The sequence below is a fragment of the Ischnura elegans genome, chromosome 7 (genome assembly GCF_921293095.1).
Source record: "Ischnura elegans chromosome 7, ioIscEleg1.1, whole genome shotgun sequence".
Classification (NCBI taxonomy): Eukaryota; Metazoa; Arthropoda; class Insecta; order Odonata; family Coenagrionidae; genus Ischnura; species Ischnura elegans.
In genome coordinates, this window is record NC_060252.1 from 95,845,250 (window position 1) to 96,875,381 (window position 1,030,132).

A 1,030,132-nucleotide genomic window follows, 5' to 3' on the forward strand; every position below is an offset into this window, starting at 1 on the left:
ATTTTAATTGTTGTGCACGCTGTGGGAAACGGGTGTAAAAATACTTAGGGTTTCTATCACTGCCACATACATCGTTAAAATGGTACGTCATCGGAAATCCAGGAGGGCGGACAATTTTCCAAGATGACACTATGTTCCCCGAGTGGGATTTTTTGGGACTTTTGGGATTATGCTCGAGGACACCCAACTATTTAGTGCGGCTAATTACTAGTAAACTATTAATTAACTACTTTTTTAGGTAAATGATGTTCTTGCTACACTATACGGCGTGGTATTTTTTTAAGTGCTTGAAAACGATAACGAATCAAAACGTGTTGCTGTAAAAGTAAAAATAAAAAAAATCACAGGAAAGTATGTACTTAAACGTTGCGAAGGTTGCCTGATGTAATTCCACACATTAAAGGCAAATTCGAAGAACAATACAAGAGTTCTCTCCCTGAATCTTGACCACATAATGGTTAAGTAGCGCATTTTCTGAATCGAAAACGATAATCGAGATAACCTTGTTTTGTTGCACTAACGTTTGTGTTACAAACACATATATTTTTCATTGCTCACGGTTGGGGTTCAAAATGACGACTGGACTATAACCTTTACGATCGACTATGCCTGTACCCACTAAAGGCTTATTTATGAAGTTTAATAACTTAACTTACCAAGTTAATGGCTCCCGTCATTACTCACGCGGGAGGCTTGGCATGTTCATACAGATGCAGCCGCTTGAATACGAAAAAGTAGTCCTTCAGCAACGACTGTATCTGAAAAGAATGATCAGGTAAAATACATGTGGTAGGCATAACCAATATTTAACAGATATTCACTCGGTTATAAGGAATTCATTGCTGACTCCATATGGTTGAATCAATAAACCAAATTATTGCCACACGAAAGCATGATAATAATTCATAATTGAAAGAATAGCACGCGAATATCGTAATTTGACGGTTACATAGTAAAAAAGTATGCAGAGCTTTGAGCAGAACTATTATGACTAAGAATGAGAACATGGAGATGAATAATACAGGAATAACTAAAGCCAATGTAAAAAATCATGCACGTAATAGATATTTTCCAACTAAATATATATGGGCGCTCATATAATTATAAAAGTCGACATATACTTACATATTTAACTCGCCATTGCTCGTTAGTGGGCGGAGCCCTCCCCCCCCCAGTTTCCCCGCAATATGCATGTGGTCTGTTATGTTCAATTTGCTAGGTCTTAAAACTTTAGTCTGCCATTTGTTTCTTAAGGATCGTTTTTTTCAATTGGCTAGATTAGATATATATGCAGCGAGCGTATGGGATCCGGTGTAGAAAGACTTAATCTGCTAACTGAATAAAATACAAAGGAAGGCTGCGCGTTTCGTATAAAACTGCTACGGACGTACAGACAGTGTTACCCAGATGTTAAGCGAATTAGGCTGGGAGCCGTTGGAGACTCGGAGGCTGCGCGCTAGGCTTAGATTGCTTGAACAATTGAGAATGGATATCTTTAAGAACGACACAGAGAATATAATATTAGAGCCACACTATATTTCCAGGGCCAATAGAAGCGATAAATTAAGAGAGATGTTTTGCCGAACGGATAGATATGGGAATTCGTTTTCCCCTGAACCATAAAGGACTTTAATAAACGCTAGTCCTAACCTCGTTAGAGCACTTCATTTTTTTTAAAGCTGTAAACGGCTGGTGTCCTAACACCCCCTGCCACACGCCTTTTAGGCGGCTTGCGGGGTATTATGTAGATGTAGACATAATAAATATTTCCACTAGTTTGATGATTACCCGACCTACATCACTTCCGCAATCATTTGCAAAGTCCACATCTTCTACGCAGTCAATTGGTCAGCTACTGAGAGTGCAATTGACGACTATAAATTACCCGTTCGCTTAAATTGACCAGTTTCCTGATTTTAAACGCCACGTCCATTTCTACCCGTATTGAAAATAAAACGATAACACTGCGGGATATGGCTTACGTCCTTACGACTGCTCATTCAAATCGATGCCGGCCCAAGCTCGACCCAAGGTAGGCAATTAATGCGTGCAGAGGTCCGGAGATTGGCGCGCGCAGATGCAGACATGAAATGCGAATATTATGAGTCACGGACAGGCGGTTTAATATTCATGAATCGCAGAGGGTTGAGGGCTGATTTTGAATTCAAAATCCTCCCCGTCCGCAACCGTACGTATTTGGCATCGGTGTTGTGAGAGCCCGACCAATAATTCTCCACGCAAGGAGCTATGTACAATCACTGACATTACCCCGTGCAATTTACCGAACCCTCCGACCCGTACTCGGTTAGCTGCAGAAACTGTCACACCAATTTGCGATCTAAAATAAAATTTTAAGAAGATCCCATAAAACTTCATCCTTATCCGGTGCCAGGGAAGTATGCATTGGTGGGAAGGATGGGAAAGAAAGTACTTTTCCCTCCACCCCCCTTACCCGCCGGAATGAGGAAATTGACGAAAATCATTAATTTCCGTTTGAATTAATGCAATGCATTGTACGCGAATGAATGCTCAAAGGCTAAGCATGGAGTTTTACTCTACCATATACATTTCAATTCGCTTGTATTTATTCAAATATAATATTAGAGGATAACACACACAGTAGCAAGGACATGAGGAAGCGAATGCACTAGCTAAGGAGGCGTTCATGAACAGGAAGGAGCTTCTGAGAGGATCACTATGTAAGAGTTTAAAGAAAAGGTTGGTGAAGAGTTTGATCTGGAGTGTAGCACTCTACGGTGCGGGAACGTGGACACTGAGGAAAGAAGACGAGAGAAGATTGGAGGCATTCGGGATGTGGGTATGGAGAAGAATGGAGAGGGTGAAATGGACATCATCATTGGTCAACAATCCTAAGATTGGTTTGACGCAGCTCTCCATTTCTCTTTCCTATCCGCTAATCTTTTCGTAGCTACATATTTCTTCTCTTTTACATCCTTTATAACCTGTCCTATATAACTCATTCGGGGCCGTCCCTTGCCCTTTTTCCCTTCCACTTGTCCTTCAACGATTGTCTTCATCAGACCATCGCACCTCAAAATGTGTCCAACTAAGTTGTCCCTTCTTCTGCATAAGGTTTTTAGGAGGTTTCTCTTTTCTCCCACTCTTCTTAGCACTTCCTCGTTACTCACACGGCCAATCCATTTTATCTTCATCATTCTTCGGTAGCACCACATTTCGAATGCTTCCACTCTTGACTTCTCTAACATAATATATAATATAATATAATATAACATAACGTAATATAATATAAAGTTTCTTTCGGAATTTACTCCGCATGTCTTCTTTCTCTGAAATGACAGTTACGCTGTCGTTTTAGTTGGCTAAACTGGGGAGGGGGTCGTCCCTGACCCGTCGTCAGCCCCGCGATTCCTGGAAAAAATCTGATCAAGAATAAGAAAGATAGTTAGAAATAGAAAACAATAGGAAAGACGGTACTCATAACGGTGACTCTACAATGCAAGATTTCATTTCACTATCTGAAAAATAAACGTTTAAAGATAATAAGAGAATATCTAAAAGCCATTTGCCTATAAACAGCTACAATATCGCTGAGAGACTTTGCATACCACCAAGGCGTCAAACCAGCTGTCTTCAGGTCAGTGATGTCTGAACTTAATAAACTGACTGAAACTGTCGTCAGAGACAATGAAGGCACCGGAAACCACTCCGTAACACCACAGGAAAACCCGAATGTAACAGCGCTTCATTTACATCAACCGAAGGAAGCCTATGGAAGGACAAAACATCACTCTGTGTCCTCATTTAAAATGAATAAACGACGACTTAAAAAGGTAATCTAAGAATAATACTAAAGATCCCATTGAACATAATTCCTCCTTTTCAATTATTGTTCTTCCACATTGACCCCCAATTTGGTCCATGTTAGCGCCGACTACACTAAAATCCCCTGATTTCATCCCCCACTTCTTTGTAAGAAATGTCAGAAATAGAGTCCAACATTTACTCAACATGTCATCAGATGCTGTGCTGTATTCTTTCTCCTTGTAGAACCTACTGAATCATAGGATTAACATGGATTTAAAATTACTTCAAAATACCATAAACTCGACTTCTGACTACCATGAGCTCCTCTATCTATTGAATTTTAGAGTACCAATAGAGTAGTTCGATCCACCCACTCGCTCTCCCTATAATCCATCTGTCTATCATTCCCAGGATCTTCCTAAGCAAGCACTCACCATTATATCGCCTCTCCTCCCTTCTAAACTCACTCTCACCCTCAATTGATCCTTTTTACTGATCATACAAGAATTTCGCCGTACAAGTTAAGTCCCACCTATCAACTAATTGAACGTGTTCCTATCTTCTCTGGTTAATTCTTCATTTTTTCATACTCCCTTTGCATTAGTTTGTTGAATCGTTGCATTTCAAGACTTTGTTGAAATTGTAACTTTAAATTAGCGTCTCGGCTGTAGGTGAAAATGTTTTAAAATTAATAAATAGTTCCCTCTCTAACAATTATCCATTATCTTTAATGACTGCTTTGCAAAAGCCCGGTGATGCACGAGAGAGAAAGATTCAAACTTGATTTGGCTGAAATCGCCAAACTGCATCTGACGAATATCCCTGAAGTGTACCTACAGCCTCTCTTCATGGAGGCTACGCTTTGCATTGGAGCCAAATCGATGTTAACAGCTACTAATCGAAGTCCCTCTCGTGATATCACAAGATACTAAAAGAGAGAGGGCCCGCCCCCCTTAATCCTCCATAGCGGTGATCCACACACGATACTACCCATTATCAATAGTACTATTTATCAAATGTCCAAGTAGATTCTACTTGCAATTTGAAGGGGTGTATAGTAAGCTTTTTGAAATAATTCGAAAAATTAAAATACCATTGGAGGTTTGAAAAATTTCGAATCAGATTTGCAATCCTGAAGATCCATCGCCATCACAGGCTCAAGTAGGTATGAGTTTGTTTTCATTGCGACACTATGCCTAATTTTCTATGATATTCACGCATAAGGATATATTGATAACTACTTTTCCAACTATTTAATACCATTAGTTATTTCAGGCGTGACCTAAGGAATCTGCTAAACATTAAGAAAAGTAAAGAAAACATTGTAATTCCATATTAATATTTATACAGAATTACAAAGTTTTCTTTACTTTTCATTAGAGTAAAAACAATTTTCATTAAAAGTAAAGAAAAATTGTAATTCCACATTAATATTTATGTGGAATTACAAAGTTTTCTCTACTTTTCACTATATTTAATACCACTTCACCAAGTACTACGCAAATAATTAGCAGATATAAGTCATCCTTGACAAGCCTTTTCTCATGTAGCTCCATTTAAACGGTATTAAGATTTCGTCATACCAAGTCATAAAAACACCCCCATCATACATCCCGCGAGGGCCTCATCTAAAAAGAGACTGAAATGCAGTATTAATTTCCTAAATAAATTCCGAATTTATCAATGGCGCTTTCCATTACAGCCAGTAAAAAAATTGGGAAAATCACTTGAAATACATCGAAAGTGTAGTACGTTTGAAGTCCATTCTGCATGAAATTCCTATGTATTGGCGATTTGATAGATTCACATGCGCAATGAAAAATATTCTACCTGGGATGATAGGTTTAGATGGCACGCTGTGGTTTTCATTACGGCAAGTTCCCGGTACAATGACCTTTCTTTCATTCCCAAAAGTATTTGGAGGAGGTAGCCGACAGTTCATCTACATCTGCATACTTCGACATAATTTAAGATGAAAGGATGGGTTTGTAAAATATAAAGAGGTTTATGTGTTTCTCATTCTTACTCGGAACCCTATTGACCATTTTTGAGGCAATATAATGTTAAAAACCATCATAACACATCCATAAATCCCTCGGGGATCTATTAATTTAAAAAAGGTACTTGAATACAATAGTACTTACCTACCAGAAAATGTCTTCTTCATTTCATAAAAGCGTATACCACTATCTTGCAATTTTTAAACCTGCAAAGATAAAAAAGTACCTACTATATAAAAAGAACCCTTCGATTTTATATTTTTCGCGATAATTCGCATACAATGCCATTTTAATACCATTCTAAACCCTGATAACGATGTATCGTATGACTGGAAAACATATCCTTAGTAAAACTTGTGATTATAGGGTAGGATTTTCATGGGCTTGAATAACATGAAACAGACTCTAAAAGAACCGTTTCAAATTCAAATCAATTTTTTCTGCGATGAATCGCTTGCTGAACTTTTCGGCGAAGTACCAACAGTAATCCCCATTATCTTCGTTCATTAAACCTACTTTTTCAATTTTATTATATCTATAAAAAAGCTGTTAAATTATAAAAATATTGCTTGATTTCATAAATTTAACTGTAAAATGTGAATTAATGGTGGGTGATACAACTTTAAAACCATCAATTTGGATTCAGCAACTTTAAAAACATAAGAATAAGGTATTTTCAGTAAAACAAAGTATTTTCATTGTTGGCCTGTGTTATTGACTCTTGCATCAGGAATGGATGAACCTGTAAGGAGCGTTTCTACGCGGCTTTGACTGACCGTTACACCCAGTTTTTGCTCATATATTTCCCCTTTGACTTAATACAAATCAATGTAGGAACAGGGTTCCTCCAAAAATAAGTTAGTGAAAGCATACACTGGCTTTGGTACCACCCTGTGACCCCTGTAGAACCGGAGATTTTAAACTTCAAAGTCGTCGTTACTGACTGACAAAAATGAAACTCCGTTTATGGCATTGTCAAATTTCTTAAGATTACTCTGAATTTATGCAAGATAAAGAAAATCCACGAAATACATAGAATAGTTCTAGGTGTTGCTCAAACGTATGCGAAATCGTGACTTTGTATAAGTAATGGTTTCCTCTCTTTGGTCATAAAAATGGAGTGTCACTGACTGACGGGAATAGTCACTGACTGACAAATGTGATTTGATGCTTGTTAACTTCTCTTTTTCATAGAAAAATCGTATCTTAGTTGCGAAATCTTCAATAATAGAATGGCTCTGTAAACGAAAGCATTGGCTCATATGAAACGAAAGCTCAATATCGCGGCGATTTCTTAAAAAATGGTTGGAGTATGGGGAGAAACAAGTAGGGATTATCAAAATTTGGAATATTTACACCATTTCAGGACTTTGAACGGTCCATTTACTTCTAATTGATTTTTTGAATCCTAGTATGACAGTTACGTAGAAACGCTCTCAGGCGACATGAGGGATCGACAGGTGAGCGAGGGCTTAAGTCCTTTGGTGCACGTGAAAGGACCACTGGCCCAAACATTTGAGTTTCACCGTTCTTCGAAACTCGAGCCAAAAGGGCCAGCTGAGTCCTTCCCTCACCTGCCAATGCTGACCTTCTACGGATGGACATTGGTCAATTTTTTCTGAGCAACATAATAAAAGAGAAAGTTGTGAAATCTTTGCGAGTCAATTAATTTAAAAGAAAAAAGGCAGTACCAAATTCAGCTGGACAAAATTACTCATTCTTGCTGTATGCTGTAAGTGCTCCAACAGCGCAGGTAAAGGCCGTTTTACACAGTACACGGAATTGCGCAATGTGACGTACGTTAGAAGGCGCAATCAAAATTGCGTCGTGTAAAGCGGTGAATTGCTAGAACACATGCGAGAATGCGTGGATGCGAAAAGGCAAAATAGCCCCTGTTCTAATTTCGTTCATGCATTCGCGCAATTCCACGCCATTATAGAAACTAATGCAGCTCTAACCTGCGCAATTCCGTGCCCTGAGTAAAACGGCCTTAAAAAGCAGCAAATGTATAATAGGTATAAGCAGGGTAAATGTTATTCACATTTCAACTTTTAGGAATTCAAATGCTACCTTGTCCATACTTGCTCATATTGAGTTAACTCCTTTTTCAGAGGAAAACATTCACCAATATTTCCGGCGTTCAAAAGATTCTACCTAGCTGTCATTGACCTCTTTGCTTGATTCAGAATAGTTATGGAATTTTGGTCGTATGATATCAAAAACATTAAACTCATTGCTAACGCTTCGTTCTTTAAGAGATTCATTTTCAATTTCACCCGGATATAAAATTTTGAAACTGAATCCCTTTTGGTGTAGAACAAATATTTGACGATATGCTCAATGTTTTTTTATATCATCCACGATTTAAACTCCACAAACTTCCTGAAGCGCTCAACAGATATGGATAATTTAATACCTAATAGTAATTATTATTTACTAAGCGTGCATCTTTATTGGCACTTCATCATGGATCATATCCCTTCAGCATTAATCATTCATATGTTTCCGGAATGTAGGTATGAAATAATAATAATGCAACTGATATCTTTTGCGAGAAAATTCATGTGTCAAAATATGTCGGCGGTATAAAAAAAGAACGGCTGATCTGATTCAACGCAATTTCAATACACACTCCTAAAGCGGTTAAATTTCGTTTTTCAGATAAAAAGATCTCTCAGAGAATATAATATTTATTCAAGATGCAATTTGCTAAAATTAAACATTGAATGAGTAACATAAATTGCTATAATTGGTTGTAGATTCTCCTTATAGATATTAAATGATTTCTCTTTCCCGATAAATATTTAAGCAGCACACATCTACTGATAAATATTTTATAAACTATCCATTTCAAACTCGAAAAGGTTAAGTACTCCTAAAATAAATATTGCTCTTTAATTATTACCACTAGCTTGTATATGAAATATTTACATAATTTTTCCTAAAGTCTGTCTATTGCCACAAACGCAATTCTTTAAGCATCAACTTCGTTTTCCTCATCAGAATTATCAATTCAGAATTCAAAACCCTTGTAAGGAACGCAATGTATGAAAATGGTTTAATAAAGGGAAACCATAGCTAGAAGTTATGGGCTAAACCAAAACACGGATTAAACAATGCTTTTCGACACACAGAATCACATTCATCTACGCTATGACCCGCAAGCCGCCTTAATAGGCGTGTGAAGGGAGTCTAGTACTACACTAGCAGTTAACAAATGATGTGGAAATTCTCTAACGAAGATCCTCATAGGTAGCGCTTGGCTTAAATGAGAATTATTATTACCCTATCAAACGAAGGAAACTTTCCGAGAATAGGTAATTTTAATGGGTGATTATTAAGACATGTTTCCCTGAGCTCTGTGCCTCATGCATGCATTGGTAACCTCAGACGATGTATAACTCCTATCCTCTCGTGTAGAAACTAGGTCCCTGTGACGTCATGCGGAGTGGAATCGCATGGGCGCCAATCTGGCCTTTTTCAAATGAGGATAAAATTAACCATTGCCATTCGCCTAAACTGGAATTTCTAAAACCAAATAATTTGTATATTATGAATGCACTAATGGTGGGTAACGAATCGCAATCAATGTCTTTCGTTTTCTTTGATGAAGAAAACTACCCTATTGTACGACGAGGTGGCCAAGAGAAAGGAATTTGCACTTCTACCCTGAAAGTGTGAAACCCACACGTCTGTGATCCAGACTAGACACGTCTGTGACACATACTACACTAACTTTAACATCTCCTGCCCAAACCAATCCTCGAGTTGAATGAAAGCTTGAGAGAGAGAAGATATTTATGAATGACTGCTGTTTCCTTTTTTCTAAGTATACTTGCAAATATCAATACCCCAATTTAACTGAAAACAAGGGTTCTGAGGACGAAATGGTGATGTACAGCTGCTACTACGCGCCCATCAGTCCTCGCCTTGAATACGTAGCAAGCGTATGGGATGATGGCGGCAGGTTTAATCCGCGATCTCAATGTAGTAGAAAGGAAAATTGGCTCGTTACGTCAAACACGGCTGCGAGCGGACAGAGAGCCCTAAACAGCTTACTTACTTACATGAATTAATAGGGAAGCGCTCGAGACTAAGGGGAAGCTACGCGGTTTACTTAGAATGCTTGAGCAAATGAATATCTTTCAAACTGACGCGGGGAACATTATATCTATCAGAAACGAACTATGTTTTCAGGTCTAACGGAAAATGTAAAATGCGGAAAATATTTTTCCAAACATTTATGCATGAGAATTCATCCTGTCCCCGAAAAATAAAGGAATTAAATAAATTTTCAAAATATCCACTACACATTCACGATCTTTCAAGCGCCATTAGTTATAGTTAACATTTAGCAATATGTTCAAACAATTTCTGCTATGTGCCTGACTCGGTAGCGGTTGGGTTATGCCCTCGCCTGTTAATCCAAAGTTCGCAGGTCCGAGTCCCGCCTTGATAAGTTACCACTATCCAGGGCAGGGGTGCAGCTAAATATTAAGGCTAGGAAGGGAGGGGGATTTAGGCGCAACTAATACTTAGAGGTGTGGGGGTATTGCATACCCACCAGGGTGAAGCGGAATTTGCGGGAGCCATCCTCCAGAATAATTTTAAGATTACTGGTTCAAAATGGCGAGTTTTACGGCTTTCTGAGGGATATTTGATTAATCCCAGTGGCGTAACTATGGGGGGAGGATGAGGGAGATAGATCCCCCCCCCCCCAAAGCCTCAGAAAATAAAAATAATATTCAAAACTATTGTCTAGTTTTGACTTGTAGTAAAATTTATCGTAACCGTTTGATAAAACCCAAATTTTAAGAGCTAAAATTATGTAAAATGTTTTTGGAAGCATGTCATTTTTCCAAAAGTTTCCTAAAAGGGGGGTGGTGGGTGGGAGGTTTCCCTTCCCCAGCCCCTCTCATCCCCCCCCCCCCAAAAGCATACGCATTCCTAGTTACGCCACTGATAAATCCTAACACTATTCTATAAGTAATCCTAATCAAATTACGTAAAATGGATTAAACTTGAATATTACTCTGAGGTCTGGGGGGGGAGCTTTATCCCCCAAACCCCTCCCTCTCGCTGCCCCACTGATCCAGGGCATGGATGATCGTGCTTGTGCCATTGATAATTGAAAGGAATCTCGATTTAAAGTCCGTTGCGAGTTCTTTTCGATGTATGTGGAAATTAAAAAAAATGATAGGTCGAACTCCGGTAGAAAATTCCCTCAAAACGCTTTTATTTATTTATTTATTTATTTATTTATCATGTTTTATGTTCACCCAACATAATCATAATTACAGGGTGAACAATTCAAGAATAAAACTACAAAAATATTGAAAATAAATTGGTCACAGCCACAAAAATAGTAACAGTCATGATAAATATGCTGAAAAATACATATTAACTATATACTATCACAGTCGCGAAACCTATTCTTAACATCTTTTACAAAGCAGTATTTTTTATACAAGTTTAGATCGTTGAAAATTTTGTTATATACTACACAAATCCTTTATTTGGCGTATTGGAACAATTATTGGTTTTAACCTTTGATGTGTAAAATTTTCTTTCAAACCGGCTATTAACATTTGGAACTATTATTCTTATTTCCTTCAGTAACTCGTAATAAAGGCCCTATGTCATCGTGCAGATGCAGCAGATCGTTTATGATTCTCCTATTATGCAGGGTATGGAGGCCAAACACTTTTAACAAATCACTATAACAAACATAATTTTCGAAAAGCGGATACACATGATATAATACAAAATATATAAAATTCTCCTTTTAGCATTATCCTACAGGTTTACGATTGGTGTACCAATCCACCAGTGGCGCCGACTCCATGGGGCTTGAAAAATTCGTTAGGGGTGTGAAAAAAAATGTATCAGGCTTGTCGATTTTCCCCGGAGTGTGCAGATATCGAGATTCGAGTTATCAGGGTTCTAATGTTGATCATGTGAATCTTCTAAAATGCTTAAAAAAAACTTAAAACTTATAAAATTTCAATACTTATAAAATTTTCCGGGCCAAGATCCCTGGTTCGTCCCCCCCCCCCCCCGATATTTTTTCTAAGTCGGCACACCTGCAATCCACTCACCATATCCTTAACGAGATATCTTGCTGGCATGTAAATGTGGAAGCCACAAACTACGACCCTCAGTGCAGCTGATTGAAAATGCTGGCGTCACTCGCGTCTGCACTCCGGGAGCAGTTTCGAAAGGGACAAGATTGCACTGGCTACTGCGTTCATTCACCCGTGAAACACAAAAAATCTCATTGGCCGAGACTGCATGGGCAAAAATTCGTAAAGGCATTTTTTTCCTGAAACATCCCCCCGGGCAGCTGTTCTGTGCTCCATATTCGGGGCGCTTGAAGGATACATTCAGACACTATGAGGGGTTTGGAGGACTCTCCCCGAAACCGAAAGGCATGATAATCAAAATGAATGGTATCAATCCCGTTTCTTTTTAGATAATATGGATTATTGACTTTATGATAAAAATATTACTACAGGTGTTTCCATGTGAGATTTAGAGAAACATTTAGCATTATACCAAGCAGGGTTTGGGGAAGAATGGAGAATTGGACGGAGAGGAGGTTGAACGACGAAGTGCAGGAATTGGTAGATGAGAAGCTCCTGAATGATATACAGAGGAGACAGAAAGTATGGGTGGAGCGAGCGCGGAGCGAGAAAGGGGTGTTGAAAAGTGTACGACGGTAGGTGAATGAGGGAGAGGGTGGAAGAGAATAGGATTTTAAGATAGAATAATAGGGAGAAGGCCTTATGGTGAATTGAAGGGATAGTAAGGAAAGAAAGAAGACTGACAGAATACTTCTTTAACACTTCAATGAAACCAAGCTTTATCATTTGAAATGTTTAATAATAATTAATGAAATACAGAGAGAAACTTTGACAAATATGGAGAGGACAATGGCCAGATATCAGCTAAAAATAAACAAAAAGAAGACTAAGATATTAATATGCAGGAAAAGAGAGGAGGCTAAGGCAAAATTAACCTAGGAAAGCATAATCTTGAAGAGGTGAAAGAGTTTTCTTACTTGGGAAGCCGAATTGCCAACGATGGACGAAGCAAGAAAGAAATATTCAATAGAATAGCACCGGCGAATAGGGCTTTCTACAAAAAAATCTTCTTACAGCAGAGAATACAAGCATGAAAGTAAGAAAACATTCCTCAGATGCTACTTATGGAATATATTTCTCTATGGAAGCGAGCCTTGGACGTCATATGGAATATAATTCTCTATGGAAGCGAGGCTTGGACGTTGACAGCAGCAGAGAAGTCAAGAGTGGAAGCATTCGAAATGTGGGACTACCGATGAATGATGAAGATAAAATGGATTTATCGTGTAAGTAACAAGGAAGTGCTAAGAAGAGTGGGAGAAAAGAATAGCCTCCTAAAAACCTAAAGCAGAAGACGGGATAACTTAGTTGGCCACATTTTGAGGCATGGTGGCCTGATGAAGATAATCGTTGTAGGACAGGTGGAAAGGAAAAAGGGCAAGGGAATGCCCCGAATGAATTACATACGAAAAGTTATAAAGGATGCGAAAGAGAAGAAATACGTCGCTATGAAAAGGCTAGTGGATAGGAGAGAGGAATGGAGAGCTGCGTCAGATCAATCTTAGGATTGTGGTGATGATGTCTGAGGGGAAGTACGATGAAAGTACGTACGTTGATGTCATGCTTTTTCTCTTACTTAAACGTAAATGAAAATATTCCGATGAAATTCACAGGGATGAATTATGGCAATACGTGCAGACATGATATTTATATACTAATACGTAAATTTAACGTATGCAGCTCCTGTTTCCACCCTGCAACCAACGCTACGCAAACGACCAAGAATAAAATAAAATTACTTTGTTTTATTCCATACTTTATTTTAAATAGCAATAAGGTAATAGTTAAAATAAAGTGTGGAATAAAACAAAGTAATTTTATTTTATTATATTCAAGGGGGACTTCGAACGTGAGAAATGGACCTTGGGTGTTTGATATAAGACACGGTCTCAGGCGTTACTTTGTGGAATTGCTTCATCATAGAATAAAATAAAATTACTTAGTTTTATTCCATACTTTATTTTAAATAGCAATAAGCTTTATTTTAAATAGCAACAAAGTGCTATTTTAAATAAAGTGTGGAATAAAACAAAGTAATTTTATTTTATTTTATTCTATGATGAAGCAATTCCAAAATAACGCCTGAGATCGTGTCTTATATCAAACACTCAAGGTCCATTTCTCACGTTCGATGTCCCCCCTCCGAAAAGTGCGACCACTTGCCCGTGAACAAGACGAAGAAAAAACATCTCTTCGCCACCCATACATAGTATGGCTAAAGAAAGGATGCCGCGACACCTTTCTTCAGGGACCCGGTCCGTCCTCAAGCGAGCTGAGTGTGCACCGCCAGGCGGAAGTGACTCTTTGCCACCGTGTGCTCTGAATAGCCGGCAGGCGACATGCTCCCACCACACGGATGCACGATATTTCGTGGCTGCACATTCGCTTTTGACGTGTACGTGAGGTCAACACGAGGGTGAGAGGTGTTAAACTGCAATTTCGCCCAACCGGAGGATGTGTCGAAACATGCGATGCTTAAACTTTTCGGGTTAGAACACGATCGACCTCGAAAAATGAGATCGCTTTGAGGCCCCGCCGACTTGATTCGCAGGAGTGCAAGGTGAAATATTTAATTTTTTTCAACCGTTCGACAAGAAAAGTAAGGAAAGGGTGGGGCGATGTCCTTGGAGGATGGTTTAACCCATTAGTGCATAAAGTTATTTTTGTCAAATGTTCATTTAGAAAGTAATTATTCTGGCTAATAATTTCATTTTAACTTGTTTCTGCAATTTTTAAATGTTTACAATCAATAGTTTAAATAATACAGCCCGTCTGATATATCGGACAATCAGTTTTCAGTGTTGATTACATATTGAAAATAGTATAGAAAAACTTGATAATATATGAAACAAAAAAAATTACATTTAGAAGAAAAATGAGGTAAAAGTTATCAACATACTGAGCAAAATACTGCAATAAAAAATTATCTACTCACCCCGTAAGGGTGACTGAAAAAATTCTTTCAATGCCTTGTCTCACAAAAATGCTTCTCAAGTCGATAAATTCAAGAAGTCAACTAAAATATTAGCTGGGCGGTGAAGAAAGACATCCATTTGAACTTAATATAGTATCAGATTGTTGCACGAGTCAACTGGAGCCCAGAAAAAAATTAAGTTCAATTGTCCGATACATCGGACGCTATGAACTAATGGGTTAACAGTTAGCTAAGGTAAATAAATTAAATCGAATCTGGCGTGATGCAGTGGGATTTATACATATTAAAATAAAACTTAATTGCACTTTTCGACTGTTGTTTTAATGTGTACGACGCGTTTTGGCTCATAGAGCCATGGTCTGGTTGGTACTAGACATTACAGTACATGAGAACATCACATTTTAACATAGCTAGGTAGTGGTGGTACTTCGCAGAAAGGTTCAAGTCGATAAACTTATGGTTAAATTCAATGTTTCACTTCGCTTCACGCAGTAGGCATTATGAACAAATGTGATGTGAAATGAAATTTGTAGTGTGATGTTTTTTACCAGATGATGGTTCTGTGAGCCGAAACCCCTCGTTAATTTAAAAAATAGTGGAAAAATTAAGTTACGTTTATAGTAATAGCTAAAATAAATTTAATTTTTTCCCAAGTAACAACGAAATTTTCTCGTCCAAAATATTCAATGCACAACTGACAACGCGTTCCAACGTTTCCTTATCAGCGAGTCCGCCACCATCATCAGGAAACTAACAGAAAGTTTTATTAAGCAGGACATACCTACGGAGCGAATACAAAACCGGATATTCAAATTATTGTTTAATAATGCTCGGATGATGGTGGTAGACCCAACAACGAAACCAATGACCGTTCACCACTCTTTTTATCTGTTGTAAAGAACGAGGTAGCTTCATAATTAAAATGAAGTACGAAATTTTACTGTTCTGTTTTATCCATTATAAAAAACGGATATTTTCTATTGTCTTCTCTGTTCAGTTCTTATTACAATACCTAAAAGAGGTGATGAAAAATTATAATCCTAAATACTTAGACTGAAAAGCGGCAACGGCTTACATCAATGCCAACCGTTGAAAAGCACGCTAACTCTTGTAACGACGCATTCCTCGTAAATACAACGCCAGTTTGACAAATAACTTATGAAATGTTTACACTAGCTATGAGGTATAGTTACAAAAAGAAGGTAAGAAGTAAGTGAAGTAAGGTTTACTCCCAATGCTGAGTATACGAATGATTTTATTAATATCATGTTTAATCGTAATAACCATTAATTCAGAGTTAAAAAGTGAAATGTGACTCTAAAATTGACGGTACTCATAATAAAATACTGAAAATTACAATTTAGCTATATTTTTCTTTTAATTCCAGTGCTAATATATCTATATCACCTTACGCACCATAAATACCCATTTAATTTCAAATAAAGTCTAGAAATTGCTGTTTTTATTCGAAAAACGTTTCAGCAAAAACGTTTTCACAATCTCTGATGTTATTATTATTCACCTAATTCTCCGGGTTGAACGTTAAAAATGTGCGTAATATCCCTAAGCACAATCCCTATGAAAGCTAAGCACAATCACACAGATGAAAGAAGAAACAAGGTAAAAGAGCATCAAGGAGCTTAATGAACATGATAAGGGAAGGGAAAATTGGAGGGTTGAAGAAAACCAGCCTCTCGATTTCTTAGGAATGGTTGAATGGAGGAAATCCAAGGAGTAAAAGAATAAGAGTTAGAAAAAGACGTTTCAGTAACAGCTGTAGAGGATAATATAAAAGTTGAAAAAGAAAACGAACAAGAAAGCACTTAGTATGTCCGGAGAAGACAGAAAACGAATTTAGGAGCAGATTTAAGGAAAAATAATGGCTAATTAAATGAAAAAAGAACACATGTAGTTATAAATCGTTTCAGGCTTATTTTTGTGGAATAATGCTATATCCATGATTAAATCACAAATGGTAATATCCACACTATTTTATTTATCACTTAACCAACCATGGTTTCGACATTTGGTGTCATTTTCAGGGATGAAAATGACAAAAGTGTCATGAAATTAAAATGACACTTTGAAAATGACACCAATTGTCGAAACCATGGACGGTTAAGTGATAAACAAAATAGTGTGGTTATTGCCATTTGTGCTTTAATAATGGATAAACATATGTAGGTCTAATAAGGGTGCTACAGTCAATGAATGATGAAAGAAGTGATGACGTTCTCTGTGGAAGTCATATCAGCAATAAAAATATATAAACGTATATTATTTTTGAGCATTCCTTATTTCCGCTTCGCCTATTCATGAAAATTGTGAGGCTAGCTCAATAAACTGAAAAAAAAATTTTTAAGTAATTATTTGCTCAATTTGGCCGGTAAGTTTTCGATTGTAAATCAATTTAGTTTGGAACTATTCTAACCCCATTTCTCCACCCCTAGACTAAGCGGAACACAATAGCATTTTCAATAACGGAATTTGCTCACCTTGAACTAAAAGCATCTGTCGCCTTTCATCTCATTTATGGCCGGCGCGGGGAAAAAATGCACCGGTCATCTCGCCGCAACAGCCGTTAATGTTACGTTCCGGCCCTGGGGAAAGCGCATAAATCTACTTAGCTATCCAAGAAAAGCGAATTTCTATATTATTATTCAATATGATGGAATTTGAATTTATGATTAGAACTGATTGAAACACGTGTGAATTCTATCATATGGAACCAACATATTGACTGAAAAACGGAAGTATGAATATAAAAAAAAACAGTGGTAGAAATTGAAATAACATATGGAGAAGAAGAATGGCGAATGAAGGAAAAAACATACATAGGTTATTGATGACTTCGAGAGTCTACATGAGATGGAGTGGCAGGAAGAGTAGATAAAGCTAGAAATTATACCGTAATGAAGATAATAGGATTTCAATAAGATATAGTCGACGAGGTAAAGAGGAAGCAACTACTCCGGTTTGGTATTGCTATCAGAACGGGGGTGATACCAGATGACCGAAGCAAATATTGGATTGGAGACCTCCGGAAAAACTGAAAAGAGGGAGACCAAGTGTGAATTGGAGGTATACGGAGAGCAAGAAAAACAGAGCAAGAAAAGCAAAACAATAGGAAAAAGAGAAATGAGAGTGGGTCTCTTAACATACACTTCTGTTGACCTTGTAAAAGATACCACATTCATCCTACCTCAAATTCTCGTCCTTTCTAGCCAAAGATGGTGTTAACATTACATACTACTCCCATACTTTAGTGAAGAAATACTTGAGAACCCATAATTATATCAAAACTCAGGTCGAGATAACCATTGATTTGTGGGTTATACTCAGTACAAATTTCCTATGCTGAGTTCATCCCTTCAATTTCCTTTATCAAATAAATTATACAATATATTATCTATTTACCAAAATGAAATCTGCTTCTAAGGTGATGGCCAAAACATTCCTCCATCCCATAAAGGAACTTCGCCTTTATTTTACTTTAAATCTCTTTGAAAGATATTTTTATCCACCTTACATGTGACACCAAAGCCCACGAATAATTTGTTCTGGAGAAGGTTCCGCATTTTATTTGTACCAAAAGATATATTAACCTCTATTCCTAAGATAAACGTAATCCGCAATATTGCTGTTGAAAAAATTTAAATGTACTGCTAAGATTATTCGGTTCAATAATTATGCATCTAAGAGAAAATTTACTGTCATTTATCATTTGAACATCAGAATATTGGTAATCTGCGAATCGAAACCAAATAGCGTAAAAAAGCAAACCCCTCAGCCTAAATGTTATAGATTTCAACGATACTCTTAAGACAATAGTGGTCCTATGATGGATACAGATAGCTCGTATCTAGCAAAGGCACATCTAATATGTGATTAAAATATTTTTAGGTGAGAGTAATTCCTTGCGAGGAAATTAAAAGGATCAAACTCATCTAAAAACCAGGGAAGTTAGTCATTACTGATCCGTCCCATTGATAGAAATGATTACTAACTCACTCGGTAAAAATGAAAAAAAAAAAATTATCTAGACTTTCGAATTCCTTCCACTGAATTTAATTTTTTTGAATTCCAATCATAGTATTGACTCTTAAGTGAAATAAACCAAAAGGCTAATTATTGGTCTTGGGTTAACAATTTTACCATTCAGTTTTTCTACTGTGTACTTGCCGGCCATTACGCATAAAAAGTGATTCATTCATTTTATTGTCCTAAGATTGTTGCATTGCAGCCCATGGTTCAGGTGCGTAGTCAGAAATTTGCTTACGGTCAAGTTGCATACAGTTGGCGGTCAAGGTATACCATGTTATTTTTGCCCAGCATTTTTGGTTTTTTAAAATAATTTGTTAATATTTGACCAATTTTGTATCTGTTGAACCTCTCATCTTTTCAAATTATAAACCTTGAAAGTATAAAATAAATATCTGAATCGTCAGGTTATGAGTGCTTCATAAATGAAAATTTATTTGAAAATAATTGTTAATAAAAAAAATGGGATAGCCGTATCCATACCGTTGGTTGAACTAACAATTTTTGTTTTTGGTTAAACATGTCAACGATTCCCTGTAAGGATGAACTGGGCAGTATTAGAGGGAGGAGTGATAATATTCAGTGATCCTGAATCCTGTTCGATTTCGGCTAGCGTTCTCGGCGAGGGGTCGCCACCGTCCCGCGCAGACACAGAATGAGCACGCATGAGCGACTTCTCCGTCCGTTCACTCCGCCTTCACCGCCGCTGACCGCTCTCTGCATATGGCCGCCGCTGAGACACGGGAGCATTCGTCAGTGGGTGGCCAAGGGGCCGTGCTTCCGGCCGAGAGGCGCTTGTCATTTATTATGTATAACCCCCCCCCCCTTTTGCCCACACACCCATTCCAACCCCCACCCTCACCTCCGCGCCATCTTCCGATTTCCTCCCCCGTGTAATCCCCGACTGAGGAAATGGTCGGCTCACTTCGGGAAACGGCGCGGCGCGGGCTGAACCCTGGGCATTAACACTTTGCGTGCCATGGACGTAATATTACGTCCTGTTAATCTTTCTGAAGAATACCATGGACGTAATATTACGTCTTTCTATTTTATTTATTTAGTTTGCGTGAAGCCGTCACATTTCTCCCGTGGAACTTTTCCAGTTTACTACTTAGTGGTTCTGTTATTTTAAAGATCAACTCCTCGATGGAAAAAAGAGTTCACTTTGTCTTGAGGACGAAAATTCCTCTGTACCTACCGGCACCCTTATCTTAGCCCACTTTGTGTGAATATTCTTTGAAGGAAAGAACCGTTCGTTGTGGGTGCAGTGACCCTTTAAGTCATCCGGAATTCTGAATGCTTTGCTTGGAACAATGATTTATGATTTCCTTGGTTTAAAGAGTTCAAATTGAGCGCAGTAAAAAATTTTATATGCATTTTATGGCTGTACATCATTTGTTGCAACTTTTTTATTTTTCAAAAACAATAGGTTTTCATTGCTAAATTATATGTTTAAAAGTTAGCAATAAATTTTATTAAACTCATTCATCACCAAGAGAAAAGTTCATTTTTATTGGAATATACATCGTTATAAATATGGTTTTGATTCTAATGTGTTAAAAAATGTACGAATTTAGTAAAAATGGCCGGATTATTCAGTAGGGCTTTTAAATTAGAGACCGGCACTTCAATTGTTAACCCGGAGTGGCCCGAGGAGTTTCTTCACCTTTCCCATAGTCTAACTATCTTATTGCAGGGCCGTGACGCACAACACTGATGTGCTTTTAGGTAGGTGTTCTTAACAATAACACTCATATAAAAAAATACGATTTTTAAGGTCATATTAGTTTTAATGAATACTAAGTTTTCCTGGATATCAGACAATTACTTATACCACTTATTTTTATAAGAGCACGACCCGGGTTTAAATGAATTATCATCATCTACAGGTGCTAATTATGATTTGTTTATCTTATTATTACCTAGTTACTTGATGAATTTTAAAACGGACGCCAGAATAGGGGAAAAGAATGGGTAGAGATATTCATTTATAAGAGTACTGTCCTGACTTTCAATAATTTTTAAAATTTCTAACTGCTCCCGAGAGTCCAGTTCACGGCGGTTATTGCAAAATTTACCACAAAGTAAATCAAGAATTAGTGAATTTTGTTAATGAATACTTACATATACATCAGGTTTTTTACGACTGTCACCCATTCCTTGCATTCAGCTTTCATTTATCTCTGCCATGAAACTCCTCTTCTTTTACGCTCTTTTTTCCATTGCTGACGGTAAAATTTCTTTTGAAATTTCTCTGTCCGATTATTGAACCGAATAATCTTATCAGTAGTAAATTAATTTTTTCGACAGTATTCTTGCGGATTGTATTAATCCGTAAAAAAATTGGGATTATTATACCCTTTTAAAACGAGAATGTGCGTAATCTTCTTCAGAAAAAAATATTCATAAGCTTTGGTGCCACATATAAGCCGGTTAAAGTGGAAAAACTTTCAAAGAGACTGCGAAGCAAATAAAGGCGAAGTTACTACATGGGATGGAAGAATGCTTTGGGAATCGCTGTAGAAGCAGATTTTACTATGCCATGCAGGTAATATTTTGTATTATTTAGTTAAAATATGGAATTGAAGGCAGGAATACAGCATAAAAAATCACCCACAAATCTTAAGCTATCCCGAGATGAATTTTTACGTATTTATGACGTCTCAAGTCTTTTAAGCTTAAGTATTTAATGGTAAAAATATAGATAAATTAGAATGCAATATTATATCCGGCCGTAAAGGAATAAAATGTGAAATAGAATGAAATTGATAATTTTTACGAGGCGTACAATGAGGTTTTAAGCTGAATTCTGCAATCCAATATTTGCCTATGCCATCTGGTGTCATAGTTCCTATTAACATGGCCAAACCGGAGTAGTTGCTACCTTTCTACTTTGTCAAATATATTTTTTCAATTGCAATACCTTCATTATTGTATCATTTCTACATAAATCAAGTCTTCTCTTTCTGCTACTACTTCTCTCTTAGTCGTCAATAGCCTATTTCTGTTCTTTGTTCCTATTGCCTAATAGCTCTGAACTCTAAGTATATTCTCAAACTTTCTAAAATTCCTTCATGTATTCTTAATTCGTTTTTTAACAATATTTCCAACCCAAAAATAAAAGTTAGGGTTTTTCTGATAGCTATTATCTTAACATTTCCTTTCCTTATTTTTAAATTTCATAGTAAATACGCACCAATATTAAAGTCTTCTCAAATTAAGAGGGAAATATTCTTAACGCTGACATCAAGGAGAATATTCTAGCTTTTAGAGGTGGATATTCTTAATTTACTATGTTTGAAACAATACCTCCCTGAATTCTTGGCGCGTAACTTAATGAGTTTAAGGAAATGTAAGGGAATATTGTACTTTTGTGCAAAAAGGTTAATCATTTCGGCTTGGGTTTACAATTGACCGTCATAATGTATAATCAATTTATTTCTATCGAAGGTACAACTTAAATTAAGCATAGTGTATTTATGTAAACATTATACAGGCATCTCACTGACAATGACCACAAAATATTACAAGTGAGGCTAAGAATAAGTTCAAGTTCGGAAAAATAGGTTCCCATCATGATCAATTGTTTTTCAATTCGCTAATAATCAATTGTTTTTAAAACACAAAAGTGTTTTCTCAGAGAAAAAAACGAGTTTTTGCCGAACATATTTGAGACACAGGAAAATATCTACAGGGTTTAGTTCTTACAGTAAAAAATGCGGATATGACAGCATTTGTGAGCTCAAGTGACTCAGAGATTCGTCTGAAAAGTTTTTAACCATCAATGAAGAACATTTTTATATTTCTAAAGGCCGTTTTACACGGTACACAGAATTGCGCAATCTGACGTACAAGCGAAGGCTCAATCAAAATTGCGTCGTTTAAAGCGGTGAATTGCTAGAACACATGCGAGAATGCGTGGATGCGAGACGGCAAAATAGCCCCTGTTCTAATTTCGTTCATGCATTCGCGCAATTCCACGCCATTTTAGAAATTAATGCAGCTCTAACCTGCGCAATTCCGTGCCCGTGTAAATTGGCCTTAAGCCCGACAGAAAAGATAATTTAAGAGAAATATTTTTCCGAAAGGATAGGGGCGGGAATTCGTTTTTCCCTGAACAATAAAGGAATTTATGTCCCTAGGACGAAATTGCAAATCGCCAAATGCAACTGAAGCCGAGCACATATCGACTGGAAGGGAATCGGGAGGTCGGTTTGAGTGTCTAAAGGGGAATGGATTGTGAGCTTTCTCTCTCTAGCCACCACGGCTCAAAACTTGACTGTTTACACAAAAACAGTGATTCTGTATTCCAAGAACTAAGAATTGAAAATTGAGAATTAAGAATTAAAAATAAATATTTAAGAATTAAAATTGACTGCTTCTGTTTATTAGGACTATTATATATAATCTGATTTACGTATGGTGGTATTTTTAACTTATGTTGCTGTCAATTAGGAACTGTATTATATAATGCCATGCACGCATAGCGTTTTGTTAATTTTTTTATCTGAGTAACGTATGCTTTTTGTTTTTGAAGGTAGTCTTACATCAGGAATAACCATACATACTACCTAAATCTTTCACATTGGATGATATTGTAGTTGTGTACATTATTTGATGGAAGAATTAACAATATTTAATAAATGCTGTAATGAAGAGTAAAGAAACCATTGTAATGAATGAAATAGAGAATTATTCCCGGTCTTCTGTGTATTTGTGCCAGACGATGACGTGCCACGTCGAAACCTCGGTCTTAAATTAAATATTTATGTGGAATTACAAAGGTCTCATTACTTTTCATAGTGTCAAGTAGATTCCATAAAGTCACGCCTGAAACAACTATGCTATGCAGAATTTCGCTTTTCGCATTCATACCGTCAGATCAATGTTGGATTATTTAGCACAATAAAACAAAATATTGGAACAATAAAGCGAAATTAAACTTCATTAGCTAAATAAAAAGCAGTTGCTAAATAAGCTTGCAAAATAAAAAGCATTGATCTTATAGAATTCACATGATAAAATAAATTATATATAGTAATATTTACTAGGCTAATGAGAACGTTAAATCGCACCTTAATGGATCGGTCTGGGGTCGTATAACAACGTTTAAAGGGGTACATATATAGCAATCATTGAAGTGACCGACTAGACGAATAATGGTGTTTTTAACTTTAAATGTGCACCACTGAGCCGTGCCAAGAGTTAATAATGTTTTTCAGCCTCTGCGCCTGTCAGGCATATTACGCCTGAACTCAGAAATTCCAATGTTGCGCATGATGGAAGGTTAACAGATGGTGTCATAACACCAACGTGCCACACGTCTATTCGAGACTCAAATCACCGATGGCAGCGCTGAAAGCAGTGACGTAATTTGCCAGTATGGCTGACGCATCGAGGATATTGTTGCGCTGATAACATAGGTGCAATAGGATGAGTCGACAAGCCACTGCGATAATTAAAGTAGAAAATATCTAAGAAGGTTTTCTTGGCTTTGAGGAGGTATTTCAATTCCCACGGGTAAGGACAAATAGCAGTTAAGATTAAGGAATTAGTAAATTTCAGCTGAAATATCCTCTTCTATCTCACGGACATTACTCAAAGGGTTCCTAATGATCATAAATGAGTGACTGTGATAAAAATAACATTACTCTCAGCCGGCAAGAAAAGAAAAATTGAAATACGTCGGTTACCCCAAGTGCATTAAACAAACAAACCACCGTCCCAGTAAATGATGAATTGTAGCAAAAATGACTACTGAAAAGGCATTTTACATGAATATGAATGCTTTAAATATATTATTTGCGACGTTATGATGGCCTAATACCAAACATATAATCGGAAAAATCAGTAAATTCTCAGAAATACCAATGATTTGTCAACGTGGTTTCCTTAGGCATCCTCGGAGCTCTACTTCCGAATTCGGCCAATAGTTGGCGTTTTGCTTGCTTGGATTCTCGAAATCCTCACCAGTTGACTTGCGGGGTAATATGTAGATGTTGATAAAAATTCTACTATACATCAAAATGTACACCTTCGACGTCAGCAAACTCTTTTCAGGGGTGACTGAACGCAGGTCGGTGGAATAAAGTCTTAGGGCATTGACCTCATCCGCTCATCATCCGCACTCAATCCCCTAGAGTGTCCACGTTCCCCTTCCTCTTTTCCATATTCGAGTGCAAGCAGTGCCCTCGGCCGCGAGAGGTCAAGAACACGGCTCAAGAAGGCGGGATCAAAGAAGAAGTTGGAGGAAGAGGTCATTTCCACCGCGAAGCAACCCGTGTGAACCGAACGAGCGAAAGATAAGACAATGGACTGTTTCTTTAAAGGATTGAAAAAAATAAACATCGAAATGTCCCTGGGACGTATGCAAATTGAGGAGGAGCACACATCGACTGGAAGGGAAGCGCGAGATGGGTTTGAGTGTCGAGAGGGGGTTGGATTGTGAGCTTAATAGCTCTCTCCCAACCTTGGCTTCTTCTCCTTACAGCGTTTTATGAGAATGAAACAAGTGCATCGCGGAAAGCGTGTGTAACTGCAGTGAAGTGGATAGCGGATAGAGAAACGCTATGAAATGCTTAAACCCAGATTTCATTACGGATGTCCTTACGATGGTCGGTTCTAACGAAGCCACAAAACAATGTGGTAACACGAAGTGCCTAGCTTACAAGTAGGTAGTTATGCTTCCAATCAGTGGCGCAGCTAGGGGGCGGTTTTGGGGGATAAACCCCCCCCCCAGAGCTCAGAGAATTTTTAAAGTTTAATCCATTTTTCTTAGTTGGACTAATATTACTTATAGAACAATGTAAGGATGGCAAAAATATCCCTCAGAACGTCGTAAAACTTACAATTTTGAACTATTTATCTTAAAATTTTCTGGGGGAGGGCCCCCGCACCTCTCGCTTCCCCTGGTGGGTATTCCATACCCCCCTCACTCCCCAGGGTTAGTTGTGCCTGAAACCCCCCCAGCCTAAATTCCTAGCTGCGCCCCTGCTTTCAATACAGTCCCTAGGGATTACTGAACGCTGCCACTGACACTAACGGATTTCAGCGATAAGAAAAGGTTTGATTACACATAAAATCGATGAAACTTCTAAAAATGCTGTTAAAATACTAATAATTACAATTTATTGGAATCGGTTGGATAAAAAGACGCAGAGGTGCAAATGCCGAGGTTCATAAGGGATGAAATATCCCTTCGCAAGCTAAAATAAATCATAAAAAATATCTATCCACGGAATATCATCCCTAAAAATTCTAAGTAAATTCCTTAAAATCGTGACACGCCTTGTTTGAATCAACACCTTGTTCAGTATAACCCATAATAAAATTTGCTCTGAGAAAATGGCTTGGTGATGCCATTGGCTAGCACGCCTTGCCAGCAATCGGGAAATCTGGGGTTCGAATCCCATCTAAGGCAAATATTTTTTCATGACGAACTTCATCCGTGGTGAATGACTTAAAATACCATTCACTCACTCTGCAATTCAACCCGAAGATTGGCTTGAATAGTCGAGAATAGAGCTTATCCTGAACTAACCTACAGGTGTGTGAACGTCATACATACAGGGTAGGGGGAAATTTCGTTCCCTGGGCCACTTCGAGAATTTTTATTTGGGGTGTCCAAAGGCTTTACCCAGAATGCCAATAAATGATAATCATTACATCTAAAAAATATGCATTGTGCCACTTATTTGTTTTCAGACGAGATTAACTGTGCAGCAACTCTTAAGTAAGTGCAATGGCACAGATAGGTATTCGAAATTGAAAATTAAAAATATTATTACCTTCCCGGTTTTTTCATCTTTAAAAATTTCTTTTCTAATAATTTATTATTACAATTTTCATTATTCGCATTTAAACATGGCTGCTAAAATTTTCAAAATTTGCATTTTCCTGAGAAGTTTATCAATTAAAAATTATTTATTTAAAATAATGTTTGATAAGTGATCTTTTCCACTTACATTTTTTCCCCGATTTGAATTTTTTTTAATTCAAATTAATCTCATTCATTGTTTTTCATTGTCATTTTGCAGTTTTTGTAATGAAATTGTTATCAACGTTTACCTATTTTAAATTTTGCTTTTTCCATCATTATAGATGAAATTGCTTATAAAAATTTTTTATCGTACATGTTGCAGTTCTCCTATTTTGTTACCGCACATGTTTTCCGGTGTCGGTCGCTACCATTGTTGCTACAAGGGTAATCTAAGTGGGGCATTACGCGTACTTTGATAGCGAGGAGGGAAAACTCATTCTCTCCTTTCTGTTATCCCCGTGCGTCCCTCGAAACATTTCTCCATTAAAAAAGTACGACGCGTGCTACAACGAAGTCGAGCCATCAAGAGGGTCTGAACATCTTCCGATCGCGTCTCGGACATGAAGGCTCGCGAAGCGCATCTCCTGCCAACACGGGAATGTTTGGCTCGTGTCGCCCCCATGCGGCGTGCTCTCCATGCATAAAATACGCACTTCCTTCGTCGAGTTCAAACTCGAACATCCTCCCCCAAGGTTTTGCCCATCAGGGGAGAAAAAAGAAAGTAGACACGGCAAACATTGGGAAAATCTCCCAAGCAGAACACAATGACGCCTAAAACTTATCGAATGAGAAACCCAAGGAATTAAAAGGTCAGCAATACCGAGAAAAAAAGTTCAGCAAATGATAACTGTCCAAAATAATAATTTGCTGCCTCTGTCCTGTCTTTAGTTAACCTTTGCTTTATTGAAATCGAAACATGCTGTTTTTGCCCAAAACTACTGACACATTAAATGCATTATGTGGATTTATTATGAATTTTTACTGTACTAATGGTATTGTCACTATTGTTGCCACATTGTAACTATTGTTGAAGTATTGCAACTTGCAATATATTTTTTATTTACATTTCATTTGAATTGAGGACGGTTTCAAAGCAATGGCCTACAGAAACCATCTTACTCCCTTGACAACTACAAAAATAAGATGTCTTTTCAAGCATAGGGCAGGCAACTAAATAACGCTATGTTGAGAGCCAAAAAATGCCTTGAAGATGAATTAACTTGGTCTTGAATTTGGCCTAAAAACTTCCTCAATACCATGGTCAAATAAAAATTCAATATTGTGGCCTTGAAATAAGTAACTTTTACTCATACGCGGTGATTTAATTCATTTCTATGTACACCAAATGAGAACAATTGGCGAAAAGCAAGACAAGAAAAGCACGGAAAGTCAAAGTCAAAAAGAAAACCCTTCATATTGTTTGAGGTTGTCCTCCTAAGACCTGGCCATAAACTTTCCCGATTAGTAGTAAGTGCGTGCTGTATCCTTAAATAAGATTCTGAGGTACGGTTTTCATTGTTAAATTACCGCACTTGTGAATCAGCACTGGTTTTTGTCGAATAAGAGGTTGGGTGAGTACAGTTTACGAGGTCCTATGCACTTCATACGCTTATCATTTTTTATTCTGTTCCAAACCGGTTTTTTACCATTATTTCGGCAAATCCGGAAGGGTCCGACACCAATTAGTTCAGATTAATGGAACTCTACAGTATTTAACCGAGAAGGACTTCACAGGGATATTTTTGAAGACTCGTTTTGAGCCACATCAAATATCATTGATATTTATCATCATTTGCTTTCCTATCTCACTGTTTTGATTTTCATCACCGCTTGTTTTTCTTTGAAAAGGTAGATGAAAACTATGGAAAAAAGGAGTTTCTTTTCCCTGAAGGACACATTAAAACGTGAACTCCATTATTACATGCCGTAAATCCTTTAATACATCTAATTCCTTCTGGGGGATAGCACGGTAAAAAAAGGTTGTGTGTCACGATTTTGCCATAAAAATAAAGGATGAGTACGGAAACATATATTGCATGTAGTACATTTATATGATGCACCTTAAAGGACAAAAAATAAAGCACAGTTCACTCGGAGTGAGTTAAAATTGAGTCGGAAGGAAACAAATTTCTTCTTCCCCTAGACAAAAGACAAAAAAAATGAATTGATATCTTTGCTCCAAAAAAAATTGACTAAAATATTGCAATAGAGGCGTATATATATTTAAATCTTTCTGTGACTGGATTTGTACGCATTAAATTTACCATAACCCTAAACGAATGGATGCAAGAATGTTAAATAACAGCAGGGGCAAATTTTGAACCCCTACCGTCCTTCTTAATGCCACAAATTTTTTATAGTTAATTTCAATTCGCTTTGTGACAAAATTTTCTCCTAACGATACATAATTAAATCTTCGATTGAATCCAATATTGGAGTATTTTACTGACAAAGGAAAGTAGGTACTCAAGAATAACTAAAAGATGGATGGATGGATGGAATGTGTATCATTGTATTGTGGTATTGCTGCATCGCGGCTTGAATAAATGAAGACATTTCCTTTATACTTCATACAGATCACTTCACACAGTGATTCAACCCTAAGGTCGGTTTGGATGAGTAACGGTAGAGTTCACTCTGACCTAAGCCATAGGCATATTAATTCCACAAATACTAATCATACTTTTCTTAGAAAAAATTTATTGCTTGAGCTTTGGAAGTATAGTAGTAATCAGTCTTTGATAAAGTTATATTTATCTAAGCGTTTTATACGATATAATATTTTTAGATGACCATTTTTCACAACTTTGCCTGAGAGTTTGTGGTAGCTTCGTTTAATCATAAGTTTAAGATTTCTTCTATATTTCTTCTAACACCTTAAGGAATTGAAAAATCACTTTCTCTCTTTTTTTTTGTAAATCATTACCAAGAAGACGTTACTTTTTATGTGTTTGGTTGACATAGATTGTGAATTGTGAGCTCTGGAGAACATGTGAATAAAACAACTTTTATCGCGAATTATTATTGAAAAGGGTTGATAAAGCCTTTCTCATGAGGATCCTATGTACTAGCAGCATGACTACTCTAAATGAGGTCTCACAAGGGAAAAGTAGCCCGTATCTCTTACCCATTCTTCGAATTTCCAGAGAATTCTTTTCACAAGGCTAACAAAGAGCTACTAGTCATTTGCGGAATAAAGACTCATGGATTAGTGGCCTTTTTTATTTATTTAATTATATCACACCAAAAAAATCACTAAGGCCTTTACATTGGGTTTATAGACAAACTAAATTACGTAAATATTATTAATAAACATGTGAAAAAATATACCATAAATAACAACCATTTTCAGCGTATACAATACATACAAAAGGTCGGTGTCAAAAAGATAGACTTTTCACTTGGTTATTAAAATTGGAGCGGGAGGCAAAGATGTCAAGAGAGGAAGAAGTATTGGAGATTGATTTGAAAATAGAAGGTATGTGGAAAAAGAGGGATCTATGAGATATTGCCAAACGGAAATTGGGCTGGTGTAGAGGTTCAGTATTGCGGGTTTTGCGAGCAGGAATGCGTAGTGAAAAGAATGATGGGAGATCACTGGATCTGAAGGACCCATTCATGATGCGGTAAAGAAATTTGATGTCTAACGTCAATCTGCGGTGGTTGGGGTGTAATAATCCAAGTGAATGAAGTATTTCGGGACGTGAAGAGAATCTGAGGTGAGGTATGCGATGTCGAACTATTGCTAAGAAGAAATTGAGTGGACGGTTGATTAATTTTAGTGTGGTGGGAGAATCAGTTGACCAAATGGGAGAGCAATACTCAAGGATGGGTTGCACACATCCAATGAAGACTGATTTTAAGGCACTCAGTTCGGATATCTCGCTCAGACGATATAGGGTCCCAAACACTGCTGTAGCCTTGTTAACAACAGTTTTTATATGTTCGTAAAAGGTTAATTTTTGGTCAAAAGTGACGCCTAAATCGGACTGGGATAAGACAGAGGGAATGGGTTGATTATTTAAAGTATAAGTGGAGGTGATAGTGCTCTTCTTCAGCGAGAAAGACATCGCAGTAGATTTTCCAGGATTCACACACAACTGCCATTTATTGCACCATTTCTCTACCGCTTGAAGAGCAGTTTGTAAAACCAGGGAATCAGTCGCGGTGTTGACCCTTATAAATATTTTACAATCGTCGGCATAGAGGAGAACACCACAGCTAGAGGGAAGATGTCATCAACAATGTCGTCAACGTAGAGAGTAAACAGAAGTGGGCCTAATACACTACCTTGAGGCACGCCAGAAGAAACAGGAAAGCAATTCGACGAAATACCTTCTATTAGAGCTCTTTGGCTGCGGGAGGTCATGAAATTACAGATTAAACATAAGAGAGTGCCATGGATATTATAACGCGACTGGAGTTTGTGGATGAGGAGGGTATGATTAACAGAATCAAAAGCTTTAGAAAAGTCAATGTAACAGACATCCAGCTGGGACCTGTTTTCGAAAGCAGAAATTATATGATGGTGCAGTATAGAGAGATTGGTCAGTCAAGACACCCCAAGGAAAAAGCCATGCTGCGAAGGCGATTTTGAAGGAAATTTAATGGCGGAATACGGATCCATCCCTCTTGAGTATGGGCGACGTTGAACTAGCCAAAACTGTACCGGAAAACCCCTCGCCTCGTCATTAACGCCTTCTTATGCAGATGGCTTTATGGTTCTCCGAATGGCTGAGCAGCAGAGGAAGTCCGTCCGCTTCCCTAATTCGACCAGCGCGACCGGCAACGAGTGGGCGGGGAGAGTTCAAGAGGAGAGCAAAGCGAGGAAGAAGAGCAGCGAGTTCCCACACGCGAAAGCGAGCAATCTGAACCGTCTGCATTGTACGCGTACCTCCCATTGGCGCAAACAACCCCCGTGCCCCGAGAAACCTCTCACCCGGTTGGCTGCTCACAATTTCTTCCCTTTCTTTTTTCCCCCCCGACTCCGAGAAAGGGTGAGGAATGCACAGCTACGGAACCATTTCCTCTATTGTTATTCACACTCTAATGCGAGGGCCGAGTGCTAATTGAATTCCCGGCCGAGCTTAGCGAGATAAAATATACTTTTTCTCCCCCCACCATAACCTGCACCTTTGCTTCCTTTTCTCAGCCAATCCGGAACGTTTGAGGTTGTCTTTTTTATGATAGGGAAGCGAACAGGGGGCATGCGATTTGAGAAAGAAAATATAAGGGGAAACTTCTGGGCCCTAAAATTTCTTAGTATATATTTCTCTGTTAAATGTGCGGTAAATATTTTAATTTCCCCCCTCTCCTTAATAATTATAATAATGACGACGATTTGGATGAAGAAAGAGATGGCTATGGATGGCACCAGAATTTTTTAAGGCAGTGAATTAACATAAGATATGAGTGTAATTTGGCTCATTTTACTATCGTCTTCGCCACTTCCTGTGTGATTATTTTGTAGATATCTATTAGGGAGATCGAGTGAATATGTATTATTCATTTCACACTTAAGATGTATTTGCTTATAATCTTTGATATGTTGGGATACCACTTATTTATCCAGAAATATAATGCAGAGAAAAAGAGGTCAGGAGCAGTCCAAAATTACGATTTTATTTGAAAAGATTTGCAAGTAATTTTAGGAGAAACTGATGAAAATTCAAATTTGGGGTTCTAAAGAAGATTCAGAATGCAGAATGGGCTCCTCTTTAAGGCGACATTACTGAACATGTGTAAGTGATTGATTTAGATACCAAAATTAGTAGTTTGCCTTCCGAAATTGAAGGCTTTCATGTGATAAAATTCTTATAAGAAGCAAAGATACTGCATTAAAATGAGACGTCCCATTATTATCCAAAGGAAATTGACAGACAAACTAATTTTCTTGAATATCACACAAATGCTTGACTGGTCCTAGTATGAACGGTGGTAATGTAGTGGGTAACTGCAAAAGTGAGTTGTGGATTTCCTTCCAAAAAATGATAAAAACTGTATTGAATCATAGACTCAGCCCTGGGCTGTATAACAGAGTACAATATTTTCCTGCCTGGGCTCAGTATCCTCGCATCCATACACAGAAATTAAATAAGTGTCAACGTTTTCATTTCCGCCAAAAATATGAATAACGTTCTTGGAAAGCTTATCTTGTTAACTCCATTTTTTAAATGAAATTCCCATAATTTATCTCAGATATTTACACCTACATTAGCCTTTATTTTTAATTCTTCGGTTTACTTGCTCCCATAGAGAGAAAAGGCTGAATAAATTCATCAGATATTGCGAATTGGTTTTAACGTAATTAATTCTCAGTTATATATCATAATATGCATTCATCAAAGCAGAATAAATTCATTCGACGTCAGGCTCTGAAAATATTTGAACTTTTAACAGGAATACCGTATATAAGGAAACGAAAGCAACTGCATCCAATATTCAACGAATGCCTCAATTAGAAATCATCCAATTGGTTCGCATATTATGGACATGCATTAGTCAATGAGGAGAATTTGGCGATAGTTTTACGCATTCAGATTTTTGATAAATATATGTTATGCCATATAATTACAAACATATATCCTATATTATTTAGTAAACTTGGAGCGCAATCACGTTGTGACTAAGTAAGCGTATAAATTTGCAAACTTGATCGAGGTTATTCAACTAGATTCACCCTCGACTATAAACGTGAAATTATACAGCTGCAAGGAAAACATTTTTGCTTAATTTAACGGAATAAATTAATAAAAAAATCAAATAATTTTCTTCGAGTTGTTCGTGGTGACTATTAAGTGAAATGTTTGCAGACACGATTCACCAAACTAATCAGTGGATTTTTAACATATTCTTAATTTGAATAATTCATCTTTAAAGTGCTCTACCGATAACCGCCCAACTAGAGAGATTATATCGAAGTTTTCATTCCTTTTGTCCCATGCACATTGTGGCGCTGCTGTGTTTTAGGAGGACCGGATTATGCATTACGTATTTTTACTTTACATACGGTACCCATAATAATTAGCCTAAAAAAGTCCTCCCTTTATGCGTGGCAAGCCCGTTCAGGTCTCTAACTACGCCCACAGAATGCTTTTTTGTTTAAATCAATTACAGCAAGGCGAATAATTAAGAAGAATTATTTTTACCTACGGTGACTTTATTGGTTAATTTTCTGAAAAAATAAGGGTATAATATGGCTATTATAAATTAGTTAAGTTAATTTTCGTGCGATCAGCGGAAATAGAAAGAATGTAAATCTCTGTAGTTGTAGTTTTGTGCCGTGTAGAGATGTTATCGATGTCCAAACACTTTGCTTGCAGCTGCGTTTTTCTGCCTACTAGAAATACGTATTTGGCTAGGAAACGATGTCTGCTTGCTGTTCAGGGAAAACCTAATAATGCTAACCACAAATGCGATTAGGACTGGGAATACCTACTGCGCTACTTGCACACCACTTCTATTTTTTCCTGGCAGAAAAGAAAATAAACGCCCACTGCACAAGCTAGGAGGCTTTCTACGAATGCTCTCACAAAAGGATGCCCATGCTAGGAATTATTGAACTGGGGAAAATAGCGTTTTCTTTTCATATTTTTTTCATTATTTATATGAATTGCACCTTAAGATACACTATATTTTACACTAAAAATACCGCTGTATGCTAAAAAAAACTTAAGATTTACATAGAATTCGGACGAATGCATTTGGTTTCCGGTTTATCAGGTGACTATTTTCAAGTCTTGCCTCAACATTCAACGTAATTCAGACGCCTTAATTTCGGAACCTTAGCGATTTCTGATTTATCTTTCATTTAATTTATTATCTCTCTTCACTTAAAAAACCTCCTTCTCAGCTTTATCGTACGGAAATATCAGTTTCCTTTAGCATATTGTGTTTCAATCGATTTTAAATGTGTCGACTATATATCCAATATATTTTTTAACAACACTCATCGTCATTTTTACGGAAACAATTCCAAAATTCGAAAAAAAATACCGAATAGCTTTTTATAAATATATAAAGCTAAAAATATATATTTACATCTAGTAATAAAACCTAATAACTACTCGCTTTCCACAGATTTAAGTGTTATCCAACCGTTTTAATTTCACTGCATAGGAATTACTGAAGCCATAATCATATAAAACATCTCAAAATCAACTATTAAGATATTAATCTCAACCCAATGGCCCCAAGTGTCACTTTGATCATTATTTTCTGTAAATAGCTAGGTTTGCATATTATGCAATTTTATTCTTTGCATAATTCGATAACTCAATAGATGATGTGGTTAATATCTGATAAAAATGGCTCTACTTCTTGGGGTGAGCTATGTGAATGAACATTTCAGATTACGAGTACTTCTTCTCGTGCAATTTTAAGGGCATTTTTGGGCTTTTGGATAGCTAAATGCTATCAGGTGGCCAGTTTTCCAGCCAGGAGGTCAATCACTAGCATTGAATTTACAAGTAAATCATTGTTAGTAATGACAATTCTTTCCATTACAACGCATGGATAGTCAGTCCTCAAAAGCTGCAAACATGCCCTTGGCTCCATTTGAGCGTTTTTCTGATGAACATTTTATATAATGATAACTTTAGGCTTAACTGTGTGAAACCTTAGCTCCTGAAGATATAACTATGTTATGAAACCCGGGTTGTGCTTTTTTAAATATATTACTGACTCTTTAATGGTTAATTCTTTAATTTTCGATTGTTTTATTGTTGGGAATTTACTGGGAGGATTAAAATGAAATATTTACGCAAATTTTTAATTTACTTATCTGAAAATTTGACCTCGAACATTGAGGATACTCTTACCCAATATATAAATTATCGAATTATATGGGAAACAATATTTTAAATAAAAAAAGGCCACGTATAATCAATATCTAGCAATCTAAAGCTGATTCTTCATGTGACGCACAGAAAACAGTCACTTTTTTGGCAGCAACTACTCTTGCTCCTGCCCCCACTTGCCTACGGCAGAACAAGTCTTAAATAGGAGTAAGAAAACATTTTTTCAGACAAGACTCGTTCGAGTGAGAAAAAACTGAGCAATTACCAGGCACAATGGTATCCGTCAAACGGAACCCTTTCAAAAGGAGCATTCGTAGGAACACTTCACAACAATGGATTGCCTTCAGAGAGGGTCAGAGCAGGTCGAAAATCTCTCAGCGGGGAGAGAACAGGCTCGAATCGCGGCTGACCCTACGGGGGAAGATATCGGCCTCATAAAATTGGCCTCTTTCGCAAACACCGTTATGGGTCTTCCGTTTCCAATTCCCTACCCTCCAAACCCCCAACTGATTAAGTAATTAAGACCGAAAATCTTTATTCATTCTGGCACCATTGCAAAGCTGTCAGGCACTTCAATTGGCCTGAGTTCAGAACGCAAATATGAGAAACAGTAAGCGAAGATGGCAGATAATCTTTGGTCCCACACGTCAGATATTTTCTTCCAGTTTCCTGCCAAGCTTTCACACAAAGGCTGAGTCCGTGAATTTCTTTCTCGAGGGGTATCCGATAGTCTTTTTGAGTAAAAAACCTGGCCGATGTACATCTGTGAATAATACCATCCGGGTCTTCCATTCGTAATATGATAGTTTTACTTTGATAGAAGGCTTCAAAATATAATATCGATAATAATTAATAATATAGTTAGTAATACTTAATGGCTTTGAGAGTAGCACAATGTTAAATTCACAAGTAGATCTTATTTTTCATTAAATAATATCGACAAATATTGGTTACTCAGCATTCACTCCTGCAAAAAGGCTAGGTACTGCAAATAACGATTAAAATTTGTGTTCTGACGTGAAAAGAGAATAATAGTCTTCCAATAAATTACATGATATAATTAGATAATAGATGGGTAAAATTTTAGGTGTCATTTGCCAATACTTTTCATATCATTTCGGTATGTAACTGAATTTTACCAAATGACACGAATTCTAACTCTGGCTAACATTCGTCAAAGCCTAGTCCAGAGCCTAGAAAAAGTATCGTATTCAAAGGAAAGAGTAACAATATTGGAGGGGGTCGATAGTATTCAGAGCCTCAATGTTCTTTTTAGGGGCTCTTAGAAATATATTTGATCACACTTAATCTACCATTTAATCTAACAACAACTGAAAAATAAACAATAAATTTCAAAAACATCAGTAAAAATCGATGAGTAGTCTCACCCATCATAAGTAGTGGACGGAATAAATGCTATTTGGAGGAGTGGGGATGTAGGTATTGTTTTCGGCTGTATATTATTAGTAGTAACCCCAAATCCCTCTACCCTTTTCTTGGTACTTAAAACTGACCATATTTTAAGACGTTTTCTAAATATAATATACAATCAATAAGGCCTTCTTCCTTTCATCCTATATAAAAAAATTCCAATATATTTTTTTCCTCTCCCTCGTTTACCCAACATTTTACTCTCTAATAGCGTTTTAAATATCCCCTCTCCGCTCATGGCTCGCTTCATCCATATCTTCTGCCTCTTCCGTATCGTTCGTATTAGGTTGAAGAGGGGACTTATTAGTTTCAATCTCGCCCAAATAAACACCTCTATTATTATTAAAATTGTTATTATTATCATCATCTCATGAGGAGGCTGCCTCTCTTCACCCACCATGTCCAGCACTTCGTCTTCCTCCTCCTCTCCGTCCGTTTCACCTTCTCCATTCTTCTCCACACCCACATCTCGAATGCCTCCAGTCTTTTCTCTTCCTAAGGGTCCAAGTTTCCACCCCGCAAAGCTCTATATTCCCGATCAAAGTCTTCAGTAACGTTTCATTTATACTCCTACATCACGATCCTTTCATAGGCTCCTTCCTGCTCATAAATGCCTCCTTTGCTAAACGAAATAGGGTAGTTTCCTTCATCAAAGAAAACGAAAGGTATTGATTGCGATTCGTTACCCACCGTTAGTGTATTCAGAATATACAAATTATTTGGTTTAAGAATTCCCAATTTAGACGAATGGCAATGGTCAATTTTAACTGCATTTGAAAAAGGCCAGATCGGCGCCTATGCGATGCCACTCCACGTGACGTCACAGGGACCTAGTTTCTATGCGAGTAGATAGGAGTTTTAAATCGTCTGAGATTACCAATGCATGCATGAGGCACAGAGCTCAGGGAAACATGTCTTAAAAATCACCTATTGAAACAGCCTAAGGTTGGAAATTTTCCTTCGTTTGATAGGTGAATAATAATCCATATTTAAGCCAAGGGCTACCTGCTAGCAGGGTACTCAGCTACATGCTAGCAGCCTGCGTCGTATCAGCGCTCAAGCCTCGCCCCAAGGTCACCCCACACGCCGACAGCTGGAACCAGGAATACGTCACACGGACTTTTCCCATCATTCCTACTTAGCCGTCGCGTTTTCGCGCGCCTCAAAATTTTCACTTTTCGTTTAATCGCGAAAAATAGATATCGTCATTTGGAAATCTAAGAGCGTGAAATGCGTACTCCAGGAGTAACAATCTTTCGAATTAGGCAATGAAAAAATAATAGGAAACCACCCTATTTTTCTCCTGGTGTCTTCCCTACCACTGCATCCGAAGATAGCAGACGCAAAGAGAGTGTGGTGAGTAGTTGAGCGCTGAGGGAGGCAAAGCAAGTAATTGATTCCTCAATGATACCTCCTATTCTCTGCGCGGAAACTGGAGGAACACGGCCTCGGTCGTCTGTGAGCGAACCGGAACACTCCAACAACGACCGGCCGATGCGAAAATTTCCACGGGGTGAAAGAAATCCATTGGGTTGGGAAAGAATAATATTGTACGCACCCGGCGGAGGCGAAGATTCAGGAATTCATTATGCGAATCCTTTGTTCTTCCCTTCGGGCGATCTGCATAATTGTTCCGGGGCAATTCTCCTCCCCTCACCACACCATCCTAAACTTCAAACGGTGCATGCAGCTCCCTAATATAAATTCATATTCACTCACACGGGTTTAGTAAACCCGGAAGCTAAAAAGAAAGCATACATGCATACTTATGAGGCAAGCACCCATTTCAACCATTGGACGAGACGTTCTTGGCATGGTAACAATCCTCTTGGCCTCAGCATCCGGATAACCTCATTCAGATCTATTTTCCAGTGGTTAAAAATTAATTTTGGCTTAAATCGCAGATATTTACGCAAAAATAAAAAAAGATATTGAATATTCTATTCTTAATCAACATCTTTCTTAGCAGTGTAGGTTTTTCTACCATGTGGCAGTTCTGGCCGCAAAATGGTTTTGTGTATTTTCCCTTGATTTAGTTCGCAATCATGCCAGTAGCCGTCAAAGACTCCACTGGTAATTTTTTATAGTTTCTCCACCCTGTTAGGATTTTGATCTCTCTTTCCAGACACTATTTCTGGGGATTAATTTAGAAATTTTCAATAATCCCAATAGAAGTTTCGGAAAATATAAAAATAAGTACCTCACTGTAACGCTCACTGAATTGTTACAAATATAAATGCATTCTTTGAAAAACCTTGCAGATTCTGATGAAAATTTTACTGTGACTTTTTCCTTCTGGGGAGGCAATATTTGAACCGATAAGTTAAGCTTCTACGAGCTGTATCTCAACATCCCGGTATGGGCCTTGGCTTCCTCTGTTATATGCCTCCATTCAGTTCTTCTTCTTGCTTTCTCACTCCCTCTTGTAACTCCTATTGCCTTCAAATCATCCTCCACATCCCTCAGCCATGTCTTCCGTGGTCTGCATCTTCATCTAACCCCTTCTATCTTGCTTTTAAGAATAGACTTGGGCATTCTGTCATATTCTATCCTTTCTACATGCCTCAACAATGCCAGCCAAAGTAACCTGGTAAATCTAACAATATCCCTCCCTTTTATTATTTAATTCATCTCCATGTTCATTCTTATTCTCCATTTCCCTCCTTCTCTAATTGTAATGCAAATTCTCCTTATGATTTTTCTTTCAAATTTTCTAAGAATTTCTTCATCATGACTTGATGATGTCCATGTCTTATTGTTAGCTCCATAGATTACATTTGGTCTAATAAGAGTTTTATAGGTCCTTGGCTTCGTATTCCATGATAGTAGGGTTCATTTGAGGACTGCAAAATGCACCTTGATTGGAATGCGCCTATATTCCAATTGCTCACTGTTCGATCTCAGGGTATATCTTATTTTCGTTATTTAGTGTGACTCCTATGTAGGATGTGATGTCCTTGACACCCTCAAACACATAATTCTCTATTATTATGTTTTGCAGGACTTGCTTGTACTGAGATCAGATATTTACAATTTTCTTCATTAATCTTCAACTCCATTTCTTGACCTGTGATTTCTATAAAAAAAATTAATTTCTTTAAGGTCATTCACATCTTCCTATGTTCCCGCTTGGAAAACAATAACTCCTTATCTTGCGCATATTAACGACTTCAAAGTTATCAGCATTAATATTATTAATATAAATAATATATCCTTAATAAAAACTCTTAGATGCTATTTAACTTCATCAATCCCTTAAAAATAAGATAATTAAGGTGAAATTATTTGTGCTCCGAACCTATTTAACATGCTGTTTCAGCGCACAAGTTATGTTAAATTGCATTTAAGTACGAGTAGTATTTCAATCTGAATCACAAAAGATAGAGGGAAATAGTACGTATTAGTCTAAAAGATACTTAATAAAAATTTTCATTGACTTATTTGTAAAACGAATATCTAAATAAAAGTGAAAAGGTCAGGCACAGAGCCTTTCAGAATCAAACTTGAACGATTTTCCGATTTGAGGTTTGCAGACGAAGTAACGAGCAGAACATATCAAAATAGAGAGCTTGAACATACTCACATATTGCTAATTCCTTCTTAAAATACGACTGAACCACTGCATCCTTTCTCGACACCTCAACCACTCCTGCCATTACCCTTATTGTCTTATTCCTAATCCTATCAATTCTTGTCATCCCATTATCCATCTCATCATTCTAATCCCTGCCACATACATTTCCTCTTCGTGAGCTTTCTCAGCAGTGTAGGGTTCTCTGCCATGTGGCAGTGCTGGCCGAAAAATGGTTTTGCGTATTTTCCCTTGATTTAGTTCGCAATCCTGCCAATAGCTGTCAAAAACACCACTGGTACATTTTTATAGTTTCTCTACCCTGTTAGGATTCTGACCTCTCTTTCCAGACACTATTTCTGGCGATTAATTTAGAAAATTACATTAATCCCAATAGAAGTTTCGGAAAATAAAAACATAGGTACCTCAATGCACCGCTCACTGAATTACTGCAAAATTTATATTTAACTTATGCCAAAATATGTGAATGGAATAAAAGTGAATTCATTCGTCAGTTTAAACAGACTATTTTAGCTTTTAGCATAAAAGCTTTAAGATGAAGATTTTTCAAAAAAATTATCATGAAAATTGGATATCAGGTTTTTTTTATTCTTTGAGACTTGCTAGATCTTGCTAAAAGAAAAGCACTAAGTTCGTAAATGAGAGAAAACTTTTTGACTGCCACGTGCTCCGCTGTTAGAGGTAACTTTTTATGACTTTACATAAAATCTCTTCAATGAATATATATAAAATATGACTGCATTAATCACTGTGTAAATAACCTTACGTATGAGCATGGAAACGTCTTCATTACTCTCAGAACTTCCCAAAAGAAGTGCTGTCGAAATTTTCCTATCATAAGTTTCCACGCATTTGAAATAAGTGGATGCGAGAGTATATTTTCGGACGGTGAAGAGTGAATAAATGGGAATATTCCAAAGGCCAAGGCGTATTATGGGAAGGGTAGCACTGGAGAACAGAGCAATATGCATATGGATGCATCGCAGAACGGTACCCGATGGTCGCTTCCGTTTCCGCTGTCCATTTCCCCACCTCCTACACCCGTGAATCCGTGATTGCCCTCAAAAATCGGTCAACAACAATGGCCTGAAACCGGAATGGAACACAATGAGCGAGTAAGCCAATTCTTTCTCCTGAAACGAAAGCGTATGATGAAAAAATAGCACCGGCAGTTTGAGAATCCTCCTGTTGCGATGGTAACACCAGATACCGTCCTGTTCGAAACTAGCTTGCGCCGGAGAAATTCTTCGAGTTAAGAGGAAGATTTCATGCTGGCGTTGTAACTCAAACTCAAGCAGCACACAGGTGAAACTGTAGGAAATGCATCACAGGAAGTAATTGTTTTTGCTGACTCCAAAAAATAGTTTGTAATTGCTAACTAGCCGTAAATTATTCCTGTACACATAACGGTAATATGACCGTGAAAATGATAAAAAAAATATTTGTACCTAACCCATTATTAATAATAATTAGTCATATGATAAAGTTTTCACAGATTATCACATCTAATTGGAAAATTGTGTCCAAATAGATTGACGCTCAGCATTAAGTTCCAAATCTTAGCATAGGAATAATTTGAAATGAGTAGCAAGGGAAAATAAACAGCCACAATGTAGAACGTACATACATGATTATACAGCGTTAAAATGGTCAATTATCCTAACTATTCTAAAATGAAAATATTTTTTTCTGAAATTTTGCCAGGATCAATCTCATTTTTGCAAGTAATCGCTGATAGAGCAAAGATGTTCCTTCCACGGTTTTAGGTAATTCTTATATTTTTTTAATCACTAACGCCTGAGGTGTCACATTTTTCCTTATATGTGACATTTTAGCACCAATGTTGAGGAAAAAACTAACTCTCATTACCCAACAAAACATACACAGGGAGAGAGAAAACACTTTGGTTTTCAAATAGGACAGAAATATCCCGTCCTCGACTCTAGTGTTAAGGATGTAGGAAGGCAAAGAAAGGCACAGAATTAGTTACATGGAGTTTATGTTCGCAAAAAGGCTACATTCGAAAAAATACGACTAACGAAAGTGCGTGAAATTAAATTAACTCATCTCAAAGAGTCGTTGAGGCCGTTTTACACGGGGCTCGGAATTGCGCAGGTTAGAGCTGCATTAATTTCTAAAATGGCGTGGAATTGCGTGAATGAACGAAATCAGAACGGGGGCTATTTTGCCGTCTTGCATCCAAGCATTCTCGCATTAGTTCAAGCAATTCACCGTTTTAAACGACGCAATTTTGATTGCGCCTTCGCACGTACGTAAAATTGCGCAATTCCGAGTATAGTGTAAAACGAATTCCCATACCTATCCGTTTGGCAAACTATCTCTCTCAATTTATCTCTTCCGTCGGAAATATAGCGGGGCTCCAATATGATGCTCTCCGTGTCGCTCTGAAGATATCTATTCTCATTTGCTATAGCAACCTAAGCTAAGTACGTAGGTAGCCGCAGTGTCTCTAGAGACTCTCAGTCTAATTCGTTTAACATCAGTGTAACGCTTTCTGTACGCCCGTAGAAGTTTCTGACGAATCACGGAGCTTTCCAACACATTGTATTTAATTCACGGGTAAAGTCTTTCAGCGCCAATTCCTGTGTAGTACGGACAGGTGAAAAGTGTTACTTCTTTCATTTTTTACTGATATTTCCCTGACTTTTTTACGGCTCTTCAGAATTTAAGGCAATTGTAAAAATTTTAAAAGAGGTACGAATCCTGTAAGCGATGTAGGGAGATTAGAGCGTATAATGGAAGAATAATTAAAATTAAACCGTTAAAAAATAGAAAGCAAATGCTCGAATGAAGCTTCCCAAAATATTTTAAGTCCTTTATGGCTCGGGGGAATAACGAATAGGGTAGTTTCCTTCATCAAAGAAAACGAAAAGCATTGATTGCGATTGGTTACCCACCATTAGTGCATTCATAATATACAAATTATTTGGTTTTACAAATCCTAGTTTAGACGAATGGCAATGGTCAATTTTAACTGCATTTGAAAAAGGCCAGATTGGCGCCCATTCAATGGCACTCCACGTGACGTCACAAGGACATAGTTTCTATACGAGTAGATAGGAGTTTTACATCGTTAGAGATTACCAATGAATGCATGAGTCACAGATCTCATGGAAACATCTCTTAATAATCACCTATTAAAACTACCTAAGGTGGGTAAGTTTCATTCGTTTGATGAGGTATTAAAAATCCTTATTTAAGCCAAGCGCTACCTGCTAGCACGGTAGTCTGCTACCTGCTAGCAGCCTGCATCCTATCAGTGCTCAAAACCTTGCCCCAAGGTCACCTCACACGCCGACAGCTGGAACCAGAAATACGTCACACGGAATTTTCCCAGCATTCCTACTTAGCCGTCGCGTTTTCGCGCGCTTGAAAATTTTCACTTTACGTTAAATCGTGAAAAATAGATATCGTCATTCAAAAATTTAAGAGCGTGAGATGAGTGCTCTAGGAGTAATAATCTTTCGATTTAGGCAATAAACAAATAATAGGAAACCGCCCTATTCTTGTGTAGTACGGACAGGTGAAAAAATTTACTTTCATTTTTTGCTGATATTTCCCAGACTTTTTACGGTTTTTCAGAATTTAAGGCAAATTAAAAATTTTTAAGATAGGAAAGAATCCTGTAAGCAATGTAGGGAGATTGGAGTGTGTAATGGAAGAATAATTAAAATTAAACCGTTAAAAATAAAAAGAAAAATGCTCTAATGAAGCTCCCCAAAACATTTATTTACGGTTCGGGGGAAAAACAAATTCCCATACCTATCCGTTCGGCAAAACATCTCTCTTAATTTATAGTTCCTGTCGGACCTGCACCCTGATTATCTAGCTGTTAGAAGGGTGAGCGATGTCGTTGCCAGGGGCAACGCGATCCCCACGATGGAGGGTGATAGCAGCGATTATGAAACCGTGATCGCACTCTTTATCACGCTGCGAACGTCATCGGCCTATCACATTCGAAACCGATGGTGACAAGCATATGCTAAAATAAAAATGAGCACTAAATGCAAATATTTGGAAAAAAAATATTGTTTATTTAATTTAAAAATGCCCTATAATCGAGTAAAAAACAATAAAATTCTTAATTATTTCTATTGGATTCGGGGGTTTTGACCTTTCCAGGCCATTATCAAGTCGTAATAGAATATCAAAATATATCACAACGTCCTTTTAATGATCTGAAAAGGTCGCAACCAGTAGAGGTTTTTAAATAAGTACTCTGTGAAATATAAAAAAAATATTTTCGATTCCATAGAGTGATTCAATTAACTAGAAGTCAGAAAATACGAAGCCGAGACAACTTTAATATTTAATCAGTCAAGAATTAAAGTCGTCGTAGCGTGTACGTGCGGGTGAGTGTTCTAAAACAACCCTTGGCTGTGAATAGGAGGGACACTGGTGTGAGAGGGGATGTTGAATGCGGGATATAGGGGAGGGGCGAACCGACGTGCTCGTGCGCAAATCTTCTCTCTTTTGTTTTCTCCACATCCTGATTTACAGGGCAAAGTCGCCAGTCGATTAAAACGTGTCCGGGACCCCGAAATACGTACCTACAGTCTACGAGAGTTAGGAGCGCCAGGAAGATGAGGAATGTATTGCCAATCATTATATTGCTGCAAAATAACTGAAATGTGATCCCGAACACTATTTTATCCTGAAATGGCTGAAAATATCCTTTTCAAGATATAGAACGTTCGGTAAAACTTCGCAAATTTCTTTCCATAGTAATATCAGAGGACAAAATGAAATAATGGACCAAGTAATCGACTGTACTACTCAAATAATCGATGTTATTTTTAACACGTAGTTCATCGTAGTGATGAGCGACATTTCGCTAATTGTAATTGAATCACCGTTACTGAAAAGTAGCAGTCACTGTCGGTGACTTAATACTCGAAATCACTGTGAATGGATCACTGGATTCGGTGACGAAAGCACAGGCTGCTGCAAAGTGATTTGCGATGTATCGCTACCAGTGATTGAAGAGAAGTAGCCGATCATTGCCGGTGAATCACTAAATACACGAAATCACTGCGACTGTGAATACGGTGAAGATAGCTTTGGCTGCTACCACTGCTACCAACTGCAGAAATATTGCATGTGATAAATGATTCATCCTTTATGATGAATAAGACATCCTTTACGAAATACATAGCTAACGGTTTTAAAATAAAGTGTCTTAAAAACTGCCGACGGGATTTCAATGACTGCCACATATCAATTCCTTTACCTTAAAAAATGTACTTAATTATAGTAATAGAAACTCAGAATCAGAACAATTCCCTCAAAAAATATTTTGCCTAATTTTCCAATTACCAATAGCTCATTCATGGGATTGGACAAAGTAGCAGGGATAGTAGTGCCACAAATCACGGCTGACTTTTATGAGTGATTCTCCTCGGTGACCGCAATCACGTTTAGAAATCTCCGTTACTGATGAGTAATATTGACCGGTAACGAAGTCATTGGAAAAGTACAGTTCCGTTTTATCAGTAGCTCATTGGATTGTAGATATGAGTTCTCATGTGTAGGTACCAATAGGTACAGATTCTCTACACACTTGCGAAGAATGCATAATATACAATTGCAAGGTTACCTGCTTCTGATACTTTTTCCCAACACTTATTTGAGCCAACGGTACAAATTCCTGAACAGGTAGTTAAACCTTTGAGAACGACACTCTAAACGTTGTAACCGTGTTGAAACGTAAAGTGAAAAATAAGTTAGTCGTTTACTGAATCATCACTACAATTTTTCATGTTTGAATATAGCTAGCTATCAACTAGTGACGACTAAGCAGTAGGTAGACGACGCTTGCTTCTCTGACTACCCAATTGCGGTGACCTCGCACGGCGTGATCGAGTACTTTGGCGAGGTGGAAAGCGTCTGGAAACATAGTTGGGTGGAGCAACCGGCAACAAAAACCTTTCACGATAACCGAAGGAGCACGTTCGAAGGGGAAATATTTGTAGCCTCGTTCAGCGAGCAGTTAACAGGCAGGGATTCCGTCGGCTATTAATTTCGTGCGTACAGATTGGATAAGAGGGGGGGGGGGGAAGGCGGAGGGGAGGAGATATCGGTGGTGTCCAAGTTGGTCGCGAGGAAACGGTCTCCGGAGTCAAAGAGGGCACGCCCAAAAATGCCTCACTTTGCGAGAGGGAAATAAAAAAAGAGAATAGGAAGGGAATAGGCAATCGAAGTGGGTTTCGATCGCTACCCAAATCTTGACTCCTTCCTAAGGATTCGGATGGTGCATTGCAGTTTGATGCAAGGCAAGAGGATCTTACACAGTGTATGAAACCAAACCAACGTAGAGTTTCAGATGGAACATGCCACTGTCAACTACATGCAGCAGCGTATCCAGAATCTATGTCATTTCTACTGTATAGATACCTTTTTCTCAGCTTACACGCATCCAAACTGAGATGCAAACATCTACAAATGAGGCACCAAAATGCACAGAATTTATCAGAGAACATGCGACGGCATATCTTACTTCCTAAATATTGCTATTTTTTCCTAAAATTTGTTTTTAAATAATTAAAAAAAACAAAACAAAAGCAAAAAAAAAACAAAAACGGGTAAATATTCCTGACGTTAACGGCGCAAAAACTGATACCTACATTTGTTCATTTGCAACAATATCTCGCATTCTTTAAATGACTTTTATCAAAATTCGGCTGATTCCACATTCAAGTGTCCTGTTGATAAGTAAGTATGAGTCATCATGTGCGTTTAACAGAGGATAGTGTAATTACTTCCAATGTTGTGTTTAAAGAGGTCCTCTGACCTCAATTTGAACATGAACATTCCAATTAAATTTGTACATAAGACCCTGCCTTTTTTTTTATACATTTTAAAATTAGAAATGCGCTTATCCCTCTGAGGACCTGCATTGAAAAGAGCGGGGGAAGCCCGCTGGGAGCGGGCGCAGCAGGCTCGTATAATAATAATAATAGTAATTAACTCATTTATTGCTCTAGGAGTTTGAACTCCTTTGGAACATAGAATTTGTTAAAGTGGTGAGCAGTACAGTTAACATAGTAAACTGGAATTAACATAGTAAAACTGGAAAAGAATAATTTCTTTTTCTAACAGAAAAACGAACATTAAACATACCAAGAAATAAATAACAATACTTTAAAAAAGAAAATTTAGCTTAACAAATGAAACAAGAACTAGATTACTACTTCTAACACAACAATAGGTATTAATCACATCAATGAGCAGATAAATGATTATTAAATTTCAAAGGGATAGGGACACGGGGAGTCGGGGAGGGGGGCTAATGGATTGAGGGCTCTAGGGGAGCCCTTCAGGGATGCAACACACCGGGGCCGGGAACCAAGCCAGTGGCTTATACGCTCGATCCCCCGGGGAGGGGCTGGAGACGAAGGAAAAAAGGAAAGAGGCGCCGCCGCGATAGGAGCTCGTCGACGCCTCTCGGGTAGGATAGGTTCGGAAGGGATGGTACGGGGAAAAACACCTCAACGCTATAGAAGCGAAGAGTGCCCAACTAAATAGCAAAACCAGGCAAAGCCATTACTGCTCTAGCGATTTTGGAGGATAATTTTATGAGGAAGAATAATCAACGATAAAATCGTTAGATAATCAAATCTTTAGATCGTTAGACAGTGTATGAAACCGAATCAACGTAGAGTTTCAGTTGGAATATGCCACCGTCAACTACACGCAGCAGCGGATCCAGAATGGGGACACGGAGAATCAGGGGGGGCCTCTCCCCTTCCGATATATTACACAACTGAACAAAATTACCATTTTAAGTAGGGTAAGTTGGACTCTCCAGCCTCTCTCTGGATCCGCCACTGACTTCACGGGAATTTAGAGGCTGGAGGGATAGACAACTCAAAATGCTACACAAAGTACGGCAAGTAACGATGCGCGAGCGACCGCTCACTTAAAGGGCTCACTTGCACAGTAACGGCTCATTTCCATTGTGTCATCGTTGTGACCTCGAGTGTTGAATGAGTGTTTCATTTGAAGATCCAACAGTTCTCCGAATGCGGTCATTTTCACAATTTCATTTGTATAAACAGAATGACTCCCGTGATGCATCGCGTGAAGTAGTCACTCGGGTGAGGGCTATCCTCTCGCACCAGGGCCAAGATATAATACGCAAGTACAGAAGACCCCCGATATGTTGAATGAGAAATTATTTCGCGCAATATATTTCTAACTACTGATTTAGCTTACGATCTGAGCTGAATTTGTGCGCGCTTTGCAAAATTTTAAATTTCTCTGATTTTAAAATTCGCTGGGTCCAAGTTGAAGCCCCCAAATATCCCCCAAACCTGGCTACATTCTTGCTCGAAGGCAAGCATCCACGACCTAAGATCATCATCTTGCAGCATCCAATAGGGTGGTTTCCTATTATTTTTTTATTGCCTAAATCGAAAGGTTATTAGATTTTCGAATGACGATATCTGTTTTTCGTAATCAAACGAAAAGTGAAAAATTTCAAGCGCGCGAAAACGCGGATGCTTAGTAGGGATGATAGGAAAAGTCCGTGTGACGTATTTCTTGTTCCAGCTGTCGGCGTGTGAGATGACATTGGGGCGAGGCTTGAGCTCTAATACAATGAAGGCTGCTAGCAGGTAGCTGTGTGCCCTGCCAGCAGGTATCGCTTGGCTTAAATAAGGATTATTATTCCCCTATCAAAAGAAGGAAACTTTCCGAACTTGGGTAATTTTAATGTGTGATTATTAAGAGATGTTTCCCTGAGCTCTGTGCCTCATGCATGCATTGGCAATCTCAGACAATGTAAAACTCCTATCTACTCGTATAGAAACTGCGTTCCCGTGACGTCACGTGGAGTGGCATCGCATGGGTGCCAATCAGGCCTTTTTCAAATGTGGTTAAAATTGACCGTTGCCATTCGTCTGAACTGGGATTTCTAAAACCAAATAATATGTATATTATGAATACACTAATGGTGGGTAAGGAATCGCAATCAACGCATTTCGTTCTCTTTGATGAAGGAAACTACCCTATTCTCGAGGAGGAGGAGGAGGAAAGGAGCCCAGAGTGGTGAATGAGGGAAGGTGGCGTTAGTATGGTTGTCCCTCCAAATCGCACGCCCACTCACCTATTCGATTCCTCTGCGGCACACATCTCCAAGCTCCCATTCTCCTAATGAATTGGACCCGTCGTGTAATGGCCCTAATTAAGTGTGTGGGCGACGTTATTTCTCACAGGTTTATCTCCACAAACAGGATGGATGGGCCTCTTGGAATACGTCGGAGTAGGTGGAGCCAGCGGATCAAATCGGCACAGGCCAAGGGTGGAATTGAACTGGTCTCCCAAAGAAACAAAAAAGCGGATTAGAAGGAATAGACACACTAAACGGGCTTCTTTAAATAACTCACTCTGTAATGTTCCAGAAAACTTGTGTGTGAAAGAAATGTGGTTCCACCATGTGAAGCCTGAACACTTGATATATCATCGAAATGGATTTCAAACACGACCACAAGCATCAATAGGGTGACGAATATTTCTAGGGTTTGCAGCCAGGTTAATGCTTTTGTCCTTGAGGATGGGAGACAAGTCATCTCCCGAAACGTCGGCTTGTATAATAGCATTAACCTGGCTGCAAACCCTAGAAATATTCGTCAGAAGTAATCACCAGGAAAAATTAAAATCGTTTATTAATCGGGTAGTTTGATATTATTTTTTACTACCTAAATCGAAAGATTATTACTCCTGGAACACGTATTTCACGCTTTTAGATTTTCAAATGACGATATCTATTTTCGCGATTAAATGAAAAGTGATAATTTTCAAGCGCGCGAAAACGCGACGGGTAAGTATTAATGCTGAGAAAATCCCGTGTGACGTCATTCTGGTTCCCGCTGTCGCCGTGTGAGGTGACCTTGGGGCGAGGATATTCTGCGCCGCTGCGATACTGGCTGCTAGGAGGTAGCGCTTGGCTGAAATAAGGCTTGTTAATCCCGTATCAAACGAAGGAAACATTCCGACCTTAGGCAGTTTTAATAGGTGAATATTAAGACATGTCTCCCTGAGCTCTGTGCCTCATGCATGCATTGGTTATCTTAGACGATGTAAAACTCCTATCTACTCGTATAGAAACTAGGTCCCTGTGACGTCACGTTGAGTGGCATCGCATGGACGCCAATCTGGACTTTTTCAAATGCGGTTAAAATTGACCATTGCCATTCGTCTAAACTGGGATTTCTAAAGCCAAATAATTTGTATATTATGAATACACTACTGGTTGGTAACGAATAGCAATCAATTCCTTTCGTTTTCTTTGATGAAGGAAACTACCCTGTTGTCTCATCATCCCTTCCTCACGATACGATATGCTCATTGCAGTTTGACGCAAGGCAGGAGGATCGAATCTACACGATGCATAAAACGGAACCAACGTTAAGGCTCGAGTGGAGTATACCACCGTCAACTACATGGAAATTAGGAGATAAGGAAATATAGACAACCGTAAAAGCTATAAAAAATTTGACGCAAGGCAAGAGTATCAATTATACACAATGTATGCGCCCGAATCTACGTAGATTTTCGATTGGAATCTGGCACTTTCAACTGATTGGGAGTTTAGAGATTGGAGGAATAGGCAACAGCAAAAGCTGCCTACGCACATCTATCCAGCGGTAGCAGTGTTAACTACTCCATCACTCAGAAAAAGCTCAAGTTCATAATACATAGGTTAAACGGGATAAATTTGAATTATTCGTCAAAAATTATTCTTTGTTACCAAAAAAGTTAGCTCAACATACTCCCTTTAAGAAATTAGTAATAGAGTGTATTGCTGCCACCAAAAGGGTTTTGAGTCGCAAACATTGCAAATTAAGCGAAAAATCTGCAGAGAAAAAATCATTCACCTTGACCAGGATTTTTTCTCTGCTGATTTTTCGCACAATTTGTGCTTTTTGACTCCGTAAAGATATCACCGTGGCCGGTAGTAGATATTAAATGGCAAATGAAAATCTCTATCTCTATCTTCAACTAAAATACTAATTGGGTTCACTAGTCTTATTAATAAGTTGCGTAAATTAACCTCAAACTAAACCGGAAGGAAAATTTACATGATAGCCATGTCATGATGAAATTGGGTCGTAAATATTTTGGTCGTTAAATGTCTGGAGAATGCTGTGGTATCCCATTGTCAAGTGCCAATTATGTTATCTCACACCCGGGGGAAGATATACGTAAGATATATATATGATACGCAGGTAGACCCCTACTATGATGAACGAAAAAATCATTTTCCGCCAGCTTAACAATGGATTCAACTAGCAACTGATTCGAAAAACGATCTGAGCTGGTGCTGAGCGCGCTTTTGAAATTTTGAAATTTCATCGATTCAACAGAAATTAACCGACTGTAATTTTCGCGAGGAAATAACTCAATGAAAGATAATGAACATTGGATATCAGCGATTAATATCTTTATTATTTTTAATATTCTCACGAATTATTTAAATCCTCTTGCAAATTTACATTATAATTATAATTTGTTGAAATAAATCAGAAAATTAAACCATTTGAAATTGCTTCGATTCAGTTGTTACACTGCAATTTCTGCTTCAATTCTCAAAAGGATTTCATTTATTGCATTATACATTGTGGATCTGAATATAAGAAATTGAGCGATATCAAGATTTTATCTAAATCTAAAAAGAAGGGAAAATAATATTACAATATAAAAATAAATTTTCTCGACACCGTTTGGCAATACATTTCATGTAGCATCCTCAGTGGTGGTTGGGTACATCTTCGACTGAAGGTATCGGCCTCGAGTCTCGCCTGGGTAGTTTACCACTATCAAGGGCATGAATGTCAGTGATCATTTAATGTTATATGCTGTAGCCCTCCAGTGTAAAGGCCAGATAGTGCTGATTTCGGGCTGATGAATATAAATAAATAAACACTTTTTTGACCTCCTATAATGTATGATCTTAGGTTTTCCCGGCGTATCAGTTGCAGAAAAGTTTCTCGGGTTGTCCACCGGTTGATGTCGTCCATGTCTCCCGACGTTTCGATCCGCGACTTGCTGATCATCCTCAGGGGATCTTCTTCGGAACGTCGGGAGACATGGACGACATCAACCGGTGGAAAACCTGAGAAACTTTTCTGCAGCTCCTATGATGTTTTCGGCTCCGAATGCTGGAAAATAAATTAGGGATGGTCGGATAGGATACATCGGATCCAAAGTCGCAGAAGACATCGGATCTGGATCCGAAATTTTAAATAATAGCCTCGGTGAATGCAACGCCCCATAAGGGTGGAAAGAGCTCCTCTCTTCGAATGTGCCGTCGCATGCGATTCTTGTCCTACACATGAACCGTTTTGTTTGAAAGCTCTCGCAGAGGTTACGTAGCAGACTTTCAGGCGTGGAAAATAAAAAAAAGCAAATTACGACAGGCAGATAGTGTGACTCTTCCCAAGAGATTGAACAGTCATTGGGGGAATCTCAGCGTCGTAGGATAATAACCGCGTCAAAAGTAACTACGTCGCAGATTTCAGAAAACCACCCTAGGCCGTCCATCAGCCCGTGCCTCTGTTTTTTTTTCGTTCCTGAAATCACACAGTCTATAAAAATGATTTTTAATTTATAAAAATATTTTATTTTATATGTAAATCTAAAAAGCATTCCTTTGATTTTATGTACCTACACAGAATATATTTTTTTCGGGTTCTCCAGCCACGTCTGTCGTTTATGGTTGACAACAGTTTTGGGAGCCATCCTGCTTCCGTCTTCAGGTCGAAGGTGAGAAGTTTTCATTTTTTGCCGTCTTATATAGCACTGGCCGATCTCATCCTGAGCGTTGATTGGTCAGAACTCTGTTCCAAACGTTGCTGATTGGGTAGCCGTTGTCCCTGTTGATATGTTGTGTTTTTTTAATTTCAATTGCTTCCCTGATTTGCCTTGGGTAGTACCGACTCTCTATTGCCACTATCTTCGCTTTTTCGAATTCAATGTTATGGCCCGCCTCACTCCAAACATGCTCTGCAGTCATCGTGAACAACGCCGCGGAAACCTACGCACGAATTACACAGAATAAACTTGAATAACCAGTTCGGCTAATGGCAGGAGTTTGAAAATACATTTGGATCCGAAATATTCGATCCGAAAGATCCGACTCCGAAAATCAAGGATCCGATCCGAAAAAAAAATCCTGGATCCGTCCATCCCTAAAAAAAATATTAACGATTTCACCCGCGCACCGAAGATGACATAGCCCACGCATTCAATCGATACAAAACACATGCCCTTCTTCATATTTCCGATAAACAATCGACCGTATTATTAGTTAAAGCCAAAGGGCTTGTACCTCCTCTTTAGGAATCGACCGATTGATCAAGAAATATCGCTCGCATCACCTCGAGGCGGATAGGAGAATGAAAAAATTGACCTGGCGTGAGGAGACGACGAAAATAGAGCGCTAGAAAAAAGCGCGGTCTCCCGAAAAAAAAACTCAGCGCAGGTATCCACCTACTCTTCCAATAAAATATGAATCTGTTGGGGAATCTTCCGGAAAGAGCGAACAAATGACTTCACCGAGGGCGACAAGCCGGGACCGTAAGCGAGAATGTTTATGCATGGCTGAGGCGAAACGACCTCCGCGGGCACAAATGAGCCTCATAAATAACGAGGGAGAACAAAGCGAGGGGTTGGCAGGGCGGGGGAGGATAGGGGATGATCGGGGAGCGTGAGGGTTAAAAGGGATTCATCCCTTCCCCCAAACCAAAGACTGCTGCCGGGGAAAGACAATTCCGAGGCTCCCTCCCCCTTCGGTAGCCAGAGTCCTCCCTCTTAACCAGACTCTTTAGGAAGCTCTTGAGATTCACTCTATTTTTATTAAGGTGTTCTACGAATTAACCCTTAACCAGTCTGATAGACCACTGCGTTTTTGAAATTATTAATATTTTCAAAATGATATTTTTTGTATCCATAATCATCGTTAGCTTCATATTTTTGTATAATAAAGATATAACACTCTTAAAATAAAACTTTTATTATTATTTAATTCTTTGAATTTGCAAATTAATTCGATTAGCGGTCTGAGATACCTCACGTCATGCACGCAGAATGCTTCAAGAAAAGGAATAAACGAGAAAAATTCAATTGTTTCTATTTAGATAGGCATTCCACTTTAAAATTTAAGGTCTTATTTTGAAATATGGCAAGATATTGACACTTAAAAACGACAGTAATAACTCAAGTGTTTTTGACGCCAGTTTTTGAATCCTGTTATAAATGACTTCTTTTACCGAAAAATTGATGCGTATTGGTAACGTATAAAATATAGAGTTTGAAATAATTTAGCGGACAAATAAAAATTAGCCTAAGCAATAAAAATGACGTCGTCAAAATTGTATGAATATTTGATTTATTGCGGTATCCTAGACCGCACGCCACTGGTAGTGAAACAAATGTTTCACGTCACTGGTTAAGGGTTAAGATGGGAGCTTGCTAGCCTATTGCGTAGAGAATTTGGATGTTGATCAATCGATCCCGGGTGAAGACTTCGGGCATCATGGATCGGACCGGGTGGCGTAATTATTTTAAATTTCAACACACTGCGGATAAGGAAGCAAGCATCACTAGAAAGCTATACCTTTTACCGATAGTAAAAGATAATTATTCGGATGAGTGACCGCTCCCTGAAAAGATGGTTGACCATCCCAAACTCCGGAGGAAGAGACCTTTCCCTCTCCGGCTCGCCCTAATGAGTCCACAATACCGTATTAATTATTATTATGTAATATTTATTATATTATTACAGTATACTACCGATTAAGGTAGGTTTCCATGGAGTACTATAGAAGTGATCTGGGAGCCTCCCTTTCCTTGCAGCGCTGTCTTCTTCATTTTACTGTAAGGCCTACTCCATTTCAATCTATCTAAAAATCCTATTCTTTCCCCACAGTCGTTTCCCTAACATTCTACCCTCTAACACCATTTTCAACATCCCCTCCCCGCGAAGTACTCCCTCAATCCATACATTCTGTCTCCTCCGTACCTCATCTAAAAGCTGCCTCTCCTCGCCAACCATTTCCAGCACTTCGTCGTTCCTTTTCCTCTCCGTCCATTTCACCCTCTCCATTCTTCTCCATACCCACTTCTGAATGCCTCCAATCTTCTCTCGTCTTCTTTCCTCAGTGTCCACGTTTCCGCACCGTAGAGCGCTACACTCCAGATCAAACTCTTCACTAACCTTTTCTTTAAACTCTTACGTAACGATCCTCTCAGAAGCTCCTTCCTTTTCATGAACGCCTCCTTTCATAAAATAAAAGCAAGTACATCAGTATCTTATGAATGCGTCGTGTTGTGACTCGGAAATATAATAATTAATAGGAAGCTTTCGTCAGAAATAATGGGAAAAAAACCGATGCTGCATGTGCACAGAATGTTTTCGCACAGAAATAAAATTATCAACGAAAATCGTGAAAATAATTGTGAATAATAGGCTTCTGTAAAATAAAAAGTAGAAATAAATTGTGAAAAAAGTACCACATGCGAGGCTCGATCCTGGAATATTGACAGTGGAGTAGAGCACCATAGCCACGGGACCATGACAAGATATGTTAAAATAAAGTTCTGAAAGGGAATTCAAAGCCAAGTGAATTGACACCGACATATCCTCGCGCCACTACTGTCGGCGTCAAAATGATGTGCCGCTGTACTTTGAAAATTTATATCTGGACTTGCATAATCCATGTGCATGCCATAATAATGAATAATTCGTCATTTTCAAAGAAATTTTATTTTTTATTCTAATTTATTTTTTGTTTTATGAGAAATTCAAAAATATAGACACGCGAGTGCAATAAATGACTCCGCGCACCATAAAATTAACCGTTTAGTCAACTTCATGAACTTTGTAACTCAATCTAGGAAAAACTTCTACGTCTACAGCATTCATCTTCCACAGTGAGTTGCAAACATTAATGTAGATTAATAATATAGCTTTTGCGTATTTTTAGAACGCATATTGTGTTGTCAAATAACGAAAATTTATAAATGCGGAGTGTTCGTACTTGTAGAGTTGATAACTCCTGCGATCCTTGATGCGAGCTGTTTTCGGGGTATGTGGAAATTTTAACCACTGAATCATATATCGGGCCAATCGCGTTGTGGATCCTCTCATATCTGATATCTCCGGGCCATTGGGACAAGATTCCAGGGCGGCCTTCACCCAGAGAGGCTGTATATTAGGAGTGAATGGGGGAGCAACCTCCCTTCAGACCCACGTACTCCGCCAAACACCCCCTCTTCCACCCGCCTCCGTCCCATTACATCCAACCCTGGCGTCCGCTGCTTCCCTCGTTATCTCTGCCGAACGTCTCAATCTATCGAGAGCCGGAGGAGGAGGACGCCCCTCCGGCACGGATTGTCAATGAGAGGATGGTGTAAGTCCCTTGCGATCGCTCATCTCTCCAGGGCACGTTCCGACCCTTATGGAGAGGCTCCAGCGCATAATGAAAAACCACTCCATTGATAACAAGCCCAGGCTTAACCCATTATTCCCCAGCGTTGCGTTAACGCAACATTATTGAATCCTAATTCTCAGAACAATTTTCTACTTCAGAATAATTTTTTCTTCGATTTACTGACTTTTTAAAGTATCTCTAGCCTTAATTTCGTCATTTTCACCAACATTTTCATTAATATAATTGTATTTTTATGACTGCTGGGGTTTGGCATAAAAATCAATGCGCACATACGAGACACCCTAGGGAAAGTAACATACCCCAGCATGTCCGTTAAGGCAGCATTTCCTCAGAAGGAATACTGATAACTCCCGGCGAAGATGTCGAGTGTACAAATCAAGAAAAAAAATAAAAGATGTAACCAAAGTTTTAAAAAATAACTTTTTTGTATTTATTTACCGGAGTTTTACCAGTGTTGCGTATACGCAGAATTATAAAAATCATAGCATATGATGAAAGTATTTTTATTCCAAAATTCCATCTTAATTAGACCAAAATAAATCGGAAAATGCGATAAAACCGAAGTTATAAACCTTGATTACAGTCCGGGTAATAATGGGTTAAGTATCTTATGATCTCCACCTGTATTAACCTTAAGCCGGAATGACACGACCATTATTTCCATCCCTGGGAGTCAAAGCTCCAGTGATTGGTTTTCGGTGACCAAACGAGTGATCGCTCGACCCATCATTTTCTGAATCACTCAGTCAACCGCCATCCATTTTTTCCTTCGATTAACTCGTCACTTTCCATCTTTAAAACTGTCATTCAATCAACACTAGAACTGCCGATGGAGTCATTTTTGACTCCTTGAAGTTTTTATTTCTCTGCTCTGACTAATATTTTACGAATTTCGGCCTGATATTTAGTGTATTTTATTAATTTTTGACGTATGGTAAGGCTTTGCGATAAAAATAGTTTTAGAAAAAAGTACGCGTTTTTCAAAATTTACCGTTGACTATCAAAGAGAGGAGGTACCAACTGTAATAAAAATATTTTTTATTTTTTTATTATCTTCCCTTGTTTCTATGTAGCCTACGTAATATTTTTATCATGTAAACATGATAATAAAATATGGTGATAAGTTTATGTTTACTATTTTATCCAATTCCTCAGTGATAATCCCATTAAAACAATATAACATGCAAGAAAACAGAATTTCAAAGCAATACTGTCGAACATCGCGTTTTAAAATATATCAATTTTTTATTAAAACCACGACTGAAATATTGAAATTATAAACAAAAATGATAAACTAAAGCAACATATCAATAAAAGCAGATATAAACTGCAAAAATAAACAAATATAAGGTAGAAGTCAAAATGACATCATTCGGTAGTTCTAGGAGGGGTGTCAAGACTTGGGGGGGTTCTAGGAGGGGTGTATTCCTAGCGCTAAAAGACACATGTGACGTTACCATCGCTATTAGAGGCCGTGTATTATGATTGGCTGAAAGGCAGTAGAGGCGATTGTTTCAATGACGGTTAAAGGACCGTGGCTTGTGATGGGAGCAGGGATGGGATTTTCATTCCCGAAGTCATCGTGGAAAATGATTGCGTAAAATTTCGCGAGGATGGCATAATTTTTAAGGGGCCAAAAAAGGCAGATTGGGAGATGGACGTGCTTCCTCTTAAATATAAGCCGTGTGACAGTTATCTCACTGTTTTACTGAATGTATACAGAGAATGCAAAATCTAGAAACGTAGAATGAAATAAACTTACGATTTTAGATGAGGGGTCTCCAATTTACTAGGCCACGTGGGCCACATTCCAAGTTGCGAATCGCCCCGCGGGCCGGATAGCCAATTTGCCGATGACTGAGGTATTCGATACCTACGTCCACTGAAGAATCCGGTGGCGTATTTCTTATTTACGAACAATTGAAAGCGACTTTGACGTGCATGAGAGCGCTGCAATGCTCCTAGCGGCGTCTCACAGAGTTAAACGAGCGAGAATCGCGCGCTACTTGAAACGGGTGCGAGGGCCGGATGAAAGCCCTCCGCGGGCCGGATTTTGGAGACCCCTGGCTTGGATCATACTGTAAAGAATAGTTGCTGAAACACTTAGAAGCTTACTTTTTTTCTTTCCTAAGTACATACATCATACCTTATTTATTTTCAAAATCAACTGGTGGCATATCGTGATTTATTTACCGATAGCATCATCTGATTTTAATTCATTATATGGGGTAAAGTGCGGAGCCCAACGGGTGAAGTATTTGGTTACTTAACAAATAGTCCTGGTAATCCCCGTTGGTCGCCCCGAAACATAGCCTCCAAGGGGTCAGCATTTACCATGAACTTGTGAAATTCGATTAATAACTTTGTTCGCGCGATACTGTAACGTCATTATCACTGTCTTAGTGATACATTACCCATAATTATGGATGGTATTCGATTTCAGCACTAACCATTAAATGGAAAATGTATCTTGTGCGATACACCATCGACCAGACAAACACGAAAAATCTCCACATATTTCTATGCACTTCGGGCAATGTATATCGGCAGAAACAAGTGTTATAAAGACATAGTTATCCACCGCCATCTGTTGAAGTGTCACCGAACTGCTCATCTTAAGGCTGGAAGGCGATACTCGGTGGAACTTGGTGACAGGAAACATAATGAAGATACACTTTTGTATGCTCCACAGGAGTTTTAATAACTCCTGTGGAACATACAAAAGTGTATCAATATGTTTCCCCGAACTACATTGCTGTTTATTAGTTTCTAAATGGCAGTGATTAAATCTCGTGAACCATTGGCAACATTGTTTTTTAAGAGCATACGGAATTCCATACCATTCTGACTTACGTTTATCATGAAGTCTCTTTTGAATTTCTTTTCACCAATTCAAATAAATTATTTAGCAAAACTTGGCTATGTATATCAGGAGAGTCGTTGCATTATTTAATACTTGATCAACTATTGCAAATATACTATTATGTACTGTCGCTTATGTAATCCTTATTATTTCTAGATTTAAAAGTATATTTTCTCCTTATAAATTGAATTATTGAACATTTGAGGGTTAATAAAATGGTTTCTTAATTAGATTACCAAAATAATAGACAAGTGTGACGTTTAAGTGGCATATCTATGCGATAGGTAATGAGTGACCCGAGGAAAAAATCTACCTCTCTTCACAGCAACTTGCTCCATTTCTAAGAACGTTAGGAATCGCACTGGAATGATTGCTTCAAAACCATTAATCAGCAAAGCGGACTGCAAAGGTTAGACTGGATATATGGGATATTGTGAGCGGAAGATTTAGAGCGGCCCTCGTTAAATACAGGAGAGCGAGTCTCCACCCACGCACACCTTCTGTCTGGCGCCATCGATGCGAAAAACGGTGTTGCAGAAAGAAACGCGAATTCTTCAGCAACGATACATTTAAAAATCCATTCCACGGTTTGAATTGCCCACGTTCAGTCCGACAGCTCCAGGTGCGTACCGCTAACTTTTTGTAAAAAAATAACAATGTTATTATGCATTATTTATTGCTGAAGTTATTGACAGCCATAAGCTTGAGTTTTAAAAATTTCGTATGGTGCCATAAAAAGCAGACATTAACTGCGACTATTTCAGAAATACAAGGTTTAAAAATGGTTTCCGTGCAATACAAAATTTCAGAATTGACACAGAATTTTCTGAAAATTTCAGGCGTGGACGATAACTAATTGAAATAAATATGAAAAAAATTATTTTATTTCCTATCGGCGATATGACAACCTTCTACCTTGAGAGAAGTGGTTGAATTGGTGAAATTGCAAACTTGTGCTCGCAATTCAATGTCTTCACATGGGAACTAATATTTTTTTTAACTGTAATTAATGCTTTTTTTGAGATAGAATGCAGCCATGCATAAATCTTCTCATTAATGCCGACGACTATTGGAATCAAAGGTGGCCATTAATTAAATTATATTCTCGGTTATTGCGGAGTAGAAAACCTCAATCCTTGCGCGTCTGATGAATAAATCGGGTGATTCCACATCAAATCGCATAAGGAAAGACCATTTTTGCCCCCGCGCTAACTTTGAATTTGATTTGAAACTAATTCTGAGGATGTACCTGACTAGCTTCTTCTACATTTCCTTTTGACGACATTCTCTTTAATTTGAATCATACGACCATTTTTTCCTCTGAGTGATATCACCAACATTAACTTTTTAGGGTCCAATAGAGTGATTGCTCCACTTATCTTTTAATGAATAACTCGGTCGTTACCACCGTCCCATTTCCCAACCATTTTTCCTCTCGATATGTGCTGGCGTGCTCCATGTTAAGAAATGTAATTCCATTCGAAGCCAAAGGTGGTGTTACAAACACTGCTAAAGGCCGAGCGTTCTGATTTGGTGAAAGTAAGTGCTGCCGATGGTTTCAGCGACGGGAAAACTGATCACCCGAGAGACAGAAGAATGGTTGGGACATCCCATCCCTGGGACCACGAAGATTACCGAAGAGGATCCTCAAGTAGGCCTCTAAATGTGTTGTCACCGACCGCGCATTTGAATGGGTTTACAAAAGTCGCCACTCGCGTCGCTGGCGGACAAATTGATCCCAGTTTCACGGGAAAATAAGGTATAATAATGGGTGTTAAACTGAAATTTATGTATATAATGATGTGATTTGTCAAATTCATAACTTTATAATGCTATTCCTCGCAATTACAAGCATTATGATGAAAAATTTTGAAAAAAGTGAATTGCGTTATACTCATCACAGCGCCGCGGATATTTTTGAAACCAGATTAAAATGCGACCGAAGTGGCAACAGAGATCAGCCTTCTATGGGATGGTATTGGGCCTCCTCCATGCAGTCCCTTGCCTGGGGCAATCGCGAAAATGATCGTCTGTAACGTCATTTTTCCGCCATTTTCAGAGCGATCACTGGAGTTATCGCTCGAGAAATATGGAAAGAATGATCATGCGATTAAAGGTCTATTTTATAGTGAAATTAGGAATCACTTCTCCTTGTTGCTTCCTCTCTCCCTCTTGAAACTCCCACTGCCTTCAAATTATCCTCCAAATCCTTTGGCTACCTATTCCGTGGTCTACCTCTTCCTTTCACCCCTACCATCTTGCTATTATGAATGGGGTGGTTTCCTATATTTTTTATAGCCTAAATAGAAAGATTATTACTCCTGGAGTAGGTATTTCACGCTTTTAGATTTTCTAATGGAGATATGTATTTTTCGCGATTAAATGAAAAGTGAAAATTTCCAAGCGCGCGAAAACGCGGCGGCTAGGTATGAATGCTGGGGAAACTCCGTGTTACGTCGTTATGGTTCCCGCTGCCGCAAGTGAGGTGACCTTGGGGCGAGACTTCGAGCGCTGATACGACGCAGGATGCTAGCAGAAAGCAGAGTACCCTGCTAGCTGGTAGCGCTTGGCTTAATTATGGATTATTAATACCGTATCAAACAAAGAAAACTTTCCGACCTTAGCCAGTTTAAATACGTGATTATTAAGACATGTTTCCCTGAGCTCTGTGCCTCATGCATGCATTGGTAATCTCAGACGATGTAAAACTTCGGTCTACTCGTATAGAAACTAGGTCCCTGTGACGTCACGTGGGGTGGATTCTCATGGGCGCCTATCTGGCCTTTTTCAAATGAGGTTAAAATTGACCGCTGCCATTCGTCTCAACTGGGATTTCTAAAACCAAATAATTTGTATATTATGAATACACTAATGCTGGGTAAGGAATCGCAATCAATGCATTTCGTTTTCTTTGATGAAGGAAACTACCCTATTGGCATGGACTTTCCGTCATTTCCCGCCCTATGCCCATAGCGCAACCATGCCATGTAGACCACTTGCTGCAAGCAAACCGCCCCCGTGACCCCGCCGCGTCCGATCGCCGCGACATCAGCGCCCGACTTCGCGCCTCGTAATTCCTCCCACGCGCCGCAGGGCGGCGGCACCCTTCGCGGAAATGGCCCGCGCGCGCGAACGGAATGCCAGATGAGGCCAATGGCGGCGGCTACCTGTCCCCCTTCAACTTCTCCTTCGGCAAAAACCCCAGCCAGCACTTAAGCCGACTGCGACGAAGGAGGGAGAAGTCCACATTGAAGTGGAGCGGAGGAGGAGGGTTACTTTACAGTATCTACTTCATTTGAATGATGTGCGTTAGCCATTAACTGCTGGCTTGGTTTTTTTAGACATTAGTACTGTCGTGGGGACATACCAGATTCCCAAGTTATGTATTTAATGTCTTCATAACTACTGATGTTTTGTCAAAACCGCCATGCATTTTTGAAAGTTTATTTTGTTTTCAACAAGTGTAGATTATTAGATTTTGGCATTTTCAATATTTAATATTTTTTCAAATTTTTAGAAAAAAACTTGCATTCAGTAGCGTAGCCAGGAATTTCGTTCAGGGGGGAAAATGTTTGAAAAACAGGGTACTAATTAATGGGTTTTTAGCTAATTTTAACACTTTTCATAATCGAAAACACTCTATTTGTCAAAGAAATAGTTAGTAAATTCATGATTTTTCAATATTTTGTTTCCTTTTATGAAGGAAAATAATTGTGTATTTATATTTCAGGGGTGAGGGGGTCAGGACCCCCTCGACCTCCCCCCTGGCTACGCCACTGCTTGCATTTTATGTGAAAACTTAAAATCATATTTAATTGTCTCTTCATTCGGGTCCTGGGGACTAATAATTCAGCTTTTATAAGAAAATACAAAATTAAGTAAGTAATTTACACCACTTCACTTCACAATGGTAATTACTTCAATGCCAAAAACGAGGTATCTATAACGCAACTGATGGCGTGGGGACATACGGAGTCCCTACATCACTTTGCACAATGTTTACACTTCACAATGGTGAAATAGACTGACAATAACCAGTTTGGTGGGAGAGGGGGGTAGACTTGAAGCTACTGAGTAGCTAAAGCCTGAATCACACGATCATTATTTCCGTCGCGAAAGTGATCACTATCGCTATCACTAGAGTGATCACTCGCAAAATGATCGTCGCCGGCAATTGTTTTTCGCGATTGCGATGAGGATTCCCATCGCTATTTTTTATCACTCGTCCGGTCGCTTTTTCCGTCACTAAAACCGTCCCTAAAACCCCATATCAGCCAATCAGAACGCATGACCGTATGGTGTGATTGCAGCGCGGCGTTTGACAATTGTGGGAACGACATAGATAAGCAAACACTCTGTATATTTTCGTTATGCGGGTCCCATGACAACGAGCTGTGTGATATCGATATCGAAAGTGATGCGAAAGTTGACGGCGGGAGTGACCGTGTGATTCAGAAAAATGATCACAAGAGCGATCGCTTTTTGCGACGGGAAAAGTGATCGCGACAGTGATCACTTTCACGACAAAAACTAATGATCGTGTGATTTAGGCTTAAGCGATGTTGCCAAATCAACCTGGAAGTAAACAACAAATTTACCAGCCTGGGGACTCACCATCACCGCGCGCCAGTAGTTGAGGGTTAAGGGACTTCGGAGAGGAGTCACCAATCTGTCCCTTCGAAGCTTAATTTTCGGGGATACCTTTCGCGCCATTTTACAAAAAGGTGCGCAGCGCGACAATATGGTAATAACGATACATTTATACTCAATAATTTTTGGATGGATATCAAAACGAGTTGAAAATTTTAATTCCAGTTTCATATATTCCTTACTAAAGAGCAATGAACCACAATAAATCATCGAATTATAATTACTCAGAAAAAAATATAATTTCCTAGCTAGCCAAATCTAATTGACCATTTAAACGTTGCAAAATAATACGTGTTCTATATTGCTGTTGTATATTTTCCTTTTCTTCTAATTTCAAATTATTTCACTAAGACATCAAACTGAATAGCGAAATTTATACTACTTAAAAACAAATTTCCATTCGGGTAAAGTAATCTGATAGAAATAACTAATATTATTAATTAATAGTACGTATAATATTTAAAATAGTGATTAAATGTATGGAAAAGTTTTGAATTTAATCAAGCACATCACTACAGACATTAATTTTTGTTACCAGCCATAAATATTAACCTGATTTGCCATAAGAAAAAATTCCCTTGGACTGGGAATCGAACCACAGAGACACACCGCAGACCACTACGCTATCCAGATTCCTGAATTTCCATAGCAATGCTAGGCCTTCAACGTCCATTAAGGATGGCAACGCGAGGGAGAAGGACTTCAAGGAAGCCACAACCGTATGAGAGCATGCGCTGAAGCCGCGCAGAGCGGTTACGAGTAATATTTCGAGCCTCAAAGTGACCCGGAAATCCAAAGGTCCGTGGTTCGATTCCTGATCCAGAGGATTATTTTTCTCATGGCGAGTCATGTCAATTTCACCTCCGCTTATGCGAAACGCTCGAAATATTACGCAGCCATAATTATTTCTCCGTGAAATGTGGATCGTTCTAATACATTTCAATATTTCCACTGAATTTAAATATGTTGTTGTAATAACGAAACGCGTCGTGTGAAAATGAATTCAGAATAAATATTGCAATGCCATACTCAGCTAATTTAATGGAGAAAAAAGGAGAAGGTGTAGCGGATGGAGAGGAGGAGGAATAACGAAGTGCAGGACATGGTGGGTAAGGAGAGGCAACTTGTAGATGAGATACGGAGGAGACAGAAAGTATGGATGGAGAGAGTGGTTATCGGGGAAGGGATGTTGGGTACAGTGTTGGAGGGTAGAATTTTGGGCAAACGAAGGAGAGGAAGGAAGAGAATAGAGTTTTTTGATAGAGTGAAAGGGAGTAGACCTCATTGTGAATGGATGAGGGAAGTCCATTAAGGGAGAGATGACTGACAGAATACTTCTTTAATACTCCATAGAAAACTACCTTAACTGGTAGAATACTTTAATAAAATAACAGTTAATTTTAACTGCTCCAAATTTTTGCAAAACTTCAGAAAGTTTGGAAACAAGCACCGATGGAGAGAAAATCTTAAATTGCCCATGAAAACCTACCTTGATCGGTAGAATAGTTTAATAAAAATAACTTCCACCCCATCTTGCCAAATACAAGACATACTCCAAATGACACATTCCTTTACTGTATCTAGCTATAACACGCATCATATCACCGTGCTTGCAACAAGATACATACTTCGATCAAGTTCACTCTGGCTTTGACGTCAGTCCCCTGGGCAGGTAAGGCTAGCATAAGCGTTACATTTTTTCTCGGCCTCAAAGGCGGCACTTGTAATCCTCATGGAGGGGCAGGTGTTTCTCCCATGATTCTATCCGACACCGCAGCGTTCTTACCCCGCCCTTCGCGTCTCTTAAACTCCCTCAGGTATTCTTTGGACGTAACGAGGGGGTTAAGGGAGAAACTCCGGATCCTCCCTCCCCCGGTTACATCAGTGGTGGCAGTATTAATGGGAGATATATGCGTAACACACGGTAACACTCTAATGCACACCTCAAATGCTCTGAAAAGATGAAGAATAATAACAGAGAGATCATGATGAAGGACAGAAAAAAATAATGCATTCCACACGTGGACCTCCTCATTTAATTCCGTAATATTCAATGAGGTAAGCGTCTCGACTCCTCATTTATTTTGGTGATTCAATCCTCCACCAATTCCAACCCTCTGATGGCACACACAAAAAAAATACCACAAAAGGTTCCGCTCCATAATAAGACGGTATCCAATTCTTCTCCCGTATCTACACTCTATGCCAACCCCATTTTGAAGGACCCCGCAAGGGGGTGGTCAGTTTTTGTGAATTAAAATAATGTTATGGTGTACGGGAGAGAGAAAGGCATAAGGACCAGAGGAATTCTCGAGGAGTGGCCCCGTCTCTCCAGGGATAGCAATTATGTCTACGGGCCCACGCGCTGACCACTTCCGCCCTGACCCTCAAGACGCTTGGCTCCTGAGTGCTCGGGCGGGAAAAGGGTTTGGCTGAGGAAAAAAACACTGAAATACGAGGCAGCGCCTGCCTGCCCACCAATCCAGCAGGTGGATCAGTGTAAATAATAAGGGCAACAATAATTACATGCCTGGAAAAAAATTACTTTTAATTCGTCCTCATGCCTATTCGTTTCTTTTCGGCTGATATTGTTTCCTTTCCCTAGGAACACGTTCGCCCCTCTCTTGAAATGGTAGCCAGCCTCAGTGCTTGAACCTCTTTCATAATCTGAAGGTGGTAATAATTATAGAAATTTGCATAGAAAGCAAGAGTGACTACTACTTATAGGTATCTACCCTATGGGCCTAAAATGCAGGTAGTGGGTATGGGCCTAAAATCATCTTCCCTTAGGATAAACGAAATTACTTAGTTCACTCTTCAAATATGACCAATAACTGCCTCTCTCTCTCTTAACAAAGTCATCTACATACATCTACATTATAGTCACATAGAATTTGCCTTCACAACAATTACCAAGTAATATAATGGTGTGAACTTAATAAAGCAATATCTTGCGACAATAAGCTACCCTAAATAAGGGCCTAAAATGCGGGTAGGTTGCATCTTCCCTCAGGGTAAACGAAATTACTTTGTTTGCCCTTCAAATAAAAACCAAAAACTGCCTATTCTCATTAACGAAATCATCAACATACATCTATATTATGGCCACATTAAATGTGGCACTTCAACAAATGCTAATGGTGAGAATTTAATGATCCAATTTCTAGCGACAATTAGAACTTACAATTATAGAGGAGGAACTACCTCTCAGACGAGACTAAAACGATTCGTAATTAGAAAAGAAGACTGGTTTATCACCTAAGCCGCCTAGTCTAAAATCATTGATATGAGATACTATTTGAGAATAAAATTAGGTCGAGTGTTTTAATAAATTAAATTTGGAAGAAAACCGGGTTATTTTTCTCAATTCCTTAATTTTGAACGTCGAAGGACAAAGCATGGTGAAAAGTTATGGCACTTGCTCTACTCTGTATTACATAGTCATCCATTGACATTTAGTAGTGAAACCTTCCAAATAAGTCTCGCTACACATACATAGGCAAAGCACATATAGTTGCAAATCGAAGAATGTAGGTCCATTTTGGATTCGTTTTAATATCCGTCCCTTATTTTTCCTTCTCCTTATGCTTTTCAATACATATTTTGGGGGTAAGTTTTAATATGCATGCTAACTAATATTAATTAAATCTTTCAGTGGTTAAGGTAGATGTACACTAGGGCGGATCGCAAAAATCGATTTTTTTCAAATCCATCTGGCCCAATGAAAAAAAGTTGTGGGATCGATCAAAAATAAGGCCTGAAAAATTTGAGACCTGTACGTGAACCCCTGACCCTCGCTCAAATGCAATTTAGGGGGGGAGGGTCAAAATTCGAAAAATATAATATTTTATGGTCATTCCCTATAGATTTTGCCGAGTTACTGCCCTTTTAGGGCAAACATTTCGTGCATTTTGACGTATCTGCCACCGTTTAGCCACAAAATGCCTACTTTGAGTCCGCGTCCGCGAAGAAAATATTCCAACGCCCACGCAGCGTCGCGGATACAAGAGCCGCAGGCCGATCCCCTCCCCTCCCCGATCGCTTCTACCCCTCCCACGCCTCCAATACAGCAAAATTCATCCCGCGCATGTTGTTAGGAGGTCGTTTATCTTTGATAAAATAAATCAGAAGATGGTAGAAGGTAAAAAACGATGCGTAGTGAGATGACTTGTTCCGTATTTGGCGCCTCGTCGGCGTTAAACAAATCGATGTTACCAACTTTCAGAGAAGTGATGAAATATTTTTAGATCTGCGCACGCAGGAAAGGAGACTACGGTCTATGAAGACGCCTCTCGAGTGGCTATGAAGGTGTACGAACTATGGTGACGCGCTTCTCTTCCATTATGAATGTAACTAAATGGATTTAGCGGTACCACAGGAAGTACTAAAACTTACGGAAAATCGTAATAGGCCAAAAGTAGGGTTTTACGTATTGAAGTATAAGACTCAAACAATTTTAAAGGAACATTTTAAATTATGCGATATTTTTGCGTGCATTTTTTTAAGTGCATGGAGGAGCATAAGGTTCCCCCAATGAAGAAATATTTTGAGAAATAATCTGGCGAAAAGAAAGATGATGGCTGCTGGATTGAACCCTAAAGAAACTCGACAACTGAGGAAAAAAGGGAATCGTAGGAGAGCTTTGAGTCATCATCGTCAAAACTCTTACGGGAAAATAGTATCAAATATTTTCTTCATCAATTCATCCGAAGAAAATTAAACTAGCGAGAAATTAGCCGATTTGTATCTCTACTTTCCGCATGAAATAAACATTAAGGAATATAAACTCAAATTGGAACTTCTTCGGGGAAAATGCGTCTGCCAACTGTGATAGAGGTATACGCAAGAACCAAGAAACAGCAATGACCTTTCCCGCAACTTTAGCTGACGCAAAAGTCATAACTTCGTAAGATATATCAAAGCTAGTGTACCAGAATTACTTACGTAGACAGAAAAAGATTCTAATTACTGTGAATAAGAAAAGAGAGGTGTCATCAAAGGGCCTTATTTTATTGGAATGAAAGACTATACTCTTGTCTGATGGAAAAAGGGAAGAGGACTTATCAATACAAGTTTAGAGGGGAATGTGTGGTGTTAGTTGAAGAAACAGGGTCCCACTTTTGGAGGTTTGCCTCCCACGTCGGAGGATTAGCAAAAGTTATAAAATCTGCGATTATCGATTCCTTTCCGAGTGAAAATTAGATACACAGAATTAAAAAGGATTTGATTATGATGGTACCAAGCGAATACCGCCCAAAAAGGAGGCATCATACCTTTGCTATAAGCATAATTCCAACACCCCTTGCAGTGTGGGTAGACTCTTCTCGGGATTCCCACCGGGTTAATTTTTCCATAATGGCCAACGTTTCAAGCTCCGACTGGGGGCTCATCCTATGGGATAAATTTTGTTGAACCCGAAAAGAGTCTACCCACATCATTCACCGGGAAAGCATCAAGTCGTATTTCATCCCTTATAGTGGTCTATTTGCTAATTGCACTGTGTTGACTTGGATTTGCGACATAAACGTTGGGAGGGTAATCTAGGGACCCAATTTGCGTTTCTTCAAGGATGCGTTTGGCGACCAATCCGAGATTTTTTTAATTGCTGGATTTTAATATCGTCGTAAAGGACTACCCGCTGATGATATATTAGAGAGACTCCGGTTCCTTCGGCTATATCTGAGCTTAGCGCTGTGGAATTAAAAACTCTATTGATGAAAGTTCAAATTTGAATTTCAATATTCCTTTTATTATACATACGGACGAGAGATTCGCGAAATAATTTACCAAAACTTTGTTGACAGCAGCAATAGACGAGGAATGACACTTACATAAGAAATACAGACTGGAAAGCAGGTAATTGAGTAATTTTTTCGTGATTGTTCCTCACTGGACGATGCTGATACATCAAATATTAGTAAGAATAACGAAGAAAGACGCACTTGGTGTGAATTTTGGTGCATCTGGGGCGTTCGAGAGGGGGGCGGGGAGGGTACGCCGGCGGCCTTCACCCTTATTCATCCATTTAGTCACAGCTGTAGGTCAATACCGGAATAGAAGTGCATAACCTAAGTTCGTGCACCTTCATAGCCACTCGAGAGGCGTCTTCATAGACCGTAGTCTCCTTTCCTGCGTGCGCAGATCTAAAAATATTTCATCACTTCTCTGAAAGTTGGTAACATCGATTTGTTTAACGCCGACGAGGCGCCAAATACGGAACAAGTCATCTCACTACGCATCGTTTTTTACCTTCTACCATCTTCTGATTTATTTTATCAAAGATAAACGACCTCCTAACAACATGCGCGGGATGAATTTTGCTGTATTGGAGGCGTGGGAGGGGTAGAAGCGATCGGGGAGGGGAGGGGATCGGCCTGCGGCTCTTGTATCCGCGACGCTGCGTGGGCGTTGGAATATTTTCTTCGCGGACGCGGACTCAAAGTAGGCATTTTGTGGCTAAACGGTGGCAGATACGTCAAAATGCACGAAATGTTTGCCCTAAAAGGGCAGTAACTCGGCAAAATCTATAGGGAATGACCATAAAATATTATATTTTTCGAATTTTGACCCTCCCCCCCTAAATTGCATTTGAGCGAGGGTCAGGGGTTCACGTACAGGTCTCAAATTTTTCAGGCCTTATTTTTGATCGGTCCCACAACTTTTTTTCATTGGGCCAGATGGATTTGAAAAAAATCGATTTTTGCGATCCGCCCTAATGTACACGGTGCAGTTGCAAATCGCTACGGCCTGTCTTCACGACCACATTGAAATTTCTTTTTCAATTGATTAGTAATTAGTGGGATTTTTTTGTGACGAAATTTTACCGCAATTCCTACTGGCGTTCTCAGCTCGAGAGTTGGGATTTTTATAATCTTTTTAGGAGGCGTCCGACAGGGTTGGTTAGAGTCATGGCCTCCCACCTAGGTGGTACTAGTTCAAATCACGGTGGTTGCACAGATTATTCAGAGACTGCCCGAAACCTGTTAGGGTATCTTCAAGTACAGCACTCCATCCGTGGAATGAAACTTTAACCTGTTATCTCCTTTGCGCCTTTCATTAAAAGCAGGCTATTTCCGACGCCGGGTTTCTCTCCACCCTTTTCACCCTATCATCCGTTACGGCGCAGGTGCAGGGATGATGCTTTTTGTCAATTTTCATAGGGCATATTGGTGCCAGTTCCTTCGCACTGGGAGATGATTGGCCGATGTGTTTCTTTCTCGTATGACCCTCTTCCACGAGCTGTGGAGACAGTAGCCGCCCTCTCTGTTCATGTTGTTCGGCGTCTTGATTATTTCTATGGCTTCCTAGACTAGCCTGGGATAATATCTCTTTTCCTTGGGCACAAATAAACAAACTGTCGTCACCAACAATCCCACGCCACGGCTTGGAAAGCGTGAAGCCAGGCGCAAGTTCATCATCAATGCTATATTTGTACCTTGAATATCTTTTTTAGAATTTTAACCCTTTATAACCCAATGTTGCTTCTAAGCATAATCAAAAATGTTTTAACTTCCAGCTCTATTTGGGAGGTATCTAAACAAAATTTTATTTTGTAGTGTAAATTTTAATGACGAAATATTTATCTGCCAGGATAATTATCATTGAGTGTAAAATTTTCAAGTTTTCAAAACGAAAAATCTTGAAATTTGATTTCTCCAAAAAACAGCTCTGGATTAGAAAGGGTTAAAACATTTTGAAAGATGTTGTTTCCATAAATGCTAGAGAATTCATATTTAGACGTATAGAATCAGACTTTGAAAAGATGTAGAAGCATAGAGTAAGTATATACTTACTCTATGGTAGAAGCATGGGAATTAATAACTTTCACATGAATAACTAGAATTTTATTTAAATTTAGTCGGCCTCGTTGTTGGCCTGCTAATCCGATGGTCACGGGTGCGAATTATTGAAAGACAAGTTCAGTTTTCACTCCAGAGCATGTGTGTTCCTGCTTCAAAAGTTCTTAATTATTGGGATGCTGGATGTAAAGGCCATTGCAAGCTGTTTAAAGAGTTACATCGAAACTTGAAGCACGTACGTGGCGGAATGACTCCATATTAATAATGAAAAACACATAGTTTCTTCCACAAGTTTATACAAATTTCTATTTTATTACCGCTTTGGGTTGTTACACCATTATCAAAATCATCACTCCGCTGATAATAATAACAGACACTTCAAATGGAAGCATGACTCCAAATGTGTGTTGTGTTTTATTCAGAGCTGATTTGGTAGTGGTAAAACAAGAGCATTGTATATTATTCAGATGAGGTTAGCTTATACGTACGATCATTTTCGATGTCGAAAGCCATTTTACTTATTGACTCTGTTTGTGTTTAAGCTTTTGGACTCTTAGTAGTGGAATGATTAAGTCCCTCTACCTCAACATTTCATCCTGCCTCCGAATCTGAAACTCCATTCAGTGAATTTCTCTCGCTTCTGCTCGGGTCCACCCAATCACGGGCAATTGTTTTTTTTTGTTCGCCAAACTGATTTATCCATTCATCTCATTCTTGGAGCCTTCACGCCATCTTAACTCTGACCACGAATTTGGTTCGAAAGAAAAGGACCACGTCTCGTATTTTTGAGGAGGACGGGAAATAACTCGAACGCTCTGCCGTGGGAATTCCCATCTACTCTGAGGATTTTGAGAGGATGGCGTGACGAATCATTTGTTGGAGCAAGAAAGTGGTCATGTAGCACGTTGTGCTCTTCCATTGTACCACACCTATCAATTTTGGGAGGAGTCGAAGCAAAAAAAAAATTGATTCCCCATGCTACCGACACAGAAATGAGATTTTCTTAATAGGCAGGCAATATGAAACAACTAAGCGGTTTGTGGTTGGGAGTTGATCATTGATGGCACTGGATATGCAGATGAATTTACTCCCATTTATGCCCTTTGGCGAAGGGCAAAGTAGCAGGCTTACCTGACAATGTTTTGAAGTAAATTTGTATCTATTTTAAAATAAAATTACTGCCGACCAAGCTAAAATAATTGCTACTAGGTACTACTCGCGTATAATATTAAGTCTTGTGTTTAAACAAGATAAATTTGGAGTAAAATCGGGTTATTTTTCAGCAAACCCACATTTCGAACGACCAAGGCCTATTTATGGTAACATCCAATGGGATTTGCTTTACTCTGTGTACTGCTGTCTTCCGTTGGCATTTGATAGTGAAACCTTCCAAATAAGTTTTGCTACAAATAGATAGGAATAGCAAATTTAGCTGTAGGGGGAACAAGGCGGTATGGGACAGTTCGAATTTCCCACTCCTAATTTAAGGTTTTAGCTCTTGCTTTTTTCACACGCACGAGTAGCAGTAGCTGCATTTCCTCATAAAATGGCTCTTCCCTTACTTCTGTGAATGTGAGTTGAAAAGAAGATACTATAGGTTTTCATACCAATTTTTGTACCTATACCTTACTGCGAATTGGAAGGGGAAGTCTTTAAGAAGTGTTTTAATGGCGTGAGATGCCGTGCATTGGCTATCTCAGACGATGTAAAACTCCTATCTAATCGTGTAGAAACTAGGTCCACGTGACGTCACGTGGAGTGGCATCGCATGGGCGCCAATCTGGCCTTTTTCAAACGAGGTTAAAATTGACCATTAACATTCGTCTAAACTGGGATTTCTGAAACCAAATAATTTGTTTATAATAAATACACTAATGGTGGGTAGCGAATCGCATTAATGCCTTTAGTTTTTTTTTAATGAAGGAAACTACACTATTCCAACGCGACTTCTGCGGTTTCATGACTGCATCGCCTCCAAATGCTCCAAATACTCCCATCCAACTTAATGAAAAAAAAAGTTTAACCCGTCAAATCTAGTCTCTTATCCATCACTCTAAAATGAGTCCCTTATAAAAGAAACTTTTTTTCTCTCTTAAGAAGACAGTTAATTTAAACCCAATGATCAGGAACAAATATTTTTTTTAGTCGCACGCCACATTGTCTCGGACAAAAGCGAGTGGGACAAGACGAGAAAAAAATCTATCAAAAACCATTTTCGCCCGTCCATGGGAAACAACCTCAAATCGAATCGAATTCCGCCTGCCAGAAGGATAAAAAAAACGCCGATTTGCCCGCGACTAACCACGTCTTCCATCAAAGTGGTATTTTTTCATTCGTGTTCTTTTTTTTGCTGCGGACGATGAAGATAAACATGAATGGCACTCACTCCAAGATATTTCATGTTTGTAAAGGCCTAGTTACATGATACAATTTTTTATTTTTTATTTTAATAAAGAGGTACACATACAGCAAGACTGCCAATTTAAAGTGCACTCATAAAAACAAATGTTAAATAGTTAAATGATAATTGTGTATTACAAATTTAAATAGAATAGAAAAGAAAACAACAAACATTTATCCAGCTATCTAGTCATGTATGCGATAAATATGTTAATGCCCGATGAGTAAAAATTTTAAGTGTCAGACCAAACGGATCAATATCACCGGGGAGAGAATTTATTAAAAAGGAAAGTCTGTGGAAAAGTGAGCGCTTAGTTACAGATAGCCTGAGTGTAGGAATGTAGAGTATAGAGGTAGATCGGGTGTGGCGGGAAAGTACTCTAATGCTGAGGAAGGAAACAATGTCAGGACTGTCGAAGGGTATTATAAATGAATTTGATGTCTGATTGAAGTCGGAGAAGGGAGACTGTTTTCAAAACTCTTGGATAGGGATTGATTTGATAAGCAGTTTAACAATATTTTTTGTGATAATCATTTCTACCTTTTTGTTACTGAGCGTTGATTTAGTTATTTTTGTATTCATTAACACCGTGGACGATCTTCGGGTCAAAATCACACGAATGTTTTTCTTCAAGATGTTTCGCCATGAGAGAGGTGGTATCTCCTTTCTCCCAGTATTTTCTATGCTCCTGTATACATTGTGCCGAAGTTCCTACCGTCTAACCGATTTACACTTTTTTGCAATCCTTGCACTTTATTCTATAAATCCCTGATTGTTTAAGGTGAGAGGATCCTATCTTTCTCACGGCAAAGCAGCTTTCCCAAGATGTCTCGTATAATGTTAGGCACGATGTGGTGGAGGTTCGTAATATTATTAAAATGAAACATTGCAATATTTCCACTTATATTTTTATTTTACACAACGCGTTTCGTCGTTACAAACGACATTACACACTTGATGATGTCGTTTGTAACGACGAAACGCGTTGTGTAAGAATAAAACTATAAATGGAAATATTGCAATGTCTCATTTTAATAACTTCCCAAGATGATCGGATTTTAAAAACATCATCAAAAACATCACCAAAAATCCTCATTGTACTTGATAATGACCACACTGCCAAAACGCGTCTTACTTTCATTAATAAACCTGTGGAAAAGTGCCATCTGTATATTCTATCAATAACTTTCTGGGCATAAACTTACGTTGATGCTCATATATTTTTGTTTGCCTGTGCTGCCGTATGTATCGGAAGGCAACCCAACTAAAACGGTGCTCCTCTAGGGTGCTAAATTTCATTCTGTCATAGCTAATGCCTATAGTAAGCTATGAATTATGTAAATGAATGAAATAAATTCATACGTTACTTATTTAAGCCCTCTACTGTTCGCGGTAAATATGAATTCCCATATCTATCCGTTCGGAAAAAAACTCTCTCAAGTTATTGTTTTTGTTGGACCTGAAAATGTAGTGGGACTCTAAGATGATGTGTATCACTCTGAAAGATTTCTATTTTCCATTGCTCAAGTAATCTAAGCCTATTACTAGTCTCCCAGTCTCTAACGGCTCCTAGCATAATTATTTTAACATGTAAAGGACGCTTTCATGAACATTTGACCGTAGCAGTTTTTACGAATCACGTAGCTTTTATTTGTATTTTATTAGGCTCACGGGTTCAATATTTCTGCGCCGGATCCCACATGCTTCATGAAAAGAAATTATAAAACGACGAACGTCTGAACGCCTTTCCCTTAGAATGCAAACAGTACAAATATGCCCCAAAGGAAAGGCGTTCCTACGAACCCCAGAGCTGTTAACCGAAGATTTTATTCATGCTGATTCAACCAATCAAATTCATAACTTTTCAGTGATATTCCTGGAGATAGTAAGTATATAATATGTTTATTGAAAATGAGGATTTATGGATCGCTCATTCTCTTTACTACTTTATGGAATCGCTCACCAAAGTCTTATGATGACCCCCTCTAAAGTTGTCTGAAACCCCTGGAAAAATTATGAAAAAACTAAATTTCCCATTATCTATCCGTCTATTCATTTAAAATTGAGAATGGGGATTAGTTCAAAAAATGGCCACCAAAATCCAATGGCGGCTCGGCGATCAGATGCAAACAAAACATATTTGTTTCGATAATGCTTTCTTTGCCACGCTGCAAGCATTTTTGCCAACAGATTAAAATGCACCAAAAGTAGCGAAAAAACCCAAGTCATGACGGAAAAAGGCCTAATCTAACCATCTTTCCATTTACCCATGGGTTCGCAAAAATAAATTCACACGAAAAATGCCCAGCAAATTTAAGTGGCGAAGGAGCAGGACATGTGGAAGGTTGGGGGGGGGGGGGGGAAGAGAGAAGAAGCAGAAACAAGTGACAGTCGAAGGGCGGAAAGGGCGTGGCCATTGGTGTGGTTCCGCCCTGTTGCAGCAGCAGCAGCGATTCGAATCCAAGTGGGCGAGAGAAGGGATCGTCTTACTTCTGAGGGAGCCACGGCCGGACGGGCGCTGGGAAATTAAGTGGACGGCAAAAGGCGTGGGCGAATAAAATCAGTTTCAATTAGACCAGAGAGAAGTTTATCTTTATTGCCCCGAAATTCTTTCACGTCTCCTTCCAACGCGAATCACTCGCAGGAGGGCAAGAACATACCGTTATATACCATTTCCATTTAAGTATTCTACGAGCGTGATGCGCCCGCTCCCAGCGGGCTTCCTCCGCTCTTTTCAATGCAGGTCCACAGAGAGAGAGGCGCGTTTCTAATTTTTAAAATGTAGAAAAAAAGGCAGGGTCTTATGTACAAATTTAATTGGAATGTTCATGTACAAATTGAGGTCAGAGGACTTCTTTAAACACAACATTGGCAGTAATTACACTATCCTCTGTTAATACTTGTTTAGCGTTTTCCTTAATGTTTACAAAAATATTTTGAAAAGATCTTACCCAAGAGAATGCTACATAAAGTTGGCCATGAGAGATTACAGGGTCAGGCAGGAATAAGCCGGCTCTTTGCAAAGTCTGACCCTGAGCCTTGTTAATAGTCATCGCATAGGAAACCTTAACGGGAAATTGTCTGCGAGTCAAATTAAAAGGCATGGTGGGATCCGACGGCGTTAACTGTATTCTTGGGATGAAGACAATCTTGCCGTAATCGATTATTTTTTTTAATTTTTAAAAACCAATTTTAGGAGACAATAGCAATATTTAGAAAGTAAGATATGCCATCGCATGTTCTCTGATCAATTCTGTGCATTTTGGTACCTCATTTGTAGAGCTTGTTTGCGTATAAGTTGAGAAAAAGGTATCTATACGGTAGAAATGATATAGAGGATCGATTGCGGTAGGTTTCCATGGAGTATTTGAGAAATATTCTGGCAGACTCCCCTCCCTTCATCGACTTTCCTGTTCAATTTACGGTAAGGTAATTCCCTTTTATTCTTAAAATCCTATTCTCTTTCTTCCTCTCTCTCGTTTACCCAACATTATGTTACACTATTTTTAACATCCCCACCCAGCTCTATAATCGCTCCATCCATAAGTTCTCTCTCCTCCGTACCTCATCAAAAATTCATCTGCCTCTCCTCACCCACCATGTTCAGCACTTTGTCGTACGTCCTCCTTTCCGTCCACCTTTTTCATTCTTCGCCACACCACATCTAGAACGTCTCCAGTCTTCTCTTGTCCTACATCCTAAGTGTCCGTGTTTGCACACCGTAAAGTGCTTCACTCGATATCGAAATCATTACTAGACTTTTCTTTAAAATCTAGCATAATAATCCTCTCATAATCTCCTTCCTATTCGTGAACGCCGCCTCTTCCTTATGTCGTAACTGTTTTATCCGTTTTTCTTCTAATGTGTTACCCAAATAGTCGAATTACTTTAGCTGATTAAGTTTTTACCTATCCCAGCTACCTATATCTTGAGTCTCATAGTCCTGGTTCACGATGCTTTACTTGATGGAGTTAAATTATTCTTTGAAGATTTTCAAGACTACTAAGATATCCGTATTGTGATATATATGATTCAGTGATTGAGGTATGCTCTGGTCCTCTGAGGGTTTTTTCAATGTTATACGCTGACAGCAGCAGAGATCTCAAGAGTGGAAGCATTCGAAATGTGGTGCTACCGAAGAATGATGAAGATAAAATGAATTGACCGTGAAGTAACGAGGAAATGCTAAGAAGAATGGTAGAAAAGAGAAGTCTCCTAAAAAAGTTAAGCAGAAGAGGGGACAACCTAGTTGGCCACATTTTGAGGCACGATGTAGAGAAAGAGAAGTGCACTGATGAAGAGAATCGTTGAAGGACAGGTGGAAAGGAAGAAGGGCAAGGGACAGCCCCGAATGAGTTACATGGGACAGGTTACAAGGAATGTAAAAGAGAAGAAATGCGTCGCTATGAAAAGGTTAGCGGATAGGAGAGAGAAATGGAGAGCTGCGTCAAACCAGTCAAATGATGATAACGGTGAAAATCATCTTTGTACCGCACTGTATTTCTAGGCTTGACAAACGCGATATAATTATAAGAAATTTTCCACGGTATCGTAACGATGATTTCTGCTCTGTTTCTCCGGATATTCACCGCGTTAATGTCACTGGAGTAAACAGGTTCAATTGCGTTCTAGTTGCTGTCTACACGTTTCAGTGGTTCTCTCAGGGCAACACAATTCCAGTGAAAATCACTTTGAACTAATGAAGGTAACTGGTACGTCGTCGATAGTGTTGTCGCCAGGCACATCAGCGTGGTAAATATCGGAAGAATGGAGCAAAATTTGTATGGATTTTATCGTAGGGATAGTTCTACAAATTTATTATTGCATGCAATTCTTCAGGACATAATAAAGGTTAAAATTATTAGGAATAATTCTATGGCCATTTTAAAACCACCCTAACAACGCATACTTTTGTTATTTTACTAGCCATAATGTAAAAGGCTGTTATCGTGCACCTCCTCGTACAAGTTTTTCTGTTTTGTCAACTTTTCTTATAATGTTAAAGACTAACTCGAACTGAGGTAAGGGGAACATTTTTTAGTGACTATATTCGAACTAATGGTTTTTAATAGCCACAATCATGGGCTATTTTTAATTACCAAAAACAAGCCCAATATTGTTCTTATTTGAGGTTAGGGTTGAAAATGCTGCGTCATGTCGTTTTGGGGCAATTCCGTACACCTTACATGAGGCAATACCGTACAAGGCGCAAGGTATATGGTATTGCCCCGTGTTGAACAATAATGCCGCATATAGTATTATAACTTTTCTGAGCAACATGAACATTAAAATGCTTGTATGAATTATGAAGGATCTTTGAATATGTGAGTTGCCAATCCTCCCATGTACAGGCGAACCTGGATAATCCGAACACACGATAGTCAGAACATCTCAATAATCCAAAAGATCTTCATCCGTCGTGTCGTCAGTCTATACTAATTATGGATTTTCATATTTTAATGCTACAATAAAACATCTAATCGTAACTAGAAAAGGATTTTATTTAATTTTAGTTTTATGTTAGCTCACTTTTATTACAGCTAAGATAGGGTGTTGGTATTATTTTAGTTTTAATGTAAGCTATTATGCTATGTTTTACTAATGCAATGATGGAACAAAACTTAAAATTACATTCTCCGTCTTTGTTTTCCTCCCACAGTCACAGAGCGGTATTGCCCCAACTGATGTACGGTATTGTCCCGGCACACGGAACGATACCGAGCAGTGTAAGAGTTTTGTAAAACAGGTGTAACACTCAAAGTAAGTTAAATTTTCCAAATATGAAGCAAAGAATTCGTGGGAAATCAAGTTTCAAAAGAATCAAAATCCTTCAAGGTAATATGATTGCCTCTTTCGTTGAAGTTTTCAATTGAAAGATATAAAATAAAAATGCATAAGTGTACGCTATTACCCCGCTCTTCCATTCGTTCGCTGACAACCACTCCCCACAAAAGAGTTGGATGACTGACACCACATGATAAAATTCATATTTATGCATACGCCAAAAATGGCATAGTAGAAATCTTAATTAGACCGAATTTATGTCGATTATTTTCATGAAGTAATGTGAAACGAATATCAAGGCAGAGAAAAATTCATATCTTGCCAAGCTGATTTTCCAAAGTGTCTTCTTTCGTACGTTGTACTTCTTCATTTAACGAGAATGAGACTTTTAAAGAAATTCTACACTTTTTTCTCGAATGGAGGCACAACGGCATAATTCAACGTTACCTATCTGCAAACGATGGAACTAAAATATTTAAAGAAATAAGGTAGTTTAACACTTACCAGAGGGGTCACAACGACATAAATCCATCACCAAGGAAATACGGGCTCCATCGTTGGAAGAAATCATGTTCTGAAAACATATTACGAAAATGAAGTACTTTTGAAAATTACATGCATCTAAAATTACTTTCTGTTATACTGATTGAAATAGGTGAATAAACACAACTTACCACTCTCCTATTTTTTTAACGAAAGCTTCAAAAGGTTTCCCTATGTAAATGAAAGCCCTTTATTACGGAGGCTTCCGCGGTTATTAAATTGATGATTGGTTTCCGGGTTAATAGGGTCGTTTCCTATTACTTTTTTATTGCCTAAATCAAAAGATTATTACTCCTGGAGTACGCATTTCACGCTTTTAGATTTTTAAATGACGATATCTATTTTTCAACATTAAATGAAAAGTGAAATTTCCAAGCGCGCGAAAACTCGACAGCTAAGTATGAATGCTGGGAAAATCCCGTGTGACGTCATTCTGGATCCCGCTTTTGCCGTGTGAGGTGACCTTGGGGTGCGGCTTTGAGCGCTGATACGATGCAGGATGCTAGCAGGTAGCAGAGTTCCCTGCTAGCAGGTGGCGCTTGGCTTAAATAAGGATTATTAATACCCTATCAAATGAAGGAAACTTTACGACCTCAGGCAGTTTTAATAGGTGATTATTAAGACATGTTTCCCTAAGCTCTGTGCCTCATGCATGCATTGGTAATCTCAGACGATGTGAAACTCGTATAGAAACTAGGTCCCTGTGACGTCACATGGAGTGGCATCGCATGGGCGCCAATCTGGCCTTTTTCAAATGAGGTTAACATTGACCATAGCCATTCGTCTAAACCGGTATTTCTAAAACCAAATAATATGTATAGTATGAATTCACTACTGGTGGGTATCAAATAGCAATCAATGCATTTCGTTTTATTTAATGAAGGAAACTACCCTATTCTACGTCGACTCATTTTTTGGCGGACAAAAATGAGTCGACGCGAAACTAACCCGGAAACTAATCATCGAAAGCACTTTATTGCTCTCTATCAAAAATTATAACGCACAGTCAACAATATTATAGAACCAGGGCAACAATATAATAAAAATATTGTGCTTGGAAGTATAAATAGTAGCCAAGGCACAATATTACTTTTAAACGAAATCCATGATATTAGTACCACGCTGTTACACGTCTGATTAAATAGGCGAATTTTTAACCATTATCATTATTGCCTGTGATAAGCACGAATCTATAACGCGATAATAAATTTAATGATTATGCAGGTTATTCGGTTTCATAGCTCTAAATTGAATTATCCATATCTTAGCAATTACTGATAGTGAGTTATCATCGAAGTCAACATGGCCAGTTAGAATTGTGTTGATCCAACTTGAAATAGAGTTACTTTTTTTCTTCCACTAACTGTTTCCACTTGATCTCGACCAGTTCCAACGCATCAATCGTCGCTCTGAAGCTGAGAGGTGCTTCAAACGGTTATCGTTTTAATAGGAGGTGAAAAACTCTTCTAGCTCAAAACCTAGGCGTACCCTGACCGCTTTTTACAGTCAACCTATTTGAAATGGCTCTAGATGCTTTCAAACCGCCTTGAAGTTTTGTAAATTCTAAGACTGTAAAAGTAAAAAATCGGTGCATTACTTAAAACGCGTTGAATTAATCATGTGATTATAACGTTGTCCCAAAACTCAATTTCTCAAATCTGTTAAGACTATTATCGCTGTAAAATAACCCAGAATGAAGATAGTTTTATGAAAAGAGGGAAATAAAGTATCTATTCCTATTTATTATAAGAAACCGTTGCAAGCTTTCGATATACGATAAAATTCAGCAGTGTTTCATCTTCCGCTTAATAAAACCTCTTGTCTGTTTCCACACACTTTTATTTTAACCAACCGTGGTTTCGGCAACTCGTGCCATTATCAAGGTACCATGGCACGAGTTGCCGAAACCGTGGTCGGTTTAAATAAAAGTGTGTGGAAACAGGCAAGTGGTTTTACTGAATATCAAAGATTTCCACCGTATCACGACGGAAACTGTATCATTTACTGTAATTTATCTTCTAAAGCACGAAAAAAGTCATTACATGTTTAATCGCTTGGAGCCCCGTAGAACGATTATAAATATATCCGTTCGGTCGGTCACGTGCGAGGCAATTGATTTATCTGAATTGCAACCTTGATTGATTTCTTCAACAACCCACGTCAAGGAAGACGGGGTTTCCTTAAGTACGCTCCCTGTCATCCGAACGAATGCCTCCCGAATTCCTTCCCTCCCGAATTGCTTCCAAAGATTCCTCCTACGATTGACTGCGGGAGCGTGACGCTCATCTCAAGCATTCAGTCTTCTCCCACCTCCTCTCTCCGCTCATTGCACCTCCATTTTGCTCGCTTGATCCTCCAGCTTCCAACGATGAATACGAGAAGGAAAGAGCCTACTTAGTGGAACTTACTGGAACTATTGACGGTTCAGCGTTTTCGCAAAGTGTAACAATTTAAAAATTTACCTTGCGTGAAGTCAAGGGTCTGAGGAAATTGATGCGAAGTTTAATCACCAAAATAGGTTAGTTTCCTTCATCAGAGAAAACGAAAGGCATTGATTGCGATTCGTTACCCACCAGTAGTGTATTTATAATATAAAAATTATTTGGTTTTAGAATGCCCAGTTTAGACGAATGGCAATGGTCAATTTTAACCTCATTTGAGAAAGGCCAGATTGGCGCCCATGTGATGCCATTCTACGTGACCTCACAGGGACCTAGTTTCTATACCAGTAGATAGGAGTTTTACATCATCTGAGATTACCAATGCATGCATGAGGCACAGACTTCAGGGAAATATTTCTTAATAATCACCTATTAAAACTGCCTATGGTCGGAAATTTTCCTTCGTTTGATAAGGTATAAATACTCCTTATTTATGCCAAGCGCTACCTGCTAGCAGGGTATTGTGCTACCTGCTAGCAGCCAGCATCGCAGTGGCGCACAATATCGTCGCCCCAAATTCACCTCACACGGCGAAAGCGGGAACCAGAATGACGTTACGCGGGCTATTCACAGCATTCATACTTAGCCGTCGCGTTTTCGCGCGCTTGAAAATTTTCTCTTTTAAATTAATCGCGAAAAATAGATATCGTCATTGAAAAATCTAGAAGCGTGAAATGAGTGCTCCAGGAGTAATAATCTTTTGATTTAGGCAATAAAAAATAATAGGAAACCACCTTATTACAAAAGTTTTGCGGCTTTGCGAACCATTGCGATCAAGAAGAGTGAGACTCAAGGTAGGAGAAGGAGCTCATAATTTTTAGCAGGAGGAGCAGTCCAACAATTTCGGAAGCATGTTAGATCAACTTATAGAAACATTTTTATAATTTCCGGAAAAGATGAAGTCATGGTAGCTGCTGGAAACGCATTAGTTAAATAAGACAATGGAGGAAGACATTGATTTAATGGAAATATTACAATGTTTGATTTAACTAATATTAATAACTTCCACCACATCCTGGCATCTACTCAGAAGAAGTATCTTGTCTCAAATCTCAGAACCATTTTACGGAAAACATGGGTGTCTCAAAGCTCAGCTCCATGGTTTAGTGCTGGTAAAGAATTTAGCTTCACTCATCACCTACGAATGAGAGGAGTAAATTTGAAGCCCCCGCATTCAGAGAAAGTAAATGAGTAAAAAAATTTCATCAACTAAAAAAAAATATTTGTGCATTCCATTTCTCTCCAAGAAATTATTTGTCTCATATCCACGATGACCCACAATGATCAAATGCCCGCAATGACAATTGTAGTAAAGCAGTTGGATTTCGGGATAAAAAAGTAAAGGAGAGTTGCTATTGTGCACTTGTCCTGCCACACCTTGAATATGCCGAGAGCATATGGGATGCGGTCTAGAAAAACTTAGCATGTGAACTTAATAAATGAAAAAGAAAAGCTGCTTGAATTGTAAAAAAATATGTAGATGTTAGACAAGTTGGACCGGGAGCCGCTGGACTCTAGATGGCTGCGCGCCAGGCTTAGATTGCTTAAGACAATTGAGAATAGACATCTTTAAGAGAAATAAGAAGAACATCACATTAGAGCCCCCCTATAAATTCACTTCCGACGGAAACGATATGTTATGAGTGTTGTTTTTCCGGAAGGATAGGTATGGGAATTTGTTTTTCTCCCGAACCATAAAGGGCTTAAATAAATGCTATGCGGAGCTTTGTTAGAAGATTTCCTTTTTTTAGAAAGAGAATACACGGAAAAAATGATTTCATCAAAACTATCAAACTGGTGTGATAGGGAGTATTTTTGTTAAATATATGCTTAAACTATGATGTAAATTACTAAGCACTTGATTTATTTTATCAAACGCTCTTGATATATTTCATAATTTGGTCAATTGTACGAAAAAGTTCGACAAAAATAGCTGAATTAATTCAATAAGATACTGAGTTTGGTAACTTTCATCGAAGTCATCATTATTATGACGAAGGTGCTTGCTTGTTTGGTACCAATTATCAAACTCTTATATTGTTAACCAAATTCGGTTTGATGGAATTTTCTAATCGTATTTCGTAATCTATCGAACGGACTGTCGTCCTGTTTTGTTTATACCAATACACAATTGCAATTGAAAGATTCTTCGACAGGCCTTACTTAAAAGATAGGTTGGTAGAAATGATTTTTTTTTCATTATTTGTGATGGCGATAACGTTTTAATTTTGTTTACGTTTATTTTTCTGTTTACTTCTGCTTTAAAGTGCATTGTTATCCGTAAGCTGGCGTATCAAAGACAATGAATGCTTGAATACGTAGGATAAGTGCAATTATTGGTATTTCATTTTCAATTGTTTGCGTTACGAGATCACGTTTCATTGAGTAACTAAGTTATTTAGCTTATAACACCTTAAAGTTCACAACTTTAGTAATATCTAGTTTATCAATTGTTGTCATCTCCTACTCACAAGATGATGTAATAGCGTATTATCATTTATATTAAAGCTGTAAGGATATGCTTGTGTATTCCGACACATTAAACCTTTAATTAGAGGTATTCCTGAGGTATAATCATTAGCGATCATGTTGAATAATCATGTGATAAAAGTCGTCCTAATAGACCCAATCCATGCTGCGGATATCACCTAGCAAGCTTAAGTCAACATACATCGATGTAAAAAGCCTGCAAATAAAGTTTTCGCATCTGCACTACATATTGATATTGAGTATCTACGTAATGCAATCGTATACATCAAGCTTGCCTCTTAAGCTTACAAAGGGAAACTGAAGTCACACCTTATTCACATTACAAAACAAAGGTTCATTATTTACAATAATAATATATTGCGTAGTTTGTGTGAGAATTTATTATTGTAACCGACTTAGAATAGTTGTTAGAGTCCGTTGCTACCACTCAGGTTTAGCAACGGACAGATAGAATTTATCAAACTGATTTGGTAATAGCTACCGAATTCTTCAATGTTCCACATGAACCGAAAAGTGATAAATTTCATCAGAGAAACATTCGATAGTTCTAACTGAAATTTTTCCGTGTATCTTAACACTCCCGGCCACATGCCTAATGTGGTGACTTTCGAAGTTGTATGTAGATGTAGATTGAAGCTTACTTGTTTCAAAGTTTCACCAGCTTCAAAAAATATTCAAGCATTCTATTTCTCTCTTAGTAATAATTTGTTTCGTACCCACAATGACCGGTAGAACGGCAGTGGGTAGGTTGAGGTGTTCCATTCCATATTAGCTCGTGTCTGTCACGTTGAATATTCGTGCGGGGAAAAAAGACGGCACGACGGGAGTTACTCAAGAATAGCGTTGATTAGGACTTGTGGAGAGGTGGTCGTCTGGGCTGTGCTCTGTCACAACAAAAGCGAAGGAAGGGATGAATGGACGGGCGATGAAGGCGTGGATGTGTCCCAAGTGAGAAGTGGTTGGGGTTGAGGGTTGGTGCCGCGGTACTCAACAACTGTCGGGGGCCTTCCCAGTGCAGGTGCGGGCCGTGGATTACGAGTTACCACGAATTTTAAGGGAAGACTAATTCAAAGACGATCCCAGGGCCCTGCGGTGTTTCGCCGTGTCTGTGTAAATTGGGTGGTTTCCTATTATTTTTTTATTGCCTAAAGCGAAAGATTATTACTCCTGGAGTACGTATTTCACGCTTTTAGATTTTTAAATGACGATATCTATTTTTCGCGATTAAATGAAAAGTGAAAATTATCAAGCGCGCGAAAACGCGACGGCTAAGTATGAATGCTGGGCAAATCCCGTGTGACGTCGTTCTGGTTCCCGCTGCCGCAAGTGAGGTGACCTTGGGGCGAGGCTTTGAGCGCTGATACGACGCAGGATGCTAACAGGTAGCAGAGTACCCTGCTAGCAGGGAGCGCTTGGCTTAAATAAGGATTATTAATAACCTATCAAACGAAGAAAACTTTCCGACCTTAGGCAGTTTAAATAGGTTTTTATTAAGGGATGTTTCCCTGAGCTCTGTGCCTCATGCATGAATTGGTAATCTCAGACGATGTAAAACTCCTATCTACTCGTATAAAAACTAGGTCCCTGTGACGTCACGTGGAGTGGCATCGCATGGGCGCCAATGTGGCCTTTTTCAAATGCGGTTAAAATTGACCATTGCCATTCGTCTGAACTGAGATTTCTAATTTGTATTATATGAATACACTAATGGTGGGTAACGAATTTCAATCAATGCCTTTCCTTTTCTTTGATGAAGGAAACTACCCTATTCAGCTGTAGTTATGGGGCGAGATGCGTGGGAACATTCTTCGAATTATAACACAATAAAGAAAACATTCCCGATTCGCTTTTCTGGATACTAAATTAAATATTTTACTCGACTACCCCAGCAACTCAATCACAACGACTTAACTTAGCGTAACTTGACTTAAATATCAGCCTAGAAGTGAAACATTCCACCGATCACTGCTCAGACCTTGTATCAATGATGATATTGATTTAAGACAACTCTCAATAGTGCATATGACCTTCGATAGACATTCCGAATGTCCCGGCTTTGCAGCGCCGAAGGCGCGAAGCATTTGCCGTACCGGTAAACCAAAAACTCTCCCCAACTTGCCAGTTCACAATATCATATAAAAAAGATGCCGCATGTGTACCGTTGAGAGTGTAATGTAGTTTTGGCGTGAAATAAGAAACTTAAAAACTTGGCAACATTGAAGAGAAATTTGTGCTTTATCCGCTAATGACAATTCTTATGCGGAATTAAGAGGTAAATGCATATTATAACAACTCATTCATGCCGGGGGAATGGTTAAGTGCTGAGAGTTTCTACTTGGAAAGCGTTCCCGTGAGAAAAAATGGGGTGAATTTCTTTTTAAAAGAAGCACAAGCAGTCATTCGCATTGGAAGTGATATAGCAAGCAGATTTTCTTTCCCAAGTTGATTCCTTCCGTTTGGTAAACATTGAGAAAGGCGACCAGGTCATGTGGAACTTCACACAAGCCTTGAAAGACGTTAATAATTCAGTTCGCAGGTTACCGCGTCGTTCAATGGATGAATTCAGCATTTTTGGGCTCTGTCCGCGACAGAGATTGACAAAGGTGTTGACAAAGATTCGCATCAGTTTATCCTTCTCCTTCCTGTGTCTTCTCCGTCCACCTTCACCTAAGGACGCCAGCAGGATAGCTAGCGAAACTGCTGCAATCTTTGTCCACATACGCGGAGAGAGCCCGAAAATGCTGAATTCATTACCTTTTCAGATTTCTTCAGTTCAACCGATAAGTACCTATGTCGTTGTTTATCAACTGCAATGGTCACCAACTCCAAACAAAATCTAGCTTTCTTCGAGAGCTTATTCCAAGGAAATAAACAGCGTCTCAGTCTTTTCTGGATAAAAAAATATGCTAAGTACATAAAATGTTAAGTAAGAATGTATTTAATGCATCGTTAAGGTTTTCAAAATTAGACAGACTTTCAGAATTAAAAATAAATAAAAATTCGACTTGAACCTACTATCTATCTGACAAAACGAATAAATTTTCCGCCGGTTAGGATCGAAAACTGGTTGAAGCATTTTGCATACCTGACAGTCCCTCCTCCCCAGTCCACCATGTCCAGCACTTCGTCGTTCATCTTCCTCTATGCCCACTCCGAATCCTCCATTCTTCTGCATATCCAAATCTATAAATAAAATCCTGTCCTTCCTCCGAGTCCACATTTCCACTACTTGAAGCGCCTAACTCCAGATCAGCCACTACACAGGGTTTTTCATTTTAAAACCTGAAATAATTATCCTTTCGTCAGTCCTTTCTTATTCATCAACGCCTTCTTTGATAAATTAATTCTCTCCCTGATGTCCTTATTACTGGATAAGTTCATTTCAAACAATAACTCCTGTAAAAATTAATGATAACCATTGAAAATTTTAAATTAAATGTGAAATTATAATTCAGTAACATACTTCATTTCAAGTTGATGTGATTATTATTCGTTCCTGCTAAATAAGGGCGTAAACAACATGATTACAGATAAGATATCAAAAAGGAGGTACCTTTACCCTTTCCGGTTATTAAATACGACAATTGATATTCATTGAAAAAAAAGCCCTGATAAAGAAATAAAAATAAACCAAAACTTTGGCCAAAATGTTTGCATTTTATTTTTAAACATTTACACTCCAAGACACTAATCAACGTTAAAAATTGAGGTCAAGAGAATGGAAAAAAACTCAGTCATTAATTATGCCTTTTAAAAAATTTCTCTATATGTATTGTCAATATTCAGCAAAAAATACAATAAACCTCTTTTTGATGCAAACAACACAATAATTGGACGGCTGATGTCATTGTTTAACCCTCCGTTAGTCGCGTCACATTTTGGAACGCAATTGGTCGCAGACGTCTCACAAACACCGTTTTGGAAAGGTTAAAAGAGAGTACATGCAAGTATATAAGTATATCTGTTTGAACTGCAAAATATCATTCATGGACATTTCCACTTAATATCATGCATGGATATCAATTTTATGCATAATAAATATAAAGATATTCATTTAAATAAAATACTTCATACACATTTCTTTACAGAAATAATAATTTCATTCATGTGACAGATGTATTGATTGCAATCATAGATGTATAGCAAAAATTCGCGTACTCCAAATTTCATGCTTTAAATAGTTGCTAGTACTGTTTTTTTTCATTAGTAAACTCATTTAAAAACTTTGACATGAATATCGCGAAGAAATTAGCATAATACGTATTTTACCTCAAGGTGTCGCGTGGGGTCTACCAGAAGCCGAAAGCAACAAAATATTCGGAGTCACTCTCAGACCTCCGCCGAGTGAGCATCGTGAATCTGCTCATGGAGCAGTGTTGCCAAACCTCACGTGTTCTCCTTGTATATGACTAAGGGTGCCTTCGACCAACGGTGCCTCATTCAGCGCGGTAGCTGTCAATTTCATGGGCTTCTGTGATAGGATTATCCCCAATGCCTTCCAAATGAGTAGGTATATTGTCTCGGCGCCGGGGCCAAAATACCTGTGGCCACCTATGACTCACACGTTTTCAGTGACAAAGTAGGGCGGCTATGTATATTTGGCAACGTTATGTTCGCTCCTCCTCTCTCTCGGTACTACCCCTCCCCTATCAGCGAAGCCATCCGAGAGTGTCCGGGCTCTAAGAAAGCTCACCCGCAGACGTAAAGTGAATAGACTATAATTCAGAAGCATTATTATTATAGCATTCTACCGATTAAGGCAGGTTTCCATGGAGTATTCAAGAAGTGATCTGGGAGCCTCCCTTTCCTTCCCGCACTGCCTTCTTTAATTCACTGTAAGGCCTACCCTCTTTCAATCTATCTAAAAATCCTATTCTTTTCCTTCCCCTCCCTCGTTTCCCTTACATTCTACCCTCTAACACGATTCTCAACATCCCCTGACCGCTAAGCGCTAACTCCATCCATACTTTCTATCTCCTCCGTATCTCATCTAAAAGCTGCCTCTCCTCGCCAACCATATCCAGCACTTCGTCGTTCCTTTTCCTCTCCGTCCATTTCACCCTCTCGATTCTTCTCCATGCCTACATCTCGAATGCCTCCAATCTTCTCTCGTCTTCTTTCCTCAGGGTCCACGTTTCCGCACCCTAGAGAGCTACACTCCAATTCGAACTCTTCACTAACATTTTCTTTAAACTCTTACATAACGATCCTCTCAGAAGCTCCTTCCTGTTCATGAACGCCTCCTTCGCTAATACAATTCTCTTCCTGATGTCCTTACTACTGTATCCGTTTTCCTCCAACGTACTACCTAAATAGTTGAATTGCTCAACCTGCTCAAGTTTTTCACCTCCCACCTTTATCTTGAGTCTCACCTTCCTTACAAAACCGCATAGCGTTAATTCAGAAGCATAAAATAACAAAATACAAGGAAGGACAGTTAACTAACTTAGAAAATTCGATGTGGGTAGAGAAATGAAATTGGCTTGGCGTCTAGTAGACGCCACGCGACCAACGGAGGGTTAAACTCTGGTATTTATGCATTTGAAACGGGCGCTGTCTCCACGTCCCCCCCTCTTTCACTTATTGCTAGTTAGAATTGGCCTGCGAGACTCACCCCAACCCAGACAAACCCTCCACCTTGCACCGGCCGCCCACCGAGGGAGAACATCCCTCGCCCGTCACTCAAAACGTCAAAAGAGGCCGTTTGTGTGTTTGTCCGTCTGTCTGTCTGCTCGCGTTGGGATCCCGAGCGCTAGTGGTGGTCCCCGCCCTCAGCTCATTTGCCGCAGTTCATCATCTTCCGGGCGTTCCTCTTCCACTCCTCACAATGAGGATGGAATTAAAGAGTCTTAACCTCACCTTGTCCCTTTATCTACATCGAAATCTACGAAATGTTTACCTGTTTCCACAATGTCGCGGATTAATTGACGTCTAAACCCCCTCGCCACGGCTGTGTTTAACGGAAAATAATGAAAGGTGACTGTTTGGGTATTAACAGGGCCGGCATAGGAATAGCTAAGTGGTTGCCTTTTTCCAAAAAAAAGAAGTCTTTTAGAAATCATCTAACGCCACACCTGCAGACAAACTGTTTCAGATTAATAAAATAAACAAGGGTTTTACGTTGGATTCTACCAACTAAAGAGTCCCGTCATCAGGAACGCAAGTGACAACAAGGGTTTTCATATTTACGGCAGGATGGGTTTAGTTCCACAGGTGGTGTTTGACGAGGGGTGAAATTTTAGTTACGTGGCGGGGACTCAATTTTTCAAACATCAAAAGGCTCATCTTGGTGTCTCATATGTATTTTCTTTCCCTTTATCCCAATTCTGTGAGAAAGCACTTAAGCTTCTTTTAAGCTTATCTACCAAATTGGATTTTGAAAGTAATAATCCAAATGTTCCATTCAGTTTATTTATCGTAGGCCAAGCTCAAACGAAGGTCCAACGAAACCACTACATTCAATTTTGAGTACTCGCTTTCCGAGAACCCTGACTTCACAAAAAATGTACCTCAAGGAAATGTTTATTTGTAAATCACATAAAATTGGATTGAGAAAAGACGGAAATATGGTGAAGTACTTTCCAAATGAGTTTAAAAAAACTAAATTTTCATTTATGATGTAAAAACTGTAGATATTTTTGTAAATGCCAATTTATATTCTTCAAACTTGTGCAATGTGAGAAATATCGAAAGGATAGCAAGAAAAAGTACATTCATTAGAGCATAAAATAATAATTAATTGCTTACTTTATTATGCTTGAATTTTCAAGGTAAACAGAGTGGACGTCTTCGACATTTGCTTTCAACTCAAACAAAATATTTCAAGGAGAAATCGACAAAGTGATATTCAGGAATCATATAGCGTAGTCATTATGCGGAAGCACAGAGGAAGAAAGTAAAAGTGACATAGCTTTCCTCCCCAGAGGCCCGTGTTCGAGAGGAAACGCCAGCAATTCGTTGCCACTTTAGAAAATCACTATATAAATCTATATCTATATATATATTAGTTAGGTATATAAAAGAAAGTCGAAAATCGTGTTAGTTAGAACACTTATAACTCGAGAACGGCGGCACCGATTTTAGTGACATTAGGGTCTTTGGATTCGTCTCAGCTCCGGATAACATATAGGACATTAAAAAATAGGTAAAGTTCACAAAAAAATTCAACTTTATCTTAGAGATATGTTTTTAGGAGTTGATTGTTAAGACGGTCAAAAAAATAAGATTTTTTTTTTGTTTCTACTAATGTATTGACTGATCTTTTTAACGATATTAAAAAAATTTAAATGTTCAAACATGTTAAAAATATTAAGGTAATATTAAAATAGTATTAAAATAATTAAATTAGAGGTAAGCTCAGCTCAAATTGAGTTGTCAACAAACACATAACTACCGTGTGTGTAAACAAATCTCCAAGCAATTGTTGATTATCAGTAATGTCCGTGTACTCTGCATGAATTCAAATCTTTTAACTTTGTAATAAACGAAGACGAAGTCACCAACTATCTATTTGAATATTTAAAGTCCTTGGACGCACCTGGCTTACCACGGCACGGTTTACAGCGAAAGGTAGGCTCTGTGTTCATGATCTTTCGAAGCCTAAACCAACCAAAACTATCCAACGGAATGTGTTTGGTTATTTAAAAAACTGATAATGAAAGTGATTCACGCCACTATACTCAAAGGAAAATTCAAAGATGAGGAAATTCTCAATCCGAAGATTCCATGATCCCAACTCATATGCCCTTTTGAGCTTAAACGTATTCAATTTCCAATTTGTGTTGCATTCGTGATAACGATTAACAAATCGCATGGTCAGTCTTTCAGTTTTTGTGATGTTTGTTCTCATGTGTCAGTGAAAACCCATGATTTTCTCATGGTAAACAATATGTGGTATGTTTACGAGTCGGTAAACCATCCGCTGTATTTCTTCCTTCGCTTCAAGGGCGCAGCTAGGAATAGGCGCAGCTAGGAATAGGAAGGATAGGCGCAGCTAATACTGGCGGGTCTGTAGGGTATAAGACTCGCCAAGGTAAGCGAGAAGTGTGGGGGCCCTTCCCAGACATTTTTAGGATAAAAGGTTCAAAATGGTAGGTTTTGCGGCTGTGTGAGCAGTTAAATATTTTGTGACTCATCCGTCCCCCTAATGTTAATAACCAAATGTTTTATAAAAAGATTCTCTGAGCTTTTGGGGGGGTTTTAACCCCCAAAAAACCCCCTCGCTGCGTCCCTGCCTCGCTTCGCTATTTTTATTTAGCTTCATTCGCTTTATCTTGCGCCTGATAACAAAACAAAAACTGTTGTTTATCAGAAGGCGCTTGACGCAAGACATTAAACCCGAATGTGTAGGGCACACCGTGGTGCGTTTACGCATGCAGCACGTTTACGCAGTGCATTTTTCCAAACAGAAATACTATAACTGGTGCGCCTAAAGTCATTTGATACGAATGCTGCTTCGTAGGGGCTTTTCTTACACTATTTTGAGCATCAGTCAAGCGTCGGTCTAGCGTTGCGTTAACCTGCCCCGTGAACGAGCCAAGTTTACGCTACTGACTTAGACCTAAAAACATTTTTTTACGGTTAATAACACAAATGGCCAACAACTGAATGCGTATAATTTTTATTTCATCAATATTTTCTCATTTAATTTATAATAAATCAAATATGATTAAAACGGTACAGCCGCTACGAAGTCAATATTATTGGTTCTTCCATAGACCTCTGAGGACGTACGACGTGAATTCGAGAATTTTATTCCCATATCAGGCTTACATGTTTCCTGGCCCTTTAGGTTTAGATTTCGTACATCAGTGAATGCTTCCAAAATATGAAGGGCCTCGATTGTTGGCTGTACTGCCCCATGGAAACGTATGGAATCAACGGATTACTAACTGAGCTGCGTCGCGTGCCTAAGTGATCTTTTCGGAACCGCACTGGAATATTCACTAATTTGATTAAATTTTTTGTTCAATTGTTGAGTATGTTATCGGTATAAAATACGAATTGACTGTTTCCGAGGGTACGCGAAAATATTTATTTTATGTAGTGATTCTATATATATACTAGCTGACCCGGCGAACTTCGTACGGCCTAACATTCAATGAACTTATAGTTTAGTTGCACCATTTAAAAATAAAGAGCGGCTAACAATCTGGCCTTTTTCAAATGTCGTTAAAATTGATCATTGCCATGCGTCTAAACTGAGATTTCTAAAACCAATTAATTTGTGCATAATGAAAACTCTAATAGTGGGTAACGAATCGCAATGAATGCCTTTCGTTTTCTTTGATGAAGGAAACTACCCTAATCCAAGCTAATAAAATCGCAAATATGAACCCGGGAAACAGTGGCGTAGAAAGGACTTCCGTTTGGGGGGGTTCAAAACCAGGGGGAAAATTAAAAAAAAACAGGATACTAAGTAATGGGTTTTAAACTAATTTTAACATTTTTCATCATCGAAAACTTAATTTGTTAATTTTGTTGTAAATTAATGATATTTCAATATTTTTTTCTTTTATGAAGGAAAATAATTGTGTTTTTATATTTCGGGGGTGGAGAGAGGGTCCGTACCCTCCCACCTGGCTACGCCACTGCCGGGATATCTGGTCAGCAGCCAAATTCTCTTCCCACAACGCAGCCACGATTTCCAACGTGAGATATAAAAAAAATCATTACTACGGGAAGAATTTTGGAATCAACTTTAACATTATAAATGCTCATCATTAAAAGTTTGTTTTTAGTTAAATCTACTTAAGAGGGTTTTTACGCCGGTGGAAATTATGAATGTATCTGCGCGAAGTGTCTCTGTTACGTGAAATTGATAAAATTTTGATTTCTACCTTTGAATTACTAACAACTTCTTACAAGGCCAACAATGAAATTTGGTGTGTAGTTGTGATTTAGAGAGTTCTTATTCAGGTGAAAATTTCGTTTTCTTCCCAGCGAAGTTTCTCCGTAAGGCGACCTTTGAATTCAGAAAGATATAAATTAGAGGTATAAATTATTCAGTGCAGAAATAAGTAGTTGACTTAGCATATAATTACTATGGCAATAAATAAAAGCTTGGGGTGGGAAAAGTATGCGTGAATCACTGTGAATTTCCGTCAGAAGACCGTGCGCATATCAGCGGATGATAGACCCTTCCACCTCCGACCCGGCCATCGAGATTGACTTTCGGGAAAGCAGGAACCGATTTGGCGGCGCATGGACAGGCCATCTTCACCCACACTTCCAAGCCCGAATATCACGTAAAATATAACTAATTAATCAGTTCCAGCGTAATTTTCTGCACCCATGGTGACGTCACCCACACCTTCTTTAAGTAAAGAAAAGGATTTCAAAGATGAATTGTTCAATTTGCTGCTTGATGATTTTTGGAAGCGGTTACTATATAATATTCCAACAAATAAATCAAAGTTTCAGCTCCTCTCCCACTGAATTGCCAAAGCCACGATACTCAGCGAAATGATTAATTTTCTCTCTTCATAAAATCACCTCCTACGCATCCCAGCCCACCAACGGAAAGCGGGCAAATTTTAATGTGGTTAATAGAGAATGTTTTCCATAGTATGACTAAGGACGCTGATATCTTAAGCAAATCTCCGCACTCATAAATGGATAATTGTGCATCCGAGATTTAATGACCTAGACACCATTTTCTCAGCCACTACGAACTTAAGCACATTTATTGTTTCTTTCAAAAAGGTTTAATTGCAATAAACTCAGTTTTAACCCACCCTTAGAGCCCCAATGATCCACTTAGTGGGTAATATGACAAAAAAATTAGTTCGATGCATTATTTTGATAGCTTGGTTTTCAAAAGTAATTACTTTGAGCCAACATAGATGACTGGAATTTTTCACCGGATGGCCAAATTAATTAAATATCTAACTCTTTCAGCCCATTTAATGCTTCGTATTTACCTGAAAATCAAGCTTTTAACTGAAAAATCTAGTCCTCTTCTCTGAAATCAACCATTCCACATTATCTAGACAGCCAGTGATTAAATCTTATAATATATAGTAACGGTGAGTATGATCAATAAATGGCGAGTCAGTTTGAAATATAATACAATACCACGCGCATTGCGTTGCGTGTTTGACGTTCACATGACACTGCGGAATTTCAAAACTATACCCTAGAAAACTTGTTTGAAATGCTTCGAGGACATAACTTTAGAAATAAGACTCAAATCACATAGTTTAAAATATCCGCCTCAATGCGACTATCACCACTTAACTATGGTCCTTACTTGTCGTGTTATTTATATTACCAAATATTTACAGCAGAGCGATAGTAATAACAAAAATTTACTCATAATCTGAAGCAACCCAATGGTGAAAGCTGGCAAAAAAAATTTCACAGCCACTGAGAGGATATTTATCCCATCCACTAAAACTCAATGGTAATCCAAAACTAACCGTACTTGCATTCAACTCATAGGAAAAGATGTAGGTAAAGCTGTGCCTCTAGCACCAGCGTTACGCTCAGACGGTGAATCTGGTGAATTTATGATGCTATGCGGATTCCGTATTGCATCAAAAATGTACGTCTCAATAAAAGTAGCTAAAGCAGGCGAAATATAATGGAATGATATCCTTTAAGTATTTAAAGAATAGACATATGTAACTTTACCACAAGTTTATTATACAGGAACGAACAAATTTTTTGGACATTCCCCACTCCTTGCCATACCTTTCCCAAAGTGCACCTCCCAATGACGCATACCCTTCCTGAACCACAACCCTGAGGACGATGACCGAGTCGGACATCGAAACGTTGGCAGATATGGAGTTCCTGACCCGGTGGCGATCCCGAGAACTCTTCACCAACTGTGGAAGTGTGCCATCTCTCTATTCTTATAACACTTACAATATAGACCTCTGTATACCATATTACTCTGTGGAAACGTGGAATATTTTCCTTCATTTCACGCAAAATGAATGAACAAATGAAGTGAATTTAACTGAGTACACCTCCTCGAAATCCGTAGATATTACTAATTGTAAGTATGAGTCCAATAATTTGATAAATAACCAGAAAATAACTCCTGCAAATGATAAACCGTCTAAACTATACATTGAATTTCTCATGGGTAAATAGTTATTTATGCCGTTGAAAGTATTTTACGATCAGTGTTACGATACCATGAACAGTTAATTATGGACATATACAGATGTTTCAGACCCCTTTCAGTCTCTGAACGTTCTTTTCTATTCAGAATACCATCTTCCATTAATTACTTATCGAAATGTATCCCAAATTTTGTTCTTTTTTTGATTCCTCATCTATCTTGCAACATCTCTATCATAATTTTCCCCCATCACCTCGCACCACCCCAAGGATTCCTGTTGATTCAATACCATTCTTTGTGTTTTATTTGATAGTAATGCTGAATATTATTTTTCTAGTTTCTGTTTAATGTTTATTTTTTTCTCACTATCTGTTAATTGTTGTCTTTGTTGTTGTAAATTATTTGTAAGTGGCCTTGTGCTGTTTTTATACTGCATTCAGTAATTTAATTAATTAAATTCTAAGATGAGGGAAGGAAAATCTATTAGCGGAAAATTGCCAGTGACGATTTACGGATTCCGTATTGCATCAAAAATATAGGTCTCAATAAAAGTAAAAGAAGCAGGCGAAATATAATTGAATGTTATCCTGTAAGTATTTAAAGAGTAGAGATATGGAACTTTTCCACAGGTTTACTATACAGGAACGAACAGGTCTATTTCCACGGGAACGAATAAACTTTTTGGGCATTCCCCAATCCTTACCATGTGAATGGAAAGGAGTGGGGAAGTCTAAACCGTCTAAACATTACATTGAATTTATCATGGATAAATAGTTATTTATTCCGTCGAAACTATTTTATGATCAGTGTTGCGATACCATCAACAGTTAATTATGGACATATAAAGTTGTTTCAGACCCCTTTCAGTCTCTGAGCGTTTTTCCTAATTACAAATGCATTTTCATGGAATGTAAATTTAAACCACGATCTCCGGTATCATTCAAATTCCCCCCAAAAAATGTACCAAATATGGAAGGTCTATAGAGAATGTCAGGTGAATTCTAAGTTATCCACGCATGATCGTTTGATAAAGATGCAACCATATGCGACCCTTAACCCCGGGATCAGTCACCAAGGCAACAAGGGTCGCGACCCTCATAACTAGACTCCTATAAAACGATCTCCTTCGATAGACCCGAAAGTACCTGCCCATTACGATAGCGGGGCGCATGAGATGCTAGGGAAATGGACGAGGACATTGTAGATCTTATGTCGTCCTCTTTGAGTGAGTCGAGTTTGAGAGGATCACGTGCATTGCTCAAATGAGGTCCCATATACGCTCCTTCAGGAATGGAAGGGATAGCCACGATGGATGACGAGAAATAAAAAAAAACTCGTCATCTTTCTTTTCACATATTTGACGCGTCAAACATACCCGTAGGATCTTTTCAGGAGTGCGTGCCACGTGGGGGGAAGAACATGGCCGAAGCGCGTATGCTCACTTCATTACGCGCGTCAAAATGGAAGGTCTGAACAAATGAGCATCGCGACCCGAAACGAATCGTAAGGCTAAGAGAGGGATGGGGTGAATCGCCGGCGTACTAAAGGCACATCATTCTCCCTCTCTCCCTTCATAGGTGCGGGTGTGTGGAGGGAAGATTTTTCGGGTTCCTCTTGAAGTGGGATACCCGAAGGCGTTTTCCAACCCGGGAGATGTATTAGGTTCCGCGCCGTGGTGTTTGTTATGAGGACCCACCCGATTGAGAAGGGAGGTGAGGGATGACGTATTAGCGCTCTGATCGTGATGAAGAAGTTGGGATGAAGAAATTGAGGATGGGATAAGCACCTTCTCCCTCGAGGTGATTCTCCCTTCGTTTACTTTGATCCAACAAGCCATTCTTCTCTCTTCTTCGCAGACAACGCTCTTTGATGGAGAGGAGGGAAGATGTCTTTCGTTAAAAAAATAAATAAATAAAAAAATGAGGAGAGAAAAAAGATCAACGCCAGCTCAGACTCTTTGGCTACATGGCTAAAACGTTTCCTTTCGCAAAAAAAAGAGCCTTTCCGATAAAATTCCAAACCCATTTCGTGGATAGAATGGGAGACGATTTTTCACGGTATTCCGAAACGATTTGTCCGCTGAAGGAAACACGCTTCTTTGTTCGGCAGATTGGGTTCGGTCCCACCTGAATTGGACCCCCACGCAGGAAAAGAAAATCGCTGTGTTCGCCTAAAATTGATAAGTTGCACGAGTTCTCTGTGCATGAAAAACGAACTGGTCGGGATTTGGAGATTTAAGTCTAAGAAAATATCGGCTTTACGATGGAATAATGCAAAAATATGCATTTCAATCATTTATTTTATGCTGATGGTATTCATTTCTTGGATTCCTGATATTAATAGTTTTTAACATTGCTACAATCGAATTTTCATAGAAATCAGAGTAATGGATTGAAATGAAAATAAGGTATTGATACGTGGTGTATATAAAGAAGAAAATTGGGAAGAATAACACAGTAGATTCCGGTTAATTGGGACATATCGGACTTGTTCACTTTGCCCCAATTAAGCGGCTGCCCCAATTAGGCGAACTATCCTGTATATGGGTATAAACAAACGTTGAAATGATGGGGAAAGAAGACTAAAGAATGTTTAAAATGCAACATAAGTTCATTAAACTATTAATTTTGTTAATAAATGAGCGAGTTTAGTTAATTTACTATGCCTTTTAAGAATTATAGCAATTTAGCTAAAAATATTTTTCACAGCCTCGGGTGACGCTGAATGAATGTCTTTTACTAAGTTCTATTAAAGAAAAGTCCTATTCTCTTGCGGGTAGTGTAACAACAAGAGATTTCAAAATAGGGCAAGAATAGGAACGTTTTGGGAAAAATAAGAGTAAATCAAAGGAGGAAAATATAAAAAATTGCATTCTGAAAACAAAAAATTTTAATTTCGTCGCGAGTATAGAGTCTATGTCGCCGACTCATGGCCCAATAAAGCGGCATGCTGTCCCAATTAAGCGGAGAATACCCTGGGATATTCCTCTATTGGGTTCTGTTCTTTAAGATCTGCCTCAATTAAGCGGCTGCTCCAAGTAACCGGTGGACCCATTAAACGGAATCTACTGTATCAGGTAACAGAAGTAACAAGCTTGGGAAAGATAACTTGGCGGACTATAATGTACTAATCTTACGAAGGCAGTACTATTAATGAATGAACCAGACCATAATTATAGTAAGGAGGACATCAGAAACGTCGATAATCGTTCAGACCGTCACCCAGTATGATGTTGTACTTGGAGGAGGCGATCGACAGCTGAGTTCACTTGCTCCACAAGAGTAGGGCATAAAGAAAAGGGAAGAGAGAAACACAGTGCATACAAACATAATCCTGATGCTAACGATAGGCGCCAAGAGGACTACGACTTAATGTCCTATCCGTTGGACAGAATGATGTACATGAGGTACCCTCCTCAAAGAACTCAAGCAAAGTTGGAACATTCTCTGTAAAAAAAAGTCACCTTTCTCGCATAAGCTTCGTCGGCGATGCTCTTTATAAATGGAAGATTCCGGGTCCAGAAAACATACCTCACAAACATGACTAAGGAATATGACTACATACAAACTGCCTCAACAAATTACTCCTCTATGAGTCTTTTCTATGTCTTCACTTCTTTTAGAATTAGTTAGTAAATATTAAATACATTACTTGTTTAAATTTTGCAATACTATTTGCTTTGTTAAAAGAGAAAAAATCCAATAAAAAAGTATAAAAAGGGAAACTACTGCTTGCAATAAAAAAATGATTAAGAAATTGAAATCAACAAAAAAATTCTGAAAAAAATTATACTAATAATCAAAAAGAAGTTAACTATCTGTTTTCAAAGTTATCATCGTTATCATAATGTCTCTTTCTCAAAAAGTCCAATGCTTAAGTTTCTGTTTCTGCTAGTCTTAAGTTTCTGCTAACACAGACACAACACCACACCCACATCATAAACAAATGCGCATAATAGGAAATGTACCTAAGCTGGCTGGTTAGGGTGAACTTGGTTTACTGGGATAGTAATAACGCCCCTGCGGCACGTTAAATAATAAATAATTCTCTCCAGCCTCGTTTGTTGCTTGTGAATGACAATAGCTTCGAAAGCCATCCTGTTTACGTCATCAAGGAGGCCACTAAATCAATTTTAACGGAGCAAAGGTAGTGGCAAGTCTCCAAGACAGATCTGAGAAATCTTTGAAGTCCACAAGATCCTTAACGTAAACTGAGGCTAGTCAGAAACGTGTGGAGGATAATGCCGACAGGTTAGCTCTCAGCGGAAGGATAGCCAATGCCATACAAGGCAGGAAACAATCCAGGCTTCTCACATCTACATCTACAAAATACCCTGCGAGCCACCTCTACGGTGTTTGGCAGGGGGTGACAAATCACCAACATTGCAGGCTATTTCTTTTATTTTATTCTCATGATCACGTCTACTATAGTACGATGATAAACGAAGGATGTAATTCACGTCGTCTGAGAAAATATCTACTTCGAATTTCCTAAGTAACTTAAGCCTATACTTCGATCTACGCTCCTGTAAAGATTCCCATCCTAACTCGTGTAACATACTGGAAACGGTGCACTTTTTGTCGTAACAACCCATCACAAATCTGGCCGCCCTGCGCTGTACTCGACTGATTTCAGCTATTAGTCTTACTTCGTAAGGGTCCCATACGCTAGCAGCATATTCCAAGTGAGACCTCACTAGAGTCAGGTAGCTTATTTCTTTCACATTTTTTGGGCATTTACCGAGAATTCTTTTTACGAATCCCAGTTTACGGTTAGCTTTCTCTCTCACCTTTGACCCGAAGACGATAGCAGGATTGCTTTTGACACTGTTGTCAAGTACAAATAACAAATACGCCTGTAGAACACAACACCGTGCATTCTTCAAGATTGACGGTTTAAGTAAGTAAAACATGGAAGATAATCCATTGCAAAAACTTCCAAAACTATGAAAATTGGACGGACAAAGGCTCGACCCGATCGAGATGTGGGTATGGCGATCACAAATAACAAACGCGAATCACAAAAAATCCAAATATTAGGAATTCTTTTCGAGTTCTGACTGAACCGAACACTGAACCAATTCGACCGTTTAGCGCTTTCCTATTGGGACCGCATAATTAAGGAAGCCATTGAGATATGTCTTAATCCCAAAAATTTCTATCGTGATACTGGCTTTCATCTTAGCCATACATCGCCTGTAATCAGTTTCACAAAAAACCTCTCCCTACTCCATCTGCCTATTCCCAGAATTTCCCTGACCAAGCGCTCACCTTTATATCGCCTCTTCTCCCTCCTAAATTCGCTCCCTCCTTCCATAGATCCTTTTTACCTGTCACGCAAAAAATTCACCCTACAAGCTCTGTTCTATATGTCTACCAATTGAATGTTATACTTCCCTACTGGTTAATTCTTTCTTTGTTTTTATATTGTTATTGCATTGTGTCAAATTCATGTATGTCATTGTTAAAAGTTTCTCTGTAAATTGGCGTCACGGCTGTATGTGAAATTTACTTAAATAAATAAAAACGAAAGCACATAAAGAACTTCAAAAGACCATCAGCCGATCGGACGATACCTGAGCCTTATTGTGGTACTCGGGAAACGGTTGACTAGGCTCCGTGTGAAATAGGACATTCATACAGTAACACTCCTTGAAAATGGAAGACAGGTCGTTTTCCGAAACATCGATCAATACGACTTAATTAACTTTGTGTATAACCCGAGAAAAATTCCCGAGTATTTCACCAGGAATAACTAAAATCTTTTAATCAAAATTCATCTTCGCCTGGATCTGAACCCGGACCCACAGGGCGGGAAGCCAACGTGCTAGTCACAAGATCAACCCCACATCCGTTGGCCAATAGGGTAGATTCCTTCGCCAATAGAAAGTATCTATAGATTCTCCATTACTCCTCCTCAGTGCAGGTAGCTCTAAGACTTGTTGTCCTAATGCTTTCCGACCGGTTTTTCTCTTACAGTCCCGCGTTTTCTTTTAACACAGTTATTAACAAAGTACATATGATATTCATAACAGAAAATATGAGGTCATAGAAAAGGCAATGGTATGAAGTGGGGCAGGAGTCAGCGCCAGTGGGGTCCTCATGGGGTCCTCATTGCCCCAGGACTCTTGCTCCAACTGCACTTACTACACCTAATACGCCATAACACAACTACAGACGAGCTGCGAATCTGCTAATTGTATGAATTTTCGAGGAAAAGAATGCATAAAAAAGAACGTTGAAAAACATGGTAATTGAATAAACGCAAAAAGCACAGATAAAAACTACGCGGTGATACAATAGGGTAGTTTCCTTCATCAAAGAAAACGAAAGGCATTGATTGCGATTCGTTACCCATCATTAGCGTATTCATAATATACAAATTATTTGGTTTTAGAAATCCCAGTTAAGACGAATGGCAATGGTCAATTTTAACTGCATTTGAAAAAGGCCAGATTGGCGCCCATGCGCCCACTCCACGTGACGTCACACGGACCTAGTTTCTATACGAGTAGATTGGAGTTTTACATCGTATGAGAATATCAATGCATGCATGAGGCACCACCATATTGGTTACTGGTCAGACACCTCGAGCGCTCCTCTGAGGGCGGTCCTGTGTAACCTGAAGGTTGACGTCAATAAGGGTATGAAACACGATTTTTCACCCGACAACAAGGGGAGAGGAGATTGAAAGAAAAAAAGGAAGATACGTCCTTTAGTTTCCCATCCTGGATATCCATCATCTCCACCCACCAAACCTCAATGGTGGAGGTGGGATGAGAGCAAGAAAAGAGTTGTGTGGAGGCGTTGCGAAGCGTAGAAAAGGACAAAAAAGAAAAGGCGATGGAATAGGACGTGGTCCCAGTGGAAAAAAATGCATCCTCGAACCTCTCGTCGACGATGAAAGGACCTCCCAAACCGAGCAACTCGGCGTTCATCATCGATTACATGCTCCCGAAAAGCAGGAGGAGAATACCATTTAGCCCTGAGAGAGAACGAGTACATTTTTCCAAACTATAGGATTTTTATAAACGAATATCGGGGTTTAAACGCTTCATAATATTTATTAAATTATACTTACAGTAACACATTTCATGTCAAATGAAAGAGCAAATCAAACAGTTTTGTTTTTTTAGCAACAATGCACATGTGCGTGAAATGTTTCCGCCGCGATCCGCTAGAAAGCGGTAGTAGCAAATATGGCGACAAGTGAACAGAAAGCGTATTGTGTTTTACAGTTTTCAAATACTGAATCTGTAGTTATAGTGCAACGTGTGTTGCACAGTAACCCCAGATCCGCACATTATGAGTGTTTACATGTCCACTGAGGTGAAAGGTCGGCTCATCACTGAAGACAACATGATCCAGAAAATCATCATCTCCATGAAACAACATTTCCATGGTGAAGTTGGCAGGTAATCCGTGGTCGCTACTACCGCTTTCTAGCGGATCGCAGCGGAAACATTTCACGCACATGCGCATTGCTACTAAACAACAAAACTTTTTGAGTCGCTCTTTCATTCGATATATAATTTATAAGTGTAAGGATGATGTAATAAATATTATTAAGCGTTAAAATCCCGATATTCATTTATAAACACCCGGTATTTCCTCCAAGCCCTCACGTTCGTAGTTGGTTTGGTAGAAAAATCTAAAATCGGGATTGCTACTAACGAATGTCACACTGAATGTTTCTCACTTCCCCAAAGTTTTGCGATTACTTTCGCAAGTTTTTGTAGAGAGTTGATTAATGTCCAAAAATCTAACCAAACATTCCTCATTGGTGGGGATGTTATGGACTTTGATGTAGTTGGTAGCGTGATAGGACATTAACAGAAGATTACTCCAAGATTATTACCATAAGGGTACTTCAGGAGGCTCTCAAGGCTAAATTCATGACTAAGATGATCTAGTCGATTGAATTCAAAACTAATCAATATTATTCCTAGCGATTGTAAACACTATATGGGAAAATTGACTAAAAAATCGGCCCGCGATATAGCAATTAAAGCATTTATTCATCAACTTCAGTTCCATAAAATATTTTAACGCTAATTTCCATTGTTCGGAGTTCTATCCAGAGCATGACCGTATGTATAAGACAGTTTGGTAAAGGAATATCTCGCATCATGGAAATGAATAAATAAAGAATTTTCTCATAGCATATGGTTTTAACTTCCAATGAGCGTTTCATTAGGTGCCTTCCCCATTATGCGTAAACTTAATGCCAAAGATTATGCTCAAGTTTTGACGCGAGAGAGGTTCCTTTGAAATTTCTTCGTCTCTCGTTATTAGTCATTTCCAAATTGCCTTCCTCCCAAAGCGTCAAAGCTAACCATACCCACACGCTGAGAAACCCATCGAATACATGTATTCCTAAAGAAATAAAAAATAGACACTCATTCAAGGAAATTGATAAATTGATTCTCATAACCATAACATTGGCAAGTAATGGAGAAAAATGTCATGCCTTTTAGCGGATGGAAAATACTTTGAATTGATTAAGTTATGTTCACTCCAACTCGAACAGTTTTTGAATTTTGTTTGCATTTGAAATGGCATTTGAAAGAGATGAAGTTCCAGCAATGAACCACCCAGGATGGGCTTGGCTCAATCATTTATGGCGACGAAGGCGGATTGCCCAGCAATGGATTGCTTGGAAATATTGCTCAGGTGGGTTGGTTGGCTTTATGGCTGCAAGAAGACATCATGACGTGGGTCACAGCAGTTAGGGTCAATTCACAGGATGGGACTTACGGAACATTTACCAACGTCATATTGCCGAATTTTTTTGATTGAAAATAAAATTTTAAATATTTTTTTATTCCCTGTCTGCTTGTTGACTTAAAGGAGCGCGAAAATAGTTTTAACCCTTTCAGGGAAAAGAAAATGGAAAGTTTGTTACGTAACTTCCACCCCAATCCAATTAACATTGACAAAATTATACTCCATATCAAGGTTTTTCGCAAACATAATAACGATATGTAACAATGAAGAGAATATCTGACCCTGCTTTAGCAACTTTTAAAGTTGGTAACGAATTCCACAATTTCTCTGGATATAGGAATAATGGCTGAGTAGTGATTTTTATGCCAAAAATCCATCGGTTGATAAATACGCGGGATCAAGGAAATATTTAGAATACCTAATCAAAAGAAGGAGAGTAAACACAATGGGGCGTATGGGACACAACTTCAAGATGAAAGTATAAATTTACAGAACGTATTACTTTTATAAAAAAGAGCCCTAGATAGGATGAGATGCCTCTCAACGTTTGACTGAAAAATAGAATAAAATTCCATAAAAGTTTCCAAATATTCTCTTTCAATTAAACTTCAGCCACTGACGTCCAAAATGTGAAAAATTCAGCATATACTGGAAATTGCGTTCAAAAATTCTTTTTCGACAAAGAAAACAATTTATTTGGTTAAGGGATGGGCGGATGGCCAGATTTGAAAGGAAAGGCATCGAATAAAATACATGGACGTTGGAAAGAAGGATGTGCAAGTGAAGAAATAGGTAGTCGTGATAAGATTAGATTACAGGAGAATTGAGTGGAGTGAGCCACGTCAAATCACAGGGAAAGATGATATAAATGATTCATACTTTTGTATTCTATTTATTTCAGATTGAAGACGCTGTCAAAGTTAGGACTTTTTGAAAGTCTTAAGGGCTGATTACACGGTAAACTATCCCGTACGGGTCAATGTCTAACTGTATGAACGCGTGAACAAACACAAAAATGCACCGTACAACCACCCAGCCTGTGCAAATGCATGAACGAAAAATAGAACCTGTTCTAATTTCGTTCTTCATTTCACACATTTTATGTTCCATTCCACAAAAATTATACATGAAAACATACATTAACTCGCACGGATTAATGCACCGTGTAACCATACCTTAAGGAAGAAAGAAATTATCCAAATTCTTATTATAAAAAAAACTTATTCGGCTATACCATGAGACATGATGGCCTGATAAGGACAATCATTGAAGGCAAGTGGACAGTAATAAAGGCCAAGGGTGGGCCCGAAAGAGAAAGATAAGAATTAGGAATATGTTATTAAGAATACGAAAGCGAAGAAATACGTAGACATGAAAAGGTTAGCAGATAGGAGAGCTGCGTAGCAAAAATCTTCGGATGGATGACTTACGATGATGAATTTAACTAATTTATTTTGAATTTAATAATTATAATTAATAAAGCACTGAATGAAAATATAAAAAAATGGGAATTAAAAAATTAGGAATCAGGAACAAAATTAGGAATATGTTATTAAGAATTGAAAGGGAAGAAATACGTAGACATGAAAAGGTTTCCAGAAAGGAGACCTGCGTTACAAAAATATTCGCATGGATGAATTACGATGATGAATTTAACTTATTTATTTTGAAATGAATAATTATTATTAATAAAGAACTGAATGTAATAAGCGAGGGATTATTTCTTCGACAGTGGCTTAGTAAGCACCACATTCATCTCCTGTGCCATAATGTGGACTAGAGACATGAACACCTTGTTTGGTAAAACCCGCTTGAGATTTGAACTGGAAGAAGAAGGTATAACTGGTAGCAAACTTCTTGAAATAAAAAAAATTATTAATTTTGATCGTAAAATTTATAGCGACCTAGGCTTCAATGTTACTACATCATCTTTAAAGTTCAGAGGTTTCTAAAAGTTTTATAATCGAGGAGCGTTGCAAGTGTTTCTTTCGATATGGAAAAATTCCACTCCATCACGCTTGAATCATCGTATTTTATTTGTAGCATGCTTTCCTGGGGTAAAGAAAGTCTGGAATACAGATTTATTTCATTAATATCTCCACACATTTTTCGTGATTAATGGAAAAAATAGGGGTTTTCCAATACAACCTTTTCAATTTTTCTGTCGCTAACATGACGATATTCTGTGTCTCTACGAAGGATCACTTCTTTTTAAGCTTTAATTACCGGAATAACAAAATCCAAACCGGTAATCAGGAGATCCGGATACGAATCCCGGCTGAGGGCCAGTTTCACCAACGAGGATAATTGAATTAACTCGGTTTATATTCTCCAAAAACCGATATATTACAACAATCGCGTTTCACCAGATGTATTAACTCGGTTTTTGGCTATTATCTCGGTTTATACTTTTACTGATGATATTCCTCCGTTCAAAGCTTATTATTCGAGATAATCTGAGGGCAGATGTAACATGGCATGGCGCGCATGTAGCTTCTTCAGCTCTCGGAAAATACGAATGACAGCGATGAAGAATATCGACATTGTATACGGAGACCACGTTCATTATAAATAAATGAGCGTGCAGATTATTCTAATATACATGGTAACATACTTTTCTTTACTCATCCCAAAATGGCAAATGAAACTGCAAAGGCAGTTCTCGCTCTCATCAAAGAAGACGAATTTAACTCACAAGGGGAGGTGGAGGTTTTCAATGCCGTATTTTTTATGGCATTCGGAATGGCGAGTACATCTATAAACTGGTAGTGGTTGCATTGAATGGGTTTTAGTTTGGCTGTAATTAATTAATCTTCATGCGGTACTTTTAACAAGCCTTTTATAATTTCGAAACATATTATATTCATCGGTCAGTTGGTGTAGAGGTTCCGATATTGACTCTCACTTAGGGGGGCACGGTTTGGGGCTTTTTCAAAGTAGTATTTTTTGTCGTCTTCATTTTGATCATGCGGCGAAAAGTTTATGAATGATTTTAATTGAAGCAAGCATAGACATGAGGATTTTTTTAATCATCATAATGGGGTACGTCACCTCCCCTAGTCAAAGCAATTTCACGTTTCTTTCTTTTTAACTAGAGCTTTTCCATACCTATGCCCTTCTTGAGCCAATGATTCCGACAACTCTTACCAAAATATGATCGTATTCATAAATTTTACCACCCTTTCTTTGAGTTTTCTTGCATGTACATACAAAATATTTAATCTCTGTCCTCTTCCTGAATTAATACCTATGTAGGTAACAGCATCGTTATCTTCGAAGTCGAAACCAATGTGAGACGTAATTAATTATTGTAGCACAAAATAAGCAAGAGCTGTGTTTATTTAAATCTGGGAGTCTCGTCAAAATAAAAATTTTCATTTTTAAATAACGATGTATAAAACAAAGATACTCACAAGGTATTTATCGCAATATTCTCGCATTCCTTGTTTTTTCCAAACGCAGTTCTATTATTTATCTTTTTTTTTATTGCCCGTGCGTGGCATTCGGCAAGGTAAATTAATAAATCCTTCCACGAAAACGTCACATTTGAGCTTTTCTAACTCTCAGTGTCAATATTAACACTGTTACTGTTCCTTTTTTCACACTGTAACATGTTGTACACTTACCGGCTGATTGCATGTCATACGGTTGCTTACCGTCTTTTATTTTTCCCTCGTCAGAGTTATGAAAAACGTACGAGCCAGATCATTTATTCTGATTATCTCGGTGTTTACAAACTAAGATAAAACATCGTTGGTGAAACACGATCATAACATTACTGAGATAATAATTTTAACCTAGTTTTTGAAAACTGAGGTAATAGAGAATATTATCCTCGTTGGTGAAACTGGGCCTAAGTCAATTATTTTTTCACGACGAATTTCATCCTTGTTTGCGTATATAATGCGTATTAACGTTGAGCAGTAGGATTGCTAACCAGTGACGATAAGTTTTAGCATAGCAATAAGTCGCGGAAAAAGATAAAACCCGATCAGTCGATTGGGAGTGACGGGTCCTCTTAGAAGATGGAATTGATCCATCCACGGGTGTGAGGTCACCACGGCATGAGCAGTGGTTTGATGTTTGGGGTTTCCCCTCCAGGGGACCAATCCGAAATGCACGTGCGTCGAATCCCTAGCGGGTGATGATGGATCGAAGGGCCGGGGGGTCGGGGGAGTACACGTCCCCCGACACCTTTGAGCGGATCTTTTGAGCGGCACGAGAAATATGAATTCATCACGCCCAAATTGAGACCTGGGCGTGCATTCGGGAATACATTTAGGCTTCAGTTCCTCCCTTCCTTCCTTCCTCGGAAAGTTGAAAATGTCTCCGTGCGGGATATTCTAGTCTCTGACTACAAAGTGCTCAATGATAATTTTCCATGATTAGATATAATCAAAAAGTGGCTATTTCCGTGCCTTCATATATAACTCCACTAATTGGAGTATTGAATTTATATATTTAAGTATATATTTCCTGGAGTAGTGGAGTTATACATTAAAATGTGAAATTTGCCTCATTTTGTTTATATTTTATGGTTGGTATATTGTATTTCCACCGCGCCAAGGCTGAAACAATACCACATGTATTGATAATTTTAAATACGAAATATAGATAATTTCACAGCTTTAAGCTCTCATAAACATCAGAATTCCTGGAATACTCATTTATTTTATCATTAATTACCAGTATTTTAGTGACAAATGGAAAAAGTAGACAACATTTTCAAATTTTCTGATGCTAACATGACGATAAACATTCATTCATAAAAAATAAAAAAAGCATTCTAAATAAGGTTAGGGAATTTGAAACGTTGGTCGATGCATGTAATCCCGACATTGTGGTCGGTACGGAATCTTGGCTTGGTGATCATATCATGTCAAACGAGATATTTCCAAGAGATTTTACGGCATATAGAAGGGACAGGAATAGTCGTGGAGGAGGGATATTTATTTGTGTAAACAAAAAGTTAATTAGCACTCAGGAATGGGTAAGGGATGATTGTGAAATGATGTGCGTAAAACTAAAGAGTGGAAACGAAAAGAAAAATTTTAAAATTATTGCCTTGTACAGAAGTCCCAACGAAGGAATGCATGCAATGGACGTTTTAGCGGAGGTATGCTCGGAAAGTCCATCGGATTATACTCTGATAGCAGGGAATTTAAACCTTCCGGGAATTGAATGGTCAAACGACGTGGCCACGGTCGGGGGAGGGAGGGCGCAGGAAACTGCTAATCGTCTCATAAAAGAAGAGGGCTTTGCGCAGGTTGTAGACAAACCCACCCGAGGGGCGAACACCCTAGACGTCATGCTGATGAGACCAGACAACTTGAATAGGGAAGTAGACATTATTCCGGGAATAAGTGACCACTCAGCTGTATGTCTTCAGCTAAACTGGGAAAAGTATAGTGGCAAAGGGATAAGAAAAACAGTATGGCAATACAACCGAGCCGATAACAATGCATTTCAGAGTTTTCTGAGAAGTAGATATTTGGGGTGGGTAAGCAAAGGTAAAAACGTTGAGGAAATTTGGGATTCTTTCAAGGATATACTAGAAGAGGGGTTGCGTACTTTTGTTCCGATAAGAATTCTCAAAGAAAATACCGATCCGGAGTACTACAACAACAAAATTAGGTCATTGAAAAAAAGGGTAAGGTCGAGTCACAAAAAACGCAATTTGAGTAGTGATTCAATGGTAAATTATAGAAAACTATGCAGAGAATTGAACAGGGAAAAGAAAATTGCTAAGGAAGTTTTTTTACAAAATATTATCTCACAAGATATTGGAAACAGGTTTTATAAGTATCTTAGAAGAAGAAAGGACAACAGAGAAAATATACCGGTTTTGAAAAATGGGGACGGAAATTTAATCACTAACGACAAGGAGAAGGCAAATGCTCTGAACAAATGGTACGCAAGTGTTTTCACACATGCAGCAAAGCAAGTAGACACTTTGGGCTTGGAACTCAGCTTCCATGACTTTCAGAGAGAAACAAACGTGGTATGTAACGCAAATGTAAAATGCATTAAAACTTCGAATTCTGAGATCTGTAAAAAAATTAGTAAAATGAGGAAGAATAAATCAGTTGGGCCAGATGGCATATCAATAGATTTACTCAAAATGGGAGGCAGTGAAATTACAAAATATGTGAAACATTTATTCAATGCTACGATAAATAACAAAGTTCTACCCAAGGATTGGAAAAAAGCATACGTAACACCCAAAGGAGGAGATAAGGGATTGGTTGAAAACTACAGACCGGTTAGTTTGACGTCAACAGTGTGCAAATTAATAGAAAAGATAATTGCTGATTATCTTTGGGAACTATGGGAGAGCACCGACTGGTTGTTCAATTTTCAACATGGGTATAGAAAGGGGCACTCCTGCGAAACGCAACTACTGGGTTTTTGCCAAGAAATTGCAGACTCTATGGATGAAGGGATAGAAGTGGATGCAATAATTGTCGACCTGTCAAAAGCATTCGACAAAGTAGAGCACAATCGGCTTTTAGAAAAAATGAGAAAATTACCACCTCAAACAGACAGTAGACTGTATTTTTGGGTCGAAAATTTCCTGAAGGGTCGAACGCAAAAGGTTAAAGTGGGTGAAATGTGCTCCGAAGAAGCACAACTAACGTCGGGTGTCCCACAAGGTAGCGTCCTTGGACCGCTTTTATTCTTAATTTATATAAATGACCTCCCAAATAGCATTAACTCCCATATTAGGCTTTTCGCAGATGACTGCATCATTTACAGGAGAATAGAAAGGGAAAGCGATCGAGAAGTGCTTCAAAATGACATAAATAAAATGACAGTTTGGGTGTCAAAAAATGGAATGGACATAAACGTAAAAAAGTGTAAATTTATAACTTTTAGTAGGAAACTAAATGGACCTAGGAGAGAATATTTATATTCAGGGACGGTTATTCCAAAAAGTGACCGATGTAAATACTTAGGGGTGTATTTAATGAAAGATTTAGGGTGGGAGGCAAATGTCGAACAATTAACAAAAAAGGCGTTCAAAACGTTACATTGGGTGATGAGGAATCTTAAGGAAAGTGATCGAACTACAAAGGAGAAGGCGTATAAGACATTAATCCGGCCGATTTTAGAGTACGCGTCACTAGTGTGGGACCCGTATGAAAAGGGACAAACACAATCCATCGAGAAGGTGCAAAGAAAGGCAGCAAGGTACGTCATGGGGAAACACAAAAAGACCGAAAGTGTCGGTAAAATGCTGAAAGAACTGGGATGGGATACACTAGAACGGAGAAGAAAAATAAATAGGCTTTGCGCACTCTTCCGCACACTGAAAGGGGAAAAGGCATGGGGGGAACTTCGGAGGAAGATTGAATACCCCAGCTATATTGGTAGGCATGATCACCAATTCAAGATGAAATGCTGGCCGCAAAGGACTAACGTAAAGAAATTCTCGTACCTTAACAGGACGATTACGGAATGGAATAGACTCCCTGCAGAACTGTTTAAGCCCTACCCTAACAACGTAAGGATTTTCAAAAAGAGGTGTAGAGGATTAATATTGGAAAATTAATATCACTGAATTTTAATACTTTCCAGCTTCATTTTGGTAATGTATTTCTCATTTACTATATTTTTGTTTTTCTTTTTATTTTGTATAACCTGTTACCACCTGGCAAATAGCCAACTTGTAACTTGTACTATATAATAATAATAATAATAATAATAACGAAATATAATCAATAAATATAACGAAAATTTATTGATTATACTTTGTTGTAATTCTAAAAGGGCTTTTCTAAACGAGGCACTGGAATTTATAAATATGTACGTCTCCTCTCTTGCCAGTGCTCTATCTCTTAATGGACGGAAAATTATTTTCTTGTCTAGTATCATGCCTTTCAATATTGCGATGGTGGTCATCAATGTAACATGGTGTAACTCCTTCATGATGCACAAAGGGTGTGAAGAAGACTTTGCTGTTCCACAAAATAAATTATATTTGCGACCGGATGATACGCCGCACAGTGGGCTGAAATCGAAAAGAGCTGGCCAAAAATGATTTTTTTCACTTCTTAATTTGGAAAAACCTTAAATATTATCAAATTATAGAATGATCAGTGACCACATTACTGAAATAATTTCATTTATAACTCATTTTTTTAAAGCAGGAGAAGCCTGTCAATTTAATGAAAAATGATCTCAAACATTTTTTTCCCATTTTTTGAAAAAAATTACTGCAGTTGGTGTGCTACTGGTGTTTTATGTTTTAAAATGCCTAAATTTAAATCACTACACAATAAAAATGAACATTTTTAGAATCCGTAAACTGCTTGCTAGGTAATTTCTTATGTGTGTTCTCTCAGACACAATGTAGACGCAAAGTTAATTGACCAAATCATTGATATTGTTTAAAAACATAATTTTATGTATTTGACATGAAATTTTTCATTTAAATTATTATATTTAATTAAAAAATACTTACTTTCTAATTCCTAACTATTAATTTCAATTAAAAGTTCCCTCTCTACTGAAGAGGTCCAAATAGTCGATTTTTGTTTTTTTCCGTCTCCGTGAATTTGTTTAAAAAAACTACCCCGGATAACTTTCGGAAAAATGTTATTATATTCATATTATATACCCTAAACGAGATTAGTAGGAGAAATTTTATCGAGCTAATTATAAAAATATGGAAGATATTTGATTTTTGGCCAGCTTTTTTCGATTTCAGCCCACTGTGCGTCGTAGATAGATGATGATACGCCGTATCGAAACCGGTCGCAAGTATATTTTACTTTGTGGGACAGCAAAGTCTTTTTCTTACCCTTTGTGCACCTTTCAATACTGAACAGACAAAACATAGGATGCGTTGGAACAATAACGTGCACTGGAACTCAGCAAATTATTCTATCTATACAGAGCTTGAACACACAACTTCCAATCAGTGGCCCATCACCCATCTGCAATCAAGCACACCTGGCCTACCTCCCACACCTAGCTACATCAGTCATTTTATTCCATCAAAAACCTCACATGTAGGTACCTGGCCCAGTGGTCACGAATTAAATTACAACTCCAGTGTCATCATGGCCGTATGATAGAACTGAGGATATTCATTCGGTACGACAAATCTAGCGAGAGAGAATAATAATGATCGACATCAATCTTCAGAATTCACTGTCTGAGCCACCAAAGAAGATGGGATAATGTTTTATTGATGCTATAAATCACCCTTGCTGAAAATAAATACGCTCTATCCGTTGTGGAAAACCAGAAAATCCAGCCTCAAGAGAATTCGGGATTTGGTTCTCTTAACACTACGTGAATGTAAATAATACTTACATAGAATTTCAGAATGCCTGTTGATTAAATTTAGCTCTTCAAATCATTTTTCATATACAGCCGTTACTCTTCTTTAAAATGGAAATTTTAACAGAACATGCAACGAGACAAAATACAATAAAAATATAAAAACTAACAAAGAATAAACCAGAGGATAGAGGAAATATTCAGTAGCGGACATGTGGCTTGAACGGTGATATAGTTGCACGATGAGTGCAAAAGTTGCATGGAGGGAGGGAGTGAGTTTACGAGGGACGAGAGGTGATATAAAGGTGAGCGCTTGGTTACGGAGAGCCTGGGCAGACGGAGTAGGGAGAAAGAGCGGGTGGACCCTGTTGGTAATGAAACACTGACTTGCAATTTTCCACAAAAATAAAATTTAATTCGACTCGAGTTTCGATGTTACTACATCATTTTCAAGGTATTACAAAATTCAACTAAGAAAGCAGTTCAGGGCAGTGAGTAGTTACTTTAGGGTATTATGACCAAACTTAATATTTTTTAAGTCTACGGCTTAGTAGGATATATAGTGGGAAAAAATACAGCGCAGAATTAGAGGTCATATTTAATGTAACTCAATTATTCTTGTTAATTATACACGATGCTGTTGTCTCTTTTAGCTTATTTATTCATCTGCTCTGGTAACTTGACAACAACTTTTCACCCTTGACAACCCTTTTCTTATTTATAAACTTCAACACTTTCCCTTGTTGATTTACACTAACATTTCGTTAAAACAATTACTATTAACTTGAACGATATTGTGTAAATGTGGGACTCTATGTCTGAAAATTTTGGCCAAGAATTGAGGGATGTAATCAAGGGATCTTAGTAAGAAGTCGAGTTTTAGCGGTAGAGGTCAAATTTAATCAATTCACTTATTCATAAAGCATGTATCGCCGAGTCTCCACAAGAACATTAACAAATAAAGAAGGATCACAACAGCTCATAGCAATACAATACTACCTTCATGTCAGAAATTAGCTAATAACTGGGTCGCAAGTTCTATTCTGAGTATTTAATGAACGAGGCAATAAAATATTTTTAGCAGAGTTTTTAGATAAGATTGCAACATCATTTTAATTTGAATGCGAATATGAATAAACGACGTAAGGGAAGCCTAATTTTTCAAAATGGAATCAAGAATACATTGTGGATAAAATTCTGGCTTGTCGTTGAGCGATCCGAACATTATGTGATTTGAAAACCATAGAAATGTCTATTTCTTGTGGTATTAATCACAAATAGAATAAATTGTTTTCCTGTACTCGACAATTAAGTTTAACCTAACTATAAGAAAAAATTCGTTACATAAGTGGCAAAAACTAGTAAAAATTCGACATTGACTTCAATTCCAATACATTTTTAATTGATTTCAAAAATTTTTTCCAGAGCGCTAAGGAGCTAATGGTCCAAACGTAATCCTTTTTTTTTTTGAGAGGACTTTGTTCACCCAGGAGCAAAGAGGCGGATTTTGAATGCAAACCGAACTTGACAATATATCTAATAGACGGAGTAGGTTATATAAGGTCACAACTATAAACTTGAAACATCTAAATACCAAAAACGTGAATATTTATACATTTGATTACTAACGTTAAGATACATATTATTGACGGAATAAGTAATTTTGGGCCACAATTGTGTTTTTACAACAATCCAAAGACAAAATTAGCGTGAATAATTATGAATTTGACTCACTATCTTTAAATTGTCTCAACGAGAAATAAGAAAATATCCTAAAATGCCAGTCGTTCTAATTGCACAGAAAGAATTCACCTTTCACAGAATTTGAGATAATATATAACAATGATATAAGGTAAAAAAGGCTTAAATGCCCAACGATTCTGAAAATAAATTAAATAGACTCCTTTAAATTTAGAGTAAAAAATATCAAATTTGTCTCCAAGAGAATATCCTAGATAGCTAAAATTGTTATCGCTCTAATTGGACCCTATGGAATTATCTTATCACAGAATTTGAGAGAAATCACAAAAACGACTTTAGCAAAAAAAACCCTAATTGTCTAATGATTCAGGGAACAATTTTTAAGTGTGACTCCTTTAGATATAGAGTCAAAAAGAATGAAATTTGTCCCAAAGAAAAATAAAAAAATATCCTAAAAAGCTAAAATTGTGATCGCTCTAATTGCATTGTACGAAATTATCTTATCAGAGAATTTTGTACAATGCAATTCTAATTCTAATGCAGTTCTAATGATTCTGGGAATAATTTTCAATGTGACTCCTTTAGATATAGTCAAAAAGAATCAAATTTGTCCCAATGAAAAATTAAAAAAATCTTTAAAAGCTAAAATTGTGATCGCTCTAATTGCAATGTACGAAATTATCTTATCAGAGAATTTCGTACAATGCAATTCTAATTCTACTGCTGTTCTAATGATTCGATTGATGAGAATTAGAATTGCATTGTACGAAATTCTCTGATAAGATAATTTCGTACAATGCAATTCTAATTCTACTGCTGTTCTAATGATTCTAGGAATTATTTTAAAAGTGAATCTTTCAGATATTGAGTCGAAAAGACACAAATTTGTCCCAATGAAAAATAAAAAAATCATAAAAAGCTAAAATTGTGATCTCTCTAATTGCATTGTACGAAATTATCTTATCACAGAATTTGAGAGAATGTATCATTTGAGCAAAAATAATCCCTAATGTTCAAATGGTCCTGGAAATAAATTCTAATGGGACTCACTTAAATTAAAAATCAAAAAACTAAGGAAGGGAACTGATAAAATTGAAGAAGCCGCGGAGGGAGATAAAAACGGGCGAGCAAGTACCGGACGAGCGTATTTCATCAATTGACGCAGGACACGATAAACCTCTCTCGAAGACCCAATCCAATCTCACGAGATTGAGACGTTCAAGAAAGAAGGAGAATAAAAACAGGATGAACAAAATCGTGCTTCGAGAGCGTTCCCTCTTCCCTACGTAAATACTGACACTCGCCATAAAGAGGGGACGAAAAAAATAAAAGACAATGCACGATGAACGCGCCGAGCGAATATAACAAGTTTCCGGGGCCCTCATTGTGTAACAATCAATTTCCCCAAAGGACGTTTAGGCTTTTTCACGAAAGGTGTCCAAGCTATCGTCCCCGAGTCCAAAGCTTATTAGTTGGTGTCATTAAAATGCCTTGGTAGCGTTTTAGGTCGGAGGACTTAAACTTTACGATCCAGGTAGGAAAGAGCGGGGAAAGTTGTAGTTCTTGGCATTTAGATTAGTGGGCACGAAGTGTGTTCAGAAAATAGCTGGAAGTTTTAAATTTCTCGGGTTTTGAGATTCCGATTGGAAATTTTTAAAAATTATTTTGGTTACATGCTCCTGATTTATGATACAAATTTTAGCGGCTTTAATTGTTTACTTTGTGAGTGGCAGCCGCTAAGGTAAACGTATTTTAATTTTCGGAAATTTTCGTTTCTTCAAGAAATGGATGAAAGAATCTTTATCAAATTTTAAATAAAAAAATTAATTAAGTGTAAAAGAGTATAATAAATATCAGCAAACGCCTATGATGAATTTGCTATGAGTAAAAAAATATATTAGTGGTCTAAGCGTTTTCAAGATGGAGAAGAAAACTTCGAAGATGACGAAAGACTTCGACAACAAATGGAAATAGTGCAACAATTTATTATGAAGTGGTTTTGAAATTAAAAGATACAGTGTCCGGCGTGATACGGTGGAAATCTTTGATATTCAGCTTAGTAAAATAGACAAGTGGTTTTACTAAGCCGAAGGTTTTGAAATTGATATGAAATGGGAGCTATTTTGAAGGCGAAAAACTTATTGTAGACGAATAAATATTTTTTTTAACTTAAATTCACGTTATTTTCTGAACACACCTCGTATGCAAGGGGACTGCATAGATGATGCCAATTCTATTCCATAAAAGGCTGATTTTTGTTGTCGTTTCGGCGGCATTTTAATGGATTTTCTAAAATGTCCGCGGTGCGGTGATGAGTGTAATGCGATCTTATTTTTTTCCAATATTTTTCATTATAATGTCTGTCTGTAACTGAAAGGAATAGCATTGAACAGTAATGAATTTGATAGGCCACATCATCATGTGTATAAATTTTTGTTAATTATAATTATACCTTATTTCTCCGTAAAACTCGTATCAATTCGCCCGTTAGCGACTTTTGTAAACCCATTAGACCCTTTCTAACCCAGAGCTCCTTTCTGGAGAAATCAAATTTCAAAATGTTTCACTCTGAAAACTTGAAAATTTTGCACTCAATCGTAATTATCGTGGCAGATAAATATTCCGTCATTACCATGTGCACCACAAAATATTGCGTGGTTCAGAAATATCCTAAATAGAGCAGAAAATATATAAGTTTTTGATGTTGTATAGAAGCAACATTGGGTTATAATGGGTTAAATGCGCGGTGGGCGACAACACTTTTAGAGGGCGCCTTGGGATCCTCTTTTGTAATATTCGTGCTCGCATGCGGGAGTTCGAGCGCAATTGTTTCAGAAATTGGGTTCAACAGTGTTTTCTTTTTCTCATTTACAAGTCAAGATTTCTTCGCGAGGTGTCGGCTCATTACGGGGTCCCGCGAAATTGACCGATCCCTTTGGAGTGCGTGGGCTGTGGTTCCAATCGACAAAACAGACGGAAAAAATTTCACCCGCTCCACTAGCTCACTAAAAAAACATGAAGTTCCCACTCCAGCGCTCACCAACCCTGCAAGACACTTCCAATAAAACACTCCGACCTAGCCCATAACCCTCCTTTCCGTCGCCTTCACTTATAAATGTGACGACAGCAAGCGGATGAATTGCCTTTGATGGTGGAAATTAATATGGTAGTGATTATGAAGTACCAAATAAATTATTGCGCGGATTTTCTACTGGAGGGGTCTTGTATGTGACTCACTCAGTGATGTAACCCGATTGCTGGTGCCGTTAGGTAAGGCTAAAGCTCCATCATTACTAAACCACTGGCGCGTGAGATGATGAACTTCCAATTATGTCCTTGATATAAAAGTACAGAAGTCTTGAATACGATTCACTCGGAAGCTAATCATGCTGGAGCTGTTAATGTTTGGGTTGCTGATACCATTGGAACTCTCTTTGGTTTTAAGTTTACTTTTGCTGTTGGTAATGATCATAATGTACAAGGTTCATATTGGCTCACTATTTGCTTCGCAAGGATACCTAATAATGTTACTATGAATATTGGTGGCTTGGAGAGTTTTCCTGCCTCTGATGTTTTGTGTTATAAAACTATTCAAATGAATAATTTTCAATCTTATCAAAAGGAGCATTGTACTACTGTTTCCTCGAGTGTATTCACTTCTAAGAGGTGTATGAAATTTAAACCTGAAGATCGTTTAATTGTATTTTGTAAAAGTAATTTAACTCCAGATTCTGCTTCCATTGGTAAAGCAACCGGAACATTATTATTATTTCGTTAGGTGAGGTTCGAGTTCTTAGTGTCTATATTAATGGTGTACGACGTTAAAAATTACTGATTAAGTAATTTTGTGGGTACAAAAATTTAGGGGCAATGAATATCCGTCGATACTTTAGCCCATTTGGCACAGCACAGTTTTGGGTTTTAGCTTTTTGCACATCACTTCAAAAACTCGAAAAAAACTCGATATTCTTGATTTTCTCAAAATGGAAATATGCAAAAGAAAAAAATATGCGTAACGAATAGGTTGGTTTCCTATTATTTTTTCCTAGGGAAACGCAAATACTACTACATCTCTATAGTCTATTCACTTTACGCCTGCGGGTGAGCTTTCGTGGGAGTCCGGACAATCTCGGATGGTTTCGCTGATAGGGGAGGAGTAGTGCCGAGAGATAGAGGAGCGAACATAACGTTGCCAAATGTACATCGCCGCCCTGTTTTGTCACTGAAACCGTGTGAGTCATGGGTGGCCACTGGTATTTTGGCCCCGGCGCCGAGACAATATACCTACTCATTTGGAAGGCATTGGGGATAATCCTTTCACAGAAGCCCATAGCTAACGCGCTGAATGAGGCACTGTTGGTGGAAGGCATAATTGTCACTTACAAGGAGAATGCGTGGCAACATTGCTCCACGAGTAGATTCACGATGTTCACTCGGCGGAGTCTGAGAGTGATTGACTAAGGCCAACGCCTACTGTTTGATGATTGGCAATGGATTGACATGACTACTGTTTGCTGATTGGCAAAGGCAAAGACACATGTCAAGAAACTTTACCTCCTCTCATCAGCACTTGCTTTGGCCAAACCAGCTCACCCGCAAAGATAAAATGAACAGAGTATAACTTCATCCATATTCAATCGTAGTTTAAACTTCCGTTAGACGCAGCCTTGGAATTTCTGAGTTCAAGCGCAATGTGCATGACAGGCACAGATGTGAAAAAGGCAATATTAACTCTTAGTATGGCTCAGTGGTACACCTTTAAAGTTTAAAGCATCATTAGTGGTATAGCCGAGCACTTACACGATGCCTTACTTGCTGCATACACCCTTTTACATGCCGTCATTTTTCCCCGGATCAATCCAACAAGATGCGATTTATCCTGCTCATAAGGCTATTAAAATGATATTATATGTTATATATTTTATCATGTGAATTCTATAAGAACAGTTTTTTTTATTTGCATAACTTATTTAGCTAATAATGCTTTTATTTTCCTGTTTTGTGTCATTATTTTGTTTACATATGCGAAATAATCCGCCACTGATCTGTCGGCATAAATGCGAACAGCAAAAGGCGGCATAGTGGATGACAAAACAAGCAGGTATTAAAAGCGGCAAGGGTCTATGCCGCCCGGTGGCTCGGAGAAATGAAAAAAAAACACTCGCGCTGTGCTGTCAGATCCATTGCGCCCGACGGGAGGTTAATGCAATTCTAAGGTTAGTATACCCTCCATTTATCCTTCTCACAACATTGCCTTCATAAAAGATCCTTCAATTCTCAGGTATTCTGATACATAGTGGCCTTTCAAATCTACCCAATGACTTACCTCTTGCTCTTCTTCGCGTGGGTTTTCCTTCTAATTTTTCTTCCATTCCATTACTCACGTAGTGATTAGTTGTGAATAATCATTTAATAGCAAATTCATAACTTAATCCAAACACAAATTCTCCGATATTTATCGCGGGAGATTTTTAGTGTGCAATTACAGATGACAAGTAAAAACTAATAATTAGCGAGGTTTTCATGAAATACAAGATAGGTGTAACTAAAACTGATAAAAATGACTTAGCCAACCCAAGAACTAGAAACTTGAAACAAATACTGGTGGTTATGCCGACTAATTCCGCAACTCTCACTCGAATTTGTGAAGATATTCCACCAAAAATGGTGGTCCAAATAATTTCTCTTTCTACATAATCGACCGAGTATGAAATTAGGGAATGCTAAGAAGAGTGGGAAATGAGAAAAGTCTTCAAGAAACCTCAAAAAAAAGACCAACCAACGTCTAATGAAGCGTCCGGTGGCGTATTTCTTATTTACGAACAGTTGAAGGCGAAGAGTTGAAGAGTTAGAACTTATTTAGCCACATTATGAGTCATGATGGCCTGTCAAAAAAAAAAAAACGTCAAAATACCAACGTCTAATGAAGTATCCGGTGGCGTATTTCTTATTTAAGAACAGTTGAAGACGAAGAGTTGAAGGGTTATAACTTATTTAGCCACATTATGAGTCATGATGGCCTGATGGAAACAATCATAGAAGGACAGGTGGAAGGGAAAAAGAGCAAAGGACGGCATGGAATACATATTACAAGATATAGAGGATGTAAAAGAGAAGAAATACGTCGCAATGAAAAGGCTAGCCAATAGAAGAGAGGAATGGATAGCTGCGTCAAACCAATCTTAGGAATGAATGAAAGGAAACTTATGATGATGAAAATCATGCCAGCAGCATGAAAATTACACTGCGGTCGGCTAAAATAGCCTGAGAAAGTATTATGCCTTAACATTATATCCATTGAACCATCCACTTCCTGTGTAGTGTCGTTTTGATTTTACCCACTCGCTCATATTAATGCATGGGAAGGCCTCGTGGGACCCATAGTGCATTCATGTGACGCCAATAATTTTTTAATTCGAGTTTCCCAATAGTATAATGATTTTTATCACTTCCACTTCAGGTTCCGTATTTCTTACAATAGCCGGAGGCGGGTGCCATATTTAAGGTTTTCCATCATCCATTAATTTATAAACTTGCTAATGATTTCACTGCCGTACTCCAAGCAAAACACCTATTAAAGCCTTGTGTAGCGCGTTAAAAATGAAATCAGAATTCCAGCAAGGGGAATGGCACATATGACGAAGATTTTCTTCTAATGCTTTATCGTTTTTATTAATCTGATTGACCACAATATAATCAGCTAATATTATCCTTCTCGTCATCTTAAGATTGTTGATCTATGATGATGATAATGATGATATAGATCAGGGGTCTCCAATTTACTAGGCCACGAGGGCCACATTCCAAGTTCCGAATCGCCCCGCTGGCCGGATAGCAAATTTGCCGGTGACTGAAGTATTCGATACCAACGTCTAATGAAGTATCCGGTGGCGTATTTCTTATTTACGAACAGTTGAAGGCGACTTTGACGTGCAGTAAAGCGCTGCAATGCCCCTAGCGGCGTCTCACAGAGTTAAACGATCGAGAATCGCGCGCTACTTGAAACGAGTGCGCGGGCCGGATGAAAGCCCTCCGTGGGCCGTATTTTGGAGACCCGTGATCTATATCAACATTAGGGTGCTTAGCAGGGGGCATAAATAGTAGAAAATTATACTTTTTTCACTTAGCCTTGTTCTCTTTCGTCTAAAAGGTCTTTCAACAGAAATACTAGATGAAATACCTGATTTATATTTCACAAACAGAGTTCAGAGAAGGAAATTTCAATAGCAATGAGAAATTGTAAGACAAATAGATAACTGACTCCTCCATCCCTGATATATATGAATGGATTCTTTTAGACTGGATCAATGGCTAAACGTGAAATATTTTCACGAGACTTACAGGACATCGTTTTAGCCTTATAAAAACAAACAATACGAGTAGCCACCACTTGAGATGAAGGAATTCACAGGTGCGAGCATAAATTGAGCAAGACGGCGGCACGTCAGCTCTGCTAACACAAGGGGAGGAGCGAGAAAATTCAAAAGCAGAATTTTCACATCGCGGCGCCGCATTTTCGACGCCTACTTGGACGCTTTTATCGCTTCTCGGACAATTTAGGAGAGAGGCTCACCGCCCATTACCAATCCTGACTAGACAGCTCCCCGCTCCCAAGTCGGACTCAATCTTCCCCGCGCTTCCCCAACAGACAAATTCCCACTTCATCCTACTGGGGAAAATACCTGAGAGAACTCGTTTATTGACCAAACACGGAAACATAGGGGGCGTGTCAACACATGGAAACGAAAAAGTTGAGGCTGAATGGAAAGGAGACGATCTAGTGTGCCAGCGTCGAAAGTAGAAAAAGTTTTTGAACTTATCTACAGCTTCCATAGTCCATACGGCGCGTTTTCATGCCAATATGTCATCATTTGATACGGATCAATCGAAGGTTGCATACGGACGAGTGCGGATTATTCACTGAACATCTAATATTCTAATTTAACCATTTGGACAACACAGTAGGAGAAAACAGATACAGCGGTAACGACATCAGGAAGAGAATTGCGTTAGCAAAGGAGGCGTTTAAGGATACGAATGAGCTTATGAAAGGATCGTAATGGATGAGTTTAAAGAAAATAGTTAAGAGTCTGATCTGAAGCGTAACTCATTACAGTGTGGAAACATGGATACTTAGAAGGGAGGAGGAGAAAAGACTGGAGGCGTTCGAGACATGGTTATGACACCTACCGAACTCATAAACCCCACTGCTCTTCTCTGCGTTCAGCTTTCCTTCCATCATAATTTTTCTTTTTCTAGGTGTCCAATTTTCATTTCCATAATTTATTGAGTTCATTTTAATTACTTCATTCACTTTATTTGCGTGGTTTCTAAACCCAATTCTTAGTGTATTCATAATATACAAATTATTTGGTTTTAGAAATCCCAGTTTGGGAGAATGGCAATAGTCAATTTTAACCTCATTTGAAAAAGGCCAGATTGGCGCCCATGCGATTCCACTCCATGTGACGTCACAGGGACCTAGGTTCTATACGAGTAAATAGGAGTTTTACATCGTCTGAGATAACCAATGCATGCATGAGGCACAGACTTCAGGGAAACATGTCACCTATTAAAACTGCCTAAGGTCGGAAAGTTTTCTTCGTTTCATTAGGTATTAATAATCCTTATTTAAGCCAAGCGCTGGCTAAGCCTCCATCGTATCAGCGCTCAAAGCCTCGCCCCAAGGTCACCTCACACGGCGACAGCAGGAACCAGAATGACGTCACACGGGCTTTTCCCAGCATTCATACTTAGCCGTCGCGCTTTCGCGCGCTTGGAAATTTTCACTTTTCATTAAATCGCGAAAAATAGATATCGTCTTTCGAAAATCTAAAAGCGTGAAATGCGTACTCCAGGAGTAATAATCTTTCGATTTAGGCAATAAAAAAATAATAGGAAACCACCCTATTTGAAAATGAAAAAGTGATTCGGGCGAATCAACGACGAAGGATTTGAGGAAGTGAGACGTGAGATATCCCCGGGTTTATAATGATTTTCCCCAGCGTATACGTGCATACCACAAAGTTGTGCCCATGATTTATTAAGAGGCGAAGAAAACGTATGAATCGGCAGAGAAACAGAGGCAATTTGTTTTCCCTCGTGCACGAGAAGCTAAGATAGATATGTGTCAAAGGAGAGGAAAAGTGATTCACCTGAAGTGAGCTATGAACTATTGGCCCCTGATTTTTTTCCCGAAGCCTACTACAAGTGCACTAACGACATCAATTAAACGTAAAATGTAATCCTTTACTTCATGAAAATACTTATTAAAGCCCAATTGGCGATTTGGCTATGCTAATACCAGGATTTAGGCATGACGCCATCTTGGAAGGATGTCCCAACTCGTTAGCCAGCATAAGGGAGGGAATTAAGGCAGCTAACGCGGCCGCCAGATTTAGGCATCGAGGAGTGCATCCTTCTCCCCACTTTTCCCATGATTCAAAGCGTGCAAAGCGTCTTCAGGAATAAAACACAGGAAGGGCATCATGGCTGTCAACAAGGGATAGTAGGTACTTGTTTGCAAGTAGTGTTGTATTTTGAGACTTGCTACAATAATTTGTAATTTTTATTTTGTTTGCAATAATGAAATTGCGTTAGTAGAAGTGTAGGAATTACGGAGGAATTAGTTAAGGAGAAGGAGGCGTTATTGGGCAGTCCCGAAATTGGAATAGGAATTAGTAACAAAAATTAAAATCTATAGTGATTATAAGAATGATACCGAAACCTGATTTATGTACGTAAAATATAAGTTGTCTAAACAAAATGGCTAAAAATCTTTTGGCTTTTCTTAAAAAATTTTGAAAGTTATTCCGATGTCAGACGGTAACCGTTTAAATCGACTAAATAGACCTGTATTTCATAATACAAAACTAGAAATGAAATTTCTAAAATATAAGAAAATCGAAAAAGTACTTGGCTGAGAGAACGATTGAAATATTACAAACTAATGAAAATGAATATACGCTAACATAGCGCCACAAACTTAGCTACTACCTCTTTATGAAACAATACTGAACAAAAAATACGAATTTGAAAGTGTACCTCTACATAACAATTACAAATACAAAAAGGTTGTCTAAGATGCTAAAATCATGATAAAATACTCTTCTCCGACATCTAAAACTCAAAATCACTTGACAATTCACATTTTAACAACGTGGGTTTTGTTCATAATTTGTTCAAATCATTCCGAATATCTCTTGTTTTGAATTGGCCTAGTGCCCAGTAGATGGCAACACCTGCGAAAGGATGTCCCAATCCATGATCCCTTGTGGTTGGCTGCCCAGAATCTAGCTGGCTAAATACATGATGCCCAATGGCTAACGAGTTGGGACACGACTTAAAGACCCTCTACTCATAGTGAAAAGGTTCTACCTTTCATTCACTCATCTATTCAACCTGCAAATTGGTTTGCTTAGTTGAGGGTGGATCTCACACTACATTAGGCCATAGGTTTCTGAAGTATACACATTCAGGGTTGTTATAGGACTTGTATTTCGGGTGTTCAAAGGCCTAACCTAAGATTGAACCCGAGACTCTTAGATTAATGGTCCACCGTTATACCCATAATGTCATTATGTTCTCATTTTGTACCGTAAACGAATCTTAAACAAATGAAATGTATTCTAACAGCGAAAAGGCGTTAATGGCAAGTTTTCGATATCAAGAAAATTCCAGTTTATTCGTTATTTTTAATATTTAGCAAATGAGGGGAGTGATTTCAAGTTCAATTGTTATCACTTGGCGAACATGGGTTTGCAGTTGATTTCCAAGACTGATATAATGTTTTGTTTACTATGCATTTCATTGGCATACGTAATACTTTCGCCTTAATTATAATTTGCTATTATGTCATATGTTAACGAATGCAGTAAGTTTAAGTGATCAGGGAGAAAAGCTCGGATACCATTACAGTTCAAAATTATTCATTTTAACAATAAAAACCCATTCCATGCCTCAAGAAATCGATCAAAAAATTTCGATTTGGAACTTTTCCGTAGACAGAGAGAATTTTGATTTTTCGAGAGGATACATTTCATCTGGACGGATTCGAGAGGATACATTTTATAAGTTATACAAACATTTTCAGATGTTGGACCCTATGAAACCTCCCCACGCTTACAAAGATCTTTTTTAGGAACGAATTACATCAAAGATATCAACATTTCTGAATAATGATTGTGATAATGATAGCGATTAGTCCTGATCACATTTGCCATCGGTTGAAATCGATGCCGGAAATAAAATAACGCACACCGCTTGACCGCTCAGTATGGCAATCTACTGTATTAGCTTTCATTCTACGGAGCGCGCATTGGATTTCATCCTTCAGGTCCTTTTTATGAAGCAGGAGGAGATCGGGCCGAAATCGCTACCTACGCTCAGAGGGGATCGCCATCTAGGAGGACGAAATATAAAAATGAGGCGAGAGGCTAAGTTAGGTGGAGCAGAAGGAGCAAGTGGATGGAATGGAGGGCCCAATAAAATTGCTCAGCTTCTCTCCTCCCGTCTTTTCATTCTTTTTTTTCTTCATTGACACCGAATTCCCTAACCAACCCTTGTGCGCGTCTCCCCCCCTCCCAACCCGGTCTTTCACACTTGATCCAAACACACGGGATGCTGAGAATCTTTTCTCGCGCCCACACCCTCCAAGTGGCGAAGCGGTCGGGAACAACAATTACGCACCCACGGAAAACTAATCAGGTACACATTTTTACAACCTTGAGCCTTCGATAAATTAATTTCGGAGACCAAAAAAATACAAAAAAAAACACTCATATATACGTAGCTCAAACAGGAAGTTATAAGATGGTGGGAACCCCGCGGTTTTTTCTTCTTATCAATTTCATATCTCGGGAGGAAGATTTAAGGGCAGAACTGGAAAACTCGGATGCTTTCGCACAGAAGTTATCCCACAATGACGGGCTCCAAAATAAAATTCAGCGGACTGAAAAGCACTGCTGGAAATAATGAGAAGACTAAGGAAAAATGTTGCTTGTTAAGCCAAAGCATAACAGTGACGAGAAGGACTGGCTCTGAATGGTCACGAGTGAGTTTACAAAATTTTACAAAATACACCCATGATATGGAGTGTACTGTTGACAGCATCTATCTGCATCTAAGATTTGAAAATTTTCTCTCAGTAGTTTTTTAAATGTATTTTGTTTTACATTTGCAATTCAGTGAAATACTTTTGACCATTGGGAAAACATTATTATAATTAAATTTATGCATCGCCCTACTTATTTAATGCATTGAAAAGGCTGCACGCTTGCATATTTAAATATCATATCTTAAATTTTAAACGAGTTACTCATCGCGGCGAAAGACAAAACGATTGGTAAAAGTGAGTGACCTTCTACGTTACGACGGACTCTAAACATCTTGTAAGACTACTGACAAAAGGTAAAACAAGAGAATAAAACCACAAATGTATTCGATTATCGAAAAATGTCTACTAATACTATAAGAAAAAACCAAAAGAACCTTGCAATAAATTGTAAGATTCGATTCCCGTGTCAACAGGGTATATAAATCGGTCTATTTTATTGGAGACTCAACAGTGTAGTTTCCTTCATAAAAGAAAACGAAGGGAATTTTCTTCGATTAGTTACCCACCATTAGTATATTCATAATATACAAGTTATTTGGTTTCAGAAATCCCAGTTCAGACGAATGACAATGGCCAATTTTAACCGCATTTGAAAAAGGCCAGATTGGCGCCCATGCGATGCCACTCCACGTGAAGTCACAGGGACCTAGTTTCTATACGAGTAGATAGGAGTTTTACATCGTCTGAGATTACCGATTCATGCATGAGACACAGAGCTCAGGTAAACATCTCTTAATAATCGCCTATTAAAACTGGCTATGGTCGGAAAGTTTCCTTCGTTTGATAGGGTATTAATAATCCTTATTTAAGCTAAGCGCTACCTGCTAGCAGGATACTTTACACTACCTTCATGCTCGGCAGCAAGCAAACTGCATCGTAGCGGGGTTCATAGCCTCGTACCCAGGTGGCCTCACGCAGCAGCAGTCAGCCGTCACACGGGCTTTTCCCAACATTCATACTTAATCGTCGCGTTTCCTTGCGCTTGAAAATTTTCACTTTTCATTATGTCGCGAAAAATAGATATTGTCATTTAAAAATCTAAAATCATAAAATACGTACTCCAGGAGTAATAATCTTTCGATTTAGGCAATAAAAAAAATAGGAAACTATCCTTTTCATTACCTCTGAAATAAAAAAGATATATAAACGAGGGTCGTTTGATAAGTCCGTGACTTTTTGAATTTCCCGGTTAGTAACTATAAGTGCAACATTACTCCCGTAAATTGCCACCTATCAGTAAACATATGTGAAATTTTGAGCTAGTTCAGTAGCTTAGTTTGCGCTTGGCAGCTATTTAAAACAGACAACTTTGTGAATTTTATTGATAATTGGTTGAAGTGAATTTCGTGCTCTAAATAAGCATACATTTTTGCGTAAAAAAGCTGTCGCCGAAACCAAGAAAAGACTTTATAAATACTATGGAAACTCAGAGCCATCAATTTCAATGATGAAGGAGTGGTCTACTGAATTGCGTTGTGGTCGTCCCAGCACAAGTGATGTCGAACTTTTAGCACAACCGAAAGAGGTCATGACGCTAGAAATCGTCGATAAAATCAATAGAATGACACTGGACGCTGAAAGAATTAAAGTGCACGAGATGAATTATGACGTGTGATTACTTAATGAGCGCTTACGAATCATTTTACATAAAGATTTGGACATGAAAAAGCTTTCCGAGCGATAGGTGCCGCGATTGCCCACATCAAACCTAAGCACAACCGCATTAGCACTTCCAAGGAGTGTTTGGCGATGTTCAGATGCAATGCAAACGATTTTTTTTGCCATTTCGTAACCATGTACGAAGCATAAGTCGTCGCGATACAGCAGAGACCAGAGAACAATCACGATGATTGGTTTCTGCGGGTGAACGTACACCAAAGAAGGCTAACTTGTGCCTATCGGCCAACGAGGTCAAGGCCACAGTTTTTGGGATACACGCGGTGTCATTCAATTACATTATTTTAAAAAGGGTAAAATATCACCTTTAAATGTTATTCAGAGCTTTTAGACGTATCCGATAATGGTTTGAAGGAAAAACGATCACATTTGAAGAAGAAAAAATAACTGTGCCGTTAAGACGATTCACGATTGCACACGTGATTACTCACCATGGAAAAAATCCATTAATTAGGCAACGAACAACTAATCCACCCAGCATATTCTACAGATTTAAGCCCCTGAAACTTCTTTCTGCTTCCTTATATGAATAGCTAGGTGGCAAAGGATTTGGGTGGAATTAAGAGGCTATTACTGAAACGAACGCCTATTTTGAATGCACCGGTAAATGCTATAATTTAGAATAAATTTTAAAAAAATGGAAAAACCTTGAACTATATGTATTGGGCTAAAAGTAGTCTATTTACAGCTGAAAAACAATTTTTTTCGAAAAAAATATATTTTATTCAAAATGTCACGTGCTTATCAAACCACCGTCGTTATAACTCCAGCAAGTACTCTGATAGTCATGATGGCATAATGCAAATATGCTTTTATTTGGTCTTAGTTTCATCATAGTTCATTTCAGTCCTTTAGTAATGAACTTTCTCATTCTTATCCTGAAGTTGAAGTGGATGGAGTGGAGGAGGAACGACGATGTACTTGGTGGGCGAGGAATGGCAGCATCTTGGTGAAATACGGAGGAGAAAGAAGTCGAGTGTTGAGCGGAAAGGGGATGTTGAAAACAGTGTTAGAGGGTAGAATGTTGTGCAAACGAGGGAGGGGAAGTAAGAGAATAGAATTTTAACATAGTATGAAAGGGAGTAGACCCTATTGTGAACTGAAGAGGGAAGCTCATGAAGGGAAGAGATGCTGCCAGAATACTTCTTTAATACTCCATGGAAACCCACCTTAATCAGTACAATGCTATAATAATTAAATAATAATAACAATACGAGGAAAAGAAACAAAAATTTCAAGACCTCGCAAGACAAATAAAAACTATCTGGAAACAGGACGTGATCACCATCATCCCCATAGTAATATCATCAACAAGAATAATACATTCATCACTTAATTTTGGAATTGAACAATTAAAAATTAAAAGAAACACAATATATATATAACATTCAAAAATCTGTAATACTGGATACATGTAGAACAGTTAGACTGTTTTTAAATGAATTGTAACTTGAGGCAGCGTCTTGGCAAGGCCCGACACTGGCAGACCTCCAAGTAAATCTTGTGGAAAAATAAAAAATAATAATAATAACCTACGAACTTGAAACGTGTGGCACCCTTTGAATCTTTCGATAATCTTGCATCTCCAACGCACTACTTTCTGCGAATTTGAAATGCAAGCCATAGTTTGCACAAAAAAAATTAAGAAAATATCAAAAATGACCAAACGACTTCCTTTCTTCCTCGAATTGATTTTCTTAGTATGACATGTTTCAACTAAGTACTTGAAAATGACCTCTTGAGGTTAAAAAATCGCATACCAAGAAAATAAATCCGTGGAAGAAATCGAAGTCGTTTTGTCATTTTTGAACTTCAACTACCACAAAGTTTAGCCGAAAACCATTGAATGTTAAAGAAAATATGCGTATAACTAAGTTATTTTCTATAATTTGCGACAGGATTTTATGGGAATAGGCAAAGTTCGAACTAATAACTCTAAACAAGCATAATTTAGTGTAACTAAAAAAGTGGCGAAAGGAAAACAAAATGCTCCTGGTCAAATGGAGAGGGAAACTCTATATCCAGTAAAAGTTGACTAGCGTCAATAGCACCTTTTCAAGGCACCTCACTACAAACCATGAACCCGCAGACGGCAGCAAAATTTGAAAAAGGCCAATGAATGGAATCTTATTGCGAGCATTTCACGTTCCATTGCAGTTCCTCCAACTCCATAGACGCTTATCATTACCATCAAAGAGACCATCTTTAAACCAGATATCTCTTCTATTTAAGAGTACTAAGCCGTGAGCTAAAGTTAAATAAAAAAGTGAAGAGACTACTCAATATACCTCGATGTGAATGTGGGAAGGGTATTACTGCGGAGAATGTCTACCACGGCCATGTGATATGTTCGAGACAGAGTCGTAAAATGAATGCCATCAAGACTAGGCTTTAAGGACTGAATTGAATTTTTTTCTCGCGTCGATCGCTGACAGTCGCAGAGACGTTACATTTTAAGGAAGAATTTTGACTGCCAGCCGATGCAAATGAAAGCTTTTTCATGATCACGCGAAAAGTAAATTAGGTTTACAACTTCGCTTTAGGCTCCCAAAAAGATATTAAATAATGCCAACCCAAGGAGACTCACCATCATGCTCCGGAATAATAAAAAATCTTACACGATTATATAAATTCCGAAATGCCTAAGTCGCGAAGGTTGCCACATGGAAAATGTTTAGTTAATGCTTACCAGTGGAATTTTCAATGTTTCGTCAATGTAAATAAATTATTCCATATATTTATTAATAGTAATAACATCAATAAATTAATAATAAATAAATTATTCCCTGTGGGGTATGTCAATTGAGTGGTTTGTAAGCCAAGTGGTACAAGTGATTTCTTTTCTCTACTCAGAGTTAGGTACAGAGATTAGGAATAGAAAACAAACGAGATCAACTAGATTGTGTGAAAAACTCGACTTTCGAAAAATGTAGGAACATATCACATAACACATCTACATAATGACGTGCAAGCCGTCAACAGGTGCCTGACGGGGATACACCAGCCCTTTAAAATTAAATAGAAGAAAAGGAATTGCAATGGAGTAATCTGACCACTGAGTCCCACAAATTATTTATCAAAATCTTTCATAATTTGAGGAAGATAATAACTCCTTTCCGTATCCGTTCGGCTAGATATCTCTCTTATTTTATCGTTTCTGCCAAACTTAGAAAGAGAATGAGGTTCTAAGATAATTTTCTCTAAGTAGATCTGAATGATATCTTTACACAAAAAATTAAATTCTCTGATCAGTAAGGACTTACTTGACCACAAGAATACAATTATTAAGCGGTTTACTTGGGAATTGAAATCAAAGAAGGTGAGATTCAAGATAAACGTAGGTAGGCAGGTAAAACAATTGAAATATTCAAGCAGCACATTATAGGGTAAAGGATACAGCAATTAGGATATCAGGAAGAGGATTAGGGTATCAGAACGCTATAGGTGCTCATGAAGAGGATGGAGCTTATGAGATCGTAATGTGAGAGATAAAAAAAATTGTTCCTAGTGAAGGTAGTGAGGAGTCTGACCTGGAGTGTACCGCTTTGCGGTTCGTAAACATGAACACTTAGAATGGAGAACGAGAGAAGACTGAAGACGTTCGAGAAGTGGGTTTGGAGAAGAATGGAGAAGGTGAACTGGACTGAGAGGATGAGGAAGTGCTGGGCATGGTGAGTGATGGGAGGCAGCTGCTAGGTGACATACAGAGGAAACAGAACGTATGAATGGAGCGAGTAATTAGCGAGGAGGGAATGTTGAAAACAGTCTAAGAGGGTAGAATGTTGGGTAAGCGACGGAGTGAAATTAGGAGAATAAGACTTTTAGATACTTCGAATGAAAGGGAGTGGGGCTAATTTTGAATTAAGGCGGGATGCCCATTAAATGAGGGGAGACTGCTAGAATATTTCTTAAATGCTCCTTGGAAACTTGCCTTAATCGGTGGAATACTTTAATAACTCAGCACTTCCACTCGGAAAGTCATTCCTTGCTGGCGTCCAAAATTCTGTGGCCCTTCGCAATATCACCACGGCTCTACAGGAACGGTAATGCCACAGCTTGAGAGGAAAAGAAGTGAGTACACGCGTATTACTCCAAGTGAATAAGCAGCTCCCGATGAGTTCCTCCTTCACCTCAATCCCGCAAAAGCAAGTCCCAATAATAAATAAAATCCATCGGCCTCCTGCGGTGGAAGTGACGCGAGAAAACGCGGGAGCGATCGCACCCCACTCTATCGGAGAGTCGGAGGAAGCTCAGCGAGGGCGCCAATCACGCTGAGGGGTATGCCATTTTTACGACCGCGCCGAGGCAGACAGCGAAGGCGATTGTTGAGAGGCGGCCCGCTCGGATTCCAACCCATTAAGCCGACGGACAGCGAGACGTGGAAGCCCTGCGTAAAGGACTGAGAAACGGCAACGGAGGTAGCGAGGATGGGAAAGGATGAAAACGAGTTGGGGAAGAGATTCAAGGGAGAGAAAGATCAAGCGTGTGAGTGTGCGCGCGTGAGAAGGAGAATTTATGTGCCCCGTGCATAAATATAAACTCATTTTCGCCCGAGCATAAACAAGTGTTTTTACGACACGGCACAGTGCGGGAAGAGTAGGGAGCGCCCTCTCACGGTGGATTTTTAAGGTGGTGGGAGGAAGGGATGGTGGATATTGTGTTATAAAAGAGTGAAAACGGTGTCCGGGGTGGAGCTGCAAACTCGCTGAGGTCGAGGGGGAATGAAGTTGTCACTTTAGGCAGCTCCCCGTGTCCCCAACTCGCACCCACCAATTCCCATTCAAATTTCTCAGACTTCCCCAACCTACTCCCGACACCCCCTCCCAAAAATAAAAAAAACACTATCTCTCCTCACCGAATCATCTCATCTCCTCACTGCGAGTTTCTCGCCTTTCCCATTTTATCGCGTCGCATGGTATTTGGAGGCGACCGGCAGCCATAATGCCATTCGCGCCATTGAGATGGGTAGCAAAGTAAGGGTGGAGAGAAACAGTGGCGCAGCGAGGGGGGGGGGGTTTGGGGGATAAAAACCCCCCAGAGCTCCGAGAATTTTTTAATTTTAATCCATTTTACTTAATTGGAATAATAGTTCTTATAGAATAATGTAAGGATTGTAAAAATATCCCTCAAAAGGCCGTAAAACTTACCATTTTGAACCATTTATCTTAAATTTTTCCGAGGGAGGACCCCCGCACCTCCTGCTTCCCCTGGTGGGTATTCCATATCCCCTGACTTCCCAGTATTAGTTGTCCATAAAAACCCCCCCTAGCCTCAATTCCTAGCTGCTCCCCTGGGGAGAAAAACCTGCGTCGGCATTAGCCTGCTCTTGACGAAAGGCACCAAGGGAGGAACAGTTTTTCAGGTGAGGGCTGTACCCAGCCGATGCTGGAATAAATTTTAGGTAATTATCTTATCACTTTTTTCCTGAAATTATCTTTAGATTAATTGAAAAATAAATATAAAGTCTAATTCCGTAAGATAAAATTGAAAATATCGAAGATCTTATAGTCAGGGGCACAGCTAGGAATTAAGGCTGGGGGGGTTTAGGTGCAACTAATACTAGGGTAATAATAGTAATAGGGTGTGTGGTATACCCACCAGGACAAGCGGTCAGTGCGAGATTAATAAATAGCGGAAGTTTTAGATAAGTGGCTCAAAATGGTGAGTTTTACGGATTTCTGAGGGATATTTTATTCACCCTTACACTTGTCTATTAGTAATATCAATCCAATTCTGTAAAATGGATTAAACTTAAAAAATTCTATGATCTCTGGGGGGGGTTTATCCCCCAAAACCCCCGTCGCTGCGCCACTGCTTATAGTGGTTTCAAGCCTACTTGTAAACCAGAGATTTCGAAATTTCGCCAGGAAATGACATAACAAAATAAAAAATACTCAATTACAAGTGAACTATTATTGAGTTACGCATGGTCAAAATGAATTAGTAATATTCGTCGGGGGCGACCGACAGCTAAGGTCATTTGCCCCATTGTGGAGGATTGGGAAGGAAGGGTGGAGAGAAACCCGGCGTCGGCATAAGCCTGCTCCTGACGAAAGGCTCCGAGGAGACCCAACGGTTTTACTTCCCATCCGACAGATGGCGTTCTGCATTTGAAGTGTTCACGACAAAGGACTTAAGTAGGGAGCCGAAATTCTCTGAAAAATCTCTGCCATCGACGAGATTTGAACCCGAGCCCACGGAGAGGGAAGCCAACGCGTCGCCAGGTCAACCCGATGCCCCACATTTGATTTTTTTCGCTCCTTCAAAATAAATACGGTTAATGTACGTATGTTAAAAGAAAATACGACTTGTTTCCACCATTTTCATTTGAATATTTTTTATTTGAAGAATTTATTCACCACAGATATATTTTAATCTCAACCAAATACTCCTTAAATGATACCTCTATTTGAATTACAATACAAAAATGATCTTCAAAGCAATTGTACAGAGAAATAAATGGTATGAGGTTGGTTCTCATTTTTAAAATTTTCGAATTTATTTTGGGAAGCCCCCCAAATTTGTTCCATTTGGTGAGAAAATAAATCGTAAAATTTTATTTTCGCGATCGGATACCGGGAAAACGTGCCGCTTCGCACTTAAAGTTTTGAAATTTTGGTATTTTTGGATGATTTTCGGACATAACTGAAGATGATATTACTCTCGGATTATTCTATCACTTTCCTGTAAAACAACTGACGGCACCTCTCATTTACTTGGTCATCCGAAAATCTTCCTACAACACGCTTGAGGGATGCTATACCTTTTCTCAATTAGTTAAGAAACCTAAGCCTAGCACGCATCCTTCGAGTCTCTAGCAGCTCCCGGCCTAATTCGTTTTACACCAGTGTAATGCTTCCTGTACGCCCGTAGCAGTTTTTTTCGAAATCAACAGAGGAAAAGAACTATAGAGAGCTACCCCAAACTTGAGCGTAGTGAGTGTTGCTCTTGTTTTCGACCGCGGTGTCTGCTCCCCAAAGCGATCTTCTCTTATTTCATCCACTCCCGTTCGTTCTCACCTCAACACAACAACAGCGCCGAAGTGCACCCTTATGTTCGACACGCCCAAGCCCGTCGTCTGCTGGAAAATAAATACAGATGGCGAAGCATTCGAGTAAAGGGACCAGATCGTCCCGTACAGATTTGTTCGAGGAGTTGCGTGTATGGCGACACAGGGAGGAGGAATATGTTGAGAGAACATTTAGAGTCTGCACCGTCCGTGGCGGAAGGTCTTCGACGGAGTACGAAGGTGATAAGTGAGCATTTGCACTGTGTCCACGGTCGGTAGACCCCATTCCTCTCGACGGAACTAAATAACCTCTTCGTGCCTATGTACTTTCAGCGATATAGCGTGCGCATGAGTCTTCTTGAAGGAGATTCCAAATTTGGAACTTCAAAAGGTAGTAAAGTTGTCAATAAAAGGCATACCGTAAAAATGGCATAAAAAAGTAAATAAAGTCGGAAGTAATAGATAGTTCGGTGATGATAAATATAATTCTACTCTTTCGTTTTTATAATGAATAGATGATTGACAAGCGGTATTTAATGAGTAGGTACTACAAAAAGGCTCACACTCGCAAAACATAAAAGCGTTCTTGGAGTTGGGGTTTCATCAATGCCAACAGGTTTAATCAGATTTACATTCATTTGGGGAGCATGGCATTGTAGCCGGTAGAGTGCTTGAGTTCAGGTCAAAGGTTGCCGGGTTTGAATCCCGATTGAAATCTTATAAAAAAAGTCTCAAAATTTGAAATTGCAGGAAGAATTTCCTGCAATTTCAAATTTACTACCACTACTCCGAATATGTGAAATTGAGAATGCATGTGGTTTAGTCTGGGGTACCCTTCACCTTCACTAATCCACACCAACCTTTAGGTGGGATCACTTGGAGGGTGAAATTATCGTTGAAATAAAATTTAATTGCGATTCTCTACAGTTAGTTTAATGCGTAAGACGGGTTTCGGCTCACAGAGCCATCATCTAGTTCATCACTTTACTGGACTGAGATCTGAGTCTTGCACCAGATACCGAATCACGCCCTTAGCAATAAAAATAAATGAGGAAATTCCAATTATATTTTATTTTAAATTTCAAAATTCCACTTTATCACGACTGAATCGGTTGAATTTAGTGAACTTAGGCTTAGAAAGTAAGAAAGCCAAATCAATAATTTTTCCGCATTGCAGAAAATGAGCGTCAATTATAAAAAAACAAATCTGGTGTAGAGGGATGGTTGGCCATATAAAAAAGGGCAAATGGTGCAGTGTCGTCACGCCCTTCTGTTTACGATGACCGGACGAGTGCCTCCTGTGGAAAGTGATTCGGGGTCTGCAGGGCGGGGTGTGAATAAAATAATAATCAGCGGGCGTTGATGTCTCTCTTGCCAGGGAGGAGCCTTCTGTTTTTACTGCCGACGGACGTCTTCCGGACAACAGTGGACGGTCGGGAATTAAAAAAAAGTTGGGAGCGAGGTGACTATTTGGGCTCGGATAGGTAGCGGTCCAAAACTTAAAACGAGGATTTTAGGAAATACCGCCGCGGCGAGAGTTCACGAATCACGACGCGTTGTGATTATTTAGGTATTATACCGATTAAGGCGGGAGTACTTAGGAAGTATTCTGGCAGTCTCCCTTCCCTCCATGGACTTTCCTCTGAAATTCACAACAAGGTCAACTCCCAGACAGGAAGAAGTTTTGAAATCAGGAAGAAAGAACATTTAAGTGCCTACAAATATAGCAAAGATGAAAAAAGTAATTTTGCTAAACACTTAACTGCCATAGGAGCGATTTTAAAATGAATATTTTAAAATTTTGCAATGACCGCCGTGAACTGGACTCTAGGGAGCAGTTAGAAATTTAAAAAAATTATTGAAAGTCAGGTCAGAACCTTTATAAATGAATATCTCTACCCATCCTTTTCCCCTATCCTGGCGTCCGTTTTAAAATTCATCGAGTAACTAGGTAACAATAATAAGCTAAACAAATCATAATTTGCGCCTGAAGATGATGATAATTCATTGAAACCCGGGTCGCGCTCTGATGTAAAAAATAAGTGGTATAAGTAATTGTGTATAACCATGAAAACTTATAATGTAATACCACAAAGTAAATCAAAAGTTAGTGGATTTTGTAAGTTCAACTTCCTTTTATTCTATCTAAAAATGCTATTATCTTCCTCTTCCTCGTTTACCCAACATTCTATCTTTCAACACTGTTCCCAAAATCTCCTTCCCCACAGTAATCGCTCCATCTATACCTTCTATCTACTCCATACCTCATCTAAAAGCTGCCTCTTTTCACCCACCACGTCCACCAATTCGTATTTCTTGCTCTCTGTCCACTTCACCCTCTCGATTCTTCTGTGTGTCTCGTCTTTTATCGTCCTCCTTCCTAAGCGTCCACGTTTCCGCGCCATAAAGCGCTTAATTCCTGATCAAATTCTTCACTAGCCTTTACATTGAAATCTTATATAACGAACCTCCCTCAGCCTTTCAATGGGCGCATTAAATATTGTTACGCGGTTGGGCGCGTGAGCGATACTGGTGGCCCGAATTCATTTTTTTATGCCATAAGTTTTCAACGTTTTGTAAAAAAAGTTTACAAACAATAACTTTGGACATTGCTTACTGCTTAGTGAGCTTTTTGACTCTAGAACCATATTTAGAATTAACAGTGGAACAAAATGCTAAATTACCGAAAAGTCGTGAAATATAAAATAAGGAATCGTCGAAAACACTGGCGCACTGACGCCCAAGTCCTTTTGCACGCTATTTAATGCTAACCATGTGCCGATTACTAACAAACAACAATGTGAGGCTTTCAACGGACTAAGGGCCTCCGCACCCTAGAAACTTTTTCAAAGCAACTACTTAGTTGCTAAAAACCCATTGCCTGGTCTATTCCTGCCGGAAACAGTTTACTCACCCTCGGAATAGGTCCGGACGCAATTATTTAGTTGCGGTAAGTAAATATTCACCCGTGCGCAGGGCCACAGTCAATGTCTCAAAGTAACTAAACATTTGCTTCATAAAATTTGCCAGTGTGCGGGGGGTCTTAATAATGTGCAGCTACGGAAAATCACGTGTAACTAATCCCATCACATGAAAAACGTCACACGAATGAAACACACCCACGTGGCCCACGCGCCCACTGAAGGTTTAGGTTCCTTAATTTAAGATTTTTAAACGCATTTCCCAGGATAAGAAGAAAGGAAGACCCATTCTTTTCATTTTATATGTCTATGCAATACCATTTGATGATAGTATTTTTGCAATATTCATGGAATATGGCATATCCCTCATTTCTTGATAGAGCATTCTTAAAAGATGTATAAACAGCTATGCGGGACATGGGAGCGAAGAAAGACTGCAAGTCGAAAATAATGGGGAGTTAAGAAATTAAACCTGGTTAAGTCTTGAAGTGAATCTTAAATTGGTTATGGAAAGATGCATGTGATGAACATGACCTTTTGTGATATGCAAGCCTTCTATTTATTACCATCTATCAGTTTAACGGTAAACTACTACCAAGGCATAATTAACCGTCACCAGAGTAAAAACTCAGCGTCAACAACAGTTAAAATATATCGCATGCACCAAGGGGATCAGTTCAATAAAATAAATTACGGTTTAAATCCCATGTTATTTTCTCAACTAAAGGTTGATACTGGAATATAAATTTTTCGCAAGGGGCAATCCGTCAAGTTCTCGAAAAGAAAAAGTTTTTTAAAATTATTTCCCCGAGATACAAGGAGATTAGTCCACATCGCGAACAAAGAGATTTTTAGATACTCGGGGTAAGGGGACGATGTGCAATGAGCGAGGGGATGCTGAAGACTCTTAAAAAGGGGATGATAAAAGACGCAACTGAAGAATAAAACTGGATTGAAAAAAGACAGAATGAATTGATTGTTGCAAACGTTCCATGTCTTATGGTGCCAAACCTCATCATCCCCATCCACTTGTCCTCCACCTTCCTAACTCATTCCAGTGGCTTCTTGAGCAGTGCAATTGGCCATTGAACATAGGGTACCGGATTCAAATCAAAAGATTAACTTGGAGACCACTTTCAGATGAGCAGAAAATGGCTCAGAAGGTCTCAAAATGTAAATGAAATAAAAAGCAACTTCTATAATTTTTTGTTATATTCGATAAATACTGGAGAAAATGTTATTGCATAATGCTTTTTAAACAAAAAACAGTGCTTCAAACGTAAAAAAAATCGTGCTTACTACGCCACGGCTGAAAAATCGACTGACGATTTCTAAGTACTGAATTTTACAAGTGCGCATATTGCGTCCATCACCCTAAAGCTTTAAAAAGCTTCCAAACTCATTCCAGTGGCTTCATGAGCAGTGCAATTGGCCATTGAACATAGGGTACCGGATTCAAATCAAGAGATTAACTTGGAGACCACCTTCAGATGAGGAGAAAATGGCTCAGATGGTCTCAAAATGTAAATGAAATAAAAACTACTTCTAAATTTTTTTGTTATATTCGATAAAAACATGTGTGTATTATTGATTAATACTGGAGAAAATGTTATTGCATAAAGCTTTTTAAACAAAAAACAGTGTTTCAAACGTAAAAAAATCGTGCTTACTAGGCCACGGTCGAAAAATCGACTGACGATTTCTAAGTAATACTGAATTTAACAAGTGCGCATATTGCGTCCATCACCCTATTGCTTTAAAAAGCTTCCAAACTCATTCCAGTGGCTTCTTGAGCAGTGCAATTGGCCATTAAACATAGGGTACCAGATTCTAATCAAAAGATAAACTTGGAGACCACCTTCAGATGTGCATAAAATGGCTCAGATGGTCTCTGAACGTGAATGAAATATAAAGCTACTTCTATAATTTTTTGTTATATTCGATAAAAAAATGTGTCTATTATTGATTAATAGTGGAGAAAATGTTATTAAATAATGCTTTTTAAACAAAACACAGTGCTTTAAACATTAAAAAATCGTGGTTACTAAGCCACGGTTGAAAAATCGACGGACGATTTCTAAGTACTGAATGTAACAAGTGCGCATGTTGAGTTCAGCACCCTGAAGCTTTAAAATTCTTAAGGCAAAAATCAGATCTTCGTTTAAAAATTAAGCTGCAGGAGACCAGGCTTGAAGAGATTTCGTTTACACTTTATTTTTCGGGTCTCCTGAACAGTTCCTATCCGCGGTCACCACATCATCCCACCCCATACTCAAGTTGGACAACCTCGTCCCTTTAAGGAGACAGCGAGAGTGGGAAAATAATATATTTATATTGCAGGGCTCATTCACTAGGTGAGCAAGGCTTCTCAAAAGTTTTAACGGGCGACCGATGGGGAGTGGAGATAGCGCAAGAGGGCTGTAAATAAAAGGGTGACTTACAGCGGGAGGACTGGGGGAGGAGTTGGAGGGAACGGTGTAAAGACAACACTGTTCGGACTCTGTCTCCGACACAATCAGTGAGATACGCACTCCCCCATTTTTTCGACTTTATTATTCCGCTGCGATTTCCCGGAGCCTTGCGATTGTTACGGATAAGGGAGACTTACGCAGCTATTATAAGAATTAGGTTAGGAGCCGCGTATTTCTTCACATTGCCTAATGGCGATTTTTGATGGAACGTAGAGAAAAGTATGTTTCTCCTAAAAAAGAAAATTAGCAAAGCGCGGAAAAATGTTAGTATCTAGGAAATCGAAGTATAAGTCAAAATAATAATATTAAATGAAAATTAAGCTGTGATTTACTCGGAGGCTACGAGACAGGATTTACTTCTTTCCCTTAGATGCCACCGAAAAGTAGTTTTGTCAACTATTTTCCAATAGATATATTTCTTGAAGAAGGGCATGGTGCTCTCCCGAAGAATAGGCTGAATAAGGTTTTATTAGGTTTTCTTCGGAGTGAGAGTGTCCGTTTTCTACAACGTTTCGCGGTCCGACACGTTGCTTGTCATGAGGGAATGATGCCGGTTCGTGGTCCTTATTTATTCTTGTATCGCAGTTGTGGTCTCTTCACATTGGCTGGCTTTGATTTTCGTCCTTCAACGAGTTAATTGTTTTCAGCACTAGCCCCCAAGCGCACTCGGAGTCCCTATTGAAATGAAATTTTTCCAATCAGATTTTTTTTGCCTCTTTAGATAGGTATTCAGTCCAATTATTGCGACAGACTATCTAAAGAGGCATTTATTAGTACATAAAATTCTAGGCTCTTCATGCAAAACAATTCTCGAATCCTTGCATAACATTTTATGGAGGGATCGTATGGACAAAATATATTAAAAATTTAACTAAAGGCTATAATCATTGCTAAATTGATTATTTTAATTGTGATATACCAACCACTATTTTAAATAATGTGTGAGATTTCTTGGAAAATGCAAAGAAATTTCTTATTTCTTCACTTTGTCCAGTGGCGACTCTTGATGGAACGTAGGAAAAAGTATATTTCTCAAAATAGGGACCTAAGTAAAGTGCGGAAAAATATTAGCATTTAGGAAATCGAATTCTAAGTCAAAATACTCAAGTTAAATGAAAATTAAGCTGTAATTTACTCAAACGCGGCTATTAAAAGGGATCCGTCGGTGAAAGATTTTATCCGTGAACAAAATAAAATACAAGATTTGTGAGGAAACATCAAGAGTGCACAGAGAGCGTTTAATATATTTTACATTAATTAGGCGGGGAGTTGCATATAGTTAGATTCCGCAAGCTCGGCTGGGATGGAGTTGTTAACAACAGGTATACCTTAACAAGTTTTATCTTCATCATTATTTGGTATCATCACGTTAGGAATGCAACCATCTCTTCCACTTTTCCTTTGTTGCTTCGTAACTCCTTCAATTTAAAACTGCCACGTAAAACATCAACATATAGGAACGAAGGGAACAGAAATATTTTTATTGATAAAAATATTCACTTGCATTTAAAATACCGGATTAGGATAATACTGGTTTCTGATGCATTCATCCAGTTATTCCTTAACTACTAACAAGAATACTGATAGTGATCCAAAATATAAACATCATCAAACATATGGCATCACAGAAACTGGAACAGCAAAATAAATGGAAAATAGCAGGTACTACAATGCAGCTGGAAGCAGCTCCAGGTAATACTTACTCCAGGAGCTGATACAACCGATGCCTAGCTTCATTTTTCCGAATAAAGAAGCGGACAAAGCTAATTTATAGAGCAGCAGATAGAGAGGTAGCGATAAGTAGCGACAGGAGGAGCGCGTAAAGTCGCCCAAATATTCGAAAAGCAGCGATTACATTTGTCTGTGAAAGTATCCGAACGGTAAAGTTGGGACATTATGATGCTCGCACGGAATATGGACAGTTGTCAGCGACTACCCACGCCCTCGGAGGCATCAGGTGGTGAGAGGTATAGAGAGATCGTAGCTGAAAGATGAAAGGACGGTTTGTGAAATCCTCGAGAAGAGGTTTTCCAATCGAAATCGCCTTCAGATATCACTGCATTCGGAGGAGGGATAGCGGAGAAAACTCTTAGCATAAAAAAATTCACTCCTCACTTATTTTTCATTTTACTTACTCTGACGACCAGTGTTCCCTCAAAATGATGGAGTTTTTCAAGTCTTGGAAATAGCAGTAAAGGAACTCAATGGTGAGATGCAATTAGGGTTAAAATTTCCCTGGTTTCGGGTTACCAAGTGTAATGATATTAACTGTCGCAGGTGGGAATTATTTTCACGGAATAACATATAACAAGCCTGAGATATGTTTGCCAGTTTATTTTCTTTTCAAATTAGTTTAAAGCGAAGCCTCAGAAAGCCACCAGAAAAATCCTTTTACAGCTGAATTTGCTGCAGGTATGATTTAGGATTTGGAATTTAAGTTCGACGGATCCAGAGTGATGGCTGAATATTTTGGATGCGAAGTCATAGATGGCAACGCGAATTTTACCATTTGGAAAACTATAAATGTGAACTTAACTGGGTCAAAATTGAAAATATCACAAAAGATACTACTCAAAACATATATTAAACAGTATAAATATTTTTCAAGATAAAATTATATCATTGGTTTGGTTAAGAAGAAGCAGCAGGAGTCAGAAGTGGCATATTTAAATAAATAAAATCGTAGCACTTTTCCACAAGCGTTTTTAATGCGTGCAACGCGTTTCGATTCACTGAGCCGTCATCTGGTACAAGACCAGATGATAGCTCAGTGAGCTGAAACGCGTTGTAAGCATTAAAAAAGCTTGTGGAAAAGTGCTACGATCTTTTATTTATTTAAATAAGTCGAACTTTCACTAATTGAAGCCTGAATCTGTTGAATTTATTCAGAAGTGGCAGTTTTCAAATATTAATGTAGATTCCACGGATTATGCGGTTAACGCGCGGTTGATACGTAGAATCAACCGCGCGTTAACCGATTTGAGGAAAGTTACTGGCAAGAAGTCTCCTCTCTTCACCCACCATGTTCAGCACTTCATGGTTCCCCTTCATCTCCGTCCACTTCACCATCTCCACTCTCTTCCACACCCACATATCGAATGTCTACAGTCGTTTCTCGTTCTCCATCCGAAAAGTCCACTTGCCTTAATGCTTTGATTTTTTTTGTGCTGCCGTATGACAACTCCACCAAAAGAACTATCATCTGGAGTTCCTAATTTTATTCCAATTCATCTGATGCTCATTTCACGCTGTGGATTTTGTAAATGAATGACACATATTATTTCATTTCATTCCTCTACATCATTCACTCCATACAATAAGCATCTGATGAAACAGAGTGAAATTAGGTACCCCAACACATACGTATGACTTCATACCCATAATCCAGGCCGGCCTGTCCGTGATGCTTCACAAAACTGCATAACTCGGTACTCATTGGTTTCATCGACGAGCCCAGGGGCGCCGACTCCATGGGGCCAGAGGGGGCCCGAACCCCCTCAAAAATTCGTTATGATCTTAAGGAAAAAATGTGTCAGGGTTGTCGATTTTCCCCGAAGTGTCCAGATATCAAGATTCGAGTCATCAGTGTTCTAATTTTGATCATATGACTCTCCTAAAATGCTTAAAAAACTTAAAACTTACTTATTATAAAATTTCTACTTTCTAAATACTTACTTATAAAATTTCCCGGGGCAAGATCCCCGGTTTGCCCCCCCCCCCCAATATTTTTTTTGAGTCGGCATCCCTGGACGAGCCCATGGAGAAAAAGAATTAAGAGAACGGATGGAGGGGAGAAAAAGTTAAGAAGAGTGGGTGTAAGGAGAAGGAGAGCGTGAAAAAGATAAAATGGGCAAAAGTGGCAAGAAGGGGTAGGAGGTGGAGTTGGAGGAGGAACAGGGGCGATTAAATTAAGCGCGTCGAAGGAGCCGTAAAGAGGCGGAGCTTATGGCTTCGCTCCGTGTAATGCTCGACCCACTCTCCCATCCGAAGGCTCTCGCTCCCTCCTTGATGATCGAAAGACTTGAGCCCGGGATATCTCTGTCTTCATCTCCACTTCGGGGAGCGCCCGGGACGAAAAGACTTAGGCGCGCAAAACCCGTTGACGCTCATCATCAATGGCCCTAGAAAACTGCCCCCGAGCTTGGAACTTTTAACACGATCAAGTGATCAAGACATTTTTGCACAGAAGTTCACGGAATGCTCCTTTTTCTTGACAGACTTTTCGAGTAAAATATTGTTAAAGAGCAAAATACAGAATGTTTTTAAGACTTCAAAGAAAACTAGTGGCATTGGATGTCAATAATTAATATGTATAAATAAGTGCAAAGCTAAGCCCTGATGATAGTTTAAAATAAACTAAAACGTTGACTAAAACTTTTTTGTATCACATACATTTGATCTATACTCCGCGAACTATTTTGCCATGCACTAAACGAGGTCAAGATAAGAAGAAAAAAAATTAATAATATTGGCGTAAAACTTGTGAATTTCCACGCCGAATTTTACTCCAACGACCAAGGCTTTTTAGCACATAATTGTCATTATTAAGGTAGCATCATGCCCATGGTGGAGGAAATAATTTTCCAAAATATGGCTCGGTAGAATGTATTCTAGCATGAAAAACTACAACTTGTTTAAATGATTATGATGTCTCTATGATGTTGGATCTAAAAATGAATCGATAAATGAGCCATTCAATCCTAGCCTGGGATCCACTAGAGACTCGGAGGCTGAACTTTAGGCTTAGATTGATTGCGCAATTGAGAAAATATCTCTGCCGTCCTTTGATTGAATTGAATCAATTTTTGAGAGTAGAAATGTTTTCCAAAAATCATCTCGTCAATCTCGTCAATAAAATTTTCCACCACCAATACCGAGTTCCACATGGAGTGCTGCAATGAAACAGTTATGACTACTCACCTCCTGTACGAGAAAAATGAATTGAAACGGGATTTGTAAAATTGATAGATCGTTTCAATAAATCGCCCTCGTTCAAAAGAAACCATTATACTCACTTTCATCAAGGAAAACGGAATTGAGAAAAAGAGAGACTCATGATACAATTTAAGAAGTGAAATTCCAGAACCAGTCGTCCACAAAATAACTTTCAGTCATTCATCCCCCTCATTCGCTCTTCAAACACAGTTTCCAAGTCTCAACACACAAGCAAACTGCGGAAGACAGAGCCTGTTCCTGCCTCTCCTTCAATGGAGAAGATATTAGCTGGTGAGATCATTTCACTATCATTTCAGTCGTTTCCTTCAGCTTACAACTGTGCCTCTCGAAAGGTTTTACGATCGCGCCTCTTTCCCTTGATAACCGACCAGATAAAACTAATACGATAATGAGGCCCGAAACTTCTACGCTGTTTATACAGTATTCTTTGGGGTCGATAATTAAATGCTTAATTCTGTGCTTAAGTCAACATAATCATTTCCATTCGAAAGGCGTTCAATCTGTTGACTCATTATGAGCTGGAGATGTCTAAATTCCTCGCATCCGGCAATACATTGAACTCCGCAATCCATTTTAATGGCTTTTCTCCTGAAATCAGTCTCATTCAGCTCAGTGGATTTACATTGCCTTTAAATTTCCATTTATAATTCGATAAAACGTATTAATGTGATCAATTCGACGAATAAAAGTTGATACAGGTAAAAAAAACATGAAACTAAAAGGCCGCTCATTTACTTTCAAAGTATTAGCGAATTTTTCAAGACTTCAGCCCATAGCCCATTTTTTTATTTTCATCACTCCGTGAACTAATATTTAGCCATTACATAAAGAGCTGCGACAAATAATAATGGATGATCACAAAAATGGATACCCTAGGATGAGGGTAACATACACAGGTGAGACTCGAACCCACGGCCTACAATTTGGCAGGCGAGGACGATATGCCGCCGTGACCGAGGGCGACTGAAAGGGTTGAGGGCTGGGACTCCACTTTAGTTTCATGTTTTTTTACCTGTATTAACGTTTTATTCGTCGAATGGATCACATGAATACGTTTTATCGAATTATAAATGGAGATTTAATGGGCTGAGACTCAAAGATAACGAAGGATGCAGAATTAATTTTTGATAAATATATTGAAATTGAAAAATAAATATAAAATCTCCTTCAATAACAGAAAATCGGAATAGGGTGGTTTCCTTTATTTTTTTACTGCCTAAATTGAATGATTATTACTCCTGGAGTACGTATTTCACACTTTTAGATTTTTAATGACGATATCTATTTTTCGCGATTAAATGAAAAGTGAAAATTTTCAAGCGCGTGAAAACACGATAGCTAAGTATGAATGCTGGGAAAAGCCCCTGTGACGTCATTCTGGATCCCGTTTTCGCCGTGTGAGGCGACCTTGGGGCGAGGATGTCTGCGCCGCTGCGATGCAGGCTGCTAGCAGGTAGCGCTTGCCTTAAATAAGGACTATTAATACCTTATTAAAAGAAGGAAACTTTCCGACCTTAGGCAGTTTTAATAGGTGATTATTAAGACATGTTTCCCTGAAGTCTGTGCCTCATGCAGGCATTGGTAATGTCAGACGATGTAAAACTCCTATCTAGTCGTATAGAAACTAGGTCCCTGTGACGTTACTTGGAGTGGCATCGTATGGGCGCCAATCTGGCCTTTTTCAAATGAGGTTAACATTGACCATTGCCATTCGTCTAAACTAGGATTTGTAAAACCAAATAATTTGTATATAATGACTAAGCTAATGGTGGGTAAGGAATCGCAATCAATGCCTTTCGTTTTCTTTGATGTAGGAAACTACCTTATTATCAAAGATCTCATGGTGATTGAAAGCTTATTTGCAGAAATGGGATTTAAAAATTTCGCTAGGAAATGACAAACACGAGAATGAGAAATACTCGACAGAAAGCAAACTGTTACTTAATAATGCAACTTATGTATGATTTTTGGAAGAGGTGACCAACAGCTGAGGTAATTTGCGCCATGAGGGAAGGGTAGCAAATAAAGGGTGGAGAGAAACCTGGCGTCGGTGTTATCGATCTTGTGAAAGGTACCAAGGGTCCGCGGCCTACCGTCTCATCCGACGGACTGAGTGTTGCCCTTGAAGTTCCCTCCAAAAATAACTCAAGCAAGGATGAGGACGTTAAAAAGTCAACCCATTAGGCGCTTCCGGGCTGTGACTCCAAGATACCGAAGGACGCGCATTCGCGTCACAGAAGGACCAAATTAATGCGGCAAGAAAATAATGCCTTTCTCAAGAATCCACCCAAAAAATGTAACGCTAATTGGAGTGAATATTCACTCTGTTATTCCCAAAGCTATTTTTTCTCTTACATCTTGAAATTGGGTGTTTCATAGAGTAATGTATGCATTCTGATGCATTTTGTGCAACTATAATAAAAATATTGCAAAACCGTAGGCAAAAAAATGCGCAACACACAAAAAAATAAGCTTAGAAATGTCTATGATGAAAATATAATTCGCCAAAATAACATAAGCAATCAAGCCATACTTAAAACTCACAAATACCATCTGCCTACTTATCTATGTGAAATATAATTTATTTGATATGGGCGATTCATGACGACCATGAAATAGAAAAACCTCCAAAATTTATAGTGCGTATATTACTACCTTCAGAGTTTTCTCCGCTGGAGTGGTTGTCTCAGAAAAGAAGCGAAATTAAGTTGTCGAACTCCAATATATGTCAATGATACTCAAGGCAGCTTCACTTCACCATCACGCCCCTACTCACCCAATACCATCCTATTGCATCCCTGGAGGGTCAATAAAAAGGGTTTAGGACCTCTAAGGTCTATATCGAAAGCAGTTCTCAACTTAGCCTCACGTTTGCCGCCTGTGATCTTCTCTTCTCCTTTATTCATGAGGAAGCCTGCAAGGGTCTGATGTTTTTATTAGCGAGGAAGGGATAGGCCCGGTAGAGAAAGATATCTTCATTTACAGATTTCTTATGAGATAAAGCCAAAACTGACCAATAAATTTATAAGTAAACATTCCACAGACGGAATATTATTTTAAGATGGCTCCATTCTTGGTATCTAGGAATTTATACCGATTTCTTACGGAAACATCACTTCAACAACGTCAATCAAAATAGATATTTTCAAAGTCTATCCTGTGGTATTGCGTTTGAATGACATTCATAGGGCTACATATGATGTAAAGACGAAATTGAAATAAATAAAATTGCCAACGTAAAGACCTTCATACTGATTTCTGGCGGGCAATAAATAAAATATGGTCTATTACCACTGGTAATGAGGTTTTTCGATTGTGTTATCAACAAATCCATCAAATTAAATCTATTTTACCATGTTCACATACCTTCCGACGTCACTACAGAGAAAACCAAACCACGAAAACACATATATTTTTAAGTTCCTTATTAAGTAACTATTACTTCTTATAGTGTAACGTGAAAGCTAAGGTATTGCCTCTTTATGACCTTGCTTGGGGAAACAAATGATCACCCTCTAACTAAGTAAATATGATCTTCAATATTTTTAGATAATAGAAGTTATTTTTCTTTAATGTAATCAGAATAACTAAGCGTGATGGAATGAATTTTTTTCAATATTGAACTTAATGCACAGCACACTATTTTTTACTATTTTTGCCTTGAAGATTATGTGGTAAATTCAAATCTAGGTCGAGAATAAAAGTTTAAAATCGCTGAAAATCGCAATTGTTTACTTCAATTATTTTTCTTTATAATTCTACCTAGAAAACCTGTTTTCTTGCATACACTAGAAATATGGGCGATGTCGAAGCAGACTGTTAAAAGGTGATAATCTCCGAAAATGAAATTTTAAGATGCAATTATGGTTCTATGAACGATGATGACATGTGGAGGATCCGAGCCAACAAAGAACTCTGAGAGCTATAAAAAGACATAGTAGCACAAATAAAGATTAGAGCGGAGGCTACGTATATCGACGAGAGAACTTAATACCATGATAAAAGCTGAATCAGATGGATTACCAAGAGGAAAGCTACATTGGGGACGGCCATGACTTCACTGGAAGGACCAAATCGTGAAGTAGATGAGAAGAGTTGGAGCAGAAGTCGACGTTGCAGGATCGAAAGAGGTGGTGAGGTGATGCTGGCGAGGCCAAAAAGCCTTCTGAGTTTTAAGTGGCCAAATAGATAAAGCATTTTACCAAGGCATACTGAAATAAAGTAACCATTCGTCGAAAAATATTTTATTGACACGGCAAAATTTTTCATAGACCTATAATTAGGTAAAATCTCTACCATTCTTACTGAATTCCTCGCCTCGTGATTTATAAATTACATAATTTCTACGATCGAAAGGGAAGAAAGGGCAGCAAAAGGCCTCAAGGAGGGCGGAAAACAAACAACTCAACTCTTTCAGTGAAACGAAGGTGGCAGGTGATTCACTTTAACACGCCCGCCATTGGCCGAATCCTCCCGTCTGAGTTCGGCTAGGGCGGACTTTTCCTAAAATGATGACGCTGTTTGTGGCCCGAGGGAGAAGAATTAGAATTCGGATGTCCGACTTCAAAAACGAGGTGAGGAACAACTGCGATAGAATTAGGTGAGGCATCTCACACCCCCTATTTCCGCGCAGGCGAGCCGTTTGTGAGACACGAAGATGCTTCCTTTAGTTCCCATATAGCCCGAAGGGAGGAAACTAAAAAGTACCCAAGAATGGACTTCAATATATCAAAATAAGTTTCACCTGGCACGGAGTCTTTGAGCCTTCCGGAAGCCAGTCCCAGGATTCCAAAAGATCCCGCAACTGAATTTCATTTCGATATTGAAAAATGTTTTTCGAATGAGATAAGGGAAGAAATTTTTTTTACCAATGAATAATGTCCCAATATAAATGACTGCTTATCTGAATTAAAATTCTCACTCACATAATAGTTAGTTCAACCAGAAGGTTGGCTCCCATAGGTGAGGGCAGAGCTCACCAAGGACTTCATGTAACACTTTCAGGGTAAAGGTGAACCTATCCCTGGGAACCCTAGCACTTCGAGGACTTCACTAGGGAGTAAAAGTCTATCTACAACAATGAAATAGGAGTCAATGCACTTACCTGAGGTTAGGTTAAACTCCGATTTATCACGCCCATATAAGGCATGATATATTGTATCGGTACCTAATTGATAACCTCTAAAAAATAATGTATTACCAAAAATCGGATTCCAGCGGAAGTCTCTCATGTTAGAATTAATGTGTTTCCGTAACAATTACCTCTTATTTACACGATTATAAAAGTTGATACTACGTTTGGCATCACCGCACCTCACAAGGTCGATGGGAGGGGTGTTACAAAGAACCTAAAAAGTTTGAATGCTTCTAAGATATGGTCTCATGTGTACCCCCAACCCAGTCAAATCAGGACCCCATGCCATCCTCAGGGGTATAAATAAATATGATGTTCTTATGTACTACAATCTCTTGTACCTGAAGAAGGCTTCATGAGTCGAAACGCGTCGTGCACATTAAATTATTGTAGAAAAGTGCAACAGCCTTTCATTTCAATCATGTGTCATCATCATCATCACTGGTCGACAATCCTAGGAATGGTTTGACGCAGCTCTCCACTCAGTTCTCCTATCAGCTAATCTATTCACACCTACGAATTTCTTCTCTTTCACATCCTTCTTTACTTGTTCCATATATTATGTTCGAGGTCTTCCTTTTCCGTTCTTGCCTTCCACTTATCCCTCGACGACTGTCTTCATCAGGCCATGATGTCTCAAGATGTGGCCTATAGGGTGGTTCCGTCTTCTTGTTAAGGTTTTCATGAGGTTTCCCTTCTCTCCTACTCTTCTTAGGACTTACTCGTTACTAACTAGGTCGATCCATTTGATCTTCATCATTCTTCTGTAGCACCACATTTCGAAGGCCTCTATCCTTGCTTTCTCCGCTGCGGTCATTGTCTATGCCTCACTTCCGTAGTGTACCCCTCCAAAATGAGATCCCAAATTGTACCTTCCTGCACAGGACCCCTTAATTTTTCTTCCTTCTGTTGCCTTGGCATTTTACATGACAACTCACGAACATATTAGGAAAATTAACTCATGAGATGAAGTGACAGGTTTTCCTTTTTTGAATGCGCATTTCCCGGTAAATAGCTAGGCCCTCATTACACGATAATTAGCAGGTATGAGTAAATGTCTAAATGTACGAACACGTGAATGAGCACGAAAATATACCGAGCAACCACCCAACTTGTGCGAACGCATTAAGAGAAAATACAACCTGCTCATGCATTCGAATATGTTCCGCTACGGCCCACCAAAACCGCTCATGCATTCACATATTAACTCGTACGTGTTAACGTACCGTGTAACCAGGCCATAATATATTTCAAAGGGACTCATTTCAACAATGTCATGATCAATGTTGATTGAGTTATTGAATTATTTTCCACACAAAAATGGTGATTTTTACCAAGCTTGGAATTATTTTTCCAAGAGTCATAGCATGGAACATTCGAAAGATTCTTCAGATTAACCGAACAGATTAACTCTAAATTATGTGGGCACGGTTGATGTTGAAATTGCACGGCTCAAATTTACGGCGGGGAGTCTATACGAATTCGTAAATGTTGTCGATAATGGAACCGCCTACCCCCGAGTAATGTAGTGCCCATGGTAAATGCTTCGTCGCTAATTGATTGCCGCTTTGGGCACCGCCTTTCAAGTATATGGCCGCCTCGTTGACCACCTATTTATCCCCGGCACCTTTGCTCATCTCTCCTGTCTGACCCCAACCACCGCCAAGACATACCGAAAAAAACCTTTCCCTCTCCTTCCCGCCAGCCTTCGACAGGATGTACCTTCTAAGCAGTCAAAAAGGTGGAGAATGAGCTGAAAGAGAGGATAAGTCGAAAGATTGGAGAGCCAGGAATAAAGAAAACATGGCTGTGGTGGAAGAGTCTTTAAAGTTTGGTGAAGGAAAAACAGTAGTTTGAAGTGTTTGGTAGGAAAAATACGAAATGCCTCTGAAAAGATGGAGAAAAGAAGAGAGAATTGAGTTTTTCTCCTTTCGAACGCTAACGGAATAATTTCATATACTAACAGAATAAACAGAATAAAAAACTTTTAGGTAATGTTAAGAAGAAGGTATTATTACGACTATTCAAAATTGCAAATGTCGAAAGCTAAATTGAAACGGTACCTGAGATAAAAAACTCTAAAAAAAAAAATTCGAACGTAACCAATGCGAGTGTATTTTTTTTTTTTTACTGACAATCAACATAGCTTTGTCTGCGTTTAAACTATCGCTACATACATTTGTGGAGAGAGAGAGAGAGAGAGAGAGAGAGAGAGAGAGAGAGAGAGAGAGAGAGAGAGAGAAAAAAAAATATTCGGGAAAGATTTGCTTAATTTTAACCACTGACTTTGGAACCTGCCAATAATACCTTGAACGGTTTGATTTTGGAGGCAGTGAAATATTCTAAATTCTACCAATCTGCACCGTTAACAGCGTTTTCCATTTCAGTGTGCTGATATACCTCTATGAATTTTTACTGGATTCAATGCATTGGGTTCATAAAAGTTCCCAACCGTTGGGGTCACATATATATGTACTTCTGCTTATTTGGTTCGGGAAACAGTAAGAAAACCGATGGAGAGAATTAGGGAGAACAGGAGTTGAAACCCAATATTACGAAGGAACAAGGTAGAGGTGCAGTTGGGTACTAACTTCTTCGTTCGACCTCATAAAATATGAAAACAAATAACTAAGGAAAATATTTGGACCCATTTATGAAGCAGAATTTCGGAAAATAAAAAAAATAAAGAACAGAAAGTGATAGCGAGCCGGATAAAATTTCAACAGCAAAAGCAAACTTTTGAAATGGCTGGTCCACAGATTGAAATGGGACAACACCAGCATGATAGAACAGGTTTTTAATGGTAGACCCTATGGTAGACCTCTAGGAAGACCATGAGTGCGTTGGAGAGACCAAGATATGAGGGATATAAGAAGGCATGGAGCATAAATAAAAATGACGGAATACGGAGAAGAGTGGAGGCGACTCGTTGGTGAGGCAAAAAGGCATCTTTGTTAAACACGATACGAACGTCTTTGTTCGAACTTAGCGGCTCATGTAATTCTAGACACAAGCTATCCGTCACATTGTTCACCTCATGGCATCCAATCCCTAATTAGCATATCCTTCATTATTTACTACGCGAAATAGGGAGAAAAGAGACAATAAGAATCTGTCCAGTGGACGGAGAGAATAGGGTGGTTTCCTATTATTTTTTTATTGCTTAAATAGAAAGATTATTACTCCCGGAGTACGTATTTCACACTTTTTGATTTTTAAATGATGATAACTATTTTTCGCGATTAAATGAAAAGTGAAAACTTTCAAGCGTGCGAAAACGCGACGGGTAAGTATGAATGCTGGGGAAACGCCGTGTGACGTCATTCTCGTTCCCGCTGTCGCCCTGTGAGGTGACCTTGGGGCGAGGCTTTGAGCACTGATTCGATGCAGGCTGCAAGCAGGTAGCAGAGTACCCTGCTAGCAGGTAGCGCTTGGCTTAAATAAGGATTATTAATACCTTATCAAACGAAGGAAACTTTCCGACCACAGGCAGGGGTGATTATTAAGATATCTTTCCCTGAACTCTGTGCCTCATGCATGCATTGGTAATCTCAGACGATGTAAAACTCCTATCTAGTCGTATAGAAACTTGGTCTCTGTGACGTCACGTGGAGTGGAATCGCATGGGCGCCAATCTGGCCTTTTTCAAATGAGGTTAAAATTGACTGTTAACATTCGTCTAAACTGGGATTTCTAAAACCAAATAATTTGTATATAAAGAATACACTAATGGTGGGTAAGGAATCGCAATCAATGCCTTTCGTTTTCTTTAATGAAGGAAACTACCCTATTTTAGATACAAGCTATCCATCACATTGTTTACCTCATGGAATCCAATCCCTAATGAGCATCTCCTTCATTATTTACTTCGCGAAATAGGGAGAAAAGAGGCATAAAAAATCTGTCCAGTGGACGGAGATAATTTGGGATGAGAAGTTGAAACAACGCATTGATAAGTGACTATGTAGATAAAGACATTTCCAAAAAAAATAAAAGGCGTCTTTGACTTCTTACATAATTTTGAACTGTTTAAAGCATTGATATATGCCCAAATCCAACATCCAAGACTTTCAATCAATATCGCGACAATTGTTATCCAGTTCATTATTACTACTTCTTTCCTTGTACTCATTCAGTGGATTACTCCTATGCCTTCATCATGGAAGATACACACAATATTTTTCACGTCATGGAACAAACATATTTTCACACTTCTTCCCATATTTGTTTCCGTAAAACAGAGATAAAACAGGCACTAGAACATTCACCAGTCGGAGAGGAGCATAATGTAATTTTTTAGGATCTTATCTTCGAAATCTGGGGGGAGGGGCAAGGTAGAGTAGTAGAATAAGTAGAATATTACCCCGAAGAAGGGGATGGGTGTATAATGGCAGCATAGATACTTCTTCTTCCATATTTTCAATAAAATCTACGTATTTTTCCGCCTCAATAGGAATGTGTATATACATATACCTACTGGCGAATGGAGGAATATACCATCCATTTACTAGTAGGTATATGTACTAAAAAATCATTAAATGCGATGGAAAAAATGTTTTTGTAAATTAATTTTTTAGAGAAAAATAGCCCCATTCCTCTCCTTTCGGCACAATAATTATCGTACCTATTCGTTGGGAACCGGGTATATAGTACGTTACACTTAACCCACTATAGCCCATTGTTGCTTCTAATCAACATCAAAAGTGTGTAAATTTTCTGTTCTATTCTGGAAATATTTATTCTACGCATTATTTTGTTGTTCAAATTGTAATGACGGCATATTTATCTGCCACGAAAATTATGATTGAGTGCAAAATTTTCCAGTTTTCAAAATGAAAGATACTGAAATTTTATTTCTCCCAGAAGTATCTCTGGGTTAGAAAGGGTTAACCTTTAATGAATTTTGGAAGATCATAGATTTTGGTAGCGTTGAGCTGTATTCCCTCAATGTGATCCTTCACACTCATCGCTTGAATAAATCCTACACGTGCGTATAAGCTACCCATCTCATTGTTCGCCTCGTGCCATAGACATCTTCACGTACTTCTCCTCTCTATATTTGGCCCCGTAAAACGGTGAGAAAACAGGCATTAAAAAATCTGTCCAGTCGAAGAGGAGAGTTATGGAATAGGATTGGGATTGGGCAGGGACGGGGTCCGGAGAATTTCCAGGTAGGGCGCGAGGAGAGGAGGGGATTTTAATTTCCCCAATAAATCTTGCCACCCCGTTAAAAAGCCCTTCGGAAGAAGAAAAAAAAGGATCAAGGGGGAAGGTCTTGACTTGTCCAGGAAGGAGAGGCGAAGATAGTGAAGAAGGTGCGACGTGTTGCTTTGGATCCTCTCTCTCTCTCGCCTTTTATGCGCGCGGAGCTATTCAACTGTTTGACCGGAATGAGTGAGGCCAGCAGCGTCCGTTGAGGGAGTGGAGGGAAGGGGTTTGAGGTCTCTTTTTCCAGAATGAAGCGAGAGGAGGCGAAATGGTGCGTAGGATGTTCTCGTCGTCGCGGGAGGGGGTGGACCCAAAGCAGCAAGGGGAGGAATGCTCTCTTGTGGGGACATGCGACGAGGTCCTGCGGTCCGGGCCATTCGTCACTGAGGAGGGGATGGGGAGGTGGGATCCACCCCCAACCAACAACCCTGAATGGGGAACACATCAGGAAACTTGGAGTAAGGAGACAGAGAAGTCGTAGGATGCACTATAAGAGGAGTATTCAGAAAATAACGGGAGCTAAATTTTAAATTTCAAATCGAGTTTGGTGAGTCCAATTGTCAATTTTATAAAAAAATTATTTATTTATTTCACCACCAAAAACGGCACAAAGGCTTTTACATTGGCTGTTCCTTAAATAAATAATACCTAAAAGATAACAAACAATAGCACAATAAATAAAAACTAACAGAAAACAAATTTATTAAATAAAAGAAGGGGCACTATTGATTAGACACAGGGACGCCGACTTACAAAAAATATTGGGGGGGCCCAAACCGGGAATCTTGCCCCGGGAAATTTTATAAGTAGTGAGTTTAAAGTTTTTTTAAGCATTTTAAAAGAGTCATATGATCAACATTAGAACCCTGATAACTCGAATCTCGATATTTGGACACTCCGGGGAAAATTGGCAAGCTTAACACATTTTTTCCTCACGCCCATAACGAATATTTGAGGGGACTCGGGCCCCCCTCAGGCCCCATGGAGTCGGCGCCACTGATTAGACAATGGTGAATTATTTAGATGGCATTTTAGGGTGGCTTTGTAACTAGTGTCAGAGAAAAGAGGTCCAGAAATTTTTGAAACTATGGAGTTAAACAATGAGGGTATTCGGTAGAACAGAGAGCGTTGAGAGATGGAGAGACGGAATCGCGGAGTGTGAAGCAGAGAGTTATTTCGCAAGGGACGAGGAGGAATATGAAAACGGAAAAGATGGAGAATTTCGCTTGTCCGTAGAGACCCGCTAAAGATTCTATGCAGAAACATGAGGTCAGATAAAACACGGCGGTCTATCCGGCGGCGGGAAAGACATATTCCTGTTCCTTTCCTCTCTTGAGAAAGATGAGATGTGCCCAATCGAAAATTGGAACAAACTATCTCTCATAACCTCCATCTCATCATTTTTGTTTATTTTTTCTATGTGAACAAATGTTTTTTGTGCCCATCCTGGGGCAAGAAGTAGTTTTATTTGATTTTAATGATATTGGTATGCATGCCCCTGAGGCATGTTAAAATGGAAAATGCATAGCCAAATCATTCACTAAGCATGTTTTACTCATAAAAATAATGAGTCACTCCCTAAGGTTTTATTTATTTATATTTAATTGCATAGTTATGAATATAAGTATCCGATGTAGATGCACGAGTTGGGCTCGGAAAATAACGGGTACTAAATTTTAAAATTTCTTGCAAGCTTACGGAGTCCGATTGTTCAATTTTTTATTATGTTGGCATACATACCCGTAAACCGGTAAACGTTTCTGCTGTATTCATTGTTTACATTTTCTGTGGCAGCCGCAATGATTGAACGTGTTTTAATGAGCAATACGATTTTCGGCTCACGATTCGTTAGGTACTTGTTCGTGAATGTTTGACCAAAAAGATACCGTAATGATGCCTCAGCCTCTATATTTGGCATACAGGGCTCCATGTGATTTTTCCATCTTCAGAAAAATATGGGAAAATCTCGATGGGCCGTCATTTTAAAAGCATAGGCGACATTAAAAGAAATCGCTGACAGAGCGAAAGGCTATCCCAAAGGTAACTTTTGAGAAGTGTTCATAGGATAGTAAGAATAGGGTAGTTTCCTTCATCAAAGAAAACGAAAGGCAATAATTGCGATTCGTTACCCACCATTAGTGTAGTCGTAATATACAAATTATTTGATTTAAAAAATCCCAGTTTAGACGAATGGCAGTGGTCAATTTTAACCGCATATGAAAAAGGCCAGATTGGCGCCCATGCGATGCCACTCCACGTGACGTCACAGGGACCTATTTTCTATAGAAGTAGGTATGAGTTTTACATCGTTTGAGATAACCAATGTATGCATGAGGCACAGAGCTCAGGGAAACATGTCTTAATAATCACCTATTAAAACTGGCTAAGGTTGGAGAGTTTTCTTCGTTTGATAGGGCATTAATAATTCTTATTTAAGCCAAGCGCTACCTGATAGCAGAGTACTCCGCTACCTGCTAGCAGCCTGCATCATATCAGCGCTCAGAGCCTCGCCCCAAGGTCACCTCACATGGCGACAGCGGGATTCAGAATGACGTCACACGGGATTTTTCCAGCATTCATACTAAGCCGTCGCGTTTTCGCGCGCTTGAAAAATTTTACTTTTCATTTAATCGCGAAAAATAGATAGCGTCATTAAAAAACTAAAATCGTGAAATACCTACTCCAGGAGTAATAATCTTTCGATTTAGGCAATAAAAAATAATAGGAAACCACCCTATTGGAGAAGATCAAGATGGTTGACAAGAGCTTTATCGAGGGACGCAAGAGGCAAATAAAATCGAATAAAATAATTGCTCAGGGGATGATTGTTCCTTAACTTTGTAATAGCTTCTCTAAGTAGTTTTCGGAATATTTCTAAATGGTGAATACTTGGCCCTTTTAAGTGAGTAGTATCCTTGTGTTTCTATTTTATTTCGGCTTATATTTCAGGTGATGAAAAAATATAACAGAAAATAATATAATAGTTCTCATATCTTTTAAATTTTCTTTAGCATTTTTCTAGGGATGTTGCAGATGCTGATGGCTCGATTCTACTTAATGTTTCAATTATAAACATCTCTGCGATATTTTGGAAGATAAAATTCTGTTGTAGGCAAATGCAGGCAAGTCTTATAACTATTTTGATGATCATCATGATATCTCAATGAATTTTCAAATCTCATGAGCGAGGTCCATAATTTAGAATTTATCCTTTTAAGTAATTCAGGGTATGGATCTAATTGATAAATACGCGTGTAGGGATAGAGTAGTGAAATCTTGTATCCATGGGGAAATAAAATGTTTTTCATAATGTACTATTATTAATATTCAAAACGTAGAAAGGCCATATAAACATGTGCGAATTTTATCTTGTATTTTTTTAAGCAAGTAACAGTATTACTACGTCAAAAAGCAGTACATAAATTCAAAGAGTACAAGAATAAGAGTCGGAATGGTCCGGTGAGATATATTAAAGGTTGAGCGATCACTCATTTGATCCCTGAAAACCTATCGCTGGAGCTATCATCCTGAGGGTCGTGAAAGTCGCTCGCGTGATTATGTCTTAAGACATGATACCGCAAAGCAAGGGCGTACCCAGGATCATAACTAGGTGGGGGAGGAAAGCCATGGTCTAGGGGAGGGGGCAAGCCATGGTCTAGGAGGGGTAAACCAAGTTGTGACATTAATTTATGAGATTATTTCCTTGAAAAAATAGTTTTATTTTAGTAACATATCTTAAACTAATACATATCATTTTTCGTGGTTCTAAAGAATTTTTTTTAAATGCTTTCGTTTTAATTCAGTACTGATTTTTCTTAAAGACTTTTGCGATTTTTGCCTCTGGGGGGGCAGCTACCCCTCCTGCCCCTGGTTAGAAACGCCCATGCCGCGAAGGACAGCAAAGAAAGGCATCCAGCCAGTTATTTAGGAAAAGTAATCAAGGATATAAAAGGAGAGATATTAGTGATGATTAAAAAGGTTGGATGAGAGGAGAGCTGGGTGGAGAACAGGTTCAAGTAATTGTGAGGACCAATATCCAATTAATTATGATGAACGTGCACAATACTGTTATGAACGCGAGGGTAAGGAACATTGTTTTTCATTAGAGATCTCTGGATGGTTGAAAATTACGTTATGCAAGAGATATTTGAGCGCCTCTCTTCCGCCAACACCTTCATCCACTTTTCCGATTACAAGGACTACATGTAATTGAACGCAAATAAAATATTTGAAAGAGGGCTTACACACGATTTCACACCCGTAAATTATCTCTCCTCCTCAAACACCTCCACCATTTTGCCAAAATCATGCACACAAAGGATAATATTCGCTATGAAAGAGGCGTTTAACTCACCCGGGATTCGAACCCGGATCTCTAGATTTCCCGTCAGATAAGCTGTCAATAGGGTGGTTTCCTATTATTTTCTTATGGCCCAAATCGAATGATTATTACTCCTGGAGTACGTATTTCACGTTTTAGATTTTTAAATGACGATATCTATTTTTCGCGAATTAAGGACAAGTGAACATTTTCAAGCGCGCGAAAACGCGACGGCTGAGTATGAATCCTGGGAAAACCCCGGGTGACGTCATTCTGGTTCCCGCTGTCGCCGTGTGAGGTAACCTTGGGGCGAAGCTTTGAGCGCTGATACGATGCAGGCTGCTAGCAGAGAACCTTGGTAGCAGGTAGTGCTTGGTTTAAATAAGGATTATTATTACCCTATCAAACGAAGAAAACTTTCCGACCTTCGGCAATTTTAATAGGTGATTATTAAGGCATGTTTCCCTGAGCTCTGTGCCTCATGCATACATTGGTAATCTCAGACGATGTAAAAATCCTATCTACTCGTATGGAAACTAGGTCCCCGTGACGTCCCGTGGAGTGGTATCGCATGGACCCAATCTGGCCTTTTTCAAATGAGGTTAGAATTGTCCATTAACATTCGTCTAAACTGGGATTTCTAAAACCAAATAATCTGTATATTATGAATACGCTAATGGTGGGTAACGAATCGCAATCGATGCTTTTCGTTTTCATTGATGAAAGAAACTACCCTATTACACTAACAAGCCATATTCTTCCCAGGCAAATCTCGAACTGGGTTTACTGAACGAGGTGTCGTTGTCTCATGTCCACACTATGGTACAGGAGACGGCGGTCGTGCTCACTAAGCCACTGTCTGAGAGGTAAATCCTATTTTGTTCCTATTCTGCGACAGACGTATTTCAAAGCACTGCATGAAACAAAAACTTGGTACGCAGCCACGCGCTTGGGTGCTAAGTTCCATATACAAACATTGAAATTCACCAGGAAAAAATCATGAAGCCAAATTTAACCTAACAGAGTTAGTCCTGATGTTCTTGATGCTCTGTTAGTCATGATAATGACGGTATAAACGTCGAAACTAGTTGACAGTTAAAATAAAAGTTTGTGGAATAGTACTGGGTTTTGTTTCACCATGAACATTTCATCGTTCCACCAAGTAACGCCCAAATCAGTTGTTTTTATTTCCAAATGATTTTTTTCACCCCGAATTTCATCGTCGGTGCACATATTTTTCTTATATTTATAATCGCTGTTTTAGCTTTTTACCAATCACGCTTGGTAGCTTTTAAATTTACCCTCAATAAAAATATATCCAGTATTTGCCAAAAGGAAAAAAATGTGCCGCGAAGTAATGAAATGAAGGCATGTGTGGTTACCAAAGTGCAGGTGTAGGTGTGTGGCCTATGGGTGTTCGGAGGGCCCATTTCAATTGATATAGTCGTGATCCCCTTTTCAATTTAGACATCGTTGGATACAAATGACCGGAATACGCATAAAAATATCCTTCTTGTGTTTCATAACTCTATTAATTAGTCTTAAACATTAATTCCGATTTAATTTTATCAAAAATTCCAACTATATTACAGCGCCAAACTTTTAATGACGTCCATGGTAGACTACACTGCGGTTGTAGTTATATTAGCTTAAAGAATTTCCGTCTTAAAATTTGAACATATGCATGAATACGACTTTTCTTTTTCTTTTGCTGCCGGCGTCAAATTTTATGTTAAAGATAATTTTCTTCTATTTTTCCTGTTAAAATATTTCGTAATACATAATTAAATATCCTTGCATTATTTGAGCAATGCACTTAAAATCCTGTTGGTACCCAAAAAACAGGTGCCCAGTATGGAACCAAACTTCTAAATATGTTTATAAAGATTGTATGAATCCATTTGTTTTTTTGTAAGAAGAAATTATTACATTGCATATACCTATTCTGCCTTTAATCCAATTATTCTTAGAAATTAACACAATATGCCTTAGAAATAAGCGTCATCCCTTTAGGTATTTCTACAATTCTTTAATTTATAGCCAATGTTAAGTGTACGAAAGAACCAGAAAACCCAGACCGTCTAGCTGCAGTCCACCTTAAAAAATGAACTTAAATATTTCCTTCAAGTTTTCAAAGTTTCTAATCCTATCTTTTGTTAGTAGTTACCTCCTTAGATGTGCAACAAATGGTAACAATATTTTTAGCATTCAAAATTATTTCAAAATTTTTGTCTTTCCTAGTTTCCGAGCAGCGACCGAATTCAGAATGAAGTTAAAGAGAGACTTGCCATCATTGTTACCACTGCCCCCTTTCGTTCCGTTTCCAATTACAACAGACGCCGGCGGCGGACCGCAAAACTGAACGCAAAAGGGAGGACTTAAAAAGAGATTGGAAGAGTAGCATGTATTTTTCACCCTTCATCCTTTCCTTCTCAAAACCCCAACTCATTTGGTCACAACGCTCTCCTTCTTGCGAGAAGAAATATACGTTGCGAAATAATGGAATGAAGGCGATCGCGGCTACCTGCGCGCGCGGAAAGCGGTCGACGACGACTGTGGTATTACAAATGGACTTTTGACTCGGAATTATCCGGTGGCGTCCCTAAAGGGTGGCGATATATCAAAGAACTCGGCCCCGAGAAGGAAAAGAAAGAAGAGAGAGATTTTCCGTGCTACCGGTGTTAATACAAGCGGACCGAAGGGGGAGAGGGTAAAGATCTTGACACCAGAGCGGATCTGGAGGCGAGACGGCATTCCGCCACTTCTCCACACTCTTGCTCACTTCTCTGGCCACCTTCCTTCCTTAACATTCCTTTTCCATCTCAACAACTTCCCCCAACACCCTCCGGATACAATTTTTCAGGCGAGAGGAGAATGAGATATCACACACTTTTCCCATCCTCTATCAAAACCGTCCCCTTCTCCTTTTTCTTCTCCTCCCTTTTTTTTAGGAGAGAATGCCTAAAGTGATAAAAAATAACTTTCATTTGAATCGCGAACTTGGCTACCGTGCTTTTAAAGAAGGCTGAATTTCAATTTCGATCGCAGGGTGACGTGAGGACATTCTTCGGTCGCATCATGGTTGCAAAAAATTATTCTTTTCAAATTTCAATTCTCAGTATGAGGCCAAATTAATTTAGTTTTCTAAGTGTAATTACGGAAAAGTGCTTAGGTAAGTGCGAAGAGTATCCTGTTTTTTTAATACCTATCCCATGTATTTATATACAGATTTTAAAGATAAAAATGGAAACCAACGGAATAATTAAATACACATATTAATATTTATTTATTTTACTAGTTTATATGTTTGTTTGTCCATTGGTTTCCATTTCAAATGTAATATAAGGAAGATACCACATAATTTTGGTGTAATATATTATTTTTGGGTGCTGATTACATTTAACATAATATGCCAGTTAATAAGTTTGTTTTGAAAGTTTGCTGAAAAGAACACTAATATTTTTTTACGATTGGGCGCCTAGTGTAAATGGTTCTCTTGCATATTATGAACCGTATACATTTATCAGTAGAGTGGATTTTCAGACATTTTTTCTATCCTCCATGGAAGCTCTATCATTCTTCTCTTTCTTACTATGAAGAAGGACAGAAGTGAAAAATAATCCTTTCGTTCGAATCACAAACTTTGCTATCGTAGTCCCTGCAGGAGTGAATAACGATTTCGACCGCAATGTGACGCAGAGAGAGGCAAAGATAATTAAAGGACGAAGCTTTGTTACCGCAAGTAGATTTTCGTGCCCACAAATCTACAAATACAGGTGAGCAGTCCATATTTCCTCGTTAAGTTTCCTCCATCAATCGAACGCTGTTATTGTTTTTCCATATCAACTGGTATCCTAGGGGAGAGCCCGCTCTTGACTAAAAACTTCGGGTATCGCCATTCACTTGCTTTCCTTGTTCGACTGCCACATCAACTTCAATTTTTCCGTATCTCAGGGAGATTTTAATACTATGAGTGACTTCTGGGAAATGTGATAAACATTTATTTCCCATTTTTGTTCACTTAATTGTATAGGTTCATCGTCTAAACGCTTCGTATTGAGAACTTGGAGAGTCACTAAACGACTCTTTGTTCCGTACTTATCTTTCCCCCTTTAAAGGAAAGATCAACTACTCTCCACCAGCTACATTTTGTAATTTTTCACCTGCGAATAACTCGTCTAAAACTTAAGTCGTCACCCCGAATCTTTCACGGCATGTAGAGTAAAGGTTTGGCAACGTTTGCCTGCATATCAAACAAAACATTTTAGCTCCACTAAAACGCCGGGGTAAAATATTGAAATTTCAATTTCGGCCAAATTTTTAGAGGGGTCTATTCTTTACAATGAGAAAAATATAAGAAGATAAAATATTTTTTAAGCGAGTACTTCGTCGCGAAAGAAAGACCAGTTGAGCCGGAGTGAATAGGGTAGTTTCCTTCATTAAAGAAAACGAAAGACATTGATTGCGATTCGTTACTCACCATTAGTGTATTCATTATATGCAAATTATTTGGTTTTAGAAATCCCAGTTCAGACGAATGGCAACGGTCAATTTTAACCGCATTTGAAAAAGGCCAGATTGGCGCCCATGCGATGCTACTCCACGTGACATCACAGGGACCTAGTTTCTATACGAGTAGATAGGAGTTTTACATCGTCTGAGATTACCAATGCATGCATGAGGCACAGAGCTCAGGGAAACATCTCTTAATAATCACCTATTAAAATTGCATAAGATCGGAACGTTTCCTTCGTTTGATAGGGTATTAATAATCCTTATTTTAGCCAAGCGCTACCTGATATCAGGGTACTCTGCTACCTGCTAGCATCCTGCGTCGTACCAGCGCTCAAAGCCTCGCCCCAAGCCTCACACGGGGACAGCGGGAACCAGAATGACGTCACACGGGGTTTTCCCAGCATTCATACATAGCCGCCGCGTTTTCGCGCGCTTGAAATTTTTCACTTTTCATTTAATCTCTAAAAAGAGATATCGTCATTTAAAAATCTAAAAGCGTGAAATACGTTGTCCAGTAGTAATAATCTTTCGATTCAGGCAATAAAAAAATAATAGAAAACCACCCTATTCCAATGGGTTATGAAAATTTCATATGAAAGCTCAAAGGTCTGTCGAATATGCCCACAAGTAAGATGGCAAAAGGAACGTGGTATTTATCGGGATTATTTCATCCCTGGGGATGGGACATTCCATTTTTACTCTTTAATTCATGAGAGAGTTTATCCCGTCGTATGTTCGGTCCTAGTCCGGATGAAACCGCAGCATAGGCTCCATCTTCCTTCCGCCACTTGATCTTTCACCGCTGTCCTGCTGCCTTCCTCGACCGAAGGAGAGCCCGCATTAATGCAGGGAGCCTCATAAATTCAAAACCCTCCATCGGGATGCGCGGCTTAAAAGGGAGCCGACGTTCGCCGAAAAGGGCGTAAATCACGCTCGTGAATTCGTTTTGAGCGTGCGTGCGTGCTGTGCTGTGTCACGCACGCCCTCCGCCTCTCTCCTATTTTCTCTTTCTCTTTCACTCTATATTCGATTCATAATAAAAGGATAGCTACACTAGTACGTATATAGGGTGTTTATAAATTAATATCGGAGTTTTAACGCTTTATAATATTTATTACATTTTACTTATAGCTATAAATTTTATGTCAAATGAAAGAGCAACTCAAACAGTTTTGTTTTTTTTAGCAAAAATGCACATGTGCCTGAAATGTTTCACAAGTCGTTGATCTGAGCTGTGAGCTGTTCACTAGTCGCCATCTTTGCTACTACCGCTTTCTAGCGAATCGCGGCGGAAACATTTTACGCACTTGTGCATTGTTGTTAAAAAAACAAAACTGTTTGAGTTACTCTTTCATTTGACATAAAATTTATTGCAGTAAGTATAGTGTAATAAATATTATAAAGCGTTAAAACCCCGATATTCATTTATAAACACCCGGTATTTATCCCTAGCCATTTCCATTGCCACCTGACTACGTGACGACAGCAATAGCGATTCGCTTCCACAGCCATTTCGAGAGAAGGAAAGTAAAACTGCTAACTTCACTCACTCAATGACTCGAACCACAGATCGGTTTTTTCGGGGTAGGTGAGGGTAGAGCTCGCTCGAGACTGAAAAATGTGAGATATCACCAATCCTTTCAGTACCCTGAATGAGTGATTTCACACATTCAGGGTATCGAAGGGTAGGGTTTAGCTTCTTTCCCTTAGCCACCTATCACACTTCGAGGAGTTTTTAACGGTTGTGTCATCAGGCTCCACCCGGGTTTTGAACTCGGGACCCTTTTTTCTGTGACCACTTTGGGCCACTTAAGGCCACTTCACTCACTTTGATAAATGCACAACAACCAATTTCGGGACGTTTTTACGTCTGTCGTCGTCAACAAAGGGCAAAGTAAAGGGCTTCTGGTAATAGTTGAGGTTTTACCAGCATTAATCATGGGTTGTTCCCTAATTTAAAGCATACCGGGACTAGCCACGGTGATAATTTATACGGGAGTCATCCGCAATGCACAATCGTGCGAAAGATCCACAGAGAGAAAATCGTCCGCCTTGACAGGGATTCGAACCCGGATCCCTCGATTTCCGGTCGAGTGCTTTAGCCAGTTAAGCTACCGAGGCGTCATTCTTCCCTGTGGATATTTTTGGACACTATCGGACTAGGAGTTGCTGGACTGCTGAGCATATGATGCCACAAGCAGTCCAATCGTGCGCACAGCCCCAGAGCCGGTGAGCAGGCCCGGACATAGAACACATAGAGGTGTTCGCTCTTGACTAGTTTAAAGCATACCGGGACTAGCCACGGTGATAACTTATACGGGAGTCACCCGCAATCCAGCAACGCCTAGTCCGGTTGTGTCCAAAAATATCCACAGGGAAGAATGATGCCTCAGTAGCATAACTGGCTAAAGCACTCGACCAAAAATTGAGGGATCCGGGTTCGAATCCCGGTCAAGGCGGATGACTTTTTATCTGTAGATCTTTCGCGCGATTGTTCCCTACCCTCACCTCACCATAATCAACCATTAAGTTGAGCTAAGTTGGCGTTGGAGTGAGCGAAAGGAATTGATATTTAATAGTTTATTTAAATCAACAAGATGTTTTAAAGACGCATTAAACAAAGGGGTAAAAGTAATTGATGACAATTATAAGGCAGTTGGCGATTTTAAATATCTTGGTACAATACTATCGTAAGAAGAATCAAATGAAGTAAATATAAAAGCAAGAATCGAAACGACGAAAAAGACATTCTGAAAGGTATACTTAAATCTCAGAATGTGTTGAGAAAACTTTAAATTAGACTGTAAAATTTAGCAATCCTCCTTGTAACTCCTCATGGCTGCCAAAGCTGGAGCATAAGGATACAATACTTGAACCAACAATTTCTTTTTTAGAGGACGGTGCTTGGGATATAGATGGTCCAATCCAGGACGAATTAATAGGAGAAATGGACTCTCTCAGGACCTATATCAGGCAGGAATTAAGGCTAGGGGGGGGGGTTTCAGTCGCAACTAATACTGGGGTATCTGGGTGTATGACATACCTGCCGAGGTAATCGGGAGGTGCGAGGGCCCTCCGCCAGAAAAAATTAAGATAAATGTTTACATTTGGTGAGTTTTACGGCCTCTAAGGGATATTTTATTAATCCTTAGACTATTCTATAAGTAATATTAATCCAAATAAATAAAATAGATTAAACTTAATAAATTATCTGAGCTCTGGGGTGGGGGGGTTATTCCCCAAAATCCCCCCTTCGCTGCGCCACTGACCTATATAATATCTTTATAGGGACAATACAACAGTAAGATTATTAAAAAGCAGTAGATAGGATTTGGTAAATCATTTGGAATGGACGCATAACTAAATACGTCCTTATTAGCAAATAATATGGTCCCGGAGGGAATAAGACCAAGAGAACGGATGAGGAAGAGACGGATGGATAACATAATGGAAGATCTGAAACAAATGTAAGCCTGAGAAGATGATTGGAGGGAAGTGACCAGAAGAATAAAGGAGTGGATAGCTATGGTTTTAACATTGTACGGTCCACTGGGTCTGATAGCGTAGAGTAAGTATGCAACAATGCTGAGTAGCTGCAATAGAAGAGTTGAGATGCATATTTAAATGAAATTTTAACGTTGATATCTAAAAAAGCATAGAGACGAAACGGTGCCGTGCTCCCAAATTGTAATTATTAGTACCCACATTAATGTATTTGTAGCCACTACAGCATTTATAGCCAATAGAACTTTTTTTCGTCAGAGTTTAGAAAATATCAATGCATGCTAAATGTTTCAGCAAGAAAATTTTGGTTTTTAATATACGTGTTGGAGGGAGACTGAACGTAAGATCTCCTAGCTGCAAACTTTTTTTGTTGGAAATTAGTTATAGAAACCTTCTTAAGTGAATAATAAACCAAAAATGGATCAAATTATCGCTCCCTTCTTCACTAAAACAGTAAATATTTTTAATGGCTAAACCTACAAAAAATTGCATACTTCTACCTAAATATTTACTTTACCGCAACGTTTTCATCTTCGCTATGACTGGCGATGTCATTTATTCGGCGAAACAATGGTCGCGAAACAAAATAATTCCGGAAATAATGCAGAGTCAACGTACGACGGAATTCGCTATTGGGGAATGAACGGCCGAACTACGCATCTAATAAACAACTATGAATGTGATGCATTCAGATTAAGGCAATTATTTTTATTTTGACAAAATTTCCGCTTTGTGCCTTGTACTTAAATACTTATCTTCCATTGATGCAGAAAAAAATACAGAACAGTCGTTATTCATCAAAATGTTAGAGAAAAACAAATGAGAATCTTGCCCCATGCATGAGGAAAGTGTCCTGCCCTTGTAGGGTAAGAGTCCTAATCACAGTTTTCACACGTGAACTTTCCCTTTCTAAAATATGCGGTGCAAGGTTTTTTTTCCGCCGTGTTTTACATTCATAACACATTATGCAATCAACAAGTGGTGAATATGAGTACAATTTTCAACAATCTTTAATACGTTAATGAGTTTTTCCGGTGAAGTGAATACCGTTTGACGTCCACAAACCGCCGCTTAGCACCGAAACCCTTTTCCTTTTTTTTTAGACTTTAGGGCCGTATTCTTCGTCTGAACTGGAATTTCTAAAACCAAATAATTTTAATATCACGGATACACTAAGGGTGGGTAACGAATCGCAATCAATGCCTTTCGTTTTCTTTGATGACGGAAACTACCCTCTTCTTACGGGTGGAAAGTTGAAGAGGATTGACTGGATATAAATGTGGTAAAGGAATTAAGGGAGGATAATTCGAGGGTAAAAAAAAACTTCTCCGCCTTCTAGGTTAATTTTATTTACCGGAGGTTCCTCTTTTTTCCATTTCATCGCCTCCTTTACTCAGATCCATCCTGTCTGTAACCAATGAAGGTGGGAAATCAACCTCACTAATAACGTATGGAGCAAGTGAGTAAATACAGCAAGTCTAGAATACCTTTACTGCGTATACGACAGTTGCTGATTCCTCATTGGCCCTCCTAAACAACATTGCTACTTGGAACTGGATAATTCCTCTTTTGGGGATAGATGTCATCCATTCATCACACTCAGAAGTTCAAACATTTAAGAGGGCCGAATATTGTTTTATTTACTGGCTAAACCTTGCATTAGCTATGAGAAGGTAAAGATATTACATGGATGAAGCGAGTGTTAAGAAATTTCATTGCAGGAAGGGAAATATGGCAAGTATGGTTGTCTAAAATGAGCAAGACTTGATCATCAACAGAGGGTTTTGCATTTTGCTTAAAATGTTTCAGCGGTCAAATTCAATGCTCGCATTGATGAATACCAAATCACTCGTTAGCAAAAGAGTTCCTGTGGGTGCTCCATTTGCAACCTCATTTTCAAAATGCTTTCTCAGAAAAATAAAGGCTAGGGCAATTTTCTTTGCCTGTTTGTAACCAATTAAGGTAGGAAATCAACCTCACTAATAACGCATGGATCATGTGAGTAAATACCGCAAATGTATAAACAAGGGTCGTTTGGACGACACCTGACAGAATTATAGATATATAAGAATAAAACGCACCAAAGATTCTGGAATGAATAAATATTTTTCAATTTCTCCGATCATTACATGGCAATTTTTTTTTAATACCACCTTAAGATGTTTATGCAGAGATAGTTCACCTATTTCTAGACCAGCTGCAATAAAAAGTATCTATAGTTTCTCAATTACTCCTCCTTAGTGCAGGTACCTCTTAAGATTTGTTGTCCTAATGCTTTCCGATCGGTTTTTCTCTTACAGTCCCGCGTTTTCTTTCAACACAATTATTAACAAAGTACATGTGATATTAACAGCAGAAAATATGAGGTCATAGAAAAGGCAATGGTATGAAGTGGGGCAGGAGTCAGCGCCAGTGGGGTCCTCATGGAGGTCCTCATTGCCCCAGGACTCTTTCTCCAACTGCACTTACTACACCTAATACGCCATAGCACAACTACAGACGAGCTGCGAATCTGCTAATTGTATGAATTTTCGAGGAAAAGAATGCATAAAAAAGTACATTAAAAAACATCAATTGAATAAACGCAAAAAGCACAAATAAAAACTACGTGGTGTTACAATAGGGTAGTTTCCTTCATCAAAGAAAACGAAAGACATTGATTGCGATTCGTTACCCACCATTAGTGTATTCATAATATACAAATTATTTGGATTCAGAAATCCCAGTTTAGACGAATAGCAATGGTCAATTTTAACCTTATTTGAAAAAGGCCAGATTGGCGCCAATGCGATGCCACTCCATGTGACGTCACAGGAACCTAGTTTATATAGTAGTAGATAGGTGTTTTACATCGTCTGAGGTTACCAATGCATGCATGAGGCACAGCGCTCAGGGAAACATGTCTTAATAATCACCTATTAAAATTGCATAAGGTCGGAAAGTTTCCTTCGTTTGATAGGGTACTAATAATGTTTATTTAAGCCAAGCGCTACCTGCTAGCAGGGTACTCTGCTACCTGCTAGCATCCTGCGTCGTACCAGCGCTCAATGCCTCGCCCCAAGGTCACCTCACTTGCGGCAGCGGGAACCAGAATGACGTCACACGGAGTTTTCCCAGCATTCATACTTAACCGTCGCGTATTCGCGCTCTTGAAAATGTTCACTTCTCATTTAAAGGGCAAAAAAATCTAAAAGCGTGAAATGCGTACTCCAGGAGTATTAATTTTTCTATTTAGGGAATAAAAAAGTTATAGGAAACCACTCCATTTAGATAAACGTTGTGTATAAATAAAAAATGAGAAAGACTTACGTTCTGGCGTTCTTTATCTTCCCTGTGCTACATGCGATCACGTAAATGTAACTGATTGACTACTAGTGGCATCATCCCGGCATTAAGAAAAATAATTTGGGAAAGGAATCTTGGCCCATGCGTACTCTTGTCCCCTAACTGCCCTACAGTTGGTCCTCCGGAACGTATTAATATGCTTTGCATCGTATTAATATCGTGAGGCGAGGCTCTACCGAGCATAAAATTATGGTACTATCAAAAGAAACACAAAAACAATCCGAGTTTCATCATCACTGGTCAACAATCCTAGGATTAGTTTGACGCAGCTCTCCACTCAGTTCTCCCATCAGCTAATCTTTTCACGCCTACGTATTTCTTCTCTTTCACATCCCTCTTTACTTGTTCCATGTATTTTGTTCGAGGTCTTCCTTTTCCGTTCTTGCCTTCCACTTGTCCCTCGACGATCGTCTTCATCAGGCCATCATGTCTCAAGACGTGGCCTATAAGGTTGTTCCGTCGTCTTGTTAAGGTTTTCATAAGGCTTCTCTTCTCTCCGACCCTTCTTAGTTCTTCCTCGTTCTTTCCTTAGGACTTCCTCTTTACTAACTCGGTCGATCCATTTGATTTTCATCATTCTTCTGTAGCACCACATTTCGAATGCCTCTATCCTTGCTTTCTCCGCTTCGGTTATCGTCCATGGCTCGCTTCCGTATAGGAGGATATTCCGAATGTAGGTTTTATATAAATTGTTTCTTTACTTCCATATTTAAGTTTACCGCTGTAAGCAGGTCTCTCTTTTGGTGGAATGCTCTCTTCGCCTGGGCTATTCTGCTGTTGATTTCTTTCTTACTTCTCCCGTCACTAGTTATCTTGCTTCCCAAATAACCAAATTCATCCATCTCTATCAGTTTTTGCTTCCCTATTTTAATGTTAGTCTTGACTTCTTCTCTTCTGCTGCATACTAATATCTTGGCATACTAGCTATGTCATCGGCAATTCTTAGCATGCTAATTTTTTCTCCACGTATATTCACTCCCAATGCCTTTTCTTCTATTTCATTAATGGCTTTCTCAATGTAAACGTTGAAATTTACGGGTGACAATGCACAGCCTTGTCGCACTCACTTGTGCTAATTCGTCGTTCGCTGTAGGGATATGACCGTGGATTTGATGAAAAAACTGACGTAAAAGTTCCTAGAGGTCAGTGATCTCATATTTCATCCCGTGAAGGAGTGTCGCAACATGGGAGGGGTTGATGCTATTTCTGCCGAGTCTCCCGCCCCTATCGAGAGATGGCAGCTTTATTATAATTATTATTCGGGAGTGGTCGCGAGGGGGGATGGAAAAAGGGCGAGCGATTCTCGAGTCGAAGCACGACCACGCGTTTAATCGAGAATTTCTAATCGAATTACTTTCGCCGATAGCGGTGTGGGAAGTGGGCGTGTCCGAACCGAAGCACTTACTGCTCGCGTCTCCATTTTTTTCGCCCCTTCAATTTTATTACTTCATCCCGGAATGGGTTTGCCATAAATCTAACGGCGTTCTTCATTAGCAGCTTACCAATGCGTCGGATTGAATTCGATCGAGTTTAAGGGACATAATCGGCTGCGAAATAATCGAAAGGCAAAGCGCAGATTGGGCTAAAATTTTCACCAATGAGCATTAAATTCAATCTGATATTAACCCGAAAACGACCGAATTAAAAATTTCATTCGAACTTTTTCGTAATGTTTAATTTAAAAATCAAATAAATTCTGATTAACTAGGTCCAAATCTTATACTTTTAGCACATATAGTCTTGAAGATACAGTCTGGTACCATGTGGTACCACTTGGCCCTTAAGGGGTAAAAAATCGACATTAAATAAGCATTTCAAATATCACAGTTTTAATGCCAAATACGTTAAATATTTTCTTTTTTCGTGAAAAGAAGATTCATTTTCATCCAAATTTACTCAAGAATGTCGAACTTCTCTGAAAAACACAGTTATAAATGTGGTTCACTGTTTAAAACTCTCAAAAATACCTGACAAATTACAATAAAAAACAAAAAAGGCACGTTTAGTATTGCACTACCAGCTGGTACAATATGATACCGCTAGGCGTTAACGGGTTAACAGAGTCATTAGAAAAGATCTCAAATAGTAGGATATTTGAAGGTAAAGATCTGGAAATTTGAATAGGGAGTCAATAGTTCCTGTCCTTACTTTGTGATATTGCTTCATGTTAAATGAAATAACTTTGTAAATCTTACATGGTTAATTTCAAACGACTGGTTTTGTCGCGGTCTGAAATTGTCTGATAATTTCGACCAAACCGGTCGAGTGAAATCAAAAATGTGAAATTAAAAAAGATATTTCATTTAATATGAAGTGATTTCAGCAAGTCACTTAAAGCAATTATCATATTATTGAAGAAGGAACCTGATTAGATTAAATCCTTTTGTATTCGTGAACAGTTAAAGAGATATATCCGACGAATATTTGAAGACTTATTTTGTTACTTGGTGGAAATTTTATTTCTTTATGATGAGTTGCAAACCTTGTAATTTCACAGAAATATGCACTGAAAACACCCAACGCATTTGACGGCACTAATACATATTCATTTTGGATAAAAGAGAACAGGTCTTGTGTCCGCTCATGGTACTTCGCAAAGCGCTTCATGTAAACCTATTGTTAGAAAACTTTTAAAATAAATAATTCTCAAAGGCACCGTTAGTGACCAATATGCACAGTAAGTGGCAAAAGTTTCGTTATAGCATCAAAGGGGCATTAAAAATGAAAAGATTATTTACAAAATTTGTATCGAAAACCAAACATCAGCAAACGATTCTCAAATTTGGTTGGGAAAAATTGGGCAATATTTCATTCTCTTTGGTGAAGTTATAGCTTAAACTTTTCGATCAAATGCTTTAATTTCGTTTGCCTTACGCTATGAAAACTTTACTAATATCATCATGTCCTTTGCTTTGCATCGAGATCTTCGCAAAACCAAATGTGCATGCTGTTTTCATGCATAAAAAGTATCAGCATTTGGAACACTCACATCATATATTTCTTTTGGGGCCACAAGCTGCATTGATACACGAAAGAAACATGAAAAATTTTTACGTTTGTTGGAAGTCTGTTTTCCTCACGTCCAATATCAAAATTAACGTTTTTTTAAAATGACAGCGCTAATCCATCCATCCATTTAGTTAAATTAATAGCTATTTGCGCCTACGTTAGCGTTCCTTATAGGTAAAGAATTGTTTATGCTATTAGTTTCCTGCAACGCTTTTCTCTGGGGTAAATCACCCTCTTAAGAATTATCTCCCCTACAGTTACGTCATACTTTTCTATCTTACAATTTAGTGCTTCAATTTTTACATGACTTTAAATATTTTTAAATCCAACAAAAGAACCTAAATTTTTAATCTCAACCGCTAATACTACTCGTTTTCATGAAAACTGGATTCTTGCGGTCCCTTTTGAGATTTTTGACTTAGTATGAGGTAATAATTGACCGTGGCGAATTCGCGCATATGCTATCAGAAATTTAGCCATCACTCAAATCGGATGGCAAATTAGGCTTCACCACTTTTCACGCTCACGGTCTCACGAGTAATTCGGGAGCTTTTATGAAAAAATAGCGTGATCCGTAACCGAGGAGAATTTATGAGCCCCAACGACGCCCAAACCGGACACCTAACGGTGAAAAAAGTAAGATTTCTTTCTCACCTTGAGTATTCGCGTGTGAAGCGAAGTGCTAATTGCATGGCGAATTAAAATTTTTGAATATGTTATCCATTGACTTCGTGAATTCAAAAAAAGCAAGCTTTCACACATTTTATTTATCTTCATTGCTCAGAAAAACACCGTTTTAAACTCTTTTACAGCGGGGGAATCTGATAAACAACATAGGACGATCATAAAAATTCATGCCAGGCAAGACTCGAACCCACGACCTTCCGTTAGGTAACTATACTGCCACCTCCAGCAACTTCAAAATATTCTCTCTAATTCCTTATTTTATCACTTAAATTATCCTCCTTTACGAGGCAAACTTTACGCACAAAAGTTGCACTTTAAAATCACTAATAAATGCAAAAGAAAGCCATCGCTGACTTCTTGTGTTTGAGGACGTTCCCTGATTGGTCGTGGAAAATTCGTGATTTTGACGTCAAAAATTCCCTATATAAGACATTACCACGAAACATATAGCCATGCTTCATCTGGGGACCTCAGCAGAATATCTGGCGAAACTGTTGATAATCATTGCCAACGTACTCGGAAGGAACCCGAAAATGTTTACTTGTTCCATTCAACGCAACCTGCGAACTGACGTCATCATGCACATCGTCGTCATGCATAGCTCGGGAAAGGGTGCATTATTAATAGTTCAGACGAGAAAAATCAGGGATGTTTTCTCAGTTCAAGACAGCAATGAAATCGTCACTTAAAGGAATCAATACATATAAAAACTGTGCACACATTTTCTGGTCGTCTTTAGAGCCCAAATTGGTGAATAACCGCTACTGTTGGTCAAGTTTCACGCCAAACGTCACTCATCCGATATGATAGTAAGGATAAGTTTCCCTCTAAAGGATACCTGAGGCACCCCATGATATATGCATCCATCCACATGAATTTTAATCATATTTCCTAATTACATTCGCCTTTTATCCCACCAAACGCTAAAAGGAAACTGCTTTTACTCCGGCCATAAATCGAGTACCTTAATCGAACAACCTTCCCAACTGAAAACCCATGAGCACTTGCGTTCGAATCAACCTTGGATCGATAAAAATTTCACAAGAAAGCGTGTCTGTATATTTTCTCATACAGCCGCGGTTGAATAGAGAAATGCATCAAGATCGAGTTGAAGAGGGAGGGACACTGTCTTAATTTTTTTTCATTTTTTTTCCTCGAAGGAATTTAAATCGCTTCATTTAGAAATTTATGACCGAATGAATTAACCGCTTCAGCCGTGGGCATCGTATGAGATCATGTCATTTCCATAGGGATATCTCTCTTTCCCAGAATTCAACAGATTGACTGCGCTCTGTGACTGTTAGGGTAGTCATCAACGTTAAATAAAAGTGGAAAAGGCTTCTCTTTTAAGTATTTAAAGCCCGGCTGCATTTTTAAAAAATTCAGTGATACACTTTCATTCCCCCTCCCCAGAAACCATTCATAGATTTTCCTCGTAAGCATTACGAAATAGAAATCTGTGGTATTTGACACATAAATTATATAAACACAAATCGATAGAAAAGGTCCGGATGATGGTCGATCTATATTTTTTTCGAGCCAAGGATATCATTTCTAGTCTCACTGGAAAACTTATGGCCAGCCTGCGATTATCATTTCATTTTTTAATATAACCATCGGAGAGGTAACGATATGAATTATTCAAATTTATTGCCAGCTCAAGTGGACACATAATAAATATCCTCTCCATAACTGTAAATATTTTAGCACCTATAACTTATTCACGGAAAGTTAAATTCGTCCGAACTTTGGTTCCAACGATGGCTTTATAAGCGGAAAAGGTAAATTAATTCTGTTATTAAAAGGCGCCCTATAAAAATCAAGGCATACCTTTCTTTTCGAGTTTAACATCCTCGACTAGGAAAGGGGAAGGTCCATTCTCATTCATGAGTAGGTTGAATAGAGACGTGTGATCAAACTTGAGGTCTTTTCTACCAGACTTCGTTGGAAATCGCGTGTGCGATGATTGGCCACCCTAAGTGGTCGTCGAAAAAGAATCGTTGAAGAATAAGCAATGAATCATGTTTAAATTTAATGTCTATATGTGATGCTCATAATGGAATTGTAATTCCAGATGAATCCTTCTGACACCTCAAAATAAAACCCTCAAAGTGCGAGGTGACTAGGAGAAAGGAAATGGTCCCACTGCGCTTAGTATGTGATATTCACTCGCCCTTGGCTTAGTGCAGGATAAGCTCTACCCTCACCTATCCAAACCAACCTTCGGGTTGAAGCACTTTGCGCGTGCATTTAAATTAATTTACATTGAATAATGCATCTTGAAAATCTTCTGAGACATAAAGCTGGGGTGCGTGTAATACCAGATAACAAAATGACCTACTTATTTCAAATCTCTGCATAATTTGGGTCATTGTTAAGTAAAATAAATATGTAAAACATTCGCCCATGAGAAAAAAGTGGGGATTAAATTTCATTTCGCGGCTTCAGTTAACTGCACGCAACTCGGGGAGCGAAAAATTAGCTCTACCACGGTATCTGAGGTGAAGATCAGCTAATTGGACTCTCGGGTAGTAATTAATTCCAAATCTCGCAAGAGAAGTTTATCACATTATTGCAATTACCTGAAGAAAATTTTAAAAATTCATTGTTTGCTAACTCACAACTAAAACTCGTTGAACAGAGACGAAGCTTAATCAATTCACATAACGAAGTTTCAGTCAGCATAAGAGGATATAAAAATGAAAAATTAGTACTACATTCCTCCGAGTAAGAAAAGCGAAAACCAAATTATTCCACACTGTGATGTTACTTGATTGGATGTCGCCATGGGAGAGGTTTTATCGACGCAATGATGCATGGTCTACCGCGCACCAATTTACGCACATCTGCCAAATACTAATCGCAATTTCCTGATCCACCTGCGAGAGATTATTGATGCTCAGTAAGGAGTGGCCATTCGTCGAAACACAATGCATCATGGTGAGGCATGGTCCACCGAGCACCGAATTATGCAAATCGGCCACATACCAACAACTGATCGATATTTCACTGGTCCACCTGCGAGGGATAATTGATTTTCAGTACGGAGCGGACTTTTGTTGAAATAAAATGCAGGTACACCGTTCAATTGTCGCTGCAGGAACAGATAGGAGAAGGTTGCTCTATTAAGATGCATAATTAAACCAGAGAAAGAAATCAAAGCCTAAAAGTGGGTCCTACAACTGAAACCTAAAGTAAACCAACTATTAACCAAATAGGAGCCTACATTATGTTATCAATATTGCATTCTACTGAGAATAGGATTCCTTGAGTATTAAAGAAGAATTCTGGCGGTATCCTTTTCTTTCGTGGACTTCCCTCTTCCATTCATTAGTCCCTTATTCCCTTAGTAGCTTAGCTTAGTCCCTTTCATTCCATCTTTAGTATAGTGTGGATCATCCCTAAGGGATGCAACTGCCATGAGAAGTAGCTTATGGATGAGCTTTACTCTTCAATTCACAATAAGGCATTCATAATATAGTATTTCTTGGAGTTTAGGTCATTTATATAATAGGTTTCAGCCAACGTTTCGATTTATTTTTAAAATCATCTTCAGGGCTCTAAACTTTGAACAAACATCAATAAATATGTTCAAAGTTCAGAGCCCTGAAGATGATTTTTTTTTAATCGAAACGTTGGCTGAAACTTATTTTATAAATGACCTAAACTCCAAGAAATACCATATTATATATTAAACAAGGTCAAGAAAAGGGGAAAAAAATAATAATAAGGCATTCTCCATTTAATTCCGTCTATAAATCCATTTCCATTCCTTCTCCTACCTCGTTTAAGCAACATCCTACCCTCTAACACTGTTTTCAGGATACCCTCTCCGCTCAGCACTTGCTCCATCTGTACCTTCTGTATCCTCCGTATATCCTCAAGAAGCTGTCCACCATGACCAACACTTTGTTGTTCATCGTTATGCACTTCCACTTCACCTTCTCTATTCTTCGCCACACCCACATCTCGAATGCCACCAGTTTTCTCTCGTCCTCCTCGCCGCCACGTTTCCACATAGTAAAGAGCTACACTTCAGATCCAACTCTTCAATAACTTTTTCTTTAGACTCTTACATAACGATCCTCCCAGCCCCAGTCTGTTCATGAACTCCTCCTTAGCTAACGCAATTCTCTCCCTGATGTCCTTACCACTGTATCCGTTTCCCTCTAATTGCTGCCCAAATAGTAGAATTACTCCACCTACTCATGTTTTTACCCACCTACTTTTATCTGGAGTCTCAGATTTCTAGCTCGTGATGCTTTTACAAAACCGCAAAACAATGGTTTACCTGTGATTTATTCCTCACAATACCCGTCTTACGCATTCAATAGAGCCTACATCTCACTGTCAAACCAACTCTTGATCATCCGCTAACCTAACCATCAGGAGAAAATTCATCCTTTCAAATACCCACAAAAAAAGCTTGCATAGTAAAGTGTACATGAAGCAAAAAATAAAGAAGTCACAACGCACAATCACTACCACACTCTCGTAGGTCTAACAAAAGCGAAACTGCAATAAATTCACACGTTGAAGTTTCATTCTAAAGCTCACGATCCAAAAGTGAAAAATTAACACTACCTCCGCTGCGAGCTTCAAAGGCGAAAACCAACTAATTCCACACTATCAGATTACTTAATTGGTTATCGCCGTGAGAGAGGTTTATCATCTCAATGAGACATGGCCTACTGAGCTCCAAGTTATGCAAATCTGCCATAAACTAATAGGTATTTCACTGGTCCACCTGCGAGGCGTTATTGATGTTAAGCACGGAGAAGCCATGCGTCGAAGTACAAAGCTTATTTACCGAGGGAAGGTATATATGCATTCAATCCTGGAGGAAACACATTTCAACGCAGACTGCCTTATTAAGATACATGACCGAAGTAGAAGGGGGATCTTGAAGCAGGTAAACTATTAACCCATCACAGAGGAATTTTTGTGTGGCAGACGAACCACACGTGGCGGTCGGAAAAATCCTGTCTTTTTAATGACCCGAAAGAGACTGTTCTCTCTATCACGGGGCAAGCAATAAAGTTGTTCCCTCCCTAGTTATTCATACATAATACATTTGGGTGTAATTGTAATGCCCCTTAAGCTCAGCGACCACTCGCATAAAGCAAGCAGCGGGAGAAGAGGGCGCGGACTCGCTTCGGAGAAATATACGCACACAGCTCGCTTTCCCCGAATAAAGAAGTGAAACAATAAAAATCAAGGCCCGGGAGACCGTGCGACATCTATTTCGAACGCTTTTATTTATTTTTCGGCCGGAAAGCGCCCCGCGGATCTCGAAATAATAACACTAAAGCGGCCATACTTCAGGAGATCAGCCCTCATGCCTCTCCGCGTGATGCCACGAGGAGCTCCAAATAAAAAAAATTAGACTGCGCCCGTCTCCCTTCATGTGACTTTATTGCCATTCACTTGGTCCGTATTTAAGGAGGTTGGGACCAGAAACGAATCATGTGTCATATCCATAAATATTTCAAAATATGATCCTCTGACTGTATTTCATCGAATGACGGCCATAAAAATAGTCTCTGTGAGTATTTCTGGAAATTTGAAATCCACATTTTTACACAGCCTCTTACGTTACAACTTATCTAAGCATGGGATGAAACCTGAATACTATATAATCCAGAAAAGAATAGATACCTTCGGGATCAGGTAGTGGAGGAGGATGCTGATGATAAAATGGACCGGTAGGGTGAGAAATGAGGAATTACATAGAGATGAATTGGAGAAGAAAGGAAACTATGGATCAAGGTGGCCCAAAGAAGAACGTGGTGGATGATTCGCAACGTAATGAGGCACGGAAGTTTCACAGGAAACACAATGGATGGAAAAGTTGACGTAAAAGTCCCAAGAGGAAGACCAAGTGATGAATATACTTAGGACAGATACAGATTGATGCGGGGAAGAATAGCCAGGTAGGTAAAGGAACTGGCATAGGATATGGAGAAATAAAGGGCTAATTTACAGTAATTATAATATAATTATAATTATAATAACAATAATAATAATGTTTTATTATAATAATATTCTTATCCTCCTAAGTAAATTTTAGGATTGGGGTAGGTACTATGAATGAATCAATAGTAAGAAATACAGATGTCATTTATGAGTAACAGACGAAATATTCCTCATTATACACAAATCAAGGTAAATGTAAAATTCAGGGCGGTACTTTTTTTATTTAATAGCAAATGAATTATGTTTTTGAAGTTAATTCATGTTAGCGATAATAGCGTTACGATCACCTTCGATAGTATTAAATTAAGGGAAACTGACACCGAAGATTATAAAAGTGAGGAGTTAGATAGAGTGAGATTTGTTCATTTTGTAATAATTAGGCGGATTTTTCAACAAAAGCACTCCTGATTAATCAAACCCGGTTGTCTACGCAACAATATCATCTTATAAAATCGTTTCTGCCTTAATTTCGTGGAAGTTCAATACATCCATGATGAAAGAACACAAATGGTAATTTTCACACTTATAAAATGCCCAAAACTTAACAACCATGGTTTCAACACATTGTGTCACCTTGAAAATGACGCAATGTTGAAACTGTAGCATTTGAGCCAGGATCGGAATTGAATCGATATTGGGGAAAATTGCACCTTCAAAAAAGAAAAGCTGACTTTAAATTTATTTAGCGATCATTCAACTCTATCATAGACTTTCCTGCATTGCTTTGCCTCGTCAATTTCAGAGTTCTACTTAAATCTACCTGCCTTCATTCTTTATTCCATTCGCCTATCCCTGGATTAGCTCTAATCAAACGTTCACTAGATTGGCGCATGTCTTCCCTAATTAAATCTTTGCCAAACAACACCGATTCCTGTTTTTCTCTCCTCAAACTCTTTAATCAGATTTAAAATGTCTCTTTTCCCAGAATATAACTAATCAAGTGCAAAACGTTTCATTTCAACCGAGATCTCCCTTGGCATTACCCCATCTATACACATATTGTTTGTGTATTTTGAAGTTGTCACTGAGCATGTTTGTTTTGTTTGGGTTCGTTTTGATTGCATTGTTTTACATATCTTACTGTGCCTCAGTAAAATGGTGGTATTTTGACATACGAACAATTAAACGATAAGGAATACATTTCAACATAAGGAATGTACATACTATACATCCTAATTTTAGATTTAACCATCCATGGACGTCGTCTTGGATGGAAATTCTTTTTGATAGTCACATACGGTAAAAATAAAAGGTTTGAATCGAGCATTGGCAACGATACCTTCTTCAAAGGGGGCACACATCCTCAGAATCTCAAGAAAATAGAGAAATTTAATGAAAAAATAAAATCAAGCTCCCGTATTGAATGTCGTATATAATTCTTCTGAGGATCTAACCATAAACTTCCGAACATGCCGTATTGAAATTGAGTTGAGTGGTGTCTTTGATACATCGCTGTCTTTTTACTTCTCCTTTCTATATTATTTTCATATTATGTTTAATCGGAAAATATCTTTTTCCATCATTCGCAGTGTTGTAGTGCATAAAACGTGTAATAAGCGAATTAAACACTCAAATGAAAGGCTCCGATATTGCGTGTTCTTTTAATGTTCACGTTAATTTACCGGTCAATTTAAACTGAGCAAAAACCTACGTTGATTTTTGCCCTGATTTCATTAGGTTCCGCGCTATTATTTCCTTCCCTGCAATTGAGCTAGGGACACTAGAAGCTCACGCTGAGTTCTCCGTACGGATAATTTATAGCTGTTTTAAAAAATGACCCAAAAAGTAATTGCATCTATTGGTTCGAATGTTATGAATACCTATCCTTTGAAATACTGAATTTATTGCATAAGTGATGACGCATATAGTGAGACGCATATAGATGATAACCAATGATTTATAGAATGTGATGACGCATATAGTGAGTTTCTTTCGATAATACTAATAGACATCAGTGTAAAATCTCTAAATATCCGTTAGACTTTGTAGTAATGGAGCCTTTCATTCATAAATGAAGTCATTAAAACTGTTTAAATTCTAGGATGGAAGACAATTTTGTGAAGTTATTAGGTAACTTCTTCACTTTTGAGGTCGAAAGTGCCCTAACATGGCATTAATTTAGGAGTAAATCTGGTCGATTCGTCAAAAAATGCAAAGGGCGCACAGAAAGAGTTTGAAAACAATGTCAAACGAATTTCTCTAGGAGCCGCTAGAAACTCGAGACTGCGCGCTAGGCTTAGGCTTATCATAGGCTCGTAATACTTCAGCAATTGAGAATAGATATATTTCAGCTCTATATGGAGGACATCATATTAGGACCGTACTATATTTCTGCATCAAACAGAAAAGATATTTTAAGAGAGATATTTTACCTAACGAATTCCTTATTCCCCCAAAACTAAGGACTTTATTTTATGACGCGAACGAAGGCGCCCATGCGATGCCACTCCATGTGACGTCACAGGGACCTAGTTTCTATACGACTAGATAGGAGTTTTATTACATCGTCTGAGATTACCAATGCATGCATGAGGCACAGAGCTCAGGGAAACGTCTCTTAATAATCACCTATTAAAACTGCCTATGGTCGGAAAGTTTCCTTCGTTTGATAAGGTATTCATAATCCTTATTTAAGCCAAGCGCTACCTGCTAGCAGGGTACTCTGCTACCTGCTGGCATCCTGCGTCGTATCAGCGCTCAAAGCCTCGCCCCAAGGACACCTCACTTGCGGCAGCGGGAACCAGAACGACGTCACACGGAGTTTTCCCAGCATTCATACTTTGTCGTCGCGTTTTCGCGCCATTGAAAATTTTCATTTGTCATTTATTATTTTCATTTGAAGATTTGGCCGTTTTGGAGCTACTCTCTCCATCGAAATAATGATTCCCTTCAAGTCATTTTTTTAACGATCTTTGCTCGGAAGACCACGGCTTCGTTCCTTCTAATCGTGCAAGTGATTTAAACGCGTCTTGGCGTGGTCCTACCGTCCTCAAAACATTCTGTCGGCTCTAAAACAGCGGGGGAGGGAGGAAGAGAGAGTTGGGAGTAGAATACGGCACAAGGTAGGTGAGGCATGGGGCGTGGACGGAGGGGGTGTGCGGGCGGCGGCCATCTTTCCTGAGCCCACGCACTGATGAAGCCATTTCCTCCCTGACAGCAATCCGGGAGTTTGGAGTCCAGTTAACCGTTAAATTCCACGATAAGGCCCCCGAATGAGGTTTTACAGAAGCCCAGAAAAACCGGGTATGCCCAATCCTTCTATTTATTTTTAAAAACTATATTTGGTTCAATTTTAATTTCAATATTTTTAATTTTTTTATTTAAATTATTTTTCAAATACAGCCGTGATGACAATTTGGAGTATATTTTAGAGCACACAATTAAAAGGCAGAGAGCAGATAGCCCCTTCAACCTCCAAAAGGAGTATAAGTTACCGCCTTATTTTGTTGCTGCTGATTGCTTCATGACCATGTCCCTTTTCGAGTTTTGCAGGTCAATATCAGGACCTGAGTGAATTCATAGAGGGAGTATTTTTTGTGCCTGAGATGAGAAATAAATATTGTGTATTAAATAAAGGAATTCAATCCATTGACGTTCACATGAGTATCGCGAAACATTTTTGTTAAGTAAGCGAGGCGTAGACCTTCCCAAGAATCTATGCTGCGTCCGGTAGATTAATTACAATTTGATGTAATGTTAATTTTATGGCAGGTGAATGTGACTGAGGGATGTCAGACCTAAAATTTGAAGTCGAAACTTACGAAGGCGTCGGTGGTGTAATGGTCAGCATAGTTGCCTTCCAAGCAGTTGATCCGGGTTCGATTCCCGGCCGACGCATATTTTTTTTCATTTTCTGTTAAGCCAGAGGAAATGAGCTCAAAATTTACAACTAAATTTGCAGTTACTGTGAAACTAAATGTGAAATTAAAATGTAATTTCACTTTTTCTCAACCATTCCAATGCACATGACGCTCAATGGGCAGAAATCGAAAAAAAACTGGCCAAAAATGATTTTTTTCGCTTATCGTCTCGGAAAATAACCATTATGTTTTCTAATTAAAGAATAGTGAAGACATTGTTGAAATAAATTTATTTCTTAGTCATTTTTCTAGAGCAGGAGACATTTGTGAAGTTGATATAAAATTATGTCAAAAATCTTTCCCTATTTTTTTTTGTAGACTGAAGTATTTTGCCACAGTAGCTTTTTTGCTTTAAAATGCCAAAATGAAAAGCATGCACTGATAAAAATAAACATTTTTTGAAATCATTGTGGTTAAAATTTTATCCCCTTCATAGTTATAGCTCCTTTTTATTTAACCATTAAAATGTCCTATTTTTCACGTATTTTTGACAATGTGTAGAGGAAAACGTTATGTTTTACACCACATTATAAAACAAAGTGTAAGCTTAAATTTTAAAAAGTAAAATTCTTCCCCAACTTGACCCACTCCGAATTTTTTGTGGTAGGTAAACCAGAGGAAACTCTTTCTTTAAATTTCATTAACTATCGCAATGCGAAGTTTGGACCACATAGGGTCGTGACAACTGTTACCTTCACTTGTTATAAAGGTACTACCCCAAGAACCTAATAAAAACTGCAGATTTAAAAATGAAACTTTCTGAAAATATAGCATAGAAAGTATTTTTTCGGTCCATCAGAAGAGAAAACAAATTGCAAGAACATATTATGAATTTTTTTAAAGCAACAAAGAAATACTTCGTTTCTCGCGCCGACTTTACATGCGAGGTAAAATGTTACATAAGGAAAACCATTTTCCCTGACTAGGATTAGAACACAATTCACAAATTCGCAAGTTGCTATGCCACTTGAACTGCCTGGGTCGAGTGACAATCAGACCTAATCGTCTGATCCGGATAAATGTGTTTGGTAGAGTATATAATGAGATACGAGAAAAATATAATTAAGCTAATTATAGCGGCGAAATATTGCAGAATATTTTGAGTGATCAGATATGTATTATAATGAATTCCGGCAAAATACTGCCATTTATGTGATAATGGAGCTCAATAGTTGAACGTAATAATCTAAGAAAAAAACCGTAAAACAACTCTTTATCTACAGAGTTTTGTCTTGAGGGAATTCGGGATATTCGAGCTCGAATTCCGATAAAGGAATATGAATTTTCCTATGTTATGCATGTGCTGTTTAAGTGAATTTACGGGTTACTCCGCAATGTCACACCGCTGGCTGGCTCACGGTTATTTAATGTATAATTTCTTTAAGCTTCCCATACGACTACAACCAAGGAGTTAACCCATTCCCTCCCGCCGTAGTCATAGGCTACACTCGGTTGCGCTGGGAAAATGAGCTTCTGGATGAAAAACTGGGCACTATTTTGCTTTAAAATTATTAAAAATATGCTGCTAAATGTTTTTTACCTTAATGCTACACTTAGCTTATTGTTTAAACTGGTAGAAATAATCCCACTCGCTATAAGAGGCGGGTGGAAATCGCAATTTCAAAATGGATGCCTGCTGTTTGTAAACAAGTTGCAAACATTAATTCATTTTAATTTTCCTTCACCCAAATCAATGAATTCCCTGAAAATGTAATTCTTTTTTTTATAGTGATGGCAAGTGTACCACATTAGATTTTGACAATGGTGCCGCCCATTGTATCCATGTGACCACAGGTCATTCGTCAACATCTACATCGACATAATACCCCGCAAGCCGCCTAAAAGGCGTGTGGCAGGGGGTATTAGGACACCAGCCGTTCACAGCAAAAAAAAATGAACTGCTCTAACGAAGTTGGGACTAGCGATTAATAAAGTCCTTTATGGTTCGGGGGAAACACGAATTCCCTTATGTATTCGTTCGGCAAAACACCTCTCTTAATTTATCGTTCTATTGGACCTGGTAATATAGTGTTGGTCTAATATTATGTTCTCTGTGTCGCTCTTAAAGATATCCATTTTCAATTGTTCAAGCAATCTAAGCCTAGCGAGCAGCCTCCAAATGGCCTAGCGCGCAGCCTCCAGCCTCCCCAGCCTCACTCTGAACACACTGTTTGGTGAATGCTGAACCAACATATTTATAATGATAAATGTAGCCGATCGTAGCTGCGAAACACCGACATATCTCCAAAAACGCAATCAGACATTTTTTAGGCGGACATTAGGCGTATTCCGCCCACGCTGAGTATAGTCCTCATTTAACCTGGATAGTGCACGTGGTACCGGATAGGAAGGCCTTCATCTTTTAATCGATCGATAATCATGTTTTTCTGTATCGCTGCCACCATCTAAGTGTGCCCTTTTCCTCCTGCGAGCGCCTGGAACAAAGGAGAGATTTTTTCATTCGATAAGGCTTGCCGCCGATCGCTTTGTGAGAGATATTAAAACGTCAATTCCAAATACATTGATTGAGAGATCTAATTCATGGGTTACTTTTTTTTAAATCAAAGGGGATGTGAGCCATAATGAAGCTTTTAAAATGTCAAGCGACCAATCCTTAAACGCCTTCTCTACATATTTCCTTCCTCTCAAACGGATAGAGGGTATTCATTTGGCGACCTTTATGCAAAGCAAGAGAATGATATAACGTCGAGTTTCTTCGGCGAATTTTGGTCCATATTTTTAGTTTTGCGGTTACTGCACTGTGAATTAGAGCTGTGGCAAAATATTTATGGCCTATATTTCCACTTGCATTTTACATGCAAATTTTAAGTTCTTGTACCTATCAGGTAAACGGGTTTTTAGTGCCTGAATTTATTATTATCCATTTCGATTCACTAAAAATTATCTAAGATATTTTGGCGTCATCATTAAATCCAAGCAAATATTATTATATTTTACTCATGTATTATTAAACCTCCTACCCGAATTTTTTTATTCGGAACTGACGATTTACTGTACGGTTTTCACTCCCCGATGACGATGCGCTAGTCGAATAACGAAACGTTGGCCATGAAAAACCACAGACCCGGAGGAAAACCCGAGAATTCCTGCGGCTAGTTCGGTGGGAAAATCTACTGCCCCATTTCAACCATTCATTTACACATGCATTGGATAACACATAATGTTGGCAAAAAACTAAACAATTTTATTGACCAAACCTCATCATACAATGCAAACAATTCCACTATACTTAACAATAGGGTGATTTCTCATTATTTTTTTAATGCCTAAATCGAAATATTATTAATCCTGAAGTATCTATTTCACGCTTGTAAGTTTTTTAATGACGATATCTATTTTTCGCGATTAAATTAAAAGTGAAAATTTTCAAGCGCGCGAAAACGCGGCGACTAAGTATGAATGCTGGGGAAACCCCGTGTGACGTCATTCTGGCTCCCGCTGTCGCCGTGTGAGGTGACCTTGAGGCGAGACTTTGAGCGCTGATACGATGCAGGTTGCTAGCAGGTAGCAGAGTACCCTGCTAGCTGGTAGCGCTTGGTTTAAATAGGGATTATTAATACTTTATCAAACGAAGGAAACTTTCCGAACTAGGCAGTTTTAATAGGTGATTATTAAGACATGTTTCCCTGAACTCTGTGCCACATGCATGCTTTGGTAATCTCAGACGATGTAAAACTCCAATCTACTACTGTATAAACTAGGTTCCTGTAACGTCAAGTGGAGTGGCATCGCAATGGCGCCAATCTGGTCTTTTTCAAATAAGATTAAAATTGACCATTGCCATTCGTCTATTGCCACCGGGATTTCTGAATCCAAATAATTTGTATATTATGAATACACTAATGGTGGGTAACGAATTGCAATCAATGTCTTTCGTTTTCTTTGATAAAGGAAACTACCCTCACCCTTACCGCTAGAGGGTAAGGACTGTGCGGTGGGTGGTCAAAGAGTTCCCAACGAAAATCTTGAATAAGAAAATTGGTTTTGACAGCAGTGCGAGCCTGTGGCTTTGTGCAATTGGTTCAACTCTCAGACGGTGAGCTTCTATAAAGAGGGGTTAAAGAAGCTGATGTAGAGGTACAAAAAATGCTTTGAAGCGAGCAACGGTCATGTAGAGAAGTAAAGAAGGTTTGTAGCTAACTAAAACAGCCAATAAAATGTGTTTCATATGAGTACACTTTCCCTATGACCAAACAGCCCTTACTTTATCGATATGCTTCGTATAAATCTTTTAGAGCGATACGGAGAAAAACATGCCAAACCCAAATACATAAACAGGCTCGAGAGGAATTTTAAATTAAAAGAGATATATCTCCGAAAGAATAGATGTGGGAATTCGTTTTTCCCAGAACAATAAAGGACTTTAATAAATGCTAGGTGGAACTATGAAAGCGCATTACCGTTTTACTTGCCAACGGCTGGTACCCCAACACCCACCGCCTATTCAGGCGGTTTGCGGGGTAGTATGTTGACGTAGATTATTAGCCTTGAGAATGGGAAATAAATAAATGAAACGTCGTTGAATGCGTTTTTCAAAAAAGACCTACGCCTCAAAATCTCTTATTTAGATGTATACAAGAGGCCAAGGACAAAAAAATATACGGGGCGGAGAAAAATTATGTCGCGTAATTTTATCCCTTGATAGCTTATACCAGCAGGAAAAAAATTACCAATTTAAGTCGAAAACGCCGCGAATTCTCCCCGTTGCTGTCCTCATGTCTCATTAGAAGTCATGAGCTGTCTATAGCATCCGGCAACAGGGCAAACTCGCGGCCAATCGCGACCGGCTCAAAGTTTCGACAGTTTGAAAAATGGTGCGTTTTCGACCTAAACATCATTTTTAAATTTGGTTCCTAATGGCATCACCTATGCAGGGTTTAAAATATAAATACTATATCCCATGTATAAATCTCAGAACTATGCAAACGTAATCCACAGCTAAATCAATGAAATTTATGGTTTTCTGAAGCGTGGTAATTGACATTTAATGATTTCCCGAATAGACAACCCGCATACTGCCCAAGCCTTCCCCTCCCAGAAAGCAAATTTCTTGCTCCTTGGCTGTTGACAAGGGGTCGTGTGGAGGTGTTGGCAGTTTGCGTGGGACATAGACGGAGAGTGAAGGGTTGAAGGAGTGGTAGTGGTAGTAGCGGCGGCAGCGAGAATGGCGGGAAAGGGAGGAGGGGGTGAAGGGTGCGTGGGAGGGGGGTAATCGGATCCCCTTGAAGGCAGCCGAGACGACGACTTTTCCCCAGAGAAAGAGAGTTAACGAGCTAAACACGTGTTACGAAAGCGCGTCGTCTTCGGGGGCATTCGACGCGCAAGTGCGCCTTTGACACCTCGAGGCATCGTCACCCTCCCAGTCGCCCGGATATCGCCTTTCGACATGCCCGCCGAGCGCGGAAGAAGTATGAAGAAAAAAAAAGATTTCGTATCGCTACAAAAAAAATTACCTCTCCCATGCTTATTTCAGTCTTCCAAGGGAGCCTAGGAAGTGCAACTATCAGAACGCGCATAGAATTGCAACATTTATAGAAATATTCCTTTTTCAGGTAGTCGCGCAGTGAATGTGCAATAAAAAACAAATGCGGGTTAGAAAGGTAGTAAAAAGTTGACCGCGTGACAAAGATATCATGTCTCCCATGCTTATTTCAGTCTTCGAAGGTGGAGCCTAGAAATTACATCAATTCGAGTCATCAACCATGAGCGCATAGACATTTATAGAGATATTCCTTCTTTAATTCTAGGGAAGTCGCGCTTTAAATATGCAGTAAAAAACAAATGCAAGTTAGAAAATTTAAAAAACTATTAACCGCTTGGCAAAAAAGTCAAATCTTTAATGTGCAATCCACAATTCCAAAGACGACTACACCCACATCTACAACTACGAAGCACAGTGCAAACCTCCACCATGGTGTGGCACGGAGTGAATCCACATAAGGCATAAGGCTCACATCCAAGCCGTAGTCAAAAACGGGCTCGCTCGTCGGACACAAGCCAAGCACTAAGGACAACGACTCGCGGTCAGACCATAGACTACTGTCAGTAAAAAAAAGCAATACACCCGAGTTTGAGGAGCTCTAGCGTCTAAACGAAGCATTCAATTTCAATGCAACAAAGAGCATGCGAATGATAATTTATTTGTACGTTGAATCATATATATTTTATATCAGTTTGCAGAGATTTGCGTTATTTCCAACAAATCGATCAATTTTAGTGGCACAAACAATTTTTTCACTGTAAACTGTTTATACTAAATCAGGCTTTCTCATATCAAAATTTAAGTTAATGAAACGAAAACTACGGGAACACCAAGCGCTCAAAGTTGGGCAACTTGATTTTACGCGCAAAAAACAGGTACATTTTGAGAAAAATTAAGTACAGGAAATACTATGGAGCCGCAGATTCACTTCACTATTCATTTCACTTCCAGAAACGCAACTCAGGCCTTCCTATTCATTTCCCTCTTCTGACATCCATTTGAGAACAGCTTTCGGATTTCTTTTATTCTCCTAACCTTTGCGCATATGCACATCGTAATCTTCCGTATTCTCCGCCACATTCTTCTTTGAATCCATAATGTTCCTTATTTTTTCATTCATTGGTTTTTCTATTAAAGGCTTCTTAGCGGATATTCGCCAAAGTCTCATTTTCTGTGGCTGGCACATAAATCGTGAATTGAAAAGAAAAAAATTAATTTTTCTGATTTATTGACCATTATGCTGTCTACTTAAGCCAACTTTTTTTTTCAAATGATGATATTGCGGTTTCAAAGCATGGGGTAGATTAGATTAGATTAGATGATGCGATGGTGGATCAGCTCCCAGAGCACTTAGACCTGTAGGTCCATTGCGCTAACCACCGATAACTGATCGCCCATAGAGGCCTATGTCCTTAGCGAAGGACAAGAGGGCCCCAATGAGAAGATCTCTTACCTCCTTAGGCTCTATAAAAGGTGAGCCCAGGTGTCCATATGTAGTCCTCATGATTGCGGGGCACTCGCATATCAGATGGGTGGTTGTTTCCTCTCCCGTCTCACATCATCTACACCTATCTGAGTCCGTTACCCCCAGCAGGTGCATGTCTCATTACATGATAGTGTCCCGTAAGCAGGCCTACCACCGTTCGCAATTGACTTCTGTCCATAAGGAAAATTCTCCTCTCGAGTCTAGGAGAGAGCTCTCCCATAAGGATTTTAGCCTGACGTAATTCCGGTGTTTCTCGCCAGATCTTTAAGTGTTGGGTTGATTCCCACCCTCTGATTGCAGTCAGCCCCATTGAGGGGGCAACTGGCACCATTGGTTCTGGGCCAATTGGGTACTGTTCTGCGCCGGCCTTGGCCAGTTCATCTGCCATCTCGTTTCCGGTAGTACCTGAATGTCCCGGTACCCAGAAAAGTTCTATTTTACAACGGCTACCCAAAATATTGAGTGCCTTGTAGCATTCAGCCAATAGCTTGGACCTGCACCAAGGTGAGTTCAGGGCTTTTAGAGCAGCCTGACTATCGGTGCATATATGGATCGGTCTCTTGTAGAGACCTGTCTCCTCAAAGGCGTACACACATGTAAGGATAGCAAAATTTTCTGCCTGAAACACTGTGGCATATGTTTCTAGGGGGACATATATGCTCCTAGGGGGTATTGGCTGTAAAATGGGGTAAAATATACAATAGCCCTGCTGGTTTGGTATACACGTACGGCTCTCCATTTCTAATTCAGATTGCTAAAATGACAAGAGTTAAAATGAATATTCTGAGGTATTTATATGAAGGCATTATTGCAGAAAGGCCTAGAGTTCTTGTCTATCCCCTGAGTTCCCCCACTCCTTGCCCTCCGCTCCCTCTCAATCTCTCGTCACAGCAGCGCCGTGGGCACTCAAGGGCGCGTGACAAGCACGGCCGTGACGTATAGACGTGACTCAGTCACGCTTCCGACTCCGCCGTCATTCATTACCAGCTAGAAGACACCTTAAGCATCTAGATACGCTGACAGTATTAGATATAATAGAGCACGTCATAGAAGGGTAGGTCTACGAGTGGCTCATTCTAAATATTTGCTCGAACGGTTCCGCTACATTTTCTACTTTTCTACGTTTTCCAGCATGAAAAATCTATTCATTGTAGGGTAAAAACGCTTTTTTTTAATACTGCAAACGCATTTTATTACGATATACTTATGGTACCCGTTCTTTGTACTTATTTGCGCGGAAGAAAGGCTTCAATTTAGTACACTTTTTATGTAATTTTTTGGGAGTAAATTTTTCAGTCTAGTAGCCTAGTGGGTAGAGCCTTTGGCCGCCGATCGAGGGGTCACGGGTTCAAATTTCGGGTGAACCCTTCGGATACCCCTAAAAAATCCTGGCAGTACGAGTTGTCCCAGGGAAAGGAACTGGCTCACTTACTCTCCATTCGAGGTATTCACACACCAATGGCTTAATCTGAGGCGATCTTCACCCTCATATTTAACCATACCAACATCCGGGATGTATCACAGAGTGAGTGAAGTGAATATTCATTACCTTGTATGATGGTGGGCACGATATGGTGGAAGTTCTTATTATTATTGTAATAAGACATTGCAATATTTCCACTGAGATTTATTATTACACAACGCGTTTCACACTCGATAATGTTGTTCGTAACGATGAAACGCGTCGTGTAATAATGAAACTCAGTGGAAATATTGCAATGTCTTATTTCAATAATATGAATATTCATTATTAATAACCTTTATAAAAATAAATTGAAGTGTAAAATATTCCACACAAAAGTATAACACTACCAAGATATTTACGTAAACTGAGCATTTATTTACGTGGTAATTCAATCGTGCACTCCAAGAGATAAGATGCAACGATTCACTGGAGTAATTAACTGCTCGCCTTTGATCTCCTAATATGGTGAGAGCAAGCCTCCGGTAACCAAGGAACTTATTCCAACTCCTTGAAGAGGCTCTCTCACGCGCCTCGAGGTATTCGCCCACGCCCTCTTCTTCCAGAAAGAGAAGGCTTTCAAATGCAACTCTCCCATCTCTTTTTCGCCATCTTTCCAGTTTGCCTCGCCACGGAATCAACGTGGAAGAAAATTTAAGAGCATGGAACACTCTTCTGCTCAATCTATCGCATTCTCCTTTGATTTGGCGACTTATTTATAATATACAATGAGGAAATCTTAACTGAGAGGGTGAGAAGCGGAAGAGTGCATGTGATTTTTTTCTAAACGTAGTTAGGAACGCAAATTAGGTATAGAAATAAACGAGAGCACCTAGATATTATCAGTAGTACATTTGATTATCCACTCGATGTCGGCATAAATCAGAGACACAATCCCATCCCTTGGCCACCAAGTGTTTGCAAATATTACTTTTATCAATTCCTAACTCTGTTTCAAGTATTTGAGAATATTCCTTTTACCACACAGCGAATAGTTTTTTAATGCCGTAAAAAGATCCCCACGATCAAATACTTCCGGGAATTAGGTGATAGTTTTGACCAGGAAGAACGATGAATAAGTAATTGGGTAGTTTCCTTCATCAAAGAAAACGAAAGGCATTCAATGCGATTCGTTACCCACCATTAGTGAATACATAATATACAAATTATTTTGTTTTAGAAATCCCAGTTTAGACGAATGGCAATGGTCAATTTTGACTGTATTTGTAAAATGCCAGATTGGCGTCCATGCGATGCCACTCCACGTGACGTCACAGGGACCTCGTTTCTATACGAGTAGATAGGAGTTTTACATCGTCTGAGATTACCAATGCATGCATGAGGCACAGAGCTCAGGGAAACATGTCTTAATAATCACCTATTAAAACTGCCTAAGGCCAGAAAGTTTTCTTCGTTTGATAGAGCATTAATAATCCTTATTTAAGCCAAGCGCTACCTGCTAGCAGGGTACTCTACCACCTGCTAGCAGCCGTATCAGCGCTCAAAGCCTCGCCCCAAGGTCACCTCACACGGCGAAAGCGGGATCCAGAATGACGTCACAGGGGCTTTTCCCAGCATTCATACTTATCTATCGTGTTTTCACGCGCTTGAAAATTTTCACTTTTCATTTAATCACGAAAAAAAGATATCGTCATTTAAAAATCTAAAAGCGTGGTTAAATGAGGTTCAAATTGACCATTGCCATTCGTCTAAACTGGGATTTGTAAAACCAAATAATTTTTATATTATGAATACACTTATGGTGGGTAACGAATCGCAATAAATGCCTTCCGTTTTTTTTGATGAAGGAAACTACCCTATTAGCTCCTGGCTCTCGGGAGTCTACGGTCCCGTCCAGGGTTCCCGAAACCAATGATTGCCGACAATATCAAAAGCTGCATGTCCAATTCAGGCAACTTGCCATTGAAATTCGAAAGTGAAGGGAAGGGTATTCGACAGTATATAAACGATACTGAGAAGTAGTAAACATTTACCATTTTTGAGCCGAGGTAATTACGATGATAGGCCATATTTTTCAAATCCTTTATCAATCTTTACTATACGCATGTTTAACCAGCATTATAGTCCACACTTAATTCGCTCGTTAATTTTAAATTGTAAATAAAGGCTATACGTTAGACACTCGCATCATTATGCACCTTGTCGATCGTTTCGTGCTTATTGAATGGTCAGGGGAGGCTCAGATTCGATTCCTCATTATGCTTACGCGTCGTGACCACGAGATAGTGATAATTAGTGACTCCTCTTCTGATAGAGGCTCTCCTTCGAGTCATTCCCAGCATCCGATCGGAATAAATGAATGTAAAGGAAATGAGATGGACGTCTGCGGCCCATCTGGGCGCATGCATATTCAAATCGACCGCGCAGGACGTCCAAGGATTTTGCCTCTCGCCATTCCTTCGTCTCAAAACCTCTCGATACTCCCATTACCCCTCGCAAATTAATGTCTTCTATTTTCCTAATCAAAGAATCTTTAATTTATTCTGTATTATAAAAATTATGGTAGATCTGTTAATTCCTCCTGTACGTATGTAATTGTAAAATTCCGGTAACTCGTAAACAGGCGCAGCGTGTCGCTAGTGCAGTCTACTATACTTGTGCTTCGAGAACTTTCCCCATATTTTCAAATTGTATTCTGCTCCAGATCAACACTGTTACTTATTTAGTTGTGTACTGAGTGGAAGTTGTTGTTGAAATGTGGAACGTACTATTTATTTTCTGTTTTAAGAAATATTTCAGCTGTAGTTTTTTAGGCACCTATTCATTATTTTTTATTATTTTCTAAAGGTACCAAAAAGCTAAATTTGTATTCTTGTTGATTCTTTAGGACCTTGTGAGTCCTCGTTAATAAAATTTTGCATTATTATTATGATTAATATTATAAGTAAGGTACTTTTTTAAAAGAAAAATCTGAGAATAACAAAGCTGCAGCATTTTAGTAATATTAGTAGACTAGGTTCATCCTCTAACTAGCTATATGGACAACTTTGCACCTCTTCTTCTACCTGGCTGTCTCTATTTTTCTATTACGGATAGTAGCAGGTATTTTTCAACCCCTTTTGAGGTACCAGCAATCATCATTATCACTAGTCAGCATTACTAAGATTGGTTTGACGCAGCTCTCCACACAATTCTCATTTCAGATAATCTTTTCGCACCTTCTTATTCCTTCCCTTTCTCATCCTTCCATACCTGTTCCGTATATTTTGTTAGAGGTCTGTCTACCTTTTCCGTTCTTGCCATCCACTTATCCCTCGATGATTGTTTTCATCATGCCGTCATGTCTCAAGATATGGGCTATAAGGTTGTTACTTGCGACAATGTCCGGTCTTCTTAACAATTTTTTCATGAGGCTTCTCTTCTCTCCCACTCTTCAAGTACTCCATTACCTACGTAACTTCACGCTGACGCTTAATTAAGTGATTTGAAAGATAGGATTGAAAAGATACAATGTGAAAAATCTATCACGTGAGGTGCTCATGATAGGAGCTGGAAAAGTGGGATATTAATTCCAAATATTATACTAATTAGCATAATGGATAAAATTATCTATGAAAAACCATTTGGCAAAGGCAGAATTCGTGCCTAGATCTTCTGAATGCCGGTAAGGTATGCTACAAGTTACACACTACACCATCTACTCCCAACGTCATAACGTATTTGATCCTTGGTTTGCATAAGCTTGCATCCGTGAGAGTAATTTTTTTCTCGGAGATGTTTATGAATAATATTACTGACTAGTGACGATCTAATACTACATGTATAACTTTAAATAAAGTAAAGAGAAATTTTCTAATGAATATAATTGTTTTTTAGAAAAACCTAAAAAAAAGGCTTTCACTCTGAAAGATTAAAAGAAATACTTTACTGCACGGTCGACATTCCTGCTTGATTTTTATCCTGAGCAACGCATCTTTACGTTTGCCAATTCTCAATGCTTAGCATAAATGACATATTTCCCTTGACATTCCCGAATACTATGTAATTAAAGCGGCAGATCAGTGATCTAGAAATAAAAAAAGTTGTAAAGAAAACCTTGGTCATTTTTTTAATGTCTGGGAAGTCTCTCTCAAAAAAATATATATATACATAAAAAATGAGGAAGTTTTACAACTGGAATCACCAGGTTTTCCCACTACCTTTCCTTCGAGGCGTAATTGTTTCGTTCCATTCCAGAGGCAACCCTCTCGCCTCTACTCCCTTATAATGAAGACAAGCGACCTGCCCTCGTGCGCGTTCCGAATCAATTGCAGAAACATTTTCATTCCTGCCTTCCCTTCGCCTGCGTAGCCCGTCTCGGCCGTATAGCCGAACGGAACGGTGCTTTGGAATGCACATAAATACATAAATTAACCGTCGGAACGGAGTAAAACTCTTTAGGGAGTACCTTTGCATGTCCCTTTGCCGGTGGTAATTTCAGTAACTTTTTTTTCTAAGGTAAATGCCAATTGCACAGCCCGATTCAGCTTCCTCAATATTTTTTTGCACTATCCATGCACCTCATAGCGGTTTAATGACTTCGAGGCAATTCAAGAAGTAACCAAGCCGAGGATAAAAATTGTTGCCCCGTAAATCAAGGTGCGTCTATATTATGTGCATCAACGGAGATGGCTATACATGATTGCAGTACCACTCAGATTCCTCATATTGAAATTTCAATCTCGCTAAAAACTATTGCGGATATAAAATTACAGTGTTTATGCTCGATCAACGAATAAAAACGTCCAAAAGATGCTTCAAAGCCGTTGATTGATTAAGACAATAGGTCCTAGAAAGTAAATGTAATGGGTAATAATAGTGTCAATTAAATTATGTAACAGCCCGTCATTCACGTTCCCTCCAAAAAATGGAACAATTTTACAAGGAGCACTAGGAAATTTTTCATGAAAATCGTGTCACATTATTTCCCAACAATGCATTCATTTTTAAATAGCCAATTTGTGTTAACAAGTTTTGCGTTAACAAGCTGCATATCCATTGTTTCTCGGCAAATATACGCTACCTATAGGCATTAGAGAGATGATGGTTAACTATGACAATGAACTAGACTTAAAACTGGTAATCATATTCTCACCAGCCCTTAATTTTCAGCATTGAATAAATCATCACTCTAAAGCCTTGAATTATCACGAAATTACCTTCTCGATTTTCCTTGATGCATATTATAAAACTTCGGAACTTGACGTTATAGTAATTTAGTTCGGCAATGTTCGGTTTTGTGGCTGGTCAATTCCACTTCTATGTGACGATTTTCTTAACCCAGAGTAAGGGTAAAAAATAGCATTTCTGCGTATGTGACCAAGATTAAATGGATAAGTACCTTATCACGACTAACTCACACTCATACCATCCCTCCTCGCCCTGTCTGATTTTTATCTAAGGTCCGGCTGATTCCGACGGTAACCTTTGTTTACATGATTTAAATTCTGACTGAATATTTATTGTTTACTAAATTTTACACTAAAAAAGATGCGAAAATATCACGATTTTTTCAAATCCACTTGCATACATTAAAATTTTCATATTTTTATAGCGATTGTGTGGGGGTTTCAATATTGGCCTCTGCTTTTTACTACTCCGCAGTCACTATGAGTCCACTTGTTAAATTACTTACGTATTTAAAAAAAATAAAAATAGCTACTGTATTTTCATCGGAAGAGGGCTTCACAAAGGTATTTGAAATAAGGACCTCTTGAACAGCGATCAACCCACGAAGCTACCATGCTCCCTCCAAGATTCGAGATTTCCCCGAAATTCCGGATTGGAAAGAATATTTATTTATTTATTTATTTAATCCAGTCCAAAAACAGCACGAGGCCAATTGCAGAGGACTACAATAACAGGAGAAACAATTTAATAATATTAAGCAACGTAACAAACTATGAACAAAAAATATTCAACAGTATTTACAAATAAATAGCAAAGAATAGTAAATTTCATCGGGTGGTGTGAGGAATAGGGGAAAATTAGCGATAGTGATGGTGCAAGATGGATGAGGGATGAAAAAAGGGATCAAAATTTGGAACACATTTGGCATAGGAGTTACTGGAAGAAGGAAGTCGGAATAGAAAAGAACGTTTAGAGACAGAAAGGCGGGGGGTGAAACAATGCAATAGGTCACTCGACCTCGTCGTGCGCGAAGGAAGACGAAGCGGAAAAAAAGAAAGAAGGTCTGATTATCTGTATTTGCCATTGATGATATTTAAGAAGTGTCTCCGGTCATTGAGGATACGGCGATCAGCTAAAGTAGCAATGCCAAGAGAGGATCTAATCTTATTGAGGGAGAAGTTACGAAATGGCAAGTGGCGGTAGCGGACAATAGAAAGGAAAAAATTCCAAGGGCATTCTAAGAGCTTTAATGAAGAAGGTGGGGCCGTAGACCAGATTTAGCTGAAGTATTCTAGGATCGGAGAGACACAGGAAAGGAAGAAGGTGCGTAGAGAAATAAAACCAACACCTCACTGTGGCGATACATCATACCCACCAAAGACATAGCGCGGCTGGAAATGGATTTAATGTGCTCACGAAAGAGCAGCTTAGAATAAAAAATAACCCCTAAATCCTTCTGAGAGGTGACTGAAAGAATATGAATATATGAAATGATCCCACATATATCAGATATGAAGGAATATTTTATATATATGGGATCTGAACACGAAAATTTTCGCCAGCTCCTCTACAACTAAACAAATGTTTCCACTTAATTCAATAATGGAAATAAATCACAAAGCTATTGCACGATCCGTAATCTTACTTCGATTTCGACGCATAGGAGTCTTGTAAACGTCTGGTTCCCAAACGTACTCCTCTTGTATATGTCTCTAAGATTTTTCTGCTTAAATTAGCCGATGAAGAGCATGAGTATTCAAGGTCACTTACTTGCGGCCTTAGTTTATCCAGAATCTACACTTTTGTGGTCATATCCACGAAATTAAAACAAAAGGATCCTGAAATTGAACCCCAGATGTGATGCCACACACGCGAAATTAAATGAATTGACAGAGGTTGCCACTCGCTTCGCTGACAAGCAAAGCGAACCGAACTTCACGGAGAAATATTCCATAAACAAAAGTTGACCGTCAAAAAAAGTATATTCTTGCTTATGTTATTCATAAAATTCATGAATTTTCAATGTTATTTCTCGCAATCGTAAATAATATACTACAAAATATTTCTTTTTAAACATGATCGTTCGGCGGATATTTTTGGAAACAGATTAATATCAGCGGAAAACCAAGTGTTGCACTGAGTGCCACGCGCGCCCGCTAGTGTCACAGAATATGGCGCGCCTGCTGGAGGGTTAAAGCGCGACCGAAGTAGCAATAGAAATCAACTTCCTACGGCAAAGAATAGGACCTCCTGTATGTAGTCAGCATGGTCATTTCTCAGGATGGTTCAACAATTTTTTAAGCGTCCATCGGCCAGCGAAATAAGAGAAAGAATACAAGCGCTCCGTGCTCTGTGGGCGAACCACGAATATTACAAAAGATGATCCTCAAGTCGACCTCCTAACGTGTTTTCAGCCACCTCGCATTTAAATGAGTTTACAAAAGTCGCCACTAGTGTCGCTGACGGACAAAATGATTCGAGTTTCACGGGGAAATATGATATAATTGCCGGCCTCGGTGGCGGTGGGGTAAAGTCCTCACCTACCAAATAGGAAGCTCGAGTCCCGCTTGGGTGAGTTACCCCCAATCCAGGGCATAGTTTTCTGTGTACGTTAAATTGCCAGCATGCTAATAACCCCGATGTGAAAGGCCGTATAGAGCTGTTTTTCGGTGGTATGGAAATAAATAAATCATTAAGGACACTAACCGAAAGTTATACACATAAGAACATGATGATGTGATCTATCAAATTCATTACTTTTCAATACCTCGCAATCAGGGATGTCGACTTACAAAAATTATTGGGGGGGCCCAAACCGGGGATCTTGCCCCAGGAAATTTTGTAAGTGTAAGCGGAACATCTTGAGTTCGCAGAGACGTGAAACCGGATGGTAATGCTATTCTGATCCCCATGCCTAGTCACTCATGTGAGTGCGTGGGAGTGATGCTGCCATCAGCACCTTCCGGGAAGCCGGAGGCCACGTGTGGAAAAGGCAGAGAGCAGTCGGCAGAAAGTACTCATGTGTAAAGGCCGCAGGCCAGGTGTGCGACGCACGGTGTGTGATTGATAATAAATACCTTCACGAAATGAGTTGATTCCATAATTCCTCTGGAGTGCCAACCCAATTAGAAACCACGCGCTTACAACTGGTGTCAGAGTGCGACGTTGGCCTCCAACAAAAAGAGGAATCAAGTCTATAGTGAAGGTAAGTGAGGATGACGGGCAGGGTCAGTATATTGGGCCAAGAGATGGATCTCCAACGCGCGTTAGACACGTTGACTGCGCAGTTAAAGGACCTGCAGGAGGAGAACGCTAGAATGAGGGCTCGAGAGGCCGAGAGACCTATGCATCTCCCCGCCCCGACCGCTGAGCACTACGCGGATAGACAACCGAATTTCGCCCTCTTAGCCTCGGTTGAGAATTTCTGCGGCGGACCAGCGGAGGATGTGGATGCCTTTCTCGAACGGTTCGATAGAGCTGCCTTGCTGAGTAAGTGGACGGAGGAGGAGAAACAGCATGCGATCAGGCTGCGACTTAAGGGGGCCGCGGATACGTATTGCCGAGCCAAGGCCGAGGGGAGAGAGGCATTGACGTATCCGGAGATTACCGGACTGCTGAAGGAGAGATACAGGTCGAGTAAAAGCCGGCGGTATTACCGGGAGTTGCTGTCCACTCTGCGGATGAAGGCGGGGGAGACCATACAGGAATTCGCGGATCGGGTTCGTGAAACGAATGTACGGACCTATTCTGTCGAAGGCACTGAGGAGAGGGTGGCTGCCATCCGGGAAGAGGCCGACCAGAGGGCATTGGATGCCTTCTTAAACGGTCTCTCTGGCGAGGTGGGCAGACAAACGCGACTGAGGATGCCAGCGACGTTTGATGACGCCATTGAGAACGCCACGCGCATCGTGGAGGTGGAACGGCGTGCGAAGAGGCCAGTTGGGGAGATGGAAGTCTTTGCATCGACGGCAAAGGCGTGTTTTTCGTGCGGGAAGGAGGGTCATTTCGCACGCTTATGTCCGAGCCGCCCCCGAGGGCTCTGCTTCGCCTGCGGCCGCCAGGGGCATTTTGCGAGGGACTGTAAGAGTACTCCGCGGCTGTCGAGCGACAGGAAGCCGGATTTAAACTAGGGTGGGGCCGAGTTAATCGCCGAACGCGGCCCCCCCAGGAGGTGGCGATCACACCTGTTTGCTCGCTCCGCGAGGCAAATGGACTGGTAGTACGAGTGGAGATGGACGGACGGGTGTGGCCCGTGTTAGTGGACACAGGAGCCCAAGTTTCCCTAATAACTAGACAGTGCAGTGGCAATTTGACCCCTACTTTCTCACCCTTGAGGATACGAGGGATTTCGGGGGGGCACATGCGAAATTACGGCGAAGTGGTGGCCCCTTTGAGAGTTGGTGGCATGTCACTGATGCTGCGTGCGCAAGTGGTGGACTCGCTGGGCGACTATGCAGGACTGTGGGGGATGGACTTTTTAAGAGAAAACGGTGCAGTGATTGATCTCGCTCGGGGAGTGTTGGTATTGAATGGAAAAATAGTTCATTTGGCCGACGCGCGAGAGAGTGCGTCGACTAGGAGGGAGGCGGCGATGGGCGCGGTGGGTTGTTATCAGCGGGCCCCGTCCGACGGGATGGAAGGAAAAGTGGGCGTGGTTTCGCCCCAGCGCAAGGAGAGAGGGGGAAGGAGGAGACCGACCGACGGGCCGTCATCGCCCGCGGCTGATGGGGCCGCCCTAGCGGCGACGAGGAGCCCGCTCTCACCGGTAGTGGACCCGGTGCTGGCGGCGACCGACCGTGATCTTCCTTTCCGCCCCGACGCGGCGAGGAGAGGGGGCGAAAAGATACCACGAGGATACCCCACGAGGACGTGCCATCGCCATGGAGCAGTTGACGTACCGGTTCGACTCCTGCGCGCTGAAATCGTTCCGGGTAGAAGCGTGCGACTCCTGCCTATTTTCTTGGACACCGAAGTTTGGCGGCCGGGTCAGGAGTGCCTGGTGGAATCTGCCCTGGAGGAGGAGGAGTGCTGGGTGGCCAGGTGTGTGTGCTTGGTGAGCGATGAGGGAAGCGTCACCACACACGTAAGTAATTTTGGACCTGATACACTTACGCTAAACAAGGGGACATTGATCGCGAGAGTTAGCGAGGTGCACTCGGGTGAGGACATTCAAACGGGCCGCGAAGAGGGGACAACTGGATGGGAGGAAAAGTGCGTTGGGGTAATGGAAGTGAAGGAATTCGGAAGGGACATTCGGGATAAGTTGGGGCACTTGAAAGGGGAGGAACGAGAGTACTAGCCCCAGTGATTGAGAAATTTCAGAATTTGTTTACGCAAACGGGCGGGCCCCCTGCCACTCATCTAGTGGAGCACGAAATTCCGACGGGTGATGCCCGCCCGATTTATAAAAAACCCTATAGGACCCCGCACCACCTGAAGCCCCTGATAGAGAATTTCGTGAAAGAGCAATTAGACGGGGGGGTCATCCAGCCTAGCAATAGCCCGTGGGCGTTTCCGGTGGTGGTGGTTCCGAAAAAGTCACTGGATGGCAAGCCAAACTATCGATTCTGCATAGACTTTAGGGCCCTTAATGCTATCACTAAAGCAGATGTTTACCCCCTTCCCAATATCACAGAGACTTTGGAATATTTAGGCGGATGTAAGTACTTCACGACCCTCGACCTCACTAGCGGATATCACCAGATTCCGATGGCCGCGGACTCGCGTGAGAAGGCCGCCTTTATCGTAAACAGCGGCCATTACGAATACGTCCGTATGCCATTTGGACTTAGAAACGCGCCCGCGACATTCCAACGGATGATGGACGGAGTGCTACGGGGGATGACGCCGTCGGAATGTTTAGTTTATCTAGACGACGTCATCGTGTTTAGCGATTCGATTGACACGCACGCCTCACGGCTAAGCAAGGTATTCGAGAAGTTGGAAGCGGCCGGCCTGTCGTTGAAATTGACTAAGTGCCACTTTGCCCTCCCACAAGTAAAGTACCTTGGCCATGTTATCAGCGCCAACGGGATCAGGCCCGACCCAGAAAAAGTTGCTGCGGTGCGCGATTACCCAACCCCGAGAACGGCAAAGGAAATTCAGTCATTTTTAGGACTTACGAACTATTACCGCCGGTTCGTGGATAACTACGCCGTCCTCGCCCGACCACTGACGGCGTTGCTGCGGAAAGGGACTACTTTTAATTGGACGCCTGAGTGTGACGAGGCTGTGGAGAGTTTAAAGGAATCGTTGACGAGTAGTCCGGTATTAATTTACCCCGACTTCAACCGACCTTTCATCATCTCTACGGACGCGAGTAATTTCGCAATAGGAGCCGTGTTATCACAGGTGATCGATGGGGAGGAACACCCCGTGGCATACGCGTCTCGGCAAATGAAAAACCCCGAAATAAACTATACTACAACAGAGAAGGAACTCCTCGCTGTCGTGTGGGCAGTGCGACAGTTTAAGTGTTACGTGTTTGGCCGTAAATTCTTGATCGTAACTGACCATGCTGCTCTTAAGTGGTTGTTTGGTCTCAAGGATCCAAGCAGCAGGCTAATGCGTTGGACACTTAAGTTAAGCGAGTACGACTACGAAGTAGCGCACAAGCCCGGGAAGGCGCATTTAAATGCCGACACGCTCAGCCGGAAGGTGAGGGGCGTGGTCGCTGAGGGAGCGATAGACTTCGCGGATGCGCAAGGGAGTGATGAGGAGTGCCGAGGGTGGAGGGAAGACAAAAATTTCGCGGTAATCGACAACGTGTTGTTTAGGAAAACGAAACGGGGGAATAGGACTGTGGTGCCGAGAAGCTGTAGGGAGGAAATACTTAAACAATGCCATGATCATATAATGGCGGGACATTTAGGTAGGGAAGCAACGGTGACTCGACTAGTATCGCAATATTGGTGGCCAGGTATGGAAAGAGCCGGGAGGGAGCACGTCAAGCACTGCATTGCGTGCAATCGAAGAAGCCCGTATGGAGGCTCTAAGGCCCCCTTGCAGGAAGTGCCTTATGCCTCGCGGCCGTTTGAGTTCTTAGCGCTAGATATTGTAGGCCCTTTGCCGCGAACAGATAAAGGAAACCGGTTCATATTGACAATTGTGGATCACTTTTCACGGTATGTAGTCATGACGGCCATGGCCGACCAAACTGCGGAGACGGTGGCTGCGGCGCTTGTTAGAAACTGGATTTTGCGATTCGGAGTCCCAAAGACGATCCTCACCGATCAGGGAACCAATTTTGAATCGGAGTTGTTCCGCGAGATGTGTAGACTGCTCGAAGTGAAGCGATTACGCACGTCATCGTATCACCCGGAGGCGAACGGGAGGGTTGAGCGAGTGCATCGCACGATCGCCCAAATACTGAGCCATTACGTGAATTACAATAACAACAATTGGGATTCTTTATTAGACTATGCAGTCTCTGTGTATAATATTAAAAAGCACCGTAGTACAGAGTACTCCCCCCACGAAGTGATATTCGGATTTCCGATGGCCTCCCCCTTTGAAGTCGTGGCGGCGAACGGTGTTCCGTCTGAGCACCCGGCTGTGGGAGAATTGTGTGCGAGACTAACAAAGTTGTGGGAAGTTTGCAAGGAAAACAATCGGAGGGCACAAAAGACGCAAGCAGAAGGGGTAAAAACAAAGGGAAAACAACGCAGATACGAGGTGGGCGACTACGTATATTTACGCGACCCGTGTTTGAAGCCAGGGCAAGTGAAAAAGTTTCATTGCCCCTGGGAAGGGCCGTATCGAGTGATAAGAGTTTTGTCCGATTGCAATTTAGAGTTGGAGCTTCCCTTTCGAAAAATTGTGGTGCATGTGAATCGTGTGAAACCTTACTCAGGTTCTATTCCACCCCCAGATTTAGGAGGGAGACGTGCTCGCCCCCGAGGAAGACCCCGGAAGAATCCACCCCTACCTCCCCAAACCCCAATTCTACCCCCTTGCAGTGAAATAGAGTTCGAATCTGTGGAGCCGCGGGGATACGCCGACCTTCCAGAAGCCAGCCAGCTGGGAACGGATAGCGGGGAAGGGTTTGACTCCCCTCCCTCACCCACCCCAGACGGCGAGGCGCCAGCGAAGAGGGAAAGAGTTGTTTCCCCCCCCTCCACACCAAGAGGAGAACTCCTCCCAGCGGAACGAAGCAGCCTCCCTTCCACCGCCTTCCCCTCCCCTCACAAGGCGGTCCCCTTACCCCCTCCGCAGCAGACAGCGAACAGCTGAGAGAATCGCAGCCCCTCCCCTGTCCCCTTCTCCAGCGCCCTCACACTCCTATTCGCTCCGATCACAAGGACCCTTGTCCACGGTTCTAGAGGAACACGAACAAGAACAATGACCTTGGTATTTGCCATTTTAGTCGCCGCTGGGATAGCGGGACTTGAAATGGCTCAAGAATTGGTGCCATTAAAAAAAAAAAAAACGGTTTGGTATTTGATCGTGGACAAGACAATAGGTTAATAGAACACGATTGGATGGTGGTAATTAATTTTGATTTGAAGGAATGAATAATGAGTATAAATTAATAGGTCAATTGTTTGACAGAGCTAAGGGGAGGATACGTGATGGGGGGCGGGGACCCCTAGATAATGGGTATGCAATGTTAGATTTAAGGTTGTAAAAATGAAGGGTATTGCTTAACAGTGATAATGTGTAATGTGTGAAGTGCATCAGTAGTGTGGGGCGGGGTCGTGGGCAGTGAATTGCCAAGAGGGTTTTTAAAATCCAGGGATTCCCGTGCAAAGATGACGAGTGCTTGGGAGGGTGGGAATTTGTGATTCTAAAAAAGTGTAGGCCACGGCCGAAGATTGAACTCTGGACCTATTCATCCACTTGAATTGATTCATATATTTCAAATTGTACGGTTTTCTGTTAAGTGCGTTAAGTTTTTTTTCTTTCTTTTTCTTTCTTTCATCTATCATTGGGTAACTTTTCATCTTTCTTTGTTTTATTGTGATTTTAATGGTTTCCATGTATTCTAGTATTGAATTGTTGTGTTTTTAGGATATTCAACAATTCACTTTGGAGGGGGTATAGTTGTAAGCGGAACATCTTGAGTTCGCAGAGACGTGAAACCGGATGGTAATGCTATTCTGATCCCCATGCCTAGTCACTCATGTGAGTGCGTGGGAGTGATGCTGCCATCAGCACCTTCCGGGAAGCCGGAGGCCACGTGTGGAAAAGGCAGAGATCAGTCGGCAGAAAGTACTCATGTGTAAAGGCCGCAGGCCAGGTGTGCGACGCACGGTGTGTGATTGATAATAAATACCTTCACGAAATGAGTTGATTCCATAATTCCTCTGGAGTGCCAACCCAATTAGAAACCACGCGCTTACATAAGTAATGAATTTTAAGTTTGTTAAAAGAGTCAAATGATAAACATTGAAACCCTGATAACTCGAATATCGATATCTGGACACTCCGGGGAAATTCGACAAGTCTAACACATTTTTTCCTCATACCCATAACGAATTTTTAAGGGGGCTCGGGCCCCCTCAGGCCCGATGGAGTCGGCGCCCCTGCTCGCAATGTAAAAATTACCATGCAAAATTTTGGGAAAAGCGGATCACGTTACACTCATCACCGCGCCGCAGACATTTTTGAAAACTGATAATAATGCGACCGAAGTGGCAGTGGAAGTGAAAACAGAAATCAACCTGCTATGAGATGGAACTGGGCCTCCTCCATGCAGTCCCCATCAGAATGGAAGGAAGACATTTCGAAGGGTGATTTTTTGGGTGAGACGAGGCTTTTAAACAATAGTAGCATTGCTAACGGTCAAAGTGATTCGAACTTCATGAACAAATAAGCTATAATCAGGGCTGTTAGCCGAAATTTATACCATTGATTTTGCGATTCATCAATTCATTATGAAGGCCTTAGATATGACCAAGGAGACTAGATATATCAACATTAAATATTGTGCAGAATACAATAGGGTAGTTTCCTTCATCAAAGAAAACGAAAGGCATTGATTGCGATTCGTTACCCACCTTTAGTGTATTCATAATATACAAATTATTTGGTTTTAGAAATCCAAGTTTAGACGAATGGCAATGGTCAATTTTAACCGCATTTGAAAAAGGCTAGATTGGCGCCCATGTGATGCCACTCCACGTGATGTCACAGGGACCTAGTTTCTCTACCAGTAGATAGGAGTTTTACATCGTCTGAGATTACCAATGCATACAGGAGGCACAGAGCTCAGGGAAACGTGTCTTAATAATCACCTATTAAAACTGGCTAAGGTCGGAAAGTTTCCTTCGTTTGCTAAGGTATTAATAATCCTTATAAGCCAAGCGCTACCTGCTAGCAGGGTACTCTGCTACCTGCTAGCAGCCTGCATCGCTGCAGCGCACACATTCTCGCCACAAGGTCACCTCACTTTGCGGCAGCGGGAACCATAATTACGTCACACGGGCTTTTCCCAGCATTCATACTTAGCCGCCGCGTTTTCGCGCGCTTGAAATTTTTCACTTTTCATTTATTCGCAAAAAATAGATATTGTCATTTAAAAATCTGAAAGTGTGAAATGCGTACTCCAGGAGTAATAATCTTTCAATTGCGGCATTAAAAAAACAATAGGAAACCACCCTATTGCGTCCGAAGTGGCAACAGAAATAAACCTTCGATGGAATGGAATAAAGCCACCATGGTCATTTCTCAATACGGCTTGCCAATTTTTTAAAACGTCCATCGGCCAGCGAAATAAGAGAAAGACTACAAGCGCTCGACTCACTTTGGGCGAGCATTTGGAGTGGAATAGAAGATATTTCGATGGGCGAGTTGTCGGGCGAGACGAGAGTGTCTTTTTCACACGAGAGTAAGTTGTGGTGGAAGGGACGCCTCGAGAGCGGCCAATTAACCATTAGAGGATCTCACGCCTCTGTCCGTCCGCCGTTAAATATCACCGCTCGGTTTCCTGGGCAGACCAATTTCTCCCGCTTTTCCAAGAGGCGTCAGGAGGATCGGAGGCCGTATAATGTGACCAGTTTGGAACGAAGATCAGCTCCCGATCAAACCGGAGTCCCTGCCGATTGAAATGCGGGAGAGATGAGGATTATAAAATCGAGAAAACGTCCATCCAGTTGGCGATTTTTTTCATTATTTTTATTTTACTCCGGCAAGACTTTAAATGGCATAATTTCACCTGAGCTAAAATGGGTATATAAGATTGATCCGTAATTCTACCGAAGTTGAGAGGGCAGAGAAAAACATTACGCTTTCAGTTGTGTGAATTACGACGCCTAAAACTTCGTAATTATAGTTTTGAGTATCCATATAGTTTTAGGTATTTACGCCTAATTAATATTTTAAGTTTTGGATTAGTAAGTGCATGTTATTTTTCCATGCGTATAGCCACTTTAAAAAGGTTTAGGACAATGTTTGGGGCTCAACTTGCCCCAAACTTTGTCCAACTTGCAACAAATAGACTTTAAATGGCATAATTTCACCTGCGCTAAAATGGGTATACAAGATTGATCAGTAATTCTACCGAAGTTAAGAGTGCAGAGAAAAACATTACGCTTTCAGTTGTGTGAAATACGACGCCTAAAACTTTGCAATTATAGTTGTATCTGTATAGTTTTAGGTACTCTCATTTACGCCTTATTAATATTTGAAGTTTTGGATTCATAAGTGCATATCATTTTTTTCCATGCGTACAGCCACTTTAAAAAGGTTTAGGACAAAGTTTGGGGCTCAGCTTGTGCTCCTCAAGAAAATTTAGTTCCCATTACTATTATTTTTGCTATCCTTGGCTAAGCACAGCAAATATTTCGTTTGTGCGTGAAGACTTTCACACAAAGAGAGATGCCACCTCATTATTGCAAGTTCATCATTCTTCCTCCATTAACGCTCGGTTTAATGACATTTTGGAGTGAACTTCATGCGTACCTACCCCCGGCTTTTATTGCTGGTTTGCATTTTATTTTTTATAAGACTTGCAATGCAAGAAGCTGCGGTGGCCTAGCGGTTTTCATGTGCTACTACGAAAGTGATTGTTGCTAAATCGTGTCCCCGTCTCGTGATACTTTACTTACAATTTTTTTCAGCTTGTTCATTCGTTTGGTATTTATCTGCAGGTTTATAACAGTCTTGAAGTCACAAAAGGGCTTTATTTACTTTTTTAATGGTAATTATGTAGTCATATAAAAGGCAGGGCTTTACTTATTCTTTTTATGGATGGACGAATTTTAAAGGTTAGGGACTTACATAAGAGTGTAATCCGGTGGTAAATGGTGGGTAAAAACCAGGCCTTGGTGTTCACGTACAGTTTGAATACTGGCGCAAGGATTCACGCATTTCACTTTATTATTAGAAGTTAAATTATTCTGTTTTGATTAAGGTAAGCTGAAATATGAAGTGCTCTCTCGCGTTTTCTCGGCGTAAAGCGTTTTGGAAGGATTGGACGATTCAGCAACCGAGTCGGCAACAATGCCAACAATCACCCGGCCGGAAACCCAGGATGTCTTCCAAGGAGCTGTAATATGTGCTATTTAATCACTGCAAGTCAACAAATTCATTTGTGAATGCTGGAATGATCTTTTAAAAACTGAAGATCCAGTAGCTGCTTTTTTGAGTAAGGAGATCCATTAAAATATACCCTACTTATACTTCACATTGCCCAGTTGTTGTGTGCGATAGAAAAAAGGAACCTCAGCATAAAAAAAGATATAAAAGAAAGCCTCCACTCAAATTTAGCAGGGAAATATGCAGCATCTTTTTAGTTTTTATCATTACTTTGTGACGTTTTTAAAAGCGAAAATAAACCATTTCCCAAAGCCACGAAAAACTTATATAAATATATGACCGTAGTGTATCAAAGAGACATCAAATACCTACGTATATTAAGCCTGCATCTAGGGAAAAATTTACCTAGTTCCTCTCTCTGGCTATCCAGTATACATACCATAAAAATTTTATGGCGCCAAGATAGAGATGCATACTTTGCTTTAATTTTTAACGTTTTAAATAACTAGATTCATGATTTATTACATAACCATGACATCTACAGAGTAGGAAATCACTCTATAAATCACAGATAGAGAGATAAACTTGGACTTCTGAATTCACAGAACGGCTTGAAATGCTTGGAATATAATTTTAATAGTCCGCATCGGAAATTTAACTACCAGACCCACTCCATAGTATTATACGGTTTCATTAGTTTTAAGTAAACTGAAATCGCCATAAAACAAATCTAAATCACTGGATGCGGTGGATATTTTCATATGTCTGTTAGATAAACTTTTCACCCATTACACGATCAAAATGTTAACTTCTTCTGGAGTGGTATTAAGTAACCCAGAGACATTAATTTAAAAACTTTTCCCCATAAATTTAAATTTCGCCTGGAAGATAGGTAGCGAGCATCAACTGCTAGAGTTATAAAAAACCTTTGCATAAATGCAGCCGGGAAAATGTAGCCTTAATTTCCTCTTTATCTTTACTTCGTGACATAATCCGTGTGACTGTAGTTACGCCTTAAGAGTAAAGCGTTATGTTCAACCATCTTTCATGTGTTCCGTGAGACATTTCGTATCATTCATACCCTACATTCTTTAGAGGTTTGTGAGTTGAAATGACAGGATGATGGTATGCTACAGGGCAGTGGCGCCGACTCCATGGGGCTTGAGGGGGCCCGAGCCCCCCCAATAATTCGTTATGGGTGTGAGGAAAAAAGTGTCAGGCTTGTCGATTTTCCCCGGAGTGTCCAGATATCGAGATTAGAGTTATCAGGGTTCTAACTTTGATCATATGACTCTTATAAAATGCATAAAAGACTTACAATTCACTACTTATAAAATTTCCCGGGAAAAGATCCCCGGTTTGCGCCCCCCCAATATTTTTTGTAAGTCGGCGTGCCTGCTACAGGGTGATGGAATGTATTATGGATGATGGAATGTATTATGGATGATGGATATTTTATATGTATTTATGATGGCTATGGATTATGGATGGATGATGGACATTTTCTGTACTTGATAATGTTGTAACAACCGAAACCGGTCGGGATTTTTAAAAATGTATTGCGGAAGTAATTAAGTGCCTGTTATTGATAATATGGAGCCCTTCCACTACGTACAAGCTTCAAGTTTCGATTTATTTTCGATTTAAGGATGATAGAAATCAACAGTATTTATGGCAGGAATTTCTTCACTTTTCTCCGGGTTTTCCCATTTTTTCTATAATACGGTCAATTTCAATTCACGGTCACGGTCAATTTGAAAATTTTGATGGATTTTACTTAATCATCAATCAGTCAATAATTAAAAATTTGAGGTTAAAATATTCTTTTGCATTTTAACATAGAAAGTATATCATAAAAGACAGTAAATGTTTGTTCATTTGCATGAGTGTTGATAAACTAATAAATAAGGCATCGTATCTCTCAGGGGATAATAATTAATTAATATTAGAGGAAAAAGTAATTCATTTTTGCTAAATGATTAATTTGCATTTGCGAAAAAGAAATTCAAAGCATAACCCATAATACACATAATGCAGAATGGTATCGGCTTCCGAATGTCCAATGGAATTGCGGCAATAAATGACATAATAAGAATATATCAATGATTCACGAGGTGCTTGCTGCCTTGTTGAAGTTCATGAAGCATCAGCTCAAATTGGGAAAACTACAAGAGATTAGTTTACTTTGCTTTTGTAATACGTGTTTCTTTCGAGATAAATCGCCCAAAGTGCAAATAAATACGTGGTCATCTCTTATCCTAGCCAGGTTGAACGGTATATCGCACAAGATACATTGCCCAATTAAGGGTTCAGCTACCTTAAATCATTGCATCCCAGGACGCAAACCTACAGACAGATACGTACAACACGTTTTTAAACTTAGATGATGCTGATTTTCTGCATTTTATAGCTCAAATCCGGGAAGGAGCTGCAACCATAAGTTTTCCAAATCGCCACAAATAATTACGCTACAAAAAAGAAGAACTTTCACGTAATTATCAAAATATATACTAACGATCAGTTTGGGAGCACCCTTAACTGGAACACAACAACAAAACTGCCGAGGCTATTAGTTACGAACCTCTGCGTTTCTTTTTTTTAATCACGCCCTACATCTGCAGGAATAGCCAATGTTGACGGTCAATCGATTCACCCGTGTTCCATTGAATAAGGGTTTTCCGCTAGTCATGAACCCATTTGACGCAAACGCAAGCGTATAATATACTTGCTTTATCCAGCATTTTTTTTTTTTTTTCAAAATTCGACGCTATCTTCAGAGCTATCTCCAGATTCAGATTTCAGTGATTCCGGCCATACAAGCATTTCAAAAATTTTGCGGAAGAATTCAACGAAGGCTAAATACAACATAAATAACCCAAATGAGTAGAAAGAAAAGTTTCTCTTGACTCACCAATGTTACTGGAACTCTTGCACATCACTACGAGACGTATTCCAATGCCAACAAATCAGCAACGCTCCTCAAGGATGGCCCTTTGAAATATCGGAGAAAAGACCAAACTTAAAATGACATAGAGGTATCACACTGATATAATTCAGAGCCGATTAACTATCTTCATTTATCACTTACGAGGAATAAATACTGATGAGAGGTAGAGAACGAGTTGCAGTAGATGCTGATATATGCTCCTCGATATTGGCAAATCTGGCGATTTCAAAACTGGGAAAACTCTTCTTAATAGAATTGAATGAATAACTTTGACTATATCTTCCAAACATCATTTCTCCAACTCACATCCTGGTTCTTGAAAGAAAAATACATTGTTATTCGGCATCATCACCACCCAAGCACTGAACATAGATAATTAGCATACTAATTTGATTTTATATAAGTAGTTTTAGATACATATTTTAAAACAATCAAAAATATATAAAATAGACAAAAATTCACTCCAAAATAACTGCATTCAATGCTGGAAAATCATTGAAAATCAAATCGTTACATTAATTGTAGGACTTATTATTACATCATCCAATATATTTCTTTCATGTCTAAAAAATGTTTGGGGTACTTAATACAAATTACCCTCCAACAAAGGTTTGCCATTGGAAAAAGTGACACAAGTGCAAATGATAGTATTCCAACCACAGATATATAAATAGTTTATATGCCTGTGATTCCAACAAACAAAGGGAGCCATGTTCGTCAGCAAACATGTTGAACACATTTCGTCTCTTTCCCCGCATAATTATGAATGTATCCGGTCTCTTAATTTATAAATAAGAGAGGAAGGAGAAATAAAGTACGGTTAACTTGGTTTTCTAGGCTTCTTGGTTATCTAACTCTATACTCATTGCAGTTTTTCAGCCCCCACAAGGGTGTGTGGATGGTACACAGATCAGCAGACGATATTTGGCCGCCATGTTTATGTAGGGTGTAGGGCTGGTTCGGGTACCCTACATCAAGTAGGGCCCGTTTAGTTACAAAAATGGCCATATGTAGGGCTTGATGTGGCGTACGTAGGGAGAGATCGGTTTATGTAGGGGCTGATGACGTATCCAGGGTCGATTGGCCCTACAGGGTCGACTAAGAATACGGGCCTAAAGCAAGCAGTATGGATTTTCGCTCATCGCAGTGGGTCCTTCATCGGTTAACACTAGCATGACCGACCAATCCCTACACCCTTTTATGCCCGAGTTGGTCATTTTGTCCCAATGTGACCAGGCTTATATATTTTACTCAAAATACTTAATTCCTTTCCAGTTTATTTATTAATATTGCTTATAAAGCGTTTGGGAGGGTAGTAGAAAATGTAAGCAGACGAAAAATATTTAAATTGTAGATGTTGAACAATTTCTATGGTGTTATGGGAGCTAGCCTCCACAAATTTGTGAATACCTTTCACTTTCCCTTTGATGGGTTTGGGAGGTACAATGAATTTCAATGGTATCAGCTATAAAAATTGCAATAACATTTTGACAAAAAATCAGTATAAAGCACACACCGTTACATTGAATACAAAGGAACAGTAGAAATGCTTCAAATGGATTTGATAGTCCGGGATCAAATGAGCCATCTGGGCAAGGCAGGTAAAGTGTTGAGAAAAAATGTCAAAAATGAAAATATCAGGCCTAAATTTTGCACTGTGGTGAACCAAACTAAATAATTAAAAGTCATGAAATATGAGCCTTAAAATTTTTCTTCCTTTCAAAACAATCAGCATAAATATTCTCTTTTGGGTCAAATTGACCCAGCCGAGCATTCTAGTGTTAAGGAAACGAAGTTAGCTTTTCTTGGGCCTACCGAGGGCGGTTAAGGCGAGGATGTGGCCCAGACCCAACTGGGTCCTCTCGCAAGCAGGTCAAGGGGGGAGGGGGAGGGGAGGCGTGATTTACAATGCCTCGACTCGAATGCGCGATCCATGTTGTGGTCAAGGGTTGTCGATGGGAGCGAGGAAGGTGCGAAGGAAGAGGCTGCGGAATGGATGTAGCTTAGAACTGCTAATGGGAAGAACCGTCTCAAGGAAGAGGATGAATGGAGAGCTTTTCGAAGGGAATAAGACGAGACGATAAGATCAGTATGGCCAACTGTGCCGCGTTGAAACAAAAGCCTACCCTCATACTGGACAACTCAATCGGCCACATGATGATGCCACTGGTCTGATGGAAACAATCGTTGAAGGACAGGCGGAATCGTAGAATGGCAGAGGTAGGCCCTAGACTTGATAGCAGGCAGTGGCGGGTCCATGATAGGGACAATGAGGGGTAAATAAGGGGTAACCTTCCAGCTGTAGTGGGGTTTATCTAGCGATTTGATCGTTGGATTATTCTTCCTTATAGAATAATCCTCCAAAATCGCTAGAACATTAATGGCTTTGCCGGGATTCGCTATTTAGTTGGGCCCTTTTCGCTTCTGTAGCGCTAAGGTGTTTTTCCCTGTCCCATCCTTTCCCAGAGGCGTCGACGGGCTCCTATCGCGGCGGCGCCTCTTTCCTTTTTCCTTCCTCTCCAGCCCCTCCCCGGGGGATCGAGCGTATAAGCCACGGGCTTGGTTCCCGGCCCCGGTGTGTTGTTTCCCTGACGGGCTCCCCTTGAGCCCTCATTCTCTTTGTAGAGGGGGTCCGAAAAAAATTACCGTTCTATCAAGTGTAAATTGGATATTCTTCCTATCCCCTCCATAAATCCGCCACTGATAGCACGTAATGAAGAATGTAAAGGTGAAGAATTTTATATGGAGCTAAAATATTAACTGAATGTTTCTCGAGCTTCCACTCGGGTTAAAAACTCCAACATCCACATCGTTTCTAAAGGCCTATTTACGCGGTACATTAACCCGTACGAGTTAATGTCTAAATGTATGAACGCTAGAATGAACGCCAAAATTCCTAAAACATTCATATTCCGACGATTCGGATATTTATTTTATATTTTCAAGGCCTGGTTGCACGATCCATCAACACGCACGGGTTAATGCATAAATGTATGAATGCGAGAATGAACGCCAAAATATACAGTGTAACCACCCAACTTGTGCGAATGCATGAACGAAAAATAGAACCTGTTCTAATTCGGTTCATGCAGTCGTACACGTTCTGTTCCGGTCCAGCAAAATCATTCTTGCAAACAGACATTAACTCGTACGTGTTAATATATCGTGTAAACGGGCTTTAATGGCGCTTTGCTCATTATCTTCAGGGCAGTCTGATTCAGGGAACGAAGAACTGGGTTTACATACAATAGAGTGGTTTCCTATTAATTTTTTATTGCCTAAATCGAAATATTATTACTACTGGAGTACGTATTTCGCGCTTTTAGATTTTTTAATGACGATATCTATTTTTCGCGATTAAATGAAAAGTTAATATTTTCAAGCGCGCGAAAACGCGACGGCTGAGAATGAATGCTGGGAAAACCCCGTGTGACGTCATTCTGAGCGCTGATACGATGCAGGCTGCTAACAGGTAGCAGAGTACCTTGCTTGCATGTAGCGCTTGGCTTAAATAAGGATTGGTAATACCTTATCAAACGAAGGAAACTTTCCGACCTCAGCCAGTTTTAATAGGTGTTTATTAAGACATGTTTCCCTGAGCTCTGTGCCTCATGCATGCACTGGTAATCTCCTACGATGTTAAACTACTATCTACTCGTATAGAAACTAAGTCACTGTGACGTTACGTGGAGTGACACCGCATGGGCGATAATCTGGACTTTTTCAAATGCGGTTAAAATTGACCATTGCCATTCGTCTAAACTGGGATTTCTAAAACCAAATAATTTGTATATTATGAATACACTAATAGTGGGTAACGAATCGCAATCAATGCCTTTCGTTTTCTTTGATGAAGGAAACTACCCTATTGAGTCTCCAATAAAATGGACCGATGTATGAAACTGTTGACACGGGAATCGATATTACAATTTTTTGCAAGGGGTTAAGCTGAATGTGATTCGTGGATGCGTCTAACAAGCAGTTTATGTGGAACCCTTGGTGCCCGTAAAAAATTTCCTTTTTGTCAGCCGCATGTTAACTACTTCTTTTTTAACGCGATTAGAAGCCATAGAAATATTCAGTGCTTACATACGCGGAGAGAGAGTCTCTCCATGATTAACTATAGACGAAATGGGTGAAGAGCTCTTTCATACTAATCTTCAGCTTGATGACTGACAATTAGAGACGCGTGGAAATCGTACTTTCATTTTTATTCTATCGCACTTTCAATAACAGTTTATCGCATTTTGTAGCGTCTTTTTTTTATTTTCATAATGTGGTGTATGACGATAAAATGTAGTGAAACACAGTTATATGACAAAATACAGAATATTTTAAGTAATTATGTTTTAGAACAATAACAAATTAAGGAATAAGACATATAGTGACGGAGGAGTAGCTTTCCCGCGCCCACTTGTAGTTCGCGGCCACGTATAGTCCCAGCCAACTAGCAGCTGGCCAGTCGCTCACTTACTTTGAGCGGAGAGTGTCGGCTGAGCATTTAAACTGCGCTCGGCACATTATGTACGAATTTTGCCGTCGAAAAGGCAAATTTGCGTAAAATTATCATAAAAGTCCAGTCATCGCATCTATGTCGCATTTATTTGCGCACATCTCATCTATATCGCATTTATCGCATTTGCGATTTTCACGCATCTCTACTGATAATGATGTTGATGACGCGAGATAATGTTAGTTCACTGAATGATTTAAGGGAAAACTTCCCAATTTCATCCGACAACGTGCATAAAAAAACTTAAAATCCAAGGTAAATGTCGAAGTCATTATTTAAATGATAAGAGAAATTTAAGTATTAATATTTACACCTCAGGAACCCGATGAGACGTGACTTCCAGAGGGATTTCGATTTTTGATTAGAATTTCGCGAGCGCAGCACAGATACAAAAACCAAGCTAGTTGACTTGGAAAACTAACGTCATACAATGTGCTTGCCTGATGTGAACAACCCTTTTACTATTCGAGCCCCGTTTGGGAAATTCCAAATACCAAACTGAAATTATTGTAAAAACCACGTAATTATTGGGCTCCTGAGGTGTAAATATGAGTACTAAAATTACTCTTATCATTAAATTGAATCACATTGACTCTTACATTGGAAACTGAAAAAATATACTTTTTTTAAGTTCACTAAAATATTTGTAAAAGAACGACACGGGTTTCATTACGTAGTTACATAGTCAGGTTGTAACGATGTTATGAAACACGGATTGTGCTTTTTCAAATATATCAGTGAACCTTAACAAGTATACTATTTTCATTTTCCAAAATGGAAAGGCTTCACCTGAGGTACCTGAAATCATGTTTTACCGTACTTTAGCGTTGAAGTTTTGTTTTCGTTATGAAATTTGTGGGATAAATTCAGACAGTTTTTCCTTGGGTAACCATTCCACGCCCGAGCAACGCTTCCACTGTTTACATGGTCGACGATTAAAATTTTGGAAAAACAAAAAGAAAGACACGGGTTTCATAACATAGTTACATAATCAGGTTGTAACGATTTTATGAAACACGGATTCTGCTTTTTCATATATATTAGTGAACCTAAAAAAGTATATTATTTTCATTTTCCAAAATGGAAAGGCTTCACCTGATGTACATGAAATCGTGTTTTACCTTACCTTAGCGTTGAAGTTTTTTTTTAGTTATGAAAGTTGTGGGATGAATTCAGGCAGTTTTTTCTTGGGTAACCATTCCGCGCCTGAGCAACGCTTCCACTGTTTACATGGTTGACGATTATCGTTGTGGAAAAAAAGAAAAAGCATTTTTAACCCTGGAATGACTGGTGAGATGTAGTCTGCGACGCCGGATGCAGTGGGTACTCTTTTTGAACTGTAAACCGAGGTGACCAACGTGAAGACACGGGCTAATTTTCAGCCAGATTTTAGTGACACGCAGGACATACACACATGCGTTTGGGCGGGGCAACTGTGCCGACGACGGCGGACGACCCCGCCCGAAAATTTTACCAAGCAACGAAACAACCGTGCGGAGTGACGCCATCACCGGCTGATTAAGTGGAAGGAGGCATCTCTCCCGTCGAGAGGAAGTTTCGGGTTTATAAGGTGGTGGGTGAACTATTACCCCGGGAGGTGGTTGGCCGGCGTCCACGGTCGTACCTATTCGAATATTTCTCGCGTGGATGGGGCGAAGGGGTGGGGCCGCAGGACGAAATGAAATACCGGAAAAACGAAAATCGGATGACAGGGAATGAGAGAGAGAGAGAGGAGAGATATGCGAATAGATGGTTCTGACAGGTGTGGCCGGCTGCTGGAGTCGTGCTCTGCTACTCTCAAAACCAGTGGACTGCACGGTCGCGGACAAGTCTCAGAGCAAGTAGATTACACAGGCCAGCAATTAAAAACAACTTTTTGCTGAAAATACCTTATTCTTATGTTTTTAAAGTTGCTGAATCTAAATATGATGGTTTTAAAGTTGTATCACCCACCATGTATTCACATTTTACATTTAACTTATGAAATCAAGCAATATTTTTAGAATTTAGCAGCTTTTTTATAGTTGTAATAAAATTGAAAAAGCAGGTCTAATGAACGAAGAAAATGGAGGATTACTTTTGGTACTTCACCGAGAACTTCAGCAAGCGATTCATCGCAGAAAAAACTACACAAGAAGCTTCAAGGAAAAAAGCATTTTGGAGACCCCTGAAATAGACTCATAATTAAAGACATTTTTATTAAGATGTATTTTGAATAAATTGAATCATACAGAACTTAATCTTGCAGCAATCGATTGTAACGAATTAAATTCTCCAATCTATAAAAATTGAAGAATGCATTTAATTTTCTTTTGATCGATATATGGACCAAAAATAGAATTATCCGGAAATAAATTGCTCGAATTCTAGAAAAGACTAATTTGTTTTGGCAAATTGGTTCTCTCTTTCCTCGCATAGAGTCCACAGCATAACTGACGATAATACAAAATACAAAGGAAATTTTCAGTATCTCGATCATTTGTATACCCCTTTCTACGCTCGTCCTCATTACGCAACGACCATAAAATATGTAATCATAAAAAACGTAACTCATTTACCCCGATTGCTTAACGAATGTGCTATCTAATTCCTTAACAAGTCATTAGCGAACTTGAATTTTTTCAGTTCGTTCTAATAACCCAAATCAGAATAATTCGTAAAAAGCCGACGCGAATTCTAAACAAAATGGAGTTGGTTATGATTTCCTCTGTACAGCGCAACATAGTCAATAGTGCACCTCACGATGTTGCAAAATAAGGAGTAAGACGCAGCGAGGGGGGGTTTTGGGGGATAACCCCCCCCCCCCAGAGCTCAGAAAAACTTTTAACTTTAATCCATTTTACTTCATTTCATTAATATACTTATATAAAAGTGTAAGGATTAATAAAATATCCCTCAGAAGCCATAACACTCACCATTTTGAACCACTTATCTTAAAAAAATTTTGGGGGAGTGCCCCCGCACCTCCCGCTTATCCTGGCGGGTAAACCGCACACCCCAGGTCTAGTAACGCCTAAAACCCCCCCTAGCCTTAATTCGTAGCTGCGCCCCTGGTATCCATGACCATGTATATGCTTTCCACGCTCATGCTCACATTGCTCGATACACAGCGACCGTAAGGTTCGGTGATGGACGGTCGGAGACGGAAATGAAAAGGGAGTGGGCTTGTGGGTAAGAGTAGAACTAAGGGGAGAGGGGTGGCTGGCTTCTGCTTTAAGCCGGATTGCCCCGTGGAATCACCACGAACCGCTTTTGTTGCTCAGGAGAGAATCTCAGCATAAGATCAAGACGGAGGTCGATTTAGTTTAGAAAATATATTCAGGCACCTTTATTCGAGATTAAATTGAACTGTTAACTTTTTACCGACGAACATTTCAAATAAAAAAATAATTTCCTAAAATAATGGTGAAATATTACAGGTAAAATTCAGAAAGAGACCAATTCAAGCTACTTAATTGAAACCATAGTTTACCCTATAGAGATATGAAGTGAAACACTTTACACTTTCCACATGAAAATGAATTCAACTACAGTCGACATGTTTCGCTGCACTGTAGCATTATCCTTCCAAAGGATAGTGCTGCAGTGGAGCGAAACATGTCGACTGTAGTTTAATAAAGTGCAAAGTGTTTCACTTCATATCTCATAATGGATCTCCACAAAGTATATGCATCATCCATCCAATTTACCCTACAGAGCTACATAGCACTCCAGACACTCATAAGTCTATAAGGCAGATGTTTACTCTATCACGGCCACCAGGTATGAAATTGACGGCATTTTGACATGACATATTCCTTAAAAAATAGTATAGTAAAAATTAGTAATGATGCAAAGGTGCGAAGAGGGTATTTTGTGATAACATTTTAGAACATAACGAACATACTTCACATACTCTCTATGTTTATCTTCATAGTATTCGATACACAGCAGCGTAAAGTTTAATGATGGGCGATAAGGAGGAGGAAGTAAGAGAAGAGGTGATAGAGATTTCTTGGGGAGAGGAGTGACCGCTTCTCATTCAGCAGAGGAGAGATGAAGGAAGAATTAGTGTATTAAGTATTTCAGCATTTTTTTTAGATTGATTGTTATTCTTTATTTTATGTACTAGAGATGAACATAATTGTGTCATAAAATTGCTCCTTTGTGATTAAAACTATTTCAAATTCCAAGTACTATCATTTCTCGGTAGCAGTTTTTGATTCCATTCTGCAGGTAATCTTCCCCTATATCTACATGCTACTCCGAATACAGTTTCAAAAGGCTTGTGGCGGAGGGTGTTCGGACACTTGCCGTTTAATATAAATAGCAAATGCTCTAACACAGTTCCGGCTAGCATTTAAGTCCTTATTGTTGGAGGGAAAAATGAATTCCCTTTTCTATCCGTTCGGAAAAATATCTATCTGAATTTATCGCTTCTGTCGGTCTTGGAAATGTGTATTGTGGGACTCTAATGTTATGTTCTCCGTGTCTCTCTGAAAAATATCTATTCTCGATTGCTCAAGAAAACTAATCCTAGCGCGCAGCCTCCTTCATCTTAACACAGGTTAAATTGTAATAATATTCCCAAAAACAATCTGAATTTGTATGTACTATTTAGTAATTATCTTTTTATGTTGATAGATTCTTATATGAAGACAACCGTTGGGGGACGAGTAGAAGGGAAGAACGGAACAGGGAAACCTCAAATGACAAAGAAATTGAACACGTAAAGAAGGATGCGAAAGAGAATAAATACGTAAGTGAGAAAAGATTGGCTGATAGGAGAATTGAGTGGAGAGCTGCGTCAAACCCAAATGTTAAGCGAATAAGGCCGGGAGCCGACAGATACTCGAAGTCTGAGAGCTAGGCTTTGATTTCTTGTACAATTGAGAATAGGTATCCTAAGGAGCGACACGGAGAACACCATCTTACAGCCCCACTATATTTCCAGGTCCGACAGAAGCGATATATTAAAAGGGATATTCTTCCGAACGGATAGATATGGGAATTCGTTTCTCCCCCGAACCATAAAAGGCTTAAATAAATGCTAATGGTAATTTCGCTGGAGCATTTCTTTTTTATGTAAAAACGGCTGGTGTTCTAACCAGTGGCCCAGCGAGTGGGGTTTTGGGGGATAAACCCCCCCAGAGTTCAGAGCAATTTTTAAGTCTAATCCATTTTACTTAATTGGATTAACGTTACTAATAGAATAGTGTAAGGATTAATATAATATCCCTCAGAAAGCCGTAAAACTCACCATTTTGAACCATTTATCTTTTAAATTCGGCAATTTATTAATCTCTCGCACATACCGCTTATCCTGGTGGGCATTCCATACCCCCACACGCCCCGATATTACTTGCACCTAAACCCTCTCCATCCTTAATTCCTAGCTGCGCCCCTGGTCCTAACATCCCCTGCCACACGCCTTTTTAGACGGCTTGCGGGGTAGTATGTAGATGTAACCAATCTTGGGATTATTGAAGAGTGATGATGATGATGGATTCTTGTAACCTTCTTCTATTCTATGCTCATAACGATCGATACGCAGCCATGGTAAAGTTCAGAGCGATGGAAGCTCGGCGAGGGCAAAGGAGGAAGGAAGAGAGGAGATAAGAGTCGTCATGGGGACAGAGGAGTGGCCGGCTCCCGCTTCTTCACCCCCGGATGCTCCGTACGTTCACTCTCCCAACTTCTTTCTTCGCTGTCCAAGAGAGAGAGAGAGGTAGGGAGGTAGAATCTCAAAGAGAGAAGAGAGATAGAGGAAGATTTAGTGTCGTTAAGGGAGGAAGCAGGGGAAGGGGTGGAGTGAGTGAGTATGCCCAATAGGATTGGAAGGCAGTGATTATGGAGATGTGGTGTTCTGGAGGATATATAAAAAAAAGAAACGGAAAGCGAGAGTCTGTTTGTGCGTAGTGTGGGCGCGACCAGCGGTCAAGTGGGATTGAATCTGTGGTGGAATGGGGAAGGACAGGGGAGGGGGAGGCAGGGGGAGTTAAGGGCGGAGGGGTAGGGGGGATGGGAGGGAGGTTAGATCGAGAGGCTCCTTTACGTCCGGCGTGTATAAAACGGAACAGGGTGGTTGTTAAAAGGCCTGCGTCCGCCTTAAAGGTGGGAGGAATTAAGACATCTCACGGGTTAATGCGAGGCGAGAGAAGCAGTGTGCGGAGCGGAGGTGGAGTGGGGAAGAAAGGAGACGAGGAAAGCGTTTCACTGTGGCGGTGAACATTCGGCGTGGGACGAAAGGGTGAGGAAGGAAAGGAGCCGGAGGTGCGAAGGAGACATTTTTCCGATTTCTCCTTCAAAAACACAAATAAATCCACTGTTCACAGTGGCACTCAGTAGAAACACTCAACACGTAACATCATATCAACTGTTGGTGCCAATATGTTTGCCATTTTTTCCGATTTCTCCTCTGGAAACACAAAAAAAGTCATCACTGAAAATGACGCACAGCAGTAATACTCAATGCGTATGTTATATCGTAGGTTTCCGCGGCGATGGTTTGATGTCTGCATTTCTTCAGGGTTTTCTTCCGCGTCAGCTTGTTTGTAGACAACAGTTTCGCTGGCTATCCTGCCAGCGTCTTCAGGTCGAAGGTGTCGTATTTTAATAGCAACTGTTGGCGCCAAGATGTATTGCGTTCCTTTGCCTGTCATTGGATGGATCGAACCTTTCGCTAGAGTTCAAAGCAAAGCAAATGTGAGTTCCGGCACTGCTAATTTTGCCATGAAGTCACTGTGGCTGTCCTTTACCTGCCACTGGATGGACCGAACTTTTCGTTTGTGCTTTGTTTGTCTATTGTTAGTATGACCGAGAAGGGAATATGGGGGGTGGGAGGATAAGGAAGGAACCGGATGCACGAAGGACTCATTTTTCTGATTTCTCCTTCAAAAACACAAATAATGCCACTGCTCACAGTGGCACTCAGTAGAAACAATCAACAAGTAACATCATATCAACTGTTGGAGCCAATATTTTTGCCAATTTTTTCCGATTTCTCCTCTGCAAACACAAAAAAGTCACCACTGAAAATAACTCACAGTAGTAATACTTAACGCGGAATTTAATAAAAACTGTCCAACAATCAAACGAAGTTAAAATAAAGTCAAGAATCCAAGCTGTCAATAAGGAACAACGCAGTGGGGTTGCCAGGCATTTCGTTTGGGGGGAGAGGGGCAGGGTCCAAATCAGGGGTGAAAATTTTGAAAAACAGGGTACTAATTGTAAGTAGAGGGCTTTAAACTAATTTTGATGCTTTACCTAATCGAAAGAACTTCATTTGTCCAAAAAATTGTTTGTAAATTCATGATTTTTCAATATATTGTTTTTTTAAGGAATAAAAGTGGTTATATTTTTATACTTCGGGAAGGGGGAGGGGGGAAGGGGTCCGGACTCCCGGACTTACCCACTCGCTATGCCACTGTCTAAAGGTATTCAGAGGTTCCGGAATGTGTCGAGATAACATAACATAAGACTGTGCAAGTCACCCTGTAGTTCTTTATGGTTGCTAAAGCTGGAGCACAAAGAAACAAAAGAGACAACCTATCAGGTTTTTTTAAAGGCGGGAGCATAGGAAAATATATGGTCCAGCTCAGAAATAATTAAAGAGAACGAGAATGAGAAAGCGACAAAATCAGGAATCTAATATTCTTTATGAGGTCAATACGGTAGTGGTATCATTAAACTCAGGAGATGAGATAAGAACTCATGAATTATGAAAGTTATCCAAAATTAGAAAATTATTTGGCTCAGGAGGGAAGTAGATTAAGAGGATGGCCTAAGATAAGGTGGACGGATGACACAATGGAAGATCTGCAATGAATGGAAGCCCGGGATGATGATTGGAGGGAAGAGTATGGACAGAAGAATAGCAAAGAATTGGGGACCTTTAGTCGACGTCCCGCGGTCCACTGGGTCTAATGGATATTTCAAACTGCAACATGAAGTCCAATTTTTCCCTTCGCATTGGTTGCGGAGAACCATGGCATCAAAACCAGATATTTTTTAGAGTCTTGAAAATTTTTACCAAACTTTGAGTTCAACTCTAGAGCTGAATAGGATATAGCACACTGCACTAGGAAATATAGGCGGTGTGTCAACACTTCCCGCCACACGCCCGTTTTGGAGGACAGTACGAGGATAAGGGGAATGAACGGATTGAAAAGTATGGAGCAGGCGGCGGGCTGTTCCGTGGCAAAGATATTTGTCGGAGGGCGGCTTCCAATGACTTCGGACCTTGGAATTAAGAATGAGGCGTGAGTCGGGAAAGCGAGGATGAGATCTTAAAATTAAATACTGAATTATGGCCATGGTGCGACACTGAGAAGCTAAAGAGGTCTTAATACGAGAAGGGCGAGCAGAAGAAGCTGCCCACTTATAAAGGGACGATCCGTTCGAATGAGGATTTAATCTAAACCCTTCCTTATAAAGGACTCAAATGGAAATCTGTAAGGGATTTTTATCATATGTCACCGGGAAAAGTGAACAGATAGGTCTCCCAATTCATGTGATTTCCGATAAGCAATTGCCTTGCACGGTAAGCGGGCTTAAAGGCTCTGCTAGTTCACACCATACATATAACTTCGAAGGACAGAGCGTTAATAAAGGAATTGATGAAAGATTCTTCGTTAATACTAATTTCGCAGAAGAAATAACCATTTTCTCCAACGACCTTTATCGTATTTCTGTATCCTTGTTCTAAGGCCGTACTTCACTTTTCCGTCGAAATGCCTTTCACAGTTTCTTTTGTAATAATAATAAATAAATAATAAAAATAAAATAATAAAATGCAAACTCAGAAGCCGGAAAATTACATAAATTTTATAATATTTTTTTTCTTCTTACCATGACCTCGTTTAATACATGTTAAAATATTTCCTGGAGTTTTGGTCAACGTTTAATAATATAATTCTATTATAAATTATATAATTGTAAAAAAACGCTATTTTAATATTTATTTATGTAAAAATATTGTAATTCTTTGTTATCTTTGTATTTTATATTGTTATTATGTTTTTTCTTCCATAGCCTTGATGGTGGTTTTAAATAAACGGAAACGCTGGCTATAACTTCTTTTGTGTATAACATACGTTGACCTAAACTCCAGGAAATATTTTAACATAAACTTTATACACGTAATCTTGTCTTAAAGGTATGTGAATGATGAGAAACTCAAATTTAGTGAAGACCAATAATCCATAAAATGAAATAGTGTTCACAAAAGACATGCAACCCTGGCTTCGTTCCGATTCTTAACCGCAGGTGAGTAAATGAATGACTCAAACTAAATTCCATTGGTATATGCCTTTTCTTCTGAGTATTTCTATGCTAAAGAGCTTCGAAGGTTATTAACCACAAGAGGATACGACATAATCAATAAACGTAAAAAAGTATTGCCATTGAGAGATTGGAAAATTGCTTCATCTTCAATTCATCATCTGGAGAGCTGATTAGCATTTGAAAAATCGATAAGCTCACACGCAAATTACTTCATATGATTTTCCTCTCAAGCTATCTTTAAAAAATCCAACCTAAGCCCCCAGTTAGACAAAATTCCAAAAAATAATACAATGATATATTTTTCCCGGCTTGGAGGCTAGATGGATGGATAGGAAAAGGAATAAGTCTAGGAAATGACTTGGTGAATGAAGAGAAGAAACTACTAGGGAAGATAATAAGGCGACAAAAGATTTGTAATAAAGGAGTACAAAGCGAGGACAGGATATATCAAACTGGATCACAGATGAGTATAATAGAAAATAAATAGAAAGAGGAAGGAATACAATAGGAATTATAGATAGAATTACAGACAACTGGCCATATTGCAAATAAGGAGGGAAGTTCAATTTGAGGGGAGGAGAAAAGCCGAGGATATTCGCAAAATGCTCTATATTCCATTCCGGGAGAATACCTTCATTTACGTCCACATACCACCCCGCAAGTCACTTCAATAGACACATATGCACACCAGGGTTGTTAATACACCAGGGGTTAACCGATATAAAGTAAATGCTCCAACAGAGTTTAGGATTTATTTTAATATCAAAAAGCAAATTTATATTTGAAAGAAAATAAATTCCCCAAGGCCGTACTCTTTGATGGACAAAAAGGTGGGGGTGGGAAGTTAAAAGGATGACAGTGGGATGATACACAAAAAATAAACTGAAACACTATAAAACAAAAAACCACGCAGGCTCACTTACTCACCTAACAGATATGCTCTGAAGAATTAATTTCCACGTAGGTCTCAAGCGCAAATCTGCTAGATGATTAAGTGAGGATGAGTGCTTGTTTGTTCCATAGTGTTTCAGTTAAATTTTTGTGTATCACCCGACTTTATAACTTCCCACTCCCCCATCTTTTTGCCCAGCAATGTGTACGGCCTTGGGGAATTTATTTTCTTTCAACTGTAAAGCGGCCGTAGATCGTTCATTCACCTGTATTGCAAATATTGTTCGGGAGAAAGGAAACCTTCCATACCTATCCGTTTAGCAAAATGTCTCTCTTCTTAATCAACCGTTTCTTTCGGACCAGGAAATATAGAGGGGTTCTAACTTCTAAAATTATGTTCTTAGTGTCACTTTGAGAGATATCAATTCGCAATTTCTCGAGGAAACGAAGCCTAGCGCGCAGACTTCTTTTGAGGCAATAACAGGAGGCTCGCGCCAAATCATTAATTTTCACGAACACGTACTAGAAAGATGGATCTTGTTTGAAATCTCAACGAGGAATATAAGCCTAGCGCGCAGTCTCCGAGTCTTCAGCGGATCCCAGCCTAATTCGTTTAACATCTGTGCAACGCTCCTTGAACACCCGTACCTTGAAAAAAATTGCTGCTATGGGCTCAAGAAATTGTGATAAAGAGAAGAAATTGTTCATCATATTAATCATCGAATTTATAATCTCTTTAAGAATCTAAATCACTCACCAATAAGTCCTTTCCTTAATGCTACAGTATGGTCCTACGGAAACGATGCTTTATTATTCGCGACGCAGGTTCTGTGGCCAACATGGATTTATGTCACGACGCGTTTATTTGTATTCCTTGCTTTCCCCCTTTCCAACGAACCAGTTTCTTTTTGCCCACATGTCATCGCTTCGCCGGAAAACTGAAAGGGAACATGCAGGAACATAATCGACGACAGCCGAAACATGGCCCAGGGATTCATAAATACGGACATCAAGAATCAATCGCACGGCGATAAAATATTTCCGCCTCCCACCTCTCAACCTCTCCGTGTTATGCCCACACAGCAGGAACGAAGGAATTATGAAGATGGAAACGAAATAATATTAATCACCACCATTTTTATATCAAAATACAAATGCATATTATATGTTTTCCCTTTTTTTTCAGTCATTCACAGCCAATTTAACAGTAATAATTACTAAAGTATATATTAATAATTTTATAAAATAATTTAACAATAAAATTTAATAAGGATGGGTTATTGCAGCCCTCAAACTCCTCCTGATCCCGAGCAAATTCCTCCAGTCAAATGATATTTTTTCTTTTGCCCTATCTCATCTGCCAAAATTATTTATCTCTAGGGTAATGGGGATGATGCTTGCAATAATTGCAAATTTTGAAATATTAGGTAGTTCTAGCACGATGGTACTAGACGTTACAGCCTTTGGACATCATCACTCAAAATGAGTGGAAGAAATTAGCAATTCCGGGCTCCGTATTGCGATTTTTTTATTCTTTCATTGTAATATATTACAAATAATGGTGAATTGCAGGCCTAAAAGTCCTCCTAATCCCAAACTAGTTCCTCTAGTTGCAAGATGTTGTTCAGCCGTTCCTTCTATAATGTAATGACCTATGATTCACTCGGGACTAATATTTACAATGAATGCAAAATATGAAAACTTAGGAAGCTATGGAACGATTTTACTTGTAGACTTGTTGATAAAGGTTCACAACAGTTTTATTCACCAGAGGACGTCAGCAGTATAGCTGGCGAGACTCTTGTGAATCTTTGTCAACATAAGCGGACGGTATCATCAAAAAATTATTGCTTTTACGCTTTAGACCCCATTTTTTTCCCTCGGCTTGTGAACTTTAAAATTATACTTCGCGATAGAGCAAGGCTGAGATACGTGACCATTATGCAAATCCGTGCCTTAACCCGCATCCAATCGTACACTACCGCAATTTCCACATGACCGAGGGTATCATTAAAATAAATGAATCATCAATGTTATAATTATTGTTTTTGAACCCGACTTGACATTTGCAACGAAAATCATATAATAAATTATTTCTATCCCTATATTCCCAATTTTCAAATTATTTGTTGGCTATTCTGGGATGCTTTCACTAAATTTTTAAATAAAAATAAATGTTCCCACAATTATATTGGTTTAATTTTGCATTTTGCTAAGGCCTGAAAGCATTTTATTCATCCTTCAAGAGTGCTCCAGCGATAGGTTTTCAGAGATCAAAAGAGTGATCTGTCGACCCATCACTTTATGAATCACAAGGTTGTCTCCACAGTTTTTTCGTCGCTTATACCGTAATTATAACTGTCATTGAATCAAAAGCCAAGCGTGGCACTAAAATCGGCGTTAGCGGAAGTGCGTTCTGATTGATTGAAAGACGGTACCAGCCATAGAGATTATATTATTACAATGCAGTACCAGCGATAGTTACAGCGACGGAAAAAGGGATGTGCTAAGTGTTGGAAAAAAATATGTGATTTCCATCCAATGACCCATCGCGGAAAATGATTGCAAGATATACGGCCACTTTTCCGTCATCATTAAAGCGATCACATTGGAGGAACGGAATAAGTGATTGTGTGATTCATGCTCAGTGATATCACTGCCGCATAAGGAAGTGAAGAAGATCTACAAAACTCACAGGATAGAATTGAAGAAAGGTTTCTCATCGTCTGAGTATCGGTAAAGCAGGCCTAAGTGCGATGTGGATTTAGATATAACAGTTTGGATGGGCTCGGAGACATCAAGTTTTCCTTCAATCAATACCCCAAAAATCCTTCACTAAGGACTGGTGGTTCATGAATCTAAGATGTAATTGAAGCTGAGTGGGACTTAATTAGGGTAAACCGACTTGATAATGCACTTGGCATGGTATTGCACAACTGCATCAGAAAATGGAGACACGGACTAGCCGTAGGATTGCAGTGGGTACCGCGAATGAATGAATGTTTTGAATCCTCAAGTCGAGGTGGGAGCTCCGCGAAGCGATAAGAGCTTTGAGAGTAAGTGCTTAATCAGTGGGGGGGTTGTGAGGGTGGTGGAGGCGGGACAATGCAATGGGAGCAAATGGACTGCCTACAAGCTCTTTCCCTTAACGCATTGTCGGCCATCTTGTTCGCACAGCATGAGGTTAAGAGAGGTGCGTATTCCATTCAGAGAAGAGTCGAGATAGGAAGGTGGGGAATGACAAGTCTCCGAGGGGTGACTTGGGAAGGGCAGTCAGCAGAACGAGGAAAAGAGAGGCACGGGAAGGAGAGACTTCAATGCACTCCACGCACGTGTTCACCGCAAGTGAGTACGTTTGAACGGTGTCTATCGAGTTGGGCCCAGGCAGCCGTTTCCACCCCGCGTGGGCGCAAACCCAAAGGGCCCGAGACTGTAAATTGCATAGCAGCGAAACGCGGGAACGGTGTTGTTAGCCATACCGAAGACAAGTCCCACCAAGCTCATTGCACTTTCACTGTTCTTAGCATAGAGTTTATATTACTAGAGTAGTGTGGAGTATTATTTTGTAAATGTATTTAAAGAAAAAAACTGATGACTTTTTCAATTACTGCATCATTCTGGTCAAATTTCGATTGTTGTTGAAAAGTCGAGCTTTTCATGTCGACTATAAATCGATTTTGACCGACATTTTTTCCATCACTACTTACGACTTATTACGGATATTCATCTTGGATAATACGTATGTATTGGAATTGGAATACAAAATTTATAAGCCAATGTAATGCCCGCGCCGGTGGCGTTGGGGTTAATTCCTCGCCTGTTAAACTGAAGGTCGCAGGTTCGTGCCCGGCCTTGGTTAAGTTGCCCGTATTGTTTGTAATCATCCAACGTAGATTCCCCCGAAGAATGGGCCTTAAGCTCTCTGTTATCAGTGCGGAAAATGTTTTTATGTTCTTCGTTCTATAGCTTTTATTTAACAAGTATTCCATTATGACTTCGTAGCTATAATGATTGTTTCTAATTTATACAAATTTTCGTCACCCTTAAATTTTTGATCGAGATATTATTCCTTTTTCACAGTAAAATACGGCATTCATTTTAAACCGGATGTATTTAGTTGGATAATTTTTTATTTGACCTCATGGAGGAGAACTGGTGAGGGCTATTTTAAATGGTCTATATATGCATATTTTATTCTTTATTTGATACCTTTTCTGCATAATGTTTAGAGGATTAATTATTTTATGCATACCAAGAGCAGAGGTGTTAATCTTTCAAAAGCTCGATCGTAAACGTAGCTCTGCCCTTATTTGGGAGATCGGGCATGGTGAGTTTATGGCCCAAATGATCGACATTTATTCGTTCTATGGATAGCATATAAATTTTAGGAAATAAGCCTAAAATGTGTATGAGCAGCCCTCGACAAAGCCCTGTTTGGAAAAATGAAATAAAATGAATGCTGAGCTGTAAAAAAACGTTTTTTATGGAGCTTTTTTTAATTCGAAGCAACTTTTAATATCTCATTTAATAGCTCTGATCTCTCTTAATCGTTTTAGGTCCTGATTTGAATGAAAATTGCTTGATTTTCTTCTATGTAAATATTTAATTGTATATCGACATGTTTTATAGAAGTGTAGGCGCCCGTCAATTCCCCATTCAGTAACATGAGTCCCTTCACATGTGACGCATAATAAATTCAATCCAATTAGCGGAAAAAGAATCAGTTTCTCCGGGAACCAATTAAACTATTTGGAAATGAGATCAAATATCCAACTCTAGGGTCTTAGTGCTCACTGATATAGCTTGTTGTGGAGTATACCTCTTATCTTGTAAGCGTAATTCCACAGGGTAGGTTTTAGAGGCACAAAATCTGTAAAGAATTTCTGTTACATGAGCCTGACATCCAGTTTCGCCATAATTGTCATGAAAATCACTTTCCTCATTTTAATTAAAAATTCATTAGAATAAGTACCAAAGATCGGTATTTCCAGTTAATTTTCTTCAATACAGCCCATTAATCCCATCCTTTAACTTTAAAAATAGAAATTTAACTTCTGGCAAATTAGTTATCCTCATTACCATAACCTCATTTTCTATTTAATATCTACAGACGGTTGTCCGTAGCCTGTCCCAACTATAGTGTAGCGAGATAGTAAACGTCATAAGGCCTTGCAGAAGTCGAATGTAATAAATTCCACAAGGTCTCATTGGAATGCTATTTGGCGAAGGCGACCGGCAGCATCGATAATTAGCTTAGAACTTGAGAATCCTCTAATGTAATATTCGTGCTTAGTCTAGGGAGGGATAGTAAGAAAAGGTTTTTCGAGCTAGTTCGCAGGCTCTTTGAGGAAGGGTGTTGGCCGGAAGATTTCTTGAAGACGGTTCTAATTCCCCTAAGATAAAGGTGGGTGGTGAAAAACTTGAGAAGGTTGAGCATTTCAACTATTTAGGCAGTACGTTAGAGGAAAACGGATACAGTAGTTAGGACATCAGGAAGAGAATTGCATTAGCGATGGAGGCGTTCATGAACAGGAAGGAGCTTCTGAGAGGTTCGTTATGTGAGAATTTAAAAAAAAGGTTGGTGAAGAGTCTTATCTGGAGTGTAGCGCTTTACGGTGCAGAAACGTAGACACTTAGGAAGGAGGACGATGGAAGACTCGAGGCATTCGAGGTTTGGGTGTGGTGAAGAATGGAGAAAGTGAAGTTGACGGAGAGGAGGAAGAACGATGAAGTGCTGGTCATGGTGGGTCAGGAGAGGCAGCTTTTAGATGAGATTCGGAGGAGACAGAAGGAATGAATGGAGCGAGTAGGCATTTAGGGGGGAGGAGATGTTGAAAAAAGTGTTCGAGGGTAGAATGTTAGGTAAACGAGGGAGAGGAAGGAAAAGAATAGGATTTTTAGATAGAATGAAAGGGAGTAGGTCTTATTGTGAATTGAAGAGGGAAGTGGATAATGGAAGGGGAAGCTGCCAGAATTCTTCTTTAGTCAGGGGCGCCGACTTACAAAATATATTGGGGGTGCCCAAACCGGGGATTTTGCCCCGGGAAATTTTATAAGTAGTGAGTTTTAAGTTTTTTAAGCATTTTAGAAGAGTCATATGATCAACATTATAGCCCTGTAGCTCGAATCTCGATATCTGGACACTCAAGAGAAAATCGACAAGCCTGACACATTTTTTCCTCACACTCATAACGAATTTTTGAGGGGGCTCGGGCCCCCTCAAAATACTTTAATAAAATAAAAAAAGATAAAATTCTTATATATCGGACGTGATAATAGGCCGGTGAGCGACGTTATTGAGATCAAACGAAGTTGTCAAGATCCAAGTCAAATAATCGATATTTGATCGAAAGTCGAAGATCAAGGCTCCGTTTCTATTTCCTCGATCTTCGGCTTTTAAAACTCGATTTCCGATTTTAATCGAAATCGATTTTTCCATTTCTAGTCGTAAGTGCAGGTGTAAATATTAATGCAGAGCACGTCTTCTCGCAGAGTAAATAAATGTTGCTTCCCCAATCACGGCCTCCTCATCAGCCTTCCAAGGCTTGGCCCGGACCCTACCTACTCAATCGGTTTACACCACCTCCACTTTCCGCCCAAAAAACCACCCAACCCTCCCCCCAGAATCCCCCCGTCTCCTTTCGACGCCTCGAGCAGTCAGCCACACTTAAAGGCCCATAAATTAGTTTCGGTGGAACCAATACGACTCGCCCTCCAACCTCACCTACACCAGAAGCTCCTAAACCCTTTCGCTCACCCCTAAAAAAAGGGGCCCAAAAAGGAAACCCTTTTGGGGTTTCACACGATAGAGTGAATAAAATCCGAATCTCATCACGTAAAAATTACCGGCTAAAGAGTTAATGAATAAAAACGTTTTATCTTTTGCTTTAGTTCCAAAATAAATCCATATGAGGAAATCTTATGTTTAAAAGAGTATTTTTACAATAACAGAAAATAGTGAATATCCATTTTTATTTCTAATACGAGAAATTACCCAGCTTCATCGTAACTGCGTCATATTCAGCCACTATATCACATAGTGAGCATCACTGAGGCAACGACGTTAGTACTATGTGTATGTTACCGGCAATTAAAGATTGTTGTTTTTGTGTTTTGCACGATAGAGTGAATAAAATCGGAATCCCATCCCTTAAACATTTCAGGCAAAAAAGTTAATAAATAAAAACTACATATTTTATCTTTCGCTTCGGCTCGAAAATAAATCTGCATGATGAAAATCGGTGTTTAAAGAAAACGCATAATTGATTGAGCAGCAGAAATCAAAGTGTAGTTGAATATTTTCATTATAGTAATAAATACCAATTGAATACATATTTTTATAGCTATTACACGAAATTACACGGCTTCATCTTTATAACGTCATCTTCTCTATACCGCATAAAAACCAACCATGAGACAACGACGCGTTAGTAATATTTTACGTAATTGCAATAAACATGGAAATTTAGCGTAAATTAAAACATTTAAAACTTGTATACACGCGCATTTACTTGCGAATGTAAAAGAAGTATACGTCCAAAACCTATAACATAGACATTCAATTTTCGCCACTACTTCTACCACGCGTATGTGGTTAAGTAATACGAGTTTCACCATTCAAAGCGCTGTTAGCCTTAAATAACTAAATATTATCGATGGCATCAGCCTTTAAAAACGTGGTAAAAAAAGTTTTCTTCTCATAAAAAAAACCGGGCCATAAAGGTGTACGTAATGTTTCACTATTTATTTTATGGTATCGTTATGTTATCACACGGCAGACGAAATTAAGATATACCTTCGATACTACAGAATTGGACCATTTAATTTCACCTACGCAGACCTTTTTTTTAATTCAACGACTGTTCCTCCCAAAATGGATCGATCTTGAAGGAAACCACATAAAAAAGGGGGACGAGTCATAAATCAATTAATTATACAAAAAAATCAAACAGTGTTCCAGGTCCTCGGCGGAGTCGAGGATTTCAGGTGGAAATCAAACTCGTAAACAGAGATAAGATTCTCATTGTTCATGGCTTCTCTTCGCGCTGTTTTTAATCGCATCTCATTGGCTATTGAGCAAACAACGAGCTAATGGGCGAAAATCCAACTGGCCCGGGCTTCACGATCATCATCACCCTTAGCTTTCGTTAATTGATGCATCAACTTATGGCCATCCCTTTCAGCCACCAACCATTCCAGAAATGTACGTGGGCAGGACCGCAAGGAAAATTCACATTATCATTTTAAAACACCTATTATGGCTTCTGGAGAAATAATTAATACCCACACGAAAAGTTGGCTTGGCAAAAAAAAAGAAGATTCAGGATTGGGGTTTTTACGGCCGATCACTGGATAAAAAAATCACTGAACTGAAAAGAACGAGGTATGCTTTCCTCTTGATTTACAAGAGGCACCCACGACAGATTTGCCCAATCGTCCTACTCCCTTAACAGGAAGCCAGCCTACTCTTGATTCGGGAAAAATTTACGACGTGAGAGTTGGAATGCTAATCAATGTCTTCGACAGGTTCGTAAATAGTCACCTGCTAAGCATCGTTAATAAGAGTGGGACCAGAAAAAGGTGGATGCTGAGAATAACCCACTCTTATAGACGATGTGCCTAAGTCACGTGCAGTCTATTAGATAGTACTTAAGAAATCGTGAGAGAGATATTTACTTGAAAAGTATTCCTTTTAGTGGTAAATAAAAAAATAAGACACTTCTACTCTTCAATATATTTTTAACCACAATGTAACAAAGAATCTTCACTGTTTTTGGCGAAGGAAATTTCGAGCATTTTCGGCAAATACTTTCAAATTGTCTAATTGTTAACTTATTTTTTTGAAATGGTAATAAATATTCGATCCCTGCTCCACATTTCCTTTTTACTGGCCTTGTAACCAGCCTTTATGAATTATTCCTTCGTTCAATCTTCCATTTATGCTCGCTACCGCTTACTTATGTGGTCTGTAAACCTAAATAGAGATCGAAACCGTGTCTCTGGTCTTCAACACAATTTGGCAGTAATTGCCAGAAACATCAATAATAACTTGAAATGTGCATGGTTTCGGTGGGTCATATTAGGTAAAAGGAATACTTCACACGATGTCATCAATTTTCAAATAAGCACCTCAAACTCGATTGTACACTCCCAGAAGATCACAAAAGAGCCTCTGCAGTGGAAGAAGAATTATGACAACGGTGGGCGGATTGAGTCTAGTGTGCGATGTCCATAGTGCGTAACACTTTACACAAATTGGCCTCGTCCAGTTCACATGCATCGTGAGCTAGTAAATGAGACCAGGAAGGAAGTAGAAGGAATAGGGTGGATTCCTATTTTTTTAAATTGTCTACATCGAAAGATCTGGAGTACGTATTTCACGCTTTTAGATTTTTAAATGACAATATCTATTTTTCGCATATAAATGAAAAGTGAAAATTTTCAAGCACGCGAAAACGCGACGACTAAGTATGAATGTTGGGAAAATCCCGTGTGACATCGTTGAGGTTTTGGCTGCCGCTGTGTGAGGCTACCTAGGTGCGAGGCCTTACGCGCCACTACGTTGCAGGCTGCCAGCAGGTAGCTGGGTACCCTGCTTGCAGGTAGCTCTTGGCTTATTAATACCCTACCTTAAGATTATTATTAATACCCTACCAAACGAAGGAAACTTTCCGACCATAGGCAGTTTTAATAGGTGATTATTAAGAGATGTCTCCCTGAGTTCTGTGCCTCATGCATGCATTGCTAATTACCGACGATGTATAACTCCTGACTACTCGCATAGGCCCCTGTGACGTCACGTGGAGTGGCATCGCATGGGCGCCCATCTGGCCTTTTTCAAATGAGGTTAAAATTGACCATTAGCATTGGTCTAAACTGGGATTTCTAAAACCAAATAATTTGTATATTATGAATACACTACTGGTGGGTAACGAATCGCAATCAAAGCCTTTCTTTTTCTTTGATGAAGGAAACTACCCTGTTTCCCAGAGAGAGACATCAGAGATTTCTCTGATTTGAGCCCCTTGCCCACGATTCCCTCGATGGATTAGGGGATCCCCTTTTACAGATTAGACGGGAAGTGCTCCGTAAAGTGTCTAGAATATGATGATGATATTAATAATAATAATAATAATATGCCTTTATTCGGGCGAGGTTGAGACTAAGAATTCCCCTCTTCCACCTGACCCCTCCATAGTGTCAATGCAAACACATTAACAAAAAGTAGACAGACGTTTACAATACAAAGGATATACAATAGGTATACAATATTTGTGAAATGTCAAAAATATGAACAACTTATGTGAAAATTTTGTGGAAAAAAGATTTCTGTCTGTGGGAAAACATGAGGATAAGGGTGTAGTATCCTTCAGCGAAAAAAACCTCTGCAGGAAAACGCCCACACAAGAAGCGGGGCGTGAAAAACCTGCGAAAACCTACTGAGTCAAAGCTAAAGTCGTGTTATTTGTAAAATACGACATAGTCAATGAGGTACAAAGTATACACAAATAATACACATGCAGTTAAGATATAAAATATAAAAGGTCCCACCGGAACGACCGCAGTAAATGACGCCCCAGTGACGTTTTCTGAGAGATATACCGCATATCAGGGGTCGATAGAAGGAGCGAGGGAAATTTAGACGTACTCCCATTAGGTTTGATTGAGCAATCGAAAGTTATCGCGTCCCCATGGTGATTTTTTTCATCCCCAATAATCAATGACCGAACCCAGTGTTTCGGAAGTAGGTGAGGGGAAGGTAGCCGACCAACCATTTTGAGGATCAAGATGGATGAAAGGAAAAGGTGCTCGGAGTTTTTAATTGAAGGTACGCCAGTCAGTAATTCAAGATCGATAGTTCTTAACTCCGTAAAGCTACAGCAATGATCGCCCTGCACGGAAATAATCTAAGAGCTATGGTTCCTGGAAGGCTTAACTGAGAGTTGAATGTACCGAAGGGTAACGAAGGAAGGCGACAAACACGCCTTCAACTGTAGTCTATACTTAAAGACAGCAGCTATGAAAAAAGTTGATTACATACCAGCTGAAGGACTCAGAAGCCTTAAGGTAGTATAATAGAGATACCATTATAATCAAAATCGATCATTTTTCCATGTTATGTGGGAGAAAAGTCTCCCCTTTACATCGAAACCATAAATGCAATAGATTATTGTACGCGTTACTGCGATATTAGAAATAGAATAACCCATTCACATGGGATAACATGGAAAAACTCCTTTCCTCGCCATGTTTTCACACGATAAAATGCTTATCTCCATCAAATTTTGATTGTAAAATAACCCAAATTAGGTATAAGTATATTTTTTTGGATTGACAGTACAACTAACAGCTTTTAATACCATTTTTAGCGTAAACTTTTACCTGTAAACGCCAAATTCTTATATTCACATACCCTTACCAGCTCATGATGGCCGGTGGGATTACTCGCCACAAGCGTGCTAGCGCTCCGTCTCTCTTAATTGCTGATAGCTCACTAATAATTCAATAGTCAGTATTCATTTTATTTTAACATTAGCTATTCTCTTTTAATAATAAAAAAATAACTCATATTACCAAAAATTCGTCAAATAATACATTAAAAAGATGAAACCACATATAATAAAGATTTCTTAAAGTTTTTTAATATATACCTTTAGTTATTTTTGAGACCTAATTCTTTTTTTCCTAACCTACTTCAAAATCAGCTAAAATGCCTCGGCACTTTCAGCATAGTGCCTGGAAAACTGGTTGGCACTCAAAGAGTTGAAGAGGAAGAAAGATTGCGAGAAGATGAGAGGGCGTAGGTATGACTCAACGCATGAGCACTTCCATGCGAAAAGGCTAAGATCGATGCCCATGCCATATCACATTTTTATAACTTCTGCGGTTATTCTTTTTGCAAAATACTGCATTGCTACATTGCCCTCCTATGTTTGGGATTTCTTCTCAAAAACAACATCTAGATCGGCAACAGCCAGACAATGTATGTATAGGTATAAGCAGCCAATAACTTGCGAAACACAGGATATCAATTTTTACTCCACCGTGGAATAATCATCTCACACAGTAACCTCCAAAAAGAGTAATCTACTTTTAACTACACCATAATTAACTCCATACCATAAAAACTGACAATTTCCTCTTGGATCTCATGCTATAACAGGCTGTTTTTATATTTTACAGGTATTATTGGAAAAATTATTTAAGCGGCTCTAACAATGCTGGGTATGAAATAATACGAACATATAACCATTCATTGGTCATTTATAAAAGGTTTTATCAAGACTTTAACTCCACAAATGATAGCCCAAAATTAAATGGCAATAAATGAATTGATAAATCTATCACAAACATTGAGTTGAAAGGTAGCTGCGCTTTTTCACAATAATACTATTGTGGAAATTCACATTTCACACATTTATTCTATTTTGGAAATGTGAAACCTTCTATTTCACTCTGTCAAACTTCCACTGTATCAAGACTGAATCCGTTTAACCCATCTCCACACGCTCACTGTTTTGTGACACCGAAAACTAACAATTTTACTTTATTTATGCATGAAATAAATATCACTTCCGGTGTTCAAGATTTTAAGACTGTCGTCGGTGAGAACCACGTTACGAACCGTTGACGAAGATGTTAAGGGAAAGACAGAGAGGAAAAGGGTGTGGGAATCACAAGGGTATAACATTTCAAGGGAAGACTAGAAGAGGAAGGGAGATAACTGGCAAAAGCTCAGAGAACTAATGGCAGAGTGTATAAGTGGAGTTGAGATGCATGCAGGACGAAGGAAAGGTTTTTTTTTTTTTTTTTGAAGAGGTGAGCTGCTTTATTTTTTATCTACTCCATCCTGGATTTTATTTCTGTTTCATGCCCCTCTTTCCCTTTTTTTTCATCGGTCCATCGGTAATGGTGCGGGAATGGTCCCTTATGCTCATGGGCACGCCAACGGCCTGGGCAGCCTCTCGGAATCTGTGGGATGGATTGGGGGCCGAGACAGGAGGCGTACATCGTTTGACGCCTCGGTCGGGAGAGCAAGAAAAGGAGTGGACCAGTAGTTAAAGCCCAAGGAGCAGAGCAGCTCGTAATTAGCTTGAGTCCGGGCACTAACTCAAGTGGATCGCGTTCTCCCTCTCGGGGTTGACCGCAAGGCCCTGGAGGGTTGAAAATGAAGGAGGAAAGACTGGAGCATGCGTATAAGAGGAGGGGATGGGGAAGAGGGCCCGAGAGAACATGGTCACGGAGGAAAAAGGCCCCCAAAAAAATGAGGACCCGTAGAATGAACGGTCAGTCCAGAGGTGTGGTAAAGCATAGGCGAGTTTTCGATGGGAATCCTCTGTCTTCAATTTAGTCGACCTCTCTTCCCGGGGTATAAAGTGAACGCCTTATAACCCAGGCTCAGGCAGCTACTTATTCTTCTTTCTCATACCTCTCCTTCTACTGATCCTTTTTATTCTGTTTAGTGGAGACCTTAGCCCATTGGTAGCCGAGTGGGGAGTTTATACGGGTTAAAAGGTCCATCATCTGTTTCCCGAAGGCATGAAATGAGACAGCACTGGTTGGTTTCGAGCCTTTCATCTAAAAGGTCCTCGCATTTTTAAATAAACACCTCGAGAGAATTGGTTTACAACGCAGGATATCGCTTCGTCTCATAAAGAGACGAAATTGAGGAGGAATGGTCCATTGGGGTCCATGAAATACAGATCGTCTCGTTAGCTTGATATTTATCGCACCTTGTGGATTTCTGTCTCGAGTGACAGAAAAGGGAAATTTTTCATTCTTCCAATTAATACGTGAAAAATATCGACTGGGACTTGGCAAATAACTTAATGCATAATGTACTCCACTTACATAAGTTGGAAATGCTGACTTACAAATAAAGAGGTCTTGAAAAGAAATTCCTAAGTGACAAACATTGAGCCACAGGGGCTGAAAGTGAAAATAAATCCGTAAAACCTTATCATAAATCTCACAGAAACTTGATTATACAAGAGGCAGGCGTTTTCAACGGCTAAAAACAATTATTATTGTTATTTTTTTTATTTATAATTACTAATTGTTATTTTCTATAGCAAAGTTGTCTTTAAATGTAGATTTAGAAAAGTTTAGTTGCAAAAGCTAAAAATGTCATTTATAAAAATGTCTATCGTTGGCTAAAGTCAGTGAAAATATAATTTATCTACAGTTTACTACGCTCTAAGATAAATATACCTAATTATAAAAATATATCTAAATATCGTTTCTCTAGCAATCACAGTTGTACCGCACTTCCACCTCTTCATTAGGAAATTCGTTCATTCTTCTTGTTATTTCATGCGTTATATCCTATTTTACGTAATCAAGGTTTTATTTCATCTTTCAGTCGGCAACCATTTCCATTTCTTAACACCCCTATCAATTCAAAACACAGAAAATATAGCTATAAAATAAAAGATTTCTCTACCCTTTAAAATTTTTATGCAGACCGATTTTCGAATTAAGAATACACTTAACCCGGAGGTCATTCGCGTTCTTAATTAATCCGCTTCCTCACATGCTACTGAAAATATTGCCTTAATCCATTATACGACCAAAATCCAAATCCTTTTAATCCAAAAGTTACTGAAATTATTAAAGAAAAAGTTAAAATTTGAAATAGCACCTTTTAAAACCGTTGACGCGAGTTCAAGTGAGTTTGAGTCCAACTCAGGGTGAATCATTATTCACGAATCTTCGCATTTTAAGTAAAATCATAGAACAAAGCTTTGGTGCAGACGCTCTTAATATTTAATTGGTCTGAAAATGGTAATCACAGGACCAAAGACGAGTAAAGCACCAAGATAAAGTAATAAGACTTCGTTACTGTTTGAAATTTGCAGTCAGCTACGAATTCAATTCATAATTATAGAATAAAATAACTTTGTATTATTCCACACTTTATTTTAAATAGCATGACCATCAGACCTGATTATAGCACTAGATGCTAAAACTCGGGTCGTGCTATTTAAAATAAAGTGTGGAATAAAACAAAGTTATTTTATTTTATTCAATAATGAAGGAATTCCACAAAATAACGACTGAGACCGTGTCGTATATCAATTCATAATTATGAAAAGACCTAGTGCGAAAATTTACAATTTCGAGTCACAGAAAATTTTTACAGTATCCGATTTGGTTAATGCTTGAGAATTCTATGCTATAATTTAGCAGCGTATTTAAGGAAACCGTTTTATTTAACCTATGCTATCCCAGTGAAACAAATGAATAGTGGAGCAGCTTAAGCATTCCCTTGACGAAATTCGCATAACCGTGGATAGACTGGTGAGGATAAATTAACGATCACTTTCGGGAAAAGAAATGATTACGTTGTCTTCATAATACTAGCATTTTGGCATTTAACTTGGGACACGCGCATACACCCGACCCATGGATATGTCGGTCACACGCGATTCGAACCAGACACATCCATATTAGCGTGCGACTACTCAGTCCAGCCGCGTCCGAGGCCGGAAAAATTACATGTTTAAATGTTATAAATGTAATGTGTGCATAAAAAATTACCTTAAATGAAATCGTCACCGGCAACGTATTTATTTTGAGTCATTCACTCCCCATCTCTAGTCTGAACTAATGTCGTCTAGCTACCAATAGGTGTAGTTTTTCAAAAGGGTCACCATAAATCCGAGGCCTCAAATTTAGAAGTCAAATTAGTGAGCTTATCTGTCGGGCAAGCCACAGACAACCGAGCAGCCAAGCTCGAAGATTTAATTAAACGTTGACGAATGCAAACGAATGGCATTTGAACCCAAATGAGCTCCGAGAGCAGAAAACTCAATCGTGTACAGAGGGGTTCGAACGAGAGATACAATTAATTCAATCGGAAGGCAGAAACCGAGCTGGATCATTTAAAACTCATTTTACACTCACGACATCAAAAAAGTATTCCTGAAATGACGATCTCATACATTATGGATGGAATTCCTTGGGCTGGTGCGAAAGAAGAATTTTAAAGTATGCGCACACAGTTTAAAGGTGGAATGAAAATAATATGAAATGAAAAGGACAGTGTCGTGATTTCCATGTGAAAGGATGAGGGAACTGGGAGTCTGCGCAGATAATGATTCAAATAAAATAAAACAAAAATAAAATTTATTAAAAAAAAACGTTTTTCTCTTGAACTAAAATGAATAAAATAAATTTTATATGAACCTGACAGTCTCTCTAAATAAATTGCTTCATATACAACGATAAACGCTGAGTGCATGTCTGACACTCAATTATACTTAGCATCTATTATAATGAAATTAACTGCACTTCATAGTATTTCGTTGTTTTATGTTTAAATGTTGAGATATTAAGTCTGCACTGATTGTCACAGTGGAACATGTGTTTATTAATTATGCCACTAATGATGCATTTTAATGGGTTTTCAAAACGTCCACATCGCGGAGTTGAATGCAGAGCGATCCGTTTAGTCTAAATTAGTGATGGAAAATGTCGGTCAAAATCGATTTTTAATCGCAATGAAAAAAACTCGAAACTTTTTAAATATGATCCTAAAGATCACATAAGATTAATCGAAAGAATCTTAGATCCTTTTCTTTAAATATAGTGTGTACAAAAGCATGTTCAATGAATGTTCAAAAGCATGTTGTAATGAACATTGTTCATTAAAAATTCGAAAAACACTCAAAATACACATTGGAGATTTAGAAAAATACACAATAAACATCAAGCTACAAAAATTACAAATTCACCAACATAAATGTTTTGGGATCATTATTAGAAACCATTTAGCTTCTCTAATTATTTAGGAAGATCAACTGGTCACGATGCTTTCTTGATCATTGAGGGCTTGGTTTCCAATAGGGTAGTTTCCTTCATCAAAGAAAACGAAAGGCATTATTTGCGATTCGTTACTCACCATTATTGCATTCATAATATACAAATTATTTGGTTTTATAATTCCCAGTTTAGACGAATGGCAATGGTCAATTTTATCATTATTTGAAAAAGGCCAGATTGGCGCCCTTGCGATGCCACTCCACGCGACGTCACCGGGACCTAGTTTCTATACTGAGTAGATAGGAGTTTTACATCGTCTGAGATTACCACTGCATGCATGAGGCAAAGAGCTCAGGGAAGCATCTCTTAATAATCACCTATTAAAACTGGCTACGGTCGGAAAGTTTTCTTCGTTTGATAAGGTATTAATAACCCTTATTTAAGCCAATTGCTACCTGTTAGCAGGGTACTCTGCTACCTGCTAGCATCCTGCGTCGTATCAGTGCTAAAAGCCTCGCCCAGAGGTGACCTCACTTGCGGCAGCGGGAACCAGAACGACGTCACACGGAGTTTTCCCGGCATTCATACTTAGCCGTCGCGTTTTCGCGCGCATGAAAATTTTAACTTTTCAGTTAATCGCGAAAAATAGATATCGTCATTTAAAAATCTAAAAGCGTGAAATACGTACTCAAGGAGTAATAATCTTTCGATTTAGGCAATAAAAAAATTATAGGAAACCACCCTATTGAACTGGCTTAGAGAAAAGTCTTACACACGGTACGGATGAAATTATTATAGGCCGGTAGTGATGCTGCTAACATTCAAACGAAATGGTCGAGATCGAAGTCGGAAATAGAGTTTTGATCGAAACTAGAATATCAAGGCTCCATATCGATTTCCTCTTTAGGATTTAAAACTCGATTTACGATGCAACCTTCTCGATACCTCCAATGCTCAAACGCTCATCAATCGCCCACCGAATCAAATCCGCTCATCTTCCGCTGGGGAGCTTTGGCCATTCTTGACACCAAAAAAGCTTAAAATATTCTTCCCTATGTGCTCCTGAAATATGGAAGTTATCTTCCGGATATAATATTCTCAAAAAAACACACGTGTAATTACTGTAGAAATTGTTTTTGTTGATTCACAGCCGGAGTAACACTAGTGCTACCAGGCTGCGCGTTTCGTCAAAAACTGCTACGGGCGTACAGACAGTGTTACCCAGATGTTAAGCGAATTAGGTTGGGAGCCGTTGGAGACTCGGAGGCTGCACGCTAGACTTAGATTGCTTGAACAATTGAGAATGGATATCTTTAAGAGCGACACAGAGAACATAATATTAGAGCCACACTATATTTCCTGGTCCGATAGAAGCGATAAATTACGAGAGATATTTTGTCGAACGGATAGATATAGGAATTCGTTTTTCCCCCGAACCATAAAGGACTTTCATAAACGCTAGTCCCAACCTCGTTAAAGCACTTATTTTTTTTCAGTTGTAAACGGCTGGTGTCCTAAAACCCCCTGCCACAAGCCTGTTAGGCGGCTCGCGGGGTATTATGTAGATGTAGATGAGCGGATTTGAATCGGTAGGCGATTATTGAGCGTTGGTGCAGTGGAGGTTTCGTTCTGTCGAGCGCTAAATTGGAATTGCAAAGTTCAGGCGCAATGTGCCTGACAGGCTCACTTGCGAAAAAACATGATTAACTTTTAGCATGTCTCAGTAGTACGCATTTAAATTTTAAAGCACCGTTATTAGTGTCAAGCACTTAAATGATATCTCTCGTACTATGCATAGACCCCTTTCAACGCCACCATACGGCCCTGGACCGATCCAGCAAGGTGCAATTTAATGTGCTTTTATGCCTGTTCCTCACGCTCGGCTCAGCACCCAGGATCAGCCGTCCTGGCGGCTGATCTTGCCGTGTAGAGACGTTGCCACGGCTCAGCCGAGGGGGTCGAATCATCTCGCCTGGGATCCCCAGCTTAGGTTAAACGCTGCGCTGTTGTCATCACCTCTCTCTGACATGGCGCGTGTATTCGGTTGCGTTCGGTTTTCTTCCGAGTGTGGTTCTTCTCACTGAGCTCATAATTGACAAAGTTAGTGATTGTGCTCGAAATGGGGTTCTGGATGAGACCAACGTCCTTACTGGAATATTATAATACGTTCCCAGTGAACAAGAAATTTGAAAGCCTTTACCGTCGTCGCCTTCTCGTCAGCGTTCATGCCATCTTCTCGCGATCACCTTCATAACCATTCCATTGATGATCCAAAACAGTCGCAATATTTAATTAACGGAGTCATAATGTACCAAATATATATTTAAGATTTTTTTCGATGTAAAAACTTCAAAATTTTCTACTTAACCTATTAAAAACCTGAGGAAGTAATGTATTATCGTACTAGCCGACGAAAAATCATCTTAATTATTGTATATTCATTTCCTTCCGTAGAATTACCTCAGATATCAACTCGGGAATTCACTGATCTGCCAAAATAAATCCGGTAATTATCTGCTTTGCTAGAACTTTTTCCAGTTTTTCCATAAAATGCTTCAGCGCACGCCGATTCTCAAGTGTTCTTAGGCTTTCAGTTATTGCCGTCAGATGGCGAGGGGTCGACTTAAGTCTCTCGTTAAGAATGGGTTCGCGCTGAGCGATTTGGCTGAGCTAAGCCGGATTAGCTGATCCGAGCGTGTAGAACAGGCATTACGGCTTTCAAGTATTATTGTATGTAATGTATTTTATCATGTGAATTCAATAAGATCAGTGTATTTTATTTTTCTAAATTCTTTAGCCAATAATGCTTTTATTTTTCTTCGCTGTGCCATTATTTTGCCTAATTATGCTTTAAAAAATCCGCCACCGATCTATAGGCATAAATGCGAAAAGCAAATGGCTGCATAGAGCGTGTCAAAACAAACAGATACTATAAGCGCCAAGGGTCTTAGTCACCTATACTCTGTTCATTTTATCTCTGCGGGTGAGCTGGTGTGACCAAAGCAAATGGAGATGAGGGGAGGGAAAGTTTCTCGACATATGACTTTGCCTCTGCAAATCAGCAAACAGTAGGCGTGGTCTCAGTGAGTCGCTCTCAGACCTCCACCGAGTGAACATCATGAATCTGCTCGTGGAGCAGTGTTGCCAAACCTCACTCGTTCTCCTTGTATGTGACTAAGTATCCCTTCCACCAATGGTGCCTCATTCAGCGCGGTAGCTGACAATGTCATGGGCTTCTGTGAAAGGATTATCCCCAATGCCTTTCATATGAGCTGGTATATTGTCGGGGCCAAAATACCTGTGGCCACGTGTGACTCGCACGTTTTCAGTGGCAGAGTAAGGCGGCTGTGAACATTTGGCAACGTTATGTTCTCTCCTCCTCTCTCTTTCGGTAGTACCCTTCCCCTATCAGCGAAGCCATCCGAGAGTATCCGGGGTCTCACGAAAGGTCACCCGCAGACATAAAGTGAATAGACTATAGTCGCTCGGAGAAATAAAAAAAAACACTCGCTCTGTGCCTATCAGATCCATGCGCCCGACGGAAGGTTAGTTGAAATCGTTTTTTCCATCACTATTCTCAACATTTGCCTTTGAATATTCGCAGTTCCAAGGAATAGTACTAAAAAATGAAAAATTTTGATAAATCATATCATCATGATGGGTAAATTTGTATTCACCCACTCGGCGATTCAACCCGAAATTTGGTTTGGATAAATGAGCGCAGAGCTCCCTGAAGACTATCCAAAGACGGATGGCTATCACGCATTTAGGGCAGAATCATCATCACTGGTCAACAATCCTAGGATTGGTTCGACGCAGCTCTCCACTCAGTTCACCTATCAGCTAATCTTTTCACACCTACGTATTTCTTCTTTCACATCGTTCTTTACCTGTTCCATATATTTTGTTCGAGGTCTTCCTTTTCCGTTCTTGCCTTCCACTTGTCCCTCGACGATTGTCTTCATCAGGCCATCATGTCTCAAGATGTGGCCTATAAGGTTGTTCCGTCTTCTTGTTAAGGTTTTCTTGAGACTTCTTTTCTCTCCTACTTTTCTTAGGACTTCCTCGTTACTAACTCGGTCGATCCATTTGATCTTCACCATTCTTCTGTAGCACCACATTTCAAAGTCCTCTGTCCTTGCTTTCTCCGCTTCGGTCATCGTCCATGGCTCACTTCCGTATAGGAGGATACTCCGAATGTACCTAGGTTCTTATAAATTGTTTCTTTACTTCCATATTTAAGTTTCCCGCTGTAAGCAGGTCTTTCTTTTGGTGGAATGCTCTCTTCGCCTGGGCTATTCTGCTGATGATTTCTGCTGATGATTTCTATTCTTTCTGATGATTATTTCTCAGCTTCTCCCGTAACTAGTTATCTTGCTTCCCAAATAACAGAATTCATCCACCTCTATCAGTTTTTGCTTCCCTATTTTAATGTTAGTCTTTACTTCTTCTCTTCTGCTGCATCTTGGTTTTCTTCGTGCTTATTTTCAGTTGATATTCACCCATTACCCTACCCATATTAACCAGATTATTTTTAAAATCCTTCTCTGTTTCTGCTTTAACGGCTATGCTTTCGGAAAATCTTAGCATGCTAATTTTTTCTCCATGGATATTCACCCCCAATGCCTTTCTTTGCTTTCATCAATGACTTTCTCAATGTAAACGTTGAAAATTAAGGGTGATAATGTACATCCTTGTAGCACACACTTGTGCTAATTCCTCGTTTGCTGTAGGGACATGACCGTGGATTTGATGAAAAAACTGACATAAAAGTTCCTAGAGGTCAGTAATCTCATATTTCATCCCGTGAAGGAATGTCGCAACACTAGTTATCTTGCTTCCCAAATAACTGAATTCATCCACCTAGAATATCAACATTTATTCAGATCCGGTTCCTTTCCCTTTGGCCACCTCACACTGTGAATATTTTTTTCGGGGGTGTCCAAAACACTTAACCTTTAGGATTTGAAACCTTGACCCTTCGGACAGCAACCAAGGGCTCTAACCACTAGACTACCGTCAAATAAATAATCGTTTCTCCGCCAGCGACGCGAGTGACGACTTCTGTGAACCAATTAAAATACACGATGTTCGACAGCATACCTAATGACCGCCAGCAGAATCCTCTAATGGAATATTTGCGCTCATTTCTTTCATCAAATCATTCAGAGTAGATCGATTCACAACGGTAAACGAAAGAACCACGCCTAAGGTAAGGTAAGACCACTTGCGTTGAAGCAAAACAACTCTTGAGGAAGGCCTGTGGGTGAGGACATAACCTGCCTCCATAAACCATTTTAATCGCGGTGCGTTAAGTTTTTAAGAGATCGAAAATTTATTTCCTTAATGGTTCCCACCAATGAGGATTGAGTCATTAAAAGTCACATCTGCTCAGCACACACTTCACCAAAGCATTAACGACGAGGAGCAATTACTAAGCAATATATAAAGGTCAATGGAGTCATATTGCAAACACATGTGGGCCTGTCAAACACGGAAGAAATAGTTGCGTTCCCCTAACAGGGAATGAATGAAGGCTTATAAGCCTCCGAGCTCGTCATTTCATAGAATTTCAGCTGCACTTGACATATTTATTCATGAAGAAGCCGCATTAAATATAGGAATGTCGCAAAAATGTCGGTAGAACAATATTGAACGAAGATAAGGACCACCAAGTTTTGACCATAATGCATGCACAATTCTGATTCTCTGCTGGTTGAAACTAAAATTGAACAATCCCAATTACTGGGACAACTTAGACTCTCATTAAGCCCATTTCTCAGTTATTAGATGGTTATATAGGGATACGCTCATGTAAGGTATATTTTTTTCAATCATTTTAAACATATAAATATTTTGCAAGGAAAAATTAAAATTTTCTCCACCAGTAATCGTTCCGATCTCTTATTAAATTAAAATTATTTACCGGTGTGTCAATCTTATTGTAACAGTAAAAAAATAATAATAAAACTTTTCTACTATTTCGACTTTTCATTGGCATTTCCGTGGAAGCTTGGAAATGCACATGGGAAAAGTTTTGATTTGCCATGGCCCTATAACTAGGGAGCTTTGACCCCATATTCTTCAGAAAAAAACTATGTGCTCCTGAAATATGGAAGTTATCATCAGGATGTAGCATTCTCAAAAATACGTACGTCAAAATATTCCGGAAATTGTTTTTGCGGGTTGACTATCGGAGTAAGCACTCAAATGAACATGAACATAAAAATAGAATTAATCCGAGGAGATGAATTTAGCGTCCCAAGTTCATTATGGGGTTGACTACTGCAAGTAGAGGTGGTATAATGGGCGAGGAGTTTATACTCCGATACGCAGGTCAGATTCATTCCTAAGCGAATTAAATTCACTGGCTACATGATTCCTACCAAAGGTGATCACTGACTTTACGACTAATGGAGACTTAAATTAATGGTGGATGCATCGCTTAGTGATATCTTTCAAAGAATCAAATGAGCCAATAAAAGACCAAAGGCTATTTTTAAACATTGACGACAGTTGATATGTTACAGGCAAGAAAAGCGGGTTGGAAGGTAAGAAAGACATTCATAGAGTCTAGAGGAATAGGATAGATAGGAGAGGATGTGTTTAGCATCTATTTAGCTCACATTTGATTTAGCGAAGAAAACAGATATATAAGCAGTGGTTGACCTTCCGTTAGGCGAGGAGCCAGCCCCAAAGAAGATGAAAATGTTATTTTCATGGAAAACATTTCCTCCTGTGAAAAAAATGAAATCACTATACTATTACAATTTTTCTACTTACTGGTAAGCCCCAGGACAGCGTAAAAATAGACATAAACCTTTTGCACTGTGATAGCTCTGTAACCAAGGAGATCCGACCTTATGTAGCTGAAAAAACGCTTAAATTGTCTTCTCTCTCCGCTCCTGATATAAGGAAGTTATCTCTTGAAGCATAATGTATACGCAGCAACTATATACTCTTATGCAGGGCAACTACTATAGAGTTAGCAAATGCCTTCAACACCTCCCCACCTCCTCCTGGCTCATATCTCCTCCTTTAAAAATCCCTCCTATCCTCATGACGCGTAGCCGTTAAACACCGAGCCAATCCAATTTTCCTTCCAAGGGCAGCTTTTAAAAGGCCAGAATTATCTTTCGTCGCCTGCCAGTTTATTCCCCCACTCGTCCGCTTTAAAATCTCATTCCTAAAGGGAAAAACTTTCAAAGGCCTAGCCTCAATCTTCATCGTATAATACGTGATAAATGTTAGGGTGCTTTAGAGTCTATCTCACTCCACGCTGAAGCTTTCGGAAGCTTATATCATTCTCCCGCATCGCTATTGCAGGATGACCGCGCAAGGCACTTCATTCCTGCCCCTCGGAAGTCTAAAAATCCGAAAAGATGTGCGCATATATAGAGATTACCCTTGACTCAATCGTTAACTTTTTACAGAGCGACTCGCACTGAGGGAATGCGCTAATGCTCAAAGACTGGAGTCAAGATCCACGGTGCATCTTCCACTCCTCGACGGGGTTCCGAGGCATACAAATGGCTACTCGACTACACCTTTTGGAGAAAATTTCCCAGAAATATCGTTCAGGAGGAATATTAGGTAATTTGTGCAGCAATTACGATCTAAGATTCATTTATATGACCTGATGTCCGCCGTTCGCATATTTTTCAAGAGGGAAATGGAAGCATAGGACTTCATTTTCATTAACGCTTACAGTCGGAAACAAGAAAAAAAGGATGCTTAAATGCAAGGGTATTAAAAGCCCATGGTAAATTGCACGCCCAAGAAGCGACTTTTCACTCATGGCGTCTGGAACTGTTTCCATTTCTTAACCCCACTGATATGGAAAAAGACAGAAAATCTGGCTACAAATTAAAAATTTCTATGTCTATATTATCCTGTCCATGTTTAAATGTCCATACAGACTGATTTTCGCACTTACGCCGGAGGGCATTTATGGTCTCAATAAATCCGCATCCTTATGTGCTATAGAATATCTTGCCTAACGTAGTCAAGATTTTACTACTTATTTATGACTGCCACTACTCCCATTTTTTAACATCACTAGTATAGGAAAGGAAAGAAAATATAGCTATAAATGATACATTTCTAATACCATAATTAGTTTAATACATAATGATTCCCGCATTTAGAAAACTAACCCTTATATTACAAAGGTCACTTACTCTGGAGGTTATTTACTTTCTTAATAGTTTCGCATCCCTATTGGTTACTGATCATCTCGCCTTAATGCATAATACTCCCAAAATTAAACGCCCTTCAATCCAAAATTCATTAAAATCCCGAGAAATATAGTTAAAAGTTGAAATGGCACCTTATATACTGAAGACGTTAACGTAAATTCCAGTGAATTGGAGTCCAACTCAGGGAGAATGATTTTTGATAAATTATTTTTACTTAAATTTTAATTTAAACTAAAGGTATAATATACAGAGCAAAGATATTTCGCAGCTGCTTCTAAATTTCGAACGGTCTGAAAATGGAAGCATAGGCCTACACCTTTATTATCGCTTAATTTGAACAATTCTACGTTTGCACTAATGTCCTCTTCAGTCTCTTAATATTCTCCACATTTCTTAACTGGATAAATTGCTAATTTTTCATCTGCGTCTACATACTAGCCCGCAAACCGCCTCAATAGGCGTGTTAGGATACCAGCCATAAAAAAATGTGCGTACTGAGTTCCACCTCGTTTAATTAAAGGCCTTTATTGTTCGGGGGAAATAATTCCTATACCTATCCGTTCGACAAAATATCTCCTTTAAGTTATCTTTTTTGTCGAACCTAGAGATAGATAATGTTCTCCGTGTCGCTCTTTAAGGCACCTATTCCCCATTTCTCAAGGTAAATAAACCTAAAATGAGGCCGGAGAGTCTCTAGCGGCTCCGAGCCTAATTTGTGGAACAGTTGTTTCTGTTCGCCCGTAGTGGCACGAACATTACAACAAGCAACAGTATTCTAAAATGGATTATTTTGCAGCCTTCGCCTTCAGAAAAAAAGGTAAGTCAAGACATTCCAGTTCAGAACTTGACTGACTGGGATCCAGGATCGAGTTCAAAACATATAAAATATCGATGCCACGACCAGTTCTCCATTTTTCCTAATTTTATTTCTAAAATGGTTTCTGGACATCTCTTTTCGTATTCAGCTAAATATTTTTTAACAGCATCGCGACCAGTAAATGTCTCTTGAAAATTTAAAGCTACGATGTTAAACATCACCCCGATTGATTTCAACAACAATGTGTCATTTTTAAGGGAGGAGAGGAATTGAAAATTAGAAAGTACAAATTTCTAATTTGTACTTATGAGCGGGAACATGGTTCACACGAGCCAAGTTCGGCGAACCATGTTCCCATGTGTGTGGAATGTAAACGAACCGAGTTCGTCATTTTTTGTCACGGACTTGGTTTTCCATCGGGATGGAAAACATTTGTTCGGTTCGCCGCCAGGGCGCACTAAGTTCGTCCGTGTGTGGAAGACGCGAACCTTTTTTCGCCCATTTCGTCTGTGGAGACGCTATGGAACGGACGGATTGTCGTATTATATTATTTATTTTTTGATTCAGTGCTACAATGTCTGAAGCTGACAGTGCTAATTTTATGAACCCTTCGTTTTTAACAGACTTTATTGAAGCCTACAGTTTGTGAAAAGTAAAAAGTAAGGAATATAGAGACAGGAATAAGCGGGACGACGCATTAAATAATTTGTTGCTGTTGACTCGAGAGACAATTCCGGGTGCAGACCTAAATTTTATAAAAAAATTGAGTCACACTGTTTTCTCTTAAAAAACCGAACTCATCCGACACAATCACAGCAGCTGCCGACTTCGAACAACTTATCTCATCTGATTCCACGGACAAACTGACGAAATGGCCAACTGTTGCTCACATTTCCCTCCACTGTGTGTGGAGAGCGACGTCCATGAACTTGGTTCGACGAACCAAGTTCGGTGAACCATGTTCCCATGTGTATGGGCCGCTTTATAACATGCGTTACGCACAGAAATTACACAAAGTATCACTTTGTATCTTTAATTAAATATCGCGCGATTTATACGACCAGAGACAACAGCCGACCGAAATGATGAGCTTGATTTTGTAGAACTCTTCCGCGAGGCCCAAATATCCCAATGGAGAAGAAAAATTCTTTTGCAGATCGTCCACAAATAGATTGTAGCTGTGCGAAAGATCCACAGAGAAAAAATCATTCGCCTTGACCGGGATTCGAACCCGGATCCCCCGATTTCCGGTCGAGTGCATTAGCCAGTTAAGCTACCGAGGCGTTTGAATTTATTTTTTGCAGATGCAAATTAATCATTTAGCAAAAATGAATTACTTTTTCCTCCAAAATTAATTAATTATTATCCCCTGAGAGATACGATGCCTATACTTTAAACTAGTCTAGAGCGAACACCTCTTTGTGTTCTATGCCCGGGCCTGCTCTCCGGCTGTGGCGCTGTGCGCACGATTTGGACTACTTGTGGCATCATATGCTCAGCAGTCCAGCAACATCTTGTCTGGTAGTGTCCGAAAATATCCACAGGGAAGTATGACTTAGCTTAACTGGCTAAAGCACTCGACTGGAAATCGGGGGATCCGGGTTCGAATCCCGGTCAAGGCGAATGATTTTTTTCTCTGTGGATCTTTCGCACGATTGTGCATTGCGGGTGACTCCCGTAAAAGTTATCACCGCGGCTAGTCCCGGTGTACTTTAAACTAGATTGTAGCTATTGCGCATGACAGTGAATGGGAAATCGATGCCTATGCTCATTTAATTCCTAAAAAATCGAATGAATAAAATCGAATCAAGCCTAAGTGGTATCGATGATTTGCGCATCGGATTGACGTGTTGAATATAATTTTAAAAATAAAAAAAGCAATAAGACAATTTTTTTCACTTTAAGAGGCACGGGAAATGTGACAATGCAGGATAACGAACCACCCCCGTCTCTCCTCGAGTTGTCTTGAATCACATTCGTTCAACACCACCGTTGTACCACAGTGTTGACAGTTGACGCGTTCCCACAGCTACCTGCTGTATGCCTGGGTAACTTGTCGGGGAATGTGGGAATACGAAGTTGAGAGGAGGAGAAGAAAGGGACACGATGAATGGAGAATAATACTTCGTGGCGAACGCAGAAAAAAAACTCATTCTCACATAGGTCGCTCGCTAGCTTCAAGCATCCGGTAACCGTGACTTCAACGCCATTGTCACCGCTCGTAGTCGGAGTCTCCGCGCCTCAAACGTGTCATTCAAACGCACGCAAGCGGCTCACGGTACTCGTGAAGTCACCGGTGACATGTGTCGCGACGCAAGAATTATGGGACGGAAGTTAATTCTTCCCAAATGAGGGGAGGCCGGATTGGGATTCGACCATATTGCCCTGCTGTCACGCTTCAAGCGGCATCCCTCCCTCCACGGCGATAGTTATATTTTTTCATGGTTTTTACAGTGGTTTCCCGCCCATCATCTTGAAAATACCGTCGCCTGGCCTTCCGCCCTATTCGGCAACCTATCGTAGCTCCTCGCCTCCCGACATTGGTCCTGCTGGGATAACGAACTCACACTCTCGATATCCCAAACGAAGATTTTAGGCGCCGACATGCATCTGTCCCCTGCCGAACCGGAAACAATTAAACACATATTCTCCCCAATTCACTCACTCTCTCAGCGCTATAACTGAGGGTGGAACTCACCGCAAGCAAGGCACATTGACGAAGTGTCACAGTCTTATCCCATTCATAATTCACACACCCACAATTTTTAATGAATAAAAACGAGAGGGTGAGAAGACATGGGGTATAATCGATTTTTTTCTTAACATAGTTAGGTAAATTTAATTGCTAGAAGAAATGTAGGAACAAAATTTTTAATATAAAACACGGTCTCAGGCGTTATATTTTGGGATTGCTTCATTATAGAATAAAATAAAATAACTTTGTTTCATTCCACACTTTATTTTAAATAGTACGACCCGGGTTTCAGCATCTAATGCTATCATATCTGATGATAGCATTAGATGCTGAAACCCGGGTCGTGGTATTTAAAATAAAGGGGGGAATATAACAAAGTTATTTTATTTTATTCTGTACAAAAACTTGGTTGCCAAGGGATACGAGAGAGCCTCTGTTCTGCGCTGACATCGAGTGGAAAATCAAATGCTTTACTAAATATCTAATTGATCTCGTTTATTTTCAGTACTTAATGTGTGTACCAAACTCTGTCTAGAAAAAAGAAATCTCTTGCATCCTTTGGCTTCTCACCTACTCATGTAAGAGTTGAATTAATTAACATCAAATCTGTAAAGTAAAATCTGATGCTTTCCCGGCGAATATATTCAAAAAAGGCAGAATGGAGGGAGACCACCCGGCTTGCAGCCCGAATAGCCTTTTTTGATTAAATCTGTACCTTAAGAAACCCAAGGTGTCGTTATCGGCTTTCGTTTTTGGCCTAAAAACGCTCAAGGTGCCGATTTATTGCTTTAATCAACGGTAAAAATGTTATAAAAATATTCTGAGTTTGCTTTACATTTATACTGGATATAATGAATTTATCACCCCTGATGAAATGGTATTTCTTCCAAAGAATTGATTTATCTTCATAAATAAAAGAATTTGTTAGATAAATAGTTTTTTTGGGAGAATAAATAGCTATACATATTTAATTATGTTTTTCATAATATCTGGCACAAGCGAGAAGCGTACAATTTTTTAAGCCAATTCGCTGGTAAACATTTAATCTATAAGGTAATATATATTTTTAAAATTAGATTACCTTTCAAGTTAACGGTTTCTATATTATTACATATAGATTGCCTTACTAGGAAACGGTTAACCTTACTCTGGGGGCTTGCATAGCAGTTTCTATTCAAGGCTTCTCACACAATAAATTCATGCAAGAGCGCACGAAGTAAGATAACCAAATGCCGAGGCCAACATTAAAACCACAACTACAATATTACCATGGTAAATGGAAGATGTTTGCAAAATAAATACTTTTAATGGCTACTTCTCCATCTTCGTCAAAATTTGATTTTAAAGGATGCGAAAATTCCAGCGAAAATTTTTCAGCACGCAAAGGAAGCGATAGTTTTTCCCAGCCGGTCAGAGTTCTCTCAGGGATCTCGTAATCTCGGACTTCGCAGTTTGAATCTAAGTCACCAGCGTAGGAGCCGATATTCATCTCTTTTATATCCATTTGTACTATTAATAATTTGTTGTTGCCTAACATTGGAAGGGGCGAGCTTTTCGTTTTTGTTTCGTTTTTTTTTGTTGGGTGACCGGGGAGTACAGATTATTGTAGATGCCCATGTGACTTTTTTTGAGTCAACATGAACATAAAAATCGCATATTTGCTATACAGTCCATTAATTTTCTTAAAAGTGATTTTTTTCTTAGCATATCCCAACTCCTAAAGCTCGAAAACGTTAAATGTAAACACTAAGCGGAGAGAAATGTCATAGAGAGGCATCTAGCGGCCTAATGTCGTACTCTCTTCCATTAAAAAGGAAAAGATTTTAACCTAAGATGCCGCCCTAAGAAGTTTTTTTATTGTTTTCTGTTCACGGCGCCAACGAGGCGCCAAAAAAGATCTTCAATAATGTAATCCGCGCCTTCCTACTCGTGGTAATGCGCTCAGAGCACGTCTGCGCTTTAATTCAAGGCAACGAAGGAAGAGGGAAGTCGTATAGACCTGGTTTCGGAGGCGCCACCGACCAGCGCCATTGAAATATTATGGAGGCCGATTCCCCACACTCGTTCCCGTCCATTCTTTCCTGCGTATGCTATTCTCTGGTGCAGGCAGGAAGCGATTACAATGTCAAGTTTTTTTTTTTATTTCGTGCAGAGATCAATGGATTTGCTCAGCTTGGTTCCAGACATCCTATCTACTGGTTATATTTCACACCCATCACAGACGGCCTATCTCACATGAAAGTAATTCTAACTCGCAGGAAGAGGTGGCGAAGGTTAATCATTTGATAGGAGTAATTTTTTTATTTTTCACAAATTAATCGATTAATCATTAGATAATAGGTTGCTAGTAGCACGAAATAATCGTCTTTTTTATAAATGGTAGTCAGACTTTTACTTTTGTGAACTTCGAGATGTATAAATTGACAAAAAATATATTTAGGTCTTCACTTAATACACTGCATTAGACTATCCTCCATTTGCGTAGGGTATATTATAATATTATAGGCAAAAACTGCGTCGTAATAATGAGAGAAAAGAAACACTACACAATATGGGGCACGCTACGCATATATTTGCATAATACCTTCAGTCTATGAGAAGCGTATAAATTTATGAGCGAGTGCGCTGGAAAAAATGAGTAGAAATTGCACATGCACGGGTTTTGCATTATTTTAAAGCACATAAATTTTAAAACGTGAATGTAAACTTCATTTCTGCCATTTCTAGACTAGGAAAACAAATCTTTTCCTAATTTAGAAAAATAATTGGCCGATCTGATCAACATACTGTGTGTACTTGAACAAGTAGCAACAACATAATTAAAATACGACTTCCAAATGCAATTTCTGATAAATATTATTCGAATAGCCCATTTTTGCGGCCGTTAGTGGATGAGGTAATAAAGAACAATGATTTTTCATGAAAATGATACACATCGTTCGCTTCTCGGACCAACCGCTTCAATCAAAGATAAAACCAGCAAAGAGCACTAGTGCCATCACAATATAAGAAGATAACGCATAAGTCTACAGTACGCTACGCAGTGGCGTCTCCATTTTTCAAAGCAAGTTTCCCTTTCCCTTGCCACGCCACTGAGCCAGACACGTGTAAAATCGCGAAGGAGAAGGACTATTTGAGTTGAAATGGCGATCAAGTTGTAAGGAGAATGAGGGAAGACATCGATGATGAAGAGGGGAGAGGAGCAACCGTGGTTTCGGCCGAAGAGCGAGGGATGATGGGCTGGTAGCGAAGATGAGGCGGCGAGAATTACAAAAGACAGTCTGCTCAGGACGAGACGTTTACAAAGGCGAGAGAGCAAACGAATGGGCGAAGCGGAATGAACACGAGAAAAGAATGGAGAGAGGGAGAATAGGGTGGTATCCTATTCTTTTTTTATTGCCAAAATCCAAAGATTATTACTCCTGGAGTACGTATTTCACGCTTTTATGTTTTTTAATGACGATATCTATTTTTTGCGATTAAGTGAAAAGTGATAAATTTCAAGCGCGCGAAAACGCAAGTAAGTATGAATGCTGGGAAAACTCCGTATGACGTCGTTCTGGTTCCCGCTCCCGCAAAGTTAGGTGACCTTAGGGCGAGGCTTTGAGCGCTGATACGATGCAGGCTACTACCAGGTAGCAGAGTACCCTGCTTGCGGGTAGCGCTTGGCTTAAATAATGATTATTAATACCTTATCAAACGCAGGAAACCTTCCGACCATAGGCAGTTTTAATAGGTGATTATTAAGACATGTTTCCCTGAGCTCTGTGTCGCATGAATGCATTGGTAATCTCAGACGATATAAAACTCCTATCTACTCGTATGGAAACTAGGTCCCTGTGACGTCACGTGGAGCGGCATCACATGGCCGCCAATCTGGCCTTTTTCAAATGAGGATAAAAATTGACCATTGCCATTCGTCTAAACAGGGATTTCTAAAACCAAATAATTCGCATATTATGAATGCATTAATGGTGGGTAACGAATCGCAATCAATACCTTTCGTTTTCTTTGATGAAGGAAACTACCCTATTGGATAGGACAAAAAAGAAGAAGGTAGTACAAAGGAAATTATGCGAAGATAAATAAAAAGTTAAAAAATGACCTAAATTACACACTTTTTCCAAAAACAGTATAAAATGCACAAGAAAGAAAAATATAAAAAAAGAAATAAATCTTTATAAAAAACAACGTTTTTATCGCGAATTTAAAAACATGCACAAAAATTTGGGTCTCTAAAGAAATTGTTTCATTTAAAACGAAAAACGTTGGACGCATGTTTCACTACAACCCTCATTTTATACTTTCGTCATAACATTATGAAACAACCAAATACAGTGAGCTTAAGCTAAATATATATTTTAATTAACGTTAATATATATCTTTCTGTCCCTTAAGTGATCGCTGCGACTTCAGCGCATTTTTGTGGCAATGGTTTGAACTGATCTCCATACTTGATTTTAAATTTTAAGTTACAATCGAGAAACAGTAAAAATCATGAAAAAATTTTATGATATTGCATTGCCATCTGAATCGCAGTTATCCTGGGAATTTCAGCTTGATAGTTAATCGGAATGTGGGTTAAAATTCAGTTGCAAAATTTGACCTGGACAAGAGGACAAAAAACAAAGCGAGATTATGAAAACGATATATAGTAAGTTTTTCAACACTCTTAGAATATAGCGTGGGTGTTGAATAGGTTTAGGTATAAATATTGCGAGCCGCTTCAATAGGCATATGGCAGGGGTTGATAGGACATCAGTCGTTAAGAAATAAAAAGGAAATGCTATAACGAAGTTTCGCCAAGCACTTATTAAAGTCCTTCAGGGTAAAAATGAATTCCCATAGCTATCCGTTCAGAAAAATATTTCTCAAACGTTATTTTATCAATTTCTTGATATTTCGTTTTCATCACCAATTGCTATGTACTGATTACATACGAGATTCTATCATCCAAAAAAGATGACACGCTGTAAGTATGGTAAAAGAGCGCTTGAACAAACCCCGTAAGAACATCAAATAAATGATGAAGTGGATATAAAGTCAGTAGGCACAAAATAATTTTGTGCTTATGATTTCAAATTGAATTTGATTCAAATGAGCGATATACAGTGTATATAGACGATATGATGGGCTGGTTTTTATAATCTTTGGTTAGCCTAAACCGGAAAATTATATACCTCTAATCTAAAATTGAGAATATTTGAAACTTACAGAAAAGCAACGTAGCTCAGAATAACTTTTAGAGAAACGCATTTCTTTGATTGAGGATACTTATATCTTCAGTTTTCATACTCCACGAAATTTTAAATAAACATTATAAAATTGACCCTAAATTCTTCAGAATTTTATTAGGGATTATTCTGTGATTTTGAGTTGCATTTTCCCACATTCCGTTTGTTATCAGATAAAGATTCTTTTTAGTAGCATTTTTGCTCTTGACAATTTACGGAAGCCCAAAGTTGAAAAAGCACTTAACACAAGGAGGACGGTTAAGGATGGAGGAGGTGGAGGTTTAATAACTGCCAATCATTCAATCAATAAACTTCCTGAAGCAAATGCAATTTTTAGCTAAACCCAAGTTATGCATAAGTTAATTATTATGATTTGGACAACCCGCATAAAAATATAATCCATATCATCGCATAATAAGGCAGCAATGGAAGCATAAAGGTTTTCAAATATTTTTATTTGCGTATTCTGACGTATTACTTGATTCGTGAGTAAATACCCCAGATGTGCAAAAAGAATTAGAGGGGAAACCGGGCCTCAATGAGAGGTAATGTGGGAAGACCAGCCACAGGCCAAAATGACTAATCATGTGCGAGTAGGACTTTTTGATCTCGAGTCTAGTATCGAGTCGAGTTGAAAATTACTCGCGAGTATCGAGTCGAGTATGATAATTTCTGAACCAGGCAATACAGCAATGCATACTTCAATATATTCTACTCTAATTTTCTATTCTGACTGTCCAGCCTAATGTACTACGAAAGATAATATAATAAGGATGGTTATTGTCAGAAGCAGGAGATGAATGAAAATTTATGTCTTCAATATTTCCATATTCACAATTGACATTAACTAACCGCAAGTAATATGCCGATCATTTAAGTCATATATTTATGCATACTACAAGGAAGAGCCCTGAGTATAGAAAGTTACTCAGCTATAATAAAGATTACATACTACGCATATGAATCATGTAATATTTGGCCAATTATTCTACGGAAAAACCAATTCTTCTACATCCTCAGCCAGCAGGTTTTGGCCTCTCCATGTTACAGTGTTACTGCCTGCAGAAAATTGCCTTTTGCTACACACTTGTGTGGCTGGGTAAGTACTTTCCTACCAAAATTGCAAGATTTCGGAACCATTGGAAATTTATTGAAAATTATATCAACGATTTTTATGGATCTTGAATCTTCATGGAATGCAAGTAGACGTAGCGAACGAACTACAGAACTTAGCTTTAGTTTTGTAGAGCCAAAAAAAGTTCTATACTTCTCACGTCGTTTAATCAACCTAAAAACTAAGTGCTATGCTTCAATGCAGATAATCACCTGGAAAAACTGCCTTTGACTAGGAAATAGCGAAGCAGATATTTAGGTTTTACAACCAAAAATCCCCCACGAAACCTGAATGTATCTCAAAAACAATATTGCCAAAAATCAAATTCTAGGCACTTGATGGCATGGACCATAGGATTATTCCCCTTACTAACTATCAGTAATTAACTCACAATTTTTTTTTCTCTCCTATACGGATTTTAATTGATCCTGGAGAGTTAATGGGACTACTGATGATTATGAAAAATAAAAGGCGTTGAATCAATCTTAATGACCGATCAGCATCGCTTCTTAAGTTGGAATGCTTCGATTATAGCCGGAAGCGTATTACAATAGTCTATTAATGAAAATATAAGCTTAATAGCTTTCAAATTAGTATTAAAATAAAACCTCAGGCGACAGCATACGGCGCCCTGCAATTAGTGCCCCTATTATTTCCATCCATTCTGGGTTATCAAAACATTATTGCAGGGAGAATGACATAAGGATTGGAATCTGATTTTGAGCTAATTTTGTACAGTTAAGGATCAAATATATGGACAGTTTATGGCAAACAATTAATGGCCATCAAAGTTGCAGTCACTCCATCATTGTTTTATGTGGAAGGAATTATTTTTTATGAAAATGTGGCTCTTACAAGCTATTTTAATTCTACCACTGGAAAAAAACTACTTATAGCCCGGGACAAAACCAATGTCACCAACCACAGCAGTCTCTAGTTTCTGTATTTACTCCAAGGATGATGAAAAAATTATTTTTTAGAACGATAGCCATAAAAATAACCAATCCGATGGCAAATTACTTATTTCGTCATGTCACTAAAAAGGCCCATGATCTTTTGATAATAAATTTCTTTCAGATATCGTCCATTCTTTCGATCTCGACCAATTATGTCTCACCTCATAAATCCATATTCATCTCAAGGCTACCCTCTAATAAACGTATTTCAGAGCCATTAGTGGAAGAGAAGGAAGTCAACAATTATTGATATTAAATTCGCTGAGAAAATCATTTACATTTTTTGCCATTGCCGATAGCTTATGCCTTTGTGTGCCTAAATTCGATAAAAGGCGGCTACAAAATGAAGCAATGGAGAGAGATTGATACAGAAGTCAAAGCAGAGAATATGGAATGACAAAACAAAAAGGAAGGAAGAAGAGTATTTGAGAAATTATAAATTAATATTCGGTCTTCGCTGATATCTCTCCCTCGTGAGTAATAAAGCTCAACTTATTGGTGCCACAGAAAGAGGCGAGTGTTAAATGAAAAAAGATCGACGCCAGTGGTAAGAAGAATGATTAAATAATGAGAAAATAGAAGTCATAGTAAGGCAGAGAGAAGGAAGATAGAAAAACAAAGACGCCAGAAGGAGAAAGATGAGAAATAGGTAGAAAGAGTGCTTTTAAAAAATCATTCATTTCCAAACTTTACCGATATTGGCTCCATGGTCTATCCAAGGTTACCACGGAGAAAAGGTAAATAAAGATGAAAATATAGAAAAAAAGAGAAATATAAAAGAGAAGGAGAACAAATAAAAAAGACCACAAAGTAAAGGTGCTCATAATAAAACATATTTTTCAATTGAAAATATTTTTTTATATGTCAACTATTATCTTCCATATTTAGTGTCAATAATCAACTCCAAGGATTCCACAGAGGAAAGGTAATGAAGACAGAAAAAGAGAGATTGTATGGAGAGCAGAGGAGAAGGAGCAAGAAAAAACAAAAAAGATTAGGAAGAGGAGTAGCAGAGAAAAGAGGGAAGGTAGAGAAAGAGATAAGCATCTCCGGCTCCTCCTCGATTAATCACGCCGCATTTAACGCAAGAGAGACATTAATAACATGGCGGCCAGAGCCTTTCATGGTCCCTCACTCCCTTCCCTCCAAAGGGAGAAGAGTTCTCCCTTTGGGATGTGGAGAGGAGTGAGACGCGGCCAGCACGGAAGGAGATGCGAGGTCCAGAGGCGATAGCGGGACGCCAAAGGAGGCTGGCGGATAAAGCAGAGAAGGGGAGTGAGGGAGGACAGATAAAAGAGGGGTTGAGGGGGCAGAGGGGAGTAATAGGAGTGGAAGAGGAAATGAGGAAAAGGGTTGGGGTAACAGGGAGGGAACGATTATTTTTTTTAAATAACAAATCACCGATGCGAGTAGCTGAAGTGGAAAGCAGAGCGGAGTTAATTCAAGTTTCGTACACGGATATAAAGGGTGTAAAATAAAATCTAATGGACATCCTTCCTCGACTACTCTTTGCAGTAAATATGAATGATCCTTGAGTTGTGGCTAGTGCGGTCACTGATGTTTTTGAGGGTTTTTAGTTAAAATTAATCGTTTTCTCATTTTTTACGATAGGTATAGGTGGATATATGGATGAAATCTGCTAGACAGAAAATTACGGGAACTTGAACCATTTTAAGCCTGTTGTCCATATGGTATTTAAAGGGGGCGACGGACGAATGAGGTCATTAGCTAAGAAAGGTGGAGAGAATCCCGGCGTCGGCATTAGCCTGCTCTTGACGAAAGGCGCCAAGGGAACCACACCTAAACTTCTGATCCGGAAGACGTAGTGTTGAGCTTGAAATTTCCTGCATATAACATTCAAGCAGGGATTAGGCATTCTATGGAAATTCTCTACCACCGCCGGAATTTGTACCCGTATCCACGGGGTAGGAAGCCAAACACTCTAGCCATCACACCAACCCGATCCTCCCATTGCCCGCTGGGAATACTTATTGTTAGCCATTCGCACCACCATTGCATCAATCTTCACCACACAAATTTCAAGGAAAATTTAGAAAATAAAGTGCAACTTTGGTATTGCTTGACGGAAATGGGGTGCAAATGGGTGAGATTCAGCAATGCCTTTACGTGGCATTGTAGGGTTTTCCAATCCCAGTTTTAGCTTCAAGTGGCGTTAAACCTGATTATGTTGCTAGCAGGTGCTTCTTAGCTGCAAGAGATCAGGTTCCTAGACATGTTACTAATTCCCCATTACTGTTGAAGCAAGGAGAATGGAGATATTGAACGAATGTACGCATGAGGAATACCAAGAAAAGGTACCCATTTAAGAGCAGCACAGGGAATAAAGTCAAAATAGAAGTAAAGTAACTAGATTACACGAGAAAAATGAAGGGATGCAATAAAGCAACAATAGCACAATAACACTACGTTTCTAAACCGAAAAATATTTTTTTTTACGCGGTGTGAACCTTACCACTTCTGGACCTAATCTGCGAAACGCGAAGTTTTAGAACAGAAGTCGAACATTTAACAGTGGACCCAAGTGGACGTAGAACTTGCCGATATCTGCTCAGACCCTGTACCATGAAATCAAAATGGATTTTCGAGAGCGCATGGTGGCTGTCAGTTTGTGCAATTGTTAGTCAAGTTCTTTGAAATGCTTTTCAAAAAATGTATTGAATCTTAAGACGATATATGCCAAACATGCATTAAATAAATTAAGCATAAATGTACTACAGCGCCTGCGATGTCTCCACAGTTACGTAGAGCAGAGACACAAACTGAAAAGCCCATCATCAGACTAACTGCGGGAAATGCATCACGAATGTAAAATTAATGCATTAAGATCGGTGCTGATTTTTACCCTTCGCCGTGAGATTTAATTTTCATGGTTATATGACTTGGGATCAAAATAAATAAACATTGAACAAACAGATAACATGGAAAGAAACACTACCATAGCTACACATTCATCTGCATTAGATACATTGCATGATTTTTGGCTCTGCTATATCAACCTTGGTCCCTTGCAGAGAAGCCAGAAATATCTATTGTCTATTATCTGAGGTTTCAGGCGAGTGGAAACGTGACATAATGAAAAAGCAGGAGCAATTTCCACAATTTAAAATTTATTGGTACTACCGGTTTCGCTTTACAGCATCATCAGGTTCCGCATCAGAGCATCATCAGATAGACCTAATGATGCTGTAAAGCGTAACCGGGAGTACCAATAAATTTAAAATTGTGGAAATTGCTCCTGCTTTTTCATTATTTATTGTCTACGTCTGCTACGTTCGAGATATGGGTCTGAATTAGAATGGAGAAGGCGAAGGGGACAGTTAAAAGGAGGATGAAGAAGTGCTTGAAATGGCGGGTAAGGAGAGACATTTTCTATGAGAGATACGAAGGACACAGAAGGTATGGTTAGAGTGAGTACTGAGCAGGTAGGGGGAGTTGAATACAGATTTTGTAGGAAGAATGTTGTCTAAACTAAGGAGAGGAAGGAAGAGAATAGGATTTTTGGGTACAAGGAAAGGGAGCAGGCCTTATTGTGAATTGAAGATAGAGGTCCATGAAGGAAGAAAAGACTACCTGAAAGCTTATTAAATATGCAAACCCGAGAAATATTTGTCAGAAGTATTCACCAGGAAAAACTTAAATCGTTTATTATTAAATACTCCTTGCAAACCACCAATAATAGAATTTTTTCGTATTTCTGGCTTTGCGAACTAAATGAGTGCGACAAGCATGAAACCCCTAAACATGCCTTCCTAACCACACCACCTCCCCCTAATTTACCTTTCTGCCCCACTGTGACTTATCCGTGAATACTGATTTCCTGAAATGATGATGAAAGGAACCCGATGCAGATAGCCTGATAGCAAAGAAAATATAAAAAGAATTAGGCGTAGCGTGGCCATTGGTCTAGTCCGGAATGAGCTCTACCCTAACCAAACCAAACCAGCCATCGGGTTAACACTAGCATGCCCGACCAATCTTTAAACCCTGTTACGCCCGAGTGGGTCAATTTGACCCAATGGGACCATGTTTGCATATTTTACTCAAAATACTGAATTCCTTCCCAGTTTATTCATCGATATTGTTTATAAAACATTCGGGAGAGTAGTAGAAAATTTAATTGGACGCAAAATATTAAAATTGCAGTTGTTCAACAATTTCTACGGTGTTATGGGAAACTAGCTTCTACACATTTGTGAATACCTATCACATTTCCTATGATAGGTTTTGGAGGTACAATGAATTTCTATCGAATCAGGTTAAAAACATTACAGCAACAGTTTGACAAAAAATCGGTATAAAACACACACCGTTACATTGAATACATAGGAACAGTAGAAAGGCATCACATGAATTGTATAGTCTGGGTCAAAATGATCCACCCAGGCATGGGTATAAGTGATGAGAAAAAATAGAAAAAAATAATAATTTCAGGTCTAACTCTTGCACTGTGGTAAACCAAAGTAAATAATTAAAAGTCATGAAATATGAGTCTAAATTTTTCTTCGTTTCAAAATAAACAACATTAATATTCTCTTTTGGGTCAAATTGTCCCAGCCGGGCATTCTAGTGTTAATCCTTAACCAGCGATGGGCAATTCTTGCGACACTACTCTGGGAGACCGTAATAAAACAAAAATTCGTAAAACGTTGCAAAGTCATTTTTATCGCTTAGTTTACTGTTTCTTTGACTTCTCAACTATTATAAAACTTATATTTAATACTATGCATTCCAAATGCGAATCAACTTTTCCAGTAAAAATTGCTATTTGAAACAGAATCAAAACACTTATATAAAAACACTTGAGTTATTATTTTTATGGTACTTTTTAATTAAGTACTTAATTATCCACGTTATGAAACTAAAATTGCTTCCTTTAAAATTGTTTATCATTATTATTATTCTTGAAAAATCACTAGGAATTGTTTTAAACAACTTTTTAATTCATTTCCGCCAGCATTACGTTAATTGGATTTCCAATTTTGTGACGTGAGGTCTCACAGACCGCTACTAAAATTCAGTTGCAAATTTTCAGAAATAAATAATTAGAACGCTAAATTTTATGAGTGATATGTCCTAATTATACAAAATTATGACGTTCACTTATTTTAAATAGCAATTTTGAAAATATTCATAATTTTATAAACGCAGCGGTCTTTTAGACCGCACGTCACCGGTTAAGGGTTAAATCGCTGAGTGAGTGACTCGAATGGTGAAATGCCCTGGAGTGGGTTTGCTCCACTAGTATATTCCACCCCAATCCATTCGAATCAGAGACCCCTCCTCTCTCCGGTGAGTGAAATCGCTTTCGACGCGCGAAAAACAAAGTGGACCTCGAAATATGTGAGCGCGCTTGCCTCTCCCAACTCCCCGCCACGATTCGCATCATCGCCGCGTTCACCGGCGCGGAAACAACGGTGAACATTCTGCCTTTCTTCCCTCTCCGAGATGAGCGAGGCAGTGGTGCTGGCCGGGCGATGGAGTGATTTATTGGATATGAGTACCACTTCAGGTCGGCTCCAGTGCTCAAAGGGGAGATGTTAGCAAAAAAATGAAGAGAGGAAGAGGCGACTCCAATGCCAAAAGTCTTGACCAATACACCTTGACTCTCCTGAAATATCACCAACCAATCCAACCATAAGCTGAACACTTGGAAAACATTTATTTAAAAAAAATACACAGAGCTCAATCGCTTAAAAAAAGCTACGTCAACGCCATGCACTGAATTTTTACTTCATTATTTAAGTATTATACCGAGTCCTTGGAGTTAAATAAGAAGTTTTCTGGCAGCCTCCCGTCCCTTTATGGACTTCCACTTTCAATTCACAATAAGGCCTACTCCCTTTCATTCCATCTAAATATCCTATTCTCTTCCTCCCTCTCCCTCGTCTACCCAACATTCCACCCTCTAACACTGTTTTTAACATCCCCTCCAAGTCAGGTCTGAGCATTATTTCAAATACAATTTAAAATACGTATTTGAAATATATTTTTAATTTGTATTACTACTTCAAATACACAGCCAGAATTTATCTTGTATATTGTATTACAAATATGGATTTTTTGCATTTTCCCATTCCAACATAAAAAATACATTTGTGAAATACTTTTGAAGTAGCTCTGATAACACTTCTCTAACATCATGCTTTAGAGATTGCTTCGTTTTCTTCAGAATCATTTTCTTCATATTTGCAATTATCCATAACGAGCATAGGTAGGTTATTTTTTTTAAGATCTCTTTGCTTCCATATAAATGTATTTTGTATTTTAAAAGGTGTATATATACTGTTTTGTTGTTTGTTTTTCATAAACCCAAGTCAAAGATATTTTGTATTTTTCATTTCAAATACATTTGGAGAGGTATTTTATATTTCGTATTTCAAATACTCGTCGTCCTGTATTTTTCCCACCCCTTTTCCACGCTCAGCACTCGCTCCATGCGTACCAATTGTCTCCTCCGTATCTAATCTTTTATGAAGACATACAAATAAAAATAAATTAAGTGATATGAAGGAGGATGAAGACGGTTATGTTCTCTATCAGTCAAATTCGCCGGAGGAAAAACTTGGAGAAGAACACTTAAAAGCGGACTGTAAAATTTGATTGCGAAAGGCTTTCGGATTTAATTTTTGCTGTTAGAGGCGGTGCAGCGCACTGCGGGAATCGGTAACTGACGACTGAAAATTGAGCTATTGATTGAACTGTAACAGGATCGATTGAAATTGAAAGTTGAGCTTTGTGGTGTTGCCGAATAATGATGAAGATAAAATGGTATGACCAAGTAAGTAATGAGGAAGTAGGAAGAATAGAGTGAGAAAAGAGAAGTCTTCTAAAAACCTTAAGGAAAAGGGAAAAACATAGTTGGTTACGTTATGGAGCATGATGCTAACAATCGCTAAAGGACAGATGGAAGGGTAGAAGGGCAGGGTATGGCCCCAAATGAGGAAGCAATAAATGGTGTACAAGAGAGCAAATATGTCAGTCTGAAAAGGCTACTTATTAGGAAAATGGAATGGAGAACTGATTCAAATCAATCTTAAGATTTTTGACTTATATTGATGAGTCGCTATGAAGAGCAGAATAGAGATTAAATAATGAGTATGCATCCTAGAATGAGAATATTTTGAAAGATTCACGGTAATAGGGTAGTTTCCTTCATCAAAGAAAACGAAAGGCATTGATTGCGATTCGTTACCAACCTTTATTGTATTCAAAATATACAAATTATTTGATTTTACAAATCCCAGTTTTGACGAATGGCAATGGTCAATTTTAACCGCATTTGAAAAAGGCCAGATTGGTGCACATACGATGCCACTCCACGTGACGTCACAGGGACCTAGTTTCCATACGAGTAGATAGGAATTTCACATCGTCTGAGGTTACCAATGCATGCATGAGGCACGGAGCTCAGGGAAACATGTCTTAATAATCACCTATTAAAACTGGCTATGGTCGGAAAGTTTCCTTCGTTTGGTAAGTTATTTATAATCCATAATTAAGCCAAGCGCCACCTGATAGCAGCCTGCGTCGTATCAGCGCTCAAGCCTCGCCTCAAGGTCACCTCACCGGGCGGCAGCGGGAACCAGAAATTCGTCACACGGACTTTTTCCTATCATTCCTACTTAGCCGTCGCGTTTTCGCGCGCTTGAAAATTATCACTTTTCTATTAATCGCGAAAAATAGATATCGTCATTCGAAAATCTAAGAGCGTGAAATTCGTACCCCAGTAATAATCTTTCCATTTAGGCAGTAAAAAAATAATTGGAAACCACCCTATTCTATACATTATTTTGAGGTGCCTCGGCGGCCTCGAGGGTGGACCATTAGTCTGTGTCGGTAGCATACGGGAACATGGAGACTGAGAAATGGAGGTTATATCTCTACAACGGCAGAAAAGGGGGAGATACCTACTGCCTGCAATAGGAGAATTTTAAGAAATAATTCGAGTATTTAGCAGTTGACGCAAATTAACTCTATACTTGTGGATGTCTGCTAAGATCCTATACCACTTGTGAAGAACTGTGCGCAATCTTATCACAAATGACACCAAGAAAGATATATTATCAGACTTTTGATGAAGAAAACCTTCTAAAGAGGAATTACGATCAAAATAAATTTAATTTTGAAAACGTATTGCAGATAAACAACAAGGTCCTTGACTTAAGTAACACTTATATTAGAGCAAGTGTAGATTGAAAGCGATATAGAGGATTTTTGCAAGGGTGACCAAAGGCTTCACCGAGGATTTTACCCAGAGCTATTGGTCAATAGCCAAACGCTCTTCCAAATAAACTCTCACGGTCCGATGTGATCACTATAAAAGTAAATGCAGGCCCTTTACCACACTAATTTTAGAGGCATGTGCAAATGAATGCAGTAACTTAAGTAAAATCACCAAACTGGTCGAAGTAAAGGAAAAATGTTGGCTACTACAAAAATAGAAATTTTATTTAACAAAAGACGGGTTCAATATTCGCTGTAACTTATGTATCACGGCATGATAAACAAATAATTAAATTAAATGTTACTGAGTCACTTTTTAATCAATTAACAAATAGACGCAAAATATGAAGTCGTATCTATCTCCATGGCTACATAAAAATGGCGTTTCGGTTGTCTCTAAGAGCTAGTAAGAATTATTCATTGAGCATTCCACAGTTAAGGTAGCTTCCACAGAGTATTTAAGAAGTATTCTGGCAGTCACCCCTCCCTTCACGAACTTCCCATATAAATTCACAATAAGCCCTACTACCTTTCATTCCATCTAAAAACATCCTATTCTCTTCCTTCCTCTCCTTTTAGAGGATCTCATTTAGAAGCTGCCTCTCCTCACCCACCATAACCACCTAACTTCTCTCATCCTCCGTAAATGCAAATGTTTCCGCATCGTAAAGCGCTACAATCCACATCAGACCCTTCACTAGCCTTGTCTTTAACCTCTTACACAAGGATCCTCTCATAAGCTCCTTCATGTTCATAATCGCCTCTTTTGCAAACGCAATTCTCCTCCCTATGTCCTTAGTGCTGTATCCATTTTCCTGAAATAAGCCACCAAAATAGTTGAATTTCTCCACCTGTTCCAGGCCTTTCCTACCTATTTTTGTAACTAGTCTTACGATGCCCTATAAAACCGCATAACCTTGGTCTATTTGTGATTAGTCCTCACTTAACAATCCCCGCAACGCTGGGAACACCATATACTAACTAATAAAAGGATTGAATTTCCCACATTTTGTGCATCTGTTTTTTTAGCCTCAATACATGCCATCTACGATGGCTAAATATTTATTTTTATGCTCGCGAAATTTTTTAAATAATTTTTTTAATTAGAAACTTGATCAAATATTCAGCTAGAAAATTATTTACTTTTTATCACGTCGCACCACGATTACCTCCGTCCAGGGGCGCAGCTATAAATTAAGGCTAGGGGGGGGGGGGCGTTTTAGGCGTAACTTGACCTAGGGTGTATGGTATACCCGCCAAGATAAGCGAGAGGTGCGGGGGCCCTCCCCCAGAAATTTTTTAAGATAAATGGTTCAAAATGGTGAGATTTATGGCTTTCTGAGGGATATTTTATCAATTCTTTCACTCTTCTATAAGTATATTAATCAAATGAAGTAAAATGGATTAAACTTAAAAGTTTCTCTGAGCTCTGAGGTGGGTTTTATCCCCCAAAACCTCCCCTCAATGCGCCACTGCCTCCGACAGCATGATCCGAAAACTTTATTATTAGACTTTATTATTAAACTTTATTATTAAACTTTATTAAAACCTGGCCTTAGTTATTTTGTATCACCAATAGTTTCCAAGCAATATGTATTTAATATTTAGTCTAATACCCCTATACGGTATGTAGGGAAATCAATGAAACACTATGAAACATCATAAAATTGTTTGTATTAACAGTTCACTATATCGTGATAAAATTGTATGTGTTTACTACAGCGTGATAATACAGGGTTCACTTGTCAACTGGAATCGGTCTACATTTTCTTTCCCTTTTTTTCCTTGAAGCTTCTTGTAGAGCTTTTTCTGCGATGAATCGCTTGCTGAACTTCTCGGTGAAGTACCAACAGTAATCCCCCATTATCTGCATTAATTAGACCTACTTTTCAGTTTTATTATAACTATGAAAAAGCTGTTAAATTCTAAAAATATTGCATGATTTCATAAATTTAACTGTAAAATGTAAATAAATGGTGGGTGATAGAACTTCAAAACCATCATATTTGGATTCAGCAACTTTAAAAACATAAGAATAAGGTATTTTCAGTAAAAACCTTTTTTCATTGTTGGCCTGTTATTTTTTCGCGCTACCAACGGATGAAGAAGAGACGATGAGGTGTTGGGTAGTTCTCCACTAAGACGTGGGTCAGAGGGGCTTGGTGTGATAGCTGGTCCAGTTGACGCAGCAGCTGGAGGAGGGGTGAACAGCGACCGTCCGTCGCCTTGACTCCGGGCTGAGATATTCCGACGGCCTCCTCTCTGACCCGCGGGCACAAAGGGAGAATATTCCACTTTCCAGCAGTCGGGCGCGAGCCAAAGAGACAGAAGCGGGAGAGAGGACCGCTTTGGCTGACCGCTGTCCTCCGATGTCATGTGGGGTTGGCATTGAGGTCATCACGAGAGGAGCGGCATCAAAAAAGGCACAGTGTGGTGGGATGAGAATGAGGAGTTATGGCCAACAATAGAAGTGTGTCCTGAAGGAGGCAAGCGAGAGCCATCGTATGATAATAAATTACGTCGACGAGCGGGCTCTTTTTTTATCAACTGGCATCGAAATTTAATCAATTAATCTATTTAAAAAATTACCAAAAAGTTTCATGGAGTTTTTTTCACAAATTGATTCTTGGTTATTAAAGCTTAGTTCCTGAATAGTAAAATAGAGTATTGCAAAACTATAATATTTTGACGCAACATTGGTGCATGGGCAAAATGAAAGCTATTTTCTTATATGCATCATCTCTTGTCAGATATACAAGCAAGAATTTTGATAAAAGTCGTAATTTGAGATCATATAAATGATTTTTTAAATATATAGGGAGGACAGCCCAGTTCAATACTCGCAATAATACTTAGCAAGAAGATCATGCTTCTCATAAATTCGAATTTGCAACATCTGTAATAGAAACATCTACATCTGTATTAAAAAAACAGGGTATGTTGATGTTATTTGTCTTGGAGAGTATATTTTTATCCGAAGTGCACTTCGCAAGCTACATGAAGGATCGTGCTAAGCAGAACCAAGATGACACTCGTAAAAAAGGTATATCAGGAGTTATCTATCATCAAGGATCTTGGTTTAAGCGCGGGGAGTCAAGGGTAATCTAGAGGCTATTGGCCATAGATTAGTCGACAAAGAGCGAGGTCTGGGCGGCAGAGAGGGTTACTTCGGAAGAAGGCAGGGGGTGTGAGAAGCGGCGTGGAAGCAAAGAAGATCGCGGAGGAAGGCGGTCAGCGGAGAGGAAGCAATGAAGTGGTCGGTTCACTCTGCCGGAAGAAGAAGGAGCGTTGGGCCCGGTGAGCCAGAGCCGCCCCCGAGGCGGGAGACCTCAACGCCTGTAATACTCAGCCCGGAGACTTCAATGTCCGCCACGCTTAAGGCTCAAGGGAGTCGACGGGCCGTGGTCGAAGGCCTTAAGAGGTGCTGGAAGTAGAGGGAGCCCCTCTCGGTTCATATACACCGCAAAGGGATGAAGCTGGACTGGGAGGGACACGGTGGGTCGGGCCGCCCGAATTCTTTCCGTAGTCGGAATTCCCGTAAGGGGATACCTGTTTGAGAAAAGGGATACCGACCCACAACTCCCACCTCTGCACTAAAATCGGTGCTGGACTGGCCACGATTGCACCTCCTTTAAGAGATTACCTAGATGGGCTCCCAAGGGATGGGGAAATAGGGTTCATGATGACTTCGACAGCGCACTGGCCATGTCGACAAGGTGGTGCAGACAGAGAGGCCGATCTCTCGTTACCAAAAAAAACACACCGTTCACCGCTGAAGAATTGGAACAATAATCATGAATACGCAGAATAATTTAAAGAATGATTCAGTAAACTATAGAAATAAGTATTTCAAGCAGGGATCAAATAATAAATTCTTCCTTTTATTAAGTGTTCATTAATACTTGATAAAAGGTTCAGAAGTTAGTCTTTGCCACTGTAGTAAATTTTCGAATTTTAATTATAAAATTAATTTTTAAATTAACATAAAATTACATGATTCTTATAATTCAAAATAATGCGCGTGCTATAATAGATTTACAAATTTACTGCCATTTGTTTGGCATGGAGTGAGATCAGTGGCGTGCCCGGGGCTCGTAGGGGGGGGGCACAAGGGGCGACGTGCCCCTCCCTAACCAATTAATTTTAACAGAAAATCATCAACCAATAAAACAAATTTATTTTACTTCACGAACATGTTTTAGCAAAACAGCCTCCCGAAAACCCATCAATTGTGTAATTTAAGTGCCGAAACAGAAAAAATATCATATCTAGAAATAAAAATATTCGCCTTTTCCCCAGAGGGCCGCTTCACCCCCTGACCCCCAGGATCGTGACCCCCCGGGTCATGCCCCCCCAAATAATCATACTGGGTGGGATTGATTCAAACCGTAAAGGCGAAGAGATGAGGCTAAGAGGAGACAGGGATACTGTGGACTAGACTATCAGAATATTTTTCGCTGCAGGATTTCTCACAGTAAAACATTCGTTTGAAAAAAAGGATACCGACAATCTTTCTGCTCAAAAACGATGAAACACTGGTCACAACTGCACCACCTTACATAAATTACCCCGCTCGGCTCCCGGAGGACGCAACAGGGAACGTAACCTACGACGCCTTCAACAGCGCACTATGTTAAAAAGGAAGACACGGACAGTTATGCCCGTTTCTTCCGCAAAAAGAACATGATCGCCGCTAAAAAGTAGAAACAAAACATTAACATTGGAACTGAGTGAATTAATTTCACTGACAGATTTTTTAACTAACCAAATTGGTACTGAATTACGCATCCAGGAAAAAACGGCTTTCTCCCAATCATTTATTAAATCGCACAGTAAATGTTGGTGAACTGTGCAATAAATCATGAAGATTCGGCTTCAAATCAATTTCAGCATGCCTTGCTAAATCTAACGCTGATGAGGATACAACGGTGGTTAACTCGACTAAAATCGGGTAATATTGTCGAAAATTACGGAAAGAAAACTCCGCGATTGCAACTGAATTGGTAGAGCCCCTGACGCATATTCGGGAGACCTGGGTACCAATACTAGTCCTGGAAAACGTTGTTTCCCCTGCGAAAGTTTTTAATATTTATTTTATTTCTTCATTTTATTTATTTAATCCACTCCAAAAACAGCACGAGGCCAATTACAGAGGACTCAGAATAACAGGAGAAACAATTTAATAATATTAAGCAACGTAACCAACAATGAACAGAAAATATTCAACAACTTATTTACAAATAAATAACAGAGAATAGTAAATTTCATTGGGCGGTGTGAGGAAAAGGGGGAAAATTACGATAATCATGGTGTAAGATGGATGAAGGATGAAAAAAAGGATCATAAGTTGAAACACATTTGGCATAGGAGTTAATGGAAGAAGGAAGTCTGAATAGAAAAGAACGTTTAGAGACAGAAAGGTGAAACAATGAAATAGGTCACTCGACCTCGTGCGCGATGGAACACGAAGCGAAAAAAAAGAAAGGCAGGTGATCTGTATTTGCCATTAATGATATTTAAGAAGTGTTTCCGGTCATTGAGGATACGGCGATCAGCTGAAGTTGCAATGTCAATGAGAGGGTCTAATGTAATATTGTGTGCACTAGAGAGTAACACAATAAAAGTACGCCGCTGGCTGTTCTACGGATATTTAATTGAATATAGGGACATCTGTGATGGAGAACGGTGTGAAATGTAATTGGCTCTCTATATATAATGCTTATTGCATTGACCTCAGAGCTAACGTTGTTTGTAAGTTCGTCTTTAATCCCAACCCACCCGTTAAAGTAATGACCAATCACTTCCGGTGTCCTTCTGTACCCCCATCTCCTAGTTCATCCTACCCCTCTCTAAACATAAGATATTTAAGGAATTGACTCTGAAAAATAAGTGATAAACTAATGACGAAAGTGTCGAAACCATGGTCAGCAATAAATTGTCAAGGGAACGTACGAAGTGAATTTAATTTTCCTATTTTTCCTATGCAGTACTGACTCAAGATAATTTATCATTTGCCCGTTTATCATTCAAACATCGGACTGTTGAACATTCTCTTAAGCTTATAGCAGGTTTGAAAACCTCATGTTCGACCCTACAGACTCGAAGGAGACCTCCACGCTCGTTACTAATGATAAATGTCTTGAGACGAACGAGAGAAAGGGTATCTACGACGCATGGTGGTCCGTCGAGCAGTTCTACAAAGACGCGATTCTCCGTCATCAACTAAATGTTTGCCTCTGACCTGCGTCTTTCTCTTCGTGAAAAGGGAGTAACCTCTGCAAACAAGTCTTGCATTTTTCAGTCGATGACGAAATCAGACTAAAGAATTTTAAAGCGTGAGTCATTGGATTTATTTGTCAATCAGGACACGCACATTTCCCATTCTTAGAAACTCTGCTTCAAAGTATAGGTTAGTTACTATAAGTATAAACAAGTTCTTGATCGGAGTTTTCTTCCAGCCCGATAACCAAAGGTTTTCAACGTTAGTCAAATACTTCAATGAAAATTATCTAACCCAACAATAATCTGCCGTGATAGCAGGTCTGGGAAGCATGTTCCATTGACGATAAATCATGCGGATATGAATTCTGTGCAAGAAAATATAATTAGGGATATTAAGATAACGATGTAATTAACAATGAAAGCTGAAGGTGGTTACATTAATCCTAGCGTGACTAAATGGTAATAGTTATCAGTGTCAAAATTTCAATTATGTCTCGAGCTGGCGTAATTTCCCTGCAAATACTGAGTACATAACATAAAATAAAATACATTATGTTGTGAAATTAGTATCATGAAGATAAAATTTTTATCGAGGCAGCCTTGAATACCGTCATATTAGTTGCCGGTTATGACTTCATTGCACAAAAAATTGTTACGATCAGTCATTAATTAAAAAAATGGAAAATAGCAGAAGCTATGTTACCTACAACCATTCAAAAGTTAAGCGTTTTCAGGCTTTAGTCAGTGTTATGACGTAATCAAAAGATTACATCTTCCCAATGCAATGAACCTAATTTAAGAAAATATTTATGGAAAAGAGGGAACGGATAGTGAAGAGTCAAATTCCACCACCCAAATTGTTCCACCCAAATTTCAAGCATTAAAGTAACCACTTAGCCAGAAATAGTGGATAAAGATTATTTTTATTCACATTAATGAACTCTATAATACTATTTGAAATGTCACAGGGTAGTGAGATAAGAAAAATGTTTTCTCAGCAAAGCGAGGAGGGTGTATCCTCTACAAGAGGGACCTCCCATAGGCATAAAACACAATGGACGCGAACACCAACGCCGAACACACACGAAGTACAAGCACAATGCGCACATTTAAAGCCACCACACGCCCGGCATTGCCTTTCTCTCGCGTCCCTTGCCAATGAACAGATTTCACAGAATGGGACTTCGTTAGGTCGAACGCCCCAATAGTAATTCCTATTGTTGCCACTTGAGACCATCTCGAGTCGCGTAGAGGAGTACTCGTCGGTCGTGCGCGGAAGACCTCCTTCGGTGATTTCCCTGAAGACCTCTCTCTCCCTCCCCTGCGCTGTTTTGTCATCGTCAGAACGAATAGCGAGGTGAAGGAGGAGGGAAAGGAGAGGGTAAAGTCAGATATGGCTCATTGGAGGTTTAAAAGGTGTGCCATTCTTTCAGAGAGTATGAGGGTTCAAGGGGAACCCTTCAGGGATAAAACACACCGGGATCGGGAACCAAGCCCGTGGCTTATACGCCCGATCACCCAGGGAGGGGGAGGAGAGGAAGGGAAAAGGAAAGAGGCGCCGCCGCGATAGGAGCCCGTCGACGCCTCTGGGAAAGAATAGGAACGGAAGGAACGGGACGGGGGAAAACACCTCAACGCTATAGAAGCGAAGAGGGCCCTACTATAAGCGAAACCCGGCAAGCCATTAATGTTCTAACGATCTTGGAGGATTATTCTATGCGGAAGAACCATACAACGATCAAATCTTTAGAAAAATCTTTAGGATATCGTTGCCATTCCTTCATTTTGCTCCTCTCCAGGGCTATCGAAACAGCCACATATCCCTGCGCCTCTCATCTTACGGGGACAAGATATGCATAGGCAGAAAGGCCATCGAAGCGACTGGTTCCCTTATTATTTGCAAAAATACACTATCCAATATTTATAAATTTATTTTTCACCTCCAAAAATAGCAAGAAGGCCATTAAATTGGTCAACCAATATATGCATAAAAATTACATAGAACAATATAAATATATTTAATTTGTGCAAGAATCTCGTTTAAATTTAATCCTCTTCAGGTTTAGGTTATTAATTTTAAAAACATATGTAAGTACTGACGTTTCGGAAGTTTTTTATTTTCAAGGCTTCTATGTATGCAATCGTTTAGTTTGCTAACCTTTATTTGTTACGTTTTAATAAACACAGATAATGTTTGGTCAATTAACAAACTAAACAAGTACATATCGTCACCTTAAATGCAAAACCTCGCAACTCACCTTTTGGTATCATACTCTACAGGTTTTGCTGCATATGTGGTGTAAACATCTCGAGGTAATTCGGTGATCCTTTTTTTTATAATCCTACATGAACACAAAATTTCGACGAAAAATAGGGCCCGCAATTTTGTATCGTATCGGCCACAAATAATACGACTAAGTCGTGAAAGTTTGTTTTCATCGATTTTTCCGCGACATGTGCTCCAAAATATCGTTGCCTGGTAACTTGTGCACATTTTTATTCTTTGTTAAATATTTACTGAAAATCTCAAGAGCAAACGGAAAGCTACAACAAAGTATATTAATATGGTATGAAAGGAAACTTTCCACCGAGGCATAACGCACCATCTCACCGTGTTCTCTCTCACAATATCACCGTATCAAAATCACCCTGGTGGCCCAACGTGGATTTTTTGGACTTGAATTCCAAGAGGCTCCCACTTTTCCCTCGTCCCACCCGAATTTCATTGTGCCATTCGACAAGTGTCCTATTTGACGGCGCTCCCATTCATTGTCCCATCTGTTTGAAGGCGTCGTCATTCCCCCATTTGACTGATAGTTTTCATGAGCCATGCGTTGTGAAAAGCTGGTGTAAACCTACGCCTTCAGCGCGAACGATCTCATTCATTCTCGCACTCAATGGACCTCCGAGATAATATGCCAGCTCATAACATCATCTCCCATCATATACCTCCACCCTCTTCCTTTATTTGGGTTAGGATACGGCAATGAATGCCTCTCTACCACCCTTGACAGAGTTGCCCGAGCGATGAATAAATACATTTTTCCTTCTCAGGCAACTCGAATGAATGCAGATGAGAAAGAATCGGATGCTTGAAAACTTACTCTAAATCAACGTGATGGGTTTGATTGGCCGGGATGGAAGTTTGTGATTCGAGCATGGTACCATATCTTAACTTTTATTTGATTAAGCCAGCCATTATCCGCATTCTTGAACTAGATCGGCTAAGGTATGCATAGAATTTCGGCTACAATGAAAGCATACATTCTGGTCCTCCAACTCATTCGCAGTTAGCGTCTTAAGTAGTAAATTCATGTACACAAGCATATCTTCATAAATATAGCGAAATATAGAGTCCCTCATATGCACGATATGCCCACTAAGACCATTCCCACATCTATTTCCATTCAAAACCTTCGTTTTTTACGCCCTCAAAATGATCTTACATTAGTCTATAACATGCCCACATTCAAAATATAAGTAATCGACAAATTTACTGAATTCTTCTATCTTCATTGAGATTTAATTACGAAATAGTTATGACTACAAGATAAAAATAAAGGATGACACATCCGCACATAACCATGACTTCTTCCCACAGTAAAATGCTCCCGAGTACAGCCAAAACTGTTACTGCCAGAGGATCAATAGGTCAAACAGCGATGAAATAACTAAGAATAAAAATTACGGGTAAAGAGTAACTTAAGGAACAGAGTGGCAGAATGGTCTCTATAAAGTGGACCATAAAAGTATGGCCCACGTGAAATTTAGGAAGGAGTGCTTACTCTCCGTAGATCATAGTAGTTACTCTACCGAACATCACCCGCGGACAATAGATCAGTGCTGATGAACTGAACTTTAGATCGACAAGTCTAATTCTAATTTGATCTCTTGCAGGGGTATGAATAACGTCAACTATTAATGGGAGATTTTACTGAGCAAATATTTCTCAACCTTCAATGAAAGGGATTACGTATTCATGCATGTCTTTAAATATTGCCCGGAAAATAACAAGGGAAAGTCGTATTTTAGCAGCTACCAGTGCACGATACAAAACGTGGAAATTTAGGCAGTTTCACTAACATAGTTACACTACATTTATTTCATATTCAATTGAGTCGATTCACTTCTCCACCAAAATCCTCCACTCCGAAACCGTGAACTACCGAGTATGATTTGATAAAATAACAAAGAGACGGATGTTTAACTTAATCACAGTTAGGCTCGTGGTCAAAAGTGTAATTTCCGTAGCCGAACATCTTTATATCTATGAATTGACAAAAAAATAGGGAAGCAAAATTTTTCGAGCAACTGTTAATACAGCGTAGAAATTTGTGCAAATGCAGAAGTTTTAGCAAATTTACACCCATCTGGTTTCTTTACGAATAAATAAATAAATTCCGGGCTAGTAGTTTGTGATTCGAACATGGCACCACATTCTTAACTGTTATTTGATTAAGCCAGCCATTAATCGCATTATTGAACCTGCTCGGGTAGCTTATGCATAGAATTTAGACAAGTATGAAAATTCTTCGTTAAAACTTTCACGGGTAATCGTCATGTTAGTAAAAAACATTTGTCTATGTCAACGCGTCAATCGCAGAAACGTTGGGGCCACCCAAAAATTGACGCGGAGACATAGGCCGAAATTTTTAATTTAGCAAGTATGAAAATATTCAAGAGGTCATTCGCCATTATTGGCCCAAATAACACAGTCATGTAAACAAGCACGTCTTTATAAGTACAGTGAATTTAGAGTCCCTAACATAGATAGTCATACACTATACGTGCTATGCTATGATCACTATGCATACTTAATTCAGGGAATATATTCCCTCTAACACCATTGTCAAATCTTTCTCCAGTCACAACCTTCCCTTTCTACGCGTTAAAAGTGACCTCAAATAAATCTACAACATTCCCACATTAAAAAATCATCATATGTATATATTTAAATACTGAACTGAAAATAGTATGGGAAAATCATATTTTAAGTAACTACGAGTTCAGATATTAATCGTGGAAATTTAGGCAGTTTCACTTACACTTCATTTACTTCATATCTCAGGCATAGAGTCCTTTCACCTCTTCACCACTATACACCACGTCTAAACCATGAATCACCGAGCTTAATTTGATAAAATAATAGAAAACGGAAGTATTTACTAAATAACGATGACAAACAGGACTCATGGTCAAAAGAGTAATTTCCGTAGCCAAACATTCTTTCATCTAAGAATCGAAAAATATATAACGAGCTAAGCACAATTTTTCGAGCAACTATTAGTGCAGCGCAGGAAAAAGTACAAGTGCAGAAAATTTAGCAGACTATATCCACGTCGTTTCTTGATGGAACCTCATCAGGGAAGCACTTCAAAATTTCTTAAACATCTCCATGTAATGCCTTGATTCGGTTCACACAGCTTGGGAGTATTTCAGCCTTATTACGGACGATGGCGCGAGCTTGTTCACGCTCGAATTTATCGCATAATTAACTCCACGCAAGCGTCCATACCAATGGTGGTTATAGGGAGGGCTGTACCCCTTTCAAAGCGGGCGTCAAAAAACATTTCTGCACCATCTCGCCGGAGAACAAGGTCGCATGAAAGCAAGGGAGGCGTTATAAAGGAGGGAAATTTGCCATCGATACCGCATACCTCGTACGCACCATAAATTAGGAGCCGAGGCACCTTTAAGACGAAAGGTAATGATGCACTCATCTAAATAGCACGGAAGGTTTCGAGGAGAAGCCTCTGGAGATGGGTGGGACTTTGAAGGTTTCCTCTGAGCAGTGTATAAAAGCGTTGTAAGGCAGTAAAGTTCGTACCGTTTACCGCTCCGGAAAGGAGGAAGGAGAAAAAAAAGAGACTGCGGACGAGGTATCAAGATGAGGAGAGACGTCAGTGCGGTGAAAAAAATGGGAAAATTGAGAGGGAGAGAGAGAAACGTGGAGGATTCCCTTTCATCTCGGTGAAGCAGGCGATAGTTTATGACCGCTTGGAACAATGAGTAAAGTGCACAGCCACCATATGACCAGCCGCTTACGACCACACTCCCACCGTCCAGAGCAGTATTTATTTATTTTTTACTTTTTCACCCCTCTGGGTAAAGCAGAAGATGTTCTCTATACACTCTCCTTTCCCCCGTCTCCCAAAGTATCCGAGAGAGACGATGAGATCCCGTCCGACCCCTTCTCTCCGACTCGCCGATGAGTATGAACCCGCGGTCGAGGATGCCGGTGCCGTCACTAACACTGTACTTGGTTTCACCGCATTATCGGTTACAAAAGGTACTTCAAAATCCCTAATGGGGTAGTTTCCTTCATCAAAGAAAACGAAATGCATTGATTGCTATTCGTTACCCACCATATTCATAATATACAAATTATTTGGTTTTAGAAATCCCAGTTTAGACGAATGGCATTGGTCAATTTTAACCTCATTTGAAAAAGGCCAGATTGGCGCCCATGCGATTCCACTCGCCGTGACGTCACAGGGACCTAGTTTCTACACGAGAGGATAGGAGTTTTACATCGCCTGAGATTACCAATACATGCAAGAGGCACAGACTTCAGGGAAGCATCTCTTAATAATCACCCATTAAATTAACATAAGTTCGGAAAGTTTCCTCAGTTTGATAGGGAATTAATAATCCTTATTTAAGCCAAGCGCTACCTGCTAGCAGCCTGCGTCGCGTCGTATCAGCGCTCAAGCCTCGCCTCAAGATCACCTCACAGGGCGGCAGCGGAAACCAGAAATACGTAACACGGACTTTTCCCATCATTCCAACTTAGTTAGCCGTCGCGTTTTCGCACGCCTGAAATTTTTCACTTTACATTTAATCGTGAAAAATAGCTATCGTCATTTAAAAATGTAAAAGCCTGAAATACGTACTCCAGGAGTAATAATCTTTCGTTTTGGGCAATAAAAAAATAATAGAAAACTACCGTTTTTACACCACTTTATCACCATTTCCGACTCTCCTACTGCAGGGAAGCTTTGAGTTAAATGAGATGGCTCTCTCTAACTTCTTAATTATTGAAAACTCTACAGGCATATCATGGGAATAGGAAAAATTAGACAGGACATTTTCGTACGGCAATATCAAACAGAAAATCCCAGTATAGAAGTGAGGTGCTACCGAAAAATTATGGTGATAAAAATTGACCGACCAAGTAAGTAATGACGAAATGAAAAGAGGGAGAAAATAGAAGCCTCCTTTAAATCTTAAGCAGAAGACGGGAAAACTTAGCTAAGAACATATTATGAGGCACGATGGCCTAATGAAGACAATAGTTGAAGGACAGGAGGAAGGGTAAGGGACGGCCCCGAATGAGTTACAATGGTTATAAAGGATGTAAAAGAGAAGAAATACATAACCATGAAAAGGCTAGCGGATAGAACAGGGGAATGGAGAGCTGCGTCGAATCAACCTTAACCCTTAGCTACAAGTGCCCGCGTGCATAGTACCAGTGCACGCTTGCTTTTTTTCCGCACTTATATATTTTTGGTTTTCCTACATATACATTAAAATTTTAGCGTATTTTAACGCGTTTGGATAACTTCTATTCTTTAAAAGTGGGGAGTGAGTTCAACACAGAAGTAATTCGGTAGAAAAACGAACTTTTACTAAGTGAAAGTCTAGGAATGGGCATATGGATTGGGGGATGAGAACGGGTAGGGCGGGGTGGAACTTTAAAATTGATCAAAGAGAGCAATGTAGGGCAGTCGATGGTGGAATTGAGAATCTTATAAATAAGTTTTAAATCAGCTGTGAGCCTATGGGTAGTGAGATTAGGGATGAAGAGGTAGGAGAGAATAGTATTAATGGACATGTTGCGTAAATGCGGTATTCTATTTTTTACTATATTGGCAAATAATTGCTGACCTCGCTATTTCGAATTTCCGAAAAATGCGGCAAAACCCCCGCTTAGCGTGTAACTAAGGGTTAAGATTTGTTGGCTCGTGATGATGATTCGACCGTGCATCTTCAGGTCAAATCCCGGCCCGGTGTAATCCCGGAAAAAGTGTCGTCAACATCTGACAACCAACGCGACGAAACCCCGGAAGAAGGCTAGATCTACGAATATCAAGATTGTTGACTTACGATGATGATGATGAATATAAAAAATATTTCCTAAGTACGCTTTAGAGAGGACTTGTCTAATATACCAACATAAAACATAAAATACGAGATAAAACTGATCATGGCAATATAGCTACGCCATTAAACATCTTTTGAACTATAAACGACCAAAATAACGTAAAAAGACATTCAAAATGAATGAAGATAGCGCTACCAAGCTTTGCAGGCTCCGCTTGGAAGAGTACCTACTTTTTCCGCGGCCCTGAACAGCTTTTACGGCTCACCTTCAATTGATCCATTACTATGGAATGGCGCTCGAGTACGCCAAAAAGATAATGCAAGGGGAAAGAGCACTGAAGAGAGAGTAATAAAAACTGATATTTTTTTAGAAAAAAACTGAGTGGATTGCTGGTTAGCGGGAAGCCATAACTCATCAAAATTGACGCGAAGAGGCTACAATTCATGGATTTTTTTCCCTCGATACTCTATAAAGAGAGCATAGCTCCTCTTGAGGTCGGCAAAACAAAACCACGTTGCGATTTCGATGAACTGGCGTCATCGCATTCAATTCCTTGTTAATATTCTGATGGTTTTAAAGTAAAACGTAAAGTAATCTTTGACACATAGAAAGACCATCCGAACTGTAAGGAATAACTTTTCCTTAGGAGGGCAGAGTAGGATAAGATGGTGAAATTGGCTCCCAAGCTGTTTAATAAAGCATTAGTTTGAACCCAGCAAAAAAATTAAAAAATGCTTTCCCAATTATTATCCGTCTACGTAGTCACGCGACCTGTCTAGAGCAAGTTGCAGATCAAACGGTTTTTGGATATGCCCCCGTAGGAAATTAAGACAATTTAATATTTTAAAACATAAAAATTTAATGATACATAGAATCGTATCTGCATGAATTTACTAAAGCAATTAATATTTTGGCAAGCGTTAAAAGATTTAAAAAGTATCACTCTTCCTTCAGGATTTGAGGTGCAAAAATAAATAATAAAATATAATAATATGTACAAAAATGGACCAGATGTTACACTGATTAGTAATAAAAATGGATTGAATTAAAGTTGATATTGCAGTACCACTCCCACATAACATTCAAGAGACTATTGCCAGAAAAATAAAAATACGTCAATAAGTGGATATAGAAATAAAAAGAATAAGGAGTATGAAACAAGTTTTCATGGCGCCCAAGTCACCTCTGCTACTTATGTCGTGCCAAAATAATTACAAAATATTTTTACAATACTCCATCTTAACCCAAATACCTAAATCAAACTGTAAAAGACATAATAATTTCAAATTGCCAAATCAGGAGAAAATTTATCAACTCAACAGAACACTTACGAGTTACTACGGTGACAACCCGTACTCTTTACATAAAAAACTCAGGGAAAACTAAAAAAATAAATGAAAAGTCAATGATAATAATAATAACTATCAAGAAATGTAACACACAATTCCTTCACCAGTTTTTTTTTCAGATATTATATTGAAGTGCAAAAACATGCAAGTAAGAATAAAAAACCCTTCCCCGCAAATAATATGCATCGTGTTTAACTCAAAGCGTTCTGTTGTAGGAGAGTCGAAAATGGTGATAGAGAGGCCGAAATTGAAGTTTTTATAGAGACGCCCACCCATCAGATTAGTATATCTCTCCAGCAGAAAGAAGAGATCATTGATAAGTCAGTGGATTCCACTCATGAAAGCGGTTATAAGGAAGAGGGATAAAAGGCACATATACATTCACGAAATAGAACACATAACGTAATTTTTCTTGGCTCGTTTTCGCAAAAAAAATATTGAAGCATGAAAAATTAGGTACATCGAGTTTCGGTAATTTTCCAACAGTGTGCCTGCCTTACTCAACTGCTCAAAAAATATTCATGGCAAATCTTTAGAGGAGCGAAAATATTTATGAAACCCTGAAACGATATTAAAGTTCCTAAGGTTTCTGGAAAACCTATCATCGATCATGGCTACAGCTTAAAATCAAGGAAAATATCAGAATCTTAAAATGTAACTTTTAGGTGCGCAAGCGATCATTGATTAAAAGTTGTTCCATAGTGGATTGCAACATGGGCGTACCCAGCGAGGGGCAGGAGGGGGCAGTTGCCCCCCCTCAAGAAGCAAAAATCGCAAATTTCTTTAAGGAAAATAATATTTTTTCAAGAAAATAATTTTAAAAACTAATAAAGACCTGTTACAGTTTCCTTAAAGTGCTGGTTTCATTCACCTTTTCCATGCTTAAATTACCTATAACTTGAACAACCATGGCTTGCCCCCCTCCCCTAGTTTTGATCCTGGGTACGCCCCTGGATTGCAAGAAAAATGCACTGAATGCTAGAATTTTAACAGTCTGGTTCAGAGGTCCCCAGCGTTTGCAACGACAATATAGTCTCGGTATTTTAATGTTTCTGATACAAATAGTACACCTACACAATGAATTCAAAACCTAGCCATCACTGCTTTAACCTCGGATGTTTCAGATATAAGTACTACTACTCATATGATAAGCTACAACCCTTAAAACGGGAGTAATATTTGAAAAATAACGTAAATACAATTAGGATATGTAAAAACCCAAAAAAACGAAGATAAAAGCCGAAATTAGTTTTCTACCATGATACGTGAAACGAGTGCACACTTTCAGCAGCATAGTACGTGGTATAAATTGAGCAGAATATAAAATGGATTGGAAAGTACCCAGATCGTTTTCTTCCCGGGAAATTTACACTAAGTAAGCTACTGTAAGGCATCATACGTTAGTATCCCATTTAAATGGAAGAAGGAACTTGGAAGCCTGATACTTAAATTAAGATATATACTCATGGCACGGAAGACAAAGGCAGCGGCTTTACATTACTTGACCACGACGAATTTTTGCACCGTGTTGCGCCGCGGCCACGTTCATTTGTCACAGGAGATGACTTAGTGCGCAGTTTATTTCGATGAGCACGACGGTGCCCGCTTCTGCCGACCAGACAAAGGTTCGCCGATGGAGATATCCAGCCGCATTAGCGACGCGGACGTCGCTAGCGGCGGGAGACGGAAGCAGGCGGGAAACCGGTGAAAATTAATCGCGGTCGTACGCACTCGCTTGTTTCCCTGAGATTCAAAGACAGAGGAGCCGCCGACCCAGACGCCGCCACCAGGCAGCCCGGAGATCCTGCGGGTGCGACAACTATGAGCGGACACGAGCGTAATTGCCGGCGGAGGATAGCGGATCGGCTTTTCCTTGATCTCCGAAACCGCGTGAAGGGGAAGAGTTAAATAAAAGAGATGAGCAAGTCGCTTCCTTAAAAGCCAAATGATGTGAGCAGAAGAAAAGGACGAAGTTAAAGCCGTGGGGAGAGTGCGAAAGAAGATAAAACTACACGAAAATCGCGGAACTCCGAATAAAGAAAACATTTTGCTCAATTTATTTTTTTAATTCTGGTCTTTACCAGGTAAATTCATTTTCGGACCACAGTTTTCACCATTGGGAGCGAGGCACGGCAAATAAGTTTACTCTCAAAACTGGAGAAATACAAATTTTGCCCAATAAAATGAGTGATCCCACTTAGTGCGTTGGGAAACTTTCGACTCATGGTCAGTGGCGCCGACTCCATGGGGCTTGAGGGGGCCCGAGCCCCCTCAAAAATTCGTCATGGGTGTGAGGAAAAAATTTGTCTGGCTTGTCAATTTTCCCCTGAGTGTCCAGATATCGAGATTGTAGTCATAAGGGTTCTAATGTTGATCATACGACTCTTTTAAAAATGCTTAAAAAACTTAAAACTCACTACTTATAAAATTTCCCGGGGAAAGATCCCCGGTTTCGGCCCCCCCAATATTTTTTGTAAGTCGGTGTCCCTGCTCATGGTACATCACACAGGACCATAGTAGGAAAGTGGGCAGAGCATTTGGCTGTTGATCGAGGTTCAAATCCAGGTTGATGCCTTCGGACAACCCAAATTAACACATTCAGTGCGGATGACATATATATATGTCATGAGGGCTTTTCCACTCACGCGGATGACATAAATGTATGTCTTCGGGAGTACGCTTTTCCGCTGGTCACTAGGGTGCTCCGAGCGCGCCTAGCGTTACTTTTTCACCCTCCCGCAGTTCGGGATTGACCTTACACTATTGCAGAAGTGTCCGTTTCTAGTTCTACGTGTTCCTTCATTTTTAGTGTTTTTTTGTTTACTTTACTGCTATTTTTGGAACAATTTGGCAGGTTGAGATTTTTCTTTTCATTTCCTTCGTCACTTTTTCATCATTCTTATCGTAAATATCATAATCATGTCTTACATATGGATTATTTTTTTTTAATTTGTTTTTTTTACCTTCATTTTTAATTTATTCATATTTTATGTGCTATCACAAAAATTATGATTAGACTAACTTTTTTATTAAAGATAATTATCCCCGTTTCATACTCACTACATTATAAAAAATGATCTTAGTACGGTGCTTCAGTTAATGATGTTATATTTGAATTTCTTTTGCTAGGAACATTTTTTATAAATGCAAATTACGTTTATCCTGGGTGATTTTTTTTTGGGTCTTTTTTCTACTTTTACGGCATATTTTCTCATTTGTTTCCCTAGGTCAATCACCAATCCTCTATTCATTTCGATTTTATTTCATTTTCTGAGTTATTCATACGTGTTGGGTTAGTTGCAGATTTTCTTCCTTTTCATAAAAAAATAACATATTAATGGCGTATGCAACACTGCATTACATTATCTACAGTATTGGTCTGTATTTTTTACTCGTTTATTTGTTTCCTTAGCTTTGTAAACGAAATTGCGGAAAAAAATAGACTCAGAGGTATTTTAAGCATCACGGCATTTAACCATTGTTTATTCCCTTGAAATAGTATTTTTATCTTATTTTTTAATTTATTCATATCTTATGTGCAACCACAAAAATTATTATCAGACTTACTTTTTGTTAATAACGTGTATTCCCGTCTCAAAACTTACTATTTTATTCCAAAATGTTTCCATGCGGTCCAAAAGGTCGTATTTTATACTTTATTAATAATTTTAAAATAATTATTGCAAATTACGTTTTTTACATAATTTTAGTTTTTTCCTAATTTTACGGCATATTTTCTCAGTCATTGCTCCGCATCAATTACTTGTCCTCTGATCATTATGGTGTTTTCATTTTGTAGGTCATTAATACATTCTAGTGTTAGCTACATATGCAGTCTTAATTTTCATAAAAACTAAGGTACTAATCAATACACTCCATTACACAAATTGTACTATTTTGCTGGATAATTTTTAAGGCTCAAGGTTGGAGTCCCTCCCTACCAGCGGCACTCCCAGAGATCATTTCAACTTGCAAATGATATTTTCTTTGAAATAATCCTCTCATAGACGGAGAAAAATGCAGAAAGCATTTTCCTCCGAAATCCTTCACCAAGGGCCTTCACTGAGGGCATAATGGATTGGAAGCTGTTGGACAGGGATAACTGGAAACTTGGCTGGGCCTTCTTCTCCACATGGGCGCAATTAGGGTTAATACGATTTCTAACGATTGGAGGTCAGAATTAGTGTGAGTACCGATATTCGGGAGAAAATGTGCCGTGATAGGTTTTTAGGAATGATGCAGGCTCTTCATTTCTCCGCTGACCGTGAAGGCATCCGTAGGACAGTGACTGCAATTTGCCCAGAATGTGAAGGTCAACCAGGGCTCTATCTAAGGCCTTGCTTTCAAATATATCATAAACATTTGTGAGAATTTTTATTGAAATGTTTCAATTTTGCAATAACTGTGAGGTAACATAGATTTAAAAAAATGTTTATCCCATAAATTTATTTTTTTCTTGCCGTTCATTGTGTGTTCTACTTCTGTGACTTGAAAAAATTAAATCTACGGCCGTTGAAACAAAAAAAAAACACGTAAAGACTAATTCCAAGATATTTCCGTCATTAACCTAAGGAATAAATGGTAGAAGAAGTATTATAAACGGAAATATGAAAAGTCCACTCCTTCATACAAGGAAAATTGCATGTGTGTAATGCGGGTTGCGTGAATTGTCAATTACTGGTGACGGGTGGCATACATGTATGTCATTAGGGTTTTTTACAAATTGCTTGAAATAGAAACAAAAGAAATTGAAAATTCTGTTGTATTACTTCCAAGACCACCGTTATGAAGGAAAATCACCCATCCGTCACTGGAGGTTTCGGTGAAAATATCATCCGCATTGAATGTGTTAAAATTCTAGAAGGTGGCCCAGGGAAAGAAATTGCCCCCACCCCCACGTGTGAAGATCATACGCCCTAGTTCCGGGTGAGCTCTGCCCTCACCTAACCAAGCAAAGTTCCGTGTTGTATCACATATTATTATTTTATATTACCTGTACTCTTTATTTTAATACTAACTATAGATATATAAAGAAATGGCGAAGCTTGTTTTCAGCTAATTTGTGGTACTATTATTATTATTATTATTATTATAGTATTCTAACAATTAAGGTAGGTTTCCATGGAGTATTCAAGAAGTGATCTGGGAGCCTCCCTTTCCTTCCAGCACTGCCTTCTTTAATTCACTGTAAGGCCTACTCCCTTTCAATCTATCTATAAATCCTATTCTTTTCCTTCCCCTCCCTCGTTTCCTAACATTCTACCCTCTAACACCATTTTCAACATCCCCTACATCCTCTCCCCGCTAAGTACTCGCTCCATCCATACCTGCTGTCTCCTCCGTATCTAATCTAAAAGCTGCCTCTCCTCACCCACCATGTCCAGCACTTCGTCGTTCCTTTTCCTCTCCGTCCATTTCACCCTCTCCATTCTTCTCCTTAGCCACATCTCGAATGCCTCCAATCTTCTCTCGTCTCTCAGTGTCCACGTTTCCGCACCGTAGAGCGCTACACTCCAGATCAAACTCTTCACTAACCTTTTCTTTAAACTCTTACATAACGATCCTCTCAGAAGCTCCTTCCTTTTCATGAACGCCTCCTTTGCTAGTGCAATTCGCTTCCTGATGCCCTTGCTACTGTGTCCGTTTTCCTCTAATGTGGTACATACACGTAAATAAAAAGTGGATACTTCGCCGAGTTCTGCCGAGTGGCTTGCACCATGCCTTTCTATGAAGCTTCAGCATTGTGCATATATAGTAAAATCCTGCTCATACTTGCAACCCCGAGTTTAATATCGTTTTTTTAATTTTTTAGCGTGCGGTCGTCGCTGTTTTTGGCCGCGGTAGAGGGTACTTACGGCAAAGCGGCAAGCGTATGGATTCCCTATGGCTACATCCACTTTTCTGTCTTTATAGTCGATATAATAGAGAAAGAAAATAGCCACCACCAAGAAAAGTTTATTAAACTTGCTACGAATGACCGTGGATATATGATCGCGGGGAATCGAAAGAGGTACACTTCATATTCTACTACGGAGCAGTGGCGTAACTATAGGTGGGATCAGTGGCGGATCTACGGAGGGGGGGGGGGGGGGGTTTAAGGGGGCTATAGCTCCCCGGTTGGCTCGAAGCACACACTAAGCAAAATCGAACTATTTCGGGGTTATTACTTACTGCACAAAAGTGTTTAGTAATATTTTCCCACATATTTACCTTCTTTAACGATATAAAATGCAAATTGACTTAAAACTTAGGGCCTATTTTACTTTCTTTTGGTATATTTCAATCTAGAGGTAGATCCAGAGAGGGGCTAGGGGGGCTATTTCCCCCCTCCCCTTGGTTATTCAATTTTCACTAGTTAGAATCGTGATCTTGGCCCCGCCCTTGTCCCTATCCTGGATCCGCCACTGGGTGGGATGAGGGGATAGATCCCCCCAAAGCCTCGGATAAATAAAAGAATTAAGTAAGTATTAAAAACTATTGTCAAGTTTATTCATATAATAATTTTAATAGCTTAAAGTTAATTTTTTAATTACCAAAATCATGAAAAATCTATTTCCAAGGCATGTCATATTTCTAAAATTTTCCCGGACCCCAATTGTCTAGGGAGGGGAAGGTCAACATCCCAGGCTATCCCATTCCCCCCTTCCCCCAAAGCAGAGTCCTAGTTACGCCACTGCTACGGAGAATGAACTTACATCGTGCAATTAACGTAGGGAAATGCGCTTTTTTATGACAAACAGCCTCTCTTTCTATGCACGAGCCGTCAGCTTGTGTTGCATGATCTCCATTCCCCGTCCCCGATACCTATTTAAAGGCCTGCTGACAAGGGTCGTTTGTGTCGTCGCAGTGATCCCAAAACTTTAAAATCGTTTCATTTGTAATAGGTTAGTTTCCTTCATCTAAGAAAACGAAAGGCATTGATTGCGATTCGTTACCAACCGTTAGTGTATTCATAATATACAAATTATTTGGTTTTAGGAATTCCAGTTTAGACGGATGACAATGATCAATTTTAACCGCATTTGAAAAGGGCAAGATTGAAGCCCATGCGATGCCACTCCACGTGACGTCACAGGGACCCAGATGCTATAAGAGTAGTCAGGAGTTTTACATCGTCTGAGATTACCAATGCATGCATGAGGCACAGAGCTCAGGGAAACATGTTTTAATAATCACCTATTAAAACTGCCTATGGTCGGCAAGTTTCCTTCGTTTGATAGGGTATTAATAATCCTTATTTAAGCCAAGCGCTACCCGCTAGCAGGGTACTCTGCTACCTGCTAGCAGCCTGCATCGCAGCGAAGCACATACCCTGGCCCCAAGGTCACCTCACACGGTGACAGCGGGAACCAGAATGACGTCACGCGGGGTTTTCCCAGCATTCATACTTGGCCGTCGTGTTTTCGCGCGCTTGAAAATTTTCACTTTTCATTTCATCGCAAAAAATAGTATCATCATTTAAAAATCAAAAAGCGTGAAATGCGTACTCCAGGAGTAATAATCTTACAATTTAGGCTATAAAAAATAATAGGAATCCACCTCATTGTTACTACAGATAATTCAAGCATGTACTCTTAGTAGGTTTTTAAAGATATTTTTCGACTAAACTGATGTGTATTTCGAGTGTTTTAATGAGGTATAAACATGTTTTTTGCCAAATTTTTTTTAGTGAACCGGCGATTTTTGCTACGAGTGGGGGAAAAGCAGAGTCGTCTAAAACACTTAAGGGGGCGCACTAGCGCACTAGCGTTTGAATTTCCCAATTTAACGGCTCACGAAGCCCTCTGGCCGCAGCGCCAGGATATGAAGACCGAAGCCGAAGCGCAGCGAGGGAGAGCAGGGGGGGGGGGGGGATAACTCGCCTCCCAACTTCGCCCGCCAAGACTCCGAGAAGAAATTTGATACTCATGATAAATTTGATACGGGTCTCTGGAACAGGTGTCGCAGTCGGAGTTGATATGTGACACCTAAATGGAGTCGAGCCAATTAAAAATAGTAGAAGCCAACTTATGAGGGCCGTGTTCCTGTCTCACGCGCTGAAAAAATAGACCTGTGAATGCGAAGGTCCTTGAGTGTGCACCTTTTCCGAAATTGCTGACGATATTATTTGCATTATGTAAGCAGGAATTTCGTCAAAATCAAGACACCGACTTCGGTGGCGGCTAAGTAGTGTCCTCGCCTGCCAAACAAGAAACCGCGGGATCGAGTCCCGCCTGGTTAGGTTTCCCTTGTCCAGAGGTAGGTTGTTCGTGTTATTAATTGTTAAATTTTGTGAATGCCCAATATAAAATGGCTCAATATAAGCTGTACTCGGTTTTTTAAAATAAAACAAAACTTAAAAAATCGAAACGGAAGGGAAAAACGGGTGGCAAACGAAAAATGGAGAGGTTTCTCATTTGATACATACCTACTTACACGAAACATATTCAACAAACATAATAAATTATCAATAAAATGTAACAATATATTTCAGCTAGCTTGCTTGAAAGTCACACTTGGATGCGAAAAACAATGGTTACTAAAGTTACTGCTAGAAATATTTTTTTTGTTAACACCGATGAAAAGAAGCAAAAAAACAGAATATGATGAAAAAATTCTGAGGGAGAGCCGAAACCTGCGTTTCAAGACATAAGGTGTAGTTAATTACTAGTTGAACTTTGTGTCATCATTTTTCTGATATAAATTATACCAGGAAAATGATGACACCAAGCTCCGGTAACAGGTACGCTTATAACGAGTTTGGATTGCAGGGGGTACGCCGTACCGGCCCAACTACAGCGCTGGATACAACACTCATCAGAAATCATCTCGCAAGCATCTTATAATTTGAAAAATGCGACTGAAAACATGAAATTATATATTAACCATTATAAATTAACATATATACTTAAATCCTAAGAAAACATAAAGAATAAATTCACCAGCTCTACAACTAGTTTTCATTTGCATTCAAGGGAAGAGTTGAACCCGTAATCATCACTGAATCTTGGCATTGATGCTATGATGCGCGAGGATGTGTTGTTTAGAAGCCCTTGAAGGTCCACTTTAAATTTTTTCTTCCACTGATGTCCCCTCTGGGTATGAATATTTTTTGCGTCTAGCCCTTTCATAACTAGGATAAAGCTGGTGGCCACAGATCTTGGCAGTCTTACGAATAATTTTGCATAGAAACTTTGTTAAATTGCAATCAACAATCGGCGAAATAGCTTCTTCTGGCGCCAGTTTATTTTGAGTTGTAGGTACTTTCCTCCATTTATGTATTAACCGTTTCCCTCGGGTGGGGGTGGCCGTGGTCATTTCCGTGACTATCTTCGCTGCTGCATCATTCCCTTACGAGCGCAGTTTAGATGTGGCTAGCAGTAGCTCAGCTGCTGATTCTTTTTCAAATCAGTCACTTTTAATGCTCTTATTGTTAGACCTATCACTAGACCTCTTAAAGTCTTTCTTTGCCACTTTACCCAGAAAAAAAACAGGAATTAAATAGCAATAGTGATATAAAATCGCCTTGAAGAAAAGTAAACCTGATACAAATACTTACGTTAAACAATAATAGGTTACAACCTGAGCAAGGAGTCTCAAGGAGATTATTATGCATGTGAGCTGGGTATATCCTTCTGTAACCAACATCGAAGTTTTTTCAAAATGCGGGTGCATTGCGGTAAGATAAAGGTTCTCTAAGAATAAGAGACTATTTCCTTGCAGCCGCGCGCTTTCCGAGACAAGCGTCTGACTTGCCAGCGCAATCGTTGAGTCCGTGATATAAATCTCATGAATAAGATCGTCATTTGCACATTAAAAAATCCAAAAATAAAACTTATATGGAATTTATAATGTATGAAAGTGTAAAAACCTGTAATCTCGTCTCATCTTTAGCGAAATATCCTCAACTATAACTAAGGCTGCACAAATTTCCGCATCTAATCACCGCGTCGGATGGTTGGACACTCAGGCACATTACTTGATGGGAGAAGTGGGGTGGCAGGTTGGTGTAAGATTTCTCTTTTGAGAATTAAAGTTGATAATTTGTTTTGTAATGCGGTGTAAAACCTTATGCGTAGCAATGTGAAAAACATGAAGTTTTCCTCCAACCATGCTTTCAATACGTGAAAAATAAAACATTTTAATTGTTTGATAAAAGATAATACAAAGTATCGATAGAAAAGAAATTTTCACTGTTGTAGATTCTAAATATATTCATTCTTGTTATGGTACCCTTAAAAATTACTCATTTTTAAACAAAAACTGTACACATTTATTTGAGAAAATTTTCTCAAGAGATAAGAAAACATTTTTGAGATAATTTTATGTTAATTTGACAGACGTCTCTGTTTGTTGCACGTCTTCCTTTTCTAAGGCTTCTTTCATTTTCGATGGTGTTTCGATTCCCCTTTGGGCTTGCTAGACTCTTCCATCGCACCACCAAAAAAACGCAGAAAGATAGAACGACGATGCGACCTTAAAATCAAGTAGCGAAGAAAACTTGTCACCGGCCGACTGGCGGTATTTCTGTTGAGGGGAGGGCCAGGAGGGGAGGCAAAGAAGTGAAGGAAGACTCGTGGAAGATGGAAAGGTGCTAAGGATGACTCGAAACGACTGCGCGGTATCGAAAAACTGTCTGCAAGGTCTCACAATTTCCCTAATTGTAGCTATGATTTACGACGTGTTCCATATGTGTAGCCTTTGCTTGTAGTTGACGGATTATATTTTGCTTTGGTCGGTTGAATTTTCTTTACGTGATTTTGCGCCGTGGTGATAGTCATTGAAAAGAATCGAAATTTGTGAAGTTAAGCGACAAGTATCTCCTCTAGGAAACCTGGTAAAAGACCCGTCTTCGTCTCAAGGCGCAGATTTAACCTTTATTAGATAGATTGAAAGGGAGTAGGCCTTACAGTGAACTGAAGAAGGTAGCGCTGGAAGGAAAGGGAGGCTCCCAGATCACTTCTTTAGTACTCCATGGAAACCTACCTTAATCGGTAGAATACTATAATAATAACTATTCTGAGTCAAGAAACCGCTATGTACATATGACGAGCGAGGCCCAAACTGGTAAATGGAAAGGGTCTGCATCACCTTCCGCGACCGTGCTAGGGCGCCCCCTAGGAGACGAGACAACTTAGTTGGACACATTGTGATGCACGATGGACTGGTGAAAATTAACGTAGAAGGACAGGTGGAGTTGATGAGTTGCGTGGGACAAGTTATAAAGGATGTAAAAGAGAAGAAATATATTACTATGAAAAGGCTAGTGGATAGGAGAGAGGAATGGAGAGCTTCGTCAAACCAATCTTAGGACTGTTGACTAATGATGATGATGATAAGGTTAGAAGATATAACCGCATTGCATATCCACAAAACGAACTCAGTGAGGGATATTTTTTATCCGGTCTCATTAGGAGAATATCGCAAATAAAAAAGTGTGCGAAGTTTCACACAAATCTAAGCATCGCCAAGAAAAGGCCCCAGCCATCTTGACGTCTCAATCGACGGCGGCGCAAGAGATTCGATGCTGGGACGAATGGATCGTTATATCCTCACTGCACTCTGCTACCGCGACGACGATGAACGCTCACCCATGACCCTGGACTGCACCTTCTTCGACGTCTTTACCCCCTTGATACATGGCAAAGTGGCCGTTTAGCATCGAACTGAACGCTACCTTTACGCACCTGCGATCTCTATATTATCCCCTTCGTTGAAAGCTAAGGCTTATCTCTATCATTGCACTCCTTCCCATTATAGTTACGTTCGAACATTAGACATAATCGACCATTCTGCACGAACGAACCCATTTCATATCCTCAATATATCTCTCTGCTAATGCCCTTCCTTTAAACCTTCAGTCCTACTAACCACCAACCTATCTCTACACATCTCTCTCGCCACGTTTACGACCTCGAAGGTCATTACTAGAGGATCTTAAGTTTTGCCTTAACCAAGCCGTTTCGCCCGCCAAGCGATTGGCAATTTGCTGAAAAAAAAACTGAAAACACGAAATTGGCAATTTCATGTTTTCAAAAGGAGAAAATTAGCGATTAGCATTGACCGGTGCACGAACCCGGACCCACCAGATTTGTTCCAGGAGCTTTAGCCACGGTCTAAGGGTCAGTTTTATTATCCTGGCTAACGCTAATTATAGAATTAAATAGTCGTAATTCTACATTAAGATTGGCTGAAGATTACCGTTGACCAAAGTTGCTGAAAACGACGTCCAGTTCCATCAGTGGGTTTAAATTGAGGAAAGGCATAAATACATTAAAACTGATTTTTAACCTCCCAATTTATCTTCTTTCGTCGAGTATTTTTGTCCACATCCGTGGCGTATGTGCATTAGATCATGAAGATAAAATGGGAGGCAGGATCAATACAATGTTAGTTTCACTCATTTTTAATTAGATCACCCCAAGGTATTTTACATTTAATTGTAGGCGAACATTAATATTTGACGGAGTATCACTGCATGCTTTCCCTTGCAAACAATTCGCTAACTTGATAAGTCTATTTCCATGGCAATGTGTTTCAATTTTATTTCAGACTTGATTCTTACGGTAGAACGAACATTCACTCATAGCCCTGAGGGCAATGGCAGAGTCGGACATCGAAACGTCGCACAGTGGGCGGAAATCGGAAAAAGCCGGACAAAATTACAAAATGGCTTTTTTTGAGTTATAAACTTGAAACTTCGCAGGTATACTCAAAAATGATTGAAATTTATTAATATGTACTTAATTTGACATAGATCCTACCCGTTACTGAGATACAGAGGCTCAAACGTGAGCAAATTTCCATAAAAACGCCCGTCTTCAATTTTCTCTGAAAATCTTCCAAAGTAAGTGAATGGTGAAGTTATGGGTGGATTCTTGCCGAATAAAAAACCACATAATCTGTTAGCATGGTGTTTTTTCTTTAATTTTCCGTAATCTTAAAGAATACAGCCCATAAATTCTTACCGTGCAGTAACAAAATGGCGGATACTGTTTTTAGACAAAGTTTTACATTTAGGTAGAGTTTCAAATAGGTTTTCGGCAAGGTCGCGCAGAGTAACTTATATGAGAGCATTGCTTGAAGATTTTTTGAGGTCTTTATGCAGTTTTCTATGAAATGAGTTTGCGTCGCCGGAAATTACATTGATTTTTCGATCGCGCGGCAGGGTTCTTCTCCGCGCGTCGGGAGTTGGATTAGCCGCGCCGCGGTAAGGTTATTGAAGCCGTATGGGTTTTAACACTCAAAATTCACCGTTTTTACGTTTTGCTTCAAGACACCGATTCTCAAATGGTCTATGGTGAAGACAGTGGAGGTTGTTCATGCGATGTACTTGCACGTTTCATCGAAGTTCATTTCGTTATCTTTGGATACGATCGAAGACCATGCTTCTATTAAAAGCGTTCAAACCTCGACAAAGTGAGTTGTTTTCCTGGGACTCATACAAAAAGACCTACCAGAAAGATACCAGCTGAGACCCTTATACCTTCTTCAATCACCGATCCCTGACCCTCAGGATTCTAATTTCGAAAACGGTCGTTTTATGACACCCTGAAGCGGAGCCCTTGGCCGTCTTAACGGAGGTATTCTGGGATGGGAACTTCTAGCTTTTTTAAAATGTGCATCACACCCTCAGTTTTACTTTGACATACAGATTACCATGTCTTTACACGTTTACCATACGTTCCTCCCCGTGTACGCATTAGGGCATTGGAACACCATAGGTTCGACAAATTTATTATTTCTAAATTTTACATAGGCTCCATCCGCCATTCCATAGAAAATGCCACCTCACATTATTACATGACTTGATATCTACAAAATAATATTGGAATTGGTAAAAAAATCATTCACTGGGTAAAAAATATTTGCTCCATTATTTATTGCGGAGGCTGAATTTAAGACAAGGCCCTGATGCTCTGAAATTTCTCAATGACTTCCTGACAAAACGCATCCTATGGCCATACCTTAAGAAATGGGTCGAGTTCTCGAAATAATGAATGATTTTTGTGTCGATACAAAAGTTGGCTCGCTGACTCTATAACATTTCCAGAATTTGTTATGCATCACTTTCCCGATACTTCAACGACAGCCGGTTGAGTATTGTATTTTTGTAAACATCTATTCCTCTCAAATTGATTGACTAAATAAAATCCCCCCCGTAGCTTCATGCTACAAAATTCATATTATATTTGCCAGGCATTCCAGGGCGACCAAAAAAATGTCGCACCTAATGTGTTAGATCACGCAGAAGAAAATTCAAACTTTTAAAACTACTGCTACTACTGCTGAGCTTGCTCTCGCGGCATCTGTGAGTTTGAGAGAGAGGGGAGACACTGCAGCAGCTCACCTAATTGTAGAAATAACAACTACGACCCCTACTCGGGCTAAGAGAGTTCTTTCTAAGTGGAGGACGAGTGAAAAGGTCCACCCTGAGATGACAGTGGAAGAGGCACTGTCATTGATGATTGCCTCTGATTTGACCAAGCGTCAACATCGGTCTTTTCGTAGGACAGCTCTGACAATGAGCCATGGACACGAATTGTATTCCAGTTATGATAGAATAGCGATAGCAAAAAAAGGCAGCTTATAACGAAGGAATTAAAATAACTGAGACCATGTGCGAAGTAAACCTTCAAGCACCACTGAACCACACCATATTGGGAACAATAGCCTACTTAGCCACCACTTCCACCTCTCAAGAATTAAAATGTGTGGTGAACTACACATTAATCTCTAAGTACGGTTTTGATGGCAGTTCGGGCCACTCTCAATATAAGCAAATGTGGCAACAAGTGGATGCTTTAGATAAATTCCTATTCATGAGTTCCCTTGTATCTCTTAGTTTGATTAAAAAGCAGCAGGTAACAAAGGCGCTACAGGTAACGACTGAAGTTTCCACTTTCTCTTGGTTAATTACATTTATCTCTAAACTTTTGATAAAGAATTTAAATTGCATCGGAGGCACTTCTCACATATAGGCTCTACAATTTAAGATGATACTATCTGGTAAAATCCACTGCCGACGTCGACACGATTTTGTCATCCCATCCGCTTTAGGTGAAAAAAAGAGACAAAAGAAGCTACAAAATCAGAAAGACATTACCTATATCGAAAGGCAGGTGAATGGCCTTAATGATTTCAACTCTGGATTTTACACGATCAAGTTCTGTTTACTTCTGACCATGATCAACGGAAAAGTAATGCTTACATTGCTTACCTTATTTTCCTAATTTTTTCTTAATCTTAAAACCCATATAATTTATTATCCTACAGGGAAGTATAGTCATTTCGAAATTAAGAAAAACGATAGTTTTTAGTTTGCAACACACTGAAGGACAGCTGAATCATGGGGTTCTAAATCTGCGGTGCAATAGCGTCGGGTATGAATAACTTAGGAGATGTAAAATATCGTTCACCCGATATCGATAAATGTTCTGTTGGTTTGTGTACGCTGCACTGCCACATATGATTTTCTGAATGCATATTGGATATGTCGTATCGATTGGAATTTAAACAGTAGCATTTGATAATTTTGATTTATTTTAGTTAGGAAAGGAATGCTAAGAAAAGTTTCAGCTAAAATTGATAATATAAATTAAATTAACTATTTCGAAAAAGATGTTCGGGGATTTATTCAAAAACGTACTTACAGGCAAGTGGAAGTTTGAAATTTCTACGCTCCACAAGCAAATTAAAATCACTTTAACAAATTCTGCGCACTCAAGAGAACTTAACTTTCCTTCACCACAGTCCAAGTAGAACTGAGGGTATGATACACGTTTTAAAAATCTAGAAGTTCCCGTGGAATTGTCTACCTAAACTACCCTGTCTTCATCGTATCTGCTTCAACAACTTTCTAGTGCTTACTGTCCAGGGCTCCGCTCCAGGGTGTCATAAAACGACCGTTTTCGAAATTAGAATCCTGAGGGTCAGGGATCGGTGATTGAAGAAGGTATAAGGGTCTCAGCTGGTATCTTTCTGGTAGGTCTTTTTGTATGAGTCCCAGGAAAACAACTCACTTTGTCGAGGTTTGAACGCTTTTAATAGAAGCATGGTCTTCGATCGTATCCAAAGATAACGAAATGAACTTCGATGAAACGTGCAAGTACATCGCATGAACAACCTCCACTGTCTTCACCATAGACCATTTGAGAATCGGTGTCTTGAAGCAAAACGTAAAAACGGTGAATTTTGAGTGTTAAAACCCATACGGCTTCAATAACCTTACCGCGGCGCGGCTAATCCAACTCCCGACGCGCGGAGAAGAACCCTGCCGCGCGATCGAAAAATCAATGTAATTTCCGGCGACGCAAACTTATTTCATAGAAAACTGCATAAAGACCTCAAAAAATCTTCAAGCAATGCTCTCATATAAGTTACTCTGCGCGACCTTGCCGAAAACCTATTTGAAACTCTACCTAAATGTAAAACTTTGTCTAAAAACAGTATCCGCCATTTTGTTACTGCACGGTAAGAATTTATGGGCTGTATTCTTTAAGATTACGGAAAATTAAAGAAAAAACACCATGCTAACAGATTATGTGGTTTTTTATTCGGCAAGAATCCACCCATAACTTCACCATTCACTTACTTTGGAAGATTTTCAGAGAAAATTGAAGACGGGCGTTTTTATGGAAATTTGCTCACGTTTGAGCCTCTGTATCTCAGTAACGGGTAGGATCTATGTCAAATTAAGTACATATTAATAAATTTCAATCATTTTTGAGTATACCTGCGAAGTTTCACGTTTATAACTCAAAAAAAGCCATTTTGTAATTTTGTCCGGCTTTTTCCGATTTCCGCCCACTGTGCGTCGGCAGTAATGTCGTTCCTGACCCGGTGGCGATCTCGAGAACTCTTCACGCAACATTATACCAGTTTTTTAGTAAATATTAATGACACACTCCAGCAGTAATCAACGCTGTTCCCATGATTGGACAAATACAGCCAACAGAGATTATATAAAAATACAGATTTTCAAATAAATATTCTGTAAATTATGGTGAGGAAAGCCTTTACCCCTGGCCTCCAGTTCGTGATGTACAGCCAGCGGATTATAATAATAATAATGTCGTTTATTTTCGTAGGCACTGGTGCCCATGAGAAAATAAAAGTACATCTTTCTACATTTCCAACTTGGTAGATAAATAGAAGTAAAAAAGCAAATAAATATAATTACAGAAAAATGCAACCAGTGCAGGATTATGTTCTGAAATGATGTCAACTTTGTTCATCAATTTCTTTAACGAGGAAAATCACCGGTTTCCATGATGAGGCTGGTAAAAAATCCACCCAGCAAGATTTGAACCTTGGACCATTCCGTTATCAGACGAATTAGAATTAGAATTTTTCATTCGTCCACATGATACAATACAATAGTCAAATATTAGGCAGGTTTATAGGACACGTCAAGATATCTAATATTAATTTAAAGTATGATATACACATCGAATGTAAAATGTTACGATGTGAGGCCTTACAAGTTACGCACTATAATACCTACTCATTAATACTACAGAAGCACTTTTCGTATAGGTAAGTAAAGACCAATTTTTAAACACAGGTAATCTATCTTCACAATTTATACAGGCAGGCATTTGATGACATAGTTCTGTGCACATTGCACGGGGTCCTTTGGTGGTATGGATAAACTTTTTTTGTGTAACATGTAAATCATTACACTTTCTGGTGTTGTAGGAGTGTATACTATTATTTGTGTGAAGTCGCTAAAGTGTTGTTTTGCATAGATTACAGAAAGATATATGTGATAAAATCAGGGCCCAGCTATGAAGAAGCAAGAATTAAGAAAGGAGTGCGACAAGGCTGTACATTGTCACCCGTAATTTTCAACGTTTACATTGAGAAAGCCATTAATGAAATCAAAGAAAAGGAATTGGGAGTGAATATCCATGGAGAAAAAATTAGCATGCTAAGATTTGCCGATGACATAGCCGTTATAGCAGAAACAGAGAAGGATTTGAAAAATATTCTGGCTAATAAGGGTAGGGTAATGAGTAGATATCAACTGAAAATAAGCACGAAGAAAACCAAGATCTTAGTATGCAGCAGAAGAGAAGAAGTCAAGACCAACATTAAAATAGGGAGGCAAAAACTGATAGAGGTGGATGAATTCTGTTATTTGGGAGGCAAGATAACTAGTGACGGGAGAAGCAAGAAAGAAATTATCAGCAGAATAGCCCAGGCGAAGAGAGCATTCCACCAAAAGAGAGACCTGCTTACAGCGGGAAACTTAAATATGGAAGTAAAGAAACAACTCATAAGAACCTATATCTGGAGTATGCTCCTATACGGAAGTGAGGTATAGACAATGATCGCAGCGGAGAAAGCAAGGATAGAGGCCTTTGAAATGTGGTGCTACAGAAGAATGATGAAAATCAAATGGATCGACCGAGTTAGTAACGAGGAAGTCCTCGGAAGGGTAGGAGAGAAGAGAAGCCTCATGAAAACCTTAATATGAAGACGGAGCAACCTTATAGGCCACATCTTGAGACATGATGGCCTGATGAAGACAATCGTCGAAGGGCAAGTGGAAGGCAAGAATGGAAAAGGAAGACCTCGGACAAAATATATGGAACAAGTAAAGAGAGATGTGAAAGAGAAGAATTACGTAGGTGTGAAAAGATTAGCTGATAGGAGAACTGAGTGGAGAGCTGCGTCAAACCAATCCTAGGATTGTTGACCAGTGATGATGATGATGATGATATCTATATATATAAAAGAAAGTCGAAAAACGTGTTAGTTAGAACACTTATAACTCGAGAACGGCTGCACCGATTTCAATGAGATTTGGTTCTTTGGATTCGTCTCAGGCGGGGTTAACATATAGGCTATTAAAAAAAGGATAATTTCACAAAAAAAGTCATCTCTTTCCTATGGACATGCTTTTAGGAGTTATAGTAACACAACAATTGATAAGTCGGTCAAAACTACAAATTAAATAATTTGTTTTGTTTTTACCACTTTAATAACTGAATTTAGTAACAATATAACATTGTAATTACTAAATATATTCAAAATATTAATTAAATTGAAATTACAATTTTAAAGTTTAATTCGAGCTGATTATAAGCCCAGCCGTGGCCCAGCTCGAGTTGACACTTCACTACCGTGTTTGTAAACAAATCTCCAAGCAATTGTTGACAAACGGTAATGTCCGTGTTCCGAATCAAAGATGGTTGATTTAGCGAGCAAGAACGAAGATGTGGATGACTAAAACGAGGTAAATTCAAATAGATCGTACTCTGCATGGATTCGAATCTTTTAAATGTGTAACAAACGAAGACGAAATCACCAACTATCTATCTGAATATTTTAAGTCCTTGGACGTACCTGGCTTACCAAGGCACGATTTACAGAAAAATGTAGTTTCTGTGCTCATGATCTTTCGAAGCCTAAACCAACCATAACTATCCAACGGAACGTGTGTGATCATTAAAAAATTGGTGATGAATGTGATTCACGCAACTTTACTCAAAGGAAAATTCAAAGGTTAGGAAGTCCTCATTCCGTAGATTCCATGATCTCAACTCATATGCCCTTTTGAGCTAAAACGTATTCAATTTACAATTCGTGTTGCATTCGTGATAACGATTAAAAAATCGCATGGTCATTCTTTCAGTTTTTGTGTTGTTTGTGCTCATGTGCTAATGAAAACCCATGATTTTCTCATGGTCAATTTAGCGTGCTATGTTCACGAGTCGATAAACCATCCTCTGTATTTCTTCCTTAGCTTCAAGTGCGTAGCTAGGATAGGGGGTTTTGGGCGCAGCTAATACCACGGGTCTGTAGGGTATAGAAAACTCGCTAAGGTAAGCGGGAAGTGTGGGGGCACTTCCCCCAGACATTTTTTAAGATAAATGGTTTAAAATAGTGGGTTTTGTGGCTGTGTGAATAGTTAAATATGTTTTGTTTGTTAGTCATCCGTCCCCCTAATATTAATAACAAAATCTTTCATAAAACAATTCTCTAAGCTCTTGGGGGGGGGGGGGGGGGGTTTATCCCCCAAAGCCTCCCCTCGCTGCGTCACTGCTTTGCTTCGCTATATTTATTTAGCTTCATCCGCTTCATCTTGCCCCTGATACAAAACAAAAACTGTTGTTTATCAGAAGGTGGTTGACGCAAGACATTAAACCCGAATGTGTAGGGCTCACCGTGGTGCGTTTACGCATGCAGTACCATTACGCAGTGCATTTTTTCCAAATAGAGATACTAAAACTGGCGCGCCTTAAGTCATTTAATGCGAATGCTGCTTCATAGGGGCTTTTCTTGCACGATTTTGAGCATCAGTCAAGCGTCGGTCTGGGGTTGTGTCAACCTGCCCTCTGAAAGGGCCAAGTGTATGCAACAGACTTGGACCTAAAAACATTTTTTTACAGCTAATAACGCAAATAGCCAACAACTGAATGCGTATAATTTTTATTTCATGAACTGCTTTATTAAACCACAATGCCCAAAATTTCTTAAGCCAAAACGTAAGAAAATTTGTTGAAAAAAATCCGCGTAAACGTGCTCCGATCCACCCCATGTAGATTCAATAAAGAAAATGTCTTTCTGACAAGCAATTTTGGTACTCATTTACGTAGTTTTATTGAATTTGTATCCTTATTTAATTATAATAAATTAAACATGATTAAAAACGATACAGCCGCTCTTGATTTATAAATGGTGTAAGTAAACTGTAAGTTCATTGATTGTTAGGCGGTACGAAGTTCGCCGGGTCAGCTAGTTGCGTATGCTGCGCATATATAAAGTGGGAAAGTAATTCATTGATTGTGTGATTGACACAAATTAGTAGCCCAAACTGAGATAAGTGTGGGTATATGGAATATTGGACGTAAAAGTAAAAAAAAATTCATCGGGAGGAAAAATCTGAAAAGTTGAAAAAGTCGATTACTTTTCGAGATATATCGACTTGGATTAACATGGGAGCCTTATGGGACTACAACTTTTTCGCTATAATTTTGTACTTTTAAACGCCCGAGGAACATGATATTCAATGGACATGGAATAGATTTTTTGGTCGATTTTTTGGTGTGGTTGTCAATGCGATGAATTAATATTTATTATTTTTTATTACTGTTTGAACGCTCTCAATGCTTTTCTTATGGGAAAACTTTGGGAATTTTTTTGACCAATTTGCAATAATCGCACGACAAATTCCTTTGCCAAAAAGTTAGAGAATTCTTTGGTTAATTTTTTGGCTATCTTAAAATTTTCGTACGTCGAAACAATTCCGAGGAATAAACGATTTCGATTTAACATTGTCGTGATGGGCGAATTTTCAAACTCGGATTTCAGCCTTGAGACATGTGCCATATGAAAATTTGGAATCTCCAAGAAAAACCGTTAGAGGGTTCTCCGAACCCTCACGTTTGAGCTTACTTTCGCCGTAACCCTCTTGGTTAATTCATAATTAAATTCCGAAAAATGTCCTGCACGCGAAAAATCATTGTCGCCATTTTTTTGTGGAGCATGCAATCTTGAATATCTTAGCAACCGTTTAAGCTAGAGAAATGAAATTTTCAGAGTAATAATATTATTAAAATGGTCAACTTTTGCAATGATGACCATTTCGCTCGATCGATTCATGTGCGAGTTATATCGATACCAATCTCCTTGGTTACGCTTAAATCGCTAATAACTTTTTTCTAAATCAAGGCATGAATGTGAAAGTCATATATAATACTACTGTTAATGTCTTTTTTTCGACAAAAGTTAAATCAAGCGAATCGAGCGATTACAGTCGAAGTTATGATCGATAAAAGGTTGCATTCGATTGAGCCATTTTTCAGACCTATTTACATAGTTACGGGGATAAAAATTATAAAAATATGTAAGGGAAGAAATGAATTATGCGTACACATAAATTATTTAGATGAGTATTGTTTCCTAACGAAGATATATCAATATGAATTTATATCTTTTTGTATTAGTTCCCCATAAGAAATACACGCATCGCCCTATATACGTCACCAATATAAGAACATAGGCGAAATTTTGAAAGCGGGGATAGTAGAGAAATGAGGGATAAGGGTACGGCCATAGAATGGAGGGGTTATCAAAAGGATGCGAATTTTTCAATACAGGTGGCAGTATAGTCGAATGTACGATTCGATTTTTATAGCAAATGCGCAAATTGGCATAAAATGATAAGTGTATACGTTGGACCAATGAAATTTAGTGAATTGGTACATCATGGTATTCCTCACAATGTGCAATGGAAACATGTTTTGTATATAGTCTCACGCTCGATATATATCGAATCTACTTTTTCTTAAAATATATCGAATTGCTATAGCATATAGGATTTTACATCTAAGGACATAGTAGACCAGGAAATATATAGTAGATACCCATAGACCAGAAATTAAACCAATAGCATTGCGGATTTTACAGTACAGATGTCAGTATGATCGAAAAATCGATTCGATTATTATAGCAAATATGTTAATTGGCATAACTTCAATAGTATTTCCGTTTGACCAATGAAATTTTGTGAATGGGTACATCTTTGTATTCCTCACAATGCCCAATGAAAATATGTTTTGCATGTAGTCTCACATTCGATATATATCGAATCTGCTTTTTCACAATTTATATCGAATAGCTATAACATATAGGATTTTACACCCACGGGCATTGTTGACCAGGAATTATATAGTAGATGACCATAGACTGGATATAAAAAAAATGTCATTGCGAATTTTACATTACAGATGTCAGTATAATCGAAAGATCGAATAGATTATTTTAGCAAATACGCAAATTGGCATAACTGGATTAGTAAATACGTTGGACCAATGAAAATTTGGTGAATGGGTACATCTTGGTATTCCTCACATTGCCAAATGGAAATATTGTTTATGTTTAGTCTCACGTGCGATATATATCGAATCTACTTTTTCTTAAAATATATCGAATTGCTATAACATATAGGATTTTACTCCCACGGGCATTGTTGACCAGCAATTATATAGAAGATGACCATAGACTGGATATTAAAAAAATGTCATTGCGGATTTTACATTACAGATGTCAGTATAATCGAAAGATCGAATCGATTATTTTAGCAAATACGCAAATTGGCATAACTGGATTAGTTAATACGTTGGACCAATGAAAATTGGTGAATGGGTACATCTTGGTATTCCTCACATTGCCCCATGGAAATATGTTTTGCATGTAGTCTCACATTCGATACATATCGAATCTGCTTTTTCACAAATTATACCGAATAGCTATAACATTTAGGATTTTACACCCACGGGCATTGTTGACCAGCAATTATATAGAAGATGACCATATCGTGGAAATGAAATCGATATTTTTGCGGATTTTACAGTACAGATGTCAGTATAATCGAACGATCGATTCGATAGTTATAGCAAATGCTGAAATTAGCATACTTTGATTAGTATATTCGTTGCACCAATGAAATTTGGCAAATGGGTACATCTTGGGATTCCTCACAATGCCCAATTGAAATATTGTTTATATTTAGTCTCACGTTCGATATATATCGAATCTACTTTTTCTTAAAATATATCGAATTGCTATAACATATAGGATTTACATCCAAGGACATAGTTGACCAGGAAATATAGAGAAGATTTCTATTAACTGGAATTAAAATCCACGGCTTTGCGGATATTACAGTGCAGATTTCAGTTTTATCGAAAGATCGATTCCATAATTGTAGCAAATACGCGAATTGGCATAACATGATTAGTATTTACGTTGGACCAATGACACTTGGTAAATGGGTACATCTTGGTATTCCTCACAATGCCCAATTGAAATATTTTTTGTTTATAGTCTCACGTTCGATATAAATCGAATTTACTTTTTCTTAAAATATATCGAATTGCTATTACATGTAGGATTTTACATCCGAGGACATTGTTGACCAGGAATTATGTAGTAGATACCCATACAATGGAAGTTAAACCAATAGCATCGCGGATTTAACAGGACAGATGTCAGTATAATTGAAAAATCGATTTGATTATTTTAGCAAATATTTAAATTGGCATAACTTGATTATTGTATCCGTTTGACCAATGAAATTTGGTGAATGGGTACATCTTGGTCTTCCTCACAATGCCCAATGGAAATATGCTTTGCGTGTAGTCTCACGATCAATATATATTGAATATGCTTTTTCTTAAAATATATCGAATCGTTATTACATACAGGATTTTCTATCCACGTACATAGTTGACCAGGAAATTTAGGGTTGATGATCGAAGACTGGAACAGGATTGCGAATTTTCAATACACGTGTCAGTATACTTGATAATTCGATACGATAATGATAGCAAATATGCCAAAGCTATTTTTTTCAAATTGGAATATCTTGAGAATAACTATTTTTTAGTACTTACCAAAGAAATTTGGGGAATCGTTACAATTTAGTATTTTACACACTGCATTATGGACATATGTTTTGCGAGTGGTATACCTTTATATATTTATCTAACGTATCTGCGTTTCATTTTCAAGTTTCGCTTATTACGACGCTTTTGGACTTTAAGAGTTGAAAAATAACCACAAAATCATCACTGTCTTGAAATTTTAAAAACCTTATTCCAATTATGTCTCATTGCTAAACTTAGCCTATTCAAATAATGAAGTATCCGTCAAATGAAATCATATTGAAAATAACAAATAATTTTAAAAGTAAACAATTAAGTTCCTTACCCTTTCAAAAACCGGCAGGGAAATTTTTGAATTTTTTTTAACACTTATGGACACAATGCTCGACAACACGTGACACAACAATGTTCCCACCCTCCTAATTACCCGCTTGAAGAATTCAAGCACCCAATCGACTCGTATATATATATAAAAGAAAGTCGAAAATCGTGTTAGTTAGAACACTTATAACTCGAGAACGGCTGCACCGATTTCAATGAGATTTGGTTCTTTGGATTCATCACAGGCGGGGTTAACATATAGGCCATTAAAAAAAGGATAATTTCAAAAAAAAATTCATCTCTTTCCTATGGACATGCATTTAGGAGTTATAGTAACACAACAATTGATAAGTCGGTCAAAACTACAAATTAAATAATTAGTTTTGTTTTTACCACTTTAATAACTGAATTTAGTAACAATATAACATTTTAATTACTAAATATATTCAAAATAGTAATTAAATTGAAATTATATTTTTAAAATTTAATTCGAGCTGATTGTAAGCCCATCCGTGGCCCAGCTCGAGTTGACACTTCACTACCGTGTTTGTAAACAAATCTCCAAGCAATTGTTGACAAACGGTAATGTCCGTGTTCCTGTCGAGGAATCGAGTAGTTTACTCATCAACAAAGAGTTCCAGAATATGATTGATCACCAAAAGAATCAAAGATGGTTGATTTAGCGAGCAAGAACGAAGATGTGGATGACTAAAACGAGGTAAATTCAAATAGATCGTACTCTGCATGGATTCGAATCTTTTAAATGTGTAACAAACGAAGACGAAATCACCAACTATCTATCTGAATATTTTAAGTCCTTGGACGTACCTGGCTTACCAAGGCACGATTTACAGAAAAATGTAGTTTCTGTGCTCATGATCTTTCGAAGCCTAAACCAACCATAACTATCCAACGGAACGTGTTTGATCATTAAAAAAATTGGTGATGAATGTGATTCACGCAACTTTACTCAAAGGAAAATTCAAAGGTTAGGAAGTCCTCATTCCGTAGATTCCATGATCTCAACTCATATGCCCTTTTGAGCTAAAACGTATTCAATTTACAATTCGTGTTGCATTCGTGATAACGATTAAAAAATCGCATGGTCATTCTTTCAGTTTTTGTGTTGTTTGTGCTCATGTGCTAATGAAAACCCATGATTTTCTCATGGTCAATTTAGCGTGCTATGTTCACGAGTCGATAAACCATCCTATGTATTTCATCCTTCGCTTCAAGTGCGTAGCTAGGATAGGGGGTTTTGGGCGCAGCTAATACCACGGGTCTGTAGGGTATAGAAAACTCGCTAAGGTAAGCGGGAAGTGTGGGGGCACTTCCCTCAGACATTTTTTGAGATAAATGGTTCAAAATAGTGGGTTTTGCGGCTGTGTGAATAGTTAAATATGTTTTGTTTGTTAGTCATCCGTCCCCCTAATATTAATAACAAAATCTTTCATTAAAAAATTCTCTAAGCTCTTGGGGGGGGGGGGGGGTTATCCCCCAAAACCTCCCCTCGCTGCGTCACTGCTTTCCTTCGCTATATTTATTTAGCTTCATCCGCTTCATCTTGCGCCTGATAACAAAACAAAAACTGTTGTTTCTCAGAAGGTGCTTGACGCAAGACATTAAACCCGAATGTGTAGGGCTCACCGTGGTGCGTTTACGCATGCAGTACGTTTACGCAGTGCATTTTTTCCAAACAGAGATACTAAAACTGGCGCGCCTTAAGTCATTTAATGTGAATGCTGCTTCATGGGGGCTTTTCTTGCACGATTTTGAGCATCAGTCAAGCGTCGGTCTGGGGTCGTGTCAACCTGCCCCCTGAATGGGCCAAATGTATGCAACAGACTTGGACCTAAAAACATATTTTTACAGCTAATAACGCAAATAGCCAACAACTGAATGCGTATAATTTTTATTTCATGAACTGCTTTATTAAACCACAATGCCCAAAATTTCTTAAGCTAAAACGTAAGAAAATTTCTTGAAAAAATCCGCGTAAACGTGCTCCGATTCACCCTATGTAGATTCAATAAAGAAAATGTCTTTCTGACAAGCAATTTTGGTACTCATTTACGTAGTTTTATAGAATTTGTACCCTTATTTTATTATAATAAATTAAACATGATTAAAAACGATACAGCCGCTCCTGATTTATAAATGGTGTAAGTAAACTGTAAGTTCATTGATTGTTAGGCGGTACGAAGTTCGCCGGGTCAGCTAGTGTATATATAAGGCACGATCAACAAATATCGATTTTTAAATAGGGGTCTGCAGTGAGCTTGATGATGCTGTTTAAACATTACCCTCAAAATTTTCTTTTGCTTTAAGGAAACATTGCTCCACTTAAGATAAGAAGATTCACTCCGCCGCCACTGACAAGGAAAGATACCAATGGTCACCGTCAGATCGCTTTCAAACTTCGCAGAGTGACGGAAAATGAAATTTTAATACATCATTAGTTTGCTTTAGCGTCGAATGGGGCTTAGTTTTCGAGATATAACCAATAGAATGCACTAGCAAAACCCCTAGATTAATGAAACACGCGAAACAACCATATCACAATATAATGGCAATCTATCCTTAGAATAAATATTGGTAAAGGGCAGGTGATGTCACTACTTGGGTTCCAATATACCTCGAGCTTCTCCATGGTAACGAAGTAATATGTCACGTGACTCGCAAACAATTAGCGAAGAGTGTACAATTGCTCAGGGAGTCAAGAAATAATAATTGATGGGACACCTAGTGGCCTTTATTGGTGACTTAAGTTTAAAATAGTTAAATAAATGTATTTCATTTTTATATGAGCCTTATTTTTCCATATTCGGGCTCATTGGGATTAAAATTACCACTCAAATTTTACGTACGCAAGATATCTTACATTACTGTTGCATCGCGGGTTGTAGGCGTTCTTACTATTACTATCTAGCGATACTATCTCGAAAACCAAGGCCCGTTTGACTCTGGAGCAAAAACACATATCACTTATAACTTCATTGTAACCCTTGTAAGACCAAAGCAGTATTTCCATCGAGGGCGTAATGACGGGGGTGTAAAAAAATAAAACTCAAGGAGGGAAAGGGAAATTGATATTGATGCCGCTGAAATGACGTCCCCTCGAACTTTGGGCATCTGCCCTTCGAAATATGGGTTAAAGGAGCGTAACACGAAGAGGTGGGAAGGTATGTCTGCACCGAATCACACCCTCCAATTACACAGGAAAATATTTTCCGGCAGCGGCTACCGACGCGACTCCTTGAGGACTCCGTGGCAGAAATAACAGGGAGCATACAATAGCCACTTATGGCATCTGACTTACTATTTTATTTCTTAGGTCCTAATTCCATACCGACCCATGGCCTGTTTTATCTTCTACGGAGATGGTGAGAATATTCAAACACATTTTTTACGCACCCTTTCCTCATCCCACCACAACTCCACCCTATCCAGAAAGCGTGAGGACGGAAAGATTCGGCTGGGAAATTCAGAATAACCGTGATTCTGGGAATTAGGGTAACTGGGGTTCGGGTTGGTGCGGTGGCTAGAGTGTTGGCTTCCCACCCTGTAAGCTCGGGTTCAAATCCCGGCGATGGAAGAGAATTTTCAGAGACCGCCCGATCCCCGCTTGAATGTAGTGAGGAGGACATTTCAAGGACAACACTCCGTCCGTCGGATGGGACGTTAAGCCGTGGTCCCCTTGGCGCCTTTCGTTAAGAGCAGGCTAATGCCGACGCCGGATATCTCTGAGGGACCGCATATTTCACCTTCGATCAGTTTAGTTTCGACCAACACACCGAGTATGAAGTATGGTTGAATGAAGTAGAGGTTCGCCCTTTCGCCATTAGATGTATGGGGCACTCATATTTTGACCACAAACAGGAGAACGGTGAACGCAAACTGGCCATTCAGTTTTTAAGCTCAATGGTTTAACCTCTCTACACGTATGTCAAACGTAATGGGTTGACACTATTCCCTCTTATCCCCGTCCACTCAACTTCTGGAATCGAAACTTAACTACGAGCAGCGGAGTTTCGATTAATTTAGTTTCGTTCGTGGGAGTAAAGTTTTGTCTCGGGTCGAAACTAAACTCCTCGGTGATTTTAATTTCGTGCGGGAACGAGACTTAACCTAGGCCTCGTATTTCCGTTTCGTTTCACATGCCATCCCTGCCTAACACCCCCTGCCACATGCCTTTTACGCAGTTTGCTGGGTAGTATGCAGATGTAAATGAGCACCTCCAGTCACAGGCCTACAAAGGCATCTTGCAAGGCAGCACGTAGATGTAGATTCATGGGCGTACCCAGCGAGGGGCAGGAGGGAGCAACTCCCCCCCCCCGCCCCTGGACGCAAAAATCGCAAATGTCTTTAAGGGAAATAATATTTTTTCAAGCACATAATTTTGAAAACTAATAAAGTGCTGTTGCAGATTCCTCAAAATGTTGATTTCGTTCACCTCTTCTATGCTTAAATCTTACCTACAACTTGAACAACCATGGCTTACCCCCCCCCCCCCCCCCCTAGGTTTGATCCTGGGTACGCCCTTGTGTAGATTGATGCATAGGTTGAGCCGACCATGGGTCTGGACTTCCGACGAATAGCGCCCATTTTATAAATGCCGTTTTGTTTTTCTAAAGCCTCCCCCCTTCCAATAGGTCTAAACGGCGCGGCGTTCGGGCCGATAAGGCGCGTGATTGCTCCGTCCCTCCAGGCTTGAACAAACAAAAAGCCCGAGACACGTCCAGGTGCGACCACAAGGTGATCAGGAAATGGGAGGAATCCAGAGTAATTGGCGGGGAGGTGGAAGGAGAGGTGAGGAAAAAAAATCGTGGAGTTTGTTTTTCTCCCACTGTATTTCTCGAATCGAACGACCGATGGGATGGGACGCGCCTCAGGAGGGAAGAAAAAGAGGATGGGGATGGACGAAGCATTAAATTGATATTCAGTCAAAGGGTTGACGGCGCTTCTGTTTTCGGGGAATCTGCCGTAAACACATGGTTGGGAGAGCGGGTACGGTTTACAAGGGGTCCCACGATACCCGAATAAAATGACCGGAAAAAGGGTAAATGGGGGTTCAGCCGTTTTAGGATCCTGCAATCAAAACCCCACACCTTACGCCTTCGAACCGTGGAGATGTTTTTTTCGTGTGAACAACGCTACCGGAACCGGTATTTTGCATACTCACAAGTGCCTTACGTGTTAACGAGTAAAGGAATACCTTGTTCAGCTCGCCTAGGATATAATTTAGGGCAAAAATTTGGTTCGATGAGATCCAACCGGTCACCTGTCATTTCAAATACCGTTGAAATTATTTTAAACTGTATTATGCACCCTGTAGTACTGGAATTTGGTTTTTCATTGTGTTTCTCGTAATGAGGGCCGGTTCTAGACATTTTTCTAGTGCAAGTGAACAGTGTTCTGCACTCTCTTAAAAATAACCTCATCTAGAGGTAGTAAGGATTCTCTCTGGATGCATTTTAGAATAAATTAAAATACAGAAGGTATCGGAAGAGGGGGGGAGCACGGAGGCACCCCCAAAAGCTGAAAAAATAGACAAGATTTTTAATATGGTCATCATTACATTCGTTTTGTTTTGTGAATCACGGAGCCTCATTCTTTTTATATCATATGAATGACTTTTTATAAAAATAAAGAGAATATTTCGTACAGCAATTGTTGTACATTGTTTTTAATCTCAAATATGAGAAGACAGTTTTCTTGCGAGACCCTTGTGCCCCCAGAAAAAAATCTGGATCTCCCTTTGACTGAATGTGATATTTTTAGAGCTTAAAAACCAAATATATGTAACCCTCAACTTTTAATCTTCCTGATTGCTTATTACTGAAAATTGGACTGAGGCCCCATTTTGCTTGGCACACTACGCGGCCACATACTTTTCTTAAGGGTTAAATCGGCCCTTCTCGTAATAAAACAGCGCATTAGAGATGCATGCATTGGATTTTGAGACTTTGAGATACATTGAGTTTGGGAATACTCTACCTATGCCGTAGCCAGAAATATTTTTTGAGGAAGGACTCACTAAGGATGGCGGGAGGAACATTTCGAGGGGGAGGCGGAGGAGGTTGACTTGAGTATTATAGAGGCAGGATGAAAACTAGTAGAATCTCCTCCTCCCCCGCTCGCCACAGCCACCGAGTACATACTCATTACATATACTCTATGCCAGGGGCGCAGCTAAGAATAGGGTAGTTTCCTTCATCAAAGAAAACGAAACGCATTGATTGCGATTCGTTACCCAACATTAGTGTATTCATAATACACAAAATATTCGGCTTTAGAAATCCAAGTTTAGACGAGTGTTAATGGTCAATTTTAACCGCATTTGAAAAAGACCAGATTGGCGCCCATGCGATGCCACACCACGTGACGTCACAGGAACCTAGTTTCTATTCGAGTAGATAGGAGTTTTACATCGTCTGAGAACACCAATGCATGCATGAGGCACAGAGCTCAGGGAAACATCTCTTAACAATCACCTATTAAAACTGACTATGGTCGGAAAGTTTCCTTCGTCTGATAAGGTATTAATATTCCATAATTAAGCCAAGCGCTACCTGCTAGCAGGGTACTCTGCTACCTGCTAGCAGCCAGCATTAGCAGCCTGCGCTAGCGGCGCACATGCCCTCCCCCCAAGGACACCACACACAGCGGCAGCGGGAACCAGAATGGCGTCACACGGTCTTTTACCAGCATTCATACTTAACCGTCGCGTTTACGCGCGCTTTAAATTTTTCACCTTTCATTTAATCGCGAAAAATAGATATCGTCATTTAATAATCTAAAAGTGTTAAATGCGTACTCCAGGAGTAATAATCTTTCGATTTAGGCAATAAAAAATAAAAGGAAACCACCCTATTAAGGCTAGGGGGGTTTTAGTCACAACTAATACTGGGAGGTCTGGGTGGAATGAAGTACCTACCAGGGTACGCAGGAAGTGCACGGACCCTCCCCTAGAAGAATTATTAGACAAATGCTTCAAAAAATCGTGAGTTTCACTGCTTTCTGAGCGATATTTTATGAATATTTACGCTAGTCTATAAGTAATATTAATCCAATGAAGTAAATGGATTTAAATAATATTATTTTATATTAATAATAATAAAAAAACAGAAATTTCAAAGAGCTTTGAAGCAAAATTATGGTATACAGCAGACTCCCGACTGCGGTATAGCCATGTTGCAGATTATCCGAGCATGATTTTCACTCTTGCTCAATATTTCCGCGATCTTTATAAAAAAATAAAATCGGGCACAAAGTCATCGGAATTACTTCATTAATGCTAGGATATGCCGGGCTTATTACTTCCGTTAGAATACCCTTCGTAAAACGGAAGCGATTGCGCGCTAGCTGCATTCACGGGAGCACCGTGTTCCTGTTTTCCAAGCCTCGCAGTGTACGACCTCGCTATGTAATCACAGGTACACCTCCCGCAGCAGTTGCAACCCGGGCAACTTGTGCGAGATGCGACTACGGGGCGTGGTGCCTGGCAGTATAGTTTCCGACGCCGAGCACTGGTTTTCGAGGCATTCGTGCAAACCACTCCTCTATATCCATGATCACACAGCCAGGGATGTGTGGTTTTCAAAACCAGGCTTTACATGGAGAATAATAATACGATTACAACCATGTTATCGGCGCTAAAAAGATCTCAAACTGGCGAAGAAAGCTCTCAATGTATCCGGGAAGCACTCTAAAATAACAGAATAACGGCATAAATAATATTATATTGTTTGTTTTACGTAAATAATGAGCATTACAAGACATTTAAGTGAAAGTTTGGGTTATCCGTGTTTTCCGATTATTCGTGCCGTCTCTCCCCATCATTAGCCCGGATAATCGAGAGTGTACTGTTCTATAAAATCACCTCAGGTATTTTATATTAGGTATTATTTAAGATCACATAATTTTATTTTTTTATTTCTCTGAGCTCTGGGGGGGGGGGGTTATCCCCCTACCTCCCCTCATTGCACCACTACTCTGTGCCATGGCCTTGTTTCCTACTAGAGTTAACCTCATCAAAATTAAGAACCTTCCATTACTTGTCACTGGCTGTTGGATGGACACAATTAAATGGCTTTTTCATTCCCAAGAAATCTAGGGTGGAGTAAGAAGTACAGTAATTTCCGTTTAATGGGTCCACCGGTTACTTGGGGCAGCCGCTTAATTGGGGCAGATCTTGAAGAACAGAACCCAATACAGGAAAATCCCAGAATATTCTCCGCTTAATTGGGACAGCATGCTGCTTTATTGGGCCATGAGTAAGCGGCATAGATTAAAATTTTTTGTTTTCAGGATACTATTTTTTTATTTTCTTCCTTTGATTTACTCTTATTTTTCACAAATTGTCCTATTCTTGCCCTATTTTGGCCCCTCTTTTTGTTATACCACCCGCAAGGGGATAAGACTTTTCTTTAATAGGACTTAGTAAAAGACATTCATTCAGCATCCCCAGGGCTGTGAAAAATATTTTTAACTAAATTATTATAATTCTTAAGAATCTTAATAAATCAACTAAACTCGCTGATTTATTAATCAGAGTAATAGTTTGATAAACTTATGTTGCATTATAAACATTCCTCAGTCTTCTTTCTCCCATTTCAAAGTTTTTTATGCCCATATACCAGAGAGTTTGCCTAATTATTGGGGCAAAGTGCACAAGTCCCGATATGTCCCAATTAACCGGAATCTACTGTATTATGATTTCTCACTGCGGGACTACCAGAAGGATTTTAACCCCATTAAAGAAGGAACGAAGGTCAAGTCTTCATAATCTTTAGAAAAAACACTTTGCTACAAAAAAATAAGACTAAAATTAGTTCCATGGGGAGGAGAGGTCAGCAAATGAGGATCAACAATCGCTGTGACGATACACAAAACGATCTTACTTTCAGAAAAGTGGTATAGTTGTGAGGAATACCCTTTACCCCAGGGGCACAGCTAGGAATTAAGGCTGGGGTGTTTAGGTGCAACTAATACGGGGGTGTGCGGAGGATGGAATACCCACTAGGGCAGCTTTCTTAGGGACATTTTATTAATCCTTACACTATTCTATTAGAATTATCAATTCAATTAAGTAAAATAGATTAAACTTAAAAAAATTTCTGAGCTCTAGGGGGGTTTAACTTTTATCCCCCAAGCCTGTTCAATGGAATACGTAATCTAAATAATGACCTAGAAAATATCAACAATTGGAGCAAATCCAACTTTATAAGCATAAACCCTAGCAAGTCGCAAGCTATTATAATTGGATATCCTAAAATACTCAAGTCAATTGACAGGGATCAATTACCGCAACTGCGCATCTCTGATTCTCCCATAAAGTACTGCGACGAAGTTATTAATCTATGATTGATCATTAATTAAAATCTGTCTTGGTCATCTCATATAACTAAGATATGTAAAGCAGTGAATAAGTCATTATTTCCATTAATTCGTTTTAGAAACATTATTCCTCTCTCCTTAAAGAAGCAATTAATTTTGACTACAATACTTACCCATTATGACTATGCCAAATGTTGCCTTTCAAGACATATCTCACGCCCTGTCGAATAAACTTCACCGCTCTTTCAACACCTGCATTAGGTTCATATTTAATTTACAAATATCAGATCATACCACCAATCATATTAACGATCTCAACTGGTTAAAACCTAGTTCTCGACGCCGGCTGCATATCCTTTGTCTTCTCTATCAAATCTTACAGACAAATACACCAGCGTACCTCAGAGAGGAATTTCAAACACTTAGTAGAGTACACGACTCAAATACGTGGGGAAATGAAAAACTCGTTATACCTCACCACCGGACAGTCAGATTCAATAAATCATTCATTGTTACTGCATGGAACAACATTGACCCACCGCTACGTAAATCATCATCACTTGCCTCCTTCAAAAAGGCACTAAACGTAAAACTTCTTTGAGAACTACAACGAGACATGTAACATCATGGGAACAGTAGGAAAGATTCATCACTTAATTATCTCCTCCGGCTTCATCTCATTTTCTTTTTCTTTACAGGTACTGGGTGACATTTTCCATGTAATTCATTGTATTTGTAGTTACTCAGGTTTACATAAGCTCTCTCAGTAGGCTTTCGCAGGTTTTTCACGCCCCCCTTCTTGTGTGGGCGTTTTCCTGCAGTGGGTTTTTTTCAATAAGGGCGACAGTCAATATCCTTAGGTTTTTCCCACGTTCCCTAACATTTTTTTACACTTGGTCAATTTTGTTAACTTATAATTTTATTTGTTGATTGAAAATGGAACTTCTATTTATTTTTATGTAATTTCTCTGCATTTAATTTCATGAGCAACTTGATAATGTATTTAACTGCATATATTTCATGTTTGACGAGGGGTTAGATGGAAGATGGGACTTTCTAGTCACAATCTCGCCCAATAAAGACGTTTATTATTATTATTAGGATAGGCGGTAGGTGCGAGATTAATAAATTGCGGAGTTTTAAGATAAATGGTGAGTTTTACAGCTTTCTGAGGGACATTTTATTAATCCTTACACTATTCTATTAGAATTATCAATCCAATTACGTAAAATGGTTTAAACTTTTAAAAAATTCTGAGCTCTGGGGGGGGGGGGGGGAGGAGGGTTTAACTTTTATCCCCCAAAACCCCCCCTCGCCACTGCTTTACCCTGTGCTCATGTTGTTTTTAAAATACAAAAGAAGATAGTGAGACTGATGTGTAGTGAACCCCTTAAGGCTCCATGTCGTCCGCTTTTCGAGAAACTCTCCATTCTCCCAATTCCGTGTGTTTATATATTGAGTGCAATCATTTGTGCTAAATGCAATTTTGGTTTGTATGGTACCAACGACAGCATTCACAACCACTATACCAGTAACTGTGGCAATCTACATGTAAAGTTCATCAGAACGAGTAAAACCAGCCCTTCCCCCCATAACATGGGACTCCTACTACATAACAGGCTTCCTAGAAACATTAAGAGTGCAGAAAAAATGTCTAGTTTTACAATTAAGGAGAAGGGATTCTTTATGGTACATTTATTTTATTCTATTGATGAATATTTAACTATGTAAATATGTTCTGTATGGGTACTTTTTATTTATTTTTTTTTCGTAACTAAACGTGGACGTGCTGTGTATCATGGAACATGTACATATATACCATGATCTCCAGGCAAATAATTCTAATTCTTATTACCTATTAAGTGAATTTCCTCCTCAAAAATGCACTGCAATCTAAAAAGTCTCAAAAATAACGTTTTCGAATAACCCTTTCAAAATAAGCATCAGGTTCTCTTCTATCTTCTGATACGTCAATTTCATATAATTTTTATATGTATAGTCTTTTTATACTGAGAATGTTGTGAAAAGGAAACTAATGAAAACGTATACAAAATTTCATAATTGCAAAACACTTTGGTTCAAGTAATCTGTATCTTTTTCATTATCCATTTCGTAAACGCTTCACAATGCATAAACACAAGCATATGGGGTTCTCCTAAGCTCAGGGCCCTCGGCGATTGCCAAGCAACCCATCTAGCCAGACCGCTCCAGCTGCAAAAGATGCTCTTACCATACCAGGAGAAGAACCAGGATTTTTTTTGGGGGGCACAAGGATCTTCTCATATTTAAGATCAAAAATAAAATGCAGCAATAGGGTAGTTTCCTCCATCAAAAAAATGAAAGGCATTGATTGCGATTCGTTACCCACCATTAGTGTATACATTAAATAAAAATTATTTGGTTTTAGAAATCCCAGTTTAGACAAATGGCATTGGTCAATTTTAACCGCATTTGAAAACGGCCAGATTGGCGCCCATGCAATGCCACTCCACGTGACGTCACAGGGACCTAGTTTCTATACGAGTAGATAGGAGTTTTACATCGTCTGAGATTACCAATGCATGCATGAGGCACAGAGCTCAGGGAAACATCTCTTAATAATCACCTATTAAAACTGCCTAAGGTCAGAAAGTTTCCTTCGTTTGATAGGGTATTATTAATCCTTATTTAAGCCAAGCGCTATCTGCTAGCTGGGTACTCTGCTACCTGCTAACATCCCGCATCGTATCAGCGCTCAAAGCCTCGCCCCAAGGTCACCTTACACGGCGACAGCAGGAACCAGAAATACGTCACATGGACTTTTCCCAGCATTCATGCTTAGATGTCGCATTTTCGCGTGCTTGAAATTTTTCACTTTTCATTTAATCGTGAAAAACAGAATTCGTCATCAAAAAAACTACAAGTGTGAAATACGTACTCCAGGAGTAATAATCTTTCGATTCCAAAAATAAAAAAATTATGGGAAACCACCCTATTACTGTAAAAAATATTCTCTTTATTTATATATGAAATTTATTAATATTCAATTAAATGACTGAGGTTCCATAATATACAAAATAAAATGAACATAATGATAACCGCATCAGAAATCTGGTCTATTTTTTAAGCATATGGGGGGGGGGCACGTACCCCATTCTCCGACCTCCCTGAATCCCCATTTGCACCACACTACCCAAAGCTATGGAACTCAAAGACAATCACAGGTGGGGACAGCTTTACAAATATCCCAAGACACCAACCACATCCCCAATTCAGATCAACTAAGGAACTAATAATTTCAACAGATTCAGGCTTCAATTGGTAGAAGTTAGACATTTAAATAAATAATAGGTCGTAGCACTTTTCCACAAAATTTTTTACTGTGTACAACGCGTTTTGGCTCACTGAGCCATCATCTAGTACAAGACCTCTAACCTGTATTCTATAACCCGTTTTCTGCTACATCTACATAAACCCACAACAGGGTATTACTTACATGTAGATGTAATAGAAAAAATGAGGATAAGCATAAATCCAGATGGTGAGCAATAGACGATTTTATAACTGACAGTATTAGAGCAGTAAAAATTGTTACCATACTCTTCTATAATTTTTTGGCTGGTTATGAGTTGCTTCATCGTATGCTACCTATTTAACCAAGAAACTGGTGAGAGAGAACAGGTTAATCAGAAACTAATTGTGGTACAGCTACACTTTTTTTTAACTGGCATTGTGTAATAACCTATGACCTCAATCCCACTGATAGCTGTGTGTTTGTATAGCTTGTCTGTATCATATTTCATTATATGTTAGCATTTTATGCTGTATTAACTTGACGAAACTCATGGATGTATTATCCCAATGAAGTTAATAAATATTATTATTATTATTATTATTATTACTACTTGATCATGCAAATATCACCAAGTTAATTCACCCACTCACTCAGTAATTCAACCCCTAGATTGCTTGTATAGGCAAGGGTAGAGCTCACCCCATACTAAGCAACAGACATGTGAAAACAAGTACAGTAAAACCTGTATGTAGTGAACCTCTTAATATCATAATCCTCCATACTTCATACCACCCCTATGGTCCTGTCACATTTACATGTAAATTTATAGGCAAACCTCTATTTAGTTAACCTCTTTATCTCGCAAAACTTTCACCTATCATACCAAGGAGACACCCCCGAGACAGCCTGACTACCTCTGCAAATCGTACTGAGACAAATAGAGACCATTAACGCAGCGGCGATTATGTACATGGAATGAAATTATCAGCGATACATATTTCACCCTTATTTTTTTTCTTATTCACCTTTAATATCCTGTAATTTTCACGTTAATCATTAATTGTGCCCATTTTGTTCCATAAGAGAGCATACCTAACAGTAAATAAGAAAAAAGATATGTATCCAACTGTCCTAATCATTTTTAGTGACTGTTGAATTAAGAGAGATCATATAGTTTTCTCTCGAATCATGGTAAAAATAATGCGATAGCACTCATTTTCTGTAATTATTAAATAATAAATATATGTTCACGAATGCATGCATATTTGTTTAAACACATAAATATAATGCTTTAAAAGAAAGTAGTGCCTTTCATTTCTGAAGGATATGAAAAAATGGTGCCTATCATTGAAACCTCTCTATAGTGAACCTCCATGCATCAAAATGCCCAAATTTTGGTCCCCTCCATTACGATGTAGAGGTTTTACTATAATTCAGTGTAGGTAGAGGGGGTGCACCATCTCTCCCACTTGAAGGGTGTGTGCCTCCACTGATTCACCTGGATCATTAATTAATTAATTAATGAAAGTATTCTACACATATGGTAGGTTTCCATTAAGTATTTAAGAATTATTCTGGCAGTCTTCTCTTCATAGGCAGATTTAGGGGGGGGCAAGGTGGCACGTGACCCCTCCAAACGCCTAATAATATGGTTTAATATGGTTATCATGACGTTCATTTTGTTTTGAGTATTACAGAGTCTCAATCATTTAATTTCATATGAAAATATAGAGAATATTTCATATAGCAATTGCTGCAACTTGTTTTTAACCCGTCAACGCCCACAGGTGCCATATGGCACACGTATGTTGCTCTATGGCACTCCCATATGGCACTCAGCATATGACAGTTACCATATGCTGAGCCAATACTGCTGCAATGCATTTAATATGTGAATTTTAGTGTACATTTTGGTGCACATACTTAGTAGAAGGTTTCCTCTATTATTCAGTCAGTTTGAATTGTGTTCTTTGAGTTGAGCTCCTAGGCATCATATTTTTTAAAAGCGAAATATGTGTGAATTAAAAAAAACTTTGGGCACTGACAGGTTAATCTCAAGTATGAGAAGAACTGTCAGACCCTTGGACCCCAGAAAAAACCCTGGATCCGCCCTTGCTCCTCTACCTTCATGGACTTCCCTCTTCAATTCACAATAGGGTCTGCTCCCATTCATTCCATCTAATAACCCTATTGTCTTCCTTTCTCTCCCTCGTTTACCCAATATTCTACCCTCCAACAATGTTTTCAAATTCTCCTCCCAGCCAACTCACACCGGCCATACCTTCTGGCTCCTAAGTGGGAATGCTACTTCATGGCACTGCCATCTACATGCAGCCCTTCTGGCATGGCCATCTTCGCCCAGAACACCTTGGCATGGGCAACCTCTCTGCGAAAGTGGGTGCACAGTTGTTACTTTTTCTTTTGATAAAATACCATGTTTACCAATTACCATATTTTGCATGAAATAATATTGGCACTCAGAAATCGTCGCTCCACTTCTAATGCTAATTATTACATTCTAGCTCTTTATGTCATTCCCTTCCGAAAATTCCCATAAACTGCAGTTATTAAGCCAGCTCTGAACCTTCACTCTCCCCTGCCGCCTTGTTACATGGAGTAACGCATGGCCAAAGGCAACTTGCCCATCTTCTTATCTTTCCTCTTCTTGTCCCTCCCCCAGATAGCACAAAGTAAGAGAGTTATCTATTTCTTATGGTTTTCTCAAGGAAAAAATTGATAAGCTTATCGTTTTCTAAGGCAAGGATAAGATTTTAAGGAAGAAGAGGTAAGAAATGCCGTCAAATATCCTCAGATTAATATAAGTCGCTTCTGTTGGAGCAGCAAAGGTAGCAGAAAGGCATACTACACATGCTACGCTGCTCTGCCCTACATGAATTTAAAGCCTAGCTGTGAAATTCAGCGAGCCTTTATAAGAGCTGAACAACTGATGACATATTTTTTGCAAATAGAAAAAATTGAACAAATGCAAGCGTCTGGCTGGTGAAGATACAAAGCATGATATACATACCTACTTTTTCCTAATGGCGGAAAGAAAAGAGATGGTACGGGGAGAGTTAAACCTATAACCTACTGCTCGTCAGTTGTGCATGCTATCCACTACACCAGTGGCGCAGCAAGGGGGTTTTGGGGGATAAACCCTCCCCCCAGAGCTCAGAAATTTTTTAAAGTTTAATCCATTTTACTTAATTGGATTAATACTACTTACAGAATAGTGTAAAGATTAATAAAATATCCCTACGAAATCCGTAAAACTCACCATTTTGAACCCTTTATCTTGAAAATTTTCTAAAGGAGTGCCCCCTCACCTTCCGCTTACCCTGGCAGGTATTCCACACCCCCAGTCACCCCAGTATTAGCTGTGCCTAAAACCCCCCCTAGCCTTAATTCCTAGCTGCACCCCTGCACTACACCACAGTGTCAAATGAGAAGAAATAGCGTAGCTACCTTTTTGAAATGTAAGTCTATAGAAAAAGTTAGATTCTGTGTAAATGAAAGAAACTGAATTCATTCAAGGCCCACGCCATCTGACATTGACGAATTTCAATTTTTGTTCAGTTAACCCAATGAATAAATTTGGATGAAAGTTTAGATGAAAGGCAATGGTCAGTTTTAACCGCATTTGAATTTACCGCATTTACTTATCACCTTATTGAGCTGGCAGCAGTTATGAATTTTAGTCACCAAAGGCACATTTAGGTACTCTTATAAGAAATTAAATAGATCTTTTTAAATCAGTGCTTTCACATAATTTAGGCTTCTCTTTCCATGACTCATTGAAAAAAGTTTCAATTTTCTCAAGTTTCCATGGGTCAAGAAAAAAATGGTTCCATGCATACCCCACAAGTTATCAAAACTTTCTTCAAGTTTTCAATGCATTCTACGCTTTCTAATTTTAAGCCAAGACTGTGGTGCTTGAAATTGAAATTTTCAAATCAGAATTTTGTATTTAGTACCCACCAAATGATATTAAATTTTGTTCAAATAATCGAAAGTCAAATGCATACATACATATAAAATGTTTTGAACACAAATGCACACATATGGTCACAATGATAACATTTAAATAAAAATTTAAAGCATAACCTTAAGTGATAATTATATTTCTATTATATATTATATTTCTTCACTGAGAAACTTTTGAATTGGATGTTCACGTAAGCAGTAAGAAAATAAAACATAAAGGTCAGGAGACATGACATACAAATCATATTGATAATTTTGGGAAATTTAAGTAGATACAAACATAGTAATTTGTTAGAATTAATCTGGTTCATAGCCCTCTAGCATTTGCAAATAATGACATTAGCTTGAGACGAATCATGAACACGATTGATGAAATAAAAAAAAATAGTAAGTAACATAATGAGAGCTGTTAGGAGGATGCACATATGCCATGACACAGGTCAAATGATTAAAGACTTCAGGAACTGCATCAAAAGTATCTCCAGGAGGGTATTTTTAACTTGTTTATTTCATTTAACTTAGCATTTTCAGATAACTGTCATGACTTTCCACTGATTTCATCATCAAGTAAAATAAAAAATTCCCTCCAAAACAAACAGTAGTAGTTCACTAGCAACAATATCCACTAAAATTTAATGGCAAGCAATTCCAGTATTCTATTGCAACAAGAGAAAAGCCACACACACACACTCGTATAATTATTGTATCAAACAGCACAAAGAGAGGGATTGCAATGCTCTCTTCACCAAAAAACATCAGGGCAGTATTTTGGAGCGCATTTTACGAATGAATACAACAAATTGTACAACAAATACATGTATATATGTAGGTCTTATTCACAATAACATTAATAAAATTGTTCGACTTCATAAAAGATAAACAATGACTAGCTTTTAAAATACATTTCCTTATTTAAAAACACTATGACCACACAGTCAGATCAGAAAATCTTTGGAACATATTATACAGCAAACATGAACAATGGAAGGTAACTACAATTGGAAGGTATTTCTTTGGCAGCATGGTGTGATGTCTCATTTGACTCACATTCAACACGCTAAAATTTATGCTGAAGACCCGATGTATTCCATAAGCTCTGGTTAACAGAGCTAAATAACAGAAATACACAGAAAAAATCACTTTATAGACAAAAAACCACAAATATCAGTCATGCATGACTGCAGAAAGGAATAGTACACACACCAATATGCCTACAGAAGAACACCAAATCAAAGGATCAAAGGATCTCATCTACTTGATAATGATCATTCTCTCAGAGGAACATGCTTTGTTGAGACTTCCATTTTGTTGGGCATATCATAATAAACTACCCTTGAAGACGGGAAGTTCAATTTGAAATGATTTCCCACAAAAACCGTTGGAAAAACTGGACTTTTATAATATAGAGAGATGATTGAAGATTTACAGAAGGTAAAATAAAACAGCTGCAACTACGTGAGATCTACATTAAGGACAGATCTGCGGAAGAGATAACTATTGCAGGCTTGTAATGAGGATTATAAGTTTTCTGAAACATCATCTAAAATTCATTGAAGTTTTTCTGAAATGAGCTCTTTCAGACATAATTTGGAGTATGTATATAAATTACCATTAAAATGTATGTAAGCTATCCTCCTGCAATCAATAAATATATACACTTCAGAGGATATAATCCTGAATGAAAATGGACAATAATTCATTCCTAAAGAGGCAAATGTCATAAAGATCCTATTTTAATGATAGGATCCACTGCAAATATTCAGTAAATTTATCTTTATAAAGAATGGCCTTTCTTTGACTTAACCTATAGTTTATAAAGAGTTAATTATGCAATAGATTTGGCTTCATAGTCATGTAAGCAATATAATTGATTTGTTCCCAGTTTTAAGCGTATAATGACAGCGTGACAGTAACACGCTCCTTCATTCACACCTCCTATTACAAATATATACACATTCAATTCCTATCAACAATAAATACACTATCAGGATTTTAACAGTCATATGGAATTATTGAGATCAACACTAAAATAAATCAATGTTCCCTTAACAATGCATAATACATGAGACTGTTCCTTAATATTAACTCTGTAAAGACTAAAAATGAGTCGATTTCTTGATCAGAATAAGATACATTCCAAACCACTCCATTTTTTTACAATACTTCAAGCTCACAACAACTGACTTGATTATTAATTTGCACTGAATTAAAATAATGGTCCCATTTGCAACTGTAAGGTTCTCGATGAGGAAGAATCCAAGTATACAGGAAGAAAAATGATTGCACACAGGAAATTTCAAGAAACATTCTTGCAAGAATTTCTTTGGAATGAGATGATTCACATTCTATAGGAAACTGGTGACAATTAGTATTTGAGTAGCAAACATTTTCACAGTATATTGGGGATATACCTATCGAGGAAAAGCATTATAAATGCTTAGAATATTTTCAAAAGCATTTGAAGATTGTTTTTCGGACTCAGCCAGAAAATACCTAAGGAATATGATCCCGCCATTAAAATATATGTATCAATAGCCGATGTATTAATATGTTTTAAAAACTTTACACAATATCAGGGGAGTGCTATGTATACATGGGAGGACAACTTCATAAACTGAAAAAATGCTGATATCAGGGTGACACATTGTGTTAATAAATACACATATATGGAAAATTTGTATCAACATCAAATTAAGTAAGACTATTAAGGACTTTTTTTATTCCCCCTTATTAGTACTGGTTCTGCAGAATTGGTACAATGAAATTCAAGCAAGAAATTATCAACCTGATGCCCTGTAGACCAGGTAACACTTTTCCTACATGTGTTTCCAACTATTCTTCCAGTTTGAATGCAGGTCTACATTTTTAGACTCACGATTGTATTTCAATCACCTCATTACTCCAACTGCAAGCTGTTCACTTAATCACCACCACCATCTTCCTTGTCGGACTCATCCTCAGTGTCTTCCATTGACCCCCTGCCGGGATCCACCAGTCGAAATGCTTCCATGAACTCGTTGAGGTCGATGAGACCATCCTTGTTGAGATCCATTGTTCGCGCCACGTCGAGCATCTGATGAAGGGAGGGTGAGGGGGCCATGCCCATTGGGATACCCTCGGGGGCCGATGCCCTCTCAGCCTCCAAGTGATTTGACAGCAGTATCCATGCTTCTTTGAACTCCTCCATTGATATGAGACCTGAAATCCCCATTCAGTCTATTATTGTTCTTCTATTCTATTCCATACACTCAGAAATGTAATTTTACATTACCAAAGCCATCCTGAATACCAGAATTCCTCTCCATGCAAGCATTTACCAAAATCTTCAGCTCTAATGCAAGAGTAGTGATCTATATACACAACTGCAGTAATATTCTAAATTTAATGAGATGAAAAATACTGAGCAATATCAACTTAGCTTTAATAGGATATGTTTGACTTCTTTGTTAAGATTTCTATGAAAAACGTAATTTCGTGTCGTCACGGACAATGCCGTTTTTTATCAACGTAAAAATTACCATGTACTTTGGCATTCAAGAGTTTCTTGACTTACTATGTTGAGAGTGACTTTTTACTAATGGTTGAGAATAAAAAAAACCGAAGTAAGATTGTGAAACCTGATATTTTATTTTTCCGGACTAACTGCCGAGGCTTGTTCAGTTGCCCGAAGACTTCGTCTACGGAGTACTGCAACATTAATTTTTTATCAGGCTATGGGCCCAGCAGGCATAAGTGTGGAGAAGTAAATGAGTTGGCGAAGAGGACTATTGCTTGAGCAAACCGTGATAAACTTCGGGTACAAATCAACCAGACTCCGGCTTGAATAATTCGTAACAAGAAAAACAAGAGGAACGATGTCTGGATGGCGGCAAAATCAAATGATGGATAGTGAGTCAGCCCAGGGGCAATTACTCTGTGACGGATAAACTTGAGGGGCTGAATTATTACGAGTGGACTTTAGGAATGAAGGGGTTATTCTTAAAAGCTCAATGTATTGAAGCCATCCAAGGTTTTGAAGAATGTACAATAGAAGAGAACGGTGTGTTAGTTGCAGCAGATCCACCAGATTATGAGATGAAACGGAGGAAAAGGCTGGATAACACATGTCTAGGACTCATCCATTGTAACATTCAGAAGACTTTTCTGGAGCATGTGGATGCCTGAGATAATGCTAAGACATCATGGGAAGCGTCGCAGACCATGTGCACGAATAACAGCCGCTCTGAACTATGCAGCTTCAATTGAGCTATGTGGAATACACAGAAGACAAAGGAGGAGTATTCATCACTATGTTGCCATATTAAACGATTATCATAGGAAAATCAAGAAATGTGGTATGGAGATTGATGATGATATTCTAGCTAATGTATATCTAAACCGCTTTCCATCTGACTGGAAGTTTTTTGTCTAGAGTTACCGGAAAGGGAAATTAGCCTCAAGAGAAGTATTGGGAGACATGCTTGTGGAAGAGCAGAAGATGCTATGCATGTCAAGAGAGAATAAAGTGCTCAAATCAGAAGATAATAGCGATGCACATCAAGTTTACAAGGTCACTAAGGAATCAGAGTTTTCTGAGCATGGAGTGAACAGATTTAAAGGGAAAGGAAAGTACAAAGGTAAAGGTGGAAGAAAAAGCCATCCTCCCGTCTGTTATGCATGTGAAACAGAGGGACATCTATCTTTCCAATGCCCTGATAAGAAACAAAATTCAATAGGGAAGAATCAGAATTATGAATCTGTAAAGAAGGGGCGAGCTTCTGTCGTCACAATGGGATATAAAGCTATGTGTACTCACTACGGTAAAAGTATAGGATGTGGGGGATTGTGGATACTAGACGATGGAGCATCTGACCACATGGCTAAAGGAAGAATTTATTCATAAGCCTTCATCCTATAACTGATCAAGATGTTGTGGGTGATGGATATGCTCTAGAAGTTAATGGAATTGGCACCATAAAATTGGAGATCTCCATAATGAATGTGGTGGATTTAATATAGATTTCTCAGATGTTCTGTATATCCCAGACTTGAAGGATACCTAATTTTCTCCCACAAGGAGTGTTAGACAAGATAGGATTGAAGTTCTCATGGTATCAAGGTGTAAATGAGATATCTCATGAAGAAGAAGTTTTCTTGAAGGCATTTCTTGTGAATAATTTATATTACATCACTACAGTGGGAGGAGTCAGCATTGAAGATGTCAAGATTATTTCTGAGACTAAGAAAGCATCTATAGTATCTACCATATTGTGGCATGATAGACTGGGGCATCTAAATGAAGATGATGTGAAGAGAATTCCTTTGGATAAAAAATTTGGAATTAATGTCTTTGATTGTGACACTTGTAATGCTGGGAAAATGAGGAGGTTAAAATTTCCATACATAGGTGGAGAAGACACATGCAAGGTCCTGGATAGAATCCATTCTGATGTGGCAGGTTTATTTACACCCAAGACTTTAAATGGAGCTATGTAAGTACTTTGTCACATTCACTGATGATTTTACAAGGTATCCTATGGTCTACTTACTCAAAAAGAAGTCAGAAGTACACATTTGAAAATTTCAAGAAATTTCAACGCAGAGTGGAGCACCTGCATGATAGGAAAATTAAGGAATTCCAGAGTGACAATGGTGGAGAATACACTAATAAAAAATTCTCAATACACCTGGAAGAGTGTGGAATCGTTTCTCAGTGGTATATGCTCCACAACAAAATGGGGTATCTGAGAGGTACAACAAAACCATTCTGAATACAATAAGATGTTTACTGATCTAATCTGGTTTTCATAAAAGATTTTGGGGACAAGCTCTCATGACTACTGTACATCTCAGAAATTTGTCTCCTACTTCTGCACGAAATAGCAATACTCCAATGAGTTTTTGGAAAGGATGGGAACTAAAGGAGATAGATTATAACTATCTAAGAGTTTTTGGATGCCAGGCATGGGCATGACAGCCGAGAGAGACAAGAGATGGAAAATTGAGTCCCAGAGGAGAAGAAAGCATCATGTTAGGATATGAAGAGGGTATCAAGGGATATCGACTTCGGAGTCTGAAAAAGAAGAAAGTAATAATCAGCATAGATGTAAGGTTCAATGAATCAAAATTTCCCTTTTAAGATGAGCCAAGATGATATCAAGATGCCAGATCTAGACAGCGAGAGCAAACCTGATCCAGAAGAAGACATCGTGGATCAAGGCTATGTTTTCACAGGCAAAGGAAAAGCTGAGGAGACTAAATGAAACCAAATTTCATCGCACCCGGTGGCGATCTCAGGTCTGACTCCAGTGGTCCCAGATTCAGTTTCAGGGGGAGCAGTGCCTGAGATACCAGAGGAAGCAGCACCTCGTGTTGCAGTTTTGGAGGATGATGTCGAACAGCCAGTCTTGGTGGTCTACCCCACGGTTACTAATTTAGAGGTACCAGTGACAACCCCTGACCCTGGTGAGGTCGCAGGCAGGGGCGGATCCAGGATTTTTTTCTGGGAGGGGCACAAGCAAGGCCATATCCAGGATTTTGTTCTGGGTGGGGCACAAGGATACCTCGCAATACAAAACGAATGCAATGATAATGGGACCGTATTAAAAATCTTGCATATTTTTGAGGGTCTGGGGGGGGCACGTGCCCCTGTGCCCCCCCCCTGGATCCGCCTATGGTCGCAGGTGAGGTAGGTACCAAGCCAGTCCATTCCATAGAGGTTAAAGCGTGCTAGGAAGCCAATATCTTGTCAAAGCTCCAACTATGCTGATGCAAGTATTGAGTGTACTTCCATCCCAGAGACAGTAACAGAGGCTTTAAACAGTAAAGATTCTGAGTTTTGGAAACAGGCAATGCAAGAAGAAGTAAAAGTTTTGTCAGACCAAGGGAAATGGGAAATAGTGCCAAGACCAGAGGGATTAAATATTGTAGGTTCAACATGGGTGTTTGCCTTGAAACGCAATGATAAAGGGGGAATTATAAAGTTCGAGGCAAGGTTAGTTGAACAGGGATATGGTCAAATTCATGGAGTTGATTACCATGACACATTTAGTCCTGTTATTCAAAAGAAAAGTCTGAGGCTTCTTATAGTACTGCTGTTAAGACAGATTTAGAAATGGATCTGTTGGATATTATGGGGGCATACTTAAACAGTAAACTAGAAGAGGATGTGTACATGGAGATACCAAAATATCTCAGAGAGAATATAACGGTAGATTGAAAGTTTACATATGTAAGTTAAACAAGAGTATATACGGTTTAAAGCAATCAGGTAAGAATTGGTATTTGCATCTAAGCTCAATTTTGTCTGTGCATGGGTTAAAACAGTGTTTAAGTGATACATGTATTTTTAGCAAGTCTGACCTTAAGGTAGGGGTTTATGTTGATGATATTTTTATGTTGCTTGTCGGCGCGAAGGACAAGATATCACAGTTTAAGAGTTATCAAGGTAAGCATGTAGGAGTCAAGGATCTTGGTTCAGCCCTATTTTGTCCATAAGAATACAGGGACCTGAAAGAAGTGTGGTATATATTGATCAGGAGAATTATATAAAATATATGTTGGGAGAATTCGAGATGCAAGATTGTCAAGGGGTAAATATACTCGTGCGAAAGATCCACAGAGAAAAAAATCATTCGCCTTGACCGCGATTCGAACCCGGATCCCCCGATTTGCGGTAGAGTGCTTTAGCCAGTTAAGCTACCGAGGCATCATTCTTCCCTGTGGATATTTTCGGACACTACCGGACAAGATGTAACTGGACTGCTGAGCATATGATGCCACAAGCAGTCCAAATCGTGTGCACTGCGCCACAGCCTGAGAGCAGGCCCGGACATAGAACACAAAGAGGTGTTCGCTCTAGACTAGTTTAAAGTATACCGGGACTAGCCGCGGTGATAACTTTAACGGGAGTCACCCGCAATGCACAATCGTGCGAAAGATCCACAGAGAAAAAATCATTCGCCTTGACCGGGATTCGAACCCGGATCCCCCGATTTGCGGTCGAGTGCTTTAGCCAGTTAAGCTACTGAGGCATCATTCTTCCCTGTGGATATTTTCGGACACTACCGGACAAGATGTAAGTACTACATCTTGTAGTACTCTTGTACTACTTCTGTAGTACTGTCTTGTAGTACTCTTGTACTCTTGTAGTACTACATCTTGTAGTACATCTACAGTACTACATCTTGTCCGGTAGTGTCCGAAAATATCCACAGGGAAGAATGATGCCTAGGTAGCTTAACTGGCTAAAGCACTCGACCGCAAATCGGGGGATCCGGGTTCGAATCCCGGTCAAGGCGAATGATTTTTACTCTGTGGATCTTTCGCACGATTGTGCATTGCGGGTGACTCCCGTAAAGGTTATCACCGCGGCTAGTCCCGGTATACTTTAAACTGGGTAAATACTCCTTTACCACTAGATTTTCAAGAGAGAGATGTCGAGAATCAAATAAGCAATTATTTGGTTCGAAAAGCCATAGGTTGTTTGTTGCATTCGTCTGGGAATACAAGACCAGACATTTCCTATGCAGTGTGTATTTTAAGTCAGTTTATGGAAGAGCCATATCAAACTGATAGGAAAAATGTCAAGCATAAGTTTAGATTTTTGTCTAAGACTAGAGGTTATGCTTTATGTTATCAAAATGTCAGAGTAAAATTAATGCATACTCTGATGCAGACTGGGCAGGCAGTAAACGCTATTGTAAGTCCATTACAGGATATCATATTTCTTTAGCAGGGGCTCCATTTATCTGGTGAGCCAGGAAGCAGAAATGCATGGCAACCTCATCAACTCATGCAGAGTTTATTGCATTGTATGGGTGTGTAACTGAAATAGTATGGTTATCAGAGTTGTTGATAGAAATTAATCAAGGATGTTTAATGCCTAAACCTTGTGTTATATGTATTGTGATAGTGAGAGCTCCATTGCCATTGCCAAAAATGATGTTATTACTGAAGGAAACAAACATTTCTTTGCTAAATACCACATCATCATGGAACAAGACAAATATAAAATGGTGTGTTTTATACATGTACCATTGTACAAGAATACTGCGGATATATTTACTAAAAGACTGCCAGGGACAAGAATCAAATTGTTATCAAAGATGATAGGACTTCATGGATCTGTACAATAGAATTTAAGGTGCTTTAATAGTTGATAATTACATAGTGCCTTGTGTTGTGTGCATTGTGTAGTACTCATTTCAGAGAATGGTGGTTACATGATTATTGCATTTCAAAACTGGTATTATCCGAGGGGGAGTGTCAAGATTTCTACGAAGTACGTAATTTCATATCTTTGTGGACAATGCTGTTTTTTATCAACGGAAAAATTACCATGTACTTTGGTAGTCAAGGGTTTGTTGACTTACTTTGTTGACAGTGACTTTTTACTAATGGCTGAGAGTAAAAACACCAAAGTAAGATAGTGGAACCTGATTTTTCATTTTTCCGGAATAACTGCCAAAGCTTCCCAGGGAGAACACCAAGACCTATAAGACGTCTTCTAGACGTCTTGTAGGTCATGATATGGTCAATGGTTTTACTTTGGTTTTGAAAAGAAAAAAAATGACCAGCAAAAATGATGAGCAAAAGTTTTTAAATGCGTCGCTTAGCAGTTCTAGTACATTCTGGAATCCATTTTCATGAAGATTACTCATTAATTCCAAATTTATTTACTTCATCATTAATGTGGTCTATGTTTGGTTTTGAAGTGGTCTGGAAAACGTCAAATAAGACGTCTTCAAAAGAGGTCGAAAAGACGTCAAAAAAACGTCAATTAGATGGTGAGAAAATCCTCTCGATCTCATATTAATAATGCATATTCCCTATAAATTTTCCCTTCGCGGGAAAGTTGCCAGCTTATATTAGGATCCCGATCTTATTTTTTTCAAAATCAGATATTGTTGACCACTGCCGCTACAGTGGTTTTACTTTGGCATTGAAAAGAAAAAAAAATGACCAGTAAAAATTGTGAGAAAAAGTTTTTTAAATGCTTCGCTTAGCAGTTCTAGGACATTCTGGAATCCATTTTCATGAAGATTATTCGTTAATTCCAAATTTATTTACTTCATCATTAACGTGGTCTATGTTTGGTTTTGAAATGGTCTAGAAAATGTCGAATAAGACGTCTTCAAAAGAGGTCAAAAAGACGTCAAAAAAACGTCATTTAGATGGTGAGAAAACCTTCTCGATCTCAGGTTAATAATACGAGTTCCCTATAAATTTGCTCTGTGAGGGAAAGTTGCGAACTTATATCAGGGCCTGATATGCCATTTTTTTTCAAAATCAAATATTGTTAACCACTGCCGCTATCCAAGGGAGAACACCAAGGTCAAAAAGACGACTTCTAGGCGTCATTTAGATGGTCGAAAAAACGTCTTAATACCAGGTCAATAAAACCTATTTCCTTCCCTCCACCGTGACCTAATCACGACGTCTTCTGGTTGGTCAAAAAGATGTCTTTAAGACGTCATTTAGATGGTCGAAATAACGTCTTAATCCCAGGTCAAAAAAACCTATTTCCTTCCCTCCACCATGACCTATCCACGACGTCTTGTGGTTGGTCAAAAAGATGTCTTTAAGACGTCATTTAGATGGTCGAAAAAACCTTGCGATCCCAGGTCAAAAAACCTATTTCCTTCCCTCCACCGTGACCTAATCACGATGTCTTCTGGTTGGTCAAAAAGACGTTTTTAAGACGTATTTTAGATGGTCAAAAAAACGTATTAATCCCAGGTCAATAATACCTATTTCCTTTGAAGGTGGATGGATAGATGAAGTCATAGTGCGCACGTGCACCAAAATACATAGGCAACTTTTCTGGCAAATGTTCATAAAAGCGATTTAAAGTTGGGAAAACTCGTTCTTTAAATGTCTTTACTAAATATATAGCTTTGTATATTCTAGAGAGTAGTAGAGTAGAATAATAGAAATTCTATAAAATGTCTATTCATGAAAGTATGGCTGTTGATTGGACTTCAAAAATACCAATATTTTAGATTATGTAATTAATTTGACAAAAAGATTATTTAAACAAATTATATATATTTGAAAAACAAAAGTAGTTGTAAGGAAAGAGCAGTCATCAACAATTTAAGCAAAATTTATAATTATTTACTTAATCAAAATTGATACGTAACTATGTACTGAATTAACTTAGTTACCATCAATAAACAAATCCAATTCAATGGAATAACAGGTATGTATCAAAATTCTAGTCTCTTCTTTTTTGTTAATGAACAACAATTCTTTTTTATTTTAATATTATGAATAATATCGCCATAAACTTTTATGTCTCATAATTATGTACTCATATTTATTCATAGCCCTGATGAAGGTGTTAAAATACATTGGCAAAACTTGCATTGAAAATACTTCAAGGCCTATACTGCAAGACATTGAATCAACATGAATGCATTCATTGATAATGCTGCAGATGCCTTTGAGACAGCTAAGATATCTACATTAGTTTAGAAGGTGTCTTCAAGTTATTAAAGATATATTCTACATATTAGCATAAGACGTATAAGATTTTACATAGACATTTTGTCAATACTTGTGCTGTGTGGGAGTTTTCTACATTTTGTTATACCTTCCGTTTCTCGGACATTAATCTTTGTTTAGTTTTCTGTTGGTTATATAATTAAAAAATTACTTCATTCATTTCATGTTTTATCTCTTATTTTTATCTCCTAAGAGGTTTTCCTTGAATCTTGGTGGAGGGAAGAAAATATGTCTTCTTGGTTCATTTTTCAAAATATTTAAACCATCAAAATGTCGTATTTTTGATCAAAAAGAAAAGTTTGCGATTGGGTCATGGTGGAGGGAAGGAAAAATGTATTGTTATCCCGGGATCGAGAGGTTTTTTGACCATCTAAATGACGTCTAGAAGACGTCTTTTTGACGAACCACAAGACGTCGTGGATAGGTCATGGTGGAGGGAAGAAAATAGGTTTTTTTGACCTGGGATTAAGACGTTATTTCGACCATCTAAATGACGTCTAGAAGATGTCTTTTTGACGAACCACAAGACGTCGTGGATAGGTCATGGTGGAGGGAAGGAAATAGGTTTTTTTACCTGGGATTAAGACGTTATTTCGACCATCTAAATGACGTCTAGAAGACGTCTTTTTGACGAACCACAAGACGTCGTGGATAGGTCATTTTGGAGGGAAGGAAATAGGTTTTTTTGACCTGGGATTAAGACGTTATTTCGACCATCTAAATGACGTCTAGAAGACGTCTTTTTGACCTTAGTGTTCTCCCTGGGTTGTTCAGTTGCACGAAGACTTTATCTATGGAGTACCGCAACATTAATTTTTTATCATTCTTTGTTACACCCCTTCTGAGAAATTGGTAAGGTTTTGATTAATACAGCTATGAATTACTTCTGATTTGTGGTTGAACCATGTCAATTTAACGTAATATGCAAAATCTGTAATATACATATATACTGAATACACAGCCTAATTCAAAATGTAATAGTGTAAAAACCTATTTTAAAAATTGAAATTTATCCACTTATCTCAGGAGCATGGAAATAAACCTGAGTTTGAACACATTGGCAATACTGCTAAAGTCACAAAATTCTGATTATCCTTCAAATCATTTTGATTACTTTTACACATTCACAATGTGTAACTGCATAGTTAATTTCGTATCTCACTGTAAATGAAAAGACACATATTTCAGCCCTAAATGAATGCTCAAGAAATCCTTAAGGTGTGATGGTCACTTATGTAATATCCTACACCTCAATCAGGGTGTTTCCTTCATGAATTCCATTGAAAAATACTTGAATATACATATGCCTTTATCATAAAGTTTACTAATATAAAACAACAAATTTTAAAGGTGGCTTTGGTACTTCCGTAAATCAAAAAAATTATTTAGAAATAAATTTGAGCCCACTGAAAATAAAAATGACAAATGGATTCATTACCAGAATTGTCCTTGTCGATTATCTTGAATATGGCCTCAAGGCTGCTTTTGTTGCGGTACAGTGTATCCACTAATGTTGTACCAGACTGCAATGAAAGTAACAGAGAGATTCTAGATGAATGCTCTCATCTTCAGATCACTAAGTATCTTCTAAGCTTGCACCTACAAAGCAATACTTCTCATTCTTGATGCACTTATGAGGTTGATAAGCATTCATGCATTAAACATGCCAAGCACAATCAGCAGGGATCAGTTATATAAGCACATGTCCAACGTCTAATTACACAGTTTAGATGCAAAAATAAAGAAATGGTAGGCATTTTTCAGCATAATACAATAGTTTACTTCAACATGATTTGAACTTCCCATCACAGCCGCATGCTACATGCACGAGCCATTCAACATCCATAGCAAAAGCATGCACAGCTGTAATATATGATACACCATGTTCCTCAGATACCAGAAATCACAGAAAGAGTAACATAGATAATAATATGGTCAGGGTACCCATCCAAACAGATGCAAAAATATGAACAGAAATATACAGCAGAAAAAGCAGACAGCAAAATAAATTTGGGCAAAATAGACTACAGAATTGTTGGATTGAAAGTATACCCATCAGCAGGCAATATTTCTTCCCACAGTATGTACTCATCATGATATGAAAATAACACATGTGCAGTACTGCAATTTGCAGTATAACCTGCATTTCACAGTCACAAATTCAATATTTCCAAATCAGATAAACACCACACTTCTAGCATAAAATTAGAAAAAGAGGAAATGTAGACTTGGCAGAAAATTGAACTGATATGGAATGCATGAAACTGGAATGGGATGCATGGAACTTGGTGAGGAACAAATGAAACGAGCAGGCAGCAAGTACAGAACACAGAAAGTATGCAAATGACCAGTATATCATACAAATAACCAACTTTTATAATTAAATTTGGAGTACCAGTACATGCATAACTGTTTGATATCATTAACAAAAAAATTATTCGACAGTTACTCATTTGATGGTTTGCTGCATATTAGGTATATCACGACTGATTCTATTCAGCCTTAGAACTCACTGTTACTGAGAAATACCACTTAAATTTGTGTGCAACCGCTAAGCAAGTACATAAGTTGCCATTGGGATGAAAACACAGGTCATGGGGGTATCCATGAAATTTTCCTTTTAACTGTTTTTTTGGTGAAAACACTTAATACTTGATTTTGCTTCCCTTAATCTGAGGTACCACGCACCTCTCGAGCTGTGTGGTAGCAGGATGGAACGATAAAGACCTATGAGTGGAAGGTACGCCTATAGATATTAACATTTCATCGTCACCTACATATTGACCCACAAACTGCCTCAATTAGGCATGTGCCAGGAGGTGCATATCAGGACAGCAGCCATTGACCTGTACAAAAAACTAAAACAGTTGGACTACTAAGTGAGAGATATCACTGTTGCTCTTAACCCTTTTGCGCCGGGCTCCTTCACGGAAAGTTGGTTTTTGCTGTACGAATGCTGTGAGCATTTCTTTTTCGCCCTGTACGGAGTTTTTTATCAGCAAGGAATTGTCCAGGTAGTCGGTTCCTCCATTTAATGACCTTACCTAGTGGAATGCCGGACCCTTTCCTCAGCAACTGGGCAAATATAATCCTCGACCGAAGGCAACCCATCACGGCGTACTTTTGCAGACAGTTTATTGTTACTAGTGCAGTTTTGATTTTTTAAATTGTTAATATTGCAGCAAATGTCAGTTCATCAATGTATACCTTTCATTTCGCAATGCCTCTAGAACTTTTAAATGAAGTTCTACAGTTACCTTTAGGGTTTTCAGCAAAAGGGCATTATATCATAGACCAACAAATACTTTAAAGGGAATGAAATCTTTCAATGTACCTAACATACTTCTAGGTATTTACGATTTATGATATTAACATATTTTGGATCCATGATGCCCAAATCCACACTCTCCTCATTCGCATCTGCTCTCCACGAGCATTCTGAAAACATGAGAATGAAACATTTAGAATATTTTTCAAGAATATTTTCCCGAAAAATTCACATAAAACTACTTGAATCTTACAAAAGTGTCGTTTGAAATGGCTAAATTATGTTTACACTGCAATTTCACTCAGATAAATATAAATTCATATTACGCACGAAATAATTTTGTAATTTTGGCTCACGACAACTAAGAGAATGAGAATATTTTATTACATTACGAGGGGTTTCTTTCATAGGAGTTCAATCGGATTATTATTACAGTATTATCTACTGATTAAGGTAGGTTTCCATGGAGTATTAAAGAAGTGATCTGGGAGCCTCCCTTTCCTTCCAGCGCTGCCTTCTTCAATTCACTGTATTATACCAAATTTCACTGCAAATGTACACTTAGAATGTGGTTAACAGAGTAACGTATATCTTTAGATGTAAATCATAAGAATATTGCTCCTATAAATTTGCTAGTAAGGTTTAAAAATAACAATTAAACATCTAACCTTAGCGTATCCAACATTTGTTCTAGATGATGATGAACTCCGGTAATATAAACGCTAGAGTTCTATTTAAAATTTGGAACCGATCAGCAGAACACCCAGAATGTAATTCTTGGCATTGATTTTCAATAAATGCAACATGTACGTTTTTAGTAATTCTAACTTATAAACAAATAAGTGACCATGAGCACCTTCCTTGAGTGGGACATTATGTGCCGGAAATGGGCCGAGATAATTCCCACACGGACAAAAAGAAAGGGTCGGACCTCTCGCGCCTAGGGACCCTAATGGTGCTTGGGTCCCACTTGGCACGTTTGACCGCTTGAAAATACGGCCTTCAGCCTTTAGCATTGAAAAATTCAAGCCGTGGAAACACGGCCTTCGTCCTTTAGCATCCGAAAATTCAAGCTGTGAAAAACAAGGCCTTCGTAGGAAAAAGGTTAATTGCTTAAGCAATTTTAGCCTAGCATTGAAACTGCATTGTGGTGAAACACATTTTAAGTATCAGTTTCATACCTCCAACTAAAACAAAGTGACTCCAAAAGAGCCTCCAACTTAGAGACATCTGTTTCCCTTACTAAGCTTTGACACAGAGAACTACCCAGTGCAATTTGTAATTCTACATTTCCTAAACTGCTAACGACAGACCACCATGCAAAGGGCATACCAAGAAAAAAAATCATCTGTTGCTCACTCAAAGGACCCAAATGAAGTTTCTACGCTCTGAATTTTTCAATCCTCAAAACATAGCACACTCTTCCTTGCCCCCCCCCAAAAAAGTGACTACAATTTCAGCTGATTATTTATTCCTACTCACTTCATCAATCACGCTTTCATTTCAAAATAAATAAAATATTTTCCTGCACTTCATTTTCAATCTCATTCATATCCATTCATGGTATCTATTAATCTTGTCACAGATCTATTAATATTGAGTTTTTAAAATCCTTATCAAAATAATTATAAAAAGAATTGTAGAACAACTCTGAAGAGAATTCGAACAAGAGATAAAATATTCACTGTTTGTGAAATTATAGATTATTTTACCTGTTGACAAAAATAATTACAGAAAAATGCGGTGGGTAGAATAGTGCTCACCAAAAGAGTATTCCCATACCTTTCACTGTAGTTCTTAGCCACAAAGTCATGGCAAAATTAGCAGTTTGGGAAAATTAGCACTTTCCTTAACTTACTTTAGAAGTGAAATTACTCAGTGTGTTTTTTAATTACAAGTCATTATTTACATTTTCTAAATACATTTTTTTGTTTCAGTTACAAATGTATACTCGTAAATTAGAAATTTTGAGGCAACAAAATTGATGAAAGTGTTATTTGACTATTATGTCTTCTGTTAACACGTTGTGCACGGATGGCGAGAATTCTCATAATTTTTTTCCCAAACGTTCCGGATGGATGACGAAGATTTTTGTCATTTAGGCGCGTCAACCTAAACAATTTTAAAGCGTACAATATGTACGTTTTCAGTTGTTGTTCGTTATTCATAATGAATTGATGCATCATAACGTTTGATTGGGTAAAGTTATATTCTAAACATTAGCTTTGTAACCATGTTTAAACCAAAGGCATTATGCCCTAATAGGCACATATTTCCAATCTCAACACCTCCACCCCGAATCGGCGTTCCTAGGAATTTAAATACCCAGGTAATCAACATGTTAACCAGTGCCAGAACCGTGATCCGGTGCATTCTGGCACCATGACATCACCGGTTCTTAGCACTAAAAATCCTATAGGAATGTACACTTAATGGCTACACTATGATGGGTACAATAAAGAAGTAAAATATCAATATAAATGGTGAGATTGAGCTAGTCAAGACCAGACAAACTCTTCCGCTGACACTGTAAGGTGATAGTACATGAAGGCAGAGAATCTAACAAAAACATATATGATGAATACATGCTTCTACCTTAATATGCACTGTATCTTAATAAGTGTGCAGATATAGAAGACTGGATGAAGTGTTGAACCTAGGATTTGACAGATAGTTGAGAAAATATTTTTTGGGCTGGGTGGGTTCACTCAGACTGAAAGTCATTAACCCTTAGGCCTGTTTCACAAGGATGCGGACTGTCTGCGCACCGCACTATGTGAGCAGGGTCTGGAGAGCGGTCACCGCTGAACACACAGATGTGGATGAAAACCGTCTGTTGTGTTCAGCTTGCGAAGGTTGAAGAACGTCTTACTGCCGAGTGCAATTCAAGCAATAGGATAGTTTCCTTCATCAAAGAAAACGAAAGGCATTGATTGCGATTCCTTGCCCACCATTAGTGTATTCATAATATACAAATTATTTGGTTTTACAAATCCCAGTTTAAACGAATGGCAATGGTAAACTTTAACCGCATTTGAAAATGTTGATTGGCGCCCATGCGATGCCACTCCTTAGGTCCCTGTGACGTCACGTGGATCCACCTGACGTCACAGGGACCTAGTTTCTACACAAGTAGATAGGAGTATTACATCGTCTGAGATTACCAATGCATACATGAGGCACAGAGCTCAGAGAAACCTGTCTTGATAATCACCCATTAAAACTAAGGTCAGAAAATTTTCTTCGTTTGATAGGGTATTAATAAACCTTATTTAAGCCAAGCGCTACCTGCTAGCAGAGCACTCTGCTACCTGCTAGCAGCCTGCATTGTATCAGCGGTCAAAGCCTCGCCCCAAGGTTACCCCTCACGCCAACAGCGGGAACCAGAATGATGTCACAAGGGGTTTTTCCAGCATTCATACTTTTCCGTCGTGTTTTCGCGTGCGCTTGAAAGTTTTCAATTTTCATTTAATCGCGAAAAATAGAAATCGTCATTAAAAAATATAAAAGCGTGAAACATGTACTCCAGGAGGAATAATCTTTCGATTTAGGCAATAAAAAAATAATAGGAAACCACCCTATTGCTGTATAACAGGTTAGAAAAACGGAAGAAAAATGTCCGTTATTGGAGGCTTTGGATGCACCCTACTGTGGCACAAAGAAAATTGAAAGCTGCTTTCATGACCACATTTACTGAGCGACGTGCTGATGAATATAGGTTTTTAAATTATTTTCGCAGGCCCTCTCCCAAAGCAGAAGACCATAGAAGACAATGTAATTCATATACATGGCAAAAAGACCCACTCGCACTGTTATCACAAAGCTCGCTCTATTTCCAATGGCATATCTGCTTGGTCCGCATCACCCGTCCTTACTCATGTGTAAGCTTAAACATTAACATCAATAGAACCTCATCTGCACGCGTAGCGCGGACTGTCCGCATCAACGTGAAACGAGCCTTAGATGCTCAAGTTGCCAATATACATACCTACATAATGGCTGTTGATTTTAGTCTTAAAAAGCTCAAGCTACAGATATATTGGCCCCGAGTTTAATCTTATAAAAAAAACATTTTTATTATATTTTCAGTCAATTTCACTTTTATGCTGGAGATATTATAAATGTTTATAGCCCCAGAGGAAATGGTTTTCTACTCTATCTAATGTTCTTCATACAGAAACGAATCGGGGAAGAGCTTCCTGGGAGTAGAAATGGAAATTACGGTGAGAGCATAAGGGTTAATGGATGAATTTTAGAAAAATATAAGTGACAAAGATAAAAATCTTCCCAAGCCTGCCATTCTCCCATAGCTTCAAATTAAGAAAATACTAAAGTTACCATTAACTTTTCTTAACGTCATCAGAATTCTGGCTTATTCACACATTCAGGGAGAAACTTAGCTGATTATGAGTTTAATAGCTAATCCTCTCAGTTTTACTTCATTATAAATTTATCCACCATAGGGGTAACACCATTTTATTTTCTCCATAAATGGCTCCAGAAATAAGGAACGCAAAGAAAATTTAAAAAATACATGTCTATTTATTTTTAAAACTATCAGAGTCAATAACTGAAAAAGTTTGGAGAACAAAATCATTTCTTCCTGATATCCTAATGCAGGTCGACATATTCAATACAGAATATGTTTTAAATACGATACAAATTTAGGCTTTAGTCTGAATAGGACCCAAATATGGGAAATACGTAAACTCAGAGCAATAATGATGTATCAAAACTCTAAAACCAGCGCAGTTAACTAAAGCATAAATTCAATTTTAAGTATGTTAAAACATACTTCATCTCAAATCCATGAAATCATACATTTAAAATTGTTAGATTGTTGGTTAAACATGACAGAATTTGGCTGAGGGTCAAATGAAATAATAAGCATGATAGGTAGGATTTAAAAATTGCAGTGAGATTTTCTAACTGCAATTTTTACCATATGTACTTAAGGTGTTGATGATTAAGTCAATACACCTCAAATATTGCTCTCATGCTACCTTTTCTGTGATGATATTGGCTGATATGTATATCACTTATCTGACTTGCCATGTAATCTTTCAAATAATGTTTCGTTTGTAATAACCTTTCTGTAGAAATTCAGTGTATGCTGATTATTCCACAGATGTAAAGTTTAACTTTCATTTATCCAGCTGGTTTTCACAAAATCCTTATTTGTGGTGTATTTTGAATAGATTTTCCAATCTATGAAAGATGCAATTGAATACAAAATCCATGGATTTGATAAACATTACCTCAGTTGCACAGAATGGAATAAACAAGACTAATTGATTTCAATGCTGCAGCATAGCCCAGAAGCAAGTTAGTGACTGCTTCAATATGAAAACCATAAATGAATTAGCCAATACATACAATGCAAAGACATTCAGCTTGCTGGATTTAATCTCTCATGCAGTACTGTACAACTCATATTTTACTTCAAAGCAATGCATCTAACAGATTCATTGCAAGCACTACTGGCTCTAACAGGCATGCAGATATGTTTCATAATGGAAAAAGAATAAAGAGCATGCAACTAGTTGATATTTAAAATAAATTGCAACTTACCCCTCGCCTTTGAATTTTGCCATCTTCTCGGAAGGTGGAGTTGTATTCCACAAAGCCAGAAGCATAGTCAATGGAGGCAAGGCGGTCCCTGAGCATTCTCCATGGGACGCTGAGGCCAGTCTTCTTCTCAAGAGCAGAGCACCACGACGAAACAGGAATATACCCTACAATAGGAAATGAGGGAGGAAATTAAATATCACCTTTGACACAATTTTCCCTATTTCCCATCCTTGAATTATGAATAAAATTGTATAGATCCATTTTCTAAGATAAATGGTTCAAAATAGTGGGATTTGCGGCTGTGTGAATAGTTAAATATGTTTTGTTTGTTACTCATCCATCCCCTTAATATTACTAACAAAATTTTTAATGAAAAAATTCTCTGAGCTCTTTGGGGGGTTTTTTCCCCTAAAACCCCCCCTCACTGCGTCACTGCTTCGCTTCGATATATTTATTTAGCTTCATCGGCTTTATCTTGCGCCTGATAGCAAAACAAAAACTATTGTTTATCAGAAGGTGCTTGGCACACCGTGGTGCATTTATGCATGCAGCACGTTTAGTGCATTTTTTCCAAACAGAGATAGTATAACTGGTGCGCCTAAAGTCATTTGATACGAATGCTACTTCATAGGGGCTTTTCATACATGATTTTGAGCATCAGTCAAGCATTGGTCTGGCGTTGAGTTAACCTGTCCCGTGAACTGGCCAAGTTTATGCAACAGACTTGGACCTAAAAAATTTTTTTTACGGTTAATAACACAAATAGCCAACAACTGAATGTGTATAATTTTCATTTCATTAACTGCTTAATAAAACCACAATGCCCAAAATTTCTTAAGCCAAAACGTAAGAAATTTCATTGAAAAAAATCTGCGTAAACGTGCTCCGATCCACCCTATGTAGATTTATTAAAGAAAATGTCTTTCTGACAAGCAATTTTGATACTCATTCACGTAGTTTTATTGAATTTGTATCCTTATTTTATTATAATAAATTAAATATGGTTAAAAATGATACAGCTGCTCTTGATTTATAAATAGTGTAACTAAACTGATTCATTGATTGTTAAGCGGTACGAAGTTCGCCAGGTCAGCTAGTAATATATATAGTTCAAAAGAAGAAATCATAGGTTATCTAAAAACAATCTACTATTGGATGAAATTTCTTAAATTTTCCTTCCAAAAAGAAAACTATGAAATGCAGAAGTATATAGGGGTGCTAGCAAAGTACCCTATCAAAGAAAACCATAAAGGAAAATATTGTATTAAACAATGGGAGCAAAAAGAAATTATGCAAGTACAGATGCTTTAGCAGCATCATTAACATACCTTTCTGCAGTTCTAATTATTGCTGTACCACAATGTTGCACCATCACTCATTTTTCTATTTTGGTGATAGAAAAGGACACTTCTGAATCACCAATGCGTGATTCTGCCTGTTGTTTCTCAAAATAATTTATAATAAATTGAGCATAGAAAGCTGAAGTCTGAACTGAAGATTACATCCACAGAAGATTAAGGCGTGGGTTGAAGGCAGGGCCACAAGGGCTAAGGAGGCCCTGACCCCTGTGGTCAGTACCGCTTAGTGTGAGGCTAGTTTAAAAAAGTTTCTCAGATTTCTTATTCCAACCCCTCAAAATATGCTAAACCTATGGATAACCTAAATCTCCAAGTCGCTTGTCTAATATTCAGTAGTCAACGAAAAGGCCAAATGAAACAAAAATAAATTTTCTGATAAGGAGGAAAAAAAATCATTTTCATAGGCAAAACACTTTTATGTCCCCATGGACAAAAAATACTCTTCTTTCTCTTCATTGAAAATACCATGACATAAATGACATAAAGGAAATTGAAAAGAGTATTTAAAAATTAAGGAAAAACCAGTCATCATATAGTACATTGATTTATGGGATGGCTGTATTAAGATGAGAAAAATAATTCAGTAAATATATATTGTATTCCTATCATAAAAGGGGTTAAAGATAGTTTTGTTGCCTTGCAAATCATGCATTAAATTTGTGACATCCATAAATAATTAAAAGGAAATTAGGTGAAAGAACATTAAGTAGACCATAAAAAGTTGAGAGCCATAAGAAGATCTACTGACTACTTAGTGGTGCCTTTGTGGTGCTATCACGGTCACAGGTCACCTTTGCTTCCCCTTCAACCAGAACCTGAAAGTCCACCTGTCTTTGAATGCATCAAACCTTTCCTTATCTTGCCTGATTCATAATCTTTAATAAGAACTTCAAAACAATGAGGCTTTGTCTACTTGAAGCTACAAAATTCAATGAACAGAAGCATTCCTGTGATGATAAGGAGTTTGAATTCCAAGGTTCAAGTAACATAATGACTCACGAGGAGAATGTTTTTGCTACATTTCATGAAATAAGCACAATAAATCAATCACCTGAAAATATGTTTGTATCCATCCATAAAATATATACAGTAACTAGATGAACCTAAGTGGTAAAAAACAGGTGCATGTTTCATATACATCTAACTTTTTTTGCCCAATATGTGCAGAAATAAGTGCACACCCCAGATTCTGGAGTTTGTTGCACACTCAGGCATAACTTGCAAGTCAACATTGGCTTTTATATGTATGTCTGAGAAATTTCAAGTATTATGCGCATTTTATGTTCTGGACAGACAGAACTATTGAAATTCATATTCTCAGCACCATTGGCATTAGCAAGAAATGTAATCTTTTCATTCATTAGAAAGGCAAGAGATATTTTCAATAAATTAACGAAAAATTCTGCTTCACAACGTGCAATTATTTAGGGTACCATAGACTGAGAATTAAGTTATTGATAAACAACTGACCGGTTCCAGCCGGGTCTGTCTTCCTGAATTCCTCCATAAGTGAGTCCTGCTTGGTGAGTATCCTTCCACGAAGTTCTCGTATGGCCGACCGCTCCACCAAGCCAACCCTCTGGCGGAAGGTCAACTGCCGCCCCTGGGGCTCCTCCCCGTCCGCAGTGGCCCCTGCGACCACAAAGCCACCCTTCTTTGAGGATCGACCATACCCGCCAGTCGATGCTGCAGATGTGTACTGAACAAAGTGAGGAGTCAGCTCCGGGCCGAGTAGCTTCAGGTAAGCACCTTTGTTGGAGCCCACCTCATAGTAATTGGAAGCAGAGAATATGGTGATCACCTAGAAGAGGAGAGACGCATTAGGTGCTTATAGGACTGAATCAGTCCCTACCAATAAAAATTACTGAAGCAATTCTATTGGATTTTAGCAGAAAGAACAGCAAGAAAATTCATACGACAAACAAGAAACCCACAGTACCGTAGTTAAGCCTTAAGGACAAAAATTTTACCATGATGATTTTCCATTCATTGCAAGCTTTGCTATTGCTGACATGCATGCTTGAATAGACTATGAAGTCAATACATAACATAGCTTCTTAAATTGCCTGGCTTCTGATCTTAATTGGGAAATTCAAAACAACCAGGGTCAGTCTAGTTGCAGCAGTAAATTACAAAAAATTCAATGAAAAAGTTCTGTTTGAGGAAGTGTGGCATTGCAATTGAAGAATCATACCTAATAACGTACTTACGTTAACGTAATAACGTTAATACACTATGATGAATCACTAATTATTCCAGTCCTCAATTATCATCTTGAACAGATCAAATCATCTAGAGACACCCTTTATCAATGAGAAGTAACAGAAAAATATCATAATATTACCACATAGACTCTGGTTTTAATGAGTCTATACCAATCTCCCGGAATTCCCCCAGGAACCATTGAGAAAACCTACATAATATATTTATCTTTTAGGCCCCCTTTATGATTTTAATAGCACATAAGCAAAATGAAGCCCATTCAGGAGATGGAAGGATAGAAATATTTATTATAGTATTAATTTATTCCAGGAAACAGCTAACATAAAACCAACAAGGAGTAAAATCATTTTAAACAAATTTTAGAATTTAATGATGATATAACCATATTATGATTAGATATCTATAAGTATCTATATACTTATAAGTTATAGATGTTACCAAACCAGATATGGTTTGGTAACATCTAGGCAGGGGCACATTTTAATTGGCAGCAGTATGGAATACCCCCCACGCCTGCGGAAGAGAGGGCGGTTTTCCCTTGTAAAAGTTTTTCGTGCCATACTCTACAATAAATATAACTCTATCGTTTGGAACTTATAGCCATACATTCGCATACATTTACAAGGAAACAAAAGTATTAAACTAATAAAAGTTAAAATGTTTGATAAAATTTGTGTGAGTAAGTCATGACCCCCTGTGCCCCCCCTTAAATCCCTCCATCGCGGATATCACCTCAAGCTATGTGTACGCCAAAATATTAACAGTGGTTCAACGAAGTTAACCCAGTGTCGTGTCTTCGAGGATTCGCCAGCTTTCAGGGGATCAATCACTAACTCCAGGGGACAACGTGGTTCTACTTCAACGGCTTTTATTCAGACTCTATTCTCATACAAAACAATTGACAAGCATATTTCGTAAAACAAAAGCACAACCTGTGCCGCCAACACATATTGGCTTAGAGATACCACACTACCCCCCTCGGCAAAAGAAAATAAACACATAAAACAATTACATAATTAACCTTCTTTGAAACAATAAACAGAAAACAAACATTACAGGACAAAAGAATTAAGATGCACATAAAAATTTGCATCACTTATTTAACAGGAAATCACCCATTCTGAGTTTGACAGGCAATCTTAACTGGTACCTATCACGCAATTCACGCCTGGGTGGTGTGACTGCAATTGGGCTAGAAACAGTAAGAACATCATTATTAACTGGTACAGAGATTTGTTCTGGCCTATTTATGGGTGATACCACTTGCACATCAGGTGCTATTACTTGTTTGGGTAACACAATGGGCACAGCATCTTGAGAGGGTTCTACCATAAGAGGAAATTGGAATTTGTCATCCTCCTGATGGTTGAAACCAACATTAGATGTAAGCTGAATTTGATTAGTGCTCACTTTTATGATTTTACAGGTGTCAAACATTTCAACATGCACCAGTGTAGGACCAACTATTTTAACAATTTTAGCAAGAAACACGTCATGATTCTTTGATAGTTTGACTTTAACAACATCATTGATTCTGAACTCTCTTTTAGATGGCACATACTTTCTAAGCTTTGGTTTGATAGCATTCACTAAAGTCTTTGGCTCAAATGCTAACATGAATTCTGAAGGACATTTCTTTGTAACAGTGGACGGTGTGGTCCGCAAAGCTAACAAATAATTTGACAGTTTGATAGATAGAGAATTACCATCAACCTTAGCCAATTCCTTGCCTAACCCTGCTTTAACTGTTTCGACAAATCTTTCTGCCAATCCATTTCCTTATGGGTGATAAGGTGCACTCTTAGAGACAACAATTAAGTTTCTCGTGCAAAAGTCAATGAATTCCAAAGAGTTGAATGGTGGACCATTGTCACTCACCACTTCCACAGGCAACCCCCAAATGGAAAAACTGAGACTTAATTTGTCTATTACAGCGGATGCATTGGTCTTGTCCATAGTCCACACCTCGATCCATTTAGAAAAACTATCAACGCAGATTAAATATGTGACACTGTTCATAAAATAAAAATCTATATGAATCCGTTCCCACGGTTGAGTGGTAGGTACCCACGGGATGGTTGTTGTTGAAGCTGCTTTGAAATTGCCTTTGGAACATGGATCACAAGCCTCACACACCCTTTCTATGTCACTCATGATGTTCGGCCACCACATGATAGATCGAGCCCTAAGTTTCATCCTCAGAATACCAGGATGACCTTCATGTAAATTGCGTAAAACCTTTTTTCTCAAACAAAAGGGAACCACTACTCTGTCTCCTAGCAAAATGCAATCATTCTCAAGTGATAAAGCATACCTCACATCAAAGTAAGCTTTTAGATCTAAACTAGGACAAACTGCAGGCCAACCATTTGAAACATATTTCTTCACAGCTGATAATTGTGGATCATTGTCAGTTTCCTCAACTACTGCTTCAAATGACACTGGCAAGTCCGGCAAATCTACCACAACATTACAACTTTCATCACAAGCATACTCTTTTACGGGCAACCTCGAAAGCATATCTGCGGCACCCATTTGACTGGACTTCCTATACTCCAATTCATAGTGGTAGTTTCCTAGAATTACAGACCATCTTTGAAGCCTTTGAGCGGATACCTTAGGCGTTGTTTTCGTAGGAGAAAACATGGATTTTAGTGGCATATTATCCGTTACAATGGAAAACTTTCTCCCCCACAAATATTTGTGAAACTTTTGCAAAGATACTATTATTCCTAATGCCTTTCTTTCTGATTGTGAATACCTCTGCTGTGTTGCAGTCAACATTTTTGACATGAACTCTATTGGCCGCTCTTCCTTCCCATCTCTTTGAGCCAACACGGCACCTATGCCCACAGGGGATGCATCACATACTAAAACTAGCTCCCTGGATGGATCATACACAGCCAATGCATTACTATTAACCAACATTTGCTTACTCAAATTAAATGCTTCTTCACATCGGTCATTCCATTCCCACACTGCATCCTTTGCCAACAAGTCATACAATGGCTTGAACAGCGTACTAGCTCTAGGAAGAAACTTGGAATAGAAGTTTAACATTCCAACATAGGAGTGAACCTCAGATGGATTTCTAGGTGTAGCACAATTGAGAATAGCCTTTACCTTCCTAGGTGATGGTTTGTAAAAATTATAGCCCAGTACATAACCCAATATGTCAACCTCACTTTGGTACAATTTTAACTTTTCAAACTTGACCCTTACCTTGTGCTTCTCCAACCTACTCAAGACTGCATTCAGGTTTTGCCTACAGTCTTCGACATCTTTTCCCCCCACAATAATGTCGTCAATATACGCCCTTGTACATTTCAAATCTTGCAAAATTTGATCAATGACAGATTGAAAGCACGCACTTGCACTAGCTAGTCCATACGGCAATCTAGTGGGCTTGAGCAAACCAATGCAAGTATTAAGAACCAATATACCCTGGGACTCCTCATCCAATTTCAGCTGCATAAACGCATCAGCACAATCCAACACACAATAACATGAACATCCTTTCATGGCATTAAAAATATCAACAGGTACAGGTAAAGGATAATGGTCAACAACAATGCAAGGATTAACAGTTCGCTTGTAATCATGAACTACCCGTATGTCACTACTGTTGGGTTTAGGCACTGGCCACACAGGCGATGCCCACTCTGACCTTTCCACCCTGACATACCTCCCTTCCTGCACTTTCTGCCTTAGCATGGTAGTTTCTCTCTCTCACTGTAGGGAACAGAATACCCTTTATGAAACACTGGACGAGAATTTGGCTTTAACACTACTGAGGCCGTGAACCCCTCAATACATGAACTGCCATCATCATTAAACACAGACGGGTACTTTGCTTTCAACTGTCCCAACTCAGCACTCACGTTATCATTCACAGCGTTGAACACTGCCTTTACTTGAGACTCCTCAGAAATTTGCTTGAAACCTAGCAATGAACGCCATTCGGGCACTATGGCATCCAACCATTCCCTGCCTAGCAAAGGGAAAAAATCATCTGGATTATCACAAATGATTAACCTCAACCTATGTTTCTGCCCTCGCTCATGAACAACCACTGGCACTTCACCTGCCGCACACAACGAATGCCCACTCAATGATGCAATTTTCACATTAGTGCCTCGCACAACAATACCTGGAAACATAGTAGAAAATCTAGTACGTGTAATTAAACTATGTCTCGAACCATTATCTACTTCCATGGCCATATCCTTTCCATTTATATTAATTTTCACTATCAAGCTCTGACTACTATTGCCTTCATGCATACCTTCAACTAACTTTACCAAGTCATAATGCATACAAGAATCACTTTCCCCTCTCAAATTTGCACAATCAAAGTCCATAATATCACTAATATTTCCCTCATGACCTTCACATATTTGCATTTCACTTTGAATACACATTGACAATTTTGTAGCCTCAAACTCAACATCAAGCTCGTCAGCACACACATTTTCCCAACATCTATCACTGTTACCTACACTGACTTCACGAATCCTCTCACGCTCTACATAGTGGGACAACACATACTTCGAAATGTAAACTTCATCTTGTAAGTGGCTCAAATCCTCGATTTCATCACTTTGCTGCAGCTCATCATCCACCACAGCTTTGGTCCTGGACACGGGACACGCCTTCTTAATGTGCCCCTGGCGGTGACACATATTACAAGTATAACTCTTGAACCGGCAGTTAAACGATTTGTGACCCTCATCGCCATAGGCATAGCACCGCACGGACCCTCCATAGGCCCTTCCTCTAGACTGCTGCGATGGTTGAGATCTCTTCCCTCCTGGATCTCTAGGTTGTTGCGGTTCATATCCACCATGACTCCCGCGCTGACTAAAGCCGCCACGATTCTGCGCGCCATCTCGGCTGTAGAGCTGGGAAGCTCCACGCCCTCTCACAAAGGGAACACGCGCCCTGCTGGACGTCTTACACCGTAGCCTACGTAGGCTACGCTTACACACTACGTCCGTAGCCCGGCTCTGCTTGGCTTCTTCAAAGCTCTCAAACAATCTCGCTAGCTACAAACACTTGGAAAGCGTAGTGATGTCGTCAGCCTTGGCCTTATCAAATTTTGCCTTTAACTCGGCACTTCTAACATTACGCGTAAACGTGTCCACCAACACAGTTTCCAAATAAGCATTAGGGTAATCACATTTGCTGACAAGAACACGCAGCGCATTTGCAAATTGAGTCACTGATTCACTCGGATGCTGAACACGAATAGCCAATTTGCGCCGATAGGATCTGGAAAGGGGCTGGGACTCATAATTTGCCCGGAAAATGTTGCACAGTTCATCAAAAGTCTTCTCCGCAGGCTTAATGGGCAAACAGGCTTGGCGCAGTACGGTGTATACTCTGGGGCCACTGAAGTGAAGCAGCGCACTAATTTTGTCCCGTTGTTCAGTCACATTCATTAAGCTCAAATAAACTTCCAATCGTTCCAACCACTCGTCGACTGTCTGCTCGTCGGGATTAAATTTCTTAAGATCGTCCGTCTTGAAATTGACCGCCATTGTCACACACGTGCTCTTTTACAGTTGACGCATAAAATATCAAACAATTAGGTTACTATCAATGTCCCAAATAAAACAATACACGCAAGTTCGATTAATCTCGTCGCCAATGTCGTGTCTTCGAGGATTCGCCAGCTTTCAGGGGATCAATCACTAATAGTGATGGGTCGGTCATGAACGATCGAATCATGTGACCAGGGTCATCTCCGAGATTGATCGGTGAACGGGATCATTCAGATGACCGATAAGGTCATTTCCTCCCGTCGGTCGTTCGTGACCGCGGACCGCCGTGGACATTCTCCATCAGTCGCGATCGTCGGTCATTCATGATTGTTCTAGACGCAGGTCATTCGTGATCGTGGTCGTTCTCCGTCAATCGCCAGCCATTTGGTCATTCGTGATTGTTCATTGCATAGGTCATTCTCAAACACAGTCCAATCGCTATCATTCTTCGAAGATGTCGCGGTTGATGATCGTTACTCGCGACCTGAATTGACCGTTTTTGACTGCTCTTTCACTCGTAATGATGAATGGCATGGTATTGCAATCACTTTTAGGGACAATGTTCGTAATAATTGTAAAGTTTTCTATAATCGACATTTCAGGGTACCTATGGCCTTCGTATCTCAGGTGATATGCCGAAAATCTTGAGAGAGCCCAGTCCAGTGGCGGACACAGATGGGGGGCGCAGGGGGCGCGCGCCCCCCCCCTTGCGGGTCCGCATGTGTTGCCGAACATTGCAAAATCACAATTGTAACTTTTTTATATCATAAGATGGCATTGTCTTTTACGTGTTTATAATCACTTTAAATAAAATTTTCATATACTCTGCCTGTGACTTGATCATCTTTTATTACGATAAAATTAAAGACAATTCAAGATATGTTGCGCCCCCCCCTTGAGTTTTTTCTGTATCCGCCACTGGCCCAGTCTTCTCTCATGCCTCTCAATCAGTTCCATTATTTATATTGACTTTCCACAGTAAAATATTGATCACTAACCCTATGCCCCACGAATGATTATAAATTATTGTTGATTTTGAATCTTGAAAAACGATAAAAGGAGTGTAATAAACAACATTTAAGGAACATTCTGTATTTGTAAATGTTTTGGAAGTAATTAAGATAAGAATTAACTAGTTTCTGGTTTTATCAAATGAAAAACTTTATGGAATAATAATAATAACAACTCATCTCTCGTTTGACAAGCCACATAGATATTGCCCTTAAGAAGAAAGCGATAAGCGGGTCATGATTGACAACAGAGTAGTGATTGCTCCCTCGGTCGTGATTGTCTATACGGTCGTGATTGTCTATGCGGTCGTGATTGTCTACGCGGTCGTGATTGCCTACTCGGTCGTGATTGCCGTCAACTTTCCACAATCATGACCTCCCGTTCATGACAGAGTCACTCAAATGAAAGGTCACCGTGATTGGGATCACGAGAATGACCGACTAAGTCCATCACTAATCACTAACTCCAGGGGACAACGTGGTTCTACTTCAACGGCTTTTATTCAGACTCTATTCTCATACAAAACAATTGACAAGCATATTTCGTAAAACAAAAGCACAGCCTGTGCCGCCAACACATATTGGCTTAGAGATACCACACCCAGTTGCTGCTGTGCCTTCAATAGAAAGGACTACAAATTTTTGGCGATTCTTCGGTCACCATCAAAACAAAATACCCAATATATAACTGAACATTTGAGCTCGGTTTCCAACTACATACGTCCAAAATTAATTAATACGAGGCCTATTTTTACTCCAGTTTTACAAAGCACCCAAAGGTTATGCAAAAGATACATTTGCATGCATGAAACATTTCGAAAATAAACTCTCAAAAACTACGACATCGCGGGTTACTCTCGATTTGGTCTAGTACATTTCAGCACCTCCTTCCTATTTCATATGAATTCCTTACGTCATAAATTGGCATAATTTACTTCACAACAAATGCATGCGCCTTCCCGTAGCCTCCGTTATTCATATCACGAAGACAAAGGAAGAGGGCCCTCAAAACAGCCTACTTTATGCATTGTCAGGCACTGCACATTTGAATGGTTTTACAGAAGTCGCCACTCGTGTCGCTGACGCACAAATTGATCCGAGTTTCATGGGGAGGGGGGGGGGGGGAAGGTGTTATTAAAATGAGTCCACCGAAATTTTTTATTCATGATGATGTGATTTATCAAAGTCATAACTATTCAATGCTCTTTCTCGTAGTTACAAAGATCATATCGCAAAATATTAGTAAGAAGTGGATCGCATTGCACACATTACCGCGCCGCGGACTTTTTTGAAAGCCTTTTAAATGCGACCAAAATGGCAATGGAAATCAACTTAAAATGTGATGGAATGGAGCCTTCTCTATGCAGCCCCCATGGTTAAGGTAATTCGCATGGTAATTCGACTGATTTGGACTGATTCGACCGCTCTCGCTTGCACGACTATCGATTGGTCGAATGACTCGCGTAGATCGATAATTGCTTATAAACCGCGATTTATGAAAATAATGGAAAATGTGTGTACTTTTTTAATGCATTTTATATGAATCATTACTTAGATGCACAGTAAAAGAGAAAAATAAATTTTAATATTTGTAATTGATCGTGATTAATGAGATAAAGTTCCTTTCACCAAATAATACGTCTAAAGCTAGAAAAATATCTGATAATTGCTGGACTTCGTATGTACTTACACAGCAGCAACGAAGCAACGGTGTCAATATTACCCCAGATTCTACATAGAATGATAGAACGTGAACAATTCATGACCTAATAAAAACATGTACGAGAAGAAGTGGTTCCTTCATGAATTGGTTCGCTCTAGAGTACGCACCTAAGATTAAGATCGTTAGTGAAAAAAAATCGATAAACTTGAAACCCTTCCCTTCGATCCTATTACAGTAAATGCATTGATAGAGCAAAATGTTCATCCCAACATCGAAAATTTTTCATGAGGAGTTTTACCTGGACAGTGAGATCGGTGGGTTACCTCACTGAAACGTCTGTGAAAAATATTTTGTGAGTGTCCCTTTTTCTGTTTCTATGTGTAGTCGTCTAATAATTTAACCTAAGTGTTATTGCAGGAAGAATTTCCCTCGATATATTATGCATATATAATCATGTCAATGAATTTTATCAGCCGAAGATCCATTTGGATCTTTTTGAAAATTTTGCCTAATCGCAGGGGGCGTCTTTCATACCACTGGTTTATTCGAAATTATTAATTCTTAACCTTCCGTCGGGCGCAATGGATCTGACAGGCACACGGTGAGTTTTTCTTATTTCTCCGCGACACTAGGCGACATTGACCCTTGACGCAAATGAAATCATATAAAGGGGTATGCATTGCACGAAAGACATCATGTAAGTGTTCGACTACACTAATAATGCTGCTTTAAACTTTAAAGGTGTAACGCTGAGCTATACTAGGACTTAATTATGTTTTTTACATCTGTGCTTGTCAGGCATGTTGAGCCTGAACTCAGTAGCAATATTGCGCCTGTTGAAAGGTCAAGCAAGTGATAATTTAACGACATTTATAACTGATTAATTATAAACTTAAGGTTATATTATAGATGTCTCTTAAAAATTGATTTTTTTTCGAATGAATGTTCAAGGAGAGGTGCTATTTTGCACTCATCCTGACTCAAAATGCAGCGTGCACATGGGAATTCGCGTTGAAATATTTAATCCGTGAAATTAATTATCTTTACCGTATTCACAGTCGCAGTGATTTCGAGCATATAGCGATTTACTCCCTGGCAGTGCCGGCAACTTCTATCCAATCACAGGTAGCGATATATCGCTCATCACTTGGTTGCAGCCTGAGCTGTCGTCAATGAATCCACAGTCACAGTGATTTCGAGTATTAAGTCAGCGCTAATGACTGCTACTTTTCCGTAACGGTGATTCAAGCACAATTAGCGATATATCGCTCATAACTAGCAATCACTACGGTTTTGCATTGCTAATAGGATGATTAATAGGCCGTTTTTGGCCTATATGCATTTTTATTAGGGATGGACGGATCCAGGATTGTTTTCGGATCCGGATTCGGATCGGATCCTTAATTTTCGGAGCCGGATCTTTCGGATCGGATATTTTCGGATCTAAATGCATTTTCAAATTCCTGACGCTGAGATGATTGTTCAATCTCTTGGGAAGAGTCACACTATGTGCCAGTCGTGTTTTGCCTTTTTTATTTTCCACGGCTGAAATTCTCCTACGTAACCTCTGCGAGAGCTTTCAAACAAAACGGTTCATGAGTTGGACAAGAATCGCATGCGACGGCGAATTCGAAGATAGAATCGGAACTCTTTCCACCCTTATGGGCGTTGCATTCACTGAAGCTATTATAAAATTCTGGAGTTAGATCCGATGTCTTCCGTGACTTTGGATCCGATGTATCCGATGAAGGGCAATATCCGAGGATATTTGGATCCGAAGTATCCGATCCGACCATCCCTAATTTTTATTGTTAATTTTTTTATGGACTGGCCTTTACTCCTTCACATTATTGGGATAAATTATACCTAGATTCATATTCACTATATGAAGCCTCATCTTTTATGCGTTTAAGGGGGAATTTAGGAGGCTTGCAAAATTACTGGGCGAGTCACATCCTATCTAGACATTTAATATTTGTACAGCCAGGGCCAGAACAAGGAATTTTATCAGGGGAGCCAAAAATCAGTTTGCCGCCCCCTCCCTTGATACCCCCTCGTTCCCTCCCTGTTACATCACTAAAATATATTACTTAATCCGCAAGCTATTTTTTTAAATGCGGTTGTCGAAATTACATGCCGTTTGTCTGCTATTAAGAAGGTTTATTAATATTTTTGTTTTCTAATTTATATATTAATGATTATTGTTAAATAATTTAATTGAAATAAATGAATAACTTATTGTAATAAACTTTTCAAATTTGCTGCCCCCTGATATCTGCCGCCCGGGGCACGGGCACCCTCTGCCCCGTCCTAGTTCCGGGCCTGTACACAGCACTGATTTTGAGAGAGAATCAAATATAGTCGTTGAACCTAGGAGACGACGACATGATTCAGCTCACGAGATCGTATATTAATGTGTATCTACGCGTCATCAATCATCGGGAGTGACCTTCAAGCCAGAGGGATCTTCGGTGGTCTGGATAGTGGAGTCCCCCATGAGAGTGAATGAAGAAAAGGGCGTAAACAATGTCACTGCCCGCCTAGGAAGCGAACAAGGCCCTGTCACGACATATTTCCGAGAAATGAGGATGGATATCGAAGGAGAGCGTCACCGTAAATTGAGCATCACGTGGATTTCTTGAAGGGAACAGAACACGAGACGACGAATCGATATCATATCAATCTTAGTCACGGCAAAGAATCTTAATGATTGATTCAACGCTAATACCTAATCGATAGCTCGTGAGATTGGCTTAGGTCAACAAATTTGAAGCATTTTGATTCATCGCCAGCAAGACAAAATTATATCAGACAATTACTAATACCACTTATTTTTTATCAGAGCGCGACCCAGGTTTCAATAAATAATTAATAATTAATTAGCGCGACCCGGGTTTTAATTATCTGATATCCAGGAAAGTTATAATGGAATACCGCAAAGTAAAGCAAGAGTTAGTGAATTTTGTTAGGACAAAAATTGGTGAACTCGAAGAAAATAACCTTTTAAATAAAACTTGAGAATTGATGGAATAAAAAATGGAGAGACCATAATTTGCTAAAGATAGCATTAAGCTAGGAGCATATTGAATAAAAGAAGTAAGAGTAAGACTTGGTATTTCCCAGAAGATTACGTATAGAAATGTTCCTCATGTGGATACGTGAAGAATCTGGACATTTATTTTTACCCCAAACTCCTTGAGCATATATTTTACCAAACCAAAGGTTCACCTATAAATGAATCTGGCTTCCATTAATTCCTCTTTCTGATGTGATCAGATAATTAAAAGCAACGAAAAACCCCCGAAGTATCAATTCTTGAGCCCTCCCTAATTTTCAATGTATTCAATACCGCTGCTTCCCTTTCTATTTTATTTATTTCACGAATCAAGTCTTTTTGCGCATCTTCAACGAGATCTCGTGGATCGCCTATGAGTATATGCCTCACCTTGTCGCCGTGGACCATTTCGTATCCGTCCAGTTTGCACTCGTGGGAGCGGACGAGAAGCGAGAGCCCGTGCTTCTCGAGGAACTGTTCCGTCACGTCCGGCCCGAAGTAGGTTCCGGCGCCGCGGAGGGTGTTGGGCTCACAGCCTTCGTTGGGCGTGGGGTCGCTCCACAGGATGTCGAAAACCTGCAATTGGAAAGCAGAAAGAAGGCTTATTGGAAGGCGATTAAAAAAATGTGGAGATTCTGGGTAAAGCGTAAAACTCAACAATTTGTCAACATGAAGTTGATGCGTAGTTTTCCGCGGCGTTGTCTAGATGATGTCTCCATGCTTCTGGGTTTCACCGCGTGGATTTTCTTTGCGACGACAGTTTCTTCGGTATTCCAACCGGCGTCTTCAGGTCGATTTCGGGATTCAATTTTTCGTGTCTTATATAGTGCATTCTTGGCGCATCCTCTTGGCTTGTCTAGTGTCGAGGTGATGCTTCATTTGGACACATGTAGGGAAAGTGTCTGTATCCCGGCAACGTTGAAGGAAGGCCAAGGATCACAAGATTCTCTCTTTTTTCTTCCTCAGCTTTTCCAACCTTCTTGTCTTGTGGTTGACTTCCTTCCCATAGAGGCGCGTGAAGTTGATGCGTAGTTTTCCGCGGCGTTGTCTACATGATGTCTCCGTGCTGGAGAAACTGTCGTCGCAAAGAAAATCCACGCGGTGAAACCCAGAAGCATGGAGACATCAATTTGTCAACATGTTTAACTTCATCTACTTCCATATAAAGGGAGCGGTATCATAATTTCCTGTTTTTAAAATGCGCGCAATTCAGTCGGTTGATGTCGCAGCTGAAGGCTAGTAGTCTCGCTCAAGAAGCACGATCATAGAGTATATAATACTATTTGAGGCTCCACTAGGAAGAAATAGCAGTCCAACTGTGAACTCGGTTCCCGCACTAAATTGCGCTCCAACTTTTGTCACTAGTGGCGCGAGGATCGGTCGGTATCAATCCATTTGGCTTTGAATCCCCTTCAGATCTCCACGTTCGGATGTGTTACCATGGAGCAGTGGCTACGGTGTTTCAATCCCAAACAATATCGAGTCTCGTCTGTGGTGATTTTTTCATATTTTCTTTCTTCTTTCTCTTTCAGTGAACTGCAGTAGCGGATACAGAAAAAACTCAAGAGGGGGGGGCGCAAAAGATATCTTGAGTTACCTTTACTTTTATCGTAATAAAAAAAATCAAGTCACATGTAGAGCTTCAGAAGTGATTATACACCTATTCAAGACAAAGAGTATGAGGGTTCAGGGCGAACCCTTCTGGGATACAACGCACCGGGGCCGGGAACCATGCCCGTGGTTTATACGCCCGATCACCCGGGGAGGGGCTGGAGAGGAAGGAAAAAGGAAAGAGGCGCCGCCGCGAAAGGAGCCCGACGACGCCTCTGGGAAAGGATAGGAGCGGAAGGAATGGGACGTGGAAAACACCTCAACGCTATAGAAGCGAAGAGGGCCCTACTATATACTATATAATTACTACCTATACAAGACAGTGGATACGAAACCCTAGGGCGGGCTCGCGGGTTACACTCCTGCACCCTGATTATGTAACTCTGAGAAGGGTGAGAGCGATGTCGTTGCCAGGGGCAACGCGATTCCCACGACGGAAGGTGATAGCAGCGATTATGAAACCGTGATCGCTTTCTTTATCACGCTGCGAGCGTCATCGGCCTATCACGTTCGAAACCCATGGTGACAAGCATATGCTGACATAAAAACGAGCACAAAATGCATATATGAGCAAAAAATTATTGTTTATTTAATTTAAAAATGCCCTATGATCGATAAAAAACCAATATAATTCTTGATTATTTCAACTGGAGTGCTCTGTTGACTTTATATTTGCCCACGTTGTTCAATTGTTATATGCTCATGGTGGTGAATTCAATTGGGCAGCTTTATTTTCACACAGCAAATTGGAAAGTACTGCTAATTGAAGTACATCCGTGTTTCAAACGTCAATTACTTTATATCGAAGTTAAATTATCAACATTTGCCAAGTACGTTCTCCAACATATCAGCATCGTTAAACTCCTTTTCGACTTTTAATCATCATAAATCAACTATTAACTACTTACATTCAAATCGCTAGCGCGATTACACTTCCATTATCATTTCAACATTAATTACTTTCAATCCAAGGTCACGACTTTTCGACCATTCTCTAAGATATAGCAAATAATTTGCAGCATCTCCCGGCGAGCATTAGCGTAATAGATTACGTTATCACACATCGAAAAGTAATACTACACTTTCCCCATAACTTTACCATAATACGAGTACTTAGGTAATTATAATATTATCTATTGGCGAAGCGAAGTACTTAGCTTTGAACTGCCTCCATTTTATGTTTTGTTTGTTATTGTTATTTCAAGCTCTCCGCAGAAGACGCATTCTCGGGCAGAAATGTGTCGAAGGGTTTCATTGGCTCCTCAGATTTCTCAATGATACCAACCTCACGCGCTCGTACCTGTATGATACGCGCGATGACGGTGGCTTACATGATCGCGTGATACAGCGGAACGTGATAGGAGAACGTGATGGTCATCTATCGCCGTCGTCGCTGTCACATATACCTACATAATCGAGGTGCTGGTCCGAGGTCTGAAGCGTTAGCTCATCACCTCTGCACCGCAGAAGGGGGAGGACTGGAAGAAGAAAGGAAGGAGTCGCCGCCGCGATGGGAGCCCGACGACGCCTCCTGGGAGGGGATAGGGAAGGAAGGGAGGGGACGAGGAATCCCGCACCGTCACTGAGGTGGGCGGGTCCTACTACTAACGAAACCAAGCTTACGCAATTAATGCTCTAACAATCTTGGACATATTCAAGACAATGCCATCTTTTGATATAAAAAAGTTACAATTATGGTTGTGCTATATTTGGCAATAAGGGTGGCACCGCAAAGGGGGGGCGCGCGCCCCCTGCGCCCCCCATCTGCATCCGCCACTGTAGTGAATCCTGATTTTCACAATTATTTTCATGAATTTCACTGAACATTTTATTTGCATGCGAAGAATGTTTTTGCACATGCAGCATGTGATTTTCCCCCATTTTTCACACAGAAAAACTTCCTTCAATTATCTTATTTCCGTGTCGTAACACGATGTATTTTTAAGATACACATGTAATTGGTTTACTTTTATGTTGCAATACTGTGGAATCAGCGACGCTCTGAAAGATATCTAATCCGGAAGGTATAGCAAAGCGGTGCGGAAACGTGGACGCCGAGGTAGGAGGCCGAGAATAGACAGGTGGCGTTCAAGTTGTGGGCATTGAGGAGGATGGAGAAGATGAAGTTGCTGGAGAAGGAATTGAATGAAAAGAAGGATGCATATCCAGAAATTTTGTTCAAGGGAGGAAAATTCTAGGTGGAATACGGAGAAGTCAGAAGGGCCTAAATGGGTCGCCTTGCAATCGAGGGGATGCTTAACACGTGATAGGGGGAATAATTACTTTATTTTTTAATAAAGAAATAGTAAATATAATAACACAGACGATATGATTTCCTAAAAATAGAAGAATCTGCAGCTGAAAATACAAGTTAGTATAGATGTAAGGAGACAATAGGGTGGTTTCTTATTATTTTTTTATTGCTTAAATCGAAAGATTATTACTCCTGGAGTACGTATTTCACGCTTTCAGATTTTAAAATGACGATATCTATTTTTCGCGATTGAATGAAAAGTGAAAAATTTCAAGCGCGCGAAAACGCGACGGCTAAGTATGAATGCTGGGAAAACCCCGTGTGATGTCATTCTGGTTCCTGCTGCCGCAAGTGAGGTGACCTTGGGGCGAGGCTTTGAGCGCTGATACGACGCAGGCTGCTAGCAGGTAGCTAAGTACCCAGCTAGCAGGTAGCGGTTGGCTTAAATAAGGATTATTAATACCTTATCAAACGAAGGAAACTTTCCGACCATAGCCAGTTTAAATAGATGATTATTAAGAGACGTTTCCCTGAACTCTGTGCCTCATGCATGCATTGATAATCTCAGACGGTGTAAAACTCCTATATATTCGTATAGAAACTAGGTCCCTTTGACGTCGCGTGGAGTGGCATCGCATGGGCGCCAATCTGACCATTTTCAAATGAGGATAATATTGACCATTGCCATTCGTCTAAACCGGTATTTCTATAACTAAATAATTTGTATATTATGAGCACACTAATGGTGGGTAACGAATCGCAATCAATACCTTTCATTTTCTTTGATGAAGGAAACTACCCTATTCATCAGATGGAGCCGGTTTCTATCTGGGAGCGAGGTTTGGACGTTGATAGCCAGTGGCGCCGACTCCATGGGGCCTGAGGGGGCCCGAGCCCCCTTAAAGATTCGTTTGCGGGGGCGGAGCCCCCTCAATAATCCAAGAAAATAATTAAGTTATATTATCCTTTGTGAAATCACAAAAATATATTGGTAATTTTTATTTCCCATGTTTGACGATAGTTACCTTTTAAAATAAATTCAACAATGTGTTAAAACAAACAATTATAAGGTTAAGCAGGTTAACTGAATCAAGTGGTGTGCATTAGATAGTGTTTCGGTGCTGCGACGCACTTTGAATTTAACGTCTTCCCGGGGCAAGACCTCCGATATGGGCCCCCCCAATATTTTTTATAAATCGGCGCCACTGTTGATATCAGCAGAGAAGTCCAGAGGGGAAGCATTCGAAAAGTGGCGCTACCGAAGAATGATGAAGATTAATACGATCGACCGAGTAAGTAATGATGAAGAGCCGAGAAGAGTGATTGAAAAGAAAGTCTTTTAAAAAACCATCAGGAGAGGAAGGGACTACACAGCTAGCCGCATTATGAGGCATTATGAAGAAATTTGGAGAGGAGCAAATGAAAGAGAAGAAGGGAAAAGGATTGCTCCATAGGAGTTATAAGGTCAGTATTTTTTTGAATAAATAACTCAAACATTGTTTTCTACAGAATTTAGTGGAAAGTATGGGATAAAACAAAGTTTAAATAATTCATTCAAAATGTTCAGCAAAATCCACATAGTATCGCTGGAACCGAGCAGTACATAGTGCAGGTTATATTTGATGTAAAAGAGAAGGAATACATCACTATGAAAAGGATAGCGGATCAGAGAGCTACGACAAACTAACCTTAGGATTGATGGCTACTGATGATGTTGAAGGGGAAAAATGTTGCGTGATCGAGAGAATGGAAAAGGGAATTCCAATTTGGGGAGCAGGATACAAGCCAAGGTAATTGGCAAAATGCCCCAAGAAATCCCGTCTGAAGCGGTAAAATGTCTTAATGAATAATTGATTTAATGATCAAGAATACCCCAAAATGCAGAAATATATTCACCAATCGGGGCTGACCCGAAAATAAATCGATTGATTCGACAACCAATCACGCATGCATATCATACGGCTAGGAAATCATACGATCACGAGGTTGAAACTATTCCACCGCGGAGCAGTACGAATTTACATTGGGTGGAATTATTTGATTCCCTGAGGAAAACTCGTGCACTTACGGTGAAAAGATCAAAAAAGAAAGACGAGAGAGATATTTTTCCTGCTCTCAGAAATGAAAACGTTTGCCGAGAATAATGGGATGTCGCGTTTTAGAGATCCTCCTACGCAGAGGACAAGGAACTGTCCTTTGATGCCTGCAGGGAGACGACTTCGTTCGGAGGCATATTAAGGAGGTACGCTTGCGAATGCGCAATTCCAAATAAATGCATTTCGCATACGCTATCGATGTAAAAAAAAGTTTGCCATAAAAGATGACTTTCCTTGAGTTTGAAAAGCAATATCATGGTAGATATTGTAGGTGTATGTGTGCAATTTCAAAGTTACTTTTAGCACCAAATAAGTACTATTTTGTTTTACGTTTTTCTTCCTTCTCTTCTCTGAACGGCATTGTGCCTTGTTGGTTATTTTTGGTTGCTACGTCTATCTACATTCACATTAAAGTTATTCTCATGAAATATAGGTGTTGCACCCTCATTAGAGATGTACTGAAAATCTGTTGAAGCTGAGATTGCATGTTTTTCTGAAGTTGAAGCTATTGACCGATTTCCATCCAGCCTGAAAAACAACTTCCGAGAACATATAATATAGGTAAAGCAACCCAATTTTATTGCAACAATTTTTCCAACTCTTCTCGGAGGCCACGATAGTGCCATTTCCATTTGATCTTAACGTGATATGATTTCAAGTAAGGAATTAATTCACCAATGGCTCACAGAGAGGTCGAGTGACGGGCTAAAGCATAATTTTTATATGACCATCAAAAATATGGAGTATATTAGTCGTCAGTTTGCGTGGTTAAAAAAATCATCTATGATAAGGCATGTTTTTTAATTCTATGTTGACTCATAGATGTCTCTTTTAGTGGTTCATGCTAATTATTTTCAAACCCTGTCATTATATTCATTCCACAGGCTGTATATTTTGGAGTATTCATCAAAATATGAAGTAGCAAATATTATGTATCCGTGAAACAAATTCAAAAGTAACTATTCCTCTTGAAATGGCATGAATTTTTTCAAATAAATTTTGAAATATAGGTGTTGCACCCTCATACGCATCCTTATATGTAGCCCTCAAATTCAAAATCATTGAAATCCGGTATGTTCGCAAAGAATGACTAAATGCCAATCATGCTGTCCTACACTCGATACTTATCATGACTAGATAGAAATCAATAGGTCGAGAAGGTAGATACAGTAATTTTATTTTATTATGAATCTTGAGGTTTGATGAATGTAGTATAGTCCACAATTAATTTATCGTTGAATTCAACTAGTCTTAATGTAAATAACTCTTACATGAAGTTCAATCCGTCAAATTACAGACATTTTTTAACTGTTCTACTGACTGGCTAATCAGAGTCTGATCATCCGCGAACCTTACCGATTTCAACCTCATTCCTCCCTCATTCACTCCAGCTCCTAACTCGTCCCACGCTTTTCTAACGTGGGACGAGTTGGAAGCTGGAGTGAAAGTGGGAGGAATGAGGTTGAAATCGGTAAGGTTCGCGGATGATCAGGCTCTGATTAGCCAGTGAGCGAGGGGACTGCAGGCTATAGTGGATGCGTTAGACGAGCGGTGCGAGGAGTATGGGATCAGGTTAACTCACAAGATAACTAAGGTTATGCGGTTTTGTAAAGCCTCACGAGCAAGGAATGTGAGACTCAAGATTAAAGTAGGTGGGGAAAAACTTGAGCAGGCAGAACAATTTGACTATTTGGGTAGCACATTGGAGGAAAACGGACACAGCAGCAAGGACATCAGGAACTGAATTGCACTAGCAAAGGAGGCGTTCATTAACAGGAAGGAGCTTCTGAGAGGATCGTTATGTAAGAGTTTAAAGAAAAGTTTAGTGCAGAGTTTGATCTGGAGTGTAGATCCCTACAGTACGGAAACGTGGGCATTGAGGAAAGAAGACGAGAGAAGATTGGAGGCATTCGAGATGTGGGTATGGAGAAGAATGGAGAGGGTGAAATGGACGGAGAGGAAAAGGAACGACGAAGTGCTGGACATGGTGGGTGAGGAGAAGCAGCTTTTAGATGAGGTACGAAGGAGACAGAATGTATGAATGTATGGATGGAGCGAGTACTTAGCGGGGAGGGGATGTTGAAAATGGTGTTAGAGGGTAGAATGTTAGGGAAACGAGGGAGGGGAAGGAAATGAATGGGATTTTTAGACAGATGAAAGGGAGTAGGCCTTACAGTGAATTAAGGATGGCAGTGCTGGAAGGAAAAGGAGGCTCCTAGATCACTTCTTGAATACTCCATGGAAACCTACTTAAATGTTAGAATACTAACATGTGTGTTTCTTTTCATGTAGCTATTTCACAAATAATTTCATACTTATTAAAACATTTCATTGTGAGATGAAGAATTCACTTTAATTCCATCTATTTCCCGTATTTCCCGTACATCAAGAATTTTCATTACGCTGATATTGTCAGAGTACTTATAGCACTTACTACGCCGTGAAGAAGCTTTTTTCATTGAAGAACGTTCAACTATATCAGTGTATATTTACTTCTATGCACTAAAATAAATACCTCACATACCTACAAGTCAAGTATCAATAGTAATGAAGGTGAAGAGTTCATTTTTATTGCCAACCTATATGGCCATTAGTCAGAATCTAATGATAATTCACCGCCTTTCATGGTTAGCATCAACGCAGTCAACCCGATTCCAAATCGTTCTCATTGAACGCTTTGAAATCTTCTATCTGCGGGTTTGAATATTCCATTAAATCGTTCATTTTTCAAGATTCAAGTGGAAAACGTAGATTCAATTCATTCGGTTCATGGCCTTGAATCTTTCAATTTGAACGATTTATTCATGAACGACACAGTCTGCTTACATATTTTTCGCCACACTAATCTGCATACTGATTTTAAAATGTCATTTACATATATCGAAGCACAAAAAGCATATTTTGGGGTTCGTAGGCGAGGCATAATGAGGAAAACATATTTTTGGTATGCATCGAGTTATATGGAGGCCTTCGAAATGTGGTGCTACAGAAGAATGATGAAGATCAAATGGATCGACCGAGTTAGTAACGAGGAAGTCCTAAGAAGAGTAGGAGAGAAGAGAAGCCTCATGAAAACCTTAACAAGAAGACGGAACAACCTTATAGGCCACATCTTGAGACATGAGGGCCTGATGAAGACAATCGTCGAGGGACAAGTGGAAGGCAAGAACGGAAAAGGAAGACCTCGAACAAAATACATGGAACAAGTAAAGATGTGAAAGAGAAGAAATACGTAGGTGTGAAAAGATTAGCTGATAGGAGAACTGAGTGGAGAGCTGCGTCAAACCAATCCTAGGATTGTTGACCAGTGATAATGAATGCCTTTTTATTTAACAAAAAAATTATCGTCGTTCATGATATCCAAAATATTTCGCTCGTTCATAATATAACGTAAATATTTCAAAATATTATCTAAACTACAAAAAATACAAAATGTGTTCTACGTTATATCTACGACATTGCATATTATGACCACATTGCCCCACATTACCAATAATTAAAAATTCTAAAAATTGAACAGCGAAGAATATGGCAAATGGTTGTATTTATATATAAACTCTTCGAATCTGAAACCACATCATATATTTTTCAACCTTATTGTTCCACATATTTCATGCATATTTCGTATATCAGATCACCCTCTTTAATTCGAATAGCTTGAAAGCAGGATGGCTCAAGGAACATGTGTGGGGGCGAGGGAGAATGAGGCGAAAGTCCTATAAAGACGAAATCCTTGAGAGAAAATCATATTTTGGGATTTATGTATGCCCTGCCTCGCCCAATCTCTGGAACCACTGTAGAATCCCACCCCACACAACGGCCACCAGAGGAAGAGATATTAGAAACCGTATTTGCTGCCCAAAGCAAGAGGCTCTTTTGATTTGGATGGAAAATGTCACGATCATTTGACATTAATTTTTGAACTTCTAATTCAGTATTCCACTCTTTTAACTGTAGAAATGTTTTTAAACGTAAATTTCTTTTACATTATATTTTGAAAACCATAGTTAGACAATGCGTTACATTCAGCTTAGTAAAACCACTTTTCTGTTTCCACACCCTTTTATTAAAACCGACCATGGTTTTGGCAACTTGTGCCATTATCAAGGTACATAGCCTTATAAAACGGCTGTCACCCAAGGCCATGTACCTTGATAATGGCACAAGTTGCGGAAACCATGGTCGGTTTAAATAAAAGTCTGTGGAAACAGTCAAGTGGTTTTACTAAGCTGAATATCAAAGATTTTCACCGTATCACGCCGGACACAGTATCTTTTAATGCGTTTCATTTCCTCCCTGTTCTTATTTATATTTTACATGGAAAAACAGGCAGAGGTTTCCATTCCTTTTTGTATTTAATAATTGGCGTGCATACGCAAGAATGATATTCGAAAGAGACTGTTATTCTTATAAACGACTGGAACTCAATATTAAAAGAATGGAAATTGTGTTACGTTTCAAACTCAACTTTAAACACTATTCATCTCGTGAACGATCATTTTTTTATTATTATAATCGTTGGCTACCAAGGAAAAGTCATTCAGTAGATTTCAAAGAGATGATATATCGCATTAGTAGATTTTTCCCATAAAAACAAAATTTTCAAACGTAAATGAAGCAGCTATTTCAATGAAAAACTCCCAGCATCCTTTATTGATTGAAAGTAATTTTAAGAATAAAAAATTAAGAAATGAAACCATGGCACTTTATCGTATGCTAATCATAGATATGGATCATTGATGGCTTTTCATCTTTCGAGGCCTGTGCGGGCAGTATAGAAATGTACTCCTGGGAAAAATACAGAAATATAGCATCTTTCACGGAGATTGGTGGCACAGTCATCTACATATGCGAGATACATAATTATCCCTTTTTAATACTGAATAAATACTTATTTTCATAATAATTTATGTACATTACTAATGGATTTTCCAGGGTTCCTTAATCAATAACACAATTTCTAAAAAAAACTTTATCGTACTCAGGATTCACTTCGTAGAATTTGATTAAAATATCAATTGCACAATGGTATCCATAGGACTACTGACTATGACACATTTTTCAAGTGTCAGAAATTTGTCTTCGAGGAAGACAGCATGTTGGTATAACTGGTAGCATATCTGACCGGTAATTTGGAGATCTGGGTCAAAATCCGTTTTAATAAGCCAAATGGTTCTTTCGTGAATTACTTTACCCTTTGTGTAAATAACTTTGCACTCGTGAACATGATTACGTTCAAAGTCACTGGTCTATCTCAGCCTAAAATTTAACCTTGCAGAAAGATGGCGTAATTGGCGTAATTTGTGTAGTTGGTAGAATCTCCGACTGACAATAGACGGCTTCGGATCACGGTAGAGTCAAATGATATTTCCATGGAAAATGTCACAGTTCTTATGAATTCAACACCCTGATGATACTATAAGGTGGCGAAACGCATCGGAAAAAATGTAGAAGACTACATACAATATTAAATATGATTATAAAGAACTTCACTAAGTGAATCGTGAATACCATTGATAGATTTTCAGAAATTTTCCTATCGCTTAGGGCACAATAGAAAATGCATTTAGAATGTACCTATTCATTTGAATATCGAAAAATGTTATGTTTTCTCGTTTGAATTCGTCTGCTGAAATAGTCGTTTTCTCTTGAACCGGTTTAAACCATCCTGTTCCCCTTCCCATCCTGAATTATCTTCTTCAGAGTGACGTAAGGCCTATTATTCTTCGTCATGCATTAGCTATCAAAATCGCATTTCATTAACTTTCATGTGTCCTGAAACTTCATCTGAGCAATAGGGTAGCTTCCTTCACCAAAGAAAACGAAAGGCATTGATTGTCATTCAATACCCAACGTTAGTGTATTTATAATATAGAAATTATTTGGTTTTAGAAATCCCAGTTTAGACGAATGGCAATGGTCAATTTTAACCTCATTTGAAAAAGGCCAGATTGGCGCCCATGCGATTCCACTCCACGTGACGTCACAGGGACCTAGTTTCTATACGAGTAGATAGAAATTTTACTTCGTCTGAGATTACCAATGTATGCATTAGGCACAGAGCTCAGGGAAACATGTCTTAATAATCACCTATTAAAACTGCCTAAGACCGGAAAGTATTCTTCGTTTGATACGGTATTAATAATCATTATTTAAACGAAGCGCTACCTGCTGGCAGGGTACTCTGCTACCTGCTAGCAGCCTGCATCGTATCAGCACTCAAAGCCTCTCCCCAAGGTCAACTCACACGGCGACAGCGGGAACCAGAATGACGTCACACGGGGTTTTCCCAGCATTCATACTTAGCCATCGCGTTTTCGCGCGCTTGAAAATTTTCACTTTTCATTTAATCGAGAAAAATAGTAATCATCATTAAAAAATCTAAAAGCGTGAAATACGTACTCTAGGAGTAATTATCTTTCGATTTAGGCAATAAAAAATAAAAGGAAACCACCCTATTGCCATATCATTCACAAATACCATTCAAAATTATCCGTATTCATGGTGAACCATACACTCCAGCGAACCAAGTTATATTACACGCTGATTAACTATTGTGAAGTATTACAGTACGGGTTTCAGTAGTAATGAATGATCCCGTTGAGACCTTCGCCTCCACGCCGCGCCTAGTTCGCCTCACCGCCGGAAACGCATACGTTTTGGTGTTCCCTCGCTCCAGATTCCGCTTTTCTTCCTCTATCCTATTCTTGTTTTCCTGTACGCCGTAGTTTCTATTTCGTGTGCAATTTGGTTAGTTGATAAACTTGCCAAATTTATTTTAAGTTTCCTTTCTAAATCAATGTTGGTGGTTCTTTTCGGGAGTTGCTGCGTTGGTAACATTTATTAACATTAACACCTCAGCCGCATATGGAGAGGGGTCCTGGCCCAATGTAATGACCAACGGCTATCGCCTTCCGTGAAAATTCAAAATCGGGTCAACAATGGGTTAACGAAACCTACATAAGCTCGGGACGAGAACGATTTCCCTCCCATTCTCTTGAAAACACTCCCAGTAGGGGGAGAGAAACGTCGAGTAAGAAAATGCTACCTAAGCAGCAATTCCCGAAACATTGATAAAAGAAGCTGTGAAAATCTTCACACGAAAATTTTCTTCCTAAAACCCACGACGATTTTCCTCGGTTCAGTCACATGGTGTCAATTCTTTTTATAACCGCTCCACAGTCTAATTAATCTAAATCTTCGTTCAGAGTTTGATTTAATTTTCTGACATTCCATTCATCTATTAATCGGTGACAAATCGAGTTTGGCCCGGTAAAGCGGTTGGTGGAACGGGGTTTCATGACCTCCCAACATTATTTTCTCACCCCCCCCCCTCTTGTATCCGTCCCACGCCCCTCCCACTGTGTCGCATCGTCCCCTGACCTTAACGCGCGCGTGGGTTTTGCGAGCGTGTTCCAGGAATTCCAGGATACCAAAGCACTGCCTCCTCCATGGAGAGTCTCCACCTGCATCCCACGACCTCACGACGCCCAACCCTTTCCGCCCTTCACTTTTTTTATTTGCTGTCTTCACTTATTTATTCAAGACCCGTTTCCGCACAACATGGATAAGACTTCCAATCGATCTGTGTTCGGTTTTTTTTTTAGTTTCCTAAAGTCAATGCGATACATTTCCGTCCTGCAAATACTTCGTGTTTAGTAGAAAAAGAAATCGTTTTTCGTCCTGACGTTACTATGATATTTGCTAGCCTTTGCTTGCTTTAAAGAGTTTGAAATACGCTATATTCGTCAAACCATAGTAACCATTGAACATAGATCAAGGGCGGATCCAGGATTTTTTCTGGGGAGGGCACAAGTATCTGACAAGCAAATGATCATCTCATTCTTGAGACTAAAAGTAAGGTACAACAATTACTGTACAAAATATTCTCTTTGTTTTGACATAAAAGTTATTGATATGAAATTTAATGATTGACGCTCCGTAATACACAAAACAAAACGAACGTAATGATAATCGCATTAAAAATTTTTGCATATTTTTTAAGCGTATGGAGGGGGGCTCGCGCTTTCCTCCCTGAATCCGCCCATGACATAATAAATAATGGGTTGTATGGAGTAATTAAGTACTTTTAAATTATGTATTTATAATAGAGATGTGCGAATAGTATCCGCGAATACTCGAATACCTCGAATACTAGAAAGTATTCGATATCTCGAATGATGAATACTAGAAAGTATTCGATATTCGAGATCTCGAATTATTATGGTAAAAGTACGACCTCGAATACCTCGAATACTTTGAATTTCGCGCCATACACTGTCACAAGCACGTCGTTGGTAGTTGATTCGGAAACAACGTAGAGGACTCTAAGTCGTTTAATGCATGCAGTGCCGTTTTAGGCAAGTTGACGAACTACATCAAATTCGCGGAAAAGAGTGGTGAACAAATATCGTTCGACGTGGGGAACCGAAAATGACCGGGGGGAAAATCCGGAAATGAACGTTTAGTATTCTTTGCGCAATTCTAGCATTCGATGCATTCCAAATTTGAGGTATTCGAATATTCGAGGTATGATTTAATATTCGAGTACGAGAAATCTGCTATTCGAACCATCTCTAATTTATAATAACCTGAGCTATTACAGAAGTATTGTTCCTTGTTTTAAGAGTTTTAACCCTAAGTAATACTCTGGCAATACATAACTTCATTATTTCTGCACAAACGTCTCGCATTCAACGATAGGATTGATTCAGTTTATGAAAAAATTAGCCTGATAAATACCCACTGTCATCTCTCACGGTAAAAAAATAGTTTGGAAACCATTGCGTAATAATCAAGTATGATAAAACTTTATTTGTTGAAGACAAGAAGAACATGTACACCACAGCTAATTTTTTTATGAATGACCCGTACCAATCATATTTACTAGTTACGAGTAATATTCTTTAAATCCACTCATGGTAACGCATTAAATTTTATTTTAAAATTCACGTAAGCAATAATTGCAAACCATGACACGGTGATACACACAATTATCACATCTCTTCGTGAATACAATTCTAAAATTAACTGTGTTTCTGGTGATCCCAACTAACCAACCAAGTTATACTACGGACTGAATTAATAGTGAGGAACATTAGCAGTGCTAGTTTCAACATGAAGGTATGATCTCTCCTCATAATTAGGCTAAAACTAATTTCTTATGTTAAGGCCACGTCATGAAACTTTCTAAAGGGCTTGGCAGGATAAAGAGGAATATGCCTCGTAATAGCCACACATGATCTCTTGGCATAACGCTCTACACGTAATTGCTAAAAATTAAGTTTCAAAATTTACAAGAACGTTTCGATTTGTTTTCTAGTCACTAATTTTGTTTCAGCCCAACTTGGTTAGAAATTGGCAAGCGAAATTTGTTAAAAGTCGGTAGTTGAAGAAGCACACGACATACTAATGATAACAGGATTTACTGCTCTCATATGATGAGTGATGTACTACGAACAGAGCTACCGCAACTGAGAAGGAGGAATTATTTTTATAATATTAAAAAATATCTATCTCATAACATCACTTAATATTATAAGCCCAAACCAACTTTTTTCATGAATAGGTATAAATGAGTGAGCGATCATTTTTTAGCCCTATAGTACGTAAAGCAGCAGCTTCATTATTATTGTGACATACGCTGCATTTTGAACGTTATTTTATTTATCCATCACCACTTTTCTTTAGGTCCACTTTATTACAGCAGCCTTCAATTTTAACTAGATGTAATAGTGTTAGGTTTGTAACATGAATGTAACGAATGCTATTACTGCTTATGACATGGGCGATAGATAGCATGAATTGAATATGAGGCACTCAAATTAATTTGAAACGAAATTAAACCTTCGTGTATACTGTGATGAACTATTAACGAAACCAAGAGCACGCCATCACCTGGAAAATACATTATTATGAGATGGAAAATTACATCTGGGTGCAGGAAATAATTAAATTGCTATTCACGCTTAATTATTCCTCATAAAATGGAACACCTTATTTAATGCCCCGCACAAACCAAACGATTATATGGATATGCCAATAAATGTGATCGAATGAAACAAGAAACACAGAAAAAGATCGGAAATGAAAAGATGTTTTCAGGAAAGGTTTTCTTTATTGCATTTCCTGAACACTCTACCCCGTTTAAGCTTGCATGGGATATTTAGCGTAGTGTTGGTATCTATGAAAAAAGAATTTGCAATTTTTCATGCGCAAAACTGTTATTTGATGACTATTAATAAAAAAGGTAGATCGTGAATACATTTCAAGCTTTCAGGAACTCTAGGGGTAAAAAAATTGTGAAAATCATTCAATAATTTAAAATATGTGATTATTTTCGGAAGAAGAAATTTTGTAATAATAAATATTCATTTAAAAAAATGTTAGATATCTTCATCCACATATGCCCATGATAAATAATAAATTTCTTTTCATTATTTAGAGATGAAAAAATATCACTAATGGCGTACATAATTTTCGTGGAAAATCCAATAAATGCATTAAAAAATTGCACGATGGAAGCTAATTAGAATGCCCATTTATGGTATAAAATATGTCGAGGAATTGAAAAATTTGCACGAATCATATTTTAAAAATTCAGATAGAAAAAATGTTGATATCATGTGATGTTAACGTGTGAGAATGATACTTTTAGCTTCAAATATTCTGGAAAATTAAATGCAAAAAACGATAAAGGATCAAATGAAGACGTTTTTCATGATTTACATTCGTCTTATTCAAATTCTGTTTGTATGTGTAACACATTATAAAACACAGTAATAAGCGTTTTACTAGGATTAAGACGATGAAAAGCATTAGTAAGTTAATAAGTAAATAGGAAAAGAGGAACCTTTAATATGACACACGCCTCCGGATATGGAATCAAAATTGAAAGAATAACGGAACTCAAAATTGAACCGAGAAAAAATCATTTAACCATTGGAAAGTTTGATTTAATTATTTTTTGGCTGACTTTAATTTACCTTGGCTGCCATAAGGTCTTACCATCAAGTGATAAAATGTAAAGATAAATAAAAAACTAAATAAATAAATATTATTTTAAATGAATACATTCTTAGGCTATTTGAGTCGACTATTTGAGGCGATTTTCATGCAACTATTGTGACTTTACTTTAAGTACGGTATTTATTTGCTGATGACTGAAAAAGTTATTGGTTATCGAATTAGTTTTATTTTTCCGAGATATTTGGTATGGTATGATACTTGGAGGAGGGGACCAACAGGTATGGTCATTTGTGCCAAATGTTTCGATTCCTTGACTAATTTAACTCTCTTAAATTCCACGGGCCGACACATAGGATTTTGCTCTAAGGACGAGAAGTGCCAGAAGACGGTCGATACATCGGCTATAACATTAAACTTTAAGCTTTCGGCTCGGCTTCTTTAAACTCTCACATACCGATCCTCTAATAAGATCCTTTCTCTTCATTTTCCGAACGCAATCCTCTTCCTGCTGTCCTTACGGAGAACAAGGAGAAGATGTGGTGCTTTAATCTGGTGTTCTCAAACGGAGAACATCATATTAGAGCCCCACTATATTTCCCAGTCCAGAATCGAGAAATGATAAATCAAAAGAGATTTTCCGAACGGATAGATACATGAATTCGTTTTCCCCTGAGCCATAAAAATATAAAGGTAAATTCTATTCGTAATTTTGTTTGAGAATTTGCTTTTTATATGTAAACGGATGGTATCGTGACACCACCTACCTAATGCCTTTTTAGGCGACTTGCGGGGCGGTATGTAGACGTAATCCTGAATCCGTTTTGCACAGCCTAAATGGTTGGATTTTCCAAGAGGTGCAAAATTAAAACAAATTCCTAATTTTTTCCACAAACAGTGGCGCTAAGAGTATGTGTAACGCTCAGATGTGCAGAACAATTTGATTGCGCGATCGTCTTCAGTCTATTGATGGAGGAAAACGATAAAGGACAAGAGGGTCCCTAAATACAGTCCTTACGTCACGCGCAGTGGTAAAGACGGACCCCTTCTCCCTTTCTGGCGTGAGGTTTCACAGCCGCGTATGGAATTCTGGGAAATACAGCGAAGCGCACCTGGGACCAACGATATCATCGGAGGAATAATTTACGATAGCCCAACGCACACCTACGGTACGGTACACGCAGGAGGCGACCAACAGCTTAGGCCTTTTGCGCCATGAGATAAGGTTAAGGGGAGTTAAACCGTTCATTTTGGAAAACCGCTTACTTTCATCTTGTTCAACAAAAAGAACAGTTCTAAACATGTGATTAAAAAGTGATATACGACGGTATGCAGCGTGGTAGGCACATCGGATTTTGCCCCGACGTTTGGTGACCGACTGCCGGTCATTTCTTCAAGGGAATAGCGGCGGTGTTTGGCGTTGCTGACTTTTTCTCCCACTTGAGGGTCAAAGGGTCAGCATCGCCAAACACCACCACCATTCAATTGACTTTATCTAATCAAACATTACTATGTGTCCATTCGTAATAAGTAACGGACAACAACTGAAAACGTACTACCAAATGCCTATAAGTAGCATGCTTTACGCGCCCAAATTTATCTTCGTCATCCGTACTTAACGCTCGGAAAAAAGACGGGAATTTTTCGCAATCCGCATGCAACGTGTGAATTTAAGGGAAAGGAATTTTGAAATTCCGTCGTGCAGTCGCAATGAGACAAATCTAGACTTTGAAACATTAACTACAGGGAGGCGATCAGGACAGCGATGAGGACGAATAAAAGATAATGCAGTGAGCGCCTTTTCTCGCCTGCATAATGGAGCAATAGAATGAAAGACGTTTCCTAGAATTTTTCTTCCTTCAAGGAGAGAACTTAGTTCAGTTGGAAAATTGACCACCTTTTTTTTTTAAAGCAACGATTTGGACAGTTGAAGGATAAAGGCAGAATAGTCGTGTTAATGAGGGTCGCTGGTGGTGTGATTTTTGAAAGAAGGAGATGGGTTTAAAAAAGAGTGGAGCCATTAGCACCTTACCGTCCCATTATGAACTCCTGAAAGCAGCGGAGAGCCACCCCTGGACGAGGGGTGAGCAACGATCAATCAAGCCACGCAGCTGGAAACCGCAGGGCCCCTTCCCTCAACGAGTGTCGGACAGTAAATCTACCCAATGTAGAATTAGTATTTTTCCCGACATAAAATTCGAAGTTTTGATCCTTGGGTTCTACAAACTGCGCGGAATATCATTGTAAACCACTATGCATGAAAACAGCAATCGATTAAGAACTAATCAAGGAACTGAAAGATATAACATATCGAACATATCGAAAAAACTGCGACCAAAGCTCTCAAGGCATTACATTTTTTGATGAGCACCCTTGGAAAAAGCTGTAAAATAATCAAAGGAATTCGCGTATAAAACTTTTGTTACGCTCATTCTAGAATACGGAGCGTCAGTATGGGATCCTCATTTGAATCAGGAGATCAAGCAACTAACAAAAGTTCAGCGATTAGCAGCTAGATTTGTTTTGGGAAATTTCAGAAGGAAGGCAAGCGTCACGGAAATGTTAAAAATGCTGGGCTGGAAATCTTTAGAGTGAAGGAGGAAGAAATCACGCTTGAAGTGTACATTTAAAACTTACAGTGGTGATCCTGCGTGGAGGGACCTAACGAAACGGTAAAAGGACCAAGTTATCTGGGGAGGAGGGATCATAATTATAAGATTAAGGCTCCAAGGCAGCTGTCAAATAGACTAAAATTTTCCTTACTACATCGGGGGATAGGGGATTGGAATAGTTTACCGGAGGAATTTTTTTTTGAGTCCTTCCCAACTCACGCCACTATATTTATCAATAGGATAAATAAAATTGAATTTTGAGGGCTTTATGAATGTATATTTTTTGAATTTGGTGTTTCTTGTCTTTTTCACTTTGGCCTTCGAATATTATTGTGTAAAAATGGATTTTGAGGGAAATGTAAATGTAGGCATGTATTGTTTTCTACTGATTTAGTGCTATGTACATGGGAACATGTATTGTGTAAAAAATGGTATTTTGAGGGCTTTTTAAATTTTTTTGCATTTTATATTTTTGTCTTAATGTACCTCCTAACTTTATGTTACCACCCGACTTTATGGTCGACTTGTTACAAATTATGTATTAATAATAATAATATAAATAAATAACATAGCGACAAGAATTGGCTCCACATTCTACCCCTGAAGGCGATAGCAGTATAAGTCTTCAAAGCGTTGGCACCAACTACCCAAAATTAAAACGTGATGTTACGACAAATATTCAGTAAAAAAGAACGGATTTTTCTGTATGCTCCCATTCGTTCCCAGTGTTTCAAAATTGGAACATAATATTACTGTACTTCCAAGGGTTAAAATTTCTTGTAAATACGATTTATGTATTTAGTATGAATAAAACTAACAAAAAATATCAAAAAATTAAAATTTGTAGAAAATAAAATGATTCGGGCAAAAATGGGTTAAACGAGGTGGGAAACCAGATAATTTTTACTTCAAGTTCGCGGATTAAGGTCTCATCTCATTAAAACTCCCCTCATTTTCTTCACTATTGCTATCTAAAAACTCATGCACCGGTTATGGCTAATGTCCTGGTTGGAATCGATTTGAAATATGCTCGATAGAACGGAATGCACATCAAAAAGCAATGAACCAAAACCTCGAGATTACAGCAAGAACCGCACGCGAAATTAAAAGATGGGTTTGCCGCAGGATGAGCACGATGGTGAAGGACGTAGTCAAGTGTGGCAGATGCATGCACACACATACCCCCACACTTGTAGCAGTTGGTTTCAAGGAAATATTTTTTTAAATTAAAATGAATATATTAGAACCACTCCGCTTTAGCAGCAAAACTTGAATCACAGAAACAAATTTAAAAGAGATTACAGAAAAACAGCATAAAATAAACTTGACATCACTCAAGAGATTGATGCGTAGTTGCGTAGTTGATTAGGTGCAAATAATAGGGTAGTTTCCTTTATCAAAGAAAACGAAATGCATTGATTGCGATTCCTTACCCACCATTAGTGTATTCATAATACACAAATTATTTGGTTTAGACGAATGGCAACGGTCAATTTTAACCTCATTTGAAAAAGGCCAGATTGGCGCCCATGCGATTCCACTCCACGTGACGTCACAGGGACCTAGTTTCTATACGAGTAGATAGGAGTTGTACATCGCCTGAGATTACTAATGAATGTATGAGGCCCAGAGCTCAGGGATACATCTCTTAATAATCACACATTAAAAATACCTAAGTTCGGAAAGTTTCCTTCGTTTGAGAGGGGAGTAATAATCCTTATTTAAGCCAAGCGCTACCTGCTAGCAGGGTTGTCAGCTACCTGTTAGCAGCCTGCGTCGTATCAGCGCTCAAGCCTCGCCCCAAGGTCACCTCATAAGGCGGCAGGGGGAACCAGAAATAAATCACACGGACTTTTCCCATCATTCCTACTTAGCCGTCGCGTTTTCGCGCGCTTGGAAATTTTCACTTTTTATTTAATCGCGAAAAATAGATATGGTAATTTAAAAATCTAAAAGCGTGAAATACGTACTCCAGGAGTAATAATCTTTCGATTTAGGCAATAAAAAATAATAGGAAACCACCCTATAATTAATACCCCGCCCGTCCGTCCACGACAAAATTTGGCCCAGCTTATATAGCTAGTAAGAAACCAGATGCCGTTGAGTATATATACCACCTCTTCAGCGACGAGAATTGTGCGCAAAATTCGCAAAAGTTAAGGTACCAGTGTAACCTTTCCAGTGTTAGTGAAGGGGAAAGAGAGAGACAGGCTTCTAGTGAGAGCGTGCAAAGCACACTAACACTAGCAAGACTAAGCCTAGCCGACACCGGAAGTCAGGAATGGCCCTGATTGGCCCAAAACATTTGAAGTTTACAAGACACTTTTTTATCGAATTTTCTCAGTTATTTGATTGTTTTGTTGCATTTTATGCTACTTTTTATTCTGCCTTTTGTTTGTTTTACCATTTTTTCATGGTTTTTCGTCATTTTTAATTGTTTTTCCTTTTACAACAGTTGTATTATTTTTTTCGCAAATATTAATACAACGCACTAAATCTTACTCATACATCAGGCTCTTCCATAGTTATTTCCAATAAACCTAATCACCACCAAACTTATTTTTTACTTTTTGCCACACTCATACTGGTTTTGGTAAAAGCGTGGTTTTATTATTTTTCACTTTATATTTATTATGTAATTTTTGCAGTGAATCATGCAATCGATTAAATTAGAATGGTTAAAGAAATGTTTTCTATGACATTTACAAATATTGCCATCTATTGAGAAATTTTTTAACTCTTATTTCATATTCAATTTTACGTAATAAATTAGAGCACAGTGGAATGAAATTTAAAACGTACGATAAGTGAATATTCCACCGTCATCAGAAGTAAGCAGGTGTGAACAATTTCAATCCGGTGCGACAAAGGGAAGTGGGTTTCAAATCAATAACTAGATTCTATCGACGGAACAGGCAAACAGAAAAAGTAAGGCAAGAAAAGCGTGTAGCAATGAATAAAAGTATACATGTACTTCTTCAGCGTTATCACAAAGTAGAATGGAAACAAACCGAGCAAAATAATGAGAAAAATGCTTATGGCCCCTCAGGCTGCATGACCTTTTCTCTTCCCGTCAGAGCCGCTAGTGTTCAAACTTGGAAAACAAGGAGCAAAAGCAGAGGATAAGAAAAAAAACAGACGATGTGCGTAACATGCTGTTTTACACCACTTAGCTCTTTAGGAGTAGGAGTATGAGAGAAGAGAAGCCTCATGAAAACCTTAATAAGAAGACGGAACAACCTTATAGGCCACATCTTGAGACATGATGGCCTGATGAAGACAATCGTCGAAGGACAGGTGGAAGGCAAGAATGGAAAAGGAAGACCTCGAACAAAATATATGGAACAAGTAAAGAGAGATGTGAAAGAGAAGAAATACGTAGGTGTGAAAAGATTAGCTGATAGGAGAATTGAGTGGAGAGCTGCGTCAAACCAATCATAGGATTGTTGACCAGTGATGATGAGCTCTTTAGGAGGAAGGTACAATACCACACCACAAAATATCACAAAGAATATCACAAACAAATGCTTTGTTAATTTAATTTTTTTGGTCAAATACAAGATATTCATCGAAGAAAGAATCATGACCATTCGCAAGATAATTCATAAAGTAAAATGGAAAATTCGCCGAATTTTCCGTCGTTAGCACGATCATGCAAATGAAATTAAATGCATGTTCTAACGGTACGAAATCTTAAACGATGGCTTAAATGATGATTAAACGAGCACACAGCGTCCATCTCATGAAATGCCACCAACTGAGAATTTTAATACCACCATATTTTGAAAACACATCGACCTAACTGTAGGCTTATATAACATTTAATATTTGCTTTGAGAGAAAGCAAAATCACATATAGCAACTCTTTAGGGCGCGTCATTCGGTAAAACCAAACGGGATTTTTAATACATGAAAACATCGTTTTTCAACGAGATTGAATCGATATTTTGTATAATTTGCAATCATTACACAATATAATATGATTCGATTACAAAATTTTGGGGTGAGAGTCACATTTAATGGCATAACAGCATAAATGGGGCTTTATTCCCCCCTCTACACTCAATATATATTCTCACTTTATACTCTTCTCTGTTAATTTGGTGATCAAATTTCGAAGGAAACGAGTAGTTCAATCATGTTGGTCCTCCATTATATCCAAAATATTGCCTATCTTCCTTTAGTTAAGGGGAAAATTCCTGAATCTAGACCGTGAATATCAAAATGCATTTTCTTACCCTGCAACGATGGTTAAATTATATAAAATCCTCTCACTGGTGCTATTGCGCTGCACTCCAGATCAGACTCTTTACCATGGATCTAAAGTGTTGCCGTGGGTCATCCAAAAGTGGCAGCTGAAGTTAACGGTAAAACAAAAACAGAAAGATGATGGAAATAAATTTTCAATTTCATCTCTGGAAATAAAATGGAATTCCTCGTCCTTAGGCGGAGAGGATTCAAGATATATTTTTCATCTGCTTATGCACCATCAAAACGAACGAATGGTCCCAAGTGATTAAAATTTCATTGCCAGAATGAAGTCCAGAATTATTCGAGGAAAGAATTTCCTCCCCCTCTTAACTCTACCATTGGTGTATTTTTTCAGTTTAAGGGAAAAAACTTGAAATAAAGATTGAGATACCTGTGAATAAGAAATTATCCTTTTAGCTCTCTCTCTCTCTCTCAGATCAAGCATTGGGAATGCAGGGGTAAAATAATTGCTGCGACAAAAAACCGTTCATATACATATATCATAATCATATTATCAATTACGGACACTCTGTTACTTCCAGAATATATTTAATTTTTTTAATTTTTGACCGGTTTCGGCGATTACGTCATTATCAAGTAGAGAAAATGTTTTGTTCTCTACTCGATAATGTTGCAACAGCCGAAACATTAAATGGATGAAAAATTTAAAAAAATAAATTTTGGAAGTAGCAAAGAGTCTGTTGTTGATAACATGGAGCCCTTCCAACACGTAAAAGCTTCAAGTTTCGATTTCATAATTATTTACTTTGAGAAATTAAAAAACGAGGATTTTTCAATAATCATATTTTCTCGGGGATGAATATTTCCAGTTCTGATATTCTTAATTGCAAGTGCCAAATTTACTGTTTTGGTGAAATTATCAGCGTTTCAATGTACGAGATGGATTGATAGAGTAATCGAGAAAGAGTCTTTAATGTAGAATGAAGGCATAATAAAGCCGTAATCAATAATACATATGGCATCGCTTCATGAGGAAGCAACATGAAGTTATGTTAAGACATGTTGACATAACCGGTTCCGGGTTATAGACTTTAGTGAGGTGTAATACCAAACGGTGGAAATGAGACGTGAGCTACGTACAACTCAAGAGTTAATCACCTAAGTACAAACTGGAAAATCTTAAAGTGGTCAAAGAATTAGTTCAAAAGTGGTGAACAACGATTTTACTTGCATCTCTCCATTAACTTTTTGTATTGGTAACGTAAATGGTTGAGCGCATACTGTCTGCTAACCAGAGCGTCCCGGGTTTATAACCGGAATGACATCTTCCAATGAATCGAACTAATTATTACAAACAAATCAAACTACTTACCCGAGTTAAAATAAAATTTTCATGGAAAGAAGTGGGCTTTTTTGCAATTTTTCACCTTTAAAATTCAAATTAAAAAACCTTCGGATTGCAACTGTTCCTGTTGACAAGATTTGAATAGCTCACGTGCCCGTTGAATAATGATTTTTTTCCACCAGAGGTTTTAATTTTCATGCATGATTGGACCATCTCATCGACAAGTGAGTAGGAAATGAAAGAATTGAGTATTCATCGGAAAGAGCAAAAGAAGAGAGTGAAATTTCGGGCGAAGAGAATTTCCTTTTTAATAGCGGTACTTCAGTCACAGTAATCCACGGGTTTAAAACCAAAGTTAACATGCTAGCTTAATTTTCAGGATATATCACGTACCCACAGTCTATATACAGCCATAAGACGTTTGAAAGACCGACCGCGGCCATAACTGGTCTCAGATTTGCCGTACCCCTATGTAGCCTTCGAAATGGAGTGGTAAACTGTACACGTAATTCGTCTAATAGGAAATTTGAATGGAAACGGGTGCTATAAAAGCCCAAAAGACATGAGATATTCAATATTTCTTCGAAAAAGAGATAAACCGACAGTATTACGGCAGTAAAACTTTCAATAAAACCCACTGTCTCAGATTAAATGGTAAACGAGCCTTCGAGGAAATATTATTATCCATTTTCTCGATTAAGGACAAAGGCATCCCGAAAATTGGGTGCCAAAAACGGTGTCCCTGTCTGAAAATATTAGGTTTGTCTTCAATTCTAAGTGCTGGACTGGCAAAAAATAGTTACCCCTTAACAATGTATCTCTTATGCGTTTGGTTGACTGCAAGCTCTACCCACGGCCATTAGTTAGTGCATACATGAAAATAACCTCTTCCAGGAAACCCACTGTATCCGCATCTGTCATTAAATATATTTAATCCTTAAAAGATAGGAATTATGCGATGCAATTCTTTAAAAAATTAACTTTTTAATCGACCCCAGTTTCAAATTTACTAAACGTCACGGTGAATTCTTTAAGTTTTTTTGCAATGCTTATTAGACGAGGAAACTTATTTAAGATCGATCGAACTAAAATTTTCTATGCATTTATTAATCCTTATTTGGACGACATTGTTTTTGCTTCTACTTATTTTTGTATTCCATATCTGTTTTTATACAGTCTATTAATTATTAATTTCTTGAGCATAAGTCCACGTAGGTTGACAAATGTGACGAAGAAATTATGTTCCAGGTCGTAAATAACAGAGATCTTGCAAATTCCTCCGAAAAACATAACACTCTACACGACGCATTTCGATGCTTTGAAATCATTTTCATGCCTAAAAGTATGGAAACGCGTCGTGCAGTGAAGTTTTCAATGGAACTTCTCTTACAAAATATCTCTCATCAAGGCTAATCGGTTCCATCACATTCACCTGAAACGACAAACATTCTGGGTTTTACAGAGGGCGAGCCCATATTATTTCGAAAGCAACTTCACCAGCAATGCATTTGTTTCTATCACGTTCTTGAGTGGACAAAAAAATTGAATTGTAATGAATATTTGCAATGAATAAATTCAGTGCTGAAAATGATTGAGCTATTGGAGGACGACAACTGGCGCAAGTCAATGTAAAGAAACCACAACTGCGATAAAAGTAAGAATATAGTCCATTATGGCACCAATGCCGAGAGGTTCGGGTTGCTATGGTGGCCAGCGTGTTGACCTCCCACCGAGCGGTATACTGGAGAAGGAGAGGTATACTGGAGGGGGCACCACTGCTTTCGAGAATGGAGCGAAGTGTGGCAGCAATGGGAGTACTTTGGTAGGATAAGCCACGCCTACTTTGACCAAAACATTGACATTTTACTTAATTATTACCTACCATCAAAGTTACCTTCTACAACCAGCTTAGCCGAAAATAAAATTTTAAGATTGTAAAATAGTCATTTCCTTGCACTAATATTGTTATTCAATTTATTATAGGCAATGGAAATCCAAAAATAACAGCACAAAAGGATATTTTCAAGGATATTCCTACCAGTAAAGTGGCTATAAGGACACAGAGAACATTAATCGTGAAGATGAGAATGAATTAGGGATGGTCGGATCGGATAACTCGGATCCAAATACACACGGATATTGCCCTTCATCGGATACATCGGATCCAAAGTCGCGGAAGACATCGGATATGGATCCGAACTTTTAAATAATAGTTACAGTGAATGCAATGCAATAAGGGTGGAAAGAGTTCCGATTCTGTCTTCGAATGCGCTGTCGCATGCGATTCTTGTCCTACTCATGAACCGTTTTGCTTGAAAGCTCTAGCAGCGGTTACATAAGAGAATTTCAGCCGTGGAAAATAAAAATGGCAAAATACGACCGGCACATAGTGTGACTCTTCCCAAGCGATTGAACAATCATCGGGGAAATCTCAGCGCAAGGAGTTTGAAAATACATTTAGATCCGAAAATATCCGATCCGAAAGATTCGGCTCGGTATAGAAAAAATGATGAAAATTTGTGCCAACAGTTCAGAAGGTCCGCTACCACGGTGGCGCCCTCAATGCCACACGCGCATCAAAAAAGAGAAAAATAGCAAACGTGAAGAACGATGAATAACATAAGATGGATTATAATCCAACCTCCTTGTTGTGGGGGAGAATTCAAGTACAGCACTCCGTCTGTCGGATGGGACGTAGAGCCGTGATCCCCTTGGCGCCTTGAAGAGAAATCTAATCCCGACGCCGCACAGTGGGCTAAAATGCGAAGTTTCAACTTCCTAGCTAAAAAAAAATCGTGTTTGAGGTTTTGTCCAGCTTTTTTCGTTTCTAGCCAACTGTGCGCCGGGTTTCTCTCCATCCTCCTCTCCCTACCCTCCCTTATGGCGCAAACAACCTTCGCTGTCGGTCTCCTCCTCCAAAGAGTATCACCAGCATCATTCCCTGATGACGAGGAACGTGCCCGACCTCTAACGTTGCACAGTGAGCGAGAATCGAAAAAAATGGCCAAAACCCAAATTATTACCATTTTTTATGCAAAAGTTACAAGTTACAATTATAGAATGCCTATATTCCCAAATAAGTTAAATCATTTTAATTAACTATGCTCACTATATGTTTATTAAACCTTAAAAAGTGACAAAATTTCGCGAAAGTCCAAACCTACATTTTCGGCAAATTATCTCAAGGTTTGTTGCCCTGGAATGCGGTCAGAACATAAAGATTGTTCTATTGGCGAATGTTTAACGATAAAGTATATCTATTAGATACTACTAAGCTATGACCTTAGAAAAGTATCACTTTATGAATGACCATTATACATTGATAAAAAATTCACCAATTTTAGCTTACATTTTAACTAAATCAGAGATAAATTTACCTATCTCCACGGAGATATCTTTATCAACAGCTAGAGTGATATTTATTATAGGTATCGAAACAACAATATCTTGACAAACTTGCAACTTTCCGATTTTTTCGTGGTAAACCAACCCATGTCGGGCGGTTCTCACGCCCAGGGACCCGGAATACAGCAGGCACTCGGAACATTGCGCAGTGATATGCGTAGTAGTCCATTTGAGAGACCAGATTTTCCCTTAATTTTGAGTGCATTGCACTCAATAGTGTAGTTTCCTATAATTTTTTTTATTTCCTAAATCGAAAGATTATTACTACTCCTGGAGTACGTTTTTCACGCTTTTAGATTTTTTAATGACGATATCTATTTTTCGCGATAAAATGAAAAGTGAACGTTTTCAAGCGCGCGAAAACGCGACGGCTAAGTATGAATGCTGGGAAAACACAGTGTGACTTAAGTCTGGCTCCCGCTGCCACATTGTGAGTTGACCTTGGGGCGAGGCTTTGAGCGCTGATACGACGCAGGCTGCTAGCAGGTAGCAGAGTACCCTACTAGCTGGTAGCGCTTGGCTTAATTATGGATTATTAATAACTTACCAAACGAAGGAAACTTTCCGGCCATAGCCAGTTTTAATAGGTGATTATTAAGACATGTTTCCCTGAGCTCCGTGCCTCATGCATGCATTGGTAATCTCAGACGATGTAAAACTCCTATTTACTCGTATAGAAACTAGGTCCCTGTGACGTCACGTGGAGTGGCATCGCATGGGCGCCAATCTGGCTTTTTCTCAAAGGAGGATAAAATTGACCATTGCCATTCGTCTAAACCGGTATTTCTAAAACCAAACAAATTGTATATTGTGAATACACTAATTGTGGGTAACGAATTGCAGTCAATGCTTTTCATTTTTTTTGATGAAGGAAACTACCCTATTAATTATCACTTGCGGTGCTTTTATGGTATGTACCTTCTTCTGACGGTTTTACCATTGGGTCCTTGCGAGGAAGTCACGTTCAGGCGGCAATAAACCTAACGGTTCGCGCACTCCCCAGGTCATTTGTCCTCGGCGGCTACTCCTTTATGAACCCAGATTTGTTCTTTTTCTTTTAACATGAGCAAAATTTTCCATCCTACAAATTGGGTTTTCCTATAATGTGCCGTCTAAGCTATTGGCTAAGCGAGCGTCATTTTTAAGCGATTGCTCAGCATCAGTCCCCCTTCAGTAATCCTTGTCAAAGTTTGTGCCGTAGTGTGGTTGCCCAGTTATGGACACAACGAAAGTGACTCGCCAAGATTTACAGATTATGGTCTTGGCAAACAGTTCATGAAGCAGAAAAAATCGATCGTGTTAGAGTTTTTACATGACGAAAACCTTTTTTGGAAGGAGACGAGAAATTAAAAACTTTGCTTGCGGTATTTATTTAAAAAAATGTTTTTATATCAATTTATTCGAAAGTGGGATGAGTTCTCTAGAGTGAATAGTAGATTTTTGAATTTAAATAAAATTACTTTAAAAAAAGCCATTTACTCAGCCGCTGCATTAAAATATTTCCCTATTATATTCCAGTTGGTAAAATTATTAACAGGAAATCCTATTAGAGTGCATTGATAAATCCTCTCCTAGGAATTTCAGACGACCTAATTACCCGCTACGCAGTAATTTTGAGAATTTTTGTAGCCGGGACTCAAGTATATGATACGGTTTTCTCAGCTTACTGTCTTAAAACAAAAAACTGTGCAAAAAATGGCATCAAATGCCACCAACTATTCACAATTTTTTATTGCATGGAGCGGGAATTGTGAACCAGGCCATTCTTTCTCTTGGACACCTTTTCGAAGAGGGGTAGGAAGCCCGTCACAAGGAAATTAGAAGATATCGTGATAAAATACCAGAAAATTGTCTAGGATTGCCACAAAAAAGGATCTTTTCCATGCTTACATCAGATGCTTTTATATTTTGTTCTGCGGGGGTTCACCGTAAAGTAAAAAAAATACCAAGAAGACGTTAAAAATCTTCTGGTTATAGAAGAAAATATTTAGAAATACGAGAAATATTCATCCTTTGACTCACAATATGAGTTTAAGGCTTTTTTTTTAGCAATTAGAAATAAAATATTTTTCTATGGTATTTTATATTATACTCCAATGGCCAAAATTTCAAGTTTAAATAGCCAAAATACATTTTTTCATTACTATTTACCCTAAAGACAGCTATTTGATAGTTTTAACGTAATTAACATTAGAGAAAATTCTATCTTTCCCCAGATTTTCCCGTATGAAAATTTTTATTTTATCCTTGGAAACTACGCGTCCCGCATCGCTTCATCCTATTTATATTTGTTACTGGCCTCCTAAACAATATTGTGGACTACATCATCCTAAATAAGTTTCATTGCATCTTTTAAAAACAAAAATAGCAAACGTTTTCATTAATATTGCTATACTGAAGACTACAGCGACTTTTGGCCAGGTTTTTTCGATTTCAGCCCACTATGCTTAGGATAAAATGGAAACTCTCACCCGTCTGGAAACCACGAGAAAACCTTATTAAAAATGGAATGATTTCAAAGGTGGTGGCATCGAAAACGCCGTTCGAACAGGGTAACAGCGATACCAAGTTGCCCCCGGAATATGCCTATCCTCCCACACATTCACCTCGAGAACTGTCATCCTATGATTGGCGGAGAAATGGGCGTTATATATAATGCAAGACCAAACTCTAAAAGGGCTTACGAAAACGCAGAAAGAGAAAAAAAATTATAGTTGAGATGGAAGAAAACATTCCAAAATTTTTTCAAAATCTAAAAGGATGGAAAGAAAACATCATGACGCAACCGCCAATCGATGGAATTGTATTTGAGAGAGAAAATAATTATCACAGTAAATAGATACATAAGATTAGAGTTAAAGGCCAGAAAAATATAAATTAATACTGAATACTAAGGGTTACACAATTCCGTTATATATAATTCTTTAATTTAAGTCACTCAAGGCAATAGTTTCATGACATCGGCTATATATGTTTTTCAGAATATCGGTTACAGTTCAAAATATCGTCTACGAGTTTTTTTCTTCATTTACATTCAAGAAACTACCGTATGAAGTCTCATTTACAAGGAGCACTGCTGGTGTAGTGATATCATGCAAGATTCCCATTCTTGCGACCCGGGTTCGATTCCTTGGCAGTGCAGATTTTTTTGCCGGCCTCAGTGGCGGTGGGATAAAGTCCAGGATGGTTTCCTTTCACTCTGTGTTAGTTACTGTGGTGACTTCATTTTCCAATGAGCCTCAATATTTACAACGGTTCCAATCCCAGTCTCAAGAGACAATAAGTAAAGGCAACATTAGTATTTAGTACTTCCAATATCACTAGGAAATCGTCTCTTAAAGAAAATTTTCAGCATGTTTCCTGACATTTGCAGGCAATAGGTAATATTTGATAAGCCAGGGGATGAAGAAACTAAAGAGAAAACTTGGTATCCGGCAGAAATTATTACGGACAGAATTCTTCATTATCATATGAGAAACTGCCGAAATAATTCTGATTTACATAAAAATGTCCGCCGTAAATTATGATTGAGTGACGGACGGATGAATCGGATGTAACGGACGCGAAAGCTTGTTAGACAATGCGCAACACGCAGCTGCACCCGGAAGCCATTAGCAACGATGCCCCTCGCTGCGAAAACCTACGTTCAAAGTTACATAAAAATAATTCGAAAAATCTCACGGTAGAAATTAAAATGATTCTCACGTGTGCATGAAAATTTCACTTACTGAAAATAGTTTGAGGTCGATCAACAACCTCTATCAGGGTTCCCACTCTTAATAAATTATAAAATCCACGTTTTTTCCAGGTTTTCACGTTCATAATGTCATCAAATTCACGGTCTGTTGATAAGCCATTTTAGGCAGAAATACTGATCACGAAACAATCACCGGCCGTACGTTAACTAAAAATTTATCAAATGCTCAGAGAGACAGACAAACTCTCTGAAAGCAAACGCTGCAATGAAAGTGCCATCTCTCATGACGTCACCTACTTAGCAAAATTCAGGGACGGCTAACGGTTGTTAGTGGGAAAACGGAGGGAGCAGGAGTGTAGGGAGTGACGAAGAGTCTGATTTTTCGCCAGACTTGATGAACACTTTGGTTACCGGACTTCCAATCACAGGCGTAATGTCAATGTGTCGTCATGGCACAAGGAGCAATAACTGCGCTTTGAATATGCAAGTGCAGACAAATTCCTGGGCAGTTACTTCGCATGACTGACCTTGAAACATGATCGACACATAGATTTTTCTTTTGTTCTATCCATCGTACAGCCCCCTCCAACTCGGCTGTTACGCCGCTGGTTGGCTTGTCCCAAAATCCTCCCACGTTATTCAATTTTTTTAGTTCGTTACAGAGTGGCGCTGCGAGCCTGTCGCGCGCCCAGTATCGCGTTGCTGTTACATTCATTTCAATGGTGAACCAGCGAAGCTCATCACTTGGAAGATGTGTTATATTGCTAAAAAGCTATTAAATTTGAAGATGGTTCGTGCATCGCGCTTTTAATATGTGTCTAATAATTCTACAAGATACAGGAAAACCAGGAAGGAATGCTGAGCTGAAAATAAAAGTTTTTTCAAAGCAGTGGTAAGTACTCAAAATGCGGTGGGTTACCGATGTTAGTTTTATGGCTCTGTTATCGTTAATTTGGTAATTTTTTCGTGGTTTTAGATCCCAGTGACCTCGTTTTTATTTGAAAATATGTGTTATTCGCTAAGAATAAATTAGCGGTGCAAATAGATAGCGGAAATACTGCAGTATCTGCAATGGTGGCTTTGTTTACTCTTCCATGCATGCCCTTTCTCTTGTTTTTAAAGAGGATATGGCAAAGCATCCGATATTTATTTACGGAAATTTTTATTTTTATCTTCGCGGGAAATCAATGGTTCATGTTTTTCACATAATACCGAAATAATATCATGCCATGTTGCCGTGGAGGCATAGTTCCATCAGTTTTTACTAATTGTGTTATTGTACTTAATTACAATTGCATAACCTCGGTGGTTTCGTAGCTCGCTTTGCAATTAATTGATGGCTTTAGATATTTAGTGAAGAATTTTGTGTCAGTACAGAAAGAGGAGGAAAAATATCGCTCCACCACGAATTGAAAACTTGTATTGTTTCATTCCTATTAGATACAGTTGTGCAGAGAATTTATGTTTTTATGATCATGGTGAAAGTGTTAATGTGCATCCTACTCTAGTTTTAGGACTTAATGACAGTGAAATTATAATGGTAGCTTCTGTTATCTGGTGGGATAATATTTATGGCGCCCTAGCGATAGTTATGCTTGCATCCATGCTCATTTTATGCAAGTATTGATGTTGTTTAGCGTACAATAATATACACGGACTAACGGTGATCCGCCTACGGATGTTGAAATATAATTAATTTCATATTTTTTTACTTTGTGGATTTGCTGCCATTGCAGTTTAGAAATTGTTGTAGTTGTAAACAAAGTGCAACAACAGTAATGTGGTCAGGATATTTTTTGCTGAAAAGGGGCAGGGGTTACTATCTGTAATAAAAAAGGAAGTCATGAGAATAGAGTAAATGGTGGTAATATTAAGAATTGAAAGGATATATTTAGCTCTTGATATTTGCAATCGAAAATTTGGCCCCACCCTTTCATTATGATATTTTTCTCGTGCCTCAAAGCCTCACATTTTTGGTGTGACATAACCTCGTGTAACGCCATTATTAGCTAACTGTGGAGATTTTTCGTGGTAAAAGTACTGTCATTCCACATTTATAACTGATACGACCTAGGATTGCAACTCATTTTTTAAATATATTTTTTTAAATTTTGCCTAATTTTGAAAAATTTCTATTTCTAGGCGGTCATTCATCTCCAGATCTTTTGGTGGAAGTGATACTGCCACAACCGTGGAAAACCCTCAAATCTTCATGAACTTCGAGATTTATTTACATTTTTCACACTTCCAACCTTTGCCCTTATCCTTTAAGCTCGCCTGTACAGTGTTAATGATAGTGCTTGTGCTTTCATGAATAAATGCATTTTAAATTTAACAACAATCACTTCCTTCAACTACCGTTCCCAGACGTCCCCTTTTCCTTTACATTGGTTGCTGTTTCGGTTGATCTTGTGATGTGTATTTCTGTGACTTTCTTGGGTTAAGAATTTAGCAAGGTGTTTTTGTTGTGCCTAAAGTCTTAATTAGGGTTCTCAAACGTACATTTTCCATTTCAGAATAACCATCAAGTCTTAATCTAATCTTAATATGAGTCGTTATGTGAAGCTTTCAGTAATTAATTTTGGGCCAGTTTTTCTCATTGCGGATCTTGTAATTTCTGAATCGGAGATAACCGTATCATCGTAGCTACCAGTTTAGGATTGCCTGTTTAAGGTGACCTAATGAGAGTTTAAAGGAGATATCTGCAGCCAAAACTTATTTCCCCATTCAGCATAATTGCGCTGGAGTTCCTTGGAGGAGGAAACGCCGACTCGATTGTCTGTATCGCCAATTTTTTTTGGGGGACCGATACCTTGATAATTATATGTCAGGCAGTATGCCGTTAGCGATAAATATATGATGATCAGGACGCAAATAACTTCTTTTTTACGAAGTAGAGCTAATAAAATACGACTGCTAGCAGACGACAACATCTCATTTTCAATTTCTTCTAAAGACAATGTTTTTTGTGCATGGACTTTCTAACTAGCTGTCAATGAAATTAAAAGGCTATTAAATTGCTTCTTAGTGTTCAATTCAGTTAAAGGCATTTTAAATTCGTTGTTCCAGCGATCAAGTATTGTATTTGGTTCAATGCAATTTCGTAATGCTGGACGCGCAAACACCCACTAGTACCATCTATCGGCGATTCCCTCGCACGGAAGCTTTTGGGCCACCTAGCGGCCGGGAGTTGGAGGGGGCTGCCATCGTAGGCCTACAATCAAGTTTGAGAGATGTTTAAGGTTTTATGACAAAATCCGCGGCTACTTCAAGTTTTTTTCACGGTAAACGAAATTCACGGCTTATTCACGGTTTTAAAGTTTTCACGGTTGAGTGGGAACCCTACTCTATATTGCGTCAGTCACATCACAAGAGAAATATCCGACTATTTATGCGAGAAGGCCATATCATCATTACCGTTTTGTATCCCTTGCCCAATGATCTGCTTAATCCCATCTCTTTTGAGGACTGATGTATGGCAGCCCGCGGCAAGGGTTACGACATCATTGGGACAGAGAGATATCACCTGCCATACAAAAGCGTTTCGTGGAGATACATCACCTCAGTGAACGCGCTAAAGCCGTTACCGTAACAGGTATTCATGGAATTTGGAAATGATTTATAAATCGTCGCATAGATGTTGCCCGCTTATCTTGCAGAGCGTGGTAAAAATTCAAGCAGCACTGTGAAAAGCTAATCACCACTAAAATTTGTTAGTCATACGAAGACGAGGTCGAATTAAAATGATTAAAGAGGATATAAGCCAACAAGTTTGTAGTTAAGCATTTATGAATAGGAAGATATGAAGTAGGTCGTTAGCCGTTAGTATACAGGAAACTCCGATACACCATATTTAATTATATTTTTTTTGCCTGTAGGATGTATTAAAATAGTTTTCAGGTTGTCAATGAAACTGAAAATAAATTTTGAGGCGATATCGCTTAGCAAAGTTTTCCTTCAGGAAAAGGGGGATTTTTCTTTGGTTATGCATTGGAGAGCTGCTTATAGCTGACAAAATTAATAAGCTAACTTTAAAATTTATCTTTTTTATTACAAAGTTTCATTGCTGATCCTTAGGATTCTGATTGGAATTAGGAAATTGGAACCAAAAGCAAAAATATTAACCTGGAAGCGACAGCACAGGCCGAAAAACGGACATAAATTTGATAAAATAAATCTTTCAGAGGATGGAAAAGGAGTCAATGTAATGCAAGTTCGGAAGGTCTTTAAAAGCAATGTAGCCAACAAAATCCCAAAGCAAAGTGTAGAGAGAAAACCGATAAATCCGTTTTCCTCGGCCACTAACAATCTAAGACTTCCGTCTTCATTCCTAAGTGGACGATCGATATTCCCTTTCTCCTTGACTTAAGGTTGATTAAATACTCTATTTGGCAGAGCAATATTCCCTCCGTCTTCTTGATGAAGTTGTGAGATGGAGAGGAGGTTGGACCAGAAAATCTGATGACAAAAAGAGGGTGGGTGAAGGGGGCGGTGCGGTCGCATGGGGGCTGACTAAATTGAGTTTGTATCGGCGGAGGGCGGTCGAGGGCTCGGGGTGAACCCACCCTTGCAGATGAAATCCGGGATTGATTCCACACCATTGGGCCTTTTTTCACAGGACATTCCTTAAAATCACATAGGAATGGTAAACTACACAATAATACAATAGTAATGCTGTTAGATTTTTGGATAGACAAAATAATATTTGAAAGAGGCGACTGACAGCTTAAGGCCGCTGTACACGGCGAATGATTTCATTCGCATGATCATTCAGCATGATCATTCAGTGAAAATTAGAACATGTTCTATTTTGCTCGCATGATCATGTGAATGATCACGTGATCGTTCAGTATGATCTTTCGCATGATCATTCACCGTGTATAGCGGAGTTTAGGTCAGGGGTCTCCAAAATACGGCCCGCGGAGGGCTTTCATACGGCCCGCGGAGGGCTTTCATCCGGCCCGCGCACTCGTTTCAAGTAGCGAGCGATTCTCGCTCGTTTAACTCTGTGAGACGCCACTAGGAGCATTGCAGCGCTGTACTACAGGTCAAAGACGATTTCAACTGTTCGTAAATGAGAAATACGCCACCGGATACTTCAGTAAACGTTGGTATCGAATAATTCAGTCATCGGCAAATTTGCTATCCGGCCCGCGGGGCGATTCGGAACTTGGAATGTGGCCCTCGTGGCCTAGTAAATTGGAGACCCCTGGCTTAGGTCATTTGCGCCATTAGGGAGGGTAGGAAGACAGGGTGAATCAATGAATTCGTCGGCATTAGCCTGCTCTTAAGGACATTTTTAAGTTGCACGTCATTGCGCAGGTTAGCACTGCATTCATTTCTCAATCTTGCGTAAAATAAGTATTGCGCATACGAATGCGTTAGCGCTTTCCACGGTACTCGAAATCAAGCATTCATTCACTAAATTTCGTCGTCTGTTGAGTGCGCGAGTAACGTGTTACATGTTCGAACAAGGAACAATAGAAATTTAGTGCGCAACGTTTTTGACATACTGGTCTGTTTCGTATAAATGCACTGACACAAAGGCGATCACCCTGAAATTTAAGCAGACGATAACATGCGTATAATTAATAAGGTAAAACAGTGAAAAGGGAGACGATGATCTCACGTATAGTTAAGATTGATTTTGCCACTAACTAGAATTTACACTTTCCGCGACGCGCATTACTCGGAATAATACGGAAATCATAATCGAAAATTACAAATCTTTCACGTTTATCAAATTCATGGAATGCTCCAGAATATTTTAAAACATATGTATATGGTTAATTTCATGTCTCGGAAATGTAATGGAACTTACCATGATCTTACTTTAATATATATGTTCATAGAACGTACACCAAAGATGAATCAATGAATTATATACTCACTATACAAACCAGTATGGAAAAATAAGAAAGTTTATGCGTCGAAAACCTTCCCATATTTGAATGATTAATAAACAGGTATAAATAAATGCGTGAAAAAGATATTCTAATGATATCTTGAATGAATTTTGCTTGCATTTATTTATCTACAGTTGGAGTATAACGAGAGATCATTCAGGGCACTATGATCGGCAAATCACTCAAAGCTATAAGCAAACCAATTATATCACATTGGTACTCAGACATTTTTATTCTCACAAAACTTCTCATTTTCAAATCTGATACTTATTTTTGAGCAGAAATTAGGGGCATTTTTGCTCAGTTCACGAGAATATCCTGAATAATATTCATAGTTTTCACTGTGACATTTATCGGAATAAAATTCTAGACATTGCGAGAATGCAAGCTCGGAATTAGAGCAGGGACTATTTTGCCGTCTCGCATCCACGCATTCTCGCATGAGTTCTAGACAAACCGCTTTACATGACGTAATTTTGATTGCGCCTCCGTACGTGCGTCAGACTACGCAATGACGTGCCCCGTGTAAAACGGCCTTTAACGAAGGGTGCCAAGGGGACCACGCCTAAACGCCCCATACGACGGACGGAGCGGTGTACTTAAGTGTCCCCAAAAGGCACTCCATCAGGGTTCGGACAGTCTCTGTAAAATCTCTGCTATGGTCAGGATTTGAACCCGGACCCACTGTATGGGAGGGTAACACTCCGTCCCGAACCTAGAATGGAAACATATCTGGGTCTATATAACATAAAGTCAACACTCTAACCACCACACGAATCCGAATCCTCAGCCTTTTGGAGTTTCAAATCCGGCCTCAATCATGAATATCTTGTTTGATGTTATGCACGATATGCAAGAAGTTCTTGATATAAGTAAAATTTGGCATTGCAATATTTCCAATGGGTTTTATTTTTGACACTACGCGTTTCGTTGCTTCAAACAACACCATCAAATGTTGATGGTCCCATTATCATTGCGTTCGTTTTGTTTTGCGAGGTATCCTAGTGCCCTTCCCCCCAGAACAAAATCCTGGGTACGGCCTTGCTTGTGCCTCCCTCCAGAATGAAATCCTGGATCCTCCCCTGGGAGGTACTATGAGATGTCATAAATAGCTATTACGAATAACTTATTAAACTGAAAAAATTATAAAGTACATGAAAATAATATGCGACTCATTACGAGAAAAAATACCATTTACCCTTAAATTCTTCACTCCAGATAGAAAAGTGCAATTATAACATCCATTTTACTCCGATAGAAAAATGTGTACTCAACTCCACTTTTCTACAACGAACCAAATATTAATTTGATTAAATTTATTGGTAACATTGCCATCGTCAATTGAAGAACAGGATCAACTTTGAAGTGATCTCATCTTGAAGAAAGACATCATAATGATTAATATACTTATTAAATACTTATGAAATTTCGAGCACGACAGATTGCTCACACGCGCAGAAGCTGAGACCTACCCATTTAGCAACTTAGCTAATTGATTTTGAAACAACAACTAGAAATTTGAGCTGCAAAAGAAAGAATTTCGTTCCGGAGAGAAAATATTTAAAAGAAATTTCTTAATGTGGATTGTTGAGTTATGACTAAAAATGATACAATTGGCTATAATAGCCTTGATTCATGGTAAAATAGTTCTTGGAGTATAGGTCAAATGTATGTGATGCAAAAATGTTTTAGCCAACGTTTAGTTTTTTTACAATACTATAATATGCATTAACTATATTATGTAAACATGTATTATATTATGTAAAAATACTGTATATCATTGTACTTTATATTGTTCTCATGTTTTCTTTCATAGCCCTGATGATAGTTTAAAATAAACTGAAACGTTGGCTAAAACTTTTTCGCATCACATACATTTGACCTATACTCCGAGAACTATTTTACAATGAATTAAACGAGGTCAAGATAAGAAGAAAAAAATATATTTATAATAGTCTTAGAAATATGGACATGAATTTTGATATTACTCCCGCGAGCAGAAACCATTAACTAGCTATTTAAGCACCTTAGCACAGTAATTTTTGAAAATACTCTAGAAATGTGAGCTATAAATAGAAGGGGTAGAAAAATTCATTCCGGAGAGAAAAAAATATATGAGGAATGCCTAAATACGGACGGATGAGTCATGACTAAAGAACAATGCCCTTGCTAAAAATGGCATCCGAACCCCTTGGGGCGGTATGGAATTACGAGACTGGTCCAGTGGGAGTTTGAGAAGAAAAGAATATAAATGGAAAGCGGAAATTCAGACGATTGGATCCCTTTTAATCTCGTGAAAACTGATCCGCCAACCTCATGTTAACGGAATACAACCTCAGAAATCAATCTTCAGGAACGTTTTCGCCCGAGAGACGGATAATGGAGGGAAATCTGGATATAGAATGGGAGGAAGAGAAAATTTGAGAGGGAACTCAACGGTTCATCGTCGATATGGAAATTGATGCTTGGTGATATTGAGAATATTACTGATCGATGTTATACGAATTTCAACCATGGATTAAATTTAAAACTTTCTGAATTTCCCTGAAATAAGAAAATACAGCCTTCTTTTTTTTATAATCAGAGTACAGAACCAGTCACGCAATAAGCTGATTTTATGATTTGAAGTAATTCTATAATGAAGGAAAAATTAGTACATAAATTACTGCAACTCATTGCATGTTATCAATTCGTTAATTCATTGCATCTTCAATTATTTTAAATCATAATTACATTGAGATAATCCATGGAGCTGGATTGATTTTTGGAACAATATGGAAACATATTTTTCCCAAAATATAACTGATAACTTCAGGCTTAAATGCGTGAAACCTTTCCAATATGGAAAATAAAAGAAATAAATATGCTAGGCTCACTATTATATATAAAAATCACGACGCGGGTTTCATAAAGTAGTTACATTGTTCATTATGTAGTTACATATTACATAGCATAGTTATTATAGTTAACCTGAAGCTGTAGCTGTGTTATAAAAACCGAGTAGAGCTTTTCTAAATATAATAGTTAACCTATGGAATGCAAGACACAAAAAGAATACGAGCTATATTACTTATATGCACCCCTGGCTTTGTGTGAATGATGAGTAAAATACAAAAGTAATCCGCGCCTACGTGAATTAATGAACCTTTACCATTAAATGACCTTCGTTCTCAATAATATTTTTCGTTTGATATTCTTTTACTTTAGCTTGAAAAATTATTGAATTTTCATGGAGCAGTATTCAATTTTATGAATTGACATTCTTTTCTGGAAAAGAAAATAATAATAACGTAATAAAGAAATAATATGGGAGCATTAATTAAATTCAACGACGGTAATATCATGTGGCAGAAGAATATAGAGCATCTTTCAGAATCATGCGTCATTCAAGGCTCATTCCAAGGAACTGGTGATTGCAGTGAAAGGGCTTCTTAAAGTGGTTTCCCACCCCTAATAAGTCACGAAAAGATCTCAGAGGAATAGCAGCATTTGTGAGCATTGAAATACCTAGGAAAGAAAATATCACATTTACTTTTGTACTATGCCTGAAATAACTATATTTGTGGCAAATGAGGTTAGATATCAATCATCTAGTTAGGTGCGAGGCACGTTTCACGATATAGAAGTCATTGCTGAAAAGTGAATCCGGCTTCATAAAGCCAGAAAATGACAGGAAAATGTCAAAAAATCAATTGCTCTCGCGTTCATTACTGGAATAAGGACCTGGTACTGATTTTGCCGAGAATTAACCACTTCTGTGGATGAAAGCAGGGATTGGCCGAAATTATACGTCGGAATATGTAAATATGCAAACAAGTTGGAACTCCGGATTCTCTCCCTTGCTCTCCCAATTAAGGAGTAAGGCATTAATTCCAACGCAAAGGGAATTGAATTTGAACGCGTTTACCACGGAAGGGGAACCGAATAAAAGCCATACTTTGCGTAGGACCCGTCGACACGGTGGCGCAGAGTCGGATGCGACAGCCAATTAACGTGTTTCGTCTTCAAGGGGAATTTCCCCAGACGCATGACGGTACATAAACTCTCAGTTCACTTAATTCAACGGCGGATAAAGCGCAACTTGTTAGCAAAATAGCAGGGCGCGTGAAGGAGTAGGCGTCGACTCTCTGACCGAGGAGCACTGTCACACAGCACTGTAAAATGCATAATGCCAAAGCCATTAGTCCATACATTTCCTTAATACCACGTTATTTATTAACCCGCATATAGGAAACATAATAAAGATACACTGTTGTATGTTACACAGAAGTTTTAATAACCGACCCAGGTTTCAGCAGTACACTATGTCATTATCAAGGTGATTATACACAAATTTGCGAGCTTATATATACCAGAGAAGGGGAGGGGGGATAAGGCAGGGAGGAGGTGGTTCTGGTGGGAGGGGGAAGAGCTAACGAGGAAATGGATTCCTCAAGGTCAGTGGGTTTACTTTCTTAGTCCAGGAGAACTGATAATAAAGGAGAGGTATATATAAGCTCGCAAATTTGTGTATAGTCACCCTGATGATGACATAGTGTACTGTCGAAACCTGGGTCGGTTATTAAAACTTCTGTGGACATACAACAGCAGTGGCGCCGACTCCATGGGGCCGGAGGGGGCCCGAGCCCCCTCAAAAATTCGTTATGGATTTGAGCAAAAAATATGTCAGGCTTGTCGACTTTCCCCGGAGTGTCCAGATATCGAAATTCGTGTTATCATGGTTCTAATTTTGATCATATGACTCTTCTAAAATGTTTAAAAACTTTAAACTCACTACCTATAAATTTTCCCTGGGCTAGATCCCCGGTTTGGGCCCCCCCAATATTTTTTGTAAGTCGGCACCCCTGTACAACAGTAGATATATCTTTATTATGTTTCCTGTCACCAAGTTTCACCAAATATCGCCATCCAGCCTTAAGTTAACCCACATATATTCAGGTAATATCTACATTGAAGTTTCAACCAACACCAACAAACGTATACGATACAATTACACAACACTCAGTTGCTCCAAGGTACTAAATCAGGATTATTTTTCATGAAAAATAACGATGGCTTGCATAAAAAAAATATTCTCATTTAGAAGGTTAAATAAAAATGTAGTACTCCATCCCATAAAGTATGGATGGAGCGAGTACCGAGAGGGAAGAGGATGTTGAAAACTGTGTGAAGGGTAGAATGTTGGGTAAACGAGGTAGAGAAAGGAGGAAAATAAGATTTTTAGATAGATTGGAAGGAAGTAGGCCTTGTTGTGATTGGGGAGGGAAGTCCAAGAAGGGAAGGGAAACTGCCAGAATACCACTTAAATACTCCATGCAAACCTATCTTAGTCGGTTTAATGCTTTAACAACCACTTACTTTTAATAATGTTGAATCCTAATTCGCTACGGTCTTAACAAATTATGCTTTTGATTCTCAGTGTACGGTCTAAGATAATGTGTAGACCACTGCATTAGGCTACCATAATTGATTAAGATAAAGTCGGTACTACGTCATTTCCCCTTCGATTTTGAACATAAATATTTTCTACGCACGTACATGCAAATGTAGCTATAAGAATTCCCCTGAACCACGAATCGTGAGTTTTACCCGCGTAACCCGTGACTTAAAAGAACAAGACGAGCAGGAGGCGAGAGCCCTCTTAAGAAAGTTTGATCACGATTTAACTTTAACCAACACTTGGTCTTGTTGAACCGAAAAAACTCTATAGATTTAACATAGATAACTTTCAAGGCTGTGCGGCATCTTCACTCCACCGTATCGCGCAGCGACGAAACTGGTCGATATTAAATTTCATTAAGTGAAATATACTAAGTTTTGCCGATTAAACATGAAGTAATTTCATGACGTTACGCCTCAAACTATCAATTTCAACACTTGATCGTTTCCTGAAAAAAAAAGAGTTAAGTGTCATCTCATCTATCCAACGGTGGAATTTAATCCTTTTACTACCACCGGGCCAGAGGATATATCGGCCCTCGCTGGTTGAGCGAGAACTGCCAGGGGTCGATTAATCGGCCAAAATTATTTCAATTTTTTTTCTTGATTGTGGCCTTTTCACCGGCTGTAATTATGCAAACCCCCATAATGTATCTATGGTTATAAGATGTGAATATATATCTTAAGAATTGGGAAAAAATCTAGACGTATTAAATAAAATTAAGCACTTAGCTGAAAAATATTTAAATCTGAAATGTTGCTAATTCCGGAAAATAGTCTTGGCAGTCTTAGTACATTCCACCTGAAATGGGCTGGAAGTAAAAGGGTTAAGCTATTCTAACCATATTTTTTGGAATCCAAACTTAAAATTTCCAAATTTTCCTAGATTTCTACAAAGTAGGATGACGATAAGGGTAAAATTTGTGCATTGTATGATATGGTATTTGAAGGAGGAGACTGACGCCTCGGTCGTTTGTGCCATTGGGAAGGGTAGAGAAGGAAGGGTGGAGAGATACAAGGCGTTGGGATTGATCTGCTCGAAATTAAAAGCGCCTTATGGACAACGGCTTAACGTCCCATTCGACGAACGTACCACTGGAAGTACTCTACATAAAGTACTCAAGCAGGGATAGGGAAATCTCTGGAAAATCTCTTCCTTTGATAAGGTTTGAATCCTGGTCCATAGTGTGGGATGCCAACACTATAGCCACCCATTTTTTATTTCAATGCATCCCGAAAACAGGGGCAATTGCCTTAGCATCGAGGATCCCAACAATTAACAGCTATACAAGGACGAAAACCCTTGATATTTAATGAATGGAAAAAAATGGTGGCATGCCTCCACCTTAGAGGCATAATTTCTTGTGAGACACCTAAAATTCAGTTACACTGGTGATTAAAAATTTCGGGACGACAACTAAGTTTAACGAAGAATAACGAAATATTTTGCGATGACACGTAAGAATATAATATGGGCCCGTAACTTGTAGTCAGAGTTTCATTTTGGTGTAGCACTTGTGACAAATTGTTTAATAAAAGTAAAAAAATGTAATATAGGCTGAAGTAGGTTTTAATTTTCTCTAATTTCCATAGATTTCCCACAAATATCCTTCCCAATGATATAACAGCTGATATTGACCAATTTTTTACAACATTTTTCTAATTTTTTACGAGAATAAGTCACTAATCAGCATTCAGCAACAGCAGGAACAAGAATTGAATTCTTCCAACCCTTGAATTCTATTGAGCACAATAGCATAAAACCAGCTCTGCAAACAGCTATGGAATGGTGTGCCTGTCTCGTTTAATGCAAGGAAATATCTAACTGACGTACCTACGCATCGATTTCAAGCCAGATGAAGCGATTTAACAATACACGCTCTCGTGGATTCGTCCAGGATGATTACCTGCGCCAAATCCAATTTCAACCTCGGGCAGATAATCACTGTAAGTCCCAGCTGGAACCGTCACGCTCAAATACTCTGTTTGACCCCTCTGTTCGCTTAGTTTTCCATTAAATGTCCATCCCGAACACACTCCGCCTCTAGAAAGATGTCCATCATCATCCTCGGCTTTTAAGACCCTCAGAGAACTCACGCCTCCATTGTGGAATTTGCTACATCCCACACACGTTTTACTCAGTACCTACGTAATATCATTTTATGAGGTAAAACCGAGCAATCTAGCCGAACATGCCACTGACTTAGTGACATAAGAATAACTAACACCTTATGTGAATGATTCATACCCCTTTATATAAACGCACAGCTACTCAATATGGTAGTTAAGATCACGATTCCTAACGCCTAAAACTAGTCTCTATTGAAAGGCGGCTCTTGACGAAATTCGGTAAAATTGGAAGATAATTCAATTACACATTACTATTGATGTCGTGCCAAATAATCTGTCTTTATGATGAACATTAAAGGGCTGAAAAAATTCATGGATTATGAAGAGAAAACAATCTTCTTTAATTAAAAACGATTTTAAAATTATTTACTACACGTAAAAAAAACTTTGCTGCTCCAATGGTATCGAAAACTATAGAGACGACATGATGATGATATAAATGTGCGAAGGGTGATTTGAATTAGGAGGACCTTATTGAGATTTAAATTGCTTGTATTTAAAAATGAATCTAAAGATGAATATTTTAATTGTAAACGTTTTTATGTTAAACCAATTTTGGGTTTAGAGTTCTGGTATTGATGCTTATTTCTCAATGAGAAAACTTCTTATTTTTTGGACATTTTGCCAAAATTATATAATAGATTACATTATTACGCATATTTAAAATAGCTGGGCACTTGAAATAAATAGGTTTTCTCCATTATGGATCTCTTTACCATAAAAATATATCGACGTATTACTTACCTAATCCGTTTACCTCACATTGGTATTTCTGTAAAACTGTTAGCAATTACTGTGTAGTTAGATATATAATGAGAGTTTAGTCTCGGAAAGTTAGGTCCTGAATGACACCGCAGTAGCAAAAAAGTTTCCTAAGATTCTTTTTACGCATCAATGATCATTGCTGGGAAAACATATGACGCTTTATAAAAAAAACTAGACAAATAAGACAAAACTTTGCCAATTTTTTTTTATGATAAGGGAAACGATCAATGACTTCATCTCATAGTTTATTTTTTATTCGACTTCTTCAATTTTTCTCTTTTTATACGCAATGCATTAAGGGACTCCCATTCCGGATGCTCTATTCATCTGCTGCCATCATCTTATATCCTGTAATAAGGATATCCTTTCGATCTGACCACATAAGCGTGTCCATGAAACATAAAAACCCTTTTCTCTTCTTTCCATGGTCATTGGATCTTCCTCGCTTCAATAGATATCGGATATGCATCTGAATAGACTTAAGATAGTAGATGTTTGCCTTTCCGACTTCCCTGAATCTTATGAACTCAATTTTTTTCAGATCAATTCCATAGCATTTTAAATATATATAATCATGTTAATTAGCAATTGCTTTTACTGTCTTCGAGGTAAAAGGTAAAATCAGAGAAGATGGTGAAAGGTCACTTCAGATGGATATATATTTTAGCCAATTACTGATTCGGATATAAGCACAACATTCTGTTGGATTACCGATCGTTCTTTATCCAATGAAGCATAAGTTTTACCTATGACATCTGCTTCACAGGCAAATTATGCAAATATTTAAACCCAAGATCTTTATTGACGATTTTCAATATCATATTGACTGCATGAAAACCACACATGGTTCAAATAATTCTTTCTTTATAATTGGCCGTTACAGTATCGTATAAAAAAGTACAATAAACGGCATGTTTATTCTTCAATCGTTGAATTGTAAATCTGAAATGGCTTGAAGAAGACGATAAAACTTCGATAACAGATGATATGATATGATGATATTTTATTTCTGCTCGGCAGATATCCGTTGAAATGTACTCCCAGTTACAAATGATGCAAAGAATTAACAAGAAATGAGATACAAAAGAAAAATATTGTTTCAACGCTTTGAAAGAAGGTTCCCTAAAAATGTCTAATGTTGGGGACATTCTTAAACGGCTTATTTCTAAATGTATTTATTTTTTGTATCCAAATATCCGGAAGTTTAATACACGTTTCTGTTTTAGTTAACTCCAAAACCAGGCAAAGTGATTGGAAGCCCAGGAAACAGATTTTGTAGAGATTTTATTCACGGTTAAAATCGATTTTTTAAAATTTCCATAATGCCTTTCGGCCTTGCTACGGTCCCACATGTCGTGACGGAAGTGCTTTCGAACACTGCCCCAGGGTAAGGATATGACCGGCACTTCAAATGGAAAATAGAACCTATGTTAACAACATTTCTTTTTCGTGTACAAAGTAAACAAAGCAAACAAAAAGTGAATCCGTTTCCCATCACTGATTTAACTGAGTTGCTCCCTCGGGCGTTTCGATTCGTGTTCGCTGAACGAAAAATTCCAGGCTGACATTTCCAATGCTTTCGAAACAATTCCAAATAGTAGAGCACATCCCCTGAGGATTGAAATGCACCTCAGTTTCTGGGGACAAATAATCTGCCGGGCAGTCTATTCGTAGTTCGTACATGTAATGCAGAGGTCTGACTTTCATTACATGTTTCATGCAGAGGTAACGTGTTTAGCCCTTCGGTCGCTGCTTAAACGAACCAATTTCTATCCTTTAATTTAGCTCAAAATTACCCTAAAACTTTTTTTTACAAACCACATGTTTTTTTCAAAGTTTATCAACAAAGGAAAAAAACGCGCAGTTGAAAGCACTATATCGTTATACTGATAATGTAACAGACGAGAATGGACGCAATTTCAATCCTGAAGGCACCAAAGGTAAAGTTTTTATCCGACATTTCCATATCATTAGCTTATTTCGGTCTTTCAATTCATGGGAGTTATTCCCATTCAAGAGCATTTTGACATAAAAGAGAAAAATTTAAATATAGTACTAAAGAAAACACTATCATTCGTAAGGTCTTCATTGACTACGTAACTATACAAAAGCAGAGTTAACGACAAAAGTCTTCATAAGAAGGTTATTGCCAAAAGATAAAGTGTAAAAAATACATAGTGGGTAGGGGGATTGACAAGGAAATCATGAATAAGTAGCCTAGAAACTCTGCTAGAGATTCTTAATATTTAAAGCAGATATGTTTCACTAATTAATGAAACGGATTTCGACCGGTTTCTCATTTCAAAGTGCCAATATATTCATCCGAGCATTCACGTGAAAATTGCTAATGCACTCGAAATGTTCACATCTATGAGAAGTGAGATAGAAAAGTACAAAAAGCAGTTATTCCAGTAAAGGTACTCAGCAAAAGAAAACAATTCATGTGTTGGCCCGAATCGCTGACAGAGGAATCTCAAAGAAAATCGTAGAATGGAATAATTCTCTTCTCATGCACCTTATTCTGCATTTTGTTTTCTATAGATGTCGTCTTTCTTGGCAAAAGACTTATTTGAGGATATGTGCGAAAATTATTTGTTTTGAGCAATGTACCGGCTAGAAGTCCCTCACGAAAGTTACCTATGCAAAGTGTACTTGAAGTGTAATTACGCAAGTTATTACCGCGAGGTCAAACTTATCGGGGAAAAATCTGACAAAATTCGGCTAGTAAAAACCAAAGTTTTTATCGCAGAAGCAGTGGAAGCTATATTTCCTGTTTCAAGGAAATTTCGATGCAGCGTCATCAATGTTTACTCCCAAAGGACAAAAAATTTTCAGTCAGAAGAACGCTATGAGAGAAACATTAGGTACTCCCGATTTAAACGCATACCAGGTAGGTGTATGAAGAAAAGTGTATTTGGAAGAGCCTACAATTTTGTTACGTTATCAACACCAAAACTTACATGCATTTTTAAACGAAAGTAGTCATAAATAGTCATTAGAATAGCGCAGGCGAAGAGGGCTTTCTGAAAAAAAGAGAGGAATCTTCATACAAGCATTGAAGTAAGTAGACAATTCATCATGCGCTAAATATGGAGCATATTTCTCTACGGTTGTGAAGCTTGGAGGTTGACAGCAGCAGAGAAGTCAAGAGTGGAGGTATTCGAAATGCGGTGATACCGAAGAATGATGAGGATAAAACGAGCCGAGTATGTAACGAATGAGTGCTGAGAAGAGTGGGATAAAAGGAAGTCTTTTAAAAACCTGGATGAGATGTCGGGACAACGCAATTGACAACACTATGAGGCATGATGGCCTGATGAAAACGGTCCGAATGAATTACAAAGGACAAAGGGTTATAGAGGATGAAAAAGAGAAGAAATACGTTACTATGAAAAGACTAGCGAACTGGAGAGAGGAATAGAGAGCTGCCTTAAACAAATATTAAAATTAAAATCCAAAGATAAAAGCGCGATGGGGTGGAATTTTTCCATATTGAAATAAACACTTGAAATTTTTTACGATTATAAAATTAATTCCGACCAAGGTTACGATGTTACTAGATCATATTCAACGCACAAAATTGTGTCGAACCATTTTTACCTTGAGCATGATGCAGTTACATCAGAACTTAGGTCGGAATAAATTTTGTAATCATGCAAAAATTGCGAGCGCAAGGGTGTATTACAATATAAATCCTTAACATTGTTGACCTATGATGATGATGATTCAAACGAAAAAATCTCAACACAAAAATCATATTTACTGCGTACATACTTTTAGTAACTAGCTAAAAAGTGAGGCGGAATTGATGCACTCATCACGATAGAGAGATATTAACACTTTATAGTACCCAGATCTCCATGAGTGCCCTTACCAACTTCTCCACCCGAGTTTCCCTGATCCCATATATCCACCCATCCTTCCAACCCCAGCCTTAACCGCAGCCCTTAAACACGCCTTAACTCCCTCACTCCCTTCGCCTGCATCTCTGAAACCATATCCCTCAGCAGCGGGGCAGGAAAGTCTCGCGGTTAGGCTCATCTGGTTGTAAGGCGCTGCCTCTCCCACCGACTTGACATTTGCAGAGTCGGGGAGAAACTAAATGAAAGTGTTAAGAAATCGCCTCAGGCGGAATTTTTTGGAAGTTGTTTTCTTCATAATGAAACGCGAAAGAAAACTTCACAGCTAATTTAATATTTATTTAATAATATTTACAAATTTTAGTTTGGGCTTAGTTAACATGCTATCACTCACTCAGTGATTCAAGCTGAAGGTTGGTTTTAATAGAGGAGGGTAGAGCTCACCCCATACTAAGCCTCAGGTTGGAGAGCCAGTTCCTTTTCCAGGACCATTTCGCATGCATAGGGTTTATTTTGTAATGTTCGAATGCCTCAACCAGTATTTGAACCCCGAACCGTTCAGTCAGTATCGGAGCGCTCTACCCACTAAATAACCACATTCCCTCCAAAGTTTCATATGATTTTTTTATTTTTTATTGACCAACGCAGGTTTCGGCAGATCCGTTCCAGCTAGAAAATAGCAATGCGCTGCCGGAACCCGGGTCGCTCAACAATAAGTTTAGTGCGGAGTTTATTGCCGCGTTTCACTGTTATATTAAGGTGCTAATTTAACTCACCGCAAACAAGATTCGAAATAATTCCAATGTGATACGTCAACACGAAATTCTGGCACCTATTTCAAATCGGAATTATGAGAGTACTTTAGAGTAGGTTCTCGTGACTTCACTTATAGGAATATTTATAATTAATTCCTCATGGAAAGTAGGTGACAGTGACTTTAGTTAGAATTAGATCCTTTTAATGGCACTTTTAAAGCTAAACTAAACTTGCTATATATGCGAAAAAAAAACTATTTTTTGTCGAAACTGAGTACAGGTAGTTTCAATTGTTCCTAAGAAGAACCGTAGATGAGGTTCTTGAAACTGAAATAGAAAAATATAAGACACGATCTCAGGCGTTACTTTGTGGAATTGCTTCATTATATACCTAATAAAATAAAATAACTTTGTTTTATTCCACACTTTATTTTAAATAGCACGACCCGGGTTTCAGCATCTAATGCTATCATCAGGTACAATTCTATGGGTGGCTTGCTCTTGAATAGGGCTTATTAAGTTATTTTATTTTACTATGCTATGGAATTGAAAAAATATATTCTTACTCATAACGAGCCCTTCTCAACTGCAACAAGTTCCCTTTCAAGCATACAATTGATTAAAAATTTTAATAGAAGCGGTTGTACCCGAGCTCGGATACTATTCTTTGTACTCCATCCATCTGCGCTCATGTGCGTGCTAACTTGTTCCCTTCCCTCTCCCCCTTCCTCAGCCTAGCGGTTTCTAGAGTTCTGCGCAGGGGAAGAGGAGGCGGGTAGAAAATTGAGTAGGGAGAAAATTGATGGGACATAACTTTAAAAGCTTTAAGGCCGGAGCTCTCCAGCAGATGGAGATGAAAAGCCGACGCGGTGCCGTCGGCTAAAGAGGAAAAAATAACTTAGTAAATAAAAAAAAAAGAGGAGACTGGAGGCGTTAAAAATTTAGTGCGCTCTCCTCTTTTTAGGTTTAAATCTACTCCGTTGCTCTTTTTTTTATTTTTCTTCCTGCAAACCCTGAGCAGATTCTAAAAAGGGAAGGAACTTAAGGAACGGAACCCAGGACGTAAAATCCCTATGAGCATTAGTCTAGAAGCGAAGCTTTGAAAATATTTACAGGTCCCGTGAAGGATATTTTTGAAAAGCTTGAAATTTGAAACTGCAATGAAAAATAAGTTTTTTTTTATACATCTGCGATACGGGGAAGCAGAATCTAATAGCAAGCTAAGGATAAATAGTGACTTACAAAACATATACTTTGCAGTTAAAATAAACAATATATCACGACTCCATTTACCATATATGTAAGTAGAATCATGTAACCAGGGAAATACGCTGAAAATAAAATCACAATAAAAAAAAAACAAAATTGCGATCCAATATTAATATAAAACATAATCAACAGAATGGCGCAAGCACCAAGGATTAAAGCATTGTGCAGAGGGGGAAAATTTTATAGTTGAGATGTGATTGCGCATTTGGGATTTGTCACGCTTTTGCCAATACCGATTAATAAATTTTGTTCACGCCTTATCCACACACAACTGACACAAATGTTTCCCTCGGTCAAAAATGTTTGATATCTTTACCATAAACGTAGTATGTAAATATAAGAAGATATGTGACTATGGAAAATTTTAAATTTATTCGAAGAAAATATAATTCCGTCAAAAATTTCCAAATGGTCAATTTTTATGCATTGATAGGCAAACAAACTGCATTGATGATGAATATTGATACGTAAATGTCTCTCTAAATCTGTAAATCTCAATATGAACGTTTATGACCATTTTTATCGATTTATTAACAAGCATTACTCCTGATGATTAGATCATAACTATTAATCGTAAGTACTGACGGTGTAAGATGCAAAAAATATAGGAATTATAACCTTATTTGACTACAAAAATTATGAATGCAAGATATACCAATTGGGTGATGAGAAGTTGGCGAAACATGCAACCTACCAATATCTCATGGTAAATCGATATGCGGGACAAATATGTCCGAACGTGGTTTTGTGCATTTCTAATAATTTTTAGAAATATAAATTACCCAATCCTTACGATCCGTTCCTCAAATGCATGCATCAAAATTAATTACCTATATTTTACTAATTCCAATAGGCTCAAAAAATATTGAAGGATAATAAAACATTTAAAATGGAATGTTCAAGTATTTTTTGCACGCGTTTCTAGCTAATGTATTTCACACACTTTAAAAAAATGTTTCTTGTGTGAAAGACACCACCATTTTGAAATGAAAATGCTTCATTGAAAGCAGTTATTACAGAGAAAAGACGTATTTACCTACGGTACGTTTATATTGTAACTAACAAATTTTAATGCAGTTTATACGAAGTGAATAAAATGAAAAAAATGCTGAACTACAACAAAAAGTAATTACTATTCACTAGAAGAAAAAACGAGTTCAAACTTGGAAGTCTTCAATCTCTAGGCTACACGAGATAAACCACACTCGAAGCTTTACATTTTTATGGAAATGAGTTTATGGTAAATATTTAGGAATTTTATGTCTTAATCCAAGTGGATACCCTAGGTAAAGCCCACTCTTTTAAAATTTTTAAAGTGATGAGTAAGCGGTCATTTAATAAAGTACTAACACGCTAAACTGCGGTGAAATAGCCAATTATTCAGTTATTGCAGCTTTGTAAGGGTAGGCTTTTAAGACCTTGGAAAGTGGATCTCTTCCCCTTTTACTCACGCTGCAAGGTGATTACCTAATTTTAAGAGGTTCTTGTACGAGCTAGTTTCTTTCAGGTTCAAACGGAGCTTAACATAGCAATTTTCACCTCACCTGGGTAATTTTCTCTGCATCGGAGGAGAAAAGGAAGGATACTACACTGCTAAGGAATAAGAAAGAAGTTTAAGGCGGTGAAATTTTCACACTTGATTGTTGATTTCAAAGAGTAAATGTAACACTTCAATCTTAACTACGCGGAACAATGACTTTATATCGGGGAATAAACCAGAAAACTGAATTTTCTCTGTACTTCAGTACATGCTATTTATTGCCAGCTTTTTCGAACGTTTAACCTCGATGTTTTCTTTTTACAAATAAATCCGAAGCATATGTTAAAATTTTCAACATATTGCTAGCTTACCGTTGAGTGTTTAGCTATAGAACTCTGCAAGCGTCTTCGTAATGTCTGCATTTTCCTATATGCAATGCGGCAGAGTTACATGCAACAGCTGTTATATTAAATACGTCATATATTATGAGAAGCTTATTTCTTCATTTAAAATACAATTTCTTGCAACAGTTCACCACTTCGGACAAAAATATTGACTGCATGGGTAAAGGGTATGCCAAACAACTGTTTCAAAATTTAAAGACTCCTTCGCCAGTTTTTTTCTAACAAACAGAAAGAAAAAATAAAATAATAAAATTTTGTGCAATAAAAAGGATATTCCATTAAAACCTAGGGCTGATAACGAAATCAAATTAAAATTTTCATTTTAGCGAACAAAATTCATTCAAAATCTCAGTAGATCTTATGGAGAGTGTAATAATTTATAGTAATGGGACAGAGGTAGTGTATCTTTAAAGTTCAAGGTAGACTACTCTTGGAAGGAGGATCAACTCAACCCAGTGGAATCGCCAGGAAGTCCGTTCGAGGGGGGGTTCGGGGAAAATCTTTGAAAGATAGGGTATTAAGTAAAGAGTTTTAAACTCATTTTTACACTTTTCAAAATCGAAAAAACTTCATTTGTCAAAGAAATCTTTTGTAAATTCATGATTTATCAATATTTTGTTTTCTTTTATTGAGGAAAGTAACTGTGTTTTTATTTTTCGGGGGGAATCGAATTTCCCGGACCTCTCTTTTCGCTACGCCACTGATGATACCGTTTTCTGGAGATTGGCCTGTCGAGGGAGGGGCATTTACTCAAGACCTCTTTCTTGCTACATAAGCTTCCAGCAATATGAAAGATAATAGGGTGGTTTCCTATTATTTTTTATTGCCTAAATCGAACGATTATTACTACTGGAATGCGCATTTCACGCTCTTAGGTTTTTAAGTGAGGATACCTATTTTACGCGATTAAACGAAAAGTGAAAATTTTCAAGCGCGTGAAAACGCGACGGCTAAGTATGAATGCTGGGAAAAGCCCGTGTGACGTATTTCTGGTTCCAGCTATCACACTGTGAGGTGATCTTGGGGGGAGGCTTTGAGCGCTGGTACGACGCATGCTGCTAGCAGGTAGCTGAGTACCCTGCTAGCAGATAGCGCTTGGCTTAAATAAGGATTATTCTTACCCAATCAAACGAAGGAAACTTTCCGAACTTAGGTATTTTTAATGGGTGATTATTAAGAGATGTTTCCCTGAGCTCTGTGCCTCACGCATGCATTGGTAATCTCAGAAAATGTAAAACTCCTATCTACTTGTACAGAAACTAGGTCCCTGTGACGTCACGTGGAGTGGAATCGCATGGGCGCCAATCTGGCCTTTTTCAAATGAGGTTAAAATTGAACATTAACATTCGTCTAAACTGGGATTTCTAAAACTAAATAATTTGTATATTATGAATACACTGATTGTGGGTAACTAATCGCAATCAATGCCTTTCGTTTTCTTTGATGAAGGAATCTACCCTACTACCCCGTTCCCAGAAGTAGTGTTCTGACCCTTTGAGCGTTTAGTCCCGCATCCTCACATGACTTTGAAAATCAGGAATCCGTTCACAAGTATAAAGATTTTTTTCCAGCCAATAGTATTATTGACCTGGAAACTTAGAAATTTCACGAGCAAAGGCCATTAAAAACGTCGGCAACGGCGTAAATTGCAGCGAATCGTTTTTTATTTCTTAGTGTCTCATAAAACGGATGAACAGCCATAGATGCAAAAATCAAGCTTAAAGACCGTGCCTTAGACAATGTAACGTTTTGTATAAAAAATATTCCACATTTTTCAGTTCCAAAAAATCACTCGTTCGCTAATGCTCCTTGAAAATGTTATCACCCAATGCTCGTAAACACATGAACCGGAAAGATAAAATGGGAAATAGAATACGGATGAAAACTCTGATCTTAATGGGTAATGAACATGAGTTGAATGCACATACTTTTCATCAAAGTTCCAAATTGTTTACTAATACCTTTTATGCACTCATATATTACTCTGGATAACTGCGTTCTCTTTCCGTAATAATGAAATTTGATATTTTGCGATCAAACATACGAAAAAAATGGTGTCACTTGTCAGTAGTTTACAATCCTGCTCTTCATCTTTAACTTGCATCAATATGGGATTGGAATATCCTTGGTATATGAGTTTTCTATGGCCTAATTCTAAGGTCAATTTAATTCACACTGGTTTCCAAAATATCAATATGGGTATAAATAAAAGTTTCATAAACATCTCTTTGTTTCATCAATTGCTCTATAAATAAATAAATAAGTTAATGATAATCATTTTTATGCTTGGTATTAACTTTTGTTTAGATTACATAAGATAAGTCGTACAAAATATCTCCTCGTTAATTTTGATTTGTTGCTAATTACATCATTATATAATTAGTTCCCACGAACGAAAAGGATCTTTTGAAATGCGTGATTCACACTTGAACCATGCGAACCCAGTAGCCTCTACGACGATTAGACATAAGAGTTCTGTCCGTTTCTTTTTGGGAAAATAAATTGTTTTGACGTCAAATAAATACTCGTAACTGAACTTCAGAATTTGAATTTATTCATTAGCTCCTAATTCTCTCGTAAAAATTATTTCGGAACTAATCGTGTAAGTCCCCTACTATTTGTTAAAATGGCACGCATTGCTGCAACACGTGACAGAAATGAACAATTTACGGTCAATTATGATCGACACAAAAATGCAAATTCACGTAAAAATTAGCATTAAAATTCACCTTTCGCAGTGATTTTAACAGTATTTCATTTTAATACGTTTACACAGTATTTTTATTTTTTATTTGAAGGAAATGACCAATAACTCACCTTCAATATTTTACGGTCATTGAGTTATTCGCATAGCTCAGAGGCATCTGTTAAATAGAGGATAATCTTTCTTTTTTATTATACTCCCTTTGGTCAATTAATTCAAAGACTATTTTGTATCCTTTTTTTTTGATTTGCAGGAAAGCAACAAACGATTTCAATAAGCTTCAAGGGATTCGAAAATCAAATGCACCTATCCTTCCACAATTATTTTTGGAAACACACTTTTATTTTTTCATTTTGTATATTGCCATTAAAATTAAATACTTTTTACCGTAATGGTTTCAAAGGAAGTTTTTTTTCACCAATGATGTTGTAATGCCACCTAGACACATTGAAGCCATAAGTAGGATTAGGCCTAGTGAGCCAGTCACCTAAATTTAATACCAATATACCAACCGCGCAAAATAACCTGATGGAATTTAATACTTATTTGTTGGTAGTAACTACGACAATATCCTTTTCCAACATCAATTTCCCTCTCCTATTTCAAATAGGGCATCTTACATCGAGAAGTAATACCTAAATTACCAAAAGAAAGTATATAGCCATCAGTAGAATACCATTCGCTACCTTGGTTTGACAAGGTTCTAACCGACATTTTTGCAAAATTTGGTGTTTTCACTCAAGATAACTAAGTTTATGTTTCTCTATGTGTTCACCGGTTTTTATTCCTCTATGTAAAATAATACCAGATTTAGAACAGTGACAAAGTTCCAACTGCAAGGAGAAAAATCTAATATTTGGTGTGACAAGGTTCTAACTGCATTTTACTTATTTTATTACTCATATAAACATGCAAAAAAATAAAATAAATAACATATTATCTTAAAGTAATAATTACTAGTGTATCTAGTGGATCACTTGTGTATGTGCCAAAAATAAAAAATAAATTCCTATTAATAATAGAAATAGAGCAGTTTAAAACTTTGACAAGGTTTTTCTCAAAACCAGCTGAAGGTCAGTTAGAACCTTGTCAAACCAAGGTAGCGCATTGATACCATAGCATTGATAATTTCCATCGTTTCTCCTGTTTCAACTACTGAGTAATTTCTAAAAATAACCTCCACTTAAATCCCTAACCTTACTCTTTCCCACGCTTTTTATTCACATTTAAATTTCCAAAAAAAACTGTCAGGTGCTCCCAACCGTATTAACTAATGTTCACATCGAGTTTGTGACACGGGTTTCTCCAAGGAAACAACGTAAAAATGCATGAGATCTCTTTTGGCAAATAAGAGCGGCATGTGTGAACGAACATCTGTTTCAGCACCCTCTCACTTTGGAAAGTCCAATTCCTTCTCATCAATCAACTACCTTCCAATTCTTCTCCAAATTTACCCACCGTCGGGCAGAAAATGCGTAAAATTGATGAATAATAGGCAAATGTCTATGATCTATCTTCTACTTTCCATTTTGCCGCGAGAAAAATAACATGTTTATGAATATCTCAACATGAAAGAAAAAGCAGTTGGTTTTCATTAGTTAAAACGGTAGCATCAACACGCATCACTTATAAATGGCGATGTGGTGTCACATTGGGACAAAAAAGTGCTTAATTAAAAATGTATTTAAGTTTATGCATGTTCTCAGGAGTGTTTTCGATGCAATTATTGTCATTCACACAATTATGCAAAAGGAAAAAGATTTTATTCGTTCATGATAACTGCTAAAACATCTAATTTTACCGCTACCAAATTGTATTTTCTCACTAACTTGGACATTACTTACGATCTACGATCTATTATCTACGATCGTTTTCCTTCTATGGCAACTCAATATATTATTTTAAGTTGACTACTGGTATCAAATACTTTTTCAATGAAATTTATTTCAATCGTCTCAGGAAATATTAATTAATTAAAATTTTTTATCAATTTACCATTAGCATTTTGATTACACTTCACTATCAGTTTTGACACTTATTCTCAAAATCTTGGATTCATCGAGATCTCCAGACTACGCTTACGAACTCATTTGTTGTCCACAGCATTTGGCAACAGGACAAACTCGCGGATAATTGGAGCGCTTGGCTCAAAGTTTGAGGTATATAAATGGTACGCTTTCGGCCTAAATATTATTGGTAATTTTGGTTCCAAATGACATCAGCTTTCCACGGTTGAAATTTTGGGACACAATTTTCCACCACCCCGCATAGACTAAGTAAATTTTTGCACCGATGGAGAAAAGTAGAGCTTCGAAAGGAGAAAATGAGACGACAAAGAAAGCGAGTACGACAAAATTTTATTTGCTCTCACATTTTCCACGGCGCGTTGGAAAGAAAACCGTTATGCTCCGTTTGCAGGAGCCAATCAATCAATTCCACTTTGACGCGGCCGAGTTTCTTACTCAACCACCTCGAGGAACACCCGGACCTCGCTCCTAATTTCCTTCACCCGCGACCTCTTCGCTAATGGCGCCTAGAAGTCCGAACTAACTTCCTCCAGCCCCCACAAAACCCGGAGGAAAAAAAACTCTCCTGTTACTTCATCCTTCCAGTGAAACCCTTCTTCAGCCGAATTGCCCGTCTTTTACCGCCGAGACCTCTTCTTGGACAGTCGTTCATTAAAAGCCGGAAACTTTTGCAACAGCTTGGCGATATACCCTTACACCATCCATCCCTATCCCAAAAAGGGTCTTTCTCCAATATCATCCTTTTGTTTCACGCTCCGAGGGTTCTTTGTCTGACGTCCCGCTCTTTCCCTAAAGAGGTAAGGGAAGAGGGCATGGGGACTTTATCGAAAGTCAACGTCTCATTCTACTTAATTTATTTCAGTTTAAAGAAATCCAAACAAATCGTCCGATAAAAATTCACAAATGGTGCATTAAATATGTAGATAATTTTCCACAAAAGTGTAAATTTCTTAAAAGTTTAAGCTACAGCACTGAATGATACTAGGAATATATATATCGCCATTACAGTCTTTCAAAAGGCGGGCGTCTTGCAATACTTGACCCGGTAGGGTATCATTGTTGGCTAAGATTGTTCCTCTTACCTCCTTCCAAAGTTTGGTGATTTACCCCCTGAAAAAAAAATTGCAAAGAAATGGCCTTGCCGCAAAATTTAAGTTCGATATTACTTAACCGATGTTTCAAGTTACTTCGGTAACAAGAAATGAATCAACCTTGAAGGTAAGGTAGATACACTTGAACGGCCATGATGAATTGAATAGAATGATTTATGACACAAAATTATCATCTTATATAACCATCAGAGATATGTTGAAGCTCCAATAAGATAACGATTCACGTTTCGATTTGCTCCACAAAAAATCGCTATTTTTTTGGATGATATTCCTGCATTACGCCATATTATTCTTCAAAGCACCGCCTGAAACGAGTAAGTTTTTTGAGCGCATGGGTACGAAGTTACGCACACCAAGAATGGAACTCATCATAAAATTATGTTTGGCGTAACCGGGGTTTGACTCCGGTACTCCTGATTGGCGATATGCTATCAAGGTGTCGACAGCTTGTTCGTTAAAACCCAGCCAGATATACGCCTTGGAAGAAGATGGATTACGATATTAACTTTTTTCCATACCACCGAATACCTACAGCTCATATTTAGACATTTTACATCGGGGTATTCAAAATATTTAACAATTAAAAGTGCACGAACATCCATTTTGTGGAAAGGTGCAGGGATGCCAGCTCATAGAAAATATTGGGGGGCCCAAACCAGGGTTCTTCCCCCGGAAAATTTTATATAATGAGTTTTTAAGTTTTTTAAAGCATTTAAGAAGAGTCATGCGGTGAACTTATGTTGAAAACTCGACTCTCGATAACTGCACACTCCGGGGAAATCGACAAGCCTGACACATTTTTTTCTCCCCCCATAACGTATTATTGAGGGGGCTCGGGCCCCCTCAGGCCCCACGGAGTCGGCGCCACTGGATAGGTGAAACCTACCCGGTTGGGAATTGAACCCGCGACCTCTTTTATGGCAGGCGAGGACTTTACTCCGCCGCCACCGAGGCCAACAAACTGATAGCATACCTTACCCGCAGTCCGGATATCCGGGTTTGAATCCCAGCAAAGGCAAATACATTTCCATGGAGAATACTGTTTCTCATTCTATTGTACATAACTTTGCTATTACTATACTGAATTCTGTTGTACATAACTTTGCACCGGTGCTCGTGACTGCGTGTTTTCACGCAGTGCTTTGAGTTTAGATGCTTCTAAATTGCTGCTAAAACACCATCACTGCTAACCACGAAGCTCTGAATAGGAATTGGAATTAGAGATCCTTTCGTACATCACGCATAAAGGTTTACTTAATGGAAATTCATAATAATCAGATCAAAATTACAAACATTGGTAACATTATCAAACAAGTATATGAAAAGTTTACCAATTATGATTTTGATGATTATGAAGTAACTGGAATAGTGGTGCTAGAGGCTAAAACCTAATTCTTATAAATCATTAATAACTTTATCAGAAGCCAATCAACTCAGTTTTACAGTTCCAAATATATAACAACTTTTCAGGCTTCACTTCAATTAACTACATTGCGCCATATAGAATTTAATTCACTGTCTCATGTGTTACAGGAAAGTTTCACCTTGCAAATGGCTTTTTAGGAATTACACCCTAAGTCAGTTAATAAAAAAAATTCTCTCCGACTTCATGGAGTACTATATTTCCACATATCAACTCTAACATTAATGCGAGAATAACAGGAAGAGCAAATTCGTGAAGTTTTCAGAGTAATCGCGAAATCGAACTGGGAAATTTAATTACGTCGTCACACTCATTCTTTTTCGATCGAAACCTATTTTTTATTCCTTATTTTATTATGCATCACTTAAAAAATTATACAGCCTTTCTAGAGACTGCGGTTAATTCCTTCCAACCACTATCGTGTGACCGGCAGAGGTATTCATATAATTTCCAAAGAAAAGTCGAAGCAATAGAGCTAAGCTCTATGGAAACCCAAATGGTAATTGCAACTTCTAGGAGGCTTATCGATAAAAAAAATATGTCTAGAATTCGATTCCTCATAGGTATGATTTTCTCGAATGGATTTTTTTATTTTACAAATTTTTTGTGTACTAAGATATTTCCCGATGAAATGGTCGTCTTGTAACAATTTGTGTAGTAAAACCCGTAATAATTACCTACGTTTTATGAAATTTATTTAACTAGGTTATCTACACTTCATATTCACACTAATTTTTGTTGCATAACTAACTAAAGTGTCTTGAAATAGGGGCAATTATATTTTAATTATCATCAACCGTTTTCTTATGCATAAAGCAGAAAATTCTTGATATTTTATTCTGAACTTCAAATAAAATTTCAATGAAAACATTTAGTAAGAAAACTTTTTCATCGCCAGCCGATGAATTGCTGTACAAGGAACATATTTCGCAATTTTCTTAAAAATAATTTTCACCCAGATCCTCAGAAGAACTCCTCCTTAAGAGGATTTCGGGGTCTCTCTTGCTTGACGAGATACTTTTCGTGGAATACACACTGTGACCTTAAGGGCAAGTGGAGAGAAAGGAGTGTCGGTGCGATAATTAAGCTTGTCGAAAGCTTCCAGAGTCTGAAGAACAGGATTCATCGATTAGCAGCGGTTACCTCCTCTCGCGAGCAACCGATTGCTCTAACTGGGCGAAGAAAGGCAAACCGCTCCGACATGCCTTCATCGAGTGAAACTGTAGAGGGCGGAGCGTAATAGACTGAGGAATTCCCCGAAAGTTTGAGCCTTTCGCATTCAAAAGAGACACATACTTACGCACGGCTCCCTAACTTCGGTGGGAGCTTTGTGCGTGGGTATGCCTGTAAGCTTCTGAAGCACATTCAAATCATTAGTCAAGCCTTCGTCGCGAGGAGTTACTCGCTATGATGGATTGACGGCCTGTCTTCAATAATGCAGATAGAGATTTTTCTACATAATTCCTCTCAGGTCTACATCTTGAAGGTGCTCGGCACAGAGAGCCATTGTCAGTGAGGCGTATCAAAAGCATCGGTGAGCATCTGCTAGCAGTCGCAAAAGACGATTTAACCTACTATTCAAATTCATCAATTTCAAAAATTGAAATTGAAATCGAAATTTTACATAAAAAAGGAACATTAGGTCCCCCTTGGGATAATTCCTGTTTGAGGATAACTGACTCTTCAAAAGTCGCTCTTTCAAGATATTAGCTGCATAACAAAAAGTACATAACACACTGCAGTTTTGTTGAATCACAAAATCAACACAAAAACGCAATTTTCTTGATTTCAAATGACCAATCTATTACAGTTTAAGGAAACATCTCTTTTCGTTTAACAAGATGTGTTATGAGGCAAGAGAGTAAATTTAAAATCTAAACATTAGTAAATCAGGAAAAACAGACTTGCTGGATCACAAAAAACTCGATATAACAACAACATATCAGAGAATAATCTTTACTCAAACTTTTTAATAAAGTACTCCACCTCCTTGTTTTTGAATAACCAATAACCACATTTTAAGAAACTTCTCTCCTTTGTTACACAAGCTATATGAGGCAAGGAAGTAAATAATTTAGGGCCTAAATAAATACATGATCTTCTAAACATTTCGTTATTAGGTTTTGGAATGTAATATATGTGCCTTATTTGCATCAAAACATCATTTTGAGCAATATTGGCGACGGAGCTAAAAATTTAAGAACAATGCATGAGCACCATTTAAGAAATTCTACTTCATCCTACAATTTATGATTTTCCGGATGACATGAAAGAAAAAATAATTTTCCTTTTATTCATCTTATTATACTACTAATTTTTAGGGGCATTTACCAATGGTTTTGTTAGAAACATTCCGATTTCCAAATTCATCAATTTCAACAATATGTACTTTTAATCGAGCCATCATTTTGAGTGATACTGGCGAATTTCAAAATTTAAGCATAATGAATAATCACTATTTCAGAAATTCTACTTAATTCCTAAACTCTGTCATGACGACATGAATGGAAAAAAATAATTTTCCTCTCACACATAATCTATATTATTACTTTTTAGGGACATTTACCATTTATGGTTATCTCGTTGGAAACATTCAGATGAGGCTTTCCTATGGTCACACATGTCATGTGGAATAATGTCGAGTTATTGATGAGAAATTCTAGGAGAATGCGAAAGTTGACGAGTAGGAGTAAATGTATGGCTGTAAATTTCTCGATATTGGTAAAAATTCGAGAGTCTATTGTGATAAAATGACCTATTTTAAGTTACTAAAATAGTCTGTTTGATGGGACATTATCAATCGCTTTCTTTCCTCTTTGCAATTTGAAGCAACCTTCATGTCACAACAATCTGCTACGTAAACGTAAATTTCAAAGGATGCTCCTTTGACTTAAAACGAAGCGTCACATGCTCTAGTAAATGATGATCAGTCAAGGTACACCACTTCAGAAAAGCAAAGTAATTAACTGTGTGCCCTGTACGGTACAACCTACTTCAAAAATCCTTTGCATTCAATTCTCGAAAAGAAGCTGCATGGCTTGAAAACATGGCAACGGAAAATTGCTTTATTTTAACTAGCGTACGTCAATCATGGCTACAAAATGTTCAACCATTCAGTGGCCCTTTATGCTCGGTATTTTGCTGCAGAGGCAGCTTACCACGTTTCTTTGTGAGAGACTAAAGCTTAAAGAAAGAGTATTCTGCGGTAGTCAGCGCGCGCTTCTGCTAACCGTACTCCATTTCCTCGGGGCCATTTGGGAAATCCGACTCTTTTTCCACCTCAGCGACATCTGAAGACCTCAAGACCTACCGCCACAACGCGTCACTTCTTTTTTCAGCATTGTTACTTTTGCCCTTCTTCTAACTCCTCATCCTAACAATACTATGACCCTTTGATCCAACCGTAACACATACTCGCATTCTGACTTCTACTACTGGAAATTCAACGAACCACTTTTAAAGAACTGGTTTCGCGCAACAAAAGGTTAATTAAAGTTCGGAAGACCGATTTAATTTCGCAAAAATTGCTACTTATTTTAAGAAAAAAATTTTTCGTATAAATTTATCATTTAATTAGCATTTTCCCTTTGCCACTGAACCCGCAAGTTGGTTTGATTAAGTAAGGATAGAGGTCAACCTGAGCCGAGGCATTCTTCCTTGCTGCTTACCCTGGATCACCTTGGTTTTCTGGGTCATAGCTGAGAAAGTTCACCCATTTATAAGGCCTCAATCACAACTATGTCGGAGGTTCCTGAGTGTATGCAAGAATTTAGTGTATTGAGTGAAAAAATAGGTATCTCTAGTGGGTTCTCTTCTGTTCTTCTGTGCAATCTTTAGTTTACGTGTTCATAAGCAATTAAATTTGGATGCTAGAATGCAGGAAATGCTAAGAGAAGAGTTTTTATCGAGTAGTTGAATAAATTAGTTACATAAATCGCTTGATAATCATTTGTTTTATTTTGATTTCTTATTCATTCTGCCGCTCTCAGCATCTTGGAGACCATAGCGAGGATAATACATTACTTATCCACCTGGCTACCTATATGCAGTATCAAATTTTAAAAAAGCCAATGTACCCCACCTTCCCTTTCCATCTATCAATTTTGCTCCAAGTTGGCAGGTTAATAGTACTGTGCGAGAGTTTCGTCTCGGCGGTCGAGACGAGGCTTTCATTTCTCGGCATTGTCGGGACGAGACTCTCGGAGTGGCGAGAGTCTCGCCGGTTTCGAGTCTCGCCCCATTTGGAAATATTTATTTATGGTTACTAAGGTTCATGGTTATCTGACAATTTTGGTTACTTGAGTAATAAAAAATTCTTAAATTGTCAATGTTGATCTTTTATTGTAACTACTTTTGGTTTTGGAAATTGATACCATTCCTTTAAATAATGTTTTCGAGAAATTATTATCAGGGTCTAAAATAGAAAAGACTTCTCGAGTCTCGTCAATACTCTCGACCTATGCGAGAGTTTCGCAGAGTCTACCTCTTTCGGCGAACTTTGAGTTCTATAATAATCATGGAAGTTTCATATTATTAATACCTTGTAAAGATATAAAAATTAATGCTAAGTGATATGCAGCTTTTTTAAGCGGTACAACAGAGATCCCGTTACAAATAAGGTAAAAATATAGGCCAAAATCTAGATCCATACCAGCAAGACAGAATTATTATGTCTAGTATTTTTCCACGTGTAAAGGTAACATGTCAAGTCTGCCCTATCGTCGGTCATTACGGGGTTAATCCAATTTCAGAGGAGGCCAATGCCCCTGAATATCTGCTTCTCCTTTTCCTATCTACTCTTAAGGATGAGGGTTCAAAAGTTCGGCTTAATATTACTTCTACCCCAGACTGCGACATTGAAGCCATTGGAATCCAACAAATTTCCCTGTCCCTGCTACCTGATGTTGGTTATTGTTGAGTTGGCGGAGGATTCCAAGAGGCAGATGATGTACGCAGGTACTGAAAACTTGTCTCCATCGGCGGGACCCCTGAGCTTGGAGTTCTTTGATCAAAAATTCGTATCTTCCGAATGGCAAAGTTGAAGGATCATGTGTATGCTATTAGGTAGGCTGCAACATCACACATCACCTCCGAATCGATACCTCCACTGCACAAGCGATCAACAATCACCCATCATCATCATTAGTCAACAATCCTAAGATTGGTTTGACGCAGCTCTCCATTTCTCTCTCCTATCCGCTAATCTCTTCATAGCTACATATTTATTCTCTTCTAACCAGCTACTCCAACAATCACCCACCGAACCAAATCCGCACATTTAGATAGCCCTTCCTGTACTCGATGAGCGGATATGATTCATTGGGCGATTGTTGAGCGTTTATGTAGTGGAGGTATCGGAGTATTACCTTATTGTTTCCCCAAAATTTTCATCCATTTCTCCGTTTCCATTTGTGTAAGCACGAAATTCAAAGCCCAGGACGAACATTACTTTTCTTTCTCAGGGTAAAAGTGAGGTTGAAAAAAATAAAAAAGACGATTAAAAGAACAAACAAAAAATAGGTTAAGCATCCCTTACGGCGTCACCACTCGACACGACGCGCGCCTCTTCCACTCACAGTCAACAATGGAGTGGTGTGCTAACACGTAACCAGGGAAACTTCCCCTTTTTTTCTCTTCATTCCGTAAAATCTAAAAGACTGGGTTGCCTCGTCGCAAGTCCCCGAGGGCGGAGAAAACAAAAAGACAGCAGAGTCCATCCGTTTTGTAAACCCATTCAACGTCCGCAAGGGATGATAAAAGACTTTGCTTATGGCACGTTGGGATTCGTATATTTTAAAGACGTTTCATCGCGTCACATTGAACCAATGATTAAAGTATTCCGCCGTTTAAGATTTGTTCAAATGGAGCAATATGTACATCACCACAGCCTATCTCCCAATCCAAATCGAATCTCCCTTTTCATCTGAACCAGTAAAAACACCTTACTATCCAGGCAATTTTGTGTTCCTAGAATTTAAGAATTGTTATTTAAAATGATAATATGACTCCGGTATTTAAAAATTCAATTGATTCAAAGAATGGTGATTTTCGAGGATTACATTTTTACTGAAAATGTTCTCAGGCTAAGCTGCAACGACCTCAGCGGAATACCTACGCTGTTTAGCATGCGATACGAAGATAAAAGCTTAATTTTATTTTAAAGGCATGTTAGATATTCTCGCAAAATTATATCATGTGCATATTCTACGACGAAAAAAGCTGCCTAGAGAAATTTTACCTTGAAGGTTCCTATACTAAAGAATGCACACGTATATAACGTATTCTTGCCAGACTCAAATCATTTGTGCATTTAATCACATACGGACAATTCCATTTGTGACGGCATTACTTTTAGAGAAAACTATGCAATAGGATACTTCGATAAAATTCTTCGTTAAAACTTTCGCGGGTGCTCGTCATGTTGAATTAAAACTTTTGGGCTATGTCGCCGCGTCAGATTTTGGGTGGCCGCAACGTTTCCCAACCGATGCTGGTCGCTTTCTCAAGGGAATCTGAAGAGGTGGGATTTGAAATTGGTATATATAGGTATACGTGTCAGGTGGTGGGGGGAGGGGAGTGAGAGGTTGGAGGAGTAGGTTGCCGATTACGGGTTACCAAGTACGGCTGATTTTAAGGCCAGTGTCTCTGTTGAAGTTGTTTTTCTCCTCTTTAGATATTTCTATTGCTTCTCTTACGAGTCTCTGTTTAGAGCCTTTCACTCTCGCAACAATTTTTGCTTCCTTAAGGTCGATTGTGTGGCCCAGCGCTGCGTGTTCGGCTACCGCGGACTTCGTTGACTGCCCCAGTCGAATTGCTCTCTCGTGCTCTTCTAGACGTGTTTTAACCGATCTGCCTGTTTCGCCGATGTAGTTCTTCCCACAGGTCTGGAAAGGAATTCGGTATACCCCTTCGACTTGTTGTGGAGTTCTATCCTTGACGGTTTTCAATAGATGTTTTATCTGTACGTTAAACTTTAAACAAGAAGAAATGAATAAAGAAGACTACATTAGTAAAATCAACGGTCTCCTGAACGATGATACTTACTCCGAAGAAAAACTGGATCCCACCTCCAGGACTCAAAAAGGAATCAAACACATTATCAACCAGTCTTCGATCCCTCCAGAAGAAAGAAAGTGGATCATCGAGTCGGCGCCCAAACCACCTAGATTATATGGTCTACCCAAGATCCATAAGCAAGGTGTCCCTCTACGACCAATAGTGAGTGCAATAGACTCTCCCTCTCATAAACTTGCAAAATAATTGGCCCAGCAACTCGTACCGTTCTCCGGTCAGACGTCTACGCATGTGAAGAACTCCGCTCACTTCATTGAGATTATAAAAAAGGCCAAAATAAGCAAGGATGATATTTTAGTGAGTTTCGATGTAGTGTCTCTCTTCACAAACATCCCAATTGGTGAAGCCGTAGAGATTATCAAGACATTCACAAGTGACGGCCTCCCAGAAGACATTCCAAAGATGGTGGAATTTTGCCTAAGAAACTCCTACTTCACGTGGAACGGAAAATTCTACAGGCAAACAAATGGTGCTGCAATGGGGTCCCCACTCTCCCCGGTAATCGCCAATCTTTTCATGGAAGATTTTGAACGGAAAGCCCTGCAGTCCTTCAACAAAAAGCCAAAACTCTTTGTGAGGTATGTGGATGACACATTTGTGATATGGCCCCACGGAAAAGATGAACTCCAGAAGTTCTTGCACCACCTGAACGTACAAAATGCTGCCATAACATTTACCATGGAGATGGAAACGGACAATCGCCTACCTTTTCGAGACGTACTGGTCGAGAAGAAAGGAGATGGGACTTTGGGACACTCCGTTTTTCGTAAAAATACCCACACGGACCGATATCTCCATGCAGACTCCCATCACCACCCACAACAGAAATTCGGAGTAATTAAAACATTATTCCACCGAGCATGCTCCATCTCAGACGCTGCCTCCATCGAAAAAGAAAAACGGCATATAATGGAAACTTTCCAGATGAACGGCTTCCGGCGAGAAAACATCCTGAAGATTTTCCACAAAATGGAACGTAAGCAGTCGCGGATGGCCCCAAAAAGGACCAATGAAGAGAGCCCTACTACAGAAAAGGCGAGGGCACACGCTATCCTACCTTACGTCGCCGGTACCACGGAAAAGATCGCGAGAACTCTCCAGAAACACAACATCATGACCAGATTCAAATGCGTCACCAAGATGTCGAATATCCTCGTCAACACGAAAGACCACCACCCTAATGACATCTGTGGAGGAGTATATCAAATTAAATGCAGCTGCGGTGAGTCCTACATCGGCCAAACATCACGAGCACTGAAATGTCGAGTCCAAGAGCACAGAAGGGCAGTAAAAAATAGACATTTCACCCAGTCAGCGGTGGCGGAACACCAATGGAGTGGACCGACACACAATATTGATTTTGACAACGCCTCTCTTCTGAACAAAGAAGGCCGCAACTACCCGAGAATAATCAGGGAGGCAATTGAAATCGCCAAAACGACAAAGAACTTCAACCGTGAAGACGGCTACAATCTCGCCAGCGCGTGGAAAAGGGTCTTCAAAGATCCTGACCAATCAGGGCACACCTCGAGAAAAAAGGCGGCAAACGGGGTGTATATAAGATGAACAAATTTCTGCATCAACACTTCAGTGGACCTGAGGAAGCCAACTGGAACGTTGGCGAAATATCGTCCTACAAATGGATAAACGCGGAAGAATACCCGGAAAAACCAGCAGAATTCATCATAATCTCCGCGGAAGCCTACTTGGAAACCCTGAAGACAATGGCAGACTCAGCCATTGAAACGTTGGGAGAATTAACCCAATACCACACCCGGTGGGAATCCCGAGAAATTTTTCATCAATATACAGTCTTGGTTGTTTACAATACAAAGTATGGAGGATATTTTTCTTTGATGTAATACTATGTAATACATGTACGTACCTACTTCAATTCAAATGCTGTGCCTAAAATGTTTCTATGTTAGTATGACCTTTTGTAAATGATGGTAGCCATAAAATAGGTTCTCCTTAATGGGTAGGTACCTAAAGTTACTCCTTTGTATGTAATCAATTCTATTCTGTACTTTTTTATTTATGGAGTAATAGTAAAACAATTTATTAGTATTATTATATTACATATAGTACCTACTACAATTTAGTAGTACTACTACATCCATTATTTCATTTAAAAAAGTAAATTGTTTTTAAGGACAAACGTGCAATCCTGCGCAAGGATTTCTTGCATGATTCGATCCTTCAGAGGGAGAGAGAGATGGAGTCGAACACCGCTACGCTCCGATATCTCCCACACCGTCGCGTCGCCACCCTTCTCCCCGATGCCATTTCGCGATAACCCGATGAGAAGTTTTCGAGGCGATAGCACTCAGCTCAGAACTACATTAAGTCTCGATCACTTTATGATGCGCCTTCGGAATCACCGTTCGACGCTCACCCGAAGTGTTTCCGAATCGGATTAACGTCTCTCTAAATCAAATATGTCAATCTTATGGGCTTATCAAAAAAATCTCATGATACTATACTCATACTTCACTTACCGTCGTACTATAGCAGAGAAGATCACGTGGAAAGGTAAAAGAAAAAAGCTGCAGAATAGAGATATGTAAGATGCCGTCTTTCATAATAACTACCACGGGTGGTAATATTTGTGCCATCAATATAATTAATTGGTGCACTTGCTAGGTTGACCATTTTTTCCTTTCTTTCTTGCTTGGATTTGTAGCTCCTTCTTTTTTTCGTCCTCTAACTAGTTATATTCAGCTTCATGAATATTTATCCAATTAATAATGCTCTAATTATTATGCTTATAGTCAAATTTCATGGAGTAAGACATGAAAGCTCAAATCACCTGCTAGCAAATGTATGTTTTATGGCCTTATTTTCGATGACAACGAAGATGTAATATAATGAATGCTTAATTTGGTGTAAAATCGCCAAAATGGCTTCTTTATCATTAAAAAACCCTCCCCATTTAGTCACTGTATGGTAAGTTTAAAACAAAAACTCCCAAAGTTACCACTGTTGTGATTTGTCGAAGTCATGACGGTAGACTAAATCGTTCATGGAGAGCATTTCACTGAGGGGAGGAGTTCGTTCACAAGAGTGTAAACAACGACTAACCCCACAAGACCCACAAAAAAGGACTAGGAGCTGCTAGGAAACGGATACACACGGTTTTGTGATGACATCAACTTAAATGCGAAAGGATTAAGGCCGATGATTGCACGCCGGGAATGGCTAGAGAAGTAAGCGGCAAATAAAACTGAAAATAAACCTCTCTACTATCCACCATATCGACAGTAATAAAAATTTTGTAAACAAGCCTTTTATACCCCATTAACATCGGTATCAAAAATTGACTTTCCGTTCTATAATTTTTGGAAATTTCAATTTCAATTGGATGCCAGAGGTCAAAAAATTATTAAATACATTTTCTCCAATATTCTATCTCAAAATTAGCCAAATACTTACTGATCTGCCTTCCCAATCAAAAATTGAAATAAAGCGGTAACTCATAAATGGAAAAAAATATGTAGTCATAAATTTTTTCTTTCACGCGGAGTTCCGGCTTTTCCTTACAAATATATTTAATAGGCTTATAGCTTCTAATAAAACCTTATAAATGTGATGACGGCTCCTGAACATATCACTTAGAGCTTTAACGATAAAATATTGAGGCTACTAATACCTCTAATCTAAATTAATAAATCTATGCCTTAGACAAGTCTTGCACGACAGCTGAACTAAATATTTGTCAAAAAAAAACAGGTTGTATGACGCTATTTTCAGGTTTACCCATACCATTATGGTTCCAGATATATTTTATGGATATTTAATTTTGAAACACGCGCTTTTACTCATGTTCTATGGCAATATTTTTTTAAGCTTTAGAGAAATGTTAATTCTGGCCATATCCGCGTGCTTAATCAATCGATTCTACTTGCTGACCTAATATGGAAATTTCAATTAAACTGAAAATGAAGTCTTCACGGGTTCTCCACCGGGTAAGCTAAACGGCGTCGACATTACCTCGCGGAAGGCTTGAAAAGTAGGCGATGTGAAGGATGAGTAACCGGAAAAGAAGCGTCTCTTTTTTCAAACCTTAAGAATTTGATCTGGAGTGTAGCTCTTTTAGGTGCGAAGACGTGGAAACTAAGGAAGGAGGACGAGAGAATACTGGAGGAATTCGAGATGTGGGTGTTGCGAAGAAAGGAGAAGGTGAAGTGGATGGAAAGGAAGAGGAAGTGCTGGACATGGTGGGTGAGGAGAGGCAGCTTTTAGATTAGATATGGAGGAGACAGAAGGTATAGATGGATCGAGCACTTAGCGGGAAATATATCAATGTTAGAGGGTAGAATGTTGGGTAAACGAGGGAGAGGAAGGAAGAGAATAGGAGTTTTAAATAGAATGAATGAAGGTAGGCCTTACTCTGAATTGAAGAGGGAAGTGAATGAAGAAAGGTGATTTTCCCAGAATGCTTCTTAAGTATTGCATGGAAACCTACCTTAATCGGTAGAATATTAAAATAAATAAAATCGCAATCGAGGGTAAAAAAATGAAGCCAAAAAGTATTTAGCGGAGTTCTAATCCACTCGCATTAAAATGCTTTAAACTTCGCGACGGTCCCGCTCCGCAGGAAATCGCGTGCAAATAAAAGCAAACAAGAGAAGGTGAGGAGCCAACTTTGTCCCTAAGTTCGACGAAAGTCAACACAAACACTCAGAAGGGGCAAGGGATGAGAATCTCTGCTGCCACTTGGCCAAAAGTTCCAAACACACCTAATTTTTTCTCGCCGGCCCATCGACAAAAGCACACAGGGCCATAATTCGGTGTGCTTGGAAACGTTATTCCCCAAAGCAAACCCACAGAAATCATGGAAAAAAGGAATAATCTTTTTGACCGTCTTCTAGAAAAATGTATATAGGGAATAAACTGCCAGATGAAGCACGGTTGAATTAAATGGTATCTTGTAATTTAGGACACCATTTATCATAAATTATAATAGGGTGGTTTCCTATTATTTTTTTATTGCCTAAATCGAAAGATTATTACTCCTGGAGTACGCATTTCACGCTCTTAGATTTTCGAATGACCTATTGATCTATTTTTCGCGATAAAAAGAAAAGTGAAAATTTTCAAGCGTGCGAAAACGCGACGGCTAAGTAGGAATGCTGGGAAAAGTCCGTGTGACGTTATCTGGTTCCAGATGTCGGTGTGTGAGGTGACCTTGGGGCGAGGCTTGAGCGCTGATACGACGCAGGCTGCTAGCAGGTAGCAGAGTACCCTGCTAGTAGGTAGAGCTTGACTTAAATAATGATTATTAATACCCTATCAAACGAAGAAAACTTTCCGACCCTGGGCAGTTTTAATAGGTGATTATTAAAACATGTTTCCCTGAACTCTGTGCCTCATGATTGCATTGGTAATCTCAGACCATGAAAAACTCCTACCTACTCGCAAACTAGGTCCCTGAGACGTCACGTGGAGTGGCATCGCGTGGGCGCCAATATGGCCTTTTTCAAATGCGGTTAAAATTGGCCAATGCCATTCGTCTAAACTGGGATTTCTATAACCAAATGATTTGTATATTATGAATACACTAATGGTGGGTAACGAATCGCAGTTAATGCCTTTCGTTTTCTTTGATGAAGGAAACTACCCTATTTAGCACATGTAAAACACGAAGGGATTGCGGTAGTTTAGTGGGTAGAGCAATAGGCGGCTCAGATCGATGAGACAAGGACGAGGTCCCGGGTTCGAATCCCGTGTGAACCTTCCGAACACCCTCTAGAAAAATCCCCGTGAGATGGCTGAGAGAAGCACGAAATGGCTTGGGGAAAGAAGCAATACTCCCCCTACCTTGAAATATGAGAAATCCACACGCCCGTTGCTTTTTTTTTTAGGTAAACTCTGCCCTCACCTATCCAATCTAACTTCCGGGTTTGAAACCCAACAATTAGTTATTAAGAAAAGGTGGAAAAATTTCTTGTGAAATTAATTTATCAGCAAAGTTTATGCAACATAATACGTCAAGCTAATGCATTATTTTAAACATTTTGCCGTAAAAATACTAAAATGAATAAAAATATTGCTGTTATAGAAAAAAATAGGGTTTTATTCTTCCGTTTATGAACTATTGAATCTAATTCATGTATTTTCAGGTTAGCTCACGGAATATTTACCTTTTACTTTCGTCACTCCCGCATTGATACCTTTTTCCCATCAAAATTACGCGCCAACATGCCGAAGTCATCTTAGCTAAGCTAATTAATGGAAGGAGAGCTAATGAATACACTGTCAGGTTTCAAGTAACAAGCTCTTGTCGTGTCATTGTTGAGTAATTCAATATCGGTTCAGCTATTAGGACCCGTATCAGATGTTGAGGCGTCGATGCTAACACGTTCACAAATTTTCAGGCCTCCCTTCCCGATTCAGTTTGTAAACTCATTTGAACCATTTAACATTGGAACTACGGCAAACTTATGCACCTACTCTCGATGTGCATAAATAGAAGCTGCATCTATTTTTTGAATTGATAGACGTGACGGTGGTTGGAATTACTTCGCAGCACTCCTTTTTATTGAAACTAAATATACCATTTTATTGAGGTCATTAGCAAAAATGTAGCAACTCTTTACGTACGGAGCTGGAAAGGCGCTAAACAATGTGCGTCGAAGAATGATCGAAATATTTTCGAAAAAGGCTATTCGGGCTTCCAGCCGGGTGGTCTACCTAAATTCTGAATGGAGAATGGAATGCCATTCGGCAGAATGGAGGGAGACCACCCGGCTGGAAGCCCGAATAGCCTTTTTCGAATATATTCGCCGGGAAAGCATCAGATTTTACTTTTTCGAAATATACTTAATAATACTCGCACAGGAAGGTGGAAACGGCAAATCATTTTATTTGGGTCACCCTGAAGTCTGAATCACACGATAATTTTTTCCGTCCTTTCCCGGAGATAGCTCGAGCTTTCGCTCCAGTTACGGCTGAAAAACGATCGTTTCACTCAGTCATTTTCCGCGATGGTTCCAGGAATGGAAATCCCATCCCTTTTCTTATCAGTCGACGCGTCCCTTTTCCCGTGGCTGAAACTATCGCTGGTACCATCTTTCAGCCAAGCAGAACGCTCGGCCGCTAACGCAACGCTTGACTTTTCGCGGAATGACACTTATGAAAGTGACGGAACAAATGCCAAGAAAAAAGGATTTTTGATTCAGAAAATGATGGGTAAAGCGATCACACTTTTGGTCCCTGAAAACTTATCCCTCTGAGGAACGGAAAAAGATCATAGGATTCACGCTTAAGTACAACGATTTCTTTATAACTTTTCTTGACCTTAATTTCTTAATGTTGATCAGCGTTTTGGAGTATATATACGTATAAGAATGAAATGAAAATTAATATCCAGCGTTTATATATATTTTTTTAATCCTCTTCAAGACTAGGAATGAATATGATTACATTTAATCAATACATGAAGACATAAAGATTATTACAATGCTTTTTTTATATTAATAAAGTTGGTGGTTTCCGGCGGTTCACGGTGGTATTTGTTGAACATTTTGGAAGAATAGCATACTTTTTTTCTCACATTATTTTTTATTAAATCATGACCTTCTGGCTTCTGGCAATCTGGCCTCGACGGTTAAGTTCATTTTCTGGTAAGAAGACCGTTATTTTTCAAAACCATGGTCATATTTTAATAAAACGTTCTATGGAAAAACAAAGTGTAAGTTATTCATGAAAATACAGTAATAAAAAGAAAAACTACTAAATATTACATAAATTAAAAAAGAGACAAAAATTTTGACAAACCTTTTTTTTGCAAAGATTTGTTTACTGATTATAACTAAGAGAATACAATATCAAAGTTACCATCATAAAAGATTTATTGAATAAAAATAAATTTTACGTAGATTTTCAATGTCTCATCTTTCGTTGCAGCTGTTTTTCAGACTCTAATACAACGCACTTCTCCCGTAAACTCTCGTGTTCCACCGCCTTCCAGGGTCTTTCATTTACTGGCGTTGCTGTGCCTACCTCTCTAATTTCCGCGACCTTCCTTTCTCTCATTTATTTTCACCTCAAATCCTTTCCCTTTCGCCTTCTCCCGAAAAAATTGCGTCCCCGAGAGGAATAAAAAAAAACACAACTCAGTTCGCTGAATCGACCGAAGCAAAAGGGAGACTCGAAGATACCACGTGGTCCAATCTCCGCCTTTGTGTGGATGCGTGGAGTTTGCTACCCCCCTACCATTCCCCTTCACCGTCCCAAAAAACTTTTGGCATCAACAAGAAGGGGACAGACTTTTCTCCGGGACAAAAAAGTAGGGGAAGAATGTGGCGCCAAGCTCACACAGAGCCAGGTCGACCGGTCTCATTTCCAAACGCAGGGATGATAAATATATGTGATAGGAAAGTACAGAAAAAAGTTTTGCTTCATTATTATTATTTTTATTAGCTCATACTCTTTCTCAGCTGGTTATACCCGACGGTAATATTCACCTATCCTTAGGGCAAATTAGGATTAGGCTCGGATGTTAAGGAGGAGAATTCACCCTATCCTACACTGTCTGGTCATTCCCGACCCGGGAATCTTCTCACGATCTGGCAGGTCTATAGTAAAACAGCTTTTTGCCCGAGGTTAATCAGTTGTTTTTTAATTCCCAGATCTTCGACCTCTTTTTTGAATCTCTTAGACAAGACTCCCTCCGCAGAGATTATCAGTGGGTGAATGACTGACGTCTTTCAACTTGCAAATATTTTTTATTTCACCGGCCAAATTCTGATACTTTTGTTATTTATTATTGTTATTGTTATCGAAGTAAATACTTTTTTAGGGGCTTTAGGTAGCTATTTTTAAATAAAAATATACAATGTTTAAAAATCGTCTCATCCACTGCATCGTCAATATTCCCTTATCGTAACAACATCTGATCATTCGCGAACCTCACTGATTCTCCACATTTTCCCCCAGATTTATTCCACTCATAACTAAATCACAATGCACATGTATGCAGAAGAAAGGACAAACCAAAATAAGGAAAGGAAGGGTAAATATAAAATATATTGTTATTTTAATATATCCTTTAAGTAGCAATAAAATAGTGAATTCTTATTTAGTATCCATTTAGTATGCATATAAAGTTGGTACTCCATGACACTTGCCTCTATGTATTGGCTGTGTAAACACAAATACCTCGCCATCCTCCTACATTTGCTTGGCGGTAAATATCCAAAAATTGGAATTTCGCATAGGAGAAATAATTCCAATGATATTTATTCATGCATCAATTATATTAATCGTATTGGGTGTGCATAAATATATTCTATTTTATTAAGATCCTTCCTGCTTGTGGGCCACCTCGCATTTTGAGGGTTTTTGCGGCAGGCTTCGCCCAGGTAATAAAAACAGAACAGTCAAATTCATTTCCAAACTAAATTTCATTTCCACCAGTTTTATAATTAATTTCCGTTAAACTAGGAATATCGTGTGTTACCATTGGGCAGCAAATCAACGCCTTTTCTTAATTTAAACTAAATAGAAATGGGCTGAAGTCGGAAGGTTTCTTTTCCTTTCGTCGTAACTTATCTCTGCCTTGTATTCATTTAAATATTTAAAAAATACGTTTTCTCATCTGAGTACACGACCCCATTGGATATTCGTATTCAAATTTCACTAAATGCTATTCCAATCATGACCTTTCACAAGAACCTTACAAACATACAATCACATCCTAAAAATCTCCCTTTTAGGGAAACATAAGATAATCTTTATACTTTTTTAATTACCCGTACATTGGTTAATATTCACGCCCATTGAGTGCTTGCTTAATAGAGATTAAGACCCTACAGCCAAAGACGATTGCACTGAAAATATATCTGGTGAACCATATTTCTGTAAAAATACCGAAAACAAATTTCAAATCACACTGCCTGACTTTACGAAAGAAGGCGACGCTTTGCCAAACCTGGGATTCGAAACCACTGTTTGGTTCCTATATAACTTTGTTCAAAGAGCCCTCAAAAAAACATTCCCTTCACAATAACGTACACTGTGATCAAATCTGATCATCTTTCTTTCGTACGCGCGTGATATGAGAATAGTTTCCACAAAATTCGGAACCCTCTCCATTTCAGAGCTCAACGTTCCAGGCACCCGGTTCTCCAGCATCTCTATATTCCTCTTTCACCTCCCTATTTTCGAAAGGAATGTCGTTACCTTCGCGAGGGGAGAAGCGAAAGGTTCGGTGAGGGATCTAATAAAAAAGTATACCGAGGGGCAGGCAAGAAAATCCAAGCGTAAGAGGTAAGTTGCTCGGAGAGGTGAAAGAAGGGAGAGTTTTACAAAACCTTCCTGGAAGTACATGCAGCAAGGGAATATATACACGGTGAAGAGGGCGGAGGATTACATCTGCATCTGCAAACTACACGGTAAGCCGCCTTAATAGGCGTGTGGCTGAGTTGTGAGGGAAGGACAGAAACCGTTTAAAAATAAAGGAGAAATACTATACCGAAACTTCGGCGCTCTCATATAATCTTACCCGCGCGGTATCCCGAGAAGAGTTTTTACATGCTATAACGAAGTTACGCCTTCTGAGGATTTACTAAAGTCCTTTATTGTTCCGGGGAAAAACAAATTCCCCCACTCATCGGTTCGAAAAAACATCTCTCCTAATTTATCACTTCTATCGTATCTGTAAATATAGTGGGGCTCTAATATTATGTTCTCCGTGTTGCTCTTAAAGATATCTATTCTCGTATAAAATCGTTTAAGGCTTGATTTGGTGAAAGTTCGATATATCTATGATGAAAGAACACAAACGGTAAATTCCACACTTTTTAATTCAAAAACTCAACAACCGACCCAGGTTTCAACAAATTCTGTTATTTTCAAGGGAAACCTTTTCGCCTTGAAAATGACACCATGTTTTGAAACCAGGGTCGATTGTTGAGTTTTGAATGTAAAAAGTATGGAAATTTATTTTTTTATTTATTTCCATCACCCCGGAAACAACACTATTTGGCCTTCAAATCGGAGGTTTTTCGGCAACTTACACAGTCTGTATATAATTCTGTATTAATGGCTCAAGGCAGTCTGTGTATTTTTGCTTCTGATACATATTTTGATAGCTATTCCAACCCATTCATCATTAGCTTTACTTATCCGAGTGATGGTTCTTGAATTACATGCTCTTTATAAAGAAAATCAGGATGAGTAATTCTAGATTTTTTTATAAATTAAGTATTTAATAATAGAAATATTTCTCAATTGTGGAATTTCATGTAAGTACGTAGTATTTGGAGATTATCCACGGAAAGGAAAACTTTCATGTTCAACCTTTGTAAAAGTAATCTGTTCATTTCCTATGGAGGGAAGGTTATCAACTTCCAACTTCTTTACATTCTGTGATCCTACAACTTGAATATGTGATTACTTCCCTAATGTAGTGATAACAGTATTGAGGTAATTTTTTTCGACAACAGTACTCGTGTCTAGTTGGCATAAAAATAAAAAGTTAGTTCAGTATGCTACTAGTATTCTGTGAGAATATCCGTTGATGACATTGTTAAAATGAATTTTCCACCTATGTATTTATATCATAGTAGGCGTTGCTATAAGAAGTTTAATTTTCTTGCACCAGGTTAGCTTTTAATTCAGTGTGGTATCTATTAGTGTAAACCTCCTTCATGAAGATTATCCGGCCCGTTTTATATAAATAAAATAATGGTTGGAATAAAAATTCATATTACCATATCGATACCTCCACTGCATAAACGCTCAACAATCGCCCACCGAATCAATTCCGCTCATCTTGATAGCCCTAATAGTACTAGATGAGCGGATTCTATTCGGTGGGCGATTGTTGAGCGTTTATGCAGTGGAGGTATCGCATCACAAACAACTGCACTGGTTATCCATGCACTGGTTAGGGGTCAACCATCCAGGCAGGATTCGAACCAGCGACCTTCTATGTGGCAAGCGAGGACTTTACCCCGCCGCCACCGAGGCCGGAAATGGCCATTTGTGTTCTTTAATCATGGATATATCTATCCTAAATTGCTCAAGCAACTTAAGCCTAGTGAACAGCTCCCGAATCTCTAGTGGCTCCCAGCCTAATTCACGTCGTAGCGTCCGAGTAACATTTTCTGTAGGCTCGTTGTAGTTTTTGAGAACTCGGGCAATTTTACTTCGTATTTTATTGAATTCACGGAGTAAGTCTTTCTGCACCGGATCCCATGTATTCGCTGTAAAATACGAGTGCAAAATAGCACCATATTATTTCATCCGGAAGCACAACACGTTTGATGAAACTTAGGTTCTTCATAGGTCTTCCGCATTTACTTCTCAAATAGATATTCTCACAATAGATTTGATGTTATCGCACATCTCAGAACGTCGAATGTAGCCAAATACATGTATAAGAACGCTAAAAAAACGATAAACATCATGTGGATAATTTTTACAATAATTATTGCATGCTCATTAAACCAATTTGAAGATCCTTACAATACAATAATTATTGCATGCTCAATCAAATTGAAGATCCCTACTATCTTTCCTTGATTGAAAAGTACGTATATGGCATGGTAAATAATTTTTATTATGAAACTAGAGAACAGATTTTGTGAGTAAGCCGGGACTTGAACTGGTCCCACGGGGTGGAAAGCCAACACTCTACAGACCACACCAACCCCATCCCCGATAGTACGCTGATGTGGAAGAAATATCTCGATGCACAGGAGCGCACGGCGGAATGAGGACGATAAAAGTGGGTTGATGGCAGGAAGAAGCGACCTTTCGGAGCTCTCCTTGGGGATACTGTGAGTGAAGGAGGGATGTCATTCGCTGCGACAGCACTGGCGGAGCGAGGGGCAGAAAATATCGCAGGCACTCGAATGATTCGACGGTTTCCCAGCATCCTCTGCTCAAGCATTCTCCAAGGGAACGAGGAAGAACTCTTGGAAAGGGCTCGAAGAACCGCAGCCAGACGGAATTCGGGAAAGACGCACGGAAATGACTAGGGAGAGGAAGTTATCTCTCGATGCAAAAAATAAAAGTTGGCGGAAAATCATGTGCGAATTCGGTGATAAAATGAACATCGAAAAACTTTTATATTATAATTAATGTATACTACTGACTAAGGTAGGTCTCTATGGAGCGTTTAACCTTTCGTCAGGCGCAGTATTGGAATTTCTGAGTTCAGGTGCAATGTGCCAGACAGGTACAGATGCGAAAAAAATTATTAACTCTATATGCTCAGTGATACACTTTTAAATTTAAAGCGCCATTATTAGTGTAGTTGAACATTTTCATGATGTCTTTCGTGCTATGCATAGACCCTTTTACATGCCTTCAAATGGCCCCAAACCGATCCAGCAAGGGGCAATTTAACGTACTCCTTAGGCTATGAAGTATTATTATATGTAATGTATTTTAGTATGTGAATTTATTAAGATCATTATTTTTTTCTTTTGCTATCTTATTTATCTAATATAAGCTTTTATTTTATCAATTTTGGTGGTTGTTTTCGGGAATTGCTGCGTAGGCAATAATTTTCTTACTCGACGTTTCACTCCTACTGGGAGCGTTTTCATGAGAATCGGAGGGAAACCGTTCTCGTCCTGAGCTTATATAGGTTTCGTTAACACATTGTTGACCGGATTTTGAGTTTTCACGGAAGGCGATAGCCGTTGTTCATTAGACTGGGCCAGGAACCCTCTCCATATGCGGCTAAGGTCATATCCATCCCACTAAATTCCCTATTGAAGTTGTTTGGCCTTTTCGCTATCTCGATGGATTCACATACAAGACGCGGATGATGTTCTTCCGTCTTCGCCAATATTCGTGTAGTGTTAAACATCATTTTATGCCCAGGGCTGGAGGCGTAATGTTCAGCGACCACTGATGCGTCCCAATGATGTATTTTCAACGCTCTTTCATGCTCTTTAAGCCTTTGGGAGATAGAACGCTTGCTCTGTCCCACGTAGCTTCTACCGCAGCAGCAGGGAACCTCATACACTCCCATGGATTGAATGGGAGGATGGCTATCCTTCGGACATGTATTTGTAATGTAATGCTTTTATTTTACTTTATTGTACCATTAATTTGCTTAATTATTCTGAATAATCTGCGACTGATCCGTCAGCATAAATGCGAAATGTGAAAAGTTGCATTGAGTGTGTCAAAACAAAAAGCTACTGTAAGCATCAAGGGTCTATGCCGCCTATAATAGTGTCGCGGAGAAATGAAAAAAAAACTCGCACTGTGGCTGTCAGATCCATTGCGACCGACGGAAGGTTAAGAAGTATTCTGGGAAGCTCCCCTCCCTTCATGCGCTTCCCTCCAAAGTTAAAAGATTAGGCCTATTCCCTTTCACTCTACCTAAAACTTCTAAGCTCATTCATTAAGTTATGTGCCGCAAAAATGCATTGCAAAGAAACGTTACAGTATAGATAGAACTGAATCCTTTTACCAAAAATCAATATTAGGGTAAGAAATGACTCCGGATGGTTTATTTAGATGAGAAATATTTTTCTATTTTTATATCCAAAAACTTTAGCTCCTTGAAAACGCCATCAAAAAAATTTTTAAGGGAGGAATAACTTCTTAGCTTTCTTCTGATTACCCTGATAAAATGATATGAATGGGAAATAGGTATTGGCCGCTTATTCTGAAGAGGTTAATATTTGAACAATTGAAATATACTATCCCTGCAAATAATTACCAGGGGAAGGGTCCCAGATGAAAAACTGATACATTGAAAAAACAAATACATGTGAAACTTCAAGTGGGTATTTAATTTGTAATGTATTTCAGAATAAAAATAAACAAAGTAAAGAGTAACCTACTTCATTTCATAGATATTCAAGGTGATTTCAACACGCTCTTCAACATCAATTACTGCGTAATTGATGTTGAAGAGCGTGTAACATCAATTACTGCGAGAAGTACTGGAAGAGTAACATCAATTACTGCGAAACTCAATTATCAAAGTACAGTGAAGTCCGTCCGAATAGTAATTGGGACCAAACTCTGTTCGGATCACTTTATTGTTCAGATTAGCCGAAATAATTGCAAAAACCCGATAATATACGGAAGAACGAATCAGAAGCGTACACAGTGCATAGGTCCACATAACTGGATAACAATGTACTCGCCCTACCCCTCCTATTTACGCTCCACACTGCCGACTCGCAGGCGCGCCTAGCATGTTAGGCAGTCGTCACTCCCCATTATCCAGTCATATGTATGCTATAGTCGGCAAATAATTTAGTATCGAAGATGTTTGGATTAGCTGAACTCCATTCTATATTTAAAATTATAAATTCCACTCAATTCTATCCACTCCATCGTAAAATCCACTATAATTGAAATTATTTAAGGCTATCTTCAAGCCTTCCCGTCGGTATTATCTTTGCCCCTCAAAGGTGAAAATATATCAGGCATCACTTCATCTATAATTGCTGATGTTCAAAGATGAAGGAATAATAAGGATTTGATGCGTTCCCATGATATGATGATGTGATGCGATGAACCTGTTTTAATAACCAGACGAGTGAGTGATAACCCCTCTAATATAACTACCGAGCCTCCCAAGAAATAATATATTAGACTACAGATCAAAATTATGGAACAATAATCTTCAAATAACATGTATGCTAATATCATCCATCATATATGGGTGTTTAAGGAAGGCAAGGCGACAAAAAATAAATTCCATTGTGTATTCCACTTCTGTGAGATTAGTAAGAGGGAGGTAATCGACTAAGCCACCAACCACCAGAACCTGTAGAATGACATGAGTCATTTTGACCACATCGTCATGTTGAAAATCAAAAATATCGATTTATTTTCACCTGTATTCTCTAAATATTTAGTGAAGTTGTAGTCATGTGATACTATTTCTAGAAAAAAATGTAGATTATTGTGAATAAGAAATTTAAGAGGGATGTTTTATGCACTGCCGATGCAAAAAGTTGAGATATTCGAGTTTGAAGAGAGTAACTGCTCGATCGCACAGGCAGTGGTCCGAAATCGGAAAAAGCCGGACAAAATTCCAAAATAGCGTTTTTTGAGGTAGAGACTTGAAATTTGACGTATATGCTCAAAAATGATTGGTGATCATGAAACAATAAGTCGTTTTTCATACATCTCATCCGTTGCTAAGATACAGAGGACCAAACACGACCAAATTTCCAAAAACACGCCCGATCTCATTTTTCTTCGAAAAACTTAGAAGTTAAGCTGCTCGTAGAGTTTTTGAAGGATTTTAATGCAGTAAAAAACATTATATTCCAGTAATATGATACTTTATCTACATTTTACATTATTTTTAAATATTTTGGTTGATATCGATGTGGTATAATGTCGCAAAATGGCGGCTCCGTTTTTATGGCAAAACCTGACATAAAGTAGACATTATCTTTAGTTTGAGAAATAATAGTTCTCCAATTTTTACTGAGAGTATTTAGTAGAGATAGCTTAAGAGTATAAAGCAAACCTCTTGGAAAAAAGTTTGCAGCTGCGGAAATGAGCGCAACTTTTATATCGCACTTCACGTCCCGGCTCCGCGACGCGGGGGCTTAGAGACTCTGAGACACTGTTGGATATTTCACTTCTTTGGAACCTAATTATTTGAAGTCGTCGTTTTATGCACAGTAAATAGTCTCTATTGACCCTAAATACTTAATTGAAGATACTGCTAAGATATTTGATCGATATACTATGTTACTGAACGCGTAAATCTGGTAAACATGCTTTGTTTTTATGCCAAAATATAGTCTCCGCTACACAGGCCTTCCAGTTTTTCGTCATTCCATTGCCCCCACACTTTGAGCCATACATTTCTTTCAATTAACGCTAAATATCAATCGGAGCAACATTCTTCACATTATTGACCGACCAGACGCAACACTTAACCCCTTAAGCGCGGCTGGCATTTAATTAAATCCCATCCCAGCGGCCGGATGAGATTTAAATGACTTCACCTTTTTGGCATACTATTATTCAATAATTTATATCTTTCATAATATACAATCAGTATCATTGAAATTTTTTGTAAACTTGCGTAATATAATGCGCTACTATATAATAATTTTTCGTTCGATTTGAATAAATATTTATTGTTTTATGTATCTCCTTCTATGAACTCATGAATAAATTTTCAGTTTTGAAAGATTTAAATTTGGATTCGAATAAGCTTTGAGATCTCTAACATTCCATGTATTTTTAAAATACAATTACATGATGTATTTTAGCTATTTGGGGTCGAAAATTTTATAACAGATTGGATACTTTCGATAGGATTACCCGTTACACCTACTTGAAAAGCTATCACTTCGCCCATTTCTCCGTATTTGTTCTGTAATTACCGTATCATTTCATATAGGTATTCACGTGCTAATGTTTCAAACGTCAATATGTTAATATTCAAATGATTTTACCTTAGAAAATCTGCGTTGTGTGACTTGATTTGAAGCAATCAAAACATAATCCCACTGCACATTTTTCAAACCAGTACACGCAGTCTCTTCATTTCCCATGAACGACTCTAGTGGACTGAAGCGCGTGCGAAGCTCCATCAAGAGACGAGAAAACATTTCGAAGGGGTCCTGGTATACGCTGACTGTTTAGGAGGAATCTTATCTTTGTTGATTACTGTCCAGTAAAAAAAATAAAAAAATAAATGCAGAGCGAGGCACATGGCCCCTTCGCTTAGGACGCTTAGGACTAACGAGGAGGACCAAACACACTTGGGGCTCGAGGTGACGACACACAAGAAAAAGGTGGAGAGAAGGCAGTGAGCTTAGAAGATACCGTATCTCAAGCTAAAGCAGCTGACCCTTCTTGATGTCCCTCAAGCAGAATAGGCGGCAGTTTTCATGATAGAACAGTTGAAGGAAGTCAAGTATAAGGGCAATATCCTGTGGAATAAGCCTAAAATATGCAGCATTCTCGCAATACTGCCAGAGAACGGCGGAACTGTACGTGGAGCTGTACCCGTGGTACTATATGCCAACCACAGTTCATAAAGTACTGATGCATGGAGGGGAAATTGCAAAGAAGGCAATTCTCTCACTGAGGCAACTTTCCGAAGAGGCATTAGAAGCAAGAAATAAGGACACCAGAAAATTTCGACAAAGATTCACCAGGAAGCACTCAAGAGTGGCCACAAATCACATCTTCCAAAGACTTTTGATTACGTCAGATCCGTATATTTCGTCTACCGTGAATTCAAAGCCAAAAATATCAAGGAAGATGCCTAAAGAATTGAGGGAAGTTTTGGTTTTAGAGGAAAGTGAAGGAGAAGAATCAGATTGTAGTAATGGCCAAAATTCTTCGAAGGACTGAATTAATGAATTTATAGAGATTCAAACTATGACCATGATTACAAAAAACCAGCGCGGTGTTAGGTAAATTCATTTGAGTACACTTTCTTAGTTCTCTAATCTTCAAGTTCATTGTAAATCATACGTTGGAGTTATATTTAAGTTGTTTTGATTAATGTTTCATTAGATTATTGATTTCAAACTATTCTCTCGAGGAGTCTAAATTCAACATTTTATTCCTATTGTTTTCACTATTTTTATCATTCTGTATTTTTTTTAGCAATGAATAAGGCATATACTGTATATATTTTCTATTCTGACGGGATTCTAAAAAGGTAAAACTATGAATTGTAAAATTATACTAACTGCATGAATTCACATTTTATTATTATATAACAAAAATTTCTTTAAAAAAAGCTATTAATTCATTTTATTATCCCTTAATAACTATAATTTCCTCGTGATAGGTTATATGTCATGCTAAACAGGATAGGAAGCGGAAAAACCGTCTTCTTAAATATCCATTGTATAACAACAAAGGCTGCGCGGCATGATAAAATGTCCCTTTTTGGCACGCACCTCCACGGCAAGGTTGAAAAGGGAATTAATTAGTGCTAGAATGCCATTTGTTGCCTTTCCTGGTAATTTTACATGTCAGTCGACGCGAGAAAACTTCAATCCTACACAAAGGATGTTCGTAATATGCGACCTGATTCCGTTGAGTTTGGAAACCAAAGCATGTTTACCAGATTTACGCGTTCAGTAACATAGTATATCGATCAAATATCTTAGCAGTATCTTCAATTAAGTATTTAGGGTCAATAGAGACTATTTACTGTGCATAAAACGACGACTTCAAATAATTAGGTTCCAAAGAAGTGAAATATCCAACAGTGTCTCAGAGTCTCTAAGCCCCCGCGTCGCGGAGCCGGGACGTGAAGTGCGATATAAAAGTTGCGCTCATTTCCGCAGCTGCAAACTTTTTTCCAAGAGGTTTGCTTTATACTCTTAAGCTATCTCTACTAAATACTCTCAGTAAAAATTGGAGAACTATTATTTCTCAAACTAAAGATAATGTCTACTTTATGTCAGGTTTTGCCATAAAAACGGAGCCGCCATTTTGCGACATTATACCACATCGATATCAACCAAAATATTTAAAAATAATGTAAAATGTAGATAAAGTATCATATTACTGGAATATAATGTTTTTTACTGCATTAAAATCCTTCAAAAACTCTACGAGCAGCTTAACTTCTAAGTTTTTCGAAGAAAAATGAGATCGGGCGTGTTTTTGGAAATTTGGTCGTGTTTGGTCCTCTGTATCTTAGCAACGGATGAGATGTATGAAAAACGACTTATTGTTTCATGATCACCAATCATTTTTGAGCATATACGTCAAATTTCAAGTCTCTACCTCAAAAAACGCTATTTTGGAATTTTGTCCGGCTTTTTCTGATTTCGGACCACTGTGGATCGGTTTGTTTGTTAATATTTTTGCATCAGTAAAAACCAACGATAGCCATGACTTTCATCATTAGGGAAACTAAATTTAAAGCTGATTCTATAAATTTTGTTATTTTTCAATGCGAGAAAACAGAGATAATATAAATAGCATAGGATACCGGAATTTCCCAGCAACATAGCCAAGCAACCCACCGAATGCGAGTCTGGCCACAAGCCGCTCTCTTGGGCTAAACGCAACCATGGTGACGCGACTATTATAAATCCTGAATCACACGATAATTTTTCTATTCTATTTTTTCTATTTCTATCACTATCGCGATCACTTTTCCCGTCGCGAAAAGCGATCGGTCTAATGATCATTTTTCTGAATCACACGGTCACTCTCGCCGTCGCTTTTCGCATCATTTCCGATATCACAGTTCGTTGTCATAGGGCCCACATCACGAAAATATATAGGTAGCGTGTTTGTTTATCTATGTCGTTCCCACAATTGTCAAACGCTCCGCTGCAATCACACCATACGGTCATGCGTTCTGATTGGCTGATATGGGATTTTGGGGACGGTTTTAGCGACGGAAAAAGCGACCGGACGAGTGATGAAAAATAGCGATGGGAATCCTCAACGCGATCGCGAAAAACAATTGCCGGCGTCGATAATTTTGCTAGCGATTACTCTAGTCATCGCGATAGTGATCACTTTTCGCGACGAAAAAAATCATCGTGGTATTCAGGCTTAAGTTGCATACTTTTCTGATCACTCAATGACCGAGGTAAATGATCCAGCATAGACGTTGGTGATTATGATATTAAACTAACTGCAGTGTTATGTATATTTCTGTGTAGGTACTCACCTGCTTCCACTCCTCCTTATCGACTGTTGGCGGCGTCTCCTCGTCCTCTGGCCCCGTGTCCTTGTTCTCCTTCTCCGGCTCCGAGTGAACCGACGAATCCGTGATGGGCGTCCTCAGCAATGACACGTACTGACATGGAATGCAAGAGACAGCGGAGTTAGTTTGGCTCAGAAAATACTGCTGTTGACAGATTGCGAAAAAGTAAATTCGCGATAAAATTTGTGAATATCTTTACCCTTAACCCTTGTGAGTGCCGGGGAGCGCTATCGCGCTCCTTATGTAATGTCACTCTTAAATATTGACAATTAACTAATCATACAATTGTCAATATTCATTTTATTTAAACATTAACTATGTTCTTGAAATTATAAAAATTAACTCATATTACCAAAAATACGTCAAATAATATAATAAAAAGGTGAAAACACGTATAATAAAGATTTCCTAAAATTTTCGAACATATACCTTTACTTGTTTTTGAGACCTAATTTTGTTCCCTTACCTACTGCAAAATCAGAAAAAATTCCTCGGCACTTTTGGCATAGTACCTAGAAAATTGGTTGGCATTCAAAGGGTTAACATATAATGTCAAACAGCCATATTCTATGCAGTTGCATTATCAATTCTATGCAGACAGCAGTAAAAACTTAAATTATCAAAATTCAGCAATGCTAAGATTGGTTTGACGCAGCTCTCCGTTCCACCATCATTAGTAGTGGAGCCGATGGCACGCAGAGAAGCCGTAGCCGTAAACCAATGCTCGCAACCACCAGCCAATTAAAAATACCATATTTACTATGCGCCTCTTTCTGTACTGTGCGTAGTGTGATGTTTGCGTGCAGAATCCAATTTAACTAGCATTGAAAATATTTTTTAGAACATCGTTTTGAATTTGGTACAGAATAGTATTTCATTTGGTAATTCATTTTTGTATCCTTAACCAGTGACGTGCAATTCTTGTTAAACTTCCAGTGACGTGCGGTCTGGGAGACCGCAATTAAACAAAAATTCATAAAATATTGCTACGCCATTTTTATTGTTTTGTTTAATTTTTCCTTGAATGCTTAACTATTTTAAAACTTACATTAAAATTTTTTACACTCCCAATACGAACCAATTTGTCATAAAAAATTGTGATTTGAAGCAGGATCAAAAAACTGATGCCAAAAACACTTTGAGTTATAATTATTATATTTATGTATCAATATTTCGCCAGATTCAAAAAAGGCCTTAAATGTTAAAGTTGGAAGGGTAAGTAGTAAGTAGTCATGAAATTTATCCCGCTTTTTCCTCTTCTTGATGCATTCTTAGTAAGTGACGTGCGGTCTCACAGACCGCTAATCGAGTACAATTGCAAATTTACAGAAATTAATAAAAGGAACGTTAATTTTTAAGAGTGGGATGTCCTTGTTATGCAAAAATATGAAGCTAACGAGAATTATAGATATTTTGAAATCTCAATTTTGAAAATATTCATAATTTTAGAAGCGCAGCGGTCTCTCAGACCGCACGTTACCGGTTAAGGGTTAACTATTGAGAGCTGAAAACTATTAAATTATTGGAGGACGAAAATCGGGGCAAACCAATGGGCAAATACCACAGCTGCGGCACAAGTATACAAGCCAGGGTGATAGCACCAGAATCATTCCCTGATGATAATGAACGTGTCGGACAAGGGGGCTACATAGAGGAGACCCGGTTTCATCCCTTTTAAGGTTGATTTCTGTGTGCCACTTCGGTCGCATTTTAATCGGCTTTCAAAAATGTCCGCAGTGCGTTGATGAGTGCAATGCGATCCACTTTTTTCCAATATTTCGCAGTATGATTTTTGTCCTTGCGAGGAATAGCATTAAAAAGTAATGAATATGATAGAGACCATGATCATGTGTATAAATTTCGATTAATACCCCGAATAATACCTTATTTCCTCGTAAAACTCGGATCAATTTGTTCGTCAGCGACGCGAGTGGTGACTTCTGTAAATCCATTTAAATGCGTGGTTGGCCACAACACATTTGGATGCCAACTTGGGGTTCCGCTTTTGTTATATTGGAAGTGTCGGACTTCGAAACGTAAGATAAAATGGAAACCCGAGAAAAACTTATTCAGCACAATAATTCCACTGATATAATGTTTGAATGCTCAAAAATATTTTGATGAAGTGGACGGTAGTTATTCTTATGCATAATGCGCACTTATTCATCTTCTAAGCTACGTGTATATGTGTTTCTCAAATAGAGCCCTTCTTATATTTCCTGGTCCAACAGAAACAATGAATTAAGAGAGATATTTTTCCGAACGGATAGGCATGATAATTATATTCCCCCGCACAATAAAAGACTAATAACTGCTTGGCGGAACTTTGTTAGAGCATTTCCTATTTATTTCTTAACAGCTAATGTCCTAACACCCCCTGCCACATGCCTATCGAGGTGGCTTGCCTGGTAGTATGTAGATGTAGATCTGGATGAATGTATAACGCGCATCAAATAACTCCAAAAAGCGTGCAAAACACATGTAGAATTTGGGTGCTATACTAAAAGGTATTCGAGCCAAGTTCAGCAGGTATAAGCTATAACCACTCTACTGCCACACTGCCCTATTCCCTTTGTTGAGGAATAAAAATAAGGATAAAAAATACACATGCAAGTCGACAGGCATGCCTCAAAATTGCACACGGCGCCAGGGAGCAAGGAAAAGGATATGTATGTGCTGGCTTCTTCACTCCGGCTTTCTGGGGCATCAGAATGAAATTTCAGATGACAAGCGCGCGTAGGGCAAAGTGGATAGAGAAAAGGGTAGGGGGTTGAGAGGGAGGAGGGGTGGGAAGGGATCCCTCGCAGAGGCGGAAAACCGATTTGCGACCACTTTTGCGAGGAAAGACGAGACGCCTTTTCCACGAGAAATGAAAGCGAATGACATTTTGCGAATCTTTTTGCAGCCACCGTGAAATGCCCTCCGGAAGGAAAGGGTATACTATGTGTGGGGAATGGAGTTCTCTCAATATTAGAGTAAGAATAGCAGAAAAATGACGGCAGAAAATACATGCTCAGCCGTAAAAAGAAATTGGAGGGAAAAAAAACGATGGATACACTGGGACCATTTCTTCCACCATGCGAGGGTGTACGGAAAAAATACAAAAATAGCACGGTATACTTTTTCATTCGATGTAAATGGAACAGAGCGTGAGTTTTTCCATGTTATTTCCAGAGTGGAAATTTTACGTTGCGGCTTTCATGAAAACCTAAGATTTGCCATGGTACTCCTCATTACATTATAAAGTAAGAAATATTTTTACCTCTTGATTAAGCCTTTGGGGCCATTAAGTATATACGGGGCTAGACAAAGAACTGTAGCACTTGAAGGTAAATTACGTGACGGTATCTTTCTTGATGGGGACTCAATTGGCATTGCCAAACAGAAGACAAGTTTGCGTTCAGATTCATTTGGCATAAGAAATAGTTGTCTAACCTCAAAAGTCGAGCCCATATCTTGTACTATATGCTAAATTATCCTGTTATTTTGTCTGTACGAATCGTTTTCAGTGGGAAACAACAATAGCTAATATATAAGGCAACAATATCTAATATACAAAGTATAATATCCAATATCTAAGGTAAATTACGTGAAGGTATCTTTCTTGATGGGGACTCAATTGATATTACCAAACAGAAAATAAGTTTGCGTCCAGATTCATTTGACATAAGAAATAATTGTCCAACCTAAAAAGCCAAGCCCATACCTTGTATTATACGCTAAAATTTCCTGTTATTTTGTCTGTACGAATCGTTTTCAATGGGAAACAACAATATCTAATAATCTGCTTTCACACGACATAAGAATATGTGTATCTAAGTATGTAGAAATCATGTCACTAAGGCGTCAGGGGTATTAATTTGTTTATACTTCGTGAAAGCTTCAAAGTAATCGCCACTGTTTGTAAATTTGACAGCGGTATTTCTGTAGCTGAAAGCAGGATAATTTTAATTATATGTATTGGTACTAATGCCGACTTAAAGCTCCAAAGGGCAGGATTGACCAATATTATAAAATGAGTTTTCAATGGTTGACATTGAAAAATACCTATTTCCATAAAAATAATTGGATTGTAAGAAATTAATTTTTAACATCAGATGAAAATTGCAGGTTTTCAACGAGTCTTCAATAAATCTTGAGCATATTAAAATTTTAACCCAGGAATCCTCTTTGTATAGCAAAGCATTAAACTTCTTTTGAATTTCTTCTTAATAAGACGATGAAAAGGTACTATATATTTTCCATGTTATCCCTTATAAATTTACTGCTTCCTGTTTATCACTGAAGTCTTCTTACACTCATCACAAAACTTGTTTAAGAACACCATTAAAGAAAAGTGTTCGTTTTCAGAGTTGCGACCGGTCAAGTTTTACCTCGTATATTGCATGGAATCTTTTATTGTTCGATGAAAAACAAGTTCTTTTACCTGGCTTTTCGATTCGAGCAGTCTATTATTTAATCGATTATGGCCTGTAATCATGGTGCGGTTCTCCGCGTCACTTGAAAAGTAATCTGTCCCTAAATACTCAACCAAATAAATCTAGCGCGTAGGGAAGATTTCTCGGATTTCACAGTCAACAAGGTCCTCCATATTTCCCTCCAATTTTTCATGGTGTAACTCGTCCATCATCCTGAGGGATTCAGGAATCAAAAGCCGTACTTTCTTCCCTTAAGTTTATTTAAAAATTTCCGCGGTTAAGAGAGGTTGCCCTCTCAGCGTCTACTGATTGGCTGCCAGCCCCCTCGGATTTTCGCGAGGCGATCCCATATTTTTCTGATGCTTCAAGCCTTTTGGCATTGCACTGGGTGTTTCTAAATGCATATCGGGATTTTAACGTTTTCTATCAGGTATTACACTTAAGTTACAGCTATAAATTATACATCAAATGAAAGAGCTACTCAAACAGTTTTCTACGATAGCCTACAAATGTTCAATGTGTGCACTATTCGTCATGTGTCACACATCAAGACGAAACGCGAGTTCCTCCCAAACGTCTATCGAGTAATTGTTGCAACAGCTGCTTCAATCATGCCGCATTAATTCGGAATGGTCAGCTTGCTGTGGTGGCACGTATTTTATTATCACCTGTAGAATCACAACCGAACTTAGTATGGAACACACGTTACTCAATAACTGCAGACTCCATCTTTACAAACTGTAAAACACAATAACCTTACTGTTAATTAGTCGTCATCTTAGCTACTAGCGCTTTCTAACGGATGGCGGCAGAAAAAGTGAGTGAACATGCACATTGTTGCCAACAAATAGAACTGTTTGAGTTGATCTTTCATTTGATGTATCATTAATAGCTTAAAGTTTAGTGCAATAAATATTATAAAGCGTGAAAACCCCGATATTCATTTAGAAACACCCGGTATTCTCTGCCATTTATTTAACTGGGGAAAAAAACCAATCAATACAAGTCTAGCCAGTAGATACCGAAAGATACTAAAACAGAAAGTGATCCTCCATACGCAAACAAAAAAACATTCTACACATACAGATTGCTAAAAGTTGTTTGGAACATCATATAAATTTATTACTTACAATTTACACTCAATGGAATTTAGATATTTCTCTATGAGTAATAGAAGAAAGTGAAGCAAAACTTCAGTGGTTGAGACGGGAAAATAACATAGTACGAGCTATTGTAGCATATATCTTACCAGAGAGTTTGGAACAAAGAGAGATACTAAAATATGGAAACCAAGACATTGGGGCAAGATATTTTCATGACAGTATAAAAAGGATTTTGAATTTAATGGAGAGGATGAAAGCTAAAAATGGATATTGAATACGCAACCGCAGCATGTAAGACAGTGGGAGACATTCAACGAAATATTCGATGACGTACCGACAGTATATGAAAAGCATTTTTACATTTCTTTCTGATATCAAGAAACGAGGTGAAAGAAAGGCTGCTTTTATCTCCAAAAACAATCCAATACTGAATAAAAATACCGTATGAGAAGAGGATAGCTCGAGAGTTTTCCTCCGAAACTAAAATCAAGGCATTGCAAACGTAAGCATATGGTAGCGTAAGTAGCGCGAGGCTGGAAAAAATTGCTGTTCCGAGATTGAATATCTTCGCGAGCTTTCACCAAGATCTTAAGGCTGCTTCTTATGCCTACGTTCACATGAATCCTTTTAAAAGTGCACGACCGCAGCGAAGCGACAACGGGGTCGTGAAATGGTTCCACAATAAGGCAGGGAATATAAATCAGTGCTTATAACCAGAACCCAAGATGAATCTTGCATCACATTCTTTCTTTCCCGAATCAGCGGTTGTCTAAACCTCGGTTGTGATATTATAACCCAGAAAAATAACTCCACGAGGGTGGTATGATAATTAATGAGCCCTGAAGTCTTAAATGAATGAATCAATTAAATCCTCGTTGCAGGTAGTTCTTCCCAATGACTTTCATACCACTGTCGTGTGTGCAATATTTATTTTTAGTTTTCATTCTCTCCATGTTTTTCTACATCTTTTTTAATTTGGCAAAAAATCTTGTCCCAATTTCATGGTTTTCACAATTTATTCTCCTTCTTTTTTTTCAGACTCTAAGGTAGGAAAGATGCTAAAATTTCTCGTACTCCGTTATTTTTCCTGCACAGTGCACAGCCACTGATTTTTTGCTACAATTTCTATCTTGGATAAAAATAACCCAAATAAGGTATAATGAGATAATTAATTAGCCTAGAATAGGTATGTCAAAAATGCATTGCGATCTCAAGGCTGTTAAAATTGACCATCTTTGACATGGACACGGCCTCAGCATAAGAAAATTTCATCGGGTAGTTTCCGTGTGGCATCTGTTTGAAGTAGACGGGTTTTTTCTTTCTTTGAAAATAGAAAAAGAGCAAAATTGGTCCGCGATATACTTCCTTCGATTGAAAGGGAAGAAGCGTGGTGAAATTTAAATCATGTCAATTTAAATGACTTTATTACGTTTACTATTATCATTACTTTTAGGAAACCATCAGGGAAGTCTGCTTTATGTTCCTGAGGGATCAAAAATAGAAGTTGAAGGAGATAGCTAAGATATGCGGCTTGGCCATGGAACGTGTGAAAAATATTATGTGCGAAAATTAGGGCATCAGAATGCTTTCAACTCGATGGTTACCTCGTTTTCTGACTGTGGACGAAAAGTGGTATCGTGCGACCACTTCCAAGGCACTTTTGGCCCTTATTAAGAGTAATCCAAGGGACTGTTTCAAGCTTATGGTAAATGGTGTCAAAGCGGATACATCACTGTAAATGCGAAGCGGTTGATTCATCCTTGTAAAATTGCTCCAAATAATGAAATAACAGTCCTATTGGTTACTAATTTTTGGAGTTCTCAAGTGACTAATTGGCAAAGATGGATGGTATAACAGCATTTTTTAAAATCCGATTCGGCCAAGAATTTCAGAACAAATGGTCTCATTAGGCCCTCAATGAAGTCGTCTTTCACCACAAAATCGCTCCGGCACTTCAAACAGTCCGAATCGTCACGTCACAATTGGTTGAGTGGGGCGATAAAGTACTGCCGCAGAATCGCTGTTACTCAGAGATAACACTAAAAAAGAACAATTTGTCTCCATATTTTCCAAGCAAGAGAGGCCTTTTGTGTTCGAGATAATAATCTAAATTTGGTGACAACTTGGAGAGAACAGGAAATTTATTCATTGTATCTGGTTATAAAAGGAATCTTACGTGCATTTAAAGAAAATGCATTTTTTAAAGACATACGTATAAACTCAAAAATTATATTAATTTACTTTCTTTTCTTGGCTTTATTATTTTGCCTCACTGCCAAATGCCCAACCTAAGGTTTGGAAATATTTAGGTGAGCCATATCGGAACATCATCAACGTATAATGAGCTTGCTTTACATTTTACTAGCACTCATGCCTTTTAGCGTAATAATTTTTATCTTGATATCACCGTGCCCTCTCATCCCACAGGGAAAACAAGCGCAATTCACCGCAGCCCTCACTTCTTTCTCCAGCTATCGACTTTTGAACTCCACAAAGAAGAAAGGAGAATAAAAGGCCAAAAACTTCCACATTTCGCCGTCACTCGAAGTTTCCATCCTTTCGCCCTTGACGCCTTCAAAGCGGTAGGATGCCGTTTCAGCCAATCCTAGGTCCCCCCTGGGTCTCTGACAACCATCGTCTCCCTCCTATCGCAGCCCTGTCAACCGCCCACCACCACATAGAATTCCCGCACCCTCGAGAGAATATCCACCCAACGGCAAGGGTTGGACGATGACTCGAAGATAAGCTTGACTTTCGACAACCTTACACGGCTTAGAGAGAAATATAAACTTCATTTTTGCACTACAAACATTATCGCGCATTAAACTCAGAACGATAATTAGTGGACTGTAGTTTTTTCATGGGATTCTGGCTCATATTACAGGATTCTAAAAATTTAGAGATTAATCTGACAAACGAACCGAATAGAAAGAACAAGATTTAAAAAGCAATTGACATGACAACACGAAAAGGTCACTGCTGCTCCCAGACACACCCGTCCCGTTCAAGCATTTTAAAATAACAACCCCAACAAAGGACGTCATCTGGATTGCCTTCTACTCAATAAATAGCGCTGGGAGTTCAATATACAGGAATCTAAGGACGCTACTACTCGGGTGATATCCATTGCAAAATAATTAAGTCTTTGAGTCCCAGAACTTCACGAAAGATTAACACAAGAGATTATTAAAAAAACAACGCTTACTGTACAGCATATTTTGTTGCTCTTAATTTAACAGAAAACTTCCGCAAACACGATTGAAATTGAGTCTAGTTTTTCCTTGGCAGTTTGGATGCTATTTTTTCTGGTTCATTTCCCCATTACACTATAATGTTCATGCCATTTTCATCCTGAAACGTTGTCTTCCAAGATTAACGGTCTGAATCATCAAAATAAAGACGGTATGCTTGAGGAAAAAAATGACGAACACACAGTGCCCTCCAAGAATTCATACTAGTTCCCAATTTGTTTAGTTCCTAGCAAATTTTCCGGTTTATGTAACCTGTTTAAAAATGATAAATGGAACAAACTAAATGTACATTTTGATATATTTCAATGAATGAGATTCATTTTTAAGGGGGGACTAATGGACAAAATATTTTTCAAGTTTTAAATACATGAATAATGAATTTTTTTCACGAAGATTTCATATCATTCCATCACTTCGAAAACTTTTGAGTACATAATATCGCAGTCAGAGGTTTTGGCTCAAGCACATTCCTCATTTCTCTCGAAGTCAAAGTGAGATTCGATGGAGACCGATGTAGGCGACCGACTAGTCGCCAAAAAAGAGGGTTTTCAAGGGGATGTATCCCCCAAAGCTATTCCTTCACCCCGTCTGGCTGCAAGCCTGATTATTACGCAATACACTCAAAATAGCCAGAGATGGAAACTCTCTTTCAAGTAGATGGACAGTTAAAATGATTGTAGTTAGTTTCGTCGTCACGTGGTGATTCCCAAATGCTCGTCTTCCTTGGAACCGTAACTTATTGGCCAATCGCCTTCGACTCTCTTTCTTCGCACGACAGGACACCTTCCATTTCATCAAATTGGATTCGTCCTCGGCGTTTGCTTTAAATGTTTGTTGAGAAAACATTGGCTATTGACTCTCCTAAATAGCTATTTAAGCTCACCACGAAACTTCTTCCGTCAATAGATTAGCACCCTTTCATCTTTTTTTCTATTGCGTGATCCCTGTTTGTGTGATGACGCTGAGGTGAGAGCTATTTTCCGGGTCATTGGCTCTAATTTGTTCGATATCTCCGGCAATATTCGCCATGAAAAAATCCTTCCTACATAAAGAGGAATAAAAGAGTGGAACGACATATCTGAAGTCATTTTAAAGATCTTCCCTGCTAATGCGAAATTTTTTAGAAAGAAATGCTCATCACTTATTTGTTAATTGCATAGTGGTTTAAAAGAGAGACCGTGAAATTGGGTTAATTGGGTCAAAATTCATTCGTTAGTTGTGTTATATTAGAATTAATGTATTTAATGGATTTTTTGAAATTGGTTTATTGAGAAAATGTTAAATTCTTAGTAGTATGAGATTAGAATGAACGCATTATTTTATACCATGGGTGTCTTTTCTGTTTCTAAACTTTGTATTAGAACTTGTAATTCGTGTGTATACATCTAATGCTTCCACCAGGCAATAGTCTACTTGCAGCAATGTGCAATAATAATTATATAATAATAATGTAAGTGCTCGTTATACAATTTTCTTCTTCTCATTGTGAATATTATATTGTCATAACTACTAGAAAAGAAAACAGGCGAATGTCCTATTAGAGTTTTCTAGTAGGACATTCGCCTGAACATGGGTATGCGGGTAAAATGATTGACGAAGTTATAACAGACACCTCAAAAACTTCCTTATCCAGTATTTAAAAATACATAACTTTTTCGGGAAGGGCTCAAATACTTTTGCTGGTAGTCCCGTAAGGTACCCTTTGATAAGGGACACTGATTTAAATTTTTTATTTGTTATCGGCTCTTCACCTTAAAGTGGTGATCATTTATATCAAATTTTGGTTTAATGATGTCATTCCTAAATTAATCTCTTGTTTTCTCCTCACTCACTGTTTTTTACATCTCATATAGCCTGGTCCTTTTCCTCCTTTCTGTAAACTCTCCTATCCAAGTACTCTAGGCATTTATGCAACAATCTCTATTTTTTCTGTATTTCCTTAACAAATAGCCACCTTGCAGCTTCTCCAAGTTCGTCACTTCTCCTTTCCTCAACTATGCTTTACATTATAATTTAATCTAAATGTTTCACATAATATATGCTATTTCAGTCAACAAAGAAATCATGTTCATTTTTCTGCTTTTTTTAAATTATAACGTGGCCCGAGTGGTAATGGGTTTCGCTTTATAGATGCATCATAATGCCTATTTCATTATTTTTTCTCAGGTAAAGTTTCTCCTCAAAATAATGGTGAAGAAATATTAATTGTTTAATCAAATTATTCATTAAAAAATAATTATTTATTCATCTCCTATGTCAACATTTCATTGACTATAAAATGGCTTAGGCAGATAAGAGTGAGTAAATAAATATTCCATACAAACTACTCATAGAACGGTTCATTAAAAAATTACGAAAGGGAAGTACCTGAATATGCAAAATCATTTAGTACAAAATGTTTAGACATTTCGAGCTCCCCATGAACGTTATGTTTTTAAATCTTTCCATTCGATGAATTTGATTGCCATTATATAATCCCATGCACCGGATACAACTTCTAGCCAAGAATCAAGTGCTCAGGCAATGCTTGAAAGTATCGTTGACAAAGTGGGGGTTTTAAAATGACATTCTGGATTTTATAATCCTACCTAGGCTTTCACATTATCTATACCAATGTCGAGGTTACAGTATCCAAGTAAATTTACAGGAATAATGTGGCAGAGCTTTGTAAATGGGGGAGGCAATATAAGAGATTGGTGCAGCAGGCCATGGGAGATTCTATTATCATTGAAATCTACATATTCTCTTATATGAGGTACAGATAGGCTCTCACTTAGTATATACCATTCATTCCCAATATTTACAGTGGATTAAATTAAATGATAGTAAAGGTATCACAGGAAAATTTTCACTTTTGAAAAGATGGCTGAAATTTTTCAAAAATATGTGGAAGAAACAGTTATTTATCATACTCATAAAACCATAGTTGTGATATTTTCAAAAATTGTACCTAATACCTGTTTTTAATGAGTTAATTAAACCTGCTTTTGTTTTGCTCTCATCCACCTTGTGTCAGTGTTATATAGAGTTTTTTTGAAGTAAGGTGGATGAGAAAAAACAAAAACCAGTTAACCAAAATTAACTTATAAAAAGTAGGTATTACAATTTAAAAAATATCACAACCGAAATATAATGGTGATGTAAATGGAAGTATACCTTGCCGTAATGAATTTCAGCAAATCGATCCGAATGGGGAGAACCAGGTTCAAATCCCGACTGAATCAAATGATTCTCGAATGGCGAATTTCATCCTTAGTGTTATGAACAAAAAATGTTTATAGCTAAATTAAGGCTCCAAAGAAAATGCGTGTTGCAGTTTGGCTAACTGGGAAAAGTGCTCCGTAAGACTACTGAGTTCTGCAATGACCATTGACAAGAAATCCGTCATTACTAAAAGTAAATGAAAAAGCTGCCAAATACTGTAGGTAAACAGCTTAATAAAAGCTTATTAATAAGGGAATTACCGTAAAAACTAGCGATGAAGCTCGATACGGAAAAATTATTTGGTTTAGCTAGGATTGAGCCAAGTGATTTTTTCATGGCGAATGAATCGCAGGTGCATATAACTTTGCACCCATGCGCATGACTGCGTACACAATAACTTGACTCATTCAAGACTTACTACTCTTACTTTAAGAATCAGAACTCAATATTTTGACTGAAGCAAGGTGGATGAGAACTGAACAAAGATAGGTTAAATCAAGTTCAACAGATTCAGGCTTCAATTGGTAAATTTTGTGGAAATAAGCTACGTCCTCTTTTTTATTTAAACAGGTTAAATTAACTAATAAAAGTATGTAGGTATTACGATTTTTTATATACCACAATATGGTTTTATGAGTATTAAAAATAACTGTTTTATCAACATATTTTTGAAATTTTTGAAAAGTTAACGCCATACGTGACTAATAGGGTAGTTTCCTTCATCAAAGAAAACGAAAGGCATTGATTGCGATTCGTTACCAACCATTAGTGTATTCATAATATACAAATTATTTGGTTTTAGAAATACCGGTTTAGACGTATGGCAATGGTCAATTTTATCCTCATTTGAAAAAGGCCAGATTGGCGCCCATGCGATGCCGCTCCACGTGACGTCACAGGGACCTAGTTTCTATACGGGTAGACAGGAGTTTTACATCATCTGAGATTAACAATGCATGCATGAGACACAGAGCTCAGGGAAACATGTCTTAATAATCACATATTAAAACTGGCTAAGGTCGGAAAGTTTTCTACGTTTGATAAGGTATTAATAATCCTTATTCAAACCAAGCGCTACCAGCTAGCAGGGTACTCTGCTACCTGCTAGCATCCTACGTCGTATCAGCGCTCAAAGCCTCGCCCCAAGGTCACCTCACTTGCGGCAGCGGGAACCAGAACGACGTCACACGGAGTTTTCCCAACATTCCTACTTAGCCGTCGCGTTTTCGCGCGCTTGAAAATTTTCACTTTTCATTTAATCGCAAACATATATATCGTCATTTAAAAATATAAAAGCGTGACATACGTACTCCTGGAGTAATAATTTTTCGATTTAGGCAATAAAAAATAACAGAAAACCACCCTATTCGTTACAATTAATTGGCAGTAACAAAAGATAATGGGCATCGTTTGCGAATGCTGCATCATCGCGTGACAAAAGCTACTATCGACAAACGTGCGTGTTGAAACGCGCGTCGCAAAACGCGGCGTATGAGCTCGACGTCAGTTTTCTGTTGACATTTAATTACGAGTAAAAGGATTGGTTAAGAAAATAACAAAGTTCTTTCCCTCATATATTTTTGCCATATAAAATGAATATCGTTTTGTTCAACTTTTTTGAGAAAATGGTATGCATACAGCATGAGTGCCAATTTAAAGTGCATTTATATTGATAAAAATTATTCAGACTAAGTATTTCATTTAGAAATGTAACAATAGCATAAAAAACAATGTAACGTGGATTCATTGTGTGTTTCTCGTATCGTCTAAGGGTGTATTGGTGAGCTTGTAGGACATCAATACACCCCTGAATCATGTGCTAGAGGTTAGATTTCAGACGTCACCACCGTGATCCGTAAATTTATTCTGAAATTCGCCTTGGAGAAAGATGGCTTGGCGACGTAACTGATAGCGTAACTAACCGGATTGGATACCGGCCGGAATCAAATCGGAAGATCTAGGTTCGAATCCAAACTAAGTCACAGCATTATTGGTATGACGAATTCCATCCTCGTCGTTTATTTGTAACCCGTGGGCGTGACTTCGTGTAACCTGACTTGCTTCATGCATTGCTTTAAAAGGTATCTTTGAAAATACTTGTACCGATATTCCCTTTCTTTCATTGTAAAGGAATTTATAACTATGTAATAAGGAATGTTTTCTCCCATGTTAGCATGGTATAAACTTTCCCAAGTTCCTCCATTTCTACCATACTCGAAGGTATGGAGGCATGACCTAAATTATCTGGGGAATGCACCGATCTTGGTAGTTGTATCTTAATTGGATCTGTTTTCCTTACAAAAGGTGTAAATAACATTGAAAAAATGACAAGTTTTTTGTATTTTAACCTATCTTTCGCATTGTCATCCAATATTGGGCAAGTTTTTGTAAGTGAAATACTTGTATTGGTAGTCTTGAGTCCAAAGCAAGTGAAATAATTGCGATTATATTATGAATGCAGATGTGAGATTTTACCTTGTAGAGTGATAAACCAATTATGCAAATGTGGTATATTTTCTTAATTACATGTGTATATTTATTATTCCTTTTCTCTTGCTATAATATTATTTTTTATGGAAAACATGTAACAACATGAAAAAAGTAGCATTGTAAACTTTCTTTGGAATTGAAATTCGTTTTGGAGTGTTATCTTCATAACCATGTTCGTAACCATAACCATTAACCACATACTATAACCGTAATTCCTTGTTTATTCAGAACAATTTGTTTTACAGACTTCCGATCACTAACTTAGTTTAAAAACGACAACTTCTGACAAACCCTAAATGGCATAACAGGACCAAACCAACAGGATCCATTTATTATTGTAATATTGTTATGACTTCGCATATTTTGTTGTTCTCCTTTTCTTTCTTTGATTAATATTAAAGTATTATTACCATCACAATTATAATACTAATAATTGTTACTATATGATGCACATGACCAGATGCCGCCTCCACTTTTTGAGTATTTTCCACCTGCTTGGTTTGGCGACGCCAGAGGGAGTGTTGGAGTAGCTAGGTGGGGTGGGTTGAGGGAATGACGTGGAATGGGTGATGGCGCCCGGGAACAAAAGAAGATCGAGGCAGCTAATGGAAGACACGAGTGCATCCACCGCTCCTCATCTCGCTTCCAACCCCCACCCCACCCTCCTTGATTTCGCCCTTCTTCATACAGAGGGCGGGTCGGTCGCGGCAAAAACGGAACCCTCGCCCCTGTCTCCCCAAAATTGAGTTACAGCCTTCAAGATATTCCGAAGGAGCAGCAGTTTGGATACTCCACGTATGTGAAAACATAATTTAGAGCGCGCGCCAAGAGGATATTATGAATTTTTTATATTGTATTGCATCTTTGGGAGAATGCTTAGTACCTCCTGCCGAAGGTCAGTTTCATAAAGGAAAGTTTAAGCCTCTCCTTCTTTAGTGTAAAAATTTCGGATTGCAAAGATGTTTGCCACTTATAATGAATGAAAGAGTATGTGAAAAAAAATACTTTCAAAGATACTAATTGGAACACTTTGTGAAACAAATAACTTTGTTCGCAGTCACGCTCACGGGTGACAAGTTCAGACAAGTTTTTCGGGTTTTCCACCGGTTTATGTTGTCCATGTCTCCCAAAGAGAGAAATGGGCAGTGATGGATAACGTCAACCGGTGGAAAACCCGAGAAACTTTTCTGCAACTGATAAGCCGGGTGACAAGTTATTTACATCAATGATGAATTTGTTATGAAAATTCAAGTAGTAAGAGTGGCCACTTTCTTTTACAAAAATTCTCATTAAAGTAGCATTCAAATCATAACATATCCCAACCACATACATTATGGATCTTATGACGCAGGTAAATAATATTTAAATAACTGTTGAATGATATTCCTCCCACTGATGCAGTTGATTACAAGTCTTATTTGACATTGAGGGGCAAGGAAAAAATACGAGAAGCCAAATTTGAGCTCCAAAGAGGATATGAGTTCAAGTTTGGCTAATTGGGAAAAATGTTCCTAATAGCTGCTGGATGCTGCCATGGTCATAGGCAAACAACACAATTTTATTAGGTGTAAGTGAAAAAGGTTACAAGTATGGTAGCTACATTGCTAAAACTGCTTAGAGGCACATGAAAAAACATATGTACACCAGGGATGAAATTCGGTACGAAAAAATCATTTGGCTAAAACCGGATGAGGCCAAATTATATTTTCATAGTGAATTTAATCGTTGGCTTATATAACTTATACTCAACGGCGTGACTGCCTACAAAATTATTTGTTTCATTCAGTCCTCTGGAGAACGTCCGTCGCGGAGTAGCGGCAAAGAAGAGTCTCTCCGACAGTGGCTTTGTAAGCACGGCCTCTATTTCCTGCGTCTACTTCCTTGTTCCTACTTAAGGCATCAAAAGTTGTTCGGTAGACCCAGCTAGAGATTCACTATGAAATGAGATGGCTTGGTCATGAAACTGGTAGCATACTTGAACGGCAATCTGAAGGTCTGGGTTCGTATCCCGGCTGAATCGAATGATTTTTTCACGGAAAATTTCAGTCTTGGCATATTTAACTTATTATCCGTGAGACTGTTTACAAAGCTACTTGTTTCACTGCAAAACATATTCGATACTAGTCTAGAAGCTAACTTGTTCGTTAAAAATATTCGATACTAGTCTAGAAGCTCACTTGTTCGTTCTTAGGCCATATCACTTAATTAACACAGTAGCATTGGTATAAACTGATTTTTAGCTAGTACTATTTCGCAATTTTTCGACATTTGGTGATTTTATCCCAATCGATAAATGGAAAAATGAAATGGAATCCGGTGTTTTGCCAAATACGGGGCCCTTGACAAGCCACTATCTCTAGTCGTAGACTACCATTCCCAGGGTACTTATACCTATACTTGACCGTAGACGCAACTAAATCCTAAACGTAAGAAACTATTACGCAGAAACATAGTTTTAAGAGATGCTTTTCATGAAGTATATCACAAAATATCATCTAAGGAATTGATTAATTTTAATCCAAAAACGGAACTTACTTTCAAAATCCCCGTGTCTGATTCTCTGAGTCGCATGCTGTAATTTATGCTGCTAAAGCATTGCACCCTTGACCGATGTACCCTAAGCTATGGAAGAATGATGAAGATCAAATGGATCGACCGAGTCAGTAAAGAGGAAGTCCTAAGAAGAGTAGGAGAGAAGATAAGCCTCATGAAAACCGTAATAAGAAGACGGAACAACCTTGTAGGCCACATCTTGAGACCTGATGGCCTGATGAAGATAATCGTCGAGGAACAAGTGGAAGGCAAGAACGGAAAAGGAAGACCTCGAACAAAATATATGGAACAAGTAAAGAAGGAAAGAGAAGAAATTCGTAGGTGTGAAAAGATTAGCTGATAGGAGAACTGAGTGGAGAGCTGCGTCAAACCAATTCTTGACCAGTGATGATGAAAGCATTGCAATTGAACTGTAGTGTAAACTATGCAAAACTTGAAGGAAAGTCCGCATCTAAGTTACTCTTTCATCATATGACTCATAGGTGAGATTATGTAAACGCTATTTTCCTTTCCATTCCCGAAATTTTTAAGCACAAGGTAGAAGGAACAATTGTAATACTGTAACGTAGCCCGATGTTTAACGAAAAAAAACCTCTCATTAATGATGAAAGATTACCTATTTATAAAAAAATAATTATTCTTCGACTGCTCATCAAATGCCAACCTAGGTAAATTATTTGTAATTTGGAAAAGTTTAGAAAAAGTTTAAAGTCATTGCAGAGCGTACACTTTTAAAGATTATAATCGGTAATTCATAAGAGCGAAGTTGATGGAGATTAAATTAAGTTTCTGAAAGTTATGCATGCTAAAATAAAATAAAGGCACTTTGTACCTCCCACACTTATTTTAATATTCTGCAACCGGTTTCAACATGTTCTGCGCCATTTTTAAGCCACACTGACCACAAGCAGTCTAACTTTTTCCTGCGTCATTTTCAAGCTACACAGTCCACTAGCAGTCTAGCTTTAAAATGACGTAGAAATTTGTGTGCTTTATTTTCAAGCTTATTCAAGCTTAACTGCCCGCTAGGAGTCTTGCTTGAAAATAACGTAAAAGAAGTCGAAACCGATTGCAGAATATTAAAATAAATGTGAGAAGTACAAAGTGCCTTTATAATAATAATATTAATAATTTATTCTTCCATGCATACATATTTTTTACAGATTATTGCATCCATTCAAGGAAGTAAGGAAGCCTATAAGGCAATAAGTCTGTGTTTAGGCTAACTTCAAATTTCATTAATTGCGGAAATGATAACACATACAACCAAAATACACAATACCTTGAGAAAAAAAAACATTATGTGCGTAATAATATAATAACAGATCTGACCGTAAGATGAGATACAACTTGTAATGTACAACACATATGATGCCTGGGGTATTTTCTGCAATATACCGACCCTTTACCATAACTTTTCGATGTCTTCAAAAGTCGTTATCCATTTCTTTATCAACCTTTTGTATTTACCAAAACAATTTGTCTCTTTAATTGTATTTGGTAGCATATTATACAATTTTGGTCCCATATACAAAAAACTCCTTTTATACATCGTTAAATTAGGCTTGTGCATAGGGATCGAGAAACCTCTGCGAGAATTAAACAAAACATTGCTCCCAAACATTTTTGGGCTGTATCCACTACGCAAAAAAAAAAAAACATTTTTAACACTTTATAACAATACATTTATCTTAGCGGGAGTATGTTAAGTTCAATGAATAAAGGACGGGAATGTTCGTAACGCTTTTTAAGTAATAATATCATATTTTATAATTCGTCAGAGAATTAAATAAGCGCATAAATTAAAATACGAAGGAAACGTAGCTAAAGATTTTCTCATCTTATATTCGCACCATGACTCCAATTACTTCCAAAACTATTATACAAAGCTTACATTGAGCAACGGGAAATAAGATGCACGGAGATGTCAAACAGACCATTCCGTGCTTGGGATGAATATAATTTGCATAATACCGCAATATGAATCTATGAACTGGCATAGAAAATAATTTTTTAGGAATAAGGCTTTTTTAAAACCCTGGGTATATGGGAAGTAATTCTCATAAGCCACGGAGGGATATTAACTTTTCATGTAAGATTTATATCATTCTTCGTAAAAATGCATCGAGCAATAGCGTGATTTTTCTGAAGCCAGAGCCTAACAACCAAATAAGCTCTTATCATCAAAAGCTCATGAAAACGCAAGTCAATTAAAAGAAACACTGCGGAAAAACTGCGGCACAAAGACCACAAATCTTTCTCTCGATGCTGAATAACAAATTAGGAGTGAACCAGTTGGGAACAGAAAAACACTGCAGCAAAAACATTTAGACCTCAAAAAGCTTTGACTAAATGGTAGGCAGAGTTATCATCTTCTTCCTTTCAACTTATGAACACAGCGTCTTTCATTTAAAACAGGAAAATAAAATACTACGGCTACTCATTATGGTTATTCACATATTTACTGGGAGCAAGAGCCTTAATCTCCAAGAAAAAGACCGTATACTACACTGCCTGACAGCTGGCACAGTGATTACAATAAAACTTCCCTTAAACGGAACCAAAAAGAGAACGTAGACTTCAACTGAAGAGGAGTAATTAAATGCTACGCTGAGCTCATATAGTATATCACATAACGCTTCTTATTGAAGCCTCAGTTCTGCGTTAGATTAAAATGATGACAAGACTTTCTTGCCGAAAGAGACTCAAATTCCTCGCTTTAAAGCGAGATTGAGATTGGTAGCAAGCAAAGTAGGGTATTAAAGGCAACCTCCCTCTTATGAGGCCAACAGAGTAAACAAAAGTTCCCGGTTAAATTGGAACGCAATAAAACGTCCCATCAAAAGTCGTCTTCACCCTTCAGCAAAAACGCGGAAGGAAAATATCTTGACAATGGAAAGGAGATTATCTCCTCAGGGGAAGATATAAGATGTCTACTCCTTCGTCCCTTGGAGACGTCCTTGCCAATCGAATCCCTCCCAAAAAAGGAAAATATCGGAGAACGGTGACCTGAAAATCATGCGAAACGAGAGTTTTATTTTTTGATTGGCATGTATTACAACTGTAGAGAATTGAAAAGCGGAACCATTTGAAATGTGGGGTACATAGGATTGATGAAAATGAAATGGATCCCAGGAGTGAGTAATGAGAAAGTCCAAAGAGGAATGGGAGAGTGGAGATGATGAGGTAAAATCCTTAAAGGAGAAGATGAAATTTATTTGTCCACATCTTGAACATAGTGGCCTAATGATAACTTATGACGCAATGACGACAACTATGACCTAATGACCCGAGGCAATGGAAGGAGGGAGATACTGAGGAAAAGAACGGCAAGAAAGGCCTCAGATTAAATACATGTAGCAAGTGAAAAAGGACGTGAAAGAGAAGACATGCGAGTGTGACTAGAATGACCGATTAGGAAACTGACTGGAGAGCTATGTGAAACTAATCTTAGTATTGTTGACCTGGGGCAAAGATGCATTCGGTATAATTTTCATTCCGAAGGTCACGCAGTCAGGTATAGCTGAAAGAAAGCCTTTTTTGTAGGACTAAGCGGAAGTATGGACAAAAATTTAAGAAGCCCGAGAATGACTTGACGCGGGCTCTATTGGACCCAGGCCAAGGTCCATCGCAAATAATCAATAATTCTGTATTTATTATGGATTCATATAAAACATTTGAAAGAAAGATATCCAAATTCCAATTCAGTAATCACTTATTCGGTGGCTATAGGTAAATGTAGCTAACACCGATGAGATCAATGATGCTCATGATTGTGTAGTTATTTACTGATGCGTTGCCTAGTCAGCACCATAATACTTATTTCAATAGTCTACCCTCACTTTATGCATTGGCTGCCACAAAAAAAGATTGAAATTTCTAAAACAATTCAGTATTGTGTTTATTCTACTAAATTCTGCTTTTAAATAAAACATCGCCCGGTAAAGTATAATCTCGTGCGTGTAGGAAAAGAATAAAATAATAAAAAAGGATGAATTTGTGTGGAAATGTAGCTGAATATGCAACAGCATTGAGTTTTATCTCCTTCAAATTTCTGACGAGTAAAAAAAAAACAACTACTTACTTTTGGAAGAGAAATGAGTATTGTTAAAATAATTTCCAGTTTATATATCGATAGGTTAAGTTTTGCATAATGCGATGCAAGTGTAGAATATTTAACCTAATCCTGGATATCAGACAAAATTCAAAACGATAAATACAACTAAAGTACAGGGAAAAAATAAAATTATCAGTCCTCCGAAGGAAATAAACTTTGACAAAAATTCTTTGAGGAAAGGGAAAAAGAATTCGGCTAGTGAAGAGTCTTACGTAGAGTGTAGTGCTCTTACGTACGGAAACGTGGATACATAGGACATAGAATGATAAAACAATGGAGGCTTTAGAGTGTTTTTGAGCTGAAGAATTAAGAAGGAGAAGTGGACGGAGACGAAAAGGAACAACGAAGTGCTGGACCTGGTAGGTGAGGGGAGGAACATTATAAATGAAATTAGGAGGATATAGAAGGCTTGGATGAAGTGGGAGGAGACAGAAGTTTTCAATGTAGTGAGTACTGGGCGGGACAGGATGATAAAAAAAGTGTTCGAGGTGAGAATGGTGGGTAAGCAGTGGAAGAGGAAGGAAGATAATAAGATTAGAAAGAAGGGTAAACCGGCGTAATCTACTTAATAGTCTATTATATATCTTACCTAAACCGAGTGAATGCTTAAATATGCATCATAATGATCATTAAAATGATGTAGAAAGAAAAACCTCCGTCCTATACCAAATGCTGTCCCTTCAAGCCGAAAAATGAACACTCACATAACACACAGAAACACATTAAACGTAAAATCCAGACGCGGGGCAACCTAGAACACACTTCTCACAAACTTCTGGGATTGTAACCCAGCAATTCCAACCACATATAAACTGCCTCGTCAAATCCTCGTCCATGAGTCTTTTCTTCTTGTAGATATAGTAAGTAAATTACAATACACAATTTGGTAATATGTCGCAATATATTTTTATTGCTTTATAAGCATAGAAAAAAACTGCTACTTGCAAATTAAAAATAAAACAAATAAAATAAAATAGAAGCAAAAGTAAAAAAGAAAGAGATAGAGGTATTTAAAATACCCTGTCTTTATCCCTTAGAGTGCAGGGGAGCGTTATGGCCCTCTCCTATCTCTCGCGAAAAGTGCCAGGAGCCCTATCGCGCTCCTCATGCAATGTCACTCTTAGATGCTGATAATAAACTAATCATACAACTGTCGATATTCATTTTATTTTAACATTAACTATTTTCTTCAACTTATAAAAATTAACTCATGTTACCAAAAATTCGTCAAATAATATAATAAAAAGGTGAAACCACATATAATTAAGATTTCCTAAAGTTTTTGAACATATACCTTTACTTGTTTTTGAGACCTAATTTTTTTCCCTAACCTACTGCAAAATCAGCAAAAATGCCTCAGCACTTTTGGCATACTACCTAGAAAATCGGTTTGCACTCTAAGGGTTAAAATGTTCAAAACAATTATTAGTTATAACTTTCCGGTCACACAAACAACACTACTCCCACATTACAAACAAATACGCAAAATTAATAATTGACTGTGAACTTGCTGGTTAGGGTGGACTCGGGTCACAGGTACAGCTACAACCCGCCTGCGGCGCGTCAAATAATGTGATTCAATCGTTAAAATGATAGCTCACAAGTAGTTTTTTTCTTTGGATTGCATTGCAATAAATCATGCTATCCTCCACTTGGTAGAACTGTAATTCTTTCATGTTAAATATGGTACGGTAGCAAAACTGGTGAATGGCTCGCAGCTGTGGGTTATAACATCAAGGTCGAATAGATAAATCGCAGGAACCATCTGCTACGTGGAAACAAAAGAATTAGGTCAGAGAGAGCTTATGTAACCAACTATACTGCACGACCTCTTACTGCAGTATCACCGCTAAATAATGGCAACACCTGTGACTCCATTCGATTCATACGCCATCTGGGATGGTCATAGCGGTGGGTCAAACACGAAATCTCGCTGCTTTTAACGAGCCAATTCGAAGTCTTTTAAAAAATTTCTGAAAAGGTAGTTTGACAGAAAATAGTATATTATTGGATTCAGCAACGGATATTCTCCTAACAAGTCAGTAAAATTCCAGGAGAAGGCTTATTTTCATTGATAAAAAATAATTGTTCTTAGGGGGTCATCATATAAATGCTAACGCTTGTGTTTCTGCTAACACTTATCCACTAAATTACATTTTATTTTGATGAAAAGTAGCATTTCATTCAAAGGAAAATTTTACAATCATATTTTATCATGATAGAAAAAACTATCCCTGCAGAAGAAAGGTAGGAAAAATAAAATTTTAGCATTTATATGAAATATTTCCAAAACTTCATGGGGTCTATAATAGGTTTGTTACTTCAAGTTGAAATGAATAAAAAATTTAAAAAATAAATGTTCTTGAATGTAACGGTAAGTTTTACGGTCTAAGGTTAATTTTTAGCTATTTTTAGCTTCTACGCGTTCTAGTGGACTACACCATTTTTAATAAGTTTCATTGTACCCTTAAAATACACAATTTGCAAAAGTTTCATTAATTTAGCAATACTTTAGACTACAACGATTTTTGACCAGCTTTTTTCCATTTCAGCCCACTGTGCTACGGTCGAAAAAATGAAGAAGAACACGCGAATAACTATGAGAACGGCTAAACTGTTGTCCTCTTTATTTCGGCACGGGCAATATATTCGATTAGTGCTTTTCACTGTATTCTTAATAAGGAAAAACTAGACCTTCGCATTACAAATAGCTTTCTAAAATTAAAGGTAAACCATTCATCGATTTGTTAAATGGCCGAATGATAGATTTCAATATCCGAGGAGTAGAAAAGAATAAGAATATCGAAGTTACGTACGCTATGTGGAAAAAAATATTACTATACTTTTTATGCAAGGAAACGTTTATATTGTTCCTCTTACTTAAAATATACCAAAATGATAAAAATCGCCAAGCGGCAATGCACTCTAAAAAACGACTCCAACAAAGTAGTTTTTAATAGTTATTTACGCACTTAAGAAACTACAATTACCTTATTTATGGCCAATTTCTAGGAAAAAGCATTCTTTTTCCTATTATTTCCTTGAAATTGGCCATATATTAAATTATATGCCGATAATTTTACATAAGAATACCGCATTTGCTATCAGGCTCCTAAAGATAACTCACGAACAGCAGCGAATTAAACCGAAGTATTCCGCGTTTTCACAAGTATTTACGCCAGTTTCATCATGATTTTCCGTTTTCCTTGCCTTGATTTCTCTTGCATGTTATTACGGTTCATGTCTTCATTAAGTCGACCAACGGATAAGCTTAAGAGACCTTGGTGAGCGGTCATAAAATAGGAAAAATATCGTCATGAGCTTTCCTTAAAATGCCTTCAAAACTCTCTGCTTGGAAGTGACTCTTGTTATACGCAGTTCGAAAGGGGTTTTCACCGACGAAATCAACGAGCTTTTATCGTGATACGCGTAAAATTGTGAATAAAAAAGATGTTTGACCCTTGAACAGCAGGAATGGTGAAACGAGAGCTTAAGTGGATACATTTTACTTTGTAAGCGATTGTGGCATGCAAAAGGCCAAATGACGGTTATCAAGTCTTCCTAAAATTGTACTTTCTAATCATTAATTATTATCATTTATATTCTACCGTCTTAGGTAGATTTTCATGGCGTACTTAAAAATCAAAACGGCATTTCCATTACCATCATTGAAAACCCGATTGATTTCACCATTAGGTCTCCCTCTCATTCTTTCAAAAATCCTAATCTCACCCTTCCTCTCCCTCGTTTACCCAACATGCTCCAACTCAACATACTCCAACACTGTTTTCATCATCCCCTCCCCGTAAAGTAATCGCTCCTTCCTTACCTTCTGTCTCTTCCGTATCTCATCCAGAAAGTTACTTCTCCACACCCACCATGTCCAGCACTTCGTCGTTGCTCCTCCTCTCCGTCCACTTCACCTTCTCCATTCTTCGCCACACACACATCATGAACGCCTCCAGTCTTCTCTCATCCTCGTTCCCCAATGCCGCATCGTAAAGCTATGCAACACTGATCTTTTCTGTAAACTCTTGTATAACTATCTCCTTATAAGCGTCTTCCTGTTCATGAACGCCTCCTTTGTTAATTCTATTCTCTTCCTAATGTCCTTACTACTGTATCTATTTTCCTCAAATTTGTCTGCTAAATAGTTGAATATCTCAGCCTGCTTAATTTTTTTCTTGCCTTATTTTTACTTTAGTCCCTCATTCCTATCTAGCGATATAATCGTACAACCTTTATCTTTTTGTAATGAATCCTCTTGCCATACTCTCGCAACGCTTTTATAATACCACTAACTTTTGCAGTTCAATCATCACTCGGATTCAAATAACGGAAACAAATATATTTTTTTTGAATCCTCGAAAGAAGAAATTTTCATCGTTTTTCGCGCTCCGCAATAACCACGATAACGGTCCTCAATATAAATCGAGTTTAAAGACCTACGGATTCAAATTACAGGCACAAAGATGACTTTTGTTGTTAAAATTTGGCAAATTTTACCGTCTGAAATCACTGAAAGCTTTTCCGGAACTGTGGGACACTAGGAAAAAATCAGATAACATTTGAAGTACATATGAAGCGTAGGAAGTGGGGAACCGCACACACAAACAGCCAAATGACAAGGAGCAGCACAGAAATAATGGTGGTATGCAACGCTGCAAATTCCTCGAGTTTAACCTTCTGCCTACTCTACAGGAAAGCCGTTAAGGAGACTTGCTGCTGGAAATGGAACAAGAGAGAATTTCTCTCACCCACGATTACAATAGCAGACCAAAGCACAGTAATGAAGACATATTCATTATTTTGCAATGATGGCAGTCCTTTGGAGGCGACTGGTAGGTTGGACCACTCGCTTTGAATGGTGGGTAGATAGGGATGGGTGGAGGGAAACCCGGCATCAATATTAATCATCTCGTAAGTTGCCAAGAAGACTACAGCTTGACGTCCTATCTGACGGACAGATTACATATCTTTAAGAGTCTCTTGGGCATCGGGAATCCTCTGAAATGCCGGTGTCACTGACGGATAATAAACCCATGCCCACATGGTGAGAAGGCAACAACCTAATCAATATTCCAACCGCATCCCTTTGCAAATTATAAATAAAAAGTTTATTTCCAATGCACAAATATAATTATTTGCATAGAAATGCTTTCCCTCTATAAAAAAGATTAAGTTGATTTAATCGGCAGATGCTCAAATGTTATCTCCGGAATAACAAAGATATTGGTTATTTTTTCGATGAATTACACATGTGATAAAAATAGTTTCGGATTGCTTTGGAAACAAAATGCAGAAAACACGGAAAAAATAAATTACGAATTCAAAAAATCCAAATGTGCTAAATAGATCATTAAAAATCTTGATTTCCACATTTATTTACGTTTCTCCTCTCCAGGATTTCAATAATTTTCCCCTGCGAGAACGTAAAACTAAATTTTCATTTATTGATTAGTTTCCAAAGAGCTCATGTATTTAGCCAAGTTTAGTGGGGTATCTTCATGTGGGAATTACATGTGTATAGGAATTATAGCGAATGACAATATACCTATACTTTATGATATATAAAAGCTACCTTACGCCTAGAATTACCTGGAAAATTATGATTGAAGATTATAAAAGATATACTGTGAAACGCACATTTTACACTGATTTCATATGATAAAAAAGTTTAAAAATTTAAGTTATGGTAATAATACTTTAATATTAATCAAAGAAAGAAAAGGAGAACAACAAAATATGCGAAGTCATAACAATATTACAATAATAAATGGATCCTGTTGGTTTGGTCCTGTTATGCCATTTAGGGTTTGTCAGAAGTTGTCGTTTTTAAACTAAGTTAGTGATCGGAAGTCTGTAAAACAAATTGTTCTGAATAAACAAGGAATTACGGTTATAGTATGTGGGTTAATGGTTATGGTTACGAAGATGGTTATGAAGATAACACTCCAAAACGAATTTCAATTCCAAAGAAAGTTTACAATGCTACTTTTTTCATGTTGTTACATGTTTTCCATAAAAAATAATATTATAGCAAGAGAAAAGGAATAATAAATATACACATGTAATTAAGAAAATATACCACATTTGCATAATTGGTTTATCACTCTACAAGGTAAAATGTCACATCTGCATTCATAATATTATCGCAATTATTTCACTTGCTTTGGACTCAAGACTACCAATACAAGTATTTCACTTACTCACAAAAACTTGCCCAATATTGGATGACAATGCGAAAGATAGGTTAAAATACAAAAAACATGTCATTTTTTCAATGTTATTTACACCTTTTGTGAGGAAAACAGATCCAATTAAGATACAACTACCAAGATCGGTGCATTCCCCAGATAATTTAGGTCATGCCTCCATACCTTCGAGTATGGTAGAAATGGAGGAACTTGGGAAAGTTTATACCATGCTAACACGGGAGAAAACATTCCTTATTACATAGTTATAAATTCCTTTACAATGAAAGAAAGGGAATATCGGTACAAGTATTTTTAAAGATACCTTTTAAAGCAATGCATGAAGCAAGTCAGGTTACACGAAGTCACGCCCACGGGTTGCAAATAAACGACGAGGATGGAATTCGTCATACCAAAATGCTTTGACTTAGTCCGGATTCGAACCTAGATCTTCCGATTTGATTCCGGCCGGTATCCAATCCAGTTAGTTACGCTATCAGTTACGTCGCCAAGCCATCTTTCTCCAAGGCGAAATTCAGAATAAATTTACGGATCACGGTGGTGACGTCTGAAATCTAACCTCTAGCACATGATTCAGGGGTGTATTGATGTCCTACAAGCTCACCAATACACCCTTAGACGATACGAGAAACACACAATGAATCCACGGTACATTGATTATTATGCTATTGTTACATTTGTAAATTTAATACTTTGTCTGAATAATTTTTATCAATATTAATGCACTTTAAATTGGCACTCATGCTGTATGCATACAATTTTCTTTAAAAAAAGTTGAATAAAACGATATTCATTTTATATGGCAAAAATTAAGAACCTACATCTGGAGTATGCTCCTGTACGGAAGTGAGGCATGGACAATGACCGCAGCGGAGAAAGCAAGGATAGAGGCCTTTGAAATGTGGTGCTACAGAAGAATGATGAAAATCAAATGGATTGACCGAGTTAGTAACGAGGAAGTCCTAAGAAGGGTAGGAGAGAAGAGAAGTCCATTGAAAACCTTAATAAGAAGACGGAACAACCTTATAGGCCACATCTTGAGACATGATGGCCTGATGAAGACGATCGTCGAAGGGCAAGTGGAAGGCAAGAATGGAAAAGGAAGACCTCGGACAAAATATATGGAACAAGCAAAGAGAGATGTGAAAGAGAAGAAATACGTAGGTTTGAAAAGATTAGCTGATAGGAGAACTGAGTGGAGAGCTGCGTCAAACCAATCCTAGGATTGTTGACCAGTGATGATGATGAACGCAAGATGATCAAGTGCGAAATTAAGTCGTGTAAAAGGCCATTACTTATCAACAGTTTTCTCTAAATGAACGGACTTTTATTGCGATATCATAAATGTTATTATTCACTATATCATTGATATAATTAACAAGCTTTAAGATGAAATCGGCAAGTATTCGATTACCATCCATTACCAGTTCATATAATCAAAAACGGGATTTAACGTGCTAGGCTCGACAAGTAAGCTCGGTTCCTGTGTGTTGTTTACCATTCCGAGAGCCAATGGGTCAGTGGGTCAGTACGTTGACCCCGTCTCGTTGACCGCTAGAATATGTATGTCCTTGAGTCACGAGCAATTTCTCGGCGCCGGACTTAACCCTCCGCACGCAACATTCCGTGTCCAAGTACTTCCTATCTGCGACTTCATTAGAACCCTCCTTCATCTCCATCGGTCACGGTGATTCAAGGAAACGGAGTTGTTAAATAGAGGCCGCGATTGCAAAGCGATCGTGTTCTATGCATGTAAGGCAAGCCTTTAAATCGTGTACAGGATATACATAGGCTCCTCCAAAGAGCTCTGTCTTCACAGCAACGACGATTCAATATCAGACGTGGAATTTCAACTTAGAATAGGGTGGTTTTCTATTATTTTTTTAATCCCTGAATCGAAAGATTATTACTCCTGGAGTACGTATTTCGCGCTTTTAGACTTTTATATGACGACATCTATTTTTCGCGATTAAATGAAATGTGAAAATTTTCAAGCGCGCGAAAACGCGACGGGTAAGTATGAATGCCAGGAAAAACTCAGCGTGACGTCGTTCTGCTTCCCGCTGCTGCAAGTGAGACCTTGGGGCGAGGCTTTGAGCGCTTATACGACGCAGGATGCTAGCAGGTAGCAGAGTACCCAGCTAGCTGGTAGCTTGGTTTACGGATTATTAATACCATATCAAACGAAGAAAACTTTCCAGCCTTAGCCAGTTTTAATAGGTGATTATTTAGACATGTTTCCCTGAGCTCTGTGTCTCATGCATGCATTGGTAATCTCAGACGATGTAAAACTCCTATCTACCCGTATAGAAACTAGGTCCCTGTGACGTCACGTGGAGTGGCATCGCATGGGCGCCAATCTCGCCTTTTTCAAATGAGGATAAAATTGACCATTGCCATTCGTCTAAACCGGTATTTCTAAAACCAAATAATTTGTATATTATGAATACACTAATGGTGGGTAACGAATCGCAATCAATGCCTCTCGTTTTCTTTGATGGAGGAAACTACCCGATTCCTTCTAATTCCAGTGATTAATTTCATAGTAATTAAAGCATAGAAATAAACAGCCAACAAACTAATGAAATGAACAAATTTTTAATGTCCCACCAATTTATTTTACGGCACGACTAGTTTCGACGCATTGGCATCATCGCCCGGTGTAAATATTCAAATCAAAGGCACGCTTATTATATTTGATCTCGTTTATGGGGGAGAATGAAGGTAAGTGGAAAAGAGGGAAACTTCAAGGTGGAGGTAGGAGAGAGGAGAAGGGGAGAGGATGGGAATGGGAAGGAAGACCGTTGGCAGGTTTAAGTTTTGAAGGGTTGTTGTTGACTAAGGTTGCGGTGAGGGTGTCCATGTAAGTGGGGACGGGGGAGAATTACGGGTTACTGCTTTTTCTGTGAGGTCGGCGAAGCTTCATGGAGGGGGGAACGGTTTTCAAACAATATGTCATTAAGGAGCGGACGTTTCTTCATATGCCTCCTTATCTCCAAAATAAATTGGTCCAAAATGAATATCCAAATAATTTGTTGGGACACGAAAAAGTTTTTCATTTCATTCACGTTAAAATGAACATCCACAAAGTTGAGATTGATACGTTTGAGATAATCAACAGCCCGCTGTAAATAATGAAAAAGTACGTTATCTCATTAGACAAGGCTTTGGACTTATTATCGAAGAGTCCTGGGTTAAGATATCATGTAGACACGCGCGCCAACTGAAAAAATTCTAAGGCGACGGCGTGTAGTGGAATTTTTGGGGACGTACGCCCATTTCAAGGGTGCTACGGCGCGAATTGGTGACTAAAAATTAAATAATGTGTTCCAGGAATTAAAGCATGAAAAACCGAAATTAAATACCATCCATTAATGCTGTTACTGTGCATATTCTGAAGGATATCCAAGGCCTAGGGGTAACTCCAAAGCTAAAGTACCTACTCTGGTGGCCAAAGCTAACGTACTGGCCCACTTCCTTGCATTCATAAACTCCACACTTCTGTGCCCCAAACTGAAACGAGCTCTACCCTCATTTATCCAACCAAGCCTTCGAACTGAAGCACAGAGCGGGCCTTGCTACTTGAGGAAATTACATCGTTTAATTTACGTCCAAGCAAGGTTGTGCACTATCGCCGTATCGTGCGAAAAATCCACAGAGAAAACTAGTTCGCCTTGACCGGGATTCGAACCCGGATCCCCCGATTTCCGGTCGAGTGCTTTAGCCAGTTAAGCTAATAAAGCGTCATTCTCAGGCGGAGAATGACGCCTCGGTGGCTTAACTGGCTAAAGCACTCGATCGGAAATCGGGGGATCCGGGTTCGAATCCCGGTCAAGGCGAACTATTTTTCTCTGTGGATCTTTCGCACGATTGTGCATTGCGGGTGACTCCTGTAAAAGTTATCACCGCGGCTAGTCCCGGTATACTTTAAAAACTACCGCCGAAGCGTTAAAAAAATACGCTGAGGACGGTAAGAGAGGGTAAGATGGTAAGAGAGGCGTGGGATGAGCTGGAAGCTGGAGTAAAAGTGGGAGGAATGATGTTCAAATCAGCGGGGATCGCGTATGAGCCGATGTTGATTAACCAGTCAGTGAGGGGAACGTAGACTATATTGGATTGATTCATAGAAGCTCTGCGAGAAGTTTTGGATGAGAGTAAATCACAATAAGATCAAGGTTATGCGGTTTTGTAAAGCATTGCGAGCTAGGGATGTGACACTCAAGGTAAAATTAGATGGGCAAAATATTGAGAGGGTAGATAAAATGAATTATTTGGGCTGCATAATAAAAGAAATCGAGTACAGCAGTAAGGAAATTAGGGAGAGACTTGAGTTAGTAAAAGAGGCGTTCATGAACAGAAAGGAGCTTATAAGAGGATCGCTATGCAACAGTTCCAAGAAAAGGCTAGTGAATAGTCTGATCTGAAGAAAATAGTAGCTCTAACCTGGCGTGTCCCAAAAAGGATTCCATTGAACCGGTGTGCTCATTAGCCTGTATTTTGATAGAACTTCATTGTTTTAAATTAGCATATCCTAACATTAAAAAATTGCTAGAATTTATGCTACTCCCATACTCTCTTTACTGTCATGGATATGAAGCTATGTGAACACTAAGCAAGCGGAAAAGGGTGTCGCTATATTACTCAACTTTTCATTTTTTGCTGCAGAAAGATAATGAGAGTTTCCTTTACTAAAATTTTTATTCTTTATTTCATATAATTTTATAATTAGTTTTAAAGATTGAGTTGATGAATAAGAATAGTACTTATTGCACAAATTTCTAATAATGCAATTTTAGAACGGGGAACTAGCCCATTTAACGAAGCCAGTGGACTAAAATTGACGTGTTTTGAGAACAGCTGATGAAATTGATTAGTTTCAAATATGACGCCAGGTAACATTAAATGCTTTTAGGCACTAAAACGTTTTTTTGAAAAATTATTTTCGACCCAGCGTATCTTGCATAGACTCAAATTTGATTGCTTACCATCACACTGCGCGCCATTTTAATGGGTTCCTGGTGCCAGGCTTTCACTTTGAACACGGCGAGGTAACCACAAAATTTAATGGTTCCCAGAAGGGAGACCTATTCCGCGATTTTCACCAGACACGTGATCAGACCGGAGGGGCGATAGAGGGACACCGTAAAACTCTGCTGGTATCCACTAAGGGTATAGCGGTCATTAGAAAAAAAAACGCTCACACAACATCGGTACCAGTCGGGAATATCGCAAGATGGATGGCGCGCCGACGCCGCAGCTTGCATGGAAAATCTAGGCGGACCTGTGAAAATGGGGGATACATCGAGGAAACTTTGTACTAGTCTGCCCTTGATGTGAAAAGCGGCAATCAAACCGTCCGCCGCGTAAAAGTTGGTATTTCATCATGGAAATACCTCGTCCAATAGAGGCGGAGCAGAATAGATTTTATAACCAGCAAATGCTGTCCCTCCGTAATCAGGTCACAATTGATTCTACGCTGACAGCAGCGCGGGGTCATATTTGAGACTGATCAATTTCATCAGTTCGCAAAACCCATTAATTGTCGTCCACTGGCTTCGTAATCCAGTTTAATTGCCAGTTCAAGCATCGCATTAATAGTAGCTATTCCAGAAAGAAGCAGTTTTCTTATTTATCACAGCAAAATATGAAAATAATTATTAAAATACATCAAATAAACAATAATTTGAGTAAAGGGAACTCTCACTATTCCCACTACAAAAAATGCTGTGGTGAGCAATACAGGCAAGATGAAGACTACAGGCATTAAATAGAGCTACAATTTTAGTGGCCAACATATTATTGATCAAGTTTACCCCACATATCCTTCAATTTGACTAAGTATTAGCTATTCGTACAGTACCCTTCATTTATCCATCTATTAATTAATTACTACTGCGCGGGGGATTTTATACACTCAGTAATCACTGTAACTCTCACATTGATGTATCAAAGCATACGGCTATCAACAATTATTGTTATTCAAAATTCAATTATTAAAAAAACATGGGTAACCATAAGATAATTTTATATTGGCATGCTTTTTATAACATTGCCAAAATACCGTTTCTGCAACTCCTTTTCACTCACTCCTACATACAATATCTTCTCTATTAGATGCCAATGAAATTTTTACTCACCAACCATCATTTGTGATAAATAAAAAAACATGCACGATAAAATTATGGTGCATGTAGGACATAAGTAGTCATTTAAATTTTGAAATACATAACAATGCATGACTACAAGGAGATTTAATTCTGTATTGGATTTGAGAAAAAAAGCATTTAAAATGTCAGCAATAAAAGACACTTTGTTACTTCCACAATATATATTGTTTTTAATTCCGACAGGTTTCAGCTGTTACACCATTATCAAGTACATAAAATATTTAACAACCCAAACCGGTCGTAATTTTAAAAATATATCGTGGAAGGGAAAAAATGTCTTTTTTTCTAATATGGAAACCTACCAGGCACAAGCTTCAAGATTTGATTTAATTTAAAATGTCTACGCAATTGAATCCAATTTCGATGAAATTACTATTTTTACTTATGAATGTATTTAAAATTCTAATTATACGGCGCATTTGTTATAAAACACTTAAAAATTACGTGGTTAAGTGCAATAATGAGTAAAGAGATAACTATATATTTTTTAAATATTTATTTTCATCATCGCAAACACAGCAACTTTAAGGGCTTTTTAGCAAAGATATCAGAATTGGTTTAATTTAAAATGTCTACGCAATTGAATCCAATCTCAATGAAATTACTACTTCTACTTATAAATGTATTTAAAATTCTAATAATACGGCGCATTTGTTATAAAACACTTAAACTTACGTGGTTAAGTACAATCATGAGTAAAGAGATGACTATTTATTTTTTTAAATATATTTATTTTTATCATCCCAAGTACAGCAACTTTAAGGACTTTTTAGCAAAGATATCTAGAGAAAAACAGCGTAGGACGACCAAAAACAAACATTCCATTTGTATAGAAAAACCTATACAGGCGGGACTCGATCCAACGACCCTTCGGTTTGGCAGGCTAGAACTTCACCCCGACGCCACCGTGGTCGGCTAATGTAGTAAAACGTGATGCGAAAAGTGAGAATGATAATAAAACATAAATAAAGTGAAAGTCAATTATATTCGTGGAAAGGAGACAATTCTGTAAAATATAGCCCACGAATAGAAGAACAATTTCCCAATTCATGAGAGCGATGGTGAATTCAGGATGGGTTCAAATAACTCGACTTTCTCCTCCCCCCTCAAAAAAGGACAGAGAGCAATTTGATGAATCCCACTGATCCCTCTTAACTCCTTCTATCACTTTAATCTCTCTAGATCGCTCACCGGAAAAAATTTCCGCCTCTCTGACGTTTTTAAAACACCTCGGAGCGGTTGCCAACGACGGATTTAACGGCTCGCTGGGCCGAACGATTTCCCCGTCCGCTTCCCGTGAATGATATGGGATTAAATCCCGGGAATTGGACATACGTAGGTAGACTAGCTAAGAGTGAAGCCAAAAAGTAGTGAAAAATTTCCCACCGGGGAGAGAAAAAGGCGCTACGTGTCAAAAAACATCAAGGTAAATTACAGAAAATGCACCAGCCCTGGCTAACTCTTGGACCGGTTTTATGATGTGTGGCTAAAATTTTGCTAAGTATGAAAGGTGGAGTTAACTGATTTTGGATTTATATATATATATATCAAATTAGTGAAAAAGTTTAGCCATAATATCGAAATTCTATCATATATCCAAAAATATGAGAGGCTGACGCTAATTATGTTTTCACCGTAAGCCACACATTTTAATCTAATCTATAACGGATTCAATTGGTAATGTGTAAAAACACCTAACAGACTTTATTTATGCCACACAATGCCAATATAATCCGTTACGAATTTTGCCTGACCTTCCATTCCCAAATTGAACTTTCCCCTTCAACTCACAATAAGGCTTTTCTTTGCCCTTTCATTGCAACCTAATCCTATCCTCTTCCTTCCCCTCCGCAATTTATAAAATTCTCACTCTTCGCTGTAACACTACTTTCAATATCCCCTACCCACTAAGTACTACCTCTATCAAAACCATCTGTCTCCTCCGTGTCTCTAGTATCTCCGTAGAAGCTCCCACTATGAACAGCTCAGAAGATCCCACTATGAACAGCACTTTGTCGTTCCGCCTCCTCTCCGTCCACTTCACCTTCTCCATTCTTCTCTACACCCACATCTCGAACGCCTCCAGTCTCTTCCCGTCCTCCTTGTCAAGAGCCCATGTTTACTCACCGTAAAGCGCAGACAGACCCTTCATTAGCCTTTTCTTCACTCTGTTACATAATGATCCTCTAGTCAGCTATTTTCTGTGTATGACCGCCTCCTCTACATAAGCACTTTTCTTAAATACGGTAATTTTCAACTGAAAAGGTGACCTGATTTCATTTTCTCATAACCAGTTTTTGACAGTATGCCACTGCTTGATGGATCGGTACCATCAAATTACACATGGCATAATCAAGTATGTCTTCCGCCCCTCATTCACCCCCTTTCGGTTCACGAAGGTCGACTCAGAAATCCAACAAAGGCCTCATTAGGCACTCTGGTCTTCACCCTCCTTGAATGACATCGCATCGGAGCGTACAAGACTCACGACTCCACGGTAGAAAATTGAGAAGCCCAGCTCTCAGACGGGAGAGTCGAGGCAGAGGAGTGAAGACGGGCTCCAATGAAATTACCGGAGTCATCCGGGGATGAAATCAACGGAGGAAAAAACACCTCGCTCTTTTTGCTTTTTATTTGCTCGAGGAAGATGATGGCGACCATATCAAACATCAAAGCAGGAAGCGTAATCTCTCTCGCGCGCTCTCACCATGGCAAGGCTACAGATTAAAGTCTTCCGGACGCCAATGGACGTTAATACAAACGCTCTACCCTCTCGAGTAACCACAGCATCAAACATCTCGACGTTGGACGGATGATGATCATGTATAAAAGGAGAAATGCGTTGGTCGCCCTAATAACACGCTGTGGTCTCAGGGAGATCAAGGACACGAGGAGGCCCGAAGGCCGAGAAAATATCTTTTCCTCATATTTTCCAACACTTTTGATGCTCTACACTCCGAATTCCGGCAAATACCAAAGCGGGCCTGCTAATACATTTTTTTAGACTGTCATATTAAATGCTTTCCAATCAATGTCATAATTATCACAGGAAAAAAATTCTGAGATCGGTTTTTCGCAGTGAAGTTTTCTCGGGTTTCGCAATGGGTCAGGTCATCCATTTCTCCTTCCTCTTCAGGTTTTTCGCTGCTCTCCATTCAATCCTTCCATCATATATTCTTTTCAAACCTACGTTTTTCTCCTATTTCACTTTCTTGTTGAAACTGTTTAACAGTCAAAGTTTAGAAAAGAGAAGGCATGTTAAAGATCTTACGTATTTATTTGACATTATAAATATTGGTGATTGCCAGTTTTGTTTGGCGAGTTTAAATTTTTATGTTTCAAATGTTAATTTGAGGCCCAAATCTTTGTTTTACTTAAATTATGCGAAACATGATTATGCAAAAAATTCACCATTACGTAGAATGTGTAAGATATATAATAAATATTGTAATGAAATTTGTTTCAACAAAGAAATGAGTATTGTAAGGCTGTAATATTTTTAACGAACTATGACGAATAAAATTTGATGTGTCATATTATAAAAAAAACTGGGATTTTATTTTTGTATTATGTTTATATGCTTTCTATCAATTGTGTTTTTCATGTAATTATGTTGTTGGGAAAATTATAAAAACCAATAAATAAATGAGAGGTTTGGGATGGTGTGGTGGCTAGAGTGTTGGCTTCCCACCCGACGAGCTCGGGTTCAAATCCCGGCAGTGGCAGATAATTTTCAGAGACTGCCCGATCCTTGCTTGAGTGTTTTGTGGAGGACATTTCAAGCGCAACACTCCGTCCGTCGGATGGGACGTTAAGCCGTGGTCCCCTTGGCGCCTTTCGTCAAGAGCAGGCTAATGCCGACGCCGGGTTTCTCTCCACCCTTCCATCCATACCCTTCCCTCATGGCGCAAATGACCTCAGCTGTCGGTCGCCTCCTCCAAATACCATACCATACCAATAATTAAATAAATCCTCTTTTACCTGTTCCACATATATTATTAGAGATTTTCATTTTCCATTCTTGCCATATACTTGTCCTTAGACGATTTTCTCCATCAGGCCTTCATGTCTCATGATATAGCCAATAAGGTTGTTCCATCTTCTTATTAAGATATACATGAGACTTCTCTTCTCCCCTACTGATCATAGGACTTCCTCATTACTTGCTCGGTCGATCCCTTTTATCTTCATCATTGTACTGTCGCACTACCTTTCGAAAGTTCTTGATATTCATGATTTCTTCGCTTCTACAATTTTCCACGCCTCACTTCAGAAGAGAAGCATATTTAAAAGCATGAAAGCAATTTATCAGAACTTACATTTATGTTTAAATTTCACGCAGTGAATAGATATTTATTTGAGAGGAATGCTCTCTTTGCCTGGGCTATTCTGCTGATAGATTATCTTGTTTATTCAATCGCTAGTCATTCTACCATCCAAATAATAGAATTCACTCACCTCTTCAGGTTTATGCTCGCCTATTTTAACGCTACTTTTTTTACTTCAGCTATATACTAATACCTTATTTCCCTCTCATCCGGCTGATAAGTACAAAATATGCTATCCTTATTGACCAGAATTATTTAGAATCTGCTGTTTTGTTTCTGCTATAACAGCAATGTAATCGGAAATTTGTAGCATGCTAATTTCTTCTCGAAAAATACTATCTTCCAAAACCTTTTATTTGATTTTATTCATGGCTTTCTCGATGTAAACGTTGAAAATTACGTTGCTGCGTAGTTTTCCGCGGCGTTGTCTAGATGGTGTCTCCATGCTTCTGGGTTTCACCGCGTGGATTTTCTTTGCAACGACAGCTTCTCCGGTAGACTTTTCATTAATTCATTTTAATTCTCACGTTACCACCAGGTACTTAACTTACTCGTCGCAATAAGCATTAACCCTAATACGGGCAAGGTGAGTCCCTTGGATTCATCGCATCACATTTTTGGTAATTTTATTATGTTATTGAAATGTCAGCATGTTGTTAATTTTTTACTTCTTCTAATTGTATATTTCCTATAAATTAGAGTAATTCAAACTTCTTTCGGAAGTAAAGTAACTCAGAAATAATTTTTTTCCCTGAATTCCCACAAATCCGGGCAGTGAGTCTGTTTGCACGAAATGTAAAATGTAATGTGCATTTTACAAATATTTGGTTTGAATTGTCAAAATAATGTAAAATTATCACTATGTACATGCAACGATAAATTTTTGGTGTTTTATGTAGTGAAAACAGAAAGAATTAGTCAAAAGAGTCCACTGTACTCGCTGTTTGACTATGTATGAAATTAATAAGTAATGTAAAACTTTTGTTAAACAAAAAATAATCAAATTTATGTTAATTATTCTATTGTGCACAATATGTACAAATTGATGTGAAAGTAATATTTTTCACTGCTTAATAGTTTAATTTAAAAGCATAAGTTAAAAGAGTCCATTGGACTCACCTTGCCCGATTACGTCAGAAAAATATGTAGCCCGCATTAGGGTTGAATAAATAAAGAAATGCTAATGCAACGTGATAGCCATTATGCTTCAAATGAAGACTTAAAAATGAGGATAATTTTCAAAGAGTGTAGAAAGGAAATTTGAGCTTATCGAATTCCCTTGGCCTTCTTCGCACTTCAACCTGGCGTAAGATTCCTTTCACATTTATGCATAAATATGAACGTGTCCATCATCCCGTAAGCCCTTCAAAGGAGCAATCGATACCCATCCACTTTTCTCAAGTCATTCAAACGCCGAATTCTCTCCGACCCTGCAGCGAATAATTTATCGGGTAAAGATTGCGAAGACAGTCCTAAAAGTTACTACTCACCAGTAGAATTCTGAACTCTCAAACTCCGCTGCACTCCAGAATTTCTCCGTCAAATACATAGGTAATGAAGAACCTTCTGAAGTCCAGTGCGAATTTTCACGACCCTTCTTAAGGAAACGCCAAACTTCCCATTTGTCTTCTCTTTGCGTGTTTTAAATTCATGCTACGACTAGCTCGCGCCACCATTCCTTTTTTTATTCCTTCGAATATTTAGATTGGCTATAAAATAAACTAACGGGATGGTAATTACAATAAGATTAATGTCATATGACTTCACAAAAAGAGTAGTGAGCTACAACTTCATCAATTTTCCAAAACCTCTCGGTATATTGACCTAGCTTGACCGAACTTTAAGACATGCATTAATAAAAGATAATCTATAGCCTCACCTTTAGTGACTTTGATTCATTAGTTAACTACTTATAGGGCAGATAATCATCATTAGACATCATTGATAGCCTAATAGTCCATTCATTGAAGCAGATAATCACCCGTAACGTCCTAATTCTTTGAATCTGAACCAATTAACAAGAAAATTTTCACATATTTCGAGCTCAAAAGAAATTTATGAATTAGATTTAATTAATTGATGCTTCCGACCTAGAGGTGGTATCTGGAATTATTTCCTTCAAGTAGACAAGAATCCTTTTCTTTCAAATGGAAGGCATAATTTCAAGCAAAAAATAGTATGTAAAGTTTTTTTCAATAGATAACATGATTTCGTGTAATTCATGATTGAAAAGTTAGCACTTAAAAAAAAATTCAAAAGCAATTGTCATGTATGTCTAAAAAACTACGTCTTATATATATAAGTATAAATAACTAAAATACAGCTTTTAAAACAACAAAGAGAACATTTTTTTATGAAATAATCTATTGCAAGTAAAATACGTATAAAGCGACATACGGTTGGCGGAAGGGATTTATTTTCGTCAAAATTAGAATAGATGTTTTCGGCGTGAAATAAAGGGAAGAGGATATATACAACGGGTAATAGGCCTCAAAGTTGAATAGTCCTATCAAATTAGCAAAGTTTAAAGGTAATTAGAGTTTGAATTAAGGATATGTGATGAAGATTTTCTTGCAACATTACAATACATTTTTTTGCAACTAAATTGAGCATTTTTACGATGTATGGTTGAATTTGCGCAGCCGACAAAACAGGAATTTACCAAATATTTCAGAAGAAAAACGATCACAAATGTACAATATTCTTCTAGTTATTCGTATTTCTAGACGAAAGGGTCAACTGGATCGAGACAGGTTGTCCTTTCCAGAAAATACAAACTGCAAGCGGTAATATCTCTGTATTTTATATTTTAAAGCCATTAAAAATGCAAAAAAATATTTGTTTAAAGGAGGTAAACTTTTATTTTTATCATTTTATCTCTCTTTTATACTTTAAGAGTTATTATGCGAACAAGTGAATTTAGTGCGAAAAATGAGAAATACTTTTTGCATTGTCATCGAATTAAATTAGAAACTACGTATTCTAAACCAGTTCGAATTTATCATCATATGAAAATAAAATTAAAGGAAGACCAAAGTTTAAGTAAATAATGTTTTCGAGTAATTCATGTTTTTCTAGAGAAAAGTATGAATAACTCGAAATACCTCACAATAACTCGAAAGGTTCATTCTTGTAAAAAAAACAAGAATTACAATAGCTTTCCACGTGTAACTTAAAAATTACGCCAAAAATAAATGAAGGCATAGCGAACAAAATATCTCTTGTAAAACAACGAAGAGAACAGCATTTCTTTAAAGAAATGATCAAAGTGGAATATAAAGTGATACACGGTTGGTGGATGGGACTTTTTCGTGAGAACTCGAACAATGTATTTTCATATTGGCGTCGAATAACGGAAAAAGTATTGATTCCACTAGCAAAATGACCTGAAAATAAATAGAAATTTTGAATGGGCAATGGTAATAGTCAGTCAGAGTCAAAATAAAGTAGTTACGAGAAAATATTTATAGCAACAATGCAATAAAAGTTATTTTTCGATACAATTCCAGGTCTCGCGATTAATATTTAAGCTTTCACAGCCTACAAAACAGGATTTTACAGATAATTGCTAGGCCACACGTTCTTCCTAGCTAGGCTTCTGACAGGTTGTTCACACGATAAAATTCAAACTATATCTCTGTATATTTTTACGCTACAGAAATTAAAATCACATTTTTTGGTTAAAAATATTAATTCTTTCATATTTAAAGTATTATGCTGCACAGAAGAAGTTAATTTGAATGATGATAAATACGTATACGGTTTTAATTTAACTTAAGTTAAAACATGCACATTTACAAACGGATCGACTTTATCAACTTATGAAAAATACTAAAATAGAATTAAATTTGAATGGCATATGATTCACTTTAGTTTTGAAGGAATTGATGCTGCTACAACTGCTTATTTTTTATTTAAAATGTTGAGCAACCCATCTGTTTATAACTGCTACTCCTTCAATTTCACTTCAATTGACTTTTATTTGTGCTAATTTGGATGGTCTATTGAAGCAACGATAAAGGTTCAAGATCAAATATGAAGTAGTCATGAAAAAATTTTTGACTGGACTATAAACAAAAATCGAATCATCAATGTCAATGAAGAGTAATCTTCAAAGCTGTAAAAAAAAAACGTCCTTTTATTCTCGTAAACAATTTATTCAGCGACAATAACAGCAATTTGATGCGTACCGGATGCTTAAAAGGCCAAACGTTCTCAAATACACAATCTGTTTAATAAAAACACAAAAAAGGAATCAAAAAGCAAGTTTCATCTAATTCATGCGAATGAATCACCCGAATTTTCCAATTCCAAATTACAGAAATAACGTCGAAATTCTATGAAGAGTGTAATCGCGAGGTGCTTATGCGTTAGTGTTATTCGTACCAGGAAGTTAGAGTGGGATGTTTACACGGTTAAAGGGATTGTTTGCAGAAAAGCGGTTGGAGGACGCCAACGCCGGGGAGAGCTTTCCGAATTATATCCCGAACCACTGTACACAGCGTGGAGGTGGGTTGGATGACTAAGAAGGAAATGCCTATCTAATGGCCACCCATTCATCTTCCACCCCCGACGACCTAATTCCCAAAATGCGGGAAAGGCATACGTTCCACTCATTTCCCCATCTTTAAGTAATGAATGCAGCAGCCAATATCCTAACAGGGTTAAACTCAGTTGTATGCAGCAAATGACAGCGTAATATAATGTACTAATAATTTATGACTTTTTTTCATCAATTTAACTAATTCATAGCATAAAATAATAATCAGTAATAACCGAATGAGTTTATGAGAATTATTTCGGCGGGGTAGTTATCCGATTATTGTAGCAGCACAGGCAAACATAATACATCTAAGCGTCAAGGAAAACTATCAACAGAAAATTGTATGAAACTATTACCAAAATATCAAAATCAATGGACGATAACAACAAAAAAAGAATTAAATTGAACATTTGAAAGTTTTACATGTAACTATAAATACAATGGTTTTTAATTGTTTAAATAAATAAATGAAAGTACAAACATATATCCAGAAATAAAGAAGAAACAATTTTTAGGACCTACCTGCCAAAGTTTTCCATCACTAATATTTTTACGATAAATTGAAATGAAATAATCATTTGGCGATGATAGTCAACCGTTGAGGTTTCAAATCGCATTAAAAATACGTTCGTGCTGTCTACTGTATAGGTATCACCTGTATTTGGATGAATGCTTTGTCTGATTGTGTTATTATTCTGCAACCACGACTTTTTATATGATAAGAAGTATTATGTAGTAGAGTAGAGTATTATGAATTGACCTAAGATTAATATTTATCCAAAAATATTTCATCGAATGAGAAGAAACATTATGAGGACAGAAAGGACAGAAATTCTTTTTCAGTTCTATTAAGGATTGATATTTGAGAATCCAAACCAGTAATACGTTAGAAATATTTTCCCTTTTCGAGGTCCTTAACCACTCTTATCTTTTTTTCATAATTTCAAAAAATGATGACAATGTTCGTTAATGTTATTAGAGCAGGCGACATGTAGTTGAGCCACCAATCGACAGGCGTCAGTACGTCATGGTCAAGAAACGATGGTATCTGATACTCGGCAACCATCCAATATTAGGCTACTCTCCCCTACTGCGAGTTACGCGTCAAATTCACAAGTTATTGCTCACCATTGATGCTAGGAAAGGGGATTATTAAAAATTACTACCGAAATTGTTAGCATGAAAAATAAAAAAATTACAAATTACTAATTTTAAAAGGACAGAGTAATTAATTTTTTTACTCCCCACCCAAAGTATCGAAATTTAGTTTATTCAATGATTATATATTTCAATTTTCAAGTTTATTAAATGTCATTTATTTTAAGTATGACAAAATTTCCCCTGAAGCAATAATATTTGTCCCGTCTTTGCTGACATATTTCTTCCAGAACTCATCTACTGGCCTCTTTGCGTCACGGAAGACGTCATACACGACGTCACCAGCGGGTTAAATTAAGGTCCAACCCCACTTCTCAGGTCGGAGGTTTTTACGGCGCGAGCGCACTCTCGTATGCTTCCCCTTCCTTCCCACAAACCCTTTTAAAGACCATAAGGATCTCAGGGGCCCAGGGATACCTACCGCAAGTAAGCCCTTCCAAAGGGTTTATGTACCCTTACACGGGATAGGTTGGCGGCGTCGGTCGCTTGCAAGGCGCGTTATAAATCCCAATTTCCTCCAATACGTGCTGCCCAGATAAAATAGCTCGCGTTCTCAACTTCTTTCAGGATACATACCATCGGATGCTTCCAACGTTAAATGCCTCGGAAAGGGAAACATAAATTGTACCTTGGGCGTCGACCGATCCACGAAGTGTCTTCCTTTCGTTGCACGCGTAACCTATCATAGCGTATGCATGGCCATGGTATGAGGCCAAGTCCCTTTAATTTCCTGTTGATATAAAATGAGGGACCGCTTTCGAGATATTATCCTAAAATCTCCTAATTATTTTTTTCCTTATCTTGACCTCGTTTAGTTCATGTTAAAATATTTCTTGGAGTGTAGGTCAATGTGTGTTATGCAAAAAAGTTATAGCCAACGTTCCTGTTTATTTTAAACCATCATCAGGGCTATGAAAGAAAAAAAATAAGAACAATATAAAATACATAAATAACAAAGATATACAATATTTTTACATAAATTAATGTTACGATTAACTTTGTACATAATTATTGATATTATGTTACTAAGGTATTACCACACCTAAAAATTTAAAATAAATTTTAAATTATACTATTGTAAGAAAAACGCTATCGTAACATTTATTTATGTAAAAATATTGTACATCTTTGTTGTCTATGTATTTTATATTGTTCTTATGTTTTTTATTTCATAGTCCTGATGATGGTTTAAAATATACAGAAACGTTGACTATAACGTTTTTGCATAACATACGTTGACCTACACTCCAAGAAATATTTTAACATAAAATCTCCTACTTTGGTAATGGTGAAAATTCACTGAAGATACAATGATCGTTTCAGCAAAGCGTTAAACGTTATGGCTGTTTTAGCAGGATATATTTCAGGAGGTAGTAAGGAAAACAAGTTACTGTTCAAGATGACGAATGTAAAAATTCATTTGGTCTACTAGGACGAGTCTCATATCCTGACGTATTGGATACGGCTACGGAAATATTTTGAAAGATACTATCAAAATTATCCGCCACAAAAATAAAATCACTTTCCTGGTAGTTGATTTCAGTTTGAATATCTGGCAACTGCATTCAATGAACGAGCCGAATTGATGCTATCACAAAATGTCACATTCATGTGGAAAATATTTAATGATATCTGAAAGTGACAATGGCAGTAGATACTTTCTCGTACATTATTACTAAGCTAGTGAATTTTCTAAAATTATTTTGCCGAAAAATATTTTCGTATTCCTAAAAATAAGATTTTATAATTTATAATCATTATGCAGAAGCGAGATTTCCTAACTCCGGTAAGCAACTTGAAACTTGATAATTATAAGAAAAATTTTAGAACTGAAAAATTATTTAATACGAGCTATACTATTTAATTCGAGCGTAAAAAATATTGAACGGTTGTTATTTATAATGACTCGAGCTATTGACGTTTTCAGATTAAATGAAGGCACATTTCAATGCGATGCTTACTACTACATCTTGGTAACCAAGGAAATGGGATAACATAGTTAATTGAGCAAATTATGTAGCCGGAAAAGATTTTTTGGGGATTAAATTAGAGGGGAATCCATCACGAAAGGGATTCATATGGAGGGGATGCACCCACTTGGGTAAAAGTGTATTACTTTGTACGCAGTCATGCGCACGTATGCAAAGTTGTTAACACATAGGATGAAATTTAAAATGAAAATCATTTGGCCTAGCTGGGATAGGAACCTTTATCTCCCGATTGCCAGTTAGGCTAGAAGCCAATTACGCCATCAAGCGATTTTCTTCCAAAACTGATGGGCAATGACTTTACCGAACAAGTTATTGACGTCTTTTTGAAATCCACACTGGTGTAAAAGACAGAGCGGTAGACTGCGTCTCGTCCTCACCTTTCTTGCTTTGTAGGAACTTTTTTTCCAAGGGAAGGTTAAAGACACTAATTCGGTAATGAGTTTAATCACGCCAAGAGTTTCGATTTTGACGCGCACAACAATGTCAATTGGAAGAAGGAAAGAGGGTGAACAATAGATCTGATTCCAAGGATGTCATACCCCAAATGTTAGATTCGAAAGAAAAACAAAATAATGCTTTTGAAACGTACATGCATTTCAAATGGATTTCATATAAATAATTCTACAACCGTGAAAACTACTTAATTAAATAACATGACGATTGTTCAATCTTTATGTGCATATACATGAACATATACCATATAAACGCATTGTTTTTTGGCGATTATTTTGGCTATATAACGCTCTTATTTGCTTGCGAGTAAGTCACGATTACTAACTTTAAGTACGATATTTAATTTTTAATGAATCAAAAAGCGTCTAATGCCAAATAAATCTCACCCACAAGGGATGTAGTTAATCACTGAAGGCTGTTCCTGTCAAAACAATTATTTCTTCGAAGTCCACAGAAATACCTATTAGAATACCGTCTCCAATCAAATTAAAGGGTAAAATTTACCCCACTGTCTACAAGGTAATGCTCTCTGCTTCCAAAAGAACTCAATGAAACTTAAACCTCAAATGATTTAATATATCGAGGTTCATTAATTATTTAAGATAAATAATGAACCGATTAATTAAGTAAGACTCGGTTAATAGAGTAAGACGCGGTTCAATATACGACAGAGGATATACATAACCTGCCTTTCTATATATACCTGCTATAAACAAACATTAAAAGAAGCTTGGGAGATATTGAAAGGATTCGCTTATGTTTCGGTTGCAATGGACAAGTTAACAAGCTGTCAATTTCTCTCCTTTATTGGAGATATTCTACCGGTAAGGCAAATTTACAGGAGTCGTTATGCAAATCATCCCGACATATCATATTGAAAATTGCCTTTTCAATCCATAGTGTGACCTACTTCCCTCCATGCCATACATTGTTTCAATTCGCTTTCTCCCACACAGTGTAATACATTAATACTATTATTTTCATACTACCTAACATTCTCCCATTACGGTTAAGCATTCCCCACCCTCAGCGGTCCTCGCTAAATACCTGCCCTTTTCAGTCCTCCATATCTCATCCTTAAGTTTTCTCTCCATTCCCACTATTCCAAGCACTTCTTCACTTCTTTCCATTTCTATCATCATCATTATCTTTATTTATTTCAAAACCCTAAGTCTCCAATGCCACCAGCCTTCGTTACTTTACTCGCTGGTAGACATGTCAGCAAATAAAAATGCTGTCTCGTCATTGTTGCTAATGAGCAAACCCTGAGCGTCTGAAAAATGTCTATGGAACTAGTTTATTTCATGCTCTTTCATTTTTAACATCAAAAATTTTGAAAATTTCAAGCAATATTTCGGGTATCGGGTTATGTGAGGCCACCACCCAGTCCAAGGTACTTTTTAACTGTTAAAAGAACTATTTTCAATCTAAGTTAATACCTGAAAAAAATCCTAAATTTATTAGCCTTTATGCAGCCGTGCGAGGCATTTGGAATGCATTTGGCATGTACTTTCATTGGAAAGCAAAAGTGATTAATTGGTGTTCAACACTTTTTAAGCGAATTTCCTTAAGGATGACTGGTTGTTTGCAGAATCGACTGTGAGTGACAGCGGTAATCCGGAGGGGGTAAGTCATATGTTAAAGCCATTCAAACAATCAAGGCCATTTATGAGATCAAAGGTGAAAGTTGAGCATACGCGAAAATATCAAGGTAGCATCTCAAAGCTTTACTCAAGCAAGGGTTGTGATGAGAAAATTCAATAGTAAAATCCACCTTATAGCTCTAAAAAAGATTTTCACCGAGTCAAAGGCATTTTCCGTAAGTAATAAGAAAAACTCTTCAGCAAAAAACTTATTTGGTGTTAAATTGAAACCGTATTTCTTCGTCAAGCTGTACTTTACAAGCCTCCACTCGATTTGTTATCACAAGATCACCGAGAATCCATCAAACTAAATCAAGTAAAGATTTAATTTGATTTAGTTTGATGATTTAACATCAAACAGTTAACGTAATTGAAGAACGAGTGCTATGCCTTTCCTCATTCATAGCGAGATTCGATAAAAATGTAAAATATTTGACTCAACATTTTTTCCACCTCAGATCAAATGTGATTCAAGCCTGATAGACTAAGATTATTGCATTCGTTATATCAATCGATACATCTGGAAAATGATTTTCAAGGCTCTTAGGCTCTTACATTGATGGATCAATGCGCCATCTTAGCCAAATAAATACTCTCCTTGAGCAAGTTCAATCAATGGAGGACCGTATGACCAACTGCTATTTGTGGATCGCAAAGGGCTCACGGTACAGGATCAAATATTCATAGAGTCATACTTATGTACTGGGAGATATCTTTGGCTATTCTTTCAGTCCACGAGGTAAGACCTGAGTATGAGGTACGTCCCTCGTGTGAAACTACGCTGAGGACATCTGTTTTAGAGTTGAGCGCTCGGAGGTGTACTTGACGATTGTCCTCCAATATGAGACGATTGAGTGAGCCCCAGAGAATTCCAGAAGCGTTCTCTGGAATGTTCGCTACCGCATACGTATAAGCAGCGAACATCCCACCCTAGGGGAGAATACTCACTTGCCAAGCCGCTGTTTAGGTACCTAAGCAATAAATCTGTTTATAGCCAGTCCTGCTCTACATTATCAGCGGACTAGCTTAAGCAGTTTTAGCGAAATAAATTAAAGGTGATGAGCTAACTCACTTGGACTCAATTATAGAAATAAATATCCGAAATCGATATTAACTGGGAAAAAATCTGCGGGACTGTAATTTCGGTTGACTTAAGCAATCATTTGCGGGTAGGAGAACGGGCGCTATTTTTAAAATTTAAGATTATGCCTTTACCTTGGTGGAATTATCATTTTATGCACTCTTTCGAAAACAGCCATGTTTGGGCATTATAAAAAAGGTTAATAACAGTGAAACAAAAGAATGCCATGAATGGGGAACTTATTTAAGTGGGACTCGATCCTTGGACCTTCAGGGTTCGGAAACATGCACACTTAGAAAGCCTTTAGGCGTTCGAGATGTGAGTGCAAGAATGGAAAAGGAAGAGGAACGACAAAGTGCAGGATGTGGAGGGTAAGGAGAGGCAAGAGAATACTCACTTGCAAAGCCGCTGTTGTGATACCTAAGCAATAAATCTGTTTATAGCCAGTTCTGCTCTAGATTATCAGCGGACTCGCTTAAATAGTTTTAACGAAAGAAATTAAAGGTGATCAGCTAACTTATTTTGAGTCAACTATAGAAATAAATATCAGAAATAGATATAAACTGGAAAAAAATTTGCGAGACTGTAATTTCGGTTGACTTAAGCAATCATTTGCGGGTAGGAGAACGAGTGTTATTTTTTAACATTTACTATTATGCCTTTACATTGGAAGAATTTTCATGTTATACACTCTTTCGAAAACAGCCGTGTTTGGGCATTATAAACAGGGGTTCATACAAGTGAAACAAAAGAATGCCGTGATGGGGAACTTGATGAAGTGACTCGATCCTGAAACCTCCAGGTTTAACATAAGTGACTGATGATTACGATAGCTGATGGTAGATAATTAGAGGATCATTTTGAAAATGTTAACACAAAAAGGTAATGAAGAGTCATACCTGTAGTGTAGTGCTTTACGGTGCGGAAACATGGACACTTAATGAGGACGAGAGAAGACTGTTGGCGTAGGAGATGTGGATCTGGAGAAGAGTTCTGCCAATAGTTGGCGCATTGCTGGTCTGTATTCTCGAATAGGTATGTTGATTGCAAAGCCTAAAAAAACATTCAAACGCTCTGTCGATCAATGCGTGGTGTAGCGCCCAACCGAAGAGCTTGAGGCGATCAGGATTAATGCCGCCCTTCCGGCGGCGAGATAACGTGGGCCCACGTGAATATTGAATGCAATTGTTCTCCCCGGCCGCCCTTCAATCGCACGGAAGAATAATCGCTGGCGTATGCGAAGACCTCTCTCGGAGGCAGCGGCGAAAGCGAATCGGGAAGTGAGTTGACTTTTGGGCGCTGCTCGTCCGCATTGGGTTCGAATGCACTCGTCGAATATTCAACAGCGACGCTGCAACGTCAGAGACCCCTTATCCAGGGCCCGGGGCAACTGCATAAGCAAAAAGGCCTGGAAGGAGTAGCTATCCACGAGTGCGTTCTGTTTCTGTTTTACTTAACCACGAATACTGATCCCGTATAAGCTGATGAGAAGCGAAAACAGTCGGTGTATTGATGTATGTGATTTACATTAGTCCCACACTATAGGTAAATTGATAATAATAGTATATATCTTTACTCTAATAATATTATACAATAATATATTTTCTAATCAAATATATATTTTATTGACCTCTTGTTTTAATTTTAAGTAATAAATATGACATCTTATTTTCCATTCCCAAGGCTCGTTTGCATAAACAAATGAGATATAATGTGAATGAAAAAGCTGATAAAGTATTAAAAATTAATTTTACCATGAAAAATTATCCAAAAACGTTTTAACTTAAAAACACTAATATTTATGCCTTAAAAATAGAAAATAAATTTTAAAAACATCGGTATAAATGTTTTTTTCTACAAAAAAGGGTTCACACCTCAACATTTCATAATTAATAACAATTACTTTCATGAATATTTATAAACAAGAACTTAAGTAGACGTAAATACAAAGTTAAAAACTATATGGAAGCCTATTGGTCAAAAAAGGCATACACTAAGGAAATGGTAACTCTAATTAGGATAGTGAATAATTGAGAAAACCTCGAAACTTTAACTTCACTTTAAATTAACCAGAAACAAAGGAGGAAAATTTTGTCCAACGAGGAAAAGAAAACTACCATAAAACCTCTTAAATCAATTTACGTGTAATCCACTGTTTTTCCGCAGCTTGGTAACTTAATTCGTAAAGCATTAGGCATTATGATCGGAGTGTTCCAGGTTCAAATCTCAAGTGAAGAATGCGGACACCCCTTAAACGAAATTCTCGACACACGAAGTGGTCCAGCGGATAGAACTAGCCTCCCTATCTACATCTACATAACACCCTGCGAGCCACCTCTAGGGTGCTTGGCAGGGGGTGACAAATCACTAACATGCAGCATGCAAGAGGACCGCCACATGCACACCGCACGGTCATAGAAATATTACGCATGCTAGCAAAATATACATGCTTATTCATAAAAAAACTTGCTAATGGTTAGTAATTCCTAGAGCAAATACATGCAAGGTTGGAACTATGAAAAAAAAACATGCAATGAGTGATCTTAGCGAGCGACGCCATTAATCCTATCAATTGAGACAGCGTTGCTATCCTTAATAGTACGAGGGAAGAATGACATTTTAAATCTCTCTGTGTTGCAGTCTATTTCTTTTATTTTATTCTCATGATCACGTCTACAATCTCTGAAATTCTAATGATCTCTATCTCATCTCTAGAATTCTCATGATCACGTAAGAATAAGTAATATTCACATGCCTTCATTCACATTAGTTAGCCTGGAGTGAGCTCTACCTGCCCCTCTCTAAACCAACCTATAAGTTTAGAAACGGAGTGAGGGTAAATGGCAGTTAAATTCACTGTTATTGCCACGGAAAAAATATTCCCTGCTCCTACAATCGAAGAGCGGACCTTCAGCTTTCCGTTCCACTGCGTCATCAAGGCTCCTAAATTCAAATTGAGATGAAAAATTAGGGACGTTGATAGTTTGGTTATAAGCATATCGACCCGGAAAGCCAAAGAAATTCATCAACGGAATATTCCCGAAACTCTTACCTTACGGCATAAAAACGAATGGATCATGTTGTTGAGGAATACCAATCAATATAATGAAGAAGGCACAGGTTTTGTGACATTCAAAATTATTTTTTCGTGAACTATATTGCAGATTTTTCAACGCATAAAAATATATAACAGAAGGAAAAAAATTTGAAGTGAGATTTATAATCGAAAATAAAAATTGAGGACCAGATTCCTCCAAACATTTGCAAAGGAGCGATCAGGCAGCATTGAGAATTTTTTTTCGTTTTCGTCGAAATAAGATATTTTATGGCGTCAATCTTTCTAAATTTACTTTCCTAACGAACATTGATATGAAAAATCAAATAATTAGCATGACTTCGTTTCTTCACGTTTGGCGTTAATGGGATAATTGTGTACATGACTTTTACTGTTCCGAAGAAAATTCGCTTTGAAAACCAGCGTTTCCTATATTTGTCAAACTGCATGTACTACCACTGAGGCACTTCTGTATTTACAAGACTCTAAGGTCATTCTACCTTCGTAGCGGTGGTAGCTTAAAATATTTTATATGCTCATACTAACATCGAACAAACACTTCATATGTATTACCCAAATCAAATGTTAATTTGATTCAACGGAGCTGTTTCTATTAGGGGCTAAACATTTATAACTCTTTGCCTATAACAATAAAAGAGAGTAGCGGCATTTATAAGTTTCTAAAACATGTTAAACTTAACCAACAAATAAACATAAATTCCCTATGAAAAGTGAGCCTTAGGTCAAAAAATCTCCAATATGCTGGTCACGTAGTTCGTAGTGGCAAGCAGTGCAAGAGGTAGAGAGAGCACCATCTATCGTTGGGAAAAGAAGACTACCCGCCACGAGGGCAAGAATGTAAGGGTATCTAAGAGGTTTGAGGGCAGATTTCCGCGATGGCCTGCAGGCGACAATGCTGAGCATCTCTCTTTAGGCAAGGATGGGTCTTTTGTGACCCGTCCTACCGTCCAACGACTTGCCACGTCGCTTATCAAAGGCATTCCCGGCTACTCGGCAGCTATTTTCATTTTTAGCCTAAAAATAATCCAAATCCTAGCCAAAGCAAGCCCAAGAACCTAGCGGAGGAAACTTTTAATATAAAAGCCTATGTCTGCTGGTGTACGGCAGGAGCTGGCTGCTTGCAAAGCTTCCCTGGAATTCAATGGTAATATTCATCAATTTCTCCTTTATAATTTGAGCCTCATTTTAATAAAATTTGAACTCTTTCCGTTACCACAAAAAGTCAATTTAGTAAAGACTCACTTACGAATGGATTTTTCATCTAAGGGCCGTATTCTTAGTCGACCCTACACATGCGTCCCTACATAACAAAAGGCCCCGACATGCGTTTCTCAGTCGACCCTACATAAGTGGTGAGGGGTAATTCCGTCATCAAGTGCTCAAAAATGACGTAGATGATGGTACAGCGCCAGTTTTCCACTCTGGTTGCGTCATGGGAAGTAAATATGAAACTAAGAAAAAATGTCCGATAATTTTCGGGCGTATTGTTAGGGCAACGGCTCATGGTAAATAAAAAATAGGTGTCGTCCACCAGGTCGTGTCGGTACCTTAATTATCGCTACAAATACTTTCATATCGAGCCTAAAGTGGAACCCAATTGTCTTTAAAATACTTCAAAAGTGGTTTGCACAAGATAGTAATAAGTACGGAGCAAGTATGAGCATTGACGTGGGAACTTACGTTGCATCATCAAGGTTCGTCATTTGCTTTCACCTTCCGTAGTTAAGTTTATTATGTGGCAAATAGTGGCTTGAAAATACGTTTTCTATGGTTGTACGTAAACAAACTATTGGTTTCCCAAAGGTATACCAAGTGCCAAACGTGAAAAATATTATTATATATTCGTAGAAATAAGGTGAATGTATACCGCTATTTTTTTCTTATTAGTTCAGTCAATTTTATAATTTATTTAACTTGGTAGCTATAATGTGGTAGTATTATTACCTTTCCGCTGCGTTACTGTAGATATTAAAATGGTTTGTGTGAGCTCGTCTCCCTTAATATCCATTGTATCGCAGATTCTTTAATCGAAGTGATCAGCAGAGGATATTTGGCCGCCATGTTTTTGTAGGGTGTAGGGTTGGTTCAGGTACCCTACATCAAGTAGGGCCCGTTTAGTTGCAATAACGGCCATATGTTAGGCTTGATGTGGCGTATGTAGGGCGAGATTGGTTTATGTAGGGGCTGATGACGTATCCAGGGTCGGTTGGCCCTACAGGGTCGACTAAGAATACAGGCCTAAACTCGCTACTGAATACTCTGCCTTCTCGGAAAAATCCCTCATTCTGCTTCAATGCATAGTTTTCCACGTAGAGTCGCAAATAGTAGGCCTCATGGCTCGGTCACGGACACGGCCGTGCTTAACACGCGCCGCAGCCCACTCCCGCGTCACCTCTCCCCCCTCCACAACCCCTTCCCCATCCCCCGCTGCCTTTCTGCTTCGCCCACGCGGTCAGGCACGCGAATGACGTCATAGGCGCACGCATCTCCGTCACGACAATCAATTGGTTTAAAGGGTAAATCGTTACATTGTTACGCAAACCCACGCACTCAATACGCAAGCACAACGGATGTGCAGGCAATTTGCCTGCGACCTCGTTCAGATATGCATATTTACCAAGTTTTCAGTGATCGGCTCGGAAAGAGAAGGGAGATTGCACTTTCAAAGTCTCGTTGTACCGAATAATAATATTGCATCGGGCCGGAATCATTTTCTACTCCAATTTACACTAGCCGAAAATCAAGCTCGATACATTTATGTCAATTAAAAGATATACTAAGGTAGAAATAATCCATTGCTTAATATAAAGACTTGTTTAAATACCCCTTCAAGATGAAGAAGCTCAGAGTAACTTGGAATATGAAGACCTAGTCCAAGGAATGAAGTATAGAGCCAAGCAAAGGTCACATTGCAAGACTATATATTCTAAAACAATGATTCTAACCGATGCACAATGGTCTGAAATCGGAAAAAAGCTGTACAAAGTCCAAAATTACGTTTTTTTATGCAGAGAATTGAAACGTGGCGTATATAATCCAAAATAATAGATGATTATAAGACAAAAAGCGACTTTTCATGGATTTTACTTGTTGCTAAGATACAGAGGACCAAGCATCAAACCAGCCTTCGCGTAGGTGACGGTGAGGTTGGTTAGGTGAGGATAGAGTCCGGAATAGGCCAGGTAGGGATCATTTCTGTTCCCGAGGCCACCTCGCGCTTCGGTGCCATCTCCCACCTCGCACTTCGAGGCCACCTCGCAATTTTAATTTGGGTGCCCGAAGGTCTCACTCGAGATATGAACCCGAGGCCCGTCGATCAGCAACCAAGCTCTACCCACTAGCCTTATACACTCCCTACTTAATAAGCATTAACAGCTTAAAAACATACCTCAAAATTCCATAAGGAATTCAAGTACCAACTTAAGTACACAACTCTCTCGGCGTTAAACTACAAACAAATATGAAAGCTTTTTACGTTCTGAAAATGGAAGATTTCAAATCAAAAGCATTTGAATAGCTTTCCACCCATTCAGCGACTTTAGCACCAAATGCCCGCATCGCCAATTCCGCTTCTAAGCCTTTTATGCCCACAGTCTCAACTCGAAGCTGCCAAAACGACCGCGAAGTGCTCGTAAATTCAAATTCGATTCCATCCACGCGGCATTTCTAGGCCAGTGGTGTCTCCTCTAGTCTAATCGGGCCATCGACCACTCCTCATTTACATATCCAAGAAAGTGCTTCAAATTTGGGATTCTCACTCCAGAACCGAGTTCATTTATTGACTGAGTAAAGCTATAAAAGAAGCCACGAATGAAAAAAAACATTGCTAGAGTTGATTGAATCCACCCAAAGACGTTGACTTTTTTTTTTAGCTATTTTGCCTTATGTTACTCAAGACACCACGACAATGACTCTAAAATACTCCATGGAAACCTACATTTATCGGAATAATACTTTAATAATAACTTTAACCAAATGATCAGCATGAATTAAACCGTAAGTGTAGAGGTACTATGATAAATGGATGGAATGCATGATGGAATATAATTATGCAAGAATAGAATAGAATACTTTAGAATTTACTCAATAGAATACTTTTAACTTTCCACGATTATTATAATAAATATTCGATTACTGGCGTGAAAAATTGCTTTAAAAAGCATTTATTTCAATTAAGTATAAAATTAATTTAAGGAAGCAATAAAAGTCTTTGAATCAGCTACTGAGGCCGTTTTTTGATACAGAGACACTAATTTTCAACTTCCTTTTCGACCACTGCAGCCGTCTCGGCAGAAGTTATCAAGGAACGCTTCCCCCAGCCAACATGAGACAGGGAAAACACGCGTGAGAAAAGACGGCAAAGGCATACAAAGTTCTTCTTAATGACAAAGGCCACCTCTGCAGGCTATATCCTTTGGCTGCGTCGTTTTTGTCTTAAACCGCCCACTCTCATGGTAGAAGGAAAGGAAAAGGACCCGAGGGAAGCCCAAAAGGAAAACCTTAATTGTAATTTCCCAGGGAGAACGATCTTAGCCCTTTATTTAATCCAGCCTAATGACCCTCCCGGCAAGTAAACATTATTTTCTTGGTCTTACAGTCTTCAGACCTCCTTTCCCAAGCTAAGCGATAAATTCGCCCGAACACTAATTCCATTCAAGTTGCTAATCCAGCAGCGAAAAAGAAGAGAAAAAGTTTCACTTGAAGGAATTAGCAAAATTTAAATTTCCCTTCAAACGAAATTATTTTTAGATTAATTACAAGTTAAATGTGTTCTGACATCTTTGGCTTCTTAACGGAAAATCATAGTTAGCAATGCTATCATAAAATCGTATGCTTCATAATTTTCATGTGTTCCATTCGAATCTCTGTGCCTCAGAATTACTGTTGAGGAATATTTACGGTTTTAGTCGAGTAATGTAAACTTAAGGATGTTCAGCGGCATTCAACAATGACTTTTCCAACAGCCAACAAAATTTATAAATTCATCGAAAGAAGGGTGAGGATTCGTCCTCAGTATTGTTAGAAATCAAATGGTGGAAAGGTATTTTTAAATTGCGTTCAGTCCATTGTCAATTTTTATTTCCTCGGTAACCATTTCATTAGAAAATATGAGTTTTACATATTCTTACCTTGAAGAATTTTTAGGTACGGTTCATTATGCAACTCAGCCGATCCCAACCTCTTGAATCAACAGTGATACTAAAGAAGTTAGAAATGTAATGTTTGTCACTGCACCTATCACTTACTTAGAAGCCGCCTCTCTTTACTCACTGCACTATGTCCTGCACATTGTCGCTCCACCTCCTACCTACGTCCACTTTCTTTTCTCCATTTTTCACCCGACCCACATCTGAAATGCCTGCTCGTCATCTTTCCTAAGTGCCCATGTTTCCACACCGTAAATGTATTTACTAAAGCTAAAGGTATACTTCAGATTAGACTGTTCACTTGTCTTTTCTTGAAACTAAAATAACGATCCTCTCATAGGCTCTTTCCTGTTTATAAAAGCCTACTATGCTTAAAAAAATTTCTTCCCGATGTTCATTGCGTTGCATCCGTTTTCCTCCAACCCCGGCAGCCCAAATAGTTGAATTTTCAAGTACATGCGACGATATTTTCTGTAATTTTCAGCCTCCCTTCATAGATGCGTAATTAAAAGTCGGCAAACGATGCCACATATTTTATTAGTGACTTCTCTCCATAGTACAATAAATTTATGATCTAATTAAATTAATAGTTATGTAGGGACTCAGATGGAATCGAAAACACAATGTGAAGAGACTGCGGTCGAGTTGTACATCTCTGGGTAACTTCCCTCAACTCAACTCTTAGGCTGCAATTCCTTCTTTCTACCAGAACTTCACCCAACCAAGCTATTACAATCTCATCAGATTAGGGCAAAATCTAGGAGCATGAAGGAATTATGGAGTGGTTCCCAATTCCCTATACTAGCAGTACAGTGGATGATATCATTACGTCTTTTTTTTGTGATGGATCCCATTTGCAGCCTAATTAGTTTTTGATCGGCTTTTAAACTAAGTCACCCCAGGAACGCATGACAAAAAAGGATAATTTATTTCCGAGACAATCAATTCGGAGGAATAGGAATTTAATAAGCAAGATGAGTTCTAATAGTTCCGGCATTATTCACTCTCAAATTAATTCTCAGTTCACCTCAGCATTGCTCTCCAATTTAACTTGAATTTTATACTTCTTTGAAACTTCCGTTTCTTTTATTCCAACCACAGACGCAAATTTGAGTAAGTAGTTAAAGAAGAAAATGAAATATCCTAGGTCGTAAAATTGGGAGATAGCAAAAGTAAATAATGGATTAACCTTGTTTACTAAATTATTAATTCCATTGCTACACAATTACAATTTATAGGGTTTTTAAAATCTATTAAAGCAAAATATTCTTCCTAAAACAATAGATGAGCGGCTGTAGGTATTTATAAGCGTTATTATATCAATATTAATTATAAGAACGTTATTGTGTTTAAAACGTATTTTTCTGTAGCGAGTGTATTTTCCTATTACGAACGGTATATTTTTCTAGCTCGTCATTAATTAAGATAAAGACAATACAGCCTTTACAGTTCGCTATTACAGGATATAGAAGATTCAATGGAAATATACCCGTCCCATTAAGAATCAAATAAGGGGTTAAAAACAGGTTAAGATTACATTTGGATGTGGAATTATAAAAAGAAGATTGCACTCGTTTTAGCTTTGATTTCAATCATACATTTTCCCCAAAAAAATAAAATAAAGAATCGAAATGTTGACGATGACTTCTTTATGAGCATACACCAGCCTCAACAGCCCAAGATAGTTATGAATTGCTATCAAAAGAAAATATATAAATGGGAAAGCCAATACCAATACTAAACAATTACCAGACCAACACTATCTATCGGAAATAATGGGAAATATTTTATGAAAGATGTCCAGACCGTCTACACGTCTATTTTTATTTAACATAATGTATGAAAGATTTCTACTTTTTTTCAAGTCTGCGTATCCCATCCATTATTTTTTAAATGATTTTTTGCAATAGATTGAAATTTAACTGGACAATTAAATTTACTCTCTTACTTTTAAAACACAAGAAAATAGCTTAAAAATAAATAAATTCTAATCATTTTGAGACTGCGTTGCAGAGTGAACGAAGAGAAAACACGCCAATACACACAGCATTTTGGCCAAGATTCTCTCAACGTATACCAACGAATTTGTTTCAATCTTTCACCTCCTGATCCGCTTCCTGATTGGGATTCCGTGGCATTTCTCACTGATTAGCGAGACGACGACCCGTCTGGGATGCGAGGAATTCAAATAACTTCCGAATCGAGGAGAGAAACTGGAACGAAAGTGGGCCATGCCACGAGAAAGAACCGTTCCCCGCACACTCGGGTTATCATCCGCAGCAGAAGGGAAGATGAGCTCAGCAATTACGAAATGAGATGACTTCTTCGAGGAGAAGTTTCAAAGTGGCCCTAGCAAATTGGTTATTAAACGATAAAGGAAGAAAAGGACCCGGAGAAAAGAATACATAATGGGCGCTATTGTTTGCCAAGTTCAGGGAGCGAGCCTTCTACATCTTTGAAGTTGCCCCTTCCCTTCCGTAATACTGGAGACAAAAAAGGAAAGTAATAGGAGAAGGCGGTCCCATAAAAAGGCTATCCGGAAGCACAATTTATTTACACCAGAATGACCGAGGTTGGTAACAAAACTTTAAGGGCCAAGATCCGAAATTTTGATGGGTACTGTGTGTTTAAATTGTTTATGTTTTTTAACATACCCATTCATGATTTCGTAGCCTGTTAAAAGTTGCCAGTAGATAAATTTTAGACCTAATCATGGTTTCTCGTGTCATTATCTTGTATGTTAGGTGGAACGATGGTAGATATTAATGGTATTTAAATGAGGCATTGCAATATTGCCACTGAATTTATTTTACCAAGAAGCGTTTATTTGAAACAGCAAAATTTTAACACCAACTTGAAATTGATGCCTTACTTTGAAACGATGAAGTTTTGCTTGTGTATTTTTGCATAATACTGCTTAATCTATTAAGCTTAACCTGTTTCGCTAACTACCATAAATTCAATTTATGAAGATTTTAAAATGTATATACGTGTTCTAATTCTCTTTGCATCATATTTAGAATAATTCAAACGTACTATGGAAAGAAACAACACGATTTTTATAATGGAAAATGTTCTTTTTTTACGGAAAAGAGGTCACTTATTTGACGAAAAAAAAACATTTGGTAAAATATTCATCCTATAAATAATTCTTCGTCTTGTTGAACACGACAAAACTTTCTCTACTTCCAATAAAGTAACATCTAACGCCTAAACAACTCATCAATAGCAACCGCAAATAAGTAGTAACCAAATGTACAGTTTACCAATATTCAATATGATTGAGGTGGCCGCTGATTATATGTGTTTGTTGAAGCAGGTTTTTGCCGGATAGGTTATGAAAGGAAAGCGGGAAAAATAATGGGCATGTGGGTGACATTTTTTGCCGAGGGAAGGAAACATCTTTGGGAGAGTAAAGTCGGTGCCATGGTTACCTCCTATCGACCCTCCTTTTCCTCGGAGACAATAGGAAGGAAAAAAGTGATTTTGTTTTCCTGAGGGGCTAGCCGGAAAAGTTAATTAAAGGGTTGTGGTGAAATTAAAAAGACATTAATAGAGCCTGCCATACGTTTCCCCAGCAAAGGAGCTGGTATTTAAAGGAGATGAAGAAGTTCGGCCGCCTCGAAAAATTAAAGGAGTCGGAGGGATATACAAAGTGGCCTTTCCACGTTCAAATCCCAACGATTTTTTAGTCGAAAAAATTCCGAGCGGTGCAGTATTACGAATAACATCATCAACTATAGACTCCATTGTGACCATATTCGATGCTGATGGGAGGAAACTCTTGCAACAAGAAATTTAAAGCTACCGTACAGTTACTCAGAAAACTTTTACAGCTTCTTTTAAAAGATTTATTTTCAAATTCAAAATCAAATTTCACTCGGAAAAGTGAAACTTGAAATATTAGAAGGAACTTGAAAGCCTGGTAAAAATGTAAAAGGCTTCTGCAGGAAATGCTTAAAATATATAAAATAATATATTGAAACACAAAGTTGCACCATCGTTCCCTTCTTAATCACAAATAGTGAATTAAATATTTTAATGCCACCAAACTCATGCAAAACTTCGATTTATTTATATTTAATCCATTTTTGATTTACATATTTTTAAATTGGTGAATATCATTAAAAAATCCATCATACATCAAGTCGATTACAAAGCATAAATCTTCGAAACTTCGTCATTTAATATTTGGTCTAGCTTTGAAAAAGCATAGCTAAAAAACAACTAACACAATCTTTTATATTTGCAGAAAAGGCAATGACTGGTTACAAAAGTGTAGTTGATGAGATCGGTTTAGTTGCAATGTATCATAATCAGACACTTATTATAGCTATAATTTCCATTTTGTGGTTCTCCATATGAATATCCCTTTCGAATCTTACTACACGTATGGAAAATGATAGCCATAATAAGGCATAATATGGAATTTCATCATATTTCACCGAACACTATTGAATTTATCTCTTAAACTTTTATGGCACTAGAAGCTCTCAAACTTAATTGTTTGTGTTTCATTTTCTGACGTCACGTCAAACTTTCTTAACGGCCGACATATCTCTTATGCGTTTTTGGCACTAGATGTTCTCGAATGCAACTATTGGGTAAAGTGAAATATTTAAAGAACGAAGTACTATGTGTCCAATTTATAAATGACTCATACAACAAATTCCGAAACTATTTCTACGAGTCGATACTAAAGTGGACGTATAATATCCCTCCGTTAGCGTATTACACTTTACATTAATATGCTCCACAACATCTCGCTTAAAACTGTTGATTGCAACGCGTGCCGTGGTCTTCCCGCCATTTTTTTTGTATATAATGGACTTCAATATTGGAAACAAAAATGGCGGGAAAATCACAACACGCGTGAACCAATCAGGTTACACCTGACCTCGGATGGAGTGTATATATACTGGAAAATTTTCGAAGAACGGCATTCGGAAGATCCCCTGAGGATGATCAGCAAGTCGCGGATCGAAACGTCGGGAGATATGGACGACATCAACCGGTGGAAAACCCGAGAAACTTTTCTGCAGTTAATACTCTTTTTTATTAGACAAATACCAATGAAGTGTGGAAGACCACTAACGCCAGCACTGCTTATGGGGGAACGACAAAAGGACAAGGGGAAGCCTATTTCTTGCGTCTCCGCACGTCTGTGAGATAAAATTTTCCTCTTCCACGAGATCAGCTCCGGCGTCTCTCCTATCAAGTCACGCCCGCAGCCTTAAGCATTCGCCTCCACCCTTACTACTTTTTTTTCTCTCCCTCCGTGCACGGAGTGACCTTGCCCCGTCCTTGACCCTCGCAGGAATCCTTTTGCGCCGACGTCTTTTCCGTGGAAACACAACGTCGGCGACCACAAAGGCATGCTGGAGAGAAAAAAAGAAGGTTTAACCCTTAACCAGTGACGTGTAATTCTTGTTACACTACCAGTGACGTGCGGTATGGGAGACCACAATTAATCAAAAATTCATAAAACGTTGCAGAATCATTTTTATTGCTTAGTTTAATGTTTATTTGACTTCTCAACTATTATAAAACTTATATTCAATATTATGCAATGCAAATACGAACCAACTTTTTCAGTAAAAATTGTTATTTTGAAACAGGATCAAAAAAATGATATCAAAAACACTTGAGTCATTATTTTTACTATGGTACTTTTTTAATTAACTACTTAATTACCCACGTTATGCAACTAAAATGTTTCCTTACAAATTTATAATATAATTATTATTCTTGAAAAATCACCAGGAATTGTTTTTGACAACTTTTTTATTCAATTCCACCGGCATTACGTTTATTGGATTTCCAATTTAGTGACGTGAGGTCTCACAGACCGCTATTCAAATTCAGTTGCACATATTCTGGAATAGATAATTAGAACGTTAAATTTTAAGATTGCCACGACCTTATTATGCAAAATTATAGCGCTCACGATTATTATTGATACAGTGGATTCCGGTTAATTGGGACATATCGGGACTTTTGCACTTTGCCCCAATTATGCGACTGCCCCAATTAGGCGAACTCTCTTGTATATGGGCATAAAAAACTTTGAAATGGTAGAAAGAAGACTAAAGAATGTTTATAATGTAACAAAAGTTTATTCAAATATTAATTTCATAAATAAATCAGCGAGTTTAGTTAATTTATTATCATTTTTAAGAATTATAACATTTTTGGTTAAAAATATGTTTCACGGCCTCGGGCGACGCTGAATGAATGTCTTTTACCAAGTCCTATTAAAGAAAAGTCCCATCCTCTAGCGGATAGTATAAAAATAAGAGCTTTAAAAATGGTGAAAGAATAGGAACATTTGTGAAAAATAAGAGTAAATCAAGGGAGGAAAATATAAAAAATAGTAGGTATTCTGAAAACAAAAAAATTTAATTACGTCTCGAGTACAGTGTCTATGTCGCCGACTCATGGCCCAATAAAGCGGCGAATACTCTGGGATATTCCTCTAATGGGTGCTGTTCTTCAAGATCTGCCCCAATAAAGCGGCTGCCCCAAGTAACCGGTGGACCCATTAAACGGAATCTACTGTATTTTGAAATAGAAATTTTGAAAATATTCATAATTTTAGAAACGCAGCGGTCTCTCAGACCGCACGTCACCGGTTAACGGTTAAACTTGGCGCACGCACTCTCGGGCGCTGAAATGCAGAGAGCCGGAATTCCAAGTAGGTGAATGCTTTCCGAGCATTTTGTGAGAACCTGAGTTGTGTTAAAGAAAATCCACAGAGGAAAATGCACATCGGGACGGAAAAGAGAAATACGCCCATAAAATGCAACGTGCTCCCTCACCGATTTTATATTACTGTCAATTGCGATAGGTTTTGAAAGGAGAATGTAACCCTAACTTTTCGTATTGGGATCTGTCGCTTCATTCTTGAGCTCTTCGCGACAAAAAAATCATTGGCAAGACAATTGTCGAGGGACAGGTAGATGGCAAGAACGGAGAATAAAGACCTCGAATAAAATATAAGGGATAGATGAAGAGAGATATGAAAGAGAAGAAATACATGTGAAATTATAAGCTCGTGAGAGAGTTTAGCGGAGAGCTGCGTCTACAGCCCAATCTTTAGGATTGTTGACCAGTAATGATTATGCCTATTCATGCCGTTGAAGCATATGATGTCCACACGAACATCCACGTAACGGTGGATGCATCCCGTAAGGATACGCTGGTCTAAATGAAGGTACCCCTATTTATCCATATTTCCATCTTCCTAGTTCTCCAGCTATTTGCGACGAAAAGTAATTGGCCTTAAAAGTTTTCAGAAAAGTTTGATTACATCAAAAGTTCCCGGCATGTGGGTCAAAGCTTCTCAAACACTCATTTACCATGCAGGAGAGAGTTGCCTAAATCGCACCGCTTCCCAAATCGCACCACCCTCCTAAAAACCAATGTATGAGATATACATGCAATCTAATAGCTGTATTTGGAACTTCCTGCATCACCAAGCACAGCACACTTCAATTGTGGCCATCAGTGTAGTGACAAGTTAGGTGCGTTGGTATTAAGAAAAGAAGTCTCTCTTCTGCTATTTCTTTCGTCTTTTTACTAGAATATTGAAAACAAATAAGTTGTATTTACAATAGTTTTAGCTGCATATCATATTTTTGGGGTCCATTTTCTTTCATTAAGTGCTGTTAATAGCGTGGTATGATCACGTGTTCAGTGGAAATGATTTCATATAAAATAGCTTCCGAATCGCACCACGTCTCTCTGTACCTGTGTGATGTCAGAAGTCTTACATAAAAAATGCCGTGAAAAGACTATTCCAAAGAATAAACACTTCTACAAAAGACTTATACATTTTGTTTCAATTATTACAGATTTTTATCAAGCAACTAGGAATTGACTGACCCCAAAAATTGTGAGAGATTTAGACATTCGTTTTCACATCAAGCAGCATTTAAACACTTACAGTGCGTCACTTATTTTTGAGCTTATTCGTATTTATCGAAAATTTGTATATTTTAAGCAACCTTCTCCTACACAGGGGCCTCGTGTGGTTCATCTTTATCTACATACTGCCCTGCAAGCCGCCTCAATTGGCTTGTGGGAGCGGATGTTAAGGCACGAGTCGTTTCACAACTCGTAATATCAGCACAGAGAAGTCCTAAACGTGCCAATGCGCTTTTATATGGAAGAGAAAGAATAAAAGTGAAACTTTCCATGGAGATATAATTTTGTCTGCTCTTCTTTGCTGGAAATTTAAATCAATGTTCGGCTTAGCGTTGATCCCTTAAAAGGAAAAAATAGAAAAAAAACATTCTGCTAACATGTGGCTGTTTTTACAGAAGAATGTAGAATGTATATTAAAACTCTTGGCTAGTGATTGGTTTGATAAAATATTTAGCAATCCAAAATAATTTTGTATCATGATGAATTCAATTTTGTAGCTACTATGCCATGATTTTGATGGTTATGAAGTAACGAATACTTTTCTGTGCATGAACTTGCCTTGATAATTCGATACTTCCGTATGTCTGTGCTGTCATAAGTATCGCATGGCAACCACACTAAGAGAGTGCACTTCTGGGGTGCCTAATTTCTTCCTATTATAGCTGATCCTATTTTATGATATAAATTAAACAAATGAATTAAGTAAAATCATAAATTATCATTATAATTATTTACCTGTGCAGTTTAATCAACAATTACCGCTTGCGATGCATCCATAGGCATACTGCCCGCGTTCCCTACTGTTCAAAGTTAAACTGCTTCAACTTCGCTAATTGATGAAACAATCTATCGTAGTGTTTTTCAGTTACTGTCCTTGCGTGCAAATTGAGCTAAACGGTCGACTGCTACAACAGACCACTTCGACGTGTAAACCCACCTTTAGCGAGAATAACTTATTTCGAGTAGGACATATTGCCTTGAACGGTTTGAAATATTGACCCATTAGTGATTGGGTCAGCTGCCCCTGGAGATGAAGTCATTGAACTAGTTCCCACCCAGAATTCGTTTCCCTATGATCACGCGATGTTATGCAATGGAATAACGAATGTTCAGACATTTTTCCTGCTTCAATATCGTAACCTAGAACTAGAAATGGAGTTATATCACAGGTTCAAGTCGATTAAATTCCAAAACCAATCTCTACTTGCGCTAGCAAATAAGATAATATAATAATAATAATAATAATATAATTTTATTCCACTCATATTCAAATACATTTCATCGAGAGGAAAATAACCTGTAACAATTGTGGAATATATAGGTACACTTTTGTGGAAAAGTTTTGGGGCTACCATCATACACTATTTAGAACATGACTGGTGCTAACATACATAAAAAATACATTTATTTCGTTTAATTGAGAGATATGTTTTCTTGACAATTGCATTAGATTGTGAATTTACAGTAATTTAAACATGGATAACTTTTCTTAACACTCACACTTTTACAACACAGCTTCTCTCATAACGCATATTAATATTAAATATAAGATATTAATGAATAGGATAGATCTAATGATAGCATCGCTTGGTAAAAGTGTAAAGAAAGGCTTGCCAAGAATTTCAGGAGTGTAGTTTCCCTCAACGATGCGAAACATGAACGTAGTAGTAGAAGGAGGAGAAAGGTCATGAGGAATTGGAGATATGATGACGGAGTGGAAATGAGAAGGCGAAGTGGATGGAAAGGAAAAATAACGACGAAAAGATAGATATCGATGGCTAAGTTTTAACAGCACGTATCTCAAAAATAGCAACTTTTCAGGAGAGCAAAACCAACGATTTGCATTTTTAATTGTACACTGAAATTAAAAACAAAAAATTCATAAAATGGAAAACGAACCATATATTTGCAAACAAAGTTTTTTTTTTGCTTGAATTTTATTTTTTAACCCTCAACGTGACGTGCGGTCTGAGAGACCGCTGCGTTTCTAAAATTACGAATATTTTCAAAATTGCTATTTTAAAATATCTATAATCCTCGTGAGCGTCAAGATATTGTATAATAAGGGCATAGTACTCTTAAAATTTAACATTCTTATTATTCATTTCTGAAAACTTGCAACTGAGTTTTAGTAGCGGTCTGTGAGACCTCACGTCACTAAATTAGAAATCCAATAAACGTAATGGTGATGGAGATGATTAAAGAAGTTGTTAAAATAATTCCTAGTGATTTTTCAAGAATAATAATAATAATTAAATTTATAAGGAAGCATTTATAGTTGCATAACGTGGATAATTACGTGCTTAATTAAAAAAATACCATAATTAAAATAACAACTTAAGTGTTTTTTATATCAGTTTTTTTTTCATCCTGTTTCAAATAACAATTTTTACTGAAAAAGTTGTTTCGTATTTGGAATGCATAACATTTAATATAATTTTTATAAAAGTTGAGAAGCCAAAGAAACAGTAAACTAAGCAATAAAAATGACTTTGCAACGTTTTGCAATTTTTGTTTTACTGCGGTCTCCCAGACCACACGTCACTGATAGTGTATCAAATATTTCACGTCACTGGTTAAGGGTTAAATATCATCACACTTTGTTTAAAATACCTGTCTCAACCCAGCCAAATTTTGAGATACGTGTTGTTATAACTTGGCCATCAATATAGAGGTCGCCACGTAATTAGTATCAGGGTGAGCTTGTGTGTTATGCGGTTTGCCCACACGATCAGTTTTTGCCCATTCCCACGTGTCGTAAAACCATACCTTTCATACACCAAGGATGAAATTAAACATGAAAAAAAACATATGGCTTAGCCGGGATTTGAACCTAAATCTCCCGATATCTGCTCAGGGGCCGTATTCTGTAACTCCAAACCGATCGGTGCGGCACCGATTCGTCGGGTGCGACGTCACACCGACTCCCGGTAAGAAGTCGTGCGATTCTGTACGAACCCGATCGGTGCGGCACCGACGTGAGGGCGAGAGATCGTCGGTAGCCGTACCGACAGCAAAAAGGTGTCGGTACGGCCACCGACTAGTGGGTTTCGTCAACTCCCCGGTGCGCATTGTACGTTTTATTTTGTTTTTATCTCATCACCGAGTAAATAATGAGGTTTGCTGCAATGTTATCTTTTTCTGCCCCTTCGAATAGGCCTCTATAATTCTCTGTGTCAACATCTATATTGATTACCTTGACATAAATATAAGATATTGGTTAATAAACATGAGGTTTGCCACTATATAATGACTTTCTCTCATTTATGTTACCACTTTCACTAGCTTGTAATAGGATTTCTTTCTTTCTATCATCATTTATTTGCTCCTTTGACATAAAAAAGATATTTTTGATTAAATATGAGTTTTGCCGCAATGTTATCACTTTATCTCACTCTGAATAGGCAACTATTATTTCACTCAATCATCATTATTGGCGTTTCTCTCGGCATAGAAATAAGATCTTTTTATTTAAGTATGAAGTTTGTCACAACGGTATCAGTTTCTTTCATTTGTAATAGGCAACTATATTTAATTTTATCGTCTGCCATTGACTCCCTTGACGATAAAAGAAGATATTTGTTAATAAGTATGAGGTTTGCCGCAATATTATCATTTTCTCTCACTTGGAATGCGCAACTTAAACATATGTATTTCACCCAATCACAATTTCTTTACTTCCTCGTCATTACACTTCTTTTAATTACACCCAGTTCCATATTTTTATAAAAATGTCCTAACTTGTTCCTCTAATATGACATTTACATTTGCTTTTGAATCCTACGTTCACGTTCCATGGTATGTTATTTTCGTCTGCTACGGTGTCAATGGCATAACCTTCCGTTGATAACATTTAGACGGAACTTACTTAATGACAACTATATTACCAAATCATGAATAAATAGCAATATACGGAACCAATATTTAAAAAAAGAAACTACGATCTCAAGGATAGTTTCAATAATTCATTCCAGCAACAACAATCTCCATCACATACAAACTTTATTGTGATGTTGTAATATTGTTTCCTTCGATTCTGTAGGTACAGCATTACTACCACACATTATATAAGCATTGTTAACAAGTTATCCAATATTGTTTATCTTAATCTAGCAATAAGTCGTAATTTCCGCAAATAAAAAGATTGAGAATGACGACAACAAACTGTGCCAATGAGTTTTCACTTGTTTTTACCCTTCTTTCATTGGTGGAGACACGTTTAACTTCGGATATATTCGGATTTTCCCTGTTTGGGAAGGAGAGGGAACCGTACCGACTGGATTGATACCGACGACCATACTGAATCGCTGAATTTGCCGTCGTCGGTACGGAATGATGTGCCGTCGGTGGGCTGGGAAGGGAAACTGACCGGTGCGGTACCGACGAAATACAGAATACGGCCCCAGATATGCTACTAGCTACAGCACCATGCCCATTGACTTCAAAGGCGACTCGTTGTATTCCAAGGCGATGGCGATGTAATTTGTAGCATACCAGACCAGCAACCGGAAAATCCAGGTTCGAATCCCGGCTAAGCCAAATATTGTTCATGGAAATTTCATCCTTGCACCCGTCCGCAGGACTGTTTACGAAGTCACTTGTTCTCTGCAGTACTTTAGCCAAACACATGCCATTGAAGAAACTACAAATTCTGTAGAAAATGCAGATATATTTATATTGCAATCGTTGGATTTTATCTAAACGGACGTTTTAATTATGGCATAGTCTTCGTAGGCTTTTTTTTCCGAAATACACCCCTAATTTTTAAAAATAGGACTGACGGTTGCGATTTTGTTCGATTCTGAGAAAATTTTAAGCCTGAAATCGTGTACGAAGTACACAAATTTTTATAGATAGGAGAAAAACGGAGGATGAGCAACTTCAACGAGCAAAGTTGTGATATTGTGACAATGAAAAATAATTGCCTTGCTACTCCCGTATTCCTATGTAGATACCACATCCTCGTCTGTTCACAAATCATGCAAACACAATCACTCTCCATACAAATTCCCTTGCGAATGCGTTCAGCTAATTTTTCTTCGCCAATTCGGTTTCTAACCGTGACAGATGGGGATCGTTATGCGTCACGCAAGCCGATAATGTAACTCATGCATTACGTAGAGTCCATATGACTTTCACCGCTGCCACCAACCAAAGTCAAACGGACGGAAGAAAAAAATGAAGAGAGATTGGTGAAATGACGAAACACGTCCTACGAGGACATTGGCGTGCATTGCATTAGGGGTCGAGGGGGGCTCAGAGTAACAATCGAAATCGACCAAAGAAGATTAATGAGCTTGATTCACATGGGCGGATAATTACAAATTAATTTTATATCATTTTATAGCCTAAGGATGCCTCAAGGTAGCTTCAGCTTTTTCTTCTTCATGGACAAGTTTCTTAGAAACATCAACACGTCTTTCCGCAAGTGTTTCTTGAGAATCTCCAGGATAATCGCGAAAAATATTATGCTAAAATATGCTATATTTACATAAATTCAAGTCACATTTAACCTCTAATATAATGGAGCTAGATATAAAGTTCCCTATGAATGAATTTTAATCACACAGGCATTATTATGAGGAATATATTCCCGTAATTATGATTTTTTGGACAAGTAACTTTCAGTATATTGGTAGCAACACATACTATAATTAAAAATAACAAGTTTTATTAAAATTTAGTAGATAGAGAATCCATCCTGTGAAACACTAGAAGGGGAGGAATGGAGGAATAAAAAATTAATTGGTATCGCCATCACTATACTGGCTATAAAATAAAATACATGCAAGATCAGAAAACATTATCTATAAAGGGAACTCAAATAAGTCATTAATGCAAAAAATTAATGTAAACATAATTAATTTTTACAGCAATACAGATAGAAGTAGCTTTACAGGCCTAACATTGACCAATAAGACAAATAAAATGAAAAAAATAGGTTAAATGCAAAGTTCGTCCCTTTTCATAAGTGCATCGGTTTGATGATTCAATGACAAGACTGATCAGACATTATATCTCCCGAAAAAAAAAGTAATTAGAGGGGAGAATTCATTCGGTTAACTCATGTGGTCAAAACATAACCGTACTAATCTATCCCAAAAAAAACACAAATCGCCGTCTCAAACAAATGCTGAAATTGACGTGAAATTAAAAAGACAAGAGTCCATGATAATAAACGCAAACAGTCTTCAAACAACGGTCATAAAAGGATTTCGTTTAAGCTTGGAAGCTGCACGTGCTGCCTAATTGGGTGCCAGCCGACGTACACAGTCATCCTTGCTTTCAAATGCAGCTTCTGAAGGAGGCAGCAAAGTGACTGAGGGATCCCAGCCTGCCTCGTTAAGGTAAAGCCCGAGAGAGGGAAATGTGAGTTTGCTCTTCCACCAAACCCTCCCGTAGAATGCACGAGGATACCCAGTAGGGAGGACACATCGCGACGCACAAGTGTTTGCGCGACTCGGTGACCCAGATAAGTAGAATGTTTGGCATTCGTTCGGCGGCGTTGGGAGTTTCGCGAAAATTACCAAGTCTAGCTTGACCCAGAGAGGCTGGATTAAACTATGAGGCGAGAGAGGAGGACATTCACAACTCATAGACGAGGACCTCGCGGCTGGATGACAGTCGGATAAATTGAGAGAAATATAATCCTCCTCCAAGTTAATTAAGGGCCTTGGCTCTTTACTCATATGCTAGACTCTCTCTCAGTAGGTTTTCACAGGTTTTTCACGCCCCCTTCTTGTGTGGGCGTTTTCCTGCAGTGGGGTTTTTCCAAAAAGGACGACAGTCAATATCCTTAGGTTTTTCCCACGTTCACTAATATCTTTTTACACTTGGTCAATGGTAACTCTGTTAACTTATAATTTTATTTGTTGATTGAAAATGGAACTTCTATTTATTTTTTGTAATTTATCTACATTTAATTTCATGAGCAACTTGACAATGTATTTAACTGCATATATTTCATGTTTGACGAGGGGTTAGATGGAACATGGGACTTTCTAGTCCCAATCTCGCCCAATAAAGACGTTTATTATTATTATTATTATTAGACTCCAACGAAAACCCTTTGGTATGCCGTGTACTTTTGATTTAAAATTGGTTTAATGGATATACATATATTTATAATTACTACATCATTCCGAATAAGTTCAACAAATGCAGTCGTTATATGGTGGAAGTTCGATATGCTTAATTAAAAGGTGGTAGCACTTTTCCACAATATTTTAATGCGTACGAGGCGTTTCGTACAGAGCCATCATCATCTGGTACTAGACACTGTCATACATATAAACATCACCTTTATATCTTTGAGAAAGGGGTGGGAAACAGGCGTACCAACCCTTATTCAAACACGTGACATCCTCCCCCACCCCTTTCTCAAAGGTATAAAGGTGATGTTACTATGTATGACAGTGTCTTGTATCAGATGATGGCTCTGTGAGCCGAAACGCGTTGTACGCATTAAAATATTGTGGAAAAGTGCTACCATCTGTTATTTAAACATTACATCACTCATTCACTTAGTGATCCAAACAAAGGTTTGGTTTGGATAGGTAAGATATATTCGGCCAGTAATTAGTCAGTGGCATGAAAATATAGCACATTCAGGATAGAGGGCGGTGCCTATTTATGGGCAAACTTTCAAAGTGATATTTCATTTAAATTTAGGGGTGTCCCATTGTCTAACGCGTGGTATGAACCTGGGATCTATCGGTCAGTTGTCAAGCGCTCATCTCATTATCCTACCACGCTCCCTGAATACATGGCCCCACAAATAACGCAAAAATAAGAGGAGTCTATCCTATATCATAACCATGTTATTTTTCATGCCGAGGTGTTTTCTTACACGATTCATGTTTAGAACTAACAAAACACTGATGCAAAGAGCATGCAAAAAATGCAGTACAGTGCGATTCCATCTCCATACTATTTTTTCTATGAGCGTAACTAAGTGGACAGTGCTGATTTTCGGGTTCCTCAGCCGCGTTGGTTGTTTTTGGATGACAGCAGTTTCGGGAGCCATCCTGCTCCCGTCCCGTCCCGAAGGTTAAGAAACCTTCGACCTGAAGATGGGAGCAGGATGGCTCCGGAAACTGTTGTCATCCACAAACAACCAACGCGGCTGAGGAACCCGAAAATCAGCACTGACCATGAGCCACGCCGTGGAAACCTACGCCAGAATTTAACGTTACTAAGTATTGGCGCAACTTTGATCACACTCACTCAGTGATTCAACCCAAATGTTGGTTTAGATTTGCGGGGTTAGAGCTCACCCCATACTAAGCTAAAGGCCGGTGTATATCGCACATTCAGAGTATGGGGACTAATTCTTTTCCCTGGGACATCTCCTACTTCGAGGATTTTGTTTTCGGGTGTCCAAAGGCTTCACCAGAGATATAAACCCGGGACCGCTCGATCAGTATAAAGTGACCAAACCCAACAGGGTACCACGCTACCCATTTTAATATCGCCATATATTCGCTCCCTAAATCAAGGGTAATGCTTAAATCTCTATGCAAATGACAAAACTGTAATATATTGTTAAGTTAGCACCTAATTTCTTCCAATATAGTTACGAAAAAATTGAATCAATAAATTCATAGCGCTGCGGTCAAGGATTTATCATATGCTCGACATTATCACGTCACAAATCTACGATATGTGAGCATGAATTATAATCAATACGCAATGATAGGCTTTAGATTGTATTTAATTCTCATGTAGGAGCAGAAAACTTCCTCATTTGTGGAGGAGGAATGTTCTTAAGATGGCTACCTCTCTCCTGGGAAATACAGAGTCGTCGTAATGAACTAAAATTTACTACCCATACTGAAAGTAAAAAAAATATAAGCTTTGGGTTTAAAATAAATACGTAACCCTTTTGCAAAATTTTTACATTTTTTTCCTTTTTTTTCCCAAGCACCAGCCTAATTTCTTCAAAACACGATTTGAATTTGAATTTGATGCACAACATTAATAAAAATTTAACAAACTTTTACCTAAATTATTGGCATTAACTACTAACGGATTTTAAATTCACTTTACTTCCTAGCAAAATACCCGCATTAAATCGCGATAATAACGACTTCGCATTCTTTTTTTCCTGACGAGAACAACCACAACGGAAACAAACGTAGATGAATAGCAAAAAATAAGTAACCTTCAAGACTTTTATACCAGAACTCAAATCGTCGCAATGGTGGGCTCCACAGCAGAGATCCATCTTCACATACCCGGAGGCTATGGGAGAGTATTGCTTCCGAGTGCTTTTTAAGGATGACCCAGAAACTACAGCCTAACGACGACAACTCCTTTCATTTCTTAGGCCTAGGGTTGGTACCAAATAGCGCGTCTGGAGAATGCGTGCCTCAGGCTCAATGTATTCATCTTCTGGAACCAACCAATCACCGCTTGGCAACCCGATATAAGATGGAATGGCGGAATAGGAGTAAGAGAGTAGTAACGTCCATTATCTTCTATATTATTTCTACTGTATATATACCTTTTTCTCAACTTATACGCAACTAAACTCTACAAATGAGGTACCAAAATGCACAGCATTTTTCAGAGAACATGCGACGGCATTTTTTACTTCCTAAATATTGCTATTGTTTCCTATAATTGGTTTTTAAATAATAAAAAAAAACAAAAACCGGTAAATATTCCTGACGTTAACGGCGCACAAACTGATACATTTGTGCGCCGCATACAAACCTCGCATTATTTAAATAACTTTTACCAAAATGCGGCTGATTCCAAATTCAAGTCTCCTGTTGATACGTAAGCATGAGTCATCAAGTGTGTTTAACAGAGGATAGTGTAATTACTTCCAATGTTGTGTCCAAAGAGGTCCTCTAACCTCAATTTGTACATGAACATTCCAATTAAATTTGTACATAAGACCCTGCCTTTTTTTCTACATTTTAAAATTAGAAAAGCGCCTATCCCTATGTGAACCTGCAGATAAAAAAGCGGGGGAAGCCCGCTGGGAGCGGGCGCAGCACGCTCGTGTGTATGAAAAGATAGAAATAAAATGGAGAAAAAAGTTATCTCTTAAAGTTATACCTTAAAGCTATCGACAACATTAGTCAACACCGGTTTCTATTGCTTGATCCAGAGGAAAATTTTACAGAATATCAATTAGTAGTTTCTAAAATCACTAAGGGTTGTAATAAATTATTAAGGCGTGGGATACCAAATAAGGATTGACAGTGGATAATGAGGATTTTATGCTGCTAGATGCATTCACATATTTAGTTCCATCTAAATGACTGAATTCTCATCTGATCTTAACTGAGAAAACAATTCACACCTTCTTGATAGCATGCAGATGAGTTTGCTGAGCAATATTTGCGACGACTAATATTTTAATTCACGATCAGGAGTTCGTATGTGGCCACAAAATTTAGACTAAGTTGTGTTAGAAACAAAATATTGGACAAATTATCTGTTTAAAGCACATCAAATTAAAAAATCTTCTTACTCAGAAAATATTTTCATATTCACGTCAATTTCATTAACTACGTACTTACGGTTTGGGCAGTTGAAGCCAGGCAACAAGTTATCGCCAAGCTTGGAATTACGACTTGAGGCTTACCTGAAAGATAAAAAGAATTGGTAGAGTTAGGCGCAAATACAGTTGAAATGAAAAACTGAAAATAAATGAACATATTTCACAGCTCCCACTTAAGAGTTGACATGTGCAAATTTTCGCACATGTGATACGAGTGAATTTGAGCATACTATAAATATTGGACACCTTCGGGATTGATAAGCTTTAAATATAGGAATTCATATCTATCTAAACAAACATTAAATATGATTCATATATTGCGAAATGGCTGCGGTGAACAAGATGTAAGGTGAGATAATTCATATGCGATACTATCAAACACGAAATCATTCGTTTAAAATGGGATATGCACTAAATTCGTCTGCATAATCATGATAAGTACCGGAGATTCGTCGACTTTTTCTCTTTACACGGCAATTTGATATTACTTACATGGTTCATCGATGAATTTGCGCAGGATTTTATATTTTGTAAAACAGTTTTACTATTATGAATACAATTATGCAACAGAGGGTAAATATAAGATCACATATGAAATGAAATGGTAGCAAATTTTTCGTGTGGTGAATAAGGAATTCAAATTTTCTTAGGAGACATCACAAAATAGTCAGGAGAGGAAGATTCAAGAGGTGGTTGCTCAAAGATACCAATTCAAAATCCCAAAAAGGTCCTCAAATTCTTTCCTGGAATATGACGGAGAGAAAGTTGGAACACTATTCATAAAAGCAAATAGGGAAAGGGAAAGAATTTTGAGGGAATTCATATCTACGAAGAGTACTCGTTCCGTATTCACATTTGGCTTACCAGCGACCGCACCACGACCCTAAATTAGATAAGAATGCGTAGAAAATGAGATGTTTACCTCACAATTTAGTGGTTTCGTATCTATTGTTTCTTTTGTCAGTATAAAGGTGAAAATAAGGAAGAATTTCTCAGTATAATATGAAGAAGAAAACATTGGAATATATATGACACGGGAATGCTGAAATGAGTTGTGTTATTGAATGAAACGTGTGAAATTCTCAAAGTTTTTAACCTATGTATGTAGCGGCGCGAATGTTACGCAAATTAATTTTCAAACGATTGAAATTTGTTGTAAAATTATAATAAAGTTAAAATGGGAATACTTAGGCAACTTACGACATCGTATCCCACCATGAAATTCTTCAAATTTATATATTCACGAGCACCAGTGTAATTGGAAATGGCACAGAGGATGGTTTGAGCGAAGGCTATGATGGAAAGATATGATAAAGTCGACGACGGAGAAATGTGATCGGTAAAAAGGGAACGGGAAAAAATGTAATACTTTAGCTTATTGTATGAAAGGGTCATAGATGTGTAAGAAAATATATGTACAGGAAAAAAACATTCTACAGTATATGAATTTGCTCTTTGCTGGCGTATGATACTAGTTAAATCTTCTCGGGTTTTCCACCGATTGAGTTTATTGTAGGTGGATGCTAAAGGACGATGGTGAGGGTAGCTATCGAAACCCGTTCCACAAGCAGCTCTCTCGGTGTGAAACCCAAGAAGGTTTTACCAGAATTCTACAGTAAATTATAAATTGCGGCTTATTTCTCTTTCCGCATGAAAACTCTCTTTCAATAAAAATCAATATGTCATTCATTGCCGTTCCGTACCATAAACACCAAATTTTATGTCATTTGATTTCATGGAAACTACTTAGCGATAATTTAAAGGTTAACGTAGACCTGAGCTGTACATTTCAATGGCGTCAGACAAAGCAATACGTTCTGAGAAAAAAAATTCTACAGTAAACTTACTACTCACAGTTACAGTTCTCGCAAAAATTCTCTCAAGAAAAGGATTTTACGAGTCAAACATTATCTTTCTGTGCGATGAACAGCGAATTTGCTACCGTTGCATTTCACTTACTATACTTAGCGATAACGGAAAGGTAAACGTAGGTCTGAACACAGATTGAAAAATTCTAAGGCGACGAAGGAAGTAATGCTCTCGTCCCAGCTGCGCGAAATGGTCACAGACAACCCATAAATTAAACTCCAATCGTAATGAAGTGCGAAATAAAGAGTAAATAAGGAGTAACCTAGAATGATTAAATCTTATAAGATTCACGATTTTATTATTATCAACGCCTACATCATACTACCCCGAAAGTCGCCTGAATAGGCGTGGAGCAGGGGGCATTAGGACACTAGCTGCTGGCAAGTAAACAGGAATGTTCTACCAAGTTCCGTCTAGCATTTATTAAAATCCTTTGTAGTTCGGGAGAAATCAATTTGCTATACCCATCCGTTCAGCAAAATATACCTCTTGATTCATCGTTTCTATTGGACCTGGAATCATAGTGGAGTTCTAATATGTACTCAAGGAGATCCGGGTACTCAAGGAGATCACTTGCATTCAGGTATTGAGAACTATATATTTTGGATATTTGCAGTCACTTCTCAATTGTGATACTCCCTTTTGGGGCTCCTCTATCTTACTTCCAAAATTATTTAATATGCAAAAAAAGACTATTCGCATAATATCAAATTCTAATAATAGAGCTCCCAGCAAACCTATTTTTGAAAAACTATAAATCTTACCTCTTTCTTGCATATACATTCTTGAAACAGTGTCTCTTATTAACCAAAATCAAGACATGTTTATTAAAAATTGTGACCTTCATAGTCATAATGCGAGAAGCCAAAATGCATGTCCATGTAAGTCAGCACAGAGTAAATAAAACGATTAAAGGAAATCACGGATCATCAGGGAATAATAATGTACAATAAATGACCTACTTATATAAAAAATATAAAAGTTCTTTTAAATTCAAGTGTGCCGTAAAAAACTACTTTTATGTAAATTATTCTATAGCGTAAATGATTCTCTAATGCAAACTAATTTAAATGTATACTTAATTGAAATGTGTTAATCCAAAAAAATTGTAAATTGTATGTATTTGTATTTTTCATGTTGTTTTGATATTGTGCATAATGTTTTTTTTTTAATTTACTAGAAATGTAAAACATGTAATATATTAACAAAGCCATGCATAATTCATATGCTTATGGTGACTGAATAAATTGAATTGAATTATGATGATCTCCGTGTCACTAAGATATCTATTTTCAATAGCTGGAGTAACCTAAGCCTCGTGCACGGCCTTCGAGTCTTTAGTGGCTCCCAATGTAATTTCTTTCACATGGGTGTAATGCTTTCGGTGTGTTCATCTGCAAATATAGATTAGGTGTCACGGTTTGTAAAAGTTGTCGGGAATGGAGGCGTTGTGAGTGGTTTACGAATAGCGGAGAAAGTAACAAACATTAAAATTATAAAAGTAATAAATCCCCTTTTAGCAATGAAAGAGAGAACATTTTCACAGCAGGCATTTATTTACCGCAGCCGCCAAAAGAAATTAATATATTCTTCCGGGTACAGTCGCCACCTTACAGAAAGAGTGGTGACGCATGAAAATGACGAGAGGAAGTATCTTTCGAGGCTGAAAAGAAGCAAAAATCTCAGATTATACGCCTTTGAAAGAAGACTTCAGCGGCGAAGGATTGGAGGTAGCTCTCGTATGAATGAAATGGGTGAATCGTGGAGATATTTGTTCGCGGCTGCTTTCGTTTATCGAAAAAATGAGGAACTCTCCGACCAGGAAATTTTTTTCCATTTATTAAAAACATGAAATCTTTTCCGCAATCTTGTCTCGTATTTTCTGCAAATTTTCACGGCGTGGGATAGTAATAGCCTCAGATGGTACTAAAGGAGATGAAAAGTGCCGTAATTATAAAAAAAGAATTTGCCAATACTTATGAGTCAACAATGTGGTACTCAATATTAAGAGGATTCAGATATATCATCAATAAAGGTAGACTCGCAGGAAGCAGTTTACGAACAAGATTATGAAAGTACAATCTCTGACGTGACATATGTTCAAGCAAAATTACAACAGCAATGAAAAAAGTGTGCTACTCCGATTAGATTTAAAAACAACGCCAGAATAGTTAAGATAATGATTCAGGTTTACAATTGAAATAAAACGGTAAAATTTTCGAAATAAACAAAAAAGATAGGTATATTTTTGCTGAAAACAAAATTTAAAAAAACGCTATGTAATTTACGATTCAATAACTCTTCATCCACATCAATGGAGGTTGCCAAATTCCATTGTACTCCATTGTAACAATTCGCAAAATAAGGAAGATAATTTCGCAAAAATATGCTGTAATTTACATAGAACGACAATTCACTACCAAAGAAATTCTGCAGATGCTTCAGGATATTAAGATGCTTAGGAATACCAAATTTTCCAACATAGCCTGAATGACTAACGTTGCATCAGGAGAACTTGCAGAGACGATATCGTCAATGTGTACATATTATTTATATAATAGAAGCGTTTGACTTACGTGTATCTCCTTATAATAGGATTTATTTAACATTAAAGTTGCCAGGTTTTTTCTTTTGCATTTTATGGTGACGAATAAACCAGAATTAAGAGTTTCAAACACTGAACCAGGATAATTGGTGATTAGTAACTAAATTTTGAGACAAGATTTTACGATCGGGGATATATAGACTGTCTTCCACAATTGATACCAGAAGATAGGAATTCATTGAAACATTCATCGGCTCCATTGTAGTGAATAAAAAAGAATGAATTAAGAGAATCTTATTTAATTACTGTGGATTTTAGTCATCATTGTCGATGAAATAATGCACGCGTAAAATGATTAGGCAAAAGTCTCCCCTCGGTAATTTTATAGCTCAGCCAAAATAAGAGCATTATGCTCACCAAAAATTCAAGTTATATATTTGTAGCTAGCCTTAATCATTACGATGAAAGAAATGGACATATTAAAGGTACTTGATTCCAGATGCCCATCGGGAAAAATCTGTAAGCATCATGGTTTTATGCCTAGGGTCTTCAACCCGCACTACCCGGGCCGCTTGCGGCCCACCGGCTGATTTCTTGCTGGCCCTAGAGACTAGAGGAAAATATTGTATCGCGAACCAAATATCGACACACTAGTCATAAGTAAACAATGTCAAAAATCGCCTTGATTAATTTAACTTTTCCAGCCAATAAAGAATATTGCACTTTGAAATTATGTGTTATTTTTCAATTTTATTGATGTTTTGGCGGCCGGATCAAGCTGCGCATTGTTTCGTGAAGTTGCTACCCCAACCGCCAGGAATCAAGGATGCCACGGCGCAGCAGCCAGTCGCCTACGTTCACTCGAACAAGCCGTGTGGTTCGGTATTATTTCCGGTCGCCCAGTACAACTTGTACTTGTGATATTACTAATTAACCTCCTCGTTATTTGTTACGTATTCTTTCATTATAATTAACGTTCACGCTTAAATATGGTGGCAAAAAGACGTCGAGCATTGTGGCCCTTCGGGTGATGCGGAGTCAATTATTGGTCCTTGCATTAAAAAAGGTGGAAGATCCCTGTTTTACGCTATAAAATTAAGTTTCATTTCCGCCGATACAAGAACGCTGGCTTCTAATGAGGTGAATTCAATATTCACCTTTTAAAGCAGGTATTAAATTGAATAACCTAATTATTGGGTAAGGAGGCAATTTACCGCGAGAACAGCTACGAAATTACTTTTTTTCCTCTCACGAGCACATAAATAATGTGGAGCCAGAGTCTACAAGACAGGATAAAACTAGTTAACTAACACGCACCGGATATCCTGACTTCCGTTACAAGTGTACGTGGTCTAGGAGATGAAAATAATATTTGCTTTTAGTGGGAAAGACATGGGTGGTAAAGACATCAAAGTTAGAGGCAGAAAATATGCATAAAAAATATTCACCGGAGGAGAGATGATTTTTTTTTTTTAAACTTTCATCGTCGCAGGCGAATGGAGATACAAAATGAAAAATAAATGAATGGGCGTCGGCGTGAAGGGACGCTATCTCATCGCACGGCAGGCGTTCCCTTCCTTTTCTTCCACCTCGGGAGCTCCATTTAACAGTCGATTTTTGAGCAGCACAGAAGGCGCAGAAGGCACAGAAGGCTTCCTCATTAGGGAGGTGTATTAAAGATGCCAACAAGAAGACGAGGAACTTAGATAATCATCGCAACGGCTACATTTTACATTTTACTGGTTTCAGTTCAAAGATGAGCGAACATTTCAGAAGTTTCTCGGGTTTTCCACCGGTTGATGTCGTCCATATCTCCCAACGTTTCGATCCGCGACTTGCTGATCATCCTCAGGGGATCTTCCGAATGCCGTTCTTCGAAATTTTTCCAGTATATATACACTCCATCCGAGGACAGGTGTAACCTGATTGGTTCAGGCGTGTTGTAGTTTTCCCGCCATTTTTGTTGTGTATAATGGACTTCAATATTGGTCTCCAAACATTGCTGATTTGGAAGCCCGTGTCCCTGTTGAAGTTGTTGCGGTTGATGCGGATCTGAATGGCTTCCTTGATAAGGCGGTCCCAGTAGCCATGTGCCTACAGTTGCAGTAAGATGCAAAAATAATAACAAGATAACAAGGAAATGAGGATATAAATTTTACAGCATTCTCAGTTTGTAAACTGTGATTTATTTAGCACAGTAAGTTTAATTTTTCTCTGCATTGAAAGCCCTGTATAATTCGTTTTTGAATGCATGTATTGAGCCTATAGAGAGAGAGAGAGAGAAGACCAAAATTTAGATGCCGTTTGTAAATGGTTTCTGACCTATTTTAAAAACTTTCCCCGAAGTTAATAGGAATTCTCTCCCCGAAAATCTGAAAAAGAAGAGCTCCAAGTAAATATTTCCTTCGGACACTAAGTTTTAGCCAACCTTGACTGATTATGTACGGTGATTATGGACATCCTTCCTTAAATTCCATACATATCTTACTCGTGAATTAAGGTAACTTCGTAATTTTGATCCAGGTTTTTTGGCATGCCATCATAAACAAGACGGCAACAATCAGAAGATGGGAATACGAAGGTGGAAATTAACATTTTTAGCTTCAAGTTTTAATTGATAGAGATATTGACTTCATTCCTGATTTCATGTTGGTTACATGACATGTTGGTCACATGCTGGTTACATGACATGTTGGTTACACGACAGATTTATCTGTGTGAAAAAGTCCAAGAGCGTTCAGGAAGAGTATAAAGAGGAAGAAGTAGTTGGCCGACTGGAAGACGCGAAAAACTGACACGACGATTCGTCGCAATTCCAGATGGGTCTTCCTCTTGAAGCGAAGGGGATTTTAATCGAATCGGTCGTTCCGCCGGATCGATGTCCCGCACCCTCATGGCTTTTTTACCCCGCGATGCGGAAGCGAGAGGGTGGTAGGGAGAATGAGGGATTCTGTCGATACGCAGATACGTGGGAGAGAGAGGGCAAATCCAAAGGCAGCTGTCACTTGCGGACGTCGCGTCGTCTCATCGCCTGCGGAGAACTCGTCTCCATATTCAAGGGATTTTGGGACCACAACCAGAAGGCTCGCCCGACAGCCGCGACAATAGTAGCAGTGGCAGAAGTGGTAATAATTATGATGATAACAAAAGTTGGGAAGTTGCGGAAATCAGAGAAAGTGCACATCATACTAATTATTATCTCTGCCACGGGTGTAATGTCTCACTCAATACATTAAGTTTTGAAAACTATTGGATTACCGAAAAACTTGTTCCTTACGTTACAAAAAGCAGATTTTTTTTATAATTGCCGAACTGTCAGAAAATTTTTAAATTCGTCGGCCTCGGTGGCGGTGAGGATAAGACCTCGCCTACCATACCGAAGGTCGTGGGTTCGAGTCCTACCCGGAAAGGTTGCCCCTTCCAGGACATGGGTGTGTGTGATCGTCTGTGGTTCATTGTTTAAACTCCCGATGTAAATGCCTCATTGTGATCGGTGTGACCCATACCTCGCCTAAAACCAGCACAAATACTGTGGGAATTTTTTTAAATAATAATATATGGATGTTACCCCAAAACTGTACTTGAAAACAGTTCATATGACCTCTATTACGATTTGTCGATCCAAACCGATGAAACCAACGTCAATGATAGACCAGCTGTGATATTGATGAACATGGAAATAAAACTTGTATTACGGTTGATATCGCAGTACCACTCTCACATAAAATCAAAAAGACAAGTTCGATTACGCCATGTCCGTCAATATAAACAAGTTAAAAAATCAGTCCGGTCTTCTTTTGATTAGATCTTGTACTTCACTTATAATAAAAAGTATATAAGACGAATGCTAGGCAGTCGGAAAGTCTTAGAAGAGAACCCAAATGAGATTTTTTATTTAAATTGATTGCAAAAGCATACAATTTCTAATCTTTGAAAAAACATAGATGCCTTCATTTTGATGAAATTACTTTATAAAGCATACACACATAGTTTAAGCAAGGAATTAATTAAATTGATATTGGCACGCATATTGGGTCAATTATGGGCGAGAAACTGAGAAAATAGCAAAGGTGGACAAAATTTAATCAACTGTAGTATGGAGACGCTGACTTAGCTAGAACAAATATTTTAGGTAATCGCAGCAGAAATTGAATTTACGGGATGAGTCTTGAAATCAGAAAACGAATTGTTTTTCGTGAAGGAACTGCGATTCGTATTAAATTATGTATTTGACGAGGAAAAGAGAATGAAATTAGTGAAATCCAATTTTCAGCTTGGAATACGGAGCAAATTAGATCGCCAAAACAGGTTACCTAAATCCCCCGAAATTTGGTAATTATATCATCGTCGCTCCAGCATCCGTAAAAAAAACCCTGCGGAATGAAAATTATCTTTCAAAGTTTTCGAGGTTTCTTCAGACCTTGAATAGTACATTTTTTAAGATTGTACAACAAATAGCACATTGATATTATTTGAAGAACTGCCTAAAATAAGTGTCGATACATGAATGCGAGTGACATCACTCATTGACCAATTTCACGACACGGTGCTATTTGCTAGTTACTCAACATTAAATTCTCTTGCACCCGTTAGCTATCTAAAGTAATCCGAAAACACGCACAGATAAAAGCTACCCCTCAGAAATTGTTTAAAAATAGCTAATGATCGATTTGAACTTAAAGTTTCTTTTGGGAATCAGGATTTTAATCCCCATTTCAAATATTACGGAGATATGTTTTCCTGTTTCATTCTTTCAACGTTTACTACATTTATGCATATTTAATACTGATGCAGTCCGCATTTATGCTCAACGCTTTTACAGGTGACTGGGACAATTATAACCCTCCCCGGAAATATATGCCCTGGAAAACGATGAAAAGTGGACTGCAATTGATGCCTACTCAAAATTAGCACAGTGGGCACAAAAGCTCCCAAGTGATAAATTCAACAAAAGAAAATATGATCTAGAAAAACTTATTTGCCGAAATATATACCAAAGCATTTTTAATTAAAAAAAGGCACGGTTGAAATGCATACGGAATGTTATTACAGTAAAAACGGTGGTTTTCTCTCTAACTCCAATTCCGTAAGCAACTTACACAGCAAAACATTTTCTTTGGATTTTGATGAGCATCTGGTGACAATTTCAAACGACTACAACACTTCAGACACACGGGTAGTGCATCATAAACTCATCTGAGCAGCTTAAGCGTGATAACTTTAGTTTTTACTACTTGTGAATACTCTAGAATTTTCTATAAAATTATAGAAAATCTGGGAATAAGTAAAAACCCTTTTTGCAACTAATTAGCATGAAAAATTGTAAATATTAAGAGCGTAATTACCTATTTGCATATAGAAAGAGATGGCCCCGCGTAAGAGTAACACATGGCACCACGGAGGTGGGTAAATAACAATTGGGAACTTGTATAGTGGAGCCGTCTGCGCTGTGGTTCGCGGCTCGATTCCCATGAGAATTTATCCCCAACATGCATCGTCTGAATGCGGTACACCGTACAATAAACACGATCATGTACATCATCAACACGATGAAGTATTTTTGGAGTGACGCCAATAAATATTGCCACATGATAGCATGATGCTTCTCGATTACGATTCACAATTCAGGAAAAATAAGCAGTTACAAACAAAAAAGGGTCTCTACAATTGGAAAACTCACAGAACTTAAAACCAATTTCAAGATGAGAAGACTTAATGACTTAAAAAAAATGAAAGAAGAATGAATGCTAATCAAGATAAAGGGATTCTGTAGCAAATAATAGCTCTGTTATATTTTAAAGGTACTGTCTAGCTTTTTAAGGCTACTTTTTACATGAAAATTTGTAAATTAATGTATCCATAGAAAAAAACTAGATTTTATCGCAAGATGCAAAATTTTACAAAACTATGCTACTACACTACGACATATCATTCCGACTGCAGCAGGATTGAATTCTAAGTGCGCACTCAAGCAATAATTACGAAAAAAGTTAGATTTTTACCCGCATCTTTTTGTTGGAAGCGGAAAAATCATGACTCCGCTGTAGGGGATTTAATTGTACCGATGTAACTTGTGCGTTGTCTTTTCACAAGAGAATCTAAGTTTTCCGATTGATTTACGATGCAAGTCGATTAAATTTCTCTACCTCGCTCTCTCAATTTTTCAAGTGCTCCATAATTCTCTAAATATCTGGTTAATATTAATATTGGAGTGCAATAATGTAAGTCGATTTAATTTTTCAGATTTATGCAACAATTTTTCCTGAAAGAACACATATTATCCTTTAGACTAACGAAAAAATAGGAATCGTTGGAGTCCTACTTAAATTCCGGCATATATCTATGCTCATGCACGCTATATTCTAGATATTGATGAACGACGATGTAAGCTAGGCGGGACAAATTAATTTCCAAGAGTTAAAACGAGGGAGTCGGCAATTGAAATATTTTCATTGGATGCATCACTTTCACTTAACCGGTATATATTCAAGGCTTTCTAATCGTTTAAAACTTACGATATAATCATGAAGTTTTAGAGTACACAACGTAATTCCTTCTAGAAGCATTCTCTAGAAGCTTTAAAAAGTAAGGCGATAAATTAAGTTCTGAAGGAATGATTAGTTGTGATTTAATAGACAAACGAGAACTCATCTAGAGGGAATGACGAGTTCACTTGATTTCAGCCGTGGGAGGAGTATTAGGGCATTTTATACTCGACAGACCTTGGATTAATGCAAGGGCGGAGTTTAGTTTTACGTTGGGGGGCCAGCAATCTTACAGGGGGCATAGAGGGTATAAAAATAACGCCCAATGAAAAGGGGAGTACCTGGGGCTCTCCCCAGAAATATTTGTCTACATTAGCCTCTGAAAAGAGCATTTTCAGTACTATCAAAAGTTTTTGGAATTTCTACAGGTTTCGTACTTTTTTCGGACTTATTGCCATTTAAGACCATGCTTCCCCTCGCCCACAAAACTCTACCCATGGGTTCGGGCTTTAAACATGGGCTGAAAACAATCTAGAGGCATATATAAAAATGCCTCACGGTCTTTTGATTAAAAGTTACACACTAACACAGATATTTTAATAAATACATTTCGACCTTTTCATAAAATAAATCAAGACGTAGGGACAAAAAATTATGTTGAAAACACGAACTGGCCTCATGAATACTGGGTCACTACTGCTTATAAAAATTCATAGAGTCATCGAGGCGGGCAAGGGCGAGGGCAAAATTAAACGCCAGTTCCATTACGCTTCCATAGGTTCAAGGGAAAAAAAGAAAAATTAGAGCTTTAATCCAAAGTCGTTGGGAAAGGTCAACATGGCGCCAGTCGTGTAGGCCTGAGCTTACAGCCACACAAAACAAGCTCATATTGACAGGCCTGTCGTGTCGACGCTACTCTCTTATGGAGGAATGAAAAACGGCGAAATAAAAGGAACATAAAACCAATAACGATGCCGCAAGCGTACAACCGCGGAGACCAATGGCAAATCTAGTGTGAAGAGCAATCGAAAATGACTAACTCATCACCGATTTCTGTCAAGAAGAGTAAACAAACCGATTTCGTGCAAATAATCTTTCCCTATGTCCATGGAACATAATTTTCACGTTTACCACCATTTAATAGCATAAAAGATACTATTTTTATCTGCAGTTAATGGGGTAAACTACTTCAGGAGAACTTGCAGCAGCAGAATGAAAATTTCTCGTCTCGTACATACTTTTTACTTTGGCTCTGCTGGTTAGCTGGTACACTGATATAAGTCAGAAAAATCTGTAAAAAACAACGAATCTCTGGGGTTAATAACAAGATATTCATAACTTTTAACTTCGAGGAAAAATAGACTAAGGACTGATATTTCTGTGCTCATTTACCTTAATTTCACGCATTTTCTGGTCCCGAAAAGAGTATTATCGCAAAATAAAGTATGCTACTTATCATTGCATGGTAAAGTCACGGTATACTGTACTCATTAATGGCATTGGTCATCACGCTCTGCTCCTTGAAGTGAAACATTCCTTTTTTCGAAAAGGAAATCTTCAATGGAATGTAAATTTAACAAGATATAACTATGTGACAGTAAGTAACTTCTACTCTTTTTTATGGCATTACCAATTCACAACAAACGTTACGTGTTTTGTTAAAATATTTAATTCATTGGTCTACATACTTGAAATAAAAACGTGAAATTTTCCATGATTATAAAATGAGAGAAAAAGGAGTGAATTCAAAATATGCTCGACTTAAAATGGTGCTAAAATGTAGAATTTCGCTCACATGATGAACAAGGAAAAACTCAATCTCCTTAATGAAAGAATAATAATGACTCACGACTCGAATTGAAGACTTGGACATGCTAGTGACTCACTCACGCCACCCAGTTTGCATAAACCACTGCTAATTTTTTCACTTAATTTTATTTTTATTCTTCTACGCTGAATTCGCAAATTTTCAACTTATTCATTCATCAAGCTTAAAAATTATTCCCTTACCAAGAATTAGGAGGAGGTTTAGACACATGATAGACTCAGAAAGAATGGCGGCTTTGATAACTTTTCACTCGAATGGACTAAAATCGTTTAATCTTCACCGTATCACGTGCGTAGGGCTTGCTGTATTTACAGCACAGATAGCTATTTTTAATTTTGATATAAATTGTTTAAATAAAACATGGAAGATACAAATTAACACTGATGGCCAATACGGTAGTTAAAAATGTGGTTCAGAGATTGTATTCCGCTTGAGAGCGATTTACCCTTGACTGCTAAAAGAGGCTACACTCACTCAGTGGACAATGACTCCTTCAAAACAAGCTACAGCAGCACTTCTTCTATCTTAAAAAAAACAATAAATACTCTATTTTTCATAAAGAAATGCGAGTTTAGAGTTCCATAAGCGTTCGTAGAAATATCGATTTTTTTGTACGTATTTTCCATGTTTATATTTAAGAGCAGGAATAAGGATCTCCTGACTGAAAAAAAGGCACATTGAATAGATAAAAGAAGTGTTTGGAAGATTTATGCATTGGAAATAATCTTGCCACGCAAGTAATTGAAGAGGAAATAAAAGGCGATGGCATTGGAGCTTCAATCTTAGGATCAGAATTTGACACCCCAGTAAATGCCCTACGGAAGAATTAAGCATCAGGAATTGACGATATTTCTGCAGGTAATATCAAAAATGCAGGGAAAAAGATATTACCTTAGCTCTACAAAACCATCAGCGAAATGTATAATACAGGAAACATACTAAGGGACCTCGAGAAGATCTTGATCATAGCTATTCGCAAATATAAGATAAAACTGTGACGATTTTACATTTTTCATTTGCCTAACGACTCATTCGTCGAAGATATAAAAAAGAATAATCCTCAGGATAATATTAAGGAAAACAAAGGAGTTCCTGGTTGAGATTTATACAGCATATGATACAGAGTTTAAAGCAGAAGAGATATATAGCTAGGTGTTATCACAATGACCGATAGGAGAACTGATGGAGAGCTTCGTCAACTCAATCTTAGGGCTAATGATTGCCGATGATGAATAAAAAAATTGACTGGGCGAATCTACGAGCTTTTGATTTTTTCATGACTCAGTGTTACATCTATATATGTAAGTCGTCACTGTAATTTTGTCATAAAATATCACTGCATGATACAAGGAACTTAATATTTAGGATCTTGAAGAGGGGACGGAGGTTGTGATTAATAGGCAAGACCTTCGTCTACTGTGCCACACTGTGGATTTGAGACGTCAACACTATGCCTGAGATTCGCCGTGGAAAATATAGCTTTGCGATATAAATGGAAGCATTAATGACCGGAAACTGGGAAACCCGGGTTCAAATCCTGGCCAAGGCAAATATTTTTCAAGGTGAACTTCATTCTCGGCGAATATTACTTGTCAATGCATGTTATACCCACTCTCTTTTGAAAATTTCATCTTCGAGAGAGGAAAGAGAAGGTATAAATGCGTGAATGGGCAAGTTTTAGTTTTTTTTTCAAAATATTATCGAACCCCGGGAGTGCCTGGGTGTTCCCAGGGTGAGATGCCAACTTCCTATCGAGCTCACCCCAACGGCTCCTCAGCGGCGCCAACCCCATACCCCTCCGGTAGCCCAATGAAGGTCCTTGCGTCCATCCCCTCCACCCACCCTAACTCATGAATAAATCATGAAAATAGCTTCCAATGCACACACAAATCCACACACATGTATGGTTACCCTTTCAGTCATCTCTCCTTCTCCACTTTAACGGCTTACCCCCCTATCGTCCAACGCCTCACCCCGTAACGGGGCTGCTTCTTCTTCTCCTCTTTGCTTTTTCCGCCAATCCTCCCGCCTTCTTATCCATTCAAATAACCGCAAACCCTAAACTGACACCGTTCGTGTGGCCTGTCCTCGTTCCATTTTCGTGGGAATGAACGCTAAATTCAGCACCGAGCCTTCTTCTATCCGTTGAAGTTCCGTTCTACATATGAATAAAAGTGTATAATAGCAATTGGTGACAAGATGTTTGCATTATACTCCTTTACCTGCCATTGTATGGAGTGAATTTTCGAAAATGTTTTGTTTTGTTTGTTTATTATATTTGATGGTTACCAGGGAAAGCAGATGGTTGCAGACGCTCATGTGTTTTTTTTTTTAGTTAACTTGTATATTTAATTTGCCTTTACAATACAGTCCACTAATTTTCAGAGAAGGTGATTTTTTATTAGTTTTTTCCTAATCTTTCAGCACATGAACTATGACGCTATATTGTGAGTTAGTTCTAAAAAAATATAGCTAAAAAAGCTATGAAATTATAATTACAGAATAAAAAGATAGGATTTTTCTAAAATGAGAAAGAAGACAGATAACAAGACTGTTGAAAAGAATAAATACCGGAATTGGTGAAAATAGCTGAGGAAACATTTTGCACATTTTAAGAAGGCAAAGATATAATTATGCGAATTTCCGCAAAATATTTGTCATAAATCAATTTAGAGAGCATTAAACTGCATGAAAGTCAATATCTACGTCAGAAAAGAATCCATAACGCTGCGTAAGACAATATGAGAAACAGTTCGCAAAACATATCTCTCTATGCCTGAGGTTTTACATGTTACGAACGGAAACTCAGCACTACAAATGCCGATTTAGAAATGTTAGCTGGAATAAATTTGAATTTCAAGCAGAGAACCAGAGAAGGAAGCACTAAGAAGAAAATAGCTTTAGTAAATCAAATATAAAAAAGACGTCTCTGAAATATAAAAATACCTTTCTTCATTCTGGCGTAAAAATGTAAGCCCTCGTATTTCAAAGACGAATATGTGTGTTTCTGAACGGAAAGAATATTATTAAAAATCACCGAAAGAAAATGGATTTTGTATGGCGTTCGAACACAGTTGAAGCAAATTTTTTTCTTCAAAAATAATATTTTAGAGGTTAAAAACTTTTTGAAATGCTTACCAACCAAAGCATGTTTTCAGTATCAGACTCACCAAACAAAAAGAAAACAATTTACATAATTCACCAATAGGGTAGTTTCTTTCATCAAAGAAAACGAAAGGCATTGATTGCGATTCGTTCCCCACCATTAGTGTATTCATAATATACAAATTATTTGGTTTTAGAAATCCCAGTTTAGACGAATGGCAATGGTCAATTTTAACCGCATTTGAAAACGGCTAGATTGGCGCCCATGCGATGCCACTCCACGTGACGTCGCAGGGACGTACTTTCTATACCAGTAGATAGGAGTTCTACATCCTCTGAGATTACCAATGCATGCATGAGGCACAGATCTCAGGGAAAAATCTCTAAATAATCACCTATTAAAACTGCCCATGGTCGGAAAGTTTCCTTCGTTTGATAGGGTATTAACAATACTTATTTAATCCAAGCGCTACGTGCTACCAGGGTACTCTTCCACCTCCTAGCAGCCTGCATCAAAGCGGCGCACATATCCTCGCCCCATGGTCACCTCACATGGCGATGCCGGGAACCAAAATGACGTCTCACGGGATTTTTCCCAGCGTTCATACTTACCCGTTTTCGTTTTCGCGTTTTCGCGCGCTTGAAAATTTTCACTTTTCATTTAGTCGCCATTCAAAAATCTAAAAGCGTGAAATGCGTACTCCAGGAGTAATAATCTATCGATTTAGGCAATAAAAATATAATAGGACACCACCCTATTCTATTGTTCTGCTGTCTCTCGGAATTCTAGATGGAATATTTACTCACAGGGCTATGAGACAGGAAATTAAAAAGTGGTGAAAATCTCTCGACATGTCGGCGATTATATTCTTTCTTAACCTTTTGGGTCTGGTCCAAATTAACTTCTAGGAAAAAAGAAGTGATTGACTGAGTTGATTGTTAACCTTTTAAATTTCCTTTTTTATTGTTTAAATAAAAAAACACTGGTTGTAATATTATGCATGTTCAATCAAGAATTTCATTCAATGTTCGATATCTCTTGAAACAATTCCCTTAGACGACTAACTTTTACTGATTGATTTTTCGTTGCGAGGTGAAAAAATCAAGAAAGATATTTATTGGGAGACGCTTAAGGAGATGGTCCGCGCAATACAGAGCAATCTCCGAGGAATTTTCACATTTTCAATCACGACAATGCCAAACCGCACACTGCGAATGTGACAAAAATGACTATAGGACTTTTGGCTGGAATGTTGTTGACCATCCTCCGTACAAGAGTATAAGGGTTCAAGGGGAACCCTTCAGGGATACAACACACAGGGGCCGGGAACCAAGCCAGTGGCTTATACGCCCGATCACCCGGGGAGGGGTTGGAGAGGAAGGAAAAAGGAAAGAGGCGCCGCCGCGATAGGAGCCCGACGACGCCTCTGGGATAGGATAGGAGCGGAAGGAACGGGACGGGGAAAAAACACCTCAACGCTATAGAAGCGAAGAGGGCCCTACTATAAGCGAAACCCGGCAAACCATTAATGTTCTAACGACCTTTGAGGATCATTCTATGAGGAAGAATAATCCTCGATACAAGCGAATTCCGCCTGTCTATACATCTGAAGTCTTTTCTTGGTGGCCAGCGGTACAACACTGACGGAGATCTGAAATAACACATTACCTCATGGAATATTACACAAGCGGAAACATTCTACGAAGTGGGTTACACAAAACTTGCGCCACGCTGTGAAAAATGACTGCAAAATCATGGGATTAACAAGGAAAAAAAGTAGAGGAGTGGCATATTTTTGTGCTATAAATTTCTTTGTTCTTTCTCTATTTCAAAACGGTAGGTACTTACTCTCCAAACGTGCCTCACATAATCGCAGCGCCGAGTGGTTCCGAACCAACGACGACGTTGGATCGGAAAGATTTAAACTCCGTACTTAAAAACATTTGGGCTTCCCAAAAATTACCCGCTGTTTAAAAAATGTGTAAGTTTTAATTTGGGGGGAATAAGTTAATGAAGGAGTGAATGTTTAATAATTCTGTAGGATAACCTGTCAAAGCAAATAAAAGAAATTATGTACATAGTTTTAACAAAATATTAAATATCAGGGATACAAAGCAATACTTTTTTTTACGTTTTAAGTAAATCAAAATGAACAAGAATAGAATATTTATCAACAACATAACGAAAGAAAAATGGCAAGCAAAACCTAAGCGCGGGTATTTTAAAAATAGCATTTTATTTCTTTACAGGACTAAAGCGAATATGCTATGCATCGTAATACAACGGAGAGAAAAAAATTTTAAACATGGCAATTATACTGATCATCCATTACAGAAAGTAAAATTGCATTATCGGATCAGAAGCCCTCAGTATAAATGAAATATTCCTAATCATGGCATCGTACATTTAAAAATCTTTGCAATAAAGTAACCTTTGGGAACACTTAGCGTGAGATTATAGTACCCAAGGTTCATATCAAATAAAATTTATTTGCATTTTTCCACAATCTTTTTTACCACGCACGTCGCGTTTCGGTTCATATGGAAATCAATTTTGCAAGAGTGCAAATACATTTTATAAAACATCTCGAACTTCCACTCCATCACGCCTGAATCGGTTGAATTTACAAAAGGCCATACACGAGTCTCATGAAAAATTAAGGTTAAGTTAACTCGTTAAATAAACGCGAGCATTAGTGAGGTGTTTGGTCTATTTTGAGCTAGCTTAAAAATTTTTAGAACGTAGTGCCGTAGTGTTTCATGTGTTATTCTTCCATGTTTTGTTTACTGCCAACGTTAAATATGGAAGAAGATATCTATTCCAGATATATTCCATATACATTCCAGACATATTCCATATCTATGAAGATAAGGAATATATCTGGAAAGCCTTATAATTAATCCCGATATTAAAAGTCAGCTACACTTTTGCGTTCCATGTCTTCACCTTTCTACAGCCTCTCAGCAGAGATAAGAATAGGAGCCGAGTCGCGACCTGAATGAGTGGCTGACACCAAATACCCCACCTGAAGGCGAGATAGGAATATTTCTTTTATATTATTCACAAAGAAACTGAAAAATCAAACATAGCGAGCCCTGCATAGATTTGAATGATCTAACGCGTTTTACTTCCTATTGGATACATTTTTACATTTAATTTTATGAAATTCCCGCGGACCTATCAACGAAACTACTTTACAGATTTTTTCGGAAGTGCACCGGTAACAAGAATGACCCAGAGAGGAGTAATCATTGGCCAGGACCTAGATACATCCGAACTTTATATAAAGGCCTGGTTACACGATCCATTAACACGTACGGGTTAATGTCTAAATGTATGAACGCGAGAATGAACGCCAAAATGCACCGAGTAACCACTCAACTTGTGCGAATGTATGCACAGAAAATAGAAAGTGTTCTTTATTGGTTCATGCATTCGTACATGTTCCGTTCCGGTCCACCAAAATCATTCACGCAAACGTACATTAACTTTACGCGTCAATGTACCGTGTGACCAGGCCTTAAGCAACGAAATGCCTTTCATTATTACAAGTTTCATTAGTTACAAAACTTCAAAGAATAAGAAGCTACCTTGAAGCTACTTATCAACGTAAAGGAGCACCTTACGTGCATGTTTGGGAGGTTGATTTATATTCGGATGTGAGAATTTTCATTATTTCAGTCAATTTCCTCCTTTCACCATCAAATTATTCGTACATCCTACAGTTTCGGCCCAAGTTAAGCTCTGAATAATCCAATGCTCTTATGATACTGGTCAAATAGCAGAATATTTATGAAAATTGCGGATGACATTTTGACCAATACTGAAATAACTTATTTAAAAACGATCCCTTATTTTAATAACAATAAAAATATTAGCTTTCCCGCTCAATTCTATTAAATATGACGCATATGTCCATCGTAATAATTTCAGAGCGGTTAGGGTCCCAAGGAATTTTTACCAAAATGAACGAGTTTTCAGTTGCATGAGCCAATTATACAGCAATTTAAATTTACATGCAGTAAATAGTTACAGTAACTATTTACTAATAACAAGAAAATAACATGGAGAGGTAATTAACTTTCGTTCTTTGTCATAACTCTGCTAGATTTATAAGTCGTCACTGTAATCTTGCATAGGAAGCACAGCAACTTTTCATGCAAACCAGTGGCTATATTTAAACTTTCTTGGAACTTCTTTTCTCAAACGTAACATTTATAAGCTGTAAGATACATCCTTCTGTTTTCACATAGTTGTCTATAGTGTGCGGTATGAACAGGGGCAGATTAAAGTCATCGTTTTGTTCACCACATTTCTCCGCGACTTGGTGGTGTGCAATAACTCTCAGTGATAATGCGCCCGAGGTCTGATATGCGTAGACAAGAGACTTAGACATTCATAAATTCATTTTTCAAGAATGTATTTGAAGGCTCATAGAAATAAAAAATTTCATTAGTTAGCCATCTTAAAGATTTATATCATTTTAATTTTATCAAAACTTACGGAGACACCTCCGAGGATCTTCTCAACCCATCACTGTGCCCCAAAGGCATACCATGGGTTTCATTGGAATGAGAACTTCCTCATCTTTGAATTTTTCTTTCTTTAAGTAATTTTCAGTTAGGGTTCCATTGATTTTCACAAACATGGTGAAAAGCTGGTTTAAATAATAATCTTCATTGGAGAGCCATCTCAAAGATTGCCTTAATTTAATTTTTTCCTGCAATTACGGAGAAAATTTTCCGCCCTTCCTAAACCCCTCCACTATATAGGTACGAATGTAAAACATACCATTCATTGTAATTTGCAAAAACGAAACGGTATCGACTGCGATAAACCGTGTCTCGGCGAATTTTCCCCTGAACTGGAATCAAATGACCGCCGGGGCGAGCTCGCATTACGCAGTCGAGAAACTCATGGGAATCGCTCACTTCGGATGTTCCGCGTGACATACTAATCGCCAGCCATATATTCTCGGATATCACATCGCCAGCGCGCGGTAGGCATGGAACTTACACCCTCATTCCAGCAAACTTTGACCCTTCTTGAAATTCCACGTCCAGATCCAGAACGGCAAGGCGCGTGGGTGAAAGCGGCGATTCGTTTTCCGGAGGGGAATGGGCGGGGGGTGCTTCGAAAAGGCCTCGGTCGAAAGGGGATATCTGAAGACTAAATCGGAACAGGCTCACACCACGAGAGGCTCTCACACTCTCACCTTTAAGCCAAGCACGAAGCGTTACATCCGCTTTAATGTGGACATTGCGATGAGAAGTTGGCCACTAATATTTTCTCGCAACCACCAGCCATTTCGCGAAAGGAGAAGGTGTAGACACATTCACCGAATGGAAATCTATCTAAATGCAGAATTATTAAATTTATAAAAGGAAAAAATAAATCTTAGCCCAAAGCCGTACACTTAAATTACTTCATTATTGACAGATATACAATACCTTTAAGCACATCCATAGCGGAGTCATACTTGCGCTACGCCCGGCAGCAACTGGAAATATTCATGCCTTTACGTGCACTACTGTACATTTTAAATTCTCTTTTATAAAGTGAATTGCTGAATATCATGGAATTAAAATATTTTTCTCACCCGAATACAATTGTTATTTTATTTATTTTCCGCTCATTGAAATGTGAGACACGTCATGAAAACAATTACCCGAAGCAATATTTTAAAAGTTGGGAATGGAATATGAGGTTTATATTTTATCATCACTTAATGGATTAACGGCTTGTACATAACTTTTTGAAATTTAATACGTTTAATGAAAATGCATTTCAGTTCATCGTGAAAATGTTTTGTTTTTCTTTTTATGCAAGAAGCCTTTTTAAAATAATTTTTGAGTTTTGGTGTTTTGGTAATTATAGAGTTTTGCTGTAAAAATAATTACACAAATCTCTTGTTGTTATGCGTGATGTGCACGATGCAATGGCATTTCCTATGAAAAATTTCGGTAAAAGGAAATGCTGACCCCAATTCTCAATTCATTTTGTAGCATCAAAGTCATAAAACTTTCGAATGGGAGTAGTTTCAGGGAGTTCATTACAACGATAATCATTGGAATAAATCCCTACGGGTTAAATGTTGAACAAATTAGCATAACTAGCAGATATTTAGCATTTAAACTTACTTAGGTAATTATTTAAAATTATATTAGGCCATAGAAAAAAGCAAACAAAATACAAAACAATTTACTTGGTTAAAGGTAAAAATCAAATAAATCAAAGCCCAAAGGCAAAAAACAGCTTTCTTATTAAAAGAAATAATTGCGTATTTTTTAAAATAAATTCAGCAAATTGAATTGAGAATCAGAGTAGAAATTTTATTTCATCTAATTTATTTAACGCGAATGCCACAAAATAGTGAATATCATAGAAATGAGTACGAGAGAATGCGAGAATAATTTTTACAGAAACACTCAAAAAATAAAAGAAAAAATACCTTTATCTCAAAGTAATTAAACTGATATAGATAATTCATAAAATTTATCACATTTCAAAAAGTTATTTATTAGCCGTTAATCCATCAAATGATGAGAATATCCACCGTGTTCCAATTCCAATTTTCCACATATTGCTTCCGGTAATTACTTTTATGACGTTTCTCACATTTCAGTGAGTGAAAAATAAGATCAAATAACAATTTTATTTGGGCGAAATAAATATTTAAATTTATAATATCCAGTAATCCGCTTTATAAAAAAGAATGTAATTTTTAATGCTAGGGTACGTGATTGCATGAATATTTCCGGTTGTTTTCGGGGGTATCGCGAGTATGAATTCACTTCATTTTTATGGTAATGCTTAACAGCTCATCCTTAATTAGAGTATAAATTGAATACATACTCACCTGCGTAAAAGTGTTAACATTTTCTAATAGATGAGCAATAAATATTTCAACCACCTTACTTGCATTTAATTTCATGGTCTGATAGATGTAAAAGTAGATTACGTATCCTCGGTGGCGGTGAGAAAAAATCCTTGATCACCAAAACAAATGTCGCGGGTACGAGATCCGCCTAAGTACTCTTAGGCATCCAAGGTATGGATGTTCTTTCACGCGCAATTGGTAAATTTTATGAAAAAAACGATGTTAGGCAAAGAGCGCTGTTTTCGGTGATAAATAAATTAGTAAATCGTTAATATCCGTGTATTGTAACAATTATCAACCGTATTCAATATTTATGCGTGAATATGAAGAAAGTTTATTTATGAGACAAAAGTAGAAATATGATTTAATATTAAATGATTATTTTATGAAACTGTTTTCTTCAGCAATGCCCAACAAACTACCATAAATTTAATCGAGTATGTCGAAAATAAAACGTATTTTATCATTTTTTACTACAAATAAAATGGAATCTCCAGATCATAAACTTATCGTGGATTGAGTTATTTTAAAATCTCAGTAAATTTCGATGGTTTTTTTTCAACTTTGAGGAGATAAGAAAATATTACGCTCGAGTGTACGTCTTGGAATGGTGCTTAGTGATCCAAAAAATCTTCAAGTATTTTGGAGACACTATTTATGAGTCATCATCACGTGTCTCCAAATTACTTGAAAGTGTACCTGGATCACTGAGCACCATTTAATCACGTACACTCAAGCGAAATATATTTGCTGATTCCTTCAAAATAATACAATTCCCACGGTGGAGCATTTACTAGCAAGGCAAGCAGTTTAGAAATTCTATACGCTCATCACATGACATCGGAAATATCACATCACCGAACCATGTTCCCGCATCCATATATATTTTACCCTTTTCGGGATTCCCATTTCATTTCCCGGAAGAGGGAGATGAAGGACCAAAGACAAGAGAATTCCACCGGATATACTGGACGTCAAGGCAATCTTCGACCGGCGCAAAGCCACAGCGCTGATTCGTATCTCTTTCCATGTTCATCTGGCTTTTCCGTCAGAGCGGTTCGACTTGTCCCATTTCTGCAGGGTTCGCGACATCTAGCCCTTTGCCTGCACCCCGCTGATCCTCCACCAAATCCTTCAGGGACTGAATCCAATATTGGATTTGAAATGCTATTCCGGGGTGGAGATAGGCATTGATTAACATAAAGTCTTAACGGCATTTACGATACGTGCATCAGCTAGTTCTGACTATGAAGGCAAGTCTAGGTGGCATATTACTTTTTAAGTAGTCAGCCGTCACCTCATTAAAACTGGAAGGGTAATTTTAAACCTCCTTGTTCGCTAGAGTGACATATATCTTTTAATTATGTGAAGAAAAAAGGGTTTGAGTTGTAGCTCCGTTAAGATTTTTTGATCGTCATTTTATTGCGCTAATGAGTACACTTCCCTTTTTAAAATTTGCAGTGGCTATGTTTAAATTGGAAATAAAGAAATAAAAACTTTGTAAGGTTCACTGTTATTTAATTATGGGTACGACCCGGGTTTCGTAACTTGTTTACAACGTCAGGTGATACCAAGGTGTCAGGTGTCAGGCGTCAGGTGTCACCAAGTTGCGTAACCCGGATCTTGTCCATAATTAAATAACAGTGAACCTTACAATTTTTTTATTTCTTTATTTCCAATATGTAGAGGTTTCACAAAGTAAAGCCTGAAGTTATCAGTTATGTTTAAATATTCAGGCACAATGCAAGAGAGAAAAACGGCCGTAGTTAGCAATATATTCACACGATCCAACTCCCATCAATGTTACGTAGGTGATATTTAATTATTCTTTACAACATGTTTCTTTTACTTACTTATTCATAAATTGTACCGTGAAATTTGAGAAAATATTGCAATATATCCGGGTACATTTATGAATGAATCAACCTCTAATGAGCATTTTACATGGAAAAAAAACTTGAGATGTCATTTGCACCGCAAAATATCTGGGAATGAAATACTGGGCATCAATAAGAGAAAATTCTGGGCTAGGAGAAAAAATGAGGTTTGCTTCGGTTGGAATGGAATTTGGGTCAGGAACAAGCATTCAGAGACAACCACTGACTTGGCGTTATGGATTAGTTGAGCCTCTAGGCCTGTCCTTAGGACAGCATGATCGATGGAACCTTCACGCTTTATCCAACTTCACGCTGGGAAAATTTCATTTCCAGACCATTACTACCTCTTTCAAGTCACTTGAGACCATTTGTCTTATTTAAGCTATTTAGGCTGCACAAATTTGAATGGCGCTTCCGTTTTGCAATAGAAAGTAACCAGGAAATCTAAAATTCAACAGCCTTTCCGGATACGAATAATTCATGATGGAAAGCCATACAGAAATATTGATTTGGATAAAATGACGCATTAAAATAAAATAAAACTGATAACCTGAACTCATGGTGCTAGAGGATGTAAAATAGGTTTAATAATATTGAATTGATTACGAGTCGGGCAAGAGTTCATAAAATTGCACTTTACTCCTCATTCGTGGTTAATCCATGTTATTGATGACTAAAAAGGATAACATTTTCAATATATGAGGAGATTAATGTTGATTATTCATAAAATTGGGAAAATTTCCTCCGTAGAAAGTCTAAATTTAAATTTCCTAGCAACTTCCGTTAAATTTTGAATGTGAATGGGAATGGAAATTTTGATTTTAATCCGATAAGAACATAGCAACGCAAACAGTGAGCCGCCGTGAAAACAAAAATAAAACTACCAACACAATGCAACAAGCGGCATTGAAAGCAGAAACAAAACGAAGCTATTAATGCAAAAAAAATCACACAAATCTAAATTTAATCGCCTGAAATATCATATGAATCCTAATTTAAGAAAGGGATTTTTAGGTGCAAAACCAGGTTAAAATTGAAGAAAGAGAAATAATAAACTCATTACAAACATTTTCGGCTTAAAAAATTTTTAAACCCATTCCCTTGCGAGCATACCTATACCAACTTTATGTATTGAAGCAAGAGTTATTTTAAATGAGAGGATATATCAATAGCTTAGATTATTTCAAACAATGCTTATGAATTTTTAAAAGAATTTTGTACTGTGATAAATAAAGCTGAAAAAGTTAATGGGACGAAAAACATAGTAAGGGATGGTTATTTTACACTCGCAATGCGTCACATTTTTTTCGCGATATCAGCATTCTAAACATTTAAAAACAACGCTAATTTCATAAAACCTGCCAACTTAGTCTTTAAAAATGTTAACTATCTCTAAGCTCCCACGTACCTATGTGTTTTAATCCCCAAGCAGGCAAATAAGGTAAGCTATTATCTTCGTGTTCTGCGATTAGTGGCATGCGGTCACTAAATAGCATATGATCCCCAGAATGAATCAATGTTCACCAATATTATGTAAAGAGCATTATCACACGGGAAAGACGCAATTTATAACATTTGAAACTTAGAATGCGATCACGAATAATTGACTTTCACGAAAAAATTGGAATTAAACGATTAAAATTAAAAAGAAGAACTTTGGGCTTTCAAAGTAATATTTATTTACAAATTGACGACCATAGGTTCAATGTTAGACGTCATCATCGGGAATTAAACTGAATTTGAAAGCAAATTTCTTTACTCTCAGCTCGTTTTAATTGCTTTCTACGTCAAAGTAAACATACATGTATATAAGACCGCTCATAGTGCCAGTTTAATTCAATATGCTAGTTTAATTCTATTCGCGAGGAACTCCATACATGAGTCCAACCAGCAAAGGTCCTCCATTGTCCGAAGAGGTTTCAAAGCGCCATTTTATCAAGCTTTAACTTTCTCAGCCTCCCTCTCGCGATAATATTGTGTCCTCTCGTCCAAGCCTCTTCGCTGAATTCGCTGCGGAATGGATTGATTTGCCGGAAAGGAAGCGGTCCAGACGACGCCGAGTAGTGAGTGGACAATGGGCTGGGACAGAGCGATCGGGTTTCAAGGTGGATGCCCAGACAGGGCTTTGTGCGCCCTTGATTGTTGGCAGAGAGGGTCTAAAGGCTGGAGCGGAATGCGGGATCTCAGGACTGGAGTAAATATAAACAGATAAATCAGGGCTGCTAAGCTGTGGACAATAAAGTAGGAAAATATTGAAATTTTCTCAGAGAAAATATATACCAGAGAGATGATCGCACAGGAGCAAGAATGGAAAGCCAAAATCGAGATCCCGTGATGGATCGAATGTGTTTGATTGACTGGCTATAAATATATCGTTTGTTTACATATGGTTCAGTCCAATTGGAAATTATTTTTCCATCAAATTTAACCTTCATGAGGAAGGATTCGTATTAGAAATATAATCGGATGTTTTCCCGGCGTAGGTGTTGGATGAAAAGTTCTCGGGCTTTCCACCGGGTAATAAAATCCTCCGCCGACGTTTCGATGTCCATCAGGGGCATCATCCTCAGAGCAACTGAGTGTCGAGATATAAATTCAAACTTCATTTATAGGGACGGCCAGGTGGTCAGGTGCCGTGTGATTGGTCGGCGTCGCCGCGTCAGGTCATCGTGCGCTCCGATTGGTTCTTGCCACCTCTGGTTAAGCGGATGGTCTTCAACACAGGTTTCCACGAGGTTGAAGGCTGAAGACCATCCGCTTAGCCAGAGGTGGCAAGAACCAATCGGAGCGCACGATGACCCGACGCGGCGACGCCGACCAATCACACGGCACCTGACCACCTGGCCGTCCCTATAAATGAAGTTCGAATTTATGTCTACAAGTATGTACTTTGCTAGCCGCTTCCATTTTCCAGGATGATAATAAAGTTTCGGCTTCATCGTTGTCATTTGCTCTTGGTTACCACGCAGCCACTATGCGCGGTCTTACATATACGTTTCCTTCGACGTTGAAAGCAACAATTTGGGAAAATATAAACAAAGTACTCTAGATCACTAGGTCACAATCTCTAAAGCGGTGAGATTGCGCAATCGTTTTGTTAATACTTGCTGAAAGCTCTCGTCTATTTAAGCTCAAAATTTAATTGTTTCAGATAAATATACTTCAAATTTTCGTCCAACCTTAATTATTTAATACCCCTAAAAAGCCAGAGCATTGAATAAAATATCGAAAAGGCTGGATACATAAGAAAAATAGTTTTCATGGTCACTGCAAAGTGCATCCAAAATGATGTTAGCGTTTCCATAGCTCTGTAACTAAGGAACTGCAATACTATATTAATGGATAAAAATACTTCAAATTGTCTCCCCTACCACCTTCTGAAGCATTGTAGATCTTCTTCTTCTTCCTTCCAGGATTAGGCTACTAAGCCTGTTTCGGCTCCACATTACCATCTTTTCCTTGGTCTTCCTATACTTCTCTTGCCAATTGGTTGATATTCCATTACTTGTTTTGGAATTCTTTCATTTGGCATTCGAAGTAAATATTCCTACCATCTACGTTTGTAGTCTTCTGGTTTGTCAGTGACTGCCTGGACACCCAGTTCATCTCTTATTTGAGTGTTTCTTATTTTATCCAATCTTGTGCAGCCTTTTACAGATCTTAAAAAATTCATTTCCGATGATTCTATCTGCCTTAATTCATTCTTTTTTGGTACCCAACATTCTGATCCATAGAGTAGAGTAGGGACTGCCATCACTTTGTAAAATTTTATTTGTGTTTCTTTTCTTGTTTTGTTTTTAAGAGTTCTTTTAATTGTGCCACATATTCTCTGGAAAGTGTTGACATTATTAATAATATCTTTTTCCCCGTCATATGTAACATCGCATCCTAAGTACTGGAAGTGTAGCATTGTAGATTCCTCCCTGAAACACCCTGAATTCCATCCGCCGAACCATCACAATGACGTAAACTGTATTACAGTGGACTCTAGAAAATTGACATCGAGTCCGCTAGTCGCCAGATTCTGGGGGGTCGGGTTTCCAGGCGGAAGCCAAAAGAGGGCGCAACTGATTTTTGGGAGAGAGTGAATATAGACTCGAGTGGAATTTGGCGGAGGGATTCCGTGCAATCCATAACAAAAGAGCACTCTCCCAATGATTACTGCTAAAAGCCAGCGGATCGTAACTTAACAGAACAGTCACATTATCGAAAAGAAAAAAATACGATTTTATCCAGTTGGTCGACTGAGGCTATAGGACTGGAAAGAATTGCATTGCCGGCGTTTACAATTTATGATATTTTTCCAACGACTCTTAATGTCACAAAGGTATCTGCCAGGGGAAAAAATATCAGCAAATACCACCGATGATACGAATATATATATACAAATTTTTTTTCCAAGACACTAACTCTTGATTTTCACTTTTTCAACTTCATAACAAAACCTTTAAGAATACAACCAATCACCTTTTGCGTTCACAGTCAACTTATGTGTATTTTTTTCGGAATACATTTTTCGATTACATTGTATGCATATTAATTTTATTATAATTGTAGAATCTCATTCAACGTTTCGGTGACATTGCTCCTTCTCAGCACCCATTAATCTCTGGCACGGAAAATCTTCAGGATGATATATATTGAAGCTATATCCAGCTGGTCCTCAACCCAACCCATCCTTTTAATCGTACTACTGCATCAATTTTCATTAGGCATTAATATGTAATAAATTTACTTATTTCTCCAAAAACGTGTAATTTTACTTAATGATAATTCTATGCATGTTTTGGGTGGATTTCTTACTAAAATGATAACGCCCGTAAATCTGAGAAAATAATACCAAATAGAATGAGAAAAAAAAATAAAACAGTTTATAACTGATAATAAAGCTGTTAAAACATAAAAATGAACCAACTATTTGTAGGAGGCACGAATATGTTCATCCATCAATCCATTCCATGAACGAAAAATTGTATTATGACGCAAATATATTCCACAGATACGACGGTCATGCTCACGGCACTGGAATACTGAATAAAGACCAAAATTGCCTTACTTCAATTATACTCAGGGGCGGATCCAGGATTTCTTTCTTGGGGGGGGGGGGCAAAAGGATACCTCGCAATACAAAACAAATGCAATGATAATGGGGCCGTATTAAAAATCTTACCTTTTAAGGGTCTAGGAGGGCAATGCCCCCGAATTTCCCTCCCTATATCCGCCTATGATTATACTGTTGTAATTTACAATCCGTCTATATACCGCGTCGTTTCACAGTCGAACAAAAAGCTAAGCTCAAGTTGATTCTCCCTTTCCCGGTAATAAAAGGAAATGGAGATTCACAGGAGAAATCGGTAGTGCTAAGTGCTATCAAACAACAACTGCTGACGGTTACGTTGATAAACTATGGTAAAGGATAATTTATGACCAGCAAAACTTTTGAGAACCCATTTTTGCGTTTCCGAAGTCAACACTCAAATGAGAGTACATATTTGATTTCATTTCGCCTCCTTTCTGTCCCAGGATGACAGTAGGATGATGCAATGGGATAAATGGGATTAAGATGGTCATGGATAACATTACGTTAATACCACCCAATATCACAGAATGCTGGATTATCAAAAAAGCTTCATAGCTTACACAGCCTTTTCATTGGGTTTAACTTAAACTTGATAAAAAAAACTGCCTTTAAATACGACCGAATGCAATTTTTCGCCTAACATAATGAAAATCTCGTATCATATCCGGCACGACGTGGTGGAAGCTCTTGATATTACTTGAATGAGATATTGAAACATTTCCACAGGATTTATATAAACACTCGTTTCGTTGTCAAATCAACACTTGATAATGCTGTTATATATCACGTGACGTAACAAACGCCGACAACCAGAAAACCTAAAGTTGCATAACGGGCTTATGGAGCATGTGATGCACCAACGTTCTAACTTTGGTTGCAATCTTTACGGCCTTCTTTAAATGCATAGCGGACAGACAAGCATAAATCCTCTTTTATATACGTAATAAATAACATTATAGATGCTTTTCTAATCCAACCCTATCTCCGCTAATGCCTCCGTATATATTAATGCATGTTTTTGAATTTTATTATAGTTCCTAAGAGCATGCATTGTGTGTTCTATCTTTATCGGTAGAAAACCTTATTGAGTAGCTCGCAAGTTTTGCCTTTGAATGAATGCAGTAGTATAATTTGCTAGCGTACGTAACGTTTTTTGTACCGAGTGGTGTGCATGTGGGAATCTTATTGCATGCCGCATGCTGGTGATTGATCACCCCCTGTCAAACACCCTAGAAGTGGTATTAGGTAGATGTATATGCAATCTTACTTTATTCTTAACTCCAAGACCCGTTTTACATGGACGCGGACGGTCCGCTACGTGCGCGGATACGGTTCCATTGCTTACACATAAGTGCGGACCGTCCGCACGCGGAGGAGCCATCCGCGTGGCCCCTCCGCCCCGCGGATCATCCGCGCGCGTACGGGCCACAGTGACAGGTTTGTGCTTACTCATGAATGCGGACGATTGGTGCGGACCAAGCAGATTTATCAGTAGAATTCGAGCGAGCTTGGAGATAAAAGTGCGAGCACGTCTTTTCGCTATGGATATTGAGTGATATGGATTAGAGTGAGTCCTTTATAGTAGCAAACAGACCGAAGTTAACATTATATAAACGCTGATTTCTCTACATGGGGCCAAAGTTATTTCATTTACTGCCCGCTAGAATTAAAAAAAAAAAAATCCTCAAATGTAATGTTAAGACTTGCTAAACACTGGCTTTTCTCGCAAGAAATAGTTGAAAATTTATTATGATGTTATTTATTTAAAACAATTGTGTATCATTCACTGCATTATTATGTTTTTATTGGCATAATTTTTTTTATTTGATGGTCGCTCAATTCTGGTCCTATGACCTTGGAGACCACCTAAAGCTCCTTCTCGTGTTTTTTTTTGTATTCAGATGTAAAAACAAAATGTAGGGGTTAATATATTATTATTATTTTCTAATTGACACCGGGAAAGGGTGTACCCAAATCCCCCTTTAACGGGCACTTTTTTCCGTTTTTTTCTAACCTTGTATACAGCAATTGCTTGAATTGCACTTGGCGTGAAAATCGTAAATGCGATAAATGCGATATAGATGCGATGTGCGCAAATAAATGCGACATAGATGCGATGACTGGACTTTTATGATATTTTTACGCAAATTTGCCTTTTCGACGACAAAATTCGTACATTTTGTGACGAGCGCAGTTTAAATGTTCCGCCGACACTCACCGCTTAAAGGGTGTGTGCGACTGGCCAGCTGCTAGGTGGCTGGGACTCTACGGGGCCGCGAACTACAAGTGGGCGCGGGAAAGCTACACCTCCGCCACTATACGTCTTATTCCTTGATTTATTATTGTTCTACCACATAATTATTTAAAATAGTCTGTATTTTGTCATATAACTGTGTTTAATTTCATTTTATAATAATATACCTCATTATGAAAATAAAAAAATAGACGCTACAAAATGCGATAAACTGTTATTGAAAGTGCGATAAAATAAAAATGGATGCGATTGTCACGTATCTCTAAGTATGACGTTCTTCTCGGCAAGTTATACACAGCTGTCATTGTGCCGGATGCGGACGGACTTCGTCCGCGCCTATGTGAACGACGATGACCGCTCTCCGCGCCCCGCACGCGTAGCGCGGACCGTCCGCGTCCACGTTGAACGGGACAAACGGGGCCGTTTCGTGAGACCATCTCCGATCAGTTCTAGCTCCATTCTCACCGTCTACTCTCTACTTGTCTAATTTAGAAGTTTTCTTTCCTTACCCACCATGTTTAGAACTTCATCTCCGTCCCCTTAACTCCCTCCATCACACCCGTCTTCTGAACGTCTACAATTTTAGTGTTACAGGTGTTACCCAGATGTTAAGCGAATTAGGCTGTAAGCCGCTGGAGACTCGGAGGCTGCGCGCTAGGCTTAGATTGCTTGAACAATTGAGAATGGATATCTTTAAGAGCGACACAGAGAACATAATATTAGAGCCACACTATATTTCCAGGTCCGATAGAAGCGATAATTTAAGAGCGATGTTTTTCCGAACGGATAGATATGGGAATTCGTTTTTCCCCCGAGCCATAAAGGACTTTAATAAACGCTAGTCCCAACTTCGTTAGAGCACTTAATTTTTTTAGCTGTAAACGGTTGGTATCCTAACACCCCCTGCCACACGCCTTTTAGGCGGCTTGCGTGGTATAATGTAGATGTAGATGAATATCTTCTCGTTCCCCAATGTCCACGTTTCCGCTCTGTACACAAGATCAGAATCTTACCTAGCCTTTTCTTTGCACTCCTCCATAACAATCCTCTCACAAGAAAATTGATTCGGGGAAATGATCCGAAAGTTTTCGAATCGTGAAGAGATATAAAGTTTCTCAATTCTTTGAGCAGTAAATGTTCATCTCTGAATCCTGTATCCAAGCGTGGGTGAAAATAACATTGGAATAAATGACTTAAGGGGAAAAAAGATCACAACGGGCCGCAGGCTTACGTCCCTTCACGTTGAAAAACTCATTTTTGGCGAAAAAAGAACCCCATGCCATTTCTTGGCAGAAAATAACCCGCTCTCTTCCCTTCTATCGTCTGTCATCGTGGCCATCCTCAACACGGAATTATGCGTTCTCATTTCAACCATCCCGGGATATTTACTCCATCCGCCCCTAATAACCAGGCAACGCTCTCTACTATCGTGCTTTTCCACGCAAACTCGTTTATTTTTTTTCAAGGGGGAACCATGTTCATTTTCCCACTCGATTGGTATTTTTTAGTAGCGCATTACCCAGCTCGAGCGTGAGATATTCACGTGACCTTTTGTTCTTGACTTCTTTTTCAAAATTAAATATGACCTTTAGAAGTTCAGAATATTTATTAAAAAACATCCTGCCGACCCATCGAAAGTTTTTTTTTCAATTTTCAAGGCTTATTATTGAAAATATGAGGGGTACAATAAATAAAAATTCAACTAGTCTAAAAATTAAGTGAAGACAGGTAAAATAATAGTAAGGGTAAAAAATATACGTCACATTAATTTTTTAATTTTTAATTTTAAATATATTTGTCAATTTTATAGCATATTTTTGCCCATTAAAATTAATTTTCAATAACTGACCACTTATTTATATATTATCACCAACATCTTTTGTTTTAGTACAACTTTTCAATGGAAAATTAATTTTGAAAACTTCCGCAAATATGTTGTTTTAGAAATGAATTAAACCTTATCAGTTGATAATTAAAGCAAAAATGTACCTACCTCCTTTTTGAATTCTAAAATTTGACATAAGTATTTTCTCATACGCGAAATTTTTATGCTAGAGATACCGGAAAATGCTGTAAAGGACTTTCTCCATGCACCCAGAGGATCTTCATAGGATACCTAAACATTCAAACGAGAAACATGTCAAGAACAAAGGCTACATGCGACCAACTTAGCGGGAATGAAATGACCTTTTTCAGTGTCGCGGCATTAAGGGTATCGGATTCTACGTACATCTATTTCGAAAAAACGTTAATGCAGAGGGTACACAAATATATTATGTGACAAATAATAAGAATAGGGAGAATAGAACCAACGGACTTATTTGCTGAGCAAGCTAACGCGTACATAAAGTTGCATAACATTACACAAACATACGCCTTATATCAGCATCTACCGTGAGTTTAAAATCAACCACTTTATGGTGATTTATTTTTCAGTTTTCATTTAATGTGTTCCATGATTGCTGTTGGAATGAGGATTTATGAGTTGATAATGTATTCCATTGTTTTAGTTGGTGATTTATTTTTCAGATTTCATTTAACGTGTTCCATCATTGTTTTATATATCTGATGCCATTCTCCACGACTTCTAAGCAATGGAACACAGAATTAAATCTAACACTCGAATTTTTTTTTCAATTTTATAAATTATTGGTGAGAAAATTTCTCGAAAAGTTCGTAACCTTATGAGGAATTGTAAAAGTTTTTTATGGAAGATATTTTCGTGGGACGAATAACTTCCGTGACCTCTGCCAAAGACCCATGTTGATAACCTTTGAGGGCCAGGGGCTTTAAAATATGTCCCAAATTTTTGAAATTTTGTTAAAATTAAATGAGAAGGTGTATGCTTGTAAGAATTGATTCCATTGAAGAATAGGCTATTGGCTTCTAGTTCTAAATTCTTTTAGTTATGTCTTTCACATATCGTTGTTTCCACATTGTCAAGAACTTTCACTTGAAATGCTGAAATCAAAGTGAAAATTTGATAGTTGATAATAAATCATTGACGTAATAGGACTTTCGGTTCGTCCTTTATGTGGATCTAGCCTGTTGGGTTAGTTAAAAAATCCGTATTTGTGCTTTAATTTTCACAAAATTAGTGTTTTTATGTCTTGTGACACGTATGTCCTTATGGACCGTAAGGGAGCGGGAATAGGGTGGTTTCCCATTATTTTTTTATGGGCTAAGTCGAAATATTATTACTCCTGGAGTACGTATTTCACGCAATTAGATTTTTAAATGACGATATCTATTTTTCGCGATTAAATGAAAAGTGAACGTTTTCAAGCGAAAACGCGACGGCTAAGTATGAATGCTGGGAAAACTCCGCGTGACGTCGTTCTGGTTCCCACTGCCGCCAATTGAGGTGACCTTGGGGCGAGGCTTTGAGTGCTGATACGACGAAGGATGCTAACAGGTAACAGAGTACCCTTCTAGCAGGTAGCGCTCGGCTTAAATAAGAATTATTATTACCCTATCAATCGAAGGAAACTTTCCGACCAAAGGCAGTTTTAATAGGTGATTATTAAGACATGTTTCCCTGAGCTCTGTGCCTGATGCATGCATTGGTAATCTCAGACGATGTAAAACTAGGTCCCTATGACGTCACGTGGAGTGGCATCGCATGGGCGCCAATCTGGCCTTTTTCAAATGCGGTTCAAATTGTCCATTGCTATTCCTCTAAACTGGGATTTCTAAAACAAAATAATTTGTATATTATGAATACACTAATGGTGGGTAACGAATCGCAATCAATGCCTTTCGTTTTCTCTGATGAAGGAAACTACCCTATTGGTATTATTTCTCGCCCCAGTCTGTATCTCAGAAACCATTAGAGACGGTTTGGAATCCGCGTATTATTATTAGCCTGAAAACCTATTTTGTAATGCAATCTAAAGGCTGCAATCTTTGTGGACCTTTAAGGGCTACAGAAATTCTCATCCCTTTTTATGCATTCTTATATTTACCACCGTAACCTGCTTTCCGTCACCCTCGAAACCTCCCTTTCTCCGGAATATGGTAGATTTTCCGTGATTCGAAATCGTTTCAAAAGAAGGTACCATTTGGCAATTATTTTTACCGCGTTTAGAATGTAAACATCTTACATCATGAGCGCCTTTAGCGAAAAAGGAATAGTCTTTTTCATCTAAAGAAAATAAAAATGCTGCACTTTAAACAAGCATACAAACGAGAATTTAAAGTACCTTTTTCATTGCATTCAAGACAAGATAAAAAATATTTTAGGTACACATAGCAATTTCCTCGTATTCATCAAGCACATAAATCCATTGTTTTGCTACTGAACACACCAAAGGTGAGACACATGCAATCACTCATCATACTCCAAGAAATGTAAATAACTGCATAAACAAAGAATTTAAAATGGGTCAAATGATAGAGCTAACCAATTATCTTCATTCAAAATTCACTATTTTTCTTTTCACTCCTTGTTTACTGACATATGTGCTTGAGGATTCTGAAAATGATACTTAGGCGAATGAAATCCATCGGTGGAACGGGTCTTCCGGTTTAGAACATTACCTTCACCCGCGAGAGCATAATTTTTGCATTAGCACAGAACATTGTTCACGTAGTTTGCCACGTAGAGAAGTTTGCCACGATTCCTCGCACGACGTGGTTTCTGCAATCTCGTGAGAAGTAATTATCCTTTTCCTGTTCCAGCTATTTTAGAAGCACTCCCTTCTGCCCCAAAGTTATAAGTGGGTACAGAATTCTCAACCAAACACTTCCTAAGCCCTCCACATGAGACAGAATATTAACTTAATATGATGTGTGAGATGTAAGTACCTCTGCACGAGTAATACATTCTAATTTCGTTTAAACTTAGAATGACAGGAAGCAGCTGGACCCTCAGAAAACCATATCGTCTTTGATACAAAACTCCTTTATTTTTAATGAGAAGGCATCACTCTAGTAAAATAATTATGCGTAATACCTGCAGTGCTAGTAGAGATTTTTTTGAAATCCAATACTGCAAATTAGACAACAGAATTATATCTTTCTTTCTTACTTTTACCAGCTGTCAGGAGAAATTTCAAAACAAGGAAGAGTTATACTTCTTTCTATAAATCGGTTTAACGCTCAAAGGTTTATAAATATAGATATAGCCGGCCTCGGTGGCGGTGGGATCCAGTCCTCGTCTGCCAAACCGTAGGTCACGGGTTCGAGTCCCGCCTGGGTAAATTACCCCTATCCAGGGTATGGGTATGTTTATTTGTCAGTTATTGAAACCCAACGATGTAAAGGCCTCATTGAGCTGAATTCGGGGGAAAATTAAATAATTTAAATAAATATTTTTTCAAGACTAATCCTAAGATCGATCGGTAAATGTTTATAATTTTGATCCGTGAACGTAACCTTTACAAAACGCTGCCCTTCCTCCAGAAAAGTCATTTTAACCCATCATGAAGCGATCATTTCGAAATTATTAGGGTAGTTAGATATTTTTATAAGGGTAATAGATGCTTTCTCGAATAAAAACATCCCAAAAACGGGTAAAATGATGAAATTTAGAAGACACACAATTTATATGAAATTTAGGGGACAGGCGATGAAATTTATAAGCTGAAAATAAATCTACCACGCATATAATGATCATTTCAGGATGTTAAAATCATTTTTTTTAACAAGTAATGCATTTTTAACTAAAAAAATACGCATATAAAGACAGTGATCAATCCTCTTCAAAGCAATAATGGCCTTCATTACAGTCCGGTATTCAAATTTGAAGAAAACCTTATCCGAAAAGGGTATTTTCCTTCATCAAAGAAAACGAAAGGCATTGCTTGCGATTCGTTACCCACCATTAGTTTATCCATAACATTCAAATTATTTGGTTTTAGAAATTCCAGTTTAGACGAATGGCAATGGTCAATTTTATCCTCATTTGAAAAAGGCCAGATTGGCGACCATACGATTCCACTCCACATGACGTCACAGGGACCTAGTTTCTATTCGAATAGATAGGAGTTTTACATCGTCTGAGATTACCAATGCATGCATGAGATACAGAGCTCAGGGAAACATGTATTAATAATCACCTATTAAAACTGGCTAAGGTTGGAAAGTTTTCTTCGTTCGATAAGGTATTAATAATCCTTATTTCAACCAAGCGCTACCACCTAGCATGGTACTCTGCTACCTGCTTGAATCCTGCGTCGTATCAGCGCTCAGAGCCTCGCCCCAAGGTCACCTCACTTGCGGTAACGAGAACGACGTCACACGGAGTTTTCCCGGCATTCATACTTACCCGTCGCGTTTTCGCGCGTTTGAAAATGTTCACTTTTCATTTAATCGAGAAAAATAGATATCGTCATTTAAAATTCTAAAAGCATGAAATGCGTACTCCAGGAGGTACTCCAGGCGTAGGTAATAATCTTTCGATTTAGGAAAGAAAAAAAATAATAGGAAACCACCCTTTATGGATACTACCATACCTTTTGAAAAAAAAGGAAAAATTCTTTCACTCGTCTACAATCCCTCTGCAATTCTCGGTCTTTTCAATTCCCGAACACTGCAAGGCCATGCCTCGGGGATATTCCTTCCGCTTCAACGGTCGACAAAGGAGAGTGGAGATCCTGGCTCGAAGTGAGCAACTGAGAGGATGAGGGGAGGGGTTGCTGCGGAGGATGCCTGGGCCCCGGTGGGCTCACAATCAATGGATACAAGGTGTTAACCTCCACAAGGGAAAGGACGACCCACGGACCGGCCTGAGTGCAATAATCCCTCGAGTCCCGCCCCGGCTCATCCGACGTGGGGTAGGGCTAGCTGAGGCAAAGCTTCGGAAGCTGGGCGCACCTCGTCACTCGTGGATACGATTAAAGGTATTACATTTGAGTCAACATGTGGAATATAAAAACGAAATTCGACTTTATACGACTCCAGAGCAGCTGGATAAAATATATACAATGATAAACACTAATATTAAATAACGAAAACTTAAATGCACAGAATCTTCACATGATTCTTTACATTTAGCCCTAAATATGGAATTCATAAAATTCCATAACGTGGGCAAAGAATGATTTTTTCAAATACCCAAACTGGCGGCCTACCCTACATATTTTTAATGGGTGTACATATGAAGGGATCACGAAGGAAGCTACTGTATTCATTCAGTCAAAGAAGCCAGTTAATTCTTCACACATAGACTTTCGTGGTAATGGAAAGTGCTATTTTATTTCAAAGAAGGAAAGATTTGTGCGAAAGTGCAAATTTATTTTATGTCAATGAGATCATACTTCTTTGACAGAACGAATAAATTTAGGACAGTATTTCTAGTTACTTATTAAACAAGTTATTTCCATTTAAGGATTCCTAATGCCGTTACATTTCACTTCCCTGGGATTCAATAGTAATATTCATCAATTTCTCCTTTATAATTTGTGCCTCATTTTAATAAAATTTGTACTCTTTCCTTTACCACAAAAAGTCAATTTGGTAAAGACTCACTTACGAATGGATTTTCCATCTAAGGGCCGTATTCTTAGTGGACCCTACATATCCGTCCCTACATAACAAAAGGCCCCTATATGCGTTTCTCAGTCGACCCTACATAAGTGGTGAGGGGTAATTCCGTCATCAAGTTCTCAAAAATGACGTAGATGATGGTACAGCGCCGGTTTTCCACTCTGGTGGCGTAATGGAAACTAACTATGAAACTAAGAAAAGACGTCCGATAATTTTTGGGCGTATGTTAAGGCAACGGCTCAAGGTAAATAAACAATCGGTGTCGTCCGCCAGATCGTGTCGGTACCTTAATTATCGCTACAAATACTTTCATATCGAGCATAAAGTAGCCAGGTCGTGTCGGTACCTTAACCCCTTCCACTTTGATTTATTTCCCAAATATCGTGCTCCTATTCTCCATTTATTTTCTGTGGTTCTTTTTCAAATGGTAGGTAATGAAATGATAATTTTGTAATTTGTAATCAACGTAGAACCGTGAAATAAAACGTGATTATTAAACATGGAGAACACAGCTATCACTACTCGAATAAAATCATTTTAATCCATCCAATGCATCACTTTTCATTAAATATGAATTATATTCATGTTTACTATGAATGTTTTGACATTATTAAGCCTTCAAAATAATTATATTGTTCCTCTAAATAGTGCTAAAATCATGAAAATCCAATGATGAGATACACTCGTCATAACGAGGTTTGGTATCGCAAGTTCATGACGAGCTAGACTCGTCATTGCAGCGCATGGGGTTAATTGAAATGTAAATAGTATCGTCAATACTACGACAGCGACAACTTACGTGCAATTGACAGCAACAAATCCACTTTAATGTCTTTCTCTTTATAGTAATAATAATAATAATAATTGTTTATTACTCCAAAAATAAAAGTACAGAATAGAATTAATACACAAAACGGAGTAACTTTAGGTAGCCATTAAGGACAACCTGTTTTTTGGCTACCATCATTTGCATAGGCTCATGCTGACGTATAAACATTTGAATTGAAGCAAGCACAACATTTAAATTGAAGCAAGTACAACATTTGAATTGAAGCAAGCACAACATTTGAATTGAAACAAGTAAGTACATATATTACATGGTATTACATCATAGAAAAAAATCCTCCACACTTTGCATTCTAAACAGCCAAGACTGTTATCGGAAAATACCTCAGCCAATCAATTGATCTTTTGCTCGCTCTTACTCCAAATCTACCCGACACTACCGCTTCTGCGATAGCCTCCTTATTCCTTTGAAATTCATTGTTTTTTCAATCCCCTACCATCTTTGCGACCAAAAGTTCGACTTTTTCGGCTCCACATCTTTGCCAAATTGCCCACCAGTTATACGACAAAAATAAAGGAGCTAATAGAAGTAGGAGCCATGCCAAGCATCAATAAAATCAGAAGTTTTTGAATGAATTGCAATTTCATTGCATACTAACACACACCTCAATATTTTAATCAATTATATCATACAGTTTAGACAAAAATTTGGAAAATATTTAAAATCTACTCTCTATATCATCATGCTACGAGGCATATTTCAAGTTCCTAATAATTGCCGAAAAAACATTTCTATCCACAAAATTCTGAAACATTGAATAGCTCCATGAGTGATCATGATATATCAGAATTACCCATTATTTTGATTCTGAACTCACCTTCCCAGGATACAACGCGCATACATTCATGGAGGGAAAAAACAATCGACAAATTTGGGAAGTAAAACTGATGACCACTATATTGTACTACAAATATTTGGCTAATTTATACATAATTTTTTAAATACATCAAATAAAATTCTAATTAAAACTATAAAAAACTTTGTTTAAATATTTAAAAATAATAATGGTTTTCAACAGCTTAGCATATCGTGAAGGAAAATAAACATGTTACGTATGTAGTTAGAAATGTCTTGGGCTCATGAAATGTCCCCGAACAGAGGTAATTTCTCTTTGCTATGACCTAATTGAGCCATTTGTATCGTCTATCACCGCCATCTCTACGGCAAACATCAGCCTCCGATTCTAGAACTAGTAGAACTGACTCATACCTCCCACGCCATATATATATCGGACAAATAATTATCTTAAATCTTTTCTGATCTGTGGCCGTAATCTCTGGAGTTTCCTGCCGTTATAAATTTTAAAAATCCTATTCTTAGTCTATTTTCAAAGGAAACTTCGTATAGTTTTATTTCGATGTAATATTTTTGCATCTTACTGCCAGGATAAGTGTGCCAGGTACATTTTTATTTCTACTGTTTAAACAGAAATTGTTATGTGTACCTGTTTTATGAGGAAACTTAGAGCATAAATAAACATCATTCTCCATTATCTTTAATGATTCAGCATTACCTCACATAGTTTCTTTTTGTTACACTTCCAGCGTATTTATCTCACGACCAACGACCACGATATTCGAAAGGGGAGGCGCCATCACTTAAGGGACTGGTATTTCGGGAGCGCACGACGATCGTCAATTGTTCCCTCAACCGCCCACGGAGTACGTGGCGCCGCCACACTCCATCTACGCTAAAGGGCATTCTCGTGTCCACTCTTGACCTCCCGGCCAGCCTTTAGAGCTTTTTGTCCCGAGTCTTCTTCCGGCCCTCACTTTCATACTGAGACTACTCCTTTACGTCCTCCACTTCCTCCAGAGAAAAAAAATACCCACCACTACCGCCATGTCGTTTGGAGCGGAAGGATGCCGTGTGTTTTTATTGCTACTCCTCGAGGTACCCGTCTCCAAGGCAACGGTTGAACCTTCCGCACGCAAAAGTGCTGTATTTGGTTCACGATTTCGTAAAAGAAAGTCTTTACAAGTGTAAAGTTATAAAATTATAGGTTCCTAGCAACCAATAACCAAAACAAATTTATTTTTATGGTTATTGTTTATATGGTTATTAATAGTTATGAATTAGAAAGCAATGTTTGCCATTTTTCTTAACATGAAATGGAATTCTACAAGGATAAGGCCTCAGAAATTCAGTGCGTGACATTTTTATGGCCTCGTTGGTTTGAAAATTATACTTGTGGTTTTCTCGCAGTAAAAAGACGGTTAGAAAATCTCATCAACCTGAATTGTGTCAGCAGAGCGTCTTCGGAAAAGGGTATCGTAAGAGTTTGTTGCTTTTAATGTGCATTGCGCAATAAACTATGACATAAAATTTGCAGCGAGAAAAATGAAAACGAGAGAGTTACATAAAAAATTATCAACAGTAAGAAAATTATAATAATGCATGGAGTCACGGCTGTTTGCGAAAGGGTAGCAAAAATTCCAGCATGCAGAAATTGCATAGAGCTACCAGTTTTTTTTTAAGAAATTTTAAAATGGTATCTATCTACTATATGAACGCTAGTGGCCTATTGGTGCCATGAAAATGCAATACAATACACTGCATGGTGCAACATATATAGTCAACGTCTATAATATAGAAATGAAATTGGGTAAAATAATTTAAAGAGATTAGAAATGTATATCAATGGCAAAATGATAAAAATTATTAAGGGATTCTGAGTTAATAACCAATAAAATTAATACTTACACCTTGCTTGATAACTTTCATCAAATTTCTGGCAGGAGACGCTTATTTAGCATCGAGTGCTTCTGAAAATTTGATAATCAAAGCAAATGACTTCGCTGGCATCGTCTCGTAAAGTCAGCTTTCTGTTAAATAAACTGAAAAGCATTATGTGGATTATGAGATCACAATTTTTCGTTGTGCTCTTAAAAACTCCTGAAAGCTATTTAGCGGGACTGCTTTCTCGCCAGCTCTAGAAATTCGAAGACTCACTTCGTTATTACTTGACGAAACTTTGACGCCGTAGTGAAAGGTCAACCATGCTTCACGGACTTTCCTTTCAAGTTAAAATAGCAGTAATCGTGCACTGAAACCTTACAATCTTCGAAGAAGGTAAAATGTACTTTGGATTGGGTTCTCGGGTTTTCAGTCGTAGGATAGTTTCCATTTTCTCCAACTTTTCGAGGCCCGGCACGTTCCTTGCCATCAGTGAATGATGCTGGTGCCATTATCGTAGCCTTATTTATGCTTGTATCGCAGTTGTGGTTTCTTCCCATTGGTGTGCGTCGATTTTCGTCCTCCTATGACTTGGTTTTCGACACTGCCCCGCAAGTGTTTCTAAGCGCATGTTCCCGGTGTCTCTATTGATTTCAATTGCCCCTTTAGATTTCCTGTCCAAATAATAGAATGTGCGAGATAGCACAACAAAATCACTTCATTCTCATGAATGTCTTTTTTACATACGATCCAACGACCCGGCAATGGCTGACTTGATCGGCTGGGCCAGACGCAAAAAGGACACGATGTTTCTTACCTTACCATGGTGCGGTCATTCTCACCGATATATATCTACTCGTTAAGGTGATGGTAATGAGCATCATTCCCTGATGAAGACGAACGCTTCTGACCTCGAAACATGGGCAATCTCAACCGGCTGGAAACCCGTGAAAACCTTATTCAATTTATTCGCAGATAATGCATCAGACGTTCCTTCAAAATGTACATCCTAGACATTGAGGCTGATGCTGGGTGTTTAATACTCGAAGCTGGAGTGCAACAGAAAAAGGCAAGTTATTCCGAGTTGAAATATCAGCATAAACCTTCACGAAGATACCAGACAAGATCGTCGAAGGCGAAAATATAAGCAAAGATATTTACAACATGTTATTTGAGCTCAGTAAAAATGTATTTTATCTCATGTTTTACAGCTGGAAGGTATAATCAATAACAAACAATCTACAATATAATACGTGGATTACAATATCCAATCAATAGTTTCTAACAGGTTGAGTAAGTCTCTTTTATACATTTTCACGCTAAATAATACCAATCACTCTTATCTCTTTGTTTTTGATAGCCTCCACATCTACAATGGACTCTGGATGTATTTAAATGATCCATGTTAATAAGAATTAATGTCATATTTTTTCAATTTTCATCGAAAAATAGCAATAACTTTTCCCTTGAATAGCCCGAAGAAAGCTAAAACTTCGATCCATCCACTAGAAGGATTAAATACACCTCCATTAAACTAAAGGTAAGACTTTGAAATATTTGCTTGAACCACAATAATGCACCAATTAAAATTAATTTGAATTTCTATGAAGCCCGCAGCATTCAAATAAAATTTTCTCCTCAGAACCACATACATGTAGAGAATTTTCAATGAAAATATGTTGCTGAATTTTTAAAATTAACTGATCTTAAAGGATTTTTTGTCAAAAAATGATTGCCAAATAGATATTATTTGAGAATGAAAAAAGTGAGACTGTCATAAGCGATAAGTTTCTTCAAAATAATGAATAAAAACGAATACGATTCCCTTTTCTTTGTGCGAAGCCAAAAAGCCTTAGAGTCGATAGAGAATCCAACCTCTCCAAGCCTTCATTTCACTAAAAGTAAGTTTTTAAAATATTTAGCTGAACGACACTAATGAGCAGTGGTGCCGACTCCAAGGGGCCTGAGGGGGCCCGATCCCCCTCAAAAATTCGTTATGGGCGTGAGGAAAAAATGTGTTAGACTTGCCGATTGTCCCCCGAGGGTCCAAGTATCGAGATTCTAGTTATCAGGGTTCTAATTTTGATCACATGACTCTTCTAAAATGCTTAAAAAAAACTTTAAACTCATTACTTATAAAATTTCCCGGGGCAAGATCCCCGGTTTGGGCCACACAGTATTTTTTGTAAGTCGGCATCCATGCTAATGAGTTTATATAAAGTTCAATTTTTAGACAAAATCAACGAAAGCATTTACAATATGCATACTTTATCCCTTGGACCCCTTAGTGACTGTAAAATTCCTTAATGAGTATTTCCAGTTACTTAGCCATGACGTTTGGAAAAGCTAAAGTTTTCTCACGGATTCCCTTTAATGGATACGAGCAGTTGAGACTCAGCGAGGAAGCGGTTGCTGTAAGTGCCTAATGGAAGGGAGAGGCCTCGTAATCGAGAGACCGTCAGGGGAGGAAATTAGCCAGTCCGTGCGGCCGGTGCCCTCATTATGGTGGATTGCCAGACACATCGTTTTGACCACATCGACAGCGCCGCCGTTGATAAACATTACGGGGCGAAGTCTCTGCCGTTCATGACGGAACACCGTTGGCCGATCCGAAAGGACCTCTAAGGTCATCCGGCCAATTAGGGCCATTAGTCCCCCGCTTCTCTCTTCGGCGATGAGGCAGGGACGGAAAAAAATACGTGCAATCCGTACCATTGTAGTCGGAACGAACACAGATGAGTCAATAAGTAATGGATTACATTTTTTCCACTCTTCAAGAAACCCTTATCACTCTCTTACAAACGGTATTATTTTTTTTCCTTTTTGCGAGGTATTACTCGTTTAAAGCAAGTGTTATCACGCACACAACAGCAGTTTTGAGTGCGTTAAGCGTTATTCAAGTGTCACGTTGCAACAAAGAAACGCGTAGTATAAAAATTATTTCAGTGGAAATATTAAAATGCCTTATTTGACTAATATTAATAACTTCCACTACATCGTGTAAAGTATTATTGAAGATATGCAATGCCCTCCCCATGGATAACACAGCTAGATTATTATATTTTTGAGCTAGACTGGGTTATATCCATCTATTGCTTTGGGGGATTTTAGGACGAGTGCTTTTTTTTAATGTCCGCTTAGTGAATAAGTATACGCGGAAGAGACTAGGGATGCAAGGAGAAGAATATTATTTGTTAAGGAGGCTTGTATGGCCAGGAAACGGGTGAAGAGAGAGTTGCTGGGTAGTGAGGTTGGAATATAAAATGCTAGCGATGAGTCTGATACAGAGCGTGGGACTTTATGATGCGGAAACATGGGTGGGAGGAGGATAAGGAGGAGAATTTCAAAATAGGGTTAAGGAAAGATCGACAAGAAAAATCGTTATAATATAAAAAAAATATGAGCTGTCATTCAATAATTATTAAGCTTGTACGATACACACTTTATAACTCTTTACAATCTCAGGTCTTGGCTAATAATAAAAAAATTATTCCATTTAAAATCTTCTATTTTAAATACAAAAATTCATTTAACAAAAAGATTATCTAATTAATGAAATGTCGACATTTTCGGGAAATTTCAGCCAAATTTATTATCATTTGATCACTATGAAAAGGCGAGCGGACCAATCAAAGGATTGTTAACTAATGATGGTGATGAATTTTTTCCAATTAATAATTTTCCGGCAAAATGCTCGAATTCAGGATAATCGAATTTGAAAATCGAACCTAAGGAGCAAAGCTTACGCCGCTATACTCACGTGTTTTTATGGGTGGAAAGAGAGAAAATAAGTCTGGGAAAATTTATAGTCACTCAATGGGTGCGGGCAACCGATAAGTTTTGGAGGAGAATGGTTGGTAATGGACAAGGAAAAGCTCTGTTGGTGGTACGCAAAACCTATAGACGATGAGACATTTCACCAATACCATTCAAAATAACGATTGAGAGGATCTGGAAGTTAAAATTACCAGACACTGAACGCGAGCGGATAACTCAATTAGTGGACGGAGAGAAAGAGGCACTACGAAGTGGCTGAGGAAAAGAAAGTTCCAGATAAGATGAAGTTCAAGGGTTCAAGAAATAGGGTTTTGATCAAGGGAGCACTAAACGGAGATAACTTGCTTACAACCGATATTGAATAATGTGGGACCACTGAGGAAGGGGAAGAGAGAACAAGGTTAATGCTAAAGAAGAAAACCTACCTGAAACAGAGAAATTAGTACATCCTTCTAATTTTTTTGCCGTTAGAATAGCCACTTACACCCGCCAACTTCCACTCAGCTGGCGGTGGAATCCAGTGAACAGGTTGGGATCAAAAAGTGGTTGGACTGATTTAAATTAATTTTTTTATTGAACGAATCGGTACAAATCCTTGATTCTCCGGGCAATACAATAGCGCCTTTGTGCTTCGACACAACGCGAATCATGAGACTCTCACATCGCATTAGCCTTCTGGAACTCGCTTTCGGGATTCCCTTCAGAGATGCCGTCATGACCCCTTGTAGGTGTTGTACGGAGCTGTATAAAAGGCTTGCCGGGCCGAGGGAAGAGGAAATATACTAGTAGCGACAGATCTGGACTACTGGGATGTTAAGTCAATGTGGTGAGCCCATGCTTGACTAGAATCTCGCCAGTAGCGCGGTGCGAAACGGAGAATTGTCGTGGTGAAGCTTCCAGCAGTCGCCGATTGTTGGCCGCACGCAAAGGACGAGTTTGCGCAGCCTCACGAGTACGTCCACGTAAAAACTGGCCTTCAAAGTCTGTAAAGAGTCACGGACTCCCTATGCACCACCCTACGACCAACTAGGAGGACGATGATCACGGATTTGACTCGCTCATTCTGGTTGTATTCTCACGCGGGGACTTGTTGGTGCACCCGTCATTCCACTCGAACACAGTCAAGCGGCTCATGGTAGCATCCCCGTAGGCATCCCTAATCATGTGTAGGGTCTCCGTTGCGGTTTTCTCGAGCTTGACGGAGAATTTGATTCCGTAGCTCTGTTCAAGATTTTTCACCATCCTGAACCGCGACCGCCTGATACAAGTTCACGGAGATCGACGTGTTTATTCTCCGCGTGTTCACTGGTGATTAGAAAAGTATCGGACTCCTCAGAAGGAGGCCAACATACTACGGAAGATCAGATCATATAAATAAAATAAGAGAGATAGATTGTAGAACAGACAGATTCAGAATGTCTTTTTTTCCACGATCAATAAGAGATTATAACGGCTGCGATAGAACTCATAAATAGATTGAATGACTTGTAATGTAGCCTACTAACCTATATAAAACTTAATACATGTTTCTTAATTTTATTATTATTTCTAACAGCAAATGGTAGTATAATTTGTTAGTATGCTTGACGTTTTTTGGACCGTGTGGTGTGCATGTGGGAGCCCAATTGCATGCTGCATGCTGGTGATAGATCACCCCCTACCAAACACCCTAGAGGTGACTCGCAGGGTATTATGTAGATGTTGATGAAGGCTCCACACTGTCTCGCACAAGTGGTAAGATCCGCCGGTAAAGCTCCATTCGCGCTACAGGAATCCAGTCGTACTACTTTTTGAACCTACGCTGTATTCACTGAGGCTCCAGTTAACCGAGTGTGGCCGTGCTCAACTCGCCTTAAGTCCACGGTAAATCGCCTAGTATGAACGGATTCACGCGACTAAGCTGCTGCTTGGGCGTTCGATTAAGAATTTGCTTTGTACAGCATCTTCCTCATCCACCTCTTGACTTTTATATCCATTAAAATATCGAGTATATGCCGTCATCACCTGGTGTTCTGCCCGTCGGCAGGTCCCTCGCGTCAACGCTGTCTCCACTCTATCCTGTCTCCGGCCATCTCTTTGAAGTGTCTATACTTTCCCATCTTCAAACTGCCTATCAACTTTAGCCTTCTCCTTCCCCTTCTTCTCATCCCTTCCACCGTTCCCTCCAAGGGTACCTTCAAAATGCCATTACCTCTCATCACATGTCCCAGCCATTTACTCTTCCTTTTATTCATTTTAGCCATCAATTTTCTTTCCTCATTAACACTTGCTGCTCAATCTTTCGTTGATCGTGCTCTTTCCTTACTCGATTCGTCCACCGTATTGCTAAGGATGCCTAGATATTGGTAGATTTTAGATGCGTTGGGAGATATTATTCGGCTATTTGTGTTTTTCGTTCCATATTTCAAGTTTTATTCGTTTAAATGAAGGATTATCACTCGCCATACCATCACCCTTACAGTTGTAAAAGAAAATCACAACGCTTGCTAAAGGAATCCACTCGTTCCGATCGATGCAGCAAAGACCGAATGACGAGGTAGGTTACCCACCTAAAATAACGGTGGGGGTTAAAGCTATTTTCGCCTCTCGTTCCGTCCCTTTGGGTCTCTTCCCTGACTTATATCGGACCATTTTAGGCCAATTGCCACCTCGGACAGTTATAGGGGGGTTAAATTTAGCCGGACATCGCCTTAAACAACCCCCGTTCTCTTTCCTCGGAGCACGATCGGATTGAGACCGTGACGTTGAGCTGCCTCCCACACCGCACCACCACGTCCACCTGTGCGATCTTTTCGCCCGCGTCACCATGCCAATCCCACTAATTGACCCTCATGGACACGAATTACTTCTTTGGTCTTTCGATTCTTTCCTCACTGTGAGTCCCACAGGCATTTTAACCAGCCAGCTGAGCATATTTAGCCCTAATTAAGCTAACAAAAAATATAATTATCAAATATTACAAAAAAAATGTTTCCATTCAGTGATATATATTTTATTAAAATATATCATAAGTCTATCGTTTTACTCAATTAAATAGATTTTCAATCGTTCTTCAAAGAGTAATTTTTCAAAAAGATAAATGATAGCACATTAAGTAACTGAAAATCGGACGAAATTTACGACGAAATGCTATTGATAATACATTCTGAAAAGTTGAATGGATAAAATAAGTTATATCCCGACTGCTTCAAATTAAAATGCATGGAAAGCAGTTTTCTTCACCATCAGTGCGCAATATATATACCAACCCCTTGCGCTAAAATAATGACTCTAACTCGTCGTGCACTTCCGATGTTAAATCACTCAATGACGAGTATATTGCATCTTCAGATTTTCATATTTTTAGCACTATTTAAGGAATAATTTCTATGCTGGTATTTTCAGCTGTGAGAAGATTCTTCTTTTTGTAGAAAGCCCTCAGGCGAAGAGGGCTTTCTACAAAAAGAAGAATCTTCTTACAGCTGAAAATACCAGCATAGAAGTAAGGAAACAATTCATCAGATGCTACATATGGAGTATGTTTCTCTAAGGAAGCGAGGCTTGGACGTTGACAGCAGCAGAGAAGTCAAGAGTGGAAGCATTCGAAATGTGGTACTACCGAAGAATGATGAAGATAAAATGGATTGACCGTGTGAGTAACGAGGAAGTGCTAAGAAGAGTGGGAGAAAAGAGAAACCTCCTAAAAACCTTATGCAGAAGAAGGGACAACTTAGTTGGACACATTTTGAGGCACGATGGTCTGATGAAGACAATCGTTGAAGGACTAGTGGAAGGGAAAAAGGGCAAGGGACGGCCCCGAATGAGTTATATAGGACAGGATATAAAGGATGTAAAAGAGAAGAAATATGTAGCTATGAAGAGATTAGCGGATAGGAGAGAGAAATGGAGAGCTGCGTCAAACCAATCTCAGGATTGTTGACTAATGATGATGATTATGATAAATATTTTGAAAGTTTAGCAATAAGTTTTCTTCGATAGTATTCTATTACTTATATCACCTCTTATAATGGAATATCGCAAAGTTAATAATGAGTTAGTTAATTAAGTTTAACAATGTTAAAACATCCAATATGTACATAAAGAACTCATATTTCTTGAAATATGATGCATTGGAAGTAATAAAATGATTTTATACGAGCCAGCGATAGCTGTGTTCTCGATGTACTTAACTTGATACTTTACAATACGAAATAATAATCAATTTTTATTTCATTGCTTTACGTTGATTACAAACTACAAAGTATCATTTCATTATCTACCATTCCATTTAAAAAGAACCATAGAAAAAAATAAATAGATGATAGCAGCACGATAATTATAAAATAAAATTGGAGTGAAAGGGGTTCTAAAAAATTTACACTACCACCTTAAAATGAATTTAATATTTTACATTTAAAAGATGGAGAGGGGTAAATTATTCTATACTAGCGATGGAATAACAATCACAACTTGTGGTTGGTGGCCAGATATTTTAGAGCGACTTGCAGTGCTTGAATTCTGTTTACATTAGTCCGGACTTTTCAATGACATTTCAAAATAACAGTTTCGAAAATTTAAAACCAGATTACGAAGATATCCCTATTTTTTAGCGATAAAATTTTTATTCCAGAAATTTCTGATGAGATGCATCTCATGCATTTTCTTGATTACTGCCTCATAGCCTAATCAATGAATAAAATTTTACTTCTCCAAGATATTTGGGTTATATTGGCACCACGGTCTGAATTTATATCCACTGCCCCGAAAACAGCGAACTTAAGGACTTTAAAACGGGGAAATGTAACGAATAACAACGTAGGACGAGCGCAAACACCTGGATTGGGGTAACCTACCCAGGCGAGACACGAACCCGCGACCTTCGATGTGGCAGGCAAGGACCCACCGCCCGCGCCACTGAGGCCGGTAAAAAGCTGATCTGAAAACCTAAGCAACCTCATTTTGAGATGCCTTCATGGCATTAAGTATGAGTGGATGCAAAACTATTCAGAGCTTAAGAGCCTGGAGCAAAGTAGGCCAGCCAACAAAACGACGGGATTTCGACCGCAACCCACCGCACGGAGTGACAATAAAACGGCAAACAAATGGTATAAAACATTGTGAACGCGGGGAAATGGGACCAAGACGTTTAAAGGCGAAATTTCGTTCCCTAGAACGTGTTCGTTCACTCCTCGGACCCAAAAATGGAAATTATTAAAGGAATTCGGGATGATAGAGGAGAAAGATGGGTTCCTACCAAAATTAAATTCCTCAGTCAGCCGTCCACATTTATAATTTTAAAATTAGAAACAAGGAAAGTTACCACCCACTTTTCATGAGTTGATGACTTCCCGGAATATAAACTCCTTCAGGGAGAACTGCTCATTGAAACAAGGAGACGCGCGCAAGAATATAAACTACAATTAACTGAGACAATACACGAAGATTTTGATTCTCGCATAAAACAAAACGAATTCAAACGAACTTCCGTAATGGGTTCGTTTAATGAGATCCGAAATCGAAATGCGTCAAAATAATTCCGTGGATGGAAGGTTAAAGTATGGACTGGTAGAAGACGGTAGACGTCACTACTTCAGTCTCAGCATACCTCAATAGCAACACGTTAATATGTCACGTGACTTGCATACGATTAGTGAAATTTAACACTATTGCTGAGCATTTTGGTACCAAGAAAATATTACTTTAGGGAAGCTCAGTGACTTGTCATGGGCGAAAAATTTAAAATATTTTAATACGTTGTAATTCACTTTCATATTTGCCTGATGTTTTATTCCGGGTATGTGTAAACTTCCCACATCGCGTAATACTTATGATAGGTATACTTTTTTTACCAACGAGGGTGATGGCTACCAGCACCCTATTAATCCTTAAACTAAGGATGGATGAGAAAGAGCTACAACGAAAAAAATAAATTTTCGTACAAACAATCTGTTGTCATTTTCTTGTAAGTTTAAGTGAAGAGGGGAAAAAGTTGCTGCTAACTTTTTCAAAGAGTTGATCACATCATTTTAGTTTTAGTCTATTTACACCTTCAGAAAAAAAAACTTTCATGGAGGAAATGAATCGTTCACTATAATCCCATGTATCAACGAGCCGCACGAGGCTCATGGATACATGGTGGAGGAGTAGCTGAGGAGCGTTAATCCACTTGCGGTCGTCGCTAATCCACTTACAGTCGTGAATACCTAGTGAAGTAGATGGAAATACAGAAAAATAGGCAGCGTACACTAACAGCGTACAGCGCGAGCGGTTCGACAGCGTATCCTAAAGTAATGCAATCAGCTTTACGTGTATGTTGGTATGGGCATAAATAATATGCCTCAACGACATGAAGAGGCTTTATGTAGACTTTCATGGTGTGGTGAGGATTCCGCAGACTGGTTTTCGGGGTTATTACCGCGTAGATTCATCTCTGCAGACGACAGTTTCGCCGGCATTGCAGCAGGCTTCTTCGGGTCAATGAAGTGGAGATCCGTGGTATCGCCCGTCTCCGGAACCAGCCAATGAGAAGACACCGGCCTCCAATGGGGTGTACAAGAGACGGGCGACACCACAGACCTCCAATTCATTGACCTGAAGAAGCCTGCTACAATGCCGGCGAAACTGTCGTCTGCAGAGATGAATCTACGCGGTAGTAACCCCGAAAACCTGTCTGCTGGAGACATGAAGAGGCATTATCATCGCTGGCCAACGATCCTTACATTTGATTAGACTCAACTCTCTCATTCCCTAATCTTTTTACAGGGATTTATTCTTTTTCACAAGCATCGTAATCGGCTGAAATGCATTAAAAATTTTAGTGAAGCGGAGTTGTTCCAAGCAGTGATCCAAAAATTTAACTGTGATCCATTTGTAGATTTTAAGTGCAATTCATTGCAATGCAATGCAAGTGCAATTAATTCCTGCAGGTATTCTTAGTATATTTTTGAAGAGTTTTTTTCTGCATCTTAAATGTGTGATTTGAGTTTTTTTCGAATACATAATAAACATGCTTTGGTACAAGCTGCATATTTTTTAAAGAACCTTCGATTTCTCCGATCAATTGATCTTTCGGTTCAAATTTCAATTTTTGTCGGGAATTCTAGCTTTTCATTTCGGTTAAAAATCGATTTTTAACGACATTATCCCATCACTACACTGCATACGCTTGTAAGTCCTCATCCGTTTCGAGCACGGTATTTTTTACTATTATTTCGGCTAATCTGAACTGCTTAAATTCATTTATTTATCCATACCACCGGAAACAGCTCTATACAGCCTTTTACATCGGAGAACAGGACGATTACGGAACGGAATAGACTCCCTGCAGAACTGTTTAAGCCCTACCCCAACAACGTAAGGATTTTCAAGAAGAGGTGGAGAGGATTGGAAAATTAATATCTCTGAATTTTAAATATTCACTTTCTAGTTTCATTTTGGTAATGTATTTTTAATTTGCAATATTTTTGTTTTTGTTTTTATTTTTGTATAAATTGTTACCACCTGGCAAATAGCCAACTTGTAACTTGTACAATATCATAATAAAAATGTTACCAGTTTAACGCGCACAAACAGAATGCCCTGGATAGGGGTAATTTACTAAGGTGGGACTCGAACCCGCGACCTCCTGTTTGGCAGGCGAGAACTTTACCCCGCTGCCTCGGCAAATGATCCAAACAGGGTGTGATCCCAATAAGTTCGGGATTGCGGGACTCCAGTGTACTTTGAATGACTACCTATCGAAATATGTTTCTCCAATTTGTTGAAATAATATCCCATGAAGTGGTTTGCGTTACCTTTTCAAAGCATATTAAATAATTCTTCGATGAGAATTTTATTGAATAAGATACAGGAATTCAAAGTCAGTAGCGCTGAAGTTTGAATGATGGGCGGAAATTGAAGCTACAGCGCCAGAAATAGAACCGACTGGAGACGAAGAAAACTGATATGAAATACAAATGGAACGCGTCGATAACACGAAATCACGAGAACCATTTCATCAGGGATCAATGGCGGAAAGGGGTTGTGGGACTGAAAAAATTATAATGTTTAGGAAATGTATACGAGATTAGAGCAGGCACGCCAAAGGGCTTGATACGAATTCGGCTAACACGTAATCCATATTAATCAGTATAATGACCTCGACACGAATTCTAACACTTAATTTCTTGAAATAAAAAAAACAAAAGAGAAAAACGATCAAAATAGAATCTATGTAAATTTTACCACGCATGATTTCACCATTGGAATATCTCGATCACGCGATGAGAAACTGTTCTAAGGACTGCTTTATTTTACGGGAAGACCTCAAACGGATATGATAGTACTGGAAGAAACCAAAGTGTAAATATAAAGAGGTGTTTTCCTCAATCACACAGTATACTTATGTATTTTTTACCCATGAATTTCAGTTCAAAATCACATTAGCAGTGATAAGAGTGAAATCGTGGTGTTCCGAAGAAATAGGCCATCTAACATTAGGACTCCTGTTGATGGTGAAGTTCTGCGAACCACTGAAAACTTCAAATTGATTTGAAAAGAAAGAAATTCGGAGGGTAAGTTTGGAAGTTAAACTACGAGGAGACAGGAGAAAGAAGAAATGCTTTACCAAATGATAAAAATAATTGGCATGGAGCATAAGAGGACCGTTGAGATGTGATTGCGGGCCCACAGGGTGGAAATATAAAATACTACCACCACACCAATCCGAAAAATTGCGTACGTGAAGTGATAATTTTGAACGAGCGGAGGATGCAGCATGTTCCTTACCTTTTGCCGCTCAGCGTTCCTTATGACCGTGAGATCGGTGACGTCAGAGATTCCTCCGTGGACGACGAACACCTTGTTGTCGACGAGAGTTCCCAGGGGGAGCCACCGGTACATTCTTTCGATGAGCACCAGCAGTCGATCCGCGTGTTGCTGCAACACAGATGAGATTCATAAATGCTCACCCCACTGAACTCTATAGACAAGATATTTCTTTTGTTCTTGACTTCTTTTTTATATTTAAAAATGAACTCTTGAGGTTTAAATTTCTCCTTTATAAAATAAATATTCTCTATAAAATAATTCCCATTTTCAAGGTTTATTACGTGATTGAATGGCAGATAAAATCAACATAAAAGAGTTCAAGTATCAACAATTAATTTTACAGTGCATAAAATATTCAATAAAAATTTTTAGCTAACAGTTTCAAATTTAAAAAACAAAATTAATAAAATTGATGTGCTCAACTTTCATGCAGTTGCTTTTTTTTTGTTAGTTGCTATGTTACAGTATCATAATTTATATTTTGAATGTAAACATCACTTTGACTTCAATACAATATAATGTGATTAAAGCATCTACTTTAGTTCTTTTAATACAATTCTTTGTGTGTTTGCATTTAGAAAACATTTCTTAAAATAAATATTTTATTTGTTTCAAAACTATTATTAATGGTGTGATGGAGACCACTTAATGTTCACCACTTTTATGCCAATTCGATGTTTTTTTTTGGACAAAAAGAGACCTTCCAAAGATTCGTTTTATTGGATAATGGTGATGGAACGGTCCTTTCCCTTCATCATCCAAAGAATTCAGAATAATTGACTTCAAGAAAGCATTTACATACAAGTTTTGTAACCAAAAGTGAATTAATTAGAGAAATGAGGAGACGATACTTATATTATAGACAGGAATAAGGAAAAGTGCAAATTTGTAAGACAGTGATTTTAACTTCTTCGAAAATTAATGTTTTGGCAAAGGGTATCAGAAGCAAAGAAAAGCTCTTACCCTATATTTAGTCCTCATCTCCCGAACGAAGCCATACCTGAAATAAATGAATAACCATGAGTTTTCTATTTCTTAAAATAAAAATTGGGTTGCTCAACTTATGGAGAGGCATTTGGAGGTTTTAAACTGGCAACTAGTACCATTTTATCTCATAGTTGGTGAACATCGCTCTTTTCATCTTGCGAGTTTTGGTTAGGGTAGCTATTCATATATGCATACTGGTTATTTCAAGTGAATTTTCATTCTTGATGCATAAGCAAAAATTATATGATGAACAAAATTATTTCTTGCATAGAGTGGCCAACGTAATAGTTACGATAAGAGACAATTAAACTCAAGGTAGCACCTTAAATAATATTAACCAATTTATTGTCATACGTACTCCACATTTTAAACCATACAAAGAAGATTTGTCGTCCAACTTACCGCAAGTTTATAATATGATCTTCGTGATTGCCTCTGTTCAGGTAGACGGCTCCGGGGAATAGCAGGAAGCAGGTCAAGAGGATGATCAACACCTCAATTGACCTTTTACCCCTGTCAACGAAGTCCCCGTTGAACACGTAAGGGTTCTCGGCTGAGGGCAGGCCATTCTAAAACCAATTAAACGAACATATTACTCAAATGTTGTGGATTATAAAGATATTATCGATTATTTTATACCAAATTAATGGCCAACAGAATATGAGCCGGTCCCCCTATTCACATGCATGGCAATAAATAAGTACGCTTTACACTATCATCTTAATAACACGTTGTCAACCATAGATATAGTGATTTAAGGTAGGATTTGAATTCCAACACAGAAATTAATGCTTAAAATGTAAATGGTCATGCATTTTGCATCTCATGTTCTTTTCTGTGAAGTTTAATGATCAGGAAAACGGTCTACATTGTGCGTGTAGCACCCATTTATTTGTCCCCATTGTGCCGTAAAATATCTGGTCCGTATTATGTAACAAATGAACTCAGTAAATTCAAATAATTTAACAAGTGAAATTCAAATCGGATGTTTGAATTGAGCTGTCAACATGTGAGTTTTTAATGATTATCTATCTGTGTGGTATATGTACGTGTAGTAAAGTAATCAGCCAGAAATACATTGTGTAATTCTACCTACTTCTTTGAAGCCACAGAAGGCCGGTAGCCAGGAATGTCGACTTTTGAACTGAATCTAGGCTTTCAAGAGTTTCTTTTTTAATATTTCTTCTTTAAATTTCCTTTTATCAATGTAATCAATCAACGATTCTTTTCATTGTTTTCCCAACGACTCCAAATCTCTTCGTGATGATATTGTGTTCTTTGCCTAATAATTATAATAACTGAATGAATATAGCAGGAATACAGATAAATACTGCCGGTGGAGTACCAATAAATATAGCAGTTATATAGTGAATACGTACTGAAATAATGCCAAAAACTATAGGAAAAATACTCCTGGATAATATTCTTGAGACTAAGTAGGAGTACTCTTTAAACACAATCAACACGGAGTGCTGATAAATGCCGTAGGACTTCTGTTGAAGTTAACCACGAGGCGTTGGTTTTTTCTGCAAATGCACTATTCATCTAAACTTTATTTATGCGTAAATACACAAACAAGAGTAATGATATTAAAATTCAGTGTCACCATCAAAATTCTAAAAATGCGTTATAATATATTAAAATCTGCTCAAATCAAGTTTACCCATCGGTTAAAGTTCTCCTCCACTCCAACAAAACCTTTCACGCGGTCCATAAACTCTTTAAGGGTAAGTGAATTGTAAAAACCAAGTCTATGAAAATTAATTTTTAGATAGACGCTGGAAAAGTATACTCTTACTGAAATTCCTAAAGATGCAAGCACTTATGAAGACAATGCTTTATCTTCTCATTTATTTTTTTGCACTTAACCCTTTATAACCCAGAGCTACTTTCGTGATATTTCAAATTTCAAGATTTTTCATAGTGAAAACTTGAAAATTTTTCAATCAATCATAATTATCGTGGCAGCTGAATATTTCGTCATTACAATTAACAACACAAAATAATGCGTAGTTTACTTTTTTCCTAAATAGAGCATATAAGATATACATTTTTGATGTTGCTTAGTTAGAAGCAACATTGGGTCATAATGGGTTAAAAGCTTACTCAAAATCTTACGCAAACATCGAAGAATAAAATCGATCGGACGTGAAGCAGGATAAAAAAATCTCTGCCTGTAAAACACAAATAGACCTTTTGCGATACCTCTCCGAAATGATATCCCAAAACCCGTTTAATCTCGCGACAGCGAAGGCATTGCCTCATCACGAAAGTTGTCACAGCAAGACAGGGTTTGAACCATGGGAGAGTGATTAGGACCTCGATCAGAGGGCGTAAATTTCATTTGTACCCGAGAGATTGAAGTGAGATTGGCGGAAAATGAGGTCTATGACACCATGAATCGAGTCAGACACCACTTTCGTCCGCTTGCGAGATAAGAGCTTACCTCATGAGCCCATTAAGCTGAACATTGAGCCTGAATCTAACGATTCCGCATTTTGATGGGAAATTATCATATGATTACAAGTTCCGTATTGCAGCTTCAGATCTCTATAAAAATCAATAGAGATATGAAATACTCTCAACTTATCCTCGAAATGATGGACGCATGATGATATTTTTATCGTAGGCATACTGCAAATGTGCCTCAAAAATCATTAATTTTTTTGCAAATTTGATTAAAAAATGTATGACTGAGTTACGTTATAACCTAACAAGTACTATGTTTCGATTAACACATAGGGGTCATACTTCTGTTCGGCAGTTAATTGCTATCTTACTTAATGGCTTATCTGACAGGTTTCACATAACAATCAGAGTAGCGATTGTCGCAATACTATAAAATGAATATTGACTTATCCAGATTGAAAAAACTTCCATAGGAGCTAATTGAAAAATTGGAAATAACAACATTTTGGCGATTAAGACTCAATAATTTAACAGTACGTGAAAACCTGCTTCCTTAAGTATGTACCTAATGGGATTAATACCAAATATAGTGACTGAGAATGACATCACATCCATTTTTATACCTGTTTCCCACATAATGAGAAAAATGGTCTGAAATACAGAGCCTGTCAGTAAAATTGGATTGCTAACCATGAAAATTTACAAATTTTGTAAATATTTATAAAAGCGTTTTGGTAATCAATAAAACTTCGTCATATTTGAAATTCCACCACACCTTCATATCTTTAGGCGGTTCTATCAGCTTTTACATGAATGGTAACAGAACTATTTGCCGGCCTCGGTGGCGTAGGGGTAACGTTCTCGCCTGCCAAACAAGAGGTCGCGGGTTCGAGTCCCGCCTGGGTAGGTTTCCCCGGTCCAGTGCATGGTCATTTGTGTACGTTTACTTACATTTGTTACGTACGTTACATTTGTTGAACACCCCGGTGTAAAATGGCCAATAAGAGGTGGTTTGAGAATAAAATAAAAAAATAAAAATAAAACTATAGGGCAATGCCTTATATTTTGCGCACCGACCTCGGGATCAATAATGTAAAGTACAATAAAATAAATAAACTTACTTAGCCTCGTTATGAGTTTATGAAATAACCCATTCGTCGAAGGCATTTGTGCTGATTATTAGCTAACCAAGAATTTCCTCACTCTTGGTTTGTGGGCGAGGAATATTCGTACTTATCCTGTGGGGTATGCTATCACTCACACTGGTGTGTCGACGGATGGACTAAATTGCACAGACTATCTTTGGGACGTGAAAGGGATGTTTATCACTTCAACCATCAAAATAGTCGGTAATTTCAAACGAACCGTTGTAAACAACCCTTCAAAAATGCTTTTGAATAATCGATTGCGGAATGCCAAGGGGCCGTAACTCGGTTTAGAGCAGCTATTTTTTTTTAACGGACAGGTTCGATAAGGCTTATAACCCGAGTTCGGCATTGAATACTTAAATGCTTATTTTTATAACACCTTACGTCATGAATATTTAGAATATTTTACCAACTGCTACAAAAATATGAGTTTACCAGTAGCTGTGAAATAAACTACAATTATGACCATTGAAATCGCAATGGCTTCGGTGAGAGCAAAAGGTAATATTGCGATATGTCACTCTGATGCACTCTTGACACATGGTTGTAGTAGATCGTCAGGATAGTTCAAAATAAATAACAGGGAACCGTTGCATTCATCTATCTGTATACGCTGGAGGTATGAAATCTGAAGAAAGTTCAGTTGTATTAAACAGCTGTAAATTAAAAAGCTAAAGAAAAACAATCGATTACGAATGATTATCTCTACTTGTTTATTTGAGACCACTTTAACCGAGTATAATATCATTAAATAATTGATAAAGAACAACATATAATGAGATTTCCACGAATATAAACTGAATGATTCATTTTAATGGAATTACAATCTTCATCATTGATTTACAGAATAGGTAATGACCTACTATTATTGTATAGCGCGCCATTTTGTCATATGTATGTAAGGCATGCAGGCAATAATTTTTGCTACCTTAACAACTACAATATAAGAGTACCTATTGATGATAAAAAATTGCATTTTATGATTTACTAAACTTTTTTCTCAAGGCAACTCACCGACTGGTCATCGGAATCGCTTTACCATGAACACCATAAAATAGAGTATAAATTTACTCATTGTGTAGCAGAAAAAATACAGCAGAAAATGAATCATATTCTCATTCAGAAATAAGATCTTAAGGTTGGTGGATGCATAAATACCATCTTAAATGAATGCTATTACGTCTTAAATAAACTAGCCATTTTAATTTCCGTAGTGATGTGGTCATAAGCCACTATAAATGTGAGGTTCTGCAAGTGGAAGCAACTGACATGCATTAAATATTTGAAATTACTTTCATAATTTAAACAACGGAGGGTTACTGGAAGTCCACTCCGATAAAATGACCCTTAAATAAGTTCCTCCCTTGTTAATGGATCCACGCCATGTTTGTTTGCTCGAGGGCAACAGAATTATTGATGAGATCTTATGCAAGCGGAAACGCGCAAGAAAGCAATTAAGAGACTTTTGAGGAGTCACAGAAGAAGAAAAACCTTTGAGACATTTTAAAGAGAAAAAGGACCTCTCTAGAGAGAAATATCATTAATTTCTTTCGAGCGGGGCCACTACGCTGGTTATGGAAGAGATTAATGGGAGGAGTGGATGGATTTTTTGGCTAGCAGTAAAAATGAGAAGGAAGGGGGATATCTGAAGGAACAATCAAATAGTGGACGGAGGAAGAGGTCTTATAATTGTTTTAAGGAAATAAAAATGCTAGTTTGTATCCTAATGAAGACACCAGACCGGTGTTTTGGTACAATCAGGGTATTATCTAACCAATTAGATGCGGATACATAGTGAGAAATACACCGAATGCATTTTTTCCACAATTTCATATTTATTAGTGGCCGACCGTTTCAATGCTCAAACCACCACTTTCAACGCGTGGGACAAAAAGTCAGGGTAACGCATAGGAAAGCGTTTTATTGCGCCCTTAAGGATACTGTGCTGCCAAGGTAATAAAATCGGGAAACCACTTGGTGGGAAAATACACCAACCCAGACAGAAGTGGTGAACAATGGAAAGGGATCATCTCATTTACATTACACCAATGATAATTATTTTAGCATAATTCATAATTTAAAAAAAATTATTTTAATTACAAGTTCTCATCTCTTACAAAACAATGTAGCATTACAGTATTTTCACCTGAAAAATGATAAATAACCACATGCATAGTAAATGATTTATTTTCATAATTAATCCTAGATTTATAATGTTTTTCTTTCAAATCTTGATTAGTGAATTTTGTAAAACTAACGTTTTGTAAATATGCTAGAACTATCTAGAACTTACTTATGTCAATATTGTAAATTAACATAAGTAAGTTCAATTCATAGTTCAAAAGCAATTCCAATTCCAATCAAAGTATGTTCAAGTATTTATTTTTCCTCAAAAATTCTGAATTCAATTAAGTTGTGGATGTGAAAGTGTTTTCCTATATACCCCCCTGTTCAACTAATATCCAGCATAATTGTACACATTTACATAAACAGAGGAAAATAAATACTCATGCTATGGCCATAACAACTCTTTTATGAGGTTTATTCTTTATTATCCTGAGAAAGTAAGCTTCTATTCAAGCACTTGGAGCAATTTAAGAAAGAAATTCACGATAAAAATCCAAACGACTCCGTTTTCCTGGCCATGAATCTTTAACAGCGATTAGAAAGTGCAGTTTTACAATCCAAGTTACTATGTTTTCTGAGACGCTGTTGACGCAAATGGGAAATAATATTTTTTCTTGGGCCATCGTACGAAAGAACCTCAAGCCGTGAAGTCATGCAGTTTGCCTTTATGCCCGCGACGCTTAATCGATCAGAGTTTCCATAGACATACTAACGGAAAAGAAGATTAAATAAAGATTAGATATCACATTTATCATCGTTTACGCTGAAGAAGCAATGATTTAGTTCCAGGTTCAAGTCTCTCACAAGAGACATTCCTAGCATTTCAATCCAAACTCAATTCCAACTTACGCCATGCAACACCAGTAAGTTGAGCGCATACTCAAACGGTTAAGCTGGGAATTCGAAATGATATTGCACGCTACCTATCGCATGATGAAGAGGCTAAAAACTTTTGTAAAATTTTAGGTTTTCCCGGATTATAGATTGATGAAAAATTTCTCGGGATTCCCACCGGGTGTGGTATTGGGTTAATTATCCCAAAGTTTCAATGGCTGAGTCTGCCATCGTCTTCAGGGGTTTATTCTTAATGGTACTTTTTTACGGTATTTATTTATTTATTCATATCCCTGGTTGCCGTTATTGTTGTGCGCGGTTGCTGCGATTAATTATGGCATTCCAGGCACTGCTCAGTTGGAAGCCTTTATCTCGGTTTAAGCTCTTCTCCTCAAGGCTAATAGAAATTGCCTCCTTTACAATTTTATCCCAATAGTTATTAGTGCGGCACAAAACCTTCGTGTTTTTGAAGTCCATCTTATTACCTCGGTCACAGGATGGACTTAAAAAATACGAAGGTTTAATATGACCGAGGTAATAGGATGGACTTCAAACTTTCCAACTGAGTAGTGCCTGGAATGCCATAATTAATCGCAACATGCGCACACAACAATAACGGCAACCAGGGATCATCATCATCACTGGTCAACAATCCTAGGATTGGTTTAACGCAGCTCTCCACTCAGTTCTCCTATCAGCTAATCTTTTCACACCTACGTATTTCTTCTCTTTCACATCTCTCTTTACTTGTTCCATATATTTTGTTCGGGGCCTTCCTTTTCCATTCTTGCCTTCCACTTGTCCTTCGACGATTGTCTGCATCAGGCCATCATGTCTCAAGATGTGGCCTATAAGGTTGTTCCGTCTTCTTATTAAGGTTTTCATGAGGCTTCTCTTCTCTCCTACCCTTCTTAGGACTTCCTCGTTACTAACTCGGTCGATCCATTTGATTTTCATCATTCTTCTGTAGCACCACATTTCAAAGGCCTCAATCCTTGCTTTCTCCGCTGCGGTCATTGTCCATGCCTCACTTCCGTATTGGAGCATACTCTAGATATGAATAAATAAATAAGTACCGTAAAAAAGTACCATTAAGAGTTAACCCCTGAAGACGATGGCAGACTCAGCCATTGAAACGTTGGGAGAATTAACCCAATACCACACCCGGTGGGAATCCCGAGAAATTTTTCATCAGATTAAAAACTATCTATTTTTTTCACATTCTTAATTTAATCACCTTGCTAGCTTCGAACGGTAAGAACATCATTTTTAGCGGCTTATAGTTGCGTATCCCGTTTTCATAGCCATTGTCACAACCATTCTTTATTACCAAAGGGTCATTCGAAGCTAAAGTAAGAGCCCATCCATTAATACCTCCATCACCATCGGGTAAAAAGGCAAACCTATCGCCATTCCGAGTGTTCGAGCGTTACAATCCTCACCGATATAGAAATAATTTTAGCACTGATATAAAAGTTATCTGTAGGGATTACAAAAAACTAGAACAGGTCACACTTATAGAAGTGTGTTACGTTAAATTGTAAATGCAATTATCGCATCTAAGAGCATAAAAGGTCATTTCTGTGCTGAAACAAGTCCAAGTTTGCCAAACACCTGTCAAAACGAGGTCATTAATTTGGCGATTTTTAGTTTCCATATGCTAAAAATCACAGGAAGGGGGTGCTAAAATTGACTCATCACGACCTTATATTCCTTCAATTACTATTAATCCATTGTAAAGGATGGCAAATTACGTTGTACCAATAAATTAGTAGCTATTTCATACTCCCACACCGCCCCACGCACCTTCCTCGAATATAACCTGACCTTGAATCCCTTCGGTTACGTACTTCCGTAGCACTTCACGCAGTTGTTGACTTCTCCTCTCGCTTTATCGTCAGGAAATTCCATCTAGTCACATCCGCCAACTCTGGTTATATTCATGAGATGCCGGGAGACAGCGGAGGGAGTATGAGGCGATCTGTTATGGGACGCGGGGGTTTATGGATTGGGTCAATTGGGGTTACTGCGAACGAGCAAAACAAGCGGAGGAAGCAGTGTTTTACAAAAGGTTTTGTATGCGAGAGAGGGATATGGTGAGCGATGGAAGGACGGAAGACACGTCAGCTTAGATTAATAGCCCGAGAGAAAGAAGCGAGCCGAACAGGAAATTTATCTGGACTAAGAGAGAGAATAAACGGGGAAACGGAAAAGGGACCATGCATTTTATTGGCCCTTTTGGAAACCTGCCAAGGAAGTTGGAGGTGGGGATAAAGAAAAAGAATAGGTGCCGCGCAGAAATGAAGGTTAGAATCCTATCACGCCGAACAGATGGGATATTAATCAGAGGCAGGAAGAAAAAGAACAGCAAAGACCGAACGGATCACATGCATCTTTTGGGGAGCAGGCTTTTGATAATCCTGATTACACGCACAGAATACCGTGCGAACGGTTTTTTTTATTTTCTCCACGTGAGAATTCACAGAAAAAAATCGGGTAAGAAATGATAGAGCACGCGAATATCACAAACTTATTATTTACAAATTCTGCTAAAATGAAATCTCTCACATATCCGACGAATACCTTGTTCAATACAACAGAAGTCGCATTACACAAGGAAGCTGCTGATTTAAAACCAAAATTTATGCCTAACCCTTGGAATGAAGTTGAGCAGAAGGTAATATAAAGTAGGAAATACCCTTTTATTGACAAGATGCTCTATAATGCTTCATCTAAGCCTCAGGAGAAGTAAAGTAGAAAAAAATCGTTTACGAAAATCACGCTTTATTCCAAAAAATGCTGTCATTTTCTATTATATCCGAAAAACCTACCTGTCAAAGACTGCCAATATGACCTCCAAATAAAATTTCACTCATCTGCTACGAGCAAATATGTAACAATTCCTGTACATGAAGTTAATGTAAAAAAGATACAGCCAGACTGCTGCCCACCAAAAAGGCGCTGAAGAAACAGGAAAACTACCCAAACTTTTACCCAGCAGACCTGGTGATATCGCAAAATTTGTAGGTATACACACCTAACTTACACCTAAAAATATCATCAACAGGTGTTGATTATTACGCTACACTCGTAAGTGCGAACAGTGACGACAAAGAGCAAAGAGATTAAAAGTCGATTAATTTGAACTGTAGCAGGCGTCGAAGTAGGCTGCTATCAATGAAGATTCAATGGAATGGTTTGGACGATGTTTATTGATTTGTGTACGATTCCACACTGAACTGCCGGCCGAAAGGCCGCAGAATTTATTCGATTTGCCCACTTCCAGAATGTTCTATCTTACTTTTCTTGAATATTAAAGAAACTTCTAGAAGGGAAGTCACGAAGGCCAGAAAAATTAAATAATAAGACTTTCCGACTCGGAGATTCGAACCCGGGCCGCCCTCGCTACCGCGCTACCGCTGGGCTATCTGGACTGTTGGAAGGAAGCGATGACGGAGCGCGCTTTAACTTGCCTCCGGACAAGCGGTGTGGCGGCGAGACAGGAGGTGCGGCCGCCACAGAACTATTAGGGATGTCAAAGCAGTTCAATTTAGAGTGGATTGGAAATCGATGGCTATTGTGATACCCAAAGCAAAGAATCTCTTTTATATCTGTATAGGCAAAGAATGTAGTACATGCCAGTCTTTTGGATTCACTACTTGAGACGGATTAATGGTAAGACAAAATTTAGTTTTCCATCGCAGAAAACATGGAGAAATGAAAATATTTCCATTTACCCGAATGTATATCTTTTATTAGTCGTCGGTTTTAAAGGCTGGTTTGTACTGCTCGTTGCTAAGCTTTATGGAAACATATTGTCTAGCTGATTTACTTTCTTGTTTGCTTTTCGTGGATGTTTCCCTCATTTGTCTCCCCGACAGGTGGAAAGAATCCTTGTTCTCGACAGGTTGTATGTTATTAACCTCCAGTTGTAAAACGTTACGCCACAGTGCAAGAATCTAAAAGTTTTATACTGTCGACTACAGAATTACCTAAAATTAGGCAATACGAGGTGTGTGAGAAAATTCATGAGACTGGTAGTATTGGGGGCGATCTGGCAACGTTGTGTCCACCGGCTTCTGATAGACCGATTTGTTCATCTCGTCCACCTCCTCATCGCGAGTTTCAACTCCATACATCAAACACATTATTTTTGACAGCACCATAAGTGAAGTTGCGTTTTTGCTGCGTGTTACAAAAATGGAGCATCAGAATTTAGAGCAACGCTGTGCGATAAAGTATTGTGTTAAGCTTGGTGAATCCGTGAGTGGGACTTTTGAAAAGTTGAAAAAGGCCTATGGGAAACATAAGTGGTAAAGAACACAAGTTTTTCGCTGGTACAAGTCATTTTTAAAGGTCGAAAACACGTTGAAGATGAACTTCGCTCAGGAAGATCTTCAACTTCAAAAACTAACGAAAATGTTAAAAGTGTGAGGACTCTTTTGAGCTCAGACCGTCGTTAAACATTAACGTAACATAAATCTTCCAATACTTGTAAGCCCAGCATTACATCGAAACGCAGTACCATGTAATGACCACAGTCATACCTTGTGCAGCACAATGAGGAGGTCGTCCAGTTTGCCGTGGATGTCCCCGCAGATGGTCACTTGGCGGGAGAGGGCCGTGGACGCCTGGTTGAGGTTGGGCAGCACTTTGAGCCGCGCCGTCGCCTCGCGGACGATTGAAGCCACGTAGCGAGGGTGCAGTGGATACACCTGTCATCCATGGAAAAGCAGCGAAAATTGAATTAATAAAGACTCTCAGGAATAAAATATAAAGAAAATTTAGCTTGGCACTGAAGAATGAAGGAAACACTAACAACATGTTATGAGGAAAGTTATATCTATGCTGTATTTCTTGACAACTATTTTCTTTAGTTAATGTCGGGGATGAGTTACGGAGGTTTGGTCATTGGATAATAATAATTATCCGTCAACTTCCAAGGTTTCGCTCTTTCATCTGAGCATCCTTAGTACTAAGTACGTAGAACAAAAAAGGTGAATTTGTTTGAATTTATATTCGTTTCCTTTGTTTTTATGAATGGCGCGATTTTCAATTATTAAGATTTTGAATTGTTTGTTTATTGCACCGCTTTTTTCTCAGTGGCCAGGGGCTAACGAGTGGTCATTAATATTAGTTAGAAGAAGCAGTAGAAGTGATTGTATAGTGTATTAATTAGTTATCAAACATATTTTGTAAGTATAATAATAAATATAAAGTAGTTATAATTTTTCACTTCTACTGTTGTGACAGATGACTCCGTTATCGCAACAATTTGAAGCTTAAGCTAAATTTTAATTGAACTTAAACCTATCAAGGATGCTCCGCAATAGTGGAGCAAAATTTTAATGATAACAGTGGACGAAAAAATGTAATCTTAAGTCCAAAACTAAGTAGCTCATCCCTATCATTTGTAATAGAAACTTATTTCCCATGCACATTATCAATGGCAGAATGTAGTATCAATTGCATTAATGTCGCCCTTCCTTGCTACCAACATGAATTTTCAATCAACATGGCACTTGACTATGCAGAAAATAGATACACATACTCGCACAACAAAAATATACAAGTCTAATAGTGGAAAATAAGGAGTGAATAAAATAGATATAAGTGATATACATGACGGGAAGTCATATTTGGCTTTCACATAATTGAAGAATGTCCCACAAGTCGCTAAAAATTGCATATTTTGTGGAATAAGATGGGTAGATAATAATTCATGAGATGCAACAGAAATTTTTCACCCCCAATGATTCACCATGCAAAAAAGAATTTATTTAGTACTGGGGACACGTCTTTTGTGCACAAATATTTTAATGCTACTAAATTGTTCAACATCAAACGCTTCATACATATCCATCGGAAATAAAATCGAATGCTTTACGAACACACAAGCTTTATAATCAAGACGTGCAGGCCAAGTTCAAACATCAACTGCGGTATCCCATTCAAAGGAGTGAAAAAATTAAAGGTATACCGTGCATTGCTAAAATTGCATACAAAAAAAATGATAACATCGAAAGCAAAGCATCTTAAAATATTCATGCGACGATACAAGCGGAATATTGGAATTCAGTGAAAGAGAATACCTAATTCATGTAACAAGGACATGAAAACAAGTCAATTGACCCAGCAAAATGTTCGCAGTGTTTAAGAAAAAAATTTACGAAGGCTATAGAAAAATTGAGTATAGGTGTAACACTGACACTTTATAATACATCTAAAAGCCTTTACTTTCGCACTAAACAAAAATATTTATCAACTAGCCATTCTTTACACTGGTTTTGATAAATCGGAAAGTGAAATTATACTTATCTGAACGATAACATCACATAGGTTTCAAAACTTGGGTATAATGACATCCGATAAAATTTGCCTTTAATATAAATTATACAAAAAAAGGATAAAAAATGTGCATCGCACCAGGCAGCTTCAATAATTATAGCATACACAACCAGGTCCATTTTTGGTTGTGAAATAAACGCATTCGGAGTTGAATTACTCAAGCCAGACACGCAGTTGTGCTGACAAGGGGAGACCACGAAACTTGCTCCGCCTTTTTCAATGCCGTATTTTTTATGGCCTTCGGATTGGTGAACACATCCCTGAACTAGTATTTTGGCCTTAGTTTGGCTGTAAATAATTAATTTTCATGCGGCACTTTTCACAAGCCGCGTATAGTTCCATGATATCGCACATAGCAGATGGGTCAGGTAGGGTAGTGGTAGCATTTAAGGCTACCACCCAGGTGACCAGGGTTCGGGGCTTTGTGATGGCTGTATATATTGTTGTCTCCATTCTGATCATACGGTGTCAACTTTTTCATTAATTTAATTGCGAGCATGATGATAAAAAATAGTCTCATGTCTATGCTTGTCGCAATTAAAATTAATGATAAAGGCGGAGCAAGTTTCGTGGTCTCCCCTTGTGAGTTAAAAATCGCCTCTCTGGTTGGTGTGGATCAGTGGTTTCTCTGGTATGTATTATTTGACTGGTGTAATAAAAGCAGCTTAGTTCGCTTACTCAGATATAAAAGTGTTATTTTCATGGCCAAATAAAGAATTAACCATAAAAGAAATTGGTTAAAATGTTATTTACTCCTGGGAATACAAAATTTGAATGACTGTCGATTTACATGTTAGTCTATTTCCCTGACGTACTCTTTTCAAACAAGGAGGAAACCCCATTCGACCGCAATTCACCATTCCTGAAGATTCAAAAATTTCAACCATGTGAGTGTACCACGAGAAAATGGTTTGGAAACGGCAAAGAGGTTTCTAAGGCACACTCAGCTCGCATGGAACATAACGATGTTGTTAAATTCCCCTTGTTTCACACTAAATACCTACTTAAAGCTTATTGACAGGTGATTTAAATCATTATGAGAAGCATTAGTTCTCGAATACAATGCACCGTTATGGAAATGAATTGAACTATAATATTTTTTAATTGAACTATATATATTTTATATATTTGACAAAGTCGCTTTAAATAATTTTGAAGCAAAGTACTTTATACCGAAGCATATTTAATTCACCGACCTCGGCTCCTCGCCTGCCAAACTAACGGTCGCCAGTTCGAACCCCGCCTGGGTAGGTGACCCTTACCTATTTCTCCACGTGTAATTGCTTGCAACACATGTATTGCTTGTGATATTGGATGATATTTGTTGTAGCCCCCCGATATTAAGGTCAAAAAGTGCTGTTTTTGGGATGAGGGATATAAATAAATAATTTCCAAAATTACCTGAAATATTCAAAGATAAAAAGAGAAGGCAAAGTTAACTTCGTTTTGACATGCCTCCATACATACCTATATGAATCTTTAATGTATCATTCCATGGCCAAAATTCGTAAACCCTCTCACAAGTGGTCGCAAAACTCTGTTTATATTTGATATGCATTTATGCGTGGCCATTTCAAATGGCATTTTTGGAGAAAGCTGAAAATAACGCCACGAGTTTGCAAATAAAGGCTAGCACAGCCATTACATCGATGAATTATTCATGCTCATTGGTCTTTCTTTTGGGACTAACCCTCAGGTACGCCATTTTCCTTTGCATTTTGGCAAAAGTTATTTCATTTTTTTTTTTAATTTCTTTCCAATAAACAAAACGTGGAGTTTTTCTAGAAATATTCGACGGTTTAATGAACACTTATGACGTCCTTTAACGCAAAGGATGCACTGAAACATGCATTAAACGTACCGTCCTCAATCGAATAAAACACTGATCAGTTTTCAATTTAAAGTGCTATTAGTTTTTTGCCAATGTTGTTATATTTATTGCAAATATTAGTGATAAATGAAAATGAAAAACTTTGTGTATGTCCACAGTATTTATTATCGTACGACGCGTTTCAACGAATCACCTTCGCAATCATCAGGTACAAAATATAAAAGATATTTTATATGCTCCTTAGGCTTACAGAATTCATTCTATAACATTCTAGTTTAATTCTCAACAATTAAATTCATGAAATCGAAACTTGAAGCTTTTACGTGGTGGAAGGGCTCCATATTAATAACGAAAAACACTTTGTTACTTCACAAAATTCACAGAGTTTCTATTTTATTACCGGTTTCGGCTATTACACCATTTTCAAATACATACAATGTATGGTGGGGGGTATGTACATATATAGTGGTTGTTAATGTGAGGGTGGGGGAAAAGGTTTGGATTCAAGCTGGAATTGGTAATTCGTGGAAAATAAAAAGGAGGGGGAACACAGTTTGTCAGGTGGGTTGTTGGGTTGGGGGATTTTGGGAGGGTGATGAGTAATAAGGAAGAAGGATGGACGCCTTGGAAATTCTAGAAATACTCATAAATTGAAACCTTGTTAACGACATAACCTTTCCCAACCCATCCCCCTTATTAAGTAATAAAATAGAAACTGTGAATTTTGTGGAAGTAACAAAGTGTTTTTCATTATTAATTAAATTCATTTTTCAATAGGATTTGGCTATCGAAAATCAAAGTGTACAACTATATGTGATAAATGGAGTGTGCCATGAAAATTCCACCAGGGATTTGCGCTCACTTCCTTGATGTCGTTGATTCGACTGTATGACATCATTTGATTACATCATCAAAACATGTACGGATCACTAGAGATCAGGGGTAAAAATAAAACGAAAAAAACAAATATATTCCGGACTCCCACCTGTTTTTCAGGAAAAATGAAATTCTCTCATACACAAAAGGGGCGCGAAGGCGAATGCTAACGAATTCAGACATTTGCTAATGAGTATATGGAATTAAAGACTTCATTTTCTGAACCTTTTTGGGAAAAGAGAGGAATTGAAGGGGAGAAAAAAGCATTTTAACGAACTTCCGCACCACTTTCCATGCCGAAAGGGCCCTCCCCCATCAGTGGCACCTTGTTTTCCGGCAGGACTTAATTTAACCCCACCCAGGCGCGACGACGTTCGATTTGGAAAATAATTACGGCCCAGGCATTATGGAGGAGAGGGAAAGTTTTGAAGGGAAGATGCTGACACAAGAATAAGGAGAGGAAAACATAAAGGGGATGAGCTTTGCTCTGCTGAATACATAAATTACTGCATCCACGAGAATTTGTCGATTTATGTGAAGCTTTGATGAATTCCTTCTGTGCCAATAGGTAGGTCACGGGTTTGAACCCTGCCGCGGTAGAAGGCTTCTATCCAGGGCCGGTTCCAGACATTTTTCTAGTTTAAGCAAAATAACATACTGCTTCTCCCCCCTAAAATAACCCGAGAGGTATTTGGGATTCTCCCTGAATGCATTTTAAAATAAATACAAATACTTACATACAAATACAAATGACCTTAAAACGTGATTGCTTTTATTTATTGGATTGTGTGAATATTTTGAGCAGTAAAAGAAAGACCTGCTTACAGCGGGAAACTTAATTATGTAAGTCAAGAAACAATTTAAAAGAACCTATATTTGGAGTATGCTCCTATACGGAAGTGAGGCATGGACAATGACCGAAGCGGAGAAAGCAAGGATAGAGGCCTTCGAAATGTGGTGCTACATAAGAACGATGAACATCAAATTGATCGACCGAGTTAGTAACGAAGGAGTCCTAAAAAGAGTAGGGGAGAGGAGATGCCTCATGAAAACCTTAACAAGAAGACGGAACAACCTTGTAGGCCACATCTTGAGACATGATGGCCTGATGAAGACAATCGTCGAGGGACAAGTGGAAGGCAAGAACGGAAAAGGATGACCTCGAACAAAATATATGGAACAAGTGAAGAAGGATGTGAAAGAGAAGAAATACGTAGGTGTGAAAAGATTAGCTGATGGGAGAACTGAGTGGAGAGCTGCGTCAAACCAATCCTAGGATTGTTGACCAGTGATGATGATGAAATCAACCCACATCCTTTAATCTCCTTTTTTAATAAGTACTGAATACATTGAACTTCGAGCTTAGGTAAGCGCTTTTTGTTGCCACCCTACGCGGCCACGTACTTTGCTTACCACTTGAACCGTCCTTGCTCCTTTCCAGAATATGAGTGTTTAAAGAGTTATATACGGGTGTACGCCACGTTGTGTATCGGATTTTGCCCCGACGTTTCGTGTCTTCATGCAGGTCACTTCTTCGATGGATCATTCCTTTCAAGTAGTGTCAAGCTGTGGGTCACGAAACATCGTTGCAAAAACCGATACACCCGAACGTCACACTTTTACCACGATGAGCCGTGAAAGCTTGAATCAAAAATGGGAATTTGAGTTCGTCCATTGTCGCTTAATTATAAAACTTCATTGTCATAGGCTTAGTGCACTGTTTATCGAGGAGGGGAATAAAAATAAGGAAAACGAAAAATTGACATAATGTGTGATGCATAATTCCGTTATTACAAAAATAACAAAATTTTCTCTCGGATCATCATAGAAACAATTCCTATTTTATCAAATCGCTGTAATATGCCTTTTTTTTAATTCAATAAAAAAAAAGTTTCCTAAATTTATGTGCAAAACAAAGAGTCAAAACCCACGAAAAAAGGCCGAAAAAAGTTTCAAAGATTACGTGTGTCGAATGATTCCTTATTCTTTGACGTTTTTGTCTTGCTGGCGTGTGTGTAACTTCTACATTCACTTGTAAAAGAGCCAATGGCGTTTTTTAAAAGAAGAAAGTGAAAATGCTAACAAAATTTTGCACCAAATGTGTTCGCAAGAGATACCGACATTTTGAGATTTCGAGAAGAAGAAGAGATTTTCAAAGTAGGAAAATAAGGTTTCAAAAATAAAAATTAATCTTATTTAGCATCCGTATTGTCAAAAATAATTTTAGACGACCAGAAGTAAAGAATAACAGCTCTTCTTCCTGATCACCAGGAAGTATTAAACCCTTTCATTCATTCCCAAACGAAAGTATTAAATATTTTCGGTATTTGCTCCTTTTTTTAATCAAATTATCAAGGAAGGAAATCAGAGAGAAGGAAAACATCTACCACTAACGAAGCCGTGGGAAAATTATATTCTGAAGCATCATTAAGATAAAAAAATTGAGAAAATGTGAATAATTTAGGAACCAGTCGAACTTAATAAATGTTATTATCGGCCGGGAAACAGTAGCTGAATATTTTCCTGGTCCTCTATAATGATCGTAGAACACAGTTGTTTACAAAGACTTGACAAATGGGTGGCAACAAAATCAATTTCGGCAATCACTGATGGTGATAGCGCTGAAATGAATATAAGGTTGTTGGTTAGAATTTACGAGATATATCTTTGCAAATTTATATTCCGGCGTTAAAAAATTGCTAGGAACATCTTGGAATTATACTGCAGATATTATGAAACACCATACCGATAATCAGTCCAACCCTTCTTTAAAACATTTATCAAAAGACAAAATTCCATTGCAAAATGCACTTTATTCCATCACCAACAAGCTTTTCTACAAATAATGTCATAAAATAGTCAATAAAATAATGAACTCATCTATTGCACGAAACCATTAAAAAATTTGAAGATAATTACATCAATTGACATTATATAGAATCATGACTTCATGCGCTGCTTAATCGTCACATTTGTTACAGAAATAATATCACATTGGTCATTTTCGAACATTATTCAATTCATTCGAGATGTGATACGCTTATGTAATTTTTATCACTGACATTCTTCAAATATATACGCCTTCAATGCACAATAAAAACACAGGCAAAGGGTATTAGACTTCTCAATATTTTCACTTCCTAAAATCTCTCATAGTGGAAAGACAGAAAAAAATCCTGCGTTTTGAATAACCTGTAGACTAAAACGCAGATGTTGGAGCGAGAAAATTCGAGTTTATTGATCGCCAGTATTCATGGGAGACTTAGACTTTAACCTTCTCATGTCCAATCCAATGAAAAGATTGACATTACAAATGCTGACAATGCAAGAGTTAGATCCTAATTTTGAAAGTACTGAAACACAAAAAATTCCTTGTTCCATCTTCCACCAAAAATTTCAAAAGCAGTATACCTCCGACGGAATCTATACCGGCATTATGTAGTCTTATAATATACCTACTCCTTGGTTTTTAAAAATCCTCATATAGATGAACTTTCATCAGTACCGGTGGGTGTTTTAACTATGGCTGCTACGTTGTGAAGGGTAATAAAAAGACCTCTACTTCACCTGAGAGGTTCATGAGATGGATTGAACTACTTTTGGTTCAATAAAAACATGTAACTGCAATCAACTGATTCCTCAGGAATCAGAAAAATCGGTTTAAGACATCGGTCCTCCGTGACTTCTTACGTTCGAGTGACTGTAAATCATTACGAAGTTCTTTGAGTGGCCAACCTCTCTTCGAAATATCAAAATACAAAGGCGGATATCGACCCAAGGAATATCATTGAATGTCTCCTTCAGCAATCCAACACTTTCTTGAATTAAACACGCGAGAATCAAGTATCCGACTGTGACTCCGTGGTATTCATTTTCCTGGATATTTATATACACTAAGGATGAAATTCAGCATTGAAAAATCATTTGGCCTTGCCGGGAATCAAATCCGTATCTCTGTGCAGGTATGCTACCAGTTACACAACTGGGCCATCTTCCTCCATGGCTGCTGAATAAGATGTTGGCGTCTCAAGCCCACACTATGACGCAGTAGACGGAGGTTGCGCTTACTACTTACTTCGGGGGAGGGGGTCCAAAACCAGGGGGGGGAAATAAAAAAAAACAGGGTACTAAAAGGAGGGTTTTTAACTAATTTTAACACATTACACAATAAAAAAATTCATTTCTCAAAGAAATCTTTTGTAAATTCATAATTTTTTAATATTTAGTTTTCTTTTGTGATTCAAAGCAAGCTTGCTTTTTTATTTCGGTGGGAGGTGGGTGCCCTCCCCTCGCTACGCCACTGGTCGGAGATATATTACTTTGCCTGGACATTTATTTATTCGGCTATGTAAACGTTTGTCATCTGAAAACTCGAATACAAATCCTACATTCGATTCACTCTGAAAACCACACACCTCGGTATGCGGAGGAAGCAAACGACCGATCATTAGCGTTCGACGAAAGGGCAAGAAAGGAAGCTAGAAGAGAAACTTGCTCTTCTCCTTATCTTACGTCAGCATTAGCCTGCTCTTGATAAAAAGCGCTAAGAGGACCATGGCTCAACATCCAATCCGTCGGATGGAGTCAACTTGAATTTCTCTTTACAGAGGGCTCAAGCGAGGATTAGGCAGTCTCTGAAAAATTATCGCCACAGCCGGAACAGCCGGATCCGCGATTACTCCACTTATCCTGACTACATTGGGTGGGACGTTGCCTAAAGGAATTAATAAATGAATTTTTTAAATACTCACTTCGTACTGCATAAAACGATTCTACTCTATATCAAACGATTTGATCGTTGGATTATTCTTGCTCATAGGATAATCCTCCAAAATCGTTAGAATAGCAATGGCGTTGCCTTATTTCGCAGGTGGTAGGACCCACCCGCCTTTGTGACGGTGCGGGATTCCTCGTCCCATTCCTTCCTTCCCTATCCCGTCCCAGGAGGCGTCGTCGGGCTCCTATCGCGGCGGCGCCTCCTTCCTTTCTCCTTCCTCTACTTCCCCTTCTGCGGTGCAGAGGTAAAAAGCTCTCGCTTATAGGCCCTGCCCCAGGAGTGTATCCTTCCGAGCCCGCCCTGGAGTCTCGTTCCATTTGCATAAAATATAATTTCAGTTTAGCCTTTTTTTAACTCGAAAGAATAATTTTTTCGGGATCAATTTTGACCCAGATGATTAATATAACGATAAGAACGAGACTATTAGAATGAAAACGAAACATAATTGTTGGCGAGAATTCTTCTCGGAGTCTTGGTAGACAAATTAAGTTCAACTAGAGAATAAAAAACACCTGCCACCGCCGGAAATCAAACCCATGTCCACGCGGTGGGAATGCAAACACATCAGCCACTACACTATCTCTGTCAAACACGCTCCCCTTACCTATCATTATTGATCATTGATTGTGTTGTATTTTACAAATAACACGACTTTAGCTTTCACTCAGAAGGTTTTCGCAGGTTTTTCACGCCCCCCTTCTTGTGTGGGCGTTTTCCTGCAGTGGGTTGATACTACACCCTTATCCTCATGTTTTTTCCTACTAATAGAAATATTTTTTCCACAAAATTTTTACATATAGTTGTTCATATTTTTGAAATTTCACAAATATTGTATATTGTATAACCTTTGTATAGTTAACGTTTATCTATTATTTTTTAATATGTTTGCATTGACGCTATGGAGGGGTTAGGTGGAAGAGGGGACTTCGTAGTCTCAACCTCGCCCGAATAAAGACATTTTATTATTATTATCATTATTTATCTATATGGATTGCTAAGCAATCAACAAGATGCCACAAGCATTCAAAATAGTGCGCACAGCGCCACAGCCGGAGAGCAGGCCCGGACTTGGAACACATTGAGATGTTCATTGTGGATATTTCGCACAACTTCTGCGCTGCGGGTGACTCCCGTAAAAGTTATCACCGCGGCTAGTCCCGGTATATTTGACACACATAGAACGTTGAGATTTCCAAATAACTATATGTTAGGATTAATTTGTTGAGATCTCGTAATAGTTAATCCAAACTTAATCATTAGTAGTGAAGGTTGTTCGGGTGTTCTACCGGGTCATCTCCTCTATGGCTGCCGACGTTTCGGAGTATGACTCGTGCCCCAAAACGTCGGAAGCTATAGAGGAGGTTATCCGGTAGAGCACCCATGCAGCATTCAGTACCAGAATACGCCGTGAAAGCATTAGATATTTTTTCCCTGATGAAGATGGACGATTCATGCATTTATCTGATAACATGGTCAAATACAAATCACTTAGGTATACTTTAACTTTGAAAAATGTATAACTATGTCATATTCAAGAGAAAACACCCTATAATGTATACATACAGCACGCAATGTCACAATTTGACCGCAGTTAATGAAGTAAAAGATTTGGGAGTTATGTTTGACGTAAAAATGGCCTTTGTACCTTATATATTGAATGTAACCTTGTCAGCCAGTAATACTCTGGTTTTTTTTACCGAGTATCAAAGTTCACAAATTCATGCAAAGCTCTGAAAGTACTGTATTGCTCTTTCGTTAGAAGTAAATAAGAATATGGATCAATGGTTTGGGCGCCATATTGCAAAAAATACATTGAAGAGATTGAAAAAATTCAAAAGAAATTCATTAGGTACTTTTAATATATTTGTTCCAATATTTACCCCGCTCAAGAGAATTACGTACCGTATTAAAGCTTGTTGAGACTGTTTAACAATCAAAGTTTAGAAAAGAGAAGGCATGCTAAAGATCTCATGTATCTATTTCACATTATAAATACTGGTGAATCCAGTTTTGTTTGGCAAGTTGAAATTTTTTAGCTTCAAATGTTAATTTGAGACCCAAATCTTTGTTTCACTTAAATTATGCAAAACATGACTATCCAAAAATTCACCATTACGTAGAATGTGTAAGACATATAATAAATATTGTAATGAACTTAATTTGTTTCAACAAAGAAATTATTATTGTAAGGTTCTAATATTCTTAATGAACTATGACGACTACATTTGATGTGTTATATTCTAAAAAAAACTGGGATTGTATTTTTCTATTATGTTTATATACTTTCTATCAATTGTGTTTTTCCTGTAATTATGTTGTTGGGAAAACAATTTATTAAGTATTCTACCGATTAAGGTAGGTTTCAATGGAGAAAAGCCAATAAATAAATACATTTATTTGTTGGTTATTTACAACGATTTTAACCAGCGGAAACCCAGGGAGGACTTCACACTAATAATTCACTGATAAATAATCACATCATAGATTCCTACCTCTTTATTGCGCGGCCCCCTATTGGGAACACTTCAAACAAATCACCGGCCATTTCAACCCGAGGGGTAAGAGGCGTGACCTTTGGTAAAAGGAAGGAGATGAGGGGAGGAAGGAGACAAAGGGGGTCCCGCATGCATTCCTCACGCGGAATCCGATATTTGGACGGGGGGCACTCGATCCATCCGCGCCCCCTATCTTTCGCCAATTCCCCCGGAGCGTCACAACACCCCCGTGCGTCACCCGAGGGGGTCCCAGAGGCCCTAGTGCACATATCTCCCACACAAATGGCGGCGCGATGTGACCCACTTCCCGACATGGAACTTAGAAGCACTCAAAAACCGCTCGACAACAACCGTAGTACTCTAAACTCTTTTCGAACTCGATTGTTTCAGGCTTAACTTTGTGAAAATCCATTGTTAACACTATAAAGTTATGGTAATTTTCACGCAATTTATTTAAGACGACCGGTTTCGTCGCAGAGGCGACATCATCAGGTACAGAAATCGTTATTTTTATAGTTATTTTGTTGTTTATTTGGTTGCTATTACGCGTTGGTAGGGGATGGTTGCGTTGGGGTTGGAGCGTTAATCAGTTTCAGGGCAATTCCCAAGAGGGGGGAATAGTTGACAAAAATATTCTCATTTGCTAAAATTCCATTCCTGATGTTTTTCCTAATCTCTAACTCCTCCAAGCAGTCCATCCTCCTTCCCTTTTTCTCAAGGTGGAGAATTTCCGGAACAAAATCGCTCCTGTAGTCACTCTCCCATAGGTGTTTCGCGAAATGCGATTTTTCTATCTCCCCGTTTCTTAAATTCCTTCCGTGTTCCTCTGTTCTTAATCGGAACGAACGTCCAGTCTGGCCTATGTAACAGATCTCACAGTCACTGCGCCTAAGTCTGTAAATGCCACTTCTATCATTTATGTCGAACTTACGGGCGCGCCTGGCGAGCAATCAGAAATATTCTTGGAGAAAGAATAATCCTTAAAAAAAACATATAAATGACAAAGTTTTACAGGTACGACAGGGGATCTAATGAGGACAAAGCATTAATCCGCATTAAAATAAATGCATGTTGGATGTAGATGTGGAGGCCTTTCAACAATAACTGTAACGCGTACGACAGAGCCATCATCAAACCAAATGGTTTCGCACCATATGATGGCTCTGTGAGCCGAAATAAGTCGTACATAATAATTTACTGTGGAAAAGTGCAATTATATTTTATTTTTATACATCTAACTTCCTCTACATCGCGCATATAAAGGTTAAATTCATCCGCAAAAATCCGCAGTTTATTTTTTCTGCGGAAGTATTTCCATGGATCATAAACCTACCTCCCGAAAGTTATTCCTGTAACGCTGCTTGGCGGATTTAAGAATTAGATTTTCTGCATGCTGAAATAACAATTTCATGGAATACAAATAAATCTAGGCATTTACATAAAACTATACTTTGATCTCTATTACCAAAAGGTTGAAATTTTCTGCGAGAATCGAGGAAGTAGAATAAATTTTGGAATTTCCTCAGCCAAATTTTATCAAGAGATCTATTGTTGATGCAATTATTTAATCTTATGGTAGAATCTTTAACTTTACACAATATTATTTTTAACTCTATAGCCTGAGTTCGATGCCGAAAAATTTTAGCAACATTAGCTTCCTCTATAATTATATGATGAAAAATGATGATGAAAATGATCATCAGATTTTCTGCACTGATATTAAAGGACTGATGAGGGAATTACCGAATAAGAATGATCCAGACCAATGGAGGCTATTCATCAACTCGTTTAATCGAATTTTAATGGTTGTTTTGCTGAACAACGGCCACGATTTACCTTAGGTTCCTGTTGGATGTGCCACTGTTTTAAAGTAAACCCATATTCCAGATTTTTGTAGCAGCTCTTTATACCACCTCCTAAGCCCCCTCCTATGCCACTCGTATACCCCCATTCCCCTACTATATTTTATGTTATATTAATCCTTTGCAAATCAGCTACCATATCATCTGTCGTAAAAAACGAAGAAAAATGTTTATTTTAAGGATTTTTAAAGTTTTTTTTTCAATCTTCACCCCCTAAACTTCAGTGAAGTTTATCTCTCTCTTAACCCTGATAGCCTTAAAACGTCAAACATTTTTTCAATCAGAAGCAGAAAACATTAGTAAAAGTCCCTTGAAATGCAATAAGTTTAGATAAGGGGTTGCTTTCCCCAATTTAGGGGTTGCCCGTAAAAATGGAGGGTGATAGAAAAAAACGGAGGTCATTTTCGAATTCAGCGACCCAAAATTAGCCAGAAACACGTTAAATTGTAGCCAGGCATTTTTTGAACTATTTTTTTGCAGAACAGTGAAATACTTAAATTGGTAGCCGAAGAGAACGGAGCGAATTTTGCTGACGATTTAAAAGTAGCTTCAAGTTCATTCCCGGTTAAAGCGTGTGTGCGTCCCTAGGCGAAAACTGTCCTCGGATATTTGAGTAGAACTGTGACAATATTGGTCCCCTAATGTTTGAAATTGAACCACCAAGGACATGCTTTAGCTCCCCTCAGTCATTTCTGATACCAACCTTCGGGTAAAAACGTCACGTGATTGATGGAACAGTTTCCATCAAGTTCAACTGTGTACGATGAAACATTCAATCAATTAAAACCATATGCTGCACTGTATATTAAAAGATTTCGGATACTGTAGCCTCATGACATTCTGTGACCTTTAATTGTCACCACCAAAAAGCTTTCCGTTAACAAGAAACTTTTTTAACACCTGCAGCCAATGACTGAATACGAAAACATGGAGGGGGCAACGCAGGACGAGTATAGAATTCCAATTATAATTCACCAACATCCTAATTTAATGGAACCCCTATAGTTACTCGTTAAACTTTTCTATTGATCTCTCTACCATTGGAAATATCTATATTACCATTAGGAAAGAAGCTCGCCGCGGGTTATGAATTGTGAATTCAAATTATTTATGCCGAAGTTAATAAAAACTTAAAGAGTACAAAAAAATTCAATTTCAGACATTCTCCATCCACAGATAAATTCTTTTTGTTTAAAATTACTGTTACTTTTTAAGATTTTTGTCCAAGTAAAAGTTTCCATTTCAAGTTTTAGTTAAAAAAAAAAATAGCCATTAAAATTTTTCTCAGAAAGGGTTGATGAAAAAGTTTCAGAAAAATCCTAATATACAAATTTTACAACAAATTACATTTGGTCCAATCATAACCCAGCTTCCACCAGATATATTTTGACATTCAATGGTTGATAGATTATTCCATGACGGAAAGGTGTGGTAATATTTGTTTGCAAGTGAATGACTGACCAACAGTTTTACTTAGAAAAGTGTACAATTTAAGACATGCTCAGAGTTTTTCTAAAAAAGAAAGTTTTTTCTTGAAATATTTTGGAAAAGTTAAAATATGTAAGGAAAATTAACCCCATGCGTCGAATGATAAATATTTAAAGAAAGTTAAAATTGCATTGTCTTCTCTTTTTATCTAACCTTACCATTACATTGCATTAATTTGTTTTGTTTACCTCACTCAGCCAGCAATTTCCTCAACCGCAGTAAAAAGTTCTCTGCGAGCTGGTTGCGTGAGATCGTTTTCAAAGATTTCTAGATAAAAACGGGTGACATTCTCGCCTCAAATGTCCTCACACCACTTATGAAGCGTAAGAAATATCTCCACCTGGGGACTAAGATAAGGAGAAGCCATTTGGAAGCATGTCGACTAACCTCCCATCCAAGGGATGCAGACGGAGTTCAAGGGACGAAGAGCACTCCAAGAGCATAACTCGCTGAGACCTTTTTCAGGATGGTCTCGATATCGTAAAACCCTCGGCAATATCACGGACGTGACCTCGGAGTCATAAAATATTCTCACGCTCAAATGCCGTTATTCGAATTCTCTCAGGCGTCACCCTGCAGGCGTGAAAATCTCGAGGACTTCCATGATTGAGATAAATGTCCAACGAAAAAAAATTGGTTCACTGAGATCGGACTCCATTTGCATGGCCTCTTTGTTGTGATAGCAAATGTATACATAGAGAGCTCATGATCAGGGGTGCCGACTTAGAAAAAATATTGGGGGGGCCCAAACCAGGGATCTTGCCCCGGGAAATTTTATAGGTATTGAGTTTTAAGTTTTTTAAGAATTTTAGAAGAGTCATATGATCAACATTAGAACCCTGATAACTTTAATCTCGATATCTGGACACTCCGGGGAAAATCGAAAAGCCTGACACATTTTTTTTTCTCACACCCACAACGAATTTTTGAGGGGGCTCGGGCCTTCTCAGGCCCCATGAAGTCGGCGTCACTACTCATGATAATATATATTTCTGCTGCCAACTATTCTCTGATAAGTTGGAGAAGCTTCAGGTCGAAATAACATAAATTACATCGCTAGGAACATAACTAAGGGAGTTCCATTAAAGTAGCGAATAGTGGATGTTGGCGGATAATAGTTGGAGTTGTATACTCGACTGTCTAAATAAAACTGGTGGAAAGAGGGATTATATTTATCACACTGAAATTCGTTATAAAAGTTTGTCCTTTTGAAATTTTCCGAGAAAACTTTTGATTGCAATAACTTTTTGAGCAATGACCTGAAAAAATCTAGTTTGACTGACGTTTGAAAAAACTGACAGTAAAATTTTAGGTTTTCCCGGCGTATAGACTGATGAAAAATTTCTCGAGTTTCCCACCGGTTGTGGTATTGGGTTAATTCTCCCTTATTGGGATATTTGGGAGAATCAGCACAATATCACACCCGGAGGGAATCCCGAGAAATTTTTCATCAAACTAACAGTAATTTAATGTAAATCTGACTTTAGATATAAATATGACCGATCTATAAAAGCTTTTTTAGTACCCGCTCAGTCTTCATTAACTTTGGAATAGAAAACTTCAAATCAATATTCATCACCAGCTTCTGGACGTTGGATTTTTTTTTGGAATTCAGGTAAACCCTCACATCGTAGAACCAGGTAGTGAGTTCAGTAGAAAGGGTTAAGAAGTCACTATAGGATTTCCATTATAGTAGCAAATAATGGAGGTGAGCAGATAGTATTTGGATATGTATACTCGCCCTTCGCTACTACTTTCATGTTTTCCTTTACGGTCATTGGCTGCAGGAGTTAAAAAAAAGGCTGAAGGCTAACGGGGAGCTTGGTGGTGGAGACAAATAAAGGTTGTAGCATGCCTGTAGGCTAAATAATTTTGCTATATTATCTCACAGTATCTAAAACCCTTTTGCAACACATGATTATTATTCATTGCATGTTGATTCTAAAACAGTTAAACTTGTAAGAAACCATTGATGATTCTTGTTGGGTTCTCAGCCAGGTTAATGCTTTTATGTAAGCCGACGTTTCGAGAGGCGACTTGTCTCCCATCTTTAGGCCGCGTTACTCTTTGGAAGTCCAATTTCAAACCGAACCGATACGACCGTTTACCGAGGACAACAATACGCCTCAGGTTTCGTCCGATTGGCTGTGGGTCTTTTGAAATTCTTCATTTGCTTCCCTTACGTTTTTTTTAGAGTTTTAGATGTTTTTTTTTTGGCTGAGAACCAGAGAAGATTTCATCTATAGTAATCACCAGGATAAATTCAAACCGTTGATTGTAAGAAACTGTTCCCTTAATCACGCGACGTTTGTACCCAAGCGTTGAAAATTGTAAATGGCAGTCGGAAAAAGTCGAAAGAATGGAAAAGGGCAATAAATGAACATTCAAAGACTGTTTTTGTTTTTTTTTTAACTATTTTATTCGTAAATCATAAAAAGCGAAACCATATTTTCTGATAGTCCGACCAAACATTCATATTGAAATACGATGAAGTAAGTATCGAAACATGTAATCATATGGATTTAAAAAAACCAATAATGATTTAAGTGACTAACCGTATTAAATAAAACCATAGCTAATAAAACTTCTTATAGTCGAGATCTCAGCTCTAATTACCACCCATTACTGACATAAAAACTTTCTGAAAATTTTAGCCAATGTAAAAAAAATACGAGTCCAACGTACATATGGGCGCCAACATCAGTACTGGGTGTTTTACCAATATCTACAAAATTAACTTAATGGCCAATGAATGTAAAAAAAAACTGATGTTGCTCTAAAAACAGGCCTGTCTAGTAGGAAGCTTAACTTCCAAATATGTTCATAAATATTGAATGCTTCATTTTTTTGGAAAAGTCAATAATAGTGATTATTATATTTTTTATTATTATTATCATTATTATTATTATTATTAAAAATATAAATGAAGACACAAAACTTTTGAAAACCCAAGGAGATCCTCGACAGCGCTTCGTATTTATTCAAACCTCCTTGGGTGCACTTAGTTGCTCAAGTGCATTCCTGCAAGACCGCGAGGCTAAAGCGGAATCGCTCACGTCACGAATCCTCTTCACCCCGATCACTTGGGTCGCCTAAACCGCACGCATGACCCAAATGCCACCAACCCAGACGGTAATCAACGCGGCTTCAAGCACCACAAAACCTTCCTCGGGTTCACTTAGCTTCAAGATACTTCACTATTAAGATAAAGAAATCCTATAGTAGGTACTACCGAGGTTTGCCATTAGGAGAAATGAGCTTTGGTGATTAGTCGATTGTATTACACAGTCTAAGAAAGCTATTTTTCACCACATTTTCGCTTCCCGTTTGTCTTCAAGATCTCAACTCATGATTACTACAGAGTATGTATAAAAAAATCTTCCTGAAAATTCCAATGTATGCTTTTGAAGAAATGCTAGCCTGACTCACGTTTGGGTGCCAACGTTACAATGCGTGTTTTTATACAATTAGATAAGTTTTTTTCAATTTATAAAATAAAGACTAAATAAACTTAATATTATTAGCAGGATTATTACTATTTCGTATCTCGCGGATTGATTTTTGTAACAACTGGGACATAATTTCCATCATGATTATCATTCAGAGATAATCTTTTAGGCCGGAGCCTACGTTATTACCAATCCGGAGGCAGGCATTGGGAGTGAATATCCATGGAGAAAAAATTAGCATGCTAAGATTTGCCGATGACATAGCTGTTATAGCAGAAACAGAGAAGGATTTGAAAAATATTCTGATAAATATGAGTAGGGTAATGGGTGAATATCAACTGAAAATAAGCACGAAGAAAACCAAGATATGAGTATGCAGCAGAATAGAAGAAGTCAAGACTAACATTAAAATAGGGAAGCAAAAACTGATAGAGGTGGATGAATTCGGTTATTTGGGAAGCAAGATAACTAGTGACGGGAGAAGTAAGAAAGAAATTATCAGTAGAATAGCCCAGGCGAAGAGATAATTCAACGAAAAGAGAGACCTGCTAACAGCGTGAAACTTAAATATGGAAGTAAAGAAACAATTTATGAGAACCTACATTTGGAGTATGCTCCTATACGGAAGTGAGGCATGGACAATGACCGCAGAGGAGAAAGCAAGGATAGAGGCCTTCGAAATGTGGTGCTACAGAAGAATAATGAAGATCAAATGGATCGACCGAGTTAGTAACGAGGAAGTCCTAAGAAGAGTGGGAGAAAAGGGAAGCTTCATGAAAACCTTAACAAGAAGACGGAACAACCTAATAGGCCATATCCTGAGACATGATGGCCTGCCGAAGACAATCGTCGAGGGACAAGTGGAAGGCAAAAACGGAAAAGGAAGACCTCATGCAAAATATATGGAACAATTAAAGAAGGATGTGAAAGAGAAGAAATACGTAGGTGTGAAAAGATAAGCTGATAAGAGAACTGAGTGGAGAGCTGCGTCAAACCAATCCTAGGATCGTTGACCAGCGATGATGATGATGATGCAATTAAAATCAACGAACGGCAACCGTTCCCTGAATGTTCTTCTTTTAAGTATTACTTACGCGTTAATATTCATAAAATAGCCGCCGATCAACCTGAGAGAGAGAGAGTTGTGAGGAGTTGCTCGCACGTAGGTACATACACGGTGCGATGAACCAAAATGGTAAGTCTCTTGCCTCCGCACGATTTCTAAACTTGATCTCCTTATGACGAATATTTCTCGGGTTCTCAGCCAGGTTAATGCTTTTTTATAAGCCGACGTTTCGGGATACGACTTGTCTCCCATCCTCAAGGCTGTGTTACTTTATGGAGGTCCAATTTCACACCGAACCGGATCAACCGTTTACCGAGGACAACAATGCGGCTCAAGTTTCGTCCGATTGGCAGTAGGAAACGTTGGCTTACATAAAAGCATTAACCTGGCTGAAAACCCGAGAAATATTCGTCACAAGTATTCACCAGGAAAAATTAAAATCGAATATTTATCTCCTCAATTTGCATCAGGTGTTTTTATTTTCGCATTCGTGGTACCCTGATTTAAATTCCAGTAATTACACAGGATTTTCCTCAGAAGTATTTTTGCCCTTGGCGCGGTAATGCGCTGCTAAAGTCTATCATGTCTTTTACCGATTCTCGTTTCCTCTAATTCCATATCTTCCAATTTTTTCTTTTAGATTTTCTTAACGAAGAGATCAAACCGCAGTTCACGCAATATAAAACTCTTAATGCAGTAATAAACCCGAATTTGACACTATTGCATCTCTCCTTATTTAAGATGACCACATATTTATAAAACTTTAAATAGAGATGGTAGGATCGGAAACCCCGAATCCAAATATCCGCGGATATTGCCCTTCATCGGATACATCGGATCCAAAGTCGCGGAAGACATCGGATCTGGATCCGAAATTTCAAATAATAGCTTCAGTGAATGCAACGCCCCATAAGGGTAGAAAGAGTTCCGATTCTACCTTCGAATGAGCCTTCGCATGCGATTCATGAACCCTATTGTTTGAAAGCTCTCGCAGAGGTTACGTAGGAGAATTTCAGCCGTGAAAAATAAAAAAGGCAAAATACGACTGGCACATAGTGCGACTCTCCCCAAGAGATTGAACAATCATCGGGGGAATCTCAGCGTCAGGAATTCTAAAATGCATTTGGATCCGAAAATATCCGATCCGAAAGATCCGGCTCCAAAAATCAAGGATCCGATCCGAATCCGGATCCAATAAAAATCCTGGATCCGTCCATCCCTAATTTTAAATATTACTAACATTTCTACAACGCTTCTACCAATAACGCTGCGAAGGCTATCTCTAATTTCTCTCTTCAAGTACATAATTGGGCAGATCACACTGAAATTTAGCTTCAATAAAATGGGTACCATCCAATTCTTTTTAATATGACGTACAAATAAAAACTTCAGAGAAAAAAATATATCCCCTTTTCCACGATGAAATCAAAAATAGTATCAGTCAAATAACACAAGAATACCTAAACTGAAGTTCACAACTACGTTACGCTGTGGAATTTTAGGTTCTTGCACAGCCTAAGCTCATTGGTTTATGAGAAACTGTATAATGGGATGATATTTCTAAGAAAATTACGTTTCAGTGGAATAAAATTGTATAAATCGTAATATAATTGCGATAGGTGGAATATTGTTGCCCAAATCCATTACCACCCAAATGGCTCATAGATTTTGCGTTTAAAAATATTTTCAAAGTTGCTATAAAAAGATTCAGAACGTTAATTGAGAGCCTACAAGTATTAAGGAAGAGTTTAAACGCATGAAAATTCAAGAATCGTTGAGCGTAAGAGTAAACCATTTCATAAAGGTGGAGTACAATGGAAGCTGACGAAGGCAGCGATGAACATACAGTTTTTTGAATCGACAGTGGAGCATGCATTAAGAATGTGCAACCATCACCCCCAAAATGGGTAAAATAATGGAATAAATATTATCCAATCGCATTGAATCACGGGAGACAGCATCGCTCATTTAAGATTACCATTTTTTAGTCCTAAAAATCAAATCTTCAACATCAAAAATATAAAAAATTTACCGGCGGAGGACCCCGGACCCAGGGGGGTTTTCTTTGCACCCTGGAAGGGTCCCGAAATCTCCGGTAACCCTCCCACATTTACAAATCCTGGCTACGCCACTACCTTTGGGAATTGAGAGACATTCATAGTTTCATAACTTCTCAGTTTCAATTTGAAATTGAAATTTATTCCTTGTATAATATACGGAGCATGAGTAATAAATTTTTTTTTACATAAAACAAGGGGCATTAGGTCCCCCTTAGGATAATTCCTGTTTGGGGATAACCGAATCTTCAAAAGTCGCTCTTTTAAGATATTAGCTTCATAACACAAAGTACATAACACACTGCAGTTTTGCTGAATAACTAAATCAACACAAAAAACATAATTTTCTTGATTTCAAATGACTAATCTATTACATTTTAGGGAAAATAAAATTATTTCCAAACTTGATCAAATGAAGCCTCGTCCATTCAGAAGTCCGCTGTACTAAAACGGAGACAAATGAAGCTGCAGTTTACGATGCGAAATGGCACAACGGAGTAATCCACTCAACTCACTACCAGGTGTCTCTCACGGCGACCCAGCAACAATGCAGAAATCGATAACAAACTCAAGCGACAATTCGCAGACGTGTATCAAACGGTCGTACAAAAGGAACTGTCTCGTGCTGCTCCATTTTGGTAAAATCCTGAAGACACCATAAACTACCCGACATTCGCAACATTCGTCGCGACACGACGGCTTTACGACCACCTTCCAGAACGGCTTAGCAGATCGAAATAAAGGTTGAGAAAACGGAGCCAAATATTTTACCCGTGGCAGTAAAGGAAACAAGGTTGAGACAATAAAGACAATGGCAATTTGAAATGTTAGAGAAGGAAAAAGACAACGAGAAATTCGGTGCAGTGAAAATACCTTCCTCAGAACATAGCCTTTTGAGTGATTTAATTTTGAATTGTACGTTTCTTCTTTATTATCTTTACTGAAGTAACCCCATCATTTTCGATAAATATAATTTTTTCCTTCTTAATGACATAATTCCGCATTATTTTTTATACAGTTTCTAAGTATAAGTTATTAAAAGTCGAAATAATTTCAAGTTCAACTGAAAAAAATCATTTATTTTGTTTGCATAAAAGTTTCTAGAGGAGAAACAGTTCATTTCACATCATTCTATATAGGTAGTACCTAATAAACGGCATCGCTTGATTTCTGTAACATTTTATAGTCGTTAGCACATATAGTATGCGCAGAGTATGGCAATATTGAATTTAAGTCTTTTTGCAAACTACTTTAACAAAAAATCAATTGCCCTATCCTCACGTCCCAAATATCTATTTCTAAATTTCCTATGGCTTCCCTGTCATCGGCATGCCAATTTTCTCCACTAAATAGCCACTCCAAAAACCATTTTTAAATTTTCATTTCCGGCTTTCTCGACATAAATGGAAATAGTTCTAAGTAATATGTGGGTAAGTCACGATGGAAAGAGCATTCTACGCTATTACACAAATAAATAAGCCTATTACGAAACAGCAGAAAGCGTCGTTCGGCTTTTACGCAAATAGGTTCAGGAACCTATACAGGCTCCTCTGATACATACTTGGCTTTGATTGCTTGAGCTTTGGCGAACTGATACCTTTCAAAGTGACGCGAAGAACATCAGTGAAGAATGGTAATTTATTTTCAGGTTCGAGAGAAACGATATATAATAATATTAATGTATACTGGGACAGACCGATACAGGTAAAACCATAGGCTAAAATAGACGTGATATTTTATTGATCCACAAATCATAGCAAAGAACAAATATAGTTGATGCAGCAGTACCACTGTATAACAACATTGAATCCACAGAGAGATAGAAAAATAAAAAATGTAAAAATTCGGCCGTTGGAATAAAAAATCTTTGTAAGTTGAAAGAAGTCTGCGGTGTGAGTCTTACCAAAACGATTCAAAAAAAAGAAGTTGAAGATCTGGGAATAAAAAAATAACACCTGATTAACCTCGGGCAAAAAGCTGTTATACTACAGACTTGCCAGATCGTGAGAAGATTCCTGGGCCGGGTATGATCGGGCAGTGTAGGACAGGGTGAATTCTCCTCCTTGAAATCCGAGCATAATCCTAATATGCCCTTAGGATATGTGAATATTTTAAATTAATGTAAACTAGATGGGAAAATGTATAAACTCGATGATAATAATAATAATAAAGATATTCATTCCACTTATTCATAAAATGCAAAATACATACGTACGCTAAATAAAAAGAGTAAAGTAGAATATAGGCACCCTTTTATGTATACCTGAATAGAGGTTAACATCATTTCTTAAAGCAGCGACTGGTGCTGATTTATACACATTAAAAAAAACACAATAGGAGAACAACTATTTTGATAATCAAATATTTGTGTGCTGTACAAGATCGGAATAGGGAAAATAAAATTCAAGAATAATAAAAATAACAATGCAAAAAGCAAAATAAATCATGAATTTAAAGAAGAATAGAGAATTGTTTCAGAAAAACTTGGATGAGATTAACAGAGATATGTTACAGGAATTCATTTGTTTCGTCTGCGAGAACAAACGAATATCTTAATAAATGCTGCGTCGAACTCGAGGAAGTAAAACCTTTCAAAGAGTGAACCAAAATTCTCATCATTGCCATACATCTCAACCCATAATTTCAAGATAAAAATACTATTCATTCTATTACATATATGAATGGTAAGTATTATATGATGGAAAACACGTATTGTTAATTTTTCCAAATTTCTGATTATGAAATAATACATTATAATTCCTGAGATACTTTGCCCATTTTGGCTAAATAATTAATTTTCATTGGTGAAAAATAATTTCAAAAGAGACTCCATAATAATTTTAAGACACAATAGCATGGGATTTCGCAGATCCAAACACATTTGATGACATTAAAAAAAAACTTGAAAAATTATACACGAGGAAGTTATCTCCTCCCTGCAATACTGAAATTCATTAGGCATCAACTTACAATTAGATTCAAAAAACTCTAAGAGATGGCGGTAGCTGAGTATGCCTTTAAAACGCGTGTTTTCCCGATATACATCGCCTGAAGTGCAGAGAAATACGTGGAGATCTTGTACTCTATACATATTGACTGTGTATCGCACGAGATAAATAGGCCAAAAGGGTTAAGAAGTTACATATCTCCTTCTGAGTATTTATTGGTGACAGATTCTCCACTTAATTAAACTTATGTTTTTATATTTAAATTTTCAGGATATATGAAACAATTTGATGACCTGCCACAATGTAAAAAGATATTTATTAAGAGCTTATAATTATCTGTGATCCCAGATATAGTACCTTTAATTTACAACAGGTGAAATTCAGATAGTCTTCTCTAAATGAACGCATATTCTCCCTCGGGTGTTTTCCCAACTTATCTCGTCATAGGCCCATCGAAGCGGTATTCACGGTAGTAAATGAGGATAGATGTAGATTCATATGTATCTAATTATATTTCCTATTTAACAGCTGTGAAATGCAAATTTAGGTACATGCACAGAGCTCTAGTACGTAACTCTCTCTCACCGGATGAACCTAGCATTGTCAAACATACTGTGAGTTAAAAAGCTCCCAAAAAATATAGCGGCGCCCTCGTTACGCATTTGGATGAAATTTTACTTTCTCTACTGCACACTACTCCGAGGTCAAGCACAATCAAGGTAGCATGGTAAAGAATGCATTTGTTTACTTAGTAATAATAAAATAGATATATATGTAGAATATGGCTTTTCAAATGCCTTGCTTTATCTCCCTACAGTAGGGAAATTATACCTCGGCAAATTTTTTCGTTCCCTTTCTTCTAAATTATAAAAAAAACAATCCTTCCGTGAGGGTAACAACACCCTAAAAGTTAGTTAATGATAATTACAAGTTAATTTATTAGAAATTAATAAAGTCATTCCTCAGGGAATTTACGTTGGGACATGTGACCTAAATCTACACCCGCTGGGAAACCTGAGAACTATTCCTGTAGAAAATTACGTCGATTATCACGCACGTGGCTTTACAACAATAACCTAAAAAAATTCAGAAATTCAAATATTTGTCCCAGAGAATAAGTGGCGCCACACTATTATTTGTTCTTTTTTGTTAAACTCTAGTTCCCTAACAACCCTCCCCACATGCCTATTTTGGAGTCTTGTGGAATAATATGTAGATGTAGATTTGTAGGAAAAATTGTTTGACCCGTATCATACATGCACTGTCCAGCAGGCAACACTGGATAGCGCAATCTCCGTCATTATTTACGGAGGCCGGTCGGATAGAGAATCATCCCAGCGCCCCTGTGAGCCACGGGCGCACGCATTAGTTAATCAGCACGCAGGCAGACGTGCTCAAGGACTCTTGTTCCCAGAAACGCCCGGACACCCATCCAACGCGCCGCCGCATACATAACGCCTTGCCTAAAAAAATACCTAAAAAAATAACGCCCGACGCAGGGTCCCGAATGGGAAATTTTTAATGTCGGGCACCCGGTCCGTCCACCTGCGTAGGCAAAGCTAACGTCCTTTTTATTTTATTCGCGAGCTCACGGGGCCGTCTGAGGTGCCGTAAACATGGAAAAGGATGACACTCGCGAAATGGGACCTCGCCACTCAATGGAGAGATAAGAAGCGACACGTGTGGATCATTTACGAGCAAGTAGAGTGCTGGCGGTTTGAATAATTCAAAAATTGCTGAACGCACCCATCCATTCATTTGTTCAACTCGGTCCGGAACATGTGCGACCACGATTTATCCCATAAAATACGTCAGTGGTATTAAAACCCATATACATACTCGCTATCCTATTCTAATCACTACACTAATCATCTCGCTATACCCTGTTTAGCTCATCTGGAAGGCGAATTTATCACGTTAGATAATGCAAAATCAGTTTCAGCGATTCTAAAGTGCCTATTGCGAGAAGCAAGTAACTTAGTACGCAGTCACGATCATGGGTGCACAGCTTTATACACCAAGGATTAAGTACACCATAAAAAACAATTACCTTAGCCGGGATTCGAACCCGGATCCTCCGAGAGCCTGTTAGGGATGCTACCAGTAACACCACTCACCTTGGAAGAAGATGGATTGGTATTGTAACAGGTAGCTTACCTGACTGGCAATCAGGAGATCTGGGTTCGAGTCCCGGCTAAGGAAAATGATTTTTTCATGGTGAATTTCATCCTCAGAGTATAAAGGCCGTTTTACACGGTACACGGGATTGCGCAATCTGACGTACGTTCGAAGGCGCAGTCATAATTGCGTCGTGTAAAGCGGCGAATTGCTAGAACACATACGACAGTGCATTGATGCGAGACGGCAAAATAGCCCCTGTTCTAATTTCGTTCATGCATTTGCGCGATTCCACGCCATATTAGAAATTAATGCAGCTCTAACCTGCGCAATTCCGTGTACCGTGTAAAACGTCCTTAAAAGTTTCAGGGATTAAAAAGAGGAATTACCCGATTCAAAACCTAATGACTGTGCCGAAGGGAATTGGTAGGGCAATACTGAATCAAGTAGGGCTAAGTAAGAATTTGAAAGATATATATTGCAACAAAGAGCAGAAACATATTTTAGGATACTAACAGGAATATTGTGGCAAGGACACGAAGATTTATTAACTGTGTAAGTACACTAATCATGATCGAAGCAGAACCTCGCAAGCTCCTACAGCAAAATGATCTGTCATTTACTCGGAAAATTATGACTCTAGTTAGTCACCAACTAAACAATCCCTTTCTCGTATAAACTGCTATTTTCATGCCGTAATGCTATTATGCTATTGTAATTTTCATGCTGTATATTTTCTACTGCTTTAGCAAGAGTTCGGAAGATTGGCTTTACCATGCTGGCGCTCGCTATTACTCGCCCGCTCAGGTTTGGGCAAAAATGTTAATTTATAAATTTTACTTTGGCTGACAATTCGGCAATCACTACAAGAATAGGGTGGTCTCCTATAATTTTTTACTGCCTAAATCGAAACATTATTACTCCTCGAGGACGAATTTCACGCTTCTAGATTTTTAAATGATATCTTTTTTTCGCGACTAAATGAAAAGTGAAAAATTTCAAGCGCACGAAAACGCAACGGCAAAGTATGAATGCAGGGAAAACCCCGTGTGACGTCGTTCTGGTTCTCGCTGCCGCCTTGTGAGGTGACCTTGGAGCGAGTCTTCGATCACTGATACGATGCGACGCAGGATGCTAGCAGGTAGCAGAGTACCCAGCTAGCAGGTAGCGCTTGGCTTGAATACGGATTATTATTAGCCTATCAAACGAAGGAAAACATCCGAACTTAGGTAATTTTAATGGGTGATTATTAAGACATATTTCCCTGAGCTCTGTGCCTCATGCATGCATTGGTAATCTCAGACGATATAAAACTCCTATCTACTCGTATATAAACTAGGTCCCTGTGACGACACGTGGAGTGGCATCGCATGGGCGCCAATCTAGCCTTGTTCAAATGCAGTGAAAATTGACCATTGCCATTCGTCTAAACCGGTATTTCTAAAACCAAGTAATTTGTATATTATGAATACAGTAATGGTGGGTAACGAATCGCGATCAATGCCTTTCGTTTTCTTTGATGAAGGAAACTACCCTAGTGGACTCCGAGGGTTTACTGCACTATTTGCCACAGTAGTTCGACCAAATGGCTCAAAGGTACGCGTAAATCATTACTATTTGCTGTAACCATGGTTTGGCTTGATCCTCGCTGTCTTCTCATGAATTGTTACTTTTTTATGACTTCTACCTTCGGGTTCTCCAGCAAAAATAGCCATATAATTCATTTTCCTAATGTTCCTTCAGAAATAAGACCAATTCCTCATAACGAATGTTTTCCAATCCCTGAGCCCATACTAACCTATACTCAAGAGTAAGAAATTTATTTGAGAGACTGTGAACTACAGCCAGGACCAGGTGATACTCTTACCGATGATATAGAGTGCTCCGATGATTCAGCTGATCAACGACCTCACCTCGTTACACAGCCAGAACTGAATGTTCTGGTAAGGGATTTGGAGTTGCCTTAGAGGATACCATAAGTTCTTGGATTTCGACTTTAGCTGTGGAATCTCTTAGAGAAAGGTGTAAAAATCTCCTCTTATAGTGTAACGTCCTGTCCATAATGTTCGGCGTGATTGATTATGCATTGATATTTGAATTGTATTTTTATTTGTATGCGTGTTTGTGTTTATATTGGTGGTTTGGAGTTGAGGGCGCTATGGTGATAGGAGAGTAAACAACGGATTGTTAGTGAGAGAGCCATTTTGGATGGAGGTGAGGAAATAAAGCTCTAAAGATTATAAAATATTATCATTGCCTGAGAAGAAAAAGAGGTTGCGACATCACGATAGGACCACAAAGTTAGCACCGAAATCAATACTTTTTGCAGAAAACGAAGGCTTGGTGTTTTGCCCTAATTCAAATGCATTTTTGATACAACTGATGATGCCATGTGACCGAGGAAAATGGAGACTGTATATAAATTCGCCTGAGACAAGTGGTCCTGTTGGCCAATGGGAATGAGTGACCTTCAATCCCGGTGGTATACTTTGTTGATATAAGGTATACGTAGGGAAATATCAGCAGAATAAATTATCATGATTATAATTGGAAAGTTTGCTCTGACCTGAAAGTTGTCGATCTACAAACGCGAATGCAATCAGGCTTCACAAAATACTGCTGCTTCCTTTGAGAATGGGGCATCCGAGCCCAAGAAGAAGACTTTGAAGGAGACTTGAAAAGAAATGGGATTGTCTCCTTTTGTGATTCTGATCGGAAAGCAATGTTTGGCCAAGATTTATCATTGCGTCAATGATTAATGTCCACGGAAAAATTAAAGATTTGTGGTATCAATATTATATTAGAAAATGAATTTCGCTATAAAAATAATTAAATTTCACTCTACCTAATTCTAAGGTAAGTACCTCGAGTAATATTCATAAATAAATATTAAATATGGAGTTCTAGAAATGACCACTAAAATGCAATGGAACCGCTGCATCACAGAAATTGATATATAGTAAACGTCTGTAAAACCTACAGTATATTGTAAAGCATGTAAGATTAGATTAGCTTTCACTAGGAGACATCATATATATATGAAATGATCTTCTAAAACTTATTCTACTTTCTCATCAATCATGTTTGAAATTTTCAATAATTTAAGGGGCCTTAGGTCGTCATCTTCTTCTTATTAATGAAACGTGGTTTCCATGAAAATGCTATTTTTATCCTTTTATATTATTCACGATATTATTGCCCTGTTTTATTATTCTGGGGAAATATTTTTCTTCTTTCTCTACTATTTTAGTGTTTTCAAGTAAAATTGAATGCCTGAGTTAATTCCAGGCATGCTCGGCAACGGCCGATGCTTTCATCGGTTGTTTCTGGTCGCTATCGGTGTTCACCGCATGGTCTCATCCGTATATTCAGCGCTCTGCATATTTCAACGATGTACTATTTACCACAAGAGCATGGCGCTGGGTACTTACACATTTTTTTCATTTTAAGGTTATGAGAGAATGGCTTAATGAAAAAGACTTATTTTTTCGCAATAACCTATCTTTCCAGTCCATCTACCAAGCCATCTCATTATAAAGCAATTTCGGGTCTTAATAAACGGCTCCATTGCTCTAGTTAGTGGTCTCCACCCAGCTATAATTACAAGCATTAGAGGTGACTAACACCGAAGAATGTAAAGGTTCACTCCACGGGCTAGAGGGAAAAAAAACACGGTTACAACGGCGGTAATTGAAGCTTCGCCAATCAAAGTAAGAGCCTTGCTAAGACTCTTACTTCGCGATGGCACCATTAAATGTACTTTGGCTTTTCTGTGTGACTACGCCCTAAAAGTGCTCATGAGTTTCGCGTGATTACGCCAAGTAGAGTGCGTAACGGTAATTGGAGTGCACCTAGTTTAGAGCTCCGCTGCAGGCCATTAGAAATTCCTTTTAGGAGGCTAAAATTTGGCGCAATGGGCTTAAAAGTTCCATCAACTTTTACGGAAAGAATAGATGTGAGCAGTCACACACGAGACGTTTAAGAGTTCATGTCGTAGTAAAAGTATTTTTGACCGACGTAATTTCTCCATAATTTATATTCATTCAGCGTAGTATTTGAAACAATAAAGGATAAGCCACATTAACGTATCATGAGGCATTTGCCTTAGGAGGATGACAATATACAATACACTATTTCTGAATACCTGAATTATGGACAACATGAACGCAATTTACGGCTTATATTCACCATAATTTTCACGGCATTGCTAAAAAATATGAGTTTGTACATTATTTACCAAATATTTACCCTATGAATCCATGATTGCATAAAATTGTTACCAAATAAACAAGAAAACAAGTTGTTGACTATTCGATTGTAACTCTTTCATCAAAGCTATTGTGTCCTCTAAAGTTCTTTCTATAGACAAAATATCAGGTGAAAAACAAACTTATTCCCCCATGCATGGCAATCAATACTTTAATTGATTACAAACGACTTCAACAAAAAAGGTTAACTTTAATGGTGCACGTTGTATTGAAAAAATGCTTTGATTAGGGGTATCCATGCAGGATTAATTGGAAGGAACAACGTCTTTTTCTGAGATACGTGAGCGTATAAAAAATATGTTATTCCTATCGCTCCTATTAAAAACATTGATAGTAAAAAAACGTTATTCAAATATGGGAATGGACACTAATCTTCAATAGTGTTTTTGAAGATGAAAGCGGTAAAACTGTGACTGTAAACCTCGATTGAAATTAAAAAATGATAATCAGTTTTCTTTTTTTGTCCTCAATCATTCTACCCCAACCCATTCCAAAACGTCATTTATGAAGTCAAATCAAAGTAGCTCCAGCGATCACTCTAATGATGACGAAAAATAGACCGTTTTCTTTTTCAATAAAGTTCCGCGATGCCATACCACGAAACGGTTGACATCAATTTATATATTAACTGAAGATCCAATTGAAACGGGTGTTCTTATTACCAAAAATAGTAGTATTAAGATATAATTTAAGTTTCAGGAAGGGGATAGGGAAGGAAGGGATGGGACGAGGAATCCCACACCGTCACAAAGGCGGGCAGGTCCTACCACTAGCGAATCCTGGAAAACCATTACTGTGCCACCGATTTTAGAGGATTATTCTAAGAGGAAGAACGATCAAATCGCTAGATAACTACACATATAATATTAACCCCTCTACTATAAAAATAAAAGCTCTAATTTTACCGAACGCCCAAAAAAGGGATAGATATCTCATCCCTTTTTCCATAACTCCGCGCATTGCTTTTTTCCTTCGCTGAAACCATCATCGGTTTCAAGCTTATAAGAAGGCAAAACCGCTAACACCAATTGTGACGCCACGCTTGGTTTGTAATTACATGGCACTTGTAAACAGGGAAAGTGACGGAATAAGGGATGAAAAAAGGGACGGTGACAGTGAGTGACCGCGTAATTTCAGAAAATGATAGCTCGAGCGATCCCTCTTTTGATCCCTGAAAACCTATCGCAGGATTAAACCTATCGCTATAACTCTGATGACGGAAAAAATGGCCGTATGATTCAGGCTTAGTGGATGAAAAAACCGTTTAACCAGTCTTGCTTCGCCCAACATGGAAAAATCGATTGGACGGCTATCACCTTGTCACCTTTACCGTTTTCTTTGGGTATTGCGTGAAACAATGGCGCCTATACGCTTGACTGACGGATCCGCGTGGACATAAAACAGGACATTTCCGAAATATTATTCGGGATTATTAAGAGCTGTGGGCTTGGAATCGGGAAATAAAAACAAAAAAGAAGACTGAAGGGAACAATGAGTGGATTTATGGTTACCCAACACAACCGCTGACGTAGTAAGCCTCTGTTTCTCTCAACAATGGGCTTTACAAACACCATTCAAAAGGTATACCATTCAGGCATCCGACAGCTGTGAAAAAGGTGTACAATGGGCCACTATTGAATATAAAAAATCGGAAGTTAAAAAAGGGACTCGTTCCGGTTAAGACCTATAGCACATTAAACGGATTTCATTTCACGATCCATTTTTAATTAATTCTTATTTTTAATTGCGGTAAAAAATAAAAGAATTCAATCATATATAATTTTAAAGTAGGTATATATAATTGAAAACGCTAAGTATTTTTGCGGAACGAAGGTGTTGGATGTGGAAAACAGAAACAATCCTTTAAAAAAATCACTGGTATTTCTGCACCGGAAGAGTTTGAGAGTAGGTGAGAGTAGGACCTATTTTTAGATTTTTTTATTTTTTATTGTCAAGCTATTGATAAAATCAAATCCAAAATATACACAGCAAAACCTGTGCATCATTTAGCACAACATATATGTTTTTCAATAGCTGTGGTAAACTTATATATTATTTTTTAAATTCATTTGAAAAAAATAGGTACCTACTTAGATCTGCAGATAGTGTACCTCAGTCCTACGCATAGCGTGCATTGGACCTAAAAACTTGAATTGGAATTATAAACTGCAAAACAAAAATTAATAGAAATATTGAAATTTGTTACATAAATTTTACATTGTAAGATCTCTGCTGTGAAAATTTAATGTATTTTTCTGGTGCATCAGTTAAAATACACAATTTAACTTTTGGCCTTCTTTCTGGTTTCCTTTGGGGGCACCGCTTTCGGATAAGGTCGTATGTGTAGTCCTTAGGGCCACAGGTAATATAAATGCTAAATAAGAAACAAACGAAAAAGTTATGTTAAAAATCAATGAAGACCTAAGTTCCCATAAATTCATAAAATATTGTTTAAAAACTAGTCAGTATGGTGATATTTTACGCAAATACATGATAAGGCAACTTCAATTAATGTATCAACTATTAAAATATTAAGTTTCCTTTTTTTAAAAACCTACCTTCTACAATTGGTCAACTTATTAATGTAGGGGAGACCGGGGCACGTTGGCCCGATTTTTTTACATTTTTAAATATTTTTTATTTATGTATAGTTAACTTTATGAAATTATTGCTAAATTATAGAACAGTCTTTCTAAATCTAGATGGCAATAAATAAACTTGAATATATGAGTTATAAATTTTAAAAAATAAATAAATACTGGGCATATGACAGGTGGGCCAATCTGCCCCTACATCGGGGCAAGTTGGCCCAGCGGCTGGGGCACGTTGGCCCATGTATTTTTTGATAAGCTGAACTAGTATGATTTTAGGAAATCAAATTAAAACTAATAGTAATCAAGAAATATATTTCAGTTTATGTAACCATTTTACTAAAACAACGGGAAAGCTTTAAATTATTAGGATTTCTGGCGTGCTAATATAAACCAGTTGACTTTTGTGACTGTCCAGATACAAAGGATCAGCACAATTATTGCTCTTGTGAAATAGTACGCGGATTTCATTGTTCACACATGCCTAATGAGCACAAAGCTTGCAATTTGTGCACTAAATACATTGTGCTCCAGGCTGACCGTCTAAAAAGGCACACTTTAGGAACAGTGAATCTTCATCTTCCTATATTGGACGCGCGTATTTCATTTTTTTAGCTCCAGTTGACATGCGTTACATTGTGATACTATGTTACGTTCAAATAGATGTCTGTATTCACCGCTGCGCTTATATTTTAGTAGCCTCTTTGAATTTAATTGAGTCTTTGTGTCTAATCAGTTCAGACGCAACCCAACGCTCCCAAAGACGACTAATCGCAGACCCAGCTGGAGTTGACTATTGATGCAAGCTTACCCTCAAATGTAACTGAAAATAATCCATGTAAGTGAGGAAAGGGTAATCCAGCTTTCGAGCTCAGTTTAAATTGTAATCCAATTCTTCCTACTGAAGAGGTAATCAAATGCGTAAGTCCACTCGACTTTTTTTCATTTTTCTCGGATAAACTGCTTAAGCACATTTGCATAAACAGTGACATATATGCTAACCAGAAAAATGTAAATCTAGCTTTGGAGAAGGAGGAACGTATGGCATGATAAAGTCACGTAATATGACATGTAATGATAATGTCATGCTACGATAAATTCCCTAATAAACGTATGTGTTGGTCCAAAAAGGTAACAAAACTTAACAAAAGGTACTTCCCCACACTCTTATTGGCAAGCATGCATTGTAACCGATTTGTAACAATATTAAGTCATTTACACCTGAATAACAGCTCAATTGATGATGCAAGTGACCGTCTATTCAAAATTAGGCCATTTTTAACTAAGAAATGCATAGGACGGGGCATGTTGGCCGGGGTGCCCCGTCGTCGCTGGGCCAACCTGCCCCATCGCCATGTTTACAATATATTCTATTCGTTACAAAACTCACTGAAGCAATTTAGATTGTATGCCACACAAAGTTATCCTTAAACTATGAGCTTTTATTATAGTACTCAACTACTAGGCCCAAATTGATCAAAACTTAAATAACACACATTTAACCTGGGAGTAGAATTTTACTGAAACACGCGCAAATACAATTAATCGCTATAACTTGTCAAAAACTGCTCCGCCAGTCATTATGGTGTTGTGGAGAAAGAGGAAGTGTGCTACCAACCTTCTGATAGATTCCTAGCACGATTCAGTGTCTATTGTATGAATTAACTCGACTGGGCCATCCTGCCCCTATGGCCAACGTGCCCCGGTCTCCCCTAATGCAACTTTTTTTCAGGTCCAAGTATACTAAATCTTCAGGGATTAAATTACATCAATCGATTGGCATAAGTTTATATATTTACTGAAGATCCAATTGAAACGGGTGTTCTTATTACCAAAACGAGTGGTATAAACATATAATTTAAGTTTAAGGGACGGCATAGGGAAGGAAGGGATGGGACGAGGAATCCCGCACCGTCACAAAGGCGGGTGGGATTTACCACTAGCGAAACCTGGAAAACCGTTACCAAGCCGCGATTTTAGAGAATTATTCTATGAGGAAGAATAATCCATCGATGAAATCGCTAGATAATTATACATACAATATTAACTCCTCTACTACATAAATAAAAGCTCTAATTTTACCAAACGCCCAAAAAGAAAAGCAAACAGGTAGAAATTTTACGCGGCCATAATAAATAATTAAACAAGAGCATATTTTCAATTTTCGGACAAATAATAATCCACAATATCTGTCTTTTAGCATTCAAGCAGAAAATAAAAATAATATAATTAGTTTTCAATCCCATACGGGCAAAAATACTCTCGTTATCAACGGGTATACTAACTTGAATTAACGAAGGGCACACAAAAACGTGCTTTGCAAAGAAATATACGGACAGGAAAATTTCGCCCGCCCTTCAATGGATGGAATATTCACGCACGATGTTTTCAACGCCGCTGACCTTTTGAAAACGCTTGAATAATGAGTTTACGCATTCCGAGGCTTAACGCCCTGTGATTATTCAGTCACCATCACACCCGACGTTCATTCCGAAAGTCATAACGGAACCTTCTGCATCCCTTCCAAAGTCGGAGTAATAAGCGAGGCAGCAGCACTAATGCTTAAAAGCAGAATTTCCTTGGAGTTTTTTCCTATAAAAATAATGTACTTCTCCAGTGCTCCACCCATAAAATTTTACGTATTTACCGCAAGGCATACCCAAACATTAAATGCCCACGTGTTTATCAAATACAGGTGGATAAAATTTGTGGGTAAAAATACTCTTGCTATCAACGAGTGTAAGAACTTGAATTATCGGGGGACACGCAAAAACGTGCTTAAAATAAATTTACAGACAGGAAAATTTCGCCCGCCCTGCAATGGACGAAATTTTCACGCCCGAAGTTTGAATGCCGCTGACTTTGCGTGATTGGTACCAACGTTTCTAAGGCTGAGTCAGCCATCGCCTTCAGTGGTGGAAAGTGGAGAGCAATTATATTTGAGAATATAATTTTTCAAACTTATAACACTTCTCAAGTAGAATTTGGCTCCACGTTCTATCCCTGAAGAAAGTGGCAGACTCAGCCTTCGAAACGTTGGAACCAATTACCCAAAACCACACCCGGTGAAACCCCGAGAATTATTTCTACCAAAAATTATGAAATTAATCAACTGCGTACACCCGAAAATATCACGATTATAAAATAAATTTTCAACAATTAATGCACCGCAAGTAAAACGACCGGAAGAGGGGGAGTGATCGTCATCTTAATCGACGGAGATTATTTTTTGTCTCATTCAAGGTTCCCCAAACGATCAGAGACGTTTATTGCGCAGTTACTCCATCTATTTCTCATCGTTATTTATACCAGCATTTTTCCTTTGGAGGAAATGATCGTCTTAAGTGCGCCAAATAATACTCAGAATTTTCGTCCGACCCGAACAATCCATAAATTCTTGGAACTAATCGATGAAAGGTAGCGGGTGAATATAATATCCTATGGATTGAATGATACGGCCGAATGCATTCAAAGCTTATGTTTGGAATTTGAACACGAGAATTAATCCGATTATATTTTCAGGGTACATTGTTACTGTCAACATATGCCTATTTTAAAGATTTGAAATTTCACCAACTATTACTTCGTGGGTGAGATTTTAATGTCGACATTTTATCGAAAAACTTAAAAAAAAAAGATATGCATAAAAGGCTTTCGTACAAATTTTCTTCAATAATTGGAGCACTATTTATTGGAAAGAAATATTTAAACTCACCCACTCAGTTCTTCCACACGAAGGTGGTGTTGATAGGTTAGAGTAGAGTACACCCCGAAATAAGCCACGGCGTGTACATTTCCCACAATCCGGGTAGGGTTCCTTTCCCTAGGCCACCTCGCACTTCGATGATTTTGTTTGGGGGTGAAATTAGGATTCAACGAGCTTTGAAGCCGGAACTCTTCGATCAGTAACCAAGCGCTCCACACACTCATCCACCCACGCTCCTTTAGCATCAGTTTAAAAATATTACAATCTTGATTTCTGCTCTCATTTTCAGTAAAAATTTCAAGGATCAATCTTTTGAGCGTTTCCTAATCTACCGCTATGTCATTTAATTCTAAAAATCCTTTTTGTTACACTGATCAGAAGAAAACTTGATTAGCATTTTTTTACATACTTTTTCAATACATACTATGATAAAATCTGCGTCTAATTCTAACAATTGACCACGTGACCCGCAGCATAAAAAGTATGCTAACCTGAATTCCAGAGGTATATCAAATATCTATCTTGCTTTTAACGAACCATTATTTTTCTTACTGAAAGTCATTAATTGGAAAAATTACTTAGCATACAACCACAGATTATTTCACTTTCACTAAACTAAGAATAACTATACGAATTTGATTTGATTTAATTTATTTCTTTTACCTGGTCCAGATGAGGCAACAATCCGGCCCCCTCTTCCTCTGGATCAATGTTTGATGGACAGTGTCTAAGCATACACCGCAGTTGTTTCCGTAAATATGTGTTAGCTGATATAAGCAAAAGTTATCATGGAGAAAAAAAGAAAAATTTTTGCTTCAAAATCCCTGTACAATGTTCGCCAATTTTCACTCCGCTCACAGAGGAGAAAACTGAATTATTAGCATAACAATAGGTTATACCTACAACCACCATTAGCACTTTCCGACGTATTACACTTTCCTCTTTACACACCCACATTCAAGCACATATTTTCGTATATTGATCTCATTTTCTGAGCATTGTGCTATTGCATTTATCTCCTTAGCAAATAAAATTTGATTTACGCAATCGGTTTAAGCAGATAAGTAATCACGCTGTTAAAACAAGATTATCGCGGTAGCGGAGCATAAAATCCTCTCTTTCAATGGCCCATGAAGACATCGGAGTGATACGACTCATCCTCGGAGGAATCGATAAATTAATATCGCTTCCGGCGAGGCAATGAAATTTTCATCTTTTCGGATTGAACGAAGACGACCGACTAATGGAATCCATAGCTCCCATAATTCCGCGAACTACAATCGTATTAACTCGTCTCCTTTTAATCCAATGTTTTTTCCTTCAGTGGCAACTCGGCGCGGTGGAAGAGAACAGTTGCTGATTGCAATCCAAAGGAGAGCAATAATTTTCCGCAGGGACCAAATGTTCCCCCATATTCATCGCAGCCACGAAAAAAAATAAATAAAAACGAAAAAAGAGGTGAAATATCTTCTCCCAGAAGTATGAGAATCCACGCCTCCATTGCAGCCGCTTGAGTGAGTATTTCCGTTTTGAAACTCGCCCTAAACCCATAAAACTGCTTATCCTCTCTTCCTTAATCTGGTAAGCCCAAAGAAAACCAGTGCGTTGTATACGCCCGGTTTTCTAAATCATAATTTGTCCTTGCAGATCCGAGTGAATGATACTGACAGCTAGCAAAATATTGAAACATATTAATATTTTACCAATACGTATGGCTGAAAAGTCCTTTTGGTGAGATACTTAGAGATCAATCATTGTTTTTTTTTACAGAATGAATATATTTTTCAATGTTATGCATTATGTCTCTTCCACGTCCACTATTGAAATGCTTTGCTCAATTCACGCCAGATTGCTTTATACAGGCTAATAACTACTAAAAGTATACCAATGGTAAATTAAGAAACTTATTGGTAGAAAAACAAGATGTTATCGTTATTTCTCTCTTGCTCCATTTTCCCTCATAAGTTATAGTGTAGTGAGGGAGATAAGGGCACCTTACACGGAATTTGGTTTATGATTTTTGGAAATTTTCTAAAACATTTGAAAAAAAAAAACAAAAAATACGCCAAAACAAATAATCAATATTGCGTAACTTCTGGTTATTAACATTAATGCTTTATTGAATAATTAATAATTTAGAATTTTTTGAATGATTACACAATTTATTACACATTCTATTTTATCATTTCATTTTCGGTTATCCTAGTTAGTAATCAACTTGTTAAAATGCGATGAAATATTTACTTTTTTGAATGACAATTAGAAATATTATCCTCAAGCCTTAGCTACGCTATTTCAACGCTTCTATCAGCCGGAAATTGGCTCGACAGGAAACATAATTAAAATGCCCTGACTTTTGATGCGCTCAATCTTAAGGTGTTTGAATAATGAACAGTTTGTAAACGATCCCAGAACTTCCCTGTTTATGATGATATAACAGAGACTGGATATAACAGTTGGATATTAATGGAAATGCACTGCGAACCTAAGCAGAGTTTATGCAGCCGATTTTAATCCCAGCGTAAATCCCTCTGTGGTAATGAACTAACGTATAGGATGACCTGCAAGGCAATTCTACGCTATGTTCCTCCTCAAACACGGGACATTTGCATACTTATAGGAAGAGGGATAGAGGGACGACAATTGCAAGAGAATTTATTGAAACACGAGAGAAATACGCAGGGTTTAATCATACCGCACTACCCGTCCAACTTGGACCAGTGTGGAATGTATCAAGATGTCAATGTGTTCGTCGGAAATAACAAGATTTGAAAGTAGGAAGGCAATAATAGAATTCTGTGGATATTTGACCTCAATTTGTCCCCGGATTTGTACGGATTATGAAACAATCTTTTACCTCGACCCTGTGGTTTGTACAATTGGGAGGAACAGACGGTAAGAAAATAGTAGGTTGAGGCCCTAGCGATGAAGCCATTAAATCCGTACGCAAGTAAACACGATCCATACCTCATAACTGCAGCTGCTGTTTGGAAGAAATGAAATTCAGGCAATCTCCATTACCGACCAAAATTTAATTTTCTCACTCATTGCATCGTATACGGCACCATTATCTAGCCATTCCAGTCTTACATCGTGAACGAAGGTCACAAGCTAATAAGCAATTCTTGGCTGTACCCATTGATTACATTGGCGGCATAAGGTAGGTCCATGGAACACGTGGAATTTCTACAGATTAACATCAAATGCGTAGGTGCGAGAGATTCATAAGACAGTTGAATGCATAAATAGCGCCACTTTTATATTTATCAGTTTCACGAAACTATTCGCGAACATTTCAAGACACTTGGAATCTAGTTCATTCTACATTCTCATTCTCAGTCATTCTTCTATTTTTTTTGCTTGCTATTCATTACAAACAGCTGATAATTGTGGCAAATATTTCCTCCATGTTTTTACTCTGCTACACAATCACTTCAGCATAGCAACCAATAACCGTCTGTGTCTTTTCCACTTCGCAGCCTTGCAACGAACCGAATAACAAGTTTAATTCGCACAAGCAATTTACTATAGAAGGCCATTTTATATTACACTTTACCTTGCAAAACTCCCGTCATTCCTTTGCAACCATTAACTTCACTGCAGTAACGCAACAAAAAAGTACTAGAATATTAAACAATCATTCACTTTCTAGACAAAAATTATATCGTAGGAGTTTCCGGGGATACAATGATTGATTTTCGTTAATATACCACTTTATTTTTCTTTGGAGGATATAATTTTATACGTACTATAGTTTAAGCCAAGTTTAGGAAATACTGACTAAATAAATGGTTAACTATTTTTATTCGATAAAGTATATTGATTGAAGTAAAAGTGAAAGAAGGAAGAATAATACGCGCACCCTTGGAATGAATTGCGATCTCATCAATGTACTTCACATGATCCCATACCCAAGAAACGTTTGTAACGCAGTGCGTTTTGGGAAAACACTTATCAACCAATTCTCACCACAAAAAAATTGTACTTTAGGTTAATTCTATGATTGTAACTAAACGAATAAAACTCGGTTTCTTCTGCTATACTTTGAGGTAAAAAACGAGTAAATGAATCATGCAATGTAATAATTTAATTATAACTTCTGAATGCTATAAAGTAAACAGGATTCCAAATCTATTTTGTTTTTTTTCTTTGCCAAATCAAATAAGGTATTTATGCATTGAATCATTATGAAGAGAATAGTTAAAACTACTTCAGTGATACTGATTATATACTGTTTGTACTATACCGTGTTATTTTTACTGTTCCTTTGTGCCCATGAGGTTTTCATAACAATTCTATTTTTAGAATACCAAAGGTAGGGTTACGTATAAATTATTTAATTCAATTTAAATATGGAATCACATTTTGTTCCAGAGTCACGCACGATGGAGTAATCGATATCTTTATCGAAGGAAAGTGATCACGCCCGGAACCACGGCTATTACTGGGTCAAGGGCTGGACAAAAACCGCTCGAATATGCTAAGGAATCGGCGTTTATTAAGTCGGGCATCGATACAAATAATGGATGAAATTGGAGCGAGCTATGATTGCTTCTTCTCATTAAGAGGAATCGTCCTAGAACAGGGGCATATCGGAAGATGTAAGGAGTTGAAACATGCAGAAAAGAAATGAGATTTTTTTTCAAAATCACTGTTTGATGCAGTTTACATTTGAGGCTCCATTTGGCGAGGCAATTTTTTTTTAAATAGAGGTAAATTTTTGGCCATCAAACTTGTTGTATTGATATTCGACCAACTGAAAAGAACTAAAATATAACAAATATTGCCTAAAGTCCATTACAAATCTATTAAGAATAATGTCTACGATTATATAGAAAAAGCTCATTATTCTAAAAATTCAATGCTCCAATACAGTTAAACAAGAAATTACAATTGTTAATCCTAACTATAAATAACACGTATTCCTTAAATAGGCTAACCAAAACTCCATTAATGTTGTACTTTTAGCATGATTCCACGCACTTTTGAAGTCAATCATAGTTTTTTCATCATTATCACTCCTGGAAATTCCGTTTTTTTCTTTGCATTACGAAAATCTTGTATAGTAGGAAAAATAATTTCACTACAGGCACTTTAGCAAAATAAGACTGGAGGTAATTTTAAACATCGCATGAATTTATGCAAACAAAAATATAAGTTGTGAAATCACAAATAAGAGATCCATTTTTCAAAATGTAAACTACTTTCATGAAACACCGAAGGAAAAGGAAATCTAAAATTCATTGAATTAATTTAACGTCTACCCGATATAGTAGCATCGTTTGGATGGAAGCGAAAGAACTGTTCAACCATTCAATAGAAGCAAATAATAAAATGTTTGGGGAATTTTGGAAAATGGGAGTCATATGCGGAGTTGGATAATCATATGTGTCACATGATTATCCCACTCCGATAAATATAAAATTTCTTCACTAATGTATAAAAATCAACAGAGCAACGCAATAAATAACGAAACGTTTATACATACAATTTATAATGAGCAATAAAAATGAGCACGGGTCAACACAATTGTTGCTAACAAGAGGAATGCGAGAGCTTCCGCCACGATTACAAAAGGCAAGGGTAGAACACGATTGTTCCGCGACAGGTCCTATCAAAGTTCTTCTATCTAGGGAGATACAAGCTTTAAAAAAATAAAGAGATTTAAAATAACAGTGGAAATAACGCATATCTCGCGGATGGACGGTCGTATCGCGGAGAGCGCACGCTGAGTGTGCCGGGAAAATAAAAGACGAATCTCCGTGCTTGAGCGATCCGGGTGGGAAAAGCGGTTTTTACGAGCGCCATCTCGAAAACCATGTCAGGAAGGACAGAGGATAAGCAAACGGGAAAAGAGTTTTGTTCGGCCGTCGTCATAGGGATTAAAGCTGAGACCACCGAATAGAACAAACACACAGCCGCCTCCTCCTTCTCTATCTTTGTCGCAAGAGGAAAACGGGGTAGCGCAAAAAGAAGAAAGTGGCCCCAAACGCGGCGTGTGTGGTCCTTCCATTGTCCCATATCCCCTTCTCTTTCCTCATTGTGTCCACCCCCGGGGGAGGAGGAGCGGAGATATTCATCCGGAAATGCTCTCACAGAATTTCCAAGAAATTCGCGGAGAAGTTAATGTGAGAAGTTAATGAGACAACAGAACACGAACTTAACTGTCTTTTACATAAACCAACTCCCTCATGATCTTTCTGATATTCAAGTTTGTTTATTCTGAATTTCAAGAATTTATATGTTATTAAAATGGGCCCCTATTAATTTCCTATCATCTGCAATTTAATAATTAATTTTTTCACGCAATTTACTAACTAACATTTGTTGGTGGCAGCGGTGTAAAGTCCTAACCTGCCAAACAAGAGGTCGTACGTTCGACTCCCAACCTGGCAGGTTTTCCCTATTCAGGGCATGGTTTTTCGTGCACATAGAGCTGTTTAATTTGTTGCACATCCCGATATAAATGGACAAATTTGCGAGTCTCCAAAAGCAAAACCCCTGCTGCTTTCGGAGGTTTGGGAGCAAATAAAATTGAAAAAATTATAAAATTTTAATAAATAAATCTATCCCGGGTAAGCTCTTGCAAGAAATTCTGATTTCAGCCAGTACAAAGAATTAACTAAGCAGAAAATGTAAAAATATTCATGATTTTATCATTTATCATTATTTCAAATCATTACACAGGCCAACAATGAAAAAACATTTTTACTGAAAATACCTTATTCTTACGTTTTTAAAGTTGCTGAATCCAAATATGATGGTGTTAAAGTTGTATCACCCACCATTTATTCACATTTTACAGTTAAATTTATGAAAACAAGCAATATTTTTAGAATTTAACAGCTTTTTTTATAGTTTAATAAAATTGAAAAATTAGGTCTAATGAACGAAGAAAATGGGGGATTACTGTTGGTACTTCACCGAGAAGTTCAGCGAGAGATTCATCGCAGAAAAAGCTACACAAGAAGCTTAAAGGAAAAGATGGAAAGAAAATGTAGACCAATTCCAGTTGACAAGTGAAACCTGTATTATCACGCTGTAGTAAATACAAGCAATTTTATCACGATGTAGTGAACAGTAAATACAAACAATTTTACGATGTAACATAGTGTTTCATTGATTTCCCTGTGTACCGTATAGGGGTATTAGACTAAATATTAAATGCATATTGCTTGGAAACTATGGGTGATAAAAAAAAAACTAAGGCCAAGTTTGGATTCGGCACATAAAAATCTATAAAGATAAGCTATTAAAATTTAAAAAAAGTTTTCAAACATAATTTTTTTGTTGGCCTGTGTTATCTTTCGTTCCTTTTCGTGGCTTGCAGCAGAACAGTTCAATTTTTACGCAGCTCCGGGTGATATATAATTGAATAGATAAAATTTTGCCAGGAAACATTGGCCTTAATGCTAGCCGTATCACTGCTTAGAGTTGGGCATGCTTTTGGACGCCTTATGCAAGTTGGAGGAGGACGTAGTAAAAATTCTGCTTATCGCCTGGCGTTGATGCGGCTCTGCTAACGGTAGACGTGGGCCATGAAGTCTCTTACCCTTATCATTCTAAGACCCTCTCTTTGCCATCAGAGAAGTTACACTTTTTAGGGCTAGGTTTTAACTACTCCATCCAACCTCCCCTCAATTTATTTTCAAATGTCCTTTATTGACTTCTTTTAAATTTGCATTCTGATTACGAGAATGTTATAATGTTTTAACGTTTTTATTCCAACTTTTAAAGCATCTGATTTTTGTTCATGTCCTTCACTGATTGGTGAGAATGCAGCCTATACTTTTATGTATATTCAAGGTATTTGTTTTTTATAGTGCATCAAGTAATTATTTATTTATTTTTTATTTTTTTATATGCATATCGTATATGCTGGATTTCCTGAGATGAACTCGAATGAAGCAAAGAAAAGACTTGACCAGCCCGACATCCAATCACTATTGAATGTCCAAGGAGCTGATCCAAATGTACTAAAAGAAGAAAATAATGCATACCGTTACTATATTTTGTACTGTAATAATTAACTTAAATACCTATGTAGAAGAGCCCTGGCTCGGGGGAAGAGGGGGCCGGATTGTGGCCTCACCCGAGCCAGGTAAAATAAAAAAAAAGTCAAGTCAAGTCCCCTTATCTCAAGGCATAATCATTACACCTCTCTACCTCACTTGCTTAATAACCGTAGGTACTACCTTTCACATGGCGTCTCCCGTACCCCGGTGGAATGCGAAGGAGGAGATAAGAAATATAAAGGAGCAGCTGGGATCACTGAACGACTAAAAGGAGAATGTCATGGCTCTACAGGGAAGAGATGAGCAGCTCAAAATAATCGAAATTTTTAAAACGCCTGTTTCTATGGACAATTCAGGATGTACAATTTATAAAGAGGACATTTTTACAGAAAAAAATTATGGTTTCAAAAACATGAAATAGTGTTAATAAAAAATGTAATTCATGTTTTATAAAAATAACACATGCATTATTTTTATTTAATGGGCGTTTTTAAAGTTTATATATTAACAAAAAACCAATTTTATATACTTAATAAATCCTATTTACAAAAGCGCTTTTAAAGAATTATCTTCTTTTTTTTTAATTCGAAAAAAAAACTCGGTGAAATAATTTTTTCGTCAATTTGATTCATGACTCTTTTCATTGAATGTATACTATTAAATTTCAACCTTGCATAGCATCTTTTATCAATGATTTGTCAGAATGGCTAATAAATAAAATTTTTCTCAAATTTTTAATAAAATCTAACAAAAAAACGCAATAATATGCCTGCCAGGGTGATTGAACTGTGAAGAATACTTTGCGAAGTATTTTGAGCGAGAGGAGGCATGGCTCCGTATCCTAGGAGATTGATGAGGCCTTGAAAGTCAAATTGCTGTGCAATCAATAATATCACAAGCGGAAGACTCAAATTTCGAATTTTGCAACCATGCCGTCCCTGGTAGACGTTCAGACATATAAAAGCATATTTAAATTATTTCTTTCCCACTACGTAATCAAGCATTCATTTCAGGGGAATTACTGCAAGAAAGGGATATTAATAATTGTGAAGTCATAATTTTACAGCCTCATATGTTTCAACGATAACATATGTAAATGTGTCATCAAAATGTTATAAAGAGCTTATAGAAGATTAGAAGATTAATTTTTTCCTTTCCACTTACAGAAATGAACCACCGCAGGAATTTCCATGACGATATCGAGAAAAAAGGTGTAAATTTTTCATGGTCAAAATCGCAAGCCAATGATTTTAGAATTGTCCACTTTCTTTTAATAAAAATCAACTCTTTATAATATTTAGCTATGAATACGGATTTTCCCGGAAATTATACTTTCCCAAAATTTTATTCCAATGAAATAGCTACAGGAGAAAAACATTTTTATAAGATATATACAACACTAAAAACGTTCAAACTTCAGTGACAGCAATAATTTCTTTTAAATTTATCGCCGACGAAATCGAAAATGTTAATCACGGCATTTCAAAATAAAATTATGAATAAGAGATTTATAGCATTTAGAAGGTAAAGGTAACAGGTTATACCTAATTTCCTACAACTCACGCCAAGGATTCCAGGCTTCTGATTGGCTGAAGATCCCGTTGTTTTGTCTCTTCGCCTCAAACGCATCCATGAAAGTGTGCTTTAATTATGAAACATATCTCAAACAGTCATGGTGAACATATCTCAAATGAGCTTATGAACAGTATAATAAAATGCTTTAAAGCCGTTTACCATGCCAATGTCTTTCCCTAAATCATATAAGGTTATTCATTAGAGATGAAATACGATGATGTTTCCTACTAACAACAACATTGAAATTGTATGCTTATGAGTAGGTATACAAATTTCGATTAAAACCGTATCCATCGCTAAATATTTTTTTAAATGTTTTATTTTTGTCGCTCGGGAGTGAATAATTCTAATTTTTTATTTGGTTTTTTGACAATGAAAAGCTCACCCGAGGATCAACCCTCATCTTATACCATAACTAAGTTACGCCTGAAAATTAAAAAAAAGAAAATATACCAAACCTGATACAAATGATCATAAATCTCTTTTTCTTCAAACGACGAAAGTGAAGGCTTCAATCGTTCGTGCAGATGACTGATGCGATGAATGCAGAGGACACCATGGAATTGCAAGTGCAACATTTTTCAGCGGGGACGTGCAGCAAAAACCAAAAGCCATTGAACAAAGTACATTGCGCCCCACAAAAAATGCAGAAAAAATAAGGAGTCCACCAGAGATTGGTAGTCAAAAAAATTATAAAAGATAAAAATAAGAAAAATAAAAAAACTGACGGAAGCACGTCATGCACATCCAGAAGATTTCAAAAAAAGATGTGATGACGTACTGTATTGTATTGTTCCGTCTCCTGACCCACCTTCTTCTTCGTGAATGCCTGGATCAGAGTGTCTAGGTCGGCCCTGATGAGAGGACTGCTGACGTGCGGCCCCTTGTACGTAGGGTCGATGAGAGGAAACTTGTCCTCTGCCTCGTCATCCTCCTCTGGCTTCTGACCTCTCCTCCACGTCCCTGCAAAAACAAAACACGCACACGATGCGTAAGAGAGAGATCCCGTGAATACATTGGTATCTGTATGATTTTACACTTCCCCGGCGAATAGAATGAATGAACTCGTATCGCGCTTGCGCGGTTAAGATAATTTAAATAATATAATTAATTTTTTTCTTCTTATCTTGACCTCATTAATTAATGGTAAAATAATTCTTAGAGTATAGGTCAAATATACATGATACAAAAAAGTTGTTAGCCAACGTATCAGTTTATTTAAAACTATCATCAGGGCTATAAATGAAAACATGAAAACAATATAAAATACAATGATATGCAATATTTTTACATAAATAAATGTAACGAAAGAGTTTTTTATTTACAATATTATAATTTTTTTAATATATATAAAAAGAGAATACACAAAAAAATTTTGACATGCCTTGGCTTTGCACATATTTATTGATATTACTTTACTAAGCTATTATCAAACCTAGTTACCATTCATTAGGATTAAAAATTAATGGTAAATTTTGATTAAAAATTAATGGTAGCTAGGCTCGGTAATAGCTTAGTGACGTAATATCAATAAATATGTGAAAAGTTAAGGTATGCCAAAATTTTTTGTGTATTCTCTTCTTTATAAATTTATAAAATTATATTATTGTTATAAAAAAAACTCTTTCGTAACATTTATTTATGTAAAAATATTGTATATCACTGTATTTTATATTGTTCTCATGTTATCATTCATAGTCCTGATGATAGTTTTACATAAACTAAATCGTTGGCTAACAACTTTTTTGCATCATATATTTGACCTATACTCCAAGAATTATTTTACCTTTAAATAATATATATTTCTTACCAACAGGCAAACCAGATAGGAGTTTATTCATAACATCGAGCATTCATAATATTTGAGAAAAGTTAACTCATAAATATTCATTATTCTCGGGATTGCGCGGGGGTGAGTAAATTTAAATTTAATTATCTCACCCGCGCGCAAATCCGAGAGACGTTTATTCATACAATGGAATCGTTCATTCGGACTAGAATCCTCCACTCATTAAAAAAATTGTTAACCACTATTTCGCTTACTTATTCAACCCGAATATTGGCCTAAAATATGATACATATCTTATCACTCAGAGAATTTCAACTTTGTTATCAATGGTAACTAGCACATACAAATTTTAAAAAATTACAGAAGAGGAAAATGAAGGATTTTCATGGGATAAAACAGAAAGTAAAGACTTTAAGGTTACTGTACAAGCATCTACTTGCAGTGGCGGATCCAGGATAGGGACAGGGACTAAGCAGGGGGTAAACTCCCAACAGTAGTGGGGGTCCGAAAAAAATTTCCATCCTAGTGTAAATTGGATATCCTCCATAGTTCAGCCACTGTCTACATCTACATACTATCCCTCAAGGCGCCTAAAAAGGCGAGTGGCAGGAGGTGTTAGGAAACCAGCCGTTTACGTATGAAAATCAAGTGCTCAAACGAAATAACGACTATCATTTATTGAAGTCCTTAATGGTTCGGGGGAAAACGAATTTCCATATCTATCCGTTCGAATATCTGTCTTAATTCATCGCTTCCGTCAAATCATCATGTTCATTCCAATTATAAATAAGAAAAGATATACGTAATTCAGACGGAAAATAATGGTTGTAGAGCTCAGCCATCCCTTCTATGAAAGGAACGACAAAGCTTGAACTCATGTGCGTTACACGCTCAGCACTATGTAGCGTTCTTGACGAAATCATCACACGTATTCTACCACACGATGTGGGCTTGTTGGGAACACGACACATAAAATTCGTAATTTATCCATGACCTTGGTAACCTGAGTGACGTGTGAGTGGGTAGAGCACATGGCTTTGGTTGCTGAACGAGGGGTCTCCGGTTAAAACCTTCGGACACTCCTAATCATAAATGCTCAAAGAAACGCCCATTTTACGCTGAACGTGTAAATTTCACACGCCTTTATCCTAGTCCTTGGTGAGCTCTACCCTCATCAAGCCAAACCAACCTTCAGGTTGAAACACTGGGTGAGTGGTCCATTACCGACGACTTTGATGCAAGAAATCCAATGTTAAGTTACCATAAGCATTAAATAAATAGTTACATTAGTTATTTCACTATATTCAAAGAGCCATGCCTTATTAGCTCGATACAAAAACTACAGTTCTTCCTTGGGTACGTATTTCTCAGGCTAGATAGAACGAAATGAACTTGCCGTACGTTTAACAACCGTCCGCAACGATCAACCTCAAGTTCTTTTTACTTCCCATTAAAAAACGCTACTTTCAGAAAAAATATGGATATTATAACCCTAAGTCCCTAAAAAATGCGATGGTGGTTGGCGTAACATGGTGAAACTCCTTCATGATGCACAAAGGTTAAGAAAACACTTAGCTGTTTCACAAAATAAAATATATTGCGACCGGTTTCGATACAGCGTATCATCATCTGGCAATTACAAGTATCAGTACACAGAATTTATACCCTTGAAGGCGTTAGAGGGGTGGTAGAGTGGAGGTGGAGAAAGGGGAACTTCCACTTCTCTCACAAACTATCAGCAATACATTGTATGCTTCACAGATTATGATTGATTCCATTGTCGAATTACAACAGGATGAAGGAGCTAAACACAATCAAACTAATTGCATCCAATAATGGATACTCCGAAGTTCCCCCCTTTCTCCACCTCCACTCTACCACCCCTCTAACGCCTTCAAGGGTATAAATTCTGTGTACTGATAGTTGTAATTGCCAGATGATGATACGCTGTATCGAAACCGGTCGCCATTTATTTTATTTTGTGAAACAGCTAAGTGTTTTCTTAACCTTTGTGCATCCCTAAAAAATGTTTAAAAAACGAAGTAAAATAATTAATGATGAGAAAGATTGTCAGCTCATAATGCTTGCGAAGGGCCAAAAACAAGCGATACGTTTTGATATTTGAACATTTTAGAGAAAATTTTCAAGGAAATGACTACGCAATACATTTGAAAGCACTAAGTCATTATGAATTGATAAAAAAATCATTTGAAAAATTAAAAGAAGACTGGTGTGAGTACATTAGACCCCAACATTAGCAGGGTCTAAATCAAAGATGAGAAGGCTATAGCAGAATTAACCAAACTTGGAAAGGGAAGACAAATGGGACTGATTTATGGGCTGAAGCGGCATTAATAGGGATTACAGGAAAGAGACATGATTGGTCGGCGAGTAACCCTCCCCAGGTAGGAACAGCCTTTGCCATTAACAAGATAGACAAAGAAAAAAATGATCATTAGTTCCAATAAAAGTGATTAACCAATACGTACGGAGTTATCCCATTCATAATCTGCTATTAATTACTAAATTGAGCAAGAATAACGAGAACTAAATTAATCTTCAACGAAAATGATACCTCCACGAAAATTCAATTATATACCTGGACAAATCAATGTCTAAAAATACCTCTATTCTGAAAGAAGACCATGGAGATAAAAAAGATATCAGGTAATCTTAATCAATCATCATTAGCATGCAAAAATTGATTATCATGAATAATTTTAATCGATATTTACAAATTTGTAGAAACTAATCGATTCTATTTGCCAACATGATAAGACAATGCAAAAAAATATGGAGCATTGAACTACTTCTCTTGCAATTAAATCTTCACGTGGGTAACAATGTGCTATAAAAAACCAAGCAAACTTACAAGGTGAATATACAAGCTGCAAAAAACTTTGCACTTAGCGGACTCAAAGCGATAGATGGCTAGAGTAGAGTAGAATATAAAATATAATTACGACTTTAAGAAGAATAAATTAGCATTTGTACATTTTATCGCAGCTTCGTCAACTTTCTTTGATGTTCAGTGACGTGAGAGGAATTCTAGACTTATCTGACGCCCTGTGGTTTCATCCCAGATGGCCACTCAAAGAGAAAAAAGAAGGCTTCAAAGGAAGCAGATCCCGAACAGCTACTTTCCATGCCAGGGCAAAGGCAATTTATTCAATGCCTTTGAGGCTTCTATTTTTCAATTGCGTCGCCACTATGGATAGATCTCAAGGGTGTAGCAATAAATTCTCTTGGATCTCCGAAAATTTCCCCAAGCATTCAAAAACGCGAATAGAATGTTTAAGTGAAAATAAATCCCTATAGCTAGATCAAAAATTAAGTAACATCAATGTGATATCATTAATTTCATAAATTATCAACGTCCTCATCTCCATTTGATGTGCGGTGCTTTCTAGGAAAAAATATGTAAAAAACTATTTGAATAAAGGCCGTGTTAATGAGAATGTGATTCCCTATTTTGAAAAATACTGTACCAGAAAAATATTTCAACGTTGACGCACAAATCCTTTCAATAGATGGTCTCCTCTGTAAGACATAACTATTGTTCTAAGCCTATTCCTAATAACACCTAAACGCAACTTTCTAGACAGTAACTTCGTGTTATTCTGGTGGTCACGTTCCCATACGCCTACAAAAGTAACAGTTGAGAAAAAAAAGACCTTAAAAATTTGAAAATTATTGAGAACCTCACCACTGCCACCGTTTTTCAGAATTGAGGAATCCGTAACGTAAGGAATAGAAATCTTAATCAATTTAAGTAATCAGTGTTATGACATTACTGCGTGAAAGGTGCGTAGATCAAATATCCCTTCCTCGGATGGTATTATGGATTATTGACGCATTAAATTGTGAACTATGATTATGATTATATTATGCACTGGTAATTTCCGTTAAGTAAAATATGGATTTATTATCGTTCTAATGCTATGACGACTACTTTATGACTTTTAGTAATGTCTGGTTTTTTTTAAAATGTGGGTCATTACCCAGAAGTACCGTTTGCCACATTTGTATTTATAGCCATTTTACAAGCCCATTTGCATGCAATCACGAAGAAGCTTCTGTGCACAATGTCCAAGCTTACAGGCCTCCGTCTAAACAGCTAGCTTTTGAGCGCTGAAAAGCAGTAGATGGAAAGCTATTTGAATATTGAGTGCGGCGACGACGTTGTGTTGACGTATTGATGGGAAGCAATCTATTCCTGTGAGCAATGAAAGCTATTCCTCTGGTATTCCAAAAGATATGCTTCGTTCAACGTAATAGCAAAGCTCGTTGAGTAAACTTTATTAATTGATTAACTATTATTTACATACGCTTTAATTACATAATATTTACGTTTAACTAAAATAATAATAACTAATGTTGCGAGAAATCAATTGAAAAAATCTCTAGTCGAATTCACCATTTAACAATGAAAAATATGTAACGCAAAAAATAAGGGATATAAAAGTGAAACACAACGAATGATGAATTTTATTCACCGGTAAACTATAACTAATGTGACGGATAAGGAGATAAAAACCCAAAACTAAACCTTAAAAGAAAAATACTGATTCTTAAACCTATCATTGAATTCTTGTATCAAAGTCACCGGGCATGGATAAATTTTGAACTGGATGTGCCGATTTTCAAGCAAACCTACCTCAACACGGTCGATGGTAACGTTACAAATATTAAATAATGGGTGTAAATGAGCGTATAACGAACAGGAATTCTATGTTTACCATTCTTTTCATACAAAAGATAGCTTTTTTAAGATAATCGTTTTTTATTCTGCTGAATCACATATATATTTTCATGTTTGTCATTTGGAGGCCTATTAAACCTCAAAACTTACTAAGTTTACAGCAAAGATGAGAAGGCTCTGACAGAATTACAGGGGATGAGAAGGATAGGTTTCTGAAATTAGGTAGCAGGTAATGAGACAAAATCTTCGAATGAGAAAAAATGAAAGAAAGGAATAGTCTTACGAGGGATTCCCTGATTTTTATATAGGAAAATTAACTTTTTTTCTCTTGAAAGCAATAGACAACGCTAAAAATATTGCGAATCAAGTTTACATTCCTAAAGAAAAACTCGCTATGCGTAGGCCACAAGTGGTACTTTGCCAGCTGGAATCTCACTATTTGCTGGACGGAAATCACCACAGTTTGGCTCTTTTAAAAGGTTTTCCATCCAATGATAGTCCCAGCCTTCGATTAAGAAGCTCACTGTCTCATGTAACGAAGCCAAATGTGTTTGCTGGCACACATATTTGGCATGACGCACCGCTTTATTGACAATATTTGAAAAAGGGGCCAAATCACATTTAAAAAATAAACACAAGCTAATTTTTAACACAAAATTTAGAGGTAAAATTTATTTGTCTAAAGGGTAGGGGATATTATTATTCAGGATTTCCCATAGCAACGGATTGGAAATACAAGGGGAATTTTAGGGTAACACAATGCATCAAATTGTTGTAAACCCACGATTTACAATATTAATCAGTCCCTGAGGTTTTGAAGCTTATTCCACCACAATTTGACCCGCCATTATTTATGAACTATGTATTGATTTAAATAGCACTAATTCAGTGTAAGCGACGGATCCAACGCGAGTATCTTCGATATTAATGATTAACAATACAACTAAACCAATTTATCAACATTGAATACGCATTGATTCCCGGGTGAATTGTTACAATAATATTTTTTCCGCTAAGGATTGTCTCTAACCTATGTTTAAGCGACTCATTTTCTCGTGTAACGACCAAAATCTGTTTTCTGGCACACATTTTCGGCGTATCGCACCGCTTTCATAACGATTTTTGAAAAAGGATCCCAATAAATTTTTAAAAATAATTCGAATCCATCTAAATTTAACAGATCATAGTTCGGGGGTCTACCGCAAGGCATTCCTTGCGGGCATCTCTCACTAACGGACTGTTTTGAATTTCTCGGGAAGAGGAATATCTTTCGCGTAAGTACCAAGCATCTTCAAAACTACGTTTTTGATCTTTAAACTTCATCTATATCGATACGTTTTAGAAACGACTACTCACTTAAAACATATCATAATCAATTTTTTTCTTCTTATCTTGACCTCGTTTTGAGAAAAAGACTTTTCAAAGAAATTGTTCATATATCTAAATCAATTAACAGTTGTAATATAAACCAGACACAGAAAACCTTAGTAAAATTTATTTTAATTTAATTAATCAAAATAAATGTTAACTAGGTTTGGTAATAGCTTAGTAACGTAATATCAATAGGTATATATGTGCAAAATATGTGCAAAAAGTATGCCAAAATTTTTTGTGTATTCTGTTCTTATATTTATATTTTTTTAAGTGTGTTATTGCAAAAAACTCTATCTGAACATTTATTTATGTAAAATATTGTATATAATTGTATTTTATATTGTTCTCATGTTTTCTTTCATAGCCCTGATGATAGTTTAAAATAAACTGAAACGTTGGCTAAAACTTTTTTGCATCACATACATTTGATCTATACTCCGAGAACTATTCATTTCACAGAGCATTTCATAAATCACATCATAATCATATTGAACATTTCAATGCATATAGAAGAATATACACATGAATCTCCAGCATCTCGGATTCGAAAATTTCACTGCTAAATTATCTTGACAGATGCAACTCACTTGTAACTGAGAGACTGCCCAATGTTGGTCTACTCTATTTCCACTGAATATTTAAAGACAATAGCATAATTTACAAGCAATTAATCTACAACTAAAACGACCGGTCAAGGAAAAGGAGATTTGCGTCCTATTAATTACTAAAATGGCTTCTGGCGTAACTAGATGAAAGTTGTATGATTATAACAACCTACGATATATTTGTATCTTCCAAAGAATTTTAAATACGTAACATGCAGCATATTTTTCCACGTCATGGCACTATTACATACACAGTCATACATAAAGTATTAAAATATTTTAAGTGCAGGTGAAAAGTAATTTTTTTGATAAAAGTTGAAAGAATTAACTCTCAGAACCCTACCCTTTGACCGAAAACTAAACAAGACATCCTGTAATTATATTGCCCTTCCACTTAAACAAAGTTATCGAAAACCCATCGATGGATGATCATAAGTAAGCTGGATGTATTTTGGTAACAAACAATTCCAGTAATTTAACTAGCTTTAGAAACTTTACGAACTAGATTACGTAGGCCTACCGTCAAATATCCATGTGCGCAACAGTGTCACATTCTTGTGGTCTAAAAGAGACCTATGAGTATTATGCCACGAGCGAATAAGCAGAATTTTACACGATTTTATTTACAGGGAAATATTTTACATAGGCATAACAGTACCTAACTTCCCTGAGAACGTCGTCAGGAGACTGGAAGAGATTTATCCGTATTAATCCGTACTAACTGTTGGAATTAAGATCATGGTCATCTTGGATTTGAAAAATAAAGAAAAATATAAAATCCTTTTATAAAAACGAGTACATTGATGAATTATATAAAAAAATTAATGGCTGACTTGAGCTATCTTCGTTCATTCCATCTGGAGACCAAGGCACAAGATCTTCCTAGATAATTCAGAAGTCACTGTAATATCACATTCTTCGTATACCCTGCTAATTAGAGAGTAAATTTTAGATAGATATTTAAATTTTAGTAAGGATTGAGACCATCACTTGAGCAGTGTGTGTAATGGATGCATTTCTCAAAACATGGGTGGCAACCATCCTTGACATATTGAGGTTTTTTTAAATTAAATTTTTACATGTTTGCTTTTATTAATTATTTTCAACTGCTTTTCAAATCCAAGAAAAAAAATCTTGGGACTTCAGCTCTGCCTGATGAAAACGTAAACATATCATTCAGTCTCATAACGACTTTCCCATCAGGAGGGGCAAAATGTCGAAAATTGAAAGTTCATTCCACGAGGCATTACACCTGAAAATGGTGTATATCGCTACAGTTTAGAATCGCTCCGAATATTAAAACTAGAAACAAAGATATAGCTTACCATTTCCAGGCATGACTTCTCCAGAGGACACATTGCACGCTGCTGGCATGTGCGTCAACAGCGCGTTGAAGAAGTTGTAGAGCTGTTGGGAAGAAAGAGAAAAAGGAAGGACTTTAGCAATTTGTACCAAACTGATTGCATTCGTTCGGGAATCGGAAACTATTTCAACAAGGACACGTCAAAATTTCACACGAATTCCGCGCAGCGGTTCAAAGTTCCTCTATCAAGATTTGACGAAGTGTTACTTATTACGGCACCCAAGAAAGTTTCCAAAGCGCTGGAAAACTTCTAGAGGTAGTAGGAGTACTTTTGAACAAGGTTTGTAAGCCAGGTTTCTTTTCGTAGGAAGTAAAAAAAGGATCAGAAAACACCGGATCTGGACTTATAAGAGATAACTAATAGTGTTCTTTACTTCTAAATAAGAAAAGGAGCTTCTGGAGAGCATGAGAGATACGATCCATATACATATATATAATCAAATACTGACCTAATACAATTAGTGCTCCTTAAAGAATATTTAATAGTAACCATCCGAATTTGGAAACTAACTAAAAATGGCAAGTGATAACACAGATATAATTACTGATACCATGGTCCGTAGACATAGTAGCCACCTTTTTCGTACCAACTGCATGGATCACTAGATGATTACACAATGTATTTACAACGAAATAACGTCTATATCTACATACTACCCCGCAAGCCACCTCAATAAGCTTATGGTGGGGGACTGTGCTATAAAAGAATAACTCTATGTCCACATTTGAAACAAGTAACCACCCATTCTAAAAAAATCGGGAATTCTCAAAGTTAAGCCTGAAGTGATTGCTTGCCCCTGGCTTACTTAAGGATTAAAATCCAAATGTTTCAAACTTATTTTGCGTTTTCATCTAAAATAATTACTGGATGTGCGCTGGGCGTTCTTCCACATCTCGTCATTCGCCGATTTGCGAGTTGAGCCTAAATCAAACAATCATTTTCTCCGTCTTTTGCAAGTGACAGCTCTAGCGATGGCTCCAATGATAGCGGAAAAATGACCGTTGAACGTAATAATTTTTTGCGATGGCTCCAAGGATGAAAATACAGCACTTTTTCTTGTTTAATGAGCTTTAGAAATTCGACTAACTACATTACGTAGGCCTACCGTTAAATATCCATGTGCGTAACAGTGTCAAATGGTGTTTCTGGGTAAGAACCCACATTTCACAACAAACCTCAGACATTATTATGAGTCATACATTAGTACGTCATAGTATTAAGGCCTGTTTACACAGTACATTAACACGTACGGGTTAACGTATAAATGTAAGAACGCGAAAATGAACGCCAAAATGCACCGTGTGACCACCCAACTTGTGCAAATGCATGCACAGAAAATAGATCCTGTTCTTAATCGGTTCATGCATTCGTACATATTCCGTTCAGGCCCACAAAAATCATTCATGCAAACAGACATTAACTCGTACGTGTTAATGTATCGTGTAAAAAGGCCATTAGAACGATGATAAATCCATACCATTCATAAACCATTCCTTGCGAAACTATTGCTTGCAGGCATTTCTCACTAAGGGACTGTTTTGAATTTCGCGGGAAGAGGATAATCTTTCGCGTAAGAACCGAGAATCTTAAAAACCATGTTTTCTTTCTTTAAATTTCACCCAGATTGGTACGTTTTGGAAATGATTACTCACTTAAAACATATCATAATCATATACGATTTTAATTTTTCCTGGTGAATACTTGTGACGAATATTTCTCGGGTTCTCAACCAGGTTAATGTTTTTATATAAGCCGACGTTTCGGGAGACGACTTGTCTCCCATCCTCAAGGCTGTGTTACTTTATGGAAGTCGTATTTCACACTGAACCGGATCGACCGTTTACCGAGGACAACCATGCGGCTCAGGTGTCGTCCGATTGGCTGTAGGTCTTTTGAAATTTTTCACGTCCAACCCTTATGTTCTTTATACCGCTGATCACAGGTCTCCATGTATCTGAAGACATGTAGAGCTACAAGCGCTACAATAAGAGAAAAATGTTACTCATAAAAATAATCAACAGTATTCAGCCGATGATTGTCATTGGAGTTTTCCCATATTTCGCATTACTTCTATTAATGTATAAACTCTGCTTCTGTTAGCCACTTAACTGATGAGGATATCGTTGAAAATATACTTTATTACTGCAATTGTTAGACTTCCGCTGGCTATAATAAAATTAAATACTGGTGAAATTGCAGGTAAATGGCTAGTTTACTCTAGTAAAATTTCGTTTTCAGCTTAGCTGCTTGTAGAACGTAAATATGGTGATTGATGACAGGGACGGCGACTTACAAAAAAAAATTGGGGGGGCCCAAAACCGGGGATCTTTTCCCGGGAAATTTTATAAGTAGTGTGTTTTAAGTTTTTTAAGCATTTTAGAAGAGTCGTGTGATCAACATTAGAACCCTTATAACTACAATCTCGATATCTGGACACTCCGGGGAAAATCGACAAGCCTGACACATTTTTTCCTCACATCCATAACGAATTTTTGAGGGGGCTCGGGCCCCCTCAAGCCCCATGAAGTCGGCACCACTGATTGATGATATTTTTTCCCTGGGAAAAGATGTTTGAGTCATAACTTCGCGAAGCCTACCAATGAAATAAGAAAAAAAGTTTACACTGTGCGTTTCATAGTTTATTTTAATATATTAACGAGTTATGACAAAACATTTCACCAAATGGTAAGCATTAACCCTTATGCCCCGTTCACACTACCATTATTCTCAACCAGCGTAAGTTGACGTCAGAACCAGCTTGCGTTCAGACTTACCAGTGTTAGACACTGGTGACATCTGAGGAGTGGTAACGTAATTCCAAGTGAAAAATGAATTGACAAGAACGAATAACCTGTTGTAAGGAAATAGAGAATGTGCAGGGAAAAGTTCTTGTGTTAATTGCAATGATTTTCAACGTCTGTACATATTATGAGCTGCTTATGAATTAAATATTGCATTCCAGCGTCGTCAAGCATTGTTCCTTGCTTTGTAGAAGTTAATTCAGATGTGTTCGTCCAACTAATCATTTCATCGATAGCGTGGTTTGCATTTTTCTACTTCTCCATTGAAAACGGATTAAAGCGACTATTAGAGATGATTAGGTTGATATCAACAACCTATCCTACTAATTGCCTTTGATTCGGATATGTTGACAAATTATTGATGTAGGTGAAGAAAAGAGGACCTAATGTTGAGCCTTAAGCGTCAATTGAGGCACACTTTTGATGATTTGGGATTGAGATACACTTGTCGCTGCATTACAGTCTTAGCAATTATTGTTTTCTGATTTTGACAAAGGACATGATCCAATCTGATGCTATACCGTAAATTAAAACTATTTTACTTCAATTAAATGGTGGACGAATAACTTGCAGAAATGTGACTTGATTGTTGAAATTAAACTTATGAAATAAGAGAGAGAACTTGCTATTTTTTGTGATATGTAGAATCACCCCACGTTTCTAACTTTATTTTCTATTGTTATATCTAACTAGCCGTTAGTCTAATATTTTATATTGATATGGGAGAAACTTTTGTTCAAGGATGAAGATAAGTGATCTTTTTTAAACTGGGACAAAGAATTCTTACCAAAACATTAAAATCATTGTGACCATCGGGTTTTTATTAAGGTAGTTTCGCCCATTTTACACAATTCTAGAAAATATTTATAGAGATTATTCAACATGTCCGCAACAATACAATGAGAGCTAATGGATAATTCACTACGAACTATATAGCATATCGCATAACTTAAATCAGGTTTAAAATCTCATAATATACAACAAATTACGGAATGAATCTATAGCACTTTCCTTAGAATTAATTCTGACGAATATAGTTAAAAAATAACGGCCGTCTCCTCTTCGAATGCTTTACTTTCTGTTTTCTTTCCTCCTATCCCACCTTGTTGCTGCTTCGCCTTCTTTTTCTAACCAGCTTTTCACCAACTTGCGTTCACACACGCATAAACTACCGCCAACCATGGTCGGAAAACGGAGGTCAGAATCCCAACCACGGTTAACGGTAACTTGCGTTCACACCTCGTTTTGTAACCATGGTCGGGGTTTACCGGCGTAAAAAGAACCTAGAGTGAACGGGGCATTATGGGATTGTCAATGTTTTGGTCAAAGTAGGCGTGGCTATCCTACCCAAGCACCCCCAATCCGGCCGCACTTCGCTCCACGCTCGAAAACAGTGGTGCCCCCTCCAGATATTTACAGCCTCCTTGGTCTCAAGGGAGCGAGAGGGAGAACTGCAAAAACCACTCTCCCTTTTCGTCCTACTGTCCTCTAGCCAAACACGAAAGGGCGCTCCAGGAACAGCAGCAGCAGGGGTTCTCCCCCCTTGACTCCCTCTCTCACTCCATATGCCTCAGTCACATTGCGATTGTTCCAGCGATTGTCGGAACTATCCTGCATTCACACTGCGATTGTTAAAACTTGTGCTGCCGTTTAGTGCTGACATATAAAGTGAACGGGAATTTAACGGTTAGCAAAGCTGTTGGAGTATGCAGGGACAACATATTACTGCGTTCAACGTGTATTTACCGAATAATTTTTCTTCCGCCCATGTTCTTCTTTCCCAGGACAAATCCATGAAAAAAAAAGAGCTTCACGAGCTTTTCGTCTTCCTCTTGTCGCTTCCGTTTCCGGTCTCCCAGCGCCTAACCATCGTAAAGTGTCAACGTTCGGAACTACGTCAACTATTGTCAGGACATCCGTTCACACGGCAAGTTCGGCCAACTATCGTTATGACGATCGCTCGGACAATCGTAATGTGAACGAGGAAAAACACGAGGAGGCGCTCCAGGAACAGCAGCAGCAGGGGTTCTCCCTCGTCAATTCCCTCTCTCACTCCGTACCATCATTAACACACTCAGCAGCCACGGAATGAAAACAGGGAAACAAAACACTACCTGCAGCGCGCGCGCGAGAGACAGCGAGTGGCAGAAATTCCCCTGCTTTTTCGACTCTTCTTTCTCTCTCTCTCTCTTTTTCGTTCTCGCAGCAAGAAACTCATTAAGGTGAGATTGGTATATCCGCTTTGGGGCTTTGGGAACTCAGACACAGAGGAAAAAAGTGTTGAGGGCAGAAGGTGGAGCGAAAAGAAACCACAGAAGCCAAATATTTCCACCGCACGATGAAAGAAATTTTGCCATTTTGAAACCAGGGACACATGTCCTCTGTTCATACCGAAAAGTTGCTGATTTCATCCCCACATTTTTTGTTAAAAATAAATTTGTTAAAAAAACTATTATAATTCAGTACTTATTAAGAGTAGATTAAAACGAAGCAATAGTTCATGAATATACTTATTGAAATTCCAAAAAATGAAGAGGTGGTTTTATAGATCGCTTGACTTAAAGATGAGCTAAATATTCATTGCATACAGTTTATTTTTAAGTTTTCCAACAAAAAAACTGGATGTATTTTTACGGTTAAAAACTCCAGTGGGAAACAGATAATATCTCTCGTATTTAAACATTATTCCCGCTAGTGAATAACCCTTTCTTTCCTTTCTCTTCCTCGTTTACCCATTATTATACCCTCTTACACTGTATTCAACATTCACCCCTCAGTTCAGAGCCCACTCCATTAAAACCTTCTTTCTACTCCTTAACAAATATAGAAGCTGCCTCGCCTCACCCACCATGCCAAGCACTTCGTCGATCCTTGTCCTCTCTGTTCACTTCACATTCTCCATTCTTCTCCACGCCCACATCTCTACCACTTCAAGTTTTCTCTCGTTCTCCTTCCCATCTGTCCACGTCTCCGTGCCTAAAGATCTATGGTTCCTCTTCTCAAGATCAGACTCTTCACTAGTCTTTTTCTTTAAATTGTTACATAACTAAAAAAATCACTAACTCTTGCTTTACTTTGTGGTATTCCATTGTAAGTTTCCTGGATATCAGACAATTACTTATACCACTAATTTTTTTATCAGAGCGCGACCCGGGTTCCAATGAATTATCTAATAATCGCGTTGGGTCGCGCTCTGATAAAAAATAAGTGTTTTAAGTAATTGCTCGATATCCAGGAATCCTACATACCTATTTTCTCATAAGCTCCTTCCTGTTCATGAACGCTTCCTTTGCTAACGCAACTATCATCCTGATGCCCTTACTGCTGTACCTGCTTTCCTCAAAAGGTCATCAAAAATATTAATAATGAAAGACACTTTGTTTCTTCCACAAGTTCATAAATATTTTTCTATTTATTACTGATTTCAGCTATTACACCATTATCAAATACCTATACCTCTTCGGCAGGTCAATAATTTTTACTGTTATTTTACAATTAGGAGACCCGCAGAGCCACAACAGCCAGCGGGTCTCAGCGGGTTCTCTTTAATTTAGTTGCAAGTAGTTAAACACCTAAAACAATAAAAAAACCATATTCCCTAAAAAATTACAGTATTTTAGCAGATAATTAAAAAGTTTACTTTTAACAGCCGAATATATTTCTAATCCATACATTTCCTTTGGTAATTTGTTAAATAGTTTAGGTACACTAACCACCATTTTTTTCACCAAATTCATTGAAGTATGTGAGGATTTTATGCTGGTATATATTTCGCAGGAATACAAGGACCAACAACTTTACTATTTCCACATAATAATTTATTGACACAGGTGTCAATAAATTGCTATGTGGAAATAGCAAAGTTGTTGATCCTTCTATTCCTGCGGTTATGGACTTCCACCAAGTTACGCCCGCTGCAATTAATTAGGTATATATTTCGTTTTTCCATTTTGTGAATATTGTCTTTCAATGTTTTATATTTGTTAGAAAAATAATTATCTATTAATAAAATATAAGCCAGAAGTTTTTCTAGTGGTAGTATTCTTAGTGTTTTATAGGAATTGTTTATACCATGAAAATCTAAATTCGCTGACAAGTTATTATCATTTTTTTTGTTGTAAGCAATCGTTTTGATGACCCGGTTTTGTATACTGTATATTTTTATTTTATGTATCTTACTGGTTTTACCCCAAATAGTAACACCATATCTTAAGATGGATTCAGCTGTCGCGAAATAAAGCATCTTTTTGACTTTAATATTCAACACATCTCTAATGTGATACATTTGATAACTAACCTTTCAAATAATAATAATGGTGGTTTCATAATAATGTTAACCTTTAATAATGGTGGTTTGGTAATGGTTAATTATGGTAATAATGGTAATGGTTTCCACCACGTATGTGCTTCAAGTTTTAATTTAGTCATCCTAAATAGTTGAATTTTTCTATATGCTCAAGTTTTTTTCCACCTACCTTAGTGATGAGTCTCATATTTCAATCTCGCGATGCTTTACAAAATCACACAAATTGCACGTCTCTAACGCCTCCAGTCTTATCTCACCCTCCAACCTAAGTGTCTATTTTTCCGCACTTTAAAGCGCTTCAATCCATATCAGACTCTTCCAAAGCCTTTTCTTTAACCTTATACTTAATCGTGTTTAACAGAGAAAAAGAAACGTTTCCCTTCCATTTGCTTAATCCGTGAGCGAGGGTACGAGACGAAGTAATGAGAGTAGCAATGAATGCCAAAAAATAAAACAGAAAATATCTTTACTCTCGTCGTTACGCTTTTTTTTGGAAACTCGCCACCAAATTTCTTCAGAAGTTTCCTTAAGATTCATCGGGGATTAAAGGAAAAGCATGCGGTGAATTAACACAGTGCCAAGGAAGGTGGGCGGAGGAAGTCATGGAGGGTAAAAGAGTAGTAATTGGATGGCGTCCGAGTGTTCCTCGGTTGCATTTTCACGTAACTTACACAGATAACGTCCGACCAATTCCCACGCAAGGAATAAATATCAGCAGGAACTCCAAAAAGGAGGTCTATTGCTCTATTACTCTCCTGTAAAAGCTGGCCGATGATTCTTGGAATACACGAAATAAGCTTGTAATTTAATTATATTCAGTGCAAAGATAATGCTATCCCTAATTTGCAACCTTAAGCTTCTTACCCACATTTTCTATTTTTTCAAAGTAGTGATGCATGGGTTTCACCATTTCTCATCAACTAAACCCGTATATCAACATTTTTTGTTTAATCAAAGAATTTATAGTAATTAAATTATTTTTATGTCACCGATTTTCTCCATAAATTCAATGAATAAAGTTTCTTCTCCTGACCTTCCTTCAATCAATAAATGAATCAATATTTATAAGTAACCATGATTAGCCTAGTAACGAAACTTTTCTATCACAGGTATGTTGTTTAATTCTGTACACAATTTTTAATTTACCAATGAATTTGTACTGCACAATTGTATTCAAATTTTTGTAACCACTTAATTAATTTATTTTCTTTATTTTCTTTGTAAACATTCATTATAATTAAGAGCCCTGAGGAAGGAGAATAAATCTCCGAAACGTTGGCCAAATGTGAGTTTAATTTATCATGACCTATACTCCAAGAGCATAAACATTACATTGTTGTCATAAATTCAATGCTACATAATTTCCTAAGGAATTTTTTCAGTTAGTATTTTACAAATTTCTTGACAGCAACACCTATAACATCCTCAGGAGTTTTTGACGTCACCATATTTTTATTAATTTGCATTATGGTACATCATCATGGATCCTCATTTTTTTACCGGACATATTTCAAACATGAAATACAAATTCTAAGAACGAATGGTTAGTTGAATATCCTTACCCAGTACTATGCCTATTTAATTCCTAGAGTAGTTTTAAAACTGACATTGCAGGAACACTATGAAAATTTAGTATTTTTAGAGTTACGTTTTCAATAAATTTTTTTGCTTGCTTAAGATTGTCCAGAATTTCATCATGCCACAGTCATATATCAGCCCGAAGAACTCGATGCTTCGAGTAAAACTGTAAATTCGAACTATAATTAAAATTTGTTCACTATAATTCCATACAGATGGCAGTAATATGCCTTGAGTGCAGATCAAACATCATACGATTGAAATATGATTTATTCTGGTTGTTAAGTACAGATCAGTACAGTCATTGGAATTTCTTAAGTAACAGTGAGTTACAACAAGGATGAAAATTACATTTTCGAAAAGCACACCATTGAACGCATATGATGGGGTAATTTTTATTATCATTTACCACTTAAGTGAGGTATTATATTCCGTACGAGCATATAAAAGCTGGTTTTCGAGGATTTCACGAGAAGTCCATTTAGAAACGCATTCACGAGATCTGGCACATAAATTTAAATGTGGAGACATTCACCATGTAGTCTTCCACAGCCATTTGGCTAATGCGAGCGTCGGGCCCATCCCCCTGTCTTCCCCCGCACCACCTTAGCCATATCTCATTCCCTCTGCTGGCCGAAAGTTTCTATGCCCACTGGAGACGGCTACTAAACATCGTTACCACAAGTAACGATAAAAAACTCGCTGAAAACGAAACCAGAAGACGTCGACGTGGAGAAAAAGGTAAACCGCACCAATACAACTGATATCCATTATTTTATCAACTACAAATATTTTTTCGCCAAAATTATTGCTGCAAAAATATATTTGCTTTGTTTTCGGGAAAGACGTAAAATCTTATATCCATCCTTACAATCAGATGTAAGGGTTGCACCATTTCTTTCTGAGAACGACGAAGTCAGGAGAATGTACATACATAAATTCCTTGTTTTTATTTTATTCTTTACAGATTAGTATAACACGGAAATGTTTACCCTTAGAAATCTCCATGAATATAATAATTTAAGGGCCACGAATCTGCCCGCCAAAATCATATCTACGCTGAATAATTATGTTTTTCTTCCATGAAAAAATATTTTGAGTATGCATTTTAGGAAACATTTAGATTATATAGTTTTTAGGCATTTTCAAACCCAGCGAAAACGAATAGAGAATTATATTTATAACTCGTTTTGATTGATTCAAACGTCCCTGCGAAACTTGGTACCCCATTCCTATTTCAAAACAAAGGAAATTTACTCGAATGACTACAACTTCAAAAATTATTTTTTTTAGCCTTTCGCAGTCATATCTGAAAAGATGGAGTACTCATGAACATAAAAATGAATTGCGGAATTTATTGGGAAATAGAAAGCATTATGCATTTTAGGCTAAAAAATGATAAAAGGGGAGGCTACGAAAGTGATTTTTTAAATATGATTTTATCTTAAAATTCATATATTTACCAATACAAAAAATAATGAGATGCTGACGTCCATGTAGAAATGTGATACAAAAAGTTATATTTAATGCCACTATAATAATGAGATATTCTTCTATGAAGAACGGGCATATGGTAATATAGGTTTGTATTAATAAACATCAATCGTCAGCCTAACGGATAGAAAAAAGGATTCATGCATTGTAGTCTAACAAAGTAAGAGTCATAAATATCTCTTGAGTTATTACAGTATTATCTGCGTGTAAGCTATCCACATAATATTCATCATCAATAAGAAAAAGATATATGGAAGCGCTAATGAATATGTAGATATAAAGTTATGTAAAATACGAACCGCCAGGCAGAAAATAAGATCAAAAAGCGGGAGAAGGACCACGTCGGCATTGACACGAAAGCATCGACTTTCACCGCTACGAACGAGAAAGGAAAGCAATGAAGGACAGAAGGATAAAGACTTTCCGAGCGCTTACGTAATGAAAATCCGCTTGCTCTTACCCGTTCTCTCTCAAAGATATTTCGCTCTTGCTGCGTCTTTAATCTTTCAGAAAATGACTGTTGAATCGAATGGGTGAAGAAATAGAGTCGCATAAACATAGCATTAAAGCTAGAATGACGGAAAGGTTCATTTTAAAAGCAGATTAATCCACAAAAGTATTTTTCGAAAATCTTTTTCACTCAATGGCTCGATGACGTCAGTCGCAGCGACATTTACACTCAATTATAGTATTTTTGAGTTATCTTATTGATTTTCTCATTATACCAAAAGATTAAAAAGGCATAATACCTGTATTTTAGTTCCTTTGTGACTCCGACTTCGTCATAAGGCGTTTTTTTGATTGCTTTATTATTCAAGCCAAGCAGCTGTTGTAATAACATCTATAAAGGCCAAACATCAAAATATTTAAAAATGGACGTTCAAAACTCATAGCATAATGATAAAATAGATTCCAATCATGTCCACTGGCAAAGCACACAATTGAGAATAACCACACATTTAATTACAACCAAGCAATACTTTAAGGTATGGAAGAAAAATTATCAAATAGGTTATATTTATATAAATGTATCTTGTTGCTAGACATAAAAATTAAAAGAACAGATATGTGTAAATAAATTAAAATATATCATAATAAAGTACAAAGAAAGCTGAAAATACCTTAAAGTTAACCCCCAGCAAAAAATTGTAAACAATTCACCAAAAAAGAGAGCTAATAAGGCATTTAAAATCAACTTTATGCTTTTCACCTTTAATTTATGTCCAAAATTGTATTTTAAAACATTTTCTATGTTGATAACTGTAAACCTTTTCTGCTTGTGATCATTTGTGTTATCATCCTCTATATAGCTACAATGAAGGAAACTAGACCATTCCGAACATCAACCAAATTGCTTTTTATTCATTTTTATAAATACCTTAGCTATTGATAAAATAATATTATTATTTTTAAAGCTGAATTTTTTCCCCGCACACATTGGTATCCTCGTTTGAGTTCGATTATGATGACGTATTTATGCATGAAATTTTTGAGGAGTGCGTCATAGAAATTTTTATTTTTTAACTATCATCTACTGAATATAATAACGATGGAATATTTCAAAGTTTAAGAGTAGGTTTTTCTTCATTTCACGGCAAAATTTTGTGAGTAGGAGGTATTCCCAATTTATAGATAAGAATTCGTTCATCACTATCGATTTCAACAACAATGGCTGAATTAAGAATACCACCTGATGATATTATTATTTTATTCTAGTCAAATAATGATGTCAAATTTCATCCCTCACACATTTAGCCACACATTCGTAATAATTACTCCTAAAATGGTGAAACCACAGGTATAAAAGAGATCTATAGAATAAATTCACTCTCAAAAATTGGCATATCATTTTTCTCTTTGAATGTCAGTCCCCACCCAGTTTAAGAAACTTTTTGTAGGCCTTCCTTCATTAAATCACGCGTACTAAATCAAATTGAGTCCAATTTTTTAAATATTTTCTTAACACTCAGCAATCGGAAATGATTTTAATATGTGCTTTGAAGTACAATGGCACCATAGTTGTCTAACGAAATAAACGCAACATAATCAAATAGTAGACAACAAACATCGCTGTTAAATCGTGAAAATATGCCGCTGTCTTAACTACAATTTCCATGAGAGGGTTTCAATATGCCTTCAATGCTAGTTAAAGTAAAATCAAAATAAAACATAATCTTTCTATTTCACAAGGTGTTTGTGTCTGGCCGGTGACCGTATATAGTCTATCCGCCACATTTATGCGCCAAAGGTATCTATTTTTGTGAGTTTTATTAAGTATTGAGAATGAATGTAACGAGTAAATTTTTGAGAATCTTATTTAATGAATAGGGAGAATATTAACACATAATCAAAAGAGGTAACAAATTGCATTGCAATAGGATGGTTTCCTTTTATTTTTTTATTGCCTAAATCGAAAGATTATTACTCCTGGAGTACGCGTTTCACACTTTTAGATTTTTAAATGACGATATCTATTTTTCGCGATTAAATGAAAAGTGAAAATTTTCAAGCGCGCGAAAACGCGACGGCTAAGTATGAATGCCGGGAAAATCCCCGTGTGACGACATTCTGGTTCCCGCTGCCGCAAAGTGAGGTGACCTTGGGGCGAGGACATGTGCGCCACTAGGCGCAGGCTGCTAGCAGGTAGCAGAGTACACTGCTAGAGGGTAGCGATTAGCTTAAATAAGGATAATTAATACCTTATCAAACGAAGGAAACTTTCCGACCATAGGCAGATAAATACGTAATTATTAAGAGATGTTTCCCTGAGCTCTGTGCCTCATGCATGTATTGGTAATCACAGACGATGTAAAACTCCAATCTACTCGCATAGAAACTAGGTCCCTGTGACGTCACGTGGAGTGGCATCGCATGGGCGCCAATCTGGCCTTTTTCAAATGCGGTTAAAATTGACCATTGCCATTCGCCTAAACTGGGCTTCCTAAAACCTAATTTGTATATTATGAATACACTAACGGTGAGTAACGAATCGCAATCAATGCCTTTCGTTTTCTTTGATGTAGGAAACTACCCTATTATTTCATACGATGCGACGTTATTTTTTTAGACAGGGTTATGAGTCTAGAGATTGATGCCAAGAGTATTCCCAATCATTGCCACTGAGTCATTGGGGATGCGATATAAGAACCACAGGATTATTTTCCAAAATTTAAATACTGCAAAAATAAAACTAGATTAAAAAGAACATTAAATTGTTTGCAGTAAATTGAATGTTTATCATGGCATATAATTTGCGTTAGTCATCTCATTGCCTCCATTCCATAAATAAAAACATCCATCATCTCACCTGTACCTCAATTTTACCAACTCCATCCTAAATTGAAAATGGGACCTAAATATAATATGTGTTTAGAGGATTATGTACTTTGAGAACGCAGAGAAAACGCTGCGAGCTTCATATGATTGCAGATATATCACAGTCAATATTATTACTGTTTATTGTACATTCACCTTATTTTTCGTTGTTTTCATTGTAAAAAATGCTTTGCATTTACCTAGGTTTGTTTTTTTGGTGTGGTGTTTGAACGAGACGCTGGCAGATGAGGTAATTTCAGCCATTAGGTTAGAAAGGGTGGAGAGAGACCTACCTTATCCTGCTGCGAACGAATGGTGCCTAGGGGAACGCGACTTAACGTCCCATCCGACGGACGGAGTGCTACATTAAAAATTCCCTCCACAGAACACTAAAGCAGTGATAGGGCAGCCTCTGAAAAATCTACGCCACCACCGGGAATCGAACCCGGATCAATAAAGTGGGAAGCAAAGACTAGCACTACACTAACGTACGTTTTCCCCCGTAGGTTTTCTTCAATTGCTACTTTTTTGCTGATCCAAGTTCTTTTTTTTACTCTTATTGAATCTCCTCAAAGCTAATAAAATGTTTTGTCCCATTTTATGAATTAAAGAGGATAATTACACAAGTAGAATACACAAATATCACGAGGAATGAGGTATTGCCGATAATCTTACAACCCTTGCAAGCGTAGTCGTCGCATCTCCGTCTTTGAAATGACACTGCTTAAATACCTAAACGCCATAATGATGATAAAAAAATAGTCTCATGTCTATTCTTGTCGTAATTAAAATTAATGAAAAAGTAGACGCCGTATGATCACAATGAAGACAACAAAATATATATCCATCGCGAAGCCCCGAACTCTGGTCCCCTGGGTGGTAGCTTCAAACGTTACCAATAACCCACCTGACCCGCCTTCTAATTGGCGTGATATTACGTAAATATGCGGGGCTTGTAAAAAGCACCGCATGAAAATTAATTAATTACAGCCAAACTAAGGCCCATTCAACGGAACCACTACTAGTTCAGGGATGTGTTCAGCATTCCGAAAGCCATAAAAAATACGGCATTGAAAAAGGCGGTGCAAGGTTCATGGTCTCCCTTTGTTAGAGAGAAAAATGAGAACTAATGAAATACCTCCGCTACTCTAAATATTCCACTACTAACCCAAAAGGCTAGGTACACACTGACCTGCTACGCTGATCGCTACCGTTGTCGATCAAAGTTTGTCGACTTTAAAGCATCGACTCCTCAAATAGGTAAACGACCGGATCGATCCTTTTAAAGCATTTTCGGGCCGTGTCATCCGCTTGAAGCGAGAACCCGATACGCACACCCTTGGACCTCTCCAACGCGAAATGATCACCCCCTCCCGTTCCTTGGAGTACCAACACTTCGTGGTTAAAATAGACATTTTTTTTAAACACGCAACCGCGATGCTATGAAGAGCGACAGTGGAAAAATAAAAAACTTTTGAATGGGAAAATTCCTCGAAAAGGGAAAGAGGGCGAAGGACAAAAGAAATATGGAAAAAAACTTTCACCTTCCGCGATCAATGAGTCCTTCTGCTCCTTTTCCACACGAATGCAAACGTGCCAGCGATAATCAGCCACTCGGCCTCATTTTCAATGTTCTGATGACGCAGTGCTCGTTCTTATTGCACCCGCTATGAATTCTGCTGTTACTTTCTTACCTACTTCAGTAGTTAATTTGCCGCCAATAGGATGGTGTCCCATTCTTTTTTTATCGTCTAAATTGAAAGATTATTACTCCTGGAATACGTATTTTAGGCTTTTATATTTTTTAATGACGACATCTATTTTTAACGCGATTAAATCAAAAGTGAAAATTTTCAAGCGCGCGAAAACGCGACGGCTAAGTATGAATGCTGGGAAATCTCCGTGTGACGTCATTCTGGTTCCCGCTGTCGTACAGTGAGGTGACCTTAGGGCGAGGATGTGTGCGCTGCTGCGATGGAGGCTGCTAGCAGGTAGCAGATTACCCCGCTTGCAGGTAGCGATTGGCTTAAATAAGGATTATTAATACCTTATCAAACGAAGAAAACTTTCCTACCATTGGCAGTTTTAATAGGTGATTATTCAGAAATGTTTCCCTGAGCTTTGTGCCTCATGCATGCATTGGTAATCTCAGGCGGTGTAAAACTCGTATCTTCTCGTATAGAAACTAGGTCCCTGTGACGTTACGTGGAGTGGCATCGCATGGGCGTCAATCTGGACTTTTTTAAATGCGGTTAAAATTGAGCATTGCCATTCTTCTGAACTGGGATTTCTCAAACCAAATAAATTGTTTATTATGTACACGAATGGTGGGTAAGAAATCGCAATCAATGCCTTTCGTTTTCTTTGATGAAGGAAACTACCCTATTCGGCTTCTAAAAGGCAAAATGTGCGGGGATCCTTTGCAGCCAGATACTCGAATCGCATATGCCTACACAATATTCGTTGATCATCCTCACAACACTGAAAACCATAAATTCTTTAGATTAACTCCGTCAAAACAATCTTCAATGCTATATTTATCATTTCATATCGGTAAAAGAAGCTAGATTGCAGTGATTTATTCTTCATGGGTGTGTTTGTCACGGAATTTTATCCAGAATTTTTGCAAAATGTTTAATTTCAGTGCTCGGGCGGCAGTAGTTAATAATATCCAATTTTTATAAAAACTTCGAACCTGGGACCCTCATGTAAGTTTACAACTTTCCCTCGTAATTCAATTTTCACCCTAATAAAAAGTCATTTTTCGGCCCAACCTAACGTGCATGGGGAGATCCTCTTGCATGCTGCAACCTGGAGGTTGGTCACCCCCTGCCAAACATCCTAGAGATTAGGGTAGGGCAGGGTATTATGCTGATGTAGATGATCGAGTCTTTTCTCACTTTATTGAATAAAATAAAATAACTTTGTTTTACCCCACACTTTATTTTAAATAGCACGACCTGGATTTCAGCATCTAGTGCTACCATCAGGTGCAATTCGATGGGTGGCATGTTCTTAAATAGGTAATCGTGGATGGAGGAGGGGGGAACAAAAAAGGGGGGTGGGAAGTAACATTGATGACGGGTAAAGCGGATTTTTGAAGAAAGGAGTGCGTGGGGCCTTGGGCTGGATTGCATGGGATAGAGATGGGACCACAAGGAAAAGAGATAAAGGGGGGAGGGGTTCCTTAAACGTTTAAAAGACATGAGGGAATCAAGGTTGAGGGTCGTAGGGGGATGGTAGAGTGACGTTAAGTAATGGTGACTGGGAGGGGAACATATGGTCATTACAAAGTTTAGTGGGGCAATTCACAATCTCAAACTATTCTAAAAAGTCCATTTTTCTCCTCTTGTCAATATGTATTGTACAATGTAAAATCCTGGGTTCAAAATTACACCAATGGTTTTCTTCGCATAATTATTTTGCTATTCCAGAGGATTCGCCGTTATTTAAAAATAACATCATCGATGTTCTTTCATTCTTACGTTAAAGTTTCTCCCAGTTTGTCCAATATATTTAATATCACAGGTATCACCTTTCAACTGATAAACACCACTTTTCTGTAGATCGTCATACTTGTCCTTTGTATTAAAAAGGATTTTACCCACTGATACAGGATTACAAAATGATACTTTGACATTATGAACGATATTACACAATTTGTATTATACATGGGGTATAAAACTTTTACTGTTTCATTCATCTGTTTTACATCTTTTACTTAATCTTTCACGTCCAGAAACAGTTACACCCCCCATACACACCACACCACTAGCCATTGACACAGGTGGCCTCCAACATCAGCCCTAACCGCTGACGTCATATCGCTAAAATTATCACCAGAGGAGTCCATTCATAAAATGGTTTTTGGGAAGTTTTTTCGGGTAGCGCATGCGCAGTACGTCTTTGATACGCTAGCGGTTCAGAGTAACACATTGTTTGGTAAACGCAGTCTGAGATGGATTGGAGGTGTAACTGGTGACATACCTGACCGATAACCAGGGATGGCAAGTGAAAAGAAACGAATATGTTTTGTTTCGACCCGGAAGGACACGAAAACAAGAGGACTAGGTTTAGTTTTGTTCCCGCACGAGATTAAAATCACCAAGGAGTTTAGTTTCGACCCAGGACGAAACTTTTCTCCCGGGAACGAAACTAAATAATGAAACTCCGCTGCTCATAGTCAAGTTTCGCTCCCAAAAGTTGAGTGGAGGGGGATGCGAGGAAATAGTTTCGACCCATAGCGTTTGACATGCATGTAGAGAGGTTAAAAACATGAGCTTAAAAACCGAATTGCTAGTTTGAGTGCACCGTTCTCCTGTTAGTGGTAAAAATATGAGTACCCCATGCATCTAATGGCGGTAGGCCGAACCTCTACTTCATTAAACCATACTTCGTACCCGGTGTATGGGTCGAAACTAAACCATTCGAGGGTGAAGCACGTGGTCCCTGCGGTGCGGAATATTATCTGCCTTTCGTTTCGTCCCAGAGTTTTACTTAAGTTTTAACCCGAAGTAGTTATGACTTCGATTTCGTTTCAACCCTGAGCTTTGCTCTCCGTATTTATCGTTTTTTCGTTTCGTTTCTACATTTTGCTCCCGGGAACGAAACTACTGAAAATTTACTGGTTTTGACTTTAGTTTCGTTTCACTTGACAACCCTGCCGATGACTAGGAGATCCCAGTTCGAATCCCTGCTATGCCAAGTTATTTCTTCATGGATCATTTCGTGTATATATCAAATAAAGTAGGTATTAAAGAAGAGAGAAATGTAAGTTCAACCGATTCAGGCGTGATACAGCGGAAGATCGACACAATGAAATAAAAGTTAGTTGCACTTTTCCACAAGTTTTTAAGGCGTAGAACGCGTTTCGGTTCACGCAGCCATCATCATCTTGTACCAGATAATGACTCTACGAGCATAAACGCGTCGCACGCATCAAATACTTGTGGAAAAGTGCAACTACCATTTATTTCAAAGGATTTAATTAATTAACGATTTTAATTTTGGCATGGTATGGTATTTACAAGGAGGCGACCGACAGCCGAGGTCATTTACGCCATGAGGGAAGGGTAGGTAAGGGAGGGTAAAGAGAAACCCGGCGTCGGCATTAGCCTGCTCTTAACGAAATTGGCGCCAATGGGACCACGGCTTAACGTCCCATCCGATGGACGGACTGTTGCAATTGAAAGATCCTCCACATAACATTCAAGCAGGGATCGGGCAGTCTCTGAATATTCCCTCCCACCGCCGGGTTTTGAACCCGAGGCCACGGGGTGGGAGATTTAATTTTTCCTGGTAAGTAATGTTCAGGGATTCTCCTCGGCTCCTACGCCAGGTTAATTCAGTGGTATCCGTCGACGTTTCGAAAAACATAAGGAAAGCACACAAAGAACCTCAAAATACCATCAACCGATTGGACGACACTTAAGCCTTATTGTTGCAAATGCCAAGCTGTACATTCGGTTCATTGTGAAATTGGTCATTCAGAGACAGTAACACGCCTTGAGAATGAAAGTCAATTCGTTTTCCGAAACGTCGGTCAATACGACTTTAATAACCTTGTGTAGAACCCCTGAAGAATTTATAATTTTTATGGCTGAAAAATGAACTTGTCCCAGTTTTAAATTCGTCTTACCTCCTCTTTAAGATGGACCTAGTATTTGTATAGACGTAGTTACTTATACGGGCGAACATAAACATGAGATTACCGTTCAAAATACCTTCATTAAAAACAAAATCAAGGATTCGTTGACCCAGCCGGGCTTCCTCAAGGGTGGCCAAGTGGGTTTGTGCGCTCACTTGGATGTGGGACGGGAGATAAAAGCGTTGCGTGGAGATTGAGGCGAGTGAGGGGAGGAATGAGAGAGGGGGTTGGTTTTAAGGGTTGTGGCGGTAAAGTGAATACGGCCAGGGAGGGAAGAGCGCTCTCAAAATGGTGAGGGAGACAATGGGGTGCGTGGAGGGAATTGAAGATGCTGACGAGCAGGGGCGCAGCTAGGAATTAAGGCTGGAGGGGGTTTAGGTGCATCTAATACCGGGGTGTGTGGGGGTTTGGTATACCCACCTGGATAAGCGGTAGTTGCGAGATTAATAAATTGCGGAACTTTAGGGTAAATGGTTCAAAATGGTGAGTTTTACGTCTTTCTGAGGGATATTTTATCAATCCTTACACTATTTTATTAGTAATATCAATCTAATTAAGTGAAATGGATTAAACTTAAAAATTTCTCTGAGCTCTGGGGGGGTTTTATCCCCCAAAACTGGATACGCGACTTTCTCAGAGATCGTAAACAAAAAGTAGTTCTTGACGGAATTAGCTCGGATGCTGTAAAAGTTATATCAGGTGTTCCACATGGAAGCGCAATCGGCCCCCTGTTGTTCATTATGTACATTAATGATCTCTGCTCCCGCATTAGCAGTAAAATACGTTATAATATCGCGAAATTAGTGATAACTCTGACTATGAAATTCTATCATCTGACTTAAACGTGCACGTTAGTTTTTGCTCATTATAACACATAAATTAGAACAATTTACCTTGAAAATATCAAACAGGATCATTTTTGTTAGATTTCTAAAGCGTGTCTTATGAAAACCACACGTATTAGCAATGAGAGACTTTATAACGGAGAATACAATTTTTTTAAATGATATTTGATACGATTTGGTGGAAGTTCTTAATATTAGGAGAATGGAACAAATAATATTACCGTGGTATTGATTCAAAATATCATTGCAAACTTAGGTCTGAGTAAATTGGGCAGCTCTAATTAATTTATGTTGAAATTTACTAAGATTTCAATAAAGAGGAGCTAAATATCCAAAAGATCACTCAAAAGTTTTTGTTGGAAAAATAAATTATTGTAATTACACGTATCTCTTAAAAAATCAAACGATCATTTATTCAGGCAAGGGAAACTTGGCGGATTAAATCATTAACTCTTTATGGCGTATACATTCTTATTTCAAGCAAATGAAAGCGAATGCTTTTCAATTCCACATAGCATTTACTTGGGACAGTTTTCCTGCGCATAGCTATAGCTTGGGGATTGCCTCACAAACCTTTAGCAAAAAAATTTTATTCCGAACAGCAAAGTTTTCGTTTTCAATTATTTAAAATGGCAAACAGATACGATGATTTTGTGAAGCAATATAACGATACCTGCAACCACAGAAACAACGCTATAGAACTAATGGTTTATAAGAATTGTCATTAAGGCACATGTAAATGATCATACTATAATTTTCATTTGGCTGAAAGTGCAAATGGACTGACCTAAAAAAATCACGCAATTAACAAATCGTAGAGTCATGGAAATCTGAAGTCACAGGAATATCGATTCCTTATCTCACTTCCGCATCTCGGAGGCATAAGGCGTTATCGCATCCATTTATCATCATCAACGGTCATTTATCTCAGAAATGCAGCGACACCGCTCTCCACTCAGTGTTCGCCCTTAGAAGATAAATCCTCCACCACACTGACATTTCTCTGCTTCTCCTCCAAAGAGCTATTGTTTACACTAGCACGAAGCGATGGCAAGTATTTTAGAGTCAGGAGGCACTCAAGTACTCTTTATTGAGGAGTAGCGAGGTTCCAAGTTTACTTAACCTTTCCTACAAGTAAGAGGGAGGAGTCACAGAAATATAATATATCTTAGTCGCATAAATACTCGTGAAACAAGAAATATTTTTGGCGTAGCCCTGAAGAATTTGGGATTCGTCGAGCGTATTGTGGGAAGATTTTCGGACGAGAAAGTAAAAGAATGGTGCTATATCGTACTCGTCCGACCACACCAATATGCAACGAGCGTATGGGGTCCGGTGCAGAAAGACTTAATCCCTAAACTAAATAAAATGCAAAAGAATGCTGAGCGAAAACTGCTACGGCGCGGCGGTACAGAAAGCGTCACACAGATGTTAAACGAAATATATTGGGAGCCGCTTGAGATTCGGAGGCTGCGCGACAGGCTTAGATTGTTTGTGCAATTGAGAATATGTCTTTCAGAGTGAGACGGAGAACGTCGTATTAGATCACTACTAAATTTCTAGTTCCGACAGAAGCGATCTATGAAGAGAGGTATTTTGCCGAACGGATAGGTACGGGAATTCACTTTACCTGCGAACGGTTGAGTACATAAATATATAACAAATAAAATGCTAGGCGGAACTACGCTCGGGAATTCCCTTTTTATTTGTTAACTGCTGGAGTCTGCGCACCCCCTGCCATAAGCCTATTCAGGTGGCTTACGAGGCAGTATAGAGATGTGGATGAGTTACTCACGTGAGGTAAAGATCCAACTCTACAGTGATGAAAGGAGCAGTGGTCGAGTGGAATGTTCGGAGACTTAGTCCCTCAATGTAATGCCTCTCTGTGCAAAAAAATTCCCCGGTAGTATATAGCTACGTGTACTAATAGCAATCAAATCATAGATACTAAAATAAAATTTATTTAATGTTTCTAATCGCGCCTAAGGATCATCCACACTGATATTCTTTCAATGGCTTTGTCAAGGAGACGATTTCAATACCTATAAGCTTGATATATACCACTGGATAATCGTCAAAGGAGGTTATTTGATCTTCCAAAAGGCTATGCTCAGACAGGAAATACCTACTACTACGAAAGACACAGCCGCATACACATATTTTCGGGCATCTCTCCTATATCTTCTTTCCTGCATTGACATAGGTAATACACGGTAAGATACGGTAAACTCCAGCGTTCCGAGCCCCTGACTTCTTTTAAATTTTCATTCTGATTACCAGGATGTTAAAATGTTTTAACGTTTTTATTCCAGCTTTTAAGCATCTGATTTTTTTTATGCCCTTCACTGATTGGTGAGAATGCAGCCTATACTTTTATGTATATTCAAGGTATTTTTTTATATTGCTTCAATTAATTATTTTTTTTTTATTTTTTTTATATACATATCGTAGGTATATGCTGTATTTCCTGAGATGAACTCGAATGAAGCAAAGAAAAGACTTGACCAGACGGACATCCAATCACCATTGAATGTCTACGAAGCTGAACCAAATGTACTAAAAGAAGAAAATAATGTATACCGATATCATATTTTGTACTGTAAGAATGAACTTAAATACCTGTGTAAAAGAGGCCTGGCTCGGGGGAAGAGGAGGCCGGATTGTGGCCTCACCAGAGCCAGGTAAAATAAATCAAAAGTCAAGTCCCAATTTTTCCTATGCTCTCTCCAGCTGGCTTACAGCTCAGAGTACAAAGAGAAAAAAGGCAGATGAAGACAATAACTTTTAAAGGTACAGACACGCCTAGTAAATAAGACACAAGAAACCTTTGAAAACTGGTAGCCAAAATAGCCACTAATAATAACGGAATATATATTTCTTGAGGTGCAGGTCTATAAATAAACGCCTCATTAAATCAATGTTTCAAGCGTTTAATGTTCTTCCTCAGGGTTTCGATAGGATTTTATAAAAGTGAAGAAGATGCGGACACACAATATGACCAATATTACAAAAAAAATAATATCACAAAAATATGCCAAACAGCATTTTAAAAACATTTTTAGCAGTAAAAATGCTATTAGCTTAACTGGTGGACTAGTTTATTCGATGCTATGTGGCGTTGCTTATATTGATTTTGTAATATCAGCTTATATAATTTTACTTAAATTCTTAATGTCGGTCTTTTATTTCATTTAAATATTTTTTAATAACAAACGTCGTAAAGTTGCTGAGTTGAGTAATAGGTACACCTAAGTTGAATCAAATTTATTATTGAGTTATTGCTTCAGATAAAGTGGAAGTTAGAGGACTCGCAAAGATAAGCTGATAATTGAGTTAAGCGGAGAGTTGTGTCAAACCAATATGTTGACCGATAAGGAAAGAGCATGCAGGAAGAGAGATATCACTTTGCTTCGATAGATCCTCAAGCCATGTTATCAATACATCAAAGGCTCCATTGACCCACAAAAATAATCGTTATTAAAATAAATATAAAGCCTTTTGAATGCTCTTTTATCTAGCACTAAAAAGAATCAGCTAAGAACACTGGTATAAAAACAAGGGAAGAATGATCACAGGCTGTCCCGGCGTATTGTATCGCAGAAGGTTATTCGGGATTTCCACCGGGTCAAGTTCTCAATCACGGCCGACGTTTTGATGAACACTTATGCATCACTATTGCTCACCAGATCGTATTTCGTCCCATTAAATGACTTATTACATGCTTTAAACATAAACTATAATCTATTTACATATTTCTAGAGTCCATATGGTGTAGCCAATAATCAACATTTACCTTTATCATTAATGTAACAACTTAATTTCCGACAAGAGAATACACAACAACTTTCATAACAAAGATGAAATGAAATGCTTGGCAAAGGGCTAATTTATACGCCATTAAAGGTTAAAATTATAGCGTGTGCTGCGAATAAATGCTACGTCGCGCATAAAACAGTGGAACCGAGAGAGAGCAATATGTCCTCAGATTGTAACGTCGGTATCATTTTTGGAAAGCCAACGTGAACATAATTTACGCCCGTAGTGCGTAAAGCGTTAAGCAGGAAGCAAGGGATGAGATATCATTGTTCTTTAAGTCCATCAAATTCTCTTAAAAATAATCCAAGAGCATTAATGATATAAAAAGCCACGTCCTGTGACAAAAAAAGCCCCAAATCTTCTTTGTGACGCAGTACAATTAAAAGAAAAACTTCTCCTCTCGTCTCGAATAAACCAAAAGAGAGAGAGAGAGAAAATGGGATAAAGTTAATTGGAAAACTGTGAGGATATAATTTGCCTCACGAGGGAAACGGACGTAACAAGCCGAGAATGGGAAAAGTGGCACATTCCACTTCCCAATTATAAAATCCCTGGCGCTTATGAAACCCACCACCCAGGCCGCTGGAGAGGGAAAAAGATTTCCACCCATCCTCCGGAAAGAATCGCAGAATCCGGCGATGGCTTTTTTGGGGGAGACGGAGCGGAAAAGCCAGTTTCAAACTCATCCCACGCGCGCGACATACGTCAAGGAGAGAACGGGCGGAGCCAGGGGAAGCGTCCGTCACAATCCTCCTCGGGATTCTGCATGGGCCATAAAGCATGGGCTGGTCGATTTTTCACTGCATCGAGGAATCGTCGAGAGAAGTAGGATGTAGAATAATATTACTAGCGAAGAAGGTATTCCTAAAATGTGGGGTGTATTAACAGCTGGAAAAGTAAGCCTTGACGCACGGAAGCAATTCATTAGGAATATTTTTTTACTGGCATACATTTTGTTATTAGATGGTGGCTCAATTCTGGTCCTATGACCTTGGAGATCACCTAAAGCTCATTCTCTTGTTACTTTTTGTTACGTTCAGATGTAATACAAAATGTCGGAGTAAATAAATTATTATTAATTATTATTATTATTAATATTCATTTATCCCCATACCACCGAAAACAGCTCACGTTGGTCTTATACATCGGATTTTTCCACAAAATAGCATTTAAAAGTACATGAACAACCCAATGGCGTACCCAGGATCATATCAAGGGGGGGGGGGGGGCAAGCCATAGTCTAACGAGGGGGCAACTCATGGGATTTATGAGATTATTTTCTTGAAAAAAAAATTGTTTTACTTTAATTACATATCTTATACTAATATTTATAATTTTTCGTGGGTTTAAAGACAATTTGTTGAATACCTTCGCTTCAATTCAGTACTGATTTTGCTTAAAGACTTGCGATTTTTGCGTCTAGGGGGGGATACTCCCCCGTGCCCCTCGCTGGGTACGCCTTTGGAACAACCATGCCCTGGATATTGGCAACCTATCCGGGCGGGACTCGAGCCCGCAACCTCTTGCTTGGCAAACGACGACTTCACCGCGGCGAGCCGCCACCCAGGCTGGCGATGTAGTTCTTTTCCGGCCCTGAAGACGATGTCAGAATGAGCAATTGAAACTTCGGAAGCACAAGACCTAACCCCAGCAGAATTTATCGCAATTCATTCTGAAGATTGGGTGAATCTGGTAATTGGCTGAAATGAAATTTAGGAGTGTACTTCCCGAATCCAATAGGGTGGTTTCCTATTATTTTTTATTGCCTAAATCGAAAGATTATTACTCCCGGAGTACGTATTTCACGCTCAAAGACTTTTTAATGACGATATCTATTTTTCGCGATTAAATGAAAAGTGAAAATTTTCAAGCGTGCAAAAACGCGACGGTTAAGTATGAATGCTGGGAAAACCCCGAGTGACGTCATTCTGGTTGCCGCTGTGCCATGTGAGGTGACCTTGGGGCGGGGCTTTGAGGGCTGATACGATGCAGGCTGCTGGCAGGTAGCAGAGTACCCTGCTACCAAGTAGCGCTCGGCTTAAATAAGGATTATTAATACCTTATCAAAGGAAGGAAACTTTCAGACCTTAAACAGTTTTAATAGGTGATTATTAAGACATGTTTCCCTGAGCCCTGTGCCTCATGAAAGTATTGGTAATCTCAGACGATGTAAAACTCCTATCTACTAGCATAGAGACTAGGTCCCTGTGACGTCACCTGGAGTGGCATTGCATGGGCGCCAATCTGGCTTTTTTCAATTGCGGTTAAAATTGACCATTGCCATTAGTTTAAAACGGGATTTCTAAAACCAAATAATTTGTATATTATGAATACACTAATGGTGGGTAACGAATCGCAATCAATGCCTTTCGTTTTCTTTGGTGAAGGAAACTACCCTATTGGCTGAAATGAAATTTAGAAGTGTATCTCCCGAATCCAATTGAAATAGGAATTTAAACCTCCGAAATCGGGATTTCGGTTGGCTAGGCAGCCATCATGTACAGGTAGGAGGGCAATGTATCTCTAGCGGTCCAAATACGTGGTAAGGGAAATACGATTTTCACTCTTGCTACGTCTTTGCATAGGTTAAGACAAATACTCCTCCCCAATGATTGCTGCCTAGCCAACCGAAAAAGCAAATTAGTAGATACTATTAATTTCTATTTCAACTGGCTTTTGGAGATCACCTCTAAATTTTAATTAATGAGGACTTTTTACCCCCACAACAATTAATATCTCCAAGACGCCTCACAATAGTCTCAAATATCTCATATATCGCGAAAGTCTCAGATATGTAATCGAGAAACTTTCAGAAAATGATTCTTTACATTTATAAACACCGTCAATTCGTTCCTAGCCTATTTTTTGGTGTGATTCTAAAGTTGTGATTACTCAAATCGCGGAATTTAACGTGGAATAGTTACTTTCAAAATGTCATTATTCGTCAAAAATTTATCGTTGTAATGATCGAGAAAAGTAGGGTGGACTGACTCGCCATAACTATACATGTAAAATGAGGCCATAATCTAAGGCCTCTCAGAGATATTCCTGAGGTGTACCAGATGTATATCTACTGCCTCATAAGATACTTCTTAGACTAACCTGAGATATCTCCTGCGACTTCGTGTACTTCTTCTAAGATAACCTCGTAAAAATGTTATGCATTAAATTCCGAAACGCGGGCTCTGATGAATATTTTGCAATTTAAATGAACACAATGGAATTCTGGCTATTGGCTGTAAATAAAAACTTATTATCTTATACCTTTCGAAAAGTTAATAGCGTCAAGATCCAAATTTGTAACACACGTCTTCTACTGTAAAACAGTCCACGTAACGTGAACTACTGGAGGAGAATTTTTAGGTTAATTTCGGACATAAAACCAGAAATAAATTAGGTGAACTAAATTGACCATCTTCATATTTTATTAGGGTAGATTAATTTATAAATTTAATTCAATAAAATGTTTGAATTCAACAAAAAAATAACAATAAATAGGTTTCATTGATTATTTCCTCCTTTCAAACACAATTCCATTCCCGGTGGAAGGGGCATCATCTCTAAAATTTGAGTGAGTAAAGTCTGCATCTAAAAATCATACCTTTTCAAATGCGTTAAAGCATCAAATAGTAGACTTATTACTCAAAACCTATGACGGAGATACGTACCTAAAATATGATCATGGTTAAGGACAGGGGCGCAGCTAGGAATCAAGGCTAGGGGGGGTTTAGGTGCAACTAATTCCGGGGTGTGTGGGGGTATGGAATACCCTCCAGGTAGGTGCGAGATTAATAAATTGCGGAAATTCAATAAAAATGATTCAAAATTATGAGATTTACGGATTTCTGGAGGATATTTTATTAATCCTTAAACTATTCTAGCCATAATATCAATCCAATTAAGTAAAATGGATTAAACTTAAAAATTTCTCTGGACTCTGGGGGGAGGGGTGTTTATCCCTCAAAACACCCCCTCGCTGCGCCACTGGATAAGGAATATATAACACCTGAATGGCATTGGGTTCATTTGAATTATACTAGCAGCAAGCATAGAATTCCTCTCATTTTGGCCTATAATCAGGCTTAACAATACAGGATTTCGTGGTGAAATTTATCAAGACATTATAAGAAATTAAGTAAAATTTTTATGACATTTTAAAGATTATTATTATTACAGTATTCTACCGATTAAGGTAGGTTTCCATGAAAGAAGTGATCTGGGAGCCTCCCTTTCCTTCTACCGCTGCCTTCTTCAATTCACTGTAAGGCCTACCCCCTTTCAATCTATCTAAAAATCCTATTCTTTTCCTCCCCTCCCTCGTTTCCCTAACATTCTACCCTCTAACAACATTTTCAACATCCCCTCACCGCTAAGCACTAACTCCTTCCATACCTTGTGTCTCCTCCGTATCTCATCTAAAAGCTGCTTCTCCTCGCCAACCATATCCAGCACGTCGTCGTTCCTTTTCCTCTCCGTCCATTTCACGTTCCCCATACCCACATCTCGAATGCCTCCAATCTTCTCTCGTCTTCTTTCCTCTATTTCCACGTTTCCGCACCGAAGAGCGCTACACTCCAGATCAAGCTCTTCACTAACCTTTTTATTAAACTCTTACATAACGATATTTCAGAATATCTTAAGGGTGTGAAAACTGTGCATGCATAAATTAGTGTTCACTGACACTGACACAGCATGATCACCACAAAAAATGCCGTAGGGCTTAATAAGGCTAATGTATCGTTCTTCAAAAAAACGATTTTCCCACTCGGGGGATAATGCGCGCGGTTACATGCACAACTCGCGGGGACGATTAAGTCCCGAGGCCGACTCAATCCTGGAAGAAACTCGAGAATATGAGCAGGAAAAGGAAATTGAGGAGGATGCAAAGCATTGATATTCCCCTTCCACTAGAGGAAAAAACAGTGATTAGAGGATAACCGAGAGAGAAAAAGAAAAGGCAGAATAATACGGACGAAGGCGTCAAAATTCTTTCCGCGAAAATCGATATTCGAGACGTCTGCTCCACTCCGGTTGTGCTAGCAACCCTGCCTGCATCGCCTCGGGAGCTCCCTCCCCTCCCCAACCACGCGGTATATTCCCCTCCACTACTACAGCCCCCTCTCCCCCACAGCAGGATTTCGTCAGCCAAAACGATTCGTCCAACCGTCCACGTCACTCTCGTCTCATGTCAGTACATGGAAACGGATATCCATTCACCACTCACTCCCGCTCGAGCAACGTCAGCTGTTTGCCATCGGACTCGTGAACTTCCGCGCCGACACACAAATCTTTAAACCGTAATCCGTCAAAATTTTAAAAACATTAAGCTGAAAATATTATTTTACATTTGAGCATGGTATGTGAAACGTAAAAGACAGTGCATATTAGTTTGTTGGCAAAACAGTGGAAAATTATTTTTTTTAACGCAATTAATTTGTAATGGTATAAGAAGAATTCAAAAGAGACTCCATAATAAATATTAGACAGATTTTAATGAACTTCCGCATAAACAATAAGTAACATAAAATAATTAATAATTCACGAGATCTGCGATACGTATGTTGAAATTCATTGAGAATTAACGTAGATCGGGAAATCACCAAGAGATGGCGGTAGTTTACTATGTCTTTACACATAGTCGGTAAAGGACTTTACGGACCTTGCCTTTACAACGTGTGTTTCTTCCGAAATACATTGCCGATATCTCGCAAAAAATATACGCAGATATTTCTTATTCTATCTATGTTGATTCGTGTATCTAAAGAAGTGCATTGGCCAATCACGGGGCTAGTTTCCTAGAGTATGTGCTCGCCTTCCGATTTGATAACTTATATATACACATCGAACGCCTCTACCCTTGATTACTCCACTACTGCCGTACTAAAAATATACATAAATGGGTCACCCTACCTCAAATCAACAAACGTTTGTCCCTAAGGCCCTCACTTTCTAATTGAATTTTTCATATGGTTCTACATTCCCCTGAAACGAGCCACCCTGTGGCTGTTTTCGATTTAAAAATTCGTGCATAATATCCCGATTTAAATATTTTCACGCTTTGTCAATGGGTGTCCCTTGAATCCCAGAATTCCTATGTCTAAATGTATGAACGGGAGAATGAACGCCAATATGCACCGTGTAACCACCCAACTTGTGCGAATGCATGCACAGGAAATAGAACCTGTTCTAATGTGGCTCATGCATTCGTACATGTTCCGGTCCACCAAAATCATTCACGCAGACGTACATTAACTATCACGTGTTAATGTACCGTGTAACCAGGCCTTAAACTGTCGCAGACCCATGAATTGTGGCTTATGTTAGACCTCATTGAGTGAAGAGCTTCATCAAACAAATGTCAAGATTATCGATGCACAGCACGAAATGACTTATTGTCAAGATTATAAAATGTGACTTAAATAACCTATCATTCATTCCTTTGATATTTAACACAGGAAGGACGAAACTTGTTTTACTACCTCTTAGTACGAAAGGAGATAAAATTGGAATTCTAGAATCACCCAATAATGTTTCAATGAATCGTTAATTTCCTTCCAACATAAAATGCATTAAATACCTATATGTTGATGGATCTCTATTAATGAATGAAAATTGTAATTTGTTTTACCACATATATTTATTTACACGCGACCGCGGTTGCGACGCACTGCGTCATCATCTGGCCAGATGATGACGCAATGCGTCAAAACCTCGGTCCCGTGTAAATAAACATATGTGGAAAAACAAAGTACGATTTTCATTCATCATGAGCCACTTCCATGAAGTAACGCCTCAAACCATCAAGATCTCTATTAACTTTATTAACTATAGGTAAAAATTTTTTATAAACATTTTCCCCTGTGAAAAATTATTGCAAAGACCGGACTCGTTTATTTCAGTAATAGGGGTTCCTCTCTTAACTGTAAATTTATTTTTTTTCCACTTTGCTTGCAACTACCGCTGCATATCTCGTATTTTATTGAATAGGTTGGTTTCCTATTATTTTTTATTGCCTAAATAGAAAGATTGTTACTACTGGAGTACGTATTTCACGCTTTTAGATTTTTAAATGACGATATCTATTTTTCGCGAGTAATTGAAAAGGGAAAATTTTCAAGCGCGCGAAAACGCGACGGTTAAGTATGAATGCTGGGAAAACCCCGTGTGACGTCGTTCTGGTTCCCACTGCCGCCAAGTAAGATGACCTTGGGGCGAGACTTTGAGCGCTGATACGACGCAGGATGCTAGCAGGTAGCGCTTGGCTTAAATAAGGATTATTATTACCCTATCCATCGAAGAAAACTTTCAGACCTTAGGCAGTTTTAATAGGTGATTATCAAGACATGTTTCCCTGAGCCCTGTGCCTCATGAAAGTATTGGTAATCTCAGACGATGTAAAACTCCTATCTACTCGTATAGAAAATAGGTCCCTGTGACGTCACGTAGAGTGGCATCGCATGGGCGCCAATCTGGCCTTTTTCAAACGAGGATAAAATTGACCCTTGCCATTCGTCTAAACCGGTATTTCCAAAACCAAATAATTTGTATATTATGAATACACTAATGGTGGGTAAGGAATCGCAATTAATGCCTTTCGTTTTCTTTAATGAAGGAAACTACTCTATTGGTGAAACGCAAAAATCTAATCGAGCTACGGGGACAAGTTTACCGGGAGAGCTTTATTGTCCGAGCAAAATTTTTTTATCGGCTCAATGGCGGCCAAAGCGGAAAGAATATCAACCGGACAACTGGTATGTTTCAGTCTTTCGTCAGGTCAGCTTCAACTGTGCAATGACGGAGTTTCTCTACCCACAAGCTTCACCGGAAATGATGGGAGTGGAGGACGGGGATAGGACCTAACAAGAGAGTGAATCTCCTTCGAAGGCCGAAAGGAAAAGGAAAGATTACGCTGGAGGAAGAGATGGTCTTCGGCAACCGCTTCGGGCGGAAATGCGATTTCCAACTCAGCGAAGTTCGAAAGAAGTTCCTTCCCATGCTTTCTCTGCGGACCGTGGTCAAGGAACAACGTGGAAGGAAGCTGCATGGAGTGGAATTTGTATGTTACGTCTTTCCACACAAAAAATTTATTTTTTGCTAAGGCAAAATATGGTATACTACAGATGAAATGTACAGTTGAATTCAAAAGTAATGCAACGAATTGAACTGTGGATGATTAGAAAAAACGTCATGCAGATGAATACCTGCCTTAATTTTTTTCCTGATTCCAAAGCACAGCAGGAACAAGTGACTTTGTACGCAGTCACGCGCACGGGGGCAAAGTTAATTACACCAACGGATGAAGTTCGCCATGAAACAATATTTGGCTTAGCCGGGATTCGAACCCAGATCACCAGATTGCTGGTCAGATGTGTTAGCCAGTAACACCACCAAGCCATTTTGTCAGTGTGAACTTCGGGATGGGTTTTACCAAACAAGATGTTGACGTCACAAGTCCACACTATGGTACATTTGGCGAGCGTCTTGCTTAAGGCCGTATCACACTCGCGACTGCGACCGCGATTTCGGCTGCGGCTGCGACTGCACCGCATCACACATTGCGGCCGACGCCACGGTCGCGCATGCGCACGTATGAACGTTTCTGCTTGTGGCTTTTTTGTTTACGAAAGCCCAAAGAATGGGTAGAGAGAAGCAATTGTTGAAATTGTTCCTAAAATATGTTAAAACGTACTTCATTATTAGTCACCTGTGTACTCGGGTCCAATATCTAATATGCCGGGCTTCCATCTTCACTTTAAAAATCCGAAATTATCACAACGTTATCTCACAACCTTCTTGAACTTCCCTCGCTACGGTAACCAAAATAAACACGTCTGCCGCAAGCGCACGAGATTGAAATAGAGCTCTCTGATTGGCTGCGACTGCGACTGCTTCGCTCTGATTGGTCGACGGGCCAGTCGCAGTCGCGGTCGCAGCGGCGGTCGCAGTCGCTAGTGTGATAAGGCCTTTACTAAGCCACTGTCGGAGTCGGAGTCACAGACCAGCAACAAAATTTCACTCCGACAGTGGCTTAGTAAGTACGACCCTCACCACATGTGCCAAAGGCTGGACTTGTGACGTCAACATCTTGTTCGATAAAACCCACCCCGAAGTTAACTCTGAGAAAATGACTTGGTGGTGTAACTGGGTAACACATCTGACCGGCAATCGGGAGATCGGGCATCGATTCCCGGCAAAGTCAAGTATTTTTTCATGGCGAACTTCATCCGTTGATATTTTTTCATGATTCTTCGTGAAATGCGATATTGAGACATATACATATAACGATATACGCGGAAAAAATGAATTTTCGTCATTAACTTCTATAACGAAAGCAGTGACTAATATGCAATAAAGTGGATGGAAAGAAAGTACTTCAAAGCTATTTTGTGACTGTGAAAAATTTTCCTTTCCGTCAGCTTTAGATCTCCACTCCTGTGCGTTTAGTAGCCCACTGCTACGGCAAATCATTCACCAAGGCTGAGTCAGCCTCATTTCCAATTTTTCGTACTAGTAACGCACCTATAGCGTCACAAAATCAAACTGAATTTTAACACTCAATGGGATTTTTATTAGGGATAGTCGGATCGGATACTTCGGATCCAAATATTCGCGGATATTGCCCTTCATCGGCTACAACGGATCCAAAGTCGCGGAAGACAGATGAAGATGAACAGGAAGAAGCTTCTGAGAGGATCTTTATGTAAGAGTTAAAATAAATGTTTAGTGAAGAGTTTGATCTGGAGTGTAGCTCTCTACGGTGCGGAAACGTGGACACTGAGAAAAGAAGACGAGAGAAGATTGGAGGCATTCGAGATGTGGTTGTGGAGAAGAATGGAAAGGGTGAATTGGACGGAGAGGAAAAGGAACGACGAAGTGCTGGGCATGGTGGGTGAACAGAGGCAGCTTTTAGATGAGATACTGAGGAGACAGAAGGTATCAATGGAGTGAGTACTTAGTGGGGATGGGATGTTGAAAATGGTGTTAGAGGGTAGAATGTTAGGGAAACGAGGGAGGGGAAGGAAAAGAATAGGATTTTTAGAGAGATTGAAAGGGAGTAGGCCTTACAGTGAATTAAAGAAGGCAGTGCTGGAAGGAAAGGGAGGCTCCCAAATCAATTCTTTAGTCCTCCATGGAAACCTACCTCAATCGGTGGAATACTATAATAATATTCATATTTTAAGCTGTTATTACATTGTTATGTTTTTAGGAAGCTCTCACTAATTGTGCTATTCTACTGACTATTTCTTCTTAGCTTCTACCATGGATAGGCCCATACCACCTCGGTATGCCGCCGCTTTTTGTCCACGACTGCTTATTCTACAGGTAAACTCACTCATATCGCAACTAATCTTTATATCTAGAGGTCGATCTACCATCCGTAACCCGTTGGACGCACCAGGCGGCTTAAAATTCATCCGCGAGCAGTCCAAGTCAACGTACGGTTCCATAGAGCGAGGCTTGGACTCCATATGTATCCATATGTATAAAGTGTATTTTACCTTCCTCAAAAGTAATATTTTTTAACTTTGGACTTGAAGCACTTCTCTTTGATTTGGTTTCAATGAATTAATTGAGGGATGTCATGATAAAAGTCTTTTCTTGATTAATTAAAAAAAACAAGCGGATAATTAAATTGAGTTTTTCCGTTCCTTTGAATTCTGCGAAAAAAGGGGGACATTCACCAGGGACAGAGAGTAAAAGGGAACACAGGCTCTCGAGATTATCAGAAGCGGGACTAGAGGCCCTGGTCATGAGTTCAAAGAGCCGGGACAGCAAGAGAAATACTAATTCATTAAGAGCCATCAAGCAGCCCTTTTCCATTCAATTCGCAAAGAGCCTCTTGGGTAATTCTTGGAACCAAAAATTTTATTTGGTATTGTCAATAAAATGAAGTTCATTTGGCAAAATAAAATATTAATTCACCTTTACCGAAGCAGAATTTAAAAATAGGGGAGTATACTGCAAAGACGAGGAAAGAGAATTCATTTTTAGGGCAGCCTTAATTTTACCAAATTGCTTTAGAATAGATTGAGTTCCACTGACAAAAGGTTGCCACAATGGTGCACCGAATCAAGATAAGCCATAGCGCTTCTTTTGGCGAATTGTCTGGACACTCTGACGTCAGCAGACTCAATAGAATTGTTTCCCGGCCCCTGGTTACCATGGATTTGGCAAAGAATAGTGTACTTGATTGGGTTGCATTCTTTCTCGAAACTGATTTAAATCATTCAGTATGATTGATTGAACGTTAAGTCATAAAATAGATATTTTACACAGATAACACAGGTCAACAGTGGTTTTGGTGCCGGAGCTTTTAAAGCTGATTCCAAGGATAATTGGGGTGCTGAATCCAAATATGATATTAGTTTTTTCCTATCAGCTCTAGTTTTCAAGATACAGATATGTTGTTACTTACGTAAAAAAATTTTCAATGTGATGATATTACATAAATGATAAAACCCACAAAATATAAAGACTTGATTTATTTATAGGAATGTTAAATCACCTACAATTACAATAGTTTTACAATACAATTGAATACAAATAGTAAAATTTTTCACTGAAATAAAACAATTTAAAGAAAAAAAAGACGTAAAAACGTCACTCAACACTACGGAAGCTCCTTTTGCTCGATTTTCTTGCGTGCACTTTGTTAAAACAGTCTCGTTTTAAGCACCAGCAGTAATCTGCCATCATATATTTATCCCTACTTCCTTGGTAGCGATCTTACATTGTTTTGATTTCCTGGCGAAATCATTCGCCTTGTTTTTCACTTGTGTCGCCTAAATTTTCAGGAAAACAGTCTAAGTGACTGTGTATAGTGAACTTTTATGCTAATATTACATCCAAGTGGTTTAAAGTTAGTGAGCATATTGTTTACCAGCTCAAGATAATTTCTCTCGCTTGTGATTTCCCAGAAAAAATTTATTACCTCAACAAATGAAAGCCAACTGTTTTTTTAAATCTCATTCAATGGCTTGACAAAAGCAGTTTTGTGGCCCATCTGTGTCTGATTTGTGGCCCATCAAAACTACCAGCTTTAAGTTTTTCTATACTTATCTGCAGCATTTTTATTCTTATGTAGCCGAAGCATGGTCCATCCTTGCTAAGAACCTTTACAAATTGCTTCATTAAGCCTAGTTTAACATGAAGGGGCGGTAAGGTGATTTTCTCCCGTTCACCAAAGACTTAGCAATAATGTTTTTACCCAATAATTAAATTTTCTCCTTTTGACCACTCCTTTATCCAGTGGTTTGTCTGTCCCTGCTAGCACAGAGGCACCAGAAACAAGGATATTTTGTGTTGCTAAATTGCTGCCCAAGAAGAAAGTTCACCAATTTTAAATCTACAAAAATCACCTAGCGATGTCCCTGGTATTTTATCTCTGTAAGGCCAATACTATTGTATCATATTCTTCTTTCATTTCAGTTGAATGAGCGATTGGTATTGAGCCAAACTTGCTAACATTGTGAAGAACACATTTTAAACTACGCTTGGAGCTATCAATGAACAAACGCCAATTACTAGTTTCATATTGCAGTAGTCCCATTCTTTTCAGAAAACCTCTAACGTCTAAACAAAATGTAAGATTGTCTTCTTGAGTAAAGAGGGGTAGCAGATCCTTTTCAATTGTGGGATAAAAATTAATTTTTTGTACCTTGTTCCATTAAATTCTTTTCATGCATCCTTGAAGCTAGTAGTTCATATGCTTCCTTCGGTAAGTTCAATTCTCTAACAAGTTTGCTTAGTTTATCTTGATTGATGTTGAGGATTTGTTGATACTGCCTCGTATTCACTATCACTATCGTCAATAGAATCAGGCTCATATTTATCCTCACATACATCTCGTAATGTCTGAAATATTAGGATCGGGATTTCTTCTGAATGGGGTACCGGGTGTCTAGCTGAAGGCAAATCTGGATATTTCCATTTGTGGCGATTGTTTCGATTAATTCCCGAAACATTTACCATGCAAAAATAACAGTCGTCAATATGGTTTGTAGGTTCTCTCCAAACCATTGTCACACCAAACTTTAAACTTTTCCTTTTTCCTGTAGTTCAATACCGCTGATGTTCTGTACATGTTTTACACACAACATGCGGTGCCTACTTTTTACCTTGGTCACCAAGCTGAACACCAAAATATCCTAGGCATGCACGTTTCACAAAGTCTGTAATGTTTTTCCTATTTTATTTTAAAGTATATTCCCCACAAATGTAACAAAACACATCACAATGATTTACACAGCTTCTTCGAATTGAGCTCATTTTTAGAGGCTACTTTACAAAAACTTTGAGAATTTGACCATTTGTTTTCGGAAATCCCCTTACTCATTACAGACTCCCGCCTCTCCATTTTCAAAGACACACTCTCTCTTTACCCTATCCCCCCTTTTTTACTCTTCTCCACTTATCTGTGATTATTCCCACGTGTCGTTATTCTACAGTTATGACTAAGGTCCTTTTCCACCGTGGGTTTCCCACATCCCTTAGTTGTATCTTTTCCCACTGCCTCAGCTCTGTGCGCCTATCTCCCCCTTCTTCAAACTCGCCAAATCCTCCCCAACTCCTTTCTCAAAGGTATAAAGGTGATTTTCAAAGTAAATACTGCAGAGTGATTATCAATTAGTTTATTTATAGATTGATTTAAATTTGAAAAATATTTTCTGAAATATATCAAAAATTTGAAAGAATATAATCATAAAATGCACCGTATCTAAAAAAGTAGAGCTGTTACATAAAAACGGATATCATATTTGGATTCAGCACCACTAATATTGTTAACATCAGCTCAAAAACTCCCGGCACCAAAAAAAAAGTTTTTTTTTGTTGGCCTGTGTAATAAATGGAAATTAATTAATATCTAATGAATTGTTCAATTATTTTAAAAGCATTGGCAATATTTTCCTGTCGAGTGATGGTGTGTCCTCTTTCTCGTTCAAAACAGAGATGAAATGTAACTGTCTCAATTAATTAAATTAAATTGATTCACGCTGACCAATTTTTTTCCATGCTATCTAGAACATCCACGTAGCCTTCACGCTCCACGAATACCTACACACGTCCACACAATGCACCTGAAATGAGCTCTACGTGCTTTCTGCATAGAAATATTCCAGGAATTCTGGAACAAAATAGCGCATTTCTTTTCTTATTAATCCCATTTTTCCTTTGTTTTTTTTTCTTTCCAGGAATGAATTTATCGCCCGAGCAAGAAAATTTCTACTTTAGATCCAGAGAGCAGATTCCCAACGCAACGCCAAAAAAATACCTCCTCTATGGAGGACAGAGCGACGAGGAGGGAGGAATAAAAACAGCAAACAACGACTGCGCCACGAGGGAAGAGAAAAAAAAGAAAAAGTCTACTCCCCTACCTGGATTAAGAGAAATTCCTTCGGCGGCACCCCAAGGCGCTGTTCTTTGAAAGAGCGGATTTGGGCCAATATCCCGCCAACCCGGGGGGGCCGACGGGAGAAAGGGGAACGGCCAGCGAAAGACGGGAAAAGATTGGAGAAAACTCCGGCAGGTGAGATTCCAGGAGAGAGGCGTGTGGTACAGCTTGTTTCACACACCTGTCTCGCCCTAGCGGCCTTGATTTTTAGCCTTTTTTATTAAAGGCATTTCACACGTGAACTCTGGTGCAGTAGCACAGCGAGGGGGGGTTTGGGGGTTAAACCCTCCCCCCACCAGAGCTCAAAGAAATTTTTAAGTTTAATCCATTTTTAAATAAAAGATCGTAGCACTTTTCCACAAGATTTTTTAATGCATACAACGCGTTTCGGCTCACTGAGCCATCATCTGGTACAAGACACTGCAAAACATTTGAAAATATCCTTTATACCCTTGAGAAAGGGGGGAGGGGTTGGGGAGGATTTGACATCTTTGAAGAGGGGGGTAGGAACGGGCGTACAGAGTACAGACAGTGGGAAAAGATACAACTACGGGATGTGGAGAACCCACGTTGGAAGGAGGACTCTAGTCATAACTGTAAAATAACGACACGTGGGGAAGAACCATAGAAAAACGGGGGGTTTGAGAAGAGTGAAAAAAATGGGGGGGTTAGCGTAAAAAGAGAGCCCGCGTGTCTTTAGAAAGGGAGAGGAGTAAGTAGCGACGCAGGAAAAGAGGCGGGGGTGAGGAGTCCCTTTGGGTTAGCTGAGAAGGAGTGAAAGTTAGCGGGGGTACAAAAAAAATATCTTGTGCAAAAGTCCTACGATCTTTTATTTAAATATGTCTAACTTCCACCAATTGAAGCCTGAATCTGTTGGACTTAACAATTCGTTTTACTTATTTGGATCAGTATTATTTATAGAATAGTGTTAGGATTAATCAAATATCCGTCAGAAGGCCGTAAAACTCACCATTTTCAACCATTAATCTTAGAATTTTTCTAAAGGAGGGCCCCGGCAGCTCCTGCTTACCCTTGCGGGTATGCAATACCCCCAAGTCCCTAAGTATTATTTCTGCCTAAAACCCCCCCTAGCCTTAATTCTTCGCTGCGCCTCTGCTCAGGTGAACGCGTAACATTTTGCGATTCACCCCCGCCTGTCCTACCAACCAAACTTCAAATTTCCCACTACGTAATATCCTTAGAGCCACCTATAGGGTGTTTGGCAGGTGGTGATCAACCAGTGGCGTAGCCATGATTTTGAAATCTACATCTACATAATACCCCGCAAGCCGCCTAAAAGGCGTGTGGCAGGGGGTGTTAGGACACCAGCCGTTTACAGCAAAAACAAAAAAAATTAAGTGCTCTAACGAAGCTGGGACTAGCGTTTATTAAAGTCCTTTATGGTTCGGGGGAAAAACGAATTCCCATATCTATCCGTTCGGCAAAACATCTCTCTTAGTATATCGCTTCTATCGGACCTGGATATATAGTGTGGCTCTAATATTACGTTCTCTGTGCCGCTCTTAAAGATATCCATTCTCAATTGTTCAAGCAATCTGAGCCTAGCGCGCAGCCTCCGAGTCGCTAGCGGCTCCCAGCCTAATTCGCTTGACATCTGGGTAGCACTGTCTGTACGCCCGAAGCAGTTTATGACGAAACATGCAGCCTTCCTTTGTATTTTATTCAGTTCGCGGATTACGTCTTTCTGCATCGGATCCCATACGCTCGCTGCATATTCAAGGTGCGGTCGGACGAGTGTGAAATAGCAAATGGGGGATTTACCGGAGATTTCGGGGCCCTTTTGGGGATCACTGAAAACACTCCAGGGAAAAGGGGACCTGGGTACTTTCCAGAAAATTTTGGGATTTTTAAGTCTCCAAAACTAATTTTGTACGAATATTTATTTTAATAAAGTATATTAATTTTTCCGTGTCACTTAAAGGCTCAAAGGGGGGAAGGGGTGGTAACCCAGAACCCCCTCTTGTGGCTTCGCAGCAGTGATCAACCACTAGCATGCGGCATGGATTAGAATCCCCACTTTCAAACCAAACGGTGGTCAAAATATTACTCAAAATAGCAAATTTAACGTCCACATTCATGCAAAGCCAAAACTAGCCAACGGTTAGTAATGCCTGCACTAAATACACGCAAGGTTAGAACGATGAAAAAATATAAAAAACATGTAATAAATTGTTCTAACGATTGACGCCGTTAGTTTAATGAATTGAGACTCAGTTGTTCTTCGTAATACTATAAGGAGAGAATGATGTTTTAGTTTCCCAATATTTTTTCCTTAATTTTCTTCTCGTGATCATGTTTACCAAAGTGCGACGTTATGCACCAGCATGCAGGAAGACCCCCGCATGCACTCCACACAGTAGTAAAAATATTTACTTGAAATTCCTTTTAAAATTCAACAGATTCAGGCATGATATAGTGAAAGTTATACACATTAAAATAACATGTGATTTGTCTGGTCACCTGGCGACATCATTTGGCACCTTCCGGTGTGGTACCAAATGATGTCTACGTGAGCCGAAAAAAAACGTCGCACGCATAAGCATAAACGTGGAAAAGTGGAAATACATGTTATCTTAATATACCAAAATTCCCTCTGTAAATCATAGTAGGGTGCATGACCTTTTTGTCGACTCATTTCCTCTGCTTTCCCCCCTTAGCTAACATTCTTTCCTACACATTATCCAAGCTGGACTCACCCTGCTGCATACGAAGGAACGGTCATAAATACAAAATTAATTCAAAAAGCAGAAAATAGAAACTTTGAAAAAACCCTTCCTGCGCTTAGGAATAAAGGAGTGGAACGACTGGAATTTTTAGAGTAAGTGTTCATCAATTCTTGCAAAATATCTTTGTGATTAATTATGAAGAGTTGGAAATTGTGTTATTTGGCTAATACTTCATTTTTACTCCCATGAAATCCGAATTAATAATATTTTTTGTGCATTTTCTGTCTCTCTACTTTGTTCTTAGATAAGTAGACTTTTTAATCATTTGTTAATCCATTCATCCAGGCAATAGCCTACTTGTAGCAATACGTAAAAAAGGAAATAGTAGTTTCCACCACTCCGTCGCTGCTTAGCATTGGCTCCATCCAAAACCTATTTCTCTTACGTGTCCCTTCTGTATGTTTTCCCTCTCCAACCGCCACACATTGCACTTCCTCGTCCCTATTTCTCTCCGTCTACTTCACCTTCTCCATTCTTCTCCGCACCCACACATCGAACGCTCTCCGTCCGTCTTCGTCCCCTTATCTCGGCGTCCACTCAAAGAAAAGGATGCATTCGCCGGCTGTAAGGCATTTCAGGTTTTCTCCGAGCACTTGAGATCAATTTTAAGGAAAGTATATGGCACATGAGAGATGTAATTGGAAGAATAAGAATCCTCTCCATTTCATAGAGGTACTGAAATAGATCTTTGCAAGGTCCATCAACTGAAAACGAATAAAAAACTATTTGAAAACATTCTGAAGAATTTTAGATCTTGCATACAATTACTTACCAACTACGACGATTTTTTTATATAATTCTTTAGCGTCATCATCTTTAATTCATTTTTCTGGATGGGTATCATTATTATTAATTTGGGACAATATACAAAAGACTTGAGGATATTCTTAATTTCTTCTCGTAACTACTACATATAAGGATTCCCTCTTAAATAAAGAAAATATTACGGTTACGGTCAGAAGAGCATACTCTCGCATCAAAACAATATTTTTCAGTGTATAACACCATATCAATCATCCTGGTTGCACGATTTTCGCTTTGCTTCCGATCCTATGAATTTTCATATAGTGAAATTGTTTTTTTATATACGAATTACTTAGGTCTCTCCGGCTGATCAGAGGTAATCTAATTCTTTAAATTATTTATAGTTAAATCTCAACGTTTTTTGCTTAGTAAAACTTATTAATTCCCCTTGATGACGCTGGACGAGTCGTCCGTTGAATCGTTAGTGATATGCAACGACCTAGATTGGTATAAATAATATAAATATAACTATTCCACCAATACACAATTACTGAATACCCTTTAGAAAAGCAGTGGAACTCCCAATACTGAATACCCTTTAGAAAAGCAGTGGAACTCCCAATGGGCCTATTTTGGAGCTACCATCATAAATTTTTCCAGCAGAACTGGTGCTATCAATATATGAAACAAATTTTCTTTAATTCAATTCAATGATTTTATGTTTTTATCGTTTGTGCATTCAATTTGAAAAATACATTTATTATAAATTCAGTTGTATTATGCAGTTTCTCTCAGACTAATAATTGTAAAAAAATGTTTTTCATAAGTATTGTCCAATTTATCACATGCATGTAGTCTCTAATAGAGGTAATCTTATTTGAAAAATGTGATACTAATTTCTTATACCCCTAGCCTCTCGTCCAGATATCGATACTCCAGGTACACTAATTTCCGCGCTCTCTCTCCAACTTCGCCTGTGTACTTTGTACTGAGATAATAAATCTAATAATAAATCAAGTACATCACCGCTATTTTTGTGCTGGTCATTACAAATCTCCCATAATCTGAACTCATAAAACATGGAATGCATGGAGAACTAACGCATATGATAAGCAACTAACTTTCAGAAATACACAGCAATTACACACAAACGGAACGGAAATCCCCACAAGACTTCATGAAAATGATTCGTCACGAAAGAATTACTTCATTTAAAAAAATGGGTCGTTTCCGAGGTAACCTCCACATCCGCGCACTTTGTTTGAAAAGACACTATCTTCTGTGCGTGAGGTCAAGCCCTAACCGGCTTCTTTCAGCCGACTCGGCTGATTTGCCGAACTACAAGCGTTCACTCGTGAGGACCACCACACCCGCGGCAGTCAAGGGTGTGAGTGGAGGGCGTTGGGGGAGTTTGGCTCTCAACCCTTTATCGTGCTCTCCCCGGGGGCTTCGTTTCTGAGACTGTTCACTTCGACCCGAGGGCGCCACCGTCGTATTACACCCTGCACCATCTCCTCCAGCTCAACCAAGCTCCTTGCGCTTACATTGTTGTTAGCATCACTTTTTGAAGCTGGACGTCAGATGGCAGTAGGGAGCGATTCGAGGCTACTGCGATTGACGCTGCACCACGTGGCGGCTTATGAAGGATATTTGTTATTGGAAAAGGATTTAAGTCATAAATTGGTGGTAAACAGGTATAAGGTCTTTTTTTGGACCCTGTATTCTCCACGGAATATTGAGCTGGAGATAAAACGGAGAAACTTTACGGAGTGAAGGTAAAACGATTGTTCAAGGCTAATGTAAGTACTTCGTGGCAGTCGATACCCACCGCATGATAACAAAATATTGGTCATATTTTAATGCATTGATTGTTAAAAAAAATATTGATGCATAGTTTTTGCATAATTCCGCACTTCCTTTTAATTTTACGTCTACCTGATGATGATGCAATAACCGAAACTGGTAGTATTTAACTAAAATCATCAGTGGAAAACACAAATTTCTGTAATTCTTCGTTAAAATTGTCGCGGTTACTTGTCATGCTAAGAAAAAAACTCTTGGGCTATGTCGCCGCGTCAATTTATTTTTGGGTGACCCAAACGTTTCCCGACCAATGCTGGTCGCTTTCTCAAGGGAATCTGATGAGGTAGGAATTTATATCCATATACATAGGTATCCGTGTCAGGTGGTGGAGGGAGGGGAGCGAGAGGTTGGAGGAGTACGGGGTTGATTGTTTTACCGGAGTACGGGTTGCTAAGTGCGAATTATTTTAACCTTTTTACTGCCACCTGAGGCTGGTTGAGCGAAAACTGCAAGGGGCCGATTTATCGGCCCGACATATTTGACTTTTGTTCGTGATTGTAGCCTTTTCAATGGCTGTAATTTAAGTAAACTACCATAATCTATCTATGGTTATAAGATATAAATATATCTAAAGTATTGGGAAAAAATCTAGATGTGTTAAATAAAATTAATCGCTGAAAATTTTTAAAATCTGAAATGTTGCAAATTCCGGAGAAGAGTCTTGGCAGTCTTCGCACATCCCACCCGAAATGGGCTGGCAGTAAAAGGATTAAGGCCGGTGTCCCTTTTAAAATTGTTCTACTCCTCTTTAGTTATTTCTATGGCCTCTCTGACTAGTTCTATTTGAAACATGTCACTTTGGCAACAATTTTTACTTCCTTAAGGCCGGTTGTGTGGCCCAAGGGCACCTCATCAGTTTCCCTTGAGAAAGCGACAAGCAACGGTCGGCAAACGTTGGGGCCACCCAAAAATTCACGCGGCGACATAGCCCAAGAGTTTTTATTTAACATTAGGGATGGTCGGATCGGATACCTCGGATCCAAATATCCGCGGATATTGCCCTTCATCGGATACATCGGATCCAAAGTCAAGGAAGACATCAGATCTGGATCCGAAATTTTGAATAATAGCTTCAGTGAATGCAACGCCCCCATAAGGGTGGAAAGAGTTCCGATTTTATCTTCGAATGCGCCGTCGCATGCGATACTTGTTCTACTCATGAACCGTTTTGTTTGAAAGCTTTCGCAGTGGTTACGTAGGAGAATTTCAGCCGTGGAAAATAAAAAAATAGCAAAATACGACGGGCATATGATAAGACTCTTCCCAAGATATTGAACAATCATCGGGGGAATCTCAGCGTCAGGAATTTGAAAATGCATTTGGATCCGAAAATATCCGATCCGAAAGATCCGGCTCCAAAAGTCAATGATCCGATCCGAATCCGGATCCGAAAATAATCCTGGATCCGTCCATCCTTATTTAACATGATAAAGTTATTTTTTCAGTGTTTTTTCATTATATTTGAGATAACATGAAATGTTGTTATTTTCAGTATTATTAGATAATTACCAGTTTGTATTTTATTGAAGAATTTTACCGATTAATGTAGGTTTCCATGCAGTACTTAAAAATATTTCTGCCAGCCTCCTTTCATAGACTTTCCTCTTTAATTCACAAGAAGGCCCACTCCCTTTCATTCTACCTGGAAATAATCCTATTCTCTTCCTTCCTCTCCCTAGTTTACCTAACATTCTACCCTCTAACACTATTTTCAACATTCCCTCCCCGCTCAGCACTCGCTCCATCCATACCTTCTAGATCTTCCGTATTTCATCTGAAAAACCCTCCATTTGATAGCTTAAATTAAAAAACAATACACGAAAGCAAAACACCAAATTTAGATCGGTTGACAACGTACACCATTGCCTCATCAAAGCTTGGAAAAAACAATTTTTGTCACAAAAATTGAGTCTTATCCCCAAACTTTGCGTGAACATAACATTTTAAAAATATATACTTTTGAACTCATATTACTGGACTATTTAGCCCCTTTCTTTTCATGTTTAATTCAAGAAGAATAAAGCTTCTTTAACTCCCAGTAAACACGAGAGGAGCTTAAATTCGACCTCCAGTATTATTTAATGATTTTTCACTCATTCGTTCAAATTCCTTCTCACTTATAATTCACTAAATATGAATGGTTCACAATCGAAATTATTAAATATAAGTACGATGTTTTTGATAACAATAATCTCTGGTGAACGAAATAGGGTGGTTTCCTATTATTATTTTATTGTCTAAATCGAAAGATTATTACTCCTGGCGTACGTATTTCACGCTTTTAGATTTTTAAATGACGATATCTATTTTTCGCGACTAAATGAAAAGAGAAAATTTTCAAGCGCGCGAAAATGCGACGGCTAAGTATGAATGCTGGGAAAACTCCGTGTTACGTCGTTCTGGTTCCCGCTGCCGCAAGTGAGGTGACCATGGGGCGAGGACATGTGCGCCGCTAGACACAGGCTGCTGATGCAGGCTGCTAGCAGATAGCAGAGTACCCAGCTAGGAGGTAGCGCTTGGCTTAAATAAGGATTATAAATACCTTATCAAACGTGGAAAACTCTCCGACCTTGTGCAATTTTAATAGGTAATTATTAAGACATGATTCCCTGAGCTCTGTGCCTCATACATGCATTGGTAATCTCAGATAATGTAAAACTCCTATCTACTCGTATAGAAACTAGGTTCCTGTGACGTCAAGTGGAGTGGCACCGCATGAGCGCCAATCTGGCCTTTTTCAAATGAGGATAAAATTGACCATTGCCATTCGTCTAAACCGGACTTTATAAAACCAAATAATTTTTATATTATGAATACACTAATGGTGGGTAAAGAATCACAGTCAATGCCTTTCGTTTTCTTTGATGAAGGAAACTACCCTATTCCATTGGAAACGGCAAAACGTCCCTTATCGTCCCTAAGCATTGACATTTTAATGCAAAATAAATTTCAATTTGCACTTACGTTTACTGCCACCATTAAATTCAGTATCAGGTTCTTACCTGTGAATAAAAAATAATAAGAATATTGAGTATTTTTGGACAAAAGCGCGATACAGAGTAATTCTAATATATTATAAATCAAACCACCAAATGCAGGTATTTACAACACGTAGGAAATTTATGAGAAAGAGCAGAAAAAGACAGGAATAAATGAATATCTTTATCATATTTAGCTGAAAGCCAACGATTTTTATCCAAGAATTTTCTTAAATATGTGTTAATTGAAAGACAGATAAAATAGCTTGTTCCGATACCTCGCTAACGATTCCCTATCCATATATAGAAAGGATTGTTGCCAGTAAAAGTACAGCAATTTTTGGTAAGCGCCTTTGCCTAGCAAGGACTTTATTTGATGGAGTTATTTCAATGCAATTCTAAACATTAAAACATCTAGGAAAATTCTTTAAAAAATTTAAAATGCATAATACGCTTGATAAAATTATGCTTTAAATATAAGCATTGAGCATGCCTTGGTGAAAAAAATAAATATTGAGCTACGTTTCAAAATTGTAGTTAAAAAATAATAAATCAATGATTTTAAGCTACAATCCACTGAAAACCTTGATTTTTATATGAATCGCAAAAATTTTGTGAATTACAGGGACATTCTTTCTACTCTTGTCAGACATGAGCGAGTCCTTTTTTTCCATACTCAGCGCTAATGGACATTTACTAAACTCACAGGGAAAAAAACAGCGGTTGTCCATGAAATAAAAAGTTTCAAGAGATATATTTGATAAATGCGGAACTTGGTTTTCTGTCTCCACACTTAATTCTTTTCATTGGCAACATCAAAACAGACTAAAACACGTTAAATAGCAGCTATGCCTATATTTGCATTTGGCCACGAAACGATGACGGATAACGTGATCAGTATCCATTTCATAACCTTTTCGGCTACCCTTTTAGAGGGACAAAAAATTCATTCGAGGAGTTACGTTCAGCGCCTAAATGAAATGAAGAGGTGCACGTGGAACAGATTAGCCACCCCATTTATCCGCAAAGCCGATTGGTGGGGAAGGTGGACGGAGAAACAGCAGGATGACAATAGGGATTTGCCACGCAACAATGAAACAATGACGCGTCATGATTGAAGTCGAAACAAAGGGCCCAACGCGAGACAAAACGCCGAATGAGCATTTTTGTGGGAACTAACGTATCATGGAGGATATTAATAGGATATGCACGATAAAAACATGGAGATTTTCCACCGGCTTTACCGAACAATCGAGTGAAAATTTGATTCAAGCTGAAAGTCCCTCTGAAAGCAAAATTTACTTCCAAAATATTTTCGTCTGTGTTGACATTTTTTCTTAATTGTCGCTTCATTGCAGGGAAAAAAACATTCACCGTGACGCAAAAGGCCCATTTTATCAATCCTCTTCGAAATGAAACGTTCAGTAAAATCATCTTTCCCTGGATTCATGCCCATAGATACAGATAAACCGCTTTGTTGACGTGCACAAAGTCAGTTATTCTTTAAAAAGCAAATGATTTCCCGCCTAATAGGAATTTTACAAGGAGTTTTTAAATGCAATAAGATAAAAATATTTAAATGTAACGACTACAAACAGTGAACACTTTTCACCAGTAATGGAAATTATATACAACGCCAATGACGAGGGCTTCTTTGGTGGTACCTTACTCAAACCCGTAGGTTTTTATTGTGCTCACGTGTAAAAATAACTCATATTTATACACTCCATTGTACCGTAACAGTTTTACAACAAAAAGGGTTAGAACTGTAGTTTTTGTAGCTAGATATTGACTAGGGTTGGTATTCCGAAATAGAAGAAAGTAAGAAGAGTACAAAAGAACATGCTTAAAAACGAATTAATTTGCCTAACTATTCAAATCTCTACCACTCATTGTAAATTTCGTGATATTCTCATTCAATGATTTCTTTTTTGCTCTACTTACTCCACTAATATTCACAGAGTGAATGATTACAAATCATGGGATTTGAATTTCGACAATCAATTGCTTCTACCCCACACTTATTTCCATATTATGAATACAGTGGTTTCCTATTATTTTTTTATCACCTGATTCGAAAGATTATTACTCCTGGAATACACATTTCACGGTTATAGATTTTTAAATCACGATAACTATTTTTTGCGATTAAATGAAAAGTGAAAATTTTCAAGCGCGCGAAAACGCGACGGCTAAGTATGAATGCCGGGTAATCTCCGTGTGACGTCGTTCTGGTTCCCGCTGCCGCTAGTGAGGTGACCTTGGGGCGAGGACATATGCGCCTATACGACGCAGGATGCTAGCAGCTAGCAGAGTACCCTGCTAGCAGGTGGCGCTTGGCTTAAATAAGGATTATTAATATCTTATCAAACGAAGGATACTTTCCGACCATAGCCAGTTTTAATAGGTGATTATTAAGACATGTTTCCCTGTGCCCTGTGCCTCATGCATGCATTGGTAATGTCAGACAATGTAATACGCCTATCTACTCGTATAGAAACTAGGTCCTTGTGACGTCACGTGGAGTGGCATCGCATGGGCGCCAATCTGGCCTTTTTCAAATGCAGTTAAAATTGACCATTGCCATTCGTCTAAACTGGGAATTATAAAACCAAATAATGAGCATACATATTATGAATACACTAATGGTGGGTAACGAATCTCAACCAATGCCTTTCGTTTTCTTTAATGAAGGAAACTACCCTATTATAATGCACTAAACCATGACAACCTGCGGCTGAGTTTTAGGCCACTGAGTATGTCCAACGGTTTGCGGGTGGTGGGTCGAGCTGTAGACATATAGGTTTGCTGAATGAGTTTCATAAGTCGGTTTACAAATGATGTAAAAGAGAATAAATACGTCACTATGAAAAGGCCAGCGGAATTGAGAGCTGCGACAAACCAACCTTATCATGGCTGACTTATGGTGGTGATAACTGCCACTAAACGCCGTATCTTACATTAGCGACTGCGGCCGGTGCTGCAGCTGCGACTACGACTGGCCCGTCGACCAATCAGAGCGAGGCAGTCGCAGTCGTAGCCAATCAGAGAGCTCCATTTCAATATCGCGCGCTTGAGGCAGACGTGTTAGTTTTGGTTACCGTAGCGAGGGAAGCTCAAGAAGGTTGTGAGATAACGCTGAGATAATTTCGGATTTTTAAAATGAAGATGGAAGCCCAGCATCAAGGAAAAGCACGTACAAAATTCTCCTCGGCGCAAGATATCCGTGTATTATACGAAGTTGAATGTTGGCCAATAATGTGGGTTCCGACCATTGAAAATTACAAAAGAGCGGACCTGTAACCTCATATTTGGTCGCAGGTAGCCCAACATATTGGACCCGAGTACACAGGCGAGTAATAATGAAGTACGTTTTAACATATTTTAGGAACAATTTCAACAATTGCTGCTCTCTATCCATTCTTTGGCTTTCCTAAACAAACAAGACACAAGCAGAAACGTTCATAAGTGCGCATGCGCGACCGTGGCGTCGGCCGCAATGTGAGATGGGGTGCAGTCGCAGCCGCAGCCGAAATCGCGGTCGCAGCGGCGGTCGCAGTCGCTAGCGTGATACGGCCTTAAGACGAAATGAAGGAAAAACTGACAGCCGTTAGTAGCGTTTCCGTTGCACTTAATTTCTTTCTCCATTGTGTACGAATACTAAAACATCGGTATTAATGCAGTATGATTCCGGTGATAGTGGTGAAATCACTTGTTAACCGCGCTTACAATCGAAGCTGCCGACACCTCATGATTGAAGCGGGGGTTCGAAGAGTCTTTTTTCATAACCATGTCACCTGCGAATTGAGCTATATAAACCATTAGAAGCATAATTTACTTGCGGAAATTTTTACATAGTCTACAACTTATGCAGTGAAAAAGGGAGATGCCTGAAATAGAGGAAAGTTTTCATAAATCGTTAATTCTGGCGGTGGTTGCCATGAGCCATTTATGATTGTTTGACGTGGTTACGGTTGTGATCCAATCCATGAGGAGACTGATGTAAACTGAGATTGACTGAAGGAGAATTGCAATGTAAATAGATCCTTCCTCGGTGGACAATTTTGCTATAACTTTTGAATGAATTAACGGTGAATTTGGTCTTCTACAAAATTTATTTTTGCAAGTAAATATTTTTTTCTCAATAGGTACGCTCGTAAATATGCACATAAAAGTACCCTGTGTCCATTCACAATTCACTGTTGACATGAAGCAATATTTGGACGCGGACTAGATATGTTTGACTCCTCCTCACCTCCGGCTTCTCCGTTTACCTTCGTTCCTGTGCCTCGCTTCCGATTGACTTCCGACGTTCGACGGTAGTACCGGATGCCGTTAAACAGATCTTAAGCGAATTAGGCTGGGAGCCGCAAGAGACTGGGAGGCTGTGCGCTAGGCATAGATTGTTTGAACAATTGAGAGTAAATATCTTTAGTAGTGACAAGGAGAACATCATCTTAGAACCCCACTATATTTCCAGGTGCGGTAGAAGCGATAAATTCTCATTAAAGCTCCTAGAACGCCCTTGAATTGAATTCTTTCCTTTCTATTGTCCGCTACCGCCACTTGCCTTTTCGTAACTTCTCCCTCAATAAGATTAGATCCTCTCCTGGCATTGCTACTTTAGCTGATCACCGTATCCTCAATTACCGGAGACTCTTCTTAAATATCGTTAATGGCAAATACAAATCATCTGACCTTCTTTATTTTTTTCCGCTTCGTGTTCCTTCGCGCACGACGAGGTCATGAAATTTACTATTCTTTGTTATTTATTTCTAAGTACTATTGAATATTTTTTGTCCAATGTTGGTTACGTTGCTTAATATTATTAAATTTTTTCTCCTGTTATTTTGAGTCCTCTGCAATTGGCCTCGTGCTGTTTTTGGACTGGATTAAATAAATAAAAAAGAGATATTTTGCCAAACGGATAGATATTGGAATTCGTTTCTCCCTCGAACAGTACAGGACTTAAATAAATGCTCCGCGGTACTGGGTTAAAGCATTTCCATTTTATTTGTTAACTATTGGGATCCTTATATCCCCCGCCGTAAGGCAATTGATGTGGCTTGCGGGGTAGTAAATAGATGTTGACGCCTACTGAGAAAGTGCTGTGATGGAATTTTAACGACTTAATTTCCACCGAACTGACTTCTTGGACATTGAAATTGACATTTGCTGAAATATGGAATACCTCTTACAAAGCACACCTGGATTGAAGTTCGAAGAAGTCGATTATGGAAAGTTAATGAATATTCCTGAAGACCTATCATCAACGGACAGATACTGGAAAGATAAAAACCTGGCAATGCTCAGTGGGATATTCCTCATGTTAACATTACATGCTAAATGGAAAGTGGAAAAAAGGGGATTGATGCATGAGGTATTACCACATGCATCAATCCCCTTTTGCGGTAAATCCATATATATGTGGTAAGTATGACTTGTTGTAACATTCTGCGAAGGAGAATGAAAGAGAACATTATGGCAACTTAGATTTTGAATTGTTCACAACACTTCCTGGATTGTAATATTTTTACATCCACTTTAAGCGTAACAGTTTTAAAGTCAGAAAAATCATAATTAAGTATCTGTTGTTTTAACACTAGGAATACCGGACTTGACACCCCCCCTAGAACTACCGAATGGAGTCATTTTGACTCCTACCTTATAATTGTTTATTTTTGCTGTATATGTCTGTTTTTATTGATAAATTGCATTAGTTTATCATTTTTGTTAATAATAGCAATATTTCAGACGTCGTTTTAACAAAAAATATATTTTTTTAAAAAGCGAAATTCGACAGTGTTGCTTTGAAATTCTTTTTTCTTACATGTTATGTTGTTTTAAGAGAATTATAATGGAGGAATTGGATAAAACAGCAAACGTAGACTTTTCAACACATTTTATCATATTGTTTGAATGATCAAAAATATTACTTAGGCTCTATGGTAGTTGGGAAGATAATTAACTAAAGCAAAAAAATGCAGTTGATACGCCACGCATTTGTCTAAGGTGCTTTAGAGTTCAAGCATTGTCGTTCATTTTCATCCCCACACAAAGACTTTTGGCAAGTCTTACTATTCTCAACTGATAGATTATTTTTGCACTTTGGTTTTGCCTGGATATAATTTTTTTGCAGAAACCCGTCAGAAGAATTTGCGGCATTGGACACGCAACGCTTTTATCTACATCTAACATGAGGATCAGCCAACTCTGTAACGAGCTTTTTCTAAAAAGTCTTGCACGAAATGTTTTAGGTAGTCTCATTGTACACTATCCATGAATACCTGCTAAGTCGGGAGTATTTTCCAACGAGTAGATAGGCTATCACTGAGTGGACGTTCTTGTGGTATATTTGTGATTTCATCTCTTTTGGTTCTTCTATTCTCTTTTATTTACCTTTCCCACAATGCTAGTACCCTGGATTTTTTGCTGTTCAGCGAGTTTGACTGAGGTAAAGTAATTATATACTGTAAAATTTCGCCCTTTTTCAGAAATGGTTGCATTAGTTTCAGTACTGCTAAACGGCAATCTGCATGAAGTGAATTACCTTTTCCAACATAAGGGAAGGCATTTGCAAGATATTTGCTCTCCTTGTCAACAGGTAGCCAATATTCATGGCCGTATTTGTCCGGATTAGAAGGAATGTACAGAGTGAAATATACCTAATTACACTGGGAAAAAGTTGTTCATCAACTATAATGTACGGACCAGGTTTGTAACAAGCAATGTAATTCTCTATGAATCTATCGTACACTATTGAAAAGAGGGCAAACTTGACAGTTTTGAGCCGCTGGAATCAATTAGATTTCTCATCAACTCTTAGACATTGCAAAATGTTAACAAACCTAGTCGTTCGTTGTAGAAAATGGTATTCCCCAGTCGTTTGACCAAATACTCTCAATAGAGTAATCATTTGTACCTGATATTCCTCGGGCATAAAATATGGCTATACATGCAACTAGCTCCACATCGGAAAGTGTAAAATCTTCGTAATTTTGCCTGCGTGGTTCCACAATTATACATCGCTTTATGTGAGTCAGTATAAACGAATCGATAAATAATCGTATATAATACCTTTTTTTGTAACAACCCATGAAAGGGAAAGTAAATGTAAATTACTGCTTATATTTCGCACGCGTTTTGTCTGAATCTTCAGACTCACTAGAAACGTTTTGAGGAATAAAATCCTCGACTTCGTCACATCCGAAATGATCTTTTGTTTCGCGTTCCGATTCACCTTCCGGTATAGAATGCAACATAGATAGGACTTCTTCACGCCTACTTCTTCTAGCCATACTCCCAGTCAGGAAAAATGAAATCCTTGCTTCATAGGAGTTTTGCAGTCCACTCGAGAGTTCACTGGATTCACTAATGCAAAGGACAGCGCACGGTTTTCCTGTGCGGCACCCGGCAGCCAGCGCTGTCAGAGCCGAACGTGCTAGGACAGTAACTTTATTTCATTCTACTGATTTATTTTCCTGGTTCATCAGTATATCAATTTTTCTGGCGAATCGGTATATCAGAGGTACTTTTTCATATTTGAAAATCAACTTCCACGCAGTCAAGGCTGAAATAAAAGTGCTGCAGCGCAATGCACAGTATTAGCGGGCGGCGGCAAAGGTGGGCGGCGAGAAGGAAGGGGTAACGGAGGAGGGATAGACACAACGGATTCTAAACACATGGATTTGAAAATGCTATGAATTGCATATTCACCACTTTATCGCAAGGTAAAATAATATCAGGACATTCACATAGTTTGTAGATCCAAACACAGACCCGTAAAATAAGAAATGCTTTCAAAGTCTCACAAATATGGGCCAAAAGGAAAATAATTGTATATTTAAGCCTTTGATTGATTTATATTAATTATTATTGACATAAGAAGAGATAAAAACTTGTATAAATATTACTATTTGGTGAAAAGACAAGCAAAATACAGTAGGGAGTCAAAATGACTCCCTTTGGTAGTTAAAGGTAAATTTTGAAAAACGTGCACTATTTTATTTTCTAGAATTATTTTAATCGCACAGCCTTATTTTGTGTCGAAAATGAATAAAAGTCACGGAATTTCAGGCCGGAATTTGGAAAATTTTAGACAGGGCAGAGAAATAAAAATGGCGAGGAGTCAAAATGACTCCATCGGTAGTTCTAGTGTTAAATGGATAGAAGCTCTACTAAAAGCCCTACTAACTTAGCTCCTGATAGCTGTTGGCAGCAATGATCGAAAAGTCGTTACCTGCTGTTTGAGTTAAAAGGCGGATAACCCGTGAAAAAGATACAATCAACATCATAGAGTGGGAAAACATCAGATCCTGGCATCGGTGATTTTTGGGGAGACATAGTCGTGATTCACCCTTTCCTACGCACTTCCCATAACATCATTGCGTACCATCTAATCTCCCTCACTTTTCTCGTTTTCCTTCAACGTGCCCCAGGCGGCAGATTTCAAGGGACGGCAGAATTTGAAAAGTTTATTTCATTATAATATTTATTCAATTTTTTATTATATTATTTAGCAATAATAATTAATTTATAAATTATTTAACATGAATTATTAATAAAACTTCTCAGTAGCAAGATTACGGTATGTAATTTCAACTACTTGTAACACCTAATTTTGAGTTGTTTTGGATTGGATGTGGGTTTGACGATTGATGGGAGAAGGGCAATGAAGCGGGCAATAATGAGCAGCAGAGGGTAATGGATAAATTGTTGTTGACGGCGCGGGAGGTAGAGTAGGGGAGTTGGATTATAAAAGTTGTGGCGTGCGGATGTGTCTTTGCTCCCGAGCTTGTTTTTAAAGTGTAATAACATATTTGTGAAGTTTGAAGAGGAAAAAAACGTCACGCATTTCTACTGCATTTCAAAAGTAAATAGGATTACGGATGTATTATTATTATTGTGAAAGAGGGAGGGAGGGAGCGAGGGGGTATCAGGGGAGGGGAGGCAAACTGATCTTTGCCCCACCCTCGGCAAAATTCCTAGATCCGGGCCCCTCTTCCACGTGTTCCTTTCAAGCGAGACATCGCCGCGAAACTAGGCCCCACTCTAATCTCTTCAGTTTTCACTTTGATGCCCTAAATCCATTTCAATGCGATGTTTACTCGTACTTGCAGACCGACCTGTGGATTTGCGCTTTGAATCCATGTTCACGTGGCCTTTATATTTGAGTTTAATATTGACTTTAAATCCATCATGCACTTGGATTCAACCACACTGCGTTCCTTCGCTACTGCTCCGTTAGGAGACTGCAAAATCTAATTAAATTCACATGTCCTGCGGTCCTGTCCAATGAGTTTTCGATGTTCCATCTGTCCTGCTGATTACATCGAATGGTGGGTTAAAATTAAATTGCGTGTCTCCATGTTTGAAAAAAATTTCATGTCTTGAAAGTCTTCCGGATAAAGTCAATAGAATATGGCTATCATTAACCATATATTAACGAATATACAACATCTAGCTATGAAAAAATACCATTAGCTGCAATTCTGATGGGGAGAAAAGGTTGCTCAGGTAGGTTGTCCAAACAAAGAGGGGCGCAATTGAGGTTAAAAATCATGCTGAAGTACAAGCTTTTAAAGGGGTAATTTCGCAACTCTGCCACTCGAACCAGCATATTTTCTATACAACCATGTTTGACTATCTTCAATGATTATTATCGAAGTTGTATCACAAAATAAGCTAACAGATAATTAAATAATAAATACTACATTTTTTTATTTTTCCTGCAATTTTATTCGGCAGCAGTGCCATTTTCGTGCAACATAAGTTATTTGACTTGGATTTCACCATCCATTCCCTAATAACTCAAACAACAATCCCATGATGAGACATAGTGTCATTTTTGCTACGATTCTCAGCATAAAGCGAAGAATATCGCAGTTTTTATGTCCAAATGACACAGATCCTGGCTGAGATCCTGATAAAGATTCATTATCACAAGTCAGCAATCCTAAGATTGTCTTGACGCAACTCACCACTCAATTCTTCTAACATGCTATTTTTCGCTGCTTTTTTATTTATTTATTTCTTTCACACCAATTTTTAACTTGTTTCTATACCTAATTGGAGGCCTTTATCAGGGCATCATGCCTCACCGTATGGTGGATTAGGTTATTTTGTGGTACTATGAAACTTTTAATGCCATAAGCCTGAAAACACACGCGTGGAAGATAATGACAAATATCATCTACAGAATAAGTATAATAAGTAATACAGAGCAGAGGTTTATCTGGGTGAAGACCAAATAGAATTCATTACCCTAGCAATAAGAATGATTTTTCCTGTGCTTAGGCAAGTACCGCTATGATAACCAGCAGTGACTTACAAAAACAATTCCCAAAATACTACCTCGGTAAGCCTATTTCTTATTGCCATCACTCGATGAGATAAAATAATTAATTTTTGTTTTAAAGAAAATGGCACACATACAGCAAGACTGCCAATTTAAAGTGCACCTAGATAAATAAAAATTAATAAAAGAAGCTAATTAATTACAAATTCAACTGTGAGAAAATGAGACAGCAAACATATACGGTGGCCACATCCAGTGGCGGATCTATGTGGGGGACCTAAGGGGACTATAGCCCCCCTTGGGTATCCAATTTACTCTAGATAGAACGAAAATTTTGTTTCAATCCACAAAAATGCTGGGAGATTATCCCCACTTAACCCCCTTGTTCCTATCCTGGATCCGCCACTGATCAATTCCATAGTATTAGCAAGTTATTTTGTTTTTTTTTCATTAAATGAGATAATTCCAAGCCATTGAGGTTTTTAGTTGATAAAGCAAAGTCGATCAATTTTAGTCAACCAAATTTAGTTGACAAATCAATATCAGTCGGAATAGATTTTAATAAGACGGAAAGATGAGAGAAAAGAAAACGTTTAATTATTGATAGCCTGGGTATTGGCACGTGGAGAACGGAGGTCGAACGGGTGTGGCAGGAATGTACTATTACGTCGATGGAGGAAATAATATCAGGAATGTCCAAGTGGGAATTAAAAGGGAATATGTTTAAATTTTAAATTCTCACATTCTTCATTTCTACGACCTACCTCCTTAAATAATTCGAAATCAAACTGATGCAGGCTTAGTGAACTCAATGAAGAATAGCACCCGAGTCCCACAATGTTGGCTTAGCGGTCTTTCTCCCGCCATGCAAACCTTTAGGGGTTCCTTTTCAGAGTTATCCTTAGTCTTGCATGTTAATGCAGTCCTCCAAGAATACCCTTAGCCGTTCTACTGAGGGGATTTCCTCAACCCCCACTCCGCCCTCAAGACAAGGGTGTCTCACCCCAACCCCTTGTCCAACGCCTTTTCTCTTCTCCCTTGCCAAAAGGAGTCTCTTTAATGAAGGAGGGACGTGAAGCAAGGGTGCGTGAGAAAGGCCAAGGATACGCCCCCCCCCCTCTCTGGCAAGAATGTATAAGAAGGCGAAGAGCGCATAAAAAGGTGGATGAATAGGGTGAGAGGAAGGAGATGGTGCGCCGAAAAGCAGGGCAGTCGAGGAGGAGGGAGAGCAGGGCTACCACCGCTACAGATTCCATGAGGACGATGATGAGTGTAACTGTCGAGGGAGTTGAACCCATGATAATGACATGGTGAGTGTCGAAGCTCGTTGGGTTAAATGAACGTTTGGAGGAAAATTACTTTTAAGCTCAACAGATTCAGGCTCCAATTGGTGGAAGTTAGACATATTTAAATAAACAAAAGATTGTAGCACTTTTCCACAAGATTTTTTAATGCGTACAACGCGTTTCGGCTCACTGAGCCATCAGACCAGTACCAGTCTTGTACCAGATGATGGCTCACTGAGCCGACACGCGTTGTACGCATTTAAAAATCTTGTGGAAAAGTGCTACGATCTTTTATTTATTAAAAAAATACTTTTATTTATTTTAAATTCATCTACTCCTACTATTTAAGGCTACCACAGCTACAGATTCGATAATTAACAGTACAGCTGTGAAGTGAATTGAACCCTTGATAATTAACAAACAAAGTACCGTAACCGGTTGGGTTGAGTAACCGTTGTGTGGTACATTTGTTATGTTATTTTTGCATTCATACCTATTACAAAATCGTAATAACTCCGCAGCTTTTTATGGTGCGGAAACGTGGACATTCAGAAAGGAGAACGAGAAAAGACAGGAGGCGTGTGAAATGTGGGTCTGGAGAAGAATGGAGAATGAAATCAACTGATTTTGGCCTGACTTGTGGAACTCTGAGATATTTATGGTGAAACAAACACCCAGTACTGTTCCAAAAACTTTTATTCGCTGTGGACTAGTTTCTACGGCTATAGCGCCAGTATCAAGACAAACAGCCGTTGAAACTAGTTGAAAGTGAATAAAATTTGTAGAATAGTACTGGGCTTTTGTTTCACCATGAAGAATGGAGAAGGTAAAGTATATGGAGAGGAGGTGGAATGACAGAGTGCTTAACAGGGCGGGTGAGAAGGGGCAGCTCCTATATGAGATATGGAAGAGATATCTGCACCTCGATTATGTAAATATGACAGCGACGACGGCGATAGATGACCATCACGTTCTCCTATCACGTTCCGCTGTATCATGCAATCATGTAAGCCACCGTCATCGCGCGTATCATATAGGTACGAGCGCGCGAGGTTGGTATCATTGAGAAATCTGAGGAGCCAATGAAATCCTTCGACACATCTCTGTCCGAGAATGCGTCGTCTGCGGAGTCTTTGAAATAACAGAAACAAACAACGAAAATATAAAATGGAGACAGTTCAAGGCTAAGTACTTCGCTTCGCCAATAGATTATGATAAGTACTCGTATTATGGTAAAGGTATGGGGAAAGTTTAGTATTACTTTTCGATGTGTGATAACGTAATCTATTATGCTAATACTCGCCGGGAGATGCTGCAGTCATTATATTTGCTACATCGTAGAGAATGGTCGAAAAGTCGTGACCTTGGATTGAAACTAATTAATGTTGAAATGATGATGGAAGTGTAATCGCGGTAGCGATTTGAATGTAAGTAGTTATTAGTTGACTTATGATGATTAAAAAATCGAAAAGTAGTTTAACGATGTTGATACATTGGAGAACGTACTTGGCAAATGTTGATAATTAAACTTCGGTATAAAGTAATTTACGTTTAAATCACGGATGTACTTCAATTAGCAGTACTTTCCAATTTGCTGTGTGAAAATAAAGCTGCTCAATCGAATTTACTACCATGTGCATATAACAATTGAGCAACGTGGACAACTAATAATGTCAAGAGAGCACTCCAGTAGAAACATATAAGAATTTTATTGGTTTTTACTCGATTATAGGGCATTTTAAATTAAATAAACAATAATGTTTTGCTAATATTTGCATATAGTGCTCGTTTTTATGTCAGCATATGCTTGTCACCATCGGTTTCGAACGTGATAGGCCGATGACGCTCGCAGCGTGATAAAGAGTGCGATCACGATTTCATAATCGCTGCTATCACCTTCCGTCGTGGGAATCGCGTTGCCCCTGGCAACGACATCGCTCTCACCCTTCTCACAGTTGCATAATCAGGGTGCAGGTAGGTACAGGATTATTACTGTGCAGGAAGGGATATTGAAAACAGTGTTAGAGGGTAGAATGTTAGGTGAACGAGGAAGAGGAAGGATAAAGGGAATATTATTTTTATATAGACTGAAAGGGAGTAGGCCCTATTGTGGGTTGAAGAGAGAAGTCCATGAAGGAAGGCGCACTGATTTCAATTTTTTGCCATCGCATACTATTATACTCCAGGGAATTTATTCCTTGCTTCCACTGTAGTTTCTGAAGGCACGACAACTAAGTAAAGTAACAATACGAAGTCTTACCAACAATGGGTAATTTCACCAATATTTTAACAGTCAAAATCGTTATTTATTTAATAGAGAGGCCAGTATTATTTCGTTTTTCGATCCGTCTCCTACTTCTTGAGATATTTGAGGTGAATAGACGGGCTTGCCCCTTTCGCAGAGAAGTAAATGACGTCATTGACTCATATCTAACTGCTTACATCTTCCCGCTGCTCCTTTGCCTCGTGTATCTGTCTCTCGCGATTCGTTTTTATTATCACCCCAATGAACGATTCTTTTTGTCAAGAAAATGGTCTCCCTGTGCGAGTTAATGAGCTTGAACCCTAATTCCGTCACTAACTCATGAAAAGTGGGCGGCAACTTTCGCGTTTTTTTATGCATAAAGTAATAAGAAAATGGCTGAAGAAGGAAGAATTTTTTCTCGTCGTCATCCTTGTCTTACATTTCCTTGTCCTCCCTCCCGCAATTGCTGAATTATAATATTTATTAAGTGGCGATTAAGGGCCCTAGTAAACGACTACCTGTTCAAATTTCCGGGTATGTTGTGTACCATGTAAAACCGTTTCAAAATACGGATATGTCTAATATTCTTGGCATCACAAATTCCAAAGCTAAGCGATTCCAACGCTTTTTCTAGGTGGATTGCATTTCGATGAATTTGATGTTAAACGCTTTTCCTGCAGCAGCCTTGCCTTTAGTTTCCCATATTGAACCATGTGTTTCACTGAGGAGGCAAATATTTTCATAAGTACCGTAAAATAGCCTTAGTAAAATTAACAATCCTAAGTAAATTAGCACTTAAAATTTTCTAACTGTGGACAGCCTCCCCAATAATCATTAGACAAAATTATGTATTATCGTGTGTTTTCATCATTTTTACCTATGCAAACATCGCCCACAAACTACGGAGTGAATTTTAATCAATTAAACATCTAATCAATTGTTGAAGGCACGAGTAATACATCATTATTATTGATACTCATCCATTTTCATAAATTTTTCCTGTTGCTCAAACAGAATTTTTTCCAGAATAGACTAGTAGACTTAAAAATTAAACATAGTTTCACTCCAGTATAGCATGATACATCCGTCAATTGTACCTCCCTGAGTGTAAATATTTCTTGGCGAGTCTTCGGTTGAAATTAACGAAGAGAAAAACGGAGTGGTTCGACGAGATCTTTCAGGCGCAAATGACGGACGAGTATGAAAAGAAAGGCTCTTTCTCTCCGTCCGGCCAAGAGGACCATCAATCATCAATGGCAGCATCGAGAGATCTAAGTGCCCTCAATATCGACCCGCGCCACGAGAAGATTCCTTCGTTTCTCCCATCGCTCCTGACACGACTGAAGTCCTCATTCAGTCTCATCCTCTCCGCATATATAAAGCGGGGACAGAAATAATGATTGGTCCTGCAGTGAAGTTTTCTCGGGTTTCGCACCGGGTCAGGTCCTCCATTTCTCCTTCCAAACAGCACGTAAGTTACACCAATTTAAAAAACATGGATATTCTTCAAGCAGAATAAATTTTTCTCTATTAAACTGATATTTCCGCTGGAGAAATGAAAGGAGAAATGGAGGACCTGACCCGGTGCGAAACCCGAGTAAACTTCACTGCAATTGTTCGCCGGGAAAAAAAAACAAAAATTATAAATGATTGGTCCTGTGTTTTATTTTACCAGAATTTCTATTTTTACAATTCACAAGTGTACCAGAAAACAAACAGCACGTAAGTTACACCAATTTCAAAAGCATGGATATTCTTAAAGAAGAATAAATAACTATTATACTGATGTTTCCGCATCAAAACCCCCAAAAGCTATTATTCAGCTTATCATACAGGCTACACTTCATAACAAAGAAAAGCAGGAATCGCAGGGGTTAGATATCAAGGGGTACGAGTGATGTTTTTCTTAACAGCGTTAGGTGCAGAAATTAGGTAAAGATAACAAACAAAATCAACTTCGTATTTATTAATGCATTTCATTTTTCACTAGATGTCAACACTGAATATAGACTTACTCTTATCCCTCGGCCACCGAGTTTTTGCATATTTATTCCATCAATTTCTGTACTTAACTCCGTTTAGACAAAAAAAATTACTTGCAACCCTTGGCGTCTCACCCCCTGAATTATAAATATACGATATTTCCTTAGTTCATGACCTCATTTTTATAATATGAGCTCTTGAAGCTTAGGACCAAAACAAATTGCCTACGCTTCGGAAACATATTTTATAATTTTAGGGCTTATTGTTGTATATCTCATATTTTCAAAAAATGAGACTTGAAAATAGATAATCAATACCCGAAACGTCGGCAGATATATCTTTTATAAACGATCCTATCCTGAACGACTCAGATTTAAATATAAGCCAATATAAAGTCGGACGTGCAATAAAATATGCCTTCTCTAACCTATTCAGACCCAATTCCACGTTTTCATTATTATAATCATTCAAGTGTGAATTATTGTAGTTAAACCCCGCCGCTGCACTTCTTACCATTTAGTACACGATTCTGCCACTACGTGCCACATGTGTTTTGTTTAAAATTCGTAAAACATGATGGATGACACAACGGCAAGCAAGATGAGTGTATGTCGTCGAGTGTTTCATTTTAAGCTACGTATTCAGTTGTTAAAAATTAATAAGCGATGTTAATGAAGATCATATCAATTAAAAATAATAAATGATAATCAAGCATTCTTCATGAGAATAAAGGGGTGGTTTCCTACAATTTTTTTACTGCCTAAATTGAAAGATTATTACTCCTGGAGTACGCATTTCACGCTTTTAGATTTTTTAATGACGTTATCTATTTTTCGCGATTAAATTAATAGTGAAAATTTTCAAGCGCGCGAAAATGCGACAGCTAAGTAGGAATGCTGGGGAAACACCGTGTGACGTCGTTCTGGTTCCCGCTGCCGCAAGTGAGGTGACCTTGGGGCGAGGCTTTGAGCGCTGATACGACGCAGGATGCTAGCAGCTAGTGATTGGCTTAAATGAGGATTATTAATACCCTATCAAACGAAGGAAACTTTCCGACTATAGGCAGTTTTAATAGGTTAATGATTAAGACATGTTTCCATGAGCTCTGTGCCTCATGCAAGCATCGGTAATCTCAGACGATGTAAAACTCCTATCTACTCGTATAGAAACTAGGTCCCTGTGACGTCAGGTGGAGTGGCATCGCATGGGCGCCAATCTGGCCTTTTTCAAATGCGGTTAAAATTGACCATTGTCATTTGCCTAAACTGGGATTTCTAAAAGCAAATAATTTGTATATTATGAATACACTAATGGTGGGTAACGAATCGAAATCAATGTCTTCCGTTTTCTTTGATGGAGGAAACTACCCTATTGCTTTGTATTATCGTGATGCATAAAAGTATTGTCGCAAAATCCCAAGGTGCTCATATATGTACCTACTATACTGTAAAATATTTCATATTTTATTACATTACGAGGGCTCTTTTTCATATCGAGTTCAATCTGATATGTCACCAAATTTCACTGCAAATGTACACTTAGAATGTGGCTAACAGAGTAATGTATATTTTTAGATGTAAACCATAACAATATCGTTCCTATAAATTTTCTATTAAGGTTTAAAAATAACACTTAAACATCTAACCATAGCGTCTCCAAAATTTGTTCTAGGTGATCTTGAACTCCGGTAATATAAACGCTAGAGTTCCGTTTAAAATTTGAAACCGATCAGCAGAACATCCAGAATGTAATTCTTGGAATTGATTTTCAATAAAAGCTACATATACGATATTAGTTATTATAACTTATAAACAAATAAGTGACCATGAGTACCTTCCTTGAGTGGGACATTAAGTGCCGGAATGGGCCGAGACAATCCCACACGGACAATAAGAAAGGGTCGTACCTCTCTCGCCTAGGGACCCTGATGGTGCTTGGGACCCACTTGGCATGCTTGACCGCAAAGCCATGACAACACAGCGTCGGAAAATTCAAGCCGTGGAAACACGGCCTTCGTAGGGAAAAGGAAAATAAAAATTCCCTTCAAATTTCACTGTGATGTTATTTTTCCATCCATTTTGACTACGAAAGTAGCCTGAAACACAAATAAAATAGCCCAAAGACTTCTGGGCCTGAAGAGGCAAAGGATGACACAACCACGTCATATGAAACAATTTATTAAACCAAAAATCCTATTGATATTTGCATGAATGGAAAGTTAATTTGAAGAGCCAACGTGAAGTAGTTAGGTAAATATTATTTCAGCAATAAAAATTTTTGAATACGCATTCCTGCTACAAAAATTCAGCTCCAATTTCTTTATAAAAATTTGAAAGAGAAATTTATTCCCAAGGTCCATGAGCAATTTAGAGGTAAGGAAGCAGCAGATATCACTTTAACTGCGCTTTTCATTAAGGGGCTCACAATTGGAGAAGGCAAACTTTTACACGCTGTTTCGACTCATCCCCGCCTCAAATCTTCTCCACAAAAGGTGTGAACGGAGGAGGAGAAGTTTCCGTCTTCATCCAGAAATGAAAATTTCTCTCGAAAAAGCCACGAGTTTCAGCCGAAAAGTCTTCTCCCAGGAATGAGATGAGAGTACGACATAAGAAAGAGGTACGAAGTTGATGAATGAGAATATGGGGATAAAAAACTCTCAAGTAGATGAATGAGGAAAAGGTAACAAAAGAGCCCCAAAGGTGACGAAAGAACGCGAAAAAGAAGTGAAAAAGATAAGAGAAGGAAGAGTGTCAACTCGAGACGGTCATCAAAAAGGATAAAAGCGAGTGGATGTCAGATTGAGGAGGATCTTGACGAAGTTTCAAGCAAGATCCATCTTTCTAGTACCTACGTGTTCATGAAAATTAATGATATGGGCGCGAACTTCCCGCAATTGCCTAAAATGGAGTCAGTGCCCTAGCCTTAGTTTGATTGAGCAATAGAGAATAGAGGCCTTTGAGAGCGACACAAACAACATCATATTAAAACCCCACAACATTTACACACAGACACATAAGATAAATTAAGAGGGATATTTTGCCAAAGGGTTAGGTAAGGGAATAGGGTGGTTGCCTATTATTTTTTACCTAAATCGAAAGATTATTACTCCCGGAGTACCCATTTCAAACTTTTAGATTTTTAAATGACGATATCTATTTTTCGCGAGTTAATGAAAAGTGAAAGTTTTCAAGCGGGTGAAAACGAGTCGGCTAAGTATGAATGCTGGGAAAAGCCCGTGTGACGTCATTATGGTTCCCGCTGCCGTCGTGTGTGGTGACCTTGGGGCGAGAATATGTGCGCCGCTGCGATGCAGGCTGCTAGCAGGTAGCAGAGTACCCTTCTAGCAGGTAGCGCTAGGCTTAAATAATAATTATTAATACCTTATCGAACGATGGAAACTTTCTGACCATAGGCTGTTTTAATAGGTGATTATTAAGAAATTTTTCCCTGAGTCTGTGCCTCATGCATGCATTGGTAATCCCAAACGATGTAAAACTCCCGAGTACTCGTAAAGAAACTAGGTCCCTATGACGTCACGTGGAGTGGCGTCGTATGGGCGCCAATCTGGCCTTTTTCAAATGCGGTTAAAATGACCATTGCCATTCGTCCAAACTGTGATTTCTAAAACCAAATAATTTGTATATTATGAATACACTGATAGTGGGTAACGAATCGCAATCAATTCCTTTCGTTTTCTTTGATGAAGGAAACTACCCTATTCGTTTTTCCCCAAACAATAAAGGACTTTAATTAATGCAAGTCGAAAATTTGTGAAAGACTTTCTTTTTTTATTTGTTAACATTTGTGTCCTAACACACTAACACACTCTGCCGCATACTTATTGAAGCGACTTGCAGGGTAGTATATAGATATAAGTAGAATGCGTAATGTGAACCCTGCTACCAGCGTGAATGAAAGTCTTATGCTGAAAATTTAAGTAGCGTGTTAGTAGCCTTCACCCCATCTAACGCTCCTAACATGATAAACTAAAATTATTAGGTGTACAGTAAATTCCCTACGACTATGTACGAATAACGCATCACTATTTTGTTAAATCACTATTAAAACTAATCACCATATCCTATAAGCTAAATGGGATATCTCGTCACCATCGGTAAACAGTATCTCTCGGTCCATAAGTTATGCAACTGATAGCCTTAATTACAAAATTGCTCATTCGTTTCCTTATTGCTTACTATTAGCTCCCATCCCTCACTTATCAGCCAACACCCGTAACAGGTAATATCCCCATCTGGTACGGTGGTTGGACACCTATTGGGTACACCATAGCATAGGCTTCAAAGTTCAGAAAGGGTGACTATTTGCCTGGTGATATCAATTGTACGATGTAGGATACGTACGAAATTTAAAAATTAAATTTTTCATCAGAGAGGGTTGGAAATTTTACGTTGTATTAGGTACATATTCAAATGTGAATCGTATCGATGGTAATTCACGTTGTCAATGCAGTTCATGAATTCAAAATAAATCTAGAGCCTGGGTATGTTCAATAAATGACTCCATTTTCCCCTTCCTGGCCTGAATAACAATTACCAAAATCAAAGGTGCAATTGAAATAAAACTGAATACATTGCTCATTCCAGGTAAAGTATTTCACACTCTTGGGAGGTGACTACCCCTTCTCGGCATTGAAGACCTTGAGCATCTAATACTTTCACTAATAAAAATGGTGCAATATTCTGCTATTTTTGTCATGGGGTAGCTATAAAAATTATTTTATTTCTACATCGTTTAAGTGTGTGGACATAGTATACATGCACAATATCGTTGATCGAATGGAAATTTTAATTTAATCTTGATGGAAAATATTTGCCAATCACAACCAAAGGTGAAGAAAAAAGGAGAAATACAGCATAAAATATTGCGAACTCGATTAACGTTAAAAATTACATAATTTTTTTGGATTTTTCTCGCCGCCACAAGGCATCTCTAAACTAGCACGACATATTTTCGGTTCTCTCCTTCAATTATTTTGCATGTAGTAGCTAAGAGGTTTGTTGGCTCTGTAAGAAACGATTTAAAGCCCAGATTTTGAGGGTAGAGTTAGGCATAATGAACGATTGCAGAATGAGGAAGAGAGGGGGGGTTTTTGAAGATAATCCAAGCTTGCAACCGAGAAGAGGGCGTGGGAGTTGTGATGTCAACAGCAGCTGGTTGGTTGTTGCTTAGATGAGCTTTCTCTTATTAAGAAGAACTCGAAAATATGAGAGGGGTAACGCGAGAGTTGTATACATTTTCGTTTCAAATTCGAAATTCTATTGAACAGACCCAAAAAGAAATTAAAACACTTCTACCCTCTCCTCTTGAGTATGAAAAATTTATTTCCCTTTAATATGAAGCTCTTTTAAGAGTAACATTTCTTAACTAAGCGTTCACTACCCCTTGTAAGAATATCATTATGGTATTCGTTTAATTAGACATTGCAATATTTCCACTAAATTTATTTTCACACCACTCGTTTAGTATTTACAATAACATTTTCTCTCCATAAACTCAGAGGAAATATTTCAGTGCCTTTTTTAATAATATTAATACCTTTCACCACATCAAAATCATTTCAAAAATGTATACGAGGTCAAAGCTGACATAAGATAACGAAAGTATACTCTTTGGATGTTTTTATGAAAATAACTAATTTGGCCTCTCACGGCTTGGAGCTATGAACCAGAACTTTCCCATAGATTTATAACTTAACACAGCGAACAAATTATTGATATGGATTTGATGCGACAATCCTCTCTCCCTTGTAGCCTCGAGCTATAAACCAAGGCTCCATATCACCACTACAATCAATTGTAAAGCTGAGCAAAACTAGAGAAACTCATCTCGTCGCAGTCTTGTCTCCAAATATTTCTCCACGCCCAAGATGCAATCGGATCTCCCCCGAGGACGAAGGAAGGAAGGAAGGGACAATCTCAAAAGCACCTCCTCCAATTGGGGTTCTCCGGGATATCGGCTTTAGTTGACAAGGAGGGCGGGCTTTATCGGCTCGGCGTAAAAAGGGTTGTGAATCGGCCTCAGGCCATGTGGGGGCGAGGCGATGGAGGGGAAGGATATTGGACCGGAAAACGCTTTGCCACGGATTTGCATCCGCCTCCATCCCTCCCCCTCCGCTTTCATCTGAAGATGCTGAAGATCGAAGAAACCTGCTCGACACTTCTAAACCCTTTTGTTGTGCTTTAAAATTGGCTCTTCGCCTAAGCATGCTCAAATAAATTGTGTGCAACTTACCGTGGTCATTGTTGATAAAATTTCGCGAAAAAATTTCCAAAAAAGATTTTTTTGAAATAAAAATTTCGGCATCCTGATGTAGTGTGGTGAGCTGATTGGTGTGAAAAGCTATCACATCATTTAAAATTAAAGGTTCGTTCATCCACTTCATTTTTTTAATAGATTTATCACTACCTCTAGATACATAACGAAAAGACTCTTTGCTGCATTTTTTTAATATACATTCTGAAAAAGTTGGCAATACCTCCGAGTAACTTATACCTGGCCGTTCTAATAAGCTTCTAAAATTGCGAGTCAAAAGTAAAATATTGCGTATAATTGATAGTTTATTCGCTAAAGGTCGATGTGATTTCATTTTGATGCTAGCTATAGATAACGATTTTCATTAGATTAAAAGATATCTAGTTCTAGGTCAATTCTTTTTTTCCAATTAGAATTTTTGAAGGAATCAGTGGGTTAGATTATCGTGGAAAGTCGCAAGTTCGAGTACCGAAATATTATCAACTTAGAGCAGTTGTATGTGCATGCAACAACTTCAATTGTTATAGCCCCCGATGTGAAGGCCTTAATGTCCCGTTTTGGGGTACTTGGAATTAAAGAAATAAATCCATTTCCAAGTGGCTACTGATAAAAAAAATAAGATTGACTGTATTGTGGGTTGAGCGATAGAGATCGTATGCAAAAATGGAACAATTTACTCTTTAAGCATTTTACCAATTAAACTTACACGAACAACCCCGTGCAGGGGTCCCTCCCATTCCCTGGATAAGGGAACTTACCCAGGTGGGTCTCGAACCCGCGACCTCATATTTGGCAGGCGAGGACTTTCCCCTCCGCCACCGAGGCCGGCGATGGCAAACATGCCCCTAAAGTATAATAAAATATTAGCCGTATTCATGGTTTACTTTGCATGTGGCAGCCGCCAAGGTTAGACGAGTTTTTTTTAGCTCTGCCATAGTACGGCGTACGTATAGCATCATCACATCGGTACGTTAGCATTTAGCATGTAGTTCATGTAGCATTCGGCAGATCACCTGTGGCTGTCTCTCATCTCAATTTGGACTTTCCTTTTCAACTCACAATAAGGCCTAAATTCCTTCATTCTATCTACAAACTCTATGCTCTTCCTTCCTCTCCCTCGTTTACCCAAAATTCTAACCTTGCTTTCAATACCCCTTCTCTCCCCAGCACTCGCTCAATTCAAAACTGCTATAAGCTTTCTTTCAACACCCACCATGCCTAGCACTTCGTTGTCCCGCTCCCTATCCATTCACTTCACCATCTACATTCTTCGCCATAGTCACATCTCAGGCGCCTCCAGGCTTTTTTCTTCCTCCTTCGAAAGTGTCCATTTTTCCGTACCCTAAAGCGATACTCTCCAAATCAGTCTCCACTAAACTTATCTTTACACTGATAAATTCCTCCTCCCATCACCTCTTTCCAAATCAATCCTGTTCCAAAAAGACTAACGCCTAAAAAATAGAAGAGATTCTAAAGTGATCAAACTGGTACAAAAATTCCACAGAAGTAGAAATCTTCTTCATTGACCGGAAATCAACCCCAGGAGTAAACAGATTCAGGAGTAAACAGATTTGAATACCACTGAAAGTAAATAATTTTACATCGAACGACCAATTAATAGAGTGAAACATTTTACTATTTTTATTCCTTACTAGGCGAATTTTTGTCCCAGGCTAGCCCGAAGTTATTTTCTTTAAATCTTATGAAAGGGAAATAATATGGGAAAATAGGGACTCCACATCACAGGTGAGGAGTTGGAAGGGGCGATGGAGAAGGATATTGGTCCGGAAAACGCTTTCCAATGGATTTGCATTCGCTCTCCGTCACATATATACCACCTCCTTTTCACTTTCACCCTTCCTATATCATCATCTCCAACTCTCGTCTTATATTTACCGACCTTCAACAACACCCCACGCAGGTTGCGTTACCACACTCCACTTATGCACCCTCATACCATTACCGTAACTTGCAACTAACCGAGAAGAGGATAACTTGGAAACATTACTGCCATAGGGTCGGTAAGACCCATAATCACAATCAGTGGCGACACGTAAATATATGCATGTTAGTAACTGCACACCCAAAGATGAGAGAATTATAAAAGAAAATTATGCATTCCTTTGCAAAGAGAAAGATAAAAATCCTGTCCATCTCAATCTCCACGAGGAATAGGGTGGTTTCCTATTATTTTTTTATTGCATAAATCGAAAGATCATTACTCCTGGAGTACGTATTTCACACTTTTAGATATTTTTATGACGACATCTATTTTTCGCGATTAAATGAAATGTGAAAATTTTCAAGCTCGCGAAAACGCGACGGCTCAGTATGAATGCTGGGAAAACCCCGTGTGACGTCATTCTGGTTCCCGCTGACGCCGAGTGAGGTGACCTTGGGGCGAGGCTTTGAGCGCTGATACGATGCAGGCTGCTAGCAGGTAGCGCTTGGCTTAGTTATGGATTATTAATACCTCGTCAAACGAAGGAAACTTTCCGACCATGGCCAGTTTTAATAGGTGACTATTAAGACATGTTTCCCTGAGCTCTGTGCCTCATGCATGCATTGTTAATCTCAGACGATGTAAAACTCCGTTCTACTCGTACAGAAACTAGGGCCCTGTGACGTCACGTGGAGTGGGCGCCAACCTGGCCTCTTTAAAAATGACCATTGCCATTTCCCTAAACCGGTATTTCTAAAACCAAATAATTTGTATATTATGAATACACTAATGGTGGGTAACGAATCGCAATCAATGCCTTTCGTTTTCTTTGATGAAGGAAACAACCCAATTCACCGCTCTACAAGTGTGCGATCCCGTGGCATCGCGCCGGCCGCATATTCGGTCTATGCGCTCGCTTTTGTGCGCTCGAGACGAAGTGAGCGGGGGGTATGCTATGTTCAAATGGTTGCTTGGAGTAGACTCAAACGACGCGAGTGCGCACGCGCATATTTGGTGAGTAAACTCGAAGGTAGTGTAGCGGTGTAGCAGCCACCTACGCTACCTGCGCTGAGGATCCGTCAATGCCCGTCAATAAAAGGTATATTGTATACGTATGTAATTATGCGTTAATGTAAGAAAGTTTGTTATCCTTATGTACATTTTTGAAATATCACAAGTGAATGCAATCAGTAAGACAAAAAATCTGTGAATGCAAAGAAATAAATTTACTTTTCATGCATGTTTGCACCGGACCTGTACAAAAAGTGTAAGATGGTAGCCCCAAAAGCATTCAATAAGGGGTACCTATATACTCCACAATTATTTAAGCTTTTTCTAATGTAATATATTTGAATATAAATGGAATAAAGTTATATATTTTATTATAATGCATCCAATGCCATTTAGCAGCATTCATTTTAACTTCATGCCCTTTTTCATCATCGCATATCTTCTCTAATGCACACCCTGGATATATAACCACCATCCGCCACTGATCACAATTCATTGCGCCAAAATATGACATTCACATGGTGCGAATCTTCCCCAATAGATGGAACTACCATCGGGAGAAGCTCAGCGCGGTGAGATAGTGACTACCTCGCACATTTCCCGAAATTGGCTCTTCCCCTCCCATTAGATCTCGACCCACCCAGCTGACTCATACTTCCTCTCCAATATCACCTAACAGGGTATAGACACCCCAGATCATGTCTCGCGCAGGGTTCAAGTTACGATGACCATAATTCATTAGCCTCGAAAGAAAATATCATGTTACACGAGAATATCAAGAACGCATTTTTCCCAACCTCCTTTCTGGCCTTTTTTATTCAGCCTTAATGCTTCGCGGCTGTTTATAGAAACCAGCTGCTTTAAATGTCACCTATTGGGCTCATTGGAGTCTAATAACAACTTATGGCAATTGGCATTGTACCCACTAGTGATGAGCGGAACTGCGATTTTCCAATCACTTCGCTACCTGTGACTACTACTTAGAAGTAACGATGATTCTTAACTGTGATTGCGATCACCGAGGAGAATCATTCTTTTAAGTCAGTGGTGATTTGTGGCGCCGCTTGTCTAATTCCATGAATTACGGAAAATATTTTTTTGGGGGAATAGTTCTCATTCTGAGTTTATATTACGATAATTAAGTAAATTTGATATGGTAAAGGAATTGTTAAGGGCTGTATATTTCGAAAAGAATATTTTATTCATCATAAATGATGAATGATATATTCTTTATTTACCGTTGGTAGCAGTGGTAGCAGCCGAAGCTATCTTCACCGTATTCACAGTCGCAGTGATTTCGAGTATTCGCTGTTTTAGTCACCGGAAATTATCGGCTATTCTCTTCAATCACAGGTAGGGATATATCGCAAATCACTCGGCAGCAGCCTGTGCTTTGGTCACCGAATCAAGTGATCCAGTCACCGTGATTTCGAGTATTTGGTAACCGACAGTGACTGCTAATTTTCTGTGACGGTGATTCAAGCACAGTAAGCGATACATCGCTCATCATTAGTACCCACATTGGATTGAAATATTAGTAATATCCAGGTGATTCAAAAAAGAATGAGACCAAACATGGTATTGTTTTGGTATGTTGAGCAAGGAAATAGTTTTTTCATACAATAATATAAATGGAAATTGGAATGGGGAGTTGGAAGAAAAAGATAAATACACCAAGGAATGATGTTCGCCATGAAAAAATATGTGACTTAGCCGGGATTCGAACCCGGATCTCCCGATTGTCGGCCACTTACACGAAGACCGACTCCCTTTCCATTTATCAATAAATCCTAATCCTTTCCCCACCCTCCATGATTGGCCAGCTATCTTCTCTACGACATGTTTTCAAGGAATCCATTCTCGCTTAATACTGCCATCATCTAATCATCTGTCTCCTGTGAATCTTGTCCAGAAGTTTCCTCTCCTCACCCACCATGAGTAGAACCTTCTCATTCCTTATCCTCTACGTCCATCTTAGTTTCTCCATTCTCATTCACACCCACATATCGACCGCATTCAATCTTTTCTCGTCCTTTTTCTCAAGAATCAAAGTATTCGCACAGCAAAGCTTCACCCACGAATCAGATGCGATTACAATTTCACGAATAAATTTCTGTTCTTCAAGCGTGACTGCTAAATGTACAAATTGACATAAATTGACGTTAGTTAATACCAAATACCTGATAAAGTTATAGTTTTCTGTTCATTATTGGCAACTCAATACTTGTAAAAAGCGGTAAAGTTTAGATAGCCTCAGATTTGCCAAGTGATCAGAAAAAAATGAATCCTCCTGTAAAATACGAACATACGTACAAGTTTCCTTTTGATTTTTTTCTCGTAATCATTTGAAAATGAGGGGACTGTGTCAAGAAAGATTTGAGAGAGAATGATTTGACTGAACGGAACGCCCAGGATCAAGTGGATTGGAGGAGACTGGTTAGGAACAGCGACCTTTAATGGCAATTGCCATAGGCGGGTTTATGGGGGCACGCGAACCCCCCTTCCCCCCAGACATTTAAAAATTAGACAAGGTTTTAGATACGGTTATCCTTATGTTTGTTTTATTTTGTGTATTGCGGAGCCTCAATAGTTTAATTTAATATTAATAACTTTCATATCAAAATAAATAGAATATTTTCTACAGTAATTGTGGTATTTTGTTTTCAATCTCAAATATAAGAATAACCTGTCGTACCCTTGAAAAGAAACCCCTCTATACGCCCCTGGTAACAGCTACAGAGGAAGATGGAGAAAAAATAATACACCTGCGCTCCAAGAAATATTACTACAAATATATATTCAATTTAACATACATAGTTGCATACAACTTGAAACATTATTTGCCAAATTAGTTCAGCGCGACTGCTCTTTTTCGCCCACCAGACTTGCCAAGAATGAGAGGGAATAGCTGCAATGATAGAAGAACTTTTTGCAAGAAAATATAAAACTTACTGTATCAAATGAAACTTAAAGTCTTCAGTCTCATTTTTTAACGATGCAGAGTGTGTGAGGTTTCTGAGAACGATACTGAACGGTGTCAGACTCGAGATAGGTACGTGTAAGATGGGAAATTTACCGACAAAATGCTCATTCAATCCACTAGTTCCGTTCTCACAGAACATCTCAGACTGGAAGGTTAAACCTGTTATTCCATGCCACCGAATAAATCTGCTCTTCAAGATACAAACGGTGTGTTCCATTATGAGGACTGAGCCTAGGCTTTCATTGGAGAAAGGCGAACTGTTAAGAGGGAACCGGGCGGGGTCGAAAGCATTCCACTTGATTTCCATCCACATCCGACCGAGGAGCAACCTTCCTTTGCCGCTTCTCGTCATTCCGCACACGTCTCCACTCCCGTCACTTCAAGCGAGTTCAGATTCGCATTCGTAATCAGCCTTCCCTGCCAAACCCTTGGGGAACACCCCACAAGGTATCCAGTGACCCAAGGTATCACGGGACGGTTTTGTCGCCAACAGTATGATTACACACAACAAATCCATTGTATTCACATTTTTGGATGATAATGTTACCACACGATTGCAAAATATTTATTTACACATGCATATCAACATTTGAGTACCTTCCCGCCTTACCCGATCTACCCCTTTATTCCACATTCCTACACCCAGGCTATCTGTAATTAAGCGCTCACTTTTCCAGAGACTTTCCTTTTTAATAAATTCTCTTCCCGGTGATATTGATCCGTTTGGTCTGACACTTAAAAATTTTACTCATCGGGCATAAACATATTTATCGCAACATGACTAGATAGCCGGATAAATGTGTGTTGTTTTCTTTTTTATTCTATTTAAACTTGAATAAATAATTATTATTTAATTATTTAATATTTGTTATAAGTGCACTTTAAATTGGCAGTCTTGCTGAATGTGTACCTCTTTATTAAAATAAAATAAAAATATTAATAAAAAACATACAGGATTCCACTACCAAATGTCGAATTCGTTAAATACTTGGGGGTCACCATTACCCGGGATCTTTCGTGGGGTAAACACATGCGTGAAGTATGCGGGGAAGCTTGGAGAAGTAAACTTGGATTAGTAAAAAGAATTCTTGGCAAATGCCCAAAAAAGGTGGAAGAGATGAGCTACCTGACTCTAGTGAGGCCTCACTTGGAATATGCTGCTGGCGTGTGGGACCCTTAGGAGGTAGGACTAATAGCTGAAATCAATCGAGTACATCGCAGGGCGGCCAGATTTGTGATGAGTTGTTACGACAAAAAGTGCAGCGTTTCTAGTATGTTACACGAGTTAGGATGGGAATCTTTACAGGAGCGTAGATTGAAGTATAGTCTTAACTTGCTTAGGAAATTCGAAGAAGATATTTTCTCAGACGACGTGAATCATATCCTTAATTTACCATCGTACTATAGTAGACGCGATCATGAGAATAAAAGAAATAGATTGCAAAACAGAGAGATTTAAAATGTCACTCTTCCCTCGTTCTATTAAGGATAGCTACGTTGTCTCAATTGATAGGATTAATGGCGTCGCTCGCTAGGATCACTCATTGCATGTTTTTTCATAGTTCTAACCTTGGATGTATTTGCTCTAGGAATTACTAACCATTAGCAATTTTTCTATGAATAAGCATGTCTATTTTGCTAGGGTGCGTAATATTTCTATTGTCGGAGACCAGTCTCTTCTCATATTCTGTTGGCCTTTTCCGACTTGATGTGATGTTTGACGGCGACACAGATCAACTTAGGGCTGGAAGACGATACTTGGTGGAACTTGGTGACAGGAAACATAATGAAGATACACTTTTGCATGTTCCACAGGAGTTTTAATTACCGACCCAGGTTTCGACAGTACACTATGTCATTATCCACAGTTGAAAATTGGACAAGATTTTTGATACGGTTATCGTTATGTTCGTTTTATTTTGTGAATTACGGAGCCTCAATCGTTCAATTTAATATTAATAACTTTCATAACAAAATGAAGAATATTTTCTACATTAATTATGGTATTTTGTTTTCAATGTCAAATATTAGAAGACCTGTCATACCCTTGAAAAGAAATCTCTCGATCCGCCCCTGGCAACATCTACAGAGGTCTTCTTCTCTACAGAAGACCTCCGCAGGCTCGCGCACTCGTTTCAAGTAGCGCGCGATTCTCGCTCGTTTAACTCTGTGAGACGCCGCTAGGAGCGCTGTACTGCACGTCAAAGTCGCCTTCAACTGCTCGTAAGTATGAAATACGCCACCGGATACTTCAGTAGACGTTGGTATCGAATACTTCAGTCATCGGCAAATTTGCTATCCGGCCCGCGGGGCGATTCGGAACTTGGAATGTGGCCCTCGTGGCATAGGAAATTGGAGACCCCTGCTTTAAACGATAACAGCGCTACCATTGGATTTCGGTGGCCATTTTTGTACTAATCTCCATACTTAATTTTGAAATCTGAATGGCAATCACTATACGGTTAAATTCATAATAATAGTGTTGGAATATTGCATTGCCATGTGGTTCAGAGTTATCCTGATAATTTCACCTGGGTATCTAATCGGATGGAGGGCTAAAATTGAGTCGCAAGATTTGCACCGGACAAGATGACAAAGCGAGTTTATAAAAACTTTATAAAATACTGAGTCCCAGAGAGGATTGAGGTGAGATGATAGAGGTCAATATTTTGCAATAAATGCTTATGAAGCGATTATTTTTCAGGCCACAGCTGTATCGCCAGATGTGGGGGCTTTAGGTACCCAGGGGATATTATAAAATCAAATCCTTAGGGAGACGAGGTCCCAAAAAAAAGGAACAAGAAGGAGACTAGGACAAATAATAGGTAAACAGGGGTCAAGAGAAACTCATAGGTGAATAGACATGAAAAAGTTAAAATTCGGGAAAAGAAAAATAGGGCTACGCGGTCCATGAAGAGAAATAGGACTCTACATCCAGCTGAAGACATATAAATATCCAGCAGAAGATATATAAAGCGAGAATTGGAACAGGAAATATTGAATACTTTTCTTTCTTTGTCATTTTCTTCAAATACCTTCTTTCACAGGGAAGTGAATTTTGATAGACTGCCAGTTTACAAACATTCAACACATAAAAGAGAATCACCCGGCAGGATAAAATATTCCAATGATAGAATTCATAACGTGACTATATTTAGAGATATTTCACAAAGATTCAAATGTGTTTATGTTTCCACGGTTTTATCTGAAAAACTGGGATGATAAAGGAAAAGACTTAAATATTTATATAAATATCTAATATCTCCATCGAGACATGAGAAGGAAGTCGGGAATGCGTGTCCGGGGAAATTATTTAGAAATGACGCATCTATAGCAAAGAGTCATCCAACAGTAGCGCGTAGACATATCCCATCGCCTTATATTTAAAACCTGTTGAAGACTGTCTGGTGAGACTTTTCGTTCACTGAAGGTACGAATACAAGAGCACCGAAGGGCCACGAAGAATACGCAATTCCAGCTGTCGGCCATATCGGAGCATTTCTGGACACCGGGACATGACATTAAATTTGACGAAGCTTGGATAATAGTAAAAGCAAGCAGATATTATCCCAGACTTATCCGAGAAGCAATTGAAATAGCCCCGACAGTCACTTTTAATAGGGACGATGGCTTCCACTTGGATGCCAATTGGAGGAGACTAATCAAACGGACCAATAAGAGAGCAGCAGCCAAAACTGGCGGAACTGGGCCCCTATATTATAGTAATAATAATAATCTGCACCGACACAATCAAATATGCATTATCATCCACCAGAAATTAGCTCAAGTTTAAACTCGTAGAAAATGCAGTTTCTTATTATAAATACAAGCCTAAAACCATCCTTGAAAACGATCACTGTAAGATTTAATGACCGATCAATTATCACCGATAAAACCGTCCATTGCAATAGACCTGATCTAGTAGTGCAAGATAAAATTCACGATGAAACGTACTTGATAGACATTGCCGTACCTAATTCGCTTATCATGACGTCAGCCTACACCAACAAAATGGAAAAGTATTAAGAACTTAAAGATGAAATTAAGAGAATGTGGGACTCAGATAAAGTACACAAAATACCTATCATTATCTCTGCCACAGGAGTAGTGCCTCATTCAATCCATCAAGGTCTTAAAACTATTGGATTGCCGGAAAACTTGTTCATTTCAATACAAAAAGCAGCAATTTTAAATACATGTCGGATTGTCAGAAAATTTTTTGACACAGAGTAAAAAGACAAGAGTGCTTGGTGATACCCGTACCTCGCCTAAAACCAGCAAAAATTCTGTGAAAAATAAAAAACAAAAAAAATTATAATAATTTCGTTTATAAGGACAAAATCGTGGACCGGCATCATCGACCTGAAGCCGCGCGCTGGCAGCAGTGCTAGCGCTACTGAAACAACCGATGCGGTAGCACCGAAAGAATGGAGATTTTGGAACCTCGACACCGCGGAAACCTACGCAGTCACCTGTTGAACTGTTTTTAGGCGTAGTGAAAGTAATAAAAGCGTCCAATGTATGCTAAGCATAGTTTTTTCATAGACGAATTGGAATGAATGTTACATCATTTTAGGTACAATGCATTTATCATTAAATAAGATCACCATTGTTTGATCATCGTTGAAAAGATAGATATTAATACCTTATTTTATTTTCACATGTCTAATGTCTGCTGCTCTTTTATCATTCATGTTACCTATCTATGCGTGAATTATTCCCCTTCTACTCCTCTAGTCAAACAGCTGATAAGTAATAACGATAGGGGAAACACATTGCTGTATCCCACACTACCACTTTCAGCCTCATTGTATGACATTACATGCAACAATACAATTGTTTTTGAAAATGGTCTGAATAGACCAATACCAGTGGCGTATCTTTAGTACTATTTTTGTCGAATACAATAACTAGTTTTCACTGTCACAGTTTCATAAGGATTCCACCAACTACACTCGCAGAAAATCAATGTCATTCGTCACAATACATAGCTTTGAAAGCCTAAAATGTATTTACAATAGGGTCGTTCAATCAGACCCGAAATTGCAATATAATAAGATAATTCGGTAAACGGATTGGAAATATAATTTATAACGGAAAATTCCTTCCCATTCTGCCATTTTTCTCGTAGCTTTAAAATGAATAAATGAAGAAGTCCGCCCTTTTTTCATGAGTTAGTGACGTCGTTAAATTTCTGGTTCACTAAGTCGTTCTCAGAGACCCGGCCCTCAACAGATAGAATTTCCCATGATAGTGACAATGACAAATAACCACGTGAGACAGATTAGCGAGGCTGATAAGTAGCGGAGAAGCGCTGAGCCGCACGGCAAGAGTAAGTGACGTCATGAACTTATCAGCAAAAGGATTGAGCGCGTCGAAATTACGCCGCGAATAGCTCGAGAAGTAGACGACGGATCGGAGTAAGGAAAAACACGGGTCTTCATTTTCAAACTTTATTGCAAAAGAAAATTATGAAAAAATTGTGCACGAGCCCATTATCTTCACTACGAGAGACGATAACGCCAATGAGAAACCCAATTGCTTACCCCATTAGGCATACTAGAAACTACTTGCGCGAGGCAGAAAAAAATAGATTTCGTTAAATCCTGGAAGAATTTGAACAACCTTTTTTACTCATAAATTATTTTGTATTCACTTTACGCAATTATGGAATATGAAATTTAAAAAAAAAACATGGAAATTGAAATGAAAATAGCTGATTTGATTCTTCATTATGTGCTCAGATCAGTTTATTAAATCAAAAAAAGAACAAAGGCTTTTTGGTTACTTTAGTTTTCATTGCGAATTCCCGATTCCTAGCAACTCAGACCTCATATTCTCGAGTTGATTCAGGAATGAGTGCCTTTGGCTGCAATCCAGAAGGGGGAGTAAGTAGTTATCTATGAGCCTCAAATGGAAATAATGGGGAAGGAAGGAGAATAGTGTTACACCACTTTTACTAAATAAAATCAGCAACCCAAATCTCCTCATTCGCATCAAATTTCCGTTTGAATCTGGGATGAAATCGAAGAGGAACAGGGAATATGAAGCAGTCATCGCGTTATCTGCCTAGGAGTGGAACCACAATTGCGGTTGTATCTCATTACTTCAAGAAATATTTCCATTTTTACCATCGAATTTTCAACGACTTAGGGTATGGTCATTGATATTAATTGGATACCCGGATCCAATTCAAGTATAAATTATAAAAACGCGAAAGGGAAGACATAACGAAATAAATACCAAGAAATCACTGGGGGGTATTACATCAAAGCTTTCTTTCACGCAAATCCAGAGGGAGCTGCATTTGAAAAATATTCATAGACATGTAGAGATCAAATTTGACCTAAAAAAAACAAATCGCACAAAGATTTTGCATACTGAATTATTTCATAAATTTCAACATGATCATTAGCCGAGATATCATTCGCTAGCAATCAATTTTAGAAAGAAAAAAGAATAAGAAAACAGTTCTTCCACGGTTCCACATTAATCACAGGTGAGGAATAAGAGCCGGTTAAGATGAAGTCCTAAGAAGATCAGGAGATGAAGAGAAGCCTCGTGAATACTTAAAGAAGAAGATGGAACCTAACCGGGCATTTCTTGAGGCATGGTGGCCTGATGAAGACAATCATTGAAGACAACTAATCAAGTAGATGGCATGAAAAAAAGTAGAAAGGTCTCGAATAAAGAAGGACGTGAAAGGAGAGAATACGCAAAAGTGAAAAGAATAACTGACGGTAGAATTGAGTGAAAAGCTCCGAAATATCAATCATAGGGTTGTAGACGTATGATGATTCCAACAGTTTTAATGATTTACTTCCTTTCTGTCGAAATAAAAATAAGGAGAAGTGTTTCTAACTTCGATGTCCATCCACCAAGTAATTTATAGGCTATCACTTCCTGTTGGGGTTGACTTAAGCCCGTAAGAATTCTCTAGAAAACTACTTGAGGTGCATGAAATTTTTATCATTTTACAAAATCCTCCGCGAAAAATAAAGGCAACAGCACATGCTAGACAATTAATTCATCAACTACTATTACTATGAGGATAAGGGTTTGAGTCTCTATTTACTGTTGGAGGACTTACAGGATTATTTTTAGTAAATTTGTCTATCGATTTTGCTATGTAAATGATACTTATTACGTAGTAGCAACTGTTCAATATGTAATATCAATGGAAGCAGTATTTGAAGTTAAGTGAAGCAAACGAATCAATCCTTCACTTATTGGCTTCACTTATTTACAGCTACAAGGAAAATTGCACATCCAGTTCAAAAGAATGAGATTATAGCAGTGCTCCACACGAATTCCCAAGAATTAACACGTTTGCCAAAGTTCACACCTCCGAGTAATCGCCTGAAACCAATTTCAACGTCATCTGGAAACGGATCGCGTTTCCACTGGAGCCTCGTGGGAAGGGAGGAAAGAATTTGGACTGAAAGACGGAGATTTTTTCCGAGCTGCCATGAGAGGCAGATTGATGTCTCAAGGCCGCCTCTATTTGTGCTACTTGGAAGAGATTTGGTGTTTAGATCCGCAGAACCAAATTGAATTTTCAATCGAGGTCCGGTTAAACTCTGATTTAATCAAAAACCATTGAGGGTAACATAAAAATTACAATTGAAAAATCAAATTCAACAGTTTGATTTCTTTGGCCATATCCACATTATGGGCAAATAATAGTTTCATTTCAACATGAGTTAAAAATAAAAACCAATTTTCCCAAACTATAATTTCCTAGCCCTCTTTCGTGTCCCGAACAGTACATAGGCTCTTCCTCATGATGTCAACAATACTTAAGTATTAGCTGTATTGATCAAAAATAATTATTCACTCGGTGACTCAAAAAGCTCCGCAATAACAATGTACTCATAGTAGGTAAAATATACAGTAATATGGGTGGCATACAAAAACGCCTACCTTTTTGGACTTTACACCTACCTATATTATTGACTTATTCTTAGGAATTTCTAAAACCAAGTTGATTTGCAATGTTTCTCATTTTTCAGGGGGTATATCAGGTATATACCGACTATCGTAAGTCTATCTGATTCTGTCTCCTTACGCTTAGCTATAAGGCATGCAAAAATGAATCATTTACACCTGTTCCTGGAAAGAAGCATAAGAATTATAGCTTCTTGGAGCTTTAAATATTTTCCAGGTTATCAAGTTAGATAGTGAAGCATAAACGCTTTTACTAAAGCTCCCTCTGAAAAATAATAGGCGAAAAACCAATTTCGGAGTCATCTGAAAACGTATTCGTGAATTTTCACTGGGACCCTTGGGAGGGGGAGAAGGAATTCGGACTGAGAGATGGAGCTTAACTGAAGCTTCCTCGAGAGGCAGATGGATGTCTCAAGGCGGCCTCTCGTAGGAGGGGCGAGCGGAAATGCAAATTCTAGCGTCGCCTCGGTCTTTGCGATCTCAACAGCTCCCGTTCTAGAGCGACAAAGAGGATTTTCGCCGCACTTTGAGGCAAGGGTTCGGGGGGGGGGAGGGGTTCTCAAGAGCTCCCTCCATCATATTTACGGAGGCGTTTTGCTCTCATCATTTTCGCATCCGTTGGCGACGTTTTTAATAAAGAAATCCCTCCATGAAGGGGAGTGGAAATTGAGAGAAAAATTTTCCCTGCAGAAGGCAGTCCGAATGACTTCCATTGCCTATTGTAGGATGTACGCTACAAATGATACTCAGCGTGTTGGGCGTGAATTATCCGGGTGGACGCATTTATTCTCTGTCACGGTTACAAGTAATGATCACGATCCCAAAGTACTATTCACAATGGAGGACTGTTCATGTCAGTCGTCGGAGTCGTACTGGCTCTCTCCTCTGTCGCCCGGGCGGCCGAGCATCCCATGGTGGCCGCTGGAAGAACTCACAGAACAATTGACTCTCGTTTGGCGCCATGTCGTCTGCATTCAGCGCCGCCACACGTATTAACAGTAATGTATTATACCGATTTACGTAGGTTTCCATTGAGTATTTGAAAATTACTCTGGCAGGCTCCCTCCGTTTATCTCCCTGTCAAAATTTCAATAAGGTCTACTACCTTTCATCATTCTATCTAAAGACCCTTTTCCCTTCCTTCCTTTCCCTCGTTTGCCCAACGCTCTGCCCTCTAGCACAGTACTCAACATCCCCTCCCCACTCAACACTCGCTTCATCCACACCTTCTGTGTCTTATCCGTATCTCACCTATATGGTGACTCTCATCACCCAAAATGTCCAGCACTTAGTCATTCCTCCTCCTCTCCGTCCGCTTCACCTTCTCCGTTCTTCTCCAGATCCAAATCTCCTACGCCGACAGTCTTCTCTCGTCCACAGTAAGTGTCTATGCTTCCGCACCGTAAAGCGCAACACTCCAGTTATGCCTCTTCATTATCTCTTTGTGTTAACATTTTCAAAATGATCCTCTAATTATCTACCATCAGCTATCGTAATCATCAGTCACTTATGTTAACCCTGGAGGTCCCAGGATCGAGTCACTTGAATAAGTCCCCATCATGGCATTCTTTTGTTTCACTGGTATGAATCCCTGTTTATAATACCCAAACATGGCTGTTTTCGAAAGAGTGTATAACATGAAAATTCTTCCAAGGTAAAGGCATAATCGTAAATGTTAAAAAATAGCGCTCGTTCTCTTACCCGCAAATGATTGCTTCAGTCAACCGAAATTACAGTCCCGCAGATTTTTTTCCAGTTTATATCTATTTCTGATATTTATTTCTATAGTTGACTCAAAGTAAGTTAGCTGATCACCTTTAATTTCTTTCGTTAAAACTAATTAAGCGAGTCCGCTGATAATCTAGAGCAGGACTGGCTATAAACAGATTTATTTCTTAGGTATCACAACAGCGGCTTTGTAAGTGAGTATTATCTTGCCTCTCCTTACCCGCCACATCCTGCACTTCCTTTCCTCATCCTTCTCCTTTCTTACACTCACATCTCGAACACCTTAAGGCATTCCTTATCCTCCCTCCTAAGTGTCCATGTTTCCGCACAGTAAAGTGCTACACTCCAGATCTTACTCTTCGCTAGTATTTTCTTTGAACCCTAGCATAATGATCCTCTCATAAGCTCCTTCTAATTCATGCACGCCTCCTTTACAAACGCAGTTGTCTCCCTGATGTTCTTACGGAATATTCGCTTTCCTCTAAAGGCCTGGTCACACGATGTATTAACACGTACGGGTTAATGTCTCAATGTATGAACGCGTGAACGAACACGAAAATGTACCGTGTAACCAGCCAACTTGTGCGAATGCATGCACAGAAAATAGAGCCTGTTCTAATTTGGTTCATGCATTCGTAGATGCTCCGTTCCGGTCAACCAAAACCGTTCATGCAAACGTACATTAACTTGTACGTGTTAATGTACCGTGTAACCAGGCCTTAACATGCTACATAAATTGCTGAATTGCTCTAGCTGCTCAAGTTTCTCCCTACTTTTATCCTGAGTCTCGTTAAATTGATGGGATAGCGAAAGGCGCGCTCGGTTGTGTTTACAGAACATTAACTCGAAAAATATAACTCAACAGCAAACCCTCACTCCTCGCTGTTCCAACGCATAATGGCGACTGGTGATAGTCAGAACAAAATTGGTCATTGGTCTTGCCTTTCGAACGAGACCACAAACGCTCCGCTACGTAATCAACCGACTGAACGACGCGCATTTAAAAAAAGATAGTTATGTCATCGCAACTCTAACGTCTGTTACACCGGCAAGATCCATGGCAAATGCAAGAAAATGCGTAACTCAGTGTATGTTGAATATGATACATCATCAACCAGATTTATCATCAAAATTGCAAAAAAAACGCCATTTAGGTATATATCAACAATGTAAAAAAAAACAAATAACACATTTCTGATTCATACAAGGGGTTTAAATTAGTTTTGAAAAAAAGGAAGTTCTGTTGTCGCACTCTGCATTTGCCATTTAAAGTATTACGGACTAGTTTCAATGAAGCGTAAATCACTCATTCACTTTACACTAATCTTAAATACTCAGGGAAACTAATGGCAGGTCTTTGTTGCTCTCTCAACTACCACTAAGGTATATTTCCATGCGTCCCTGAGACAATTTCTTAAATTCATCAAAACATACGCCATATTAGGGCATCTTAGTATCCATTACACCTCCATAAGATGGATACTGCTAACTAAAATGGGCTTATTTCATAGAAAGACTCTTGGTTAATGCTAAATGACATAATAAGGAAGTATAAATGCATCATGAGCACACTCAAATTATATTAAATCCGTTAAATGAATAATTCCAACCAGCGAAAATCAGATGCCTTCCCTTTGGACCCAGACGGCATCAATCGTGGCTTTTTTTAAATATGGAAATGTATAGTGACGATTACATAGCGTGTGTTAAAGTAATACTCTTGGTTAAATTTAGCTTTAAGAAATTCTAATAATGTTTTTTCCAAGAAAAAACACTTATAAATATGAATCACGATCTTAAATTAAATCAGGAGGAAAAGCTTTTAAAGAAAAAATAACTATAATTAAAATTAATAGGTAAAGCAGCATAAAATCTTACAAAGTCTACGGATATTTCCACAAAGAAAAGAGCGTAGACATGAATCTATATCGTGCATGGCTCCGTGAGGAAGGGAGAATATTCAGGACCATAGAGTAGCGTCTTGGTCCTCATCTTCTATACTATTTCTACTGTATAGATACCTTTTTCTCAACTTTTACGCAACCAAACTCTGCAAATGGGGTACCAAAATGCACAGAATTTATCAGAGAACATGTGACGGCATATCTTACTTCCTAAATATTGCTATTGTTTTCTAAAATTGGTTTTTAAATAATAAAAAAAAAACAAAAACAAACGGTAAATATTCCTGGCGTTAACGGCGCACAAACCCATACATTTGTCATTTGCAACAATATCTCGCATTTTTTAAATAACTTTGATCAAAATGCGGCTGATTCCACATTCAAGTCTCCTGTTGATACGTAAGTATGAGTCATCATGTGCGTTTAACAGAGGATAGTGTAATTACTTCCAATTTTGTGTTTAAAGAGATCCTCTGACCTCAATTTGTACATGAAAATTCCAATTAAATTTGTACATCAGACCCAGCCTTTTTTTTCTACTTTTTAAAATTAGAAACGCGCCTATCCCTCTGAGGACCTGCATTGAAAAGAGCGGGGGAGGCCCGCTGGGAGCGGGCGCATCACGCTCGTTAAATTAAATACAGTTGACTAAACCACCACTTTTTTCTGCCAAAAGGTCCTGATCGGATATAAGTACCCTCGATTTTTCCTTCGTTTCCCCGAAGCTCCGCCTGCGCAGCTTATTATCAGTGATTTAGCCACTCTCTCCTCCCTTACATCCGTTCAAGGAACGATGGATCTGCCAATGACGAAAAGCCATTACAATAAACGTCCCACTCCGCCTTTCTAACTATCTTCCGCTGGCACAGAGGGGGGATGCTTAATTTCCGTTCAGGACCCCCTGTCGGGGGCGCTATAAGCCGTAATAACCCCCTAACCATGAAATCTCATTCATTCAGCTGTTCCGCCATCTACCACCCGTTTCGCACAGTAGCAGTTCATGATGTAAGGGAATTTTTCCTATCAAACGAAAATTGAAGGAAAAGGATTTTATTTGCAGAAATTCTTCGCCAAAAGCCGTTGAATGCATAGGTAAAATAAAATTTTCACATAAAATTCCTAAATTTAGCAAGGAAAATCCATTTTGCACTACGAAAAAAAACTATGGCTAACTTTTCGGTGCGGTTTGGATTTCATTGGTAAAAGAGGCTCGGGATTCTTTAGAAGAATAGTCGAAACGTGATATGGAAACGAAAATTATCAATTGAAAGATAAAGTTGTCAGAGAAAAAATAGTCCATTATAGGTTATGAAAACCCATCCTCTAAAAAGCATCTGGATAAAATTTCGGAACCTAATAATAAGAATATGAGTAGTACTGGTTCGGCATTAAAACCTTTTTGCGCGTCTGGCGACATTGTTTATCTTAAAGGAACATGTTGCCTAATTTGGACCACTGCGTATTGCCTGAGTTGGGCCGGTCCACTTTAGGAGACTGTTGGATGATGTAATTGTAATTTTATTACATTTCCAAAAATGATGATCATCCTCTCGGAGTATAGGTCTGAGAATGACACGCAAAATTGTTTGCCAATCCGTCAATTTGCTCGATATATTTTTCTTATCTTCTACAGGGCTATGAATGATAATGATTACAATAAATTGATATATGACGGCATGAAAGATTGCTACAATTTTTTATGACAATAAAGTAAAAAATACAAAAATAATCCACAAATGCACAAAAAGGAGGAGAAAATACAAGAATTTTGACGAACCTAATTAGCACATATTTGCTTACCGATTGTAACTAGGCTAGTGCTATGTAATACTTGACCATTAAACCATTTTCAATTTAAGTAAAATTTATTTTTATTTAATAAACCTAAATTGATGGTAACTATAATATAGAACTAGCTTAGTTACTAGCAGTAAATAAATTTGTGCAAATAAGGTGTGTCAAAATTCTTGTCTCATCTTCTTAATTTAGTACGGTTGAGTTTTTTTATATATTTTATTATAATTAAGCTCAAGAAAAAGAAATATTTTTTTTTATTTATTAGAGTTTACGTCTACAGTTGATATCTAATACACATGGTAAAATGCGTCCATCGATTTTCATGATGGAGAATCAATCGAGGTAACAAAAGAAGAGACATGCTGACTTCTGGAATCGTTCTGATCCATGACAACACCCGGGTAATCTCAGCACTGATGCAGCCCAACTGCTCCTTGAGCAATTTCAATGGGACATCATCGATCACCCACCTTGCAATGTCGACACAGTGCCGTGTGAGTTCCATATTTACGCTGAAATGAAGATTTGGCAAGAAAAGAAGCATTCTCAAACGGGCGATGAGCTTTAGGACAAAGGCAAAGTTCATTGGTAGTCATTCGCGGCAACATCCTATGAAGAGGGTATAGAAAAGCTTGTCCGCAGGCACGACCAATTCCTCAATCACCGAGACGATGACGTCGAAAGGACACCACAAATGTGTTCAATATTAGCTAATAAAATAATTTTGAATCAATCACTTCGTCTTCTGTTCATGACCCATCGGAAGCTGAAAAAAAACCGCCCTCTTAATTGCAAGGTTTTCAAAATATCCAATCACTACCGCTGTTACCCTGAGAAAAAAACTTCGAAACGCATCGATGTATTTTCCTATGCACTGCTAAGAAAATGTCCAATGCAAGACGTTTAAAACAGGTCGCTGGGTAAATGATTCAATTTTGCTTGTTATCTTCCAGAGTTGAAAATTCATGAGCCAATTTATCTCTGAAAAGAGCAATCCTTGAGTCACGCATGCTCCAACACCCACCGCTTCAAGAGCAGACGAGATTTACTCAAAAGACCGGAGATTACTATCGCAAAGATTACGACCCAAAAACTTTCGTGAGGACAAGCATTCATATTCCGTCACAACTCGAGGAATTACTCGGAGGGATCAAGACCCCATCGCTAGGAAGAGAGAGGAGACAAGTTATCTCTTTCACCAATAAATGTGAAGCGTTCGTACGCAAAAAAAATCCCGCTGAAAATATATATTTTTTCCTAGCCCGAAAAAGTTGTTCGATAACTTTTGAAATCCCCTTCCGGGATTGAGCTATAAGTAATTGACGAGTTGAACGTGCTAGACCCTCGTTCTCTCATCCCAAAGTTGTTCGAAATTGATGCCCACCATAATTTCCTCCGTATCCCTTTTTCCAAAGGGACGCTCTTGACAGGGCGGAACGTAACAAGCGATAAATAACTTGCTCAGGGCCTTAGGAAGGGTAACCTTTCGCATCAATAAAAATTGCCAAGTTAGCATAACTACCCTTGGGGCACCTCAAACCCGAATCTAAAGTTTCTAAATGCAATCAAAGTCCGTTTTCCATTTTAAAGGGGTAATATCGCTCTTTATCCTCCCACGATTCTTCCCTCAATATCCCTCCACGCAAATTATTTCCCCAACAAAAATTCCCATACTACCCTTCCATCTAATATATAAACCACAATATTTCCTTGTCCCTACACGCATTTCCAACTTCGCAGCCCACCATTTAGGTGGTATTTTTCTGACATCCAAAGCGCATGAATAAATATTGAAATTATTTTGACCCATATTAAAACTAAATTAAAATGACTCGGCAATATGTCTTGATTCTATGAAAAAAAAACATAAAAAGTTGACGTTAAGCATGCACTTAACATGAACTTAACTTTAAAAACATTGACCTACCATGGGTTAATCAAAGGAACTCACTCAACAGATAGGTTATAATCGATGAATTCGACTGGAAAATATAAGGCTCAAATTCAGAGTAATTTAATTGAAGTACTTTTTTGACAAAATACCTAATAAAATAAATAGACCATATTGCAGAACAAGGAAATCAGAAAAAGTTGACAAATGAGTGAGGTTAATAGTGAGCCGGATGTATTTTCAACAATTAAAATAATTTCAAATTATAAGATGGTTGGGACACATATTGAGAAGAGTCAACACCAGCATGATAAATAGGTCTTTTTAAATGATTTAAAAGGTCTCTAGGAGCACTAAAACTTCGTTGGAAAGACGGCATACTTAATAATGCAAGAAGACTTGGAGCAGAAATAGAAATTACATGACAATGAAAGATAAAGATGAATGGAGGCAGGTCTTTGACGAGAACATGAAGCATTTTGGGTTTAAATGGCCACAGAAGTAAGTAAGAAAGTATTTTTTTAATATGAGAGAAATATATCAACGTCTTTCGGCATCGTCAAGCATAGGCAATTTATTATGAGAAGCACTTTCTATTATCGACGATACCGTCAGGCAACAAAATGGGTCGTACAAGTATTAGAAACCCGGAACCCTTGGAATCATCAGCTAAGCGTCACGTGTGGTTATCAAAGCCGTTAAATAGTCACACCTTAGGAGATCCTTCTTTCTCTATGCACAGCAGATACACCACGAAGTTCTAGCAAGATCAAAACCACCTCGTAAAAATTATAAAGGATAATTTCGAGCGCTAGTTCTCTTTAAATTTTACATAATGTTTTTATCATTTTACCCAACCGTAAACCATGGTATTCATTAATGATGGGAATCGGAGTCAGAGAATAGTTTTTTTTTCAAAACATTAGTATAAAAAGCACACCTAACATAATAATCTCATACCATAGCTACTTTTAGAGTCTTCTCCGCAAAGAGAGCTTATATAATATTATTTCAAACAATAGACTTATACTTTTAAAAAAAATTACTTTTCATTGATCAGGAATTTAAGAAAATGACGAAAATTTATTTTTTATTCATGAAAAACTGGGTTATAGAATGAGTAATGTATTTTTGTTTTGAATATCAAACAAATACACTGGTTCAGTTTCAAGTGTTAAAATATATTTAATAAAGGTAGCACGCTTTCAAATGATAAGAAGTCTAACTATTAGCTAAAATGATTAACACAATCAAATACAGCTAAACATATAAATAATATTATTTCACTCAATTTCCCTATAATTAACAAAAGGTTCTTTTTGTTAATCAGAAATAACAACAGATGCCGGAAAATTATTTTCAATTCTTGAAAAATTAGGGCAAGTGAATTTAGTTTCCTGAGAAATACGCGTTTCTTTTGAATGAATCATACACGAATTAATTGAATAAAAGAAAATATTTATCATCAAAACTATCCAGCGGGGATGAAAATGGAAAAATTTCCCGATTATTTTCCGGTGGAAATAAGACTTTCCTGGAAAATGACTTTTTCAAGGGAAAAAAATCGATTTTCCACAAATCCCAAGGGAAGCGCTGACATTTATCTCGACTGGGGTTTTGAATTTATCTCTTTTCTTCGAGTCTTGTGTTTATTAAAAATTTCATTCAACAGTTGGAAAAAATGCTTAACTGTGACTTGGTTATTTATTCAAACGGCAGGAAAAAGCATCACATCATAGTAACACATGTCGTCATTTGGTCAGGTTAAATTATTATATTGAGAATTATATAAGTTCATTGGCGTGTGTGTTCTTGAAAGATATGACTTAGAATTGTTCTGCCATTGAATAGCAACAATTTTACGCTGACACACCACCGCAGCATTTCAACCTAAGTAAACAATTTAGCTGACACAAGGCCATACAATTTCAACGCACAAGTAATATTTCTGTTTATAAGTTGCCAAATAGATGGATATAATATCATAGTTTAACCGATAGTATAAAAAATTCCCTTTAAACACAGAAATTTAATAAAGAAGTTGATTCCATTCAAAGGATAGGTATGATGCTAAAAAATCACTCGTAATTAATTGTTTTTTGAATATATAGCGGGGTTTCATTTTGATGTTGTACGATTGGCTCTGAAATATATCTATTATCAATTACAGAAGCAACCTAAGCCGAGCGCGAGTGATTGAACACAGGAACAGTTTTATCAATAATGATGAAAAATCATGTTTTGCTAAACATTTGAACTATTGAAAACATTTTAGTAACTTTGATTTTGATATTTTACATTGCATAGAGAAAGGGCAAAAGCTGGACTTATACGAGAAATTTGAAATTGTTAACAGCCCGCATAATCTTTGTAACGATGAAGTTTAATCTACCCAATCGCCTCTTTTAACCCTGAACATTCCTGCCCGCTCTGTGAATACATAGATGTTTTTAATTTCTGACCTTCACCAACACCCGCTCCTCTCCTGGTTGCTATGACTCCTCTTCCTACCTCCCAGATTCACTGCCTTTACGTAATCCCTAGTCCCTCCTCCTTCAAAGACCTTCCCTATTACGCATCTTTTTAGTCTAACTGTCTCCCTCTCCCTAGCAATCCTTTCCACCCCACCCTTCTCTTGGTAGGCGGTGTCTATAGAACTTGGAAAGTTGGCACCTAATTGGCACCTAGATAATGACACTACGTGTCGAAACCGGGTCGGTACTTTCGTAAATAAAATTGTGAGGATGGTTACGAATTTAGTTTATTCCCAAGGATATAAAACATTTCCACCAGATATCGCCGGACACTGTGAATTATGTTTGTACATAACGCAAGACTTTCTCTCCAGCCAAAACGGTATTCCCCTTTCAGATCAAAATGAGGACTATTTCTTTTCATGCGATCCATGACTGCCACTCGCTTCCTTGGATCTAAAATTCTTCCCTTTAGCGTTTTCATTAAATTCCCTCCCCGCTAACTACTTGCTTAATACAAACCTTTTGTCACCTCCGAATCGCATCGGGAAGCTGCCTCTCCTCACCCACCATGTCCAGCACTTCGTCGTTCCTCCTCCCCTCCGTCCACTCCACCTTCTCCATTCTTCTCCAGACCGACATCTTTAACGCCTCAAGTCGCCTCTCATCCTCCTTCCTAACAACCCATGCTTCCGCTCCGTAAAGCGCCATACTCCATATCAGTTTCTTCATAAGCCTTTTCTTTAAACTCATGCGTAACGATCTTCCCATAAACTCCCACTTGTTCATGAACGCCTCCTTTTCTGACGCAATTCTCTTCTTCATGCCTTATTACTTCATCTGTTTTCCTATTATGTCTCCACTCATTATTTGATCTCACTTGATGAGTCTAAATAGCACGACGATTACTCGGAAAGTCTTAGGTATAATAAATCAAATAATCACCCCAGATTTTGTCGCAACGCGAAGTAACCGGTCATTTTTAAATATATCTATGAAACTCACTATGTATCATGTTGACATGAAGACATTTCGCTAAGTTAGACAGTAAAGTGTTGCTTTTAACAACATCAAACTCAGTCCATTAAAAAACCAGAAAAATAAACAAATAAGTGCAGAAACAGATATACTGCTAGCTATTGGAGGAACGTAACATGCGCAAGGAATGTAATGCGCGCTAATCAATATCATCCCTAATTTTTTTTTCAAATACTATCTTTAAGATGTAACCATTGTCTTGGTAACTAATTACAGCAAAGAAGTTGAGGTTATTGTTGAACAGAAGAAAGCTCAAAAGGAGGGGCCTTGATCTCTTTTCTAATGGAAGGAATTCATCACCAGCCAGGGTGGCAATGCCCCGACATCTATAAATTTACCTGCTACCGCGAGGGAAAGGAAAGCCAAACCCATTCCTTTATTTCAATATATCCAACGCGGCTAAAGGGAACGGTTTCTTTTTAATTTATCCGTCCCTGCTTGCTCCCCCCGTTCCTCCCGATAGCATCGCCATCTCCCGGGTCTAGAAGATAAGGGGGGAGCGAGATAATCAATCTTGAATGAAAGAGCGGAGTGTGAATGGAAGATGCTTCTTCCTCTCCGCTTCCTTCCCTCGAGGGAAGGAAATGAATGTGGCAAGGAGGCGATGGAGATGGGCTTTCGATCTCTGGGAAAGTGAGGAGGGGTCTAGAAGGGGTGGGGACAAGGGGAGATATCAAGGGGACGGATCAAAAGGAATGGACCAGAAAACGGGCCGAACGCAACCCCTGGGCATCGAGATGGAAAACTTCCCGGCACGGATCATGGACTCCGCGGAGCATAGTCCGCCTCTTGGTGAAACACGAGCAGTCGCGCTGAACTAATTTGCCAAATAATTCCTTCAAAATACCCAACACATCAGATATTTGCAGCTTTTAGCAACATTAATGACTACGAGGGTCATTCAATAAGTCCTTAGAATCTCCGATATATTATTATTATTATATTGTACAAGTTACAAGTAGACCATTTGCCAGGTGGTAACAGTTTATATAGAATAAAAAAATATTGCAAATGAAAAATACATCACCAAAATGAAACGAGATAGTTAAAAGTTAAAATGCAATGTTATTAATTTTCCAATATAAATCCTTCACACCTCTTCTTGAAAATCCTTACGTTGTTAGGGTAGGGCTTAAACAGTTATGCAGGGAGTCTATTCCATTCTGTAATCGTCCTGTTGAGGTACGACAATTCCTTTACGTTAGTCCTTTGTGGCCGGCATTTCATGTTATGATCATTCCTATATACCAATATAGCTGGGGTATTCAATCTCCTTACGTAGATCCCCCCATGCCTTTTCCCCTTAAGTGTGCAGAAGAGTGCGCAAAGCCGACTGATTTTTCCTCTCCTTCCTAATGAGTCCCATCCCAGTACTTTCAGCATTTTACTGATATTTTCGGTCTTTTTATGTTTCCCTCGTTCTTACTATTATTACTAGATATTACTTATATTACTTATTACTAGATATTGGTCTCTATGTATAAAAAAATTAATGTAAACAAGATAGCAGCACTCGTGAAAAGTCAGCTCTAGGACCTTCACCTGTACACATACCATTGATTCATTCTTGTTGTCGATTGTAATGAACAGTTTTCTTTTATTTATAGAAATTGAAAAAAGTCAGTTACGTGCGGTGACCAAACACTTGCTTTTTAACCCTCATATGGATTTACAAAATTAGTTACGTCGTTGGATTCTCGGCGCCGCAGCGGCGCCTCGTCATTTTTTGCTATTATCTTTCAAAGTTAGCTTGAATTTACAAGTTTTTTGATTGATAATGGTAAATACATCTATTATCTTTATTTCTTACCGTGTTTTGCTAGATTTAAACCCTTATTGTTGAAGTAATAACAAAAAAAATTGAACGCTGCATTCTTTTCCATTTCTTGCCGTAATGCGCTTTATTTCAGTTCCCTTTGTATGTTATTTTTGAGTGAAAGTTTTAATTTCGTGAGTAATTGTTGTTTAAAATATTTTTCTGATATGCAGAGCTCGGCAAACTCCGCTTTTTAATGTTTATATTGTTTATAATTTTATGTATCTAAATGCTAAAAATGATGACCAAATAAAATTCGTTTATGCCCATATGACATAATTTTGCTTCAATGCGTCCACCCATATGTTATATCTTTGCAGTGTATATAGAAGGATAAGTTATTAAACGTTAATAATGGAACAGATGTAGGTTAAGTGTGAAGAGACGAATGTAACTTTCGTGATTTTTACAAGATTCTGGCGATCAAGACAAATCTTACGAATATTCTGGGAGCTTATGTCCTGAAATTAAAAAAATCAAGTCTTATGGCTTTTGAAATATAAATAATATGGGATGATAAGCGGCGTGTCAAAGAACTCAACGCTTCTTTGGAGATGGAGCTAGAAGAGTCGGTACTCTTTTCCTACCACGGAGCCCCATTCCCCCACTGGGGACGTGTAGCCCAAGCGAAAGGTTTCCTTAGATATGGACGGGTAAATGTTTTGCGTGGGAGTGCATAAGATTAGGTTTTACTCCTGGATTGGTGGGAAGTCCAAAAAAAAAAAAATTCTTAGAAGTATGTGTTATTGGTGGTAGGGGAGAAGGTGCAGCTGCGTAAGAAACTGTTGAAAGAATGCTCTGGGGTGACAAAAATACCCTCACTTTGGAAGGACTTCCCTTACATTTTCTTTCCGTTTCCTTTCTTAGCGTTTCACTGACCCAAACATTGAGACTCACCATACTTTCCCACTAAGCTCCCTTATTCGTCATTCACCACCTTCTTACCCCCTCCCACAAAACTTGATTGAACTTCTCACCACCCTAATGACCCACCGAGCTGGACCTTCTTGGAATGAAGGGAGGGCCACCGCGGGGCGTTTTGACAAGGCTTTTGTTCCCTGTCCTTCATGCAGCGTTAGAAGGATGAAGAAAAAGCAGGCTTTTGTATCTAATTGCCTCCTTGCACTCCCAGCCTTTTTTGCGATAAGGATTTTCTACTCCTACCTGTCCTAACGATCTGGGTATTCCCCGATCCTTGGCAGTCTACACACTACCGCCCCTTCACCTCAAAACAACCTCCTGGCATTCCTTCTCCTTTCTCCTTCTCACTCATCCCTTTACGTTAGTAACACCCCCAATGCATAAAACATCTGTACATTTCAGTACACATCGAAACGAGATATATGTTTACAAATTTTCACCTCATGGTAAATTGTCTTTTCATCTATTCATAATGAAACGATTTTTACCATGTAAAGTCTAAACTCATCGTCAGGAAAGAGAAATTATTTTCTATCACGAAATTAGTTGGGTAGTTATCTTGATTTCACCTCAATGGTAAACTGTCACGTCATCAGTAGCTATATAAACGCCAGCAATTTTGTATATACTATCGTAGCCGCAAAGGGATTTTTTTCGAATGAAAAGTACAAGACATATAACAATAACTGTGCGATGTGTTCTTCAAGGGTAGTCGGTGAAACTTCTGAACCTCTTGGTAAGTTACAGTTACTCATTCAGCGAAAAATATTCACCCAACGGTGAGGAAGCATTATTCTACGAATTCGGATAATGCATTGTGTTAAATTTTTCTTAGAATTGCTGCTTGGAGTAATTCTAAACAGAGTCACTCTAGTATTTACCCAAAGCTGACTATCACCACGGCAGTAACGTGGACGCGGAGCGGAGAAGGTGCCCAAGCAAAACTAAGTCGGAAGCCATGGAAAAACAACTTTGAATAGGCATGAGTTTCTATGAATAATTCTCGCAAAAAGATGAAGTTTTGTCAATGAACATTATAACGAAGCAAACGTAATGATTCTTAGCTAAAAGAGAAAGCACAATTGGTATTGTAATATTTTCCTTTTGTTAAACAATTTCACTTGGTTTATAAGTTAAAAATTAAATAATAGGATTAAAATAGATTATAGCATTTCATATGAAACATTATTGCTTTGACATTAGTGTTGAAAGTGCAGACCCTGACGTAACGATGAGGAAATTCTCGGTCCAAGCAAACCTAAGTCGGTAGCCCATGAGAAAACAACTTTGACTAGCCATAGGTTTTTATGAATAATTTTGTAAAAAGATGAAGTTTTGTCAATGAACATCATATTGAGGCAAATATTTTGATTTTTAGCTGTAAGAGAAAGCAAAATAGGTATGGTAAAATTTTCCTTTTGTTTAACAATTTCATTTTGTTTATAATGTTTAAAAATATAAATAATATGATAATAAATATATTATAGCATTTCATACGAAACATAAATGATTTGACATTAACATTAGGAGTGCAGTCAATGACGTAGCGACGAGGAAATACTGAGCGCCGCAGCGGCGCCGAAAATCCAACGACGTAACTTTTTCCATTAGAGGCCAATAAAATGTAAACTATCGACACTATGCTAACAAAATTTTATACGTAGACGAAAAAGGCAGAAAAAATAGACTACTGAAAATTTCAGAATGATCCATTGGAAAGGAAAATTTTTACACCACTTTTAAAACCACGAGCGCCGCTAAGGCGCAGAGAATCCATATGAGGGTTAAAGAGTTGACACCGAAATAAATAAATAAACGCTCTTAGATTTTCGATTGACGATACATATCTATTTTTCGCGATTAAACGAAAAGTGAAAATTTTCAAGCGCGCGAAAACGCGACGGCTAAGTATGAATGCCGGGAAAACTCCGTGTGACGTTCTGGTTCCCGCTACCGCAAGTGAGGTGACCTTGGGGCGAGGCTCTTAGCGCTGATACGACGCAGGCTGCTAGAAGGTAGCGCTTGGCTTAAATAAGTTATAATAATAATATAATAATAAATAAATTATAAATACCCTATTAAACGAAGGAAACTTTCCGAGCTTAGGTAAATTTTAATGGATGATTATTAATAGATGTTTCCCTGAGCTCTGTGCCTCATGCATACTTTGGCAATCTCAGGCAATGCACCTAAAACTCCTATCTACTTGTATAGAAACTAGGTCCCTGTGACGTCACGTGGAGTGGAATAGCATGGGCGTCAATCTGGCCTTTTTCAAATGAGGTTGAAATTGGCCATTACCATTCGTCTAAATTGGGATTTCTAAAACCAAGGAATTTGTTTATTATGAATCCACTAATGGTGGGTAACGAATCGCACAAAATGCATTTCGTTTTCTTTGATGGATGAAACAACCCTACTGCTATAGTTTTGCACGAAAATTTGGGTGCGAATGAAATCTCGGCAAGATCTCTGCCGTATTTGCTCACAGTGAAACTTGGAGTTTGACTTGGCGCTCTTCTGTCGTGATCCTGAGGATTTTCCTAAACGACTATTCATGAAATATAGGTTAATCACTACAATAAAGAGACAAAAGAACTGGTAAAACAATGGAAATTTGGAGAGGAGGCAGGCAAATATGGTGAAATGGGCAGTTTGGATCATGGCAACGATATTTTTAATTGTAAGCGGATTAATCTACATCGATTGATTGAAAAAGGAAAAAATATATAACAGGAGAATATTATGTATCGTTTAATGGACCGTTTAATGGTAAAAATCAAGAGAAGAGTCCTCATTTGAAACAGGAAAAGTTCTTAATTCAACAAGAAAATGCATGGTTGTATATCTGTTCAGTTGCAATAGCCAAAATTATGTAATTAAAGTTTCAATTATAACAAACTTTAACTTATCCACCAGAGTTGGCATGAAGTGACTTTTTCTTGTTTCACAACTTGAAGAAATGGCTTGGTGGACTAAGTTTTACGCCAAAGAAGGAGTTCATTTCCCAAAATAATGCATATCTTGAAGAGATCCCGATATTTTAATTTCTGGACGGTTTTTAATGCTTGGAAAACGCTTACAAAACTGTATAGAACTGACAGAAGACTATGATGGAAGAAATTATTTAATTCAAATTTTAAAAAATTGTTTTTATGCCTTTTTATAAATTTATTGAACGTATTGACTTGTTGGACGATCCTCGTATTTACAACCTTGGAGATCAAATATACCTACTAGCTTTAAAATTTCTCGGAGCAAAGCAGTGCTTAATTTCTGCCGGATCGCACCGGAACGAAAAAAAGTTATGTGAATTTCATTTTTTTTATTTGAGAAACATGATTGCTCGTTGTCACTATAGTTACAAGTTAAGATAATCGGAAGTTTTAGGAGATTAGGCCAAGGGCTCATATCAGAGAAACATGTGCGGATTAAATGCGTGGGTATACCTTTTGGTACCTAATTGTTTATATATTATGTTGCGTAGGTCTCTTATTTCTTCTTCTTCTATCTCTCCAGCTATTTCCCTTAGAGGTCGCTGTTCCTAGGTAGTTGCTCCCAAGTCTCTCGATCAAGCATCCCTTCAATCGAAGCCTTCTCCTTAAAACCATTCTCGACAACAGTGGCGTGGTTGGGGGGATAAAGGGATAGATTCCCCTCCAAAGCCTCGGAGAAATTTAAAAAAAATTAAACTATTTTCCAGTATGGACTACATCTGGTTGAAGTTAAATTTTTAGAGTCAAAATGATTTAAAATGTATTTCCAGGCATGTAATTTGTTACCTTGAAGCAGTGGCGCAGCAAGGGGGGGGATTTGGGGGATAAACCCCTCCCCCCCAGAGCTTAGAGAAATTTTAAGTTTAATCCATATTACTTATTTGGATCAGTATTACTTATAGAATAGTGTAAGGAGGCCCTCAATATCCATCAGAAGGCCGTAAAACTCGCCATTTTGAAACTTTTACTGAAACTTAAATTTTTTCTTAAGGAGGGCCCTCGCTACTCCTGCTTACCCTGGCGGGTATGCAATACCTCACACCCCTAAGCATTATTTGTGCCTAAAACCCCCCCTAGCCTTAATTCTTCGCTGCGCCCCTGCCTTGAAGGAAGGTCGCCACCCCAGGCCATCCTCCCATCCCCCCCTCCCAAAGCATATTTGCCGCTGCTCGACATATCTTTTCTTTGATATTACCTCGTTCTCCTCCGTTCTCATTGCAAATTTCGAATTCTGTTCCCTACACACTCTTAATCCCTTCTTAAAATATGTCCGAACAATTGCATCCACCCCTTTTGCACCTTCCTTGAGATCTATACCTCTCTCTTATCGTCTTGCCCCTAATCCCATTTCTCCTTGTTTTACCCAACAACCCACTTATCATTCTTATACATTCCACATTAGTTTTCTTAACGTGAGATTTCTTAGGAAGCCAGAATTCACTACCATATGACAGTACTGATGGCACAATGGATTTAAATACTTTTCCCTTTATCCTGTTCCCAAACCTACGATCACACAACAACCCCCATACTTTTTTCCAGTTGCTCCACAATACCTATATCCTGGGAGTCTCTTATTTTTGCGGAAGTGACAGACAGGCAACATTTCGTGAATCATTTTTTTCCATTATCATGAGTTCCATGAGCAGCATTATTTTGGGTTAGGAATATTCCAAGAAGTAGTATACAAATGAAATAAGAGGTAAAGCAGATCACTCATTCTAGCCAATATACAGTCAATGATGTAGCAAAATAATCTTTGTTTAACATTTTAAAATTTGGTTTGAAGCTAACCAGACAATAGTTTATACACATACAACTCATACATTACCAAAATCAAACAAATTTAAAATCCGTGCAAAATATCAGCACTACTAAATGAAAGTTAGAATTAACCCCTGCACTTCACGCGCCATCGCAACTTAAGATTTTAAAAGTTGCCTTTATGTCCATAAATGGAATGATAATACTTTATATTTACACACCAAAGAGAAATAATTTTTCATTTATACAAAATATACACCGCATGAATGCATGGATAGAAAATGCTGGGGACAAAATATTCAAATTTCCTTATGCAAACCGTCATTTAACGCGAGCACACAATATGCGTCATAGGATGTGAGGTCTCCAAAAGTCGTCTTTATTCTGTATTTTGAAACCAACGCATGGGAAACTCAATTCAGACTTAGACAACACAATGGTGGAAAAGATTGGAAAACGTTGACGTATGGTTTTGAACAGGGATGAACATAATAAGTAAGTCAAATTGCCAGCGCGAGTATTCGACGGTTAACAAGCACGGTGATAGATGCTTGCAGGAGCCCCGATCTAAGTGCTATTGCCTCCTCACTGAACATCTGAAGGCATAATTGAATCAATTACGGTAATTAAAATGATATAGTTACTTTTAATATGACGGATTGCATAAAAAAACGACGAAACTGCTCCCTCATACAATGTCATTTAGCAGGAAAAGTCATGCATTTTGACCACTAATTTAGCCCGAGTTCCCCTTTATTTTACAGTGATTTCTTTATTCATTTAAAGTCTCTTATATAATGAACATGACATACAAAGAGAGGAATACATTTGATTCTATTTTGAATTCATTCATTTGAATTCATATGATGGCGAATTTGTTTGAATTCAATTAACTCATCAAGACGCAATTATATCATGGAATAACTAAAAATATAGTAAAAATATTCAACGGGACATCAAATGTACCAGAATGGTTACTACAATGTGAATAGCAAAGAGTTGTTTCCCACTGGTAGTTCAAAACAACTGTTTCCAGAAAGGAACATTTATTTCTAAGTTTCAGCTTAAGCTACGAAGACTTCATGAATTCATAAAAATTGCAGCAAACCATTCTGTTTGTTTACAACCGTTTAAAATATAGCTCTGGTGCTAAAAAAATACGCCAAAGCCTTTGGAGCGCGTTTTAGAAATTTAGGTAGAACTAAAATTTGCGAGAAAAGTTGCAAGCAGGTGGAAAGAACACCCCGATAGCACTACCGAGAATTAAATTTGGCGCTTAGTGAGCGGAGGTTTCATCCAATTACAGGTCTTCTACAGAGATTGTGAACATCCTCTCATTTCCACGTGCGTCATTAAGCTCCCGGAAATCAGTCGCTCCTCCTAAACATTGATTGGAAAGTTTACAATTGACCACCAAATGTGACTCCCATCAGACTCTAGTTCCACATGTGAAGATAGCTCAACTAAGCTAGATAATGTCGTTGGTGTGACAAACTTGTCGTGTGATTTCCATCATATTATTTTGTAATTTAAATGAGTTTAATGCAATGGAAGAATACTTGAACGATGCCAAATTGCTAAATACAAAAGTTCTAATAGTAGAGTAGCGATGTTTCAACATTTTCTGAGGTATTTCAATTCTTAGCGATTTACAATGAAGCCTCAAAGTCAAGGATAAAAAATAGCTTGAAGAAGACAGACAAATTCATTTTCCCTCAGAGTAGCACGCTGTCGTTTCAGTCCTTTTTAAAAATCAATAGCACACTAGGAACTATATACAATAACGGTGGCTTTCAGAGCATTTTTGTTTAGGATTATTCGCATTTTTCAAAATATTTCGAAGCATAAATATTTCAAAAGGCATAGGTTTCACAACTTTAAAAGATAATCTTTAAACAACTATGTGCTGAGTTTGGCGTTTCATCATTTCCTAAGTATTTTTAGCTTTCTAAATAGCAGATAGAAAATGTTTTGACAAACTTCGTTCACTCTTTGGATTATATTGACCTTTGTATATCCCACCAGCAATAAATTTTTCATGAAACCGAAATATTTTTACAGGTATCATAATGTGTATAGGTTTCACTCATACCCGTAACGATCAGTTTTTTTAATATTTCACGTTATAAAAAGAAATGGAAAGCATGTAAAAACAGTGACTTTAATAAGATAATTAGATATTTATGCTCATTCTTTTTAAATTTCACTCTTGATTGAAATGAACTGTTAAAATAATCAAATTTAAGTCCATATATCCAGAAAAAAAGGCAATGGAGTGTTCTTTGGCCCCTGAAAAAGTTTCATAGTTTCAAAACTCAATCTAAATTAGAATCCCGTATTTATGCCAAGTTATTATAAAGCACTTTCATAATGGGCATCAGTTAAGCACTGTTTCAGACACTCATTCTTTTTTTTTCAATGAAGGTCCTATTGATTTTCCGGAGAATCAATTGCCTAAACTTTTCTTGGGCCAACCGGGTGAGAGTCTCCATCTCCAACAACGTTTCGATTACCAATTCAGTATTTATAGTCAGGGCTTTCGTGAGAATTATTACGGAGTCGGTAATCAACATATCCACGCATATGGAGTTGCTCACCAAGATAAGCTCACGTGAAAAACTTGCCGAGAAACTAATAAAACCCGAAGATGGAGTGGAATTTTTCTATATTGAATGAACACAATTTTACACGATTACAAAATTTATTCCGACTAAGAATTCGATGCTACTGAATCATCATTACATTTATTACCTTGAAGATGATGCAGTAACATCGAAACCTAAAAATACAAAGGGAAAAAATGATTCGCCTTGACCAGGATTCGAACCCGAATCCCCCGATTTCCGGTCGAGTGCTTTAGCCAATTAAGCTACCCAGTCAAAATGATACTTGGGAACACAATCCGACTGGATGTTGCTGGACTGCTGCACATATGATGCCACAAACAGTGAAAATCGTGCGCACAGCGCCACAGCCGGAGAGCAGGCCCGGAATTGGAACACATAGAGGAGTTCTTCTCTTCACTAATTTTAAGTATACCGGGACTAGCCACGGTGATAACTTTTGCGGGTGACTCCCGTAATAGTTATCGCAGCGGCTGCTCCCGATATACTTAAAATCGTAACCCAAGTCACAATATATTTTACAATCGTGGAAAATTGCAAGTGTTTATTTCCATATTCCCGTTCAACTCACCCGGCCGAACTTCTGCCTAGCTCTGGTCCACACCCTCCTTCGAATCAGCGACCCCACGGACCGATTCTTCGTTGCCATGGAACGAGAGCGATCACTTGGCACCTTTTTTTCCCTTTTCACTTGGCAAAACACTTCCGACGGTTTCAGCAAACATTTGCGCACTTCAACCACCAAGTCCCCGACACGTCCAAGCCCACTCTCCGCCGGGAACTGCTCGAAAGCAGAGCCCTGGGAGCTAGACGAGCCGAGACAACACTGGACTTTGCCGGAACAGAGTCAAAACTTCGCCGACCTCCAAGCTTAAAAAGTCGAGAGGGAGTTTTCTCTCTTTCTCCCGCAAAACGCGAGAAGTGGAGAAAGCGAGATATAATCCAGTTTCGACGGAGTCGCGATCGAACCGAAACGAACTTATTAGGCTTCGATGACGCGTAGTAGGATTCCCCTTCCAACACACACGAAACCAAGAGTCAAAGCGGACACCACAGAATACCACCCTCCAGTTCTTCGATCGCCTTAAATAGCGAATCGAAGTCCGATCTGCGACAAAGTGGAAAGTGAAGTTCAAGTCCAATGTCATCATTTCCCCGGGCGCGAGATGTGGATATGGAAATCGTATTTCATTTTTTATTTTTATTTTATTTTGTTTATTTTCCAACTTGCTCGTAAACAGTACATAGAGGCCTTTACTATGGAGGATTAACAAAGCACGGCGCAAACATCCTTGCCCTTAACCCTTTATAACCCAATGTTGCTTCTACGCAGCATCAAAAATTTTTAAACTTTCAGCTCTATTTAGTAGATATCTAAACAAAATACTATTTTCTAGAGTAAATTTTAGTGACGAAAAATTAACTGCCTGGGTAATTATCATTGATTGTAAAATTTTCGAGTTTTCAAAATGAAAAATCTTGAAATTTGATTTCTCCCGGAAACTGCTCTGGGTTAGAAACTGGGTTAATGGAGACCGCCTAACCCGGTGGAATTCGAAACCGCGACCTATGGTTTGGCAAGCGAGGACTTTACTCCAACGCCACATTGACCGACATTTAACAGGAGAACGAGGCATCCCAATTAACTCCTGATCTAAGAGTACTGCGTTTAAATCTTATGAGAATAATTGTGCGTTACTATTTATCCTCTGTGTCCGATGCTTAAAAAACCAGATGATGACGAGCCACGTCTAAAAAAAGGTTGCACAGTATTAGATTGGGATTATAGATTTATGTGAAAACTAATTTTTCTACATTTCTGCTGGCACATAAAAACGAGAAATACTTTTCAACAACCTTTCAGTCTTTCGGAAATATTTATTTCTGAAGCTTTATATCTTCAATAAATAGTTCACTGCCGGATGCCGGCAATAAGTCAAATTTTGATTTGATTGCAATATTTCTTTTTACTCCGGGTAAACGTCACGCTGCTTTGACTATTATCTAATATACCAGATTCTAAATTTCCATAGAAGTTATATAGATGAAAAAATCCTAGATGAAGACTTTGATCAATGGATTATTACTACATAAGATCGAATTCGTGATTCTAGCAATAGTTATACAATGTGAAGTATTAATCATTGCATCTAATTCCACGAAGAATAGGGGTACTAATAGAAGATATACATAAGTATGGCCTAGAAATTGAATTATTTAGCCTTTCAAAAGCTTAAAAGCTAAGTTGACGTTATAAGAAGTGAATTATAGGAACTATTCTGGTGCTACATTCACTAGGGAGCACCAAGCTCAATTTAAAAGCAATGGATAGATAGTAATTCAATTCTAAAATTTATTTCAAAAATCTCCTAAGAGTTTTGCGGATACAGAAGTTGTTTTTCCCAGTAAAGGCTGGCGATCAAATAAAAAAGAGTAACATTTTAAATATAAAATGAGCCATGATCAATTTGCTACCTTGTGTAAAGAATGTAAAAATTTTCTCTGATTTAATGCAATTCTCACTCTCTAACTTAATTTCAATATCAAAAATTGTGCGCTTGAAATGTTTAACTCAACTCAACTGGTCCAATCTACTAAAATAAAGACCTTTTGAGAGAGAATTATATGGGAATAGAATTGTTAACCAGAAATAAAACTAGGAATGAAGACCTTGTTGATATCTGCCTGCCTGAAACTGTTATATTTCGATGACAGGATATATGAAGGCGCATACGTGTATTAGTTCCGTCAGCTGCCAACCTTGGCCTCACTATGGAGTGATGTCGGCATGGATCCCACAAAATGTATATTTCCCGGAACGGATGGTAAAAATAACCCATGTATTTCCTCCTATCGTTTGTCGTCAACAAAAAAAAATATTTTCTTGCTTCTGGTGGTATTCTAAAAATGTGGAAAAATGGCCACAAAATTAATGCAAACTCATATACCAAAGGTTACCCAACGGTCATTTCGTAACGCCTCAAGCTAAGCGTAGGTTTCGGTTAAGAAGAAAGAAGAAAAATTGAATTGTCGGCCCCTGTAGGGCATCCTCGACAAAGGTGCTAACGGTTGCTCTTTCTTTCATAAATCCAACCGACATGGCGTTTCTTTTGCCCTCGCCATGGCCACATGTGATCGATTCACCAAAAATGAAGGACTTTGAAGGTATTTAAGAAGGTATACAAAGGAATCCTTTTACTTTCCCTAAAAATCAATTTTTCAGATAAATTTAAAGGTTCAAACAAACGTTTCTCCGTGCACAAGTTCTTTTATTTTCTTAAAACTTTTTTCTTCCCTCACATTCATCTCAAGTTTGATAATTTTGCAAAAAATTTTTCAAACACTTAATTAAATAAATGTTATGTAATACTTTCCCGGCGAATTATTTGCGTCTTCACGCGATTTCCATTGCATTGATTCCTTTTATGTCTTGAACGTTTCAGTGGACGACTCGTCCATCGTCATCAGGGTGAATGAATAGGTTTGAATCAACGAAAAACGTTGATATGTAAGTATGAACAGTCACAGCAATCGGATTACTCCTGAGCGGCCGGCAAGGTCTAGGTAATTCGGATAAAAAGAAGGAGTTCCAGAATTTTTTAAATTTCTTAAAAGTGGTATTACACGCATTGCTTAGTTGCAAAGACAAAAAATATTTATAAAAACATGGCTATTAGGGCATATAACATACTGCCAGCAGCGATGACAGTTAAATACAAAACTAAGTTTCAAAAAATGGCCCAGAAATAGTTGTGCAGGAAACCCCTGTATTCAATAAATGAATACATGTCCGGGGATTTCGAAGGATTCTAAGACGAAGAGGTCTGGGATTAAAGGGTCAATTACTATTATGGTAATTTATTTGTAATACCTGACTTATACATAGTTTTTGTATCAATTTTGTTTCATATTATTATTTCCTGTTATGCCTGTATGTATCTTTTCACGATGTCTATTGTGATTTACATCATTTAATGACAAATAAACTGATTGATTGATTGAGTAATCGATACCTACGTCACAGGGTGGTACCCAAGGTTACCCGGGTTAAATCGTGGACCGAGTGAGAGTTTAGGAAATTAAATCGTTCACCATAATACGTTTTGTAGGTTTAGTTTTGACAGCTACCATTTTTCCTGTTTTAAAAATATCAGAAATAAAAATATCATAAACCCAAGGAAATGTGGATTTCTATCAAGTCAGTGTTTACGTTATGTGTCTACCACTGATTCCAAGTAACAAAAATATTATTTACGTATCATTTTTTCTACGAAATTTCAGAAAAAAACATAAAAATAACCAGGGTTGGAGCAAAAATATTTGTGGGCGTACATTTAGGAATAGGGTAGTTTCCTTCATCAAAGAAAACGAAAGGCATTGATTGCGATTCCTTACCCACCATTAGTGTATTCATAATATGCAAATTATTTGGTTTTACAAATCCCAGTTTAAACGAATGGCAATGGTCAATTTTAACCGCATTTGAAAAAGGCCAGATTGGCGCCCATGCGATTCCACTCCACGTGACGTCACAGGGACCTAGTTTCTATACAAGTAGATAGGAGTTTTAGGTACATTGCCTGAAATTGGCAATGCATGCATGAGGCACAGAGCTCATCGAAACATCTCTTAATAATCACTCATTAAAATTACCTAAGTTCGGTAAGTTTCATTCATTTGATACGGTAATAATAATCCTTATATAAGCCAAGCGCTATCTGCTAACAGGGTACTCAGCTACCTGCTAGTAGCCTACGTCGTATCAGCGCTCAAAGCCTCGCCCCAAGGTCACTGGCAACTATTGCAGTGATACAAGGGGTTGGTAAGATAGCCAGAAAATAGACACCATATAGTCTAACTCCCAGTGATATTTTTTACCATCTTCCACGGATATCTTTCCTAAGAATAGCCTTCTGTTTTGACGCTAAACTAGGTTTTACAGGCCTTCTTGAATAACGTTGAAAAAATATTTTTCTGTAAAAAGTATCTTTCATAAAAACCAGGTGGTAAAAACTATACCGTATCGCATTCCTAGAGATCCATTTTTTAATACAAGAAAACAATTTACAGCTCAATAGTGATACGTAGCTCTCAGCGACAGGCATATTTTGCATATGTTTGGCTTTTTAGCCTTGAAAGAATATAGACAGTTAACCCCAGGGCCTGCTTATTCCATTTCCAGTAGTTTTCAGGGAAATAAAATATTTGAGGAAATTGTGCTGCAAAATATTTGTGATTTTAAAATGTGTCGTATAATATGAAACCGTTTCCGTTGATTTATTTAAATGGTTAGTGGACTATTATGCTAATTATAATAATATGAATCAGGGGCAGCATGCATAACGGAAGTAAAAATACCGCATTTTGCGACAAAATTTGGGACCTTGCACCTCTGCACATTGATAAATAAATAATTTTATAACTAATTATAGTGCATTTTTATTCCCAAAATATCTATATAAATAATATCGCATTCAATGAAATAATTTCCCGAACAACATATTTCAACACTTAAAAAATTTTAATTAATGAGGCTTCAAATTTGATTAAACTATAAAGTTGAGAACAAATGACCCCAAACCGTCCTGCTAGGTCTAGCGAAACTCCCGTTTTTCTGGTGTTAACTATGCTTAGATATGTAAAACTATCTTCCATTCTTACTCTTTTTTGTTAAAACGATAAAAATATTCACGAGAACATGGATATATAGTAAGTAAACTATTTTCTATTCAGTGGAATAGCAAATGAAAGAACTAAATTTGTATGACTGGCTAAGTAGGAATTAAGACTGGAAGATATATCAACTTCGCAATCATGAATGTAACTGACACATACCAGTGGTGGCAGCAGTAAGATAGAAAACATATTGCATACAACTACGCTACTTTGTATGGAATAGGGTTCACAAATAAAAAGGCGAGTAGGCAGGCCTCAAAAAGAACACAAGAGCGAGCCTTCAAAATTCACGCTTCGTTTACGAAATCTTGTTTTGACTTAAGGGTTTTTATATCGTGCACACAGAAAAGAAACAAAATACAATATTCTTATTATTTTGTAGGACGTCTATGAAAAAAAAGAATCTATGAACAATCAGCTATCTGCATTATTGGCTAATTGATCGATAACGGGGGAGAGGGGGAAAGTTTAAGTCGTCCGTGACGCGCAAACAATCCCGAGTATAGAATGAGTTTTTCTATAGAAAATGTCAAATCGCTCAGTCGAGTGTGACAATCGATCCATTGAAGCAGTCTGCGACCCTCCTCTTCTGACAATTTTTTCCACCGAAAAAAATAAATAACTGAATGTGCAAGGGGTGGAAAGAGCGGCCGATACAGTGAAGCAAAGACCAGATAACTGAACGCGATGGTTTGAATTGAGCGGAAAAAAGAGGGAAAACACAATAAGTAAAAAGAGGTTATAAAAAAACCGACAATGCCCATAAGAGGTGACCCAAACCTTTCTCTCGTCGAATCTTCCTTTATATCAGAAAATACTTTGAAAATAAATCGAAATTTCGATAAATTCAATGTTTATTAGCGACTCGGAGTATAGATCTAAGAATGACGTGCAAAATGTTTGCCCAAGTTTCGATATATATTTTTAATATCTTCTTCAGTGCTCTCAATGTATATGATTACAGTCAACTGATACATGAAGGCATGAAAGATTATTACAATGTTTTTTGAAGAATAGTAAAATGAAGAATAAAAATAATTCAATTGTACTAAATTAAAAGCAAGAGTAAAAAATTATGCATTCATAGTCCTAAGGAAAATATAACATAACTTCATTATAATTTCATTTCATGTTAATATTCCTATTACTGTATTCTAATCGTATTTTGTATGTTTTCAAGATTGTATACATGCACATGGACAAATGTTTCTATGAAGGACTCATAGAAGAGTCACTATTGTTATAAAATGTACTGCCGAGCATTGCCTTATTTGTATGTAATGGCAACCCCTAATCAAGACTTATCTTAAGGGGTGTCTAATTTCACTGTTAATGTATGCATACGTTGTAATATTTTGGGGCAGTGAAATAAATATCTTTATCTTTATCTATGCTCTAAACTTGTTTAAGTTTACGAGCATAGATGAAGAGAGAATCGAATTCATCCATCCGGAACGCTAGGGAAAAATAGGAGAATCCATTCGTACTAGAAGTATTAAGAGGAAAAATTTGGGGCAGGTTAAAGGCTAACTCTCACAGGGAATTAGGGCTAATTTTCACTACAAAATTTTCCACTCGAGATTTGATGTTTAGATAGTATTTCAGTAGTTTATGTCCATCCTCAGCTGATAAATTAAAATAGGTACTGTTTGAAAATTGCAGTGAATATAGCCATTTTTTAGCATTTCTATTTTGTAATGCATTACATATGTGTGCATCGTAACGTACTATTTCATCCTAATGGAAAATCCCTTCGTCAGCACATTACATCCTCCAACCTGCTATCGAATAAATTCCTCCAACCATCCTGTAGATGCAATTATTATCCAATCAACGTTTAATTATATTAACACTGTGACTTATACCAAATTCACCGTTTTTATCCGTAATTATTATGAATAACCCTGATCAGAACGCGATTTGTTTTCGTATATAGTTTCTTAGACGGCCGCATCGGTGCACGAGCGCTTCGACCGTGCGTAGGTATTTTCCGGTCGGTAACACGCCCAATGACGCCGGATGATGTACTCGAGTTAATATTATATTTATAAAAAGGGGTAAGGTTGTGGCATTAGATGAATCTTGAGCAATAATCCTATAAAACTTAATTTTCCCCGTTATACCAAAAGGAAAGATAAGATATAAGAAAGATTCCACGCCGACATTATTGATCCGCACTCGTAAGGCCGTTTTACGCGGTATGCGGAATTGCGCAATCAAAATTGCGTCGTGTAAAGCGGTGATTTGCTAGAACACATGCGAGAATGCGTGGATGCGAGATGGCAAAATAGCCCCTGTTCTAATTTCGTTCATACATTCGCGCAATTCCACGCCATTTTAGAAATTAATGCAGCTCTAACCTGCGCAATTCCGTGCCCCGTGTAAAACGGCCTTTACAGAGGGCTGAATGAAATATGTTTGAGACCACATTCTTGAGCATAAAATCGTTGCCACGAAAAACAGGTAAAAGGCCACATATTTTCCGCTTATATTCTGTCATGCAACAAATTGAAGTAACTCCAAGTTTTCGAAGAAACTCCTGCAAACATAAATTGGGTCTCTCTCAGTATTATTTTATGGCGTGACTCCGATTTTGATTCTTATCGTCGCGTGATGTCGCTGACAATTTCAGGTGGCGAAGGTCTCAACAACATCTGACGACTAATAATATTTTTAGGTACTTCATATTTAACACGTTGCTTAGAAAAGGCATACATTGCTGTATGCTATTCCTTGATCATGTCTACGAAGATCGAAATTTGAACACCGAAATATCATATGCTCTCTAATCGTGATCCTTGACCGTCACCGCTTAAGGAAAAGCCAGTCAAAAATAAAATTTTAGTGTAAAAGTGAGAGGACAAGTACCCTCTCAGTAGAATGAGTAAAAATTTTACATTGGGAATAGAAATTTCACGGATAAAAAAAACAAAGAGCAAATAATCAGACACAATTTGAAATGAAAATACACAACCCTGGTAACGCTTCATTTCAACATGCAACACGAAACCCTGGTAACGCTTCATTTCAACATGGATTTTCACAAAGTAAAAGCCGAATCAATTGAATTCATCAGACACAATTTGTTTTTTTCTGGGACTAAATGTACTGTATCTTGAAAGTTTGACACGTGCACGTGTTTCTACGTCACCTTTCTTAGTAAAAAAAAAATGACGAAAACCCGTCGTGGAATTTATCAAAAATGAATTGGAGAGAAGTTATTTTCGTAGAAAACGAATAGCTCTATCTTATAAGAGTCGGTAAGCCGTTTTTGGTAAGCCGTTAACTTAATGACATAAACGTAACGTTAAGAATTAAAACGCGTTACTATGTTAAATATCCGTCGCCGCAACGAAACCTAGGAACCACGTGAGAAAAGCTGGATTTTCAACGATAAGGACAGTGGTGCTACTGAACTTTTTGGAAGAAATTATTTGGTCAATTGTGCGTAATACATCTTCGTATTTAAATAATGTCTCATTGAATTACTAACAAGTATATAGGAATGATCGTTTACACGAACACAACTGACTTGCGATCAACAGAATGAGATTTTCAGTAGTTGAAAGGTAATTGAGGTAAGACACCCTTATCAAATGGAAAACCTTTCGAGAGATATCCAGCTGTAAGACGAGTCATAGATAAGATGAAAATAAAATTTATTTTTACGAACTATTCCTTTACTTTCTTGGCTAAACATATTTTATATTGAATAACATGTTCATACGCGATTACCCATTCCTGAGCATCTAAATGCCGTTACCGACGAATCAGTTGGAAAAGCTAGAAAAAGAGATGAACATTTTTCAACTTGAACATTAGTAAAAATTCTTGCAGCGAAAATTTTAACCAGCAAAAAAGAGGAGAAATACACACTAAAACTTTCTCTTGCATGCCTAAAACGTCTTTACACCATTATAAAATGAAACTTCAACAGATTCAGGCTGCAATTGGTGAAAGTTAGACATAATAATACAAAACAAAGATATAATAAGACAAGGTCTTGTACCAGATGATGGCTCAGTTCGCCTAAACTCGTTGTACGCAGTAAAAAATTTTGTGGAATAGTGCTACAATCTTTTATTTGTTTAATAATATGAAACTTGTTTCATTCAGCTTTTCATTTCAAAACAACAAGGCATGATCAACATTTGAGAGCATTCAATCTCGTGTAAATAAAGTCGATGTATCAATTGGCAGTCGTGTAATATTACTTTCACGCATAAAAAAGCGTAGAGAACATCATTATACACCATTTATTTTGATTTTGAAATTATATGCACCTATCCTTGAAAGTTGGGCACCATAATTGGATTATCGTAATATTTATCGGTTATTTCCCGATGCGTCATTACAGTATCAACATAATTTCAGTGAACGATATCAATGAAACTCTTCCAGACTATCAATATCAAAGCACCACTCACCACACAGTTGAACACTTTAATTTGATCCGAGATAATTGGTATCTCTTTCAGCGACAGCAAGTCATTTGCCTGAGGTTCAAATTAAGCGAAAAACAACAATTACATCGACCGACAAAAACAAATTTGATTGTGTGCAGATTTTTACGGCTAAGGCCGCAAACTGACCCAAAATAATTAAATAGATCTAATTTCAAGTTAATTTACTGGTATTATTAAATGAGACATTTCAATATTTCCACTTATAGATTTATTCTTACACAACGCGTTTCGTCGTTACAAACAATATTATCAAGTGTGTTGTTTATAACGACGAAACGCGTTGTGTAAGAATAAAAATATGAGTGGAAATAATGCAATGTCTCATTTTAATAATATTTCGAACTTCCACCACATCCTGCCTAACATCATACAAGGTATTAATTTACAAGATTTGATACGCATACAACTACAAAGACAGCAAGGTGGATAAACAAAATCATAGGGCTTATTTCAAAGGGCTGCTTTTAAATAAAAGTAGTAATCTCTGGAATGAAAAAAACTCGGTTAGGAAGTGATTGAGCATTTTAAAGGCTTTTTTTAAGGGGAGAACAGCGCATAACAGTGAACTGAGCTTGACCTTTTAATCCCTTAAAATGATTATCAATTAGATTCTTTTCTCAAAATACTTTGTACGATCAGAGCGAATTTGCACAGCAAATTGGTGGCTGGCAGAGATTATAAATAATGCATCAAAGTCGGGCTTACGGTGTATTTCGGCTCTCGTAATCATAAAGGGATAAATAATAAAATACAGCATCATTAATATTCATCACCGTTTCAAGCTGATAATTTGGTATTCCTTTGCTCAACTCTCTTCTCTTGAATCGCGAACATTAATCCAAATAACCAGTGCTGTTGCCCGGGACTTGAAACACCAAATTGAAATTAATGAGATAATCCAAATCCAATTCCTAAGAATAATTTGGAGTGAGAGTGACATTTCACTTAATAGCATCGTATATACTTCCGGCTGGTGACCACTATTTTCGCCAAACAAGGGATCAGGCTATTTAATACGTTTATTGGTGGGAAATTTTGTGATATCAGGCACATATGCTGACAAGATGAAATGTATAAATACCACTATACTATAAAACCCACTTCCGACCATTGACTGACTGACTGATTCACACGAATGTTTTGCGTGAACGAGGCGAGATACGACAAAAATTCATAGCACCGGCCACCTCTAAAAATGTCTAAAACCCAATGAAAAATAATAGAAACAGTTAATATCCTATCTGTTACAGTGTTGCCACCTGCCTCCACGCCTCTACTTTTTGGGGACATTTGGGGATTTTGAGATCAAACAATCCATGCCAACGATGAATTTGAACATCGCGGAGAATCTTGGTGACGGCACCGAAGTCATTGTGGCAGCCATTAGTCCACACCTTGTAACAGTCAGAAAGCCTGGAAGCCAAGAGCTGTTTGGTATTCATAGGATTTCATTGAATTAGATTCTATTTCACCGAAAAAAACGATCCATAAGGAAAAAAAGTCAGAAAAATTTGTCCAAACTGACAGATTGATCAGAAAAGGCAATAGACCTTCGCCGGGGGTCTGGGAAGGAAATGCCCTCAGCAAGTGAAAGCGAATATTCACCATTCAACGGAACAGTTCAAAAACCCCAGGTTACGTCTTTGTGCCAATCTTCATGCATACTTAACACTTATTTCGATCGCCCCCTCAAGGCTCAATCTAAACCTTAAAATGTCGCCCTTATTAATACGCTATGACAACTCATTCGGATGGGTAATATAGAAAATTAAACTCATTTACATATCGATGGCTAAGTTCTAACAACACGTATCTCAAAAATAGCAACTTTCCAGGAGAGAAAAATAAACGACTTATATTTTTAGGTATTTTTGTGAGCTTTACACATTTGCAATATTTCTCCGTGTTCCGATAGCAGACTTTACACAATTTCAATTTATGAAACCCAATAGTGTAGATAAAGATGGTTGTTGTGAATTAACTACTAACAATTACCTTTGAAACCTATATTTGGCACCACAGTAAATGTGCTAATGTCTGATTTTAGTAGAAAGAGACGATGTCAGACGCATATTTACGATTAAAAATACCGCTACTCTCAAATTATAGCATTTTTAAAATAAATAGCATACCTCATAGTTTTGCAATTAACCACTACATAAACTAGATTCATACGCACATTTAATTATTCAATTTAATTATGAACACTGTCGAATATGTTGCATTGAAAATTCGGTTAAGGAAGATCGCTAAAACGACATATATAATCTCACACATCAATTTTTTCCATCCCTCAGATATCGTCTCCATCAGCAGAATTCCAAGAGCCAACGATTTGATGAATTATATCTCGAACAGATGTGACGCAGGCTTTTGCAAATCAGGTGAATTTCTATTTTAGAATTAAATGATTGGTCAAATAGATTCGATCACTACAAAATAACAGGATAACTTTGATATTATTCTCATTATAATAGTCCCATTAATACAAGGAAACGGCATCGCAAAGGTAATTACACCCTTTTAATTCAATAGATCATTGACAGATGGAGTGAGTTTTACGAACTTTGAAAATGCTCCTCTAGTCTGTCTGGCACGCCTTTCCTTCTAATTAATTGCTCAAAGGCAGTGTCACACGAGCAAAACAAAATTCAGTGTGGGATTGCTAGCATTTTGATGAATAATTTTATCCCTCCTGATGCTTATCATCCTCCTCTCTCCTCATTTGACACGACTGACCCATTGAATGTCGATTCTGCATTGACCCATTTTAAAAAATCAGCTTTCTTTAATCATCCATGACTCTCTCATCATCTCTCTCTCATACATATTAAGTAACGTTTCTCGAGTGAATGATTCACTGACTTATCAACGCACTGCCCAATAAAGATAGTTCCTTCGAATTTCCAGGATATGATCCTTGTACCATTAGTAGGCGACTTAGCAAAGAATTTTGCGAGAAAATTTTATTTTAGATTTTTTAACTATAAATATTAACTATTAAAAGAAAAGTGTTAAATTCAGACATTTTTCTTTCTGCTACTATTATTACTGTACTTACTTACAACTTATACCTCAGTTATTGGTTGATAATTTTAAAAAAATTTCTTGAAAAGGAATTCTGCTATTGGATTTTCTCATCCATTTTTCAATACCACCATTTTCTCATGATCATTCATTTAATAGTCTATCGATTTTTTTCCATTTTAACAATAGAAATTAACCACCAGGCATAAAATAGTGTTACGGCAGGAATGAATGAAAGCATTTTTACATGGACACCATAACTGAAAATGCAGTAAATTAAAATTGTAAATTGAACTGCTTAGTTTTTAATCATAAAAATAACCAATTGTAAAAGAGTTGAAGGTCGCGAATTCGAGTTCCGCCTGGGTAAACTGCCCATATCCCCGGCATGGAAGTATGTAATCTTCCTATGTTATTTTCCGTTATGTTGTAGCCGCTATGAATGCCTAAAATGCGTTTTTTTTCGAATCTGTTAAGTTAAAAAATATATAAATATTAATTTTGACATTTTCAGTAAGGGGGATTTGCTTTTTGTCGCCCTTTAACCACGTCGCGTCGTCGGCTGGACCTTTGGATAACCCAGTTAACACTAGGAATACTGGTCTTGACACCCCTCCTAGAACTACGAATGGAGTCATTTTGACTCCTACCTTATAATTGATTATTTTTTGCAGTTTATACCTGAATGTATTGATAAGTTGCTTTAGTTTACCATTTTTGATTATAATTTCAATATTTCAGTCGTGGTTTCAACAAAAAAAATTAGTTTAAAAAAATGCGGTGTTCGACGATATTGCATTGAAATTATTTTTTCCTGCATTTTATATTGTTTAAATGGGATTATCACTGAGGAAATAGATAAAACAGAGAACATTAACTTTTCACAATATTTTATTATCATGTTTATATGATAAAAATATTACGTAGGCAACATAGAAAGTGGGGAAATAATTTAATAAAATAAAAAATATTTTTATTACTGCTGGTACCTCCTCTCTTTGGTACTCAACGGTAAATTTTGAAAAATGTGTACTGTATTTTTCTAAAACTATTTTCATCGCAAAGTCTTATTATATGTCAAAAATGAATAAAAGTCACTGAGTTTCAGGCCGAAATTCGTAAAATATTAGTCAGAGCAGAGAAATTAAAATCTCAAGGAGTCAGAATGACTCCATCGGTAGTTCTAGTGTTAAAGTGTAGAGCGTTTGAGAGGAAATGAATTTGTTCCTACCTTCATCTGGTCCTGTTCGCCGGCGTACTCGATGCTCTGGAAGATATTCCACGTGCAGCGACGCCTCACTTCCATGCGCGCCAAATACCTCCGATACCACTGCTGGATCAGAATGGCCGCTTTCATGGCTGCAAATAAATTGGAAGAACACATTTTGTCAAAGATGGAAGATTCCCTCCCCTTCAACTAGATACAGCTAAAACACATCCCAAATCCGGTATAAAACGATTAAAATTTTCATACAAAATCATGAAGACAGAGGAAAAAACTTCTTTAGTCTTTCTCCTCACTTAGATAATATCCTTAGCCGTGTTACATTTAAGTGTGTGCCAAATTTTTACAAAAGATGTCCATTCCTCGATTTCTATCATGACCACCATGACTACCCAGACAGAAAAATTCCGTAAGATAAATGCGGAGTCAGTTTTCTCATTCATAAAATGTGTTTCATCGGGAAAATATAAAAATGCAAAGTTTTATAATTTTAAACGACATACTTATGCTCCTTTTAAAGTCATTGACGATATTCTCCCTTAATTCTCACTAAAATACATGACATTAGAAAAATATTATTATTTAACCTTCATGTCGTCGAACTTAAACTCAATCTTTTCAACAGAGATCGCGAAAGCTACCTTTCGATGAGAAAGCAAAAAAAAACACAAAATGTCCATTCAAGTGGGCTGTGAGGCTTGAAAATGAATAGCAGTGAAGGAAATATTGGGACATTATTCTGCATTTCCGAATGATAAATACCACATTTGGAGAGATATTGGATCTTAAAATGGATCGTTCAATGAGCCATTCATCACTCGAGGCAACAAGGATACTGCGATGAAAATTAACAGCTCCTGCGGATGCACAAAGGTTAAGAAAACACTTAGCTGTTTCACAAAATAAAATATATTGCGACCGGTTTCGATACAGCGTATCATCATCTGGGTTCCTGCGGATTTGAGTCGTAGATATGAGCCACTATTGTAAGCGGTTACTGATTGAACTTTCAAATGACTTCCGTATTTGTCTAAATCTGTGACTTCATTCAAATCTGAGAAAAAATTCGGAAGTATAGAATACGATACCTATGTCTCATAGAGGCCCAAAAACTCCATGAATTATTAATAAACCCTATTATACTCTGTTCATTTTATCTCTCCGGGTGAGCTGGTGTGGCCAAAGCAAGTGGAGATGAGGGAAGGGAAAATTTCTCGACAAGTGACTTTGCCTTCGCCAATCAGCAAACAGTAGGCGTGGCCTCAGTGAGTCGCTCTCAGACCTCTGCCGAGTGAACATCGCAAATCTGCTCGTGGAGCAGTGTTGCCAAACCTCACGCCTTCTCCTTGCATGTGACTAAGTATGCCTTCCACCAACGGTGCCTCATTCAGCGCGGTAGCTGACAATTTCATGGGCTTCTGTGAAGTGATTATCCCCAATGCCTTCCAAATGAGTAGGAATATTGTCTCGGCGCTGGGGCCAAAATACCTGTGAATAGATATGACCCAAAAGGTTTTCAGTGACAAAGTAGGGAGGCTTTGTACATTTTGCAACATCATGTTCGCTCCTCCTCCCTCTCTCGGTACTACCCCTCCCCTATCAGCGAAGTCATCCGAGAGTGTCCGGACTCTCACGAAAGCTCACCCGCAAACATTAAGTAAACAGACTACAGTGAGGACCAGTATTGTGATCTTTGGGGGTACTGATGGAATTGTCCCGAATTTAAAATCCGAATAATCCCACTGGGGCACCAAAAAATAACAATGCTCTGATTGTGAGGCGCGCAGGGAAATAAACTGGCCCTCGCACACTGAATGTGTGAAAATTCACCCGCCTTTTGCTTAGTCTGGGGTGAACTTTGCACTCGCATGTCCAAAGCAGCCATCGGGTTGAATCGCAGAATTTTATCTCGAGATTTTCATGGAATATCAGTTTAAATCTCAAGGTTAAGTCGCAAGGCTAAATATACATTATGACCCCCATGATGACCCTCGCCGGAAAATAAAATCGACAATATGGATCTACGAACCGAAAAACCGACTTTGGCACCCTTTAAAACCGACACGTTTATAGTTCGACACGTTGGTTCTCATGATGGCCCGACGTTTAGCTCTACGCCCTTTGACCCTCATTATGACCCCCGGAGGTCAAAAAATCAACGATACGGCTCTATGAACTGCCTAACCGACTTTGGCACCCTTCAAAACCTATGGTATGACACATTGGTTGTCATGATGGCCCAACGTTTAAGTCTATGACCGTTGACCCCATTTGTGACCCTCGGAGGTCAATTAGTGAACAATACGGGTATTTGGACAATACCAATGACTTGGGCACCCTATAAAACCTATGGATCGTCACCTTTGTTGGTATCCTATTCTTTTTGCCACCCTTATGACCTTGACGGTGACCTTACTGGTCAACGGTTGAATTTTCGTAAATAAAAGTGTTATTTTCGGGTTTGTCGTGTCCGAAAACCTAAGAATTGACATCTTGGTCAATGAAATTCAGGCGTTTTTCTATCTCGACTATTTTAACATTGAAACCCCATAAGGAAAATTCAAATGTTTGGTTTGGTCCCACATTATGAGGTCAAAAGGTCAAAATTGTAAAATTTTACTTGCACTCAACACAACTTAGCACCTTTCCCCATAAGTATGCCAATTTTCATGAATATTGCTCGATGCAAATTTACTTCAATTACAGGACAAAAATGACACACGGCCCTTGGGACAGTCTGTATAGTGTGTATACCGTTAGTTGGCGCATGGGCCCGCGAAGTACCTGCGCCGCGAGCAAAGGAGGGGAGGAAAGGACCAACAAAAAAAACTGTATGGGACCGACACGGGTAGCTGGCTGGTCCGTTCGCCAGTCCCTTTCTTCCCGCCGACGTGACGAAGGCAACTAGCACCTCTAATAGAATTATTAACTTTTTTTACTTTCTCATAATATCTCAATATAAATAGCATATTTGGGAAGTACTAAAAAAGCTAAGAAGAATGATGCAAAACACGAAGTGCTCCGATCATAAATAACGAAATGGTCGAAAGTTAAAACGAAACATACAGTGTAACGGCTAAAAAAAATTTGCTCCAACCTACGGTATACACACTATAAATAAATGTGACTTCTGGCCAACGTTACGGTGTGTAATTGACACCGCATTACGGCTCTAATTTAGCTGGAGTCATCCAAAAATTATCATTTTTTATTTAAATTTACTGTGCGTTTGGCTATTTTGATACATTATTTCGTGTGTCGCAGTTTGCTACGACTAATTGGGGACGTGAGAAACATTTGATGTTTTCATATCTCACGTTACGTTGGGTGTTTTTCCTGGCCAATGAAGTTCTAATATTTTTGTCATTCAACGTTGCAGAACTAAAAGAATCCAGACCTGAAATATAGAATTTTTATCACCTGCCTCGGTACATTGAAAAGAAAATTGAAAATTGTTTGTATGGCTGTCAGCAGGTGTGATGGAAGTCTACGTTTAATATCCAGCGGTGATGGTTAAAAAATAACGTAAGTGCTCCGGAAAACCTGTTTCGCTCACCCTTCAGTCCGGTGTTATTTTGACGTTGTTCAATATTACAATTGGAATCATGACCTAATAATACACAAATAGTTTATGGCTCTCTCTCTAGAAGTGAAAAATTGCAAAAAGAAATACTATCTCTTCCCACCACTGCGTTTCGCACCCAAATTTATCCCAGAAATATGGTTCATTAATTACTCGGGCTGTTTTTTTTTCTATTTTATTCGTAATTATGTGCGAAATTTTACCTCGACATCTTCATGGAATATCAGTTTAAATCTCTAGGTTAAGTCGCAAGGCTAGAAATAAATAAATGTGACTTCTTTCAGACGTTCCGGTGTGTATTAGGGCTATGATTCAGCTGGAGTCATCATATAAATTATCCTCGTGGCCATGGAATGGGTATCTTTAGTGATTTATGATCATAGCTTAGAAATGCGCCATTTCATAAAATGGTTGTGAAAGCTCCTAATCAGAAAAAAATATTACTCAGTCTCATCAGAAAACGTACATCGTTGAAGTTGGAAAATAAATTCCCGAAGCGTCGGCCACATATGTTTCTTTACATAAAGAATGTATAATAAATAGTGAATGTTCGCTATTTATAAATAATCAGCTGTTGCTATGGCTTCTTTAGTAGGCATGCGTGAATTTCCTCTTTTTTTATGTCGGGTTAACGATTTGAAGGATCGTTATTGGGTGGTGGAAGTCAGATGCCGGGTTATCGAAGGATCGAAATGAGAATTATTTGCTGTTTGCTGCCTCGTGCTTAAATTGTTCGGTATCGCGGGCCCTCTATGCTCTAACGCCATTCCTGATGGTCAAAAAAGTATCCTCGTGACATATAATGTAGCCTTAATTTTCGTGAGTTCATGATTTTTTTATGTAATTGTTTGAACTCATGATATTTGTAAAATTGTTCCATTCGCATTTTTTTTTTAATTATATTCTTACGTTTACGGTACATTTTCGGGTTACAATGTGAAGTCGTCGCATACACTTTGGAAATAAATGGGTAATTTGGGTATTTCTCTCGAATTGCAGTGGAATTATCAGATTATTAAGACTTTGCAGAGGATTAGGTGACGTCAAAGAAGGAATAATGTTTAACGTGGGTACCATATTACCCTAGTATACCGGCCGCGGAGCCATGGAAATGGAATCAGCTTTGATGGCCAGTTAGATGTGCAATTATCTTTCAGGCTACGGCTCCGCAGGGACTCATCGGCAGTTTATGTCGAAGTTGTATCTGTGATGGTGAGTTGGTAGAGTCACCTGACCTTTTTTAATAATGCAATAGGCGAGAGGCATTAAAGAGTGATCATGCGAGCCGAGAGATGTAAATAATCGATAGCAAAAGATTTCCATTTCCAATTATTTTGTGAGCACTTTTTAAGCTGAATAGGGTGCTTTCCTATTATATATTTATTGCCTAAATCGAAAGCTTATTACTCCTGGAGTACGCATTTAACGCTTTTAGATTTTAAAATGACGATATCTATTTTTCGCGATTAAATGAAAAGTTAACATTTTCAAGCGCGCGAAAACACGACGGCTAAGTAGGAATGATGGGAAAACACCGTGTGCCGTCATTCTGGTTCCCGCTGTCGCCGTGTGAGGTGACCTAAGGGCGAGGCTTGAGCGCTGAAACGATGCAGGATGCTAGCAGGTAGTAGAGTACCCTGCTAGCAGGTGGCGCTTGGCTTAAATATGGATTAATACTACCTTATCAAACGAGGGAAACTTTCCGACCTTAGACAATTTTAATAAATATTATTATTAAAAGATGTTTCCCTGAGCTCTGTGACTCAAGCATGCATTGGTAATCTCAGACCATGTAAAACTTTTATCCTCTCGTGTGGAAACTAGGTTCCTGTTACGTCACGTGGAGTGGAATCGTATGGGCGCCAATCTGGCATTTTTCAAATGAGGTTAAAATTGCCCATTGCCATTCGTCTAAACTGGGATTTCTAAAACCAAATAATTTTTATATTATGAATACACTAACGGTGGGTAACGAATCGCAATCAATGCCTATCGTTTTCTTTGTTGAAGGAAACTACCCTATTCCTTTCCGGTGAATTATGTGCATGAAGTATTGTCTGGTGTCCGTTTATAATGGTTGCGTATCACCAGCGTTTCATTGGATGACTCGTCCGTCGTCATCAGGGTAAATTAATAAGTCTGATTGAATAAATATTACAATATAAAAGTACCTTTTATGAAAAACAGCGATTTTCCAGTGAAAATTTTTCTATAAACTTTGATACATACTAATTCTTTGTTACGACTTTTTATCATTCTCTCCCCTTTAACGATCGCAGCGCTGTCATCGGAATTTGGTGGCCGTATTTTTTTAAAGCTAAATTTCAAATGTACTTTTTAATTCTGAATAAAAATCAAGAGACAGTTCCATTCTTAATTAAAACATAATAATAACAAGACGACAACCAACAAATCGTGGTTATAAAAAGTTGAGATGTTACTATAAACGTTCACAACAATCAGAATGCTCCTGATCGCTCGGAAAGATCTAGGTAATTCGGATGAGAACAAGGGGCTCGATAATTGTTTTATTTCATTTCAAATTTTATTTAAAAAGTCATGAGAGGTACTCTTCTCTAAGGGTAACATCAAAATTAGAAGCGGAATATATTCCAAGTGTAATTTTGCATTTATTTTGGTTTTTCATAACTCATACAGTTAGGGCTTTTAATTATAAAAAATATAGACGTGGTGTCTTTTTCTTTCCATATCGCGGCTATAGTAACTCTTATTGATAGGTCCCATGGTGGAACAATTTTTTGATAGGTTGAACTCTTATTGATAGGTCCCATGGTGGAACAATTTTTTGATAGGTTGAACTCTTATTGATAGGTCCCATGGTGGAACAATTTTTTGCTTAATGGAAATTACCGCTCGGTCATTACTGTATTGGTCCAATTTTTTGGATCCCTTTTTACCATCTAGTATGCTATTTAAACCAAATCAAAAGTTACCTCGTAAATATATGGTCAGTGGGGTAGCGAGGGGGGAGGTCCGGGGGGTCCCGACCCCCCTTCCCCCGAAATATAAAAACACAATCATTTTCGTTCATAAAAGACAATAAATATTGAAAAATCATGAATTCTCAAAAGATTTCTTAGACAAATTAAGTTTTTTCGATAGTCAAAAGTGTTCAAATGAGTCTAAAACCCTCAACTTAGCTATTTCTCAAAACATTTCAACCGTGGTTTTGGACCCACCCCCCGAACGATATTCCTGGTTACGCTACTGTACATGGTGTACTTAAATGTCAGAGAGTCTTAAGTTTTCCTCGCTTGAAGTATTTATTGAAGATAACTCTTTCTAACAAGACCTTAAGTTGTAAGACCCAAATTTTGCATGGACAATATGGCTGACTTGGAGTATGTCATTGGATGTTGTGAGCTCTTCTTCTCGATTCATTTAGACAATCGGACTCTTCACATGTAGGTTGTTGCGCCTGTCCTCATGTCCGAGATCCCTGCTTTGCAAAGATCACTGTCCCTTCTACTTTCTCTTCGAAATTAGTATTTGAATGGTCTCCTCCTCCTTTTAATCGATTTGACCCAGCTACTTATCTGTCAAGGGATAAATATTTAATTAGCATATTGGAGATTTTTATCTGACCTCGTTTGCCCTCTTCCTCTTGAAAAAGTGAAGAAGGTCTAGTCGGCAACGAGCCAACTGAACCTTTAAGCACTCTTAGATTTTTCATTGATTTTAAAGACCATCGCTTTCATAAAGTATATCCATCAGATAATGAATAACGTTCTTGCGGTATCAGTTACCTAAGCTAATTACTCAAAACGATTATTTTTCTGAGATCTTTTTCCCGTCCAAATGTTTGCGTTCTGTGATGCCATTTTATGGAGCTAAAACATTTTGAGATGGATTTTAACTGCTCATTATGTTTAAATAAATAAAAGATCATAGCACTTTTCCACAAGAATTTTTAATACGATCTTATTTTTTTTTAATATGTCTAACTTCCACCAATTGAAGCCTAAATCTGTTGACCTTGTTCATTATGTCTTCATCCTAGAATTTTTCCAAAATTTCATCATTATTTTTTTACTGCATTTAAAAGCTGTTTGGAAATGGCTTTACGTGCAAATGACGTTCTTATTTTTTTTAATGAATAACGTTCAGTAACGTCCGATCGGTCAGACGTCCGTTCCATCAGATAATGAATAACGTTCTTGCGGTACCAGCTACCTATGCTAATTACTCAAAACCCTTATTTTTCTGATATCTTCTTCCCGTCAAAATGTTTGAGTTCTGTGATGCCATTTTATGGAACTAAAACATTTTGAGATGAATTTTAACGGTTCATTATGTGTTCATCCTAGATTTTTTCCAAAGTAACATTATTATTTTTTGACTGCATTTACAAGGTGTTTGGAAACTGTTTTACGTGCAAATGACGTTCTTATTTTTAAAAAATTAAGATTTTATTGATCGTAGAACTTAGGGAAGTAAGTATAATTAGAGGAGTGTTCTCAATAGTCCTGCTTACATGCCCTCATAATTAAAGGTGTAAAGTCTCACCAATGCGTGTTATGATATTGAGCATAGTGTCCCTATGCTTACCAATATGCTGTAATGTGAGATTGTGCTGCTAAAATAATAACCGCCTTCGGATTGCTGCCGTGATAAGTCTTCTCCTTAACCACTAGTCCATCTCACTCGTTCACTCCAAAAGGGATTCACTACGAGCTTTTTCAGGCAAGGGAATGAACCGGTCTTCTGGTGTCACTAAATCAAACTGAATTTTAACACTCAGTGGCATTATTTGCTGTGATATTGTGGCGGATATTTTATGTGTATCTATGTCCGCTATCGCTGATAGAAAAGCTTCAGCGTTAATTGTGAGACAATATACTTCGACGGATCGGCCAACTTACGAGAGAAAGTAAATTGACGTTCTGGACGTAGATTTATTATGTAGCATGAGCTGCACAATTTATGCGGCATTAAGAATGCACACATCCCGCATACATTTCCCTTTAATGATGCTGTTATAAAAATAGTGTGGGAGGTGGGACTATTGTTTAAATTTCCCTCCCACTCGTACAATAGAAAATACCGAAACTCGATTTCCAAACTGCGGCGAAAGTGGCGCCGCCCCATTTGTTGCAACACTTTTGAATCCGACTACGTATTACACAAAAAAATGTTACCATGCTGGATCATTAGCATTGAGAAATAATAAGCTCACTTGCATATGAAACACATAGAATATGAAATCACTAACTAACATAAGAAAAAACATTGCAAATCATTCCTTTCATCATAATATCTCAATCACCTAAGCAAATGTGAAACATCATTATGAGCAAACAACCATACCTTTACCCTTTAGCAATACCATTACCCATAATACATTCTTTTCGTCAGCTATGCAATTTTCTCTATCAATTGTAAATTTCTAAATTAAATGTAAATTTCTCTTCTTAATTAACTCACAGTAAATATTCGGTCCCAAGAATAGGTAACTTGTTTTAAATAATTCTGTTCTTTTTCTGGGTATGGTATTAAAATGCCGGAGATTATCTGATATTGGTAAGTTCTTTTCGCCACCTCTAATATAAAATACTTTAAGGGCCTTATAAACAAACAATTACCTCAAAGGTAAGATGTTATTATTTTTGAATAGCGGAAGGGACTGAATAAAGTTTCGTGACCTCAGCATTACTCTTATCACCTTCGTTCATCCATTCACGCGTGTTAATGTACCGTGTAGCAAGGCCTTCAGGATTACGTTACTATGTTGACATTCTTTTCACGCCTCACTCTATCTGCCCCTTAGTACTTGAAAAGGAAAACGGGTGGGCATAGGGGACTTCCCAATGATCGATAGCCCACATTTCATCATTTCGAGGAGGAAGAGGACGCTTTCCGAGCTCCGTCCTCCTTTTTCCCGGAAGAGACCCTGCCGAATCCACTTCCGCTGGTGGCGTGCATGTCCTCGACGCCGGAAACGCCAGATCGATTTCCAGGCGTGGATTTCATTAGGAGATGGAAATATCAACGCGGCCCTGAAAATACCTCGTGTACATAGTAAATTAGCCTAGTAGGTAGGGCGCTAGGCTGCTGATCGACGGGTACCGGGTTTAGATCCCGGGGGAAGTGTAAGCACGCCACTAATTATAAGCCCTCTATAAGTGCGAGGTGGCCCAGGGGGATGTGCTAAAAACCGATCGGAATTATTACGAACGGTTTATTCCGGTCGTTTGTTAAAGCCGTTTTACACGATGAATGATCATGCGAACAATAATTCAAATGGCCATGCAAATAAATTCATGTGAATGACCACTTGAAACCTCTGATTTACACGGTGAATGAATTCGGAGAATTTTCGGCGCAAAAACGATGCGCAGTGGTGCAAATATCGACAGTGAATATCGATTCGAACAATATTTCCGAACGCATTCAGTTGTTTTGAAAGTGGCAGACGTTGCAATGCTTCGTTTACATGTGAGCAATTCACGAATTAAAGAGAATTTTTGGCGCAAGAACCATGCGCAGTGGCGCGAATATCGACAGTGCATATCGATTCTAACGATATTTCCGAACACATTCAGTTGTTTTGAAAGTGGCAGACGTTGCAATGCTTCGTTTACATGTGAGAGATTCACGAATTAAAAAGAATTTTCGGCGTAAAAACTATGCGCAGTGGTGCGAATATCGACAGTGCATATCGATTCTAACGATATCTCCGAACACGTTCGGTTGTTTTGAAAGTGGCAGACGTTGCAATGCTTCGTTTACAGGTGAGCTTGAATATAATTTTGTAATGCTTCCACAAATATGATGGTGCATGATGTAAAAAGTGTCGAGAGGAATTCAAAATGTAGGTGAGGGGCCGCCCATTAATTAAATGAGGTGATATTGGGGATTTTGAACCCTCTCTCTCCCCCTTGTCGATATATCGTGAGATTTGGCTCGACTCACTCTAATCTCACGTAAGATTGCTCGAAATGAGTAATTTCAGTGTAAATACGTTAATATATGCTTCATTTAGTTGGAATTATAAAAAAAGAATTTTTGAAACTATTTTATTTATGATTAGTTAAGACTATAGTCTATTCACTATATGTCTGCGGGTGAGCTTTCGTGAGAGTCCGGTCACTCTCGGATGGCTTCGCTGATAGGGGAGGGGTAGTACCGAGAGAGAGAGAGAGAGTACGAACGAACATAACGTTGTCAAATGTACACAGCCGCCCTACTTTTATCACTCTAAACGTGTGAGTCATAGGCGGCAACAGGTATTTTGGCCCCGGCGCCGAGACAAAATACCTAATCATTTGGAAGGCATTGGGGATAATCCTTTCTTAGAAGCTCATAACATCGTCAGCTACCGCGCTGAATGTGGCACCGTTGGTGGAAGGCATACTAAGTCACATTCAAGGAGAACGCGTGAGGCTTGGCAACACTGCTCCACGAGCAGATTGACGATGTTCACTCGGCGGAGGTCTGAGAGCGACTGACTGAGGCCACGCCTACTGTTTGCTGATTGGCTAAGGCAAAGTCACACGTCGAGAAACTTTCCCTCCCCTCATCTTAACTTGCTTTGGCCACACCAGCTCACCCGCAGATATAAAATGAACAGAGTATAGACACTGGCACGAAATTTACTCTCGCGAGACTGCTATCTATCCTCCATTTTCATTTTTTTGCAATATCCTCCAATCGTTTTACTTTTTTGTGCGTATCCCGAAATTCCTTACTCGCGGTATTCCAAAGTTCTGGTTAACTCAATGAAATACTCTCGAGTCTTCCACCGGGTGACTTTCACCTAAGATCATTCTTCTGCATAACTTTCAAACGGCTGTATTGAATTAGGGGTCAGTTTTCCCCAACTTTTCATGCATTTCTTGCAGAAAGGATTGATTTCTTCCTGCGAGAGAAAATACTCTACTTAACAAACTTGGTAGAGCGAGAGCATTCTAGCTAGACAAACAACCTTTCTGTTTACTCTTCCGCTTTAGCGTGAAAGCAACTCTAGCTGAGATTTGCACTAGGCAGGGTGCACTCAGAGTGCATTGAAGACTTTTCTGGTAGACTGCTCTTGCTAATGCGAATGTAACTAAAAACTCTCTACAGTGTACATTGTAGGTAACATAGTAACACAGTGTACATGTGTAGATTTTTAGCTACATTTTAGACGTACCGTTATTGAATTCTGTGGTCATTAAATAGGAGGGCTGTTTTTTAAGGGCCGTTTTGCCGTACGCTGTAGCAGTTCGCACGCCGTCCGTAACAAGTGTGCGCGCCGCCTCCCGGCATTCCTTGCGAACAAACACATGTCAATTGCAGTCCTGTATCTAACCTTTACGCTTTACTGTGGATCTTTAAAATGTTTACGATTATTGAATCGCCCGCCGCGTGTGAGATTTGGTCAGTGATACGATTTTTGACTCCAAGAAAGATGTTGGCTGCAGACATTCACCCTCAGCTTTGTGAAGTGTATGCTACTAATGCAATGAGCGAAGGTAAAGTGCGGAAATGGGTCGGAGAATTCAAAGATGACCGCGAAAATGTTCACGATGATGATCGCTCAGAACGGCCATCTTTTATCACAAACGCTGTCGCGCTACAAAATCAAGGTAACGGTGTTCTGGGACAGGCGCGGTGTTTTGCTAGTGGACTTTATAACACGATGAATGATGATCAACTCAGAAGCCTACTGCGCAACCCTGGCCTGGCTCCGACGCGCCATTCAGAGCAAAAGACGCGGCATCTCGCGTGAATTCCTGGTTGTCAGGGCAGGCGGCAAACTTCTTTAAAGAGTGGTGTCAAAACTTAGTTTTAAGGTATGATAAGTTCTTAAACAAACAAGGTAACTATGTGGGAATGTAAATAAAACTATGAAAATTCTAAAAATAAATGAATTAAAAAAATAATTTTGGTTTATTTTATGTAAAAAAAACGGCCCTCACTGAAAAAAACAACTAGTAATATGCTGAAAAAAATGCTTGTTTACCTAACAGGACGTCATTTTACCTAGAAAGCCGCTGGAACTAGAAATACTCGGGAGATTTCGGTCTTTTAGAAAAACCAGGGATAACTCAGGATAATAATAACCTGGCTACACTCTACCGTGATGGTGAAATGAGAAACGGAATTAGAAACTCTTGATGAAAAGCTGTGCCCTTTTTGTATTCTAATCGTCACAGATATGCTGCTTAAGGATTTGTCAGCCTCATCCGTCTATTCCGTAGTCCTATTTTGAAGCAGGTAAAAATTATCCCACTTGCTGAAAGAGAAGGGTGCAAATTGAAATTTTTAATATGGACGACTACTGCCTATTAATAAAATGCAGGTATAATAGAAGTGAAGATGCATGTACAGTAGATGGACATTGAAAACCAACAAAATAACTCCAAACTAACTAACTAAGATTTCAACCACTCGGTTACTAACTAGAGCGCTGAAATTTTCAGGATAGCTTAGAACTAGATGACAATGCAATGTTCTTACAATTTTACCACGGTTAGAAGAGTACCTAACTCGAGTAATATTCAGAAATAAAAATTAAATATGGAGTTCTAATAATGGCCACTTAAATCCAAAGGAGGCGCTTCAATCACAATAGGGGCAATTAGTATCCCACTTGATTGGAAGTTTTTGCATAATTTACAAATCATTCTTTCTTGCCAAATAAATAAGCTCCGGTTTTTTGTTTAAATTAGATTAGAAAACTTTTCTTACTGCTTGAAAGTATAACTAACTAACAAAACTTAACTAACAAAACGATCCAATACAATGCTTTCCCTGAAGATTGAAACCTTTTTTTATGCTGGTATGCAGAGGTTCACATTAAATTTTGACACCGTTACCGATCAGTGTAGCCATATGATCATTTGATGAATGAGTCACTAAAATATCTTAGAGAATTACTTGATACGACCATAACACCGTAAATATCTAAAAATTGCAGGCAGACCTATTTCTCGGAGGAAATGGGTCCATTGGGGTAAATTATCTTGGAGATAAGTTTACATTTTAGTGGGTAATTTCAAACTACCGAGAGAAATTTAGCAAAATGTACTCATACAAGTAAGTAAGTAAGTAACTTGTATATAAGGGGTATTTGGACTCTGATAAGCAAAGAAATCCCTAGAAAACCTGGAAATCCAAGGGAGTATTTTCCTTTGATGTGCTGTGAAAACCCTACCTCATTACCTCCTGTAAAGTTTGGGTGAGCAATAACGTCAACAATCAATGAACTCTCGGGCAGATATAATTGAAGGAGATACTTAATGGGAAGGCATTTATATGAATGAAATTTTAAAAAGTTTCCGAATGTAAGAATTTAGCTGAATGATGAATTCATCAAATTGAAATTCGATGTGGCATAGATAAAAAAAACATTCCGACAGCTAAATAATGTGTTGATGCATGAAGACACTGACCTTTGGCTTTCAGAATAAAAGTGGTGCAGTGCTACCTACCCGTCTTATTGCACGGAGTGGAAAATTGAACGATTACAAAAACATCAATAAAAAGACTGGAAGCAACTGAAATGTGGTTCTTAAAAAGGCTTCTCAAAACTCCATGGAACAAGAGATCAACACTGGGGTTCTGCGAAGGGCTGGCCTTGATTGCTCTCTAAGGAATTTAATTGAGAAGATGAAAATCTCTCAACTTGGCCACATTCTAAGAGGGAAAAAGTGCAAACTCCTCAGTCTCATCTTGGAGGGGAGAGTTTTAGAGAAGCGCCCAAGTAAAATAACTTTTATAAGGGCATTTCAGGTATCACAAACGAAAAATATGGTGCTATAAAATTAATAATTGCTGGTCAATATATATCCGATTTTTCTCCTAGCGAGAGCAAATGTAATCTTACATGTGCACCACTTTTTTCGTTTTAGATATCTGAAATGTTCTTCTAAAACTTATTTTTCTTTCTAATCAATCACATTAGAAATTTTCAATAATTTAAGGGGCTGTAGGCAGTCATTTTCTTCTTTTTAATGAAACGTACTTTTTATAAACATGTTATGTTAATACATCAATATTATTTTAAAGTTTTTAGTTTTGCTAAAAAGGAATTTTGCAATCGATTTAAATATTAAGTGCAACCATCAATTAGGTGTCTCAAATATTGTCTTTTATACCTAACAGCGATTACGATTGTTATAATTTCAAGCAGTAAGAAAAGTTTTCTAATCTATTTAAAACAAAAGGCCAGAGCTTATTTATTTGGCAAGAAAGAATGATCTGTAAATGATGCAAGCACTTCCAATCAAGTGGGATACTAATTGCCCCTATTTTGATTGAAGCGACTCCATTGGATTGAAGTGGCCATTAATAGAACTCCATATTTAATTTTTATTTCTGAATATTACTCGAGTTAGGTACTCTTCTAACCGTGGTAAAATTGTAAGAACATTGCATTGTCATCTAGGTCTAAGCTATCCTGAAAATTTCAGCGCTCTAGTTAGTAATCAAGTGGTTGAAATCTAAGTTGCAAGATTTTGCCGGAAGGACAAACTAGAAAGCGAGTATAAGAAAACGTGGTAAAATGAGATGCCGCAAATTCCACTAAAAATTTATCAAAGCCCTTTTTTGTTCGGGGGATTTCCATACATATCCATTCGGAAAAATATCAATCTTAATATACCGTTTCTGCCGAAACTGGAAATATGGTGGGTACTAATATTATTTTCTCTGTGTCTCTTTGAAATGCAAAGAAAAACATATATTTTCTCAATTTCTTAACACTAGAACCGCTGAACTTTCCAACCCTACCAAAACCGCGGCATGGGACCTTTTGTCCCATTGACAAAATACGTTGATCCTGTAATGTTTAAGTATAATTGACGGGTTTTTATGGTTTGTGTGAACAAAACACGTGTTTAGGCAATGTTTAAAACGTTTTATTAAGTATTACTAGGAATACGGTAAACTTATTTTAACAGCAAAAGTGTTGAGGGCAGAGGTGACGCGGCCGGCGCTGCGTGAGTAGGCGGCCGGCGCAGTGCACAGATTATTCCCTTCTGCGCTTCTAACTGGCAAAATAACGGTATCTGTGCATCGATCCCCTTCGTAATAAACTACTATTATGCTAAATACAAAATAAGTGTAAAAAAAAACTGAAATCGTATGTTTTCCCCATATGGGACAAAAAAGTCCCATCCCGCGGTTCTAGATAAATCGTCGTTTTTTTCGCGAACCAAATATCGTACAGTCTTTTCGATATGACCATTCAAAAGAACATAAAAAATGAGTAAGAGTCAATCAATTTCAAAGGGACCAAACCACTAATACATGAATGGCAAACATTTGCAAAGGGCGATGGGCTAAAAAAGTACCGTCTGCGGTTCTAGTGTTAAGCAATCTAAGCCTAGCTCGCTGCCTCAGTGTCTCAAGCATCTCCCACCAAGGCTTTCTGTTAGTACCATTTTTTGTCGAGTCACGCAGCTTTCCTCTGTATTTTATTAAGTTCACTCATTTTGTGGAAAATCGTATATCAGCTTGTAAAATTGTTTCATGTATCGTATTCGTGAGCATTGCATGGCGAGTGTTGGGTATAACCCCGATGCGTATTGTTATGCGATCGCAATGTGTCTCGCGTTCGCGAAGGGCGTTGAGAAATGGAGACGCAAGGAGGAGGTTTGTTCGATCGAGTGCGTCCACTCGATGAGAAGATTGACGGCTGTCGGCCGAGTGATGTGTGGATTAATGGCGCGCCGTAGGCATCCTCCCCTGCCTCTCTCCCCCTCTCGCTCAATTGCCGCGAGTAGGGTGCAGTGGTCGATGGGAATGTGGTAAGAGGCGAAACGGAGTGCTTCGGAGATGGAAGTCCTCAGTGGGTTAGTGGCGTGGTGAGGTTGGAACTTCGTGAATGGGTTGAATGTAGGGGATAGGGTTGATGACTGCTGGGAAAAATGACAGACCTGAAATGGAGCAGATATGAAAGAAACGTCTTGAAGTTCATGGATGTGGTTCCTGCCGAAAAATTGTGTTTAAATTTGTAAAATTTTTATTTCCTTTGTCATTAAAATTTCTTATTCGCCGGCCTCGGTGGCGTAGGGGTAACGTTCTCGCCTGCCAAATAAGAGGTCGCGGGTTCGAGTCCCGCCTGGGTAGGTTTCCCCGGTCCAGGGCATGGTCGTTTGTGTCCATGGTTTACTTGTTACATTTTGTTGAACACCCCGGTGTAAAATGGCGAATAAGAGCTGTATCCGGTGGTTTGAGAATAAAATAAAATAAATAAAAATAACAACTTAATTTACCAAGCCTCTACCACTAGGCTTGATCTTGAAGTTCATGGCTGGGGTTCCTGCCTAAAAATTGTGTTTAACTTTTTAAAATTTTTATTTACTTTACCATTAAACTTTGTTATTTACGAACAACTTAATTTACCAACCCTCGATGACCAGGCTTGAATTGCTTGAGCAGTAGAGAATAGGAATCTTTCGGAGCCTCACAGAGAACATTATATGAGAGCTCCGATAAATTTACAGGTCCAAGTGATACGATAAATTAAGTGAGGTTTTATTCCGAAGAGATACGTATGAGAATTCGTTTTTCCCTTAAACAATAAAAGACTTAGATAAATGCTAGTCGGAACTTTGTCGGAGCATTTCCTTTTTATCTGTTAATGGCTTTTGTCTTAAAATCCCGCGCTACACTCCTATTGAGGAGACTTGTGGGGACAAACTTAGATGAAGATGAACACTTACCTGTTACTCATAAGAGGTAATACTCAATGCTATACGTTCTCAACACCAATTTATACATTCTCAAGAAGAAAATAAGCGTGTTTTCTCTTGGGAATCATGAGAGAGTCAAGTAAGAACCGGCCGACCTTTACCAAATAAAATTGTTAGGATTTGCAAATATTTAGCATATTTATTTAAAAATAAATTCAAGGTTCCACAAACTCCAGAAGATACCCGAATGAGTTGCCGTACTCCGCACGATCTATTTTCTTTAAGGTGACGCATTACTCTCGCTCGCTTTTTCGCTATGTATTACTAAAGTAATACCTTTGACTCATTTTTGAAAGCTTGACAGCAACTAGACTAGACCATAGTCAACATCGACCTGTTATATAAAATTTGAGATTTTTATCGAAAGAATAATTGGGGCTGAAAGTGAGAAAGGATGTCGGTCAGAGTGATATCATGAAATCATAGAAGCCAGGGGCGCTGCCAGGAATTAAGGCTGGGAGGGTTTAGGTGCAACTAACACCGGGTTGTGTGGGGGTATGGTATACCCACCAGGATAAGTGGTAGGTGCGAGATTAATACATTAAGGAATTTTAAAGATAAATGGTTCAAAATGGTGAGTTTTACGTCTTTCTGAGGGATATTTTATTCATCCGTACACTATTTTATTAGTAATATCAATCCAATTATGTAAAATGGGTCAAACTTAAAAATTTCTCTGAGCTCTGGGAGGAGTTTTAACCCCCAAAACTCCCCCTCGCTGCGCCACTGAAAGAAGTTAATAGGAAAAATCGATCATATTGTAACATGGAGCATAATATAAACCATTCTTTTCAAAATTTGAACAGAAAACATCACAAAATACCATATTTCCTAAATAATTCTATAGCACCGAAGGTCGCCAATTACTTTCCCATCGCATTCGGCTGCTACTAATACTATTGAACATCAAAATATCTTTAATAACTCGTTGTAAGAATAAAAAAAAACTCCGTGTGCTATGGCTCCTAGTTTATAATCAATTATATTTGGCATAAACATTTCTGAAGTCAGGTATCACGCAAAAATTTGAATTATATATTATGAGTTGTTATAAACTATCCTGAACAATAAGATATTTGCCAGGTATATTGTATTTTCTTTCCTCTACTTCTTTCTGAATAAAATCAACTTCTTCTTCTTAATGCCGTACACTATTCAATACGCTGACTTTTCAGGCATCGTTCTCATGCCCTTTGAAATAGGTCCCTAACACCTATAATCGCTGTCCAATCTTTGATGTTTTGTGTCTATGATGAAGTACATACACTTCATGCATGCTTCTTATCGTGCTTTACTTACAAGGCGATAGTTTGAAAAGTTCCTCTCGAAAGATAATAAGAAATTTTGATGCTGAAATATTATGCAAAAATTTCTCATATCTTTATCCGAAAATGTTTTTTCATAAAAAATATTCGTTCATAAATCAGTCTATTCATATTTCACTGAGCGCATGGTAAATATTCACGTTTTAAGTATGGTACTTCTTTCGAGCAACTAATTAATCGCCATCAGGGTAGCCGCATCATACTTTATAGTCAAATGCGGTTTGACCACCAGCCAAAGAATCATTCGAAAGCGTTATGGCGCTTTTGATGTCCTAATTACCTCAACCCTGGCGCCCTTGATGGACTTTAAAGGCATATTTAGTCCACTTCCCTTCTAGAACTCCGCTTCCCTACTTCCCACGAATTCTTAGGGCCCTGAATACTGTGTAGTGATCTGCGCAAAAGCTCGGTGATCCAAAGGTTCGTTTGGGTGAATTATTGCCCCTGGCAACCCATGTTGGTTATTCAAAGGGAGTTGATTTCGATGGTAAAAAAAATGAAAGGATACCTTTGATACATACCACACGCATGAAAATTAATTTTCCTTCCACTTTCCATCCGTCCTCTTGTGACGTTATTGCCTCCGAAGGCTGGCCTGGGCCGAGGGTAAACGGAAGGAGAGAAAAATAAAACAGGAATATTGGGCGCCCGTGCGAGAAAAAGTGAAGAAGGAATTCTTTCGCTCGCACGCGGAAGATAAGAAGACAATAAGGAAAAACGAGTGATTACCTCCTCATGATACTTTGTAACGATAATGCACTCGTTGTGTGAACCTTTGTGAGGAATTGTAACGTCGTGCCTTGTCAAACTTCATTTTTAGTTATGAAATGAAGCTTAATTTGATTGTTACTTAGGTTTTCATTGTATTAATATATACGTTAATGCATGCTTACCTTGATTGATATTTTAGATTGTGTACCGTTTGTTTAAAAAGAAGTTGCTATGTTGTTGTTGATGAAAGAAGGGAATTGTTGACTAAAAGTTTTAAGAGAGCAGACATGAATAAAGACAGCAATGAAATGAAATAATTTCAAAGATTTTTATGTAAATTGAGGGAACCCGACGTCACATAATATAATGCGTAGAGATTTGAAGGAATGGGAGTGAAAAGGAATTCAGGAAACTTCACGTAACGGCCTTAACAACAGTGTTCCCAACAATAACAACGCACAACACAAGCATCCATGCCTTGGATAGGGCACACCTATCAATGCGGGACTCCAAACCATGACCCAACGATTTTCGACCCTTAAGTCGGGGATGATCCTCAAACAGACTCTAGATGTCCTGAAAAAGATGCCATAATGAGGCGTCGAAACGTTGGTGGTCACCTTCCAGCTTATTCGGTGAAGAACGGTTGAAGGCTTGATGAACAGCATAATTGTAGTTTCCAGGTTATGCCAGACAAAAGGTATCCGGCCAAAAGAATATCGCCAGCACCAACATTTTATGTGTACTAAGACGAGTATCGCCAATAGAACGTGAGTAAAAATGCGGAATTCAAAATTAAATTACTCGAAAATATTACAAGAACCGTTATGGCATGAGCATACCAGGAAAATAACGTTTACATACCAGCTGGGTTCCTAATCCAATTTCTCCATTCAGCTCTTGCATATGGATGCGAGCTCCTCTAACGCATATAAGTTTTAATATGGGTAACAGGTAGGTATTAGAGGCCTCGATGTATTATCATTGACGCTTAAGGTAAAAATGATATGGCTACGGCAAATTATCATATCCATAGGATACCAATGGCTTGTATAATAAAATAAAAACGTATATTGTCTATCTCTAAGGGGGAGCTGTAACGCCGCGTGGAAATAAATATCTGAATATCTTTCAAAACTATGAGTTACCGCTAAACTTGATTTTTGGAATAGGGAGGCAGATATTTTAAAATCATGAAGTAAATATTTGGTCAATTTATAGATGGAGTACATGCAAAAAGGTCATTATTATTGATTTTTAAACTCTGGTATTCAACTGAAATAGATATTTCCAAAATATAAACCAGGGAAAGCCAATTTTTGAGGCCGACTGTTGGTGGGGTATAAAAGACTCGTGCAATAAGATTATATAAGTGTTTAATAGGGTGCCTCGTTTAGCCACTTTTTTTAGGAGCGAATGGTAATACCCGGTGAAAAAGTTGCGTACCCCGGTGGGTATTATAGATATGATTTATTTTCAAAATCGGTTAATATCTTCTGCTCGCCATTTTGTCTTGAAATTTCGAAATTTTTTACGAAAAACGTTAAAAATGTAAATAATTTAAATTTGGTTTCAGCAAGCACTCATTTTTCCAATGGAGTATAGAATTGGCATTTCTTTGATATTTTAGACCAAAAACGAGAGCTCTATTGCTTTTAATTATCGAGAGAATAACCTTTTATCGTGTTCCCGAAAGCACTTTTGTGGTGTAGGCAACCCGCAACCCGCCCTCTCATTTTACGCTATGCATGCGATAAATGACGCGTAATAGAGATTTTTTCAGTCAAAAACGTAGTAATCATGTCTGATGTTGTCAAGGGAAGTCACTAGGATGAGAATATGATTATAATCAAGTTTCATGACTTAGCTATGGTATTTGTGGCCAATAGGATACATAACAGACCCTTTTTTCGAAGAAATTTTAAGTTTATATACGATTATAAAAAAGCAATTAACGAGTTACCCCGAGATATTTACACCACATATACAACATGTCCTGTCGCATTTGATACGTATAGATGAAGTGCGACCGCCGGCGACGCCGAAATTAAGGTCGATTTTTCGAACGTACGGCGCAGTCCGGAGTTAGCTGCTGGCCACAGGGAATACCGTGCTCGACGGAACTTGGAAAGTGAATCTTTTCAAGCAAGTGAATTGCATAGATGGTAAAATATACGAGTATATCATTACCACATTTACTTCCGATTCCTTATGACCTGATTTCTTCTATGCGTTTTGTTAATTATCGTCGATACATTACAAAATGGCGGACCCCGTTATTCGTCGAATTTGATATTGATATTTGTATTATGTACCGTGCCTCACTGCCCGCGGCTGTTACCTGGGTAAATGCAAAGCCGTGAGGCGGAGTGCATTACAAATCGCTATTGATGTATAGCTTTTGTGGCGGATATCTTTAGCTTTATTATTTACTAAATATGATTGACACATTTTAGCCTTTATCCTCAGTCTCTCCATTTTGATAAAGGATTAATACTGATTAGTAGAGATACGTGAAAATTTCCCTTTCACTTTTATTTTATCGCACTTTCAATAACAGTTTATCGCATTTTGTAGCGTCCATTTTTTTATTTTCATAATGAGGTAGATGACGATAAAATGTAGTGAAACATAGTTATATGACAAAATACAGACTACATTAAATAATTAATGTGTAGAACAATAATAAATTAAGGAATAAGACGTATAGTGGCGGTGGTGTACTTGCCCGCGCCCACTTGTAGTTCGCGGCCACGTAGAGTCCCAGCCAACTAGCAACTGGCCAGTCGCTCACATGCTTTAAGTGGTGAGTGCCGGCGGAGCATTTAAACTGCGATCGGCACAAAGTGTACGAATTTTGCCGTCGAAAAGGCAAATTTGCGTAAAAATATCATAAAAGTCCAGTCATCGCATCTATGTCGCATTTATTTGCTCACATAGTATCTATATCGCATTTGCGATTTTCGCGCATCTCTACTGATTAGCTAGGTAATTGTTGGACATACCGCAAATGCAATTGTATTGCTCCGATTCGATAGGACAGCTGACCTTTTCACTTCCATGCAGCAGAGTTTCTGCTAATCTTCATTTAACAAGATCAAATTCTTAAATTACTTAGTTGATCCACTTTATCTTCATCATTATTCCGTAGCACCACATTCCGAATGGTTCCACTCTCGTTCAAGCCTCTCTCGCATATAGAAACGTTCTCCATGTATAGCATCTGATGGATTATTTCCTCACTTCTATACTGGTATTTTAAGCCAGGGGTCTCCAATTTACTTGGCCACGAGGGCCATATTCCAAGTTCCGAATCGCGCCGCGGGCGGATAGCAAATTTGCCGATGACTGGAGTATTCGATGTCAACGTCTATTGAAGTATCCGGTGGCATATTTCTTATTTACGAACAGTTGAAGGCGACTTTGACGTGTAGTACAGCGCTGCAATGCTCCTAGTGACGTCTCACAGAGTTGAACGAGCGAAAATCACGCGCTACTTGAAAACGAGTGCGCGGGCCGGATGAAAGCCCTCCGCGGGCCGTATTTTGGAGACCCCTGTTTTAAGCTCAAGATTCTTCTTTTAGAAGAAAGCCCTCCTCGCCTGTACTATTCCACTGATATTTTTTCCTGTTTGTCCATAGAAATAATAGAAGGCTAAATGATTGCTATCGGATGGGTGTAACTCAAAGCAAACTGCAAAGGGACAAGCAAGCAAAGGCACAAGCAAGGCCGTATCCAGGATTTTGTTCTGGGGGCCACAAGGATATCTCGTAATATAAAACGAACGCAATGATGATGGGACCGTATTAAAAATCTTGCATATTTTTTAGGGTCTGGGGCGGCACGTGCCCCCGTGCCCACTCCCCCCCCCCCTGGATCCGCCTATGACTCAAAGCATGATATCAGTGTAAGCAATCCGCATCCCTCCGAAACGCCCCCGCGAAGTAAACTTCAGGACGCGTGCCCGGATGAGAGGTGTCCTACGGCGGCCGTATCTTCACGCCGTAAGTTCACCTATCACTTTCAAACGCTTAAGTTTTGGCAGGTAGCGTCAGAGTGGAGTTTAGCGAAGCCGGAAGATGAGGAAGGGAAACTTGAAGGAGCTGCAACTCCCGAGAACACTCCCAGGCATTCGAGGAGATCAATACGCGAACTCCTCGAGATTATATATCGCAGGAAGAACACGTAAATTTGACACCAAAGTGATTCAACTATTATGACGACATAAAGCCGATCATATAGTAATGTATAGGACCCTGAAGACAGAATATGCTGACATCATATGCCCCAAAATACAATAGATCGGTATATTACGGGAAATTGAATAAGAAAGACTGATTAGATTAGAAAAATTAGACGTATTCTCAAGATTAATACACAGGAAGCACGCGAAGGAAAGAATAAGAAGGACAGGAAAGCAAAGCAAGCACCGATAAATTAACGATGGAGAAAGAAACTGATATCACCGATAGATTAATCTTCCACGCTTACATATCTCAGAATTTCCTTATCCAGCCTTTTATTTCCGAATTCCCTTATCCTTTTCTTGTAATCCTAATGAGTTCAATAACCCATAACAACAAACAGGTGGCAGCAGTAATAAGTTCTTCCCACAAGGTCAAACGTGCCCATTCGATAGAAAGATATAATGTGAACAGAAAGGAAAGAAAAGAGCACATTTCAGGTATTTTATTAAGGGAATTCAACAGCCCAAACTAAACAACTAAGGACTCTACCACGCCACCAGCGAGGCCAGCAGTGACAAACCAGATAATGGAATATTATCGACAAGCTCTCCAGATCAAACATATTCGTAAGCCGAATCACTAGCATAAGACCTTCATTATATAAATTACCTAAGATCTAAACTGCCAAAATATCGATAAAATTGAGTAGGTAATATCTCCATCAATACTTGTGCGAAAAATTTTCCCCCTTACCTCAATTGGAGTCATGTAAAGGGTTCCCATTCGAAAATTTCATCACACGAACACCAATCTTCGGAGGCGAGGACAATTACTCAAACTACTAACTCTCGACTGCTGGATTTAATATTCTCCCAAGTACCAGAAAATGTTACATGGATATCCGAAAAAAGGTTGAAAAATCTGAAATGTCGTTACATCCAACCTGTGACATTCCATGGATATTTTTTAGGTATTCAGCGATAATATCCATGAAAAGAAATCCAGGAAATATTTATGCATTATTTTCGCCGAATGGTGATTATTCGTTGACTAATAGCATTCACGAAACGGAAGTTCGAGACGTAAAGACCAGCGGTGACGGCCTGGTCGCCTGGTGACGGAAGTTTGTTGAACCGTAGCCACCGAGAGACAAGGCCTACGCAAGCGAGCAGAGAAGGTCGGTGACGTCAGGACGAGTGGGGTTACAAATGTTGTTAGGGAGTTGTTGATGGAAGGATAGTGGCATTGTCGAAGTGGTAAACAGAAGTCGCTTCAATGAGTGAGACGTGAAAATAAAACTATAATTTGAAGAAATTAAAGAGGTTTTTAGCAGTGGTTCGTTCTACGGTAGCAGTGGATGTTACTGAAGTTCTACTAAAGTGTAAAAAGTTGTGCAATTAGTATTAACTACCGCAGTGTTTCTGACTGCCGAGGAAATTACAAGACGGGGCCCAAGGTGTCTGTTTTCAATTTCCCGAGCGATCCAAAAGTTTGAGAAAAATCCATTCGTGCCATTATGAGAGAAGAACTTGAGCCAACAAAGAACAATAAGGTACGTATCGTATAATTATAGAGGTATTGATGAAAGTGTGTTCAAAAGAATTTTTGGTTTTGTTAAAGATGCCTACTTATTATTTCGATGAAATTGCCGAGTTTAAATTTGAAGGGCATGAATCGATGGATACTTTTAAAGTCTCCTGAGTGGTTACACATTTATTAAACGTTCCTGCCTTAGTTATTGGAAGTCTTTTGGTAATGATTGCAGTGGTGGAAAAGTTATTCATTGTTAAATAGGTAATTCGGCATCTTTAATTTAGTCATGAATCCCATTCGGTGGATCGAAGTATATCATCTAATTCAGATTGATATTGCTTTAAGCTATTACTGAAAGGTTCTTAATATGGTAATAAGTATAGGTAGCACAGTGAAATTACTCCAGTGCATAAAAGATCTTTGTTTTTATGTCACCGTTTGATGTGAATGAAATATTTTCATGATTTAATATAAATATTTACAATTAATCTTGTGGGTTATAATTAAAGAGATGAGGAGTTGAATAGCGGCATTCACTTACTACTTAAAAAAATTAGAATTTCTATTAATTTAATTGACAGCAGTCCAAGATTTCCTGTACCTGGAAGTGTGTAAATTATTTTAATTTTATTGTTTGGTGGATTCAAAGAGTGTAAATTTAGTCTTGCTGGCCAAATATTCAAGTACTTACTTAATTAATTATAAATAAAAGAAGCACGGCCGTGGTATCATTTAAACAAATATAAAAAATCCAATCGGCTAGAGTAGCATTTATTAATAGCTTTTTTTATTGGAAGGCTTATTGTATTGATCGCAGCGATAGAAAAGTTATTGCTTTCTAGTTAAAAATTTGGGCAATTCGTCAAATTTTATTTATTCATGACTCCTATTTGGTGAATCAATTCTTATTACTTCCTGTTAGCCATAATTCTCGATTATTCATAGTTAAACAAATATTGTTGTCGGTGATTGTTTTTCGGGTTCATTCCGCGTGGTCTCATATTTTGAGAACGGCAGTTTCGGGCGCGTTCCAGCTCCCGTCTTCGGTTCCAAAATTGATGTGACATTATCATTGATTATCATTTGTACCCGAAGACGGGAGCTGGAACGCGCCCGAAACTGTCGTCCGCAAAATATGAGTCAATTCTGAATGAACCCGAAAACCAATCACCAAATAACTCACCGCGGAAGCCTCCGTAATAAATTTGTAGTCATTGGTGTCCCTATACACGCCTCAGTTTTCTCAATGTTAAAAATTAAAGGCATGAGGGGTAGAATAGAAAAATAGAGTAGTCTAAAGAATTGAAAATGCTTTAAAATAAATTAATAGTCATTCAAAATATCATGTAATGGGAAGTAAGGGGTTACTTTTTATATGAGCGTAAATATGTAAAATATTTAATTTGATTGTTGTACTGAGACCTAAATAGTGAATTGCATTACTTTTACAGGTGTGTGTGAAGAGAATTTTGCTCCTCATGGCATAATTCGTGAATTAGGGAAGTATGATGAGAGGACAGCGAGATTACTTTCTGCACCATTGAAATGGTCACGACTGAGACGCTGTGACATCCTAACTTCCCTATTACCCCATCTACCTGTCTTCCCAGGCAAGCATACGGGAGAGCCCAGGCAAACGAAGAAAGGTGAAGGAATTTTCTGCATTGGAAGAGGCGGTGGAGGAGAGCATTACGGTGAAGGAGACATACGACCGACAGAATATTATTTCAAGCTTAGTGAATCTTGGAGAAAAGTTCAGTTTCTTGATTTGTGAAATGTTTGGACAGTGGTTCATAAGCATGACTGCATACTTGTTCCGAACACATTATCCTCAACCCCATACCTTGAATTTAGCTCTCTGTTGTGGTAAACTAGGCACGCAATGTTAGTGTTAATTTTGAAAAAGTTCCAATTTTAAAACTAGGGAAGTTTTGCTTACGCAAGAATGTTTATAATGTTGGAATCTTAGGTGAGACTTTCTCCCAAATGTTTTGATCTGCCTCTTGTGGTATATATAGCAGTGACTCCTTAGTCATTGCCTCTGATTACTGAAAATCTGTCATGACAGTGATCCCTGTTATTACTTTATTGGCGAACACCTGTCCTTGAAATCTGTTGACAAGCCTGACTATTCCACAGATATGTAGATATTTAGTGCAATTCTTCTCTCTCTCTCTCTATCTCTCAACTTTTGCTTAAAAGTAAAAGTACCAGGGAAATGTGTGCATCCGCATTTGAGAATGTCCTCTGTGATGTGTACAACTACACTCGAGTTTTGATGATAATAATAAACATGTTAATACGCAACTGTTGACATCCTTATTTATGCATCACCTCCACTCCCCTATGACTTTTATTTTTAATCAGGCCCATGGTGTCCAGATAATCAATAATGGAGAGGAGCTCGTCCAGTAAGTGAGATGTCTAAAGCTACGGGAGTGATATACTGAGAATTTTGGTTAAAGCCTTTGCCAGCTACTTCATTCCGATCAGATTTTAAAACGTATTAATTAACGTCTCGTGGAATAATTTATCGTATATTTGGAGAAAACTAATGAGCTGTTGCTATTCAAAGAATTCCCCGCAGCAAAAATGTGTTATTGAACAAGAAGTTCGAGCATTGCGTTTGCTTACTTTCGGTGGTTTAGTTTGCAATCGTAAATATATAAGGACGTTAAGAGCTGAATAAAGTAAACCTGAAATATTTGTGGTAAATATTTTAACGTAGCAAAGTAAATGCGAAGGAATTCTACTATCTAATTAGAAAGAATTACGCTCACTCCAGTTGCGATCGTTCAAGCGAACGACGAGTGGCAATAATCTAACCCTTCTCGTCGTGACGTCACGGCTGGTTGCTCAGGCCTTGTCTCTCGGTGGCTACGGTTGAACACGTTCAACAATTGATTAGAGAGTCTTGTGAGTATTGTCCTAAAGGAATCGACTGGAATCCGCGAATTCATAGATTAGAAGCGAAGTTATAATTAGTGAGGAAGCAGTTTTTGGTGCTCTATGGGATTTTTATGGATATCCATGTAACTGTACAGCATTGTTATATGGATGCTAGCAATGGATATTTATTGAACATCTTAAATTGGTAACTTTAGATATTCTCTGGATTTCCATAAAAGTTTTTACAAATACGCTGGATATCTTATGGATATTAAGGAGGTTATTTTATAACATTAAATGGATATTGTATGGATATTATCTGCTGTTTGGGCTGAGTCAGATTCTGATAGCCATAAATATCCTGGCCGTAATTGTGAGTCTTGAGCTAGCTCCAACAAAGCGAGCTTCCCAGTGTTCTAAGTATTCTGGTAGTTCAAATATCTAACTACCACCCAGATATTTTTAAAATGCACGAATTGAAAAACATCGGAATCAGGAAGAAAGATTCTCAGTTAGCAGACGTGCTGCCCAAAACTGTATTCGCTTGGTGTGGACAACCCGACTTATCCAATATTTTTCCCACCAACAACCTAAGATATATATATATGACACGGTCTCCGGCGTCACTTTGTGGAACTGCTTCATCATAAAATAAAAATACATTGTTCTATTCCACACTTTATTTTAACACTTTGAGTGTCATCCGCTAATTTTAAAGCCCTACTGATAAATTCAGCCATTTTCACTAAATTCGCCAAATTTTTAAAACATTAGCATCAAAAATATATTTATATCGATGTGCATTTCAATAAAAATGGACTTTGCTCTTCTTTATAAATGAGTTGAAAAACATTTATTGCTAACTTTTAAATATATATTTTAATAATGAAAACCTACTGTTTTTTGAAAAATAAAAAAGTTGCAACAAATGATGTACCGCCATAAAATGAATAACATTTTTTATTGCACTCAATTTGAACTATTTAAACCATGGAAGTCATACAAAGGCATTGTTCCAAGCACATCATTCAAAATCCTGGATGACAAAAAGGGTCACTGCACCCTCAACGAACGGTTGTTTCCTCTAAAGAATTTTCACACAAAGTAGGCTGAGATAAGGGTGCCGGTAGCTACAGAGGACTTTTCGTCCTCAAGACATTAAAAGATCTCTTTTTCCATCGAGCAGTTGATTTTTGAAATAGCAGAACCACAAAGCAGTAAACTGGAAAAGTACCATGGGCGAAATATGATAGCTTCACGCAAACAAAGTCAATAAAATAGACAGACGTAATATTACGTCCATGACAATCCCCACAAGGATTAGCAGGACGTAATTATACGCCCATGGCACGCAAAGCGTTAAATAGTACGACCCGGGTTCCTGCATATCATGCTATCATCAAGTGATACCATCTATCATCTATCTATCTATCTATCTATCTATCATAACCTGATGACAGCATGATATGCAGAAATCCGTATCTTACTATTTAAAATAAAGTATGGAATAGAACAAAGTATTTTTATTTTATGACCTAAGAAATGTCAGACCCTCTGATTCCCCGCTTCTCAATGGTATCTTCAGAGAGTTCAGGTAAGAGAATATGAGAGCAGTTTATAATAAAACTAGCGTAATACGTCGTTCTTGAATAGGTAATCATGGGAAATCTTAGAATTATAAAATTTATAACTGTCATATGACGAGCAAATAATACCAGTGTTTACAAAGAATAAAATAAGAAATCAGGTCGATTGGTGGAGGAATTTTCTAGGAGTGCACTGGTTGAGACATAAAAAACGGAGTCATAAACTGGAGAGTACGAAGCCGTGGACATACTTAAGGGAGACGACTGCAATTCTCACGCTAAAGGGAAGAGGGAATTGAATCGATGAAGATCAATCTATCACGATCGAAAGGAGAAATTTCAGCAACAAAATGGAAACTGCAAGATTCTTCGGTTTCATTAGGATGTGACGAAAGAAAAATAAAACTAATAGCATGTACAAGGTTGAAGGCCATTACTAAAATAAAAGGAAATAAGGTTGCTTGGCTCAGGAATATTCTATTTAAAGGCCAGCTGAAGAAAATTCCAAAAAATGTACAATGTTGAAAAAAAGACAAGAAAATACCGCATAAATTACAATCTAAACCTAGCGTTTATAATGTTACGTGAACAACGTTCGTGCAAAATAACTATCTGATTTGTCAGCATACAGTCCAAAAATATATAGACAACTATACCAGCTATCCGTTGTACCTAAGGCAATGGGAATATTCTGCAAAAAAATTTAAAAATGGAAAAAATAAAATGTCAAAGACAATTCTCAGCAACAATATCAATCACAAGTTATTGATTTGGAGTGAATATTAAGTAAGAGTGAAATTTAGTGAGCATTTTAAAGGTTTTGGTACACCTGAAGAAAAATTTATACGGTGAAATTACCTCAAAGCTAAATGTCAGGCATCCTATAGTTAAAAATACGGTCGACTCCTCTTACCATGCTACTGTCTAAGAAATTCTGCCATAGAAATAATTTTTCAGAATACTATACGCCTCCATACACTACAGTATGAAGACGATTCAATTACGGTTACAAAATCTATCGTTACTTTAAGCTAGGTAGTAAACTGGTCCGTCCGAAAAATGGAGTTAATAAATCAGCATGAATTCTTGGTGGGTTATATCATTCCGGCAGCCTTTGAAGTGTTCATCACCGCGCTGTGCACGGCAGTAATTCAATTTCGATCCGGTCCGAATGTCCCAGTCAAATGCTTGGATATAAAATTAATGAGAAATATTTTATTGAATATTAACAATGACAAATATGAAATATAAAAAAATCTACGCCAGAAAAATACAAAAAATACAAATTAAATAGTCATTCACTCACTCTGTGATACAACTCGAACGTTAGATTGGATAAGTGAGGGTAGAGCTCACCCCAGACTGAGTCACGGGCGTGTAAGTATCAAACATTCTCTGCAGGAAGGCCAGTTATCTCCCTGGGCCACCTAACTCCTCGAGGATTTCGTTTGAGCCTAATTGTAAATTTATTGCCGGAATATGTGCTGTCTAAAAACTTCATAGAATTCCAGAGACTTCGCCCGGGATTTGATACCGGTACCCTTCGTTCAGCAGCTAACTGGACTACCCACTAGGCTTCTACGTTTCCCCAAAATTGAATATTCCTATACATTCTTTCCCATCATTAACGTGACCAGCAGGAAAGTTACGAAGGGTTCGACGATACGAAAGGTTGACGAAAAAGTTGGCGGCCAAGGGAATATTCAAGTAATTACTTTCTTCCCTCAACTTTTACGCATTTACATCAGTGATGCAATATGCACTGTGATTCAACCGTTGCTGGCCAATATTTGTGGTGTTTCGCCACGATGATGGGAGCGATAAACGAAAGTAACTTTCCTGAAAACTTTACGGAGTTACCCGCTAAGTACCAATTGAGCAAAGATTACATTGAGATAAAAAAAAATCATTCGACTTGACTGGGATGGTCGAGCTGAATGACTTTTTTCCTGTGGAATTTTCTCACACTCACCCAGTGATTCAACTCGAGGGTTTGTTAGGATAGGCGAGGGTTGAGCTCTACGGAGGAGAAATTAAAAGGGGCGGGTACTCACTTCTCTCCGCTTTGGACATTTTGAACTCGTCCTTCCTCCGCAGCTTGCACGAGAAGAGGCTCTTCGGGATGAAGAAGCAGAGGAACCCCTTGCTCTCCTCCGAGTCTTCGTCGTTGGTCGCCGACTTCTTGCCCCTCGAGCCCCCGACTAGCGCCTTACCGTCGGCGGACACGGCCACCACCGCCCCCGACTCCTCCCCGGCCCCTTCGCCCCCTTCCACTCCCCTCTTGTCCTCTGCCATGGCCACTACCTTCCTCCTCCTCTCCTCACCTTTGCAACACAGGCACACGGAGAGGCCACGTCCCATGTCACAATGCACGCACGGTTTGGGGAAAGGGGTGATGGGGGAGAGGAAAAAATGGAAAGGAAGAAAGAGAGATGAGGAAATGGGGGCGTAAGTGTCAAAAAGGGCGTAACTCACTCACACTTGCACTTGACTGCGGAACGAATTGGAAGGAAAGGAATAGCTCATTGTCATCTTGAAAAGTTCTAGTGTGTCTCAACCAGTCATCCCGTATTGACACGAGTAAAATTGGTGAAGAATAGGATCAAATAGGTATTGAAGGGGGCGTACCCTAGTACTCTCACTCAGTCACTTTGTTCTCGCACTTGAGTAGGGGATGAAGGGGTGGGTATGGAACACAACGTCGTCATCTTAAAGAATTGTTAGCGGCGTGCCTTTTCTCCACTCAATCACGCGCTAACAACAAAGGATGACGTCACAAAGAGGGTGGAGAATAGAGGGTGGCCACTTCACTTCTCCATTTTATCCCTCCCAGTTCACACATCACCGCCACTGTTGAGAAATTCGTTCCCTTGAGAGTTGGGTGGATTTTTTCAGCGTCACGAAGGGGAGCACCACTAACACAAGGTAGAGGGGGCTTCTTTCACGTATCACATCACGCAAGCACAACCACCACGCTCCACGGTAATAACAACGGAAGTCCGAACCACTTTCTTTAATCAAGCGAATGGATATAAATCACGGAACATATTTTGCAACACTATTATCCTCGGTGAAATGAGTAAAACAACAGTTGATGACCACTGTGTAATATGTATTTCGGTAGCAACACTCGGAAATATATGCGGCACAATTATTTCCCGATCGATTTTGAGAGAATCAAAAACGAAATCAGATTTTTTCATCTCCCATGTTAATCACGAATGCCTTCGCGAAAAATAAAGTGTGGTGAGTACGACGGGCCCGCGGAAAAATATTCTAATGATTTGGAGCACGAATTCAGGCCAATATTTTTAGCCCTCTAATAACGTTACTCGACAAACTATTCGAGAGGGAACGTCGTAGGAAGCCCTTTATGTGCTACGCAAGTCCCCAACTGTATTTCTCGCAGTCAAGAAGGTCTCAATGCAGCTCACAAACACCTTCGGATAACCTCAAAAACTTTCTCCGAAAGCAGCTTATTTGCATGAGTTTCAATTATTTGATGGATGTTATAGATTTATTGAAGATGTACTTATATTCTGGAGACTTTTTTCCAACACTTGACGATGCAAATTTCTCAGATCACTCTACAAAAATTAAGAAAAGAACAATATTTTACCGTTAACTCAACAAATAATTTTAATTTTGGTGTATTCAATAAAAAAAGTAAAACTTTGAGATTAATACTAATTTTGGTTCTCTTTAATGCCTATGTATGTTTTTAGATGTGCCTTAGCCTTATCGTATAATTGAGCTTAAATTCCTTTTATCAAAGTCATTCACATGTTTCACGCCTCTCAGCACGTTTAGGCGCACTAGAGGTGCTTTTGTTCAAAGAATCAGCGGGGAGCACGACGAATTGAAGACGAGTCCCACAAGGTCGCTACCTGGGTCCCCTGCTCTTCCAAGCGCCGCAACAAAGCACTTCACGCTCCGGTCGCCGCGCTCAACGCTTGGCCGCCGCGACTCCCGCACCCGGAGACATTGCTCACCGCACCATCCCCTCCCCCGCCTGCACCACCTGCTGCTCGCCTACCCCAAGGGCGAGTGAAGATGACCCCCTCCTTGGCCGAGGGGCGACGCCGCGAGGTAAAGCTCCTCCATGGCCTCGTTAGACTTCCCAGTAGAACGTTCCCTTATAATCCCGTTTGTACCATCGCGTCCACTCCCGGTTAATGCCAAAAGGAAGAGGAAAGTATAATCGCTTTAACGCCTGCTCCCTCTCGCGTGCAAGAAAAGAATTCTACCGCCAACTTTTGAACAGTCTTGTTGGTGATTTTCGGGCAAACACTGCCGGTACTTTTGAGACAGTGTTTTCGGTATCACTACTCAGAGTATTCACTTGACAAAGTGAAAATTTTAACTAGAGACCATTGGTGAGCTTGTCACGGTTTTAGAATCCTCACTTCGCTTTCGCACGCACACGACACAACCAACGGTAAACCGCTTAAAAAAGATTACGATGTCCCTTCAGCACTCTCGCCCTTGCTCCGGTTTTCCGGAACTAAATCCAATTTGTGTTGTGACCGAGAAACACACCCCAAGTGGCACACTTCCACAACACAATTTTTATTCAATCAATAAAAGGCATTAATTGGGCAAAACCAAAATTTCTCTTAATTAAAAGGAAAAAATGTTACCATGTGAACGTTCCGCCACCAAAAATAAAGCGGAGGTAACACAACAAATTACACAAACACGGATAGTGGCTTGGTCGCAGATAAAAAACGGCTTGTGAGCGTTGATTGAACACTTAACGCATTTAACTAGCTCGGAGTCGTCGAATGGTAGAAGAATACTTCTAACTCGGGTAGGAGCGTTTATAAATTGGCGAGATTAATGCACGAGAAGATTGGTAACACGAAGGTTCTGACACGCTCGGAGGGCCGGTTAAAAATTAAAACTTGTAAAAGTAATCGTTAAAAATGGTAAGGGCTGAGCCCACTTCGTGTTCACAGTACACACGTAAAATAATGGCGACTGAGAATTCCAAATAGCACCATGGATGAGCGATGAAATGCTGTCTACCCCAGTACGCCACAGGGACGTAACTCCTCCTTCAATGGAGATTTCTAGTCAGATATTCCCATGGATCCAAAAGACAGGAACTTTCTCGGGTCAGTTCACCGCCAGGACAACTGCTCAACGTCGCAGGAGTTCCCGGAGTCGTCACCGGGGAAGATCTCCGCTCCGCTCACCCAACCGCTAGCATCCCGCGGACGCACTGCGGAGACAATGGAAGAAGACAAAAGAGTTAGTCTGGAGTTTATGCATGCCTGGCCTTTGACGCGAGCCAAAGCGGGGAGAGGCGGGAGGGGGCGACCTTTGAAACGAAAGACATTGGCAGGTGACGATGGAGCACTATTTCGGACCTGATACGAGACTCCACTCTGTGACAACAACATGGGAAGCGCGTATGACCTCATTACTCCTATACGCCGGCTTGCTTATTGGATACGTTAAGAGAACAGAGAGAATAGAGAACGTTTATTACTCCACACACAAATTACATGAAAATAGCAAAATTGAGTAATTTTAGGTCGCCGCGAAGGATAACCTGTTCGAGGCTACCATCCAAAATAATAATACATTATGCTTTACATATAGTGTAGCTAAATTTGTGTTACCTTGATAATATATACTAATAAGGCTTAAGTGCGTACATGAAAAAACAACTAAAGTAGTATTTATAATTCATTTACATCAATATTTTATAGCAATATTTGTTCTACACTTTCTTTAGTGAGAAGCCAAGAATGTGCATTTTGCAAAAACTTTCTCAAAGACTCGGAAAAAAAGCATGACTGGGGTAACATATTAAAAACCTTTGGCCCTACGTACAAAAAACATCTTTTAAACAAAGTCAAATTTGGTTGTGGTAAGGGCACACTTATTTTACGCAGGGTAAAGGGAGAAGGCAAGGACTGAAATATTTTAGAGTTACCACTCCTAGCATAAAAACATCGTAGGGCCTTATAAATATATAGATGCCTCAACGGAAGCAAACGCAAATGAAGAAAAAGACGACGCATCACTCCCCATACGCGGGTCGTATCGTGTATTTTTACGAATTAATGGTTTAACACCATAAGAACCGGGATCGTATGGCTACCGGCAAAAAAATTTAAAACAATAGGGTAGTATCCTTCATGAAAGAAAACGAAAGGCATTGATTGCGATTCGTTACCCACCATTATTGTATTCATAATACACAAATTATTTGGTTTTTGAAATAACGGTTTAGACGAATGTCAAGGAACAAATTTTATCCTCATTTGAAAAAGGCCAGATTGGCGCCCATGCGATTCCACTCCACGTGCCGTCACAGGGACCTAGTTTCTACACGAGAGGATAGGAGTTATACATCGTCTGAGGTTACCAATGCATGCATGAGGCACAGAGCTCAGGGAAACATGTCTTAATAATCACCTATTAAAACTGGCTAAGGTCGGAGAGTTTTCTTCGTTTGATAAGGTATTAATAAACCTTTTTTAAGCCAAGCGCTACCAGCCAGCAAGGTACTCAGCTACCCGCTAGCATCCTGCGTCCTATCAGCGCTCAGAGCCTCGATCAAGGTCATCTCACAAGGCGGGAGGGGGAACCAGAAATGCGTCGCACGGACTTTTTCCCATCATTCCTACTTACGCGTCGCGTTTTCGCGCGCTTGAAATTTTTCACTTTTCATTTAGTCGCGAAAAAAAGATATCGTAATTTAAAAATCTAAAAGTGTGAAATTCGTACTCCAGGCGTAATAATCTTTCGATTCAGGCAATAAAAAAATAATAGGAAACTACCCTATTATTATACAGACTGTCCCAACGGAAGTGTGTCATTTTTGACCTGTAATTTTAGTAACTTTCCCTTAAGCAATATTCTTGAAAATTGGCATACTTACGGGGAAAGGCTCTAAATTTTGTTGAGTGTAAGCAAAATTTTACAATTTTGACCTTTTGACCTCACATTGTGGGCCCAAACCAAAATTTTTGAATTTGCGTTATGGGGTTTCAATGCTAAAAAATTCGAGATAGAAAAAAGTTTGAATTTCATTGACCAAAATGTCTATTGTTACGTTTTCGGACACGAGGAAACCAAAAATAACACATTTATTCATGAAAATTCAACCGCTGACCCAGTAAAGTCACAGCCAAGGTCATAAGGGTGGCAAAAAGAATAGGATACCAACAAAGGTATCGATCAATGAGTTTTCAAGGGTGCCCAAGTCATTGGTATTGTTCAAATACTCGTATTATCCACTATATGACCTCTAAGGCTAATACTGAGGTCAAAGGTCTTAGAGGTAAACGTTGGGCATGTATATTAAAATTATTGTATCCACAATGACGGGTACTACTTATTTTAAATATTTCTTCATTTACGTTAAAATTAATTGATAACTTCATTAATTACAATATTCCTCATTGTTTATCAATTAATACATGTGAGTAATTTTTTTACAAATTATTTCACAGTATAAAATTTAAAATGAATATCGGGCACCTCGCTCCTGCTTTCCCTGCTCTGACCTACCACACGCCACTCCGATATGCTGCTTATTTCTACTAAAATGTAATAAGGAATGTTAAATGCATAAACGTTCTAGCTAAAACATCAAAATGTCAAGACGTATAATGTAGTGCAGTGATTTCTTGAATAAAATATGCATTACCTTTACAAATAAAATAGTTACGCTTAACCCGCCATCGTGACTGGTGTTAGTCTTTTAAGGTAGACAGGAGGTATAACTCCATTGCTATCAGAAAAAAATCAAATTATATTTTAGATGTATACGTACCATGAAAAATAAATAACAGCCAGAAAAAACGATATTCACCTGCAATAAAAAAACAATTCAAGGCAATATGATTAAGTAAGTAAAAGTGAACCGTCCGGTCCTTCTAGCGTTTACAATTACGCTTTTATCTTGAAACTTTCATGGTACATGGAGTATGGCATATCATTTGCCTAAATACGAAGCGTCGAACATCCAGGAAACTATTAGGAAACAATTCAACACATACAAATATTGACCAAGTTATACTATGCCCTGGTCAAAATTTAGCTCTTGTATTGTAAGGAAAAGGAAATGTACGTCTGAAATACCGTTTCACCGGAAAGAAACAGAGAGATATCATTACTCTCAAACGAAGCTTACTTCCACACCTTTCATGAAATTAACCTCGATTCCCTATTTCCAATAAAAGCAATTTTTATTTGAGAGGATGCTGTTTGTCTGTCCGCTATACGTATACCTACGGCAGCACGGATTGCAACCGAAATTAGTACATATGCGGTATTTCATGCTCCAAAACCTCGTAGTGCTACATTCGGTTACCTCCGACGCGTCCTCCACATTGTTTACTCATTACGAGACCATTTTTTAAGTCACGTAATAAAACTTCTGCGTTCGGACATCCTGCCGGGTAGGCACACCTCTTCACTAGCTCAAAAGGAAAATATAACTGAAATAATACAATAGTCTATTCACTTTATGTCTGCGGGTGAGCTTTCGTTGGAGCCCGGACACTCTTGGATGACTTCGCTGATAAGGGAGGGGTACTAACATGAGAGAGGGAGAGAGAGAGGAGGAACGAACATATCGTTGCCAAATGTACATAGCCACCCTACTTTGTCACTGATAAAGTGTGAGTCATAGGTGGCCACAGGTATTTTGGCACCGGCGCCGAGACAGTACACCCACTCATTTAGAAGGCATTGGGGATAATCCTTTCACAGAAGCCCATAACACTGTCAGCTGCCGCGCTGAATAAGGCACCGTTGGTGGAAGGCATACCTACTGAGTCACTTACAAGGAGAACGCGTGAGGTTTGGCAACACTGCTCCACGAACATATTCACGATTTTCACTCGGCGGAGCTCTGAGAGCGACTCACTGAGGCCACGCCTACTGTTTGCTGATTGGTCAAGGGAAAGTCACGTGTCGAGAAACTTTCCCTCTTCTCACCTCCACATCCTTTGGCCACACCAGCTAACCGCAGAGATAAAATGAACAGAGTATAGCCTCATCTATTAACCCTTTCGGTGCAAACCGTTTTGTTGGTGTATAAGTCCACTAAATATTTGTGGTCTACACACGAACGGATGCACATAGCAATCAATGTTGTGGAGCGGGGCATAAGCTGATCCCCAGTACGTTTTACGGAAATCTTCCATTGTTTGCTGCTCATCGTGTCTAAAAATCCAGCCATGCGACCACGAATTCCAAGCTTCAAATTTCCTACTTCTCTGGGCACTATCTTTTCCTAGAAACGACGGGTGACCTGCTAGATTCTAATAAACCTACTCAGCAAGCCCACTTTATTCTCAGAGGGATGAACAGCTTAGTAACAACTTTTTAATGTATTTTACACTGTTTTTAGGAAAAATATATTTTTTCTAAACTTTTTTTAAGCTCAGCTAGCATTTTGGATGTAAGACTTGTTTTACAAATATATCCCATTATGTCTGCTCAATGGGTGTAAATAGGTTTAGACGTTTCTAGAAAGCCTTTTTTTTAAGGGCTTCCGAAAGTTTCGTCCGAAAAAAAGGCTTCATGTAAAGGAGTTTCACCTCCTTAATTACCTTACTTCTATTTTGGCGAGTCATAGGTTGAGAGAAAAAATAAAATAAACTGCTACAACAAGTACTTGTAACGCTCAAGTCGTTTAATTGGCCTTGTTTGTAAATAAAAATCGTTTTATCAATTCGTCGCTTTAAAAAGGGGCAGATAAAATATGTGAGATATTGTTTTTTATATCAATTACTTAGCTATGGATAGAAAATTAGTATTAATGCCATCATAATTATAAGTTAACAATCCTATTATTGGTATCTTGGCAGCCCTCCATTCTTCTCCCCTATCCGCTAACCTTTTCATAGCGAATTTTTAATATATAAAAATTATTCCCGATAAATATACAGGAATATTACAAATGAATTAGTGCCTTCGTTCATGCTGATTTTTTTCCCAAGAAATAAAGGAATCTAGGCTAGAGTATAACGGTAATCGTATTCGACTGTTTTGACTGTGAAAATAGAGAATGATGCGCCTATGCATCGACGGCTGTTTTGTGGGTTTCAAGAACAGGGACGCAAGTTCTGTGGAGGAGTGTCACCTTTTGTTTATTTTTGCTCAAGTGAGTAACTTTTTATTCCGTACTTTAAACTAAAAACAAACATATACCGTTTCAGTTGTGCCTTGTTTTAATAATATATTTCGATTGAGCATTAGCTGCTATGTTTAACGATATAGGTATTGGACAAAGAATTATTTATTATCACTATTTTAAGTTGGTTTAAAGTAAAATAATGGCGACGGGGTAGGTTTTCGAATACGATGCGGAGCAAGTTTTCGCAAACGTGTCCCGTCCATTTTCACAACAATTGAATAACAAATTTGAATGTTTTCTGTTGTTTCAGATTATTTTTAAGACAATTCAGTGACTTTGCTGTCATTTCCCCCACACTGCACTGCCCCTGGCACTGACTCGAACCAATATTATGGCTGGTTTTAAAACAACGGGTATATGCCCTTTGAATCATTTGGTGTTTACTGACACCGACTTCATGCCAAGTTATTTCACAGATAGGCCTGACCCAACTGGGATCAATGTTGATAACTGTTCCACTGAATCTAATTTGGATCCGTTGGCTGAAAACATCCCTACAACTATTGCTGCTTCTTGTACATCGCCAGAGGATGTCAGGCCGTTCGAAAAAACTCGACCCAGAAAGGAAACCAGGTAAGGGTAAAAGGAAGAAATTCGGCTATTTTGACGGACACCCCTGTTAATAAACAGCTAAAAATGGAACAGGAACAAGCTACACAGAAAATACAAAAGCTTTAGCAAGAAAAGAAGAAACAGAAAAAGGTTAACAAAGAGACTATGAAGAATGACGGAAAAATGGCAAAGTCGGTAAATAAAAATCTATTTCAAAGCCATTCCAGTGATGAAGATGAGACCGGCTGTACGTGCATTAATGCTTGGAAAAATTTAGCAATTCCAAATCTAGCGAGCAGTGGGTCAAATGCACTCGCTGCAAAAGATGGGCACATGATTCTTGCATCAAAGGGATTGATTATTTTTTGTTTGCCTTAACTGTGACAGCGACGATGATTCTGAGTTTCGTTAAACTTTCTTAATGTATTTGTATTAAATATACAGTGATTTCCTGACACACATGTTCTTATTTTCCATGTAGTTATATTTTAGTATACCTATGCGAAAACTTGCCCCAGTATAACTTAATGCTATGCGAAAACATGCCGCGGCCACGGGGCACGTTTTCGCACGTGACTTATGTTTACTTATTTCCATTTTTACTAACAATTATTTATATTTCATCAGTTACAACAATTTCTAATTGTAGCCGATATACTACTTATTGTTATGGCACGCCTTTGATAATTATTAATATGCAGTTTATAAAATATAAAATAAATTTTAAAAAATGCGAAAACCTGCCCAGGTCTCCCCTATTCTATTAAATCCAATCAAAAACAGAATAAAGGTATCCTTTCCTTTATTTCTATTAACCCATTATAACCCAGAGTTGCTTCTAAGCAATATCAAAAATATATAAATTTTCAGCTCTATTTCGGAAATATCTAAACTACGAATTATTTTGTGGCGTAAAGCTTAATTACGAAGTATATAGCTCCCATGCTAATCATGATTGAGCACAAAATTCTCAAGCTTTCAGAATGAAAAATCTTGAAATTTGATTTCTCCCCGAAGTAGCTCTGGGTTAGAAAGGGTTAATTGCTTTGATTAATTCACTCCCATATTTACAATAATATTTCAAAATACCTATTATTCACTTCGAAATTGCCTACAAAGTCCGGTTAATCTTCAAGGGATGAGATATCCATCACTGGAGCCATCGCGGAAAATAATTTCGTGAAAGATAATTTTTCCGCCATCATTGGAGCAATCGCTGGAGGTATCACTTGGAAGGGACGGAAAAAACGATCGAGTGATTCATTCAGTGAGGCTAAACATTCTCCTCTCATACTTAGTTTTCATCATCCCCTCCTACCTTAGTATTCGTTCCATTCATAGCCTCTGCATCCCCGTAATCTTCTCTTGACGTTTCCTATCCTCGACCACAATGCCGAGCATTTCGTCGTTATTTTTTGTCTCAATAGGGTGGTTTCCTATTATTTTTTTATTGCCTAAATCGAAAGATTATTACTCCTGGAGTACGTATTTCACGCTTTTAGATTTTTAAATGACGATATCTATTTTTCGTGATTAAATTAAAAGTGGAAATTTTTAAGCGCGCGAAAACGCAACGGCTAAGTAGGAATGATGACAAAAGTCCGTGTGACGTATTTCTGGTTCCAGCTATCGCCCTGTGAGGTAACCTTGGGGCGAGGCTTTGATCCTATCTGCTCCTATATACTCGTATAGAAACTAGGTTCCTATGACGTCACGATGAGTGACATTGCATGGGCGCCAATCTGGCCTTTTTCAAATGAGGATAAAATTGACCATTGCCATTCGTCTAAACCGGTATTTCTAAAGCCAAATAATTTGTATATTATGAATACACTAATGGTGGGTAACGAATCACAATCAATGCCTTTCGTTTTCTTTGATGAAGGAAGTTACCCTATTTCTGCCACTCCTGCATTTCAAACGCCTTCAGTATTTTCCTCGGCGACCACATTTTCCAACCGTAAATCTCTAAACTGCTTTTTAAAAAAACTACTAAAATCAGAATATACAAACTACTAAAATCAGAATATATAAAACAATCATAAGACCCGTACTGTTATATGGAAGTGAAACTTGGAAACTGGATAAAAAGGAAGAAAGAAAATTAATTGTTTTTGAAAATAAGATCCTTAGGAAAATATATGGACCAATCTTTGAAGGAGGTGAGTGGAGGAGGAAACACAATAGAGAATTAAGAGAGCTATACAAGGATCCAGATGTAGTGTGCGAGTTTAAATGTAGAAGAATTAGATGGGCTGGGCACATTTTGAGAAGAGAAGACACTAATCATTTAAAACAAGTTATAATGAGGAATCCTGAAGGAAGAAGGCCAAGAGGAAGACCAAGGCGAAGGTGGTGGGACCAAATGAAGGTAGACCTGGAGCGATTAGGAGCGACCGAGGAGGACGCAGGAAATAGAGATAGATGGAAGAGGATTGTTGGTGCGGCCAAATATCTACTTAGATATGTATGGCCCTGGGAGTAAGAGTAAGTAAGTAAATCTCTAAACTGCAAAACAAACTCCAAAATTGTCTTTTCATGACACCCTTTTCAAGTTTCCCCATCTCTTAAGCTCTGCACTGCAAAACAGACTAAAAATGCTACCTTCCATGACACCCTTTCAAAACGATTTTCCCCACTCTCTCTCTAGAATCATAACAAGAGAACAAGAGTTTTCATGGAGAAGCAGGGGCGCAGCCAGGAATTAAGGTTAAGGGGGGTTTCAGGCGCAACTAATACTGGGGGGCTTGGGGGTATTGCATACCCGCCAGGGTAAGCGGGAGATGCGGAGGCCTTCCGCCGGAAAAAAATTAAGATAAATGGTTCAAAATGATGATTTTTACGGCCTTCTGAGAGATATTTTATCAATCCTCACACTGTTCCATAAGCAATATTAATCCAATTAAGTAATATAGATTTAACTTAAAAATTTCTGTGAGCTCTGGGGTGGGTTGTATCCCCCAAAACCTCTCTGCGCCACTGTGGAGAAGTAGTCTGCAACTACCAGCTATTTTGAAAAGTACGCCTTATTCACTGAGGTAATCGCCACCCGCGCGCACATGTTTGAGTCCAACCCCTTCCACTAGCGGTGATGGGAGAGGGGGTAGATAATACATTCCCTCCCCCGGCTCAAACGCTGGGCTCTTGTCCCAGTTCACTATATCCACAACTCAGGGGAAGGAGAACGTGAGGGGATTTGGTTTTGGACGGAAGGCAATCGCCGCCATTCGATTCGCCAATCCTCGAACAGAAGGAGAAACAGAAGCATCCGCTCGGGAACACGGAGCGTAGCTTATTCACGAGGACAAACAAGCGCGCGTTTCGTCCTATATCGACGAAGCCTTTCAAGAACATGGAGAAATGCTGAAAAGGGACAGCCTCCTTGCTATCCCATACTAACTCATTAAAGCCGTTGCCTAAATTGACAAAGAACGTTCATTCTTCACTGCATTCAAAGACAGCACCCATGTGATGAGAACGAAATACTGTAGTACATTCCTCCCAATAGGGTGGTTTCCTATGACTTTTTTTATTAATGCCTAAATCGAAAGATTATTACTTCTGGAGTACGAATTTCACGCTTTTAGATTTTTGAATGACGATATCTATTTTTCGCGATTAAATTAAAAGTGAAAATTTTCAAGCGCGCGAAAACGCGACGGCTAAGTAGGAATGATGGGAAAACACCGTGTGACGTCGTTCTGGTTCCCGCTGCCGCAAGTGAGGTGACCATGGGCCGAGGCTCTGAGCACTGATACGATGCAGCATGCTAGCAGGTAGCAGAGTATCCTGCTAGCTGGTAGCGGTTGGCTTAAATAAGGATTATTAATACCTTATCAAACGAAGAAAACTTTCCGACCTTAGCCTGTTTTAATGGGTGATTATTAAGACATGTTTCCCTGAGCTCTGTGCCTCATTCATGCATTGGTTATCTCATACGATGTAAAACTCCTATCTACTCGTATAGAAACTAGGTTCCTATGACGTCTCGATGAGTGGCATCGCATGGGTGCCAATCTGGCCTTTTTCAAATGAGGATAAAATTGACCATTATCATTCGTCTTAACCGGTATTTCTAAAACCAAATAATTTGTATATTATGATTACACTAATGGTGGGTAAGGAATCGCAATCAATGCCTTTCGTTTTCTTTGATGAAGTAAGCTACCCTATTATAATGTTGACCGGCCCGTTTTCAACCCTTTGTGCCATTATCAAGGTCAAATCTGGGTATATTTCCACGTCATACAGAAGCGATAAATTAAGAGAGAAATTTTGCCGAACGGATAGATATGGGGATTCGCTTTTTCCCGGAATCATAAATTGCTTTAATAAATAGCTTAAATAAATGCTAGTTGTAATTTTGTTTGAGCATTGGCGTTTTATATGATGCGGCTGGTGATCCTAACACCCCCTGATACACGCCTTTCCAGGCGGCTTTAGGGATAGCCTCTATATGTAGATACAGATGAAATATTGAGTGGAAATTAACCACTGCCTTTACTTCTTATTCCGTGGAGATTAGGCATTTGCACAAAGTTTCGCCGGATACGGGATAAAAACATAGCAGCTTAAATACTTAAATAGGGGAAGATCAGGAAGGATACAAAAATAAAGGACATCACCGAACTGCAGAAACTAGCGTGGTAACGGGAAGAATGAAGGACTAGAGCATTATTAACCCTAAGAGTGCCGGGAAGCGCTACCGTGTTCCTCCTGTCTCTCGCGAAAGTGATCGCGATAGCGCTCCTCCTGCAATGCCACTATTAGATGCCGATAGTTCACTAATAATTATAATTCAATAGTCAATATTCATTTTATTTTAACATCAACTACCATCTTTACATTATCAAAAGTTAACTCTTATTACCACAAATTTGTCAAATAATACATGAAAAAGGTGAAACCAAACATAATAAAGATTTATTTAAATAAACAAAAGATCGTAGCACTTTTCCACAAAAGTTTTTGCCACGCACAACGCGTTTCGGCTCACTGAGCCATCATCTTGTACAAGACACTGCAAAACATTTGAAAATCACTTTTATACCCTTGAGAAAGGGGTGTTGGGGAGGATTTGACATCTTTGAAGGAGGGGGTAGGAACAGTCGTGCAGAGTAGAGGGAGTGGGAAAAGATACAACTACGGGATGTGGGGAACCCACATTGAAAGGAGGAATCTAGTCATAACTGTAAAATAACGACACGTGGGAAGGACCACAGAAAAACGGGAGAGGGATTGAGAAGAGTGAAATTTAATTAAATGTGTCTAACTTTCACCAATTCAAGCCTGAATCTGTTGAACTTAATAAAGATTTCCTAAAGTTTTTGAATATATACCTTTAGTTGTTCTTGAGACCTAATGTTTTTCCTAACCTGCTGCAAAATCAGCCAATATGCCTCGGCGCTTTAAGCTTAGTACCTAAAAAATCAGTTGGCACTCAAACGGTTAATAATAATAATCTTACCACCAATATTATGAATTTATAACTATGAATTAATATCATCAATGGTAGTGAAGGTAGGGTCGGTAGGGTTGACAGAAATTTTCGGCCCCCGATAGTTTCCATTACATTCTTTCACTCAGTGATTCGAACCGAAGATTGGTTTGGTTAGGTGAGGGTAGAGCTCACCCCAGACAAATCCATAGGCGTGATAAATTCACAAATTCATCCAAATTTGCATGCTACCCAGCGAGCAGCCTAGAAAGGCGTGTGGCGGGAGGCCATCCATGATAGAGGAGCCGGTTTATTTTCGCAGGCCACCTCGTACTTCCAGGGTTTTGAATAGGGTGGTCTCCTATTATTTCTTTGTTGCCTAAATCAATAGATTATTACTCCAGGAGTACGCATTTCACGCTTTTAGATTTTTAAATAACGATATATATTTTTCGCGATTAAATGAAAAGTGAACATTTTCAAGCGCGTGAAAACGCGACGGCTAAGTATGAATGCTGGGAAATCTCCGTGTGACGTCGTTCTGGTTCCCGCTACCGCCCTGTGAGGTGACCTTGGGGCGAGAATATTGTGCGCCACTGCGATGCGGGCTGCTCGCAGGTAGCAGAGTACCCTGCTAGCTGGTAGCGCTTGGCTTAAATAAGGATTATTAACACCTTTTCAAACGAGGAAAACTTTCCGACCTTAGCCAGTTTTAATAGGTGATTATTAAGAGATGTTTCTCTGAAGTCTGTGCCTCGGGCAAGCATTGGTAATCTCAGACGATGTAAAACTGCTGTCCACTCGTATAGAAACTAGGTCCTGTGACATCACGTGGAGTGGCATCGCATGGGCGCCAATCTGGCCTTTTTCAAATGAGCATAAAATTGACCATTGCCATTCGTCTAAACTGGGGATTATAAAACCAAATAATTTGTATATTATGAACACACTAATGGTGAATAACGAATCGCAATCAATGCCTTTTATTTTCTTTGATGAAGGAATCTACCCTATTCGAGGTGTGCGAAGGCTTCACGAGGTATATGGACCCGGGACCACTACATCAGTAGAAAAATGTTCAACCCACTAGACTACCGCGCTCCTCTGTTATATATTTACATTTTACAATTTTTTTCATCAATGAACTCGAGACGGAAGCACATTCACCAGGAATCGACATAAGGAAGTACATTATCCTTTTTAGGATCGTCATTGGCCGTTACTATGAATAAAATTTAATATAGTGTCTTTTTAAATTTAATGACCTCACAAGACATGCCATAAAGAATCACGCCACATTCTCACGGCAGATTTGCGAAAGTGCGCACCAAGCCTTGTTTTACACGACACGGACGAAAGACACACAGCAGAAGCAATTGGAGACCAGCGTGTTCTACCATCACGCTACACTTCCGGAGCGGAGGATCATACCTAAGGGGCCAAGAACTTTGCAGAGAACTTCCGAGGACTACCCAGGGGCAATCTCTTTAAATCCCATGCATTGCAATACACGGCTACCGAACCGGGTGATAAATCGGCTGGCATACGACACCTGAGGCCTGAACACCATATATTTTTCGCTTCGCAGCTTACAAAGGGGAGTTTAACAAGGACGAATGAATGGCTTACGAGTCGTGGCGGAGAAGCAATGATTCTCAACTGGAATCGTCCCATTTGTCACGAAAAATTTATCCCTGCTTTGATTCGTAGCATTGAATAAAAATAATATTCGCTCGAAGAATAATTTTTCATCTTCGCCCGCCAATGGGCTTTTCTTTCAAACATAGGTCTGCCGTTACAATTGATGTTTTCACAAACTTACTTTTTTAAAACTTTTCTCTCACCGATAAATTACGTGTATCTACGTGATTCCCACCTCCAGATAATTTTAGTTTATGTTAATTTAATCCTATGCATTAATTGATTTTGTTGAATGGCTTATTATTTACCGTTTTAGGAAAGAATTTTTTCTTCATGGCTCACGAGTGACCTTAAAATGTAAAAATATCTTTTTTTTTTAACCTATCCATTTTATAAATATCGTGCGATTTCCCTGTCGAATGGACTAAATGAGGTTTTCTCGGGTTTCCTGCCGGGTTAAAGTGACCATTTTCTCAAACGTTTTTTTTTTATTCCCCGGCGTAACCGCGCCTAAGGTGCGAATAAAAGCTGTACCGGTAAGCTTTGGCTCACCTCAACCAGCCAGTTTATTATAGTATTTACAATGAAGCACCTGTTCTGTTGTTGGTGTATAATGTTGTTTGTGGGAAAGAGAAACTTGAAACTAGAATTTGATAGTACTTTATACAATTAAAATTCAATATAGCATATAATAAGTATTTTTTCCATCAGTTGGAATAATTTTATTTTTATATCGTTTGTTAATTATTTTTTTAATTCTTTTAATATTTAATTATTATTTGCAGATATAAGTTAATTAGCAGCATTAATCTTTTTTCCGAATCTATTTTCTTTTTTATTACTTTTTGTTTTAGAAAATAATTGTAATTATTTTAAACAAAATTTGATAAAGAAACCTATGATTAGGAGGTAAAGACACATAAAAGACATTGACGTCCAACACTTGTTTTTCATCTAGGAATGGCGCTGGTGCCATCACCGCGGTCTGTATGTATGATTGTATCGCATTACTGCGATAGGCGATAATGCGATACGGTCATAGCATCTATGAGTACATATAGGATATGGTCATTACGCTAGCATTAGCCCTAATGACGAGGAACGTGCGGGACCTCGAAACGTTGGAGAAAATGTACACTCTCACCCGGCTGGAAACCCGGAAATTTTTTTTCTATCCGTTAAAGACTGCTGGCGGTGACGACGCGTCCAATCCAATGTCCTAATGAGTACACGGGGAAGAACGTGTGGTAAATGTGTAACAGACATGGTAATCTATAAGTCAAAGTAGAACTGAGGGTAATATACACATCTTTTAAAAAAATTAGAAGTTCCCGTGGAAATACCCCCTTCATTTATAGCGTGGAAATACCCCGTTAAGACGGTCAAAGGCTCCGCTCCGCGGTGTCATAAAACGACCGTTTTCGCAGTAGAATCCTGGGGGTCAGGGATCGGAGAGTAAAGAAAGATAAGAGACTCCGCTGGTATCTTTCTGGTAGGACTTCTTGTACGAGTCCCAGGAAAACAACTCACTTTTTCGAGGTTTGAACGCTTTTAATAGAAGCATGGCCTTCGATCGTATCCAAAGAAAACGAAATGAACTTCAATGAAACGTGCCCTTCCCTCGACTGAAAAACCTTCACTGTCTTCACCATGGACCATTTGAGAATCGGTGTCTTGAAGCAAAACATAAAAATGGTGAATGCTGAGCATTAAAACCCACACAGCTTCAATAACCTTACCGCGTCGCGGCTAATCTAACTCCCGACGCGCGGAGACGAACCCTGCCGCGCGATCGAAAAATCAATGTAATTTCCGGCGTCGCAAAAGTATTTCAAAGATAACTGCATAAACACCTCAAGATATCTTCAAAGAATGCTCTCATATAAGTTACTCTGCGTGACTCTGCCGAAAACCCATTTGAAACTCTACCTAAATGTAAAAATCTTTCGAAAAACAATATCCGCCATTTTGTAACTGCACAGTAACAATTTATCGATGGTATTCTTTAAGATTACGGAAAATTAAAGAAAAACCCCTATTCCAACAGAGTATGTGGTTTTTCATTCCTCAAGAATTCACCCATAACTTCACCATCTACTTATTTTGGAATATTTTCCGAGAAAATTGAAGACGGGCGTTTTTATGGAAATTTGCTCACGTTTGAGCCCCTGTATCTCAGTAACGGGTGGGATCTATGTCAAATAAAATACATATCCATAAATTTAAATCATTTTTGAGTATACTTGCGAAGTTTAAAGTTTATAACTCAAAAAAAGCCATTTTGTAATTTTGTCCGGCTTTTTCCGATTTCCGCCCACTGTGCGACGGGGTAAAGTCCTCGCCTGCCATAAAAGAGGCCGCGGGTTCGAGTCCCGCCTCGGTTGGTTGCCCCGATCCTGGGAATAGCTTTTTGGGCACGTGCAATTAATTGTTAATCCGTTGAAACACCCCGACGTAAAAGGCCAATACCAACTGTTTTCGGTAATATGTGAATACATTTAATAAATTTTGCTTCCAATAGCATTTAAAAAGTGTGACATTAAAAAAATCCAAATCAAAAATATATCCCACTTCTTGGCTCACAACAACCTATCACGTAAGAACAGAGAAGTGTCAGGTCGGCTCCCTTTCCCCGAGAAACACCCAACGAATTCATTTCATTATTTTTTTCTTCTTTTCCACCCACCTTATTTTGGTTCGGGGAGTCCAAGATGGCGGATATTAATGCGATAAATCGCTTTTCAGCAACAAGCGTCGTGAGTTTGGTCGGCTTCCTCCGGTTACGTCAATTTCCCATGAGCAACTGCGCGCGCCTTCCGAGGTGACTGCATTCTTAGGACTTCAAGAGCTGCCATATCGCTCCACATGGCCTTACAAGGGTCGGAGTCCTTCCCTCCAACTGACCTATGTCGCTATCATCCATCGCAATGCTCGTTTTGATGCTTATCTACGCTCACAAAATCCTAGGGTACGTGGGAAAGAATAATAGAATGAGGGCTCAAGGGGAGCCCTTCAGGGATACAACATACCTACTGTCTGTAAAAAAAAGCAAGATACTCGAGTTTGAGGAGCTCTAGCGTCTAAATGAAGCAATCGATTTCAATGCAATAAAAAGCATACGAAAGAGAATTTAGTTCTACGTTATATCATGTACTTTAAAAATTCTTCGGCTCAATAGTATTTCCTGTACTTAATTTTTTCTCGAAAAAGTACCGGTTTTTTGCGCGTAAAATCAAGGTGCCCAACTTTGAGCGCTTGGCATTCCCGTAGTTTATGTTCCTATAACTTGCAATTTTGATATAAAGAAGCCACATCTATTATTAGCAGTTTACCGAAAACAAATTGTTTATAATACAAAAATTAACGGAGTTGTTGTAAACAACGCAGACCTCTGCTAACTTCGAAACCAGTGAGTCAATTGAAAATTGATTGGTACTGTTGTCTTCCGTAGAATGTTCGTAATGTATATACGTAGATCATAAACGTTAAATGTAAGCAGTATATTCAATATCTTTTTATATTTATTTTTGTTTTTAGCTCTTGTTGTCGCCTTCTCCCTGCCTGACGGGGATGGGCTAAACAAAGCAACAGAAAAGAGAAAGTCTCTCGAAGTCGTGCGCAGTTGCCACATAGCGCATCGTGACTCACAGTACCCTAGCAGTTAATGAATCATTCGCTGGTTGCTTTAAAATTTTTACCTTTAGGGATGATTCGACTATTGTTAGTGCAGATTCCCTCGGTGAATCAAGCGTCCAAGAACGGGTTTTTCGGAGACGGAAGTCCAAATGGTATTGAGTGCAATTTGCTTTTTTCGCTGCGAAGCAGAAAAAAAGTATGGACAAAAGATATCCTGTGTATCAAACAGTGTCTGATTGTCTTGGTATCAGCTTGATATCAATGAAAAGAGTCGCGGCTAAACAGAAGGAATATGAATTTTTACCATCCGATAAAATATACGCTATTATGGCTTAGAATTTACGTCGTAGAAAAGCATTTTGATGAAAGCTCAGCCCAACCTGACCTTAAGTTTACCTGAAGGGTGCAACAACGATACTTTCATCGTGCGAGTCGGTCATTTAAAGGAAGCGCGCCCTCTGCTGAGTCGGTGGCAACCACGCGCCTCTTTTCGCCTCCCCCTCCCACGACGGAGCTGCCGGTACGCGCATAGAAACATCTAGATAAATAATAAGTGATATTGACGTTATTATTGATATTTAATATATATTTTATAAGTGCTTGCATTACTGACATTCTACGGAAGACAACAGTACCAATCAATTTTCAATTGACTCACTGGTTTCGAAGTTAGCAGAGGTTTGCGTTGGTTACAGCAACTCCGTTAATTTTTGTATTATAAACAATTTGTTTTCGGTAAACTGCTAGTAATAGATGTGGCTTCTTTATATCAAAATTGCAAGTTATAGGAACATAAACTACGGGAATGCCAAGCGCTCAAAGTTGGGCACCTTGATTTTACGCGCAAAAAACCGGTACTTTTTCGAGAAAAAATTAAGTACAGGAAATACTATTGAGCCGAAGAATTTTTAAAGTACATGATATAACGTAGAACTAAATTCTCTTTCGTATGCTTTTTATTGCATTGAAATCAATTGCTTCATTTAGACGCTAGAGCTCCTCAAACTCGAGTATCTTGCTGTTTTTTACAGACAGTAGGTCGGGAACCAAGTCAGAGAATTATACGCCCGATCACCCGGGGAGGGGCTGGAGATGAAGGAAAAAGGAAAGAGGCGCCGCACAGTGGTCTGAAATCGAAAAAAGCTGGACAAAAGTCCAAAATGACGTTTTTTGAGATAGAGACTTCAAACTTGGCGTAAATACTTATAAATGATTACCAACTATAGATGTATGTGCCTTTTTACATCAATACGACTCGTAACCGAGATGCAGTGGCCCAAACATGACCAACTTTTTAGAAATACGCGCGATCTCGTTTTTCTTCAGAAACCTTTGAGTTTAATCAGGTGGTGTTGCGTTGGCATGATTTTTATGGAATAAAAAACGCAATATTCCTTTGACCTGATGCTTTGCCTATACTTTCCATGAATTTTGAAGATTTTGGTTCTCATTTGACTGGTTTTACAACGCAAAATGGCGGACCCGTTTTTCACGTGAAATTTGACGTAAAGTAGACATTATCTTTCGTTCACGAAATATATAACTCGGGAAATTCACATTATGGTGTAAAGTAGAGATTTCTTAATAATACTAAGCAGAAATCTTGGAAAAAAGTCTGCGACGAAGGAAATGAGAGCGATTTTTCGATCGCGAGTCAAGACTGAGCTACACGCCGCGGGACCCTGAGGCTCGGTAACAGAGGTCGATGTTTCAAGTTTTTTGAAACTTTATTCGTGAAAACCGTCATTATAAGCACAGAACCTAGTCAGTATTGATCTAAAACACTATACTGATGACATTAACAAGCATTATGGATCGACCGAATTGACCATTTAACGCGTTACTCGAGTGAAAATGCTAGGGATTGGATATTTGTCGGAACCAACGTATAAGAAACATGCTTCGGGTATTGAAGTGGAGTTAAGAGATTAAGTTGGCATACTAAAGAGAGAGAAAAACAAACTGTTTCCGTGAAAGGCAACTACCGATACCCTTTTCCATTTCCAACCTCGCCGAGGTGGGTCGCGCGGAAAGGGGCGTTTTATGACGACGAACAGCCTTTGAAGGTATTTAGCGGATTCTTTCCCCAGTCTTTATCATTTTTTAATTTAACCATGAGATGTACAATAGGGGAACGTTTTAGTGTAAAGGAAAAAAGTTTAAATTTAAATTCATAATTTTTTCATTATTATAAAATGTTATGTTAAATGAAGAGTTAACTTGACCAGGTAAAATTTCACTTTCGGTCGTCTAGCGCAAAGTCAATATACGTGGCAACATGTCTAATAAATGGAAATTGAAAATAAAATCATGCAAATGCATAGGAAAAATGTTTGATAATGTTTTGCTCTCTCCGTATAGGGATATTTAAATATGAATAAAATATAGCATCGATGGAAATCCACGGATTACCTTAAACTTTCATATAATATCAATGCAGAATCATAAATTGGGATATAAATAGAATGGATGTATATTTGTCACACATTATTGTTCTTCCTTTACTGAATTGTATTGAATTGTATAACTGATAGTTGCTGAATTGTATTTTTTTCATTTATAGAGTTTCCGCCTTCAATCCGCCGATGAACTTATTTCCTCACTAGCGTTTGTTCCTCTTCTACACTCATAAAAAATAAGATCTCTTAAATCTTTTGGCATTTCCTTTGGTCTCCTCGGAGTTGATACCAGGATGGAGGAAGTAATGTATCAGACGATAATAATAGTCGTTTGAAAAGGTCTTCATACGAGGCCTCTCTGGAGTGCTTTCTGTTGAATCTCAGACGGAATTTACGGGTGTCCTTATTCCGGGCTCCAAATGCCCCCTCAGATAATTGTCCCATAGGAAGAGTCAACTCTTTTGCAAAATCGCTTCTATGCAGATGCATCTTATGTACCGTGGTTGTTATATAATACCAGGGATACATCTAAGCGAATAACTCCGCAGTTCTCTGGCAGTAGTCCGAGAAAGCTATATAATTTAAAGTTATGCCACTTGATATTGCCCTCAGAATGATGGAAAAATGTTTAATGAGGTCAAAGTTGATAGCTGGAATCATGAAAAATTAATTTTCTTCTGATGGTGCATTACATTTTCTTATGAAAACATACAATTTAGATAAATTATATTACCATTTCATATGCAAATATGCGTGAATGTTACATATGCTTTACAGTGCATGGTTTGCATATGCTATTACCGTCGACATTTACTCAATTACCCGTCTAATCATCGGTCAAGTTTGGGGAATCGAAGAAACGCATCGCGATGTTACCGTCATTCATGTTCCCTGATAAAGGCCTTGGAATATGAACAATAAACCCCATCTTTCCCCTAAAATCATTCTAAAATATAAATTTTCTGTTCACAAGTAGTGTTTTCAGATTTCCTCGGGCCTGTAAAGAATGTTGGCCGTAATAAAAAGGCATTTTCACCATTGAACTAGATTCCAGATTTGTTGTATTCTTTCTTGCCTGCAACTTTATTAATTATATCCTGTACGATAAAAAAATCGGATGTAGCAATGTGAGGTTGATAATCCAAAAGATATTTGATCACACCTACAAGTCGATTCTATATTGCCTTCAAATCATTCACCACCGTAGCTGTTGATCCGAAGATGTAGCACTAAAATATTTCCTTATTCCGTCAATATTGTCTCCACATTTTTTCATAATAGGACAAGAATCTCAACTTAAGTCGTTCACGGAGACCATCTTTAGCAGCCTCGTAGCTCTCAACATTTAATCTCCGCTACAAAAAATCCAAAAAGTGTATTTTTTGGCCTGGTGTCATTTCCTTCGTTTGTAATAATTCATAATGAAACTCAAAACGAGTAACTTGGTTTGAATCCATTTGTACGTCAAAAAGCGCTCGAAACCCTACGAGGTGAATTGAAAATTATAAATATAAGTTAAGGAACACGCATCATAATTGCCATGGTTACTGAGTGACAAAAATAGTAAAAATCGATAGGTAATTAAAATATATCATTAAAATGATCTAAAACAACTCATCTTTGAAAAGGAATGAATAAATAAACTTACTGTTTAAAATTTAAGCTGGAAAATCACTGCGACGTCAAACTCCGAGAAAAGGTAGAATTTCAGAAAAACCCGCAAGAAATCAATAGGCAAAACGAACTTGACAATCACACTACTGCACGACACAACACTAGGAGAACAAGCTCGACACCACTTCACCTTTTCCAAAATAAGACTGCAAGTTGACACGTATTTTTGCTCAGGAAAGGGAAAAACCCTTGAGGAAGAATCCGCTAAATACCTTCAAGGGCTGTTCGTCGTCATAAAACGCCCCTTTCCGCGCGACCCACCTCGGCGAGGTTGGAAATGGAAAAGGGTATCGGTAGTTGCCATTCACGGAAACAGTTTGTTTTTCTCTCTCTTTAGTATGCCAACTTAATCTCTTAACTCCACTTCAATACCCGAAGCATGTTTCTTATACGTTGGTTCCGACAAATATCCAATCCCTAGCATTTTCACTCGAGTAACGCGTTAAATGGTCAATTCGGTCGATCCATAATGCTTGTTAATGTCATCAGTATAGTGTTTTAGATCAATACTGACTAGGTTCTGTGCTTATAATGACGGTTTTCACGAATAAAGTTTCAAAAAACTTGAAACATCGACCTCTGTTACCGAGCCTCAGGGTCCCGCGGCGTGTAGCTCAGTCTTGACTCGCGATCGAAAAATCGCTCTCATTTCCTTCGTCGCAGACTTTTTTCCAAGATTTCTGCTTAGTATTATTAAGAAATCTCTACTTTACACCATAATGTGAATTTCCCGAGTTATATATTTCGTGAACGAAAGATAATGTCTACTTTACGTCAAATTTCACGTGAAAAACGGGTCAGCCATTTTGCGTTGTAAAACCAGTCAAATGAGAACCAAAATCTTCAAAATTCATGGAAAGTATAGGCAAAGCATCAGGTCAAAGGAATATTGCGTTTTTTATTCCATAAAAATCATGCCAACGCAACACCACCTGATTAAACTCAAAGGTTTCTGAAGAAAAACGAGATCGCGCGTATTTCTAAAAAGTTGGTCATGTTTGGGCCACTGCATCTCGGTTACGAGTCGTATTGATGTAAAAAGGCACATACATCTATAGTTGGTAATCATTTATAAGTATTTACGCCAAGTTTGAAGTCTCTATCTCAAAAAACGTCATTTTGGACTTTTGTCCAGCTTTTTTCGATTTCAGACCACTGTGCGCCGCCGCGATAGGAGCCCGTCGACGCCTCCGGGGTAGGATAGGTTCGGAAGGGATCGGACGGGGAAAAACACCTCAACGCTAGAAGCAAAAGGGGCCCAACTAAATAGCGCAACCAGGCAAAGCCATTAATGTGCCAGCGATTTTAGAGGATTTTCCTATGAGGAAGGAAAATCCATCGATCAAATCGCTAGATGGTGCGTGGGATAATGAAAAAAACTTTATGGTAACAGAACCGATTGACAAACGAGAAAACGATACTCGAACGTAATTTACGGACAATTTTTGGGCCGCCACAATCGGCCTCCAGATAAATCAGTTCCTTGCATTGTGACATATTATTCTGTCTTCATTCGGATGATGGAAATTCAAACATGCCGTACCGTCTTCCCCTTTTCAACCCCGAGGGATTATAAATAAATGCTTAAAATATTTTACTTTTTTCAACAATAATTATTAAAGTAATCTACCGATTTAGGTAGGTTTCCATGGATTAGTTGAGAGTAATTCTGGCAGACTCCCCTTCCTTTAAATACTACCCTCTTCAATGCACAGTGAAACCTACTCCCCTTCATTCTATCTATTCTTTTGCCTCCTCTCCCTCGTTTACCCAACATTCTACCCTAAAACACACTTTTCAACATCCCCTCCCCACTAAGTAATCACTCCATCGATACCTTCTGTGCCCTCCGCATCTCATCTAGAAGTTGCATCTCCATACTCACCAATGTTCAACACTTCGTCGTTGCTCCTCCTTACCGTCCACATCATCTTTTCTATCCCTATTCAATTCCATAATATAAAGAATGCATCCAGTCTTCTCTCGTCCTTCTTTCATAGTCTCCACGTTTCTGCAGCGTAAAGCACTATATTCCAGATCAGACTCTTCACTAACCTTTTCTTCAAACTCTTACATAACGATCCTCGGTTGGATTCCAAGTAATCTTACTTTTTTGGATTCTCTCTTTATTCATGTCAGATCTATAGGGCAAGTTAATAATAATAATATAATAATTTGTTTATTACTCCAAAAAATAAAAAGTACAGAATAGAATTAATTACATAAAACGGAGTAACTTAAGGTAGCCATTAAGGACAGCCTGTTTTTTGGCTACCATCATTTACATAGGGTCATGCTGACATAGAAACATTTTAAGCACAACATTTGAAATGAAGTAAGTACGTACATGTATTACATGGTATTATATCAAAGAAAAAATCCTCCATACTTTGCATTCTAAACAACCTCCGCTCATAAACTTCTTTCTGTTCATCAATGCCTCCTTCGCTAACAAAATTCTCTTCCTGTAGCCCTATCTACTGAGGCGACCTTTCGAATAGTTCGCAGTTGGTTCTCGGAATCACGTCATAATTTCCGAATGAGCTATTCATCAAGGTCTATCCGAACTTTCCGTCACGGAAACTCGTCCGAGAGCGGCCGAAATGACGGAGGGTCTCGGAAAATGACTTTCCGTTTCTCGGAATCGGAAGGTGATGTGCTAGCTCAGTGGAGTAGCCAGGAGGGGTTCCGAGGGGGACCGAATGGTGTGGTCGGGGTGTGCCATCCTGTAACTTATGGAATATTTTTACCACGAAAGTGAGGCTGTAAAATCTGGTAAGAAGTCATAAGTAATTTACAATACTTGTAAAAGTACGTGTACTAAAAATTATGGGAAATGGATGATTATTAACGGAGTTAGGTATCATATAAAGTTACAGGCGAAACTAGTTGAAAGCGTTGATGCCTCGAGAGGCTTTGACGCTTTTCAACAATGCAGTAAATTTAGCATAGTGGATTGCATTAAAGCTCTTCCGAGTAACGGAAACGGAATCGGAAAGTTCGATTCCGAAATCTCGGAAACGAGGAGACGTAGTTACTGGATAGGGTTCCTGATGTCCTTACTGCTGTATCCATTTTCCTCTAATGTACTGCCTAAATAGTTGAATTGCTTCACCTTCTCAAGTTTGTCAACACCAAATTTTACTATGGCTCTCACCTTCCTAGCTTGCAATGCTTTCTCAATCAGACAATACGCGAAATCAAACAACATTCAGAAAAAAGTAAGCCTCACATTTCTTAGAGTGGGGGGGCAATTATTCCCCTCTAACATCCCCCCCACTCCACATCTCTCTCGTTCGTATCCTCCTAAGTACTCTGATGATTGAAGAATAGAAACCTTAAAGGAAATTTGGTTGGTTTCATAACATCCCCCGCCACACGCCTATCGAGACGGCTAGCGGGGTAGTACGTAGATGTAAAGTAAGATATAATTTCCAATAGAAACAAACAACATGAAAGTAAACGCTATCTCCGCAGTCAGCAATTAAGACCCATCAGTAAAATGTACAACTGCGGTTCACTTTCAAGGTAGGTAATAACAAATTATAGCCAGAAAGAAAATATTGGAAGCTTAAAATGAAATTTTTGGGGGTAAACGACTCAAATATAATTGCATCAAAAAATATACATTAAACCTGTAGATTTCTAAAAATGAAACCATAATGTATGCTACTCTATATCAATATAGTTGACGATATGCCATAACAATCAAATCTACTAATACATCTGCATATACTTAGTACTAAAATGTACGTGGTATAACAGACTTGAGCATTCCTAGAGAGAACAAAACATAAAAATATACATAAACCCACGAGTTAACAGAGAAGTAGCAACTATTTTGTAGTATAAAGCTTGATGCCTGTTCAAAAATAATCTCAACCCTTGCCAAACACCTAATAAGTGGCTTGTAGGTAGTTCGGAAGATGTAGATGGTGTGTGAATACGCTTACGCTACTGGGAGAGGGAGGTGAGTTTCCCTGAACGGTCTTTCTTTCTGGGTTTTTTCCGCTCAGCAGAATGGAGGAGCTTTCTCAGAAGGATGGAGCACTTGAAAAGCTTCTATTGGAAGAGGTAAGATGTCAATGTATGCTCAGCATTCTCAACGCCAGGATTCTTTCTGACCCCACCAGTCCTCGCTTAAGATCTTAAAACATCAAACCCTGAATTTATTTAACCCTGAATATGTCGCGCTTAATCGCAAGGGGATTCCCGTTCAAAATAAATCAGGAACACAGGAACCCCTCAAAAAAAATTTCAAAACTCTGTTTTTATGCGTCGCATTATGGCGAGTCGAAGTTGCCTAATCCGCCTATCTTAATGAGAAAATCGTTATCATCATCATCATGAGCCAACAATGCAAAGGCTCATGTGACGTATCTCTCCACTCAATTCTCCTATTTCTGACATTTTCACTATGACGAATTTCCTCTCTTAAAGATCCTTAATATCTTGTCGAACCTAGCCGATTCAGGTCCATCCTTTGTGCTCTTATTCCATATATTTAACCTTCAACGATTGTCTTTATCATACATCATGATGTAGCCTATGAAGTTGTGCCGTTTTATCTAATGATTTTTAAGAGACTACTCTTTTATCCCACTCTTCTAAGAATTTCCTCGTTAGCTTTTGACTACCTACTACTTACACACCAATTTCATTATTTTTAAGGATTTGTATTCGGAAACCAAATCACCACTAGCGGCGCTGTCGTCGCTGACGTCATAATCCAAAATGGCCGTCAGTCCGGGTATACTTCTCGTGAATAACAACACATTTCAATTGCAATCTCCGTGATTCTCCTTATTGCTGTGGATTCGATTGCGCATATCGGCACCGTACTTCGTTTTCGGACTAAATTGTATTCTAAGGAACGTGAGTAGCAAAGTTTTTGTGACCTATTAAGAAATTGTGTGATATTTGGGTGGAAATTGCAGCCAACGAAATCTCTTTCAAGGGGAGAGCGCTTTAAACGTGGGTTTGATGATCACTGTGGGGCTTCACCAAGGAAATGGCTGTGAATTAAAAATAATGGCTCTTGTTCTTCAAACAAGTGGCCTTACCAAGGAACCGCTTCAAATAAACGGTCTCATTAGCCTAACAATTGATGAAAAAATCGAGATCCGGAAGTTTGTTTAGGAATAGGTAGAAACCATTCGTAGACAACCCAGTTACATTAGTAGCTATTAATGGTTAATAATTTTATGCTACATTAATTTAACCTTTAGTATTCATGAATAATAATGCAAAAAATGCCAATCATTTATTACTACTTTGTGGATGTTGCAGTGTCCATCAAGTCAGTGGTAAGAGTACCATACAATTATGGCAGAAGAAAGCTAATATGAAGGAAAGAAATTTAACAAATAAGCAGTCATAAAGGAGAAATTTCAAGCTTCTTACTAATTTCAAAATAAATTAAATTTACATTAAAATTGTTTTTGTTGGGATATAACTGAATGGAGAAAACTTTTGTGCCAGGTACCTTAAAGAGGAGCTGTTTTAACCATAGACCACGACCACTTTGGGCTACACTGATCTCTTTCTCTGGTACATATCCTTCAATTCTCTATCCTATGCCTCGAATAAAAAAAATAAATAAAGTTACAGCTTCGATGAAAAACTATAATCAAGCCGAAAGATAATTAGTTAGTTAGGTATTACCTAAACAATTCACTGGTCGTATATGACTGCAATTATACATGTAAATACTCAGATTAAGTATTAAAATTGGGCCCACTGAAAAATGTACAGAACTAACCTACCTGAATGAAATCACCAATTCATCATAGATGACAGCAATACAACCACATACTGACTCATAGGCGGATTTATCCCCTCCCTCCCCAGACCCATGAGATACCAGCAGCCCCTTTAGCTAAGACCAATTATACCCCCAAAGGTTAGACCAATGCTTTTCCATAATGGCATCTGTTTCTCAGAAAATATGCGCAGATAAAAAGAAATTCATGTATTTTATGTACGCCCATTGTCCCTGCATGGAATACGTACCTTCTTCCCTCAAAAGGAGTATGGAGTGAAAAGATGTCATTCACAGTAAGCTACATAGAGAACATAAGAAATACATTCTAACATGCAAAAGAGGTAACCTTGGTGGCATGGACAGCAAGCAACTGGGGTCTTGAAGGAGTTAAATGAAACAAGATAACAAAATTTATATCAGTCGATATATGTTTTCCAAAGAAGTCGGAGATATCAAATGGGAGATGTATACAAAGATAATACACAAATGACATGATTAGCATTGACAACATTATCATTCATGGTACACTTGATGCAGAAGTACGTGGTTTAAGTACATTATGAAACCATGGAATAAAAAAAAATATAGTACAAAGCAATACAATAAGTAAAATATGCCCATGTGGTGTAATATCCAACAGTTATAGTCATATCTTGGATGATTTACAATGTTCAAACTAGATTTAGATTTTAATAACAGCCAGTTTGCAAAATGGAATTAATGATATTTATCCTTCTTTATAAGGAAGGCAAAACACTGCAAAAAAATACACTTGATATGGAAGTTTGTGGTACATTAATGAAGGCAGAATGACAAAATATATAATACAGTGCAATACAATAAGTAAAATATGTCCAAGTGGTGTAACTCCCCATAATTATACGATGGTAATATCTGGGCTGATTTACAATGTTCAAACTAGATTTAGACTTCAATAACAGCCGAGTTACACCATGGAACTAATGTCATTCATCCCCCTTTTTAAGGAAGGCAAAACAATGCAAAAACAAATAAAATTACACTTGATATGGAAGAATGTGATACAAGTACATGATGAAGCCATGGAATGAAAAAAATTATTATATACTGCCATACAATGTGTAAAATATGTGCCAGCACGGCAAAGGATAAGTTTAGCTTCATTTTCGTGAGCGATAAAATTATTTTGCACTTGTTGTTTAAGAAGTACCTCATGTTGTCAGGCTGAAGTTCCGAAAACAAAGTAACTAAACTGGCCAATTGCAGAAAGGAATCGAGGCCAGTCATCGTGTATAGGTTCCTCTCACTGACGATCATGTCAGCCACCGTCGAGTGTAAGTCACCACTAGTTACCTGGCACCCAAAATCCCTTGTCTCATTCACACATTGAGTGCCAATACTACATTGTACACCCCTAACATCTCCATTTCCAATGGATATCAGGGCCTCAGCAGCTGCAACCTCTTGAGTTTACATCGAAAAATCTTTAGTGGGCTCATCAATGGGGCTTGCAATAATCTGGTGGATATCGGCCTCATCACACTCAGCAACTGCCTCCACAAACCCTCCACTTTGGATCTAAATAAAAAATAACCAGATTACAATGATTCAAAACAGTACTTGGCATTGGTAAAAAACAATAACACGGAAAAGATCCCTCACAGAAGAATGGTTAATGACAAATGTCCTCAGTGAAACTCTTTCCAAATCTCTATGAATTCGGGCAATTGAGACAACTAAAAAGATGAGGCCAAAACGAAAAATTTCCTGTTCCCCTTCCTCATTGTTTAAGGTAAATGACGCATTAGGGACTTTTAAGTATAAATTCCATTAAATTAATAAAAGCTTTCAATGATTATCATTTGTAAGTAAAACTGAGTTTGTTACTGTGAGACACATGAAATGATAACCATCTTTCAGTGCTGAATTTGGTAATACTTAGCTAAGATGGACCAAAGAAACGACTGAAGATTTAGTTCTCTACAGTAATATGTAAACTGATCTTTATCCAAATTATAAGAGATAAAACGATAATATAATATATGAAAACATTTTTTCAATCCGATAAGTTGATGCCATAGAAATTTGGCCAATAGGTAAACAACCAAGTGTATGGCCTTAGTGGAAACTTTATTTTTGAATAACCATAAATACCATAATTTCTTATTTTTCTAACAATTTCTCTAGTGTTACTCACGCAATTACTCAAGATTGACTGTTCCCATATTTATCTAAATTACATGCCTCTAGTTGAAAACCTAAAATATCTAAATATGGTGGTGGACTGCAAGATTTCAAATCCATATAATTTTTTTTCAATAGCTGCATCACATCACGCTGATATAATGCAACCTTTTGCATGATGTATGCACTTTTATTTTTCGGCAACGTTTTTAAACATCTATAAAAAATAGGGCTGCACTTCCAAGCCACAATTCATTCGAAAAAATCACAACTTATGTAGTGTCCCAATATACTACCACAACCACTAAATACGAGAAAGATAGCAAGTTCAGCACTCTATAACCAAAACAGCTAATAACCACTTCCTTGTTACTACTCAGTTAGCCTTAACTATGGTTGCTAATCAATGAATTTTGATTTTTAATATACGGCTGAAAACTACAAGATTAAATAATACATTCCTTTGAAATACCTACCTTAATTGGCTCTCCTCGTCGTCCATGCCGTCTGTGTACTCAAACTGGAGATTTTTCTATCGACGATATTGGTAAATTCATAGACGGGACAGCACATCGATGTCTTGCTGGAAAATCTATTGAGAAAGAACACGTTAAAATATAGATAACTACAAGGAGGTTAACATTCGCATCGACTTCACAACGTGATCTCAGCCACGTTGAAACAAATTAAAAGAAAAAAAGTGAAATAGAAAAATGTATACGTACCCGGTAATATATAATCGTTCTTTATGAAGTGCAAAGAACACACCAGCATGCTCTTCGTCACCTTTTTCCCGATTTTCAGCCGATGGATCCACAAATTCCGTCGATCGACCTTCTCCATCTCACACCAATCATTCCTGCGATAGAAAACATGGCCTTGCTTTGGAAATTCGTGAAATCGAACTACGGTGTCCCTACAGGCCTTAAAGAACACTGTGGCACACAGCAATTCTTGTTAGATTTCCCTTTTCTTGGAAAAAAGTCATCGGAATATTCTCCATCGCAAGCAAACGACACTACTTCTCCTCAGAAGAACCTTTTCTGAATGAGCCGTGCGCAAAAGTATACCCGGACCAGTGATTCTACTTTCGCCCGGTAGTTGGCGTGTAGTTGGCTGGAATCACGAATACAATATTTTAAAGGAAAGGCTGGTGAAGAGTCAGTACGGAGACAAATGTGTTACGGAGTGGAAACGAAGGCAATGAAAAAGGAGGACGAAAACAGACGTGAAGCGTTCGAGATCTGGGTAACAGATAGGAGATTGGTGAAGGTGAATTGGACAGAGTGGATAAGAAACTACGAAATGTTTGACACAGCGAGCGAGGAAAGAATTCTTCTAGAGGTGATACTTGGGATAAGGCGGTCTGTAATTCTGAGTATTAACCTTTCGTCAGGCGCAATATTGGAATTGATTGGTTCAGGCGCAATGTGCCCGACAGGCACAGGTTTGAAAAAACATTATTAACTCTTCGCATGGCTCAGTGGTAACTTTTAAAGTTTAAAGCACCATTATCAGTGTAGATTAACAGTTAAATGATGTTTTATTTGTTATGTATATACCCGATTTTAATTTTTCATGGTAAATACTTCTGACGAATATTTCTCGGGTTCTCAGCCAGGTTAATGCTTTTATATAAGCCGACGTTTCGGGACGGCTTGTCTACCATCCTCAAGGCTGTGTTACTTACCACAAACGTTTTGTTACGTGTGCACAATAACTATTTAAAGTTTTAACTTATGTGCTAAAAGAAACATTTTAGTGGTTTTAAACAATAAATTTGATTTCAGCCCCCTTTGAAACGCAGCTGTAAACAGGTAAGCCATTTTCAACCATACAAGAAGTAAAAATGTTCAATTGGATTTTGAATTAGCCGTCCGATTTCACTTAATTGACGACATATTTCACCATAAAACATGAAAATAAGTGTCTTTTTATCATGAAAAAATCGTCGAACTCATAAATTTAAGTTGTAGGTAATGCTCCAATTTTTTTGTCAGTACAGGCTGATCACGCATGGGAAACAAAGCTTTTTCGTCTGATTCGATGTATGATTCTTGATGCTAACGTGTATATAAGTTGCAACCTTCCTTATATTTCAACAGCTGCAGATTAAACCTCGTTGAAGACGCAAATTAATATTTAGGTCATGTGTAATTCAAGAAGAAAAAAATAAATTTAAATACAAACTGCTTAAAAAATTAGTTTCAAAACCTATATAAAATTTTTCGTATCCCTAGAAAAATAGACGATGATGCTAATGACTAAATTTCCAATTAATCAAATGAATCCAATCAACAAAAGGACAGGGCGAGAGAGAGAACGCTTTGACTTAATTGAAAAGATATCAAAATAAATGGTTCGAGCGTGTGAATTCGATTATCCACCAGGCGAGGAAATGTTATAAATTTAAAAGAAAATTTCAAACAATAAATGTATTCGCGACCAAGAGTTTTTCCATCAACTAACAAATTATCAGTGAACTTGATTGTTTCTGGCTTTACTTTGTGAAAATCCATTCTTAATAATAAAACGTTATTGTACTTTTCCACACGATTTAATTAATACGACCGGTTTCGTCGCAGAGGCGACATCATCAGGTACAGAATCCGTTATAATAACAGTTATTTTGACAACAAAATAACTGTTATTATAACGGATTCTGTACCTAATGATGTCGCCTCTGCGACGAAACCGGTCGTATTAATTAAATCGTGTGGAAAAGTACAATAACGTTTTATTATTAAAAAAATTATCAGTGGCTGCAAAAACTGATATTTCCCCGTTGTAACAAAAGAGAAATAAATTATACAAGTCATTCAAATGATGATTCAAACCGAAGGTTGCCTATATATGACGAGCGTGAAACTCACCTCGGACAAGGCCACAGTCGTGTGAACTGCACACATTCTGGGTAAGGGGGACAGTGACGTCATGGCAAAATTAGCAGGGCCGGAACGCACTTTTCGTAACATTTTTTAGAAGTGAAATGCTACTCTGTGAGTTTTTCGTCATTAAAAGTTATTATTTACACTTTATTTTTTTATTAAAAGTCATTATTAACATTTAATTACATGTTTTTCTTTTGGTAACGAATTTCAGAATAGAAAAACCCGTATTAGAAATTTTGAGGCAACAAGATTGATAAAACTGTTATTTGACTATCATGCCTTTTGTCTAACCAGTGGCGGAACGGCGTTCCGGAGCGTTCCGCCAACATGACACCACTGAAGGGGGACAGTTCCTATCCAAGGGGCCACCTAGCACTTCTAGGATTTTCATTATTTGAACCCAGAGCCCCTCATTCACTAGCCAAATACTTTAACCACTGAACTACCACACTCCTCACATTCAGCAATAGAAGATTAAATGAAATGGTAATTTAAAGTGAAAATGTGCGAATAAATATGAATCTGACAAACTGTAATACGTGTATTTCTTTTTTTGCAGCTATTGCGACCACAAGCCGCAGTATTCCATTCGTACGGCGAGATATTAAATCAAATAACATGTTAATTTTCATAACATCTCTCACACAGCCATGACGTGATGTGGTGACATCGAGTATATTTAATTGCTATCCAAATTACGACACTTCTAACAACACCTTTCAAGATTAAAGTATTAAAAAATGTTCAAGTGGCTAAAGCTAGGTTTCAGTTTTAGTGCATTGAAGATGATTAGCGTCAAATTAATCATATTTAATTAAAAGATATCAATAAAGCACATTTTTTGGGACCAGAAGGTCTGCTTATCAAGGATTTCAACGGAATACGTATGCATCCTACATTAGTTTTTGGAGGCATTGCTGGGACTGGGGAAGATCCTAATTTAGAATAAGATTTCAAAAAGTTAGTCCCTTTTGAAAGTCAATTGCTAGCAAATCCCACATATACACTTACGAAATCGAGAAATCTCCTTTCATTTCGTGGTAAAACACGAAATTAGAAAAAGGAACATCTTTCTAGCATTTACAGCTACGATCATTTGTACAGAAAGTAGGGTTCTCGTGAATAAAAACTAAATTAAAATAAAGCCTGTTATAAAATTATGAATTTATGAAGGAAATTTATCCTACACATCTTAAGTTTTACCTCATTAATCAGTGGAAGGCATTATAATGCTATATAACCCTATCCGGGGTTCATTAAGTTAACTAACCCAAGTCCATCAAACTGTAGATTGAGCAAAATTTTAATTTCAACCTGATATTGGACATAGTATTTCACGGTAATATTCAATGGCTTATCCGGAACCCCTAAGCTATCGAATAGTGCAAGAGGTTTGTTAGCCATCAGGTTGACTGAGGGACATGTTTGCTCTGATGCACAGTTCCAGATACGAGTCTATCGGAGTCAGGAATCCATCGAATTGTCAACATCCAAACTAAGCACTAGCAACAGTCGCTCACGTACGGCTCAAATTCATTGAGGAGTTTGCTTTGCCATGCCGATGGAGAGGTTTGCTATGCTGTTTCCCATTCCTGGCCACGGGCAGCTTTCGTCCGACGTAAACTCCTTTTTCATATCGTTTAATTACGATTCCTTATTAAACACTCTATTAAAATGACAAGATGTTTACAACAACATTTACGACCCATATTCTGAAACGTAGATATGTGAGCAAAAAATTAGAAACGATATAAAACTCAAGTTTAAAATGCAAAATATACGAAAAAAATTCTATATATGGATGTATGTACTTTGAATTATGTAATTATGTACTTTCACGAAAACTTTTGAGATGCATATAATAATTGCTCCGGAGGACACGTATGCATTTAATACGGATGGTTGTACACTGTATATAGAGGGGAGACATAGTAAATTCAAGTGAAATGTTCAAAAAAAGGGTAGGATGTGATTTGGATGAATTTATATGAAATGAATTACCATTTACCTAGCTGTGAAAATACGAAATAAAAATTCTGTAAAGGTGCTGAATAGCCGTGACGAGTCATTGAAAGTGTGCTCTTTAGTCTCTATGCATATCTGCGCACCGATGAAAACATGTGCCTTTTTCGAAAACTAAATTCCGTTCCATCCACGAAGATAGTTAAGTATACAATTAAACTTTCTAACTTCGTACGAAGAACCCGAGTTCATAATTGGCGACAAAACTAAGAAAAACTTATCACTCAATCTACGAATGGTTTATATTACCCCGTTTACAAAGATTTCCTGAAACTTTAGGCAATAAAACAGTTTAAAGAAATCGAGACGTGCTATCTAAGGATGGATCTAATTAAAAATTGTTGCAATGTGCAATTTAAAGCTGATAGGGAATTAATAGATGTGTTGAGAATTCATCAGAAAGAATACATCAAAATAGCATTTCGCTAATGGAGGAGATATTTAGAAATGCATTAACGGCAAGATCTGCAGGTTCCACATTTAAATAATAATAATAATAATAATAATAATATTTTTTGTTAAATATCATTTGATGCTTTCCCGGCTATGCGGGTAGTCTCTTCTCGAGATTCCCACCGGGTTAATTTTTCCATAATGGCCAACGTTTCAAGCTACGACTCGTGACTTATCATGAGGACTAAATGATGTTTTATTTGTTTGTGGTTGCTAAGTCTCATTGCTAATGTTGGCCATAATGGAAAAATTAACTCGATGGGAATCCCGAGAAGAGTTTTCCCATATTTACTGCTCCTTGAAATTTTTAAAATAACGTAGATACAAAACCATATTGGAGCTTCAAATGACTCCACAACCTTTTGCCTGTTGGTGGGATCACCTTCAGAAAATTATCGCAATAACGTAATACATTACTGAATAACAAAAATGTCCTCTATATAAGCTTTTGATGTACATGTAATAAAGATTAATGATACGGCAAAGGAAAAAATGGAATTTAAATAAAATTAACAAAATAAAAATCCGTATATGGTTTAAAAATACTACGGGATGTCGTATATCATGGTCAGATAGTAAATAGCCACAGTTTTACATCCTTACAGAAGGTTAAGACGGTGTATATGTTGTTTCTCTCTTGCTTCGCAAAAGAAAATTGAAGCTGAAAAAATCTAAATTCATGGTCATGACCGATACTCCGTCATTTATATCTGCATAATATGCGCGGTTGCGTGCCTTTTGAATGCAGCCGCGCTAGTTTTCTATTCATAGTAGCATTTCACATTAAAGTCCAGCGTTACCTCTCCACTCAGCCAACTCCATCGGGAGTCAAGTGGTCCCAGTTTGCGACGGCCTCTAGAGATGGGGAGTCAATGAACCAAACTCTATTCCAGCCACGACTCGCCATGCGCCTACCTCATTAACCCATAGCACACCTTGTTACACAGTGTTTATCGATCTTGAAGAGAAGCGTGAATAAATACAGTTTCATTCTGGGAAAAAAGGCAATGCATTTCCTTTTCATCTTCCCTCTCGGCCTCTCTCACCTCCTTGTTATCCAGTGTGATATTTGAAGCTTTACGAATGTTAGGTACATATGGTCATATTATACATTACTAACATTCCTGTGTTAGGTATTTATAGTACGTGACAACATTGCATTATAATTAATAATTCTTGAAATATTATAATCCTGAGTGATACTAAAATAATTATGGGATAATGGTACACATTAATTCATGTATATATTTCTGTGTATTTACATTTCATTATTATTTACGGGTTAATATTGGTGATTATACTTGCATATAGCGAAATTTACCTGCTCTGTAGTCATATAAATATAATAGTCGGTTGAATACCGTTTTCATGTTGTGCATGTTGATTCATCAAGATATCTTTTGGTGGCTCCTAGGAGACATCATGCATATGTTTCTAAATGTATATTATCAGATGTGTTCCGCTTGCAATAAGTATTGCAGGCTTCATCAAAATAGGCAGAAGCAATAATGCTGTACCCATATAACAAATCTAAGGTTATTATCCCTCTTACAATGTTATCGATTTTGTTACTTCAGCAACGATGTATAGGTATTGCACACTCATATAATTTTTCTACGAGGGTAAACTTAAAAGTAAGGTCTCCTAAGTCGTTGCGTCGCCGCATGAAGCACTTGGCGCATTAGGGTGGTTTCCTATTATTTTTTGTTGCTTAAATCGAAAGATTATTACTCCTGGAGTACGTATTTCACGCTTTTCGATTTTTTAATGACGATATCTATTTTTCGCGATTAAATGAAAAGTGGAAATTTTCAAGCGCGCGATAACGCAACGGCTAAGTATGAATGCTGGGAAAACTCCGTGTGACGTCGTTCTGGTTCCCGCTGTCGCCGGGTGAGTTGACCTTGGGGCGAGGCTTTGAGCGCTGATACGATGCAGGCTGCTAGCAGGTAGCAGAGTACCCTGCTAGCAGATAGCACTTGGCTTAAATAAGGATTATAAATACACTATCAAACGAAGAAAACTTTCCGACCTTAGTCAGTTTTAGTAGGTGATTATTAAGACATGTTTCCCTGAGCTCTGTGCCTCATGCATGCATTGGTAATCTCAGACGCTGTAAACCTCCTATCTACTCGTATAGAAACTAGGTCCCTATGACGTCACGTGGAGTGGCATCGTATGGACGCCAATCTGGACTTTTTCAAATGAGGTTAAAATTGACCATTGCCATTCGTCTAAACTGGGATTTCTAAAACCAAATGATTTGAATATTATGAATAGGCTAATGGTGGGTAAGGAATCGAAATGAATGTTTTCGTTTTCTTTGATGAAGGAAACTACCCTATTGACTAGTTGGTACATACCTGATGCATGAGAACTCACGTTAAAATGTCACGAGGAAACGTTGTCATTTTCTCAATCCTTTCCAAATCAGCCAGTTATATAAGAAATAAATATCATTCAAATATCCATAATTCAATTGCATCCGAAAGATATTGAATCTGGCTAATTTTTTTAGCCAAAATTTTACTCAGCGATTCAGCAAATCATGGTATTTTACCACGATGAAGATTGAGGGAGAAGAAATAGTTCGGTTTCCATCTTGACTTTACCTACTACAACCCAAAAGTCTGGTGGAATTAATGCCCCCAAAAATCCAAATCTTTTCAGCACTTTTTTATGACTATGACTCAAAAAATGCTTCCAAATTTTATTTAACATAATAGTAACAGAAAACTTATTAAGCTTTTTTTAAGCTAAATCATAATTTAGATACATATGAAGCAGTTACATGCCATAGTTGAGCAAAAATTTCCAATCCCATAATTATTGCTCTCGTAAAATTTATATAACCTTTAAAAGAGAGGGCTTCAAAATTTAAAAAGTCATGAATACCAGTGGCTGAAAAAGTGGAAATGTGGCAAGCTGCTTAGGTGACTTGATTGCAATTATAATTTCAAGTACATACCAAATGCAGAATTTCGTAATCGACAGTATTAATTGACAGGATTAAAAGTAAGTAAAAGTGACCAAAAGAAAATAACCTGGACAATACAAGGACATATAACAATCTGTGCAAGGGAAATAAACGCAGGTTAATGAACGCAGGTTTTAATGCATAAAAAAATGAACACATAAGTAATCTTCCTTCCCCGAAGGTAAACCCGCGATGATCTATAAAATGGGTGCTATGAAGGGAAATGCCATTTCTCCGGTATAACATGCACGGCATTCATGTAGAACATGAACGGCTAAGGCTTGCCACCGCCATACGTCGCTTCGCTTGCGCAAACTATCTGGACCCCTACATGGAAATTCGCGCACCTTTCACGGCGTTGTCACAGTGAATCATTGTTACATGTGTTCCCCAATGCACCCACCGAGTGCCGATAATTTTTTCAATTCGAAAAGGATGGGGAAAAACACGGCCTTCCGTGCTATTGGCGATTTTTATCGACTGTGTTCCACGGTGGAAATGAGTGCGGTGGTACAAAGAGAGACAGAGAGAGAGGAGGGGGTCGACCTACTTTCAAGAGAGAGCCACCCTTTCAAGTGCAAAAGGGAGGTGGGAAGCATTAGGAAGGTCTAGCCAATGTGTTTGTGTGTGAGCGAGTGAGAGAAAGAAGCGGAGAAATGAGGATAGTGATGGAGAAAAACAGAGATAGAGTTACGTTGGGCAGGAACAGAAAGGAAGCCATCAATAGCTGGCACGAAAAAATATCCTGCGAAGCTATTAATAAGACATCAGCGTTATAAAATCCGCCGCTGCCGAAACGAAAGAAGAAGGCCAGAGGTATGGTGACCTATTTGGAGTTCATGCATTTGTCTAATGGTCGGCAGTAATGAAGAATGATTTGTAAAATAGAAAGAAACGGTCACATGGACACAATCATGGAAATAGATTGCAGAACAGGTTTAAGATGTCGTTATTTCCGCATTCGATAAGGGACAATAATACCTAGCTAGCTTGACTTGGACTAAGTAAAACCGGGCTCTATATTTGTAGTTAATAACTATATTTTTAGACAAGAACTATCCGCATGAATTTCTTCATGTTATAACTCATGTTTGAATCAATTACTACCCTAACTATTCGATTTTATATTCCTAACTAATTATTTTATTTTTCATGCTAGCATAATCGTGTCCTTAGCACTCTCCTAGTTTCCGGTCTGACCGCATCTCACTGTCTTGTGTGCTTGGCCTATGTCCGGCGAACGAGCGCGTTTCTGATGTGCTGGTGTGGAATCACCCCGTACCATGCACCCTGATGGTTCCTTTCACGGTATCCTCTTATGTGTAGATTGAATTTTCGACTCAAAATTAATATCTCCCAGGTATGAACTCCTGCTGAGTTCATCAGGAGGGCCCTATAGGACTCCTTGATTTCGTTTACACGCACGCCCTGTAAAAACGATAAGCTTTCAAACGACCCCGTACTACACACCCTGGTGGTAGCTTGCACGGTACTTAGCAGATATAGGTATTTTAAGGCCTGTTTAAACGGTGCATTAACACGCACGGGTTAATATCTAAATGTATGAACGCGAGAATGAACGCCAAAATGCACTGTGTAACCACCCAACTTGTGCGAATGCATGCACAGAAAATAGAACCTGTTCCAATTTGGTTCATGCACTCGTACGTATTCCGTTCCGGTCAGGAAAAACCATTCATGCAAACAGACATTAACTCGTAGGTGTTAATGTATCGTGTAAACAGGCCTTTAAATAGTGAACGAGAAATGTCTCGGTGTCCCTGAAACGTCACACTAATTTACATTTTCAACCAATTTCCTCCATTTTATTGCTAATGGAAGGCTATATATGCATCTTTTAGTATTTTGAAGTACGTAATTAAATCTAGCAAAATAAATGTGATCACTAAGGTACCAGCGTTATAAACGGCTCTCGAAAAGATGCAGGACCCGAGCGCCTTATTTCGAGTTCACGAAGTTGTCAAATACTAGGTGAAAATCGGCTTTAATGAAGAATGATAAGGATACGGCGAATAATATACCTTGCCTCTGAGGATCCATTTGCTTTACAAACTACATTTCGAATCACTTATGTCAAAGGGCTTTCAACCCGCGGCCCGCCGGCTAATTTCTTGCGGCCCCTAGAAGCTAAAGAAAATACTCGTTTTGTATCGCGAACCAAATATCGACACACTAGTCATAAATAAGCAATGCCAAAAATCGCAAGTATTGATTGAAATTTTTAATCGATAAATATTACTGCGCCTTGAAATTATATGCTTTTTTTTTTGTTATATTGATGTGGTGGTAAAGTTAGGTGCAGTTTTGAGGCCCTCCGGACGATGTGAAGTCGAATTTTGGCCCTTGCATTAAAGATGACCCCTGACTTATGTCATATATTATTATTACTATTATTATTAATATATATGTTGCTCTCAAAAGGCAACACTGTACTTAAAGGAATGTAAAATAATTTTAAATATTTAATTTAAAATCGCTGCCAGTCAAACTGTTAGCGCGTAAATTATCAAAACCTTATATATAGTTCTTCGACGACTCATCCGTTAAAGGGGATCATCTGAATAGAACATAAACGTACTAATAATACAAAAATGGCGACTGTAGTCTAAAGTAATATTATAATACAAAGAACATATTATTTGAGCCACACTATATTTCCAGGTCCGCCGGAAGCGATAAATGAAGAGAGATGTTTTGCCGAACGGATAGATATGGGAATTCGTTTTTTTCCCGCACCATAAAGGGCTTTAATAAATGCTAGTCGTGATTTCCTTAGAGCACTTCCTTTTTATGTTTGAACGGCTAGTGTCTTAACACCCCCCAGCCACACGTCTTTTAGGTGGCTTGCGGGGAATTATGTAGATGTAGAAGTAGTCAAATGGATATAAGATAATGGTATTAACCCGCCGAAGGAAATCTGTAATAGATATTAACATTGTAATTTGAAGTTAAATTTCTCATTCTTAAAGCCGCTGATTATTTGCTAAATATTCTTCTATCAATTTAGAGCAAAAAAAGGCCAAGATTAAAGCGACACTAATCTCAATTTTTTTATATGGCGTGCGCTCTGAAAAGTGATTCGGAGACTTCTGCTTATTGAAAAGCATTAGGCAGAGTTAATTGCCCCAATGAAAAAGTTGCGAGTACCCTAAAGACATAATTATACTAGGAAATTGATATCTCGAAGAGATGAAAGAATTTTGCTTCCTAGAAAGCTGAATTGCCAAGGATGGACTAAGCAAGAAAGGAATAGTCAGTAAATCAGCACAGAGGAGGGATTTCTACAAAAAGAAGAATATTCTCAAAGCTGAGAGTACAAGGATAGAAGTAAGGAAACAATTCATCGAACATTTTAACTTTCCTCGGGATTCCACGCGGGTAAGATCTTCTAACCATCAAAAATAGATCAAAAATACCAAAATAGTTCTAAAAATTTAATTGTGTTTACAATTTAAACGACTCAGAAGCCTGCTTTGTTTCCAATCAAACAGGCCTGCTTCCCATCCAGGCTGTACGCCGTTTTTCAATTATTCAAAGAGCGCCTGATTTCCAGAAAATTAAATTATACTTTCCTTTATTTTTATTATAAAATCTTACCCATGCGGAAGCCTGAGAGAATTTTAAATATTCAGTTTGCCTGGAAAGTGTAAAATCTTACATAATTTATCAAATGGTGCACATGGAATATGATTCTCTATGGAAGTGAGGCTTGGAAGTTGACAGCAGCAGAGAAGTCAAGAGTGGAGCATTAAAAACGCGGTGCTACCGAAGAATAGGGTGGTTTCCTATCATTTTTTAATTGCCTAAATTCAAATATTTGGAGTACGCATTTCACGCCTTTAATTTTTAAATGTCGATATCTATTTTTCAAGATTAAATGAAAAGTGAAAATTTTCAAGCGCGCGAAAACGCGACGGCTAACTATGAATGTTGGGAAAACCCCGTGTGACGTCATTCTGGTTCCCGCTGTCGCCGGGTGAGGTGACCTTGGTGCGAGGCTTTGAGAGCTGATACGATGCAGGCTGCCAGCAGGTAGCAGAGTAGGTACCCTGCAAGCCGGTAGCGCTTGGCTTAAATAAGGATTATTAATACCTTTTCAAACAAAGGAAACTTTCCGACCATAGGCAGTTTTAATAGGTGATTATTAAGATATGTTTCCCTGAAGTCTGTCCCTCATGCATGCATTGGTAATCTCCGACGATGCAAAAGTCCTATCTACTCGTATAGAAACTAGGTCCCTGTGACGTCATGTGGAGTGGCATCGCATGGGCGCCAATCTGGCCTTTTTCAAATGAGGTAAAAATTGACCATTAGCATTCGTCTAAACTGGAATTTCTAAAATCCAATAACTGTATATTATGAATACACTAATGGTGGGTAACGAATGGCAACCAATACATTTCGTTTTCTTTGACGAAGGAAACTACCCTATTATGACGATAAAATGGATCGACCGAGTGGAAATGAGGAAGTGCTATGAAGATTGGGAGAAAAGTGAAGTCTTCTAAAAAACTTAAGCTGAAGACGAAGCAACTTCGTTGGCCACATAATGAGACATGATGACCTTATTAAATCAATCACAGAAAGGCAGATGGAAGGGAAGAAGGGCAAGGGACGGCTGCGAATGAGTTATATGAGACAGGTAGCAAAGGATGTAAAAGAGAAGATATACGTTGCTATGAAAAGGCTAGTGGATAGGAGAGAGGAATGGAGAGCTGCGTCAAACAGGTCTTGGGATTGTTGACTTCAGATGATGATTATGCACGAAAGAAAAGGGAAAACGAAATTTTATCCCTTCCGTCCATAAAGTACATCTTTTTACCGCAATCGTGGCAGTCACTTTAGACCAAAATAGATGTAAAAAAAACACATTGTACCCAACCGCCACTTCCACCCAAATGATTGTAGCTGAGTGATGATATAAACTTACAGTCGAAATTTATTCAAACATCGAATTAAATAAAATAAAATGAACCAGAAATGAGGAACAAAATACCTGGTAGTTACAACTTAAACGACACAGAAGTCTGCTTCATTTCTTAGCAAACAGGCCTGCTTCCTATCCAGGCTTTACACCATTTTTCAGTTACTCACGGAACGCCTGGTTTCCAGAAAATAATTTAATATCTTCCTTTATTTTATTCTGAACGTGCAAAAAAATGCAGTGAGAGAAAATGAAAATAAGTGAATTTCATACTGCCGTTTTATTGACGGTTGAGTTTTTATTGAGTTGGTATTGAGTTGGTATTGAGTTAGCAAAAATTTGCCTGGGAATTAAGACATAAAATTTTGAAAACCTACTTTCTATTGAAATAAATCAGCCAAACGCTCGAAGCGATAATGTCCATTCTTTTAGGAACCATTGGCTAGCAAGTCCTTCAACAGAAATTATGCCTTCTTTCGATGAATTTAGCAAAAGGCGTGCCATTAGTATTTATCTCGTGATATCTGAAATAAAATCTATCAATTCAAAGAAAAAAACTGGAATTAAGGGACTTCGACGGTGGCAATCATTTCTCCTGTCTACCATGACCACTTCTGGTCGATCTCAACATTGACAGGGTATTAGATACAATATGAGCATATAATAATCACTATTCCTCTTATTATGAAGGTATTTCACCGAATGAGGTAGGTTTACAAGGTTACAAGTTTTTTTTTTTAGAATCTACCCCGCATGCCTCCCCTTCTCAAATTTACTCCCATTTTCAGATAACAAGTGGCCCAATTCGCTTTCATTCCATCTCTAAATCCTATTTTCCTAATCCCCCTTCCAAATTTACCTAAAATCTTCCTTCGAACGCTGGTTTAAAATTCTCTCCCCGCTCAGTACCTACTCGCTTCATCCAAACCTTGAAACGAAACGAAAGCGAAAACCAGTATAAGTTCAATAGTTTCGTTCCAAGTGTAGAAACGATACGAAATGGATTTAAACCCGCCGGCCTCAGTGGCGGCGGGGTAACGTCCCCGACCGCCAAGCAAGCGGTTCGAGTCCCGCCTGGGTAGATTTCCCCGATCCAGTGCATAGTTGTTTGTGTACGTGTACTTGTTACATTTGTTGAACACCCCGGTGTAAAATGGCCAATAATAGCTGTATCCGGTGGTTTGAGAACAATATAAAAAATAAAAGTAAATACATAAACCGTAGGACCTAAACTAAGGGTCGAAACGAAATTGGAGTCAAAACTACTTCGGGTCGAAACTTAACTAAAACTCTGGGACGAAACGAAATGTAGATAATTTTTCGCACCGCAGGGACCACATGCTTCACCTTCGGACAGTTTAGTTTCTGCCCACACACCGAATACGCAATATGGTTAAATGAAGTAGAGGTTCGGCCTACCGCCATTCAATGCATGGGTAATCATATTTTTACCACTAACGGTGAACGCAAACAAGCCATTCGTTTTTTAAGCTCTAGGTTTTAACCTCTCTACACATATGTCAAACGTAATGGGTCGAAACTATTCTCTCTCTTCCCCCTCCACTCAACTTCTGGGATCGAAACTTAACTTTGATCAGCAGAGTTTCGATTAATTTAGTTTCATTCCCGGGAGCAAAGTTTCTTCCCGGGTGGAAACTAAACTCCTTGGTGATTTTAATTTCGTGCTGGAACGAAACTAAATATATTCTAAAACTCTTATTTTTCTTTCCCTCCGTTAAAAACTAAACGGAAACGAAACGAAACATTTTCGTTTCGTTTCGCCTGCCAACCCTGCTTTTCACCTTTTCCTCGATACCCACGTCTCGTAAAACTCCACCATTTGCTGGTTCTCCTCTCAATGCTCATGTTTTCCACACCTCTTATTTCATTAGCTCTTCCCCATTTATAAACGCCTTCTACGACAGAGCTAGGTAAAAGTGGGGGAATTAGTCACAACCTCACCCGAATAAAGAAAACTACCTATCTATCTAAAATTCTTATTACTGTTATTTTGTCATCCATCACGCATCCCAAATATATGAACTACTCCACTTTTCCAAGTCTGCGCTCATGCAATAATTCCCCTGTTTAGCCTCCCAACCCTTACTCTTGAAGCATTAACCACTTAACATCGAAATACCTGTTCAAACTTCAAAAATTTGAAAAAAATTATTATTGCACAATCTCGCTGCTGGCAACTGCTTAGCCATTTTAAGGTAGTGCATGATCTCCCTACAGCTAACAACAATGCCCTCTAGTCTTTTCAATAGCATACGGCCAAATTTTGCAATGACTTGCTCCCTAAGTCGGAAAATAAGAAGAATAGATCGGAACAGCCTCTACATAAGTGCCCCAGCAATTAAAAATATGCACTGAAAAGTAGTTGCCAATCCGATTGCATTGAATCTTACCAAAGATCCCAAACTAATTCAACACCAAAAATTATTATAAAATTGCTCTGCAGAGGCAGGGTTGCCAGAATTAAAAATCATGATCATTTTCAATCATCGTGAACTCGGATTTTTAAATTAGCTTTTTTTTGTCTTTCGTCAGAATCAAAGAAATGTTTTGAAAGCAAAATATAAATGGAAGTACTGAATCGATTAATACTTACGATTTACATATTTTATTTTACTTGCCTTATATTTCACACCGTTTAATTGAAAATGAATAAGTGTTACCACATTCATACTCGTGATATTTAGAGGAGAGCTATATCTAACTAGATCATCTAAACCTGCAGCTCTACAGCCCTGGCTTCCTTAAAGATATGCCTTTGATCAGTTCTTCTTCTAGCTTTCTCCCTCCATCTTGTGACTCCCATTACATGAAAACCATCCTCCACATCCAATAGCCATCTTTTCCGTGGTCTACTTCTACTTTTGACCCATTCCATTTCGCTATAAAAGCATTACCTTAGGCATTCTGACTTTTCATTTCTTCTATATGGCCCAAACGAGCCAGCCGAATAGGGTAGTTTCCTTCATCAAAGAAAACGAAAGGCATTGATTGCGATTCGTTACCCACCATTAGAGTATTCATAATATACAATTTATTTGGTTTTAGAAATCCCAGTTCAGACGAATGGCAACGGTCAATTTTAACCGCATTTGAAAAAGGCCAGATTGGCGCCCATGCGATACCAACCCACGTGACGTCACAGGCACCTCGTTTCTATACGAGTAGATAGTAGTTTTACATCGTCTGAGATTACCAATGCATGCATGAGGCCCAGAGCTCAGGGAAACATGTCTTAATTATCACCTATTAAAACTGCCTAAGGTCGGAAAGTTTTCCTCGTTTGATAAGGTATTAATAATCTTTATTTAAGCCAAGCGCTACCTGCCATCAGGGTACTCTGCTACCTGCTATCAGCCTGTATCGTATCAGCGCTGAAAGCCTCGCCCCAAGGTCACCTCACACGGCGACAGTGGGAACCAGAATGACGTCACGCGGGGTTTTTCCAGCATTCATAGTTAGTAGTCGCGTTTTCGCGCGTGAAAATCTTCACTTTTTATTTTAAAAAAATAGATATCGTCATTTAAAAATCTAAAAGCGTGAAATACGTACTCCAGGAGTAATAATCTTTCGATTTAGGCAATAAAAAAATAATAGGAAACCACCCTACTGACTTGGTATATCTAACTATATCCTCACCATCTAGTATTTCATTCATCTCCATATTTATTCTTATTCTCCATCTTCTCCCTTCTCTAATTGGGCCGTAGATTCTCCTTCGAGATACTCTCGAATATTTCTCTGGTATCGCTCTCTTTAATAGGAAACCACCAACTTCCCGCCGTCCATGGGTGGCTGGCTGAGGCAATGCATGAGGTTTAAGGTCATCTTTAAACAGCTGCGAGCCCAAGCGAAAAATATGACCCAATGCCATCCAGCGAGCGTAGAGGCGATTTACCCTCAGGAGGTCAGCTGCATTAGCACATGAGGAGAGGTGTAGGGGTATCTATGTCCCACTTGAGGAGGACAGGAAAGTAATTGTGACATATGGCCGCGGCTCGCAAGGAACAAATGGATAATACCACCACATCAGGACTTCTCCAGCTCCAACCTGGTTTGGCATCTAGGATATTTTAAATTTTTAATTTTTCTATACGGTATCAATACTTTTATATCTCTAATTCATCTTATTTATGCATCAAATGTTCTATTCATGTACCCAGAAGACTTTTTACTATCCAAATATTCAAATTAGTGCGATTGTTTTCTGGAGGTGATCCCACCAACAGGCAGCACCCTTAGGGGTCACCTAAAGCTCGTACCTGGTTTTTTGTCTACGACATTTTAAAATGTTTACAGAGCAATAAAAATACATTATTATTAAATCCCCATCCAAAAGATTTGAGAATAAAATGGAGAATAATTAATCCATATTTTTAAGGAGTTATGCTCAAGGAGTGAAGTCTAATTTTCGAACGATGTTAACGTTTAGGAAAATCAATTAACCGCAATCAGATATAACAATAAAAACACCATAAGATAATGGCTAGAGAATACATTACAGCAAATTCAAGCATTTGGATTGAGCAATAAAATGAAAAATGCAAAAAAATAATTCACAATAAATAAAAATTTCAAATAGATTTTTTTACTACACAAAGAGAATATAAAAAATCTAAACTTATTGTTAAAAGCCTTTTTATACTTCATTCGTGCAAATACTGTGGCAAAAAATTTATTAGCAGAACAGCTCAAAATGAACAAAATCATATTGCTTCGTAACTGTTGGACCCAATTCCTGAGCCAAAACTCCATACAGATACATCATAGAATTAGAATTATAATTAGCATTTTTTATTTTTTTACATGATACAATGCAGTGGTCTCATACTAGGTAGGTATATAGGACGCGTCAAGATATCAAATATTAATTTAAAGTATGATATACACATCGAATGTAAAATGCAAAAATGTGAGGCCTTACAGGTTACGCACTCAAATACTCATTAATTCTATAGAAGCACTTTTCGACAAGTTAAGTAAAGACCATTTTTTTAAACACAGGTATATTATCTTCACATTTAATTCAAGCAGGCAATTGATTATATAGTTTTGCGAATATTGCACGGGGTCCTTTAGTAGCATGGGTAAAATTTTTGTGATACCATTACCATGTGAACCATTTGCACTTTCTAGTGTTTAAGGAGTGTATACTATTATTTCGTGTGAATTCGCTAAAGTGTTGTTTTTCATCGAATACAGAATGTCAGGGACGGCGCTAGCAGGTAAGGGGCTAGGGGCGAACCTTCAGTGCGGGGCCCTTCACTTAAAATATTAAACTCTATACCCCATCTACAAACTCGAGCATTTTGAATCCCTACCACTCTCTGGCTAAGTATGTGTTCCCCTCCCAAATTCAGCCTTCGTAATTACGCCGTTATGATACCGTCACGCAGTTTAGTTCAAAATAGTATAATACAAATAAAATTTATAATTATATTTATTCATAAAATTATAACGTAAAATAAACATAAAAAGCGTGCTTTTTACTTTAAATTACTGCATTATTATTCCTTTTTCATAATATTATTTTTTGTCTAGCACGGACTTAACAATACAGTAATAGTTGAAATTGCGTTTTCAAACTATCGTATATTATTTTTTTTTTCGCGAACGCGGGGCCCCCCAAAGCGCGGGGCCCGGGGCAGTCGCCCCGGTCGCCCCGCCCTAAGGCCGGCTCTGCAGAATGTTACAGTTGTTTTGCATATATCACATGTACATACAAGGCACAGTTAACAAATATTAATTTTTAATAGGAGTCTGCAGTGAGCTTGATGATGCTGTTTAAACATTGCCCTCAAAAATTTCTTTTGAATTAAAAAAAACTATGTGCAACTTAAGTGAGAAGCTACGGAGCATAACACCATATGATATCCCGGAGTGGAACAAACCATAGTACAGCATCTTCAAGTCATTTTCCCCCTTTCACTAACGCGAGTGGCAAGAATGCTATACGTCCGCGAAAAAGTTGAAACCAAGAGAAAAAAGGAAGTCCACAAAACAGGAATATGGTACGAGTAGTAACGGGGAAAATGTTTGGGGATAAAAAGGCTGATGCTTCCGTATTTTTCTTCATAAATGAATATCACGTATAGTAACATCTCTCTTCATAAAAAATCGAAGCGATGGCACTGGCGGGTTTAAAGACGCAAAGATACAGTCATTTGTCTAAACACTTAGCTGAATGGACTCGAGCTGTTTTTGCAATTGATGGCAGCAAATATTTTCGAGGAATAAAAAAGAAATTGAAGAATACAAAAAGTTAACCGTGTAAAGTTAAAATACTGAATGTAAGCATTGCATTCCCACATTCTCCATGAAAACGCTTCTAATTTTTTTGGAATCTTCATCAAAGGAAGGAATCTCTAGTAAAAATACGTACTCATACTGGAAAAAATAGCTGCATTTAAAATATGAATTCTCCACATAGTTCTTAGATGAGAATTTCATCCAGCATTTAAGGCAAAAATGAGCAGAATGAAGCCGCGAATTCCGCAAAGCGAGAATTTCCCATCCACCGCAGTGTAATGAATCTACGCATTAAAATATTTTAGGAGCAGAATTATTTTGTACTCAAAGCGTCATTTGGAGCAAAAATTCAAACGTACCTTCAAAATAATTAGGTGAAAATTACATTTTAGAAGTCGATAAAATAGAAGAGTATCCTTCTTGCCATCATTACTTTTTAATTACTACTCCATTGAAGGCACTGTGAGCTCCAATAGATAAAATAATTTCCATATACATTCGATAAATAAACTAAATATTAAGTTGATGAGGAACTGAACTTAAGCAGTTGAAAGACTGTTACATTTTAAGGTGAATCATTTCCGAACGTGGATTTTATGTTTGATAGAAGAACTATACTAATTTTGAACATTGTAATCAACTATTATCAAAAATGGATTGAACCACGGCACAAACTTGTGATAAGCAACTAATCCATTATTCCACCCATCCTCGCATAAAGTACTTCTCTATTTCTTGCCTCAATTGAAATGGTACAAAAATAACAACTCCCCTCATAAAAATCAATATTAGTATATCAATGTCACCACTTGTCACAAGATGTCAGCAAAATTTCGAAAAAACCAGAGAGATAGAATCTCATCGAGACGGAAAAACAATATCTTCTCCTATGAGTTTCCCATTGAATTAAAGCGAGTTTCCCCTGACCCCACAGAGCTAGATGACTTTTTTCTGAGTGAGTCGCTGCTGAGATTCCTTTATTAATTCATATCATACATTCTCGCGAGGCGGTATTAAGAGAAGGTCACCAGACCTGTCCGAGGGTCCGCTCCTAAAATAAAAGCCTCCCGACTTGCGGCCGAGGATAAGGCCCAGAAACGAGATTTTCTCAACGGGCAATTGACCGTCATATTTTTCAGCACAGCGGCATCATGGAAGCATATAGGTGGTCCGTTGCTCTCATAACCTCATGACATATTTATTTATGCAGTAAAAACGATTTTTTACTCACTAGACTCACATTTTCAAGAAACATTACTTTCCTGATTTTCAGAGTCAAACGATCACCAAGGTTACTTAATCATACCCAGCCAATTTAATGACCAAGATTTACACTTTTTTGACAGAATCAGAATATAACGATAATTTTTTTCTGTTTGCATTAAATAAGCTTCCACTTTACACTGCAGGAGTATCAATTGATGTTCAAGCCCTATTTAGGCTGTTATTAATAATCATCAGATCGCGGCAAGAAAAATTTGACATTATGTTTCCGTTGCTCTCTTATTTCAAAAACTTTAATCGGTTTACGGGGTAGGTAATAAAAATTGGATTAAAGATTATAAATATATAAATTATCCGAATTATCCGAATAATGCCTCCACTCCCACATAAATGATCGCAAGGTGGCTACTTCTGCGTTTCAGGAGTACTTTAGACTCTCGTTAATACGAGCAACGTTATCACGATGTTCTCGTTATTACGTAGCAATTCGTTGGTCCCGACATAGGTTTATCAAATTACGAACAAGATCTGGGAACGCATCTAGTTCGTGTATTGAGGAATTACTGCATTCGAGAAGTTATCAAACCCTCGATTGCGTCGTGCCGCATTCTTCTGTTGAGAAGCTGAAACGAATTTTCTTGTTTTTATATATTTGCGCATAATTTAATAGCGCGTATTATACCCAGTTTTTTTATCGATTCCGAAAAGAAACGTTCATACAAACTTCGTTATTACGAACCTCCGGTTTTCGGTCCCGTGAACTTCGTAATGATGGGAGTCTACTGCATATATTTCCTTGGCGAAAACACTTTTACTCCTCCGAATATACGGATTATACTCCATACGGTATACGGTACTCGATTTTGCATCAAACAAATAGTTATTTCTGGCCTCATAGAGGAAGTAGCTTCCCAAAATTTCCTTTCGGCTCCTTCAGCTATATGGGTCATGTGTCAGAGTATTCTTGTGAACAATATTCTATAAATAAAACTAACCGCAGGGATTTCCGTTCACTAAATCAGATTATAGCCTCACGGCGGAACCTTTGATTCACTTCATCTGCCCCCTAGTAATAAATGTAACCCTTCCAGACGGAAGAGGCGATGCTCATTCGATAAACGGAAGCGATAGTGCCATATCCATTCCATTCGATCCAGGCCTTGAGTAGGTACATAGGTACTTTATTTAAATCTAAACTCATTAGGTCATCTATAATCAACATATTTGGTGATAGCAGTGCAGGAACAAGTGACTTTGTACGCATTCACGCGCACGGGTGCAAAGTTAAATACACCAAAGGATGAAGTTCGCCATGAAAAAATATTTGACTAAGCCGGGATTCGAGCTCCGATCTCCCGATTGCCGGTCTGGCTTGTTGGCAATCGGGAGATCCGGGTTCGAATCCTGGTTAAGTCAAATAATTTTTCATGGCGAACTTCATCCGTTGGTGTATTTAACTTTGCACCCGTGCGCGTGACTGCGTACAAAGTCACTTGTTCCTGCAGTGCTTTGAAATTCGTCGTCGCAGACCAGCGACAAAATAAGGGTTTTTCACCCCGACAGTGGCTTAGTAAGCACGACCCCCGCCACATGTGCCACAGTGTGGACTTGTGACGTCAACACCAAGCCTATTTAAATGGAAAGATATTAGGCACAACAAATACGAAAGCAGATCAAGTATTAAATTTTAACTATACTGCTCATAGAATAATCAACAAAACATTTCATCAAATAGATAAAAAAATTTAACAAAAAATTAAGAAACTAGATGTGGCATACCCTACTTGTAGCAGTTTAGTTTGTTGGTCAGTTGATATTCTAAAATGCTATATTAACATTTTTACATATTTACTTCTATTTTGATCATTAAGTTGCACTATATATTTTGAATAAAACTTCCAGATAATAGTAATTAATTGTGAATTATACAGTAATTTTTAAAATTATGTTCATTGTACTATCGAGGGCAGTCTAGCTAGATTATTCTTTTAACCCGAGTGAAACACGCTCCGATTCCACAAAAACACATTCCACATTCGGATAGCTGTGGTATTTTCAAATGAATCGTTCAATGAGCCATACATTGCCCGAGTTAATAAAGACGACACAATGGAAATGAACTCTTTCCATAGAAGTGAGCTATTTCTCGCGCAACGTAGGCGGTCAGTTATTGAACAAAGCTCGTTTTCGGCTAAATCTGATCCGTCATCCGAATTTGAGCCGAAAAGTGGAAATTCAGAGTAACCCCATAGAGCGAGGGATCGGAATACCCCCCTTAAAAATGTTCGTTTTTTGAACTGAAATCGCTCATAAAATACCAGTTTACCCGTTTTCGCAATCAGCTTATATAGACATGCATATTACGGAGAACACAGTTCCAGCTTACTTTCGAATGGCTTTTTCTCAGAAACGGTAAATCTTAGAGAAAAAAGTAGAGTGACAATTTTGTAGATTTTGATCTACAGTTTTGGTCTGAGCAATTTTTATCATAAAACTAACCGTTTGGCCAAAAAATGCAAAATACTAATTTTTGTGACCTCTGACCTTGAATAAAATTTTAAGCACATTTACGCAACGGTACCCCTATTTTTTGGGTTAATTTCACCGGGCTAATAGCAGCGGAGATAAAAATGTATTTCTCACAGATCGATAGAAAAACGGCACAAACATTTTAGGGAGACAATTCCCATCGGCCTACCAGCCTTTCTTCATTCTAACTTCAAGTCCCGAATACACAATGGCATTGCTTAGTACCTATTCATCTGAAATGTATAAGTCCTCTAACCCTGCGGGTGATAGTGATTTTAAATTAAGTCACTCATTCACCTAATTCATACTCCAATGCACAAACATCTGGGAACAATTAAGTGTTCACCTAGGATTCCATCGATTTCCAACTGCGGGTGATTGCAGTCTGAATGCAGTGCAAGCCACACCCTCAATTCATACCCCAACGTTCAATGTCAACCGACATTTAAGGCTTCCACTCATTTCCATGGTTTCCAAAGCCATTACTCCACTCCTTCAAGACTCCCCTCGTTCCCTGCCTCTAGCACTCGCTCCGTCTGAGAAGACGTTCGTAAAATAACTGCGGTCCCACCTCCACTTCTTCTTCATCCATAAAACTATAGCAGGGCAAACAAGAGCCGAACCATTTCATCACATGTTTGCACCCGTCCCAAACAAACGCGCCGCCTGAGTAACCACAGAAACCACCAGAATGAGGAGCCACTGTGCAAATAGGACAAGCGGGGAGGGAAACGTAGTAAGACTCGCTATTCGCCGTGAAGAGAAATATTTTGAATGCTCTCCGGATTACGCTCGTCTCTTCCCGAATGTTTATGGAGTTTAAAAGGACATGAAGTTAGTCTAACTGGTAATTTGTTTCACAATTTTTCCAAAGATGACCCGATGTTTTAGTAAAAGGTTAGAATTTATTATAGACAATGGTTGGGTTCCATTACAATGCATTCGAACCGATTTCATTACACATAACACGCCGACTCTCCCATGAGCCGGCAAATTGCGTTTATTTGAATAATTGAATTTTTATGAGAGGATTGATGTACAGAATGCGGCAACATAACTTCCTTGCTTAAACTTATGTTAGTGAAATTTATAATTAATAAATAATTTATTTGCTTTTATATTAAGTAAGTAAGCTCTTATAATGTTCTGTTTTAGACACCTTTAACGATCAAATCAGCTAAGTTATGTCCCCTATTCCCCATACACTGAGTAAACCGATTTCTGGCGTTTTTCATGGCTCTTGCCATCATAGTTGTGATTAGGGGTGCGACAAAATAAATTCCTTTTTTTAAATTTTCGCCATTCAGTCGATTGATGCTGTAGCGAAGTGCTAGATGTCTCGTATAAAATCGTTTCAGGCTTGATTTTGTGGAATATTGCATTATCCATGATAAAAACACAAACGGTAATTTCCTCACTATTTAATTTAACAATCAACGACAGACCATAGTTTCAACATATGACACAAAGTGTTGAAACCATGATTGTTAAATTAAATAGAGTGGAAATAACCATTTGTGTTTTCATCATGGCTAAATGTCTCGTTGGAGAAGTGTGACAATAAAATTTTGTTCTCACAAAGGCAATCGCCATAATGCGTTAAAAAGTAAAACGAACCGAAAGGCACGCTGGATTTGCAGAACATCAGCTCCAAAAATTAACCTCAATGGGAAACGCACGTTCCCCTCAGTTGCGTATGAACGTAGAAGTGGAATACTAGGAATAAACACGGAACGAATGGAAATCGCACTCACTAAGACTCCATGATGCCGAAAATGCCCAATTTGGAAAGCAAGCAGAAGACCTTTCACGGTTGTAAATCAGAGAATAATTTTTCTCATTAAAGAAACAGGTAGAGATGAAAAGCCATATCAAGAGACTATCCCAATAGGTTAATTAGAAAAGGTGAACCAACGAAGTTGTGATGATTTTTTTATAAATAAGTAATGAGATCCATAGCATCAAATTTCGGAAAACAATTTTATCGTTGCTTCAAAATGTACAAGTAAGATTTCAATTCAAACCCTTTTCTTAAAGGCTCTGAAAATGGTCTGATGCATTGAATAGGTAATACCTATTCTTTAAATAGTAAAAAAAAAAAACTCTGATATATTAAGCCATATTAAGAGAATATCGAAAACGGTAAATTAAAAAGGTCAATCAGGGAGGTTGCAATGAATATTTTTGGTAACAATAAGATCAAGAGCATAAAATTTGCAAAACAATTTAAGCGTTGCTCCCTAATTTTTCATGCAATATTTCATTTCATACCCTTCTATAAAAGGCTGTAAAAGGGTCTGATGCAGTGCATGGGTAAGAAGGTGTGGATCCTTGCATGTGCGGGTCGGGTTCTCTTCTTATGGACCGTCCCACTATAAACGACATTTTCCTCCGGACCGTAAATTCGAAAGGGGACAGCGTACCCACCTTGACGGTACTGTGTCCCTGCCATGCATTCAGAATTCACAACATTCGTTTCCCTTCCATCAGCTTGAAAGCGTTTCAAGAACACCATGCGCTCAACACTTGATAGGATACTTTTCTATGCACAAGGAAGAGCCAAAAAATTATATATTTTATATACAATTTTTTTAATACAACTTTGAGTGCCGGCCGCTAATTTCTATGCCCCACTGAAAAATCCAGCCATTTTTGCTAAATTCGCAAATTTTTAAAAACATTATCATCAAAAGTATATTTATATAAATGTGTATTTCAATAACAATGGACTTTGCTCTTCTTTATGAATGAGTTGAAAAACATTTACTGCTAACTTTTAAATAAATATTTTAATAATGAAAACATACGGTTTTTGAAAAATAAAAAAGTTGCAACAAATGATTTACCGCCATAAAATGCATAATATTTTTTTATTTCACTCAATTTGAACTATTTAAACCATGCAAGTCATACATAAGCATTATTCCAAGCAAATCATTCAAAATTCTGGATGACAAAAAGGGTCATTGCACCCTCACAAAGTAGGCGGAGAAAAGGGTGCCGGCAGCTACAGAGGAATTTTCGTCCTCAAGACATTAAAAGAACTCTTTTTCCATCGAGCAGTTAATTTTTGAAATAACAGAACAACTAAGCAGCTAAATGAAAAAGTACCATGGGCGAAATATTACAGCTTCACGCAAAAAAAGTGAATATAATAGATAGACGTAACATTACGTACATGACTATCCTCGGAAGCATTAGCAGGACGTATTATTACGCCCATGGCACGGAAAATGTCAATCAAATTCCTTCGCAGACACCAAAATTTTCAGGCAGGCCACATTTTTCAACATATAAAATTCCTTTTCTTAAACAAGCAGGCCTCAGAGCATCAAACATATTTTTTAGGATATTCCACAAGGGCCACGTAGGATTTTTGTCGGAAGATGAGAATCATCAGCATTTGTTTTGATACCGTATTATATATATGATGATAACCAAAATTGCTAATTGCTAAACAGATAAATTTCCTATCAAGGGCGTCTCATGAGTACAACGGATTTTTCTTTGATCATCATACACCAAAACTCGTTAACTTAAATGCAACGCAGTCAGATTCCAATCATTTTTTCAAGGGGGAAAAAAAACAAAATAAGCCGTATCACGGGGACTAAATTAAACCGGTCGAAGATGGCATAGGATTTACCTACGTTGCAAACAAAGCAGGTAGTTGCTTTCTGCCGCCAGTAACTAGGATTTCAGTCGATTCCTGTGACCGACATATCTCTAAATGAGCCAGTGCATCATTTTATCAGAGCATATTGGAATGGGCTATCGAAAATCTCGAGATAAACCTTCATCAGAGAATTTTCACTATTTATGAATACTGATGATGAAGGCAAAGGGCTGATCGATGGGGACACAATGCTTTCTCAAAGATGGAACTTTTTCTCTATCACTATAAAACTTTGAAGTAGTACTCATCCACTCCTTTTTGACCTCCAAAAGCAGAGAGAAATTTTGAAAAATGCTATGTCGATAGTTTAATTTTACGCTCGCAAAGTTTCTAAGATAATAAAAAAGGTAAACCAAACAGCAAGTTCAATGTTTTCCGTGTATATCCTCTTTGAGAAGAAACTATATTTGTGACAGCTGCATCTAACAACTGGAACCTCGGCAACCAAGAGGGTGGTTGCCTATTATTTTTTTATTGCCTATATCGAAATATTATTACTCCTGAAGTACGTATTTCACGCTCTTGGATTTTTAAATGACGATATCTATATTTCGCGATTAAATGAAAAGTGAAAATTTTCAAGCGCGCGAAAACGCGAAGGCTAAATATGGATGCTGGAAAAACTCCGTGTGACGTCGTTCTGGTTCCCGCTGCCGCAAGTGAGGTGACCTCGGGGCGAGGCTTTGAGCGCTGAAACGACGCAGGATGCTAGCAGGTAGCTGAATACCCTGCTAGCTGGTAGCGCTTGGCTTAAATAAGGATTATTAATACCTTATCAAACGAAGATAGCTTTCCAACCTTAGCCAGTTTTAATAGGTGATTATTAAGAGATGTTTCCCTGAGCTCTGTGCCTCATGCATGCATTGGTAATCTCAGACGATGCAAAACTCCTACCTACTCGCATAGAAACTAGGTCCCTGTGACGTCACGTGGAGTGGCATCGCATGGGCGCCAATCTGGCCTTTTTCAAATGAGGATAAATCGACCTTTCCATTTGTCTAAACCGGTATTTCTAAAGCCAAATAATTTGTATGTTATGAATACACTAATGGTGGTTAACGAATCGCAATCAATGCCTTTAGTTTTCTTTGATGAAAAAAACTACCTTATTTACTGATTCCACAGTAGAACTTCTTGAGAGGGAGGAGGTTCATACAATGATGTGGTTTCTGGCGAGGAGTGAATAATCCAGCAAACTGTCAAAGTTAGCAAGCATAAGTGTTCATTGGGTCTCTATTTTCATTCCCTTTCGCCGCCGAAGCTCCGTAAAAACACTCATTATGCCTAACGCCGCATTTAATTGAGAGCGTACCAACGAGTTGGTCCGAGAAGCGAAGTTCATGTCCCTTACATGAAAATTTCAACGTTCTCCTCAACAATAGGTTTTTCAACTGACTCGCAGTCATCATTAGGCATAGAGATATTTTAGTGCAACTGATTATGATAATCCTTATTCTGCTGCAATTTTACAACCTAGATATACAAATATTTTATTTACACGTCATAATTTAAATAGTAGATTAAGAACTAATACTGTTCCGGTAAAACCTCCTGGTGCAAATTAAATTTCTCCAGGATGACCGTTGCACGTCATTTTCAAATGCCTGTTCATAGCATAACTCTTGAAGGATGCTTAAATTTGTTAAGATATTTGACCAGTAGGTAAGTATGCATGTGGAAGTAGAATGTATCAATTTTTTCCCTTCACACTATTGGCCACAATATATAAAAAATATAATATAATGTTGACAAATGAACAATTATAAAAGAATGTTAGTCGTTGGGTTTTTTGTTGGAAATGGATTGAGTTTGCCTGTAACTGTGTTGTTTCTAATTAGACCACGCATATGACTATCCTTTTGATATACCTAAAGTAATTGATTTACATAGGTGGTTTAGTGATGCTGGTAACAGAGGTAGGAATATATATTATTGCTATGATGTAATTTTAGGCTAAATATTTATTTCAATTGCGTGGGGAGACCATGTAAACCTTTCAGGAGATCTTGGGAGCTTTTGCGTTATTTACGCAAAATTGGAGTAACTACCAAGGCTATAGGCGACACAAAAGACGACACCGACCAAATGTAGAGGGAGAGGTAAGATCAGATGGAAAAATGGGTGAGTTTATGGACGAGGAAGCACAGAAACGTTGTTAGGAAATAATTCATCATGCAGAGAAATTATATAAAATGCCGGATTTGAGTCGTGTCACAAGGAATACAAACAAAGGTGAGGGTGTATGAGGGAAGAGTATGGTGTGGTAAAATATTTTGGCGAAGGGAGTGTGTATATGATGCAGTCAGGGATTATGTCAAAAATAGCGGAATGACAGGCATGCTAATTTTCACTTAATAATTCAACTTTCTTCCTTTTCCTTTCAACAATTTCCACTTTTCAGCCGCCTCTAACCTCTGACCTTACTTTTACAACGAAGAATTTTCGCATCAAAAGTAGTATGGTGTTATTCTTCCATTCGTTGCTTGACGAATTAGCATTTGAGGTTACTGTTACCGAAGCACCTTCTGTATTTGAACATAATAGTCACAAACTTCCTCCCAGTTTGGCCGACACAGACATAACCACATGAGTCACAATTTAGTTAATAAATACCAGAAGTAGTTCCTAGTGATAAGTACCGAGTATTTTTCTTCTCACCAAGAACTCTAAAAACTCTTTTCAACAACGCATATGACTCGCTCGACCCCATCCTTCAATCGGGTGTCAATGAACTAAAATACGACTATTGTGGGGTTGTGCATATCGGACAAACTGCGAGAAACTAGTGTGACTAGTGCGTCGGAACGCAAAACATGGCTTCCGAGCTCTGTAAAAAATATTACGCCTTACGCCGGAATTAATAAGTAATTTTAGTTCGAGATGCGAAATGTGTCATTTTCATGAAAATTTCAAATCTAAAATTTTGAAAAGTTTCTCCATTAAACTTATTCAAATATAGAGAGTTGATTCAGGCTTAAGCTATTGGATTTCTAACACATTGTAAATTTAACTGCGCTTTCAAATTCCCACCATCCCACCAACAATATTTCAACCGGTTCCAATTCATTTTGCAATATTACCAGATGACTTTTTCTCGACACATGTCGTTAAAATATCCTGGAGCGGAAACAAATAGGGGAGAGGCTGGGGGGAAACAGGAGGGTGGGGGAAGGAGGGGAAGGCATAGAGGGTATGGTCTCCCCATACAGAAACTATATTAATTTAACACACTCCTCCCCTCGTCAAATTTTTCCTCAGCCCCTCCCCTGTTCGGTTCCCCTCCAGGATGTTTCAATGACATGTTTAAAGAACAACATGGCGTACATGTCACACAAAATGTATTGCGACCGTGTTTTTGGAAAATTGCTGGCAAATTTTAATTTCCAATACCACTCAACTGAGACGCTGAGACAACCATTGCAAGGAGTATGACACAAGCTTCGTGAGCGCCCATCATGAGCTTAAACTGTGAGACTCGAGATAAAAGTAAATGAGCAAAAACTTGAGCTGGTCGAGCAATTGGGTGGTTTCCTATTTTTTTACTGCCTAAATCGAAAGATTATTATTCCTGGAGTAGGTATTTCACGCTTTTAGATTTTTAAATGACGAAATATATTTTCCACGTTTAAATAAAAAGTGAAAATTTTCAAGTGCGCGAAAACGCAACGGCTAAGTATAAATGCTCGGAATAGCCCGTTTGGTGTCATTCTGGTTCCGGCTGTCACCATGTGAGTGGTGCGAGGCTATGTGCGCCGCTACGATGCAGGCTGCTAGCAGGTAGCTGAGTACCTCGCAAGCGGGTAGCGCTTGGCATAAATAAGGATTATTAATACCCTATCAAACGAAGGAAACTTTCCGACATTAGACAATTTTAATAAGTGATTATTAAGAGATGTTTCCCTGATCTCGGTGCCACATGCATGCATTGGTAATCTCGGACAATGTAAAACTCCTATCTACTCGTATATAAACTAGGTCCCTGTGACGTCACGTGGAGTGGAATCGCATGGGCGCCAATGCGGCCTTTTTCAAATGAGGTTAAAATTGACCATAAACATTCGTCTAATCTGGGATTACTAGAACCAAATAATTTCTATATTATGAATACACTAATGGTCCGTAACGAAACGCAATCAATGCCTTTTGTTTTCTTTGATAAAGGAAACTACCTTATTCAGCTATTTGGACAGAAAATTTTAGGAAAACGGATACAGCAATAAGGACATCAGGAAGAGAATTGCGTTAGTAATGGAGGCGTTCATGAAAGGGAAGGAGCTCATAAGGGGAGTTGCTACTGTTTAAGAGCTAATTAAGAGATATTATGAAAGAAAACCCGAGCAAAAAGTTTTAAATGCGTTTTCAAGCATTTTCCCAAATGGGACCACGCCACAAAATTTTGCTATTGCTTCAAGAATAAGTTAACACTTTGCCCAAAAAACTAAGTTTAACGACGTAATGCATATTGATCTTTTGATTAAATTAGCATTTGTTACTGGAGAGCGAGTGTGGGGGAAAATATCGAATAAACCGCACACTCATTAAAGAGGTGATAAAAATAACCAATTTTGAAATGGTATAATTAACGACCAATGTATACACAAATCATGCGATTCACTTGAAAAAATGCTTCTATACTTTATTTACAAAGCAAAAGCTATAAATGTAATCACAGATACGAAATATAATTTTAATGAATTTTTATAAATCTGTTCCCAAATTGGGAAATTGGACTATTAATGGTTAATTACCAGCATCAGCCTAGATTCAATACTTTCCTATTCCCTAGAGGTCAACACATTTCCTAGTATCGCCACTTCTATCAACTGACCTTCAATCTGAAGTTTAGCGCGCGTTTCACTCGCTGCAAGGACGGCGAACATCTTTCATCTCGTCACACAGGTCAAGTGTTGGAAGCGCTGAAAGTGCTGCACGCGAGACGATGGGCAGATTTTTTTTAATGAATGCACACTTCGAGGGTTTCCCCATCACGGTAAGGTCAATCGACGACCAAGGCACTACTTAATCTGGCTTAAATACCCGCCTCCGTGTACGCTCAAATCCATCGATAGAGATGGCTTCAAACAACAGATCAAAGGTGCTTCCCAAATATTTTACCCTCAAAAGATTTACAGAAAAAAGCGCTAAGTTACCATAATCACCAGTCTAAATGAAAATGTCCTCCCTAAATAATATATAATCAACACGGCAGCATAGCAATGGTGGTATATTTCAAATTGAAATGGTAACGATGGTAACTTTCCTTACACAAAAATGATGAACTTAATATGAAAAACAAGCATGATTCAGCGCAAATAATTGTACCCTTCTTTTAGGTTCAGATTGATTGAGCAATTTAGAATGCATATCTTTTATAGAGACACGGAGAACATCGTATTATAATCCTAATTTATTTTCTAGTAAAGAGGAATAATTTGCCAAACGAATAAGTGAGGGAATTAGTGTTTCCTTCCGAACACAAAAGGATTTCAATAAACACTAGGCGGAACTTCTCTATCGTATTTCCTTTTTCCTGGCGTCCTAACACCTCCCGCTACATGGCCATTGAGGTGGCTTACGGGATCGTATGTAAATAATACATTATTATTCAGTTATTACTTTTATTGAATAAGAAATTTTTAAAAAAATGCTTAAAAAACGGCCGGAACTTAGTTTCCAATCAAGAGTTGTAGATGAAAAAAACTTCATCGAGAGTATATTTACAGGATTGGTGGGGAGAAAAATGACATGCAAGAGACGGATAGAGCCAGAAAAACAAACCGTTGGTGGTGAATATCTGTCGGAAATCGTACCCAAGCCAGGTTACAACCCAAAGTCACCTTAGCACCCACTTAGAGGGCATTCTGGTGAAGTGTTTTTTTTTGTTTATTCCTCTGACGAGTGGTGTCAAATTTTCCGGACATTTGAGAACCCGTTTTTAATCACCTAAAGAGTATGATATTTACTAATGTTCAAATGGAATTCAAATCAAACAAAATTCTACCTTCAACGAATTCTAATCATCCAAATAATTAAAATAAAATATTTTCGAGAACGAGATGTTAAACAGGCATGGAAAATATCTCTAACGTCTGATTTGGGTAGAAATGGCCGGCGAGATGAATTCACGCTATACGGATGGTAATTAATGTAAAAGCCGTACAGATCCACTCTTAGTAGATCAAAACTCGTGTTCATAACTAATTTAATTCGCCATGCGTGACTCCGCGATGCCCCCTGAAAATGAAATGAGTTCTTCCTAGCAGGCGCGGTACGGTGGCGTGATGCTCGCCAACTTTCTCTGTGGGTTTGTACTCCGTAAAAGTCTACGAAAGGAAAACTGAGAAAAATCTCGTTAATCAGCCAATCCAATTAGATATTTTCTAGGATGAAATAGCTTTCTCAGGCACTGCTTTAAACAATATGATCATAGGGTACAAAATACATATTTCATCCGAATAGGTAGCGTGGTAGCCTAGTAGATAGAGCAATTTTATAATGATCTAAGGCAGGGGTCTCCAAAATACGGCCCCCGGGCCGGATCCGGCCCGCGGAGGGCTTTTATCCGGCCCGCGCACTCGTTTCAAGAAGCGCGCGATTCTCGCTGGTTTAAATCTGTGAGACGACACAGGGAGCATTGCAGTGCTGTACTGCACGTCAAAGTCGCCTTCAACTGTTCGTAAATAAGAAAATCGCCACCGGATTCTTCAGTAGACGTTGGTATGGAATACTTCAGTCATCGGCAAATTGCTATCCGGCCCGCGGGGCTATTCGGAACTTGGAATGTGGCCCTCGTGGCCTAGTAAATTGGAGACCCCTGATCTAAGGTGTTCCGGTTTAAATCCTGAGTGAACCCTCGTAACAATCCCAAATAAAAAATCCTCCACTTATGAGGTGTCCCTGGGAAAGGCTTGTATGCGTGATATTCACACGCTTTAGTTAAGAGCAGGCTAATGCAGACGCCCTCCTTTCCCTAGCACTCCCCATAGCGCAAATGACACTACCTGGCGGTTATCTCCGCCAAACACCATACCTGGAATGACAAGAGAAGTAGTTGGAACAGATAAAGAAGGTCACAATCCAGGGAAATCAAGGAAATAGCGGCTACGTCTAAGGAGCCTAACGAGGTGCTATTTTGTACTCGTTCGGCCACACCTTTAATATGCAGCGAGCAAATGGGATCCGGCGCAGAAAGACTTAATCCGTGAACTTAGTGAAATAAAAAGGACAGCTACACGATTCGTCAAAATCTACAAATGGCGTACAGAATGTGCTACGCAGATGTCAAACGAATTATGCTGGGATCTGATAGAGACTCGGATGCGAATTGAGAATGGTATCTTTCAGAGCGACGGGGAGTACAATATATGAGAACCCAATCATATTTCCAGGTTCAACACAAACGATAAATAAAAAGAGATATTTTAGTGTACCGATAGGTATGGGAACTCGTTTTTCCCCTCGAACAATGGCTGAACTTCGTTGGAGCACTTCCTTTTTATTTATCAACAGCTGTTGCCATAACACCTCGGGCCATACATCTATTGAGGCGGCTTGCTGGGTAGAATGTAGATGTAGCTTGCGATAGGGAGAAATTTTGGACTGCATTATACCGATTCCAACACTACGAATGATGAATTTTTCGATATGTAGCTTCAGCCTCCGGATTGTGAAACTTGGCGGTCGAATCGATATTCGTGGCAAAGTTAATTTTCTGTGAGCAACTGAAACAATTCAAATGAAAAATTTACGAGTTTTTCCCATGGGTTACAGCAGCTTAATGCGTCTGAACATGTGGTATGGTGGGTTAAGCCCATAAGTTAATCTCCTTTTTTTTCTCTGAAGCTACAAGAAATTATTGGAGCGATTAATAAAATGTTATCTTCATCCGTAAATTCTCCCGACGTGGGTTTGAAATAATTATTTTGATTCAAGTCCTCTTCAAGTACTTGGAATGAAGGTTCTCAGGACTTAAAAATGGAAGAGGAGGCATAAAATAAACTTCATCGTTTCTATTTCTAAGGAATTTTACTTAAATTGATTTAACACTTATGACATATTATATTACCGAGTGACTCCGGACACTATTTTTTTAAAGCCTGTTTCACTCACAAGAAAGGAAGAAAAACTTCAGCATGCAAGTGAATAACGTTTTAGAAGATTTTTCTTCTTAAAATGTAACTTCATTAAAAATCTGTCAACAGAACTAGGCATTTAAAAATTTCACGGCTTCTTAATATTGAAAGTAAGTGTCATTCATAGCAAAACTCTTTCATATATCGCCTGAAACAAAAGGCAGATTTTTCACTGTAGAAAAATAGTCGCTAAAACAGGCCATACTATCTCTTCCATTAAAATTGCAAGCTAAAGTTGATATTGATTTCAAATTCACATGTTTATAACACGATCTGCAATTCATGGATGAAAGGAGATGGAAAATATTTCAGACCGCACAGCAATATTCATGAGCAACAATCAGTCAGGGTTCACACTATCAAGAGCAGAAAAAAACCAACATCAAAACCTACTTATATCTTCAGCAAATGTCAACACCAAAACTCATTGTGAATGTTTTCCAGAACTCACAGATGCACCCAAGTATGCATAAATTAAAGAATAAAAATTAGTAAGGTGGAAATTATTTATCCAACTCAGCGCGACTGCATTGCAAAGATAAAAAAACTAAGTCAGCATATAAGCAACATTTAACTCAACACTACAATCAAGAAACCTGCAAATGGATTTTCCCGCCCATTAAAATTCGATTAAGAGAGTGAATTGCACAATTTCCACCTCAAAGTTTCTAACAAAAGCATTATTTGTAATCCTCAGTGATTTTTCTTCATTGTATCCGATGATCAATTAAGGCATGGTGAACTCATCCAGCGAAAAATGCCGAAGAATCCGGCCCCGCTTAATGGGAACCCGCCTGCTTAATGGGAACCCGCCTTATTAATGCGAAGGAGTGCATCCGCTAAGAGTCTCACCTCGTGAAAAGAAACTTTGAAATCTATTGTATTTCCGGCTAATCCCCTTCATTGGCGTTCATTCAGGGATTGATTAATGATCTAGAGTAGGAATTTTTCTTTTTAATCAAGATCAACATTTATTTCCACCATTCATATGTTCAATTTGAGATTAAAGACATTTATCAAAATCAATACGCAGAGGATTACATAATCTAATTGGTCTAATTACTTGATCTAACAGCAGAACTTGCATCAAATTGGCTGAGTATCATAATAACGGCAGAAATATGCGGATCTTTCAGTGCAAGAAATCCATCGTCGCTTAAAATAGCAAGAGCACCGAAAATTTGTGTTCGAGTAAATTTGAGAAAAAAATGTTTTAAAAAATAAATCAGTCTTTCCGTCTACATTTTTTGCAGGAACGAATAGCATTTTCAAGCATAAATTACAGTTTTCGTACTAGTTAATATATAATAATAACTTATTTAATACGACAAAAATTGTGGATGAGATGAATATGTAGAAGACCTTTGGACGTCCCAAATAGGAAAATTGCAGATGACTATTACCAGTAGCGGATACAGAAAAAACTCAAGGGGGGGAGCAAAAGATACCTTGAGTTACCTTTACTTTTATCGTAATAAAAAATAATCAAGTCACATGCAAAGTTTGAGAAGGTTTTAATTACAGTGATGATGTAAAAATACAAGACAATGCCATCTTATGATATAAAAAAGTTACAATTATGGTTCTGCAATGTTGGGCAATACGGGCGGCCCCGCAAGGGGGGAGCGCCCCCTGCGCCCCACAACTGTATCCGCCACTGAGTATTACTCAGTAATTTTTCAGTGAATCACGAAATCATAAATCAGCAAATAGCTAAACCTAAGCGAGGGCATTTCACGTACTCGCGATAAAAGGGGAAGTTATTTTCCCTGTGCTGCCTTGTACTTAAAGGTTTAACACCAGGCTAACAGGTTGTTTCCACCAACACGATTTGTCTGATATAACAAATGCTGAAGCACAGGTGGACGAGAAGAAAGACCCAGGAATATCTCGCATGAGATGCATGCAGCAGATGATGAAGAACGTGAAAAAGTAAGAGGTGAGCTCACAGGAGAAGTGAGTGGAAAGCTGTGTTAAGCTAATCTTCGTATTTCTCGGGGTTGATAACGGGATACATGAAACAGTTAAAGAAGGATGAGAGAAAGAATCACGCACGTGAAAATCAGCTGATAGGATATTCGATATGAAATAAACGTCAAAGCAACTTAATGATTATTGACTTTAATAATGGTGAACACTTCACAGCATATTATGAGCTCCCAAATTGCTTCCATCCGCATAATTCACATGGAGATCTTTAGCAAGTTGATATTTGGATAAATATCGATCGTACATGAATGGGAAAAACGAATGAGACGGTATTAGTCCTTTGATAATGACAGGCATCAGTTCAAACCGATCGAGAGTCATTGATTATCGTGACAAATTTACAGTGTAATGTTATGTTAATGTTATGAGTCACCGACTCTCATTGGAAGATTTATCACTTATCCCACGGTGAATATAGACAGTGGGCAACAGGGTGGTTTCCTATTATTTTTTTATTGCCTAAATCGAATTATTATTACTCCTGGAGTACGTATTTCACGCTTCAAGATTTTTAAATGACGATATCTATTTTTCGCGATTAAATGAAAAGTGAAAACTTTCAAGCGCGCGAAAACGCGACGACTAAGTATGAATGATGGGAAAACTCCGTGTGACGTCGTTCTGGCTCCCGCTGCCGCCAGTGAGGTGACCTTGGGGCGAAGCTTTGATCGCTGATACGATGCAGGATACTAGCAGGTAGCAGAGTACCCTGCTAGCTGGTGGTGCTTGGCTTAAATAAGGATTATTAATACCCTATCAAACGAAGAAAACTTTCCGACCACAGCCAGTTTTAATAGGTAATTATTAAGGCATGTTTCCCTGAGCTCTGTGCCTCATGCATGCATTGGTAATCTCAGACGATGTAAAACTCCTATCCACTCGTATGGAAACTAGGTCTCTGTGACGTCACGTGGAGTGGCATCGCATGGGCGCCAATCTGGTCTTTTTCAAATGCGGTTAAATTTGATCATTGCCATTCGTCTAAACTGGGATTTGTAAAACCAGATAAGTTGTATATTATGAATACACTAATGGTGGGTGACAAATCGCTTTCAATGCCTTTCGTTTTCTTTGATGAAGGAAACTACCCTGTTGCAGTAGTAAACGGCGCATAGATGTTGCTGTTACGTCTTCTCGTGGTGGCCATATGAGTGCACGATGAGTAACTTAGCAACGGGATCGGAGGGCTAGTGACAGGTATTCAGGGTGTAACGAAAATGCGCGGCTCAAATCACAGAACACGTTGCTGAGGCGTAGACGAAGGCATAATACAGGACCACGAGTATAATGACCACGATTCCGAAAACGCTTTGTTTTCATGCTACACATTATTGTGCGACGGCTCTCAACAACAGATACGGTGACACATAATTATGTAGGTAGAGGTGAACTAAATTCCCTGTCATCCACGCGCTCGTGACCTAAACCCACTGAACTTCACTTGTAAAGGCATATGAAAGACCTGAAATCTGAACTCCACTACCCGATTTTCACAGTCTCCACGCCCGCATTCTGAGTGACTGCGAAATTTCAACGAATCTCAACTTTTTGAAAGGCATTCTTTGAATTTTACTCGGTGCTGACGTTAAAACTAAGTGTTTCTCTAGGATAAATAATAAGAAATAATAAGCTATTACTCGTTGTCGAAGTTTCGTTTGTATCATCATCAGATTTAGGGCTCATATTTAGCTAAGAACATCATGTTTCAACTAGTGGCGTAGTTTCCGGGTAACAAACATATTTAAAAGTCCTGGATACGCCACTGGTTTCAACGATAAACATCTTCTGATATAGCTATATGATAAATCTGATAAGATATTATACAGTTGTGGCAGTCCATTGTTGAAACATGATATTCCTCGCGTGGGCGGTGTGGGCGGGTGCGTTGTCGCGGTGAAAGAACCAATCACCTGTGCGCCGAAGATCCGCCCTTTTTTCCCGAATATTTTCCCTTAACCTCCGCAAAACCTCCAAGTTGAACTGCTGGTTTACCGTCTGGCACGGGGGAACAAATTCCGCGTGCACAACAACCCTGCAGTCGAAGAAGCAAATGAGCATCGTCTTGATGTTCGTGCTCGTATGCTCGTTCATGCGAGTGGAGGTCTTCCTATTAGGTTCCTTCCGTCATTCCTCCAATGACTCTTAACTGCAGGCTATTGAGCCCGAGAGTATGTCCTATCATATTTGCTCTTTTTTTCAAAAGCTATTCGTAAAGCTTCTCCTTTCTCCAGATCTTCTGAGCACTTCACTTTTGTTACACGATCAAAGCAACTGATCTTAAGCATTCTTACCCAGCACCAAGTTTCAAAAGCCATTAAACTTTCTTCTACCACCTTTCCATCTGTCCAAGCTTCACTTCTATATAAAGCCACGCTCCAAATATACGTCTTCTTCCTAGTCTTTTCCTTATGCGAAGGTCTATATTTCTAGGAGTAAACAGACTTTTGTAGCCGTAAATGGTACTCTTTGCCTGAATAATTTCGCCATTTATTTCTCGTATACTTGCAGGTCGGTGTACCTAAATACTCAAAAACTAAATTATCGCGTAAAGAGTACTCTCAATACAATTAGGGATCGTGAGTATGTACATAGAATCGTCAGAGGTGAATACAGCAAGGAATCGTTAAGTACAAATGAATCGCTACTCAGTGATTGATACTGAAATGTAACCGTATCGCTTGACCCACTACTATTCGAGAACCCAGCACCTCGATTATGTAAATGTGAGAGCGACGACGGCGATAGATGACCATCACGTTCTTCTATCACCTTCCGCTGTATCATGCGATCATGTAAGCCACCGTCATCGCGCGAGGTTGGTATTATTGAGAAATCTGAAGAGCCAATGAAATCCTTCGACACATCACTGTCCGAGAATGCGCCGTCTGCGGAGTCTTTGAAATAACAATAACAAACAGCAAAAACATAAAATTGAGGCAGTTCAAGGCTAAGTACCTCGCTTCGCCAATAGGTAATATTATGATAAAGTACTCGTATTATGTTAAAGTTATGGGGAAAGTGTAGTATTACTTCGATCGTGATAACGTAATCTATCATGCTGATGCTCGCTGAGAGATGCTGCAGTCATTATATTTGCTCTATCGTAGAGAATGGTCGAAAAGTCGTGACCTTGGATTGGAACTAATTAATGTTGAAATGATAATGGAAGTGTAATCGCGCTAGCGATTTGAATGTAAGTATTAATAGTTGATTTATGAAGATTAAAAAATCGAAAAGGAGTTTAACGATATTGATATATTGGATAACGTACTTGGCAAATGTCGATATTTAAACTTCGATATAAAGTAATTTACGTTAAAATCACGGGTGTACTTCAATTAGCAGTACTTTACAATTTGCTGTGTGAAAATAAAGCTGCTCAATCGAATTCGCTACCATGCGCATATAACAATTGAACAACGTGGACAACTAATAATGTCTAGAGAGCACTCCAGTAGAAATACTTAAGAATTTTATAGGTTTTTACTCGATTATAGGGCATTTCAGATAAAATAAACAATATTTTTTGCAAATATTTGCATTTTGTGCTCGTTTTTATGTCAGCATATGCTTGTCACCATGGGTTTCGAACGTGATAGGCCGATGACGTTCACAGCGCGATAAAGATTGCGATCACGGTTTCATAATCGCTGCTATCCCCTTACGTCTTGGGAATCGCGTTGCCCCTGGTAACGACATCGCTCTCACCCTTCTCACAGTTACATAATCAGGGTGCAGGCTTCTCAAAGCTATCACCACGGTGCTTAGGCTCGTCAACAACCTCTACCCCGATGGAACTATTTCGTGATGAGATGGGGATACTTCGAGGACCCGATGAGCCTCTGAGGATCCACTGTGTTTTGACAACGTGACCTGAGCATCATGCACTCCACCGTTACTCGAAATCAAAAAGGTTAAGGTCCTCACGAGATAAGCAGGGACGTAAAACTCATCTACAAGGGGAATGTTTTCCGAAAGCGAAGGCGAATGAATGCTGGTTTTTCGACCGCTCTTATTTGTCCGAAAGAGGTTTGGGAGGATGCAGGTCCTTCCAAGCTAAATTTTGAGTCTTTTATCGCAGTGGAATAGGGTGGTTTCCTATTATTTTTTTATTACCTAAATCGAAAGATTATTACTCCTGGAGTATGCATCTCACGCTTTTAGATTTTTAAAAGACGATATCTATTTTCAGCGATTAAATGAAAAGTGAACATTTTCAAGCGCGCGAAAACGCGATGGCTAAGTATGAATGATGGGTGAAGCCCGTATGACGTCATTCTGGTTCCCGCTGTCGGTGTGTGAGGTGACCTTGGGGCGAGGCTTTGAGCGCTGATACGACGCAGGCTACTAGCAGGTAGCAGAGTACCCTGCTAGCAGGTAGCGCTTGGCTTAAATAAGGATTATAAATACCTTATAAAACGCAGGAAACTTTCCGATCATAGGCAGTGATTACTAAGACATGTTTCCCTGAGCTCTGTGCCTCATGCATGCATTGGTAATCACAGACGATGTAAAACTCCTATCTACTCGTATAGAAACTAGGTCCCTTTGACGTCATGTTGAGTGGCATCGCATGGACGCCAATCTGGCCTTTTTCAAATGCGGTTGAAATTAACCATTGTTTGGGATTTGTAAAACCAAATAATTTGTATATTATGAATAAACTAATGGTGGGTAACGAATCGCAATCAATGCCTTTCGTTTTCTTTGATGAAAGAAACTACCCTATTCTTAAATTAGGTGATCTTTACGTTTGTAACGACTCCACTAGAAATGCTTTGAGTCATCTGCACTGCAAATAGAATACCTTAACATTTAATAGTGCACTTATAGCATTATTATTAATAATAGTATTATTTATCCCCTAAATTAAGAATTTTTGGGGAGGAATCTCATAGTCGCGGGTCCCTACAGGATGTAATAGCGGATGTTCCTGATTATTGAATTCTACTCTTTTTGTAAATTTTGAACCAAATGATTTTCTTCGCACAAAAAATATAGACATAATATTTAAATACATGAATAATAATATTTAATATAATAATAATAATAATAATTAAAGACAGGGTGACGTGGCAAGCCTAGTACTTATTATTATATTTCTTATTAGGTATTATTCTAGTCCATTAAATCATAAAAATTTTGAAAGAAACGAAGAATTTAGACATGAAAAACACTTTATCGTCGATTAACAGAATGGCATGTAAAAGATAGGCGTGCGATTAGATAGAATGAAAAAGAATTTAGGGAGTTTAATTCGTGCAACATTCAAGATTGGTTAACTTGGACGCAAGGTATTTAAAAACATTTCAGGAGAGCTTTTAGCATCCACCCGAAACGACATTCATGTTAATGGATAATACAAAATAGGATTCCCCAGTCATCACTAAATTTTTTGGCACTTGCCATGTACATAAGTGAGTTAATAAGTCGCCACTCTGGTTGCTAACCGGCACAGAGATCCGATTTTCTTCCGCACTTACTGGTATATGATTTATATCATGCGATGTACACTGCAATGCAAATTTAACGCGGTATTTGATTAATTTATCATATTGATTAGTTAAAACTATCTGGAAATTCAAGGAAATTTTATGGGGATTACATCCGTATCTCTCAGATAATCTTAGCTAAATTAATCCGATGAAGACCTCCTACGTGGTTACTTTCAATTTAAGATAATTATTGGATAATTAATATTCCACAGACCTATGTACCTGGGTTATTTGGCCCACATCATTCATAGCAGACTTCTCACCACGGAAGTAATCTTTTTCCGCACCCTAATTAATTTTTTCAATGCATTTATTTACAGGACTTCCGCGCCTGACCAACCGTAAAATGTCTTTCCCTCTCTACATTCCATAATTATAAACAAGGTAATCATGGCGGAATAATTAATTAATTCAGTGCTTTATTTATTATTTCCGCTCCAGATAACGCTGTTATTGCATGACTTCCAATCTTTGTGCCTGTTTATCTCTTCGATGAACTCCGATTAACTAATTTTCCACAGCAGGATTGATTTAATTATAAATACTTTCAGTTCATAACGCCTAATGCAAAAAAAATCATTAATTCTATTACTAAGACAGAGCAAGGTATTCATGAAGGTCAATAGGTAAAATTCAAGCATTATTCAAGGTGTCAACCCAGAAATTAAAAAAAATTATATCCCATTGTTGCGGTCCCAAGAAGAATCGATGTACTGTAATTTTTTTGCAAATCTCGAATTTCAGTGTAAGATATATCAAATATGATGTTGAAGTTGTTTCGGGTTTCCCACCGGATCTCTGCCGACGCTTCGATGGTCGTATCGTCCATCGTCATCAGGGCTTGTCTTCGAGTTGAGTGATCCGACTTATATAGTATGGGCTCCTGGTCAGACGACTTGGAGACCGGAAGGACTATCGCTACCAGGATAAAAGAACACCAGCGACATTTCAGGCTTGGCAAACCGGAAAAATCCGCCGTGGCTGAACACACATATTACGCGACCATGTCATTCTCTGGGAGAGCACGAAGGTCCTGTGCCGTGTGGACAGATTCTGGGAAAGGCTGACCAAGGAAGCTATTTTGATTCGAACGACGACTAACACCATGAATTGCGATGCTGGTTACGCCCTAAGCAACTCCTGGAAACCGGTGCTTAAATACGTCAGCGAGGCCCGGAAAAAAAGGCGGTAAAAGGCGGACCAATCACAAGTCACCTGACCAGGAGCCCATACTATATAAGTCGGATCACTCAACTCGAAGACAAGCCCTGATGACGATGGACGACACGACCATCGAAACGTCGGCAGAGATGGAGAACCTCACCCGGTGGGAAACCAGAAACAACTTCAACATCATCATACGCCGAGAAAACCTCAGATCTTTCTTTGTATCAAAAATGAGTCACGGCTTTCGGGCGTTCCTCCACGTTGTGCTGTCCACAGGAGACAACAGTTTCTCCAACCATCCCGATGGCGTCTTCAGGTCAGAAGTGGCTTCGGGTGGATGGATGAAGAAACTGTCGTCACCTACGGAAAACACAACGCGGAGTAATGCTCGAAAGCCGAGACTTACATGGAGATACGTTGCGGAAATATTAGATCCAATATGTATCAAATTTTATGATCGAAATAATTAAATAATTATAATTCATTAGAGAAGAGTGAAAAAATTACGAAAGAAATTAAAAAGGCATGTACTCCCTCTAGCAATAGCTTCGTAGTAGTTCTAAGTGCCCCTCCCATCATAGTGTCCTACCTTAACCCAACATAACCCAATTGTTTCTTATAAGTAACATCAACAATTTATAAATGTTCAGCTCTATTCAAGAAAGATTTAAACTATGCGTTCTTTTGTACTGTGAAGTCTAATGTCCAAATTTGTAACTGCCACAATAATTATGATTGAGCGGAAAATTTTCACTTTTTTAAAAATGAGAAGTCTTGAAATTTAATTTCTCCCAGTAACAGCTCTGGCTTAGAAAGTATAAAACGATTTAATGAGTTACGACATAAAATTCAAAAGGATGTAGGGCACACTTGAGATGAACTCTCACCCGAGGCAATCTCTAACCTCTTAAGCCACTGTACATTAGATTCTGAGAAAAATCAATATTTTCACAGTCCACCTTCGGTTTGCCCTTGAAAATCAGTAATGTATTTTAATACCGTCTCAAATAACTTTCTAACTGCAAAGCAATGAACCTCTATTATATACGGAACACATCAGTAAAAAAGCCTCTTTCGACTTCATTAGCAGAGGTAAACTTATATTTGCCCTCAGCTTACGTAGATATTTTGATTATAATATTTTTCACAGCCCCCTTACGATTTTACGTGAACGAGAAGTTGAGAAAAAAATTAATGACTTCCGTCATTCATGACGTCCATCATCGATTTTTTTTGTTATGCAAAGTTTCTTTAAATTCTACGTGTACTGTTTCATCTCAGCATGATTGGATTCCAGATAATTGCCCCCATAACCTTGCGGGAGATAAAACTATAAACGTTGGTTCGATCATTGATAGTTACTTTTTACGCTCGGATGATCCATATTCCGTTCTTTAAGGGTCGATAGTTTGCGTCCATTGTTTGAATTTTGCGGAAGTGATTTGAACAGAAATTTCACGTAAACTGAATGCTGCTCATAAAACTACGGAAGAGTACCGTAGCCTCATGATGGATAATAACTGTCAATAATTCGAGAACAACTGTCGATAGGTGGCGGTTAGGGAATAATAGGTCGTTCAAACCTACATGTAAGCGCTTCCTTGTTATCTGAAGGAACTTGGAATGCATTCTTCCTTGCGGTAGCCCAATGAAACTAGGGTGGTGGCTATTCATAAAAAAAGAGAATAATTACTGGGAGAAAATCTCTCGTATGGAAAAAAATAGGAAATATATTTTCATTGTAAATTCGAAGTATTTTCTTCTAATTGTGCATCATAAGCCGAGGATAAAAAGACTTGAGTTTTCCATTAATTTATTTTATGAAAATTGTAATAAAAATTAGGTATTTTAATTCGAAAAGCTCCTTTAATAATGTAAAATAATTATTACAACAAGCTAAAAATAGAAAATCAATTATAACTTAACAATGGGATTGGGAATAAAATTTCATTTAAGTCGCTTTCACCATCAGAATCGTAAAGGAGAACGCAAAGTGCTCACAGCTTATCTTTGTAGAGTTATTATGGAGTAATTTACAGCAGAAATTGAGATTAAAATCAAGTTATTTCTATTCAAAAACGACAATGATAAGCTTAGTATCAATTGAACATGCACCTTCATTCTCAACATTTAGCGTAACATTATCCTGTTTTCTATCATGATTATCATATTCGGGATCAAAACGTTACTTAGCAAAACATGCAAATATCATTTGTTTTGAGATGCTAAGTCACTGCAGAATCTGCTTAAAGAGGTTGGTCTGAGAAACTAAATACTTAATACATCCATAAAAATTTCGAAATCTTCTCCTGTGACTACTTACTGTGTGTACAGCGGGAACTATAGTCTGGAATTTCATTCGAAAATACCAATTTTTGCGCAATTTCTCATGTTTTTACGAAGCCCTCGACGCTGAGTAATGCGAGTTTCGTTTCTGGGCTTCTACCACGTTGTTCAACTCCTGATGACGACAGTTTCGCGGGCAATACCACCAGCATCTCAAGGTAAAAAGTTCAGGAAGCCCGGAAACTACTGTCGCATCTTCGGAGATATTTTCCAAAAAAGTTTTTAAAAGGTTGATTTAAACCACAATGTGTACGAATTTTTGACCAAAATATTATATAAGGTTCGCTGCATCTAAAGAATTGTGATACAAACAAAATTTAGGCTCGTCATTGCACTACGGGCTTAGGAAGCGAATGCTATTTTAAGCTAGTCGGTCATTAAATAAATTGAAATGGTGTGCAAGGTTGCTTAACTCGAAGGATAGGGGAAAGTTGCAAAAATATATAAATCGAACAGCATAAATTCTCAGTATGTAGACACATTCTATCTTATATCTATATCTAATCTCAAAGGATGACGTATCTGTTGGCAAAATTATTTATATTACACATGGAAAAAATATTTGCCCTAAATTGCGCAGAAGAAAGCCTATATTCTTCCACGCCTAAGTTGGTAGAAAATCCAGGCGGCTCGGTTAGGAGCGCAAATGGCAATCGTCAAGCATGTCGAAGGCAGGCCAGAATCGCCCGCGTTACGAGGAGGCGATAGGTACGTCATGAATCATGTGACGCTAGGCGGATGGATTTTCCCAAGGCTTCTTCGTTACATATGCGAAATAAACAGAGGGGAGTTAGTGAGGTTTCTTGAGTGATTCTAGGGATGGAGAATTTGCTGCGTGGTATACAGAAAATTATCCGTGAAGAGAACAATCGCTATTTCATTCTTAAGGCGCCCGTAGTACTTTGGGAGGCGCTGGTGTTTAAGTAATTAGGACCTGAATTGGATGGATGAGGCAGATACTTTGAGGAGATCCATTATGAGATATGAAGTGAAACACTTTGCACTTTCCACATAAATTTTTTTATCAAACTACAGTCGACATGTTTCGCGGCACTGCAGCATGTCGACTGTAGTTTAATAAAAAAAATTATGTGGAAAGTGCAAAGTGTTTCACTTCATATCTAATTAGGGCCTACTTATGTCCCGACAGTTTATCGGAAGCGTAAGCCCTTTTCCCATATGGATCTCCTTGAATTAAATTTTCTTCATACTCGGGAAATTAAATCTGATCTTCAAAATTGCAGTAAACGAATAAATAACGCACGGCTTACAAAATTTCCGTTGATGTTATCCTTACTCTACCTGCATCATCCAATTCATTGGCCGCGATTCAGTCTCGGGCATACAGTCTCGCATATTTTATAAAACCTTCAAGTAGCCGCCACTGACTCTGATATTCTCACGTGATTAATGGTGATTGTGCTATGTTACTAATGGTGATCATCCTTTGAGATTAAAAGATATAAGCTCTTATAAAAAAAATTTTTTTAAAAACCAGCCTTTATATTTAGATTACAGGGGATGAGCAACGTTTATATATGACACAAAGCAAAAAAACTCAGTGACCCCGAAAAACCAAAAGTGACGTATTAAAAAAGTCACTATATTTATTAAATTTTCAGTGAATGGTAAGCCCCCTATGTTTCAAAATGCCACCCCTATGCTTTTAAATGCCTACCCCTATGTTAAAAATGCCACGAAACACGAAAATCGACCATTTGGAACTTCTTAGATCAAAAACATGTTTTGGGGGGGTTGACTGGGGGGTGGTTAAAGGGGGGTTGGAGAGAAAAAGTTATATTTTCATGTATTGCCATCGGAAATGAAGAAGTGTGCAAAATTTCAGCGTTTTTGCTTCACAGGAAGTGAGTCAAATTTGAGTTACAAGATTTGTACCAGACAAACAAACAGACAGGTTGGTGAGTTGATATAAAGACTGTAAAAATGTGTGTACATACTGAGAATTTTTGCTGTTCGATTTTTATATTTTGGTAGCTTTTCTCTGTCCTTCGAGTTAAGCAACTGGCTACTTGCACACACTATTTTAAAAACCCTTAGCAGCGAATGAAATTGAGCTTGATACGGGAAAGAGTTCATTCCAGTAGTACAATTGATACGTGCGTGAATTATATCTCCAACAAAAATAGAATTATAAATATAATAATCATAATTTAATTGATTTACTCCTACATTTTGTTTTTACATCTAAACACAAAAAAAAACAATAGAAGGAGCTTTAGGTGGTCTCCAAGGTCATAGGACCAGAATTAAGCCACCATCAAATAACAAAATGTATGCCAATAAAAACATAACAATGCAGTAAACGATACATGAGTGTTTTAAATAAATAACATCAAAATAAATCTTCAATAATTTCTTGCGAGAAAAGCCAGTCTTCAGCAAGTCTTAACATTACATTTGAGGATTTGTTTTTTTTTTATTCTAGCGGGCAGTAAATGAAATAACTTTGGCCCCATGAAAAGAAAACAGCGTTTATATAATGATAACTTAGGTCTGTTTGCTACTATAAATGACAGTTATAATGCAAGACATTAATTAGGAATTGTGTATTTCATACGTGCAAAAATTATTTTGATGAGAACACACTCAATCATAGATATAACCCGATTGGGAAGGATATGTAATGGTAGAACTCAACCCAAAATGACAGGCGAGTAAATGTCGTACATTTAGGGTGGAGTGTGGGCACTATTCCTTTCCATGAGCCACCTCGCATTTCGAGGATTTTGTACGGAGGTGTCCGAAGGCTTCGACCTACCTTTGAACCCAGTACTCCTCGTTTAATGACCATACGCTCGATCCATTAGGTTACCCTGCTACCGTCCCCACTTAAAGAGAACAAGCCACTTAAATGGCAGAAAAATAATGCATACAGGCTTACAAAAATCACACAGAACACGTTCATTCTCAATCTACTGATTCGTTACTATCATTGGTTACGAATTCATTTCACATTTTAATTATATAAGGCATTCGCTAGACCATTGTCGTTTTTGAAGGTAAATTAAATATCGTGATCAAGATCGAGATGGTGAAAGGTAAGGAACTACTAATCCTACCCTGAATATGTAAATTTCACACGACTGTGGCTTAGTCTGGGGTGAATTCTACCCTAACCTAACCAAACAAATCTCCTTCACCCCCTCACATTTTCTAAAATTAATATTTTCTTTGCAAAAGTGAATCGTGTATACCTTATCTACACACGGAATCATTACGTATCATTCTTTGTAATCATTTGGTAAAACCAAGCTTTTTTTCCGTGACTTCTTTTCACAAAAATTGGGTACCTCATGAGTATATTTCTAGGCTTCCCCAGCTATTCATTTTTCTTGGTCCAAAACCCTTAGCAGAGAATGAAATTGAGCGTGATTCAGGAAAGAGTTCATTGCAGTCGTACAATTGATACGTACCTATGTGAATAATATCTCCAAAAAATCATAAGTTATAACGCAAGACATTGTAGTAGAAGTCTAGCACTTGAATCATTCATTCTTTAATGGTGCCTTGTGCGGAATGTTTCAGGTACATGCGTAAGAACAAGCTCCTGTCTTTCTTCTCAAATTTTAAGTAATACACAGGTTTTGGAACAACTTACATCACGCACTTTTAAAAGGTTAGGTTTAAAAGGAAAAAGTTCCGAAAAGGTTAAAGAAATTGGCGATCACTCAGCCATATTTATCTTCGACGCCAAAATTTACTTCCACTACGCTTAGCAAGATTTCTGTTTGAAAGGGCATAGCCGGATAAGAAGTTGAAAAGTCCCCCCTCCGGGATTTTTCCCGTTCTCGGGGTATGCGATTTGGGATCAAATAGGACAAACCTCCCCACATTTTCAGCCCACTAGATGCCCACCAGGGCCGACTAGATCGAAAATACGATTTTCACTCTTTTTTAAATATCTCAGTAATTAATTCATATTTTTTAATGCAGTTTGCGGAATTTGAAACCTTATTTAATGGAGCAGATTTCCAATTGTTTTCAAGAACTTTGTGCGGGACAAAAAGATATGGCGTCGATTTGAAAATTTCTAATGCATGTTTTCGTAAAATATTCTTGAGAGGGCCAAAAAGAAAAAACTTTTTCTGGAGTTGTCTTTTAATACCTTTCGGCTGGCGTATTGAAAATAATACTTTTAGGTGGTGGAACATCGCGAAAAATGAGATTAAAAATATGCGATTTTGGCCATTTGGCTCTATGCTCTGGCCCTCCATAACACCCCTTTTTATTTATTATAGTATTCTACCGATTAAGGTGCGCACCACAGGGAGAGAATTGTATGGATACTGGTGCCAAAAATGGCTTCTCGACCCTTGAAAACCCCCGAGTGAGCTAAAAAGAATTTCCCGGCCTCCAACCCCCCTCCGTCATTCCTTTCAAACGATTGAATAGGTTTGATTTTACCGTAATAAACGCACCATGGGAATTTATTGAACTTCCTCAATGTCCTTAGCAGATATGAATTCTTTGAAATTACCTCACCTACGCTAAACCATTAGGATTTCATGATAAGTTAATGACAGCTGTTTGCTGAAATGAAAAAAAATTATGGTTTTCAACTTTTTCCCAGTTGGCATACAAATAAAAAAATCTGGTGAACGGTAACTAGCTGAACAGATGAATTTTCGGTGAATTTTTACCATACAACTTTATATTGACCCCAGGATATCAATGAAAATCGGTCTTGAAAGGTTATTTATCATCCTCTGAATATTCATTGAATCATGCATGTTATTATATTGTCCGTCAAAACAATTCTAGTTAAAAATTACGGCTTGTCTTGCGATTTTATCTTGGTACTACCCATTGGATAAATAATAAATTGTTGCTGCTATATGAGCTCAGCTCCCTATTCTTCTATTTCCATTACCACAGTCACATCAATATCTCAATATGCTGCCTCATACGATGCCATTCGCTTTAAGTATATTCTAAATAAAAATTATAGTTCGATATATTTTAATGATATTTTTCCTTAATATTACTATTACCTAGCCGTCTTAATTTAGCCACGAATTACAATTTATTCAATTCTTTAGTCGTTAATTGAGCTCGCTTGCCTTTCAACGTCGGCATCAGCACGCTGAACTCTAAATCATCTTCTGAATATGACAAAACATCCCGAAATCATCTATCCAGAATCAAAATGTCACCCTTTTTCATGAAATTTTTCATTGGATATGCCGATTGCAAGATTGATTTTAGAGAATCGGTATCATTTTGATTGGCCAAAAAAGGTCCGGGAATGTCAACCACAACCCATCAAGGGTAAAAATAGGAATTGGTTTACAAAGGGGAACTAGTACTTTCCATGTTTTCCGGTTTGGAACTTGAAAAGAAAAACTATCAGCATTTGAGTAACTGACCTAATATCCGAATTTCTCGTAGACGTTAACACACTACGTAACTCTGTTACTTAATCCAATGACAAACCAGTATAAGTTCGCGTACAATCAGTTCTCTAGAAAATGGAAGTCACTAAGTTTCGCCGTCAAATTACGGTTAGATAAATATGCGACTTTGTCCACAAATTGACGAATTTTAGAAACATGCAAGGAAATACTTATGCAGTAGATACGGAAAGAGGGAATTTCATAGGTAAAAACCGCTTATCATGGAGATAACCTTTACAGATCACATTTACGAAAGGAATGATCAACCTCCCCTCACCTGCAATCTAGCTTCTACGGGAACAGGATGGAGATAATTTGTAGCGGTATATCCATAAATGAAACAACACTTGTGCGTAAATACAACGCGGGGAAAACTCAAATCGAGCTCATTTTCTTAATCTATATTCTTACATTCCGGCAGTTTTCGGAGGCCCTGAAGCCATTTTCGGCACCAGTATCGGTACAATTCTCTCCCTGTGGTGCGCACCTTAATCACCTATAAATAAAAAGGGGTGTTATGGAGGGCCAGAGCATGGAGCCAAATGGCCAAAATCGCATATTTTTAATCGCATTTTTCGCGATGTTCCACCACCTAAAAGTATTATTTTCAATACGCCAGCCGAAAGGTATTAAAAAGCACCTCCGGAAAGCGTTTTTCCTTTTTGGCCCTCTCAAGAATATTTTACGAAAACATGCATTAGAAATTTTCAAATCGACGCCATAATTTTTTGTCCCGCACAAAGTTCTTGAAAACAATTGGACATCTGCTCCATTAAATAAGGTTTCAAATTCCGCAAACCGCATTAAAAAATATGAATTAATAACCGATATATTTAAAAAAGAGTGAAAATCGTATTTTCGATCTAGCCGGCCCTGGTGCGCATCTAGCGGGCTGGAAATGTAGGGAGGTTCGTCCTATTTGATCCCAAATCGCATACTCCAAGTTCGGGAAAAATCCCGGAGGGGGGACTTTTCAACTTCTTATCCGGCTATGCCCTTTCCGCAACGGCTAAAATCAAAAACTTTCACAATCACAGAACTGACTACGTCACCCAGCTTCCGCAGGTATTGAATAACGCTGTCTTACAACGTTACACGTTAAAACTGTACCTTACAAATTCCTGTAAATGACGGAAACACATTCATAATAACTCTTTGTTGATTGAACTTCTTAAGCGGGAGTTCTCATCGCCCCTTGAAGGTAGGAAATACAATATCAGTTCGCTTGACAAATATGTGTAGGTACTCTGACATCTAACATGCATTCGCTCTTCAAAGTAATATCTGTAATACTCTCATGCGTCTGCAAGTGCTTTAATCAACGGAAAGAGAACTGTTAAACAGGATGAGTACCTTACATCGTATTTCTATCAACTAACAATGAATATGAGAAACAGATAACTCAAATTCTGGAGTTACTCAAATAGTTGCATCATCCTATAACAGGTATCTCAAATCCTAGAGTAACCCAACCGGTTGCATCATCCTGAAAGAAGCTCTTTTTTCTTCACGTATCTTCGATTGCTACAAATTAAAACCGTCGCTTTGCCGTACTAAGAATATTGTTATTCAACCAACTAGGTCACCAACCTGTCTACAAAATCCAAGGATGAACAAGATTTTGCGTTGCATTTCAAATATTTCATTTTATATCGCAGATATATACCCACTGTCACTGGCACTGTAGGAGGGCATTACTTAAATAGGTGAACAAAATAAAAATCAAAAACACCCATTGAATCACGGATAACCAGCAGTTAAAACGATTGCGTGTATCTTCAAGTTCTCTGGCCAAAAATTCAACCACTGCGAAAAGCGATAATTTGGACATCGTAGGTACTTTTCACAATCACGTGTTCTCAGATATAACTATGAAGTTCTTTACGATACTCAAAGAAATACCTTCTAAGATCATCGATAAAACACTTTGATTGCAACCCAATGTAAACAACACGACCTGGCTTGCATAGATAGCCTTTATCAGCGGAAGTAGCAATGTTTTCTTTGCACATACCACGCTCTGATTGTATTGCCACCGCGAAATAGATTTTACTCAAGATGACCATTGCGCAGCACTGAGATTTAATATATCAAATGACTTAAAAATTCATTTGCTTACTTCCGACTGTGCAGAAACTGAACTGAATCGGAAAAAAACGAGTAAATTGGTCAATTTTTCGAAAATTTCGAAGCATAGAAATTATTTTAGTCATTTTAAGCGACAACAATAGAAGGGCAACAACCAGGAGAAATTGATTTTTACAAATAATCACATTTATTTCTTAAAATTTTTTAAATATTTGGCTAAAACAATGAAAACGTTTAACATTTTTCGCGACCCGGCACCACGGCGAACTTTAGCATCACGTTTTCTTTCCAAATGCTTCGTTCTGGGTGAAGTGCAATCGCGAAAAAGTTTTTTTCAGAACATAAGAAGTCGGGCGCACTGAGATTGAAGTTATTAAAGAAATAAAAAACAATTAATCCCTATATTACAGGCATTGTGGAACTTGGAAAAATTTTACAGGAACTTGTATTTGAAAGGACGGGACTTGCCTAAGAATTCTCATTGAAATCGTCTTCAATTGACAAAATTTCTCAAGCACTTTTTGCAGCTCAATTTTCACATTAACCAACACATTCCTCGAAATTGTAAGACCATCTAAACAAGACAAGCCCGAAAATTCCTTTTATCTGTCACAAGTGGTTTAAAAAACTGGCTCAAATCAAAATACAAAATGCTAATCAAAAAAGTCTAACTGCTGTAGTTGTTTTGGCTTTGAACAAGAAATACCATTCCTCAAGTCTTCTCAGGATTGTCACCCGTTCGTTGTATGATACGTACTGATTTTCTCGCATAATATGTAGTAAAAATTGTATAAATATTCTATAGTAATTTCAAATGAATTAAAACATTGGTATGCCACTATTAACAATTACAACAATCAGGTTACTCCTGATCAACCGGAGAGGTAAAGGTAATTCGAATAAAAAGGAGGATTTCTATCACATTTTATTTTCTTTACGGGGTATAAAATTGCGATGCGAGGAATCTCATTTTTAAGAAAATAAAAACGATAGAACTCCTCCTTTCTTACCGAATTACCTAGATCTTTCCGGCCGGTGAGGAGTAACTTGGTTGCTGTGATTGTTTATAGTTACATCTCAAAGTTTTTTTGCTCTGTCATGCTTATTCAACCCTTATGACAATGGACGAGATGTCCGTTGACACGTTGGTGATACACAATGAATTAGTCCCATGAAAGTTCATAAAAGACTTCACGCAATTAAATTTCCAGGAAAATATTGATTTTTATTTTTAAAACCATATTTAACATAACGGACCTACGAAATATCTAAAATTAAAAACGACTTATGACGGGGGAAAAAGTTGGAAGAGCTCAAATTACGTAGAAATTTCTTGAGGCACGGATAAACTTTCACGAAAACAAAAACCCTCTTCTTATTCACGACTAAAGTAGTAGTAGTAGTATTTAAATTTAGGGTGCGTCGACGGCTAGGTCATTTCGCACCACTACTGTGTCATTTAATTCCAAAACTTATGTAGAAAGAGAGCCACTGCGTATGTCTTCGTACAAAGAGTGAGCACAATTAGATTTTATTAAAAGATTTATTTCTTTGAGGAACTGAAATGTATAATTTAAGTTGGTAGGGTGGTCTCCTAAAAGGGCTTCTAGGTCTCCCCTAGATTATTCCGTCTTCGCGCGTCGCGGTACTTAACACAATCTATCAGGATATGTCTAACATACGACTGTCTATTCACGACTAAATTATGCGATGGAACAAAATTTTTAAAAAGTTAGTCCGAAGCGACCCTCACCTCAACACCGGCGACTCCCACCGACGCCGCCCCAGACCGCCGATCGCCCCGGCCCGGCACAACAAAACTCCTCGTCGTTCGCGAAACACGTGAGAGAGAGTCGCGCGCACAAGAGAGAATTGACACCTCCCGACTGCGGCTGTGGCTCGCGTTAAACTGATCGCGTCCGCGTCGTAATCCCCGCTTCGGGACCTCCGTTCGACCCTGACTGAGTCCGAGGCACAACTTGGGCCGACTTCGGAGGGACGGATGAAGAAGAGAAAGGGGAGGGGGAGCCTGGATTATGAGAACCGGGAGGGAAAGGGGTATGGAGGAGAGAGGGGTAGATGGTTCCCCCTCCCCCCTTCGTGGGGAATGAGGGGGGTGTTTTGGTCGGAGACTGCGCACTCCATTCCTTTTGCTGCCTGCTCCCTCCATTCGATAACCTCTCCCCCGACCAAGGGATCTACTACTACGTTGAGGAGGCCCCATTCTGTCCCGCGGAAGCTTGATTTTTGTCTCCGTTTTGAGAGCGATTTCATACTAGCATCCCCGATTCCATGCCCCATTCATTCCTTAACCCTATTATGCCCGAGTGGGTCAATTTGACCCAATATGACCATCTTCTATATTATTTTTACTGTATAGATACCTTTTTCTCAACTTATACGCTACCAAACTCTACAAATGAAGTACCAAAATGTACAAAATTTATCAGAGAACATGCGACGGCATATCTTACTACCTAAATATTGCTATTGTTTCCTAAAATTGGTTTTTAAATAATTTAAAAAAAAAAACAAAAAAACAAAAAAAGCAAAATAAAATCAAAAACCGGTAAATATTCCTGACGTTAACGGCGCACAAACTGATACATTTGTAGTTGTTCAACAATTTCTATGGTGTTATGGGAAACTAGCTTCCAAAAATTTGTGAATAGATATCACTTTTCGTCTGATGGGTTTGGGAGGTACAATGAATTTCAATGGTATCACGTTAAAAAAAAATAGTGACATTTGACAAAAAATCAGTATAAAACACAACGTTAAATTGAATACAAAGGAACAGTAGAAAGGCTTCAATTGAATGTGATAGTCTGGATCAAAATAACCCATCCCGGCGTGGCAAGTATAGGTGATGAAAAAAAAATAGAAAAAAAATAATAATAATATCAATCTTAACTTTTACGCAGTGGTAAACCAAACTAAATGATGAGAAGTCATTAAATATGTCTAAGATTTTCTTCCTATCAGCATAAATATTCTATTTTGGGTCAAATTGACCCAGCCGGGCATTTTAGTGTTAATCGCTTTTCATAAATGTTATCAGCGTGGAAAACTATCCTAAAGTCTCAGGCTCAACACGTACACGTCCTGATCGCGCCGAGGGCGCGATTACCTGCTGTACCGGTGAGCCTTGGCTCACCCCAACCAGCCAGTTAACAATTTGTTAATTAGAAAATGGCGCAAGTGTTCTGTTGTGGGTGTAATGTGTTGTTTGTGTGAAATAAAAACTCATAACTAATATTTACAACAGTAGAATTGGCTTTTTGATAGCAATCACATTGGTATCAATCAATGTTATTAAATTATAACTATTTATTCTATTATTTTTTGGTTGTTTTATTTTTATTAATTTTTTATATTAATTATTTTTTCATAAATATTTTATTATTTTTTTGCCACTGCTTTTTGGTCTTTTTTTTAAGAATTTGTTATGTTTTATATATTTTTTATCTTTGCTACATAGCATTAGCTAAGAGATGTTTATTATTGTTATTTTTTAATTAAATCTTTTAGTCAAACAAGTATAATTCTCAGGCTCAACCTTGCGAAAGTTCATTTCATCGTTAATTAGCAGGCTAGTCTGCGTTGCTTGAGAAAGATAGTCCACAGAGAAGTGGGAAGCCTCATAATCACATGGCAGGATTTTAAGGTAAAGGGCCCGTTTCCCATGGACGCGGACGGTCCGAGTTCCACGGGGCGCAGAGAGCGGTCACCGTGGCTCACATCGGCGCGGACGAAATCCGTCCACGTCCGGCACAATGTCAGCTGTGCGTAGCTTGCCAAGGTAGAAGAACGTCATGCTGCCAAGTGCAATTCAAGCAATAGGGTGGTTTCCTATTATTTTTTTATTTCCAAAATCGAAAGATTATTACTCCTGGAGTACATATTTCACGCTATTAGATTTTTAAATTACGATATCTATTTTTCGCGATTGAATGAAAAGTGAAAATTTTCAAGCGCGCGAAAACGCGACGGCTAAGTATGAATGATGGGAAAAGTCCGTGTGACGTCTTTCTGGTTCCCGCAGCCGCCCTGTGAGGTGACCTTGGGGCGAGGCTTTGAGCGCTGATACAATGCAGAATGCTAGCAGGTGGCAGAGTACCCTGCTAGCTGGTAGTGCTTGGCTTAAATAAGGATTATTAATACCTTATCAAACGAAGGAAACTTTCCGACCTTTGGCAGTTTTAATAGGTGATTATTTAAGACATATTCCCCTGAGCTCTGTGCCTCATGCATGCATTGGCAATCTCAGGCGATGTAAAACTCCTATCTACTCGTATAGATACTAGGTCCTTGTGACGGCACAAGGAGTGGAATCGCATGGGCGCCAATCTGGCCTTTTTCAAATGAGGTTAAAATTGACCATTGCAATTCGTCTAAACTGGGATTTCTAAAACCAAATACTTTGTATATTATGAATACACTGATGGTGGGTAACGAATCGCAATCGATGCCTTTCGTTTTCTTTGATGAAGGAAACTACCCTATTGCTGTATACAAGGTTAGAAAAAACGGAAGAAAATTGCCCGTCAAAGGAGGTTTATGGTGCACCCTATTTCGGCACGAAGAAAATTAAAAGCTGCTTTAGTGACCATATTTACTGAACTTCGCGCTAATGAATATAATTTTTTCAGTGTCAATTTCACTATGCATAGCGAAATGACGCGCTCGCACTGTTATCTCCAAGCTCGCTCTAATTCTACTGCCGAATCTGCTTGGTCCGCACCAGTCGTCCGCGTTCACGTGTAAGGACAAACCTGTCTCTGTGGCCCGTACGCGCGCGGAATACCCGCGGGGCGGAGGGGCCACGCGGATGGTTCCTCCGCCTACGGACGGTCCCCACTCCTGAAATCGCAACATATTAGCCACATATTGTTTGCCATACTCTCAAATACCTATTTCCTCACCTTTTGTACCTGAATCGTTTTCCGTAAAACATTTAATATCAACAATTCCATTCATATACTCTAATGCCTTCGCACGTAGAATAGAATAGAATATTTTTATTATGCTCTAGGTAAAACCTATGAGAGAAAAAAATAGAAAATACAGGAAATGTTCTACTCTTAATAAAAGGCATTTTACAAAAATAAGGCATTATGGAGATTATTGCTAGGCTAACAAGTAGTGGATGTTTATACAAAAAATGTAAACTATTCCAAACTAATAACACAAAAATATAAGTTTTAACTTAGACAGTAATGAACACGCACATACATATACACATTTATGTAGAGAGTTTTGATAACATCACAACTTTAAGATGATAACTCTAATGAGTTGAGGAGACTGAATTAAGCCCCAGAGTTCAAATAGGAGTACAGCCTTCTTTTAAACGACTAAAGTGATTGTGATGTCTTTATATTCGGTGGAAGAGAGTTCCAGAATCTAGACGCAGCTGGATGAAAAGAAATATATTTGAAGTATATTTTGGTGCGGGCGGGGTGCACGTATTCTGCTCCACCAGTTCATCTTCAATGCACATTTCAGTTAAGCACCAATCACGTAAGTAAATCCCTGAAAAGAGGGTGAGAATAAGTATTCTGCTCTACATAACGCTAATATTATATTAAACATTCGGCGGCTTGCTGAATAGATTTTTTGAAAAGATGATAATAAAATCCGACCAAACTCTACCCATGGGATGGTAAAGAAACTCCATTGCGCCACTTCATCGGATAGAGAATACTGGAAAGTCAGTAAAAAACAGAGAATAATCGCCTTCCCTTAGCTCTGTGCCTCATGTATGCATTGGTAATCTCAGACAATGTAAAACTCCTATCTACTCGTATAGAAACTAGGTCTCTGTGACGTCACGTGGAGTGGCATCGCATGGGCGCCAATCTGGCCTTTTTCAAATGAGGTTAAAATTGGCCGTTGCCATTAGTCTAAACTGGGATTTATAAAACCAAATAATATGTATATTATGAACACACTAATGGTGGTTAAGGAATCGCAATCAATGCCTTTCGTTTTCTTTGATGAAGGTAACTACCCTATTGGAGCGACTGAAGAGCACACTGTGCGCTAAGCAGTCGAAAAGGCTGGCCAAGATAGGCCATCTCTTCACGGTGTCAGAATATATTTCTCTCCACGAATAGGCAAAAGTCCTGCAATGCTAATTTTTTATTTGCAAGATTTTGATCCGCTGCTATGTATTTTGAACTTAAAACCACAAAACGCTAAATGAGATAAAAAATTGTGATAAAAGGATATGCAATCTAGCATAATTTTTCAGGAGTTCTTCTCGGTTGTAACGTTTTTAAATATCCACTACTAACTTAACAAATAATTTCAGTACAATTCAAAAACAAGCTCTATATTTTGAAACTTGGGAGCAAAAAAAAACATCAAAAAGCCACCATGACTATCGCAATCCCATTTATATTATCAGTACTACCACTCACTGAACCACCGCCATGAACTGCACCAGTGTGGGGGTCTTGAGCTCTTCGTATCCCTTTCCTCCTCTCTCTCTCTCTCTCTCGTAGACGCCTCCTTCTTCTCCGCGTATTTTAATTCCTCCTGCCGAGCCTGGGTTCTGCCGTATTTCTTCATCCGGTCGCACAATACACCACTCTTTAATTTTTCTCCCGATCCTTTCTATCACGTCTATCTCTTCCTTCTCTCCATACACGACTCCCCATTTTCCATTCACAACAATCTCCCCGTCCCTCACTATCATTGTTAGTTTTAAATTATTTATAAACAAAATGGTGGCCTTTTTACATTATGTTACACGGTCTTTACACCAGATTAATGCAGTCTCATTGGCGACGTTTTTGAAAACGACTTTTCTTCCATACTCAAGGCGTGCTGCTGTCTGAATTCGTTTCCCGAAAGCTTAAGAGGGTCGTTCAATAAGTCTTTAGAAAAATGAAGGAAAAAAAATGTTTTGGTTTATTTTTTTTATACTTTTCAACTCTGTCTCCTTTCAGCTCTGTAAATTTTAATAGTATTTTTCTAAGAATTTTAATCCGTCCAAATAGTAGAATTTCGGGATCTCCTCAAAATAAGCACTTTTTGTGGCAATCACCGACTCCTTAGACTTAAAACTTTGTTTGCAAAGCTATTTATTTGAGTTGGGAAACGAGTAAAATTCGCTAGCCAAAATTTGCCCAAAATCGTGTGAATAAGGTGAATTTCATTAATTTCGTAATTTTGCCCAATACAACTGCATAGGTGTGCAACCGTGCATCGTTTAGTTGAATGAAGAACTTTTTCTCTTTCAAATGAAGGCGCTTTTCTTGATTTCTACCAAAAACCAGTCCAACAACGATGCATAATACTCTTTTGTTATAGCTTTTTCTCTTCTCTGAGAAATCGTTGTAGATTATTTCGCATGCATCCCAAAATATCGTTGTCATGACCTGACGGGCCCATTTAACCATCTTCGCATGCCTAGGAGCCTGTTCACCTTCAGAATTCCAATAATACGGCTTTTTCTGCCTCCGTAGTGTAGTAATGAATCTATATTTAATCAAAAGTTATGTATTGACGCGGAAAATCCTCAGGATTGTGGCGGAAGCGCCAAAACAGCCTCGGAGTTGACCGCACGATTTCTTTTATCTAACGAAGGCGATTGTTCATTTCGATATGCCTGTGTCCTCAACTATATCGCGCACTTTGAATTGTCTGTCATTCAAAACTATATCGTGGATTATGTCAATCCTTTCGGACGTAGACACTTCCACAAGGCACCCGGAACGATGTTAATTTTTTTGGATGTACGGCCTCGTTTTAATTCAAATTAATTAATTTTGTAAATAGTTGCAAACACAAAAGCATATGTGACATGAACTTCATGCAGCTCAGCTTCGATTTCTTTCGGCGTTAACCTTTTTGAAAAGAAATATTTGATCACCGCACGAAACTGATTTCTACCATTTTGTAAAAACAAATGAAAGTTGTTCTTTACAATCGGCAACAACAATGAAACTATGGCATGGACAGGGGCGCAGCTAGGAATTAAGGCTAGGGGGGTTTCAGGCGCAACGAATACTGGTGGGCTTGGGGGTATTGCATACCCGCCAGGGTACGCGGGAGGTGCGGAGGCCTTCCGCCGGAAAAAAATTAAGATAAATGGTTCAAAATGGTGATTTTTACAGTCTTCTGAGGGATATTTTTATTAATCCTCACACTACTTTTTAAGCAATATTAATCCAATTAATTAAAATAGATTTAACTTAAAAATTTCTGTGAGCTCTGGGGGGGTTTTATCCTCGAAAACCCCCCCTCGCAGCGCCACTGGGAATGGATACAGGTAAAACTCAAACAGCCGACGAGTAAAGAGTGTTTCTTACTAGGAAAAATAAATTTTTGATATTAAGAGTACAATCTCTTGAAAATTCTAAGGACTTATTGAACGACCTTTGTATTTTAACGTTCTGGACATTCTGGACAATGGTTAGGGGGGCTGTACGACGCGGAAAAGTATTCAAAATTCATTCATTCATCAGCAAGCTGCTCCAATGATTATGCAAGGCAGGAGTTTAATTTAAAAAAATAATTAAGCGATTAAGAATTCAATAGTCATGCGACATCCTCAACGCTGTTATCCAATCTAATGACAGAATCCAGTGCCACATCGTATCATGCGTCACCAAGATTTAACCCGTAGTCCATAGCATCGTACCATACAGTAAGAATACACTTACTCTATGATTATACTTAATCCGGAACCATTGGGCTCTCCAGCAGCTCTTATGTCCAAAATTTCGGCAGTGTTCACAGAAGTTCCAACTAGAGTAAACTCCATTCTAGCTGAGATGAGGGTGAAGCATACTTCGGATAAAATGGGGTGCAATTTTATTTGGATCTTTTACTCTTTGCCTTGCTGTATGTGATTGGATTTCCCCTCTACAAGGGCCAGTGGCGCAGCGAGGGGGAGGTTTTGGGGGATGAACTCAGAGAAATTTAAAAATTTAATCCATTTTACTTAATTGGATAAATATTACTTATAGAATAGTGAAAGGATTAATAAGATATAAATAAATATATAATTGCCTTTATTTGCATGTAAAAACCATTCTTCTAAGCCATATGGCTTGTCAGAAGGTTCCAGTTATTCAATACAACACGTGGCACATTGAGAGCATAGCATTTATATTACAAGTTTCAACTTCAGCTTTAGAGGCTTTTAAATAAAACTATGATACTTTGATATATTTTATTTTCTGGGGGAGGGCACCCACACATCCCATATTCCATCGTCCCTTCCCTCCAGTATTAGTTACTCCTAACCCCCCCCCCCCCCTCCCCCCAGCTTTAATTCCTAGCTGCGCACCTGACAACAGATATGCAGTTTGAGTACAGTTTCCCGGTTACATGAGAACAGTACGAGTGCAAAATGTTGGAGGACGGAAGTCTTCAAATAGTTATTTAACTGGACGCATTCAGATGACAATGAGCTTTGTGCTATTTTTTCCGCCACTGTACATTCGGATGAATTTTTTTCACCTAGTAGGTTGACCGAGGCGCCGAGTCCATGGGGTTTGGAGCGAGCAATTAAGTCCATAGTGCCAATATCAACTGAAACTTTCCCCCAAAGCGGTAGAAAACTCGCACCGAACGGGTAACGTTTGCGACTCCGGACCTTTACCGTAATTCATTTGGATTATGCAGGAGTAGAAAGACCCCGTCCCCGGCATCAGTGGCAAGCGCAGTCTCGAGCAGCAAACATGAGAAGTGCAAGAGGGGTGTTTTTTTCTCCCACACTACCCTTTTTGTGTAATTTTCGTTATTTCCCAAGTTTTCTTCACTTTCATTTTTTTGTAATATTTGATCGCAAATGTGGAGTTAAATGCTCTCCTCGATTGGCATACGAGTGTCCAGAGCACAGGGATGTTCTTTGTCAAACGTATGATCAGCAAGAATAAGATTTATGAAATTACTAAGCATAGGCGGACTTAGGGGGGGCACGGGGGCACGTGCTCCCCCCCCCCCCCCAGACGCTTAAAAAAATAGACAAATTTTTTAAATACGGTAATCATTAAGTTTGTTTTGTTTTGTGTATTACGGAGCCTCAATCTTTTAGTATCATATTTATGACTTTCATATCAAAGAGGATATTTCGTATAGTAACTGCTGCATCTTGTTTTTAATCTCAAGTATGAGAAGATCGTTTGCCTGTCAGAACTTCCCCCAGAAAAACCCCCCAGAAAAAATCCTGGATCCGCCCTGTCTCTAATTTTGTAAGTTTTCACTGAATTTGCGCAAATTTAAAAAAAATTATAATTCATGTATCTTTTGTACAATAATGGTAGGTGTGTTTTTGCTTTCTAATAAGGGCGGAACTTTCCAATTTGAAGGAAATTTTACTATAATTATAATACCAATTTCCGCGGCAGAAATCGATTTTTCGTTTTGTTACAATTTGGGCATTACGGTTAAAAAAATTCCATTTGTATCTGAATTGGAAAAAAACACTTGATATTAAATCAAAGTATGTTCCCTTCATAATCCTGTTAGATTCACTCATTCTGCTGAAATTTGATTCAGATATCGTCAATTTACGAAAAAAGTCATTTTTCTGATTTTTCACGTATCTCTCCCGTCTTTCTCATTTTTCTCTTATCTGATGAACTTTGAAAAAAATCTTAGCTTCACGTAATTTTAGATTAAAAACAAAAGAAATGAGCTGCCATGCTACTCTTAAGGTCCTACGGGGAGTGAGATGCGAGTTTTTAAAAATTGGGGTGTTTTTCACCCCACCTCACCAGAATAGGGTGAAATCAATAATAAATAATCGAAGGTTAAAGTGTGGTATTAAAATGTCCTGTAAAGTCCCATTGAAATGCATTAGGTACCAATTTCTAGCACTATTTTTACCGGAAAGGAGTAAATATTATCCAAAATGAAATTAAGGAAAGAAGGATAAAATATTTCAGCTGTTTTTTTTTATCATTTCTCATTCATTTGATGGTTAGTTGAATCTCAATACATTATTTTTTCCGGTTATGGGTGTATCTGGTGAATGGCGATGTAGCACCTTACCTTAGGCCCCAATCAGGTTAAATATAGTAGTAATTTTTAAGGAAGCCGATGACAAAGCTACTGCATCCTCCATTATTAGAAAAAAATAAAAATCATCCCAAATAATTTACAAATATTCTCAGTTATCGAAGGTTGATTCTTTAAAAAAGTATGCTGAACTAATGTATTCAATAGTTAATTTATAATATTTTAGAGGTAAAATATCAAGTTTAAAACTTACGATAAAAATTGTCTCACTCCAATGAAGTAAATGTTTTTAAGGAGGCCTCATGCCAAATTTAAAACCGTGGTATTTTCCATCACCATAAATTATTAAGAATTGGAGTGGGATTCAAAAGGTGGCAATGCAGACACATGCACACCTGTTTTGAATCAACCTTTGAAATAATGCTTGTTACTCATTTGAAAACAACATATTTCCATAGTAACCATTGTTAGCAGAGCGTGATTCTTGGTATAAACTCGCCCAATATATTACCAAAAATGCACTCCTGGGACAGGGAATCAGTAAAAATAAATACACCACCTTTGCTTGACAAGAGCACAACCAACAATGCTTTATTTATATTTACCTCTCTACAAAACTAAATAGATACCAGTAGTGACTATGCAATTCCTATACTTGCCGCTAGATGGTGTACCCATCGGTATAATCGCAGCTGATATCATATGATCGCAACTTCCAACACCTCCCCTCAATCATTTAAATCAGCTGATAAATTACATACAGTAATTGAACAAAATTTACACGTTAAAAAAAACAGTACATTCAAATCACAGTCAAAGTACAGTCACAAACAAAAATATTCAAATCAAACCCAATCTCTGAGTGAGCATCTTAGTCCTCACACCCGATAATATTTTTGTCAAGAGATCAGCTAAATTATTTGACGACTGAACATACTCCAAAATTATTGTCCCTTCTTGTACTAATTCCTTCACATAATGGAACTTAGGTCTAAAGTGCTTCGTTCTTTCAGAGACATTAGTTCCTTCAGCTAACTTTATTGCTCCCATGTTATCAACACAAATTTTTATTGGACTCTCTACAAACTCTCCCACTCCTAATTCCTGGAAAAAATACTTTAACCATGCAACTTCTGTACATGCTTCATACAAAGCCATGTATTCTGAGTGAGTTGTAGAGGTTCCGGTACAGCTCTGCTTGTGGCTCCTCCAAGATATTGCTGCACCTGCAAATATGACTACATAACCTGGGATGCAAATTCCATCTTGAGAATTATTAAAATCTGCATCCACATATACCTTAATTTTTTCTCCAGTTCTTACATAATTTAACTTATAATTCCTAGTACTCTTTAAGTACCTCAGTACATGTAAAACATTTTGCCAATCCTTATGGCTAGCTTTCTCACAATATTGACTTAACTTTGAAATGGCAAATGAAATATCTGGTCTAGTTCCTCCTGCTAGATACAAAATACATCCAATCCCTTTGCGATACATGTAGTTATCAAAAGTTTCCTCCTCACTTGGCTCCTCTCTGTCCTTTGCATTTTGGTCCAAAGAACTCGCCACTGGCCTACAGTCACCCATACCAAACTCGTGGAGTATCTCATCTACATACAAACTTTGGTCCAGTGTTAGCCCACTTTCCTCTTTCTTTGCTGACAAGGACAGAATGTTTGTCACTTCCCCTAAATCTCTTATTTCTATCAGTTCTGATAATTCAGCTTTAAATTTAAGAACAGCCAGTTTTTCACCAATGACTAATATGTCATCCACATGAATACCTAAAATTACAGTTTCCCTCCTATACACACACTGGTCATATTTGCATTGATAGAATTTCAGATCTAAAAGAATTCGATGTAGGAAATGGTTCCAATTTCTACCCGACTGCTTGAGACCATACAGGCTCTTTTCTAGTTTACAAACAAAATTTTTAGGATGTTTCCCTTCCATCAAATGCATTTCTGGCTGCTCCATATACACAGGGATGTTTAATGGGCTGTTCAGGTAAGCTGATATTACATCAACTTGATGTATTACCCACTGTTTCTCAATTGCTATAGCCATTAGTAATCTAAGACATCTTCTCCTCATGACTGGGCTAAATGTCTCCCAAAAATCAACCCCTGCAATTTGCCTAAACCCCTGTGCAACAAGTCTTGCTTTGAATTTTATCATTTCCCCATGGATATTCTTTTTAAGGGCAAATACCCACTTACTGCCAATTACATTTCCCGCCTCAGATCGTTTAACTAAACTCCAGGTGTTCATCTTCTTGAGGATAGACAGCTCCTCCTCCATGGCTGCCCTCCATTCAGCAGCCTGTGGGCCACTCAAGGCCTCACCTATAGAAGTTGGCACGTCAATGAGGGTCCCTTTCCGCTCTCCTTTGGTGATCATGCAACATGGTAGGCGGCATGGTACTCTTGGGTTGTGCTTCCTTCTCGCTTGTCCCTCAAGGGCTGGATTGCCACCATCGTTTTCGTTTACCTTGGCACCCTCCTGGTCATGCTCGTTCCCGGGTTGTTGCTCTATTTCTCCCCTGAGCAGTGCCTCCCCTGGATCCGGCGCCTCCCTGGATGGTGTCTCTCCTTCATCATCCTCTCCTTGGCCTCCCATTAGTGGTGCCTCCCCTGGATACACCACCTCTCCATCATCATCCCCTGCTCGGCCTCCCCGGAGTGGCGTCTCCCTTAGATTCGGTGTCTCCCTATGTCCAAACCTTGGTTCACTATCCACTTGGTCTGTTCCATCTTTCTGCATTTCAAACATTTGTGGAGGCTCAACTGGGTGATGCTCCATCTCCTGTGGCCTCATAGGAAAAACTGCTTCCCTGAAAATTACATCTCGTGCCACAATAACTCTTTTCTCCTTTAATACCCAGAGTCTATACCCCTTTACATCGTCTTCATACCCCATCATCATACATTCGACTGCCCTGGCTCCAAACTTCCCTTCTTGGCTCAGTTTAGGAATCCATGCCCACGCCCGACACCCAAACACCCGCAAGTATGAAAAATCAGTTTCTCTCAGTGCTCTCCCTTTCCATATCTCCAAAGGTGTCTTGAACCCCAGAGGTTTAGATGGGCATCGATTTCTCACATGACAAGCAGTCTTCAAAGCCTCCGCCCAAAATGCACCAGGCACCCCCGCCAGGATCAGCATGCACCTGATAGTGTTGCACAGTGACAAGTTCATCCGCTCGGCCAATCCATTTTGTTGAGGTGTGTAGGCCACTGTCCTACGATGCGTGATGCCACATTTCTCCAGAAAAGTTTGGAATTCTTTGCTGGTCAGCTCTCCTGCACCATCAGATTGGATTTGCTTTATTTTCCTGTCATGCTGCAATTCCACTTTGGCCTTGAATTTCATGAATTCTTCCAAAGCTTCACTCTTTCTTCTGATGGCTGTGGCAGAAACATACCTGGTCGCTTCATCAATGAATGTGATGATAAATTTCTTTTGTCCCAATGAGGCTGGTGTGATTGGTCCCATGATGTCTGTGTGAACCCTGTCTAGCACATTCTTCACTCTGTCATCCTTTGCAGTAGGAAAACTCTCTCTCCTCATCTTTCATTGGATACATGCAGAGCAGTCCTCATCCAATTTCTTCTTACTATTTAAAGAGGTCAATACTTGTAATTTCTTCATAGCATCCAAATTTGGGTGCCCCAACCTACCATGCCAAGTAGTGAAAGTCACTTTACACGCCCTCTTGTCATGATAAGCACCTCTTATATCTGCAATGCTAGAGCTCCCAACTGTTGATAAATAATACAACCTGTTAATTCTGTGGGCCTTAAACAATGTCCTTTCTCCCTTAGATGCCACCTGCTTGCCCCCTTCTGTCACGAATTTAACGCCCTTCTCCTCCAATTGTCCTACAGATATCAAATTATGCCCCATGTTTGGGACATACAGTACATTTGAAAGAGTAATATCAATATTACCACACTCATCAGAAAGATGGATACAAATAGCTCCCTCTCCTTCAATCTGTACAGGCGCATCATCCCCCATAGCAACAGTCCCTTTTAATTCTGTGAAACTAGTAAACAAATCCCTCCTGTTACTCATGTGATCACTCGCCCCACAATCAACCACCCAAATTCCATCATCTTTTATTTCAGTTCTCTGCGCACAAAATGCTACATGTTCTCTGGTCACTACTCCTGCGGTTGCTTGTTTTTCTTTCTTCCTCTCCTCAATTTTTAAAGGACAGAACCTTGCAATATGATCATTCTTTTGACCACAAGCATAACACCAGTAAACTTTAGCTTCGCCTTCTTTTCTCATTCCCTGTTTTCTTATCTCCTGGTGTTCCCTTTTACTCCCAAAGTCGCCGCTAGCGTTGTTCCTGGGCTTGTAGAACTTTTTCTTCTGCACTTTCAACGCTTCGTGAGAAACTCCAAGATCCATTTGCTCCTCTTCCTCGATTAACACTTGTTTAACTACGGACATGGTGAGGTTTTCTTTTTGGGCAATTAATGTTTTTACTGTTATTTCGTACTCTTTCGGCAATCCGGTAAGACAAACTGCAGCCAATTGTCTATCCGTGAGACCCAATTCGTTTCGTGTTAAACATCGGTTCATGTCCATCATACTGTTGCAATAATCTTGAATAGACACACCTGTAGGGGCTTTCTCTAACTCGATAGCAAGTCTTATCGACGTTGCTACGTCGTTAGCTTATCGAAAATCTTAACTAACGACAATTGGTTTTCTCTACGCTTGCTTAACGATATTTTCTCGGTAGCACTAACGAAAATTGTCGATACCTTATCCGGGTGCTTGAGAGCACGTCTTAAGCTTATCGACGCCCGCTATAATGTTTTTCGGTATCGGTTTTAAAGTTTTAATTCTGCTACAACAAAGCGATAAAGGTATATTCACTTGAAAAATTGTAGGAACACTTTTGCGAAGGAGATGGAAATCTTTAAAACGTTTTGCTGTAATCAATTAGTATAAATAGTGGCAACAGAGACATTAGTTTTTGCGGGGGCGTAAACGTGCTGTTTGAAGTAGATTTGAGAAAGTTTGTAAAACCTTGTAAAAATTGGTGTGAAAATAATATTTACACATCCCAATTTTGGTGCTTAGATTATTTTTAGTCGGTAGTTTCTTTCGGCTCGATTGATGGGACTTCACTTTTTAGGTAGGGAGCTAATCACTCTTGAGGATAGAGCAAATATAATCAAGCATCTAGTGCAGAGAGAACGACTTAGGAATACTCAGAATCCTAATTTTCGAAGGACTTTTAATTCGGAACAACCGTTTGAATAACCCCCGATATGGCCCTAACACTGACAGATCTTTGATACCTTTTTTGGCTGGCTAAAGCCACCGTTCGCAAAAAAAATAACGGTTTCCCTCTTTTACTCAGAACTCATTAGTCGTCACTTTTAACTTTTGCAATGCTGTTAAACTAAGTCCCAACGAATAATATGCCTGTGTTTTGATGGGTACATGCTTACACTTATTTTAATATCATTTGCAGTTGCTGATTGCAGTGATTTTCTATGCCTAATTGTGGCTACCAACGATTAACTTATGCTACGTTTTGCTTTTGTGTGAGTTTAATTAGTAATTCGATGCCTCAACATGGTGAGTGACTATGAAAATATTATATTACTTCCTTAAATGCACATTTTTTTCTATGTTTACTTTATTGTGTTTATCTTCGCTTTGCGTAGAATATAATTATAAGTAACAACAACACCAACAACATTAACACTTCCGTAATCTTTATTCAAGAAATTGACACTAAAAAACGTTAAGTTTGTGACACGAGTTCACAATCACAACACTCGCGATGATTCCTTCCATGACATCCGCGTAATCTCGGTATTTTTTATCAACGAATTGATTTCAAACATCCCAAAATATGATGAACGCGTCAATAAGTTTTTCTGATTGAATAACTACCACTGTGGAAGTTGTGGACTTACAGAGGAAATAAGGCAAACGATGTAAACAAGCCGTGGCTGAAGATGCACTCCGAAATTTACATCGTTATAATACTAATAAAAATAATTTTGTCACTACTATAACCACGAGAGTAAAATTATTATAGGCGTAGGTGAACGAGTAAGTAGCAGACAAAGTCCTCTTCAAGATAATTATACTTGAAAATTACGATACATAATGCACCAAAAGTTGCCGATATTCTTCCATCGACGACTGTTGAATACTTGAATATACACGCTTACTTACACTAATTTCCCCCTTACTTTATTTTGTTCTTCATGGAAATATATTACGACACATTATAAAAACAGTAAATGAATCCACTACTAAAATGATACTCATCAGTTTTCTCCATCATTTATTATTCTTTTCCAAATCGACCGGTGCGTTCTTTAGCAGCTTCTTGTTTATTTATGGTGACTATTTATCGTTTATTAGTTACCGTAGTTAGGCACTGCTTCTTAATGCTACCGAACGAATAAATCTAGGCATGTGATTGGTTGAAAATTCTAGCCTCACTCGCAGGCGCCGACGGTGTATTGTTTGCTATCGACGAGCCGTGGTCTTGTTTTGCAACGACGAGCTGTCGTTAAGGTGAGATACAGAAATACACTTTCGATAAGAGGGTGTCGTTGCAAGAGAGGACTTTCGTTAACAACCCGTTAACAACAAAACGTTAACGAGTTAGAGAAAGCCCCTACTGGTGTCTTCCTGAAACTTGCGAGTTCTCTAAATTTCATTGCGGCTCCGTATTCGGTGTTTTGGCAACAAACCCTTTCCAGATGATTCCAGAGGCGGAATTCTGTACACCGTACCGACGATTGTCGGTGTCGGTAAGCCGGTCCTACCGATAAGTCTCGGTACGAGCGATTCAGGAGACACGTTTTACCGACGATTGTCGTTATCCCACCGACAGTTGTCGGTAAACCCGTCGGTACATACCGACGATTTCAAAACGCTCGGTAGGACCTACCGACAAATTTTTAGCAACATGGCGGACTTTTGTTTACACTTTTCGGCCTAAGCTGACGATTTTAAATCATAATCTACGACACTAGATCCGTGGAAGCGCTCTAATTGTATGTTATTTATAATAAAAATGATTGATTAAACACTTGAAACGTAAAATTTACATAGTGGGAGCAGTATTTAACTTAACCAATGTTTCACGTATATTACATTATGCGTTCCAATAGCGTAAGGTATTTTACATTATAAATATTCCGTAATTTTAAGTATGTAACGTATTGCTTTGCTTTTAAATTACTCACAACAAGACACGATAGGTATCTATTGTTGATTTGTAAAGTTTGGATCCGAAATTAATTTATATTTTCAATAAAAACGAATGCCTATTGATGCACTTCCAATGAAATATATACGTGGACATTTCGTTCACTTTTATATTAACTTCAATACCCTATGTGAGCGTCTGAGAATGGGGTTTATACTCTCCTACCTTCGTAAGTACTCTTGAGAGCATCAGACAGCAACGGCGAAATAGAAAAAGCATATTGCTACTATATTTTAGAAGAATATAAATGGCATCACTTAACTCCTCTCACTCTTTGACGTCGTTACCGGTGCACAAAACTTCCCGTAAAATTAATGCTGAATTTACTTCACCATACTAACCAAACACCGTACGAGACTTCAAGATAGATTTTCATTATTGCTATAAGAGCACTGAGTAGGTACGTACCGTGTATTCCATCGGTAGAAAGGGGCAAATAAAAAGAATGATTGCACGAAACAAGGAAACATTTAATGAATTATTCATCATAAAACTACAAAAATTTAATTTCAACACGAGAAAACCTTCATACTTCCAACGGTATATCACAAATTAACACTGATCAAGCATATTTAGTCGAAGTCATATCAACGCAAAGTTTGAAATAACACACAAATGGTATCAAAATGCAAAAGCTAACACTTCCAAATAGATAGCGTAAAGTATGTCACTCAAGTTCACAATCACAACACTTGACGCGATGATACTGATGATACCTTCCGTGACATCCGCGGAATCTCGGTGTTTTTCTCAACGAATGTATTTTAAATAGCCCAAAATGTGAATTCAAGCGACAAAAATGTTTTCTAATTAAATAATTACCCTTGTGGAAGTATCGGACTTACGGCGAACAATGAGGCAAACGATGTAAACAAGCCGTGGCTCAAGATGAAGGTACATTGTTACAATACTAATAAAAATAATTTCGTCACTGCTAATCCCAAGAATACAATTATAATAAGCGTAGGTGAACAATTATGTAGCAGACAAAGTCCTCTTCAAGACAATTATACTTGAAAATTCCAATACATTGAGCACCAAATGTTGCCGGTGTTCTTCTATCAACGACCGTTGAATCCTTGAATATAAAGGCTTTTTTACTTGGGCTAGAAAAAAATCCAATGGTAAATACAGCAAAATCTCGGAATACAAGCCACATCGCACCAACGGGAGTAAGAAATTGTGTTCGCAGAGTGATTAAACATCGTAAATATCTCACAAAGCAGTGATCAACTCTTTTTAACTTCTTCGCGGGCTGACGAATAACAGATGGCGTTTTCGGAGCCTCATTTGTTTAATGCAAACAAAGGAGAAATATGATTGGTCGAGGCGCCTAGCCTCCAGTGCGGGTGCCACTTTCGTACCGACAAAAGCATTACGTCACGAATTTATCGGTTGCACCGACAATCTGTCGGTAGCGGCGTTTTGTGAATCACATTTCTATCGGTGCTACCGACGATCGTCGGTAGCTACCGACACCGACGATCGTCGGTATCCGTGTACAGAATTCCGCCCCAGGCCTCCCTCGCTACTTCATAATCGGCGATGTCGTTTATAAGTTCGTCTCCGACAGTTCGCATTAAAATGGCTAGTGCGATAAGATTTGCCTTTGTTTTTCTTTTCCTTGCATCGCTCGTCGTACTCTGCTTAGTCACATTACTGTCTTCATCTCCGTATCCTATAATCGCCTCCCATGCCTCCTTCGCCAAAAGTTCCGCTTTCACCCTTGCCTTCCATGCATTCCAGTTCCTTCTATTTAAACGTGGAATGGTATTTTGCGATATTACTTCCATCTTTAGTTTTCGCCTTCACAGTATTTCACTAGGTAGTGTATGTTTTTTTTTTCTTTTTTTTCAAATAAATATTACTTTTCACTATACGTCCCTGAGTCTGGGCTCCATAACCTGTTAGCAGAGCGTGATTCTTGGTATAAACTGTCCCAGGAGTGCATTTCTGGTAATATATTGGGCGAGTTTATACCAAGAACCACGCTCTGCTACCATGTTAGCAGAGCGTGATTCTTGGTATAAACTCGCCCAATATATTACCAGAAATGCACTCCTGGGACAGGGAATCAGTAAAAATAAATACACCACCTTTGCTTGACAAGAGCACAACCAACAATGCTTTATTTATATTTACCTCTCTACAAAAGTAAATAGATACCAGTAGCGACTATGCAATTCCTATACTTGCCGCTAGATGGTGTACCCATCGGTATAATCGCAGCTGATATCATATGATCGCAACTTCCAACAACCATAACATCAGCTTCACAAATGCCCATTATGTCGAATATATGGCTAGTGAAAATAGCAAAATTATTGGAAGTAGACAAAAAGTATTAATGATTTTCAGCCACATCTAAGGTAGTGCTGATCATTTCCATACTAACCATTGGTTTTAGCATCCAATGTGACCTATTTGCCCACAAAGACAATCATATTCAACATAAAAATTATTCCCATTAATTTGAAAGGGTTTTTAAGAAAAACTACACTATTTTAATTTACGACGACCTCAATTAAAGTCGTGGGATGAGATGAAAATTCAAGTGTGACCAAATTAATTACTAGCTAAAACCATTATCTCATTCACAGAGTTGGGAGTAGCATTTGACTCAAGCTACATGTGCTCAATCCAAAACTTTAAAGAAAGGATATCAGGCATTTTACTATAATTTCCTAGTAACTATGAGCTGAGATACTTCCAAGCTTTCAGTAATGGGCAATTTCTTTCTACGACATAAAATAATATCACAAATGACCATCCATATTTTTCTCTCAATAAACTATTAAGAAACTGAGTTGGATATAAGTGGTGGCAATACAGACACATTCCGACCAGTATAATACATAGTAGGTGCTTAGTAGAGTCCCATATCACAATTTAGGCCCTCTACCCTACATCGAGGTACTTTCCCTCTCACAGGGTGCCAGCACCACATGCTGAGCATAGGGTTTTATTCAAATGAATAACCACTGACTAGCCAGGGGTCTTTATATTCTACATCCAGCCCTAATGAGAAACGCTATGCAATATGTCGGTTTTCCTATTAGTAATAACATGTTTGATGCTCAACTCACACAAGTGTTATTTTAATGAACTTTTTATGAAGCAGCAGCAAAGCCAGAAATTTCATTTGGGGGAGGGTCCAAAACCAGAGGGGAAAATTTTTTAAAAACAGGATAGGGGAAACAAGGGAGGAATGTGACAGTGGGAGGTATAGGACAGTTCAAATTTTCCTCTCTTCACTTGAGTTTTTTAGCTCTTGCTTATCTCACATGCATGAGAAGCAGTAGCTGCATTTCCACCTAAAATGGCTCACTTCTCTGAATGTGAGTTAAGAAGAGGATATTTGTTTTCACACCAATTTTGGTAACTTTCGTGAGATGCTTCAACTTTAAATTTATGTTATTTTAATTATGGCTTTCTCTCACTGGAAGCACTGATAAATATGCATGGCCTTCAGGTGTGTAACTGGTAATTTTAATATCATCTAGTAGCTTCTTAAAGCCTAATAATACATGTGAAATACAAAGTGGCCCGAAAGGGAGGTCTGGGACATCAGATATGAGCAGGGACGCCGACTTACAAAAAATATTGGGGGGGCCCAAACCGGGGATCTTGCCCCGGGAAATTTTATAAGTAGTTAGTTTTAAGTTTTTTAAGCATTTTAGAAGAGCCATATGATTAACATTAGAACACTGATAACTCAAATATCGATATCTGGACACTCCGGGGAAAATTGATAAGCCTGAAACATTTTTTCCTCACACCCATAATGAATTTTTGAGGGGGCCCGAGCCCCCTCAAGCCCCATGGAGTCGGCGCCACTGGATATGTGGGAGGAATGGGACAGTGTCCCACTCCTTCAAAGCACTATTATTTTTTTATGTTTAATTTTATGAGGCATTTTAATTTTTAGTATTAGGTAATTATGCCTTATAAGTGGTCCATAATGGTACCAGTGAAAAAATCCAGATATGGTACCTGTACCAAAATACACCATTCTGAAAGCTGTGAAGTTGGTTTGTGATGAAGGAAAAAGAGTGAGAGAGATATCAAGAGTTAAGAATTCAACAAAATCTGCATTATTAAGACATGCACTAAAAGCATTTACTTCAAAGGACAATAACAGTGTAATTTTTCAAAGTAATCTGATATGTGAAATGGTTTTCTCTTTTGCACTACACAAGGAAAGGTTGTAGAAATGAGTATGATGATGGATATAATGTAAATTCATGCAAAAAGAGGATGCAATTTAAAATTTTTCTTCTCAACAAGAAGACATAAGTTTCCTAGAGAAAAAAGATATTGTTCTGAAACTGGATTCTCCAATTTTGTTTACAGGCACTGAAAGAGTGAAATCCATATTTACATTTACTACTACTACCATAAATTGTATAAATATTGTATTATCAGAAATAAATACAATATCTATTATTTATGCATTATGATTCAATCATTTATTTTTTCTTACTATTTTAACACATTTAAATTAGTGTCCCATTCCTCCCGGAATGAGGGTGGATTAGGACAATGTCATGTGTTCAGAAAATGCTAAGTTCCACAGTATTAACCCATTTTAATTTCTCAAGGAATTTTCTATGGAATTTGGAAGGGTCAAGTAACTAAGGGTTGCAAACAAAATTAATTTAGGCCACTAATATTTTCACAAAAAATTGTATTCCAAAATGTGTCCCAGTCCTCCTTAGTCTCCCCTACTAAGTTTTTTTTTTTTTTAATTACAAACTCTGCTTTATTGCCAAGGATTTAACATATTAATAAATAATGTGTTATAATGATGATAACAGCAGTAGTTTCAAAACAATTGCTTTAACCAATATAACAAAAAAAAGATTTTTATAACATTAGCAGCAATATATCCTCACGGTCCTGCTAAGCCAATCAAGGCTTGTCAGCAGGTGCCGGCTGGAGTGTGTAAACATAAAATTATCCATAAAAATACATATTGAGTGCGTTCACAGATAAAGAAAAGACAAAAAGAAACAAAACCATGTATGTGGAATTAACACTCAATTAAAATACAACAAAATATTTTCATTTGCAACAAGCAAAAATATCTCTCATTTAAGCAGTACAATTTCCATCACAAAAAAATGCCTTCACCCACAAGAAAAAGCATCCACTGCATATAAAATCATAGTCCAGAAAGATTAATGTCAAGCTTGTGCTAAGATATTCATTAAGCTTCTTTTTTTTAATTCACTCAAATGATTTAGGCATTTAAGGCATTCAGGTAAAATCATTAAAAATCATTGGTATTTTTTACCTTTGATTTGTTTTTTCTATACTACCAATCCAAACAAGAGAAAACATCACCATATATGTGGAATTAACCGTAGCCTACGTTATATACAAGGCCGTCCAACGTCGGGAAAAGGCTGGGACAGCGCACGTAGTTGAGTCTTCGGCCGGTAGAGGCGCTCTTTTGAGAACATGAATTACATGAGATCTTACGGAAAATAGCAACGGAACTGATGAAATTACGTTATTTTTATCTTAAGAGAGGCTCTAAATTCTTTCTAATACTTGTAAATCTACATAATACCCAGCAAGCCACCTTTAGGGTGTTTGGCAGGGGAAAATAATGAAGAATGAGAAAAAGCGAGGATATTTATTTTAAGGAGGTCTCGAGAAAATTAGTCCTAAGGGGATTGATTTTGGACCCTATTGCAAAACATTTTTCGATGGAAATGATTACTCACTAACCAAAACTTACCAAATATACAAGAATTGCCATGAGAAAAAAATCTCCTGAACCGGGAATCGAACTGCGGTCATACCGCCATGCGCGTCTTTAGGGCAGGGTTGAGACTCTTAACCGGTCGTGAAGGGGCCATAACTAGGACTTTTGTCAGGGGGTGCAACGATCAGTTTGCCACTATCCCTCCCGTGATCCCCTTCTCTCTTCCACCCCTAAAATATAATACCTCTGTAATCCATTTTTTTATTGTGCGTTAGTTGAAATTACTCGCCGTATGTATGCTGTGAAGAACTTTTATTAATATTTGTTTAAAATGATTTTTAATTATTTTGGCTAACTAATTTAATTGTGAAAGTTAAATAACTTTTCTAATAAATGTTTCAAAATTTTCTGCTCCCCTCTCTGAAATCTTCGCCAGAGGCACACGCCCCCCTGCAACGCCCTAGCTCCAGTCTTGGGTTGCGGCTTCATTGAAGTCCTTTTTTCCCGCGTTGACATCCTTGACAAACCACAAGGGTTTGAAATCTAGCAGTGACGGATATAGATCTGCACCAACTAGGATTGGGGCCTATCTTCGTGAATTACTACACAACCAGGGGAATTTCCCCCTAGCCGAAGGGGGGTTCGGGGATTTTGAAAGTTAGGATTTTCCAGACTCAAAAACGGCTGTTTTAGACTAATTCATTGATAAAAATACACTATATTATGCAGGCGTAGTAGATCGTTTTACCAATGCCAAAGCGTTAAAATAGGCCCTATAAGGGTAAAAATAATTTGTATTTTGACTCGTTATAGTTGGTAAATTTGCCGGAAAATTTTGCCATCTGCTTTACGTCAAAGTAGTGACATATGAAAATTTCAATTTTTATCTATAGCGTATGTTACGACTCCTAAGCATCTCCCCTCCCCATGGATCCGCCACTCTCATCTTGTACCATGAGCCTCGGAACAATTGCCATGGGAATCAAAGAAAGTCTGCTCAGTGGCCTGTAAATCCAAGATCACAGCCTCGATTCCCGGTTCAGGGGAATATTTTCTCATGGGAAATTCATGGATATATCACCGCCGTTCACGCAGCAGGTTGATTGCGTGAATCGTTCAGGGGCAAGGGGGTTGAACCGATTCTCACCCAATCTCACGTGGAGGGGAGGGGGGTCCTGGCAAGTATCACGTCATTTTTTCCGCAAGAAACAGCGTAAAATTGATAGAAAACTGGGTGGAATTGATCAAAACGTGTTCCTCTATTAAACTAGTTAAATTATATTTTTTGTGGGAATTTTCACAGATGGCCAACGTTCATTCAGAAGACAGTATTCCATTGCGCGCCTTGTGACCCCATTTCGGCCTCTATTCCTTAGCTACGATTCTAGTCACACCCTTGAGAACATGAGAAATCAGTTTCTTGACCGTAGACTGACATCTGACGGAGTAAACGTTTCCAGTGACTTCGTCAAGTTACTCGACCGACAGCAGGAAAACAGTGAAAACATGTCAAGAACTTGAATTTCAAAATTTTCTACCTCTCTGCGATAGAGTAAATGACTCTGAAGATTGCAAATCACTGTTGCTTATCAGGAAACTCAATGACATTTCTAAGGGCCATGAAACTCCTGCAACGCAACCGGAACATCTCCTCGAGATATTAAGTAGACCTATTCCAGGTAAGGTTACTGAAAAAGTGTTTGTCGACTGATTAATTATTTGATAGTTAATTAATTATTATTAACAAATTTCCCCTAGTGACCATCGCTTATATATTTGAAATATATATGAGAGAAGCTGCAGTAGCTTTCGTGGCGGGTTACCTAGTCCGAATCGCAGAGGAGAGAAATGAATGTATAGGGTGTCTGGAACCTCTCGCCGCATGTCAAAAAAGTGCTCCCTCACTGTTATTAGTGAATCATTTGAATAGATCATAGATAGATTGTTATCCTAGCAAAAACTTTACATATTTCTCAGTGTAAGCAGTGCGCAAACATGACAGCAAAATTTTATATTCGGGCAGTACTCTTTCTGCAACGCCAGCTACTTGAAGAGCAATTACTGACATTCATTTTACCTAGATTTCTGAAGGAATTTGCTTGTAAGCAATGCACAAACCCGGTATTGCTTCGTGTAATATTACAAAAAAAATTTAGGCCACTTCTGGACAATTATGCTAAAATGAAACGGACACTGTAACATGGAAGAAGTAACAGCACCTGCGTTTAGGAAAATATCACTTTGTCGGAAATTCCTATAATTTTGAAAACATTATTCCGTGAAAAATACCAAAAAATAAAGGCCAAAATTAAATAAATATGGTAAATGTTAGCATAATCACGAAAAGAGAACTAATTTTGACAAAAATCGCGTCTGTTTCAAATGTTCGCCATTCATTCCCATACGAATTTTGTTCTCAAAACAGCGCCAGCGGCGACAACTGGAACTAACTCCAGACATGCTCATTCTGCCCGTTTAACAGCCCACGTTGGACGGCCTTTGAATAACGTAGGCTACGGTTGTATATTATGTAACTGAGTGTTAATTCGTAGCCTATAGCTTGTGCTAAGATATTCTTTTAGTTTCCCCTTTTTTTTAATCACTCAAATGATTTAGGCATTTAAGGCTTTCAGGTAAATCATTTAGAATCATTGGTATTTTTACCTTTGATTTGTTTTTTTCCATACAACCAATGCCCCGTTCACATTACCATCTTTCTTAACCAGCGTAAGATGACGTCAGAACCAACGCGCGTTCACACTTACCATGGTTAGACCCTGGCGACATCTGATGAGTGGTAAAGTAATTCCAAGTGAAAAATGAATTGACAAGAGCGAATAACTTGTTGGAAGGAAATAGAGAATGTGCAGGGAAAAGTTCTTGTGTTAATTGCTATGATTTAAACATATGTGCATATTATGAGCTGCTTATAAATTAAAAATTGCATTCCAGCGTCGACAATCATTGTTCCTTGCTACGTAGAAGGTAATTCAAATGTGTTCGTCCAACTAATCATTTCATCCATAGTGTGGCTTGCATTCTTCTACTGCTCTACATATTTAATACGAATAAAAGCGAATATTAGTGATAATTAGGTTGATATCAACAACATATACTACTACTTGCCCTTGATTCGGATGTGTTGACAAATCATTGATGTAGGTGAAGAAAATCGAGGACCTAATCTTGAGACTTGAGCCTCAATTTGAGACACTTGTGATTTGGGATGGAGATACACTTTTCGATGCATTACATTCTTAGCTATTATTGTTTTCTGATTTTGACAAAGGACATGATCCAATCTGATGCTATACCGTAAATTAAAACTCTTTTACCTCTTCAAATGTGGACGAATAACTTGCAGAAATGTGACGATTGTTGAAATTTAATTTATGAAATAAGAGAGAGAACGTGGTATTTTTTGCGATATGTGGAATCACCCGACGTTTCTAAATTTATTTTCTATCGTTACATCCGACTACCCGTTAGCCTGATACTTTATATTGATATGGGAAGAACTTTTGTTCAAGGATGAACATAAGTGATCTTTTTCAAACTGGGACAAAGAACTCTTACCAAAACATTAAAATCATTGTGACCTTCGGATTTTTATTATGGTAGTTTCGCACAATTTACTTAATTCTAGCAAAATATTAATATAGATTATTCAATCTGTCCGTAACAATACAATACGAGCTAATAGCTAATTCACTACGAACTATAAAGTATATCGCATAACTTAAATCAGGTTTAAAATCTCATACTATACAACACATTACGGAATGAATCAATAACACTTTCCTTAGAATTAATTCTGACGAATATAATTCAACAATAACGGCCGTCTCCTCTTCGAATGCTTTATTTTCTGTTTTCTTTCCTCCTATCCCACTTCATTGCTGCTTCGCCTTCTTCTTTTTCTAACCAGCTTTTAACCAACTTGCGTTCACACACGCATGAACTACCGCCAACCATGGTCGGAAAACGGTGGTCAGAATCCCAACCACGGTTAACGGGAACTTGCGTTCACACCTCGTTTTGTAACCATGGTCGGGGCTAACCGGCGTAAAAAGAACGTAATGTGAACGGGGCACATACAAAAGAAACACAACCATGTATGTGGGAATAACACTCAGTTAATATACAACATTATAATTTCATTTACAACAAGCAAAATATCTCTCATTTAGGTAGTACAATTTCCATCACCAAAAAATGCCTTCACCAAAAAGAAATAACATCCACTGCAAAAAATCTTTGTCCAGAAAGATTAATGTCTAGCTTGTGCTAAAATATTCTTTAAGCTTCCTTTTTTAATTCACTCAAGTGATTTAGGTATTTAAGGCTTTCAGGTAAATCATTAAAATCATTGGTATTTTTACCTTTGATTTGTTTTTTCCATACAACCAAGCCACACAAAAGAAAAACATAAACATGTATGTGGGATTAACACTCAGTTATTATACAACATAATAATTTCATTTACAACAAGCAAAATATCTCTCATTTAAGTAGCACAATTTCCATTACAAAAATGTAAGTGTATTATACTAATTTCAACACTTTTCATAATCGAAAAAAATTAACTTGTTAAAGAAATATTTTGTAAATTCATGATTTTTCAATATTTTGTTTTCTTTAATGAAGGAAAATAATTGTGTTTTTATATTCTGGGGTGGTCCGGGACCCCAGACTCTGCCCGTGGCTATGCCACTGTTATCAAGCAATAAAAAGAGAATATGTATAGTGTATTTATTATTATGATATGGATTGGAAGGTCCTGTTGATAGAAGAAAATTATTTGAAGAAGTAGGTATTAAAATCACTGAAAGTTGGTTAGTCAGGGTAGATCTTGTCCAATGAAAATATGAATGACTCTTTGACTCATTGAGATAGATATGTACTCATTTCAGAGGTCGAGGCCAGGCCATCACATATACACCATTGCTTAGGTGACCTCAAAATATATACATACCACTGGAGGGAATTAATAGCCTATTACGTTTTCCATCATTATCTCCATAAATAATTGAGAATCGGGACTTAGATTTAAGCAGTGGCAATGCAGACTCATGCCCTGCAGATTTGCTTTAAACTTCAAAATAATGCATGTTACTCATTTGAAAATATATTTCCATAATAACCATGATATCAGCTTCACAATTTCCCATAGGCATATCTAGACATGGTTTTGGTCGAAATACAGAGCTCAACCTCGGTGATGGGAGGTACCTAATCACATTTATTGGGATACTTCAGGAATATTCATCAAATGCAATTAGGTGATATTGGCCTTTCAGGTTAGCATCTCTCTATCTCTCACACATACTCTCGCTGATAATGCTGAATGATTAAGCCGTAATAGTAGAAGGAGCGGGGACATGGTCATTGAAGGGCCAGGTGTGCTAGGTGTACTCATTTTATATAATAGAACTCCAAGACATACTATATTTAAATATATACCTACAATTAATAATATTAGTTATACACGACAGAGTATCACTGCATTCCAGAGTCACACCCTAATGCATGATTAATTAAACTAATACAGGCTAACAGGCTATGTCCTTATTTTTTGTTTTTTCTCATTTTAATGGAGGACTTGTTATATAAGGGGGAGGTTAGGCCTTCAGAATCCTCCTTTAAATATACCTCTGGCCAATTCTTGGACCATTTTTACATAGAGATATCTTATATGGAATAAAATCACATCTATATTATCAATACAGGTTGGTTATTTTCTTAGAGCATTAACCCATTAGTTCATAGCGTCCGATATATCGGACACTCGTATTTAATTTTTTTCTGGGCTCCAGTTGACTTGTGCCACATTTTGATACTATATTAAGTTCCAATGGATGTCTGTGTTCACTGCCCCACTAATATTTTAGTTGACTCCTCGAATTTATCGACTTGAGAAGCATTTTTGTGGGACATGGCATTGAAAGAATTTTCAGTCACCCGCAGGAGGTAAGTAAATTATTTTTTACTGTAGCATTTTGCTCAATATGTTGATCACTTTTATCTCATTTTCATCTAAATCTGATCTTTTTATTTTCTATATTATCAAGTTTTTCTTTACTATTTTGAATATGTAATCAACATTGAAAACTGACCATCCGATATATTGGACGAGCTCTATTATTTAAACTATTGATTGTAAAAATTTAAAAATTGCAGAAACAAGTTTAAATGAAGCTTCTCAGCCAGAATAATTACTTTTTAAATGAATATTTGACAAAAATAACTTTATGCACTAATGGGTCAATTTCCTCTTTGAGGCATCAAAGAGAACTTTCCTATATGAATATGCATCTCCATTTTGATCTATATATTCTATCCAGGCATATGCATTTGTATGTAACAACAAACAAAATCCAAAAAACATTGTTCTGCATGGATATATTTCTCTACCCCATCATATCTGTAAACACCGTCAATTCGAGTAGAGAAATGGTTGTTCACACTTTTGTACACACACACACACACACAAATTTCTAGCACTCGACCCCATTACAAATGGAAAGAGCTAATTTAACATTTCAAACTCATCAATGATTTTTAATATTGTCATGACTGCTTGTTTAGAAAGTATGCTATATTTGATTTCAGCATTAAAACACATTTGATGGTAAACACACCACCTTGAAGAATATTATAAATAGGGCTACTTTTGTCGTGGTTGATGAAATGGAGTAAAAGTCTACTAATTTTGTTTAAAAAGACAACAATTTTTTTAAGAAAGAGAACATGAAAATATAAGCAGTATTTCATGATAATCAGACAAGGCTATATAACCACTGTCTTATTCAACTTCACATCCAGGGCACACTTTAATTCACCAAAAGAAAGGATGCTGGAGAAAAAGCACCCCACCTCCTCAATAGATCCCAGCCCAGCATTTATTAAAGCCCTTTATTGTTTGGGGGAAAAACTAAATACTATGCCTCTCTGTTAAGCTGATTTTGTAAAGCATCATGAGCGAGGAATGTGAGACTTAAAATAAAGGTGGGTGGTGACAGGGGCGCAGCAAAGAATTAAGGCTAGGGGGGGGTTTTAGGCACAAATAATACTTAGGGGTGTGGGGGTATTGCATACCCACCAGGGTAATCAGGAGGTGCGAGGGCCCTCCTTTAGAAAAATTAAAGAATAATGGTTCAAAATGGTGAGTTTTACGGCCTTCTGATGGATATTTGATCAATCCTCACACTATTCAATGAGTAAAACTGATCCAAATTAGTAAAATGAATTAAACTTAAAATTTCTCTGAGCTCTGGGGGGGTTTTAACCCCCAAATCCCCCCCTCACTGTGCCACTGAGTGATGAAAAACTTGAGAAGGTTGAGCCTTTTAACTATTTATTATCTGTTCATTTTATTTCTGCGGGTGAGCTGGTGTGGCTTAACCGAGTTGGGGTGAGAGGAGGGAAAGTTTATTTACCCGTGACTTTCCCTCTTCCAATCAGCAGACAGTAGGCGTGGCCTAGCACTTCGGAATTTCAGTCGCTCTCAGACCTACGTCGCGTCAACTTCGTGAATCTGCTAGCTGTGTTGCCAAATCTCGTGCGTTCTCTTTGTGCTCTTCGATTCCTCCATTTAAATCCAACTTATAACTTACTGTTCCTTTTTCTTCCACTTCAATCCTTTTCCATCGCCTTTCCAGAAAATTTTTATTCACCTTTTGCATTCCCATCAGCACCGACTCCCTCCCTCCACCTGTTCCCTCTCAGTACTTTTCTGATCCCTTTATTACCAAACCCTAACCCATTTCCTCAACTCCGTATTTACTTTTGGGTATTACAACCTACATAGTTTTGTATACCTCTGATTTAAAAGATTAACATCCAAGCGTGTTTATTGAAGGCTCCGAAAGTGACTCCGAAAATTAAGACACTGACGGGAGGAATGACGAGGAGGTTGATTTATTAGCCACACCACTCCAGCAATAATTACAAAATAAATTATGTAATAATATACCCGTCGTGCTACTTTTCTCCATTCTTTTTGCATCCTCATCCTCACGAATTCCCTTGCAATCCCCGTTTATCAGAATGTTACGATTATGTATGCCTTTCAGCAGCGGTCTCGCATTTAGCGGACAATATCCTGGCATCTGAGATGGGATTATCCTCAATCCCCTCTAAATAAGTAGCTATACATTGTATGCATTGTTTCGCCGCCGGGCCCAAAATATCTGTGGCCACGTATGAGTCACACCTTTTCAGTGAGACATTAGGGCACCTGTGTACATTTGGCAACGTTAAGGTCGCTCCTGCTCTCTCTCTCTTGGTACTACCCATTCCCCTTCAGCGAGGCCCCTCCCCCTTCTGCGAGGCCCTCCGATAGTGCCCGGGATCTCACGAAAGCTGACCCGCAGAGATAAAATGAACAGATAATAGGCGATATGTTAGAGGAAAACGGATACCATAGTAAGGTCATCAGGAAGAGAATTGCATTTGCAAAGGAGGCATTTATGAACAGGAAGGAGCTTCTTAGAGGATCGTTGTGTAAGAGTTTAAAGAAAAGGTTAGTGAAGAGTTTGATCTGGAGTGTAGCGCTCTACGGTGCGGAAACGTGGACATTGAGGAAATAAGACGAGAGAAGATTGGAGGCGTTCGAGATGTGGGTATGGAGAAGAATGGAGAAGATGAAATGGACGAAGAGGAAAAGGAATGACGAAGTGCTGGATATGGTTGGCGAGGAGAGGCAGCTTTTGGATGAAGTACGGAGGAGACAGAATGTATGGATGGAGCAAGTACTTAACGGGGAGGGGATGTTGAAAATGGTGTTAGAGGATAGAATGTCAGGTATACGAGGGAGAGGAAGGAAAAGTATAAGATTTTTATGTAGAATGAAAGGGAGTAGGCCTTCCTGTGAATTTAAGAGGAAAGTGCATGATGGAAGGAGGGACTCCCAGAATTCTTCTTAAATACTCCATGGAAATCAACCTTAATTGGTAGAATACTTTAATAATAAATAATAATCTGTTCAGCAATATGTCACCACATATTAATTTATCGTTTCTGTTGGATTTGGAAATACAGTCTGGTTCTAATATGATTTTCTCCGTGCTGCTCTTAGAGATATTAGATCTCCATTGCTCAAGCAATCTACACCTATCATGCAGCCTCGGGAACTCTAGCAGTTCCCAGCCCAATTTTTTTGGCAAATGTGCAATGCTCTCTGTACACCAGACAAACAAACAGAAAGTTTCTCCAATTGTTGACAAACTGCCCACCTTCTCTTTGTATTTTATTGAGCTCCCACATAAAGTTTTTACACCGGATCCCATATGCTTACTTCATATTCAAGCAAATGCGTATAAAATAGCTCCTCTCTTTCACTTTTCATTTGGAAATCTTACCACAACACACTTGACGAATTCTAGCTTCATCAATGCTCTACCACAAATACAAGATGGAGAAAAATTATGTCTCAAAATTTTAAACCTAGATTCCTGATGCCAGTAAGAACCAAAGTGACTCATGATATTTCGGTCGACAATGCACCATTTTTAACCCTTTCACTGCTGTTCAATATCCGAAAACCTTCTCCTCACATGCGGCGAAAAGGTTAAAATGCGTTTCGTTGGGCCATAGAGCAGGTACTTCCAGGATGGGCGTGGTACATCCTCCATAGGGTCGCTAATCCAGAACCCTTTCCTCAACGACCTCACCCAAACAGGTCTGTATCTTGGACCCTCTGAGCGTGGGGTCTCCCTCCCGAAAAGTGACCACTCTGACTGCAATTTGAAAATCATCCAATCAATCCGTTCATCAGAAAATGATAGTTTGCATCGCACTCCTGTCAATCAAGCAATCAAATACATCTTTGAACCGTGTTTCTGTGATAAAAAAAATAATGATTTTATTAGCTTTACTAAAAACGTGTGGCAGCAGACCAACAGCCAATTTCTCAAAGTTAATAAAATCGTAATTTCTCATCGCAGAAACACGGTTCAAGGACATACTTTATTGCTTGATTGGCAGGAGTACAATGCAAAAAATCATTTTTTCATGATCGGATTGATTTAATGATTTTCAAGATGCAGTCAGAGCGGTTACGTTTGGGGAGGGAGTCCCCCCGCTCGGAGGATCGAAAAGAGGGTCCAGCAAGGATGAGCTCGTTGACGAACGAGTCCCGGATTAGGGGCCCTTCGAAGTGCTTTGGCGAAAAGGCTGAGTGCATGGCAGGGAGGAAGAAAAAGTACGTTCACAGCAGCCTGCCGTGCGACGTACCAGGTACGTTCACAGCAGTGAAAGGGTTAAACCACAGAAACTTTGAGCCAAGCACTCCAATTGGCTGCAAGTTTGCCCTTTTGCCAGATGCTTTGGACAACTCATCAGTGGTGTCATGGTGCCAGGATGCGGTTCTGGCACTGGTTAACAAAAGATATACCGCAAGGGCGGGTGTCGTAAGTGGCAACGAGATCGGCAAGGTCCTCGGGGTCCGTATCATGCGAAATCCTTGCAGAGACATATCATCATCATCTTTTTCAGCATCAGCAGTAGCATCCCAGGAGCAGGACAAGAAGACCAAGAGGATGGAGAAGAAGAAGGCATCGATGAATATAGGGACATGGAATGTGAGAACTACGATGAGGGCGGGGAAGTTAGAAAATATCAAAAGGGAAATGGATAAAGGGAGGATAGATATCTTAGGATTATGCGAGGTGAGGTGGAGGGATGGTGGGGACTATTGGAGTGATGGGTATAGGGTTATATATAGTGGAGGGGAAGAAAGCCAGCGGGGGGTAGCTTTAGTGCTAAACGATAAGATGGGTAAGCGTGTGGTAGGTATAGACCAGGTAAGCGATAGGATTCTGGTGGTAGAAATTGAGGCGCGGCCCAACAACCTTGTGGTGGCCCAAGTTTACATGCCCACTAGCAATCATAGGGAAGAAGAAGTAGATGAGGTGTATGAACAGCTCGAGGAAATAATTAGAGACACGCCAGGTAAGAAAAATCTGGTAGTGATGGGGGACTGGAATGCCTCAGTGGGGGAAGGGAGGGATGGGCACGAAATAGAAGATTTTGGTCTAGGAACACGAAACGACAGGGGTGAGAAAGCAGCAGAATTTTGTAGGAGAAACAAATTATTCATCACAAACACGTGGTTCAATCATCATAAAATGCGAAGGTACACGTGGAAAAGTCCAGGGGATGTGGGGAGATATCAAATAGACTACATTATGGTAAGACAGAGGTTTAGGAATAGTGTGAAAAACTCGCGCAGCTTCCCCGCAGCGGATGCGGATTCGGACCACAATCTAGTGCTCATGAAATGCAACGTAAGATTCAAAAGACTTATGAAAGTTAGGAAGGCGAAGAAATGGAACGTAGAAGCCCTGAAGGGGATTATGAGGAGAGAATATCAGGAACTAGTGGACATTAGTATACGAGAGATTGAAAGTACTAAGACTGTTGAGGAAAGATGGGAAAAAATTTAAACGGGAATAGTCAAAGCGGCGGAGAAGTCAATTGGTTATGTTGACAGTAGAAGGATAAAGAAGCCATGGATAACGGAGAACATGATAAGGGAAATGGAGGAGAGGAGGAAGTGGAAGAATGTGGACACAGAACAGGGAAAAAGAATGTACAGGGAACTGAATAATCGATTACCACGTGAAACAAAGAGGGCAAGGGAGGCTTGGTGGAAAGGACAGTGCGAGGAAATGGAAAAGTTCCAGAAGGATGGAGAAGTAGGCGCGTTGTACGCCAAAGTTAAATCGCTCTCGGGTGGCAAAAGAGGACAAGCCATGTCTAAAATTAAGGCTAAAAATGGGAGGATGCTAACCGAGCGAGAGGAGGTACAGGGTAGGTGGAAGGAATACGTGGAGGACCTGTATGACGGAATTAACAGACCAGAGAGATTGACTCTAGAGGAGGAAAGTGCAGTGGAGGAGGATAATCTTGGGCCGGAGATATTAGATTCGGAAATAGAGAGAGCACTTCGTGATATGAAGGCTAGGAAAGCAGTAGGCGTGGACAATATCCCGTGTGAGCTTCTGAAGAATCTAGGGAAGGATAGTAAGAAAAGGTTTTTCGAACTAGTGCGCAGGATCTATGAGGAGGGATGTTGGCCGGAAGATTTCGTAAAGACGGTTTTAATTCCGCTTCCGAAAAAGAAGAAAGCTTTGGAATGCGGAGATTATAGGACTATCAGCTTAATATCGCATGCAGCGAAAGTGGTGCTGAGGATATTGAACAGAGGAATGGAGGCGAGGGCAAACGAGTATTTGGGCGAAGATCAATTTGGTTTCAGAAAAGGGAAGTCAACTCGTGATGCAATAGCAATAATGAGGTCCCTCGTGGAGAGGAACCTAGAATATGACCAGGACGTATATGTGTGTTTAGTGGATTTTGAGAAAGCGTTTGATAGGGTGAACTGGGTAATGTTGATGGATATTCTGAAGAGAATAGGTGTAGATTGGAGGGATAGACGACTGATTCGTAATCTTTATATGGCCCAGACGGTGCAAGTGAGGGTAGCAGACGGAGAATCTGGGTGGGCAAGCATTGGCCGAGGTGTGAGGCAAGGCTGTCCTCTATTGCCGCTGCTCTTTAACGTGTAGCTGAGGAGATGGTAAGGGAAGCATGGGATGAGTTAGAAGCTGGGATAAAAGTGGGAGGAATGATGTTCAAATCAGTGAGATTCGCGGATGACCAGGCGTTGATTAGCCAGTCAGCGAGGGGGCTTCAGGCTCTAGTGGATGCGTTATACGAACGTTGTGAGGAGTATGGGATGAGGATTAATCACAAGAAAACTAAGGTTATGCGGTTTTGTAAAGCATCACGAGCGAGGAATGTGAGACTCAAGATAAAGGTGGGTGGTGAAAAACTTGAGCAGGTTGAGCAATTCAACTATTTAGGCAGTACCTTAGAGGAAAACGGATACAGTAGTAAGGACATCAGGAAGAGAATAGCATTAGCGAAGGAGGCGTTCATGAACAGGAAGGAGCTTCTGAGAGGATCGTTGTGTAAGAGTTTAAAGAAAAGGTTAGTGAAGAGTTTGATTTGGAGCGTAGCTCTCTACGGTGCGGAAACGTGGACACTGAGGAAAGAAGACGAACGAAGATTGGAGGCATTCGAGATGTGGGTATGGAGAAGAATGGAGAGGATGAAATGGACGGAGAGGAAAAGGAATGACGAAGTGCTGGATATGGTTGGCGAGGAGAGGCAGCTTTTAGATGAGATACGCAGGAGACAGAAGGTATGGATGGAGTTAGTGCTTAGCAGGGAGGGGATGTTGAAAATGATGTTAGAGGGTAGAATGTTAGGTAAACGAGGAAGGGGAAGGAAAAGAATAGGATTTTTAGATAGATTGAAGGAGAGTAGGCCTTACAGTGAATTAAAGAAGGCAGTGCTGGAAGGAAAAGGAGATACTCCATGAAAACCTACCTTAATCGGTAGAATACTATAATAATAATACTGTATTTACTCGCGTAAGCCACACCCTCTTGTATCCCGCACTCCCCCATTTTTGGACTGGCTGGAGAGGAAAAAAAACATCCTAGCAGTTTTTGAGTGCGGTCTAATATTGGAACTCATGATTTTTTGCTAAATCAATAAATTTACGTTTCCATGATTAATAAGGTTAAATAATTTTAGAAACGTTATTCTTGTCAAGGATTCCTAGTTTCAATAGTAAAATCTGGAGAAATATAAATGATACAAATTTCAGGGAAAATGGAACATGGCTTACATTAAAATTTGGAGGATTCGTGTAAGCCTTTTTTTTCACCAGCATTTCTGGAAAAGAGTGTGTGGCTTCTACAGGATAATACAGTAGTAGTCAAATAACACTTTTATCAATTTTGTTGCCTCAAAATTTCTAATACATATATACATTCTTTACCATAAAAAAATTGTAATAAAATGTAAATAATAACTTTTAATAAAAAAAAACACAGTAATATTTCACATCTAAAATTTTAAATCTAATATTTCACTTCATTTTCCCTTGCCTTTGTATAGAGCATACAGCAATAGGGCAAAGTTGTGGCCAATCGGAGGGATAGGCTCAAAGTTTCTGTTGTTTAAAAATGGTGCGTTTTCAACCTAAAGATCATCAGTAATTTTGTTCCTACTGGTACCTGCTACACAAGGTTAAAATTCAGTGCAATTTTTTTCCACCCTCTAAGTGTTCCCATGATGGGTTCAAAATTACCCTAACACTCACATACTTCACTTAATTTGTCGCCGTCATATCCATAGGAGGAATGACAGATGATGAGCAGCAATGACAATGATTACCAGGATATAGAGATGAACCAATTAACAAGGGTGTACCAATATATAAAAAGCCTCAAATATTAGTGATTTGCTGCATTGTTAGCATATACCTGGGAAACATGCATGTATGAGAATACCGGTGACTATAATATAAAACATACAAGAGCATTAGACCATTTCTTTTAACCAACTCTCCCTGGCTCGTGTTATCTTTACAACCCAAACTCTTTCCTCCTTAAATGGACAATTAGCAGCCCTCCCTCCTATACAAAACTACCCACACTGCCAGGGGCAGATCCAGGATTTCTTTCTGGGGGGGCACAAGCAAGGCCGTATCCAGGATTTTCCTCTGGGGGGGGGGGGGGGGCACAAGGATACCTCGTAATACAAAACGAACGCAATGACAATGGGACCACATAAAAAATCTTGCATATTTTTAGGGGTCTGTGGGGGGGCACAAACCCCCCCCCCCCCCCCTAGATCCGCATATGCACACTGCTACTATGCATTAAAGGAACATGAAAAAAATAGTTTCAAAAAATATGGATGTGAGGCTATATGTGTATAAATTATTAACTGCAAACCTACAAATTTGCCAAATTAGCCCTGGAATTCTTCAGCATACCAGGCAAAATAGGCTGGCACTGAAAGGGTTAACTTTCTACTCCTTTACAGGTATTCTTACAAAAATACTTACTATCCCATGTAACCATTGGCTCAACTAATCGCTATGTCATGATTGGTGACACAAAGTGAGGTTACAGGTGAATTCTGGTCCAATATGCTGCTTAGCTCTGAATTTTATCACATATATGGTGATGATATGGCAATGGTAATGGTATGGAAATGGTAATGGTATGCAGAACATGTATTATATATCCAGCGGCGATTGAAATGTCAAACTCTAATTCTTACATTAGTTCCAAGTTGTACTACGAGATAACTTTGAACAAGTAAATAATCATTTACGATTTTTCTTTATGAAATCCATTGGACAAATTACAGTAGGGCTATTTTTTACAGATTTAAAAAGGTAGTTTAACTGGTACGTTCACAACAAGTTTGGATTTTAGGGGGTGTGCAAAACCAGCCCATACCAGGCCCAACTACAGTACTGATGGTACAGTGGCACAGCAAGGGGGGGTTTAGGGGGATAAACCCCCCCCCCAGAGCTCAGAGAAATTTTTAGTTTAATCCATTTTACTTAATTGGATTGATATTACTAATATAATAGTGTAAGGAAAAATAAATTATCCCTCAGAAAGCCGTAAAACTCACCATTTTGAGCCATTCATCTTAAAATTCCGCAAGTTATTAATCTCGCACCTATCATTTATCCTGGTGGGTTTTCCATACCCCCACACACTCCGGTATTAGTTGCACCTAAACCTCCCCCAGCCTTAATTCCTAGCTGCGCCCCTGTGATGGTACAGCAAGATGGATGCCGACATATGCGCAGATATCTAATCAAATAATGGGGAAAGATGTTGATACCTCCACTGCATAGACGCTCAACAGTTGCCCACTGAATCAAATCTGCTCATCTAGATAGCTCTTATAATACTGGATGAGCGGATTTGATTCAGTGGGTGATTGTTGAGTGTTTATGCAGTGGAGGTATCAATGTTTAAATCATCATCATCATCATCTGGTGAACTGCCTGTCGCAGGTCCTTTGCGCCAATGCTGTCTCAACTCCTGTATCCTGTCTCTGGCCATCTCTTTAGAGTCTCTGTACTTTCCCATCTTCAAACTGCCTATCAACTTTAGCCTTCTAGCTTGATCTCTAGAGCTACTCAATCCGTCCATTGTATTCCCTCCATCTTCCTCCAAACCCACATCTCGAACGTCCCAATCCTGTCCCAGTCTCTCTTCCCCATCGTCCAAGTCTCAAATCCATACATAAAAGAATTCCACACATAAAAACACTTTACCAATGTCTTCCTCAATTTTAAGTCCAATCCCTTGTTACACAACTATCTTTCTTCCTCTTGAAAACTTCTTTGCAATTCCTTTCCTTTGTATTGTATCCATCGTGAGTCGCTATTGTTTTGATAGTGTTAAGTTCTTGAAGAAAATTTTCTTCTGTTAGAGGAATATTCACTAGTAGAGAATGGATCATGTGTGATGGATCATGATCATAATAATTCAACAATCTGAAGATTAGTTTCATAAAGCTGTACACTTAATCATCCTTTTACGGTAAAAGGATGATTAAGTGTATACATAAATATGGAAAGGTTAGGTAAAAGTTTTACCTAACCTTTCCATATTTATGTATTCTTTCTCTTATAATTCCTTAAAAATAACTTGAGCTCATTGCAGAATAACTAATTCCTACCTCTCATCTCATTGTCATTTTCTTTATCCTTAGTCTCTTTTATAACTTGTGCAATACATATATTCGTGTACAACTCCCTTTCCTTTACCTCCATATTTTGTTTTAGACATGAAAACATCCACTACTATGGTATTTACAGGTTTAGTCTCCATCATCAACATATGTCTTACTTTCATTCAACAGCAAAAAGCTGACACACCTATTCCAGCACATCTGAACATTATTTCAACTCCAGCATCACCATTTACAGGTCTTGTGTGCATGATCCTGAACTCTAAAAATGTCTTTTTCTTCATAACACCTCATTCTGCTGATTTTTAGTTCATTGAGGTTCACTCCTCACATTTCTGCTTTCATGTTCACCAACCCCCCACAGCTCTTAAGGGTCCAGATCCGATGTCTTCCGCGACTTTGGATCCGATGTATCCGATGAAGGGCAATATCCGCGGATATTTGGATCGTAAGTATCCGATTGGGCCATCCCTAGTAATGAGGGTCTCATATTTCAAAAAGAAGTCAAATTACCTAAAGTCACAAAAAATAATAGTTTTTCTGAATAACAATATACTTAATAAGTATTACAGCATCATTTGCAATTTTGTTTTAATCCTGGGTATCAACAATCAACAAGTGGGTTGATTCACTGAGTGAATGAATGACAGAATCTTTTGTAATATATTTATCATAATGAGCATATGTAGTTCAATAACATAGATTACCATTTTTAAAATAAATATTTCAAAATGAAAAAAAAATTACTCGGGCTCATAATTGGCCAAAAAATATTCATAAGTCAATTGTATCTAGAAGGCTACTCTAAAAAAATATTATGGCAATTAGCAAAGAGTGCTATTTACAAAATTTTATGTACATATATAGGTATTAGTATTTACAGGCCCTCCCACAGTTTTCTTGGGCCTCTTCCATGACGTACATGATTTTGTGTCTGAGAAATTTCAATGAAAGTAATAAATGTTCTAATTATACAACAGGACATTGTCATAAGAGAAAAAATATGTATGTACCAATGTTACAACATTACAGCATTTTTATTCTTTAATAAATGCTCTGAGCTCCAATTAATGAGATGATGAGATTAATCTAGATACCTTATTATGTTAAATTATGCTCTGCACTGATAAGTTATGCACATATTTCACCGACTTGGAAACTTATTGATGGAAGTACCACCTTACCACCAAGGCTCTCAATGAATCATTTATGGCCAGTTATTCACTTGTATGAACCAGGATTATGAAGGATTCTATTAATTCCTCTTTGGATTATCATAATTATATAACTGTGACCAATGGAATTGCAGAAAACATACGAATGACAGTCTAAGTCCACTAATATTGATGGTTAATACCCTCAAAACCACTAATCCTTACACTCTTCCTTCCACAACAACAGCTGCTTTCTAAGGACCTTAATTTTATAAGCTGTCCTAACAGAGGCCAGAAGCTATGCACTGGAGAACGCAAACCTCCCTCCATAGGTAGTTTTTGGTTAAGGATTACCCTCTAAAAAAATTTGCTATCATGTTTAATGTTTCACCCCTAATACCGTCGTCAGGGTTTGCATGTATCTTACATTTGATAGCTTTAACTAAAGATATAACTTTTTAGTGATTGATGAGCAGGCAAATATTATCATGACATTTTATTCACATACTTAACAGCAGCAGCCAGAAAAAAATTCAAGGATTCTTTCAAAGTTCATTTTCGATTCGTTTTGGGGTTGAGTTCTTTACAGTAAGTCCTCACTTAATGACGACCCATTTAACAACAACTTGAAGTTACAATAGACTTCATTTATAAAAAAAGTTGTGTACTGTACGTACTTAAGAACTAACTTTTAAAGAAAATGTATACCAAATTACTGCAGTATATGAATAGTACTGTGCATGGAAACACATTAGATAAGTAAAAAAAGTGAAAAAATATGAACCATGAAGGTTGCCTGCCATTACTACCTAACCCAAATCTAGGGTCCCGATTAATGACAAAATCGCTTAGCGACAAACTTTCGGGTCCCCAACCCTAACGGACTTTCCCACCTCTCTGGGTACTATCCCTCCTGAGCAATGCGGGGTGGCCTGCTAGTTGATAATGTTCAAATTAATATATGTGTGCGCTCATAGTCATGAGTTAAAATTTTCTTCTTAAAATAACAGGCAGTTAAATAATTGGGGAAAATGATTGTGCAAAACGGTCATTTTTACGCCATCACTGGAAGGATTGCTTGGGCGACCACTTGGAAGGGATGAAAAAATGATCGTGTGATTCAGACATGAGGAAGGCCAAGGGCTTATGACGTGTAAGTATCTGTCATATGTATCGTTCATTTTCTGGAGAAAAAATGGTCTGAAATGTCGTAATATACGTGTTATCTTTCGCTTTTAGATCTAGCTGAGTGACTGCAGTGTGTGATAAATGGTCTTTGTGATATAGTTAATTGTTGAGTCAGTTTGAGTTTATTCTCCAATGAAATGGTAATGAGTAAAGCCATTAGCATAGATATAACATCTCAAATATCAAATACTAAAGAGCTTAGTGAGTGACGGTCGTAGAGCCACTGCACTCTGTACATATAAGTGATCATGGCTATTAAATAACACCAGCATTAAAGATATTGTTTCCATTGTACAGGCTTTTATGTATTTCTCTATTTTTTTGCTATATCATTTCCAGCAAATTACCTGTACTCATGTAACTAACTACTGCTGTAATGCCGATATTCTGCATGGCTTCTCTAAATTGAGTGCGTTCACGACTCTATTGAAATACCAAAACTGCCCCTGGATTGTGCTAATTCCTCCACTGTTTATTACATCTGTCATTAACTTTTGCTGGCTTTAAATCCTTAGAGTCATTTCATATTGATGTAAGCAGGGGCGCAACCAGGAATTAAGGCTGGGGGAGGTTTAGGTGTAACTAATACCGGGGTGTGTGGGGGTATGGAGTACCCACCAGGATAAGCGGTACCTAGATGCAAGATTAAAAGATTGCGGAATTTTAAAGATAAACGGTTCAAAATGGTGAGTTTTACGGCTTTCTGAGGGATACTTTATTAGTCCTTACACTATTCCATTAGTTATATCGATGTAATTAAGCAAAATGGATTAAATTTAAAAATTTCTCTGAGCTCTGGGGGGGGTTTTATCCCTCAAAACCCCCCTTGCTGCACCACTGGATGTAAGCATTCTTTACCAGCCATTGACTCTTTTGTTTCAAAAAATGGTGGGGGATATCCTCACAACTATGGAACTAGTTTATTTGTATTGCATTGATATGGCAACCTCCAGAAACCAAGTTAAACAATAAATGTTGATAGCTTCTTTAAAAATAAATTTTTGCCCCTCTCCATTTCATTGATTAAGAAATGTAAAGGACAGAATTATATCATACCCAAGTTTGTGCATGTCAAAAAATAATATTGTGGTGGCACTGATTTAGAATGACCTGGGTATCCCTGGATTTGGTTTTCACCACACTGTTTTCTTTTGTGCATGGCTTCCTACTTGAGACCAGAGCTTAGAAGTGGTGCGTATTACGTGGCAACCCTAATTTTTACTTTCAAGAAGTTTCTAAACTTCATTATTTGTGAAAGAAATTTTCATGAGAGTAATTTGCAAATGAAACCCTAAATCGAATTTTAATGCTGTGTCATCTCTCTTTTTGTCTGTTCCCTCATCTAAATCTGCTGCTAGTGTTTCCTCCAGTGTGAATATAGGCAGTAGCGGATACAAAGGAAACTCAAGGGGGGGGGCGCAAAAGATATCTTGAGTTATCTACTTATCTATTAGAGTTACTTTTATGGTAATAAAAAATAATCAAGTCACAGGCAGAGCTTCAGAAATTTTTAATATTTTAAACCTCTCTGTACGGAGCTCTTTTTTTGGGGTGAGTTGCCTGGGTATTTTTGTCCCTCAGATTTGTGGCCCAGCTCAACCCTTACCCTGGCCACTGGACTTCACCCTCTAATCCTATCATAGCACGAATCCATGGTCAAATTTTTGCGTTACCAGAGTTTTTTTCCACCAAACATTGTAGTTGATTTTAAATGATTTACTCTTCTGAAAGAAGTACTAACGTTTTTTTAAGCATTGTGGAATTTTAAACGGGTTTCTAGCGTTAATAACAACAAAGTTAGTAAATATAAGGTATTAAGACAATCAGTTCAGAAGTCCGTTATTTTTAACGCTAAAATTCCGTTTAAAAAATTGCTTGGGCACAGAAGAAAACAAAGAATTCATTTCAAAGAATAAAAACATAGTGGTATGCAATAAAACATATCACTTAAAAAACTACATGACCCAACCCTCGACCCAACTACCCCCACACAGACTCTAGGTCTTATCAACTATGCCAAAATTCATTCCTATTTAGCCTACAGAATTGTCTTCTGGGGAAATGCTAGTGTAGCTAGCAAGACATTTTATATGCAAAAGAGGGCTGTTAAATCATTGCTATGGGCTTCAATAAGGACACCAGGAAGATCACTGTTTAAGAAACTCATGATATCTCACTCACTATGTCATGTACTTATTGCATTATCCTGAATATTTTTTATGTTTGTCAGTAGTAATCAACACCTGTTTCTGCCCAATTCTGCTAGATACATATCCATGTGACACGTGGTAGAGAAAATGATCATCTGGCTAATCAGCTACTGAGCATAAGCAAGAAAGGTCCTCAATGATCTATACATAATAAGATTCCAATTTGAATTAAATATTTAGCTAGTTTTTTTTAGTAATTTAAAGATCAGCATAGAGAAATTTTTTTAAGTCTGTATTTTACTGTTTGTTTCTTCCTTTGTACATAGGTATTTTTCTCTATGACTTTGACTTCTCTATGATACAATTTTTAATTTATTTTCTTTCTCCCAGTAAGGTAAGGTGGGGTAAGTGCGACCCCTAAATAGCATAGATCAATTTCAACTAGCTTAGGAAAATTATCTAGGCTTGCTAAAAACATGAAATTCAATGCATAGGATATATGTGTATCACCGAAAAAGATAATTTGATTTACATTCCTCTCTCTGTAAAGTGGTAATTTTTATAATTTTTTTCTTACAACCTTGTCAAGGGATCGCACTTACCCCGCACATGGGGCAAGTGCGTCCCATGGCTGATGTGCAATATATTTCCACATTACGCAGCACATGGGGTAAGTGCGGTTAGCCCAGACATTCAGCTGTACATTGCTTTTTAAAGTACCAAATTATGTTCAACCATTCTCGAGAAATCAACTTTTATCTTAGGTAGTGTAAGTAGATTTTTTGGAATTTGTTTTTTTAATCATGACACAATGCGGAATTTTGGTCAAATTTGTTTTTTTTAATGATAGTAACAGTATTTGGCTTCTATTCATTAATTTACAAGTGTATTAAAATAGGTAATATGCATAAAAGCTGAATAAATAATAACAAATAGTATAAATCTTGTATAAGACCACTTATATGAATACAATAAGATTGTAATGAACAAAAAAATGCTTCTCCTATGTAGCTTATGTTATTAATATGAAAAAGCGAAATGAATGAAGCTCATGGTCTTCAAGCAACCGAACACTGAATATTAATTTGTTTATTTTAAGTTGTACCCCGAGAAAGATTGGCAAAACGTCAACTTTCCTCGACGGCCAACCGAGGGCTTAGGTAATATTTTTACTATGTCTTCCCTTGGTACTTCGCTGGAGTCCTCATTCTCTGGATAGGTGAAACTTATTTCACTCCCAAAGCATGTCTTAACAAAGCAAACCGCGGGATCACCTGATTCATCTATCTCCAGAATTTTTCCCACATAGTGGGCAACTGACTTTTTGGTGCTGAATCTAGCCAGTATCCAATCTCCTTTTTCAATGTTAGTTACCAAATTTGTTAAAGTTTTTCGACTCATGCCGTCTTCTGTTTCAGGAACTAACTCCATGTTACCTACATCATCCTCGTCAGAAGATATGATACCCAATGCTCTTTCAAAATCAATGTCGGAGTCCTCTCCAATATTTTAAATCACTTTTTTCTTTCCCCTACCACTGAATTCTTCTTGACGTAAGTTTTCTTTCATTTGACTGCAGATGTATTCCCCTGTTACCACTTCTGCGCCTTTTGCAACTCTTTTCCGTTTCATACCCCTCTTTCCTTGTTCTAAAGTGTTTGCGTTTACAGTCGTCAATAAAAGTTCCTCAAATGACACTTCACGTGATGTTGCATCCTGACTCACAATGGATGGCTCACTGCAAAAACTTGTTGATGGTGTAGGATGAGATGATACAGGAGATGTATCAGCTGCAGCGTCAATTGAACTATGAACTGAAATTAACGTGGATTCTATCTGTTTCTGTTTCCATCGTTTCAATGCTAATGGGTCATACATTTCATCTGCTATGACATCACGGTTGAAAGGAAAAATGCCCCCTTTTCTGAAGCCATTTCGAATAACTTCTTCTTCAGTTTTTAGCCAAATGTCTCCAATTAGCCTAGAAAATTGGCTCTTAGGTAAAATTAGTCCCACGTTTTTTCTCTGCCATTTTATTAGCTCAATATCCCATTTCGTTTTTAAAGATTTGAATACGCTAAGATCGAGAGGCTGAAGCAGGTGGCTAGAATGTGGAGGCAGCTTTAAAATATGCACTCCATTTTCTTGAGCTAAGTTGATTAATTCTATTCCCAAATGAGTGGAATGTCCATCATAAATTAGCAAAACTGGTCGTTTCTCTCCTATTGCAGGCAAGAATGTTCTCTGGAAGTAGTTTTGGAAAACCTCAGTTTCCATCCATCCATTCTTAGTAGCAGCATATGCAGTTCCTTGAAATCCTGTATTTTCTGGTGCGCACCAACTATCCCAAACGTATTTCCCTTTGAATACTATCAGTGGAGGGGCTTTAACACCATTTGCACTTGCGGCCATTAACACAGTGACGTTCGAACGACCAGTTGAACTTATTGTACGAGTTGAGGGAAATCCTCTCTTACCAACAACTCTTGTCTTCGTTGGGTCCATAGAAAATGAAGTTTCGTCCAGATTCCATATACATTCCGGGTTATCATTCAGACGTAATTCATCGATTGTCTTTTGCAACAAATCAAAATAAACATTAATTACAAAAGGATCACATATCTTCTTCCTTGCATATTCTACACTTTGAGGTTTCTTAATGGAAAGATTGTGCCGTGAAATAAATCCGAGAAACCAATCTTCAGAAGGTTTGCCATCTTTAAAAGGTGTTTTCATGTCATTTTTACGTACATAATCGGCTACCATTTCCAGAATCTCTTTTCTTGACAAGCCAAATCCATGTTTCTCCATACACATAAGCCCTTCCGCTAATACTCGTTCTTCGGAAATTGCAATAGCGGTACTGCGACCAAAGGATGCTGACTTAATGCCACGTCGTCCTTGTAGATGGTCATGAAGAGTGGTCTTAGGAATATTGTAATATTTACTGGCACATTTTGTCCCCATTCTTCCACTTCTAATCTCCTCAAGAGCTTTTTGTAGGTCATCCTTACTATACGTCAGTCCTTTTTTTGTTTTTCTTATGTAATTTCGCACCATTTTACCCTGCAATAGTAATTTTTGCTCATATTATTACAGCTACCCCCACAATATACCCGAAGTTATTGAATTTATGTAACTAGTTCTTAAACAGAGCGAAGAAAATACTCACGAAATATCTCCTAGAAATATGAGCTTGATTTTCTTACTTATGGCCACAGGAAAGGTCTAAAGTTTAACTTTGCGTAAACAATTTCACCATGGTAGATCCTTGGTAATGGCACCTACAAAGATGCAATTTTTCTGGTAAGAGTACAATACGAGATATTTATTGCATGCAAAACTAACTAAAGGAAGCTTTCTTTATCAAAGAAACCTTCAAAATAAAATTTGATGTGAGGACTCTAATATAACGACCTAGTTTCATAATTCCAAGGTATTTTGTAACATTTATACAAGAAAGGAAAACGCAAGAACTGCCAGACCGAAACTAAAAGGCAAAAACTGAAGGTTTAAAGCACGAACCGTTTGAGAGAAACTAAAAATTCAATCGATATTACAACCTCATAGCCTGGGGTAAGTGCGACCCCCTGTCGCACTTGCCCCAGGCAACGGGGTCGCACTTGCCCCGGAAGGTAGTAGAGAATGGTAACGACGGGGAAAGTGCGACCCCCCTTCTAAACTAAATATAATGACCCGAGTTCCAAAATTTAATGTAAAGCGAGGATAACCAATCCATGAAGAAGAGAAAACAAGATATAGTTTTTACCTTTACACCTCCGATTCGTTGATTCTGAGCGAACTGCGGTGTAGCCTCTCCTCACAACCAACTAAGACTACGAGATGAACGGACGGTTTTATTTCCAAAGCATGTGGAACGAGAACTTAAGGGATAAGTATTACAAAGTCGTTGGTTCTGGTTCCATTACAATGTGTGGAATATGTTGCACTATTGCCACCTGCTTCGAGAACGGAAATACGATCTTCCTTAAGGGAGGTCGCACTTGCCCCGCAGTCGCACTTACCCCACCTCACCTTATACCCAAGTGTGCAACCTGTGATTTATTACAGCAATTTCACTATTAATCTCCAAGCTTCATTGCAGTACTACGTCCGTCATTTGTACATCATCATTGTACGTCATTTCTATACGAGTAGATACACATCGGTTTACATCGTCTGAGATTACCAATGCATGCATGAGGCATAGAGCTCAGGGAAACATCTCTTAATAACCACCTATTAAAACTGGCTAAGGTCTGAAAGTTTTCTTCGTTTGATAAGGTATTAATAATCCTTATTTAGGCCAAGCGCTACCAGCTAGCAGGGTACTCTGCAACCTGCTAGCATCCTGCATCGTATCATTGCTCAAAGTCTCACCCCAAGGTCACCTCACTTGCGGCAGCGGGAACCAGAACGACGTCACACAGAGTTTTCCCAGCATTCATACTTAGCCATCGCGTTTTCGAGCGCTTGAAAATTTTCACTTTTCATTTAATCGCCAAAAATAGATATTGCCATTTAAAAATCTAAAAGCATGAAATGCGTACTCCAGGAGTAATAATCTTTCGATTTAGGCAATAAAAAAATAATAGGAAACCAACCTATTCTACATTCAGCTATAAACCTATCTAGGAGGTCCACCCCCCCCCCCCCCATGTTTTGGTTATATTGATCAATTAAATGTGGTTGTGGTACACTAAATTTCCCTTTTTTTGACACCGAATATCAAGTAACTTGATGGATTGGGTGAATACCGAGAGCATTAGGCATAATATTCACGAGATTATTATCCTTCCATGCAACTGCAACTAAATATATTTTCCACTTTGTTAATTCGTGCCTCAAATTTTCCCCTCTCACATTTTTCCATATCTTTCTTACTAGGCAAGGGGCATCGATCCATTCTATTTGATTGGACAGTACCTGTTCCCAATATGCCGCGTGATGCCAATGCCGACAAAAGCTTTGCATTGGTAAAAAAATTGTCAAAATAGAAAAATAAATTCACCCCAGGAAAATGTTCCTTGACAACATCTGCTTTCTTTAGGACAGCGGACTCCCCAAGTCCTACATTAGGTGGTCGCATTTCCCCAGCCTGTTTTCCCTGGTATAAATCTACGTCAAGGCAGTATCCCTGACGTTCGGCGGCTACCCAAGCTTTAAAACCAAAACGTATTGGTTTTCCCCTAATGTATTGTTTGCACCCATGCCTTCCGAAATAAGGAATCATGGACTCGTCAACTGATACATGCCTCTCATCTGGAGCGTTTTCAATGAATGATTTATTCAACTTGTTTAGGAAAGGTCTCACTTTAGCCATTTTGTCACCAGGAATTATAGCATCATTTTTGCATACATGTAGAAATCTTAAAATCTCCTCGAATCGGTTTCTCCTCATTGAATTTACAACTAATAAATTTCTGTACATTATCTCCAATCTCCCATTACATGCATCGACGGGGAAGCGGGACATAACCAGTCAAATATAATACACCAGTTACTACAACACTAACAGTTAGTTGAAAATTTGGAAAATTTTTTGAAACAGCGTTTCAAAGGTTGATTTCATGATCTCAGCTATTAGTTCCTCACTAATAAATGCTTGCCAAAAATGAATTGGATATGAATCATCCGTAAATTGGGCAGAGTGTTTATGATTCATCTTTACAGAAACATCAGATACCGTATATATCTCCGTGTTACCGTGGCAGAGTTGAAAAATTTCAACTATGCCACGTGCAATGCGGTGGCCTTTTCTTCTTGTCTTACACTGTCTTGAATGTTTTGATATACTTGCAGTATCAGTTGCACTTATACTTGGGGTGGGTATCTGGAGTGATGGGATATCACCCTCGTCGTTCAGAGGAAGGGAAATGATAAAATCTGCCTTGGCCTGAAATTGGCGATGAGATAGTAGACTGGAATCACAGCATTCCTCCTCACCAGAGACACCCTCTGATTCAGCTCCATCAACAGGAGCCTCAATATAAATGTCAGCCCTAATAGCACTCCTAATAGTTCCGCAACAGTCATAAGTTGTAATCTTTATGGAAATATGAAATACAGTAGATTCCGTTTAATGGGTCCACCGGTTACTTGGGGCAGCCGCTTAATTGGGGCAGATCTTGAAGAACAGAACCCAAAAGAGGAATATCCCAGAGTGTTCTCCGCTTAATTGGGACAGCATGCCGCTTTATTGGGCCATGAGTCGGTGACATAGACTCTGTCCTTGCGACTAAATTAAATTTTTTTTGTTTTCAGAATACTATTCTTTTATATTTTCCTCCGTTGATTTACTCTTATTGTTCACAAATGTTCCTACCCTTGCCCTATTTTGAAAGCTCTTGTTGTTGTATTATCCGCAAGAGGATAGGACTTTTCTTAAATAGGACTTAGTAAAAGACACTCATTCAGCGTCGCCCGAGACTGTGAAAAACATTTTTTTTTTTAATGTTATAATTCTTTAAAAGGATAATAAATTAACTAAACTCGCGGATTTATTAATCAAATTAATATTTTAATAAACTTATGTTGCATTAGAAACATTCTTTAGTCTTCTTTCTATAATTTCTATGTTTGTTTATGCCCATGCACAAGAGAGTTCTCCTAATTGGGGCAGCCACTTAATTGGGGAAAAAATCTCAAGTCCCGATATGTCCCAATTAACCAGAATCTACTGTATTAGGTAATGCAGTGGTGGTAATATAGGTACTCAAAATAGAGATGAATTGTGAATTAAAATGTATATTATATACTATTTTCAATTTTAAATGCAAGGAGAGTATTACTAATTTCAATTTATTATTTTCTTTTGAGTACTCAAAAGATTTTCCGGTAAGTCATTCCCTTGCCTTCCATGCTACTAGCAGCCATCTACCCTTCAAAATGGTTTGCTTACTGCGTAAGAAATGCCCTCCACATTTTGTACCTCAGGCACAGCGAGGTATGTATACCTATGGCACCTCGTCCATCGACGTCTCGGCCACCCGGTGCTCACCCGAATGCCTTTTTCGTGTGTCAACCCAGACGGGGGCCAGACATCAGTAGCATTCCCCCCTCCACGCCTGTCGCGGGCCCGGGAAAGGGTTATTGGTACCCACCAGGTTTCCTGAGTGGCCATGGCATTGATGGACAACGTGCCACAACCAGGGCCGTTTTAAGATCATCGTAGGCCCTAGGCACTTTCAAAGTCGTAGGCCCTCCCAGGCTTAATTTTTAATATTTAAAAAAATGCACCCACACTACTTTGCAATTTGAAATCTAAATAAACTTTCCCCATTCTTAATTATTCTATGCAGACTCTATGCAGTGAAGATGTAGTAATTCCGGTGTTACATCATGCGCTTTGCATTCGTTGTTTATTGTTAATCGTGTGCTTCTCTTTTCTTAAAATTTAAGAAAAAAGTTTTAAAGTAAGTTTCCTTTTCTAAACTCGAATTGATAAAATCGTATCTTCGGCCAATGATGGGACAAGCACGACTATCCTTCCTGGTGCTACTTTCAATTGAAAAGGATTTGATGAGGGAAATGACATTTGAGGACGTCATATGTGACTTTGCTAAAGTTAACCGAAAAGTTAACTGTAATTTACAGATCTACAGCACTGCAGCTTGACTTGCTCAGGTGTTCATCTCACACGGTTATATATAGTTACTTTAATACAAACATTATTAAATTTTACTGGCATTCTGAACTTGTTTTCACTTTATCTTTTGGCTTTCATAGGCCCTTGAAAAGTCCGTAGGCCCTAGGCACAGTGCCTACTATGCCTAGTTGATGAAGTGGCCCTGGCCACAACCCAATACATGCGTCGGCTTCACCGCAGATGTATGGATTGGGAAGGTGCTATTTTCATTCAGGCACAATCTAAGTGATTCGTGAAAAGAAAATTGTAATACATTTACCACAAGCCTATAATATGATTCAATGACCAAATACTCTACGAAAGTTCTTCATTGGCTATTTAAACCGAAATGTCTGCACGTGAAATACAGCCTGGCTCAGAGAACATGGGCTTCGGTGTTGTGCCTAATGGGTCATCAGCGACCCATGCAAGATTAAACCCAAATATTTTCGTTCCCACTCCACTTATATGAAAAAAAGCTTATAAAATACTTTATTTGAACTTACACTTGATAATAATGACCATCAGGGAAAAATATTTCATGTATAACAATATTTAAAAATTAATTGTTAAAGGAGATGCACGGTTGCATCACAATGAGGTGTTTTAAAAAAAAGTGTAAATGATATAATGCGCATACAATTGTATATTTGTTGAATTATGTACGCTCAGTATTTAAACAAACTTATATAAATATTTAAATATGAAATCCAAAAATGTTTTATCAGTTATAATTTATTTTCGAAGTGGGTCGCTAACGACCCATTTGGTATTAATGGGGTAAAATTACCACTTTTACATATTTGATATATTGGTGGTAATTTGAGGAGAAATAAACAAAAATTCCTAAGGAAAAGCATCCCATTTAAACGATTGAAATGAATGGAACAGGCAGTGAGGCCGATTTGAATTTCCCGGTGACAACTACCGCCATCTGTTGCTGCGTATCCGTTCTAAGTCGCCAGCCCGCGGATATAACCCGCAGCCAACAATTCATGGCCGAGGTTTCCATAAGCGTGATAGAGAATCACAGCTTGGAGGGAGAATTGGCGAGAGCGGGGAGGGGGGGAGTGGAAGGAGGGGAGGGGACCTCACGCAAGGGGTAATCTCAACGCGCGGATAGAAAAAAGGAATCAGTCTCTCACCATCAAGGCACCGGGCGAGAACACCTGCCGGAAGACTGTCGCCGACTCAAAAGATCAACTTACAGTGCCTCAAACCCTTCCTCCAACACACGCGAGGGTGTCTCGACCGAGAAAAACAGTGAGTAGAGCGCATTAAAATGGCAAGCCTTGTGATTTAATTTTTAAGTTTAAGTGGTACCTCGGTGACCAGTGCGTAGCCAGGAATTTCGTTCGGGGGGGGGTTCCAAAGCCAGAGGGGAAAATGTTGGAAAAACAGAGGACTATGTACTGGGTTTTTAAGCTAATTTCAACATTTTTCATAATCGAAAAAATTAAATTTTTTCAAAGAAATCTGTTGAAGTTAATAGTATTTGTTTTAACGAAATGTTAATTTAAATCAACAAGGGAAAGTGTTGAAGTTTATAAATAAGCAAAGGGTTGTCAAGGGTAAAAACTTGTTGACAAGTTACCAGAGCAGTTGAATAAATAAGTTGAAAGAGACAACAACATCGTGCATAATTAAGAAGAATAATAGAGTTACATTTAAATCTTTCATTATTTTGATTTCTTTTATGAAGCAAAGAAACTATGTTTTTATATTTCGGGGAGGGTTCGGACCTGACCCCCCCCCCCTCGCTACGCCACTGTCGGTGACCAATGTCAAAGTCTGTATTCACGACAAACTTTATTGTCAGCGTTGTCATGGTGCATACATTTATCAATTTTGTTGGCTCAAAATTTCCAATATATATACATTCGTATCAAAAACGTACATTTTTGTGATAAAATTTAATAATAACTTATAAAAAAAGCACAGAGAATAATATTTCCAATGTAGACTAAAGTTATAAAAACGTGCGTTCCGGCACTGCCAATTTTGCCAAGACGTCACTGTTCATTGTGAAAAATTGGATAGGTACTCGTGCATGTGTCTCACGGTAACATTTTCAGTGAAGTGCATTTTAGAATTCATTAGTGTAATGAAATGAGCTGGGTAAATGTGCAATAGTTGCGTAAAATATCCAGCACAAAGTTACGTATTCTTGCTATCCAAACAAGCTCACTTTTAAAAGTTCAAATGATGCTTCAAATGTTTTACCGAAAATTTTTCCCTTGAGCAACTGGCATTAGAATCGTGCAAAACCAAAATGGAATAATTACATATTATGCAGAATGTAATTTAGAATAAAATCGTTCCGTAATAAAAATCAAGCAAGATGTTTCACATTGCTAGGTATGCTATCCTTACCAAGCTCTTTTTCATAAAAATTATAGAATACGTTTTTCGAAACGCTTCGCCAAAACATTTCAGTGAGCCAAAGTCATTATAATTATGTTGAGAGTTTGAACCTTGAAACATAAAAATACGAATTAAGTAATTTAAGGGAACGGTGGATTACACAGAGCTGAGTTTTTGCGGTACAAATGAGAAGTTAACGTGAAGTTTAAGAATGTCACAGAAGAAGAATCCTTTGCTTTGATCAAGTGGTCCGGAGTGCGAAAAAGTTGGACAATAATCTGATTTTTGGCTCAGTATTTAAAAAAATTACCCTATATGTTTTTTGGATAGCTATTTTCATTTCTGAAGTTAGTTCTACGAAAAAAAACTATCACTTTAGGTAATATTGTAGAATTATTATTTATAAAGTGACTTAAAATAACGCTGACCGAATAGAAAAATCTTAGTTATGATCAAATATAAACATGAAAATTTAATTGAACTGACAAAGTATGAGTTAATGATCTTTAAAATTACTAAATAGCCAAAATAGGCTAAAAGTTGAGTTGTTGGGTGCACTGACTTACTTTGAAGAGATACCATTTTCAGACATCTTGAGGTACTGCTGTTTGGACTAGAACGTAATATTTAAATAAGATTTAATATAGTAATGGAGTGAAATTTAACTCCCATGTTTTAATATATGCATTTTCAATGTCTTATATTCTTTTAATTTAATACTATTCGATATAAGATTCTTCTGAATCCCTACCCTCCCTCTCCTCTTCGCATTCGCTTTCTGAGTCCGGGGACTCTTCAGGGGATTATTTAATTCAGTAGCTAATATGAGGATCCAATGTTAGGATCAGTCTCCAGAAAACATCCTCATTCGGGTGAAGCCGAAATATTTTTCTGGCGTGATTCTCTCATTATTTTCCTACGTCTAAATTCGCGATTCCTAGGTCTCGTCTGACTGTTATCCAATTTGAAGAAGAGCCAACTCGATCATATCTGCACCATGTGTAAATACTTTTATTGTGTACTCATGGTACCTATGTATTGTGGTACACATTGTAGCTTCTTTACCAAGAGATATTTCTGCGCTATGCCTTGTCTCTCTTAGTTTCATTTTCATGGCAAAAGACAACTCTGCACGGTAATAGGGTAGTTTCCTTCATCAAAGAAAACGAAAGGCATTGATTGCGATTCATTACCCACCATTAGTGTATTCAGAATATACAAATTATTTGCTTTTAGAAATCCCAGTTCAGACGAATGGCAATGGTCACTTTTATCCTAATCTGAAAAAGTCCAGATTGGCGCCCATGCGATTCCACTCCACGTGACGTCACAGGGACCTAGTTTCTATACGAGTAGATAGGAGTTTTACATCGTCTGAGATTACCAATGCATGCATGAGGCACAGAGCTCAGGGAAACATGCCTTAATAATCTCCTATTAAAACTGCCATTGGTCGGAAAGTTTCCTTCGTTTCATAGGGTATTAATAATCCTCATTTAAGCCAAGCGCTACCTGCTAGCAGGGTACTCTGCTACCTGGTAGTAGCCTGCATCGTATCAGCGTTCAAACCCTTGCTCCAAGGTCACCTCACTCGGCGACAGCGGGAACCATATTGACGTCACACGGGGTTTTCCCAGCATTCATACTTAGCCATCGCATTTTCGCGCGCTTGAAAATTTTCACTTTTCATTTCATCGCGAAAAATAGATATCGTCATTTAAAAATCTATAAGCGTGAAATGCGTACTCCAAGAGTAATAATCTTTCGATTTAGTCAATAAAAAAATAATAGGAAACCACCCTATTTCTTATAAGTTAGTTCCTTTCCCTTAGCAATTTAGTTTTCCGTCTTTTTGAGCGGGTAGTGACATCGGTGATTTCTTTACTTAGCCTAACCTTACTTTTATCTGAGAAGACCGTTAAGAAAGGTTATTACTATCACAAAACCCAAGGGGAACCTACATTACCATTAGAATACTGGGACCATTCAAACCTGAGGTGTTTGGACGGTTGCGAGCAAAACATCAGGGAAATCAACAATTTGATCCTTTCATTCTCTATCCTTATTTCAAGTTTCATTCTTCTCTAAAAAAAGTTCCATCGCGGACAAGCTCCTCAAATTCTCTCATCGGGATAATAAAGTTTCATTTTCACAAATTTAACAAGTTAAAACCCTGCCTCCTTAACTCGGTTTAAGATAAAACAACTGTCTTGAAATTCGTTCGAATTCCTTTTACGTGAGCCCACGTTTTTCCCTTTTATCTCGTGCATTTTCTTTTGCTATTCTCTCCACGAGAAGGTCAACGACATTATTGATAGTCAACAATTAAAAACACTGGTTCGCAAAAGTCCACTCAACAGTGTAACCGCTAGAAAGTTAACATTTTACATTAAAGAAAAAGCTTAAAAAATTTAGTGTCGCACCTCATCTTCGATCAATTTTTAAAAACGGAAATAAATTATGTCCAGTGCACCAGTCGAATGATCCTCATTTCTGTGGTTTTCAGGAATTAATGAAACTCAGAATCACAAGATTTGCGTAAAAATATCAGCGTCCAGTCATCGCATCTATGTAGCATTTATTTGCGCACATCGCATTTACGATTTTCACGCATCTCTGTCGATGGCTAAGTTCTAACAACACGTATCTCAAAATTTGGCCGATTTCAGAAAGGAATCTTAAACAAAGTGTATTGACATTCAAAAAATAAAATTCAAGCAAAAAACCAACTCTTTGTTTGCAAATGTATACTTTTTTCAGTTTCATGAATTTTTGGTTTTTAATTTCTGTGTACCTACAGTTAAAAATATAAATAGTTTCTTTTGCTCTCCTGAAAATTTTCTAGTTTTTAGATACGTGTTGTTAGGACTTAGCCCTCGATATATACAACACTTGTAGGAATTGAATGCACCACAAACCATTTGTACCTAATATGATGATATAATAACATTGAAATCTAGGTCGTAATCATCATCATTAGTCAACAATCCTAAAGGCCGTTTTACACGGTACACGGAATTGCGCAAGCTGACGTACTTGCGAAGGCGCAATCAAAATTGCGTCGTGTACAGCGGTGAATTGCTAGAACACATGCGGGAATGCGTGGACGCGAGGCGGTAAAATAGCCCCTGTTCTAATTTCGTTCATACATTCGAGCAATTCCACGCCATTTTAGAAATTAATGCAGCTCTAACCTGCGAAATTCCGTGCCCCGTGTAAAACGGCCTTAAGATTGGTTTGACGCAGCTCTCCATTCCTCTCTCCTATCCGCTAACCTTTTCACAGCGACGTATTTCTTCTCTTTTACATCCTTTATAACCTCTCCTATGTAACTCATTCGGGGCCTTGCCTTGCCCTTCTTCCCTTCCATTTGTCCTTCTACGATAGTCTTCATCAGGCCGTCTTGCCTCAAAATATGACCAGCTAAGTTGTCCCGTCTTTAACTCAAGGTTTATAGGAGGCTTCTCTTTTCTCCCACTCCTCTTAGCACTTCCTCGTTACTCACACGGTCAATCCATTTTATCTTCATCATTCTTCGGTAGCACCACATTTCGAATGCTTCCACTCTTGACTTATCTGCTGCTGTAAACGTCCAAGCCTCACTTCTCTAGAGAAACATCCGTAATAAATTTTAAAATCGTGGAAAAGTACAAGTATTTGTTTCAATGTGGAAAATTTCCACTCCATCACGCTTAAATCTTCGGACTTTATCAGTCAATAAGTTTCCAAGCGCCAGTGCGGTATCCAGGAATATCGTTCGGGTTGGGGGGGGGTCTAAATCCGGAGGGTAAAATTTTTGAAAAACAGGTTACCAAGAAAAAGGTTTTAAATTAATTTGAACACTTTTCTTTATCGAAAAACTTAATTTGTAAAAGAAATCTTTTGTAAATTCATGATTTTTCAATATTTTGTTTTCTTTTATGAAGGAAAATAATTGTGCATTTCTATTTCGGAAGGGGGGGAAGGGGGGGTTCGAAACCCTCCTCCCCCCTCGCTACGCCACAACCAAGCGCTCTAATCTCTAGGATATGTCGTTCCTTAACTTGTGGTAGTTAATTTTTGGAATTGCTATTGGAAATCGGGACTCAATATAAATTTAAATTACGAACTGTAACTACACCTAGGTATTGTTTCCTTGGTATGTTACCAAGATATGGTTTAAAGCTTTCTGTTCGAATTGAGGAGAAACTTGCAGCACAAACTAGTAATTAAGCAGTGCGAATCCATGTCAAGGCGAATGACTACTCCTCGTATATGGCACTTACGCAGTTATGTGACGAAAATAATCACGGTGCGCCCACGGCAAATTGTCGCATAATTTGGTTTCTGAGCTCTCTGTTTGGTGGCGTTCTAACGCAATACCTGTGCCCCAATATACAATCCAATTTTCACTATGCGGTGCAGTATTCCGGATATGCAAATGAATCAAACCATCGAACTCCGAACGTCTATGCAGCTAGGTGACGTCCTTGAAAGAGTTTGACGATTCAGAGAGTAGAAGACGGATTTCACTAGTATATTGCTGATTCCATGATGTAAGACATTGTGGATCATACTACCAGTTACATTCACATCACTAAATAGTGAATCATTATTGCGTGCTAGAGATGTAAAAAAATGTAAATAAGAGTTGGGACCTTGGCGACTTCCACAGACAAAGTAAACAGTGAATACAGCAGAATTTTTTATCATACTTAAGGGGCAGGTATACCAGCATACTAAAAAAATGACAATCGGAATCTCCGAAATCTCGAGAAATTTAAAAATTTAGTTCCCATTTCCCATGTCGTCAAGAGATGACACAGATTCGAAGAAGAATTTTACTCAGACCACGTGAAAAATGTTCTTCGTTTACCGCCGTACTCTGATATACGCGATCCTGGGAAGAAAATTAAGGAATTACGCCGCAAAACAAAGAGATTTAAAATGCCATTCTTTCCTCGTACTATTAAGAACATCAGCGGTGTCTCGATTAAAAAAATCCATGACGTCACTCGATAAGACGACTTATTGCATGTATTCATTTTTCCAATACTCTAATCTTGCATGATTTTGAATATTTTTTTTTGTAGGAATACTATTTTTTCCTTTTGGCAGTGTGGTGTGCATGGGGATGATCTTGCATGCTGGTGTTTGGTTAGTGACCAATGTTCACCCTCTGCCAAACAACCAACATCTAAATCTACTTACTACCCCGCAAGCCTCCTAAAAGGCGTGTGGTAGGGGGTGTTAGGACACCAGCCGTTTACACATAAATCTAAATGCGAAATTACGATTAGCACTTACTAAAGTCATTTTTGGTCCGGGGGAAAAACGAATTTCAATATCCTTCCGTTCGGCTAAATATCTCTCTTGATTTATCCATTCTCTCGGACTTGCAAATACATTGGGGCTCTAATATTATGTTCTTCGTGTCGCTCTTAAAGATATTCATTCTGAATTGTTCAAGCAATCTAAGCGATCTAAGCCTAGTGCGCAGCCTCCAAGTCTCCAACGTGTCCCAGCCTAATTCGCCTAACATCTGGGTAACGCTGTGTGCACGCCCGTAGCAGTTTTTGACGAGCTGCGAGCGAACCTACAGGTGGCTTGCAGGGTATTTAATACACGAAACGAAACTTAAATAATTTGAACTTGAAAAAAACGATCTAGCATTGAAGAGTGAGCCGTAAATCGCCGAACACATAAAAACACGTCTAACCTTAGCGGGTGCCACAGACAAAATAAACAATGAATACAGCGGAAATTTTTATCATTCTTCAGGGGCATTTATACCAACATAATAAAAAAAATGACAACCGGAATCTCCGAACTCCCGAGAAATAAAAAAATTTAGTTCCCATTATTTTCTGAATACAACTTATATGTAATAAACCTTTTTTTATTCTTTAATCTATCTCAAATTGAAATATTGCATTCGTAAGATAAATTAATCAGGTGTAACAAACTTCGAGCAAAATTCTGACAAGACCCTACTTTATATATTCTGATAATTTCAACTAAAGTTTCACGAGTACTGCGTCTAAAAAATGTCCGGTGGATAGTGTGCGATGCGTACTCTTTCTTTTTCATTCACTTTCAGGCAGGGAATCAAAATTTTCAAGGGTGGAGTCATTATTATTATTATAAAAGTATTCTACAGACTAAAGTAGTTTATTATGGAGTATTTAAGAGGTGTTCTGGCAGTCTCCCTTACTTTCATGGACTTCACTCATCAATTTATAATAGGGTGGTTTCCTATAATTTTTTTATTGCCTAAATCGAAAGATTATTACTCCTGGAGTACGTATTTCACGCTCTTAGATTTTTAAATGACGATATCTATTTTTCGCGATTAAATGAAAAGTGGAAATTTTCCAGCGCGCGAAAACGCGACGGCTAAGTATGAATGATGGGAAAAGCCCGTGTGACGTCATTCTGGTTCCCGCTGTCGCCGCGTGACGTGACCTTGGGGCGTGGATTTGAGCGCTGATACGATGCAGGCTTCTAGCAGGTAGCAGAGTACCCTGCTAGAAGGTAGCGCTTGGCTTTAATAAGGATTATTAATACCCAATGCAACGAAGGAAACTTTCCGACCAATGGCAGTTTTAATAGGTGATTATTAAGGCATGTTTCCCTGAGCTCTGTGCCTCATGCATGCATTGGTAATCTCAGACGATGTAAAACTCCTATCTACTCGTATAGAAACTAGGTCCCTGTGACGTCACGTGGAGTGGCATCGCATGGGCGCCAATCTGGCCTTTTTCAAATTAGGATAAAATTGACCATTGCCATTCGTCTAAACCGGTATTTCTAAAACCAAATAATTTGTATATTATGAATACACTAATGGTGGGTAACGAATTGCAATCAATGCCTTTCGTTTTCTTTGATGAAGGTAACTACCCTATTAGGCCTACTCCCTTTCATTCTATTTTATAACTCATATTATCTTTGCTTCTCTCCCTCGTCTACCTAGCATTCAACCCTCTAACACTGTTTTCAACATCACCTCTTCGCTCAGTACTCGCTCCATCCATACTTTCTGTCTCCTCCGCAACTCATCAAGAAGCGATTTCTCTTAGCCCTTCATGTCCACCATTTCGTCGTTCCTCCTCCTCTCCGTCAACTTCACCTTCTCTATTCTTCTCCACACCCACATTTCGAACGCCTGAACTGCCCCATTTCACAGAAGCCAATATAAACATTAATGTGGAAGAAAAAATGAGGAAATATATTTTTTAAACTAAATTTCCCGTTGTTTCCTGAACTTAACCTCGTACATCCGGAAAATTCCCAAATGATTCCGTAAGAGGGTAATTCGAGGTGAAATAATAAAAAAATATGGCCGATCAACTGGGAGTGACGCGTCCTCTTAATACACGGGCACATTTGTAACTTCTAATTAGAGCGGGAAATTTAATCATAGAAGTAAGGAAACAGTTTATCAGAACTTATATTTACTTTTATGCCAAAAAAAAAAATAAGCAGGCCAAATTGTATTGGAGAAAGCCACACTTTTGGTTGTATCCTTCGAGGAAGATTTCAATGGATAGAGTGGTAGGCATACATTCAGCTTATTGTCCCGCTCGGAAGAGAATCTTAAGGCAACGATTTTTTTAAACACCATGCATTATTCAAGAAGAGCGCTTCGTGATGCCTAGGTGCGATTAACTACCCTACTGGAAAGTCAGCAATAAAATCCTTTCAACAAAAGGAGTGATGAAGCATTCAGAAATTTCCTGCAGGAACGAGATTTTTTGGATTTGAAGTATGCTCCTGTATTGAAGTGAGGCATGGACAATGACTGCCGCGGAGAAAGCAAGGGGAGAGGCCTTCGAAATGTGGTGCATCTGAAGAAAAATAAGGATCAAACGGATCAAGCGAGTGAGTAATAATGAAGGTCTAAGAAGAGTAGGAGAGAAGATAACCCTCATTAAAACCTTGATAAGAAGACGAAACAATCTGGAAGACCATATCTTGAGACATGATGGTCTGATAAAGACAATCGTCAATGGACAAGTTTACGGCAATAGCGGAAAAGGAAGAACTCGAATGAAATACCTCGAGCAGGTAAAGACGGATTTGAAAGAGAAGAAATACGTAGGTGTGAAAATATTAGCTGATAGGAAAATTAATTGGAGAGCTGCGTCAAACTAATCTTAGGATTGTTGACCAGTGAGGAAAAGATATCCGTAACGTAATCCGCAAAAATTTCAACGCTTTCCCCTTCAAACCCGATCTACGATCATAATGAAAGGATTTCGAGGTCTACTGCCAAAGAGAAGCAAAATTAAACTTTTATGCCATAAAAATTACGCACGCCAAATTGTATTGGAGAAAGCCACACTTTTGGTTGTATCCTTCGAGGAAGATTTCAATGGATAGAGCGGTAGGCATACATTCAGCTTATTGTCCCGCTCGGAAGAGAATCTTAAGGCAAAGATTTTTTTAAACACCATGCATTATTCAAGAAGAGCGCTTCGTGATGTCTAGGTGCGAATAATTACCCTACAGGAAAGTCAGCAATAAAATCCTTTCAACAAAAGGAGTGATGAAGCATTCAGAAATTTCCTGCAGGAACGAGATTTTTTGGACGAGCAAGAGATGGAAAGTTGTCTCCGATAATTATTCCGTATTTCGTTGCACGCACAATTCCACCACTCGCATTCCAGAGCACGTCAACCGTGGCTTTTGAGAAAGACGGTTTTCCATCTGTGTGCACTTCCTAGCCGGAACACCAGAAACAATAGCTATACAAGCACCTAGGTGCGTCATAAAAGTATGAATATTAGCTTACAAGCATAGGGGTAAGGAAAAAAAATCCGACGTAACATATGAAGCGTATTTCTTCATGACAGCGGGATGTGGACGTTTAGAAAAGCAGATAAGTCGAGAGAGGAATCAGTAGAAAAACGGAGCTAATGAAAGAATGACGTACTAACGAAAGAATGACGAAGTGAGAAATGAGCAGTTCCTGGTAAGAGTTGGGGAAAATAGAAAAGTCTTCTGAACGCTACAGAAAGAAAGCGAGACATCTTAATCGGTCACATGATGAAGCATAATGGTATAATGAAGATAATCGTCTAAATATATGTGGACAGAAAGAAAAGGACAAGAATGAAGTTTAAATAGCAAGTTATTAAGGATGTAAGAGAGAAAAATTCGGAATTATGAAATGGTAAGCTGTTTAGTGACCAAAATAGAGAGCTACATCAAACAAATCTACGTATTGTTGATCTATGATGATGATAAGGTTAGCTCCTTTCGTTGTCATAGGTTACGCACCGCAAAGATTTCGTTCGTACGTGAAGATGTGTGCCTCAAAGGGATCAGTTACTTCATTATTGAAATTTATCATTTTGTTTCGATTAATGTTGGATATTTTCGCGTGAATTTACAGCGTATTTGCCACAGTTTTCACAGTCGTTTTCTATTTTACGCATAATAATAATAATAATAATAACTTACATACTCAAACTTTAGCATATGCTCTCCTCTAAGCCACCGCAGGTACTTAGATTACTACTCCAATAATAAGTAAATACAGACCGAGGGTGAAAACCGAGTCAAGTAGGTACACAGTAAATTCCAACACAATTATTAAATCGAACAACAATCGAAAGGGAAGGGAAACTAAATTTCCTTGAGAAGCAGAAGTGGTTCAAACTTCATCCTATAGCTTTTGAAAGTAACTGTACATCTACACCAGATAAATTCTTCAACCAATTTTCGTAGGGAGCCATATGCGCTATTTTTGAAAATGCGGCAGCAGGTCGCATTCATTGTTTCAAAAGCGATTATATGTTCACATTTCAAAGCGCGTCAAATGCGCGTTTCCGCTTTCCTGGTGCACCATGTTTAGCTTAACCAGCCAGTTAACAATTCAAAATTGTTTTGCGCATTTGTTTGTGTTGTGAGAGTTGTGTTATTTTTTTGTGCTGCCAGAAACATACATTCTAAACATTTAATGATTTTTGAACGAAAAATACATTGATACATGATGAAGATGGCTGGAAAGATTTTGCAAAGAGTCCACATATTTTTTATCTATTTTTAATTGCAAAAATCATCGCAACCATTTTTCGTGGACAATAAACGAGTATAATCAGTAAATTTGCTAAAAGTAGAAGAAGGAAAGACAGGATCTACTCCTAGAAGAGAAGTGATTATAAACATCCGTGTGCATTTATGCTCAAAATTAGTACATAGTTGCGTACGACTGAGTCATTCACGTTGAAGCACTCTCAGTCTCATTATTTTCCACTGAATGAGCGACAAGTAGTAAAAAACTTGGGCCACATTTTTTACGCACCTCGATGACTAAGAGAAAGTAGTTTCACAGCATTCCTAATACTATTCTCCGAATCAAACTTCGGGAATGTTTCCATTATTGACAAGATATCTCCTTCATGTGTGATTTTTCCGACATTAATTCATCCTCAACCACTACAATGGATTCTAAAAGCATTCTCCGTGTAGTGATTCAGCTCCTCCAAATGGATCTTTCAGTGCTTAGAGTTCGTGGCTCATGATCACAATAAAATAGCGTTTTTATATGGAAGTAGGACGCGTAACTGGAGTAGATTTCGTCATAATTACTGCTTTGGAACCCGCGAGGGGTAATCATCACATCGTAATCCAAGAAGAGATATCAGCGGAGAGAGAGAATTCGCATAATAGAAATCTTGAAAGGCATTTTTTGTGACACATTACTCATTCGTCAAACCAATCTACGAGCTGACTGCATGCTTATATTCATGACTACTGAAGTAAAATCTGATGCTTTCCCGGCGAATATATTCAGAAAAGGCTATTCGGGCTTCCAGCCGGGTGGTCTCCCTCCATTCTGCCGACGTTTCGAAACACGAGTCGGGTTCCATCATGAGGGCTAATGGTGAGTGGATGAAGGTTGCCAGTTTATATGCTTTTCAATTGGTTGTAAGGTCTAACGTGATTAACGTGGTATCCGGAAAATTTTCAAGGATTCTCCAAAAACACAGTATTGACACCGTTTTCCAACCATGCTCCAAACTAAGAGACCTACTTGTTAAAGCCAAGGATCCTTGTGGTTTTGAAACTCCAGGAGTCTACCAAATTCTTTACGAGTGTGGGCAGGTGTACGTTGGGGAAACGGGGGAACTATTAATCCCAGGATCATATAACATAAGAGACACCTTCGGCTCTGCCAACCGGAAAAATCCGCGATTGTAGACCACGCCATTGAATCCGACCATAGGGTGAAGTGGGACCACGTGAAAATTCTATGCCGTGAGACTAAATTCTGTGAAAGACTGGTAAAGGAATCCATCGAGATCCGGATGACAAGTAACACCCTCAACCGTGACGCCGGGTATTCACTAAGTAATGTATGGAAACCGGCACTTAGGAAAATAAGATTGGCTGCCTCTCGGCCAATCACGTTAGACCTTACAACCAATTGAAGACTATATAAGCTGGCAAACTTCATCCACTCACCATTAGCCCTGATGATGGAACCCGACTCGTGTTCTGAAACGTCGGCAGAATGGAGGGAGACCACGCGGCTAGAAGCCCGAATAGCCTTTTTCATAACTACTAATACGAAAATATCTCAACGTTTTCACTTTCAAACCCGCTATACGTTCATAAGGAAAGGATTTTGAGGTACAATTTTAAAGACAAGTATTATAAAAATATACATACTTTTATTGCTTCTCCTTGTTATTATTAACTTTTTTAGCATAAAATATTTATTAGATCGCTACCATGATTTCTGCGCTATGCGTCATCCTCAAGCTTGAGGGTCTGAGGATGACGCAGAGCGTTAAAGCCATGGTAGTGATCTAATAAATATTTTATGTGGAAAAACATAGTTCTATTTTCATTCATTATGAATAAATGCAATAAATTAACGCCTCAAACCATCTAAAACTTTTTAAGTAAGCAATGTTTTACTGTAGATACGTTGCGACCAATCCTAAAAACATAGAAATTATAATTGAAACTTTCGATAATGTCTCTTCTTGGAAAAACAATGGTAAAAATGGAAGCTAAGTAATTCACGATAACTTTGAACTCGCCATAAAAGAAGATTGCCAACGCTGATAAACAAACGGATTTGCTTGCCTTCTAATCCACCGTTTGAAGGCAAGAGAGGAAAATCTGTTCTAGCGGTCACCGCTAAACAGGGAGCTCTTTCAATTCCGCACCAATAAGGTGACCACGATGGAATGAAGTCTATGAAAGCACCCGGGAATAGTAAATTTATAATTTTATTACAAATAATAACAAGAAATATCTACCTACATCGCCATCCGTATAATTACTCTTAGTACAATCTACTTTTCAACGCTCTGAAGATCTTCATCGTCAACCTTAACCTTGGAAATGATGGCTGGTCACGTTTTGAGAAACAAGTTTTAACTACAGCAATAAATCAGCCCGCAATATTAATATTTTAATCGATAGGACCGGTTTCAGAGAGGTAATCACCCGGTAGATCACCCGATTAAATCTAACCAACATCATCCATTGGGAATGAATGAAATAGTTTCCTATAGAATAAAATAAAATAACTTTGTTTTATTCCACACTTTATTTTAAATAGTACGACCCGGGTCTCAGCATCTAATGCTATCATCAGGTGAAAATGTGGCTCTTTATAATTTTATTACAAATCCTGATGATAGCATTAGATTATGAAACCCGGGTAGTGCCATTTAAAATAAAGTGTGGAATAAAACTAAGTAATTGTATTTTATTCTACAATGAAGCAATTCCACAAAGTAACGCCTGAGACCGTGTCTTATAAGAAATATATTACCATTAAAAATGTAAAAACCCGAATTATCCGACGAAATTTATTTTTCAAAGCGCTTTATCATTAGCAATACTTTACAAGAGGTCATAAAAAACTCAGGAAACAGGTGTATACATAAAATTGAAGAGCTTGCGCATGGATTCTCGACCATTATTTTTCTGAGGAAAGTTACGACAGTCTTGGTAATCGGCAGCAGTTGATAGCGGCATACTCAGTGAGGAACTCAGGACAGAAAAACACATTTTTCGGAATATCTTAAGTGCTTACTCCATGATAATGTTACCGTTGACGAGTCGTAGGGAATGAGAGAGAAGCATCCAAACCAACTCCCTCTTCTTGCACTGAGCCAAAAATTAAGTTTAACCATTTCCTTCCCACGTGAGTGGTATGATTAGAAAAAAAACTATCTATTTGTCTCTGCGCTGCATGAAACAAGTAACTTTGTACGCAGTTACGTGCACGGTTCACAGTTATATGCACCAAGTAGAAATTTTCCATGAAAAAATAAATTGTCTTGGCCGGGATGATGCTTACCTTCCAAATTTCATTTCAAATTTTCGAAATAAAAGTTGCAGTCACACGTATAGCTGCAGCAATTTTTGGATTAAAAAAATCACATTAGGCCTAAGGACCTCAAATCAGATGAGTTTCGTTTTGATGTAAGTTAAAATATTCCATTGTCTCATATATCTAATGGGAAGGGTAAATAAAAAAATCGTCTCATCTAATTCTTGATTAGCTCCAATGGCTACATTTCCAATTCCTCATTTCTTTCTACCGTGTCGACTTTATACACAGCGCAAATTGTCGTAACTAAGCAAAGTTTTACGCGTCGGGATGCACTCGTTCATATGGCGTTGGCTTTTTGAATTACGTGTTTTGGTAGGGTATGAGCCGCAAAATAAAGACTACTTTCAGAATTCAAGTAGTACATGTCTCTTAATCCTCACATTTTTTTCAACGCCGGGATGCCAGTGAGAATGAAATGCAAGTAAATTGCAATCGGTAACCCAGTAACTATTTAAAATACATAAAAAATGCATGGGAAACAAAAAATATAACAGTGTAATAAAAATGGAAATATGAGGCATAAGGGCCGTTTGCTTATATTTAAATCTTGGTGGTTTAGAACACAGTTTTGCTCCTTCAGCGCCATTTACTGATTCATTGAGAGGCTATTGCAGCATTTTTTTTGCTTCAGAAGTCGTTTGCTTGTCTATGCATGCAAACAAAAATATCCGCGACAATCGTTGATGTCGCCAGCTGTGGAGTGCGTAATGTCATACGATTCTTGAATGCAAAAGGATTTTCATTGGGAATTATTTGACCACCCACCGTTCAGTCCCGATCTTGCACCTAGCCACTACTTCCACTTCTTACATTTGAAACAGTAGCTCGGTGGACAACGTTTCGAAACCGATGAGGAACTCAATGACGGCGTTGTTACATCAGCTCTCAGGCGGCGATTTTCTATGCAGAGGGGTTAAAGAAGCTGGTGCAGCGGTAAGAAAAATGCTTAGCAGTGAACGGCAATTCTGTGTAGAATTGAAGCAGGTTTCTAGATAACTAAAAGTGCCAATAACATGTGTTTTGTAGGAGTATATTGTTTCCTGTAACCAAACGGCCCTTACTTCATGAATACGCCTCGTATATACGTACAAAGATAACGGCTGACAGGCAAAACAATGGATGACTACAAATTTTTTTACATCAAAATTTGTTTGTTCGAACGAAAAGCGGAGATATATAAGGTAGGAAATTGCTTATTGTTTTTTTAATAATTTACATTCCTGTCTTGTTGCCGATATACGATTGCATTCGAAAGATTTCTAAACAAACCTTCCATTAAAGATTGGTAGATAAATATTATTTTATTTTCATTGAGTGTTATAGCGATAACGGTTTATTTTTTACGCTATTTTTTTCGTTAATATCCTTTATAATGTGCAATGTTATCCGTGAACTGGTGCATCAAAGGCAGTGAATGATAAAATATGGAGGTTAAGTGCAATTAAAGGTATTTCTTGTTGATTGTAGTTCCTGTCTTGTGGCCGATACACGATTGCAGTCGAAATATTTCTAAACAAAATTTCCATGAAAGATAGGTAGGTAAAAATGAGTATATTTTCATTGATTGTGGTGGCAATAACGTTTTATTTTTTTAAGTTCTTTTTTCCGTTACTGCCATTTTTAATGCGCAAAGTTATCTTGTCATATTCTACTAACCAGAAGATTTTATTGCGAACTATATTGGATATTAAAGCCGTTAGGAGATGTTTGTGTATCCCGGCTCATTAAAACTTTAAAGAGAGGTATTCCTGAAGTGGTACCATTCTCGATCATGATTAATAATCTTTCGATGAAATTCGCCATACTAGCCCCAATTCATACGAAGGATCTCCACTCATCGTACTTGCAGTAGATATTGATATTCAGTTTTTACGCAATTCTATTGTGTGTATCGTCCCCTCTTAAGCTTGCGAAGGGAAACCGCAGTCAAAAGTTATTCATATTTCAAGAAATTGGTTGAGTAGGTAATGCGAAAAATAATTAGGAAACGTTTTTTAAATATCATGACAACCGATTAGCCTGGTCGATAGAGTCTTTTATTACGCGTTAGGGGCCCGTGTTCAATACCCTATACAGGCACAATTCTTCTTCGACTTTTTTGTATATATTTTGAGTAAACCTACATTTATAGCCTAATTTTATGATTTTCGATCAGAAAAATGGTTTTCTAGATGGAAAATCTTTCATCGGCTCCCGCGACATCGGGTTTATTATGCGTTTGATGTTAGTTGTTTTATGGAACTAATGGGTGCAATGTTGATAGTAACTATCAAACTACATTTATAAAACTTTTTTGGTAAAAGTGACAGATATATTTAATGCTCCATATGAATTCAAATTGCGAAGAGTTTTATCAGAACCTGGTATTTTTAACTATACGTTTTGCAGTTTTTATTCACTTTATGTAATGCTTTATCAAATAAAACGTAGTTTATTGCAGTTAATTGTATTTCGTAAAGTCGTTATGTTAAGACATTGAGTATGAATTGAGTGTTACAGTAGAATATGCTCTCAACGTTTTTTGTATTTGAATTGAATGATTTAGAGACTTTGCCTGACTCGTAAACATTTATTTCATTTTTAAGTCCCTCAGAAAAACGTTTCTCTTCTATAAAATTTATTTCCACATTGTAACCTACGTACCATACGCTCATTTTACGTGAAAATGGAAATATTGCTTATACTTAAGCTGGCCAACTTAAAAGTAAACAATCCTCAAGTAAAAAATGGCAGACAAAAAGTATATGACCTTCTATACTGACCATAAGATGCCGCAGGCCTTTTCCGGAGGGGTTTTGGGGGTGCTGAGCCCCCCAAACGAGCAAAGCGCGTCCACACTATAGAACGCATTTAATAACAAATAGTGCTAGAGATAGCGTTTAAATACATAAGGTTCTTTTCATGACTTGAGGGCAACAGGAAAATTATAATTCACCATAATGCCAATGGCAAAAGAACTGATTAATACTAATGATGAGAGACGATGTTTGATGTACATGGTTGCAAGTGCGGATTAATGATTACATTTATCACTACCAACACACTCCCCAACTCTCTTCCCAACGAACTGTAGACTAATGCGAGTGGTTGCTTGGGCAGGGTGGGAATCGGGGGTTCTTCTCTCGTTAGCCAGACTTTCTTTCTGCCGCCACAAATTCGCGTGTTTCGGAAGATTCCAAGCCGTGATTGACGCGGGGGCGAGCTGGAAGAGGGCGGAAGTGTAGGCAGACACTGCTGGTGGGGCCGAGCACGCCACCGGTGAAGCAAGCCGACGACCGAAGAGAAGACAGCATTTCCTCAACCGTCTACATTTCTCTTCTCCGTTGCAACTGACAAAGAGATCTCGTGACAGACATGTTGAGCACGAGGAAGACTTGAAGTTGGGAAGATTCTCTTTCGAGCGTATGTGCATGGAGACGGATGTTTGACATACTTTTGTTGGTATAATCGAAGACAGTGGACTCCTTCACCAATCCAATTTTATTGTGTAGAGCTAGACCACGCGCGAGTAAAATTCACAAATTCAGGCAGGGGGGCCAGTTCTTTTCACTGGCCCACCTCACACCTCGAGGATTTTAGTTCATGGGGAGGTCAGCAGGATTCACGCGGTATTGAACTTGGTACCCCTCGACGAACAGCCACATTCTCTACCCGCTAGGCTACCACGCCCCCGGTTTGTTTTTTTAGCTTAAAGTATACCGGGACTAGCCACGGTGATAACTTTTACGGGAGTCACCCGCAATGCACAATCGTGCGAAAGATCCACAGAGAAAAAAATCATCCGCCTTGACCGGAATTCGAACCCGGATCCCCCGATTTCCAGTCGAGTGCTTTAGCCAGTTAAACAACCTATTTAAACTATTTGTCCCGTAGTGTCCACAAATATCCACAGGGAAGAACGACGCCTCGGTAGCTTAACTGGCTAAAGCACTCGACCGGAAATCGAGGGATCCGGGTTCGAATCCCGGTCAAGGCGGGTGATTTTTTCTCTGTGGATCTTTCGCACTTTCGAACCACGCCCCCGTCTAGCTATTAGGCTGACAAATTGACTCAGATGAATGTCAAGGCCATTTTACACGGCGCACGAAATTGCACAATCTGTCAAACATACGGAGACGCAGACAAAATTTCATCGTGCAAAGCAGCGACTTGCTAGAACGCATGCGAGAATGTATTAATGTAAAATGGGAAAATAGCCCCCGTCCTAATTTCTTTAAAGCATTCGTGCGATTGCGCGCCTGTTTGAGAAAGTAATGCAGTTCTAACCTGCGCAATTTCGTGTCCCGTGTAAAACGGCCTACTCGAACATTGATACTCTATTGTAATATGCTCCTATTACAAACTGGGCAAGAGTCTCACTCCTGTTGAGAGATTAACGCAAGTCATCGCGACTCTTCCAATCGGAAATTGAATCGGCGACGAGTTCTCCTTCGCTTGGCCGCCCACCGCCTGGGGTCAATACGCGACACTTCCTCGAAGAATCACTCTTCCATCTAAGACGAATGAACTGAGAAGGAACTTCACTTAAATTGGTAGGTAACAAAATGGAAACGGTGAAATCAGGCAGTGAATGAGGCTTTCCAGTTCTTGGAAAAATAAATGTTATTTATCAATGTAGCCAGGTCGACCGCCAGGTGCTTGCTTAACTTATTCCATTTTGATTTTCCAAGAAAAAATGTGACATGGGCAATGAAAGCAGTAAAGAAATCAAGGGGGAGTTTTTTTGCGATGTGGTACTGTAGACAGAGGCGGATTCAGCATCAAATTTGGGGGGAATATCCCCCTGGAGAGATGGGCGTTTCCACAGTATGGAATGCAACGCTCCACGATGTAACAACTCAAGCTTCTCTCACGTATAGGACTTGTAGCCATGCATTCGCATATACACTCCCTTTACTACTTTACAAAGATATAAAAACTATTAAATTGATATAAATTGAAAATTTTTATACAATTTTGGGAGTAATGACCCCTGTGACCCCCGATAAATCCGCCGCTGGCAAAAGAAGTATGGTTGAGGATGAACTCGGCCGACGGAGTAAGTGAAATAAAATTCGCTTCGTACGTTCTGCTCTACATATTTATCAACATCGGCCGTGGTATAGATACTGTTATGTATATACTAGTGATGGTCGGATCGGATACCTCGGTTCCAAATATCCGCGGATATTGCCCTTCATTGGATACATCGGATCCAAAGTCGCGGAAGACATCGGATTTGGATCCGAAATTTGAAATAATAGCTTCAGTGAATGCAACTCCCCGTAAGGGTTGAAATAGTTCCGATTCTGTCTTCGAATGCGCCGTCGCATGCGATTCTTGTCTTACTATGAACCGTTTTGTTTGAAAGCTCTCGCAGAGGTAACGTAGGAGAATTTCAGCTGCGGAAAATAAAAAAGGGAAAATACGACTGGCACAAAGTGTGACTTCGCAAGACATTGAACAATCATCGGGGGAATCTCAGCGTCAGGAATTTGAAAATGTATTTGGTTCCGAAAATATCCGATCCGAAAGATCCGGCTCCGAAAATCAAGGATCCGATCCAAATCCGGATCCGAAAAAAACCTGGATCCGTCCATCCCTAGTATATACTTCTATTTTTGCGCACAAGGAGAAGGCAAAATCCAAGAAGAAATAAATTCTGAGAAAATATGTGGAATGAATTGTAAATGCAAATTAATTGTACGATGTAATTTAAATGTTAAAAGTAGACTCGACTACGCCACATATGAGTCTGCATCAACCTACAATCCCTGATCACAACTGACAATAGTCAAACAAAAAGTGCGTTCCATCCAATGGATGGCAAAGGAGCGCAAGAGAAGCATCTCAAGGCGCCAACAACTTTTATAACTTGAGGATGATAACAGTATCGAAATCATTTAGGCCGAAACTAATTAATACTGAGTCAGTGGCGTGGCCAGAAATTTCCGGAGGGGTCCAAACCAGGGGTGGAAATGTTTTTAATCGGGCACCAAGTAGAGGGTCTTAAACTAATTTTAATGCTTTTCATAATCGAAAAAACTTCATTTAACAAATAAATCTTTTAATTCTTGATATTTCAACACTTTGTTTTCTCTTATGAAGCAAAGGTATTAGGCAAAATTCACTAATTCTTGATTTGCTTTGTAGTATTCATTGTAATTTTTCCTGGATATCAGACAATTACTTATGCCACTTATTTTTTTATCAGAGCGCGACCCGGGTTTCAATGAATTATCATCATCTTCAGGCGCTAACTATGATTTGTTTATCTTATTATTACCTAGTTAAGTACTTGATGAATTTTAAAACGGACGCCAGAATAGGGGAAAAGGATGGGTGGAGGTATTCATTTATAACAGTACTGTCCTGACTTTCAATAATTTTTAAAATGTCTAACTGCTCCCTAGAGTCCAGTTCATGGCGGTCATTGCAAAATTTTATAATATTCATTTTAAAAACCGCTCCTATGGCATATGCATATTAAGTGTTTAGCAAAATTTCTTTTTTTTCATCGTTTTCCCCTATTCTGGCGTCAGTTTTAAAATTCATCAAGTAACTAGGTAACAATAAGATAAACAAATCATAATTAGCGCCTGAAGATGATGATAATTCATTGAAACCCGGGTCGCGCTCTGATAAAAAATAAGTGGTATAAGTAATTGTCTGATATCCAGGAAAACTTATAAAGGTAATAGGCTAAAATATTTCTGGGGGGTCGAGACTCCCCCCTCGCTACGACACAGTATATCAGTGCGGAACGCAAAAAGTGAAATTTATGTGCCCGGTCAATGTGCCTATTTCCTTATTTTATGGACGGGCGACGAACCCGGCTGACGAAATCACTCCTGGCACCTTAAATTCGCAAGTTTCCTCCTTCCTGAATAACACCATTGTCCCAATGTGTACAAACTTTCACCCTCGACCACCGTCTGCATCCCCTTATCTCCAGGAGGGAAAGAGCCGGAGAAGATTTTATAACAGGGTCATGCCGCCCGGTCGGGGCCACGGCCCACGCCAGCATTACATCGCGAAAATTCGGAGATGCATAATTCCAATTTAACCTTTCTCAAGACCCGGGCTCCAGAGCGACCTCTACCTCGGGCAGTCGGCGGCAACACAACGCGGAGTCAACGCCATAATCGTAAAGTAATCCCCTTAATAATGTATTATGTGTAACAGTTTATTTTTATTATTTTTTTTTATTCTCAAACCACCGGATACAGCTCTTATTGGCCATTTTACACCGGGGTGTTGAACAAATGTAACAAGTAAACGTACACAAACGACCACGCCCTGGACCGGGGAAACCTACCCAGGCGGGACTCGAACCCGCGACCTCTTGTTTGGCAGGCGAGAACGTTACCCCGCCGCCACCGAGGCCGGCAAATTTAGTGCAATTTTAGTTTTCTACCGACAATTCCTCAATAGGGTAGCTTCTTTCATCAAAGAAAACGAAAGGCATTGATTGCGATTCGTTACCCACCATTAAAGTTATCCTAATATACAAATTATTTGGTTTTAGAAATCCCAGTTTATACGATTGTCAATGATCAATTTTAACCGCATTTGAAAAAAGCCAGATTGGCGCCCATGCGATGCCACTCCACGTGACGTCACAGGGACCTAGTTTCTATACGAGTAGATAGGAGTTTTACATCGTCTGAGATTACCAATGCATGCATGAGGCACAGAGTTCAGGGAAACATCTCTTAATAATCACCTATTAAATCTACCTAAGGTCGGAAAGTTTCCTTCGTTTGATAGGGTATTAATAACACTTATTTAAGCCAAGCGCTACCTGCTAGCAGGATACTCTGCTACTAAGGTCAACTCACACGGTGGCAGAGGGAACCAGAATGACGTCACACGGGGTTTTCCCTGCATTCATACTTAGCCGTCGCGTTTTCGCGCGAGTGAAAATTTTCACTTTTCATTTTATCGCGAAAAATAGATATCGTCATTTAAAAATTTAAAAGCGTGAAATACGTACTCCAGGAGTAATAATCTTTGGGTTTATCAAAAAAAAAATTGGAAACCACCCTATTCTGAGGATTAAACGTATTATCATAATTAGTCAACGATACAAAGATTAGTTTGACGCAGCTCTCCATTCCTCTCTCCTACCCGCTAACCTTTCCATAGCGACGTATTTCTTCTGTTTAACATAATTAATGAACTGACCTATATAACTCATTCGGGGCCGTCCCTTGCCTTTTTCCCTTCCACTTCTCCTTCAACGATTGTCTTCATCAGGCCATGATGCCTCAAAATGTGCCCAACTAAGTTGTCCCGTCTTCTGCTTAAAGTTTTTATGAGGCTTCTCTTTTCTCCCACTCTTCTTAGCACTTTCTCGTTACTCACACGGTCAATCCATTTTATCTTTATCATTCTTCGGTAGCACCACATTTCGAATACTTCCACTCTTGGCTCCTCCGCTGCTTCCATCGTCCAAGCCTCGCTTCCATAGAGAAACATACTCCATATGTAGCATCTGATGAATTGTTTCCTTACTTCTATGCTGGTATTTTCAGCTGTAAGAATATTCTTATTTTCGTAGAAAGCCCTCTTAGCCTGCGCTATTCTACTATTTCTTTCTTGCTTCGTCCATCGTTGGTAATTCGGCTTCCCAGGTAAGAAAACTCTTTCGCCTCTTCAAGCTTATGCTTTCCTTGGTTAATGTTCGTCTTAGCCTCCACCCTTTTGCTGCATACATACAAACATAAACATATACGAAAAAAATAAGCATGAATACACTCGTTTTATATCTGTATAGGGTGTCTCAGGGCGAATCTGCAGTATTTCAGGAGGCGGTAAGGAGATAATTTTGAGCATATTTTGTCCATAAAGATGGGGTCGCGACTCCATGGTTAATGAGCTACGGCAACGCAAGCATTTTGTAGAATGCACTTTACAGTCACCATGCAAACGGTTTTCCTTGGGTATATAGCCTATCCGGCATTTTATTTAATACTCAAGATTTTTAAGGCCTTAAGGTTGAAATAAAATGAGCTATTACATTTGTCTGCAAACATTAATTCCAAAATGGGCGAGATTGCGCTATCGTATTGGTGACACTCGCTCAAAACACTTGTTAAATTGCTCAAAGATGTCAAATTTCGCGCGAAAAACGGGTACGCCAATTTGCATTACAAAACCAGACAGTTCTGAGCCAAAATCTTCAAAAATCATGGATAATATAGGCAAATCACTTGGTCAAAGGAACATTGTGTTTCTTATTCCATAACATAATACCACCGCAACACTACCGACCTAAATTCAAACATTTTCGAAGAAAAGCTGGTTTTTTTCTATGTCTGCCGTCTTTTTCCAGCACTAATCTTCCATTTTTCGCTGCCTTTGCATTTCTCTTCTCTCATGTCTATTGTTTCTATTGCTCTCTCTATTCCCTGTCTCCAATTCACCCTCTTTTCAGTTTTTCTGGACGTCTCCCATCCAATATTTGCTTGGGCCATCTGGTGGCATCCATAATATTAACATGGCCAAACTCGCATAGTTTCTTCCATTCTACCTCTTCGAATTAATCGTATTCTAATTCCGTCACCTCCATCATGGTACCATTTCTAACTTTACCGAATCGACTCTTTCTGCAAATCCTTCGCAAGTAATCTGTCATCAATGACCAATTTTTGTTTTTTATGCAATATCCTATACTTCTTATCCAAATTTTATCACTTTTTCTACGTTTTATGAATTCTTACTTAGAAATACAATTATTTTATATATTTTTACTTTCATTTTTCTGCCAATGTTTTGGTCCCGTAAAATAGAATTTTGAGTTTTTATGATAATCCTTCGCGTCATAATTTTATCGTTGGTTCTTAGCTTACTGCTTACGTATTTACCCAATATCAATCTGAGTAATTTGCTGTGGCTACTCCCTTGAGGCACTCATTCTCTAGTGGGAGATCTTGTTATTTCATCACTTTCAATAACCGAGTATTCTATCCATTTTTTGATAATAGTGAGTCCATACTTCTCAAACGTTTTCATAAGTTTCCTAACCATATAGCTCAGGTTATCTTCGTCTTCTGAGATTATAATTTGGTCATCTGAAAAGGATAGGTAACGAATGTAGCATATTTTCTACCACTCGTTGTTGCAAAAAGCTACATTTCTGTAGATATTTAGATAGTAGACTTATTCACCCTACATAGAAAGGAAAACATACTATTTGATGATGAAGGTATACATTACACGGAATTAAATTTCAAAATATAAATTAATACTGTCTTTCTTAATCCGTATCTGTCCAGTAAAATGTCTGCTTGCGATTTTGAAAATTTTAGATGTTTCGCTGCAACGGTCGTCTTAAGTTATTCATGTAAATATGTTGGTAATGAATTAATTAAACAGTTTCCTCAAAATGACGTGGCCACATGACTACTCTGGTACGTAACGGTGTCAGCGTCTAATTTTATCTATTTTCTACCAGCATTATAAGGATCAAATCCTCAGGAAAAACATTTTAGGATGATGGAAATTCAAAGACATAATTCCAAATGTCCTACTATTTTTACTTCTTTAATATTATTTATTTCTATTTTTACTCCTATTACTACTTTCATCTTATTTACAGGCAGTAGGCGTCTATATTGTAATTCCGTCTCTTTCAGCAAGTTGGATTATTTTAATCAGCTTAATAAACTAACCGATGGATTAATTTGACAAAAGCTTGAGCAGGATATTTTTGAAAATTGTAATAGAATACAGTGTGCAGTTTTTATCAAGTCTCGTTTGCCTTGAACTCTATGGCGTAACCACACGGCTAAGGTGGACATAAATGAGGTAATGCAATGAAATGAGGTATCCTCATACATCAACGAAAATATTTACCACGAGGATAATTTCTCTCAGCCCATAAAGTTTCCCTTTCAATATATCTCTCGTAGAAAACTTGTCACTGATGTGAGTGAAAGTGCCACTTGGAACCGCAGGAGGATCAGTTTCTTTTTTACGCCAACCCTGTTCTGGGGCGGGGAAAATTAGAAGTCGTGGAGCAATAGCAGCACGCGATTCTCTCTAACCGGCAGAGGATTTCAGGAGAAGAAAAACCCCGGCCCTTTTCCGTGATACGTGATGAACGTGCGCGCTGCTGGTCACATCAACCTTCTCACTCGGCCCAATCTTAATCTCCGCGATCGTGCACTTTTAGGGAGTGCGAAGAAAAATTCCTGTCCCGAAATCCAGCACTGTGACGCACATGCGTCTTCCAAACATTTTCATCCCCAAGAAATTTTTAAAGCCTGAATCACACGATCATTTTTTTCGCCGCGAAAAGCGATCGCTCTAGTGATAATTTTTCTGAATCACACGGTCCCTCCCGCCGTCGACTTTCGCATCACTTTCGATTTCACAGCTCGTTGTCATGGGACCCGCATAACGAAAATATATAGCGTGTTTATCTATGTCGTTCCCACTCTTGTCAAACGTTGCGCTGCAATCGCTCCATTGGGCATGCGTTCCGATTGGCTGATATAGGGTTTTAGGGACGGTTTTAGCGACGGAAAAAGCGACCGGACGAGTGATGAAAAATAGCGATGGGAATCCTCATCGCGATCGCGAAAAACAATAAGGTAGTTTCCTTCATCAAAGAAAACGAAAGGCATTGCGATTCGTTACCCCAAGTAACCGGTGGACCCATTAAACGGAATCTACTGTATCTTCAAATTTGACATGGATGTAAATGTTGACAAAATATTACTTTGAATGGCCTGAAATTTTCAAAATGTTAGCGTAAGTCTTAAGCAAGTGATGACGTTGGGATAAAAATCCTTTAAGCTTGCGTTTGTAGTGTTTTACTTGTAGTGCCCTCCACAAACTACTCAAGCTAGATCAGGCAGTCTCTGAAATATCTCTGTCATCGACGGGCTTTGAAGCCCACTGGCTGGGACGCCAACATTCTTGCCTCCATAGCAAACCAACCGTGTTCGCACTTGAAGTCAGGGTGTGGTAGCCCAGTTGAAAAAATAATGATGGGAATGATAGGAGTCTTGTTTGGGCCACGTGCGGCACACTGGATGCCTCCTGCCCCCTAAATATTTTCTTGCCGCCCGATCGTTATATCAGCCATTAACCCATTATAATCCAAAGTTGCTTGTAAGTAACATCAAAAATGTATACATTTTCAGCTCTATTCAGGACAGATTTAAACTATGTTGTTTTTTGTGCTGTAAATTTTAATGGCGAAATATGTAGCTGCCGCAATAATTATGATTAAATAGAAAATATTCACAAATTTAAAATGAAAAGTCTTGGAATTTAATTCCTCCCAAAATCAGTTCTAGGATAGAAAGGGTTAATCCTACGTTGATATACGTGAGATAGTGAGACTGCTTGAAGTGTTCCCAGTATATCAACTTTCTCCAATGCACAAATCCTGCTTATAAAAGGCAAATTTAGTTAATTTGGCGTTTCTTAAATAAGCGTTTTTACTTCTATTACTTACACGCTTCGCCGATGATTGGATCCCATAATCTGATCATCATTTTTTCCAAAGCATGTATCACACTTCTTTGGGAAACCTATCCATCAATAATCGGTGGTACCTAATCATGAGCTGAGATCTGGAAGGTAGGATTTTTTTTATAGGCTTCACTATTTACCTCAACGTTTTTCAATTTGAATGTTTTGTCGGTTTTTTTAGATAACATTCTGTACTAATTTAGTCTACTTCACATGCAATTAAAGTTTCAATGTGATAGATTTAGTTTTTAGATAGTGCTTCGTAACATAAAAAGCCGGCGGAGCAAAAGGTATGCATCATCTTAACCTTAATTTGCACTAAAAAGTCAAGGTTTGCATTGCTAGTGTGGTTTGACTTCCCCGAAATATTTATTAAATTACTTTATTTTTCGCTGCAAAAACGAATTACTATCCTTATCCTTTAAGTAAAATAAATTCAGAAACGTTTTTTTAAGTTTTAAGACAAACCATATTGCGTTTCCAAAAGCGGTTCCCGTTAAGGCATGTTTGGAGTCCATTCAGTCCTCATTTACCTTGGTTTTTACCTTTTCAATGTTTGAATTTGTAAGTCTACATTGCACTTCAATGGATAAATGGACCAACTAAAGGCTAATTGCTCTAGAGTAGTTAATTTATTCATTGTACATCACACAAAACGGAGTATCTACGATATTCCGTTTTTTCAGTAGAATAGGCCCGTCAAGTGGATGTAATGATTTTCCATGATTGCCAACCATGCGAAAAACCTAGCACTAGAAGGACAGGAGTCGTGCGGCTTTATAAATCTTTACATGAAATTACCTTAAGGGACCATTTCCTGTCATTATTACGGGTAGTAATTATTTTAAACATTCCTTCATTTATGTTAAAATTAGCTGAAAAGTTCATCAAACGTACCCTTTTCCTTTATTTATCAATACAAATGAGTATTAGAAACCATACTAAGATAAAACATTTCAAGTGAACAGAGGTCATTTTGCTCTTGCTTCCCCTGCCTTAGCCTAACACATGCCGCTCCGTATGGCAGTTATGCTGCTGTTTCCATTCAAAATGTAATAAGGAGTTTTGAATGGATAAATGGACTAAGTAAGAGGCAAAATTGCCAGACTTAATATAGCGTAGAGATTTCTAAATAAAACACGCGCCACCGTCACAAATAAAATAAGGTAGAAAAGTGGTACAACTTTGTTTTTAAGCGAAAAAAATTACATTATATTCAAACAGAACGTGTACTTTTAAAAATAAATAAAATTCATAAAAAAAGAAGATGTTCGAAACGGAAATTTCAAGCGGAAGTTGTTGGAATTTTTCTCCGCTTCATCTCCAAAACTTGCGGCGTTGGACATTAAGAGGCGTTCATCAGCCTCCCCCGATTCGGCAGCATGTTCCGCGTTCTCGCACAATGCAATTATGCTCGTCCTCTTTCTTTTTCTTCCTCAGCCTAGTGGCCCAAAATTTCTAATGTTCGACCACGGCGTCCCCCCAAAATAATACGTGTTCTGCCCGCGGAGTAACCGCAAAAATTTCAATGATTGGAGACCGAATTCTCGGAACGGTGGTAAAGCCCAGCTACGAACAGAAACTGTGATCTGGAGGGTGTCTTATAAAACGCTCTAGATTGATTTAAGCTGGGGCGCTGCCAGGAATTAAGGCTGGGGGGGTTTAGGTGCAACTAATACCTGTCTGTGTGGAGGTATGGAATACCCACCAGGATAAGCGGTAGGTGCGAGATTAATAAATTGTTGCGGAATTTAAAAATAAACGATTCAGAATTGTGAGTTTTACGGCTTTCTGAGGGATATTTTATTAATCCTTACACTATTCTATTAGTAATATCAATCCTATTAAGTAAAATGAATTAAATTTAAATATTTCTCTGAGCTATAGGGGGGGGGGGGTTTAACCCCAAAAACCTCCCCTCGCTGCGCCAATGGATTCAAGGACGGAATAGCCATAAACGCTCGATGCTTAAATGCTGGGTGAGTCCTTGGTTACATGCAATAGTTTTAAAATGTAAGTTTGCCTTCACCAAAAAGATTTTTTCCTTCTTGTCTTGATCTCTGTTATATTTCTTGTATATTATATATCTTTAGTTCTTGGAGTTTAGGCCAAATAATTCAAAAATGATTTGCCTACGTTTCGGTTTATTTTAAACCGTACTCAGGGCTTAAAATGAAAAAATGAATGTACAATATCGATACATAAATAAAAGGCTACCATCAATATATATTTTTACAATAATATAATTTTTTTAAATAACTAAAAAGAGGGAAGGCACAAGAATTTTTTACATCTTCTAATATTTTCAAACCTACGTATTTCTTCTCTTTCTTACCCTTCTTTACCTGTTCCATGTATTTTGTTCGAGGTCTTCCTGTCCCGATCTTGCCATCGATTTTCCCTCGACGATTGTCTTCATCAGGCCAGCATGACTCAAGACGTGCTCTATAAAGTTTCTTCCGTTTTCTTATTAAGGCTTTTATGAGGCTGCTCTTCTCTCCCACTCTTCTTAGGACTTACACATTGTTTATTCGGTCGATCCACTTGATCCTCATCTTTCTTCTGTAGCACCACATTTCGAAATCCTTACCCTAAATTTCTCCGCGGCTGCCATTGTCCGCGTCTCACGTACTACGTGGAGAAGCATACTCGCGCCTTGGCTACTCTGCTAATAATAGGGTAGTTTCCTCCATCAAAGAAAACGAAAGGCATTGATTGCGATTCGTTATCCACCCTTAGTGTATTCATAATATACGTTATTATTTGGTTTTAGAAATCCCAGTTTAGACGAATGGCAATGGTCAATTTTATCCTAATTTGTAAAAGGCCAGACTGGGGCCCATGCAATGCCACTCCACGTGACGTCACAGGGACCTAGTTTCTATACGAGTAGATAGGAGTTTTACATCGTCTGAGATTACCAATGCATGCATGAGGCCCAGAGCTCAGGGAAACATGTCTTAAATAATCACCTATTAAAACTGGCAAAGGTCGGAAAGCTTCCTTCGTTTGATAAGGTATTAACAATCCTTATTTAAGCCAAGCACTACCAGCTAGCAGGGTACTCTGCCACCTGCTAGCATCCTGCGTTGCATCAGCGCTCAAAGCCTTGCCCCAAGGTCACCTCACTTGCGGCAGCGGGAACCAGAATGACGTCACACGGCGTTTTCCCAGCATTCATACTTAGCCGTCGCGTTTTCGCGCGCTTGAAATTTTTCAATTTTCATTTAATCGCGAAAGAGATATCGTCATTTAAAAATCTAAAAGCGTGAAATACGTACTCCAGGAGTAATAATCTTTCGATTTAGGCAGTAAAAAAATAATAGGAAACCACCCTATTTCTCTCTTGCTTCTCCCATCGCTTGTTAACATAAAAAAATAAACATGGAAATCAGTTCGTGCACTAACAATCACTCATTCACAACGCTCGCGGCAAATTTGTAGTTAGAATCTAGTTTCCAAGTAGGATTCCGCGGAGATTATGATGATATCGGGTGATTTTCCGGGTATTCTTGCGCGTTTATCCATTTTGTAGGACAATATTTCGCCAACGTTCCAGTTGGCTTCCTCAGGTCCACTGAAGAGGTCAGATCACTTCAGTGGACCTGAGGAAGCCAACTGGATCGTTGGCGAAATATTGTCCTACAAAATGGATAAACGCGGAAGAATACCCGGAAAAATCACCAGATATCAGTTAGAATCTAGGTTTGATTGGGAAAATCAGTTATCTTCTCGTGATCACGACGATAAACGGAGGATCTTTTTCATTCTCATTCTTTTTCTTTCATCCCTCGTATTTACGTTTACTCTAAGATTTCACCAACGTTAAGCTGCAGAAACGACGAAAAATCTACACGGAATAAGGTATCTTATATGGTACCCGACCCGAATATTGGTCAAGGCTAGAGATTTTTCCTTTGAGGAATTTTTATCAGCCTTCGAAGATGGAAGTATTCACCCGAAATATGTGGATGCTACACAAGGTCAAAGATCGAGACCAGTTCAAGGTAAATTTTTTCCTCAAATGGAGCTTTCGCTTTTCGAATCACCACTACTTCCAGAAAATGACGATTAATATTGAGATGTTCCTAACCACAATTTTAGTGCTTAGGGACTATGATATAGAAGGCTGATCAAATAAGAATCTTACTAATTAACATTCAGCCAACATTTCACTATATAATTAAAGGATCTTCAGGGTTGTAACAATGCGCGAATTAGATTTGCAAAAAAGCATCACGATGTACGAATCAGCTTAAATAAATATTAGCCATAAACATAAGTAAATAAATGGTCAAATGTTGTACGCGCACCTTCAGTTTTAATACACGGTATCCAAGTACATTAAAATCAGTAAAATGGAAACCCGGTGCCACAAGTTAAAAGAAAAATAATAATGACTATGGATACCAATAATAATAATAGAATAGTAGATATAATTAAAAAACCACACAAATCCGGATATCGGAATCATACGTTTGAAAATAAAATATACAATTTTCTCTTCCTGTGATATGAATTTTAGGAGAATTTAGACTTAAAGTCACTAAATAAACACATTAGTGAAAATAAATAACAATACTAAAAGAAAAATACATTTAAAGGATAAAAATTACTGAAATCCGGATATCGGCATCATACGTTTGAAAATATAATAAACAATCTTCCAATCCACCTCTTCCTATGCTGTTATAGGTGATATTATTTTCGATTAGTAGTGAATGAAGTGATCTATGCATTTTTTCAGGAAGAATGAATTGAAACGCCGGATCTTATAAATATTCCCATGCAAAACACACAAGAGGTGGTTCCCAGGGTAATGTGTATTTCGGCAGCGTTAGGACTTCTACTGTAGCCTACTAGCTTCTGTATTCCTCAATGCATGTTTATGAATTTTCATAGTATCTCTAGCAGCAAGTTTTGCATGTTCTAGTTTCATATGCAGATTGCCTTCATGAGTAATCGGCATGTATTATCTTTGTATAAATTTGGAATTTTATTTTGCTAGTATGCGTAACATATTTATGACCGTGAGGTATATATGTGGAAATCCTATTGCATGCTGCATGCTTATGTTTAATCATCCCCCGCCAAACACCCTAGAGGTGGCTCGCAGGGTATTACGTATATGTAGATATATTTTACGCATATGCAAAATATATTCGTACTGAAATTTTGGAGATTTGAGCATTAAAATCACTAAAAAAACACGTATAGATTTTGTGTTACGGAATGGCAAATCGTAAGCTCGGAACCTAATTCTTTTTCGCCCGCGAGATTGGGATGGGGCCTAGGGAGGGGAAGAAATCCTTCGACCTCGCCTAATGACTGAACCGGTTGGACCGCAGACGACCTCAACAAGAAGCCACGGGCCCACGCATTCGCTACGTCGCCTTCTTTTATTTTTTACTCGGCGCTGTGTGCGTCACTCACTAAAACCGGCATCAGCAGGCAAGGGAAAAAAATAATATTAAGGTGATCGTAAACCGTGACGTGCTCGACCACGGGAAAGTCCTGCGGCTTCACAGATCAAAACTGCCAGATGAAAAATGCGTACTTTCGAATACTCTTGGATTTACTATACACCCATTATCTACACCTACATCTACATAATACCCTGCGAGCCACCTCTAGGGTGTTTGGCAAAGGGTGATCAATCACCAGCATGCAGCATGCAATTGGACTTCCACGCGCACACCACACCGTCCAAAAAACGTCACGTATACTAACAAATTATACTAGATTATGCTGTTAGAAATAATAATAAAATTAAAAAACATGCATTAAGTTTTACATAGGTTAGTTGGCTACACTACAAGTCATGCAATCTATTTATTAGTTCTATCGCTGCCGTTATAATATCTTATTGATCGTGGAAAAAATTACATTCTGAATCTGTCTGTTCTACAATCTATCTCTCTTATTTTATTTATATGATCTGATCTTCCGTAGTATGTTGGCGTTCGTAATATATGGTTAACTTCGTTAGAAAAGACACCGCTCTTGAATTTATCTAAAAGGTTTAAGTCTATTTTTCAATCTACGGTCCGACAGAGATTCCCATCCGAGTTTATCTAAGAGGTCAGTTACACTAACAAGACTATCGTAACGACCTTTCACATACCTGGCAGCTCTTCTTTGCACGCGTTCTAACTCTTTTATTAAGCCTTTTTCATGAGGGTCCCAAACACTGGCAGCGTATTCCAAATGTGGTCTAACGACGGAAAAGTATCTAATTTCTCTCTCTTTGCCGTCACAAACTCCGAGCTCACGAATGACCACCAATTCGTAGTAAAGTAGGTCCCAAAAAGTCATGGTTTCAGTGAATGAATGTACTGAGGGTTATCATTTCATTGTAATGATATGTTACACACGTGGAAATGAAGCTTTCTCGAGTAGAAAACCTTTTACCTCATAGATAACGGGGGAAAGAGCTCTACGACCTCTATAGATAGATGATTCAAAAGGGGGCCTGAAATGGCCGTGAAAATTTGTACACCACTCGTCCTAGGAATAAGACAAAAAAAAAACACCTCACCAGAATCAGGGGCGGTCTGGCCAGGTCGGCTGATCGGCGATCGCAGAGGGCCATTAGCTTAGGGGGCCCCTACAACGCTTCTTTTGCAATATGGTAGTTTCCTTCATCAAATAAAACGAAAGGCATTGATTGCTATTCGTTACCCACCATTAGTGTATTCATAATATATAAATTATTTGGTTATATAATTCCCAGTTTAGACGAATGGCTATAGTCAATTTTAACCACATTTGAAAAAGTCCAGATTAGCGCCCATGCGATGCCACTCCACGTGAGGTCACAGGGACCTAGTTTCTATGCGAATAGATAGGAGTTTTACATCGTCTGAGATTACCAATGCATGCATGAGGCACAGAGCTCAGGGAAACATCTCTTAATAATCACCTATTAAAATTGCCAAAAGGTCGGAAAGCTTCATTCGTTTGATCAGGCATTAATAATCCTCATTTAAGCCAAGCGCTACCTGATAGCAGGGTAGTACTCTGCTACCTGCTAGCAGCCAGCATCGCAGCGGTGCACAATATCCTCGCCCCAAGGTCACCTCTCAAGGCGGAAGCGGGAACCAGAATGACGTCACACGGGGTTTTCCCTGCATTCCTACTTAGCCGTCGCGTTTTCGCGCGCTTGAAATTTTTCACTTTTCATTTAATGGCGAAAAATAGATATCATCATTTATAAATCTAAAAGCGTGAAGAACGTACTCCAGGAGTAATAATCTTTCGATTCAGGCAATAAAAAAATAATAGGAAACCATGCCATTATAAAAATTCTACTTTTTCATGGGTTGCTTATTTACAAAATACAATTAGTTTAAAATATTACATAAAATATTAAAATAAGGGAATTAGAAGATAAAAGAGAATATGATACTTTTTGAAAGGTTTATTGGAAAACGTTATTATAGAGGTTGTTTAGATTTCCGTGCAGTTTCAAGGAACAAAGACACTAACTAAATGATGGAACCATAATACGTTATTAAACTTTATAAACTGTGAAATTCTCACTTACCTTCGTATGTTTTCTGGAGAAATTGCTATTTTTATTAACTTTTATAATGGCTTTCAATAACCAGAACAGAGTCAAAATCCACTTCCAGGCATGCGATTACTTAAATTTTTTTCCGTGAAGGACCCCAAAATCCTCCAGGAAAGTAGGCCCCAACATGAGCTTAAGCCGAGGGCCCCCAATTACCCCAGACCGCCTCTGACAAGTATGCCCTCCTATGGCAGTTTAAGGGAATAGGGTAGTTTCCTTCTACAAAGAAAACGAAAGGCATTGATTGCGATTCCTTACCCACCATTAGCGTATTCATAATACACAAATTATTTGGTTTTCGAAATCCCAGTTTAGACGAATGGCAATGGTCAATTTTATCCTAATTTGTAAAAGGCCAGACTGGGGCCCATGCAATGCCACTCCACGTGACGTCACAGGGACCTAGTTTCTATACGAGTAGATAGGAGTTTTACATCGTCTGAGATTACCAATGCATGCATGAGGCCCAGAGCTCAGGGAAACATGTCTTAAATAATCACCTATTAAAACTGGCAAAGGTCGGAAAGCTTCCTTCGTTTGATAAGATATTAACAATCCTTATTTAAGCCAAGCACTACCAGCTAGCAGGGTACTCTGCCACCTGCTAGCATCCTGCGTTGTATCAGCGCTCAAAGCCTTGCCCCAAGGTCACCTCACTTGCGGCAGCGGGAACCAGAATGACGTCACACGGCGTTTTCCCAGCATTCATACTTAGCCGTCGCGTTTTCGCGCGCTTGAAATTTTTCCATTTTCATTTAATCGCGAAAAATAGATATCGCCATTTAAAAATCTTAAAGCGTGAAATGAGAACTCCAGGAGTAATAATATTTCTGTTTAAGCAAAAAAATTATAATAGGAAACCACTATAACTTCCACGCCAGGGACTACGGACCTTTGCTCTCCTCCCCCCATGTCCTGCTGCCATTGGTTTCCTGTCTATCAATGCTATCCAATATCCGACTTCCCTCCTTTCCTTCTTCATACCTACTCCTTCATGTACACCCCACCCCCACTCTTTTTCCATTGCTCCCCTCATTTAAGTTCCTTTCTATTTATGCTAAGTCGTCCTCCCTTTCCTTTTCACTTTCGACTACGTGTTGTAAGTGATTATTTCCTTCAGCTCGCTGAAGAGGCTTTGTTTGTAGCCGAAATACGTATACGAGTTTTACCCTCGTTCGTTTTGTGCTAGTGTCATCTTGACCACGCTCTCTTTGAGCGATTTGCCAGAAATCCGTACCCTAGTGCTTGTGTGAGAGATTTTGTTGAGTGCTGGTGTGTGTGAATGTGGCAAAACTTGTATCCTTAGCAGAGTCCTTACAGCTCTACAAAGGAAGACAAGTTATGACCCAGATTACCTTAGCGAGGTCACTACAGCCCCGCAAAGGATACTTCTGGGTAGTGAGTATAGTGTGAGGTAGTCCCTGGCGGGTTGGTAAAATTTCCGTAAACCTCCAGAGAAGTGAGAGGGTGTAATAACCTGGCATCCTTACGGGAGACAATGCAGCTCTACGAAGGGTCCTTAGTTACCACCTAAGGTTACCTTAGCGAGGGCCGACAGCCTTGCGAAGATATCCATTCGGGTGTGTGTGCTTGTCTGTGGTAGCCCCTGGCGTTTATATTACTCAAGCATTTCGCTAGCAGTAGAAAATCTTACATACATAACTTAATGTATAGTAAGTGTAACAAAAAACATACAACCATACTATAGCATAGCTACCATTGTGCATCTACATCTGCATTTCTTGGCATGTTATAATTCATGCATGAATTACTAAGGTAACTTTTCGTTATCTACCGATAACAAGTAGTTTTCTTTGCATGGGAGCATGCTCACTCTCGATGTATCTGCCATACCGCGTGTAAGTGTTGTCTTGTGTGCTTGGCCCGCGTCCGTCAAGCGAGTGCCTTTCTGATTAAGGCTAGGATGTGTGCTGCATGCCTGATGTTGAATCACCCCGTGCCACACACCCTAGTGGAGGCTTGCGGTACCTCGCAGATGTAGACGAACCACACTCAACGTAATACAATCTATCCTGAGTGATTTGTCTTACCAGTACTTCTAGAGACAATATTGTGATCATAGCTCGCACCATGCCACTAATTTAGCACATGATTTTCCATTCAAATTTTAAGATATTTTAACTATTTCAAATTTTAATATTTTGACAAAAAGAAGATATAATTTCCTCCGAAATTTAAAGTTCCACGACGCAACAATGGCTAGCAGAGCATTTTTCCTTTCACTTTCCTCACGATTTAATCGGTATCACACAACTCATCTTCACAGATTTGGCCAGCCTGATTTCTAGTCGTTTCCTAGGCATTTCCTACTTCCTTCATCTTCACGACGGCAGATTAACGCTTTCACATCCCACCTCTGGCACAAGCAGAGGGCAACTCTGACACGGAATTCTTTCAAAATACGAATTATAAAACTTAATCTTCACTCACAGACTCTTCGGGCATTAGACGATTTATCAGAGCGAAGCGCCGAAATATCGGTATACGTCACACGATACGGAAGAGTCACTTTACCTCACTAAGGACATAATTTTAAAACGATATTTAACGTGCTTGTAAATCATCAAAGAAACCAAAAGCAAATATGTATATTTTGATTATGAAATTTGCAATTTTCAATTTGTTTGCAATTTTCCACAAAAATAAATTTAATCCGATCCGAGTTTCAATGTTACTACATCATTTTCAAGGTACAAATGGTGGTAAGTGGAGTTAATTTATACATATTTAGGAAGCGGGCGTGGGAGAACTAAATATGTATAAATATGTAAAATCCTAAATATGTATCCGCCTCTTAAATATGTATAAATTAACTGCACTTACCACCATTTGTGCTTTGAAAATGATATAGTAACATCGAAACTCGGGTAGGATTAAATTTATTTTTGTGGAAAATTGCAAATCATCTTTCATTATGAATCAGTTCCACTCCATCTCGCTTGATTCCTCGAATTTTATACATTTTGATAGATAATTCACAGTTTTACTCTGTGTCATTGATTGAAGTTCATCATTCCATGAAATTTGACGAATGTACAACTACTTAATTATAATATTCAGACCATTTTCAGAGTGATAAGGTCAAATAAATGAGCTCAAATGTTAATGCATTATCATCTAATCTGTTACTACAAATATAAAACTGTTACTGGCTAAAACTATGAAAGTATGCAGGACAGAAAAAATACTTCAAATACACAATTCCATTGTGATATAGCAGTATGCCGTTTATACAGATAAAATTACGCTTTAGCTCATGTAAATTGAACGTCGCGGTAAAAAATCTTTATTTATGTTTTTTGAGGTGATGAAATGCACACCGAATACACTTTTGCAAAATTGAAAATAGCCACGGCCTCCTAATTATTAACTTAGAAAATCGATTAATTCGATAATCGATCGATAGCACTTATTGATGGATATAGGAGCCAACGCAAATCATGGGAAAAAAACTAAGTACTCAGATTCATATCCACAAGGTAGAACAAAAAATGCAAGAAAATCTTTTGCATGAAGCAAATATGCCAACATTTTGAGTACTAAAAATGAGGCAATGATCACACAATCTCGAAAGATAATAGAAAATATAAAAGTTTTATTTTACGTTTAAGACCATCAAAATGCTGTAAATGTTACGCCAGAGCGTGTTGTTCCCATTGAAAAAGTAATGTACTAATGTAATGCCCTTTCTAAGGAATTGAAAAAATAGGAATTATAATTACCAAGTTAGCAAACTCGCGTTCGTTATTTCTTTGAGCAAAATTAAATTTTACATAAAAAATCATGATGGGCACTAGGAATTAAACTTGCATGTGAAACCGTCACAATTTTCAACTATGTGGGCGTCCATATGTTTCCATTCAAAGGATTCACATCCGAGCGCATTGTATCAGGTATTAACTAATAAAAACTCTCTCACCAACATTAGCGTACAAGCCAACGATTTTATTGCCCCTTTTACTACCAACAAACAATCGTGTTAGTAAGCACGCGAAATGAGTTTTTTTCCCGCTTAAGGAAGATAGCTCATCGGTATCAATACAACACGTCGTGTCGTTTAAAAAAAAACAGCAGCTTTTACGATGGCTTAAGTTCGCCATCATCCTTTCATATGACTGCTTCATTCTCTTCCCTTGCTTTACCAATACGATCCTGTGAATGGGGTTATAAAATTAGAAAGCAAAGCACAGAAAATATTGCGATCACTTCATAGGGTGTTTTTCTGCACGGCTTACTCACCAACATTTTTTTCTACCGATTCTCACACAGTTTGCCAATTGAAAAGATTAATATGATTTTGGTGTTCATATCCATCTCCTAGTATCATTAGAAGACGATAATTTTTAAGATATTTCTGACGCCACAAGAATGGAAACGATTGGAATCCTAAAATTAACGATCGCTTTGGGATTTACAGAAGACTTGAATAGATAAAAAATTTTGAGACGCTATACGCGTTGAAAGTTTGAGCATTTATTTAAAATGTCGATCCAACTATAGACCAAGGCCGACAATTCTATCAGATATAGACCTCATCATAACATAATCAAGTTCCAGATTATGTGAAATAGGAAATGCGTAATAAATGGAAGAAGTAACAAATATTGCCGCCAAAAGTCTAAGCCTCAAATGCAAAGAGTTACAGTTCATAAGAAATGGATGATAAACCTACACTTAAACCCAATATAAAGAAAAGTAAAGAAAACTGTAATAGGGTAGTTTCCTTCATCAAATAAAACGTAATGCATTGATTGCTATTCGTTACCCACAAATAGGGTTTTCATAATATACAAATTATTTGGATTTAGAAATCCCAGTTAAGACGAATGGCAATGGTCAATTTTAACCTCATTTGAAGAAGGCCGGACTGGCGCCCATGCGATTCCACTCCACGTGATGTCACTGGGATCTAGTTTCTACATGAGAGGATAGGAGTTATACATCGTCTGAGATTACCAATACATGCATGTGGCACAGAGCTCAGGGAAACATCTCTTAATAATCACTTATCAAAATTGTCTAAGGTCGGGAAGTTTCCTTCGTTTGATAAGGTAGTAATTATCCATATTTAAGCCAAGCGCTACCTGCTAGCTCTGTATTCTGCTACCTGCTAGGTAGCAGAGTACCCTGCTAGCAGCCTGTGTCGTATCAGCGCTCAAGGCTCGCCCCAAGGTCACCTCATAGGGCGACAGCGGGAACCAGAAATACGTCATACGGACTTTTCCCATCATTCCTGCTTAGTCGTCGCGTTTTCGCGCGCTTGAAAATTTTCACTTTTCATTTAATCGCGAAAAATATATATCGTTATTTAAAAATCTAAGAGCGTGAAATGCATAGGTACTCCAGGAGTAATAATCTTTCGATTTAGGCAAAAAAAATAATAGGAAACCACCCTATTCCTATAATTTCTTTTTCATTACGTCAAGTAGATTCCATAAAGTCACGATTAAAATAACTGAGTACTTTAATCCAAGTTCCGTTCACCGAGTTATTGAAAATCAATAAATAGAAATTACTCCTTTCGCCAGAAAATTTGCTTCCAAAGATGTCTTTGATTCAAAATAAAGCGTTACGGTTAGTAAACAGAGACCCATTGTGCCACAGAAATGACCATCCATCAGCCATTAGCCATCCTCCACCTCTTCTTCCAAGGATATGCCAACGACATTATTGATAAACATATTAAATCTTGGGATCAGTTAATCGTCTCCTCAACCACTGATCCCATAGTTATTTACATTAATAATACTTCCTCGCTTTTTATTCTTCACATTGACATGTGGGACTATAACAACTGACACCTGAAGACGTGTATACATATCACAATAATGGGGATAAGGATACGCAAATAAGATTCGTAGTTAATGATACAGTGTAGGGTGCAAATTAAAACCAATAGAAAAATAAATTAACAACAAAAGAAATTATTGTTAATTTTATGAGGAAAAATCCGAACTAAAAGTGGTACAGAAACAGAATGGTCTCACTCAAATCCCGGAGGAATAACAAATGAATTCTTTAAATTTGGGACGTCAACATTTTGCATAATTTTGTACGATTATGTAACCTAACCCATTGGTTGTTGTTTATTTAGTATTTGCTTTTCAAACAGCCAAAATATTTATGCAGCGTAGTAGAAATACCTGGCTAAATTTCTACAAGTAATTTATTTGTAATCACTGATAAATAAACAAAAAAATGTACTCTTCGTGATATTATCATAATCATTAACGGAATATTATTTTCAGCGTAAAAACTCAACATAACAATAACTGCGTATGGTTCATGTGAAAACGAGATAACGATTTATATTGCTGATTCACACGCAGAAGCAGCTACTTGAAAGGTGAGACTGATGAAGATAAATCGTCTGCTCGCTAAAGATCTCCGAAAAATAAAAGAAAAAGTCTAGACTTTCCCTCTCCATTGTTCCACCAAACTGTGAACGTGAACTTTCTCACGCCCTCCCTTTGGATCACGAAATTCAAACAATCGCAGCGCCAAAACTTATTGGTGCAAATAGAATATAACTACCGTAGAGCAAGAGATGAATAGAACCAAAAATTATGTTACATTATCTCACTGCGAAAGAGTGAAAAATCATAATAGTGCAGGCGGAACAGCAAAAAACATGCACATTAACGTGAGGAAGTATGAGATTTTTTTACGGGAAGAACGGCAATGGAAGTTCTCGGACGAAATACATGAAGAAAGAGATGAATTGAAATGAATATAACTGAGAACTGCATCAAACCATTCACTGGATTATTTACCGTTTATGATGGTAATTCCATCGCCTCCAGTGCATCAATTAATGAAAAGTCTTTCGACCTATATCAATCATTTAGCCAGTTGGTGAAAGGGTTACTGGCCCTGGTTGATGCGTAAGATAACAATATTTACAAGCGCTGATGCCTCTTAAACTCATTCTTCGCCGGGAAATGATACCGAATCATTATGCGATATAATTCGTTTTCCGATCGTTTCTCCGGAACGGATTGATATCGTAAAGCGAGGGCCTTCTGGATTTTTTTTACTTGAAATTCTCAAACGGAGCGCAACATTCTCAATAGTTGGGGCTTGCCGGGATCATCTGGAGATAAAAGAAGAAAGTAAGAGCGATCCATCTTTTTTCTTGACGCCTTTACTTTCCTTGCTATCGGAATACACTGGTAAGCTCCGACAAACTCACTACAGCCAGTTTCCACAGAGATAGCCATATTTTTTCCGAAAAAATTAGAGTTACAACAGTTTCTGCCGAAAGGAATATTTGAACAAAGAATTTATCTTTTATATGGTGCCTTAAAGGCATCTAATCACCACTGAAAGTTGCTGCAGGGTGTATGCAATTCACCAAAATTTTATTCTGGCGTTAAATTTCCACATATTTAACCGTTTTTATTACGACGGCAGCAGACGGCCTTGGCATACCTGAGACACTTCCCGTGTTTAAAGATTACCCATATTGGGTCAAGCCGACTGCGTAAATGAAAATAGAGGTTGCATGTATAAGTACTTATCCTGCAAAGAAAATTTTGAACACTTAGCGCTTTATTGATGTAACACGAAATCTACTCGCTGGTGTTCCCAAGACGAATAAGTGATCTGTTGTACCAAATACTGTGAGCATTTTCTTTTCAATTGCATTATTACGATATATTCTGAATGATGCATTAAGAGTAAATATGCTGCCTAAATTCACTTTCATCTTATTTTAGCCCAAAAATTGAGCGAGGTGCAGGCACGGTGTTTTGACAGCTTTGTAGTACGCTCGTTTCTCGTAGATGGTGCGACAAGCGCTGCATTTTTACTGATTGTGAGTAGTTAATTAAAGTTAAAAATCCACACAACGGGCCTTGTAAACACGAACATCTACGAATGGATTTATGAAGTGATTTTAGAACCATTGATATGACTCCAATACACCGGAAATCCATGTCTAAATATAAGTCGACAAGGTAATCACCCAAAGAAAACATGGCCACCTTGGAAAAGCTTGAAAATTAGAAAGCTACATTTCGAGTTAAAAATTAACTGACATTGCAATATGAATGCAGAAATAATTAATTTCATGGCTAATGACATCAGTTTAGTTAACTACTATGCTAAGACCTCCGTGGGCGGGACAGGAAAACTGAATAAAACTTTGCCAGAATGCTTTAAGATAGAACTGTTCATCGCGTAATGCGATTGGTTCTTTATTAATCTTTTCGGTTCCCGTTTGGTTACGACACGAATCTGACCCAGTCCGAGATATGGACGTCACCGTTTGTATAACAGCGGCAAGGTATTCCAGAGGGAATCCATGGTTAAGGTTTGCGTTCGCTCGTTTGGGGGGGGGGGGTTTAACAGGTTCTGCCCTCCAGTCCTCCTGCAATAGGCCCCCGGCCTTCACTGGTCACTCTGCCAGTTCTTAAAATTTATGTTGAACCATATGACGCGTTATATATGGATACGTTCGAGAAAGGCTTGTTTGGAAAAATAATAGGAATGTTCGGATCGGATACCCCGGATCCAAATATCCGCGGATATTGCCCTTCATCCGACACATCGGATCCAAAGTCGCGGAAGACATCGGATCTGGATCCGAAATTTGAAATAATAGCTTCAGGGAATGCAACGCCCCGCATAAGGGAGGAAAGAGTTCTGTTCTATCTTCGAATGCGCCGTCGCATGCGATTCTTGTCCTACGCCACTGGTCTGAAGATTTTTCCTATTTTCATTTCCAAACCCAAGCGTAACAGTTTGGGTCCTGAGCATGTAAAGGTGTTTAAAAAAACAACTTGAAAGCTTATAAAAATGATTTTTAATTTATAAAAATATTAAAATGTGTATGAAAATCTAAAAAGCATTCCTTCGATTGCATGTACCCAGAATAAACTTGAATAATTACTTCGTTTAATAGCAGGAATTTGAAAATGCATTTGGATCCAAAAAAAATCCGATCCGAAAGATCCGGCTCCGAACTCCTATACCCTCCTTCCCCTCTTACATTTTATGTTATATTAATCCTTCACAAAATGGGGGGGTGAACAGTGTATTCATTCCTTAAAAACTTATCTAGTAGCTACCATACCATATGCAATAAAATGCGAAGAAAAATTGTTATATTAATGTTATTTAAAGTTTTTTTTTCAATTTTCACCCCCTAAATCTTTTCAACCTCAGTGACGTTTGTCTTTAAAGGGACCCAAATAGCCTCTAAATGTCAGTTTTTTCAATCAGAAGTATATAACATTAGTAAAAGTCCCTTGAAAAGCGATTAGTTTAGATACGGGGTTGTTTTCCCTAATTTAGGTGATGCTCGTAAAAATGGAGGGTGATAAAAAAACGGTGGTCATTTTCGTATTCAGCGACCCGAAATTAGCCAGAAACACTCTGAATTGTAGCCGGGCATTTTTTGAACTTTTTTTGCAGAACATTGTAATCAAATGAGTAGCGATCTCTTACGTCACGACTAAACCAGTCCATCTTCGCCGCTGGTGCCCCCTGGCAGCGAAGCCGGGGAAATTAGTATGTGGGGTGTGTGGGTGGATATTATTGGGGGAAATTGGGTGGAGGATAAGTGCATGGGAGTAGGGGGAAGCGGCTGTGCAGGAAGAGGGAGAGAAAGGAGTTTGAAGGGCGAGTTCATCGCGTAATGCGATTGGTTCTTTATCAATCTTTTTGGTGGCCGTTCGATTACGAGACGCATCTGACCCAGTCCGAGATATGGACGTCACTGTCTGTATAACAGCGGCAAGGCATTCCAAAGGGAATCCATGGTTAAGGTTTGCGTTCGCTCGTAGGGGGGTGAACAGGTTCTGCCCTCCAGTCTCTCCTGCAAAAAGACCTCGGCCTATACTGGTCAGTCTGCCAGTTCTTAAAATTTATGTTGAATCTTGTGACGCAACACCATTTCTTCCTTTGTTTTATATATATGTATGTATATATACTACCTACTTCATTTATTCACACGACGCCTTACAAGCCAGAAATCAGAGGGTAAAATGCTACCCGACTGGGAAACGAACCCAGAACCTCCCGGTTGCCGGCCGATATGTATAATATTATTTGTTGTTTATTATATATTTATTTTTTTTCTTGCTATCTTTCCTTTCATCCTTGTGTCCTCGTCCATTTCTTCTGCTGGTGAGTGGTGAGCTGCCCCATTGGTTACTCTTGCGGGCCAAAGCAAAGGGAGTTTTCTTTGTTTAAACCCCCCCGAAATCATAATAGATCTAAGTTTCCTGGTAGCGCAACTGGTTAGAGCATTCGGTCGGCAACCGGGATATTCTGGGTTCGTGTCCCAGTCAGGTAGCATTTTTACCCTCTGATTTCTGGCTTTTTCCATCTACCGTTGTCCTCGTCCTTTTTCTATTATATGTTCCTATCCCTTTCTTTCCTTACCTCTGAATTTATAAACAACATAGTGGAATTACACGAATTGGCTACACTTAAAAGTGCTCAGATTGGCCAGAAAATTGTTTTCTAGACCTATCAAGTGGCCTATATTCGAGAAATTACATTTTTTTAGAATTCATTTTTTAGCAACCAAACCTCGTGTGCACTAATAACTTATATCTTGACGTTTTCATGCTTCTCTATTAAATTAACTGATCCAAAAAAGAAACAAACCTGAAATATTTATCTCATTAGGTACTTTGTTAGAAGATTTTTTTTTATTTAAGATACAAGTAGATGTTAACTCTGTTACAAGTTAACAGGTTAAGTTTTACATTTTACGAGTCAAAAATTTCAGCTTGTTCACGAGTGTTTTTTTCGAGTAATTTGTCACGAAATTAAGACAAAATAAAACCATTTGAAAGGGAAAGATGAGCTCTCTTAAACTGTGCATAAGCTGAAAAAATGAAAGAGTGGCTTAATTAGGCTGAATAATTTTTTCAGAGAATAATTTTTTAATCATGTTTACGTAAAAATTTGTATTTTTTTCAATTTTCAATGACAAAATAGGTAGGAACATTTAGCGTTACTCAACAATCCCAGCTTACCGAAAACGGATTATGGCCAATAATTTTATTACTCTAATAGCTAATTATTTTTTATTTTGCATAAATAATTAATCAAGAATAATTGTAAATTTCAATTACACACATGTAGGAAATAAATCTTGAAATTTTTAAAAGGATACTGGGACATTTGTCTTCAACGTTAATACCTGTTAAATTACTGATTTCCAAAATATAACTCAGTCCAATAACCTGGAAGTATCAATTCTTAGCCCAGTAAAGACTAGCAAATGTACCGTTAGGTATATCCCAAAGCCGATTCATTTAAAGCGAGCGAGAGAACTATGCGTTTGAATCATGACCAGGAAAACGAGATGCGAAACCAACTCGTTAATTTCCACCCGTCTACAGCAATTCGCACTTCTCGAGTTGCCAAAGTTAACTCCGTGTTTCTCAACCCCTTTTCGCCAGCCACGAGGCATTTCCCTTTCACCCGCGCCCCTTCGGGCTAGTGCAAGGGATGTTCCGAGCGAATATGTGGAAAAACACGCTCGCCCCAAGGGGCCTGGATGCTCCTCCAATCCTACTGCTCTTGCTGCACAACTTTTCCCCGTCATGACCTTAATTTCGCCAGCAGGACGCATATTTTTCGAACATTTCCTCTTCCGCGAGCACGGTCCGATTAATGCGTGCTTGTTTTACATAACTATGCATGACGCTAACTTCAATTAATGATCTTGCATTACATAAGGGTCTTGTTAGTGTAACTGATCTCTTAAATAAACTCGGATAGGAATCTCTGTCATACCCTAGACTGAAAAATACACTAAACCTTTTTGTAAATTCAAGAGCAGTGTCTTTTCCAACGAAGGTAGAAGGTATCTTACGAACGCCAACACATTACGGTACATCAGATCGTATAATTAAAATAAGAGAGATAGACTCTAGAACAGATAGATGTCGTTTTTTTCACGAGCAATAAGAGGCTATAACGGCAGCGTCAGAACTTGCAAACAGGTTAAAATTAGGCCCATCACTTTCCGAGATAAAAAAATGAATACTATTAAAGTAGTTAGATCACGAATGTTACATGAAAATTACGCTGAGGCTGGCTGTAATAGGTGGGATGGGTGTTACCTTAGAAACATATGAATTAAAATACGAGGATCGGTTGATAAGCCCGTGACTTATCGAATATTCCACGTAGTTAATATAAAAACAACACACTCCCGTTAGAGACCATCTATTAGAAAACAGCTGTGAAACTTTTGGCTAGTTCCGTCGTTCAGTTTGCGTTTGACTGCTACTGAAATCAGACAACCTTGTGAATTTTAACAATAACGGAAAAAAGTGAATTTCGCGTGCTAACTAAACATTATTTTTGCACGTAAAAATTGTCCCTGAAACCAAGGAAAGGCATTGTAAATACTATACCAACTATGCAGCATTAATTTCAATGGATAAGAAGTGGTTCACTGAATTCCGATGTGGTCGTACCAGATCAATTGACGTCGTACGTTCAGGACGCCCGAAAGAGGTCGTCAAGATAGAAATCGTGGATAAAATCCATGGAATGATACAGAGCGATCAAAGAATGAGTGTCAGAGGTGACTGACGATGTAGGCATCTCAAATGAGCGGGCACATCACATTTTACATGAATATTTTGACATGAAAAAGCTATTCGCACGATGGGTGCGGTGATTGCTTACGCTCGAGCATAAGCACAACCGTATGGCCACTTCAAAAGAGTTTTTGGCGATGTTAAGTGTTTTGTGCGCCGTTTCGTAACCATTAATTAAATATGGATCCATTACAATATACCAGAAACCAAAGAGAAATCAAGGCCATTGGTTTCTGTGGGTGAACGTGCACCAAAGAAGGCTAAGGTGGTCTCTCTGTCATCACGGTCATGACATTTTTAGGATGCGCGCGGTATCCTTCTCATCAAATACCTTGAAAGGAGTAAAACGATCACTGGAGAATATTATTCGGAGCTTTTGGGCAGATTTGATAAAAATTCGAAGGAAAAACGACCGTAAATGAAGAAGAAAAAATGTCTGTGTCATCAAGACAATGCAAGGGTGCACGCGTGTGTGATCATCATGGCAAAAATCCGTAAATTAGGCTACTAACTGCCACCTCATCCTGCATATTCTACAGATTTAGGCCCTTGTGACAACTTCCTGTTCGAAAATATGAAGAAATGGCTAAACGGTTGGAGATTTGGGTCGAACCAAGAGGTTATCACTGAAACGAACGCTTATTTTGAGCGCCTTGATAAAAGCTATTATTTAGAAGGAATAAAATATTTGGAAAAAAGTTAGACTAACTGTATCGAGCTAAAACGAGACTATGTAGGGATATAAAACATTTTGTTTAGAAAAAATGCATTATATCCAAAAAGTCACGTACTTATCAAACCACCCTCGTACCCAAATTCCACGTTCCCTTGTTTTGCTTTTTTAACCTCAATTAATATCGTCTTTGGTGGCTAAATATTTTTTTATAAGCAGAGAATTCAGTATGGATAACGGAGTTGCACCCACCTCAAAACGGTTATCTACATGTACATAATTCAAAGCAAGAAACCTACAGCGTATTTGGCTGACGGTGACCAATCACCAGCATACAGCATGCAAAAGGGCCCCCAGAGACACACTGAAAATATTAGGCATAGTAACGAAAAATACTTGTAAATTAATGCAAAGGCAAAAATTCCAATGGTTAGTAATTCCAATCTGAAATAAATGCAAGATTAGAACATCGGAAAAATAAATACATACAATGGGTCGTCCCAACGTGTGACGCCATTAATTTTATAATTTACCGTTGCTATCCCTGATAACATGAGGAAATATGACATTTTACTTCTCTCTTTAATATAGCCTTATCTTTATATTCTTATTTTCTACTGGTGATCCCGTTTATCATGATAAGACGGTAAACAAAGGGTATTTTTCGCGTCGTCTGAGCCTCGTCGCGTCGCCTCTTCTCCAAATTTCCTATGCAAATTTAGCCTATATTTTACTCAACGCTCCTATAGAGACTCCCATTCTAGCTCGCCCAACGTATAGGAAACGCGGCCCTTTTTATGGTAACAATCATCGTGAATCACATCCACGCAATATTTTTTCATATATGATTTGAGGTATTAGATTACCTTGAGGTTTCACCACTGATCATCACCATGAAATATTGGGAGGGAAAACACAGTTATTCTTGGGAGTACGGGGGATTTGAATTCTCAAACGTGCTACGAGACTATTACCGCCCGCAGAAAGTGGCGTTATATACCTACAAAACTCATTTCAATCATCTCAATTTGCTTCCAGAAAGATTTTCTCATTTCCAGAAACTTTTTTCGATCCTTTATGCAAGGATTTTAATTTTCCGTTCCCATTCGCTGCTCAAAAGAAGTAGTGACTTTAGGCAGTCATCATGTCATTAATCAGAGCAGTTTTTTCCACCTTTGCCCGATTCACATATGATGCTGAGGAACTCTTCCTAAGTTATCCGCTGCGTTAGGCCATCCAGGTCTGCCAACGTTTCGTTAGCAAACATTTCTGATATTATAAGAGCGATGATACCACAGTTGTAGCATCCTGAATCATCACGCGAATGAAGATAGCAACTAGAACCCACGTTTTTCAGGCTATTTATTTCCACTTAGCAACGTGACTAAAACCCTTTTCATTGAACTAAACAATTAGGCCATTTCAATCAGACAATTAGACGGACCATTATGAGAAACTGCAACGGAAGCACAGAAGGAGTTACATTCTATAGAAGTACGTAAATCACGCATTTTGCATGAAAATTACGCTGAGGCTGGCTCTAACCGCTGGGATAAGAATAAAAATAGCCAAATTCCGCGAACCCTTATTTTGCTTCATTACCTGGATGAATGTCGTGTTTGGTGCTAAATATTTTCTATGTTTCTTTCAATAGTGTGGTTTCCTATTTTTTTATTGCCCAAATCGAAAGATTATTTCACCTGGCGATGGTCATGTAAGATATTGAAAAACGTCTGCCATCGATTTTACGATTTTACATTGCCAGAGGCTAGTGCGGATCCAAGCAAAAATTTGGGGGGGGGGAAGGGAACTTCCCGGAACAGCCGTAGAAAGATGGAGGAGGAGGTCGGGAGGTTCCAACCACCCACCACTAAATTCTCGTGCCAACCTTTCCCCTTTTAAGTGAATGACTCGTAAATGTTAAGTGACGGAATAGGAGATGGAAAAGGGGTGCCGGGGTAGGACCATGTGATTTAGAAAATGTTGTGCTGAGCCATCACTCTTTTGGTCTTTATAAAAACTATCCCCGGAGATATCACTGTAAGGGATGGAAAAATGATAGTGTGAGTCATGATTTGCATTAAGGTCTTCTTGGCTAATATCTTTTCCAACATTTGGCAACAAAAATGTGCTGTTATAAAAGGGTGGTTTCCTATTATTTTTTTATTGCCTAAATCGAAAGATTATTACTCTTGGAGTAGGAATTTCACGCTTTTTATAGATTTTTAAATGACAATATCTATTTTTCGCGATTAAATGAAAAGTGAAAAATTTCAAGCGCCCGAAAACGCGACGGCTAAGTATGAATACTGGGAAAACCCCGTGTGACGTCGTTCTGGTTCCCACTGCCGCAAGTGAGGTGACCATGGGGTGAGGCTTTGAGCGCTGATACGACGCAGGATGCTATCAGGTAGCAGAGCAACCTGCTAGCTGGTAGCGCTTGGCTTAAATAAGGATTATTAATACATGAAGATTCTTAGTGCCTTATCAAATGAAGAAAACTTTCCTACCTTAGCCAGTTTTAATAGGTGAATATAGAGACATGTTTCCCTGAGCTCTGTGCCTCATGCATGCATTGGTAATCTCAGACGATGTAAAACTCCTATCTACTCGTATAGAAACTAGGCCCCTGTGACGTCACGTGGATAGGCATCGCATGGGCGTCAGTCTGGCCTTTTTCAAATGAGAATAAAATTGACCATTACCATTCGTCTAAACCGGTATTTCTAAAACCAAATAAATTTTATATTATGAGTACACTAATGGTAGGTACACTACAATGAGTACACTAATTCCAAGAAGGGAAGAGAGAGTTTTAACTTTTAGTGGACGTAAACTTCCAGAAATTTTTGCCAATGTCACGCACAAGGTGGAAGTTTTCACTTTTTTGTCTCCTTTCACACCATATTCAATTACCCTATCTAATATAACTCACATCTTATCAGCAAATCATACCAGTCAATTTTAGATGGAAAATTTTCCATTTTCCAATTTAACAGTGCAGCCGACTCCCCTATTTTCCATACGATTTCCTCTCATTTTAGATGAATATTTCGCCATAACTTTGCCTTTCCCTTTCCACCAATGCCCATTCTTTTGAGAACTGAAACGATTAGTTCAGCTATTTGCTTATGAACGAAGAATAAATATGCTTATTTGACTTCATTTTCTATATGCTAAGGAAAGTTGCATTTTGATTACAATTATGAAAGTAAACTTAGGCAAATACCTCTTTTTTGCAAAATTTTTCAATCTCAAGAGCAATTATTTGCGATTTTTACAATTGAATAAATTTGAAGCGATGAATGGCTACGCTTCTTTTGCCAATATTATTCCGGCCCTTAAAATTCATTTACCTCCAACAAAACAATAAAATTATTTCACGATTAGTCGTGTAGTCGTTATGAAAAACTGCTACGCATGTGTAGAAAGTATCAAATGCTATGAAAGTATTTAAAATCAAGTAGGTATGTTACATGAAAATTATGCTTAGGCTGGCTCTAAACTTAAATAAGTGAGATAGCCGACTTTATAACAAAATCTAAGGAAATGACTTCCTTCGTGAAAAAGTTTTTTTCTTTATTTCAAAACCACAGTATAAAAGGAGCAAAAATGAAAGCGCTATTATTGCAGAATGAACTACCGCAAACTCGCGGGATGAAACAAAAAACAAACAGATAAATTGCACATTCCTCGGATTAGCGACGTACATCAATCAAATATTGGTCATTCGCACCGGCCGAAAAAAAACCATTTCTTGGAATGAAACACGGAAAATAAGAGTGTTCTCGGACGAGGAAGTGATAAAAATTTTCGTTCCCAGAATAAAAAAGCGAGAAAGCAAGGAAGCTCACTCTAGTCACATTTTCAACACTCCATCCGTTTTATACTCATCGGATCGCGAGGAAAAATCAAAGAAAATGACTTCCTTCGTAAAAATTTTCCTCTTTATTTCAGTCTAAAAGTAACCGAAATGAAATCGTTATAATAGCAGCGTCATTGTCACTTCACGGGATGGCGCAAAAACCGCAGGACATACTTGAAAGATCTATATGCTGTTGAGTAAAAACTATAGCAGAAGAACTTGTGGTGAATAATTGCGGATTCACTTTGTAATAATGGAAAAATAGTTATGACTAATATCTTGCATAGAAATTTAAAATGTGCGTCGATAAGATTTTTTTCCTTTGGTGTTGGTATCAAGTTGTTCCTAAAATAAATTGGTTCCATTCCAGTTCAGTTCCATTGGTAATCTCAGACAATGTAAGACTCCTATCTACTCGTATAGAAACTAGGCCCCTGTGACGTCACGTGGAGTGGCATCGCATGAGCGCCAATCTGGCCTTTTTCAAATGAGGTTAAAATTGACTATTAATATTCGTCTAAACTGGGATTTCGAAAACCAAATAATTTGTACATTATGAATACAAAAATGGTGGGTAAGGAATCGCAATCAATCCATTACGATTTCTTTGATGAAGGAAACTACCCTATTGAGGAACGCGTTGAGCACCATATGCCAGGGAAGGACCCAATCGAAAGTCCATTTCACGGCACAGGAAGTGTGCGAGAAACATACAATGTGTTTCAGGAGGAATCTTCAAGACTTCAGGCGGTGGTAGGGGAGATAATTTTGAGTATATTTTGTCCATTAACATGGGGTCGCGACTCCATGGTTAGTTAGCTAGCTATGGCAGCGCAAACATATATTTCGTATGCACTTTACAGTTACCGTGAAAACCGTTTTACTTGGATATCCAGCCTTTTCGATATTTGTTTTAATTATAATATATTTTCTATATTTCTTACTATATTTTTATTATATTTAATTTTCTGAAACAATTCATCTCTGATCTTAATTAAATGAGCTATTTTAGCGATTATCAACAATACGATTGCGCAATCTGTCCCATTTTGAAATTAACTGAGTGGGTGAAAAGCCGAGGGGTATAGGTGATTTCTTTTTTCTTTGCAGCGTTGGGTACAGACATTAGGTATAGAAAAAACGAGATCAATTAGATTTTTAGTAGAGCATTTGATTTTCCAGCAGCACAGAACAGAGACTCACTTGTATTCCACAGCAACTTTTTGTGTATTTCACTAACAATTAACTTTAACTAACTCTGTTGAGAAAAATATCACTTGTATCCCTTGGCTTCTCACCTTCTCACTATTCAAACAATTATAACCGCACATTTTCGTTGCCAAATGTTGGAAAATATATTAACCAAGAAGTCCTTAATATAAAGCATGGCTCACGCTATCATTTTTCCATCCCTCACAGTGATATATCCGGGGATAGGTTTTATATAGACCAAAAGATTGATGGCTCAGCACCAGTTGCGTAGCCATGGGGGAGGTCCGGGGGGTACGAATCCTCTCCCCCAAAATATAAAAACAAAATTATTTACCTTCATAAAAGGAATCAAAATATTGAAAAATAATGAATTTACAAAATATTTCTTAAACAAATAAAGTTTTTCGATTATGAAAAGTGTTAAAATATAGTTTAAAACCCATTACTTAGTACCCTGTTTTTTTTATTTTCCCCCTGTTTTTGGACCGCCCCCTCCGAACGAAATTTCTGGCTACGCCACAGCTCGGCACAACATTTGCTGAATCATAAGTTCCTCCCCCGGCAACCCCTTTTCCATCTCCTATTCCGTCACTTCACATTTACAAATCATTCGCTTAAAAGGGGAAAGGTTGGCACGAGAATTTAGAGGCGGATGGTTGGAACTTCCTGACCTCCTCCTCCACCTTTCTACGGCTATTCCGGGAAGTTCCCTTCCCCCCCCCCCCAAAATTTTTGCTTGGATCCGCCCTAGCTTCTGACAATGTAAAATCGTAAAATCGATGGCAGACAATTTTCAATATCTTACATGACCATCGCCACTTAAATAACGAAATTTTGCCTACGTCATGCTTAAAGTTGCAGTTTTCTTCCCTTGATCTTTCATCTTTCTTTTCATTCATGACATTTCATTCAATGTTCTTCATTCCTTCCTTGAAAATTGCTCATTATCCTGAATCTTACATTTCCACCATCGGCCGGTATAAGCGATTATAAAAATATGGCTACCAAATCCTACATCCAGCCTCCTCGTTGACAGGAATCTGAAAACGCGTAATGCGCGGCCAATGAATGAGGTAACAAATATATCGTTGACAGAGTAGTTTTTACTCTTCAAGACGGCAAATTAGCATAAGAAAAAAATAATATTACTATCTCGCGATACGATTTATTTACGTTGATAATTTGAGCGGCTGCAGGTTTAGCTATCTGGAATGTATAGAGCATTCTTCAGTATAACACGACACAACTAAAAATCTGCACCTACACATTTTAATCGCGGTAAGTTTGGATACGACGAAAAAAAAAAGATCCTTAAGGATACAACTGCAAGCAAAATTGCAGTGAATAGCACAGTGACCACCAAAGCCGAAGGCCTCTCCCAAGGGGTCTGGGGGTCGCCTCCCCAGTGTGCCTCCCCAGCGAGCAAAAGCGAGTACTTATACATATACACATCTATACATATAAAAGAGGATGTCTTTTTGTCTGGCCGCTATGAGTTTCCATACGGCAACACGGATTGAAAAAAAGTTAGGAAGTGCATCTCATGCTCCCGAACCCCGCAGTGCTACATATAGTTTCGTCCGACGGGTGCTATTCGTTGTTTTCTCAATCCAATAGGGTAGTTTCCTTCATCAAAGTAAACGAAAGGCGTGGATTACGATTCGTTAACCACCAGTAGAGTAGTCGTAATATACAAATTATTTGGTTTTAGAAATACCGGTTTAGACGAATGGCAATGGTCAATTTTATCTCCATTTGAAAAAGGCCAGATTGGCACCCATACGATGCCACTCCACGTCACATCACAGGGACCTAGTTTCTATACGAGTAGATACACATCGTTTTACATCATCTGAGATTACCAATGCATGCACGAGGCACAGACCTCAGGGAAACTTGTCTTAATAATCACCTATTAAAACTGCCTAAGGTCGGAAAGTTTCCTTCGCTTGATAGGGTATTAAAAATCCTTATTTAAGCCAAGCGCTACCAGCTAGCAGGGTACTCTGCTACCTGCTAGCAGCCTGCATCGATTCAGCGCACACATCCTCGCCCCAAGATCACCTCACGATACGGAAGCGGGAACTAGACTGACGTTACACAGGGTTTTCCCAGCAGTCATACTTAGCCGTCGCGTTTACGCGCGCTTGAAAATTTTCACTTTTCATTTAATCGCGAAAAATAGATATCGTCATTTAAAAATATAAAGAGTGAAATACGTACTCCAGGAGTAATAATCTTTCGATTTAGGCAATAAAAAATAATAGAAAACCACCCTATTTGTTATGTCACATCATACTACTTCTGCGATTGAGCAATCTGCCGGATATGCCCACCTCTTGACACGCTCTAAGAGAAAACATTAAAATCCTTTATGACCATGAATTCAAAGTTTCGCACTTCTCCGAGTACCCACTATCTTTCCCGAGCAACGCTGGGTGGCCTGTTAGTAGTTTGTACATTTATTCTATCTTAAATACACCAGGATAAAATTCGCCATGAACGAATTTGGTAGAAGATGGCAAAGTGGTGTAACTGGAAGCTTACCTGACCGGAAATTGGGCCATCTGGGTTCGAATTTGGGATAATTCAAATGTTTTTCATGGTAAATTTCATACCTTATATATGTATTTTTTATTACAAGTTATTGTTTTTATTATCAGTATGACAACAATTTTTGTTTTGTATACGAGTGTATATATTAGAAATTTTGAGGCACCGAAATTGATAGCAGTATTATTTGACAATTATGTCTTTTCTTGACCAGTGCAGGAAGTTCGCGCCGTGTGACCACTGCACGAGGATAAAGTTGGCTATATTCAGGAAAAATCGAGGGTGGTCGTTCTTCGCTAAATTTGTTCAACTTTGACCTCAAATATATTGTCAACGTGAAGGCACAAGGAAGAAATAATCTCGCAAGGTATGCACAGTTTATTTGAGAATATGTATGCGAAGTTTGAACTTCTTAGCTCAAAAAAAATCGTTTTTGAGGTTTAGGCCAGCTTTTTTCGATTCTAGCCCACTGTGCGGCGTTCCGGCACCATGACAACACTGCACCATAGTAACGCCGTGTTGAGATGCTGTGAACGAGTAAATTATAAACTAAAAGTTATTAAGAACGAATATCGGCCGATGTCGGCAATTGAAGATTCAGGATAAGCATTTGTGAAGGAAGGTGCGAAGCAAGTTGAATGATATTCGATGAAAGAGCAAGAAATGAATATTGCAACGTTAAGCATGACGTCGGCAAAATTTCGGAGTTTCACCACATAATAGCTTCCCATCTATTTTTTTCTCTGGGGGAAACTTATGGAGAAATATTTGACTGTGCCTCCGTTCTGTTGAGAAACAGGAACTATAATTACATCTTCAGAAATATTAAAATAATTTCGTCGGCGGAAATTAATATTGCCTTACGGCAAAGCGAAATGAAAACATTATCATGGCATAATTACTAACATTGTAGGATATTCTTATTCATTTTCTCGGAAAAACTACGCTCAAAAGTTTGAAATTTCCTCGGGTTTGCCTCTGAGTAAGAAAATCGTAAGGCAGTCGACCATTTTCAAGCCTAGTCATACATACATATTATTCGCCCGAAAGATGTTCAATCATACACATTTGACAGTTGAAGTTAAACCTATATGGAGATATGAAATGGATCAAATTGTCTCTTTTGGAGACCAAGAACATATAGTTGGGGAAATAAAATATTTCTGGCCATTCAGAGGTGCTACTCTATATTAAAAAATGTACCTGGCCACATTAGGAGAGCTATTGAATATTAAAATGAGCCGTTAATAGCTCGAGGCAACAACGAGGACACAATGGAAACGAACCGTTTCCGTGGAACTGAGTCGTTCAACTGAACTGCTACTCGCACGCCGCAAGTGGTCACTTATTGAACTTCCAAAAAATACCCGTATTTGGCTAAAACGGAGACGTGATCCGAATTTGAGTCCAAATTCGGAAATATAGAATAGCCCCAGCCCTTTGTGTACGCCGCAAATATTTGCTTCAACCAAGTTCGTTCAAACTAAAACATCGGGCGAATGAAGCGAAAATACGAGGCCTAGTTTTAGTTTCGTTCCTGCACGAAATTAAAATCACAAAGGAGTTTAGTTTCAAACCGGGACGAAACTTAACTCCCGGGAATGAAACTAAATTAATCGAAAATCCCCTGCTCATAGTTGAGTTTCGAAAAATTGATTGTTAGAGGCGTAACTTGGTGAGAGAGATTCATTATTCAAATTAAAAAGAAGAACTTTGTGCCTGATGATGACGTCTACCGTTGAAACCATGGTCGCAAATTTGTGAATAAATATTAATGTGCAAGCACAAAGTTCTACATTTTAATTTGAATGTTAAGTTTCGATCCCAGAAGTTGAGTGGAGGGGGATAAGAGAGAATAGTTTCGACCCATTACGTTTGACATACGTGTAGAGAGGTTAAAACATTGAGCTTAAAAATCGAATGGCCAGTTTGCGTTCACCGCTCTCCTGTTTATGGTCAAAATATGAGTGTATGAATTCATCTAAAGACAGAAGGCCGCAGTGGCGCAGCGAGTGGAGGGTTTTGGGGGATAAACCCCCCCCCCCCAGAGCTCAGAGGAATTTTTAAGTTTAATCCATTTCACTTAATTGGATTGATATTACTAATAGACTGGTGCAAGAGTTAATAAAATAACCCTCAGAAAGCCGTAAAACTCACCATTTTGAACCATTTATCTTAAAATGCCGCAATTTACTAATCTCGCACCTACCGCTTATCCTGGTGGGTATTTCATACCCCCACACAACCCGGTATTAGTTGCACCTAAACCCCCCCCAGGACTAATTCCTGGCTGCGCCCCTATCACCAGGTTCTTGAGGGATTCTGTAAGTATTGAGGGAGCCTATAAGTTAGAAGTGTCATTGACTTGGAGTTCCCCATACATATAAAAGCGGTAGGCCGAGCATCTACTTCAGTCAACCATACTTCGTACTCGGTGTGTGGGTCGATACTAAACTGTTCCAATGTGAAGCACGTGGTCCCTCCGGTGCGAAACATCATCTGCGGTTCGATTCGTCACAGAATTTTACTTTAGTTTCGACCGGAAGTAGTTTTGACTCCGATTTCGTTTCAACCCCGAATTTAGCTCCCCGGGTTTAAATCCATGTCGTTTCGTTTCCACATTCCGGGAACGAAACTATTGAAATTTTACTGATTTTGACTTTCGTTTTGCTTCTATTGCCATCCCTGAGTCCCCGTCCTTCACAATATAATATACTAAATGAACACCACAGTGCAACGGCGTATTGTCAAGATACAGTGGATTCACTGAGGAACACACGGAAAAGTGAACGAGTTCCCGTCAAAATCCTTCAGTCACACACCTCTATTCACTCCGTAAAGAAAGCTTTCTTTTAGTTCTGACTCAGTCCTACTTTGAGTTTTCTCTCTCTCTCTCTCTCTCTCTCTCTCTCTCTCTCTCTCTCTCTCTCTCTCTCTCTCTCTGCGTCCTCCTCTCTTTAAGAACATTTTACACGGTACACGGAATTGCGCAATATGACATACGTGCGAAGGCGCAATCAAAATTGCGTCGTGTAAAGCGGTGAATTGCTAGAACACATGCGAGAATGCGTGGATGCGAGACAGCAAAATAGCCCCTGTTCTAATTTCGTTCATGCATTCGCGCGATTCCACGCCATTTTAGAAATAAATGCAGCTCTAACCTGCGCAATTCCGTGCCCCGTGTAAAACGGCCTTTAAGCATATATCTCACGATCATTTTTAACCTCCCTCAGAGTTATAGCTCCCGATAGATATTATAGATTCAGAAATGAATTTTCTTATATTCCATACAGTGTTTACTGAAAACTCAACCGGTTCTTAGGATATTATCAATAGATAACAGTAACCATTTGAGTTTTCGATAAATACTGCGTGGAATATAAGACCATGTTGATGGAGACTTTCGAGGGGTGGTGCAGCTTGCGTAGCAAGGTTTTCGGGTTGACCTCCGCGTCGTTCCATCTTCATGACGACAGTTTCGTTGCAGCTGGCGTCTTCAGGTTCGAAGTGTATAACCTGAAGACGCCAGTTAAAACACTTCGAACCTGAAGACGCCAGCTGCAACGTCGGCGAAACTGTCGTCGTGAAGATGAAACGACGCGGAGGTCAACCCGAAAACCTTGCTACGCAATATAAGAACATTTATTTCTGATCTATCATGTTACCATTCCACGAAGTGAACTCGCGAATCATTGATTTGATACAGGTAGATAGTTCTCCAGATAAAAATTATGAGATACCCGGAACCATGATGATGACGCAGATATAACGTGCATGTGATGAGGTAGGGTATCTCGTTTACTATACCATTGCTTGATCTCTTTCTGGATTCACACTTTCCCGGCTACTCTCGCAGCATGCAATTCGGGAGTTGATTTTGAGCGGCACCTGATTTTACGCTAGGTATAAAAATTCCGACAACCCGGAAACATGATGATGACGCATGAATGTGTGAAAACTAGTAGTACGATTACCACATCCTGTGCACATTTCGTTTTAGATCTTTATATTAAGTTTAGAAAGAAAAGAGCCTATACCAAGTTTCGATCGGTTAAGTTTTTATTTTATGCGCCCATTTCATGGTTACGCCTGACCAGGATTCGGGTTAATAGAACAGAGCCGGGCAGTGGAAGGGCGCAGCTAGGAATTAAGGCTCGGAGGGGGGGGGGGGTTAGGTGCAACTATGTAATACCAGGGTGTGTGGGGGTATGGAATACCCACCAGGATAAGCGGTAGGTACGAGATTCATAAATTGCTGAATTTTAAGATAAATGGTTCAAAATGTTGAGTTTTACGGCCTTCCGGGGGATATTTTATTAATCCTTACACCATTCTATTAGTAATATCAATACAATTAAGTCAAATGGATTAAACTTAAAAATTTCTCTGAGAGCTCTCGGGGGGGTTTTGTCCCACAAAACCCCCCCTCGCTGCGCCACTGGTGGAGGCGAAACGGAGAGAATAGAAGCACTGGCTTTATTAGTTTATGCGCGAGGGATGTTAAAGGATACGAATCTTAAGCATGAACAGCATGAATCACACATTCATTTTGTCCGTCCCTCAGATTGTAGAAAACCTATAGCTGGAGCTCAGGGACCGATCCATCATTTTCTGAATCAATCCCACCGTCCCTTTTCCATCGCTTACTCCGTCATTTTCCATATTAATACAGTCGCTCAATTAAAAGCCAAACGCGGCGTTACAATCGCTTTTAGCGCTCGTGCGTCCTGATTGGCTTCAATGACGGAAAAAGGAGCGTGCTGAGTGGTGGAAAAAGATATGGTATTTCCATCCCTGGAGCCATAGTTGAAAATGATCGCGTGTAACGGTCATTTTTCCGCCATCATTGGAGCGAATGCTGGAGCTATAGCTCGGAAGGGACGGGAAAAATTATCGTGCGATTAAGGCTTTAGTAACAACTTGCGACCTTTCGTTAGGAAGTGACACATCCTCTTGACGGTACTGCAAATGCTTAGCGGGGGCTACACACGCTCCGACACGACCATCCGACGCGACCGAACTCCCCGACCATCCCTGTCGGGATCAGCTCTACAGACGTCCAAATCAATCCACCCGACCCGACCAACTTACCTTATATTCCTCTGTACACAACGTGGTCGCGTGGAGTGAAGTTGGTTTCGGCTGGTGTTGGCTTTGCGTTTTTGCCAATTAGGTTCTCATTGATGACATCAAAAAAAGGAGAAGAGTATGGACGTGGCTGCTTGAAGTTTCACCCTTATGAATCAACTTCGAGAATTGGATGGAAATGATTTCCGAAATTATTTGAGGATGGACGAAAGGCCGTTTTACACGGGGAACGTACTTGCACAATCTGACGTGTGAACGACGGCGCTGTCAAAATTGCGCCGTGTAAAGCGGTGAATTGCTAGAACACATGCGAGAATGCGTGGACGTGAGATAGCAAAATAGCCCCTGTTCTAATTTCGTTCATACATTCGCGCAATAGAAATTAATGCAGCTCTAACCTGCGCAATTCCGTGCCCCGTGTAAAACGGCCTGAAGAGTGCTTCGTGGAGTTGCTTGGCAAAATCAAACCTCAAATCCATAGAAAAAATAGCCGATAACGGTACAGACGTTGCGACGCCACAAAAATCGGGGTAGGGCGGTCGGCGCGGCGGTTGGATGGTCCGACTGTTTTCGTCAGGCGACAGGCCTACACGCCCTCCAATGCCTCGTTCACATTACTATTGTCCGAGCGATCGTCCTAACGATAATTGGCCAAACTAGCCGTGTGAATGCATGCCCTGACAATAGTTCACGTAGTTCCGAACGTTAACACTTTACGATGGTTAGGCGCTGGGTGACCGGAAAAGGAAGCGACAAGAGAAAGACGAAAAGCTCGTGAAGCTCTATTTTTTCATGGATTTGTCCTAGGAAGGAAGAATATGGGCGGAAGAAAAATTATTCGGTAAATACACGTTGAACACATAAATATCTTGTCCCTGCATACCTCAATAGCTTTGCTAACCGTCAATTTCCCGTTCACTTTAGATGTCAACACTAGATGGTAGCACAGGTTTTAACAATCGTCAGCGGTAGCTGGAGCTCGGAAGGGACTGAAAAAATGACTGTGTGATTCAGGTTTTCTCCAAGAAAAACCCTCAAGTGTTCTTATTTCGTGGGTCCCTCTTCCGTTTAGAATTCCCATCCTTAAAAAAATCTTCTCCGTGTTTCGTTCGTTGGGGATGGGAGAAAAGTGTGTCGCGGGCAGTCATTGGTCCGTGCGTGCGTGATCACGGCGCGTGATGATGGCGGACGAGGCGAATCGAAAGTGAAGCAAAAAAAAAAAGAAGAGACGATCACTCTGCGTTCCGTAGATACGTAGTCTACGGCGCCCTTGTCGTACGTGTTTGAGGGCGGAGAAGTTAGCCGCGCCGTTAGGAAAAAAATGAAGAACGAGAGCGCAGAAAAAGGGTTTCATCGAACGTGGTACAAAAAGGTTTCTCCCCGCAGTGAATTGGTTTTCGTGATTTTTCCCATCATTTTCTAAGCTACAAGGTGAAAACTTTCCGTTCAACGATTCAAAAAAACGGACCGAAGCGTGAAAACTTGCTTTTAATGCCTTCAGTCGAGAACAATTGAGGATATGAATTAACGAATCCTCTAAGACCGTGAAGTAGTGGAATAAATGCACCAAGATGGTACCTTTTGGTGGGAAACTTAAAAGATTGCGTGTGAGAGAAAATTTTGCATAGAAGGGAAGACAATGAAACACAATAAAAAGTAAAAATATCAACTGCAAAGAAATAACGAAAAAATGTATTCACTCAATCACTCGCTCATTTGATTAGCCATAAGGATAAAATTATTCTTCAAAATATACTTCGTATTTCTCGGTCACGCCCACATTCAGGCGTGTGAGGATTCATCGTACGGCAGTGACCACCTTTAGGCCTATTTAGGTGATATTGAACAATAAATATCGCCGCATGGGCGTACCCAGCGAGGGGCAGGAGGGGGCAGCTGCCTCCCCCCCTTGAGGTAAAAGTTGCAAATGTCTTTAAGGAAAATAATATTTTTTCAAGCAAATAATTTTTAAAAAATATTAAAAAGAGCTGTTACAGTTTCCTTAAAATGTTGATTTCATTCACCTTTTCCATGCTTAAATCTTACCTACAACTTGAACAACCATGGCTTGCCCTCCCCCTCCAGTTTTGATACTGGCTACGCCCTTGTGTCGCCTTACGATATGCTTTTCATACCGGCCAAATTTGCCCTAATGAAAATACTTCCGCGGGATTACAATGAGGAGCGAAGAAACTCAAATGGCCGCATAAACACATCGTATAGAGCCGCCAATGTTAGTGCTCTTTTTCTGTACAAAGAGAGACAATTGATGAACTGGAGAGCGAATTATTAATTATGCAAGCTCTGAAAAATTGGATACCTATATAACATACATATTATGCTTTTATTTTCGCCCGCTAATAGCTATTGCGGTTTCAAAGATTTACAATATTCAATCCCAAGTAGGTAATCAAATCATCAATCTATCGATTAGAGGTCAATTTCAGACGCATACATCCACTAATATATGACAGAGATAAAATCCGGTGGTGATTCGGCAAACAAAGAGTCTTGTAGAGACTTGCCCTAATTTCGATGCTGGCGCACTTAATACAATTAATAGTAGCGGGCGTAACTTGGTGGAAATCCATAATCGCAGGAATAGAAGGATCAACAAATTTGCTATTTCCACAAAGTCATTTATTGAGACCGACCATGGTTTCATTACAGAGTATAATAATATAGCCTAGTACAAAGTATAATAATAGCACCTTGATAATGTTACTCTGTAACAAAACCATGGTTGGTCTCAAAAAAGAGTCGCTTTTTTCCCCTGAATGGTTTGATTTTTGAACCGCCCACTAAACCGCTTTAAAAATCTATTAATGCTAGACAGAACATAAAATTATTTGTCGTTATTGTTAAAAGAACCAATCTTCTCCACTCATCGAGCAAATTTTTCGTTGTCATGGTGAGTTGTGTCTGCCGATCAGTCTGGATGAGTTCAAGGACTGAAAAAGCGTCGCGTCACTCTGAGTTTCAATAAGCCTTACACGGATTCACACACGTTTACACAAGACTTCGGATTCTGAGGCTAAAATCAACAAGGGAATCCGGAAAAACGGAATATAGATTCAGAATTCTTTAAACTGTTCCTTGCTCGAAATATTTTACACCTTCCACAATTCAAAAGGGTGTTGCCACTCCCCTTATTGGTTTACCCAAACTTTTTGCAATACCTTTGCAATGCATTTGGATAGCGGGGGGGTGTAAAATATTTTGAGTAAGGAATAGTTAAAAGAAATCTGTATTTAAATTACGTTTTGTTGCTTTCCTTTCTGATTATACCATCGAAATAATAATAATAACAATAATAATAATATTTTACTCCTACATTTTGTTTTTACATCTGAATACATAAAAAACAAGAGAAGGAGCTTTAGGTGGTCTCCAAGGTCATAGGACCAGAATTGAGCCACCATTAAATAACAAAATGTTTGCCAATAAAAACATAATAATGCAGTAAATGATACATGAGTGTTTTAAATAAATAACATCAAAATAAATTTTCAACAATTTCTTGCGAGAAAAGCCAGTCTTTAGCAAGTCTTAACATTACATTTGAGGTTTTATTTTTTTTTAATTCTAGCGGGCAGTAAATGAAATAACTTGGCCCCATGTAAAGAAAACAGTGTTTATATAAAGTTAACTTAGGTCAGTTTGCTATTATAAATGACTCACTCCTTAAATTAAATTTATATTTATCACATGCACTCGGCATATTTCCACTTCTGGCAAAAAACAATTTAAGCACTTTGAATATATACAAATGCCTTAGTGGCAACAAATTTAGGGCCACAAACAACGGAAATGAGTGCTCATAGCAATTTTTAGACAATATTAACCTAATTTTTTTTTTTGCAAAACGAGTGCACACTTAAACGTGCTCATGTATGCACTGCCCCAGCAGATTATACCATAAGAAATTTTAGAATGAACAAGGGCATGATAAATGGTTTTTTTAACCGGAAGTGGACATTTGTTTCGTAAGTAGTAAAATTTGGACAAGGCACTTCTAAGGCATTTGTTTACAGTAAGTCAGTGTTTATCCCAGCGTAGATTACTGTCCAAAATTACTCCCAAGTATTTCATTTCATTCACTCTATCAATAACTCTGACGTTATTAAATAAGTCTAAATAGTAAAAATCTGACGTTATTATTTACCCCACAATTACAATTCCAGGAATGGGATGTCGTCCAGTGGCCTGGAGAAAAGAAAAAGGGCGTGTAGGGATGTTCACGGAGGGGTGGCCACGCGTCAAAAGACGGCCGTTGCAAACTCCTCCGCGCGAGACAATGGATGATTATGATGGACCGTCAAACGTGAAAATGAGTGTGAAACCGAATGGCAGGACGTGAAGTGAGGACGACGGGAAATGGGATGCACGGACAGACAGCACGTCCAGGTGACCCAGTCAGAGATAAAGTGAAGGCCACTAGAGCTGTGTCGTTCATGAACGAACCGTTCAAAATGAACGATTCAAGGGCATGGACCGAATAAATTGAATCTACGATTTCCATTCAAATCGTTCAAAATGAACCGCCGAATCCAAATCGTTCAAAATGAATTGCTATATCCAAATCGTTCGAAATGAACCGCCGAATCCAATTAGTTCAAAATGAATCGCCGAATCCAAATCGTTCGAAATGAATCGCCGAATCCAATTCATTCAAAATGAACCGCTGAATCCAATTAGTTCAAAATGAACCGCCGAATCCTAATCGTTCAAAATGAATCGCCGAATCCAATTCGTTCAAAATGAACCGCCGAATCCAATTCGTTCAAAATGAACGATGGAAGATTCAAATCCTCCAAATTAAAATCGTTCAATAAGAACTATTTGAATTCGGCTAGACTGCGTGGACACTACCTATGAAAGGCGGTGAATTACCATTAGATTCTGGCAAATGGCCACACAGGATGAAAATAAAAATGAACTCTTCACCATCATTACTATTGATTTGACTCGCAGGTGTATGCAGTATGTATTTTATGCGACAGAACTAAATATACACTGATTTCGTAGAACGTGATAAAAGCTTTTGAAATATTTGAAAAGCAGTAGGTTCACAGATTCTCGTGGATTCAAGTATAATTAATACGTTACACATAAAGGCGGATTTTGGGGGGGGGGGGTTGCACGTGCCCCCTAGACGCTTACAAAATAGGCAAGATTTTTAGCACGATTATCATTACTTTCGTTTAATTTTGTGTATTACGGAGATTCAATCATTTAATTTCATTTTAATAACTCTCATATCAAAATATATAGAAAAGTAGCACAGTGATTCTTACCCCCCTCCAGAAAAATACTGGATCCGCTCCGGATTACGCATGCATTATGTATCCTCCATGGGTTCAAGATTCACACAGATTCGAGGTTCAGATGGATTCGATATTCATATGGATTCGATATTCACATGGATTCGAGATTCCCACGGTTCATTAGGTTCATCATGAACGATTTAAAGAACCGATAAATTTCTACGAATCAAATCCCATGAACCGAATCCACCAAATGAACCAAAATTCCCACCTCTAAAAACCACTACGTGAGTCAAACGACGGCCCACTCGCTACGAAAGACGTGGGTCCGCGACAGTAAGATCCCAAAAGAAATTAAAAAAGGCAGCACATTTTTTACGCAGCGAAAAGCATCATGGTATTGAATAAATGTAACAAAAACATGCCTCCCTTGAGGAAAAATAGTGAACTAGCAACAAAGCGCTCTTTACTTCCGCGATTCGTATTCAATTCTCTGGCAGCCATTGTTTTCCATTCCATGCGTAATCCTTCCTTCACGCTTATGGCTGTCTGTACAGTATATTTTCTATTCTCACAGACGTCGGAATTCTCGGGCCAGTCAGCCCCTTATCTTGCCATTCACTCCTATATATAACCTGTATCCTCCTCTCACACCTTTATTCCATTATTATTAGCAGCAGTCTTAACATTGTTATATTTTAGATTATTCGGGAGAATTATTTCTTTTCTTTTCGATCCAATATCGATTGTGTAACGAAGGTGGCGCATTAACTATTTATCTCTTCAGCATTCCGTTTCCATGACTGCAATCGAAAAAAAAGAAAAAGCTTTATCTAATTTTAACACTCGATTAACAAGTACTTCGAATTCTCTTTCTTCGATTAATTCTTCGAAACACTTTTTTTATTAAATTGTACTCCATAAATTGATAATATCAAATAAAATTATTCAAAAGATGTATTTAACCACTGATCTCCTTTTTTAGCATACTTTTGCCCGGTGGACATAAATGACACGGGGTTTCACTAGTCTTTCAGGAAAAGCTCCCATGGGTATTTTGTAAGTACCCGAGTTTAAAAAGAAGTATATATTGCATAACTTGGGGTGAAAACTTCTAGCATGGTACTCCTTACCACGCAATTCACACGTTTTTATTTAATGCAAGAAAAGCCTATTGTATCGCAGGGTTTATGACATACCCATGCGTCAAAAATATTTGCACACCATTTGCGATTTAGGAGCTATTACTCGGAGATGTCAGCTAACCAATGATTACTTGCCAATAACGAGCGGATTTCTTGAATTCAGCTTTAACGCAATTTTCTGTCTTATCTTTTCAGGTTGAATACCAGCTTAGAGGACACATATTGATGCGGATCAACTAATTATCAACGACTTGAATTCTTGTGGGCTCAGGGACACCACCAAAAATCCAATGGGACTAAAGACCGTCGAAGATATCACTTGAAAATTTGAAGTTTGAATATAACTGGAGTTGGATTGTAGGCTGACATTTTGAACGGAGATTGTCAGTCACACATATCAGATGACAGCTGGGTAATATTTCATCCTTCGTTTAAAAGAAGAGAGACCGTGAAAGCGATATGAGTCCAATCGGAGAAGGTTATACGAACAACAATTACGAAGGTGAAAATGAGAGCTTCAGGGAAATTTGTGGGGGGACAAATGAACACGTGAGCATAGTCGAAATAGATGGTCAAGTATCTGACCTCGACATTGATAGTAGAAAGCCGACTGAAGGCAAGGGCTTTCGTCATGGACATTTGCCTGATAGGGACCGCAGGAAACAAACTGAAAGCAGAGCCATTGACGAATCCGGGAGACCTTACCAGAGCTGCAAATGCAACAGTAGCATAAAAGAAGCCAATGTTTGCCTGTGTGTGACAAACAACGGATCTACAGTAAATGGTGGCTCGAAATGTGACGCCCCCCGTTGGAGTGATAGAGTATCGAAAGAAGATTCCGAATACTACCGCAATAGAGAACAGAGAGCCGTAAATTCTGAACGTGATGACTCAGAACAGTGCCCATATGCATCAGAGCGGAAGGATTATCCCGAAACAAACGAATCCCGTCTGGATATCGATACCCAAACGTGCTTCTTAGACGCTTTGATAGAAGGTAAAGACGTGCCATTGGACGCAGCAGTTTCCATGGACAGCCAACCGGAATGGTTAGACAGGGAGAAAATGGACAGGGGTAGAAAGTTCGCTTTGAGGTACTTACTAGCTGTGGTGTACGCCGAGATGGTGTCCCTGGCACTTCTGCTGACCATGAAGGGCAGTATTCAGGCCCTGGTGTTCACCGGAAAGTCCCACACGCCCCTCACCGCTTTCAAGCGCTACATGTCCACGGTCTTGAGGGTGATTAGCTGGTATGAGGGCGACATCTTGCGGAAAGAAGGCGACGCGCAGAACAACATGAAGATCGTGAGGAACATGCACGCTTCCGTGTCACGGAGGATGAACTCTGGCGATCGCGAGGAGCTCCTCGGGCAGATGACCCTCGAAGGTCGCGGGATCGGAATACTGAGCTCCCAAGGAAAACCGATACAGACGGACTACGAGGAGTCCGTCGGAAAGCTCGCGACGGGCTGTCCCTTCGCCGGAGCGACTTCCCTGAGCAGAGGTGGTCTCAAGAGCGGATGCAAATTCCACCTGAACCAACTGGAGCTGTCCATCACCCAGTTTGGTTTCATGGGTTTGATCGTGCTCTTCCCCGAGAAGTTCGGGGCCCACGGAGCGTCTCAGGAAGATCTTGAGGCGTTCGTACATCTCTGGCGAGTTCTGGGACACTACTTGGGCATCAAGGAGAAGTACAACTTCTGCTCCGGTGACCTGCAGGAGACGCGGCAGAGGTGTCGCCTCGTCCTCGACAAATGGATGAAGCCGATCATGAGCGAGGCTTCTAGAGAGTGGGAGCACATGTACCGATGCGTAGTGAAGGGAACCAGGTACTACGTTGTCTGCAACACGTACGGTGGGTCACTCCTGTACCTCAGCTGGCTTCTCGGCGTCAACACACCTCGCCTGCTCTCCGCCAGCAGCTGGTTCGAAAGGTTACTCTTCAAGGTGCAGAAGATTACGTTCTGCTACTTCTGCAAGATGTATTGGGTGACGGCCTTCATCAACTGGCTGCTGAGGATAGCCATCTGGCGCGGACGGAAGCTTGCGACCGTATGGTACGAATCCCTGGAGAAGAAAGCAAATCGTCGTTATGAGAAGAAAGAGAAAGGGATGAGCACACGTTTATAGCTTTATCATGACTATCTATTCTTGCAAATTACGGAAGGGAGTACAAAGAAGACAAAAGAATCGGGCCAAATACATTTTCATGGAGGGGAGGGTTTACAAATAACTCCGCAGTATATTTTTTACAAAAGTAATGTGTGAGCATGCCGGGGATTTAAGCATTGACTACGTACCAGATAAATAATAAAACAAAGTGTTTTCTTGTGCACTTTCTGGAATAAAAAAATTTTATGCCAGAAAGTTTTGTAAATAGGAAATTCAGAAAGAGATGCTCTGAAATATTTTAAGCGTTTACTATATATAATAATAAAAATAATTTTGTGTTATGAGTGCTTTTATGTATACACGAGTTATTATTTATTTTCTGATTTCTTTGATGTTTCTTGAATCCTTCATGGCTGAAAAGAATTTTCAAGAAAAAATAATTTTCTTTGTGAGCCGGTTTTCTAATGCCCTGTGACGTGATCAAATATAGTGTATCTCCGTATGAAACCTATTCGTAGGTATTTTTTAGCCCAACATAATAAAAAAGGAAACTCATCGTTTCCTGAAGCCAAAATAATACGCTTATTTAGCCCCGAGTGAAAGTGAGCCATCAAATTCTCATCCACACAGTGACGCATCCCGTAGGCTTTTAAATTTTTTAGCTGGAAAAATAATTTTCCTTGACGCGTAATCGCACCAGGATCACCCAGATTCGTGCTGAGTACTTCAACACTTCAGCAACGAAGGAGCCATTTCCACCTTGTTACATCTAATAACCTAAACCACCTAAAAGTATGTATCTCTAATGTAATAAGACGTGATGCAATTTACAGCAAACGGGAAATATGGTCAGTAGTCAACAATACTACCATAGACACTTGAGGGAAATGTAAAACTAACAATAAGATTAAATAAATAAGATCAGGACGTAATTTACCTTCCATCAAAGTAATGAATAATATACTAACGTCAATCACCAAATTATATTTTAGGAATTGAATACATAAATAATAAATTCAAATGTAACAGTTCGCCAACATGTTTAGAGAAACGTACGGTATGAAGATACATTCAAAGTGACCAAAATTGCCGACAGTATAAACCACCTATTACGCCCCTTTTCCATTTTTTGAAAGGATATTTACTTCGAATTTTCAGCGACACTTTTTGCCAAAAAGTCAAGCAATCACTAGTAGATTTGATGGAAACGAGTTTCCTTGACTACCGGTCCCCATTCGAGTGACCAAATGGATTTTTTTTTCGGTACGCAACCCAGATTACCAGCGCCATTCGCATGCGTGTTGGACGAAACAATCCAATTGGCGTAAAAGCACACAATCAGGAAGTGTATCAGGGCTCGCATTTTGATGCTGGGACATGGATTCTATAAGTTTTTTCGGGCAGTGAGCAACTCGCGTGATAGGGCGGGCGATACAGTTTAAGTCCACCATTCATTTTCGGGAAAACTTCCAACTTTCGGGAATTTTTTGCACATTGTATTCCATAAGGCCTGAGTAAACTTGCAACCTCGGGGTTAATCACCTTCTTTTAAATGTATTTGAATCGCATCCTCTAATTGAAAGTAGAAAAATTCACAAAGTTAAAGCGACTATTTTCCAATTACTTCGAACATATGATGGGGAACACACATAAGAAATGTAGGTGGCAGAATAAATTAAGATTCTAAAAGCGTGTTGTATGACGATTTTTGGAAGAAAAAGTATAAGAGAAATGATATTTTGCACTCGTTTAGCTACACTTTGAAAATTCAGCGAGAATCTAGCCTCCGTTGTAGAAACACTTAATCCGCGAACTTAATAATATACAATGGAAAGCCGCACGATCCGTCAAAAACTGCTACGGGCGTACAGAAATCGTTACACATATGTTTAACGAGTTTTGAGTTGAAGAGGCAGACACTTTGTGGAGAGCCATTATAAATCATGAAGTGATAGTACTTTGTACTTTTCCACATAAAACTTTATTTCCACAGAGCCGACATGCTTCAATGCACTGAAGCGTTATCAAGACTAGATTATTGTCATCAATTCATGGATTCAATGGATTCAAGAGTCTTGATAATGCTGCGGTGCAGTGAAACATGTCAACTCTGTTGGAATAAAGTTTTATGTGGAAAATTCCAAAGCACTATCACTTCATATCTGTTAACGAATTTGGCTGGGAGTCGCTATTGACTCGGGGACGGCTCGATAGGCTTAAATTGCTTGAGCGATTGAGAATGGATATTTTTATGAGCGACACGGAGAACATCATATTAGATGAACGATTTTAATATCTCCGTGTGAATTATATTGATCAGTTCTTCTTGGGCTTTCAACCAGATTAACTCATTCGTTTTGAAAGGCGACTTGTCTGCCATTTTCAAGGCGTATTTCTCAGTAAAAGTCCAATTTCGCTCTCATTGAGTAACTGTCAGAACCCCACTATATTATCAGGTCCAACTCCAAACAATATACAGGGTGTTTATATATGAATATCGGGGTTTTAATGCTTTATAATATTTATTACATTAAACTTACAGTAATAAATTTTATGTCAAATGAAAGAGCAACTCATACAGTTTTGATTTTTAGCAACAATGCACATGTGCGTGAAATTTTTCCGCCGCGATTCGCTAGAAAGCGGAAGTAGTAAAGATGGCGACTAGTGTACAGAAAGCGTTTTGTGTTTTACAGTTTTCAAAGAATGAATCTGTAGTTATTGTACAACGTGTGTTGCACAGTAACCCCAGATCCGCACATTATGAGTGTTTACATATCCACTGAGGTGAAAGGTCGACTCATCACTGAAGACAATATGATCCAGAAAATCATCGTCGTCATGAAAAAACATTTCCACGGTGAAGTTGGCAGGTAATCCGTGGTCTGTAGGCTTTAGATACTGTAATAACTGTAAACGGTAAGTTGTAAGCGTTTCCTTAAAACATTCCAAGTAGTCAACAAAGGAATTTTTAATTCACGACTAGCCTTTCGGAGTGATTTTTTTGGCCTCGAGTGAACGACTCTCTCACTCGCTCAACAGTCTCTTCGCGAACTCTTGGTCGTCCCGTGCTTTTCCGTTTACAGAGGCAGCCTGTATCTTCGAAATGATGATACCGTCTACGGATGTTATTGTCACTTGGAGGATAACGACCGAACTTAATCCGGAACGCACGTTGCACAGATCCAGTCTTTGCAAACTGTAAAACAAAACGCTTTCTGTTCACTAGTCGCCATCTTTGCTGCTACCGCTTCCTAGCCGATCGTGGCGGAAACATTTCGCGCGCATGTGCATTGCTGCTAAAAAACAAAACTGTTTGAGTCGCTCTTTCATTTAACATATAATTTATAACTGTAAGTATAATGTAATAAATATTATAAAGCGTTAAACCCCCGATATTCATTTATAAACACCCGGTATTAAGGAATATATTTTGCCGAACGGAAAGCTTTAGGAATTTCCCCCCCCGTACAATAATGGGCTTTATTAAATGATAGGTATAACTTTGTTTGAGCATTTCCTCTATATTTGTTAACGCTGGTGCTCTAACACTCCCTGCCACAAGCCTTCTGAGGCGGTTAGCGGGGTCAGAATGTAGATGTAGATTTGGTGTATTTTTCTCCTATGCCGCACACTGAGTACTTGAGGACGCATTCCTGCCGCCTCTTTTTGGCGATGGATTAAAAAATAAATATGAAATCACCTTGAAATTTTCACGAAGTAGAGGCTGTCCCACAGGTCGTGTGTCATTTTTGACCTCTAATTTTTGTAACTTCGCCTCGAGCAATATTCATGGAAATTGGCATACTTATGAGGAAAGGTCCTGTTTTTTGTCGGGTATAAGCAAAAGTTTACAAATTTAACCTTCTTACCTCACAATGTGGGTGCAAACCGAAATTTTGAATTTGTCTTATTTGGGTTTCAATTGTAAAAAAATAGAGATTGAAAAAAGTCTTAATTTTTATGTGACCAAAATGTCAATTCTAGGGTTTTCGGACACGATAAAACCGTAAATAACACTTTTATTTACGAAAATTCAACCATTGACCCAGTAAGGTCACAGTCAAGGTGTTTGGGGTGACAAAAACGATAGTGTACCGACAAAGGTGCCGATTCATAGGTTTATAAAGGTGCCCAAGTCAATGGGATCGTCCAAATACCCGTCTTATCCACTTGTTGACCTCCAAGGCTAATACGGATGTATATCCAAGGCGACATATTTCTCCATAGTAAAGGAAATTGAGTTATAGGTCTTCTATAAATGGAAAATTAAAAAAAGACTCAGTAACGGAAGGTAAAGAAAAAATCCCTGCAGCCATTTCGTAAAGCTATTTTTGGTGCCCTTAATCAATGCAAGCATGAAAAGGATAAAACATGAGTTTTCAGTCTTTTTTCTCAACTATATCGATGTCTCGCCATAACCACAAAAACTCATCGTGTCTACATCTACATCTACATAATACCCTGCGAGCCACCTCTAGGGTGTTTGGCAGGGGGTGATCAATCACCAGCATGCAGCATGCAATTAGACTCCCACATGCAAACCGCACGGTCTAAAAAAAACGTCACGTATACTAACAAATTTTACTACCATATGCTGTTAGAAATAATAATAAAATTATGAAACATGCATTAAGTTTTACATAGGTAGGTAGGCTACACCGCAAGTCATGCAATCTATTTACGAGTTCTATTGCTGCCGTTATAATCTCTTATTGATCGTGGAAAAAATGACATTCTGAATCTGTCTGTGCTACAATCTATCTCTCTTATTTTATTTATATGATCTGATCTTCCGTAGTATGTTGGCGTCCGTAAGATATGGTTAACTTCGTTAGAAAAGACACCGCTCTTGAATTTATCTGAAAGGCTAAGTCTATTTTTCAATATACGGTCCGACAGAGATTCCCATCCGAGTTTATCTAAGAGGTCATTTACACTAACAAGACTATCATAACGACCTTTCACATACCTGGCAGCTCTTCTTTGCACGCGTTCTAACTCTTTTTTTAAGCCTTTTTCATGAGGGTCCCAAACACTGGCAGCGTATTCCAAATGTGGTCTAACGACGGAAAAGTAGCTAATTTCTCTCTCTTTGTCGTCGCACTTTCCTAATATTCTTTTAACAAAACCCATTTTACGATTAGCTTGACCGGTTATTTCTCGAATATGTTTATTCCACGATAGATCATTAAATATCTTGATAGAAAACTGAAAAATTGAAAAAAAACTGAAAAAAAACTGAAAGTCTTTATAGAAAACTGAAAAATTCCCGGAAGATGTGTACTATTGCCAAAGTAAAGATAATTCAAAGAAAAAAGGGACGGCGACCAGTGACAGCTAGAAAGTGTGCACATTTCATGAGCGCACCTACCGCCTCCCTGCTTTCTTCTATTCATAAACGTAGCGTGTCTACATAAATCATCTAACTACCATAGGATTCAAAATTAATTAAAATGGAATGCAATATTTTGCGATGCTTTAAATGATGCTAGCGATACATATTACGGGAATTAATAAATTAATTGATACACGCTGTAAATTGGGGCAGCACATTCATAAACAGGACGGAGATTAAGGGAGGATTTTTATGTTCGAGTTCAAATGAAAGGCTTAAGAAGAGAATGATCTGGAGAGTGGCGAATTACGGTGAGGGAAACATGGACAATACGGTGGTTTCCTATTATTTTTTTATTGCCTAAATCGAAAGATTATTACTCCTGGAGTACGCATTTCACGCTTTTAGATTTTTAAATGACGATATCAATTTTTCGCGATTAAATGATAAGTGAAAATTTTCAAGCGCGCGAATACGCGACGGCTAAATATGAATGCTGGGAAAAGCCAGTGTGACGTCATTCTGGTTCCAGCTGTCGCCGTGTGAGGTGACCTTGGGGCGAGGCTTCGAGCGCTAATACGACGCAGGCTGCTATCAGGTAGCAGAGTACCCTGCTCGCAGGTAGCGATTATTAATACAAATTATTATTTCCAATTATTTTTTTATTGCATTAATCGAAAGATTTTTACTCCTGGAATATGTATTTCACGGTTTTAGATTTTTTAATGACGATATATATTTTTCGCGATTAAATGAAAAGTGAAAAATTTCAAGCGCGCAAAAACGCGACGGGAAAGTATGAATGATGGGTAATCGCCGTGTGACGTCAGCGGTAGGTGACCCTGGTACGATAGCGCCGCGCCGCTTCGATGCAGGCTGCTGGGTGTGCATGCAGACGACGCACCATCTGAGAGGATACCTTCAACACTCCGAGCAAAAACTATATTTCTCAAAGAAAAACTAAGTTTTATCTGCACTCCAAATGCACAGTATCTTAGATAACTGCTTTTTAATGGATCTTCCAAGATTTTTAAATGCATTGACAAAAGTGGTGCACGTCGACTTCAATATAAAAAATGTAATAGCATTGTTAACGATTGGTATGGTACATACAGAAGTGAATATGATATAGTACTATTAATTAGAGGAAATTCATTATATTTTAATCGTAGCAAAATATTACGCTGGATGGATATCATGTCGAAATGTATTAAATTCATTAAAAATACTTATCAGTATTCTGACGAGGTTTGGCGGTAAGGCTAGAAGCATATTCCTTTCTTTCAAAGGAAAAACACAAATATCGTCTTGTATTACTACACAAGTGTTGAGTTACAATAATGCAAATATTAACTGTTGGGTCATAATACCTTCACGATGTGACTCCAAATAGTTTTCATACAATAATTGGCAGTTTATTACGACTGGCAAAAGAAATTCACATGGCTCTAACCACCCAACTTGTGCGAATGCATGCACAGAAAATAGAACCTGTTCTAATTTGGTTGATGCATTCGTACATGTTCCGTTCCGGTCCACATAAATCATTCACGCAAACAGACATTAACTCGTACGTGTTAATGTACCGTGTAAACAGGCCTTTACCCGCGCGGTATCCCGAGAAGAGTTTTTATACATTGCAAATATTCATAATGCATCACAATGCGTTCTTTTTTGAAAACTAATTGAAATGGTAATGGATAGTGGCGAGATAAATTGAGTTTGGATCGCCTTGCTCAGAACAGTCGCCATAAGAGGGACGTCCCAGGAAGGAGAGGACACCGCCAGAATACTCGTTAAATACTCCGGGGAAACCAACCTCAATCGGTAGAATACCTGAAAAAAAACTTGCGATAAAAACTTTCGATTTCATTATTCCAACCGGTTTCAGCTTTTAACACCACCTATTTACACGTTCCTTTTGAATTGTACGCATTTTCCTCGTGCCTCTGCCAAGAGTTTTCCTCTCATCTTGCGCACATTTAGCAGGTCATGTGGAAGAGTGTGAAAAATCCTCTTGAGTCATTGATACCGCCCTTCATGATTGTGATGCAGTGTGTTCTTCTGTGAATGTGGAGGTCGCGGATTCAAAACCCGACAACTTCATTCCAATCGGGGTATGAATATCCGTGATTGCCCCTTCTTAAATAGATGGAGATAGTAGAGAGATTTTGTTAACTGAAGACTGGAAAAGTATAGGCGAAATAAAAAGAAGGATAGGAATGGCGAAAGAAGTTTTCAAGAAGAAGAAAAGCCTTGTGTAACAAGGCACTGGAATTAAAATTGAGGAAGAGATTGGTGAAATGTTATGTGTGGAGTGTGTTTTAGTGTGGATGTGAGACTTGGACGATGGGGAAGAGAGACAGGGACAGGATTGGGGCGTTTGAGATGTGGGTTTGGAGGAAGATGGAGGTAATACGGTGGATGGATCGAGTTAGGAATGAGCAAATGTTAAATAGGATAGATGAGAAAAGAACATTGATGGACAAAATAAATCAAAGGAAGGGTAACTGGCTGGGACATTCGATGAGAGGGAATGGAATTTTGAAAGTAGCTTTGGAGGGAACGGTGGAAGTGGTCAGAAGAAGGGGAAGGAGAAGTCTGAAGTTAATTGACAACATAAAAATTGGAAGATTTGGAGACTTCAAGGAGATGGCCGGAGACAAAAGGGAATGGAGACAGCATTGGCACGGGGGACGTGCCGACGGGTAGAACACCACAAGTTGATGAAGTAGAGAGACGTTAATTGGAGGCCCCGGGGCCCCGGACCCGGCTTCATCCCTACACACGCATGACAAAAATTTAAATCTCAGGTAACGAAAAAGAGATGGCTCTATTAATAATAATAAGAATTCTTCGACAATGCCGATCTCAGGAAGTCAATGAAATCCTATTTAAAATCATCGAAAGATGCTTTAATGTAAGAGATAATAAAGGCTGACGTAAGGTGCACAACATTGAATTTTGAACAGGACCGGAATCGGAACAAAATACCAAACCTGAACCAACAAAAGCAGGAATGGAAGCCTAAAATCTTGCACGTAAAGTTCCCCACAGTCATGCAGGAGGATTGACAGAATTGCAACTTCGATATGGCTCCAAGATGGCTATTAATAGCCGGAGACTGAAGGGTTTGTGATGGCATTTCAAGGCAGAGTTATACGAACTCATAATTATTGAAAATTGAAATTCCAGTTAATCGTAGAAAAAGATGGGAAAACGGCTGAATCCATTGAGTACACAACTTCAGGCTGCTCAGCTTTTGCTAGTAATGACTATCTCAACAGGCACAACCAGTTGGCCAAAATTATCCACCAAAACCTAGTAACTACTTATGGACTTTAAAAAAATACCCCACCGTATTACAAATACCATCCACCCGCTTTACTAGAGACAGATACATTACACACATTCTATACAGGGACAGACCGATACTTATAGAGAAAAACATAGATTAGAATAGACCTAATATTTTACTGATCCGCAAATCACAGCAAAGAGCAAATATAGCTGATGTAGCAGTACCACTGTATAACAACATTGAATCCACGGAAAGAGAGAAAATACAAACGTATCCACATTTGGCCGGTAAAATGAAAAAAATTTGGAAGTTGTAAGAAGTCATCCAAAAACACATGATTAACCTCGGGCCAAAAGCTGTTTTAGTACAGACTTACCAGATTTTGAGAAGATTCATGGGCCGGGTATGATCGGACAGTGTAGGAGAGGTGAAAAATCAAACCTAGATACATAGATAATCAGTGAAATTAGGCACCCCAGAATATACAGTGTTTTAAAGAGGTTTCTAAAATAAAGCAATGCTCGGCAGTACATTTTACGAAATAGTGTCAAGCAAAAGTAGCTCAATTGCGATTAATCATAAAAATATGTGTCCTTATACAGTGAAAAAAAGAATAAAAAGTATGTGAACTAAACACTATTGCAAAATACAATAAGAATACAATTATAGTAAATTATTATTAAACAAAAATTGCAATCAAACACAATTTCTAAAAAAATAAAATAATATAAGTAATTAACATAAGCCATGGAACCCATGGAAATCAACTAATTGTCATTCAATTGTCAAGAGAAATTCAAAATTCTTTTAACGAAACGACCAGCCTCTCAATTTATTAATAAGTTTTTAATTTTTATTTAATTTAGAATTTTCATTTGATTCAAAAAATTAATTTCTGCTCGTAAAATCGGCTTGAATATGGCGATAATGTAACTTTTGTCATTGTTTATTAAATAATTTTCGCACAAATTAATTATGAAAGTGTTTCTATGCTTCAAATTTGAACTGGCGCCATTGAACTATCGCAGTATGTCTAACCTCAAACATCTATCTAGAAATTTCTACAAAGCAGATAAAATAAATGTACCATTGCTCATTGATGAGCACTTCCACTAAATACTAAGCGGAATAGTATTGATTTGTGAGTATTTCATTGTTCACCCGATTAAAATTTCATAAACTAGTACTATCATCCTAAACCATGTTTTTTACTTCAAAATTATTCCAAATTTGAAATATAACGGGGTGTCTTTAACCAAAATTACTAAACCAAAAAATGCATTTATCTTGCCTCTCTCCCGATCTCCCACAATACTTATCAGGAGGAATCTGCATTACTTCAGTAGGTGACAATTTTCGTATTTTCAGTCCTTAAACATAGGATCATTACTCCTTAGTTACTGAGTAACATTTGGCTATGGCTATGGAAACATATTTTTGGATGGACTCACCAAGAAAATGGTTGTCTTGGGTATCTATGCTTTTCGACATTTTTCTTAAACTCTGGATTTATAAGGACATTATATAATTAAGATCAAATTAAGGCTGGATTGCGATATTTGGCGGAACTTGGTGACAGGAAAAAAAATTAAAGATCCACTGAGTTGTATGTTCCACGAAAAAAATTCACAAACTCTTGCTTCACTTTGTGGTATTACATTATAAGTTTTCCTGGATAGACACAATGATTAATACCACTTATTTTTTATATCAGACCGCGACACGGGTTTCAATGAATTATCATCATCTTCAGGCGCAAATTATGATTTGTTTATCTTATTATTGTTACCTAGTACTTGATGAATTTATACAGGGCAAGAAGCCTTTTTTAGAAGTTTTGAAATAAGAAAGAAAGAACATTAAAATGCTTACAAATATAACAAAGATGAAAAAAGTAATTTTGCTAAACACTTACGGCCGTATTCATAGATTTCCGCTAAAACACGCCAGTAGGGCGACTAACTTAGTCAGCTACTAAGACCTTTTAGTCGCCTACTAAGATATGGTATTCATGGATTCTATTAAGTGAGCTACTAAGAGCTACTAACTTAGTATGCTATTAGCCAGCTCGGCAGCCGATACTCGGTAGCGATTTGGGTTCAACCCGCTAGGCTGAGGGCGACTAAGAACCGGCTACTAAGATAGTAGCATACTAAGCTTAGTAGCCGATCTATGAATACCATTTTGCTAGTATGCTACTACTTAGAACGCTACTTAGGCGTTAGTAGCTTACTAAGGAAACCATGAATACGGCCATTAATATGCAACTGCCATAGGAGCGATTTTAAAATGAATATTTTAAAATTTTGCAATGACCGCCGATAACTGGACTCCAGGGAGCAGTTAGAAATTTTAAAAATTATTGAAAGTCAGGGCAGTACTCTTATAAATGAATATCTCTACCCATCCCTTTCCCCTATTTTAGCGTCCGTTTTAAAATTCATCAAGTAACTAGGTAACAAAAATAAGATAAACAAATCATAATTAGCGCCTGAAGATGATGATAATTCATTGAAACCCGGTTATCGCGCTCTGATGTAAAAAATAAGTGTTTTAAGTAATTGTGTATATCCAGGAAAATTTGTTCCAAAAAAGTTCATTTGACCGACCCAGATTTCTACATGTACACTATTTCAATGTACACAATACAATATATCATTCTCAAAGGTGGCATTGTGTATAGACTTTGTAATCCTTGAAAATGACATAGCGTAAATGTCGAAACCTGGGTCAATAAAACTTTTGTGGAATATACAACTCAGTGTATCTTTTAAAATAATTAAGGTTGGGCGACTATACATGCCAGAAACAATCTCAAAATGGGAGAGATTGCTCAATTGTATTGCTGATACTCGCTCAAAGCTCTCATAAAAACCGTCTCCATGGTAACTGCGAATTTTATCAAAAAAAAAGTTTGCGTTGCCATAGCACAGTTACTAAGGAGTTGTACCCTACTTTTAAGGACGAAAAATGCTTAAAATTGTCTCCCTTGCCTCCGGGAACTGGTTTGAATGCCAGGTTAAGTCTCGTAAGATGGTCGAGAGTATTGGAAACCGGTTTAATAAAATCTTACGGCAGAAGCAATATCAGCGTCTTATGACCTTGGGGAATATAAGAAGTCAACCTTGAAGATTCTGATTTTAAGACCCATATTTTAGTCCATTCAGTGACGCTGATTAGGACAGCGGTTTCTACAAAGAATGAGACCATAGATTTTTGGAGCTGAATAAGACTCACATTCATCAGCAATAGTTACTTAGCAAGATCAATTAATGAACTGTTAAAAAAAATCAATTGTGATCGAAACGCTTCAATATGTGGTCACACTCAGTAAAAATCGTCTTCAACATTTAAAATTTTATTTTTTCCCACATTATTCACCTTAAGTATATTTTTCACTTCCAAAGACCAAACCGTATTGATTCTAAGGCCGAATTCACTTTGGTTTACGCTTCCTTCAATTTCCACAGTATCCAGAAGTGAGGTCACGTTTTTCGACTACGGGTGAATTTGACGGCCAAAACATGGCGTGATACGACTGAAACCTTATCACGGAGCTGTGCCAGCCTCATTAAAAAGAGAAGGCGGACAAAGGACGCAAAGTAACGTACAACCTCATAATTGAAACACGTCATCGACACATTTAATCCTCAATGCCCCTGACGGATTAATTTATCCAACCTCCTTATAAAAGCAATGAATGTCTAAGCAAAAATTAAATTAACTCAGTCGGTCATTTATAAACAAATCACTATTTTCATCCATAAATTTCATGCGTATCCCTCAGCTCAATGCAGCGTTAAGCGATTTGTTTTGGTGCATAGTTCGTAGATGGCCACATCTGTGTACTAGTGCCTCGGTCGTACTTAGGTAAATTCCGATTTGGCTGTACTCCCGATGATGTACTTTAGTTAGTATAGGCGATATGCATGAATAGGAATTTGGCACATGAGGTTAGAGAAGGATAATTAATACTTGTATGATACAAATAAGAAACGCTTTCAAAAATTTCAATTCATATCGTAAATACTTGTAAAATGATGAAATATTTCAAAATATTATTAGTGTTAATTCCAATAAATTCAGCATTCGATTTATTATCAGTAGTAAGAATATCATTGTACATGGAGAATAAGTATGTTATTGGTCAAATGAGCCCTTTCGTTGTCACAATTCCCTTGCTCTCAGCACTACTGACTGTTCTGAGCAAGGGTATCCAACGTAGAATAAACCAAGCGACATTCTATTTGTATTCCAATCACTTTTCATAAATGAATGCATAGTGCTGCATTTTTAATTTTAGTTATGTAGTAATTGCTCAGGCGAGGAATATTTATCAGATGGTCGATCAGTGATATCCACCTTCGCGAAACACATTGAATAATTCAAGGCAAACTCCGTAAAGGACGTTTTGCACGACGAATGACCATTCGCAGGATCATTCGAATGATCTTGAAAATAAATTTCAATCACGTGATCTCTTGAAACATCTTTTTTATTAGTTACAAAAGTTGTTTTCGCTGCAGTGCAACCATGCTTATGGCTTAAAGATAGTGCGGTGTAGAACATTATCCGAAGTAAATCCACTCTTCAAATAGTCATCCGAAGTTTTTTTCCTATTCGATCCGGTAAATTAGTAAGTTAAAACACAACTTGAGGAAGAACTGCACGAAGTCTCTCGCTCATACGAGCGAATAAGTGAGTAATCTCTACGCTCTTCAGGCAAAATTATGAAGCCAACTGAAGCGGCAATGCACGACGACACCTCGCGGGATACCAGAAAAATTTACGGTCATTAAAAGAGAAGGAAAATTAGAGCATCGATAAATAGAGCATTGAAACACTGCTAGTTTTTCCTAATTACGGTACAAAACAAGTAGTGAATTTATGCTTCCGATTTCCATTTTATGCTAATAAAGATCTCTGCATATTTCACGGGTTTTCAAGCCACGTCAGTAGGCTTGTGGACAAAATTTTCGCTATCCTTCCAGCGTTTTTAGGTCGAACGTTTTGACCTGTAGTTTCTGCCCTGTTTATATACCGTAGGCTGTCTGGGTGCTACTCTCTGATTAGTTTTTTTCAGGCGCTGTGAAGGAGATATCAGTCTTCTCTGTTGAAATTCAAAGGTGTATTATTTTTTATTATTTTTTGGATGATTAACCGTGGACAGCTTAAGAAGGATATGGTTAAAATTCTAAATTAATGGTCAAGACCGCAAGAGCATCAACAATGAACTTCAGTGGTACAATGGGATGATGACAGGTATGAGGGCATCTAATGAAGCTGATGTTATTACGATGTTATTATGCGATAAAATGCCAGGCGTTGCAACTGCTCCATCTTTGTTTCCATTCTTTTACTCAATACTTTGCACGTTGTTTCATAAATAGCGTGCAAGGAGAGGGGCGTCAATTCCCTATAGTCAGATATTTTGTTTTCAAAATCGAACCGAAAGAGGTTGCAAACATCGGTTTTGATGGAAAATGTAAATGCTATGGTGGCGTAAGACTGAAACTCAATTTCTTGAATCCAAACTTCCTGCTTGCGATTGTGAAGACATTTTGGTACGTTAATCCTACGGTCGCCTACGGTAAACCAGTGAAATATTTTTGCGTTACATCAACTTGTTTCTTCATAATGACCTGTAGTCATTTTTCTTCACCGCGTGGTAATAGGGTAGTTTCCTTCATCAAAGAAAACCAAAGGCATTGATTGCGATTCGTTACCCACCATTAGTGTATTCATAATATACGTTATTATTTGGTTTTAGAAATCCCAGTTTAGACGAATGGCAATGGTCAATTTTAACCGCATTTTAAAAAATTCAAGATTGGCGCCCATGCGATGCCACTCCACGTGACGTCACAGGGACCTATTTTCTGTTCGAGTAGATAGGAATTTTACATCGTCTGAGATAACCAACGCATGCATGAGGCACGAGGCTCAGGGAAACGTGTCTTAATAATCACCTATTGAAACTGCCCAAGGTCGGAAAGTTTTCTTCGTTTTGATAGGGTATTAATAATCCTTATTTAAGCCAAGCGCTACCTGATAGCAGGGAACTCTGCTACCTGCTTGCAGCCTGCATCGTATCAGCGCTAAAAGCCTCGCCACAAGGTCACCTCACACGCGACAGCGGGAACCAGAACGACGTCACACGGAGTTTTCCCAGCATTCATACTTAGCCGTCGCGTTTTCGCGCGCTTGAAACTTATCACTTTTCATTTAATCGCGAAAAATAGATATCGTCATTTAAAAATCTGAAAGCGTGAAATGCGTACTCCAGGAGTATCATATGAAACCACCCAATTTGGTCATAATCTAATGTTGTTCAATTTCTTCAATGACCTTGATTGAAAGGATTAATCTTTAGGGCAAGGATATTTTCGGATGAAGGAAAGCTAAAGTAATCTATACCATGCCATTTCCTGTTTACTTTTGTGATACGTGAATGAAATTTATAGATAGTAGCCGTCTGTATTGTATTTCCGTTTCGCATTCGTCTCTTTTCGACAGAGGGTTTATCTCCACGAGCTCCAAAAATTAGCTCATGAACGGATTAATTTTTTGAAAGTTTCAATGACATATCTGTGACAATTCAACTGCAAAAAAGTGAGTGCGCGTATTCTTCAAGAGCCTCAGATGCTAAGTATGGTAGGATGAAGCCATATGTCAACGGTGGGCGAAAATGTGTTCAATCGCTCGTATTACCAAAATTTAATCCATAATGTGCGAGGAAAATGACGGTGATCAAGATGGAAATAGCCCAGAAGGGAAGATAAAAATCAGACGAATCGGATTAACACTTGCCGCTTACCATAATGACGTCAGTATACTGTAGACCTGTACCCCAGTTCTGACCATTTTCAATACTTTTGCGTTACTCATATTATTTAATACCGAGAATAGGTGCTAGGTATCCATTTTAAAAAATGAATTTTGCTTTTGTTATT

The 1,030,132-nt window shown here is 38.4% G+C and overlaps 2 protein-coding genes, 1 long non-coding RNA gene and 1 other non-coding gene across 4 annotated transcripts; 2 read left to right on the forward strand and 2 right to left on the reverse strand.

The window, feature by feature from the left end:
* The first annotated feature begins 188,392 nt into the window (after positions 1–188,392).
* On the forward strand, positions 188,393–188,464 carry Trnag-ucc. The gene has a single exon. It is a non-coding gene; the product is annotated as a tRNA-Gly (tRNA).
* Positions 188,465–333,642: 145,178 nt separating this feature from the next.
* LOC124163048 (serine/threonine-protein phosphatase rdgC) lies at positions 333,643–806,931 on the reverse strand. Its single transcript, XM_046539832.1, has 14 exons — positions 806,625–806,931; positions 775,060–775,187; positions 657,175–657,256; positions 648,191–648,342; positions 600,457–600,624; positions 589,794–589,960; positions 589,368–589,404; positions 588,363–588,512; positions 457,490–457,618; positions 368,721–368,906; positions 356,307–356,637; positions 353,479–353,642; positions 346,078–346,162; positions 333,643–336,350 (listed from the first exon to the last, which is right to left on the reverse strand). Exons 1-14 carry the CDS (start codon positions 806,929–806,931, stop codon positions 336,073–336,075), a joined length of 2,364 nt encoding a protein of 787 aa, XP_046395788.1. The 3' UTR covers positions 333,643–336,072.
* Positions 806,932–808,981: 2,050 nt separating this feature from the next.
* On the reverse strand, positions 808,982–893,582 carry LOC124162009. The gene is made up of 2 exons (XR_006865462.1): positions 893,370–893,582; positions 808,982–809,794 (listed from the first exon to the last, which is right to left on the reverse strand). It is a non-coding gene; the product is annotated as an uncharacterized LOC124162009 (long non-coding RNA).
* A 51,799-nt stretch (positions 893,583–945,381) lies between these two features.
* Positions 945,382–1,014,881, forward strand: LOC124162066. The gene is made up of 2 exons (XM_046538416.1): positions 945,382–945,542; positions 1,012,624–1,014,881. Exon 2 carries the CDS (start codon positions 1,012,888–1,012,890, stop codon positions 1,014,556–1,014,558), a length of 1,671 nt encoding a protein of 556 aa, XP_046394372.1. The 5' UTR covers positions 945,382–945,542; positions 1,012,624–1,012,887; the 3' UTR covers positions 1,014,559–1,014,881.
* The last annotated feature ends 15,251 nt before the right edge of the window (positions 1,014,882–1,030,132 follow it).

What these genes read in the sequence shown, in the direction of transcription:
- LOC124163048 (XM_046539832.1), bottom strand. Translation starts at nt 806,931, where the DNA reads ATGGGACGTGGCCTCTCCGTGTGCCTGTGTTGCAAAGGTGAGGAGAGG. An exon ending in AGGCATTCACGAAGAAGAAG is followed by an intron (nt 600,625 to 648,190) that starts GTGGGTCAGGAG and finishes CATGGATGACAG; the next exon opens with GTGTATCCACTGCACCCTCG. An exon ending in GCAAAATTCAAAGGCGAGGG is followed by an intron (nt 346,163 to 353,478) that starts GTAAGTTGCAAT and finishes CTTTCATTGCAG; the next exon opens with TCTGGTACAACATTAGTGGA.
- LOC124162066 (XM_046538416.1), top strand. Translation starts at nt 1,012,888, where the DNA reads ATGAGTCCAATCGGAGAAGGTTATACGAACAACAATTACGAAGGTGAA.